General features: G+C 35.5%; 7 protein-coding genes and 3 long non-coding RNA genes across 20 annotated transcripts; 6 read left to right on the forward strand and 4 right to left on the reverse strand.

Annotated features, from left to right (window-relative positions):
* Positions 1-342: 342 nt before the first annotated feature.
* On the reverse strand, positions 343-302,100 carry LOC105221165 (division abnormally delayed protein). 2 transcript variants are annotated; one of them, XM_054230175.1, is made up of 10 exons: positions 301,722-302,100; positions 298,768-299,525; positions 33,137-33,280; positions 10,681-10,804; positions 10,162-10,578; positions 9,578-9,767; positions 1,650-1,822; positions 873-1,080; positions 673-814; positions 343-595 (listed from the first exon to the last, which is right to left on the reverse strand). In XM_054230175.1, exons 2-10 carry the CDS (start codon positions 299,114-299,116, stop codon positions 429-431), a joined length of 1,914 nt encoding a protein of 637 aa, XP_054086150.1. In that variant the 5' UTR covers positions 299,117-299,525; positions 301,722-302,100; the 3' UTR covers positions 343-428. The 2 variants fall into 2 exon arrangements, with proteins under 2 accessions (XP_054086150.1, XP_054086149.1); XM_054230174.1 differs by lacking the exons at positions 298,768-299,525; positions 301,722-302,100 and adding exons at positions 150,899-151,578; positions 153,768-154,155.
* LOC128921800 (uncharacterized) lies at positions 117,114-136,210 on the forward strand. Its single transcript, XR_008471105.1, has 3 exons — positions 117,114-117,144; positions 135,894-136,011; positions 136,074-136,210. It is a non-coding gene; the product is annotated as an uncharacterized LOC128921800 (long non-coding RNA).
* On the forward strand, positions 167,074-168,221 carry LOC128921799 (uncharacterized). The gene is made up of 2 exons (XR_008471104.1): positions 167,074-167,278; positions 167,343-168,221. It is a non-coding gene; the product is annotated as an uncharacterized LOC128921799 (long non-coding RNA).
* An 11,954-nt stretch (positions 302,101-314,054) lies between the features above and the next one.
* On the reverse strand, positions 314,055-603,903 carry LOC128921795 (division abnormally delayed protein-like). Of its 4 annotated transcripts, none has more exons than XM_054230179.1 (4): positions 603,256-603,858; positions 444,278-444,986; positions 330,856-330,999; positions 314,055-314,695 (listed from the first exon to the last, which is right to left on the reverse strand). In XM_054230179.1, the coding sequence occupies exons 2-4, from the start codon at positions 444,624-444,626 to the stop codon at positions 314,646-314,648; spliced, it is 543 nt and encodes a 180-aa protein (XP_054086154.1). In that variant the 5' UTR covers positions 444,627-444,986; positions 603,256-603,858; the 3' UTR covers positions 314,055-314,645. The 4 variants fall into 4 exon arrangements, with proteins under 4 accessions (XP_054086154.1, XP_054086155.1, XP_054086156.1 ...); XM_054230180.1 differs by lacking the exon at positions 603,256-603,858 and adding an exon at positions 447,044-447,205; XM_054230181.1 differs by lacking the exon at positions 603,256-603,858 and adding an exon at positions 445,444-447,205.
* LOC128921797 (uncharacterized) lies at positions 461,165-462,752 on the forward strand. Its single transcript, XM_054230188.1, has 3 exons — positions 461,165-461,316; positions 461,402-461,769; positions 461,834-462,752. Exons 1-3 carry the CDS (start codon positions 461,299-461,301, stop codon positions 461,967-461,969), a joined length of 522 nt encoding a protein of 173 aa, XP_054086163.1. The 5' UTR covers positions 461,165-461,298; the 3' UTR covers positions 461,970-462,752.
* An 11,472-nt stretch (positions 603,904-615,375) lies between the features above and the next one.
* On the forward strand, positions 615,376-616,393 carry LOC128921798 (uncharacterized). The gene is made up of 3 exons (XM_054230189.1): positions 615,376-615,515; positions 615,601-615,968; positions 616,033-616,393. The coding sequence occupies exons 1-3, from the start codon at positions 615,498-615,500 to the stop codon at positions 616,166-616,168; spliced, it is 522 nt and encodes a 173-aa protein (XP_054086164.1). The 5' UTR covers positions 615,376-615,497; the 3' UTR covers positions 616,169-616,393.
* Positions 616,339-895,610, reverse strand: LOC105219966 (division abnormally delayed protein). 7 transcript variants are annotated; one of them, XR_008471101.1, is made up of 6 exons: positions 895,253-895,610; positions 753,272-754,957; positions 751,498-752,186; positions 633,727-633,870; positions 616,530-616,950; positions 616,339-616,475 (listed from the first exon to the last, which is right to left on the reverse strand). XR_008471101.1 is itself a non-coding variant. In XM_054230183.1 (5 exons), exons 2-4 carry the CDS (start codon positions 892,614-892,616, stop codon positions 770,722-770,724), a joined length of 543 nt encoding a protein of 180 aa, XP_054086158.1. In that variant the 5' UTR covers positions 892,617-893,021; positions 895,253-895,610; the 3' UTR covers positions 616,777-616,950; positions 770,346-770,721. The 7 variants fall into 7 exon arrangements, 4 of the variants coding, with proteins under 4 accessions (XP_054086158.1, XP_054086160.1, XP_054086161.1 ...); XR_008471102.1 differs by lacking the exon at positions 753,272-754,957; XM_054230183.1 differs by lacking the exons at positions 616,339-616,475; positions 633,727-633,870; positions 751,498-752,186; positions 753,272-754,957 and adding exons at positions 770,346-770,771; positions 784,433-784,576; positions 892,268-893,021 and having other exon boundaries at positions 616,777-616,950.
* Positions 769,181-770,199, forward strand: LOC128921796 (uncharacterized). Its single transcript, XM_054230187.1, has 3 exons — positions 769,181-769,339; positions 769,425-769,792; positions 769,857-770,199. Exons 1-3 carry the CDS (start codon positions 769,322-769,324, stop codon positions 769,990-769,992), a joined length of 522 nt encoding a protein of 173 aa, XP_054086162.1. The 5' UTR covers positions 769,181-769,321; the 3' UTR covers positions 769,993-770,199.
* Positions 895,611-912,999: 17,389 nt separating the features above from the next.
* On the forward strand, positions 913,000-913,942 carry LOC105219964 (uncharacterized). The gene is made up of 3 exons (XM_011196324.3): positions 913,000-913,146; positions 913,232-913,599; positions 913,663-913,942. Exons 1-3 carry the CDS (start codon positions 913,129-913,131, stop codon positions 913,796-913,798), a joined length of 522 nt encoding a protein of 173 aa, XP_011194626.2. The 5' UTR covers positions 913,000-913,128; the 3' UTR covers positions 913,799-913,942.
* LOC128921465 (uncharacterized) lies at positions 913,456-914,496 on the reverse strand. The gene is made up of 2 exons (XR_008470907.1): positions 914,160-914,496; positions 913,456-914,104 (listed from the first exon to the last, which is right to left on the reverse strand). It is a non-coding gene; the product is annotated as an uncharacterized LOC128921465 (long non-coding RNA).
* Between the last annotated feature and the right edge of the window lie 96,210 nt (positions 914,497-1,010,706).

Genomic DNA, 1,010,706 nt, shown 5'->3' on the forward strand with positions numbered 1-1,010,706 from the left:
CATAATAGCATTTACATACAAACTGCAGTATGTCTAAGTGGCATCAGTGCATACTACATACATATCTACATATAGTATATTGTATTAGTATACGCTAGAGTTCCAAAGAGTTGCACCCTATATGTGTTTATATATTTATATAACATTTTTATTTGGGCTCAATGCACATGATGTATGCATATCTGTTACTCATATATATGTATATGCATTTATTTTTGATACATACATACATCTATAAATGTATATACTTAATTAATTTTTTTTAATTGTTATTCTTTTCATTTCCTCTCTTTGCCTGCTTCGTTTTTAATATAAATTAATTATTATTTATAGTATTACTAAAGTGAAACAACTTTTCGTTCGCATGCTCCTTCTCTTTATTGCTGTCTGCTGTTTGCTTGCCGAGCGCCGTTGTTCGCCGCGCTCATTTAGCTGCTGCTCAGCAAAAAGCTAGCAATCGGGACTAGTAGTGCGGCGGTGGCAAGCAATGTGCCGAAGCTGCTGTGACACGTCGCCGCGTTCTCTTGACGTGGCTGTATGTCGTTGTTGGTGATCTCGGTTGGGCCCAATGGATCGAATGGTGACGAGGTGGCACCTGTAAATTAATGAAAATGAAAGTGAGGAAAATGTATGCTGAATATGTCGCGCGCTTGAGAGAAAAATGTAACTTACCATCACCGGAACCGTCACCGGAGCCATTCTGATTGCCATACTCTTCATCGTCCATGTCGTCAGGCATGTGACCGGAGCCCTCCTCGTCGTGACGCGCCATATCGCTTTGAATATCGGAGTAGGAACGTGTGGTGGATGGCACCTAAGTTGTTTTTGAACATAATTATTTATTTAAATTAAATTATCTAAATTATATTTACCGCTGCACCAATATTTTTGCGCACTTTGATCAATTTGTCAACCAGCTCGTTCAATTTCGTCGACTGTGAGTTGACCTCCAATGGCACTTCGGGATTATAACGTTGCGTATCGACACCCTGTGCCATAACCAGCTGTGTGTAGTCGCCAACACGATCGCCTGTCCAGCAGTTGTGATCATTACGTTGTATGTCCTCATCTTCACACACACTGTAGAATGAAAGTAGTAATTAGAAATAGGACAAAAAATGAAAAATAAAGTTTGAAGTTTTCAAAAAAATCATATTATTGTCATTTAAGTTTTCCGCAACAAATTATTAGAATTATTCATTTTAACTGAATTATTGTCTCTGTCGAAATTCTCTAAGAAGCACAAAATCCTAAAACCCAAAAATGTTAACATCATTTGTTCTCAGCGCTCGAGATACCATACACGAGGTGTTTCGGCCAAAACCGTTACCGCCCGTGAAAGTGGTAAGCATACGTTTTATCTATTTTTCATTTAACTGCCTACTAACTCTGCTCTCTCTATTCCATGCTCCTACTCATTACTCATTTACAGCCCTGTTTGACCATGTCGAATAAGGAGATGTTCTGTAACTTCGTCTTTTTCAGCGCGGCTATTTTAGCACCACTCTACTATACCGTACTGCGTGACGCTCTACGCAAGATACGCAATGTAAATTATAAAATAGTACGTGTGCGAAATTAGATCGCGCACTAAATAATAATTGCGCAAATAAATTTAATATGTAACTGTAATTTTGGTCGTTACTCACTTGTTGACGATGTTAGAGTAGAATTCTTTGGATTTATCGATTGTCGATTGGAAGTGCAGAATTTCCGCATCTGGTGGTGTAGCCCATTTAATGTTGTGTGGTGGTTGTGGGCGTGTTTCGGCATCTTTAGTGAGGGAGGGCAATAGTTTTGGTGTGCCACATGTTTTCTTAACCTGAAATAAATAAATGAAAATTAAATTAATTTTTATTGAACTAAATAAGTTATTGGAAACACTGTGCACCATATTTAGTTAATATCGATTTTATATATTTATGTGTACAAATATGTAATATGATTTGAGGGCATACTATAAAGGGTTTTTAAATAGCTTCAAGTAAGTAGACCGATAGGGACAGCATATGACGTCATATTTTTCCCGCTCTTTTGACATTTATCTTCAGCAAGGTTTTCCATTTCATCATGCAAAGTTATACGATCCAACAATGAGTCGGAATTATTAAAATTTACTACCGAAACTCGGAGTCAGTGGCCTTAACATTAAGAGCGCTGCGTCTAATTTTTGGTTGTCATAAGAGAGGACGCAGATCAACAATTGGGAGTCTAGTAGAAAATTTTGAATCTACAGGCACAGTACAAAATGTTCCCGTGCCATTGCGAATTTTCCGTATTCCAATTGTGGAAAACCTAAATCAGTCTCTCACACGCCGTTCTCAAGCGTTGGGCACCTCTGTGACGTCGTTGTGGCGAGTTTTGCGAAAAGATGTAGGCCTACATCCCTACAAGATCAAATTGACGCAAGAACTGAAGCCATTCACATGTTATCTCACCATTGCATCATGAAAAAAATTATAGTTTGGTGCAGTTTATTGGCCGTCGGCGTTATTGGGCCGTACTTCTTCCGTGATGATTAAGATCGGCACGCTATTGAGAATGGGAATCGCTACCGCTCAATGATAACCTAATATTTTTTGGGCGAATTGGATGATATGGTCTTGAACAATACGTCGTTCCAACAGGACGGCGCCATAAGCCACACAGCGAATGTCACAATCAATCTATTGAAAATCTAGTTTGACGAACGTGTTATCTCACGAAATGACCCAGTAATTTCTACGCCTCGGTAGTGCGATTTGACACCGTTAGACTATTTCCTGTGGGGCTACGTCAAGTCTATGGTCTATGCCAACAAGTTAGCGACGATTGATGAACTTCGTACGAATATCGAACGTGAAATTGCATTTATGCTTGAAAACCTTTGAAAATTGGGTTCATCATCTGGACTTCTGCAAGAGTCCTCGTGGTGGCCATGCAAAAAAAATCAATCTCGATACATAATGGCATGGAATGTTCTTTGGCAGGAGTGAAAACCCCTTTATAATATAATATAATATAAAATATAGAAAATTTTAGTATGATTTCGAGGAATTAATGTTATATGCATTTTAATTTTTAAATTGAGAAACCTATATTTTTATCGATAACTTTAGATCGATTAGTATGCCTCCTTCTTCAGGCGTCGAAATAAGTCAACAAATAAATTAATTTAAGTCTTCGGTATCAAAATTATGAACATTAGTAAATCAATATATTAAACTTAATTTCAATTTAAAAAAAAAAATATTTATTTACTCAACCAAATTAATGTTGTCGCCTTCAAAATAGTTCCCATTCGAGATCATGCTCTTATACCTTTGGCTCTTTCATGGATTTTTTATATGATTGTACGTTCGAAGCGGCTTACTCATTTTGAAGAGAAAATCCTCTTTCTATTCACTTTGAATTTTTGTTTGAAAAATGATAATATTCTATTCATATGTACTCTACTATTTCCCACATTAAGGAAAGTGATTCACGACTAATGGTCTCATATGTTTAGCACCTTCTGCAAGCCATAGATAAAATAAGAATTTCTAGTTGATTGTTGGAAATTGCTTTACAAAAATATATCTACAAGCTAATAAAAATGTTTGCAAGCTAGCAAAGTGCATTTGCACGTTATATATAATATCTGTGCTTGTGTATAAGACCAAATTTGTGATAAGAGATGAAGCCACACTTTACTTCCATATGGCACGTTTTCTTCGCTACTAATGAAAATTCACAGCTGAAAACATTTGTATGCAACACACAGACAATTAAAATCGAATAAATATGAATTGAAGTAGTCAGCGCCTGCATCGTGCCTGAGCTAAGAGTTTTCATGAAGTTTTCCATTGTTTTACAAAAGGTAGTTTTCCTACGGTTTATTAACTGGCATAAGCATACATACTTCGTATGTGTATATGTATATCTGAGGCACTCAACTCATTTGGTCAGGCTTAATTTCTATGCTTCTCACTCTATGTGTATGTACGTCGTAGGTATATTTGTAAGTATTGCTCCTACAAACACTCTAAAGTAAGGCAGTAATGTGAACATATGGTGACTTGGTACAAAGATTGTGTAGAGTTTCTACGAACGGTTTGAACGAGTTGCAGTGATTGCAGTTCTTCGGTGTAATTTACGAAAATGTAAACGTAGTTCAGGTAATGGTGCGCTGTAGTGCATATTAATTAACTGCTGCACATAGATATGACTACATATTATACAACTCCACACAAACATGTGTGTAATACGAAAACAATTGAAGATTTCAATGCTTACACCCATATGCACATATATGGACATGTCCTTTAAACTGAATACATACATATATACATCTAACGACTATGTAAATGTTGAAGCATACATTTGTAAATAAGGGGAAGCTTAATTAGTTTAGTGAGTAGAATGCAAAGTGGGCTTAACAATCTATGAATGGGGTGTTTTTTGTTTTAAATTAAGATTTATACCCTTAACGATTATGAAATATTTAAAGAAATTTAACGAAAATTAATTCCACTGGTTGATTTTAATAATTTTTAAATCTTTTGTAGCGGTCTATCGTGCACTTATAAAAAATAATTCCATTAGAACGAATCTTTAGATAGCTTCTCTTATTTTAGATCTATCTCCGACTATAAGATAATACGGTTCGTGACATCTTATAAGAAAAAAATCCGTATGTGAGGTATTTGGAGGCTAGATGAAGTATTGACCTGATTTTGTCCTTTTTGCTACAGTGTCACACTATAGGAAACACGTCTCATTCGAATAATTTCTGTGGAATGTCTGAGAGATTTACCGATATTTTCGGTAAAAAATTAGCCAAAAGGCCTTGAAAAGTTGTATTCAGATGTTGGATAGACGATGCCACATTATAAATGCAGTGACTGTGCAAAGTTCTGCCCGATATATTTACTAGCGCTTAATTTATAGATTGTAAAGTAAACGATTAAGATGGACTTCAAAATTGTGTTATATGAGAATTAGGCTTGATTGTGAACCTATTTCGCCCATTTTCAAAATATATCATTGGGATGTCAGACAAATTTTAAAATTGGCCGAGTAGTTCCTGAAATATGGTTTTTGACTTATAAATGGGTGGCGTCACGCCCATTTATATATTTTTTTTAAATTGTTCGAATGCGTTCATCTGCAATACTAACTTTCTTATGGTGTGAACAAAACTATTATATTCAACACCATGCAACATGTTGCGAGAGTATAAAAACATATTTTTTAATAATGTATATTTGTAGAATAATATTTTTTAACCTGGTATTTAATAAGATGGTAACCCTGTTCAACATTTTTTTCTTTGCTTGTGATTATTTTACAATTTCTCACTGAATTTCTTATAAAAAATAAATAAGAATATAGAAATAGGTGGCAACACCATACAATTCAGTTTATTTAAAAAAAGCTTGCATGAATATTTCCTCTAGAAAGTAGATGATCTGAAGAAATCTTCAATTAACACTTCATTTACATTTTACTTAATTTATTCCACGTGGCAAGGCTTAAAGCTTTTTTCGTTTTGAAGTAAGTGCTAAGAGATTATCTGAATATTGTTGTATACAAATATATTTACAAGTTTATTAATTTAATTGTCTGTGATTCCCTACTACACTTGAAAACGTATTATCCAACAACATTATTTTATTAAGAGAGCAATAATAATATCAGTTAAATAATGCGCTATCACGACAATAGATAGTGTATGAATGAATGGAATTACATGAACCACTCACTCAAAAGCACTTAAGTTTATTATTAAGCACACCTTCCGGTATTACCAACGAGTACTCGTTGAAAATTATAAGTTTAACTCAAACTTGACATTCAGACAAAGACAAAACTCGATGGCAAATAAAAACGAAAACAAAAAATAAAAATAAAAGTAGACAACAACAAGTATAACCACAATTCATTTAACTCGAACACCAAAGTGCACTTATGTAAATGCTTAATGCTTATAAGGACAGGAAACACGCTGCCTCATTGCTCATTGCTCATGCAACAACTTACGTTTTACGTTTAAATTGAATGCATTTTATGTGCAACGTGCCACAAGCTTAAACGTTCTTCACAATATGGTACGGTATGCCTGCAACGTTCATCAGCTTGGACATCATTGAATAAACTACGAGTACTTATGGTATATAATATAAGTGCCCATATGAGTTTACAGAAATATGCACGACTGATTGAGTTGAAAGCTTTGAAGGTGAAAAGGCTAAACGTTGGTTTTTCAAATTACTTGGATTTATTAGTTATTTAAAAATTAAATATGGATAGCAAGTTTAGGGTTGAAGGTCACAAGTACTGACCGGATGCGATAGGTTGGTGAGCAGATTCTAGAGTTGAGGAGCAATATGGCATTAAAGGTTTGTGTATTGTAACCATATCTAAAGGAATTTTACTCCAAAGCTTTATTCGAAAAATCATCGAGATCATCCATAATCTTAATGCTTCCTTAAAGAGTGGGCCTCAATATTTCATAAAAAAGTCATAATAATACATATATAAGGTCCTTAGATTCCACAGACTGATATGGACAGGAATGAAGAAAAGCCCGTACAGCCCCATAAATAATTGCATAGAATATAATTGGAACCCTTGATGGTAGCTCTCAAACGCTTAGCTCACTCAAATTATGGTTTTTCCAAGAATTTATTAATATAATCCAAATTGATCGCATTTAGAGACCTTACTGTCACTCACGACCGCGTCATCATTTCATGGTCAGCACACCCAGTGGGTGTCACTTTATCAAATTTGCTTTCACAGCGAGGAAGAAATGCACTTGTAGTCCAGTGCAATTATTTTCAATTACATGAAACAATAAAATGAGTAACGGAATGCAGTTATGTACTTTGTCCGCTTTGCTCATCAACCTCGCCGCCACCTTCCCTCATACTGACACTTGTAGCGGTACGTCCACAAATTTGAACGGCGTCATAATGTAGTGGCACCGCGTGGCACCAAGCTGGAGGACTGGCGAAAATTTTTGCCTTGCGATGCATAATGCTTTTCATTGTTTAAACGACTGGCACCACATGGGCGCCATGACTACGCCCGACGAACGAATGACGAAAGGTCAAATTAATGTGCATTAATCAATCATTGTCGAGGCACTTTCATAATTTATCAAAGTGGTAATAAATTGGCGAGCTGCAGGTGCTGCTTGTTGTTGTACGTGGTTTATATGGGCATGCAAATATTTTAAGTCACGTACCAAAAACCCCCAGCCCTCATCAACTGCTCTAGTAATTAGCTTCCTTCTTTGTTTATGACGATAACACACTAAAACGATTAGTGAATTTTATTTATATAATTGCACAACGGCAAAATCCATAGAGTTAAAAATAAATCAAAAAACCTTTAATATTTTGGAATTACTATCCAATAGTTAAACTCGGGATATAGTATAATATAATTAAATAAATTTAAGGCAAGAAAGCAAAGGTCCTTAAGGAGAAAAGGAATGCCTCAATGTCATAGAAAAAGCGATCTGTTAAGTAGAAATAAAGGGTTTTTCAATAGAGCTCTAGAAAAGTTTTTTTTAAATAAAACAAAAATGCTTTGGGATGAATGAAAATCTTTAATCCAGTGAAAGTACATTCGATGCCATTATTTATGGAACTCGATTACTTTTGCATGGCCACCACGTTCATCAAACTTGGTTTTCAATAAATCGATTGTGACATTCGTTGTGTGGCTTTTGGTATGACGACCATAAAGTGGAAGTAGCGCTCTTAAGGGGCAAACCTAGTGTGAAATTTCTAAACCTTTAAAAATAACATATTAAAATTTCAAATCGATATCTCAAATAGTTTTTGAGTTATAGCAATTTAAAGAGCAGCCGCTTGGCAGCTAGAGAGCCTAGAGACGTACCTGAGGTATTGTTCGGAGTCTACTGTCCCTTCCAGCCCCTATAACACGATTCCGGTTTCTTATGTGGGCTCTCAGGTATACTAGAATATATCATTATAATAATTTCTAGAAATTTCTAAAAATTTTCACTATTCACTTGTAACAGTGATAACGATCATTTTATCTTTAAACGCCTTTTTCTCGAAACAGCATTTTCCGAATTTGCTGCAGGGATTACTCAAAAACAAATGATCCGATCACTATCGATTTTTTTTTACATGTTCATGTTCTATATATAGTTCTCCGTACAAAGACCTATCGATTTTTGATCTGATCGGAATCACTGCAGTCATTACTGTCGAAAAAAATTATATTCTGAAATAATTAAATCAGAGTTAAAAGTATCATCTTGCCAAAAATTTCCACAAAAAAGTTTGGCGATTGAATATTTTTATTTTAAAGTGGTCACTGTTTAAAAATGAAATGATAATTGAAGGAAAGGAGTCTAATGTGATATAGAAAATGTATATACTTAAAGAAATTGGTAATGTAATTCGAAAATATAAAGTGATCTTGAGAAAAAAATGGTATTCGATATCATTACCAAAACTGATTACATTACCAAATGCTTGCCTTCATATATGTATCATATTATTTCAAGTTTCACAAAAAGAACAACAACACACAATGGATTTAATTAATTAAATCGATCGATCTCATTTAAGTTTACAAGCATTCGTTTAAAGGGAAACTTAATTATGCCGTGTACGACTCCTTTTTTATACCGCTTTGTCGCTTAGTCTTTTTCGTTGAAAAAAAAAACTGCAAAATCAACAATCGAAAGGGAGATAAAAACTGGAACATTTGCTCCACTTTAATGTCTGTAAATTCGGTCAAGTAAAGTGGGAGCCAAAAAAGGAAGATATAATGTAACATGAGGGCGACGACATTCATTCCAGCATTCTCCTACATATGGATGTGGTAGCTCACATTGACGAATAAAAATATTGCCAAAACTGGAGATATTTAATTAAAGCAGAAATGGAGAAAAGAAGCGTCATACTAAATAGTGGACAGATTTAATAGGGTAAGAAAACAAAAAAACATGAGTTGAAGGGTTTAAGGGTTAGGGTGTTCCAGATATTTCTTTAGTTTTTAAGACTGTAAATGATAAATATATTCCAAAATATTTGAGTTACTTATTCTCTGCTTCAACTGATCATTTCCTCTATTTTAAAAAATATTAAATATAGACTTAATGAAACCGACCTTATGTTGATTAATTTATAGTTTCGTATTTTCATGAAAGAATTGTGTAAAAAGGTATCAGTGAATATATGTAGCTCACACCGATATTCAGTTAGTATGACATTTGTTGTGCTGACGTCACACCATCACATGACAACAGATGGTTCAACCTAATTCTTACTTGGTATGGTATATTCAAAATTAATTTTAATATTACCCTATATGGAACATATTTATGGATCTGTGTATCATATCCAAATATTTGATTTGTAAAAAGAACAATAATACGAAATACATGTGTATATCTTCAGTTTCGAAAAAATTGTGAAACATATTGAACGGGGAACTCTAAGAATCCACTAGGAAACAGTTCATTAAAATTAAAAAAAAATCTTAGTAATTAGGATTATAATTTTACTATATAACGACTTTAGGAATTTCTTTCAAGTGCTAAATGATGATTGTTACTGTTTCAACTTACCTTCATTTCTAGGTCAGGTCCATTTTCCATAGCACGCATAATGGTTTCCGATAATTTAATATCTAGCTGTTTAATTGTGGTAACAATACCGCTATCTGATCGTATATGTGTCGTCACTAAATTCTGAATAGCATCCACAACATTGGACCAGGGGCTATCCAATACGCCGGCATATTGGGCCGAACAGCCGCTGCAAGACGTAAAAGGAAGAACAAAATTTCGTTAATATTTATATTATATTTTAGCTTCAGGTGCTATATATGTCGATTGAATTAAGGAACATTTCTTATGCATGGGTTCTGATTTATCTCTCTGGCATTGAGAAATTGTTGTATTTGGTAAACTTATATCAAGAATAAAATGTTTGGACAACAAATTTTGATGCCGGAAGAAGTGTTTGATACATGTTTCAGAGTAATCCTCGTCGGATTGGACAAAATTGTTCGGAATTTGATTCGAGCAAATGAACTTATATTAATTTCCATGGTGATAATTTTTTTCTTTTGACCCGAAGTCTAAAAAGCAACCCGCGTATAAATAATTGAAATGACTTAGTCACTACACACTTCCGTCTCTCTACTTACTGGAATACATTCATGCAGTAGCTGTAGCATGGCTTCACTTGTGTCTTCTGCAAACCATTACAACTTGGACAGTAGCTCATCTTGAGCAAATGCTTCTGACAGTTGTCGGTCAAATATAGCGAATATAATTGATCAGTTTCGCTCAGCACCTCAGCGCTCTGTTGCAATGAATTCAAGAAAATGGTCGCGGTCTGTACACTTTGCAGCAAATTGCGTTTGATCTCCTTCGGTATGCTGCCAAACGGCTGTAGATCGTCGAATGTGTGCTTCAAGCAATTGATATAATCCTCATGTAATTCGCCGTAATTATCCTTGCTCAAGTGCACCGCTTGATGATAGGCGACCGGAAATAGATTCACAAAGAATTTATGAATAGCATCTTCCAGATTGCTGTTGCTGTTTGCATTCTTCAAATGGCTATAAATAGATAGATAGAAGAAGATAGTTTATTACAATAAGAAAAAAAGAGTGAGTGAGTGAGATAGAGAGATTTTGAATTTAAATATTGTTCTAACTTACTTCATGATTTCGGAGTAGAGTTTATGGATCAATTCGCTCGATTGTGGTACCATGCGTCGGTATACTTGTGAAAAGACCGCCAGGGTCTTATTCTCGGATTGTTCAGCAAGGTCTAGGACATGTTCTGAAAATAATAAAAAACATAATTGAATTAGATATATGCTTTGAGTAAAAATATAGTAAAATCTGATAGAGAATATTCAGACAAAGTTTCATTCATAATTTAAGTGTGCGGAAATTTGTATTTGCACATAAGCCATATTAAAAAAATATTTCGAAATAGTGTTGCCAACTATCGGAAAAAAGTAAATAAGTGTCAATACGTCTACATTTATAAGAAGGTATATTCAATCCCTTTAAGAGAGAAAGAAAATTGAATTTTAGAATCTGAATCGGTTTTCGAAATATAGAATTAAATGTGGTTCTAAAACTGACATTTTACAACAAACAAGGTATAAGTTTTCCTAAATGGGTCTCAAATAGAAATTATTGACGAAATCTATAATTTTGAAATATTATTTTGCCATTTAAAGAAAAAAGGAAAATATTAAACGATATTCCTCCAAACAAAAAATATATTTAACCAAACCTTTTTAGAACAATTTTGCGATTTTTTCAATTTTTATGTGTATTTGGAACAAGAGTTGCCATTTTTTTTAGAAAAAGGAAAAGTTGTAAAGTTCAGATGCATTATTGGTTTATTAGAATATTTTATATTAGGTTATATCTGCCTTCCGCCTTTTTGTCTTTTGATTTTCGCGGCTATGTATAAAGCGCCACAGAGCTCGTATCTGGCAATACTATACATCTTTGAAAGGTCTTGACATAACCTACAAAACGACGCTATGCATGATTAGTTTGGATGTTGCGTTCCACAGTTATAGACGTGTAAACATGGAGTTCACTACGCCGAAATTCGCGCTATTTTAAAGTTTTCCACTAGAGAAACGTTCTGTGAGATTAATGGTGTTTTGGAGGATGGTACTCTTCTATCACTTCGAACTGCGGAAGAATGGTTTCGACAATTAAGAGCGGGTGAAAAAGACACCATGGATAAGCAGCCGGCGGAAGACCTGTGATGATGAATACCGATCAAATCATGGAAAACATCGAGTTAGACCGGCATATGGCATATCATGATATCGTCCAGGATATGGGGGTTAGTCAGCAAACCATTTTAACCATCTGCAGAAGGCTGGATACACAAAAAAGCTTGATGTTTGGGTGCCGCATGATTTGACGCAAAAAAACCTTCTGGACCGAATCAACGCCTGCGATATGCTGCTGAAACGGAACGAACTCCATCCATTTTTGAAGCGGATTGTGACAGGCGACGAAAAATGGAACACATATGACAGTATCAAGCGAAAACAGTCGTGGTCGTAGGCCGGCAGTATGAAGTTGCCGTCTAAGATGAAAACAGATTATCGAAATTTTGGTTGTAAATGTGTCGCTGTTCCGTTGAGATGAGCCAAAAAAAAATATAAGTATTTTATAAGTATGTATTTTGCCATGAAATATTTTACTCAAAGAATTATTATTTTTGGCATAAATTGTCAGCGAAAATTTTCGTATGCTCAGAATAAATAAATATAAATAAACATTCGTGATGAATATATATATCATATATATGAATATGTATATATAAATATCGCTGTATGATAAAAAATAAATTAAGATGAAACATTTTTTCAAAATGCGGAAATACATTTTTAAAGGCACGCTGCGCTGTCAAGCAACAAAAATGCCGGTCTGTATGAGATCATCGCGCAAAATGCTTGACAAAGGCTTGCCAATTCATTGGTAATTGTTAATTGGCGATCAAAGTCAAGCGTTGGCATTTTACTGTCAGCTTGTTTCTTAAGAAATTGTCAGCAGAAAATCCTTTTCAATGCTAATTAAGTGCAAAATACATACGTTCACAGTAAAAAAGTGCCATAAAATGTATGAAATTCGAATATTTGCATTTCAAGTTGATTTTCAACGCCTCAAAATCCATGATCCACGGAAACGTGCCAAAACTTTTCAGGTATTCAAAGCAGGCAAACAGGCAAAGCTGACAAAGCACGGCGCTTAGCGCTAACAATTTAGCATAGCAAAGCCGCGTCCGTTATAGCATACGCCAGCAATTTCCGTTATGCTGCGGTGTGTCTAACATGTTAATTGGGTGATGGAGGTAAATTAGGCACGGATGTGGGAGATTTAATGGCGATCGCGACAAGAATGCCGATCCCGCCAATTTGGGATGGACGCTTTTATGCTTAGCTTGTATGAATGAATGAATGGGGATTACTTATGTACATATATGTATGCGTGTGTATGCTTGTGTTTAGGCGTGATTTAGTGTGTGGCTTTAATGCGAGATCGCATGTGATTTATGCGCGATCTTGTTGGTACTTTGTAAAGGATTTTTTGATATTTTACCGATATGTGTGGTGCTAAATAGCACCTAAAGTTACGATTTATTTGTGGCTGATATGACTCATAGAGCTTATGCTTTGCTTTAAAAAACTATTTTGGCTAAATATTTATGCGAATTCTTTGAAATGTCTGTTGATTTTCTTATTTTATCTGATGTACTCGTAAAAAACGATTCTGAAATATTTACATATATTTATTTGTGTGTATACATAGTGGAAGTGTGATACGTAAATACAACAAGCGAGATATATTTATGTGTATACGAGGGTAGCTCGTTAGGCCAATTTGAATTTTAGTTTTGTGGGATAAATATCTTGAACTTGAGAAAACTATTTGGAATGCTTTATGTGTGCGATATTCATAATAATATACCAGAGACCGAGAGAAAATCAAAGACTTGAAGCTTTTGTTATTGACTAGAGGTGAGATGATCAAGTATAGCAAGGAGTTTGCATTTTCTTTCATAAGTATAGTAGGGTACCTGAGATCTAGCTGCTGCTTAAGCTTGACTCAAAGTAAATAAAAACATGATAGTATGCTCTGATAGACTGGGATATAGTCTTTAGCTTGAAAGGGATAAATATGCAGATGTTTTTATTGTCTTGAACTGCCGGATATTTTAGTATTTGTTTTAAGGATATGTCATTGGAAAGTAAGAGAAGTGTAGATAAATTATGTATCGAATTTCTACCTCATCAAGCATATTTATCAAAACCTATTTAGGCTTAGCAAATGACACCCTAATGCATACTGATATACAATCACATACATATCACATATGTATATTCAGAAAAAAAACTTTTTTTTGCGGAATATGGCTTTATCAGTTTACACTTGGCATAATAAACAGATCAATCTATATATCTACTTATACGTATGCATTCACCATAAAAGGCCGCATTTAATTACAAAAAATTTCCGGCGTTCTGCTCCACATCAGCTGAGCTGTATTGCTACACTGTGGCAGTACGCGAAGTGTATGTGATCGATCGCAGTCCGTTTCGTGTTTTTGTATATTTACAAAATATGGCAGCCAGTTCATACTGCTTCGTAAATTGATCATCTGTTCAACGCCGCTGATGATCGTGAAGCAAAAGCAATGGCTGCTGCGTAGTATTTACATGAGAAATTTATGTATGTTGCACGTTCTGGTGTGTGGCTTAAGTGAATAGGCAGCGCTTTTATAAACAAATATATAGTTAAAAGAATGCTTACATTTATGGCATGTAGAACATGCAGTAGAGCTCATGGCTGCCTATCTCTTTGCAATTGAACGGCGCACTGACGGTTTACTTGTCCGTGGGCACGGAGTTTACATGCAAAAATCAATGTTTTCACTGCATTTCCACTTGTTCGTTTTTTATTTCCACGTTCTCTTTTTTTATTTTTGCTCCCTTTGCTGGCCGGTTGCATGCTTCACACAGTTGCGATCAGCTGCAGATGCTATGTTTAATGTTGGCCCGTGCGCTCACACTCATCAAAGCGGGTCTGGCTGTGGGCAACTGTGCTATTTATTGGCAATTTGTTTTGTGGTATGCCTTATGCGTTGTAGAGAAGATGGTTATTGCTAATTATATTGATATCCTATATTCATACATACATATGTACGGATCTATAAATCTTCTCCTTCTTAATGCTAAATCTTAAATCGAACCTAATCAAGGTATACATAATGATTCTTCATTTTTCTAGTAAGCCAAGCCAAGTAATTTCAATTTTTTAAAATCCACTAGACCAAAACCAATGTAAAATTGTCTAAAAGTCAAAAAAATTTTAAATTATCCTAAAAGTATGCTACATTATTTAGAATAATAATCCAAAAACTGTAAACTGTGTTGTAATTTTTTTTTTTCGGAATCATAGTTCTTACTTCTAACGGCAAACGACAAGAGGCCCACTCTCGAAAAAATCGTCCCTGGGCACTTTTTTTATTAATTTTAGTTTCCGAAGTCAAGAAATTGTGCACTTTGTCCGAAAACACATCGCTTTATTGTGAGAACGTGTGATAACTGGGTGTAATGGCTGCGAAGATCACTGGCAAGAAATTCCAGTGCAGAGAACGTGTTCAATTGCATTTTCTTACTGTAAATCATTCGAATTGATAAATGCTATAAATAACGTTTATGTACATATATTTTTACAGATATGTATATATGTACATGTTCAAGTGTCTACAGCAAAAAAAAAATATATAAAAATTGCGCATTTCAAAGAGTCTTTGGATATCGCTTGGAAATAGTCACACTGATCGCTTTTTAATGATGACATCATCTCAACCGTGCTGATCAACCAGAAGTGTGCTAAATTGATTTAATAATAAATAATTAAATAAAAAACCCATTTCGATTGGCAGCTGCCTTGTCTACTAGTTTAACTTGACCAAGCGGATATCGTTGCTGCGGAATGCTGTTAACTCTGGTTTGCAGAAGAATGAATGCATGCGATTGGAATTAGCGGAAGTGCAATCAATTGCAGCAGCAGTTTTTTACGCTCTTTCCCCCTAATACTAAATTGTCGCTAGAGAATTCATATTTTATTATTATATTGCATTAAATTAATATTACACTCAATGGAGGCTACAAATAATACTAGTAGTTCCAGGATTATTATTGTGATAAATTATTGCGGTGAACAACATTTAATTGATTTATTAACATTTAGCGGAAGCGTTTAATTAGTTGTGGGCAAATGACACCACAAATTATTGCAAATGTGAATGTGAGAAAGCAATTTTTCCTATGTATATGTGTATATTAAATTCTCATTTACTGCCGTCATTTATGTATTTGCAAGCAATTCTATTGAATTGAACATTTCACAGATGTTGGACTTTATTATTTATCTATATGTATATATCCATGTACATATGTATTTCAATATGCATATTATGTAATCAAGCGAGTCGAACAGATCACTGTGAATAATATTGCGGATCATTGCACAATTCGGTCGATATTAATATTGCTTTTCTTTTTATTTATAGATATCTCGGTCAATAAACTTATACATACATATATGTATGTATACAATTTGAAGAATTGTTTCATTGACTTTAGTCTGTTACGGTGTTTTATAATAAATTTTTTTATCGTTTCCGTTCGATTTCAACATTTATTAATATATTATTATGGTAAAACATACTCTCACAAATCTCAAAAGTACTTGAATACATGCGGAGTAAAAACAGCATATTTTAGCTTTTCCTTGTAGACTAAAAACTTTTGTAATCTTTTCAGATATTTAATCTTCAACGTATGCCATGTCAGGAAGTCATGTTTAGTATTCAGCACTCACTGAAGAAGTAGAATTCTCGTTTGAACTGAGAAAACTTTGTAAATGACTTCTAAAGTAGCACAGAATTTAAGGGATGATCCCTAGACTGGTACGCAGATTAATTTTTTCAGTAGGTATAATGGGTTATTTTAATCTGATACTTTGTGAGGACACTTTGAATGTTCCTCCTTTTCTAGTTCGGATCGGAACGAGTACAATGGGATAGAATGGGTTAAATCGATTTCTCTTTTGTGATTTCGTAAAATTTTCAATTTTTTTTATATCAATAAGCCTATGTAGCGAGAAAAATTATTTTTTGGAAATTCTAGAGTGATCTAATTCTTTGAGTAATAATAAGTGTAATTTTAAAATTGGACATATGATATTTTTATCTGAATATAAAAATTTAAAGCTGCTTGCCTCATTTCTTTTCATACATTTTAGGTATATAAATAAATGTAGGTATATAAGTCTATAATTAAATTTACACTATCACCATGGAGTATTTCAATTTTAAATTTTTATTTCAGATGCTTTCCAATTTAGCTTCAATAGCGAATACAATCACTTTTTGATAAAAATCGTTAGATAAGCCGTAGGAATATAAAATATGCTTTTGATATTTGAAAGTTTCAAGAGTGTTCCACATAAACGTTTGATTTATGGAATTTAGCCATTAATGAATACATTCATTTGCAAAAATTACCAACTAAGAACTATTTTTTTGCATACATATATATATTCAGAGGGAAACACACATAATCCAATGTAAATATGTAAATGCTTTTAATAAGCACACAAAGCTTTTAGCCATCAATTGCGCTGCTCTGATATAGAACCAACGAAGCGCTGTGAAGCAATGCGGAGCAAAATCCGGCTGGCCAACATTTGTTTGTAATTTCATGATGGTTCATAAGTTGAAAAATGTATTAAAATATAAATTTTATTACAATAAACAGAGAGAGTGAGCGCGGACAGCAATGTGCGCCTGTGTCTGTGCAATTCTCTATTGAATTTGCATCGCTTTCAACTGCAAATTAAATGCGAATTCAAATTGCCAATGATTATGAGCTGAACGAGTGCACTCAGCGCACTGTGGCCCTGGTGTTCCGCGCTCAGTGGTTGCACTCACTCCAGCAGCCTGCACGGTGGACCAGACAGACGTGCAGTGAGGCATAATACAACTACTCTCAGATTGCTGATGAGTCAGTGTGAATCTTTGTGTTAGTATGCAACCAATAACCAGTCAGCAGCATTTAATGCAGCTTGCCTTCGCCTGTCAGCATGGCAAATGCATCTGCCTTGGTGCATGCCAAAAAGACAACGTCAAACAAGTCGACGGATTAAGAGTTCTTCTAATAAAAAAAAATCCTGTTAAAATTTGCTACAAAAGGTTGTGCAATAGCGTTGAAAGGATTCCAACAGATAATACGTTAAGAGAATTAGTGCAACAACAACAATATGTATTTAAAAGCAATAACAGCATCGCTTTCATTTGTTTCTATATAAGAACCCTGGAGGAAATGCAAATCGTGGACTATCGTGAATGTTCAAAGAACCGCAGCCAACTTCGTTTAGAATACTAATTGTCTAAGCAAACAAAAATGTAATAGAGCTAAAGAATGTATAATCTCAGAATTCTTTCGCGGTTTCCATTTGCCCATTGAGGTTCGGACATCTAAGAATCAGTCAATAATATTTAGTCCATATATATCAGGTAAATTGTAATCAAGTGTAGTATTCTTAGAAAAGATTTTCTGAACCCATTGTTTACATGAAATATTCCTTAATTTCAGTCCGATTGAAACCTGGAATTCTTAGAAAACAAAGCTGCAATAGACAGATTGACTTAGATGTTGAAAGGTTTCGTGAACCAAAATTTGACTCATTTTCGGTTATATCATTTCAGCCACCATCTATTTATCATCTATTTAAGGACTATTTAAGAGATCAAGAAGGAATCTCCAAGACCAGATCTGAAGAACACGGTGGAGTCATAGCAATCCGAAGCTCGATTCATGCAGCCTCAGGCGTACTTTTGAAATTTAGCTCTAACTACAAAACAAATTAATTATATCTGGTACTCTTTTTCTTACAGGATATACACTCATACTAGACATTTCTATGCATTTTAACATTGGATAATACTATTTTTCACGCTTTAATTTCCCATATTCCCATTTTGTTACTTCCTTTTTAAAGTCCACTACAGTCATGCCTCTGCCAATTCAATGAAATTTGGTGTTGTTGTTGTCATTGTCGGTGTGCGATGGAACTTGTTCACTTGCTGTAGCTCGTGTAGCCCATGCATTAGCATCACAAATGAAATGGCCAATTCTATGGTTATGACGTTTCTATGGGGAACTGTGCGGAAAATATTTAAATTAAATTGCGAATGAGTGGAAATCGTTTCGTGTAAATTAATTAATTAATTAATTAACGTGTATCATTGGCGAAGTGAAAATAAACGCAGACGGAGATACAGCGAGCTGATAAAAATTAATTTGCTGTGAATGAGCGCGTGTGTCTAAATATATGCACATAATTGTATTTGCTAATAAAGATCAAATAATATCATCATATCAGATAAAATTTAATGAATTTGGACGTGCTGATTTATGGCACATTTGAAGTTGTCTGCCAAGAGATTTTGTATGCGGGCAGTTGTGGGTATAAATATATATTAAAGTTGCTCTGTAGTATAGTAAGATTGCAGGTGTTGTTGGCTATTTTTTAAGAAAATATTATGTATTCGGAACCGATTAATTAAGAAATGGAAGAACACGCGTAGTCGGTCGTGGTAATCGATTTCGAAGAGCATATGGCAACGATCCGAGGATTTTGGTTTTTAGATGCGGCCTAATATGAGATTGTGCGACTTTTTTTTGCTAATAGAAGTTGTGTCTCAGTTATTAATATCCATCCATATTTTCAGTTTTATCATGTGTCCTATCGACAGTTTCACGGGTTAGTAAATATTAAATAACTTTGAATGTTTAGGGAGCAATAAGGTCCACTAGTTTAGTTGGGTGGCACAGTCTGCCGGTGATTCTGAATTAATGAGTAAAATTTAAAATTATTTATTTATTTAATATTTTGATATTTTTTTTTTATCTGTATGCATTTTTTAGCTGCCATACAGTGTTTGATTGGTGGAAAATAATTGAATAGATACCTGCACAACCCACCTAGGTAGCTAGTTAATCGGAATTTCGTATAGTGTAAAATGGCATGGAATTTCCTTGCAACGACAAGCAATTGCACACAACAAGAACAAGTACTGGACTCCATGTTAAGTACAAACATCAGCGCTCCGTATCGTTTGTGGCATGTTGCGGCGTATCGTAAAGTAAGGCTTATTTTAGAAGCTGCGTTGCAATGTGTTCCAACAACAAATGCATAACATTTGTGCCACACACAGCTGCAAAATGTTGCCACCATAGAATGTGTGGCAACAACATACGTTGCACATAAAATCTAATTGAATTGCTGAGAAATTTCACTACCAGAAAGCAATTTCAATGGCAAGCATGAGAGGTGTGTGTGGCAAAACAGCAAAGTGCCTGCCACAAACTGCTACAAGCCAGCAAAGCTGCCAAATACCAAGTCGGTACTAAGTGCAAATGCCCCCTATGGAATGTCTGGGCAGCCTACAAATGTAAATACCTAAACCAGTTTTCTCCCAGCAAACACATACAACCACACAGATACATGTAAGAGAATACCTTCAACTAAAATGAGAATATAGCAAGCAGCATAATCCAAAATGCCACAGCGTCTAAGATGCGCACCACTCTACTTGTAGGTATATATGTAGGTATCGTGCCACTAAAGCTGCCAAGCCACGTCTTACAACAAATAAGCACACAAAAACAAAAAGAGTGAATAAAAGCAACCCAGAAGAAGAGGAAAGCAACACAAATATTGTTTTGCAGTAAGTTCAGCCTGGAGCTGGGTAACTGGAGCTGCGCATATGCATCTTGGCAGTCAACTGGTCGTCCAAGCAGTCATGTGGCATGCAACAAAAGCGCTGTGGCTGCATTGGATTAGAATTCGTGTGAAACAACTCAACTTCATTATTCGAATTTCAATTTCATTTGGCCGTCATTAGTGCTGCGCTGTTTTCGATTTCCTTATTCTTGCATTTGCGTATTTGTTTTCTCTTCCTTCTTACTGGCACTCTTTGTGTTCTTGACGAATTTTTTTCGTTTTTTTTTCTTTACTTGAAGCAGCATTTTGCAGGTTCCAGAGCTGTAGCGCATCAGCGTTTTTTATTTGGGTTTCCTTCGAACTTTATTTTTGCTTCCTTTCCATTGCCTTTGTTCTTCTTTGTTTTTATTTGTTTTCCTTTGCTTTTATTTTCGTTTTTTCGGTTTTGGTAAAGCGACTTTATTCATTCAACTGAAAACTTGCGCGCTTAAGCGCAGCTCTGGCCGCTCACATATACTTGGCTCATTTTGTTCGCTTCCTTTTTGTTGACGTACGCGCCTCTTTGGCTGCCAACCGTATGTGCACAAAAATATTTTCAGATTCCCACGCTATAATGGCCATTTCTTTCTTGCAGCAACGAGGGTAACTAATTGTATTTTGAGTTTGTTTCTCATTCTCTTATTGAGATGTTCACTTTAGCGAAGGTCCGAACCTCATGAAAATTTTAAATATATCTACGACTAAACCCACACGATTCTGAAGATCTCACTGATAAGCTATATTATCTTATCTAAAGTGTCGGTCATTTTGGAAAGTCGTTAATGCTTAAATAATCTCACAGTATACTATCTGTCAGTCAGAAGTTCTGTTGTGATGATAATTTATAACGGTCATTTAAGGAAACCTCAAATCTAACCTAAATTAACGACGCTGGTTTGAAAAGTATAATGATAAAATAAAGATAAAATGGTATAATGAAACTACTTTTCAAACCAGCGTCGTTAATTTGGGTTAGGTTTAGCTCGAAACATATTATTTACCCTCGTAAGTCACAACTGACTACAAGACACTCCTTTATAAACATATCTATATACTTATATATATATATATTTGGCGTAGGAACCGCTTTAAGCGATTATAGCCGAATCCACCAGAGCGCACCACTCATTCCTCCTTTTTGCTTTTTGGCGCCAACTGGAAACACCAAGTGAAGCCAGGTCACTTTGCACTTGGTCTTTCCACCGGAGTGGAGGTCGTCCTCTTCCGCGGCTTCCTCCAGCGGGTACTGCATCGAATACATTCAGAGCTGGAGTGTTTTCTTCCATCCGTACAACATGACCTAGCCAGCGTAGCCGCTGTCTTTTTATTCGCTGAACTATGTCAATGTCGTCGTATAAATCGTACAGCTCATCGTTCCATCGTCTGCGGTATTCGCCGTTGCCAATGTTTAGAGGACCATAAATCTTGCGCAAAACCTTTCTCTCGAAAACCCCAAGAGTCGTCTCATCGGATGATGTCATCGTCCACGCTTCAGCGCCATACATCAGGACGGGAATAATGAGCGACTTATAGAGTTTGATTTTGGTTCGTCGAGAGAGGACTTTACTTGTCAATTGCCTACTCAGTCCAAAGTAGCACCTGTTGGCAAGAGTGATTCTGCGTTGGATTTCAAGGGGATGGGGTCATATGTAGAAGTTCACGCAAGTGAGGAAAGTTTCTGATTGCCATTCACTTGGGAGTGGCCAGGAACGATTCTTTTGCATATGACTCAAGCAGCTCACGACTTCCGGTTTTAGACCAAGTATCCCCTGGGTAGCTAACAGACATCCGTTTGGAGGCGAGCTAAAGTGAGAAGGCGAAGCCCGCTTCTGCGGTTGTGCGTAGGGCTTGGGACCCACCACATAAAAAAAATCTCCCCAATGAAAACCAACACCGAGCCTCGGATGAGAAACCCCCCTTTTATCTATATGCTTACATACATCTATATTATTATACTGCCCCTTCTCATTTACGACGATTCTTTAGTCTAGATTTCTCTGACATGCGATAGTATTGTCTACTCATTCAATGATATTAACTTTCTGAAATTCCTCTTTGTTTGCATTTCTATTTTCTAATTTTAATTCATTCAATTCTTTTTATAGTTCTCACGTTAGTTTCACTGCTTTTCTGTCTGTTTAATTTCACCAGTGTTTTTCAAGAAGACCCTAGCGATTCTCAGCAGCAGCGCTGTTGCATTGCTCGGACAGTGCATTTTGTAATCCAACGTCGCACCTCTTAGAACCCGCTTGAGCCTCCATTCGCAATTCGCATTCAACTACGTCGTTCGGTCGTCTATTTAGTACTTCTAACTTCTTTTTACTTTCATGCATATCTTTCATCCTCTCTTGACCACTCTCCGGTGCTTTGACCCTGCTGCGTGAATTTTTTTTCTACAGTCACTTTCTTATTTGAAATTCTCATAAAAATTCCGCAAGTCAAAATGGGCTTGCAATAACGTCGCACAAACAATAAAGCCATTCTGCTTCTTCTACTTCTTCAAGAGTTGAAGAGCGCATAATAACTTGCTACGGTGCCATACGCGCCAACCCGCCTAATGCAAGCCTAGTTACCAAAAGTTGTGATTGTCGTTAGCCACGTTAAGTAGTCGGCGATGACTCTTTGAGTGCACAAAGGCGTGGAGATGCCATTGTGGCAGACAGAAGACTTAGTGCCAAAGGCAGCTGTGTGGCATTGTCCGCTGCAGCAGGTTTTCTGCTTGCAACACCACGTGCCACGTCATGAAGCGCTGCTGGTCTGTTGGTGCTGTTCAGGTTTTATTCTATATATTCTAAGTGAGTCTGCACGGATTTTATGGATGCAAATCAAGTTAAGCTCACATTTAAAACAGTAAAATTAATTGACAGCTCTCCAGTCATCGAACCGGCGTATGTTATTGTTGGCACACTGTACCAATTTTGTATGTGTGGCGGACTCTGGCATATTTGCAGTTGAGTTCGTATATTTGTCACAGTGTGGCTTTGCAACAAGAAGCTTTTGTTGGTATTGTTTTGTGGCTTATAATATGTCTACTGCTTTCACGTGATGTATAGAGCTTTCTACTATACCTACCTAGTATTGTGTATGATTACTAGAGTACTAGTAACGACTTTACTACTTTGAACTACATTACTTCATAGAGAGAGTCAGTCATTGCTCGGGCTTTATGGGTCCTAAACTAACTTTTTAGGTAAATATTTACTATATAGTAATATCAAAAAAATTTATATATACTTTGAGTTTCAAATATTTGGCCTCCATATACACAAATAACTTGCTTGGTAAATATTAAAAACTCATAAGATTACAAATATATAAACTCCCACATGCTCGTGTTTATTTGAAAGCTTGTGGGAGCGCACAGCCACACAGCAATTTAGCTAAATTCCACTCTCACCGTAAGCACGTTCATTAAAAATTTAATAAGTGAACACTTGCTGTAGACACAGATACAACAATAACAACAATCATGCCACCCACATTCATATAGAAATACATTTGTCTGTTGGTTACTACGTACTTGTTGGCTGCTGTGTGCCATCAATTGCTGTACCAAATTTTCTAAACATCATTTGCATATTTCGCACATTTGCCTAAACAGGATTAGGTGCAAATGAGAACGTCACTGAAGGGAGAGTTGGTGAGGTTAGGTGTAATCAAAAATAATAAAATATTGTACTATATTTGTATGAATGCAGAAGTTTAAAGTTCACTTAAATAAACCCATTTATTCAAAAGACTGGTTTCTTGCAAACGAAATATAAGAAGGTGTACTAAGAAAAATTTTAATTTGAGCTCGAACAGAATTGAAAAAGCTCTGTTGGTATGAATAAAACATGAATACTGTGTATAATAAATATTTTTTATACATAAATGAAAAAAAAATACCTATTACAGTTAATATTAAAATAATTCTATGACAATATTAAAATTTCAATGAAAAAAATTCGCAGCTTGTCAGCTTAGGTTATAGCGCTAACAAATATTTTCAACACCACAATTAGTTTGAGGAAGAAATTTATACTAATATTATAAAGGTGAAGAGTTTGTTTGTTTGTTTGTTTGAACGCGCTAATCTCCGAAACTACTGGTTCGAATTGAATAATTCTTTTTGTGTTGAATAGTCCATTTATCGAGGAAGGCTATAGGCTATATATCATCAGGAGCGAAGAAACAGTGGTAAATGTGTAAAAAACGGGGGAAATTATTTATCTTTGAGGGCTTCCATTCCTTGCGCTGCGAAAGCGGTTCAAGATTAGATACGCTAAGGATCGAGAACGGTTGGACCATTATTGATGAAATGTTCAGAGGTTGTTCGTTGTGGATCTTAGAAGGTTTAATTGGAAAATTGTAAAATTCCAAAAAGTGACTTTTTTCCATACATTTTTTTTTAATCTATCTAACGGGTGATTTTTTTGAGGTTAGGATTTTCATGCATTAGTATTTGACAGATCACGTGGGATTTCAGACATGGTGTCAAAGAGAAAGATGCTCAGTATGCTTTGACATTTCATCATGAATAGACTTACTAACGAGCAACGCTTGCAAATCATTGAATTTTATTACCAAAATCAGTGTTCGGTTCGAAATGTGAAATCCGCTTTTTTATCGACAAATTTTGTTCAGCGATGAGGCTCATTTCTGGTTGAATGGCTACGTAAATAAGCAAAATTGCCGCATTTGGGGTGAAGAGCAACCAGAAGCCGTTCAAGAACTGCCCATGCATCCCGAAAAATGCACTGTTTGGTGTGGTTTGTACGCTGGTGGAATCATTGGACCGTATTTTTTCAAAGATGCTGTTGGACGCAACGTTACGGTGAATGGCGATCGCTATCGTTCGATGCTAACAAACTTTTTGTTGCCAAAAATGGAAGAACTGAACTTGGTTGACATGTGGTTTCAACAAGATGGCGCTACATGCCACACAGCTCGCGATTCTATGGCCATTTTGAGGGAAAACTTCGGAGAACAATTCATCTCAAGAAAGGGACCCGTAAGTTGGCCACCAAGATCATGCGATTTAACGCCTTTAGACTATTTTTTGTGGGGCTACGTCAAGTCTAAAGTCTACAGAAATAAGCCAGCAACTATTCCAGCTTTGGAAGACAACATTTCCGAAGAAATTCGGGCTATTCCGGCCGAAATGCTCGAAAAAGTTGCCCAAAATTGGACTTTCCGAATGGACCACCTAAGATGCAGCCGCGGTCAACATTTAAATGAAATTATCTTCAAAAAGTAAATGTCATGAACCAATCTAACGTTTCAAATAAAGAACCGATGAGATTTTGCAAATTTTATGCGTTTTTTTTTTTTTAAAAAGTTATCAAGCTCTTAAAAAATCACCCTTTATAAAAAAAAACAATTCGGAAAAGTCGGAAATTGGCAAGTGGCAACCGAGAATTTAGTATTGCAAATGAACGGTGACATCTACAATGAAGCATTGAAATTCATATGCCATCACCAAATCGTCAAATTAGAGATGTACTGAATCGTGCATACGACAGAATAACTTTGGAACAACAAGTTTAAAGAAATGTTCCATTATTTAATGAGCAGCAAAAGACAACCTATGATGAATTGATTAAGGCTGTCCATGATGAAAATGGTAGACTTTTATTTCTTGATACGCATGGTGGGACTGGGAATCCTGATTGATTCTGATATCATTGATTTTGGCAACAATACAATCTCAAAATGGCATTATGTTGGCTCTCGCTTCTATTGGAATTGCAGCAACGCTACTTGAAGTTGGAAGAATGGCACATTCGACATTGTAGCTTCAGTTAAACATGCAAATCTATGAAACATTTATGAGATGAGCGCAATTTTCTAGAAGCACTTGACAGAACAATGAAAGATCTGTGCAATAATAATCGTCGCTTTGGTGGCGTAATGATACTGTTATTGACAAACACATTCTGTTATTTCGAAATCAACAACGGCGGAGGAATTGAACGCATGTCTCAAGTCATCGTACTTGTGGCGGCACGCGAAAACCATATGATTGACCATGAATATGCGGGTGTGCCTGCAACAGGAAAGCACCGCAGAAGATTTGCAAAGAACTGGGCAAATTCTGGTTAATACTTCTAATGGTTTGATATCAATCCGAACATTAGCCAAATTTATCGTAACTACGATTGGTTGAGTGCACGCAGATTTTTAAATGCCAAAAATACCGATGTCGATGATTTAATCTATACGACTTAAAGTCAACTTCCGGGAGATTTGTGTTCATACAAATCGATCGATCATGTTGAAAATGAAGACGAAGCAGTGAATTATCCAGTGAAATTTCTAAATTCTTTGTCATTATAATGCTTTGTCATTTATATGCTTCGCAATTTTCAAGCAGCTATCGAATAATGTAATAGTTGCAAGAATTTTTTAAAGGGACTTACAAGGGGGCAGAATACTTGATTCCACGAATTTCTTTGAGTTCCAACGATTTGCCATTTCAGTTCAAACGTATTCAGTTTCCAATGAGACTTGCATTTGGGGTGACAATCAACAGGTCTCAAAGACAGTCGCTAGAGGTGTGTGGCATAAATTTCATTCACGAGTTGAAAAATCATCATCTGTACATTTACGCACCGGAACAGAAAACAAAAAATGTTGTTTATTAAACTGCGTTACATTGAAAAAAAAAATTAGAAAAATCGCAAATAAATGTTTTCCAACACTATACAAATTCAACTTTGTTTTCAAAACAAATAATTTCACGCAGTGCAAGTAATTCATAAAACTTCCTCTAATGTAGATGTAATGTAGTCAAATTATACCAATATTTTCCATTACAGTGAGGCACCTTAGGCAATTCAAATGCTAATTCAAATGAATAAACGGCTGGACGTCAAGGCGTATACGTACCATCCGCCTAGAATAAATTTACGAACAGCATGACGGCTGTGTAACAACTGGGCAACAAAACAACAACGACAATAACTATAACAAAACTTAAGAGCACAACTGTGTATCAGAAGAAAAACAACAACAATAATAACAGCAACACCATACACTCATAATAGCGCACCAGAAGAAGAACCACACCAACAACAACACTAACAGCAATCATAACGCATGCAAATGGAAATGTGTATTAAATTCAAGCAGGAAATTGCACATTTCATACACTTAATGCTAATATTTTTGCATATTTCACGTTGCAGTGGAAAGTGAGCGAGCGAAAGCGAGGATTTCAATTAGGCCCACATGGCGATGCAAATGCAAAAGCTTAAATTATTCATGCGGACGTACGTGTAAGTGAAATAGAAGTTTTTATTTGTCGGAATGCTTATTACTCAACTTTTTCACGGATTAAAAACTAAAACTTACACACACACATTAGTTGTAAGGAGCGCGTCCCTTTGGTACAAAAACTTTTGTACGCACACTTTGCAATGATTATTATTGCCCTTGTACGCCGAGAATTACATGCGTAGAATTACACACACAAACAAAGTGCGCTTAAAGCACTGCTCTTAGCTTTCGAACACGTTTCGGCGCTTAAGCAAGGGAAGGCAACATTCGCAAAAGTTTTTCACGCTTTTGCCACTGCGTTTGTGTTTTGAGTACTTCTGCTTCAAAGTATTGTTGTGAAAGCCTTTGGTTGCTTCATATGTAGTTTAACACAATCAATTCTTCATAGAAAAACACTCACATACATACCAAAAACGAAGTGCTTTTTCTGCATTATTTGATTACTAAAATGGGCGTGTGGCAGCATTGTGCATGCAACTTTGACTTTCCCACATTGTTGCACGTTTTATGAACTATTGTTATGTGCTTTGCTGTATATATATTTATGAATATTTGTATGTATTTACGACATTAACTACGCACACACTTGGTTAGCATATTTTCCCAGCATTGCAAAAAAATTATTATATGTCTACGCATCACCACTGCCTCCAAGAAATTCTTACAATTCCCTCTATAAGCGCTGTACGAAGATTTAAGACTACACAAAAAACTAAATTAGTGATGCGCCTAATTGTATGCTACAGAAATACGTTAACAAGGAAAAAGAGTGCTAAAGAAGGGTAGTTTCGAATAAGTGAGACCTAAGTAATATGCATAGCAATTTCTTGAAGAGTAGCTGGCGTTAGAGGTACACTTAGTGAGTCACTACCAAGGCAGTAAAGGATACGGCTGAGGAGTAATACTTTTTGAAAGCGCGTGGAGATTTCTTTGCTTGGATATCTTACTCAACCTGTATAATAGTTTACCAGGTGTTGCCTACATTTCGGCGTGCAGTAATAACTAGTGTGCACGGCTATTGTAACCAGTGCCCAATTCTACTGCGAAAAAAGGTTCAAAAAATTCTTGTATGAATGTGGCAAATTGCTTAAAAAACGAATTATCTAAAGTATTGTTGCAAACTCTGGCACTGACTGGCGGCAAACAAAACCTTTCTGGACAAATCGCCTGTATGACCCGAGATAAAATGGTGTGTCGGTTGGTAGCCTTTTATTGCTACTACACAGCTCTTCACAGCACTCACACACATATGAATTTCTACTGTTTTTAGCATTTCGCTCTCACACTAAAACCTTTCGCACACACACACGAATACAAAGGCATAAAATAGTCGTTGGTTGGAGTTTTATAGCCAAAATTTTGTTTGGAATTGCATTTTGTATACAATTGTAGCTAAGCAAATATTTTAGAAAATGTTGCTGACACTTTGAAATGGATTTTTTTCTGCGCCTTTGTGAATACAATAAATAGAAGCCATAAAACATGGGTATGGATGTGTGCTATAGCGGAGAGGTAGTTCGCAGGCATAAAGACTTTAGTTATAATCCTATGTTTTTTTTATTTTATTCATATATGAATATTCTTAGTTTAAGGGAACAATTGGTGCTATTCCCAGGTTTCCGTAGCAAATTGCCTTAAATCCGAAACGAAAAAGAAAAGTTTTCGCACTTCGTTGTCTGTGTAGAAATTGCAATTTGTACACCATGCTTTGTTATTTTTTTCCGCGAATCGATTATTAAATTCAGATATTTTTATCTATGAAATAATGTATAAATAAATATTTTGATTAGTTCAAAATATTGTCAATTAACTCATTTTCTTTCTATATTTCTTCGGATACTTTTCGGAGTCTATTCGGATATTTTTCGGAATGACTCCGAAAATGAAAATTTCCGTATTATACTTTTTAAAATATGTTTTAAAAATAATGACGAATAAAAAACAGTGAAATTTAAGTTACTGACTTGTTTATATTACTTAAAGCGCCATTATAAAATCAGTAGATAACTTCCAATTGAAAGGCAATATAAGTATTTACATGATTAATTTAAATTACATTACATTAATTATAAATTACAATTGCAACGATGGGAAAAACAACATTTCAAAAGTAAAATTTTGTAATTATCTCAGTTCGCTTAAATGATAACTACTAATACTGTGTTATGAAAATTAAAAATCACTATTTTCTACTATTCAACTATTTTCTCTTACTCCCTTCCGCTTCCAGCGTTCGCCTCATTTGCTTCCACAAAGCAATTGCAATCTCGAGTTGTGTTTATAAATGAAATTAAATGCTTTAATTGCTGTTTAACTCAGCAATAATCCGATTTCAATTGCTATTACTAAACGCCAACAACAACTACTCGAAAACAATATTCATAACGTTTAATGAATATAAAAAAATTTGCTAATGATATCAGTAGTTTTGAGAACAAAAGGAGAATAAATATTTCGTTGTACTGGATTTGGAAAAATGCGACACCCACTCTTAGACATTTATGAGGAAGAATTCAACTATTTGGTGAGGAGGTGGCTGACAATTTGTATGAAATCCTACTTTGAATTTTTACGTTTGTTTGTATGTGTGTAGGTATGTGTATGTGTAGTCGCCTGAAGCATCAATCAGATTTCAATTTTATGATGATCACGTTAATTAATTTATTTGAGAATGACATCATGCGCGCATGTTTGCTTATGATTACAATTGAAGCACGAACCATGTCACTGCTAATTTATTTGTGTATGAGTGTATGTATGTGTGTGTGTCTTCATATAAATTGAAAATAAAATAGAATTACCGAAAATAGCAAACGTCATGAAATAAATAACAATAAATAGCAGCAGGCAGCTGGCAGCTGGCAGAAGGCCATTAAGCAAAGATTTCATTGTCATTTAAGTATATGGCGCCATGAGCATGAAGAAAGACTTAGCTGGTGGGTCCTAAGAGGGGCTTAGTGACATTTGTGCAAAAAATTTAGGTGTGCTTCCAGATGTCTGTAAGTATCTATTCAAAATACCAGAAATTTTCTACTTTCAGTGGTTCTGAAGTACCGTTCAACTATCCAAACTATCATTATGTGCCTATGGCTTTATAAGTATGCTGATGATATCTATCACTTTTGTAACAAAAGACAATGAACAACAAATAACAGAAGAGTAATAATATATGTATATATGAATATGAATATACATGTGTATATTTATGCATATAAATGTGCTTAAATGGCGTAGACAGTAATTGAAGAATTGTATGTTTTATGTTTTCTATAAATACTCATATGCGCGCGGTTTGTAGTTCGAAGAATTTTTCTATATCTGTTGACAGAGTCATTTGTAACACAATGAGCATTACAAAAAAACAATAACAAAGAAACAAAAAATGAATAAAAATACTATAAAATATCCAAATGTATGTATCTTTGTATGACTGGTAATTTCGAATGCTCGTGGATGTTGATCAGTGATTTTACTAGAACACAGAAGATGAAAACAATTGCAGCATAAATACAGAGAATGGCATGAATACATAACATTCCAGCTGGTCTAAAAGCAAAACAATAAACTTAATGATCTATAGTTAAGAGTAGTGCATTCAAATTGAAAAATCGTCATTTGTTTAATAATGCGCTCATATTTATTAGAACATAGTATATGTTTATATATATATGGACAAACATAAATTACTATTTTCTTTTCGAAAAATTACTAACCTCAATATTTTTATGTTATAAACCATAAGGCAATAAAAATTTCTTTTTATTATTATTTGAACTGCATAAGTATTCAAGTGAGCTATGCAACATTCTGAATCTGGTACTATTATGCTATTATACCCACAGATTTGGATGATGGATGGTGAAAACTAAAAGGTTAGTCGTTGATCAATTTTAGGAAATATTACAAATTATTTTAAGCTATTTAAGTACTTTTAATGTGAAATATTGATGAAGAATTTCTTGGGTTGAACCACATCATTTTCATATCGATAGTCTAACAGAATGCGCCATTATAAAGTCAGCCAATCTATTTGGAAAAAATTTCTTATTGCGCCAGAATGTATGCATGTTTCTAGATATATTACAATATATAGCATGGCATGGCGAGGCATTATATTCATATAGTTGTGAAGATAAGATACCATTAACAAACAAGACATTGGTAATAGAAAGTATTAGGTTATGATGAATCTGACCCGAGTTCTAAGCGAAAGCTATTTGAATGCCTACCCAAATTACTTATTCCTTTGTGAGCATTGCAATAAATGCAAACTGTTCGAAAATAATATGGGATTCAAATAGCGTTATTGAAAAATCACGATATGTCAGCATTCACCAAGTAGCTTCCATAAAATTTTATTAAAATGCACCGATTCATAAGTAAATCATAACTCATTCATATAAGGTACTCAAAAGTTGCTTTTAAGACCCCTAATGACTGCTTTATGGCCAACACAATACCAAAATTGTTACTAAATTGTTGCCTTTATAAATCTCAGTGAATATACATATGTAAATGTATGTGTATAACTACAACAATATATTCGTGCATTTATTTGCAACCAAAATGCTAATGACTATGTTAATTCGGTCAAAATGTCATAAATATACGCGTCAGAGCGAGTGCCAACATGCCAATTCATCAAAACAAATGGCAGAAAAAACAAAAATACACATACATACACATCAATATGTTTGTTTTATGTACGAGTATGTGTTTGCAAATTTTATTTATTCAAATCACAGCGCAGACAAAACGTTGCATTTCTCTTCATAAATCCTTTTTAGTTATAAAATTAAATGCTAATGTTTACTTTTTGGCAATGTTGTTATTGTTATGCATTGTTGTAATAATATGATTTAAAATTTTTTGCAATTGTTTTATGCATCAAAAATCCGTCAAATTAGCATAATTATTTGAATTTGTATGGCGTGTGCGAACATTGTATATAATTCTGAAAAATTTTTTGGTTTTGTTTCTGCTTCTTCTGTTTTGTGCAAATTCTGCATTATGAGCTTTGAAGCGGGCGTAACGGCGTGCTGCAACAGTGCTCGCGAATATACCAAAAAGGAAGTCATAATTTTACGTTTCGTTGGCATTGACTGAATTGATTTATTACAAAGAATTTGGCGTTAAAAATTTGCATGAAATGCAAAAAAAATAAAATTAAAAACCTGACTGTTATCTCTACGCCTCTTTCTGCACTTTCTATGTAGCTATCTTTTGAATTTGTAAATTTTAGAATTTTCGTGTTTTAGGTAAGAACTTTGGGCGGCACGCACAGTAGAGTTGATTTGAATTTTAATTCAACGAACGATAGTGTTATGTTTTTCTAAAAAATACATTTTTGTATTCAATTTAAATTTCGACAATTATTCAATTTTTTAAAACTTTTTTACAAAAATTTAATCAAAATTAAATTTTTTTAAATATTCCAAAATTAATTATTTTATGTTTTTGAACAAATAAAATTTCGAAATAATATCTGGTTTTAGATTTTTTTTTTAATATAAAATGTAAACTTTGCACTCACTTTGAAATAGATTCGCCGTAGATTCGAGTATGCCGCGCAGACTATTGGTATGGTGATGCAAAAGTCGTTCAAATTCGCCAGTGGACTTCTTTCTCAGCTCCAATTCGGTTGAATTCGTGCAGCAATGGCCGCCACAAAGAGCACCTGGAAGAGTAAACGGAAATCATAAATAATTGGAAAAATATAATTTTTATGTAAGAATATAATATTTAATGCGTAGTAGTATATAAGGTAAGTAGTATTATATAGGTATAAATTATAGGTCATAAATAGGTCATAAATTATATTTCGTTGAATTCCATATAAATATTCATATAAATTCCAAATAAGAGGCTTTCAAAAACAGTATGAGTTTGCGCTCAATTCAACTGCTGACTTTTCATAGTAAATCCGCTCAGGAGAAGTGGTACTTGTAAAACTGAAGACTTATGTATAGCGGGGAAGTTGTTCGAATGCTTTGCACTCATACATTCTTTTTTATTGAAAATATACAAAAATAATTGGATTGAACAATTTTGGATTAAAATTCACCTGTAATTGCAGTTGAAAAGAGTTTGAGTATTTTTGAAGGAATGTTGTGTGTGATTAAATTTGAGTGGCTTTGAAGCATTGATAGTGATTGAAATGCGAAAATTGGAAGATAAGTACTACGAAAAATTGCCCTTCTCGGGGTCTAAACAATCGCGATGACTCGATGAGCCAGTCGAAGGATGAGTGGTAAATGAACATTAGATTATTAAGTCTGAGGACCCTGTTCAGAGTCACTTCGAGAAACATACTTAAATTTCCGTTTCTAGAGAGTGAGAGACCAAAGCTTTTCGCAAAAATGTGATGAATTGCATAATTATTTCAGCAACAGACGTAGTATATTTGACAAAGTGAAAGCCTCAACGGCTTCCAGCTGTGCAACAAAAAAACTATTAGAATAATGACACACTCACACAAAACTATTACAACAACAGGAGGCTACAACTATGTGTAGGTGTATTACTGTAGCCTTCATCGCTTTTCACCCTCGGCTTATGCGTGCAGCCAAGCTTTCGGGGTTTTGCGAGCAAAAACGGAAGAGGCCATCTTTTATGCGCAAATTGAAAAATTCAGTAAATGTGGATACACGCACGCAGTTACAGCTAAAAAAAAGAATAAAGTGTTGCACGCAAAAAATAGAGGAAACGAGAAGAAGAAAAGTGCGAAATTGGAAAAGTGTCTGTCGCCGCTTGGCGTCAATCGGTGTCAAGGTGCGTGCATGCGGGTGGGCGACGGTCTTTTTCAACTTTACTGCCAGGCACGTAGTTGCCACACAAATACCGCTGTGTATACATGTGTGGCATGCAGCGCCATTTTGCCTGCACTGCTTTTACACAACTTTTTTTTAACATCGTTCTCTGTTTTTTGGAGCATTTCCGAATGTCACTGCAATATGTGGCACACCATGGAGGCGCCATTACTTTGCAACATAGAGGTGCACATGTACACACACGGTACTTCACTTGTGCGGCAACTAACTGCAACTACAATAACAACAATACAAACAAACACAAAAATACTCGACGGTCCTTTGTGAGAGATTTGCATGATTTGCTTAAAAAGTGACGCTGCATGCAACACACATTGCAATTTTCGGCACATTCAGAGCGCGCACAGTTTTTAACTGGTAGTGAAGTACCGAAGAGGCCTAAATAATAAATGACGGCAAAACACTTAACCTTGGCCGCTCCGAAATGAGTGCCCGAGTGCGCACGTTTCCAATAGTGGTTTAAGGGTCATGATTTTTTCTGAAGTGAATATGGAATATAAGCAAGTATTTTTCTGACAGGAGCCTTGAGGATTCGCTAGTGCTTTAAATATTAATGGTCATCGAGGATATTCAAATTCAAATTTGGATCTTCTGACCACGGGTCTTGGATTAAATCTCTCCGATAAGTGTGGCATGTGTTCCTCATGCTGTGTTGCTGATTACATGACTAGGAGCCAGCATGGCTGAAAAGCTTATCTAAAGGTCTGCCTGAGCGCTGTCCACCTGAAAAGGTGGACCAACGAACCGCTAGCTGACACATCTGATGTAACAAGGAAGCGAGTGCTTAGCTAACTCACTATCGGCTGCGGTTGCTGGGATATTTTGGTCAGTTAAGGCATGTCAGGGTCGCTGTTTGGCATCGTCGCCACATGCAACATGAAATTCGAATTGAATTTAGAAATTTCTTTTGCAACTGCCATTCGCGAAAGGATCTGTCGTTTGTGTTTCTAACTTACTGTTGTTGCACATACTCGCGTGGAGGAATATCTGTATTTGTATCCGTATCTGTGTATTTCAGTTGTTGCTCTTTTATTGATACACAATACATGAAAAATGCAAGTATTTGATAGGCGGGAGAAGTCGACGTCGAGTGTGCATTTTAATGCGACATGTTCAGACATTTGGGCGCCAATAGAAAGCAAAATCAAGCGCCACAGTGCAAAATTGAAGCGTGCAAGCGTGCGGGCAGCTGACGAGGTAGGAAAAACGTGTTGTCGTGCTTCAAAGCAATTTGATGCTGTTGACAGAGCTCAGTGAGGGATTTAAATACGAGTATGTTGTATAGGGTGAACCATAAAGCGTATTTTCAATCATTAAAATTTTAATTAATTCTGGCATCTCATAAGGACCACCGCCAAATATTGGGATCGGAAACCTCGAATGTGATTTCAAGAAATAATAGAAAAGTTTGAAAAAAAGAAAAAAAAAACAGTTTGAAAGTCACAAATATTTGAAGACATGTGAACGGACGTTCTTCGGTTTTAAGTCATAGTGAATGACACATACGATGATTTTCGCAAGAAGTTCGGAAAAGCACCCAAAAACAAATATTTTTTTATATTTAAAACAATTTTTATTAAAACAGTTATTATATGTACCCCCCTGCATCTACATTATTTGAATTATTCTATATTTCTTTGGTAAACAACTTTGCAAACGTAGAGCAGCTTGCCGATCCAGAAGTTTGCAAGTCAGTCGCCGTCTTTTATCCATTGCAAATCCATGTGAAAGCAAATGCAGCGCCAGAGAGATGGAGACGGAAGAGAAAAGAGCTTTGCAGGCGTACAAAAAACGCTTGGTATTTGTATCGATGTAATGCGCCGGAGATTGGGCTGTTTCGGGCTTCCTAATTTCGTTTTCTTTATCAACTTTATTGCGTTCGTTTGCGGTTATTTATTCATTCGTCGGTTGAAGCACACTTCGCTCTTCCCTAATCTCTTTGGCCTTTGTGGTTTGGTTTTTGGCAAAAATTTGAAGACACACTCACAGTTTAAATGTGCTGAATCAGCAGCGTGCCAAGTATAGAGGTAGTAAACATTACGTTGATGTTTCTATCTAATAAATAAAGTTTGCAGGCGTCATCCTGGTCGAAAACAATTTCGAAGTTTTTTTCGCTTTCAAGATCTTGGAATAATCTTTAAAGATGGTTAGTCAATGCAGAATAATAAAAACTGAGTTGTATAAAAATAGTTTCTTGAAAATAAATTATAGAAGTTTTGAAGGTTAAAGTAAAGAGCGCAAATATGAATTAAGGTTAAAGTAGTGAAATATGTTTACTCTCTTCGTCCAAACTGCGTTTTTGGTGGACTGCTTTAAATAGGGTGTGATACAAAGGTTGATTCAAATCGTCTAACTTTACAAGTTATACATTCACGATACTGATTGTCTTTGTGAGCATCCGAATTTAAACGTTTGACTTCCCGACAGAGTTGGCATCATTTATATAGAATCAGGCTGTCACTTCATATAAACAGGAAGTTTATTTCGATTTCTAAAGTTTAAACGGACTGTGACAGTAGGACCTATCTGTAGTTGGTAAATATCAACCGCTGTGGTCTACCGAGGTTTGCATTTTTGCATTTCCTTCTCCAGTAAATCGTTTTTTCTCAAGTAACAAATCTCCACTTGTGTTGAATTACTTAATTTTAAAATCGCTCAAAGTAAACACCTACATATATCCAACTAAACTTAAACTTATTTAAGCATTTAAAATGCAAATAGAAATGCTTTAAGAATATTAAACTTTAGCCAAGTGTTGTCAACTTTCGCAACACATTTGCTAATTGGATTACAAGCGGTGAGTGCACTTGGTGTTAGCGCGCGACACTTGACACTTCGTCGCTGAACTGTGTCACTGCGCACGGCAACAAAGCAGAAGTACAAAAACATATGCAAAATGAAGAAAATACTCGCTTAAAAACACGTAGACAAATTGCATGGCATGTGCGCCTAAATGTATGCTTATTTATTTGTGTTTTTCATAATGCCCTTGTATGTGTTCGTAAGTAATTAGGTGCGAAAAAGCAGTCATTGTCGCATAAAATTTGATCTCACGCTCAGTAAGCAATGTACTTATGCTTCTATGTGTCAGTATCAGTATATGAGAAAATTTTTGAAATACTTTTCTTTCAATACAATCCAATATTATAGTTATATGATGAAATTCCGGTATTAAGGGTGTTTGAGAACTTCTTGTTAGATAGGTTTATTCAGTGTATAAGCGTTTGATCTAAGGTTTCCGGTGCGCACATAGCGGTTGCGATTACACGCGGGCGCCGCAAGTCGGAGTTTAGCATGGGCAGCGATACAATTCTAAACAAATACTTATAGAGTATTGTGCTCTTATGCAAAGGACACATTAGAAAATGGTATATGTGTTCATAAATTGCCTTTCCGAGTATGTCAGGAGCAGCAGTTAGCAGCTATTCAATTGGAAGCATATTGCATGTATGTGGCATGAATTGCGAACTGAGTGTGGAAAAGTAGTTTTGGAAGGGCGCCACCGCGTATTCGCCTCAAATGGCAGCGGTGCGCTGCGGCGTTTCATGCCACACAAAATTCCAAACAATGCAGGCAAGCAAAAAAAGAAGAAGCAAAATGGAGCGCTCCAATTTGCACTCGCTTGCAAGGACGAGCCAGGTCGCAAGTGAAAATGCGAGTCAACGAGTCATGAAGTGAGGTAGTCAGCGGCAGTAACAATATACCATGCCAACAACAAAACAGCTATAAATGCTGCAAGTGTGTGTAGCAACATCATAAAAGTGGTACAAGTCAACGTGGGCGCACGGTACTGTGGAAGGATGTGCTGCAACTTTAATGTGGCACGAAGGCTAACTCGAACACACACACTCGTACTTGTTCACACCAGCGTGCCTTATGGCAGTCGACTGCGCGACTCACCGCAACGCCACAACACCTCTTGTCGCAGCGCGCGATTGTGCAACATATCTTATATTCTGCAGTTGTGGCAAGCGTGGCAACAACTACAACAACAATTTTGCATTAAGAACAACTGCATAGTTGCAATAACAAATGACAGCGCTATTGTTGCGTGTTTTGTTTACAAACAAACAACTTTTTGGCGGTGACAGCGCGCGGCGGCAACAGAAACAAGCGCACCGCACACCGCTTGTGCAACAACGCTTTTTATCGCAACAACGAGATTATGAAGTATTTATTACGCTAAATTTGCAATGTTGCATGTAACACACACAATCGTATTGGCATGGCAAGGTGCGAACACTACAAATGAGCGCGTCAGCACACTTTTGCAACGTTGCCACCGAAATTTCACAATGCCCGTCACATTTCCTTGTCCCTCTAGCACTTCTGTTGGCCGATGCAATTTCGCGCGTCTTTTGGCAATTCATTTTCCATTTCCATTCATTCATTTGAAATGAGCTCGCGTGCAAAGTGGAACGCGCATAGCCGCAGCGGATGGCCGCAGGATGTTTGTTGCTGGGTGACAGGAAATGCCGTGGTTGGCGCGCCTCTAAGTATGCCTCGCGCTTTGCGATGACTAACAAATGAACAACGGAAAAAGCGCTTTCACAATGAGACGCAATTTCCGTTTGGTTTCATGTTGAATAACCGTAAATACCGCTATCCGAATAGTTTACGTAGATGTTTAGTGTGCGAAATTTGTTGAAAATAAAATAATGGGTGAAGGATTGTAGGTTAAATTAATATTAAAATTGGTATCGATAACTTTGTTGGTACTATTTTGACCCGTGATACCGCTTATTACCCATCTTGAACTGAGTTGCTATTACAGAAACAGAGAGAGTGAGAGGGAAATAAAGACTGGAAAAGGGAGACAGAGAGAGAGAGAGCGAAAAATGAAGCGAGACAGAGAGAGGTGCTATCACAAACCAGAGAGAGAAAAATAAAGGAGAAACATTGACAGAGAAAGAGAGAAGGCGATATATGAAAAGAGAGTCAGGCAAAATTCTCATAGGATCCTCTTGCTAGGAACTTTTTACATACGGAACTCATATATCAATGTAGAAGAAAGGTTTGAACTGAGGATTGAAGTCAGTTGTGTTGAGAGGACAATTTAGGTTTAACATTTAAGGTTTAGACATTCCCAAAAACTAATGTCTCATAATTTTGGGTGTTTTACAGAAAATGGATAAGTCTTTCGGCTGTGATGTGGTGAAAATAACTGACCACAGTTATTTTAATACACGACAAATTACCTTGTTAGACTACGCTATAGTCAGATGCTGAATCGATGGAAAATTATTTCATTTGGTCAAGACGAGATCATGAGTGGAAATTGGTTTCAAGAAGTATGACTCTTATTTTTAATAACTTTAAAGAAAGTTTAAAAATTATTGAGTATATAAAATATTTAAAGACTAGCAGACCCGGCCACACGTTTTTGTGGCTAAGGTATACATTAAATTAGTAAATCTTTCAATGCAGAGAAAAAATTCTTACGCATGAAGACGAAAATCGTAGAGGTGTCAACTGCGTCGCAACCAATTTCAACTATTTCTACAATCGCAGTATGATATTGTTGGAAACACTCGTATGTTATTTGTTAATTGGCGATTCCTTATGTGTCGCCACAAATTAAATGATTTTAGGAATGTGATTAGTTCGTCAGCAACAGTTGATCCAGGAATAGTCTGACGAAAATCACCTGCCAACAGAATCATGGCTTCACCAAAAATATTTTCGTTGTCGCGTAAATGATTTAAAGTCCTCTGCAGTACCTCCAGCGACTTGAATATCTGGAAAATCTTCTTTATAGCTCTTGTTCTTTTTTTTGGCGATTTTGCAGATTGGTGTTTCGTTGATTTGCAATTTAGGAGTAATTTCAAGGCCGAATTGCCGTTTTTCTGCCTACTAACAGGTGCCAAGTTGCCCCTATTCCCATTATAACTGGGCGTTGAAAATGAGTGAAATCGGTTCAGGAATTACCTCAACCCTCATGTACTATATATGCTGATTTTCGTTATTCTATTGGACTTTATTTCAAACTGTGTGTAATAAAATTACATCAATAAATTGCGAGAGTATAAAATGTTCGATTGCCTTTCCCTACTTGTTACAAATTGTTTTGGCCTATCCACACAGCCTTATACAATTGAATAATGACAAAAATATTTTAATAAAGCAACAATGACAAATTTCAAAATATTATTATTTTTTGTTTTTTTTTTATAATTTTGTTGTCAATTCAAATTAAATCATCTTCTTGTTATCTTCCTCACAATTTTTCGATATATACTTACTTTCTAATCCTTCCCTGGCCTTCCATAAATATTTCAAAACTAAAATTAGCCAGATCGGTTTGGCCCTTCTCGACTTTTTTCGAGACTAACGACACAAATTGTTTGTATGCGTGATTAGAAAATTGTGGATTTAAAACTTTTTCAGGCGATTCATTAGCAACACATTTTGCGATTCATTTTTATATTATAGATAAATTTTAAAATATATAAAGATTTACTGAAAGTGCAATGATTTACCATTTTATCCATCAAATATTTGCCATAAAACTTTTAATCGCCATGTAAACAATAAACGCTAGACGACATTCCCATTATTTCCGCTCATTTGAAATTCGAAAAACTACATATATTTTCGCACAAATATGTTTGCACCGGCGCAAACTGCAGACAACTTGTCTAAATAAGTATCCGCATACACCACTAAGCGCTTTCATTAGGCGCTATTTGTTTGCCTCAACTCAACACTAACAATTTGGAATGCGAATATTCCGCCACACAGTCTGCCATAGTTCGGATTTCATTCACCCACATATTGACACACCCCACACACTGCCTTACGCAAATATGTATGGACGTATTGAGTGGGCTATTTGTTTACTTTTATCTTGTTTAACTACATATCTATTTGATCGCCTATACGGGTTTGGTGCGTTAATGATGCCATTAAAATAATTGAATGATTGATAATTGGTGAATTTATGATGTGAAAAGTGAGAGATTGTATATGAGAGAGGGAGCGTGATTAGTACACACAATAAATGGAGAGAGAACTGGTAAAATTTTGTGCTAATTTATACTGGTTCGAGGTAGTCTAAAATCAAGATAAATGACATTCTAAAGGTTTAAAGAAATATGAGAAAGTGTTAAATCCATTTATTTTCCTACAGGGTATGTATACGTAGGTGTATATAATGAGGATATTTTGAAATATTAGAAGGCCTAATAGAAAGCGAAACTTATTCATAATACGAACAACTTGCTGCGGCTTGGCAGCCGACCTGGTGGTGCAACTAACTATGAGTTAGCAGGCGTCCAGCAGAGCAATGTTGCCAGTGCAGTGGTAAAATCTACATATAGAAAGCTATGCATTTATGCAACACGGTGGAGGGGAGTACATTTATATGTTGCATAAATGATAATGAAAATGGGCGACTTGAATTTCCCATTTCGAATTTTGCTTTTTGTTGATCAACATTTAGCCATGGCGGATGTACAACATACCCACCACCATCACCCACCTTAAGCAAACAAATGCATGCCACAGATATTTGTTAGTCCACGTTTATGTAAGAGTAATTTCACTAATTATGCTGCTGGCTTAATTAGGATTCTGTGGTCGCATGCCAGCGGTGCACAAACACAAGCACACAATCACACAAATAAACATACATATAAGCCCAGCAGAAGTCCAAATAGCAGAGGGTGGGTGTGGCAGAAGTAACGAATAATGAGTGCACTTCAATGTAAATGCGATTCATTGTTAACTATTTGTTTGTAGGGTCTATGTGTTGTGGTGGTATGTGCGTGTTGTGAAAACTGCATTTGTGGTAGGAGATTTTGGGAATTTTCGAAAGAAAATAATCACGCTTGTGTGTGAACAATGTTATGGCTGGATTTGTTTGTTTAGCCATCCATTTAAATTGTGTGCTCGATTTGGCAAATATTTATTTGGCTTTAATCGAAGGCATTACAATAGCACGTATTTCGGTTTTAATATCATATTGGTGAAATACAATGAACAACACGAAAGCGGTGACAATGAGAGCGTGGCGCATTAATTTAAGCTAAGGGCTTGCCGCTTTGTATTACTAGAGACACTATGAATAATTCAATACCGAATATATTTTAGATATAATAATAAAGATTGTGAATTCGTTTCAAGTAAAGGAAGTGAAAAAATGTTTTATAAGGGAGAACATTTCACATGGTAGGTATGTTCTTTATATTTATAAATCTTTCTCCTTTTGATTGCTTCAAAATTATTGTTCTCATCTAAGGATCTCTCTCATAATTATTTGCAGTATTTCAAAAGGATATATAAACAGTTTTTAAGAAAAATGATTTATAGATATTTGCTTTTAAAACTAAATTCTTAGAAGTACGAGAAAATAGGTTATGGAATTTAACACGATCTGGAACATTTAGGATCTTGGGAATATATGTTTGCATATCGTATATTCTCTATACGAAAGTATACGACCATAATTTCTCCAGATATTCTAATATTTGCAATGTTTTTCACAGAAACAAAATCTTTTAATTATGGGATTTATCGACGAGCTCGATCATTAACAATCTTAATGATTAATATTGTGTGCCCCTGCTGCCTTTTGGTAACAACCAATACCTTGTTGACGACGAAATGAATTTGCAATTCATAAAAGATCTTCTTTAAGTTCGCCGATCAAAATCTCGTTTGTGTAATGTAATATGTTTTAATTTACGTTTTCAACACTCGTAATTGTTCGTAAGTGTGAAATTACGTGTTGAAATGTTTATTACAGGAAAAGTGACGAGAAGCGAAGATTTGCATACACTTCAGCACCGTATGGATCGACAGCAGACAGATGGGTCGCCGCATTTGGTATGCCAAGGCAGTGCATTCGTCATAGAAGTGCGCACAATTTGAAGCGAATTGAATGGGGTTCAATGCGATATCGAAATGGAATCGAATGAAATGCATAATCGCACATCAAGCGATCAATGCATTTATGTAAATATTTTGATGGTTACATATGTGCATATAAATGGCTTGAAATGCGGATGCATATTAATAAATATATTTATGGATGTATGTGTGCATTTGTGATGGATCTGGGAATCGCATGCTGTAAGAGTGCGCTGAATTGGAGCCGAACAGCTGCAAGTCACTGCAGTTTGCCCCCAGGCCGCTCCCCAAATTTATATGCGAGTGAATGTGTTTGCGCTCATTAATAAAATAAATGTGTGAAAAATGAAATAATGAAAAAATAAATGAAAAATTGTTACACATTTGTATGTCAAGCAGACATATGGAGAGCTGCAAACAGCAACAACAAGTACAATGGATCATATGTGCATTCATAAAGTGTCTGCCATATGTGTCGTGCAACAAAGACGTGCTTTGTATTATATTTATTTAATTTTTTTCCACAGATTGCATATAATTTTGGACTAACTGACATACTGACACATGTAAATATATTTATGTGTGGCTGTGTATGGAAAGCGCATAAGCAGCGCCCAACCTTTAATTGCATTGTAACACACAATGAGTTAATGATATTGATCGCTTGATGCAATTCCATCGAAATGTTTTGAATTTACGGAAAAACTCTGTATATATTACTAATGAATACAATATAATTAAATGCAAAGAAATCACACTTTGACCTTCACATGTGTGAGGTGAATAGTAAAATTGATCAATATTGGATATATAATGATGGAAACTTGGAGAATTATAATTACAAAACGATATTGATGAACTGAAGACAGGCCATTGATTAAGTAATTAAACTATATTTTTAGCCCTAAAAAACCCTAGCTTTTTGTCAGTTCAATCCATACCGAATGCCATAAAACTAATTAATCCGACCATATCAGCATCGTTTTCTTCAGGATTAATAATTTTCTAGTGCAAGATTATTAACATTGAAATGCATACTAAGAGCAATAAATGATTTCAAACCTTTTTGTGACATTAACTATTTGATTATACCAGTTGTTTGTTCAATTTGCCAACTCTTGGTGAGCAATGTTAACCGAAGAGTACGATTTTTCTATAAATATCAAAGTAACAACAGTGGTCATCACAAAATAAAAGTGGTAGTCTCAAAAATAAAGAAAAAAGTAGCTGCACTCCGCAGCCCGCTTCCTTCCACACATGCCAACGTTTATTTGCTGATTACCGATAAATAAGTTGACAATAATTTCAATGTTGAAACAGCAATAGAAATATAGTATTAGAAGTTAAACAAATAGCTGTAAGATTTATGTGCCCATAAATTGCTTCAGAGGCAACGTGAACTATTTACTCATATGTTTACATATCCTTTAATATCTCTGTAAATGTGTGTGTATGTGTATGTGTATGTGTCTTCGAATGTAAACAAGTAGTGTAGTCTTGTTTAGATAAAGATACTCGTGCGTTATGCACTTGAAGGTGCAAAGCCGATTGCAATCGCCTGCAACGGCTGCCACAAGTAGTTGGTTGGTCTACCGATCGTTTGATATGGTTGCTCTCTTCGTTTTTCTAACACTTGAGCGTTCGTACCTACATATGTATATCAGCGTTTTCGTTTACGTGTTGACAGTTTCAGTGGGCCCATTCGGTGATGATTATTTCAAACAGATATATTCGTATTGACAAAAGGTACAGCTAAATGTATATATGGTAAGTCAAGTAGACTATGGACTGGTGACGAAATGGGTGTATTTGAGTTAGTAGTGGCAGTAACAAGTGAAAACTCATTACAAAAAAATTTCCAATAAATAGTTTGTTCTGAATACTATGTGGTGATTAAATGCCTTTTTCTGTCAAGAGGTTTGTATTAAAAAGTTCTCATTATCCAACTATGAATTTTATTAATTTTAAGGTTATTTGGTTCTAGAAAAACCATAATTGCTATAATTGTATGTGAATTTGTTATTTAGCAAATGTAGGCAACATTTTAACATTTTTATTTACTTTTAAAGCTTTTGTTTGAAAATGTGAGGATTTGTTGAAATGCTTTAATAAAAATTTATTCATTTAATTTTGAAAGAGATATATCTAAACTAAACTAGTTTTATTCTGGAAACTGTATATAACCCTTCGTTAGACGAGTACCTACTTGTGTTTTATATACTAGGCTGTCATGGAACTAGTCTACTTCAAATATGATTTCACTGTTTATCTGGCTGAGGGTTTATATGTATATGTATATATATTTATAAGTACATATGACCCAATATAAATAGCAGACTTCGTGATAACATGTATTTATTGGAATTATAAATACCGGAATAGGACTCCTAGTTGACAACTATTGTTGTTGCAGATATTACGCTATATACTATTGTTGTTTTTATATATACTGCTATCTCATCGCTGATATTTATATGTTAAGCATGCAATCATATAAGCCGGTTAAGCTTAGATAATACCAAACCAAAGAAAAAAACAAAAACCAAAGAAGTAAACACAATTGTAGAGGGCATATGAGTGTGTGTGTGCAGTTCCAATAGATAGTAGCTATTTGCTAACATTTTGCGTTTATGTGTGTGTGCGTTGCAGAGATAAGGCGTGAAAACTCCAAACGGAGAGCTGAAAGTTTTTAACTGAATGAATGAATCCGTTGGCAAAGAGTGTGAGTGGGGTGTGCATCGCTTCGGAGAAAGGGTAGTCCCCTGATTGCTTTGGCTCATAAAGTGGACGACATTTTTATGACAACAAAATTCATGAGCAAATATGTTGCTAGTCATATATACAAGCATACAACTCTTATTCTTACATATTCATTATTCATTCATATATAAATAAATGTGTGTTCGTATGTTCATATGTATGTAGGTAAAAGTTGAATAGCCGTAAAGCTGTTTGTTTTTGTTGTTTCTATTATTCTGCATTTTCCAGACTAGATAAAGAAGCGAAGCGTATGGGTCTGGTGGTGAATGAGGACAAGACGAAATATCTCCAGTCATCAAACAAACAGTCAGCGCACTCGCGTCTTGGCTCCCACGTCACTGTTGACAGTCATAACTTTGAAGTTGTAGATAATTTCGTTTATCTGGGAACCAGCATTAACAACACCAACAATGTCAGCCTTGAAATCCAACGCAGAATCACTCTTGCCAACAGGTGCTACTTTGGACTGAGTAGGCAATTGAAAAGTAAAGTCCTCTCTCGACGAACCAAAATCAAACTCTATAAGTCGCTCATTATTCCCGTCCTGATGTATGGCGCTGAAGCGTGGACGATGACAACATCCGATGAGACGACTCTTGGGGTTTTCGAGAGAAAGGTTTTGCGCAAGATTTATGGTCCTCTAAACATTGGCAACGGCGAATACCGCAGACGATGGAACGATGAGCTGTACGATTTATACGACGACATTGACATAGTTCAGCGAATAAAAAGACAGCGGCTACGCTGGCTAGGTCATGTTGTACGGATGGAAGAAAACACTCCAGCTCTGAAAGTATTCGATGCAGTACCCGCTGGAGGAAGCCGCGGAAGAGGACGACCTCCACTCCGGTGGAAAGACCAAGTGCAAAGTGACCTGGCTTCACTTGGTGTTTCCAGTTGGCGCCAAAAAGCAAAAAGGAGGAATGAGTGGCGCGCTCTGGTGGATTCGGCTATAATCGCTTAAAGCGGTTCCTACGCCAAATATATATATATATATATTATTGTTTCAATTGTGTTATTAGATTTTTATGATTGCAAAGTGGCTTCGTTTTATATCTTTTATATTTTTTATCTACATAAAGGGTGATTTTTTAAGAGCTTGATAACTTTAAAAAAAAAAAAAAAACGCATAAAATTTGCAAAATCTCATCGGTTCTTTATTTGAAACGTTAGATTGGTTCATGACATTTACTTTTTGAAGATAATTTCATTTAAATGTTGACCGCGGCTGCGTCTTAGGTGGTCCATTCGGAAAGTCCAATTTTGGGCAACTTTTTCGAGCATTTCGGCCGGAATAGCCCGAATTTCTTCGGAAATGTTGTCTTCCAAAGCTGGAATAGTTGCTGGCTTATTTCTGTAGACTTTAGACTTGACGTAGCCCCACAAAAAATAGTCTAAAGGCGTTAAATCGCATGATCTTGGTGGCCAACTTACGGGTCCATTTCTTGAGATGAATTGTTCTCCGAAGTTTTCCCTTAAAATGGCCATAGAATCGCGAGCTGTGTGGCATGTAGCGCCATCTTGTTGAAACCACATGTCAACCAAGTTCAGTTCTTCCATTTTTGGCAACAAAAAGTTTGTTAGCATCGAACGATAGCGATCGCCATTCACCGTAACGTTGCGTCCAACAGCATCTTTGAAAAAATACGGTCCAATGATTCCACCAGCGTACAAACCACACCAAACAGTGCATTTTTCGGGATGCATGGGCAGTTCTTGAACGGCTTCTGGTTGCTCTTCACCCCAAATGCGGCAATTTTGCTTATTTACGTAGCCATTCAACCAGAAATGAGCCTCATCGCTGAACAAAATTTGTCGATAAAAAAGCGGATTTTCTGCCAACTTTTCTAGGGCCCATTCACTGAAAATTCGACGTTGTGGCAGATCGTTCGGCTTCAGTTCTTGCACGAGCTGTATTTTATACGGTTTTACACCAAGATCTTTGCGTAAAATCTTCCATGTGGTCGAATAACACAAACCCAATTGCTGCGAACGGCGACGAATCGACATTTCACGGTCTTCAGCCACACTCTCAGAAACAGACGCAATATTCTCTTCTGTACGCACTGTACGCATTCGTGTGGTTGGTTTAATGTCCAATAAAGTAAACTGAGTGCGAAACTTGGTCACAATCGCATTAATTGTTTGCTCACTTGGTCGATTATGTAGACCATAAATCGGACGTAAAGCGCGAAACACATTTCGAACCGAACACTGATTTTGGTAATAAAATTCAATGATTTGCAAGCGTTGCTCGTTAGTAAGTCTATTCATGATGAAATGTCAAAGCATACTGAGCATCTTTCTCTTTGACACCATGTCTGAAATCCCACGTGATCTGTCAAATACTAATGCATGAAAATCCTAACCTCAAAAAAATCACCCGTTACATATGTATATATTTATATACAAACACACATGTATTTAAAAGCGGTGTGTAATTATATTTTTATTGCCGTTAGCCGGTGTTTTGAAAATAAATTTTGCAGATGAAAATTGCTGACAGTTAATTTAGTTTGGTTCTCACAATTGTTGTTTTTTTTGTTTTGCTATCATTGATGTTGAAATTGGAGAAAAGTTACCATTTCATGTTACAAAACATATAATATTTTGCGTTATCTGTGGTCTTACAGAAAGAAATAATGAATGATAAATAACATAAACATTTAAATAATAATATTAAAATGAATAAATAATATGAATAAGGCTATGTGAAAAATATTAATTTACTAAATAAATTAATTTTGTGCAAATAAATTTAATTATTTTTATTAATTAGCACTTAATGCGCACTCTATTCTTCGTACAATGCGATTATTTTTTTATTTCTGTCATATAATATGTAGAACGATAACCTCCACTTCTAATTATCTTATCAACGTTGTTCAAGTTTAGCAATCAAAAAAATATAAAAAACTACATTTAATATAAACAAACATTTAGTCATGTTGCTGGGTATATTTATTGTATAAATATATAATTTGTTTGTACTTTTCTAACGATCAGTCACACAAAATATTATGAATGGCTTTCAATTGTCCGAAAATAATAACAAATTGGCTTTTGATAATAAATTTCTTCGAAAATAATTTAATCAAAATTACAGTTAAGTATTAAATTCGAACTGAGCAATTTCGAAAGTTTATTTTTAGTGCTAAAATCATTGAGATAACTCTATGAATTATGAGATAATAAAAATGAAAATAGCTTCTGATTGGTTTTAGCAATTAAGAATAATTTTTTATTTTCTGATTTTTTATGCACTAAGTACGATTTCATTTAACTATTATATTTGTTTTCTTTTTATCTTTTCTTTTATCTATTTTTTCTTTATTGAAATAAATTCTCATTGCAATTTTCCACTAATTAAATTTATTAATTTGGATATTGTTATCAAAATCCTTTATTTGTTTGTTGATGCAAACGAAATTTTAATGAGCATAAATTGATAGCGGTTTCATATTTCCATATCAAGTGTTGAGCATGAAAAGTTTGCGGTTGCGCCCGCACATTTAAAATTTAATTGCATGAGCAAATCTGTAATGGATTATAGTATTTTCAATGTATTTACACAATTCTATTTTTTAAGCACTTAATTGAGTGGATAATGAAAATTTAAAATTTCACGTACGCTAAGACTCGGTGATTCGATTTGATATATACTTGTATACAACAACAACCAACGCCGTAAACTTACTTTGTTGCAATACGTCATAACATAAGTCACTGGCGAAACATAGTTGTAGGCTGTCGAATGACACGTAATTGTCATCATTAATTAACGTATTAATTTTATAATCTGAGATATGAGTGTTTGTATGTATGACTGTAAATGGTATGTGTTGTATGGAGTGCCTTCAATGCAACTCATGGCTGTGTTGCAAGCAAAATGCGTTTGTGTGTCGTGTCTGCTATTTGTGTCTTCACATAAATTTTACAAATGACACATTTGACATCATCACCCCGACGAAATGGTGTTATGCACCGAACGGTGTATTTACATAAGGTATATGCATGTTTGTTGCTGTTGCAATGAGGGGCGTTATTGCAGTTGCAACACTCAATCGGGTGTGCTTATAGGCACAATTTATGGGAGCTTGCACGTGTTAAAGGCATTAACAGCGGCGCTGACGAATGGCTCGAATAGCAGACAGCGTCAGTAGTGGCAGCAACAATATTAACAACAACTTTAGCAACAATTTTAATAAAGTGTTGCATGCAATAAATAGTAATTTAATACACACTAATATACAAATGCATATGAATATTTAAGCTCCTGATGACAACTGCGCGGGCATTGTGGGGCGATTGCTGCTTATTGTTTGCTCAAAACCCGATTGCTTGTTGTCACAACAAAGCACCAACAACAATAACAAAGTCCAACGCAATTACAACTTTCAATTAAATTGTCGGCCACTGCATAAATACATATTCAACCAACATCCTAATTTGCCAGTGCTGATCCTTTGGCTAAGCGTCATAATGGGTTGGGTGTTTGTGTGTGATTTAAGAGTTCAACCGCTTGTGTGGAGAATTGTTCGATGAGTAATTATTTATTTCGCAACACTCTGTGGCGCCAAAAACAACAACGTGATTGGGGATTTTAATGAGAAATGCAGCAGGCAAACAGCTGTTTTAGCAACACAATAAAGTTTCGGTACAGTAGTCACCGCTTAATTGGTGTCAATTTGAGTGATTTGTCATTTTCTTCATTGATCCTGAATTCACTAAATTAGCTAATTTTTTATACTAATGTGCTCATTTAGTTTCTTAATTTACTCAATTAGCACGTATATTTCCTATTTAATTGACTAAATTAAGGTGTTGACTGTATAGCCTATAAACCAATACATAGAGAGATATGCTTAATCGACTAAATTAGGTGGAATCTGTGTGATATGTCTTTCAGTAATTTCCACTAATAAATGAATCGAACATTTTGCATAATAATTTCAAGTAGACAAATGTTTGACAATTTCAGCCTTATTGGAATGGCATCCCTTGTTAATTGAATAAAAATTATTGTAAGTGTTCCAGCTAAATTAACAAGAGATCACTGTACACCATTTTTATATAACGTACTGTAACGATTTCATTTATGCAGCAGTTGTTGTTATTGTACAACAATTTTTAATGCATTTTTTGTGTAATTTTTATTTTATTTTTTCATTTTAAATTCACGAGTAAATACTTTAAGGCTTGAAGGCAATTTTCACTATTTGCTTAATTAAATACTAAAATGAGCGCAGAAAATAAACCAGTTGCAAATAAAGGGCAACAATAATGTAGTGAAATCACTTAAATTGCGATTTCAGTTTCATTGCGATGGAAATAAAAACACATAATGGCTCCATTTAAAAAATTATGATAATGGAATACGTGGACAGGTCGTTGTGATGCGGAGATTTTCAGAAGAGCTTACATAGTAACTTTCAGCAAGCGATGAGTCGAACAAACAACCGGTGTAACTAAATTAGACATGGAATAAAAAAAACATTATATTTTAGTCATGGAATTTGAAGGTTTCAGAAATTGCCTCTAATCTTAACTGTTCTAAATTTCAATATAATGTAAAAGGTTAATTATTTATCAAACCGTCCTCGTCGAATTACTTTTGCATACGTTGTAGTTGCTGTCATTTAATGAAATTGATTGAATGTCTTGTTAATGCACATTTTACGATATGAGACTTTTTAATATGCGATAATTAAAATACACAACATTAAATAAAATAATTAATTCCCTGCCACTTGTGTATTAAATAAAAACTCTACTTGTTTATGGATTAAATTTCGTATTTTAAAATTATTATTTGATGTGCTTTTCTGAAAGCCATTTATAGCTAAAAGTAGCTCTTATTAAAAATTAAAGGAATATGCTTTAGAGTTATAGTTATTGCTCATAGAAAGTCTCCTCCATTTCTCTTCCAAATATAAATAAAATAAGCTCATCTCTCTTGAGAAGGGAATATATGCTCATATATATGTCCATATATTAAAGTCATACAAACATATGCGAGAAAAAGTTGATCTGACTAGTTGCTTTCATTTAAATCAGTATGTATGAAAAATCAAAGGAGATTGTATACATCTATGACGCAGATAAGAATATGATACGAATAACCTATAAATCTCGTATATGACCAGTCCGATTTCTCAAGCTGTCAATCAACTTTTTGAAACATAATGTTGAAAGGTCACATCTTGGAATTATGATTGTTTGATGGGTTTATCAATGACATTGTCATGTTGGTTGCTACTTGTAATTTTCTCTTGGACAGTTGGGATCAATTATTGAGGAAAGTCATTGAGATGGTAAATTTAAATTTCTTTAAGAAATCTTGGTTTTTGGTGAACCTTCGTCCATAATTGTCTTCAATATAAATTTATTATACCACCGTTATGCCTTTTCTAGGCCTACAGAGATATGAAAAACTTTTGAAAGTAATCACAACCATTGTCAAAACTACTTAAACTTAAACAAAATTAGTTTCAGTTAGCATTTATAATTTTCAATATACATATACCTAATTCACCTTTAGAAATAAATTACAAACTCAACAACAATTATAACGGTAATGTTTTAATCAAAACTTAGAGCGAATAATCCTTTCAAACTTGCAAGCAGCCGAGCGTAAAGTGTCAGATTAATTATGCCACGCACGACGTGCTGCCACTTAATGCGAAAACTTCGCTGACATTTGTCATATACGAACCAAGGCGGGTGACGGGCGACGGAGAGGTCGGAGGTTACTGGCAAACTTCTAAATTAAATTCTTCGTTTCAATGTGCAACGCTAATCTTTTATTTTTATATTGTTAGTTTTGTACGTTTCCCATTCGTTAATTACGCAGACGACGAAGAGAAGAAGCATAAAACAAAAAGAAAAAAGTCTGCAACACACGCCGACACAGTTCAGCTGAACGCTGTTGCACTTTCACTTGCAATTTAAATGCTCAGCAAATAACGGTGCAACTAAAGTGCTAACTTGTGTCGACCGCCTATCCCCCTCCCCGCCACTCCACAGTGGTACCCTTTGCTTGCATTTCATTATGCCTCAATCTGTTCCGTTGGCAACATAGTCTTGCATGCGGCAAAAAAAAGCAAATGCGTTCGCTACAACAAAAATAACGACAACAACAACTGAACTAGTCTACAATAAATCGCAAATTGTCGTGTTTATGCATTTTACATGATGTCTTGAGCAATTTTACGACTTTGCGCAGTTTTGCCATTGACTAACGGTGGCAGTGCAACAGCCAAAACACTGCCATGTCAACATGCCAGTGTGGGTAAAGGGTGAAATATATGTATGCTGCACACCTCGGTAATTTGTTTTGTTGTTAAATGTAAATGAGTTTGCACGCCTAGTCCACACTCCGTTACTACATCCCACACCCGCTCGGAGCTCCTGCAACTGCTGCTTCCAAGTGCATTACTTGTGTTGTTGCAGCAGAAGGCGATTGGTGCCGGCGTGTCAGCTTGTTTCGATTTTGTATGATGTTGTTGTTGCTGTTGTGTGATTGCTTGCAACACAATAGTGTCTTTAAAATGTTCGGAAGCGCAATGTGCGTAAACGCATTCATGCACACGTCCTTACACAGTTGCACGTTCACATGCTGCACGAGGCTAAATACCAAAATGGCTCTATGGTTGGGGGTATGTGGCACGTTTCAGCTTTCCACATGCTAACTTACAATAAAATCACAATTGCTATGGCATATCTAAGCTTCATGCAGCTTCCTTTCCACTGACTTCCTTTGTCGTTTAGAAAACGACTGTACATGTTTATGGGTACATTACATATGCTTATTGACGACGTAAATTTAAACTGGAGTCGAGGATACTTTTCTGAAGAAGTTTTTTGAGCAAATTTTAAGGGAGGGGTCTGGGTTTCAGCGCAAAAAAAAACACTTTCTTGTGATTTTTTATCTCAAATATCGATTAAGCAATTTTATTCAAACCTTCTATACATTATTGAGTATAGTTTTGACTATGTTCTGTCAATTTTTCATGCAAAAATATTAAACCATTAGCCCGTGACAGAGCTTACCATAGGACGTCTTAAAAAAAGAAAAACCAATTTGCGGTGTTCACTGTAACTCGGCCGGAAATTATCCGAAAATGAAAAACCATACAAATTTTAAACAAATCTTCCCCCCAACATTCTCTGATTATTATTTTTTTATTTAAAAATTTTTGGCGGCCATCCAAAGTGTTAACCGTTATTTTCGACTAAAATTTCCGCCATTTTCAGGGTGGGAAACACCCTTAATGTAAAAAAAAAATTTACTAAACGTAGGGGGGAGGTATTTTATGTGAAGAAAATGTGTACCAAGTTTGAAATAAATCGGTCGAGTAGTTTTCAAATGGCAGTGAACACAGATTTCAAAAAAGTAGTTTTGAGAACAGGACCCCCAGCGGTGATCTAGTGGTTGATGACCAGAGTATACTGTGTTTGTGGAGGGAACACTTCTCCAGCCTGCTGAATGGCAGTGAAAGTACAACACCAGGAGATGGCGAACCCGATTCCCCAATCGACGACGATGGAACAGATGTTCCATTGCCCGACCGTGAAGAAATTAGAATAGCAATTACCCGCTTGAAGAACAACAAGGCGGCGGGGGCCGATGGATTGCCGGCCGAGCTATTCAAATACGGCGGCGAAGAGCTGATAAGGTGCATGCATCAGCTTCTTTGCGAAATATGGTCGGAAGAAAGCATGCCCGACGATTGGAATCTCAGTGTACTCTGCCCAATCCACAAAAAGGGAGACCCCACAATCTGCGCCAACTATCGTGGGATAAGCCTCCTTAACATCGCGTATAAGATTCTATCGACCGTACTGTGTGAAAGACTAAAGCCCACCGTCAACAAACTGATTGGACCTTATCAGTGTGGCTTTAGACCTGGAAAATCAACAACTGACCAGATATTCACCATGCGCCAAATCTTGGAGAAGACCCGTGAAAAAAGGATCGACACACACCATCTATTTGTCGACTTTAAAGCTGCTTTCGACAGCACGAAAAGGAGCTGCCTTTATGCCGCGATGTCTGAATTTGGTATCCCCGCAAAACTAATACGGCTGTGTAAGTTGACGTTGAGCAACACCAAAAGCTCCGTCAGGATCGGGAAGGACCTCTCCGAGCCGTTCGATACCAAACGAGGTTTCAGACAAGGTGACTCGCTATCGTGCGACTTCTTTAACTTGATGCTGGAGAAAATTATAAGAGCTGCAGAGCTAAATAGAGAAGGTACAATCTTCTACAAGAGTGTACAGCTCCTGGCGTACGCTGATGATATTGATATCATCGGAAACAACACCCGCGCCGTTAGTTCTGCTTTTTCCCGCCTGGATAAGGAAGCGAAGCGAATGGGTCTGGTGGTGAACGAGGACAAGACGAAATATCTCCTGTCATCAAACAAACAGTCAGCGCATTCGCGTCTTGGCTCCCACGTCACTGTTGACAGTCATAACTTTGAAGTTGTAGATAATTTCGTATACCTAGGAACCAACATTAACACCGATAATAATGTCAGCCTTGAAATCCAACGCAGAATCACTCTTGCCAACAGGTGCTACTATGGACTGAGTAGGCAATTGAAAAGTAAAGTCCTCTCTCGACGAACAAAAACTAAACTCTACAAGTCCCTCATCATTCCCGTCCTACTTTATGGTGCAGAAGCGTGGACGGTGTCAACATCCGATGAGACGGCACTAGGAGTTTTCGAGAGAAAGGTTTTGCGGAAGATTTACGGTCCCTTAAACATTGGCAACGGCGAATACCGCAGAAGATGGAATGATGAGCTGTATGTGTTGTTCGACGACATAGACATAGTCCAGCGAATAAAAAGACAGCGGCTACGCTGGCTGGGTCATGTTGTTCGAATGGATGAAAGTGCCCCAGCTCTGAAAGTTTTCGATGCAGTACCCGCTGGTGGAAGCCGAGGAAGAGGGAGACCTCCACTCCGGTGGAAGGACCAGGTGGAGAAGGACCTGTCTTCACTTGGTATTACCAATTGGCGCCAAACCGCCAAAAGGAGAGATGCGTGGCGCACTGTTGTGGACTCGGCTATAACCGCGTAAGCGGTTTCTACGCCAGTTAAGAAGAAGAAGAGAGTTTTGAGAACAACGCGTTTAAAGCCGTAGCTGTTAGAGTTAGAGCGTTAAAGGCCCCGAGACTAATTAAACAATAACTTTATGAATATTAGATCGGTTTTAAAATTAGATAGGATTAAAATTTTGAGAACATATTCTTGAAATGTTAAACAATAAGATAAAACAAAAAAAAAATCGATTTTTTGAAAGTGAAAACCCAGACCCCTCCCTTAATAACTTACTTTAAAATTTCTTGACGAAATGCAAATTTTAACAAAAAGTCTTGTTAAGTTTTATGCGAAGGGCAATGCGAGCACATGTATTTGAATGAAATAGACAAGAAGGAAACTGATGTCTGTAAACTCTGGGTAGTCCATTTCAATTATATCTGTAACAAGCCTAAAGAATGTAACGTATAAGTATTGTATAATAAAGTCCTTTTTTAGGACCAATGGTAGCTATACTTTCGATACGAACTGTAGTATTTGTTAAACGCTAAACATTTGTATGCCAATTTTATTGCTGTAAAAGTAATTTTTATTATGTACACATATGAGTTGTGCGTGGCATAAACAAATACGCGCTCAAATGCAACTATTTCATACTCGTACTACATACTCATGCTACAAATGCATGCGCCGGTAAGCGTTTATCTACATGGCGAGTGTTAAAATGTTTAAATTAGTTTCTAAATTTAAACGCAATCAGAGTAAGCAACATGCAACGTGTACATGTGTACGAGTGCATGGCAATTCTCATGCAGCTAATAAGTGCTGTTCATATTAATAGGTGCAACACACATCTGCTTGTTAATTTGTATGTAAATTGTGCATTATTTGTGTTTACTTATTCGCGAGTTGTTTTCGTGCCACATGCTAATATACCATACATATGTATGGAAGCGAGTAAGTGCTACTGTTTGTTCCACACGCGTTCACCTATTTGTAAGCACATAATTTCTTAATTTATTGAAGAAAATTAACCAGCTGGCTGGGTAAAGAGAAGATCAAGAAGCTATCTGCTGAAAGTTCATTTTAAATTTCTAATTTTAGATTATGTATTCCTCTATGTAAGAAAATATGATGTTTCAATTATAAAAAATTTCGAATATTTGATTTTACACTGTTTTCTCTTCGTGTCCCTTTCTATTTAAAGGACTTTTTAGATATGTTTGACGAAATTTTGAAGAATACTATAAAATTTACTATTGTAAATTTAAGCAAATCAAAGTGTTGAAATATTTTAATTTTAATATAAAACAAACCGACTTTATCTCTCAATTCGCTTTCACTTTTTAGACCCATTAACAGGAGGTATCCCAGCTTAAGTGCTTACCTGAAAAGAAATAAAACATATATTCAATACTTTTGCAATAATGTAGATTAAATTGGTAAAATATAGCACATCTGGTTTTAAATAAATAATTTTACTGGCAATTTGGGATATATTTATCCTAAGCTGTGTTTATAAGAGATTAGTAAAGTTATACATTTTTAATGGCGACGATATTAATACAAAGAAATATAAACCATTATAAACGATAAATTTAATAGATTACATTCAGTACATTGATTGCAAAAATTACTTTTCTTTGGAACAGCAATTGTCCGTCAAGCTGTTTCACGTCAGGTCAAGTTGTTGAATAATTTACGAATTTCTCAAAGTATTGTTGGTTCCAAAGTAAGTTCCATAAGTCTCAGATACATATGTATATGCAGCCACTTAATAGTATGAAGTAACTTAACTTAATAGTATCATGTTCAGTAAATTATGCTTTCAAATGTGATTTTCATAGTGCATAATGCATGAATTTATGTAACAAATATTCAATAAGAATTAATTAAAACACGTTTTGAAGCAATTTATTATTTATGTAATTATTAATTGTTTACGTGAAAACGGAATTAATTTGATTTAGTCTTTTAATTGCATTTTTTAATGATAATAAGCAATGCATTTATTATGCAGCTAAACTCGGCTTTTATATTAAATAATAAAAATATTATTGAAAGTTATTATAATAAAGCAGCGCTACACTAATGCCTATATTTTTTATTAAAAACAGTTCTCACAAGTAAGACGTTATTTTGCCAGCAGAAACGTAAAATAGCTTTGATATATCATTTATAATAACAATCGATTATTTAAAACGAATAAATCGCCAATTTTTACATTTTTTCCGTAAATAATTTCACTTCAAACTAAATACTATGTAAATTTTATTGAAGTGAAAGATGTTAGTACGGCTTCAAAGCGACATTTGTCGTGTCGTGTCGTCGTCTTTGTGTTCAGCACTTAACTGCTGTGGCTTATGAAATATTGTTATTTTTATGTTGTGAAAAAAATAATTACTTTTATTGCAGATTTGTTACGTTTTTAGCAAAATGAGAAATTGTTTGTTTAATTAGTAATGAAAAATAATTAACTTTTATATGTATATTTTTTGTAAGTGGAAATTGAAATCTATCAGCATATATGCATGTATATACATTATTATTTTTTTGATTTAAATATATAAAATGTTAATAAACTTTATTTGTTTTAGTTCATTAATTCAGTAGTTCATTAGACTTTTCAATTTTAAATTTTCCATTATTTATATAATAAATTTTTATTATTATTTATATATAAATTTCGAACAATTTTGTGTGTATACTGACGGACTGTAGATACTTTGTATGACATAAACTACGATTGCTTTCTTATATCAAAAACTCTGATTTAAGACACTGTAGGAAATACATTTCAGCGCTGGTAGTGCTAACTGTTAAAAATTAATTACTCATTGTAATACTTTCGCAGTTATTGATGCCTGTCGCTGACAGCCAAATAGCGCGTAAATTAAAACGTTATAAAACATTCACAGAGCAGCAAACAGAAAATTACTGAATAACCTTTAACTTTTTTATATTTTCTTTTATGAAAATCTGAATCAAAATAGCGCATACTCTACAAGTAAAAACAACAAACAGCAAGTTGTTGTTGTTGTTATCTAATTGTCAGTGCTCTCAGGCGCTGGTGTATAAACAATTTATCACGCGTTCATTGTCAGACGCGAGCAAGCGACACAATTTCATGCCACAAACACTGTTGTACTACTGCGTGTGAGATGCTTTTATCGCCTCTCCGCTTGCATCGACGGCAGTTGCCGTTGGCTGTCAGCGGCAACATTCCCAGCGCCGTTGTCTGTGGGCGGAGCGCGTCGCTGCTCGCGTTATGCAAAAGTTCAACAGCGGCGTACAATCACAACGCTGTCGAAATGCATTATCGTCTGCAAAAATGCGCGCGTGTGTATGTGTGTGTGGGTGGTGATTTTTGGTGTGTGCGAAGTGCAACATGACACGTTGCACATTGCATTATTGATAGCTGATAATTGGCAATTGCATTCTCGTTTGACGTTGGCTTTGTTCACAATCGTCTGGCAATTGCGCTTTATTGATTTGTAATGGATAGACAGACACTTTCACATGCTTTGGAATTTTATTCAGCTTTTTTATTGTTATTTATGTTATAAAACTGATTTTGAGATAAGTAGTACTGAAGGTATATATTCGATTATGTAAGCAATGTATTGTGGGAATATGAAGGCGAAGGAAGGTTTACATGATTTGCCTCAAGAAGGTATTTACCGTTACTTTATGAATATAAACTCAAAGCTATTATTTTGATGAATATAGTGCTAATAAGATAATTCCTTCTTCGTGTTCTGAACCAAAATCCGTTTCGTGAAAGCTGTTTTGAGAAAGCTTTTCCCACAATAATGAAAAATATTGCCTAAGTTGAATATATTTCTGTTATAGTGACGAGGCCTTTGGACTTTTGTCCAAAACAAATTAGACAAAAAACAGTTGAACCACCTCCAATAACTTGAGCTCAACATATAAATATTTTCTCTACAAACTTTCCACTACATTTTTTACCAACAGGTTCCCATTTTTTTTAATTGACTACACACTAAATAAATGCACACACATATCTGAGTTCGTACGAATCTCACAAATAATCAATGCGATCTCTGCACTACTGACTTACTGATGAATTAATGCACTTTCTAACCAAATAAAGTCATGCCACACAAAAATTGCATAAAACAATAAAGCTTCGCAGAAAATGCGTAAGCAGGAGAAAAACAATAATCGAGCAACCAAATGAGAAATGGTAGACACTTCAAAAACCGCATGTTAACCAAATCACCAGAGATCATCAGCAGAGGCGCAGTGGCAATAAAAGGATGCAGAGAGGCACAGATGAAATATTTACATGAAATTAAGATAATGGTAACCATGCTGATGTTGCATAAATTCACATTGCGTTGTCCCAACCGAACGACGGATCGCGTCGATGTGAGCGCCTTAAAAGGAAATCGAAAGGAATTTCGCGGCGAACAACTTAACATTGCGGTACTTTTTGCTCTCACTGTGCGCGCTGGCTGTTGTGCCACGAAGTGAGGCTTAATTAAATATTGGAAAACATTGCAAAATTTAGTTGCTGCAATTTTCGTTTACGCAGCGTGGGTAAATGAGTGGGTCGAAGCTTACAGGAATATATGTATAAAGTTTTTCCGAAAAAAAAAACAAGGAATTCATATATAGGAACCAGAAGATGTAATGAATTTATTTGAAAGTTGTAATACAATTAAAATGCGAATACAGTTAAAATATGTTATCTAAAAAGGTAGAGTATGAAGTATGAAATCTTTTTGAAAAGAATTGCCGATCTAAAAAAAAAAAAAATAATAATATTAAAAAAGCTCTTGGCTGATTTAGAATATTCATGTGTTTAAAAGGATTGTCATAATTTTTCTTGCTTAATTATTAAAATTTATAATTAATTTAATGTAACACATTGCTTAAAAAACTGTACATAGCAATGTATGTAAAATACATCAAAATTACATAGAAAATTTAAATAATGTACAAAATGGCAAATGTAAATGTAAATCTTGAATCTTGTAATCGTTGAAATTACGTAAGATAACTGAAAAATGAAAAGTAAAATAAAAAATTACAAATGTAATACACTTTATTAAAGCGCATACGTATAAGAAACACTGCTACCACGCATAATGCTGCAATAAAAGATATGTACCAAAAACACAACAACAACCACACATATGCATCAGTAATTTATACAGTCTTTCATAAATAATTCAGAATTCGTTGTATTTTCGAAGTGTTTACTTTATATTTTTCTCAAAACTTTATATTTTCTACTTTGTATCGTTTCTCCTGTGATTTGTAGTTTTTTTTATTCTTTGCAATTCGGCGCTGCGCATGCGCACCAAGTACTCGTGTCTCCACACATAATTACGTAGAATATTGCAATTCTTGCATATAAGTACACACATACATGCTTTTATCACACGCAATTTTCGCTTTACAGTAACACAGTAAACACATGTTGCAACATACACGTGACTGGAACGCGTACGTCTGCACGGTGTGCAGTGCCTATCTAAGTTGTCGATGTACTGTGAGGCACATTTCGACGTGCGTCCCACACAAAATTGCAGCAACAAAACTGGATTCGATGAAGCGATATTGCTTTTAGCGTTGGAACGCACCGCGACGCGTTGAGGCATATTATGCGCGGCATTAGTTGTGACACACAGTGAAGCACACATACGCATACCTCCTAAATGTGTTTAAATTGCAGTGCGTCTCGCAGAGGAGACACAAATCGCATCGATTGCAGAGCCCGCAATTTGCGAGGAGCGAGCCGAGACTAGCCAGGGTATTAATCGATTGCAAATCTAATGAGGTGCGAAGAGGCGTGCGTCAAGTGGGCTGTGCGAGCACGGCACGTCTTAGCCAAGAAAATACGTCGTCAGTTAGGCGAATGCACACAGAAATTATTTTATAAGTCGCGACCTGACAGTCGACGCGTCAAGGCAACGCGCCCCCAGACTGCTTGCAATGCGGCACAACTGATGTGGCAAGGTGCTTTTTCCCTGCAGGCAAATCGCTTACGACCGCCTGAACGACTGTGGCGACAGCCTGTGGTTGCGACTGGCTAGAATGACGGATAAAGGCACTGGCTGAGGTGCTACAGTGAGGTGGCGACCTACCAGACAGCCCACCTTTGCTTGGAGCCCATTTTTGGGATTTTTACAAACATATATCTGCCTTGTCGTCTGTCGCTTACTGTTAGTGTCAACACTATTGTTTTTTGTTGCTGCCAATGTTGCCGGTAACCGCATATTTTGAGACAGTTGCTCAATCCATTGGTGCGTGCGCGTGGCGGCTGCGATTGGAAAACTTTAGCGGAGCTTTTGGCTATGTGACAGGTTCGCCGCCATTGCGGAGGCGTTGTCTGCGAGTGGACGCTGACAAGCAGCAGAACGTTGTGCGGCGTGTGGGCAGCTGATTAAATGAACCCATTAAATTGGAAATATTCCATAAGGTATGAGATGCGTCTATGCAACACTTATATGTGGGCATGCTTGCAATACAGTTAGACCGCATTAATGTTTCCTTAAATGTGTGCGTTTATCATATTTTTTAATTAAAACAGCCGCCAAACGCACTTCTAATGTTTCCTACAATGCATTACAATGTTGTACTCGTTTAAATGCGTCCTCCCCAGCGTAATTCCCGCAGTGTTTATTTGTAGTTCGCTGCCCATGTTTTTGTTATTTGCCGCTCGCCCCTTGCTTTTAGACCTGGTATTGGCTTGTGCCGCTCGTGACGCTTGCGTGTAATTAACACCATTATTGAATAGCAAATAAATTAATGACACTTTGTAAATGCATTAGATGTTGCCTTCCAATACAATTTGTATCGTAAACGTGCAAATGCCATAATGAAATATTGAAATTTATGTGGTATGCGTTATGACAGTTATGTTAAATGGGCAAAAATAAAAAAAATAAATGCAGCAGACGGAGTGAGTAAGCGGTTAAAAGCAATTAAATTACAAATAAATTAATATTTCCTAGTAGTTTCTAATCTTGATTGGGGTATTCAGACTCTGAGCTAAAAATAACAAAAATAAAATGTAGAAAAAAATATTTCAAATAATAATTTTAATCACCCTCATTGATTTGTCATTTCGCTAAATTTGTGCGTTGCTGGTTTGACGAAGCTATTTATATGTAAAAGCAACAACAACGTTAGAGAGTAGAATTCACATTAAGAAAATAAAGCGTGATATTTCATTTTTAATTAATTGGGAGTGTTCAATTGTAAATAAACGTTCCGATTACACATGGCAATTGTAATAAAATAAATGTATAAATCAATTAACTGAAATGAGACGAGCTTCGCAACTGGTTTGACAACTTTGATATGCAATATATTAGAGAATTCCGATTTAGTTATAAAAGTAATTAAACATGTGCATTTACATACACACATATTCATGCCTCGGGAATCCTTTACACACACCTGCTTTGTGTTTTTATCTTTATAAATATTCAAACTGGCATTACGCGGCGTGTAATTGACGGGGAGACATCGATTACCTGCTGATTGCAGATCTTCTTAATGGATCAGGTAAAGTAGATACAAATATTTTCCTAACTACAAATTAATGACGTGGCTAAAACGACTTTACAACGTTTGTTACTCAGTAGAAGAGAGATATTGTAGATATTATTTTACTAACAAATCATAATACTTATTTCAAGGGAGTGAAAGTACAATTTATCACTTTATCGCTGTAATCAGCGCCAGACTAACTAACAAAGCCACAGAGCTTTTTTGTACCAATTTAAAGACCTAATCAGTCTTCAAAATATATGGATTATAGAGCGCTCATTGTATATTGCCAGTCACTTGAAGCCTTGCAGCTCAACAGATGGTCACGTGACCATCCACGTAAATATCATGTTTTAAAGCAACTTCCATTCATATTGCAATGAGAAAATCCCAAAGATAGCAAAGACCTTGACCCTGCTCAAATTTTGACATATTTTCCCCTTTATTTAACTTTAAATGTTCACTTTCTTGAAGAATGCCGCAAATTTTGATCGGATTAACCTTTCTTAGGCGATTAAACTTAAATTGTATTAAATTTTATTGCCTTAACTACAACGACTTCCTGAAATTAAACTTCAATACTGCGCATTCTGAGAAAAGCTTAAACAATTTCTTATCTTCAAATTGAATTCGTTAAATAAATTCCGGGTGAATGAATTTCACAATTCTCAATGTGGAGGAGAAGCGGAGAGAATGGGTGTAATAATATTTTGTTGCACGCTTGTGGGCGCTCAACGAAGCGAAATCAATTTCCACTAATTGGCACGAAATCGCTAGCGACCAGACATAGACAGCAATTAAATTTCATAGACATACCTACACACATACAAACCGACTTCTGTGAGAGAGAGGAGTTAACTGCTAGCTAACCAATGTTATCTTGAGGCACAATAAATGTTTATAACAGTATAAAGCTGTGTGTATATCCCTTAGTATATGTATTGGCTGAAGATTTCTCGCTTGACTTCTTGCATTGAGTTAAAGCGAACGAAAGCCGATCAGGAAGTATGCCACGTAAACAAGTGTTTGTTGGTGTGCTCGAAAGAGCAGAATAAAATGAAGGGAAAAATATATTAGAGAAATGTTGAAATTGTATGTTGCAAGAAGCATTGGCAGAGAGTTGAGGGTTGCGAATTGCAATAAAATGCAGTTTCATGGCAACTAGGGCTCAATAGACTTGCGGTGAGTGGAATCCCAAGCACGTGTAGGAACGTAATAGAGACCTACGCCCAAATACAGAATAAAGTTTATGTAGAAAATGCCATGAGAAAAGCGTATAAGAACAGTATTAGTTGAATATTTCGCTTGTGGTGACCACAATATGCAATTACCCTTTGCAGTTAGAAACATGACATGCTACATGAAAACAAATTCAAAAAGTCAAAGGAAAGTGAAGATAAACATTTCAGGTTAAAATAAAATCCATATTCGCCACAAGTTTACCAGCGCATGGGGTGTGCAATTTCGTCTGTGTCCGCTGCTTGCAAAACCAAAGCACCAAAGTCGAATGCAAGCGGGGGTTTATGCTGGCGTTGACATTGGGAAATAACTTAAATTTGTCGGAGTTCCGTGTATTAAAACTTCTCATCTGAAGGGTAAGCTGGACTTATTTATGTATGTAATTGAGAATGGCAACTATGCTTTCAGTAGCGGATGTGCTTAGTGAAATTCTCATTTCCTATACCGGGAAAACGAGGCGGTTGCTTATGTATTAACTACATGTGGAGGCGTTGCAATGAAAAATAATTATTAATATTGAAACAGAAGTAATAATGAAAATGCCGAAGTGTTCAAGTGAAATATTTCATTTAGATGCTGTCATTATTTCAAATTAATTGATTTTGAGAAAAGTATATTTATTCAAAATTGAAGAGAGCAATTCAAAGCGAAGAACCGCCCTCAACAAATTTCGCTACTGATATTTACGTACATATTCAGTCTAAGTGATTTGTACCATCCATAGATTTATCTAAAATTTAAGCCAAGCTTACAGCAGTTTTCTGTTAAAACGTCAGTTATTAAATAAATACACACATTTATATTGGGAATAAAATCCATTCGACTAAAAAAGCGTTCAATGATTTTATCTGCGCTCAACAGAGTACTATGGCTATAGAAGAGCGGTTGTACAGGGCGTATGAGTTATGAAAGCCAAGTAACACTTGTTGTGAACATTCTATCCATATTTAAAACAATAACAATGTGGGTATATGCGTATACGTGCTCCTGCGTCAGTGGCGTGCGTCTCATGAGTGTTGTGTGCGTGTGTAGATATGAGTGAGCGTTTGCTTGATTCACTGCTGAAATTCCAGACACGTGCGCTCACATGAATTTTGCAGTGTTTTTCGTGGTGATTTAACCTTTTCCGCTTTAAATAGTCGATTTTCTGCTCTTTCGGGCACATGATAGCTACTAAGCTATGACGAAACAACAACTATAGCAGCCCAATGGTACACGAACTTATATAATATATGCCCACGCCCACACATCGTTGGATTATTTTTCTGAGCAATTCACCCGATTCGGATCGCTCATTTTACAAACCTTTAATATTTGCCGCGTTGAAGTGTGTTTTATTGAGCACTTTTCTTGTTTTTGCCTTTTTATGCGAAAGTGTTTTGTTAGGTTATTGAGCTACTTTCGGTGCTTTCTTTAAATATTTTTGTTGTATTTTTTGTATTTATTTTCCGACTTTTGTTTATCGCTTCGATGCAGCAAGCTTTCTGTGTTCCTCACGCATGTTTATCATCGAACATTTTCTATTTGTTTGGAATAATAATAAAAGTCCTAATAGTTTTTGTTGTTTTATTTTTGTCACTTCATGGAAAGCTGAAACTATTTTCGTATTCTCGCACTCGCAGCTTTTTCTTGTTCACACACATACACTAAAGTATCCTTTGATTGAATGAAGTGATGTGTTGGGTTTATTGGTTAGTCGAATCTTATGAAAATTAATTTGCACTGGATTTATTTGACTCTTCGAAAATCACCTGGCGGATTTGAGGTTGATTAAATGTGAGATTATTTGGTTATATGGAAAAAGTAAAAAAGAAACTTTGGCAAATTAAATACTTAAATTAAAATGAGGTTGAATGGTTAAGTTAGAAGAAGTGAGGTTAAGATTAAGTGGAGACACTACTAAATTATCAAAGCATGTTTTCTTTAAATTCCTTTGAATAAAAGGCTGTAATAGGGTTAAAATACTGGACTTGAAGAAGGCACCCTACTAAAGAAGTAATTTCTTGCAGTTCTCTTCATTTCTAAGAAACTATTTGCATTTTTTATTCGCTTCATTAATCAAAAAACTATAAATAATTGTGCATTAGAAAGCTGTCACTTTCGCTGATAAAATATGCAAATTATTCATGGCAACAATGAAACACAGCCACGACAATTCAAATCAATTAACGGCTAACGCCCAGCCGGTCAATGAAACCGCGTGCATACAATTTCTTCAATGAAGATGTTGGAACAAGGCATAATGTGCGCTCAATCAGTAAATAACTGCATATGTAACGAGGCATATGTAAATAGAGGACATCACTGGCAGCCATTTTGGATATTTGACTGCTGCGGTGCGACATGAGGCACTACACTGGCGATCTGTTTGGGCAGCTAATCAAAATATTGTCACAGCGGACAACACACAGTTGCATCCATTTGCATATTAGACGAATGTTTAAGTGACTTCGTGTTAGAGATGCTGCTGAGATGCAGCGCATTGGAGAATTAATTTATATTTTTTTAAGCACCAATCGCTGAGTGAAAGCCATTCAAATGCAACCAATTGTTTGACTGAAGCTTTTCTGTATAAGTTAACTGCAACAATATGTAGACTGATCCACAATTGCTTGCAATGGATTCATTAGCGTATAAATATTATAATATGAAAATTAATAGTGTGCAAATGCCGTAGTGGCAAAAGTTCAAATAGACTAGAATGTTGCCACTTGAGCTGCCACTGAGTGTGTATATTTAGTAAGGCATTTACGGTTATATGCATAATTTTGCATTGAGTTTTAAGCAGGCGTGCATTTTATTAGAGTTATACAACATTGTGGCTGTAGAGTTGACCGCTATTGAGGCCATGAGAGAAGCGATGGAAAAAACAGCGAGTGCATATGTGTGTGCAAAATGGCTGCTAGTGAGTGACTCGTATGTCTGTAAATGGTAATTGCAATTTTAGTATTGGATATTTTCAGTCTACTTAAGCAGATTTGTGTGATAATCAGCTTCAGTTGAAACCATATTGGATATTTAAATAATTTGGATAGTAGATATTCATGATTAAAGCTATGAAACTGCAAAAATCAGCGATTTGCATTTTTGAGAACCACCCTAATGGATATGTATTCGATTTTATGTAAATGTTTGATGTTGCCAAAACTCAATGCACTTACTGCACATTCAACTGCATTTGCACCTATACGTACATATGCTTATGTTTATGCATATTATGTGCCACCATTTGATTCATGCGTTTGTTGTATACTCAGTGCAACATGGCACATTGTTTGGCCGCATGTGCCAAATGTTGCGCGCCGAAAATTCTTTAAACACTCTATTTCGAATTTCGTTATGCTTTTGGTGCCGTTGTAAACATGCAACACCCAATCAACGACAACACAGTTCGTAAAAATATTTTTTTCTTGGTCCAAAAACACACAAAGTCATTAGTGGCATTTGTTGCATGATGCAAATGTGTAAAGAACATTCTGAATGCGTGCTAAGTTTTTTAGATTACTTCATACAAAATCGTTTTTATAAAATTAATTCTTAAGAAATGTTATGTAAATTGTGTGTTTGCACCTTCTTAAAGCACCTCACTCCCATGTTGCATATTGAGTTTTTTAAATATCTCATTTCCCCTCATATCTGAAAACAAAAACATTGTACTCCTATGACTAGAGTGGCGACCGATTCCCGATTTTCTATTGCCCGGGCTTCCTTAATTCCCAGAGCTGCTTAGCAGTCGCATTCTATTCCGCTGCTGTCGTAACTATTGTATTGTGGCTAGCATGTTGTTGCACAAACGCTTAACGCTGATGCAAATGTCATGTTGCAACATAGCAAATATTAGAAATGTTCAGCAATTGTCGCCACTTGTTTTCTTGCTGCACTTCCCTGTGTAGTTTCTGCTGTAGTTGTTATTTGGTGGCACTACAGAGATAGTACCGCAGACGGTTTACTTTTGCATTCTAAGTAAGCCACTAACATATTACATGCAACCGAATGTCTAGTTGTAAGCGGCATGTAAAGCGCTTAGAAAAAAGAATGTTGCCTGCCAAACGAAACAATACAAAACATGCCAAAAACAATTACAACAATTGCAAGTAGAAAAGAACAATCAACTGGCATATGTTTGTCGCCGCTTGCCACTTGCAGCAGCAAAACGAAGCTGCAGACAACAAGAAAAGTGAAAATTGTAAGAAGCAAGCGCCTTTGCGGCCAGCAACACTGCTTGCAATAAGCTGCGACTGATGATGCTGCTGCCACACCACTCTTGTTGTTTTGTTGTTTGCTGCAGCAGCATCACTTAGTTAGCCGCCGCGTCTTGCTTGCAACGCATGCAAATTGCGTAGCGGTGCCAATAATGTTGTCACTAAGTCAACTTGCCACTTAGCAGTTATGTTCATGGGTCCGTTGCAAAGAAAGCGTTGACGTGCAACAAGTAGAGAAAAAAGTGCGGTAATTGCATGCCATGCAGCTGTCCATCCACTATTGGTCAAGTGCCTTTTGTTGCACAAAGCGTAATTTTCTCTTGTGTTGCATGGTGTGAGAAATTTACATTTATATATTTCTTTGCTTTCGATTTGTGTTGTTGTGGCAATAATGTGCCATTCAATACGGTTAATGTTCACTTCTATTTTTTAGTTGTTGCTGTCATCACCATTTGCATTTTGCAACAACTGTGTTCGACATTAGTTCTGCGCTGTGGCAAGGCGTCGTTCATAAATTTACTGTGGCATGACAGCAAGTGTCACCTATTGTTGTTGTTGCCAGCGCAACTAATTTGCATAAAAAAATGTGGCATATTGTTGCTATTTGTTAGAACTGAAGTGGAACCGTTATGTAGGTGGAAGATGCATTATTCGCAGTTCTAAAATATTTTACTGTGGTTTTATTCAGAAATTGTGGGGTTTCATGTTCTTTCGGATGCAAATTAAGTTATATTAATAATGCCTAAATTTAGTTGGTTTTAACTAGTGGGAGTTTAATTTCAGTAATTTTGCCATTTCTGTTATGTTTTTATGGATTTTCAATAGTCGGGCATAACGTTAGTTTGTTAAATAGTTTCACCAATCGACGAAAATTAGTATGATCCAGAACTTCGATCCAGAACCTATCAATGAATATGTGTTTATACTAAAATACTTTAGTGTATTTTACTTTCATTAATGTCTTGCAGTAATTTAATTCGCCTTATTGTAGACCCCTCTTATTCTGTAAAACGCCACCGATCACTTGCGCAGTCATTCTGACACATTAATTTAAAACCACCGCACTGAAATTGCACTGCACTACTGACGAACGCTGCCACAATAGCTACAATGACCACAGCCACCGCAAAGGACAACGGGATGTCGACGGCGCTTGCTACTTGAATGAATGCCACATCAATGGGTCAATATAAGCGCTGGAAATGCTTTGCTGGAACTATTGGATACCGTGGTTTACGGTTGAGGGTCGCTTGATTGCGATTTTGTACGCCCGCGTCGGTCATATCAGCTGCAGTTGTGGCAGTTAGAGACATTTAAACCAACTATTGGTCGAGCGACTGTCCAACCATCTCTGTTCTCTCGGTTGCTCATGGGTCTCTCCTCTCATGGGTCGATCCGCTGACTGCCGTTATTTGCTGATTTCGATTGTGTTGCGCCCATTCCACTTTTACATACTCATAAGCCCAGCTTTTTGATTCAGTTTACAGATTTTTTGCATTCCGTATTTGCACGAGTGCAAAGTCATCGCATTTAGTCAATGCGATCGTTGAGCCGCCGAGTGCTGGTTTGCCACTGTTGTCACAATTTCTGATTTTCTGCTGTCCTCGGTTAATTATGAAAATGTGCTGACGACATGGTGCCAATAGCCCAGTGCTCCAATTGGCACCCAAGCTGCAGCAGCGGCGATGTAACTGTGCAACACAATCATTCTTGTTGTTGTTGCACTCCGGTCGCTTCCGCATTGTTTCGTGGTTTTTATGCGAATTTTACGTTCTTGATCATTGTCGGCTTCAACTTTGCTGCTGATATTGCAATTATTTTTTTATTAATGCCACAATTTATGTTGCTTGGCGTGCAATGTAGAAGCATGTTTCTTGTCACGCGATTTCATTAATTCGCCAACAATTGCAATTAATTTGCGATTTATTTATTTTTTCTTTGTCATTTGTTGTATTTGTTGTTGTTGATTTAAAAAACCATTCATTATCTGTTGTGCAAATATTTACATTTTAATGAATACTATTTAGCATTTGAAGCTTTCGTTATTTATGGCTGTGTTGCATGGCATTTGAATATATTTCTTTGATATTAATCGTGTTTATTTAGCGAAAAATTGCAATTTAATTTAGTTGAAAGAGTTTTTTGGGGATTATAAGCAATTATGAAGTTCAAATAAATAAAATCATAATTAATTTGAAAATTGATTATATGTACATATTTGAAAGCAATTTGGTGGCAACCCTTTGAAAAAATATAACCAATAGAATCTTTTTAAATGTTTTTTATGTTCAGAATGAACTATAATATTATAATTTCATTTAATTAATTTTGAATTTTTAATTTCTTAAATTCTCTTGAAAAAAGAATTCAAATACTATCTGGCAACCTTCACAAAAAATTCAATTCGGTTCAACATTCATTATTTCGTGACTGGATTTCGGTGCGCAACAAAATTTCGTTGTATGTATATAAACAATTTTCAAAATTTCAAATTGATGTTCTAAGAAGACGGTGGATTTAAGCTTCAGAGGCATTTTTTATCATCGCAACAGGGTTTTTTTTTAGTTTGTAAATAATACACATATGTTCTGCATAGCTAACATTCCTGCAATCCAAAGCTAAATGCTTCACTTCGTTTATCAAACGAAATTAAAAACTTTAAATTCTCGAAAATTGGCGCAACTTTAAACGCCTAACATCAGCTGTTCAACAGCACACCTACCACAACAACACACCAACAAATGTGTAAGTGTGGCCGTGTGCAAAAATTCCAACGCTCGAATGAACCGCTATAAAACCGCTAATCCCCTGTAGGCATTCTAATCACCCAACACCCAGTCACCGATGCAACCGTAAATCGATGCCTACGGCAATTGTTCGGCGATATGGCACTCCATTGTTCTTGTTATTGCAAGTTTCGCAACCCATTTTGTTGTTATTGTTGTTGCTGCTGTTAACGATATACACGTATGTAATTTAGCTGAGCGAATGGAAGCGAACATTGAACTATTGTGTGCAAGCAATTGTTGTTGCTGGCCTTTGAAACGAAACTGAAGCTGGACCCGATTTCAGAGCGCAATTGCCGAGTCTCTTGCTGGATACACATATGCGAGTGTCCGTCAGTGTCGGTTGTCGATGATTTAGTGCCGCCACCTTTGCTGGTGAAAACCTAACGAACAACTAACAAGCGCGGATAGACTTCGCGCCTTACCGTTACAGCGTGCCACCAACTTTTTCGCCACTGTGGCGTTGTAATTCTAGTCAGAGAAACATTAGCAGCCAACAGTTAGCAGTCAGTAGCTATGCCATTTATCGTGTGCTACACCGTAGTCATCCGAACCGAATGTTTGCTGGGTCATCCATCCGTGTGGTTGTCTGTCTGTTCGTTGGTTCGTTCCTACCTTCATTTGCTGGTCAGGAACTTTGTACACCTACCAATTAGAACATTCGATTATTTGTCGGAATTGAATAACAGTTAGTTTGTCGTGGCATAAAGCAGCAATAACAACAATAAAAACACTATCATCTCCAATAAAAATTACCGTTACTGGTGTTTTTTGCCAACGATGTTGAAGCTGAAGGTACAAAAGTTGAACTTTAACTGTAGTTCAGCGGTTGTATGTATGTTTGTTTGTATGTGCATCGAGTCGCAGTGATGTGGTCTGATTTGGTTCTCCAGTGGCTTCGACAGCATTTACGGTGGTGTTAGCCGCTGGGCATCATCCATGCAGTTCCGAAGATCCGCAATACATATGTATGTATGTAGGAGCTGTGTTGCATGTAACGCTGGTATCATACATAGGGATGCAAACATCGTAAAATGAAACATCGATGGTTCGATGTATCGATGTTTCTTCAAAACCCATCGAAATCAAAAACATCGGCCATTAAAACATCGATACATCTAAACATCGATGTATTTTTGAACTTTTTTAACTTATTTTAAATTTAGTGTGAAAAGCTAAGGGATACAGAAGCAGAAGCATAAATAAATAAAATGTAGTACTTCTTAAGTTGATACATTTTATTTTACTTAGCATTATATGTCTGTTAAAGTTTTTTCTCAAATAAATAACAGAATTTCAAAACAACGATATGGAAAATTTGTTCACTGTCATTTCTTTTCGATTTTATTTCTGCGTGATAGTTACCCTGGGTTTAGAAAACGGTAGTTTACTCGGCACTGAAGAGGCTACAATGTGTAAATATTAATAAGCCTATTTATACAACTCCGGAAACACAGTATTCATGTCAACCCAAACTCTATAGGCTTCTGATTGGTAGGGGTAACAGCCGAGATACACTTTCTCTTCAACCTTCCGTTCCTGTAATTGTAGATAAATTTGACAGCTTACATTTCACCTTTTGGTGGACCAAATGTTTATTCTGGTTCCAAATATCAAACGAGTATTCTGTTTCACACTCATCCGAAGATTCCGTTGTATCAGCGCGATTAATTTTCTATGAAACAAAAAAAAAATATTTCCTTTAGCCCTAGCATCTTTAAAATGAAGTAATTTGAATATCTGATCAAACGCAGTAGACTACGCCAGAATTATGTAAATTGTGTAAATAAATCATAAAAGTAACCGCAGGTCCAAGCGCACATTCCCTTAACGAGTTCTCCGTATTTTATAAAAATCTAATTCCAATGTAATAAAGGTTATCCAAATAGAGGGTTTCGGGTTAATACCCGAAAAAGTGTGAAGGTGTGAAGTAAAATGGTTATATAAAACATCGACATAAAACATCGTTGAAAGTGACATCGATGCATCGATGTTTTTAGATTCGAGATATCGATGGCTAACATCGATGCTTTTTGACGAAAACATCGATGTTTCAAAAACATCGATACATCGTTTGCATCCCTAATCATACATACATACATTCATAAGTATGTGGCAGAGAGAGCTGTTGATGCTGACGGTCGTTGTTCATTCAAGTTTATAAAATTGACTTTTCGCATCGTTGCACTTTTGCAATGGCCGCTGGTATGCAACAGCAATATGCACCAGAGGTAATTTTAGTTGTGTTGCATAAACATTTGCATATACTCGTGCATACATAAGTATATTTGCCACTGTATAAAATAGTTAAATGACATCGGTAACATGCTCGAAATTAGTTTATATGCTTCGGAGAAATTAGTGAGCTTCTACAATGGATCCGAAGAAGATGTCCTAAAAATATATATGTATCTTGGAGGTGTTAAAATTGTACACAAGTGCATATATATTGTCACTAATTTCGTGCTAAATGTGGAATAAACGAGTGGAAATGTGTATATTGAACAATTATATAAGTTTACATACTCTTGATGAACGCGATAAATATTAAACTAATTCATACATTAATTCTCTCGAATATCGATTAATGTACAATAACGAGAACTTTTGTCGTTTCATCTCCATCGCCATAACTAGTTTTCACCGGTTCTGTGTACTTTTTGACATAAAATCAAAAAGTTGCCATTCGGAATCCATTAAAGCGTGTAATTAGTGCCTTTCGGGAAACGTCACACGAAGGGCATGAAATATGTACAAACAAAAACGTTAATATAACTTTCAATCTGATTGTCGCGCTATTGATTAGCTGTCAACGAGTTCTGACAGTTTGCTGTAAACAAGGAGGCAAAGTGGAACAGGATTCGATTTGGTTATGTGAAAAATAAATTATTTAACTTCCACTGATTGACATTTGTTGTTTCGTGCTGACAGTTATTTATTTTTGCTGTTGGCTGTAAATTTTAAATGAGGTGTTTTGCCTTTTTAAGGAGGTGTCAATAAAAATATATTGGTAAAGTCTGTCAAACTTCTCTGTTATATATGAATAAAATCTCTTAAAAGCGAACTATGTCATATTGGTATACTTTAAAGATCTTTCGAAATGAAAGCTTTACACAAGATTTACATTTCATGACTGAATAAATTTTTATTTTTTTAAAATGAGCTTTCATCATCTTTCAAAACGATTTCATCTTTCCTCAATCCAAAGTGGCTTTCATCAAAATAATGTGAGCTTTCATCACTATCTTTCACGAAAACAAGACGAGCTTTCGCATATTTCTACAACCGTATAATTTTTAAATCTCCTAGCCACCATTTTCTACACAATCTTAATTAATTCATATACATACTCATATTTGTATACATTAATATGTATCAGCTAAATAAAAATCACGAAAACCTAAAGTGAGGTGCGAACAATAGTAAAATAATAACAATAAAAAAAGCAATGGCAAAGTAAATAATTAATACAACATACTAACTAACTTAGCAACTCACTATATTTAACATAATAACAATAGAACAAACAAAGGAAATCAGCTAAATTGCCGGCTTGTCACACAAAGACTCAGCGCTAAGAAACTCAGACACGATGGCTGGCCGCTCACATGATGAGATATTCACCAAGTCCTGTATATAATCAAAAAATGCAAGAAACCCGTTTCTAACACGCGTGAGCTTAACTTCAAGTTGATGATAGTAGCAAACCGGAATATGAAACATCATCGAGTTGCTTAAACTCGTATTCGTACTAAATTATGAATTTGGTTTAAGTTGAAATAATCGCATGAATAACGGAGCGCCCACGCTTCGGTCGATAGAATTATAAATAACAGAAGTGGATGAGAAAAATAACGCTAAAAAAATGGCGCAAACGAAGACAAACGACATAAAACAGGCTAATACAGTTAAACGACGATAATGTGTTCCATTTTTGGGCGAACAATTATTATTAGCCGTCAACGATTCGCTACATATCTACGTGTGAAATCAAAAGGAGTGTTATATGTATAATTAAATTTCATGCTCTCACAATGGTATAAGTTCAGCAAGCCAAAAATAGCCAAAGTAAATCCAGAATAAGATCATAGCCAAGAGGCTTTCGGCTAGATTTTAAAAAACTCGACTTCTGCCTATAAAAAATAATTGGAAAATGCTGTCGAACTAATAGAAACCTCAAATGTACATACATAGGTATATAATGAGTTCACTTTTTTTCGAACAAACTTTTCTTGAACGAAATTTCTTTATGAATCCACATATTTATTGTTAGGAAAACAGAATTCTGTAGGCGGGTAGGCCATTTTGTTAAATCCCCTATATTAAGTGCCAAACTATTAAATAACAAAAATATATTTGTTGTAAATATGTCGTAGTACATGTGAGTTTGTGTGTACCCATAAAAATATAAAGAGCACCGCCACATCCACATTAGCTACGCGGCTTTATTTTCGTTTTCTCAACTTATACCTTAATCTCTGTGTTTTTGCGTTTTTCATTTATTTATATGCCGCTTATTTATTTATTTACTTAATGTATTTGTATCCATATATGTAGATACATAGATTCATTACGTGTATATCGAAACAGGCCTCTAAGCGCTGACTCATTATGTATGTCCCACTTTTTGACACTTTCCGCTCGAGCGCATCTCTTGCCTGGATTGTTTCGGTTTGGTCGCCGATTCAATAAGTTTGGAAGTTAGTTTTTGTCATCTTCAATGTGAGCCAACTTAGCATTTTCTTGGCTCTGTTTATTTGTGTGCTTTGGCATAAATAAATATTAGCATAGCAGACAATAAATAGAAATACGATACAACAACAACAATAACATGACACGTGAGTTGTGTGGTATATTCTATATGTACATACATTTGTCTGTATGTTTATAGAGAATCACCGCCCTTTGTAGTTGCCATTTTGGTTATTTGCCAAAAAATATTTTTTTTTTAAATTTTCATAGTTCTTTTAGATGGAAAGATTTTTTTAAATCTTTTTCGAGCTCGACACTTTCGCTTAATGTTCACACACATATATACATACATATACTATATTTTCATAATTTTTATTTTTGTTGCTTTCTTTGAGGAATTATTCTTGGCGGTGTTTGAAATGTTCACTCTGGCGTTGGGATGCTCACACATACGTCTCTTATAGCGGGCTGGCGGATGTGCCGGAATTCGCGGCGTCTGCTAATGTTGCGTGAAATGCGCAAACATACTGACAACTTGTGTATAAATATGTATAAGGTATGTGAAATCTCGTGGGTACACATTAGAGCTCTTGGTATTCGACTAATCGACTAACCGAATTAATCGAATAGGGCATTATTCGAATAATAATATTCGGTTTGCACTATTCGGATAGTCGTCAGTCATCAACTATTCGATTAACCGCTCATTTTCGACTATTCGGTTAACCGTTCGTTGTCGACTATTCGAATAGTGCAAGTTCATTAATTTTCTTATTTTTATTGAAAAAAGTGAAACATTAAAACTAACAAAAAACTCGCTATTTTTTATGACTGTCATACCAAAACTGTTGTTGTTTCACATGCAAAATTAAAATATGACTGATACAACACTGCGTGGTATGTTTCTTGAGTTCGCTATTCTATACCCCTACCCACTTGCTGCCGAATTTTTTCGGTTTTTTGCGGCATATGCCTAGTACTGTAGTAACCGGTTACTTTTTGGAACCGGTTTTTTTTTGGGACACACTCGTGGCAGTGTGGGCGGTCGGTGGGTAGGGCTTTGGGGCATTTTGGGGCAAAACTTCGACGAGTGGGTAGTCGGTTTTCTGTGAAGATCCGGTTTTTTTGGGTCGGTCTGTGGTCGGTTTTGCTCGTGCCCTTCTGCCCGAACACTTCTCAACCGATTTATACCGCACATTGTATATATCTGGAAAATACGGACATATATCTGGAAAATCAAAGGCTTTTAGACTGCAAACAATTTTCATTTATTCGAATAGCGACAGTATAACTATTCAAATAACCGCAGTAGAACGACTATTCGAATAGTCGGAACATTGCGACTAACCGAATAGTGCTAACCGGTTAATATTCGTACGAACGGTTACAAACCGGATATTCGAATAATCGGTTTTCAGGTTAATCGAATAGTTTTAAGAGCCTAGTACACATGTCTATTTTGTTATTTTATCTGGCATTATTTTGCAACATTTAGAATTCACATCCGTATTTGTACTTTGTATCATAACATATTATATACATGAATACATAAAAACATATTTATTCAGTGGCCTCGTGGTATTGTTGGCTTTCGCGTTTACTTTTAATGGCTCATCACGGCCCATGCCGTTGCAACAACGGACTGGAAGCTTAGGGCATTAATACGACTATGAAAAAGGTAAATACACATACAGGCACATATGCATGTATATACAGAGGTAGTCAAAATTATTTACACATCGAACGTTTTTTTTTACAAATTTCACACAAAAACCTTTTGCTTGTTGTTGTTGTTGTCGCAGGGTAACAAAATGCTATGGTGTTGTAAACCTTGATCTATTCCTGATAAAGTCAGTTTGGCCAGAATAGCTAGAAATATGGCGAAGAAATAAGCAAATGAACTGAAGACTAACAGTAGTCAAAAGTATTTACAAAAGCAAAGTTATAGACCTAATATAAATAAGTATATTGTTGCTTCAAGCTTTTATTATCAGCTCGCCTTGTGAATTTGATCACCGGAGCTTTCAGTCATAAAAAGCTCTTTAGGGAAATGTAATCAAAGATTTTGCATCTACTGCTTAGTGCCATTGAGAGTACCAATCTAGATGTTATCCCTTGTACTGTAGAGAGCTTCCACAGAGGTAAGTTTCATTGATATGATCACCAGAGCTTTCGAGTTGTAAAAAGTTTTTCACTAATATATTGTATGTATTAACTATTATCCGTTGCAAGGATAATGCAAGATTTCAACAAAAGGATGCTAATGACTATAAGGAGCTTTTAAGCTGTTTGATACTATCTGGCTATTAGATAGGATTCCTTCTGAATACATTTTAAAGAGCTTCCACAAGGTTTACCCTTATCAAGTCAAATCAGTTTCATATGAGAGACTTATATACTACGAGAGCGTATTCAAGCATTAATTGAATGTTGAAGTGAAACAACAGACACTGTTTCAGTCTGTTGGAGAGTAACATTCAATAGAACATATAATCACATATGAATACATAAAGGGTATTGGTGTTCATCTTCACAGGTTCGTCTTCAAATAATACGAAAATAAAATAAAATAAATGTCTCTTAATGCTTGTTAACATTTTACCACATACGCTTCAAATTTACTACACTTGCAACTACCCTGTGTTATTTACTTGCAACAATTTCTGCATAGTCTATAAAAAGGCAATTAAATAAATGCAATTTAAGCACTCAAATTACAAATAGAACATAACATCTGACATATGTATGTATGCTTGGTGCAGTGATCAGCAAATATTGTTGAATAAATGCAATTACAATCAGAATTTGTGAGCGAAAAATAAAATTGCTATGTTGCAAATTTGTCATTGAAATGAAATGCTTTCAGTAAATACAAGTGCATTTCTATGTGTGTGTATATAGATATCTAAAATGAATATTTATAAATAAATTTGTTCATATGTATGTCAGCACAAACTAGGTACAATAATTGTGTGTAGTGCATTGTTACGTATGTCAACTCTTGTGCTTGTTTACCGTTGTTTGTGCATCCAGTGGACAGAAATATGCAAAATCAGGCAAATATTATGAAGCGAAAAGACAACAAAAGCAAAGGCTATCTACACATACACATTGAAATGTAAACAGCAACAAGTGTCCAGTTAGCATTTTGAAGCTAATATATGTATATAGTATGAGTACACCAAGCATCAAATGAAGGTTTACACATTTCTAAATAAATATTTTATTGTCGTTCTTTTAACAATTTCTGAACCATCGCGTGATCTTCCGAAACAACCTAGCTTCTGTTTTAGGACCAAAGATTGTTGAACTGTACTATAAATTGAACTAACCTTAACAACAGACTCCGAACAGACGTTTCAAAATTACAAGAAGCGATTATGCAATCTTTTCTAACAGAAATGGCAGAAGTATGAGATTTTTGTTGGGTAAGGGAAATACTAATTAACATTTGACATATCATGATTGCCCACTGCAACCATAAAATAGTCCAAAGGCTTAAATACACCTCAGTTAATGTTCATACATATATAATCTTAATTCTTTTATATTAATAAATTTTCATAACCTCAAATAAAGAATTACAACTTACAAAGCAAGAAATATGAGAAAGCATCACTGAAAAACATAAATTGAACTGTCCAACGACAGCAAGTGTTATGCAAAGCCTCACTTTCATGATCAATACCAGTGATTGGGCTGTCAAATCGATTCGACATATTGACGCGACGCTGAGTCATTGCCAATTTGAGAGCGCCACACGGCGAGACTTGCCCGAATGTAGCGTTGACACAATGGGGGCACACGCCATGTTGCAACGTTGCAACACCGCACCGCGGTATTGCGAAATTGAATTTCCACTAGCGACAACCTGCTGCCGATCACGATGCCGCCGAGTCATGGCCATTAGGCAATAAAATGCAAATTGACGCAACGCATATGGCTAAATGCCTCGTTGTGACAATCAAAAATTCAAACGAAAGTTCAATAAATCGCTATTGTTGGCAGCGTCGCCATTGAGCGCACAGAATAACAGCTGTCGTTGACATTATGCCACTTTGCATTAGACAAGAGTGTCAAATTCGTGCACTTGTTTGTGGCTTGTGGATTAGCAACGCTGTTGCAAGCGTGGTTGAGTAACAAATGCGGCCAAGTGGTGCGAGTGGCAAGTATGTGAGGATTTATGTGTCTTTTCTGTTATGTAGAATACGTATTAAACTTAAATGAGTCGCAAAGTGAAGTCAAAAGTTAATGAATTCTCTTTACCATCACTGCTACAGCTATCTTCACTTTCGCTACAATATATGCATTTGCTCATGTGGCATTTAAATATATAAGCAGTTATTTTACAGCGTTTAGATTTCATTAGCTGCCACCACGGACACAAACTCTCCGCCAGACAAATATACAAAGACATCTGTGCGTGTATTAGTGCCTCCAAAATATCAAACCGCACTTATCGCTAATGTCAGCCGTTAATTTTTAATATGTTGTGTGTACAGCCGAGCGCCGAGCGCAATGAACCAGCTCAGTGGCCTTAAGCGTACATATGTATGTACCTCAGGCTCAACCTCTTGCTGGTTTCAGATAATTTCTTTCATTTTTAATTAATTCACATTATATATTAGAGGGAAATCAATATTAATTAAATTAAACGTCGCTTCAGTTAATTAAGCTATTAAGTATTTATTTTAGAGAAAGAAAGCACATACACATACTCATATGTGAGTTGGCATTTGATCTCCATGTCAGTTAATTGTGATAGCCGCTTTTCACATTCGCTTTGGATCAACTTTGCTGAGCCATGGATGGATGCACGTGTGGCACAGACACACATACGGGCATGCAATTGTTCATATGGTTGACTATGTCGTGCTAAGAAACCGTTTAGCGCTTCATTTCGTTTTGAAAGTCTCGAGCTTCGCTTATCACAATACATTCAAGCGCATTTGAACGTTTGAACGCGCGTATCCGCTGTTCGGCAGCATTAAATTGAATGAATTTTATGATTTGGGGCAATGAATTATTTGGGGAATTTTCGATGTCAAATTTTGTTTGTCTCAAGTGAAATTATCACTTAATTATTGTTCTCAGCGCGAGCAGTTAAGGTTATCATACATGTATTTGGTAGTGATTAAAAAATACAATCTTACATTTAAGTCACCACAAATGGTCCAATTACTAAGAATATTTTAATATGTCTGTGAACGTATTCTCAGACAAAGATGAGCGTTTTTTTATTTTATTATTATTATAATTATCTCAATTAATCTTTTATTCCTTTTAAATTTTGAAAATACTTAATTTGTGTACAAAAATTTGTTATTGAATTTATAATATACCTTAATTGTTATTTTAGTGTTAAATTATTAAAAATTATTTATTTAATTTTAATTAAAATACAATTTATTTATTTTCAATTTTAATTTTCTTAATTATTTTTTTAATTGAATTACAATTATATATAATTAAATCGAATATATTATATTATCGAATTATCATAAATAAATACAACAGATAACATATATTGAAACCCCTAATTTATTTCGAGAAAAAGTTGAATTAATTGCTAATTGTTTATGTAATTTATAAATTTATATAAATTGTGGATGTTTAAAAATTATTGCTCATGGCACTACATGATGGAATCGCTAAATTTGTTGTCTTTAAATTGAGTCAAAAATCGACAGATTAACACTAAACAAATCTGTTAGGCCTCTAGCCATTCATTTTCTAGGAATTCATGGTGATTACGCAGAAATGCTCTAATTACATACATATATCTTGGAGCTTTGATTTATGTATTCAAATTTTAATTTGTTCGAATACACTGATACTGATTGTTTTTAAATACACTGATACATTCATTTAAAAGTAAAAATAGAAAATCTTAGATTTAACTGCTACCACTTTCACTTTCAACAAAAATATTAGACTATGTTGCAAGTTGTAATTAGAAAGGCAGACTCTGTATATTCACATATACTATATTTATTTTCCTAACTTCGTCCATAACTTTTCCGCACACTTCAAAGCATATCATCGCTATCCCTCAGTCATTTATCACTCTCGGCTCACTAAGTACGCATATTCACTGGCTAATGAATGACAACAAAATCACTACACTCACTTAACACCGCAAGTATCAATTAACCGCTGTTGCAGTCGATTACCTATAATTATCGATGAGATAAAATCGATGTTGCCAGAGTAGTGTATGTATGTATGTATACACAACACTTGATTAAATTTTCAACAATTTACAAATTGCTTACATTGTTGTTGGCAACATGGTTAATGGATGCCAATTAGTATAGTAGTAATAGCAGTTCTTGTTGTTGTTGTGTTGGTCTAAAAGTCTACCGCCAACTGACCGATCGGACTAAGACAAGTGCAAACGTCTGATCGCTGATTGATCGACTCGACTATGAAAGCAGTTGCTCGACCAAAAGTGGATGGTGAGTAAATTACAACAACAACAATAACAAGAACTAAATTATGAATATTGCGAATATTAAATAAGTGCAAAGCGCTGTCTGGGTCTAGACTTTCGCCAGAGGCAGAGAAACAAACAGACCGTCAACGTTGGTTGAAATGCGTGGTGTAAACGAGTCATTAGTGTTGTTCATTTCAGTTATTTAGCGATTTAAAAGCTAATTTGTGACTATAAATACAACAATAATAATGCTTTGTGGATTGGTAAGCAACAAGGGCGCTACTCTATTTGGCGTCTTTTAAAGCCATGTTCACAGCCGCAATATTAATAATAGCAGTGATTACAACAACAACCATCTATTATTCATAACACGAAACACCTTTCCTTAATTGTAATAATTATTGTTTAATAACTACATGTATTGGGGCAACACTGGTTTTGAGAGAGGCCAAGTCCAAGCGAGCCCAGTGCGGAAATACCACGCTTTTAATACATATACGGTCAGCAATATGCACTATATAGCTTTAATTTGTCACCTGTACGTCTAAATATGTATATACTTCGGTTTTTGTTTGCTTTCAAGTAAATTTTCATTTTCATTACAATTGTTGTTGTTGCTATTTCTTTTAGTTGTCTTCATTGTCTGTCAGCGCGTTAATTGTCTAATTGTAGTTGCTTGTCATTGTCATTGTCACTAGTCTACACACCTTCTTGCACTTTAAAAGTAGTTATTACATTATTGTTGTTGTATGTAAATCAGAGGGTAAAATTAATAATTAATCATTTTTGGCAGCATTTAGTTGTTATCGCTGAAATCAGTATGTAAATGTCAGACTTTATTAAAATGGAGGTGTGATTGTGGGCTGTGACTTATAGCTGCACACCGTATAGTGGTTTTTTGAAACATATTCTAGAAAATAGTAAAAGTGTGACAGCGCTATGACAGTTGTTATGACAAATGACAGTTTGAAAGAGAAAGGAAAGTTACTTCCATAATACTGAATATGGATTTATGTATGAATAAATGATGGGGAGGTAACGAAAAGGTCAAAAAAGTTTCGAAATCTTGCTACATTTTGAGAATCAGAATGTGGTTTATCGGGTACACGAACCTACAGATGCGACTATTTAACTATTTAAAAGAAGGATAAATTGAGTTGATTACATATTGAAGATATGAAATATCGGGACTTAGAATTCCTGGGAATATTCTTCTTGCAATGTATGTAAATTTTGAACTATCATGGGATCTTTTACATGATCTTCATTTTTTTTCCGAAAAACCTACAAAAAACCTATTTAAAATGTTAGGTTAGTAAAGCTTGTCTCTAATACCCCATTTTTGCGCAATAGTGGTCAATGCTTTGAAGAACTATTTACGAACTTAAAGAATTTCATTGAGATACATACATGATACTTGCGCCAAAGTAGATACGTGAATTCGAATATATATATTAAATAGTTGGGCATTCCCTTGAACTTTTCAGTGAATCTTACCTGAAATAAAAGAAAAAGAAAGGTTATTTTTTTTTCGTATTAATTACTTGTAAGAATATATAAATAATATTTCGGTTATTTTTGTGAGGGCTTTCACATAAGTATTTGCTGTAGTGTATGTAGGATAATACTATATATGCTTCACGAGTCGAATCCAAAGTACATTTTAGTATGCAAAATATATGTCGAGAATTTTCGAGTATTTGTACACAATGAGTGACACAACTTTAGAGATATAAATATAGTAAAACTACTGGGGTTTTTTAGTTTTATGGTTCGTAGTACTGCATGATATCAATCTCTCTAAAATGTCCTTAGGATAGTTAGCAGTGAAGTTAAGACGATGGTTTTGATATGTAGTCTTCTCTCTGCTTTTATTATTAATCCCAGACTCGTTTCTATCTTTATTGCACGTGATAAAAGGAACACTCATACAAATTGCACAATAAAATACAATTTCGATATTATTAATATTTAATACCATTAATTAAATAAATTCATGTTGAAATCCTCAATAATGAAAGTACGTAATTAGCTTATTGGCAAATGAAATCAACTGTTGCCGGCATTGTCTTCAAATAAATAAAGTTGCTTTATAATTGCAATATCGGATCTGCAGTAGAATGCAATTACTTCAAATACATGAACACAGACTCTTACAAATCCATACTTTGGCAGAGATATACGATAAATTCTTGGATTGCCGTTCACTACATATACTTCAACTTAATTATGCTAATGAAAATACAAAAAAAAGTTCAAAAAGATAATTTGCTACGTCTGCATAAGCTTGCAAGGATGCTCAGGTCACCCACACAAGCTACTTATAGTATGTATTAGAGCAAAAGGATTGGGCTACTGGTCAATAGTGAATTACATTAAATAAATGGGAAAATAATGAGAATGAATGGCCAAAGGGCTGCAGAACTCAATTTAAACCAACAAAGATCGAGAGTATGGCAACTAATACAGAAGATAACAAACACAAACATATACATACAAACAAGTAGATGAAATGAAGATAACTTGAAAAGTGCAGTTCAACTCAGACACATATGTATGTATCTATATATATATAATAGTGACTTGTTCGTAACTTTGACTGAATTTCGCCGTTTATCGGTGGGTGGCTGTTCAATTCGCCGCGTGGTCAACACGACGGTTGAGCAGGGCACTGACCACGACCATTGAATGTACGTACGCTTGAAGGCCAACTATGAAATATTGGCAATGCAACTTGCTTCGCCAATTGTTGTATATATGTATGACTCATTGTTGTTGTTTGCTGCGGTTGAACGTTGTTGTCATTTATTGGCGCAGACTTTACGTCGACCATACGGCTAGTGTAGGTGAGCAAATACACTACATACACCCATACGATTGCTACTGCAGTATTTTATATAAAGTACATGCCCTGTAGGAAAAATAGAGCTAATTCGAGCAAGTGTAACTTTATTTTTGATTTAAATTTTAACAGGTTGTTTGATACTAAAGATTTCTACACCAATGTGATCCTTATTGTTGACTTTATTTCTAATAGGCTACTTTTCTTTTATACCTTTATTGTTGTTTGGTATATTTTTCCTACAGGGCAGCTATGTATGCACATAAAATGTACTAGAAAATGACATACCTGCAAGTGACGTGTATGTAATTATGACGATAAAGACAGCAACAAATGCAATAGCGCTCGCGAACACGACAACAACAACAACGACAACGATGACAAATAAATTGGCGTCCATTGTCTGTGGTATTGGTTCGGCGCACGGCGGTGGCAAAGTTGGCGACGGCCTTCTGGCAAGGCTAACAAGTTTTTCCTAAACTCACTTATACACAGTATGAATACAAATACAAATACAAATACAATCTTTTCATAAAATATTTTATTTTGTTATTGTTAGAATGCACCCCAGAGCGCCAGCAAAATACTCTTTGGACTTAATGAATTCAACTTTGCTGCCTTCATTCATTCAAGAAAAGTTAAACCAAGCAGTAGAAAAAAAGAAGAACACCTTGCGCTGCGTGATGTCAGTGAGTTCTAAGTCTGTTTGATGGATTGGTTATAAAAAAACATGAATTTCTACATAGATACTCATAAATATGTTTGTGTACAAGTTTATGACTAGACTTACATAGGTGTGTGTGAGCTTAAATTTATATACTCGTCTATTTATGTTCACATGTGTGACTTGATGAGAATTTCATGTAATAAAGGTATATATGCGAACATGTCTGAAAGTGTATTTAATAGAAAGGAGTGAGAACACAGATTAACCTCAAGAGAATATATGCTAATAGCTTTCACAGGGCTTGATAGTTGAAGTTAACTGCTTACATCAGAGTTGCTAACTCGAAATTATCAAATTCGGAAGCTTTTACATTCATCCTATTTATTAGGATCCTCCCTCGCGGATTTCGAAATGAAGAAAATTCATTAATGAGGTTAATCGATCGCGCTTGGACAGAATATTATCCAATGAAATCGTGGTCTCTGTTTCCTGTCAGACTTCACATCTAGTTGATTTGTTCAAATTCGCTAGAATTTTTGCAAGATTTAGCTGATCACACCCATTTCTCAAGAGAAAATTTTTTATTTTTTAAATTTATTGTTGCAAGCTGCCATTGTGCAACTTCATACATAGACACATATACATACATACATGTATTGTAGTTTGTAGTGGACCTCTCATTTGCCAACTGTAATTGAATAATGCCAAACAAAATTTTTATTTGATTTCTTAAGATGCTTGAGCCCAACTCATCAAGCGCGTTCGAGTGGTTGGTCGGCGAGTATACTACAAAGCTCTTCACATGCACTCGGCTACTACAAAAAGGTCGCAAAAACCCAAATGTTTATTACGGTGACAATTGAGAGTGGCTTCTAAAAGCATTGAATGCAATCAAGAGACGACAATCAGACTCATTCGTGTACAAAATACAATACAAATTACATTCAGTATGTATGTGTGTGCTCACACCCATTATTCAATTTACAATTTATAACCATTGATTTACAAGATTTTCGACTCAGGAAAAAAGAAATAAAATATGCAAAACATACAAACTGTGAAGTATGCTGAAGTTCTCAAGCGCTCATGTTCGCTTTTATGTTTCCATACAAGTACGGTATTACATGCATGATCTAAAATTTTATTATTTTAATGTTCAGAAATGATGGACGGCGGCGTTGTCACTAGAAATTTGGGTCTCGGGCTTTTTTCTACTCCGAAATGCAAATGTGGCACTGACAGATATGCTCGAGTGCATTTGCAACAATGTGTTTTTTGTGTTGTTGTACTTTGTTTAGCGCACCAAATTTGTCTATGAAATTAAGCGTCTGGAGTGCGAGTTGTAATGAATAGTGTGGTAAGTTCAAAAAGCCGCCAGCATGAGTAAGTAACTGCCACATTTTGTACTTGTCAAATTAGTGTTGCATTTTGTGGGGATTTGGAGCAGTTTCAAATGGATTTTGAACCCTGTAGGAAAGTTATTGCCAGATTTTGTAATTTTTGCGGAAATATTTCATTAGCACTTTAACACAAATCTAAAATACTTTGGCAAATCTAGTCAAGATGCACACCATAAACTTCAGAATAAGTTGGCGAAAATGGACATATTCGAACATAATGATCTCTTCTAAAGTTCTGAATTTCACACTTTGATTTAATTGGTATTTGTACTAACTTTTACAATAAGAAAGTATGCTTTGCACTGAATACATTCAATCCCGAAGTTATATTTCTTTTATGATAACACATTTCAGGATTGCTTTATTATTACACGAGAATTAGAAAAAAACAAAATCAGTAAAAGATTCGAAAATTTTCGGGATCCCGAAATTTAAATTTGCGGTCCCGAAATTTTTGCTTTCCGTATTTAGAGACTCTGACTACACGCTAAATCGTACATTCATCTAAATATTTATGATTTTGCAATTAACAACGAATTAGTTAACCATTGAATGGGGCTAGTTGGCATACTAAATGACCTATTCGAGTGCCGAATTGCCAAAGAATGCTTGGCTGCGATTCAATTGTGCAAAAATATGCGAATATTTTACGATTGCGGAAAATGGCATTTAAACGTTTGCAATGCTTTGAGATTCAGTCGACTAATAATAAATAAATATATGAACGAAAATTAATGTGCAATACAGTTAGCCAAGCGAGTAGTCGAAGCCATAAATATATGTGCATGTTAGAGTGTGATTCCTTTAATCATATTTCAACCATGCTGACCACATTGTTTTAGAATAAATACAAAAGTGAAAAAAGCTTTGGCTTTGAAGAAACGTGAGTTACTTTTCATGTTCGCCTACTTTTATTACACAGTGTATGTGTGTTTATAAATACATATTAATTTAGAAATACGAGCATTAAGCGAAATTTATTTTAGTGCATATGCATTTTGAAAAGGCTCAAAGCGGCTTTGTCGAGTTTTGGGCAAAATGCTGCAGGCGCTAAATTGCAAGTCACACTGTGTATTTTGAGCAAATCCACGACTATTATGTCATAATATATTGCATGTGTGTGCATTCATTTTGGCAGCGAGTGCAATGACTCGCAGTTTCTATAAACAAGCAGCTTAAATAGCCGGCAAATAAATCGCCGCGGAAAGCTCAAATTGGCAATGCAGCTTAATGGCACCGAAGTTGGCAAGTGGCATCAAGGGGTGAGAGGGGTGATTGTCATGTGTTATGCCCTAAAGCGGTGAGTAGCGAGCAACGGCCAGTGCAAATGCTAAGTGCATAATTACATATGTATGTTGTTGTTGTTTCGCCGTCATGCCACAAACACATTTCGTTTGTATTTCTTTTTCTGTTTGATTTTCATTTTCAATTTTCCTGTTTATCTCCGCTGAACTTTTTTTCCGTTTATTTCTGCCTCAATGTGTGTCACTGATGTATCCAATAAATTGTCACGCATTGTCAGCGTTTTTGTGTGCCAATTCGCCGGCAAAGTAAACAAAAAATATCCAAACGATACTTACAAACTATTTGCAGAGATATCCACTCACTTACACACACTCATACATGGTTTTGTGTCGAAAAAAGCCACTTTATTTGCTGGCAAAACTCACTCGAGTACGCGCCACACAGCAAAGGGGAGTGGAGGTCACGCTTGTCGCATGGTATTGCCGCATATAGACATACAAACATACACACAAGAGCAAATAGTTAAAGTCACGCGGGGTTTGTCGTAGCCTTGCTCATTATTTATATTAAAATAAATCTACAAATGCATTTGTTGCAAAGATTTGTTGCGAATTTACGGTCTAATATTGAATTTGTTGTAGCAACATTGTATGTTGCAGTTGAAGATTGCCAGCCCATGCAAGTTTATTGCAAGCACGCTGTTAATAAGAATTCAAATTAGCCTTCATCGAATTGCAACAACAACAACGACAAGCAGTTGATAGAATAAAAACTCACGACACATTCATTTTACTCACTAATAATAAATTACTGGCAATATTAGAATGTGTTTATGAGTTGTTGGTAAGTGCCCTGCAGGGAAATTTTCGTTAAATATTTCATAGAATACAAAGTGGGATTATGTTAAATACTCAAACGTTATTGATATTTTTTATTGTAGAGAGCTCAACAAATTCTCAAACCTTTTTAGGTTATGTTGAATCAAATGGAAGTTTACTAGATCAATCTAGGATAGTGCCGGTCCTTTCATTTAGCAAAAGTTGTGGAATAGAAAGAAATGGTTGAATATAATAGAGTTATTGACCATATAGAAAGGAGGCCACCCACCTAAATTTTTCTAGTTGACTTCTAGTTGAGTAAAATGAAATGTGGTGATTAATGATGAATTTTAGAGAAACTTAAAGCTTTTTATGAGATTCACTTACTATATATAGTGCTTGCTTCTAAAACTGTTTCCGATTAGACAAATGATTTAGATTTACGAATCGAACTTACAACTGGTATAAAATAAAAAGTCTGAACTCTTGAACTTGACAGAAGTATTCACTTGCTCTCTTGTAAAAAATTCACTATCTTCATTGTTGCTTTTATATAAATTTTTTTAAGGAGAGTAGCGCTTAAGTATAGTAGCTGTTAAGGGCCAAAATTAGTTTACTATGCAAATGATCTACAATGCATTATATATTTACTACATAGTAGCAAAGGCAACAAAATAGCAATTGAATAACTTTTAATTTAGGCAATAAATTATCTGTGATTCCAAAATATGCCAATATTCTACTTATGTGTATAAGTATATATACTTGAGCATGAGAATATGAAAACATTTCACTATTTCCGAAAGCAAAATGTTTATTTTTATATCCACGTGATTCGGAAATTTAGTGGCTAGATGTGCTAAAAATATTTTTAAAAATTTCTTATAATTTTCATATATTATATGTTCAGGTTAACAGCATACATACATACATCTATATGTAATAGTTGATGTACTTTCTGAATAGCCACAAAATGCTGTAATATATGAGAGAAAGAGTGAATATTAAGAGTGAAGGTTGAGTCAATTACTCAGTGAACCTTGGAATACCATTTTAAAAAGCTATTTTCTGGGGAATTAAATCACTGAGAATGTGTATGTATGTACATATATATGGGTATAAATAGTGCTGTAATGGAAATACGGGAAATGTGTTGCTTTTACCTTACTCCCGGAAAAGTGAAAGAACTCAAGAAATAACTGCTAAATTACCAAATTTCGTCTTTATTACTCACAATGAGTTCCACTGCATATAAACTAAAAAAATTAAAACTTCAAAACAATATATTTAGCCTTCTTAGTCTGGTCATTAGACTCTAGTGCAACGAACTCGAAAACATAAGAAAAATTAAGCAATTTGTAATGTCTACCAGAGCATAGGCGGTACGATAGGCACGTTCGTTCTCAAAAAATGCACTCAAGTAAAACTTTTTGGCAAAGCAATACCCACTAGAGACCAGCCATAGAAACGAATTTTGAAAAATACTAATGCCAATTTTTGAAAAGAAAAAACAAAAGCAAAAGCAATTCTACTGAAAAGAAAATTCAGAAAAACTATTTTCTAGACGCAGTTTATCGGAATATGTCGAGTGTAAACCACTATATTGGCTAATCCTTTGAGAGTTCAATTTATTGGCAAGAATTCCTATTGATTTTTGTTGACTCAGCTGCCACACATTCGGGTGCAACAAAAAATGAACACAAACACATTTTTTGGAATATACAAAACTATATTGTTAATTATTCTCATTGATATGTTGCATGGTGTATTTATATTTATAGTTGCTGCATCATACGCAATTCACAATTCGGTCAAACGGTCTTTGACTCTGCGTGCATATTGCTACACATTTGTACATTTGGCCAAACATATATTTTTATTCGTATGCACGATATTCTTATAAACTGATGAGTCGCTATATTTGCTGTAATGTTTGTTGTTGCATATGAGGCATTCCATCGGCAGCAGACTCATGTGCGAATATCATTATGTGTTTATGTATGGAAGAAGGACCCAAGCGCTAAGACATTTTTGGTTCCTGATGCTTAGTTTCCACTTAAGCCAACTAGCTTCCTTTCGGCCCATCACTGGTTACTAATTTGGTGCTCAATCATCTTGGTCAATGCTTGCTTTGTCGCCTACACTGTTCTTTATGAAACATTTTTCTATGTGATGTTAGCATAATTTTTCCGCGTTTATTTTCCACTTGTTTGTTTATGTTTAAACTATTTTTGCCACAAAACACACATCTACAAGTAGATATATATAGATATTTTTCATAAACCGCATATAGGCTCTAGAGAATGTTTTAATTTGGAAACTCATGCGGCCGAAAATAGCATCGCAAACGTTGCCAAAAAAGTGTGTTTGTTGTTTTGGTTAGTTTCAATTTCTATGTAAGTAAATAGGCTCGAGTAGATATGAAATAGTGGATTTGTTTTAAATTAACGCAAAATATATTTTTTCTGTTTATTAGTTCATTGGCTGTGTGCAGTTGTCTACGAGGGTGTGGATGTGTGTATGTGCGGGGGCTCATATTTTTATCGCTTTAAATTTGAATTTTTTTGTGTTTTTGTATTTTTCAGTAGGCATAAAAATAGTTGGCGCATCGTGTTGACTGTATGTTTTTGTGGTGTGGCGCCGTTTTGTCGGCTTTATGCCAATAAATCGCAGAGAAAATAGTGAAATGAAAGTTTTTCAGAAAAAATAAAAAAATAACGAATGTTAAAGCTTTTATATGACAGTATTTGAAATAACGATTATGAAAAAATAATTATTTTATTTGAAAAAATATTTGAATTGACTTGCATTCAATAGTTTGCATAAATGCTTGAGAATAAAATATGTTTGTTGCAAAAACAATTATTACATAACTTTATTTCATTATATGATCAATGCCGTTATGACAAAATGATTTTTTTCCTATATGTTTTTTTATGAAAAATTTATCTATGTTTTTATTGCTTGACACATGCAATTGTGCAATGTTTCGTTTAATTAGATCATATGTAACGACTTATGCACACATATGCGAATAAATAGAGGTACATGCAGTTTTTGGTGCTTTCATATAGAATGCTTTCGTTTTTCAAATAAATATCATATTTTTAAAATAATCAGCTAGATTTTGCGATATTTACTTTTTTCAATCTTGGAGCCCACATACCAGTGCCAGTCAACAGGCACTATTGATAAATATGAAAAAATAGTGATGCTGAATGAAGTTAGACATGATTTCTAAAGGTCTCCAATCAGAGCATATTTCAGAATGGGTTTATAAAACCCCCAAAAACTGATTAGGTTTGAAGATTTTATCGAACGATATGGTTTTAGGAGTACAGAAATGCGTTCTATAAAGTTTTTGGAACATTTCCTATCTCATAAATTATATGATTGAAAAAATAATATTATTTCTTTGTAAAAACGAGACGATTCATAATTGTAATATCATATGAAAATATTTAACAAAACTGTTTACAATAATATCAAATCGCTTTCGAATTTACACCATGCACCGCAAACAAAAAACAAAATGGATTAAAGCGCCAAAAATTTATCCTGATTAATGAACTTATCATGTAATTTTACCAAATGAGTTTATTTCTTCCTTAAAACTCTACTATACGCATTTTCTTCTTCGCTCATTCGTTTCTTCGTTGTCTTCATCGTCGTCTTGATTAAATAGCAATAAACGTCGAATGAGGACGAAAATTGCTAATGTTCGAGTAATCAACCCGCATAGCAGTGACGTCATTGACTTATAAAGGGATAATGCAGAGACTTCATTAGACAGTGTACGACAACAACAGTTAAGCAGTAAAGAGCACAGAAAAGTCAAACGTCAAAGCGGCAAGGCAAAGTGCGCAGCTCAAAGCAGCGGCATTAAGTCAAGGAAGTATTCAAGTGACAGCTAAAGGATAGACAAACATACTTATATACTGTTAAGTGAATCGAAAAGGCAACCCAGCATTTTGTTAACCAACCAAAGAAAAGAAAGTTTCCTCCACAAAATGTGTTCTGAAAGCAAACGCTGAGGATATTGCCGAGAGCCGTAGACTTCTGGCAGTAGAAATACGAGGACAAAAGCGAAATGGCAAGGAAATATGACAGCAAACAGAAAAAGTGGCGTGTGGCGCATAAGATGGGAATGAATGCCAAAATTTCAGAAAATAACGAAATTTCATTGAAAAAGGATTATTAGAGCTTACAAAAGTAACAACAATTAAGTAACCTATTTTTACCAGCGAAAAGTACAACAAAGGTATTTACGTAAAATGTATAATATTAGTCTGTTGAGAGCTGCCGTTTAACAAAAGAGTCCTATGACATGTGGAGAAGAAAACAGTTATAATCCGCTTACTCTTTTGTTATTTAAACATGTGCGAAAACAATCCTCACCACATACTCTATAAAAGCCTCAGCTTGTAAGCTTTCACAAGCACTTAAATACTTGGTGGCAAACTGTCTTCCACTTTTTATGAAAAAACACACTAACAAAAGTTGACGCTTATGATAATGCTACTGACCATTTGTCCTTACAAAACTGCGTCAGCTCATCTTAATAACTAATATTAAAGAAAAATAAGTGGCATTTCACATAAATGGCATTCGAAATGTGTTTTGAAGGGGCAAATTAAAGAAAATCAAAATATTAAATGGAAGGAAAATTAAGTATAAACACATACACTTAAGAATATTATAAAGATCTAACCTTAAATCAACTAAACTAATTCTGCAAAGTTCTCTCATTTTATCCAAAGAAATGGTTGCATAAGCTCTAAAAACTTTCGGCCAGACTTCACAAAACTATTTATAAGTTTACAAATTTAATTTCTTTTCTCTCAGTGTACATTTATACGGCCAACTGGCCCACAAAGCACACATTAAAACCTCTTCAGTTTCTATGATTGATGTCTGAAAAGCGAACGAAGAAACTTCGAACCCAATTTGTGAGCTTAAGTTCATCTTTTTGGTTATTAACTATGGACCTTCTTATCTCGTGCTTTCACTATTGATAGAACATTACTTGCTGTAAGCGGGAGAAGCGAAATTCCAGTTGTGCAGGCCGAGTGACCGACAAATGCTCCATTAAGTCTGTATTCATACTATGTATATCGTGCTAGGTTACGTAATGTAGAAATACAAATGGTGCAAAATATATAAATTGCAGCATAAATTGCCATAATTTATCTTTGCCTCATAGGATTATTGATTTCCAAGCGCACACGGACAAATAAATATAAATATATTTATACATATCTGTGTATTATATATTCTTTTTTTTTTTGGAAAAATACTTATAAGGAGCTGTACAAAATAAATAAAATATTATACAATATACATCACATACATACATATCTATTTAATTGGATTGGTAGCAAACACTTCATGCTTAAGGAAGACATCGAAGGAGGAAGACAATTTATGAATTCGCAGCAATCAATTACCTCGCTCTTCCATTATATTCTATATGTAGCGTTTGTTTGTTTTTATTTTCATGTAATTGTGGTTAATAGTGCAGACATAAATTTTACCCTACTTACCATGTAAATATGTTTGCAATATATAAATATATAGCGGTTATAAGTAGTGCGGAAAAGTGAGTCAATAAAGCGAATATGCGGTAAAACAAATAGTAGAGGAAATAAAAGGGTACTATATGGAGTATGAAGTGGTGTAAGGATCATTTATATGTAGTTTTCTACTAAAACGAATAACAAAGTACAAAACATGAAAAAAATTTATTGAATGCAAAGTTTCTATGACTTAACAGAATATTTCTGTTTCTGCTAGATATAGGATCACAATAGTTCATTATAAAGGGATAAAATATTGAGATTTTATGTTTGAAATTAACCATCTAGTAACAGAACTTTACCATAACATATTAATATGCCCTCTAGTTAATATCATATGTAGAAGTTCACGTAAGTGAGGAAAGTTTCTGACTGCCATTCACTTGGGAGTGGCCAGGAACGATTCTTTTACATGTGGCTCAAGCAGCTCACAACTTCCGGTCTTAGACCAAGTATCCTCTGGGTAGCCAACAGACATCCGTCTGGAAGCGAGCTAAAGTGAGAAGGCGAATCCCGCTTATGCGGTTGTGCGTAGGGCTTGGGACCCACCACATAAAAACGAATAACCAGTGAATAAGAAACACAGGCCTCGGATGAGAGGTTTCAAGACCGGAGCACACTCCTGTAGGACCCCCAGCGGTGATCTAGTGGTTGATGACCAGAGTATACTGTGTTTGTGGAGGGAACACTTCTCCAGCCTGCTGAATGGCAGTGAAAGTACAACACCAGGAGATGGCGAACCCGATTCCCCAATCGACGACGATGGAACAGATGTTCCATTGCCCGACCGTGAAGAAATTAGAATAGCAATTACCCGCTTGAAGAACAACAAGGCGGCGGGGGCCGATGGATTGCCGGCCGAGCTATTCAAATACGGCGGCGAAGAGCTGATAAGGTGCATGCATCAGCTTCTTTGCGAAATATGGTCGGAAGAAAGCATGCCCGACGATTGGAATCTCAGTGTACTCTGCCCAATCCACAAAAAGGGAGACCCCACAATCTGCGCCAACTATCGTGGGATAAGCCTCCTTAACATCGCTTATAAGGTTCTATCGAGCGTACTGTGTGAAAGACTAAAGCCCACCGTCAACAAACTGATTGGACCTTATCAATGTGGCTTTAGACCTGGAAAATCAACAACTGACCAGATATTCACCATGCGCCAAATCTTGGAGAAGACCCGTGAAAAAAGGATCGACACACACCATCTATTTGTCGACTTTAAAGCTGCTTTCGACAGCACGAAAAGGAGCTGCCTTTATGCCGCGATGTCTGAATTTGGTATCCCCGCAAAACTAATACGGCTGTGTAAGTTGACGTTGAGCAACACCAAAAGCTCCGTCAGGATCGGGAAGGACCTCTCCGAGCCGTTCGATACCAAACGAGGTTTCAGACAAGGTGACTCGCTATCGTGCGACTTCTTTAACTTGATGCTGGAGAAAATTATAAGAGCTGCAGAGCTAAATAGAGAAGGTACAATCTTCTACAAGAGTGTACAGCTCCTGGCGTACGCCGACGATATTGATATCATCGGAAACAACACCCGCGCCGTTAGTTCTGCTTTTTCCCGCCTGGATAAGGAAGCGAAGCGAATGGGTCTGGTGGTGAACGAGGACAAGACGAAATATCTCCTGTCATCAAACAAACAGTCAGCGCATTCGCGTCTTGGCTCCCACGTCACTGTTGACAGTCATAACTTTGAAGTTGTAGATAATTTCGTATACCTAGGAACCAACATTAACACCGATAATAATGTCAGCCTTGAAATCCAACGCAGAATCACTCTTGCCAACAGGTGCTACTATGGACTGAGTAGGCAATTGAAAAGTAAAGTCCTCTCTCGACGAACAAAAACTAAACTCTACAAGTCCCTCATTATTCCCGTCCTACTTTATGGTGCAGAAGCGTGGACGGTGTCAACATCCGATGAGACGGCACTAGGAGTTTTCGAGAGAAAGGTTTTGCGGAAGATTTACGGTCCCTTAAACATTGGCAACGGCGAATACCGCAGAAGATGGAATGATGAGCTGTATGTGTTGTTCGACGACATAGACATAGTCCAGCGAATAAAAAGACAGCGGCTACGCTGGCTGGGTCATGTTGTTCGAATGGATGAAAGTGCCCCAGCTCTGAAAGTTTTCGATGCAGTACCCGCTGGTGGAAGCCGAGGAAGAGGGAGACCTCCGCTCCGTTGGAAGGACCAGGTGGAGAAGGACCTGTCTTCACTTGGTATTACCAATTGGCGCCAAACCGCCAAAAGGAGAGATGCGTGGCGCACTGTTGTGGACTCGGCTATAACCGCGTAAGCGGTTTCTACGCCAGTTAAGAAGAAGAAGAAGTATATAAATTATTAGAATCTCTTCTAGTTCTTCTAGATATTAAAATTACCTTTAAGACACCCTTTAAAAAACACACTCATCTTCTTCCAAGTTAGCGTGCGCAACTTACTTATTAACCGACATTTTATTAAATGTTCTGTGCGCAGTTAAAAACTTTTAATATGACAAAACTCACCTGAAACACCGACAACAACAAACATACGTGCCACACACCTATTTACATAGTGCAAAACTTCGTTGCATGAGAAACTAAATTTTGTTGCCAAGAAAGTATGCCGAAGAAAAACGGCATTGAAAGCATACAAGCTTCAAGGAATTGAAAGAAAAATGGCAAATATGTGGAACTAGTGAGCAGCAAAAATTAGCCGAAAAGTAATAAAAACAAAAAAAAAGGATTACAATACTGCCAGAGCGGTACTATGAACGTGGAGACTTTTTGACGCCTTCGCGTGCGCCTTACATACGCGCAGCAGCCGCAAGCTTTAATACGCAAACAAATATTTCATTTTCGGCGCGTACGTTACACTCAGCGTCCGATACCCCGCGCAACACCCTAGACTTAGTGCGTGCTGAAAAGGCTTGCGTGTTTCCGTTCATCCTTCCGGACGGTGCGTATACGTAACCAATTCAACACTGTAAACTACTTTGAGCACATATATGCGTGTATTTATTTGCTTACGTTTTGCGGCAAACCATTTATTTGCGCTTTTTTGTTTGCTACCTCTGCTACTTTTTTGCTTTATGCCACACTTTTGTTTATTTCGTTGCTTCTCTTCGCTGTTCTGTGTTTTCGCATTTTTCGCCTTGACTGATTTTCTTTGTTTAGCTTGCGGCACGACGTATAGTAAATCTACCATGCGGCGTCACGTGCACGAAAAGTGCGCTTAGTAAGTCAGCGCTTTAAACCTAAAAACTGTGTTGTCGCCCCTGCTGTTGCCGCACAAATACTGGGCCGGACGGAGTGATAGCGTGCCACATCGCTGGGAGGGCAAATGCGTATGTTTGCTAAACTGAAAGTAGTATATAAAGCATTCAGTCAAGTCAGGACCAGCCATCAGTCATAGTCAACATGTTGTTGCTGGTGGGTTGTGACAGCAACGCTCACCGACGATCCGGCGACTCGCTTTTCATTAAGTTGAAGCGGTGTTCCTGCTCTGCTTTCTGGGTTTGTGTTTTGTTGTTGGTAAAAAAGACAAAGTGTTACAGCTACTAATTTCTGTATGTGTTGATGTATAAATCTCGCGCTTTAAATCACTGCAAGTACCATGTTGCATGCTAAACAGTTTGGGGTTGAAGTTAGGTCGAACTCTTTTAGCGATTGCTTCACCGTCGAAAGCTTATTATGCATTCTGGAAATTTTCAAATTTTCCCTTAACTGGAACGTACCATGGTACGGTCGTCAATTTGCCTAGGTGGAAGTACTTAAGTACTTAAGAGATGACTTCCATTATTAGAAAAGTTCTTTTTTAAGTATTAACGAGTTATAATTTCATAATTTAAAATAAAGGAAACCCGATAGAAAAATAATCGATTACTGATATTAAACGATTATAGCCGGCACAATATTTTTAGTAAAATCTGATATTGTGGACCTTGGACTTAATTTACAATACTGTTAAGATTAGCTATTTGAGCGATTGCAAAATACATATTTATTGGGTTTTAACCTTAAAGCAATATCTCGCTTCTTTAACATGTTTTGTGGCCCACATTGTTGTTTTTATACAACAGTGAGAATATGTACATACATAGTTCATCAGTGTTCCATTATAGAAATATAGAAATGTACTCGTTAACAATTAAGAGGATAGCTTGCAGTAACACCCCCTTTGTAGAGACCACCAAAGGTGGCGCCGCGTATTGGCTTAGGGGACTGGCTGCCAAGCTGTCTGCTTGATTTGTTAGGCCAAGCAACAAAAGTCGGCTGGCTGGCAGTCAGCGTGTTTAACATGTACATTTATGTGCATAGCCGCTCCTTTTTCCAAGTAGTGTTTACGTGGTTATAAAAGTGCTAAACACACACACTGTACATATAAAGCGCCGCTTTGCTTTTGTTTGCATTGGAAATCGATAAATCTCGCAAGTTTCGGGGTCAGCAGCTCAGCTTCTTATTGTCTTTTTACGTTTATCTGTCGTGCTTTTCTAACTTTTTTGTTGTTTTTGCAATTTTTGGCATTTTATTTGCAGAGTTTTGCACTTTGTGCAGTCTGTTAAATTCTGCTCAGAAAGACGGAGAGCATGTTGTCTGTTTACATTGTATCTCCCCTGCAACATGTTTAACAGCATCATGTCGCTCGGAAGATGTTGCGCGGGTTGTTACGAGAAGTTGCAAATGACAAATATGTTTTGATTTCTTTTGATCAATTTAATATACACAATTGAAAAAATAAATATTGTTAAACTTATTGTATTGTTATTGTGGCAAATATTTTAAACTTTCAGAAGGATCGTTGAAGAAAAAGTTTCAGCCGAGATACAAAATAGGCTCTGTTCCAACTAAAAACATGAAATACTCAAACTATTAATAAAAAATCTTATTCTTTGAGATATCATTTATTAAAAGTATACTAATTATTTTTATTTGAAATCCAGAGAATCTGCGAGAACTTTATTTTTTATAAAGAAAGAAGTAGGTATATTTTCTAATCCCGACAGTCAAGTAATAGTGTTCATCATTAATTGATTTTACCGAAATAAGTGCCTTTAGATTAGGAAATCCAAAACTAAAATCGATATTGTCAACTTTGTCATTTTTGGTTGCCTTTTGAGTAGTGGGCGTTCAAAAATGAAGTTATAAATCTAATTTCATTTCAAGAATACCCACCTCTGCATCTATTATATGTTAATATTTCTTGAGATTTTGTTCAGTTGGGGCAGGGTACATCTAAAGTGTATGTTACCTTCATTGGTTCGGGCTTCAATTTCACCACCATTTTAGTTTTTAAGCTTCGAAATCATGAATTCTTCACATTTCACATTCACAGTCTGTCAAATATTTGTTTGTAGAAAAGCTGCGTTCCATTTGAAATTGACATTTAATTTTGAACGTCAACAGCTGCTGCAATTTCACTTAGACAGCACTTAACAGCCCTTGCAAGTATGACAGATTGGGGTAAGTACTGAAGCTTCTTGAAATTACACATATGTACTTTCGCATACATTCATAAATATATATACATACGAATATACACATACTTATGTACTTCAATATGAATCGTACGCATTTAGCCCATCTAAATTGTAAGTGCATCCAACCCTGCAACCTTAGCAAGTGTATAGTCGGCCTCGCGAATTCCATGTACAAACCTAACCCCTAAAAGCTAAGCGTAAACCGTACAATTCGAGCATCCACTGCCTACCCTTCACAATTTTCCACGTCATTCATTCTTCACATTTATATATGCACACATTTACAGAATCAGCAACGGTAATTTTCTCTGCTTGCGATTGCTGTGAATCAAAAGCTTTTCACCCTCTTCGTGAATATATGAATGTATCTGTGTGTTTGTATGTATTTGATACTATTTTGTACCGTACTGATACCGATATTTGTATATATTTCATGCATTATTTTAATTGATATATACACCTACATATACACACACACTTTCTACGCCACACTTTAGATCCACATCACATTCTCCATTAACGTCATCTGTGGTGTCGTGTCATTCATCAATTGTGCTAAATGAATTTTATCTGACTTTTTTTCGCCCAAGTGTGAAGTTGTAGATACATACATATATGAATGTATGTTTCTATATTCACTCACGATTTTTGTTTTCGTCAAACCGTTAGTCGCGCGTCATTTCTTTCACTACATGAGTCTCATTGATATAAACAAAGTCGCGCCGTTGAATCTCGACGAGGGAGGAGTTCACTGATTGAGTTTCGCTCGCTCTTTATCACTGGTGTTAGATAAAAATTAGTTTCAGTTTTTCATGTATTAACAGCCCGCTGATTGACATAAAGGTGAATTAAAAGTGCTTTTAGAGGCTAAGAACGAAAAAAATGTTTCGGAAGAAAACAATAAAAGCTCCTCTCCTGTTAAAAATTAATTGATCGGTCTTTACAAGTCATGGAAAGTAATGGAAATTATACGTGTGTTGAGTGCTGGATCTTATTTTTTGTCTAACCTTCAACCCTCTAATACATTTTCGATATACTCATTTCAAAGACTTCTATATTTTCCCATATGATATGATTACGTAAAATCATCTCTTATAATATATTCTATAAAAAAAAAAAACTTCCAACTATTTGATAACAAGATCCGCAATTATCATTAAATCAGTAATTGAAATTCCTTACATACTGCAATCGTCTTCTACTTTAAAACCGGTGACAATTTCTAGCTTCATTTCACTTTCCATGTAATTCAAAGCCAAATATCACATGAACAAACGAGAAAGAGAAGAAATAGCACCAAAGAAACTCTACAATAACTGATGCAATGAGGCTCGAAGTTAGCAACAGTGACTGTCGCTGCAAATGCAATGGTCGGAGACATTGGCAATTTGTTGCTATAAATGCCAAGAAAACGCAGTGTTGCATCGTGAAAGTGGTGATAGGTATGGTTGCACATATAAATTCGTAAGCAGATGATTAATAAGATAGATAAGAAAAGTGAATGAAATCGACAGAAATAGATATAAAAAGCAATGGTCAATGTTGCAGCAATAATAATTGTCACCACATGTTGCCAACAATACAACGATCCAATTGTACTTATATGAGTCATGTGCAACTGCCGTGCGAATAGTTAAAGACGCCAGTGGTGACAGTGGGTCTCGCACTCGCTGGTGCGCTGGGCGGCAATGCAGCCGCTTTGGCGATGTGTTGACAACTTGTCCGACTTATTTGGCAGCAGGGTTGGCATGCACAGCCAATTGCTGCCAGAGCTGACGATTTTTCTTTACATTGTTGCAAACACATACTAACACAGGAGTGCTTGCCAGCAGCTTCAAGGTGCCCTTGCAACATCACAACGCTTGGCGTCTCTTGGGCTACGATCTCTACTGCAGTATTAACTTTCAGTTGTTGCTACTGCCACTGCTAGCTAATAATTCAATGCATTGCTGCTATGGTGAAATGTGACATTCGCGCAACAACAACAATTGTTGCACTTGCCTTGTTGCCAAGAGGCAGCACACACACAAAAAGCTAACAACAACAACAACCGACACTTTGTTGGCAACAGCACCTGCTGTGACTTCAGCTGCATTCTTCAACGCCAATTGTTCTGATTACAGCAGCGCATTGTTGCTATTATTGTTGTCCAAGGTTGCATCGTATTTATGATATTGCTTACAATTTAGAACCAGCTTTTTGCTGTTGCTGTTGTCGTGTATTTTTCACTGTCATTCGCCGTAGATTTATGGCGTACGAAGCGTGTGTCTCGTGTTGCAAGCTTGAAAATGTGTGACAAATGCCTCTCATAACACAAACACACACGCACTTGCCACAAATGGTAGCATATGTATTGCTAGTAACTTCCAAACTATTCATATGCCAGTAAGTGTGTGTTAGTAGCGTCTCAGGTAACTCGAACGCTTTGTGTCTGCAATTTGTTTTTACTTTTATTTTCGCTTTCAACATCTTCTTTCTTCGCATTCTCTAGCCAACTATTGTCTTTTTGCAGCTTTTACTTTGCTATTTTTACATTTATCTGTGCACAATAACAAGCTGTTCGCAGCTCTGGAAGCCATTTATAGCATAAAAGTGTGCTCAAAGGCGAGGTGGCGGTGGCTAGTGTCATTGAGTGGCATTTCGGTGTTTAGTTGCACAAAGCACATATGTATGTATATAGTTTACATGTTTTTGTTGTTATTGCATTTTCATGCCACTGAATGTCATTGCAACGACGTGCTCGTCAATGTGATTTCAACTTGTCAGTCGCCAAATGTGAAAAACGTGTGAAATGTTTTATTTGTGTGTGTTTGAGTGCCTGTGGCCTTTGGAAAAATCCATTCGCAACTATTAATATACGTGTACTTGACAAGTGGCAAGCAATGTTGCAAGCCATTTTAAATATAAATTTGCATATTTCTCATATTAATGTTCGAATGCGGTTGTATTTATTATAAACATACATACATATATAATATGTGAACCATATTGCATTTATAGAAAGCAATTTATTTTCTTTTGAGCGCATTAAAATACAGAAATATCAATTTTATGCCAACAACCGCATTTCAAAATATTTTTGCTTTGAGATTTACCCTGCAGGAAAGCACTTGAGAGAGAAAGCTTCAGAACTGGGGTGATATTTGGTTATAAGGGAACATTGGCAAGGCTAGATTCTATTCAGTATTGGCAGTAAACTATACTATTGTGAGGAAGACATTCCTAATTGATTTCGCTAACATACCTCTCATGTTGACTGATATTTTATATATGTAGATAACCGGAAGGATGAGATCCCCATATTTGGTGTAGTATATGGATGCTGCAGTAAATATTGACTTATTCCGACCATTTTTGGAAAAGAGTTGCCACATGTCAAAGACACTGTTTGGTATAAGTTATATATAGCCATATCAAAGAAGTTAATATAATTGTGAAAATGCGTTCTATGGGAAGTAGACGTGGCGTTACTCTGATTTAGAGCACTTTCAAAACAAAATGAATGAAAAACTGAGCTACGTCAATCAATCAAGTTTTTTGCTGCGGGGTATGCACCCATAAAAATTTAAGAATTGAACTAAATTTAAAAATTTGAATATTATTTTGCCAAAATACAAGCTTTTGAAGAATTCTTAATACTTAATTTTGACTTTCTCATATATTTAACCCGAGTCTGTGCTACAAAGAAACAAAAGGATGCAGCAAATGGATAATACTATTTTCAAATTTAGGAAATATAATTGCCGAATATTTTTAAAATTCTTTAATAAATAATGTTGTTAAAGGAAACAAGTAAGGAAAGACTAAGTTCGGGTGAAACCGAACATTTTATACTCTCGCAATTTATTGAAGAAATTTTATCGTCCTATATAGTGTATGAGGGCTGAGGTAATTCCTGAACCGATTTCATTCATTTTCACCAGCAAGGTACACTATATCCAAGACTAGACATACACTCACTTATTTTCGCTAAGATATCTCACATATTAATCAATACATATGCAGATTATTTTTGAAAAGCCTATAATTAGGTATATGGGAGCTAGGAGATGTTATTATCCGATTTTAATAATTTTTGGAACCGAGACACACTATTAGAATAAACAATTTCCTCTGAATTACATTAAATTATCAGAGAGATTTATCCATATTTTCGGATAAAATTTACCCTTAGGCGCGGAGTTCAACATGTTCGATAACAGGGGCCTTGAAAAGTTATAGTCCGTTTTCGACAATTTTTTCTCAAGTGAAGCCAGAGATGATATGAACTATTTGTGTAAAGTTTTATTCCGCTATCTTCATTGATTCCTTATTTATACATTATAAAGTGAAGAAATCAGATGGAATTTAAAATTGAGTTATATGGGAAGTTGTCGTGGTTATGAACCGATTTCATCCATTTTTCACCTGTGTCATCAGGGTGTCAAGAAGGTATTATGTACCGATTTTCATTGAAATCTTTCGAGTAGTTCCTGAGATATGGTTTTTGACCCATAAATGGGCGATGCGAGTTATATACAAAAAACCTATTTGAGGCCGGGGTCACGCCCACTTTTCCATAAAAATTACATCCAAATGTGCCCCTCTCTAATACGATCCTTTAGGTTTTTGGTTTTCGCCATTTTGTGGGCGTGGCAATGGTCCGATTTTGCTCATTTTCGAAAGCAACCTTCTCAGGGTGCCAAGGAATACGTGTTCCAAGTTTCGTTAAGATATCTCAATTTTTACTGAAGTTATCCGTTGCACGGACAGACAGACATTCGGATTTTGACTCGTCTCGTCACCCTGATCATTTTGATATATATAACCCTATATCTAACTAGTTTAGTTGTATGACTTACAAACAACCGTTATGTGAACAAAACTATAATACTCTCATAGCAACTTTTGTTGCGAGAGTATAAAAATCCACAGATAATATTAAAACGTTACCATGAAAGCAAACAATATTCCGTTTATCTATCCTATTTTATATATTTTGATCTTCTCCCTTGTAAATCCAAAACTTTCGGAATCGCAAAAATTTTCGGGACAGTTTCAAATGAAATTAATTCGGAATCCTAAATATTTTCGTGATATATCGGAATTGAAATTTTTTTTAGTTTCTTTAAGGGATTTGAAATTTAGCGATATTTATTTAAATAATTAAAATTATACTTTTTTAATTATGATATTTACCCATCACTGGAGGCCTATAATGACGACATTCCCAATCAACAAATTATACTCACAAAATTAAAATATATATAATATCAAACAGTCTTACCTGCAAAGAAAGAAGAAGAAAAGTATTTGCATTAGTGATGATCATTTCTTAACTCAATTTGTGGCGTTAATTATAGTATAGGAAACTTATAAACCTTAACAAATAAACTGATAAGCGTGCGAAACGCCAAAGGATGCGACACTGCATGGCTCTCAGCGCAGATACATTCTTGTGTGTGTATACTTTGTGGGCGTGCAGCAGCAGTGGTGCAACCTTAAAGACCGTCGCTAATGGCTGTGTTAATGTTGCAGCTGCACCCTCAGGCAAATAAACTCACAATTTAATTTCATAAACAAAGCACACACTCAGACGTTTATAACGAACAACAACAAAAATTAACAATAACAACATTGATTATGCATTCAAGTGCAGTGCGGTGTAGCGCCACATTTTGTTGCGCCCACGTTGCGCTGCCGCAGTCATCGATAAATAGCTGTCTGGCAGCTTGCAACGACTTGAGAATTGGAATAATCGAGTATTCAAATTGTTTAGAATTTTCGTAAATAAATGCCGAAGTCAGCAGGAAATTACCTTAATTGCGTGTGTTTAGGAAAATAGGCGCGTGTTTATTATGTTTTTTCAGCGTGAGCGCGCCGTGTTTGTGGAATGTTGCAAGCACTGTAGGTGCAATGCAACATCTGTTGTTGTTGTATCTTTATGGGTTTTCAATGTTTGTTTATTTTTTTAATTTTCATTTTATATGTTTTAATTGTTTTACTGCCAATGCTGTTGTCGGTAGCGGTGGCATGCAACATGTTTACTGTTTTTACATATACATACTATATACATATGTATGTATGTATATTTCAACTTATATACATATACACATGATTGCCGTTCAGTGGAGGTTCGTTATTTGATGGCTGGTGTGGTTTACTTTGATTTTGGTTTCGTTGGTTGCTCGTTTGCATGTTTTGTGGCGCTACGTCAGATAAACGGCGCCAAGTGGCAATTATGCGTTTGCCACACGTTGCAGCTCACCATTGCACGTTGTGGGAGCAGCAGGATGTCGCATAGCGTCTGTGGCTGATTTGATATAAGCGATTAATTTCGTAAGTATTCGTTTAATGTTTTCTATCGGCGGCTGCCACTAACTATCGTGTGAGTGTGTTGGTGCAGCGATATATCTATACGTACGAATATGCCACGAATGGCAAATGGAATGATAATTAAAAGTTTTGTTTTATGAGGAAATGATTAAGGTTTATTTGTCGGATCGGAGATTTCCTAAGAGAAATAAGCTGGCAATAAGCTCTTTCGGTCTTGAGGTCTTAGACAGAAAAACATCCGAAATATATTTGAATTTCCGTGATTCATAAATTTTACGAGTAAGCTATCTTTCGAAGACTCAGGGTGTTGACTCAACAAACATATTTCACCGTGCAGCTCTCCTAAATGTAGGCAACATTTATTAGCAATGACACAAACCACTATCTGCTTTAGAGCAGATCATACTATAGAATAAAGTATGACTCATGAACGTGATAAAAATTAGCTAATTTACCAGTTACTTTTCTAAATAGACATTTATGGCAAATTTGTTGAAGAAGGTTTGACTTTGTGACTTTCAAGCACTAACTTAACAACCTAATTTCTTCAAAATTTCATAGAAGTCTTAAAAATGTCAGTTATTACAAGGAATGTAGAATTCATCACTGTCCGAGTCACTGATTTATATACCGAAATTCTATACACAGCATGAAGGACACACAATGAAATGACGCTAAAGCTCAGTGAGCCAAACATTTTTTATTATTTTAATGCCAATTTGTCCTACATTATAAACGACTTAAATAAAATATCTCAACTTTAGGGTGATAAAATTAAATGTTAATTTTCTGAATATTAGAGCAGATCCTTGTCAACCGGAGGCTATTTTTGTGTGCTCAAATTTATTTGAAATGTATCTGACAGTGTTTCATTCAAAAAGCAACAGCATCCCACAACTCAGTGGCAATTTTGTAGAGGAAGAGAGGGGGAAGGCAAACAGAATTGTGCAAACAACTGTTGTTGTTGCAGGACAAAGACTGTTTGTTTGCGCTACTGATGTTTGCTGCCGCTACTCGAGCGCACAGTGCGACAACACAGCAGTTGACAGACTTGCTGCCCACACATATGTACATACATATTTTTCTGGATGCTGCAGTTACATGCCACTCAGCCGGAAGAGGAAAGAGTAGCAATATGGGCTGTCGTCAATGGCCTAAACATGCACTTGCAACATTTCCTTATATGGCGCTTGCCCAGATGACAGCATATGTAGGCGGCATTATTGTTGTTATTATTATTTTTGTCTTGGCTTCAGATTTCGGTTTTGTTGTTGTTGATTTTATAACTTTTTTGATTTTGCGTATTCTACAATAATAACAACAATAACAGCCAGAACAAAAACTATCAAACGACCGGGAGATAAGAAAGATTGAAGCTGGAAACGCCATATGCGTCCAGATATTGTGGCACATTTCTTGGCTGCCATTTTTTGTCAACTTACATACACACACGCAAATATTTGACAGTTGCAGTGCCAGTGTATTTGTATGTGAGTATGTTTGGCCATTGTTGTAAAATAAACAAAAGTCGGCCAGGCGTCACTTTAATGGGGTTGCAACAACAAAGGCAATATGAAAGTCGACAGGGAACATGCAAGCATGTGTCCAACATAGCATGCTGTAACTCGCACAAAAGTTGTTGGTTGCTAGCTGAAATATCATATTGTACTGTTCGTGCCACAAGTTTGCAGAAAGCGTTGAGCTCATTTAAATATTCGCATTCCCGAAAGCCTACTCCTTGCAGCTTCCACATATATATGTGCGTATGTGTGTTCTTCTTATTATACCCATTTCGGCGGACACATGTGGCCACGCATGTGATTTTAGCTTAAAGTGCCGCATAAAAGAAAACAGAGCAACGTGAAAATAACAACAATAACAATAACACTGCAACTGCATTTCGTATTTTCATATTTATCACTACGCAAACGCATTTCGGTGCATTAAGTGTCAACGCAAGTCAGTAATGCCATACAGATTATTTACTGACATAAATATTCATGCCACACGAACTTCAACTGACTTGCTCCGTGTAATGTGGCAGTAAGTGGCTTCAGCAAGTGGCAACTGAGTTCAAGTAAACATCATTGGCACTTTGTCACTGAACACACTGCTGCGATTACCTCTTTCAGACTCTCCTCTTTTCGCAAACCTATGTACATATGAATGTGTCTGTTAAGCTATGTACGTCAGCTGTTCTTGATGATATTAAGCATAATTAATGAGTCCATCAGCATTATTATCATTTAATGTTGCACTTTGCAAACAAAATGACAAAAATGCAAAGTTTATAGTTTACACTGATGTGTAGGTGTGCGCACGCTTTAACTGCACTCTGGCTACCGCACATTGGCCTCATTACACTCTGCGGCGCTCGTAGTGAATAGTGATATGTGGTCCTTCGAGTTGTGGTTGTGGTGGCACGAGCCTATGTGTAACGGTGATTACAAACACTGAGAGACTTTTTTTAGCTAGTGAAAGAATTGAAAGGATATCTATTGAAGGCATAAAAAACAGAGTCCTTCGTAACCTTTTATTTGGTACGAAGATTCACTTGTTAAAATATTGTTAGGAGAAAGAAAGTAGCTGAAAAAAAAAACGTCAAATAAAAATATCTCAGCTCCGGACTCCCTAATTTCATCATATGATCAAGGAGAGATTACATGTTAACTCCAGACATTCCTTATCAAACATATTTAGAAACACTACTGTTTCTGTATTATTTAATATCTCCCCCCCTGATTTCCACCAGAAATCGATTCACATTTCTCTCAGTGCGACATCCTTGGGTTAATGGAATTGTGCAAACGACCGACCCCAAATAGCTGCATTACAAAATGCTTGACTAACTGACTGCCTGACAGGCAAGCACATTTCTCTGCAAATTGTCAACGTCAAGCAGCAACCCCTCGGTCATCGCAATACGAGCATAAGTAGTAAGTTGCATATAGTATGAGCAAGTAAACCAAATAAGTGCAGTCGCACTCGAGAGGAGTACGAAACTGAGGACTTCAAGGAGAGTACGGAACGTGCAGAAATATATGAATAAAATATATGTTGAAATGCATAATGAAAGATAAACAGCAAAGCAAAGCTGCTGAGAGGAGGAGGAGCAGAAAACTAGGGTTAAAGTGTGGTGGGTGAGAGAGAGCGGTAAATGGTTGAGCTTATGAATTTAATAATACATGTAAATATGTATGTGTGCTCGTACAATTACAGTTTATGCTGTGTGCTGCTGACACAATTCAAGCTTGTTGCAACTCAAAAGCTGTATTATCCGCCCCCAAGTTACAATATGCATATTTAAATAAATATTCTCCACACTTTCATCCGTCAACAGCGACACCACAGTTATAATAAAGAAATATATATAAATAAAATACGCGTATAACAAAAACAACAACAATTTTCATTTGAGCTCTTAAAAATACAAAAAATAAGAAAAATATGTTGGAATGTGCAAGTATGAATGAAATAAAACAAAAAGTTAATATGTAGTACTATATACATATGTACGTGTGGTGGTGTGCAAAATAAAATGGGGGACACAACACAACACCGCAGATAAATACATACGTATACGTATTTAAATACATATATACAAATATAAATATACGTCTGGTGACGTGCTTATATTGAAGCCAGTGGGTGATTATGATTAATACCCGACATATCAACGGCAAGTGACAGCGGCAGCCAAACCAACAGTAGTCAATTTAATGTTTGTAGGGAATCCCTGTTAAGCGCAGACACATACACCCGTATACATACTCTTTCAGTGTATATATTGACTATATGTACGTATATATGACCGCACAAATGAAGTGAAGTGGTTGGCTCGTAAGCAGAAGCTAATGAAGGAAATGCGCGCTTACACAGACTGGCTGTTACACTGCGAGTTGTTGCTGTTGTTGTTCTTGTTGTATGCATATATATACAATATTCATTGAAAACATTTCGCTATGCAATCTAATGGCAACAGAAGAATATTGTGAAAACAACTCAGTCGTTACACGAGGAGGAGGAAGAAAATACACTTAAGGGTTTGTTATAAAATGAGAAGTTAAGAAATGGAGCATAGAATATAATTCTTTTACGAATAATTTATTTCTTATAATTTTTAAACCGGGATCCCGAAAATCGGGTATACAACTTTGGGATCCCGACGCTTTTTTAAATATAACTAAATTTCTACTTCACTTAAATATCAATTTGATTAGGTTTTAACTATTGCATTACTACATCTGGTATAACACGTATACATTTTTGTATGGAAATCTAAATGAGAAGTCATTTCAAGCATATTCGGAACCCTAGAATATTCAGTGGATTGGTTATGTTGCCTTCTAATATGAAATTCCAATTTTTAACTCATGATTAACTGAATTCAGTAAGTTCAAAACCTACCACATACTTAATATCATACTAACACATTGCTAATAAACTCACACTTTTGACGGCCAGCGAGACACAGGGACAAGTATGTCATAATGACACGAATGACACCAAAGTGCAGGTCACAACACATTAACGAACAAAATAACAGCAGCAAACGCTTACTCATACTAAAGGCAAGCAGACACCTCAGAGTTGAAGAGAGGTGTTTTAAACGGCAGCGTGTGCAGGGGAGAAGAGTGACTAGTAGACAGTTTACAAACTAAATGTGTGTGCTTCTATGTGCATATGTATTTAAGATTATGTGCATGTGACTAATCAGTGAGTCAGTGGGTGAAATTCACTCGTCATTTGAGTAAATCACGGCGGAAGCACTAATAAATGTTGAATGGTGCGCAGGAATTGTGTGTGCGTGTGAGTACGCGTGCAAAAGGCTTAGCGTCTGTGTTTATCGTCTGCATAAGAGCAGCCACTTGCAGTTTGTGGCATGAATAGCTTTGTTTGCCACATAATTTTCTTTTGGCACACAATATCGCATATGTTTCGGTGTGGCTGGGGGTATTCGCTATATCATTGCATGTTTACAATGCAGGTGAGTTTGTCTTTTGTGTGAGTAACGTGCCACACAAACAAAAGCAAATAGTGGATAAAGCTTATAAAATGCGGATGCAAATAAGCCAAAGGCATCAGCAGCGGTTGAGAGCATTTTGCCTTCCTCAGAGGCATGTGCGAAGGTCAAAGTCAAGTGATGAAGCGTTTGCTAAAAAGCAAGCAATTGCCGTAGAAAAAAAAATAAAAATGAATTGAAAGAAGAGCAAACGGAGAGCAAAGGCAATAACAGCGGGTTAACCGAATAAAGGTTACAAGTTAAATGCGAAAGTCGCAACTTAAGACACTTTCAAAGTCTTTTAATGCAAAAGTTAAATCACGAAGGATGAAGCAGATAACTCATACGACATGTTGGCCCTCTTTGCTCTCTTTAACTTTTCACAATTTTAGCGACACATATAAACCATAAACTAGAGTCATCACTAAGCAGATTAAAATGCTCAAAGTTTTTAAGCACTTTGCAGTGATTTCTCGCTTTTAGGCACTGCCAAATTGCAGCTGGGCAAATAATTACATCGAGAGAGAGCAATAATGTGCTCATGTGTGTTTGTGAGTTGTGAACTTTTTGGCAAATTGACCATAATCAAATCAATGGCATTTGCAGGACGGCTGACTGACTGCAGCTTACTGGCAGAGAGCGAGCCAAATAAATGAAAATTCATGGCTAACTAACTTTATGAGCAAAGTGCACTTTTGCCAACGCTCAACCACATTTAAGCCGAATTACGTGAAGTTCGAGTGAATAGCGTGTGGCGAGTGAGCAGAAATATGCAAAAATAGTTTGTTATCATATTCAAAAATGTTTATAAACTAAGTTAAGCACTGAAAATTAGTTTTTGAACACACACCAACATATATACTACCACGAACACGCACTTTTCCATTCATCTGCACTCATGTGTCATGTGACATGTGGCAACTGCGCCGCTACGTGAATGTGTGTTAATTGCGGCCGGCACATCTGATTCATGCTATGGAGTAACGATAACTCATACGACATAAATTACCAGCACTCCCGCTTTCATATAAAGAATGGTACTTGAGGTACCAGAAGTGCTTCGATGAGAATCCTAAAGATGCAGCAAGGTCCTCTGATTTACTACAGAACGGTATGAGAGTTCCAAGTAATATACAAGCTCCGGATAAATTAGAGTCTCCATTGGCATACTTCGTGAAAACATAACAATTTTCAGCATTATGTGATCTAGGGTACATTATGAAGCAGCTGCAAATGTAAATTGATTACGGACCTCATAAAAGAGGTTAAAGTGCTTCTCCAATTCATATTTGTCAATTAGAGACCAATTCTGAAGATCTAGACTTACTTCAAAAGGCTGAAGTATCCTTACAGGATACTCATTGATTTACTGAAACAAGTCAGTCGTCTGCAAAAGTTTTAAGATCATACATTACTTCTCAATTACACCCCTCAAACATAACAGCGGAGCACATAACCTATCTGAAATCCCATGAATAAACCACAAGTCATTTTGCAAATGTATTAGTGCTCTTCAAATATGCTGAAAATTATTATATTCAATGCATTATTTTTGCTGTTGTTGAACTTGTGTTGCCTGAAATTGATTAATGTAATTCCATTGTGTTGTTTATTGACATTTTACAACAAATTCACATAACTAATATTTGCAAATAAGTTATTTTGTAATTTTTAACGCATGTATTAATTTAATAACTGTAATCGCTATTCGTATTGAAATGTAATCGAGACAAGTGCACAATGTGAAGTTGGATAAATAACTTAATATGCTAATGCACCGAATATATAAATGAATGTGATAAAATGAAACGACGGGTTTTTGAGCAATATTGGGTAGGTAGTTGATTCAAATCTCAGTTAAGTAATTATTTGATGAAATTTTGTTTAATACCGTTTTTGAATATTATTAATGTGAGAGCTTTCATTATTGCGAAAGCTTTAATTATTGTGAAAGCTCTTGAAGTTATTTACACTAGGAAAAAGAGCTCTGCTATGAACTAAGCTATGAACTGAAAAGTATAAAAATAGTAGCTCATTTATATCACTCAAAATTCCACATATATAAAATTTTGTCGCATTAGGTCATCGCAATTTCATGAAAAGCTCCCTACATCCTGCGCAATTATACTTATCCATATAAAAAATCTCAATCTTACTCTTTAAATCTGTAACTTGTAAATCGTTTATGCTTCATTTAACTTTAAAAGTTGTATTTATCTTTTTATTTCTCATGTCTGCTCGCCCCTTGCACTCGTTTATTGTTGTTTTGCGTATATTACTACAGATTGCTACAAAAATACCGTCGAAATATAATTTTCAATTGGCATTCGCCAGCAATTTGTAGCAAAGTATTATTCGGGTGACAGCGGATATTCGAAAATGTAAAACACATTTCAGATTAAAGTGCTGATAAATTAATTATTTTTTAATAAAATTTAATTTCATGTATTGTGCAATAAAAGCTTTCACTTTAGCTGGGTGCTAACCATAAAAGTTGTTCAGTTTCAGTTTAGGGGTTATTCCACTTCAAATTCTTTCTTTAAGTTTTTGTGCGTATTTTCATAATATATTCACAAATAGTTTAAGTGCATAATCATTTTAAGCTCTGATGATGAACTCATTTATTCATTATTTAAATTCGCATAAATCCCGAACAACAACGCGCTGTCATTACATCTTCGAAAATTCGAAGTCAACAAAAGCTTTTGCTGTCAACAAATGTCTCTTTGTTTTTGTGCGAATTATTTAAAGAATTTATGTGCACAATTTCTCTGTATTGAGTCGCAAATGAGTCTTTATTAAAAATAATATACTATACATCTTCTATTTTTATGTACTTGTCGGAACCGGATTATTTTTATTCGAAATTGGAAATTAGAAATTTTACTCACCCGAAGATTGTATATGTGAGAACATATCATATTTTACAATAGCATAGACAATAGAGTCAAGAAGAAAGCTTACCTGAAATGAAAATTAATAGAAGGGGTTATAAAAAATCATAAAAAGATCTTATGCATTTTAATTCAATAAATTACTTTTTATTTTAAATTTTCTATTATATAAGGATGATTATATGTTGGGGTTCATACCTATAAAATAAAGTCGAGTTTGTTAAATTATTTGCATTTCATGAGCAACTTGACAAATTTTGAAGGTCATCGATTCAGTCCGTCTTAGAAGAATTACTATTAAAATATCAGAAGGATTCACATAAAAGATCTAAAATGACAGCACAAAGTTTATCAGGACGTTCAGTATGATATACTTAGTAATGTTCAGTAAAAGCCAACACTTTATTTCAGTCTAGTAACGTTTACTAGACAAATTTGCCATACAGAAGTATATATATATATAAAAGAAAATTCTCACAGATACCGAAATTTGTAAGCAGTTAAAGCCATAAAATATGTGAAAATCCTTAGGAATATACATACATACAGATTGTACATAACATAATTGAATTAGAATCGCTTTACCAGGCAATTTAAACTTTGGGCAACAAATTTTACTAGACACATTTCCGCTGTAAACCTTGACGGAGGGTGTGTTGAGAAAAATTTTTCTTCATAACCAACTCAACGGCTGAGACGGTCGCTCTGCATTATTAGCCATCCTTGTAATTCCGTTATGCAGCGTTTTGTAATATAAAATATGTAGATAAAAATATATATGAACAACAATAAATGACTTTTAATGCTAATATGTCGTACATATACTATGTGATTCTATGTGTGGGAATATTATAGGCGTATGACAATTTGTGGCGCAAACAATTTGCATAAACTTATTGACAATTGCTATTGATATTGACTTTTGATTTGCAAATAAAGATATTTGTTGGTGTAAAATTTATATGCAATTTGTTACTTAACGGCACATAGAAATCAAATAAAACCCACAGAGAATCAATTCTATTGATTAAGTAATGCGGAGTAATGAATATTTTAAATATACAAATGTATTGCAGTGCATGTATTGGGTGTGCATTGTGTGGCAGACACAAAGTGCTGTAGAAATAAATGTATTATTGTATGTATGTATTTATGCAAATGCTCAAATTTTATTGCTTATTGAGAATGCGAGAGTGAAAGGAGATGTTGAATGAATACATTATCGGATTGTTAGGGAAAGCTAGACGAATTGATTAAGTACTTATGGTAAAAACTATTATATTTAATTACTAGTATTATTAATTTAAATATGTATCTTTATTTTTAACCACATATACCCACTATATTCAACTAACTAATTTTAACAATTTTATCTCGACATAGACCTCAATTAATTTTGCTTAAAAAAGAGCTTTCACACAATGAAAGCTCCGTGGATGCTTTTGTCGGACACTAAGATTAATGTCTTCTCTAGAATATACAGCATCGTAGGCGATAAGCTGTGTTTCAATTGAGCTTTCACATCATGAAAGCTCCCTGGCAGCTTTTGTCGTGAGCTTTTGATTTACCGAACGACATCGATCTTTAGGAATGTTATTTTATTGTCTTTAGTTTTAGCTATAAAATTAATGGTAAATTATTCTGCCTTAACCTATTCACGCCTTGGTAATAAAAACACTTTTCAGTACGTTGCTAAAACAAAAAGGCCACTTAACACTGATTTACCGCCGCAAACGTGTATTACCGACAATTAAGGAGTTAATCGCCATTGCAAAATCACGTTGATTGACAATCGCGATTCTGCACATTCACGCTGTGTCAGAGTGATTAGCCGTTAAGCTGTCACTGCTGTGAGAGCGCTGAGACAGCTCCCACGCTTCCGGCATCGCATGCGGCAACTTGTTGCACATTTACGCCGTTTAGTGAGAGTCCAAATGTATGTAAGTATATTTGTAAAAATGTTGGTTTGTAACTATTAGACTGTTGGTATGGGCGCGCTGCAAGAATTCGCAATTTCTCGACGCACAGCGACTTGTAAACTGACCAATCAGCCAAGCAACGATCAAAGCAGTGCACACACACATTCACACACAGCGGATAATAAAAGCGTTGGAAAGAATGAAAATGAAAAGGTGCAAGTGACAGCTCGTAAAGAAGTCAAATAGCAACTGGTCGGTCGGCAATTCCGCCAGGGCGCTACTAAAGCAACTACGCGCTCGGACAAGTCAACTGCAGTGGAGCGTAGTCAATGTAACTGAAGCAAAGTCGGCTTACAAGCAGCACTCACACACATAAACACTGTAGTTTAAAAGTGCCGCCATAGAAGGCAACAGCAAAAACAACAACAGAGACTGTGATGACTTCAAGGTGACAATTGTTGTTAACAACAACGTACAAGAAACCACTCTCGCTCATATCCTGCTTCGGTGTGTGTCGCTGATGTTTTGTTGCAAGAATGAATGTGGCAGGCGGTGTGGCAAGGGTGAGAAGCGCAACACAGATTGGCGTCGTGGGTTCGTGCTTGCACATTTGGGTGCCTGTTTGCTTAGGCACTTGGGCAGTCAAAACTATGTCGCGCTGCTTCGTCGAAACACTAATTACCGCACATTCTGTAATTAAGATGCAACATTGTAGATGAACCCAAAGTTGCGTCAAAGCGCGTCGCACAAATACAAAAAAAACACTGCGCTTGAATTCTTTCACGACTTCGCCACGCTAAAGACTATAAACTTTAAATTTTGCTTAATTTATTTTAGTATTTAACTAAGTTTGTAGAGAGAAAAATTCTAAAAGCGACAGATTTGAAGGTCTCACAACTACAACTTCAATAGCACGAAAAATAAACGCCACTATGAAAGGTAATATGAGTGTAAGAGTGAGTAAATTAGTGACTTAAGTGTGTTTTAAGTAGGGAGTACGTTGATGTGGTTGAATATTTCGAAGCTTCGTTTTCATTTAATATGGAATTCAGTTTTTGTGCTAGTAAGTTCAAAGTATCTCTATCTTGAAACGTAGTGATTTGAACACTCATCTGGTATGAATCGTTTCAACTTGCATAAGAGATATATAAACTCCAACAGGATAACATTGTTGTTGCTTTTTGCATTTTCATACATAGCTTCCAAGAGAGCTAAAAAATAGCGTGTTGAAAAGTAACAAATGGAACAAACAACTCACATAAAATACTTGAACTGATATACTGAAATAGAGCTGCTCTGACGGCCACCGAAAGTTAATTTGTTTCAATGTTACTCTTAAATTCAAATATGTACATATATCGAATAAAAATCAAACACGAAGAAAAATGATAAACGAAAATTGAAAGAAAGAAAATTCATATTTTTTAAATAAACTTCATTTTGATTTTCTGTGAATAATCGCTGCAATATGCAATTATTTTGTTCTTCTTCAAAAATAAATTTTTATTCAGAAATTTTTGATTTCAAACTCTTGATTAAGTTATTTATGAGTTTGATTGTTATTTTTCTGGCATAATTGATGAATGCTTGGCAAATTAACAGAGTTTTTCTTCTTATTTTTCATCTTCTTGTTGAACTAATTAGCAGTTAAGACGAAATTTGATCAATATTTCATCAAAAACAATTGAGTTAAATTAGTAGGCGGACAAATGTGAATTTATGAGACACTAAAAATGCTTCCAAGAAGCTTGAAATTCATTTAAGTAATGGTAAAATATAAGAGAAATTATATGAAGAATTATTTTATTGGATGCTATGTTTTGCTTTCACACAATGAATGTCTCACGTAACCTCAAATCAAGTATACGGAAAGTTTTTTTACAAGCTACCAAAGTGGCTTATCTATATTATCACATATCTTTGCATATATAATATATTTTATGCAATCACATACTTTATTATTCAAAAATGCTCCCTTTTTTCACCACGCCAGTTAACCCATTTCATACCCACATCTCCTGAAACGTACCCCTTGTCAAATCGCGACCTCAGCAACACTCAACTGACAGCAACAAATTTTCCATAACAAAACAAAATGAAATGAAATGAAATAAAGTTTTCGGAAAACGACACAAAAGTATCCACAAAAAGTGTGAATGTCCCCAATCATGTCAAAATCATACAATCAGTGTAATTAACAAAGCCCCGACTCGGTTGATTGGTTGAGTAGCCCAACTACAACCATTCATTCATATATATTCAACTCCATCACACCCCTCAGCCATTTTGCACCTCAGCGGACACTTCATTTGTCGGTAACAGTTAACTTTCTATTGTTGTTAACATTTCGATGCTGTAATATCGATTTTTTTGTTTTTGATGCTTTTGACATTTGTACAGTAGCCTAATTTGTTATTATTGCTATTGTTGTTGTATATTCATTGATCTGTGTATATATTTTGGGTGTTAAATCGACTTTAACGTTTTGTTTTATATTCCACAAATGGTTTGTTGTTATTTTATTTTAATATTCATTCATTGCACACTTCCGCAACGCACACGTTGCAAAAGGGAGGTCTCTGCTGTAGCAGTGGGTAGTGAGTAGGGCCACAGGGTCGTCGCTGTCGCCACGCGCCACTCAACGACAATATAATCCACTTCGGCTTGTTATAACAGCATTTGTCGTGACAATGTTAGAACGATTTGTTGTTGTTTTTGTTGTTCCTGCTACTAGCGTGGATGCTGCAAATCACATTATTGTTGTTGTTTTGTTTTTATTGCTGCGGCGCTTATGGTGTCTACAAGCGGCCTTTTTGCTTTTGTTGCTGGCAATATAATAAATAAATCACAGCTTCAAAGTGTTCTTCTGTGTGCGTCTCGGCTTCGCTCATCAGCGCATTTGTTGTTGTCTCACCGTAGTCTGGCTGGCTCGGTTACCAAATTCTTTCAATTCGGAAGTATTTTGTGTGTTGTTGTTGCCGGTTTTTTGTAAGCCTTATTGATTTTTAGTGCTGTTTATCCTTATTATCATCTTGCTTCCTGTTTTGTTATTTGGCCTTTGGATGATTGTACTTCGACGGACTATCCAACTGGTCTCGTTCGCTTATATGTGTGTTGGAATGTCTCTTTTTATGCTGAGGAGCAAATAATTTCTCTAAAGATTAAGAAAGTGCGCACTTTACTGCTACAAACTCTTATAAATATTTTAAAAATGTTAATGTCATTGTTTTGATTGTTTTCATTGAGCTTTTCAAGGACCTAGCACTTCTCCTCTAAACGCTTCTAAAATACTTTAGTTTTGAAAACGGTATATATTTAAAGAGAAGGTTTCTGTTCATGTTATTATTTTAGAGAGAAAATTATTTGGATCTGAATCGTTTAATATAATTGTGAATTGAACTCATGACTTTTTAGTTCGGATGACTAGTATTGTACTCGAAGGACGTGTAGTTAATTACGTTTAGCTAATTATAATTTAATGTGGAGTGCTAAGATTGAAAAAGCTCATAGTCGAAAGTTCATTCAGAAGTTACCAAGTAAATGCTCAGCTCTCTTATCAGTTTTACATGAAAGCCTCTTTGTGCTCCTTTAATGATCTCATTGGTATTTGGTTCGGATACTTTGCTTTCTCATTATATTAAGTATACTGAATTGATTGGCATATAAATCAGAACTGTCCATAAAGCCACATAAAACAGTTGAATAAGGATCTGACTCACATAATACATGCATACTTATATGTATATCATCTACACCTGTAAATTTGCACGCACACAACGTCGGATTTCCTTAATTACCACAATTAGGGAAGAAAGATGTGTGTGTGCAGCAGCGGATTAGACATGCCATACCAACAATCCATATATACATATATATAACTGTCTATAAATGTGTCTGAGCGAATACGTTTTTGAGTGAGCGAGAAAGGTTGAGAAGTCAAATGGCAAAATGTGGCAAGTACCTTTGTGCTACAAATTATGCTTCAGCCAACACATATTTTATTAATGCAGACAAATATTTCCGTAACTAATTTATCAACGTAGCACGCAGCGCTCACAAAGAGCAAAGAAGGCATATATGCATTAAGAGAGCGGGGTAGCCGACGCCAATATTAGACTTGAGTTGATAGGTGCGCGACGACTTAACCGAGTCAACATGTGTATTAATTGCTTTGGCGTAACGAGGCACTGACCGACAGTGGCAAAGTGGTCATTAAATGTAAAAAAAAAATTTACAAAAACAACAAAAGAATGTGGAATACAGAGAACAAAGAAAAGCATAAAAATAAAGTTGAGTTGTTGCAATTTCATTGTGGCTTACACACTTTACCACAATTTGCGGCATAATGTGGCAGCAATTAAAATCAACAGCACATTGGAGCGGGCGAATTCAGAAATGCCGTTGAACAATTCTTCCACGGAACACGGATGATAGCTAGATAGAACCGTAAGCGTTGACTTGATGGGTGCTAGGTAAGCCTGAGGAGGAAAAGACACAGGAAGCGAGAGCATAAAGTAAGGTAAATTACTGTCTGCGCAGAAACGAAGATTCAACAAGTGCGCGAAGCACGAGAAAACAGTGTGTCTCGGAATGCGCGGTCGGGTATATACGTAGAGCTGTTAGAGCGCCTAATATTAGTTGCTTCGCCGGATAATTGCCGAGGAAGTGACTGCGAGTTATTAGACAAAGCTAAAATGGTGAAATGTGTGGGAGTTTTGCGTGGAAAAAAGTCAAATTAACACAATTGCGTGCCGAACGTGTTGGATATGTGCTCTCTAATTGAATGCAATTAATTTGTTTTACAATTAAATTAAAATTTTAATTATGATAAATTAATGGTTTGGTGCAATGACAGATGGTGCTGAGAAATGCCGTGAAACATGAAAGTAATTGTTTCATATTTCAAACGCTGAGGGCACTCTGTGCATGAGATAGAATTAAATAAAGAAGCTTAAGCGCCATAGTTGATGAGAAATATAATTAATTAGAACAAGAGTTGCTAAAAAATGGATTTTTTTATAACAGGTGGGGGGTTTAAGCTATTCCATATGAAAAGTACACTAGAAAGTTAGGTATTGTCTTTTGAGGAATGAGCGCCTTTAAAAAAAAATGAAGGGAGCCCAAATACAAAATCCAGTCAGTTGGTCGAATGCGTTTAGTATCCTCACATACAAGTTTTCTTTTGGAGATTTCTAAAATATTAATGAGAAAAATCTTGGATTTTGAATGTTTCAAAAAGTGTGCGTAATAATTTATCGATGTATCCATTGCAAAAACATTTAAACCTGTTTAGATATTTCGATTCTTAAATCATAAAGACGTTATTGAGAGGAGATTTATATATATTTACAGCTTAAACAATCTGCACTTTTTTATTTCTTTACTTTTTTATATTCGTTACCCTCCTTAGTTCAGTGAAGTGCACAGCCCACTTGCAACTGTACCTTGTTATGTGAATTCTACCCACTTTAAGCCGCTTCTACTCAGCTAAGCTGCTGTACAAATAAGTGCGACTTTTTGCCGTTATTCTCACTTATATTTCGCACATTTTTGTGAATTTTCAAAAAAATATAGCGCTAACTAAGCCATTTGCAGACATTTCGAGCTAAAAATTCAGCTGTGCTAAAAAGTATGCAACGAAATAATCATGAAATCCATGAGCAGGAAAAGGGATTTTGCTGAAAATCTAGACACGCCTACGGAGCAGCTGAGCTATATTTTCACAAAATACATTAACAAATAAATGCTTGCGTATCCCTGTGGTTGTTGGGAGTCTTCTGGTGCTGCAGCTTTAGAGGAGTAAAAGTGGAAAATATAGATAAAAAAGCAATGCAAGTGAGATATATAAAAAAGGATATGCATTTATACTACAATTCATGCATAAGGAAACCCGAATAAGGTAATAACGCGCTTATAGTTTGTGCACGAATGGGTTTCTTGCATGTTACGAATAATGTAAGAAATCGAATATGTGTCCATGTACTGGAAAATATATGCAATATAGAAAATGTATGCTATCTCCGAGTCTTGCATATTATTTCTCCTTTTTCTATGATTTATGTTTTTTCATATGAGACACACAGCAACGACATTAAAAACTCTGCTCCTAAAAATAAAAACCACTTTCTAATCCCAATTCAATTTTTTTTGAGCCAAATCATTGTTGATAAATTAATTTTATCACCAGCCAACATTTTCTAAACCACATAATTCAATGATTTAGATATCTGTATATAAATACCTAAAACCAACAACCAATTAATTCACATTTGTGAACCATAAATTTCTTACAACATGTATGTGTGTGTGTGTTGCAAGTTATAAACTTCATGCAGATCTACAAATATGAGTCTACTCACAATATGGCCATACTTAGGACGCCTGTTGCTTTACCAAACCAAACCAAAACTGAAGCTGGTGGAAAGACACACACCGGCGCTGGTTGCGCTCATAAATCAGACGGGGAGGTAAAAAATTTAATTCACCTGAACTTTATTGCTAGCTTGGGCATTCAATTTTCCACTTGCTGAAATTTGTTCGCTTGACTTTAGAAAACATACCTACATGTGTTTTAGCTTCAACATTCAAATATTTACAACTTATGTTGTGTTATATGTGTTTGTTTAAGTGATTATGCAGCATATTCGAGGCAGAGAAGTCATGACGATTTATGTCGTTCACGCCCAGTGCCTTTATGAATATATGTATTTTGTTTTCTACAGCCTTGCTTTATGTTCATACGTAGTTATGTTGAGTTATGTTATCCTATGTTATGTTACGTTATGTGTAGAATAAAGCATATTGGTCAAGGAATTGCACTACCAAGTCTTGGATTAAGTCACTTATAATTTTATAGCAATTAAGTAGCTTACACCGGAGCAAAGATCACCCAATAAGCAAAACAGAGATCTCGGAGCGATCGCTTATTGCGTTTTTACTATGTGTTATGATATGGAATATTCAGAAAAAGATAAGCTTTAATCTGCAGACAATGTCCTTAAATGACAAAACTGTTACACGAATCGCCTCAGGTAAAAAATCATATATCAAACTCTATTCGACCGATTTGGACCACATTTGTTACATCAATGACGTTCCTTCGGAATAATAAATATATAAATCAATAATTTATCATTAACTTACAAGATTTTATTTTTTATCATTAACCATTATTGTTAACATATCTGAGAGCTTACCTGGAAAGAGAGAAGTGGAAAAATTTCAATTAGTGATGAGCATAATTAAATTTGTAGCACATAAATGTAATTTCTGAATAAATAATAATAGTTTAGATATAAGTAGAGAATCATATTAGCTGTCATACTAATTTTGTATAATATTGAACTAAGAACTAGGGCTCTTAAAATTATTCGAATAACCGAAAATCGATTATTTGAATATCCGGTTTCTAACCGTTCGTATGAATATTAACCGATTAAGACTATTCGAATAGTTGTTCTGCTGCGAGTATTTGAATAAATGAAAATTGTTTGGTCTGCAAACCGAATTTTATTATTCGAATAATGCCCTAACCGGTTAATTCATTTAGTCGAATACCAAAAGATCTTCTTGGAACCTATCTGATTTGCTGGGTACCATAAGTGTATTTTTCGAAGTACTTGCTAACTACCAACTACTAACTATGACCATTCCGCATAAGTAATACAGTACCCAAAAGCGTTGAAGTTGAAGGTTGCCTTAATTATAGCGCTGCCACTTCGCGAAATGCGGCAAAGAGGCAATGGCAAATCAGTGCGATCATCTGAGCGGTGAATAATGTATAAAAAGCAACAACATATGAGTGTTAGTTGTTATTGTTTTTCTTACAACTCTAACTTCTTTCAACCAGATATATAAAATATTTAATGTCTACATATTATAGTTGTTATTGTAAATAACAACCGGTGCTAATTACCACATGTGAAGAAGCTTACACTAGTTAGTTTGCAAAAAGCGAGTAATTTATATGAAACGAACATATGTACATACAGACTCATGTATATATTTTAAAGCATTAATAAAAATGCCTGTATATGTATGAATGTTCGTCAATTGATGAATGACTGACAACAGCAGGTCAATAGCTTAGCTCTTAGCAGCGGCATTATTAGTCAGTCAAGTCAGTCAACTCTCGCAGATTAGCGAGATCACCGAGTTCCGGCACTACATGGCGTGATAAAAAGCGTACTCATACAAATATATACTTTTGTATATATTATACATAGATTTGTCTATTTGAGCAATCGTCAAAACGCGACCGGACGATTATCTATTAGAGAAGCTGCTCCAGCTCCAGAGTTCCTTCAGGCGCCAGCGATGTAAGTTCGCACGTTCGTGTGACGCGTTGATTTAAATTAATTAAGCAGAGAATTGCTGCCTGCGAAAATAGTGCAAAAATTAAATATATATTTAAGTGTGTATATAAAGCCATGAAATGTAGCGCGATAAGCCTTCATAGCCGGCGAGTTGTCGTTTCGTTTTTTATGAATGATTCGCGGTGCTTCCAACTTGTCTTCACATCTTGCTACATATTGAAGACATACAGACATATTTATGCAATTCTTGTGATTTCGAGTTCAAGTTTGGTTTGGCTTCATGTTTGGCAAGTCTTTTACATTGTGCTGCCTCATCTCTTCTGCTGCGGATGTGTTGTTGGGCGCGGACACGTCGGAATGCCAGTGGGGGTAGTACCACGACGCCACAGGCGCTGCTCAGGCTCAAAGCGTGCGCAATACATATGTATTTAAGGTATATATATACCAAACTATATACATAAGTATATATTTACAAACATATGACTATATATAAGGAAGTTTGTGTATGCCATCATGTTTGTGGAACCGGTTTCGTATTCTTAACTTGACTTTTGCCTCTCACTGTGGACAATGTTGACTGCTGCTCGGCTGAGTTGGTTACTTCTTCCACTGCTTCCTGCCTTATAAACTGTTGCTTGCATTATGAATATATATTTTTTGTTTTTGTTGTTATTTTACATTTTTCTTTTTACTTTTTGAGCCGCGTTGTTGCCCTTTGATACTCGCAGCCGACTGTTTGAGAAGTTTAATGTTACCCGTTTTTGGTTCCTTTTTGTTTTTGTTGTTTATATTGTTTTTATAATTTTGTTGCTTCGTTCTTTAGCCTTGCTGTTGTTGTAACTGATTTTTTTTATCAAAATATAAGCATATATACTCAGATATACTTGTGTTTAGCTTTACTGTGCAGCGCTCTTTCGTTTACGTCGGCTTTTTTCAAGTTGTTCAAATATTTTCGTAGAATTCTTTGAAGAAACAGCCTCTTTCACGTGAGACTAAGTACAAATCTTTTTCAAGGCTGACTAAGTTAAGAGGAGTTGCAACACATAACAAATTCAGAAAACGATAATAATAACAACAATGAAGAATTTGAGAGGCATAAAAGCGAACGGTGAAGAAATGAGAGAGGAGAAAAACAATAATGCATATTAAATGATACAAAAGAAAAAGTAGCAACGCACGAAAATCGAAAATTCTGAAGTTGCACAACTGTCCGACGAGATGAATCTTGAAGGTAATGACAATAACCGTCGCATTTGGCAAATTGTGCAACAAAAACTGCATTATAAGCTCGCATCCAATCGCGAGACAGAGCGCAGCCAAAGGCTAAAGGGAGCCGGAATGGCAGACAACACAAGTAACGAGTGGACATACTTAGGGATATGAGTGTTGGATATACGTATGTATATTAATACTTGCTAAAGGAAAAATATATTCAGATATTGTTTTGTACCTAAATATTGCCTGATTGTGGACTGCAGCGTTGTTCGCGCAAAGTTTAGCTGCCTCTGAAGTTCAAGTGACGACGCAGAGCAGCCTTGAAGACCAGTGAGAGCTAGTGAGTCCCAATTCAAGTACATACAAATGTTTATGCACGGCAGTTGAGAAGGCTTCCTTCTATGCGCGACAGTCCGGCAATCGAAGGCAGTCCTCTTGGCGGCATCGGCGGCATTTTCTCTGTGATGTGTATGCTTCAGTTGGCACATTCGAGTACGCTGGCCAATGTACTCACTCGACACGAGAAGTAAGGTGAAGAGCGATTGCGGCAGCGCAGAGAAGGTATGGATGTTGAAGGCTCGATTACGTAGGATTGCATGATATTTTGAAAAACTACCAACATTCGTACGCTTTGTACTTATGTATTTGCGGATATACTACTATATATAAAACAGGATAGGTGAGAGTTTGGTGAGGAGTTTATGATATAAACACTATGAAAGAGTCTTTGCTTATAAAAATAGTTTATTCTAAGAGATTATATAAAGATTATCAATTAAAACCAGTTTATTTAAGAAGAACTTCTTCTATATACCGAACCGACAATTTAGTTAAAACATATCACCACGTCGCGAATTTCAAGTTGCTATTAGGGAGCTTAAAGCTTTAGTGAGTTTACAGTGCTGCCTTAAATCATCTCAATGGTGCGAGAAGTCTTCTTTAACCTGCGGCACTAATAATATTCGAGATTATTTAACCTTCAAATTATTAAAAAGCCTCCATAAAATTTCGGGACCCCGATTTTGTTTTTATAACTTAAACCGAAATTGACTTACGGTAATGCTTTACTTACAATTTTATTATAAAATTTCGAGAAATGTTTAGGATTCCGAATTTTTTATTTTGAAATCCCTAAATTTCGAAATTTCGAAATTTTTAAACTGACTAAATGAAAATCTAGCTATCTTGGAAAAAATGGGTACTGAAAAATCCCAAAAATTTTATCTTGAATCCTGAAATGTTAAAATTGACCTAAATTGTTCCAAAATATATATGTGTATGTGTCACTATGCGACATAACTGGAAGCCAGTTTTTTAGTTAATACCCATTCGCAATCAATTATGGCATTAACTTATTGAATAGTGTTAACAAAGGAAGAATTACAAAAGAAATTTGACACCTGATAGTTTTTTATCATTATAAACCACTTTGCTCAAGTGTCAAAATGTTAAATGCGAAGTTGTGTCATTTAAATAAATGCGATATAGAAAAATATGTAAATATTTGATGATAAGTTTGTATGTATTCGTGCAGCGACAAAGAAACGCCTACAACGCACTAATGCGAACATTAAAACAGGTATTTTATACTCGTACAAAGGAACCTGTGTTTTGCAATTTTTCATAGATTATTTTGTTGTTGTTGTTGAGTTTTTGTGATTGTGGCAACAGTGCCAACATACAATACGCCACGAATTTATTGCTGCCACTCACTTTTCATTATTAATTTTACGTAAAATTATGCTAATCCATTGAAATATGATTATGGCAGTCAGACGTTGGAGCGCACACATAAAAACAGACATACTATCATTATATGAAATATTTATATGTGTGGTTATGGTTTTGTTTATGTGCTTGTGGCTGCGTGTCACCCTCTATCGACGAACAGGTCGCCTCTCATTGTTTGAATTTCGTATGTTGTTGTACTTCGTTTATTGTTGTTGTGGCTTTATTATTTATTTGCATTAGTGGGTGCTATGCTTTGTTGTTGTTGGTATTAAGATGAGCATTATAATCTTCTGCTGCTTTTATTAATCAATTTATTGTTGTTGTTGGGCAGCCATATATTTTGATTTAAAATTTTTTATTAAGGGAAATCCATTTGCCCTTGCAGCGCATTAGTTCCATAAAAAATATAATTTTTTGGTTAATTAGTGATAAAAAAGCTAAAACACCGCTAATGAAGTGCCAGCTGCTGATTATTGTTGTTGTTGCTTATTGACTATTCATGCTTGTGAATGGCTTAAATCAGAACCGCTGACCACTGCATGAAACGCCTAACGCAATTCGAGCAGTAAAAAAAAAACAACAACAAACATTATTTATGTAAATTAGTTTGAACTTAAAATCCAATCTGTTTTAGCTGAATTAACAAGCGATTAACAATGGCTATAAATTTCAATTGGACAGGGAAAAAAGGCCAACAAATATTTACAAAATTTAACAATATACATAGATACATATTTACAACAACAACTATGTAGATGTATATAATCACTACTTTACATATAGACCGTTAGTTAATATTACCACTAAAGCGCTAAAGTTAATTTCACTAATTGTAACGGTAAATTGTAATTGTAAAATATCGCAACAATTCCGTTATTTGTTTTTGCCTTTCCTTATAAATATTTTATTGTTTACCGAGCACTTGTAGTTGTTGTTGTTACCTTAAGTGCTCATTTACATTTGCTAGTTTTGCCAGTTTCCCTAATTTATCCAACATCAACAACAACCACTTTTACTAATTGCAACTTTTTGCAAATCCACTTAGCGCACACGACTCGAGCGGCGCTTGAAATGTGGGCTTTTAGCTTTTGGGGTGTTAAGTGGAAAATACAAAATTTTAATTAATGAAAATTCATAACGATTTCGCGGTTGCAATAGTAAAAATAAAATCAATTAAAGACTAAAAAAAGGTGGCAACACCGATAATGAAGTTACAATATTTTTTGGGAATTATAGTTTTCAATTAAACAATATATCGCCTATATCAGAAATATTGAAAGCATATTCTGTCCGAAAAAAACGGAAATACCTCACAATTATTGTTAAACCAACTACTCGTGCATTTACCGTAAATCCCAAACGTATTCGCCAGCATTAATTGTGTTGCAGTTAGTTAGCAACAACAACCACCAAAATTGCATGCAACACATTTATTGCAACAGTGGCAAATTCCAATTGTAAGGGGAAATTATTTCTGTTTTCTTGCAGCGTCTGTGTGGCAGTCGTTGTTGTGGCAAAAACTTTCGAGGCTTCCCAACAAGTAACAATAACATCAGCAATAGCTGTGGTGGCGTTTGGCTGGTTTCGGTGTAAGCGCATTTGCCAAAACGAAAAAAAAAAATACAAAAACAATAACAAAGGTGTTTAAATATTCTGGTGCATGTTGTTTGTTATTTTTGGTTACACAGTCAACCACCACAACCGTTGTAACTAATTTGCGCGCCAACAACAACAGCAACAATTAACTGAATGTCATAAATTTGGATGCAACATAAGGGGGAGTGGTTGGTGAAACGGGTGAGTTGGGGGGAGACGGGGAACTGTTCTTCTCATAATTTGATACATATGTGTATGTGTGCGCCTCATTTAAAATATGCAAATTTAATTTAAAAGATTGACTTGGAAGGGGCAGTGCCAGAACGTGCCATTTTTCCTTCAGCCATGCAACTCGATCGGTCGGTGGCTCAGCATTCCTTCGAGGCTCAAGCGCAGACTTCCGCCAACAACTCAGCATTGTTATTGTTGAGTGTTTAGTTAAACAGGCAACCGTTGTTTAGTTTTTGGCAGCGACGGCGCTTTACATAACAAGTCAACCACCCCAGACCCACTTCGCTCTAGCCGTCACTACCCACCTCCCTACCTTGACAGCAGTCGAAATTGCTCGTTTATTTGGAATGTTGTCGCGGTCCTTGCTCAAGCGCCCACCCAACAACTATAGATTTTCCAACAACACAACAATAATGCTGCTGACGTTTTTGCCGACACTCAGTCTGTACGAGAGGCTTCTTTGGTATTTGCATCCGAAATTGGAAATATGTTGTTGCTACAGATATATGTAGTTGTGGGATTGATGTTGTTGTTGTGATGAGTTTAAGTTTGCTTGCTGTTGTCGAGTGTGGGGTTGTTGGCGTTGAAATTGTGGATTTATATTGTTATACATATTTTGTCATACTCGTAATTGTTATTGTTGTTGAATTTGCTTTTCTACAGACTCGTGGACTGCTGCTGACAAGTTTTAAGTGGCCAATCTAATATTTGACAATAAGTTTAGCAATCATTGAGAGTTTCTGTGTTTTAACGACATTGCCAGAAATTGATTTCATTTTCATTTCCCTAGAAGTGATGATTCTTTGCGGCTTGAGTGGTTGGACTTAACGAGAGCTAATTGTCAACTATTGAGACTTCTGGTTTGAGACAATTCGGTTAGATAATTGATTACAGTATTAGCAGATGATGGTACCGTATATTGGGTCTTTTGGCTTGCAATAAGCATATCCAATAGGCACTGTTTGTTCGTCACTCTTGGCAAGTGATGATTAGATTTGATATTAATGACTCTCCAGTGGTAAGTGAAGTCAAGGAAACTGTAAATTAAAATTTTATTTAAACCCTGCTCTTACAGGGAATGTTCAGAATGTGACTGCTCGTTGGAAATTCAGGATTTATATTATCATTTAATTTAATAACAAAAATATCTACGTATTTTCATATATTTAAACATAAAAGTAGTTTTCGGGATTTTTTCTCTGTAGTCCCGAAATTTCGGAATTGATGATTTTTTCATTACATTTAGTTTCGATTGCCCCCCTAACCTTCAAAATTTGATTTCTCTATTTACGATTCTAAAAGTTAAAAATTTAAAAGAAAATGTTTACATACTATCGTTAATTACCCGTATACACATTCCCCGAAATAGATTAGATACATTTCATAATTAAGTTGCAAATATCTCATTAAAATAGTTTCTCAGAAGCCTCTTCACGGTTCACTTATAATATGTAATATCTTAATTAAAGCAGATATTTTCGAATTAACGCCACTGAAATGAATGAAATTTCAAAATATCTTCATCGCACCAATTTTCGTTTTCGTCATGGCCCTCAATTTGTTACGACGAAACTACAACAACACACTAGGAGGATACTAGTAATATGCGTCATTGCGTTTGCCAGAGTTTAATTAAGTAATCGAGTACGAGTATCGTGATTGATTCGTACAACAAAATAATAACACTGTCCAACAGCATTTTTGGAACAGAATAGCGACCCTATAATTCTGAAAGGGTATGTTGAGTAGATCATTTTTGTAGAACAAACTTATGGTCCAGCACGTCTCAGTTTTTTTTTTACAGTGGGTCAAAGTTTTCATTTTTTGGTCGAAGGGAGCATTATACTGTATGAAAAAATGTTGTAAGTTAATGTCTTAGAGAATTCTTATGGCCAGAGTTGTATGGTGGAATTGTATGAGGATTATTTTTGTGGCAGATCTTAGCCCTCTAACCGGTTTCTTTATGGGCCAATTTGACCTTTTGTTCGAGAGAATCAAAAAATATCCTTTAAAAAAGGACATTTAAGGATTAAAATATTCTACGAAAATGTTTGTCGGAAAATTTCAGTGGGGGTCACCAAAGACACCATTGTTGTAAATAAAGCTCTTTACGATTGATAAAAAAAATTATAATTTTGTTTTAATAGTAGTTTATTATATGTACATATTTATTTTTTTGCTTCAGCAGTAGTAGGACAATGGATTCAAGATTAAACTTAATATGCTTTCCTGTATTTAGCTTGACGTGAATGTTCCGAGGTGTCAAGGTTTCTGTACAAGCCCTATACGTATTCAGCAAGCATTACAGTTTGGGATTTCCCTTTGAATCTTTCTTCCAATACCTTTATATCCTGATTTCACCGTGTTTATCTGATACCGCTCCAAGGTTTTCTTTTAAAAAATTGAGATGAGAGTGCAGAAAATGCAGCTTTAGTGACATCTTAACGCCAATATTGTTTAAACCGATTAGCATGCTTTCAATATTTTCTGCATAGTTTTGTGCTTTTGAGTTTCCAAGGAATTCATATATAACCAGCTGCATAAAGTCAAATGCTGTCTTTTGCATTTCCGACAGATGACCATAAAATTCTTTATCTTGTAATATTTTCTTATATCGGGTCCAACGAGCATTCCTAGAAAAGGTAGTTTACATTAAATGAAATAATTATTATTTCTTAAAATCGTATTTTACCTTCTTTTAATTTTGCTGCAGATAATCTGGGGAAAATTGTTTGCATGCGTTTGAAAGCATATCCTTGTGAATTTAAGTTTTTAATAAAATTTTTCACTACGCCCAACTTAATATGCAGCGGTGGAAGTATGACCTTTTCTTTTGGGACAAGAGATTCATGGATTACATTTAAGTCACCAATAATATTTTCTTTACGTTCTTCGAAATATTTAATATGATAAAGGCTGCTGGTAGCACGTGAATCCCATTTACAAAGAAAGCACATATATTTTATATGTATGTGTAGGCGGTTGAGGCACCGGAACACCTTCACAGCGCACTTCTGGTAAAATGACATTATTTGTTGCTTCGTATGTCATTATCGCGTAGTGCCTTTGGCTTCTACCAAATTTGTAATTTACGCAGAAATAGCATGTATCTGATTTGTGATTTTCAGGTTCAATCCATATAATAGGCGCAGAAAAAGGCAGCGCCTTAGTACCGCCTTTGTAGAAAAGAAGATATGGTTCTTCAATTGTAAGGAATATCGTTCTTCTGCTTTGAAGGTGCGTAAAATGTCCACAAATAAAACAAAACCAATCTCTTAATTTGCAAACAGTATCCGCCATGCTTATTTAAGCTTTAATAGTTCTTTTTTTATATTAATTTTAATAAAAATCACACCCGATATGTACGGCTTAGTAAGTCAATTATGCTTAATTTTATCACACCCGATTTGTAAGTCACAGCTGTCTAGACGCGAGAACTCAGTGTATGGCCCGGCCGAACTTGACGACGTTTTCACCTATTTTGTATATGTTAGCGTGTAATTTTGCCAATTAATCGTAAAGAGCTTTATTTACAACAATGGTGTCTTTAGTGACCCCCACTGAAATTTTCCGCCAAAAATTTTCGTAGAATATTTTAATCCTTAAATGTCCTTTTTTAAAGGATATTTTTTGATTTTCTCGAAAAAAAGGTCAAATTGACCCATAAAGAAACCAGTTAGAGGATTAAGATCTTCCACAAAAATAATCCTGATACAATTCCACAATACAACTTTGACCATAAAAATTCTCTCAGACATTAACTTACAACATTTTTTTCATATAGTATAATGCTCCCTTCGACCAAAAAATGAAAACTTTGACCCACTGTAAAAAAAAACTCAGACGTGCTGGACCATAAGTTTGTTCTACAAAAATGATCTACTCAACATACCCTTTCAGAATTATAGGGTCGCTATTCTGTTCCATTCAAAAAGTCTTCATTTGTTGGACAGTGTAATTTGTTCAGATCTGTGGAGATAATGAATCAAAAGACCCTGTCGCCACTCATTCATAACTATGCTTCCATGGTGTGAAATCTTAATTTGCGTCGCCCTACAGACAGAGCGAGGGGTTTGTGTAGGACGGCAAAAATCAATTGCGTGGACATTGTTTTTGTTTTTGTAGCTCGTTCTTTTAATTATAAACTGCTTCAGAATATAACTATGAATAAGAATGTATATATATGTACATATATGTCTATGTAAATTTAGTAATTTGTTTGTCTGCTTACAATTTGTCCAAATATTTACTGAATATATTAGTGTTGTTGTTATTGCCTGTGCGCATTGCACTTTGTGATTGAGCGATTTCATTTGATTTTATTCGCCCATTAAGTGTAATTGACTTTGCTGTTGTTTCAAAAAATTTCGCTGAATAGTAAAACTGTCTGATGGGTAAACGAAGCGGGGGTACTTTGGCACGGCGGAATTTGAGTAGCGCTGCAGCTGTTTTGTAAATATTTAATTATTTGCTTGGGATTTGCGAAATTTTATAAACAAATGAACATATAAGATCATATGAAGTAATGGATTGTCTGTAAGCTTATGTAGTATATATGTATGTACATAACTATCAAGTTGAATAAACTAAATTCTTCAGTTAAACCTCTACGGGTTAATCTTTTCGAGAGATTTGGCAAAATCTTACTAATAAATCATTTTCATTCGTAAAACGTTGAAAAAAGTCGCCAGGCACTGTGGAAAAATTTTCTAGTCGGCGAGAGTTCAACAGGGTCTCAGTGTCTTTTTTAATTTTTGTGACCTTTGAACTAAGAAAAAAAGGTTAAAGGTTGTTAAAAGGTACTACTTCCTTTATCTATTTTTTCATTTGAAAACATGTACAATTATGTAAGATTGTATATCCCGAATCCAAAAAAGCTCCCAAAGCCGACTATGAAAGCATTACGAGTTTCTAGAGAAAAAGCTCAAAACATATTTGCATGACATCGCACCTTTTTCTTAAAAAAATTGTGTCTCTATCTAATTTAACATTAAAAGCAAGCAATTTGGGGTAATACGCAAGTCCAAATTAAAGCACATACAATTAATTTCCGAAAAGCTTTGTGTTGAATATTGATGGAATCACGTAGAAATAACAACAGAAACTAATTTCGTCCACTTGAAGATCATTGTCAACGGTGCTTTGTGCAAGTGCCAAATAAGCACATAAGCTACTATTTGTTGTTATTTTGCTTTTTGTTGGCTATACATTATCTAATAGTCGCGCCTTAACGCCTGCAATTAGCTGAACGATATTTCAACACATCCACACATACCCAGCAGAATTCCTCAATGATTTTCATTGAAAGGGCTACATTATCACACGCCACAGATCGACCAAATAGTTGTCAAAAAAAGTAAACAACAACAAAAGTACACAAAGTTCTTTTTGTTATGAGGTGAGCTAGTCTCCACAGCGGCTGCTCTTCTGCGGTACCTCATCTCTGCACTTAATCATAGCCGACAAATATCTTTGTTTTAACTGTATGTGTGTGTGTGTCAATGTTTGTTTTTTACAATATTAAATACAAATTTCTAGCGGAAATACATGATTCATGGACTCATTTATAACAAATGGCACCTCGAACCTGTTCAATATCGGGCTACAATTTTTTTGTTTTCCATTTTTTACACACTTTCATGGCTGAATGCGTGTATTTTTCGTGTAAATATGTGTGTCTAGATATGAAGAAGTACCTTGACGCATTAGCAGTCATCGCTCTTAAGCGCTACATTTCGGTTGAAAACTTCCATCATGTCCAAGAAAATAGAAAATGAGCAACAAATTCACTGATCGACAGGTATACATATATACACATACGCTTACATACGCTTAAATATGTATGTATTTATCTATTTGTAGGTGATTTAGTTTTCATCAGAAATGAAGAATGAAAAGTCACAGAACAAGACGCTGACAATGATGATTACTAGCTGTATGTATAGTACATACATACTATGTGTATATCCAGATATGCGATCGAGTTGGAAAATATGAGTGCAGAGTGTAATGTACACATACAACTACACTCATAAGACCCTCGGGTCCGTCATAGAGGTTTGTAACAAGCTAAACGGTAAATTCAAAAAGAATTGACTACCAAAGCAATCAAACAGCGAAAAATTAACAACTACAACAAAATATCACAAGAAATCCAAAAGCAGGCGCTTCACAGCGGCAACAACCTTCGAAGGTTATCAATGATGCTCAGGAAGACCCATACACACATACCTACAATTGGCGATATGTGGCAAGTTGTTGTTGTACCGAAGTAATTTTACAATTTGAAGGTAAAAGTGGAAATGCATCTTCAAGCCAACGCCAGTACATTGCACTCTGATACACAGAAAACTACTCGGCGGCTTTGTTAGAGCGTTTTCTTGTTGAACGTAGAAAATACCGATTTCTTGTAACAAAACCCCGAAAAGAAAACAACAAAGGCAAACAGTCAATTCATTTAAGTGTGGAAAATGTACAAAATCATCACCATTGAACGCAGCCAAAGCCAACATCAAGTAAGTATGAGCGCACTAATGACGTGTCTGCCGAAGAACAGCCACCAGCGTAGGGGTGGGTTGCATAGTGGGTTGTGTGTATACAAATTGGTTGTAAAAGTGGATAGTTAGCAATGGCACTAAATTGGCAAAACCAAAAATTTGATAAATATTAGTGAACTGTCATACCCATTAAATTGGTTGACATCAATTAAAAAATTCGCCAGAAAGTTTTAATTTTTTTGGTAATCACAATTCTTTTCATTGAAACTTATAATAAATATATTTTATTCTTGCCTCAAAAATTAAAAAAAAATATATATATAAATAGAAAATAGTTTTCTAACACGATTATAGGTATAGATTCGATAGTATTTATTTTAATTTATTTTTTAATATATCGAAAATAATTATTATATTGCATAATATTTTTTATGTAAAATTTTGGCTACACCATCATACAGTGATTTATCTGAACGATCTACTATGTATATGACTTTTCTATATATTTACTTTAAAAAATGTGATTCCATTCACCTCGATTCACTGTGCAACGGCCAAACAACCTGCGGCATTTCTGACGGCAACATTTTATTTATTTCAGCTCATATATTTTTGCTGCTGTTGTTTACTAATGCACAAAGAATGCATATCTCGTATTTGACTTTTTCGGCTGGAAGTACACAAGTATAAACATGCACACGGTCATATAGTATGAGCAGACAATCACACGAAATATTCTATTGTTGTTACCGTCGTTGTTGCCGTCATTGTTGCTGTGCTACCTTTATCTTTTGCTTGGTCATCCTGCTGTGGTCATTGGTGTTTTTGTTGTTGCTTCAACATTCAGTAAATACAGCGATGTATGTATACTTATATAAGCACTGTAATATGCCCGCAAACATTTTCACTAAATAGATTCTTTCACATTTCACACGATTATTATGGCATCGCCGCACTTTAGTTACTTTACACCTACAAATACACGCTCACAAGCAAGTAGCCCGGAGCAGCAAAGTACACTGACTCACGAGTGTACCTGTCAAAGATGTGACGCACACTCATACTAGTTTACAGCGATGCATTCAGGCAGCTCGTTTACCTCAGTTTCAAATTATCTGTCTATCGGTATGTTGCTTATAGTTGCATTGATTAGTGCGTTTCAACTATGATTATCCATTGGTGTTTAGCCTTTGCCGATTTTAAGCCACTAGAGGGTGTGAGAAAATCATTGAAGCCTAGACAGCTTAAGCATTTGTTGTTGTTGTTGAGGAAATGCGATTAAGACTTTTATTGAATGGAAAAATCACTTTGCCAGGAAATTAATTCTGTGCTTGAGTGTGTGAGGGTGTCTGGATATTAGTCCATTGTTTAAACTAATGATGAGAATAAATACTCGTTTACCTACAAATACTTTAAAGGGATATTATAAGCAATATTTCCACCATCATGAGGCTGAGGCTTAAGTATTCATCACCTTTTTATGAAATAGAAAAAAAATTATTATGGTTTTATGAGAACTCTATTTAGATCCAAAACATCTTTACAAGACTGTATTTACTCGATTTTATTGCTTTTTCGTTCTCTTCTTCCCAGATTCTCTAACAGGTTTTACTCAATTTTTTACTCTCTTCAGGGTGTCTAAGCACTTTTTCCGAAATTTCGAAGAGTCTTTAGCTTCTTCTAACATTCTATTATGAAATTATTATAATTTTTTTTACTAATTTCTTCTTAATATATCTTCAAAACAGCAATAAACACATTTCTTAAGCTTCCACTACCACTCACTTTCATTATTACTATGTTGTCGTTCTATTTCTGTTAGAATTCCGTAAATTTAGTTCTAAAAGTTTGAAAAAAGTGTACTCTCCACAATTTTGTTATTTTATTGTCTTTCAAAAAATAGTTTTGTTTACCAGCTGTTTAAGTTGTTATTGTTTTTGTTTACACAAATTTGAAAGAACTTTCTAAAGCGTATAAAATTTCAGTTGAAAGTTGGTGGGTGGTAGAGTGCTGAGATTATAGCCATGAAGGAGTGTTTGAGGTAAATATGAATTTTAGGAAACTTAGTGAGTAGTCAAGCAAGTGACTACACTAGGAGACGATTATATTGATTACTCAGTTTCGTATTTGAGAGCTTTTTCAAAGGATTTTTACAAATTGAGTACTTTAAAGTAGTACTTATAAGTAGTTTCGTACTCACTATAGACCTAATTTAAAAGTTCTAAAATTCATAAGACAAAATGGGTATACATATATTGCAAACCAAAATGAAGAATTCATAAGTCGCTTAAAACGACCATATTTCTAAGAGGCTAGGATTTGTGAAAGCGAGTAAACAGAATTTAACGTTATAATCTTATAATTACCTTTCATATTATTAATGCGTTCCTTTTACTAAATAAATAAATATATACGCATTACCATTCCTTCTCAAAACTATTGACTCCGAATTTCCGCCCAAAGATCATAAAGTCTAGCTCTCCCCAAATTTGTTTATACTATACTTGCTACATACTAAGTAAATAGTATGTGTGTGTAAATATAATAGTTGGTACTTTAGGTTTATCTACGGCAATAAACAGATCATTTAATGTATAAACATCCAGAAATGTTTGGAATATTAACGGAAAATGCATATTCATGTGTCATTCAACAGTCGCCACACCACCGAAATGCTCTAGATTCACTCGATGCCGCCGAGAAGGAGGTCTGTCGTTGCACTGCTCGTCGCCTTTTTTATCGCTTTGCCATTGCGCTGCACCTGAGCCTTAACTCATTTCATGCGCATTTCGATGTTTATATAACAATTTAACGCTCTTCAGTGCAACATATTTGAGTTTGTTGTTGTTTTTTACTTTATGTATACAAATTCTGTAACATTTCTGACTCCCTCATCGCAATATGGCAGATGTGTGTTATTTGAATATGAAGCCAAATATTGGACCAAATGTGCTTGTTGTCTTAGATATGAGTGTGCGTTGATAGGAGTTTTATGAAATACGAGGCAAACGTCTGCAGTGCTCCGCAGAGTGCAGAAAAATAAATAAATTCATGAATAAACGAATAATGAAAATGTTATTCTAAAAGCCATGCCCAATATGCGTATTAGTGTTAGTTGCAAGTGCATTTATTTACATACATACATACATATGGACTCACGTGTATTTATGCATTTGTCTTCGCATGCCGGCAATTTGTTGCGCTTTAGTGGCATTTTCTTTATTTACAAGTTTGACGAGGAGACACACAAACTCACCTATACACGACTTGGCTTCTTCTAGCGACCTCTTGTCAGTGCGCTAATACTTTTATACCGCTTGGGAACATAAACAAATATTTATTGTATAAACGCTGTGCAAATATATAGTCGTTTACATATAGACATGGAGAAACGAAAAAGAACTGAAGAAATGCAATAAAACTAGAATACTTGGAGAGTCTCTAAGAGCTGCCGCATAGCTGGCTGACAGCTCCAGCTTCGTAGAGTTAATTTGTATGTATATGTATATACAATAGGTATGTATGTACCTTCACCTGTCTTGGCAAAAGGAATTTATTCATCTACTCATTTATTTACTCACATGTTTACCATGGCATTTACATATCTACAGAGTTATGGCATGTAGATAAGAGCGCCTTAGACCCTTCCCTATACATATAATATGTACATATATTATTTTCATATGTGCCTATGACAGGCTCTTCTTTAGACAGCAGGTGCTATGGCGGTGAATGGAAACTACCGTGGTCACAGGAATATTACTGCCGATATTATTATTTATTATTTTTCACTAAATTAATATACTTTTAATGAATCTGGAATATATTTAACCTGAATATGTGACATTGTTATCGATAAATTTGCGTAAATTGGTAATCTACTACTCGATTAATTTTCGGTTCTTGTTGACGATATTCAGTAATTTCTATTGATGAGTAATAATTTCCAGTAGAGTATATTCATATAAATATATCTGTTATTAAATACTTTGAAGACGCTAACGGGTATTGAAAGATACTATTGTTAATTTATTAGTCGGCCAAAAAATATGTATCGATTATGAGTATCTTTAATATACTAGGAACAATTTTCGATAACAACATTAACCACTTTCCCATGAGCAATGAAGACTGTTACTGTTGCGCAACTCTTTCAAGAAGTTCATTTTGCCAGAAGCTAGAATATCACGCCCACCAATTGATTATTTGATTTGCCCACCGGCTGATATCTCTTAAAGTTTGAGCATACTTAAGCACTTTAACATTTTAAGCTCAAAACGTGCATATAACTTACTTTGTTGTTGGCTTCTGGCCCCACAACTACTAAAATGTTATTATGATAACAACTGTTGCTTTGAGCGCTGATATAAAACAATGCAAGTAAAGCAAATTAAATACAAATATACATTCGTGACCACTTACACACCTGCACAACCGAAACCACCGTCACCTCGGCTGCTTTTTGCCGCAAACACTTTTTGATATATCGAAATCGTATGCGAACTCACGAGATATTAAACATACACTAGTAGATATGTATATGGACTTGCGATAAGATTGCGATAAGGTTGTGGACTGGCGGTTTTGTATTTGCCTAAATATTAATTTGATATTGAATTCTTGTGGTTTTATTTAGTTGTGGACTTTGTTCTTTGTTTTGGGTCTTTATTAAATCACCAAGTAAGGCTATGAAGTGCGAATTCTATAACGGTGCATATATTACTTTGATAAAAAATATTCATAGGAAACGAATTCAGGAAGGCCTCATAAAATAGTTTATTAAACAATTTCCACAGAGCATACAAAAATAATTGGATAAAACAGAATTATTGGGAAAATTTGGCTATATTCTTATATGTATAGGAGTACACGATATATGCACATACAAGATTGGAACTACGTAGAATGTAACTTTATATCTTCGAAGAATATTTCTAAAAACTTAAGTTGCATTTTCGAAAATTTTGATGTTAATTGCACAACTTTCTGTAATCTTATAAAAACTTTTAGGAAGCTTCTTGCTTTTTAAAGCTTTACAGACATTTAAAAAAAATTAAATCTGTTAGTTGTGAATCATTTTCTTGAAAACTTTTTTTATTTAACAGCAGCTCGATGGAATTGTTTTTAAAGGTCTCTGAAAATGTTAATGATCGTCATTTCTAAATGTACAATTCATAGAAGCACTGTATTTTTTTAACAACAAAATACAATTCTTTCAGTAAAAGTTTTTCCAAAAATAACAAAAACTAAGTACAGTATTCTTTTCCTTCATCAGATTTGGATAAGATAGAGTTTGTACAACTTTATGTTTCATAACTTTTATCAATTATACACATTAATAGCTTTATTAATTGATTTCACAGAAATTTTTCATGCAAATCTCATATTTTCGTTCACAGACACTTAGCTTTGACCTCTTTCGATGGTACTTCTATACATTTATATAATTTTTCGTTCAAGCGTTACATTTTATTTGGAAATTGATCTGTTTTTGTTCGTTAAGGTCTTCCTCTTTATTGTCGACCATCTGGTTCGTTGCGTTAACTGCTCATTTTATTTTATTAAGTTCAGATACGGATACAGATACATATACCATACAAAAATATATACCCATGTATAACTTAATTATAGACTATTTATCTGTTTATTTGCATTTTCACATATTTGTATGTGTATATATGCCTTGATTATACAACATTTGGGATGCTGCCGCCTCTGTTACTTCCATCTACCAAAAACTGATGTCATCACTTTGTCCAATCCTTTGTTCATTCGAAGCTGTTTTCATTCTTACGCATACTTAATATATTCTCGCATACTTTGTCATTTGTAATTTATTTTCTTTGGCTTTGTCTTTCCATCTGCTCCATTCATTTCAATTAAAATAATTACAATTTTCATACATTAACAATTTAATTAGCATTATTTTCTCAGTTGCGTTTGTGTTGGTGGTGGCGGCCGAGCAAAGGAAGTACAAGCAGTCATTCACACGCAGTGCGACATGCCTAGGTGATGTGCATACCTACATATAGATATACATATATATTTGCTGATGAAGATAAGTTCAAGTCAGCGTTTGTGAATAATATCTGTGTTTGCTTACATGCCGGAGAACAGCACGGTACATACAAATCAACACACATCGGTATATACATACATATATACATATATGTATTATATAAATGTGATATATTTTGTTCAGTTCCGAAAGCTCTTACTGTAAAAACAGTATCAATATATCTAGAACGTAGAATATGTTAATTATATTGGCTAATTTTCTGTCTTCAATTACACCAATATTTACTTAAAAGTACCATTAATATGGTCACAAGGTCATTAAGCCTTGCCAGATCCAGTTCAGAAAGTAATTTAGTTGTACTATGTAAGCGAGAGATTATTTTGTATAAATATCTAGACTTATAATTTTGAAGATTTCTGCAAAAAAGATAGTAACCTTATAATCCCTTTAAGCGGATGTTTGAAGCTTTTGCTACAATTCCAGCTGTACTTTTTACCAATCTCAAGGTCGTCATAAAATCATGGTACATCGGTACCAACACAGAATCATACTCGTAACGAAAATTACTTCAATTCATTAGCATTCTCCCCAAAAATACAATAACAACTGTTAGATTTTGTAGACATTAGGATCATGAGTTCGATGATTACCTTGCACCAAGTAAACAAACGAAGTAATAATGACAATTGTTATTCTAACTGTCAGTGTTTTCCTTTCGTTTTTGTATTCTACTACTACTTACTTCTTTTTGTATTCTTCGGCAAGTAGTGCCGAGAGACTTTCATAGAACTTAACTATATTAAACAATAACAATAACAAGAATAAAACTTAAATGTTCTGCTTAAGAGACAAATAATAACATTCCTTTACTTAGGAAAGGAAACAACAACAAACGAAAACAAAATGCTTTCAACTAACGGAAAAGCAAACACATTCCAACATATCCCTAAACACATACTCAAACAAGATTAAAAGCACTCAGCCGTCGAGGCAGTCGCATTTGTACTCCATACTTGGAAAAGACTTAGCCAAAATACAGCCTGTGGAAGTAGTGTCGGAAGAAGAAGCAGCAACAGAGCAAACCGTTCTGTACACTTGTCAACACTATAAAATTAAGTATTGCCTGGGAAGCTGGGAAGCATTACTCGAGTTGTTGTTTTTGTGAATGCCTCGGAACCGAATTTGTACTTATGCATTGGACTTACAGTTATGCTTGTGTTTGGTAATGTGTGGCATAAGCAGCTTAAGTTGAAAAGTTGTTGGCTGTGTTTAACTAACGGGTGATTTTTTTGAGGTTAGGATTTTCATGCATTAGTATTTGACAGATCACGTGGGATTTCAGACATGGTGTCAAAGAGAAAGATGCTCAGTATGCTTTGACATTTCATCATGAATAGACTTACTAACGAGCAACGCTTGCAAATCATTGAATTTTATTACCAAAATCAGTGTTCGGTTCGAAATGTGTTTCGCGCTTTACGTCCGATTTATGGTCTACATAATCGACCAAGTGAGCAAACAATTAATGCGATTGTGACCAAGTTTCGCACTCAGTTTACTTTATTGGACATTAAACCAACCACACGAATGCGTACAGTGCGTACAGAAGAGAATATTGCGTCTGTTTCTGAGAGTGTGGCTGAAGACCGTGAAATGTCGATTCGTCGCCGTTCGCAGCAATTGGGTTTGTGTTATTCGACCACATGGAAGATTTTACGCAAAGATCTTGGTGTAAAACCGTATAAAATACAGCTCGTGCAAGAACTGAAGCCGAACGATCTGCCACAACGTCGAATTTTCAGTGAATGGGCCCTAGAAAAGTTGGCAGAAAATCCGCTTTTTTATCGACAAATTTTGTTCAGCGATGAGGCTCATTTCTGGTTGAATGGCTACGTAAATAAGCAAAATTGCCGCATTTGGGGTGAAGAGCAACCAGAAGCCGTTCAAGAACTGCCCATGCATCCCGAAAAATGCACTGTTTGGTGTGGTTTGTACGCTGGTGGAATCATTGGACCGTATTTTTTCAAAGATGCTGTTGGACGCAACGTTACGGTGAATGGCGATCGCTATCGTTCGATGCTAACAAACTTTTTGTTGCCAAAAATGGAAGAACTGAACTTGGTTGACATGTGGTTTCAACAAGATGGCGCTACATGCCACACAGCTCGCGATTCTATGGCCATTTTGAGGGAAAACTTCGGAGAACAATTCATCTCAAGAAATGGACCCGTAAGTTGGCCACCAAGATCATGCGATTTAACGCCTTTAGACTATTTTTTGTGGGGCTACGTCAAGTCTAAAGTCTACAGAAATAAGCCAGCAACTATTCCAGCTTTGGAAGACAACATTTCCGAAGAAATTCGGGCTATTCCGGCCGAAATGCTCGAAAAAGTTGCCCAAAATTGGACTTTCCGAATGGACCACCTAAGACGCAGCCGCGGTCAACATTTAAATGAAATTATCTTCAAAAAGTAAATGTCATGAACCAATCTAACGTTTCAAATAAAGAACCGATGAGATTTTGAGAATTTGAGAATTTGAGAATTTTATGCGTTTTTTTTTTTTAAAAAAGTTATCAAGCTCTTAAAAAATCACCCTTTACAAATATGTACTTAAACAATATAAAGTAATCAAACAATTCAATTCGATTTGACCCTACGCACTTCATAATACATACATATATATTTGCCTAATAGAGCAAAGCTATTTTTACCAATGACCCAATCCCTTCCATTTAATTACTGAAATGTTTCAGAATTTCGCTGATACACGCAAATGAACGCACGACATAGCGCAGCAGAACACAGCGCAGAAGAATATAAACCCTTGCAGAGCTCACAATTAACTACAAAATAATTATAATTGATAGATTTATAGGACGACCTTGACTGGCAGATATCGGCTGCCTCATACATACGACTAACAACCGAATCATGCGCAATTAACTCGCACAACGCACAAAAGATAAATCCGAAGGAAGACAAAAATGAAGAGCAAAAGTAGAAAGAGAACAAAAAATAGCAAAAGCCAGAGGCAACGAGCACGCATCAGTCAAATGGATTAGAAAAGTTTTTGACACCGCCAATGTGCCTCTGCGCCACCGACTAGCGCTCCTACGTCAATCATAACCAGGTCTATTTGATAGCTTTGAAATAGTTGCGAGCTGTCAGAAGAACGCAGAACAGCGCAGAAGATGGATATGAGAATTATACGAAATGTGCGAGCCAGAGCAGGCAGGTAAGTTGGAAGAGTGTGGCGGGGGTATAAGAAGTTTGTGTATATATTTGATGATTCTCGCTTGCCTGTGCGGCATATTCGAAACAGACGTCAAATAAACATTGATCGCATGTTGAAAGAAAATCACTCATAATGATGAAGTGATTTGAGTCATTCAACTCGCAGGCCACCCGCATAATTAAAATGCAAACAAAAAAATGAGGTAAGGAGATGCTGAAAACTTATGGGAAACACAGAGGTGATAAAATACAGATGAGAGTCACTTTTACTTAATCTAATTTTTTGCAGACCAATGCTCTCAACACGACTCGGTTTAATAGTGAATAATTTTGACCAAATATTGAAATATGTTTAAATAAAGAATTTCTTAAAAAACTGAAAACAGTAATCTCTAAACACCCTTCCCTCCCAAATAAGGCCCTCAACAAAAAACACACACGAATTTTCGCTGAATCCCCAATTTGTTAACTAAAACTGTGTTATCTTGAATACTTTTTGTTGTTCAACACCTCTCTCAGTAAGCCCAGCATCAATGAGTGCGAGCTGGTCTCACATCTGTTCAGCTATGGACATATATGCATATAGCATTTCGTGCTGGTATCGAGTGAGTGCTGCAGTTGCTCCGTCAGTCAGTCGCATTAGATATGAATTACTTAAGTGTATAAGCACAAAATTGTTCATTAATCTCGAATATTTGACAGCTTTAGCCAGATAAATGAAATATAACACGGACACGACAGCCAAATCACGACCGAATATATTTAAATATGTGTGCGCGAGTGGCATATGGTAGCCCTGTCGGAAAGATTTGTGTAAAAAGCAAAAAGAATCTCAGCGAACAAGTAACTCGTATAAAGACAGGATAAGAAGAATAAAAAGAGATCTTAAAACTCTAAAGAGTTACCAACATATTTTTTTGTTTCTCATGCACATTGAGATATGAGAGCGTCATTGTGTCAAATCGAACACGACTATTGGCAACATTTAAACAAGAAATCTATTTACTTAATGTACTGCCGGGTAACTGGATTTGTATACTAGTCTACAAACAATAAGCAAGTAATATATTTATACCGGACGAATAAGCTGCCTCGATGTTAGCTGGACCATTTGGCCCCTCCAACTAATTCGCAAATTTGCAAGCGTAAATATTTGTATGGACTTTCCTTAGGAAGTGTAGACTAAGTGATTTTTACGCTTATTTAATGGTTAGGCACGGATTTTAACAATGGAAGTTGGCTACATACATATTGGTCTGTGGATACTGACCTTAAATTAGTCGCTACAATTTGCTCACTTTCCAGCAGATTTTTTTTCAGAACATTATTTTTGTGGCACATATGTTCCCATATGTACTCATTCCAATAGACTGCAGACTCTGGTGCCACGATATCCATCATTCATGCCACAATCAATGACTTTTGCAAACTCACACTAAAAAAATATGAAACTTTTTCATAAGTTCACTTGCCCCAAAGTGTATTGAGTTGTTATCTGCACTTTTCAGCTCGCTTGCTTCGGACTTTTGCTGAGTTGCGTCGTCATGTCAGAACGCATCGAGGCAAAAACTTTGCTAATGATTTTGCGAAGCTGTAAATTGCTAAATAAATTATTGTTTTATTCTAAAATAAATTATTAATATTTTATTTTAATAACTTCTTTTAACATTTAATTTAACAATAATTTATTTTAAATATTTAATTAGAAAATTTCCATCGTCTTAGCAACTATGCGAAGCTTGTAAGAAACCTATTTACTTATGATATTCTCTCACATCTTCACTTACATAGTAAGTAATTTAATGTCATAAATCATGAGCTAACTGCATTTAATCATTTTTGTCATGACGCCGCCAGATAATTTATGCACATTGTATTGGGGCTGTCACAAAGTTATCGTGTCTGTCTGCTCTCTGTTTTTTTTCTCTCTCATAAATTTCGTTGTGATTTTTCTTTTTTTCTCTCACTGTTTTATTAATTTTGTTTTTTTTTTTCTGTTTTTGTCTCCCTGATCTTTTGTTTTGCTTGTTATTTACTAATACTGTCTGTCTATCTGTCCGCCCGTTCGTCTCTCTGTGTCACCTGCCATGTGGCTTATTGCTCACATTTTCCTCCAGCATGCGAAGCTCGCGTCACCGTCACATTAGCGCTGGCGTCAATTGTCGCATTTTCAAGTCATGGAGCGCCACTCGGTTTGTGCATAATTCAATAGTTCATGGAAAATTAATTGAAAATAGCTTTTTTTTATGAAACACCCGCCCGTCGGTTGGGAATTTATTTTCGCCTTTGCGGTTTAATTGCTGATGTAACAGGTTCCATGACTATTAAGCTTAAATTGCGCTGGAGCTTGAAGACTTATGAAATGTTTAAAATAAATATTTCGATTTTTGTAGACCTAGTCCGAGTCTCTAAAACTTGGTAGAGTAGGTGATATAATGCGCCATACTATTAACTCACAGTAAATATATATTGAAATTTTGGAAATATTAATTGAGGTTTTAGTTATTATTGCCTTTATAGAGACAACTTTTCAAACCGCATATATCAATCAGCATTTGTTTGCAACAATGTGGTATAACTGTAAATATTGATTCTACCACACTGCAACGACTAACGACCACAATTTCCCGGCCCTTTCAATCCCTAAATGCAAAAGTACTCAATTAATCTGTTCGAGAACTCATAAATGGGTTTTAATTTCTCACATATTACAAAAGTCAAACTTTATCCAATTTACATGAAAAAAGTAGTGAAAATAAAATCACTTGACACACGCAGAAGTTTGTGAAAACCGCAATAACCAACAGCCGGCAGGCATTTGGATTGCCTTTTCGCTTTCACTGACTTTTCGCTCTCGCCCAACTTTTCAAGTAAATTTCCCTAGTTTGTAGTGTTATCCTTACTGGGCTGTGCGTATAAAATACTGATTGGTGAGTTCTCAGAAGTTCTTAGTTTGTATTGTTGTTGTGGTTTTCGTTTTACCGAAGTTCTTGCTAGTGATTTACGCATCTACAATTGACTCGCCCTAACCTTTGCAATGAAAGTGTCGTTCGCTCGTGAGACTGGGACATTATTGAATGACACAACAATAACCATAAGGCAAACACTAACAATTGACATCAATAACAAATTTTATCGAAGTTTAACAACTTTTTTAGGAATTTTCGATGCTTTTTGTTTTTCCTCTTTCTCTACTCATTCTTATTTACTTATTATTCTCCTCATCCACTCGTGGTATATGCCTTAACGCACGCTGGCATTTTGCTAGAAACTTGACGAGCACATTTTTCGTATCCTTGGTGAAAGTTTTAAGTGCATAGAATTTGATGCTCGTCACAGTTGTGGCAAATGTATGTATGTATGTTGTTGTGGATACTCGGGTTCCACTGGGGTCCTTGTCAATGAAGGCAAAATAAATTCGTTTGTAGAGAGAAATTTGAAAATGAAGAACCGCTCTCGTTAAGAAATCTAAGTAAGTGATTGCTTAAGTGGCAACAAGAATTTTGTGTGCCGCAAGTAGAAGTTTATTTTTAGGGGATAAGCGTAAAATTTGTGCAAAGGTCGTGCAAAGACGAATGCAATCAAATGTTTGGAGCTTTAATGCATTTTGTAATACGTAATTTAAAATATAACAATAAAAGCTTCGAAAACTTAAAGCTTCTGCAATTTGTTGATGCTGAAGCTTTTGGTATTTATGGAGAGCATATATCAGCAATTATTAAGCATTGCAGGAAAAGCTTTCATGGTTCTCTCGTTGCTTCTTAAAACTTTCGACTCCTATGCACTTAACTACTTTATACGTACTAGGCATTATCTTAATCAATAATTAATTGTTAACTTTCATCGTTTTCGATTGCTTTAAAATGAAAATAAGGTATTTGACTTCACATATTAAAATTTTCTTTTTTATTTTGATAGATATTCATTTCACGCCAAGTAATTATTAAAAAGCTTTCATCACATTTTGAGTTTAATATTTTTTATTTTGTCGATTAGAAAATATGTATTACACGCACAAAATCTTGTCTAAATTAGTCGAATAGATATAATTGCCTCACTTTGTAACCACCCTAAAGCTTCTTAGTGCATTCATATATAACTAAAATAGGTTGGCTATATTTGCTGTAAACTCAAAGGAGAAACTCTCAAATCGTCTAAAAGCAACTCAAAGCTAGCGGAGTATTTTATTTGCTTCGCTTTTGTAGACGCTTTGTTGCTATATTTACTTCCCACTAACTGTCGCCAGTAGGTCCTACTCCAAAGGTATCAAACCCCGCGCACAACACAAACATTATTGCCCGCGCGTTGACTTTTTTCTGTGTGAAGTTGGTTAAGCACACAAAGCCGCCTTGCCATTGCAACTTGCCACTTTGAAGTGCATGCGCTGAAGCGTAACCAGTTTTGCGTTTTGAAATTTATTTTTATTTTTTCCCCCAGTTTCTCACTCATTTCCTTGCTTTTTGCCATTTATTGCCGGAAATGTGCTTACTTTGTGTGTTGCATTTGTTGTATGTAATTGTAACTTTGATATTCATTTAATGACTTTTCATTACGTGATTTTACGGTTTTGGATGACTGTCGATTTTTAGCTACTAAATTATTTAAGGAAACCCGCTCCCGTTTGCGGACACTGCGTCCAAGTTGACGTTGCATGCTTCATTCGCCGTCTTGCCACTTAATCGGCGAAAACCAAAAGTCAACTGAACTTACAAAGTAAAAACTTTGCATTGACATTTCATTAAATGCATTTTAACAGTACACCCACATTAATTACACAAAAATTACAGTGGACATACTTGCCGCCAGCTATTTAAAGTCAGTAGCTAAAGTTTTGCAAAGCTGCCACACTCACTAACCGGCTGACTTACTTACTTCACAAACACATTAACAATATATAAAAACAAGAAAAATAAATATTTTTTGTTTCTCACTCACCTTTTTCCTCAAAGTTGCCACTCAGCTTAATGTCGATCGTCTCGAAGTAATCCCGCACGCTGTTGCATTGTTCGCGTGTATTTAAAATCTTGCTGGTCGAATCGCGTTGCAAGCGGCGCTTGTGATGTGCGTGGTGCTCCTGTTGTTGTTGTTGCAGTTCATGATGTGCATGATAATGATGAGCACCATCGAGATGCTTCGCCTGGACGGCCGTTGGCAATGCCAAACAACTGCTGGCCACTAAGAGGGCAATGCAAACTTGCAGCAACGTGAATAGTGGGAGTTGTTGCTGTTGTTTCTGATTTGCGGCATTCCGTTGGCCGGCAATTTCTGCGGTGGAGTGGGCCATATTTTTAAGTGTGAGTTTATGTATTAATGTAATAAAAACAACAACAAATGTATTGCACACTTTTCACTTGCTTATTTATTGTTGTTGTGTGGCTTTCGAGCGATTAATGGAGCTTAATACGTCTAAAAAGCGATATTTAACTTTTTAATGTGCTTTAAATATTCTTATTTTTGTTGTTGTATTTTTTTGTTATTTCTTTTATTTTTCGGGTATTCTTAATTTGTATGTTGTAATATCGTCGGCAACACGCCTTTGATATCGCACTATGCAAATAATTCACAAATCACGTTGCCTTTGTGATCGGCCACTATCAAAAATACATAACACAAAACTGTAAAAAAAACAATAACAACAATTAGTAAATTAAAATAACCGGCATATTTTTAGAAAATTTGTGCGTTTGACGACTTGTTAGCCAATTAATGGATTTGATTAAATTTTAATTTCACAATGAAACACTTTTATGTTGTACGAACACTGAATAATAATATAAAATCTATAATCATATATGTAATATATTTTATATAAAAAAATTTTCACAATAAAAAATATCGGTTTAAGAATTTTTTTTTCCTTCAAAAATCACGCGTATTCTTTTAACACAATTTGCCACCTGCGGTTATATGTCTCACAAATATGTTCACTGTATAAACTTTCTTATTGCTTGTTATTATATAACAATAAGTGTTGTTGCTGTTAGCATTTCTTATTTTTACACACCACAGCTTGCCACTAATTGTGGCATAAATCAGCGTCAAGCGTTTATTTTTTTCACTTTGCGCGACTTTCTTTCGATTATCTATTATGCTTTTAAAGCGTTGCACTTGCGTTTATTTTTAGCGCCCGCACACTTTGTTGCTCCTGCCTTTATGTAAATATGTGTGTCTGAACAGCTGACTGCCGCTTTTTTTGCTCGCGCGGCCAACAATGAATGTCACGCTGTTGACAGCCGGTCGCTTTGTGTGGCACACAATCGAAACGCTTCCGTACACGCTTGTCAATAGCTAGCTAAATTTAGCTGAAATGAACACTTGGCGGCAATGCGCTTTGCGTACAACTGAGCGCTAAAGCGTTTGGTGAATTCTGCTTGTGAAAAAGTCACTATTTACACTGTCTTCGAATTTTTATTTTCTTTCACCTAGAGACTCAACCTTTTATTTTATTTATTGCTTATTGATGCGCACGCCTCTATTTGCTGGTGCTTGTATTTGTTGTCTTAAGCATCCGTTCAGCTGATTTCTAGTCTACTGCTTTTAAGAGTTGTATACATATAAACATTTAGATTTGACCGCACCAACAAGCGTCTCAAACAATAGCGCGCTAATCGTGCACGTCCAATTGACCAAGCGTTTAAGCTTCTACCGCACGCTTTCTACACCAACAAGCGCCTCTAACGCTATCTAACCGCGCACACACTTGCGTTTATTTACTTAATTGAATTTAAGCAACGCGTCCGACGACCGCAAGAAAGACATGAACATACCCGCGACCGATAAACTGTGTAGAAGCTACAAAAGCAAATTATGCTTAAAGACAAAAGTGAGAAAAACGCTCGTACGTTTGTTTATCTCCGCGACGCTGCGCGCACAGGCGGCACAGGTAACGCGACGCGTCTGCAGTCAACGCAAGCAGCGCTCAAGCGTATGAGAACGGCAAACAAACCGCAACGTCACCTTTCTTTCTTTCTTCTTCTTTTATTACACTTGTTCGTAACGCTGTTGACTGATTGCTTTTTACTTTTTTACGAGCTTGATTCTGATATTTTTTGCAGTTGCTTTGTTTGGCACGTTTCTTCGACCGTCCGCTCTGCTGCGTGCGCGTGTTTGTGCTGGTGCTTTTAATGTGCGAAATTGTACATTAAGCGAAACGCTCGCAGAATCTAAATAGAATACGTAATTTTGTCTGTCCTAAACTTTTACACAACCCACGGTAATACACTAGCTTGATGTCTCTAATACTCAGCAGCTGATTTTTGTTTGTGATTCACTTGTTCCTTCACCGCGTACACGCTACTAATGACAGTCAAACGCTTTGCAAAAAAACACACACAGTTTACACTTTCAGCTAGCTATTAAACGTTTGTTGGCAACAGCGCTTATGCGTTTCAAATTGTTGGTTTTGTTGTTGCTGTTATTCTGATAATTAATCTCTTGCTCTGTTTTCAGTATTTTTTTCTTATTCGCATGTCTGCTTTGATTATTAATCTGCAGCACACGCTCGTAAGTACACTACAAACGCTTAGTAGAATAGTGATATAATCGTACACACTAAATCGCAACAAAACAGCGGTCAAATAAGCGCAACAACAAAATAAACACAAACACAAAAAGTTTAAGTTCACTGAAGTTGATCAACGCGCTGTCAACACTGAGAACATTGCGGCACTTTGCAAAATTACACTAAAAACAACAATAATTTAATTAAATTCCAATTCATGCTAAACACTGTTCACCACACACATTTCGAATTTACAATAACAATAAGATAAATAATTTTTTCTTTGTAACTATTATTTTGTACCTTTTTTTCTCGTCTTCAAACGCACTCGTCACTAGCAGATATGCTCGTCACTGCTGCCGCTATTTCATAGATTGTCTATTTACACACTTCGTGTTTTTTCACTTATATTTTCTGCTTTGATTCTATTATTTTGCTTATTTCATTTATTTTTACAACACTAATATATTTCTTTGCTTTTCCACTTGCGTTTAATTATAAACTCAACGCGATTCACAGCGCTCTCGGCTCCGCATTTGCTGGCTATGACTAGCACACGGTATTTCTTTTTTTGCTTATTTTTTTTTTCTTTTTTTCTACTCTGTTTAAACGGCGGACTAGCGTTAATTAAGCGCTATTACGGTTGCACACGTCCGAACACTCCGACAACTCGTTGGCGTATAGCGTTTGAATGGCAAGAATTTTGAGAAATGTTCGTTGCTGTTCGCTTCGAACATCGAACTTAGCGGTTCGTTTCGTACAAGTTTGTAGTTGCTTGTTCGGTTGTGATGTTCGTGTTGTGAGTTTGAGTTTGAGCAGAGTGCCGGTGAAAATTGATTATTGTTGGTTGTACAGTGGTGGCAACTGTAAGTGACAGTTAAATATTACAGTTTACGAAATGCAACCCAAAAACAATAAATAAATTACGTGAATAAAATTAAAAATGTTATTAACTAATTGTCAGAAAAATAAAATAAATTAATTGTTTAAAAAATTTAAAAATAATTTCCCATATATTTGCATGCCCATAATATATGACGATTGTTTGCAGAGATATAGGGTTATCCATGGAAAGATCATTACAATGACAAATTGATTTGAGTAAAATTGTTAAAAATTAATTAAATTTTGTAAACGTGCTCTTCGGCGTCGAAGCAAGTTGGTACATAGGCGGAATTAAAGGATATTTTTAGAAAATACAAAAATTATTATAACTCTGGGGTCTATCAAGATAAAAACATGTCATACCTTCAAATAGTATCCATCGTCGGATTCTCTTGTCACGAGTGGAGTAGTCTCTTAACATAACTTTAATTAATTTAACTAAATTTAAGGTAAGGTTATAGCAATGACAACTAGTTAATGAAATCAATTCAATCTGTCAAAAAATTGGTATAACTTATAAAGCGGGATAATTGTAATAATTCTTCGTACTAAATTTTAGAATAATTTCAAACTTACCTCATCTCAAACTCTTTATAGCGACAGCGGTAACGAAAACGCCAGTTTATAATACAGCGAGATGTCATTAATGAAATATAATATCCGGTGTATACATAAGAGGTCCCGGTCACTCACTCACTTTTGTAAATTTTATTTTTTCGTAGGTCAGTTAGCATTTAACTCTCGGACAGCTAAGACTGTAGGTATTATTGAGGAAGTTTGGTAAACATAATAAATAAAGACAAGTAAGGATAGGCTAAGTTCGGGTGCAACCGAACATTTTATACTCTCGCAATTTATTGAAGAAATTTTATTTACATAACACACAAATTTACCTATAAATTCGGCATAAAGTTTAATAGAATAACGAAAATCGTCCTATATAGTGTATGAGGGCTGACGTAATTCCTGAACCGATTTCATTCATTTTCACCAGCAAGGTAAACTATATCCAAGACTATACACTCACTTAATTTCGCTAAGATATCTCACATATTATCCAATACATAGATGCAGATTAAAGCCAACCGTATTTTTGAAAAACTTATAATTAGGTATATGGGGGCTAGGAAATGTTATTATCCGATTTTAATAATTTTTGGAACAGAATCACACTATTAGAAGAAAACAATTTCCTCTGAATTACATTAAATTATCAAAGAGATTTATCCATGTTTTCGATTAAAATTTACCCTTAGGCGCGGAGTTCAACATGTTCGATAACAGGGCCCTTGAAAAGTTATTGTCCGTTTTCGACAATTTTTTCTCAAGTGAAGCCAGAGATGATATGCACTATTTGTGCAAAGTTTTATTCAGCTATCTTCATTGGTTCCTTATGTTTACATTATAAAGTGAAGGAATCAGATGGAATTCACAATTGAGTTATATGGGAAGTTGTCGTGGTTATGAACCGATTTCATCCATTTTTCACATATGTCATCAGGGTGTCAAGAAGGTATTATGTACCGAATTTCATTGAAATCTGTCGAGTAGTTCCTGAGATATGGGTTTTGGCCCATAAATGGGCGATGCCACGCCCATTTTTCATTTTGTGAAAAAATCTGAATCCTTCTGCTATTTCTTCTGTAAAATTTAGTGTTTCTGACGTTTCTCGTTAGTGAGTTAACGCACTTTTAGTCATTTTCAACCTAACCTTTGTATGGGAGGTGGGCGTGGTTATTATCCGATTTCTTTCATTTTTGAACTGTATAAGGAAACGGCTAAAAGAAACGACTGCAGAATGTTTGGTTTATATAGCTTTATTGATTTGCGAGATATACTAAAAACCTATTTGAGGGCGGGGTCACGCCCACTTTTCCAAAAAAAATTACATCCGAATGTGTCCCTCCCTAATACGATCCTATGTTCCAAATTTTATTTTCATAACTTTATTTATGGCTTAGTTATGACACTTTATAAGTTTTTAGTTTTCGCCATTTTGTGGGCGTAACCTTCACGATCAAGCTTTACATGCTTACCGTATAAAATTTTGGGGAAGGAAATGGTGATGGCATCTTTTCACATCAAAACGGATCGCGAACCAGCTCAGATGCAGGGGGTGTCATCTAATAATTCGGTGCATTTATGAGCTATGTAATATAGCACTTTGCATAGAGCGATAATGTGTAAAAAAATTATCATACTAAGAGACATCAAAATATCACTTAAATTTGTTTATATAACTGCTACTTTACACAGATTCGCTTGGGTGCATGAGGGAAATAATTACATGATTTTAATAAACACCTTATAAATGAATTTAAGAAAAAAATATTTGATACATGGTTGGGATGTTCTAGGTTAAGAAATTACAACGGCTCAACATTTGTGAGTCACTGCAAAGGTTTAAAGGCCTAAGGGAAAACTCCAATTAGTACAAAACCATTTCGTAGATTTCTTAGAAGTATTAAGTGTTCGTCGAGATTCATCGCTCGTCATCTATACGAACTTTTTGTCTGCAATTCAGAAATTTTTTGTGTACAGTCATACACACACATTGAAATTTTAATTAATACGTCAGCTTTTATATTTCAAAATACAATGACTACTGCACGCCGTCATACAGATTTCCTAGAAGAAAAAATCCTTAAATCCCTTACAACTAATTTACACATTTGTAACAAGGAAATTCAATTTAAACCTCTTAAGAAGTCTCATCTAAAGAATGGAATTGTAAGATTGCAACGTTATTACGAAATTAAGCTTACAAATGAGCCGCGCAACCGCAGGCTTTAAAATGCAGCTCAACATATTCACACCTCGCCTTAATGCCAATCTCACTTTCCCACATTCATATTCGATTCTTTTCGAAGTCTGTTTTTGCAGCCGACATAGATTAGTGAGTAATCACGGAGCCATGCATAGTTCCAGTCGAGTATTTCCTTTTCGTTGGTTATTGATTCGAGTTCGAAAGTAGCCGAAGGGCAGGCAATAAAAGATTGAAGAGCAAAACACCGAACGTGGTGAACAAAGCTGAAATTGAAATGAGTTTATGGCTGGCAGGAGGAAACATCAAAACATTGATTTGAAATTAAAAAGCTGCCACATCATTAAGATAAAGCTATGATTTATAATATGCAACCTTTTAAACACGTTAGTGTTGTTTTGCTCTAAAGTGTTTCGCATAAACAAAAAACACTGACAAAAGAAGATATTTATACATACGTATATATTCTAAAAACGAAGGCTCGACCAGAATTTCTTAAACCGACAATCGGAAGAACTTAGCTACAACAGAACTGTAGTTATGAAGATACAATAAAGCGGTGATTCTGAAACAGAGTCGAGAACGAAACCAATTCATGTAAGTAAACCCTTTTCCTGGATCATTATGACCAACTTTCTGGCTCTAGTCCTGTTAAATGCCGCCATTAGACCTTGATTAAACAAATACTGGAATGCTATTTATATTAGGCAGAACACTGAGGCCTTGAGTTTCTTCAAACATTAGCGAAATCTTGGCTGCTGATCCCGCTCAGATGAATCCAAATCAAACTCATCATTATCTTCATATTATTCATAATTCTCTTTGTCTTCTTCAAACTAAATTCGATTTCTATATATAAAATTACAACAGAATATTTAAATATATGTTCTCAGTGCAAAACAAAGCAAAGAATGCCGAAAGAGTTCAACTACATAAGAAGAATGTTGAGAAGAAATGCTGCCAGATTCGTGATTCATCTTTGCATTGTTCTTGTGCCGCGCTCCTTTTTCGAACTCATTTCATCGTTCGTTTTTTCTTAGCGCCAAGAACTGCGATTCGTATTACCAACAAGCAAGACGCAAGTTGCCTTCTACATGGACTCTCGTACATGGTACCAACAATACCCGCATATAGCGAACATCATGTGAGATCTGACCACGGTGTGCTAAGCAGCGCTCCTTCTGCTCACCTGAAAGGTATTTGGCATGCGTGCCTATGTGTGCGTTTCCGTGATTGCTTGTGTGTGTATGTGCGCTCGCAATGTTTTCTCGTCTAACAGGTTCCACTTTGGCTGCCACACAATGGGCTGCTGGTACTCAGCAGAGCGCCGACATTCCTGACTCAGCTCGGCCGAAGCCAAGAAGGTGAAGGCTGCGGCAAAGGAGGCGTCGCGTTCGTTACCAGTGTAGTCAGTTTCATTTTATTTGCATTGCATTTTTGATCACATGTGCATATACATGTATATATCACTTCTCTTTTCGCTGTGCTTAAGTTTCTTCAATTTCGCCATTATGGCGAATATTTTTTGCTTACAACAAGCAGTGTTGCACTCATCTTGGGTATGGTTGTTGTTCTTTTTTGTTTGTCTTGCTGCTGTTGGAGTGTCAAATTAACGCTTCATTTACAAGTCCAACCAACAACTAAGCAAGCAACAACTAAGAAATTGAAGCTTCCATTTAACAGATTATTTTTGGCGATTTCATCGGAAGCTTTCATGTTGTATAAAATGTCATATTTGTAATGCATTGTTGGTATTATTCTCCTGTTTGATGCAGTAAAGTAGCAGATTATCCTCAGTCCCGATATTTCCTACCGTACTGGAATATCTGAAGCACCATAATTAAACCTGTACTCGACCTCATACTTTCATTCAACCACATATTCGGAAAGATTTGCAAGTTAAAAATTTGTATCATTTCAGGTGGCTTATTATTTGTATTATTTGTTAATGCCGATTTTCTTTTCTATGATAGGAGTGAAGATGAAATGGCTGGAGAAGGTCAAGTGTTAGTCTCAGCTACTTGCCTCTATACTCTCTTACTATTAATCAAGACTCGTCAGAAATTCGTCAGAGTGTTACCAACGAAGTTCATTCTCCTATAATTAACTCATATATACATTTCCCCTCAGCTTAGTCAGTTAGTTGCAGAAATATTGTTCTTTGAACACACATCAACAAATAAACTCATACCACACATACTCGTATATATATATGAATTCACTCATTGCTGCCAAGTCATCTTCGGATTGCCCCAGAATCACCGGCTGACCGACGCTGAAACAGAAAATAAAGCAAAAACAACAATAATTGGCATTTGTTCAACGCAAAAACTTATCTATTCTATTAAGCAAGCAACCATGATGCATCCGTCACATCGTCTGAATGGCAGCAACAACAAATACAACAGTTGCATGCAACAATACAATACGCCACACTGCCTACACAAGCAGTTCCGGTGCAGGCGAAGCAGAATCGGAAAATCGCAAAAATCTGTTAATTCATCAAAGTGTTGTAGAATCAACTCATCACCCCCTCCACCCTTCCGCCAAGAAGCAGGTTGGATATAAATCTTTGTAAATTAAAAACAATTGCACTTTTGATAGATGCGTGTGGGCTGTCGAACAGATGCCTGTTGTGTATGTGTGGAAGTCTGAAATAAAGGAGATTGTGTTTTCGTGTTGAATCGGCATCGATGGCAATACATTGAATGGACGCACCCACGTTAAAACCCCTCAGCTGGTACTGAGGGCTTCCACTGGAAGAACATGTCGGTGGGAAATCCATGAATTCATATCATACCCACCCTTTATCCGCCTACAGCAACCCCAGCATGCAATTACTGCTGGTTTTCTCTTCCACCTCTGTACATATATACATATGTATGTATCATAATTGGCCCCCTGATTGTGCTCTGACGAATTGCGTGCTCCTGGTCATGACAGGCGGGTAGACGACTGAGTGATTCTCAATAAAATCGATATATCTTGTAATTCGTAACATTCCTTGGCTTCGCCAGATCAATTTGGCTGATGATTCAAATGAAAAGTGTGTGTGTCAAGAGAGTTAGTCAAGTGTTGTATGGGCTACTGGCGACAATTGGGAGCTGATTTTGATATTGTTCGCATACAAACATCATAGACGTCATAAAACGAACTATTTCTGCCGTTTAGGCTGATTAAAAGTAAAAAAAAAAAAAACAAAAATAAAGCTATTTAAAATATCCCGCTTCTAGTTGGTTATTTCAAGGCCATATTTATTCTTCAAGAGCTTTGTATGAAGCCACCGATCGGATGCCAGCGCCACATACATTTTGAATGGAAGTTATCGAAGCAATTCACTAGCACAACCTTAGATTTCCCCAACACATTTCTAGAATGCCGATAAAAAATTGCATATTACACAGCCAGCATTTCCCAGAAATCACGCAGAATCTTGTTGTCACATTCCTGACCACAATGAGAAAGAGAAATAAGTGCAAAAGGACAAAAACAAAAGTCGCTAAAACAAAATCATTGAAGCGCTGCGAGTAATAAATAATCACAATGGTCGGCTTTTAAATGCAAAACTTGTCAGCGAGCGAAATGCCAACAAAGGCGATATTTATTTTAAGGACGAACAAGTACGATGAGGGTCCATAACCGCCAAGAACAGCGCTGAAAGAAAAACGGAAACAAAATTTAAATGAAAAATGAAAAAAAAAAACGAAAAATCCTAAACCTTACATGGCATTGCATTTTGTATTTATCAAAAAAAAAAAAATGCAACAACAACAGTGCAACAGTGGAGATGAAAAATTTCTCAACTTTGTTGCATGGCAACAGCACGGTTAAGAACAGCGAGTGGCCACTGTAACATTGTGTAGGCCCATGCGAAACCTTTCCAAATATAAGAAAATAAAATGAAATCGGTAAAAATAAAATATTGGAGTACGTGGAATTTGGGAGGCGCGGAGGGTGTGTACGCTGAGGCGATGCAATGCGCGTCGTGTTGAGATACGTGGCGTCAACTAATATGCTTATTGTGCAAGTTGCCAGTGTGGTGTGTGATTCAGTTGTGTGCTTTTTTATTATATTTGCTGTTTTGTAGCCGCCTCTGCAGAAGGATTTTGAATTCACAGCCGCCGAAAGAGCATGAGAGAGATATGTAAATACATGTAATGTAAATTTTTTTATTACAAAGTTATACATTTCGAACAGACTTGATTCCTATTTATCGAAAATTGCTTCGAGTAACCCTTCCAGAGATATCTCGAAGCTGTATGTGGATACCCACCTTAAGACCAAAATCCTGTAAAACCAAGAACTTTCTTGCTGATGGTACAAAGCTCAACGACAACGTTGGAGACATTTCAAGGTGGAGTTCAAAGTTGTTAGAGAGTAGATTCATTCTTGACTTTGGTATTCACTGAACTAAAGTAATTTACCAAGCGTATTAGGACGTCTACTTTCATGTAACATCCGAATAAGTATGTACCAGATCGTAAAACTGTTCCAAATTTCAGACGAACTTACTAGTTTACTGCATCCATTTCGAGTTCTTGATTCGCATGAATTGAAGCTGTATTAACCACTTGCGATTTATTCTTGAAACAGACCTCTTTGATGTATTTTTATAGAGCTATCCATTGTATCTAAGAACCATTTGGAAGAACCACCATTGTCCAATCTCTTCTCATCGTTCTTTACTATTGGTTGTCATTGGTTAATATTATTCTGAGCTAGCAAGCTGAGATTAAAAATTGAGTTTATAGTCGTATTTATATTCCTCCCTTTTATTTTGCTACTATTTAAATTATATGTAGATATTGAATTTATATGATGTATATATGTTTATCTTTGCCCACGACGCATGTCGTTTGCCTTCACACACGCCTTCATCTCTAGGCAAAAACCAAACTGCAGCCCGCAGAAAAATAAGAAATAAATCAGTGTATTGAGGCATTGATGCAACACAAATGGCAAAACAGTGGGACAAAGTTTTAATCATAACAAGATATTGAAACAGCTGAGAGTATAAGGAGGGACCTCTCTACGATCGTCAGTCTAAAGACTCTTATGGATCTGTAAGATATTTATTTTCGAGAATGTTAAAATATTTTTTATATTCGAGAATCTTCAAATCGTACACTGTGGTAGCAATTTTATCTTTAGCATTTGCAAAAACCCAACTGTGCCCAGCCACCTTGAACCGCAGAGTGCAGCACCGTTCCTCTAGATTTTATACAGACAACAATCGACGGCCGACAAGCAGACTAGCACCCAACATAACTGGAATATATGCACATACAACCGCTCTTAGCCAGAAAGTTGCCGACATGCCCATGACAATTATATACACTTGTGTGTGTATGTGAGCACGAGTGCAGGGAATGCGTTCTTGGCCTTATCATTTTCAAGATCTCACTTGAGCAATGCCATTCGGCTTCATTTGCTTTGCACTCGCTTCGATCTGTTTGATGCCACAACATTCAATGGAGAACAAATACACCGACACACAAGGAATTTGCAATACAATGCAAAACACCTTGAAAACGAATGAAATGGAACTGCTACGATCACAGACCAGTGGACGACAATGCACAATGGCTGAAATGTGTATATAGACTAAAAGCAACAACTACAAGAACGAAAAGGAAGGATTGAAATTAAGGCAATGGCAAACTTTTTATTTTATTTTTATTTTGTTGTTGTTATTGGAATTTGCAGGCTGACAATCACAACTAAATCATAAACCTCATTGCAAAACCTGGCACGGTTGCTTTTCTGGTTTTTGATTGGTAATGTATGTACTTATATATGAGTATGTATGTAAGAACTCCTATAAGCAAATGTTGTGACTCAAAAGTCCTCTTCCACATGTGATCGCACAAGAATTTGCAACTATTTTTTTCTTATTGAAGTTGCATTTACACTCAAGCAACTCAGGCAAATGTATCATCAAAGGAATATCCAATTTGGCTTCAATTGCTGCAACTCGAGTCTCCATTTTATTGCATTGCCTTTTCGCTTTGCCTTCTTCTGTAGGTAGATGACATGAAAATGCGTGTTTGAGTTTTGTCGCAGCAGTATTGCATTACCGCGAGTCATTCTCCTGCTCCTTCGTCTTCTTTTTCTTCTTACTTCGTGAATTGCAAATATGCAGGTATGTGGGTTCAAAAGGTGCGTGCCGCATGTGGCGCAACTCCCTTGTTCCTGTTGCGTTTCTTCTACTTTTTTGCCATTCCCGGCAGGGGCACTGAACACTTCTAGGGTTCTTACTTATGCCAGTTGCTTATGGTTGAGTCATAGGGGTTTGACATCGTTATCGCAACATTTTTAAGAGTTCGATTCGGCTAAAAGTGGAAGGTAGCTGGCACTTGCCACAGGAAGAGTGGTCCCTCTGACAGTTCTTTTTCAACGCAAATATCTATAGAATTCCATTGATATAACTATTCGAAGCAAAAGAAAAGCTTGTTCGGATAAAAAATTGAAATATTACTTTAATAAGTCGTATTTGATCTTCACAAAAACCTCTATAAAAAATATAATTTTGGGATATATCGAGTGTTATAAAGGAATATAATTCGTTTTACTGAATATGCTGCAGGAAAAGCTATATCCGATATCTAAGAATATTGTTGGATGTCGTCAATGTATTGAAGGAGTGTCTTTTTTATGTACTTGGTGAGCGAATTTTTGCTAAAGCATCCCAGTAAAAATTGCTTGGAGAAGATTTCGCTGTCCACGTAATTATCTCAGAAAAAATCTCATATATTTCCATAAATAATTAATATTTTCACTTTTCAAATAATGTATGTACATATGTATGTAGCAGCCTTTTTTCGGTGCTGCTGTACATTGATTTTCTATGACCATGGTTTTCGAATTCACCGCAAAACATTACCTAAAATAGTAATTCGCCGACACATCGCAGTATCCTTGCTTGAGTTTTGTGATTTAGAGCTGCATTTGGCGCCGCTTAGGCGAATAAATTTGGTGCAAGACTTTGAGCAAAAAGCAATTTGCCAACGAATAATATTGTGTATGTACACATGAGACCTTCGTCGATAAGTTTTGAAATACCGTGCAAAAATATTATTATAGAAATGTCAACCATTTTGTTTAGAATGTGAAAAGGTTTGGTTAAGTTAAGATAGAGGCAGAGATGGTTAGATAGGTGAGAGTTAGGAAGATAGATGGTGAGATGGAGAAAGAAATAGTGAGAAAAATGGATGCAGAGAGATAAATAATATAAAAATAAAATTTTCTTGAGCACACCTGAATATTCTTCAAATGTCTTGTATACAGATATATTTCATAAAACTGACCAGAGTATAATAATTTAGGAACGCAGTCGTCCGTATGAAAACTCTCCCAGAACATCTTTTCCATGAAAGTCATGCCTTTGAACATGGCAAATTTTCGTATGTTCTTTAAAAAATATATTTACTGATTATTCAGGACTCGCCAGTGTATTTTCTCTTAAACAATTTCTTTGAATCGGAAGTTTTCAGATACCATAATAAAATATCATACTTGCCTTTTTCAAGATACCACCTTCGCATAAGTCGAGTTAAGCCCCACTAAAACTTTACCACGGAAACACTCTGCTTACAAGTTTCAGGAACATCCCCAATGTTTATATGCATATATTGTATTTGAGAAAACAGTGAAACTCAATCGACAATATGAGGTAATGAGTATAAGAAAAATATATGACTTGCATTTATATCATATACACACATATATATTTTACTTCTACATATTACCTCATATTTTCCACAAAATAGACCAGTTAAACACTTAATTCATATCTTACAAAACTTTTTAAAGCAATATAAATTTAAGTTAAATTTAAAGATTTGTCTCAAACCACCGATTTACTATTGGAAACTTGATCATATCCGTTTGATGTTTAACTACTTTGTGCTCAATTATTGTGTTTATCATTTGCAGTTTCCTCTACTTCGTTGGCTTCTCATAAATACACTTAAGTACATTTCTTTTTCATTTAGTATTTACTACAGTTTTGTTTTTGTTTTTGTTTTTTTATTGATGTGGCATAAAATGTGGTCCTACAAAAATTATATGACTAATTCAGATAATTTATGACAAACTCAATTTTATGACTTATTTTCAAGTCTGTGCTTGAGTTCGAGACACCTTTGAAAGTCTTATATACAGCATTCAAATAAACTACTTTATAACTGATAAGAATTGCATACTCAAATTGTCGAGCAACAACCAGTTGATTTCCTACGATATGTCTATCAATTCTCAGATTTCGTTACTGATCTCATTCCAGTTGGGTTATGGAGGACAACCACTGATCAAGTGTTTTTTTTCAAATCTCCTTAGAAAATCCTTTTATATTGTCTGCCATATTTTTGACTAGTCAGATTTTAGACAGGAATTTCTAAATATATAATTTCTACTCATGGAAAAATCAAACCCTGAATTTTGGAGATGTCACATCGGAACTATCAGAAAATATATTGAATCTAAGGATTGATAACTAAATCAGATCTAACAGGATCTCGAATATAGTACCCTAGGTACCGAACTATACATATGTCGCTCCCGCTTACCCATTTCTCTTCTATTTCTAGGTTAGCGATTGCTCACATGCAATCAAAAAGCCAAAACGAATATCAAGTACTTATACAACTAAACCAGTTCTCTTACCAAAGGATTGTACCATTGCTTAAGATCTTTGATATATATATCGTTTAATAAACGAATTTAATAATTTTCTTTATTTTGTGACTTTCTTGATAGGGATTAACTATTCCTTTGCAAAAAAGAAAAATATGTAGTTGTCTCAAAGCTAGGATCTGAGATGAATTATGTTTTCTATGTGGTCTGGCTCGCTCTAATTAACTGAGCGGTTACGTTGACTGGCGTACGGTTACGTTGTAAATTAATCAGACAAGTATTTCGTTCTGACTGAAGTATAAGAGGGTTTCTCAATATTTTTGTGGTCTCAGTGCTTCGACTTCGGCATTTAAACGAAAGTTCTGTCATATTTATTGAGACTAATAAAAAAGGGATTACGACAGCAAAATACATTAGTTTGTGATGTCATGAGCGGAGCGTAAGCTTGGTTTACAATTACTAAAATTGTGACAGTTTTTCTTCGATAACATTCTTGGTAGTGATAGTTTGAATATTTTGTAGAATAAGAGAAAATCTCATAGTATTTCTACTTCGTCGTTATTCAGTATTTTTTAAACTTTTTCTCTCTTATGTACTCTTAACTTGTCGCTGTCGAATTCAAAGTGACCTCGAATCTCAATGGATCAATCGGCTATTATCTTACAACTGGATATACTGTTGTAGTTGTCATATTTTCCATATCATGTTAAATGAATAAATGTTTTTCACGAATTTACTCTTCCATATAAACAACAATATTAATTTTCTTTGTATCTAATTGAGATATTAAAACGTCAAGTGTAATTGTAGAATTGAATAAAATTTATAAATACCTAAATATTTACCCAGTTTAATGCTAGATAAACTATTTTTCACTTTACATATTATGGACTCAGACTAACTAATAAAATATCTCTATATGTTCTGATAAGATAACTCACAACTAAAGGGAGACGATTTAAATAGCGACATCACGAACTAAATTCCAGTTGCATTGCGTTTGCAAGCCGATTTACATGACGAAAGTGCATTAAAGAAAGAGAAAATTAAATCTTTCGATATGTTCAAATTCAAATCTGTAAGTGGAAAAATCGAGTCACTTCAAAGACATTCGTATAGCCTTTGATTTCATGTACTCTTCACATAATTTTGCTTGCAATTAGTATGTTCCTCCCGGAATTCTCCTCCTTCTATTCTCCAAATCGTCAAATTTCGCCTCCGCTGTTTGCAATGCTTGCTCGAGCACTACCAATTTAGCCTGCGTATCGCAAACGCACTTCCAAGTGTGCGTCAATGGCATACGAACCGGAACGCTTACTCGTTGTCCCAGTGGATATATTTGTTCGACGACTTCTAACGGCATTTGCAAGTCGATTGATGATACGAATACAGTCGGCGATTGCACCGAAAGTACTACTGTCGGTACTACTTCCACGAGTAGATACTTCTTCGACCCAGTTGCGTATTGTCAAACCATACTAATAAATGGTCGTTTTCCAGTAGGCAATAATCTTACAACAACATGTTAAGCGTGAGTAGATTTTAATACTCCTTCTTTCCAGTACTTATACAAACGTGACTTTTCATTGATGTAGGTATGTTTATTGTTTCATAAATGGCAACGTCTGGAGTGGAGCGCTCTACTTCTGCCCAGGTGCTACTTACTTTGACAGTTCTACCCGCTATTGTACACCAAATGTACCGGCTCGTTGCGTCAGTTCTACACTCTGAAGATTTTCGCACTAAGTTTCGATGACTAAACTTATGAAACATTCTCCTAATATTGGGTTGGTTGTATTTGCACTTACCTGTAGTCTGTTCTCTTGAGAGAACGGTTTCTCAGCCACAATGTGAAATAAAATTGAAATCAGTGTAGTTTAAAATTTTAACTTTATTGATATAAATTTATTAAATTATTAATATAAAATTAATTCAAATGGTTTATAAATTGTACAAGCTTTATTTTTCTTGCCAAAATATGTATGTGTTCGGACCACAGGAACACTTAACATCTCCCTTATTGCGACAGTGTTTACACCTGAAAGAAAAATACAAATTAACTTTTAATTCTATTTAATTATAACAGAGCTTACCTCTTGCAATTGAAGTTGTATGATCTCAAGTGAATGGACTTGCAGTTGTTGGGTCAGTAGAAGGATCGACCACATCACAGGTAACAGTATGCGAACCGACAGCACTAATAGAAATCGCATATCTTCTTGCATTCCATACAAATCTACTGGGAAAATGACGCACTCAACCGGTGGGATCTCAGACGCCAAGGCTGTTTGGTATATGGAGTTACTCCAGCAAGCGAGCTGTACATTGTCGATAAAGTGAGGTGGAATCACAACTGGGCGCATGTGTTGCACTCTCTTGCAGACAGATGTCGTTGAATTCGGTACATTCGAAGTCCTCCCTCAATGATAAAGAATGTCCATGCTGGGGTTGCGATCTGTCGACATTACACACAGCCGATGTTGAGTCGATGGACAAGTAAATGCAGATCGTTATCTGTAAATAGACAGATGTAAATTGTTGAAAAAAAGGTTTTAGAAAATGAAGACATTAGATCAAAGTGTTAATATAAGCTTAAAAATGCCCTCCAAAAAATTAAACAACTACAAAATAGTCTGGAATAATGAGCCGACAGTTACTTTAAACTTTGACCCGCCAGAAATAGAATAAAACTACAAATAAATCGTAAGGTTAGCATCCCCAATCTCGCACTGCCATCTTACTGTCAGCTTGTTTCTTAAGAAATTGTGAGCCGAAAATCCTTTCCAATACTAATTGAGTGCACTCTACACACATTCGCAGTAAAAAATTTCCGTAAAATGTACAAAATTCGAAATTTTTAGCATATAAAGTTGATTTTCAACGCCTTCAAAATCCATGATCCATGACAATGTGCCAAAACTTTTCAGGTATTCAAAGCAGGCAAAGCTGACAAAGCACGGAGCTTAGCACTAACTATTTAGCATAGCAAGCCGCGTCCGTCAAAGCATTCGCCAGCAATTTCCGTTATGCTGCGGTGTGTCTAATATTATAATGGTGGTGCTGGAGGTAAATTAGGCATGGATGTGTGAGATTTAATGGCGATCGCGACAAGAATGCTCATCCCGCCAATTTGGGATGGATATTTTTATGCATATATATGAATGAATTAATGCGTATTAAGCTTGTGTGTAGGTGCGATTTAGTGTGTGATTTATGCGGAATCATACAGGTATTTTGTAAACGATTTTGTGATATTTTACCGAAATGTGTGGTGCTAAGCAACACCTAAAGATACGCTTTATTTTCGGCTGTTGACTAATACAGCTTATGTTGTTATGTTATGTTAAATTTATACGAATTCTTTGAAATGCTGATGTTGATGTATGGCCGCACACCAATATGCCGCATTTGATTAAAAACAACTGCCGGCGCTCTGCTTCACATCAGCTGTATTGCTACACTCTGGCAGTACGCGAAGTGAGTATGATCGATCGCAGTCCGTTTCGTGTTTTTGTACAGTTACAAAATATAGCAGCCAGTTCATACTGCTTCGTAAATTGATCATCTGTTGATCATCACTACTGTCAAAGCAACGGCTGGAGCTTAATTTTTACATGAGAAATGTATGTTGCATATTCAATAAACTGGTGTGTGGCATACACAAATGCCTACATTTATGGCATGTAGACTCAATAGAGCTCATGGTTGCTCATCTCTTTGCAATTGAACTGTTCACTGTCGGCTTACTCGTCTCTGGACAAGCAGTTTACATGCAAATATCGATGTTTTTACTGCTTTTACACTTGTTTGTTTTTTATTTATTTATTTTTTTACTTCTTTGGCTTTTTATTGTTGCTTCTCTCGAAGCTCGGTTGCATGCAACATGCTGTTGCGATCATCAGCAGATGTTATTTTTAACTATGGACTGTATGTGTCTGTCTAGCTGTGGGGGCGTATGCTATTTATTGGAAATTCGCATTGTGTTATGCCGAAGTTGGTTATTTATTAGTAATTTTGCTGGTCTACACACATTTGTACATATGAATCGATATATAATATGGTATCGATATAATATATAATCCATATATAATACGTGGCAATCGGTGGATATTCTTTCAGTAACCCAGCCGTAAAAATTAGAAGACTATAGACGATTAGTAGTCCAAAATATTGTTTTCTTGTCCAAAATATTTAAATGAACATTTTTAGGGATCCTGGCATCAAATTGTTAATATTTTTAGATCGAAACTAGTGGGTCTTTGGTTGGAACATCCGTAAATCCTATACTTCCATTATTTTAATTTTTTATACGCAAAGATTCTCCCCTTATTTCGTGCCTAACCTATGTACAGATAATATAGAGAAGGTAAACACCTTTACCACTTTTACAAACGACTTAATTTCTTTAAAGGACGCGTGATATAATTGCAGTGGCCTTTCTCTCGAAGAAAGATCGACCTTGTGCAAATTTTTATTTTACTTTAATTTACTAAATTGATTTACAACTAAATAAATAAATAAAAGATCCATTTCGATTGGCAGCTGTTTTGTCGACTAGTTTAACTTGACCAAGCGGATATCCCAGTTGGAATGTGCATTGGAAACTCTGGTTGGCAGAAGAATAAAAGCAAGCGGCTCAAATAAGAAGCGCAAGTAATTGCAGTTAACAGCAGTTTTTTACTCTCTTTCCCCCTTAAATTGTCGCTAGAGAGTTTCTATGTTATCATCTAATCGCATTCAATTAATATTACACTCAATGGAGTCCACAAATATTTAAATATATATAATATTTTTATTTTAACATATTATTTAACCAAGCGTGTCGAGGAGATCATTGTGAACAATATTGCGGATCATTGCACAATTCGGTCGATATTAATATTGCTTTTCTATTTATTTATAGGTATCTCGATCAATAAACTTATACATATCTGTGTGTCATTAAGTCTGTTATGGTGTTTATTAATACATTTCTTAATCGTTTCCGTTCGATTTCAACATTAATTAATCTACCTTTATCATAAAACGTAATCCAATCAAGTACTTCATAAGAAGTACGGAGCAAAAACAGCAACTTTTCTATATTTAGTTTAATTTCTGTAGACTAAGAAATTTAAATTTAGTTCTCAAGGTATTCAGGATGTCGTTTTTAGGATTAACATTCACTGACTAAGTTTAATTCTCGATTTAGCTGAGAAAACTTTGCAAATAATTTCTAAAGTAGCACAGAAATTGAGGTATGATCCTTCGACTGTTACTCTGGCATTTTTTATAGGTATTTTGGTGACTTTCAATGTTCCTCATTTTAATATTCTTCGTTTTCTTTTAAAGCGATTCGAAATGTTTTCCTAGACTTTTTTGTTTTATTTTTCATCAATAGACGTATTCTTCTCCTTGTCTGGCGTAGACACCGCTTACGCGGTTATAGCCGAGTCCACAACAGCGCGCCACGTATCCCTCCTTTTGGCAGTTTGGCGCCAATTGGTTATACCAAGCGAAGCCAGGTCCCTCTCCACCTGGTCCTTCCATCGGAGTGGAGGTCTCCCTCTTCCTCTGCTTCCACCAGCGGGTACTGCATCAAAAACTTTCGGAGCTAAGGCACTTTCGTCCATTCGAACAACATGCCCTGGTCAGCGTAGCCGCTGTCTTTTTATTCGCTGGACTTTGTCTATGTCGTCGAACAACACATACAGCTCATCATTCCATCGTCTGCGGTATTCGCCGTTGCCAATGCTTAAGGGACCATAAATCTTCCGCAAAACCTTTCTCTCGAAAACCCAAAGAGTCGTCTCATCGGATGTTGACATAGCCCACGCTTCAGCACAATAAAGTAGGACGGGAATGATGAGAGACTTGTAGAGTTTGGTTTTTGCTCGTCGAGAGAGGACTTTACTTTTCAATTGCCTACATCAATATACTTACATAAGTCTAAAACGAGGTAGCTTTTTAAGCGAGAAAAACAATGTTCTGGAAATTTTAAAGTGTAATTTTAAAACTAATTCGGACTTTGTTTTTTTTCCTAATATTTATAAAAAATGAGCCTTACATCACTTCTCTTAATTCAATATAAGCACATTAATGTAAGTATGATTCTATAACGAAAATAATTAATTTCTGATAAAGAATCAGTAGATCAAATGATTTAATTAGTTATTTTTGCGATAAGAAGTCACAAATCGGCTTTTGATTTTTAAAAGCTTCAAGAGTGTTTTCTACCATAAACATTTCATCTATAGAATTAAGCCATTTATGAATACATTCATTTGCAAAAATTACCAACTAAGAACTATTATACATGTATATTCATCTAATGTAAATAAGTAAATGCTTTTAGTAGGCACAAAAGCTTTTAGCCATCAAGTGCGAGGCATTGCTCCGAGCTGCCACACCAACAAAATGCTGAAAAGCAGTGCAGAGCCAAACCCGGCTGGCCAACATTTGTTTGTAATTTCATGATGGTTCATAAGTTGAAAATTGTATTAAAATATAAATTTTATTACAGTAAACAGAGGAAGTGAGCGCGGACAGCAATGTACGCACCGGTGTTAGCGTCTGTGTGCGCACATTTTCTATGGAAATCGCATTGCTTTCAACTGCAAATTAAATGCGAATTCAAATTGCCAATGATTATGAGCTGAACGAGTGTACTCAACGCACTGTGGCCCTGGTGTGCTGCGCTCAGTGATTCCACTCACTCCAGCAGCGCGCACGATGGACCAGACAGGCGGGCAGTGAGGCATAATACAACTACTCCCAGATTGCTGATGAGTCAGTGTGAATCTTTGTGTTAGTATGCAACCAATATTACCAGTTAGCAACATTGATGGCAACTGCGCTTCGCCTATCAGCATGGCAAATGCATCTGCCTTGGTGCCTGCCAAAAAAACAACGTCAAACTAGTCGACGGATTAAGAGTTCTTCTCATAGAAAAAATCCACTTGAAAAGGTTGTGCAATAGAATTGAAAGGATTCTAACAGATAAGACGTTAAGATAATTAGTACAACAATAACAATATACATTTAAAAGCAAAAGCAAATCGCCTTCAGTGGTTTCTAAATAAGAATCCTGTAGGAAATGCTTTAATTTCATGCTTTCAAGCTCCAACACTTGCAATTGAATCCAACCAACCAGTAAAAAACAGAGAAAGGTAATGGCAAAAATATGTATAATCCCAAATTTTCGAGGCTTCCTTTTGCTCATTGAGATTTGGTATTCTAAGAATTCGTCTATTCGTCGGTAAAGTCAGATATAAGGCCTCTGGTGTATGTTTGTAATTTAGCTCTAATTACAAAATGAATGTACTCTAACTGGTATACTTTTTCCTACAGGGTATGCGCTCTTACTAAAAATTTCTATGTATTTTAAGAGTGCATAATTCCATTTTATTTTTACACTTTAATCTGCTGTATTTCCATTTTGTTATTTCCTTTTTAAAGTCCACTACAGTCATGGTGTTGTTGTTGCCACTGTAAGCATGCGATTTAGCTCGTGTAGTCCATGCATTAGCATTACAAATGAAATGGCCAATTCTATGGTTATGACGTTTCTATGGGGAACTGTGTGGAAAATATTTAAATTAAATTAATTAATTAGTTAACGTGTTCCAAAGCGAAGTGAAAATAAACGCAGACGGTGATACAGCGGGCTGATAAAAATTAATTTGCTGTGAATGAGCGCGTGTGTCTAAATATATGCATATAGTTGTATTGTATCATCAGATCAGCTAAAATTTAATGAATTTGGACGTGTTGATTTATGGCACATTTGAAGTTGTCAGCAAAGAGATTTCGTATGCGGGCTGTTGTAGGTATAGATATACATACATTAAAGTTTAGTCTGTAGTATAAGATTGAAGGTGTTGCTAGCTACTTTTAAAGAAAATATTATGTATTCGAAACCCATTAGTTCAGAAATGAAAGGACACAAGATAGTCGGACGTAGTAATCAATTTCGGAGAGCATATGACTATGATCCGAGGATTGTGGGTTCTAGATGCGACCAAATATGAGATTGTGCGACATTTTTTTCTAATATAAGTTGTGTCTCAGTAAGTAATATCCATATTCCAGTTTGTCCTATTGATTGCTTCAGTGCAAGCCAGCAGCATAAATGTGACACCTTTGCACTCATCGGCTTTGTTATGTGCCTTTCATTTAACAAATTTTAATTTGCTCCCAGAAAAAAGGTGTAATTTTTCAATTTTCCACAATAACATAAAACTCTACAGGCTACTTAAATTAATAGCAAATAAACAATGCCCACAATGGGTGTAGTTCTAGCGAAATGATAGTAAATATTACAGAATTTGAACGCTTGGGGAGTGATGTGGGGGTTCGACTGGTGCAGGTGAATGGCACAGTGCGGCAATGATTCTCAGTTAATGATTAAAATTGAGGGGCACATGAAATTTATTTATATATTTATATAACTATTCAATTTGTGGATGCCACACAGAGTTGGGTTGGTGGAAAATCATCGAATATTTGTACGATTTGTGGACCCTACCATAACTGCCAGCTAACAAATTCGGAATTCCGTAAAGTGAAAAATGGAATGGAATTTCCTTGCAGCTACAAGCAATTGCACACAACAAGAACAAGTACTTGACTCCACGTTGCAAGTACGAGCATCAGAGCTCTCATGTTGCGGCGTATCGTAAAGAAAAGCTTGTTACCAAATGTGTGGCAACAACATACGTTGCACATAAAATCTAATTGAATTGCTGAGAAATTTCACTACAACAAAGCAATTTCAATGGCAAGCTGGAGAGTGTGTGGCAAAGTGCCTGCCACAAACTGCTGTAAGCCAGCAAAGCTACCAAATACCAAGTCGGTACTAAGTGCAAATGCCCCCTATGGAATGTCTGGGCAGCCTATAAATGTTAATACCTAAACCAGTTTTCTCCATCATACAAACAGACACACACACATATAGATACATGCAGAAGAATACCTTCAGCTGAAAGAGAATATGGCAGCAGCATAATCCAAAATGCCACAGCGTCTAAGATGCGCACCACTCTACTTATAGGTATGTAGATATCGTGCCATTAAAGCTGCCAACCCCACATCTTACCAAAAAAAAGCACAGAAAAACGAAGGGGGAATGAAAGAAAACCAGAAGAAGAGAAAAAAAATTTGCAGTAAGTTCAGCCTGGAGCTGGATAACTGGAACTGCGCATCATGCATCCTGGCAGTCAACTGGTCGTCCAATCAGTTATGTGGCATGCAACAAAAGCGCTGTGGCTGCAATGGATTAGAACTCGTGTGAAACAACTCAACTTCATTATTCGCATTTCAATTTCATTTGGCCGTCATTATTGCGGCTCTGCTTCCGATTTCTTTATTATTCTTCGTTTGGGTATTGCTTTACTCTTCCTCCTTGCTGACGCTCTTTTTGTTCTTTACGAGGTTTTTTCACTTTTTTTCTTTACTTGAAGCAGCACTTTGTACAGGTTCCAGAGCTGCAGCGCATCAGCGCATCAGCGTTTATTATTTGGTTTTCCCTTCAAACTTTATTTTTGCTTGCTTCCTTTCTTTTGCTTTTGTTCTTCTTTGTGTTCCTTTGCTTTTATTTTCGTTTATTTGTTTCTTGTATTGCAACTTTAGTCATTCAACTGAAAACTTGCGCGCTTAAGCGCAGCTCTGGCCGCTTTTATAAACCTAGCTCATTTCACTCGCTTGCTTTTTTGACGTACGCGCCTCTTCGGCTGCCAACCGTGCACAAAAATATTTTCAGATTCCCACTTTATAATGGCCATTTCTTTATTTCAGCTACGAGGGTAACTAATTGTATTTTGAGTTTGTTCCTTATTCTCCTATTGAGATGTTTAATTTAGTGAAGGTCCGAACCTCATGAAAATTTGAAATATATCCAAGACTAAACACACACGATTCTGAAGATCTCACTGATAAGTGAGAAAGTGTCGGTCATTGTGGAAATTCATTAATGATGGAAGTTCTGTTGTGATGATAATTTATAACGGTCATTAAAGGAAACCTCAAATCTAACCTAAATTAACGACGCTGGTTTGAAAAGTATAATGGTAAAATAAAGATAAATTGGTATAATGAAACTACTTTTCACACCAGCGTCGTTAATTTAGGTTCGGTTTAGCTCGAAACATATTATTTACCCTCGTAAGTCACAGTTGACTACAAGACTCTTTATAAACATATCTATATTATTATACTGCGCCTTCTCATTTACGACGATTCTTTAGTCTAGATTTCTCTGACATGCGATAGTATTGTCTACTCATTCAATGATATTAACTTTCTGAAATTCCTTTTTTTTTGCATTTCTATTTTCTAATTTTAATTCATTCGATTCTTTTTTTTAGTTTGCGTTAGTTTCACTGCTTTTCTGTTTGTTTAATTTCACGAGTGTTTTTCAATAAGACCTTTGAGATTCTCAGCAGCAGCGCTCTTGCAGTGCTCGGACAGTGCATTTTGTAATCCAACGTCGCACCTCTTAGAACCCGCTTGAGCCTCGTTCGGTCGTCTATTTAGTACTTCTAACTTCTTTTTACTTTCATGCATATCTTTTATGGTTGTTCTCTGTCGCTTTGACCCTTATGCGTGAATTTTTTTTTCTACAGTTTGCACGGTCGCAAGCACAGTAAAGACATTCTTCTTTTTCTACTTCTTCAACATTTGAAGAGCGCATAATAACCTGCTATGGTGCCACACGCGCCCATCCGTCCGACGCAAGTCCAGTTGCCACAAGTTGTGATTGCCGTTAGCCAAGTTAAGTAGTCGGCGTTGACTCTTTGAGTGCACAAAAGCGTGGAGATGCCATTGTGGCAGACAGAAGACTTTGCAGACAGAAGACAGGCGCTGTGCTTGCAACACCCCGTGACACGTCATGAAGCGCTGTTGGTCTGTTGGTGCTGTTCAGGTTTTATTCTATGCTATATTCTAAATTAGTCTGCACGCATTTTATGGATGCAAATCAAGTTGAGCGGATATTTAAAATAGTAAAATTAATTGAATGCTCACCAGTCATCGAACCGGCGCATTTTTTTGTTGCCACTGCATTACCTGCTTGTGTGTTTGTGGCGGATTCTAAGGCATATTTGCAGTTGTGTGTTTATTTAAAGACTTCCATGTATTTTTCTTCAATGTGACTTTGCAACGGAGAGGGTTTGTTGGTATTGGCGTTGTAATTAGTCGTAGTAAAAAAATAAAAATTACTTCTTCGCTTATCGTTTTATTGAGAATATGAAAACTGTATTATTTTGTTAATAATATGTATTAGTCAATTAGAGTAAAACTACTGTTCCCACGTTATGTACCGAACTTTCCACTATACCAACCTAGTATTATGTAAGATTGCTATTCGTACTAGTAACTACTTAATTACTTTCACTTGATCAAGAGATGTGGTGGTTACTAGAGTCATAGCTCGGGCTGCACAGGTCCTAAACTAACTTTTTAGATATCGTTTTACAAAATAAGAATAGCTTAAAGTATACATAAATATCTTGCTCTGTAAATATTAAAAACTTTTTGTATGTCTATCAAACGTATAAGCCTCTATAACCAACACCCATATACTCGTGTTAATTTGAAAACTTGTGGGAGCGCACAGCCACACAGCAATTTACCTAAATGTCCATGACTCTCACCGTAAGCACGTTCATTAAAAATTTAATAAGTGAACACTTGCCGTTGACACAGATACAACAATAACAACAATCATGCTGCCCACATTCATATACACATACATTGGTATGTTGGTTACTGCGTACCGGCGGCTCTGTGCCGTCAATTGCTGTACCAAATGCTCTAATCGTCATTTGCATATTTCGCACATTTGCCTAAACAGGATTAGGAGCAAATGAGAACGTCACTGAAGGGAGAGTTTGTGAGGTTATGTGCGCTTAAATATAATTAAATATTGTACTATATTTGTACGAGTGCAGAAGTTCAAAGTTCACTTAAATGAACATATTTATTTAAAAGACTGTCGGTTTCTTGCAAAAGAAATATAAGAAAAATGTTCATTTGAGCTCGAATAGAATTGAAAAAACTCTGTTGGTATGAATACTGTGTATAATAAATATTTTTTTATATATAAATACAAAAAAAATACCTATTACATTTATCATTAAAAAATTTGTATGAAAGTATTAAAATTTCAATGAAAAAAATTTGCAGCTTGTCATCTTTGGTTATAGAGCTAGCAAATACTTTCAACAACATAACTAGTTTGAGGAAGAAAGAATTCATAAAACTGTCTCTAATTCCAAACACTTTTTTTTATAAAAACAAAAAAAAAATGTTGTCAAATTACACCAATATCAGCCATTGCAGTGAGGCACCTTAGGCAATTTAAATGAATGAATGGCGAGTGGACGTCAAGGCGTATACGTAACATCTGCCTAGAATACATTTACGAACAGCATGAATGCTGTGTAACAACTGGGCAACAGAACAACAACAAATACAATAACTATAACAAAACTTAAGAGCACAACTGTGTATCAGAAGAAAAACAACAACAATAATAATAGCAAAAGCTCATAACAGCGAACCAGAAGAAGAACCACACCAATAACAACAACAATAACAGGAATCATAACGCATGCAAATGGAAATTTATATTAAATTCAAGCAGGAAATTGCACATTTCATACACTTAATGCTAATATTTTTGCAGATTTCACGTTGCAGTGAAAGGCGAGTGACCGAGGGCGTGAGGATTTCAATTATGCCCACATGGCGTTGCAAATGCAAAAGCTTAAATTATTCATATGGACGTAAGTGTAAGTAAAGTAGAAGTTTTTATTTGTCGGCATGCAGATTACTCGACTTTTTCACGGATTAAAACTGCCTTTACTCACACAAATGGACATTAGTTGTAAGCAGTGCAGCCCTTTGGTACAAAGTGTTTCCGGTTTCACTTTGTTTTCATTTGCGTTTTGCACTACTTTTGTACGCACCGCTTTGTAATGATTATTATTGCTCTTGTACGCCGAGAATTACATGCGGAGAATTACACACAAACAAATTGCGTTTAAAGCACTGCTTTTAGCTTTCGAACACGTTTCGGCGCTTAAGCGAGGAAAGGCAATATTCACAAAAGTTTTTCACGCTTTTGCCGTTGCGTTTGTGTTTTGCGTACTTCTGCCTCAAAGTGTTGCAATGTGTATTGTTGTGAACGCCTTTGCTTACTTCACAAGGAGTTCAACAAAACGAATTCTTCACACACGTAAACACACTCGCATATGTGCGTACGAAAAACGAAGTGATTTTTACTGCATTATTTGATTACTAAAAGGGGCGCGTGGCAGCATTGTGCATGCAACTTTGACTTTCCCACATTGTTGCACGTTTTATGAACTATTGTTATGAGCTTTGCTGTATATATATTTATGAATATTTGTGTGTTTTTACGACATTAACTACGCACACACATGGTTAGCATATTTTCCCAGCATTGCAAAAAACTTATTATATGTCTACGCATCACCACTGCCTCCAAGAAATTCTAATAATTGCCTCTATAAGCCCTGTACGAAGAATTAAGACTACACAAAAAATTAAATTAGTGAGGCGCCCAAATGTATGCTACAGAAATACGTTAACAAGGAAAAAGAGTGCTAAAGAAGGGTAGTTTCGATTAAGTAAGACCTAAGTAATATGCATAGCACTTTCTTCAAAAGTAACTGGCGTTAGTGGTACACTAAGTAAGTCACTTTTTGATCAAGGGAGTAAAGGATACGGCTGATGACTAATACTTTTTGAAAGCCTGTGGATGATTCTTTGCTTGGATATCTTACTCAATCTCTATAATAGTTTACCATGTGTTGCCTACATTTCGGCGTGCAGTAATTACTAGTGCGCAACGCTATTGTAACTAGTGCCCACTTCTACTGCAAAAAAAAACCGAAAAATTCTTGTATGACTATGGCAAATTGCATAAAAATACGAATTATCTAAAACTATTGCCTCAAGCTCTCACACCAGCTGCTAGCAAACAAAACTCCGACAAATCGCCTGTATGACCCGAGATAAAATATTGTGTCTGTTGGTAACCAAGCATTTTGCACACACACACATATGAATGCAAAGGCATAAAAAAGTCGTTTGTCGGCGTTTTATAGCCAACATTTTGTTTGGAATTGCATTTGGTATACAATTGTAGCTTAGCGAATATTTTAGAAAATGTTGCTGACACTTTGAAATGGATTATTTGCTGCGCCAGTGTGGAAACAATAAATATAAGCCACAAATACATGTACATGAGCATATGTTATGGTAGAGAGGTAGTCCGTAGGCATGAAGGCTTTAGTAAAAACCTCTGTTTTTTTATTTTATACATACATATAAACATAGTCTTGGCTTAAGGGAACAATTGGTGCTATTCCCACGTATCTGTTGCAAATTGCCCTAAATCCGAAATGAAAAAGAAAAGCTTTCGAACTTCGTTGGCTGTGTAGAAGTGCTTTGTTATTCTATTCTTAGGATATATTCTTATATTCAACAATTTGTATCTATGTAATACTATACATATATATAAAAATGTCCAACAATTTTTCAGAGGATTATTTCCGAAATAATATATAGTCCAAAATATTGACAATTAACTAATTTTCTTTCTATATTCATTCGGACAATTTTTGGAGTAACTTCAATATTTTCCATATTATATTTTTTAAAATATGTTTTAAATAACGAATAAATATCTGTGAAATTTAAGTTACTGAGTTGTTTAAATTACTTAAAGTATCATTACATAATATGAAGATAACTGGGAATTGAAAAGCGATACGATGTAAACTTTTCATGATTAATTTTAATTACATTAGATTTATTATAAATTAACGTTGCATAACGTTTAATTAATTTAAAAAATTTGCTAATGACATCAGTAGTTTTCAAAACAAAAGGAGAATAAATATTTCGTTGAACTGGATGTGAGAGAAGGCGACGCCCACACTCAGCACATTTGTGAGGAAGTAGTCAGTCACTCGGTGAGGTGGTGGCTGACAATTTGTATAAAATATAAATTTCCATTTATATCTTTGCTTGTGTGTAGGTATGAGTGTGTGTAGTCGCCTGAAGCATCAATCAGATTTCAATTTTATGATGATCACGTTAATTAATTTATTTGAGAATGACATCATTCACGCGTGTTTGCTTATGATTACAATTGAAGCTCGAACCATGTCACTGCTAACTTATTTGTGTATGAGTGCATGTATGTGAGTGTTCATATAAATTGAAAATAAAATAGAATTACCGAAAATAGCAAAGCCATGAAATAATTGACAATAAATAGCAGTAGGCAGCTGGCAGATGGCAGAAGGCCATTAAGCAAAGATTTCATTGCCGTTTAAGTGTGTGGCGCCATGATCATAAAGAAAGACTTAGCGGGTGGGTCGTAAGGGGGCTTAGAGACATTTGTGCAAAAAATTTAGGTGTGCTTCTAGATGTCTGTATGTATCTCTCCAAAATACTGGAAATTCATAAGTTTTAATGCTTCTCAAGTGCCGTTAAACCTTCAAAACTATTATTATGTGCATATGGGTTTATAAGTGTGCTGATGATATTTAGAACTTTTGTAACAAAAAGCAATGAACAAATAACAGAAGTGTAATAATATATGTAAATATATGTCTGTATGTATATATTTATCGTTATGCATATAAATGTGCTTAAATAGGGTAGACACTAATTGAAATATGGTATTTTTTATTTTTTTTTACTCACATGCGCACGGCTTATAATTCGAAGAATTTTTCTATCTCTGCTGACAGAGTCATTTGTAACACAATGAGCATTACAAAAAAAAAGAATAATAATAATAACAAAGCAACAAAAAATAAATAAAAATACTATAAAATATCCAAATGTATATATGTGGGCATGTCTGGTAATTCCGAATGCTTGTGGGTGTCGATTTGTGATTATTTCACTATAACATAGAAGATGAAAACAAATGCTTCATAAATACGGGGAATAATGACATGAATGCATAACAAAACATTCCAGCTGGTCGAAAAGCAAAATAATAAGCCTAATGAAATATAGTTAAGAGTAGTGCATGGTAATTGAAAAATCCTCATTTGTTTAATAATGCGCTCATATTTATTAGAACATACATAGTATAGGTATATATATGGATAAACATATACAACATATTGTTATTTGCTTTTCTAAAAATTACTAACCTCAATATTTGTTAACATGTTAGAAACCCAAGCGAATAAAAATTACTTTTAATGGTTATTTGAACTGCATAGGTCTTCAGGTGAACTGTACAACATTCTGAATCTGGTGCTATTGTGATATTATAACTAGGATATTATACCCACAGATTTTGATGATGGATGATGAATACTAATAGGTTTTGGAAATTATTTTAACACATTTTTTTAAAAAGTGTCGAAAGTAAATAGCCCAACTCGCATATTACGTTATGATGAATTTAACTCCGGGTTCTATAAAAATAATAGCAAAAGCTCCTTAATGGCTACCCATATTTCTTATTCATTTGTGGGCATTGGAATAAATGCAATATGTTCAAAAATAATACCGGATTCAAATAGCATTATCGTTAAAAATCCCGATATGTCAGCACTCAACAAGATTCATAAGTAACACAAGACCAAAATTGTTTGTGAATTGTTGCCTTTATAAATCTCAGTGAGTATGTGTATGTATGTGTGTAAATGCAACAATGTATGCGTGCATTTATTTGCACCAAAAATGCTAATGACTTTGATAATTCGGTTAAAATGTCATAAATATACTCACCGGAGCGAGCACTAACATGCCAATTCATCAAATCAAATGGCAACAAAAACAAAAATACTCAGACACACATATCAATCTGTTTGTTTTATGTACGAGCATGTGTTGGCAAATTTTATTTATTCAAATCACAGCGCAGACAAAACGTTGCATTTCTCTTCATAAACCCTTTTTAGTTATAAAATCAAATGCTAATGTTTACTTTTTGGCAATGTTGTTACTGTTATTCATTGTTGTAATAATATGATTCAAAATTTTTTGCAATTGTTGTATGCATCAAAAAACCGCCAGCAAAACCGTCAAATTGGCATAATTATTTGAATTTGTATGGCGTGTGCGAGCATTGTATATAATTTTTCGTTTTTGTTTTTGTTTCTCCTTTTGTGCAAATTCTGCATTATGAGCTTTGAAGCGGGCGTAACGGCGTGCTGCAACAGTGCTCGCGAATATACCAAAAAGGAAGTCATAATTTTACGTTTCGTTGGCGTTGATTGAATTGATTTATTGCAAAGACTTTTGCGTGGAAAATTTGCATGAAATGCAAAAAATTTAAAATTAAAAACCTGACTTTTTTTCTCGACCTTTTGGCACTTTCTATTCGGTTATCTTGTGTATTTGTATGTAAAATTTAGATTTTTTGCATTTTAGTAAGATGTTTTGGCGGCAGGCACCGTACAGCTGGTTTGAATTTTAATTAAACGATCGCTACGGATATAAAATATTCCATGTAAAATAAAGAAATTTTAAATCCTTATGTCTGTATAAGTTTTCGTAAAAAAAAAAATAAACATAGTATGTGCAAAATTTAGACAAAAAAATTGGGTAAATTCCGCATAAAGCGAATAATATTGAAACTTCGTTTATAAAAAAATATAAATTTCGTAAATCTTCAGTTTTCGAAAAATAATATCTTATGATTTTTCAGTACCTTTAATAATTACTGAATTTTCAATAGAATAGAATATAATTTTTAATAATTATTGAATTTTTAATAATTATTATTTTCTTTTTTTTAACAAAAAATAAATTTTTGGGAAAAATTAACTTTTGACATACATGTGTATTGATATTTCGAAAAATTTTCCTTCTTAGTAATTAAAAAATCGTTCGAAAATTATTAAATGATCAAATCTTATTATTTCTTTGATGTTTGAATAAATTTGAAAAAATGTCTATTTCGAAAAATATTTAATTTTCCATTTCTTTTTTTAATTGTACTCACTTTGAAATAGATTCGCCGTAGATTCGAGTATGCCGCGCAGACTATTGGTATGATGATGTAACAGACGTTCAAATTTTTATGTAAGAATATAATATTTAATGAATACTCGTATATACATTTACATAGGTACATATATATATATGAATGTAATAAATTATATTTCGTTCCATTCAATAAAATTTTAGATATAAATTCCAAATAAGAGGCTTTCAAAAACAGTATGAGTTTGCGCTCAATTCAGCTGCTGACTTTTCATAGTAAAACCGCTCGGGAGAAGTGGTACTTGTCATACCACATAAATACTCATGTAGAGCGGGGAAGTTTTTTGAATGGCTTTGCACTCATAAATTCTTTTTTAATTGAAAATACACAAATATTTTGTTTGGATTAAATTCATCTGTAATTGCAGTTGAAAAGAGTTTGAGTATTTTTGAAGGAATGTTGTGTGTGATTAATTTTGATTGGTTTTGAAGCATTGATAGTGATTTCAATGCGAAGACCCCTCTTCTCGAGGTCTATATAATCGGGATGATTCGATGAGCCAGTCGAAGAGTGAGTGCTGAATGAACATTAGATAATTAAATCTCAGGACCCTGTTCAGAGTCACTTCGAGAAACATACTTAAATTTCCGTTTCTAGAGAGTGAGAGACCAAAGTTTTCGTAAAAAAATGATGAATTGCATAATCATTTCAGCAACAGACGTAGTACAACAAAAAAACTACTAGAATAATGACACCCTCACAGTAAACTATTATAACAACAAAGCTACAACTATGTGTATGTGTATTGTTATAGCCTTCATCGCTTCACACTCAGCTGATGCCAGTGTCGAAAAGCTTCCGGGCTTTGCGAGCAAAAACGGAAGGGGCGGAGATGCCATCATTTGCGAGCAAATTGAAAAATTCAGTAAATGCGGATACACTCACACAATTAAAGTTAAATATAAATGTAGAAAGTGTTGCACGCAAAAAGAGAGGAAGGAGAAAAAGAAAAGTGCGAAATTGGAAAAGTGTCTGCCGCCGCTTGGCGCCAATCGGTGTCAAGGTGCGTGCATGTGGGTGGGCGACGGTGTTTTTCAACTTTACTGCCAGGCACGTAGTTGCCACACAATGCAGCTACAACTTTTTTTTGACATCGTTTTGGATTATTTCCAAATGTCACTGCAATATGTGGCACATGCAGGCGCCATTACTTTGCAACATAAAGGTGCACATATGCACACTCGGCACTTCACTTGTGCGGCAACTAACTGCAACTGCAATAACAACAATACAACGAAACACCAAAAATACTCGAGCGGCCTTTGTGAGAGATTTGCATGATTTGCTTAAAAAGTGTTGCTGCATGCAACACTGCGTCCACTCGAGTTGCAACAGGACCATCACATTGCAATTTTCGGCAAAAGTGTGTGAGTGCACAGTTGTTAACTGTGACTGAAGTACCGGAGAGGCGTAAATAATAAATGGCGGCAAAACACTTAACCTTGGCCGAGCTGTAATGACTAACGGGGGAGCACGTTTACAACAGTGGTTTAATGATGATGCTGTTTTCTAAGAGCTTACATTTGCTTATATTTTCAGAGCAGAAATCCTGAAGAAGCGTTAGCGTGTTAAATATTAATGGTCCTCGAGGATTTTCAAATCATCTCACAATTCTTAAATAAATTCAGAATTTTGGACCCGGTCCATTTCTCAGCTAGATTAAATTTAGATTTAAAGGATTGCTAGGTTTATAGGTTTTTAGGTAAGATACTACGACATGCCATCAATGTCGGGTCGGATTTCAAATGATACCAGTGATGGAAATCGCATTTTTTCTGTTAACCGGAATATATATATATTGACACGATCGTTTACGAACACTATGAAAACCCATATTTTGTTTATTATATTGTTAATTATTGTTAATTATTATTATTATTATTATTATTATTATTAAATAAACGTTCTTTAATAGAAAAGTGTTCCATAAATATTTGTGAAATTCCACAGTCTCCTGCTCTTTCAAAAAGCTATAAACCAAAACATTATTCTGTGCTTGGCAACAATTGTGGCATGTTTTCCGCCTGAGAGCTGAGAAGACCAACGAATCGCCAGCTGGTAGACGGCGCGTTGCAAAGCGATATAACCTGCATTCGGACGACGGCAGCTGACACATATCACACCACAATGCCTATCGGCTGCAGTTGCTAGGATATTTTGTAGGTTTCGGCATGTCAGAGTCGACATTTGGCAATCGTAGCAAAATACAACATGACATTTGAATTGATTTTGGAAATCTCTTTTGAAACTTGCAATTGTATCTGTCGTTTGTGTTTCTAAACGCTACAAATTGTTGTGATGTTGCACATACTCATGTGGAAGGAATATCAGAATCCGTATCTGTGTTCCCGTTTGTTGTTGTTTTATTCGGGCACCAAACATGAAAAATGCAAGTATTTTGTTGTCGAAGATATAGAAAAAGTATGTTCTTTTTGTAGTTTCTATGCTTTGCAATGTTTTGTGTGTATTTTTTATGCAACTTTTACAGACATTCGGTCAGCAATAGAAGGCAAAATCATGAGCAACATTGCAAAGTGGAAACGTGAAAAGGCTCGGGCAGCCGTAGAGTGAGGACAAACGTGATGTGGTTCCTCAGAACAGGCGGAATATGTTGTCAACTCTGCGGGTTTTAAATACGAGTACGTCGTATAGGGTGGTCCTTAAAGCGTATTTTCAACCATTAAAAATTAAATTATTTTCATTGTCGAGGTCTAGGAATTTAGACAAGACCTATGTGCCATCTATAAGCACTGCGGCCAAATATTTGGATTGGAAACTCCGATATGATCTTCAAGAATTAAAAGCAAATAATGACATTTTGAAAGTGACAGAAATAGTAATACATGATCTCGGACGTTATTCGGTCTTAAGTCACAGCTAATGACACATACGATGATTTTCGTAACAAGTTCAGACATGTTCACCCAAACTAAGGACCCAATAAGAAATTGTTTTATATTACTTTTTAAAGAAGCGAGTATATGTATGTACTACCCTGAAATATTATATATTTCTTCGTAAACAACGTAGATCAGCTAGTCGAACCAGAAGTTTGCAAGTCAGTCGCCCTCTTTTATCCATTGCAAAGCCAAGTGAAAGCAAATGAATTGCCAAAGAGAAGAAGGTGGAAAAGTAAAGAGCTTAGCAGGAGCTCAAAGAACGTTTGGTATTTGTATCAATGCAATGCACCGGATATTGAGTTGGTCCGTGCTTCCTAATTTCGTTTTCTTTATCAACTTTATTGCATTCGTTTGCGGTTATTTATGCAGAAGCACACTTCGCTTTTCCTTAGTCTCTTTGGCCTCTGTGGTTTGGCAGTTGGCAAACTTTCGAGGATACACTCACAGCTTACTGACTGAGAAAATCAACGGGTAAGTGTGCTGAGTCAGCAGCGTAGGAAGTATACAGGTGGTTAACAATTCTTTGATGTTTTTAGTTCGAAAAAAAGTTTTCAGGTGTCATCGTCACAATCAGTTTCGAAGTTTAGCACAGTCATATTGGAATACTGATAGAAGAGTATTATGTATATATTTTTCACTTTCAAGATCGCGGAATATTTTGTGAATTTAATTGATTAAATGCGGAATAATAAAAACGGAGTTGATTGAGAAGAGTTTTGTGAATTAGAGTAGGTTAGAGAGCGTGAATATTTATGAGTAGTACATAGAGTAGATATTAATTATTCTCTTGCTGTTCGGTAAAAAAATACCTTTAGTAGATGCTTCAAAGGATGTCAGTTCTCAAATTGCTAAACCATAAGTTCAGTATTGCTCTTTCACGGGCTGGTTGACTAGAAATGGGCTGGGGTATGAAGAATGGTACAAATTGTCTAACTTTAGTTTAACTCTTCCAATGTTTTACCGCGGTGCTACAAAAGTTAATCGAGTAGAGTAGAGGTTTGCTTTGAAAAGTGGAAGGTATCCTTATCAAATTCAAGCTTGTATTGAGTTATTTAAATATAAAATTAAATTAAATATATTTTCCACTTTCCTTAAACTTCTTATTTAAGCGTTTTAAATGTAAATAGAAATGCTTTAGAAATATTCAACTCTGGCCGAGCATTGCCAACTGTCGCAACACATTTGGTAATTGGATTACAAGCGGTGAGTGCACTTGGCTTTAGCGCGCGACATTGACACTTCGTCGCTGAACTGTGTCACTGCGCACATGTAAAACATGTAGATAAATTGCATGGCATGTGCGCCTCAATGTATGCTTGTGTGAAAATGTTCCTTTGTCTGCTTATTTCTTTGCATTTACCATATAAATATAAGCCGTTGTGTGTACTCGTAAGTAATTAGGTTCGAAAAAGCAGTCGTTGTCGCATAAAATTTGACCATACGCTGAGTATGGAATATGGTTGGAAATTTTTAAAAGACTTTAATTTTTTTAATACTTTTCAATATTATTGGCATTAAATTTGTTTAAGTACTTGTTGTTGGACCAGTTCATTATATTGTAAGTTCGTTTGATCTTAGGTTTCCACGGCTAATTTGTTATCTGCCACATGTTGGGGCACATACACCATTACAATAATTTGTGTATATTGCTTGGCCTTCCGCGAAGCTTGTTTCACTGTTGTCTTTCCGAGTATGTCAGCAGCAGAAGTTAGCAGCTATTCAATCGAAAGCGTTACGTATTGCACGTTGCGCGTTGCATGTTTGTGGCAATTGCAAACTGAGCGTGGTATAGTAGTTGTGGATAGGCGACTTGCGAACGCCACAAATGGTAGGTGCATGCCACAAAAAAGTCCAAACAATGCAGGCAAAATAATAAAAGTGTGGCAACAACAATAAAGCAGAAGCTCGTTTGGAAAGTGGAGGAAAGTGGAAGAAGCAAATTAGAGCGTTCCATTTTTGCACACGCGCGCAAGGACGAACAAGCGCATGAAAGCGCGAGTCAACGAGTCGTGAAGTGAGGTAGTCAGCGGCAGTAACAATATACCGGGCCAACAACAAAACAGTCAAAAGTGCTGCAACTGTGTGTAGCAATATCATAAAAGTGGTACAAGTCAACGTGGGCGCACGGCACTGTGGAAGGATGTGCTGCAACTTTAAAGTGGCACGAAGGCTAACTCGAACACACACACTCGTAGTTGTTCACACCAGCGTGCCTTATGGCAGTCGACTGCGCGATTCACCGCAACTCCACAAAATCTCTCGCCGCAGCGCGCGATTGTGCAACATAATTTAAATTCTGCTGTTGCGGCAAGCGTAGCCACAACAACTATTGGCATTAACAACAATTGCATAGTTGCAACAACAAATGACAGCGCTATTGTTGCGTGTTTTGTTTACAAACAAACAACTTTTTGGCGTGACAGTACGCGGCAGGACCAAAACAAGCACGCCGCGCCGCACAACGCGTATACAAAAACGCGCTTGTGTGCGTAACAATCAGATTATGAAGCATTTATGACGCGATGTTGCATGTATGGCAAGGTACAAGAGCAACAAATGAGCGCGTCGGCACACTTTTGCAACGTTGCCACCGTTGCAATTTCGCGCGCCTTTTGGCAATCCATTTTGCTATTTCATTCATCCATTCATTCATACGAAATGAGCTCGTGCGCAAAGTAGAACGCGCATAGCCGCAGCGGATGGCGTCAGGGTGTTTGTTGCTAGGTGACAGGAAATGCCTCGGTTGGCGCACTATTAAATATGCCTCGGTCGCGAATACACACATTGCGTTGACTAACAAATGAGCAGCGGAAAGGTTTCGCGTTGAATAACCGTAAATGCCGCTATGAGAAAAGCTTACATACATAGGTGTTTAGTGTGTGAAATTTGTTGAAAATAAAATAATGGGTGACGGATCGTAGGTTAAATTATTATTAACATTGGTACTTTGTTGATTGTTTTTTGACCCCTGATACCACTTATTGTCTTTCTTGAACAGGATTGCTATTATAGAAACAGAGAGAGTGAGAGGGAAATAAAGATTGAGAAAGCGAGATAGGGAAAGAGCGAAAAATGAAGCTAGACAGAGAGAGGTGCTATCAAAAACCAGAGAGAGAAAGATAGAGAAATAAAGGAGAGACAGAGACAGAACAAAAGAGAGAGGGCTATGTATGAAGAGTGAGTCATGCAAAATTCTCATAGGATCCTGTTGCTAGGCACTTTTTACATACGGAACTCATATGTCAATGTAGAAGAAAGGTCTGAACTGAGGATTGAAGTCAGTTGTGTTGAGGGAAAAATTTAGGATTAAGGTATAAGATTTAGACATTTCCAAAAACTAATGTCTCATAATTTTGGGTGCTTTACAGAAAATGGACAAGTCTTTCGGCTGTGATGTGGTGAAAATAACTGGCCACAGTTCTTTTAATACACGACAAATTACCTTGTTCGACTTCGCTATTGTCAGATGCTGAATCGACGGAAAATTATTTCATTTGGTCAAGATGAGGAGATGAGTGGAAATTGGTTTCAAGAAGTATGACTCTTATTTTTAATAACTTTAAAGAAAGTTTAAAAAGTACTGAGCTTATAAAAACCTTTCTTTGAATAAATAAAAATTTATTGATAGTACAAAGGATTTCTCATTTTCTCAATCAAATATTTGCCATAAAACTTTTAATCGCCATGTAAACACTAATCGCCAGACAACTTTTCCTATTATTTCCGCTTATTTGAAATTTGAAAAACTATATTTTCGCACATATATGTATGCTTATACACACACTGCTGACAACTTGTCTAAATAAGTATCCGCATACACCACTAAGCGTTTTCATTAGGCGCTATTTGTTTGCCTCCACTCAACACTAACAATTTGGAATGCGAATATTCCGCCACACAGTCTGCCATAGTTTGGATTTCGTTCACCCACATATTGACACACTCCTCACACACTGCCTTACGCAAAAATTTTGGTATTTATGAACGTATTGAGTGGGTTATTTGTTTAATTCTATGTGTGCATCTGATCGCCTATAATGTTTACGTGCGCTAATGATGCTATTAAAGTAATTGAAAGGTTTTTAATTGCTGAATTTATGATGTAAGAAGTGAGAGTATGTGTGTGGTAGAGAGAGTCAGAGAGAATGGGTTAGTACATATCCTGTAAGAATGAATGATGAGAGTTTTGAACTGACAAAATTGTGTGCTAATTTGTATCGGTTTGAGGTAGTCTATAAACGAGAAATGAATGATCGAGATAAATGGCATTCTAAAGGTAGAAAGATATATGAGTTTCATGAATAAGTGTTAAATCCATTTATTTTCCTACAGGGTATGAAGAGATTGGGGTATATAATGAGGGTATTTTGAAATAATAAATGGCCTAATAGAAAGCGAAGCTTATTCATAATGCATAGAATCTGCTGCACTTTTAGCTTAGCAGCCGGCCTGGTGGTGGAACTAACTATGAGACAGCAGGCGTCCAGCTGAGCAGAGTTGCCACTGACAGAGCTTATGTGCACAGAGCACGGTGCAGTGGTAAAATCAACATATAGAAAGCTATGCAATTATTCAACACGGGTGGAGGGGAGTACATTTATTTGTTGCATAAATGATGGAAATAGGCGACTTGCACTTTCCATTTCGAATTTTGCCATCATCCACCTTATGCAAGCAAATGCATGCCACAGATATTTGTTAGTGCATATTTATGTAAGAGTAATTTCACTAATTATGCTGCTGGCTTAATTAGGATTCTGTGGTCGCATGCCAGTGGTGCACAAACACAAGCACACAAATAAACATACATATAAGCCGAGCAGACGCCCAAATCTTGCAATAGCAAAGGGTGGGTGTGGCAGCAGCAACGAATAATAGTGCACTTCAATGTAAATGCGATTCATTGTTCATTATAAAGCGCATTTGTGGTGGGAGATTTCGGAATTTTCGAAACAAAATAACCACACTTGTGTGTGAACCATATTTTGGCTGGGTTTGTTTATTTGGCCATTCGTTGAAATTGTGTGCTCGATTTGGCAAATATTTATTTGGCTTTAATCAATGACATTACCATAGCATGTATTTCGTTTTTGATATCATATTAGTGGAATTCAATGAACAACACGAAAGCGATGACAATGAGAGAGTGGCGGCATTAATTTAAGCTGAGGGCTTGCATTACTAGAGTCTCGTTAAAACAAACTCGTGTTCACTATAAATAATTCAAAAAAAAAAAATAATAATTTTAAATTGTTTTGACGGCTAATTTTTAGTGACTAAGTCCATTTCTAACTGTTTGACGGTATTAATAAACCAAACCGTTGTACTTGAGGAAAATCAATGAAATTCTTTGGACCAGAAAGTTACTTAACGTGCCTAATGATTTATAAATTTGTAGGGGTGATTATATGTAGGAAACAATATTTTAATTAACTGCTTTATATTAAAATTAAGTTAAAGAAGTTCGAGCAAATAGGTTCTGCAATGAAAATAAGACGATCTGGAGCATTTAGAAATTAAATGGATCTAGGTCCTATCTTTATATATTGAATATGTCGAGTAAACAATGCAATAGTCTATCACCGCATATCAGTTAGTTTGTATGAAAGGTATTGTTGACAAATATTTAATTATATAGTTAAGATGTATGTGATTGGCGTTCAACCGATAGCCGGTTATAGCCGATATAGTTAATAAGGTTCAATTACGTTATCATAATACTATTTTTCATTATTTCCTCGAAAATAATATTGGAATCAGGTGATTATTCGACGATCTCGAGTTCTGTAAGACTTTAACACTCTCATTGTTGTTCTGAGCCATTGTTGCCGTTTGGGAACCCCCTATTTTTTATTTACGACGAAATGAGTTTGCAATTTATAATATATCTTCCATAAGTTCCCACTTCGGAATCTTGTGTGTGTAATGTAATACGTTTTAATTTACGTTTTCAACACTCGTAATTGTTCGTAAGTGTGAAATTGCGTGTAGAAATGTATATTACAAGAAAGTGAAGATCAATGAAAATTTGCAGCACCGCATGGATCGACAGCAGACAGATGGGTCGCCCCATTTGGTATGCCAAGGCAGTGCATTCGTTGTTGAATTGCGCACAATTTCAAGTGAATCGAAATGGTTTGAATCCAATATCGAAGGCAAATCGAAATGAATTGCGCAATCGCACATCAAGCGATAAATGCATTTATGTAAATATATTGATGGTTACATATGTACATATTTACATATAAATGGCTTATAATGCGGATGCATATTGATAAATATGTTTATGCATATGCATGTGTTTGTTTATAATGTATCTGGGAATCGCACGCTGTATGAGTGCGATGAATTGGAGCCGAACAGCTGCAAGTCACTGCAGTTTGCCCCCAGGCCGCACCCCAAATTTATATGCGAGTGTATGTGTTTGTACTCATTAATAAAATAAACGTGTGAGAAATGAAATATTGAAAAATTGTTACACATTTGTATGTCAAGCAGACAAATGGAGAACTGCAGACAGCAACAACAAGTACAATGGATCATATGTATGTGCATTCATAAAGTCTCTGCCATATGTGTCGTGCAACAAAGACGTGCTTTGTATTATAAATTTGTTATTTATTGATTTTTTTCCACAGATTGCATATAATTTTGGACTAACTGACATACTGACACATGTACATGTATTTTTGTGTGGCTGTGTATGGAAAGTGCATAAGCAGCGCCTAACCTTTAATAGCATTATAACACACAATGAGTTAATCATATTGATCGTTTGATGCAATTCCATTGAAATGTTTTGAATTTACGGAAGAACTCTGTATATGTTACTAATGAATACAATATAATTAAATGCAAAGAAATCACACTTTGACCTTCACATGTGTGAGGTGAATAATAAAATTGATCAATAATGATGGAAACTTGAATGGGAAAGAAAAATCTTAATTACAAAACGATATTGATGAACTGAAGACAGGCTATTGATTAAGTAATTAAACAATATTTTTAACCCGCTGAACCCAAGCTCTCAAGCGTTTTGTCAGTTCAACTTGTATCGAATATCATAAAACCAATTTATCCGAACAGAACAGATCGCCACCATTCTGTGGTACAATAATGGCTTATAATTTCACAGCTGATTAAATACCTAAATTGCAGAATTGCCAGTAGTTTTGCATATGTATAAAAATTAACTTTCTTACATCGTGATCTTATATAATATGTCTCTTCATTCCAAGAGGTAAGTCATAGAAAAATATTAAATTTTGGAAGATAGTCCTCCATAGTTACTTTGATTGGATTTTTGAACGAATTTTGTGTAGAAAATACACCTAGCACATGTCTAAGTTAATAAAAGAGAAGAGAGGAAGAGGATTGATCGGAATACTATAGAGACACAATTTTACTTCAAATTCCAAATTACATCTTATCGAATATGTAAAACAGTTTTAACAATATTTTTAAAACATTTTTTTTTTAAATACTGAGCCAAATTTTTTTCAAAACGCTTAATCCAATTCTATGAAAATATTACTGTTAACAAATGCGGGAATGATGCTTAACTATTCGTCGAGCTCTTTAAGCTTCAGGGTAAAAAGTACATTATTCATCGCACCACAGTTAGATCAGTCAATGAACCTTAAGTCGAAGGCTAGTCACAATAAATTCATTAATTAAGAAAATGACCGATATCAAACATTTATTTCAGCCTTTTGATATGATCTTAAGTATCCAATTAGTTAGATTTAGACTTTTTCGAAAACTTCGAGGCAATTCACTTTTCCTTCTTCTTTCTGACAACTGAAGAGGTCGAATTTTCGATATACTATATCAATGTAACAATAATATAATAAAAACAGTAGTCGGTAAATTTATGAATCAAAACTTGGAGAAAAGTAGCTTTCACTTTGAGTTGCACATATGCCAACGTTTATTTGCTGATTACCGATAAATAAGTTGCCAATAATTTCAATGTTGAAACAGCAATAGAAATATAGTATTAGAAGCTAAACAAATAGCTGCAAGATTTATGTGCCCATAAATTGCATCAGAGGCAACGTGAACTATATTCTCCATATGTTTACATAACCTTTGATATCTGTGTAAATGTGTGAGTGAGTATGTGTCTTCGAATGTAAACAAGCAGTGCAGTCTTGTTTAAATAAATACACTCGTACGTTATGCACTTGGAGGTGCAAAGCCGATTGCAATCGCCTGCAACGGCTGCCACAAGTAGTTGGATAGTCCACTGTTCGTTTGATATGGTTTCTCTCTTTGTTTTTCTAACACTTAAGCGTGCCTACGTATATCAGCGGTTTCGTTGACGTATTGACAGTTTCTATGTGCCCTTTCGGTGATGATTATTTCAAACAAATATATTCGTATGGACAAAAGGTACAGGTAAATTTGTATGTGTTGAAACAAGTAGACCTCGGACTAGTGCCGAAATGGGTGCATTTGGGTTAGAAGTGACAGAATAAATGCGAAAACTCATTATAAAAGTGAGTTTTCTATGCTTCAATACATTTATTATCGATAAATAGCGTGTTGTGAATACTAGGCGGTGATTAAATGCCTTTTTACTTCAAGGGGTTTATATTAAAACGTTTTTATTATCCCAATGGGAATTTTTTCTAGAAAAACCATAATTGTTATAATTGTACGTAAATTTGTTATTTAGCAATGCACCTAAATGTAGGCAAAATTTATTTACTTTTAAAACTTTTTTGTTGAAAATGTGAGGATTTGTTGAAATGCTTCAATAAAAATATATTCATGCGGTTACATGGCAACATTTAATTTTGAAAGAGATATCTCTAAACTATACTAGTTTTATTCTAAACACGCCCCTTCGTTAGGCGATTGCCCACTAGTGTTTTCTATACTAGGCTTTCATGGAACTATTCTACTTCTAATATGATTTCACTGTTTATCTGGCTGAGGGTATAAGTATGTACTTATATGTATATGTATATATATTTTAAAGTACATATGACCCTATATAAATAGCAGACTTCGTGATAACGTGCATTTATTGGAATTATAAATACCAGAATAGTACTCCAAGTTGTCTGATATTGTGGTTGTAGAAATTACGCTATATTCTATTGTAGTTTTTATTTATGAATATTATTATATCATCGCTGCCATTTAGTTGTTAAACATGCAATCATAAAGACGGTTAAGCTTAGATAACACAAAACCGAGAAAAAAACAACAATCAAAGAAACAAAATGTTTTAGAGTGCATTTGTGTGTGTGTGCGTTGCAGAGATAAGGCGTGTACAAACGGAGAGCTGAAAGTTTTTAACTGAATGAATGGATGCGTAGGCAAAGAGCGAGAGCGGGGTGTGCATCGCTTCGGAGAATGGGTAGTCCCCTTATAGCTTTGGGGACGACATTTTTATGATAACAAAATTCATGAGCAAATATATTGCTAGACATATATACACGCATACAACTCTTATTGTGCTAGATGGATAATTTTCATATATAAATGTATGCATGTTCGTATATATATTTAAATATGAAGTCGCGTTCAACAAAAAGTTGAATAGCCGCAAAGCAATTTGTATTTTGTTATTTCTATTGTTGCTGTAGTTGTGTTATTAGATTGTTATGATTGTAAAGTGGCTAAGTTTTCAGTTTTATATCTTTTATATTTTTCAACTTATTTGACTACATATATACATCTGTATATACATATGTAATATGCAGAAATGCAATGCACATGTGATGGAATGTGTGTACATACATTTACTATAACCGGTGTGTAATTATATTTTTATCGCAGGTAGTTGATGTTTCGAAAATAAATTTTGTAGTCGAAAATTACTGACAGCTAATTTAGTTTGGTTCTCAATGTTGTTGTTTTTTTCTTGCCGTCATTGATTTAAAAAAAGTTACCATTTTATGTTACAAGACATATAATATTTTGAGTTATCTGTAGTCTCACAGAAAGAAAAGATAAAAATATAAATAATTTAAATATTTATTTTAAAACAAATAATTTGAAAAGGCTTTGTAAAAAATATTTTTCTAGTAAAAAAGCTAATTTTGTGAAAATAAAATTTATATTTTTTATTAATTAGCACTTAAAGCGAACTCTACGCTTCATTTATTACTTTTATTTTTTTTTTCTTTTAGTCATATAAGTAGTTCGATAACCTCCACTTCTAATTATCTTATCAACGTCGTTCAAGTTTAGTAATAAAAAAAATATAAAATTACTTTTGATAAAAACAAACATTTAGTCATGTTGCTGGGTATATTTATAAATAAATAATTTGTTTGCTCTTTTCTAATAATCAGTCACACAAAACATTATGAATGGCTTTCAATTGTTCGAAAATAATAACTATTTGCCTTTTGATAATAAATTTCTTCGAAAATAATTTAATCAAATTACAGTTAAGTATTAAATTCGAACTGAGCAATTCCGAAAATGTATATTTAGAGCTAAAATCATTGAGATAATTTTATGAATTATGAGATAATTAAACTAAAAATAGCTACTGATTGTTTTTAGCAATTAAGAATATTTTTTTATCTCCTACCAAGTATACTTCATGTACCAAGTACGATTTCATATTGCTATTATATTTGTTTTCTTTTTATAACTGATTTGATTTAGTTTTTTGAGCTTTCTATTTTTTCTATATTTAAATAAATTCTCATGCAATTTTCCACTATTTACACAACTAATTAAATTTATTAATTTGGATATTGTTATCAAAATCCTTTATATGCTTGTTGATGTAAACGAATGTTTAATGAGCATAAATTGATAGCGGTTTCATATTTCCATATCAAGTGTTGAGCATGAAAAGTTTGCGGTTGCACCCGCACATTTAAATTTAATTGCATGAGCAAATCTGTAATGGATTACAATACTTGTAATTTATTTACACAAATCAGTTTTTTTTAATTATTTAATTGAACAAATAATTAAAATTTCAAACTTTAATCAGTGTAACAAGTCAAAAAATTTTAAGAAACGGAGAAGCGTTAGAATATTTTATCTAATATTCAAAGTTTTGGGGTCTAAGGAACAGAAATAGTTATAGTATGTTACAAAGAGCTATTCAACCAAATAAGGGAGCCTGAAAACGCATAAAGAAATACCCGTTACATTGTGACTCTTGTAGTATTGTATAAATGAGTGAGAAAGGGAGTGAGTGAAGTTCTCTAATAGCTTTTTCACACAGCCAAATTGAATGATCAATTAAAATTTTGATTGAGAAACCAGTTTTTGCCCTTCACACCGCCGACTACTCGATAACCGATCAGTTTTTATATATTTTTGTTTTTGGTTTTCATAAGAAGTTGGTAAGTTTCATCAGCTGATTGCTCATTAGCCGTCGTGTAGCCTGAACAACAACTCGCAGACAAAGAATGTACATATATTTATATATATGTATACAAATACGGTCTTTAGCACAGATTGTAATCTAGATTTTTATTTTGTATGGTAAATCGATCGTTTTAATCGAGCAGAGGCCGGTTAATTGATCAATTAGCTCCTGTGTGAAAAGGCTATAAGCCATTTCTCAGAAATCAGTGTGCTTTCATTGTAGTTTTTTATATTCTATTATGCTTATAAATTAACTGGCACATGCTGCAATGGTCAGTATCGGCAACGCTATATATATGTATATATTTCGACTCAATAATGTATATGTAGACTAAAATATTTATATACACATACTATGTACGTATACATAACTAGCAATCAATAATCCTTAGCTTCACTTAAGCTATCTTAGCGCTCCGACATACATATCCTGCAACAACAACCGACTATAACGTTAACTTACTTTGTTGCAATGCGTCATAACATAACTCACTAATTAACGTATTAATTTAACAATCTGAGATATGAGCGTATGTATGTATGAAGTAAGTGGTGTGGGTTGAATGGAGTGGCTTCAAAGTAATGGTTGTGTTGCAAGCAAAATGCGTTTGTGTGTCTGCTATTTGTGTCTTCACATAAATTTTACAAATGACATATTTGACACCATCACCCCCATAAAATGGTGTTATGCACCAAATGGGCAATTACATATCTGTATATGTATGTATGTTTATTGCTGTTGCTATGAGGGGAGCAACTGCAGTTGCAACACTAAATCTGTGTGTATGTGTATACCTACTTAGGGACACAATTTATGGCAGCTTGTACGTGTTAAAGGCATTAACAGCGGCGCTGGCGAATGGCTCGAATGGCTGACAGCGTCAGTAGTGGCAGCAACAATAATAACAACAACTTTAGCAATAATTTTAATAAAGTATTGCATGCAAAAAATAGTAATTTAAAGGCGAGTGTGGGATATTCGTTGAGATTTGCGGGTGAAAATAAGCGTATATAATTACATACATCCCTTTACTCATTTATACATTGATCCACATATAGTAATAGATATGTCCATTTAAGCTCCTGTTGACAACTTCTCGGGTATCGTGGGGCTTATTGTTTGCTCAAAACCTGATTGCTAGTTGTCACAACAAAACAACTACAAGAACAAAAAAATTGAAACTTGCAATCAATTTGTCAGCCACTACACCAATTCAACCAACACCCACTACGTATTGGGTTGGGTGTTTGCGTGCGATTTAAGAGTTCAACCGCTTGTGTGGAGAATTGTTCGATGAGTAATTATTTATTTCACAACACACTGTGGCGCCAAAAACAACAACGTGATTGGGGATTTTAATGAGAAATGCAGCAGGCAAACAGCTGTTTTAGCAACACAATAAAGTTTCGGTACAGTAGTCACCGCGTAATTGGTGCCAATTTGAGTGATTTGTCACTTTTTTATTAAACAAATCCTGAATTCACTAAATTAGCTAATTATATATATTAAGGGGTTCATTTAGTTTCTTAATTTACTCAATTAGCAGGTTTATTTCTTAGTTAATTGACTAAGTAATGGTGTCAACTGTATAGCCTATAAACCAATACATAGGGAGATATGCTAAATCGACTAAATTTAGTGGATTCTGTGTGATATGTCTTTCAGTAATTTCCACTAATAAATGAAGCGAGCATTTTGCATAATAATAATTCACTTAATATTCAAGTAGACAAATGGTTGACATTTCAGCCTTATTGAAATGGCATCCCTTACGTTAATTGAATAAAACAACTATTGTAAATGTTCCACCTAAATTAACAAGAGATCACTGTACACCATTTTTATATAACGTACTGTAACGATTTCTTTTATGCAGCAGTTGTTGTTATTGTACAACAATTTTTAATGCATTTTTTGTGTAATTTTTATTTTATTTTTTCAAATTAAATTGACGAGTAATTACTTAAAGGCTTGAATGCAATTTTCGCTATTTGCATACTTAAATACTAAAATGAGCGCATAAAATAAACAGATTGCATATAAAGAGAAACAATAATGTAGTGAAATCACTTAAATTACAATTTATCGTTATTGCGATGGAAATTAAAACACATAATGGCTCCATTTTAAAAATAATGATAATGAAATACGTGAACAGACCGTAGTGACGCGAAGATTTTCAGAAGTGCTTACACAGAATCTTTCAGCAAGCGATGAATCGCACAAGCAAGTGTTGTAAGTGAATTAGACATGGAATAGAAAAACATTATATATTAATCGTAGAACCCGAAGGTATTGATATCATAATTTCCAGAAATTGCCTTTAATCTTTACTGTTTTAAATTTCAATAAACTGTAAAATATCAATTATTTATCAAACCGTCCTCGTAAAACTACTTTTGTATACGTTGTAGTTGTTGTCATTTGATGAAATTGATTGAATGTCTTGTTAATGCGGATTTTACGATATGAGCTTTTTTAATATACGATAATTAAAATACACATCATTAAATAAAATAAATAATTCCCTGCCACTTGGGTATTAAATTAAAGTGTTACTGGTTTATGGATTACATTTTGTATTTAACAGTTATTATTTGATGTGCTTTTTTGAAAGCCATTTGAAGCTAAGTGTAGCTTTTAATAAAAATATGATTTAGAGTTATAGTTATTGCTCATAGAAAGTCTCTTTTATTTATCTTTCGAGCAAGATTTTACAACATCATCTACATAACCTCCTCCAAATATAAATAAAATAAGCACATCTCACTTGAGCAGGGAATATCTATGTCCATATATTAAAGTCATACATGGCATGGTTTATGCTAGGAAAAGTAGATCTGACTATTTGCTTACATTTCAATCAGTACGTATGAAAACTTATCAATTCTTTCATTTCCATAACTAGAATTTATAGATCATGAAATTCAAAGAGCTCTTAAACAAATCAAAATGAATAAATCCAAAAAACAGAACATCTATAAAACAGATAAGAATATGATACGAATAACCTATAAATCACGTACAGGATCCGTCCGAGTTCTCAAGCTGTCAATCAAAGTTTTTAAATATAATATTGAAAGGCCACATCTATGAATTGTGAAGCTTTAGCTTGTCGGTTGGTTTTTACTTGTAATTTTCTCTTGGATAGTTGGGTTATCGGATGAAAAAATGTAAAGAATTATTGAGAAATGTCATTGATATGGTGATAACTGCTCGATTTCGCTAAATTTCTATTGGTTTTTGGAGAACCTTCCTACATAATTGCTTTAAATATAAACATTTTATAGCACCGTTATGCCTTTTCTATGCCTACATAGCGACAAAATGTCGTAAGAAATATGAAAATATTTTGAAAGTAATCTCAACAAATGCCAAACCGACTAAAATTAAAACGATATTAGTTTCAGTTGGCATTTATAATTTTCAAAATATATGTTATTCACCGTTAGAAATAAATTACAAAATCAACAATAATTATAGCTTTGATGTTTCAATCAAAACTTCGAGCGAATAATCCTTTCAGATTTCCAAGCAGCCGAGTTTAAAGTGTCAGATTGATTATGCCACGCACGTCGTGCTGCCACTTAATGCGAAAACTTCGCTGACATTTGTCATAGACAAACCAAGGCGGGTGACGGGCGACGGCGAGGCCGGAATTTACTGGCAAACTTCTAAATTGAATTCTTTGTTTATATTTGCAACGCGAAGCTTTTATTTTTATATTGTTAATTCTGTGCGTTTCCCTTTCGTTAATTACGACGAGGAAGAGAAGAAGCATAAAATCAAATAAAGTCTGCAACACACGCCGACACAGTTCAGCTGAACGCTGTTGCACTTTCACTTGCAATTTAAATGCTGACTAAATAACGGTGCAACTAAAGTGCTAACTTGTGTCGGTCCCGCGCACCCTCGCCCTCTTCACTATACACTGCCACTCCTTGCTTGCATTTCATTATGCCTCAATCTGTTCCGTTGGCAGCAACAAAAAGAACAACAACAACAACTGAACTAAGTCTACAATAAATCGCAAATTGTCGTGTTTACGCATTTTACATGATGTCTTGAGCAATTTTACGACTTTGCGCAGTTTTGCCATTGACTAACGGTGGCAGTGCAACAGCCAAAACACTGCCACGTCAACATGCCAGTGTGGGTAAAGGGTGAAATATATGTATGCTGCACACCTCGGCAATTTGTTTTGTTGTTAAATGTAAATGAGTTTGCACGCCTAGTCCACACTCCGTTACTACATCCCACACCCGCTTGGAGCTCCTGCAACTGCTGCATCCAAGTGCATTACTTGTGTTGTTGCAGCAGAAGGCGATTGGTGCCGTCGTGGTACATAGCTTGTTTCGATTTTTTTAACAACACAATAGAATCTTTAAAATGTTCGGAAGCGCATTGTGCGTAAACGCATTCATGCACACGTCCCTAAACAGTTGCACGTTCGCATGCTGCACGCGGCTTAATGCCAAAATGGCTCTATGGTTGCGTGTATGTGGCACGTTTCAACTTTCCACATGCTAACTAACAGTAAGAGCACAATAGCTATGGCATATCTAAGCTTCATGCAGCTTCCTCTCCACTGACGTCCTTTGTCGTTTTCAAAACGACTGTACATGTTTATGGGTCCATTACAGATGTTTACTGACGACGTAAACTTAAATTGAAGTCTAGGCGACTTTTCAGAAGTAAGTCGTCAATTTTGAAGGCGAAATTATATAATAAAGACATTTTTCAGGAACCAGAACTGACCCGGAATGAACTATTTCCTACCTATTATATATTTTCTCTATTAACCGTGCTGTCTGCTAAACGTTAAATATTTTTATGTCCTTTTTATTGCTGTAAAAGTAATTTTTTTGTGTATACATATGAGCAGTGCGTGGCATAAACAAATACGCGCTCAAATGCAACTATTTACATACCTACATACAAGCTTGCATGTGCCGGTAAGCGTTTATCTGCATGGCGAGTGTTAAAATGTTTAAATTAGTTTCTAAAGTTAAACGCAATCAGAGTAAGCAACATGCAACGTGCAACATGCTACAATAATGTGGAACGGCTTGCTCACGTACTTGTGTATGAGTGCATGACAATTCTCATGCAGCTAATAAGTGCTGTTCATATTAATAGGTGCAACACACATCTGCTTGTTAATTTGTATGTAAATTGTGTATGATTTATGCACATGCAAATACTGTTAGCTGCTTACTTAATCGCGAGTTGTTTTCGTGTCACATGCTCATATACATATAAAAGCGAGTAAGTGCTACTGTTTGTTCAACACGCGTTCACATATTTGTAAGCACATAATTTCTTAATTTATTGAAGAAAATTAACCAGCTGGCTTGGTGAAGAGACGATCAAGGAGATATCTGCTGAAAGCGCATTTTAAATTTCTAATTTTAGATTATATATTCCTCTTTGTAAGAAAATATGAGGTTTCAATTACAAAAAATTTCAAGTATTTGATTTTACACTCTTCGTGTCCCTTTCTACTTAAAGGACTTTCTAGATATATTATAATAACAGCTATATACTTTACTAATGTAAATTTAAGTAAATCAAAGTGTTGCAATATTTTCATTTTAATATAGAACAAATCGAATTCCTCTCTCAATTTGCTTTCGCTTTTTAGACCCATCAACAGGAGGAATCCCAGCTAAAGTGCTTACCTGAAATGAAATAAAACAAAATATTTAATATTTTTGCAATAATATAGATTAAATTGGTAAAAGATGTTTATGTTATGTGGTTTTAAATAAATATTTTTATTGACAATTTGGGACATACTGCTTTGTTTATAAGGAATTAGTAAAGTTATATATTTTTAAGGGCGAAAATATCCATACAAAGAAATATAAACTATTATTAACGATAAATTTAATCGATTATATTCAGTACAGTGATTGCAGAAGGTGCATTTCATTGGTCGATTGCTTTGAAACAGCATGTTGTCCTACAAGCTGTCAGGTTAAGTTATTGAATAATTTACGACTTTCTTAAAGTTTTGATAGTTCCAGAATAATTTAAACAAGCATCCACTTAATAGTATGAGCTTATGCTTAGAAAAAAAATCAAGTTCAGCAAATTATGCTTTCAAATGTGATTTTCATAGTGCATAATACATTAATTTATGTAACAAATATTCAATAAGAATTAATTAAAACACGTTTTGGAGCAATTTATTATGTACGTAATTATTAATTGTTTACGTGAAAACCGGGATTCATTTATTTTAGTCTTTTAATTGCATTTTTTAATGATGATAAACAATGAGTTTATTATGCAGATAAACTCGGCTTTTATATTATATAATAAAAATATTATTAAAAGTTATTATAATAAAACCACGCTTTTGAGAGTTACCTGCTGTGACTTATGAAATATTGTTATTTTTATGTAGTGATAAAATAATTACTGTTATTGCAGATTTATTATGTTACGTTTGTAGCAAAATGAGAAATTGTTTGTTTAATCAGTAAACAAAAATTATTAACTTTTATATGTATATATTTTGTAAGTGGAAATTTAAAACTATGAGCACATATCCATGTATATATTAATTTTTTTGATTTATATAAAAAACGAATACACTTTTTGTGCTTCAGTTCATTAATTCAGTAGTTCATTAGACCTTTCAATTTTAAATTTTCCATTATTTATAATTAATTTCGCACATTTTTGTATGTCTACTGACTGAGTGAAGATACTTTTTATGACATAAACCACGATTGCTTTTTTATATCAAAAATCTATGATAAAAGACACGGTAGGAAATACATTTCAGCGCTGGTAGTGCTAACTGTTAAAATTTAATTACTCATTGTATTGCTTTCGCCGTTGTTGTTGCCTGTCACTGGCAGCCAAATGGCGCGTAAATTAAAAGTTATAAAACTGTCACAGAGTAGCAAACAGAAAATCACGGAAAAACCTTTATCTTTATATTTTTTTACTGAAAATCTGAATCAAAACATCGCATACACTAAAAGTAAAACAACAGCCAGTTGTTGTTGTTATCAAATTGTCAGTGCACTCAGGCGCTATCACGCGTACATTGTCAGACGCGAACAAGCGATACAATTGCATGCCACAAACACTGTGGTACTACTGCGTGTGAGATGCTTTTATCACCTCTCCGCTTGCATCGACGGCAGTTGCTGTTGGCTGTCAGCGGCAACATTCCCAGCGCCGTTGTCTGTGGGCGTTGCGCCTTGCTTCCCGTGTTATGCAAAACTTCGTCGTCGATGCCAAAATGCATTATCGTCTGTAAAAATGTGGCGCGCGTGTGTATAAGTGTGTGTGTGAGGATTTTTGGTGTGCGCACGACGTGCAACATGACATGCTGCACATTGCATTATTGATAGCTGATAATTGGCAATTGGCATTCTCGTTTGACGCTAGCTTTGCGCGCAATTGTCTGGCAATAGAATTTTGTTGATTTGTAATTGAAGACACTTTCACATGCTTTTCTATTTTTATACACGAATTTTATTGTTATTTAAGTTATAAAACTGCTATAGATATTATTTGAGAAGTAGGACAAGTGACAAATTCGTTAATGTAAGCAATGATTTGTGGAAATATATAGGCGAAGGGAGGAGATACATGATTTGTATCAATAAGGTATTTACCGAAGGTATTTAATGAATATAAACCCAATGCTTTTAGTTTCAAGAATACAGTGCTAATAAAACAATTCCTCCTTCATGTTCTGAACCTAAATCCGTTTCGTGAAAGCTGTTTTTAGAAAGTTTTTCGCACAATAATGAAAAATATTACGTAAAGTTAAACAATGAATATATTTTAGGTATATTGACGAGGCCCTTGGACTTTTACAATGAAAAAAAAAAATATATTTTTTTTGTCGTGACCATAAACAAAATAATCTTGAATTGGACAATAAACAGTTGAACCACCTTCACCAAATTGAGCTCAAAATAATGATATTTTCATTACAAGCTTTCCACCACATTTTTTTTACCAACTTTCACATGTTTTTGAATTGACTACATACTAAATAAATGCACACACATATATCTGAGTTCGTACGAATCTCACAAATAATCAATGCGATCTCTGCACTACTGACTTACTGATGAATTTATGCACTTTCTAACCAAATAAAGACATGCCCCACAAAAACTGCATAAAACAAGAAAACCACGCAGCAAATGCAAGCATGAGAAAAACAAGAATCGAGCACACAAATGATAAATGGTAGACACTTCAAAAACTGCATTTTAACCAAATCACCGGAGATCATCAGCTAAGGCGCAGTGGCAATAAAAGGATGCAGAGAGGCACAGATGAAATAAATACATGAAATTAAGATAATGGCAACCATGCTGATGTTGCGTAAACTCACATTGCGTTGGCCCAACCGAACGACGGATCGATCGCGTCGATGTGAGCGCCTTAAAAGGAAATCGAAAGGAATTTCGCGGCGAACAACTTGCATTGTGGCTCTTTTTGCTCTTACTGTGCGCGCTGACTGTTGTGCCACGAGGTGAGGCTTAATTAAATATTGGGAAACATTGCAAAAATTTAGTTGCTTCAATTTTTGTTTACGCAGCGTGGGTAAATGAGTGGGTCGAAGCTTACAGGAATATAAAAAGTTTTTTCGAAAAAATCAAGCAATTAATATGTGTGGACAATTAATATGTAGAAAGTAATCGTTGAAATTACTTGAGATAATTGAAAAACGAAAAGTAACTTCAAAAAATTACAAATGTAATACACTTCATTAAAACGCGTACGTACATGATACACAGCTACCACGCATAATGCTGCAATAAAGGATATGTACCAAAAAAACAACAACAACAACTGGAACTGGAATTTATACAATATTTTATAAATAATTCAAAAGCTGGGACGCATGCGCTTTGTGTGTGATTTCGTTGTATTTTCGAAGTGTTTACTTTGTATTTTTCTCAAAACTTTATATTTTCTACTTTGTATCGATTCTCCTGATTTTTTTTTAGTATTTTTTTATTATTTGCTATTTGGCGCTGCGCATGCGAATACAGTACGCGTCTCTTCACACATAATTACATATAATTTTGCAATATAAATACACACATACCTACTTGTATCACATGTAATATTCGCATTGCAGTAACACATGCCCCAACATACATGTGAGTGGAAAGCGCGCGTCTGTGCGGCCTTTTTTATTCCACTGAGCCGACGGTGCGCAGTGTCTCGCATCTTGCCAAGCTGACGGCGCTCTGAGGCATGTTTCGAGACGTTCGTCCCACGCAAATTTGCCGCAACAAAACTGGATTCGATGAAGCGATAATGATTTTAGTGTTGGAACGCGAGAAGCATAGACGGACAGACAACCACATTTGACATAAACACATACACAGTGTGGAGACAGTGTGCCGCGCTGCCATCCAGCCAGTGACTATTCGAGCCAAGAAAATTCGCCGTCGTCAGTTAGGCGAATGCATCCAACACACACACTCATAGGTACATCTAAGCACTAGCAAATTATTTTATTAGACGCTACCTGGCCGTTGACGAGTCAAGGCAAAGCGCAGAACACTGTATCGCACGCTCAAAGATAGTTTGTAATGCGGCACGATGCTTGTGGCAAGGTGCTTTTCGCTTAGTGGCGATTCGCGCACGACCGCTTCAACGACTGTGGTGACAGTCTGTGGTTGAGCGACTGGCTAGAATGACTGAGGCGCGAGACAGCCCAGCCAGAAAGCAGAAACCTTTGCTTAGAGACATTTTTTTGAATTTTTGCTTCGCGCCGTATGTCTGCCTTGTCGTCTGTCGCCTACTGCAAGTGTCAACACTATTGTTTTTTTGTTGCTGCCACTGTTGCCGGTAACCGCATATTTTGACACAATTGCTTAATTCATTGGCGCGTGCGCACATTGCGTCTGCGTTTGGAAAACTTTAGCTGAGCTTTTGGCCATGTGACAGGTTCACCGCCATTGCGGAGGCGTTTGTCTGTCGCATTAATTCTATAGATGTCAAAGCTTAAAGTGAGTACGGGAAAGTGCGGAAGAGTGGCTGACACTCGCCATTGACGCGGTTGACAACCAACACTGAGCTGTGCGGCGGGTGGGTAGCTGATTAAATGAACCCATTAAATTCGAAATATTTAACGGTATAACGGTATACTATGCAACACTCATATGTGGGCATGCTTGCAAAACAGTTAGAATGTGTTAATATTTGCTTAAATGTGTGCGACTGTCACAGTTTTTAATTAAAATGCCTTCAAGCGCACTTCCAACGTTTCCTTTAATGCATTGAAATGTTGCACTCGATTAAATGCGCCTTCCCCAGCGTAATTCGTGTGTTAATATTTCACCGCCCATATTTTTGCCGCCTCCGCTCTCGCCGCGGTCTTAGCTTGTGCCACTCGTGTCGCTTGCGTGTAATTAACACCATTATTGTATAGCAAATAAATTAATGACTACTTAATTGTGAGTGCATTAAGATGTTGCCTTCCGATACAATTTGTATTAACATGCAAATGCCATAATGAAATATTGAAATTTATATGGTATGCGTTACGACAGTTATGTTAAATGGGCAAAAAAAATTCAACAGGCGGAGCGAATAAGAGTTCAAAAGTAATGTAAATTGCTAATAAATTAATATTTTCTAGCAGTTTTTAATTTCAATAGGGGTATTCAGAGATTAGAAAATATTTTAAATATCATAAAAATTAGTTCAATTTTATACATCGTGAGTATTTAGTTATTATTGATTAAGTTTCTATTTTAGCAATGTGAATACCGTTTTAAGTCACTTTTGCTTACGCGAGTGTTCAATTGCGAATAAACGTTCCGATTGCACATGGCAGTTGTAATAAAATTAATCAATTGAAATAAGACGAGCTTCGCAACTGGTTTGACAACTTTGATATGCAATATATTAGAGAATTCCGATTTAGTTATACAAGTAATTAAACATGTGCATTTACATACATACATATTCAAGCCTGGAGAAATATTTACACACACCTGCTATAGTTTATTTACGCTTATAAATATTCAAACTGGCGTTACGCGGCGGGTAATTGACGGGGAGGCATCGATTACTTGCTGATTGTGGAGCTTCTTAATGGATCAGGTAAAGTAGATGTAAATATTTTCCTAATTACAAATTAATGACATGTATAAAAGGATTTGACAGGTAAAAACGTTTGCTACTCAATAAAATAGATGTTATTGTAGATACTATACTATTTTAGTAATAAATCATAAGGGGTGAGAGAGAGTACCTAGCACTTATCACCTTATGTGTGTAATCAGCCTTATATGTGTAAACCAGACTAACTAACTGAACCACATAATTTTGTACTAATTTAAAGACCTCATTAGTCCTCAAAATCTATGGATTATAGAGCGATCGTTGTATATTGTCCGTCACTTGAAGCCTTGCAGCTCAACAGATGGTCACGTGACCATTCATGTGACCATCATAATTTAAAGCCACTTCCATTCATATTGCAAAGATAAAAGCCTAACGATCTCTAAGACCTTAACCTTGCTCAAATTTGACATGTTTTGCATAAGTCAACTAAAAATGTCTTGAAGAATGGCGCAACATTTAATCGGATTAACCTCTCTTAGACGATTAAATTTAAATTGTATTAAATTTTATTGCCACAAATACAACGACTTCCTGTAATGAAACTACAATACAGCGCATTCTGGGAAAAGCTTAAACCGTTGTTATCTTCAAACTCAATTCGTTAAATAAATTCCGGGTGAATGAATTTCACAATTCTCAATGTGGAGGACAAGCGGAGAGAATGTGTGTAATAATATTTGGTTGCACGCTTGTGGGCGCTCAACGAAGCGAAATCAATTTTAACTAATTGGCACGAAATCGCCAGCGACCAGACATAGACAGCAATCAAATTTCAAAGACATACCTACACACATACAAACAAACTTCTGTGAGAGAGAGGAGTTAGTCAATGTTATCTTGAGGCGAAATAAATATTTATAACAGTATAAAGCTGTGTGGATATATATGTGTACTATTAGCTTTGTGTATATCCCTTGGTATAGGTATTGACCGAAGATTTCTCGCTTGACTTCTTGCACTGAGCTAAAGCGAACGAAAGCCGAACAGGAAGTATGCAACATGACCAAGTGTTTGTTGGTGTATAAAGGGTGGTGCGCGGAGGAGCAAAATTTTCAATAAAAGGTAAACAGATACATATGGGAAGCTGTGCGAAGAAATGCTTAAATTCATTGCACAGGTAATATAAATGAAGAAAAAATACAAGAAAAATGTTGAAATTTTTTGTTGCAATTGTCGTTGGCCATGAGTTAAGGGTGCGAATTGAAATAAAAATACAGTTGGATGGCGGCTTGAGCTCAATAGACTTGTGGTGAGTGGAATCCCAAGCACGTGCAGATATGTTAGAGAGTCCGACGTCCAAATACAGAATAAAGTTTATATCAGAAGAAGCCATGAGAGAAGGGTACTAAAACAGGACTAGTTGAATGTTTGGCTTGTGGTGGGCACAATATTTGCTGATAGAAACATGGCATGTTACATGAAAAATACGAAAATCTAAGCGAAAGTGAAGGCAAACATTCTAAGTTAAAGTGAAATTCATATTCGAAACAAGGCTACGAGGGCATGGATTGTACAATTTCCTCCTTGCCCGCTTGCAACACCAAAGGAATGAGGTAGCACGTAAAAGTTGAAGGCAAACGGGGGTTTATGCTGGCGTTGACATTAGGAAATAACTTAAATTTGTCGGAGTTCCGTGTATTAAAACTTCTCATCTGCAGGGTAAGCTAAAATTATTTATGTATGTAATTAAGAATGGCTACTATGCTTTCAGTAGCGGATGTGCTTAGTGAAATTCTCATTTCCTATACTGGGAATATGAGGCGGTTGCTTATGTATTAACTACATGTGGTGGCGTTGCAATGAAAAATAGTTATTAATATTCAAAAAGACGAAATAATGAAAATATCGAAAGAATTTAGTGAAGTATTCCATTTATTCCTGACTTCATTAACTTTGCTTCGATTTAGCCGAACTTGAAGGGAGCAATTTGAAGCATAGAACCGTGCTCAACAACTTACGTGTCTGAAAAATGCGTACATATGTAGTGCATATAATGATTATATCAGTCTAAGTAATTTGTACCATCCATCGATTTAGCTTACATTTGTGTCAAAATGGCACTTATTAAATAAATAAACATATTTTCATTGCGAATAAAAACCGTTCGACTAAAGAAATGTTTAATGATTTTTTCTGTGCTCAACAGAGTGTCATGGCTTCGAATATAAGTGCGGTCGTACAGGGCGTATGAGTTATGGGAGCCAAATAACACTTGTTGTGATTATTCTATCCATATTTAAAACAATAACAATGTGGGTATATGTGTGTGCGTGTACGTGCACCTCCGTCAGTCGCGTGCGTCTCCTGTATGTTGTGTGCGTTTGTAGGTGGGTGTGAGCTTTTCCTGGCTTCGTTGCTGAAATTCCAGACACGTACGCTCACATGAATTTTGCAGTGTTTTTCGTGGTGATTTAACCTTTTCCGCTAGAAATAGTCGATTTTCTGCACCTTCAGCCACGTAATGACAGCTCACCAGCAAAGCGAAAACTATAGCAACTAAACTATAAACAAACATGTATGAGTATATATGTTTACCTGAACGCCCAGACCTCGCTGCGTTGTTTTCTGAGCAATTCACCCGATTCGGATCGCTCATTTTACAAACCTTTAATATTTTCCGCGTGGAAGTGTGTTCTATTGAGCACTTTTTTGTTGTTGTTTTTGTATGGGAGAGTGTTTTGTTTGATTATTGAGCTACTTTCGGTGTTTTGTTTAAATATTTTTATTGCCTTTTTTGTTTTCGTTTCTGTTATTGCTTTGTTTTTTGTTTTGTTTTATTTTCCGACTTTTGTTTATCGCTTCGATGCTGCCAGCTTTCTGTGTTCCTCTCACGTGTTTATCATCGAACATTTTCTATTTGTTTGGAATAATAATAAAAGTCCTAATAGATTTTGTTGTTGTTGTTTTATTTTTTTCACTCCATGGCAAACCGAAATTATTTTCGTATTGTCTCCATTACAGCTTCTTCTTGTTGACACCCATACACCAATGTGTTCTATGATTGAATGTAGTGATGTGTTGGGTTTAATGGTTGGTCGATTCTTATGAAAATTGGTTTGCTCTGGATTTATTCGACTCTTCGGAAATCACCTCGTGGATATGAAGTTGATTAAATGTGAGATTATTTGGTTATATGGAAGAGGTAAAACAGAAAATTGGGGAAATTAAATACTTGATAAGTAAAGTGAGGTTAAGTTGAAAAGAAATGGGCAGTTACACTCCTTAATAATCAAAGCACGTTTTCTTTAAATTCCTTGGAATAAAGGTCTATAATAGGGTTAATATACTGGCATGAAGATGATACGCTACTAAAGAAGTAATTGCTTGAGTAGCTAATCAAAATGTTGTCACAGCGGACAACACACAGTTGCATCTATTTGCATAATAGACAAATGTTTAAGTGAATTCGTGTTAGAGATGCTGCTGAGATGCAGCGCATTGGAGACTTAATTTATATTTTTTTAAACACCAATCGCTGAGTGAAAGCCATTAAAATGCAACCAATTGTTTGACTGAAGCTTTTCTGTATAAGTTAACTGCAACAATATATAGTTGTTATTGTTGTTGTTACGACTGATCCACAATTGCTTGCAATGGATTTATTAGCGTATAAATATTATAATAAGAAAATTAATAGTGTGCAAATGCCGTAGTGGCAAAAGTTCAAATAGACTGGAATGTTGCCACTTGAGCTGCGACTGAGTGTGTATGTGTATGTTTAGTAAGCCATTTACGGTCATATGCACACTTTTACATTGCAATTTATGCAGACGTGCATTTTATTACAGTTATACAGCATTGTGGCGGTTGTAGAGTTGACCGCGTTGAGGCCATGAGAGAAGCGATGAGAAAAACAGGGAGTGAATATGTTTGTGCTAAATGGCTGCTAGTGAGTGACTCGTATGTCTGTAAATGGTAATTGCAATTTTAGTATTGGATATTTTCAGTTGACTTAAGCAGATTTTATTGATTTTATACCCATACATATACTTCTGTAAAGACATGCATATTAGGGTGATACTAAAATGTTGCGAATATATTTTAACACTACACTACACACACAAGGTGAACACTATTATATTTGTAAATAAAGCAAATTTCCTATTTCATTTTAAGTGCAAGAACACAAATTAGTTTAAACGCTTGTTTGATACCCTTTAACCCTTGTGTGACCCACCCTAATCAGCTCCAGTTGAAACAAAATTTAAATATTGGATATTTAAATAATTTAGGTATTAGATATTCAGGTTTAAAGCAGTGGAAGTGCAAAAATCAGCGATTGGCATTTTTGAGAACCACCCTAATGCATATGTATTAGATTTTATGTAAGTTGTTGATGTGGCCAAAATTCAATGCACTTACTGCATATTCAACTGCACTTTCACCTATACGTACATATGCTTATGTTTATGCATATTATGTGCCACCATTTGGTGCACGCGTTTGTTGTGGACTCAGTGCAACATGGCGCGTTGTTTGGCCGCATGTGCCAAATGTTGCACACCGAAAATTCTTAAAATTCGGTGCAAAAACACACAAAGTCAGCGGACTGACAACGCACATTCTGCAAGCTCATTAGGGACATTTGTTGTATGATGCAAATGTTTACAGAAAATTCTAAATGCGTGCTAAGTTTTTTAGATTACTTCATACAAAATCGTTTTTATAAAATTAATTCTTAAGAAATATAATGTAAATTGTGTGTTTGCACCTTCTTAAAGCACCTCACTCCCATGCTGCAAGTGAATTATGTGGGGATCGTATCCCCTAAAGTATCGTAAATAATGAACTATCGAAATAATATCTAGTTCGCTAGATGGTGCATATATTTTTTAGTATAATTTAAAACTTGATCGGTTTCAAAAATAAAAATATGTTCGAAAAATGTTTATATTGAGTTTTTTAAATATCTAGTTTTGCCCCCTCATATCTGGAAACCACATATCTGTATGCCTGTGACCAGTGGGGCGACCGATTCCCAGACAACACACATATTTTCTATTGCCCGGGCTTCCGTCATTCCCAGAGCTGCTTAGCAGTTGTATTCTATTCCGCTGTGGCCGAAACTATTTTATAGTGGCCAGCATGTTGTTACACAAATGTTTAATGCTGATGCAAATGTCATGTTGCAACACAGCAAATATTACAAATGTTCAGCAATTGTCGCCACTTGCTTATGTGCTGCTGCCATTCTACATATCATGTAGTAGTTGTTGTTGTTGTTATTTGGTGCCACTTCACAGACAGTGCCGCAGACGGTTTACTTTTGCATTCTACAAGCACTCATCTAATATATTACATGCCACTGAATGTATTGTTGTAAGCGGCATGTAAAGCGCTTAGAAGAAAATGTTGCTGTCAAACAGGACGACACAAAACATGCCACAAACAATTACAACAATTGCAATTGTGAAAAGAACAATCAAATGGTATATGGTTGTCGCCACTTGCCACTTGTAGCAGCAAAACGAAATAGTGAAAATTGTAAGAAGTAAACGTCTTTGCTGCCCGCAACACTGCTTGCAATAAGCTACAACTGATGATGCTGCTGCCACACCACTCTTTCGTTGCTTGTTGCAGCAACATCACTTAGTTAGTCGGCGAGCGTTACTTTCCACGCAAGCAAATTGCGGAGCTGCCGCGCCTCAGTGCCAACAATGTTGTCACTTAGTCAACTTGCCACTTAGCAGTTATGTTCGTTGCAAAGAAAGCGTTGACGTGCAACATAAAGAGAAAAAAGTGCGGTAATTGCATGCCATGCAGCTGTCCATCCACCATCGGTCAAGTGCCTTTTGTTGCACAAATCGTAATTTTCTCTTGTGTTGCATGGTGTGAGAAATTTACATTTATATATTTATTTGCTTTCGTTTTGTTGTTGTTGTGGCAATAATGTGCCATTCAAAATGGTTTATTTGCACTTCTTTTTTTTGGTTGCTGCTGTCTTCGACATTAGTTCTGCGCTGTGGCAAGGCGTCGTTCGTAAATTTACTGTGGCATGACAGCTAGAGCTTCCAATTGTTGTTGTTGCAAGAGGAGCTAATTTGCATACAAAAATGTGGCATATTGTTGCGATTTGTTAGAACTGAAGTGAAACCGTTATTTAGGTGGAAGAAGCATTAGTCGCAGTTCTAAAATATTATACTGTGGTTTTATTCGGAAATCGTGGAGTTTCTTTTAGTAATTTTTATTTTATTAAAGTATTTTTCCCATTTCTGTTATGTTTCTATGGGTTTTCAATAGACGGGCATAACGGTAGTGTGTTCAATAGTTTCAACTATTCAACGAAAATTAGTATCATCTTTAAAATCGGATTCTATTATATTTGTGGTTCTAGACGCCATCTTTGTCTTGCAAATTCCATTCTTTATAATTTTCATCACATTTTGATTTATAAAGGGTGTTTTGGGCACTATTGAACGCTTTCCCGTATGTTGCCACGTTGTAGTAGGGAAAAGTTCTGAGAATGGTTTAAAAGATTTCTCAGAGTCTTTGGCCTGAGAGGAAAGTTGGGTTTATATTCTTTAGATTGTACCATATCACCCCAAAACTCTTGGAAAACCTGTGATTTTTAACTTCCTCAAACCTATCAATGAATATTGTAGATACAGATTGAACTTTCATTAGTGCAGTAATTTAATCCGCTACATTGTAGACCCCTCTCCTTCTGGGTACAACGTCACCGATCACTTGCGCAACCGTTCTCACACATTAATTAAAAGCCACTGCACTGGAAACCAACCATAAATACTCAACAACGCTACCACAATAACCACAATTACCACAGCCACCGCAATGGACAACTGGACGTCGACGGCGCTGGCTACTTGAATGAATGCCACATCTATGGGTAAACTGATAATGCATTGCTGGAACTATTCGAGACCGTGGCTTACGGTTGAGGATCGCTTGATCGCGATTATGTTAGCGCTCGTCGGTCAAATCAGCGATTGGTCGAGCGCCTATACCATCTCTGTTCTCTCGGTCGATAGACGGTTTCTCCAACAACCCGCTGCCTGACCGTAATTTGCTGATTTCGATTGTGTTGCGCCCATTGCACATTTATATACTCATAACGTGAGCTTTTTGATTTCGGTCGCAGAATTTTTGCATTCCGCATTACAACAGAGTATGTCATTTGCACGAGTGCAATGTCACTGCGTTTAGTCAAAGCGATCGCTGAGCCCTCGAGCGCTGGTTTGCCGCTGTTGTCACAATTTCTGATTTTCTGCTGTCCTCTGTTAATTATGAAAATGTGCTAACGTCATGATGTCGATACTCCCGTGCCCCAATTAGCACCCCAGAAGCGTCCATATAACTGTTATACTGCTTTCATTCTTGTTGTTGCACTCCGGTCGCTTCCGCATTGTTTCGTGGTTTTTATGCGAATTTTTCGTGCTTGTCTTAATTGTTGTTGTTGTTGGCTGCTTGAGCTGTGTTGCAGATATTGCAATTATTTTTTATTAATGCCACAATTTTTGTTGCTCGGCAGCATGTTTATTATTGTTTCAGTGCCTCAATTGTGCTATGCTTTTCATTATTCGCAATTAAATATCACGCGATTTCATTAATTCGCCAACAATTGCAATTAATTAGCGATTTATTTATTATTTCGTTTGTAGTTGTTGCTTTTGTTGATTTAAAAAACCATTTATTATCTGTTGTGCAAATATTTACATTTTAATGATGGTTGTCTAGCATTTGAAGCTTGCGTTATTTATAGCTGTTGCATGACATTTAAATATAATTCTTTAATATTAATCGTGTTTAATTTGTAAAAAATTGCAATTTTATTTAGTTGAAAGTGTTTTTTTGCGATTATGAAGGAATAGGAAGTTCAAATAGTTTATGTGATAACTTATTCGAAGGTTCATTATATAGACATTTTTCAAAGCAACTAAAAAATAGGTGGCAACCCTTTAAAAATATATGAAAGTTCATTAAACGTGTTTTTTATGTCTAGAATGTTATATTGAATTATTCTTTTTTTATTTAATTGCATAAATCAAATATAAACAAGTGGCAACACTTCACCAAAATATTTTATGTGTAATACTATTTAATAGTTTTAGCGATATCAACCTATTGTATCTGATCTGTATAACTAATATTTCTGCAATCCAAAGCTAAACACTTCACTTAGTTTATCAGGAGAAATTGGAAACTTTAAGTTCTCGAAAATTGGTGCAACTTTAAACCCCTAGCATCAGCAATTCAGCAGTGCACCTACCACAACAACATTTAAATGTGTGTGCGCATTCCAACGCTCGAATGAATCGCTATAAAACCGCTAATCCCCTGTAGGCATTCTAATCACCCAACACCCAGTCATCGATGCAACCGTAAATCGATGCCTACGGCAAATGTTCGGATATATGGCACTCTACTGTCGTTATTGTTGCAAGTTTCGCAACCAATTTTGTTGTTATTGTTGTTGCTGCTGTTATCGATATGCTCGTATGTAAGTGAGCCTGCAAGCGTACATTGAACTATTGTGTGTAAGCAATTGTTGTTGTTGGCTTTAAAAACGAAACTGAAGCTGGACTCGGTTGGCGAGAACAAGTACCTAGTCACTCGCTGGATATACATATGTGAGTGTCTGTGAGTATCGGTTGTCGATGATTTAGTGTCGCCACCGTTGTTGCTGGTGAAAACCTAACGAACGACTAACAAGCGCGAACAGACTTCGCGCGTTACCGTTACAGCGCGCCCCCAACTTTTTCGCTACTGTGGCGTTGTAATTCTAGTCAGAGAAACGTTAGCAGCCGACAGTTAGCATTTAGTAGCTATGCCATTTATCGTGTGCTGCATCGAGCCGAATGTTTTCTTGGTCATCCATCCGTGTGGCTGTCTGTTGGTACGTCCCGACCTTTATTCGCTGGAGTGGACCAATTAGAAAATTTGATTATTTGTCGGCATTGGAAGCCAGTTAGTTTATCGTATCATAAAGCAACAACAACAACAATAAAAACACTATCATCTCCAATAACAATTAACATTACTGGTGTTTTTTGCCGACGAAGTTGAAGCTGAAGGTACAAAAGTTGACCTTTAACTGTAGTTCAGCGCTTGTATGTATGTTTGTATGTGCATCGAGTCGCAGTGATGTGGTCTGATTTGGTTCTGCCGTGGCTTCGATAGCATTTACGCTAGTGTTAACCGCTGGCCATCATCCATGCAGTTCCGAAGTTCCGCAATACATATGTATGTAGGAGCAAGGTGTTGCATGTAACGCTGGTATCGTAAATATATACGTGCATAAGTATGTGGCAGAGAGTGCTGTTGATGCTGACGCTCGTTGTTCATTCAAGTTTAAAAAATTGACTTTTCGCTTCGTTGCACTTTTGCAATGGCCGCTGGTATGCAACAGTAATATGCACCAGAGGTAATTTGAGTTGTGTTGCATAAACATTTGCATATACTCGTACATACATAAGTATATTTGCCACTGTATAAAATAGTTAAATGTCCTCGGTAACAGGTCATAAATACTCGAAATTAGTTTATATGCCTCGGAGAAATTAGTGAGCTTCTGCAATGGATGCGAAGAAGATGTCTAAAAATATATATGTATCTTGGAGGTGTTCAAATTGTACACATATGCATATATATTGCCACTAATTTCGTGCTAAATGTGGAATAAACGAGTGGAAATGTGTATATTGAACAATTACATAAGTTTACATACTCTTAATGAACGCGTTAAACATTAAACTAATTCATACATTAATTCACTCCAATATCGATTAATGTACAATAACGATAACTTTTGTCGTTTCATCTCCATCGCCATAACTAGTTTTCACCGCTTCTGTGTACTTTTTGACATCAAATCAAAGAAATCAAGGCAAAAAGTTGCCATAGAATAGAAATCCATTAAAACGTGTAATTAGTGCCTTTTGGGAAACGTCACACGAAGGGCATGAAATATGTACAAACAAAAACGATATATGAATAACTTTCAATCTAATTGTCGCGCTATTGATTAGCTGTCAACGAGTTCTGACAGTTTGCTGTAAACATGAAAGCAAAGTGGAACAGGAATCGATTTGGTTATGTGAAAAATAAATCATTTATCTTCAACTGATTGCCATTTGTTGTTTTGTGCTGACAGTTATTTATACTTGCTGTAGGCAGTAAATTTTAAATGAGCAGGTGATTTGCTCTTTAGAAGGAGTCGAGTTTGGTGTAAATCAAAATAAATTGGTAAAGTCTGTCAAACTTGTCTGTTCTACATGAATAAAATCACTTAAAAGAGAACTATGTCATATTAGTATGCTTTAAAGCGCTTTCAAAATGGAAGCAAGTAAAAGCTCAAGATTTACAATTAATTTCTTTTATTTTCTTAAAATGAGTTTTCATCAAAACAGTTTCATCTTTCATCAAGCCAAAGTGACTTTCATCAAAATAATGTGAGCTTTCATGTAAACAGAGTAAGCTTCTACGAAAACAGGACGAGCTTTCACATATTTCAACATATGCATGAATTTTAAATAACCTAGCCATCTTTACTAGCTTACCCAATCGGTGCTTTCTCTTCGATTCAAAGAAATTTTCGCTTTCAAGTATATTTGTGGTTAATTATCGTTTGCAAAAGCAAAAAGTTGTTAAAAATATTCTTTAGACTTTTAGATTTCTATATATCATCATTTATTACCTGCAAAGAAAGAAATAAAATAAAACTTTATTAAATTTAATCAATAAAATTTTAGCGAAATGTCACAACACAACTTTAATTAATTCGTATCCAAATTTATATTTGTATAAATATATATGTATCAGCTAAATAAAAATCACGAAATCCCAAAGTGTGGTGCGAACAATCGTAAAATAATAACAGTAAAAGGCAATGGCAAAGTAAATAATTAATGCCACAAACTAACTAACTAATTTAGCAACTCACTATATTTAGCATAATAACAATAGAACAAACAAAGGAACTCAGCTAAATTGCCGGCTAGTCACATAAAGACTCAAAGCTAAGAAGCTCAGACACGATGGCTGGCCGCTCACATGATGATATCGTATCGTGTATATCGTAAACTCAAAGATATGCAAGAAACCCGTTTCTAACACGCGTGAGCTTAACTTCAAGTTAAAGATAGTAGCATACAGGAATATGAAACATCATCAAGTTGCCTATATCCAGTATTCATACTAAATTATGAATTTAGTTTAAGCGAAATAATCGCACGAATAATGGAGCGCCCACGCGTCGTTCGATGGGATGGTGAATAAAACATAAGAAAATATAAAATATAATAAAACATGAGAAAAATAACGCAATAAAATTGGCGGAAGCGAAGACAAACGACATAAAACAGTCGAGTACAATTGTGGGCGAAAACTTATTATTAGCCTTCTTCGATTCGCTACAGCACCGCTCGTTTTCTTTAGATGGTGGTCTCTTAATGAAAAAAATTGCAGGTCAGGCCAATAAGAGTGTTATGTAATTGAATTCCATACAGCAGAGAGCAGAAATAATGATATAGCCTATTTGTTTGAACAATCTACCCTTGATCTATTTGACACTTTTCAAAAGTTTAGTCAATCAAATACCGCTCATGTTTCCATGTACTACTATATTTGTAAGATTTGTAAAATCTTATTTCTTAGAAAACAATGCGGCATATGAAATTCATCAGTTCTCCAAAGATGGCTTAACACTTATGGAATCCACCATGGAATCAGATGATTCTAATTTAGTTCTCATAATGGTATAAGTTCATCCTTGTTCTGGTTTGAGTATAGATAATAATTTGAAAGCCAAAAATAGCGAAAGTAAACCCAGAATAAGATTATAGCCAAGAGGCTTTTACTTAAAAAAACTCAACTTTTGACTATAATAAATAATTGGAAAATGCTATTGAACTAATAGAAACCTATAATGTACATAGGTATATAATGAGTTTACTTTCTTTTGAACAAAAATCCGAAGCGATTTCTTGAAGGAAATTTCTTTATGACAACAATTTATTGTTAGCAATTTCCGTGGGCGGGTAGGCCTATTTGTTAAATCCCCTATATTAAGTGCCAAACTATTAAATAGCAAAAATATTTTTGTCGTAAATATGTCGTAGTACAAGTGAGTTCGTGTGTACCCATAAAAATATAAAGAACGCCGCCACATTCACATTAGCTTCGCGGCTTTATTTTCGTTTACTATTATTTTAATCTATATGTTTATTTATATGCCGCTTTATTTATTTATTTACTTAATGTATTTATATCTATATACGTAGACACAAAGAATCATCATGTGTATATGGAAGCAGGCATCTGAGTGCTGACTCATCCTGTATGCGCCACTTTTTGATACTTTTCGCTCCAGCGCATGTCTTGCTTGGATTCATTTGACCTAGGTTGCCAATTTTATACGTTTGGAAGTCAGTTCTTGTCATCTTCCATGTGAGCCAGCTTAGCGTTTTCTTGGTTGTCTCTGTTTATTTGTGTACTTTGGCATACATAAATATTAGCTTTGCTGACAATAAATACAAATAAAATACAACAATAACAATAACATGACACGTGAGTTGTGTGGTATCTACTATATGCATATCTGTATATTCAAACAAAATCACCGCCCTTTGTAGTTGCCATTTTGGTTGTTTGCCAAAAAAGCATTTTTATATTTTCTTAGTTCTTTTAGCTGCAAAGAATTTTTTTTTAACCTTTTTCGAGCTCGACACTTTCGCTTAATGGTCACTCACATATATAACGGGTGATTTTTTTGAGGTTAGGATTTTCATGCATTAGTATTTGACAGATCACGTGGGATTTCAGACATGGTGTCAAAGAGAAAGATGCTCAGTATGCTTTGACATTTCATCATGAATAGACTTACTAACGAGCAACGCTTGCAAATCATTGAATTTTATTACCAAAATCAGTGTTCGGTTCGAAATGTGTTTCGCGCTTTACGTCCGATTTATGGTCTACATAATCGACCAAGTGAGCAAACAATTAATGCGATTGTGACCAAGTTTCGCACTCAGTTTACTTTATTGGACATTAAACCAACCACACGAATGCGTACAGTGCGTACAGAAGAGAATATTGCGTCTGTTTCTGAGAGTGTGGCTGAAGACCGTGAAATGTCGATTCGTCGCCGTTCGCAGCAATTGGGTTTGTGTTATTCGACCACATGGAAGATTTTACGCAAAGATCTTGGTGTAAAACCGTATAAAATACAGCTCGTGCAAGAACTGAAGCCGAACGATCTGCCACAACGTCGAATTTTCAGTGAATGGGCCCTAGAAAAGTTGGCAGAAAATCCGCTTTTTTATCGACAAATTTTGTTCAGCGATGAGGCTCATTTCTGGTTGAATGGCTACGTAAATAAGCAAAATTGCCGCATTTGGGGTGAAGAGCAACCAGAAGCCGTTCAAGAACTGCCCATGCATCCCGAAAAATGCACTGTTTGGTGTGGTTTGTACGCTGGTGGAATCATTGGACCGTATTTTTTCAAAGATGCTGTTGGACGCAACGTTACGGTGAATGGCGATCGCTATCGTTCGATGCTAACAAACTTTTTGTTGCCAAAAATGGAAGAACTGAACTTGGTTGACATGTGGTTTCAACAAGATGGCGCTACATGCCACACAGCTCGCGATTCTATGGCCATTTTGAGGGAAAACTTCGGAGAACAATTCATCTCAAGAAATGGACCCGTAAGTTGGCCACCAAGATCATGCGATTTAACGCCTTTAGACTATTTTTTGTGGGGCTACGTCAAGTCTAAAGTCTACAGAAATAAGCCAGCAACTATTCCAGCTTTGGAAGACAACATTTCCGAAGAAATTCGGGCTATTCCGGCCGAAATGCTCGAAAAAGTTGCCCAAAATTGGACTTTCCGAATGGACCACCTAAGACGCAGCCGCGGTCAACATTTAAATGAAATTATCTTCAAAAAGTAAATGTCATGAACCAATCTAACGTTTCAAATAAAGAACCGATGAGATTTTGCAAATTTTATGCGTTTTTTTTTTAAAAAAGTTATCAAGCTCTTAAAAAATCACCCTTTACATATACGCTTTGGACTACTTTTCATTTTTTTTTTTTATTTTTTCTTGTATACGCTGCTTTCTTTGTGAGGAATTATTCTTGGCGGTGTTTGAAATGTTCACTCTGCCATTAGCATGCTTACACAGACGCCTCTTCTTGCGGGCTGGCGGATGGGCCGGAATTCGCGACGTATGTTAATGTTGCGTGAAATGGGCAAACATAACTAAAAACTTGTGTATATGTAACTATATTGAAATACATACATATCAAGATAAGTGAATTTTTGTTATTTTTATATCAAGATAAGTGAATTTTTGTTATTTTATCTGTCATTATTTTGCTACATTTAGAATTCACATCCGTGTACATAATATGATACACATATGTACATGAATACAAACAAACATATTTATACACATATGCACATTAAGTGGCCTCGTGTTGTTGTTAGCTTTTGCGTTTACTTTTAATGGCTCATCACGGCCGATGCCACAGCAACAACGGACCGGAAACTTAGGGCATTAATACGACTATGAAAAAGGTAGGTACACATTAACAGTCATTTATACAGGCACATATGTGTATATACATATTTCCATACAAGTTCTAAATTGTTCAATTTTAATTTGAACTTTGCGAAGTTTTCTAAAATTGAATATACGATCATTAAAATTATTTGTATATTTATTGTTGTTTCAAGCTTTTATTACCAGCTCGTCTTGCGAATTTAATCAAAGGAGCTTTCAGTCATAAAAAGCTCTTTAAGGCATAGCTTCTATTGTATCTAGATGGATATTACTGATGAAAAGGAGCTTTCATTGAACTTAGTGCCATTGACTGTTCTGGTTTTCATATATGTACATATGTAGGAATGGTTATGTACGAATGTACTATAGTTTAGTAATAATCTATACTTTATCCAGGTACTGTAGAGAGCTTCCACGTTTCATTGATATGATCACCGGAGCTTCCGAGTTTTAAAAAGTTTTTCACTAATATTATATGTACGAACTATTAGCCGTTGTAAGAATAATGAAAGCTTTCGATGCCACTACTAGAGGGATACAAAGGATGCTTATTATTATAAAGAGCTTTCAAGCTTCTTAGTGCTTTTGATACTATTCATATATATAAGATTTTATGTATGTCAAGTCTAAACTGTTGCATCCTTCTGAATATATTTTAAAAAGCTTTCACAAGGGTTACCCTTATCAAGTCAGTCAGATCAGAAATTTGTATACTACAAGAGCGTACTCGATCATTGATTAGATTTTGAAGTGAAAGAACAGACACTGTTTCAAACTGTTAGATAGTGATATTGGCTATTTCTCATTAGAACATATGTATGTAAAGTCTTTAAATAATCCGAAAAAAATAAAATATATGTCTCTTATTGCTTAACATTTTACAACAAAAATTTCAAATTGACTACCAAGAGAATACACTTTTAATGCGAAATTTTGTCTAAATTTATACATCTGCAACCACCATGTGTTATTTATTCACAACAGTTTCTCTATAGTCTATAAAATGGCAATTAAATAAATGCAATTTAAGCACTCCAATTACAAACGGAACACAATATTTCTAATGTATTTATATGCGAGTGTGTGTTTGTTGCAGTGATCAGCAAATATTGTTGAATAAATGCAATTACAAGCGGAATTTGTGAGCGAAAAATAAAATTGCAATGTGGCAAATTTGTCATTGAAACGAAATGCTTTCAGCGTATACAAGGGCATTTGTGTGTGTGTATATACATAGATATCTAAAATGAATACTTATGTACATATGTATATATAAATATGTTCATATGTGAGCACAAACGAAGTACAATAATTGTGTGTAGTGCATTGTTATGTATGTCAACTCTTGTGCTTGTTTACCATTGTTTATGCACCCAATGGACAGAAATATGCAAAATCAGGCAAATATTATGAAGCTAAAAGACAACAAAAGCAAAGGCTATCTACACATACACATTGAAAGGTAAACAGCAACAAGTGTCCAGTTAGCATATTGAAGCCAATATATGTATATTGTATGAGTACGCTTAGTGTCAAATGAAGGTTTACACATTTTTAAATAAATATGGCATTAAAGTCAGTAGATATTTTAATCCTTCACTGCTGTGGTATTTTTAATCTCTGCTCGCTTGCCAAATAATTTACATATGAAAACATTAACATAGTTATCTAATTGAATTCCAAACAAAGCCTGTTACTTCAGCCAACGTTGATTATAATGGTTTATTTAAATTTATACAAGCGAGGTGATCGTTTCGTCACTCATACAAAGCTTTGACGAAGGAAGCCAATCCGAAAGACACTTTCAGTTGACACGTAGTGTTTATAGTGCTTACATATACCTATATCCGTATCTTTAGCTGCATTTTAGTTGATATACATACATACATATATAATTTATGTCGTTTTGTATCAATAAATTTTCATAATCTCAAATAAATAATTACAACTTCGTAAGCAAGAAATATCAGGGCGCCTATTTCCTTCGAGGCATAGAATTACTAATAAAACATAAATTAAAAAGTTCAACGGCAACAAGTGTTTCGTTAAACCTCACTTTCATGATCAATACCGGCGATTGGGCTTTCAAATCGATTTGATATATTGATGTGACGCTGACTCATTGCCAATTTGAGAGCGCCGCGCGGCGAGACTTATCCGAATGTAGCGTTGACACAATGGGGGGTTGCAACGCGTTGAGCGCACGGAACGGCAGCTGTCGTTGATATTATGGCACTTGCAATAGACAAAAGTGTCAAATTCGCGTTATGTGTGCACTTGTTTGCGGCTTGCAACAAAGTCAGAAGCCATTGCCACTCTTGCGGTCGCCCTTTAGAGGGGCGCATTCGTTTCGACGAGGCTTAAGTAGCGGTATATGCATCTAATTAATACCATTGTTGCAAGTGGGGTTGAGTAACAAATGCTATCAAGTGGTGTGAGTGACAAGTATGTGAGGATTTATATGTGCTCTCTGTTATGTAGAATAAGCATACTACTTAAATGAGTCGCGTAATGAAGTCAAAATTTAATGAATTTTCTTTACCATCACTGCTACAGCTATCTTCACTTTCGCTACAATATATGCATTTGCTCATGTGGCATTTAAATATATAAGCAGTTATTTTCCAGCGTTTAGATTCCATTAGCTGCCACCATTGACACGTACTCTCCGCCAGAAAAATATATAATAATATGTTGCTAACAAAGCTGTGTGTACTAAAAGCAGCAGCTTACCAAGCGCCGAGCGCAATGAACCAGCTCAGTGGCCTCAAGGCCATACATGTGCTGCAGGCCTCAATCTCTTGCTGGTTTCAGATAATTTCTTTGATTTTTAATTAATTAACATTTTATACATCAATATTAATGAAATCAAACATCGATTCATTAATTAAGCTATTAAGCAATTATTCAGAGAAAGAAAACTCACACACATATGTGTGGCATTTGATTTCCTCTATATCAGTTAATTGTGATAGTCGCTTCTCACATTCGCTTTAGGTCAAATACACTGAGACATTGACGGATGCACGTGTGACACAGACACACATATGGGCATACAATTGTAGATATGGTTGACTATGTCGTGCTAAGAAACCGTTTAGAACTTCATTTCGTTTCGAAGGCTTCGAGCTTCGCTTATCACATTACATTCAAGTGCATTTAAAGGTTTTAACACGCGCATCCGCCACTTGGGAGTATTAAATTCTATGAATTATATGATTTGAGGCAATTAATTATTTAGGGAATTTTTGTTGTCAAATTTTGTTTGTCTCATGTGAAATTATCACTTAATTATTGTTATCAGCGCCCGCAGTTAAGTATCATCCATATATTATATTTGGTGGTGATTAAAAGTGACAGTATTTTATATGACACTAACCACAAATGGTCCAATTACTAAGGATATTTGAATGTGTGTGTGCTTAAGTTAATTCTCAGACAAAGATGAACGTTTTTTATTTTACTATAATTATAATTATCTCAATTAATATTTAATTCCATTTAAATTTTGAAATTACTTTGTGTAGAAAATTTTGTTATTGAATTTATAATATACCTTAAATTATTAAAACTTATTTATTTATTTGTAATTTTCTTAATTTTGATTTTAATTGAATTATAATTATATAAAATTAAATCAATTATCGAATTATCATAAATAACTACAACAGATAATAATATATATGTATTTCGAGAAAAAGTTGAATTAATTGCTAATTGTTTATGTAATTTATAAATTTATATAAATTGTGGATGTTTAAACATTATTGTTCATGGCACTACACGATGTAATCGCTGAATTTGTTGTCTTTAATTTCAGTCGAGAATCGACAGATTAACACTAAAGAAATCTGTTAGGCCTCTTGCCATTAATTTTTTAGGAATTCGTGGTGATTACGCAGATATGCTCTAATTATGTCTTCGAGTTTTGATTTATGTATTTAAATATAATTTTGTTAGAAATATACATGTATACATACACACATTAAATACATTAATTTCAAAATAAATAATATAAAATCTAACATTTAACAGGTAAAACTTACAACAAAAATATTAAACTATTTTGCAAGCAGTAATTAGAAAGGTACACGTTGTATATACACTCATACATAAATACATAGGAAAAACGTATATGTGACCTGGTCTACGAAAATTTGACACCTAAGCCCGCTTTCCGTAGACCAGGTCACATATATGCATTTGTATAACTTCGTCCACAACTTTTCCCCACACTTCAAAGATTAGCAACGATACTCCTCAGTAATTTATCACTTTCGGCTCACTAAGTACGCATATTCATTGGCTAATCAATGACAACAACAACAACACTTCACTCACTTCACACCGCGAGTATCAATTAACCGTTGTTGCCTTTAATTACCTGTGAGATAAAATCGATGTTGCCAGAGTAGTGTATAATTAAAATATTCAACACTAAAGATGGGAATACATTCAAGCATATTTAAATACATACATACATGCATACATCACTTGATTAACTTTTCAACAATTTACAAATTGCTTACATTATTGTTGGCAACACAGCAAATGAATGCCAATTAGTAGTAGTAGTAATAGCAGTTCTTGTTGTTGTTGTGTTGGTCTAAAAGTCTACCGCCAGCTGACCGATCTCACAGCGTCAAGTGCAAACGCTTGATCGCTGACTGATAGACTCGACTATGAAAGGAATTGCTCGACCGAAAGTGAATGGTGTGTAAATTAAAACAACAACAATAACAAAAACTAAGTTATGAATATTGCGATTTTTAAATTAGTGCAAAGCGTCTGGGTCTAGACTTTCGCCAGAGGTAGAAAGGCAAGCAAACTGTCGGCGTTGGTTAAAATGCGTGGGGAAAACGAGTCATTGGTGTGGTCAATTTCTACTATTTAGCGTTTAAAGAGCTAATTCGCGATAATAAATACATCAACAACAACAATAATGTTTTGTGGATAGAGACAACAACAAGGGCGCTACTCCATTTGGCGTCTTTTAAAGCCATGTTCGTAGCCGCAAATGATTACAACAACATAACACACATAAATTAACAATAAAAACAACAACCATCTATTATTCATTACACGAAACACCTTTCCTTAATTGCTATAATTATTGTTTAATAAATACATGTATTGGGGCAACACTGGTTTTGAGAGAGGCCAAGTCCAAGTGCGCCCAGCGCTTATATACCACGTTTTTAATACATATACGGTCAACAATATGCATATGTAGCTTTGTGCTGCATTTGCATTTACAACGCAATGCTTTTTTGTTGGTTTTTTCGTTTTTTCGTTGTCTGCTTTGTCTGTCAATGCGTTAATTGTCTAATTGTAGTCGCTTGTCATTGTCATTGTCACTCGTCTATACACCTTCTTGCACTCCAACAGTAGTTATTACATTGTTATTGTTGTATGTAAATCAGAGTGTAAAATTAATAATTAATCATTTTTGGCAGCATTTAGTTGTTATCGTTGAAATCCGTATGTAAATGACAGACTTTATTAAAATGGAGGTGTGCTTGTGGGCTGAAACTTTAAGATTATGTAACATATTTCTTGAAAAGAGTGAAAATGTGACAGGGCTATAACAGTTGTTGTGACAAATGATGAAGAGGTCACAAATAAGTCAATAATGGTATTAGTAGTACTATTCGCCAATAGGCAAGCGTTAAGAGGAAGAAATATATTTATTTGTGATTTAGAAACGATATGTAATATCCGAATTTAGAATTTTCTTTTTGCAATAAAACTTTAAACTGCAAAACTACTTGAGATGACAAACTGGCCTTAATCCTATTTTTTAAGACTTTTATTCAAAAATGTCGGATAGGAAAGAAGGATTGGAAGAAGGACTATAAGTATTTGCCTGCCATTTGCCGTTTGTCGGTGGGTGGCTATTCAATTCGCCGCGTGGTCAAAACAACGGTTGAGCAGGACAGTGACCACGACCGTCGAATGTTCGTACGCTCGAAGACCAACTATGAAATATTGGCAATGCAACTTGCTTCGCCAATTGTTGTACATACATATGTACATATATATGCTTCATTGTTATAGCTGTTGTTGTTATTGTCTGCTGCGCTTGAACGTTGTTGTCATTTATTGACACAGACTTTACGACGACGAGACGGCTTGTGTAGGTGAGCAAGTATGCACACACCTATACCACTACTGCTGTACTTTATATGAAGTACATGCCCGGTAGGAACATTAGAGCTAATTCGAGCAAGTGTAACATTAATATTGATTTAAATTGCGACATATTGTTTGATACTAGAGATTTCTACAACAATGTTATTACTACTATTGACTTTATTTCCAATTGGCTACTTCTCGTTTATGTATTTCTCTGCTCTTGTTTGTTACACTTTTCCTACAGGGTATCTATGTATGTTCATAAAATGTACTAGTAAATGACATGTCTACAAGTGACGTATGTGTAATTATGACGATAAAGGCAGCAGTAATTGCAATAGCGCTCGCGACCATGACAACAACAACGATGACAACTATATTGGCGTCCATTGTTTATTGTATTAGTGACGGCCTTCTGGCAAGGCTAACAAGTTTTTCTCCGCTCTTTCACACACGCAGACACAGTCAGACTGGTATAAATACAAATACAAGCAATCTTTTCATAAATTATTTTATTTTGTTATTTGTTATTCTCTTTGCACTTAATGAATTGGACTTTGGCTGTCTTCATTCATTCAAAGAAAAGCTAAATCAAGCAGTAAAAAAGAAGAAGAACACCTTGCACTGCGTGACGTCAGTAGTTCTAAGCCTGTTTGATGGATTGGTTATAAAAAGACATGGATTTCTACATAGATACTCATAAGTATGTTTGTGCACAAGTGTATGATTAAACTTAGGTGTTTGTGAATTTGCACTTATATACTCGTCTGTTTTTGTTCACATGTGTGACTTGATGAGAATTTCATGTAATAAAGGTAGATATGTAATAGGTGAAAGTGGAATGATTGCCAGCAATGCATCGTGTGTTCTGAAGTGTAATTGTGTGAATGGGTAAATGCTTGAATGACAATTAGATGACTAATATGAAATGTGTTTAATAGAAATTGCCATGAGCGGTTTCTTGGTTAATAAATATCTAGATTTTGCTCAACTTACTTGACCACACCCATTTCTCAACAGCAAAATTTGTATTTTCTTATTTTTAATTTGCTATTTATTGTTATATTTCAGTTTCAGTATACAATTGTTGCAAGCTGTCATTATGCAACTTCAAGCTTACCCACATATTCATATATGTATTGTAGTTTGTTGTAGACCTCTCAATTGCCAACTGTAATTGAATAATGCCAAACAAACTATTTATTTGATTTCTTAAGATGCTTGAGCTCAACTCAACAAGCGCGCTCGAGTGGTTGATCGGCGAATTTACAGCGAAGATCTTCACATAATGGCACAATAAAGCTCATACATACTCACACAGACAAAACCACTCGGCGGCCACAAAAAGCTCGCAAAAACCCAAATGTTTATTACGGTGACAATTGAGAGTGGCTTCTAAAAGCATTGAATGCAATCAACAGACGACAATCAGACTCATTCGTGTACGAAATACAATACAAATAACATTCAGTATGTATGTGTGTGCTCAGACTATTATTCAATTTACAATTTATAACCATTGATTTACATGATTTTCGACTCAGGAAAAAAGAAATAAAATATGCAAAACATACAAACTGTGAAGTATGCTGAAGTTCTCAAGCGCTCATGTTCGCTTTTATGTTTCCATACAAGTACGGTATTACATGCATGATTATGTGTTTGTGTGTGTCTGCGTTCTAAAATTTTATTATTTTAATGTTCAGAAATGACGGACAGCGGCGTTGTCACTAGAAATTTGGGTCTCGGGCTTTTTTCTACTCCGAAATGCAAATGTGGCACTGACAGATATGCTCGAGTGCATTTGCAACAATGTGTTTTTTGTGTTGTTGTACTTTGTTTAGCGCACCAAATTTGTCTGTGAAATTAAGCGTCTGGAGTGCGAGTTGTAATGAATAGTGTGGTAAGTTCAAAAAGCCGCCAGCATGAGTAAGTAATTGCCACATTTTGTACTTGTCAAATTAGTGTTGCATTTTGTGGGGATTTGGAGCAATTTCAAATGGATTTTGAACCCTGTAGGAAAGTTATTGCCAGATTTTGGAATTTTTGCGGAAATATTTCATTAGCACTTTAACACAAATCTAAAATACTTTGGCAAATCTTGTCAAGATGCACACCATAAACTTCAGAATAAGTTGGCGAAAATGGACATATTCGAACATAATGATCACTTCTAAAGTTCTGAATTTCACACTTTGATTTTATTGGTATTTGTAGTAACTTTTACAATAAGAAAGTATGCTTTGCACTGAATACATTCAATCCCGAAGTTATATTTCTTTTATGATAACACATTTCAGGATTCACACGAGAATTAGAAAAAAACAAAATCAGTAAAAGATTCGAAAATTTTCGGGATCCCGAAATTTAAATTTGCGGTCCCGAAATTTTTGCTTTCCGTATTTAGAGACTCTGACTACACGCTAAATCGTACATTCATCTACATAATTATGATTTTGCAATCAACAACGAATTAGTTAACCATTGAATGGGGCTAGTTGGCATACTAAATGACCTATTCGAGTGCCGAATTGCCAAAGAATGTTTGGCTGCGATTCAATTGTGCAAAAATATGCGAATATTTTACGATTGCGGAAAATAACATTTAAACATTTGCAATTTTATGAGATTCGGTCGACTAATAATAAATAAATATATGAGCAAAAATTAATGTGCAGTGCGGTCAGCCAAGCGGGTAGTCATAAATACAAAGCCATAAATATATATGTATATATTTGTATATAAGAGTGTGTGACTTGTAATAATATTTGCACATACAAATGTGAAAAAAGCTATGTCTTTGAAGAAACGTGAGTTACTTTTCATGTTCGCCTACTTTTATTACACAGTGTATGTGTGTTAATAAGTACATATTAATTTAGAAATACGAGCATTAAGCGAAATTTATTTCAGTGCACATGCATTTTGAAAAGGCGCAATGCGGCTTTATCGTGTTTTGGGCAAAATGCCGCAGGCGCTAAATTGCAAGTCACACTGTATATTATGAGCAAATCCACTACTATTATGTGTTAATATATTGCATGTGTGTGCATACATTTTGGCAGCAAGTGCAATGAGTCGCCGTCTATATAAACAAACAGCCTAAATGGCCGGCGCATAAATCCTCGAATTGGCAATGCAGCTTAACGGCGTTGCAGTATGGCAAGTGGCATGAAGGGTGAGGAGGTGTTTGCCACAACATCATGTGTTATGGCCTTAAGCGGTGTGTAGCGAGCGACGGTCAGTGCAAATGCTAAGTGCATAATAAGTAAACATATATGGGTGTTGTTGTTGTTGCGCCGTCATGCCAAAAGCACATTTCGTTTGTATTTCTATTTCTATTTCTATTTGATTTTCATTTTCAATTTTCCTGTTTATCTCCGCTGCACTTTTTTCCGTTTATTTCTGCCTCAATGTGTGTCACTGATGTGTCCAATAAATTGTCACGCATTGTCAGCGTTTTGTGTGCCAATACGCCGGCAAAGTAAACAACAACAGATACCAACAAACTATTAGCAGACATACACAATCGCACACATGCATGGATTTATTGTATGGAAAAGTCACTTTATTTGCTGGCAACACACAATTTCGATTATACGCCACACTGCAAAGGGGAGTGTAGGTCACGCTTGTCGCATGGTATTGCCGCATATAGACATACAAACATACACATATGAGCAAATAGTTAAAGTTACGCGGGGTTTGCCGTAGTCTTGCTCAATATTTATATTAAAATAAATCTACAAATGCATTTGTTGCAACGATTTGTTGTGAATTTACGGTTTAATGTTGAATTTATTGTAGCAACATTAAAATTTATTGTAAGTTGCAGTTGAAGGTTGCCAGCCCTTATAAGCTTATTGCAAGCACGCTGTTAATAAGAGTTCAAACAAGCAGTTGATACAAAAAAATGGTGGTACATTCATTTTCCTCCTTAATAATAAATTTCAGCCAATATTAGAATGTGTTTATGAGTTGTTGGTAAAGGCCCGGTAGGAAAATTTAAGCTAAATATTTCATAGAATACAAAGTGAGATTATGGTAAATACTCAAACGATATTGATTTTGTTTGTTATTAAAGATGTGGTGATTAATGAAGAATTTGAGAAAAAACTGAAAGCGTAACTTTAACTCTATACAATATTTCTACTAAAACTGTTTTCGATTAGACAGCCTAAAAAAAAAAGTAAAAGTAAAAGTATAAAATAAAAATAGCTGGTCAGTAAGGGAACTCAAATGAAGAGGTATTCAGTATCTTCATAGATACAATTTTTTTAGAGAGAGTAGCGCTTAAATATAGTAGCTGTTAAGGGACAACATTAGTTTATCATGCAAATAATCTACAATGCCTTATATTTACTACATAGTAGCAAGGCAACAGAAATAATAATAATTCTAATACATTTAACGTCGGCAATAAATTATATGAAATTCCAAAAAATGTCAATATTCCTCTTATGTATATAATATGCATATTTATACATGAGAATATGAAAATAAATTTCCGAAGGCTGAAATGTTTATTTTTACATCCACGTGATTCGAAAATTTAGTGGCAATAAGTGCTAAAAATGTTTTTGAAAATTTCTTATATTTTTCGTATATTACATATTCACATTAACAGCATACATACATTCATATAAATGTAACAGTTGGTATACATTAAGAATAGCCACAAAATGCTGTAATATATAAGAGAAAGAGTGAATATTAAGAGTGAAGGTTGAGGTTACTCAATGGACCTTGGAATGCCATTTAAAAAAACTATTTTCTGGGAAATTAAATCACTGCATGAATAAGGATGTATATGTTTGTGAATATATGGGTATAAATAGTACTGTAATGGAAATGAAAGCAGTTATTACGAAAATTAAGAGAAATATTAAAAATTAAAGTGGTAGAAAATTAAATATAGAAGAATGAGTCGTTGTAATATCTACCACAGTAACAATACCACAGAATTAAATTTTAGAGTAGCTATTATATTATATGTATAAATACAATATTATACCGGTATTACATTTAGAATATTAATATTAGGCAGGAGAAGTATAAATTAGAACTGGGGCACGAATAATAGGGGAGTTTGTTGTTTTTACCTTAATCACGGAAAAGTGAAAGAACTCAAGAAAAAACTGTCAAAATTCAAGAAATTTTTTAATCAAGTAAGAACTACTCATATAAAATATGGAATGTAAAAAAAATTTCAAAACATTATTTTTAGCTCTCTTAATCTGGTGATTAGACTCTAGTGCAACGAACTCGAAGACATAAGCAAAAATTAAGAAATTTGTAATGTCTACCAGAGGCGGCACGACGATTCGTTCTCAAAAAATGCACTCAACTAAAACATTTTGGGAAATCAAATGCCCACTAGAGACCAGCCATTGAGCGAATTTTAAAATATACTAATGCCAATTTTTGAAAAAAAAAGAAAAGAAAAAAAAATTTTCTACACGCATTTTATCGGAATATGTCGAGTGTAAACCACTATATTGGCTAATCCTTTGAGAGTTCAATTTATTGGCAAGAATTCCTATTGATTTTAGTTGACTCAGCTGTCACACATTCGGGTGCATTTATGATATACATATATAGGCACATGCATATACATATATGTATACTAGGATATTCATAAAAATACATATATTTTTAAATATTCTCATTGATGTGTTGCATGGTGTATTTATATTTATAGTTGCTGTATCATACGTTATTCACAATTCGGTCAAACGGTCTCTGACTCTGTAGCAATACATTTGCACATATGCAAGTACCGAATATACTTATAAACTGATGAGTCGCTATATTTGCTGTGATGTTTGTTGTTACATATGGGGCACTGCATCGGCAGCAGACTCATGTGCGAATATCATTATATATGTATGGAAGAAAAGCCCAAGCACTAAGACATTTTTGGTTCCTGATGCTTAGTTTCCACTTAAGCCAACTAGCTTCCTTTCGGCCCATCACTGGTTACTAATTTGGTGCTCAATCATCTTGGTCAATGCTTGCTTTGTCGCCTACACTGTTCTTTATGAAACATTTTTCTATGTGATGTTAGCATAATTTTTCCGCGTTTATTTTCCACTTGTTTGTTTATGTTTAAACTATTTTTGCCACAAAACACACATCTACAAATAGATATATATAGACATTTTTCATAAACCGCCTATAGGCTCTAGCGAATGTTTTAACGTTGAACGTTGCCAAAAAAGTGTGTTTGTTGTTTTCGTTAGTTTCAATTTTTATGTAAGTAAATAGGCTCGAGTAGATATGAATTTGTGAATTTGTGTTTTAAATTAACGGAAAATATATTTTTCTGTTCATTAGTTCATTGGCTGTGTGCAGTTGTCTACGAGGGTGTGGATGTGTGTATGTGCGGGGGCTCATACTTTTATCGCTTTGAATGTGAATTTTTTTGTGTTTTTGTATTTTTCAGAAGGCATAAAAATTGTTGCCGCATCGTGTTGATTTTATATATTTGTGTGGTGTGGCGCCGTTTTGTCGGCTTAATGCCAATAAATCGCAGAGAAAATAGTGAAATGAAAAAATTTAATAACGAATGTTAAAGCTTTTATATAACGGTATTTGAAAAATATAATAAAAAAAAATCTTTTATTTAAAAAACTATATATATATTACATAACTTTATTTCATTATGTGCGCAATACCGTTGTGACAAAATGATTTTAAAATAAATATAAAAAACTGATCTATGTTTTTATTGTTTCACACATGCAATTGTGCAATGTTTCATTTAATTAGAACATATGAAACGACTTATGCATACATATGCGTATAAACATAGATATAATATATATATACATATTGGTATGCATTTTTTGATGCTTTCAATATGTTCATCGGTTTCATGCTGTCTGTAGTTACCCAACTATTTTTTCAATCTCGAATCAGAACATGTTTTTGAATGGGTTTACAAAAACCCCAAAAACAAGTGAAGTTTGAAGATTCTATCGATTGATATGATTTTAGGAACAAAGAAGTTTTCTGGAAAATTTCCTAACTCATAACTTATTGGATTGAAAATATAAGGGGAAAAAACAATATAACTTTTTTGTAAAAACGAGACGATTTTTAATTTTAATATCAATCCACGAAAAATATTCAGCAAAACTGCTTACAACAATATCAAATTGCTTTCAAATTTGCACCGCAAACAAACAACCAAAAATTATTAATGCGCCAAAAATTAATTTATCCTGATTAATGAACTTATCATGTAATTGTATGAAATGAGTTTCTTTTCTTCCTTCAAAATCTACCATCCGCCTATTGTTCTTCGCTCATTCGTTTTTGCTTTGTCTTCATCGTCGTTTTGATTAAATAGCAATAAAAGACGAATGAGGACGTTTAAGTAATCAAACCGAATAGCAGTGACGTCATGGACTTATAAAGGGATAATGTGGAGACTTCATTAGAGAGTGTACGACAACAACAGTTAAGAAGAAAAAACACAAAAAAGTCACAAAAGAACTGACCAGCAAACGTCAAAGCGGCAAGACAAAGTGCGCAGCTCAAAGCAGCGGCATTAAGTCAAGGAAGTATTAAAGTGACAGCTAAAGTATAGATAATGTTAAATAAAAAGGATTATGTACTGTTAAAAAATCGAAAAGGCAAGCCAACGTTTTGTTTACCAACCAAAGTGACAAAGAAAATACACGTTTACCCTACAAAAAGTGTCCTGAAAGCAGACGCTGAGGATATTGCCGAGAGCCGTAGACTTCTGCCAACAGAATTACGAGAACAAACGCGAATTGGCTAAGAAATATAATATGACAACGAACAGAGAAAGTGGCAGCACAATATATAACAAATAACAACAATTAAGTAACCTACTTTTTTCGGCGAAAGTCGAAGAACAACATGGGTGTTTTCGTAAAGACTATAATATTATTCTGCTGATAGCTCTCATTTAACAAAAGAGTCCTAGGTTATGTGGAGAAGAAAAGAAGAACTTGTATAATCCCCTTACTCTTATTTTATTTAAACATGCTCGTAAACAATTCTCGCCACTTTTTTTATAAAAACCCTGTGGTAAGCTTTCACAATCACTTAAGCACTTGGTGGCAAACTATCTTCCACTTTTTGTGACAAAGCTCACTAACAAAAGTTGACGCTTATGATAAATCTACTGACCATTTGTCCTTACAAAACCACCCGGCTCATCATTAATAACTAATATTAAAGGAACAAAGGACTAAGCAACTTAAGGACATCCGCATTTCACATAAATGGCTTTCAAAATATTTTTTGAAGGGACGAATGAGAGGAAATCAAAAATATTATTAAATGAAAGGAAAATAAAGGATTCACACATACACTGAAAGAATCTGTAAATTTTCACCGTCAAATTCTTTTCTCTCAGTGTACATTTATACGGCCAACTGGCCCACAAAGCACACATTAAAACCTCTTCAGTTTCTATGATTGATGTCTGAAAAGCGAACGAAGAAACTTCGAACCCAATTTGTGAGCTTAAGTTCATCTTTTTGGTTATTAACTATGGACCTTCTTATCTCGTGCTTTCACTATTGATAGAACATTACTTGCTGTAAGTGGGAAATATGAAATTCCAGTTGTGCAGGCCGAGTGACCGACAAATGATCCATTAAGTCTGTATGTCATGCAATGTATGTTGTGTATGTTACGTAATGTAGGAATACAAATGGTGCAAAATAGAAAAATTGCAGCAAACAACAAAACAACATTCTGTGGCAAAATGCCATAATTTATCTTTGCCTGGTAAGATTATTGATTTCCATGCGCACACGGACAAATATAAATATATTTATACATATCTAAGTATATTCTTTTGTTTGGAAAAATGGTTATAAGAAGCGTTACAAAATAAATAAAATATTATGCAGTATATATGTATATATGTGATATACAAGCATACATATCTGGAACTGGTAGCAAACACTTCATGCTTAAGGAAGACAACTAAGGAGGAAGACACTTTATGAATTCGCAGCAATCAATTACCCCGCTCTTCCATTATATTCTATATCTAGTGTATGTTTGTTTTTATTTTCATGTAATTGGGGTTAATAGTGCGGATATAAATTTTCCCCGTTTATTATGTAAATATGTTTGCAATATGTAACTGGCTATGTAGCGGTTATAAGTAGTGCGGAAAAGTGGGCAATAAAGCAAATGTGCGGTAAAAGAAATAGTACAGGAAATAAAAAATAACTGAATATGGGATATGAAGTGGTGTAAAGATGATTTATATGTAGTTTTCTAATTAAAAATTAAAAAAAAAGAAAACAAAAAATTATTGAATGCAATGTTTCTATGACTTAACATAATATTTCTGTTTCTGCTAGAAAAAGGATCACACTAATTTATTATGAAGGGATAAAATATTGAAATTTTATGTTTGAAATTAACCATCTAGTAACAGAACTTTACCATAAAATATTAATATGCCCTCTAATATATAAAGTTATTAGAATCTCTTAGAATTTCGCCGACTAGCTGATTTTTTTATAAGGGTCTGGATATTTATTTTTTAAAGAATCTCTCCATAGGCTCTTTCATAAAATTACCTTTAAGACACCCTGTACAAAAACACACTCAGCAGCTGCCGAGTTAGCTTGCGCAACTGACTTGTTAACCGACATTTTATTAAATGTTCTTCGCGCAGTTAAAAACTTTTAATATGACAAAACTCACCTGAAACACCGATACAAACATACGTGCCACACACCTATTTACATAATGCAACACTTTGTTGCATGTCACGCAAAAACTGTTGCAAAGAAAGAGTGCCGAAGAAAAACGCTTAATATTGACAACATACAAGCTTCAAGGAAATGAAAGAAAAATGGCAAATATGTGGAACTAGTGAACAGAAAACATATACCGAAAAGCAAAAAAACGAAAAAAGTACGCGGAAACGTTCTCAGCGTCCGATACCCCGCCCAACACCATAGACCGAACACGTGCTGAAAAGGCTTGCGTGTTTTCGTTTATCCTTCCGGACGGTGCGTATACGTAACCAATTCAACACTGTAAACTACTTTGAGCACATATATGCGTGTATTTATTTGCTTACGTTTTGCGGCAAACCGTTTATTTGCGCTTTTTTGTTTGGTAGCTCTGGCACTTTTTTGCTTTTTGCCACACTTTTGTTTATTTCGTTGCTTCTCTTCGCTCTTCTGTGTTCCGTTTTTTCACATTTTTCGATTTGACTGATTTTCTTTGTTTATTATATTTTTTGGGCCGGACGGAGTGATAGCGTGCCACATCGCTGGGAGGGCAAATGCGTAAGTTAGCCGAACTGAAAGTCGTATATAAAGCATTCAGTCAAGTCAGGAGCAGCCATCAGTCATAGTCAACATGTTGTTGCTGGTGGGTTGTGTCAGCAAGGCTCACCGACGACCCGGCGACGCATTTTGGCATTATGTTGCAGCGGTGTTCCCGCTTCGGTTTCTGGGTTTGTGTTTTGTTGTTGGTAAAAAAGACAAAGTGTTACAGTTAACTCACCTATGTACACCTGTATGTGTGTTCGAGTATAAATCTCGCGCTTTAAAGCACTGCAGGTACCATGTTGCATGCTAAACAGTTTGGGGTTCCAGTTAGGTCGAACCCTTTCAGCAATTGCTTCACCGTCAAAAGCTTATTATGCAGCCTGGAAATTTTCAAATTTTCCCTTAATGATTACCACCATGGACAAGGAGTCAATTTGCCTAGGTGGAAGTACTTATGTACTTAAGAAATGACTTTCATTATTAGAAAAGTTCTTTTTTAAGTATTAACGGGTTATAATTTCATAATTTTAAATTAAGGAAACCTTATTTTGGACATTAGCCATTGACTTAAATTAGTTTTGATATGAAATCGATTAAATTCGACGGTATAGAAAACGAATCGATTACTGATAGCAAACGATTATAGCTGGCAAAATATTTTCAGTAAAATCTGATTTTATGGATTGTGGACTTAATTTGGAATACTGTTAAGATTAGCTATTTGAGCGTTTGCAAAATTCATATTTATTGGGTTTTAACCTCAACGCATTATTTGGCTTCTTTAACTTGTTTTGTGGCCCACATTGTTGTTTTTATACAATAGTCAGAATATGTACACAGTTCATCAGTGAATGCCAAACACAGACTCCATTATACAAATGTACTCGTTAATAAAATAGAGGATAGCTTGCAGCAACAACCCCCTTTCAGAGACCACCAAAGATGGCGCCGCGTAATGGCTCAGGGGCTTGGCTGCCAAGCTGTCTGCTTGATTTGTTAAGCCAAGCAACAAAAGCCGGCTGGCTGGCAGTCAGCGTGTTCAAAGTGCGTTGGCAATGAGGTGGGCGTGTTCAACGATACAAAGTTCGCCTTTTCTCTTATATACAAATTTACATAAATATAACCGCTCCTATATTTTTTATAGTTGTGTTCACGTGGTTATAAGATCGCTAAACACACAATACACTTCATATAAAGCACCACTTTGCTTTTGTTTGCATTGGGACATTTGCATGAAATCGATAAATCTCGCAAGTTTCGGGGTCAGCAGCTCAACTTCTTATTGTCTTTTTACGTTTATCTGTCATGCTGTTCCAACTTTTTTGTTTTTGCAATTTTTTGCATTTTATTTGCAGATTTTTGCACTTGGTACGTTGTTTTGATTAACAGCAGTCTGTTAAATTCTGCTCAGAAAGTCGGAGAGCATGTTGTCTGCTTAAATTATATCTCCCCTGCAACATGTTAAGCAGCAACATTTCGTTCGAAACATGTTGCGCAGGTTGTTACGAGAAGTTGCAAACGACAAATTTGTTGTGATGTCTTTGATTTCTTTTCGTTCAAAAAATACAGTTATAAGTCTAAAATTTTTTCACGAATACCAACATATAAACGTTAATATTTCATGAGATTTTGTTCAGTTCAGACAGGGAACTGAACTGTCAAATATTTGTTTGTGCAAAAACTGCGTTCCATTGGAATTGACATTTAATTTTGAACCACAACAGCTGCTGCAGTTTCACTTCAACAGCACTTAACAGCCCTTACAAGTATGACATATTGGGGTAAGTACTGAAGCTACTTGATATTATATTTACTTTCGTATATCATAAATATATATACATACGAAATACGCATTCGGCCCATCCAAATTGTAAGTGCATGCAACCCTGCCACCCTAACAAATGTCGACCTCGCGAATTCCATGTGCAAACCTTACCCTCACAAGCTACGCCGTCACCATATAATTCGAGCATCCACTGCCTGCCCTTCAAAATTTTCCACGCCATTCATTTCATATAAATATTTATATAGGAATATAATTTCTATAGGCACACATTTACAGATACCATGCTTGCAGCAACGGTAATTTTCTCTGCTTGTGCTTGCTGTCAATCAAAAGCTTTTCACCCTCTTCGTGAGTGTATGTGTCTATATGTGTTTGTATATATCTTATTGTATTTTGTACCGTACTGATATCCGATGCGATATTTGTATCTATTTTATTGATATATACACCTACATATCGCACTCACTTTCTCCGCCACACATTGGATCCACATCACATTCTCCATCAACGTCATCTGTGGTGTCGTGTCATTCATCAACTGTGCTAAATGAATTTTATCTGACTTTTTTCGCACAAGTGTGTGTATATATGTTTCTATGTTCACTCACGATTTTTGTTTTCGTCAAACCGTTAGTCGCGCGTCATTTCTTTCACTACATGTGTCTCATTGTTATAAACAAAGTCGTGCCGTTGAATCTCCACGAGGGAGGAGTTCACTGATTGACTTTCGCCCGCTCTTTATGTTGCGATCAAACGTGTTAGATAAAAATTAGTTTCAGTTTTTCATGCATTAGCAGCCCGCTGATTGACACAAGGTAAATTAAAAGTGCTTTTTGAGGTTATGAACGGAAAAAAGATTCGGAAGCAAACAATAAAAGCTCCTCTTAACACATTTTGTTAAAAATTCATTTCTCCGTTTTTACAAGTCATGGAAAGTAATGGAAATTACACGTGTGTTGAGTGCTGGATCTTATTTTTTGTCTAACCTTTACCCTCTAATACATACATACATTTTCCCATACGATATTATTACGTAAAATCATCTTTTATAATATATTCTATAAAAAAAGAAATCTTCCAGCTATTTGCTAACAAGATCCGTAATTATCATCAAACCAGCAATTGAAATTTCTCACATACTCCACTCGTCGCTTATCCTATTCTAAAACCGGTGACAATTTCTACCTCACATTTCACTTTCCTTGTAATTCAAAGCCAAATAATGCATGCGCAAACGAGAAGGAGAAGAAGCAGCAACAAAGAAACTGTGCAATAACTGATGCAAAGAGGCTCGAAGTTAGCAACAGTGACTGTCGCTGCAAATGCAATTGTCTGAGAAAAGTGCAATTTGTTGCTATAAATGCCAAGCAAACGCAGTGTTGCTTCGTGAAAGTGGTGGCAGGTATGGTTGCACATACAAATTCGTAAGCAGATCATTAATAAGATAGGTAAGAAAAGTTAAGGAAATCGACAGAAATATATATGAAAAGCCATGGGCAATGTTGAAGCAATAACAATTGTCACCGCAAGCTGCGAACAAAACACCGATCCAATTGCACTTAATGAGTCATGTGCAACTGCTGTGCGAATAGTTAAAGACGCCAGTGGTGACAGTGAGTCTCGGTCTCGGTCTCGTTAGTGCGCTGGGCGTCCGTGCAGCCGCTTTGGCGCTGTGTTGACAACTTTGCCGACTCATTTGGCAGCAGCGTTGGCATGCGCTGCCTATTGCTGCCAAAGCTGTCGATTTTTCTTTACATTGTTGCTCACATATACCGACACAGTATTGCTTGCCAGCAGCTTCAAGGTGCCCTTGCAACAGCACAACGCTTGGCGTCTCTTGGGCTACGATCTCTACTGCAGTTATTACTTGTTGTTGTTGCTACTGTCATTGTTAGTTAATAATTCAATGCATTGCCGCTATTGTGAAATGTGGTATTCACATAACAACAATAAGAATTTTTGCACTTGCCTTGTTGTCAAGAGTAAAACAAGCAAAAACAAAAAGCTAACAACAACAACAACAATCGTAACTTTGTTGGCAAGAGCACCTGCTGTGACTTCTGCTGCATTTTTCAACGCCAATTGTTCTGATTACAGCAGCGCCTTGTTGCTATTATTGTTGTCCAAGGTTGCAACGACTTTCATTTTATATTGTTGCTTACAATTTAGAACCAGGTTCATGCTCTAGCTGTTGTTGTGTGTTTTTCATTGTCATTCGGCGCAGATTTATGGAGTGCGAAGCGTGTGTCCCGTGTTGCATGCTTGGAAATGCGTTGAAAATGTGTAACAAATATCTCTCATAACACAAACACACACGCACTTGCCATAAATGGTTGCATATTATTGCAGATGTATGTGTTGCATGCAACGAGCAAACTATTCTTATGCCAGTAAGAGTGTGTGTGTCACTAGCGTCTCAGGTAACTCGAACGCTTTGTGTCTGCAATTTGTATTGACTTTTATTTTCTTTTTCAACATCTTCTTTCTTCGCATTCTCTGGCCGACTTATGTCTTTTTGTAACTATTGCTTTTCTATTTTTACATTTATCTGTACACAATAAAATGCGGTTCGCAGCTTTTGAAGCCATTTATAGCGATGATGACGTTGTGTGACAAACTTGAGGCGAGCTGGCGGTGGCTAGTGTCATTGAGTGGCATTCAGGAGTTTAGTTGCACAAATACACATATATATGTAGTATATAGTTTACATGTTTTTGTTGTTATTGCATTTCCATGCCACTGAATGTCATTGCAACAACGTGCTCATCAATTTGATTGCAACTTGTCAGGCGCCAAATGTGAAAAACGTGTGAAATGTTTTATATCTGTGGCCTTTGGAAAAATCCATTGGCAACTATTTATATGTCCACATGTATGCAGATTGCAAATGGCAAGCTTAAATATGCACATTTCTCATATTAATGTTCGGTTATATTTTTTATAAACATACATACATTCAAATATAATATGTATATGAACCATATTTCATTTCCAGAAAACAATTTATTTTCTTTTGAGCGCATTAAAATGCAGGAATAGCAATAGAGACTTGGGCCTTTATACCCTGCAGGAAAGCGTTTGAGACAGAAACCTTCAGAGCGTGGGTAATATTTGTTTATAAGGGGACATTGGCAAGGGTTGATTCCATACAGTGTTGGCATCAATGAGACCATTGTGATGAATACATTTCTAATTGATTTCACTAACATATCTCTGATGTTAACCGATATACTATATAAGTAGACAACCGGAAGGACTGAGATCCCCATATTTGCTGTAAATCCTTTATGGATATGGATAGAGATATGGATGCTACAGTAAATATTGGCGCATTCCGACCATTTTTGAAGAAAGTTGCCACAGGTTAAATACAGTGTTTGGTATAAGTTATTGTCCTATGAAAGAAGTTAATATAATTATTAAAATACGTTCTATGAAAAGTAGATGTGGTTTTACTCCGATTTAGAGCACTTTCGAAACAAAATGAATGAAAAACTGAGCTATGTCAATCAATCAAGAATTTTCCTGCGGGATATGCACACATAAACATTTAAGAAATTAACTATTGTGAGTATACAGCATAGTGAATAATATTTTGTCAAAATAAATGCTTTTGAAGAATTCTTAATGTTTTATTTTGATTTTCGCGTATATTTAACTTTGATCATTTACTACAAAACGACCAGAGTCTCTGCCACAAAGAAACTAATGAACAAAGCAAATGGGTAATAATATTTTAAAATGTAGGAAATATAATTTCCGAATATTATTTAAATTCTTAAATAAGCAAAAAATCGCAAAAACCATTAACACGTTGCTCAAGAGCGACGAAATTTTAATTAAATACCTTAAATGCTCAAAAATTATCATCAAAATAAACATTTTTACTAATTTCTATAAAATTTTATAACTTTTGATCTTCTCGCTTGAAAATGCCAAACTTTCGGAATCGCAAAAAATTTAGCGTTTTTAAACGACTGGGCCTACTAAGTACGACATTCCCAATCAACAAAATATTTGTATACTTATCCTTTAATATCACACAGTCAGTCTTACTTGCAAAGAGAGAAGAAAAAGAAAAGGATTTGTATTAGCGATTGATCATTTATTAACTCAATTTGTGGCGTTAATTATGGTGTAAGACCGATAAACTCTAAAGAATTAAACTGATCTGCGTGCGAAACGCTATAGGGAGCGACACTGTATGGCTCTCAGCGCAGATACATACTTGTGTGTGTGTACATTGTGGGCGTGCAGCAGCAGTGGTGCAACCTTAAAGACCGTCGCTAATGGCTGTGTTAATGTTGCAGCTGCACCCACGGGCACATAAACTCAGAATTTAATTTCATAAACAAAGCACACACACACATTTACAACGAACAACAACAACAAAAAGTAACAATAACAACACTGATTATGCATTCAAGTGCAGTGTGGTGCAGCGCCACACTTCGCTGCGCCCACGTTGCATTGTCACAATCATCGATAAATAGCTGTTTGGCAGCGTACACCTCATGAGAATTGGAATGAATGCTCGAGGATTTGTTTAGAATTTTCAATTATAAATACCGAATTCAGCAGGAAATCTCCTTAATTGTGTATGTTTAGGCAAACAAGCGTGTGTTTCTTACTTTTTTCCGGAGTGTGCGCGCCATGTCGCAAGCACTGTAGGTGCAACGCAACATTTGTTGGTGTTGATGTATCTTTATGGGTTTTCAATGTTTGTTGATTTTTGTAATTTTGATTTTATGTTTTAAGTTATTTACTGCCTATGAGCCTGGTCGCTGTGGCATGCAACATGTTTACTACTATTACAATATGTACATACTATATATAAAATGTATGTATATTTCAACTTGTATATGTATATTCACACGATTGCCGTTCACTGGTGGCTTATTATTTGATGGCTGTTTTGGTTTATATTAATTTTGGGTTCGTTGGCTGCTCGTTTGCATGTTTTGTGGCGCTGCGTCAGATAAACGGCGCCAAGTGGCAATTATGCGCTTGCCACACGTTGCACACTTACAACAGTTATATATGCGCATGCCTCTGTGGCATAGTGGCACGAGCAGCAGGATGTCGCATGACGGCTGTGGCCGATTTAATATAAGCGTTTAATTTCGTAAGTGTTCGTTTAATGTTTTTTTTCGGCGGCTGCCACTAAATATCGTGTGAGTGTGTTGGTGTAGAGATATATCTATACATACGAATATGCCACGAATGGCAAATGGAATGGCAATTGAAAGCTTTATTTTATGAGGAAGTGATTAAGGTTGTCGGATCCGAGATTTCTTAACAAAAATAAAGATAGCAATAAGCTCTTTCGGAGTTAAGGTCTTAGACAGCAAAATACTCGAAGTTTATTTCATATTCCGTCATTCATAAATTTTACGCGTAAGTTATCTTTCGAACACTCAGCGTGTTGACTGATCAAACGTTTTTCACCGTGTAGCTCTCCTAAATGTAGGCAACATTTTTTAGCCATGACACAAACCACTATCTGCTTCAGAGCAGATCATACTATAGAATAAAGTATGACCCATGAACGTGAAAAAATAAGCTAATTTACAAGTTACTTTTCTAAATAGACATTTATAGTAAACTTGTTGAAGAAGGTTCGACTTTGTGACTCTCAAGCACTAACTTAGCAACCTAGTTTCTTCAACATTTCATAGAAGTCTCAAAAACGTCAGTTATTACCAGGAATGTAGAATTCATCACTGTCCGAGTCACTGATTTACATACCGAAACTCTTTACACAGCATGAAGGACACACAATGAAATGACGCTAAAGCTCAGTGGGCCAACACATTTTATTATATTAATGCCAATTTGTCCTACATTATAAACGACTTAAATAAAATATCATAAATTTTGAGCTCGAGTCGTAAAATTAAATGTTCATTTTCTGAAAATTAGACCAGATCCTTGTCAACTAGAGGCTATTTTTATGTGCTTGTTGCAACCCGCATTGCCCTGTTATTTTACTTTTTTTGTAGCTTATGATGCTGCTGCACTGACTGTGCAAACAACTCTTGTTGCAGTACACAGATTGTTTGTTTGTGCTACTGATGTTTGCTGCCACTACTCGAGCGCACATAACTTTTTTGGTTTTGCGTGTTCTACAATAATAACAACAATAACAGCCAGAACAAAAACTGTCAAACGCCCGGGAGATAAAAAAGCTGGAAGCTGGAAACGTCATATGCGTCCACATCGTTTGGCACATTTCTCGGCTGCCATTTTTTGTCAACTCACATACATACACACACGCAAATATTTGACAGCTGCAGTGCCAGTGTAGGCTTGTGAGTTTGAGCATTCTTACAAAATAAACAGAAGTCGGTCAGGCGTCACTTTAATGGGGTTGCAACAACAAAGGCAATATGAAAGTCGACTGGGAACATGCAACCATATGTCCAACAGTTGCCACACACATACTCAGAACGCTTTCATTGTGTGACTCTGACAAAAGCTGTCGGTTGCTAGCTGAAATATCATATTGTACTGTTCGTGCCACAAGTTTGCAGAAAGCGTTGAGCTCATTGCTCCTTGCAGCTTCCACATATATATGTATGTGCGTATGTGTGTTCTTCTTATTGTACCCATTTCGGCGGACACATGTGGCCACGCATGCGATTTTAGCTTAAAGTGACGCATAAAAGGAAAACAGAGCAACATGAAAATAACAACAATAACAATAACACTGCAACTGCATATCGTATTTTCATATTTATCACTACGCAAACGCATTTCGGTCAATGCATAAGTGTCAACGCAAGTCATACCATACAGATTATTTACTGACATAAATATTCATGCCACACGAACTTCAACTTGCCACTGACTGACGCTGGCGGAATATTGAAAATTCTCATACAGATACGTATTTGTATATATGTGTGAGTGCACCGACTTGCTCTGTGTAATGTGGCAGTAAGTGGCTGCGGCAAGTAGCAAGTGGCAAGTGGCAACTGAGTTTAAGTAAACATCATTGACACTTCGTCACTGCCACACTGCCGCAATTATCTCTTGCAGACGCTCCTCTTTTCGCAAACCTATGTACGTATGTGGTATGATGTACTATGCGCGTCAGCTGTTCTTGATGATATTAAGCTTAATTAATGAATCCATCAACATTATTATCATTTAATGTTGCACTTTGCAAACAAAATGACAAAAATGCAAAGTTTATATTTTATTCTTATATGTTTGTATGGATGTGTGCGCTTTAACTGCAGCCTGGCTACCGCACATTGGCCTCGTTCGAGCTGCGGTTGTGGTGGCATGAGCCTATGTGTAACGGTGATTACAAACACTGAGAGATTTTCTTTGAGCTAGTGAAAGAATTGAATGGATATTAGGTTTCTAAAAATTGACTTGACGAATTAAAATCGATTAGGTTAGAAACTAGAAATGGAAATCTTACCACAACCTTTTATTCGGTAGGAAAATTCACTTATTGAAATATTGCTAGAAGAGAGAAAGTAACTGGAAAAGATTTTAAAGAAAACGATTTCATCTCTGGATACCCTATTTTCATCAGATGTTCAAAAAGAGATTCCTCAATCATATGTTAACTCCAGATATTCCTTATTTAATTTAAAGACTTCTGTATCTGGATTATTTAATATTTCCCCCGATTTTAACGTTTAAAATAAGGGGGATTTTAAGCAAGCTAAGTAACTAAATAAGCTCAGCATTAATTAGTTTTTCAGCTACTAATATTCTCAACGGATTATTAAAAGTGTATCAGAACCAAAAATTTACTAGAAATCGACTCACATTTCTCCCAGTGCAACATCTGTGGGTTAATGGAATTGGGCAAACGACCGACCCCAAATAGCTGCCTTACAAAATGCTTGACTAACTGACTGCCTGACAGGCAAGCTCATTTCTCTGCAAATTGCCAACGTCAAGCAGCAACCCCTCAGTCATCGCAATACGAACATAAGTTGTAAGTTGCATATGGTATGACCAAGTGAACCAAGAGTGGAGAGAATGCAGTGGCACTGGAGAGGAGTACGAAACTGAGGACTTCATGGAGGGTACGGAACGTGCAGAAATATATGAATAAAATATATTTTGATATGTGGTGCATAATGAAAGACAAACAGCAAAGCAAAGCTGCTGATAGGAGGAGGAGGAGCAGAAATCAAGAGAGGGGAGTTTGTATGCTGGATTGATTGAATACATATGTGACTTTGCTGAAATACAGATGAGTTATGCATTTATGAAACTAGATATGTATGTATATGCAAGTATGTGTGTATGTATGATCATACAATTACAGTTTATGCTGTGTGCTGCTGACACAATTCGAGCTTGTTGCAACTCAAAAGCTGTATTATCCGCCCCCAAGTTACAATATGCATATTTAAATAAATATTCTCCACACTTTTTTCCGTCAACAGCGACACCACAGTTATAATAAAGAGATATATATAAATAAAATACGCGTATAACAAAAACAACAACAATTTTCATTTGAGCTCTTAAAAATACAAAAAATAAGAAAAATATGTTGGAATGTGCAAGTATAAATGAAATAAAACAAAAAGTTAATATGTAGTACTATATACATATGTACGTGTGGTGGTGTGCAAAATAAAATGGGGGACACAACACAACACCGCAGATAAATACATACGTATACGTATTTAAATACATATATACAAATATAAATATACGTCTGGTGACGTGCTTATATTGAAGCCAGTGGGTGATTATGATTAATACCCGACATATCAACGACAAGTGACAGCGGCAGCCAAACCAACAGTAGTCAATTTAATGTTTGCAGGGAATCCCTGTTAAGCGCAGACACCCGCACGCTCCCCTACTTGAATGCATATGTACATGCACACATCCTGGCTTAAGCCGCGTATCAAGCAGCAGCTACTCATGTATGATTACGTCAGCGCTCAAGTGTATGTTATAAGTTATGTATTTGTTTGGAACGATCACTTTGTGGTACACTCAAAACCGTATACATACTCTTTCACTGTATATATTGACTATATGTACGTATATATGACCGCACAAATGAAGTGAAGTGGTTGGCTCGTAAGCAGAAGCATAAGCAGGAAATGCGCGCTTACACAGACTGGCTGTTACACTGTGAGTCGTTGTTGTTGTTGTTCTTGTTGTATGCATATATATACAATATTCATTGAAAACATTTCGCTATGCAATCTAATGGCAACAGAAGAATATTGTGAAAACAACTCAGTCGTTACACGAGGAGGAGGAAGAAAGCACACCTAAGGGTTTGTTATAAAATGAGAAGTTAAGAAATGGAGCATAGAATATAATTCTTTTACGAATAATTTATTTCTATTAATTTAAAACCGGGATCCCGAAATTCGGGTATACAACTTTGGGATCCCGACGCTTTTTTAAATATAACTAAATTTCTACTTCACTTAAATATCAATTTGATTAGGTTTTAACTATTGAATAACTACATCTGGTATAACACGTATACATTTTTGTATGGAAATCTAAATGAGAAGTAATTTCAAGCATATTCGGAACCCCAGAATATTCAGTGGATTTATATTATTGCCTTCTAGTATCAAATTCCAATTTTTAACTCATGATTAACTGAATTCAGTAAGTTCAAAACCTACCACATATTTAATATCATACTAACACATTGCTAATAAACTCACACTTTTGACGGCCAGCGAGACACAGGATAAGTATGTCATAATGACACGAATAACACCAAAGTGCAGGTCATAGCACAATAACGAGCAAAATAACAGCAGCATACGAATACGAATCATACCAAAAGGCAAGCAGAATCCCAGCAACTTGAAGAGGGGTGCTTTAAACGACAGCGTGTGCAGGGGAGAAAAGTGACTTGTAGACAGTTTACAAACTAAATATGTGTGCTTCTATGTGCATATGTAGCACACTAAGCACGGAAGCACTAATAAATGTTGAACGGTGGCGCAAGAATTGTGTGTGCGTGTGAGTATGCATGCAAATGGCTTAGCGTCTGTGTTTGTTGTCTTCATAAGAGCAGCTACTTGCAGTTTGTGGCATGAATAGCCACATCTTTTGGCACACAATATCGCATATGTTTCGCTGTGGCTGTATTCGCTATATCATTACAGGTTTATAACGCAGGTTAGTCTGTCTCTTGTGTGAGCAATGTCCGCTCACATAATATGCCACACAAACAAAAGCAAACAGTGTATAAAGCTTAAAAATGCGAAAGCATGCAAGCAAAGTGGTTGAAAGGCATGTGAGAAGGTCAAAGTCAAGTGGCACGACGCTTGAGCAGAGATGTATTTATGCTCAGATGTGGTAGTATTCGGTAGAAAGGAAATAAAAATAAATTAAGAACAGAGAAATTACAAACAGTAGCGATAGGTGCAACTTAGATAAGTTGACTAGTCAAATGCGAAAGTTGCAACTTAAGGCACTTTCAAAGTCTTTTAATGCAAAAGTTAAATCACGAAGGATCAAGCACATAACTCATACGACATGTTGGCCCTCTTTGCTCTCTTTAACTTTTCACAATTTTAGCGAGTGTATAAACCATAAACTAGAGTCATCACTAAGCAGATTAAAATGCTCAAAGTTTTTAAGCACTTTGCAGTGATTTCTCGCTTTTAGGCACTGCCAAATTGCAGCTGGGCAAATAATTACATCGAGAGAGAGCAATAATGTGCTCATGTGTGAGGGTGTTTGTGTGTTGTGAACTTTTGGCAAATTGACCATAATCAAATCAATGGCATTTGCAGTGAGCGTGCCAAATAAATGAAAATTCATGACTAACTAACTTTATGAGCAAAGTGCACTTTTGCCAACACTCAACCACATTTAAGCCGAATTACGTGAAGTTCGAGTGAATAGCGTGTGGCGAGTGAGCAGAAATATGCAAAAATAGTTTTTTTATCATATTCAAAAATGTTTATAAAATAAGTTAAGCACTGAAAATAAGTTTGAGAACACACACCAACATATATACTACCACGAACAGGCACTTTTCCATTCATCTGCACTCATGTGTCATGTGACATGTGGCAAGTGCGCCGCAGTGTGAGTATGTGACTGTTGCGGCCGGCACATCTGATTCATGCTATGCAATAACGATTACTCATACGACATGTTGGCCCAACTCCAGCCTAAAGTTTTCAGACATATCACATTTTATTGGCTTTTCGTGTGTGCGCGCAACGATTCAGGGCGCAAGTGTTGGTTGAAGTTATGGCTTGTGAGTCCTGTGGATTTATAGTAAAAATGGGAAAAGAGAGGCAACAACACCACCAAATGTGCTCAGATTTGAAGCTGACAGTGATTTAACAACCGAATTATGTGCGGAGATTCGAATGCTTTGGGGAGCCATTTGTATGAATTCTGAGTTCGCTTACTTCAAATAGAGATTTTAAGTTCTTATTGGGTTTATGGAAATTTTATGAACAGTTCAAATATTATAAAATGTTTCATTTTAATAAACTCTGATCCTCACTACATCTGAAATATTTAAGGCCTCGGATTTCGGTTGCATGATGGAACCGTATTCTTTGATCGATCTGGATCGTTAAAATACCTTGAATGTAACCTAACTTGTGCAGTAAAGTTTGAAATAGTTTTCCGATTCTCTGGACTCAGTCGCTAGTCCTTTATTCACTAATTACAGATTGTCTAGTAAAAAGTAGTAATGCATGTGCTGTCGAAGACTAATTGAAATTTTTACCCCAAAATGCAACTCTGATTTTTGACCGCTTCAGTTCTGCTACTATAAAATGTCATATATTTGCTCATTGTTGTCCTTTATAAACCAAAATCAAATGAAGTTTCGTCCAAATTAGCATCGCTAAATTCCCGTTTTGCTGCACTAAGAAATACTTTTATCATATTTAAGCCTGATAGACGTTAAATTTTGCTTCTTGTACTATTTTCAAACACTGCCATTTACATTCCAGCATCACTCAAATTGAGCTCAGTGGCTTTTGTGTGCTTTCCGCGGGCTTTGACTGGCCTATTTTATTATTAAAAGCATCTAACAATGTCTAGTCACCCGCTTTTGATGGTCCGTCGAGATTACAGCCACAGCCAGCTGTGGGCTAAACTGAGCTAGCGACAATTTTATGATGCAATTTATGTCCAAGTACAAAGCCTGGAAAGCGTATGATTGTGGGCTAAACACTTTTTTATGACGAAATGCCAAATGTGCTGTCGCATTAAAGCTGACACAGTTGTGGATTCATAAAAAAATTGTATTGGTGCGACTATAAAAAATAACAATAACAACAACCGTAACTTAATATGAATTAACAACTATATTAAAGAGCAGTAAATTTGCGAACACAAATAACAATGAGACCGACTACAAAAAAGTAGCAGTAAAATAGTAATAGAGATAAAATCCGACAAAGTACTTAAGTGCCAACACACATACAAATATTAGCACATACTCGTATGTATGTGTGTGCATTGCTTGTGTTTTAGTGGCGTAAAATGTTTGAACAAATTCTCGTAATTTATTTAGATACAATTTAATTAACAGCTCAAACATATATTTATACATTTGCAGTAAATTCGTAGTGAATGTCAACCAATTATGCAAAAGTCACACAAAACACATATTCCAACATACATACACATTTCTAATGAGGTAAATATTTACAATTTTTAATAATCATATTTGATAAATATTCAAAATATTTACTTGACCATTGTCACATAAACATATTTTTGGATATATTTTATGAAATTTCATATGAAATTCTACTCTTTGTACATATGTTTGTATGACTGTGTGAGTGTATGTAAGTGCGAAATTGTGCAATGACAAGTTGAAAATGCATTTAACCGCAGGCGCTCATCACTTTGGTAGTCAACTTTGGTGTAAATATTTGTATATTTTATGGAGAAGTATGAATATCGATCATTAACTCCACATAAATTACCAGCAGTCCCGCTTTCATGTAAATAATGGTACTTGAGGTACCAGAAGTCCTTTGATAAGAATCCTAAAGATCCAGCAAGGTCCTCTGATTTACTACAGAACGGTCTGACATCATAACGAAAGAGTAGAAAGAGAGTTGCAAGTAATATACAGGCTCCGGATAAAAGAGTCAGCATTATGTGATCTAGGGTACATTATGAAGCAGCTGCAAATGTAGATTAATTACGGACCTCATAAAAGAGGTTAAACTAACTGCTTTTCTAATTTATATTTTTCAATTAGAGACCAATTCTGAGGACCTAGACTCACTTCAAAAGGCTGAAGAATCCTTACAGGACACTTGTTGAGTTACTGAAACAAGTCAGCCGTCTGAAAAACACGACACCCCCATACATAACAGTGGAGCACATAACCTAACTGAAATTCCATGAATAAACCACAAGTAATTTTGCAAATGTATTAGTGCTCTTCAAATATGCTGAAAATTATTATATTCAATGCATTATTTTTGTTGTCGTTGAACTTGTGTTGCCGGAAGTTGATTAATGTAATTCCATTGTGTTCTTTATTTACAATTTATAACAAAGTCACCCAACTAATATTTGCAAATAAGTTATTTTGTAATATTTAATAACTGTAATTGCTACTCGTATTGTCATGTAATCGAGACAAATACAAACTGTGATGTTGGATAACTAATTGAATATGCTAATGCACAGAATATATTAATGAATGTGATAAATGAAACGACGAGTTTGTGAACAATATCTCAGTTAAGTAATTATTTGATGAAATTTTGTTTAATACCATTTATGAATATTATTAATGTGAGAGCTTTCATTATTCCGAAAGCTTTAATTATTATGAAAGCTCTTGAAGCTATTTACACTAAGAAAAAGAGCTCTGCTATGAATTATGCTATTTACAGAAAAGTATAAAAATAGTAGCTCATTTATATCACTCAAAATACCATATATATCACATTTTGTCGCATTAGGTCATCGCTACAAGTTTCATGAAAAGCTTCCTACATCCTGCGCAATTATACTTATGCATATAAAAAATCTCAATCTTACACTTTAGATCTGTAACTTGTAAATGCTTTATGCTTCATTTAACTTTAAAAGTTTTATTTATCTTTTTATTTCTCATGTCTGCTCGCCTCTTGCTACAAAAATACCGTCTAAATGTTGTTTATGCAGTAAATATAATTTTCAATAGTTTCATTCGGAATGTCTGGCATTCGCCAGCAATTTGTAGCAAAGTATTATTCGGGTGACAGCGGATATTCGAAAATGTAAAACACATTTAAGATTAAACTTCTGATAAATTAAATATTTTTTAATAAAATTTAATTTCATGTATTGTGCAATAAAAGCTTTCACTTTAGCTGGGTGCTAACCATAAAAGTTGTTCAATTTCAGTTTAGGGGTTATTCCACTTCAAATTCTTTCTTTATGTTTTTGTGCGTAAATCCATAATATGTTCACAAATATTTTTAGTGCATAATCACTTTTAAGCTTTGATGATGAACTCATTTATTCATTATTTCAATTCGCATAAATCCTGAACAACAACGCGCTGTCATTACGTCTTCGAAAATTCGAAGTCAACAAAAGCTTTTGCTGTCACCGAATGTCTCTTTGTTGGAGCGAATTATTTAAAGAATTTATGTGCACAATTTGTCTGTAGTGAATCGCCAATGAGTATTTATTAAAAATAATATACTATAAATCTTCTATTTTCGTTTAGTTGTCGGAACCGGATTATTTTATTCGAAATTGGTAATATAGGAATCATATTTTTGTGAAGATTAGTTATTTGTCAAATTTATGATTAAATTATAAATAATATTTCAAAATTTCGATTTCATAGTTTTTACTTCACTATGGAAATTTTATTCACCTGAAGACTGTATATGTATGTGAGAACATATCTTAAGATTCACATCTTACAATAGTATAGACAATAGAGCCAAGAAGATGTAAGCTTACCTGAAATGAAAAAAATAGTAGGGTTATTAAAGAGTCATAAAAATATCATATGCAATTCAATATTCAATACAATAAATTACTTTTTATTTGAAATTTTTAATTATGTATATACGACGCCCCTTCTTTTTAGGATGATTGTATGTATGTATATGTTTAAACCTTTATAATCGAAAAGAAATCGAGTTAGTTAAATTATTTGCATTTCAAGAACGACTCGTCAAATTTTGAAGATCCTCGATACCGTCCGTCTCAGAAGAATAACATTTAAAATATCGGAAGAATTCACTTAAAAGATATATGTTGTACGAAGTTCATCAGTACGTTCAGATAAGCTTTATGATATGTTCAGCAAGAGCCACAGCTTCATTTCGGTATCACAGCGTTTACTAAACAAATTTACAACACAGAAGTATAAATATAGAAGCTAATTCTCACAGATACCGAAATTTGTGTGCAGTTAAACCCATAAAATATGTGAACCCTTGGGTATATAATATATATATATTATACACACATACAGATTGTACATATTACATAATTGAATTAAAATCGCTTTACCAGGCAATTTAAACTTTTGGCTACATTTCTAGACACATTTCCGCTGCAGACTTTGGGGTGGGTGTGTTGAGGAAACTTTTATTTCAGCACCCACTCAACGGTAGACACAGCCGCTCTGCGTCATTAGCTTTATTGGGGGTGTGGGTTTTCCCGTTATGCAGCGTTTTGCAGTAATAAATATATAAAAATATATGTGAACAACAATAACAATTACAATAAAAATGCGTTTTACTTCAATGTGCAGGCATCTAAATGACTTATAATGCTAATGTGTCGCATACTATTTCGTCTCTACGTTTGGCTGTGTGTGTGAACATTATAGGCTTATGATAATTTGTGGCGCAAACAATTTGCATAAACTTATTGACAATTGCTATTGATATTGATATTGACTTTTGATGTGCAAATAAAGATATTTGTTGGTGTAAAATTTATATGCAATTTGTTACTTAACGGCACATAGAAATCAAATAAAGCCAGCAGAGAATCAATTCTATTGAGTAAGTAATGCAGAGTAATGAATATTTTAAATATACAAATGTATTGTGGGCGAGCATTGTGTGGCAGACACAATGAGCTTTAGAACTAAATGTATATACATATATGATTGTATGTATTTATGTAAATGCTCGAATTTTATTGCTTATTGAGAATGCCAGAGTGGAAGGAGATGTTAAATAAATACGTAATCGGATTGTTGGGAAGAGGGTAGAGTAATTTTTTGATTATTTATAGTGAAAAAGTTTACTATTTATAATTACTTACAATAATAATGGTTGTAGAATAATGAATTATAGAAAAAACTTAGACAAATTTAATTTCTATATATTTTTTTAAATATGTATTACCGACTGAATTCACCTCGCTGTATTAAGCTTTCACATAATGAAAGCTGCGTGGAAGCTTTTGTCGGGCACCAAAGTTTATGTTTTCTCTGGAGTATACAACATCGTTGGCGATAAGCTTCTTTTTAATAGAACTATGAGAGCTTCCACACAATGAAATCTTCGTGAAAACCTTTGTCGTGCTCCGGAAATTTCCGGAATGTAATCTAACTTAATGATAATTTTAGCAATACATTTATAGAGGAATTAGTGATGAGCGATATTTCACTACCGGTGATTTTTTCACTGTGATTGAAAAATCGCGTATTGCAAAAGCGATCAATTTTTGTAAATATCAGTGATTTCAAATCGCTATTGCAGTTAAGTAATTTGAGTTCGATCACAGTAGCTATAGAGAAGTTCAGTGCTTTTGTTCGATCACAGTACATATAGGAGTTCAGTAATTCCAATTCGGTCACTATAGCAATAACAGTTCAATAATTCCAATTCGATCACTGTAGCAATAGCAGTTCGAAAGTAGCAATCACTGTTCAGTGATCACAGTAGGAATTTTAGTTGTGATTTCGATAATTTTGGATACGGTGATTACAAAAGCAGTTAAATGTACCCAAAATTTATTAATTAGTTAATAGTGATTACAAAAGCAGGTAAATTTTTGATATTGTTAAAATTAATAAAATTAAAATTAAAATAAAAAAAAATGGAGTACAAATTCTCATAGATTCGTTTTTTTTTTGTTGTGATCGCAATAGCAATAAAAAATCACAGTGATTTAAAAGTAGCAATATCGCTCATCACTAGAGGAATCCTTTTGCTTTAAATCATTCACGCTTTGGTAATAAAAATTTATGCTTTTTACTACTTAGTTACAACAAAAAGGCCACTTAACTGATTTACCTCCGCAAACATGTATTACCGACAATTAAGGAGTTAATCGCCATTGCGAAATCCCGTTGATTGACAATCGTGATTCTGCACATTCACGCTGTGTCAGAGTGATTAGCCGTTAAGCTGTCACTGCTGTGAGAGCGCTGAGACAACTCCCACGCTTCCGACATCGCATGCGGCAACTTGTTGCACATTAGCGCCGTTTAGTGAGAGTCCAAATGTATGTAAGTATATTTGTATGAATGTTGGTTTGTACGTATAAGTATGTTGGTATGGGCTTCGCAATTTATCGACGCACAGCGACTTGTCAACTGACCAATCGGGCGAGTAACGATCAAAGCAGCGCATACATACACACTCGCACTCAGTGCGGATAATAAAAGAGTCGGATAGAATGAAAATGTGCAAGTGCCAGCTCGTAAAGAAGTCAAATAGCAACTGGTCGGTCGACAACTCTATCAGTGCGCGACTGAAGCAACTCTGTCCGTTGGCAAGTCAACTGCAGTGAAGCGTAGTCAATCTAAATGAAGCAAAGTCGGCTTACAAGCAGCACTCACCCACATAAACACTGTAGTTTGCAAGTACCGCCATAGAAGGCAACAGGAAAAACAACAACAGAGACTGTGATGACTTCAAGGTGACAATTGTTGTTAACAACAACGTACAAGCAACAACTCGCGCTCATATCCTGCTTCGGTGTGTGTCGCTGATGTTTTGTTGCAAGAATGAATGTGGCAGGCGGTGTGGCAAGGGTGAGAAGCGCAACACAGATTGGCGTCGTGGGTTCGTGCTTGCGCATTTGGGTGCATGATGGCTTAGGCGCTTGGGCAGTCAAAGCTGTGTCGCGCTGCTTCGTCGAAACACTAATTGCCGCACATTCTGTAATTAAGATGCAACATTGTAGATGAACCCAAAGTTGCGTCAAAGCGGGTCGCACAAATACAAAAAAAACATTGCGCTTGACTTCTTTCACGACTTCGCCACGCTAAAGACTATAAACTTTTAATTTGGCTAATTTATTTAAGTATCTAGCTAAGTTCGTAGAGAGAAAAAACTAAAAGTGACTAATTTGAAGGTCTCACAACTACAACTTCAATAGCACAAAAAACGAACGTCACTATGAATGGTAATATGAGTGTAAGAGTGAGTAAATTGGTGACTTAAGTGTGTTTTAAGTAGGGAGTACGTTGATGTGGTTGAGTATAGGGCAGCTTTGTTTTCATTTAATATACAATTCAGTTTTCTTGCTAGTACGTTCAAAGTATGTCTATCTTGAAACGTAGTGATTTGAACACTCATCTGGTATGAATCGTTTCAACTGGCATAAGAGATATATAAACTCCAACAGGATAACATTGTTGTTGCTTTTCTCATTTTCATACATAGCGTCCAAGAGAGCTAAAAAATAGCGTGTGGAAAGGTAGCAAATCGAACAAACAACTCGCATAAAATACTTGAAATAGAGCTGCTCTGACGGACACCTAAAGTTAATTTGTTTCAATATTACTCTTAAATTCAAATATGTACATACATATATCGCATAAAGAGAAATGTTAAACGAAAATTAAAAGCAAGAAAATTCATATTTTTTTAAATAAAGTTCATTTTGATTTTCTGTGATTAATTGACATGCATGTACATAAATATGTATCAACGTACATACTCAAATATATAATTCTTGTTCTTCGCAGCAATATGCAATTATTTTGCTCTTCTCCGAAAATACATTTTTATTCATACATTTTTGATTTCAAACTCATGATTAAGTTATTTATGAGTTTGGTTCTTGTTATTGCTGGCATAATTGATAAATGCCAAATGAACTTTCAGTTTTGCAAATCAACAGAGTGTTTCTTCTTCTTCTACTTGCAAAACTAATTGACAGTTAAGACGAAATTTTGTGAATATTTCATGCAAAACAATTGAGTTAAATTAGAAGGCGGACAAATGTGAATTTATAAGAGGCTGAAATTATTTGAAGACGCTTGAAATACATGTGAGTAATGGTAAAATATAATGAGAGAAATTATATTAAAATGCATTTTACTCGAACGCCTTTTTGTTTTAACACATTGGATGTCTGACATAACCTCAAGAGAAGCGTGTGTAAAATCAGTTCAAAAGCTACCAAAGGGATTTGACTTTGTTATCATACACATTTGTATATATGTTATATATGTATATATGTTTTATGCAATCACATACTTTATTGTCAAAAAGCTACCCTTTCCGACTCTGCCAGTTAACCCACTTCATACACACACTCCTGAAGAATACCCCTTATCAAAATCGCGACCTCAGCGACACCCAGATAAAATAAATAAAATAAAAATAAAATAAAATAAAATGAAATAAAGTTTTCGGAAAGCGGCACAAAAGTATACACAAAAAAGTGACAGAAGAGCTGACAAAGAGACAGACAGCCGAAAACCGAAACGAATCGCGATGAGAGACATTTAAATGGAAAGCGGAAGTCGAAATAGAGACATATTTTCTGGCAGGACGTGTTGCAACTAAAAAGCTCACAGAGGAAAGGAGTCAAAGAGTCAAAGGGGTTAGTTGAAGGGGGCGGGTGCCTCTGAATGTGTGTGAATAAGAATTTAAATGGTTGAACACATTTTGTGTGTGTTGACGCTGACACAGTGAAGTGTTGTTGACATTGTGATGGCTTTGTGGCATGCCCCAATAACCACTTGGTGTACTTCATTGCAGAGAAAACAATTGTCACGCAGTCATACACACGTTCTGCATCACTTACAAACAAAAAGTTACAAAATTGAATATACTTCACTGTAAATACTCACCCACACACATGTTTTCAGTCATACAATCCGCCATTTTTACTGTTACTTATACTCACATATGCAGTGTGAATATCCCCAATCATGTCAAAATCATACAATCAGTGTAATTAACAAAGCCCCGACTCGGTTGATTGGTTGAGTAGCCCAACTACAACCATTCATTCATATATATTCAACTCCATCACACCCCTCAGCCATTTTGCACCTCAGCGGACACTTCATTTGTCGGTAACAGTTAACTTTCTATTGCTGATGTTAACATTTCGATGCTGTAATATCGATTTTTTTGTTTTTGATGCTTTTGACATTTGTATAGTAGCCTAATTTGTTATTATTGCTATTGTTGTTGTATACACATTGATCTGTGCATATATTTTGGGTGTTAAATCGACTTTAACGTTTTGTTTTATATTCCACAAATGGTTTGTTGTTATTTTATTTTAATATTCATTCTTTATTGCACACTTCCGCAACGCACACGTTGCAAAAGGGAGGTCTCTGCTGTAGCAGTGGGTAGTGAATAGGGCCACAGGGCCGTCGCTGTCGCCACGCGCCACTCAACGACAATATAATCCACTTCGGCTTGTTATAACAGCATTTGTCGTGACAATGCTAGAACGATTTGTTGTTGTTTTTGTTGTTCCTGCTACTAGCGTGGATGCTGCAAATCACATTATTGTTGTTGTTTTCTTTTTATTGCTGCGGCGCTTATGGTGTCTACAAGCGGCTTTTTTGTTGCTTTTTTTGCTGGCAATATAATAAATAAATTACAGCTTCAAAGTGTTCTTCTGTGTGCGTCTCGGCTTCGCTCATCAGCGCATTTGTTGTTGTCTCACCGTTGTCTGGCTGGCTCGGTTACCAAATTCTTTCAATTCGGAAGTATTTTGTGTGTTGTTGTTGCCGGTTTTTTGTAAGCCTTATCGATTTTTAGTGCTTTATCCTTATTATCATCTTGCTTCCTGTTTTGTTATTTGGCCTTTGGATGATTGTACTTCGACGGATTATCCAACTGGTCTCGTTCGCTTATATGTGTGTTGGAATGTCTCTTTTTATGCTGAGGAGCAAATAATTTCTCTAAAGATTAAGAAAGTGCGCACTTTACTGCTACAAACTCTTATAAATATTTTAAAAATGTTAATGTCATTGTTTTGATTGTTTTCATTGAGCTTTTCAAGGACCTAGCACTTCTCCTCTAAACGCTTCTAAAATACTTTAGTTTTGAAAACGGTATATATTTAAAGAGAAGGTTTCTGTTCATGTTATTATTTTAGAGAGAAAATTATTTGGATCTGAATCGTTTAATATAATTGTGAATTGAACTCATGACTTTTTAGTTCGGATGACTAGTATTGTACTCGAAGGACGTGTAGTTAATTACGTTTAGCTAATTATAATTTAATGTGGAGTGCTAAGATTGAAAAAGCTCATAGTCGAAAGTTCATTCAGAAGTTACCAAGTAAATGCTCAGCTCTCTTATCAGTTTTACATGAAAGCCTCTTTGTGTTCCTTTAATGATCTCATTGGTATTTGGTTCGGATACTTTTGCTTACTTATTATATTAAGTATACTGAATTGATTGGCATATAAATCAGAACTGTCCATAAAGCCACATAAAACAGTTGAATAAGGATCTGACTCACATAATACATGCATACTTATATGTATATCATCCACACCTGTACATTTGCACGCACACAACGTCGGATATCCTTAATTACCACAATTAGGGAAGAAAGATGTGTATGTGCAGCAGCGGATTAGACATGCCGTACCAACAATACATATATACATATATATAACTGTCTATAAATGTGTCTGAGCGAATACGTTTTTGAGTGAGCGAGAAAGGTTGCGAAGACAAATGGCAAAATGTGGCAAGTACCTTTGTGCCACCAATATAATATATGCTTCAACCAACACATATTTTATTGATGCAGACAAATATTTCCGTAACTAATTTATCAACGTAGCACGGTGCGAACACAAACAAAGACCATAGAAGAGACACATACATTAAGAGAGCGGGGTAGCCGACGCCAGTATTAGATTTGAGTTGATAGGTGCGCGACGACTTAACCTAGTCAACATGTGTATTAATTGCTTTGGCGTAACGACGCACCGACTAACGATGGCAAAGTGGTCATTTAATGTAAAAAAGTGAACAAAAACAACAAAAAAGTATGTGAAATGCAGAGAACAAAGAAAAGTATAAAAATAAAGTTGAGTTGTTGCAATTTCAATGTGGCTTACACACTTTACCACAATTTGCGGCATAATGTGGCAGCAATTAAAATCAACAGCACATTGGAGCGGGCGAATTCAGAAATGCCGTTGAACAATTCTTCCACGGAAGAGCGTAGGAAGAAGCTTAGACAACAACAATAATACATACTAACAAAGATTAGCTGTGCTCAAGCGGAATTGCATGACAATTACAGACATTAGCAATGATAGCTAGATTGAACCGTAAGCGTTGACTTGATGGGTGCTAGGTAAGCCTGAGGAGGAAAAGACACAGGAAGCGAGAGCATAAAGTAAGGTAAATTGTTGTCAGCGCAGACGCGAAGATTCAACAAGTGCGCGAAGCACGAGAAAACAGTGTGTCTCGGAATGCGCGGTCGGGTATATACGTAGAGCTGTTAGAGCGCCTAATATTAGTTGCTTCGCCGGATAATTGCCGAGGAAGTGACTGCGAGTTATTAGACAAAGCTAAAATGGTGAAATGTGTGGGAGTTTTGCGTGGAAAAAAGTCAAATTAACACAATTGCGTGCCGAACGTGTTGGATATGTGCTCTCTAATTGAATGCAATTAATTTGTTTTACAATTAAATTAAAATTTTAATTATGATAAATTAATGGTTTGGTGCAATGACAGATGGTGCTGAGAAATGCCGTGAAACATGAAAGTAATTGTTTCATATTTCAAACGCTGAGGGCACTCTGTGCATGAGATAGAATTAAATAAAGAAGCTTAAGCGCCATAGTTGATGAGAAATATAATTAATTAGAACAAGAGTTGCTAAAAAATGGATTTTTTTATAACAGGTGGGGGGTTTAAGCTATTCCATATGAAAAGTACACTAGAAAGTTAGGTATTGTCTTTTGAGGAATGAGCGCCTTTAAAAAAAAATGAAGGGAGCCCAAATACAAAATCCAGTCAGTTGGTCGAATGCGTTTAGTATCCTCACATACAAGTTTTCTTTTGGAGATTTCTAAAATATTAATGAGAAAAATCTTGGATTTTGAATGTTTCAAAAAGTGTGCATAATAATTTATCGATGTATCCATTGCAAAAACATTTAAACCCGTTTAGATATTTCGATTCTTAAATCATAAAGACGTTATTGAGAGGAGATTTATCTATATTTACAGCTTAAACAATCTGCACTTTTTTATTTCTTTACTTTTTTATATTCGTTACCCTCCTTAGTTCAGTGAAGTGCACAGCCCACTTGCAACTGTACCTTGTTATGTGAATTCTACCCCACTTTAAGCCGCTTCTACTCAGCTAAGCTGCTGTACAAATAAGTGCAACTTTTTGCCGTTATTCTCACTTATATTTCGCACATTTTTGTGAATTTTCAAAAAAATATAGCGCTAACTAAGCCATTTGCAGACATTTCGAGCTAAAAATTCAGCTGTGCTAAAAAGTATGCAACGAAATAGTCATGAAATCCATAAGCAGGAAAAGGGATTTTGCTGAAAACCTAGACACGCCTACGGAGCAGCTGAGCTATATTTTCACAAAATAAATGTTTGCGTATCCCTGTGGTTGTTGGGAGTCTTCTGGTGCTGCAGTTTTAGAGGAGTAAAAGTGGAAAATATAGATAAAAAAGCAATGCAAGTGAGATATATAAAAAAGGATATGCATTTATACTACAATTCATGCATAAGGAAACCCGAATAAGGAAATAACGCGCTTATAGTTTGTGCACGAATGGGTTTCTTGCATGTTACGAATAATGTAAGAAATCGAATATGTGTCCATGTACTGGAAAATATATGCAATATAGAAAATGTATGCTATCTCCGAGTCTTGCATATTATTTCTCCTTTTTCTATGATTTATGTTTTTTTATATGAGACACACAATCGCAGCAACGACATTAAAAACCCTGCTCCTAAAGATAAAAACCACTTTCTAATCCCAATTCAATTTTTTTTTGAGCCAAACCATTGTTGATATATTAATTTTATCACCAGGCAACATTTTCTAAACCACATAATTCAATGATTTAGATATCTGTATATAAATACATAAAACCAAAAACCAATTAATTCAAATTTGTGAACCATACATTCCTTACAACATGTATGTGTGTGTGTGTTGCAAGTTATAAACTTCATGCCGATCTACAAATATGAGTCTACTCACAATATGGCCATACTTAGGACGCCTGTTGCTTTACCAAACCAAACCAAAACTGAAGCTGGTGGAAAGACACACACCGGCGCTGGTTGCGCTCATAAATCAGACTTTTATCACCAGGCAACATTTTCTAAACCACATAATTCAATGATTTAGATATCTGTATATAAATACATAAAACCAAAAACCAATTAATTCAAATTTGTGAACCATACATTCCTTACAACATGTATGTGTGTGTGTGTTGCAAGTTATAAACTTCATGCCGATCTACAAATATGAGTCTACTCACAATATGGCCATACTTAGGACGCCTGTTGCTTTACCAAACCAAACCAAAACTGAAGCTGGTGGAAAGACACACACCGGCGCTGGTTGCGCTCATAAATCAGACGGGGAGGTAAAAAATTTAATTCACCTGAACTTTATTGCTAGTTTGGGCATTCAATTTTCCACTTGCTGAAATTTGTTCGCTTGACTTTAGAAAACATACCTACATGTGTTTTAGCTTCAACATTCAAATATTTACAACTTATGTTGTGTTATATGTGTTTGTTTAAGTGATTATGCAGCATATTCGAGGCAGAGAAGTCATGACGATTTATGTCGTTCACGCCCAGTGCCTTTATGAATATATGTATTTTGTTTTCTACAGCCTTGCTTTATGTTCATATGTAGTTATGTTGAGTTATGTTATCCTATGTTATGTTACGTTATGTGTAGAATAAAGCATATTGGTCAAGGAATTGCACTACCAAGTCTTGGATTAAGTCACTTATAATTTTATAGCAATTAAGTAGCTTACACCGGAGCAAAGATCACCCAATAAGCAAAACAGAGATCTCGGAGCGATCGCTTATTGCGTTTTTTCTATGTGTTATGATATGGAATATTCAGAAAAAGATAAGCTTTAATCTGCAGACAATGTCCTTAAATGACAAAACTGTTACACGAATCACCTCAGGTAAAAAATCATATATCAAACTCTATTCGACCGATTTGGACCACATTTGTTACATCAATGACGTTCCTTCGGAATAATAAATATATAAATCAATAATTTATCATTAACTTACAAGATTTTATTTTTTATCATTAACCATTATCGTTAACATATCTGAGAGCTTACCTGGAAAGAGAGAAGTGGAAAAATTTCAATTAGTGATGAGCATAATTAAATTTGGAGCACATAAATGTAATATCTGAATAAATAATAATAGTTTAGATATAAGTAGAGAATCATATTAGCTGTCATACTAATTTTGTATAATATTGAACTAAGAACTAGGGCTCTTAAAATTATTCGAATAACCGAAAATCGATTATTTGAATATCCGGTTTGTAACCGTTCGTATGAATATTAACCGATTAAGACTATTCGAATATTTGTTCTGCTGCGAGTATTTGAATAAATGAAAATTGTTTGGTCTGCAAACCGAATTTTATTATTCGAATAATGCCCTAACCGGTTAATTCATTTAGTCGAATACCAAAAGATCTTCTTGGAACCTATCTGATTTGCTGTGTACCATAAGTGTACCATAAGTGTATTTTTCGAAGTACTTGTTAACTACCAACTACTAACTATGACCATTCCGCATAAGTAATACAGTACCCAAAAGCGTTGAAGTTGAAGGTTGCCTTAATTATAGCGCTGCCACATCGCGAAATGCGGCAAAGAGGCAATGGCAAATCAGTGCGATCATCTGAGCGGTGAATAATGTATAAAAAGCAACAACATATGAGTGTTTGTTGTTATTGTTTTTCTTACAACTCTAACTTCCTTCAACCAGATATTTAAAATCTTTAATGTCTACATGTTATATTTGTTATTGTATATAACAACCGGTGCTAATTACCACATATGAAGAAGCTTACACCAGTTAAGTTGCAAAAAGCGAGTAATTTATGTGAAACGAACTTACATACAGCCTCATATGTATATTTTAAAGCATTCATAAAAGTGTCTGTATATGTCTGTATGTTTGTCTCACAATTGATGAATGACTGACAACATCAGGTCAATAGCTTAGCTGCGGCATTATTAGTCAGTCAAGTCAGTCAACTCTAGCAGATTAGCGAGATCAGCGATTTCCGGCACATCGCGTGATAAAAAGCGCACACAAACGCACATCCATCTATATATGTCTATAGATTTGTCTATTTTAGCAAACGTCAAAACGCGACCAGACGATTATCTCTTAGTGAAGCTGCTCCAGCTCCAGAGCTCCTTCAGGCGCCAGCGATGTAAGTTCGCACGTTCGTGTGACGCGTTGATTTAAATTAATTAAGCTGAAAATTACTGCTTGCGAAAATAGCGCAAAAATTAAATATATATTTATACGTTTACTTGTGTATATTGAGGCATGAAATGTAGCGCGATAAGCCTTTATAGCCGGCAAGTTGTCGTTTCATTTTTTATGAATGATTCGCGGTGCTTCCAACTTGTCTTCACATCTCGCTACATATTGAAGACATACATATGTACATATTTATGCAATTCTTGTGATTTCGAGTTCAAGTTTGTGGTTTCATGTTTGGCAAGCCTTTTACATTTTGCTGCCTCATCTCTTCTGTCGTGCGTGTGTTGCTGGGCGCGGACACGTCGGAATGCCGGTGGGGGTAGTACCACGGTGCCGCAGGCGCTGCTAAGGCTCAAAGCGCACACATTACATACATATGTATTTAAAGTATATATATACCAAACTATATATGTATATATGTAAATATATATGACTATATATAAGGAAGTGTGTGTTTGTCATCACGTTTGTGGAACCGGTTTCGTATTCTTAACTTGACTTTTGCGTCTCACTGTGGACAATGTTGCCTGCTGCCCGACAGAGTTAGTTACTTCTTCCACTGCTTCCTGCCATACCGACTGTTGCTTAAATATGTTTTTTGGTTTTGTTTTTACTTTTACATTTTAATTTTTACTTTGTGAGCCGCGAATTTGCCCTTTGATACTCGCAGCCGACTGGTTGAGAAGTTTACTGTTACCCGTTTTTGGTTCCTCTTTGATTTTATTGTTTGTATTGTTTTTGGTATATTCTTACTTCATTATTTAGCCTTGTTGTTGTTGTAACTGATTTTTTTATAAAAATATATGCATATATATTTAGATAAACTTGTGTTTAGCTTTACTGTGCAGCGCTCTTTCGTTTACGTCGGCTTTTTTTCAAGTTGTTCAAATATTTTCGTAGAATTCTTTGAAGAAACAGCCTCTTTCACGTGAGACTAAGTACAAATCTTTTTCACGGCTGATTAAGTTAAGTGGAGTTGCAACACATAACAAATTCAGAAAACAATAATAATAACAACAATGAAGAATTTGCGCCGCACAAAGGCAGAAGATGTAGAAAGAAGAGAGGAAAAAACAATAAGAAGAAAACTTAAAATCAAAAAAATATTAAAAGAATGTATATGAAATAATACAAAAGAAAAAGTCTCAACGCACGTGTAACTGCTCGTCCGACGACGGTTCGCGAGATGAATCTTGATGGTAATGGCAATATCCGTCGCATTTGGCGAATTGTGCAACAAAAACTGCACTATAAGCTCGCATCCAATCGCGAGACAGAGCGCAGCCAAAAGGCTTAAGGCAGCCGGAATGCCAGGCAACACAAGTATCGAGTGGGCATACTTAGGGATATGAGTACATACGTAAGTATAAGAAGACTTGCGAAAGTAAAAATATATATTAATATATATTTAGATATTGCTTTGTACCGAAATATTGCCTGCTTGTGGACTGCAGCGGCGTTCGCGTAAACTTTTGCTGCCTCTGAAGTTCGAGTGACGACGCGCATGGGCAACATTGAAAGCCAGTGAGAGCTAGCGCGCGCAGCAATCGGGCCTCAATTCAATTGCATGCTAATGTTTATACACGGTAGTCCGACAAACGAAGGCAGTCCTCTTGGCGGCAACGGCGGCATTTTCTCTGTGAAGTGTGCTGTGTGTATGCTTCAGTTGGCACATTCGAGTGCGCTGGTAAAGGTACTCACTCGACACGAGCGGTAAGGTGAAGAGCGGTTGCGGCAACGCTGAGAAGATATGGATGTTGAAGGCTCGAGTGCGTAGGATTGCATTGGCGTTTCGCGGTTCTTAACACAAGCAATATGGCATGATATTTTGAAAAGCTACCTATATTCGTATTCTTTGTACTTATGTATTTGCGGATATACTATATAAAATAGATGATATAAAATACTTTGGAGGAGTCTATGCTTTTAAAAATAGATTATTCTAAGAGATTATATCAATTATAGCATATTCACTTTTTTTGAAGAAAATATATATTTATAGAACCGAGAATTTAGTTAAAACATGTCGCCACGTCATAAATTTCAAGTTGTTATTAGGGTCTTAAAACTTTAATGACTTTACAGCGCCGCCTTAAATCATCTCAATGCTGCGAGAAATTTTTATTAACCTTCTTCAATAATATTATTGCGGATTGTTTAACTTAAAAATTATTAAAAAGCCCCGATAAAATTTCGAGACTCCGATTTGGTTTTTTTATAATTCCAGCCGAAGTTGAATTAAAGTAAAATTCTTCAATTAAAATTTCGAGAAATGGTCGTGATTCCGAAATTTTTATATTGAAATCCCGACATTTCGAAAGTTTTATACTGACTAAATGAAAAATCCATCTATCTTGTAAAAAATGGGTATTGAAAAATCCCAAAATTTGTATATTGAATCCCAAAATGTTTAGAATGACCTAAATTGTTTCAAAATATATATGTATATATGTCACTGTGCAACATAACTGGAAGCCAGTTTTTTGGTTAATACCCAATTCGCAATCAATTATGGCATTAACTTATTGAATAGTGTTGAACAAAGCAAAAATTACAAAAGAAATTTGATACCTGATATTTTCTATCAATATGCGCGTGAATATTTTAAGCCATTTTGCTCAAGTGTCAAAATGTTAAATGCGAAGTTGTGGCATTTAATTAAATGTGCTATAGAAAAATATGTAAATATGTGAGTTTCAAATGGTATGTACATATGTATTTTTGTTTCTACAAAGAAACGCCTACAACGCACTAATTCCAACATTAAAACAGGTACAAAGGAACTTGTGTTTTGCATTTTCTCATAGATTATATTATACTATGTTTTGTTGTTGTTGTTTATTGCTGCCACTCACTTTTCATTATTAATTTTACGTAAAATTATGCTAATCCATTGAAATATGATTATGGCAGTCAAGTGTCGGCGCACACACATACAAACAAACATAATATGAAATCTTTATGTGTGGGTGAAATAATGAAGAAGTGTGAGTTTGTGGCTGCGTGTCACCCTCTATCGACGAACAGGTCGCGCCTATCATTGGTCGTCGCCTCGTTTATTGTTGTTGTTTTGTTATTATTTATTTACATAAGTGGGTGCCCTATAGGTACTATGCTTTGTTGTTGTTGATATTTAGGTGAGCATTGCAATCTTTTGCTGCTTTTATAAATCAATTTATTGTTGTTGTTGGGAAGCCATATATTTTGATTAAAATTATGCATTAAGGGAAATCGGTTGTGTCGCCGCCATTGCAGCTACAATTAACTCCATTGCCCTTGCAGCGCATTAATTCCATAAAAAATATGTTTTTTGGTTAATTAATGAAGAAAAAGCTTAAAACGCCGCTAATGAAGTGCTGGTACTGATTAATATTATTATTGTTGTTGTTGCTTATTGACTATTCATGCTTGCGAAGGGCTTAACAAAAAAGCTCCGACCACTGAATGAAACGCCTAACGCAGTTCAAGCAGTAAAAAAAAAAAACAACAACAAAAATTATTTATGTAAATTTTTTTGAACTTAAAATCCAATCTGTTTTAGCTGAATTAACAAGCGATTAACAGTAGCTATAAATTTCAATTGGACAGGGAAAAATACAAACAAATATTTACAAAAATAAAGACTAGATAAAAAATACATATGCATATACAACAACAACTATGTAGATGTACATAGTCACAACACTTTACATGTAGACCGTTAGTTAAAATTGCCACTAAAGCGCTTAAGTGAATTTCACTAATTGTAACGGTAAATTGTAATTGTAAAATTTCGCAACGTTTCCGCTATTTGTTGTTGTTGCCGTTCATTATTATTGCTTTTTGTTCACCCAGCAATTGTAGTTGTTGTTTGTTGTTACCTTAAGTGCTCATTTACATTTGCTAGTTTTGCCAGTTTCCCTAATTTATCCAACATCAACAACAGCCATCTCTACTAATTGCAACTTTTTGCAAATCCACTTAGCGCACACGACTCGAGCGGCGCTGTAATTCGCGCTTTTAGCTTTTGGGGTGTTAAGTGGAAAATACCAAATTTTAATTAATAGAAGTTCAAAACGATTTGCCCACACTACATATGCGAGGTGGTTGCAATAGTAAAAATAAAATCAATTAAAGACTAAAAAAGGTGGCAACACCGATAATGATATTATAATATTTTTTGGGAATTATAGTTTTCTATTAAACAATATATCGCCTATATCAGAAATATGGAAAGCATATTTTTTTATTTTAAAAATTTGAATGATATGGCAACTCTGTCCGAAAAAACGGAAATACCTCACAATTATTGTTAAACCAACTACTCGCCGTAAATCCCAAACGTATTCGCCAGCATTAATTGTGTAGCAGTTAGTTTACAACAACAACCACCAAAATTGCATGCAACACATTTGTTGCAACAGTGGCAAATTCCAATTGTAAGTAGAAATTATTTAAGTTTTCTTGCAGCGTCAGAATGGCATTGTTGCGGCAAAAACATTCAAGGCTTACCAACAAACAACAACAACATCAGCAGTAGTTGTGGTGGCGTTTGGATTGTTTCGGTGTAAATGCATTTGCCTCATAGGAAAAAATAAAACAATAACAACAGTGTTTAAATATTATCGCGCATGTTGTTGTTATTGTTGGATACATAGTCAACCGTTGTAACTAATTTGCGCACCACCCACAACAGCAACAATTAAGCTAAAACTCTGGAATTTACATGTCCGTGGTGGAGGCGGGTAAGTGGGGGCCAAGCTATGCTCATAATTTGAAGCAGACATTTTTGTGTTGATATGCGAGTGTGTCTGTGTATGTGTGTGCGCCTCGTTTAAAATATGCAAATTTAATTTAAAAGATTCACTTGAAAGAGCCAGTGCCCAACCCGCCATTTTGCCTTTGGCCAAGCAACTCTGTCTGTCGGTGGCACAGCATTGCTTCGAGGCTGAATTGCCACAGCGAGATTATATAATAAAACTATGTATGTGTGTCTGTGACGTGTCTCGGGTATATTGCTTCGGGCCTCAAGCACAGGCTTCCGCCACCAACTGAGTGTTTAGTTAAATTGGCAACCGTTGTTTTAGTTTTTGGCAGCGGCAGCGCGCCGTCGACCACCCCAGAACCACCTTGCACAGCAGTCGAAATTGCTCATTTATTTGGGATGTTGCCTCGGCTCTTGCTCAACCACCCACTTAGCAGCTATAGATTTTCCAACAACACAACAACAATGCTGCTGACGTCTTTGCTGACACTCAGTCTGTACGAGAGGCTTCTTTGGTATTTGCATCCGAAATTGGAAATATGTTGTTGCTACAGATATAGTTGTGGGCTTGATGTTATTGTTGTGGTGAGTTTAAGTTTGCTTGCTGTTGTCGAGTGTGGGGTTGTCGGCGTTGAAATTGTGGATTTATGTTGTTATAATATTTCGTCATACTCTTAATTGTTATTGTTGTTGAATTTGCGTTTCTACAGTCTCGTGGACTGTTGCTGACAAGTTTTAAGTGGCCAAACTAATATATTTTTTTTTTTTTTTTTCAATATTTCTTTATTTATTGAATCTGCTTTGTTTTAAGCCTAACAATAAGTATTAAAATCTTAAATCTATTTACAACTAAGTAAGCTCAAGAATGTGTTTGAGCTTTTTGGCAGAACGTTGCTCTTTAGTATGCAGGTAGATCTCTTCTTTTTAAACGAGTTTGATTGGAATGTACCAAGGCGTTTGCCAATGGGTTTGGATGTTCACGAAGTTTAGAAATATATTTCTTTCTGCTGTCCTCTATTTCCTTCTTTACCATAGGAATATCAAGATCCTTATGGATATTTTCATTACGCATGTACCATGGTGAACCCGTTATTGTTCTAAGCATTTTAGATTGGAATCTCTGAATTATATCAATGTTGGTTGCACAGGTCGTACCCCACAGTTGAATACCATACATCCAAATCGGTTTTATGATTGCATTGTATAACAGGACTTTGTTGTCTAGGCTAAGTTTAGAATTTTTGTTTAGAAGCCAATTTAAATTTGCTGCTCTTAACTTCATGCAAGTTACTTTACTCGCTATATGTTTCCGCCACGTAAGCCTTCGATCCATGTGAATCCCAAGATAAGTTACTTCATTCGCTTGGGGTACTCCCACATTGTTTATTTTAATTGTCCGACATGTTTCTGGCCTTAGAGAAAATGTAACATGCTTGCATTTTTGCTCATTAATTTTTATACGCCAGTTGGCTAGCCATTCTTCGACACAAGTTAAGTGCTCCTCTAATACTCTTGATGCTCTAATGGGGCATTTGTTTCGGCTTACTATGGCTGTGTCATCCGCAAAAGTGGATGTCAATACGTTGTTAGCTATTGGAAGGTCTGCTGTATATATTATGTACAGAGTGGGGCCTAATACACTGCCCTGAGGTACACCGGCCCTTATTGCTCGTTCTTCTGATATAAAATCTGCTACTTTAACCGTAAATTTCCTATTTCTTAAATATGACTCCAATGTTTTATGCAATTCGTAAGGTAAAACGTTTTTGATTTTCCATAAAAGGCCTTCATGCCAGACCTTATCGAACGCCTGAGCACATCGAGAAAAATAGCTGAACAGTACTCTCTGTGCTCGAATGCTTTCCTGATTTCGTTTGTAATTCTATTCACTTGCTCTACTGTGCCATGTTTAGCACGAAACCCGAATTGATGGGTTGGTATTATATTATTTTCGTGGAGGAAAGGAGACATTTTTGATAGAAAAACTTTTTCGAATATTTTGGAAAGACATGGTAAGAGACTTATTGGTCTGTAGGAAGATGGTTGTGTTAAGTCTTTTCCAGGTTTATCTATCATGATGATCTGCGACTTTTTCCACGAAATTGGATAGTACCCGAAACCAAGAATTGCATTAAAGAACAAAGAGAGCACTGATATAGCAATATTTGGCAACTCAATTAACATTTTTGGAGTAATATTATAGTGTCCTGAAGACTTTTTCGGATTTAGCTCTTTTAGGATCTTGATAATTTCATAAGTAGACGTCCTAATAGACACGCTTGACTCGTTTGCAATATTGGGCAAAGTTGGCAACTTAAAGTTGTTTTTTGGTACATTGGGCTGAAATACCTTTTCAAGGTGATTTGCAAAGCAATTTGCCTTTTCCTCATTACTGCGCGCCCAATTACCATTCGACTGTCTTATAGGCATCTTGGAATCTACTGGAGGCTTAAAATACTTTTGGGCTTTCCAGAGGGAGTTTTTCTTGCTAGAATTTGGACACAGGTGCTTTATATAATTTTCAGTATTGTATTCTTCATCGCGTTTAAGTGCTTTTTTTAACTTACGTGCAGCCGATTTCAGTTGACGCAGAGTAGAAGGGGAACGACTTAACTGCCATTCACGTCTCGCTTGCCTTTTCTCATTTACAAGCTTTTCTATTTCATTATTAGTCATGTTTCTAAAAACCTTAACTTTTCTTTTAGGTGTTGCCAAGACAGCTGCATTTGTTATTACATCATTGAATTCCATTACGCTTTCATCAATGTCTCTTCCTGTACTTATTTTTAAATTGATATTAATGTGGCTACTGATATATTTTCTATATTTCAACCAGTTAGTTTTAAAAGATGTTAGAGATACTTTTGGCTCAACTATCATGGGCTGTTCGAATAACTTTATTAGTACAGGAGAATGATCTGAAGATAAGTCTGTACATGTATCTGCTGTTATTAGCGATCTATCTATATTTTTGACTACAGCAAAATCTATTAAGTCTGGTATTTTGTTTCTATCACTGGGCCAGTATGTCGGCTTACCAGGAGATATTATATCAAGGTTATTGTGCTTATTTATAATAGTGTAGTACAGCTGTCGTCCTTTCGGATTAATAAGACGTGAGCCCCAGTACATGTGTTTTGCATTATAATCACCACCAGCTAGAAATCTTGGACCTAGCGTTCCAAAAAAATCTTTAAATTCGCAGTCTGTAATTTTAAAACGAGGTGGACAGTATATAGCCGTCAGATTGAGGTCAGAGCCTCGATTTTTCAATGATATTGTTGTAGCTTGTAGCTGCGCTGTAGCATGTGGTTCTAAAGCATGGTGGTTTAGCCGATTTCTAACCAATACTGCTGTTCCACCGTGCGCCTTTCCATCTGGATGATTTGTAACATGAAGTCTATATCCCGCTATAAAGAAATTGTTTTTATTTGTTAAATGAGTTTCTGATATCAGCATAACATCTATGTTTTTTTCAGTCAGAAATCGTATTAACTCCAGTTTGTGTTGGTTTACACCCTTGGCATTAATATTTAACAATGAGTTTTGCAATCAGTGAGATTTTCTGTTTTTAATGATATTTCCATCATTGATTTCATTTTCATTTCGCTAGAAGTGATGATTCTTTGCGGCTTGAGTGGTTGGACTTAACGAGAGCTAATTGTCAACTATTGAGACTTCGGATTTGAGACAATTCGGTTATGTAATTGATTACAGTATTAGCAGATGACGGTACCATTAATTGGGTCTTTTGGTTTGCAATGAGCACATCCAATAGGCACTGTTTGTCCTTGACTCTTGGAAAGTGATCATTAGATATTGATATTACTGACTCTCCAGTGGTAAGTGAAGTCAAGGAAACTGTAAATTTAATTTTATTTAAACCCTGTTCTTACATTTATTTATTTCAACTAATGAGTTAGGTTTTGAATTTATACAGAGGTAGTCAAAATTATTTACACATCGGACGTTTTTTTACAAGTTTCACAGAAAAAGCTTTCGCTTGTTGTTGTTGTTGTCGCAGGGTAACAAAATGCTATGTTGTTGTAAACCTTGATCTATTCCCGAGCGATTGAAGTCGGTTTGACAAGAATAGCTAGAAATATGGCGGAGAAATACGCAAATGAACTGAAAAGTCGCAGTAGTCAAAAGTATTTACACACGGCGATTTAACCTTTATCCTTGGATTTGGTTTGAGCAAAAGTTGTAATTGGATTCTATTGCATTCTTAACAACCTAACTCAGCCTTAAAATATAAAAGTTAGTAAATAAAATATCGAAAAGAAAGGAATTATCGATTATAACTAGATTGGAGACTGTTACTAAGTTTAAGACTCGGGTTTAGGCTTCGGAGTTAGTTAAAATTTATAGAATTTGATGGAATACTGTTTATAATGTTATTAAAAAAAAGGACACGAAATATTGCAAGGACAATTTAAAGATAATTGGGCGGAAACCTGTGATAACTCAAAGAGAATGCAGAAGATTAGTAGGAACTGTCATACAAAATCTCACAATAAGTCCTCTTAATATTGCAGCATCATCGAATCAGCATATTGCATGAACAGCCAATGATGCTTCACTGCTAAAGACATTTAAAAATAGTAACATAAATACATACGTTGTGTATAAAGTTGACCACTTCCGAAACCAAAAAAGCGATATGCCTCTCGTTTGCCTTAAAATGCATCCTAAACCCTGTCGTGGACAGATAAGGCTGATTTTTTGTTCCAGGGCTTCTTTAGTAAACGCTTTATGCATTTAGCACGTGAAAAGAAGAATAATGCAGTTTAGACGCTAAATGGAGTCGGGAGTGACATTATGATTTTTTGAAATTTTTTTGGAAATTTTCCTTACTTCTGTTTTGAAGATTTGGTACTAATTTAGGGACCCTAAATCATCCGGGTATATAGGAATTCACATGACCATGCCATTCTAGTGGTCCGTCGGCCTTTTCCAACTATTAACTGCATTTTACAACAGGATAATGCTCCATTTCATAAGGGATCTTTACCTACAGAAGTTTTAAATGAAGCAAATCAAGTTGACCTCCGCACAGCCCTGACCAAAACTTTAGTCAAAATGTTTGGTTTTTCGTTAAATATCACAGGACAATTGATATAATAACCGAAAACGCCGAGACTACCGACATTTGGTCTAAATTAACAGTTAACTTAGCGCACAACTGGGTTGAATCAATTCGGACCATAAAGCAGGCTGTTATTGATGCCAATGGTAATGTAACCAATTATGAATTTATTGCCTTAGAATAGGAACTTATACTGAACATTAAAATTTTAAAGTTATCATTAAATAGCAACAGGATAATATAGTTCAAGTTGTGTGTAAATACTTTTGACTACCGCGAGTAGTCAGTTCATTTGCTTATTTCTCCGCAATATTTCTAGCTATTCTTGTCAAACCGACTTCAATCGCTCGGGAATAGATCAAGGTTTACAACAACATAGCATTTTGTTATCCTGCGACAACAACAACAACAAGCGAAAGCTTTTTCTGTGAAACTTGTAAAAAAACGTCCGATGTGTAAATAATTTTGACTACCTCTGTATGTATAACGTTCTCTCTATTGTGATTGATTACGCTTGCCCCCCATAACCATCAAAATTTGATTCGATTTTTTTTTTGTTTTTTGATTTCTCTATTTACGATTCTAAAAATTGTGCTTTAAATTAAAATATTTACAGACCATCGTTAATCATCAGTCTACATATTCCCTGAAATAAATTAGATACATTTCATAATTAAGTTGCAAATATCTCATTAAAATCGTTTCCCAAAAGCCTTTCCACGGCTCATTTATTATGATATTTTAATTAAATTTAATATTTTCGTATTAATACAACTGAAATGAATGAAATTCCGAAATCTATTTCATCGCTCCGATTTTCGCATTCGTCATGCTCTCAATTTGTTACACCAACATACAAAGAGGATACTAGTGTTATGCGTCATTGTGTTTGGCAGAGATTAATTAAGTAATCGACTGAGAGTAATCGTGATTGATTCGTGAGTAGAAACGAAAGAAAAATTTATTTAGATCTGTGGAGATAATAAATAAAACACGCTGACGCCACTCATTCATAACTATGCTTCTATGCTGTTAAGTTTTAATTTGTGCGCCCTTTTCGCATCGTCGCCCTTCAGAGAGATGTTTTTGTAGCTCGTACTTTTAATTACAAACTGCTTCAGAATATAACTATGAATAAGTACTATATATGAATAAGTACATATGTATGTATGAATATATGTAAATTGAGTAATTTGTTTGTCTGATTACAATTTGTTCAAATATTTACTGAAGATATTAGTGTTGTTGTTATTGCCTTTGCGCATTTCACTTTGTGATTGAGCTATTTCATTTTATTTGCCCATTAAGTGTAATTGACTTTGCTGTTGTTTCAAAGAATTTCGCTGAATAGTAAAACTGGCTGATGGGTAAACGAAGCGGGGGTCACTTTGGCACGGCGGAATTTGAGTAGTGCTGCAGCTGTTTTGTAAATATTTAATTATTTGTTTGGGATTTGCGAAATTTTATAAACAAATGCATATGCATATAAGATATGAAGTAATCGATGGTCTGTATATTTATGTCGTATATATTCACATATGTATATAAGAGTATGTAAGCAAAAGCTTAGTGTTTCGGGAGTTTGTTATGCCTTTGATATAAAAAACAAATTCCACGCTTCCCACGCTAAATTTTGATCTTAGTTCACAAAGGCAAATGTTTATTTTATATGTACATACATGTATAGTGGCTCTTTTCAATATTTGCATATATTATATCTAGCTTTCAGATTTTTTAATGTGGTCCCGAAATTTCGGGATCGGTGATCTCGTTTAATTTAATAACAATTGAGAATTTTTGTAATTGTATATCAATTATTTTCACGTAGTCCCGAAAATTCGGTATTAACATCTCTAATTCAAGTATTAAATTCATATTTTCACAGAGATGTGCGAGTGATCTATTATATTTCAAGATTATTTCCTTGCAATATTTCGCACTCACATAAAGGTAGATTTGTTGACATAAAGATTTTGTTTGAAGTATCTAGTTGAAGACGCTAAGTTCTTCAGCTCTTTTCGAGAGCTTTGACAATATCTTACTTAATAAACGCTAGATCTTTATTCGTAAAACGTTGAAAAAAGTCGCCAGGCACTGTGGAAAAATTTTCTAGTCGGCGAGAGTTCAACAGGGTCTCAGTGTCTTTTTTTAATTTTTGTGACCTTTGAACTAAGGAAAAAAGGTTAAAGGTTGTTAAAAGGTACTATTTCCTTTATCTATTTTTTTATTTGAAAACATGTACAATTATGTAAGATTTTATATCCCGAATCCAAGAAAGCTCCCAAAGCATACGCATACTATGAAAGCATTACAAGTTTCTAGAGAAAACGCTCAAAGCACATTTGCATGACATCGCACCTTTTTCTTGAAAATGTGTTTGTGTCTGATTTAACATAAAAAGCAAGCAATTTGGGGTAATACGCACGTCGAAATTAAAGCACTTACAAATTATTTTCGAAAAGCTTTGTGTTGAATATTGATGGAATCACGTAGAAATAACAACAGAAACTAATTTCGTCCACTTGAAGATCATTGTCAACGGTGATTTGTGGAAGCGCAAAATGAGTACAAAAGCCACTACTTATTGTTGTTTTTTTGTTTTTGCCTTTTGTTGGATACATTATCTAATAGTCGCACCTTAACGCCTGCAATCAGCTGTACGATATCTCAACACGTCCACACATAGACACATAACCAAAAGCCTCAATGATTTTCATTTAAAGGCCTACATTGTCAATCGACGAAGATCTACCAAATAGTAGTCAACAAAAGTAAACAACAACAACAAAGTATACAAAGTTATTTTTATTATGAGGCAGTTTGTGTTTGTTTTTATACTCTCGCAACAAAAGTTGCTAAAGAGAGTATTATAGTTTTGTCCACATAACGGTTGTTTGTAAGTCCTAAAACTAAACGAGTTAGATATAGGGTTATATATACCAAATTGATCAGGGTGACGAGTAAAGTTCAAATCCGGATGTCTGTCTGTCCGTCCGTCCGTCTGTCCGTCTGTCCGTCTGTCCGTCCGTGCAAGCTGTAACTTGAGTAAAAATTGAGATATCTTAATGAAACTTGGGACACATGTTCCTTGGCACCATAAGAAGGTTAAGTTCGAAGATGGGCGGAATCTGCAGTAATTTCTTTTAGCCGTTTCCTTATACAGTCCAAAAATGAAAGAAATCGGATAATAACCACGCCCACCTCCCATACAAAGGTTAGGTTGAAAATGACTAAAAGTACGTTAAATCACTAACGAGAAACATCAGAAACACAAAATTTCACAGAAATTATAGCAGAAGGAAGCTGCTCAGATCTTTTTACAAAATGGAAAATGGGCGTGGCATCGCCCACTTATGGGTCAAAAACCATACCTCAGGAACTACTTGACCGATTTCAATGAAATTCGGTATATAATATTTTATTGACACGTGTGGAAAATGGACGAAATCGGTTCACAACCACGACAACTTCCCATATAACTCATTTTCGAATTTTATCTTATTCCTTCTCTTTATAATATATACATTAGGAACCAATGATGATAGAGAAATAAAACTTTACACAAAAACAGTATATGATCTGTGGCATCACTTGTGAAAAAATTGTCGAAAACGGACTATAACTTTTCAAGGCCCCAGATATCGAACATGTTGAACTCAGCGCCTAAGGTTAAATTTTAACCGAACATATGGGTAAATCTCTCAGCTAATTTAATGTAATTCAGAGGAAATTGTTTTCTTCCAATAGTGTGTCTCTGTTCCAAAAATTATTAAAATCGGGTCACAACATCTCCTAGCTCCCATATACCTAATTATAGGTTTTTCAAAAATTCGTTGGACTTTATTACGCATATATGTATTGTTTAATATGTGATATATCTTAGCAAAATTAAGTGAGCGTATAGTATTGGATATAGTGTCCCTTGCTGGTGAAATTGAATGAAATCGGTTCAAGAATTACCTCAGTCCTCATATCTATATATGACGATTTTCGTTATTCTATTAAACTGTATGAACTAGTTAAATATAGGGTTATATATATCAAAATGATCAGGGTGACGAGACGAGTCAAAATCCGAATGTCTGGCTGTCCGTCCGTCCGTCCGTCCGTCCGTGCAACGGATAACTTGAGTAAAAATTGAGATATCTTGATGAAACTTGGAACACACGTTCCTCGGGACCGTTGCTTTCGAAAAATGGGCAAAATCGGACCACCGCCACGCCCACAAAATGGCGAAAACCGAAAACACATAAAGTGTCATAACTAAGCCATAAAAAAAGTTATAAAAGTAAAATTTGGAATAGAGGATCGCACTAGGAAGGGGCATATTTGGATGTAATTTTTTTGGGAAAGTGGGCGTGGCCCCGCCCCCAAATCGGTTATTTGTATATAACTCGCAAACCAATAAAGCTATATAAACCAAACTTTCTACAGTCAGTTCTCTTACGTACTCCATCACACACCATGAAAATAGTTGAAATCGGATGATAACCACGCCCACCTCCCATACAAAGGTTAGGTTGAAACTTACTAAAAGTGAGTTAACTCAGTAACGAAAAACGCCAGAAACACTAAATTTCACATAAGAAATGGCAGATAGAAGCTGCACTCAGATTTTTTTACAAAATGGAAAATGGGCGTGGTATCGCCCACTTATTGGTCAAAAACCATATCTTAGGAACTACTCGACCGATTTCACTTATGGGTCAAAAACCATATCTCAGGAACTACTCGACCGATTTCAATGAAACTTGGTTTGTAATAGTTTTCTTACATCCCAATGATATGTTTTGAAAATAGGCCAAATCGCTTCACAACCACGCCAACTTCCTATATACCAGAACTTTGAAGACGATCTGAATCGTTAACTTTACAATATATAAAGGAAGCACTAGTGAAGATATCGATGCAGAACTTTGCACAAATACTACCTTTATAGTGTGGAAGCCCCATTCTAAAAATCGCCGAAATCGGACCCTAGGTTTTCAAGGCCCCATGTATCGAACATGAGGACCTCGGTGCTTCTAACCTAATATTAGGGTTTCCAACTTTCAATGGACTTTATACAATATATATGATGAATATGTGGGTCAAATTGTGTATTATATAATATAAATAAAGTTAAATAAATAAATTGCGAGAGTATAAAATGTTCGGTTACACCCGAACTTAGCCTTTCCTTACTTGTTTAAAATAAATTTTTCTAGCGGAAATACATGAATCATGCACTCATTTATAACAAATGGCATACCTCGAACCTGTTCAATGTCGGGCTACGATTTTTTTGTTTTCCATTTTTTACACACTTTCATGGCTGTATGCGTGTATTTTTCGTGTAAGAGTGTGTGTGTCTAGATATGAAGAAGTACCTTGACGCATTAGTAGTCAACGCTCTTAAGCGCTACATAGGTATGTATATATTTGTTGGTGATTTAGTGTTTCGTTAGAAATGTGTAATGAAAAGTCACAGAACATATAGATGTCAGATACGCGATCGAGTTGGAAAATATGAGTGCAGAGTAAAAAACTCACATGCAACTACACTCATAAGACCCGCGGACTCGACGTAGAGGTGTGTAACAAGCTAAAACGAAATTCTAAATGAGTTGAAAATCCACTACCAAAGCATCAAGCAGCGTAAAATTAACAACAAAATATCACAAGAAATTCCAAAAGCAGGCGCTTCACAGCGGCAACAACCTTCGAAGGTTATCACTGATGCTCAAGAACACACAAACACATATATACAAGTGAACTATGAGGCAAGTTGTTGTTGTAGCGAAGGATTTGTTAACTCACAATTTGAAGGTAAAAGTGGTAATGTATCTTCAAGCCAACGCCAGTACATTGCACTCACTATTCGACAGCTTTGTGTAGAACGTTTTCTTGTTGGGCGTAGAAAATACCGATATCTTATAAAAAAACCCCGAAAAGACAACTACAAAGGCAAACAGTCAATTCATTTAAGTGTGGAAAATGTACAAAGTCATCACCATTGAACATAGCTAAAGTCAACATCAAGTATGAGCGCACTAATGACTTGTCTGCTAGAGAACAGCAGTCAGCGTAGGGGTGAAGGTGGCTGTGCACGGTGGGTGATGGGTATACAAATTGGGTGTAAAAAGTGGAAAAATTGCTAACTGACACTAATTTGGCAAATGCAAAAATTTGGTAAAGATTGGTGAACTGTCATAACCATTAAATTGGTTGGTGTCAATTAAAAAATTCACCAGAAAATTTTAATTTTTTTGGTAATCACAATTATTTTCATTGACACTTATAATAAATGTATGTCAAAAATTAAAAAAAAAATATATATATATACATAGAAAATAGTTTTCTTACTCGCTTATAGATATAGATCCGATATTATTTATTTTATTTTAATATTTTGAAAATAATTCATATTATATAGTACTTTTCTTTAAAATTTTGCCACCCCATTATGCAGTGATTTATTTAAACGAACTGCTATGTATATGACGTATAATGTATCTATTTATTATACTTTAAACAAATTTATTTAAATTTCCATTCACCTTGATCCACTGTGCAACGACCAAACAACCTGCCGCAGGTATGATATCCACATTTCCTTTATTTCACCTCATATATTTAGGCTGTTGTTGTTTACTAATGCACAAAGAATGCATATCTCGTATTTGACTTTTTCGGTTGGAAGTACACATGTAGAAACATGCGCACGGGCATATCTATTTGTTATTGTTGCAATTGCTGTTGCTCTGCTACCTTTATCTTTTGCCTGGTCATGCTGCTGCGGTCATCGGCGTTTTTGTTGTTGCCTCAAACACTCAGTATATACAGTGATGTATGTATGAATGTTATATGGCATCAAACATTTTCACTAAATATATTCTTTCACATTTCACACGATTATTATGGCATCGCCGCACTTTAGTTTCTTCTCAACATTTTTTCACCTACTAACACACACACCAGCAATATATACCTGTCAATGGTATAGTATATGTGAGTGTATGAATGTGAGCAACGTATGACTCGATTGCTTCGGGTTCAATTATTCTCTATGCTTCTGAGCGTGTATGTGTGCATGTAAATATGTTGGTATGAGTTGTCTATAGTTGCATAGATTAGTCAGTTTCAACGATGATTATCCATTGGTGTTTAGCCTTTGCCGATTTTAAGCTGCCTGAGGGTGTGAGAAAATCATTGATGCCTAAACTGCTTAAGCACTTGTTGTTGGCATGAGGAAATGCGATTAAGAATTTTATTGAATGGAAAAATCGCGTTGTCTGTGAAATTAATTGTGTGGGTGGGGAATAAATACTCGTTTACCTACAAATACTTTAAAGGGATATTATATACAATATTTCCACCATCATAAGGCTTAGGCTTAAGAACTCTATGAGAACTCTTTTAAGACCCAAAACATCTTTACAATACTATATATATTGTTTTTTTCGTTCTCTTCCCAGATTCTCTAACAAGTTTTACTTAATTTTTAATCTCTTCAGGGTTTCGGAAATAGTGTTTAGCTTCTTCGAACATCTATGCCTAAATTATCATAATTTCTTTACTAATTTCTCACCTTAACTTAATTGTCTCTAACTTCACAGCAGCAATAAACACATTTCTTAAGTTTCCAGTACCACCCACTTTCATTATTTTTTATATTTTCGTTCTATTTCTGTGAGAATTCCATGCATTTGGTTCTGAAAGTTTGTTTGAGTGTACTCTTCACAATTTTGTTATTTTATTGTTACAAAAACAAAAGTTTTCTTTACCAGCTGTCTGAGTTGTTATTGTTTTCTGTTTACATAATTTTGGAAGAGCTTTCTAAAGCGCAATAAAATTTCAGTTGAAAGTTGTTGGGTGGTGTGTGCTTAGCCAGCATGAATGAGTGTTTGAAGTAAACATAAATTTTGGGAAACTAAACGAGTAATCTAGCAAGTAAGAGTTGATTCTATTTTTCAGTTTCGTATTTTAAAGTTTCTTCAAAGGATTTTTACAAATAAAGTACTAAAGTAGTACTTTTAAGTATTTTTGTATTCACTATAGACCTAATCTATCTCAAGTAGTGTATATATTCCAAACAAAAAGAAGGATTCGCAAGTCGCTTGAAAACGAGCACATTTCTAAAAGATTATGATTTGTGAATGCGAGTAAAGTGGATTTAACGTTATAATCTTATAATTGAAATATATATTGTTTATATGTTCCTTCAATAAATAAATAAATATATACTTATTACCATTCCTTCTTAAATCTATTTACTTCGAATTTCCGCTCAAACATCATGAAATTTGTTTATACTATACTTGCTACATACTAAGTAAATATGTGTGTGTAAATAGTTGGTACTTTAAGTTTATCTACGGCAATAAACAGATCATTTAATGTATAAACATCCAGAAATGTTTGGAATATTTACGGCAAATGCATATTCAGGTGTCATTCAACAGCCGCCACATGACCGAAATGCTCTAGATTCACTCGATGCCGCCGAGAAGGAGGTCTGTCGTTGCACTGCTCGTCGCCTTTTTTATCGCTTTGCCATTGCGCTGCACCTGAGCCTTAACTCATTTCATGCGCATTTCGATGTTTATATAACAATTTAACGCTCTTCAGTGCAACATATTTGCTTTTGTTGTTGTTTTTTTACTTTCTGTATACAAATTCGGTAACATTTCTGACTCCCTCTTCGCAATAAAGCAGCTGTGTGTTATTTGAATATGAAGCCAAATATTGGACCAAATGTGCTTGTTGTCTTCGATATGAGTGTGTGTTGATAGGAGTTTTATGAAATACGAGGCAAACGTCTGCTGTGCTCCGCAGAGTGCAGAAAAATAAATAAATTCATGAATAAACGAATAATGAAAATGTTATTCTAAAAGCCATGCCCAATATGCGTATCAGTGTTAGTTGCAAGTGCATTTATTTACATACATACATACATATGGACTCACGTGTATTAATGCATTTGTCTTCGCATGCCAGCAATTTGTTGCGCTTTAGTGGCATTTTCCTGATTTACAAGTCTGCCGAGGAGACAACCAAACACACTCACCTATGTACGGATTGGTTTCTTCTAGCGTCTTCTTGTCATTGCACTAATACTTTTATACCGCTTGGGAACATAAACAAATATTTATTGTATAAACGCTGTGCAAATATATACATATAGACATGGAGAAAAAGAGCTGAAGAAATGCAATAAAACTAGAAGACTTGGAGAGTCTCTAAGAGCTGCCGCATAGCTGGCTGACAGCTCCAGCTTCGTAGAGTTAATTTGTATGTATATGTATATACATTAGGTATGTATGTACCTTCACCTGTCTTAGCAAAAGGAATTTATGCATCTACACATTTATTTACTTACATGTTTACTATGGCATTTACATATCTACAGAGTTATGGCATGTAGATAAGAGCGCTGTAGACCCTTCCATATACATATAATATGTACATATATTATTTTCATATGTGCCTATGACAGGCTCTTCTTTAGACAGCAGGTGCTATGGCGGTAAATGGCAACTACCGTGGTCACAGGAATATAACTGCCGATATTTTTATTTATTATTTTCCACTAAATTAATATACTTTTTATGAATCTGGAATATATTAACCTGAATATGTGACATTGCTATCGATAAATTTGCGTAAATTGGTAATCTATTACACGATTAATTTTTTCGTTGATTTTAGTGATTAAATTTAAGTTTTAAGTATTAAAATTTTGTTGACGATATTCAGTAATTTCAATTGATGATTAATACATTCCAGTAGAGTATATTCATATAAATATATCTGTTATTAAATACTTAGAAGATGATCTCTGGTATTGGAACATACTATTGATAATTCATTGCTCGATCAACACAATATGTATCGATTATTAGTATCTTTAATATACAAGGAGCAATTTTCGATAACAACATTAACCACTTTCCAATGAGCAATGAAATCTTTTACTATTCCGCAACTCTTTCATGAAGTAATACTAAATTATTCATTTGCCAGAAGCTAGAATATCGCGCCCCCAAATTGACTGTTTGATTTGCCCACCGGCTGATATCTCATAAAGCTTGAGCATACCTAAGCACTGTTTGTGGCATTTTAAGGTCAGAATGTGCACATCACTTACTTTGTTGTTGGCTTGCGGCACCGCAACTAGTAATATGTTATTGTGATAACAACTGTTGCTTTGAGCGCTGATATAAAAGAAAAAAAGTAAAGCAAATTAAATACAAATATATATTCGGGACCACTTACACACCTGCACAGCCGAAACCACTGTCACCTCGGCTGCTTTTTGCCGCAAACACTTTTTGATGTATCGAAATCGCATGCGAACTCACGAGATATTAAACAAACAATAATACATATACACTAGTAGATAGTATATAGACTTGTGATAAGATTGCGATAAAGTTGTGCACTGGCAGTCTTGTATTTGCCTAAATATTAATATGAATATTAAATGATATTGAATTTTTGTGGTTTTATTTAGTTGTGGACTTTGTTCTTTGTTTTGGGTCTTTATTAAATCATCCAGTTCGTCTATGAAGTGTGAAATTTATAACGGTGATAAAAAATATTTGTAGGAAACCAATTCAGGAAAGCCTCATAAAATAGTTTATTAAACAATTTCCCCAGAGCATTATCATAAATAATTCATTGGATATTACAGAATTAACGTGAACTTTTGGCTATAACATTTTCCTTTTGAAGTTATGTTAGCAGTGCGAAGATGATGAAGGTTGGAACTATGCATTTGCATCGTTTATTGTTCTATGTGTATTACTTTCTGCATTCGAAAACTATTTCTGAAAATTTTCGAAAATTTGTAGCTAGATTTTATATTTCAAAAGCTTTCATTAAGCTTTAAAAAATTTCCATAAACTTTATAAAGCTTTCTGTAAGCTTTTTAAAGCTTTATAAAGCTTTCTGTAAGCTTTTTAAAGTTTTAACTTTAGATTTTTAAAAAGAAAATCTTTGGGTTTTTAATCACAGCTCGGAAACTTTTTACCGTTTTTCGGTTAAAAGTTGATCACCAGATTTGGTGAACAATGCAATAAGTTACTACTTCTCAAGTTTTATAGTCAAGTCTATTATACACATAAATTACTTCACATATTAATTGATTTCACAGAAATTGTTAAAGCAAATCTCATATTTTCGTTCACAGACACTTAGCTTTGACCTCTTTCGATGGTACTTCTATACATTTATATAATTTTTCGTTCAAGCATTCACTATATTGGTAAAATGTTCTGTTGTTGTGAATCTTCTTTTTAATTGTTGACTATCTGGTTTGTTGCGTTAATTGCTCATTTTATTTTATTAAGTTCACATACGGGTGTATGTATGTATAATTATAGGCTCTTTATATCAATATGTAAGTAAATATGCCTTGATTATACAACATTTGGGATGCTGCCGCCTCTGTTACTTCCATCTACCAAAAGCTGATGTAATCACTTTGCCCAATCATTTGTTCATTCTGTTTTCATTCTAACGCATACTTAATATATACTCGTATATTTTGCCATTTGTAATTTCTGTTCTTTTGCTTTGTCTTTTCATCTGCTCCATTCATTTCAATTAAAATAATTACAATTTTTATACATTAACAATTTAATTAACATTATTTTCTCAGTTGCGTTTGTGTTGGCGGTGGCGGCAGAGCAAAGGAAGTGTGTACAAGCAGTCAGTCACACGCAGTGTGACATGCCTAGGTGGTGTGCATACCTACATATAGATATACATATATATTTGCTGATGAAGATAAGTTTGTGTTCAAGTCAGCTTTTGTGGATAATGTCTGTGCTTACATGCAAACAAACGTCGAAGGCAGAAACAAAATTAAAACAGCAAAAACAAAAAAAAATCAGATCCGAAAGCTCTTACAGTAAAAACAATAAAAATATATCTAGATTGTGGAATATGTTAAATATATCTGCATTTATATGGTCACAAGGTCATAATTTCTTGCCAGATCCAGTCCAGGAATAAATTTAGTTAAAAAGTTAATATTTTTCTATCTTTCCGCGAGTGTTTGAAGCATTTGCTACTATTCCAGCTGCACTTTGTTTGTCGCCGCTACAATAATAATTTAGAGACGATCACCATAATTACTAACACAGAATCATACTCTCCATGATATCCCGGAAAGCAAAGCTTCTAACAAACATATAATGCAGATTCTAAATTTTCGTAATTCATATTGTAATCGAAAATCTAGGTAATTTTCGTCTGTCGTACCGAAAATTACTTAATTTTATTAGCACTCTCCCCAAAAATGTACCAAAATTTTGTGGATAATGTCTGTGTGTGCTTACATATTGGAGAACACCATATATACAAATCTACATATATTCTTAAATATCTGTGTACCTATCGCTTTAATATTACATTCTTATGTAAAAATCAGCGCGACTCGCATGAATGATGGCGTCGAAGGCAGAAAAAAAATTAAAACAGCAAAAACTAAAAATCAGATCCGAAAGCTCTTACAGTAAAAACAATAACAATATGTCTAGATCGTAGAATATGTTAAATATATCTGCATTTATATGGACACAAGGTCATCAATTCTGGCAAGATCCAGTCCAAGAACAGATTTAGTTAAAAAGTACCAATTTTGCTATGTTTCCGCTAATGTTTGAAGCATTTGCTACTATTCTAGCTGCACTTTGTTTGTCGCCGCTACAAAAATAATTTAGAGACGATCTCCATAATTACTAACACAGAATCATACTGTCCAGGATATCCCGGAAAGCAAAGCTTCTAAAAACATATAATGCAGATTCTTAATTTTCGTAATTCTTATTGTAATCGAAAATCTGGGTCATTTTCGTCTGTCGTAACGAAAATTACTTAATTCCATTAGCATTACATCCAGTAATGTTTCGAAATTTTGCCAAAAACAATACATATTAGATTTCATTGAAAATTTGAGTAAGAATTCGATGATTGTATTTCACCAAGTAAACAACCGAAGTAATAATGACAATTGTTATTCTAACTGTCAGTGTTTCCCTTTCGTTTTTGTAGTGTACTACTACTACTACTTGCCGAGAGACTTTCATAGAACTTAACGATATTAAACAATAACAATAACAAGAATAAAACTTAAATGCTCTACTTAAGATACAAATACTAACATTCCTTTACTACGGAAAGGAAACAAGAGCAAAGAAAACAAAATGCTTTCAGCTACGAAACGAAAAGCAAACACATTCCAACATATCCATAAACACATACTTAAACAAGCTAAAAAGCGTTCAGCCGTCGAGGCAGTGACATTAGTACTCCACACTTGGAGAAGTCTTAGCCAAAATACAGTGAAAGCCAGTGGAAGGAAGCTGCATGGAAAGAAGAAGACGCAGCAACGGAGCAAACCGTACAGAACACTTGTCAACACAATAAAATTAAGTATCGCCTTGCTGCTGGAAAGCATTGCTTAAGTTGATTTTTTTTGTGGATGCCACAGAACCGAATTTGTACTTATGCATTGAACTTACAGTTATGCTTGTGTTCGGTAATGTGTGGCATAAGCAGCTTAAGTTGAAAAGTTGTTGGATGTGCTTAACTATCTGATAACAACACAAGACAGAAGTACATCAGAGGAGCGCTGGGAAGAAAACACCTTGGAGACCTGAAAGTGAGGTGCCCAGTGCCAAGTGATAGATACAGATACGGATACGGATACACGGGGCTGTTAAGCGGTATAGCCCGAAATTCTTGGCTGCTGACTATTTAGTTTTGTTATTTTATTTTATTTATAATTTTGTTTTTGTTTGTGTTACAAATAAAATTTAGGAAATTGTTAAGGAAACACATATACGGACACGTTTTCATTTCCAACTTCATTCCCATTAGCATTGTCGACTGAACCCTGGTAGCTGCTACACAACAAATGTGTAAAGGTTTGTAGGAGTTTATGTTGTGGCGCAACAATAACAATGAGCAGCTTCCGACAATTCCTGCACGAACCATTACCAGCCCTACAGTTCAGATAAATATGTATACTGTATTCATACATATTTCCAATGATACGAGTATTTATGTACAATTTTTTAGGTTAAATGAAAAATTGCGCGAGAAACAGGCTGAAAGTTCAGTGAAAAGTAAAATTAAAAGAAAAGGAAGCTTGAGTCTAAGATTTATATAATTGTTAAAAGGGTCGATTTGGTTGTTGTTGTTTTTATCATAAATGTCGGTGTTATCTAGTGTTGACTCTAGACGATTTTTTCCTCTTTAAACTCAATGTTGCCAATTCATAAACCCTTAAGAACCGATGTTCTAACTGCAGAGAGAGAGCATGAGATTTTGATAATTTAAAGATTCCTTAAAACCCAAAATGAGACCTATCGCCTAAGAGAAGATTTCGCATGAAATTCTAAAGCAATCTTAATTTTTCGTGTTCTCGTAGTATAAAGGCAATATTGCTATTGATAAAAGTATATTATTTTTCAAAGTCTTCCAATTTTTGACCATGATTAGTTAACGATTTTGAATAAGTTTTGTATTAAAGCAAAGAAGCAAGATTGTAATCCGTTAATTAAAACATAAATATACAAGTGTTCGTTAGTATGTGAATTCCAGAATTCACTGAGACCATTGTTTATAACAGACTTAAGCTTTACAGCAAAGTCAAAAGAAATAATGTCAATGGCCGATCTCGACTTCTACGCAAAAAATAATAGAAGATGTGCTCTTGATGTAATTCTGTCTTAAGATTTCAAACTTTTATGTTCTATTAACTCCAAAAAGCTCTTCTAACCTACAGTGTTTATTGTTGTTGTTTAAAAATGGTTTGCCACAAATTTCTAAATAAAGTACATTAACATATAAATAGGAGAAGAGTAGTTCCATTTAAGCCGCACTTTTTATCCGAAGAAACCATATGTCATATCTGACTCATTAATCATACATACAAATATGTACTTAAACAATATAAAGTAATCAAACAATTCAATTCGATTTGACCCTACGCCCTTCATTATACATACATATATATTTGCCTTATAGAGCAAAGCAATTTTTACCAATGCCCCAATCCTTCCCTTTAAATTAATCAAATGTTTCAGAATTTCACTGATACGCATAACATAGCGCAGCAGAACACAGCGCAGAAGAATATAAACCCTTGCAGAGCTCACAATTAACTACAAAATAATTATAATTGATAGATTTATAGGGCGACCTTGACTGGCAGATATCGGCTGCCTCATACAACAACCACAAACCGATTCGTGCGCAATTAACTCGCACAACGCACAAAAGATAGAGCACAGGAAGACAATAATGAAGAGCAAAAGTAGAAAGAGAACAAAAAATAGCAAAAGCCAGAGGCAACGAGCACGCATCAGTCAAATGGATTAGAAAAGTTTTTGACACCGCCAATGTGCCTCTGCGCCACCGACTAGCGCTCCTACGTCAATCATAACCAGGTCTATTTGATAGCTTTGAAATAGTTGCGAGCTGTCAGAAGAACGCAGAACAGCGCAGAAGATGGATATGAGAATTATACGAAATGTGCGAGCCAGAGCAGGCAGGTAAGTTGGAAGAGTGTGGCGGGGGTATAAGAAGTTTGTGTATATATTTGATGATTCTCGCTTGCCTGTGCGGCATATTCGAAACAGACGTCAAATAAACATTGATCGCATGTTGAAAGAAAATCACTCATAATGATGAAGTGATTTGAGTCATTCAACTCGCAGGCCACCCGCATAATTAAAATGCAAACAAAAAAATGAGGTAAGGAGATGCTGAAAACTTATGGGAAACACAGAGGTGATAAAATACAGATGAGAGTCACTTTTACTTAATCTAATTTTTTGCAGACCAGTGCTCTCAACACGACTCGGTTTAATATTGAATACTTTTGACAAAAATTTCTTGCAGAAAAACTCAAAAATTTTAAGAAATATGTTTAAATAAAGAATTTCTTAAAAAACTGAAAACAGTAATCTCTAAACACCCTTCCCTCCCAAATAAGGCCCTCAACAAAATACACAAACGATTTTTCGCTTAATCCCCAATTTGTTAATTAGTGCTGTGTTATCTTGAATAGTTTTCGTTGTTCAACACCTTTTAAGTAATCCCAGCACCAATGAGTGCGAGCTGGTCTCACATCTGTTGGCTATATATGTAAATACATACATACTTATGTGCTGAGTGAGTGCTGTAGTTGGACCATCAGTCAGACGCATTAGACATGAATTACTTAAGTGTACAAGCACAAAATTGTTCATTAATCTCGAATATTTGACAGCTTTAGCCAGATAAATGAAATATAACACTGACACGACAGCCAAATCACGACCGATTATATTTAAATATGTGTGCGCGAGTGGCATATGGTAGCCCTGTAGGAAAAAACACATATTGCAACGAACAAACAACTCGTATAAAAGCAGAACAAGAAGAATAGAACGACACTCTAATCAGTTACCCACACATACCCTCTTGTATTGAATTCAACTGGATAACTGTTTCTCATACATATTGTGATAAGAGAGCGTCATTAAACCCTAGCCAGAAAAGGAGTAGCGAATTTGCAGTATTTAAACAAAAAATCTCTTTACTTGGCAGGTTTTCTTCAGAACATTCTCTTTTGTGATATAAAAGCTAACATATGCACTCATTCCAATTCACTGTAGACGCTTGTGCCACGGAATTCATCATTCATGCCACATACAATGATTTTCGCAAACTCACACCAAGAAAACGTGAAGCTTTTAAATAAGCTTGCCCCAAAGTGTATTCAGTTGTTATCTGCGCTTTTTAGCTCGATTGCTTCGGACTTTTGCTGAGTTGCGTCGTCGTATCAGAACGCGTCGAGACAAAAACTTTGATAATGATTTTGCAAAGCTGTCAATTGCTAAATAAATTATTGTTGTTATTTTATTTGAATTATATTTTTTATAAATATTTAATTTAACAATAATTTATTTTTAATATTTAATTAGAAAAACTTTATCGCCTTAGCAACTGTGTTTAGTTTGTAAGAAACCTATTTACTTATGCTGTTCTCTCGATTTTTCAGTTACTTAGTAAGTAATTTAATGTCATGAGCTAACTGCATTTAATCATTTTATTCATGACGCCGCCAGATAATTTATGAACATTGTATTGGGGCTGTCACAAAGTTATCGTGTCTGTCTGCTCTCTGTTTTTTTTTCTCTTATAATTTTTTTTTTTATTTTCTGATTTTGTCTGGCTAAACTTTTGTTTTGTTTGGTATTTACTAATACTATTTGTCTGACTGTCCGTCCGTTCGTCTGTATGTGTCACCTGCCATGTGGCTTATTGCACACGTTTTCCTCCAGCATACGAAGCTCGCGTCACTGTGTCATTAGCGCTGGCGTCAATTGTCGCATTTTCGAGTCATGGAACGCCACCCGGTTCGTGAATAATTCAATAGTTCATGGAAAATTAGTTGAAAATATTGCTTTGCTTGTTAAACACCCTCTCGTAACTTGGAAATTGATTAGTTGCTTAGCGGTTTAACTGATACACCAGGTTTCATTATATTGAGTGTAAATTTGGGTGTGTCTTGAAGTTTTAATAAGTTCTTGAATAAAATACTTCGTTTTCTAAAACATTATACTTTTTTTATATGACAAATATTTATTTTTCTCAATGTGAATAAATGTGGTTAAACGGGTTAAGAAGTTTGGAAGAAGTCGGGAACTTGAGATAATAAGTTTCGGGGTTTATTAATTGATCGAGGATGTGATGAAAAATTAAAGGCCTCTGTAGACATATACGGAAACTAGCCGAGAAATTGGAGTCTCGGTACCTGTAAGAACCGTTCATGGGTTAAAAAGAGATATTATAGTTAGTACAAATAGAGACCAGCAACTTTCTAATTATCATGAGATGATATGAATCCCCTCTACATCTACTACTATATATAATTTATCTATGTTGGAGGTATACTGCGCCATTTTATTGACTCGTTGAAAATATTTATTGACACTTTGTAAATATTAATTGAAAATTTAGTTATTATTGCTTTTATTGGGTCAACTTTCCAAACCGCATTTATCAATCAGCTATTGCTTGCAACAGAGTAATATAACTGTAAATATTGATTCTACCACACTACAACGAGTACCGACTACAATTTCCCCACCCTTTCAATCGCTAAATGCAAAAAGCACCAATTAATTTGTTGGACAACTCATAAATGGGTGTTAATTTCTCACATATTACAAAAGGCAAATTTTAAATTCAAAAAACATAGAGAAAATAAAATCACTTGACACGCAGAACTTTGTGAAAACCGCAATATCCAACAGCCGGCAGGCATTTCGCTTTCACTGACTTTTCGCTCTCGCCCAACTTTTCGAGTCAATTTCCCTAGTTTATAGTGTTATCCCTGACTGGGCTGTGTGTATAAAATACTCATTGGTGAGTTCTCTGAAGTTTTTAGTTTGTATTGTTGTTGTTGTTTTCGATTTATCGAAGTTTTTGTTAGCGATTTACGCATATACGATTGACTCCTCCTGACCTTCGCAATGAAAGTGTCGTTCGTTTGGGAGAGTGTGACAATATTGAATGACACAACAATAATTATAAGGCAAACGCTAACAATTGACACCAATAGCAAATTTTATCGAAGTTTAACAACTTTTCCACGTTGTTACAAATTTTCCTCTTTCTCTACTTATTCTTATTCACTTATTATTCTTCCCACCCACTCGTTGCACATGCCGAAACGCACATTGGTATTTTGCTAGAAACTTGGCGAGGACATTTTTTGTATCCTTGGTGAAAGTTTTAAGTGCGTAGAATTTGATGCCCGGCACAGTTGTGGCAAATGTATGTACGTAGTTGTGAATACTCAAGTTCTACTGGTGTCCTTGTCAATGAAGGCAAAGGAAATTTGTTTGTAGAGAGAAATTCGAAAATGAAGAACCGCTGTTGTTAAGAAATCTAAGTAAGTGATTGCTTAAGTGGCAATAAGAATTCTGTGTACCACAAGTTGAAATTAATTTTCAGGAGATAAGTGGAAAAGAGAAATGCAATCAAATGTTTGAGCTTTAATGAATTTTGCAATACGTAATTTAAAATATAACATTCGAAAGCTTGGAAAGCTTCGAAAACTTAAAGCTGCAAAATCTAAAAGCTTCTAAAATTTGTTGAAGCTTTTGATAATTATGGAGAGCATAAAGCAGCAGGTAAAAATTTAAAAGCTTTCATGGCTCTCTAGTTTCGTCCTAAAACTTTCGATTCGTTTGCATTAACCGTTTTATTCCATACTAGGTATTACCTTAATCAATAATTTCCCTTTCTGAGTTTCGATTGCTATAGAATGTGAACAAGGTAAGTGATTTCACGTAACAAAAATTTTATTTTTTTAATTTGATTGATTTTTGAGCTTGAATAATTTTGGAAATTTTTTAGAAACGATTTATTACACTAAAAAAATCGAGTATAAATAGGTCAAATAGTTGTAATTTATTCACTATGTATCCACCCTAAAGCTTAGTAGTGCTTTCACATATAACTAAAATAGGTTGACTATATTTGCTCAAAAGAGAAACTCTCAAATCGTCTAAAAGCAACTCAAAGCAAGCGGAGTATTTTATTTGCTTCGCTTTTGTAGATATATATTTGCTTCCCACTAACAGACGCCGGTAGGGCCTACCCCAAAGGTGGGTTCACAATACAAATATTATTGCCCGCGCTCTTACTTTTTTTGCGTGAAATTGGTTAAACACACAAAGCTGCCTTGCCTTTGCAACTTGCCACAACAACAGCAGTGAGTTTACTTTGCTTTCGCACTGGGCTTTGAAGTACATTCGCCGAAGCGTAACCAGTTTTGCGTTTTAAAATACATTTTTATTTTTTATCCCCCCGTTTCTCACTAATTTCCTTGCCTTTTGCCATTTATTGCCGGCAGCGGACTTCCTTTGGAATGCATTTGTTGCATGTAATTGCAGCTTTGAATTTAATTTAATGACTTTTTATTAAATGATTTTACAGTTTTGTATTATTTTCGATTTATTAGCTACTAAAGTATTTAAGGAAACCCGCTCGTGTTTGTGGATACTGCGACTAAGTTGACGTTACATGCTTTATTCGCCGTCTTGTCACTTAATCGGCGAAAACCAAAAGTCACTTTCAAAGTGAAAACTTTCCATTGACATTTCATTAAATGCACTTTAACGGTACACCCACAATCATTGCCGCGCGCTATTTCAAGTCATTAGCTTAAGTTTTGCAAAGCTGCCACACTCACTAAACGGCTGACTTACTTAGTGAGTTACGCAGCTTACTTACTTCATAAACACATTAACAATATATAAAAACAAAAAAAATAAATATTTTTTGTTTCTCACTCACCTTTTTCCTCAAAGTTGCCACTCAGCTTTATGTCGATCGTCTCGAAGTAATCCCGCACGCTGTTGCATTGTTCGCGTGTATTTAAAATCTTGCTGGTCGAATCGCGTTGTAAGCGGCGCCTGTGATGTGCGTGGTGCTCCTGCTGTTGTTGTTGCAGTTCATGATGTGCATGAAAATGATGAGCACCATCGAGATGCTTCGCCTGGACGGCCGTTGGCATTGCCAAACAACTGCTGGCCACTAAGAGTGCAATGCAAACTTGCAGCAACGTGAATAGTGGGAGTTGTTGTTGTTCCTTCTGATTTGCGGCATTCCGTTGGCCGGCAATTCCGGCGGTTGCATGGGCCATACTTTTGCGTGTGATTGTATGTATTAATGTAATAAAACAACAACAAATGTAGTATGCACACTTTATGCTTGCTGATTTATTGTTGTTGTATGACTTTTGAGCGCTTAATGGAGCTTAATACGTCTAACAGGCGATATTTAACTTCCTTATAATGGGCTTTAATTATTCTTATTTTTGTAATTTTTTTATTGTTGTAATTTTTTCTTTAAATTTCTATTGTTATAATTTTTTATTTATAATTTTTATTGTAATTAATTTAAATTTTTATTGTTGTAACTCTTTTGTATTTTTTTTATTTTTTGTTGTTGTAATATCGTCGGCAACACGCCTTTGATATCGCACTATGCAAATAATTCACAAATCACGTTGCCTTTGTGCTCGACCGCTATCACAAATACATAACACAAAACTGTAAAATAACAAAAGAACAACAATTAGAAAACTAAAATAACTGGTTTTTATCTTTAAAAAATTTGAGCGTTAGACGACTTGTTAGCCAATTAATTGATTTGATTAAATTTTAATTTCACAATGAAACACTTTTATGTTGCACGAACACTGAATAAATGGTAATATATAATCTATATAAATTATTTATATAAAAAAAAATATTTTCACAATGAAAGACTATCGTTAGGACAAATTTCTTTTTTTCTTCAAAAAACACCCGTACTCTTTATAACACCACCTGCGGTTGTATGTCTCACAAATATATTCAATTGTATAAATTTTCCTATTGCTTGTTATTATATATAAATATATGTTGTTGTTGTTGTTATCACTTCTTATTTCTGAATGCCACAACTCGCCACTAATTGTGGCATAAATCAGCGTCAAGTGTTTATTTTTTCACTTTTTTCACTCGGCGCGACTTTCTTTCGATTATCTATTATGCTTTTAAAGCGTTGCACTTGCGTTTATTTTTAGCGCCCGCACACCTTGTTGCTCTTGCCTTTATATAAGTAGTTGTGTCTGAACAGCTGACTGCCGCTTTTTTCGCTCGCGCGGACAACAATGAAAGTCACGCTGTTGATAGACTGTCGCGTTGTGTGGCACACAATCGAATCGCTTCCGTACACGCTTGTCAATAGCTAGCTAAATTTAGCTGAAATGAACACTTGGCGGCAATGCGCTTTGCGTACAAGTGAGCGCTAAAGCGTTTGGTGAATTCTGCTTGTGAAAAAGTCACTATTTACACTGTCTTCGAATTTTTATTTTCTTTCACCTAGAGACTCAACCTTTTATTTTATTTATTGCTTATTGATGCGCACGCCTCTATTTGCTGGTGCTTGTATTTGTTGTCTTAAGCATCCGTTCAGCTGATTTCTAGTCTACTGCTTTTAAGAGTTGTATACATATAAACATTTAGATTTGACCGCACCAACAAGCGTCTCAAACAATAGCGCGCTAATCGTGCACGTCCAATTGACCAAGCGTTTAAGCTTCTACCGCACGCTTTCTACACCAACAAGCGCCTCTAACGATATCTAACCGCGCACACACTTGCGTTTATTTACTTAATTGAATTTAAGCAACGCGTCCGACGACCGCAAGAAAGACATGAACATACCCGCGACCGATAAACTGTGTAGAAGCTACAAAAGCAAATTATGCTTAAAGACAAAAGTGAGAAAAACGCTCGTACGTTTGTTTATCTCCGCGACGCTGCGCGCACAGACAGCACAGGTAACGCTACACAACGCGTCTGCAGTTAACGTAAGTAGCGCTCAAGCGTATGAGAACGGCAAACAAACCGCGACGTCACCTTTCTTTCTTTCTTCTTCTCCGTTTTTATTACACTTGTTCGTAACGCTGTTGATTGCTTTTTTTATGCGCTTGATTCTGTTATTTTTTGCAGTTGCTTTGTTTGGCACGTTTCTTCGACCGTCCGCTCTGCTGCGTGCGCGTGTTTGTGCTGGCGCTTTTAATGTGCGAAATTGTACATTAAGCGAAACGCTCGCAGAATCTAAATAGAATACGAAATTTTGTCTGTCCTAAACTTTTACACAACCCACGGTATTACACTAGCTTGATGTCTCTAATGCCCAGCAGCTGATTTTTGTTTGTGATTCACTTGTTCTTTCACGGCATACGCGCTTCTAATAACACTCAAACTCTTTACACTAAAAACACACACAGTTTACCCTATTAGCTAGCTATTAAACGCTTGTTGGCTACAGCGCTTATGCGTTTAAAATTGTTGATTTTCTTGTTGCTGTTATTCTGATCATTAATATCTAATAGCTTTTTTCAGTATTTTTTTCTTATTTGCTTGTCTACTTTGATTATTAATCTGCAGCACACGCTCGCATGTACACTACAAAACGCTTAGCGGAAGAGTGATATAATCGTCCACACAAAATCGTATCAACGCAGCGATCAAATAAGCGCAACAACAAAATAAACTCAAAAAGTTTAAGTTCACTGTAGTTGGTCAATGCGCTGTCAACACTAAGAACACTGCGGCACTTTGCAAAAATACACTAAAGGACAACAACAATTTAATTAAATTTCAATTTACGCTAAACACTACTCAACACACACATTTCCAATTTACAATAACAATAAGATAAATAATTTATTCTTTGTAACTATTATTTTTCACCTTTTTGCTCGTTTTCAAACGCACTCGTCACTAGCATAGACGCTCGTCACTGCTGCCGCTATTTCATAGATTGTCTATTTACACACTTCGTGTTTTTTCACTTATATTTTCTGCTTTGATTCTATTATTTTGCTTATTTCATTTATTTTTACAACACTAATATATTTCCTTGCCTTTTCCACTTGCGTTTAATTATAAACGCGATTCGCAGCGCTCTCGGCTCCGCATTTGCTGGCTATGACTAGCACACGGTATTTCTTTTTTAGCTTTATTTTTTTTTCTTTTTTTCTACTCTGTTTAAACGGCGGACTAGCGTTAATTAAGCGCTACTACGGTTGCACACGTCCGAACACTCCGACAACTCGTTGGCGTATAGCGTTTGAATGGCAAGAATTTTGAGAAATGTTCGTTGCTGGTCGCTTCGAACATCGAACTTCTTAGTTCGTTTGGTACAAGTTTGGTGTTGAATGTTCGTGTTGTGTGTTTGAGTTTGAGCAGAGTGTCGATGAAATTTGATTTTTGTTGGCTGTACAGTGGTGGCGATTATAAGTGATAGTGAGTATTAAACCATGCGCAAAACAAAAAAAAAATTAATTATGTGAATAAAATTAAAAAAAAAAAAATTATAAATAACTTTTAGAAAAATAAAACTAAATCATTATTTGAAAATTTAGAATTATCTTCCAATAAATTCATATGATTATTATAGGTGCATGGTTATCCATATCAAGATCTTTAAAATGACGAAATCATTTGAGTAAAATTGTTTAAAAATCATTTTTCAACTCAAAACAACTTTGTAAAGGCTCCCTAAAGCGTTTGAGGAGGTTGATAAGTATATTTGTTATCACGCCGTGGAATTAGGAGAGCTGGAGACTTGCTTTCGCAAGGCTGAGGTCACGGATATCATACAAATTGGTTGGAATAAAAATCAGCAAACTTTTAATAGCTTATAGTGTCGTCGAATCGTCTTGTCGCGAGGGGATCTGTATCTTAACATAACTTTACTTAAGGCAGTAGTCTGCTTTAGAAGCCGAAAAACAGCGTTTTTTTTTTTTTTTGAAAGAGATGAAAATGATTGCGGTAAACGGAATTTTAAGACGAAAGTGTACTATATTTAAGGCTTAAAAAACAATATTTATTGATAAAAAATATTGAAATTTTTTCAAAGTTGTAAGTATTTTTCTGGAGCTCCTGGAGTCTGCACTTGTAAATCGGTGCCGGTAATGGGGGTCGTGCGATGCATCTAAAATAGTCGAACCAAATTTTTTTTTAATTTTTATAAGTTTCTTTTCTTTATGAACTAAAAAAATACCAAAGAAGTCATAAAATTCCAAATTTTTTCGAAGTTCGAAAAAAATTACTTCTTTAAGAAAAAAAAATGACTTTCAGTTGCAAAACAAGTAGTTTAAATAATACTTTTGTCCAAGTTTTTTAGTTTTTTTCGATCGGACATATATTATTTTTGCTATCGACGGCACCGATTTTTAACACTTGTGAAAATGAAAACTCGAAAAAAAGCGCTTTAAAGTTTGCCTGAGCATTCGCAACAATATACATTCTTCTTGAATCTCGTAAACATTATGATCAATATGTGAAAATCTTAAAAGAATATATAACAATCCAATATGTCAAAATATAGGACTAAATTAAATTTTTTGACGTTATACGTTTATGTCTATGTAAATAAACGACAGATCAAAAAGTTAAACTGAAAAATTAAACACTCAACGGATTCAATGGAAGAAACCACATTTTTTTTACAGTGACGAATATTATAATTATATTTCCTTGCTTTGAAAAACACTGATATTTCGACCAATAGAGTTGGAACTAATTATAAAGCTTTAAAATATTTAATTCTGACTCCATATTAGCCTTAAGTGAGTCACTGCAATGGTTTAAAGACCTAAGCGAAAACTCCAATTAGTACAAATGCATTACGCAGATTTCTTAGAAGTATACAGCTTTATGTGTTCGTCAAGATCCATCGCTCATCATCTACACGACTTTTTGTCTGTAATTTTTCAGAAATTTTTGGTGTGCATATTATTAATAATTTTCATATTTTAAAATATATTTACTCTTGGACGAAGTCATAAAAATTTCCTAGAAGAAAAAAATCCTAAAATTCCTTACAACTAATTTACACATTTGTAACAAGGAAATTTAATTTAACCCTCTTAAGAAGACTCATCTAAAGTATGGCATTTTAAGATTGCAACGTTATTACGAAATTAAGCTTACAAATGAGCCGCGCAACCGCAGGCTTTAAAATGACGCTCAACATATTCACACCTCGCCATAATGTCAAACTCACATTCCCACACCCATTTTCGATTTATTTCGATGTCTTTTCTTGCATAGATTAGTAAGTAATCGCGAAGCCATGCATAGTTTCAGTCAGTATATTATTGAGTCCAGATCGAAAGTAGCCGCAGGGCATGCAATAAAAGTTGGAGGAGCAAAGCACCGAATGTGGCTGAAATTGTGAAAACATCAAAACGTTGATTTGAAATTAAAAAGCTGTCACATCATTAAGATAAAGCCGTAATTTATAATATGAAACCATTTTAACACGTTATGGTTGTTTTGCTCTAAAGTATTTCGCATAAACAAAAAACACTAACCGGAATTTTTTGAACAGACAAATCGGATGAATTTTGCTACAACAGAAGTGTGGTTATGGAGACACAATAAAGCGTTGATTCTGAAACAGAGCCGAGATCGAAACCTTTTCCTGGATCATTATGACCAACTTTCTGGCTCTAGTCCTGTTAAATGCCGCCATTAGACCTGGATTAAACAAATACTGGAATGTTATTTATATTAGGCAGAACACTGAGGCCTTGAGTTTCTTCAAACATTAGCGAAAGCTTGGCTGCTGATCCCGCTCAGATGAATACAAATCAAACTCATCATTATCTTCATATTATACAAAATTATCTTTGTCTCCTTCAAACTAAATTCGATTTCTATATATAAAATTACAACAGAATATTTAAATTTATTTTCACATTGCAAAACAAAGTAAAGAAGGCCAAAAAGAGTTCAACTACAGAAGAAAAATGTTGAGAGGAAATGCTGCCAGATTCGTGTTTCATCTTTGCATTGTTCTTGTGCCGCGCTCCTTTTTCGAACTCATTTGGTCGTTCGTTTTTTCTTTGCGCCAAGAACTGCGATTCGTATTACCAACAAGCAAGACGCAAGTTGCCTTCTACATGGACTCTCGTACATGGTACCAACAATACCCGCATATAGCGAACAACATGTGAGATCTGACCCCGGTGTGCTAAGCAGCGCTCCTTCTGCTCACCTGAAAGGTATTTGGCATGCGTGCCTATGTGTGCGTTTCAGTGATTGCATATGTGTGGGTGTGCGCTCGCAATGTTTTCTCGTTTAACAGGTTCCAGTTTGGCTGCCACACAATGGGATGCTGGTACTCAGCAGAGCGTCGACATTTCTGACTCAGCTCGGCCGAAGCCAAGAACAAAGCGGTGAAGGCTGCTGCGGCAGCGGCAAAGGAGGCGTCGCGTTCGTTGCCAGTGTAGTCAGTTTCATTTTATTTGCATTGCATTTTTGTTCACATGTGCATATACATATATGTATCACTTCTCTTTTCGCTGTGCTGAAGTTTCTTCAATTTCGCCTTTATGGCCCTTTTTCTTTGCAGTTGACTAACTATTGGCTGCCAGAGTGGCTGCTCACTGTCTTCTTTATTGAAATTGGAGAAGTTCTTGTCGGGTTAGGTGTGCGCGGAATCGTGGGGGAGAAGGGTTGAGATGCACAGGTTATGGTAAGCTGCGGAGGCTGCGCATATTTTTCGCTTGCAACAAGGCGTGTTGCACTCATCCTGTGTATGTTGTTCTTCTTAGTTTGTCTTGCTGCCTTTGGAATGTGTGAAATTAACGCTTCATTTACAAGTCCGACCATAGCAAGCAACAACTATGAAATTGAAGCTTTCATTTAACAGATTATTTTTCGTCGGGAACTTTCATGTTATATAATATGTCATATTTGAAAAGGATTTGTTATGTTGTTCTTCTGTTTGATGCAATTATAGTAGCAGAGTATTCTCGGTCCCGATATTTCCTCCCGTACGGAAATATCTGAGGCACCATGATTAACCCTGAACTATACCTCAGTTTGAATAATCAGTTTCTACTAAGCAACAGTTATTTAATTGTAAATATTCTTCGACAAGAACTTTGCGCAAAATATGGATTCTAAATATTCCCCCATATATTCGAGAAAATTTAAATGTTACTGACATTGTATTATTTCAAATGGCCTGATTTCTTTAATGTCTGCTAATGCTGATTTTCTCTCCTCTGATAAGTAGAGTTCATTTGAAATAGCACGAGAAGGTCAAGCTGGATAAGTATTCGGGTCAGCTATTTGCCTCTATATTCTCTTAATATTGTTCAAGGCTCTGTGAACTAAAAGAAAACTACTTCTTAAAGACTCTTCAAGACTTGTCAGAATGTTGCCACCGAAGCTCATCCTCTTATAATTAACTCTCCGATCTAGTATATACATTTTCCCTCAGCTCAGTCAGTTCTTGCAGAAATATTGATTATTGAACACACATCCTAAACTCATAACGTACATACTTTATATAAATACGAATCCACTCATTGCTGCCAAGTCATCATCAAATTGCCCCAGAATCGCCGGCTGACGGACGCTGAAACAGAAAACGAAACAAAAACAACAATAATTGGCATTTATTCAACGCAAAAACTTATCTATTCGATTAAGCGTCCAACTAAGATGGATCCATCATCTCGTGTGCACCGCAGCACCAACATATATAATAGTTGCATGCAACAATACAACGTGCCACACCGCCTACACAAGCAGTTCCGGTGCAGACGAAAACAGAATCGGAAAATCGCAAAAATCAGTTAATTCATCAACGAGTAGTGTGAAATCAACTCATCACCCCCTACACCCTTCCTTTTGCCAACAGACTGGACACAAATCCGCGTGAATTAAAAACAATTGCACTTTTGATAGATGCGTGTGGTCTGTCGAACAGACGGAACTTGTGCTGTTTGCTGCATGTGTTGTGTGCGATACAGGAGATTGTGTTTCCACGCTTGAATCGGCATCGATGTCAATACATTGAACGGACGCACTCACCTTAAAACCGCTCAGCTGTTTCTGATGTTCATTCAGGACTCTCTTCGCTCGGCCTTTGGGCCATAGCTTAGTTCCACTAGACAGCTCAGAACAACTCGATGGGAAACTCTTGAATTCATATCCTACCCACACACTTGAACGCACATGCATACCTGGTACTGGTAGCTGAGCTAACCTATTGCATGTCCATCTATAGCTGCATTCGCTCCACTCCTCTTTCCACCCCTTCAGCAGCCGCAGCTTTAAATTATGTCTGTTTATTTTCTCATACGTCTCTGTACATATACATATATGTATTATTATTGGCCATCTGATTTTACTCTGACGAGTTGCGTACTACTAGCCATGACGGGCGGACAGTCGAGTGAGTGATTCTCAATAAAATCGATTTCTCCTGTAATTCGTAAGATTTCATAGCTTCGCTGGCCCAATTTGGTTGATGATTCAGAAGAAAAGTGTGTATGTCAAAAGAGTTGGTCAAGTATTGTGAGGGCTACTGGTGCCAATTGGAAGCTGAATATGATTTCATTTGCATAAAACTCAGTTTACAAAATGAAGAAGATCTCGATCATTGTTTGTATCGATAAACCTGAAAATTAGCTGCTAAAGAACATAGAAAAGAACTTATTGATCTCTAACTTGAGCTCCTTTCAAGTGTTCCCAGAAAATGTGAACAAACCTAACCTCATACCTCATGTGACCCTTCAGAATGTAAAAAAAACTGTCTTCATATTACTGTTCAATTTCTCTCATTATCAGATTATATAAATATTTCAGTTCTTTTGGTTGATTAACCAAATGGTTGAAACCACCAACCGGATGCCAACACCGCATACATCTGCAAATGGAAGTTATCGAAGCAATTCACATTTTTAGATTTCCTCATCGCATTTCTAGGATGCCGAAAAAAATTTGCATATTCCACAGCCAACATTTCCCAGAAATCACGCAGAATCGTGTTTTCACATTCCTGACCAGAATGAAAAACAAAGAATAAAAATCGCTAAAACAAAAATATTGAAGCGCTGCGAGTAATAAATAATAACAATGGTTGGCTTTCAAATGCAAAATTTGTCAGCGAGCGAAAAGCCAACAAAGGCGAGATTTATTTTAAGGACGAACAAGTACGATTAGAGCCACAAGCGCCAAGAACGGCACTGAAAGAGAAAACGAAAACAAAATTTAAATGAAACAAGACGAAAAAACGAAAAATCCTAAACATTACTAGGCATTGCATTTAGTATTTAGCAAAAAAAAATCCAACAACGACAACAGCGCAACAGTGGAGATAAAAAATTCCTCAACTTTGTTGCATGGCAACAGCGCGGTTAAGAACAGTGAGTGGCCACTGCAACTTGTGTAGGTCCACGCGAAACCTTTCCAAATATAAGAAAATAAAATGAAATCGGTAAAAATAAAATATTGAAGTTCGTGCATTTCGGGTGGCGCGGGGAGTGTGTGCGCTGAGGCAATGCAATGCGCGGCGTGTTGAGATACGTGGCTTCAACTATATGATTATTGTGCCAGTTGCCATTGTGGTGCGTGATTCAGTTGTTGTGTGCTTTTTATTATATTTGCTGGTTTGTAGCCGCCTCTGCGTTGTACTCATGAAGAAGCTTGCAGAAGGATTTTGCATTCACAGCCGTCGAACGAGCGTGAGAGAGATGTGTAAATACATCCATCTATATGGCCCAGAATATGTTCTCCTTCACAAAACAGGAGGTCACTTAGTATGCCCACAGTTACAGCAAAACTGGAGTACAAAATAAATCTACTATATTCTTTTAAATTTAAAATTTTTTCTACAAATTAGAGAGTTCTACTTTTCGATTCCTACTTGATTCCTATTTATCGAAAATGGCTTCGAGTAACCCATCCAGAGATATCCCGAAGCTGTCTGTGGATACCCATCTTAAGACCAAGATCATGTCAAACCAGTCTTACTGATGGTATAAAGCTCACCGACAACTTTGGAGACATTTCGAGGTGGAGTTCAAAATTCTTAGAGAGTAGTCTAATTCTTGACTTTAGTATTCACTGAACTAAACTAATTTAGCAAGCGTATTAGGACGTCTATTTTCGTGTACAATCCGAATAAGTGTCTACCAGATTGTAAAACTGTTCAAAATTCCAGACGAACTTACCAGTTTACTGCATCCATTTCGAGTTCTTGATTCGCATGAATTGAAGCTGTATTAACCACATACGATTTATACCTGAATCAGACCTTATTGATTGATTTTTGTACAACTATCGGTTGTACCTAGGAACCAGTTGGAAGAACCACCATCGTCCACATTTCTTCTCACAGTTCTTTACTATTGACTATTATCGCAATGAAGTCTCTCACGACAAGATAGCGTCACGCCAATGAATTCTTTAAAGTATCATTTTTTAAAGTGACCAGTCGGAAATGAGCGTTTAAAATATTTCATTGGTTAATATTATTCTGAGCTAGCAAGCTAAGATTAAAAATTGAGTTTATACTCGTATTTATATTCCTCTCCTTTATCTAAAACTAAATTGCAGCCTGCAGTAAAATAAGAAATAAATCAGTGTATTGAGGCATTGATATAACACAAATGGCAAAACAGTGGGACAAAGTTTTAATCATAACAAGATATTGAAATAGCTGAGAGAATAAGGAGGGACCTCTCTACTATCATCAGCCTAAAGACTCTTATGGATCTGTAAGATACTTAAATATGGACGAACGGAAGCACCAACTTTAAACGAATTCGACTTCTCTTAGTCTCAGAGAACTTCTTTTTCCTTTGTTACCGCCAGCTGGTACCACTGTAAATACTTTAAAAGTTAATAATGGAAAATCTTTTTCCAGAACCACCTCTTCTGAGATCGTTATCCGACACAATTTTTACCACACGCAATTTACAAAGTGTTAATTTTTTCTTCGAGAGAGAACTTTGCTTCTAAAATGCCTTTTCATCTCACAGTAGATCTTACTTTAATCAACTTTAGAACTATTACTGATTATATATTTAACATTTGGTCTCTTTTTAAATGACAGACTAATTCGAATGCTTTTTAGATCGAAATAATGAAGCTGGACGAAAAGATTCTACCCTTTCTGGATTGCATAAAATAAAAGGAAATTGCAATAGCGACTTACATCCACGTCACTTTAGGACTAAGTGTGGTGAACTTTGAAAGATCTATGCCGAGATAAACATAGTTGATTTCTTATCATAGTGAGGACTAAATAAATACAAATCAAAATAGGTCGGATAGCTCTTAGACAAGACATGTATTTTGGAGAGCTAAAGACTAATTTTTTATATACAAGAATCTTCAAATCGTACACTGTGATAGCAATTTTATTTTTAGGAATTTGCAAAAACTCGACTGTGCCCAGCCACCATGAACCGCAGAGTGCAGCACGTTCCTGTACACAGACAACAATCGACAAGCAGACTAGCACCCAACATAACTGGAATATGTGCACATCCAAGCGTTCATTGCCACAAAGTTGCCGACAAGCCTATGACAATTATATGCACACGTGTGTGTGTGTGTGTACGAGTGCAGGGAATGCGTTCTTAGGCTTATCATTTTCAAGATCTCACCTGAGCAATGCCATTCGGCTTCATTTGCTTTGCTTTGCACTCGCTTCGATCTGTTTGATGCCACCACATTCAACGGAGAACAAACACACCGACACGCAAGGAATTCGGAATGCAATGCAAAATACGTTGAATGCGAATGAAATGGAACTGCTTCGATCACAGACCAATGGACGACAATGGACAATGGCCGGAAGGTGCATATAGGCAAAAAGAAACAACAACAAGAACGAAAAGGAAGGATTACAATTGAGGCAATGGCAAGCGTTTCATTTTATTGTTATTTTGTTGTTGTTATTGCAACTTGTAGGCCGACCATCACAACTAAATCATACACCTCATTGCAAAAGTTGTAGATTTTGCTTTTCGTTTTTGATTGGTAATCACTATATAGGTATGGGTACACCCATAAACATATGCTGTGCTGCACACAGGTCCACTTCCACATGTGATCGCAAATGAATTTGCACTTATTTCTTATTGAAGTCACAAAGTTGCATTTACACTCAAGCAACTCAGACAAATTCATCATCAAAGGAATATCCAATTTGGCTTCAACTGCTGCAATTCGAGTCCTCATTTTATTGCATTGCATTTTCGCTTTGCCTTCATCTGTAGGTAATTGACATGAACATGAAGCGAGTCCTTCTCCTTCGTCTTCTTTTTCTTCTTACTTCGTGAATTGCAAATATGCAGGTATGTGGGTTCAAAAGGTGCGTGCCGCATGTGGCGCAACTCCCTTGTTCCTGTCGCGTTTCTTTTAAATTTTTTGCCATTAGCGGCAGGGGCACTGAGCACTTCTGGATTGAAGGGTTCTTACTTATGCCAGTTGCTTGTGGTTGAGTCATAGGGTTCTGACATCGTTCTCATAACAATTTCATGAGTTCTAATCGACTAAAAGTGGAAAGTTGCTGGCACTTGCCACAGGAAGAGTGGTCCCTCTGACAGTCCTTTTTCAACGAAAATATCTATAAAATACTAGTGCTATAACTATTCGAAACAAAAGAAACGCTTGTTTCAATAAAAAAGTGAAATATTACTTCGTTAACTCGGGTCTAAACCGTATTTGATCTTCACAAAAACCTCTATAAAAAATATAGTTTTAGGATATATCGAGTGGTATAAAGGAATATAATTCCTTTTACTGAAAATGCTGCTGGAAAATGAACACACCTGAATATTCTTCAAAAGTCTTGTATACAGATACATTTCACAAAACTGACCAGAGTATAATAATTTAGGAACGCAGTCGTCCGTATGAAAACTCTCCCAGAACATCTTTTCCATAAAAGTCATGCCTTTGAACATGGCAAATTTTCTTTTGTTCTTTGCATATTACTTAAACAATTTCTTTGAATCGGAAGTTTTCAGATAGCATAATAGAATAACTTACTTGTCTTTTTCAAGTCGAGTAAACCCACATTAGAATATTATATTACCACGGAAATACTCTGCTTACATGTTTCAGGAACATTCCTAATGTTTATTTGCATATATTGTATTTGAGAAAACAGTGAAACCCAACCGAATCATATATTTTCTTCTATTTATTACCACATATTTTTCGCAAAATGGAGCAGACAAACAATTTCTGATTTTTTTAAATAAAAACAGCAAAAATATGCACACCATAGTAAGTGGAAATCATAAATTTCACAAATAACCACAAATTAAATGATATCTGCCATACAAATAGATCTTGAAACTTAAGGAACTTAAAAATTTCAAATTAAAAGTTTTCAAAACGTTTTTATATTTTTCTCATATTTTAGCCTATCTTTACATTGATCATTTTTTTTTTAAAGCAATACCAATATTTAAAGATATTTTGTCCTATTGGAAACTTGCTCACATCCATTTGATGTTTAACCACTTTGTGCTCGATTATTGTGTTTATCATTTGTAGTTTCCTCTACTCCGTTTGGTTTCCATAAATACACTTACGTAGATTTATTTTTCATTTAGTATTTACTACAGTTTGCTTTGCCAGCATGAAATCCAAGAACTCTATAACTCATTCATATAATTCAAATTGGAAGCCTTATATATGTGCATCATTCAAATAAACTACTTTATAACTAGTAAGAGCTGCAAACCAAATTTGCCAAGCAACAACCAGTTGATTTTCTACGATATGTCTATCAATTCTAAGATTTCGTTACTGATCTCATTCCAGTTGGGTTATGGAGCACAGCCACTGATCAAGTAGTCAAATCTCCTTAGAAAATCCTTTTATATTGTCTGCCATAGACTAGTCAGATTTTATACAGGAATTTCTAAATATATAATTTCTACTCATGGAAAAATCACACCCTGAATTTTGGAGATGTCATATCGGAACCTTCAGAAAATATATTGAATCTAAGGATTGAGAACTAAATCAGATCTAACAGGATCTCGAATATTGCCTACGACGTACCGTAGTTACCGAACTATACATATGTCGCTCCCGCTTACTCATTTCTCTTCTATTTATAGGTTACCGATTGTTCACATTCAAAAAATTAAAAACGAATATCAAGTACTTATACAACTAAACACGTTCTCTTACCAAAGGATTGTGCCATTGCTTAAGGTCTTTGATATATATATCATTTAATAAACGAATTTAATAATTTTCTTTATTTTGTGACTTTCTTAATAGGGATTAACTCCTCCTTTGCAAAAAAGAAAAATATGTAGTTGTCTCGAAGCTAAGATCTGGGATGAATTATGTCTTCTATGTGGTCTGGCTCGCTCTAATTAACTGAGCGGAGCGGAAGCTTGGCTTACAATTACTAAAAGTTTGACAGTTTTCCTTCGATAACATTCTTGGTACTGATAGTTTGAATATTTTGTAGAATAAGAGAAAATCATATAGTATTTCTACTTCGTCGTTATTCAGTATTTTTTTTTAACTTTTTCTCTCTTTTGTACTCTTAACTTGTCGCTGTCGAATTCAAAGTGACCTCGAATATCAATGGATCAATCGGTTATTATCTTACAACTGGATATACCGTCGTAGTTGTCATACTTTTCAGAATATGATGAATAAATAAATGTTTTACACGATGTTACTCTTCCATATAAACAATAATATTAATTTTACCTTGCATCTAATTAAGACATTAAAACGTATATTTACAGCGGCTTTAACCTTGTAGTGACACCTCAAGTGTAATTGTAAAATTGAATGAAATTTGTAAATACCTAAATATTTACCCAGTTTAATGTTAGATAAACTATTTTTCATTTTACATATCATGGACTCGGGCAAACTAATAAAATATCTCTATATGTTCTGATAAGATAACTCACAAATGATGATTTAAATTGCGACATCACGAACTAAATTCCAGTTGGATTGCGTTTGTCAGCCAATTTACATAACACAAGTGCATTGCAGAAAGGGAAAATTAAATATTTCGGTATGTTCAAATTCAAATCTGTAAGTGGAAAATTCGAGTCACTTCGAAGAAAATCGTAATCATAAATGTAATTTTTTTAATGTGTATATTAGGTACCAATTGGGTATTGGGTTGGTTGTCTTTTGCACTTACCTGTAGTCTGTTCTCTTGGGAGAACGGTTTCTCAGCCACAATGTGAAATAAATTTGAAACCAGTGTAGTTAAAAATTTGAAATTCAGTGATATTAATTTATTAAATTATTTAAACAAAATTAATTGAAATGATTTATAAATAGTACAAGCTTTATATTCCTTTCCCAAGTAAGTATGTGTTGGGAGGCCAGGCACACTCAACACCTCTCCTATTGCGACACTATATATATTTGAAAGAAAACTACAAATTAACTTCAAATTTTATTTAATTATAACGAATCCTATCTCTTGCAATTGGAGTTGTATAATCTCAAGTGAATGGACTTGATGTTGTCAGCTCAGTAGTCGGATCCATCACATCACAGGTAAAAGTATGCGATCCGGCATCACTCATAGAAATCTCGTCACTTGTTGAGTCACAAACAAATCCACTGGGTAAATGAACCACTTGACCAGTGGGATGTAAGACGCCAAGACCATTTGGAATATCGTGCGACTTAAGTAAGCGAGCCGTACATCATAGACAAAGTGATGTGGAACCACAACTGGGTGCACGTGTTGTGCTCGCTTCCATACAGATGGCGTTGAATTCGGTAAACTCGAAATCCTCCTTACAGAACTATACAGAAGGTCTATGCTCAGATTACGGTTTGTCAACATTACACACAGCCGATATTGAGTCGATGGACAAGTAAATGCAGCTCGTTATCTGTAAATAGACAGATGTAAATTGTTTAAAACAAGGTTTTAGAAAATGAAGACATTAGATCAAAGTGTTAATATAAGCTTAAAAATGTCCTCCAAAAAACTATACAACTACAAAGTAGTCTGGAATAATAAGCCGACAGTTACTTTAAAATTTAATCCGCCAAAAATAGAATAAAACTGTAACAATAAAACTTCTGATAAATCCCAAGAATAGCATCCTCAATCTCGTTTTGCACACTTACTGTCAGCTTGTTTCTTAAGAAAATGTGTGTCGAAAATCATTTTCAATGTTAATTAACTGTAAACTACATACATTCGCAGTAAAAAATGCCCGTAAGATGTACAAAATTCGAGATTTTTAGCATATAAAGTTGATTTTCAACGCCTTCAAAATTCATGATTTATGACAATGTGTCACAACTTTTCAGGTATTCAAAGTAGGCAAAGCTGACAAAGCGCGGACTTTAGCACTAACAAACTTAGCTTTGCAAAGCCGCGTCCGTCAAAGAATTCACCAGCAATTTCCGTTATACAGCGGTGTGTCTAACATGTTAATTGGGTGATGGAGGTAGATTAGGTACGGATGTGGGAGATTTACTGGCGATCGCTGCAAGAGTGCCGATCCTAACAATTCGGGATGTATGTTTTATGCTAAGCTTGTATGAATGTATGGATTAATGGATTAATGGATTAATGGAGATTATGCTAGTATGTAGGCGTGATTTAGTGTGTGGCTTTAATGCGTGATAGCGTGTGATTTATGCGCGATCATGATGGTATTTTTTAAAGGATTTTTGCGGATATTTTACCTAAAGATACGCTTTATTTGCGGCTGAAAACTAACACAGTTTATGTTTTGATGTTTTAAGAAACAAGTTTGGTTAAAAATTTGTGCGAATTTCTTATTTCATTCTACATATGTGTGTGGCCGCACTTTAATAGGCCACATTCTTCTGTATTGCTCCATTCGGCAGTACTCGAAGTGAATGTGATCGATCGCAGTCGGTTTCGTGTTTTTGTATATTTACAAAATATGACTGCCAGTTCACACTGCTTCGTAAATAGACCATCTGTTGATCATCACTACTGTCCGAGAATGAAAAGCAACGGCTGCAGCGTAATTATTACATGAGAAATATACTCGTATATAGCACGTTCAATAATCTGGTGTGTGGTTTAAGTGAATATGCAGCACTTTCATACGTAAACACATACAGTTATGGCATGTAGAATTCTTAACATTGCAGTAGAGCTCATGGTTGCCCATTTTCTTTGCAATTGAACGGCTCACTCTCAGCGTATTTGTCCGTGGGCACGGAGTTTACAGGCAAAAATCAATGTTTTCACTGAATTTACTCTTGTTTGTATTTCACTTTTTTCACTTCTTAATTTTTTTATTGTTGTTTGTGTTGTTGGCCAGTTGCATGCTTCACGCTGTTGCGATCATCTGCAGATGTTATTTTTAACGTTGGATTGTATACGGATCTGTAAATCCTCTCCTTTCTTATTGATATCTCTTAAATCGAACCTAATCAAAGTACAGGATTTCCAATTTTTTAATCAGGAAAATATTTCAACTGTGTTAAATTTGAATTTATAAATGCTATAAATAACGTTCATGTACATATATTTTTATACATATATAGATATTCAAGTGTCTGCACCAAATAAATAATAAAAAATTGCGCATTTTAAAGAGTCGTTGGATATCGCTTGGAAATAGTCACACTGATCGCTTTCTAATAATGACATCATCTCAACCGTGCTGATCAACCAGAAGTGTGCTAAATTGATTTAAAAATAAATAATTAACTAAAAAAACCCATTTCGATTGGCAGCTGCCTTGTCTACTAGTTTAACTTGACCAAGCGGATGTCGTAACTGCGGAATGCTGTTAACTCTGGTTTGCAGAAGAATGAATGCATGCGATTGAGATTAGCGGAAGTGCAATCAATTGCAGCAGCAGTTTTTTACGCTCTTTCCCCCTAACTATAATTGTAACTAGAGAATTCATATTTAATTATTATATCGCATTAAATTAATATTACACTCAATGAAGACCATAAATAAAACCAAACTACATAGATACAACATAGTTATATTGCTGAATTATTGTGGTGTACAACATTTAATTGATTTATTAACATAAGCGGAAGCGTTTAATTAGTTGTGAGCAACTGACACCACAAATTATTGCAAAGTGAATGTGAGAAAGCAATTTTTCCAATGTATATGTATATATTATACTACAAATCCTCATTTATTGTACTTATGTATGTATATGTATTTGCAAGCAATTCTATTGAATTCAACATTTCACATTATTATACATATATATAGTATCCACGTAGACATGTATTTATATATGCATATTATTTAATCAAGCGTGTCGAAGAGATCATTGTGAACAATATTGCGGATCATTGCACAATTCGGTCGATATTAATATAAGCAATATCTCGATCAATAAACACATACATATCTGTGTGTATATAATTTAAATAATCGTGTATCTTTAAATCTGTTATGGTGTTTATTAATAAATTTCTGAAACGATTTCAACGTTAATTAATCTACTATTATCGTAAAACATAATCCAATCAATTCCATAAGAAGTACGGAGTAAAAACAGCAACTCTTCTATATTTAGTTTTTTTCTGTAGACTAAGAAATTTAAATTTAATTTTCAAGGTATGTCACTTGTCAAGATGTCGTTTTCAGGATTTAGCATTCACTGACTAAGTATAATTCTCGATTTAACTGCGCAACTTTGCAAATAGTTTCGAAAGTAGCACAGAAATTGAGGGATGATCCTTAGACTGGTACGAGTATTCTGGCATTTCTATTAGTATTTTGGTTTGCATTAACGCGATGCTTTGTGGTCAAAAGTGTTTATTATAATCTCTACAAAACAGTGAAAAATTTTGACAGAGATCCGAGAGGACACTTTCAATGTTCCTCATTTCAATATTCTTCGCTCTCTTTTAAAGCGATTCGAATTGTTTTAAAGTAAAGTAAAGTCTAAAAGAAAGTAGCTTTTTAGGAGAGAAAAACAATGTTCTGGAAATTTTAAAGTGATCTAACCCTTTACGTAAAAGAAGTGTATTTTTAAAACTAATTTGGACTTATTGTATTTTTATCTTAATATTTATATAAAATGATCCTTACATCACTTCTTTTCAGGCCCATTAATAATATAAGTATGATTCTATTGAGAATATAATTAATTTCTGATAAAGAATCAGTAGATCAAACGATTTAATTAGTTATTTCTGCGATAAGAAATCGCAAATAGGCTTTTGATATTTGAAAGCTTTAAGAGTGTTTCACATAAACGTTTGATTTATGAATTTAGCCATTAATGAATACTTTCATTTACGTAAATTACCAACTAAGAACTATTTTTTCTGCATACACACATATATTAAAAGGAAACACACATAATCCAATGTAAATATGTAAATGCTTTTAATAAGCACACAAAGCTTTTAGCCATCAAGTGCGCTGCGATGTTCCCAGCAACAACTAACGAAGCGCTGCAAAGCAAATCCGGCTGGCCAACATTTGTTTGTAATTTCATAATGGCTCATAAGCTGAAAATTATATTAAAATATAAATTTTATTACAATAAACAGAGGAAGTGAGCGCGGACAGCACTGTGCGCCTGTGTTAGTGACTATATGTTTAGATGTGTTTGAGCAATTTTCTATGGAAATCGCATAGCTTTCAACTGAAAATTAAATGCGAATTCAAATTGCCAATGATTATGAGCTGAACGAGTGTACTCAGCGCACTGTGGCCCTGGTTTGCCACGCTCAGATTGCTGATCAGTCAGTGTGAATCTTTGTGTAAGTATGCCAGCAATATTACCAGTCAGCAGCATTGACTGCAGTTGCGCATCGCCTTTCAGCATGGCAAATGCATGTGCCTTGTAGCATGCCAAAAATACATCGTCCAAATAGTCGACGGATTAAGAGTTATTCTAATAGAAAAATCTAATTTTCTGCTCTTAAGATTCGCTTCAAAAGGTTGTGCAATAGAGTTGAAAGGATTATAACAGATAATACGTTTAGATACTTGGTGCAATAACAACAATATACATTTTAAAGCCATAACAGCATCGCTTTCATTTGTTCCTATATAAGAACGCTGCGGAAATGCAAATCGTGGACTATTTCGTGAGTGTTCAAAGAACCGCAGCCATCTTCGTTTAGAATACTAATTATGTAAGCAAACAAAAATGTAATAGAGCTAAGAAATGTATAATCCCAGAATTCTTTCGCGGCTTCCTTATGCCAATTGAGTTTCGAACAACTAAGAATCAGCCCATAATATTTAGTCCATATAAATCAGATAATTGCAATCCAGTGTAGTATTCTTACAAAAAAATGAACCTATTGTTTATATGAAATATTCCTTCCTCTCGGTCTGATTGAAATCTGAAATTCTTTGAAAACAAAGCTGCAAAAGACAGACTGACTTAGTTGTTGAAAAGTTTCCTGAATCAAAGTTGGATTAATTTTCGGTGACATCATTTCAGCCACCATCTATTTATCATCTATTTAAGGTGAGAGATCAAGAAGGAATCTCTAGGACCAGATCTGAAGACCGGTGGAGTTATATATAGATCCGAAGCTCAATTCATGCAGCCTCTGGCGCACGTTTGAAATTTGGCTCTAACTACAAAACAAATGTACTATAACTGCTACTCTTTTTCCTACAGGGTATACACTCATACTAGAAATTTCTATGTATTTTAACAGTGCAGAATCCAAGTTTATTTTTAGACTTTAATTTGCCATATTCCCATTTTGTTACTTCCTTTTTAAAGTCCACTACAGTCATGCCTCTGCCAATTCAATGAAATTCGGTTTTGTTGTTGCCATCGTCAGCATGCGATAGAACTTGTAGCACGTGTAGTCCATGCATTAGCATTACAAATGAAATGACCAATTCTATGGTTATAACGTTATAAGGCGATCAGTGTGGAAAATATTTAAATTAAATTGCGAATTGCGAGTGGAAATCGTTTCGTGTAAATTAATTAATTAATGAACGTGTACCATTGGCGAAGTGAAAATAAACGCAGACGGAGATACAGCGAGCTGATAAGAATTAATTTTCTGTGAATGAGCGCGTGTGTCTAAATATATGCACATAATTGTATTTGTTAATAAAGATTAAAGAATATTGGGATTAAGATAAAATTTAATGAATTTGGATGTGTTGATTTGTGGCACATTTGAAGTTGTCAGCCAAGAGATTTCGTGTGCGAGCGGTTGTGGGTACAGATATACATATGTATGTACATATATTAAAATTTAGTCTTAGTTATAAGATTGAAGGTGCTGTTTGCTATTTTTTAAGAAAATATTATGTATTCGAAATACATTAATTCAGAAATGAAAAAACACGAGATAGTCGTAGTAATCAATTTCGGAGAGCATATGACTACGATCTGAGGTGTGTGGGTTCTAGATGCGGCCATGATCAAATATGAGATTGAGCGAAATTTTTTTCTAATGTGTTAGAAATATCCATATTTTCAGCGTTCTCATGAGATGACATGTAAGTCACCAACATATATGTGGCATTTAACAAATTTAAATTTGCTCCCAGAAAAAAGGTGTAATTTTTCAATTTAGGCAATGATTCTCAGTTAATGATTAAAATTGAGGGGCACATGAAATTTATTTATATATTTATATAAATATGCAATTTGTGGATGCCACACAGCGTTGGGTTGGTGGAAAATCATCGAATATTTGTACGATTTGTGGACCCTACCACAACTGCCTAGCTAACAAAGTCGGAATTCCGTAAAGTGTAAAATGGCATGGAATTTCCTTGCAGCCACAAGCAATTGCACATAACAAGAACAAGTACTTGACTCCACGTTGCAAGTACGAGCATCAGAGCTCTCATGTTGCGGCGTATCATAAAGTAAAGCTTGTGGTTTAAGCTACGGAGCAACGTTTTGCAAAACAACCACCAAATGTGTGGCAACAACAACAGACATTGCACATAAAATCTAATTGAATTGCTGAGAAATTTCACTACCAGAAAGCAATTTCAATGGCAAGCATGAGAGGTGTGTGTGGCAAAACAGCAAAGTGCCTACCACAAACTACTACAAGCCAGCAAAGCTACCAAATACCAAGTCGGTACTAAGTGCAAATGCCCCCTATGGAATGTCTGGGCAGCCTATAAATGTAAATACCTAAACCAGTTTTCTCAAGCATACAAACAGACACACATACATACAGATACATGAAGAAGAATACCTTCAGCTGAAAGAAGAATATGGCAAGCAGCATAATCCAAAATACCACAGCGTTTAAGATGTGCACTAGGTATAGGTTGCCACTAAAGCTGCCAAGCCACAATTTTCCAAAAATAAGCGCACAAAAACTAAAAGAGTGAATAAAAGCAAACCAGAAGAAGAGAAAAAATTTTGCAGTAAGTTCAGCCTGGAGCTGGGTAACTGGAGCTGCGCATATACATCAGTCATGTGGCATGCAATAAAAGCACTGTGGCTGCAATGGATTAGAATTCGTGTGAAACAACTCAACTTCATTATTCGCATTTCAATTTCATTTGGCCGTCATTATTGCTGCGCTGTTTTCGATTTCCTTATTATTCTTCGTTTGGGTATTGCTTTACTCTTCCTCCTTACTGACACTCTTTGTGTTCTTGGCGGTTTTTTTTTCGTTTTTTTCTTTACTTGAAGCAGCACTTTGTACAGGTTACAGAGCTGCAGCGCATCAGCGTTTTTTATTTGGTTTTCCTTCGAACTTTATTTTTGCTTGCTTCCTTTCCTTAGCTTTTGTTCTTCTTTGTTTTCCTTTGGTTTTATTTTCGTTTATTTGTTTTTTGTAATGCAACTTTAGTCATTCAACTGAAAACTTGCGCGCTTAAGCGCAGCTCTGGCCGCTCATATAAACTTGGCTCATTTTGTTCGCTTCCTTTTTGTTGACGTACGCGCCTCTTCGGCTGCCAACCGTATGTGCACAAAAATATTTTCAGATTCCCACGCTATAATGGCCAGTTCTTTCTTGCAGCTACGAGGGTAAATAATTGTATTTTGAGTTTGTTCCTCATTCTCCTACTGAGATGTTCAATTTAGCGAAGGTCCGAACCTCATGAAAATTTGAAATATATATATTTGAAGACTAAACCCACACGATTCTGAAGACCTCACTGATAAGCTATATTACGTCTCTATCTAAAGTGTCGGTCATTGTGGAAATTCGTTAATGCTTAAATAATCTCACAGTATACTATCTGTCAGTCAGAAGTTCTGTTGTGATGATAATTTATAACGGTCATTAAAGGAAACCTCAAATCTAACCTAAATTAACGACGCTGGTTTGAAAAGTTTAATGATAAAATAAAGATGAAATGGTATAATGAAACTACTTTCCAAACCAGCGTCGTCAATTTAGGTTAGGTTTAGCTCGAAACATATTATTTACCCTCTTGAGTCACAGCTGACTACAAAACACCCCTTTATAAACATATCTATATACTTTTATGTATCTATATTATTATACTGCGCCTTCTCATTTACGATGATTCTTTAGTCTAGATTTCTCTGACATTGCGATAGTGTTGTCTACTCTCCAACAATTATATTAACTTTCTGAAATTCCTCTTTGTTTGCATTTCTATTTTCTAATTTTAAATCATTCAATTCTTTCTTAAGGTTCGCGCCTTAGCTTCTCTATTCTTCTACTTTTTTTTAATACCACGAGTGTTCTTCAGAAAGACCTTTGGGATTCTCAGCAGGAGCGCTGTTGCATTGCTCGGACAGTGCATTTTGTAATCCAACGTGGTACCTCTTAGGACCCGCTTGAGCCTCCATTCGCAATTCACATTCAACTACGTCGTTGGGTAGTCTATTTAGTACTTCTAACTTCTTTTTATTTTCATGCATATCTTTCATCCTCTCATGACAACTCTCCACCGCTTTGACCCTTCTGCGTGAATATCTTTCTACAGTCACTTTCTAATTTGGAATTCTCATATAAATTCCTCAAGTCAAAATGGGCTTGCAGCACCGTTGCACACAAAGTAAAGTCATTCTGCTACTTCTACTTCTTCAATTCTTAAAGAGTGTATAGTAACATGCTGCTGTCGCACGTTCGCCTTCCGCCTGACGCAAGTCCAGTTGCCACAAGTTGTGATTGTCGTTAGCCACGTTAAGTAGTCGGCGTTGACTCTTTGAGTGCACAAAAGCGTGGAGATGCCATTGTGGCAGACAGAAGACTTTGTGCTAGAGGCAGCTGTGTGGCATTGTCCGCAGCTGCAGGCGCTGTGCTTGCAACACCCCGTGTCACGTCATGAAGCGCTGCTGGTCTGTTGGTGCTGTTCAGGTTTTATTCTATACTATATTCTAAATGAGTCTGCACGGATTTTATGGATGCAAATCAAGTTGAGCGGACATTTAAAATAGTAAAATTAATTGAATGCTCACCAGTCATCGAACCGGCGCATTTTTTTGTTGCCACTGCATTACCTGCTTGTGTGTTTGTGGCGGATTCTAAGGCATATTTGCAGTTGTGTGTTTATTTAAAGACTTCCATGTATTTTTCTTCCATGTGACTTTGCAACAGAGAGGCTTTGTTGGTATTGGCGTTGTAATTAGTCGTAGTAAAAAATAAAAAAAAATACTTCTTCACTTATCGTTTAATTGATAATATGAAAACTGTATTATTTTAATAATAATATGTATTAGTCAATTAGAGTAAAACTACTGTTCCCACGTTATATATCGAACTTTCCACTATACCAACCTAGTATTATGTAAGATTATTATTCGTACTAGTAACTACTTAATTAATTTCACTTGCTCAAGAGATGTGGTGGTTACTAGAGTCATAGCTCGGGCTGCACAGGTCCTAAACTAACTTTTTAGATATCGATTAACATAATAAAAATATCTTAAATTACATTAGCTGATACCGATTTACAATAAAATCAGTAAAATCAAAAACCTTTAGTTATACTTTGAGTTTCAAGTATTTGACCTACGTATACATAAATATATTGCTCTGTAAATATTAAAAAACTTTTTGTATGTCTATCAAACGTATAAGCCTCTATAACCAACGTCCATATACTCGTGTTTATTTGAAAACTTGTGGGAGCGCACAGCAACACAGCAATTCACCTAAATTCCATGTCTCTCAGCGTAAGCACCTTCATTAAAAATTTAATAAGTGACAACAATCATGCTGCCCACATGCATATACACATACATTGGTATGTTGGTTATTATGCACCGGTTGGCTGCTGTGTGCCATCAATTGCTGTATCAAATGTTCTAATCATAATTTGCATATTTCGCACATTTACCTAAACAGGATTAGGAGCAAATGAGAACGTCACTGAAGAAACAATTTGTGAGGTTATGTGCGCTTAAATAACGGGTGATTTTTTTGAGGTTAGGATTTTCATGCATTAGTATTTGACAGATCACGTGGGATTTCAGACATGGTGTCAAAGAGAAAGATGCTCAGTATGCTTTGACATTTCATCATGAATAGACTTACTAACGAGCAACGCTTGCAAATCATTGAATTTTATTACCAAAATCAGTGTTCGGTTCGAAATGTGAAATCCGCTTTTTTATCGACAAATTTTGTTCAGCGATGAGGCTCATTTCTGGTTGAATGGCTACGTAAATAAGCAAAATTGCCGCATTTGGGGTGAAGAGCAACCAGAAGCCGTTCAAGAACTGCCCATGCATCCCGAAAAATGCACTGTTTGGTGTGGTTTGTACGCTGGTGGAATCATTGGACCGTATTTTTTCAAAGATGCTGTTGGACGCAACGTTACGGTGAATGGCGATCGCTATCGTTCGATGCTAACAAACTTTTTGTTGCCAAAAATGGAAGAACTGAACTTGGTTGACATGTGGTTTCAACAAGATGGCGCTACATGCCACACAGCTCGCGATTCTATGGCCATTTTGAGGGAAAACTTCGGAGAACAATTCATCTCAAGAAATGGACCCGTAAGTTGGCCACCAAGATCATGCGATTTAACGCCTTTAGACTATTTTTTGTGGGGCTACGTCAAGTCTAAAGTCTACAGAAATAAGCCAGCAACTATTCCAGCTTTGGAAGACAACATTTCCGAAGAAATTCGGGCTATTCCGGCCGAAATGCTCGAAAAAGTTGCCCAAAATTGGACTTTCCGAATGGACCACCTAAGACGCAGCCGCGGTCAACATTTAAATGAAATTATCTTCAAAAAGTAAATGTCATGAACCAATCTAACGTTTCAAATAAAGAACCGATGAGATTTTGCAAATTTTTTTTTTTAAAAAAAGTTATCAAGCTCTTAAAAAATCACCCTATATAATTAAATATTGTACTAAAGTTCACTTAAATAAACACATTTATTCAAAAGACTGGTTTCTTGCATATAAGAAGTAGTAGTATAAGAAGTAGTAACAAAAATGTTCATTTGAGCTCGAACAGAATTGAAAAAGCTCTGTTGGTATGAATAAAACATGAATACTGTGTATAATAAATATTTTTTATATATAAATTAAAAAAAAAATACCTGTTACAGTTAATATTAAAATAATTCTATGAAAATATTAAAATTTCAATGAAAAAATTCCCAGTCTGACAACTTTGGTTATAGAGATAGCAAATACTTTCAACAACACAACTAGTTTAAGGTTGGAAGAATTCATATTCCTCTAATTCCAAACACTTTCTTTTATAAAAACAAAATTACACCAATATCAGCCATTGCAGTGATTCACCTTAGGTAATTCAAATGCCTGTATAAACGGAGTGTTGACGTCATGGCGTATACATAACATCCGCCTAGAATAAATTTAAAAACAGCATGACGGCTGTGTAACAACTGGGCAACAAAACAACAACGACAATAACTATAACAAAACTTAAGAGCACAAGTGTGTATCAGAAGAAAAACAACAACAGTAATAACAGTAACATCCAAAGCTCATGACAGCGAACCAAAAGAAGAACCACAACAACACTAACAGCAATCATAACGCATGCAAATGGAAATGTGTATTAAATTCAAGCAGATAATTGCACATTTTATACACTTAATGCTAATATTTTTGCATATTTCAGTTTCGTTGCAGTGGAAGGCGAGCGAGCGAAAACGAGGATTTCAATTACGCCCACATGGCGATGCAAATGCAAAAGCTTAAATTATTCATACGGACGTACGTGTAAGTGAAATAGAAGTTTTTATTTGTCGGTATGCTTATTACCCGACTTTTTCACGGATTAAAAATTGCCTTTACTCACACAAACGCACATTAGTTGTAAGCAACACAGCCCTTAGGTATAAAGCCTTTCCGGTTCCGCTTTGCTTTCATTTCCGTTTTGCACTACTTTTGTACGCACACTTTGTAATGATTATTATTGCTCTCGTACGCCGGAGAATTACATGCGGAGATTTACACACAAACAAAGCCCGCTTAAAGCACTGCAATTAGCTTCCCAACACGTTTCGACGCTTTTAGTAAAGGAAGGCAACATTCGCAAAAGTTTTTCACGCTTTTGCCGTTGCGTTTGTGTTTTGCCTACTTCTGCTTCAAAGTGTTACACTGTGTATTGTTGTGAAATCCTTTGGTTGGCTTCACATAGAGTTTAACACAACCAATTCTTCATACAAACATACTCGCATATGTGCATGCGAAAAACGAAGTGCTTTTTACTGCATTATTTGATTACTAAAAAGGGCGTGTGGCAGCATTGTGCATGCAACTTCGACTTTACATATGCCTGTATAAATCCTGTAGGAGGCCCGTAAATGTATGTATGCTACAGAAATATGTTAATACGAAAAAATGATGCAAAGGAAAGACAGTTTCGATCAATTAAGACCTAAGAAATATGCATAGAACTTTCTTGAAGAGTAACTGGTGTTAGAGGTACACTAATGAGTCACTATTTGATCAAGGGATTCAAGGGGACTAATACTTTTTGAAAGCCCGTAGAAGTTTCTTTGCATGGATATCTTACTCAAGTTGTATATCAAAAAGTAGGTTACTAGGTGTTGCCTACATTTCGGCGTGCAGTAATAACAAGTGACCAAATCTACTGCGAAAAAAATTGCATAAAAATACAAATTATCTAAAACTATTGTCACAAACTCTGGCTGGTGGAAAACAAAACCCGGACAAATCGCCTGTGTGACCCGAGATAAAATGGTGTGTCGGTTGGTAACCTTTTATTGCCACAACACAGCTCTTCACACACTCAGACATGAATTTCTACTGTTTTTAGCATTGAGCTCTCACACCAAGCATTTTGCACACACACATACGAATGCAAAGGCATAAAATAGGCGTTTGTCGACGCTTTATAGCCAACATTTTGTTTGAAATTGCATTTGGTATACAATTGTAGCTAAGCAAATATTTTAGAAAATGTTGCTGACACTTAGAAATGTATTTTTTCTATGGTAGTGTAAAACCAATAAATATAAGCCACAAATACATGTACATGAGCATATGCTATGGTAGAGAGGCAGTCCGCAGGCATGAAGGCTTTAGTTAAAAACCTATGTTTTTTTATTTGATACATATATACATATCCTTGGCTTAAGGGAACAATTGGTGCTATTCCCACGTCTCTGTTGCAAATTGCCTTAAATCCGAACCGAAAAAGAAAACCTTTCGCACTTCATTGTCTGTGTAGAAATTTCAATTAGTGCATTGTGCTTTTTTATAATTTTTCCTAGCATAGATTATTATTATTATTTCCGAAACAACATATAGCCCAAAATATTGCCAATTAACTAACTTTATATATTTATTCGGATACATTTAGGAGTCTATTCAGACACTTTTCGGAGTCATTTCGAAAATTGTATATTCCATAATATACTTTTTGATATATACTTCCACAAAGCAATTGCAATCTCGAGTTGTGTTTATAAATGAAATTAAATGCTTTAATTGCTGTTTAACTCAGCAATAATCCGATTTCAATTGCTATTACTAAACGCCAACAACAACTACTCGAAAACAATATTCATAACGTTTAATGAATATAAAAAAATTTGCTAATGATATCAGTAGTTTTGAGAACAAAAGGAGAATAAATATTTCGTTGTACTGGATTTGGAAAAATGCGACACCCACTCTTAGACATTTATGAGGAGAATTCAACTATTTGGTGAGGAGGGGGCTGACAATTTATATGAAATACAAATTTGCATTTATATCTTTGCTTGTATGTGGGTATTTGTGTATACAGCTATAAGAATCAATCAGATTTCAATGTTATGATGATCACGTTAATTAATTTATTTGCGAATGACATCATGCGCGCATGTTTGCTTATGATTACAATTGAAGCACGAACCATGTCACTGCTAATTTATTTGTGTATGAGTGTATGTATGTGTGTGTGTCTTCGTATAAATTGAAATAAAATAGAATTACCGAAAATAGCAAAGCCTTGAAATAAATGACAATAAATAGCAGCAGGCAGCTGGCAGCTGGCAGAAGGCCATTAAGCAAAGATTTCATTGTCATTTAAGTATATAGCGCCATGAGCATGAAGAAAGACTTAGCTGGTGGGTCCTAAGAGGGGCTTAGTGACATTTGTGCAAAAAATTTAGGTGTGCTTCCAGATGTCTGTAAGTATCTATTCAAAATACCAGAAATTTTCTACTTTCAGTGGTTCTGAAGTACCGTTAAACTATCCAAACTATCATTATGTGCCTATGGCTTTATAAGTATGCTGATGATATCTATCACTTTTGTAACAAAAGACAATGAACAACAAATAACAGAAGAGTAATAATATATGTATATATGAATATGAATATACATGTGTATATTTATGCATATAAATGTGCTTAAATGGCGTAGACAGTAATTGAAGAATTGTATGTTTTATGTTTTCTATAAATACTCATATGCGCGCGGTTTGTAGTTCGAAGAATTTTTCTATATCTGCTGACAGAGTCATTTGTAACACAATGAGCATTACAAAAAAAACAATAACAAAGAAACAAAAAATAAATAAAAATACTATAAAATATCCAAATGTATGTATCTTTGTATGACTAGTAATTTCGAATGCTCGTGGATGTCGATCAGTGATTTTACTAGAACACAGAAGATGAAAACAATTGCAGCATAAATACAGAGAATGACATGAATACATAACATTCCAGCTGGTCTAAAAGCAAAACAATAAACTTAATGATCTATAGTTAAGAGTAGTGCATTCAAATTGAAAAATCGTCATTTGTTTAATAATGCGCTCATATTTATTAGAACAGAGTATATGTTTATATATATATGGATAAACATAAATTACTATTTTCTTTTCGAAAAATTACTAACCTCAATATTTTTATGTTATAAACCCAAGGCAATAAAAATTTCTTTTTATTATTATTTGAACTGCATAGGTATTCAAGTGAGCTATGCAACATTCTGAATCTGGTACTATTATGATATTATACCCACAGATTTGGATGATGGATGATGAAAACTAAAAGGTTAGTCGTTGATCAATTTTAGGAACTATTACAAATTATTTTAACCTATTTAAGTGCTTTTAATGTGAAATATTGATGAAGAATTTCTTGGGTTGAACCACATCATTTTCATATCGATAGTCTAACAGAATGCGCCATTATAAAGTCAGCCAATCTATTTGGAAAAAATTTCTTAATGCGCCAGAATGTATGCATGTTTCTAGATATATTACAATATATAGCATGGCATGGCGAGGCATTATATTCATATAGTTGTGAAGATAAGATACCATTAACAAACAAGACATTGGTAATAGAAAGTATTAGGTTATGATGAATCTGACCCGAGTTCTAAGCGAAAGCTTTTTGAATGCCTACCCAAATTACTTACTCCTTTGTGAGCATTGCAATAAATGCAAACTGTTCGAAAATAATATGGGATTCAAATAGCGTTATTGAAAAATCACGATATGTCAGCATTCACCAAGTAGCTTCCATAAAATTTTATTAATTCATAAGTAAATCATAACTCATTCATATAAGGTACTCAAAAGTTGCTTTTAAGACCCCTAATGACTGCTTTATGGCCAACACAATACCAAAATTGTTACTAAATTGTTGCCTTTATAAATCTCAGTGAATATACATATGTAAATGTATGTGTATAAATACAACAATATATTCGTGCATTTATTTGCAACCAAAATGCTAATGACTATGATAATTCGGTTAAAATGTCACAAATATACGCGCCGGAGCAAGCGCTACATGCCAATTCATCAAAACAAATGGCAGCAACAACAGAAATACACATACATACACATCAATATGTTTGTTTTATGTACGAGTATGTGTTTGCAAATTTTATTTATTCAAATCACAGCGCAGACAAAACGTTGCATTTCTCTTCATAAATCCTTTTTAGTTATAAAATTAAATGCTAATGTTTACTTTTTGGCAATGTTGTTATTGTTATGCATTGTTGTAATAGTATGATTTAAAATTTTTTGCAATTGTTTTATGCATCAAAAATCCGTCAAATTAGCATAATTATTTGAATTTGCATGGCGTGTGTGAGCATTGTATATAATTCTGAAAAATTTTTTGGTTTTGTTTTTGCTTCTTCTGCCTTTTTGTGCAAATTCTGCATTATGAGCTTTGAAGCGGGCGTAACGGCGTGCTGCTACAGTGCTCGCGAATATACCAAAAAGGAAGTCATAATTTTACGTTTCGTTGGGATTGACTTGTTTTATTGTAAAGAATTTGGCGTTAAAAATTTGCATGAAATGCAAAAAAAATAAAATTAAAAACCTGACTGTTATCTCTACACCTCTTTCTGCACTTTCTATGTAGCTATCTTTTGAATTTGTAAATTTTAGAATTTTCGTGTTTTAGGTAAGAACTTTGGGCGGCACGCACAGTAGAGTTGATTTGAATTTTAATTCAACGAACGATAGTGTTATGTTTTTCTAAAAAATACATTTTTGTATTCAATTTAAATTTCGACAATTATTCAATTCTTTAAAACTTTTTTACAAAAAAAAATTTAATTTTTTTAAATATTCCAAAATTAATTATTTTATGTTTTTGAACAAATAAAATTTCGAAAAAATATCTGGTTTTAGATTTTTTTTTAATATAAAATGTAAACTTTGCACTCACTTTGAAATAGATTCGCCGTAGATTCGAGTATGCCGCGCAGACTATTGGTATGGTGATGCAACAGTCGTTCAAATTCGCCAGTGGACTTCTTTCTCAGCTCCAATTCGGTTGAATTCGTGCAGCAATGGCCGCCACAAAGAGCACCTGGAAGAGTAAACGGAAATCATAAATAATTGGAAAAATATAATTTTTATGTAAGAATATAATATTTAATGCGTAGTAGTATATAAGGTAAGTAGTATTATATAGGTATAAATTATAGGTCATAAATAGGTCATAAATTATATTTCGTTGAATTCCATATAAATATTCATATAAATTCCAAATAAGAGGCTTTCAAAAACAGTATGAGTTTGCGCTCAATTCAACTGCTGACTTTTCATAGTAAATCCGCTCAGGAGAAGTGGTACTTGTAAAACTGAAGACTTATGTATAGCGGGGAAGTTGTTCGAATGCTTTGCACTCATACATTCTTTTTTATTGAAAATACACAAAAATTTTGTTTGGATTAAAATTCACCTGTAATTGCAGTTGAAAAGAGTTTGAGTATTTTTGAAGGAATGTTGTGTGTGATTAAATTTGAGTGGCTTTGAAGCATTGATAGTGATTTAAATGCGTAAAGTGAGAGACAAGTACTAAGAAAATTTGTCTTTCTCGGGGTCTAAACAATCGCGATGACTCGATGAGTCAGTCGAACAGTGAGTGCTAAATGAACATTAGACTATTAAGTCTGAGGACTCTGTTCAGAGCACTTTGAGAAACATACTTATATTTCCGTTTCTAGAGAGTGAGAGACCAAAGCTTTTCGCAAAAATGTGATGAATTGCATAATTATTTCAGCAATAGAAGTAGTATATTTGAGAAAGTAAATGGTTTCGTACCTCAACGGCTTCCAGCTGTGCAACAAAAAAACTATTAGAATAATGACACACTCACACAAAACTATTACAACAACAGGAGGCTACAACTATGTGTAGGTGTATTATTGTAGCCTTCATCGCTTTTCACACTCGGCTTATGCGTGCAGCCAAGCTTTCGGGGTTTTGCGAGCAAAAACGGAAGAGGCCATCTTTTATGCGCAAATTGAAAAATTCAGTAAATGTGGATACACGCACGCAGTTAAAGCTAAAAATAAAAGAATAAAGTGTTGCACGCAAAAAATAGAGGAAACGAGAAGAAGAAAAGTGCGAAATTGGAAAAGTGTCTGTCGCCGCTTGCCGTCAATCGGTGTCAAGGTGCGTGCATGCGAGTGGGCGACGGTCTTTTTCAACTTTACTGCCAGGCACGTAGTTGCCACACAAATACCGCTGTGTATACATGTGTGGCATGCAGCGCCATTTTGCCTGCACTGCTTTTACACAACTTTTTTTTAACATCGTTCTCTGTTTTTTGGAGCATTTCCGAATGTCACTGCAATATGTGGCACACCATGGAGGCGCCATTACTTTGCAACATAGAGGTGCACATGTACACACACGGTACTTCACTTGTGCGGCAACTAACTGCAACTTCAATAACAACAATAACAACAATACAAACAAACACAAAAATACTCGACGGTCCTTGGTGAGAGATTTGCATGATTTGCTTAAAAAGTGACGCTGCATGCAACACACATTGCAATTTTCGGCACATTCAGAGCGCGCACAGTTTTTAACTGGTAGTGAAGTACCGAAGAGGCCTAAATAATAAATGACGGCAAAACACTTAACCTTGGCCGGTCCGAAATGAGTGCCCGAGTGCGCACGTTTGCAATAGGGGTCATGATTTTTTCTGAAGTGAATATGGAATATAAGCAAGTATTTTTCTGACAGGAGCCTTGAGGATTCGCTAGTGCTTTAAATATTAACGGTCATCGAGGATATTCAAATTCAAATTTGGATCTTCTGACCACGGGTCTTGGATTAAATCTCTCCGATAAGTGTGGCATGTGTGCCTCATGCTGTGTTGCTGATTACATGACTAGGAGCCAGCATGGCTGAAAAGCTTATCTAAAGGTCCGCCTGAGCGCTGTCCACCCGAAAAGGTGGACCAACGAACCGCTAGCTGACACATCTGATGTAACAAGGAAGGGAGTGCTTAGCTAACTCACTATCGGCTGCGGTTGCTGGGATATTTTGGTCAGTTAAGGCATGTCAGGGTCGCTGTTTGGCATCGTCGCCACATGCAACATGAAATTCGAATTGAATTTAGAAATTTCTTTTGCAATCGCCATTCGCAAAAGGATCTGTCGTTTGTGTTTCTAACTTAATACGTTTCCAACTGTTGTGATATTGCACATACTCGTGTGGAGGAATATATGTATTTCAGTTGTTGCTCTTTTATTGATACACAATACATGAAAAATGCAAGTATTTGATAGGCGGGAGAAGTCGACGTCGAGTGTGCATTTTTATGCGACTTGCTCAGACATTTGGGCGCCAATAGAAAGCAAAATCAAGCGCCACAGCGCAAAATGTAAGCGAGCATGCGTGCGGGCAGCTGACGAGGTAGGAAAAACGTGTTGTCGTGCTTCAAAGCAATTTGATACTGTTGACAGAGCTCAGTGAGGGATTTAAATACGAGTATGTTGTATAGGGTGAACCACAAAGCGTATTTTCAATCATTAAAATTTTAATTAATTCTCGCATCTCATAAGCACCACCGTCAAATATTGGGATCGGAAACCTCGAATGTGATTTCAAGAAATAATAGAAAAGATAGACAGTTTGAAAGTCACAAATATTTGAAGACATGGGAACGGACGTTCTTCGGTTTTAAGTCATAGTGAATGACACATACGATGATTTTCGCAAGAAGTTCGGAAAAACAACCACTAACACATATTTTTTTATATTGAAAACAATTTTTATTAAAACAGTTATTATATGTACACCCCTGTATCTATATTATTTGAATTATTCTATATTTCTTTGGTAAACAACTTTGCAAACGTAGAGCAGCTTGCCGATCCAGAAGTTTGCAAGTCAGTCGCCGTCTTTTATCCTTTGCAAAGCCAAGTGAAAGCTAAAGCAACGCCAAAGAGATGGAGACGGAAGAGAAAAGAGCTTTGCAGGCGTACAAAAAAACGCTTGGTATTTGTATCGATGTAATGCGCCGCAGATTGGGCTGTTTCGGGCTTCCTAATTTCGTTTTCTTTATCAACTTTATTGCATTCGTTTGCGGTTATTTATTCATTCGTCGGTTGAAGCACACTTCGCTCTTCCCTAATCTCTTTGGCCTTTGTGGTTTGGTTTTTGGCAAAAATTTGAAGACACACTCACAGTTTAAATGTACTGAATCAGCAGTGTGCCAAGTATAGAGGTAGTAAACATTACGTTGATGTTTCTATCTAATAAATAAAGTTTGCAGGCGTCATCCTGGTCGAAAACAATTTCGAAGTTTTTTTTCGCTTTCAAGATCAGGAAATAATCTGTAAAGCTGGTTAGTCAATGCAGAGTAATAAAAGCGGAGCAGGGTAAATAGAGTTTCACGAAAAGAAATTATATAAGTTTTGAAGGTTGAAGTATTAAAAGAAAGCGAATTTTTTATTTCCTTCTCTCTGTAAATTGTTATTTTATTATCTATCCAATCTCCGCTTGTGTTAAATTATAATACTTAAATATGAAATCACTCAAAGTGCCCCAGCTCTGATATATATATCCAACTAAACTTAAACTTATTTAAGCATTTAAAATGCAAATAGACAAGCGTTAAGAATATTCAACTTTAGCCAAGTGTTGCCAACTGTCACGACACATTTGCTAATTGGATTACAAGCGGTGAGTGCACTTGGTGTATGCGCACGACACTTGACACTTCGTCGCTGAACTGTGTCACTGCGCACGGCGACAAAGCATAAGCACAGAAAACATATGCAAAATGAAGAAAATACTAGCATAAAAACAAGTAGACAAATTGCATGGCATGTGCGCCTAAATGTATGCTTATTTATTTGTGTTTTTCATAATGCCCTTGTATGTGATCGTAAGTAATTAGGTGCGAAAAAGCAGTCATTGTTGCATAAAATTTGATCTCACGCTCAGTAAGCAATGTACTTATGCTTCTATGTGTCAGTATCAGTAGATGAGAAAATTTTTGAAATACTTTTCTTTCAATACAATCCAATATTATAGTTATATGATGAAATTCCGGTATTAAGGGTGTTTGAGAACTTCTTGTTAGATAGGTTTATTCAGTGTATAAGCGTTTGATCTAAGGTTTCCGGTGCGCACAGAGGTTGCGATTACACGCGGGTGCCGCAAGTCGGTGTTTAGCATGGGCAGCGATACAATTCTAAACAAATACTTATAGAGTATTGTGCTCTTATGCAAAGGACACATTAGAAAATGGTATATGTGTTCATAAATTGTCTTGTCTTCCGAGTATGTCAGGAGCAGCAGTTAGCAGCTATTCAATTGGAAGCATATTGCATGTATGTGGCATGAATTGCGAACTGAGTTTGGAAAAGTAGTTTTGGAAGGGCGCCACCGCGTATTCGCCTCAAATGGCAGCGGTGCGCTGCGGCGTTTCATGCCACACAAAATTCCAAACAATGCAGGCAAGCAAAAAAAGAAGAAGCAAATTGGAGCGCTCCAATTTGCACTCGCTTGCAAGGACGAGCCAGGTCGCAAGTGAAAATGCGAGTCAACGAGTCATGAAGTGAGGTAGTCAGCGGCAGTAACAATATACCGTGCCAACAACAAAACAGCTATAAATGCTGCAAGTTTGTGTAGCAACATCATAAAAGTGGTACAAGTCAACATGGTCGCACGGCACTGTGGAAGGATGTGCTGCAACTTTAATGTGGCACGAAGCCCAACTCGAACACACACTCGTACTTGTTAACACCAGCGTGCCTTATGGCAGTCGACTGCGCGACTCACCGCAACGCCACAACACCTCTTGTCGCAGCGCGCGATTGTGCAACATAACTTATGTTCTGCCGTTGTGGCAAGCGTGGCAACAACTACAACAACAATTTTGCATTAAGAACAACTGCATAGTTGCAATAACAAATGACAGCGTTTTGTTTACAAACAAACAACTTTTTGGCGGTGACAGCGCGCGCCGGCAACAGAAACAAGCGCACCGCACGCCTCTTGTGCAACAACACGCTTGTACGCGCAACAACGAGATTATGAAGTATTTATTACGCTAAATTTGCAATGTTGCATGTAACACACACAATCGTATTGGCATGGCAAGGTGCGAACACTACAAATGAGCGCGCCGGCATACTTTTTCAACATTGCCACCGAAATTTCACAATGCCCGTCACATTTCCTTGTCCCTCTAGCACTTCTGTTGGCCGATGCAATTTCGCGCGTCTTTTGGCAATTCATTCATTTGAAATGAGCTCGCGTGCAAAGTGGAACGCGCATAGCCGCAGCGGATGGCCGCAGGATGTTTGTTGCTGGGTGACAGGAAATGCCGTGGTTGGCGCGCCTCTAAGTATGCCTCGCGCTTTGCGATGACTAACAAATGAACAACGGAAAAAGCGCTTTTACAATGAGACGCAATTTCCGTTTGGTTTCATGTTGAATAACCGTAAATACCGCTATCCGAATAGTTTACGTAGGTGTTTAGTGTGCGAAATTTGTTGAAAATAATATAATGGGTGAAGGATTGTAGGTTAAATTAATATTAAAATTGGTATCGATAACTTTGTTGGTACTATTTTGACCCGTGATACCGCTTATTACCCATCTTGAACTGAGTTGCTATTACAGAAACAGAGAGAGTGAGAGGGAAATAAAGACTGGAAAAGGGAGACAGAGAGAGAGTGCGAAAAATTAATCGAGACAGAGAGAGGTGCTATCTCAAACCAGAGAGAGAAAAATAAAGGAGAAACATTGACAGAGAAAGAGAGAAGGCGATATATGAAAAGAGAGTCAGGCAAAATTCTCATAGGATCCTCTTGCTAGGAACTTTTTACATACGGAACTCATATGTCAATGTAGAAGAAAGGTTTGAACTGAGGATTGAAGTCAGTTGTGTTGAGAGGACAATTTAGGTTTCACATTTAAGGTTTAGACATTCCCAAAAAGTAATGTCTCATAATTTTGGCTGCTTTACAGAAAATGGATAAGTCTTTCGGCTGTGATGTGGTGAAAATAACTGACCACAGTTATTTTAATACACGACAAATTACCTTGTTAGACTACGCTATAGTCAGATGCTGAATCGATGGAAAATTATTTCATTTGGTCAAGACGAGATCATGAGTGGAAATTGGTTTCAAGAAGTATGACTCTTATTTTTAATAACTTTAAAGAAAGTTTAAAAATTATTGAGTATATAAAATATTTAAAGGCTAGCAGACCCGACCACACGTTTTTGTGGCTAAGGTATACATTAAATTAGTAAATCTTTCAATGCAGAGAAAAAATTCTTACGCATGAAGACGAAAATCGTAGAGGTGTCAACTGCGTCGCAACCAATTTCAACTATTTCTACAATCGCAGTATGATATTGTTGGAAACACTCGTATGTTATTTGTTAATTGGCGATTCCTTATGTGTCGCCACAAATTAAATGATTTTAGGAATGTGATTAGTTCGTCAGCAACAGTTGATCCAGGAATAGTCTGACGAAAATCACCTGCCAACAGAATCATGGCTTCACCAAAAATATTTTCGTTGTCGCGTAAATGATTTAAAGTCCTCTGCAGTACCTCCAGCGACTTGAATATCTGGAAAATCTTCTTTATAGCTCTTCTATAGCTCTTTTTTTTGGCGATTTTGCAGATTGGTGTTTCGTTGATTTGCAATTTAGGAGTAATTTCAAGGCCGAATTGCCGTTTGTCTGCCTACTAACAGGTGCCAAGTTGCCCCTATTCCCATTATAACTGGGCGTTGAAAATGTGTGAAATCGGTTCAGGAATTACCTCAACCCTCATGTACTATATATGCTGATTTTCGTTATTCTATTGGACTTTATTTCAAATTGTGTGTAATAAAATTACATCAATAAATTGCGAGAGTATAAAATGTTCGATTGCCTTTCCCTACTTGTTACAAATTGTTTTGGCCTATCGACACAGCCTTATACAATTGAATAATGACAAAAATATTTTAACAAAGCAACAATGACTACTTTCAAAGTATTATTATTTTTTGTTTTCTTTTCTTTTTTTTATAATTTTGTTGTCAATTCAAATTAAATCATCTTCTTGTTATCTTCCTCACAATTTTTCGATATATACTTACTTCCTAATCCTTCCCTGGCCTTCCATAAATATTTCAAAACTAAAATTAGCCAGATCGGTTTGGCCCTTCTCGACTTTTTTCGAGACTAACGACACAAATTGTTTGTATGCGAGATTAGAAAATTGTGGATTTAAAACTTTTTCAGGCGATTCATTAGCAACACATTTTGCGATTCATTTTTATATTATAGATAAATTTTAAAATATATAAAGATTTAATGAAAGTGCAATGATTTACCATTTTATCCATCAAATATTTGCCATAAAACTTTTAATCGCCATGTAAACAATAAACGCTAGACGACATTCCCATTATTTCCGCTCATTTGAAATTCGAAAAACTACATATATTTTCGCACAAATATGTTTGCACCGGCGCAAACTGCAGACAACTTGTCTAAATAAGTATCCGCATACACCACTAAGCGCTTTCATTAGGCGCTATTTGTTTTCCTCAACTCAACACTAACAATTTGGAATGCGAATACTCCGCCACACAGTCTGCCATAGTTTGGATTTCATTCACCCACATATTGACACACCCCACACACTGCCTTACGCAAATATGTATGGACGTATTGAGTGGGCTATTTGTTTACTTTTACCTTGTTTAACTACATATCTATTTGATCGCCTATACGGGTTTGGTGCGTTAATGATGCCATTAAAATAATTGAAAGATTGATAATTGGTGAATTTATGATGTGAAAAGTGAGAGAGTGTATATGAGAGAGGGAGCGTGATTAGTACACACCCTGTCGGAATAAATGGAGAGAGAACTGGTAAAACTTTGTGCTAATTTATACTGGTTCGAGGTAGTCTAAAATCGAGATAAATGACATTCTAAAGGTTTAAAGAAATATGAGTTTCATGAATAAGTGTTAAATCCATTTATTTTCCTACAGGGTATGTATACATAGGTGTATATAATGAGGATATTTTGAAATATTAGAAGGCCTTATAGAAAGCGAAACTTATTCATAATACGAACAACTTGCTGCGGCTTGGCAGCCGACCTGGTGGTGCAACTAACTATGAGTTAGCAGGCGTCCAGCAGAGCAATGTTGCCAGTGCAGTGGTAAAATCTACATATAGAAAGCTATGCATTTCTGCAACACGGGTGGTGGGGGCTATGCATATTTATATGTTACATAAATGATGAAAATGGGCGACTTGATTTTCCATTTCGAATTTTGCCTTTTGTTGATCAACATTTAGCCATGGCGGATGTACAACATGACCACCACCATCACCCACCTTAAGCAAACAAATGCATGCCACAGATATTTGTTAGTCCACGTTTATGTAAGAGTAATTTCACTAATTATGCTGCTGGCTTAATTAGGATTCTGTGGTCGCATGCCAGCGTTGCACAAACACAAGCACACAAATAAACATACATATAAGCCCAGGTGGGTGTGGCAGAAGTAACGAATAATGAGTGCACTTCAATGTAAATGCGATTCATTGTTAATTATTTGTTAGTAGGTCTTTGTGTTGTGGTGGTATGTGCGTGTTGTGAAAACTACATTTGTGGTAGGAGATTTTGGGAATTTTCGAAACAAAATAATCACGCTTGTGTGTGAACAATGTTATGGCTGGATTTGTTTGTTTAGCCATCCATTTAAATTGCGTGCTCGATTTGGCAAATATTTATTTGGCTTTAATCGAAGGCATTACAATAACACGTATTTCGGTTTTAATATCATATTGGTGAAATACAATGAACAACACGAAAGCGGTGACAATGAGAGAGTGGCGCATTAATTTAAGCTAAGGGCTTGCCGCTTTGTATTACTAGAGACACTATGAATAATTCAATACCGAATATATTTTAGATATTATAATAAAGATTGTGAATTCGTTTACAAAGTAAATATCAAGTAAAGGAAGTGAAAAAATGTTTTATAAGGGAGAACATTTCACATGGTAGGTATGTTCTTTATATTTATAAATCTTTCTCCTTTTGATTGCTTCAAAATTATTGTTCTCATCTAAGGATCTCTCTCATAATTATTTGCAGTATTTCAAAAGGATATATAAACAGTTTTTAAGAAAAATGCTTTATAGATATTTGATTACACTAGTCCCTTGCTTTTAAAACTAAATTCTTAAAAGTACGAGAAAATAGGTTATGGAATCAATTTAACATGATCTGGAACATTTAGGATCTTGGGAATATATGTTTGCATATCGTATATTCTCTATACGAAAGTATACGACCATAATTTCTCCAGATATTCTAATATTTTCAATGTTTTTCACAGAAACAAAATCTTTTAATTATGGGATTTATCGACGAGCTCGATCATTAACAATCTTAATGATTGATAATATTGTGTGCCCCTGCTGCCTTTTTGTAACAACCAATACCTTGTTGACGACGAAATGAATTTGCAATTCATAAAAGATCTTCTTTAAGTTCGCCGATCAAAATCTCGTTTGTGTAATGTAATATGTTTTAATTTACGTTTTCACCATCGTTATTGTTTGTAAGTGTGAAATTACGTGTTGAAATGTTTATTACAGGAAAAGTGACGAGAAGCGAAGATTTGCATACACCGCAGCACCGTATGGATCGACAGCAGACAGATGGGTCGCCGCATTTGGTATGCCAAGGCAGTGCATTCGTCATAGAAGTGCGCACAATTTGAAGTGGATTGAAACGGTTTGAATGCAATATCGAAATGGAATCGAATGAAATGCGCAATCGCATATAAAGCGATCAATGCATTTATGTAAATATTTTGATGGATACATATGTCCATATAAATGACTTATAATGCGGATGCATATTGATAAATATGTTTATGCATATGCATGTGCTTGATTGCGATGTATCTGGGAATCACATGCTGCACGAATGCTCTGAATTGGTGCGGAACAGCTGCAAGTCACTGCAGTTTGCCCCCAGGCCGCTCCCCAAATTTATATGCGAGTGAATGTGTTTGCGCTCATTAATAAAATAAATGTGTGAAAAATGAAATAATGAAAAAATAAATGAAAAATTGTTACACATTTGTATGTCAAGCAGACATATGGAGAGCTGCAAACAGCAACAACAAGTACAATGGATCATATGTGCATTCATAAAGTGTCTGCCATATGTGTCGTGCAACAAAGACGTGCTTTGTATTATATTTATTTAATTTTTTTCCACAGATTGCATATAATTTTGGACTAACTGACATACTGACACATGTAAATATATTTATGTGTGGCTGTGTATGGAAAGCGCATAAGCAGCGCCCAACCTTTAATTGCATTGTAACACACAATGAGTTAATGATATTGATCGCTTGATGCAATTCCATCGAAATGTTTTGAATTTACGGAAAAACTCTGTATATATTACTAATGAATACAATATAATTAAATGCAAAGAAATCACACTTTGACCTTCACATGTGTGAGGTGAATAGTAAAATTGATCAATATTGGATATATAATGATGGAAACTTGGAGAATTATAATTACAAAACGATATTGATGAACTGAAGACAGGCCATTGATTAAGTAATTAAACTATATTTTTAGCCCTAAAAAACCCTAGCTTTTTGTCAGTTCAATCCATACCGAATGCCATAAAACTAATTAATCCGACCATATCAGCATCGTTTTCTTCAGGATTAATAATTTTCTAGTGCAAGATTATTAACATTGAAATGCATACTAAGAGCAATAAATGATTTCAAACCTTTTTGTTACATTAACTATTTGATTATACCAGTTGTTTGTTCAATTTGCCAACTCTTGGTGAGCAATGTTAACCGAAGAGTACGATTTTTCCATAAATATCAAAGTAACAACAGTGGTCATCACAAAATAAAAGTGGTAGTCTCAAAAATAGAGAAAAAAGTAGCTGCACTCCGCAGCCCGCTTCCTTCCACACATGCCAACGTTTATTTGCTGATTACCGATAAATAAGTTGACAATAATTTCAATGTTGAAACAGCAATAGAAATATAGTATTAGAAGCTAAACAAATGGCTGTAAGATTTATGTGCCCATAAATTGCTTCAGAGGCAACGTGAACTATTTACTCATATGTTTACATATCCTTTAATATCTCTGTAAATGTGTGTGTGTGTGTACGTGTATGTGTCTTCGAATGTAAACAAGTAGTGTAGTCTTGTTTAGATAAAGATACTCGTGCGTTATGCACTTGAAGGTGCAAAGCCGATTGCAATCGCCTGCAACGGCTGCCAAAAGTAGTTGGTTGGTCTACCGATCGTTTGATATGGTTGCTCTCTTCGTTTTTCTAACACTTGAGCGTTCGTACCTACATATGTATATCAGCGTTTTCGTTTACGTATTGACAGTTTCAGTGGGCCCATTCGGTGATGATTATTTCAAACAGATATATTCGTATTGACAAAAGGTACAGCTAAATGTATATATGGTAAGTCAAGTAGACTATGGACTGGTGACGAAATGGGTGTATTTGAGTTAGTAGTGACAGTAACAAAATTTCCAATAAATAGTTTGTTCTGAATACTATGTGGTGATAAAATGCCTTTTTCTGTCAAGAGGTTTGTATTAAAAAGTTCTCATTATCCAACTATGAATTTTATTAATTTTAAGGTTATTTGGTTCTAGAAAAACCATAATTGCTATAATTGTATGTGAATTTGTTATTTAGCAAATGTAGGCAACATTTTAACATTTTTATTTACTTTTAAAGCTTTTGTTTGAAAATGTGAGGATTTGTTGAAATGCTTTAATAAAAATTTATTCATTTAATTTTGAAAGAGATATATCTAAACTAAACTAGTTTTATTCTGGAAACTGTATATAACCCTTCGTTAGACGAGTACCTACTTGTGTTTTATATACTAGGCTGTCATGGAACTAGTCTACTTCAAATATGATTTCACTGTTTATCTGGCTGAGGGTTTATATGTATATGTATATATATTTATAAGTACATATGACCCAATATAAATAGCAGACTTCGTGATAACATGTATTTATTGGAATTATAAATACCGGAATAGGACTCCTAGTTGACAACTATTGTTGTTGCAGATATTACGCTATATACTATTGTTGTTTTTATATATACTGCTATCTCATCGCTGATAGTTATATGTTAAGTATGCAATCATATAAGCCGGTTAAGCTTAGATAATACCAAACCAAAGAAAAAAACAAAAACCAAAGAAGTAAACACAATTGTAGAGGGCATATGAGTGTGTGTGTGCAGTTCCAATAGATAGTAGCTATTTGCTAACATTTTTCAAATAACTGTTTTGTACTGCATGTAGTAGTGCGTTTATGTGTGTGTGCGTTGCAGAGATAAGGCGTGAAAACTCCAAACGGAGAGCTGAAAGTTTTTAACTGAATGAATGAATCCGTTGGCAAAGAGTGTGAGTGGGGTCTGCATCGCTTCGGAGAAAGGGTAGTCCCCTGATTGCTTTGGCTCATAAAGTGGACGACATTTTTATGACAACAAAATTCATGAGCAAATATGTTGCTAGTCATATATACAAGCATACAACTCCTATTCTTACATATTCATTATTCATTCATATATCAATAAATGTGTGTTCGTATGTTCATATGTATGTAGGTAAAAGTTGAATAGCCGTAAAGCTGTTTGTTTTTGTTGTTTCTATTATTGTTTCAATTGTGTTATTAGATTTTTATGATTGCAAAGTGGCTTCGTTTTATATCTTTTATATTTTTTATCTACATACATATGTATATATTTATATACAAACACACATGTATTTAAAAGCGGTGTGTAATTATATTTTTATTGCCGTTAGCCGGTGTTTTGAAAATAAATTTTGCTGATGAAAATTGCTGACAGCTAATTTAGTTTGGTTCTCACAATTGTTGTTTTTTTTGTTTTGCTATCATTGATGTTGAAATTGGAGAAAAGTTACCATTTCATGTTACAAAACATATAATATTTTGAGTTATCTGTAGTCTTACAGAAAGAAATAATGAATGATAAATAACATTAACATTTAAATAATAATATTAAAATGAATAAATAATATGAATAAGGCTATGTGAAAAATATTAATTTACTAAATAAATTAATTTTGTGCAAATAAATTTAATTATTTTTATTAATTAGCACTTAATGCGCACTCTATTCTTCGTACAATGCGATTATTTTTTTATTTCTGTCATATAATATGTAGTTCGATAACCTCCACTTCTAATTATCTTATCAACGTTGTTCAAGTTTAGCAATCAAAAAAATATAAAAAACTACATTTAATATAAACAAACATTTAGTCATGTTGCTGGGTATATTTATTATATAAATATATAATTTGTTTGTACTTTTCTAACGATCAGTCACACAAAATATTATGAATGGCTTTCAATTGTCCGAAAATAATAACTATTTGCATTTTGATAATAAATTTCTTCGAAAATAATTTAATCAAAATTACAGTTAAGTATTAAATTCGAACTGAGCAATTTCGAAAGTTTATTTTTAGCACTAAAATCATTGAGATAACTCTATGAATTATGAGATAATAAAAATGAAAATAGCTTCTGATTGGTTTTAGCAATTAAGAATAATTTTTTATTTTCTGATTTTTTATGCACTAAGTACGATTTCATTTAACTATTATATTTGTTTTCTTTTTATCTTTTCTTTTATCTATTTTTTCTTTATTAAAATAAATTCTCATTGCAATTTTCCACTAATTAAATTTATTAATTTGGATATTGTTATCAAAATCCTTTATTTGTTTGTTGATGCAAACGAAATTTTAATGAGCATAAATTGATAGCGGTTTCATATTTCCATGTCATGTGTTGAGCATGAAAAGTTTGCGGTTGCGCCCGCACATTTAAAATTTAATTGCATGAGCAAATCTGTAATGGATTATAGTATTTTCAATTTATTTACACAATTCTATTTTTTAAGCACTTAATTGAGTGGATAATGAAAATTTAAAATTTCACGTACGCTAAGACTCGCTGATTCGATTTGATATATACTTGTATACAACAACAACCAACGCCGTAAACTTACTTTGTTGCAATGAGTCATAACATAAGTCACTGTCGAAACATAGTTGTAGGCTGTCGAATGACACGTAATTGTCATCATTAATTAACGTATTAATTTTATAATCTGAGATATGAGTGTTTGTATGTATGTCTAGGCTGTGGTGCGTGGCATGGAGTGCCTTCAATGTAACTGTGTTGCAAGCAAAATGCGTTTGTGTGTCGTGTCTGCTATTTGTGTCTTCACATAAATTTTACAAATGACACATTTGACATCATCACCCCGACGAAATGGTGTTATGCACCGAACGGTGTATTTACATAAGGTATATGTATGTTTGTTGCTGTTGCAATGAGGGGCGTTATTGCAGTTGCAACACTCAATCGGGTGTGCTTATGGGCACAATTTATGGGAGCTTGTACGTGTTAAAGGCATTAACAGCGGCGCTGACGAATGGCTCGAATAGCTGACAGCGTCAGTAGTGGCAGCAACAATAATAACAACAACTTTAGCAACAATTTTAATAAAGTGTTGCATGCAATAAATAGTAATTTAATACACACTAATATACATATGCATATGAATATTTAAGCTCCTGATGACAACTGCGCGGGCATTGTGGGGCGATTGCTGCTTATTGTTTGCTCAAAACCCGATTGCTTGTTGTCACAACAAAGCACCAACAACAATAACAAAGCCCAACGCAATTACAACTTTCAATTAAATTGTCAGCCACTGCATAAATACATATTCAAGCAACATCCTAATTTGCCAGTGCTGATCCTTTGGCTAAGCGTCATAATGGGGTGGGTGTTTGTGTGTGATTTAAGAGTTCAACCGCTAGTGTGGAGAATTGTTCGATGAGTAATTATTTTGTACACAACACTCTGTGGCGCCAAAAACAACAACGTGATTGGAGATTTTAATGAGAAATGCAGCAGGCAAACAGCTGTTTTAGCAACACAATAAAGTTTCGGTACAGTAGTCACCGCTTAATTGGTGTCAATTTGAGTGATTTGTCACTTTCTTTATTAAACTGATCCTGAATTCACTAAATTAGCTAATTTTTTATACTAATGGGCTCATTTAGTTTCTTAATTTACTCAATTAGCAGGTATATTTCTTATTTAATTGACTAAGTAATGGTGCCAACTGTATAGCCTATAAACCAATACATAGAGAGATATGCTTAATCGACTAAATTAGGTGGAATCTGTGTGATATGTCTTTCAGTAATTTCCACTAATAAATGAATCGAACATTTTGCATAATAATTTCAAGTAGACAAATGGTTGACAATTTTAGCCTTATTGAAAAGGCATCCCTTACGTTAATTGAATAAAACAACTATTGTAAATATTCCAGCTAAATTAACAAGAGATCACTGTACACCATTTTTATATAACGTAATGTAACGATTTCATTTATGCAGCAGTTGTTGTTATTGTACAACAATTTTTAATGCATTTTTTGTGTAATTTTTATTTTATTTTTTCATTTTAAATTCACGAGTAAATACTTTAAGGCTTGAAGGCAATTTTCGCTATTTGCTTAATTAAATACTAAAATGAGCGCAGAAAATTCATTGCGATGGAAATTAAAACACATAATGGCTCCATTTAAAAAATTATGATAATGAAATACGTGGACAGGTCGTTGTGATGCGGAGATTTTCAGAAGAGCTTACATAGTAACTTTCAGCAAGCGAAGAGTCGAACAAACAACCGCTATAAGTAAATTAGACATGGAATAAAAAAACATTATATTTTAATCATGGAATTCGAAGATTTCAGAAATTGCCACTAATCTTAACTGTTCTAAATTTCAATATAATGTAAAAGGTTAATTATTTATCAAACCGTCCTCGTCGAATTACTTTTGCATACGTTGTAGTTGCTGTCATTTAATGAAATTGATTGAATGTCTTGTTAATGCGAATTTTGCGATATGAACTTTTTTAATATGCGGTAATTAAAATACACATCATTAAATAAAATAATAAATTCCCTGCCACTTGTGTATTAAATAAAAGTGTTACTGGTTACTCGTTTATGGATTACATTTCATAGCTTTTAATAAAAATTAATCGAGTATGCTTTAGAGTTACAGTTGAGTACAAATATAGACAAATCTTATATGTATGAAAAAGGATCAATCCTTTCATTTCCATAACTAAAACTTATAGGGTTTGAAATCCAAAGAGCTCTAACTCAAATCCTTTGATGAATAAGAGATCCGTAAACATTTATTTTATTATCAATGACATTTAAACTTGTAATTATCACTTGGATAGTTGGGATTTCGGACTCTGCATGAAATAATGAATTAGTGACGCTATTTAAGGGGCTATTTATAAAAAGTCTTTTATAGAAGGTGGGATTACTATTTACCGGTAACTACTACTACCCGGGCGAGTAGCAAACTATATACTATAAATTATGTTCAGTTGATGATGAAATTCCGCTTACTAGTATTTGGATAGCTTTGGTAAAAACTATCCATACTGTCTTTTGTGGCAGTGGTTGTCTAATCAATAGGAGGATGAGTTAAAATGTTCCAAATTTAAACGGGGTTTTCGTTAAAAAATATAATATTCGCTACGAAACGGTTTTAATAATATTATAGATCCTTGAAGATAACTTCCTAGCTAATTATGTATTTCAGCTTTACAGGCTTCAAAAAATCGATTTTTATGTTTTGTTTTAAATCTCTTCCAAAACTATCCAAGAATATGTCTTTAAAATTCCAGAGGCCAATTCAACATAATTTCGAAGCTAGAGCAGTTTTAGTGGCCGAGTTTTCATTTTCACAAGTGTTAGAACACGGTGCCGGCGATAGCAAAATGAATATATGTCCGATCGAAAAAAACCAAGCTTTAGTATTAAATTATCTTCTATTTGAACTAAAAAAGTTGGACAAAAGTATTATTTAAACTACTTGTTTTGCAACTTAAAGTTAATTCTTTTTCTCAAAAAAGTGAATTTTTTTTTCAAACTTCGAAAAAATTTGGAATTTTATAATTTCTTCGGTATTTTTTTAGTTAATAAAGAAAAGAATCTTATACAAATTAAAAAAAAATTTGGTTCGACTGTTTCAGATGCATCGCACGACCTCCATCACCGGCACCGATTTACAAGTGCAGACTCCAGGCGCTCCAGAAAAATACTCACAACTTTGAAAAAAATTCAATATTTTTTAAAAATAAATATTGTGTTTTAAGCCTTAAATATAGTACACTAACGTCTTAAAATTCCGTTTACCGCAATCATTTCCTTCCCTTTCAAAAAAATTCTAAAGCAAACTACTGCCTTAAATCGTGTATCCTGGAATTTGGTTTGTTACAATTTGCTATTGTTTGGCTCTTGACGTCTGTATCCCATGCTTTTGTTACATGATTTATGAAATCCATTAGAGTAATATCATAATTTTTATTCTCCTCCATACGATATCGGGACTCTTTTAAAATTGTGCCTCGAAAGTGAAATTTAAATTTTGTATTATGCTCTGGTCGAAAATTTCGATTTATGGAAGGAGATTTGTATGAAATTTGACTTCTATTGCCAATACAAGAGTTCGAGTTATCGAGAACTTCGAGTTAAGGAAGTTAAGTTATTATATCACATATTTTAGTATATTATTATTGAGAAATGTTGTTGAGATAGTGATAACTGCTCGATTTCGGAAATTTCTAAAAAAATATTGGTTTTTGGAGAACCCTTCTTCATTATTGACTTGAGTAAAAATTTATTATACCAACGTTATGTTTTTTTATGCCTCCAGAGCGACGAAATATCGTAAGAAATATGAAAATCTTTTGAAGGCAATCACAATAAATGCCAAAACTAGTTAAATTAAAACGAAATTAGTTTCAGTTGACATATATAATTTTCAAAATATATGTTATTCACCGTTAGAAATAAATTACAAAATCAACAATAATTATAACGGTGATGTTTTAATCAAAACTTAGAGTGAATAATCCTTTCGAGCGTAAAGTGTCAAATTAATTATGCCATGCACGTCGTGCTGCCACTTAATGCGAAAACTTCGCTGACATTTGTCATAGACAAACAGAGGCGGGTGATGGCGAGGCTAGAGTTTACTAGCAAACTTCTAAATTAAATTCTTCGTTTCAATGTGCAACGCTAATCTTTTATTTTTATATTGTTAGTTTTGTACGTTTCCCATTCGTTAATTACGCAGACGACGAAGAGAAGAAGCATAAAACAAAAAGAAAAAAGTCTGCAACACACGCCGACACAGTTCAGCTGAACGCTATTGCACTTTCACTTGCAATTTAAATGCTCAGCAAATAACGGTGCAACTAAAGTGCTAACTTGTGTCGACCTCCTATCCCCCTCCCCGCCACTCCACAGTGGTACCCTTGGCTTGTATTTCATTATGCATCAATCTGTTCCGTTGGCAACAAAGTCTTGCATGCGACAAAAAAAAAGCAAATGCGTTCGCTACAACAAAAATAACGACAACAACAACTGAACTAGTCTACAATAAATCGCAAATTGTCGTGTTTACGCATTTTACATGATGTCTTGAGCAATTTTACGACTTTGCGCAGTTTTGCCATTGACTAACGGTGGCAGTGCAACAGCCAAAACACTGCCACGTCAACATGCCAGTGTGGGTAAAGGGTGAAATATATGTGTGCTGCACACCTCGGTAATTTGTTTTGTTGTTAAATGTAAATGAGTTTGCACGCCTAGTCCACACTCCGTTACTACATCCCACACCCGCTCGGAGCTCCTGCAACTGCTGCATCCAAGTGCATTACTTGTGTTGTTGCAGCAGAAGGCGATTGGTGCCGGCGTGTCAGCTTGTTTCGATTTTGTATGCTGTTGTTGTTGCTGTTGTGTGATTGCTTGCAACACAATAGTGTCTTTAAAATGTTCGGAAGCGCAATGTGCGTAAACGCATGCATGCACACGTCCTTACACAGTTGCACGTTCACATGCTGCACGAGGCTAAATACCAAAATGGCTCTATGGTTGGGTGTATGTGGCACGTTTCAGTTTTCCACATGCTAACTTACAATAAAATCACAATAGCTATGGCATATCTAAGCTTCATGCAGCTTCCTTTCCACTGACTTCCTTTGTCGTTTAGAAAACGACTGTACATGTTTATGGGTACATTACATATGCTTATTGACGACGTAAATTTAAACTGGAGTCGAGGATACTTTTCTGAAGAAGTTTTTTGAGCAAATTTTAAGGGAGGGGTCTGGGTTTCAGCGCAAAAAAAAAACACTTTTTTGTGATTTTTTATCTCAAATATTGATTAAGCAATTTTATTCAAACCTTCTATACATTATTGAGTATAGTTTTGACTATGTTCTGTCAATTTTTCATGCAAAAATATTAAACCATTAGCCCGTGACAGAGCTTACCATAGGACGTCTTAAAAAAAAAAAAACAATTTGCGGTGTTCACTGTAACTCGGCCGGAAATTATCCGAAAATGAAAAACCATACAAATTTTAAACAAATCTTCCCCCCAACATTCTCTGATTATTATTTTTTTATTTAAAAATTTTTGGCGGCCATCCAAAGTGTTAACCGCCATTTTCAGGGTGGGAAACACCCTTAATGTTAAAAAAAATTTACTAAACGTAGGGGGGAGGTATTTTATGTGAAGAAAATGTGTACCAAGTTTGAAATGAATCGGTCGAGTAGTTTTCAAATGGCAGTGAACACAGATTTCAAAAAAGTAGTTTTGAGAACAACGCGTTTAAAGCCGTAGCTGTTAGAGTTAGAGCGTTAAAGGCCCCGAGACTAATTAAACAATAACTTTATGAATATTAGATCGGTTTTAAAATTAGATCGGATTAAAATTTTGAGGACATATTCTTGAAATGTTAAACAATAAGATAAAACAAAAAAATCGATTTTTTGAAAGTGAAAACCCAGACCCCTCCCTTAATAACTTACTTTAACATTTCTTGACGAAATGCAAATTTTAACAAAAAGTCTTGTTAAGTTTTATGCGAAGGGCAATGCGAGCACATGTATTTGAATGAAATAGACAAGAAGGTAACTGATGTCTGTAAACTCTGGGTAGTCCATTTCAATTATATCTGTAACAAGCCTAAAGAATGTAACGTATAAGTATTGTATAATAAAGTCCTTTTTTAGGACCAATGGTAGCTATACTTTCGATACGAACTGTAGTATTTGTTAAACGCTAAACATTTGTATGCCAATTTTATTGCTGTAAAAGTAATTTTTATTATGTACACATATGAGTTGTGCGTGGCATAAACAAATACGCGCTCAAATGCAACTATTTCATACTCGTGCTACATACTCATGCTACAAATGCATGCGCCGGTAAGCGTTTATCTACATGGCGAGTGTTAAAATGTTTAAATTAGTTTCTAAATTTAAACGCAATCAGAGTAAGCAACATGCAACGTGTACATGTGTACGAGTGCATGGCAATTCTCATGCAGCTAATAAGTGCTGTTCATATTAATAGGTGCAACACACATCTGCTTGTTAATTTGTATGTAAATTGTGCATTATTTGTGCTTACTTATTCGCGAGTTGTTTTCGTGCCACATGCTCATATCCCATACATATGTATGGAAGCGAGTAAGTGCTACTGTTTGTTCCACACGCGTTCACCTATTTGTAAGCACATGATTTCTTAATTTATTGAAGAAAATTAACCAGCTGGTTGGGTAAAGAGAAGATCAAGGAGCTATCTGCTGAAAGCTCATTTTAAATTTCTAATTTTAGATTATGTATTCCTCTATGTAAGAAAATATGATGTTTCAATTATAAAAAATTTCGAATATTTGATTTTACACTGTTTACTCTCTATTTAAAGAACTTTCTAGATATGTTTGACGGAATTTTGAAAAATATTATAAAATTTCCTAATGTAAATTTAAGCAAATTAAGGTGTTGAAATAAATATTTTCATTTTAATATAAAACAAACCGACATCCTCTTTCAATTTGCTTTCCCTTTTTAGACCCATCAACAGGAGGAATCCCAGCTTAAGTGCTTACCTGAAAAGAAATAAAACATATATTCAATACTTTTGCAATAATGTAGATTAAATTGGTAAAATATAGTACATCTGGTTTTAAATAAATAATTTTACTGGCAATTTGGGATATGTTTATCCTAAGCTGTGTTTATAAGAGATTAGTAAAGTTATACATTTTTAATGGCGACGATATTAATACAAAGAAATATAAACCATTATAAACGATAAATTTAATAGATTACATTCAGTACATTGATTGCAAAAATTACTTTTCTTTAGAACAGCAAATTGTCCGTCAAGCTGTTTCAAGTCAGGTCAAGTTGTTGAATAATTTACGAATTTCTCAAAATATTGTTAGTTCCGAAGTAAGTGCCATAAGTCTCAGATACATATGTATATGCAGCCACTTAATAGTATGAAGTAACTTAACTTAATAGTATCAAGTTCAGTAAATTATGCTTTCAAATGTGATTTTCATAGTGCATAATGCATGAATTTATGTAACAAATATTCAATAAGAATTAATTAAAACACGTTTTGAAGCAATTTATTATGTACGTAATTATTAATTGTTTTCGTGAAAACTGGGATTAATTTAATTTAGCCTTTTAATTGCATTTTTTAATGATGATGAAACAATGCATTTATTATGCAGCTAAACTCGGCTTTTATATTAAATAATAAAAATATTATTGAAAGTTATTATAATAAGGCAGCGCTACACTAATGCCTATATTTTTTATTAAAAACAGTTCTCACAAGTATGACGTTATTTTGCCAGCAGAAACGTAAAATAGCTTTGATATATCATTTATAATAACAATCGATTATTTAAAACGAATAAATCGCCAATTTTTACATTTTTTCCGTAAATAATTTCACTTCAAACTAAATACTATGTAAATTTTATTGAAGTGAAAGATGTTAGTACGGCTTCAAAGCGACATTTGTCGTGTCGTGTTGTCGTCCTTGTGTTCAGCACTTAACTGCTGTGGCTTATGAAATATTGTTATTTTTATGTAGTGAAAAAATAATTACTTTTATTGCAGATTTGTTACGTTTTTAGCAAAATGAGAAATTGTTTGTTTAATTAGTAATGAAAAATAATTAACTTTTATATGTATATTTTTTGTAAGTGGAAATTGAAAACTATGAGCACATATGCATGTACATATTAATTTTTTTGATTTATATAAAAAGTGAATAAACTTTTTGTGCTTCAGTTCATTAATTCAGTAGCTCATTAGACCTTTCCATTTCAAACTACGATTGCTTTTTTATATCAAAAATCTATGATTAAAGACACTGTAGGAAATACATTTCAGCGCTGGTAGTGCTAACTGTTAAAAATTAATTACTTATTTTAATTCTTTCGCTGTTGTTGTTGCCTGTCGCTGACAGCCAAATGGCGCGTAAATTTAAACGTTATAAAACTGTCACAGAGCAGCAAACAGAAAATCACAGAAACCACTATTAAATCTGAATCAAAATAGCGGATACTCTAAAAGTAAAAACAACAAACAGCAAGTTGTTGTTGTTGTTATCAAATTGCCAGTGCACTCAGGTGCTGGTGTATAAACAATTTATCACGCGTTCATTGTCAGACGCGAGCAAGCGACACAATTTCGTGCCACAAACACTGTTGTACTACTGCGTGTGAGATGCTTTTATCGCCTCTCCGCTTGCATCGACGGCAGTTGCCGTTGGCTGTCAGCGGCAACATTCCCAGCGCCGTTGTCTGTGGGCGGAGCGCGTCGCTGCTCGCGTTATGCAAAAGTTCAACAGCGGCGTATAATCACAACGCTGTCGAAATGCATTATCGTCTGCAAAAATGCGCGCGTGTGTATGCGTGTGTGGGTGGTGATTTTTGGTGTGTGCGAAGTGCAACATGACACGTTGCACATTGCATTATTGATAGCTGATAATTGGCAATTGCATTGTCGTTTGACGCTGGCTTTGTTCACAATCCTCTGGCAATTGCGCTTTATTGATTTGTAATGGATAGACAGACACTTTCACATGCTTTGGAATTTTATTCAGCTTTTTTATTGTTATTTATGTTATAAAACTGATTTTGAGATAAGTAGTACTGACGGTATATATTCGATTATGTAAGCAATGTATTGTGGGAATATGAAGGCGAAGGAAGGTTTACATGATTTGCCTCAAGAAGGTATTTACCGTTACTTTATGAATATAAACTCAAAGCTATTATTTTGATGAATATAGTGCTAATAAGATAATTCCTTCTTCATGTTCTGAACCAAAATCCGTTTCGTGAAAGCTGTTTTTAGAAAGCTTTTCCCACAATAATGAAAAATATTGCCTAAGTTGAATATATTTCTGTTATAGTGACGAGGCCTTTGGACTTTTGTCCAAAACAAATTAGACAAAAAACAGTTGAACCACCTCCAATAACTTGAGCTCAACATATAAATATTTTCTCTACAAACTTTCCACTATATTTTTTACCAACAGGTTCCCATTTTTTTAAATTGACTACACACTAAATAAATGCACACACATATCTGAGTTCGTACGAATCTCACAAATAATCAATGCGATCTCTGCACTACTGACTTACTGATAAATTTATGCACTTTCTAACCAAATAAAGTCATGCCACACAAAAATTGCATAAAACAATAAAGCTTCGCAGAAAATGCGTAAGCAGGAGAAAAACAATAATCGAGCAACCAAATGATAAATGGTAGACACTTCAAAAACCGCATGTTAACCAAATCACCAGAGATCATCAGCAGAGGCGCAGTGGCAATAAAAGGAGGCAGAGAGGCACAGATGAAATATTTACATGAAATTAAGATAATGGCAACCATGCTGATGTTGCATAAATTCACATTGCGTTGTCCCAACCGAACGACGGATCGCGTCGATGTGAGCGCCTTAAAAGGAAATCGAAAGGAATTTCGCGGCGAACAACATTGCATTGTGGCTCTTTTTGCTCTCACTGTTTGCTCTGGCAGTTGTGCCACGAGGTGAGGCTTAATTAAATATTGGGACATATCGTAAAATTCAGTTGCGGCGATAAATTTCGTACACGCAGCGTGGGTAAATGAGTGGGTCGAAGCTTACAGGAATATATAAAGTTTTTGCGAAAAAATCAAGGAATTAATATGTGTGGACAATTAATATGTAGGAAGTAATCGTTGAAATTACGTAAGATTACTGAAAAATGAAAAGTAAAATAAAAAAATTACAAATGTAATACACTTTATTAAAGCGCGTACGCATAAGAAACACTGCTACCACGCATAATGCTGCAATAAAAGATATGTACCAAAAACACAACAACAACCACACATATGCATCAGTAATTTATACAGTCTTTCATAAATAATTCAGAATTCGTTGTATTTTCGAAGTGTTTACTTTATATTTTTCTCAAAACTTTATATTTTCTACTTTGTATCATTTCTCCTGTGATTTTTAGTTTTTTTTTATTCTTTGCAATTCGGCGCTGCGCATGCGCACTAAGTACTCACGTCTCCACACATAATTACATAGAATATTGCAATTCGTGCATATAAGTACACACATACATACTTGTATCACACGCAATTTTCGCATTACATTAACACATGTAGCAACATACACGTGACTGGAACGCGTACGTCTGCACGGAGTTATTACACACATTTTTAATTCCGTTGAGTCGACGGTGTGCAATGCCAATCTAAGTTGTCAATTTGCTGTGAGGCACATTTCAACGTACGTCCCACGCAAATTTGTGGCAACAAAACTGGATTCGATGAAGCGATATTGCTTTTAGCGTTGGAACGCACCGCGACGCGTTGAGGCATATTATGCGCGGCATTAGTTGTGACACACAGTGAAGCACACATACGCATATCTCCTAAATGTGATTAAATTGCAGTGCGTCTCGCAGAGGAGACACAAATCGCATCGATTGCGGAGCTTGCGATTTGCGAGGTGCGAGCGGAGGCCAGCCAGACTATTAATCAATTGGAAATCTAATGGGGTGCGAAGAGGCGTGCGTCAAGTGGGCTGTGCGAGCACGGCACGTCTTAGCCAAGAAAATACGACGTCAGTTAGGCGAATGCACACAGAAATTATTTTATAAGTCGCGACCTGACAGTCGACGCGTGAAGGCAACGCGCCCCCAGACTGCTTGCAATGCGGCACAACTGATGTGGCAAGGTGCTTTTTCCCTGCAGGCAAATCGGCAGGCATTACGACCGCCTGAACGACTGTGGCGTCAGCCTGTGGTTGCGATTGGCTTGAATGACGGACAGAGGCACTGGCTGAGGTGCTACAGTGAGGTGGCGACCTACCAGACAGCCCACCTTTGCTTGGAGGCCATTTTTGGGATTTTTACGAACATATATCTGCCTTGTCGTCTGTGACCTACTGTAACTGTCAACACTATTGTTTTTTGTTGCTGCCACTCTTGCCGGTAACCGCATATTTTGAGACAGTTGCTCAATCCATTAGTGCGTGCGCGTGGCGGCTGCGATTGAAAAACTTTAGCGGAGCTTTTGGCTATGTGACAGGTTCGCCGCCATTGCGGAGGCGTGGTCTGCGAGTGGACGCTGACAAGCAGCAGAACGTTGTGCGGCGTGTAGGCAGCTGATTAAATGAACCCATTAAATTTCAAATATTCCATAGGGTATGAGATGCGTCTATGCAACACTTATATGTGGGCATGCTTGCAATACAGTTAGACCGCATTAATGTTTCCTTAAATGTATGCGTTTATCATATTTTTTAATTAAAACAGCCGCCAAACGCACGTCTAACTTTTCCGTTAATGCCTAGCAATGTTGCACTCGATTAAATGCGTCCTCCCCAGCGTAATTCCCGCAGTGTTTATAGTTCGCCGCCCATGTTCTTGTTATTTGCCGCTCGCCCCTTGCTTTTAGACCTGGTATTGGCTTGTGCCGCTCGTGACGCTTGCGGGTAATTAACACCATTATTGTAAAGTAAATAAATTAATGACACTTTGTAAATGCATTAAGATATTGCTCTCCGATACAATTTGTATTAACATGCAAATGCCATAATGAAATATTGAAATTTATGTGGTATGCCATATGACAGTTATGTTAAATGGGCAAAAATAAAAAAAATAAATGCAGCAGACGGAGTGAGTAAGCGGTTAAAAGCAATTAAATTACAAATAAATTAATATTTCCTAGTAGTTTCTAATCTTGATTGGGGTATTCAGACTCTGAGCTAAAAATAATAATAATAAAATATTGAAAAAAATATTTCAAATAATAATTTTATTCACCCTCATTGATTTGTCATTTCGCTAAATTTGTGCTATGCTGGTTTGACGAAGCTACTTATATGTAAAAGCAACAACAACGTTAGAGAGTAGAATTCACATTAAGAAAATAAAGCGTGATATTTCATTTTTAATTAATTGGGAGTGTTCAATTGTGAATAAACGTTCCGATTACACATGGCAATTGTAATAAAATAAATGTATAAATCAATTAACTGAAATGAGACGAGCTTCGCAACTGGTTTGACAACTTTGATATGCAATATATTAGAGAATTCCGATTTAGTTATAAAAGTAATTAAACATGTGCATTTACATACATACATATTTATGCCTCGGGAATTCTTTACACACACCTGCTATGGTTTATTTACGCTTATAAATATTCAAACTGGCATTACGCGGCGGGTAATTGACGGGGAGACATCGAATACTTGCTGATTGCAGAGATTCTTAATGGATCAGGTAAAGTAGATATAAATATTTTGCTAATTACAAATTAATGACATGACTAAAGCGACTTGACAGGTGAAAACGTTTGTTACTCAGTAGAAGAGATATTATTGTAGATACTATACTATTTTACTAATAAACCGTAATAATAGAGGCTCGGCGTACTGCGTATCACCTTATCGTTGTAATCAGCGCCAGACTAACAACATAACCACAAAACTTTTTTAGTACTAATTTAAAGACCTCATTAGTCCTCAAAATCTATGGATTATAGAGCGATCGTTATATATTGTCCGTCACTTGAAGCCTTGCAGCTCAACAGATGGTCACGTGACCATCCATGTGACCATCATAATTTAAAGCCACTTCCACTTATATTGCAAAGATAAAAGCCTAACGATCTCTAAGACCTTAACCTTGCTCAAATTTGACATGTTTTGCATAAGTCAACTTTAAATATTTACTTTCTTGAAGAATGCCGCAAATTTTAATCGCATTAACCTCTCTTAGACGATTAAATTTAAATTGTATTGAAGAATATTGTCACAAATACAATGACTTCCTGATATTAAACTTCAATACTGCGCTTTCTGAGAAAAGCTTAAACCGTTGTTATCTTCAGAATGAATTCGTTAAATAAATTCCGGGTGAATGAATTTCACAATTCTCAATGTGGAGGAGAAGCGGAGAGAATGAGTGTAATAATATTTGGTTGCACGCTTGTGGGCGCTCAACGAAGCGAAATCAATTTCCACTAATTGGCCAGCGACCAGACATAGACAGCAATTAAATCTCAAAGACATACCTACACACATACAAACAGACTTCTGTGAGAGAGAGGTATTAACTGCTAGTTAACCAATACTATCTTGAGGCGAAATACATATTTATAACAGTATAAAGCTGTGTGGATATATACTTAATAGCGTCGAGTATATCCCGTGGTATATGTATTGGCTGAAGATTTCTCGCTTGACTTCTTGCATTGAGTTATAGTGAACAAAAGCCGAACAGGAAGAACAGAAAATGATCAAGTTTTTGTTGGTGTACTGAGGGATAACGCGAACGGTGAAACTTTGCAATAAGAGATAAACAAATCCATATGGAAATGCTTAAATTCACTTGCACAGGTAATATAAATGAAGGAAAAAATACAAGAAAAATGTTGAAATTTTATGATGCAAGTGTTATTGGTCATGAGTTGAGGGTACGAATTACAATAAAATGCAGTTTCATGGCAACTTGCGGTGAGTGGAATCCCAAGCACGTGCTAGTAGGTTAGAAAGGCCGACGCCGAAATACAGAAAGTTGATGGTGAAAATGCCATGAGAAAAGGGTAATAGTTAAAAGAGGACTAGTTGCACATTTCGCTTGTAGTGAACACAATATGCAGTTACCCTTTGCTGATAGAAACATGACATGATACATGAGAAATACGAAAATCTAAGCGAAAGTGAAGATAAACATTCTAAGTTAAAGTGAAATTTATATTCGAAACAAGGCTACGAGGGCATGGATTGTTCAACTTCCTCCTTGCCCGCTTGCAACACCAAAGGAATGAGGTAGCACGTAAAAGTTGAAGGCAAACGTCGATTTATGCTGGCGTTGACGTTGGGAAATAACTTAAGTTCGTGGGAGTGCCGTGTATTAAAACTTCTCATCTGCAGGGTAAGCTGGACTTATTTATGTATGTAATTGAGAATGACAACTATGCTTTCAGTAGCGGATGTGCTTAGTGAAATTCTCATTTCCTATACCGGGAAAACGAAGCGGTTGCTTATGTATTAACTACATGTGGAGGCGTTGCAATGAAAAATAATTATTAATATTGAAACAGAAGTAATAATGAAAATGCCGAAGTGTTCAAGTGAAATATTTCATTTAGATGCTGTCATTATTTCAAATTAATTGATTTTGAGAAAAGTATATTTATTCAAAATTGAAGAGAGCAATTCAAAGCGAAGAACCGCCCTCAACAAATTTCGCTACTGATATTTACGTACATATTCAGTCTAAGTGATTTGTACCATCCATAGATTTATCTAAAGTTTAAGCCAAGCTTACAGCAGTTTTCTGTTAAAACGTCAGTTATTAAATAAATACACACATTTATATTGGGAATAAAATCCATTCGACTAAAAAAGCGTTCAATGATTTTATCTGCGCTCAACAGAGTACTATGGCTATAGAAGAGCGGTTGTACAGGGCGTATGAGTTATGAAAGCCAAGTAACACTTGCTGGGAATATTCTATCCATATTTAAAACAATAACAATGTGGGTATACATATGTGTGTGCGTATACGTGCTCCTGCGTCAGTGGCGTGCGTCTCATGAGTGTTGTGTGCGTGTGTAGGTATGAGTGAGCGTTTGCTTGCTTCACTGCTGAAATTCCAGACACGTACACACTCATGAGTGTTTTTCATGGTGATTTAACCTTTTCCTGCACCGTCGTCCACATAATGGCAGCTCACTAGCGAAGCAAAAACTATAAAAGCTCAACTATAAACGAACATATATGAGTATATATGTTTCTCTGAACGCCCACACCTCGCTGCATTGTTTTCTGAGCAATTCACCCGATTCAGATCGCTCATTTTACAAACCTTTAATATTTGCTGCGTTGAAGTGTGTTTTATTGAGCACTTTTCTTGTTTTTGCCTTTTTATGCGAAAGTGTTTTGTTTGGTTATTGAGCTACTTTCGGTGCTTTCTTTAAATATTTTTGTTGTATTTTTTGTATTTATTTTCCGACTTTTGTTTATCGCTTCGATGCAGCAAGCTTTCTGTGTTCCTCTCACGTGTTTATCATCGAACATTTTCTATTTGTTTGGAATAATAATAAAAGTCCTAATAGTTTTTGTTGTTTTATTTTTGTCACTTCATGGAAAGCTGAAACTATTTTCGTATTCTCGCACTCGCAGCTTCTTCTTGTTCACACCCATACACTAAAGTATCATTTGATTGAATGCAGTGATGTGTTGGGTTTATTGGTTAGTCGAATCTTATGAAAATTAATTTGCACTGGATTTATTCGACTCTACGGAAATCACCTGGCGGATTTGAGGTTGATTAAATGTGAGATTATTTGGATATGTGGAAGAGGTAAAACAGAAAATTAAATACTTGATAAGTAAAGTGAGGTTATGTTGGAAAAAAAGAAATGGGCAGGTACACTCCTAAATTATCAAAGCATGTTTTCTTTAAATTCCTTTGAATAAAGTGCTATAATAGGGTTAATATACTGGCATGAAGATGATACCCTACTAAAGAAGTAATTTCTTGCAGTTCTCTTCATTTCTAAGAAACTATTTGCATTTTTTATTCGCTTCATTAATCAAAAAACTATAAATAATTGTGCATTAGAAAGCTGTCATTTTCGCTGATAAAATATGCAAATTATTCATGGCAACAATGAAACACAGCCACGACAATTCAAATCAATTAACGGCTAACGCCCAGCCGGTCAATGAAACCGCGCGCATACAATTTGTTCAATGAAGATGTTGGAACAAGGCATAATGGGCGCTCAATCAGTAAATAACTGCATATGTAACGAGGCATATGCAAATAGAGGACATCACTGGCAGCCATTTCGGATATTTGACTGCTACGGTGCGACATGAGGCACTACACTGGCGATCTGTTTGGGCAGCTAATCAAAATATTGTCACAGCGGACAACACACAGTTGCATCCATTTGCATATTAGACGAACGTTTAAGTGAATTCATTTTAGAGATGCTGCTGAGATGCAGCGCATTGGAGAATTAATTTATATTTTTTTAAGCACCAATCGCTGAGTGAAAGCCATTCAAATGCAACCAATTGTTTGACTGAAGCTTTTCTGTATAAGTTAACTGCAACAATATGTAGACTGATCCACAATTGCTTGCAATGGATTCATTAGCGTATAAATATTATAATATGAAAATTAATAGTGTGCAAATGCCGTAGTGGCAAAAGTTCAAATAGACTGGAATGTTGCCACTTGAGCTGCCACTGAGTGTGTATATTTAGTAAGGCATTTACGGTTATATGCACAATTTTGCATTGAGTTTTAAGCAGACGTGCATTTTATTACAGTTATACAGCATTGTGGCTGTAGAGTTGACCGTTATTGAGGCCATGAGAGAAGCGATGGAAAAAACAGTGAGTGCATATGTGTGTGCAAAATGGCTGCTAGTGAGTGACTCGTATGTCTGTAAATGGTAATTGCAATTTTAGTATTGGATATTTTCAGTTTACTTAAGCAGATTTGTGTGATAATCAGCTTCAGTTGAAACCATATTGGATATTTAAATAATTTGGATAGTAGATATTCATGATTAAAGCTATGAAACTGCAAAAATCAGCGATTTGCATTTTTGAGAACCACCCTAATGCATATATATTAGATTTTATGTAAATGTGTGATGTTGCCAAAATGCAATGCACTTAGTGCACATTCAACTGCATTGTTACCTATACGTACATATGCTTATGTTTATGCATATTATGTGCCACCATTTGATGCATGCGTTTGTTGTATACTCAGTGCAACATGGCACATTGTTTGGCCGCACTCTTTTTTTTCACACATTTTTTAAACACTCTATTTCGAATTTCGTTATGCTTTTGGTGCCGTTGTAAACATGCAACACCCAATCAATGACAACACAGTTCGTAAAAATATTTTTTTCTTGGTCCAAAAACACACAAAGTCATTAGTGGCATTTGTTGCATGATGCAAATGTTTAAAGAAAATTCTAAAGGCGTGCTAAGTTTTTTAGATTACTTCATACAAAATCGTTTTTATAAAATTAATTCTTAAGAAATGTTATGTAAATTGTGTGTTTGCACCTTCTTAAAGCACCTCACTCCCATGTTGCAAGTGAATTATGTGGGGATCGAATCCCCTTAAGCATCATAAATAATGAACTAACGAAATAATAACTAGTCCCTAAGATGGTGCATTTTCATATTCATATGTTCGAAAAATGTTTATATTGAGTTTTTTATATATCTCATTTCGCTCTCATATCTGAAAACAACCACATTGTACTCCTATGACTAGTATGGCGACCGATTCCCAGACAACACAAATATTTTCTATTGCCCGGGCTTCCGTAATTCCCAGAGCTGCTTAGCAGTTGTATTCTATTCCGCTGTTGTCGAAACTATTGTATTGTGGCTAGCATGTTGTTGCACAAACGCTTAACGCTGATGCAAATGTCATGTTGCAACATAGCAAATATTAGAAATGTTCAGCAATTGTCGCCACTTGTTTTTGTGCTGCTGCACTTCTCTGTGTAGTTGCTGCTGCAGACGGTTTACTTTTGCATTCTAAGTAAGCATACGGCAAGCGGCATGTAAAGCGCTTAGAAAAAAGAATGTTGCCACACGAAACAATACAAAACATGCCAAAAACAATTACAACAATTGCAAGTAGAAAAGAACAATCAACTGGCATATGTTTGTCGCCGCTTGCCACTTGCAGCAGCAAAACGAAGCTGCAGGCAACAAGAAAAGTGAAAATTGTAAGAAGCAAGCGCCTTTGCGGCCAGCAACACTGCTTGCAATAAGCTGCGACTGATGATGCAGCTGCCACACCACTCTTTCGTTTTTTGCTGCAGCAGCATCACTTAGTTAGCCGCCGCGTCTTGCTTGCAACGCATGCAAATTGCGTAGCGGTGCCAATAATGTTGTCACTAAGTCAAATGCCACTTAGCAGTTATGTTCAAGGGTCCGTTGCAAAGAAAGCGTTGACGTGCCACATGAAGAGGAAAAAGTGCGGTAATTGCATGCCATGGAGCTATCCATCCACCATCGGTCAAGTGCCTTTTGTTGCACAAAGCGTAATTTTCTCTTGTGAGAAATTTGCTTTTTTTATTTATTTGCTTTCTTATTGTTGTTGTGGCAATAATGTGCCATTCAATACGGTTAATGTTCACTTCTATTTTTTAGTTGTTGCTGTCATCACCATTTGCATTTTGCAACAACTGTGTTCGACATTAGTTCTGCGCTGTGGCAAGGCGTCGTTCATAAATTTACTGTGGCATGACAGCAAGTGTCACCTATTGTTGTTGTTGCCAGCGCAACTAATTTGCATAAAAAAATGTGGCATATTGTTGCTATTTGTAAGAACTGAAGTGGAACCGTTATGTAGGTGGAAGATGCATTATTCACAGTTCTAAAATATTTTACTGTGGTTTTATTCAGAAATTGTGGGGTTTCATGTTCTTTCGGATGCAAATTACGTTATATTAATATTGCCTAAATTTAGTTGGTTTTAACTAATGGGAGTTTAATTTCAGTAATTTTGCCATTTCTGTTATGTTTTTATGGATTTTCAATAGTCGGGCATAACGTTAGTTTGTTAAATAGTTTCACCTATTCGACGAAAATTAGTATGATCCAGAACTTCGATCCAGAACCTATCAATGAAAATGTGTTTATACTAAAATACTTTAGTGTATTTTACTTTCATTAATGTCTTGCAGTAATTTAATTCGCCTTATTGTAGACCCCTCTTATTCTGTAAAACGCCACCGATCACTTGCGCAGTCATTCTGACACATTAATTTAAAACCACTGCACTGAAAACCAACCATAACTACTCATGAACGCTGCCACAATAGCTACAATGACCACAGCCACCGCAAAGGACAACGGGATGTCGACGGCGCTTGCTACTTGAATGAATACATCAATGGGTCAATATAAGCGCTGGCGATGCTTTGCTGGAACTATTGGATACCGTAGTTTACGGTTGAGGGTCGCTTGATCGCGATTTTGTACGCCCGCGTCGGTCATATCAGCTGCAGTTGTGGCAGTTAGAGACATTTAAACCAACTATTGGTCGAGCGACTGTCCAACCATCTCTGTTCTCTCGGTTGCTCATGGGTGTCTCCTCTCATGGGTCGATCCGCTGACTGCCGTTATTTGCTGATTTCGATTGTGTTGCGCCCATTCCACTTTTACATACTCATAAGACCAGCTTTTTGATTCAGTTTACAGATTTTTTGCATTCCGTATTTGCACGAGTGCAAAGTCATCGCATTTAGTCAATGCGATCGTTGAGCCGCCGAGTGCTGGTTTGCCACTGTTGTCACAATTTCTGATTTTCTGCTGTCCTCGGTTAATTATGAAAATGTGCTGACGACATGGTGCCAATAGCCCAGTGCTCCAATTGGCACCCAAGCTGCAGCAGCGGCGATGTAACTGTGCAACACAATCATTCTTGTTGTTGTTGCACTCCGGTCGCTTCCGCATTGTTTCGTGGTTTTTAAGCGAATTTCACGTTCTCGATCATTGTCGGCTTCAACTTTGCTGCTGATATTGCAATTATTTTTTTATTAATGCCACAATTTATGTTGCTTGGCGTGCAATGTAGAAGCATGTTTCTTGTCACGCGATTTCATTAATTCGCCAACAATTGCAATTAATTTGCGATTTATTTATTTTTTCTTTGTCATTTGTTGTATTTGTTGTTGTTGATTTAAAAAACCATTCATTATCTGTTGTGCAAATATTTACATTTTAATGAATACTATTTAGCATTTGAAGCTTTCGTTATTTATGGCTGTGTTGCATGGCATTTGAATATATTTCTTTGATATTAATCGTGTTTATTTAGCGAAAAATTGCAATTTAATTTAGTTGAAAGAGTTTTTTGGGAATTATAAGCAATTATGAAGTTCAAATAAATAAAATCATAATTAATTTGAAAATTTATTATATGTACATATTTGAAAGCAATTTGGTGGCAACCCTTTGAAAAAATATAACCAATAGAATCTTTTTAAATGTTTTTTATGTTCAGAATGAACTATAATATTATAATTTCATTTAATTAATTTTGAATTTTTAATTTCTTAAATTCTCTTGAAAAAAGAATTCAAATACTATCTGGCAACCTTCACAAAAAATTCAATTCGGTTCAACATTCATTATTTCGTGACTGTATTTCGGTGCGCAACAAAATTTCGTTGTATGTATATAAACAATTTTCAAAATTTCAAATTGATGTTCTAAGAAGACGGTGGATTTAAGCTTCAGAGGCATTTTTTATTATCGCAACAGGGTTTTTTAAGTTACACATATGTTCTGCATAGCTAACATTCCTGCAATCCAAAGAAACGAAATTAAAAACTTTAAATTCTCGAAAATTGGCGCAACTTTAAACGCCTAACATCAGCTGTTCAACAGCACACCTACCACAACAACACACCAACAAATGTGTAAGTGTGGCCGTGTGCAAAAATTCCAACGCTCGAATGAACCGTTATAAAACCGCTAATCCCCTGTAGGCATTCTAATCACCCAAAACCCAGTCACCGATGCAACTGTAAATCGATGCCTACGGCAATTGTTCGGCGATATGGCACTCCATTGTTCTTGTTATTGCAAGTTTCGCAACCCATTTTGTTGTTATTGTTGTTGCTGCTGTTATCGATATACACGTATGTAATTGAGCTGAGCGAATGGAAGCGAACATTGAACTATTGTGTGCAAGCAATTGTTGTTGCTGGCCTTTGAAACGAAACTGAAGCTGGACCCGATTTCAGAGCGCAATTGCCGAGTCTCTTGCTGGATACATATATGGGAGTGTCCGTCAGTGTCGGTTGTCGATGATTTAGTGCCGCCACCTTTGCTGGTGAAAACCTAACGAACAACTAACAAGCGCGGATAGACTTCGCGCATTACCGTTACAGCGCGCCCCCAACTTTTTCGCTACTATGGCGTTGTAACACTAGTCAGAGAAACGTTAGCAGCCGACAGTTAGCAGTCAGTAGCTATGCCATTTATCGTGTGCTACACCGTAGTCATCCGAACCGAATGTTTGCTCGGTCATCCATCCGTGTGGTTGTCTGTCTGTTCTTTGGTCCGTTCCTACCTTCATTTGCTGGTCAGTGAGTTTGTACACCTACCAATTAGAACATTCGATTATTTGTCGGCATTGAATAACTGTTAGTTTGTCGTGGCATAAAGCAGCAACAACAACAATAAAAACACTATCATTTCCAATAACAATTACCGTTACTGGTGTTTTTTGCCAACGAAGTTGAAGCTGAAGGTACAAAAGTTGAACTTTAACTGTAATTCAGCGCTTGTATGTATGTTTGTATGTGCATCGAGTCGCAGTGATGCGTTCTGATTTGGTTCTGCTGTGTCTTCGACAGCATTTACGGTAGTGTTAGCCGCTGACCATCATCCATGCAGTTCCGAAGATCCGCAATACATATGTATCTAGGAGCAAGGTGTTGCATGTAACGCTGGTATCGTAAATATACACATTCATAAGTATGTGGCAGAGAGTGCTGTTGATGCTGACGCTCGTTGTTCATTCAAGTTTATAAAATTGACTTTTCGCATCGTTGCACTTTTGCAATGGCCGCTGGTATGCAACAGCAATATGCACCAGAGGTAATTTGAGTTGTCTTGCATAAACATTTGCAAATACTCGTACATACATAAGTATATTTGCCACTGTATAAAATAGTTAAATGACATCGGTAACATGCTCGAAATTAGTTTATATGCTTCGGAGATATTAGTGAGCTTCTACAATGGATCCGAAGAAGAAGTCCTAAAATTATTATGTATCTTGGAAGTGTTAAAATTGTACACATATGCCTATATATTGCCACTAATTTCGTGCTAAATGTGGAATAAACGAGTAGAAATGTGTATATTGAACAATTACATAAGTTTACATACTCTTAATGAACGCGGTAAACAATAAATTAATTCATAAATTAATTCACTCGAATATCGATCAATGTACAATAACGAGAACTTTTGTCGTTTCATCTCCATCGCCATAACTAGTTTTCACCGGTTCTGTGTACTTTTTGACATAAAATCAAAAAGTTGCCATTCGGAATCCATTAAAGCGTGTAATTAGTGCCTTTCGGGAAACGTCACACGAAGGGCATGAAATATGTACAAACAAAAACGTTAATATAACGTTCAATCTGATTGTCGCGCTATTGATTAGCTGTCAACGAGTTCTGACAGTTTGCTGTAAACAAGGAGGCAAAGTGGAACAGGATTCGATTTGGTTATGTGAAAAATAAATTATTTAACTTCCACTGATTGACATTTGTTGTTTCGTGCTGACAGTTATTTATTTTTGCTGTTGGCTGTAAATTTTAAATGAGGTGTTTTGCCTTTTTAAGGAGGTGTCAATAAAAATATATTGGTAAAGTCTGTCAAACTTCTCTGTTATACATGAATAAAATCTCTTAAAAGCGAACTATGTCATATTAGTATGCTTTAAAGAGCTTTCGAAATGAAAGCTTCACACAAGATTTACATTTCATGACTGAATAAATTTTTATTTTTTTAAAATGAGCTTTCATCATCTTTCAAAACGATTTCATCTTTCCTCAAACCAAAGTGGCTTTCATCAAAATAATGTGAGCTTTCATCACTATCTTTCACGAAAACAAGACGAGCTTTCGCATATTTCTACAACCGTATAATTGTTAAATCTCCTAGCCACCATTTTCTACACAATCTTAATTAATTCATATATATACTCATATTTGTATACATAAATATGTATCAGCTAAATAAAAATCACGAAAACCTAAAGTGAGGTGCGAACAATAGTAAAATAATAACAATAAAAAAAGCAATGGCAAAGTAAATAATTAATACAACATACTAACTAACTTAGCAACTCACTATATTTAACATAATAACAATAGAACAAACAAAGGAAATCAGCTAAATTGCCGGCTTGTCACACAAAGACTCAGCGCTAAGAAACTCAGACACGATGGCTGGCCGCTCACATGATGAGATATTCACCAAGTCCTGTATATAATCAAAAAATGCAAGAAACCCGTTTCTAACACGCGTGAGCTTAACTTCAAGTTGAGGATAGTAGCAAACCGGAATATGAAACATCATCGACTTGCTTAAACTCGTATTCGTACTAAATTATGAATTTGGTTTAAGTTGAAATAATCGCATGAATAACGGAGCGCCCACGCTTCGGTCGATAGAATTATAAATAACAGAAGTGGATGAGAAAAATAACGCTATAAAAATAACGCAAACGAAGACAAACGACATAAAACAGGCTAATACAGTTAAACGACGATAATGTGTTCCATTTTTGGGCGAACAATTATTATTAGCCGTCAACGATTCGCTACATATCTACGTGTAAAATCAAAAGTAGTGTTATATGTATAATTAAATTTCATGCTCTCACAATGGTATAAGTTCAACAAGCTTTTGGCTAGAATTTAAAAAACTCCACTTTTGACTATAATAAATAATTGGAAAATGCTGTCGAACTAATAGAAACCTCAAATGTACATACATAGGTATATAATGAGTTCACTTTCTTTCGAACAAACTTTTCTTGAACGAAATTTCTTTATGAATCCACATATTTATTGTTAGGAAAACAGAATTCTGTAGGCGGGTAGGCCATTTTGTTAAATCCCCTATATTAAGTGCCAAACTATTAAATAACAAAAATATATTTGTTGTAAATATGTCGTAGTACATGTGAGTTTGTGTATACCCAAAAAATATAAAGAGCGCCGCCACGTCCACATTAGCTACGCGGCTTTATTTTCGTTTTCTCAACTTATACCTTAATCTCTGTGTTTTTGCGTTTTTCATTTATTTATATGCCGCTTATTTATTTATTTACTTAATGTATTTGTATCCATATATGTAGATACATAGATTCATTACGTGTATATCGAAACAGGCCTCTAAGCGCTGACTCATTATGTACGTCCCACTTTTTGACACTTTCCGCTCGAGCGCATCTCTTGCCTGGATTGGTTCGGTTTGGTCGCCGATTCAATAAGTTTGGAAGTTAGTTTATGTCATCTTCAATGTGAGCCAACTTAGCATTTTCTTGGCTCTGTTTATTTGTGTGCTTTGGCATAAATAAATATTAGCATAGCAGACAATAAATAGAAATACGATACAACAACAAAAATAACATGACACGTGAGTTGTGTGGTATATTCTATATGTACATACATATGTCTGTATGTTTATAGAGAATCACCGCCCTTTGTAGTTGCCATTTTGGTTATTTGCCAAAAAATATTTTTTTTTTATATTTTCATAGTTCTTTTAGATGGAAAGATTTTTTTAAATCTTTTTCGAACTCGACACTTTCGCTTAATGTTCACACACATATATACATACATATACTATATTTTCATAATTTTTATTTTTGTTGCTTTCTTTGAGGAATTATTCTTGGCGGTGTTTGAAATGTTCACTCTGGCGTTGGGATGCTCACACATACGTCTCTTCTAGCGGGCTGGCGGATGTGCCGGAATTCGCGGCGTCTGCTAATGTTGCGTGAAATGCGCAAACATACTGACAACTTGTGTATAAATATGTATAAGGTATGTGAAATCTCGTGGGTACACATTAGAGCTCTTGGTATTCGACTAATCGACTAACCGAATTAACCGAATAGGGCATTATTCGAATAATAATATTCGGTTTGCACTATTCGGATAGTCGTCAGTCATCGACTATTCGATTAACCGCTCATTTTCGACTATTCGGTTAACCGTTCGTTGTCGACTATTCGAATAGTGCAAGTTCATTAATTTTCTTATTTTTATTGAAAAAAGTGAAACATTAAAACTAACAAAAAACTCGCTATTTTTTATGACTGTCATACCAAAACTGTTGTTGTTTCACATGCAAAATTAAAATATGACTGATACAACACTGCGTGGTATGTTTCTTGAGTTCGCTATTCTATACCCATACCCACTTGCTGCCGAATTTTTTCGGTTTTTTGCGGCATATGCCTAGTACTGTAGTAACCGGTTACTTTTTGGAACCGGTTTTTTTTTTGGGACACACTCGTGGCAGTGTGGGCGGTCGGTGGGTGGGGCTTTGGGGCATTTTGGGGCAAAACTTTGACGAGTGGGTAGTCGGTTTTCTGTGAAGATCCGGTTTTTTTGGGTCGGTCAGTGGTCGGTTTTGCTCGTGCCCTTCTGCCCGAACACTTCTCAACCGATTTATACCGCACATTGTATATATCTGGAAAATACGGACATATATCTGGAAAATCAAAGGCTTTTAGACTGCAAACAATTTTCATTTATTCGAATAGTGACAGTATAACTATTCAAATAACCGCAGTAGAACGACTATTCGAATAGTCGGAACATTGCGACTAACCGAATAGTGCTAACCGGTTAATATTCGTACGAACGGTTACAAACCGGATATTCGAATAATCGGTTTTCAGGTTAATCGAATAGTTTTAAGAGCCCTAGTAGTTGTTATTTTATCTGGCATTATTTTGCAACATTTAGAATTCACATCCGTATTTGTACTTTGTATCATAACATATTATATACATGAATACATAAAAACATATTTATTCAGTGGTCTCGTGGTATTGTTGGCTTTCGCGTTTACTTTTAATGGCTCATCACGGCCCATGCCGTTGCAACAACGGACTGGAAGCTTAGGGCATTAATACGACTATGAAAAAGGTAAATACACATACAGGCACATATGCATGTATATACAGAGGTAGTCAAAATTATTTACACATCGAACGTTTTTTTTTTTACAAATTTCACACAAAAACCTTTTGCTTGTTGTTGTTGTTGTCGCAGGGTAACAAAATGCTATGGTGTTGTAAACCTTGATCTATTCCTGATAAAGTCAGTTTGGCCAGAATAGCTAGAAATATGGCGAAGAAATAAGCAAATGAACTGAAGACTAACAGTAGTCAAAAGTATTTACAAAAGCAAAGTTGTAGACCTAATATAAATAAGTATATTGTTGCTTCAAGCTTTTATTATCAGCTCGCCTTGTGAATTTGATCACCGGAGCTTTCAGTCATAAAAAGCTCTTTAGGGAAATGTAATCAAAGATTTTGCATCTACTGCTTAGTGCCATTGAGAGTACCAATCTAGATGTTATCCCTTGTACTGTAGAGAGCTTCCACAGAGGTAAGTTTCATTGATATGATCACCAGAGCTTTCGAGTTGTAAAAAGTTTTTCACTAATATATTGTATGTATTAACTATTATCCGTTGCAAGGATAATCCAAGATTTCAACAAAAGGATGCTAATGACTATAAGGAGCTTTTAAGCTGTTTATTTTCTTGATACTATCTGGCTATTAGATAGGATTCCTTCTGAATACATTTTAAAGAGCTTTCACAAGGTTTACCCTTATCAAGTCAAATCAGTTTTATATGAGAGACTTATATACTACGAGAGCGTATTCAAGCATTAATTGAATGTTGAAGTGAAACAACAGACACTGTTTCAGTCTGTTGGAGAGTAACATTCAATAGAACATATAATCACATATAAATACATAAAGGGTATTGGTGTTCATCTTCCCAGGTTCGTCTTCAAATAATACGAAAACAAAATAAAATAAATGTCTCTTATTGCTTGTTAACATGTTACCACATACACTTCAAATTTACTACACTTGCAACTACCCTGTGTTATTTACTTGCAACAATTTCTACATAGTCTACAAAAAGGCAATTAAATAAATGCAATTTAAGCACTCAAATTACAAATAGAACATAACATCTGACATATGTATGTATGCTTGGTGCAGTGATCAGCAAATATTGTTGAATAAATGCAATTACAAGCGAAATTTGTAAGCGAAAAATAAAATTGCTATGTTGCAAATTTGTCATTGAAATGAAATGCTTTCAGTAAATACAAGTGCATTTCTATGTGTGTGTATATAGATATCTAAAATGAATATTTATAAATAAATATGTTCATATGTATGTCAGCACAAACGAAGTACAATAATTGTGTATAGTGCATTGTTACGTATGTCAACTCTTGTGCTTGTTTACCGTTGTTTGTGCATCCAGTGGACAGAAATATGCAAAATCAGGCAAATATTATGAAGCGAAAAGACAACAAAAGCAAAGGCTATCTACACATACACATTGAAATGTAAACAGCAACAAGTGTCCATTTAGCATTTTGAAGCTAATATATGTATATAGTATGAGTACACCAAGCATCAAATGAAGGTTTACACATTTCTAAATAAATATTTTATTGTCGTTCTTTTAACAATTTCTGAACCATCGCGTGATCTTCCGAAACAACCTAGCTTCTGTTTTAGGACCAAAGATTGTTGAACTGTACTATAAATTGAACTAACCTTAACAACAGACTCCGAACAGACGTTTCAAAATTACAAGAAGCGATTATGCAATCTTTTCTAACAGAAATGGCAGAAGTATGAGATTTTTGTTGGGTAAGGGAAATACTAATTAACATTTGACATATCATGGTTGCCCACTGCAACCATAAAATAGTCCAAAGACTTAAATACACCTCAGTTAATGTTCATACATATATAATCTTAATTCTTTTATATTAATAAATTTTCATAACCTCAAATAAAGAATTACAACTTACAAAGCAAGAAATATGAGAAAGCATCACTGAAAAACATAAATTGAACTGTCCAACGACAGCAAGTGTTATGCAAAGCCTCACTTTCATGATTAATACCAGTGATTGGGCTGTCAAATCGATTCGACATATTGACGCGACGCTGAGTCATTGCCAATTTGAGAGCGCCACACGGCGAGACTTGCCCGAATGTAGCGTTGACACAATGGGGGCACACGCCATGTTGCAACGTTGCAACACCGCAGCGCTGCATTGCGAAATTGAATTTCCACTAGCGACAACCTGCTGCCGATCACGATGCCGCCGAGTCATGGCCATTAGGCAATAAAATGCAAATTGACGCAACGCATATGGCTAAATGCCTCGTTGTGACAATCAAAAATTCAAACGAAAGTTCAATAAATCGCTGTTGTTGGCAGCGTCGCCGTTAAGCGCACAGAATAACAGCTGTCGTTGACATTATGCCACTTTGCATTAGACAAGAGTGTCAAACAAGAGTGCACTTGTTTGTGGCTTGTGGATTAGCAACGCTGTTGCAAGCGTGGTTGAGTAACAAATGCGGCCAAGTGGTGCGAGTGGCAAGTATGTGAGGATTTATGTGTCTTTTCTGTTATGTAGAATACGTATTAAACTTAAATGAGTCGCAAAGTGAAGTCAAAAGTTAATGAATTCTCTTTACCATCACTGCTACAGCTATCTTCACTTTCGCTACAATATATGCATTTGCTCATGTGGCATTTAAATATATAAGCAGTTATTTTACAGCGTTTAGATTTCATTAGCTGCCACCACGGACACAAACTCTCCGTCAGACAAATATACAAAGACATATCTGTGCGTGTATTAGTGCCTCCAAAATATCAAACCGCACTTATCGCTAATGGCAGCCGTTAATTTTTAATATGTTGTGTGTACAGCCGAGCGCCGAGCGCCGAGCGCAATGAACCAGCTCAGTGGCCTTAAGCGTACATATGTATGTGCCTCAGGCCTCAATCTCTTGCTGATGTCAGATAATTTCTTTGATTTTTAATTAATTCACATTATATATTAGAGGGAAATCAATATTAATTAAATTAAACGTCGCTTCAGTTAATTAAGCTATTAAGCATTTATTTTAGAGAAAGAAAGCACTTACACAAACTCATATGTGAGTTGGCATTTGATCTCCATATCAGTTAATTGTGATAGGCCCTTCTAACATTCGCTTTGGGTCAACTTTGCTGAGACTTGGACGGATGCACGTGTGACACACACATACCCACATGCATTCAAGTGTAGATATGGTTGACTATGTCGAAACCGTTTAGCGTTTCATTTCGTTTTGAACGCTTGGAGCTTCGCTTATCACATTACATTCAAGCGCATTTGAACGTTTGAACGCGCGTATCCGCTGTTCGGCAGCATTAAATTGAATGAATTTTATGATTTGGGGCAATGAATTATTTGGGGAATTTTCGATGTCAAATTTTGTTTGTCTCAAGTGAAATTATCACTTAATTATTGTTATCAGCGTGCGCAGTTAATGTTATCGTACTTGTATTTGGTAGTGATTAAAAATACAATTTTACATTTAAGACACCACAAATGGTCCAATTACTAAGATTATTTTAATATGTCTGTGAACGTATGTTTGCCTAAGTTAATTCTCAGACAAAGATGAGCGTTTTTTTATTTTACTATAATTATAATTATATCAATTAATTTTTAATTCCATTTAAATTTTGTAATTATCTAATTTTTGTAGAAAATTTTGTTTTTGAGTTCATAATATACCTTAATTTTAATTTCAGAATTAAATTATTAAAAAATATTTATTTATTTTTATTTTTAGTTATAATACAATTTATTTATTTTCAAATTTAATTTTCTTAATTTTGATTTTAATTGAATTATAATTATATAAAATTATATCAATTATCGAATAAGTAAAACAGTTAAAAATATCGAAACTCCTTATTTATTTGATGAAAAAGTTTAATTTTTGCGAATTGTTTATGTAATTCATAAATTTATATAAATTGTGGATGTTTAAAACTTATTGCTCATGGCACTACATGATGTAATCGCTAAATTTGTTGTCTTTAATTTGAATCAAAAATCGACAGATTAACACTAAACAAATCTGTTAGGCCTCTAGCCATTCATTTTCTAGGAATTCGTGATGATTACGCAGAAATGCTCTAATTATGTCTTCGAGCTTTGATTTATGTATTTAAATATAATTTTGTTAGAAATATACATATACACATACATATAATACATTAAATACATTAATTTCAAAATAAATAATAGAAAATCTCAGATTTAACTGCTAAAACTTTCAACAAAAATATTAAACTATTTTGCAAGCAGTAATTAGAAAGGTACACGTTGTATATACACTCATACATAAATACAGAGGAAAAACGTATATATGCATTTGCATAACTTCGTCCACAACTTTTCCGCACACTTCAGAGCATAGCGTCGCTACTCCTCAATCATTTATCATTCTCAGTTCACTAAGTACGCATATTCATTGGCTAATTAATGACAACAACAACTACAACACTTCACACCGCGAGTATCAATTAACCGTTGTTGCAGTCAATTACCTTTAATTACCTATAAGATAAAATCGATGTTGCCAGAGTAGTGTATGTTTAATATAGTCAACACTAAAGACGGGAATACATACAAGCATAATTGAATACATACATACATGCATACAACACTTGATTAACTTTTCAACAATTTACAAATTGCTTACATTGTTGTTGGCAACACAGCAAATGAATGCCAATTAGGAGTAGTAGTAATAGCAGTTCTTGTTGTTGTTGTGTTGGTCTAAAACTCTACCGCCAGCTGATCGATCTCACAGCGACAAGTGCAAACGCTTGATCGCTGATTGATCGACTCGACTATGAAAGTAGCTTTTCGACCGAAAGTGAACGGTGTGTAAATTACAACAACAACAATAACAAGAACTAAGTTATGAAAATTGCGATTTTTAAATAAGTGCAAAATGGTGTCTGGGACTAGACTTTCGCCAGAGGCGGGGAGACAAGCAGACCATCGACGTTGGTTGAAATGCGTGGTGAAAACGAGTCATTAGTGTGGTTAAATTCAGTTATTTAGCGATTAAAGAGCTAATTTGCGACAATAAACGCAACAACAGCAATAATAATGTTTTATGGATTGAGTAAACAGTTCTTGGCACTACTCCACCTACCGTCTTTCAAAGGCATGTTCATAGTCGCAATAACAACAATAACAATAATAGTGATTACAACAACAAAATACATTAAACATTAACAATAACAACCAACTATTCATAACACGAAACATATTTCCTTAATTGCAATAATGGTTGTTTAATAAACGGTCGCTATATATATTGGGACAACACTGTTTTGAAGAGAGGCCAAGTCCAAGTGTGCCCAGCGCGGAAATACCACGCTTTTAATGCATATACGGTTAGGAATATAATAACTTCAACATTGTACACGTGTACGTCGATATATGTATATACTTCGGTTTTGGTTTGCTTTGAGGTAATTTTCATTTTCAATGCAATTGTTGTTGTTGCTATTTCTTTTTTATACTTTTTTCATTTTCGTTGTCTGCATTGTCTGTCAGCGCGTTAATTGTCTAATTGTAGTCGCTTGTCATTGTCATTGTCACTAGTCTACACACCTTCTTGCACTCTAAAAGTAGTTATTATATTGTTGTTGTTGTTGTATGTAAATCAGAGGGTAAAATTAATAATTAATCATTTATGGCAGCATTTAGTTGTTATCACTGAAATCCGTATGTAAATGACAGTCTTTATTAAAATGGAGGTGTGATTGTGGGCTGTGACTTATAGCTGCACACCATATAGTGGTTTTTTGAAACATATTCTAGAAAATAGTAAAAGTGTGACAGCGCTATGACAGTTGTTATGACAAATGACAGTTTGAAAGAGAAAGGAAAGTTACATCCATAATGCTGAATATGGATTTATGTATGAATAAATAATGAGGATGTCACGAAAAGGTCAAAAAAGTTTCGAAATCTTGCCACATTTTGAGAATAAGTATGAGGTCTATCGTGTACACGAACATCCACAATAGTGGACAATGCTTTAAAGAAATATTTAAGAAGTTAAAATAAGTTCTTTGAAATACATACAAGATACTTGCATTTAAGTAGACATGGGTTGTCTTTTTGAATGTTCATATTTCATTTCGAAATTAAATATTTTGGAAGTCACTATGTATGAGATTTGCCGCTGAATCTTACCTGAAATAAAATAAAGAGAAAAGTTATTAGAGTTTTTATCAGATGCAAGGTCAGATTAACAGCAAAATGTAATTACTAAAAACACAAAAATCCGTCCATAAATATGCAGAGATATGCGATAAATCCTTGGTTTCACCAGCATTATATACACTTCAAATCAATTATGCTAATGAAAATATAAAATAATTGCAACAACATTATTTGCTGCAGCAGCATAAGGCTTGTAAGGATTCTCCAGTCACATACACTCACAGATATTTATTTAAGAGCAAAAGGATTGCGTAATAGCGGAAATATTACACATAAACACGTGGATGAAATGAGGATAATTTGAAAAGTGCAGTTCAACTGTAAGTACTCAAACACATATGTATGTATGAACATTTGAATATATGATTGCAATTCGCCGCTTGTCAGTGGGTGGCTGATGTTGAATTCGCCGCATCGACATTACGACAGCTGAGTAGGGCAGTGACCACGACCGACGAATGTTCGTTCGCTTGAAGGCCAACTATGTATTAAATATTGGCAGTGCAACTTGCTTCGCGAATTGTTGTTGATAAATATGCATCATTGTTCTTGTTGTTGTTTTTTGTTTCACTTATTGTTGTTGCCGCTTATTGGCGCAGACTTTACGACGACGACTATTGTAAGTGAGCAGATATACATAGATTCACTTATACAAATGCTGTTGCTGCTTTTATATAAAGCGCATGACGCATAGGAAATTCGAGTTAATTTAAGTGAATGAAACAATCATTTTCATTCAAATTTTAACATATTGTCTGATACTTGAAATTTCTACACTATTTTGTGCCATATAGTTGACTTTATTTCCAATAGTTTATTTCTCGTTAATGTTTTTGTGGTTATTTGCAATATATTTCCTATAGGGCAGCTATGTCTGCACATAAAATGTATTAGAAAATGACATGCCTGCTAGTGACGTATGTGTAATTATGACGATAAAGACAGCAGTAATTGCAATAGCGCTCGCGACGATGACAACAACAACGATGACAAATACATTGGCGTCCATTATCTATGGTATTAGTACAGCGTACGGCGGCGACAAACGTGGTGACGGCCTTCTGGCAAGGCTAACAAGTTTTTCCCCTCAACTCATTCAAACCCAGTCAGACCAGTATGAATACAAATACAAGCAATCTGTTTATAAAATATTTAATTTTGTTGTTGTTAGAATGCACCAAACAGCACAGCACAATTCTTTTTGTACGTTATGAATTCGACTTTGGCTGTCTTCATTCATTCAAAGAAAAGCTAAATCAAGCAGTAGAAAACGAAGAACACCTTGCACTGCGTGATGTCAGTAGTTCTAAGCCTGTTTGATGGATTGGTTATAAAAAAAACATGGATTGCTACATAGATACTCATAAGTATGTTTGTGCACAAGTGTATGATTAAACTTAGGTGTTTGTGAATTTGCACTTATATACTCGTCTGTTTTTGTTCACATGTGTGATTTGATGAGAATTTCATGTAATAATGGTATATATGCGAACATGTCTGAAAGTGGAATGGTTGCCAGCAAAGCATCGCGTGTTCTGAAGTTGAATTGTGTGAATGGGTGAATGCTTGAATGAGAATTTGATGACTAATGTGTGAAATGTGTTTAAATGTGTAAAATTGCCATGAGTGATTTAATTTTTACGTGAATTAGACATTATTTAATTCTGTTGGAGTTGATGATCATCGTAGACACTTAATTATATACATTAGAAGTGTGAAAATATTTATATATATAAAATAATCGAATAAAGTTCATTACCAAAGAACACAGATTAACCTCAAGAGAATATATGTTAATAGCTTTCACAGGGCTTCATAACTGAAGTTAATTGCCTACATCAAAATTGCTAACTCGAAATTGTTAACCTCGGAAGCTTTTACTTCCATTCTGGTCAGTTAGTTAATTGCAATATAGTTAATACAGGTCGCAGTTAAAATCAACATGTGCGGAGTTATAGTTCTAAATGCAACATTAGATCCTCCCTCGCGGATTTCGAACTGATGAAGAATCTTTGAAGAGGTTAATCGATCGCGCTTGGACATAATGTTATCCAATGCAATTACGGTCTCTGTTGTCTGTTAGACTTCTCATCTAGTTCATTTGTTAATTTGTTGTGTCAGTTTTTGCTCGATTTAGCTGATCACAACCATTTCAACCTCAAGAGAAAAATTTTAATTTTTTAATTTTATTGTTGCAAGCTGCCATTGTGCAACTTCAAGCATTGTCACATATACATACATACATACATGTATTGTAGTTTGTAGTGGACCTCTCAATTGCCAACTGTAATTGAATAATGCCAAACAAAATATTTATTTGATTTCTTAAGACACTTAAGCCCAACTCAGCAAGCTCGCTGAAGTGACTGACCGGCGAGTATATAGTGAAGATCTTCACATAATGCCACAATAAAGACTATGTATGGGCACACACATACAAATACATTACAGTGCAACAAAAAGCTCTCAAAAACCCAAATGTTTATTACGGTGGCAATTGAAAGTGGTTGCTAAAAGCATTAAATGCAATCAACCGACGACAATCAGTCGCAATTCTGTGCGTAATTTGTGGCAAGCTAGTGTGTGTGTGTATGATTGTGTACTCAGACTATTATTGAATTTACAATTTATCACCAATGATTTACAAGATTTTCGACTCAGGAAAAAAAAGTAACGGTAATATGCAAAACACATCCGAACTAATGAGTACTGCTCATTTCGCCATTAGGTTTGCTTACAAGTACGGTCTTTCTTGCACAGCTATGTGTTTATGTGTGTGTGTAAGTTCACAAATTTTATTATTTTAATGTTCCGAAATGACAGATTTCACTTGAAATCTGGGTCTCACTTGAACTTTTTTTCGCTCGATTGATAACGCACAGCCCAAATGCAAATATGGTGCTGACTAATGTGTAGTTGCGACAATGTCTTGTTTGTTTTGTTGTACTTTGTTTGGCGCAGAAATTTGTCTGTGAAATTAAGCGTCTGGAGTGCGAGTTGAAATGGAATTAGCACGGTAAAAAGCCGTCACAATGAGTAAGTAATTGCCACATTTTGTACTTGTCAAATTAATGTTGCACTTTGTGGGGATTCGAAGCGATTTCGAATAGATTGTGAACCCTGTAGCAAAGTTAATGCCAAATTTTGGAATTTTTGGTAGAAATATTTCATTACCACTTTAAAACAAGTCTAACACGATTTTGGTAAATCTAGTCAAGATGTACACCACAAACTTCTGAATAAGTTGGCAAAAATGGACGTTTTGAACATAATGATCTCTTCTTAAATTCTGAATTTTAAACTTTGATTTTTTAAGTATTTCGACTAAGTTTTACAATGCTTTAAACTGAATATACTGTTTTCTTCCTTTTAAGAAAAAACTGTCGGGTTTTCGTTTATTATTTGACCAAAATTAAGAAAAAAGACAAAATCCGTAAAAGTTCCGGAAATTTTCGGGATTCCGAAATTTTTGCTTTCGGGATTTAGAGACTCTGACTACACGCTAAATCGTACATTCATCTACATAAATATGATTTTGCAATGAACAACGAATTAGTTAACCTATGAATGAGGCAGTTGTCATACTAAATGACCTATACGTGTGCCAAATTGCCAAAGAATGCTTGGCTGCGATTCAATTGTGCAAAAATATGCGAATATTTTACGATTGCGGAAAATGACATTTAAACATTTGCAATTTTATGAGATTCGGTCGACTAATAATAAATAAATATATGAACGAAAATTAATGTGCAATACAGTTAGCCAAGCGAGTAGTCGAAGCCATAAATATATGTGCATGTTAGAGTGTGATTCCTTTAATCATATTTCAACCATGCTGACCACATTGTTTTAGAATAAATACAAAAGTGAAAAAAGCTTTGGCTTTGAAGAAACGTGAGTTACTTTTCATGTTCGCCTACTTTTATTACACAGTGTATGTGTGTTTATAAGTACATATTAATTTAGAAATACGAGCATTAAGCGAAATTTATTTTAGTGCATATGCACTTTGAAAAGGCTCAAAGCGGCTTTGTCGAGTTTTGGGCAAAATGCCGCAGGCGCTACATTGTAAGTCACACTGTGTATTTTGAGTAAATCCACGACTATTATGTGCTAATATATTGCATGTGTGTGCATACATTTTGGCAGCGAGTGCAATGAGTCGCCGTCTCTAAAAACACACAGCCTAAATGGCCGGCACATAAATCGCCGCGGAAAGCTCAAATTGGCAATGCAGCTTAATGGCACCGAAATTGGCAAGAGTCATGAGGGGTGAGAGGAGCTTGTTGCAACGTCATGTGTTATGCCCTAAAGCGGTGAGTGACGATCGACGGCCAGTGCAAATGTTAAGTGCATAATAAGTACATACTCGCATATACGTGTGTTGTTGTTGTTGCGCCGTCATGCCACAAGCACATTTCGTTTGTATTTCTATTTCTATTTCTATTTGATTTTCATTTTCAATTTTCCTGTTTAACTTTTTTCGTCCGCTCGCCGGTTTGTGCTTCAATGTGTGTCACTGATGTGTCCAATAAATTGTCACGCATTGTCAGCGTTTTGAGTGCCAATTCGCCGGCAAAGTAAACAACAAATATCCAACAGATACTAACAAACTATTTTCGGAGATATCCACTTACTTACACACACTCATGGCTTTATTTACTGGGAACACACAAATTCGATTATACCCCACACAGCAAAGGGGAGTGTAGGTCACGCTTGTCGCATGGTATTGCCGCATATGGAGATACATCCATACAAACATAGTTACTGTTAAAATCACGCGGCGTTTACTGCGGTCTCGCTCAATATTTATATTAAAATAAATCTACAATGGATTTGTTGCAACAATTTGTTGTGAATTTAAGGTTAAATGTTGAATTTGTTGTAGCAACATTTAAATTTATTGTATGTTGCAGTTGAAGATTGCCAGCCCATGCAAGTTTATTGCAAGCACGCTGTTAATAAGAATTCAAATTAGCCTTCATCGAATTGCAACAACAACAACGACAAGCAGTTGATAGAATAAAAACTCAAGTCACATTCATTTTACTCACCAATAATAAATTGCTGCCAATATTAGAATGTTCTTATGAGTTTTCGAAAAGTGGCCTGCAGGGAAATTTACGCTAAATATTTCATAGAATACCAAGTGGGATTATGTTAAATACTCAAACGTTATTGTAGAGTGCTCAACAAATTCTTTAACCTTTTTAGGTTATGTTGAGAAAACGAAAGTTTACTCCTATATTGAATAGGTTAATGTCAGAGCCTTCCATTTACCAAAAGTTGTTGAATAGAAAGAAATGGTTGAATATAATAGAGTTACTGACCATATAGAAAGGAGGCCACCCACCTAAATTTTTCTAGTTGACTTCTAGTTGAGTAAAACGAAATGTGGTGATTAATAAAGAAATTTAGAAAAACTTAAAGCTTTTTATGAGATTCACTTACTATATATAGCGCTTGCTTCTAAAACTGTTTCTGATTAAACAAATGATTTAGACTTACGAATCGAACTTACAACTGGTATAAAATAAAAAGTCTGAACTCTTGAACTTGACAGAAGTATTCACTTACTCTCTTGTAAAAAATTCACTATCTTCATTGTTGCTTTTATATAAATTTTTTTAAGGAGAGAAGCGCTTAAGTGTAGTAGCTGTTAAGGGCCAAAATTAGTTAACTATGCAAATGATCTACAATGCGTTATATATTTACTACATAGTAGCAAAGGCAACAAAATAGCAATTGAATAACTTTTAATGTAGGCAATAAATTATCTGTGATTCCAAAATATGCCAATATTCTACTTATGTGTATAAGTATATATACTTAAGCATGAGAATATGAAAACATTTCACTATTTCCGAAAGCAAAATGTTTTTTTTTTATATCCACGTGATTCGGAAATTTAGTGGCAAGATGTGCTAAAAATATTTTTAAAAATGTCTTATAATTCTCGTATATTATATATTGAGATTAACAACATGCATACATACATACATCTATATGTAATAGTTGATGTACTTTCTGAATAGCCACAAAATGCTGTAATATATGAGAGAAAGAGTGAATATTAAGAGTGAAGGTTGAGTCAATTACTCAGTGAACCTTGGAATACCAGTTTAAAAAGCTATTTTCTGGGGAATTAAATCACTGAGAATGTGTATGTATGTACATATATATGGGTATAAATAGTGCTGTAATGGAAATACGGGAAATGTGTTGCTTTTACCTTACTCCCGGAAAAGTGAAAGAACTCAAGAAATAACTGCTAAATTACCAAATTTCGTCTTTATTACTCATAATGAGTTCCACTGCATATAAACTAAAAAAATGAAAATTTCAAAACAATATTTTTAGTCTTCTTAGTCTGGCCATTAGACTCTAGTGCAACGAACTCGAAAACATAAGAAAAATTAAACAATTTATAATGCCTACCAGAGCATAGGCGGTACGATAGGCACGTTCGTTCTCAAAAAATGCACTCAAGTAAAACTTTTTGGCAAAGCAATACCCACTAGAGACCAGCCATAGAAACGAATTTTGAAAAATACTAATGCCAATTTTTGAAAAGAAAAAACAAAAGCAAAAGCAATTCTACTGAAAAGAAAATTCAGAAAAACTATTTTCTAGACGCAGTTTATCGGAATATGTCGAGTGTAAACCACTATATTGGCTAATCCTTAGAGGGTTCAATTTATTGGCAAGAATTCCTATTGATTTTTGTTGACTCAGCTGCCACACATTCGGGTGCAACAAAAAATGAACACAAACACATTTTTTGGAATGTACAAAACTATATTATTAAATATTCTCATTGATGTGTTGCATGGTGTATTTATATTTATAGTTGCTGCATCATACGCAATTCACAATTCGGTCAAACGGTCTTTGACTCTGCGTGCATATTGCTACACATTTGTACATTCGGCCAAACATATATTTTTATTCGTATGCACGATATTCTTATAAACTGATGAGTCGCTATATTTGCTGTAATGTTTGTTGTTGCATATGAGGCATTCCATCGGCAGCAGACTCATGTGCGAATATCATTATGTGTTTATGTATGGAAGAAGGACCCAAGCGCTAAGACATTTTTGGTTCCTGATGCTTAGTTTCCACTTAAGCCAACTAGCTCCCTTTCGGCCCACTACTGGTTACTAATTTGGTGCTCAATCATCGTGGTCAATGATTTTGTTGCCGCCTACATACCCTTTAGAAAAATGTGTGTTTCCTAAATTTTGATACAAATCTTCCACTTTTTCCACACAATTTCCACACAGGGTAGTTTAGTGCGGTTTTCGGTGGGTTTTCCTACACTGTTTTTTATGAAACATTTTTCTATGTGATGTTAGCATAATTTTTCTGCGTTTATTTTCCACTTGTTTGTTTATGTTTAAACTATTTTTGCCACAAAACACACATCTACAAGTAGATATATATAGATATTTTTCATAAACCGCATATAGGCTCTAGAGAATGTTTTAATTTGGAAACTCATGCGGCCGAAATTAGCGTCACAAACGTTGCCAAAAAAGTGTGTTTGTTGTTTTTGTTAGTTTCAATTTTTATGTAAGTAAATAGGCACGAGTAGATATGAAATAGTGGATTTGTGTTTTAAATTAACGCAAAATATATTTTTTCTGTTCATTAGTTCATTGGCTGTTTGTAGTTGCTTGGGAGGGTGTGAATGTGTGTAAATGCGGGGGCTCATATTTTTATCGCTTTAAATTTGAATTTTTTTGTGTTTTTGTATTTTTCAGTAGGCATAAAAATAGTTGGCGCATCGTGTTGACTTTATGTTTTTGTGGTGTGGCGCCGTTTTGTCGGCTTTATGCCAATAAATCGCAGAGAAAATAGTGAAATGAAAGTTTTTCAGAAAAAATAAAAAAAAAACGAATGTTAAAGCTTTTATATAACAGTATTTGAAATAACGATTATGAAAAAATAATTATTTTATTTGAAAAAATATTTGAATTGACTTGCATTCAATAGTTTGCATAAATGCTTGAGAATAAAATATGTTTGTTGTAAAAACAATTATTACATAACTTTATTTCATTATATGATCAATGCCGTTATGACAAAATGATTTTTTTCCTATATGTTTTTTTATGAAAAATTTATCTATGTATTTATTGTTTGACACATGCAATTGTGCAATGTTTCGTTTAATTAGATCATATGTAACGACTTATGCACACATATGCGAATAATTAGAGGTACATGCATTTTTTGGTGCTTTCATATAGAATGCTTTCGTTTTTCAAATAAATATCATATTTTTAAAATAATCAGCTAGATTTTGCGATATTTACTTTTTTCAATCTTGGAGCCCACATACCAGTGCCAGTCAACAGGCACTATTGATAAATATGAAAAAATAGTGATGCTGAATGAAGTTAGACATGATTTCTAAAGGTCTCCAATCCAATAGGAGTACAGAAATGCGTTCTATAAAGCTATATAATTATTTGATTGAAAAAATAATATTATTTCTTTGTAAAAACGAGACGATTCATAATTGTAATATCATATGAAAATATTTAACAAAACTGTTTACAATAATATCAAATCGCTTTCGAATTTACACCATGCACCGCAAACAAGAAATAAAATGGATTAAAGCGCCAAAAATTTATCCTGATTAATGAACTTATCATGTAATTTTACCAAATGAGTTTATTTCTTCCTTCAAACTCTACTATACGCATTTTCTTCTTCGCTCATTCGTTTCTTCGTTGTCTTCATCGTCGTCTTGATTAAATAGCAATAAACGTCGAATGAGGACGAAAATTGTTAGCGTTCGAGTAATCAACCCGCATAGCAGTGACGTCATTGACTTATAAAGGGATAATGCAGATACTTCATTAGAGAGTGTACGACAACAACAGTTAAGCAGTAAAGAGCACAAAAAAGTCAAACGTCAAAGCGGCAAGGCAAAGTGCGCAGCTCAAAGCAGCGGCATTAAGTCAAGGAAGTATTCAAGTGACAGCTAAAGGATAGACAAACATACTTATATACTGTTAAGTGAATCGAAAAGGCAACCCAGCATTTTGTTAACCAACCAAAGTAAAGAAAGTTTCCTCCACAAAATGTGTTCTGAAAGCAAACGCTGAGGATATTGCCGGGAGCCGTAAACTTCTGGCAGTAGAAATACGAGGACAAAAGCGAAATGGCAAGGAAATATGACAGCAAACAGAAAAAGTGGCGTGTGGCGCATAAGATGAAAATTAATGCCAAAATTTCAGAAAATAACGAAATTTCATTGAAAAAGGATTATTAGAGCTTACAAAAGTAACAACAATTAAGTAACCTATTTTTACCAGCGAAAAGTACAACAAAGGTATTTTCGTAAAATGTATAATATTAGTCTGTTGAGAGCTGTCGTTTAACAAAAGAGTCCTATGACATGTGGAGAAGAAAACAGTTATAATCCGCTTACTCTTTTGTTATTTAAACATGTGCGAAAACAATCCTCACCACATACTCTATAAAAGCCTCAGCTTGTAAGCTTTCACAAGCACTTAAATACTTGGTGGCAAACTGTCTTCCACTTTTTATGAAAAAACACACTAACAAAAGTTGACGCTTATGATAATGCTTCCTTCCAAAACTAAGTCAGCTCATCATTAATAACTAATATTAAACAAAAATAAGTGACATTTCACATAAGTGGCATTCAAAATATTAAATGGAAGGAAAATTAAGTTTAAACACATACACTTAAGAATATTATAAAGATCTAACCTTAAATCAACTAAACTAATTCTGCAAAGTTCTCTCATTTTATCCAAAGAAATGGTTGCATAAGCTCTAAAAACTTTCGGCCAGACTTCACAAAACTATTTATAAGTTTACAAATTTAATTTCTTTTCTCTCAGTGTACATTTATACGGCCAACTGGCCCACAAAGCACACATTAAAACCTCTTCAGTTTCTATGATTGATGTCTGAAAAGCGAACGAAGAAACTTCGAACCCAATTTGTGAGCTTAAGTTCATCTTTTTGGTTATTAACTATGGACCTTCTTATCTCGTGCTTTCACTAATGATAGAACATTACTTGCTGTAAGTGGGAAATATGAAATTCCAGTTGTGCAGGCCGAGTGACCGACAAATGCTCCAATAAGTGTGTATGTCATACTATGTATGTTGTGCTATGTTACGTAATGTGGGAATACAAATGGTGCAAAATAGATAAATCGCAGCAAACATAAAAACAACATTCTGTGGCAAAATGCCATAATTTATCTTTGCCTGGTAAGATTATTGATTTCCATGCGCACACGGACAAATATAAATATATTTATATGTACATATCTAAGTATATTCTTTTGTTTGGAAAAATGGTTATAAGAAGCGTTACAAAATAAATAAAATATTATGCAGTATATATGTATATATGTGATATACAAGCATACATATCTGGAACTGGTAGCAAACACTTCATGCTTAAGGAAGACAACTAAGGAGGAAGACACTTTATGAATTCGCAGCAATCAATTATCCCGCTCTTCCATTATATTCTATATCTAGTGTATGTTTGTTTTTATTTTCATGTAATTGGGGTTAATAGTGCGGATATAAATTTTCCCCGTTTATTATGTAAATATGTTTGCAATATGTAACTGGCTATGTAGCGGTTATAAGTAGTGCGGAAAAGTGGGCAATAAAGCAAATGTGCGGTAAAAGAAATAGTACAGGAAATAAAAAATAACTGAATATGGGATATGAAGTGGTGTAAAGATGATTTATATGTAGTTTTCTAATTAAAAATTAAAAAAAAAAGAAAACAAAAAATTATTGAATGCAATGTTTCTATGACTTAACATAATATTTCTGTTTCTGCTAGAAAAAGGATCACACTAATTTATTATGAAGGGATAAAATATTGAAATTTTATGTTTGAAATTAACAATCTAGTAACAGAACTTTACCATAAAATATTAATATGCCCTCTAATATATAAAGTTATTAGAATCTCTTAGGATTTCGCCGACTAGCTGATTTTTTTATAAGGGTCTGGATATTTATTTTTTAAAGAATCTCTCCATAGGCTCTTTCATAAAATTACCTTTAAGACACCCTTTAAAAAAACACACTCATCTTCTTCCAAGTTAGCGTGCGCAACTTACTTATTAACCGACATTTTATTAAATGTTCTTCGCGCAGTTAAAAACTTTTAATATGACAAAACTCACCTGAAACACCGATACAAACATACGTGCCACACACCTATTTACATAATGCAACACTTTGTTGCATGTCACGCAAAAACTGTTGCAAAGAAAGAGTGCCGAAGAAAAACGCTTAATATTGACAACATACAAGCTTCAAGGAAATGAAAGAAAAATGGCAAATATGTGGAACTAGTGAACAGAAAACATATACCGAAAAGCAAAAAAAACGAAAAAAGGACGCGGAGACGTTTTGACGCCTTCGCGTGCGCCTTACATACGCGCGGCAGCCGCAATCTTTTATACGCAAGCAAATATTTCATTTTCAGCGCGCACGTTACACTCAGCGTCCGATACCCCGCCCAACACCATAGACCCAACACGTGCTGAAAAGGCTTGCGTGTTTTCGTTTATCCTTCCGGACGGTGCGTATACGTAACCAATTCAACATTGTAAACAACTTTGAGCACATATATGCGTGTATTTATTTGCTTACGTTTTGCGGCGAACCGTTTATTTGCGCTTTTCCATGGACAAGGAGTCAATTTGCCTAGGTGGAAGTACTTAAGTACTTAAGAAATGACTTCCATTATTAGAAAAGTTCTTTTTTAAGTATTAACGGGTTATAATTTCATAATTTTAAATTAAGGAAACCTTATTTTGGACATTAGCCATTGACTTAAATTAGTTTTGATATGAAATCGATTAAATTCGACTGTATAGAAAACGAATCGATTACTGATAGCAAACGATTATAGCTGGCAAAATATTTTCAGTAAAATCTGATTTTATGGATTGTGGACTTAATTTGGAATTGAGCGTTTGCAAAATTCATATTTATTGGGTTTTAACCTCAACGCATTATTTGGCTTCTTTAACTTGTTTTGTGGCCCACATTGTTGTTTTTATGCAATAGTCAGAATATGTACACAGTTCATCAGTGAATGCCAAACACAGACTCCATTATACAAATGTACTCGTTAATAAAATAGAGGATAGCTTGCAGCAACAACCCCCTTTCAGAGACCACCACAGATGGCGCCGCGTAATGGCTCAGGGGCTTGGCTGCCAAGCTGTCTGCTTGATTTGTTAGGCCAAGCAACAAAAGCCGGCTGGCTGGCAGTCAGCGTGTTCAAAGTGCGTTGGCAGTGAGGTGGGCGTGTTCAACGATACAAAGTCCGGCGTTTCTCTTTATGTACGAATGTGCATAAATATAGCCGCTCCTATTTTTTATAGTTGTGTTCACGTGGTTATAAGATCGCTAAACACACAATACACTTCATATAAAGCACCACTTTGCTTTTGTTTGCACTGGGACATTTGCATGAAATCGATAAATCTCCCAATTTTCGTGGTCAGCAGCTCAACTTCTTATTGTCTTTTTACGTTTATCTGTCATGCTGTTCCAACTTTTTTGTTTTTGCAATTTTTTGCATTTTATTTGCAGATTTTTGCACTTGGTGCGTTGTTTTGATTAACAGCAGTCTGTTAAATTCTGCTCAGAAAGTCGGAGAGCATGTTGTCTGCTTAAATTATATCTCCCCTGCAACATGTTAAGCAGCAACATTTCGTTCGAAACATGTTGCGCAGGTTGTTACGAGCAGTTGCAAACGGCAAATTTGTTGTGATGTCTTTGATTTCTTTTCGTTCAAAAAATACAGTTATAAGTCTAAAATTTTTTCACGAATACCAACATATAAACGTTAATATTTCATGAGATTTTGTTCAGTTCAGACAGGGAACTGAACTGTCAAATATTTGTTTGTGCAAAAACTGCGTTCCATTGGAATTGACATTTAATTTTGAACCACAACAGCTGCTGAAGTTTCACTTCAACAGCACTTAACAGCCCTTACAAGTATGACATATTGGGGTAAGTACTGAAGCTACTTGAAATTACACATATGTACTTTCGCATACATTCATAAATATATATACATACGAAATACGCATTCGGCCCATCCAAATTGTAAGTGCATGCAACCCTGCCACCCTAACAAGTGTCGACCTAGCGAATTCCATGTGCAAACCTAACCCTCACAAGCTACGCCGTCACCATATAATTCGAGCATCCACTGCCTGCCCTTCAAAATTTTCCACGCCATTCATTTCATATAAATATTTATATAGGAATATAATTTCTATAGGCACACATTTACAGATACCATGCTTGCAGCAACGGTAATTTTCTTTGCTTGTGCTTGCTGTCAATCAAAAGCTTTCCACCCTCTTCGTGAGTGTATGTGTCTATATGTGTTTGTATATATCTTATTGTATTTTGTACCGTACTGATATCCGATGCGATATTTGTATCTATTTTATTGATATATACACCTACATATCGCACTCACTTTTTCCGCCACACATTGGATCCACATCACATTCTCCATCAACGTCATCTGTGGTGTCGTGTCATTCATCAATTGTGCTAAATGAATTTTATCTGACTTTTTTCGCACAAGTGTGTGGTTGTAGATACATACACACATATATATGTTTCTATGTTCACTCACGATTTTTGTTTTCGTCAAACCGTTAGTCGCGCGTCATTTCTTTCACTACATGTGTCTCATTGTTATAAACAAAGTCGTGCCGTTGAATCTCCACGAGGGAGGAGTTCACTGATTGACTTTCGCCCGCTCTTTATGTTGCGATCAAACGTGTTATATAAAAATTAGTTTCAGTTTTTCATGCATTAGCAGCTCGCTGATTGACACAAGGTAAATTAAAAGTGCTTTTTGAGGTTATGAACGGAAAAAAGATTCGGAAGCAAACAATAAAAGCTCCTCTTAACACATTTTGTTAAAAATTCATTTCTCCGTTTTTACAAGTCATGGAAAGTAATGGAAATTACACGTGTGTTGAGTGCTGGATCTTATTTTTTGTCTAACCTTTAACCCTCTAATACATACATACATTTTCCCATACGATATTATTACGTAAAATCATCTTTTATAATATATTCTATAAAAAAAGAAATCTTCCAGCTATTTGCTAACAAGATCCGTAATTATCATCAAACCAGCAATTGAAATTTCTCACATACTCCACTCGTCGCTTATCCTATTCTAAAACCGGTGACAATTTCTACCTCACATTTCACTTTCCTTGTAATTCAAAGCCAAATAAGGCATGCGCAAACGAGAAGGAGAAAAAGCAGCAACAAAGAAACTGTGCAATAACTGATGCAAAGAGGCTCGAAGTTAGCAACAGTGGCTGTCGCTGCAAATGCAATTGTCTGAGAAAAGTGCAATTTGTTGCTATAAATGCCAAGCAAACGCAGTGTTGCTTCGTGAAAGTGGTGGCAGGTATGGTTGCACATATAAATTTGTAAGCAGATCATTAATAAGATAGGTAAGAAAAGTTAAGGAAATCGACAGAAATATATATGAAAAGCCATGGGCAATGTTGAAGCAATAACAATTGTCACCGCAAGCTGCGAACAAAACACCGATCCAATTGCACTTAATGAGTCATGTGCAACTGCTGTGCGAATAGTTAAAGACGCCAGTGGTGACAGTGAGTCTCGGTCTCGGTCTCGTTAGTGCGCTGGGCGTCCGTGCAGCCGCTTTGGCGCTGTGTTGACAACTTTGCCGACTCATTTGGCAGCAGCGTTGGCATGCGCTGCCTATTGCTGCCAAACTGTCGATTTTTCTTTACATTGTTGCTCACATATACCGACACAGTATTGCTTGCCAGCAGCTTCAAGGTGCCCTTGCAACAGCACAACGCTTGGCGTCTCTTGGGCTACGATCTCTACTGCAGTTATTACTTGTTGTTGTTGCTACTGTCATTGCTAGTTAATAATTCAATGCATTGCCGCTATTGTGAAATGTGGTATTCACATAACAACAATAAGAATTTTTGCACTTGCCTTGTTGTCAAGAGTAAAACAAGCAAAAACAAAAAGCTAACAACAACAACAACAATCGTAACTTTGTTGGCAAGAGCACCTGCTGTGACTTCTGCTGCATTTTTCAACGCCAATTGTTCTGATTACAGCAGCGCCTTGTTGCTATTATTGTTGTCCAAGGTTGCAACGACTTTCATTTTATATTGTTGCTTACAATTTAGAACCAGGTTCATGCTCTAGCTGTTGTTGTGTGTTTTTCATTGTCATTCGGCGCAGATTTATGGAGTGCGAAGCGTGTGTCTCGTGTTGCATGCGTTGAAAATGTGTGACAAATATCTCTCATAACACAAACACACACGCACTTGCCATAAATGGTTGCATATTATTGCAGATGTATGTGTTGCATGCAACGAGCAAACTATTCTTATGCCAGTAAGAGTGTGTGTGTCACTAGCGCCTCAGGTAACTCGAACGCTTTGTGTCTGCAATTTGTATTGACTTTTATTTTCTTTTTCAACATCTTCTTTCTTCGCATTCTCTGGCCGACTTATGTCTTTTTGTAACTATTGCTTTTCTATTTTTACATTTATCTGTACACAATAAAATGCGGTTCGCAGCTTTTGAAGCCATTTATAGCGATGATGACGTTGTGTGACAAACTTGAGGCGAGCTGGCGGTGGCTAGTGTCATTGAGTGGCATTCAGGAGTTTAGTTGCACAAATACACATATATATGTAGTATATAGTTGTTTTGTTGTTGCTGTTGCTGTTATTGCATTTCCATGCCACTGAATGTCATTGCAACAACGTGCTCGTCAATTTGATTGCAACTTGTCAGGCGCCAAATGTGAAAAACGTGTGAAATGTTTTATATCTGTGGCCTTTGGAAAAATCCATTGGCAACTATTTATATGTACACATGTATGCAGATTGCAAATGGCAAGCTTAAATATGCACATTTCTCATATTAATGTTCGGTTATATTTTTTATAAACATACATACATTCAAATATAATATGTATATGAACCATATTTCATTTCCAGAAAACAATTTATTTTCTTTTGAGCGCATTAAAATGCAGGAATAGCAATAGAGACTTGGGCCTTTATACCCTGCAGGAAAGCGTTTGAGACAGAAACCTTCAGAGCGTGGGTAATATTTGTTTATAAGGGGACATTGGCAAGGGTTGATTCCATACAGTGTTGGCATCAATGAGACCATTGTGATGAATACATTTCTAATTGATTTCACTAACATATCTCTGATGTTAACCGATATACTATATAAGTAGACAACCGGAAGGACTGAGATCCCCATATTTGCTGTAAATCCTTTATGGATATGGATAGAGATATGGATGCTACAGTAAATATTGGCGCATTCCGACCATTTTTGAAGAAAGTTGCCACAGGTTAAATACAGTGTTTGGTATAAGTTATTGTCCTATCAAAGAAGTTAATATAATTATTAAAATACGTTCTATGAAAAGTAGATGTGGTTTTACTCCGATTTAGAGCACTTTCGAAACAAAATGAATGAAAAACTGAGCTATGTCAATCAATCAAGAATTTTCCTGCGGGATATGCACACATAAACATTTAAGAAATTAACTATTGTGAGTATACAGCATAGTGAATAATATTTTGTCAAAATAAATGCTTTTGAAGAATTCTTAATGTTTTATTTTGATTTTCACGTATATTTAAGTTTGACTATTTACTACAAAACGACCAGAGTCTCTGCCACAAAGAAACTAATGAACAAAGCAAATGGGTAATAATATTTTAAAATGTAGGAAATATAATTTCCGAATATTATTAAAATTCTTAAATAAGCAAAAAATCGCAAAAACCATTAACACGTTGCTCAAGAGCGACGAAATTTTAATTAAATACCTTAAATGCTCAAAAATTATCATCAAAGGAAACATTTTTACTAATTTCTATAAAATTTTATAACTTTTGATCTTCTCGCTTGAAAATGCCAAACTTTCGGAATCGCAAAAAATTTAGCGTTTTTAAACGACTGGGCCTACTAAGTACGACATTCCCAATCAACAAAATATTTGTATACTTATCCATTAATATCACACAGTCAGTCTTACTTGCAAAGAGAGAAGAAAAAGAAAAGGATTTGTATTAGCGATTGATCATTTATTAACTCAATTTGTGGCGTTAATTATGGTGTAGGACCGATAAACTCTAAAGAATTAAACTGATCTGCGTGCGAAACGCTATAGGGAGCGACACTGTATGGCTCTCAGCGCAGATACATACTTGTGTGTGTGTACATTGTGGGCGTGCATCAGCAGTGGTGCAACCTTAAAGACCGTCGCTAATGGCTGTGTTAATGTTGCAGCTGCACCCACGGGCACATAAACTCAGAATTTAATTTCATAAACAAAGCACGCACACACATTTACAACGAACAACAACAACAAAAAGTAACAATAACAACACTGATTATGCATTCAAGTGCAGTGTGGTGCAGCGCCACACTTCGCTGCGCCCACGTTGCATTGTCACAATCATCGATAAATAGCTGTTTGGCAGCGTACAACTCATGAGAATTGGAATGAATGCTCGAGGATTTGTTTAGAATTTTCAATTATAAATACCGAATTCAGCAGGAAATCTCCTTAATTGTGTATGTTTAGGCAAACAAGCGTGTGTTTCTTACTTTTTTCCGGAGTGTGCGCGCCATGTCGCAAGCACTGTAGGTGCAACGCAACATTTGTTGGTGTTGATGTATCTTTATGGGTTTTCAATGTTTGTTGATTTTTGTAATTTTGATTTTATGTTTTAAGTTATTTACTGCCTATGAGCCTGGTCGCTGTGGCATGCAACATGTTTACTACTATTACAATATGTACATACTATATATAAAATGTATGTATATTTCAACTTGTATATGTATATTCACACGATTGCCGTTCACTGGTGGCTTATTATTTGATGGCTGTTTTGGTTTATATTAATTTTGGGTTCGTTGGCTGCTCGTTTGCATGTTTTGTGGCGCTGCGTCAGATAAACGGCGCCAAGTGGCAATTATGCGCTTGCCACACGTTGCACACTTACAACAGTTATGCATGCGCATGCCTCTGTGGCATAGTGGCACGAGCAGCAGGATGTCGCATGACGGCTGTGGCCGATTTAATATAAGCGTTTAATTTCGTAAGTATTCGTTTAATGTTTTTTTTTCGGCGGCTGCCACTAAATATCGTGTGAGTGTGTTGGTGTAGAGATATATCTATACATACGAATATGCCACGAATGGCAAATGGAATGGCAATTGAAAGCTTTATTTTATGAGGAAGTGATTAAGGTTGTCGGATCCGAGATTTCTTAACAAAAATAAAGATAGCAATAAGCTCTTTCGGAGTTAAGGTCTTAGACAGCAAAATACTCGAAGTTTATTTCATATTCCGTCATTCATAAATTTTACGCGTAAGTTATCTTTCGAACACTCAGCGTGTTGACTGATCAAACGTTTTTCACCGTGTAGCTCTCCTAAATGTAGGCAACATTTTTTAGCCATGACACAAACCACTATCTGCTTCAGAGCAGATCATACTATAGAATAAAGTATGACTCATCAACGTGAAAAAATAAGCTAATTTACAAGTTACTTTTCTAAATAGACATTTATAGTAAACTTGTTGAAGAAGGTTCGACTTTGTGACTCTCAAGCACTAACTTAGCAATCTAGTTTCTTCAACATTTCATAGAAGTCTCAAAAACGTCAGTTATTACCAGGAATGTAGAATTCATCACTGTCCGAGTCACTGATTTACATACCGAAACTCTTTACACAGCATGAAGGACACACAATGAAATGACGCTAAAGCTCAGTGGGCCAACACATTTTATTATATTAATGCCAATTTGTCCTACATTATAAACGACTTAAATAAAATATCATAAATTTTGAGCTCGAGTCGTAAAATTAAATGTTCATTTTCTGAAAATTAGACCAGATCCTTGTCAACTAGAGGCTATTTTTATGTGCTTGTTGCAACCCGCATTGCCCTGTTATTTTACTTTTTTTGTAGCTTATGATGCTGCTGCACTGACTGTGCAAACAACTCTTGTTGCAGTACACAGATTGTTTGTTTGTGCTACTGATGTTTGCTGCCACTACTCGAGCGCACATAACTTTTTTGGTTTTGCGTGTTCTACAATAATAACAACAATAACAGCCAAAACAAAAACTGTCAAACGCCCGGGAGATAAAAAAGCTGGAAGCTGGAAACGTCATATGCGTCCACATCGTTTGGCACATTTCTCGGCTGCCATTTTTTGTCAACTCACATACATACACACACGCAAATATTTGACAGCTGCAGTGCCAGTGTAGGCTTGTGAGTTTGAGCATTCTTACAAAATAAACAGAAGTCGGTCAGGCGTCACTTTAATGGGGTTGCAACAACAAAGGCAATATGAAAGTCGACAGGGAACATGCAAGCATGTGTCCAACAGTTGCCACACACATACTCAGAACGCTTTCATTGTGTGACTCTGACAAAAGCTGTCGGTTGCTAGCTGAAATATCATATTGTACTGTTCGTGCCACAAGTTTGCAGAAAGCGTTGAGCTCATTGCTCCTTGCAGCTTCCACATATATATGTATGTGCGTATGTGTGTTCTTCTTATTGTACCCATTTCGGCGGACACATGTGGCCACGCATGCGATTTTAGCTTAAAGTGACGCATAAAAGGAAAACAGAGCAACATGAAAATAACAACAATAACAATAACACTGCAACTGCATTTCGTATTTTCATATTAATCACTACGCAAACGCATTTCGGTGCATTAAGTGTCAACGCAAGTCAGTAATGCCATACAGATTATTTACTGACATAAATATTCATGCCACACGAACTTCAACTTGCCACTGACTGACGCTGGCGGAATATTGAAAATTCTCATACAGATACGTATTTGTATATATGTGTGAGTGCACCGACTTGCTCTGTGTAATGTGGCAGTAAGTGGTTGCGGCAAGTAGCAAGTGGCAAGTGGCAACTGAGTTTAAGTAAACATCATTGACACTTCGTCACTGCCACACTGCCGCAATTATCTCTTGCAGACGCTCCTCTTTTCGCAAACCTATGTACATATGAATGTGTCTGTTAAGCTATGTAGTTCTATTCAGCTGTTCTTGATGATATTAAGCTTAATTAATGAATCCATCAACATTATTATCATTTAATGTTGCACTTTGCAAACAAAATGACAAAAATGCAAAGTTTATATTTTATACTTATTTATGTGTATGTGTGAATGTGTGTGGACTTTAACTGCACTCTGGCTACCGCACATTGGCCTCATTACATGCTGATGCGCTCAATGTGAATAGGCTCTACATGTATGTGTCGTTCGAGATGTGGTTGTGGTGGCACGAGCCTATGTTTAACGGTGATTACATACACTGACAGATTTTCTTTAACCTAGTGGAAGAATTGAAATGTTATTAAGTTTCTAAAAGATGACTTGATGAATTAAAATCAGTTAGGTTTGGTTATAATCGACCTCTCTTTAAACCGCCTCAAGTGTAGTAAGTTTAAAATGGATATCTTACCCCAAAAAACCTCCAACCTATTTTCCTATTGAAATGATAAGAGTCCTCTGTAACCTTTCACTTATTAAAATATTGCTAGTAGAGAGAAAGTAACTGGAAAAAACTTCAAATACAACGATTTCATTTCCGGCTTCCCTATTTTCATCAGATGTTCAAGAAGAGATTACTCAATCTCATGTTAACTCCAGATATTCCTTATCAAAGAGATTTAAAGGCAGGGAAACACTTCTGCATCTGGATTATTTAATATATGCCTCGATTTTAAGGTTTAAAATAAAGGGGATTTTAAGCAAGCTATGTAACTAGATAAGCTCAGCATTAATTAGTTTTTCAGCTACTAATATTCTCAACGGATTATTAAAAGTGTATAGAAACCAAAAATTTACCAGAAATCGTCTCACGTTTCTCTCAGTGCAACATCTGTGGGTTAATGGAATTGTGCAAACGACCGACCCCAAATAGCTGCCTTACAAAATGCTTGACTAACTGACTGCCTGACAGACAAGCACATTTCTCTGCGAGCTGTCAACGGCAAGAAGCAATCTCTCGGTGAGCGCAATACGAATATAAGTTGCATATAGTAATAACGTGCTAACCAAAGAGTGGTGAGAATGCAGTGGCACTCGAGATGAGTACGAATCTGAGGACTTCATGAAGGGTACGGAACGTGCAGGAATATATAAATAAAGTATATGTTGAAATGTTAAGCATAATGAAAGACAAGCAGCAAAGCAAAGCTGATGAGAGGAAAAGGAGAAAACTAAGCTTAAAGGGGGAGTGAAAGAGGACGGAAGAGATGATTGCGAGGGGGAGATTGTAGCTTGGGTTGCATTAATATATATGTGGCATTGTTGAGCTTATGCATTTATGAATGAGGATATGTATATGCAAGTATGTGTGTATGTATGATCATACAATTACAGTTTATGCTGTGTTCTGCTGACACAATTCGAGCTTGTTGCAACCCAAAAGCAGTATTATCCGCCCCCAAGTGACAAGATTCATATTTAAATAAATATTTTCCAAACTTTCATCCATCAACAGCGACATCACAGTTAGAATTAACATAAATATACAAATAAAATATAACAAAAACAACAATAATATTATGTTTTGTATGTGAGCTCATAAAAATTAATCAAAATATGTCGGCAATACACATGAAGATGTGTGTATGTTTGTAAAGGAGTAAGTCAAAGCGAATAAAATGATAAGTAAATCGAAATAAAAACACTGTATGAAATCAAACCAAAAGTTCGTATAAGCATGTATACAAAATGAATGAATGCACACATGATGAATGAAAAAAAGTATAATTCTCAGTTGGAGCAGATATTTCAAGATTAAACGAGGCATCACAAAACTGTAGATGATTACATATGTATTATGTATATGTGGTGGTGCGATTGCTTTGAAGCCAGTGGGTGATTATGATTAATATCTGACATATCAACGACAAGTGACAGCGACAGCGACAGCCAAAGCAACAATAGTAAATTTAATGTTTGCAGGGAATCCCTGTTAAGAGCACACACCCGCACGCTCCCCTACTTGAATGCACATGTACATGCACACAGGCTGGCTTAAGCCGCGTATCAAGCAGCAGCTAGTCATGTATGATTACGCCAGCGCTTAAGTGCAAAGTGTCAAGTGCTGGCATTCGTTAGTTATGTATTTGTTTGGAACGATCACTTTGTGGCACACTCAAAACCGTATACATACTCTTTCACTGTATATATTGACTATATGTACGTATATATGACCGCACAAATGAAGTGATGTGGTTGTGCGCTTACACAGACTCGCTGTCACACTGTGCGTCGTTGTTGTTGTTGTTCTTGTTGTATGCATTTAATATTCATTGAAAACATTTCTCTATACAATCTAATGGCAACAGAAGAATATTGTGAAAACAACTCAGTCGTTACACGAGGAGGAGGAAGAAAATACACTTAAGGGTTTGTTATAAAATGAGAAGTTAAGAAATGGAGCATAGAATATAATTCTTTTACGAATAATTAATTCTATTAATTTAAAACCGGGATCCCGAAATTCGGGTATGAAACTTTGGGATCCCGACGCTTTTTTAAATATAACTAAATTTCTACTTTACTTCAAAATCAATTTGGTTAGGTTTTAACTATTGAATTACTACATCTGGTACGATACATTTTTGTATGGAAATCTAAATGAGAAGAAATGAGTTCAAGCATATTCGGAACCACAGAATATTGAGTGGATTGGTTATGTTGCCTTCTAGTATCAAATTCCAATTTTTAACTCATGATTAACTGAATTCAGTAAGTTCAAAACCTACCACATACTTAATATCATACTAACACATAGCACATAAACGAGCAAAATAGAAGCAGTATACGCTTATTCATAACAAAAGGCAAACAGACACCTCAGAGTTGACGAGGGGTGCTTTAAACGGCAGCGTGTACAGGGGAGAAGTGTGACTAGTAGACAGTTTGCAAACTAAATATGTGTGCTTCTATGTGCATATGTATTTACGTTTGTGTGCTTTTGAATAATCAGTGAGTCAGTGGGTGAAATTCTCTCGTCATTTCTGTAAACCACGGCGGAAGCACTAATAAATGTTGAATGGTGGCGCAGGAATTGTGTGTGCGTGTGAGTATGCATGCAAATGGCTTAGCGTCTGTGTTTGTTGTCTGCATAAGATCAGCCACTTGCAGTTTGTGGCATGAATGGCTTTGTTTGCATATGTTTCGCAGTGGCTGGGGGTACCGCTGTATAATGGCATGTTTACAATGCAGGTTAGTTTGCCTCTTGAGTGAGCCCAAGTGCCTGAAAGGTATATGAGAAGGTCAAATTCAAGTGACACGACTCTAGAGCAAAGATATATATGTGCTCAGATGTGGTAGTATTCCGTAGACAGGAAATAAAAATAAATTGAAAAGAGAGAAAATATTAACAGTAGCGGTGGGTGCAACAAGAAAAGGTGACAAGTTAAATGCGAAAGTCGCAACATAAGACACTTTCAAAGTCTTTTAATGCAAAAGTTAAATCACGAAGGATCAAGCAAATAACTCATACGACATGTTGGCCCAACTCCAGAATAAAGTTTTCAGAAATATCATTTTATTAGCTTTTCGTGTGTGCGCGCAGCGGCTCAGAGCGCAAGTGCTGGTTGGAGTTATAGCTTGTGAGTCTTCTGGATTTATAGTAAAAATGGGAAAAGAGAGGCAGCAGTAACACCAAATGTGCGCAGTTGGTTTTGAAGTTTGCAGTGATTTAACCATTGAAATATGTATGGAGTTTTGAATGCTTTGGAGAGCCATTTGTGTAAATTTGAATTTCACTCACTCCGAATAGAGATATAGAGTTTTCATTGGGTTTATGAGAAATTTATTAACGTTTTATTTCAATAAACACGCTCACTACATCAGAAATATGTAAAGCCTCTGATTTCGGTAGATCCAAGGAAACGTATTCTTTTATCGATCTGGATCGATAAAATACCTTGAATGTAACCTAACTGCTGCAGTATGGTTTGAAATAATTTTCCGATTTTAGTCTTCTACGTTCGAGTTAGAATCCGATTTAGAAGCATGGAAGATTGAATGATGGTGAAAAATTTCTCTGGACTCAGTAGCTAGTCTTTTATTCACTAATTACATATTGTTCAGCAAAAAGTAGTAGCACATATGCTGGCGAAGACTAATTGAAATTTTTACTCAAAACAGATTTTTTACCACATGAGTTTTGGTGCTATTAGTTTCCATATATTTGCTCATTGTTGTCCTTCATAAACTAAACCCGACGAAGCTTCGTTCAAATTAACATTGTCAAATTCCCGCTTTGCTGCTCTAAGAAATTCTTTTATCATATTTAAGCATGACAAAGATTAAATTTAGATATTTGTGCTATTTCCAAACGCTGTCATTTATATTTTAGCTTCACTCAAATTGCTCTGAGTGGCTTTTGTGCGCTATCCACGGGCTCTGGCTGGCCAGTTTTATTATGAAAAGTCTCTTACAACGTCTGGTCACCCGCATTTGATGGCTCGTCGAGATTACAGACACATCCAGTGCTGGAGGCTAAACTGAGCTAAGCGACAATTTTACGATGTGTGTGTACGAATGTGTGTATGTATGGCAAGCTGTTTATAAGCAAAGCACGGAAAGCCTATGATTGTGAGCTAAACGTTTGTTTATGACGAAATGCCAAATGTGCTGTCGCACTAAAGCTGACACAGTTGTAGATTCATAAAAAAAATTGTTGCTACAACATTAAAAAAAAAACAATAACAACAACAACAGTAACTTAATAGAGTTGTTAATTAAAGAGCAGTAAATTTGCGAACACAAATAGCAATGAGAACGACAACAAAAAAGTAACAGTAAAATAGAAATAGCGATAAAATGCGACAAAGTGCTTAAATGCTAATATACGAATTTGTAATGTTTGCTTGTGTTTTAGTGCCATAAAATGTTTGAACAAATTCTCGTAAATTATGTAGATGCAATTTCTAATATTGTAAATATTTAAAATTTATAATAGCATATTTGATAAATATTCCGAACATTTACTTGGCCATTGTCATATAAATAATTTTGTGAATATATTTTATGAAATTCCATGTGAAATTCTACTGTTTGTACATGTGTCTGTGTGAGTATATACAAGTGCGAAATTGTTCAGTCACAAGTTGAAAATACATTTAACCGCAGGCACTCATCAGTTTCGTAGTCAACTCTGGTGTAAATATTTGTATGTATGGAGAAATATGGACTCCGATCATTAACCGCACATATATCAGCAGCAGTCCCGTATTCATATTAAGAATGGTACTTGAGGTACCAGAAGTGTTTTGATGAGAATTCAAAAGATCCAGTAACGTTCTCTGATTTACTAGCCTAACATCATACCGAAAGAGTCGACAGAGCGTTCCAAGTAAAATATAAGCTCCGTACAAATTAGAGTCTCCAATATCATACTTCGTGAAAGGTCACAAACGAAATTTTTGTGAAAATAATAAAATTTTTTTAAATTTTATGAAGCAATTGCAAATGCAGAGGTTAAACTGCTTTTCTAATATTTTTCATTTAGAGACCAATTATGAAGATCTAAACTCACTCCAAAATCCTGAAGGATGCTTAAAGTACATTAATTGATTTACTGAGAAAAGTCAACCGTCTGAAAATACTTTTAAAATCATACATTACATCCCTCAAACACAACAATAGAGGACATAACATAACTGAAATTCCATGAATAAACCATAAGTCATTTTGTAAATGTTTTAGTGCTCTTCAAATATGCTGTAAATTGTTATATTCAATACATTATTTTTGTTGTTGGCAGCGGATATTCGAAAATTTAAAAATACATTTCTTATTAAACTGCTGATAAACATTATTTTTTTTATTAAAATTTAATTTTATGTACTTATTGTGCAATAAAAACTGTCACAAGTTGTTCAGTTTCTGTTTAAGGGGTTATTCCACTTCAAATTCTTTCTTTAAGTTTTTGTGCGTAAGTCCATAAAATAATATATTCACAAATATATTTAGTGCATAATCACTTTGAATGTTGAGTGATGAACTCATTTATGCATTATTTAAATTCGCATAAATCCCGAACAACAACGCGCTGTCATTACGTCTTCGAAAATTCGAAGTCAACAAAAGCTTTTGCTGTCAGCGAATGTCTCTTTGTTGGTGCGAACTATTAAAAGAATTTATGTGCACAATTTGTCTATATGTAATCGCCTATATGAAGTATTTAATAAACGTAAAATATAAATCTTTTGAATATTTTCGGTTAGTTGGCGGAACCGAATCTTTGTTAATTTATAGGTAAAATTACAGAATTTCTATTTAAACTATTTTATTTTATTATGGTAATTTTACTCACCCGAAAATCTTATTTGAGGGAACATATTTTAAGTTTCACATCTTACAATAATACATATAGACATTAAAGCCAAGAAGATGGAAGCTTACCTGAAATGAATAAAAATAGTAGAGTTTTTAAGAATCATAGAAAGATCATATATATTTTTATTTTAATTACTCATACACATTTTTTATTGTTTTATTTGTTTATTATGTTCATTATTTAAGTTAGTAAAATATTTTGTAATTCAAGAACGACTTGACTTTTTTAAAAATCTCCATTTTGTGGAAGTCATCTCTGTCCTAATTAATTACTATTAAAATATCAGAAGGATTTACTTAAAAGAACTAAAAAGACAGTACGACATTCATTAGTACGTTCAGTATGATATACTTTAAAGCTATGTTCAGCAAGAACCACGGTTTCATTTCGGTCTCACATCGTTTACTAAAAAAATTTACCACACATAAGTATAAATATGAAAGAAAATCCTCACAGATACCGACACAAATTTGTGAATTAGAATCGCTTTGCCAGGAAATTTAAACTTTTGACCTTCGGGATGGATGTGTTGAGGAAACTTTTACTTCAGCACCCACTCAACACAACCGCTCTGCCTCATTAGCTCTATTGGGGGTATGGGGTTTCCGTTATGCAGCGTTTGGTAATAAAAAATGTATAAAAATATGTATAAACAAGTAAGGAAGGGCTAAGTTCGGGTGTAACCGAACATTTTATACTCTCGCAATTTATTGATGTAATTTTATAAAGACAACACAATTCGACCCATATATTTGGCATAAAGTTCAATAGAATAACGAAAATCATCATAAATAGTATATGGGGACTGAGGTAATTCCTAAACCGATTTCACTCGTTTTCACCACCAAGATACAATATATCGAAGACTATACGATCACTTAATTTAATATTACTTATAATTAGGTATATGGGATCTGGGGGAAGTTATGACCCAATTTTTACCATTTCAGGTACAGAGAGAAACTGTTATAAGAAAAAAATTCAGAGGGAATGAATTACATTAAAATATCTGAGGGATTTACCTATATTTTCGGTGAAAAATTAACCTTAGGCACTGAGTTCTTCATGTTTGATATCAGGGGCCTTGAAAAGACATGGTCCGATTTTGACAATTTTTCCACAAGTGATGTCACAGCTCAAATACAGTATTTGTGTAAAGTTTTATTCCGCTAGCTTCATTGGTTCCTTATGAATACATTATAAAGTGAACGAATCAGATGGAATTCAAAATTGGGTTATATGGGAAGTAGACGTAGTTGTGAACCGATTTCGCCCATATTCCACCCGTGTCATCAGGGTGTCAAGAAAGTGTTATATACCGAATTTCATTGAAATCGGTCGAATAGTTCTTGAGATATGGTTTTTGACCCATAAGTGGGCGACGCCACGCCCATTTTCCATTTTGTAAAAAAATCTCAGTGCAGCTTTCTTCTGCCTTTTCTTATGTAAAATTTGGTGTTTCTGACGTTTTTCGTTAGGGAGGTAACCCACATTTAGTAATTTTCAACCTAACCTTTGTATGGGAGGTGGGCGTGGTTATTATCCGATTTCTTTCATTTTTGGACTGTATAAGGAAATGGCTAAAAGAAACGACTGCAGAAAGTTTGGCTTATATAGCATTATTGGTTTGCGAGTTATATACAAAAAACCTATTTGGGGGCGGGGTCACGCCCACTTTTCCAAAAAAATTACATCCAAATGTGCCCCTCCCTAATGGGATCCTATGTTCCAAATTTCATTTTCATAACTTTATTTATGACTTAGTTATGACACTGTATAGGTTTTCGGTTTCCTCCATTTTGTGGGCGTGGCAGTGGACCGATTTTGCCCATTTTCGAAAGCAACCTCCTCAGGGTGCCAAGGAACATGTGTTCCAAGTTTCATTAAGATATCTTAATTTTTACTCAAGTTATCGCTTGCACGGACAGACGGACAGACGGACAGACGGACGGACAGACATCCGGATTTCAAATCTACTCGTCATCCTGATCATTTATGTATATATAACCCCATATCTAACTCTTATATTTCTTGGTGACACAAACAACCGTTATGTGAACAAAACTATGATACTCTGTGCAACAGGTTGCGAGAGTATAAAAACAACAATAACAATTACAATAAAAATGCCTATTACTTCAATGTGCAGGCATCTAAATGACTTTCAATGCTAATGTGTCGCATTCTATTTCGTCTATACGTTTGACTGTTTGTGTGAACATTATAGGCTTATGACAATTTACGGCACAAACAACTTGTATAAACTCATTCACAATTGCCATTGATATTGATATTGACTTTTGATGTGCAAATACAGATATTTGTTGGTGCAAAATTTATATGCAAATTGTTACTTAACGGCACATAGAAATCAAATAAAGCCAGCAGAGAATGAATTCTATTGATTAAGTAATGCTTAGTAATGAATATTTTAAATATACAAATGTATTGTGGGAGGGCATTGTATGGCAGACAAAATGAGCTGTAAAAATAAATGTATAGATATGTTTGCATGTCTTTATGCTAATACTCGAATTTATTGCTTATTGAGAATGTGAGAGTGAAAGGAGATGTTGGAGGAATAAATTATCGGTATGTTAGCGTTAACTAGATGAATTGATTTATTATTTATTGTGAAAAAGTTGACTATTTATAATTAATAATTATTATTATTGTTTTAAATATGTATATTTGTTTTTAACCTAACTAAATTTAACACTTTTAACTCGACATAGACCTTAATTAATTTTGTTTAAAAAAGAGCTTTCACACAATGAAAGCTCCGTGGATGCTTTTGTCGGACACTAAGATTAATGTCTTCTCTAGAATATACAGCATCGTGGGCGATAAGCTGTGTTTCAATTTGTCGTGCGCTTTTGATTTACCGAACGACATCGATCTTTAGGAATGTTATTTTATTGTCTTTAGTTTTAGCTATAAAATTAATGGTAAATTCTTGTGCCTTAACCTATTCACGCCTTGGTAATAAAAATGTACACTTTTCAGTACATTGCTACAACAAAAAGGCCACTTAACACTGATTTACCGCCGCAAACGTGTATTACCGGTAATTAAGGAGCTAATCGCCTTTGCGAAATCACTTTGATTGACAATCGCGATTCTGCACATTCACGCTGTGTCAGACTGATTATCAGTTGAGCCGTCACTGTTGTGAGAGTGCTGAGGCAACTCCCACGCTTGCGATATCGGCAACTTGTTGCACATTAGCCCGTTTAGTGAGAGTTCAAATGTATGTAAGTACATCTGTATGGATGTTGGTTTGTACGTATAAGTCTATTGGTATAGTCGCGTGGCAAGAATTTGCAATTTATCGACGCTCAGCGACTTGTCAACTGACCAATCAGCCGAGCAACGATCAAAACAGCGCAGTAGATAATAGAAACGTTGGAAAAAATGAAAATGAAAAGGTGCAAGTGACAGCTCGTAAAGAAGTCAAATAGCAACTGGTCGACAATTCCGTCAGGGCGCTACTAAAGCAACTCCGCGCGCTGACAAGTCAACTGCAGTGAAGCGTAGTCAATCTAACTGGTATTAAGTCAGCTTACAAGTAGACTCACACACAAACACAATGTAGTTTACAGGAGCCACCATACAAGGCAACAGGAAAAACAACAACAGAGACTGTGATGACTTCAAGGTGACAATTGTTGGTAACAATAACGTACAAGCAAAAACTCGCGCTCATATCCGGCTTCGGTGTGTGTCGCTGATGTTTTGTTACAAGAATGAATGTGGCAGGCGGTGTGGCAAGGGTGAAAAGCGCTGAAAAAATTTGCGTCGTCGGTTCGTGCTTGCGCATTTGGGTACCTGATGGCTTAGGCGCTTGGGTAGTACAAGATGTGTCGCGCTGCTGCGTCGAAATACTAATTGCCGCACGTTCTGTAAATAAGATGTTGCAGCAACAATGTAGCTTCAAAGCGCGTCTCGGTAAAAGAAAAAATTGCAAGAATCAGCAGAAATTCAACTTTGCTACCGCTGCGCTTGGTCTCTTCTCTGCCACGACTTCGCTACGCTAAAGTCTAAAAATTGTTAATTGTGCTTAATTTATTTAAGTATTTAGCTAAGTTGGAAGAGAGAAAAAACCAGAAGCGGCAGTGAGTGAATTAGTGATTTACAACGTTGATTGAGATTTAAGTAGTGCAAGCGCTGAGGAGGCTGTGTAATTGGGGCCGTTTTTGGTAAAATTAGACTTTAATTTCTTGTTTATAATAACTCAGTTTGAATTATCAAATCTTAAAATCTTGGTCATTCGAAACACAACTGGTATAAATCAGTTAAACTGGCATAAGATATAGACAAACTCGTATTCTACTGTATGGCTAAAAATCAAACACGAAGAGAAATTATAAACGAAAACTTAAAGCAAGAAAATGCATGTTATATAAGTAAACTTTTAAGAACATCATTTTGATTAACTGTGACTAATTGACATATATATACAATATGCAATTGTTTTGCTCTTCTTCGAAAAAAAAAAATAAATTTTTATTCATACATTTTTGATTAAGTTATTTCTGAGTTTGATTGTTGTTATTGCGAGCATAATTGATCAATGCGAAATGAACTTTGAGTTTGGCAAATTTACATAGTTTTTCTTACTTCTTCTTCTAATAACTAATTGACAGTTAAGACGAAATTTGATCAATATTTCATCAAAAACAATTGAGTTAAATTAGAAGGCGGACAATGTGAATTTATGAGATACTAAAAGTTATTCGGAAGATGCTGAAGTGCATACGAATAATGATAGAATGTGGTAATTCTATATATATTATATGAAATTGTATTTTATTACTTTTTGAGTATACAAACGTTTTACTTTAACACAATGAATGACTCACATAACCTCAAGAGAAGCGTGTGGAAAATCATTTCAAAAGTTACCATAGTGACTTAACTTTGTTATCACACACATTTGCATATATAATATATATTATGCAATCACATACTTTTTTATCAAAAATGTTCCCTTTCCGCCTACACCAGTTAACCCACTTCATACCCACATCTCCTGGAATGTACCTCTTGTCAAATCGCGACCTCAGCGACACTCAACTGACAGCTACAAATTTTCCATAACGAAAAAACAAAAAAATTCAAATAAAGTTAAATACAGTTAAATACAGTTTTCGGAAAACGACACAAAAGTATACACAAAAAGTTGGAAAATAAATGCGAGCTGGCCACACAATTCAAGTGGCAAGGGAAAGACGTAAAGATCCGTATTTTTTACATAAATTGCAATGAGATGCGAATGAATGAATGAATAACAAACAAGTAAGGAAAGGCTAAGTTCGGGTGCAACCGAACATTTTATACTCTCGCAATTTATTTAGAGATTTACCTATATTTTCGGTGAAAAATTACCCTTAGGCACTGAGTTCTTCATGTTTGATGGCCATGAAAAGTCATGGTTCGATTTTGAAACTTTTTCCACAAGTGATGTCACAGCTCAAATACAGTATTTGTATAAAGTTTTATTTCGCTATCTTTATCGGTTCCTTATGTATACATTATAAAGTGAACGAATCAGAAGGATTCAAAATTGAGTTATATGGGAAGTAGGAGTAGTTGTGAACCGATTTCGCCAATATTCCACCAGTGTCATCAGGGTGTCAAGAAAATATTATATACCGAATTTCATTGAAATCTGTCGAGTAGTTCTTGAGATATGGTTTTTGACCCATAAGTGGGCGACGCCACGCACATTTTCCATTCTGTAAAAATTTCTCAGTGCAGCTTCCTTCTGCCATTTCTTATGTAAAATTTGGTGTTTCTGACGTTTCTCGTTAGTGAGTTAACGCACTTTTAGTCATTTTCAACCTAACTTTTGTATGGGAGGTGGGCGTGGTTATTATCCGATTTCTTTCATTTTTGGACTGTATAAGGAAAGGGCTAAAAGAAACGACTGCAGAAAGCTTGGTTTATATAGCTTTATTGGTTTGCAAGATATATACAAAAAACCTATTTGGGGCGGGGTCACACCCACTTTTCCAAAAAAATTACATTCAATTGTGCCCCTCCCTAATGCGATCCTATGTTCCATATTTTATTGTCATAACTTTATTTATGGCTTAGTTATAGCTCTTTATGTGTTTTTGGTTATCACCATTTTGTGGGCGTGGCAGTGGTCCGATTCCGTCCATCTTCGATCTTAACCTTCTTATGGTGCCAAGGAACACGTGTTCCAAGTTTCATTAAGATATCTCAATTTTTACTCAAGTTAAAGCTTGCACGGATGGACAGACGGACAGACGGACGGACGGTCAGACAGACATCCGGATTTGAACTTTACTCGTCACCCTGATCATTTTGATATACATAACCCTATATCTAACTCGTTTAGTTTTATGACTTACAAACAACCGTTATGTGAACAAAACTATAATACTCTCTTAGCAACTTTTGTTGCGAGAGTATAAAAAGAACTGTGTCAAAGGGGTTAGTTGAGGTGGGCGAGTGCATCTGAGTGTGTGTGAGTAAGAATGTTCACCGCTACATTTAAAAAGTGTGAAATGGCCGAACACATGTTGTTTGTGTTCTTGTGTTTGTGGCATGTGTCAGCGTGAAGTGTAGCTGACGTTGTGATGACTTTGTGGCATGCCCCAACAACCACTCGGTGTACTTTATTACAGTAAAAACAATTGTCACGCAGTCATACACACTTTCTGCGTCACTTACAAACAAAAAGTTACAAAATTGAATATGTTTCAATGTAAATACTCAACCACATACACAGACACACATGCTCTCAGTCATACAATCCGCCATTTTTACGGTTACTAACACTCACATATGCAGTGTGAAAGCCCCCAATCATGTCAAAATCATACAATCAGTGAAATTAACAAAGCCCCGTCTCGGTTGATTGGTTGAGTAGACCAACTACAACCATTCATTCATACATATTTAACTCTACCACACCCCTCAGTCTTTTGCACCTCAGCGTCCACTTCTGCTGTCGGTACAGTTGACTTTCTATTGTTGTTTTAAACATCTCAATGCTGTAATATCGATTTTTTTTTGTTTTGGTTGTTGTTGACATTTGCACAGTAGCCGAATTTGTTATTATTGCTATTGTTTTTGTATACTCCTTGATCAGTCCGTATATTTTGGGTGTTAAATCGACTTTATCGCGTTTAGTTTTATGTTCCACAAATGCTTTTATTAACCCAAACGATTACCCTCCTCCCGCCCAACCGACGCGTGGGGCGCAGTCCGCATACGAGCGGAATTTGCCGAGTCTAGAAAAGCAAGAGATTTTTAAGCGTCCGGTTCTCAAACTGCTCAGCTACAGAAAGAAACATTTCAACAGCTGAGATTTAAAAATTTATAAAAACAAAAAGTTAAAAATTTCTGAATATTATTTATTAAGAGAAGACAAAATAGTTTTTTTGATGCTAAATATTGAGTCAGATGGATCAAATGTGCTGGAATGCGAATTAAAATCATGACATATTCGGCAGAATGGTTCATTTAACTCAAAATTTGTTCTAGAAGATTTTAGAAATAATGGTCTAAACTGCCTGGATGAACGCAATGGGACATTAAACTTAATATCAGACAAAAGGAATGAACTACAAACTAAACCATTCAGAAGTTTTACCAGAAAAATTATACCTAGCATTTCTCTGCGACTAGTGAGTGTGGGTAGATTTATAAGTTTTAAACGACTAGTATACGGGGGAAGATTGAATCTTGAATCCCAATGTAAGTGGCCTAAAGCAAAAAGTAAAAATTGTTTTTGAACGGACTCAAGCTTATCAGAATGGGATTGATAGCTAGGATTCCATACCACAGAACCATACTCCAATATAGGCCTTACCAATGTTGTAAAAAGAATTTTAGTAATATACGGATCACTAAATTCTTTAGACCAACGTTTAACAAAGCTAAGAGCACCTTTAGCTTTTAAGACAATTGAATTTACATGAGAATTAAAATTTAGTTTAGGGTCCATATTAACTCCTAAATCAACAAAGCTAAAAACTTGCTCTAAACTGAAGTTATTTATTACATAGGGGGAAAGATCAACAGTTCTACGGGAAAAGCACATCGTTTTACATTTTTTAAGATTCAGTGGCATATCATTTTTGTGACACCAAGAAACTAAATTATTTAAATCCGATTGCAACTCAGTCCTTTCGTTATGAGAAGTATATGATTTAAAAAGTTTTACATCATCCGCATATAATAAAATTTCTGAAAACTTAATTACTGAAGGTATATCATTGATGAACAACAAGAACAGAATCGGGCCGAGATGACTACCCTGTGGAACCCCTGAAGTGACACTAATTGAATCGGATAATGTATTATTAAATAAAACTTGTTGTTTTCTGTTAGTAAGATATGAGGATACCCATTCAAGAAGTCTTGGTTGAAAACCAAGAAGATTCAGTTTTTGCAAAAGAATTGAGTGGTTTACTCTATCGAATGCTTTACTAAAGTCTGTATATATAACATCAGTATTCTTATTATCCCTAAAACCCATTGACACATGGTTTACAAATTCAAGCAAGTTAGTTACTGTAGATTTCCCTTTACAAAATCCATGCTGAGAGAATGAAATTAAAGGAGAGATTAAGAAAGTTATTTGGTCAGTGACAATAGCTTCAAAAAGTTTGGGTATAGCTGACATTTTAGCTATCCCCCTATAGTTCTCAACAGATGATCTAACTCCACTTTTATGCAAAGGTAATATAAAAGAGTTTTTCCACATTGACGGAAAAATACCTTGTTTAAGAGATAGGTTGAAAAGCTTAGTTAAGGGCAGATAGATATATTTTGCGCAATTTTTAAGAAAGCTTGAGGGAATCATATCAGGGCCATATTTAAACGAATCTTTTAACGTAACTAAATAATTTAAGACATCTGTTTCAGAAATAATTGGTGTATTAATTACAGTACTCGGACATAACACTTGATGATATGGCACATTCATAGGGTAGTTTGAACAATAATTGGATTTGAAGAATTCTGCAAACATATTAGAAATAATATAATTGTCACATGACATTGTTGATTTATATTTCATCGCGGACGGAAAATTTGAAATCCTGCGTTTGGAGTTAACGAAACCATAAAACAATTTCGGATTACGAATAATATTATTTTTTACTTTGATTATGTAGTTTTTATAACATTTTTTGTTAAGTTCCTCAAACTGACGACGCAATTTAGAATATTTTAAATAGTCAACAAGAGCTCCAGTTCTTTTATAAAGTTTAAAAGCACGAGCTTTTTTATTTTTTAATTTACATAGCTCATTCGAATACCACAAATTTGAACTTTTTCTTTTGATAATAAAACATTTCGGAACAAATCTTTCAAAAATATTAAAAATTGTTTCATTAAAATGTGATACATTTAATTCAATATTACCACTATAATCAGGCCAAGTCAATTTAGAAAGTTCACAATTAATCTTTTTGAAGTTAGCTTTCGCAAAGTTGAACCGAGAACAAAGGTCCTGTTTGTTGCATACAAGTAATTCGTCTATGATTTCGATATTAATTTCCAAGGCAGGGTGATAAGAGTCCTCTGGCAAAACTAAAGGATCAGATCGGACCACAGAAACTGTTGAAGTATTATCAACAAAGACCAAATCTAAGAATTTACCAAACTTGTTCGGAATTAAGTTAATTTGGTTAAGACTCATCCCAGACATTTCTTCCAAAAACTCATTAAAGCTTAAACGAGTGCAAAAAGGGGTAATGCAATCGTCAACAGATTTCCAAGATACAGACGGTAAATTGAAATCGCCTAGAACAATTATGTAATCAGTATTCTTAGCAATTGAAAAAACATTATTTATTAAAGAAACATGCTGCGTATATACAGATAAGTCCGATTGAGGCGGAATATAAGATAAAGTTAGATAAATAGAACATTTATTAATACAAATTCGTATGCACTTAAATTCAATAAAGTCCGCATGAGGAACTTCTACTTCTTCAGATGGAATTGAAGAATGCACAGCAAATAGTACACCCCCCCCCCCGACTCTGTTCAGTCGATCGCATCTAAAGATTTGAAATTCACTATTTAATATTTCGTTATCAAAGATATGAGGTTTAAGCCAAGTTTCAGTAAAAGCGATGACTTTAAAATTACAATTAGTGCTGTTCAAATACAATTCTTTTAATTTTGTATTTAAACCCCTTACATTTTGATAGTGAATTTGTAATGAATTTTTTATAATTAGTTTTTTGAATCCGCGGCATTTTTTGGAATATGAGCAATTACAGTTTGTTTTTGTTGCTTTTGCTCGAATTCGCGCACGAAAGCACCAGGTGGCCAAAATGATTCATCAAGTAGCAATTGAAAATTAACAGCTGAAACGCCAATCTTGAAAGAAGTTATTTTACTTTAATTTTCATTCCTTATTGCGCACACCCGCACCGCACATGCACGGAGCGCTAGAGATCTCTGCCGCATTGGGTTGTGAGTAGGGCCTCAGGGCCGTCGCTGTCGCCACGCGCCACACAACGACAATATAATCCACTTCGGCTTGTTATAATAGCATTTATAGTGCCATTGCCTGCACGGATTCTTGTTGCTTTTGTTGTTTCTGCTACTATCGTGGATGCTTAAAATCACATTATTGTTGTTGTTTTGTTTTTATTGCTGCGGGATTTACGGTGTGTACAAGCGCCTTTTTCTGTAGTTGTTGTTGTTGCTGGCAATATAATAAATAAATCACAGCTTCAAAGTGCTCTTCTGTGTGCTTCTTCCCTGGGCCCATCAGCGCATTTGTTGTTGTCTCACCGTTCGATCGCTGTCTGTCAGGCGCATAGGTTAGTTGCTCGTTTACCAAATTCCTTCAATACGGAAGTATTTTGGGTGTTGTTGCCGTTTTTTGTAAGCTTTATCGATTTTTAGTGTTGTTTATCCATATTATCCATCCTGTTTCCTGCTTTGTCATGATTGTTCTTCGACGCATTATCCATCTCTTCCTTCGACGTTTGTGTGTGTGTTGAAGTGTCTTTTTTTATGCTAAGAAGCAAAGAATTTCTCCAAAGATTAAGAAAGTGTGCACTTAACTGCTATTAATTCTCATAAATATTTAAACAATTTTAATGTCATTGTTTTGATTGTTTTCAATGAGCTTTTCAATGAGCTTTTCAAGGACCTTCACTTCTCCTCAAATGCTTCTAAAATACTTTAGCTTTGTAAACGGTATATATTTAAAGAGAAGTTTTCTTCTCACGTTATTATTTTCAAGAGAAAATTATTTGGATCTGAATCCTTTAATATAATTGTGAGTTGAACTCATGAACTTTTTAGTTCGGATGACTAGTATTGCTCGAAAGACGTATAACTAATTACATATTATGTTAACAGACCGATTAATGAGGAGTAGTGCTAAGAGTGAAAAAGCTCTTAGTCAAAGCTTTACTTAGAAGTAGCCAAGCAAATTCTTAGCTCTCTCATCAGTTTTACATGAACGCCTCTTTGGGTTCCTTTAATGAGCTTATTGGTATTTGGTTCGGATACTTTTGCTTCCTCATTAAATTAAATATACTGAATTGATTGACATATAAATCAGAACTGTCTATAAAGCCACATAAAACAGTTGAATAATGATCTGATTCACGTAATACATGCATATATGTATATCATCCACACCTGTACATTTGCACGCACACAACGTCGGATATCCTTAATTACCACAATTAGGGAAGAAAGCTGTATTTGTGCAAGCAGCGGATGAGACATGCCATACCATCAATCCATATATCTAACTATCTATAAATGTGTCTGAGCGAATACGTGTTTAGAGAATTATTTCTGGATTCTCCATAAGCCTACAAAATAACCGCAAGTGTGTGGGAGAACAGTTGAGAAGACAAATCGCAAAATGTGGCAAGTGCCTTTGAGCCACCAATATAATATATGCTTCAACCAACACATATTTCATTTATGCAGACAAATATTTCCGTAACTAATTTATAAACGTAGCACGGTGTTGACACAAAAAAATACCATAGAAGAGAGACTGGGTAGCCGACGCCAGTATTAGATTTGAGTTGATAGGCGACGCCTTAACCGAGTCAACATGTGTATTAATTACTTTGGCGTAACGACGCACCGACTGACAGTGGCAAAGTGGTCATTAAATATAAAAAAATGTACAAAAATAACAAAAAGAAATGTGGAATGCAGAGGACAAAGAAAAGCATGAAATGAAAGACAAGCGGTTGCAACTTCAAGGTGGCTCAAACACTTTTCCACAATTTGCGGCATAAAGGACAAGCAGCAATTAAAATCAACAGCACATTGAGGCGGGCGAATTTAGAAATGCCATTCAACAATTCTTCCACAAAGGAGTGTAGGAAAAAGCTTAGACAACAACAACACATACTAGCATAGAATAGTTGAGCGCGCTCTCGAGCGGAACTGACTGTCAATTACAGACATTAACAATGATGGCTAGATAGAACCGTAAGCAATGACTTACTAGGTGCTAGGTAAGCCTGAGGAGGAAAAGACACAGGAAGCGAGAGCATAAAGTAAGGTAAATTACTGTCAGCGCAGAAACGAAGATTCAACAAGTGCGTAAGTACGAGAAGAGAGTGTAGTTTAGCTCGGAATGCGCGATCGAGTGTGTTGGTATGTTTGTAGAGCGCTTAGAGCACCCAATATTAGTTAGTTCGCCGGATAATAGCCGATGAAGTGACTGCGAGTAATTAGATAAAGCTGAAATGTGTGGGAGTTTTGCGTGGAAAAAGTCAAATTAACACAATTGCGTATCGCAAGTGTTGGTTATGTGCTCTCTAATTGAATGCAATTAATTTGTTTTACAATGAAATTCAAATTTTAATTGTGATAAATAAACGGTTTGGTGCAATGACAGATAGTGCTGAGAAATGCCGTGAAACATGAAAGTAATTGTTTCACATTTCAAACGCTGAGGCCTCTCTGTGCATGAGATAAAATTAATTAAAGAAGCTTAAGCGCCATAGTTGATGAGAAATAGAATTAATTAGATTAAGAGTTGCTAAAATTTAGATTTTTTTTTAGAACAGGTGGGGGTTTTACACTAGGAAGTTAGGTATTGTCTTTTGAGGAATGAGCGCCTTTAAAAAAAATGAAGGGAGCCCAAATACACAATCCAGTCAGTTGGTCGAATGCGTTTAGTATCCTCACATACAAGTTTTCTTTTGGAGATTTCTAAAATATTAATGAGAAAAATCTTGGATTTTTAATGTTTCAAAAAGTGTGCATAATAATTTATCGATGTATCCATTGCAAAAACATTTAAACCCGTTTAGATATTTCGATTCTTAAATCATAAAGACGTTATTGAGAGGAGATTTATATATATTTACAGCTTAAACAATCTGCACTTTTTTATTTCTTTACTTTTTTATATTCGTTACCTTCCTTAGTTCAGTGAAGTGCACAGCCCACTTGCAACTGTACCTTGTTATGTGAATTCTACCCCACTTTAAGCTGCTTCTACTCAGCTAAGCTGCTGTACAAATAAGTGCAACTTTTTGCCGTTATTCTCACATTTACATCGCACATTTTTGTGAATTTTCAAAAAAATATAGCGCTTACTAAGCCATTTGCAGACATTTCGATCTAAAAATTCAGCTGTGCTAAAAAGTATGCAACGAAATAGTCATGAAATCCATGAGCAGGAAAAGGGAATTTGCTGAAAATCTAGACACGCCTCCGGAGCAGCTGAGCTATATTTTCACAAAATACATTAACAAATAAATGCTTGCTTATCCCTGTGGTTGTTGGGAGTCTTCTGGTGCTGCAGCTTTAGAGGAGTAGAAGTGGAAAATATAGATAAAAAAGCAATGCAAGTGAGATATATAAAAAAGGATATGCATTTATACTACAATTCATGCATAAGGAAACCCGAATAAGGTAATAACGCGCTTATAGTTTGTGCACGAATGGGTTTCTTACATATTACGAATAATGTAAGAAATCGAATATGTGTCCATGTACTGGAAAATATATGCAATATAGAAAATGTATGCTATCTCCGCGTCTTGCATATTATTTCTGCTTTTTCTATGATTTATGTTTTTTCATATGAGACACACAATCGCAGCAACGACATTAAAAACTCTGCTACTAAAAATAAAAACCACTTTCTATTTTTTCTATCCCAATTCAATTTTTTTTGAGCCAAACCATTGTTGATAAATTAATTTTATCACCAGGCAACAATTTCTAAACCACATAATTCAGTGATTTAGATGTCTGTATATAAATACTTAAAACCAACAACCAATTAATTCACATTTGTGAACCATAAATTTCTTACAACATGTATGTGTGTGTGTGTTGCAAGTTATAAACTTCATGCCGATCTACAAATATGAGTCTACTCACAATATGGTCATACTCAGGACGCCTGTTGCTTGACCAAACCAAACCAAAACTGAAGCTGGTGGAAAGACACACACCGGCGCTGGTTGCGCTCATAAATTAGACGGGGAGGTAAAAAATTTAATTCACCTGAACTTTATTGCTAGTTTGGGCATTCAATCTTCCACTTGCTGAAATTTGTTCGCTTGACTTTAGAAAACATACCTACATGTGTTTTAGCTTCAACATTCAAATATTTACAACTTATGTTGTGTTATATGTGTTTGTTTAAGTGATTATGCAGCATATTCGAGGCAGAGAAGTCATGACGATTTATGTCGTTCACGCCCAGTGCCTTTATGAATATATGTATTTTGTTTTCTACAGCCTTGCTTTATGTTCATATGTAGTTATGTTGAGTTATGTTATCCTATGTTATGTTACGTTATGTGTAGAATAAAGCATATTGGTCAAGGAATTGCACTACCAAGTCTTGGATTAAGTCACTTATAATTTTATAGCAATTAAGTAGCTTACACCGTAGCAAAGATCACCCAATAAGCAAAACAGAGATCTCGGAGCGATCGCTTATTGCGTTTTTACTATGTGTTATGATATGGAATATTCAGAAAAAGATAAGCTTTAATCTGCAGACAATGTCTTTAAATGACAAAACTGTTACACGAATCGCCTCAGGTAAAAAATCATATATCAAACTCTATTCGACCGATTTGGACCACATTTGTTACATCAATGACGTTCCTTCGGAATAATAAATATATAAATCAATAATTTATCATTAACTTACAAGATTTTATTTTTTATCATTAACCATTATTGTTAACATATCTGAGAGCTTACCTGGAAAGAGAGAAGTGGAAAAATTTCAATTAGTGATGAGCATAATTAAACTTAGGGCACATAAATTTAATATCTGAATAAATAATAATAGTTTAGATATAAGTAGAGAATCATATTAGCTGGCATACTAATTTTGTATAATATTGAACTAAGAACTAGGGCTCTTAAAATTATTCGAATAACCGAAAATCGATTATTTGAATATCCGGTTTGTAACCGTTCGTATGAATATTAACCGATTAAGACTATTCGAATAGTTGTTCTGCTGCGAGTATTTGAATAAATGAAAATTGTTTGGTCTGCAAACCGAATTTTATTATTCGAATAATGCCCTAACCGGTTAATTCATTTAGTCGAATACCAAAAGATCTTCTTGGAACCTATCTGATTTGCTGGGTACCATAAGTGTATTTTTCGAAGTACTTGCTAACTACCAACTACTAACTATGACCATTCCGCATAAGTAATACAGTACCCAAAAGCGTTGAAGTTGAAGGTTGCCTTAATTATAGCGCTGCCACATCGCGAAATGCGGCAAAGAGGCAATGGCAAATCAGTGCGATCATCTGAGCGGTGAATAATGTATAAAAAGCAACAACATATGAGTGTTTGTTGGTATTGTTTTTTTTTACAACTCTAACTTCTTTCAACCAGATATACAAAATATTTAATGTCTACATGTTATAGTTGTTATTGTATATAACAACTGGTGCTAATTACCACATGTGAAGAAGCTTACACCAGTTAAGTTGCAAAAAGCGAGTAATTTATGTGAAACGAACATACATACATACTAATAAAATTACATATGTACCTATATAAGCATTCATAAAACTATATGAATTCGTATATGCCCATTGATGAATGACTGACAACAGGTCAATAGCTTAGCTCTTAGCAGCGGCATTATTAGTCAGTCAAGTCAGTCAACTCTCGCAGATTAGCGAGATCACCGAGTTCCGGCACTACATCGCGTGATAAAAAGCGCACACAAACGTACATTCATATATAAATTTCTATAGATTTGTATTTTTTAGCAATCGTCAAAACGCGACCGGACGATTATCTATTAGAGAAGCTGCTCCAGCTCCAGAGTTCCTTCAGGCGCCAGCGATGTAAGTTCGCTCGTTCGTGTGACGCGTTGATTTAAATTAATTAAGCAGAGAATTGCTGCCTGCGAAAATAGTGCAAAAATTAAATATATATTTATATATTTACGTGTGTATATTGAGCCATGAAATGAAGCGCGAAAAGCTTTCCTAACCGGCGAGTGGTCGTGTCGTTCTTTATGAATGATTCGCGGTGCTTCCAACTTGTCTTCACATCTTCCTACATATTGAAGACCTACATACATATTTATGCAATTCTTGTGATTTCGAGTTCAAGTTTGGTTTGGCTTCATGTTTGGCAAGTCTTTTACATTTTGCTGCCTCAACTCTTCTGCGGATGTGTTGTTGGGCGCGTACACGTCGGAATGCCAGTGGGGGTAGTACCACGACGCCACAGGCGCTGCTCAGGCTCAAAGCGTGCGCAATACATATGTATTTAAGGTATATATATACCAAACTATATACATAAGTATATATTTACAAACATATGACTATATATAAGGAAGTTTGTGTATGCCATCATGTTTGTGGAACCGGTTTCGTATTCTTAACTTGACTTTTGCCTCTCACTGTGGACAATGTTGACTGCTGCTCGGCTGAGATGGTTACTTCTTCCACTGCTTCCTGCCTTATAAACTGTTGCTTGCATTATGAATATATATTTTTTGTTTTTGTTGTTATTTTACATTTTTCTTTTTACTTTTTGAGCCGCGTTGTTGCCCTTTGATACTCGCAGCCGACTGTTTGAGAAGTTTAATGTTACCCGTTTTTGGTTCCTTTTTGTTTTTGTTGTTTATATTGTTTTTATAATTTTGTTGCTTCGTTCTTTAGCCTTGCTGTTGTTGTAACTGATTTTTTTTTATCAAAATATAAGCATATATACTCAGATATATTTGTCTTTAGTTTTAATGTGCAGCGCTCTTTCGTTTACTTCGGCTCTTTTTCAAGTTGTTCAAATATTTTCGTAGAATTCTTTGAAGAAACAGCCTCTTTCACGTGAGACTAAGTACAAATCTTTTTCACGGCTGACTAAGTTAAGTGGAGTTGCAACACATAACAAATTCAGAAAACGATAATAATAACAACAATGAAGAATTTGAGAGGCACAAAAGCGAACGGTGAAGAAATGAGAGAGGAGAAAAACAATATGAATGGAACTTAATATCTCAAAAAATATTAAAAGAATGTATATTAAATGATACAAAAGAAAAAGTCGCAACGCACGAAAATTCTGAATGTGCAACTGCCCGTTCGACGAGATGAATCTTGTAGGTAATGACAATAACCGTCGCATTTGGCGAATTGTGCAACAAAAACTGCACTATAAGCTCGCATCCAATCGCGAGACAGAGCGCAGCCAAAAGGCTTAAGGCAGCCGGAATGGCAGACAACACAAGTAACGAGTATATGAATACTTGCGAAAGTAAAAATATATCCAGAGATTGCTTAGTGACGACAGCGTGGTTCGCGTAAAGTTTAGCTGCCTCTGAAGTTCAAGTGACGACGCAGAGCAGCCTTGAAGACCAGTGAGAGCTAGTGAGTCCCAATTCAAGTACATACAAATGTTTATGCACGGCAGTTGAGAAGGCTTCCTTCTATTCGCGACAGTCCGGCAATCGAAGGCAGTCCTCTTGGAGGCATCGTCGGCATTTTCTCTGTGATGTGTATGCTTCAGTTGGCACATTCGAGTACGCTGGCCAATGTACTCACTCGACACCAGAAGTAAGGTGAAGAGCGATTGCGGCAGCGCAGAGAAGGTATGGATGTTGAAGGCTCGATTACGTAGGATTGCCTTGACATATATGGTTCTTAAAATGATACACAAGTAATAGGGCATGATATTTTGAAAAACTACCAACATTCGTACGCTTTGTACTTATGTATTTGCGGATATACTACTATATATAAAACAGGATACGTGAGAGTTTGGTGAGGAGTTTATGATATAAACACTTTGAAAGAGTCTAAGCTTATAAAAATAGTTTATTCTAAGAGATTATATAAAGATTATCAATTATACTAAAACAAGTTTATTTAAGAAGAACTTCTTCTATATACCGAACCGAGAATTTAGTTAAAACATATCACCACGTCGCGAATTTCAAGTTGCTATTAGGGAGCTTAAAGCTTTAGTGACTTTTCTTTAACCTTCGGCACTAATAATATTCGAGATTGTTTAACCTTCAAATTATTAAAAAGCCTCCATAAAATTTCGGGACCCCGATTTTGTTTTTATAACTTAAACCAAAATTGACTTACGGTAATGCTTTACTTACAATTTTATTATAAAATTTCGAGAAATGTTTGGGATTCCGAATTTTTTATTTTGAAATCCCGAAATTTCGAAATTTTTAAACTGACTAAATGGAAAATCTAGCTATCTTGGAAAAAATGGGTACTGAAAAATCCCAAAATTTTTATCTTGAATCCTGAAATGTTAAAATTGACCTAAATTGTTCCAAAATATATATGTATATGTGTCACTATGCGACATAACTGGAAGCCAGTTTTTTAATTAATACCCATTCGCAATCAATTATGGCATTAACTTATTGAATAGTGTTAACAAAGGAAGAATTACAAAAGAAATTTGACACCTGATATTTTTATCAATATGCGCGTGAATATTTTAAGCCATTTTGCTCAAGTGTCACAATGTTAAATTCGAAGTTGTGGCATTTATTTAAATACGACAAAGAAACGCCTACAACGCGCTAATGCCAACATTAAAACAGGTATTTTTGCTATATTGTACTATTTTGTTTTGTTGTTGTTGTTGAGTTTTTGTGATTGTGGCAACAGTGCCAACATACAATGCGCCACGAATTTATTGCTGCCACTCACTTTTCATTATTAATTTTACGTAAAATTATGTTAATCCGTTGAAATATGATTATGGCAGTCAGACGTTGGAGCGCACACATAAAAACAGACATACTATCATTATATGAAATATTTATATGTGTGGTTATGGTTTTGTTTATGTGCTTGTGGCTGCGTGTCACCCTCTATCGACGAACAGGTCGCCTATTTTAACTTGAATTTTGTATGTTGTTGTACTTCGTTTATTGTTGTTGTGGCTTTATTATTTATTTGCATTAGTGGGTGCTATGCTTTGTTGTTGTTGGTATTAAGATGAGCATTATAATCTTCTGCTGCTTTTATTAATCAATTTATTGTTGTTGTTGGGCAGCCATATATTTTGATTTAAAATTTTTTATTAAGGGAAATCCATTTGCCCTTGCAGCGCATTAGTTCCATAAAAAATATAATTTTTTGGTTAATTAGTGATAAAAAAGCTAAAACACCGCTAATGAAGTGCCAGCTGCTGATTATTGTTGTTGTTGCTTATTGACTATTCATGCTTGTGAAGGGCTTAAATCAGAACCGCTGACCACTGCATGAAACGCCTAACGCAATTCGAGCAGTAAAAAAAAACAACAACAAACATTATTTATGTAAATTAGTTTGAACTTAAAATCCAATCTGTTTTAGCTGAATTAACAAGCGATTAACAATGGCTATAAATTTCAATTGGACAGGGAAAAAAGGCCAACAAATATTTACAAAATTTAACAATATACATAGATACATATTTACAACAACAACTATGTAGATGTATATAATCACTACTTTACATATAGACCGTTAGTTAATATTACCACTAAAGCGCTAAAGTTAATTTCACTAATTGTAACGGTAAATTGTAATTGTAAAATATCGCAACAATTCCGTTATTTGTTCTTTCCTTTCCTTATAAATATTTTATTGTTTACCGAGCGCTTGTAGTTGTTGTTATTATCTTAAGTGCTTATTTGCATTTGCTAGTTTTGCCAGTTTCCCTAATTTATCCAACATCAACAACAACCACTTTTACTAATTGCAACTTTTTGCAAATCCACTTAGCGCACACGACTCGAGCGGCGCTTGAAATGTGCGCTTTTAGCTTTTGGGGTGTTAAGTGGAAAATACAAAATTTTAATTAATGAAAATTCATAACGATTTGGCGGTTGCAATAGTAAAAATAAAATCAATTAAAGACTAAAAAAAGGTGGCAACACCGATAATGAAGTTACAATATTTTTTGGGAATTATAGTTTTCTATTAAACAATATATCGCCTATATCAGAAATATTGAAAGCATATTCTGTCCGAAAAAAACGGAAATACCTCACAATTATTGTTAAACCAACTACTCGTGCATTTACCGTAAATCCCAAACGTATTCGCCAGTATTAATTGTGTTGCAGTTAGTTAGCAACAACAACCACCAAAATTGCATGCAACACATTTATTGCAACAGTGGCAAATTCCAATTGTAAGTGGAAATTATTTCAGTTTTCTTGCAGCGTCTGTGTGGCAGTCGTTGTTGTGGCAAAAACTTTCGAGGCTTACCAACAGGCAACAACAACATCAGCAATAGCTGTGGTGGCGTTTGGCTGGTTTCGGTGTAAACGCATTTGCCACAACGAAAAAAAAATACAAAAACAATAACAAAGGTGTTTAAATATTCTGGTGCATGTTGTCTGTTATTGTTGGCTACACAGTCAACCACCACAACCATTGTAACTAATTTGCGCGCCAACAAGAACAGCAACAATTAACTGAATATCAGAAATTTGGATGCAATATAAGTGGGGTGGTTGGTTAGACGGGTGAGTGGCGGGTGTTTAGACGTTTATATGTGTGTGTTCGCCTATTTTAAAAATATTCAAATTTAATTTAAAAGATTCACTTGAAAGAGGCAGTGCCACAACGCGCCATTTTGCCTTTGGCCATGCAACTCGGTCTGTCGGTGGTGCAGCATTCCTTCGATGCTGAGTTGCTACAGCGAGCTTATACTGCAAGTGTGTATCGTGTCTCGCGTATATACCTTCTGGGCTCAATCGCAGACTTCCACCAACAACTCAGCATTGTTATTGTTGTGTTGTCGTTTAGTTAAACTGCCAACCGTTGTTTTAGTTTTTGGCATCGATAGTCACAAGCGCGCCGTCAACCACCCCAGACCCACCACGCTCTGTCCATCACTACCCACTCCCTTACCTTCAGAACAGTCGAAATTGCTCGGTTGCTCAACCGCCCATTTAAAAACTATAGATTTTTCCACAACAAAAACATCAATGCTGCTAACGTCTTTGTCGACACTCAGTACGACACTGTCGGCACTATACGAAAGGCTTCTTTGTTATTTGCATCCGAAATTGAAAACATGTTGTTGCTACATATATAGTTGTGGGTTTGATGTTGTTGTTGTTGTGGTGAGTTTAAGTTTGCTTGCTGTTGTCGGCGTTGAAATTGTGGATTTATGTTATAAATTTTTGACATGCCATGTTATAAATATTTGCCATAAATATATGCCATGTCCATCGTCATTGTTGTTGTTGTTGCTGTTGTATTTGATTTTAGACTGTCGTGGACTGTTGCTGACAAGTTTTAAGTGGCCAAACTAATATTTGACAATAAGTTTAGCAATCAGTGCGATTTTCTGGTTTTAATGACATTGCCAGAAATTGATTTCATTTTCATTTCGCTTGAAGAGCATTCTTTGTGGCGTGAGTAGTTGCATTTAACGCGACTTAATTGTGAACTACTATTTACAAATTGAGTATTGGAAGAAATTGAGATTATAAATTCGGTTATGTATGTAATTGATTATAGTCTTGGCAATCAATTATGTAACACATAATTTATAATTCGGGATTATTCACACAAAAATAGTTTTTGAAAGGTTTTTGCTCTAGTACCGAAATTTCGGGATTGATCTTAAATTAAAGCAATATTGGCAAAATTATATTTTATATACTATCATACAGATTTTACGGATCCTAAGATGTAATCCCGAAATTTCGCAATTGGCTTACAATTAGTGAGTAATTACGCATGGACCTCGACCTCCGTGCTTTCTCTTTTTTTCTTTAATATCAGTTTACATATTCCCTGAAATAAATTAGATACATTTCATAATTAAGTTGCAAATTTCTCATTAAAATTGTTTCTCAGAAGCCTCTTCACGGCTCATTTATTATATGTAATATCTTAATTAAAGCAGATATTTTCGAATTAACGAATTCGAATTCCACTGAAATGAATGAAATTTCAAAATATCTTCATCGCACCACTTTTCGCATTCGTCATGGACCACAATTTGTTCGAACGAAACTACAACAACTAAAACAACGCACTATGAGGATAATAGTGTTATGCGTCATTTCGTTTGCCAGTGATTAATTAAGTAATCGACTGCGAGTAATCGTTATTGATTCGTGAGTAAAAACGAAAGAAAAATTTATTCAGATCTGTGGAGATAATAAAAACAACACCCTGCCGCTGCCCATTCATAAGTAACATCGAAGCAACTGTGAAATCTGAATTTGGTCACCTCTTACGCGTCGTCGCCTATCAAAGAGAGAGGGTGGCTTCAAAAATCCCTAGTATGGGCATTGTTTGAGTTTTTGTTGTTCATCCTTTTAATTACAAACTGCTGCGGAATATAACTATAAGTTTGTATGTAAATTGGTTTGTCTGCTTACCATATGTTCAAATATTTACTGAAGATATTAGTGTTGTTGTTATTGCCTGTGCGCATTTCACTATGTGATTGAGCGATTTCATTTTATTTTATTTGCCCATTAAATGTAATTGACTTTTCTGTTGTTTCAAAGAATTTCGCTGAGTAGTGAAATGGTTTGGTGAGTAGACGAAGCGGGGGTACTTTGGCACGGCGGAATTTGAGTAGCGCTGCAGCTGTTTTGTAAATATTTAATTATTTGTTTGGGATTTGCGAAATTTTATAAACAAATGAACATATAAGATCATATGATGTAATCGATTGTCTGTAAGACCGATTTCACACAGGCAATTTTTGTTGCGGCAATTCTTAACTTTATAGGAGAGGGGGCGACGAAGAGAGGAGAATTTCTCTCTCTTTCGCTTCCCTTGGTCGCCCCCTCTCCTATAAAACTAAGAATTGCCGCAACAAAAATTGCCTGTGTGAAATCGGTCTAAGCTTATGTAGTATATATGTACATATGTACATGACTATCAAGTTGAATAAACTAAATTCCTCAGTTAAGATTCTAGGGGTTAATCTTTTCGAGAGATTTGGCAAAATCTTACTAATAAATCATATTCATTCGTAAAACGTTTAAAGTCGCCAGGCACTGTGGAACAATTTTCTAGTCGGCGAGAGTTCAACAGGGTCTCAGTGTCTTTTTTAATTTTTGTGGCCTTTGAACTAAGAAAAAAATGTTAAAGGTTGTTAAAAGGTACTACTTCCTTTATCTATTTTTTCATTTGAAAACATGTACAATTATGTCAGATTTTATATCCCGAATCCAAGAAAGCTCCCAAAACATACTATGAAAGCATTAGGAGTTTCTAGAGAAAAAGCTCAAAACATATTTGCATGACATCGCACCTTTTTCTTGAAAAAATTGTGTCTCTATCTAATTTAACATAAAAAGCAAGCAATTTGGGGTAATACGCACGTCCAAATTAAAGCATTTACAATTAATTTTCGAAAAGCTTTGTGTTGAATATTGATGGAATCACGTAGAAACAACAACATAACTAATATCGTCCACTTAAAGATCATTGTCAACGGTAATGCCAAAGCCAAAGCACAAAAGCCACTACTTATTGTTGTTTTTTGTTTTTGCATTTTGTTGGCTATACATTATCTAACAGTCGCGCCTTAACGCCTGCAATCAGCTGGATGATATCTCAACACGTCCACACATACACAACAAAATGCCTCAATGATTTTCATTGAAAGGGCTACATTATCTAACGCCGCAGATCTTCCAAATAGTTGTCAAAAAAGTAAACAACAACAAAAGTATACACAGTTATTTTTGCTTATGCGGTGAGCTAGTCTCCACAGCGGCTGCTCTTCTGCGGTACCTCATCTCTGCACTAAATCATATCCGACAAATATCTTTGTTTTAACTGTATGTGTGTGTGCGTCAATGTTTGTTTTTTTACAATATTAAATAGAATTTTATCTAGCGGAAATACATGAATCATGCACTCATTTATAACAAATGGCATACCTCGAACCTGTTCAATGTTGGGCTACAATTTTTTTTGTTTTCCATTTTTTACACACTTTCATGGCTGTATGCGTGTATTTTTCGTGTAAATATGTGTGTCTAGATATGAAGAAGTACCTTGACGCATTAGTAGTCAACGCTCTTAAGCGCTACATTTCGGCTGAAAACTACCATCATGTCCAAGTAAATAGAAAATGAGCAAGCAACAAAATCACTGATCAGCAGGAATTCTTACATACATATACACATAGTACACCATATGCATGTATGTATATATTTGTAGGTGATTTAGTGTTTCGTCAGAAATGTGTAATGAAAAGTCACACACCATATATATAGTCAGATATGCGATCGAGTTGGAAAATATGAGTGCAGAGTAAAATACACACATGCAACTACACTTATAAGACCCGCGGGTCCGTCATAGAGGTGTGTAACAAGCTAAAAGGTAAAATCAAAAAGAATTGAAAATCCACTACCAAAGCAATTCAAGCAGCGAAAAATTAACAACAAAATATCACAAGAAATTCCAAAAGCAGGCGCTTCACAGCGGCAACAACCTTCGAAGGTTATCAATGATGACCAAGAACACACAAACACATATATACAAGTGAACTATGAGGGAAGTTGTTGTAGCGAAGGATTTGTTAACGTACAATTTGAAGGTAAAAGTGGTAATGTATCTTCAAGCCAACGCCAGTACATTGCACTCACTATTCGACGGCTTTGTGTAGAGCGTTTTCTTGTTGAGCGTAGAAAATAACGATTTCTTGTAACAAAAACCCGAAAAGAAAACAACAAAGCCAAACAGTCAATTCATTTAAGTGTGGAAAATGTACAAAGTCATCACCATTGAACACAGCTAAAGACAACTTCAAACTACTGACATGTCTGCCGAAGAACAGCAGCTAGCGTAGGGGTTGAGGTGGCTGTGCCCAGTGGGTTATGGGTATACAAATTGTTTGTACAAAGGGGATAAAATTGCAAACTGGCACTAAATTGGCAAAACCAAAAATTTGATAAATATTGGTGAACTGTCATACCCATTAAATTGGTTGACATCAATTAAAAAATTCTCCAGAAAGTTTTAATTTTTTTGGTAATCACAATTGTTTTCTTTGAAACTTACAATAAATGTATTTTATTCTTGTATCAGAAATTATAAAAATATATATAAATTGAAAATAGTTTTCTAACTCGCTTATAGATATACATAGATCCGATATTATTTATTTCATTTTAATTTTTTTAATATTTTGAAAATAATTATTATAAGTATTTCATAATATTTTTTTATAAAAAAATTCATATAATCATACAGTTATTTATTTAAATGATCTGCTATGTACATGACGTATAATGGATCTATTTACTTTAAAAAAGTTTATTAAAATTTCCATCTCGACCTCGATCCACTGTGCAACAACCAAACAACCTGCCGCAGGTATGATACCAACATTTCGTTTATTTCACCTCATGTTTTTGCTGTTGTTGTGTACTAATGCACAAAGAATGCATATCTCGTATTTGACTTTTTCGGTTGAGATCATACAAGTATAAACATGCACACGGTCATATGGAAGTGTATGTATGTATGTGAGTATGAGTCGACGATCACATGAATTATTCTATGGACTTTTCATTGTTGTTGCAGTGCTACCTTTATCTTTTGCCTGGTCATGCTGCTGCAGTCATCGGCGTTTTTGTTATTACTTCAACATTCAGTAAATACAGTGATGTATGTGTGTAAGATGCCCGCAAACATTTTCACTAAATATATTCTATCACATTTCACACGATTATTCTGGCATCGCCGCATTTTAGTTACTTTGCCCACCTACAAACACATGCTCACTAGCAAGCAGCCCGACGCATCAAACTACACTGGCTCACGAGTGTACCTGTTAAAGGTGTGACGCACACTCATACTAGTTTACAGCGATGCATTCAGACAGCGCCTTTGCCTCAGTTTCAATTTATCTGTCAATCGGTGAGTGAGAAATGTGTCTGTATGTATGTTTTCCATAGTTGTATTCCGTTTCAACGATGCTTATCCATTGGTGTTTAGTCTTTGCCGATTTTAAACCGCTTGAGGGTGCGAGAAAATCATTGAAGTCTAAACTGCTTAAGCACTTGTTGTTGGCATGGGGAAGTGCGATTAAGACTTATATTGAATGGAAAAATCGATTTGCTAGGAAATTAATTTTGTGCGTGATTGTGTGTGCGTGTCTGGAGATTATTGTATTGTTTAAACTAATGAGGAGAATAAATATTCGTACACCTACAAATACTTTAAAGGGATATTATGTATTCGAAATACACATATACGAGGCTTATGCTTGAGATCTCATCACTTTTTAATAAGTTGCCAAATCCTGATATGTTTTATAAGAACTGTTTTGAAACTTAGAACATCATTGAAAGCCTTCATATAACCGATTTTCTCAATTCCCGTTGTTTACGATTCCCCCCGCAATTTTATTTTAATTTAATTTAATTAAGCTAATGAGGAGAATAAATACTTGTTTATCGATATATTTTAAAGCTATATTACATATAAAATATTTCCACAATCATGAGACTTAGGCTTAAGTATTCATCACCTTTTAATGAATTGGAAAAAATATTATTGTTTTATGAGAATTCTTTTAAGAGACATATTTACAAGACTGTATATATTGTTTTTTCGTTCCTAGATTCCCTAGATTCTCTAACAAGTTTTACTTAATTTTTTACTCTCTTCAGGCCTTTCTAACATTCTATTCCAAAATTATCATAATTTCTTTACTAATTTCTCCTCTTAATTAAATTTTCTATAATTTCACAGCAACAATAAACACATTTCTTAAGTTTCTAGTACCACCCACTTTCATATTCTCGTTCTATTTCTTTTAGAATTTTGTAAATTTAGTTCTAAAAGTTTGTTTGAGTGTACTCTCCACAATTTTGTTATTTTATTGTCTTTCAAAAAATAGTTTTGTTTACCAGCTGTCTGAGTTGTTATTGTTTTTTGTTTACACAAATTTGAAAGAGCTTTCTAAAGCGCATGAAATTCCAGTTAAAAGTTGGTGGGTGGTGTGTGCATAGTGCTGAGATTATAGCCAGCATGAATGAGTGTTTTAGGTAAGCATACATTTTAGAAAACTTAATGAGTAGTCAAGCAAGTGACTACACTAGGAGACGATTATATTACTTACTCAGTTTCGTATTTGAGAGTTTTTCAAAGGATTTTTTTACAAATTCAGTAGTAGTAAACGTTTTAAAATGCATATCTCAAGTAGTGTATATACATATTTCAAGCCAAAACGAACATATTTCTAAGAGGTTAGGGTATGTGAAAGCGAATAAAAAGGACTTATAATCTTATAATTGAAATATACATTTTTTATATGTTCCTTCAAAAAGTAAATAAATATATACGCATTACCATTCCTTCTCAAAACTATGGACTCAGAATTTCCGCTCTAACATCAAGAAGTCTAGCTCCCCAAATTTTGTTTACTCTATTTGCTACAAACTAAGTAAATAGTATGCGTGTGTAAATAGTTAGTACTTTAAGTTTATCTACGGCAATAAACAGATCATTTAATGTATAAACATCAAGAAATGCTCAGAATATTTACGGAAAATGCATATTCATGTGTCATTCAACAGTCGCCACACCACCGAAATGCTCTAGATTCACTCGATGCCGCCGAGAAGGAGGTCTGTCGTTGCACTGCTCGTCGCCTTTTTTTATCGCTTTGCCATTGCGCTGCACCTGAGCCTTAACTCATTTCATGCGCATTTCAATGTTTATATAACAATTTAACGCTCTTCAGTCCAACATATTTAGGTTTGTTGTTGTTTTTTACTTTATGTATACAAATTCGGTAACATTTCTGACTCCTTCATCGCAATATAGCAGCTGTGTGTTATTTGAATAAGTAGCCAAATAAAGGGTGATTTTTTAAGAGCTTGATAACTTTTTTTAAAAAAGCATAAAATTTGCAAAATCTCATCGGTTCTTTATTTGAAACGTTAGATTGGTTCATGACATTTACTTTTTGAAGATAATTTCATTTAAATGTTGACCGCGGCTGCGTCTTAGGTGGTCCATTCGGAAAGTCCAATTTTGGGCAACTTTTTCGAGCATTTCGGCCGGAATAGCCCGAATTTCTTCGGAAATGTTGTCTTCCAAAGCTGGAATAGTTGCTGGCTTATTTCTGTAGACTTTAGACTTGACGTAGCCCCACAAAAAATAGTCTAAAGGCGTTAAATCGCATGATCTTGGTGGCCAACTTACGGGTCCATTTCTTGAGATGAATTGTTCTCCGAAGTTTTCCCTCAAAATGGCCATAGAATCGCGAGCTGTGTGGCATGTAGCGCCATCTTGTTGAAACCACATGTCAACCAAGTTCAGTTCTTCCATTTTTGGCAACAAAAAGTTTGTTAGCATCGAACGATAGCGATCGCCATTCACCGTAACGTTGCGTCCAACAGCATCTTTGAAAAAATACGGTCCAATGATTCCACCAGCGTACAAACCACACCAAACAGTGCATTTTTCGGGATGCATGGGCAGTTCTTGAACGGCTTCTGGTTGCTCTTCACCCCAAATGCGGCAATTTTGCTTATTTACGTAGCCATTCAACCAGAAATGAGCCTCATCGCTGAACAAAATTTGTCGATAAAAAAGCGGATTTCACATTTCGAACCGAACACTGATTTTGGTAATAAAATTCAATGATTTGCAAGCGTTGCTCGTTAGTAAGTCTATTCATGATGAAATGTCAAAGCATACTGAGCATCTTTCTCTTTGACACCATGTCTGATATCCCACGTGATCTGTCAAATACTAATGCATGAAAATCCTAACCTCAAAAAAATCACCCGTTATTAGACCAAATGTGCTTGTTGTCTTAGATATGAGTGTGCGTTGATAGGAGTTTTATGAAATACGAGGCAAACGTCTGCAGTGCTCCGCAGAGTGCAGAAAAATAAATAAATTCATGAATAAACGAATAATGAAAATGTTATTCTAAAAGCCATGCCCAATATGCGTATTAGTGTTAGTTGCAAGTGCATTTATTTACATACATACATACATATGGACTAACGTGTATTTATGCATTTGTCTTCGCATGCCGGCAATTTGTTGCGCTTTAGTGGCATTTTCTTTATTTACAAGTCTGTCGAAGAGATACACAAACACACTCACACTCACCTATACACGACTTGGCTTCTTCTAGCGTCTTCTTGTCATTGCGCTAATACTTTTATACCGCTTGGGAACATAAACAAATATTTATTGTATAAACGCTGTGCAAATATATACATATAGACATGGAAAGAAAAGAACTGAAAGAATGCAATAAAACTGGAAGAATAGGATAGTCTCTAAGAGCTGCCACATAGCTGGCTGACAGCTCCAGCTTCGCAGAGTGAATACACGGCGTTTATATATGTGTGTATGTGCGCGTCTTCACCTGTGTGGGTAAAAGGAATTTGTGTAGCTATACGTTTATTTACTCATATGTTTACCGTAGCATTTACATATCGTATCTACAGAATTATGGCAGGAAGATAAGAGCGCTTTCTTATAAGTAAATATGTATGTACTCCTGCATTTATATAATATATGGCATGTACATACATATAAACGTGACTAATTCTCATATGACAGGCTCTTTATTAGACAACAGGTGCTATAAGGAGGTGAATCTCAATCACCGTGAGTAAATATTCCCTAATTTAATATACTTTTTAATGAAGTTGGAATATATTAACCTGAATATGTGACATTTTCATCGATAAATTTGAGTAAATTTATAATCTATTACTCGATTACTTTTTTCAGTGATTGGTATCGATTGTTAATTTTTTATCGACATGTAGTAATATTATAATTATAACTTATGTATGTTGATGATGATGATAACAGGTCTTGACATCAACTATATTATACTCGATATTTTTTTATCGATGATTGCTTTTTATTGCCTATGGGTATTTTTCAATACATTATGAAGACTTTTCAGTCGTTAATTAGTACTTTCAATCAAAAATTACCACTACTTCGTATCGAGTATTAAGATTATTAGTAAATATTAATTATTTCCATTTTTAAATAGGATTTTTGTAGTAATCTTCAGTGTACTGTTTATTGACTGCCTTCGATTAGCCAGAGATTGGAGAACGTCGAATGTGTAATGTAGATAGAAAAGTAATGTGCACTTTTAACCACTTTTGAGAGGTACTAAGAGAGTAATAAAGTATTCATTTTGCCAGAAGCTAAAATATCACGCCCACCGATTGACTATTTTATTTGCTCATCTCAAATCTCAAAAAAATTTAGCATAATTAGGCACTTTTTGTAGCTTTTTAAGGTCAGAACGTGCATATAACTTACTTTGTTGTTTGTGTCGGCGCCGCAACTACTAAACTGTTATTGTGATAACAACTGTTGCTTTGAGCACTGATACAAAACAATGAAAATAAAGCAAATGAAATACATTCGTGACTACTTATACACCTGTAGAGCCGTCACCTTGGCTGATTTGTGCCGCAAACATTTTTTGATATATCGAAATCGCATGCGAACTCACGAGATATTAAACATACACTAGTAGATATGTATATAGACTTGCGATAAGATTGCGATAAAGTTGTGCACTGGCGTTTTTGGATTTACCTAAATATTAATTTGATATTGAATTCTTGTGGTTTTATTTAGTTGTGGACTTTGTTCTTTGTTTGGGGTCTTTATTAAATCACCAATTTTGGTTATGAAGAGCGGTGCATATAATACTTTGATAAACACAATATTCATAGGAAACGGATTCAGGAAGGCCTCATAAAATAGTTTATTAAACAAATTCCCCAATGCATTATCATACCAAATTATTTAGATGTAACAGAATTAACATGAACTTTTGGCTATATTCTTTTATATGAGTACATGGAAACATAACTTTTCACTTTTGACGTTATTTTAGCAGTACGAACTGTGCGAAGATTGGAACTATGAAGTTGAAGTTCTGAAGTTGAGTTTTGTTCTGTGGAAAAAATAAGCTTTTTCAGGATTTAGGAAGCTGTTTAAAGCTTTACAGACATTAAAAAATGTAAATCTGTTGGTTGTGAATCATTGCTGGAAAACTTTTTTCATTTTACAGCAGCTCGATGGAATTCTTTTTAAAGGTCTCTGAAAATGTAGGATCATAAAAAATGGGGTTAACGGATAAAAGCTTAATAATCGTCATTTCTAAATGTACAATTCATAGAAGCGCTGTATTTTTATAACAATAAAATAACGTTTTGACAGTAAAAGTTTTCCAAAAATAACAAACTGTACTGAATACTCTAGAGTATTTTCAACTCATCAGATTTGGATAATGTAGAGTTTGTATAACTTTTTGTTTCATAACTTTTATCAATTATACACACTAATAGCTTTATTAATTGATTTCACAGAAATTTTTCATGCAAATCTCATATTTTCGTTCACAGGCACTTAGCTTTGACCTCTTTCGATGGTACTTCTACACATTTATATAATTTTTCGTTCAAGCGTTACATTTTATTTGGAAATTGATCTGTTTTTGTTCGTTAAGGTCTTCCTCTTTATTGTCGACCATCTGGTTTGTTGTGTTAATTGCTCATTTTCTTTTATTAACTTCAGATACGGATACAAATACAGATACCATACAAAATATATACGCATGTGTACCTTAATTATAGCCTGTTTATCTGTTCATTCGCATTTTTTCATATTTGTTTGTAAATATGCCTTGATTATACAACATTTGGGATGCTGCCGCCTCTGTTACTTCCATCTACCAAAAACTGATGTCATCACTTCGTCCAATCCTTTGTTCATTCGTAGCTGTTTTCATTCTTACGCACAGTTATATATATATACTCACATAAATTGCCATTTGTAATTTCTTTTCTTTTGCTTTGTCTTTCCATCTGCTCCATTCATTTCAATTAAAATAATTACAATTTTTATACATTAACAATTTAATTAGCATTATTTTCTCAGTTGCGTTTGTGTTGGTGGTGGCGGCCGAGCAAAGGAAGTACAAGCAGTCATTCACACGCAGTGCGACATGCCTAGGTGATGTTCATACCTACATATGCCCATATAAATATACATATGTATGTATTTATATTTGCAGATGAACATAAGTTTGTGTACAAGTCAGCGATCGTGGATAATGTCTGTTACTTGCCGGAGAACAGCACAGTACATACAAATCAACATACATCGGTACATATATACATATATATGTATTATATATTATCTGATATCTTTTTGTACTTATTACTTTGTTGTTACATTATCATCATCATCATGAGTTCGATGATTGTCTTGCACCAACTAAACAACCGAAGTAATAATGACAATTGTTATTCTAACTGTCAGTGTTTTCCTTTTGTTTTTTTTTTTCTACTACTACTACTTGCCGAGAGACTTTCATAGAACTTAACGATATTAAACAATAACAATAACAAGAATAAAACTTAAATGTTCTACTAAGGATACAAATATTAGCATTCCTTTACTATGGTAAGGGAAACAACAACTAATGAAAACAAAATGCTTTCAACTAACGGAAAAGCAAACACATTCCAACATATCCGTAAACACATACTTAATCAAGCTCAAAAGCCCTCAGCCATCGAGGTTGTGGCATTAGTACTCCACGCTTGGAGAAGACTTAGCCAAAATATGGCGAAAGCCAGTGGAAGAAGTGTCAGAAGAAGAAGCGGCAGCAGAGCAAACCGTTCAGTACACTTCTCAACACTATAAAATTAAGTATTGCCTTGGAAGCTGGGAAACATTGCTCAAGTTGTTGCTTTTTTGTGGATGCCACACAGCCGAATTTGTACGTATGTATTGGACTCCCAGTTATGCTGGTGTCTGGGCATGTGTGGCATAAGCTGCTTAAGTTGAAAAGTTGTTGGCTGTGTTTAACTATATGATAACAGCACAAGACAGTAGTACATCAGAGGCGCACTGGGAGAAAACACCTTGGAGACCTGAAAGTGAGGTGCCCAGTGCCAAGCGATAGATACAGATGGAGATACGGATACTTTTTCGGATACACGGGGCTGTTAGGCGGTATAGCCCGAAATTCTTGGCTGCTGCCTATTTAGTATTGTGATTTTATTTTATTTATAATGTTGTTTTTGTTTGTGTTAAAAATAAAAATTAGGAAATTGTGAAGAAAAGACATATTCGGACACGTTTTCATTTCCAACTTCTTTCCCATTAGCATTGTCGACTGAAGCCAATGGTAGCTGCTACACAACAAATGTATGAAGGTTTGTAGGAGTATATAGTGTGGCACAACAATAACAATGTACAGCTTCCGACAATTCCCAGAAGAACAATTACCGGCGCTGCCGAATGATACGAGTATTTATGTACAACTTGTTAGGTTAAATGGAAAAATTGCGCGAGAAACAGGCTGAAAGTTCAGTTTATATAAATGTTAGAAGTGTCGATTTGGTTGTTGTTACTTTTATTTTAAATGTCGCTGTTATCAAATGTAGACTCTAAGTGATTTTTCTTATTTAAACACAATGTTGCCAATTCATAAACCCTTAAGAACCGATATTCCAACTGCTTAGAGACTGTGGCGGGTTTGACATAAGTCTTCTCAATAGGTCATCAAAAATAAAGCATGAGATCTTAATTAATTTTTGATAATTTCAAGATTCCTCAAAACCAAAAATGAGACCTATAGCTTAAGAGCAATTTTGCATGAAATTCTAAATCAATCTTAATTTCTCGTGTTCTCGTAGTAACAATGCAATATTGCTATTGATAAAAGTATATTATATTTCAAAGGCTTCCAATTTTTGACCATGATTAGTTTACGATTTTGATTAAGTTTTGTTTCAAAGCAAAGAACCGAGACCGGATAGTAATCCGTTAACTAAAACATAAATATACAAGTGTACGTCAGTAAGTGAATTCCAGAATTCGCTGAGACCATTATTTATAACAGACTTAAGCTTTAATTTTGACAGCAAAGTTATTGCAAAGTCAAAAGAAATACTATGGCAGATCTCGTCTTCTTTTCAAAAAATAATAGAAGATGTGCTCTTGACGTAATTCTGTCTTAAGATTTATAATTTTTAAGTGCCCCAAACTCCAAGAAGCTCCTAACCTACAATGTTTATTGTTGTTGTTTAAAAACTGTTTTAAAATTTCGAAGATAAGCCACAAATTTCTAAATAAAGTACATTAACATATAAATAGGAGAAGAGTAATTCTATTTAAGCCGCACTTTTTATCCGAAGAAACCATATGTCATATCTGACTCATTAATCATACATACAAATATGTACTTAAACAATATAAAGTAATCAAACAATTCAATTCGATTTGACCCTACGCACTTCATAATACATACATATATATTTGCCTAATAGAGCAAAGCTATTTTTACCAATGCCCCAATCCTTCCCTTTAATTAATCAAATGTTTCAGAATTTCACTGATACGCATAACATAGCGCAGCAGAACACAGCGCAGAAGAATATAAACCCTTGCAGAGCTCACAATTAACTACAAAATAATTATAATTGATAGATTTATAGGGCGACCTTGACTGGCAGATATCGGCTGCCTCATACAACAACCAACAGCCGATTCATGCGCAATTAACTCGCACAACGCACAAAAGATAGAGCAGAAGGAAGACAAGAATGAAGAGCAAAAGTAGAAAGAGAACAAAAAATAGCAAAAGCCAGAGGCAACGAGCACGCAACAGTCAAATGGATTAGAAAAGTTTTTGACACTGCCAATGTGCCACTTCGCCACCGACTAGCGCTCCTACGTCAATCATAACCAGGTCTATTTGATAGCTTTGAAATAGTTGCGAGCTGTCAGAAGAACGCAGAACAGCGCAGAAGATGGATATGAGAATTATACGAAATGTGCGAGCCAGAGCAGGCAGGTAAGTTGGAAGAGTGTGGCGGGGGTATAAGCAGTTTGTGTATATATTTGATGATTCTCGCTTGCCTGTGCGGCATATTCGAAACAGACGTCATGTAAACATTGATCGCATGTTGAAAGAAAATCACTCATAATGATGAAGTGATTTGAGTCATTCAACTCGCAGGCCACCCGCATAATTAAAATGCAAACAAAAAAATGACGTAAGGAGATGCTGAAAACTTATGGTAAACACAGAGGTGATAAGATACAGATGGGAGTCAGTTCTACTTACTCTAATTTTTTGCAGACCAATGCTCTCAACACGACTCGGTTTAATAGTGAATAATTTTGACCAAATATTGAAATATGTTTAAATAAAGAATTTCTTAAAAAACTGAAAACAGTAATCTCTAAACACCCTTCCCTCCCAAATAAGGCCCTCAACAAAAAACCCACACGAATTTTCGCTAAATCCCCAATTTGTTAACTAAAACTGTGTTATCTTGAATACTTTTTGTTGTTCAACACCTCTCTCAGTAAGCCCAGCATCAATGAGTGCGAGCTGGTCTCACATCTGTTCAGCTATGGACATATATGCATATATATTTATATACAGTGCTATATATATCGAGCATTTCGTGCTGGTATCGAGTGAGTTCTGCAGTTGCTCCGTCAGTCAGTCGCATTAGATATTAATTACTTAAGTCTACAAGCACAAAATTGTTCATTAATCTCGAATATTTGACAGCTTTAGCCAGATAAATGAAATATAACACGGACACGACAGCCAAATCACGACCGAATATATTTAAATATGTGTGCGCGAGTGGCATATGGTAGCCCTGTCGGAAAGATTTGTGTAAAAAGCAAAAAGAATCTCAGCGAACAAGTAACTCGTATAAAGACAGCATAAGAAGAATAAAAAAAGATCTTAAAACTCTAAAGAGTTATCAACATATTTTTTTGGTTTCTCATGCACATTGAGATATCGAATCGATATCAAATCGAACACGACTATTGGCAACATTCAAACAAGAAATCTATTTACTTAATATACTGACGGGTAGCTGGATTTGTATACTAGTCTTCAAATAATAAGCAATTAATATATTTATACCGGATGAATAAGCTGTCTCGATGTTAGCTGGGCCATTTGGCCCCTCCAACTAATTCGCAAATTTGCAAGCGTAAATATTTGTATGGACTTTCCTTAGGAAGTGTAGACTAAATGATTTTTACGCTTATTTAATGGTTAGACACGGATTTTATCAATGGAAGTTGGCTACATACATATTGGTCGGTATCCACCTTAAATTAGTCGCTGCAATTTGCTCACTTTCCAGCAGATTTTTTGCAGAACATTATTTTTGTGGCACATATGTTCCCATATGTACTCGTTCCAGTAGACTGTAGACTCTGGTGCCACGATATCCATCATTCATGCCACAATCAATGACTTTTGCAAACTTACACCAACAAAAAGGTGAAACTTTCTCATAAGTTCGCTTGCCTCAAAGCCGTCATATCAGAACGCATCGAGGCAAAAACTTTGACAAAAAAATGCTTTTGGCTTAGCTGTCAATTGCTAAATAAATTATTGTTGCTATTTTATTCTAAAATAAATTTTTAATATTTTATTTTAATAACATTTTATATAAACATTTAATTTAACAATAATTTAATTTTTTTAATATTTAATTAGAAAAACTTCATCGTCTTAGCAACTATGTGAAGTTTGTATGAAACCTATTTGCTTACGCTATTCTCTCACTTATTCGGTTACTGAGCAAGTGATTTAATGTCATAAATCATGAGCTAACTGCATTTAATCATTTTATTCATGACGCCGTCAGATAATTTATGCACATTGTATTGGGGCTGTCACAAAGTTATCGTGTCTGTCTACTCTCTTGGTTTTTTTCTCTCATAAATTTTGCTTTGCATTTTCTTTTTTTGCTAACTGTTTTATTAATTTTTTTATTTTCTATGTTTGTCTCCCTGATCTTTTGTTTTGCTTGTTATTTACTAATACTGTCTGTCTATCTGTCCGTTCATCCGTCTGTCTGTGTCACCTGCCATGTGGCTTATTGCACACGTTTTCCTCCAGCATGCGAAGATCGCGTCACCGTGTCATTAGCGCTGGCGTCAATTGTCGCATTTTCGAGTCATGGAACGCCACCCCGTTCGTGAATAATTCAATAGTTCATGGAAAATTAGTTGAAATAGCTTTTTACTTATGAAACACCCGCCCGACGGTTGGGAATTTATTATCGGCTTTGCGGTTTAATTGCTAATGCAACAGGTTCCATTATATTATAAGTGTAAATTGGGGTGTGCCTTGAAGTTTTAATAAGTTATTGAATAAAATACTTCGTTTTCTAAAACATTATACTTTTTATATACCAAATATTTATTTTTCTCAATGTGAATAAATGTGGTTAAACCGGTTAAGAAGTTCGGATGAAGTCGGGAACTTGAGATAATAAGTATCGGGGTTTATTAATTGATCGAGGATGTGATGAAAAATTAAAGGCCTCTGTAGACATATACGGAAACTTTCTAATTATCATGAGATGATATAAATCCCTTCTACATCTACTACTATATATAATTTACATATGTTGGAGGTATACTGCGCCATAGTTTTGATTCTTTGAAACTATTTATTGACACTTTATAAATATTAATTGAAAATTTAGTTGTTATTGTTTTTGCTGCACACCGCATTTATTAATTATCTTTTGCTTGCAACAAAGTAATATAACTGTAAATATTGATTCTACCACACTACAACAAGTAACGACAACAATTTCCCGGTCCTTCCAATCGCTAAATGCAAAAGTACTCAATTAATTTGTTCGACAACTCATAAATTGGTGTTAATTTTTCACATACTACAAAAGCCAAACTTTATCCAATTTAAATACAAAAACCACAGTGAAAATAAAATCACTTGACACACGCAGAACTTTGTGAAAACCGCAATATCCAACAGCCGGCATGCATTTGGTTTGCCTTTCCCCTTTCACTGAGCTTTCGCACAACTTTTCGAGCCAATTTCCCTAGTTTGCAGCGCTTTCCTCTCACTATGGTGTGTGTATAAAACACTCACTTCTGAGTTTAATGAAGTTTGTAGTTTTATTGTTGTATTTGATTTATCGAAGTTCTTGCTCGTGATTTACGCATTTACGATTGACTCGTCCTGACCTTCGCAATGAAAGTGTCGCTCGTTCGTGGGATGGGACAATACTGAATGACACAACAAAAACCGTAAGGCAAACACTATTACAAATTTTATATATAGCAAATTTTATCGAAGTTTAACAACTTTTCCTCATTGTTACAAATTTTCGATGCTTTTTGTTTTTCCCCTTTCTCTACTTATTCTTATTCACTTATTATTCACTCCACCCATTTGTGAGACATGCCGAAACGTACGTTGGCATTTTGCTAGAAACTTGACGAGGACATTTTTCGTATCCTTGAAGAAAGTTTTAAGTGCGTAGAATTTGATGCTCAGCGCAGTTATTACTAATGTATGTATGTAGTTGTGAATACTCAAATTCTACTGGTGTCCTTGTCAATGAAGGCAAAATAAATTCGTTTGTAGGGAGAATTTGGAAAATGAAGAACCGCTCTAGTTAAGAAATCTAAGTAAGTGATTGCTTAAGTGGCAATAAGAATTCTGCATGCACAAGTTGAAGTGTATTTTCAGGGGATAAGTGGAAAATACAAATGCAATCAAATGTTTGGAGCTTTAATGTATTTTGCAACGCGTAATTTAAAATATAACATTCGAAAGCTTTAAAAGCTTCGAAAACTTAAAGCTTCAAAAGCTAAAAGCTTCTAAAATTTGTTGAAGCTTTTGCTAATTATGGAGAGCATAGCAACAGTTAAGAATTGAAAAGCTTTCATGTCTCTCTAGTTTCGTCCTAAAACTTTCGATTCGTTTGCATTAATCGTTTTATTCCATACTAGGTATTACCTTAATCTATAATTTCCCTTTCTGAGTTTCGATTGCTATAGAATGAAAACAAGGTAAGTGATTTCACGTATCAAAAATTTTATTAATAAAAAAATCGAGTATAAATAGGTCAAATAATTGTAATTTATGTATCCACCATAAAGCTTCTTAGTAAATTCATATATGTATAACTAGGTTGACTATATTTGCCGTAAACTCAAATGAAAAGCTCTCAAATCGACTAAATGCAACTCAAAGCAAGCGGAGTGTTTTATTTGCTTAACTTTTGTAGACGCTTTGTTGCTATATATGCTTCCCACTAACTGTCACCAGTAGGGCCTACCCCAAAGGTGAGCCACCAACAACGCGCACAACACAAACCGTATTTTTTCTGGGAGAAATTGATTAAACACACAAGCTGGCTTGCCTTTGCAACTTGCCACAACAACAGCTTTGCGAGTTTGCTTTGCTTTCGCACCGGGCTTTGAAGTACATGCGCTGAAGCGTAACCAGTTTTGCGTTTTAAAATTAATTTTTATTTTTTATCCCCCAGTTTCTCACTCATTTCCTCGCCTTTTGCCATTTATTGCCGGCAGCGGACTTCCTTTGTGTTGCATTTGTTGCATGTAATTGCAAATTTGAATTTAATTTAATGACTTTTTATTAAATGATTTTACAGTTTTGTATTATTTTGGGATTATTAGCTAATAAATTATTTAATGGAATCCCATTTATTCGACGTCTTGCCACTTAAGCGGCGCAAACCAAAAGTCAACGGAACTTACAAAGTAAAAACTTTCCATTGACATTTCATTAAATGCACTTTAACGGTACACCCACAACAATGTGGACATACTTGCCACGAGCTATTTCAAGTCATTAGCTAAAGTTTTGCAAAGCTGCCACACTCACTAACCGGCTGACTTACTTAGTGACTTGGGCAGTTTACTACTTCACAAACACATTAACAAAATATAAAAACAAGAAAAATAAATATTTTTGGTTTCTGACTCACCTTTTTCCTCAAAGTTGCCGCTCAACTTACTGTCGATCGTCTCGAAGTAATCCCGCACGCTGTTGCATTGTTCGCGTGTGTTTAAAATCTTGCTGGTCGAATCGCGTTGCAAGCGGCGCCTGTGATGTGCGTGGTGCTCCTGCTGTTGTTGTTGTAGTTCATGGTGTGCATGAAAGTGATGAGCACCATCGAGATGCTTCGCCTGGACGGCCGTTGGCAATGCCAAACAACTGCTGGCCACTAAGAGTGCAATGCAAACTTGCAGCAGCGTGAATAGAGGGAGTTGTTGTCGTTGTTTCTGATTTGCGGCATTTTGTTTGCCGGCAATTCCAGCGATTGAGTGGGCCATACTTTTACGTGTGATTTTATGTATTAATGTAATAAAACAACAACAAATATAGTATGCACACTTTTCACTTGCTTATTTATTGTTGTTGTATGGCTTTCGAGCGCTTAATGGAGCTTAAATACGACTAACTGGCGATATTTAACTTCTTTTTAATATACTTTAATTATTCTTATTTTTGTTGTTGTAATTTATTTTATTTTTTGTTGTAATTTATTTTAATGTTTATTATTGTAATTTCTTTAAATTTTTATTGTTGTTGTAATATCGTCGGCAACACGCCTTTGATATCGCACTATGCAAATAATTCACAAATCGCGCTGCCTTTGTGCTCCACCGCTATCAAATATAAATAACACAAAACTGCAAAGAAACAACAACAACAATTAGAAAATTAAAATAACCGGTGTGTGCGTTAGACGACTTGTTAGCCAATTAATTTATTTCATTAAATTTAAATTTCACATTGAAACACTTTTATGTTGTACGAACACTGAATAATAATATAAAATCTATATTTATATATGTACATTTAATGTATTATTTATAAAAAAATTTCACAATAAAAAATATCGTTTTAAGAAATTTCAGTTTTTCCTTCAAAAATCACGCGTATTCTTTACAAATTGCCACCTGCGGTTGTATGTCTCACAAATGTATTCAATTGTATAAATTTTCCTATTGCTTGTTATTATATATCAATATATGTTGTTGTTGTTAGCACTTCTTATTTTTGAATGCCACAACTCGCCACTAATTGTGGCATAAATCAGCGTCAAGCGTTTATTTTTTTCACTTTGCGCGACTTTCTTTCGATTACCTATTATGCTTCTAAAGCGTTGCACTTGCTTTTATTTTTAGCGCCCGCACACTTTGTTGCTCCTGCCTTTATGTAAATATGTGTGTCTGAACAGCTGACTGCCGCTTTTTTTGCTCGCGCGGACAACAATGAAAGTCACGCTGTTGACAGCCAGTCGCGTTGTGTGGCACACAATCGAAACGCTTGTCAATAGCTAGCTAAATTAAGCTGAAATGAACACTTGGCGGCAATGCGCTTTGCGTACAACTGAGCGCTAAAGCGTTTTGATAAATTCTTCTTGTGAAAAAAGTCACAATTTACACTGTCTTAAAATTTTTTTTCGCCTAGAGACTCTTCCTTTTATTTTATTTATTGCTTATTGATGCGTACGCCTTTATTTGCTGGTGCTTGTATTTCTTGTCTTCTGTGTTTTTAACTGTTATTTACATATAGGCTGTTAGGTTTGCCCACGCCAGCAAGCGTCTCAGACAATAGCACGCTAATCGTGCAAGTCCAATTGACCAAGCGCTTAAGCATTTAACGCGCGACAGCAGCTTTCTACAGCACCTAGCTACACTAATGCTATCTAACCACGCGCATTCACAAGCGTTTATTCACTTACGAGTGCGTCTAATTGAATTTAAGCAACGCGTCCGACGGCCGCAAGTAAAAACAAATATATCCGCGACCAATAAACTGTGTAGAAGCTACAAAAGCAAAGAATACGTTTAGAAAAAGGTGAAAAGAACGCTCGTACGATTGTTTATCTCCGCGACGCTGCGCGCACAGACAGCACAGGTAATGCGACGCGACGCGTCTGCAGTCAACGTAAGCAGCGCTGAAGCGTATGAGAACGGCAAGCAAACGGCGACGTCACTTTTCTTTCTTTCTTCTTCTTCGTTTTTATTACACTTGTCCGTAACGCTGTTGACGGATTGCTTTTTACTTTTTTTACGCGTTTGGTTCTTCTACTTTTTGCAGTTGCTTTGTTTGGCACGTTTCTTCGACCGTCCGCTCTCCTGCTTGCGCGTGTTTGTGTTGGCGCTTTTAATGTGCGAAATTGTACATTAAGCGAAACGCTTACAGAATCTAAATAGAATACGTAATTTTGTCTGTCCTAAACTATTACACAGCGCCCGAAGTGTTCCACTCAGCAGCTGATTTTTGTTTTTGATTTACTTGTTCCTTCACCGTATATGCGCTTCTAATAACACTCAAACGCTTTACACCAAAAACACAAACAGTTTACACTATTAGCTAGCTATTAAACGCTTGTTGGCAACAGCGCTTATGCGTTTCCAATTGTTGATTTTGTGGTTGCTGTTATTCTGATCATTGATCTCTTGCTCTGTTTTCGGTTTCTTTTTCTTATTTTCCGGTCTGATTTGATTATTAATCTGCAGCACACGCTCGCAAGTACACACTACAAACGCTTAGCAGAAGAGTGACAAACCATCCACACTAAATCGCAACAACTCAGCGGTCAAATAAGCGCAACAACAAAATAAACTCAAAAGGTTTAAGGTCACTGAAGTTGGTCAATGCGCTGTCAACACTGAGAACACTGCAGCACTTTACAAAAATATACTAAAAACAACAATTTAATTAAATTTCAATTTACGCTAAACACTGTTTAACAGCGCACGGTATTTCTTTTTTAGCTTTATTTTTTTTCTTTTTTTCTACTCTGTTTAAACGGCGGACTAGCGTTAATTAAGCGCTACTACGGTTGCACACGTCCGAACACTCCGACAACTCGTTGGCGTATAGCGTTTGAATGGCAAGAATTTTGAGAAATGTTCGTCGCTGTTCGCTTCGAACTTCGAACATAGTGGTTCGTTTGGCACATGTTTGGTGTTGCTTGTTCGGTTGTGATGTTAGTGTTGTGTGTTCGAGTTTGATCAGATTGTTGGTGAAATTTGATTTTTGTTGGCTGTACAGTGGTGGCGATTATAAGTGATAGTGAGTATTAAACCATGCGCAAAAAAAAAATTAATTATGTGAATAAAATTAAAAAAAAAAAATATAAATAACTTTTAGAAAAATAAAACTAAATCATTATTTGAAAATTTAGAATTATCTTCCAATAAATTCATATGATTATTATAGGTGTATGGTTATCCATATCAAGATCATTAAAATGACGAAATCGTTTGAGTAAAATTGTTTAAAAATCATTTTTCAACTCAAAACAACTTTGTAAAGGCTCCCTTATTTATTATAATATTTATTGATAAAATATATTGAAATTTGTTTAAAGTTGTAAGTATTTTTCTGGAGCGTTTGGAGTCTGCATTTATAAATCGGTGCCGGTGATGGAGGTCGTGCGATGCATCTAAAACAGTCGAACCAATTTTTTTTTAATTTTTATAAGTTTCTTTTCTTTATGAACTAAAAAAATACCGAAGAAGTTATAAAATTCCAAATTTTTACGAAGTTTGAAAAAAAAATTCACTTTTTTAAGAAAAAAAATTGACTTTAAGTTGCAAAACAAGTAGTTTAAATAATACTTTTGTCCAACTTTTTTAGTTCAAATAGAAGATAATTTAATACTGAAGCTAGATTTGGTTTTTTTCGATCGGACATATATTCTTTTTTGCTATCGCCGGCACCGTTTTCTAACACTTGTGAAAGTGAAAACTCGAGAAAACGCGCTTTAAAGTTTGCCTGAGCATTCGCACCTGCTCGACGCTCGGCCACTAAAACTGCTCTAGCTTCGAAAATATGTCGAATTGGCTTCTGGAATTAAAGACATATTATTGGATAGTTTAGGAAGAGATTTAAAACAAAATAAAAAATCGATTTTTTGAAGCCTGTAAACCAGACAACTGCCTTAATCTTCCATAAATAGGCCCCATTATAGAAAAGGGGGTAGTTTAAAAATTGAATGATTCGAATCAAACTTAAATTTACACTCACGCCAATCAACAACATACATTCTTCTTGAATCCCGTAAACATTATGATCAATATGTGAAAATCTTAAAAGAGTATATAAAAATCCAATATGTCAAAAAATAGGACTAAATTAAGTTTTTTAACTTTTGTAATATACGTTTATGTCTATGTAAATAAACGACAGATCAAAAAGTTAAACTGAAAAATCAAACACTCGACGGATTCAATGAAAGAAACCTCAATTTTTTTACAGTGACGAATATTATAATTATATTTCCTTGCTTTGAAAAACACTGATATTACGACCAATGGAGTTGGAACAATTGTAAAGCTTTAAAATATTTAATTCTGACTCCATATTAGCCTTAAGTGCGTCACTGCAATGGTTTAAAGACCTAAGCGAAAACTCCAATTAGTACAAAAACATTACGCAGACTTCTTAGAAGTAAACAGTTTTATGTGTTCGTTAAGATCCATCGCTCATCATCTACACGACTTTTTGTCTGTAATTTATCAGAAATTTTTTGTGTGCATATTATTAATAATTTTCATATTTTAAAATATATTTACTCCTGGACGAAGTCATAAAAATTTCCTAGAAGAAAAAAATCCCAAAATTCCTTACAACTAATTTACCCATTTGTAAGAAGGAAATTAAATTTAATACTCTCAAGAAGATTCATCTAGAGTAAGGCATTTTAAGATGGCAACGTTATTACGAAATTAAGCTTACAAATGAGCCGCGCATTCCCACATTCATTTTCGATTTATTTCGAAGTCTTTTTTTGCAGCCGACATAGATTAATGAGTAATCGCGGAGTCATGCATAGTTTCAGTCAGTACATTATTGAGTCCAGATCGAAAGTAGCCGGCATGCAATAAAAGTTGGAAGATCAAAGCACCGAACGTGTCTGAAATTGAATTGAGTTTATGGCTGGCAGGAGGAAACATCAAAACGTTGATTTGAAATTAAAAAGCTGCCACATCATTAAGATAAAAGCTGTAATTTATAATATGAAACCATTTTAACACGTTAGTGTCGTTTTGCTCTAAAGTGTTTCGCATAAACAAAAAACACTGACAAAAGAAGATATTTATACATACGTATATATTCTAAAAACGAAGGCTCGACCAGAATTTCTTAAACCGACTATCGGAAGAACTTTGCTACAACAGAACTGTGGTTATGGAGACATAATAAAGCGGTGATTCTGAAACAGAGTCGAGATCGAAACCTATTCAAGTATAATAAGTAAATCTTTTCCTGGATCATTATAACCAACTTTCTGTCTCTAGTCAAGATTAGACCTTGATTAATCAAATACTGGAATGGTATTTTTATAAGGCAGAGGATTTGAGTTTCTTCAAACATTAGCGAAATTTCGGCTGCTGATCCCGCTCAGATGAATTCAAATCAAACTCATCATTATCTTCATGTTATATATAATTCTCTTTGTCTCCTTCAAACTAAATTCGATTTCTATATATAAAATTACAACAGAATATTTAAATACATTTTCTCACTGCAAAACTAAGTAAATAAAGCCAAAAAGAGTTCAACTACAGAAGAAGAATGTTGAGAAGAAATGCTGAGAAGAAATGCTGCCAGATTCGTGTTTCATCTTTGCGTTGTTCTTGTGTCGCGCTCCTTTTTCGAACTCATTTAGTCCTTTGTTTTTCTCTTTGCCAAGAGCCGCGATTCGTATTACCAACAAGAAAGACGCAAGTTGCCTTCTACATGGACTCTCGTACATGGTACCAACAATACCCGCATATGGCGAACATCATGTGAGATCCGACCCCGGTGTACTAAGCAGCGCTCCTTCTGCTCACCTGAAAGATTTTTCACATGCGTGTCTATGTGTGCGTTTCCGTGATTGCTTGTTTGTGTGTGTGCGCTCGCAATGTTTTCTCGTCTAACAGGTTCCAGTTTGGCTGCCACACAATGGGCTGCTGGTACTCAGCAGAGCGCCGACATTCCTGACTCAGCTCGGCCGAAGCCAAGAAGGTGAAGGCTGCGGCAAAGGAGGCGTCGCGTTCGTTGCCAGTATAGTCAGTTTCATTTTATTTGCATTGCATTTTTGTTCTCATGTGCATACATATATGTATCACTTCTCTTTTCGCTGTGCTTAAGTTTCTTCTATTTCGCCATTATGGCCCTTTTGCTTTGCAGTTGACTAACTATTGGTTGCCAGAGTGGCTGCTCACTGTCTTCTTTATTGAAATTGGAGAAGTTTTTGTCTTGGAATCATGAGGGAGGAGGGTTGGGGTGCACAGGTTGAGGTAAGCTGCGGAGGTTGCGTATATTTTTCGCTTGCAACAAGGCGTGTTGCACTTATCCTGTGTATGGTTGTTGTTCTTCTTAGTTTGCTGTTTCTTGCTGCTTTTGGAATGTGTGAAATTAACGCTTCATTTGCAAGTCCAACCAAAGCAAGCAACAACAATGAAATTGAAGCTTTCATTTAACAGCAATTATTTTTCGTGATTTCATCGAGAACTTTCATATTATATAATATGGTGTTTTTGTGGTACATTGATGATATCGTTCTTCCGCTATGATGGAGTTCCAGTTGCAAAGTATTCCATATCGTGACCCTAGCGTTCTAATTAGTATATCTGAGGATATATGAAGTAGTAATGAATCCATGTGGTGATTTGATGTGGAGATTTCTTGTTAGTGGAGTCTATTTCGTTTGTTAAAGGTAGTTTCTACAGTAATAAAGGCAGGATTGTGAAAAGTAATGTTGTTGTGGACGCGAAAGCGGTCTGTTAAATGTTATTCATTGCTGTATTTTATCATCAATGACTCTCTTCTGACTCTTTCTAGTTGGATCAGTGAAGTTTTTTATGATACTTCGGAGTCCCAGTAATTATATCGACTTTTTATATAAACATCAGCTATATAGTTTTAATTGTTCCCCAAATATTATATTGGCAGATAAGTACCCCGATGAATTGTTTTAAAAACCCTCCAAATCCAAGCCATCGATCGAATTGGACTTTACACGACTGGTTGACTCCTCGAAGTTATTGAACTATTTTGGTGACCTTTCTTAGGGTAAAACCGTATACATTCGTAGATAAAATAGTGAATGTGAAGTAATTAAGTTTTATAGACTCTTCAAACGAAATTCGTCAGAACATTACCACCTAAGCTCATCCTCATATAACCAACTCACCGATCCAGTACATAAATTTTTCCCTCAGCGCATTCAGTTATTACAGAAATATTGATTTTCGAATATATCATATATACATACACAATCACTCATAGATGCCAAGTGATATTCGAATTGCCCCAGAATCACCAGCTGACCGAAGCTGAAACAGAAAACGAAACAAAAACAACAATAATTGGCATTCATTCAACGCAAAAACTTATCTATTCGATTAAGCAACCAACCATGATGCATCCATCATCTCGTCTGAACCGCAGTACCAACATATATAACAGTTGCATGCAACAATAGGCCACACTGCCTACACAAGCAGTTCCGGTGCAGACGAAAACAGAATCGGAAAATCGCAAAAATCAGTTAATTCATCAACGTGTAGTGTGGAATCAACTCATCACCCCCTACACCCTTCCTTTTGCCAACAGACTGGACACAAATCCGCGTGAATTAAAAACAATTGCACTTTTGATAGGTGCGTGTGGTCTGTCGAACAGACGGAACTTGTGCTGTGTGCTGTATGTGTATGTGTGCGATATAGGAGATTGTGGTTTCATGCTTGAATCGGCATCGATGTCAATGCATTGAACGGACGCACTCACCTTAAAACCCCTCAGCTGGTTCTGATGTTCATTCAGGACTCTCTTCGCTCGGCCTTTGGGCCATAGCTTAGTTCCACTAGACAGCTCAGAACAACTCGATGGGAAACTCTTGAATTCATATCCTACCCACACACTTGAACGCACATGCATACCTGGTACTGGCAGCTGAGCTAACCTATTGCATGTCCATCTATAGCTGCATTCGCTCCACTCCTCTTTCCACCCCTTCAGCAGCAGCAGCTTTAAATTATGTCTGTTTATTTTCTCATACGTCTCTGTATATATATATGTATTATTATTAGCCATCTGATTTTACTCTGACGAGTTGCGTACTCCTAGCCATGACAGGCGGACAGTTGAGTGAGTGATTCTCAATAAAATCGATTTCTTCTGTAATTCGTAAGATTTCATAGCTTCGCTTGCCCAATTTGGTTGATGATTCAGAAGAAAAGTGAGTGTGTCAAAAGAGTTGGTCAAGTATTGTGAGGGCTACTGGTGCCAATTGGAATCTGATTATGATTTCATTTGCATAAAACTCAGTTTACAAAAAAAAGAAGATCTCGATCATTGTTTGTATCGATAAACCTGAAAATTAGCTGCTAAAGAACATAGAAAAGAGCTTATTGATCTCTAACTTGAGCTCCTTTCAAGTGTTCCCAGAAAATGTGAACAAACCTAACCTCATACCTCATGTGACCCTTCAGAATGTAAAAAAAAACTGTCTTCAAATTACTGTTCAATTTCTCTCATTATCAGATTATATAAATATTTCAGTTCTTTTGGTTGATTAACCAAATGGTTGAAACCACCAACCGGATGCCAACACCGCATACATCTGCAAATGTAAGTTATCGAAGCAATTCACATTTTTAGATTTCCTCATCGCATTTCTAGGATGCCGAAAAAAATTAGCATATTCCACAGCCAACATTTCCCAGAAATCACGCAGAATCGTGTTGTCACATTCCTGACCAGAATGAAAGAAAACCACAAAAAATAAAAATCGCTAAAACAAAATCATTGAAGCGCTGCGAGTAATAAATAATCACAATGGTCGGCTTTCAAATGCAAAACTTGTCAGCGAGAGAAATGCGAACAAATGCGAGATTTATTTTAAGGACGAAGAAGTACGTTGAGGGCCACAAAAGCAAATAACAGCACTGAAAGGAAAAACGAAAACAAAATTTAAATGAAACAAGACGAAAAAACGAAAAATCCTAAACATTACTAGGCATTGCATTTAGTATTTATCAAAAAAAAATCCAACAACGACAACAGCGCAACAGTGGAGATAAAAAATTCCTCAACTTTGTTGCATGGCAACAGCACGGTTAAGAACAGCGAGTGGCCACTGCAACTTGTGTAGGTCCACGCGAAACCTTTCCAAATATAAGAAAATAAAATGAAATCGGTAAAAATAAAATATTGAAGTACGTGCATTTCGGGAGGCGCGGGGAGTGTGTGCGCTGAGGCAATGCAATGCGCGGCGTGTTGAGATACGTGGCTTCAACTATATGATTATTGTGCCAGTTGCCATTGTGGTGCGTGATTCAGCTGTTGTGTGCTTTTTATTATATTTGCTGTTTTTTAGCCGCCTCTGCGTTGTACTCATGAAGAAACTTGCAGAAGGATTTTGCATTCACAGCCGTCGAACGAGCGTGAGAGAGATATGTAAATACATCCATCTATATGGCTAAGAATATGTTCTCCTTTACTAAGCAGGAGATTACTTAGAATACCCACAGGTAGACTATATTATTTTAAATATACAATTTTTTCTACAAATTACAGATTTTTACTTTTCGAACAGACTGGATTCCTATTTATCGAAAATGGCTTCGAGTACCCCTTCCAGAGATATCCCGAAGCTGTCTGTGGATAGTCATCTTAAGACCAAGATCATGTCAAACCAGTCTTACTGATGATATAAAGCCCACCGACAACTTTGGAGACATTTCGAGGTGGAGTTCAAAATTGTTAGAGAGTAGTCTAATTCTTGACTTTGGTATTCACTGAACTAAACTAATTTAGCAAGCGTATTAGGACGTCTATTTTCGTGTACAATCCGAATAAGTATGTACCAGATTGTAAAACTGTTCCAAATTCCAGACGAACTTACCAGTTTACTGCATCCATTTCGAGTTCTTGATTCGCATGAATTGAAGCTGTATTAACCACATATTTATACCTGAACCAGACCTTTTTGATTAATTTTTGTACAACTATCGATTGTACCTAGGAACCAGTTGGAAGAACCACCATCGTAAACATTTCTTCTCACAGTTCTTTACTTTTGACTATTGTTGTAATGAAGTCTCTCACGACAAGATAGCGTCACGCCAATGAATTCTTTAAAGTATCATTTTTTAAAGTGACCAGTCGGAAATGAGCGTTTAAAATATTTCATTGGTTAATATTATTCTGAGCTAGCAAGCTAAGATTAAAAATTGAGTTTATACTCGTATTTATATTCCTCTCCTTTATCTAAAACTAAACTGCAGCCTGCAGGAAAATAAGAAATAAATCAGTGTATTGAGGCATTGATGTAACACAAATGGCAAAAACAGTGGAACAAAGTTTTAATCATAACAAAATATTGAAATAGCTGAGAGAATAAGGAAGGACCTCTCTACTATCATCAGCCTAAAGACTCTTATGGATCTGTAAGATATTTAAATATGGACGAACGAAAGCACCAACTTTAAACGAATTCGACTTCTCTTTGTCTCAGAGAACTTCTTTTTCCTTTGTTACCGCCAGCTGGTACCACTGTAAATACTTTAAGAGTTAATAATGGAACATCTTTTTCCAGAGCCACCTCTTCTGAGATCGTTATCCGAAACAATTTTTCACCACACGCAATTTACAAAGTGTTAATTATTTCTTCGAGAGTGAAATTTGCATCTAAAATGTCTTTTCATCTCAAAGTAGATCTTACTTTAATCAACTTTAGAACTATTGCTGATTCTATATTTAACATTTGGTTATTTTTTAAATGAGAAACCAATTCGAATGCTTTTTTAGTTCGATATAATGAAGTTGGACGAAATGATTCCACCCTCTCTGGATTGTATAAAATAAAAGGAAATTGTAATAGCGACTTAGTTTAGCGTAGTGGTGAACTTTGAAAGATCCATGCCGAGATAAACATAGTCGGATAGCTATTAGACAAGACAAGGAATTATTTTGGAGAGCTAAAAGCTATTTTTTATATTCGAGAATCTTCAAATCGTTCACTGTGGTAGCAATTTTATTTTTAGCATTTGTAAAAACCCAACTGTGCTCAGCCACCTTGAACCGCAGAGTGCAACATGTGTCTGCAAAGGAGCATTTTAGACAGACAACAATTGATGGCCGACAAGCAGACTAGCACCCAACATAACTGGAATATGTGCACATCCATGCGCTCCGTGCCACAAAGTTGCCGACAAGCCTATGACAATAATATCCATGTGAGTGTGTGTGTGTGTGCACGAGTGCAGGGAATGCGTTCTCGGCCTTATCATTTTCAAGATCTCACCTGAGCAATGCCATTCGGCTTCATTTGCTTTGCACTTGCTTCGATCTGTTTGATGCCACATTCAACGGAGAACAAACACACCGACAGACAAGGAATCTGCAATGCAATGCAAAATACGTCGAATGCGAATAAAATGGAACTGCTTCGATCACAGACCAATGGACGACAATGCATAATGGCCGGGATGTGTATATAGGCAAAAAGCAACAACGACAAGAAGGAAAAGGAAGTATTGCAACTGTGGCAATCACAACTAAATCATACACTTCATTGCAAAAACTGCGCGGTTGTTGTTATATTATAGGTACATATGTGCATCATATGTACCTAGTATACCCATAATGCATAAGCTGGGGTTCGCAGGTTCTCTTCCACATGTGATCTCACAAGAATTTGCAATTATTTCTTATTGAAGTCATACAGTTGCCTTTGCACTTCAGCAACTCAGGCGAAGGCACCATCAAAGGAATATCCAATTTGGCTTCAACTGCTGCAACTCGAGTCACCATTTTATTGCATTGCATTTTCGCTTCTCCTTCATCTGTAGGTAAGTGGCAAGGTGCGTGTTTGAGTTTTGTCGCAGCAGTTTTGTATTAGCGCGAGTCATTCCCCTGCTCCTTCGTCTTCTTCGTCGTCTACTTCTTCCTCGGCGCATTGCAAATATGCAGGTATGTGAGTTCAAAAGGTGCGTGCCGCATGTGGCGCAACTCCCTTGTTCCTGTTGCGTTTCTTTTACTTTTTTTGCCATTAGCGGCAGGGACGCTGAGCACTTCTAGGGTTCTTACTTATGCCAGTTGCTTATGGTTGAGTCATAGGGGTTTGACATCGTTGTCGCAGCAATTTAATGTTTTCGATTCAGCTAAAAGTGGAAGGTAGCCGGCACTTGCCACAGGAAGAGTGGTCCCTCTGACAGTTCTTTTTCAACGAAAATATCTATAAAATTCCATTGATATAACTATTCGAAACAAAAGAAACGCTTGTTCCAATAAAAAATTGAAATATTACTTCATTCACTCGGGTCACACCCGTATTTGACCTCACTTGTAATACAAGTATCAATCAGTTTGCAAATAACAACAATTTTATCCACACAGTAAAGAAAAAAACTCATACATTTTTATCAATAATTAATATTTTCACTTTACAAATATTGTATGTATGTAATAGCATATTTCGTCGGTACTGTTGTATATTGATTTTCAATGACCATGGTTTTCGAATTCAGCCCCAAACATTACGTAAATTAGTCCTTCGCTGACACAACGCAGTGTCCTTGTTTGACTTTTGTGATTTAGAGCTGCATTCGGCGCCGCTTAGACGAATGAATTTGAACTTTGAGCAAAAAGCAATGTGCCAACAAATAATATTTTGTATGTCAAGAATTTTGTTTAGAATGTGAAAAAATTTGGTTTAGTTAAGATAGAGGCAGAGATGGATAGAGGGAGCGTTGAGTTAGAAAGATAGATGGTGAGATGTACAAAGAAATAGCGAGAAAAATGGATGCAGAGAGATATATAATATAAAAATAAAATTTTCTTGTTGGAAAATTACCACACCTGAGTATTCTTCAAATGACTTGTATACAGATATAATTCGTAAAACTGATCAGAGTATAATTATTTAGGAACGCAGTCGTCCGTAAACTCTCCCAGAACATTGAAATATCTTTTCCACAAACTCCATGCCTTTGCCATGGACATATTTTTTTGTTCTTTAAAAAATATACTTACTGACGCACCTATTTTTCTTACATATTATTAAATCTATGGCTATAGTTTAAAGAACCAGTTCATTTAAATTCATGCTTATAGTTTTACATATGTATTATGACAAACTTATTTGGGACTCGAGAGTGTATTTTACCTTAAATAATTTCTTTGAATCGGAAGCTTTCAGATACCATAATGGAATAACATGCATGCCTTTTTCAAGGTACCACCTTCGCTTAAGTCGAGTTAGGTAGGTAGGTATAATGGATGTCAAACAACGTACTTAGGCCTTAGGAGGCTCATTGTGTTACCACCGGGACTGGAATCCCCTCACACAGCCATAACCTGTTTGAACCACTCAGTGACCTTAATGAAATTCAAAAGTTTTAACTGTGCAACTTCCAAGATATCGTCGATGAAACTAAGACCGGTAGTTGCTGTAAAATATTCTCACCTTATTGTTCACTGTAACCTTATGTCACCTTATTTAAAGAGAAAACGCACTCAATTCGGTAATAATTATTACAATATTTATTTAGTTCAATATATATATAATTTTAAGAATTATGTATATGTTTTAACAAATGTTAAGATGAATGTTAATATTAAATATTAAACGTGGTATAAAAAATGAATCGAATACGCATATAGGAAACCGGTATGTTTCTAAAACGGAGATGCTGAACAATCGGCTGTGTATCGACAAAAGGTGGCGCGAGATCCTTTCTCGTTCCCTTTTGTTGAGCTTTGTGTGCTGAGTGGTGTCATCATGTTGATATATGTGTGTGTGTGGTGTTCTCTCGCGTGATGAGGTGAATGTTTTTAAGTATGACCAATTTTAGTTCAATTGAAAGATGTTTTGTCTCAAATCACCGATTTCCTATTGGGCATTTACTCACATGTATTTGAAATTTAAACACTTTGTGCTTAATTATTGTGTTTATCATTTGCTCCGTTTGCTTCCAATACCTACACATAAATAGGTATATACAGACATTTCTTTATCATTTAGTCCAGTTTTGCTTTTTTTGTTGTTGTGGCATGAAATGTGATCCTGCAAGAATTCTATGACTCATTCATATAACTTATGGTAAATTCAATATAATGACTTATTTTCAAGTCAACTTTTCAAGTGCTTGAGTTGGAGGCACCTTTGGAAGCCTTATATAACGGGTGATTTTTTTGAGGTTAGGATTTTCATGCATTAGTATTTGACAGATCACGTGGGATTTCAGACATGGTGTCAAAGAGAAAGATGCTCAGTATGCTTTGACATTTCATCATGAATAGACTTACTAACGAGCAACGCTTGCAAATCATTGAATTTTATTACCAAAATCAGTGTTCGGTTCGAAATGTGTTTCGCGCTTTACGTCCGATTTATGGTCTACATAATCGACCAAGTGAGCAAACAATTAATGCGATTGTGACCAAGTTTCGCACTCAGTTTACTTTATTGGACATTAAACCAACCACACGAATGCGTACAGTGCGTACAGAAGAGAATATTGCGTCTGTTTCTGAGAGTGTGGCTGAAGACCGTGAAATGTCGATTCGTCGCCGTTCGCAGCAATTGGGTTTGTGTTATTCGACCACATGGAAGATTTTACGCAAAGATCTTGGTGTAAAACCGTATAAAATACAGCTCGTGCAAGAACTGAAGCCGAACGATCTGCCACAACGTCGAATTTTCAGTGAATGGGCCCTAGAAAAGTTGGCAGAAAATCCGCTTTTTTATCGACAAATTTTGTTCAGCGATGAGGCTCATTTCTGGTTGAATGGCTACGTAAATAAGCAAAATTGCCGCATTTGGGGTGAAGAGCAACCAGAAGCCGTTCAAGAACTGCCCATGCATCCCGAAAAATGCACTGTTTGGTGTGGTTTGTACGCTGGTGGAATCATTGGACCGTATTTTTTCAAAGATGCTGTTGGACGCAACGTTACGGTGAATGGCGATCGCTATCGTTCGATGCTAACAAACTTTTTGTTGCCAAAAATGGAAGAACTGAACTTGGTTGACATGTGGTTTCAACAAGATGGCGCTACATGCCACACAGCTCGCGATTCTATGGCCATTTTGAGGGAAAACTTCGGAGAACAATTCATCTCAAGAAATGGACCCGTAAGTTGGCCACCAAGATCATGCGATTTAACGCCTTTAGACTATTTTTTGTGGGGCTACGTCAAGTCTAAAGTCTACAGAAATAAGCCAGCAACTATTCCAGCTTTGGAAGACAACATTTCCGAAGAAATTCGGGCTATTCCGGCCGAAATGCTCGAAAAAGTTGCCCAAAATTGGACTTTCCGAATGGACCACCTAAGACGCAGCCGCGGTCAACATTTAAATGAAATTATCTTCAAAAAGTAAATGTCATGAACCAATCTAACGTTTCAAATAAAGAACCGATGAGATTTTGCAAATTTTATGCGTTTTTTTTTTTAAAAAAGTTATCAAGCTCTTAAAAAATCACCCTTTACAACATTCAAATAAACTACTTTATAACTAGTAAGAACTGCAAACCAAATTTGTCAAGCAACAACCAGTTGATTTCCTACGATATGTCTATCAATTCACAATTATGGAGCACAACCACTGATCAAGTAGTCAAATCTCCTTAGAAAATCCTTTTATATTGTCTGTCATTTTTTTGACTAGTCAGATTTTATACAGGAATTTCTAAATATATAATTTCTACTCATGGAAAAATCACACCCAGAATTTTGGAGATGTCATATCGGAACTATCAGAAAATATATGGAATCTATGGATTTATAACAAAATCAGATCTAACAGGATCTCGAATAGAGCCTACGACGTACCCTAGTTACTGAACTATACATATGTCGCTCCCGCTTACCCATTTCTCTCCTATTTCTAGATTAGCGATTGCTCACATGCTATCAAAAGGCCAAAACGAATATCAAGTACTTATACAACTAACACGCTCTCTTACCAAAGGATTGTACCATTGCCTAAGATATTTTATACATATATCATTTAATAAAGGAAATTAATAATTTTGTTTATTTTGTGACTTTCTTGATAGGAATTAACTCCTCCTTCGCAAAAAAGAAAAATATGTAGTTGTAGGATCTGGGATGAATTATGTCTTCTATGTGGTCTGGCTCGCTCTAATTAACTGAGCGGTTACGTTGACTGGCGTACGGTTACGTTGTAAATTAATCAGACAAGTATTTCGTACTGACTGAAGTATAAGAGGGTTTCTCAATATTTTTGTGGTCTCAGTGCTTCGACTTCGGCATTTAAACGAAAGTTCTGTCATATTTATTGAGACTAATAAAAAAGGGATTACGACAGCAAAATACATTAGTTTGTGACGTCATGAGCTTAGCGGAAGCTTGGTTTACAATTACTAAAAGTTTGACAGTATTTCTTCGATAACATTCTTGGTACTGATAGTTTGAATATTTTGTAGAATAAGAGAAAATCTCATAGTATTTCTACTTCGTCGTTATTCAGTATTTTTTCAACTTTTTCTCTCTTTTGTACTCTTAACTTGTCGCTGTCGAATTCAAAGTGTCCACGAATCTCAATGGATCAAAAGTTTATTATCTTACAACTGGATATACCGTTATAGTTGTCATACTTTTTAGATTATGATGAATGAATAAATGTTTTACACGAAGTTACTCTTTCATATAAACAACAATATTAATTTAATTTGTATCTAATTGAGATATTAAAACGTCAAGTGTAATTGTAGAATTGAATAAAATTTATAAATACCTAAATATTTACCCAGTTTAATGCTAGATAAACTATTTTTCACTTTACATATTATGGACTCAGACTAACTATTAAAATATCTCTATATGTTCTGATAAGATAACTCACAACCTAAGGGAAACGATTTAAATAGCGACATCACGAACTAAATTCCAGTTGCATTGCGTTTGCCAGCCGATTTACACGACAAAAGTGCATTGCAGAAAGGGAAAGTTAAATATTTCGACATGTTCAAATTCAAATCTGTAAGTGGAAAATTAGAGTCATTTCGAAGAAATTCGTCCAGCCTTTGTTATCATGTACTCTACACGTAATTTTGTTTGCAATTAGTATGTTCCTACCGCAATCCTCGTGCTTCTATTCTCAAATTCGTCAAATTTCGTCACCGCTATCTGCAATGCTTGTTCGAGGACTACTAATTTAGCCTGCATATCGCAAACGCACTTCCAAGTGTGCGTCAATGGCATACCAACCGGAACTCCCACCAGTTGCCCCAGTGGATATATTTGTTCGACAACTTCTAACGGCATTTGCAAGTCGATTGATGATACGAATACAGTCTGCGATTGCACCGAAAGTACTACTGTCGGTACTACTACCACGAGTAGATACTTCTTCAACCCAGTTGCATATTGTCAAACCATACTAATAAATGGTCGTTTTCCAGTAGGCAATAACCTTGCAACAACATGTAAAGCGTGAGTAGATTTTAATACTCCTTCTTTCCAGTACATATATAAACGCGCCTTCTCTCTGATTAAGGTATGTTTATTGTTTCATAAATGGCAACGTTTGGAGTGGCGCAGTCTACTTCTGCCCAGGTGCTACTTACTTTGACAGTTCTACCCGTTATTGTACACCCAATGTACCGGCTCGTTGCGTCAGTTCTACACTCTGAAGATTTTCGCACTACGTTTTGACGACTAAACTTATGAAACATTCTCCCAATATTAGGTTGGTTCTATTTGCACTTACCTGTAGTCTGTTCTCTTGAGATAACGGTTTCTCAGCCACAATGTGAAATAAATTTGAAACCAATGTAGTTTAAAATTTTAACTTTATTGATATAAATTTAGTAAATTATTTAAATAAAGTTAATTCAAATGGTTTATAAATAGTACAAGCTTTATTTTTCTTGCCAAAATATGTATGTGTTCGGACCACAGGAACACTTAACATCTCCCTCATTGTGACAGTGTTTACACCTGAAAGAAAAATACAAATTAACTTTTAATTCTATTTAATTATAACAGAGCTTACCATTTTCAACTGGAGTTATATGATCTCAAGTGAATGGACTTGCTGTTGTCTGCTCAGTAGGACCGACGATCACATCACAGGTAAAAGTATGCGTTCCGGCATTACTAACAGAGGTCGCTTGACTTCCTGCGTTCCAAACCAATTCACTGGTGAAAATGACCCACTTGACTGGTGGGATGTAAGACGCCAAGACACATTTGGAATATGGTGCGACTCAAGCAAACGAGCTGTACATTGTCGACAAAGTGCTATGGAACCACAACTGGGTGCACGTGTTGTGCTCGCTTGCATACACCGTTGAATTCGGTACACTCGAAGTCCTCCTTGCAATCATACAGAAGGTCTATGTTCAGATTGCGATCTGTCGACATTATACACAGCCGATGTTGAGTCGATGGACAAGTAAATGCAGATCGTTATCTGTAAATAGATAGAAGTGAATTGTTAAAAAAGGTTTTAGAAAATGAAGACGTTAGATAAAATGTTAATATAAGCTTAAAAATGTCCTCCAAAAAAATGAGCCGACAGTTACTTTAAAATTTGATCCGCTAAAAATAGAATAAAACTACGGATAAATCCCAAGATAAGCTTCCCCAATACAGATTTGCCATCTTACTGTCAGCTTGTTTATTAAGAATCTGTAAGCCGAAAATCCTTTTCAATGCTAATTAAGTGCAAACTACGAACATTCGTAGTAAAAAATTGCCGTAAAATGTTCAAAATTCGAGATTTTCAACGCCTTCAAAATCCATGATCCATGACAATGTGCCAAAACTTTTTAGGTATTCAAAATAGGCAAAGATGACTAAGCACGGCGCTTAGCGCTAACAATTTAGCATAGCAAAGTCGCGTCCGTTATAGCATTCGCCAGTAACTTCCATTATGCTGCGGTGTGTCTAACATGTTAATTGGGTGATGGTGATAAATTAGGCACGGATGTAGGAGCTTGAATGGCGATCGCGCCAATTTGGGAAGAATATTTTGTGCTTAGCTTCTATGAATGAAAATGTGCGGATTATGCTTGTGTGAAGGTGTGATTTAGCTGCTTTAATACGTGACAGCGTGTGATTTATGCGCGATCATGTTGGGTTTTTGTAAAGGATATTTTTGATATTTTACCGAAATATGTGGTGCTAAGCAACACCTAAAGATACGCTTTATTTGCGGCTGATGACTAATAGAGCTTATGTTTTTATGTTTTAAGAAACAAATTTGGTTACAAATTTATGTGAATTCTTTGAAATACATATTTCTTATTTTATTTAACATATATGTATGGTCGCACATTAATAGGTTGCATGTGCTTAAAAAAATAAATCGGCGTTCTGCTCCAGATCAGCTGTGTTGCTACACTCTGGCAGTACACGAAGTGAATGTGATCGATCGCAGTCCGTTTCGTGTTTTCGTATATTTACAAAATATGGCAGCCAGTTCATACTGCTTCGTTAAGTGATCATCTGTTCATCGCCGCTGATGATCGAGTAGCAAAAGCAACGGCTTCTGCGTAATTTTTACATGAGAAATGTATGATTGCACGTTCAATAAACTGGTGTGTGGCTTAAGTGAATATGCAGCAACTACATATGTACATAAATGTATACATTTATGGCATGTATAATCTTTTGTATTATATCACTTTGCAGTTTGCAATTCATATGCAAAAATCGATGTTTTCACTGCATTTACAATTATTTGCTTTTTATTTCCCCATTCATTATCTTATATTTGTTGCTCGTGTTGTTGGCCATTTGCTTGCAAAACACTGTTGCGCTCAGCTGGATATGTTATTTTTAACGATAAGCGAGGGTACAGCCGAGCTCGCACCCATCAATGCTTTAACGGGTCTAGCTATTTATTGGCAATTTGCATTGTGTTATGACTTGTGCGTTATGGCGAAGATGGCGAATCGAACCTAATCAAGATACAGATAATGATATATTTCTTAATATTTCCTATAGACCAAAACCAATATAAGCTTGTCTGAAAGTCTAAAATTTTGTAAATTACAAAATCCAAAAATAAAACTTATTATTGCATTATTTGTAAAATGAGAAAATGTTTCAATAACGGCAGACCCTTAATGGATCCGGAATCATAGCTCTTGCTTCTAATAGTAAACGAGAATAGGCCCTCTCTCGAAAAAAGAACGTCCCTGGACACATTTTTCTCTTACATTACTTTCAGAAGTCAAGAAATTGTGCATTTTGTCTGAAAACACATCGCATCGGGTGTAGCGGCTACGAAGATGGCTGATATGGCAAAAAATTCCAGTGCAGAGAACGTGTTGATATTTTCGTACAATAAATCATTGAATACGAGTACAAACAAGTATAAATATTTCAAATGTGTTAAATTCGAATTGATAAAAGATATTTAATAAAAATGTCTGAATAAAAAACTTGATTTCAAAGAGCTGTTGGATATATCTCAACACTTGAAAATAGCCACACTGATCGCTTTGTAATGATGACATAATCTCAACAGCGCTGATCAACCAGAAGTGTGCCATATGAATTTAAAAATAAATAATTAAATAAAAAACCCATTTCGATTGGCAGCTGTTTTGTCTACTAGTTTAACTTGACCAAGCGGATGTCGTAGCTGCGGAATGCTCTTAACTCTGGTTTGCAGAAGAATGAATGCATGCGAAAGGAATTAGCGGAAGTGCAATCAATTGCAGCGGCAGTTTTTTACGCTCTTTCCCCTAACTTTAAATTGTCGCTAGAGAATTCATATTTTATTATTATATTGCATTAAATTAATATTACACTCAATGGAGGCTACAAATAATAGTGGATACGTGGTTCCAGGATTATTATTGTGCTGAATTTTTGTGGTGTACAACATTCAATTGATTTATTAACATTTAGCGGAAGCGTTTAATTAGTTGCGGGCAAATGACACCACAAATTATTACAAATGAATGAATGAATTACAAATATGAGAAAGCAGCTTTTCCCATTGATTTGTTTAAATATATACATGCAAACATTTATAATAGACTATAAACCCTCATATACATCTGTACGTATGTATACTTATTATTTATATTTTCATGTACATATATATTTCTATATGCATATTATGTAATCAAGCGTGTCGAAGCGATCATTGTGAACAATTTTGTGGATCATTGCAGAAGTCGGTCGATAATATTATTGTTTTTATACTCTCGCAACCTGTTGCACAGAGTATTATAGTTTTGTTCACATAACGGTTGTTTGTGTCACCAAGAAATAAAAGAGTTAGATATGGGGTTATATATACATAAATGATCAGGATGACGAGTGGAGTTTGGACACATTTGGATGTAAACTTTACAAAAAACTGAAATCTTTTGGTTTGGTAGAGATCCGAGAGGACATTGGAATGTTCCTCATTTTCTTGTTTGGAGTTTTTATTTTTCATCAATAAACTATTTTTTGAAAATTCTAGAGTGACCTAACGCTTTAAGTAACAATAAATGTAATTTTAAAACTAATTTGAACATAAGATCTTTTTAGCTGAATCTTTGTAGATATAAAAAGATGCTTGCATCATTTCTTTTCATCTATTTTCATATAATTATATGTAGATATAAAAGTCTATAAATATATTTACACTATCACAGATTCAGATGCTTTTCAATTGAGCTTCAATAGCGAATACAATCACTTTTTGATAAAAACCGTTAGATAAGCCGTAGGAAAATAAAATAGGCTTTTGATATTTGAAAGCTTCAAGAGTGTTCCAAATAAACGTTTGATTTATGGAATTTAGCCATTAATGAATACATTCATTTGCGAAAATGATGAACTGACAATTTATTTTTTGCATAAATATATATATTCATAAGGAAACACACATAATCCAATGTAAATATGTAAATGCTTTTAATAAGCACACAAAGCTTTTAGCCATCAAGTGCGCTGCTCCAATATAGAACCAACGGAGCGCTGTGAAGCAATGCGGAGCAAAATCCGGCTGATCAACTTTTGTTTGTAATTTCATGATGGTTCATAAGTTGAAAATTGTATTAAAATATAAATTTTATTACAATAAACAGAGGAAGTGAGCGCGGACAGCAATATGCGTCTGTGTCTGGCAAATTTTCTATGGAAATCTCATTGCTTTCAACTGCAAATTAAATGCGAATTCAAATTGCCAATGATTATGAGGCGAACGATAGCACTCAGCGCATTGTGGCTCCAGCAGCGCGCACGATGGACCAGTCGGGCGGGCATAATACAGCTACTCTCAGATTGCTGATGACTCAGTGTGAATCTGTGTGCGAGTATCTAATATTACCAATCAGCAGCATTGAACTCATTTGCGCTTCGCCTGTGCATGGCATGGTAAATGCATCTCCCTTGGTGAATGCCAAAAATACATAGTCAATCTGGTCGACGGATTAAGAGTTCTTCTAATAGAAAAAAATCCTCTTAAGATTCGCTTCAGAAGGTTGTGCAATAGCCTTGAAAGTATTCCAACAGATAATACGTTAAGAGAATTAGTGCTACAACAACAATACGCATTTAAAAGCAATAACAGTATCGTCTTCAGTGGTTTCTAAATAAGAATCCTGTATGAAATGTTTTAATTTAATGCTTTTAAGGTCCAACACTTGCAATAGAATCCAACCAACCAGTAAAAAACAAAGAAAGGTAATGGCAAAAATATGTATAATCCCAAATTTTCGAGGCTTCCGTTTGCTCATTGAGATTTGGTATTCTAAGAATTCGTCTATTCGTCGGTAAAGTCAGATATAAAGCCTCTGGTGCATGTTTGTAATTTAGCTCTAATTACAAAACGAATGTACTCTAACTGGTATACTTTTTCCTACAGGGTATGCGCTCTTACTAGAAATTTCTATATATTGTAAGAGTGCATAATTCCATTTTATTTTCACACTTTAATCTGCTGTATTTCCATTTTGTTATTTCCTTTTTAAAGTCCACTACAGTCATGGTGTTGTTGTTGCCACTGTAAGAATGCGATTTAGCTCGTGTAGTACATGCATTAGCATCGTAAATGAAATGGCAAATTCTATGGTTATGATGTTTCTATGGGGAACTGTGTGGAAAATATTTAAATAAAATTGCGAATTGCGGGTGGAAATCGTTTCGTGTAAATTAATTAATTAATTAATTAACGCGTATCATAGCGGAGTGAAAATAAACGCAGACGGAGATACAGCGAGCTGATAAAAATTAATTTGCTGTGAATGAGCGCGTGTGTCTAAATATATGCACATAATTGTATTTGCTAATAAAGATTAAAGAATATTGAGATTAAGATACAATTTAATGAATTTGGACGTGTTGATTTATGGCACTTTTGAAGTTGTCTGCCAAGAGATTGCGTATGTGGGCAGTTGTGGGTATAAATATATATTAAAGTTCCTCTGTAGTATAGTAAGATTGCGGGTGTTGTTGGCTATTTTTTAAGAAAATATTATGTATTCGCAACCGATTAATTAAGAAATGGAAGAAAACGCGTAGTCGGTCGTAGTAATCGATTTCAAAGAGCATATGGCAACGATCTAAGGATTTTGGTTTTTAGATGCCGCCAAATATGAGATTATGCGATATTTTTTGATAATAGAAGTTGTGTCTTAGTTTTTAATATCCATATTTTCAGTGTTCTCATGTGATGGAAATTTGTCCTATTGACAGTTTCACGGGTTAGTAAATATTCAATAACTTTGAATGCAATAAGGTTCCACTAGTGTATTTGGGTGGCACAGCGCGTCCGTGATTCTCAGTTAATTAATAAAATTTAAAATCATTTATTTATTTATTATTTTAATATATTTTTTGATTGGTGGAAAATAATTGAATAGATACCTGCACACCCCACCTAGCTAGCTAGTTAATAGGAATTCCGTATAGTGTAAAATGGCATGGAATTTCCTTGCAACAACGAGCAATTGCACACAACAAGAACAAGTACTTGACTCCACGTTGCAAGTACAAACATCAGCGCTCCGTATCGGTTGTGGCATGTTGCGGCGTATCGTAAAGTAAGGCTTATTTTAGAAGCTGCGTTGCAATGTGTTCTAACAACAAATGCAAAACATTTGTGCCACACACACCTGCAAAGTGCTGCCACCATCGAATGTGTGGCAACAACATATGTTGCACATAAAATCTAATTGAATTGTTGAGAAATTTTACTACAACAAAGCAATTTCAATGGCAAGCATGAGAGTTGTGTGTGGCAAAACAGCAAAGTGCCTGCCACAAACTGTTGCAAGCCAGCAAAGCTACCAAATACCAAGTCGGTACTAAGTGCAAATGCCCCCTATGGAATGTCTGGGCAGCCTATAAATGTAAATACCTAAACCAGTTTTCTCAAGCATACAAACAGACACACATACTTGCAGAAGAATACCTTCAGCTGAAAGAAGAATATGGCAAGCAGCATAATCCAAAATGCCACAGCGTCTAAGATGCGCACCACTCTACTTGTAGGTATATATGTATGTAGGTATCGTGCTACTAATGCTACCAAGCCACGTCTTACCAAAAAGAAGCACACAAAAACAAAAAGAGGGAATAAAAGCATCCCCGAAGAAGAGGGAAACAAAACCAAGTGTTTTGCAGTAAGTTCAGCCTGGAGCTGGGTAACTGGTCGTCCAAGCAGTCATGTGGCATGCAACAAAAGCGCTGTGGCTGCAATGGATTAGAATTCGTGTGAAACAACTCAACGTCATTATTCGCATTTCAATTTCATTTGGCCGTCATTATTGCTGCGCTGCTTTCGATTTCCTTATTCTTGCATTTGCGTATTGCTTTACTCTTCCTCCTTGCTGGCGCTCTTTTTGTTCTTGACGAATTTTTTTCGTTTTTTTATTTACTTGAATCAGCACTTTGTACACGTTCCAGAGCTGCAGCGCCTCAGCGTTTTGTATTTTGGTTTTCTTTTGAACTTTATTTGTGCTTGCTTCCTTTCCTTAGCTTTTGTTCTTCTTTATTTTCCTTTGCTTTTATTTTCGTTTATTTGGTTTTGGTAATGCAACTTTAGTCATTAAACTGAAACCTTGCGCGCTTAAGCGCAGCTCTGGCCGCTCATAGAAACTTGGCTCATTTTGTTCGCTTCCTTTTTGTGGACGTACGCGTCTCTTCGGCTGCCAACCGTATGTGCACAAAAATATTTTCAGATTCTAACAAATCTAACCTAAATTAACGACGCTGGTTTGAAAAGTAGTTTCATTATGCTCTAAACATATTATTTACCCTCGTAAGTCACAACTGACTACAAGACACTTCTTTATAAACATATCTATATACTTGCATACATCTATATTATTATACTGCGCCTTCCCATTTACGACGATTCTTTAGTCTAGATTTCTCTGACATGCGATAATATTGTCTACTCATTCAATGATATTAACTTTCTGAAATTCCTCTTTGTTTGCATTTCTATTTTCTAATTTTAATTCATTCAATTCTTTCTTAAGGTTCGCGCCTTAGCTTCTCTATTCTTCTACTTTTTTTTTAATACCACCAGTGTTCTTCAGAAAGACCTTTGGGATTCTCAGCAGCAGCGCTGTTGCATTGCTCGGATAGTGCATTTTGTAATCCAACGTCGCACCTTTTAGAACCCGCTAGAGCCTACATTCGCAATTCGCATTCAACTACGTCGTTCGGTCGTTTATTTAGTACTTTCCAATTTCTTTTTACTTCCATGCATATCTTTTATGGTTGTTCTCCTGTGACAACTCTCTGCCGCTTTGACCCTGCTGCGTGAATTTTTTTTCTACAGTCACTTTCTTATTTGAAATTCTCATAAAAATTATGCAAGTCAAAATGGGATTGCAATAACGTCGCACACACAGTAAAGCCATTCTGCTTCTTCTACTTCTTCAACAGTTAAAGAGCGCATAATAACTTGCTACGGTGCCACACGCGCCAACCCGCTTGATGCAAGCCTAGTTACCAAAAGTTGTGATTGTCGTTAGCCACGTTAAGTAGTCGGCGTTGACTCTTTGAGTGCACAAAGCATGGAGATGCCATTGTGGCAGACAGAAGACTTAGTGTCATCGAACCGGCGCATGTTATTGTTGGCATACTGTACCAATTTGTATGTGTGGCGGACTCTGGCATATTTGCAGTTGAGTTCATATATTTGTCACAGTGTGGCTTTGCAACAAGGACCTTTTGATGGTAAGAAAAAAATCTTAACGCTCAGTGTTTAATTGAGAATATGACAACCGTATTATTTTATTAAATTTAATAATATATGAATCTATATTAGTGGCTTATAATATGTCTACTGGTCTCACGTGATGTATAGAGCTTTCTACTATACCTACCTAGTATTGTGCATGATTACTAGGGTACTAGTAACGACTTTACTACTTTGAACTACATTACTTCATAGAAAGAGTCAGTAATTGCTCGCGCTTTATGGGTCCTAAACTAACGTTTTAGGTAAATATTTACCATATAGTAATATCAAAAACATATATTTATACTTTGACCTCCATATACATAAAAAGCTGCTTGGTAAATATTAAAAACTCAGAAGATTACAAACATATAAACTGCCACATGCTCGTGTTTATTTGAAAACTAGTGGCAGTGCACAGCCACACAGCAATTCACCTAAATCCCATGTCTCTCAGCGTAAGCACCTCCATTAAAAATTTAATAAGTGAACACTTGCCGTTGACACAGATACAACAATAACAACAATCATGCTGCCCACATGCAACACATCGGTTAATGTGCACCGATTGACTGCTGTGTGCCATCAATTGCTGCACCAAATGTTCTGATCGTCAGTTGCATATTTCGCACATTTGCCTAAACTGGATTAAGAGCAAATGAGAACGTCGCTGAAGGGAGAGTTTGTGAGGTTAGGTGTAATCAAAAATAATTAAATATTGTACTATATTTGTAGGAGTGCAGAAGTTTAAAGTTCACTGTTAAATGAACATTTTTTATTCAAAAGACTTTCGGGGTTAATGAAATATATACTACGTTTATGCTTAATTTCTACTCGGTTATATTATACACGGGTAAGTTCAACCCACATGCATAAACACTTTTTCACCACGAGTTAAATGATCTACTCGGTTAGAATATACACATTTTCTTTACGTATGTAGACGAGTTAACTTGGATGCATAAACGGATTTAGAGTTAAGTTGAACGTCAAATCAGAACGTCAATATAGGGTTCCCGTATTGCCAATTTTTCACTAAAAACCCCTACCCCACTTACTACCGAATTTTTGCGGCAAACGCCTGGTACTGTGTAGTACTACAGTAACCGGTTATTGGTTACTTTTTGTGGCCCACCCGTGGCACTGTGGGTAGTCGGATCGTTTAACGAAAACCGGTTTTTTACAAAAACTTCGACGAGTGGGTAGTCGGTTTTCGTAGAAAACCCGGTTTTTTTGGTTCAGTGGTCGGTTTTGCTCGTGCATTTCTGCCCGAACACTTTTCAACCGATTTATGCCGCACAGTAGATATATATAAGCTTTAACGAGTAGTTTAAAAGAAGTAGCTTCTATAGCCATTACATATATTTTAAAGTTAACATACAACAAAGATAGCATATAGATTTTAAGCCGCATCCTAAACGCGAAAGAACTTTTTTTGTTAAAAAAAATATATTCGGAGGCTTCCTACTATAGGTTGTTTGGGATCCACGAATCTGATCAGTCAATAGTAAACATCTTCCAGATATACTTAATAATAGCAAAAATAGTCAATTGAGCTTGAATCGAATTGAAAAAGCTCTCTTGGTATGAATAAGACATAACGATTTTAAATAATAAAAACCATAATAAAAACTGTTTCAAGGGAGAAAAAATCATCTTTCATGAATAGAAAGAAGTCAAATTACACCAATATCAGCCATTGCAGTGAGACACTTTAGGTAATTCAAATGTTAATTCAACTGTATAAACGGACGTGTGGACGTCATGGCGTATACGTAACATTCGCCTAGAATAAATTTACGAACAGCATGTTGGCTGTGTAACAACTGCTCAATAGAGCAACGACAACAACAACTATGTATAACAAAACTAAAGAGCAGGACTGGGTATCAGAAGAAAAACAGCAACAATAATAACAGCAAAAGCTCATAACAGAAGAAGAGCCACGCCAATAACAACAACACTAACAGCAATCATAACGCATGTAAATGAAAATTTGTATTAAATTCAAGCAGGAAATTGCACATTTCATACACTTAATGCTACTATTTTTGCATATTTCACGTTGCAGTGGAAAGTTAGCGAGCGAATGCGGGTATTTCAATTACGCCCACATGGCGTTGCAAATGCAAAAGCTTAAATTATTCATACGGAAGTGTAAGTGAAGTAGAAGTTTTTATTTGTCGGTATGCTTATTACTCGACTTTTTCACGGATTAAAACTGCCGTTATTTACACATACACACACATCAGTTGTAAGCAGCACAGATCTTTGGTACAAAGCCTTTCCGGTTGGCAATATTCACAAAAGTTTTTCACGCTTTTGCCGTTGCATTTGTGTTGGGCGTATTTCCGCTTCAAAGTGTTGCACTGTGTATTGTTGTGAAAGCCTTTGGTTGCTTCACATGGAGTTTAACACAGCCAATTCTTCGAACACACACTCGCGTATGTCCCTTTGAAAAACGAAATGGTGTTTACTGCATTATTTCATTACTAAAATGGGCGTGTGACAGCATTGTGCATGCAACTTCGACTTTACCACTTTGTTGCACGTTTTATGAGCTATTGTTATGTGCTTTGCTGTATATACATTTATGAATATTTGTACATATTTACGACATTAACTACGCACACACTTGGTTAGCATTTTCTCTCAGCATTGCAAGAAACTTATTATATGTCTACGCATCATCACTGCCTTCAAGAAATTCTTACAATTCCCTCTATCACGATTGACGGACACATTCTTGGTTTTTCTTAACTGTTTTTTATAAGACCTTCCATTAATGCTTTCAAAGGTTTTTTTTTGGAAATTATTTAGTGTACATAATATTGAAATCGGCGAAGTCTACATTTATGTGCTCGCCTTAGCTTATTCTTCAAATTTAATTATTTTTTTGCAGAACTTGAGTTCATCAAAAAGCAACAAGCCTTCAATGCAAGGGCAATTTCGATTAATATGCATAGCAATTTCTTGAAGAGTAGCTGGCGTCAGAGGTGCACTAAGTGAGTCAAGCCTGTGGAGGATTCTTTGCTTGGATATCTTACTCAACCTGTATAATAGTTTACCAGGCGTGCAGTAATAACTAGTGCACACGGCTATTGTAACCAGTGCCCAATTCTACTGCGAAATTATTGTATGAATGTGGCAAATTGCTTAAAAATACGAATTATCTAAAGTATTGTTACAAACTCTGGCACTGTTTGACCCGAGATAAAATGGTGTGTCGGTTGGTAGCCTTTTATTGCTACTACACAGCTCTTCACAGCACCCTTACTTGCCTGAATTTCAACTATGTTTTAGCATTTTGCATTTTGCACACACACACTTACGAATGGAAAGGCATAAAATAGTGGTTTGTCGGCGTTTTATAGCCAAAATTTTGTTTGGAATTGCATTTTGTATACAATTATAGCTTAGAAAATATTTTAGAAAACGTTGCTGACACTTTTAAATGGAGTTTTTTCTGCGCTAGTGTGAAAACAATAAATATAGGCCACAAACAAGGATATGGATCTGTGCTATGGTGGAGAAGTAGTCCGCAGGCTTGAAGACTTTAGTAATAAACCTAAGCTTTATTATTAAAAATATGAGTTTGACTTAAGGGAACAATTGTTGCTATTCTCTCGTCTCTGTTGCAAAGTGCCTTAAGTCCGTAACGAAAAAGAAACCCTTTCGCACTCGTTGTCTGTGTAGAAATTGCAATTTGTGGACTGTGCTTTGTTATTATTTTCTTTGGATATATTATTATATTCAACAATTTTTATCTATGTAATAATATATAAATAAATATTGTGAACAAATTTTCAGTGGACTATTTCCGAAACAACATATAATCCGAAATATTTTCAACTAACTAATTTTCTTTCTATATTTTTTCGGACACTTTTCGGAGTCACTCCGATGATCTTTTCCATATTATACCTTCTAAAATATGTTTTAAAAATATTTTTACAATTATAATAATTAAAAGTTACAACTGCAACAATGGAAAAACAAAATCTCAAAACCAGCTTTACCTCAGTTCGCTTAAATGATAACTACTAATACTGTGTTATGAAAATTAAAAATTACTATTTTCTACTATTCAACTATTTTCTCTTACTCCCTTCCGCTTCCAGCGTTCGCCTCATTTGTTTCCACAAAGCAACCGCAATCTCGAGTTGTGTTTGCAAATGAAATTAAATGCTTTGATTGCTCTTTAGCAAAGTTATCTAATAATCCGATTTCAATTGTTATTATTAAACGCCAACAACAACACCTTGAAAACAATGTGTAATCATAATATGCACAATGTTTAATTAATAAAAAAAATCGCTAATGACATCAGTAGTTCTCAGAACAAAAGCAGCCACACTCAGCACATTTGTGAGGAAGAATTCAATTATTCGGTGAGGAGGTGGCTGACAATTTGTATAAAATACCAGTGTATGCATTGATGAGTGTGTGTAGTTGCCTGAAGCAGCAATCAGTTTTCAATTTTATGATGATCACGTTAATTAATTTATTTGAGAATGACATCATGCGCGCATGTTTACTTATGATTACAATTGAAGCACGAACCATGTCACTGCTAATTTATTTTTGTATGAGTGTGTGTCTTCATATAAATTGAAAATAAAATAGAATTACCGAAAATAGCAATGCCTTGAAATAAATGACAATAAATAGCGGTAGGTTAAGGGCGGCTTAGATACATTTGTGCAAAAAATTTAGGTGTGCTTCTTTCCAAAATACTAGAAATTCTTCAGTTTTAATTCTTCCCAAGTACCGTCAAATCCTCGAAACTATCATTATGTGACTATGGCTTTATAAGTGTGCTGATTATATTTATCACTTTTGTAACTAAAGACAATGAACGAATAACAGAAGTGTAATAATACATATAAATATATGCCAGACTCTGTATGTATATATTTATCGTTATGCATATAAATGTGCTTAAATAGGGTAGACACTAATTGAAATATGGTATTTTTTATTTTTTTTACTCACATGCGCACGGCTTATAATTCGAAGAATTTTTCTATCTCTGCTGACAGAGTCATTTGTAACACAATGAGCATTAAAAAAACAATAACAAAGCAACAAAAAATAAATAAAAATACTATAAAATATCCAAATGTATATATGTGTGTATGTCTGGTAATTTGGAATGCTTGTGGATGTCGATTTGTGTGCAGCATAAATACGGGGAATGACAGGAATACATAACAAAACATTCCAGCTGGTCGAAAAGCAAAACAATAAAGAATATGAAATATAGTTTAGAGTAGTGCATGGTAATTGAAAAATTCTCATTTGTTTCATAATACGCTATTTATTAGAACATATTATAGGTACATATATATATGGATAAACATATATATTTTTAGAAAAGCAAATAAAAATTGCTAACCTCAATATTTTTATGTTAGAAACTCTCGTCAATAAAAATTCCTTTTAATAAACAAGGTCTTCAAGTGAGCTGTACAACATTCTGAATCTGTTACTATTATGATATTATAACAACGGAATTGGATGAACTAAACTAATTTGTTAGTCATTAAGCAATTTTAGGAAATATTACAATTTTTTTATTTTAATGCGAAAGATCGATGAAGAATTCACTACGATCAACCACATCATTTTATGATCGAATGCGCCATTACAAAATCAGCCAATCTATTTGGAAAAAAATCTCAATGCGCCGTAATGTAGGCATATTTCGAGTTATATTACAATATATAGCATACATATAGGCGAGGCTTGATATTCATTTAGTTGTGAAGATAAGAAAACATTAATAAACAAGACATTTAACACCGGGTTCTATAAAAATAATAGCGAAAGCTCCTTAATGGCTACCCATATTTCTTATTCATTTGTGGGCATTGGAATAAATGCAATATCTTGAAAAGTAATATGGGATTCAAAAAGCCTAATTAAAAAATCCCGATATGTCAGCACTCAACAAGTAGCTTCCATAAAACTTTACGGAAATTCAAATTCATAAGTAAATCATAACTCATTCATATAAGGTACTGAAAGCTGCTTTTAAGACCCCTAATGACTGCTTTATGGCCAACCCAAGACCAAAATTGTTTATGAAATTGTTGCCTTTATAAATCTCAGTGAGTATGTGTAAATACAACAATATATTCGTGCATTTATTTGCAACCAAAATGCTAATGACTATGATAATTCGGTTAAAATGTCATAAATATAAGCGCCGGAGCGAGCGCTACATGCCAATTCATCAAAACAAATGGCAGCAACAACAAAAATACATATACATACACATCAATATGTTAGTTTTATGTACGAGTATGTGTTTATAAATATTAATTATTCAAATCACAACACAGGCAATGTTGCATTTCTCTTCATAAATCCCTTTTAGTTATAAAATTAAATGCTAATGTTTATTTTTTGGCAATGTTGTTATTGTTATGCACTGTTGTAATAATATGTTTTAAAATTTTTTGCAAATGTTTTATGCATCAAAAAACCGTCAAATTAGCATAATTATTTGAATTTACAAGGCGTGTGTGAACATTGTATATAATTTTGTCGTTTTTTTTGTTTTGTTTTTCTTCTTCGGTTTTGTGCAAATTCTGCATTATGAGATTTGAAGCGGGCGTAACGGCGTGCTGCTACAGTGCTCGCGAACATACCAAAAAGGAAGTCATAATTTTTACGTTTCGTTGGCATTGACTGAATTGATTTATTAACAATTAACAAGTAAGGAAGGGCTAAGTTCGGGTGTAACCGAACATTTTATACTCTCGCAATTTATTTATTTAACTTAATTAATATTATATAATACACAATTTGACCCACATATTCGTCATATATATTATATAAAGTCCATTGAAAGTTGGAAACCCTAATATATTAGGGTTTCAGGCACCGAGGTCTTCGTGTTCGATATATGGGGCCTTAAAAACCTATGGTCCGATTTCGGCGATTTTTAGAATGGGGCTGCCACACTATTAACATAGTATTTGTGCAAAGTTCTGTACCGATATCTTCACTAGTGCTTACTTTATATATTGTAAAGTAAACGATTCAGATCGTCTCCAAAGTTCTGGTATATAGGAAGTAGGCGTGGTTGTAAAGCGATTTGGCCAATTTTCACAACATGTCATTGGGAGGTAAGGAAACTATTACAAACCAAGTTCCATTGAAATCGGTCGAGTAGTTCCTGAGATATGGTTTTTGACCCATAAGTGGGCAACGCCACGCCCATTTTCCATTTTGTAAAAAAATCTGAGTGCAGCTTCCATCTGCCATTTCTTATGTGAAATTTAGTGTTTCTGACGTAATTTTCAAACTAACCTTTGTATGGGAGGTGGGCGTGGTTATTATCCGATTTCAACTATTTTCATGGTGTGTGGTGAGGTACGTAAAAGAATCGACTGCAGAAAGTTTGGTTTATATAGCTTCATTGGTTTGCGAGATATATACAAATAACCGAATTGGGGGCGGGGCCACGCACACTTCCCCAAAAAAATTACATCCAAATATGCCCCTTCCTAGTGCGATCCTTTATTCAAAATTTTACTGTTATAACTTTATTTATGGCTTAGTTATGACACTTTATGTGTTTTTTGTTTTCGCCATTTTGTGGGCGTGGCAGTGGTCCGATTTTGCTCATTTTCGAAAGCAACCCTTTCATGGTCCCAAGGAACATGTGTTCCAAGTTTCATTAAGATATCTCAATTTTTACTCAAGTTATCGCTTGCACGGACAGACGGACAGACATCCGGATTTCAACTCCACTCGTCATCCTGATCATTTATATATATATAACCCCATATCTAACTCTTTTATCTCTTGGTGACACAAACAACCGTTATGTGAACAAAACTATAATAATCTGTGCAACAGGTTGCGAGAGTATAAAAAGAATTTATCGTTGAAAATTTGCATGAAATGCAAAAAAAAATTAAAATAAAAAATCTGACTGTTTTCTTTACGCCTCTTCGCGCACTTTATAGCTATCTTTTGAAAATTTAGAATTTTGATGTTTTAGCTAGAACTTCTGGAGCTGGTTTGAATATTATTTAATTTTTGTAATCCATTTAAATTTTGACAATTATTCAATTCTTGAAAATTATTTTGAATATTTTAAAATTAGTTTTTTATATTTTTGAGCACGCAAAATTTCAAAAAAAAATTTAGTTTTAGATTTTTTTCTTAATTATACATAAAATGTAAATATTGCACTCACTTTGAAATAGATTCGCCGTAGATTCGAGTATGCCGCGCAGACTATTGGTATGGTGATGCAACAGTAGTTCAAATTCGCCAGTGGACTTTTTTCTCAGCTCCAATTCGGTTGAATTCGTGCAGCAATGGCCGCCACAAAGAGCACCTGGAAGAGTAAACGGAAATCATAAATAATTGGAAAAATATAATTTTTATGTAAGAATATAAAATTTAATGCGTAGTAGTATATAAGGTAAGTAGTATTATATAGGTATAAATTATAGGTCATAAATAGGTCATAAATTATATTTCGTTGAATTCCATAATTTCCAAATATTCATATAAATTCCAAATAAGAGACTTTCAAAAACAGTATGAGTTTGCGCTCAATTCAACTGCTGACTTTTCATAGTAAACCCGCTCAGGAGAAGTGGTACTTGTAAAACTGAAGACTTATGTATAGCGGGGAAGTTGTTCGAATGCTTTGCACTCATACATTCTTTTTTATTGAAAATACACAAAAATTTTGTTTGGATTAAATTCATCTGTAATTGCAGTTGAAAAGAGTTTGAGTATTTTTTGAGGAAATGTTGTGTGTGATTAAATTTGAGTGGCTTTGAAGCATTGATAGTGATTTAAATGCAAACATTTAGAGATAAGTACTAAGAAAAATTACTCTTCTCGAGGTCTAAATAATCGGGATGACTCGATGAGCCAGTCGAAGAGTGAGTACTAAATTAACATTAGATTATTAAGTCTGAGGACCCTATTCAGAGCACTTCGAGAAGCTTACTTAAACTTCCGTTTCTAGAGGGTGAGTGACCAAAGCTTTTCGACCACTCAATTTATCCCACAAAATGGTGAATTGCATAGTGAGTTCAGCAACAGAAGTAGTATATTTGAAAAAGTGAATTGTTTCGTGTGTCAACGGCTTCTAGATGTACAACAAAAAAACTACTAGAATAAAGACACCCTCACACTAAACTATTACAACAACAAAGCTACAACTATATGCATGTTCATCGCTTTTCACACTAAGCGGATGCGTACTAAGCTTCCAGGGCTTTGCGAGCAAAACCGGAATGGGCGGAGATGTCATCATTTGCGCGCAAATTGAAAATTCAGTAAATGTGAGCGTGTTACAGGCAAAAAGAGGGAAGTAGCAGAAAAACTGTAAAATTGGAAAAGTGTCTGTCGGCGCTTGGCGCCAATCGGTGTCAAGGTGCGTGCATGCGGGTTGGTGCCGGTGTTTTTCAACTTTACTGCCAGGCACGTAGTTGCCACACAATGCAGCTGTGTATTGTGTGCGGCATTTTGCCTGCATCGCTTTTATATAATTTTTTTCTGACATCGTTTTGGAGTATTTCCAAATCTCAGTGCAATATGTGGCACACATGAGCCCCATGAAGGCGCCATTACTTTGCCACATAAAGATACACATATGCATATGCATGTACTTCACGTGTGCGGCAACTAACTGCAACTACAATAGCAACGAAACACCAAAAATACTCGAAGGTCCTTTGTGAGAGATTTGCATGATTTGCTTAAAAAGTGTCACTGCATGCAACACTGCGTCCACTCGAGTTGCAACCCGACCATCACATTGCTTTTTCGGCAAATCCAGTGGAAAAAGTGTGAACGAGCACAGTTGTTAACTGTGAGTGAAGTACCGGAGAGGCGTAAATAATAAATGACGGAAAAACACTTAACCTTGGCCGAGCTGGAATGACTAACGAGGGAGCACGTTTGCAACAGTGGTTTAATGATGATGCTGTTTTCTAAGAGCTTACATTTGCTTATATTTTCAGAGCAGAATCAAAAATCAAACAACGGCGACGGAGAAGCTTTCTTCCTTTTCAATCACTGACTTATTCAAGAAGTAATCAATTTATTATTCTACCAAAACATTATTCAATGTTTGGCAAAAATTGTGGCATGTTTTCCGCCTGAGAGCTGAGAAGACCAACGAATCGCCAGCTGGTAGGCGGCGCGTTGCAAAGCGATATAACCTGCATTCGGACGACGGCAGCTGACACATATCACACCACAATGCCTATCGGCTGCGGTTGCTTGGATATTTTGTAGGTTTCGGCATGTCAGAGTCGACATTTGGCAATCGTAGCAAAATACAACATGACATTTGAATTGAATTTGGAAATCTCCTTTGAAACTTGCAATTGTATCTGTCGTTTGTGTTTCTAAACGCTACAAATTGTTGTGATGTTGCACATACTCATGTGGAAGGAATATCAGAATCCGTATCTGTGTTCTCGTTTGTTGCAAGTATTTTGTTGTCGAAGATATAGAAAAAGTATGTTCTTTTTGTAGTTTCTATGCTTTGCAATGTTTTGTGTGTATTTTTTATGCGACTTTTGCAGACATTCGGTCACCGATAGAAGGCAAAATCATGAGCAACATTGCAAAGTGGAAACGTGCAAAGGCTCGGGCAGCCGTCGAGTGAGGACAAACGTGATGTGGTTCCTCAGAACAGGCGGAATATGTTGTCAACTCTGCGCGATTTAAATACGAGTACGTTGTATAGGGTGGTCCTTAAAGCGTATTTTCAACCATTAAAAATTAAATTATTTTCATTGTCGAGGTCTAGGAATTTAGGCAATACCTATGTGCCATCTATAAGCACTGCGGCCAAATATTGGGATTGGAAACTCCGACATTTTGAAAGTGACAGAAATTGTAATACATGATCTCGGACGTTATTCGGTCTTAAGTCACAGCTAATGACACATACGATGATTTTCGTAACAAGTTCAGACATGTTCACCCAAACTAAGGACCCAATAAGAAATTGTTTTATATTACTTTTTAAAGAAGCGAGTAAATGTACTACCCTGTTAATATAATTTTTGAAATATTATATATTTCTTCGTATCAGCTTGTCGAACCAGAAGTTTGCAAGTCAGTCGCCGTCTTTTATCCATTGCAAAGCCAAGTGAAAGCAAATGAATTGCCAAAGAGAAGAAAGTGGAAAAGTAAAGAGCTTAGCAGGAGCTCAAAGAACGTTTGGTATTTGTGTCAATCCAATGTACCGGATATTGAGTTGGTCCGTGCTTCCTAATTTCGTTTTCTTTATCAACTTTATTGCATTCGTTTGCGGTTATTTATGCAGAAGCACACTTCGCTTTTCCTTAGTCTCTTTGGCCTCTGTGGTTTGGCAGTTGGCAAACTTTCGAGGATACACTCACAGCTTAGTGACTGAGAAAATCAACGGGTAAGTGTGCTGAGTCAGCAGCGTAGGGATTGTACAGGTGGTTAACAATTTTTTGATGTTTTCAGTTCGAAAAAAAGTTTATAGGCGTCATCGTCACAATCAGTTTCGAAGTTTAGCACAGTCATATTGGAATACTGATAGAAGAGTATTATGTTATATTTTTCACTTTCAAGATCGCGGAATATTTTGTGAATTTGATTAGTCAATGCGGAATAAAAAAAACGGAGTTGATTGAGAAGAGTTTTGTGAATTAGAGTAGGTTAGAGAGCGTGAATATTTATGACTTTTTATTCGAGTAGTAGAGAAGATATTAATTATTCTGTTGCTGTTCGGTAAAAAAATACCTTTAGTAGATGCTTCAAAGGATGTCAGTTCTCAAATTGCTAAACCATAAGTTCAGTATTGCTCTTTCACGGGCTGGTTGACTAGAAATGGGCTGGGGTATGAAGAATGGTACAAATTGTCTAACTTTAGTTTAACTATTCCAATGTTTTACCGTAGTGCTACAAAAGTTGATCTGTACGAGTATAGGTTTGCTTTGAAAAAGTGGAAGGAATCCTTATCGAATCCAAGCTTGTATTGAGTTATTTAAATACAAAATTAAATTAAATATATTTTCCACTTTCCTTAAACTTTTTGTTTAAGTGTTTTAAATTTAAATAGAAATGCTTTAAGAATATTCAACTCTGGCCGAGCATTGCCAACTGTCCCAACACATTTGCTAATTGGATTACAAGCGGTGAGTGCACTTGGCTTTAGCGCGCGACATTGACACTTCGTCGCTGAACTGTGTCACTGCGCACATGTAAAACATGTAGATAAATTGCATGGCATGTGCGCCTCAATGTATGCTTGTGTGAAAATGTTCCTTTGTCTGCTTATTTCTTTGCATTTACCATATAAATATAAGCCGTTGTGTGTACTCGTAAGTAATTAGGTTCGAAAAAGCAGTCGTTGTCGCATAAAATTTGACCATACGCTGAGTATGGAATATGGTTGGAAATTTTTAAAAGACTTTAATTTTTTTAATACTTTTCAATATTATTGGCATTAAATTTGTTTAAGTACTTGTTGTTGGACCAGTTCATTATATTGTAAGTTCGTTTGATCTTAGGTTTCCACGGCTAATTTGTTATCTGCCACATGTTGGGGCACATACACCATTACAATAATTTGTGTATATTGCTTGGCCTTCCGCGAAGCTTGTTTCACTGTTGTCTTTCCGAGTATGTCAGCAGCAGAAGTTAGCAGCTATTCAATTGAAAGCGTTACGTATTGCACGTTGCGCGTTGCATGTTTGTGGCAATTGCAAACTGAGCGTGGTATAGTAGTTGTGGATAGGCGACTTGCGAACGCCACAAATGGTAGGTGCATGCCACAAAAAAGTCCAAACAATGCAGGCAAAATAATAAAAGTGTGGCAACAACAATAAAGCAGAAGCTCGTTTGGAAAGTGGAAGAAGCAAATTAGAGCGTTCCACTTTTGCACACGCGCGCAAGGACGAACAAGCGCATGAAAGCGCGAGTCAACGAGTCGTGACGTGAGGTAGTCAGTGGCAGTAACAATATACCGGGCCAACAACAAAACAGCCATAAATGCTGCAAGTGTGTGTAGCAACATCATAAAAGTGGTACAAGTCAACGTGGGCGCACGGCACTGTGGAAGGATGTGCTGCAACTTTAAAGTGGCACGAAGGCTAACTCGAACACAAACACTCGTAGTTGTTCACACCAGCGTGCCTTATGGCAGTCGACTGCGCGATTCACCGCAACTCCACAAAATCTCTCGCCGCAGCGCGCGATTGTGCAACATAATTTAAATTCTGCTGTTGCGGCAAGCGTAGCCACAACAACTATTGGCATTAACAACAATTGCATAGTTGCAACAACAAATGACAGCGCTATTGTTGCGTGTTTTGTTTACAAACAAACAACTTTTTGGCGTGACAGTACGCGGCAGGACCAAAACAAGCACGCCGCGCCGCACAACGCGTATACAAAAACGCGCTTGTGTGCGTAACAATCAGATTATGAAGCATTTATGACGCGATGTTGCATGCATGGCAAGGTACAAGAGCATCAAATGAGCGCGTCGGCACACTTTTGCAACGTTGCCACCGTTGCAATTTCGCGCGCCTTTTGGCAATCCATTTTGCATTTCCATACGAAATGAGCTCGTGCGCAAAGTAGAACTCGCATAGCCGCAGCGGATGGCCCCAGGATGTTTGTTGCTAGGTGACAGGAAATGCCTCGGTTGGCGCACTATTAAATATGCCTCGGTCGCGAATACACACATTGCGTTGACTAACAAATGAGCAGCGGAAAGGTTTCGCGTTGAATAACCGTAAATGCCGCTATGAGAAAAGCTTACATACATAGGTGTTTAGTGTGTGAAATTTGTTGAAAATAAAATAATGGGTGACGGATCGTAGGTTAAATTATTATTAACATTGGTACTTTGTTGATTGTTTTTTGACCCCTGATACCACTTATTGCCTTTCTTGAACAGGATTGCTATTATAGAAACAGAGAGAGTGAGAGGGAAATAAAGATTGAGAAAGCGAGATAGGGAAAGAGCGAAAAATGAAGCTAGACAGAGAGAGGTGCTATCAAAAACCAGAGAGAGAAAGAGAGAGAAATAAAGGAGAGACAGAGACAGAACAAAAGAGAGAGGGCTATGTATGAAGAGTGAGTCATGCAAAATTCTCATAGGATCCTGTTGCTAGGCACTTTTTACATACGGAACTCATATGTCAATGTAGAAGAAAGGTCTGAACTGAGGATTGAAGTCAGTTGTGTTGAGAGGACAAATTTAGGATTAAGGTATAAGATTTAGACATTTCCAAAAACTAATGTCTCATAATTTTGGGTGCTTTACAGAAAATGGACAAGTCTTTCGGCTGTGATGTGGTGAAAATAACTGGCCACAGTTCTTTTAATACACGACAAATTACCTTGTTCGACTTCGCTATTGTCAGATGCTGAATCGACGGAAAATTATTTCATTTGGTCAAGATGAGGAGATGAGTGGAAATTGGTTTCAAGAAGTATGACTCTTATTTTTAATAACTTTAAAGAAAGTTTAAAAAGTACTGAGCTTATAAAAACCTTTCTTTGAATAAATAAAAATTTATTGATAGTACAAAGGATTTCTCATTTTCTCAATCACATATTTGCCATAAAACTTTTAATCGCCATGTAAACACTAATCGCCAGACAACTTTTCCTATTATTTCCGCTTATTTGCAATTTTAAAAACTATATTTTCGCACATATATGTATGCTTATAACTACACACACTGCTGACAACTTTTCTAAATAAGTATTCGCATACACCACTAAGCGTTTTCATTAGGCGCTATTTGTTTGCCTCCACTCAACACTAACAATTTGGAATGCGAATATTCCGCCACACAGTCTGCCATAGTTTGGATTTCGTTCACCCACATATTGACACACTCCTCACACACTGCCTTACGCAAAAATTTTGGTATTTATGAACGTATTGAGTGGGTTATTTGTTTAATTCTATGTATGTATCTGATCGCTGATGTTTAAGTACGCTAATGATGCTATTAAAGTAATTGAAAGGTTTTTAATTGCTGAATTTATGATGTAAGAAGTGAGAGTATGTGTGTGGTAGAGAGAGTCAGAGAGAGAGGGTTAGTACATATCCTGTCGGAATGAATGATGAGAGTTTTGAACTGACAAAATTGTGTGCTAATTTGTATCGGTTTGAGGTAGTCTATAAACGAGAAATGAATGATCGAGATAAATGACATTCTTAAGGTAGAAAGATATATGAGTTTCATGAATAAGTGTTAAATCCATTTATTTTCCTACAGGGTATGAAGAGATTGGGGTATATAATGAGGGTATTTTGAAATAATAAATAGCCTAATAGAAAGCGAAGCTTATTCATAATGCATAGAATCTGCTGCACTTGTAGCTTAGCAGCCGGCCTGGTGGTGGAACTAACTATGAGACAGCAGGCGTCCAGCTGAGCAGAGTTGCCACTGACAGAGCTTATGTGCACAGAGCACGGTGCAGTGGTAAAATCAACATATAGAAAGCTATGCAATTATTCAACACGGGTGGAGGGGAGTACATTTATTTGTTGCATAAATGATGGAAATAGGCGACTTGCATTTTCCATTTCGAATTTTGCCATCATCCACCTTATGCAAGCAAATGCATGCCACAGATATTTGTTAGTGCATATTTATGTAAGAGTAATTTCACTAATTATGCTGCTGGCTTAATTAGGATTCTGTGGTCGCATGCCAGTGGTGCACAAACACAAGCACACAAATAAACATACATATAAGCCGAGCAGACGCCCAAATCTTGCAATAGCAAAGGGTGGGTGTGGCAGCAGCAACGAATAATAGTGCACTTCAATGTAAATGCGATTCATTGTTCATTATAAAGCGCATTTGTGGTGGGAGATTTCGGAATTTTCGAAACAAAATAACCACACTTGTGTGTGAACCATATTTTGGCTGGGTTTGTTTATTTGGCCATTCGTTGAAATTGTGTGCTCGATTTGGCAAATATTTATTTGGCTTTAATCAATGACATTACCATAGCATGTATTTCGGTTTTGATATCATATTAGTGAAATTCAATGAACAACACGAAAGCGATGACAATGAGAGAGTGACGGCATTAATTTAAGCTGAGGGCTTGCATTACTAGAGTCTCGTTAAAACAAACTCGTGTTCACTATAAATAATTCAAAAAAAAAAATAATAATTTTAAATTGTTTTGACGGCTAATTTTTAGTGACTAAGTCCATTTCTAACTGTTTGACGGTATTAATAAACCAAACCGTTGTACTTGAGGAAAATCAATGAAATTCTTTGGACCAGAAAGTTACTTAACGTGCCTAATGATTTATAAATTTGTAGGGGTGATTATATGTAGGAAACAATATTTTAATTAACTGCTTTATATTAAAATTAAGTCAAAGAAGTTCGAGCATATAGGTTATGCAATGAAAATAAGACGATCTGGAGCATTTAGAAATTAAATGGATCTAGGTCCTATCTTTATATATTGAATATGTCGAGTAAACAATGCAATAGTCTATCACTGCATATCAGTTAGTTTGTATGAAAGATATTGTTGACAAATATTTAATTATCTAGTTAATAAGATTCACTGAACTACACTGTAATAATACTATTTTTCATTATTTCCTCGAAAATAATATTGGAATCAAGTGATTTTTCGACGATCTCGAGTTCTGTAAGACTTTAACACTCTCATTGTTGTTCTGAGCCATTGCTGCCGTTTGGGAACCCCCTATTTTTTATTTACGACGAAATGAGTTTGCAATTTATAATATATCTTCCATAAGTTCCCACTTCCGAATCTAGTGTATGTAATGTAATACGTTTTAATTTACGTTTTCAACACTCGTAATTGTTCGTAAGTGTGAAATTGCGTGTAGAAATGTATATTACAAGAAAGTGAAGATCAATGAAAATTTGTATACTTCGCAGCACCGCATGGATCGACAGCAGACAGATGGGTCGCCGCATTTAGTATGCTAAGGCAGTGCATTCGTTGTTGAATTCCGCACAATTTGAAGTGAATCGAAATGGTTTGAATCCAATATCGAAGGCAAATCGAAATGAATTGCGCAATCGCACATCAAGCGATAAATGCATGTATGTAAATATATTGATGGTTACATATGTACATATTTACATATAAATGGCTTATAATGCGGATGCATATTGATAAATATATTTATGCATATGTGAGTGTTTCTTTGTGATGTATCTGGGAATCTCATGCAGCATGAGTGCGCTGAATTGGAGCCGAACAGCTGCAGGTCAATGCAGTTCGTCCCCCGGCCGCACACCAAATTTATTTGAATTGCTTATTTATACTAGAGTGTGTGTGTATTTGCACTCATTAATAAAATAAATGTGTGAAAAATGAAATAATAAAAAGATTAATGAAAAATTGTTACACATTTGTATGTCAAGCAGACAAATGGAGAACTGCAGACAGCAACAACAAGTACATTGTGCATATATGCATTTGGATATGTATTCATAATGTGTGTGCCACATGTGTCGTGCAACAAAGACGTGCTTTGTATTATATTTATTTAATTTTTTCCACAGATTGTAGTTATGTATGGAAAGCGCATAAGCAGAGCCCAACCTTTAATTGCATTGTAACACACAATGAGTGAATGATATTGATCGCTTGATGCGATTCCATTGAAATGTTTTGAATTTACGGAAAAACTTCGTAAGCTATATAATATTACTAAAGAATGCATTGTAATCAAATGCAAAGAAATCACACTTTGACCTTCACATGTGTGATGTGCATTAGAAATCTGAAGCGATATTGGATATATAACTAACGATAACTACTTAAAAGGGTTAAAACCATGTTTTGAATTGATTTTTTTATGAAAATGTACAACAATCCTAAGCTCTATCTTCCAAATATCACTCAATTCAACTCTATGAAAATATTAGATTTACAGAAGGTACATACATACATATATCTAACACTTTGTTGAATGATTTCGTTTTAATGTTGAACGATAAAACACCCTTTCCACCACCCCACAGTTAGATCAGTCACTGCAACTTAAGCCTTAAGAGAAATCACCAGGAATTCTTTCAATAAGAAAATGGCAGGTGTCATAAATGCATTTCTGACCTTTGACATGATCTTTATGATCTCAAGTATCAAATAATTTAGTTTTACAATTTTTTAGAAACTTCGCGGCAATACATTTCTTGTTAATCTTCTTATTTAAGATCTCCGCCTCTTTACTGCTGCCTGTCAACATATCAACCTGTCAACCGAAGAGTTCGAATTTTCTATAAATATCAATGTAACAACAATAGTTTTCGGTTAATTTATGAATCAAAACTTATTTGCGGCTCAAAAATAGAGGAAAAAGTTCCGCTTCTCTCTTTGAGTTGCACACATGCCAAGCTTTATTAGATTATCGATAACAGTTGACAATAATTTTGATGTTTAAACAGCAATAGAAATATTGTATTAGAAGCTAAACAAATAGCTGCAAGATTTAGGCGGCCATAAATTGCCTCAGAGGCAACGTGAGCTATATTCTGAAATGTTTACATATCCTTTGAAATCTGTATAAATGTGTGAGTGAGTATGTGTCTTCGAATGTAAACAAGCAGTGCAGTCTTGTTTAAATAAAGATACTCGTGCGTTATGCACTTGAAGGTGTAAAGTCGATTGCAATCGGCTGCAACGGTTGCCACAAGTAGTTGGTTGGTCTACTGATCGTTTGATATGGTTGCTCTCATGGTTTTTCTAACACTTGAGCGTTCATACGAATATCAGCGATTTCGTTGACGTATTGACATTTTCAATGTGCCCTTTTGGTGATGATTATTTTAATCAGATATATTCGTACAGGTACAGGTAAATTTGTATATGGTAAATCAAGTAGACTATGGACTGGTGACGAAATGGGTGTATTTGGGTTAGTAGTGCCAGTAACAAGTGAAAACTCATTACAAAAAAATTTCCAATAAATAGTTTGTTCTGAATACTATGTGGTACTTTTTATGTCAAGAGGTTTGTTTAAAAAAGTTCCCATTATCCAACTATGAATTTTATTAATTTTAAGGTTATTTGGTTCTAGAAAAATCATAATTGCTATAATTGTATGTGAATGGCAGCATTTAATTTTGAAAGAGATATCTCTAAACTATACTAGTTTTATTCTGGAAACTGTATATAACCCTTCGTTAGGCGAGTACCTATTTATGTTTTCTATACCAGGCTTTCATGGAACTATTCTTCTAATATGATTTCACTGTTTATCTGGCTGAGGGTATAAGTATGTATGTACATATATGTATATGTATATATATTTTAAAGTACATGTGACCCTATATAAATAGCAGACTTTGTGGTAACATGCATTTATTGGAATTATAAATACCGGAATAGTACTCCAAGTTGTCTGATATTGTGGTTGTAGATATTACGCTATATTCTATTGTGGTTTTTATTTATGAATAATATTATCTCATCGCTGCCATTTAGTTGTTAAACATGCAATCATAAAAGCCGGTTAAGCTTAGATAACACAAAACCGAGGAAAAAAAACAACAAGCAAAGATACAAAATGTTTTAGAGTGCATTTGTGTGTGTGTGCGTTGCAGAGATAAGGCGTGAAAACTACAAACGAAGAGCTGAAAGTTTTTAACTGAATGAATGGATGCGTAGGCAAAGAGCGAGAGCGGGGTGTGCATCGCTTCGGAGAATGGGTAGCCCCCTTATAGCTTTGGGGACGACATTTTTATGACAACAAAATTCATGAGCAAATATATTGCTAGACATATATACACGCATACAACCATTATTGTGCTAGATGGATAATTTTCATATATAAATGTATGCATGTTCGTATGTATATTTAAATATGAAGTCGCGTTCAACAAAAAGTTGAATAGCCGCAAAGCAATTTGTATTTTGTTATTTCTATTGTTGCTGCAGTTGTGCTATTAGATTGTTATGATTGTAAAGTGGCTATAAACATATGTACATATATATACATATAATATGCAGATATCCGATGCACATTTGAATATGGATATATGTATGTACATACATTTACTATAACCGGTGTGTAATTATATTTTTATCGTAGTTAGCTGGTGTTTCGAAAATACATTTTGTAGATGAAAATTGTTGACAGCTAATTTAGTTTGGTTTTCATAGTGTTTTTTTCTTGCTGTCATTGATTTAGAAATGGGTTAAAAGTTATTATTTTATGTTAGAAAACTTATAATGTAATATTTTGAGTTATCTCTAGTCTTACAGAAAGAAATAATAAACAAATAAATAATATTAGTTATTTTAATAATATAATAATATATAATATTTATTTTAAAATAAATAAATAATATGAAAAAGACTTTGTAAAAAATATTATTTAGCAAAAAAATTATTTTGTGAAAAACAAATTTATTGTTTTTATTAATGGGTCATATAATATGTAGTTCGATAACCTCCACTTCTAATTATTTTATCAACGTCGAACAAGTTTAGTAAAAAAAAATTAAAATTCCTTTTAATAAAAACAAACGTTTAGTCATGTTGCTGGGTATATTTATAAATAAATAATTTGTTGTACTTTTCTAATGATCAGTCACACAAAATATTATGAATGGCTTTCAATTGTCCGAAAATAATAACTATTTGCCTTTTGATAATAAATTTCTTCGAAAATAATTTAATCAAAATTACAGTTAAGTATTAAATTCGAAGTTAGCAATTTCGAAAATGTATATTTAGCGCTAAAATCATTGAGATAACTCTATGAATTATGAGATAATAAAAATGAAAATAGCTTCTGATTGGTTTTAGCAATTAAGAATATTTTTTTATTTTCTGATTTTTTATACACTAAGTACGATTTCATTTAACTATTATATTTGTTTTCTTTTTATAACTGATTTGATTTAGTTTTTTGAGCTTTCTATTTTTTCTATATTTAAATAAATTCTCATGCAATTTTCCACTAATTACACAACTAATTAAATTTATTAATTCAGTATTGTTATCAAACTCCTTTATATGCTTGTTGATGTAAACGAATGTTTAATGAACATAAATTGATAGCGGTTTCATATTTCCATATCAAGTGTTGAGCATGAAAAGTTTGCGGTTGCACCCGCATATTTAAATTTAATTGCATGACCAAATCTGTAATTGATTACAATATGTACTAGTAATTTATTTACACAAATCCGTTTTTAATTACTTAATTAAGCAAATAATTTAAATTTCAAACTTTAATCAGTGTAACAAGTCCAAAATTTTGAAGACACGGAGAAGCATTGGAAAAGTTTGTCCAATATTCAAGATTTCGGTGTCTTAGAGACAGGAATAGTGTAGTATGTTACAAAGAGCTATGCAACCAAATAATGGAACCTAAAAAAGCATAAAGAAATACCCGATTGTGACTCTTGTAGTATTGTATAAATGAGTGAGAAAGAGAGTAAGTGAAGCTCTCTATTAGCCTTGAATCAATTAAAATTTTGATTGAGAAACCAGTTTTGCCATTCACACTGCCGGCTACTCGATAACCGACCAGCTGTTATACATTTTTGTTTTTGCTCTTCATAAGAAGTTGGTAAGTTTCATCAACTGGTAGCCTGAACAACAGCAGACAAAGAACGTACATATATATAATTACAAATGCGGTCTTTGTCGCAGATTGTAATGTAGATTTTTATTTTGTATGGAAAATCGATCTTAATCAGCGTTTTAATCGAGCAGAGGCTGGTTAATTGATCAATTAGCTCTTGTGTGAAAAGGCTATAGCCATCTCTGATTATTTCATTGCAGTGGTTTATATTCTATTATGCTTATAAATTAACTAGCACGTGCTGCAATTGTCAGTATCGGCAACGCTATCTATATGTATATATTTCGACTCAATAATTTATATGTAGACTAAAATATTTATATACACATACTATGTACGTATACATAACTAGCAACCAATAATCCTTAGCTTCACTTAAGCTCTCTTAGCGCTTTACCATACTGCATATATATGCTGCAACAACAACCGTTAACTTACTTTGTTGCAATGCGACATAACATAAGTCACTGACGACACATAGTATAAGACTGTGGAATGACGCGTATTGTCATCATTAATTAACGTATTAATTTTACAATCTGAGATATGAGAGTTTGTATGTATGCACGTGTGGTGTGTGTTGTATGGAGTGCCTTCAATGTAACTAATGGTTGTGTTGCAAGCAAAATGCGTTTGTGTGTCTGTTATTTGTGTATTCACATAAATTTTACAAATGACACATTTTACACCATCACCCCCATGAAATGGTGTTATGTCTCTAACGGTGCATTTGCATAGGGCATATGTATGTTTATAGGTGTTGCAATGAGGGGAGTGACTGCAGTTGCAACACTTAAACGGTTGTATGTGTATGTATGGGCCTACTTATGGGCACAATTTATGGCAGTTTTGTACGTGTTAAAGGCATTAACAGCGGCGCTGACGAATGGCTGACAGCGTCAGTAGTGGCAGCAACCATAATAACAACAACTTTAGCAACAATTTTAATAAAGTGTTGCATGATATTTAAAGGCGAATGTGCGATATTCACTGAAATTTGCGGATATATACATACATATATATGCCAGATATGAATATTTAAACTCCTGATGGCAACTGCGCCTGCATTGTGGGGCGATTGCAGCTTATTGTTTGCTCAAAACCTAAATGCTTGTTGTCACAACAAAGCACCGACAAGAAAAACAAAGTCCAACGCAATTACAACTTTCAGTTAATTTGTCAGCCATTTCACCAATTCAACCATCACCCACACATATGCAAATTTTCACGCGCTGATCCTTTGGCTAACCTACGTATTGGGTTGGGTGTTTGTGTGCGATTTAAGAGTTCAACCGCTTGTGTGGAGAATTGTTCGATGAGTAATTATATATATTTTACAACACTCTGTGGCGCCAACAACAACAACGTGATTGGGGATTTTAATGAGAAATGCAGCAGGCAAACAGCTGTTTTAGCAACACAATAAAGTTTCTTTACAGTAGTCACCACTTAATTGGTGCCAATTTGAGTGATTTGTCACTTTCTTTATTAAACTGATCCTGAATTCACTAAATTAGCTAATTTTATACTAATGGGCTCATTTAGTTTCTTAATTTACTCAATTAGCAGGTATATTTCTCAGTTAATTGACCAAGTAATGGTGTCAACTATATAGGCTATAAACCAATACATAGGGAGATATGCTAAATCGACTAAATTTAGTGGATTCTGTGTGATATGTCTTTCAGTAATTTCCACTAATAAATGAAGCGAGCATTTTGCATAATAATAATTCACTTAATATTCAAGTAGACAAATGGTTGACATTTCAGCCTTATTGAAATGGCATCCCTTACGTTAATTGAATAAAACAACTATTGTAAATGTTCCACCTAAGTTAACAAGAGATCACTGTACACAATTTTCATATAACGTACTGTTTATCGATTTCATTTATGCAGCAGTTATTGTTGTTGTACAATAATCTTAAATGCATTTTTTGTGTAATTTTTATTTTATTTTTTCAAATTAAATTGACGAGTAATTACTTAAAGGCTTGAATGCAATTTTCGCTATTTGCATACTTAAATACTACAATCAGCGCATAATATAAACAAATTGCATATAAAGAGAAACAATAATGTAGTGAAATCACTTAAATTGCAATTTAGCGTTATTGCGATGGAAATTAAAACACATAATGGCTCCATTTTAAAAATAATGATAATGAAATACGTGAACAGACGCGAAGATTTTCAGAAGTGCTTACACAGAATCTTTCAGCAAGCGATGAATCGCACAAGCAAGTGGTGTAAGTGAATTAGACATGGAATAGAAAAACATTATATATTAATCTTAGAACCCGAAGGTATTGAAATCATAATTTTAAGAAATTACCTTTAATCTTTACTATTTCAGATTTCAATGTACTATAAAATATCAATTATTTATCAAACCGTCCTCGTAAAACTACTTTTGTATACGTTGTAGTTGTTGTCATTTGATGAAATTGATTGAATGTCTTGTTAATGCGGATTTTACGATATGAACTTTTTTAATATACGATAATTAAAATACACATCAATAAATAAAATAAATAATTCCCTGCCACTTGGGTATTAAATTAAAGAGTTACAGGTTAATGGATTAAATTTTGTATTTAACAGTTATTATTTGATGTGCTTTTTTGAAAGCCATTTGAAGCTAAGTGTAGCTTTTAATAAAAATATGATTTAGAGTTATAGTTATTGCTCATAGAAAGTCTCTTTTATTTATCTTTCGAGCAAGATTTTACAACATCATCTACATAACCTCTTCCAAATATAAATAAAATAAGCACATTTCACTTGAGCAGGGAATATATATGTCCATATTTTAAAGTCATACATGGCATGGTTTATGCTAGGAAAAGTAGATCTGACTATTTGCTTACATTTCAATCAGTACATATGAAAACTTATCAATTCTTTCATTTCCATAACTAGAATTTATAGATCATGGAATTCAAAGAGCTCTTAAACAAATCAAAATGAATAAATCCAAAAAACAGAACATCTATAGAACAGATAAGAATATGATACGAATAACCTATAAATCACGTACAGGATCCGTCCGAGTTCTCAAGCTGTCAATCAAAGTTTTTAAATATAATATTGAAAGGCCACATCTATGAATTGTGAAACTTTAGCTTGTCGGTTGGTTTTTACTTGTAATTTTCTCTTGGATAGTTGGGTTATCGGATGAGAAAATGTAAAGAATTATTGAGAAATGTCATTGAGATGGTGATAACTGCTCGATTTCGCTAAATTTCTATTGGTTTTTTATGTAAGAATAATTGCCTTAAATATAAATATTTTATAGCACCGTTATGCCTTTTCTATGCCTAAAGAGCGATAAAATGTCGGAAGAAATATGAAAATATTTTGAAAGTAATCTCAACAAATGCCAAACCGACTAAAATTAAAACGATATTAGTTTCAGTTGGCATTTATAATTTTCAAAATCCGTTAGAAATAAATTACAAAATCAACAACAATTATAACGGTGATGTTTCAATCAAAACTTCGAGCGAATAATCCTTTCAGATTTCCAAGCAGCCGAGTTTAAAGTGTCAGATTGATTATGCCACGCACGTCGTGCTGCCACTTAATGCGAAAACTTCGCTGACATTTGTCATAGACAAACCAAGGCGGGTGACGGGCGACGGCGGGGCCGGAATTTACTGGCAAACTTCTAAATTGAATTCTTCGTTTATATTTGCAACACGAAGCTTTTATTTTTATATTGTTAATTCTGTGCGTTTCCCTTTCGTTAATTACGACGAGGAAGAGAAGAAGCATAAAATCAAATAAAGTCTGCAACACACGCCGACACAGTTCAGCTGAACGCTGTTGCACTTTCACTTGCAATTTAAATGCTCAGCAAATAACGGTGCAACTAAAGTGCTAACTTGTGTCGATCTCCGCTCCTCCTCCCTTCCACTCCACATTGCCACTCTTTGTTTGCATTCCATTATGCCTCAATCTGTTCCGTTGGCAGAAGCAAGAGCAAATGCATTCGCTACAACAAAAGGAAAAACAACAACAACTAAACTAAGTCTACAATAAATCGCAAATTGTCGTGTTTACGCATTTTACATGATGTCTTGAACAATTTTACGACTTTGCGCAGTTTTGCCACTGACTGACGCTGGCATTGCAACAGCCAAAACTCTCCCACGTCAACATGCCACATGGAGCAAAGGGTGCGTGCAGTACACCTCGGCAATTTGTTTTGTTGTTAAATGGAAATGAGTTTGCACGCCTAGTCCACACTCCGTTACTACATCCCACACCCGCTCGGAGCTCCTGCAACTGCTGCATCCAAGTGCATTACTTGTGTTGTTGCAGCAGAAGGCGATTGGTGCCGTCGTGGTACATAGCTTGTTTCGATTTTTTTAACAACACAATAGAATCTTTAAAATGTTCGGAAGCGCATTGTTCGTAAACGCATTCATGCACACGTCCCTAAACAGTTGCACGTTCGCATACTGCACGGTGCTAAATAGCAAAATGGCTCTATGGTTTGGTGTATATGGCACGTTTCAGCTTTCCACATGCTAACTAACAATAACATCGCAATAGCTATGACATATCTAAGCTTCATGCAGCTTCCTCTCCATTGACGTCCTTTGTCTTTTTCAATACGACTGTACATGTTTATGGGTATCTTACAGATGTTTATTGACGACGTAAACTTAAATTGAAGTCTAGGCGACTTTTCAGAAGTAAGTCGTCAATTTTGAAGGCGAAATTATATAATAAAGACATTTTTCAGGAACCAGAACTGACCCGGAATGAACTATTTCCTACCTATTATATATTTTCTCTATTAACCGTGATGTCTGCTAAAAGTTAAATATTTTGATATCCTTTTTATTGCTGTAAAAGTAATTTTTTTATGTGTACATTAGGGGTATAATTTTTGAATTTTTTTGAAAAAAAAATTTACATGGCATAACACGATGAGGAATAGTAAAAAAATGATAACTGCGTTTTTAGTTTTTCGATTTATTTCAAAAATTTCACGCAGAATTTAAATTGAAAATTCGTATGAAAATTTCATACATATGCCAAGAAAAAACACCATATGAGATTATGTTCTTTTCTTTGTGTCTGTTTTGTTTTGCTCTTCTTCCGTTATTTGTCGTATTTTTGCATATGACAAAAATAGATAACGGTAAATTTGAGTAAATGCTTTATGAATGATTGAAACTTCGTATAAGCGTCGCGCCAGTTGCCTTTATTTAGCTGTCGGTCTCTCATTCAGTGCGTGGCGGCTGGAGTGAAAGTGTCTTTTTTAATTAACAATGTCTTTTAAAAAAGTGGTGCTGAAGTTTTAAAAAATTCAAAACAATGGGAAAACAATTTTATAACATTTGAAAAATCTAAGAATAAGAGAAGAGAAATCAATCAATAACATTGAAAACCCCTTCAGTGAATTGTGTAAGATTCCAAAACAGACCGTGATTATAGGAAGGTATAATGAATTAGCAAAAACGGAGAAATTGAAAAAGAAAAGATGCCAGATTATTTCAAACGAAATGATTGCCTTGTGGTCGAAACTAAACTGTCCGAGCATAACACGTATAGCTGCACAACGGAAGATAACAAAAGTTTTAAATGATTATTCAACATTTTTAAAATTCCCGGATGGCAGAAATGTTACAATGGCGTTCAACAAGTTATGTGATATAACTGATTTAAAAGGTGTCTGGCTAGGAACTGAGGACAAAAAGTTGTATGAACTCCAAACAACTACAAATGGAGAAGTAGGGTACACGACAGCTAAAGCAGTTTGTGTGCATCCCTCCAAAGCTGCCCTTTTAAGAAAAAATGTTCAAAGCACCTCGTGTTTAAATAAAGTGGCGCTCAACACTTCAACATCATCAGCTGAATCTGTCGAGCAGTTCGAAACTGTGCACAAGTGTTTTCTTAAACACTGGGTAAAAGAAGATTCTGCCATTCTGAATTTAAAAAGATCTAATATTTGCGCTGAAAGAGCCATCAAAGTTATTCAGGAAATTTACCCTTTTTGTAAATCTGAATATAGTTTAAATCTTAAGTTTATCTCAAATAATATCAAAATGAATTAAATAATGAACTAAAACGTATATTTATTATAAAAATGTATTTGTCTTGTACTTAAATTAGTCTTATTGCTTCTAAATCAAAATTTGTCTTCTTCTTCTTCGCATATAACATATGAATTTTTTCAATATAAATTCTGCGTGAAGTTTTTGAAATAAATCGAAAAACTAAAAACGCAGTTATCATTTTTTTACTATTCCTCATCGTGTTATGGCATGTAAAGTAGGTGTTACAAAAATAGACTACCCCTAGTGTACATATGAGCAGTGCGTGGCATAAACAAATACGCGCTCAAATGCAACTATTACATACCTACATACAAGCTTGCATGTGCCGGTAAGAGTTTATCTGCATGGCGAGTGTTAAAATGTTTAAATTAATTTCTAAATTTAAACGCAATCAGAGTAAGCAACATGCAACGTGCAACATGCTACAATAATGTGGAACGGCTTGCTCACGTACTTGTGTATGAGTGCATGACAATTCTCATGCAGCTAATAAGTGCTGTTCATATTAATAGGTGCAACACACATCTGCTTGTAAATATGAATGTAAATTGTGTATGATTTATGCACATGCAAATATTGTTAGCTGTTTATTTATTCGAGAGTTGTTTTCGTGTCACATGCTCATATACATATAGAAGCGAGTAAGTGCTACTGTTTGTTCAACACGCGTTCACATATTTGTAAGCACATAATTTCTTAATTTATTGAAGAAAATTAACCAGCTGGCTTGGTGAAGAGACGATCAAGGAGATATCTGCTGAAAGCGCATTTTAAATTTCTAATTTTAGATTATATATTCCTCTTTGTAAGAAAATATGAGGTTTCAATTACAAAAAAATTAAAATATTTGATTTTACACTCTTCGTGTCCCTTTCTACTTAAAGGACTTTCTAGATATATTATAATAACAGCTACATACTTTACTAAAGAAAATTTAAGTAAATCAAAGTGTTGCAATATTTTCATTTTAATATAGAACAAATCGAATTCCTCTCTCAATTTGCTTTCGCTTTTTAGACCCATCAACAGAAGGAATCCCAGCTAAAGTGCTTACCTGAAATGAAATAAAACAAAATATTTAATATTTTTGCAATAATATAGATTAAATTGGTAAAAGATGTTTATGTTATGTGGTTTTAAATAAATATTTTTATTGACAATTTGGGACATACTGTTTATCCTAAGCTTTGTTTATAAGAAATTAGTAAAGTTGTAACGATAAATTTAATCGATTATATTCAGTACATTGATTGCAGAAGTTGCACTTCATTGGTCGATTGCTTTGAAACAGCAAGTTGTCCTACAAGCTGTCAGGTTAAGTTATTGAATAATTTAGGATTTTCTTAAAATTTTGATAGTTCCAAAATAATTTAAACAAGCATCCACTTAATAGTATGAGCTTATGCTTAGAAAAAAATCAAGTTCAGTACAGCATAATACATGAATTTATGTAACAAATATTCAATAAGAATTAATTAAAACACGTTTTGGAGCAATTTATTATGTACGTAATTATTAATTGTTTACGTGAAAACCGGGATTCATTTATTTTAGTCTTTTAATTGCATTTTTTAATGATGATAAACAATACATTTATTATGCAGATAAACTCGGCTTTTATATTAAATAATAAAAATATTATTGAAAGTTATTATAATGAAGAAGTATTACAACTGATGCCTATATTTTTTATTAAAACATTTTTTCGAAAGTAAACTGCTGTGGTTTAATGAATTAGTGTGTTATTTTAATGTAGTGAAAAAATAACTAGTTTTTTTGCAGATTTATTATGATAATGTTTTGAGTAAAATGAGAAATTATTTGTTTAATCGGTAAACAAAAATTATTAACTTTTATATATACATATATTTTTTGTAAGTGGAAATTGAAAACTATGACCATATATGCATGTACATATTAATTTTTTTGATTTATATAAAAAGTGAATAAACTTTTTGTGCTTCAGTTCATTAATTCAGTAGTTCATTAGACCTAGTTAGAGGATGGGATCATGTGTAGAAGTTCACGCAAGTGAGGAAAGTTTTTGATTGTCATTCACTTGGGAGTGGCCAGAAACGATTCTTCTCCACATGGTTCAAGCAGCTCACGACTTCCGGTTTTAGACCAAGTATCCTCTGGGTAGCCAACAGACATCCGTTTGAAGGCGAGCTAAAGTGAGAAGACGAAGCCCGCTTATGCGGTTGTGCGTAGGGCTTGGGACCCACCACATATAAACGAAGTACCAATGAAAAATCTACGAAAGCCTCGGATGAGACACCCCCCTTTTGATGACGACCCCTGCAAACGTTTTAAGGATAATGATATAAGGGCATGCACCTGGAATGTCCGGACCCTTAATGGGGAAGGTGCCTCTGCCCAGCTGGTTGATGTCCTCATACGACTCAAGGCTGACATCACCGCCATCCAAGAAGTGCGATGGACGGGACAAGGACGGAAGAAGGTGGGTCCTTGTGACATCTACTACAGCGGCCATATAAAGGAGCGCAAATTCGGTGTTGGATTTGTGGTGGGAGAGAGACTCCGTCGCAGAGTCCTGGCATTCACCCCGGTGGATGAACGTCTTGCCACAATCCGCATCAAAGCGAGGTTCAACATATCGCTGATTTGCGCCCACGCCCCAACGGAAGAGGAGGACGATGTGACCAAAGATGCTTTCTATGAGCGCCTAGAACGTACCTATGAGCGCTGCCCCCGCCACGATGTAAAAGTCGTGCTTGGCGATTTTAACGCCAGGGTGGGTAAAAAAGGTGTCTTTGGCACAACAGTCGGAAAATTAAGCCTCCATGACGAAACATCGCCAAACGGCCTGAGGCTGATCGACTTCGCTGGGGCCCGAAATATGGTCGTCTGTAGTACCAGATTCCAGCATAAGAAAATACATCAAGCTACTTGGCTGTCTCCTGATCGAAACACGCGGAACCAAATCGATCACGTTGTGATAGACGGAAGACATGTCTCCTGTGTTTTAGACGTGCGTACGCTCCGAGGACCAAATATAGACTCGGACCATTATCTGGTCGCAGCGAAGATACGCACCCGCCTCTGTGCAGCAAAGAATGCCCATCAACAAACACAAGGAAGGTTCGACGTCGAAAAGCTGCAATCGCAACAGACAGCCACGAAACACTCTACTCGACTTGCACTCCTGCTCTCTGAGAGCACTCATCAGCATCTCGGTATAAGGGAACTGTGGAACGTCATCTCAAACTCACTACGTACCGCTGCAGCCGAAACAATTGGTTTTCGGCAACGACAAAAAACAAGCTGGTACGATGAGGAGTGCCGTCTCGCAGCGGAGAGAAAACAGACTGCCTACCTCGCAACATTGCAAACGACCACAACACGTGCGGGATGGGATAGATACCGAGAGCTGAAGAGGGAAGCGAGACGCATCTGCAGACAAAAAAAGAAAGAGGCCGAAATGCGTGAGTACGAAGAGCTTGAGAAGCTGGCAGACAGAGGGAATGCTCGAAAATTTTATGAAAAAATGAAGCGACTTAACGAAGGTTTCAAGACCGGAGCATCCTCATGTAGAGACCAAGGTGGTAATCTGGTAACCGATGTCCAGGGCATACTGGGATTATGGAGGGAACACTTGTCCGACCTGCTGAATGGCAGGGAGAGTACAACACCAGGAGATGGCGAACCCGATCCCCCAATCGATGACGATGGAACAGATGTTCCATTACCCGACCATGAAGAAATTCGAATAGCAATTACCCGCTTGAAGAACAACAAAGCAGCGGGGGCCGATAGATTACGGGCAGAACTATTCAAATACGGCGGCGAAGAACTGATAAGGTGCATGCATCAGCTTCTTTGCAGAATATGGTCGGAAGAAAGCATGCCTGACGATTGGAATCTCAGTGTGCTCTGCCCAATCCATAAAAAGGGAGATCCCACAATCTGCGCCAATTACCGTGGGATCAGTCTCCTAAATATCGCATACAAGGTTCTATCGAGCGTACTGTGTGCAAGACTAAAGCCTTGGACCTTATCAGTGTGGCTTTAGGCCTGGAAAATCGACAACTGATCAGATATTCACCATGCGCCAAATCTTGGAGAAGACCGGTGAAAAGAGGATCGACACACACCACCTTTTTGTCGATTTTAAAGCTGCTTTCGACAGCACGAAAAGGAGTTGCCTTTACGCCGCGATGTCTGAATTTGGTATCCCCGCAAAACTAATACGGCTGTGTAAATTGACGTTGAGCAACACCAAAAGCTCCGTCATGATTGGGAAGGACCTCTCCGAGCCGTTCGATACCAAACGAGGTTTCAGACAAGGTGACTCACTATCGTGCGACTTCTTTAACCTGATGCTGGAAAAAATTATAAGAGCTGCAGAGCTAAACCGAGAAGGTACAATCTTCTACAAGAGTGTACAGCTCCTGGCGTACGCCGATGATATTGATATCATCGGAAGCAACAACCGCGCCGTTTGTTATGCTTTTTCCCGCATGGATAAGGAGGCGAAGCGAGTGGGTCTGGAGGTGAATGAGGACAAGACGAAATATCTCCTGTCATCAAACAAACAGTCGGCGCATTCGCGTCTTGGCTCCCATGTCGCTGTTGACATTCATAACTTCGAGGTCGTAGATAATTTCGTACACCTGGGAACCAGCATCAACAACACGAACAATGTCATCCTCGAAATCCAGCGCAGAATAACTCTTGCCAACAGGTGCTACTTTGGACTGAGTAGGCAATTGAACAGTAAAGTCCTCTCTCGACGAACCAAAATCAAGCTCTACAAGTCGCTTATCATTCCCGTCCTGCTTTACGGTGCAGAAGCTTGGACGATGTCAACATCAGATGAGACGACACTAGGAGTTTTCGAGAGGAAAATTTTGCGTAAGATTTATGGTCCTCAGAACATTGGCAACGGCGAATACCGCAGACGATGGAACGATGAGCTGTACGAGTTATACGACGACATTGACATAGTTCAGCGAATAAAAAGACAGCGGCTACGCTGGCTAGGTCATGTTGTCCGAATGGACGAAAACACTCCAGCCCTGAAAGTGTTCGATGCAGTACCCGCCGGAGGAAGCCGAGGAAGGGGAAGACCTCCGCTCCGTTGGAGGGACCAGGTGGAGAGCGACCTGGTTACACTTGGGATCTCCAACTGGCGCCGAACTGCGAAGGAGAGAGAGAGGTGGCGAACTATCGTCGATTCGGCTATAACCGGCTAAACGGTTGCAACGCCAATCACATACATTAGTCCTTTCAATTTTAAATTTTCTATTATTTTTAATTAGTTTTGCACATTTTTTATGTCTACTGACTGAGTGAAGATACTTTTTATGACATAAACTACGATTGCATTTTTATATCAAAAATCTTTGATGAAAGACACTGTGGGAAATACATTTCAGCGCTGGTAGTGCTAACTGTTTAAAATTAATTACTTATTTTAATGCTTTCGCAGTTGTTGTTGACTGTCACTGGCAGCCAAATGGCGCGTAAATTAAAACGTTATTAAACTGTCACAGAGCAGCAAACAGAAAATTACTGAACAACCTTTAACTTTTTTATATTTTCTTTTATGAAAATCTAAATCAAAATAGCGCATACTCTAAAAGTAAAAACAACAGCAAGTTATTGTTGTTGTCAAATTGCGATTGCACTCAGGCGCTGGTGTATAAACAATTTGCGATGCGTTCATTGTCAGACGCGAGCAAGCGATACAATTGCATGCCACAAACACTGTGGCATTACTGTGTGGCGCATCGACAACAGTTGCTGTTGCCCGCGTTATTCAAAAGTTTGTCGGCGACGCGTAATCACAGCGCTGCCAAAATGGATTATCGTCTGCAAAAATGCGCGCGATTGTGCATGGGTGTGTGTGGTGATTTTTTTTTGGTGTGCGCGCGACGTGCAAATTGATACGTTGCACATTGCATTATTGATAGCTGATAATTGGCAATTGCATTGTCGTTTGACCCTAGCTACCCTAGCGCGGAATTGTCTGGCAATTGAATTTTATTGACTTGTAATTGAAGACACTTTCACATGCTTTGCTATTTACACGAATTTTATTGTTATTTAAGTTATTAAACTGTTATAGATATTATTTGAGAAGTAGGAATATATAGGCGAAGGCAGGAGATATATGATTTGTATCAATAAGGTATTTACCGTTACTTAATGAATATAAACCAAAAGCTTTTAGTTTCAAGAATACAGTGCTAATAAAATAATTCCTTCTTTGTGTTCTGAACCTAAATCCGTTTCGTGAAAGCTGTTTTTGGAAAGTTTTTCCCACAATAATGAAAAATATTACCTAAAGTTAAACATTGAATATATTTTATGTATAGTGACGAGGCCCTTGGACTTTTACAATGAAAAAAATATATATATAACAGTTTTGTCGTGACCATAAAAAAAATAATCTTGAATTGGACAATAAACAGTTGAACCACCTTCACCAAATTGAGCTCAACATGTAAATATTTTCTCTACAAGCTTTCCATCACATTTTTTACCCAACAGGTTCCCATGTTTATGAATTGACTACACACTAAATAAATGCACACGCATATCTGTGTTCGTACGAGTCTCACAAATAATCATTGCGATCTTTATCTACACTACTGACTTACTGATGAATTTATGCACTTTCTAACTAAATAAACTCATGCCACACAAAAACTGCATAAATCAAGAAAGTTACTCAGCAAATGCGTAAGCAAGAGAAAACCCACATTCGAGCGCACAGATGCTGAATGGCAGAAACTTCAAAAACCGCATGTTAACCAAATCACCGGAGATCATCAGCTGAGGCGCAGTGGCAATAAAAGGAGGCAGAGAGGCACAGATGAATATTTACATGAAATTAAGATAATGGCAACCATGCTGATGTTGCATAAACTAGCATTGCGTTGGCCCAACCGAATGACGGATCGGGTCGATGTGAGCGCCATAAAAGGCAATCGAAAGGAATTTCGCGGCGAACAACTTTACATTGCGGTACTTTTTGCTCTCACTGTGCGCGCTGGCTGTTGTGCCACGAGGTGAGGCTTAATTAAATATTGGGAAGCATTGCAAAAATTCAGTTGCGGCAATTTTCGTGTACGCAGCGTGGGTAAATGAGTGGGTCGAAACTTCCAGGAATATATTTATTTTGCTTTTGCGAAAAAACAAGGAATTCATATATTAATGAATTAATTTGAAAGTTGTAATACAGTTAAAATATATAATAATAACGTACAGTTTGAAGTATGAAATCCCTTTGAATAGAATAGATCTAATAAAATAAAAAATAATAATATTAAAAAAGCCGTAAGGATTATATTTGATTTAGAATATTCGTATTTAAAGGATTGTCATCATTTTTCTTACTTAATTATTAAAACTTTACATTCTAAATGTAAAAGGTTTCTTAAAAATACTTATATTTTTCTGCCTACAACTGTGTACATTGTATGTACAATACATCAAAATTATATAAAAAATATAAATAATGCACAAACGACAAATGTAAATGTAGAAAGTAATCGTTGAAATTACATCAGATAACTGAAAAATGAAAAGTAAAATAAAAAAATTACAAATACAATACACTTCATTAAAGCGCGTACGTACAAGATACACAGCTACCACGCATAATGCAGCAATAAAAATATGTACCAAAAACACAACAACAACAATTGCAGCTGTAATTTATACATTTATACATTATTTCATAAATAATTCAGAAACTTCGCCGCATGCGCATGCGCGTTGTGTGTGATTTCGTTGTATTTTCGAAGTGTTTACTTTGTAATTTTTCAAGACTATATTTTGTACTTTGTATGGTTTCTCCTGTTTATTTGCAATTCGGCGCTGCGCATGCGCACACAGTACGCGTCACTCCTCACATAATTACATAGAATTTTGCAATATAAATACACACATACATGCTTGTATCACATGTAATTTTCGCATTACAGTAACACATGTCGCAACAAACACGTGAGTGGAAAGCACGCGTCTGTGTGGCCTTTTTTATTCCATTGAGCCGACGGTGCGCAGTGTCTCGCATCTTGCCAAGCTGACGGCGCTCTCAGACATATTTCGAGACGTGCGTCCCACGCAAATTTGCCGCAACAAAACTGGATTCGATGAAGCGATATTGCTTTTAGCGTTGGAACGCGAGAAGCATAGACGGACAGACAACCACATTTGACATAAACACATACATAGTGTGCCGCGCTGCTATCCAGCCATTGACTATTAATCGATTGGAAATCTAATGAGGTGCGAAGAGGCGTGCGCCAAGTGGGCTGTATACGCGCGACTCGCCGTAGCCAAGAAAATTCGCCTTCGTCAACTAGGCGAATGCATCCAACACACACACATATGTACATCTGAACACTGAAATTATTTTATAAGTCGCGACCTGGCAGTCGACGAATCAAGGCAAAGCGCAGAACACTGTATCGCACGCTCAAATATAGTTTGTAATGCGGCACGATGCTTGTGGCAACGACTGTGGTTACAGCCTGTGGTTGTGCGACTGGCTAGAAAGACTGAGGCGTGAGACAGCCCAGCCAGGAAGCCCACTTTTGCTTAGAGAAATTTTTTTGAATTTTTGCTTCGCGTCGTATGTCTGCCTTGTCGTCTGTCGCCTACTGCAAGTGTCAACACTACTGTTTTTTTGTTGCTGCCACTGTTGCCGGTAACCGCACGCAATTGACACAATTGCTTAATCCATTGGCGCGTGCGCACATTGCGTCTGCGTTTGGAAAACTTTAGCCGAGCTTTTGGCCATGTGACAGGTTCGCCACCATTGCGGAGGCGTTTGTCTGTCGCATAAATTCTGTGGATGCCAAAGCTTGAAGTGAGTACGGAAAAGTGCGGAAGAGTGGACGCTTATTAATGACGCGGCTGACAAGCGGCAGGACGCTATGCGACATGTGAACAGCTGATTAAATGAACCTATTAAATTCGAAATATGTGGCGCGGCGAGTTTGTGCAACACCCATATGCGGGCACGCTTGCAACGCAGTTAGAATGTGTTAATATTTGCTTAAATATGTGCGTCTGTCACAGTTTTTAATTAAAATGCCACCAAGCGCACTTCTAACGTTTCCTTTAATGCATAGACATGTTCCACTCGATTAAATCCGGCCTCCTCAGTGTTAATGGTTCGCCGCCCATTTTCTTGCTGCCTTCGGACTCGATCTTGTCTTGTGCCGCTTGCGTGTAATTAACACCATTATTGTATAGCAAATAAATTAATGACTACTTGTAAGTGTATTAAGATACAATTTGCCTTCCGATACAATTTGTATAAATATACAAGTGTCGTAATGAAATATTGGAATTTATGCGTTGTATCAGTTCTGGTTAAATGAGCAAAAATAAAAATAAAAATGCAGCAGACGGAGTAGGTAAACGGTTAAAAGCATTTAATGTAAATTACAAATAAATTAATATTTTCTAGTAGTTTCTAATCTTGATTGGCGTATTTAGAGTCTGAGCTAAAAATATTAAAAATAAAATATAGAAAAATATATTTCAAATGATAATTTTATTCACCCTCATTGATTTGCCATTTCGCTAAATTTGTGCGTTGCTGGTTTGACGAAGCTATTTATATGTAAAAGCAACAACAACGTTAGAGAGTAGAATTCACATTAAGAAAATAAAACATGATATTTCATTTTTAATTAATTGGGAGTGTTCAATTGTGAATAAACGTTCCGATTACACATGGCAATTGTAATAAAATAAATGTATAAATCAATTAACTGAAATGAGACGAGCTTCGCAACTGGTTTGACAATTTTGATATGCAATATATTAGAGAATTCCGATTTAGTTATAAAAGTAATTAAACATGTGCATTTACATACATACATATTCATGCCTGGATAAATATTTACACACACCTGCTTTGGGTTTTTATCTTTATAAGTATTCAAACTGGCATTACGCGCCGTGTAATTGAAGGGGAGACATCTATTACCTTCCGATCGAGGAACTTCTTAATTGATTAAGTCAAGTAGAAATAAATATTTTGTAAATTCCAAATTAATGGTACTGCATCGAACACTTTCAGAGCTGGAGTGTTTTCATCCATTCGTACAACATGACCTAGCCAGCGTAGCCGCTGTCTTTTTATTCGCTGAACTATGTCAATGTCGTCGTATAAATCGTACAGCTCATCGTTCCATCGTCTGCGGTATTCGCTTTTGCCAATGTTCAGAGGACCATAAATCTTACGCAAAACCTTTCTCTCGATAACCCCAAGAGTCGTCTCATCGCATCTTTTGCATAAGTCAACTTAAAATGTTAACTTTCTTGAAGAATGGGGCAAAATTTAATCGGATTACCCTCTTTACGGCCGTTAAATTTATATTTTATTAAATTTTATTGCCTTAACTACAACGACTTCCTGGAATTAAACTTCAATTCTGCGATTTCTGGGAAAAGCTTAAACCAATTGTTATCTTCAAATTGAATTCGTTAAATAAATTCCGGTTGAATGAATTTCACAATTCTCAATGTGGAGGAGAATAGGAGAGAATGAGTGTAATAATATTGTGGGCGCTCAACGAAGCGAAATCAATTTTAACTAATTGGCACGAAATCGCCAGCGACCAGACATATACGACAATTAAATTTCAAAGACCATACCTACATACTTTTGTGAGAGAGAGGAGTTAACTGCTAGCTAACCAATGTTATCTTGAGGCGAAATAAATGTTTATAACAGTATAAAGCTGTGTGTATATCCCTTAGTATATGTATTGGCTGAAGATTTCTCGCTGGACTTCTTGCATTGAGTTATAGCGAACGAAAGCCAAACAGGAAGTAAGCCACGTAAACAAGTTTTTGTTGGTGTGCTGAGGGGTAACGCGAACGGTGAGACTTTGCAATAAGAGATAAACAAATCCATATGGGAAGCTGTCCGAAGAAATGCTTAAATTGACTTACACAGGTAATAGAAATGAAGGAAAAAATATATGAGAGAAATGTTAAAATTTTATTTTGCAAGTGGTATTGGCCATGAGTTGAGGGTGAGAATTGCAATAAAAATGCAGTTGCATGGTGGCTTGGGCTCAATAGTCTTGTAGTGACTGGAATCCCAAGCACGTGCAGGATTGTTAGCGAGTCAGAGGCATAAGCACAAGATAAAGTTTATATCGAAAAAGGCATGAGAAAAGGGTGCTAGAACAGGACTGGGTGAACATTTCGCTTGTGGTGACCACAATATGCAATTACCCTTTGCAGTTAGAAACATGACATGCTACATGAAAAAAAAAAAAATTCAAAAAGTCAAAGGAAAGTGAAGGTATACATTTCAGGTTAAAATAAAATCCATATTCGCCACAAGTTTACCAGCGCATGGGGTGTGCAATTTCGACCGTGTCCGCTGCTTGTAAAACCAAAGCCCCAAAGTCGAATGCAAGCGGCGGTTTATACTGGCTTTGACGTTGGGAAATAACTTAAGTTCGTGGGAGATCCGTGTATTAAAACTTCTCATCTGCAGGGTAATCTGGACTTATTTATGTGAAACAGAAGTAATAATGAAAATGCCGAAGTGTTCATGTGAAATATTTCATTTAGATGCTGTCATTATTTCAAATTAATTGATTTTGAGGAAAGTATATTTATACCAAATTAAAGAGAGCAATTCAAAGCGAAGAACCGCCCTCAACAAATTTATCTAAAATTTAAGCCAAGCTTACAGCAGTTTTGTGTTAAAACGTCAGTTATTAAATAAATACACACATTTATATTGCAAATAAAATCCATTCGACTAAAAAAGCGTTCAATGATTTTATCTGCGCTCAACAGAGTACTATGGCTATAGAAGAGCGGTCGTACAGGGCGTATGAGTTATAAAAGCCAAATAACACTTGTTGTGAATAACCTATTTATATTTACCCACGCACAAAACCAATAACATTGTGGGTATATGTGTGTATACGTGCTCCTGCTTCAGTGGCGTGCGTCTCATGTGTGTTGTGTGCGTGTGTAGGTGTGTGTGAGCTTTTGCTTGCTTCCCTGCTGAAATTCCAGACACGTACACTCACATGAATTTTGCAGTGTTTTTCGTGGTGATTTAACCTTTTTCGCTTGAAATAGTCGATTTCTGCACCTTCAGCCACATAATGGCAGCTCACCAGCGAAGCAAAAACTATAGCAGCTCAACTATAAACGTACACATAGCATGTATGTGTATATATGTTTCTCTGAACGCCCACACCTTGTTGCATTGTTTTCTGAGCAATTCACCCGATTCGGATCACTCATTTTGCACACCTTTAATCTGTACCGCTTGGACGTGTGTTTCATCGAGCACTTTCCTTGTTGTTGTTTTTGTATGTGAAAGTGTTTTGTTTGATTATTGAGCTACTTTCGGTGTGCTGTTTAAATATTTTCGTTGTATTTTTTGTTTTTGTTTCGTTTTTTTTCTGACTTTTGTTTATCGCTTCGATGCTGCCAGCTTTCAGTGTTCCTCTCACGTGTTTATCATCGAACATTTTCTATTTGTTTGGAATAATAATAAAAGTCCTAATAGTTTTTGTTGTTTTATTTTTGTCACTTCATGGAAAGCTGAAACTATTTTCGAATTCTCTCACTCACAGCTTTTTCTTGTTAACACCCATACACACAAGTTTTTTATGATTAAATGCAGTGATGTGTTGGGTTTATTGGTTGGTTGAACCTTACGAAAATTAATTTGCACTGGATTTATTTGACTCCTCGGAAATCACCTGGCGGATTTGAGGTTGATTAAATGTGAGATTATTTGGTTATATGCAAAAAGTAAAAAAGAAACTTTGGCAAATTAAATACTTAAATTAAAATAAGGTTGCATGGTTAAGTTAGAAGAAGAGAGATTAAGATTAAGTGGAGCAACTATTAAATTATCAAATCATGTTTTCTTTAAATTCCTTTGAATAAAAGGCTATAATAGGGTTAAAATACCGGGCTTGGAGAAGGCACCCTACTAAAGAATTAACTTCTGCCAGTTCCCTCTATTTCTAAGAAACTATTTGCATCTTTTATTCACTGCATTAAACAAAAAACTATAAATAATTGTGCATTAGAAAGCTGTCACTTTCGCTGATAAAATATGCAAAATATTCATGGGAACAATTAAACCCAGCCACGACAATTCAAATCAATTAACGTCGGACGCCCAGCGGTCAATGAGACCGCGCGCATACAATTTGTTCAATGAAGATGTTTGAACAAGGCATAATGGGCGCTCAATCAGTATATAACTGCATATGTAACGAGGCATATGCAAATAGACGGCCAGTGTGGGAGCCATTTCGAATGTTTGGCGGCTGAGCTGCGGCATGAGGCACCACACTGGCGATCTGTTTGGGCAGCTAATCCAAATATTGTCACAGCGGGCAGTACAAGGCATATATTTTCATATTAGACGAACGTTTAAGTGACTTCATATAAGAAATGCAGCTCAACAGTGCATTAGCGTATTAATTTGTCGTTTAATGAGACACCAACCTCTGAGTGATTAGTTTTTCAGTTAACTGCAGTTTTTGTTGTTGTTGTTAGGACTGATCCACAATTGCTTGCAATGAATTTATTAGCGCATAAATATTATGAGAATTATTAGCGTACAAATGCCGTTTATTAATTTTATATCCATGCGTTTACTTCTGTAAAGAGGGTAATACTAAAATGTTGCGAATGTATTTTAACACTACATATTGTGTGAACACTATTATATTTGTAAATAATGCAAATTTCCTTTTTTAGTTTAAATGCAAAAAATAATAATTTTAGTTTGATACACTTTAACCCTTGTTAAACCCCCAAAATTAAAATATTGGATATTTAAATAATTTAGGTATTGGTTATTCAGGTTTAAAGTAGTGCAACTGCAAAAATCAGCGATTTGCATTATTGAGAACCACCCTAATGCATATATATTAGATTTTATGTAAATGTGTGATGTTGCCAAAATGCAATGCACTTAGTGCACATTCAACTGCATTTTCACCTATTAGTACTTCTGTTTATGCTATTGGTGTATGCGTTTGTTGTAGACTCAGTGCAACATGGCGCATTGTTTAGCCGCATGTGCCAAATGTTGCATATCGAAAATTCTTTAAACACTCTATTTCGAATTTCGTTATGCTTTTGGCGCCGTTGTAAACATGCAACACCCAATCAACAACAACACAGTTCGTAATAATATTTTTTTCTCGGTCCAAAAGCACATAAATTCAGCGGACTGACAACGCACGTTCTGCAAGCTCATTAGGGATGTAAATGTGTAAAGAACATTCTGAATGCGTGCTAAGTTTTTTAGATTACTTCATACACAACCGTTTTTTAAAAATTAATTCTTAAGAAATATTATGTAAATTGTGTGTTTGCACCTTTTTAAAGCACCTCACTCCCATGTTGCAAGTGAATTATGTGGGGATCGAATCCCCTAAAGCATCGTAAATAATGAACTATCGAAATAATATCTAGTTCGCTAGATGGTGCATATATTTTTTTGAATAATATAAAACTTGATCGGTTTCAAAAATAAAAATATGTTCGAAAAATGTTTATATTGAGTTTTTTAAATATCTAATTTTGCCCCCTCATATCTGGAAACCACATCTCTGTATGCCTGTGACCAGTGGGGCGACCGATTCCCAGACAACACACATATTTTCTATTGCCCGGGCTTCCGTAATTCCCAGTGCCAGCAGTTGTGTTCTTTTATATTGTTGTCGTAACTATTGTATTGTGGCTAGCATGTTGTTGCACAAAAGCTTAACGCTGATGCAAATGTCATGTTGCAACATAGCATATATTACAAATGCTCACCAATTATCGCCACTTGTTTTTGTGCTGCTGTCATTCTACATACCATGTAGTAGTTGTAGTTGTTATTTGTTGGTCCTTCACAGGCAGTGCCGCAGACGAATTACTTTTGCATTCTAAGTAAGTAGACATCTAACATATTACATGCCACCGAATGTCTAGTTGTAAGCGGCATGTAAAGCGCTTAGAAAAAAATGTAGCCTGTCAAACGGAACAATACAAAACATACCACAAACAATTACAACAATTGCAAGTAGAAAAGAACAATCTTCTGATATATGCTTGTCGCCACTTGGCACTTGCAGCAGCGAAACGAAGCTCCAGACAAAGTGAAAATTGTAAGATGCAAGTGCCTTTGCGGCTAGCAACACTGCTTGCAATAAGCTGCGACTGATGATGCTGCTGCCATACCACTCTTTAGTTGTTTCATTCAGACGCTTAGTCGCGGAGCATTACTTGCCACGCATGCAAATTGCGTAGCTGCTGCGCCTTGGTGCCAACAATGTTGTCATTTAGTCAACTTGCCACTTAGCAGTTATGTTCATGCTTCCTTTGCAAAGAAAGCGTTGACGTGCCACATGAGGAGAAAAAATTGCGGTAATTGCATGCCACCATCGGTCAAGAGCCTTTTGTTGCAGAAAGCGGAATTTTCTCTTATGTTGCATGGTGTGAGAAATTTATATTTATATATTTATTTGCTTTCGTTTTGTTGTTGCTGTCATTCAAAATGGTTTATTTGCACTTCTTTTTTTTTGGCTGCTGCTGTCTTCGACATTAGATCTGCGCTGTGGCAAGGCGTCGTTCGTAAATTTACTGTGGCATGACAGCTAGAGCCTCCAATTGTTGTTGTTGCAAGAGGAGCTAATTTGCATACAAAAATGTGGCATATTGTTGCGATTTGTTAGAACTGAAGTGAAACCGTTATTTAGGTGGAAGAAGCATTAGTCGCAAAACTAAAATATTTAACTGTGCTTTTATTCAGAAATTGTGGAGTTTCTTGTTCTTTTGGATGCGAATTAAATTACACTAATTTTGTCTAAATTTAGTTGAAGTTTATTTCAGTAATTTTCCCATTTCTGTTATGTTTCTATGGGTTTTCAATAGACGGGCATAACGGTAGTGTGTTCAATAGTTTTAACTATTGAACGCTTTCCCGTATGTTGCCATGTTGTAGTAGGAAGTTCTGAGAATGGTTTAAAAAGACTGAGAGGAAAGTTGAGTTTATATTCTTTAGATTGCACCATATCACCCTAAACTCTTGGAAAACCTGCCATTTTTTACTTCCTCAAACCTATCAATGAATATTTGTGGATACTAAGCAGATTGACTTTCATTAGTGCAGTAATTTAATCAGCTACATTGTAAATCTCTCTCCTTCTGGGTACAACGCCACCGATCACTTGCGCAACCATTCTCACACATAAATTAAAAACCACTGCACTGGAAACCAGCCATACCTACTCCACAACTACGCTACCACCATAACCACAATGATCACAGACACCGCAATGGACAACTGGACGTCGACGGCGCTGGCTACTTGAATGAATGCCACATCTATGGGTAAACTGATAATGCATTGCTGGAACTATTAGAGACCGTGGCTTACGGTTGAGGGTCGCTTGATCGCGATTATGTAAGCGCGCGTCGATGGTACCAGCTGGATTTGTGACAATTAGAGCCATTTAAACCAGCGATTGGTCGAGCGCCTATCCAACCATCTCTGTTCTCTCGGTTGTTCATGGGTCTCTCCCATTAACCCGCTGCTTTGCTATCTATGCGCTTTTGATGACCTCGATTATTTTGCGTCCATTGCATATGTATCGACATACTCATAATCCGAGCTTTTTGATTTCGTTTGCAGAATTTTTGCATTCCGCATTGCAACACAGTACGCTTTTTGCCCGAATGCAATGTCATCGCATTTAGTCAATGCGATCGTTGAGCCACCGAGTGCTGGCTTGGCGCTGTTGACACAAATTCTAATTTTCTGCTGTCCGAAATCATGGTGCCGATAGCCCCCGCGCTCCAATTGGCACCCAAGTACCGACAGCGTCCATGTAACAGTTATTCTGCTGCCATTTCATTCTTGTTGTTGCTATTATTGCACTCCGCTCGCTTCCGCATTGTTTCGTGGATTTTATGCGAATTTTTCGTGCTTGTCTTCATTGTTGTTGTTGTGGGCTGCTTGAGCTGTGTTGCTGATATTGCAATTATTTTTTATTAATGCCACAATATGTGTATGTTGCGCGGTGTGCAATGCGGCAGCATGTTTGTTGTTGTTTTAATGTCTTAGTTGTGCTATGTTCTTCATTATGCGCAATTAAATATCACGCGATTTCATTAATTCTCCAACAATTGCAATTAATTTGCGATTTATCTATTTTTTCGTTTGTAGTTGTTGTTGTTGTTGATTTAAAAAACCATTTATTATTTGTTGTGCAAATATTTACATTTTAATAACTGTTGTCTAGCATTTGAAGTCTGCGTTATTTATGGCTGTGCCGCATGACATTTGAATATAATTCTTTGATATTAATCGTGTTTAATTAGTGAAAAATTGCAATTTTATTGAGTTGAAAGCATTTTTTTTTTGGAATTAAGTTCAAATAATTAAAATCATAATTTTTAAGGTTCAGTAAATATTTTTCCAACTATTTTGCAATGGATTTACTAAACCAGTAGCAAAAATTAGGTGGAAACCCTATATACAGTTGAACTTCCTTTACTCGAACTCTTCAATAGACAATAGAAGTTAAGTTTGGAACAAAAAATTGGAAACTTTAATTATCGAAAATCGGTACAACTTTAGCACTTCAGCAGCGCACCTACCACAACAACACACCAACAAATGTGTAGAGTGGCCGTGTGCACAAATTCCAACGCTCGAATGAACAGCTATAAAACCGCTATTCCCCTGTAGGCATTCTAATCACCCAACACCCAGTCACCGATGCACCCGTAAATCGATGCCTACGGCAATTGTTCGGATATATGGCACTCTACTGTCGTTATTGTTGCAAGTTTCGCAACCAATTTTGTTGTTATTGTTGTTGCTGCTGCTTTCGATATACACGTATGTAAGTGAGCTGAGCGCATGGAACCGTACATTGAACCTTTGTGTGCAAGTAATTGTTGTTGTTGGCCTTCGAAACGAAACTGAAGCTGGACTTAGTTGGTGCGGGCAAGTGCCGATTCTCTTGTTGGATATACATATGTGTGTGTGTCAGCGACGGTTGTCGATGATTTAGTGCCGCCACCGTTGTTGCTAGTGAAAACCCAACGAACAACTAACAAGCGCGAACAGACTTCGCGCATTACCGTTACAGCGCGCCCCCAACTTTTTCGCTTCTATGGCGTTGTAACACTAGTCAGAGAAACGTTAGCAGCCGACAGTTAGCAGTCAGTAGCTATGCCATTTATCGTGTGCTACACCGTAGTCATCCGAACCGAATGTTTGCTCGGTCATCCATCCGTGTGGTTGTCTGTCTGTTCGTTGGTCCGTCCTTACCTTTATTCGCTGGAGTTTGTACACCAACCAATTAGAACATTCGATTATTTGTCGGCATTGAACGCCAGTTAGTTTGTCGTGCCATAAAGCAGCAACAACAACAAGACAAATACTCTCGTCAGCCATAACAATTACCGTTGCTGGTGTTTTTGCTAACGGAGCTAAAGTAGAAGCTACAAAAGTTGAACTCTAACTGCAGTTCAGCGCTTTTTTGTTTGTATGTGCATCAAGTCGCAGTGATGTGTTCTGATTTGGTTCTCCACTGGCTTCGACATCATTTACGGTGGTGTTAGCCGCTGGCCATCCTCCATGCAGTTCAAAGTTCCGCAATACATAGGTGCTTGTGTTGCATGTTACGCTGGTATCGTAAATATATACGTGCATAAGTATATATATATAAGTGGCAGAGAGTGCTGCAGATGCTGGTGCTCGTTGTCCATTCAAGTTTCAAAATTTGACTTTTTGCATCGTTGCACTTTTGCAATGACCGATGGTATGCAACAGCAATAAAAATCGGCAGTGTAATATGCACCTGAGGTAATTTGAGTTGTGTTGCATAAACATTTGCATATACTAGTACAAACATAAGTATACACATAGTCCTGCTGTTTTATACAGTTAAATGAGGTCAGAAATGTTCGAAATTAGTTTATATGCTTCGGAGAAATTAGTGAGCTTCTACAATGGATCCGAAGAAGATGTCCTAAAAATATATATGTATCTTGGAGGTATTAAAATTGTACACATATGCATATATATTGCCACTAATTTCGTGCTAAATGTGGAATAAACGAGTGGAAATGTGTATATTGAACAATTACATAAGTTTACATACTCTTAATGAACGCGATAAACATTAAACTAATTCATACATTAATTCACTCGAATATTGATTAATGTATAATAACGTGAACTTTTGTCGTTTCATCTCCATCGCCATAACTAGTTTTCACCGGTTCGGAAAGTTGCCATTGAATAGAAATCCATTAAAACGTGTAATTAGTGCCTTTCGGGAAACGTCGCATGAAATATGTACAAACAAAAACGTTATAAAAATAACTTTCACTCTGATTGTCGCGCTATTGATTAGCTGTCAACGAGTTCTGACAGTTTGCTGTAAACAAGGAGGCAAAGTGGAACAGGATTCGATTTGGTTATGTGAAAAATAAATCATTTATCTTCCACTGATTGACATTTGTTTTTTCGTGCTGACATTTATTTATTTTTGCTGTTGTCAGGTGATTTGCCTTTTTAAGGAGGTGTCAATAAAAATATATTGGTAAAATCTGTCAAACTTCTCTTTTATACATGAATAAAATCTCTTAAATGAGAACTATGTCATATTAGTATTCTTTAAAGAGCTTTCGAATTGAGCTTTACACAAGAATTACAATTATGACAGAATAAATTTTTATGTTTTTTTTTAAATGAGCTTTCAACATCTTTCAAAACTATTTCATCTTTTCTCAAACCAAAGTGGATTTCATCAAACTCACGAAAACAAGACGTGTTTTCACATATTTCAACATGTGCATGATTTTTAAATCACCTAGCCACTAGCTTAACCAATCGGTGCTTTCTCTTTGAATCAAAGAAAGGTTTCGTTTACAAGTATGTTTGTGATTCCCTATCGTTTGCAACAGCAAAAAGTTGTTAACAATATTCTAGATTTGTATACATCATCATTAATTACCTGTAAAGAAAGAAATAAAATAAAAATGTATTAAATGTCACAACACAATTTTACTTAATACCAATACATACTTATATTTGGATATATAAATATGTATGAGATAAATAAAAATCACGAAGTCCAAAAGTGTGGATCTAATAATGGAAAAGGAACAACACAATGGGAAAGTAAATAATTAATGCAACATACTAACTAACTAACTTACCAACCTACTATATTTAACATAATAACAATAGAACAAACAAAGGAATCCAGCTAAATGATATGCAGAATTTTTAAGTATTTTTGTTTTCTATATCGAACTGAAAGACACGGCGGCTTGTTACACAAAGACTAAGTGCTAAGAAACTCAGACACGATGGCTGGCCGCTCACATGATAAAATATTCACAGAATCGTGTATATCGTATATAAAGATATGCAAGAAACTCGTTTCTAACACGCGTGAGCTTAACTTCAAGTTAAAGATAGTAGCAAACAGGAATATGAAGCATCATCAACTTGCTTATACTCGTATTCGTACCATATTATGAATTTGGTTTAAGCAGAAATAATCGCACGAATAATGGAGCGCCCACGCTTCGTTCAATAGTATTATAAATAACAGAAGTATGTAGATGAGAAAAATAACGCAATAAAAATGGCGCGATCGAAGACAAACGACATAAAACTGGCTAATACAGTCAAACATCGATAATATGTTTTAAGTTTGGTTGACGAGGTGAGGTCAACAAGAGTGTTATGTAATTGAATTCGATACAGAAGAGAGCAGAACTAATGATATAGTTGTTGATATTATATCTCTATTTGTTTATGTCAATCATAAAGATTGTTGCTTGTTCTATTTGACACTTTTCAAAAGTTTAGTCAATTAAATACCGCTAAAATATATATTCTCATTTACTCTTTTTACTCACATGAAATTTATCAGTTATACAAAGATGGCTTAATACTTATGATATTTGTTATGGAGATAGATAATAACTGCAATGTCAAGGAAGATCCAAATTAATCCCAGAATAAAATCAAAGCTACGAGGTTTTTCGCTTGGCCTTGAGAAACTCAACTTTTGACTATAATAAATAATGGAATTTGCGTCGAACTATTTAATAGAAACTTATATACAATATATACTTGTATGTGTATAAAAGAATTCATTTTATTTCGAACAAAAGTCTGAAGATTTTTTGAAGAAAATATCTTTATGACAACAATTTATTGTTAGCAATTTCCGTGGGCGGATAGGCCATTTTGTTAAATCCCCTGTATTAAGTGCCAAACTATTAAATAATACAAGTATTTTTGCCATAAATATGTCAACGTACAAGTGAGTTCATTTGTAATTTCGCACATAAAAAGCGCCGCCTCAACCACATTAGCTACGCGGATTTATTTTCGTTTTCTCAACTTATACTTTAATCTCTTTGCATTCGACATTTATTTTTATGTCGCTTTATTTATTTATTTACTTATTGTATTTATATCTATACACGTAGATACAAGATTCATTATGTGTATATAAAAGCAGGCCTCTTAGCGCTGACTCATCCCGTATGTTCTAATTTTTGACACTTTCCGCTTGAGCAAACCTTTTGCCTGGATTCGTTGGCCTGGTCGCCAATTCGATACGTTTGGAAGTCAGTTTTTGTCATCTTACATATGAATGACTTAGAAAATTTGGCTGTCTCTGTTTGCTTGTGTGCTGTGACATAAACAAATATTAGCATAGCTGACAATAAATACAAATACAATGCAGCAATAACAATAACATGACACGTGAGTTCTGTGGTATCTACTACATATGTCTGTATGTCCATAGAGAATCACCACCCTTTGTAGTTGCCAAAAAATATTTTTTTTATATTTTCATAGTTCTTTTAGCTGAAAAGATTTTTTAACTTTTTCGAGCTCGACACGTTCGCTTAATGTTCACACACACATATACATATACGCTTTAGACTATTTTTCATAATTTTTATTTTTTCTTGTATGTTTTTATTGCTTTCTTTGAGAGGCACTATTCTTGGCATTGTTTGAAATGTTCACTCTAGCGTTTGGATGCTCACACAGACGCCTCTTCTTGCGGGCTGGCGGATGGGCCGGAATTCGCGACGTATGTTAAAAATGCTCAAACATCTACATACCTACATACTTATATATAACCATATATACATAAATATGTATAAGGTATGTGAAATTTCGAGGATACACATGTCCATTCGTGGCATTGTCGGCTTTCGCGTTTACTTTTAATGGTCTATCACGGCCGATGCCGCGGCAACAACGGACCGGAAGCTTAGGGCATTAATACTACTATGAAAACGATAAATACGCATTAACAGGCATACGGGCATATATGTATGTATATATTTCCATATATGTTCTAAATTCTTAAATTTTAATTTGAACTTTGCGAAGTTTTCTAAAATTCAATATATAATCAGCTCATTTTTTTGTGTGTATATTGTTGGTTGAAGCTTTTATAATCAGCACGTCTAGCGAATTTGATCAACGGGGCTTTCAGCCATAGGGAAATGTAATCACAGCTTCCATTGTATCTAGGTGGATATTACTTATGCGAACAAGCTTTCATTGAACTTAGTGCCATCAGGTTTTCATACATGTAGGTATATATTTCATTTATGTACGAATATACTATATTCTAATAACAATCTATACATATTTTATACCGGGTACTGTAAAGAGCTTCTACAGAGATGAGTTACATTGATATGATCACCGGAGCTTCCGAGGTTTAAAAAGTTTTTCACTAATATTATATGTACGAACTATTAGCCGTTGTAAGAATAATGAAAGCTTTCGATGCCACTACTAGAGGGATACAAAGGATGCTTATTACTATAGAGAGCTGTAAGCTGCTTAGTGCTATTGATACTATTCATATGTATGAGATTATATGTATGTCAAGTCTAAACTGTTGCATCCTTCTAAATATATATTTTAAAGAGCTTTCACAAGGGTTACCTTATCAAGTCAGTCAGATCAGAAATTTTTATACTACAAGAGCGTACTCGATCACTGATTAAAGTTTGAAGTGAAAGAATAGAACACTGTTTCAAACTGTTAGCCACCACCCAGTGTTATTTACTTACTACAAATTCTGCATAGGCTATAAAATGGCAATTAAATAAATGCAATTTAAGCACTCAAATTACATATAGAACACAACATGTGACATATGTATGTATGGGCGAGTGTGTTTTTGGTGCAATGATCAGCGAATATTGTTGAATAAATGCAATTACAAGCGGAATTTGTGAGCGCAAAATAAAATTGCAATGTTGCAAATTTGTCATTGAAACGAAATGCTTTCAGCAAATACAAGTGCATTTGTATGTGTGTGTATATAGATATCTAAAATGAATATTTATATATATTATAAATAAATATGTTCATATGTGAGCACAAACTAACTACAATAATTGTGTATTGTGCATTGTTATGTATGTCAACTCTTGTGCTTGTTTACCGTTGTTTATGCACCCAGTGGACAGAAATATGCAAAATCAGGCAAATATTATGAAGCTAAAAGATAACAAAAGCAAAGGCTATCTACACATACACATTGAAAGTAAACAGCAACAAGTGTCCAGTTAGCATATTGAAGCCAATATATACATATATATTGTCTGAGTAGACTAAGCGTCAAATGAAGGTGTAAACATTTTTAAATAAATCTGACATTAAAGTCAGTAGATATTTTAATCCTTCACTGCTGCAATCAGTATTTTTAATCTCTGCTCGCTTGCCAAATAATTTACATATGAAAACAATAACACATTTATCTAATTGAATTCCAAACAAAGCTTGTTACTTCAGCCAACGTTAATTATAACAGTTTATTTAAATTTATATCAGCGAGGTGATCGTTTCCTCACTCATACAAAGCTTTGACGAAGGCAGCCAATCCGAAAGACACTTTCAGTTGACACGTAGTGTTTATAGTGCTTACATATACCCATACCCGTATATTTAGCAGCATTTTAGTTGATATACATACATATATACATATATATAATTTATTTTGTTTTGTATTAATAAATTTTCATAACCTCAAATAAATAATTACAACTTTGTAAGCAAGAAATACGAGGGCGCCTATTTCCTTCGAGGCATAGAATTACTAAAAACATAAATTAAAAAGTTCAGCGGCAGCAATTGTTACGCAGAACCTCACTTTCATGATCAATACCGGCGATTGGGCTTTCAAATCGATTTGACATATTGACGTGACGCTGACTCATTGCCAATTTGAGAGCGCCGCGCGGAGGGACTTATCCGAATGTAGTGTTGACACAATGGGGGCACACGCCATGTTGCAACGTTGCAACACCGCACCGCGGTATTGCGAAATTGAATTTCCACTAGCGACAATCTGCTGCCGATCACCATGCCGCCGAGTCATGGCCTATAGGCAATAAAATGCAAATTGAAGCAACGCGTATGACAAAATGCCTCGTTCTGGCAATCAAATTCCAAATGGAAGTTCAATAAATCGTTCTTCTTGTTGTATTTGGAAACGTGACGGCGTTGACCGCACAGAGTGGCAGCTGTCGTTGACATTATGACAGTTTGCATTAGACAGAAGAATTGAATTCTCGCTATGCGTGCACTTGTTTTCGGCTTGCAATAATGTCATAAGCACTTGCCACTCTTGCGGTCACCCTTTGGAGAGGCATACTCGACGACGCTTAAGTAGCGTTGCATCTAATTAACACCATTATTGCAAGCGTGTTGAGTAACAAATGCGGTCAAGTGGTGCGAGTGCCAAGTATGTGAGGATTTATGTGTGTTCTCTGTTATGTAGGATATGTATTCTACTTAAAATTAGATGAATCCTCTTAACCAGCACTGCATATGCATTTGCTCCTATGACATTTAAATATATAAGCAGTATTTTTACAGTTTCTGGATTCCATTAGCTGCCACCACAGACACATACTTTCCGCCAGACACATATACAAAGACATATGTGAGTGTATTATTGCCTCCAAAATATCAAAGCGCACTTATCGCTAATGTCAGACATTAACTTTTAAAACGTTGCTAACAAAGCTGTGTGTACTAAAAGCAGCAGTTTGCCGAGCGTCAAGCGCAATGAACCAGCTCAGTGGCCTCAAGTGCTGTACCATACATGTACCTCAGGCCTTAATATCTTACTTTTCTTGCTGGTGTCAGATAATTTCTTTGATTTTTAATTAATTAACATTTTATACATATAAAAGGAAATCAATATTAATTAAATTAAACGTCGCTTCAGTTAATTAAGCTATTAAGCATTAATTTTAGAGAAAGAAAGCACATACACATACTCATATGTGTGTTGGCATTTGATCTCCATATCAGTTAATTGTGATAGCCGCTTTTCACATTCGCCTTGGGTCAACTTTGCTGAGACATGGACGGATGCACATGTGGCACAGACACACACACATATGCATTCAAACGTAGCGCTTCATTTCGTTTTGAACGCTTGGAGCTTCGCTTATCACATTACATTCAAGCGCATTTGAACGTTTGAACGCTCGCATCCGCCACTTGGGAGTATTAAATTGTATGAATTATACGATTTGGGGCATTGTGTTTTTTTTTTGGGGAATTTTCGTTGTCAAATTCTGTTTGTCTCAAGGAAAATTATCACTTAATTATTATTATCAGCGCGCGCAGTTAAGGTTATCATACATGTATTTGGTGGTGATTAAAAAATACAATTTTACATTTAAGCCACCACAAATGGTCTAATTACTAAGAATATTTGAATGTGTGTGTGCTTAAGTTAATCTCAGACAAAGATGAGCGTTTTTTTGTTATTTTACTCTAATTATAATTATCTCAATTAATCTTAAATTCCATTTAAATTTTGAAATTATCTAACTTTTGTAGAAAATTTTGTTTTTGAGTTCATAATATACCTTAATTTTAATTTCAGAATTAAATTATTAAAAATTATTTATTTATTTTTATTTTTAGTTATAATACAATTTATTTATTTTCAATTTTAATTTTCTTAATTATGCTTTTAATTGAATTATAATTATATAAAATTAAATCCATTATCGAATTATCATAAATAAGCAAAACATATAAAATATATTGAAACTATTAGGGTATTCACAAAGTGTCATATTGTATAGTAAGTGGGTAGGGGCACGTGGGTAGGGGCACTTGCTGCCGAATTTTTTCGGTTTTTTGCGGCATATGCCTAGTACTGCAGTAACCGATTACTTTTTGGAACCGGTTTTTTTTGGGACACACTCGTGGCAGTGTGGGCGGTCGGTGGGTGAGGCTTTGGGGCGTTTTGGGGCAAAACTTCGACGAGTGGGTCGGCGGTTTTCTGTGAAGAACCGTTTTTTTTGGGTCGGTCAGTGGTCGGTTTTGCTCGTGCCCTTCTGCCGAACACTTCTCAACCGATTTATACCGCATCTGGAAAATACAAATATATATCTGGTTTTGGCCTCAGCAAAAATCGCTATGATTAAGTGTAGAAATATGACAAAATATGACATACAACAGTTAAGGGTGCTCACAAGTGTCGTATCTTTTTAGAATATTAAAATATGTCATAAGACATACAACAAAGCTTGTGACTTGCCTTTATATATAAATTATGGATGTTTAAAAATTATTGCTCATGGCACTAAATGATGTAATCGCTAAAATTGTTGTCTTTAATTTCTGTCAAAAATCGGCAGATTGACACTAAACAAATCTGTTAGGCCTCTAGCCATTGATTTTCTAGAAATTCGTGATGATTATGCAGAAATGCTCTAATTATGTCTTCGAGTTTCGATTTATGTATTTAAATATAATTTTGTTAGAAATATACATATATTAAATACATTAATTTCAAAATAAATAATAGAAAATCTCAGATTTAACTGCTAAAACTTACAACAAAAATATTAAACTATTTTGAAAGCAGTAATTAGAAAGGTACACGTTGTATATACACTCATACATAAATACATAGGAGAAACGTATATATGCATTTGCATAACTTCGTCAACAACATTTCCGCACACTTCAGAGCATAGCATCGCTACTCCTCAATCATTTATTATTCTCAGTTCACTAAGTACGCATATTCATTGGCTAATTAATGACAACAACAACTACAACACTTCACACCGCGAGTATCAATTAACCGTTGTTGCAGTCAATTACCTTTAATTACCTATAAGATAAAATCGATGTTGCCAGAGTAGTGTATGTTTAAAATAGTCAACACTAAAGATGGGAATACATTCAAGCATATTTGAATACATACATACATGCATACATCACTTGATTAACTTTTCAACAATTTACAAATTGCTTACATTGTTGTTGGCAACACAGCAAATGAATGCCAATTAGTAGTAGTAGTAATAGCAGTTCTTGCTGTTGTTGTGTTGGTCTAAAAGTCTACCGCCAGCTGATCGATCTCACAGCGACAAGTGCAAACGCTTGATCGCTGATTGATCGACTAGACTATGAAAGTAGCTTTTCGACCGAAAGTGAACGGTGTGTAAAATACAACAACAACAATAACAAGAACTAAGTTATGAATATTGCGATTTTTAACTAAGTGCAAAGTGGTGTCTGGGACTAGACTTTCGCCAGAGGCGGGGAGACAAGCAGACCATCGACGTTGGTTGAAATGCGTGGTGAAAACGAGTCATTAGTGTGGTTAAATTCAGTTATTTAGCGATTAAAGAGCTAATTTGCGACAATAAACGCAACAACAGCAATAATAATGTTTTGTGGATTGAGTAAACAGCTCTTGACACTACTCCACCTACCGTCTTTCAAAGGCATGTTCATAGTCGCAATAACAACAATAACAATAATAGTGATTACAACAATAAAATACACTAAACATTAACAATAACAACCAACTATTCATAACACGAAACACATTTCCTTAATTGTCATAATAGTTGTTTAATAAATGACCGCTACATGTATTGGGGCAACATTGTTTTTGAGAGAGACCAAGTCCAAGTGCGCTTAGCGTGGAAATACCACACTTTTAATACATATACTGTTAGCAATACCGAGCGTAATGTAATCTAACTTGTTTGCGGCTTGCAACGAAGTCAGAAGCACTTGCCACTCTTGCGGTCGCTCTTTAGATTGTCATTGTACATGTGTACGTCCATATATGTATATACTCGGTTTATGTTTGCTTTGAAGTAAATTTGCATTTTCAATGCAATTGTTGTTGCTATTTCTTTTCTATACTTTTTTCATTTTTATTGTCTTCATTGTCTGTCAATGCGTTAATTGTCTAATTGTAATTGTTGCTTGTCATTGTCATTGTCACTCGTTTACACACCTTCTTGTATGTGACAAAAGTAGTTATTACATTGTTGTTTTTGTATGTAAATCAGAGGGTAAAATTAATAATTAATCATTTTTGGCAGCATTTAGTTGTTATCGCTGAAATCAGTATGTAAATGTCAGACTTTATTAAAATGGAGGTGTGATTGTGGGCTGTGATTTTTAGGTGGACATTGTGGAAGTGGGTTTTGGTTTTAACATATTTCTTGAAATGCGTGAAAGTTTGACAGCGCTATGACAATCGTTGTGTCAAATGACAGTTTGAAAGAGAAAGGAAATATGGATTTATGTATGAATAAATGATGAGGAGGTCACGAAAAGGTCAAAAAAGTTTCGAAATCTTGCCACATTTTGAGAATCACAATGTGGTCTATCGGGTACACGAACCTACAGAAGCGACTATTTAACTATTTAAGAGAAAGATAAATTGAGTTGATTACATATTGAAGATATGTAATATCGGGACTTTGAATTCCTGGGAATATTCTTCTTGCAATATATGTAAATTTCAACTATTATGGGAGCTTTTACATGCTCCTCAAATTTTTTTTTTTCGAAAAACCTACAAAACACCTATTTAAAAGGTTAGGTTTGTAAAGCTTGTCTCTAATACCCCATTATTCCACAATAGTGGTCAATGCTTTAAAGAAATTTAAAAGAAGTTAAATAATTTCATTGATATACATACATGATACTTGCACCAAAGTAGAAACGTGTTGTGAATTCGAATGTACATATTAAATTGTTGGGCACTCCCTTGAACTTTTCAGTGAATCTTACCTGAAATAAAAGAAAAAGAAAGGTTATTTTTTTCGTATTAATTACTTGTAAGAATATATAAATAATATTTCGGTTATTTTTGTGAGGGATTTCACATAAGTATTTGCTGTAGTGCATGTAGGATAATACTATATATGCCTCACGAGTCGAATCCAAAGCACATTTTAGAATGCAAAATATATGTAGAGAATTTTCGAGTATTTGTACGCAATAGGTAACATAAGTTTTCAGATGTAAATATAGTAAAACTACTGGGGTTTTGTAGTTTTATGGCTCGTAGCACTGTATCTCTAAAATGTCCTTAGGATAGTTAGCAGTGAAGTTAAGACGATGGTTTTGATATGTAGTCTTCTCTCTGCTTCCATTGTTAATCCCAGACTCATTTCTATCTTTATTGCACGTGATAAAAGGAACACTCATACAAATTGCACAATAAAATACAATTTCGATATTATTAATATTTAATACCATTACTTAAATAAATTCATGTTGAAATCCTCAATAATGAAAGTACGTAATTAGCTTATTGGCAAATGAAATCAACTGTTGCCGGCATTGTCTTCAAATAAATAAAGTGGCTTTATAATTGCAATATCGGATCTGCAGTAGAATGCAATTACTTCAAATACATGAACACAGACTCTTACATATCCATACTTTGGCAGAGATATACGATAAATTCTTGGATTGCCGTTCACTACATATACTTCAACTTAATTATGCTAATGAAAATACAAAAAAAAGTTCAAAAAGATAATTTGCTACGTCTGCATAAGCTTGCAAGGATGCTCAGGTCACCCACACAAGCTACTTATAGTATGTATTAGAGCAAAAGGATTGGGCTGCTGGTCAATAGTAAATTACATTAAATAAATGGGAAAATAATGAGAATGAATGGCCAAAGGGCTGCAGAACTCAATTTAAACCAAAAAAGATCGAGAGTATGGCAACTAATACAGAAGATAACAAACACAAACATATACATACAAACAAGTAGATGAAATGAAGATAACTTGAAAAGTGCAGTTCAACTCAGACACATATGTATATATCTATATATATATAATAGTGACTTGTTCGTAACTTTGACTGAATTTCGCCGTTTATCGGTGGGTGGCTGTTCAATTCGCCGCGTGGTCAACACGACGGTTGAGCAGCGCACTGACCACGACCATTGAATGTACGTACGCTTGAAGGCCAACTATGAAATATTGGCAATGCAACTTGCTTCGCCAATTGTTGTATATATGTATGACTCATTGTTGTTGTTTGCTGCGGTTGAACGTTGTTGTCATTTATTGGCGCAGACTTAACGTCGACCATACGGCTAGTGTAGGTGAGCAAATACACTACATACACCCATACGATTGCTACTGCAGTATTTTATATAAAGTACATGCCCTGTAGGAAAAATAGAGCTAATTCGAGCAAGTGTAACTTTAATTTTGATTTAAATTTTAACAGGTTGTTTGATACTAAAGATTTCTACACCAATGTGATCCTTATTGTTGACTTTATTTCTAATAGGCTACTTTTCTTTTATACCTTTATTGTTGTTTGGTATATTTTTCCTACAGGGCAGCTATGTATGCACATAAAATGTACTAGAAAATGACATACCTGCAAGTGACGTGTATGTAATTATGACGATAAAGACAGCAACAAATGCAATAGCGCTCGCGAACACGACAACAACAACAACGACAACGATGACAAATAAATTGGCGTCCATTGTCTGTGGTATTGGTTCGGCGCACGGCGGTGGCAAAGTTGGCGACGGCCTTCTGGCAAGGCTAACAAGTTTTTCCTAAACTCACTTATACACAGTATGAATACAAATACAAATACAAATACAATCTTTTCATAAAATATTTTATTTTGTTATTGTTAGAATGCACCCCAGAGCGCCAGCAAAATACTCTTTGGACTTAATGAATTCAACTTTGCTGCCTTCATTCATTCAAGAAAAGTTAAACCAAGCAGTAGAAAAAAAGAAGAACACCTTGCGCTGCGTGATGTCAGTGAGTTCTAAGTCTGTTTGATGGATTGGTTATAAAAAAACATGAATTTCTACATAGATACTCATAAATATGTTTGTGTACAAGTTTATGACTAGACTTACATAGGTGTGTGTGAGCTTAAATTTATATACTCGTCTATTTATGTTCACATGTGTGACTTGATGAGAATTTCATGTAATAAAGGTAGATATGCGAACATGTCTGAAAGTGTATTTAATAGAAAGGAGTGAGAACACAGATTAACCTCAAGAGAATATATGCTAATAGCTTTCACAGGGCTTGATAGTTGAAGTTAACTGCTTACATCAGAGTTGCTAACTCGAAATTATCAAATTCGGAAGCTTTTACATTCATCCTATTTATTAGGATCCTCCCTCGCGGATTTCGAAATGAAGAAAATTCATTAATGAGGTTAATCGATCGCGCTTGGACAGAATATTATCCAATGAAATCACGGTCTCTGTTTCCTGTCAGACTTCACATCTAGTTGATTTGTTCAAATTCGCTAGAATTTTTGCAAGATTTAGCTGATCACACCCATTTCTCAAGAGAAAATTTTTTATTTTTTAAATTTATTGTTGCAAGCTGCCATTGTGCAACTTCATACATAGACACATATACATACATACATGTATTGTAGTTTGTAGTGGACCTCTCATTTGCCAACTGTAATTGAATAATGCCAAACAAAATTTTTATTTGATTTCTTAAGATGCTTGAGCCCAACTCATCAAGCGCGTTCGAGTGGTTGGTCGGCGAGTATACTACAAAGCTCTTCACATGCACTCGGCTACTACAAAAAGGTCGCAAAAACCCAAATGTTTATTACGGTGACAATTGAGAGTGGCTTCTAAAAGCATTGAATGCAATCAAGAGACGACAATCAGACTCATTCGTGTACAAAATACAATACAAATTACATTCAGTATGTATGTGTGTGCTCACACCCATTATTCAATTTACAATTTATAACCATTGATTTACAAGATTTTCGACTCAGGAAAAAAGAAATAAAATATGCAAAACATACAAACTGTGAAGTATGCTGAAGTTCTCAAGCGCTCATGTTCGCTTTTATGTTTCCATACAAGTACGGTATTACGTGCATGATTATGTGTTTGTGTGTGTCTGCGTTCTAAAATTTTATTATTTTAATGTTCAGAAATGACGGACGGCGGCGTTGTCACTAGAAATTTGGGTCTCGGGCTTATTTCTACTCCGAAATGCAAATGTGGCACTGACAGATATGCTCGAGTGCATTTGCAACAATGTGTTTTTTGTGTTGTTGTACTTTGTTTAGCGCACCAAATTTGTCTGTGAAATTAAGCGTCTGGAGTGCGAGTTGTAATGAATAGTGTGGTAAGTTCAAAAAGCCGCCAGCATGAGTAAGTAATTGCCACATTTTGTACTTGTCAAATTAGTGCTGCACTTTGTGGGGATTTGGAGCAGTTTCAAATGGATTTTGAACCCTGTAGGAAAGTTATTGCCAGATTTTGGAATTTTTGCGGAAATATTTCATTAGCACTTTAACACAAATCTAAAATACTTTGGCAAATCTAGTCAAGATGCACACCGTAAACTTCAGAATAAGTTGGCGAAAATGGACATATTCGAACATAATGATCTCTTCTAAAGTTCTGAATTTCACACTTTGATTTTATTGGTATTTGTACTAACTTTTACAATAAGAAGGTATGCTTTGCACTGAATACATTCAATCCCGAAGTTATATTTCTTTTATGATAACACATTTCAGGATTGCTTTATTATTACACGAGAATTAGAAAAAAACAAAATCAGTAAAAGATTCGAAAATTTTCGGGATCCCGAAATTTAAATTTGCGGTCCCGAAATTTTTGCTTTTCGTATTTAGAGACTCTGACTACACGCTAAAGCGTACATTCATCTACATAATTATGATTTTGCAATCAACAACGAATTAGTAAACCATTGAATGGGGCTTGTTGGCATACTAAATGACCTATTCGAGTGCCGAATCGCCACAGAATGCATGGCTGCAATTCAATTGTTCAAAAATATGCAAACATTTTACGATTGTGGAAAATGACATTTAAACATTTGTAATTTTATGAGATTCGGTCGACTAATAATAAATAAATATATGAGCAAAAATTAATGTGCAGTGCGGTCAGCCAAGCGGGTAGTCATAAATACAAAGCCATAAATATATATGTATATATTTGTATATAAGAGTGTGTGACTTGTAATAATATTTGCACATACAAATGTGAAAAAAGCTATGTCTTTGAAGAAACGTGAGTTACTTTTCATGTTCGCCTACTTTTATTACACAGTGTATGTGTGTTAATAAGTACATATTAATTTAGAAATACGAGCATTAAGCGAAATTTATTTCAGTGCACATGCATTTTGAAAAGGCGCAACGCGGCTTTGTCAAGTTTTGGACAAAATGCTGCAGGCGCTAAATTGTAAGTCACACTGAGCATTTGAAGCAAATCCACGACCATTATGTGCTAACATATAGCGTGTGTACATACTCTTTGGCAGCAAGTGCAATGAGTCGCCGTCTATATAAACAAGCTGCCTAAATGGCCGGCGCATAAATCCTCAAATTGGCAATGCAGCTTAACGGCGTTGCAGTATGGCAAGTGGCATGAAGGGTGAGGAGGTGTTTGCCACAACATCATGTGTTATGGCCTTAAGCGGTGAGTAGCGAGCGACGGTCAGTGCAAATGCTAAGTGCATAATAAGTAAACATATATGGGTGTTGTTGTTGTTGCGCCGTCATGCCAAAAGCACATTTCGTTTGTATTTCTATTTCTATTTCTATTTGATTTTCATTTTCAATTTTCCTGTTTATCTCCGCTGCACTTTTTTCCGTTTATTTCTGCCTCAATGTGTGTCACTGATGTGTCCAATAAATTGTCACGCATTGTCAGCGTTTTGTGTGCCAATACGCCGGCAAAGTAAACAACAACAGATACCAACAAACTATTAGCAGACATACACAATCGCACACATGCATGGATTTATTGTATGGAAAAGTCACTTTATTCGCTGGCAACACACAATTTCGATTATACGCCACACTGCAAAGGGGAGTGTAGGTCACGCTTGTCGCATGTTATTGCCGCATATAGACATACATCCATACAAACATAGTTACTGTTAAACTGCGGTCACGCTCAATATTTATGTTAAAATAAATCTGCAATGGATTTGTTGCAACAATTTGTTGTGAATTTACGGTTTAATGTTGAGTTTGTTGTAGCAACATTAAAATTTATTGTAAGTTGCAGTTGAAGGTTGCCAGTCCTTATAAGCTTATTGCAAGCACGCTGTTAATAAGAGTTCAAACAAGCAGTTGATACAAAAAAATGGTGGTACATTCATTTTCCTCATTAATAATGAATTTCAGCCAATATTAGAATGTGTTTATGAGTTGTTGGTAAAGGCCCAGTAGGAAAATTTAAGCTAAATATTTCATAGAATACAAAGTGAGATTATGTTAAATACTCAAACGATATTGATTTTGTTTGTTATTGTAGATGTGGTGATTAATGAAGAATTTGAGAAAAAACTGAAAGCGTAACTTTAACTCTATACAATATTTCTACTAAAACTGTTTTCGATTAGACAACCTAAAAAAAAAGTAAAAGTATAAAATAAAAATAGCTGGTCAGTAAGGGAACTCAAATGAAGAGGTATTCAGTATCTTCATAGATACAATTTTTTTAAAGAGAGTAGCGCTTAAATATAGTAGCTGTTAAGGGACAACATTAGTTTATCATGCAAATAATCTACAATGCCTTATATTTACTACATAGTAGCAAGGCAACAGAAATAATAATAATTCTAATACATTTAACGTCGGCAATAAATTATATGAAATTCCAAAAAATGTCAATATTCCTCTTCTGTATATAATATGCATATTTATACATGAGAATATGAAAATAAATTTCCGAAGACTGAAATGTTTATTTTTACATCCACGTGATTCGAAAATTTAGTGGCAATAAGTGCTAAAAATGTTTTTGAAAATTTCTTATATTTTTCGTATATTACATATTCACATTAACAGCATACATACATTCATATAAATGTAAAGTTGGTATACATTAAGAATAGCCACAAAATGCTGTAATATATAAGAGAAAGAGTGAATATTAAGAGTGAAGGTTGAGTCAATTACACAATGGACCTTGGAATGCCATTTAAAAAAACTATTTTCTGGGGAATTAAATCACTGCATGAATGAGGATGTATATGTTTGTACATATATGGGTATAAATAGTGCTGTAATGGAAATGAAAGCAGTTATTAAGATAATTAAGAGGAATATAATATTAAAAATTAAAGTGATAGAAAATCAAATATAGAAGAATGAGTCGTTGTAATATCTACCACAGTAACAATACCACAGAATTAAATTTTAGAGTAGATATTATATGTATAAATATAATATTATACCGGTATTACATTTAGAAAATTAATATTAATAGGCAAGAGAAGTATAAATTAGAACTGGGGCACGAATAATAGGGGAGTATGTTGTTTTTACCTTAATCACGGAAAAGTGAAAGAGCTCAAAAAAAACCGTCAAAATTCAAGAAATTTTTTAATCAATTAAAAACTACTCATATAAAATATGGAATGAAAAAAAAAATGAAAATTTCAAAACATTATTTTTAGCTCTCTTAATCTGGTGATTAGACTCTAGTGCAACGAACTCGAAGACATAAGCAAAAATTAAGAAATTTGTAATGTCTACCAGAGCATAGGCGGCACGATAGGCACGTTCGTTCTCAAAAAATGCACTCAACTAAAACATTTTGGGAAATCAAATGCCCACTAGAGACCAGCCATTGAGCGAATTTTAAAATATACTAATGCCAATTTTTGAAAAAAAAAGAAAAGAAAAAAAATTTTTCTACACGCATTTTATCGGAATATGTCGAGTGTAAACCACTATATTGGCTAATCGTTTGAGAGTTCAATTTATTGGCAAGAATTCCTATTGATTTTTGTTGACTCAGCTGTCACACATTCGGGTGCATTTATGATATACATATATAGGCACATGCATATACATATATGTATACTAGGATATTCATAAAAATACATATATTTTTAAATATTCTCATTGATGTGTTGCATGGTGTATTTATATTTATAGTTGCTGTATCATACGTTATTCACAATTCGGCCAAACGGTCTTTGACTCTGTAGCAATACATTTGCATATATGCAAGTACCGAATATACTTATAAACTGATGAGTCGCTATATTTGCTGTGATGTTTGTTGTTGCATATGAGGCATTCCATCGGCAGCAGACTCATGTGCGAATATCATTATATATGTATGGAAGAAAAGCCCAAGCACTAAGACATTTTTGGTTCCTGATGCTTAGTTTCCACTTAAGCCAACTAGCTTCCTTTCGGCCCATCACTGGTTACTAATTTGGTGCTCAATCATCTTGGTCAATGCTTGCTTTGTCGCCTACACTGTTCTTTATGAAACATTTTTCTATGTGATGTTAGCATAATTTTTCCGCGTTTATTTTCCACTTGTTTGTTTATGTTTAAACTATTTTTGCCACAAAACACACATCTACAAATAGATATATATAGACATTTTTCATAAACCGCCTATAGGCTCTAGCGAATGTTTTAATTTGGGAACATATGCAACAGAAATTAGCATTGGAAACGTTGCCAAAAAAGTGTGTTTGTTGTTTTCGTTAGTTTCAATTTTTATGTAAGTAAATAGGCTCGAGTAGATATGAATTTGTGAATTTGTGTTTTAAATTAACGGAAAATATATTTTTCTGTTCATTAGTTCATTGGCTGTTTGCAGTTGTCTACGAGGGTGTGGATGTGTGTATGTGCGGGGGCTCATACTTTTATCGCTTTGAATGTGAATTTTTTTGTGTTTTTGTATTTTTCAGAAGGCATAAAAATAGTTGCCGCATCGTGTTGATTTTATATATTTGTGTGGTGTGGCGCCGTTTTGTCGGCTTAATGCCAATAAATCGCAGAGAAAATAGTGAAATGAAAAAATTTAATAACGAATGTTAAAGCTTTTATATAACGGTATTTGAAAAATATAATAAAAAAAAAAATCTTTTATTTAAAAAACTACATATATATTACATAACTTTATTTCATTATGTGCGCAATACCGTTATGACAAAATTATTTTAAAATAAATATAAAAAACTGATCTATGTTTTTATTGTTTCACACATGCAATTGTGCAATGTTTCATTTAATTAGAACATATGAAACGACTTATGCATACATATGCGTATAAACATAGATATAATATATATATACATATTGGTATGCATTTTTTGATGCTTTCAATATGTTCATCGGTTTCATGCTGTCTGTAGTTACCCAACTATTTTTTCAATCTCGAATCAGAACATGTTTTTGAATGGGTTTACAAAAACCCCAAAAACAAGTGAAGTTTGAAGATTCTATCGATTGATATGATTTTAGGAACACAGAAGTTTTCTGGAAAATTTCCTAACTCATAACTTATTGGATTGAAAAAATAAGGGGAAAAAACAATATAACTTTTTTGTAAAAACGAGACGATTTTTAATTTTAATATCAATCCACGAAAAATATTCAGCAAAACTGCTTACAACAATATCAAATTGCTTTCAAATTTGCACCGCAAACAAACAACCAAAAATTATTAATGCGCCAAAAATTAATTTATCCTGATTAATGAACTTATCATGTAATTGTATGAAATGAGTTTCTTTTCTTCCTTCAAAATCTACCATCCGCCTATTGTTCTTCGCTCATTCGTTTTTGCTTTGTCTTCATCGTCGTTTTGATTAAATAGCAATAAAAGACGAATGAGGACGTTTAAGTAATCAAACCGAATAACAGTGACGTCATGGACTTATAAAGGGATAATGTGGAGACTTCATTAGAGAGTGTACGACAACAACAGTTAAGAAGAAAAAACACAAAAAAGTCACAAAAGAACTGACCAGCAAACGTCAAAGCGGCAAGACAAAGTGCGCAGCTCAAAGCAGCGGCATTAAGTCAAGGAAGTATTAAAGTGACAGCTAAAGTATAGATAATGTTAAATAAAAAGGATTATGTACTGTTAAAAAATCGAAAAGGCAAGCCAACGTTTTGTTTACCAACCAAAGTGACAAAGAAAATACACGTTTACCCTACAAAAAGTGTCCTGAAAGCAGACGCTGAGGATATTGCCGAGAGCCGTAGACTTCTGCCAACAGAATTACGAGAACAAACGCGAATTGGCTAAGAAATATAATATGACAACGAACAGAGAAAGTGGCAGCACAATATATAACAAATAACAACAATTAAGTAACCTACTTTTTTCGGCGAAAGTCGAAGAACAACATGGGTGTTTTCGTAAAGGCTATAATATTATTCTGCTGATAGCTCTCATTTAACAAAAGAGTCCTAGGTTATGTGGAGAAGAAAAGAAGAACTTGTATAATCCCCTTACTCTTATTTTATTTAAACATGTTCGTAAACAATTCTCGCCACTTTTTTTATAAAAACCCTGTGGTAAGCTTTCACAATCACTTAAGCACTTGGTGGCAAACTATCTTCCACTTTTTGTGACAAAGCTCACTAACAAAAGTTGACGCTTATGATAAATCTACTGACCATTTGTCCTTACAAAACCACCCGGCTCATCATTAATAACTAATATGAAAGGAACAAAGGACTAAGCAACTTAAGGACATCCGCATTTCACATAAATGGCTTTCAAAATATTTTTTGAAGGGACGAATGAGAGGAAATCAAAAATATTATTAAATGAAAGGAAAATAAAGGATTCACACATACACTGAAAGAATCTGTAAATTTTCACCGTCAAATTCTTTTCTCTCAGTGTACATTTATACGGCCAACTGGCCCACAAAGCACACATTAAAACCTCTTCAGTTTCTATGATTGATGTCTGAAAAGCGAACGCAGAAACTTCGAACCCAATTTGTGAGCTTAAGTTCATCTTTTTGGTTATTAACTCTGGACCTTCTTATCTCGTGCTTTCACTAATGATAGAACATTACTTGCTGTAAGTGGGAAATATGAAATTCCAGTTGTGCAGGCCGAGTGACCGACAAATGATCCATTAAGTCTGTATGTCATGCAATGTATGTTGTGTATGTTACGTAATGTAGGAATACAAATGGTGCAAAATAGATAAATTGCAGCAAACAACAAAACAACATTCTGTGGCAAAATGCCATAATTTATCTTTGCCTGGTAAGATTATTGATTTCCATGCGCACACGGACAAATATAAATATATTTATACATATCTGTGTATTATATATTCTTTTGTATGAAAAACATACTTATAAGGAGCAGTATAAAATAAATAAAATATCATACAATATATATCATATACAAACATGCATAAATATCTATTTATTTGGATTGGTAGCAAACACTTCATGCTTAAGGAAGACATCGAAGGAGGAAGACACTTTATGAATTCGCAGCAATCAATTACCTCGCTCTTCCATTATATTCTATATCTAGTGTATGTTTGTTTTTATTTTCATGTAATTGGGGTTAATAGTGCGGATATAAATTTTCCCCGTTTATTATGTAAATATGTTTGCAATATGTAACTGGCTATGTAGCGGTTATAAGTAGTGCGGAAAAGTGGGCAATAAAGCAAATGTGCGGTAAAAGAAATAGTACAGGAAATAAAAAATAACTGAATATGGGATATGAAGTGGTGTAAAGATGATTTATATGTAGTTTTCTAATTAAAAATTAAAAAAAAAGAAAACAAAAAATTATTGAATGCAATGTTTCTATGACTTAACATAATATTTCTGTTTCTGCTAGAAAAAGGATCACACTAATTTATTATGAAGGGATAAAATATTGAAATTTTATGTTTGAAATTAACCATCTAGTAACAGAACTTTACCATAAAATATTAATATGCCCTCTAATATATAAAGTTATTAGAATCTCTTAGAATTTCGCCGACTAGCTGATTTTTTTATAAGGGTCTGGATATTTATTTTTTAAAGAATCTCTCCATAGGCTCTTTCATAAAACTACCTTTAAGACACCCTTTAAAAAAACACACTCATCTTCTTCCAAGTTAGCGTGCGCAACTTACTTATTAACCGACATTTTATTAAATGTTCTTCGCGCAGTTAAAAACTTTTAATATGACAAAACTCACCTGAAACACCGATACAAACATACGTGCCACACACCTATTTACATAATGCAACACTTTGTTGCATGTCACGCAAAAACTGTTGCAAAGAAAGAGTGCCGAAGAAAAACGCTTAATATTGACAACATACAAGCTTCAAGGAAATGAAAGAAAAATGGCAAATATGTGGAACTAGTGAACAGAAAACATATACCGAAAAGCAAAAAAACGAAAAAAGTACGCGGAAACGTTCTCAGCGTCCGATACCCCGCCCAACACCATAGACCGAACACGTGCTGAAAAGGCTTGCGTGTTTTCGTTTATCCTTCCGGACGGTGCGTATACGTAACCAATTCAACACCGTAAACAACTTTGAGCACATACATATATGCGTGTATTTATTTGCTTACGTTTTGCGGCAAACCGTTTATTTGCGCTTTTTTGTTTGGTAGCTCTGCCACTATTTTGCTTTATGCCACACTTTTGTTTATTTAGTTGCTTCTCTTCGCTCTTCTGTGTTCCGTTTTTTCGAATTTTTCGATTTGACTGATTTTCTTTGTTTATTATATTTTTTGGGCCGGACGGAGTGATAGCGTGCCACATTACTGGGAGGGCAAATGCGTAAGTTTGCCAAACTGAAAGTAGTATATAAAGCATTCAGTCAAGTCAGGAGCAGCCATCAGTCATAGTCAACATGTTGTTGCTGGTGGGTTGTGTCAGCAAGGCTCACCGACGACCCGGCGACGCATTTTGGCATTAGGTTGCAGCGGTGTTCCCGCTTCGGTTTCTGGGTTTGTGTTTTGTTTCTTGTTAAAAAAGGCAAAGTGTTACAGTTAACTCACCTATGTACATCTGTATGTGTGTTCGAGTATAAATCTCGCGCTTTAAATCACTGCAAGTACCATGTTGCATGCTAAACAGTTTGGGGTCCATGTTAGGTCGAATCCTCTTAGCGATTGCTTCACCGTCAAAAGCTTATTATGCAGCCTGGAAATTTTCAAATTTTCCCTTAATGATTACCACCATGGACAAGGAGTCAATTTGCCTAGGTGGAAGTACTTAAGTACTTAAGAAATGACTTCCATTATTAGAAAAGTTCTTTTTTAAGTATTAACGGGTTATAATTTCATAATTTTAAATTAAGGAAACCTTATTTTGGACATTAGCCATTGACTTAAATTAGTTTTGATATGAAATCGATTAAATTCGACTGTATAGAAAACGAATCGATTACTGATAGCAAACGATTATAGCTGGCAAAATATTTTCAGTAAAATCTGATTTTATGGATTGTGGACTTAATTTGGAATACTGTTAAGATTAGCTATTTGAGCGTTTGCAAAACTCATATTTATTGGGTTTTAACCTCAACGCATTATTTGGCTTCTTTAACTTGTTTTGTGGCCCACATTGTTGTTTTTATACAATAGTCAGAATATGTACACAGTTCATCAGTTAATGCCAAACACAGACTCCATTATACAAATGTACTCTTTAATAAAATAGAGGATAGCTTGCAGCAACAACCCCCTTTCAGAGACCACCAAATGTGGCGCCACGTAATGGCTCAGGGGCTTGGCTGCCAAGCTGTCTGCTTGATTTGTTAGGCCAAGCAACAAAAGCCGGCTGGCTGGCAGTCAGCGTGTTCAAAGTGCGTTGGCAATGAGGCGGGCGTGTTCAACGATACAAAGTTCGCCGTTTCTCTTATATACAAATTTACATAAATATAACCGCTCCTATAATTTTTATAGTTGTGTTCACGTGGTTATAAGATCGCTAAACACACAATACACTTCATATAAAGCACCACTTTGCTTTTGTTTGCATTGGGACATTTGCATGAAATCGATAAATCTCGCAAGTTTCGGGGTCAGCAGCTCAACTTCTTATTGTCTTTTTACGTTTATCTGTCATGCTGTTCCAACTTTTTTGTTTTTGCAATTTTTTGCATTTTATTTGCAGATTTTTGCACTTGGTGCGTTGTTTTGATTAACAGCAGTCTGTTAAATTCTGCTCAGAAAGTCGGAGAGCATGTTGTCTGCTTAAATTATATCTCCCCTGCAACATGTTAAGCAGCAACATTTCGTTCGAAACATGTTGCGCAGGTTGTTACGAGAAGTTGCAAACGACAAATTTGTTGTGATGTCTTTGATTTCTTTTCGTTCAAAAAATACAGTTATAAGTCTAAAATTTTTTCACGAATACCAACATATAAACGTTAATATTTCATGAGATTTTGTTCAGTTCAGACAGGGAACTGAACTGTCAAATATTTGTTTGTGCAAAAACTGCGTTCCATTGGAATTGACATTTAATTTTGAACCACAACAGCTGCTGCAGTTTCACTTCAACAGCACTTAACAGCCCTTACAAGTATGACATATTGGGGTAAGTACTGAAGCTACTTGATATTATATTTACTTTCGTATATCATAAATATATATACATACGAAATACGCATTCGGCCCATCCAAATTGTAAGTGCATGCAACCCTGCCACCCTAACAAGTGTCGACCTCGCGAATTCCATGTGCAAACCTTACCCTCACAAGCTACGCCGTCACCATATAATTCGAGCATCCACTGCCTGCCCTTCAAAATTTTCCACGCCATTCATTTCATATAAATATTTATATAGGAATATAATTTCTATAGGCACACATTTACAGATACCATGCTTGCAGCAATGGTAATTTTCTCTGCTTGTGCTTGCTGTCAATCAAAAGCTTTTCACCCTCTTCGTGAGTGTATGTGTCTATATGTGTTTGTATATATCTTATTGTATTTTGTACCGTACTGATATCCGATGCGATATTTGTATCTATTTTATTGATATATACACCTACATATCGCACTCTCTTTCTCCGCCACACATTGGATCCACATCACATTCTCCATCAACGTCATCTGTGGTGTCGTGTCATTCATCAACTGTGCTAAATGAATTTTATCTGACTTTTTTCGCACAAGTGTGTGGTTGTAGATACATACACACATATATATGTTTCTATGTTCACTCACGATTTTTGTTTTCGTCAAACCGTTAGTCGCGCGTCATTTCTTTCACTACATGTGTCTCATTGTTATAAACAAAGTCGTGCCGTTGAATCTCCACGAGGGAGGAGTTCACTGATTGACTTTCGCCCGCTCTTTATGTTGCGATCAAACGTGTTATATAAAAATTAGTTTCAGTTTTTCATGCATTAGCAGCCCGCTGATTGACACAAGGTAAATTAAAAGTGCTTTTTGAGGTTATGAACGGAAAAAAGATTCGGAAGCAAACAATAAAAGCTCCTCTTAACACATTTTGTTAAAAATTCATTTCTCCGTTTTTACAAGTCATGGAAAGTAATGGAAATTACACGTGTGTTGAGTGCTGGATCTTATTTTTTGTCTAACCTTTAACCCTCTAATACATACATACATTTTCCCATACGATATTATTACGTAAAATCATCTTTTATAATATATTCTATAAAAAAAGAAATCTTCCAGCTATTTGCTAACAAGATCCGTAATTATCATCAAACCAGCAATTGAAATTTCTCACATACTCCACTCGTCGCTTATCCTATTCTAAAACCGGTGACAATTTCTACCTCACATTTCACTTTCCTTGTAATTCAAAGCCAAATAAGGCATGCGCAAACGAGAAGGAGAAGAAGCAGCAACAAAGAAACTGTGCAATAACTGATGCAAAGAGGCTCGAAGTTAGCAACAGTGACTGTCGCTGCAAATGCAATTGTCTGAGAAAAGTGCAATTTGTTGCTATAAATGCCAAGCAAACGCAGTGTTGCTTCGTGAAAGTGGTGGCAGGTATGGTTGCACATATAAATTTGTAAGCAGATCATTAATAAGATAGGTAAGAAAAGTTAAGGAAATCGACAGAAATATATATGAAAAGCCATGGGCAATGTTGAAGCAATAACAATTGTCACCGCAAGCTGCGAACAAAACACCGATCCAATTGCACTTAATGAGTCATGTGCAACTGCTGTGCGAATAGTTAAAGACGCCAGTGGTGACAGTGAGTCTCGGTCTCGGTCTCGTTAGTGCGCTGGGCGTCCGTGCAGCCGCTTTGGCGCTGTGTTGACAACTTTGCCGACTCATTTGGCAGCAGCGTTGGCATGCGCTGCCTATTGCTGCCAAAGCTGTCGATTTTTCTTTACATTGTTGCTCACATATACCGACACAGTATTGCTTGCCAGCAGCTTCAAGGTGCCCTTGCAACAGCACAACGCTTGGCGTCTCTTGGGCTACGATCTCTACTGCAGTTATTACTTGTTGTTGTTGCTACTGTCATTGCTAGTTAATAATTCAATGCATTGCCGCTATTGTGAAATGTGGTATTCACATAACAACAATAAGAATTTTTACACTTGCCTTGTTGTCAAGAGTAAAACAAGCAAAAACAAAAAGCTAACAACAACAACAACAATCGTAACTTTGTTGGCAAGAGCACCTGCTGTGACTTCTGCTGCATTTTTCAACGCCAATTGTTCTGATTACAGCAGCGCCTTGTTGCTATTATTGTTGTCCAAGGTTGCAACGACTTTCATTTTATATTGTTGCTTACAATTTAGAACCAGGTTCATGCTCTAGCTGTTGTTGTGTGTTTTTCATTGTCATTCGGCGCAGATTTATGGAGTGCGAAGCGTGTGTCTCGTGTTGCATACTTGGAAATGCATTGAAAATGTGTGACAAATGCCTCTCATAACACAAACACATATGCACTTGCCACATATGGTTGTATATGATTGCAGATGTATGTGTTGCATGCAACGAGCAAACTATTCTTATGCCAGTAAGAGTGTGTGTGTCACTAGCGTCTCAGGTAACTCGAACGCTTTGTGTCTGCAATTTGTATTGACTTTTATTTTCTTTTTCAACATCTTTTTTCTTCGCATTCTCTGGCCGACTTATGTCTTTTTGTAACTATTGCTTTTCTATTTTTACATTTATCTGTACACAATAAAATGCGGTTCGCAGCTTTTGAAGCCATTTATAGCGATGATGACGTTGTGTGACAAACTTGAGGCGAGCTGGCGGTGGCTAGTGTCATTGAGTGGCATTCAGGAGTTTAGTTGCACAAATACACATATATATGTAGTATATAGTTTACATGTTTTTGTTGTTATTGCATTTCCATGCCACTGAATGTCATTGCAACAACGTGCTCGTCAATTTGATTGCAACTTGTCAGGCGCCAAATGTGAAAAACGTGTGAAATGTTTTATATCTGTGGCCTTTGGAAAAATCCATTGGCAACTATTTATATGTACACATGTATGCAGATTGCAAATGGCAAGCTTAAATATGCACATTTCTCATATTAATGTTCGGTTATATTTTTTATAAACATACATACATTCAAATATAATATGTATATGAACCATATTTCATTTCCAGAAAACAATTTATTTTCTTTTGAGCGCATTAAAATGCAGGAATAGCAATAGAGACTTGGGCCTTTATACCCTGCAGGAAAGCGTTTGAGAGAGAAACCTTCAGAGCGTGGGTAATATTTGTTTATAAGGGGACATTGGCAAGGGTTGATTCCATACAGTGTTGGCATCAATGAGACCATTGTGATGAATACATTTCTAATTGATTTCACTAACATATCTCTGATGTTAACCGATATACTATATAAGTAGACAACCGGAAGGACTGAGATCCCCATATTTGCTGTAAATCCTTTATGGATATGGATAGAGATATGGATGCTACAGTAAATATTGGCGCATTCCGACCATTTTTGAAGAAAGTTGCCACAGGTTAAATACAGTGTTTGGTATAAGTTATTGTCCTATCAAAGAAGTTAATATAATTATTAAAATACGTTCTATGAAAAGTAGATGTGGTTTTACTCCGATTTAGAGCACTTTCGAAACAAAATGAATGAAAAACTGAGCTATGTCAATCAATCACGAATTTTCCTGCGGGATATGCACACATAAACATTTAAGAAATTAACTATTGTGAGTATACAGCATATTGAATAATATTTTGTCAAAATAAATGCTTTTGAAGAATTCTTAATGTTTTATTTTGATTTTCACGTATATTTAACTTTGACTATTTACTACAAAACGACCAGAGCCTCTGCCACAAAGAAACTAACGAACAAAGCAAATGGGTAATAATATTTTAAAATGTAGGAAATATAATTTCCGAATATTATTAAAATTCTTAAATAAGCAAAAAATCGCAAAAACCATTAACACGTTGCTCAAGAGCGACGAAATTTTAATTAAATACCTTAAATGCTCAAAAATTATCATCAAAGGAAACATTTTTACTAATTTCTATAAAATTTTATAACTTTTGATCTTCTCGCTTGAAAATGCCAAACTTTCGGAATCGCAAAAAATTTAGCGTTTTTAAACGACTGGGCCTACTAAGTACGAAATTCCCAATCAACAAAATATTTGTATACTTATCCATTAATATCACACAGTCAGTCTTACTTGCAAAGAGAGAAGAAAAAGAAAAGGATTTGTATTAGCGATTGATCATTTATTAACTCAATTTGTGGCGTTAATTATGGTGTAGGACCGATAAACTCTAAAGAATTAAACTGATCTGCGTGCGAAACGCTATAGGGAGCGACACTGTATGGCTCTCAGCGCAGATACATACTTGTGTGTGTGTACATTGTGGGCGTGCAGCAGCAGTGGTGCAACCTTAAAGACCGTCGCTAATGGCTGTGTTAATGTTGCAGCTGCACCCACGGGCACATAAACTCAGAATTTAATTTCATAAACAAAGCACACACACACATTTACAACGAACAACAACAACAAAAAGTAACAATAACAACACTGATTATGCATTCAAGTGCAGTGTGGTGCAGCGCCACACTTCGCTGCGCCCACGTTGCATTGTCACAATCATCGATAAATAGCTGTTTGGCAGCGTACAACTCATGAGAATTGGAATGAATGCTCGAGGATTTGTTTAGAATTTTCAATTATAAATACCGAATTCAGCAGGAAATCTCCTTAATTGTGTATGTTTAGGCAAACAAGCGTGTGTTTCTTACTTTTTTCCGGAGTGTGCGCGCCATGTCGCAAGCACTGTAGGTGCAACGCAACATTTGTTGGTGTTGATGTATCTTTATGGGTTTTCAATGTTTGTTGATTTTTGTAATTTTGACTTTATGTTTTAAGTTATTTACTGCCTATGAGCCTGGTCGCTGTGGCATGCAACATGTTTACTACTATTACAATATGTACATACTATATATAAAATGTATGTATATTTCAACTTGTATATGTATATTCACACGATTGCCGTTCACTGGTGGCTTATTATTTGATGGCTGTTTTGGTTTATATTAATTTTGGGTTCGTTGGCTGCTCGTTTGCATATTTTGTGGCGCTGCGTCAGATAAACGGCGCCAAGTGGCAATTATGCGCTTGCCACACGTTGCACACTTACAACAGTTATGTATGCGCATGCCTCTGTGGCATAGTGGCACGAGCAGCAGGATGTCGCATGACGGCTGTGGCCGATTTAATATAAGCGTTTAATTTCGTAAGTATTCGTTTAATGTTTTTTTTCGGCGGCTGCCACTAAATATCGTGTGAGTGTGTTGGTGTAGAGATATATCTATACATACGAATATGCCACGAATGGCAAATGGAATGGCAATTGAAAGCTTTATTTTATGAGGAAGTGATTAAGGTTGTCGGATCCGAGATTTCTTAACAAAAATAAAGATAGCAATAAGCTCTTTCGGAGTTAAGGTCTTAGACAGCAAAATACTCGAAGTTTATTTCATATTCCGTCATTCATAAATTTTACGCGTAAGTTATCTTTCGAACACTCAGCGTGTTGACTGATCAAACGTTTTTCACCGTGTAGCTCTCCTAAATGTAGGCAACATTTTTTAGCCATGACACAAACCACTATCTGCTTCAGAGCAGATCATACTATAGAATAAAGTATGACTCATCAACGTGAAAAAATAAGCTAATTTACAAGTTACTTTTCTAAATAGACATTTATAGTAAACTTGTTGAAGAAGGTTCGACTTTGTGACTCTCAAGCACTAACTTAGCAACCTAGTTTCTTCAACATTTCATAGAAGTCTCAAAAACGTCAGTTATTACCAGGAATGTAGAATTCATCACTGTCCGAGTCAGTGATTTACATACCGAAACTCTTTACACAGCATGAAGGACACACCATGAAATGACGCTAAAGCTCAGTGGGCCAACACATTTTATTATATTAATGCCAATATGTCCTACATTATAAACGACTTAAATAAAATATCATAAATTTTGAGCTCGAGTAGTAAAATTAAATGTTCATTTTCTGAAAATTAGACCAGATCCTTGTCAACTAGAGGCTATTTTTATGTGCTTGTTGCAACCCGCATTGCCCTGTTATTTTACTTTTTTTGTAGCTTAAGATGCTGCTGCACTGACTGTGCAAACAACTCTTGTTGCAGTACACAGATTGTTTGTTTGTGCTACTGATGTTTGCTGCCACTACTCGAGCGCACATAACTTTTTTGGTTTTGCGTGTTCTACAATAATAACAACAATAACAGCCAGAACAAAAACTGTCAAACGCCCGGGAGATAAAAAAGCTGGAAGCTGGAAACGTCATATGCGTCCACATCGTTTGGCACATTTCTCGGCTGCCATTTTTTGTCAACTCACATACATACACACACGCAAATATTTGACAGCTGCAGTGCCAGTGTAGGCTTGTGAGTTTGAGCATTCTTACAAAATAAACAGAAGTCGGCCAGGCGTCACTTTAATGGGGTTGCAACAACAAAGGCAATATGAAAGTCGACAGGGAACATGCAAGCATGTGTCCAACAGTTGCCACACACATACTCAGAACGCTTTCATTGTGTGACTCTGACAAAAGCTGTCGGTTGCTAGCTGAAATATCATATTGTACCGTTCGTGCCACAAGTTTGCAGAAAGCGTTGAGCTCATTGCTCCTTGCAGCTTCCATATATATATGTATGTGCGTATGTGTGTTCTTCTTATTGTACCCATTTCGGCGGACACATGTGGCCACGCATGCGATTTTAGCTTAAAGTGACGCATAAAAGGAAAACAGAGCAACATGAAAATAACAACAATAACAATAACACTGCAACTGCATATCGTATTTTCATATTTATCACTACGCAAACGCATTTCGGTGCATTAAGTGTCAACGCAAGTCAGTAATGCCATACAGATTATTTACTGACATAAATATTCATGCCACACGAACTTCAACTTGCCACTGACTGACGCTGGCGGAATATTGAAAATTCTCATACAGATACGTATTTGTATATATGTGTGAGTGCACCGACTTGCTCTGTGTAATGTGGCAGTAAGTGGCTGCGGCAAGTAGCAAGTGGCAAGTGGCAACTGAGTTTAAGTAAACATCATTGACACTTCGTCACTGCCACACTGCCGCAATTATCTCTTGCAGACGCTCCTCTTTTCGCAAACCTATGTACGTATGTGGTATGATGTACTATGCGCGTCAGCTGTTCTTGATGATATTAAGCTTAATTAATGAATCCATCAACATTATTATCATTTAATGTTGCACTTTGCAAACAAAATGACAAAAATGCAAAGTTTATATTTTATTCTTATATGTTTGTATGGATGTGTGCGCTTTAACTGCAGCCTGGCTACCGCACATTGGCCTCGTTCGAGCTGCGGTTGTGGTGGCATGAGCCTATGTGTAACGGTGATTACAAACACTGAGAGATTTTCTTTGAGCTAGTGAAAGAATTGAATGGATATTAGGTTTCTAAAAATTGACTTGACGAATTAAAATCGATTAGGTTAGAAACTAGAAATGGAAATCTTACCACAAAAACTCTAACCTATTTTTCTTTTGAAAGGATAAGATAAAAGGGACCTCCGTAACCTTTTATTCGGTAGGAAAATTCACTTATTGAAATATTGCTAGAAGAGAGAAAGTAACTGGAAAAGATTTTAAAGAAAACGATTTCATCTCTGGATACCCTATTTTCATCAGATGTTAAAAAAGAGATTCCTCAATCATATGTTAACTCCAGATATTCCTTATTTAATTTAAAGACTTCTGTATCTGGATTATTTAATATTTCCCCCGATTTTAACGTTTAAAATAAGGGGGATTTTAAGCAAGCTAAGTAACTAAATAAGCTCAGCATTAATTAGTTTTTCAGCTACTAATATTCTCAACGGATTATTAAAAGTGTATCAGAACCAAAAATTTACTAGAAATCGACTCACATTTCTCCCAGTGCAACATCTGTGGGTTAATGGAATTGGGCAAACGACCGACCCCAAATAGCTGCCTTACAAAATGCTTGACTAACTGACTGCCTGACAGGCAAGCTCATTTCTCTGCAAATTGCCAACGTCAAGCAGCAACCCCTTTAGTCATCGCAATACGAACATAAGTTGTAAGTTGCATATGGTATGACCAAGTGAACCAAGAGTGGAGAGAATGCAGTGGCACTGGAGAGGAGTACGAAACTGAGGACTTCATGGAGGGTACGGAACGTGCAGAAATATATGAATAAAATATATTTTGATATGTGGTGCATAATGAAAGACAAACAGCAAAGCAAAGCTGCTGAGAGGAGGAGGAGGAGCAGAAATCAAGAGAGGGGAGTTTGTATGCTGGATTGATTGAATACATATGTGACTTTGCTGAAATACAGATGAGTTATGCATTTATGAAACTAGATATGTATGTATATGCAAGTATGTGTGTATGTATGATCATACAATTACAGTTTATGCTGTGTGCTGCTGACACAATTCGAGCTTGTTGCAACTCAAAAGCTGTATTATCCGCCCCCAAGTTACAATATGCATATTTAAATAAATATTCTCCACACTTTCATCCGTCAACAGCGACACCACAGTTATAATAAAGAAATATATATAAATAAAATACGCGTATAACAAAAACAACAACAATTTTCATTTGAGCTCTTAAAAATACAAAAAAATAAGAAAAATATGTTGGAATGTGCAAGTATGAATGAAATAAAACAAAAAGTTAATATGTAGTACTATATAAAGGGTGATTTTTTAAGAGCTTGATAACTTTAAAAAAAAAAAAAACGCATAAAATTTGCAAAATCTCATCGGTTCTTTATTTGAAACGTTAGATTGGTTCATGACATTTACTTTTTGAAGATAATTTCATTTAAATGTTGACCGCGGCTGCGTCTTAGGTGGTCCATTCGGAAAGTCCAATTTTGGGCAACTTTTTCGAGCATTTCGGCCGGAATAGCCCGAATTTCTTCGGAAATGTTGTCTTCCAAAGCTGGAATAGTTGCTGGCTTATTTCTGTAGACTTTAGACTTGACGTAGCCCCACAAAAAATAGTCTAAAGGCGTTAAATCGCATGATCTTGGTGGCCAACTTACGGGTCCATTTCTTGAGATGAATTGTTCTCCGAAGTTTTCCCTCAAAATGGCCATAGAATCGCGAGCTGTGTGGCATGTAGCGCCATCTTGTTGAAACCACATGTCAACCAAGTTCAGTTCTTCCATTTTTGGCAACAAAAAGTTTGTTAGCATCGAACGATAGCGATCGCCATTCACCGTAACGTTGCGTCCAACAGCATCTTTGAAAAAATACGGTCCAATGATTCCACCAGCGTACAAACCACACCAAACAGTGCATTTTTCGGGATGCATGGGCAGTTCTTGAACGGCTTCTGGTTGCTCTTCACCCCAAATGCGGCAATTTTGCTTATTTACGTAGCCATTCAACCAGAAATGAGCCTCATCGCTGAACAAAATTTGTCGATAAACACATTTCGAACCGAACACTGATTTTGGTAATAAAATTCAATGATTTGCAAGCGTTGCTCGTTAGTAAGTCTATTCATGATGAAATGTCAAAGCATACTGAGCATCTTTCTCTTTGACACCATGTCTGAAATCCCACGTGATCTGTCAAATACTAATGCATGAAAATCCTAACCTCAAAAAAATCACCCGTTACATATGTACGTGTGGTGGTGTGCAAAATAAAATGGGGGGCACAACACAACACCGCAGATAAATACATACGTATACGTATTTAAATACATATATACAAATATAAATATACGTCTGGTGACGTGCTTATATTGAAGCCAGTGGGTGATTATGATTAATACCCGACATATCAACGACAAGTGACAGCGGCAGCCAAACCAACAGTAGTCAATTTAATGTTTGTAGGGAATCCCTGTTAAGCGCAGACACATACACCCGTATACATACTCTTTCACTGTATATATTGACTATATGTACGTATATATGACCGCACAAATGAAGTGAAGTGGTTGGCTCGTAAGCAGAAGGCTGTTACACTGCGAGTTGTTGCTGTTGTTGTTCTTGTTGTATGCATATATATACAATATTCATTGAAAACATTTCGCTATGCAATCTAATGGCAACAGAAGAATATTGTGAAAACAACTCAGTCGTTACACGAGGAGGAGGAAGAAAGCACACCTAAGGGTTTGTTATAAAATGAGAAGTTAAGAAATGGAGCATAGAATATAATTCTTTTACGAATAATTTATTTCTATTAATTTAAAACCGGGATCCCGAAATTCGGGTATACAACTTTGGGATCCCGACGCTTTTTTAAATATAACTAAATTTCTACTTCACTTAAATATCAATTTGATTAGGTTTTAACTATTGAATAACTACATCTGGTATTCGGAACCCCAGAATATTCAGTGGATTGATATTATTGCCTTCTAGTATCAAATTCCAATTTTTAACTCATGATTAACTGAATTCAGTAAGTTCAAAACCTACCACATACTTAATATCATACTAACACATTGCTAATAAACTCACACTTTTGACGGCAAACGCACGGGTAAATATGTCATAATGACACGAATGACACCAACGACACATACCAAAAGGCAAACAGACACCTTAGAGTTGAAGAGGGGTGCTTTAAACGGCAGCGTGTGCAGGGGAGAAAAGTGACTAGTAGACAGTTTGCAAACTAAATATGTGTGCTTCTATGTGCTTCTATGTGCATATGTATTCACGTTTGTGTGCTTTTGAATAATCAGTGAGTCAGTGGGTGAAATTCTCTCGTCATTTCTGTAAACCACGGCGGAAGCACTAATAAATGTTGAACGGTGGCGCAAGAATTATGTGTGCGTGTGAGTATGCATGCAAATGGCTTAGCGTTTGTGTTTGTTGTCTTCATAAGAGCAGCTACTTGCAGTTTGTGGCATGAATAGCCACATCTTTTGGCACACAATATCGCATATGTTTCGGTGTGGCTGGGGGTATTCGCTTACATGTTTATAAAGAAGGTTAGTTTGTCTCTTGTGTGAGCAATGTCCGCTCACATAATATGCCACACAAACAAAAGCAAACAGTGTATAAAGCTTAAAAATGCGAAAGCATGCAAGCAAAGTGGTTGAAAGGCATGTGAGAAGGTCAAAGTCAAGTGACACGACGCTTGAGCAGAGATGTATTTATGCTCAGATGTGGTAGTATTCGGTAGAAAGGAAATAAAAATAAATTAAGAACAGAGAAAATACAAACAGTAGCGATAGGTGCAACTTAGATAAGTTGACTAGTGAAATGCGAAAGTCGCAACTTAAGGCACTTTCAAAGTCTTTTAATGCAAAAGTTAAATCACGAAGGATCAAGCACATAACTCATACGACATGTTGACCCTCTTTGCTCTCTTTAACTTTTCACAATTTTAGCGAGTGTATAAACCATAAACTGGAGTCATCACTAAGCAGATTAAAATGCTCAAAGTTTTTAAGCACTTTGCAGTGATTTCTCGCTTTTAGTCAATTGCAGCTGGGCAAATAATTATATCGAGACAGAGCAAGTGTGTTAGCTCGTGTGTGAGGGTGTTTGTGTGTTGTGAACTTTTTGGCAAATTGACCATAATCAAATCAATGGCCGACTGACTGACTCGCTGGCTGGCAGTGAGCGTGCCAAATAAATGAAAATTCATGGCTAACTAACTTTATGAGCAAAGTGCTCTTTTGCCAACACTCAACCACATTTAAGCCGAATTACGTTAAGTTCGAGTGAATAGCGTGTGGCGAGTGAGCAGAAATATGCAAAAATAGTTTTTTTTATCATATTCAAAAATGTTTATAAATTAACTTAAGCATTGAAAGTTAGTTTTAGAACACACACCAACATATATACAACCACAAACACACACTTTTCCCTACATCTGCACTCATGTGTCATGTGACATGTGGCAAGTGCGCCACAGTGTGAGTATGTGACTGTTGCGGCCGGCACATCTGATTCATGCTATGGAATAACGATAACTCATACGACATGTTGGCCCAACTCCAGAATAAAGTTTTCAGACATATCATTTTATTGGCTTTTCGTGTGTGCTTGCAGCGGCTCAGAGCGCAAGTGTTGGTTGAAGTTATGGCTTGTGAGTCCTGTGGATTTATAGTAAAAATGGGAAAAGTGCAGAAACAACACCAAATGTGCTCCGATTTGAAACTGACAGTGATTTAACAACCGAAATATGTGCGGAGTTTCGAATGCTTTGGGGAGCCATTTGTGTGAATTCTGATTTCGCTCACTTCGAATAGAGATTTTAAGTTCTTATTGGGTTTATGGAAATTTTATGAACAGTTCAAATATTATAAAATGTTTCGATTTAATAAACTCTGATCCTTACTACATCAGAAATATTTAAAGCCTCGGATTTCGGTTGCTTGATGGAACCGTATTCTTCGATCGATCTGGATCGATAAAATACCTTGAATGGAACCTAAATACTGCATTAAGGTTTGAAATAGTTTTCCATTTTTAGTCTTCTACGTTCGAGTTAGAACGCGGTTTGGAAGCATAGAAGAGTCAATGATTGCGAAAAATTTCTCTGGACTCAGTTGCTAGTCCTTTATTCACTTATTACATATTGTTCAGCATAAAATAGTAGTACATATGCTGTCGAAGACTAATTGAAATATATATAAAATTATTTATATTTCTTATATTTGCTCATTGTTATCTTTTATAAACTGAACCCAATGAAATTAGCATCGCTAAATTACCGCTTTGCTGCACTGAGAAAATCGTTTATCATATTTAAGCTTAAATTTAGCTCCTTGTATTATTTGCAAGCGCTGCCATTTATTTACATTTCTGCATCACTCACATTGAGTTCAGTGGCTTTTGTGTACTTTCCGCGGGCTTTGTCTGACCTGTTTTATTATGAAAAGTCTCTTACAATGTCTGGTCACCCGCATTTGATGGCTCGTCGAGATTACAGCCACAGCCTGTGCTTAGGCCGAAGCACTGAGCTAGGCGACAATTTTATGATGTAATTTATATCCAAGCACATGACGAAGTATATAAGAGTATATATGGGTGGCAAGCTATTTATAAGCAAAGCCTGGAAAGCCTATGATTGTGGCCTAAACGCTTTTTTATGACGAAATGGCAAAAATGCTGTCGCATTAAAACTGACACAGTTGTGGATTCATAAAAACATTTGTTGCTACAGCAATAAAAAATAACAATAACCACCATGCTAACTTAATAGGAATTAGCAACTATATTAAAGAGCAGTAAATTTGCGAACACAAATAACAATGAGACCGACTACAAAAAAGTAGCAGTAAAATAGTAATAGAGATACAATACGACAAAGTACTTAAGTGCCAACACACATACAAATATTAGCACATACTCGTATGTATGTGTGTGCATTGCTTGTGTTTTAGTGGCGTAAAATGTTTGAACAAATTCTCGTAATTTATTTAGATGCAATTTAATTAACAGCTCAAACATATATTTATACATTTGCAGTAAATTCGTAGTGAATGTCAACCAATTATGCAAAAGTCACACAAAACACATATTCCAACATACATACACATTTCTAATAAGGTAAATATTTACAATTTATAATAATCATATTTGATAAATATTCAAAATATTTACTTGACCATTGTCACATAAACATATTTTTGGATAAATTTTATGAAATTTCATATGAAATTCTACTGTTTGTACATGTGTCTGCATGGCTGTATTTGTACATGAAAGGGCGAAATTGTGCAATGACGAATTGAAAATGCATTTAACCGCAGGCGCTCATCACTTTGGTGGTCACCTCTGGTGTAAATATTTGTATGTATGTATGGAGAAAGAAGTATGAATATCAATCATTAACTCCACATAAATTATCAGCAGTCCAGCTAATGGTCTAATACCATACCGAGAGAGAGTCGAAATGGAGTTCCAAGTAACAAATAAGCTCCTTATAAATTAGAGTATCCAATATCATATTACGGACACAAATGAAAATTTTTTCAAAAGAACACAGTTTTCAGCATCATGCGATCCAGGATGCATTATGAAGTAGCTGTAAATACAAGTTGATCACGGAGCTCATAAAAGAGGTTAAACTAACTGCTCCTATAATTTATATGTTTCAATTAGAGACCAATCCTGAGCACCTAGACTCACTTCCAAAGGCTAAAGAATCCTTACAGGATACTCATTGATTTACTGAAACAAGTCAGCCGTCTGCAAAAGTTTTAAGATCATAAATTACTTCCCAATTACACCCCTCAAACACAACAATGGAGCACATAACCTATCTGAAATCCCATGAATAAACCACAAGTCATTTTGCAAATGTATTCTTCTTCTTCTTCTTAACTGGCGTAGAAACCGCTTACGCGGTTATAGCCGAGTCCACAACAGTGCGCCACGCATCTCTCCTTTTGGCGGTTTGGCGCCAATTGGTAATACCAAGTGAAGACAGGTCCTTCTCCACCTGGTCCTTCCACCGGAGTGGAGGTCTCCCTCTTCCTCGGCTTCCACCAGCGGGTACTGCATCGAAAACTTTCAGAGCTGGGGCACTTTCATCCATTCGAACAACATGACCCAGCCAGCGTAGCCGCTGTCTTTTTATTCGCTGGACTATGTCTATGTCGTCGAACAACACATGCAGCTCATCATTCCATCTTCTGCGGTATTCGCCGTTGCGAATGTTTAAGGGACCGTAAATTTTCCGCAAAACCTTTCTCTCGAAAACTCCTAGTGCCGTCTCATCGGATGTTGACACTGTCCACGCTTCTGCACCATAAAGTAGGACGGGAATGATGAGGGACTTGTAGAGTTTAGTTTTTGTTCGTCGAGAGAGGACTTTACTTTTCAATTGCCTACTCAGTCCATAGTAGCACCTGTTGGCAAGAGTGATTCTGCGTTGGATTTCAAGGCTGACATTATTATCGGTGTTAATGTTGGTTCCTAGGTATACGAAATTATCTACAACTTCAAAGTTATGACTGTCAACAGTGACGTGGGAGCCAAGACGCGAATGCGCTGACTGTTTGTTTGATGACAGGAGATATTTCGTCTTGTCCTCGTTCACCACCAGACCCATTCGCTTCGCTTCCTTATCCAGTCTGGAGAAAGCAGAACTAACGGTGCGGGTGTTGTTTCCAATGATATCGATATCATCGGCGTACGCCAGTAGCTGTACACTCTTATAGAAGATTGTACCTTCTCTGTTTAGCTCTGCAGCTCGTATTATTTTCTCCAGCATCAGGTTAAAGAAATCACACGAGAGTGAGTCACCTTGTCTGAAACTTCGTTTGGTATCGAACGGCTCGGAGAGGTCCTTCCCGATCCTGACGGAGCTTTTGGTGTTGCTCAACGTCAACTTACACAGCCGTATTAGTTTTGCGGGGATACCAAATTCAGACATCGCGGCATAAAGGCAGCTCCTTTTCGTGCTGTCGAAAGCAGCTTTAAAGTCGACAAATAGATGGTGTGTGTCGATCCTATTTTCACGGGTCTTCTCCAAGATTTGGCGCATGGTGAATATCTGGTCAGTTGTTGATTTTCCAGGTCTAAAGCCACACTGATAAGGTCCAGTCAGTTTGTTGACGGTGGGCTTTAGTCTTTCACACAGTACGCTCGATAGAACCTTATAAGCGATGTTAAGGAGGCTTATCCCACGATAGTTGGCGCAGATTGTGGGGTCTCCCTTTTTGTGGATTGGGCAGAGTACACTGAGATTCCAATCGTCGGGCATGCTTTCTTCCGACCATATTTCGCAAAGAAGCTGATGCATGCACCTTATCAGCTCTTCGCCGCCGTATTTGAATAGCTCGGCCGGCAATCCATCGGCCCCCGCCGCCTTGTTGCAAATGTATTAGTGCTCTTCAAATATGCTGAAAATTATTATATTCAATGCATTATTTTTGTTGTTGTTGAACTTGTGTTGCCTGTTGTAATTCCATTGTGTTCTTTATTTACATTTCACAACAAAGTCACTCAACTAATATTTGCAAATAAGTTATTTTGTAATATTTAATGCCTGGATTTATTTAATAACTGTAATTGCTACTTGTATTGTCATGTAATCGAGACAAATACAAACTGTGATGTTGGATAAATAATTGAATATGCTAATGCACCGAATATATTAATGAATGTGATAAAATGAAATGACGCGTTTGTGAACAATATCTCAGTTAAGTAATTATTTGATGAAATTTTGTTTAATACCATTTATGAATATTATTAATGTGAGAGCTTTCATTATTCCGAAAGCTTTAATTATTGTGAAAGCTCTTGAAGTTATTTACACTAGGAAAAAGAGCTCTACTATGAACTAAGCTATGTACAGAAAAGTATAAAAATAGTAGCTCTTTTATATCACTCAAAATACCGTATATATCAAATTTTGTCGCATTAGGTCATCGCTACAAGTTTCATGAAAAGCTTCCTACATCCTGCGCAATTATACTATCTTATAAAAAAATCTCAATCTTACACTTTAAATCTGTAACTTGTAAATGCTTTATGCTTCATTTAACTTTAAAAGTTTTATTTATCTTTTTATTTCTCATGTCTGCTTGCCTCTTGCACTCGTTTATTGTTGTTATGCGTATATTACAGATTGCTACAAAAATACCGTTGAAATGCTGCGCATGAAGTAAATATAATTTTCAATAGATTTATTCGGAATGTCTTGCATTCGCCAGCAATTTGTAGCAAAATATAATTCGGGTGACAGCGGATATTCGAAAATGTAAAAACACATTTCAGATTAAACTGCTGATAAATTAATTACTTTTTAATAAAATTTAATTTTATGTACATATTGTGCAATAAAAGCTGTCAATTTAGTCTAGGTGCTAACCATAAAAGTTGTTCAGTTTCAGTTTAGGGGTTATCCCACTTCAAATTCTTTCTTTATGTTTTTGTGCGTATTTTCATAATATATTCACAAATATTTTTAGTGCATAATCACTTTTAAGCTTTGATGATGAACTCATTTATTCATTATTTCAATTCGCATAAATCCTGAACAACAACGCATTGTCATTGTGTCTTCGAATATTCGAATGAAAGTCAACAAAAGCTTTTTCTGTCACCGAATGTCTCTTTGTTGGAGCGAATTATTTAAAGAATTTATGTGCAGAATTTGTATTTAGTGAATCGCCAATGAGTCTTTATTAAAAATATTATCCTATAAATCTTCTATTTCCGTTTAGTTGTCGGAACCTGATTATTTTTATTCGAAATTGGCAATATGGGAATCATATTTTTGTGAAGATTAGTTATTTGCCAGATTTAAGATTAATTTATAAATAATATTTCAAAATTTCGATTTCATAGTTTTTACTTTATAATAGAAATTTTACTCACCCGAAGACTTTATATGTATGGGAGAACATATCTTAAGATTCACATCTTATAATCTACAATAGAGCCAAGAAGATGAAAGCTTACCTAAAATGAAAAGAAATAGTAGGGTTATTAAAGAGTCATAAAAATATCATATGCAATTCAATATTCAATAAAATAAATTACTTTTTTTTGGAAATTTTTAATTATGTACGACGTCCCTTCATTTTAGAATGATTATATGTATATATGTATATGTTTAAACCTTTAGAATTAAAACGAAATCGAAATAAATTATTTGCATTTCAAGAGCGACTCGACAAATTTTGAAGATCCTCGATTCAGACCGTCTTAGAAGAATCACTATTAAATTATCGGAAAGATTCACTTAAAAGATATATGCAGTACAAAGTTCATCAGTACGTTCAGATAAACTATGTAGACTTAGGCAAGAGCCACGGCTTCATTTCGGTACCACAACGTTTACTAGACCGAAATTTGTAAGCAGTTAAAGTCATCAAATATGTGTACATCCTTAGGAATATATATACCTACATATTGTACATAACATAATTGGATTAGAATCACTTTGCCAAGCAATTTAAACTTTTGCCAACAATTTTGTAACAACAAATTTTTCTAGACACATTTCCGCTGCAGACCTTTGGGGTGGGTGTGTTGAGGAAACTTTTTACTTTAGCACCCACTCAACGGCAGAGACACAGCCGCTCTGCGTTATTAGCCATCCTTGTAATTCCGTTATGCAGCGTTTTGTAATATAAAATATGTAGATAAAAATATATATGAACAACAATAACAATAAAAAATGCGTTTTACTTCAATGTGCAGGCATCTAAATGACTTTTAATGCTAATGTGTTGCATTCTATTTCGTCTCTACGTTTCGCTGTGTGTGTGAACATTATAGGCTTATGACAATTTGTGGCGCAAACAATTTGCATAAACTTATTGACAATTGCTATTGATATTGATATTGACTTTTGATGTGCAAACAAAGATATTTGTTGGTGTAAAATTTATATGCAATTTGTTACTTAACGGCACATATAAATCAAATAAAGTCAATAGAGAATCAATTCCTTTGATTAATTAATGCTTAGTAATGAATATTTTAAATATACAAATGTATTGTGGGAGGGCATTGGATGGTAGACACAATGAGCTGTAGAAATATGAATATGTTTGTATATAATAATGCAAATGCTAGAATTTTATTGCTTATTGAGAATGCGAGAGTGAAAGGAGATATGGGAAGAATAAATTATCGGTTTGTTAGCATAAGCTATATGAATTGATTGATTATTTATCGTAAAAAGTATTTGTAACTAATTATTATTATTATTATTATATATATATATTTGGTGTAGGAACCGCTTTTTAAGCGATTATAGCCGAATCCACCAGAGCGCGCCACTCATTCCTCCTTTTTGCTTTTTGGCGCTAACCGGAAACACCAAGTGAAACCAGGTCACTTTGCACTTGGTCTTTCCACCGGAGTGGAGGTCGTCCTCTTCCGCGGCTTCCTCTAGCGGGTACTGCATCGAATACTTTCAGAGCTTGCTTCAAATAAAATAATAAATTATTAAGAAATCTTAGACAAATTTATATACATATATATTTTTTGTTTTAATATGTATTACCGGCTGAATTCAACTACCTAAATTTAATACGTTTGCTTCGAAAATTGACTTAGACAAAATTTCCTCCTGAAAATAGAGCTTTCACATAATGAAAGCTCCGATAAATGTTTTTTCCTGCGCTTTTGGTTTACCGAATGACATCTACCTTTCTGAATGTTAATTTTAGTTATAAAATTAAGGGAAAATTATTTTACCTTAACTTTTTCACGCCTTGGTTATAAACGTTAGTATGTTTCCACAATAAAAAGGCACTTAAAACTGATTTACTGCGGTAAACGTGTATTACCGGCAATTAAGGAGCTAATCGAAATTGCAAAATCCCGTTGATTGACAATCAGATTTCTGCACATTCACGCTGTGCCAGAGTGATTAGCCGTTAAGCTGTCACTGCTGTGAGAGCGCTGAGGCAACTCCCACGCTTGCGATATTGCATGCAGCAACTTGTTGCACTTTTGTTCGATTTTGCTAAAGATCAAATGTATGTAAGTACATTTGTATGGATGTTGGTTTGTACGTAGGGTTTGTTGGTAGGGTGTGCTGCAAGAATTTGCAATTTATCGACGCACACGACTTGTAAACTGACCAATCAGCCGAGCAACGATCAGAGCAGCGCAGTGGGTAATAAAAGCGTTGGAGAGAATGAAATTGAAAAAGTGCAAGTGACAGCTCGTAAAGAAGTCAAATAGCAACTGGTCTACAATTCCACCAGTGCGCGATCGAAGCAACTCTGTCCGTGGCAAGTCAACTGCAGTGAAGCGTAGTCAATCTAACTGCTCCTAAGTCTGCTTACAAGTAGCACACACACATACACAAAGTAGTATACAAGTGCCGCCATAGAAGGCAACAGGAAAAACAACAACTGCGACTGTGATGACTTCAAGGTGACAATTGTTGTTAACAACAACGTACAAGCAACAACTCGCGCTCATATCCGGCTTTGGTGTGTGTCGCTGACGTTTTGTTGCAAGAATGTATGTGGCAGGCGGTGTGGCAAGGGTGAGAAGCGCAACCCATTGGCGTCGTCGGTTCGTGCTTGCGCTTCGGTGCATGATGGCTTAGGCGCTTGGGCAGTGAAAGCTGTGTCACGCTGCTGAGTCGAAACACTAATTGCCGCACCTTCTGTAATTAAGATGTGGCAGCAACAATGTAGATGAACCAAAAGTTGCGTCAAAGCGACTCGACAACGGAAAAAAAAACAAAAATCTACAGAAATGCAACTTTGCTGGTACTGTGCTTGACTTCTGCCAAGACTCCGCCGCACTAAAGACTAAAAACTTTTAATTGTGCCTAATTTATCTAAGTATTTAGCTAAGTTCGTAGAGAGAAAAAACTAAAAGTGACTAATTTGAAGGTCTCACAACTACAACTTCAATAGCACGAAAAACGAACGCTACTATGAAAGGTAATATGAGTGTAAGAGTGAGTAAATTAGTGACTTAAGTGTGTTTTAAGTAGGGAGTACGTTGATATGGTTGAATATTTCGAAGCTTCGTTTTTATTTAATATAGAATTCAGTTTTCGTGCTAGTAAGTTCAAAGTATCTCTATCTTGAAAAGTAGTGTTATGAACACTCATCTGGTATGAATCGTTTCAACTGGCATAAGAGATATATAAACTCCAACAGGATAACTTTGTTGTTGCTTTTTGCATTTTCATACATAGCGTCCAAGAGAGCTAAAAAATAGCGTGTGGAAAGGTAGTAAATCGAACAAACAACTCGCATAAAATACTTGAACTGGTATACTGAAATAGAGCTGCTCTGACGGCCACCTAAAGTTAATTTGTTTCAATATTACTCTTAAATTCAAATATGTACATATATCGAATAAAAATCAAACACGAAGAAAAATTATAAACGAAAATTGAAAGAAAGAAAATTCATATTTTTTAAATAAACTTCATTTTGATTTTCTGTGAATAATTGACATGCATGTACATATGTGTTATTCGCAGCAATATGCAATTATTTTGTTCTTCTTCGAAACTAAATTTTTATTCAGAAATTTTTGATTTCAAACTCTTGATTAAGTTATTTATGAGTTTGATTGTTATTTTGCTGGCATAATTGATGTATGCCAAATGAACTTTGAGTTTTGCAGAGTTTTTCTTCTTCTTTTTCATATTCTTGCAGAACTAATTGGCAGTTAAGACGAAATTTGATCAATATTTCATCAAAAACAATTGAGTTAAATTAGAAGGCGGACAAATGTGAATTTATGGGACACTAAAAATGCTTCCAAGAAGCTTGAAATTCATTTAAGTAATGGTAAAATATAAGAGAAATTATTTGAAGAATTATTTTATTGGATGCTGTGTTTTGCTTTCACACAATGGATGTCTCACGTAACCTCAAATCAAGTATACGGAAATTTTTTTTAAAAGCTACCAAAGTGGCTTATCTTTATTATCACATATCTTTGCATATATAATATATTTTATGCAATCACATACTTTATTATTCAAAAATGCTACCTTTTTTCACCACGCCAGTTAACCCATTTCATACCCACATCTCCTGGAATGTACCCCTAGACAAATCGCGACCTCAGCAACACTCAACTGACAGCAACAAATTTTCCATAACAAAATAAAATGAAATGAAATAAAGTTTTCGGAAAACGACACAAAAGTATCCACAAAAAGTGTGAATGTCCCCAATCATGTCAAAATCATACAATCAGTGTAATTAACAAAGCCCCGACTCGGTTGATTGGTTGAGTAGCCCAACTACAACCATTCATTCATATATATTCAACTCCATCACACCCCTCAGCCATTTTGCACCTCAGCGGACACTTCAGTTGTCGGTAAGAGTTAACTTTCTATTGTTGTTTTAAACATCTCGATGCTGTAATATCGATTTTTTTGTTTTTGATGTTGTTGACATTTGTACAGTAGCCGAGATTGTTATTATTGCTAATGTTGTTGTATATGCATTGATCCGTATATATATTTTGGGTGTTAAATCGACTTTATCGCGGTTTGTTTTATGTTCCACAAATGATTTGTTGTTATTTTATTTTAATTTTTATTATTTTGTGCACACACCCGCAACGCACATGCAGGGAGCGCGAGAGATCTCTGCCGCAGTGGGTTGTGAGTAGGGCCACATTGTTGTCGCCATGCACCACTCAACGACAATATAATCCACTTCGGCTTGTTATAATAGCATTTGGAGTGACATTGCCTGTACGAATTGTTGTTGTTTTTGTTGCTGCTGCTACTAGCGAGGTTGCTCAAATCACCTTATTGTTGTTGTTTTGTTTTTATTGCTGCGGCGCTTATTGTGGCTATAAGCGGCTTCTTCCATTATTTTTGTTGCTGGCAATATAATAAATAAATCACAGCTCCAAAGTGTTTTTCTGTGTGCGTCTCTGCTTCGCTCATCAGCGCATTTGTTGTTGTCTCACCGTTCGATTGCTGTCATGTCAGGCGCATCGGTTAGTTGCTCGTTTACCAAATTCTTTCAAGTCGGAAGTAATGTTGTTGCCGTTTTTTGGAAGACTTATCGATTTTTAGCGTTTTTTATCCCTATTATCCATCTTACTTCCTGTTTTGTCATTCGGCTCTTGCATGATTGTTCTTCGACGCATTATCCATCACTTCATTCGACGTTTGTGTGTGTGTTGAAGTGTCTTTTTTTATGCTGAGAAGCAAAGTATTACTCCAAAGATTAAGAAATTGCGCCCTTAACTGCTGCCAATTCTTATAACTATTTCAATAATTTTAATGTCAATGTTTTGATTGTTTTCATTGAGCTTTTCAAGGACCTTGCACTTCTCTAAACGCTTCTAAAACATTTTAGCTTTGAAAGCGGTATATCTTTAAAGGGCAGATTTCTTCTCATGTTATTATTTTCAAGGAAAAATTATTTGGATCTGTATCGTTTATATAATTGTGAATTGAACACAGGAACTTTTTAGTTCGGATGACTAGTATTGTACTCGGAAGTACTCATTACTCTATACATACTATACTCATTACATACTATATGAACAGACCGATTAATGTGAGTGCTAAGAGTGAAAAAGCTCATAGTCAAAGCTTTGCTTAGAAGTGGCCAAGCAAATTCTCTGCTCTTTCATCAATTTTACATAAACGCCTCTTTGGGTTCCTTTAATGAGCTTATTGGTATTTGGTTCGGATACTATTGCTTCCGCATTATATTAAGTACACTGAATTGATTGATATATAAATCAGAACATAAAGCAGTTGAATAAGGATATGACTCACATAATACATTCATATATGTATATCATCCACACCTGTACATTTGCACGCACACAACGTCGGAAATCCTTAATTACCACAATTAGGTAAGAAAGATATGTGTGTGTAAGCACCGGATAAGACATACCACCCCAACAATCCATATATACATATATATAACTGTATATAAATGTGTCTGAGCGAATACGTGTTTAGAGAATTATTTCTGGATTCTCCATAAGCCTCCATAATAATCACAAGTGTATGGGAGAACATTTAAGAAGTCAAATTGTAAAATGTGGCAAGTGCCTTTGTGCCACCAATATAATATATGCTTCAACCAACACATATTTTATTAATGCAGACAAATATTTCCCTAACTAATTTATCAACGTAGCACGGTGCGAACACAAACAAAGACCATAGAAGAGACACATACATTAAGAGAGCGGGGTAGCCGACGCCAGTATTAGAATTGAGTTGATAGGTGCGCGACGCCTTAACAGAGTCAACATGTGTATTAAATACTTTGGCGTAACGACGCACCGACTAACGATGGCAAAGTGGTCATTAAATGTAAAAAAATGAACAAAAACAACAAAAAAGTATGTGAAATGCAGAGAACAAAGAAAGATATAAAATTAAAGTCAAGTCGCTGCAACTTTATTGCGGCTCAAACACTTTTCCACAATTTGCGGCATAATGTGGCAAGCAGCAATTAAAATCAACAGCACATGGAGGCGGGTGAATTTAGAAATGCCGTTGAACAATTCTTCCACGGAAGAGCGTAGGAAGAAGCTTAGACAACAACAATAATACATACTAACAAAGAATAGCTGTGCTCAAGCGGAACTGGCTGACAATTACAGACATTAGCAATGATAGCTAGATAGAACCGAAAGCGTTGACTTACTGGGTGCTAGGTAAGCCTGAGGAAGAGACGGAACAGGAAGTGAGAGCATAGAGAAAGGTAAATTACTGTCAGCGCAGATGCGAAGATTCAACAAGTGCGCAAAGTACGAGAAAGAGTGTGTCTCGGAATGCGCGGTTGGGGTTGTTGGAGTCTGTCAGGGCACCCAATATTAGTTGGTTCGCCGGATAATTGCCGAGGAAGTGACTGCGAGTAATTAGACAAAGCTGAAATGTGTGGGAGTTTGGAGTGGAAAAAAGTTAAATGAACGCAATTGCGTGCCGCATGTGTTGGTATGTGCTCTCTAATTGAATGCAATTAATTTGTTTTACAATTAAATTAAAATTTTAATTGTGATAAATTAACGGTTTGGTGCAATGACAGATGGTGCTGAGAAATGCCGTGAAACATGAAAGTATTTGTTTCACATTTCAAACGCTGAGGGCACTCTGTGAAAGAGTTAGAATTAATTAAAGAAGCTTCTGGTCCATATATAGTTAGAAATAAAATTAATTAAATGAAAAGTTGCTAAAGAATGGAATTTTTTTTATAACAGGTGGAGGTATGAGGCTGTCCGATATGAAAAGGTTTGATATTACCATGTGAGGGATGACCGCCTTTAAAAAGAAAATATTTAGAGTTTGCCGCGGCAACCATATAAACATGTGACAAATACGCAATGTAGTCAGTTGGTCGAACGCGTTTAGTATCTCCACATACAAGTTTTCTTTGTGAGATTTCCAAAATATTAATAAGAAAGATCTTGGATTTTGAATGTTCCAAAAAATGTGCGTAATTATTTATCGATGTATTCATTGCAAAAATATTTGAACCTGTTTAGATATTTCGATTCTTAAATCATAAAGACGTTATTAAGGAAAGTATTATATACATTTCCAGCTTAAAGAATTCCACAAAATAAATTAACAAATAAATGCGTATCCCTGTGGTTGTTGGGAGTCTTCTGGTGCTGCAGCTTTAGAGGAGAAGAACTGGAAAATATGGATAAAAAAGCAATGCAAGTGAGATACATATAAAAAGAGGATATGCATTTATTCCACAATTCATGCATAAGAAAATTTGAAAAAAGCTATAACGAGCTTATGACACCAATGGATTACGTGCAAATTACGAATAATGTAAGAAATAGTATTTTTATATGTGTTCATGTGCTGGAAATTATATACATACAATATAGAAAATGTATACTTCTTCCGAGTTTTGCATGTTATGAGACACATAATCGCAGCAGCAACATTAAAAACTCTACTCGTAAATACCAAAAGCACTTTCTAATCTCATTTCAAATATTTTATGCAAAACCATTGTTGATAAATTAATTTTGTCACCAGGCAACAGTTTCTAAACCACATAATTCAGTGTGTTTTAGCTTCAACAAGCACATATTTATAACTTAAGTTTTGTTATGTGTGTTTGGTTAAGTGATTATGCAGCATATTCGAATCAGAGAAGTCATGAAGATTTATGTCGTTCACGCCCAGTGCCTATATAATCCATTTTGTTTTCTACAGTTTTGTTTTATGTTATGCTATGTGCATAGCATATTGGTCAAGAAATTGCACTACACCAGTCTTGGATTAAGAAACTTATAATTTTATAGCAATTTAATAGCTTACACCGTAGCAAAGATCACACAGTAAGCAAAGCTGAGATCTTTGAGCGGTCGCTCAGTTCGTTTTTACTATGCGTTATGGGTACTTTTGGTATTCCCAAAAATAAAAGCTTTAATCTGCGGACAATGTTCTTAAATAATAAAACTCAACATGAATACCCTGATGTCAAACGAATCGGCACGAATTTTATCGGCATTGTATTGTCACCTATTTTAAAATTAGAAGTCACAGAAGAGACAATTCACGTTTAGAAATAAGAAGATAATCATATTACCTGTCATACTAATTTTGTATATGATTGAACTATGAACACCTCGGCCTATCTTGCGTGCTGGGTAGGCATAAGTATGTTTATCGACCACAAGTGTCTTTTTCGAAGCACTTGCTAACTACATGACCATTCCGCAAAAGTAATCGAGTACCCAAAAGGTTGAAGTTGAAGGTTGCCTTAATTACAGCGCTGCCTCTTCGCGAAGAATAATGTATGATATCCAACAACGTATGAATTTTGTTGTTATTGTTTTTTTCTTCACAACTCTAACTTCTTTCAACCAGATATACAAAATATTTAATGTCTACATGTTATAGTTGTTATTGCATATAATGGCCGATGCTAATTACCACATGTGAAGAAGCTTACACTAGTTAAGTTGCGAAAAGCGAGTAATTTATGTGAAACGAACATACATACAGACTCATATGTATATTTTAAAGCATTCATAAAAGTGTCTTTATATGTCTGTATGTCCGTATCACAATTGTTGAATGTCTGACAACATCAGGCCAATAGCTTAGCTGAGGCATAATTAGTCAGTTCAGTCAGTCAACTTTTGCAGGTTAGCGAGATCAGCGAGTTCCGGCACTACATCGCGTGATAAAAAGCGCACACAAACGTACATTCATATATATATATTTCTATAGATTTGTATTTTTTAGCAAACGTCAAAACGCGACCGGACGATTATCACTTAGATAAGCTGCTCCAGCTTCAGCGCTCAACTGTAGCGCGTTTCCTCAGGCGCCCGTGATTTAAGTTCGCACGTTCGTGTGACGCGTTGATTAAAATTCATTAAGCTGAGAATTGCTGACTTCGAAAATAGTGCAAAAATTAAAAATGTGTATATTGAGCCATGAAATGTAGATAAGGCTTCATAGCCGGCGAGTTGTCGCTTCGTTTTTTATGAATGATTCGTGGCGATTCCAACTTGTCTTCACATCTTGCTACATATTGAAGACATACATACATATTTATTTATTCTTGAGATTTTGAGTTCAAGTTTGTGGTTTCATGTTTGGTAAGTCTTTTACATTTTGCTGCCTCATCTCTTCTGTCGTGTCTGTGTTGTTGGGCGCTGACTCGTTGGAATGCCGGTGGGGGTTGTGTTATGGAGCCACAGGCGCTGCTCAGGCTCAAAGCGTGCACAATACATATGTATTTGAAGTACCAAACTACATATGTATGTACATATTTACATATAACTATATACAAGGAAGTGTGTGTTTGCCATCACGTTTGTGGAACCGGTTTCCTATTCTTAACTTGACTTTTGCGTCTCACTGTGGACAATGTTGCATGCTGCCCGACAGAATTGGTTACTTCTTCCACTGCTTCCTGCCATACAGGCTGTTGCTTGCATTATGAATATATATTTTTTGTTTCTGTTTTTACTTTTACATTTTATTTTTTACTGTGTGAGCCGCGAATTTGCCCTTTGATACTCGCAGCCGACTGGTTGAGAAGTTTAATGTTACCCGTTTTTGGTTCCTCTTTGATTTTGTTGTTTGTATTGTTTTTGGTATATTCTTACTTCATTATTTAGCCTTGTTGTTGTTGTAACTGATTTTTTTATAAAAATATATGCATATATATTTAGATAAACTTGTGTTTAGCTTTATTGTGCAGCGCTCTTTCGTTTACGTCGGCTTTTTTCAAGTTGTTCAAATATTTTCGTAGAATTCTTTGAAGAAACAGCCTCTTTCACGTGAGACTAAGTACAAATCTTTTTCACGGCTGACTAAGTTAAGTGGAGTTGCAACACATAACAAATTCAGAAAACGATAATAATAACAACAATGAAGAATTTGAGAGGCACAAAAGCGAACGGTGAAGAAATAAAAGAAGAGAAAAACAATATGAATAGAACTTAATATCAAAAATTATAAAATATTAAAATAATGTATATTAAATGATACAAAAGAAAAAGTCGCAACGCACGAAAATCGAAAATTCTGAAGTTGCACAACTGCCCGTCCGACGAGATGAATCTTGAAGGTATTGACAATAACCGTCGCATTTGGCGAATTGTAAAACAAAAACTGCATTATTAGCTCGCATCCAATCGCAAGACAGAGCGCAGCCAAAGGCTAAAGGGAGCCGGAATGGCAGACAACACAAGTAACGAGTGGACATACGTAGGGATATGAGTGTTGGATATACGTATATGAATACTTGCGAATGGGCAGCCGTTAAGGCCAGTCGGAGCTAGCGATCGAACAAACAATCAGGCCTCAATACAAGTGCATACAAATGTTTATACACGGTAGTTGAGAAGGCTTCCTTCCATGCGCAGCAACCCGGCAATCGAAGGCAGTCCTCTTGGCGGCAACGGCGGCATTTTCTCTGTGAAGTGTGCTGTGTGTATGCTTCAGTTGGCACATTCGAGTGCGCTGGCAAAGGTAAGGTAGGTGCAAAGTGGTTGCGGCAACGTAGAGAAGGTGTGGATGTTGAAGGCTTGAGTGCGTAGGATTGCATTGGCGTTTCGCGCAAGCAATATGGCATGATATTTTGAAAAGCTACCTATATTCGTATGCTTTGTACTTATGTATTTGCAGATATACTATATAAACACTTTGGAAGAGTCTATGCGTATGAAAATAGTTTATTCTAAGAAATTATATAAAGATTATCAGTTAAAGTATATTCAGTTTATTGAAGACTCTTCTTCTTCTATATACCGAACCGAGAATTGAGTTGAAACATATCGCCGGGTCGCGAATTTCAAGTTGCTATTAGGGAGTTCAAAGCTTTAGTGTCTTTACAGCGCCGCCTTTAATCATCTCAATGGTGCGAGAAGTTTTTTTAACTTCGACAATAATAATATTCGGGATTGTTTAACCTTCATTAATTATTAAAAAGCCTCCATACAATTTCGGGACCCCGATTTTGTTCTTTATAACTCAAACCGAAATTGACTTACGGGAACTTTATTATAAAATTTCGAGAAACGTTTGGGATTCCGAAATTTTTATTTTGAAATCCCGACATTTCGAAAGTTTTATACTGACTAAATGAAAAATCTAACTATCTTGTAAAAAATGGGTATTGAAAAATCCCAAAGTTTTTATCTTAAATCCCGAAATGTTTAGATTGACCTGAATTGTTTCAAAATATATATACATATGTATATGCAACTACGCAACTTATCTGGAAGCCAGTTTTTTTAGTTAATACCCAATTCGCAATCAATTATGGCATTAACTCATTGAATAGTGATGAACAAAGCAAAAATTACAAAAGAAATTTGACACCTGCAATGTTTTATCAATATGCGCGTGAATATTTTAAACCATTTTGCTCAAGTGCCACAATGTTAAATGCGAAGTTGTGGCATTTAATTAACTGGGCTATAGAAAAATATGTAAATATGTGACTTTAAAATGGTATGTACATATGTATTTGTGTTTGGACAAAGAAACGCCTACAACGCACTAATGCCAACATTAAAACAGGTATATTATACTCGTACAAAGGAACCTGTCTTTTGCAATTTTTCATAGATAATATTATACTATTTTGTTTTGTTGTTGTTGTTGACTTTTTGTGATGGTGGCAACAGTGCCAACATACAATGCGCCACGAATTTAATGCTGCCACTCACTTTTCATTATTAATTTTACGTAAAATTATGCTAATCCATTGAAATATGATTATGGCAGTCAAGTGTCGGCGCACACACATACAAACAAACATAATATGAAATCTTTATGTCGAAATCTAATCGCCTATCATTGCTTGAATTTCGTATGTAGTTGTACCTCGTTTATTGTTGTTGTTGTGTTATTATTTATTTACATAAGTGGGTGCCCACCTGTAGTGCCTTTGTTGTTGTTGATATTTAGATGAGCATTGCAATCTTTTGCTGCTTTTATTAATCAATTTATTGTTGTTGTTGGGCAGCCATATATTTTGATTTAAAATTTTTTATTAAGGGAAAACGGTTGTGTCGTCGCCATTGCCGCTACAATTAACTCCATTTGCCCTTGCAGCGCATTAGTTCCATAAAAAATATAATTTTTTGGTTAATTAATGATAAAAAAGCTAAAACACCGCTAATGAAGTGCCAGCTGCTGATTATTGTTGTTTTTGCTTATTGATTATTCATGCTTGTGAAGGGCTTAAATCAGAACCCCTGACCACTGAATGAAACGCCTAACGCAGTTCGAACAGTAAAAAAAAATCAACAACAAAAATTATTTATGTAAATTTTTTTGAACTTAAAATCCAATCTGTTTTAGCTGAATTAACAAGCGATTAACAATGGCAATAAATTTCAATTGGACATGGAAAAAAGGGCGAATAAATATTTATAAAAATAAGCACTAAAGAATACATACATATGTATGTATATGTACAACAACACTTATGTAGATGTACATAATCACACTACTTTACATGCAGATAGTTAAAATTGCCACTAAAGCGTTAAAGTGAATTTCACTAATTGTAACGGTAAATTGTAATTGTAAAATTTCGCAACGTTTCCGTTATTTATTTTTGCCTTTCCTTATTACTATTTTATTGTTTACCGAGCGCTTGTAGTTGTTGTTATTATCTTAAGTGCTCATTTGAGTTTGCTAGTTTCGCCAGTTTCCCTAATTTATCCAACATCAACAACAACCACTTTTACTAATTGCAACTTTTTGCAAATCCACTTAGCGCACACGCCCCGAGCGGCGCCTAAAATGCGCGCTTTTAGCTTTTGGGGTGTTAAGTGGAAAATACAAAATTTTAATTAATGAAAATTCAAAACGATTTAGTGGTTGCAATAGTAAAAATAAAATCAACTAAAGACAAAAAAAAGGTGGCAACACCGATAATGAAGTTTTAAAATTTTTTGGGAATTATAGTTTTCTATTAAACAATTCTGTCCGAAAAAACGGAAATACCTCACAATTGTTGTTAAACCAACTACTCGTGCATTTACCGTAAATCCCAAACGTATTCGCCAGCATTAATTGTGTTGCAGTTAGTGTACAACAACAACCACCAAAATTGTATGCAACACATTTGTTGCAACAGTGGCAAATTCCAATTGTAAGTGGAAATTATTTCAGTTTTCTTGCAGCGTCAATGCGGCATTGTTGTGGCAAAAACTTTCAAGGCTTACCAACAGCCAACTACAGCAGCATCAGTAGCTGTGGTGGCGTTTGGATTGTTTCGGTGTAAATGCATTTGCCCCATAGGAAAAAATAAAACAATAACAACAGTGTTAATAAGTAATATTATCGCGCATGTTGTTGTTATTGTTGGCTACATAGTCAACCGTTGTAACTAATTTGCACACCACCCACAACAGCAACAATTAAGCTAAAACTCTGGAATTTATATGGCCGTGGTGGAGGCGGGTGAGTGGGGGCGAAGCTATGCTCATAATTTGAAGCAGACATTTTTGTGTTGATATGCGAGTGTGTCTGTGTATGTGTGTGCGCCTCGTTTAAAATATGCAAATTTAATTTAAAAGATTCACTTGAAGGAGGCAGTGCCCCAACCCGCCATTTAGCCTTGCAACTCGGTCTGTCGGTGGCGCAGTATTGATTCGAGGCTGAATTGCCACAGCGAGATTATATAATAAAACTATGTATGTGTGTCTGTGACGTGTCTCAAGCACAGGCTTCCGCCAACAACTGAGTGTTTGGTTAAATTGGCAACCGTTGTTTTAGTTTTTGGCAGCGGCAGCGCTTTACGTCACAAGCGCGCCGTCGACCACCCCAAACCCACCTCCCTACTTTCACAGCAGTCGAAATCGCTCGTTTATATGGGATGTTGTCGCGGTTCTTGCTCAAGCGCCCTCCCAACAACTATAGATTTTCCAACAACACAATAACAATGCTGCTGACGTCTTTGCTGACACTCAGTCTGTACGAGAGGCTTCTTTGGTATTTGCATCCGAAATTGGAAATATGTTGTTGCTACAGATATAGTTGTGGATTTGATGTTGTTGTTGTGGTGAGTTTAAGTTTGCTTGCTGTTGTCGAGTGTGGGGTTGTCGTCGTTGAAATTGTAGATTTATATTGTTATAAATATTTTGTCATACTCGTAATTGTTATTGTTGTTGAATTTGCTTTTCTACAGTCTGTTGATGACAAGTTTTAAGTGACAAAACTAATATTTGACAATAAGTTTAGCAATCAGTGAGATTTTCTGTTTTTAATGATATTGCCAGAAATTGATTTCATTTTCATTTCGCTAGAAGTGAAGATTCTTTGTAGCTTGAGTAGTTGCACTTAACGAAAGCTAATTGTCAACTATTTAGACAACGGGTTTGAGGCAATTCGGTTATGTAATTGATTACAGTATGAGCAGATAAAGGTACCGTTAATTGGGTCTTTTGATTTGCAATGAGCATATCCATTAGGCACTGTTTGTTCGTCACTCTTGGCAAGTGATGATTAGATTTGATATTAGTGACTCTCCAGTGGCAAGTGAAGTCCAGGAAACTGTAAATTAAATTTTATTTAAGCCCTATTCTTACAGGGAATGTTCAGAATGTAACTCCTTGTTGGAATTTCAGGATTTATATTATCATTTAATTTAATAACAAAAATATCTATGTATTTTCATATATTTACACATAAAAGGGGTTTTCGGGATTTTTTCTCTGTAGTCCCGAAATTTCGGAATTGATGATTTCTTCATGACATTTAGTTTCGATTTTCTCTGTGTATAGCCTTCTTTTATTGTGACACGTTTTCCCCAAATAACCATTAAATTTGATTTATCTTCTCTATTTACGATTCTAAAAATTATAACTTTAAAAGAAAATGTTTACATATTATTGTTAATCACCAGTATACACATTCCCCGAAATAGATTAGATACATTTTATAATTAAGTTGACAATTTCTGATTAAACATGTTTCTCTTTTAAAACAGATATTTTCGAATCAATACAACTGAAATGAATTCCGAAATCTATTTCATCGCTCCGATTTTCGCATTCGTTATGCTCTCAATTTGTTACAGCAACATACAGAGAGGATACTTATGCTATGCGTCAATGCGTTTGCCAGAGATTAATTAAGTAATCGACTGCGAGTAATAGTGATTGATTCATAATTAGAAACAACATAATAATTTGTTCAGATCTGTGGAGATAATGAATAAAAATATGCTTAACTATGCTTCTATGCTGTTAAATCTTAATTTGTGCGCCCTTTTCGCATCGTCTCCCTTCAGAGATAGCGAGGGGCATGTGTGGGACTCCAAAAATCAATTGCGTGGACATTGTTTTTGTTTTTGTAGCTCGTTCCTTTATAAGTATATACATATATATGTGTATATATATAGTATATGTAAATTGAGTAATTTGTTTGTCTGCTTACAATTTGTTCAAATATTTACTGAAGATATTATTATTGTTGTTGTTATTGCCTTTGTGCATTTCACTTTGTGATTGAGCGATTTCATTTTATTTTATTTGCCCATTAAGTGTAATTGACTTTGCTGTTGTTTCAAAGAATTTCGCTGAATAGAAAAACTGGCTGATGGGTAAACGAAGAGGGGGGCACTTTGGCACGGCGGAATTTGAGTAGCGCTGCAGCTGTTTTGTAAATATATAATTATTTGTTTGGGATTTGCGAAATTCTATAAACAAATAAACGTATATGATCATATGAAGTAATCGATTGTCTGTAGGCTTATGTAGTATATACACACGTAGATGTAAGTTTGTAAGCAAAGATTTAGTATTTCGGCGTTTTGTTATGTATTTGATATAAGTTACAACGCACGCTTCCCACGCTCATTTTTAAGCTTTGTTTACAAAAGCAAATTTATGTATAACGAAAGATATTTTTGAATATTAGCGGTATTAAATTCTGGCTTCGAGATTTATTTCATGTGGTCCCGAAATTTCGGGATCAGTGATCTGGTTAAATTTATTAACAATTGAGAATTTTTGTAATTGTTTAACATTTATTTTCACGCAGTCCCGAAATTTCGGTATTGACATCTCTAATTGAAGTATTAGCTTTATATTTTCACAGAGATGTACGAGTGAGTGGCACTCGTATTCGTTTATATTTCAAGATTATTTACTTGCAATATTTGGCACTCACATAAAGGTAAATTTGTTGACATAAAGCTTTTATTTGGCGAAATGAAATATCGAGTTGAAGACACTAATTACAGTTAAGCTTCATCGGGTTGACAGAGCTTTTGTAATATCATTCAAATAAATGCTAGGTTTTTATGCGTAAAATGTTAAAGCTCTCCAGGTATTGTGGAGCTAACTTCTAGTCGACGAGATTTCAAAAGGGACTTAAGGTCATTTTAATATTTTATAGCCTTTGACCTAAGAAAAAAAGGTTAAAGGTTGTTAAAAACCACAACTTTCTTTATTTATTTTTCTATCTCGAAACCGAAAAAGCTCTCAAGTCATACTATGAAAGTATTACGAGTTTCTAGAAAAGAAGCTCAAAGCCCTTCATACATTTGCATTTTATCGCCCCTTTTTCTTAAGAAAAATAGTCTTTGTCTCCTTTAACATTAAAAGCAAGCAATTTGGGGTAATACGCACGTCCCAATTAAAGCACTTACAATTAATTTCCGAAAGCTTTGTGTTGAATATTGATGAAATCACGTAGAAACAACAACATAAACTAATTTCGTCCACTTAAAGATCATTGTCAACGGTGTTTTGTGGAAGCGTCAAATGAGCACAAAATTGACTATTTGTTGTTATTTTGTTGTTTTTGGCTATACATTATCTAATAGTCGCGCCTTAACGCCTGCAATCAGCTGAATGATATCTCAACACGTCCACACATAGACAACCAAAAGCCTCAATAATTTTCATTGAAAGGGCTACATTTCAAACACCGAAGATCTTCCAAATAGTTGTCAACAAAAGTAAACAACAACAAAAGAATACAAAGTTATTTTTGTTATGAGGCAGCTAGTATCCACAGCGGCTGCCCTTCAGCTGTGCCTCATCACTGCACTAAACCAAAGCCGAGAAATAAATATTTATGTTTGCCTGTATGTGTGAGTGTGTTTGTTTGCTTTCAAATACAATTTTATATTATATTTTTCAATATTTTCAAATACAATTTTCCAACGGAAATACATGAATCATGCCCTCATTTATAAGAAATGGCCTCATACATACCTCGAACATGATAAATTTTTTTCTACTAATTTTTTGTTTTTAATTTTTTACACATTTTCATTGAAAACTTCCAACATGTCCAAATAAATAGAAAAGAAGCAACAAAATCACTGATCGATAGGTATACATATAAACATCCACTTACATAAGTACATATATGTATGTATATATTTGTAGGTGATTTAGTGTTTCGTCAGAAATGTGTAATGAAAAGTCACAGAACAAGACGCTGACAATGATGATTACTAGCTGTATGTATAGTACATACATACTATGTGTATATCCAGATATGCGATCGAGTTGGAAAATATGAGTGCAGAGTAAAATACACACATGCAACTACACTTATAAGACCCGCGGGTCCGTCATAGAGGTGTGTAACAAGCTAAAAGGTAAAATCAAAAAGAATTGAAAATCCACTACCAAAGCAATTCAAGCAGCGAAAAATTAACAACAAAATATCACAAGAAATTCCAAAAGCAGGCGCTTCACAGCGGCAACAACCTTCGAAGGTTATCACTGATGCTCAAGAACACACAAACACATATATACAGGTGAACTATGATGCAAGTTGTTGTTGTACCGAAGGATTTGTTAACTCACAATTTGAAGGTAAAAGTGGTAATGCATCTTCAAGCCAACGCCAGTACATTGAACTCACACACTCACTACAGATGAATACTCGAAGACTTTGTTCAGTCAGTTTTCTTGTTGAGCACAGAAAAGCCAAACTGATTTCTTGTAACAAAATCCCGAAAAGAAAACAACAAAGGCAAACAGTCAATTCATTTAAGTGTGGAAAATGTACAAAATCATCACCATTGAACATAGTTAAAGTCAACATCAAGTAAGAGCGAACTAATGACTTGTCTGCCGAAGAACAGCAGCCAGCGTAGAGGTGGCGGTGGCTGTGCACAGTGTGTTGTGGATGTACACAATGTGGATAAAATTGCGAACTGTTACGATTACTGATACTAAATTTGAAGAAGTTTTTTATAAACTTTAATTTTTCTTTGGCAATGCCAAATATGAAATTCGGTAAATATTGGTAAAAATTACATTTTACATTTATCTGTATTTCTTTCTATTTTCTTTTAAGTTTAGGTTTGTATTTTGCTCTCAATTTATTTTGTCTATTCAGTCGGTTAAGAAGAAACACCTTTCATGGCTTCCAATACTCAAAGGTATAGGATGGAAAAAACTTATCAGAGTATCCTTGGAAAGCACAATGAACCTAATGATAGCCTAAGTGCCTCTCTTTTCAACCAACCAACCAAATTGCTAACATTTAATAAAAAAATATTTTAAGAACAGTCGTCAATATTAATTTCAGCATTCAAGAGTTTACAAAAACTCGCTGGAATATGAGTTCGATTCTAATATAATTCATAAGTGACAGATCTCTTTCAAATTTTGTTGTCAACGTCAAATATACTTTTTATAAGCCAGTTTGTAATTTTTATTTATTTAATTTTTTTTTATAAATAATCTAATTTTCGTTCCTAGTGTATCTATGAGTACATTGTAAAAATTAAAGAAAAAATTAAAATTATTTTAGAATAACAAAATCATTTTAGAATGTGAAGAATTATTGTAATTTATATAGTTTTTATTTTTGTCAAAAAATTTTGTCAGTTCATCACGTGACGACTAAAGAAGCTATCATAGATATATGAATAACTACTAATTTCTGTGGGTAAATTCTTAAAAAAATTCTTTTAAACTTTCGTTCACCTTGCTACACCGTGCAACGACCAAACAACCTGCCGCAGGTAGGATACCAACATTTCATTTATTTCACCTCATTTAGGCTGCTGTTAATGCACAAATAATGCATATCTCGTATTTGACTTTTTCGGTTGGAAGTACACAACTATAAACATGCACACGGTAATATGGAAGGGTATAAATATTTTTGTTTCTGTGTATTTGTACGTGAGTATGAGCCGACGATCACACGAATTATTCTATGCATTTTTCATTGTTGTTGCCGTCGTTGTTACTGTGCTACCTTTATCTTTTGCTTGGTCATGCTGCTGTGGTCATTGGTGTTTTTGTTGTTGCTTCAACATTCAGTAAATACAGCGATGTATATATCTTCTTCTTCTTAACTGGCGTAGAAACCGCTTACGCGGTTATAGCCGAGTCCACAACAGTGCGCCACGCATCTCTCCTTTTGGCGGTTTGGCGCCAATTGGTAATACCAAGTGAAGACAGGTCCTTCTCCACCTGGTCCTTCCACCGGAGTGGAGGTCTCCCTCTTCCTCGGCTTCCACCAGCGGGTACTGCATCGAAAACTTTCAGAGCTGGGGCACTTTCATCCATTCGAACAACATGACCCAGCCAGCGTAGCCGCTGTCTTTTTATTCGCTGGACTATGTCTATGTCGTCGAACCTCACATACAGCTCATCATTCCATCTTCTGCGGTATTCGCCGTTGCCAATGTTTAAGGGACCGTAAATCTTCCGCAAAACCTTTCTCTCGAAAACTCCTAGTGCCGTCTCATCGGATGTTGACACCGTCCACGCTTCTGCACCATAAAGTAGGACGGGAATGATGAGGGACTTGTAGAGTTTAGTTTTTGTTCGTCGAGAGAGGACTTTACTTTTCAATTGCCTACTCAGTCCATAGTAGCACCTGTTGGCAAGAGTGATTCTGCGTTGGATTTCAAGGCTGACATTATTATCGGTGTTAATGTTGGTTCCTAGGTATACGAAATTATCTACAACTTCAAAGTTATGACTGTCAACAGTGACGTGGGAGCCAAGACGCGAATGCGCTGACTGTTTGTTTGATGACAGGAGATATTTCGTCTTGTCCTCGTTCACCACCAGACCCATTCGCTTCGCTTCCTTATCCAGGCGGGAAAAAGCAGAACTAAAATATATATACTTATACATATAAGCACTGCAATATGCCCGCAAATATTTTCACCAAATAGATTCTTTAACATTTCATACGATTATTCTGGCATCGCCGCATTTAAGTTACTTTACCAATCTACAAACACACGGTCACACGCAAGTAGCAAACTACACTGACTCACGAGTGTACCTGTTAAAGGTGTGACACACACTCATACTAGTTTACAGCGATGCATTCAGACAGCGCCTTTGCCTCAGTTTCAATTTATCTGTCTATCGGTGAGTGAGAAATATGTACTAAGTGTGTCTGTATGTATGTTTTCCATAGTTGTATTCCTTTTCAACGATCATTATCCATTGGTGTTTAGTCTTTGCGGATTTTAAACCGCTTGAGGATGTGAGAAAATCTTTGATGCCTAAACTGCTTAAGTATTTGTTGTTGGCATGAGGAAGTGCGATTAAAACTTCTATTGAATGGAAAAATCGATTTGCTAGGAAATTAATTTTGTGCGTGATTGTGTGTGCGTGTCTGGAGATTATTGTATTGTTTAAACTAATGAGGAAAATAAATATTCGTACACCTACAAATACTTTAAAGGGATATTATGTATTCGAAATACACATATACGAGGCTTATGCTTGAGATCTCATCACTTTTTAATAAGTTTCCAAATCCTGATATGTCTTATAAGAACTGTTTTAAAACTCAGAACATCATTGAAAGCCTTCATATAACCGATTTTCTCAATTCCCGTTGTTTCCGATTCCCCCCGCAATTTTATTTTAATTTAATTTAATTAAGCTAATGAGGAGAATAAATACTCGTTTATCGATATATTTTAAAGCTATATTACATATAAAATATTTCCACAATCATGAGACTTAGGCTTAAGTATTCATCACCTTTTAATGAATTGGAAAAAATATTATTGTTTTATGAGAATTCTTTTAAGAGACATATTTACAAGACTGTATATATTGTTTTTTCGTTCCTAGATTCCCTAGATTCTCTAACAAGTTTTACTTAATTTTTTACTCTCTTCAGGCCTTTCTAACATTCTATTCCAAAATTATCATAATTTCTTTACTAATTTCTCCTCTTAATTATGTTTTCTATAATTTCACAGCAACAATAAACACATTTCTTAAGTTTCTAGTACCACCCACTTTCATATTCTCGTTCTATTTCTTTTAGAATTTTGTAAATTTAGTTCTAAAAGTTTGTTTGAGTGTACTCTCCACAATTTTGTTATTTTATTGTCTTTCAAAAAATAGTTTTGTTTACCAGCTGTCTGAGTTGTTATTGTTTTTTGTTTACACAAATTTGAAAGAGCTTTCTAAAGCGCATGAAATTCCAGTTAAAAGTTGGTGGGTGGTGTGTGCATAGTGCTGAGATTATAGCCAGCATGAATGAGTGTTTTAGGTAAGCATACATTTTAGAAAACTTAATGAGTAGTCAAGCAAGTGACTACACTAGGAGACGATTATATTACTTACTCAGTTTCGTATTTGAGAGTTTTTCAAAGGATTTTTTTACAAATTCAGTAGTAGTAAACGTTTTAAAATGCATATCTCAAGTAGTGTATATATTTCAAGCCAAAACGAACATATTTCTAAGAGGTTAGGGTATGTGAAAGCGAATAAAAAGGACTTAACATTATAATCTTATAATTGAAATATATATTTTTTATATGTTCCTTCAAAAAGTAAATAAATATATTCCTTCTCAAAACTATGGACTCAGAATTTCCGCTCTAACATCAAGAAGTCTAGCTCCCCAAACTTTGTTTACTCTATTTGCTACAAACTAAGTAAATAGTATGGGTGTGTAAATAGTTAGTACTTTAAGTTTATCTACGGCAATAAACAGATCATTTAATGTATAAACATCAAGAAATGCTCAGAATATTTACGGAAAATGCATATTCATGTGTCATTCAACAGTCGCCACACCACCGAAATGCTCTAGATTCACTCGATGCCGCCGAGAAGGAGGTCTGTCGTTGCACTGCTCGTCGCCTTTTTTTTATCGCTTTGCCATTGCGCTGCACCTGAGCCTTAACTCATTTCATGTGCATTTCAATGTTTATATAACAATTTAACGCTCTTCAGTCCAACATATTTAGGTTTGTTGTTGTTTTTTACTTTATGTATACAAATTCGGTAATATTTCTGACTCCTTCATCGCAATATAGCAGCTGTGTGTTATTTGAATAAGTAGCCAAATATTAGACCAAATGTGCTTGTTGTCTGAGATATGAGTGTGTGTTGATAGGAGTTTTATGAAATACAAGGCAAGCGTCTGCTGTGCTCCGCAGAGTGCAGAAAAATAAATAAATGCATAAATAAACGAATAATGAAAATGTTATTCTAAAAGCCATACCAAATATGCGTATCAGTGTTAGTTGCAAGTGTATTTATTTACATACATACATACCCACACATATGGACTCACGTGTATTTATGCATTTGTCTTCGCATGCCGGCAATATGTTGCGCTTTAGTGGCATTTTTATTATTTACAAGTCTGCCGAGGAGACATACAAACACACTTACACTCACCTATACACGACTTGGCTTCTTCTAGCGTCTTCTTGTCATTGCGCTAATACTTTTATACCGCTTGGGAACATAAACAAATATTTATTGTATAAACGCTGTGCAAATATATACATATATACATGGAGAAAAAAGAACTGAAGAAATGCAATAAAACTAGAAGACTTGGAGAGTCTCTAAGAGCTGCCACATAGCTGGCTGACAGCTCCAGCTTCGCAGAGTGAATACACGGCGTTTATGTAAGTGTGTGTGCGCCTTCACCTGATGGGCTAAAGGAATTTGTATAGCTATACGTTTATTTACTCATATGTTTACCGTAGCATTTACATATCGTATCTACAGAGTTATGGCAGGAAGATAAGAGCGCTTGCTTATAAGTAAATATGTATGTACTCTTGCATTTATATAATATATGACATGTACATACAAACGTGACTAATTCTCATATGACAGGCTCTTTATTAGACAGCAGGTGCTATAAGGAGGTGAACCTCAATCACCTTGGGTAATTTTCCCCTAATTTATTATACTTTTTAATGAAGTTGGAATATATTAATCTGAAATGTGTCATTGTTATCAAGAAATTTGCGTAAATGGATAATCTATTACTCTGTTACTTTTTCAGTGATTAGTATCGATTGTTAATTTTTATCGACATGTCGTAATATTATAATTATAATGTATGTTGATGATGATGATAACAGGTCTTGACATCAACTATACTATACTCGATATTTTTTTATCGATGAGTGCTTTTTATTGCATATGGGTATTTTTCAATAAATTATGAAGAACTTACAATCGATAATTATTATTTTCAATCAAAAGTTACCACTACTTCGTATCGAGTATTAAGATTTTTAGTAAATATTAATTATTTCCCTTTTTAAATAGGATTTTTGTAGTAATCTTCAGTGTACTGTTTATTGACTGCCTTCGATTAGCCAAAGATTGGAGAACGTCGAATGTGTAATGTAGATAGAAAAGTAATGTGCACTTTTAACCACTTTTGAGAGGTCTAAGGGAGTAGTAAAGTATTAATTTGCTAAGCTAGAATATCACGCACACCAATTTGACTATTTTATTTGCTCATCTCAAATCTCAAAAAAAAATTAGCATAATTAGGCACTTTTTGTAGCTTTTTAAGGTCAGATCGTGCATATAACTTACTTTGTTGTTGGCTTGCAGCGCCGCAACTACTAAACTGTTATTGTGATAACAACTGTTGCTTTGAGCGCTGATACAAAGCAATGAAAATAAAGCAAATTGAATCCAAGTATACATTCGTGACTACTTATACACCTGCACAACCGTCACCTCGGCTGCTTTGTGTCGCAAACACTTTTTGATGTATCGATATCGCATGCGAACTCACGAGATATTAAACAAACAATAATACACATACACTAGTAGATATGTACAATAGACTTGCGATAAGATTGCGATAAAGTTATGCCCTGGCGGTTTTGGATTTGCCTAAATATTAATTTGATATTGAATTCTTGTGGTTTTATTTAGTTGTGGACTTTGTTCTTTGTTTGGGGTCTTTATTAAATCACCAATTTTGGTTATGAAGAGCGAAGTGTATAATGGTGCATATATTACTTTGATAAACAATATATTCATGGTAAACGAATTCAGGAAGGAAAATAGTTTATTAAACAATTTCCCCAGAGCATACAAAAATAATTGGATAAAACAGAATTATTGGGAAAATTTGTGTATTTTATGTATATGAGTACATGGTAACAATAAAACAAATTGCACTAAACACTCTGGTGTCTTTTCAACTAATTAGATTTGGATATTTTAGCTTTGTATAACTTTTTTTCTTTCCCAACTTTTATCAATTATACACATTAATAGCTTTATTAATTCATTTCACAGAAATTTTTCATACAAATCTCATATTTTCGTTAACAGACACTTAAGTGCCCTGGAGACGATCAAATAATTGCGTCAAACAGTGCATATGGGTTAGTGATGTTCAATCGTGTGTTGCCCGCAAACGTTCAAATTAACACGTAACGTACGGTCATCATGTCATCGTCAGATGATGATTATCTATTATTGGCATGTGCTGCAATTCTTATGAAAAAAAATTTCTCCATTTTTGTATTATTTTATATTATTTAGTTTATTATATTTGATTTTACTTTATTTAATTTAATTTAATTTAACTTAATTTAATTTAATTTATTTTAATTTAATTTAATTTTTTTTATTTAATTTAATTTAATTTAATTTAATTTTATTTTTTTTTATTTTATTTTATTTAATTTAATTTCATTTAATTTAATTTAATTTTTTTTCTTTTATTTTTTTTTTATTTTATTTTATTTTATTTTATTTTATTTTTTCCGTTTCGCTTCACTTCACTTTTCTAGTCCTCTCAGCTTGAAATTTTCCCTGCAAATGAGCTCTTGCTTGTCAAACATGAGTGGAGACGATCAAATTATCGTCCGTCAAATAGAAATATCAAAAATTTTTGATTTTCATCAAACAGAGCCGACAACAAGTCGGTGTAGCGTACGTGTAGCCGACGAGAGCCGACGACACCAACACACTTAAAGTGTTTGACGCAATTATTTGATCGTCTCCAAGGCACTTTAGCTTTGACCTCTTTCGATGACACTTCTCATTATATTTCCATACATACGTACACTTTTATATAATTTTTTGTTCAAGTGTTACATTTTGTTGGTAAAATGTTCTGTTGTTGTGCGTTAGAGTCTTCTTCTTGATTTGTTGCTCATTTTCTTTTATTAAGTTCAGTTACGGATACAACCATACAACCATACCATACAAAAGTATGTATATATCTAAGGGTATATAATTATAGGCTATTTATATCAGATCACATTGATATATACACACATGGGTTTTCATATGTCTGTTTATTTGCCTTTTCACGCATTTTTTTGTAAATATGCCTTGATTATACAACATTTGGGATGCTGCCGCCTCTGTTACTTCCATCTACCAAAAACTGATGTCATCACTTTGTCCAATCCTTTGTTCATTCGAAGCTGTTTTCATTCTTACGCATACCTTATATATTCTCGTATACTTTGCCATTTGTAATCTATTTTCTTTGGCTTTGTCTTTCCATCTGCTCCATTCATTTCAATTAAAATAATTACAATTTTTATACATTAACAATTTAATTAACATTATTTTCTCAATTGCGTCTGTGTCGGCGGAGGCGGTCAAGGAAAAAAAGTGTGTACAGCAGTCAGTCAGTGAGAAATGCCTAGGTGTACATATCTGCATACATACATATTTATATTTGCAGATGAAGATAAGTTTGTGTTCAAGTAAGCGATCGTGGATAATGTCTGTGTTTGCTTACATGTCGGAGACCACCTTATATACAAATCTACCTACATTCTTATATGTTTTTGTACCTATCGCTTTGATGTTACATTCTTATGTAAAAATCAGCCCGACTTGCATGAATGATGGCGTTGAAGGCAGACAAAGATTAAAACAATAATAAATCATCCAAAAGTTCTTACAGTAAAAACAATAACAATATATCTAGATCGTGGAATATGTTAAATATATCTGCATTTATATGGTCCCAATGTCATCAATATTTAATTAAAAAGTTACAATTTTTCTATGTTACCGCGAATGTTTGAAGCATTTGCTACTATTCCAGCTGCACTTTGTTTGTCGCCGCTACAATAATAATTTAGAGACGATGACGATAATTACTAACACAGAATCATACTGTCCAGGATATCCCGGAAAGCAAAGCTTCTAAAAACATATAATGCAGATTCTTAATTTTCGTAATTCTTATTGTAATCGAAAATCTGGGTCATTTTCGTCTGTCGTAACGAAAATTACTTAATTCCATTAGCATTACATCCAGTAATGTTTCGAAATTTTGCCAAAAACAATACATATTAGATTTCATAGACAATTTGAGTAAGAATTCGATGATTGTCTTTCACCAAGTAAACAACCGAAGTAATAATGACAATTGTTATTCTAACTGTCAGTGTTTTCCTTTCGTTTTTGTAGTGTACTACTACTACTACTTGCCGAGAGACTTTCATAGAACTTAACGATATTAAACAATAACAATAACAAGAATAAAACTTAAATGTTCTACTTAAGAGACAAATGTTAACATTACTTTACTAAGGGGAGGAAACAACAACAAACGAAAACAAAATGCTTTCAACTAACGGAAAAGCAAACACATTCCAACATATCCGTAAACACATACTTAAACAAGCTAAAAAGCGTTCAGCCGTCGAGGCAGTGACATTAGTACTCCACACTTGGAGAAGTCTTAGCCAAAATACAGTGAAAGCCAGTGGAAGGAAGCTGTATGGAAAGAAGAAGACGCAGCAACGGAGCAAACCGTACAGAACACTTGTCAACACAATAAAATAAAGTATCGCCTTGCTGCTGGAAAGCATTGCTTAAGTTGATTTTTTTTGTGGATGCCACAGAACCGAATTTGTACTTATGCATTGGACTTACAGTTATGCTTGTGTTCGGTAATGTGTGGCATAAGCAGCTTAAGTTGAAAAGTTGTTGGCTGCGCTTAACTATCCGATAACAAGACAAGAAGTACATCAGAGGCGCATTGGGAAGAAAACACCTTGGAGACCTGAAAGTGAGGTACCCAGTGCCAAGCGATAGATACAGATACGGATACGGATACACGAGGCTGTTAAGCGGTATAGCCCGAAAGTCTTGGCTGCTGACTATTTAGTTTTGTTATTTTATTTTATTTATAATTTTGTTTTTGTTTGTGTTAAAAATAAAATTTAGGAAATTGTTAAGGAAACACATATACGGACACGTTTTCATTTCCAACTTCTTTCCCATTAACATTGTCGACTGAACCCTGGTAGCTGCTACACAACAGATGTGTAAAGGTTTGTCGGAGTTTATATTGTGGCGCAACAATAACAATGAGCAGCTTCCGACAATTCCTGCAAGAACCATTACCAGCCTTACAGTTCAGATAAATATACTGTATTCATACATATTTCCAATGATACGAGTATTTATGTACAATTTTTTAGGTTAAATAAAAATTGCGCGAGAAACAGGCTGAAAGTTCAGTGAAAAGTAAAATTAAAAGAAAAGAAAGCTTGAGTCTAAGATTTATATAATTGTTAAAAGGGTCGATTTGGTTGTTGTTGTTTTTATCTTAAATGTCGGTGTTATCTAGTGTTGACTCTAGACGATTTTTCCTCTTTAAACTCAATGTTGCCAATTCATAAACCCTTAAGAACCGATGTTCTAACTGCTCAGAGACTGTAGCGGGTTTGACAGAAGTCTTCTCAATAGGACATCAAAAATAAAGCATGAGATTATGATAATTTAAAGATTCCTTAAACCCCAAAATGAGACCTATCGCCTAAGAGAAATTTCGCTTGAAATTCTAAATCAATCTTAATTTCTCGTGTTCTCGTAGTATCAAGGCAATATTGCTATTGATAAAAGTATATTATTTTTCAAAGGTTTCCAATTTTTGACCTTGATTAGTTAACGATTTTGATTATGTTTTGTTTTAAAGCAAAGAAGCAAGATTGTAATCCGTTAATTAAAACTTAAAAATACAAGTGTTCGTTAGTATGTGAATTCCAGAATTCGCTGAGACCATTGTTTATAACAGACTTAAGCTTTACAGCAAAGTCAAAAGAAATAATGTCAATGGCCGATCTCGACTTCTACGCAAAAAATAATAGAAGATGTGCTCTTGACGTAATTCTGTCTTAAGATTTATAATTTTTAAGTGCTCCAAACTCCAAGAAGCTCCTAACCTACAATGTTTATTGTTGTTGTTTAAAAACTGTTTTAAAATTTCGAAGATAAGCCACAAATTTCTAAATAAAGTACATTAACATATAAATAGGAGAAGAGTAATTCCATTTAAGCCGTAATTTTTATCCGAAGAAACCATATGTCATATCTCACTCATTAATCATACATACAAATATGTACTTAAACAATATAAAGTAATCAAACAATTCAATTCGATTTGACCCTACGCACTTCATAATACATACATACATCTTTGCCTAATAGAGCAAAGCTATTTTTACCAATACCCCAATCCTTCACTTTAATTAATCAAATGTTTAAGAATTTCACTGATACGCATAACATAGCGCAGCAGAACACAGCGCAGAAGAATATAAACCCTTGCAGAGCTCACAATTAACTACAAAATAATTATAATTGATAGATTTATAGGGCGACCTTGACTGGCAGATATCGGCTGCCTCATACAACAACCAACAGCCGATTCATGCGCAATTAACTCGCACAACGCACAAAAGATAGAGCAGAAGGAAGACAAGAATGAAGAGCAAAAGTAGAAAGAGAACAAAAAATAGCAAAAGCCAGAGGCAACGAGCACGCAACAGTCAAATGGATTAGAAAAGTTTTTGACACTGCCAATGTGCCACTGCGCCACCGACTAGCGCTCCTACGTCAATCATAACCAAGTCTATTTGATAGCTTTGAAATAGTTGCGAGCTGTCAGAAGAACGCAGAACAGCGCAGAAGATGGATATGAGAATTATACGAAATGTGCGAGCCAGAGCAGGCAGGTAAGTTGGAAGAGTGTGGCGGGGGTATAAGAAGTTTGTGTATATATTTGATGATTCTCGCTTGCCTGTGCGGCATATTCGAAACAGACGTTCTTTCTTTCGATTGTTGAAAGAAAATCACTCATAATGATGAAGTGATTTGAGTCATTCAACTCGCAGGCCACCCGCATAATTAAAATGCAAACAAAAAAATGAGGTAAGGAGATGCTGAAAACTTATGGGAAACACAGAGGTGATAAAATACAGATGAGAGTCACTTTTACTTAATCTAATTTTTTGCAGACCAGTGCTCTCAACACGACTCGGTTTAATATTGAATACTTTTGACAAAAATTTCTTGCAGAAAAACTCAAAAGTTTTAAGAAATATGTTTAAATAAAGAATTTCTTAAAAAACTGAAAACAGTAATCTCTAAACACCCTTCCCTCCCAAATAAGGCCCTCAACAAAATACACAAACGATTTTTCGCTTAATCCCCAATTTGTTAATTAGTGCTGTGTTATCTTGAATACTTTTTGTTGTTCAACACCTCTCTCAGTAAGCCCAGCATCAATGAGTGCGAGCTGGTCTCACATCTGTTCAGCTATGGACATATATGCATATATATTTATATGCAGTGCTATATATATCGAGCATTTCGTGCTGGTATCGAGTGAGTGCTGCAGTTGCTCCGTCAGTCAGTCGCATTAGATATGAATTACTTAAATGTATAAGCACAAAATTGTTCATTAATCTCGAATATTTGACAGCTTTAGCCAGATAAATGAAATATAACACGGACACGACAGCCAAATCACGACCGAATATATTTAAATATGTGTGCGCGAGTGGCATATGGTAGCCCTGTCGGAAAGATTTGTGTAAAAAGCAAAAAGAATCTCAGCGAACAAGTAACTCGTATAAAGACAGGATAAGAAGAATAAAAAGAGATCTTAAAACTCTAAAGAGTTACCAACATTTTTTTGGTTTCTCATGCACATTGAGATATGAGAGCGTCATTGTGTCAAATCGAACACGACTATTGGCAACATTTAAACAAGAAATCTATTTACTTAATGTACTGCCGGGTAACTGGATTTGTATACTAGTCTACAAGCAATAAGCAAGTAATATATTTATACCGGACGAATAAGCTGCCTCGATGTTAGCTGGACCATTTGGCCCCTCCAACTAATTCGCAAATCTGCAAGCGTAAATATTTGTATGGACTTTCCTTAGGAAGTGTAGACTAAGTGATTTTTACGCTTATTTAATGGTTAGACACGGATTTTAACAATGGAAGTTGGCTATATACATATTGGTTGGTGGATACTGACCTTAAATTAGTCGCTGCAATTTGCTAACTTTCCAGCTGATTTTCTGCAGAACATTATTTTTGTGGCACATATGTTCCCATATGTACTCATTCTAATTGACTGTAGACTCTGGTGCCACGCTATCCATCATTCATGCCACAATCAATGACTTTTGCAAACTCACACCAAAAAAAGATACAACTTTTTCATAACTTCGCATGCCCCAAAGTGTTTTGAGTTGTTATCTGCGCTTTTCAGCTCGATTGCTTCGGATTTTTGCTGACTTGCGTCGTCATATCAGAACGCGTCGAGACAAAAACTTTGACAAAATAATGTATTTTGCGAAGCTGTAAATTGCTAAATAAATTATTGTTGCTATTTTATTCTAAAATAAATTATTAATATTTTATTTTAATAACATTTTTTTAACATTTAATTTAACAATAATTGATTTTAAATATTTAATTAGAAAATTTCCATCGTCTTAGCAACTATGTGAAGTTTGTAAGAAACCTATATGCTTAAGCTATTCTCTCACATCTTCAGTTACTTCGCGAGCAATTTAATGTCATAAATCATAAGCTAACTGCATTTAATCATTTCAGTCATGACGCCGCCAGATAATTTATGCACATTGTATTGGGGCTGTCACAAAGTTATCGTGTCTGTCTGCTCTCTTGTTTTTTTCTCTCATAAATTTAGCGGTGCAGTCTTCTTTTTTTTGCTTACTGTCTTATTATTGTTTTTAATTTTCTGTTTTTGTCTCATTGAATTTTTATTTTGCTTGTTATTTACTAATACTATTTGTATGTCTGTTCATCCGCCTGTCTGTGTCACCTGCCATGTGACTTATTTTCCTCCAGCATGCGAATCTCGCGTCACCGTGTCATTAGCGCTGGCGTCAATTGTCACATTTTCGAGTCATGGAACGCCATGCGGTTCGTGAATAATTCAATAGTTCATGGAAAATTAGTTGAAATAGCTTTTTACTTGTGAAACACCCGCTCGTCAATTAGGAATTTATAAGTGGTTTTGCGATGTAATTGCTGATCCAACAGGTTCCATTATATTAAGTGTAAATTGGGGTGTGCCTTGATGTTTTAATAAGTGTTTGAATTATATATTTCGTTTTCTAAAACCTTATAAGTTTTTTTATATACCAATTGCAAATTCAATGTGATTAAACCGGTTAAGAAGTTTGGACTACTACATGGATGCAGTCGGGAACTTGAGATAATAAATATCGCGGTTTATTAATTAATCGAGGATGTGAGGAAAAATTAAAGGCCTCTGGAGCAGATGGAAACTAGCTGAGGATATGAGGGTTTTACAGGAGAACAACCAGAGTCCCGATACCGGTAGGAACCGTTCACTGGTTAATTTTTTTTTTTTTTTTTTTTTTTTGTTTATTTTACATTGCAACTAGTTCTAAAATATTTACAAAAGAAAGACTAACAAGCAACTTGAGTATGATATAAAATATTACAAAATTACAAAAATACTCTGAGAGTATTGGCTAGTTTAAAAGATCGCTGGGTTTTATGCGTTTGAGTCGTCTTGGTGGTCCATCTCTAGAAGTTAACATGACTACTTCTTCGTTACAATGCATTAGCAACCTGGCTTCATGTGTTGCTGCAATTTTTAATATTTCAGCGTTAACTGAGTTTACGTTTAGATCACGCTCTATGTCAGCACATCTACAATACCAAGGCGCTTTGACAATAACTCTTAGTATTTTGTTTTGGAATTGTTGGATGACTTTCTTATTATTTGCGTTAGTACATCCCCAGAGTTGTGCACCATAGCTCCATATCGGTCTGAGTACTTGTTTATAGATAAGTTACTTATTTTCGATGGATAACACTGATTTGTTACCAATTAGCCAATTAATATTCTTGAGTCGCATGTCTAGTTCTTTCCGTTTGTTTTTTACATGAATTTTCCACCGTAGCTTAGAGTCAAGAGTCATTCCCAAGTATTTAGCGGAGTTGTAGTATGGTATTCGTACACCGTCTATGAAAATTGGCAAGTACTGTATTTTATTGTACGTGAAAACAATGTGTACAGACTTAGCTTCATTGAGTTTTATCTGCCATTTCTTTGCCCAATGTAGGACTTTATTTACAGCTTCTTGGAGATTATTAGTTGACTCATGTTCACTGCTACCAACAGCAAGCAACGCGGTATCATCTGCAAATGTGGCTGTTGTGTAATTGTAGTCTACTGGCAGGTCATGCGTGAACAAAATATAAAGAAGAGGGCCCAACACACTACCTTGTGGAACTCCTGCTTTTATTTTCTTAAGACTAGAATACTCGTCTCCTTGTTTAACACGGAAGTAGCGATCTGACAAATATGATTTTATGATATCATAATACTGTTTCGGTAAAATTAGTTTCAGTTTCGAAAGCAGTCCTTTGTGGCAAACTTTATCGAACGCTTTTGCAACATCCAAAAACACGGTAGAACAGAATTTCTTTTCCTCAAATGCTTTTTCTATAGTATTTGTAATTCTATGGATTTGATCAATCGTAGAATGGTTAGCTCGAAACCCAAACTGATGAGCTGGAATTATGGCTTTTCGTTCTATGATTTTATTGAGACGTTTTATGAGAATTTTCTCAAAAAGTTTCGATATTGTCGGTAGAAGTGATATGGGCCTGTAAGAAGATACATCATATCCTGGTTTTCCTGGCTTTTGAATCATAATAACTTCCGCAATTTTCCAATAAGTTGGCACGTATTTAAGATTAAAAGACGCATTAATAATGCTGGTAATTTTTACTATACCTACGGGAGGAAGCTGTTTTAGAACCTCGGCAGTAATCAGGTCGTAACCGGGGGATTTTTTGTTTTTCAGGTTTTTTATTTCCTCACTTAACTCACTGCTTGTACAACTTGAGATTTCCTCGCTTTCCTGACTGCAAACAGTAGGATAATCTACATTTGTTTCGTATGGGCAGAATATTTGAGCTAAATAATCGGAAAATACTTCCGCTTTTTTTGAATTATCTCTGGCCCAAGTATCAGCGCCTATTTTAATGGGACATACATGAGTTTTTGGTGTTTGTAGTCTTTTACAGCTTTTCCAAAGAGAGTAATCGGAATTTCTTTCATTGGTTAAGGACCGAAGATATTTTGCGAAACTTTCATTTTTGAATCTCTTAATTTTCCGATTAAGATCTTTTGTCACTTTATTTAGAATGGATTTATCAACAGGGCAACGAGTTTGATGCCACTTACGTCGTAGCTTACGCTTTAATTTTATTATTTCTCTTATATCATTGGGATATTGAGAGTTCACAGCAAATTTCCTTACGTTCGGTGTACTTTTCCAAGCTGCATGTTGCACGCTTGTTGTAAAATGTAAAATTTCAGAATCCAGTTGGTCTATATTTGATATAGAGTCATTTTTGCTTTCATAACATTCCATGATCTTTCTGAAGTATTCCCAATCTGTACGTTTATTGCACAAGGCCGCTGTATTGTCTTTAAAAATTACAGTTTCACTATAGGTTAAGTAGATTGGCGAATGATCCGAGTTTAGGTCATAACCCTGATTAATCGATAGATAGTTCCGGGATATTTTCCCGACAATGAAAAAATCTATCAGGTCTGGAATTTTTTGACTATCTGTTGGCCAATATGATGGTAGGCCCGTCGATAATGCATAACTTCCGGTTGACTGCAGTGCTTTATAAAGTTCTCGCCCCTTTGTAGTCGTAAGCCTCGAACCCCAGTACGTATTCTTTGCGTTAAAATCTCCACCCATTATGAATCTATATCTGTGTCTATTTATTAAGTTTTGGTACTCTTCACATTGGATTTGATGTCTTGGTGGACTATACACCGACGTAAATGAGAGTGGACTTTTAGCTCCGTAAATAGTCACTGTTGTAGTTTGAAACTTATCAGTTGTAAGTTTTTCTTCCTCAACATGTTTAATCGTATTTTTAATTAATATTGCACTTCCGCCGCGTGCGCAATTGCTTGGATGAATTGTATGGTAAGTTTCATAGTTTTTAATTTTAAAATAGGTTTGTGACGTAAAATGTGTCTCCGATATCATACATACGTCAACATTTTCCGAGTTCAATATAATTTCGATTTCATCCTTATGTTTGATTAACCCATTTGAGTTCCATAGAAGAATCTTTATGGAATTAGACATCTTTGTTGTTAAACAGATATTTTTCAAGTCTACATAAACGACTTTGTAAGGAGGTGTTGAATTCCTCTTGCTTATTGAGTTTCTGTAAGATCTGCGATAAAATGCTGTTATTAGAAATATTCTCGTTATTATTAGCTTTTAAAACATGAGCAAAAGTAGATTTTTTCAATGTTTCAGCTGTAATTTTAGGTCCTTCCTGTTCATTGGTTTTCGTTTTGAAATCTGCAGGATCTTCTACCTTTCGAGTTATACCGTCAGTTTTTTTGTGGCCAATTGTTTTTGCTCGTAGCTTTTGTAATTCTTTGGCGACAAGGCACCCTCTATAGTTGGCTGGATGCGCTTCGCCACAGTTGCAACATTTAGGCTGCTGTTGCTCTGGTTTTGAGCATTCAGAGGTCTTATGCTTACCGGAACACTTAACGCATCTTGGTTGTTTACCACAATAATTTTGTGTGTGACCAAATGACTGGCAATGTTTACATTGTGGTATCAGCTTAGGCAATTTGACTGGTTCAATAGAAACAATTGAATTTAATATAGTTTTGGTCTCATAGATCTTTTTTATATCTTCCATGGGATCAAATGTTACCAAAAACATGTCGAGAGGAGTTTTATCTTTCCATTTAAGTCTATTGACAGCACTCAGTGCATTTAAACCTTGCTCTTTCAAGTCATTTATAATAGATTTCGGATCATAAGAATTGTGCAAATTTTTTATAATTACTCTAATTGGCCGTGTTTGTTTATTCTCAAAACTATACCAAGATATATTCCTGCTCGAAAGTGCTTTGGAAATGCTTCTGTAGTCTTCTACAGAGAAAGTATTTAGCTTGTATATTCCATTATTTAATAGTTTAATGGTAAAATTTGTTTTTGCTTCCGATTTTGCAATTGTGTATAGCTGCTGATAATTGCTGCCGTTAGAATCTCCAGACACCATAATTGGTGGAGGCCGCGAACTATTTTTTGGGGTAAGCGGTTCTGATGGTGCTTTATCTGCCTTTTCCGGAAGAGCAGGAGAATACTCCGCTTTTCGTTTTTTAGCTGGTCTTTTCTTCAATATCCATTCAGTTTCTTTTGCTAATTCTTCTTCATCCGTTGAGAATTCGGCCTTATTTTCTGAGTTAGGAATTTTGTTTTCTTCAATAGACTTAAGCTTCAGGTTTTCAGCTTTTAGAGTATTTACTTCTAATGACAGTTTTGCGCACATTTGTTCCATTTCCTCAAGTTTTTTCGTTAGTCCTTCAATAGTTACATCTTTTTTAACTGTTTTATTTAACTTACCACCTCCTGGAGGTGGTGTCTTAATAATTGGCATTACGTTTAGAAATTGCTTATTATTATGTATGTATATAATTGCATATAAACAATAAAAATTACAAAATAAATAATACTTGGTAACTCTATAGGTTAGTTGCCTTGTGAAAAAATTATTGTCCTTAAATTTAGTATACTTTTAGGCTAAGGTACAATAAGTTATAATATTAGGTTAACTTTTGTGGCGCCAAAAAGTCTCCAATCAGCTGATGGTTTTCTCCTCTGTGTCCACAAAGCTGATAATTACAAAACTTCCAATCCAAATTAGTCAGTGGTTGTAAGTCGCTGCTTCTTCACTCCAACGCACCTGAACGTCGCGCTTTGTATTCTTCAGATTGATGTGCAAATTTTGTTTTATTTCTCGCCTTTTTCAGTAAATTTTTATATATTTTTTTAACACACACTATTATTCACTCTTTTATCACTCAGAGTTGCCACTCCGCTTTTTGTTCACTGGTTAATGAGACTTATGAAATTAGTACAACATAGATCCTAGCAAATTCATTTTCTAATTATCATGAGATTATATCATCATAATATGAATCCCCTCTACATCTATATCTATCTTTGCATACTGCGTGAAGTACAAAACTATATTCCTCTCAATTGAAAAACCGTATACAGCGCCATTTTATTGACTCCTTGAAAATATTTATTGACACTTTGTAAATATTAATTAATATTTTAATTATTGCCCTTTCAATCGCTAAATACAAAAGTACTCAATTAATTTGTTCGACAACTCAATTTTTCACATATTACAAAAGACAAACTTTATCCAAACTAAATATAAAAAACATAGTGAAAATAAAATCACTTGACACACGCAGAACTTTATGAAAACCGCAATATCCAACAGCCGGCAGGCATTTCCTCTGCCTTTTTCGCTTTCACTGAGCTTTCGCACAACTTTCCGATTCAATCTCCCTAGTTTGTAGTGGCTTCCCTGACTGGGCAGTGTGTATAAAATACTCATTGTTGAGTTCTCGGAAGTTTTTAGATTGTATTGTTGTTGTTGTTTTCGTTTTATTGAAGTTCTTGTTAGTGATTTACGCATTTACGATTGGCTCGACATGACCTTCGCTATGAAAGTGTCGTTCGTTCGTGAGAGTGTGACAATATTGAATGGCACAACAACAACTATAAGGCAAACACCAACAATTGACACCAATAACAAATTTTATCGAAGTTTAACAACTTTTACTCATTGTTACGAATTTTCGACGCTTTTTGTTTTCCTCTTTCTCTACTTATTCTTATTCACTTATTATTCTCCCCACCCACTCGTTGAGCATACATGACGAGGACATTTTTCGTATCCTTGGTGAAAGTTTTAAGTGTATGTATGTATGTATGTAGTTGTTGATACTCGGGTTCCACTGATGTCCTTGTCAATGAAATCTAAGTAAGTGATTGCTTAAATGGCAATAAGAATTCTGTGTACCACAAGTTGAAGTTTATTTTCAGGGGATAAGTGGAAAAGACAAATACAATCAAATGTTTAGAGCTTTAATGTATTTTACAATACGTAATATAAAATTCATATAACATGCGAAAGCTTTGAAAGCTTTGAAATCTTAAAGCTTAAAAAGCTAAAAGCTTCTAAAATTTGTTGAAGCTTTTGCTAATTATGGAGAGGATAGCAGCAGTTATGAATTGAAAAGCTTTCATGGCTCTCTAGTTACGTACTAAAACTTTCGATTCGTTTGCATTAATCGTTTTATTCCATATTTGGTATTATCTTAATCATTAATTTCCTTTCTGAGTTTCGATTGCTATAGAATGAAAACAAGGTAAGTGATTTCACATATCAAAAAATTTATTTTTTAATTTCATTGATTTTTTGAGCTTTTATGTTTTTGGAAATTTTTTAGAAACGATTTATTACACTAAAAAATCGTGTATAAATAGGTCAAATAATTGTAATTTATTCACTATGTATCCACCCTAAAGCTTCTTAGTAAATTCATATATAACTAAAATAGGTTGACTATATTTGCCGTAAACTCAAAGGAAAAGCTCTCAAATCGCCTAAATGCAACTCAAAGCAAGCGGAGTTTTTTATTTGCCTCACTTTTGTAGACGTTTTGTTGCTATATTTGCTTCCCACTAACTGTCGCCAGTAGGTCCTACACCAAAGATGGGTAACCAACCACGCGCCCACAAACATTGCCCGCGCGTTCACTTTTTTCTGTGTGATATTGGTTAAGCACACAAAGCCGCCTTGCCATTGCAATTTGCCACAAAAACAGCTTTGCGAGTTTTTTCGCACCGGGCTTTGAAGTGCATGCGCTGAAGCGTAACCAGTTTAGCGTTTTGAAATTAATTTTTATTTTTTATCCCCCATGTTTCTCACTCATTTCCTCGTGTTTGCGGATACTGTGACTAAGTTTAAATTGCATGCCACATTCGCTGACTTGCTACTTAATCGGCGAAAACCAAAAGTCAACTGAAGTTACTATGGGAAAACTTGACATTTCATTAAATGCACTGTAACGATACACCCACAACAATGTGAACACACTTGCCACGAGCTATTTCAAGTCATTAGCTAAAGTTGTGCAAGCCTGCCACACTCACTAACTAGCTGACTTACTTATTGAGTTGCTCGGCTTACTAACTTCACAAAAATAATAACAAAATACAAAAACAAGAAAATCATATTTTTTATTTCGTTTCTCACTCACCTTTTTCCTCAAAGTTGCCGCTCAACTTAATGTCGATCGTCTCGAAGTAATCCCGCACGCTGTTGCATTGTTCGCGTGTGTTTAAAATCTTGCTGGTCGAATCGCGTTGCAAGCGGCGCCTGTGATGTGCGTGGTGCTCCTGTTGTTGTTGTTGCAGTTCATGATGTGCATGAAAATGATGAGCACCATCGAGATGCTTCGCCTGGACGGCCGTTGGCAATGCCAAACAACTGCTGGCCACTAAGAGAGCAATGCAAACTTTTAGCAACGTGAATAATTGGTGGTGTTGCTGTTGTTTCTGATTTGCGGCATTCCGTTGGCCGGCAATTTCTGCGGTGGAGTGGGCCATATTTTTAAGTGTGAGTTTATGTATTAATGTTGTTTAAAACAAGCTGATTTCAAATACCTCTTACCGCGGGTCGGGGAAAATATTTGAAACACCAAGCTTGAGTGAGAACTATTTCATTCTGATTTTATTTTGGTTTTTTACTTACTTATATACAAATTTTAGAATTATCTTAAGAACTAATTATATATGTATGTGTGTATGTCTATATGTATATTTTATATGTTGCACGATAAGGGGTTATTTCAAATGCAAACAAGCAATTGCCCAAATGTATTTTTATAACCAATAGGTTATCTTGTGCATACATATAAATGTGTTTGTTGAGTGCATGCATGTTGCATATAGATGCATGCGTGCCTCATATAAATATATGTACGTTGTATATATAAATGTATGTATTATATGTATGTATGTATGTATGCTCGTTAAATATATTTGAACATACATATTTATGCTCAGTGGACTGCATGTGTTATTACATTTTTCTTATTTAATATTCTTAATATGTAGAGTAATAAAAAACTAAATATATACGCACATGTTCATTTTTGAACATTCTCCCGGGCGACAAAAGTGACTCCGGTTCATTTTTGAACATTCTCCCGGGCGACAATGGTGACTCCTGGATAGATGACCTCAGCTTGTAATCGTCGCCTCGTCTTTACCGATGCCCCAATTAACATTTGTGTGTGATAGTTTTGGGAAACCGCAAGAATAACGCCTTTGTAGCGGCCAGTGCATCGTGCTCCTAATTCCAAAGTGGCCTTTAATGGCCCATATCTGCTCCAGCATAAGTTGCCATGGTATTAGTAACTCCCAAATGGTTGTTACTACATCCACTTTTTCAAACAATATCTGTTGACTGTATTTTGCAAGTTTAAATTGTTCTCGACTTTTCTTTATATATTGTAGTAATGTCTTCTTATCAATTTCCAACGCATTGGATCTTTTCTTCAGTAATGTTATCATATCTTTATATATTAATTTTTTCACATTGTGGTATTTCTTTTTCATTCGTGAATCAAGCATGTTATTTTTCCTCCTATATGTTGTATTGTTGTCTGGTATCTTCTTACCACGAATATCTCCACCAATCATCGTTGCCACAATCGGTGTTATTGTTATTCTCCAGCTCCTGCACGATTTGCTTCTGTATTGCTGGACATTTTTATCTTCAATATTTTCTTCGATTTGGTTACTTTCAGTAATAACTCCTTGTGTATATTTTTCTTCTTCTTCAACCAATTTATTTGTTTTTTCCTCAGATAAAAGAAATTCATGAGATTCTTCTGCTAAAGAACTTTCTGAAATAAGTTCTTCTTTCATGAACATTTTTTCTGACAGCATATAATGCGGAAACGAAATTTCGCTGTGAACAGTGATACGTTTTGAAGAAGTAGTAACATCTTCCTTCTGTGTTGCTACTTTTTTGACATGTAATGCATCTGCGTCGTCGTTTCTTTTCAGGTCCTTTTTAATTGGGTTATCACCATAAGGGTAGGTGACTTTCTCCAATGTGTATTTCTCATTAGTTGGTTGTTCATTACCGGCAAGTCTCTCCAGTGGCATATTTCCATCGTCATATGCCTTGGACCCAACTGTAGTAGCGGTGCCAAAAGTACTTCCACCATTAGCTTCCACATTACCTTTGTTAGCTGGAGCCTTGAAAATTAGGCTCGAAAATTTATTTGATTGTATTTCTGGATCTGAGTCATATGTATTGGTTTGACCAAAGACACTATCCTTTGTATCAGCGTCAAAACCACTAGTAGCTGGAGCCTTAAAAGGTAGGCTCGAAAATTTAATGTTGAATAACTCCCTTTGCATTTTCAACATTCGCACAATTTCAGCGACTTCAACCAGTAATTCCTCTGCTTTAATATAAATAAATTTCTCGTCGTATTTATATGATAAATCATCCAAATTTTGCTCAACGAGGTTTTGAAAATGTTGTAATTGATTTTCATACCTTTCGAGCGCAGCTTCGTCAGCAATATATATATTTGCTTTTACCTTTGCAATTATAGATCTAATTCTTTCCGATCTTTTTTCAATTGCTTGCAATAAATTGTCTGCCACCTTTTCGGTTGGGCTATACGTTCTTGCCCCTGTATCCATTCCTTTGGATGCTTGTTCTTGTCTCTCAACTCTACAACAAAGGCGGCATACTTCCATATTTTTTTTATATTAAAATTTTATAAAAAAACAAATTTCTTTTTCTTCAAAGAATTTGAGGATTTTTTGTTTCGATCGCCTTGTTGATCTTGCTGTGCCTCGACTCACAGCTGCTGTATATATAAGTTATATAACAGTTAACTAATGCGTATTGTCTCTCGCAAATACGTTTTACATACAATCTTTTCCATTGATTTTTTTTTTGTCTTTTGCCTAATTCATGTATAGGACTTTTTCCTGCCTGTATTTCTATATACAGGTCTTTTTATTTGTCTGAGCTCACATTCTGCTCTAACGACCAAATTTTGTAATAGGTGCCTCTATATTCTAATAGCAGGCCTTCTTAATTGGATCTCTCTTCGGCTCCGGATCTCTCTATCCGGCTCGAAGGACCAAATGTTTAAAACAAGCTGATTTCAAATACCTCTTACCGCGGGTCGGGGAAAATATTTGAAACACCAAGCTTGAGTGAGAACTATTTCATTCTGATTTTATTTTGGTTTTTTACTTACTTATATACAAATTTTAGAATTATCTTAAGAACTAATTATATATGTATGTGTGTATGTCTATATGTATATTTTATATGTTGCACGATAAGGGGTTATTTCAAATGCAAACAAGCAATTGCCCAAATGTATTTTTATAACCAATAGGTTATCTTGTGCATACATATAAATGTGTTTGTTGAGTGCATGCATGTTGCATATAGATGCATGCGTGCCTCATATAAATATATGTACGTTGTATATATAAATGTATGTATTATATGTATGTATGTATGTATGCTCGTTAAATATATTTGAACATACATATTTATGCTCAGTGGACTGCATGTGTTATTACATTTTTCTTATTTAATATTCTTAATATGTAGAGTAATAAAAAACTAAATATATACGCACATGTTCATTTTTGAACAAATGTAATAAAAACAACAACAAATGTATTGCACACTTTTCACTTGCTTATTTATTGTTTTTGTGTGGCTTTCGAGCGATTAATGGAGCTTAATACGTCTAAAAAGCGATATTTAACTTTTTAATGTGCTTTAAATATTCTTATTTTTGTTGCTGTATTTTTTTGTTATTTCTTTTATTTTTCGGGTATTCTTAATTTGTATGTTGTAATATCGTCGGCAACACGCTTTTGATATCGCACTATGCAAATAATTCACAAATCACGTTGCCTTTGTGATCGGCCGCTATCAAAAATACATAACACAAAACTGTAAAAAAAAACAATAACAACAATTAGTAAATTAAAATAACCGGTTTTTTGCTTTAGAAAATTTGTGCGTTAGACGACTTGTTAGCCAATTAATTGATTTGATTAAATTTTAATTTCACAATGAAACAATTTTATGTTGCACGAACACTGAATAATAATATAAAATCTATATTTATATATGTAAATATATTATTTATAAAAAAAATTTCACAAAATTTCTCACAAATATGTTCACTGTATAAACTTTCTTATTGCTTGTTATTATATAACAATAAGTGTTGTTGCTGTTAGCATTTCTTATTTTTACACACCACAGCTTGCCTCTAATTGTGGCATAAATCAGCGTCAAGCGTTTATTTTTTTCACTCTGCGCGACTTTCTTTCGATTATCTATTATGCTTTGAAAGCGTTGCACTTGCGTTTATTTTTAGCGCCCGCACACCTTGTTGCTCTTGCCTTTATATAAGTAGTTGTGTCTGAACAGCTGACTGCCGCTTTTTTCGCTCGCGCGGACAACAATGAAAGACACGCTGTTGACAGCCGGTCGCTTTGTGTGGCACACAATCGAAACGCTTGTCAATAGCTAGCTAAATTAAGCTGAAATGAACACTTGGCGGCAATGCGCTTTGCGTACAACTGAGCTAAAGCGTTTTGTTAAATTCTTCTTGTGAAAAAAGTCACAATTTACACTGTCTTAAAATTTTTTTCGCCTAGAGACTCTTCCTTTTATTTTATTTATTGCTTATTGATGCGCACGCCTTTATTTGCTGGTGCTTGTATTTCTTGTCTTCTGTGTTTTTAACTGTTATTTACATATAGACTGTTAGGCTTGACCACGCCAGCAAGCGTCTCAGACAATAGCACGCTAATCGTGCAAGTCCAATTGACCAAGCGCTTAAGCATTTAACGCGCTACAGCAGCTTTCTACAACACCTAGCTACACTAATGCTATCTAACCACGCGCATTCACAAGCGTTTATTCACTTACGTGTGCGTCTAATTGAATTTAAGCAAAGCGTCCGACGGCCGCAAGTAAAACACAAATATATCCGCGACCAATAAACTGTGTAGAAGGTACAAAAGCAAATAATGCTTAAAGACAAAAGTGAAAAAAACGCTCGTACGTTTGTTTATCTCCGCGGCGCTGCGTGCACAGACAGCACAGGTAACGCAACGCGGCTGCAGTCAAAGTAAGCAGCGCTGAAGCGTATGAGAACGGCAAACAAACGGTGACGTCGCCTTTCTTTCTTTTTTCTTATTTTATTACACTTGTGCGTAACGCTGTTGACGGATTGCTTTTTACTTTTTTTACGCGTTTGGTTCTTCTACTTTTTGCAGTTGCTTTGTTTGGCACGTTTCTTCGACCGTCCGCTCTCCTGCGTGCGCGTGTTTGTGTTGGCGCTTTTAATGTGCGAAATTGTACATTAAGCGAAACGCTTACAGAATCTAAATAGAATACGTAATTTTGTCTGTCCTAAACTATTACACAGCGCCCGAAGTGTTCTACTCAGCAGCTGATTTTTGTTTTTGATTTACTTGTTCCTTCACCGCATATGCGCTTCTAATAACACTCTAACGCTTTACACTAAAAACACAAACAGTTTACACTATTAGCTAGCTATTAAACGCTTGTTGGCAACAGCGCTTATGCGTTTCCAATTGTTGATTTTGTGGTTGCTGTTATTCTGATCATTAATCTCTTGCTCTGTTTTCGGTTTCTTTTTCTTATTTTCCGGTCTGATTTGATTATTAATCTGCAGCACACGCTCGCAAGTACCCACTACAAACGCTTAGCAGAAGAGTGACAAACCATCCACACTAAATCGCAACAACTCAGCGGTCAAATAAGCGCAACAACAAAATAAACTCAAAAGGTTTAAGGTCACTGAAGTTGATCAACGCGCTGTCAACACTGAGAACACTGCAGCACTTTACAAAAATATACTAAAAACAACAATAATTTAATCAAATTTCAATTTACGCTAAACACTGCTCAACACACACATTTCCAATTTACAATAACAATTAGATAAATAATTTATTCTTTGTAACCATTATTTTTCACCTTTTTGCTCGTCTTCAAACGCACTCGTCACTAGCAGAGACACTCGTTCCACGCTGCCGCTATTTCTTAGATTGTCTATTTACACACTTCGTGTTTTTTTCACTTATATTTTCTGCTTTGATTCTATTATTTTGCTTATTTCATTCGTATTTTTACAACACTAATATATTTCTTTGCCTTTCCACTTGCGTTTAATTATAAACTCAACGCGTTTCACAGCGCTCTCGGCTCCGCATTTGCTGGATATGACTAGCGCACGGTATATCTTTTTTAGCTTATTTTTTTTTACTCTGTTTAAACGGCGGACTAGCGTTAATTAAGCGCTACTACGGTTGCACACGTCCGAACACTCCGACAACTCGTTGGCGTATAGCGTTTGAATGGCAAGAATTTTGAGAAATGTTCGTTGCTGTTCGCTTCGAACATCGAACTTAGCGGTTCGTTTGGCACATGTTTGTGGTTGCTTGTTCGGTTGCGATGTTCGTGTTGTGTGTTTGAGTTTGAGCAGAGTGCCGGTGAAAATTGATTATTGTTGGCTGTACAGTGGTGGCCGTAGTAAGTGACAGTCGAATATTAAAGTTAACAACGCGCAAAAAAAAACACAAATTAATTAAATTATGTGAATAAAAGTAAAAATATTTTAAAATATTTTTTTGAAAAATACAATTAAATAATTATTTGAAAAATTTGAAATAACTTCCAATGTATTCACATGACTATAATGGTTATTTGAGATTTTAAAGTATTTTATGTGAAAAGGTATAAATTTATCCATATCAAGATCATTACAACGATAAATTAATTTGAGTAAAATTGTTTAAAAATTAATTAAACATTGTACAGGCGCCCTTAGACGTCTGAGGAGGGTGATAAGTAACCAATATACTTATACCAATATACTGACGTCGTGGACTTAGGAGAGATGGAGACTTACTTTCGTAAGGCTGAGGTCACGGGTGTCATACCTTCGACGGCCAAATATACCTTGACCGCCTAAGCAAACTTTTGAGAGGCTTGAGCTATCCAAGTGATATCCATCGTCGAATCGTCTTGTCGCGAGGGGATCTGTATCTTAACATAACTTTACTTAATATTCCATAACCAGACATCATTAAATAAAAATATTGAATGATTCGAATCCAACTTGAATTTACACTCACGCCAAACAACCACATATTGATTTGAAAAACAGGTACGGAAGGGCTAAGTTCGGGTGTAACCGAACATTTTATACTCTCCCAATTTATTTATTTAACTTTATTTATATTATATAATACACAATTTTACCCACATATTCGTCATATATATTGTATAAAGTCCATTGAAAGTTGGAAACAGTAATATTAGGTTAGAAGCACCGAGGTCCTCGTGTTCGATATATGGGGCCTTAAAAACCTGTGGTCCGATTTCAGCGATTTTTAGAATGGGGCTGCCACACTATTAACATAGTATTTATGCAAATTCTGCACCGATATCTTCACTAGTGCTTACTTTATATATTGTAAAGTAAACGATTCAGATAGTCTTCAAAGTTCTGGTATATAGGAAGTAGGCATGGTTGTGAAGCGATTTGGCCTATTTTCACAACATATCATTGGGATGTAAGGAAACTATTACAAACCAAGTTTCATTTAAATCGGTGGAGTAGTTCCTGAGATATGGTTTTTGACCCATAAGTGGGCGGCGCTACGCCCATTTTCCATTTTGTAAAAAAATCTGAGTGCAGCTTTCATCTGCCATTTCTTATGTGACATTTAGTGTTTCCGACGTTTTTCGTTAGTGAGTTAACCCACTTTTAGTAATTTTCAACCTAACTTTTGTATGGGAGGTGGGCGTGGTTATGATCCGATTTCTTTCATTTTTGGACTGTATTAGGAAGTGGAAAAAACGACTGCAGAAAGTTTGGTTTATATAGCTCTATTGGTTTGCGAGATATGTATAAAAAACTAAGTAGAGGGCGGGGCCACGTCCACTTCCCCAAAAAAATTACATCCAAATATGCCCCTTCATAATGCTATCCTTTATACCAAATTTGATTTCCATAGCTTTATTTATGGCTTAGTTATGGCACTTTATGTGTTTTAGGTTTTCGCCATTTTGTGGGCGTGTCAGTAGTCCGATTTTGCAACCTTCCTATGGTGCCAAGAAATAAGTGTGCCAAGATTCATCAAGATATCTTAATTTTTACTTAAGTTACAGCTTGCACAGAAGGACGGACGGACGGACAGACAGACATTCGGATTTGAACTCCACTCTTCACCCTGATCACTTTGGTATATATAACCCTATATCTAACTCGTTTAGTTTTGGGTGTTACAAACAACCGTTATGTGAGCAAAACTATAATACTCTCTTTAGCAACTTTTGTTGCGAGAGTATAAAAATAGTGATATTTCGACCAGTCGAGTTGGAACTAATTATAAAGCTTTAAAATTTTTAAGTCTGCTCCCTATTCGATTTAAGATATTACAACTGCTCAATATTTGTGAGTCACTGCAAAAGTTTAATGGTCTAAAGGAAAAACTCCAATTAGTATAAAACCATTACGCAGTTTTCATAGAAGTATACCCGTTTTTATGTTCGTTAAGATTCACCGCTCATTAGCTACATATTTGATATATTAATTAATACGTGAGCTTTTATATTTCAAAATACATTGACCACTGCACGCCGTCATAAAAATTTCCTAGAAGAAAAAATCCTTAAATTCCTTACAACTAATTTACACATTTGTAACAAGGAAATTTAATTTAAACCTCTTAAGAAGACTCATCTAAAGAATGGAATTGTAAGATTGCAACGTTATTACGAAATTAAGCTTACAAATGAGCCGCGCTACCGCAGGCTTTAAGATTCATATTCACACCTCGCCACTTTCCCACATTCATTTTCGATTTTTTTCAAGGCGTCTTTCACTGCCGACATAGATTAGTGAGTAATCGCGGAGGCATGCCTAGTTCCAGTCGAGTATTTCCTTTCCGTTGAATATTGAGTTCAGATCGAAAGTCAACGAAGGGCAGGCAATAAAAGATGGAAGAGCAAAGCACCGAACGTGGCGAACAAAGCTGAGATTGAAATGAATTTATGGTTGGCAGGAGGAAACATCAAAACGTTGATTTAAAATTAAAAAGCTGTCACATCATTAAGATAAAGCTATAATTTAAAATATGAAACCTTTTTAACACGTTAGTGTCGTTTTGCTCTAAAGTGTTTCGCATAAACAAAAAACACTGACAAAAGAAGATACTTATACATACGTATATATTCTAAAAACGAAGGCTCGACCAGAATTTCTTAAACCGACTATCGGAAGAACTTTGCTACAACAGAACTGTGGTTATGGAGACATAATAAAGCGGTGATTCTGAAACAGAGTCGAGATCGAAACCTATTCAAGTATAACAAGTAAATCTTCTCCTGGATCATTATGACCAACTTTTTGTCTCTAGTCAAGATTAGACCTTGATTAATCAAATACTGGAATGGTATTTATATAAGGCAGAATATTGAGGATTTGAGTTTCTTCAAACATTAGCGAAATATTGGCTGCTGATCCCGCTCAGATGAATTCAAGCTAGACAAACTCAAGATCATCTTCATATTAACCATAATTTCCTTTGTCTCCTTCAAACTAAATACGATTTCTATATATAAAATCACAACAGAATATTTAAATATATTTTCTCAAGCCAAAACTAAGTAAAGAGGGCCAGAAAGAGTTCAACTACAGAAGAAGAATGTTGAGAAGAAATGCTGCCAGATTCGTGTTTCATCTTTGCCTTGTTCTAGTGACGCGGTCCTTTTTCGAACTCATTTGGTCATTCGTTTTTTTCCTTTGCGCCAAGTGCTGCGATTCGTATTACCAACAAGCAAGACGCAAGTCGCCTTCTACATGGACTCTCGTACATGGTACCAACAATACCCGCATATAGCGAACATCATGTGAGATCCGACCCCGGTGTGCTAAGCAGCGCTCCTTCTGCTCACCTGAAAGATTTTTGACATGCGTGCCTATGTGTGCGTTTCCGTGATTGCTTGTTTGTGTGTGTGCGCTCGCAATGTTTTCTCGTCTAACAGGTTCCAGTTTGGCTGCCACACAATGGGCTGCTGGTACTCAGCAGAGCGTCGACATTCCTGACTCAGCTCGGCCGAAGCCAAGAAGGTGAAGGCTGCGGCAAAGGAGGCGTCGCGTTCGTTGCCAGTGTAGTCAGTTTCATTTTATTTGCATTGCATTTTTGTTCACATGTGCATATACATGTATATATCACTTCTCTTTTCGCTGTGCTTAAGTTTCTTCAATTTCGCCATTATGGCCGTTTTGCTTTGCAGTTGACTAACTATTGGCTGCCAGAGTGGCTGCTCACTGTCTTCTTTATTGAAATTGGAGAAGTTCTTGTCGGGTTAGGTGTGCGCGGATTCGTGGGAAATGAGGTGCACAGGTTGTGGAAGTTGCAGAGATTACGAATATTTTTTGCTTGCAACAAGCAGTGTTGCACTCATCTTGGGTATGGTTGTTGTTCTTTTTTGTTTGTCTTGCTGCTGTTGGAGTGTCAAATTAACGCTTCATTTACAAGTCCAACCAACAACTAAGCAAGCAACAACTAAGAAATTGAAGCTTCCATTTAACAGATTATTTTTGGCGATTTCATCGGAAGCTTTCATGTTGTATAAAATGTCATATTTGTAATGCATTGTTGGTATTATTCTCCTGTTTGATGCAGTAAAGTAGCAGATTATCCTCAGTCCCGATATTTCCTACCGTACTGGAATATCTGAAGCACCATAATTAAACCTGTACTCGACCTCATACTTTCATTCAACCACATATTCGGAAAGATTTGCAAGTTAAAAATTTGTATCATTTCAGGTGGCTTATTTTTTGTATTATTTGTTAATGCCGATTTTCTTTTCTATGATAGGAGTGAAGATGAAATGGCTGGAGAAGGTCAAGTGTTAGTCTCAGCTACTTGCCTCTATACTCTCTTACTATTAATCAAGACTCGTCAGAAATTCGTCAGAGTGTTACCAACGAAGTTCATTCTCCTATAATTAACTCATATATACATTTCCCCTCAGCTTAGTCAGTTAGTTGCAGAAATATTGTTCTTTGAACACACATCAACAAATAAACTCATACCACACATACTCGTATATATACGAATTCACTCATTGCTGCCAAGTCATCTTCGGATTGCCCCAGAATCACCGGCTGACCGACGCTGAAACAGAAAATAAAGCAAAAACAACAATAATTGGCATTTGTTCAACGCAAAAACTTATCTATTCTATTAAGCAAGCAACCATGATGCATCCGTCACATCGTCTGAATGGCAGCAACAACAAATACAACAGTTGCATGCAACAATACAATACGCCACACTGCCTACACAAGAAGTTCCGGTGCAGGCGAAGCAGAATCGGAAAATCGCAAAAATCTGTTAATTCATCAAAGTGTTGTAGAATCAACTCATCACCCCCTCCACCCTTCCGCCAAGAAGCAGGTTGGATATAAATCTTTGGAAATTAAAAACAATTGCACTTTTGATTGATGCGTGTGGGCTGTCGAACAGATGCCTGTTGTGTATGTGTGGAAGTCTGAAATAAAGGAGATTGTGTTTTCGTGTTGAATCGGCATCGATGGCAATAGATTGAATGGACGCACTCACGTTAAAACCCCTCAGCTGGTACTGAGGGCTTCCACTGGAAGAACATGTCGGTGGGAAATCCATGAATTCATATCATACCCACCCTTTATCCGCCTACAGCAACCCCAGCATGCAATTACTGCTGGTTTTCTCTTCCACCTCTGTACATATATACATATGTATGTATCATAATTGGCCCCCTGATTGTGCTCTGACGAATTGCGTGCTCCTGGTCATGACAGGCGGGTAGACGACTGAGTGATTCTCAATAAAATCGATATATCTTGTAATTCGTAACATTCCTTGGCTTCGCCAGATCAATTTGGCTGATGATTCAAATGAAAAGTGTGTGTGTCAAGAGAGTTAGTCAAGTGTTGTATGGGCTACTGGCGACAATTGGGAGCTGATTTTGATATTGTTCGCATACAAACATCATAGAAGTCATAAAACGAACTATTTCTGTCGTTTAGGCTGATTAAAAGTAAAAAAAAAAAACAAAAATAAAGCTATTTAAAATATCCCGCTTCTAGTTGGTTATTTCAAGGCCATATTTATTCTTCAAGAGCTTTTTATGAAGCCACCGATCGGATGCCAGCGCCACATACATTTTGAATGGAAGTTATCGAAGCAATTCACTAGCACAACCTTAGATTTCCCCAACACATTTCTAGAATGCCGATAAAAAATTGCATATTACACAGCCAGCATTTCCCAGAAATCACGCAGAATCTTGTTGTCACATTCCTGACCACAATGAGAAAGAGAAATAAGTGCAAAAGGACAAAAACAAAAGTCGCTAAAACAAAATCATTGAAGCGCAGCGAGTAATAAATAATCACAATGGTCGGCTTTCATATGCAAAACTTGTCCGCGAGCGAAATGCCAACAAAGGCGATATTTATTTTAAGGACGAACAAGTACGATGAAGGTCCATAACCGCCAAGAACAGCGCTGAAAGAAAAACGGAAACAAAATTTAAATGAAAAATTAAAAAAAAAAAACGAAAAATCCTAAACCTTACATGGCATTGCATTTTGTATTTATCAAAAAAAAAAAAAAAAATGCAACAACAACAGTGCAACAGTGGAGATGAAAAATTTCTCAACTTTGTTGCATGGCAACAGCACGGTTAAGAACAGCGAGTGGCCACTGCAACATTGTGTAGGTCCATGCAAAACCTTTACAAATATAAAAAATAAAATATTGGAGTACGTGGAATTTGGGAGGCGCGGGGGTGTGTACGCTGAGGCGATGCAATGCGCGTCGTGTTGAGATACGTGGCGTCAACTAATATGCTTATTGTGCTAGTTGCCAGTGTGGTGTGTGATTCAGTTGTGTGCTTTTTTATTATATTTGCTGTTTTGTAGCCGCCTCTGCAGAAGGATTTTGAATTCACAGCCGCCGAACGAGCATGAGAGAGATATGTAAATACATCCATCTATATGGCCCAGAATATGTTCTCCTTCACTAAGCAGGAGGTCACTTAGTATGCCCACAGTTACAGTAAAACTGGAGTACAAAATAAATATATTGTATTCTTTTAAATTGAATTTTTTTTATACAAATTACAAAGATAAACATTTCGAACAGTCTTGATTTCTATTTATCGAAAATGGCTTCGAGTAACCCTTCCAGAGATATCTCGAAGCTGTCTGTGGATACCCATCTTAAGACCAAAATCCTGTAAAACCAAGAACTTTCTTGCTGATGGTAAAAAAGCTCAACGACAACGTTGGAGACATTTCAAGGTGGAGTTCAAAGTTGTTAGAGAGTAGATTCATTCTTGACTTTGGTATTCACTGAACTAAAGTAATTTACCAAGCGTATTAGGACGTCTACTTTCATGTAACATCCGAATAAGTATGTACCAGATCGTAAAACTGTTCCAAATTTCAGACGAACTTACTAGTTTACTGCATCCATTTCGAGTTCTTGATTCGCATGAATTGAAGCTGTATTAACCACTTGATATTTATTCTTGAAGCAGAACTCTTTGATGTATTTTTATAGAGCTATCCATTGTATCTAAGAACCATTTGGAAGAACCACCATTGTCCAATCTCTTCTCATCGTTCTTTACTATTGGTTGTCATTGGTTAATATTATTCTGAGCTAGCAAACTGAGATTAAAAATTGAGTTTATAGTCGTATTTATATTCCTCCCTTTTATTTTGCTACTATTTAAATTATATGTAGATATTGTATTTATATGATGTATATATGTTTATCTTTGCCCACGACGCATGTCGTTTGCCTTCACACACGCTTTCATCTCTAGGCAAAAACCAAACTGCAGCCCGCAGAAAAATAAGAAATAAATCAGTGTATTGAGGCATTGATGCAACACAAATGGCAAAACAGTGGGACAAAGTTTTAATCATAACAAGATATTGAAACAGCTGAGAGTATAAGGAGGGACCTCTCTACGATCGTCAGTCTAAAGACTCTTATGGATCTGTAAGATATTTATTTTCGAGAATGTTAAAATATTTTTTATATTCGAGAATCTTCAAATCGTACACTGTGGTAGCAATTTTATCTTTAGCATTTGCAAAAACCCAACTGTGCCCAGCCACCTTGAACCGCAGAGTGCAGCACCGTTCCTCTAGATTTTATACAGACAACAATCGACGGCCGACAAGCAGACTAGCACCCAACATAACTGGAATATATGCACATACAACCGCTCTTAGCCAGAAAGTTGCCGACATGCCCATGACAATTATATACACTTGTGTGTATATGTGAGCACGAGTGCAGGGAATGCGTTCTTGGCCTTATCATTTTCAAGATCTCACTTGAGCAATGCCATTCGGCTTCATTTGCTTTGCACTCGCTTCGATCTGTTTGATGCCACAACATTCAATGGAGAACAAATACACCGACACACAAGGAATTTGCAATACAATGCAAAACACCTTGAAAACGAATGAAATGGAACTGCTACGATCACAGACCAGAGGACGACAATGCACAATGGCTGAAATGTGTATATAGACTAAAAGCAACAACTACAAGAACGAAAAGGAAGGATTGAAATTGAGGCAATGGCAAACATTTTATTTTATTTTTATTTTGTTGTTGTTATTGGAACTTGCAGGCCGACAAACACAACTAAATCATAAACCTCATTGCAAAACCTGGCACGGTTGCTTTTCTGGTTTTTGATTGGTAATGTATGTACTTATATATGAGTATGTATGTAAGAACTCCTATAAGCAAATGTTGTGACTCAAAAGTCCTCTTCCACATGTGATCGCACAAGAATTTGCAATTATTTCTTATTGAAGTTGCATTTACACTCAAGCAACTCAGGCAAAAGTATCATCAAAGGAATATCCAATTTGGCTTTAATTGCTGCAACTCGAGTCTCCATTTTATTGCATTGCATTTTCGCTTCTCCTTCATCTGTAGGTAGTTGACATGAACATGAAGCGAGTCCTTCTCCTTCTCCTTCGTCTTCTTTTTCTTCTTACTTCGTGAATTGCAAATATGCAGGTATGTGGGTTCAAAAGGTGCGTGCCGCATGTGGCGCAACTCCCTTGTTCCTGTTGCGTTTCTTTTAATTTTTTGCCATTAGCGGCAGGGGCACTGAGCACTTCTAGATTGAAGGGTTCTTACATATGCCAGTTGCTTATGGTTGAGTCATAAAGGTTTGACATCGTTATAGCAACAATTTCATGAGTTCGATTCGGCTAAAAGTGGAAGGTAGCTGGCACTTGCTACAGGAAGAGTGGTCCCCCTGACAGTCCTTTTTCAACGAAAATATCTATAAAATTCCATTGATATAACTATTCGAAACAAAAGAAACGCTTGTTCCAATAAAAATTGAAATATTACTTCATTAAGTCGTATTTGATCTTCACAAAAACCTCTATAAAAAATAATTTTGGGATATATTGAGTGTTATAAAGGAATATAATTTCTTTTACTGAAAATGCTGCTGTAAAATCTATTTCCGATATAGAAGAATGTTGTTGGATGTCGTCAATGTATTGAATGAATGACTTTTTTATGTACTTGGTGAGCGAATTTTTGCTAAAGCATCCCAGTAAAAATTGCTTGGAGAAGATTTCGTTGTCCACGTAATTATCTCCGAAAAAATCTCATATATTTCCATAAATAATTAATATTTTCACTTTTCAACTATTGTATGTATGTATGTAGCAGTGCAAACATATTATTATAGAAATGTCAAGCATTTTGTTTAGAATGTTAAAAGGTTTGGTTAAGTTAAGATAGAGGCAGAGATGGTTAGATAGATAGATAGTGAGATGTAGAAAGAAATAGCGAGAAAAATGGATGCAGAGATATAAATAATATAAAGTTAAAATTTTCTTGTTGGAAAATGAACACACCTGAATATTCTCCAAAAGCCTTGTATACAGATACAATTCATAAAACTGACCAGAGTATAATATTTTAGGAACGCAGTCGTCCGTATGAAAACTCTCCCAGAACATCTTTTCCATAAAAGTCATGGCTTTGAACATGGCAAATTTTCTTTTGTTCATTAAAAAATATACTCACTGATGCTCTTATTTTTCGCGCAGTCTTGTATTATTAAATCTATGGCTATAGTACGAATTTATTTAAATTCATGGTGATAGTTTTACATGTCATGACAAACTTATTCGAGACTCGACAATGCATCTTACTTAAATAATTTCTTTGAATCGGAAGTTTTCAGATACCATAATAAAATATCATACTTGCCATTTTCAAGATACCACCTTCGCATAAGTCGAGTTAAGCCCCACTACAATGTTACCACGGAAATACTCTGATTACAAGTTTCAGGATAATCCCCAATGTTTATTTGTATATTGTATTTTGTATTTGAGAAAAAAGTGAAACCCAATCGACAAGGTAATGAGTATAAGTGAATTATATGACTTCTATTTATATCATATACCTACACATATATTTTACTTCTACATATTACCTAATATTTTTGGTAAAATGGACCAGTCAAACACTTGATTCACATCATACACAATTTTTTTTAAACCAATACCAATTTTAGTCAAGTTTAAAGATGTTTTGTCTCAAACCACCGATTTCCTATTAGACACTTGCTCACATCCATTTGATGTTTAACCACTTTGTGCTCAATTATTGTGTTTATCATTTGCAGTTTCCTCTACTCCATTTACTTCCCATAAATACACTTATGTACATTTCTTTTTCATTTAGTATTTACTGTTGTTTTGTTTTCTTTGTGTTTTGTTGATGTATTACACTATGTCTGTCAATTCTCAATCAGATTCGGACAAATAGTTAAATCACACTGGAAAATGCTTTTATATTTTTAGCAATTTTTTAATTAGTTGGATTTTAGACAGCAATTTCTAAACATATATGTAATTGCTTACTCATTCACTTCTCATTGAAGAATTACACACAAAATTCAGAAGATGTCATATCGGAACCTTCAGAAAATATATTGAATCTAAGGATTGATAACTAAATCAGATCTAACAGGATCTCGAATATAGCCTATGACGTACCGTAGTTACCGAACTATACATATGTTTCTCCCGCTTACCCATTTCTCTTCTATTTATAGGTTAGCGATTGTTCACATGCAATCAAAAAGCCAAAACGAATATCAAGTACTTATATAACTAAACACGTTCTCCTACCAAAGGATTGTACCATTGCTTAAGATCTTTGATATATATATGTCATTTAATAAACGAATTTAATAATTTTCTTTATTTTGTGACTTTCTTAATAGGGATTAACTCCTCCTTTGCAAAAAAGAAAAATATGTAGTTGTCTCAAAGCTAGGATCTGAGATGAATTATGTCTTCTATTTGGTCTGGCTCGCTCTAATTAACTGAGCGGTTACGTTGACTGGCCTACCGTTACGTTGTAATTTAGTCAGACAAGTATTTCGTACTGATTGAAGTATAAGAGGGTTTCTCAATATTTTAGTGGTCTCAGTGCTTCGACTTCGGCATTTAAAGGAAAGTTCTGTCATATTTATTGAGACTAATAAAAAAGGGATTACGGCAGCAAAATACATTAGTTTGTGACGTCATGAGCGGAGCGGAAGTTTGAAAGTTTTTCTTCGATAACATTCTTGGTACTGATAGTTTGAATATTTTGTAGGATAAGAGAAAATCTCGTAGCATTTCTATATTGTTTTTTTAACTTTTTCTCTCTTTCGTTTCAATTGATCAATCGGTTATTATCTTACAACTGGATATACTGTTGTAGTTGTCATATTTTCCATATCATGTTAAATGAATAAATGTTTTTCACGAATTTACTCTTCCATATAAACAACAATATTAATTTTCTTTGTATCTAATTGAGATATTAAAACGTCAAGTGTAATTGTAGAATTGAATAAAATTTATAAATACCTAAATATTTACCCAGTTTAATGCTAGATAAACTATTTCACTTTACATATTATGGACTCAGACTAACTATTAAAATATAGATATGTTCTGATAAGATAACTCACAACCTAAGGGAAACGATTTAAATAGCGACATCACGAACTAAATTCCAGTTGCATTGCGTTTGCCAGCCGATTTACACGACGAAAGTGCATTGCAGAAAGGGAAAGTTAAATATTTCGACATGTTCAAATTTAAATCTGTAAGTGGAAAATTAGAGTCATTTCGAAGAAATTCCTCCAGCCTTTGTTATCATGTACTCTACACGTAATTTTGTTTGCAATTAGTATGTTCCTACCGCAATCCTCGTGCTTCTATTCTCAAATTCGTCAAATTTCGTCACCGCTATCTGCAATGCTTGTTCGAGGACTACTAATTTAGCCTGCATATCGCAAACGCACTTCCAAGTGTGCGTCAATGGCATACCAACCGGAACTCCCACCAGTTGCCCCAGTGGGTATATTTGTTCGACAACTTCTAACGGCATTTGCAGGTCGATTGATGATACGAATACAGTCGGCGATTGCACCGAAAGTACTACTGTCGGTACTACTACCACGAATAGATACTTCTTCAACCCAGTTGCATTTTGTCAAACCATACAAATAAATGGTCGTTTTCCTGTCGGCAATAATCTTACAACAACATGTAAAGCGTGAGTAGATTTTAATACTCCTTCTTTCCAGTACTTATACAAACGTGACTTTTCATTGATGCAGGTATGTTTATTGTTTCATAAATGGCAACGTCTGGAGTGGAGCGCTCTACTTCTGTCCAGGTGCTACTTACTTTGACAGTTCTACCCGCTATTGTACACCAAATGTACCGGCTCGTTGCGTCAGTTCTACACTCTGAAGATTTTCGCACTACGTTTTGACGACTAAACTTATGAAACATTCTCCCAATATTAGGTTGGTTCTATTTGCACTTACCTGTAGTCTGTTCTCTTGAGATAACGGTTTCTCAGCCACAATGTGAAATAAATTTGAAACCAATGTAGTTTAAAATTTTAACTTTATTGATATAAATTTATTAAATTATTTAAATAAAGTTAATTCAAATGGTTTATAAATAGTACAAGCTTTATTTTTCTTGCCAAAATATGTATGTGTTCGGAGGCCAGGAACACTCAGCACTTCTCCCAATGCGACAGTGTTTATACCTAAAGAAAACTACAAATTAACTTCCAATTCTATTAAATTACAACGAAGCTTACCTCTTGCAATTGAAGTTGTATGATCTCAAGTGAATGGACTTGCAGTTGTTGGGTCAGTAGAAGGATCGACCACATCACAGGTAACAGTATGCGAACCGACAGCACTAATAGAAATCGCATATCTTCTTGCATTCCATACAAATCTACTGGGAAAATGACGCACTCAACCGGTGGTATCTAAGACGCCAAGGCTATTTGGTATATGGAGTTACTCCAGCAAGCGAGCTGTACATTGTCGATAAAGTGATGTGGAATCACAACTGGGCGCATGTGTTGCACTCTCTTGCAGACAGATGTCGTTGAATTCGGTACATTCGAAGTCCTCCCTCAATGATAAAGAATGTCCATGCTGGGGTTGCGATCTGTCGACATTACACACAGCCGATGTTGAGTCGATGGACAAGTAAATGCAGATCGTTATCTGTAAATAGACAGATGTAAATTGTTGAAAAAATGGTTTTAGAAAATGAAGACATTAGATCAAAGTGTTAATATAAGCTTAAAAATGCCCTCCAAAAAATTAAACAACTACAAAATAGTCTGGAATAATGAGCCGACAGTTACTTTAAACTTTGACCCGCCAGAAATAGAATAAAACTACAAATAAATCGTAAGGTTAGCATCCCCAATCTCGCACTGCCATCTTACTGTCAGCTTGTTTCTTAAGAAATTGTGAGCCGAAAATCCTTTCCAATACTAATTGAGTGCAATCTACACACATTCGCAGTAAAAAATTCCCGTAAAATGTACAAAATTCAAAATTTTTAGCATATAAAGTTGATTTTCAACGCCTTCAAAATCCATGATCCATGACAATGTGCCAAAACTTTTCAGGTATTCAAAGCAGGCAAAGCTGACAAAGCACGGAGCTTAGCACTAACTATTTAGCATAGCAAGCCGCGTCCGTCAAAGCATTCGCCAGCAATTTCCGTTATGCTGCGGTGTGTCTAATATTATAATGGTGGTGCTGGAGGTAAATTAGGCATGGATGTTTGAGATTTAATGGCGATCGCGACAAGAATGCTGATCCCGCCAATTTGGGATGGATATTTTTATGCATATATATGAATGAATTAATGCGTATTAAGCTTGTGTGTAGGTGCGATTTAGTGTGTGATTTATGCGGAATCATACAGGTATTTTGTAAACGATTTTGTGATATTTTACCGAAATGTGTGGTGCTAAGCAACACCTAAAGATACGCTTTATTTTCGGCTGTTGACTAATACAGCTTATGTTGTTATGTTATGTTAAATTTATGCGAATTCTTTGAAATGCTGATGTTGATGTATGGCCGCACACCAATATGCCGCATTTGATTAAAAACAACTGCCGGCGCTCTGCTTCACATCAGCTGTATTGCTACACTCTGGCAGTACGCGAAGTGAGTATGATCGATCGCAGTCCGTTTCGTGTTTTTGTACAGTTACAAAATATAGCAGCCAGTTCATACTGCTTCGTAAATTGACCATCTGTTGTTCATCACTACTGTCAAAGCAACGGCTGGAGCTTAATTTTTACATGAGAAATGTATGTTGCATATTCAATAAACTGGTGTGTGGCATACACAAATGCCTACATTTATGGCATGTAGACTCAATAGAGCTCATCGTTGCTCATCTCTTTGCAATTGAACTGTTCACTGTCGGCTTACTCGTCTCTGGACAAGCAGTTTACATGCAAATATCGATGTTTTTACTGCTTTTACACTTGTTTGTTTTTTATTTATTTATTTTTTTACTTCTTTGGCTTTTTATTGTTGCTTCTCTCGAAGCTCGGTTGCATGCAACATGCTGTTGCGATCATCAGCAGATGTTATTTTTAACTATGGACTGTATGTGTCTGTCTAGCTGTGGGGGCGTATGCTATTTATTGGAAATTCGCATTGTGTTATGCCGAAGTTGGTTATTTATTAGTAATTTTGCTGGTCTACACACATTTGTACATATGAATCGATATATAATATGGTATCGATATAATATGTAATCCATATATAATACGTGGCAATCGGTGGATATTCTTTCAGTAGCCCAGCAGTAAAAATTAGAAGACTATAGACGATTAGTAGTCCAAAATATTGTTTTCTTGTCCAAAATATTTAAATGAACATTTTTAGGGATCCTGGCATCAAATTGTTAATATTTTTAGATCGAAACTAGTGGGTCTTTGGTTGGAACATCCGTAAATCCTATACTTCCATTATTTTAATTTTTTATACGCAAAGATTCTCCCCTTATTTCGTGCCTAACCTATGTACAGATAATATAGAGAAGGTAAACACCTTTACCACTTTTACAAACGACTTAATTTCTTTAAAGGACGCGTGATATAATTGCAGTGGCCTTTCTCTCGAAGAAAGATCGACCTTGTGCAAATTTTTATTTTACTTTAATTTACTAAATTGATTTACAACTAAATAAATAAATAAAAGATCCATTTCGATTGGCAGCTGTTTTGTCGACTAGTTTAACTTGACCAAGCGGATATCCCAGTTGGAATGTGCATTGGAAACTCTGGTTGGCAGAAGAATAAAAGCAAGCGGCTCAAATAAGAAGCGCAAGTAATTGCAGTTAACAGCAGTTTTTTACTCTCTTTCTCCCTTAAATTGTCGCTAGAGAGTTTCTATGTTATCATCTAATCGCATTCAATTAATATTACACTCAATGGAGTCCACAAATATTTAAATATATATAATATTTTTATTTTAACATATTATTTAACCAAGCGTGTCGAGGAGATCATTGTGAACAATATTGCGGATCATTGCACAATTCGGTCGATATTAATATTGCTTTTCTATTTATTTATAGGTATCTCGATCAATAAACTTATACATATCTGTGTGTCATTAAGTCTGTTATGGTGTTTATTAATACATTTCTTAATCGTTTCCGTTCGATTTCAACATTAATTAATCTACCTTTATCATAAAACGTAATCCAATCAAGTACTTCATAAGAAGTACGGAGCAAAAACAGCAACTTTTCTATATTTAGTTTAATTTCTGTAGACTAAGAAATTTAAATTTAGTTCTCAAGGTATTCAGGATGTAGTTTTTAGGATTTAGCATTCACTGACTAAGTTTAATTCTCGATTTAGCTAAGAAAACTTTGCAAATAATTTCTAAAGTAGCACAGAAATTGAGGTATGATCCTTCGACTGTTACTCTGGCATTTTTTATAGGTATTTTGGTGACTTTCAATGTTCCTCATTTTAATATTCTTCGTTTTCTTTTAAAGCGATTCGAAATGTTTTCCTAGACTTTTTTGTTTTATTTTTCATCAATAGACGTATTCTTCTCCTTGTCTGGCGTAGACACCGCTTACGCGGTTATAGCCGAGTCCACAACAGCGCGCCACGTATCCCTCCTTTTGGCAGTTTGGCGCCAATTGGTTATACCAAGCGAAGCCAGGTCCCTCTCCACCTGGTCCTTCCATCGGAGTGGAGGTCTCCCTCTTCCTCTGCTTCCACCAGCGGGTACTGCATCAAAAACTTTCGGAGCTAAGGCACTTTCGTCCATTCGAACAACATGACCTGGTCAGCGTAGCCGCTGTCTTTTTATTCGCTGGACCTTGTCTATGTCGTCGAACAACACATACAGCTCATCATTCCATCGTCTGCGGTATTCGCCGTTGCCAATGCTTAAGGGACCATAAATCTTCCGCAAAACCTTTCTCTCGAAAACCCAAAGAGTCGTCTCATCGGATGTTGACATAGCCCACGCTTCAGCACAATAAAGTAGGACGGGAATGATGAGAGACTTGTAGAGTTTGGTTTTTGCTCGTCGAGAGAGGACTTTACTTTTCAATTGCCTACATCAATATAACGGGTGATTTTTTTGAGGTTAGGATTTTCATGCATTAGTATTTGACAGATCACGTGGGATTTCAGACATGGTGTCAAAGAGAAAGATGCTCAGTATGCTTTGACATTTCATCATGAATAGACTTACTAACGAGCAACGCTTGCAAATCATTGAATTTTATTACCAAAATCAGTGTTCGGTTCGAAATGTGTTTCGCGCTTTACGTCCGATTTATGGTCTACATAATCGACCAAGTGAGCAAACAATTAATGCGATTGTGACCAAGTTTCGCACTCAGTTTACTTTATTGGACATTAAACCAACCACACGAATGCGTACAGTGCGTACAGAAGAGAATATTGCGTCTGTTTCTGAGAGTGTGGCTGAAGACCGTGAAATGTCGATTCGTCGCCGTTCGCAGCAATTGGGTTTGTGTTATTCGACCACATGGAAGATTTTACGCAAAGATCTTGGTGTAAAACCGTATAAAATACAGCTCGTGCAAGAACTGAAGCCGAACGATCTGCCACAACGTCGAATTTTCAGTGAATGGGCCCTAGAAAAGTTGGCAGAAAATCCGCTTTTTTATCGACAAATTTTGTTCAGCGATGAGGCTCATTTCTGGTTGAATGGCTACGTAAATAAGCAAAATTGCCGCATTTGGGGTGAAGAGCAACCAGAAGCCGTTCAAGAACTGCCCATGCATCCCGAAAAATGCACTGTTTGGTGTGGTTTGTACGCTGGTGGAATCATTGGACCGTATTTTTTCAAAGATGCTGTTGGACGCAACGTTACGGTGAATGGCGATCGCTATCGTTCGATGCTAACAAACTTTTTGTTGCCAAAAATGGAAGAACTGAACTTGGTTGACATGTGGTTTCAACAAGATGGCGCTACATGCCACACAGCTCGCGATTCTATGGCCATTTTGAGGGAAAACTTCGGAGAACAATTCATCTCAAGAAATGGACCCGTAAGTTGGCCACCAAGATCATGCGATTTAACGCCTTTAGACTATTTTTTGTGGGGCTACGTCAAGTCTAAAGTCTACAGAAATAAGCCAGCAACTATTCCAGCTTTGGAAGACAACATTTCCGAAGAAATTCGGGCTATTCCGGCCGAAATGCTCGAAAAAGTTGCCCAAAATTGGACTTTCCGAATGGACCACCTAAGACGCAGCCGCGGTCAACATTTAAATGAAATTATCTTCAAAAAGTAAATGTCATGAACCAATCTAACGTTTCAAATAAAGAACCGATGAGATTTTGCGTTTTTTTTTAAAAAAAAGTTGTCAAGCTCTTAAAAAATCACCCTTTACTTACATAAGTCTAAAACGAGGTAGCTTTTTAAGCGAGAAAAACAATGTTCTGGAAATTTTAAAGTGTAATTTTAAAACTAATTCGGACTTTGTTTTTTTTCCTAATATTTATAAAAAATGAGCCTTACATCACTTCTCTTAATTCAATATAAGCACATTAATGTAAGTATGATTCTATAACGAAAATAATTAATTTCTGATAAAGAATCAGTAGATCAAATGATTTAATTAGTTATTTTTGCGATAAGAAGTCACAAATCGGCTTTTGATTTTTAAAAGCTTCAAGAGTGTTTTCTACCATAAACATTTCATCTATAGAATTAAGCCATTTATGAATACATTCATTTGCAAAAATTACCAACTAAGAACTATTATACATGTATATTCATCTAATGTAAATAAGTAAATACTTTTAGTAGGCACAAAAGCTTTTAGCCATCAAGTGCGAGGCATTGCTCCGAGCTGCCACACCAACAAAATGCTGAAAAGCAGTGCAGAGCCAAACCCGGCTGGCCAACATTTGTTTGTAATTTCATGATGGTTCATAAGTTGAAAAATGTATTAAAATATAAATTTTATTACAGTAAACAGAGGAAGTGAGCGCGGACAGCAATGTACGCACCGGTGTTAGCGTCTGTGTGCGCACATTTTCTATGGAAATCGCATTGCTTTCAACTGCAAATTAAATGCGAATTCAAATTGCCAATGATTATGAGCTGAACGAGTGTACTCAACGCACTGTGGCCCTGGTGTGCTGCGCTCAGTGATTCCACTCACTCCAGCAGCGCGCACGATGGACCAGACAGGCGGGCAGTGAGGCATAATACAACTACTCCCAGATTGCTGATGAGTCAGTGTGAATCTTTGTGTTAGTATGCAACCAATATTACCAGTTAGCAACATTGATGGCAACTGCGCTTCGCCTATCAGCATGGCAAATGCATCTGCCTTGGTGCCTGCCAAAAAAACAACGTCAAACTAGTCGACGGATTAAGAGTTCTTCTCATAGAAAAAATCCACTTGAAAAGGTTGTGCAATAGAATTGAAAGGATTCTAACAGATAAGACGTTAAGATAATTAGTACAACAATAACAATATACATTTAAAAGCAAAAGCAAATCGCCTTCAGTGGTTTCTAAATAAGAATCCTGTAGGAAATGCTTTAATTTCATGCTTTCAAGCTCCAACACTTGCAATTGAATCCAACCAACCAGTAAAAAACAGAGAAAGGTAATGGCAAAAATATGTATAATCCCAAATTTTCGAGGCTTCCTTTTGCTCATTGAGATTTGGTATTCTAAGAATTCGTCTATTCGTCGGTAAAGTCAGATATAAGGCCTCTGGTGTATGTTTGTAATTTAGCTCTAATTACAAAATGAATGTACTCTAACTGGTATACTTTTTCCTACAGGGTATGCGCTCTTACTAAAAATTTCTATATATTTTAAGAGTGCATAATTCCATTTTATTTTTACACTTTAATCTGCTGTATTTCCATTTTGTTATTTCCTTTTTAAAGTCCACTACAGTCATGGTGTTGTTGTTGCCACTGTAAGCATGCGATTTAGCTCGTGTAGTCCATGCATTAGCATTACAAATGAAATGGCAAATTCTATGGTTATGATGTTTCTATGGGGAACTGTGTGGAAAATATTTAAATTAAATTAATTAATTAGTTAACGTGTTCCAAAGCGAAGTGAAAATAAACGCAGACGGTGATACAGCGGGCTGATAAAAATTAATTTGCTGTGAATGAGCGCGTGTGTCTAAATATATGCATATAGTTGTATTGTATCATCAAATCAGCTAAAATTTAATGAATTTGGACGTGTTGATTTATGGCACATTTGAAGTTGTCAGCAAAGAGATTTCGTATGCGGGCTGTTGTAGGTATAGATATACATACATTAAAGTTTAGTCTGTAGTATAAGATTGAAGGTGTTGCTAGCTACTTTTAAAGAAAATATTATGTATTCGAAACCCATTAGTTTAGAAATGAAAGGACACAAGATAGTCGGACGTAGTAATCAATTTCGGAGAGCATATGACTATGATCCGAGGATTGTGGGTTCTAGATGCGACCAAATATGAGATTGTGCGACATTTTTTTCTAATATAAGTTGTGTCTCAGTAAGTAATATCCATATTCCAGTTTGTCCTATTGATTGCTTCAGTGCAAGCCAGCAGCATAAATGTGACACCTTTGCACTCATCGGCTTTGTTATGTGCCTTTCATTTAACAAATTTTAATTTGCTCCCAGAAAAAAGGTGTAATTTTTCAATTTTCCACAATAACATAAAACTCTACAGGCTACTTAAATTAATAGCAAATAAACAATGCCCACAATGGGTGTAGTTCTAGCGAAATGATAGTAAATATTACAGAATTTGAACGCTTGGGGAGTGATGTGGGGGTTCGACTGGTGCAGGTGAATGGCACAGTGCGGCAATGATTCTCAGTTAATGATTAAAATTGAGGGGCACATGAAATTTATTTATATATTTATATAACTATTCAATTTGTGGATGCCACACAGAGTTGGGTTGGTGGAAAATCATCGAATATTTGTACGATTTGTGGACCCTACCACAACTGCCAGCTAACAAATTCGGAATTCCGTAAAGTGAAAAATGGAATGGAATTTCCTTGCAGCTACAAGCAATTGCACACAACAAGAACAAGTACTTGACTCCACGTTGCAAGTACGAGCATCAGAGCTCTCATGTTGCGGCGTATCGTAAAGAAAAGCTTGTTACCAAATGTGTGGCAACAACATACGTTGCACATAAAATCTAATTGAATTGCTGAGAAATTTCACTACAACAAAGCAATTTCAATGGCAAGCTGGAGAGTGTGTGGCAAAGTGCCTGCCACAAACTGCTGTAAGCCAGCAAAGCTACCAAATACCAAGTCGGTACTAAGTGCAAATGCCCCCTATGGAATGTCTGGGCAGCCTATAAATGTAAATACCTAAACCAGTTTTCTCATGTATACAAACAGACACACATACATGCAGAAGAATACCTTCAGCTGAAAGAGAATATGGCAGCAGCATAATCCGAAATGTCACAGCGTCTAAGATGTGCACCACTCTACTTATAGGTATGTAGATATCGTGCCATTAAAGCTGCCAACCCCACATCTTACCAAAAAAAAGCACAGAAAAACGAAGGGGGAATGAAAGAAAACCAGAAGAAGAGAAAAAAAATTTGCAGTAAGTTCAGCCTGGAGCTGGACAACTGGAACTGCGCATCATGCATCCTGGCAGTCAACTGGTCGTCCAATTAGTTATGTGGCATGCAACAAAAGCGCTGTGGCTGCAATGGATTAGAACTCGTGTGAAACAACTCAACTTCATTATTCGCATTTCAATTTCATTTGGCCGTCATTATTGCGGCTCTGCTTTCGATTTCTTTATTATTCTTCGTTTGGGTATTGCTTTACTCTTCCTCCTTGCTGACGCTCTTTTTGTTCTTTACGAGGTTTTTTCACTTTTTTTCTTTACTTGAAGCAGCACTTTGTACAGGTTCCAGAGCTGCAGCGCATCAGCGTTTATTATTTGGTTTTCCCTTCAAACTTTATTTTTGCTTGCTTCCTTTCTTTTGCTTTTGTTCTTCTTTGTGTTCCTTTGCTTTTATTTTCGTTTATTTGTTTCTTGTATTGCAACTTTAGTCATTCAACTGAAAACTTGCGCGCTTAAGCGCAGCTCTGGCCGCTTTTATAAACCTAGCTCATTTCACTCGCTTGCTTTTTTGACGTACGCGCCTCTTCGGCTGCCAACCGTGCACAAAAATATTTTCAGATTCCCACTTTATAATGGCCATTTCTTTATTTCAGCTACGAGGGTAACTAATTGTATTTTGAGTTTGTTCCTTATTCTCCTATTGAGATGTTTAATTTAGTGAAGGTCCGAACCTCATGAAAATTTGAAATATATCCAAGACTAAACACACACGATTCTGAAGATCTCACTGATAAGTGAGAAAGTGTCGGTCATTGTGGAAATTCATTAATGATGGAAGTTCTGTTGTGATGATAATTTATAACGGTCATTAAAGGAAACCTCAAATCTAACCTAAATTAACGACGCTGGTTTGAAAAGTATAATGATAAAATAAAGATAAATTGGTATAATGAAACTACTTTTCACACCAGCGTCGTTAATTTAGGTTCGGTTTAGCTCGAAACATATTATTTACCTTCGTAAGTCACAGTTGACTACAAGACTCTTTATAAACATATCTATATTATTATACTGCGCCTTCTCATTTACGACGATTCTTTAGTCTAGATTTCTCTGACATGCGATAGTATTGTCTACTCATTCAATGATATTAACTTTCTGAAATTCCTTTTTTTTTGCATTTCTATTTTCTAATTTTAATTCATTCGATTCTTTTTTTAGTTTGCGTTAGTTTCACTGCTTTTCTGTTTGTTTAATTTCACGAGTGTTTTTCAATAAGACCTTTGAGATTCTCAGCAGCAGCGCTCTTGCAGTGCTCGGACAGTGCATTTTGTAATCCAACGTCGCACCTCTTAGAACCCGCTTGAGCCTCGTTCGGTCGTCTATTTAGTACTTCTAACTTCTTTTTTCTTTCATGCATATCTTTTATGGTTGTTCTCTGTCGCTTTGACCCTTATGCGTGAATTTTTTTTTCTACAGTCACTTTCTTATTTGAAATTTTCATAAAAATTCTACAAGTCAAAATGAACTTGCAGCACGGTCGCAAGCACAGTAAAGACATTCTTCTTTTTCTACTTCTTCAACATTTGAAGAGCGCATAATAACCTGCTATGGTGCCACACGCGCCCATCCGTCCGACGCAAGTCCAGTTGCCACAAGTTGTGATTGCCGTTAGCCAAGTTAAGTAGTCGGCGTTGACTCTTTGAGTGCACAAAAGCGTGGAGATGCCATTGTGGCAGACAGAAGACTTTGCAGACAGAAGACAGGCGCTGTGCTTGCAACACCCCGTGACACGTCATGAAGCGCTGTTGGTCTGTTGGTGCTGTTCAGGTTTTATTCTATATATTCTAAGTGAGTCTGCACGGATTTTATGGATGCAAATCAAGTTGAGCGGATATTTAAAATAGTAAAATTAATTGAATGCTCACCAGTCATCGAACCGGCGCATTTTTTTGTTGCCACTGCATTACCTGCTTGAGTGTTTGTGACGGATTCTAAGGCATATTTGCAGTTGTGTGCTTATTTAAAGACTTTCATGTATTTTTCTTCCATGTGACTTTGCAACAGAGAGGCTTTGTTGGTATTGGCGTTGTAATTAGTCGTAGCAAAAAAATAACAATTTCTTCTACGCTCACCGTTTTATTGAGAATATGAAAACTGTATTATTTTATTAATAATATGTATTAGTCAATTAGAGTAAAACTACTGTTCCCACGTTATGTATCGAACTTTCCCCTATACCAACCTAGTATTATGTAAGATTACTATTCGTACTACTAACTACTTAATTACTTTCACTTGATCAAGAGATGTAGTGGTTACTAGAGTCATAGCTCGGTCTGCACAGGTCCTAAACTAACTTTTTAGATATCGCTTAACATAATGCAAATAGCTTAAATTACATTAACTGATACCGATTTACTATATAATCAGTAAAATCAAAAACATTTGGTTATACTTTGAGTTTCAAACATTTGACCTACATGTACATAAATATCTTGCTCTGTAAATATTAAAAACTTTTTGTATGTCTATCAAACGTATAAGCCTCTATAACCAACTCGCATACACCCGTGTTTATTTGAAAGCTTGCGGAAGCGCACAGCCACAGAGCAATTAATCTAAATTCCATGTCTCTCAGCGTAAGCACCTTCATTAAAAATTTAATAAGTGAACACTTGCCGTTGACACAGATACAACAGTAACAACAATCATGCTGCCCACATGCATATACAAATACATTGGTATGTTGGTTACTGCGTACTGGTTGGCGGCTCTGTGCCGTCAATTGCTGTACCAAATGTTCTAATCGTCATTTGCATATTTCGCACATTTGCCTAAACAGGATTAGGAGCAAATGAGAACGTCACTGAAGGGAGAGTTTGTGAGGTTATGTGCGCTTAAATATAATTAAATATTGTACTATATTTGTACGAGTGCAGAAGTTCAAAGTTCACTTAAATGAACATATTTATTTAAAAGACTGTCGGTTTCTTGCAAAAGAAATATAAGAAAAATGTTCATTTGAGCTCGAATAGAATTGAAAAAACTCTGTTGGTATGAATACTGTGTATAATAAATATTTTTGTATATATAAATACAAAAAAAATACCTATTACAGTTATCATTAAAAAATTTGTATGAAAGTATTAAAATTTCAATGAAAAAAATTTGCAGCTTGTCATCTTTGGTTATAGAGCTAGCAAATACTTTCAACAACATAACTAGTTTGAGGAAGAAAGAATTCATAAAACTGTCTCTAATTCCAAACACTTTTTTTTATAAAAACAAAAAAAAAATGTTGTCAAATTACACCAATATCAGCCATTGCAGTGAGGCACCTTAGGCAATTTAAATGAATGAATGGCGAGTGGACGTCAAGGCGTATACGTAACATCTGCCTAGAATAAATTTACGAACAGCATGAATGCTGTGTAACAACTGGGCAACAGAACAACAACAAATACAATAACTATAACAAAACTTAAGAGCACAACTGTGTATCAGAAGAAAAACAACAACAATAATAATAGCAAAAGCTTATAACAGCGAACCAGAAGAAGAACCACACCAATAACAACAACAATAACAGGAATCATAACGCATGCAAATGGAAATTTATATTAAATTCAAGCAGGAAATTGCACATTTCATACACTTAATGCTAATATTTTTGCAGATTTCACGTTGCAGTGAAAGGCGAGTGACCGAGGGCGTGAGGATTTCAATTATGCCCACATGGCGTTGCAAATGCAAAAGCTTAAATTATTCATATGGACGTAAGTGTAAGTGAAGTAGAAGTTTTTATTTGTCGGCATGCAGATTACTCGACTTTTCCACGGATTAAAACTGCCTTTACTCACACAAATGGACATTAGTTGTAAGCAGTGCAGCCCTTTGGTACGAAGTGTTTCCGGTTTCACTTTGTTTTCATTTGCGTTTTCCACTACTTTTGTACGCACCGCTTTGTAATGATTATTATTGCTCTTGAACGCCGAGAATTACATGCGGAGAATTACACACAAACAAATTGCGTTTAAAGCACTGCTTTTAGCTTTCGAACACGTTTCGGCGCTTAAGCGAGGAAAGGCAATATTCACAAAAGTTTTTCACGCTTTTGCCGTTGCGTTTGTGTTTTGCGTACTTCTGCCTCAAAGTGTTGCAATGTGTATTGTTGTGAACGCCTTTGCTTACTTCATAAGGAGTTCAACAAAACGAATTCTTCACACACGCAAACACACTCGCATATGTGCGTACGAAAAACGAAATGCTTTTTACTGCATTATTTGATTACTAAAAGGGGCGCGTGGCAGCATTGTGCATGCAACTTTGACTTTCCCACATTGTTGCACGTTTTATGAACTATTGTTATGAGCTTTGCTGTATATATATTTGTGTGTTTTTACGATATTAACTACGCACACACATGGTTAGCATATTTTCCCAGCATTGCAAAAAACTTATTATATGTCTACGCATCACCACTGCCTCCAAGTAATTCTAATAATTGCCTCTATAAGCCCTGTACGAAGAATTAAGACTACACAAAAAATTAAATTAGTGAGGCGCCCAAATGTATGCTACAGAAATACGTCAACAAGGAAAAAGAGTGCTAAAGAAGGGTAGTTTCGATTAAGTAAGACCTAAGTAATATGCATAGCACTTTCTTCAAAAGTAACTGGCGTTAGTGGTACACTAAGTAAGTCACTTTTTGATCAAGGGAGTAAAGGATACGGCTGATGACTAATACTTTTTGAAAGCCTGTGGATGATTCTTTGCTTGGATATCTTACTCAATCTCTATAATAGTTTACCATGTGTTGCCTACATTTCGGCGTGCAGTAATTACTAGTGCGCAACGCTATTGTAACTAGTGCCCACTTCTACTGCAAAAAAAAACCGAAAAATTCTTGTATGACTATGGCAAATTGCATAAAAATACGAATTATCTAAAACTATTGCCTCAAGCTCTCACACCAGCTGCTAGCAAACAAAACTCCGACAAATCGCCTGTATGACCCGAGATAAAATATTGTGTCTGTTGGTAACCAAGCATTTTGCACACACACACATATGAATGCAAAGGCATGAAAAAGTCGTTTGTTGGCGTTTTATAGCCAACATTTTGTTTGGAATTGCATTTGGTATACAATTGTAGCTTAGCGAATATTTTAGAAAATGTTGCTGACACTTTGAAATGGATTATTTGCTGCGCCAGTGTGGAAACAATAAATATAAGCCACAAATACATGTACATGAGCATATGTTATGGTAGGGAGGTAGTCCGTAGGCATGAAGGCTTTAGTAAAAACCTCTGTTTTTTTTTATTTTATACATACATATAAACATATTCTTGGCTTAAGGGATCAATTGGTGCTATTCCCACGTATCTGTTGCAAATTGCCCTAAATCCGAAATGAAAAAGAAAAGCTTTCGAACTTCGTTGGCTGTGTAGAAGTGCTTTGTTATTATATTCTTAGGATATATTCTTATATTCAACAATTTGTATCTATGTAATACTATACATATATATAAATATTTCCAACAAATTTTCAGAGGATTATTTCCGAAACAATATATAATCCAAAATATTGACAATTAACTAATTTTCTTTCTATATTCATTCGGACACTTTTCGGAGTCACTTCGATATTTCCCATATTATATTTTTTAAAATATGTTTTAAATAACGAATAAATATCTGTGAAATTTAAGTTACTGAGTTGTTTAAATTACTTAAAGTATCATTACATAATATGAAGATAACTGGGAATTGAAAAGCGATACGATGTAAACTTTTCATGATTAATTTTAATTACATTAGATTTATTATAAATTACAATTGCAACGATGGAAAAACAACATTTCAAAAGCAACATTTTGTAATTACCTCAGTTCGCTTAAATGATAACTACTAATACTGTATTATGAAAAGTAAAAATCACTCAACTCTTTTTACTCTCTATTGCCTCATTTACAAGTTGCTTCCACAAAGCAACTGCAATCTCGAGTTGTGTTTACAAATGAAATTGCATGAATTAATTGTTGTTTATCTAAGAAATAATCCGATTTCAATTGCTATTACTAAACGCCAACAACAACTACTTGAAAGCAATATTCATAACGTTTAATGAATTTAAAAAATTTGCTAATGACATCAGTAGTTTTCAAAACAAAAGGAGAATAAATATTTCGTTGAACTGGATGTGAGAGAAGGCTACGCCCACAATCAGCACATTTGTGAGAAAGAATTCAACTATTCGGTGAGGAGGTGGCTGACAATTTTTATAAAATATAAATTTCCATTTATATCTTTGCTTGTGTGTAGGTATGAGTGTGTGTAGTCGCCTGAAGCATCAATCAGATTTCAATTTTATGATGATCACGTTAATTAATTTATTTGAGAATGACATCATGCGCGCATGTTTGCTTATTATTACAATTGAAGTACAAACCATGGCTTTGCTAATTTATTTGTGTATGAGTATATGTGTATGTTTCTACAAATAAATTGAAAATAAAATAGAATTACCGAAAATAGCAAAGCTATGAAATAATTGACAATAAATAGCAGTAGGCAGATGGCAATTAAGCCAAGATTTCATTGTCGTTCAAGTGTGTGGCGCCATGATCATAAAGAAAGACTTAGCGGGTGGGTCGTAAGGGGGCTTAGAGACATTTGTGCAAAAAATTTAGGTGTGCTTCTAGATGTCTGTATGTATCTCTCCAAAATACTAGAAATTCATAAGTTTTAATGCTTCTCAAGTGCCGTTAAACCTTCAAAACTATTATTATGTGCATATGGGTTTATAAGTGTGCTAATTATATTTAGAACTTTTGTAACAAAAAACAATGAACAAATAACAGAAGTGTAATAATATATGTAAATATATGTCTGTATGTATATATTTATCGTTATGCATATAAATGTGCTTAAATAGGGTAGACACTAATTGAAATATGGTATTTTTTATTTTTTTTTACTCACATTCGCACGGCTTATAATTCGAAGAATTTTTCTATCTCTGCTGACAGAGTCATTTGTAACACAATGAGCATTACAAAAAAAAAAAAAATAATAATAATAACAAAGCAACAAAAAATAAATAAAAATACTATAAAACATCCAAATGTATATATTTGGGTATGTCTGGTAATTCCGAATGCTTGTGGGTGTCGATTTGTAATTATTTCACTATAACATAGAAGATGAAAACAAATGCAACATAAATACGGGGAATGACATGAATGCATAACAAAACATTCCAGCTGGTCGAAAAGCAAAATAATAAGCCTAATGAAATATAGTTAAGAGTAGTGCATGGTAATTGAAAAATCCTCATTTGTTTAATAATGCGCATACATAGTATAGGTATATATATGGATAAACATATACAACATATTGTTATTTGCTTTTCTAAAAATTACTAACCTCAATATTTGTTAACATGTGCCAAGCGAATAAAAATTACTTTTAATGGTTATTTGAACTGCATAGGTCTTCAGGTGAACTGTACAACATTCTGAATCTGGTGCTATTGTGATATTATAACTAGGATATTATACCCACAGATTTTGATGATGGATGATGAATACTAATAGGTTAGTCATTGAGTAATTTTATGAAATTTTGGAAATTATTTTAACACATTTTTTTAAAAAGTGTCGAAAGTAAATAGCCCGACTCGCATATTAGGTTATGATGAATTTAACTCCGGGTTCTATAATAATAATAACAAAAGCTCCTTAATGGCTACCCATATTTCTTATTCATTTGTGGGCATTGGAATAAATGCAATATGTTCAAAAATAATACCGGATTCAAATAGCATTATCGTTAAAAATCCCGATATGTCAGCACTCAACAAGATTCATAAGTAACACAAGACCAAAATTGTTTGTGAAATTGTTGCCTTTATAAATCTCAGTGAGTATGTGTATGTATGTGTGTAAATGCAACAATGTATGCGTGCATTTATTTGCACCAAAAATGCTAATGACTTTGATAATTCGGTTAAAATGTCATAAATATACGCACCGGAGCGAGTGCCAACATGCCAATTCATCCAAACAAATGGCAGCAAAAACAAAAATACACAGACACACATATTAATCTGTTTGTTTTATGTACGAGTATGTGTTTATAAATTTTATTTATTCAAATCACAGCGCAGACAAAACGTTGCATTTCTCTTCATAAACCCTTTTTAGTTATAAAATCAAATGCTAATGTTTACTTTTTGGCAATGCAAAGGCAAATAAAATAAACAATTTAATGGAAAAAATTCGTTTTCAATAATAATATTTTTCAAAACTTTTCAATGTCGAAAAGAAATGAAATTCCGAAAATATAAAAATAGAAAAACTCATTTTCGAAGATAATTCGTTAAAATCAGTTATCGTAAAAAATACATTTTAGTAAATAATTTAAATTTCGAAACTTATTCAATTCTCGAAAACTATTTCAACAAAAAATAGTACATGCAAAATTTAGAAAAAAAATTGTGTAAATTCCGCATAAAGTGAATAATATTGAAACTTCGTTTATAAAAAAATATGAATTTCGTAAATCTTCAGTTTTCGAAAAATAATATCTTATGATTTTTCAGTACCTTTAATAATTACTGAATTTTCAATAGAATAGAATATAATTTTCAATAATTATTATTTTCTTTTTTTTTAACAAAAAATAAATTTTTGGGAAAAATTAACTTTTGACATACATGTGTATTGATATTTCGAAAAATTTTCCATCTTAGTAATTAAAAAATCGTTCGAAAATTATTAAATGATCAAATCTTATTATTTCTTTGATGTTTGAATAAATTTAAAAAAATGTATATTTCGAAAAATATTTAATTTTCCATTTCTTTTTTTAATTTTGACTCACTTTGAAATAGATTCGCCGTAGATTTGAGTATACCGCGCAGACTATTGGTATGGTGATGCAACAGACGTTCAAATTCGCCGGTGGACTTCTTTCTCAACTAAAATTCGGTTGCATTCGTACAGCAATGGCCGCCACAAAGAGCACCTGAAAGAGTAAACGGAAATAATAAATAATTTGAAAGGAATAATTTTTATGTAAGAATATAATATTTAATGAATACTCGTATATAAATTTATATAGATACATATATATATATGAATGTAACAAATTATATTTCGTTCCATTCAATAAAATTATAGATATAAATTCCAAATCAGAGGCTTTCAAAAACAGTATGAGTTTGCGCTCAATTCAACTGCTGACTTTTCATAGTAAAACCGCACAGGAGAAGTGGTACTTGTCATACTACATAAATACTCATGTAGAGCGGGGAAGTTTTTTGAATGGCTTTGCACTCATAAATTCTTTTTTAATTGAAAATACACAAATATTTTGTTTGGATTAAATTCATCTGTAATTGCAGTTGAAAAGAGTTTGAGTATTTTTGAAGGAATGTTGTGTGTGATTAATTTTGATTGGTTTTGAAGCATTGATAGTGATTTAAATGCGAAGACCCCTCTTCTCGAGGTCTATATAATCGGGATGATTCGATGAGCCAGTCGAAGATTGAGTGCTGAATGAACATTAGATAATTAAATCTCAGGATTCTGTTCAGAGTCAATTCGAGAAACATACTTAAATTTCCGTTTCTAGAGAGTGAGAGACCAAAGTTTTTCGTAAAAAAATGATGAATTGCATAATCATTTCAGCAACAGACGTAGTATATTTTAAAAAGTGAATTGTTTCGCACCTCAACGGCTTCCAGCTGTACAACAAAAAAAAACTACTAGAATAATGACAACCTCGCAGTAAACTATTACAACAAGAAAGCTACAACTATATATCCCTGCATTGTTGTAGCCTTCATCGCTTTTCACACTCAGCTGATGCGTGGCGCTAAGCTTCCGGGCTTTGCGAGCAAAAACGGAATGGGCGGAGATGCCATCATTTGCGAGCAAATTGAAAAATTCAGTAAATGCGGATACACTCACACAATTAAAGTTAAATATAAAAGTAGAAAGTGTTGCACGCAAAAATAGAGGAAACAAGAAGAAGAAAAGTGCGAAATTGGAAAGGTGTCTGCCGCCGCTTGGCGCCAATCGGTGTCAAGGTGCGTGCATGTGGGTGGGCGACGGTGTTTTTCAACTTTACTGCCAGGCACGTAGTTGCCACACAATGCAGCTACAACTTTTTTTTTGACATCGTTTTGGATTATTTCCAAATGTCACTGCAATATGTGGCACATGCAGGCGCCATTACTTTGCAATATAAAGGTGCACATATGCACACTCGGCACTTCACTTGTGCGGCAACTAACTGCAACTGCAATAACAACAATACAACGAAACACCAAAAATACTCGAGCGGCCTTTGTGAGAGATTTGCATGATTTGCTTAAAAAGTGTTGCTGCATGCAACACTGCGTCCACTCGAGTTGCAACAGGACCATCACATTGCAATTTTCGGCAAAAGTGTGTGAGTGCACAGTTGTTAACTGTGACTGAAGTACCGGAGAGGCGTAAATAATAAATGGCGGCAAAACACTTAACCTTGGCCGAGCAGTAATGACTAACGAGGGAGCACGTTTACAACAGTGGTTTAATGATGATGCTGTTTTCTAAGAGCTTACATTTGCTTATATTTTCAGAGCAGAAATCCTGAAGAAGCGTTAGCGTGTTAAACATTAATGGTCTTCGAGGATTTTCAAATCATCTCACAATTCTTAAATAAATTCAGAATTTTGGACCCCGGTCCATTTCTCAGCTAGATTAAATTTAGATTTAAAGGATTGCTAGGTTTATAGGTTTTTAGGTAAGATACTACGACATGCCATCAATGTCGGGTCGGATTCCAAATGATACCAGTGATGGAAATCGCATTTTTTCCGTTAACCATAATATTTATAATCTCTTTCTATAAATATATATATATATTGACACGATCGTTTACGAACACTATGAAAACCCATATAATTATATTGTTAGAGTCCTTAAATCAACGTTCTTTAATAGAAAAGTGTTCCATAAATATTTGTGAAATTTCACAGTCTCCTGCTCTTTCAAAAAGCTATAAACCGTGTCAATCACAGGAAGGCGACGGAGATGCTTTCTTCCTTTTCAATCACTGACTTATTCAAGCAGTAATCAATTTATTATTCCACCAAAAAATTATTCTGTGCTTGGCAACAATTGTGGCATGTTTTCCGCCTGAGTGCTGAGAAGACCAACGAATCGCCAGCTGGTAGGCGGCGCGTTGCAAAGCGATATAACCTGCATTCGGACGACGGCAGCTGACACATATCACACCACAATGCCTATCGGCTGCGGTTGCTAGGATATTTTGTAGGTTTCGGCATCTCAGAGTCGACATTTGGCAATCGTAGCAAAATACAACATGACATTTGAATTGAATTTGGAAATCTCCTTTGAAACTTGCAATTGTATATGTCGTTTCTGTTTCTAAACGCTACAAATTGTTGTGATGTTGCACATACTCATGTGGCAGGAATATCTGAATCCGTATCTGTGTTTTCGTTTGTTGTTGTTTTATTCGGGCACAAAACATGAAAAATGCAAATATTTTGTTGTCAAAGATATAGAAAAAGTTCTTTTTGTAGTTTCTATGCTTGGCAATGTTTTGTGTGCATTTTTCATGCAACTTTTACAGACATTCGGTCAGCAATATCATGAGCAACATTGCAAAGTGGAAACGTGCAAAGGCTCGGGCAGCCGTAGGTAGGAATTTAGGCAAGACCTATGTGCCATCTATTAGCACTGCGGCCAAATATTGGGATTGGAAACTCCGAATATGATCTTCAAGAATTAAAAGCAAATAATGACATTTTGAAAGTGACAGAAATTGTCATACATGATCTCGGACGTTATTCGGTCTTAAGTCACAGCTAATGACACATACGATGATTTTCGCTAAAAGTTCGGAAAACTTCAGCCAAACTAAGCCCCAATAAGAAATTGTTTTATATTACTTTTTAAAGAAGCGAGTATATGTACTACCCTGTTAATATAATTTTTGAAATATTATATATTTCTTCGTATCAGCTTGTCGAACCAGAAGTTTGCAAGTCAGTCGCCGTCTTTTATCCATTGCAAAGCCAAGTGAAAGCAAATGAATTGCTAAAGAGAAGAAAGTGGAAAAGTAAAGAGCTTAGCAGGAGCTCAAAGAACGTTTGGTATTTGTATCAATCCAATGTACCGGATATTGAGTTGGTATGTGCTTCCTAATTTCGTTTTCTTTATCAACTTTATTGCATTCGTTTGCGGTTATTTATGCAGAAGCACACTTCGCTTTTCCTTAGTCTCTTTGGCCTCTGTGGTTTGGCAGTTGGCAAACTTTCGAGGATACACTCACAGCTTAGTGACTGAGAAAATCAACGGGTAAGTGTACTGAGTCAGCAGCGTAGGGATTGTACAGGTGGTTAACAATTTTTTGATGTTTTCAGTTCGAAAAAAAGTTTATAGGCGTCATCGTCACAATCAGTTTCGAAGTTTAGCACAGTCATATTGGAATACTGATAGAAGAGTATTATGTTATATTTTTCACTTTCAAGATCGCGGAATATTTTGTGAATTTGATTAGTCAATGCGGAATAATAAAAACGGAGTTGATTGAGAAGAGTTTTGTGAATTAGAGTAGGTTAGAGAGCGTGAATATTTATGACTTTTTATTCGAGTAGTAGAGAAGATATTAATTATTCTGTTGCTGTTCGGTAAAAAAATACCTTTAGTAGATGCTTCAAAGGATGTCAGTTCTCAAATTGCTAAACCATAAGTTCAGTATTGCTCTTTCACGGGCTGGTTGACTAGAAATGGGCTGGGGTATGAAGAATGGTACAAATTGTCTAACTTTAGTTTAACTCTTCCAATGTTTTACCGCGGTGCTACAAAAGTTAATCGAGTAGAGTAGAGGTTTGCTTTGAAAAGTGGAAGGTATCCTTATCAAATTCAAGCTTGTATTGAGTTATTTAAATATAAAATTAAATTAAATATATTTTCCACTTTCCTTAAACTTCTTATTTAAGCGTTTTAAATGTAAATAGAAATGCTTTAAAAATATTCAACTCTGGCCGAGCATTGCCAACTGTCGCAACACATTTGCTAATTGGATTACAAGCGGTGAGTGCACTTGGCTTTAGCGCGCGACATTGACACTTCGTCGCTGAACTGTGTCACTGCGCACATGTAAAACATGTAGATAAATTGCATGGCATGTGCGCCTCAATGTATGCTTGTGTGAAAATGTTCCTTTGTCTGCTTATTTCTTTGCATTTACCATATAAATATAAGCCGTTGTGTGTACTCGTAAGTAATTAGGTTCGAAAAAGCAGTCGTTGTCGCATAAAATTTGACCATACGCTGAGTATGGAATATGGTTGGAAATTTTTAAAAGACTTTAATTTTTTTAATACTTTTCAATATTATTGGCATTAAATTTGTTTAAGTACTTGTTGTTGGACCAGTTCATTATATTGTAAGTTCGTTTGATCTTAGGTTTCCACGGCTAATTTGTTATCTGCCACATGTTGGGGCACATACACCATTACAATAATTTGTGTATATTGCTTGGCCTTCCGCGAAGCTTGTTTCACTGTTGTCTTTCCGAGTATGTCAGCAGCAGAAGTTAGCAGCTATTCAATTGAAAGCGTTACGTATTGCACGTTGCGCGTTGCATGTTTGTGGCAATTGCAAACTGAGCGTGGTATAGTAGTTGTGGATAGGCGACTTGCGAACGCCACAAATGGTAGGTGCATGCCACAAAAAAGTCCAAACAATGCAGGCAAAATAATAAAAGTGTGGCAACAACAATAAAGCAGAAGCTCGTTTGGAAAGTGGAAGAAGCAAATTAGAGCGTTCCACTTTTGCACACGCGCGCAAGGACGAACAAGCGCATGAAAGCGCGAGTCAACGAGTCGTGACGTGAGGTAGTCAGCGGCAGTAACAATATACCGGGCCAACAACAAAACAGCCATAAATGCTGCAAGTGTGTGTAGCAACATCATAAAAGTGGTACAAGTCAACGTGGGCGCACGGCACTGTGGAAGGATGTGCTGCAACTTTAAAGTGGCACGAAGGCTAACTCGAACACAAACACTTGTAGTTGTTCACACCAGCGTGCCTTATGGCAGTCGACTGCGCGATTCACCGCAACTCCACAAAATCTCTCGCCGCAGCGCGCGATTGTGCAACATAATTTGAATTCTGCTGTTGCGGCAAGCGCAGCCACAACAACTATTGGCATTAACAACAATTGCATAGTTGCAACAACAAATGACAGCGCTATTGTTGCGTGTTTTGTTTACAAACAAACAACTTTTTGGCGTGACAGTACGCGGCAGGACCAAAACAAGCACGCCGCGCCGCACAACGCGTATACAAAAACGCGCTTGTGTGCGTAACAATCAGATTATGAAGCATTTATGACGCGATGTTGCATGTATGGCAAGGTACAAGAGCAACAAATGAGCGCGTCGGCACACTTTTGCAACGTTGCCACCGTTGCAATTTCGCGCGCCTTTTGGCAATCCATTTTGCTATTTCATTCATCCATTCATTCATACGAAATGAGCTCGTGCGCAAAGTAGAACGCGCATAGCCGCAGCGGATGGCGTCAGGGTGTTTGTTGCTAGGTGACAGGAAATGCCTCGGTTGGCGCACTATTAAATATGCCTCGGTCGCGAATACACACATTGCGTTGACTAACAAATGAGCAGCGGAAAGGTTTCGCGTTGAATAACCGTAAATGCCGCTATGAGAAAAGCTTACATACATAGGTGTTTAGTGTGTGAAATTTGTTGAAAATAAAATAATGGGTGACGGATCGTAGGTTAAATTATTATTAACATTGGTACTTTGTTGATTGTTTTTTGACCCCTGATACCACTTATTACCTTTCTTGAACAGGATTGCTATTATAGAAACAGAGAGAGTGAGAGGGAAATAAAGATTGAGAAAGCGAGATAGGGAAAGAGCGAAAAATGAAGCTAGACAGAGAGAGGTGCTATCAAAAACCAGAGAGAGAAAGAGAGAGAAATAAAGGAGAGACAGAGACAGAACAAAAGAGAGAGGGCTATGTATGAAGAGTGAGTCATGCAAAATTCTCATAGGATCCTGTTGCTAGGCACTTTTTACATACGGAACTCATATGTCAATGTAGAAGAAAGGTCTGAACTGAGGATTGAAGTCAGTTGTGTTGAGAGGACAAATTTAGGATTAAGGTATAAGATTTAGACATTTCCAAAAACTAATGTCTCATAATTTTGGGTGCTTTACAGAAAATGGACAAGTCTTTCGGCTGTGATGTGGTGAAAATAACTGGCCACAGTTCTTTTAATACACGACAAATTACCTTGTTCGACTTCGCTATTGTCAGATGCTGAATCGACGGAAAATTATTTCATTTGGTCAAGATGAGGAGATGAGTGGAAATTGGTTTCAAGAAGTATGACTCTTATTTTTAATAACTTTAAAGAAAGTTTAAAAAGTACTGAGCTTATAAAAACCTTTCTTTGAATAAATAAAAATTTATTGATAGTACAAAGGATTTCTCATTTTCTCAATCAAATATTTGCCATAAAACTTTTAATCGCCATGTAAACACTAATCGCCAGACAACTTTTCCTATTATTTCCGCTTATTTGCAATTTTAAAAACTATATTTTCGCACATATATGTATGCTTATACACACACTGCTGACAACTTTTCTAAATAAGTATCCGCATACACCACTAAGCGTTTTCATTAGGCGCTATTTGTTTGCCTCCACTCAACACTAACAATTTGGAATGCGAATATTCCGCCACACAGTCTGCCATAGTTTGGATTTCGTTCACCCACATATTGACACACTCCTCACACACTGCCTTACGCAAAAATTTTGGTATTTATGAACGTATTGAGTGGGTTATTTGTTTAATTCTATGTATGTATCTGATCGCTGATGTTTACGTACGCTAATGATGCTATTAAAGTAATTGAAAGGTTTTTAATTGCTGAATTTATGATGTAAGAAGTGAGAGTATGTGTGTGGTAGAGAGAGTCAGAGAGAGAGGGTTAGTACATATCCTGTCGGAATGAATGATGAGAGTTTTGAACTGACAAAATTGTGTGCTAATTTGTATCGGTTTGAGGTAGTCTATAAACGAGAAATGAATGATCGAGATAAATGACATTCTTAAGGTAGAAAGATATATGAGTTTCATGAATAAGTGTTAAATCCATTTATTTTCCTACAGGGTATGAAGAGATTGGGGTATATAATGAGGGTATTTTGAAATAATAAATGGCCTAATAGAAAGCGAAGCTTATTCATAATGCATAGAATCTGCTGCACTTGTAGCTTAGCAGCCGGCCTGGTGGTGGAACTAACTATGAGACAGCAGGCGTCCAGCTGAGCAGAGTTGCCACTGACAGAGCTTATGTGCACAGAGCACGGTGCAGTGGTAAAATCAACATATAGAAAGCTATGCAATTATTCAACACGGGTGGAGGGGAGTACATTTATTTGTTGCATAAATGATGGAAATAGGCGACTTGCATTTTCCATTTCGAATTTTGCCATCATCCACCTTATGCAAGCAAATGCATGCCACAGATATTTATTAGTGCATATTTATGTAAGAGTAATTTCACTAATTATGCTGCTGGCTTAATTAGGATTCTGTGGTCGCATGCCAGTGGTGCACAAACACAAGCACACAAATAAACATACATATAAGCCGAGCAGACGCCCAAATCTTGCAATAGCAGAGGGTGGGTGTGGCAGCAGCAACGAATAATAGTGCACTTCAATGTAAATGCGATTCATTGTTCATTATAAAGCGCATTTGTGGTGGGAGATTTCGGAATTTTCGAAACAAAATAACCACACTTGTGTGTGAACCATATTTTGGCTGGGTTTGTTTATTTGGCCATTCGTTGAAATTCTGTGCTCGATTTGGCAAATATTTATTTGGCTTTAATCAATGACATTACCATAGCATGTATTTCGGTTTTGATATCATATTAGTGAAATTCAATGAACAACACGAAAGCGATGACAATGAGAGAGTGACGGCATTAATTTAAGCTGAGGGCTTGCATTACTAGAGTCTCGTTAAAACAAACTCGTGTTCACTATAAATAATTCAAAAAAAAAAAAATAATAATTTTAAATTGTTTTGACGGCTAATTTTTAGTGACTAAGTCCATTTCTAACTGTTTGACGGTATTAATAAACCAAACCGTTGTACTTGAGGAAAATCAATGAAATTCTTTGGACCAGAAAGTTACTTAACGTGCCTAATGATTTATAAATTTGTAGGGGTGATTATATGTAGGAAACAATATTTTAATTAACTGCTTTATATTAAAATTAAGTCAAAGAAGTTCGAGCAAATAGGTTCTGCAATGAAAATAAGACGATCTGGAGCATTTAGAAATTAAATGGATCTAGGTCCTATCTTTATATATTGAATATGTCGAGTAAACAATGCAATAGTCTATCACTGCATATCAGTTAGTTTGTATGAAAGATATTGTTGACAAATATTTAATTATCTAGTTAATAAGATTCACTGAACTACACTGTAATAATACTATTTTTCATTATTTCCTCGAAAATAATATTGGAATCAAGTGATTTTTCGACGATCTCGAGTTCTGTAAGACTTTAACACTCTCATTGTTGTTCTGAGCCATTGCTGCCGTTTGGGAACCCCCTATTTTTTATTTACGACGAAATGAGTTTGCAATTTATAATATATCTTCCATAAGTTCCCACTTCCGAATCTAGTGTATGTAATGTAATACGTTTTAATTTACGTTTTCAACACTCGTAATTGTTCGTAAGTGTGAAATTGCGTGTAGAAATGTATATTACAAGAAAGTGAAGATCAATGAAAATTTGTATACTTCGCAGCACCGCATGGATCGACAGCAGACAGATGGGTCGCCGCATTTAGTATGCTAAGGCAGTGCATTCGTTGTTGAATTCCGCACAATTTGAAGTGAATCGAAATGGTTTGAATCCAATATCGAAGGCAAATCGAAATGAATTGCGCAATCGCACATCAAGCGATAAATGCATGTATGTAAATATATTGATGGTTACATATGTACATATTTACATATAAATGGCTTATAATGCGGATGCTAGGGATGGCAAATTTTTTTTTTAATCGATTAAATAATCAAATGATTAATTGCAAGATATAAAAAAATAATTGCAATTAATTGCAATTAATGTAAAAAAATCGATTAATCGATTAATTCCAATGTTTGCAACTTTGCGTAAAAATAAAACCAATAAAACATAGGAGACTACATTCTTATTTCAGACATTCAAATTGTGTTGGTATATACACAAAAACAAAAACGGAAATAAAATTAAAATCTCATATTAAAAATTCATTTGTTTTAGCATAAAGGAAAATATATTCATTGAATATATTCAGAAAATTTAGAAGTCTGTTCAACCAAGTTTGAAGAAAAAGCAATTTTGATAAACTTTTTGTTGTCAAACGATTGCGTTTTTCGGTCGCAGTTGCACCCGCTTTTGAGAAAAGCCGCTCAGCTGGTACTGAGGTACCAAGTAGATGACAATACTTTTTTGAAAGTCCGTACAGTTTGGGTAAACGGTTTTCATTTCTTCCCAAGCATAAATAGTGTTTCGACATAGTTCTAATACCTGACAATTCAAATAAAAGCTCAATTCATCTTGTGGAGATACCGATTGCTCCGACTTACCACCAATTTGCAGGCTACAGTTGCATGCTTTAATTTTAAATGCTGCAACATATTTGATGTGTTATTAGAAAATTTTAAATTTTTGCAGCGAAGTTGACATTTAACGTAGTTATTGCTTATTTTATTAAAAAAATGTCCACACTTCGCTTTTAACTGGCGCCATTGCTCTTCAAACAACTGAACGTAAAATGCGTTTGACTTAACTGTAAATGCAGTGTTACCAGACATTCATTTGTTGATATTAAACTACGTTGACATATTAGAATTTAACTATGTTTACACCGTTTCCAGTCATTAATGACTGATGCGACCAATTTCGACCCTTGTACGCTAACTTAGATGAACATAAAATGTATTAAATTTCAAAATGCAGTTTGCGATTATTTTGCAATTACTCGAGTAATAGTCGAGTAATTAGAAAAGGTGTTTCGATGCAATTAAATCGTAAATTGAATGAAAATAATCGATTAATTTAATCAAATGATTAATCGTTGCCATCCCTAGCGGATGCATATTGATAAATATATTTATGCATATGTGAGTGTTTCTTTGTGATGTATCTGGGAATCTCATGCAGCATGAGTGCGCTGAATTGGAGCCGAACAGCTGCAGGTCAATGCAGTTCGCCCCCCGGCCGCACCCCAAATTTATTTGAATTGCTTATTTATACTAGAGTGTGTGTGTATTTGCACTCATTAATAAAATAAATGTGTGAAAAATGAAATAATAAAAAGATTAATGAAAAATTGTTACACATTTGTATGTCAAGCAGACAAATGGAGAACTGCAGACAGCAACAACAAGTACATTGTGCATATATGCATTTGGATATGTATTCATAATGTGTGTGCCACATGTGTCGTGCAACAAAGACGTGCTTTGTATTATATTCATTTCATTTTTTCCACAGATTGTAGTTATGTATGGAAAGCGCATACGCAGCGCCCAACCTTTAATTGCATTGTAACACACAATGAGTGAATGTTATTGATCGTTTGATGCGATTCCATTGAAATGTTTTGAATTTACGGAAAAACTTTGTAAGCTATATAATATTACTAAAGAATGCATTGTAATCAAATGCAAAGAAATCACACTTTGACCTTCACATGTGTGATGTGCATTAGAAATCTGAAGCGATATTGGTCATAAATGCATTTCTGACCTTTGACATGATCTTTATGATCTCAAGTATCAAATTATTTAGTTTTACAATTTTTTAGAAACTTCGCGGCAATACATTTCATGTTAATCTTCTTATTTAAGATATCCGCCTCTTTATTGCTGCCTGTCAACCTGTCAACCGAAGAGTTCGAATTTTCTATAAATATCAATGTAACAACAATAGTTTTCGGTTAATTTATGAATTAAAACTTATTTGCGGCTCAAAAATAGAAGAAAAAGTTCCGCTTCCTCTTTGAGTTGCACACATGCCAACCTTTATTTGCTGATTACCGATAAATAAGTTGACAATAATTTCAATGTTGAAACAGCAATAGAAATATAGTATTAGAAGCTAAAAAAATAGCTGCAAGATTTAGGCGGCCATAAATTGCCTCAGAGGCAACGTGAGCTATATTCTGAAATGTTTACATATCCTTTGAAATCTGTATAAATGTGTGAGTGAGTATGTGTCTTCGAATGTAAACAAGCAGTGCAGTCTTGCTTAAATAAAGATACTCCTGCGTTATGCACTTGAAGGTGTAAAGTCGATTGCAATCGGCTGCAACGGCAGCCACAAGTAGTTGGTTGGTCTACTGATCGTTTGATATGGTTGCTCTCATTGTTTTTCTAACACTTGAGCGTTCATACGAATATCAGCGATTTCGTTGACGTATTGACAGTTTCAATGTGCCCTTTTGGTGATGATTACTTTAATCAGATATATTCGTACAGGTACAGGTAAATTTGTATATGGTAAATCAAGTAGACTATGGACTGGTGACGAAATGGGTGTATTTGGGTTAGTAGTGCCAGTAACAAGTGAAAACTCATTACAAAAAAATTTCCAATAAATAGTTTGTTCTGAATACTATGAGGTACTTACTACTACTGGTTAGTAGTGCCAGTAACAAGTGAAAACTCATTACAAAAAAATTTCCAATAAATAGTTTGTTCTGAATATTATGAGGTACTTTTTATGTCAAGAGGTTTGTTTAAAAAAGTTCCCATTATCCAACTATGAATTTTATTAATTTTAAGGTTATTTGGTTCTAGAAAAATCATAATTGCTATAATTGTATGTGAATGGCAGCATTTAATTTTGAAAGAGATATCTCTAAACTATACTAGTTTTATTCTGGAAACTGTATATAACCCTTCGTTAGGCGAGTACCTATTTGTGTTTTCTATACCAGGCTTTCATGGAACTATTCTACTTCTAATATGATTTCACTGTTTATCTGGCTGAGGGTATAAGTATGTATGTACATATATGTATATGTATATATATTTTAAAGTACATATGACCCCATATAAATAGCAGACTTTGTGATAACATGCATTTATTGGAATTATAAATACCGGCATAGTACTGCAAGTTGTCTGATATTGTGTTTGTAGATATTACGCTATATTCTATTGTGGTTTTTATTTATGAATATTATTATCTCATCGCTGCCATTTAGTTGTTAAACATGCAATCATAAAGACGGTTAAGCTTAGATAACACAAAACCAAGGAAAAAACAACAATCAAAGAAACAAAATGTTTTAGAGTGCATTTGTGTGTGTGTGCGTTGCAGAGATAAGGCGTGTACAAACGGAGAGCTGAAAGTTTTTAACTGAATGAATGGATGCGTAGGCAAAGAGCGAGAGCGGGGTGTGCATCGCTTCGGAGAATGGGTAGTCCCATTGGGGACGACATTTTTATGACAACAAAATTCATGAGCAAATATATTGATAGACATATATACACGCATACAACTCTTATTGTGCTAGATGGATAATTTTCATATATAAATGTATGCATGTTTGTATGTATATTTAAATATGAAGTCGCGTTCAACAAAAAGTTGAATAGCCGCAAAGCAATTTGTATTTTGTTATTTCTATTGTTGCTGTAGTTGTTTTATTAGATTGTTATGATTGTAAAGTGGCTAAGTTTTCAGTTTTATATCTTTTATATTTTTCAACTTATTTGACTACATATATACATCTGTATATACATATGTAATATGCAGAAATGCAATGCACATGTGATGGAATGTGTGTACATACATTTACTATAACCGGTGTGTAATTATATTTTTATCGCAGGTAGTTGATGTTTCGAAAATAAATTTTGTAGTCGAAAATTACTGGAAGCTAATTTAGTTTGGTTCTCAATGTTGTTGTTTTTTTCTTGCTGTCATTGATTTGATAAAAGTTACCATTTTATGTTACAAGACATATAATATTTTGAGTTATCTGTAGTCTCACAGAAAGAAAAGATAAAAATATAAATAATTTAAATATTTATTTTAAAACAAATAATTTGAAAAGGCTTGGTAAAAAATATTTTTCTAGTAAAAAAGCTAATTTTGTGAAAATAAAATTTATATTTTTTATTAATTAGCACTTAAAGCGAACTCTACGCTTCATTTATTACTTTTATTTTTTTTTTTTTAGTCATATAAGTAGTTCGATAACCTCCACTTCTATCTTATTATCTTATCAACGTCGTTCAAGTTTAGTAATCAAAAAATATAGAATTTCTTTAAATAAAAATAAACATTTAGTCATGTTGCTGGGTATATTTATAAATAAATAATTTGTTTGTACTTTTCAAATGATCAGTCACACAAAATATTATGAATGGCTTTCAATTGTCCGAAAATAATAAGAAATTGCATTTTGATAATAAATTTCTTCGAAAAATAAAATTACAGTTAAGTATTAAATTCGAAGTGAGCAATTCCGAAAATGTATATTTAGCGCTAAAATCATTGAGATAACTTCATGATAATTAAACTAAAAATTGCTAGTGATTGTTTTTAGCAATTAAGAATAAGTTTTTGTCTCCTACTTTTGTATGTACTGAGTACGATTTCATTTAACTATTATATTTGTTTTCTTTGTATAACTGATTTGATTTAGTTTTTTGAGCTTTCTATTTTTTCTATATTTAAATAAATTCTCATGCAATTTTCCACTAATTACACAACTAATTAAATTTATTAATTTGGATATTGTTATCAAAATCCTTTATATGCTTGTTGATGTTAATGAATGTTTAATGAACATAAATTGATAGCGGTTTCATATTTCCATATCAAGTGTTGAGCATGAAAAGTTTGCGGTTGCACCCGCACATTTAAATTTAATTGCATGAGTGAATCTGTAATGGATTACAATACTAGTAATTTATTTTCACAAATCCTTTTTTTAATTACTTAATTAAGCAAATAATTTAAATTTCAAACTTTAATCAGTGTAACAAGTCCAAAATTTTGAAGACACGGAGAAGCATTGGAAAAGTTTGTCCAATATTCAAGATTTCGGTGTCTTAGAGACAGGAATAGTGTAGTATGTTACAAAGAGCTATGCAACCAAATAATGGAACCTAAAAAAGCATAAAGAAATACCCGATTGTGACTCTTGTAGTATTGTATAAATGAGTGAGAAAGAGAGTAAGTGAAGCTCTCTATTAGCCTTGAATCAATTAAAATTTTGATTGAGAAACCAGTTTTGCCATTCACACTGCCGGCTACTCGATAACCGACCAGCTGTTATACATTTTTGTTTTTGCTCTTCATAAGAAGTTGGTAAGTTTCATCAACTGGTAGCCTGAACAACAGCAGACAAAGAACGTACATATATATAATTACAAATGCGGTCTTTGTCGCAGATTGTAATGTAGATTTTTATTTTGTATGGAAAATCGATCTTAATCAGCGTTTTAATCGAGCAGAGGCTGGTTAATTGATCAGTTAGCTCCTGTGTGAAAAGGCTATAGCCATCTCTGAGAAATCAATATTATTTCATTGCAGTGGTTTATATTATATTATGCTTATAAATTAACTGGCACGTGCTGCAATCGTCTGTATCGGCAACGCTATCTATATGTATATATTTCGACTCAATAATTTATATGTAGACTAAAATATTTATATACACATACTATGTACGTATACATAACTAGCAACCAATAATCCTTAGCTTCACTTAAGCTCTCTTAGCGCTTTACCATACTACATATATATGCTGCAACAACAACCGTTAACTTACTTTGTTGCAATGCGACATAACATAAGTCACTGACGACGTATTGTCATCATTAATTAACGTATTAATTTTACAATCTGAGTTATGAGTGTTTGTATGTATGTACATGTGTTGTGTGTTGTATGGAGTGCCTTCAATGTAACTAATGGCTGTGTTGCAAGCAAAATGCGTTTGTGTGTCTGCTATTTGTGTCTTCACGTAAATTTTACAAATGACATATTTGCCACCATCACCCCCATGAAATGGTGTTATGCACCAAAACGGTGCATTTGCATATGTATGCATGTATGTATGTTTGTTGATGTTGCAATGAGGGGAGTGACTGCAGTTGCAACACTCTGTTGTGTGTGTAGGCCTACTTAGGGGTACAATTTATGGCAGCTTGTAAGTGTTAAAGGCATTAACAGCGGTGCTGACGAATGGCAATAGCTGACAGCGTCAGTAGTGGCAGCAACAATAATAACAACAACTTTAGCAACAATTTTAATAAAGTGTTGCATGCAATAAATAGTAACTTAAAGGCGAATGTGCGATATTCACTGAGATTTGCGGATATATACATACATATATATGCCACAAATTAATATTTAAGCTCCAGATGACAACTGCGCGGGCGATTGCTGCTTATTGTTTGTTCACCTGATTGGTTGTTGTCTCAACAAGACAACAAAAACAAAGTCCAACGCAATTACTACTTTCAATTAATTTGTCAGCCACTTCACCAATTCAACCAATACTCACACATATGCAAATTTTCACGCGCTGATCCTTTGGCTAAGCTACGTATGGGTTGGGTGTTTTCGTGCAATTTAAGAGTTCAACCGCTTGTGTGGAGAATTGTTCGATGAGTAATTATATATTTCACAACACTCTGTGGCGCTAAAAACAACAATGTGATTGGGGATTTTAATGAGAAATGCAGCAGGCAAAAAGCTGTTTTAGCAACACATTAAAGTTTCGGTACAGTAGTCACCGCTAAATTGGTGCCAATTTGAGTGATTTGTCACTTTCTTTATTAAACTGATCCTGAATTCACTAAATTAGCTAATTCTATATACTAATGAGCTCATTTAGTTGCTTAATTTACTTAATTAGCAGGTATATTTCATAGTTAATTGACTCAGTTAAGGTTCCAAATGTTTACCCTATAATCCAATACATAGGGAGATACTTTTAATAGACTAAATTAGGTGGAATCTGTGTGGTATGTCTTTCAGTGATTTCCACCAATAAGTTAATCGAACATTTTGCATAATAATTTCAAGTAGACAAATGTTTGACAATTTCAGCCTTATTGGAATGGCATCCCTTATGTTAAATGAATAAAAATTATTGTAAATGTTCCAGCTAACTTAACAAGAGATCACTGTACACCATTTTCATATAACGTACTGCAACGATTTCATTTATGCAGCAGTTGTTGTTACTGTATAACAATTTTTAATGCATTTTTTGTGTAATTTTTATTTTATTTTTTCAAATTAAATTGACGAGTAATTACTTTAAGGCTTGAAGGCAATTTTCGCTATTTGCTTAATTAAATACTAAAATGAGCGCATAAAATAAACCAGTTGCAAATAAAGGGCAACAATAATGTAGTGAAATCACTTAAATTGCAATTTCAGTTTCATTGCGATGGAAATTAAAACACATAATGGCTAAAATACGTGGACAGGTCGTTGTGATGCGGAGATTTTCAGAAGTGATTACATATTAACTTTCAGCAAGCGATGAATCGAACAAACAACCGGTGTAAGTAAATTAGACATGGAATAAAAAAAACAATGTATTTTAATCATGGAATTCGAAGGTTACAAAAATTGCCTTTAATATTTACTGTCTTACATTTCAATATACTGTAAAATATCAATTATTTATCAAACCGTCCTCGTCGAATTACTTTTGCATACGTTGTAGTTCCTGTCAGTTGATGAAATTGTTTGAATATCTTGTTAATGCACATTTTACGATCAAAGCTTTTTTAATATGCGATCATTAAAATACACATCATTAAATAAAATAAATAATTCCCTGCCACTTGGGTATTAAATTAAAGAGTTACAGGTTTGTGGATTACATTTTGTATTTAACAGTTATTATTTGATGTGCTTTTTTGAAAGCCATTTGAAGCTAAGTGTAGCTTAATAGTAAATATGATTTAGAGTTATAGTTATTGCTCATAGAAAGTCTCTTTTATTTATCTTTCGAGCAAGATTTTACAACATCATCTACATAACCTCTTCCAAATATAAATAAAATAAGCCCATCTCACTTGAGCAGGGAATATAAAGGGTGATTTTTTAAGAGCTTGATAACTTTAAAAAAAAAAACGCATAAAATTTGCAAAATCTCATCGGTTCTTTATTTGAAACGTTAGATTGGTTCATGACATTTACTTTTTGAAGATAATTTCATTTAAATGTTGACCGCGGCTGCGTCTTAGGTGGTCCATTCGGAAAGTCCAATTTTGGGCAACTTTTTCGAGCATTTCGGCCGGAATAGCCCGAATTTCTTCGGAAATGTTGTCTTCCAAAGCTGGAATAGTTGCTGGCTTATTTCTGTAGACTTTAGACTTGACGTAGCCCCACAAAAAATAGTCTAAAGGCGTTAAATCGCATGATCTTGGTGGCCAACTTACGGGTCCATTTCTTGAGATGAATTGTTCTCCGAAGTTTTCCCTCAAAATGGCCATAGAATCGCGAGCTGTGTGGCATGTAGCGCCATCTTGTTGAAACCACATGTCAACCAAGTTCAGTTCTTCCATTTTTGGCAACAAAAAGTTTGTTAGCATCGAACGATAGCGATCGCCATTCACCGTAACGTTGCGTCCAACAGCATCTTTGAAAAAATACGGTCCAATGATTCCACCAGCGTACAAACCACACCAAACAGTGCATTTTTCGGGATGCATGGGCAGTTCTTGAACGGCTTCTGGTTGCTCTTCACCCCAAATGCGGCAATTTTGCTTATTTACGTAGCCATTCAACCAGAAATGAGCCTCATCGCTGAACAAAATTTGTCGATAAACACATTTCGAACCGAACACTGATTTTGGTAATAAAATTCAATGATTTGCAAGCGTTGCTCGTTAGTAAGTCTATTCATGATGAAATGTCAAAGCATACTGAGCATCTTTCTCTTTGACACCATGTCTGAAATCCCACGTGATCTGTCAAATACTAATGCATGAAAATCCTAACCTCAAAAAAATCACCCGTTATATGTCCATATATTAAAGTCATACATGGCTTGGCTTATGCTAGGAAAAGTAGATCTGACTATTTGCTTACATTTCAATCAGTACATATGAAAACTTATCAATTCTTTCATTTCCATAACTAGAATTTATAGATCATGGAATTCAAAGAGCTCTTAAACAAATCAAAATGAATAAATCCAAAAAACAGAACATCTATAAAACAGATAAGAATATGATACGAATAACCTATAAATCACGTACAGGATCCGTCCGAGTTCTCAAGCTGTCAATCAAAGTTTTTAAATATAATATTGAAAGGCCACATCTATGAATTGTGATTGTTTGATGGGTTTATCAATGACATTTAAACTTTAGCTTGTCGGTTGGTTTTTACTTGTAATTTTCTCTTGGATAGTTGGGTTATCGGATGAGAAAATGTAAAGAATTATTGAGAAATGTCATTGAGATGGTGATAACTGCTCGATTTCGCTAAATTTCTATTGGTTTTTTATGTAAGAATAATTGCCTTAAATATAAATATTTTATAGCACCGTTATGCCTTTTCTATGCTTAAAGAGCGACAAAATGTCGTAAGAAATATGAAAATATTTTGAAAGTAATCTCAACAAATGCCAAACCGACTAAAATTAAAACGATATTAGTTTCAGTTGGCATTTATAATTTTCAAAATCTGTTAGAAATAAATTACAAAATCAACAACAATTATAACGGTGATGTTTCAATCAAAACTTAGAGCGAATAATCCTTTCAAACTTCCAAGCAGTCGAGCGTAAAGTGTCAGATTAATTACGCCACGCACGTCGTGCTGCCACTTAATGCGAAAACTTCACTGACATTTGTCATAGACGAACCAAGGCGGGTGACGGGTGACGGCGAGGCCGGAATTTACTGGCAAACTTCAAAATTAAATTCTCCGTTTATATTTGCAACGCGAAGATTTTATTTTTATTTTGTTAGTTTTGTGCGTTTCCCTTTCGTTAATTACGCAGGCGAGGAAAATAAAAAAAGTCTGCAAGACACGCCGGCATAGTTGAGCTGAGTACTGTTGTACTTTCACTTGCAATTTAAATGCTCAGTAAATAACGGTGCAACTTAAATGCTAACTTGTGTCGATCTCCGCTCCTCTTCCCTGTCACTCTACATTGCCACTCTTTGCTTGCCATTCATTATGCCTCAATCTGTTCCGTTGGCAGCAGCAAGAGAACAACAACAACTGAACTAAGTCTACAATAAATCTCAAATTGTCGTGTTTACACTTTTACATGATGTCTTGAGCAATTTTACGACTTTCCGCAGTTTGCCACTGCCTAACGGTGCCCGTGCAACAGTCAAAACACTGCCACGTCAAAATGCCACATGGAATAAAGGGTGAAATATGTGTGCGTGCAGTACACCTCGGCAATTTGTTTTGTTGTTAAATGGAAATGAGTTTGCACGCCTAGTCCGCACTCCGTTACTACATCCCACAACCGCTCGGAGCTCCTGCAACTTCTGCATCCAAGTGTTTTATTTGTGTTGTTGCAGCAGAAGGGGATTGGTGCCCACGTGGCAGCTTGTTTCGATTTTTTTTAACACCACAATTGAGTCTTGAAAATGTTCGGAAGCAAAATGTGCGTGAACGCATTCATGCACACGTCCCTATGCAAGTTGCTCGTTCGTATGCTGCACGAGGCTTAATGCCAAAATGGCTCTATGGTTGTGTGTACGTGGCACGTTTCAGCTTTCCACATACTAACTTACAATGACATCACAATAGCTATGGCATATCCAAGCTTCATACAGCTTCCTCTCCACTGACTTCCTTTGTCGTTTACAAAACGACTGTACATGTTTGTGGTTATACTACATACTATATGTTTACTGACGACGAGTCTAGGCGACTTTTCGAAAAAAAAATCGTAGTTGTAAACATTTTATAGGATAGGGACACAAAATAAATTCGAAATTATATAGTACATACATTATTTAGAAACCAGAACTGACCCAAAATGAACTAGTTCCGAGTTATTATATATTTTCCCTACTAACCGAGCTGTCAGCTAAACGTTAAATATTTTTATGCGCTTCTTATTGCTATAAAAGTAATTTTTATTATGGGCACATACGAGCAGTGCGTGGCATAAACAAATACGCGCTCAAATACAACTATTTACATATTAATGTGCCGGTAAGCGTTTATCTGCATGGCGAGTGTTAAAATGTTTAAATTAGTTTCTAAATTTAAACGCAATCAGAGTAAGCAACATGCAACGTGCCACAATAATGTAGCACGTCTCGTACGCGTACATGTATATGAGTACCTGGTTATTCGCAGCTAATAAGTGCTGTTCATATTAATAAGTGCAACACACATTTGCTTGTAAATATGAATGTAAATTGTGCATGATTTATGCACATGCAAATATTGTTAGCTGTTTATTTATTCGAGAGTTGTTTTCGTGTCACATGCTCATATACATATAAAAGCGAGTAAGTGCTACTGTTTGTTCAACACGCGTTCACATATTTGTAAGCACATAATTTCTTAATTTATTGAAGAAAATTAACCAGCTGGCTTGGTGAAGAGACGATCAAGGAGATATCTGCTGAAAGCGCATTTTAAATTTCTAATTTTTGATTATATATTCCTCTTTGTAAGAAAATATGAGGTTTCAATTACAAAAAATTTCAAATATTTGATTTTACACTCTTCGTGTCCCTTTCTACTTAAAGGACTTCCTAGATATATTATAATAACAGCTATATACTACGCGGCTACGCTGGCTAGGTCATGTTGTCCGAATGGACGAAAACACTCCAGCCCTGAAAGTGTTCGATGCAGTACCCGCCGGAGGAAGCCGAGGAAGGGGAAGGCCTCCACTCCGTTGGAGGGACCAGGTGGAGAGCGACCTGGTTACACTTGGGATCTCCAACTGGCGCCGAACTGCGAAGGAGAGAGACAGGTGGCGCACTATCGTCGATTCGGCTATAACCGGCTAAACGGTTGCAACGCCAATCACATACATACATATACTTTACTAATGTAAATTTAAGTAAATCAAAGTGTTGCAATATTTTCATTTTAATATAGAACAAATCGAATTCCTCTCTCAATTTGCTTTCGCTTTTTAGACCCATCAACAGGAGGAATCCCAGCTAAAGTGCTTACCTGAAATGAAATAAAACAAAATATTTAATATTTTTGCAATAATATAGATTAATGCGTTTATTATGCAGATAAACTCGGCTTTTATATTATATAATAAAAATATTATTAAAAGTTATTATAATAAAACCACGCTTTTGAGAGTTACCTGCTGTGACTTATGAAATATTGTTATTTTTATGTAGTGATAAAATAATTACTATTATTGCAGATTTATTATGTTACGTTTGTAGCAAAATGAGAAATTGTTTGTTTAATCAGTAAACAAAAATTATTAACTTTTATATGTATATTTTTTGTAAGTGGAAATTAAAAACTATGAGCACATATCCATGTATATATTAATTTTTTTGATTTATATAAAAAACGAATACACCTTTTGTGCTTCAGTTCATTAATTCAGTAGTTCATTAGACCTTTCAATTTTAAATTTTCTATTATTTATAATTAATTTCGCACATTTTTGTATGTCTACTGACTGAGTGAAGATACTTTTTATGACATAAACTACGATTGCATTTTTATATCAAAAATCTATGATTAAAGACACTGTAGGAAATACATTTCAGCGCTGGCAGTGCTAACTGTTAAAAATTAATTACTCATTGTAATACTTTCACAGTTATTGTTGCCTGTCGCTGACAGCCAAATGGCGCGTAAATTAAAACGTTATAAAACTGTCACAGAGTAGCAAACAGAAAATCACAGAAAAACCTTTATCTTTATATTTTTTTTACTGAAAATCTGAATCAAAACATCGCATACTCTAGAAGTAAAAACAACAGCAAGTTGTTGTTGTTACTTAAGAGCACTCAGGCGCTAGTGTATAAACAATTTATCACGCGTTCATTGTCAGACGCGAACAAGCGACACAATTGCATGCCACAAACACAGTGGTACTACTGCGTGTGAGATGCTTTTATCACCTCTCCGCTTGCATCGACGGCAGTTGCTGTTGGCTGTCAGCGGCAACATTCCCAGCGCCGTTGTCTGTGGGCGTTGCGCCTTGCTTCCCGTGTTATGAAAAACTTCGTCGTCGGCGCGTAATCACAGCGATGCCAAAATGCATTATCGTCTGTAAAAATGTGGCGCGCGTGTGTATAAGTGTGTGTGTGGTGATTTTTGGTGTGCGCACGACGTGCAACATGACACGTTGCACATTGCATTATTGATAGCTGATAATTGGCAATTGCATTCTCGTTTGACGCTAGCTTTGCGCGCAATCGTCTGGCAATTGCGCTTTATTGATTTGTAATGGATAGACAGACACTTTCACATGCTTTGCTATTTTTATACACGAATTTTATTGTTATTTAAGTTATAAAACTGCTATAGATATTATTTGAGAAGTAGGACAAGTGACAAATTCGATAATGTAAGCAATGATTTGTGGAAATATGAAGGCAAAGGGAGGTTTACATGATTTGTATCAATAAGGTATGTACCGTTACTTAATGAATATAAACCCAATGCTTTTAGTTTCAAGAATACAGTGCTAATAAAACAATTCCTTCTTCATGTCCTGAACCTAAATCCGTTTCGTGAAAGCTGTTTTTAGAAAGTTTTTCGCACAATAATGAAAAATATTACCTAAAGTTAAACAATGAATATATTTTAGGTATATTGACGAGGCCCTTGGACTTTTACAATGAAAAAAAAATATATATTTTTTTGTCGTGACCATAAACAAAATAATCTTGAATTGGACAATAAACAGTTGAACCACCTTCACCAAATTGAGCTCAAAATAAAGATATTTTCATTACAAGCTTTCCACCACATTTTTTTTACCAACTTTGACATGTTTTTGAATTGACTACACACTAAATAAATGCACACACATATCTGAGTTCGTACGAATCTCACAAATAATCAATGCGATCTCTGCACTACTGACTTACTGATAAATTAATGCACTTTCTAACCAAATAAAGTCATGACATACAAAAAGTGCATACAACAAGAAAGCTTCGCAGTAAGTGCACAAAAATGATAAATGGTAGACACAAAAACCGCATTTTAACCAAATCACCGGGGATCATCAGCTTAGGCGCAGTGGTAATAAAAGGAGGCAGAGAGGCACAGATGAAATATACACATGAAATTAAGATAATGGCAACCATGCTGATGTTGTCTAAACTCACATTGCGTTGGCCCAACCGAACGACGGATTGGGTCGATGTGAGCGCCATAAAAGGAAATCGAAAGGAATTTCGCGGCGAACCACTTGCATTGTGGCTCTTTTAGCTCTTACTGTGCGACTGTTGTGCCATGAGGTAAGGCTTAATTAAATATTGGGAAATATTGCAAAAATTCAGTTGCGGCAATTTTCGTGTACGCAGCGTGGGTAAAACGAGTAGGCTGGAGAGTACAGGAATACATACAGTTTATGCGAAAAACCAGCAACAAAGAGAAATTAATATGTGGGACAAAGATTGTAATGAATTCACTTAAAAGTTGTAGATATGTGTAAATACAGTAGCGGGGAAAAAAATGAAATTGTGTTCTTATTGAAAATATTTTAAAACATACAAGATACACAGCTGATACGCATAAAAATGTGCAAAACGACCCACAACAACAACTGCAGTTGTAATTTATACATTATTTCATAAATAATTCAGAAGCTGCATGCTCATGCGCTTTGTGTACGATTTTGTTGTTTTTTCAAAAAAATGTTTTCTATAATACTTTGTGTGGTTTTAACAGAGTATTTAGTGTTTCTTTTGTGTTTTACGCAATTCGACACTGCGCATGCGCACACATTATGCGTCGCCACGAGCGGAATTGTTGGGAATATTGCAATTATTTGCATATAAATACATACATACTTGTATCAAACGCCATTTTCGCATTACAGTAACACACGTGAGTGGAACGCGCATATCTCTAATCACACAGCCTTTTTACTCCGTTGAGTCGACGGTGTGCAATGCCAAGCTGTCAATGTGCTGCGAGGCACATTTCGATGTGCATCCCACGCAAATTTGCCGCAACAAAACTGGATTCGATGAAGCGATATTGCTTTTAGCGTTGGAACGCACCGCGACGCGTTGAGGCATATTACATACGCATACCTCCTAAATGTGTTTAAATTGCAGTGCGTCTCGCAGAGGAGACACAAATCGCATCGATTGCGGAGCGCGCGAGGTGCGAGCGGAGGCTAGCCAGACTATTAATCGATTGGAAATCTAATGAGGTGAGAAGAGGCGTGCGTCAAGTGGGCTGTGCGAGCATGGCACGCTTTAGCCAAGAAATACGTCGTCAAACTCACAGAAATTATTTTATAAGTCGCAACCTGACAGTCGACGCGTCAAGGCAACGCGGCCCCAGACTGCTTGCAATGCGGCACAACTGATGTGTCAAGGTGCTTTTTCCCTGCAGGCAAATCGCTTACGACCGCCTGAACGACTGTGGCGACAGCCTGTGGTTGCGACTGGCTAGAATGACGGACAGAGGCACTGGCTGAGGTGCTACAGTGAGGTGGCGACCTACCAGACAGCCCACCTTTGCTTGGAGGCCATTTTTGGGATTTTTACGAACATACATCTGCCTTGTCGTCAGTCACCTACTGTAAGTGTCAACACCATTGTTTTTTGTTGGTGCCACTGTTGCCGGTAACCGCATATTTTGAGACAGTTGCTCAATCTATTGGTGCGCGTGGCGGCTGCGATCGGAAAACTTTAGCGGAGCATTTGGCTATGTGACAGGTTCGCCGCCATTGCGGAGGCGTTGTCTGCGAGTGGACGCTGACAAGCAGCATAACGTTGTGCGGCGTGTGGGCAGCTGATTAAATGAACCCATTAAATTGGAAATATTCCATAGGGTATGAGATGCGTCTATGCAACACTCATATGTAGGCATGCTTGCAATACAGTTAGACCGCATTAATGTTTCCTTAAATGTATGCGTTTATCATATTTTTTAATTAAAACAGCCGCTAAGCGCACTTCTAATGTTTCCTGCAATGCATTACAATGTTGTACTCGTTTAAATGCGTCCTCCCCAGCGTAATTCCCGCAGTGTTTATTTGTAGTTCGCTGCCCATGTTGCTACTTGCCGCTCACCCTTCGCTTTTAGACTTGGTCTTGGCTTGTGCCACTCTTGTCGCGTGCGTGTAATTAACACCATTATTGAATAGCAAATAAATTAATGACTACTTGTAAGTGCATTAAGATGTTGCCTTCCGATACAATTTGTATTAACATGCAAGTGCCATAATGAAATATTGAAATTTATGTGGTATGCGTTATGACAGTTATGTTAAATGGACAAAAAAAGAATGCAACAGGCGGATCGAGTAAGCGTTCAAAAGTAATGTAATTTGCAAATAAATTCATATTTTCTAGTTGTTTCTAATCTTAATTGGGGTATTCAGAGATTAGAAAATATTTTAAATATCATATTTCAATTAGTTCAATTTTATAAATCGTGAGTATTTAGTGAATATTGATTAATTTTCTATTTTACCAATGTGAATACCGTTATAAGAAACTGTCATTGCAAATACGAGTGTTCTAAAGTGGATAAATATTCGATTGCACATGGCAGTTGTAATAAAATAAATGTATAAATCAATTAACTGAAATGAGACGAGCTTCGCAACTAGTTTGACAACTTTGATATGCAATATATTAGAGAATTCCGATTTAGTTATAAAAGTAATTAAACATGTGCATTTACATACACACATATTCATGCCTCGGGAATCCTTTACACACACCTGCTTTGTGTTTTTATCTTTATAAATATTCAAACTGGCATTACGCGGCGTGTAATTGACGGGGAGACATCGATTACCTGCTGATTGCAGATCTTCTTAATGGATCAGGTAAAGTAGATATAAATATTTTGCAAATTACAAATTAATGAAATGGTTGAAACGGCTTGACAGGTGAAAATGTTTGTTACTCAGTAGAAGAGAGGTTATTGTAGATACTATACTATTTTAGTAATAAATCATAAGGGGTGAGAGAGAGTACCTACCACTTATCACCTTATCCTTGTAATCAGCGTCAGACTAACTAACTGAACCACAGAATTTTTTTTGTACTAATTTAAAGACCTGATTAGTCCTCAATATCTATGGATAATAGAGCGCTCATTGTATAATATATTGCCCGACACTTGAAGCCTTGCAGCTCAACTGATGGCTACGTGACCATACACGTGGCTATCAAGTTTTAAAGCCACTTCCGCTCATATTGCAAAGAGAAAATCCCAAAGGTCGCAAAGACTTTGACTTCAAATTCTGACATATTTTCCTTTATTTAATTTAAAATGTTCACTTTCTTGAAGAATGCTGCAAATTTTAATCGGATTAACCTTTCTTAGGCGATTAAACTTAAATTGTATTAAATTTTATTGCCTTAACTACAACGACTTCCTGAAATTAAACTTCAATTCTGCGCATTCTGAGAAAAGCTTAAACAATTTCTTATCTTCAAATTGAATTCGTTAATAAATTACGCTTGAATGAATTTCACAATTCTCAATGTGGAGGAGAAGCGGAGAGAATGAGTGAAATAATATTTGATTGCAGGCTTGTGGGCGCTCAACGAAGCGAAATCAATTTCCACTAATTGGCCAGCGACCAGACATAGACAGCAATTAAATCTCAAAGACATACCTACACATATCCAAACAGACTTCTGTGAGAGAGTGTTATTAACTGCTAGCTAACCAATGTTATCTTGAGGCGAAATAAATGTTTATAACCGTATAAAGCTGTGTGGATATGTACTAAATAGCGTCGTGTATATCCCTTGGTATATATATTGACTGACGATTTCTCTCTTGACTTCTTGCATTGGATTACAGTGAACGAAAGCCGAACAGGAAGTATTCCATGTGACCAAGTGGTTGTTGGTATATACTCGTAGAGGGTGGTGAGCGGAGGAGCAAAATTTGCAATAAAAGATAAATAGTTCCATAGGTGAAGCTATATAATGCTTAAATTCACTTGCACAGGTAATAGAAATGAAGGAAAAAATATAAGAGAAATGTTGAAGTTTTATATTGCAAGTGCCATTGGCCATGGGTTGAGGGTGCGAATTGCAATAACAATGCAGTTGGATGGCGTCTTGGGCTCAATAGACTTGCGGTGAGTGGAATCCCAAGCACGTGCAGGATTGTTAGCGAGTCAGAGGCATAAGCACAAGATAAAGTTTGTATCGAAAAAGGCATGAGAAAAGGGTGCTAGAACAGGATTGGTTGAACATTTCGTTTGTGGTGACCACAATATGCAATTACCCTTTGCAGTTAGAAACATGACATGCTACATGAAAAAAATTCAAAAAGTCAAAAGAAAGTGAAGGTAAACTTTCCAGGTTAAAATAAAATCCATATTCGCCACAAGTTTACCAGCGCATGGGGTGTGCAATTTCGTCTGTGTCCGCTGCTTGCAAAACCAAAGCATAAGGTGGCGCGTAAGTCGAATGCAAGCGGGGGTTTATGCTGGCGTTGACATTGGGAAATAACTTAAGTTCGTGGGAGATCCGTGTATTAAAACTTCTCATCAGCAGGGTAAGCAAAAATTGTTTATGTATGTAATTGAGAATGGCTACTATGCTTTCAGTAGCGGACGTGCTTAGTGAAATTCTCAGTTCTTACACTGGGAATATGAGGCAGTTGCTTATGTATTAAATATATATAATGAGAAATAATTATTAATATTGAAACATAAGTAATAATGAAAATGCCGAAGTGTTCAAGTGAAATATTTCATTTAGATGCTGACTTCATTAACTTTATTTCAATTTAGATTTACATTTGAGGAAAATATATTTATACCAAATTGAAAAGAGCAATTTAAAGCATAGAAACGTGTTCAAGAACTTACGCATCTGAAAAATGCGTACACATGTGGTACACATAATGATCATACCAGTTTAAGTGATTTGTACCATCCTTAGATTTAGCTTACATTTGTGTCAAAATGTCACTTTTTAAATAAATACACACATTTTTATTGCGAATAAAAACCGTTCGCCTAAAATAAAAGTTCAGTGAGTTTATCTGCGCTCAACAGAGTGCCATGGCATATAAGTGTGGTCGTACAGAGCGTATGAGTTATAAAAGCCAAATAACACTTGTTGTGAATATTCTATCTATATTTACCCACGCACAAAAACAATAACAACATAAATATGTTTGTATGCGTGCACGTGCTCCTGTCTCAGTGGCGTGCGTCTCCTGTATGTTGTGTACGTTTGTAGGTGTGTGAGCTTTAGCTTGCTTTACTGCTGAAATTCCAGACACGCATGCTCTCATGAATTTTGCAGTGTTTTTCGTGGTGATTTAACCTTTTCCGCTTGAAATGGTCGATTTTCTGCACCTTCAGCCACGTAATAGCAGCTCACCAGCAAAGCGAACATATATGAGTATATATATGTTTCTCTGAACGCTCAGACCTCGCTGCATTGTTTTTCTGAGCAATTCACCCGATTCGGTTCGCTTATTTTGCAAACCTTTAATATTTGCCGCTTGGAAGTGTGTTTTATCGACCTCTTTTCTTGTTGTTGTTTTTGTATGTAAAAGTGTTTTGTTTGATTATTGAGCTACTTTCGTTTGTTTAAATACTTTTGTTGTCATTTTTGTTTTTGTTTCTTTTATTGTTTTTTTTTGTTTTTTTTTTTACTTTTGTTTATTGCTTCGATGCAGCAAGTTTTCGGTGTTCCTCACGCTAATAAAAGTTCAGATAGTTTTTGTTGTTGTTGTTTTATTTTTTCACTTCATGGAAAGCTGAAACAATTTCGTATTCTCTAACTCACAGCTTCTTCTTGTTCATACCCACACACCAAAGTTTTTTAGGATTGAATGCAGTGAGGTGTTGATTTTATTGGTTGGTTGAATCATACGAAAATTGATTTGTAAATAACTGCATATGTAACGAGGCATAGGCAAATAGAGGGCAACACTGGCAGCCATGTGGATGTTCGGTTGCTGCGCCGCGACATGAGGCACCACACTGGCGATCTGTTTGGGCAGCTAATCAAAATATTGTCACAGCGGACAACACACAGTTGCATCCATTTGCATATAGTTAGAGCAGCAGTTCAGATGCAGCACATTTATATTATTTTAAGTACCGACCGCTGAGTGAAAGACATTAATATGCAACTAAATGTTTGGTTGAAGCTTTTCTATATAAGTTAACTGCAACAATATGTAGTTTTGTTGTTGTTTTTACAGTTGATCTACATTTAGTGGCAATGGATTTATTAGCGCATAAATGTTATGAAAATTAATAGTGTAGAAATGGCGTAGTGGCAAAAGTTCAAATAGACTGGAATGTTGCCGCTTGAGCTGCGACTGAGTGTGTATGTGTATGTTTTGTAAGCCATCTACGGTTATATGCACACTTTACATTGCAATTTAAGCAGACGTGCATTTTATTAGAGTTATACAGCATTGTGGCGGCTGTAGAGTTGACCGCGATTGAGTCCATTGAGGCTGATAGTGAGTGACTCGTATGTCTGTACATGGTAATCGCAATTTTAGTATTGGATATTTTCAGTTTACTTAAGCAGATTTGATTAATTTTATACTCATGCATATACTTCTGTAAAGACATGCATATTAGGGTGATACTAAAATTTTGCGAATATATTTAATTAGTACACACACAAGGTGAAGACTATTATATTTGTAAATAATGCAAATTTCCTATTTAATTTTAAGTGCAAAAAACTAATTTTAGTTTAAACGCTTTTTTGACACCCTTTAACTCTTGTGTGACCCACCCTAATCAGCTCCAGTTGAAACAATAAATATTGGATATTTAAATAATTTAGGTATTGGTTATTCAGGTTTAAAGCAGTTGAGTTGCAAAAATCAGCGATTGACATTTTTGAGAACCACCCTAATGCATATGTATTAGATTTTATGTAAGTTGTTGATGTTGCCAAAACTCAATGCACATTCAACTGCATTTTCACCTATACGTACTTCTGTTTATGCATATTATGTGCCACCAATTGGTACATGCGATTTTTGTAGACTCAGTGCAACATGGCGCATTGTTTAGCCGCATGTGCCAAATGTTACACATCGAAAATTCTTTGAACACTCTATTTCGAATTTCGTTATGCTTTTGACATCGTTGTAAACATGCAACACCCAATCAACGACAACACAGTTCGTAAATATATTTTTTTCTCGGTCCAAAAACACACAGAGTCAGCGGACTGTCATTAGGGGCATTTGTTGCATGATGCAAATGTTTAAAGAAAATCTAAATGCGTGCTAAGTTTTTTAGATTACTTCATACAAAATCGTTTTTATAAAATTAATTCTTAAGAAATATTATGTAAATTGTGTGTGTGCACCTTCTTAAAGCATCTCAATCCCATGTTGCAAGTGAATTATGTGGGGATCGAATCCCCTTAAGCATCGTAAATAATGAACTAACGAAATAATAACTAGTCCCTAAGATGGTGCATTTTCATATTCATATGTTTGAAAAATGTTTATATTGAGTTTTTTATATATCTCATTTCGCCCTCATATCTGAAAACAACCACACTGTACTCCTATGACTAGTGTGGCGACCGATTCCCAGACATCACAAATACTTCCTATTGTGCGGGCTTCCGTAATTCCCAGAGCTGCTTAGCAGTTGTATTTTATTCCGCTGTTGTCGAAACTATTAGTGGTACTCATTTAACGTCGTAAACGTATGGCAACATCGCAAAATTACAATATCGTAAAACAGTTGTTAATTTTTACATGCATTTCATTTTACGACAATCTTGCAAATATGCGAGACCTTTTTCAGTGGCATTCATGGCATGCTTACAATTAATTCACAATAAGCTGATATTACCACAATATTGCCAAAGAGCGCTCATTTAACATTTGTTGCCATATTGCAAATTTACTATATTTATATCATTGCAACGTTAAATGAGTACCACTATTGTATTGTGGCTAGCATGTTGTTGCACAAACGCTTACCGCTGATGCAAATGTCATGTTGCAATACAGCAAATATTACAACTGCTCTGCAATTGTCGCCACTTGTTTTTGTGCTGCTGTCATTTTACATAGTAGTTTCATAGTAGTTGTTGTTGTTATTTGGTGGCATTTCAGAGCCACAGACGGTTTACTTTTGCATTCTACAAACATACATACATATAATATATTACATGCCACCGAATGTCTAGTTGTAAGCGGCATGTAAAGCGCTTGGAAAAAAGAATGTTGTCTGTCAAACGAAACAATACAAAACATGCCACAAACAATTACAACAATTGCAAGTAGAAAAGAACAATATGCTGGGCATATGCTTGTCGCCAGTTACAGCAACGAAACGAAGCTGCAGACAACAAGAAAAGTGAAAATTGTAAGAAGCAAGTGCCTTTGCAGCCAGCAACACTGCTAGCTACAACTACACTAAAAGCTACAACTGATGATGCTGCTGCCACACCACTCTTGTTGTTTTGTTGTTTACTGCAGCGGCATCATTTAGTTAGCCGCCGCGTCTTGCTTGCAACGCATGCAAATTGCGTAGCGGTGCCAACAATGTTGTCATTTAGTCAACTTGCCACTTAGCAATTATGTTCTTGGGTCCGTTGCAAAGAAAGCGTTGACGTACCACATGAAGAGGAAAAAGTGCGGTAATTGCATGTCATGCAGCTGTCCATCCACTATCGGTCAAGTGTCTTTTGTTGCGCAAATCGTAATTTTCTCTTGTGTTGCATGGTGTGAGAAATTTACATTTATGTATTTATTTGCTTTCGCTTTTTGTTATTGCTGCTGTGAATAATTTGCTATTCAATATGGTTTATTTTCACTTCGATTTTTTAGTTGTTGCTGTCATCACCATTTGCATTTTGCAACGACTTTGTTCGACATTAGTTCTTTTCTGTGACAAGGCGTCGTTCATAAATTTACTGTGGCATGACAGCGAGCGTCACCAATTGTTTTTGTTGCCAGCGCAACTAATTTGCATACAAAAATGTGGCATACTGAAACGGAACCGTTATTTAGGTGAAAGAATCATTAGTTACAGTTCTAAAATATTTTAGTATGGTTTTATTCAGAAATTGTGGAGTTTCATGTTCTTTCGGATGCAAATTAAATTATATTAATTTTGTCTAAATTGAGTTGATTTTAACTAATGGTTGTTTTCATTTCAGTAATTTTACCATTTCTGTTATGTTTCTATAGGTTTACAATAGTCGGCATAACGGTAGTTTGTTCAATAGTTTCAAATACTAGACGGCAACTAATATGATCCAGAACATGATCTTTAAGATCAGATTCTATTATCATTTGTCTTATATATTTGTGGTTTCTCTTGAAAGTTTCATTCTTTATAATTTTCATCACATATTGCCTTATAAAGGGTGTTTTGGGCAGAATTGAGCGCTTTCCCGTATTTTGCCATGTTGTAGTAGGGAAAAGTTATGTATTTAAAAAGACTTCTTAGAGAAGTAAGTATAATTTTGATCTGGAAAGTTGAGCAAATATTTATATTCTTTAGATTGCATCATATCACCCTAAACTCTTGGAAAACCTGTCAGTTTTAACCTCAAGCCTATCAATGAATATTTGTGGATACTAAATGGATTGAATTTTCAGTATTTTTTTTTTTAAGCAGTAATTTAATACACCATATTGTGGACCCCTCTCCTATCGATCACTTGCGCAACCATTCCCAAACATTAATTAAAAGCCACTGCACTGAAAACTCTGTCTCTGTTCTCTCGGTTGTTCATGGGTCTCTCCCATTAACCCGCTGCTTTGCTATCTATGCGCTTTTGATGACCTCGATTATTTTGCGCCCATTGCATATGTATCGACATACTCATAATCCGAGATTTTTGATTTCGTTTGCAGAATTTTTGCATTCCACATTGCAACACAGTACGCTTTTTGCCCGAATGCAATGTCATCGCATCTAGCCAATGTGATCGTTGAGCCGCCGAGTGCTGGATTGGCGCTGTTGCCACAAATTCTAATTTCCTGCAGTCCTCGGTTAATTATGAAAATGTGCTGAAATCATGATGCCGATAACCTCCGCGCTCCAATTGGCACCCAAGCACCCACAGCGTCCAAGTAAATGCTGCAATTTCACTCTTGTTGTTGCACTCTGATCGCTTCCGCATTGTTTCGTTTCGTTTTCATGTGAATTTTACGTTCTTGATATCATCGTTATTGTTGTTGGCTGCTTCAATTGTGCTGCTGATATTGCAATTATTTTTTATTAATACCACAATTTATGTTGCCTGGCATGCAATGTGGCAGCATGTTTGTTGTTGTGTTAATGCCTCACTTGTGATATGCTTTTCATTATTCGCAATTAAAATATCACGCGATTTCATTAATTCGCCAACAATTGCAATTAATTTGCGATTATTTTTTCGTGCGTAGTTGTTATTGTTGCTGATTTAAAAAACCATTTATTATCTGTTGTGCAAATATTTGCCTTATAATGAATACTGTCTAGTATTTGAAGCTTTCGTTATCTATGGCTGTGTTGCATGGCGTTTGAATATAATTCTTTGATATTAATCGTGTTTAATTTGTGAAAAATTGCAAGTTTATTTAGGTGAAAGAGTTTTTTTGCGATTATGAAGGAATAGGAAGTTCAAATAATTTATGTGATAACTTATTCGAAGGTTCATTATATATACATTTTTCAAAGCAAAATTTTGTGAAAGTTTATTAAACGTGTTTTTTATGTCTAGAATGTTATATTGAATTATTCTTTTTTTATTGAATTGCATAAATTAAATATAAACAAGTGGCAACACATCACCAAAATATTTTAGGTGTAATACTATTTAATAGTTTTAGCGATATCAACCTATTGTATCTGATCTGTATAACAGATATTTCTGCATTCCAAAGCTAGGCACTTCACTTAGATATCAGACGAAATTGGAAGCTTTAAGTTCTCGAAAATTGGTGCAACTTTAAACCCCTAGCATCAGCAATTCAGCAGTGCACCTACCACAACAACATTTAGATGTGTGTGCGCATTCCAACGCTCGAATAAACCGCTATAAAACCGCTAATCCCCTGTAGGCATTCTAATCATCCAACAGTCAGTCACCGAAGCAACCGTCAATCGATGCCCACGGCAATTGTTCGGAAATATGGTACACTACTGTTGTTATTGTTGCAAGTTTCGCAACCAATTTTGTTGTTATTGTTGTTGCTGCTGTTATCGATATGTTCGTATGTAAGATAGCTGATCGAATGGAAGCGAACATTGAACTATTGTGTGCAAGCAATTGTTGTTGTTGGCTCTCGAAACGAAACTGAAGCTGGACTCGACTGGCGAGCGTCGTTGTATGCATGTGTGTCAGTGTCGGTTGTCGATGATTTAGTGCCGCCACCTTTGCTGGTGAAAACCTAGCGAACAACTAACAAGCGCGGATAGACTTCGCGCATTACCGTTACAGCAAGCCCTTAACTTTTACGATTTTGTGGCGTTGTAATTCTAGTCAGAGAAACATTAGCAGCCAACAGTTAGCAGTCAGTAGCTATGCCATTTATCGGGTGCTACACCGTAGTCATCCGAACCGAATGTTTGCTCGGCCATTAGCAGCCAACAGTTAGCAGTCAGTAGCTATGCCATTTATCGGGTGCTACACCGTAGTCATCCGAACCGAATGTTTGCTCGGCCATCCATCCGTGTGGTTGTCTGTCTGTTCGTTGGTCCGTTCCTACCTTCATTTGCTGGTCAGGGACTTTGTACACCTACCAATTAGAAAATTCGATTATTTGTCGGCATTGAATAACAGTTAGTTTGTCGTGGCATAAACCAGCAACAACAACAATAAAAACACTATCATCTTCAATAACAATTACCGTTACTGTTGTTCTTTGCAAACGAAATTGAAGCTGAAGGGGCAAAAGCTGAACTTTAACTGTAGTTCAGCGGTTGTATGTATGTTTGTATGGATATCGAGTCGCAGTGATGTGTTCTGATTTCGTTCTGCCGTGGCTTCGATAGCGTTTACGCTGGTGTTAGCCGCTGGCCATCATCCATGCAGTTCCGCTATACATAGGAGCTCGTGTTTCATGTAACGCTTGTATCGTAAATATATACGTGCATAAGTATGTGGCAGAGAGTGCTGCATATGCTGGTGCTCGTTGCCCATTCAAGTTTCAAAATTTGACTTTTTGCATCGTTGCACTTTTGCAATGGCCGATGGTATGTAACAGCAATAAAAATCAAACAGTGTAGTATGCACCTGAGGTAATTTGAGTTGTGTTGCATAAACATTTGCATATACTAGTACAAACATAAGTATACACATAGTCCTGTGTATAAAATAGTTAAATGACCTCGGTAACAGGTTGTTAATCCTCGGTATTAGTTATATCTGCTTCGGAGAAATTAGTGAAGTTCTACAATGAATCTGAAGTTTTTATAAGTCCTAAAATATATACATATCTACCCAATTTATTTAAATTTACACTTTTATGCAACCTGGAAAGCAAATTATATTCCTTTAGTACATAAAACGGTGACAACTCTCTGCGTTTCATATCCACCGCCACAACTAGTTTCCACTTGTTCTGTATGCTTTTTGACAGCAAATCAATGAAATCAAAGGAAAAAGGGCCATTAAAATGGAATATATTAAAACGTGTATTTAGTGCCTTTTGGGAAACGTCACAGGAAGGCCATGAAATATGTACAAACAAAAACGATATATAAATAACTTTCAATCTAATTGTCGCCCGATTGATTAGCTGTCAACAGACTCTGACAGGTTACTGCAAACATGAAAGCAAAGTTGAACAGGATTCGATGTGCTTAAATAAAACTGTGAAAATAAATTATTTATCGTTCTCTCATGGACAGTTTTTGTGTCGTACTGACAATTATTTATATTCGGTGATCCATAGTTAGGAACAATATTATTCAAGTATTGCCAGTTATATATGAATATAATCTCATAAGCAATAGTTTCCAAATCACCTGTGAAATGCTTAACAGAGAATTAAAACATATCAATAAACTTTAATGAACTCTCAAAAGGATACTAGATTTAGCATTAATGATGGGATTAAATAATGTTTTGTCCAAATAAGCTTTCAATAAAAATATGAGATCGTTCATCAAAATAATGTGAGCTTTCGTCAAAACATTACGAGCTTTCATCAAGGCTTTTTGAGCTTTCACATATTTCAACAAATATATAATATGATTTAAAAAACACGCAGGATTCGTAGATCTTATCGGGCTGCTCATTGCGGTGACGTCGATTGGGAAAATAGGGACTACTTTAACTGGTGCGGACGCTTAGAAAAAGGTATGTAGGGAGAGTTAGCTGACAATTTTGAGTACATTACAAAGGAAATTTCGCCATGGTTGTTGTAACACTCTCCATATAGTTTGAATTTTTACTAGCTTACAAAATCGACGATTTCTCTTTGATTGAAAACCAGTTTTTTCTGTTTCATATTCACGTATTTTTATGATTACCCATCGAAGGCAACAGCAACAAGTTGTTAGTAATATTCTAACACTTTTAGATAACTATACATTTTCATTTTTTACCTGTAAAGAAAGAAATAAAACAAAACTTTATTAAATTTAATCGATAAAATTTTGAGGGGAATGTCACAACACAACTTTACTTAAGGCCAATACATATACGTACATATGCATGATCTAAATAAAAATCATGAAATAACAAAGTATGGTGTAAACAATGGCTAAGAAACAACAATAAGAAACGCAATGGGAAAGTAAATAATTAATCCCACAAATTATCAAACTAACTTACCAACTCACTATACTTAGCATAATAACAATATAACAAACAAAGGAACTCAGCTAAATGATATGCGGCATTTATTGTTGTTTTTTTTTCTCTCTAAAAGGGCGGCTTGTCACACAAAAACTAAGTGCTAAGAAACTCAGACACAATGGCTGGCCGCTCACATGCTGATATATTCACAGAATCGTGTTTATACTCAAATATATCCAAGAAACCAGTTTCTAACACGCGTGCGCTTAACTTTGAGCTCAAAGATAGTAGCAAACAGGAATATGAAGCTCGTATTCGTACTAAATTATGAATTTGGTTTAAGCTGAAATAATCGCACGAATAATGGAGAGCCCACGCGTCGTTCGATGGGATGGTGAATAAAAAAAAACGTGGATGAGAAAAATAACGGTATAAAAATGGCGCAAACGAAGACAAACGACATAAAACAGTTGAGTACAGTTAAACGGCGAAAATGTGTTTTAGTTGTGGGATTATTATTAGCCGTATTCGATTCGCAACATCTACATATGGGCATTTCCGCCAGAAGGTCTACCACAGACAAAATATTAAACATTATTAGAATTACAAAGTTTTTGCATATTTTCATAGGAGAATATTTAAATTTATTTATATTAAATTATTTTTAAATTAATTCATAACCAATTACGAATTATACCAAAGCCAAGTCGAACAGGAGCTACTTTTCTCATTTCGATTTTTCTACTACATTTGTTTTTTCGTCAAAATTGTTAAAGTTTGTAACATATCATGTATTAATTTGTAAGTATTGTTAACATATCATGTATTAATTTTTGCTTTGTGTAAAACCTTTATAAGGGTACAAAGATCCAAATAAAATGCATAAGAAAGCATGCGATTGCAAATAACTGTAAGTTTTTGCTCTCTTATTATCCTATATTTTAATGTCCCGTGCGACATCAAAAAACAACACTTATTCCCACTGCATCGCAAATATAAGCAGCAAGCTCGCCAAATTTTGGGTATAAACAGTAAATTTTAATACAATTAAAATAAAAAAAACCTTGTTCAAAAATCAGAAGATTTGTGGTTTTGGTAACTACTTAAAATTGGTCCCGTGCGACATCGTAGGTGTGGAATTAAAAAATTGAAAATTATTTTTTGTCTTATAAAGTTGACTTAAGTATGTAAATAGATACATTTACATTAATTATTTACATATGAGCAAAAACCGCAGTTTAAATTCCATTGAAATAGCTTATTAAATATATAGATTTCGAAAATTATAGGCTTACAAATCAAAATAAGAGTGCTCATTTTAACAAGGTTGTCACAGTTTAAATTCCATTGAAATAGCTTATTAAATATATAGATTTCGAAAATTATAGGCTTACAAATCAAAATAAGAGTGCTCATTTTAACAAGGTTGTCAGGAGAAAATCGTTTGCTTTTAAAAGTGACAAGTTAACGTATGACATATTATTTTCTTGATAAATCTCTTAACCAAAATTAAGAAATCCTTTAGTTACTTTTATAAAATATTTATATTTTTTAAGGTAACTGCTCTCAGTTTAAAATCAAATTTATATTATCAAGCCTGGTTGATTTTATAATATAATAATTAACTCTTCATTAGAATATAATTTTTTTGCAAGGAAGCGATGGACTGGGAGCAATTATCAAAAGGAAAGTCTAGCATTCTAGCAGTCTAGCAGCATTTTCTGAAAATAATTGTATTTCACATTCATAATACTATTTTCATTTCATACTATGGAATTTTTGTTGTGTTTCTCTTTGGATGTTGGTCAAAATAAATAAATAAATACATTTACTAGTTTTTTAAGCCATTTTATTGGACTTGTTGTTAAATAATTCCGTATTATAACAACAAAATCAACATAAATATTATGATGGAAAAAAATGTCCCGTGCGACATGTCCCGTGCGAATGTGGTTAATAATTAATTTAAAAAAATCTATAAATTATTTTTGGATGAAATTCATACCATCTTTAAAGGTCAATGCGCAAAATTAATGCGCAACATTTTACAATCAAAAACATTTGAATATTGCCTTACAATTCGCTGAAATCGCCGTTTGAATCGTTGTCCCCAATAACGACTTCCATTTTTTGTCCCGTGCGAATGCCTTGGTTTTTTGCAATTATCTTGTAAATGAAAACCGTTCCAAAATCAACCTTAACACTAAATGTAGAGCTAATGAAGGGCTATTAAAAAATCCTACTGTCAAAATTAAAAAACATTTTAGTTCATATTTTTTTTAGTTGAAAGGCGTACGATTATCCCGTTCGACATGGCGGAAATGCCCATATGTATGTTTTCTTTGGACACTGGTCTCTTAACGAAATATCTACGTGTGAAATCAAATCAAGTGTTATATAATAAAATTCCATGTTCTCACAATGGTATAAGTTCAACATTGTTCCGGTTTGATCTTTGATTTGAAGATAGTTAATAATTTGAAAGCCAAAAATAGCCAAAGTAAACCTAGAATAAGATCATAGCCAAGAGGCTTTTGGCTAGAATTTAAAAAACTCGACTTTTGCCTATAATAAATAATTGGAAAATGCTGTCGAACTAATAGAAACCTATAATGTCCAAAGGTATATAATGAGTTCACTTTCTTTCGAACAAATATCTTGAAGGAAGTTTCTTTACGACATCAATTTATTTTTACGAAAACAGCAAATTCCGTAGGCGTGTATGCCATTTTGTTAAATCCCCTATATTAAGTGCCAAACTATTAAATAATAAAAATATCTTTGTCGTAAATATGTATGCCATAACACAAGTCGGATCTCATACATACAGCGATTTTATATGTAAGTACATGCATGTAAAGAACGCCGCGACATTCACATTAGCTTCGCGGCTTAATTTTCGTTTTCTCAACTTATATTTTAATCTCTTTACATTCGGCATTTATTTATATACCGCTTATTTATTTATTTACCTAATAATATTTATATCAAAATACGTAGATACATTTATCATAGGGATATGAAAGCAGACCTCTTAGCGCTTACTCATCCGATATGTGCCACATTTTGACACTTTTCGTTTGAGCGCATCTTTTGCCTGGATTCGTTCGGCCTGGTCGCCAATTCGATATGTTTGGAAGTAATTTTTTGTCATCTTCCCTGTGATCCAACTTAGCATTTTCTGGCTGCTAATATTTATTTGTGTACTTCGGCATAAATAAATATTAGGATAGTAGACAAAAAATACAAATAAAATACAATAATAACAATAACATGACACGTGTTCTGTTCTGTTCATATAGTAGATAATGCATGTTTGTATGTTCGTACAAAATCACCGCCCTTTGTAGTTGCCATTTTGATTGTTTGCCAAAATTTTTTTTTTTTGGTTCATGTTCACACACATATACACATATACGCTTTAGACTATTTTTCATAATTTTTATTTCTTCGTGTTTATTTTTATTGCTTTCTTTGTGAGAAATTATTCTTGGTGGTGTTTGAAATGTTCACTCTGTGATGAATAGATGGCTCGCAGTGAATATCTTCTGCAAGCAGGCGGACTCCCCCGAATTCGCGGCGTCTGTTAATGTTGCGTGAAATGCGCAAACATACCTACACACTCTTATAAAACCATATATACATATGTGAAATTTCGTGGATACACATGTCCATTTTATTATTTTATCTGGCATTATTTTGCAACATTTAGAATTCACATCCGTATATGTACTACATAATATGATACACATAATATGTATATATTATTATCGTGGTATTGTCGGCTTTCGCGTTTACTTTTAATGGCTCATCACGGCCGATGACGCAGCAACAATGGACCGGAAGCTCAGGGCATTAATACGACTATGAAAAAGGTAGATATGTATTAACAGGCTTAGGGGCATATATGTATATATATTTCCATATAAGTTCTAAATTGTTAAATTGTTACATTTTAATTTGAACTTTGCGAAATTTTCTAAAATTCAATATATGATCAGTAAAAGTATATCTGTTTATATAGTTGTTTCAAGCTTTCATAGTCAGTTCGTCTTGCGAATTTGATGAACGGAGCTTTCAGTCATAAAAGGCTCTTTAGGGAAATGTAGTCATAGCTTCCATTGTAACTAGAAGTATATTACTTATGCGAAGGAGCTTTCATTGAACTTAGTGCCATTAACAGTTCAGGTTTTCATATATGTAAGTATATGTGGCATTTATGTATACTCTATTCTAGTAACAATCTATATTTTATCCCCGGTAATGTAGAGAGCTTCCACAGAGATAAGTTCCATTGATTTGATCACCGGAGCTTCCGAGCTGTAAAAAGTTTTTCGCTAATATATGTACATATGTATGAACTACTTACCGTTGCAAGAATAATGAAAGCTTTCAACTTCACTACTAGAGTGATACAAAGGATGCTAATGACTATAAAGAGCTTTTAAGGTGCTTAGTGCTTTTGATATTATCCGGCTATCAGATATATGAGATTATATGTATGTCAAGACTAAACTATTGCATGCTTCTGAATATATTTTAAAGAGCTTTCACAAGGGTTACCCTTATCAACTCAGTCAATCAGAAATTTGTATACTACAAGAGCGTACTCTAGCATTAATTGAATGTTGAAGTGGAAGAACAGACACTGTTTCAGTCTGTTAGATAGTGATATTGGCTATTTCTCAATAGAACATTTGTATAGTCACATACACATAAAGGGTATTTGTGTTCATCTTCAATGGTTCGGAAAATCATATAATTGCTCTTGCTCTAAACCGAAAAAAAATAAAATAAATGTCTCTTATTGCTTAATATTTAACCACAAACATTTCAAATTGACTACTAAGAGAATACACTTTTAATGAGAGAGGTTGTCTAAATATATACACTTGCTACCACCCTGTGTTATTTATTCACTACAATTTCTGCATAGTTTATAAAATGGCAATTAAATAAATGCAATTTAACCACTCAAATTACAAATAAAACACAACAAAAGGTGTCCATATGCATGTATACATACATACGTGCGAGTGTGTGTTTGGTGCAGTGATCAGCAAATATTGTTGGATAAATGCACTTGCAAGCGGAGTTTGTGAGCGAAAAATGAAATTGCAATGTTGCAAATTTCTCATTGAAATGAAATGCTTTCAGCAAATACACGAAAGTTTGTTTGTGTGTGTATATATATACATAATATGAATCTAAAATTAATATTTATAAATAAATATGTTCATATATCAACACAAACGAAGTACAATAATTGTGTGTAGTGCATTGTTATGTATGTCAACTCTTGTGCTTGTCTACTGTTGTTTATGCACCCAGTGGGCAGAAATATGCAAAATCAGGCATATATTGTCAAGCGAGAAGACAACAAAAGCAAAGGCTATATACATACATTGAAATGTAAACAGCAACAAGTGTACATTTAATGTATTCAGCCAATACGAGGGCTGCTATATATATTTCTGGCCTAATAATGAAAATAGGGATATTTATCAACGAAAATGGTTTTATTGTTTTTCAAAATATTCTCCATCAAGATTTATACACTTTTGCATGCGCTCAAACCAATTTTCGAAGCACTTTTTTTTAGCCTTTTTTTGAGCGATTGTCAAATTGTGCGGGATCCAACGAGAACAAACCTTTTTTACGGCCAGGTGTTCATGCAATATCGAACGTATGCTGGTGGGAGAAATGCATAGGCATGCCTCTATCTGAAGGTATGTTACATGACGGTCTTGCATTATCAGTTCACGTACGGCATCGATGTTTTCTGGCACAACGGCTGTTTTTGGACGAGCTTCACGGAATTCGTCTTTGAGCGAGCGTCGGCCACGATTGAATTCGTTGTACCAGTTTTTCACAGTGCTATAGGATGGTGCTTCATAGTCATACAAAGATTTTGGTTCATCGATGCAACGTCGCGATAATCAACGTCGAAAGTTGTGAAAAATGATCGTACGATGTTCACGAGTTAATTCCATTTTTTTGCCGAGATACATTTTTTTAATTCCCTGTACATCAAACAATTCACGATTAAATGACAAAACGTTCTGAGTGATGTTATGCTAAAAAATGTCAAACTTTCCAATGGAAATGTCAGATTGCACCTTGCAACACTTAGTGTTGCCTAGGCCAGAAATATATATAGCAGCCCTCGTATACGTATATAGTATGAGTGTACTAAGCGTAAAATAAACACATTTTAAATAACGAAAAAGAATTCAAAGGCATCAAATCGCATCTCTAGAGGGTCGCCTTGTATCATCTTTGCTTCGAAGCATAAAATCACTAAAAAACATAAGTTGAAAAGTACAGCGGCAGCAAGTGTTGCGCAAAACATCACTTTCATCATAAATACCGGTGATTGGGCTGTCAAATCGATTTGGCATATTGACGCGACGCTGACTCATTGCAGCAAAGATGTATGTGTTAAAAGCGGCGATACTCTCTCAAATGTCGCTTTGACACAATGGGGGCACACGCTATGTTGCAACGTTGCAACACCGCAGCTTGGCATTGCGAAATTGAATTTCCACCAGCGACAGCCTACTGCCGATCACCATGCCGCCGAGTCATGGCCATTAGGCAATTAAATGCAAATTGACGCAGTGCATATGGCTCACTCTTCGTTGTGACAATCAAAAATTCAAACGAAAGTTCAATAAATCGCTGTTGTTGGCAGCGTGGCGCCGTTGAGCGCACAGAATGACAGCTGTCGTTGACATTATGCCACTTTACATTAGACAAGAGTGTCAAATTCGCACTATGCGTGCACTTGTTTGTGGCTTGCAACAATGTCAAAAGCACTTGCGGCCGCTTTGTACACAGAGGCGTACTCGTCGAAGCGTCATCTAGGCTTAAGCAGCGCCGCATGCATTTAATTAGCACCGTTGTTGCAAGCGTGGTTGAGTAACAAATGCGGCCAAGTGGTGCGAGTGGAAAGTATGTGAGGATTTATGTGTGTTTTCTGTTATGTAGAATATGCATTCTGCTTAAATGAGTCGCGCAGGGAAGTCACAAGTTAATGAATTATCTTTACCATCACTGCTACAGCTATCTTCACTTTCGCTACTACAAATGCATTTGCTCAAGTGGCATTTAAATATATAAGCAGTCAATTTACAGCGTTTAGATTCCATTAGCTGCCACCACAGACACAAACTCTCCGCCAGACACATATACAAAGACATCTGTGCGTGTATTGGTTCATCTAAAATTTCAAAGCGAACTTATCGGTAATGTCAGCCATTAACTTTTAATATGTTGCTAACAAAACTGTGTGTATTAAAAGCAGCAATTTGCCGAGCGTCAAGCGCAATGAACCAGCTCAGTGGCCTCAAGCGCTGCACAATACATGTGCCTCAGGCCTCAATCTCTTGCTGATGTCAGATAATTTCTTTGATTTTTAATTAATGCACATTATATACATTTAAAGGGAAATCAATATTAATTAAATTAAACGTCGCTTCAGTTAATTAAGCTATTAAGCATTTATTTTAGAGAAAGAAAGCACTTACAAACTCATATGTGTGTTGGCATTTGATCTCCATATCAGTTAATTGTGATAGCCGATTTTCACATTCGCTTTGGGTCAACTTTGCTGAGACATGGGCGGATGCACATGTGGCACAGACACACATACGGCCATACAATTGTTTATATGGTTGACTATGTCGTGCCAAGAAACCGTTTAGCGCTTCATTTCGTTTTCAGTGCTTCGAGCTTCGCTTATCACTTTACTTTCAAGCGCATTTGAACGTTTGAACGCTCTCATCCGCCGTTCGGTAGCATAAACATTAATGAATTATATGATTTGGGGCAATGAATTATTTGGAGAATTTTGTTTGTCTCAAGTGAAATTATCACTTAATTATTGTTATCAGCGCGCGCAGTTAAGGTTATCATACATATATTTGGTGGTGATTAAAAATACAATTTTACATTTAAGTCACCACAAATGGTCCAATTACTAAGAATATTTTAATATGTCTGTGAACGTATGTTTGCCTAAGTTAATTCTCAGACAAAGATGAGCGTTTTTTTAATTTACTATAATTATAATTATATCAATTAATTTTTAATTCCATTTAAATTTTGTAATTATCTAATTTTTGTAGAAAATGTTGTTCTTGAATTCTTAATATACCTTAAATTATTAAAACATATTTATTTATTTTTATTTTTAGTTATAATATAATTTATTTATTTTCAATTTTAATTTTCTTAATTTTGATTTATATTGATTTATAATTATATAAAATTAAATCAATTATCGAATTATCGTAAATAAGTTCAACAGATAAAATATATCGAAACTCCTAATTTATTTCGAGAAAAAGTTGAATTAATTGCTAATTTTTTATGTAATTTATAAATTTATATAAATTGTGGATGTTTAAAAATAATTGTTCATGGCACTACATGATGTAATCTCTAAATTTGTTGTCTTAAATTTAGTCGAAAATCGACAGATTAACACTAAACAAATCTGTTAGGCCTCTTGCCATTAATTTTCTAGGAATTCGTGGTGATTTCGCAGAAATGCTCTAATTATGTCTTCGAGCTTTGATTTATGTATTTAAATATAATTTTGTTAGAAATATACATATATACAAACATACATACATTAAATACATTAATTTCAAAATAAATAATAGATAATCTCAAATTTAACTGCTAAAACTTTCAACAAAAATATTAAACTATTTTGTAATTAGAAAGCTACACGTTGTATATACACTCATACATACGAAAAAGAAAAATGTTTTTGCCTAACTTCGTCCACAACTTTTCCGCACACTTCAAAGCATAGCAGCGCAAATATTCAATCATTTATCATTCTCAGTTCACTAAGTACGCATATTCATTGGCTAATCAATGACAACAACAACAACACTTCACACCTCAAGTATCAATTAACCGCTGTTGCAGTCAATTACCTTTAATTACCTATGAGATAAAATCGATGTTGCCAGAGTAGTGTATAATTAAAATATTCAACACTAAAGATGGGAATACATACAAGCATAATTGAATACATACATACATGCATACAACACTTGATTAACTTTTCAACAATTTACAAATTGCTTACATTGTTGTTGGCAACACAGCAAATGAATGCCAATTAGTAGTAGTAGTAATAGCAGTTCTTGTTGTTGTTGTTTGGTCTACAAGTATACCGCCAGCTGACCGATCGGACTGGGACAAGTGCAAACGACTGATCGCTGATTGATCGACTCGACTATGAAAGCAGCTGCTCGACCAAAAGTGAACGGTTTCGGTAAATTACAACAACATCATTATCTATTATGAATATTGCGATTTTTAAATAAGTGCAAAGCGCTGTCTGGGTCTAGACTTTCGCCGAAGGCAGGAAGGCAAGCAGACTGTCGGCGTTGGTTGAAATGCGTGGTGAAAACGAGTCATTAGTGTGGTTAAATTCAGTTATTTAGCGATTAAAGTGCTAATTTGCGACAATAAACAGAACAACACCAATAATAATGTTTTGTGGATTGAGTAAACAGTAACAAGCGCGCTACTCCATTTGGCGCCATGTTCATAGCCGCAATAATAATAATAGTAGTGATTACAACAGCACAATACATAGAAATTGACAACACCAATTTACTATTTTTCATTACACGTTCCCTTAATTGTCATAATAGTTGTTTAATAAATGACCGCTACATGTATTGGGGCAACACCGTTTTTGAGGGAGACCAAATCCAAGTGCGTCCAGGAATATATATACCACAGGAATATAATAGCTTCAACATTGTACATATGTACGTCCTATTATGTATATACTTCGTACTCCATATATGTCTGCTTTGAAGTACATATGCATTTTCAATGCAATTGTTGTTGCTATTTCTTTTCTATACTTTTTTCATTTTTATTGTTTTCATTGTCTGTCAGCGCGTTAATTGTCTAATTTTAGTTGCTTATCATTGTCATTGTCACTCGTTTACACACCTTCTTGCACTCTAAAAGTAGTTATCATATTGTTGTTGTTGTTGTATGTAAATCAGAGGGTAAAATTAATAATTAATCATTTATGGCAGCATTTAGTTGTTATCGCTGCAATCCGTATGTAAATGACAGACTTTATTAAAATGGAAGTGTGATTGTGGGCTGTGACTTTTAGGTGGACATTGTGGAAGTGGGTTTTGGTTTTAACATATTTGTTGAAAAGAGTAAAAGTGTGACAGCGCTATGACGGTTGTTTTGGCAAATGTCAGCTTGTCAGAGACAGGAAAGTCATAGTGAATATGGATTTGTGTATGAATAAATGATGAAGAGGTCACAAAAAAGTCAATAATCGCAGTAGTAGTACTATTCCCCAATAGGGAAGCGTTAAGATTTGTGGTGTAGAGACGATATGGAATATACGAATTTAAAATTTTCTTTTTGCAATAAAACTTAAAACTGCAAAACTACTGGAGATGACAAACTGGCATTCTTTAATCATATTTTTCAAGATTTTTATTCAAAAATGTCGGATAGAGAAGAAGGATTGGTAATCATCATGATTATGATTATTGTCTCCAATAAACGAATGTCACGTGCTAAAATGTAGTTAGAAATATACCGAAAGGGTTTGGTTGTTGGTATAACTTGTTATCAAATACAGTCCCATTATTATCCATTTATTTTACAATAGTGGTCGATGCTTTGAAGAAATATTTAAGAATTGAAATAAGTTCTTTGAAATACATACATGATACTTGCACCAAAGTAGATATGTGTTGTGAATTCGATTGTACATATTTAATAGTTGGGCACTCCCTTGAACTTTTCAGTAAATCTTACCTGAAATAAAAGAAAGAGAAAAGTTAGATTTTCGTATTAATTACTTGTAAGAATAAATAAGAAAAAGTTCGATTATTTTAGTGAGGGCTTTCACATAAGTATTAGCTTAGTATATGTGGCAATACTATATATGGCTCCAGAGTCCAATCCAAAGCACATTTTAGTATGCAAAATATATGCCGAGGATTTTTGTGTATTGATACACAATCGGTAACGCAATTTTAGATATGGTAAAACTCTCTTACAAATTGTACAATAATATACCATTTTGATGTTATTAATAATTTATATTATTACATTTAACATACTTAAATAAATTACATTATGGTATATTACAATCCTCAATAATGAAAGTACGTAATTAGTTCATTTGCAAATGGAATTGACTGTTGCATTGTATTCAAATAAATAAATTGGCAATATAATTGCAATAACGGATTTACAGTAAAATGCATTTACTACTAATACATATATGTCCATAGTTAGGCAGAGATATGCAACAAATTTTTGGTTTTCTGAGCAATATTTACACTTCAACTTAATTATCCTAACGAAAATATAACTTTGATGCGGTAGCATAAGGCTTCAAGGATGTTCGAGTCACACACACACACACAGATATTTACTTAAGTGCAATAGCAAAAGGGATAGCGCAGCTGTTTAATAGTGAATTACACTAAATAAATGAGAAAGTAATGAGAATAAATGGCCATAGGGCTGAAGAACTCAATTTAAACCGACTAAGACCGAGAAAATGGCAACTAATACAGAAGATAACAAACGTACAAACAAGTGGATGAAATGAGAATAACTTGAAAAGTGTAGTTCAACTCAGACAACTATAACTTTGACTGCAATTCGCCGCTTATCGGTGGGTGACTGTTGTAGAATTCGCCGTGTGGACAACACGGTTGAGCAGTGCACTGACCAATTGTTGCACATACATATGTACATATATGTGACTCATTGTTGCTGTTGTTGTTTGGTGCGCTTGAACGGTGTTGTCTTTTATTGGCACAGACTTTACGACGACGAGACGGCTAGTGTAGGTGAGCAAATATGCACACACCTATACCAACTTCTGTATTTAATATAAAGTACATATCCGGTAGGAAAATGAGAGCTAATTCGAGCAAATATAACACTAATTTTGATTTAAATTTTAACAGGTTGTCTGATACTAGTTATTTCTACACCAATGTGATCCTTATTGTTGACTTTATTTCCAATAGGCTACTTCTTGTTTATGTGTTTGCTGTTATTTGTTACAATTTTCCTACAGGGCAGCTATATATGCATATAAAATAAAATGTACTAGTAAATGACATGTCTGCAAGTGACGTGTATGTAATTATGACGATAAAGACAGTAACAATGGCAATAGCGCTCGCGACCACGACAACAACAACAACAACGGCAACGATGACAAATAAATTGGCGACCATTGTCTATGGCATTGGTTTGGCGCACGGCGGTGGCAAAGGTGGCGACGGCCTTCTGGCAAGGCTAACAAGTTTTTCCTAAACTCACTCATACATAGTATGAATACAAATACAAGCAATCTTTTCATAAAATATTTTATTTTGTTGTTGTTAGAATGCACCCCAGAGAGCCAACACAATACTCTTTGGACTTAATGAATTCAACTTTGCTGTCTTCATTCATTCAAAGAAAAGTTAAATCAAGCAGAAGAAAAAAAGAAGAACACCTTGCGCTGCGTGACGTCAGTGAGTTCTAAGCCTGTTTGATGGATTGGTTATAAAAAGACATGGATTTGTACATAGGTACTCATAAATATGTTTGTGCACAAGTGTATGATTAAACATAGGTGTGTTTGAGCTTAAATTTATATACTCGTCTGTTTATGTTCACATGTGTGATTTGATTCGAATTTCATGTAATAAAGGTATAAAGGGTGATTTTTTAAGAGCTTGATAACTTTAAAAAAAAAAAAACGCATAAAATTTGCAAAATCTCATCGGTTCTTTATTTGAAACGTTAGATTGGTTCATGACATTTACTTTTTGAAGATAATTTCATTTAAATGTTGACCGCGGCTGCGTCTTAGGTGGTCCATTCGGAAAGTCCAATTTTGGGCAACTTTTTCGAGCATTTCGGCCGGAATAGCCCGAATTTCTTCGGAAATGTTGTCTTCCAAAGCTGGAATAGTTGCTGGCTTATTTCTGTAGACTTTAGACTTGACGTAGCCCCACAAAAAATAGTCTAAAGGCGTTAAATCGCATGATCTTGGTGGCCAACTTACGGGTCCATTTCTTGAGATGAATTGTTCTCCGAAGTTTTCCCTCAAAATGGCCATAGAATCGCGAGCTGTGTGGCATGTAGCGCCATCTTGTTGAAACCACATGTCAACCAAGTTCAGTTCTTCCATTTTTGGCAACAAAAAGTTTGTTAGCATCGAACGATAGCGATCGCCATTCACCGTAACGTTGCGTCCAACAGCATCTTTGAAAAAATACGGTCCAATGATTCCACCAGCGTACAAACCACACCAAACAGTGCATTTTTCGGGATGCATGGGCAGTTCTTGAACGGCTTCTGGTTGCTCTTCACCCCAAATGCGGCAATTTTGCTTATTTACGTAGCCATTCAACCAGAAATGAGCCTCATCGCTGAACAAAATTTGTCGATAAACACATTTCGAACCGAACACTGATTTTGGTAATAAAATTCAATGATTTGCAAGCGTTGCTCGTTAGTAAGTCTATTCATTATGAAATGTCAAAGCATACTGAGCATCTTTCTCTTTGACACCATGTCTGAAATCCCACGTGATCTGTCAAATACTAATGCATGAAAATCCTAACCTCAAAAAAATCACCCGTTATATGCGAACATGTCTGAAAGTGGAATGGTTGCCAGCATTGCATCGCGTGTTCGGAAGTGTATTTGTGTGAATGGGTGAATGCTTGAATGAGAATTAGATGACTAATATGAAATGTGTTTAATAGAAATTGCCATGAGTGATTTAATTTTTACATGAAGCACACATTATTAATTCTGTTGGAGTTGATGATCATCGTAGACACTTCATTATATATATTAGTACATGAATGTAAATACTTAAATTTATAAAAAAATGGAATAAAGTTCATTACCAAAGAACACAGATTAACCTCAAGAGAATACATGATAATAGCTTTCACAGGGCTTGATGGTTGAAGTTAACTGCTTACATCAGAGTTGCTAACTCGAAATTATCAAATTCGGAAGCTTTTACTTTCATCCTATTTATTAGGTGATTGCAATATAGTTAAGACAGGCCACAGTTAAAATCACTATGTTAAACAGATTGCGGAGTTATAGTTCTAAATACAACATAAGATCCTCCCTCGCGGATTTCGAAATGAAGAAGATTCATTAAAAAGGTTAATCGATCGCGCTTGGACAGAATATTATACAATGAAATCACGGTCTCTGTTTCCTGTCAGAATTCACATCAAGTTGATTGAAGATTTAGCTGATCACACCCATTTCTCAAGAGTTTATTTTTTAAATTTATTGTTGCAAGCTGCCATTGTGCAACTTCATGCATAGACACATATACATACATGTATTGTAGTTTATAGTGGACCTCTCAATTGCCAACTGTAATTGAATAATGCCAAACAAAATATTTATTTGATTTCTTAAGATGCTTGAGCTCAACTCAACAAGCGCGCTCGAGTGGTTGATCGGCGAGTATACTACGAAGCTCTTCACATAATGCCACAATAAAACTCACACATACAAATACATTACAGTGCAACAAAAAGCTAGCAAAAACCCAAATGCTTATTACGGTGGCAATTGAGAGTGGCTTCTAAAAGCATTGAACGCAATCAACCGACGACAATCAGTCGCAATTCTGTGCGTGTTTTGTTGCGTGTATGTATGTATGTATGATTGTGTGCTCAGACTATTATTCAATTTACAATTTATCACCATTGATTTACAAGATTTTCGACTTAAAAAAGAAACAAAAATATACAAAAAAAAAACGGTAATATGCAAAACACATCCCTACCTGAGTACAAAAAAACTCTCGAATGCTCATGCGCGCATTTAAGTCAGGTCATAAGTACGGTCTTTCAAACATAAGTACATATGTGTTTATGTGTGTGTGAGTGAGTGCACAAATTTTATTATTTTAATGTTCGGAATTGACGGCGGCGTTGTCACTTGAAATCTGTGTCTTATTTAGCCTTTTTTCCACTCGATCGATAACGCGCAGCCGAAATGCAAATGTGGCGCTGACAAATGTGCGCGTGTGCATTTGCAACAATGTGTTGTTATTGTTGTACTTTGTATATGGCACCAAATTTGTCTGTGAAACTAAGCGTCTGGAGTGCGAGTTGTAATGAATAGTGTGGTAAGTTCAAAAAGCCGCCAGCATGAGTAAGTAATTGCCACATTTTGTATTTGTCAAATTAGAGTTGACTTTGTGAAGATTCGGGGCGATTTCAAATGAATTTTGAACTCTGTAGGAAAGTTAATGCCACATTTTGAAAGCTTGGCGAGATACACACCAAAAGAATAAGCTGGCGTAAATGGAAGTATGGAGTTAACGGTAGATATTCGAACATAATGATCACTTCTAAAGTTCTGAATTTCAAAATTTGATTTTATTGATATTTGTATTAACTTTGAGTTATAATAATCTGCTTTATGTTTTACTCTCAATATACTTAATCCCGACTTTAATTATCATTATTTTATAATGTTGATATGATGTTATTGTTGGGCTTTATGATTAGAATATAAGAGAATACAGAATTAAACAAAATATATTCCGTCAAAATCCGAAAAAAATCGGGATCCCGAAGTTTTTTCTTTCTAGATTTAGTCTCTCACTACACGCTAAATTGTGCATTCATCGAATTTGTTTATGAATTTGCAATCCACAAAGAATTTGCTAACCAATGAATGAGGCAGTTGGCATACTAAATGACCTATTCGAGTGCCGAATTGCCAAAGAATGCTCGGCTGCGATTCAATTGTGTAAAAATATGCGAAAATTTTATGACTGCGGAAAATGGAATTTAAACGTTTGCCATGCTCTGCGTTTCGGCGACTAATAATAAATAAATATATGAGCGAAAATTAATGTGCAACGCGATCAGCCAAGCAGGTAGTCATAAATACAAAGCCATAAATATATGTATATATATATATATATATTTGTATATAAGAGTGTGTTTCTTGTATTAATATTTGCACAAATCTGACCACATTATCTTAGAATAAATACAAAAGCAAAAAAATGAAATTTGGCTTTGAAGAAACGTGAGTTACTTTTCATGTTCGCCTACTTTTATTACACAGTGTATGTGTGTTAATAAGTACATATTAATTTAGAAATACGAGCATTAAGCGAAATTTATTTCAGTGCACATGCATTTTGAAAAGGCGCAACGCGGCTTTGTCAAGTTTTGGACAAAATGCTGCAGGCGCTAAACTGTAAGTCACACTGAGCATTTGAAGCAAATCCACGACCATTATGTGCTAATATATTGCATGTGTGTGGATACATTTTGGCAGCGAGTGCAATGAGTCGCCGTCTCTATAAACAAGCAGCTTAAATGGCGGGCGCATAAATCCTCGGACAAAGCTCAAATTGGTAATGTGGCTTAACGGCGCTGTAGTCTGGCAAGTGGCATGAAGGGTGAGGAGGTGCTTGCCACACCGTCATGTGTTATGCCCTTAAGCGGTGAGTAGCGAACGGCGGCCAGTGCAAATGTTAAGTGCATAATTACATATAAATACATATGTATGTTGTTGTTGTTGCGCCGTCATGCCACAAGCACATTTCGTTTGTATTTCTATTTCTATTTGATTTTCATTTTCAATTTTCCTGTTTATCTCCGTTGAACTTTTTTCGTCGGTTTGTGCCTCCAATGTGTGTCACTGATGTGTCCAATAAATTGTCACGCATTGTCAGCGTTTTGTGTGCCAATTCGCCGGCAAAGTAAACAACAACAGATACCAACAAACTATTAGCAGACACACACAATCGCACACATGCATGGATTTATTGTATGGAAAAGTCACTTTATTTGCTGGTAACACACAATTTCGATTATACGCCACACTGCAAAGGGGAGGGTAGGTCACGCTTGTCGCATGTTATTGCCGCATATAGACATACAAACATACACATATGAGCAAATAGTTAAAGTCACGCGGGGTTTGTCGTAGTCTTGCTCAATTTTTATATTAAAATAAATCTACAAATGCATTTGTTGCAACGATTTGTTGTGAATTTACGGTTTGATGTTGAATTTGTTGTAGCAACATTAAAATTTTTTGTATGCTGCAGTTGAAGGTTGCCAGCCCATGTAAGTTTATTGCAAGCACGCTGTTATTAAGAGTTCAAATTAGCCTTCATCGACTTGCAGCAACAGAAACAACAAGCAGTTGATAGAAAAGTAATGGTGTTACATTCATTTACCACACCAATAATAAATTACAGCCAATATTAGAATGTGTTTATGAGTTGTTGGTAAAGGCCCGGTAGGAAAATTTAAGATAAATATTTCATAGAATATAAAGTGAGATTATGTTAAATACTCAAACGATATTGATTTTGTTTGTGTAGAGATTGGTTGTGTAGAGTGCTCAAAAATTTTCAAACCTTTTTAGAAATAAATAGTTTACAAGATCTATCTACGATAATGTCAGGATCTTCCATTTACCAAAAGTTGTTGAATAGAAAGAAAGGGTTGAATATAATAGAATTTTCCTAGCCATTATCTATAAAAGCTATATATTGTTTAAGAATTTTGTATTTGCAGAAATGCTGTGTGTTAATTATTACTTCCGATTGAGTTTTGAATTTTATATTCAACTCGTTGTTTACTACAAATCATATGGCTTCATTTCCTTTCATTTGAAAATGTATTTAGGTTTGAGTAAATAAGGCGTAGAGACTGGTGTCACTTCTAGCTGAGCAACACGAAATGTGGTGATTAATGAAGAATTTGAGAAAAACTGAAAGCTTTTAATGAGATTCTCTATACAATATTTCTACTAAAACTGTTTTCGATTAGACAACCTAAAAAAAAAAAAAATACAAGTAAAAGTATAAAATAAAAATAGCTGATCAGTAAGGGAACTCAAATGAAGAGGTATTAAGTATGTTCATAGATACAATTTTTTTAAAGAGAGTAGCGCTTAAGTATAGTAGCTGTTAAGGGACAAAATTAGTTTATCATGCAAATAATCTACAATGCTTTATATATTTACTACATAGTAGCAAGGCAACAAAATAGCAATTGAATAACTTTTAATGTAGGCAATAAATTATCTGGGATTTCAAAATATGCCAATATTATTCTTATGTGTATAAGTATATTCACAGATGAGAATATGAAAATATTTCACTATTTTCGAAGGCAAAATGTTTATTTTTATACCCACGTGATTCTGAAATTTAGTGGCAATAAGTGCAGAAACTATTTTTGAAAAGTTCTTATAATTCTTGTATATTCAGATTAACAGCACACATACATTTATATATATGTAACAGTTGGTATACATTAAGAATAGCCACAAAATGCTGTAATATATGAGAGAATGAGTGAATATTAAGAGTGAAGGTTGAGTCAATTACTCAGTGGACCTTGGAATGCCATTTACAAAAGCTATTTTCTGGGGAATTAAATCACTGCATGAATGAGGAAGGGTAGTACTGTAGTGGAAATGAAAGCAGTGACTACCAAAATGAAGATCACTGAATGGAATAATAGTTGAAGTATTTATAACAATAACTATAAGGCCCGTGTAAAATCAAAAAAAAAAATGTAATAGGAATTACAGTAAAATATGTAATATGTTAATATAAGAGCATGAATTGAAGTAAAATTAAAAAAAAAATACTATTGGAGTTAATATTCAGAGCAAATATCGTAAGTAGGACAAATGTTTAGTAGGAATAAAGGCTATATAAATTATATTCTGAGTTGTTTTTGCGATGACTCATTAATAAAATATTTACCATATCTCATTCCCATATCAGCAATTTTTTTCAAATTTATGACTCTGGTTTAATAAAAACAAATGCGTGAATAAACACATAACACCAAAAAAAAAAAAAACAGTTTAAAAATTCGAAACATTATTTTTAGCCTTCTCAGTCTGGTCATTAGACTCTAGTGCAACGAACCCGAAAACAGTGCTTACTATGTAGCTCCATACTAGAGACCAACTATTGAATCCGAATATGAAAAATGTCGAATAAATATTCTACTGAAGTGGAAAAAATTTGCCTTTTATAAATGTTCTGTGTCGAGTGTAAACCACTATATTGACTAATCCTTTGAGAGTTCAATTTATTGGCAAGAATTCCTATTGATTTTTCTTGACTCAGCTGCCATGCAATTTGGATATGCACAAAAATATATTATTAAATCGGCAGCAGACTCATGTGCGAATATCATTATGTATGTATAGAAGAAGAGCCCAAGTGCTAAGACATATTTAGTTCTTAGGTCTCATTTTCGACTTAATCCACTCATCTTCCTGTCGGCCCACTGTTGGTTACTAATTTGGTGCTCAATCATCGTTGTCAATGATTTCGTTGCCGTCTACATACCCTTTAGATAAATGTGCATTTCTCAAATTTTGAATACAATTAAAAATATTTTTGATTAACGTTTTTCGTTTACTCTTAGGTCATCTAGCCCACTTTTTTCCACACATTTTTTTCACAGGGTAGTTTGTGCGGGTTTTCTGGTCCTTTTTTATCTACCCTGTGACTTATGTTTGAAATATTTTTCTATGTGACGTTAGAATAATTTTTCCGCGTTTATTTTTCACTTATTTGTTTATATTTAAATTATTTTTGCCAAGAAACACACATCCAATCATACATATATACATATACATAATTTTTTTTCATAAACCGCCTATAGGCTGTAGAGAATGTTTTAATTTGGGAACTCATGCGGCCGAAATTAGCATAGCAAACGTTGCCAAAAAATATGTTGTGTGTTGTTAGTTTCAATTTTTATGTAAGTAAATAGGCACGAGTAGATACGAATTTGTGGATTTGTGTTTTAATTTAACGCAAAATATATTTTTTCTGTTCATTAGTTCATTGGCTGTTTGCAGATGCTTGGGAGGGTGTGAATGTGTGTAAGTGCGGGGGCTCATATTTTTATCGCTTTAAATTTGAATTCTTCTGTGCTTTTGTATTTTTCAGTAGGCATAAAAATAGTTGCCGCATCGTGTTGACGTTATGTTTTTGTGTGGTAAATAGTAAAATAAAAGTAGTAGTAGTTTTTATATAACAAAATTTCAAACAACAATTATGAAAAAATAATTATTTTGTTTGTAAAAATTGTTATTGACATTTATCCAATAGTTTGCATAAATGCTCAAATTAAGAAAAAAATATGTTTGTTGTGAACCAACAATTTCTTACAAAATTTTATTTCATTATGTGCGCAATACCGTTATGAAAACATGGTTATTTTCATTCGAACTGTACATACATATGTACATATGTATCTACTAAAGAAGTATACGATATATTTTTTGCTGGTGCCTTTTGATAGAATTCATTTGAAATATGTATAATTCTGAGTAATTTGTTATTAAAAATTTAACTATGTATTTATCTTTTTTTGACACGTGTAATTGTGCAATCTGTCGTTTAATTGCAACATATGTAACGACTTATGTCACATGGATATATTTATATGCATTTTTTCTAGCTTGCAATATGATTATGTTGTTCATAAAATAACATATTTTTCACATTTTCAACAAGAACAAATATTGTTTAGAATAATACTAGCTCTTTGCAAATACTAGTTAAATTTCCTAAACAGCTTTTGACTGCAACATCAATCAATGTAGAAAATTCAACAAAACTGCTTACACCAATATCAAAGTGCTTTATAATTGACGCTACGCACCACAAACAAGAAATAAAAATGGGTTCAAGCGCCAAAAATTAATTTATCCTGATTAATGAACTTATCATGTAATTGTATGAAATGAGTTTCTCACTACCTTCACACTTTGCTATTCGTCCTATCTTCCAAGCTCATTTGCTCATTCAAGATGCGAAAGACGTTGTATTCATGATCTTCCTGATTAAATAGCAATAAAAGTCGCAGAAGGACGAAAACTGCTAGCGTTAAAGTAATTGAGCCAAATAGCAGTGACTCCATTGACTTATAAAGGGATAATATGGAGACTTCACTACAACAACAAACAAAAGAGCAGAAAAAAGCACAAGAAAGCTGGCTGGCAAACGTCAAAGTCGTAAGACAAAGTGCGCAGCTCAAGGCAGCGGCCTTAAAGATGAGGAAGTATTAAAGTGACAGATATACTTATAAACCGTTAAGTGAATCGAAAAGGCAAACCAGCGTCTAGTTTATCAACCAAAGTGACGCGAAGAATATACAATTTTACCTTACAAAAAGTGTCCTGAAAGCAGACATTGAGTATGTAGCCGAGTTACTTTGACTGCAGCAAAGTAGCGAGGACAAATGCCAAGAGGCAAAGCAATACGACGGCAAACAGCGAAAGTGGCGCATAAGATGGAAAGTAATGCCAAAATTTCTGAAAATTACGAAATTTCATTGAAAAAGAATAATTAGAGTTTACAAAAGTAACAACAATTTAGTAACCAATTTTTCGTAAAATGTAAAATATTAGTCTGTTGAGAGCTTTCGTTTAATAAAAGAGTCCTAGGTTATGTGGAGAAGAAAAAAAAGTTATAATCTCCTCACTACCGGAAACAATTCTCACCACATTCTTTATAAAAGCCCAAGCTTATAAGCTTTCACAAGCACTTAAGAGCTTGGTGGCAAACTATCTTCCCCTTTTTATGATAAAGCAAACTGATTGTCCTTACAAAACCGTCCGGCTCATCATTAATAACTATTATTAAAGGAACAAAGGACTAAACAACTCAAAGATAAGTGACTTTCATATAAGTGGCTTTTGAAATATTTTTTTATGGGACGAATGAAAGAAAATCAAAGTATTAAATGACCGGAAAATTAAAGATAAACTCATACTCTTAAAGAAATTATAAATATTTAATTTCAGATTTTTTTTCGAAATATTGAAAATTTTTTTAATACTGACAGTGGAATGTAAAAATCAAAATCAAGTTTAAACTATTTATAAGTTTTTTTTAATTTTTTTCCAAATCACCGTCAAATTCTTTCCTCTCAGTGTACACTTATACTGCCAACTGACCCCAAAGCGCACATTAAAACCTCTTCACTTTGTATGATTGATGTCTGACAAGTGAACGCAGAAACTTCGAACCCAATTTGTGAGCTTGTTAAGTTCATATTTTTTGTTATTAACTCTAGACCTTCTTATCTTGTGCTCTCTCTAATAGTAGAACATTACTTGCTGTAAGCGGTAGAAGCGAAATTCCAGTTGTGCAGGCCGAGTGACCGATAAATACTTCATTAAGTCTGTATGTCATACTATGTATGTTGTGCTATGTTACGTAATGTAGGAATACAAATGGTGCAAAATAGATAAATTGCAGCAAACAACACAAGCAACATTCTGTGGCAAAATGCCATAATTTACCTTTGCCTCGTAAGATCATTGATTTCCATAGACAAACATAAAAACACACATAGAAAGAAGTATATTCTTTTGGTTGGAAAAATAGTTATAAGAAGCGTTTAGTAAAATAGTATACAATATAGATCACATATATACAAACATACATTCATTCTATTCTATTCATTGGGTTTGGTAGCAAACACTTCAAGACAAGACAAGAAGAAGGAAGACAGTTTATGAATTCACAGCAATCAATTACATCGTTTTCCATTACATTTTATATCTATCTGTATATACATAAAGTGTTTGTTTCCGTTTTTATTTTCATGTAATTGTGGTTAATAATGCAACTAAATATGGGATATGAAGCTATTAATTTTATGTAGGTTCCTACTAATTCGAACAAAATAGTTCGTGATAAAATTACCTTTTTTTATTAAATGCAGCATTTCTAATCCTTTAATGTTTCTTTCTAAGACTTAAATATTGTTGAGAAAATATTACGAAAACTTCTGGATCTTGTTTACTAAGCCGTTGGATAGCAGAATTAGTATTTATAAAATATTCGTTCCCATTACAGTGGAGCTTACATAAGAGAACACTACGTCAAAATAATTTGTAAAATCGTCGTAAAATCGCTGCTACAACAAAATTAACAACAGTATTTATAGACCACCCTATGCTAAAAATTCAATTCTTAACCACTGGGGTTTGGGGACTCACAAAGTTCCAGCTCTATTTTTGTTTATCTCTCTATATATCTCTATCTCTGTTTCTCAAGTCTCGTTCTCATTTTCTTTTCTTCTCTTAATGCAACAAATGAAATTGCATTTAGTCTGTAAAAATATATAATCAGTAGCTTCCGAGTTAAGTTCCGTGCGCAAGTTATTCGTAAACTGACTTTTTATTAAATGACAAAACGCCCCTGAAATAGCGGTACAACCATACATGCAGCACTTCGTGGCATGTCAAACTAAAACTGTTGCCAAGAAAGTATTCCAAGGAAAACTTTGGTTAATATTGACGGCAGAAAAGTTTCAAGGTATTGAAACAAAAATAGCAAATATGTGGAACTAGTGACCACCGCTATGGAAGCGCAGACATCTTGACGCCTTCACCGTGCATACTCTCGGCAACCGCAGACTTTATCATACAAACAAATTTGTCAATTTTAACACGCACGTCACTTTCACCTCCGACCTCCCCCAGCGCAACACCCTAGACTCCGCACGCGCTCCGAAAAGGCTTGCGTATTTCCGTTTATCCTCCCGGACGGTGCGTATACGTAACCAATTCAACATTGTAAAGAACTTTATCTGCATGAGAGAGTTGTTTATTGGCTTACGTTTTGCGGCAAACTATTTATTTGCTCTTTTTTGTTTATGCTACTTTTTTGCTTTATGTTACACTTTTGTTTATTTTTCTGCTTCTCTTTGCTGTTTTCCGTATTTTCAGATTTTTCGTTTTGACTTATTTTCTTTGTTTAGCTTGCGGCACGACGTGTAGTAAATCCATAAGGCGGCATCGCGGGCACGACTGAAGCACTCGTAGTAATATGAAGCATTCAAGCAAGGCAAGCGCAGCGATCAGTCACAGTTATTGGTGGGTTGTGAAAGCACCGCTCATCGACGACCCAGTGACGCCCTTTGACATTAGGTTGCAGCGGTGTTCCCGTTCCGCTTTTTGGGTTCGTGTTTTGTTGTTGGTAAAAAAGACAAAGTGTTACAGTTACTCATTTCTGAATGTGTGTACGTGTTGATGTATAAATCTCGCGATGAAGCACTGCAGGCACCATGTTGCATGCTAAACAGTTTGGAATTCCTGTTAGTTCGAACCCTTTTAGCGATTGCTTCACCATCGAAAGCTTATTACGCATTCTGGAAATTTTAAAATTTTCTCTTAACGATTACCACCATGGTACGGTCGTCAATTTGCCTAGGTGGAAGTACTTAAGTACTTAAGAGATGACTTCCATTATTAGAGAAGTTCTTTTTTAAGTATTAACGGGTTATAATTTCATAATTTTAAATAAAGGAAACCTTATTTTGGACATTAGCTCGATTAAATTTGACTGCATAGAAAAATAATCGATTACTGATTTTTAGTAAAATCTGAATTTATGGACCTTGGGCTTAACTTGGAATACTGTTCTTTAACTTGTTTTGTTGCCCAGATACTGCTGTTTTTATACAATAGTCAGAATATGTACATAGTAACAGAGAATGCCAAACACAGTCTCCATTATACAAATGTACTCGTTAATAATTAAGAGGATAGCTTGCAGCAACACCACCTTTGTAGAGACCACCAAAGGTGGCGCCGCGTAATGGGTTAGGGGTTTGGCTGCCAAGATGTCTGCTTGGTTTGTTAGGCCAAGCAACAAAAGCCGGCTGGCTGGCAGTCAGCGTGTTCAACGTGCGTTGGCAGTGAGACGGGCGTGTTCAACGATACAAAGTCCGGCGTTTCTCTTTTGTACATTTATGTGCATAAATGTAGCCGCTCCTTTTTTCAAATCTGCGTTCACACGCACACATATATTTATATATAAAGCACCGCTTTGCTTTTGTTTGCATTGGGAAATTTGCATGAAATCGATAAATCTCACAAGTTTCGGGGTCAGCAGCTCAGCTTCTTATTTTTTTCTTTTTACGTTCATCTGTCGTGCTTTTCCAACTTTTTTGTTGTTTTTGTAATTTTTTTGAATTTATTTGCAGAGTTTTGCACTTTGTGCGCTCTTTTGTTGTTAATAGTATGCTAAATTCTGTTCAGAAAGTCGGAGAGCATATTGTCTGTTTACATTGTATCTCCCCTGCAACATGTTTAACAGCAACATGTCACTCGAAACATGTTGCGCGGATTTTTACGAGAAGTTGCAAACGACAAATTTGTTGTGATTTTTTTTATCAATTTGATATGCACAATTGAAAAAAAGAAACATTTTTATATTCCAAAATAAGAAAACAATATTGCGGCAAATAGGTATTATAAACTTTCAGAAAGAGAGTTGATGAAAAGTTTTCAGCCGAGATATAAATAGGCTCTGCTTCAACTAAAAACACAAAATACTCAAACTACTATTTAAAAATATAATTCATTCTGATCTCATTTATTAAATGCATACTTACAGTTTTTACCAGAGAACCTGCGAGAACTTTATTGTTTAAAAAGAAAGAAGTAGCTAAATTTTAAAACTCCGACAGTCGAGTGAGAGTGTTCATATATGAAACATGGGTACATATAAAGAGTATGTTATCTTCTCTAGTTCGAGTTACAATTTCACCATCATTTTGGTTTTTAAGCTTCGAAACCACGAATTCGTCACATTTATTTACGTCTGTCAAATATTCGTTTGTCGAAAAGCTGCGTTCCATTTGGAATTGACATTTAATTTTGTACGTCAACAGCTGTTGCAATATCACTTCGATAGCACTTAACAGCACTTACAAGTATGACATATTGGGGTAAGTACTGAAGCTACTTGATATTATATTTACTTTCGCATACATCCATAAATATATATACATACGAATATACATACATATATGTATGTATAGCCCATTCAAATTGTGAGTGCGTGCAACCCTGCAATCTTAGCTTATATACAAATTTATAGAAACGGTACAACGGTAATTTTTTTCTGTTTCGCTTGCTGTCAATCAAAAGCTTTTCACCCTCTTGATGAATATATGTACGCTTGTATATGTCTTATTGTATTTTGTACCGTATTTATATCCAATGCGATATTTGTATCTATTTCCTACATTACTTTTGTTGGCACACACCCCCACACACTCTCTCCATCACACATCATATACATATCCAAACATACGAGTATATCTAAGTATGTGTATATTCACTCACGAGTTTTGTTTTCGTTAATCCATTAGCCGCGTGAGTAGTGTATTGATTTCTTTCACTGCCTCTGTTTCATTCGAAAAGATAAACAAAGTCGCACTGTTGAATCTCGATGAGGCACGCTCTTCCCAGATTGACTTTCGCCTGATCTTTATGTTGGCATCACTCGTGTTAGATAAAAATAAGTTTAGTTTTTCTTATATTAGCAGCTCGCTGATTGACGTAAAGGTAAATTAAGTGCTTTTTAAGGTTAAGAACGGAAAAAATGTTTCGACAGCAAACATAAAAGCTCCTCTTAACATATTTTGTTAAAAATTAATTTCTCGGTCATTACAAGTAATGGAAATTACACGTATGTTGAGTGCCGAACACATCCGAACTTTTAATGAAAGAGAGATATATAATAAATTAAATTAAGTTGAAAAAAATATTTTCTTAGTAAAAAATTTAATAACTTCATTATCATTTTTCCACTCGTTATGATTACGTTATATATTATTTTATAATATATTCTATAAAAGCAGCAAACTTCCTGTAATATCCGTAATTATCATCGAATCAGCTTTTGTAATCGCTCACTCATCGCGTTTCCTATCCTTCAGCGCGGTGACGATGTCTAGCTCACATTTCACTTTCCTTGCAATTCATAGCCAAATAAGGCATGGCAAAATTAGAAGAAGAAGAAGCACAAAAGAACTAAAACTATAACGAATCCAATGAGACTTGATGGCTGGCAACAATTGCTACAGGAAATGCAATTGTCTGAGGCAACACAACAAAGAGATATGTGTTACGTGCAACTATTGAGGATGCCAGTGATGACATTGGGTCTCGAACTCGTTGATGCGCTAAGCGTCAGTTCAGCCGCTTTAGCGCTGTGTTGACAACTTTGCCGGCTCATTTGCCATGCGCGGCCTATTGTTGCCAAAGCCGTCGATTTTTCTTTACATTGTTGCACCAACATATTGACACAGCATTGCTTGGCAGCAACTTCAAGGTGCCCTTGTAACATCACAACGCTTGGCGTCTCTTGGGCTACGATCTCCTCTGCAATTATTATTCTGTTGCTGTTGCTATTGTCATTGCTAGTAAATAATTCAACACATTGCCGTTATAGTGAAATGTGACATTCGCGCAACAGCAACAATTGCTGCACTTGCCTTGTTGCCAAGAGGCAGCACACACACAAAAAGCTAACAACAACAACAACCGTAACTTTGTTGGCAAGAGCACCTGCTGTGACTTCAGCTGCATTCTTCAACGCCAATTGTTCTGATTACAGCAGCGTCTTGTTGCTGTTATTGTTGTCCAAGGTTACAACGACTTTCATTTTATATTATTGCTCACAATTTAGAAGCAACTTCTTGCTCTTTGTTGTTTTGTGTGTTTTCATTGTCATTCGCCGTAGATTTATGACGTGCGAAGCGTTGAAAATGCGTTAAAAATGTGTGACAAATGCCTCTCATAACACAAACACGCACACACTTGCCACAAATGGTTGCATATGATTGCATATATATGTGGTGGTGGGCGTGTGTCACGAGCGTCTCAGCTAACTCGAGCGCTTTGTCTAACCATTTTCATTTTCGCTTTCAACTTTTCTTTCTTCGCATTCTGTTTTTGCTTATTGTCTCCTTGTAGCTATTGCTTTTCTATTTTTACATTTATCTGTGCACAATAAATGCTGTTCACAGATTTTGAAGCCATTTATAGCATAAATAGGTGACAACTTGGCGTTGGGTGGCAAGCTCGAGGCTCATGTATATAGTTTACATGTTTTTGTTTTTATTGCATTTTCATGCCACTGAATGTCATTGCAACGACGTGCTCGTCAATGTGATTGCAACTTGTCAGTCGTCAAATGCAAAAAACGTGTGAAATATTTTATATCTGTGGCCTTTGGAAAAATCCATTATATGCATGTATGCGTACCCATGACAAGTTGCAAGCCATTTTTCTTGTAAATATGCACATTTCTCGGTTATATTTATTATAAATATACATTCAAATATAATATATGAACCATATTGCTTTTCCATAAAGCAATTTGTTTTCTTTTGAGCGCATTAAAATGCAGAAATAGCAATTTTATGCCACAAACCGCATTTCAAAATATTTTTGCTTTTGTTCACGTGTGTCTCATGTGTTGTATGCATTTATATAGAGACTTGAGTATATACTGCAGGAAAGCGCTTGAGACAGAAACCTTCAGAGCTTGGGTAATATTTGTTTATAAGGGGTCATTGGCAAGGGTTGATTCCATACAGTGTTGGCAGTAAATCATTCCAAATTGATTTCACTAACATATCTCACTCGTTGACCGATATCCTATTTATGTAGACATCTGGAAGGACTGAGATCCCCATATTTGGTGTAAATTACTTATGGTATATGGATGCTGCAGTAAATATTGACATATTCCGACCATTTTTGGAAGAGAGTTGCCACATGTCAAAGACACTGTTTGGTATATATAGTTATGTATTGTCATATCAAAGAAATTAATATAATTATTAAAATGCATTCTATGGGAAGTAATAGAACCTGAGCTATGTCAATCAATCGAGTCTTTTCTTGCATGGTATGTGCACATCAAAACTGAAGAATTTTATTATTGTAAATTTAACATATTGAATATCATTTTGCCAAAATAAACGCTTATGAAGAATTCTTATTTTTTTCGTTTTGACATTCCCTGTTGTTGCTCAAGAGTATGTATGTGATTGACGTTGCAACCGTTTAGCCGGTTATAGCCGAATCGACGATAGTGCGCCACCTCTCTCTCTCCTTCGCAGTTCGGCGCCAGTTGGAGATCCCAAGTGTAACCAGGTCGCTCTTCACCTGGTCCCTCCAACGGAGTGGAGGCCTTCCCCTTCCTCGGCTTCCTCCGGCGGGTACTGCATCGAACACTTTCAGGGCTGGAGTGTTTTCGTCCATTCGGACAACATGACCTAGCCAGCGTAGCCGCTGTCTTTTTATTCGCTGAACTATGTCAATGTCGTCGTATAACTCGTACAGCTCATCGTTCCATCGTCTGCGGTATTCGCCGTTGCCAATGTTCTGAGGACCATAAATCTTACGCAAAATTTTCCTCTCGAAAACTCTTAGTGTCGTCTCATCTGATGTTGACATCGTCCAAGCTTCTGCACCGTAAAGCAGGACGGGAATGATAAGCGACTTGTAGAGCTTGATTTTGGTTCGTCGAGAGAGGACTTTACTGTTCAATTGACTACTCAGTCCAAATTAGCACCTGTGGGCAAGAGTTATTCTGCGCTGGATTTCGAGGCTGACATTGTTCGTGTTGTTGATGCTGGTTTCCAGGTATACGAAATTATCTACGACCTCGAAGTTATGACTGTCAACAGTGACGTGGGAGCCAAGACGCGAATGCGCCGACTGATTGTTTGATGACAGGAGATATTTCGTCTTGTCCTCATTCACCTCCAGACCCATTCGCTTCGCCTCCTTATCCATGCGGGAAAAAGCAGAACAAACGGCGCGGTCGTTGCTTCCGATGATATCAATATCATCAGCGTACGCCAGGAGCTGTACACTCTTGAAGAAGATTGTACTATTTTCTGTCTAATTTTATAAGTTTTGATCTTCTCACTTAAAAATCCCAAACTGTGACAATACCGAAAGTTTTTGTGACAGTTCAGAATAAAATATTAATTACTAGCGTTTGTAAACGACTTAGAATTGCTATATGCTTAGCACAATTAATAACAAGTAAGAAAAGGCTAAGTTCGGGTGCAACCGAACATTTTATACTCTCTCAATTTATTGAAGAAATTTAACCAATACATATATGCCGAATAAAGCTCACCGTATTTTTGAAAAACCTATAATTAGGTATATGGGAGCTAGAAGAAGATACTTTTGAAAAACCTACAATGAGGTATATGGAAATGTTGTGACCCGATTTTAATAAGTTTTGGAACAGAGACATACTATTAGAAGAAAACAATTTCCTCTGAATTAAATTGAGATATCTGAGAGATTTACTCATATTTTCGGTTAAAATTTATCCTTAGGCGCTGACAACATGTTCGATATCTGGGTCCCTGAAAAGTTATTGTCAGTTTTCGACAATTTTTTCACAAGTGAAGCCAGAGATGATATGCACTAATTGTGTAAAGTTTTATTCCGTTATCTTCATTGGTTCCTTATGTTTACATTATAAAGTGAAGGAATAAGATGGAATTCAAATTTGAGTTATAAGGAAAGTAGTACTGGTTGTGAACCGATTTCGCCCATTTTTTGTCCGTGTTATCAGGGTGTCAAGAAAATATTATAGAATCGAATAGTTCCTGAGATATGGTTTTTGACCCATAAGTGGGCGATGCCACGCCCATTTTCCATTTTGTAAAAAAATCTGAGTACAGCTCCCTTCTGCTATTTCTTCTGCAATATTTAGTGTTTCTGACGTTTTTCGTTAGTTAGTTAACCCACTTTTAGTAATTTTCAACCTAACCTTTGTATGGGAGGTGGGCGTGGTTATTATCCGATTTTAACTATTTTCATGGTGTGTGGTGGGGTATGTAAGAGAGACGACTGCAGAAATTTTGGTTTATATAGCTTTATTAGTTTGCGAGTTAAATACAAATAACCGATTTGTGGGCGGGGCCACGCCCACTTCCCCAAAAAAATTACATCCAAATATGCACCCTCCTAGTGCGATCCTTTATTCCAAATTTTACTTTTATGGCTTAGTTATGACACTTTATGTACTTTTGGTTTTCGCCATTTTGTGGGCGTGGCAATGGTCCGATTCTGAACTTGATCTTCTTACGGACGGACGGACGGACGGACAGACATCCGGATTTCATATCTACTCGTCACCCTGAGCACTTTGGTATATATGACTCTATATCTAACTCTTTTAGTTTTAGGTGTTACAAACAACCGTTAGGTGAACAAAACTATAATACTCTCTTTAGCAACTTTTGTTGCGAGAGTATAAAAATAAATTCGGAATTCTAAAAAAACGTGTTTAGTTTCTTTAGGGGATTGAAATTTAGCGATATTTAATTAAATATTTTAAATTTAAATACCTTATTTATATTTACCTATGGCTGGAGGGCTATAATTACGATATTTCCAGTCAACAAATTATTTTTATACTCACAAGAGTGTCTTTTTCTATTAGTCTTACCTGCAAAGAGAGAAGAAGAAGAAAATTATTTGTATTAGCGATTGATCATCTATTAACTCAATTTGTGGCGTTAATTATAGTGTAGGAAACCGATAGACTCTTAAAAATTAAACTGATATGCGTGCGAAACGTCGCCATAGGGTGCGACAAGGAATGACTCTCCTACATACGTATGTACAATTGTACATTTATGGGTTTGTGTGAGAGTGTGTGTTCCATTTGTGGCAAGCATGCATTGTGGGCGTTCAGCAGCAGTGGTGCAACCTTAAAGACCGTCGCTAATGGCTGTGTTATTGTTGCAGCTGCACCCTCAGGCAAATAAACTCACAATTTAATTTCATAAACAAAGCACATACTCAAAAGTTTATAAAGAACAACAACAAAAGGATGCAACAACAACGCCACTGATTAAGCATTCAAGTGCAGTGCGGTGCAGCGCCACATTTTGTTGCGCCCACGTTGCGCTGCCACAATCATCGATAATTAGCTGTCTGCAGCGTGCAACTCATAAGAATCGGAATGAATACTGGAGAAATTGTTTAGAATTTTCGTAAATAAATACCGAAGTCAGTAGGAAATCTCCTTAAATGCGTGTGTTTAGGCAAACACGCGCGTGTTTCTTACACCTTTTCGCCATGTGTGCGCCGTGTTTGTGGCATGTTGCAAGCACTGTAACAACATTTGTTGTTATTGTTGTCCGCTTATGGGTTTTCAATGTTTATTGATTTTAGTGATTTTCATTTTATATGTTTTGATTTATATACCGCCAATACGGCCGGTAGCTGTGGCATGCATCATGTTTATATGTGTACGTATAATATGTAAATTTCAACTTGTATATATTCATATAATTACCGTTCAGTGGTGGTAATTTGGTGGTGATTTTGGGTTCGTTGGCTGCTCGTTTGCATGTTTTGTGGCGCTGCGTCAGATAAACGGCGCCAAGTGGCAATTATGCGCTTGCCACACGTTGCTGGTCACCATTGCATGTTGTGGGAGCAGCCAATTTAATATAAGCGATTAATTTCGTAAGTGTTCGTTTAATGTTGTTTTTCGGCGGCTGCCACTGAATATCGTGTGAGTATGTTGGTGTAGAGATATATCTATAGATATTCGTGGTAAATGGAATGGCAATTAAAAGTTTTATTGTATGAGGAAATGATTAAGGTTTATTTGTCGGATCGGAGATGTCTTAACCAAGATAAGATAGCAATAAGCACTTTCGGACTTAAGGTCTTATACAGAAAAACACCCGAGATATATTTCATATTCCGTGATTCATAAATCTTACTCGTTAGCTATTTTTGGAACACTCAGGGTGTTGGTTGATCAAACTTTTTTCGCCGTGCAGCTCTCCAAAATGTAGGCAACATTTATTAGCAATGACACAAACCACTATCTGCTTCAGAGCAGATGATACTATAGAATAAAGTATGACTCATGAACGTGAAAAAAATAAGCTAATTTACCAGTTACTTTTTTAAATAAACATTTATGGTAATTTGCTTGAAGAATATTCGACTTTGTGACTCTCAAGCACTAACTTGACGACCTAGTTTCTTTAACATTACATTGCAGTCTTAAAAATGTCAGTTATTGCCAGAAATATCGCTTTCACCACTGTCCGAGTCACTGACTTACATATTACACTGTATGAAGAACACACAATGTAATAACGCAAAGCTCAGAGTGTCAACACATCTTTATTATTTCAACTGAAAATTGTCCTACATAATAAATTAATTAAATAAAATATCTCAACTTTGTGTTCGTTTCATAAAATTAAATGTTCATTTTCTAAAAATTAGAGCAGATCCTTGTCATCCGGACGCCATTTTTGTGCGCTCAAATTTATGTGAAAAGTAACTGACAGTTGCAATAAAAGAAAGCAAGAGCATGCCACAACACAGTGGCAATTTGTGTAGAGGAAGAGAGAGGATTGCAAAGAGTTTTCTTGTTATTGTTTTTTTCCTTCGTAGCTATGATGCTGTTTCAACTAACTGTGCAAAAAACTGTTGTTGTTGCAGGACAAAGATTGTTTGTTTGGGTTGCTGATGTTTGCTGTAGCAACTCCTCAGTCGGGAGAGCCAGGAGTGGCATATATTCTGCCATCAGTGGCCTAAAAATGCACTTGCAGCATTTCCTTATATGGCGTTTGCCCAGATGACAGCATTTGAAGGAGGCAGCGCTGTTGTTGTTATTATTGTGGTTTTGATTTGACCCACAGGCAATTGTAATACAACAACAACAAGCAGAACGAAAAACTGTCAACGAGCGTGAGATAAGAAAGCTGGAAGTAAATGCGGCAAGCGGAAAACGGCACATATTGTGGCACAATTCTCGACTGTCGTTTACAGTTTTTTAACAACTCCCGCACACAAATGCATGTATTTGAAAGTTGTACTGCCAGTGTATATGTATGTGAGTCTGTTTTTCCATTGTTGCAAAATAAACAAAAGTCAGCCAGGCGGCACTATATTGGGGCTGCAACAACAAAGGCAATATGAAAGTCGACTGGGAACATGCAACCATGTGTCCAACAGTTGCCACACACATACTCAAAACGCTTTCATAGTGTAACTCTGACAAAAGCTGTCGGTTGCTAGCTGAAATATCATATTGTACTGTGCGTGCCACAAGTCTGTAGGAAGCGTTGTGCTCATTTAAATATGTGCATTCACATAAGCCTACTCTTTGTTGCTTCACGTAACATTTATATCCGTTTGTGTGTGTGCTGTCCTTATTGCATTCCTTAATGCAAGCAGTTCGGCGGCACATGTGGCAATAAATGTGAAGCATGCGATTTTAAGCCTCAAGTGCCGCAAAAAAGCAAAATAATAAAAAACATAACAATGAAATATGAAAACAGCAACAATAACAATAACACTGCAACTGCATTTCGTATTTTCATATTAATCACTACGCAAACGCATTTCGGTGCACTAAGTGTCAGCACAAGTCAGTAATGCCATATAAATTATTAAAAGGCATAAATATTAATTCCGCACGAACTTCAACTTGCCACTGACTGACACTATCAGAAGATTGGAAATTTGCACACCCATATACAATTTGAATATATATATATGTTGGTACATATGTATGTGTATGTGTGCGCTGACTGCTCCGTGTAATGTGGCAGTATGTGGCTGCGGCAAGTAGCAAGTGGCAACTGAGTTCAAGTAAACATCATTGGCACTTTGTCACTGAACACACTGCCGCAAATATCTCTTTCAGACACTCTTCTTTTTGCAAAACTTTGTATGTAAATGTATGCTATGATATGCTGTACTATGCGCGTCAGCTGTTCTTGATGATATTAAGCATAATTAATGAATCCATCAGCATTATTATCATTTAAAGTTGCACTTTACAAACAAAACTACAAAATTGCAAAGTTTATATTTTATAGTTGTGTGCATGTGGGCTTGCGCTTTAACTGCACTCTGGCTACCGCACATTGGCCTCATTACACGCTGCGGAGCTCTTAGAGAATAAGCTCTACATGTATGTGTCGTTCGAGATGTGGTTGTGGTGGCACGAGCCTATGTGTAACGGTGATTACATACACTGAGAATTTTTCTTTGAGCTGGTGAAACAATTGAAAGGATATTAGGTGTCGAAAAGTTGACTTGATGAATTAAAATCAGTTAGGTTAGGTTAGAATCGATCTCTCTTTAAACTGTCTCAAAGGTAGAATGTTGAAATGGATATCTTACCACACAAAACTCTAACCTATTTTTCTATTTCATTTGGTATGAAGATTCACTTGTTATAATATTGCTAGGAGAAAGAAAGTAACTGGAAAACAACTTCAAATAAAAATATATCATATCCGGACTCCCTAATCATCATCCCCAATTACAATTGGGGTTAACCCCAATCACATGTTAACTCCAGACTTTACTTATCAAAGACATTTAGTGACAGGGAAATACAGAAATACAAATATAGATACAATACTCGGTTATTAAAATTTCCCCCCCGATTTTAAGATAAAAAAGCAAGCTACATAAGTAACTAGATAAGTTCAAATATAATTAGTTTTTCAGCTACCAAAATACTCAACTGATTATTAAAAGTGTATAAAAACGAAAGACTTACCAGAAATCGATTCACATTTCTCTCAGTGCAACAGCTGTGAGTTAATGAAATTGTGCAAATGACCGACCCCAAATAGCTGTCTTACAAAATGCTTGACTAACTGACTGCCTGACAGACAAACACATTTCTCTGCGAGCTGTCAACGGCAAGCAGCATCATCTCGGTCAGAACGAACATAGGTTGTAAGTTGCATATAGTAGGAGTAAGTAAACCAAAGAGTGGAGAGAATGCAGTGGACTTCATGGAGGGTACGGAACGTGAACAATTGCATAAATAAAATATATATATGTTGAAATGTTAAGCATAATGAAAGACAAATAGCAAAGTAAAGTTGCTCAGAGGAGGAGAAGGAGAAAACTAGGCTTAAAGTGTGGTGTGTGAGAGAGAGAGAGTCGTAAATGGTGGGCTTATGAACTTATTAATATATGTAAACATATATGTGTGCAATTACAGTTTGTGCTATGTGCCGCTGACACATTTCGAGCGTGTTGCAGCTCAAAAGCTGTATTAACCGCCCCCAAGTTACAATATGCATATTTAAATAAATATTTTCCACACTTTCATCCATCAACAGCGACACCACAGTTATAATAAAGAAATAAATAATGTGTATAAATAATATACACGTATAACAAAAACAATAATAATATTTTGTTTTTCATTTGAGTGCTGAAAAATACAAAAATTAAGAAAACAAGTAAGGAAGGGTTAAGTTCAGGTGTAACCGAACATTTTATACTCTCGCAATTTATTTATTAAACTTAATTAATATTATATAATACACCATTTGACCCACATATTCGTCATATATATTATATAAAGTCCATTGAAAGTTGGAAACCCTAATATTAGGTTAGAAGCACCGAGGTCCTCATGTTCGATATATGGGGCTTTGAAAACATATGGTCCGATTTTGGCGATTTTCAAAATGGGGCTGCCACACTATAAAGGTAGTATTTGTGCAAAGTTCTACATCGATATCTTCACTAGGCTTACTTTATATATTGTAAAGTAAACGATTCAGATCGTCTTCAAAGTTCTGGTATATAGGAAGTAGGCGTGGTTGTGAAGCGATTTGGCCTATTTTCACAACATATCATTGGGATGTAAGGAAACTATTACAAACCAAGTTTCATTGAAATCGGTCGAGTAGTTCCTGAGATATGGTTTTTGACCCATAAGTGGGCGACGCCACGCCCTTTTTCCATTTTGTAAAAAAATCTGAGTGCAGCTTCCATCTGCTATTTCCTATGTGAAATTTAGTGTTTCTGAGTTTTTTCGTTAGTGAGTTAACCTACTTTTAGTAAAAGATTACATACAAATATGCCCCTTCCTAGTGCGATCCTTTATTCCAAATTTTACTGTTATAACTTTATTTAAGGCTTAGTTATGACACTTTATGTGTTTTTGGTTTTCGCCATTTTGTGGGCGTGGCAGTGGACCGATTTTGCTCATGATCCCAAGGAACATGTATTCCAAGTTTCATCATTTTCGAAAGCAACCTTCCTATGGTGTCAAGAAATAAGTGTGCCAAGTTTCATCGAGATATCTTAATTTTTACTCAAGTTATCGCTTGCACGGACGGACGTACGGACAGACGGACGGACAGACATCCGGATTTCAACTCCACTCGTCATCCTGATCATTTATATATATATAAAACCCCATATCTAACTCTTTTATTTCTTGGTGACACAAGCAACCGATATGTGAATAAAACTATAATACTCTGAGCAACATGTTGCGAGAGTATAAAAATATGTTGGAATGTGCAGAAAATGAAAGGAAAATTTGTAAAATATGCGCATATGACGTAATTAAATACATACATATACAAATATACGTGTGGTGATGTGCTTGTTTTGAAGCCAGTGGGTGATTATGATTAATATCCGACATATCAACGACAAGTGACAGCGACAGTGGCAGCCAAACCAACAGTAGTCAATTTAATGTTTGCAGGGAATCCCTGTTAAGCGCACACATCCTCATCCCTGACTTGAGTGCATATATACATACATGTATACGGACTGGCTTAAGCCGCGTATCATTACAAGCAGCAGCTACTCATGTATGATTACGCCAGCGCTTAAGTGCAAAGAGTCAAGTGCTGACATTCGTTAGTTATGTATTTGTATGGAACCTTCACTTTGTGGCACACTCACTCATATATATTATTACTATGTGTACGACCGCATAAATGAGGTGAAGTGGTTGGTTTGTAAGCAGAAGCATAAGCAGGAAATGCGCGCTTTCACAGACTCGCTGTCACATTGTGAAAACATTGAACACATTTCGCTATGCAATCTAATGACAGCTAAAGTATATTGTGAAAATCGTTACACAAGGAGGAGGAAGAAAGTACACTCAAGAGCTTGTTATGATATGGTAAGTCAAGAAATGGAGCATAGAATGTAATTCTTTTACGAATAATTTATTTCAAATAATTTAAAACCGGGATCCCGAAATTCGGGTTTACAACTTCGGGATCCCGACGTTTTTTTTAAATATAACTAAATTTCTACATTACTTCAATATCAATTTGGTTAGGTTTTAACTATTGAATTACTACATCTGATAGAACAAGTATACATTTTTGTATGGAAATCTAAATGAGAAGTCATTTCAAGCATATTCGGAACCCCAGAGTATTCCAATTTTTAACTCATGATTAACTGATTGCACTAAGTTCAAAACCTACCACATACTTAAAATCATACATATGGATGTACATATATACTGCTAATAAACTCACACTTCTGACAGTCAGCGAGGCACAGGGACAAATATGTCATAATGACACGAATGACACCAAAGTGCAGGTCATAGCACATTAACGAGCAAAATAGCAGCAGCAAACGCTTACTCATACTAAAAGGCAAGCAGACACCTAAGAGTTGAAGAGAGGTGTTTTAAACGGCAGCGTGTGCAGGGGAGAAGAGTGACTAGTAGACAGTTTACAAACTAAATATGTGTGGTTCTATGTGCTTCTATGTGCATATGTATTCACGTAATTTCTGTAAACCACGGCGGAAGCACTAATAAATGTTGAATGGTGACGCAGGAATGGTGTGTGCGTGTGAGTATGCTTGCAAATGGCTTAGCGTCTGTGTTTGTTGTCTGCATCAGAGCAGCCACTTGCAGTTTGTGGCATGAATAGCTTTGTTTCCCACATAATTTTCATTTAACACACAATTCCGCATATGTTTCGCTGTGGCTGGGGATATTCGCTATATCATTACATGTTTACAATGCAGGTTAGTTTGTCTCTTGTATGAGCAATGTATACTGACATAATATGCCACACAAACAAAGTGTATAAAGCTTATAAAATGCGAAAGCTAGTAAGCAAAGGGTTGAAAGCGTGTTGCCAAAGTGCCTGAAAGGCATTTGAGAAGGTCAAAGTCAAGTGGCACGACGCTTGAACAGAGATGTATTTATGCTCAGATGTGGTAGTATTCGGTAGAAAGGAAATAAAAATAAATTAAAAACAGAGAAAATACAAACAGTAGCGATAGGTGCAACTTAGATAAGTTGACTAGTCAAATGAGAAAGTCGCAACGTAAGGCACTTTCAAAGTCTTTTAATGCAAAAGTTAAATCACGAAGGATCAAGCACATAACTCATACGACATGTTGGCCCTCTTTGCTCTCTTTAACTTTTTACAATTTTAGCGAGTGTATAAACCATAAACTAGAGTCATCACTAAGCAGATTAAAATGCTCAAAGTTTTTAAGCACTTTGCAGTGATTTCTCGCTTTTAGTGACTCCCTAATTGCAGCTAGGCAAATAATTACATTGAGAGAGAGCAAGAGTGTGCTCTTGTGTGTGTGTTTGTGAGTTGTGAACTTTTTGGCAAATTGACCATAATCAAATCAATGGCATTTGCGGGCCGACTGACTGACTGCAGCTGACTAGCAGTGAGCGTGCCAAATAAATGAAAATTCATGGCTAACTAACTTTATGAGCAAAGTGCACTTTTGCCACCACTCAACCACATTTAAGCCGAATTACGTTAAGTTCGAGTGAATAGCGAGTGGCTAGTGAGCAGATATATGCAAAATATATATACATTTTTCATATTCAAAAATTTTTATAAATTAACTTAAGCATTGAAAGTTAGTTTTAGAACACACACCTACATATATACAACCACAAACACACACTTTTCCCTACATCTGATTCATGCTATGGAATAACGATAACTCATACGACATGTTGGCCCAACTCCAGAATAAAGTTTTCAGACATATCATTTTATTGGCTTTTCGTGTGTGCTTGCAGCGGCTCAGAGCGCAAGTGTTGGTTGAAGTTATGGCTTGTGAGTCCTGTGGATTTATAGTAAAAATGGGAAAAGTGCAGAAACAACACCAAATGTGCTCCGATTTGAAACTGACAGTGATTTAACAACCGAAATATGTGCGGAGTTTCGAATGCTTTGGGGAGCCATTTGTGTGAATTCTGAGTTCGCTCACTTCGAATAGAGATTTTAAGTTCTTATTGGGTTTATGGAAATTTTATGAACAGTTCAAATATTATAAAATGTTTCGATTTAATAAACTCTGATCCTTACTACATCAGAAATATTTAAAGCCTCGGATTTCGGTTGCTTGATGGAACCGTATTCTTCGATCGATCTGGATCGATAAAATACCTTGAATGTAACCTAACTCGTGCAGTAAAGTTTGAAATAGTTTTCCGATTCTCTGGACTCAGTCGCTAGTCCTTTATTCACTAATTACAGATTGTCTAGTAAAAAGTAGTAATGCATGTGCTGTCGAAGACTAATTGAAATTTTTACCCCAAAATGCAACTCTGATTTTTGACCGCTTCAGTTCTGCTACTATAAAATGTCATATATTTGCTCATTGTTGTCCTTTATAAACCAAAATCAAATGAAGTTTCGTCCAAATTAGCATCGCTAAATTCCCGTTTTGCTGCACTAAGAAATACTTTTATCATATTTAAGCCTGATAGACATTAAATTTTGCTTCTTGTACTATTTTCAAACACTGCCATTTACATTCCAGCATCACTCAAATTGAGCTCAGTGGCTTTTGTGTGCTTTCCGCGGGCTTTGACTGGCCTATTTTATTATTAAAAGCATCTAACAATGTCTAGTCACCCGCTTTTGATGGTCCGTCGAGATTACAGCCACAGCCAGCTGTGGGCTAAACTGAGCTAGCGACAATTTTATGATGCAATTTATGTCCAAGCACATGACTAAGTATATGAGAGTTGTATGGATGTGTGTCTGTGGCAAGCTATTTATAAGCAAAGCCTGGAAAGCCTATGATTGTGGGCTAAACACTTTTTTATGACGAAATGGCAAATATGCTGTCGCATTAAAGCTGACACAGTTGTGGGTTCATAAAAAAATTGTATTGGTGCGACTATAAAAAATAACAACAACCGTAACTTAATAGGAATTAACAACTATATTAAAGAGCAGTAAATTTGCGAACACAAATAACAATGAGACCGACTACAAAAAAGTAGCAGTAAAATAGTTATAGAGATAAAATGCGACAAAGTACTTCAGTGCCAACACACATACAAATATTAGCACATGCTCGTATATATGTGTGTGCATTGCTTGTGTTTTAGTGGCGTAAAATGTTTGAACAAATTCTCGTAATTTATTTAGATGCAATTTAATTAACAGCTCAAACATATATTTATACATTTGCAGTAAATTCGTAGTGAATGTCAACCAATTATGCAAAAGTCACACAAAACACATATTCCAACATACATACACATTTCTAATAAGGTAAATATTTACAATTTATAATAATCATATTTGATAAATATTCAAAATATTTACTTGACCATTGTCACATAAACATATTTTTGGATATATTTTATGAAATTTCATATGAAATTCTACTGTCTGTATATGTGTCTGCATGGCTGTATTTGTACATGAAAGGGCGAAATTGTGCAATGACGAATTGAAAATGCATTTAACCGCAGGCGCTCATCACTTTGGTGGTCACCTCTGGTGTAAATATTTGTATGTATGTATGGAGAAAGAAGTATGAATATCAATCATTAACTCCACATAAATTATCAGCAGTCCAGCTTTCATGTAAAGAATGGAACTTGAGGTACCAGCCTAGTACCATACCGAGAGAGAGTCGAAATGGAGTTCCAAGTAACAAATAAGCTCCTTATAAATTAGAGTATCCAATATCATACTACGGACACAAATGAAAATTTTTTCAAAAGAACACAGTTTTCAGCATCATGCGATCCAGGATGCATTATGAAGTAGCTGTAAATACAAATTGCTCACGGAGCTCATAAAAGAGGTTAAACTAACTGCTCCTATAATTTATATGTTTCAATTAGAGACCAATCCTGAGCACCTAGACTCACTTCCAAAGTCTAAAGAATCCTTACAGGATACTCATTGATTTACTGAAACAAGTCAGCCGTCTGCAAAAGTTTTAAGATCATACATTACTTCCCAATTACACCCCTCAAACACAACAATGGAGCACATAACCTAACTGAAATCCCATGAATAAACCACAAGTCATTTTGCAAATGTATTCTTCTTCTTCTTCTTAATTGGCGTAGAAACCGCTTACGCGGTTATAGCCGAGTCCACAACAGTGCGCCACGCATCTCTCCTTTTGGCGGTTTGGCGCCAATTGGTAATACCAAGTGAAGACAGGTCCTTCTCCACCTGGTCCTTCCACCGGAGTGGAGGTCTCCCTCTTCCTCGGCTTCCACCAGCGGGTACTGCATCGAAAACTTTCAGAGCTGGGGCACTTTCATCCATTCGAACAACATGACCCAGCCAGCGTAGCCGCTGTCTTTTTATTCGCTGGACTATGTCTATGTCGTCGAACAACACATACAGCTCATCATTCCATCTTCTGCGGTATTCGCCGTTGCCAATGTTTAAGGGACCGTACATCTTCCGCAAAACCTTTCTCTCGAAAACTCCTAGTGCCGTCTCATCGGATGTTGACACTGTCCACGCTTCTGCACCATAAAGTAGGACGGGAATGATGAGGGACTTGTAGAGTTTAGTTTTTGTTCGTCGAGAGAGGACTTTACTTTTCAATTGCCTACTCAGTCCATAGTAGCACCTGTTGGCAAGAGTGATTCTGCGTTGGATTTCAAGGCTGACATTATTATCGGTGTTAATGTTGGTTCCTAGGTATACGAAATTATCTACAACTTCAAAGTTATGACTGTCAACAGTGACGTGGGAGCCAAGACACGAATGCGCTGACTGTTTGTTTGATGACAGGAGATATTTCGTCTTGTCCTCGTTCACCACCAGACCCATTCGCTTCGCTTCCTTATCCAGGCGGGAAAAAGCAGAACTAACGGTGCGGGTGTTGTTTCCAATGATATCGATATCATCGGCGTACGCCAGTAGCTGTACACTCTTGTAGAAGATTGTACCTTCTCTATTTAGCTCTGCAGCTCTTATAATTTTCTCCAGCATCAAGTTAAAGAAGTCGCACGATAGCGAGTCACCTTGTCTGAAACCTCGTTTGGTATCGAACGGCTCGGAGAGGTCCTTCCCGATCCTGACGGAGCTTTTGGTGTTGCTCAACGTCAACTTACACAGCCGTATTAGTTTTGCGGGGATACCAAATTCAGACATCGCGGCATAAAGGCAGCTCCTTTTCGTAATGTCGAAAGCAGCTTTAAAGTCGACAAATAGATGGTGTGTGTCGATCCTTTTTTCACGGGTCTTCTCCAAGATTTGGCGCATGGTGAATATCTGGTCAGTTGTTGATTTTCCAGGTCTAAAGCCACACTGATAAGGTCCAGTCAGTTTGTTGACGGTGGGCTTTAGTCTTTCACACAGTACGCTCGATAGAACCTTATAAGCGATGTTAAGGAGGCTTATCCCACGATAGTTGGCGCAGATTGTGGGGTCTCCCTTTTTGTGGATTGGGCAGAGCACACTGAGATTCCAATCGTCGGGCATGCTTTCTTCCGACCATATTTCGCAAAGAAGCTGATGCATGCACCTTATCAGCTCTTCGCCGCCGTATTTGAATAGCTCGGCCGGCAATCCATCGGCCCCCGCCGCCTTGTTGCAAATGTATTAGTGCTCTTCAAATATGCTGAAAATTATTATATTCAATGCATTATTTTTGTTGTTGTTGAACTTGTGTTGCCGGAAGTTGATTAATGTAATTCCATTGTGTTCTTTATTTACATTTTATAACAAATTCACCCAACTAATATTTGCAAATAAGTTATTTTGTAATATTTAATGTCTGGATTTATTTAATAACTGTAATTGCTACTCGTATTCTCATGTAATCGAGACAAATACAAACTGTAATGTTGGATAAATAATTGAATATATTAATGAATGTGATAAAATGAAATGACGCGTTTGTGAACAATATCTCAGTTAAGTAATTATTTGATGAAATTTTGTTTAATACCATTTATGAATATTATTAATGTGAGAGCTTTCATTATTCCGAAAGCTTTAATTATTATGAAAGCTCTTGAAGCTATTTACACTAAGAAAAAGAGCTCTGCTATGAATTATGCTATTTACAGAAAAGTATAAAAATAGTAGCTCATTTATATCACTCAAAATACCATATATATCAAATTTTGTCGCATTAGGTCATCGCTACAAGTTTCATGAAAAGCTTCCTACATCCTGCGCAATTATACTATCTTATAAAAAAATCTCAATCTTACACTTTAAATCTGTAACTTGTAAATGCTTTATGCTTCATTTAACTTTAAAAGTTTTATTTATCTTTTTATTTCTCATGTCTGCTCGCCTCTTGTACTCGTTTATTCTTGTTTTGGGTATATTACTACAGATTGCCACAAAAATACGAAATGTTGTTTATGCAGTAAATATAATTTTCAATAGTTTCATTCGGAATGTCTGGCATTCGCCAGCAAATTGTAGCAAAGTATTATTCGGGTGACAGCGGATATTCGAAAATGTAAAACACATTTCACATTAAACTTCTGATAAATTAATTACTTTTTAATAAAATTTAATTTTATGTACATATTGTGCAATAAAAGCTGTCAATTTAGTCTAGGTGCTAACCATAAAAGTTGTTCAGTTTCAGTTTAGGGGTTATTCCACTTCAAATTCTTTCTTTATGTTTTTGTGCGTATTTTCATAATATATTCACAAATATTTTTAGTGCATAATCACTTTTAAGCTTTGATGATGAACTCATTTATTCATTATTTGAATTCGCATAAATCCTGAACAACAACGCATTGTCATTGTGTCTTCGAATATTCGAATGAAAGTCAACAAAAGCTTTTGCTGTCACCGAATGTCTCTTTGTTGGAGCGAATTATTTAAAGAATTTATGTGCAGAATTTGTATTTAGTGAATCGCCAATGAGTCTTTATTAAAAATAATATCCTATAAATCTTCTATTTCCGTTTAGTTGTCGGAACCTGATTACTTTTATTCGAAATTGGTAATATGGGAATCATATTTTTGTGAAGATTAGTTATTTGCCAGATTTAAGATTAATTTATAAATAATATTTCAAAATTTCGATTTCATAGTTTTTACTTTATAATAGAAATTTTACTCACCCGAAGACTTTATATGTATGGGAGAACATATCTTAAGATTCACATGTTATAATCTACAATAGAGCCAAGAAGATGAAAGCTTACCTAAAATGAAAAGAAATAGTAGGGTTATTAAAGAGTCATAAAAATATCATATGCAATTCAATATTCAATAAAATAAATTACTTTTTTTTTGGAAATTTTTAATTATGTACGACGTCCCTTCATTTTAGAATGATTATATGTATATATGTATATGTTTAAACCTTTAGAATTGAAACGAAATCGAAATAAATTATTTGCATTTCAAGAGCAACTCGACAAATTTTGAAGATCCTCGATTCAGACCGTCCTAGAAGAATCACTATTAAATTATCGGAAAGATTCACTTAAAAGATATATACAGTACAAAGTTCATCAGTACGTTCAGATAAACTATGTAGACTTAGGCAAGAGCCACGGCTTCATTTCGGTATCACAACGTTTACTAGACCGAAATTTGTAAGCAGTTAAAGTCATCAAATATGTGTACATCCTTAGGAATATATATACCTACATATTGTACATAACATAATTGGATTAGAATCACTTTGCCAAGCAATTTAAACTTTTGCCAACAATTTTGTAACAACAAATTTTTCTAGACACATTTCCGCTGCAGACCCTTGGGGTGGGTGTGTTGAGGAAACTTTTTACTTTAGCACCCACTCAACGGCAGAGACACAGCCGCTCTGCGTTATTAGCCATCCTTGTAATTCCGTTATGCAGTGTTTCGTAATATAAAATATGTAGATAAAAATATATATGAACAACAATAACAATAAAAATGCGCTTTATTTCAATGTACAGGCATCTAAATGGCTTTTAATGCTAATATGTCGTATACATACTATGTGATTCTATGTTATAGGCTTATGACAATTTGTGACGCAAACAATTTGCATAAACTTATTGACAATTGCTATTGATATTGATATTGACTTTTGATGTGCAAATAAAGATATTTGTTGGTGTAAAATTTATATGCAATTTGTTACTTAACGGCACATAGAAATCAAATAAAGTCAATAGAGAATCAATTCCTTTGATTAATTAATGCTTAGTAATGAATATTTTAAATATACAAATGTATTGTGGGAGGGCATTGTATGGTAGACACAATGAGCTGTAGAAATATGAATATGTTTGTATATTATAATGCAAATGCTAGAATTTTATTGCTTATTGAGAATGCGAGAGTGAAAGGAGATATTGGAAGAATAAATTATCAGTTTGTTAGCATAAGCTATATGAATTGATTGATTATTTATCGTAAAAAAGTATTTATAACTAATTATTATTATTATTATTATATATATATTTGACGTAGGAACCGCTTTTTAAGCGATTATAGCCGAATCCACCAGAGCGCGCCACTCATTCCTCCTTTTTGCTTTTTGGCGCTAACTGGAAACACCAAGTGAAACCAGGTCACTTTGCACTTGGTCTTTCCACCGGAGTGGAGGTCGTCCTCTTCCGCGGCTTCCTCCAGCGGGTACTGCATCGAATACTTTCAGAGCTTGCTTCAAATAAAATAATAAATTATTAAGAAATCTTAGACAAATTTTAATACATATATATATTTTTTGTTTTAATATGTATTACCGGCTGAATTCAACTACCTAATTTTAATACGTTTGCTTCGAAAATTGACTTAGACAAAATTTCCTCCTGAAAATAGAGCTTTCACATAATGAAAGCTCCGATAAATGTTTTTTCCTGCGCTTTTGGTTTACCGAATGACATCTACCTTTCTGAATGTTAATTTTAGTTATAAAATTAAGGGAAAATTATTTTACCTTAACTTTTTCACGCCTTGGTTATAAACGTTAGTATGTTTCCACAATAAAAAGGCACTTAAAACTGATTTACTGCGGTAAACGTGTATTACCGGCAATTAAGGAGCTAATCAAAATTGCAAAATCCCGTTGATTGACAATCAGATTTCTGCACATTCACGCTGTGCCAGAGTGATTAGCCGTTAAGCTGTCACTGCTGTGAGAGCGCTGAGGCAACTCCCACGCTTGCGATATTGCATGCAGCAACTTGTTGCACTTTTGTTCGATTTTGCTAAAGATCAAATGTATGTAAGTACATTTGTATGAATGTCGGTTTGGTAGGTACGGGCGCGGTGCAAGAATTTGCAATTTATCGACGCACACGACTTGTAAACTGACCAATCAGCCGAGCAACGATCAAAGCAGCGTAGTGGGTAATAAAAGCGTTGGAGAGAATGAAATTGAAAAAGTGCAAGTGACAGCTCGTAAAGAAGTCAAATAGCAACTGGTCTACAATTCCACCAGTGCGCGATCGAAGCAACTCTGTCCGTGGCAAGTCAACTGCAGTGAAGCGTAGTCAATCTAACTGCTCCTAAGTCTGCTTACAAGTAGCACACACACATACACAAAGTAGTATACAAGTGCCGCCATAGAAGGCAACAGGAAAAACAACAACTGCGACTGTGATGACTTCAAGGTGACAATTGTTGTTTACAACAACGTACAAGCAACAATTCGCGCTCATATCCGGCTTTGGTGTGTGTCGCTGACGTTTTGTTGCAAGAATGTATATGGCAGGCGGTGTGGAAAGGGTGAGAAGCGCAACCCATTGGCGTCGTCGGTTCGTGCTTGCGCTTCGGTGCATGATGGCTTAGGCGCTTGGGCAGTCAAAGCTGTGTCGCGCTGCTGCGTCGAAACACTAATTGCCGCACCTTCTGTAATTAAGATGCAGCAACAATGTAGATGAACCCAAAGTTGCATCAAAGCGCCTTGACAACGGAAAAAAAAAAACAAAAATCTGCAGAAATGCAACTTTGCTGGTACTGTGCTTGACTTCTGCCAAGACTCCGCCGCACTAAAGACTAAAAACTTTTAATTGTGCTTAATTTATCTAAGTATTTAGCTAAGTTCGTAGAGAGAAAAAACTAAAAGTGACTAATTTGAAGGTCTCACAACTACAACTTCAATAGCACAAAAAACGAACGCCACTATGAATGGTAATATGAGTATAAGAGTGAGTAAATTGGTGACTTAAGTGTGTTTTAAGTAGGGAGTACGTTGATGTGGTTGAATATTTCTAAGCTTCGTTTTCATTTAATCTAGAATTCAGTTCTCGCGCTAGTACGTTCAAAGTATCTCTATCTTGAAAAGTAGTGATATGAACACTCATCTGGTATGAATCGTTTCAACTGGCATAAGAGATATAAAAACTCCAACAGTATAACTTTGTTGTTGCTTTTTGCATTTTCATACATAGCTTCCAAGAGAGCTAAAAAATAGCGTGTGGAAAGGTAGCAAATCGAACAAACAACTCGCATAAAATACTTGAACTGATATACTGAAATAGAGCTGCTCTGACGGCCACCTAAAGTTAATTTGTTTCAATATTACTCTTAAATTCAAATATGTACATATATCGAATAAAAATCAAACACGAAGAAAAATGATAAATGAAAATTGAAAGAAAGAAAATTCATATTTTTTAAATAAACTTCATTTTGATTTTCTGTGAATAATTGACATGCATGTACATATGTGTTATTCGCAGCAATATGCAATTATTTTGTTCTTCTACGAAACTAAATTTTTATTCAGAAATTTTTGATTTCAAACTCTTGATTAAGTTATTTATGAGTTTGATTGTTATTTTGCTAGCATAATTGATGAATGCTTGGCAAATTAACAGAGTTTTTCTTCTTATTTTTCATCTTCTTGTTGAACTAATTGGCAGTTAAGACGAAATTTGATCAATATTTCATCAAAAACAATTGAGTTAAATAAGAAGGCGGACAAATGTGAATTTATGAGACACTAAAAATGCTTCCAAGAAGCTTAAAATTCATTTAAGTAATGGTAAAATATAAGAGAAATTATATGAAGAATTATTTTATTGGATGCTATGTTTTGCTTTCACACAATGAATGTCTCACGTAACCTCAAATCAAGTATACGGAAAGTTTTTTTTACAAGCTACCAAAGTGGCTTATCTATATTATCACATATCTTTGCATATATAATATATTTTATGCAATCACATACTTTATTATTCAAAAATGCTCCCTTTTTTCACCACGCCAGTTAACCCATTTCATACCCACATCTCCTGGAACGTACCCCTAGACAAATCGCGACCTCAGCAACACTCAACTGACAGCAACAAATTTTCCATAACAAAATAAAATGAAATGAAATAAAGTTTTCGGAAAACGACACAAAAGTATCCACAAAAAGTGTGAATGTCCCCAATCATGTCAAAATCATACAATCAGTGTAATTAACAAAGCCCCGACTCGGTTGATTGGTTGAGTAGCCCAACTACAACCATTCATTCATATATATTCAACTCCATCACACCCCTCAGCCATTTTGCACCTCAGCGGACACTTCATTTGTCGGTAACAGTTAACTTTCTATTGCTGATGTTAACATTTCGATGCTGTAATATCGATTTTTTTGTTTTTGATGTTGTTGACATTTGTACAGTAGCCGAGATTGTTATTATTGCTATTGTTGTTGTATATGCATTGATCCGTATATATATTTTGGGTGTTAAATCGACTTTATCGCGTTTTGTTTTATGTTCCACAAATGATTTGTTGTTATTTTATTTTAATTTTTATTATTTTGTGCGCACACCCGCAACGCACATGCAGGGAGCGCGAGAGATCTCTGCCGCAGTGGGTTGTGAGTAGGGCCACATTGTTGTCGCCATGCACCACTCAACGACAATATAATCCACTTCGGCTTGTTATAATAGCATTTGGAGTGACATTGCCTGTACGAATTGTTGTTGTTTTTGTTGCTGCTGCTACTAGCGAGGTTGCTCAAATCACCTTATTGTTGTTGTTTTGTTTTTATTGCTGCGGCGCTTATTGTGGCTATAAGCGGCTTCTTCCATTATTTTTGTTGCTGGCAATATAATAAATAAATCACAGCTCCAAAGTGTTTTTCTGTGTGCGTCTCTGCTTCGCTCATCAGCGCATTTGTTGTTGTCTCACCGTTCGATTGCTGTCACGTCAGGCGCATCGGTTAGTTGCTCGTTTACCAAATTCTTTCAAGTCGGAAGTAATGTTGTTGCCGTTTTTTGTAAGACTTATCGATTTTTAGGGTTTTTATCCCTATTATCCATCTTACATCCTGTTTTGTCATTCGGCTCTTGCATGATTGTTCTTCGACGCATTATCCATCACTTCATTCGACGTTTGTGTGTGTGTTGAAGTGTCTTTTTTATGCTGAGAAGCAAAGAATTACTCCAAAGATTAAGAAATTGCGCCCTTAACTGCTGCCAATTCTTATAAATATTTCAATAATTTTAATGTCATTGTTTTGATTGTTTTCATTGAGTTTTTCAAGGACCTTGCACTTCTCCTCTAAACGCTTCTAAAACATTTTAGCTTTGAAAGCGGTATATCTTTAAAGGGCAGATTTCTTCTCATGTTATTATTTTCAAGGAAAAATTATTTGGATCTGTATCGTTTAATATAATTGTGAATTGAACACAGGAACTTTTTAGTTCGGATGACTAGTATTGTACTTGGAAGTACTCATTACTCTATACATACTATACTCATTACATACTATATGAACAGACCGATTAATGTGAGTGCTAAGAGTGAAAAAGCTCATAGTCAAAGCTTTGCTTAGAAGTAGCCAAGCAAATTCTCTGCTCTTTCATTAATTTTACATAAACGCCTCTTTGGGTTCCTTTAATGAGCTATTGGTATTTGGTTCGGATACTATTGCTTTCGCATTATTAAGTACACTGAATTGATTGATATCGGATGAGACATACCACCCTAACAATCCATATATACATATATATAACTGTCTATAAATGTGTCTGAGCGAATACGTGTTTAGAGAATTATTTCTGGATTCTCCATAAGCCTACATAATAATCACAAGTGTATGGGGGAACATTTAAGAAGTCAAATTGTAAAATGTGGCAAGTGCCTTTGTGCCACCAATATAATATATGCTTCAACCAACACATATTTCATTTATGCAGACAAATATTTCCGTAACTAATTTATCAACGTAGCACGGTGCGAACACAAACAAAGACCATAGAAGAGACACATACATTAAGAGAGCGGGGTAGCCGACGCCAGTATTAGAATTGAGTTGATAGGTGCGCGACGCCTTAACCGAGTCAACATGTGTATTAAATACTTTGGCGTAACGACGCACCGACTAACGATGGCAAAGTGGTAATTAAATGTAAAAAAATGAACAAAAACAACAAAAAAGTATGTGAAATGCAGAGAACAAAGAAAGATATAAAATTAAAGTGAAGTCGCTGCAACTTCATTGCGGCTCAAACACTTTTCCACAATTTGCGGCATAATGTAGCAAGCAGCAATTAAAATCAACAGCACATTGGGACGGGCAAATTTAGAAATGCCGTTGAACAATTCTTCCACGGAAGAGCGTAGGAAGAAGCTTAGACAACAACAATAATACATACTAACAAAGAATAGCTGTGCTCAAGCGGAACTGGCTGACAATTACAGACATTAGCAATGATAGCTAGATAGAACCGAAAGCGTTGACTTACTGGGTGCTATGTAAGCCTGAGGAAGAGACGGAACAGGAAGTGAGAGCATAGAGAAAGGTAAATTACTGTCAGCGCAGATGCGAAGATTCAACAAGTGCGCGAAGCACGAGAAAACAGTGTGTCTCGGAATGCGCGGTCGGGTATATACGTAGAGCTGTTAGAGCGCCTAATATTAGTTGCTTCGCCGGATAATTGTCGAGGAAGTGACTGCGAGTTATTAGACAAAGCTAAAATGGTGAAAGTGTGGGAGTTTTGCGTGGAAAAAAGTCAAATTAACACAATTGCGTATCGCAAGTGTTGGTTATGCGCTCTCTAATTGAATGCAATTACTTTGTTTTACAATTAAATTAAAATTTTAATTGTGATAAATTAACGGTTTGGTGCAATGACAGATGGTGCTGAGAAATGCCGTGAAACATGAAAGTAATTGTTTCACATTTCAAACGCTGAGGGCACTCTGTGCATGAGGTGGAATTAATTAAAGAAGCTTAAGCGCCATAGTTGATGAGAAATGTAATTAATTAGATAAAGAGTTGCTAAAAAAAGTATTTTATGTAACAGGTGGAGGTTTTAGGTTGTCCCATTTAAAAAGTGCACAAGAAGGTTTGATATTAGGTACCTTGTGAGGAATGACCCTTTGTAAAAATAAAATATTTAGAGATTGACTCGGAAACCATATAAACATATGACCCCGTTGTGTTTGTGACTCAGTTGGTCACTAAGTTTAGTATCTCCACATACAAGTCTTCTTTGGAAGATTTCTAAAATATTAGTGGGAAAGATCTTGGATTTTGAATATTCCAAAAAGTGTGCGTAATAATTGATCGATGCATCCATTGCAAAAATATTTGAACTTCGTAGAGTTTTGTTTAGATATTTCGATTCATAAATCATAAAGACGTTATTGAGGAAAGTATTATATATATTTCCAGATTAAAGAATCTTCACTTTTTTATTATATTCTTATTTCTTTTAAATATTCGTTTATCGTCTTTAGTTCAGTGAAGCGCACAGCCCACTTGCAACTGTAGCTTGTTTTGTGAATTCTACGGCACTTGAAAGACGCTTCTACTCAGCTAAGCTGCTATACAAATAAGTGTAACATTTTGCCGTTGTTCTCACATTTATATCGCACATTTTTGTGAATTTTCATAAAAATATAGCGCCGACTAAGCCATTTGCAGACATTTCCAGCAGAAGATGCAACTGCGTTAAAAAGTATGCAAGTATGCAGCTGAGCTATATTTCCACAAAATAAATTAACAAATAAATGCGTATCCCTGTGGTTGTTGGGAGTCTTCCAATGCTGCAGCTTTAGAGGAGAAGAATTGGAAGATATGGATAAAAAAGCAATGCAAGTGAGATACATATATAAAGAGGATATGCATTTATTCACAATTCATGCATAAGAAAATTTGAAAAAAGCTATAACGAGCTTATGGTTTTTGCACCAATGGATTTCGTGCAAATTACGAATAATGTAAGAAATCGTATTTTTATATGTGTTCATGTGCTGGAAATTATATACATACAATATAGAAAATGTCTACTTCTTCCGAGTTTTGCATGTTATTTCTCTTTTTTCTATGATTTATTTTTTTTTTCATATGATACACATAATCGCAGCAACAACATTAAAAACTCTACTCGTAAATACCAAAAGCACTTTCTAATCTCATTTCAATTTTTTTATGCCAAACCATTGTTGATAAATTAATTTTACCACCAGCCAACATTTTCTAAACCACATAATTCAATGATTTAGATATCTGTATATAAATACATAAAACCAAAAACCAATTAATTCAAATTTGTGAACCATACATTCCTTACAACATCTATGTGTGTGTGTTGAAAGTTATACATTAATACTGATCTACAAATATTTATGAGTCTGCTTACAATATTGCCATACTCAGACGCCTGTTGCTTGACCAAACCAAAGCTGAAGCTGGTGGAAAGGCACACCATCAAGACACACACCGAGGCTGGTTGTGCTCGTAAATCCGACGTAGAAGTAAAAAATTTAATTCACCTGAACTTTATTGCTAGTTTGGGCATTCAATTTTCCACTTGAATGGAAATTTGTTCGCTTGACTTTAGAAAACATACCTACATGTGTTTTAGCTTCAACATTCAAATATTTACAACTTATGTTGTGTTATATGTGAGAAGTCATGACGATTTATGTCGTTCACGCCCAGTGCCTGTATGATTATATGCATTTTGTTTTCTACAGCCTTGTTTTATGTTCATATGTAGTTATGTTGAGTTATGTTATCCTATGTTATGTTACGTTATGTATATGATAAAGTATATTGGTCAAGAATTGCATTACCAATTAAGTAGCTTACACCGTAGCGAAGATCACTCAGTAAACAAAGCAGAGATTCCGGAGCGTTCGCTCAGTTCGCTTTTACTATGCGTTACGGGTACTTTAAGTATGGAATATTTAAAGAAAGAAAACCTTGTACCTGCAGACAATGACCTTAAATAAAAAAAACTAAACATGAATACCCTCATGCAAAAATTCATATATCACGATCTATTCGGTCGATTTGGACCATATTTGTTATATAAAATTTCAATGACGTTCCTTCGGAATAATAAAAACATAAATCAACAATGTATCATTATACTTACAAGAATTTATTTTCTATAATTAACCATTTTCGTAAACATATCTGAGAGCTTACCTGGAAAGAGAGAAAGGAAAAAATTTCAATTAGTGATGAGCATATTTAAATTTGGAGCACATAAATGAAATCTGGTAAACCGTTTTCAAGAATTATATAAATATATCTAATTATTTCCAGGCTCTTTTAATTCGTCAGGTATTTTAATCAACAATTCTGTTAATTATTTTACGAATATAATAGGTACGAATTTTTTCGAAACACTGTGTTGCCAGCTATTTCAAAAGTATTACTCACAAACAAAATTAGATAAAGAAATAATTTCAGAAGAAATTAAGAGACAATTCACGATTTGAAATTAAAAGATAATCATATTAGCTGCCATACCAACTTCTATACATTTGAACTATGAACACGCCGGCTTATCGGGCTTGCTGGGTAGGCATATGTAAATATGCTTATACACATGTTTCTACCATAAGTGTCTTTTTCGAAACAATTGCTAACCACATGACCATTCCGCATAAGTAATCGAGTACTCAAAAGTGTTGAAGTTGAAGGCTGCCTTAATTACAGCGCTGCCATATCGCGAAATGCGGCAAAGAGGCAATGGCTAATCAGTGCGAACATTTGAGCGGTGAATAATGTATTAAAAACGACAACATATGAATATTTGTTGTTATTGCTTTTTACAACTCTAACATCCTTCAACCAGATATACATAATGTTTAATGTCTAGATGTTATATTTGTTATTGTATATAATGACCGGTGCTAATTACCACATTTGAAGAAGCTTACACTACTTAGTTTGCAAAAAGCTAGTAATTTATGTGAAACGAACATACATATATTCCTATATAAGCATTCATAAAAGTGTCTGTATGTCCGCATCACAGTTGATGAATGACTGACAACAACAGGTCAATAGCTTAGCTCATAGCAGCGGCATAATTAGTCAGTTCCGGCACTACATCGCGTGATAAAAAGCGCACACAAACGCACATTCATATATATATATCTATAGATTTGTCTATTTTAGTAATCGTGAAAACGCGACCGGACGATTATCTCTTAGATAAGCCGCTCCAGCTTCAGCGCTCAACTGCGGCGCGTTTCCTTCAGGCGCCGGCGAAGTAAGTTCGCACGTTCGTGTGACGCGTTGATTTAAATTAATTAAGCAGAGAATTGCTGACTTCGAAAATAGTGCAAAAATTAAATATATATATATATATTTACGTGTGTATATTGAGCCATGAAATGTAGCGCGATAAGCCTTCATAGCCGGCGAGTTGTCGTTTCGTTTTTTATGAATGATTCGCGGCGATTCCAACTTGTCTTCACATCTTGCTACATATTGAAGACATACATACAGATTTATGCAATTCTTGTGATTTCGAGTTCAAGTTTGTGGTTTCATGTTTGGCAAGTCTTTTACATTTTGCTGCCTCATCTCTTCTGTCGTGCCTGTATTGTTGGCGCGGACACGTCGGAATGCCAGTGGGGGTAGTACCACGGTGCCGCAGGCGCTGCTAAGGCTCAAAGCGCACACATTACATACATATGTATTTAAAGTATATATATACCAAACTATATATGTATATAAATACATATGACTATATATAAGGAAGTGTGTGTATGCCATCATGTTTGTGGAACCGGTTTCGTATTCTTAACTTGACTTTTGCGTCTCACTGTGGACAATGTTGCCTGCTGCCCGGCAGAGTTAGTTACTTCTTCCACTGCTTCCTGCCATACAGGCTGTTGCTCGCATTATGAATATGTTTTTTGGTTTTGTTTTTTACTTTTACATTTTTTTTTTACTTTGTGAGCCGCTATTTTGCCCTTTGATACTCGCAGCCGACTGTTTGAGAAGTTTAATGTTACCCGTTTTTGGTTCCTCTTTGATTGTGTTGTTTATATTGTTTTTGGTATTTTGATGCTTTATTCTTTAGCCTTGCTGTTGTAACAGATTTTTATATTAAAATACATATATGCATATATACTCTTTAGCTTTACTGTGCAACGCTCTTTCGGTTATGTCGGTTCTTTTTCAAGTTGTTCAAATATTTTCGTAGGATTTTTCGAAGAAACAGCCTCTTTCAGGTGAGACTAAGAGCAAATCTTCTCATGGCTGACTAAGTTAAGTGGAGTTGCAACACATAACGAATTCAGAAAACAATAATAATAACAACAATGAAGAATTTGCGCCGCACAAAGGCAGAAGATGTAGAAAGAAGAGAGGAATAAACAATAAGAAGAAAACTTAAAATCAAAAAAATATTGAAAGAATGCATATTAAATAATACAAAAGAAAAAGTCGCAACGCACGAAAATTCTGAATGTGCAACTGCTCGTCCGACGACGGTTGGAGAGATGAATCTTGTAGGTAATGGCAATAACCGTCGTATTTGGCGAATTGTGCAGTGAAAAATTCTTTATAAGCTCAAATCCAACGGCGAGACAGAGCGCAGCCAAAGGCTAAAGACAGCCCGAATGGCAGACAACACAAGTAACGAGTGGACATACTTAGGGATATGAGTGTTGAACATAAATACGTAAGTATATATGTAAGTATATGAATACTTGCGAAAGTAAAAATATATATTAATATATAAAGGGTGATTTTTTAAGAGCTTGATAACTTTTAAAAAAAAAAAAACGCATAAAATTTGCAAAATCTCATCGGTTCTTTATTTGAAACGTTAGATTGGTTCATGACATTTACTTTTTGAAGATAATTTCATTTAAATGTTGACCGCGGCTGCGTCTTAGGTGGTCCATTCGGAAAGTCCAATTTTGGGCAACTTTTTCGAGCATTTCGGCCGGAATAGCCCGAATTTCTTCGGAAATGTTGTCTTCCAAAGCTGGAATAGTTGCTGGCTTATTTCTGTAGACTTTAGACTTGACGTAGCCCCACAAAAAATAGTCTAAAGGCGTTAAATCGCATGATCTTGGTGGCCAACTTACGGGTCCATTTCTTGAGATGAATTGTTCTCCGAAGTTTTCCCTCAAAATGGCCATAGAATCGCGAGCTGTGTGGCATGTAGCGCCATCTTGTTGAAACCACATGTCAACCAAGTTCAGTTCTTCCATTTTTGGCAACAAAAAGTTTGTTAGCATCGAACGATAGCGATCGCCATTCACCGTAACGTTGCGTCCAACAGCATCTTTGAAAAAATACGGTCCAATGATTCCACCAGCGTACAAACCACACCAAACAGTGCATTTTTCGGGATGCATGGGCAGTTCTTGAACGGCTTCTGGTTGCTCTTCACCCCAAATGCGGCAATTTTGCTTATTTACGTAGCCATTCAACCAGAAATGAGCCTCATCGCTGAACAAAATTTGTCGATAAAAAAGCGGATTTCACATTTCGAACCGAACACTGATTTTGGTAATAAAATTCAATGATTTGCAAGCGTTGCTCGTTAGTAAGTCTATTCATGATGAAATGTCAAAGCATACTGAGCATCTTTCTCTTTGACACCATGTCTGAAATCCCACGTGATCTGTCAAATACTAATGCATGAAAATCCTAACCTCAAAAAAATCACCCGTTATTTAGATATTGCTTTGTACCGAAATATTGCCCGCTTGTGGACTGCAGCGGTGTTCGCGTAAACTTTTGTTCGAGTGACGACGCGCATGGGCAACATTGAAAGCCAGTGAGAGCTAGCGCGCGCAGCAATCGGGCCTCAATTCAAGTGCATACTAATGTTTATACACGGCCTTCTTCCATGCGCGGCAGTCCGGCAATCGAAGGCAGTCCTCTTGGCGGCAACGGCGGAATTTTCTCTGTGAAGTGTGCTGTGTGTATGCTTCAGTTGGCACACTCAAATGCGCTGGCAAATGTACTCACTCGACACGAGTAGTAAGGTGAAGAGCGTTTGCGGCAGCGCTGAGAAGGTATGTTGAAGGATCGAGTGCGTAGGATTGCATTGGCGTTTCGCTGTTCTTAACACAAGCAATATGGCATGATATTTTGAAAAGCTACCTACATTCGTATGTTTTGTAATTATGTATTTGCGGATATTAGATGATATAAAACACTTTGGAAGAGTCTATGCTTATGAAAATAGTTTATTCTAAGAAATTATATAAAGATTATCAGTTATAGCATATCCAGTTTATTGAAGAAGAACTTATTCTATATACCGAACCGAGAATTTAGTTAAAACATATCGCCGGGTCCCGAATTTCAAGAATTGCTATTAGGGAGCTTAAAGCTTTATTGACTTTACAGCGCCGCCTTAAATCATCTCAAAGCTATGAGAAGTCTTTATTAACCTTCGGCAATAATAATATTGCGGATTATTTAACCTAGTAATTATTAAAAAGCCTCCATAAAATTTCGAGGCCCCGATATTGTGTGTTTATGACTTAAACCGAAATTGACTTACGGTTAAACTTTGATTAAATTGTATTATAAAATCCCGATAAATATTCTGGATTCCGAAATTTTTATTTTGAAATCCAAGCATTTCGAAATTTGTATGCTTAAATTGAATAGAATTTTTTTTATCCCGAAATTTTTATCTTGAATACCGAAATATTCAAATTGACGTAAATTGTTTCAATATATATAACGGGTGATTTTTTTGAGGTTAGGATTTTCATGCATTAGTATTTGACAGATCACGTGGGATTTCAGACATGGTGTCAAAGAGAAAGATGCTCAGTATGCTTTGACATTTCATCATGAATAGACTTACTAACGAGCAACGCTTGCAAATCATTGAATTTTATTACCAAAATCAGTGTTCGGTTCGAAATGTGAAATCCGCTTTTTTATCGACAAATTTTGTTCAGCGATGAGGCTCATTTCTGGTTGAATGGCTACGTAAATAAGCAAAATTGCCGCATTTGGGGTGAAGAGCAACCAGAAGCCGTTCAAGAACTGCCCATGCATCCCGAAAAATGCACTGTTTGGTGTGGTTTGTACGCTGGTGGAATCATTGGACCGTATTTTTTCAAAGATGCTGTTGGACGCAACGTTACGGTGAATGGCGATCGCTATCGTTCGATGCTAACAAACTTTTTGTTGCCAAAAATGGAAGAACTGAACTTGGTTGACATGTGGTTTCAACAAGATGGCGCTACATGCCACACAGCTCGCGATTCTATGGCCATTTTGAGGGAAAACTTCGGAGAACAATTCATCTCAAGAAATGGACCCGTAAGTTGGCCACCAAGATCATGCGATTTAACGCCTTTAGACTATTTTTTGTGGGGCTACGTCAAGTCTAAAGTCTACAGAAATAAGCCAGCAACTATTCCAGCTTTGGAAGACAACATTTCCGAAGAAATTCGGGCTATTCCGGCCGAAATGCTCGAAAAAGTTGCCCAAAATTGGACTTTCCGAATGGACCACCTAAGACGCAGCCGCGGTCAACATTTAAATGAAATTATCTTCAAAAAGTAAATGTCATGAATCAATCTAACGTTTCAAATAAAGAACCGATGAGATTTTGCAAATTTTATGCGTTTTTTTTTAAAAAAAGTTATCAAGCTCTTAAAAAATCACCCTTTATATATATGTATATGTCACTATGTAACACAACTGGAAGCCAGTTTTTTTAGTTAATACCCAATTCGAAATCAATTATGGCATTAACTTATTGAATTGTGTTGAACAAAGCAAAAATTACAAAAGAAATTTGACACCTGATATTTTTATCAATATGCGCGTGAATATTTTAAGCCATTTTGCTCAAGTGTCACAATGTTAAATTCGAAGTTGTGGCATTTATTTAAATACGACAAAGAAACGCCTACAACGCGCTAATGCCAACATTAAAACAGGTATTTTATACTCGTACAAAGGAACCTGTGTTTTGCAATTTTTCATAGATTATATTATACTATTTTGTTTTGTTGTTGTTGTTGAGTTTTTGTGATTGTGGCAACAGTGCCAACATACAATGCGCCACGAATTTATTGCTGCCACTCACTTTTCGTTATTAATTTTACGTAAAATTATGCTAATCCATTGAAATATGATTATGGCAGTCAGACGTTGGAGCGCACACATACAAACAAGTATAATATGGATTCTTTATGTGTGTGTGAAATAATGAAGAAGTGTGAGTTAATGTTTGCGTGTCACCCTCTATCGACGAGCCTGTTTTTACTTGATTTCGTATGTTTATTGTTGTTGTGGCTTTATTATTTATTTGCATAAGAGGGTGCCCTACAGGTTCCAGCCATGCTTTCTTGTAGTTGGTATTCAGATGAGCATTGCAATCTTTTGCTGCTTTTTAATTTTTAATTTATTGTTGTTGTTGGGCAACTATATATTTTGATTACAAGTTTTCACTAAGGGAAATCATCTGAAATCAGTCGTGTCGCCGCTACAATTGACTCCATTTGCCCTTGCAGAGCATTAGGCTATTTTCTCTATATTTTTTTGGTTAATTAATGATGAAAAAGCTAAAACACCGCTAATGAAGTGCTGCTGCTGATTAATATTATTATTGTGAAGGGCTTAACAAAAAACCTCCGACCACTGAATGAACCGCCTAACGCAGTTCGAACAGTAAAAGAAAATCAACAACAAAAATTATTTATGTAAATTTTTTTGAACTTAAAATCCAATCTGTTTTAGCTGAATTAACAAGCGATTAACAGTGGCTATAAATTTCAATTGGACAGGGAAAAAAGGCCAACAAATATTTACAAAAATAAACACTAAAAAATACATATATATAACAACACTTAGGTAGATGTACATAATCTCACTACTTTACAGGTAGACCGTTAGTAAAATTGCAACTAAAGCGCTTAAGTGAATTTCACCAATTATAACGGTAAATTGTTATTGTGAAATATCGCAACAATTACGTTATTTGTTTTTGCCTTTCCTTATAACTATTTTATTGTTTACCCAGCGCTTGTAGTTGTTGTTATTATCTTAAGATCTCATTTGCATTTGCTAGTTTCGCCAGTTTCCCTAGTTTTCTGAATAACAACAATCATTTTTACTAATTGCAAATCCATTTTGCACACACGACTCGAGCGGCGCTTGAAATTCGCGCTTTTAGCATTTGGCGTGTTAAGTGGAAAATACATAATTTAAATTAATGAAAATTCAAAACGACTTTGTACTACTACAAATGCAATGCAGTTGCAAATAGTTAGTAAGCGCAGTAAAAATAAAATCAATGAAAAAGTAATAAATGTTGTCAACACCAATCATGAAGTTTTAATATTTTTTTGAGAATTATAGTTTTTTTTAGAAATATATAAAACATTTTTTTTTGATTTTCAAAATTGCGGTGGCAACTCTGTGCATGTAATGGAAATACCTCACAATTATTGTTAAACCAATTAATCGTGCATTTACCGTAAATCCCAAACGTATTCGCCAGCATTAATTGTGTAGCAGTTAGTTTACAGCAACAACAACCAAAATTGCATGCAACACATTTCTTGCAAATACCAATTGTAAGTGAAAATTATTTCAGTTTTCTTCCTGCGTCAATATGGCATTGTTGCGGCAAAAACTTTAAAGGCTTACCAACAGGCAACAACAACATCAGCAATAGCTGTGGTGGCGTTTGGATTGTTTCGGTGTAAATGCATTAGTCACAAAGAAAAACAAATTACAAAAACAACAACAACGTCGTTTAAATATTCTGGTGAGGTTGTTGTTATTGTTTCCCACACAGTCAACTACCACAACCGTTGTAACTAATTTGAGCGCCAACAACAACAGCAACAATTAAGTGAATATCAGAAATTTGGATGCAATATAAGGGGTGAAACGGGTGAGTTGGGGGAGACGGGGAACTGTTCTTCTCATAATTTGATACATATGTGTATGTGTGCGCCTCATTTAAAATATGCAAATTTAATTTAAAAGATTGACTTGGAAGGGGCAGTGCCAGAACGCGCCATTTTTCCTTCAGCCATGCACCTCGATCGGTCGGTGGCTCAGCATTCCTTCGAGGCTGAGTTGCCACAGGCAACTTCGAGGCTCAAGCGCAGACTTCTGCCAACAACTCAGCATTGTTATTGTTGAGTGTTTAGTTAAATTGGCAACCGTTGTTTAGTTTTTGGCAGCGACGGCGCTTTACATAACAAGCGCGCCGTCAACCACCCCAGACCTACTTCGCTCTGGCCGTCACTACCCACCTCCCTACCTTCACATCAGTCGAAATGGCACGTTTCTTTGGAATGTTGCCGCGGCCCTTGCTCAACCACCCACTTAGCAAGATTGCTACTGACATCCTTACCGACACTCAGTCTGTACGAGTCTTCTTTGTAATTTGCATCCGAAATTGAAAATATCTTGTTGCTACAGAATTGGTTGGTGGTATGTGAGGTTTAGTCGATTCGGTTAGGTTGATTGTTGTTGTTGTGTGTGTGGTTTGTCGGAGTTGCAATTAGTTTAGATTTATGTAGTTATAAATATTTTGTGATACTCGATGTTGTTGGTGTTGTTGTGACAGCCTCTTGGACAAGTTTTAAGTGACAAAACTAATATTTGACAATAAGTTCTGCAATCAGTGAGATTTTCAGAAATTGATTTCACTTTCATTTCGTTGGAAGAGCATTATTTGTGGAGTGAGTAGTTGCACTTATCGAGAGCTAATTGTGAATTTTGAGTATTGTAAGAAATTGAGGTTCTAAATTCGTTTATTTATATAATTGATTATAGTCTTGGCAATCAATTACGTTACATATAATTTATATTTCGGGATTATGCACACAACAATAGTTTTTGGTGTAGTCCCGAAATTTCGGTATTGATCATAAGTTAAAGCAATATTGGCAAAATCATATTTTATATAAATATTCATATTTATATATATATCATATCATACATATTTTACGGATCCTAAGAAGTAATCCCGAAATTTCGGGATTCGTCTACAATTAGTGAGTAATTACGCATGGACCTCGACTACCTATGCCTTCTCTTTTCTTCTTTGATTTCGCAAATTATCAATCCATACATTCCCTGAAATAAATTAGATAAATTTTATAATTAAGTTGCAAATTTCTCATTAAAATTGTTTCTCAGAAGCCTCTCCACGGCTCATTTATTATATGTAATATCTTAATTAAAGCAGATATTTTCGAATTAACGCCACTGAAATGAATGAACTTTCCAAATATCTTCATCGCACCACTTTTCGCATTCGTCATGAGCCTCAATTTGTTACAACGAAACTACAACAACAACTAAAACACAACACTGGGAGGATAGTGATATACGTCATTGCGTTTGGCAGAGATTAATTAAGTAATCGACTGAGAGTAATCGTGATTGATTCGTGAGCATAAACGAAAGAAAAATATATTTAGATCTGTGGAGATAATAAATAAAAACACGCTGACGCCGCTCATTCATAACTACGCTTCTATGCTGTAAAATCTGAACTTTTTTCGCATCGTCGCCCTTCCGAGAGAGCGAAGGGCTTGTGTGGGAGGGCAAAAATCACTTGCGTGGACATTGTTTTTGTTTTTGTAGCTCGTACTTTTAATTACAAACTGCTTCAGAATATAACTATGAATAAGTACATATGTATGAATATATGTAAATTGAGTAATTTGTTTGTCTGATTACAATTTGTTCAAATATTTACTGAAGATATTAGTGTTGTTGTTATTGCCTGTGCGCATTGCACTATGTGATTGAGCGATTTCATTTTATTTTATTTGCCCATTAAGTGTAATTGACTTTGCTGTTGTTTCAAAGAATTTCGCTGAATAGTAAAACTGTCTGGTGGGTAGGCGGAGGAGGCACTTTGGCGCGAATTTGAGTAGCGCTACAGCTGTTTTGTAAATATTTAATTATTTGTTTGGGATTTGCGAAATTTTATAAGCAAATGAACATATAAAATCATATGAAGTAATCAAATGTCTGTAAGCTTATGTATTATATACACACATAGATTTAAGTATGTAAGCAAAGACTTAGTGTTTCGGCTCTTTTTATGTCTTTGATATAAGCTGCAAATTCCTCGCTTCCCACGATCAATTTTGAGCTTTATATTTCAAGATTATTTATTTGCAATATTTCGCACTCATAAAAGTAGATTTGTTTGTCGAAATTAAATATCAAGTTCAATAAACTAAATTCTTCAGTTAGGCCTCTACGGGTTAATCTTATCGAGAGCTTTGGTAATATCTTACAAATAAACGCTAGGTTTTCATTTGTGAAACGTTAAAAGTCGCCAGAAACTGTGGAACAATCTTATAATGGACGAGAATTCAACAGCGTAATTTTAATATGTTGTGGCCTTTGGACTAAGTAAAACAGGTTAAAGGTTGTTAAAAGGCACATTTCTCTTTATATATTTTTCTACTGAAATTAACATGTATATTTATGTAAGATTGTATATCCCGAATCCAAGAAAGCTCCCAAAGAATACTAAGAAATCATTAGGAGTTTCTAGAGAAAAAGCTCAAAACATATTTGCATGACATCGCAACATTTTTCTTGAAAATGTGTTTCTGTCTGATTTAACATAAAAAGCAAGCAATTTGGGGTAATACGCACGTCCAAATTAAAGCACTTACAATTAATTTTCGAAAAGCTTTGTGTTGAATATTGATGGAATCACGTAGAAATAACAACAGAAACTAATTTTGTCCACTTAAAGATCATTGTCTACGGTAATGCCAAATGAGCACAAAAGCCACTACTTATTGTTGTTTTTTTGTTTTTGCATTTTGTTGGGTATACATTATCTAATAGTCGCGCCTTAACGCCTGCAATCAGCTGAACGATATCTCAACACGTCCACACATAGACAACCAAAAGACTCAATGATTTTCATTGAAAAGGGCGGTGAGCTAGTCTCCACAGCGGCTGCTCTTCTGCGGTACCTCATCTCTGCACTAAATCATATCCGACAAATATCTTTGTTTTAACTGTATGTGTGTGTGTGTCAATGTTTGTTTTTTTACAATATTTACAATATTAATAGAATAGGCTGTATGCGTGTATTTTTTGTGTAAATATGTATGTGTGTCTAGATATGAAGAAGTACCTTGACGCATTAGTAGTCAACGCTCTTAAGCGCTACATAGGTATGTATATATTTGTAGGTGATTTAGTGTTTCGTCAGAAATGTGTAATGAAAAGTCACAGAACATGTATATAGTCAGATATCCGATCGAGTTGGAAAATATGAGTGCAGAGTAAAATACACACATGCAACTACACTCATAAGACCCGCGGGTCCGTCATAGAGGTGTGTAACAAGCTAAAATCAAAAAGAATTGAAAATCCACTACCAAAGCAATTCAAGCAGCGAAAAATTACCAACAAAATATCACAAGAAATTCCAAAAGCAGGCGCTTCACAGCGGCAACAACCTTCGAAGGTTATCAATGATGGCCAAGAACACACAAACACATATATACAAGTGAACTATGAGGGAAGTTGTTGTAGGGAAGGATTTGTTAACGTACAATTTGAAGGTAAAAGTGGTAATGTATCTTCAAGCCAACGCCAGTACATTGCACTCACTATTCGACGGCTTTGTGTAGAGCGATTTCTTGTTGAGCGTAGAAAATAACGATTTCTTGTAACAAAAACCCGAAAAGAAAACAACAAAGCCAAACAGTCAATTCATTTAAGTGTGGAAAATGTACAAAGTCATCACCATTGAACACAGCAGCTAGCGTAGGGGTTGAGGTGGCTGTGCACAGTGGGTTATGGGTATACAAATCGGTTGTACAAAGTGGATAAAATTGCAAACTGGCACTAAATTGGCAAAACCAAAAATTTGATAAATATTAGTGAACTGTCATACCCATTAAATTGGTTGACATCAATTAAAAAATTATCCAGAAAGTTTCAATTTTTTTGGTAATCACAATTGTTTTCTTTGAAACATTTTTGTTCTTCAAATTTGGCAATCATAATTATTTTCATTGAAACTTACAATAAATGTATTTTATTCTTGCATCAGAAATTATAAAAATATATATAAATAGAAAATAGTTTTCTAACTCGCTTATAGATATATAATCATACAGTTATTTATTTAAATGATCTGCTATGTATATGACGTATAATGGATCTATTTACTTTAAAAAAGTTTATTCAAATTTCCATCTCGACCTCGATCCACTGTGCAACAACCAAACAACCTGCCGCAGGTATGATACCAACATTTCGTTTATTTCACCTCATGTTTTTGCTGTTGTTGTGTACTAATGCACAAAGAATGCATATCTCGTATTTGACTTTTTCGGTTGAGATCATACAAGTATAAACATGCACACGGTCATATGGAAGTGTATGTATGTATGTGAGTATGAGTCGACGATCACATGAATTATTCTATGGACTTTTCATTGTTGTTGCAGTGCTACCTTTATCTTTTGCCTGGTCATGCTGCTGCGGTCATCGGCGTTTTTGTTGTTGCTTCAACATTCAATAAATACAGTGATGTATGTGTGTAAGATGCCCGCAAACATTTTCACTAAATAGATTCCATCACATTTCACACGATTATTCTTGCATCGCCGCATTTTAGTTACGTCACCCACCTACAAACATATGCTCACTAGCAAGAAGCCCGACGCATCAAACTACACTGGCTCACGAGTGTACCTGTTAAAGGTGTGACGCACACTCATACTAGTTTACAGCGATGCATTCAGACAGCGCCTTTGCCTCAGTTTCAATTTATCTGTCAATCGGTGAGTGAGAAATGTGTCTGTATGTATGTTTTCCATAGTTGTATTCCGTTTCAACGATGATTATCCATTGGTGTTTAGTCTTTGCCGATTTTAAACCGCTTGAGGGTGCGAGAAAATCATTGAAGTCTAAACTGCTTAAGCACTTGTTGTTGGCATGGGGAAGTGCGATTAAGACTTATATTGAATGGAAAAATCGATTTGCTAGGAAATTAATTTTGTGCGTGATTGTGTGTGCGTGTCTGGAGATTATTGTATTGTTTAAACTAATGAGGAGAATAAATATTCGTACACCTACAAATACTTTAAAGGGATATTATGTATTCGAAATACACATATACGAGGCTTATGCTTGAGATCTCATTACTTTTTAATAAGTTGCCAAATCCTGATATGTTTTATAAGAACTGTTTTGAAACTCAGAACATCATTGAAAGCCTTCATATAACCGATTTTCTCAATTCCCGTTGTTTCCGATTCCCCCCGCAATTTTATTTTAATTTAATTTAATTAAGCTAATGAGGAGAATAAATACTCGTTTATCGATATATTTTAAAGCTATATTACATATAAAATATTTCCACAATCATGAGACTTAGGCTTAAGTATTCATCACCTTTTAATGAATTGGAAAAAAATAGAACACTTTTAAGATACAAAACATATTTACAAGACTGTATATAATCTATTTTATGGTTTTTTCGTTCTCTTTCCAGATTTTCTAACATGTTTTACTCAATTGTTTACTCTCTTCAGGGCTTCTAAACACTTTTACCGAAATTTTGAAGAGTCTTTAGCCTCTTATAACATTATATTTCGAAATTAATACAATTCTTTACTAATTTCTCCTTGTAATTAAATTGTCTCTAATTTCACAGCAGCAATAAACACATTTCTTAAGTTTCCAGTACCACTCACTTTCATTATTTTTTATATTCTCGTTCTATTTCTTTTAGAATTCTGTAAATTTAGTTCTAAAAGTATGTCTGAGTGTACCCTCGTCCAATTTCTTATTTTATTGTCTTTCAAAAAAAAGTTTTGTTTACCAGCTGTCTGAGTTGAAAGCGCACAAAATTTCAGTTGAAAGTTGGTGAGTGGTGAGTGCATAGTGCTGAGATTATAGTCAGCATGAATGAGTGTTTTAGGTGAGCATACATTTTAGAAAACTTAATGAGTGGTCGAGCAAAGTAACTACGCTAAGAGACGCTTATATTACTTACTCAGTTTCGTATTTTAAAGTTTTTTCAAAGGATTTTTACAGATTAAGTTTTTTCAAAGGATTTTTACAGATTAAGTACTTTAAAGTAGTATTTATAAGCAGTTTCGCGCACACTACAGACCAGATTCAAGTTTTAAAGCTCAAAATAATGGTGGGACACAAACCAGTATACTTTATGATTCACGTAGAAGGCTGAATGTTAGGTTAGGATTTGTGAAAGCGAGTAAAGACGACTTAACATTATAACATTATAATTGAAATATATATTGTTTATATGTTCCTTCAATAAGTAAATAAATATATACTTATTACCATTCCTATTTACTCTGAATTTCCGCTCAAACATCAAGAAATTTGTTTATACTATACTTGCTACAAACTAAGTAAATAGTAAGTGTGTGTAAATAGTTGGTACTTTATGTTTATCTACGGCAATAAACAGATCATTTAATGTATAAACATCCAGAAATGCTTAGAATATTTACGGCAAATGCATATTCAGGTGTCATTCAACAGCCGCCACATGACCGAAATGCTCTAGATTCACTCGATGCCGCCGAGAAGGAGGTCTGTCGTTGCACTGCTCGTCGCCTTTTGTATCGCTTTGCCATTGCGCTGCACCTGAGTCTAAACTCATTTCATGCGCATTTCAATGTTTATATAACAATTTAACGCTCTTCAGTGCAACATATTTGCTTTTATTGTTGTTGTTTTTTACTTTATGTGTACAAATTCGGTAACATTTTTGAGTCCCTCATCGCAATATAGCAGCTGTGTGTTATTTGAATATGAAGCCAAATATTAGACCAAATGTGCTCGTTGTCTTAGATATGAGTGTGTGTTGATAGGAGTTTTATGGAATACGACTCAAGCGTCTGCTGTGCTCCGCAGAGTGCAGAAAAATAAATAAATGCATAAATAAACGAATAATGAAAATGTTATTCTAAAAGCCATACCAAATATGCGTATCAGTGTTAGTTGCAAGTGCATTTATTTACATACATACATACCCACACATATGGACTCACGTGTATTTATGCATTTGTCTTCGCATGCCGGCAATATGTTGCGCTTTAGTGGCATTTTCTTTATTTACAAGTCTGCTGAGGAGACATCCAAACACACTTACACTCACCTATACACGAATTGGCTTCTTCTAGCGTCTTCTTGTCACTGCGCTAATACTTTTATACCGCATGGGAACATAAACAAATATTTATTGTATAAACGATGTGCAAATATATACATATAGACATGGAGAAAAAAGAACTGAAGAAATGCAATAAAACTGGAAGAATAGGATAGTCTCTAAGAGCTGCCACATAGCTGGCTGACAGCTCCAGCTTCGCAGAGTGAATACACGGCGTTTATATAAGTGTGTGTGCGCCTTCACCTGATGGGCAAAAGGAATTTGTATAGCTATACATTTATTTACTCATACGTTTACCGTAGCATTTACATATCGTATCTACAGAGTTATGGCAGGAAGATAAGAGCGCTTGCTTATAAGTAAATATGTATGTACTCTTGCATTTATATAATATATGACATGTACATACAAACGTGACTAATTCTCATATGACAGGCTCTTTATTAGACAGCAGGTGCTATAAGGAGGTGAATCTCAATCACCTTGGGTAATTTTCCCCAAATTTATTATACTTTTTAATGAAGTTGGAATATATTAATCTGAAATGTGTCATTGTTATCAAGAAATTTGCGTAAATGGATAATCTATTACTCTGTTACTTTTTCAGTGATTAGTATCGATTGTTAATTTTTATCGACATGTCGTAATATTATAATTTTAATGTATGTTGATGATGATGATAACAGGTCTTGACATCAACTATACTATACTCGATATTTTTTTATCGATGAGTGCTTTTTATTGCATATGGGTATTTTTCAATAAATTATGAAGAACTTACAATCGATAATTATTATTTTCAATCAAAAGTTACCACTACTTCGTATCGAGTATTAAGATTTTTAGTAAATATTAATTATTTCCCTTTTTAAATAGGATTTTTGTAGTAATCTTCAGTGTACTGTTTATTGACTGCCTTCGATTAGCCAAAGATTGGAGAACGTCGAATGTGTAATGTAGATAGAAAAGTAATGTGCACTTTTAACCACTTTTGAGAGGTCTAAGGGAGTAGTAAAGTATTAATTTGCTAAGCTAGAATATCACGCACACCAATTTGACTATTTTATTTGCTCATCTCAAATCTCAAAAAAAAAATTAGCATAATTAGGCACTTTTTGTAGCTTTTTAAGGTCAGATCGTGCATATAACTTACTTTGTTGTTGGCTTGCGGCGCCGCAACTACTAAACTGTTATTGTGATAACAACTGTTGCTTTGAGCGCTGATACAAAGCAATGAAAATAAAGCAAATTGAATCCAAGTATACATTCGTGACTACTTATACACCTGCACAACCGTCACCTCGGCTGCTTTGTGTCGCAAACACTTTTTGATGTATCGAAATCGCATGCGAACTCACGAGATATTAAACAAACAATAATACACATACACTAGTAGATATGTACAATAGACTTGCGATAAGATTGCGATAAAGTTATGCCCTGGCGGTTTTGGATTTGCCTAAATATTAATTTGATATTGAATTCTTGTGGTTTTATTTAGTTGTGGACTTTGTTCTTTGTTTGGGGTCTTTATTAAATCACCAATTTTGGTTATGAAGAGCGAAGTGTATAATGGTGCATATATTACTTTGATAAACAATATATTCATGGTAAACGAATTCAGGAAGGAAAATAGTTTATTAAACAATTTCCCCAGAGCATACCAAAATAATTGGATAAAACAGAATTATTGGGAAAATTTGTGTATTTTATGTATATGAGTACATGGTAACAATAAAACAAATTGCACTAAACACTCTAGAGTCTTTTCAACTAATTAGATTTGGATATTTTAGCTTTGTATAACTTTTTTTCTTTCCCAACTTTTTTCAATTATTCACATTAATAGCTTTATTAATTCATTTCACAGAAATTTTTCATACAAATCTCATATTTTCGTTAACAGACACTTAGCTTTGGCCTCTTTCGATGACACTTCTCATTATATTTCCATACATACGTACACTTTTATATAATTTTTTGTTCAAGTGTTACATTTTGTTGGTAAAATGTTCTGTTGTTGTGCGTTAAAGTCTTCTTCGTTATAATTGGCCATCTGATTTGTTGCTCATTTTCTTTTATTAAGATCAGTTACGGATACAACCATACAACCATACCATACAAAAGTATGTATATATCTAAGGGTATATAATTATAGGCTATTTATATCAGATTACTTTGATATATACACACATGGGTTTGCATATGTCTGTTTATTTGCCTTTTTACGCATTTTTTTGTAAATATGCCTTGATTATACAACATTTGGGATGCTGCCGCCTCTGTTACTTCCATCTACCAAAAACTGATGTCATCACTTTGTCCAATCCTTTGTTCATTCGAAGCTGTTTTCATTCTTACGCATACTTAATATATTCTCGTATACTTTGCCATTTGTAATTTATTTTCTTTGGCTTTGCCTTTCCATCTGCTCCATTCATTTCAATTAAAATAATTACAATTTTTATACATTAACAATTTAATTAACATTATTTTCTCAATTGCGTCTGTGTCGGCGGAGGCGGTCAAGGAAAAAAAGTGTGTACAAGCAGTCAGTCACACGCAGTGAGAAATGCCTAGGTGGTGTACATATACACCATATTTATATTACATACATACATATTTATATTTGCAGATGAAGATAAGTTTGTGTTCAAATAAGCGATCGTGGATAATGTCTGTGTTTGCTTACATGTCGGAGACCACCGTATATACAAATCTACCTACATTCTTATATGTTTTTGTACCTATCGCTTTGATGTTACATTCTTATGTAAAAATCAGCCCGACTTGCATGAATGATGGCGTTGAAGGCAGACAAAGATTAAAACAATAATAAATCATCCAAAAGTTCTTACAGTAAAAACAATAACAATATATAGATCGTGGAATATGTTAAATATATCTGCATTTATATGGTCCCAATGTCATCAATTCTGACCATATCAAGTCGAGGAACATATTTAATTAAAAAGTTAAAATTTCTCTATGTTACCGCGAATGTTTGAAGCATTTGCTACTATTCTAGCTGCACTTTGTTTATCGCCGCTACAAAAATAATTTAAAGACGATCTCCATAATTACTAACACAGAATCATACTGTCCAGGATATCCCGGAAAGCAAAGCTTCTAAAAACATATAATGCAGATTCTTAATTTTCGTAATTCTTATTGTAATCGAAAATCTGGGTCATTTTCGTCTGTCGTAACGAAAATTACTTAATTCCATTAGCATTACATCCAGTAATGTTTCGAAATTTTGTCAAAAACAATACATATTAGATTTCATAGACAATTTGAGTAAGAATTCGATGATTGTCTTTCACCAAGTAAACAACCGAAGTAATAATGACAATTGTTATTCTAACTGTCAGTGTTTTCCTTTCGTTTTTGTAGTGTACTACTACTACTACTTGCCGAGAGACTTTCATAGAACTTAACGATATTAAACAATAACAATAACAAGAATAAAACTTAAATGCTCTACTTAAGAGACAAATACTAACATTCCTTTACTACGGAAAGGAAACAAAAGTAAAGAAAACAAAATGCTTTCAGCTACGAAACGAAAAGCAAACACATTCCAACATATCCATAAACACATACTTAAACAAGCTAAAAAGCGTTCAGCCGTCGAGGCAGTGACATTAGTACTCCACACTTGGAGAAGTCTTAGCCAAAACACAGTGAAAGCCAGTGGAAGGAAGCTGCATGGAAAGAAGAAGACGCAGCAACAGAGCAAACCGTACAGAACACTTGTCAACACAATAAAATAAAGTATCGCCTTGCTGCTGGAAAGCATTGCTTAAGTTGATTTTTTTTGTGGATGCCACAGAACCGAATTTGTACTTATGCATTGGACTTACAGTTATGCTTGTGTTCGGTAATGTGTGGCATAAGCAGCTTAAGTTGAAAAGTTGTTGGCTGTGCTTAACTATCTGATAACAACACAAGACAGAAGTACATCAGAGGAGCGCTAGGAAGAAAACACCTTGGAGACCTGAAAGTGAGGTGCCCAGTGCCAAGCGATAGATACAGATACGGATACGGATACACGGGGCTGTTAAGCGGTATAGCCCGAAATTCTTGGCTGCTGACTATTTAGTTTTGTTATTTTATTTTATTTATAATTTTGTTTTTGTTTGTGTTAAAAATAAAATTTAGGAAATTGTTAAGGAAACACATATACGGACACGTTTTCATTTCCAACTTCTTTCCCATTAGCATTGTCGACTGAACCCTGGTAGCTGCTACACAACAGATGTGTAAAGGTTTGTAGGAGTTTATGTTGTGGCGCAACAATAACAATGACCAGCCTTACAGTTCAGATAAATATACTGTATTCATACATATTTCCAAAGATACGAGTATTTATGTACAATTTTTTAGGTTAAATGAAAAATTGCGCGAGAAACAGGCTGAAAGTTCAGTGAAAAGTAAAATTAAAAGAAAAGAAAGCTTGAGTCTAAGATTTATATAATTGTTAAAAGGGTCAATTTGGTTGTTGTTGTTTTTATCTTAAATGTCGGTGTTATCTAGTGTTGACTCTAGACGATTTTTCCTCTTTAAACTCAATGTTGCCAATTCATAAACCCTTAAGAACCGATGTTCTAACTGCTCAGAGACTGTAGCGGGTTTAATTTAATTTAAAGATTCCTTAAAACCCAAAATGAGACCTATCGCCTAAGAGAAATTTCGCATGAAATTCTAAATCAATCTTAATTTTTCGTGTTCTCGTAGTATAAAGGCAATATTGCTATTGATAAAAGTATATTATTTTTCAAAGGCTTCCAATTTTTGACCTTGATTAGTTAACGATTTTGATTATGTTTTGTATTAAAGCAAAGAAGCAAGATTGTAATCCGTTAATTAAAACATAAATATACAAGTGTTCGTTAGTATGTGAATTCCAGAATTCACTGAGACCATTGTTTATAACAGACTTAAGCTTTACAGCAAAGTCAAAAGAAATAATGTCAATGGCCGATCTCGACTTCTACGCAAAAAATAATAGAAGATATGCTCTTGATGTAATTCTGTCTTAAGATTTCAAACTTTTATGTTCTATTAACTCCAAAAAGCTCTTCTAACCTACAATGTTTATTGTTGTTGTTTAAAAATTTTTTTTAAATTTCGAAGGTAAGCCACAAATTTCTAAATAAAGTACATTAACATATAAATAGGAGAAGAGTAGTTCCATTTAAGCCGCACTTTTTATCCGAAGAAACCATATGTCATATCTGACTCATTAATCATACATACAAATATGTACTTAAACAATATAAAGTAATCAAACAATTCAATTCGATTTGACCCTACGCACTTCATTATACATACATATATATTTGCCTTATAGAGCAAAGCTATTTTTACCGATGCCCCAATCCCTTCCCTTTAATTACTGAAATGTTTCAGAATCGCTGATACGCGCAAATGAACGCACGACATAGCACAGCAGAACACAGCGCAGAAGAATATAAACCCTTGCAGAGCTCACAATTAACTACAAAATAATTATAATTGATAGATTTATAGGGCGACCTTGACTGGCAGATATCGGCTGCCTCATACAACAACCAACAGCCGATTCATGCGCAATTAACTCGCACAACGCACAAAAGATAGAGCAGAAGGAAGACAAGAATGAAGAGCAAAAGTAGAAAGAGAACAAAAAATAGCAAAAGCCAGAGGCAATGAGCACGCAACAGTCACCGACTAGCGCTCCTACGTCAATCATAACCAGGTGTATTTGATAGATTTGAAATAGTTGCGAGCTGTCAGAAGAACGCAGAACAGCGCAGAAGATGGATATGAGAATTATATGAAATGTGCGAGCCAGAGCAGGCAGGTAAGTTGGAAGAGAGTGGCAGGGGTATAAGCAGTTTGTGTATATATTTGATGATTCTCGCTTGCCTGTGCGGCATATTCGAAACAGACGTCAAATAAACATTGATCGCATGTTGAAAGAAAATCACTCATAATGATGAAGTGATTTGAGTCATTCAACTCGTAGGCCACCCGCATAATTATAACACAAAGTATGGAAGTGCTGAAATCGTGTGGAACTCTTATAGATGAAAATCCACTCGGCTCGGTTTAATTAGAGAAAAGTTTGACCAAAATTTCTTACAGAAAATATGTTTAAATAAAGAATTTCTGAAAAAAGTAATCCTTACACATTCTTGGCTCCCAAATAAGGCTCTCCACAAATTCCCATTTCGTTTTTGAAGAATTTTCGCTTAATCCCCAATTTGTTAATTAGTGCTGTGTTATCTTGAATATTTTTTGTTGTTAAACACCTCCCTCAGTAAGCCCAGAATTAATGAGTGGAGCTGGTCTTACATTTGTTCAACTGTGTTTATTATACATATGTGCTATATACATACATATATCGAATATTTCGTGTTGCTGTCGAGTGTGTGCTGCTGTTGGGCCGACAGATAGTCACTTTAGACATGAATTACTTAAGTGTACAAGCACAAAACTGTTCATTAATCTCGAATATTTGACAGCTTTAGCCAGATAAATGAAATATAACATTGACACGACAGCCAAATCACGACCGAATATATTTAAATATTATATGTATGCGTGTGAGGCATATGGTAGCCCTCTAGGAAAAATTTGCGTAAAGACCAACATATTGTAATGAACAAACAACTCGGATAAAGACAGAACAAGAAAAATGGACACAGAGTTTAATACTGTAATGTTACCCACCCACTATGCTGTCTTTTCATGCATATTGAAATTAATGTAATATATTTACACCGGATGACAAAGCTGTCACGAGCCAGCTAACGCCATTTCACTCCTCCAACTAATTCGCAAATCTGCAAGCGTAAATATTTGTATGGACTTTCCTTAGAAAGTGTAGAATAAGTGATTTTTATGCTTATTTAATGGTTAGACACGGATTTTAACAATGGAAGTTGGGTACAAATAAATAGTTCGTTGGATACTGACACCATCGACATCTATTAATATTACAAATATATATACATATCATATCAACATATCATATAAATATTAAAGAAAATCTAACGCCTTCAATTAGTCGCTGCAATTTGCTCACTTTCCAGCAGATTTTCTGCAGAACATTTTTTTTGTGGCACATATGTTGCCATATGTACTTATTCCAGTAGACTGTAGACTCTGGTGCCACGCTATCCATCATTCATGCCACAATCAATGACTTTTGCAAACTCACACCAAAAAATATGAAACTTTTTCATAAGTTTGCTTGCCCCAAAGTGTATTGAGTTGTTATCTGCGCTTTTCAGCTCGATTGCTTGGGACCTTTGCTATCAGAACGCAACGAGGCAAAAACTTTGACAAAATAATGAATTTGGCTTAACTGTAAATTGCTAAATAAATTATTGTTGCTATTTTATTCTAAAATAAATTATTAATACTTTATTTTAATAACATTTTTTTAACATTTAATTTAACAATAATTTATTTTTAATTTTTAATTAGAAAATTTCCATCGCCTTAGCAACTATGTGAAGTTTGTAAGAAACTTATTTACTTATGCTATTCTCTCACATCTTCGGTTACATAGTAAGTAATTTAATGTCATAAATCATGAGCTAACTGCATTTAATCATTTTAGTCATGACGCCGCCAGATAATTTATGCACATTGTATTGGGGCTGTCACAAAGTTATCGTGTCTGTCTGCTGTCTTGTTTTTTTTCACATATAAATTTTGCTGTTAATTTTCTTTTTTTCACCTACTGCTTAATTAATTTTTTTATTTTATTTTTTTGTCTCGCTGAACTTTTGTTTTGTTTGTTATTTACTAATACTATTGTTGTCTGTTCATCCGTCTCTCTGTGTCATCTGCCATGTGTCTTATTGCACACGTTTTCCTCCAGCATGCGAAGTTCGCGTCACTGTGTCATTAGTGCTGGCGTCAATTGTTGCATTATCGAGTCATGGAACGCCACCCGATTAGTGAATAATTCAATAGTTCAAGGAAAATTAGTTAAAAATATCACTTTGCTTGTGAAACACCCGCTCGTAACTTGGGAATTTATTAGTTTCTTTGCGGTTTAATTGCTGATGCAATAGGTTCCATTATATTAAGTGTAAATTGTGCTGGAGCTTAAAGACTTATGAAATGTTTAAAATAAATATTTCGATTTTGTTGAAAACCTAAAATGATGTCCGTGTCTCTAAAACTTGGTGTAGTAGGTGATATAAATATCTAATGAATTTTTTTTATATGACTTTCGTCTAGAATGCGAATATTTCGAAGTATCAGAAAACTCATCCATGTTCTCGCTTTTTGAAAAACAGTCTCTCTTTTCATCAGAAAATCAACATAACATAAATATTAAATATACTATATTTGAACACAGAACTCGAAACCAAAGGCTTCAAATTCTCTTTCTACACTGGGTTCAGTTGAACAATTTAAGAACAAGACTATATCAAAATTCACCACCATTTTTATGGCGTTAGAAGGTTATCTTTTTATTTACCAAATGCGAAAATTTTTTCAGAAAGAAATTCAAAACAATGAGATTAAATATGGTTAAACTGATTAAGAAGAAGTTTGGACAATTACATGGAGGCAGTCGGGAACTAAACGAATGTAGGATAAAATCGCAGCTTTCTTGAGGTAATAAGTGTCGGGATTTATTAATTTTTTTTTAATTATAAAGTACCGGGTTCTTGGTACCGGTTGGAACCATGCATGGGTTAAATATAGTTAGTACAAAATCGAGCCTACTAACTTTCTAATTATCATGAGATCAAATAAATCCCCTCTACCTAAATTACTACATATATATAATTTACCACACAACTATAGATATCTCTATTAAAAACAGTATATAGCGTCATTTTATTGACTCGTTGAAAATATTTATTGACACTTTGTAAATATCAAATGAGCTTTCAATTGTTATTGCTTTTGCTGGGACAACTTTTCAAACCGCATTTATCAATCAGCTTTTGCTTGCAACAGAGGAATATAACTGTAAATATTGATTCTACCACACTACAACGAGTAACGACCACAATTTCCCGGCCCTTTCAATCGCTAAATGCAAAAGTACTCAATTAATTTGTTCGACAACTCATAAATGGGTGTTAATTTTTCACATATTACAAAAGCCAAACTTTATCCAATTTACATAAAAAAGTAGGGAAAATAAAATCACTTGACACACGCAGAACTTTATGAAAACCGCAATATCCAACAGCCGGCAGGCGTTTGTTCTGCCTTTTCGCTTTCACTGAGCTTTCGCACAACCTTTCGAGCCAATTTCCCTAGTTTGCAGCGCTTTCCTTTCACTATGGTGTGTGTATAAAACACTTACTTCTGAGTTTGGTGTGTGTATAAAACACTTACTTCTGAGTTTGCTGAAGTTTGTAGTTTTATTGTTGTATTCGATTTATCGAAGTTCTTACTAGTGATTTACGCATCTACGATTGACTTGTCCTGACCTTCGCAATGAAAGTGTCGTTCGTTCGTGGGAGTGGGACAACACTGAATGGCACAACAACAACTATAAAGCAAACGCCAACAATTGACACCAATAACAAATTTTATCGAAGTTTAACAACTTTTACTCATTGTTACGAATTTTCGACGCTTTTGTTTTTCCTCTTTCTCAACTTATTCTGATTCACTTATTATTCCCTCCACCCACTTGTGAGACATGCCGAAACGCACGCTGGCATTTTGCTAGAAACTTAACGAGGACATTTTTCGTATCCATGGTGAAAGTTTTAAGTGCGTAGAATTTGATGCTCGTCACCGTTGTGGCAAATGTATGTATGTATGTAGTTGTGAATACGCTGGTTCCACTGGTGTCCTTGTCAATGAAGGCAAAATAAATTCGTTTGTAGGGAGAAATTCGAAAATGAAGAACCGCAGTTGTTAAAAAATCTATGTAAGTGATTGCTTAAGTGGCAATAAGAATTCTGTGTACCACAAGTTGAAGTTTATTTTCAGAGGATAAGTGGAAAAGAGAAATGCAATCAAACGTTTGGAGCTTTAATGAATTTTGCAATACGTAATTTAAAATATAACATTCGAAAGCTTTAAAAGCTTCGAAAACTTAAAGCTTCAAAAGCTAAAAGCTTCTAAAATTTGTTGAAGCTTTTGCTAATTATGGAGAGCATAGCAGCAGTTATGAATTGAAAAGCTTTCATGGCTCTCTAGTTACGTACTAAAACTTTCGATTCGTTTGCATTAATCGTTTTATTCCATACTAGGTATTATCTTAATCATTAATTTTCTTTCTGAGTTTCGATTGCAATAGAATGAAAACAAGGTAAGTGATTTCACATATCAAAAATTTTATTTTTTTAATTTCATTGATTTTTTGAGCTTTTATGTTTTTGGAAATTTTTTAGAAACGATTTATTATACTAAAAAATCGTGTATAAATAGGTCAAATAATTGCAATTTATTCACTATGTATCCACCCTAAAGTTTATTAGCACTTCCATATATAACTAAAATAGGTTGACTATATTTGCCGTAAACTCAAAGGACAAGCTCTCAAATCGTCTAAAAGCAACTCAAAGCAAACGGAGTGTTTTATTTGCTTAACTTTTGTAGTTTTTGTAGCTTCGTTGCTATATTTGCTACCCACTAACTGTCGCTGGAGGTCGCACACCAAAGATGGGTCACCAACACGTGCACAACACACATATTATTGCCCGCGTGTTGACTTTTTTCAGTGTGAAATTGGTTAAACTCACAACGCTGATTTACCTTTTCAACTTGCCACAACAACAGCTTTGCGAGTTTGCTTTGCTTTCGCACAGGACTTTGAAATACATGCGCTGAAGCGTAACCAGTTTTGCGTTTTAAAATAAATTTTTATGTTTTATCCCCCAGTTTCTCACTCATTTCCTTGCCTTTTGCCATTTATTTGCTGCAATGTGCTTCCTTTGTGTGTTGCAACATTGAAATTTATTTAAAGATTTTTTATTGGGTGAATTTACGGTTTTGGATTGTTGTCGATTTTTTAGCTACTTAATTATTTAAGGAAACTCGCCCGTGTTTATGTACTGAGTGGCTAAGCTTAAGTTGCATGCTTCATTCGCCGTCTTGCCACTTAATCATCGAAAACCAAAAGTCAACCGAACTTTCAAAGTGAAAACTTTCCTTTGACATTTCATTAAATGCACTTTAACAGTACACCCACATTAATTACACACAAATTACAGTTGACATACTTGCCGCGAGCTATTTCAAGTAAAGTTTTGCTAAGCTGTCACACTCACTAACCGGCTAACTTACTTGGTGAATTTCACAGCTTACTTACTTCACAAAAACAATAACAAAATACAACAAACTATAAAAATTAGTTTCTCACTCACCTTTTTCCTCAAAGTTGCCGCTCAACTTAATGTCGATCGTCTCGAAGTAATCCCGCACGCTGTTGCATTGTTCGCGTGTGTTCAAAATCTTGCTGGTCGAATCGCGTTGCAAGCGGTGCCTGTGATGTGCGTGGTGCTCCTGTTGTTGTTGTTGCAGTTCATGATGTGCATGAAAATGATGAGCACCATCGAGATGCTTCGCCTGAGCCACCGTTGGCAATGCCAAACAACTGCTGGCCACTAAGAGGGCAATGCAAACTTGCAGCAGCGTGAATAGTGGGAGTTGTTGTTGTTTTTTCTGATTTGCGGCATTCCGTTGGCCGGCCATTCCGGCGGTTGAATGGGCCATATTTTTACGTGTGATTTTATGTATTAATGTAATAAAACAACAACAAATGTATGCACACTTTTCACTTGCTTATTTATTGTTGTTGTGCGGCTTTCGAGCGACTAATGGAGCTTAATACGTCTAAAAAGCGATATTTAACTTTTTAATGTGCTTTAAATATTCTTATTTTTGTTGTTGTATTTTTTTGTTATTTTTTTGTTATTTCTTTTATTTTTCGGGTATTCTTAATTTGTATGTTGTAATATCGTCGGCAACACGCCTTTGATATCGCACTATGCAAATAATTCACAAATCACGTTGCCTTTGTGATCGGCCGCTATCACAAATACATAACACAAAACTGTAAAAAGAAAACAAGAACAACAATTAGAAAATTAAAATAACCGGTTTTTTGCTTTAGAAAATTTGTGCGTTAGACGACTTGTTAGCCAATTAATTGATTTGATTAAATTTTAATTTCACAATGAAACAATTTTATGTTGCACGAACACTGAATACTAATATAAAATCTATATTTATATATGTAAATATATTATTTATAAAAAAAATTTCACAATAAAAAATATCGTATTAAGAAATTTCTTTTTTTCCTTCAAAAAATCACGCGTATTCTTATAACACAACTTGCCACCTGCGGTTGTATGTCTCACAAATATGTTCACTGTACAAACTTTCTTATTGCTTGTTATTATATATTAATATGGTTTTTGTTGTTAGCAGATTATTTTTAAATACCACAACTTGACGCTAATTGTGGCAGAAACCAGCGCCAAGCGTTTATTTTTTCCCTCTGCGCAACTTTCTTTCGATTATCTATTATGCCTTGAAAGCGTTGCACTTGCGTTTATTTTTAGCGCCCGCACACCTTGTTGCTCTTGCCTTTATATAAGTAGTTGTGTCTGAACAGCTGACTGCCGCTTTTTTCGCTCGCGCGGATAACAATGAAAGTCACGCTGTTGACAGCCGGTCGCTTTGTGTGGCACACAATCGAAACGCTTCCGTACACGCTTGTCAATAGCTAGCTAAATTAAGCTGAAATGAACACTTGGCGACAATGCGCTTTGTGTACAACTGAACGCTAAAGCGTTTTGATAAATTCTTCTTGTGAAAAAGTCACAATTTACACTGTCTTAAAATTTTTATTCGCTTAGAGACTCTTCCCTTTATTTTATTTATTGCTTATTGATGCGAACGCCTTTATTTGCTGGTGCTTGTATTTCTTGTCTTCTATGTTTTTAACTGTTATTTACATATAGGCTGTTAGGTTTGACCACGCCAGCAAGCGTCTCAGACAATAGCACGCTAATCGTGCAAGTCCAATTGACCAAGCGCTTAAGCATTTAACGCGCGACAGCAGCTTTCTACAGCACCTAGCTACACTAATGCTATCTAACCACGCGCATTCACAAGCGTTTATTCACTTACGTGTGCGTCTAATTGAATTTAAGCAACGCGTCCGACGGCCGCAAGTAAAACACAAATATATCCGCGACTAATAAACTGTCGTTTATCTGGGAACCAGCATTAACAACACCAACAATGTCAGCCTTGAAATCCAACGCAGAATCACTCTTGCCAACAGGTGCTACTTTGGACTGAGTAGGCAATTGAAAAGTAAAGTCCTCTCTCGACGAACCAAAATCAAACTCTATAAGTCGCTCATTATTCCCGTCCTGATGTATGGCGCTGAAGCGTGGACGATGACAACATCCGATGAGACGACTCTTGGGGTTTTCGAGAGAAAGGTTTTGCGCAAGATTTATGGTCCTCTAAACATTGGCAACGGCGAATACCGCAGACGATGGAACGATGAGCTGTACGATTTATACGACGACATTGACATAGTTCAGCGAATAAAAAGACAGCGGCTACGCTGGCTAGGTCATGTTGTACGGATGGAAGAAAACACTCCAGCTCTGAAAGTATTCGATGCAGTACCCGCTGGAGGAAGCCGCGGAAGAGGACGACCTCCACTCCGGTGGAAAGACCAAGTGCAAAGTGACCTGGCTTCACTTGGTGTTTCCAGTTGGCGCCAAAAAGCAAAAAGGAGGAATGAGTGGCGCGCTCTGGTGGATTCGGCTATAATCGCTTAAAGCGGTTCCTACGCCAAATATATATATATATATATATAATAAACTGTGTAGATGCTACAAAAGCAAAGAATACGTTTAGAAAAATGTTAAAAAACGCTCGTACGTTTGTTTATCTCCGCGACGCTGCGCGCCAGGCGGCACAGGTAACGCGACGTAACGCGTCTGCAGTCAACGCAAGCAGCGCTCAAGCGTATGAGAACGGCAAGCAGACAGCGACGCCACCTTTCTTTCTTTATTCTTCTTTTATTACACTTGTTCGTAACGCTGTTGACTGATTGGTTTTTACTTTTTTACGCGCTTGATTCTGATATTTTTTGCAGTTGCTTTGTTTGGCACGTTTCTTCGACCGTCCGCTCTGCTGCGTGCGCGTGTTTGTGCTGGCGCTTTTAATGTGCGAAATTGTACATTAAGCGAAACGCTTACAGAATCTAAATAGAATACGTAATTTTGTCTGTCCTAAACTATTACACAGCGCCCGAAGTGTTCTACAGCAGCTGATTTTTGTTTTTGATTTACTTGTTCCTTCACCGCATATGCGCTTCTAATAACACTCAAACGCTTTGCACTAAAAACACACACAGTTTACACTTTAGCTAGCTATTAAACTCTTGTTGGCAACAGCGCTTATGCGTTTCCAATTGTTGATTTTGTGGTTGCTGTTATTCTGATCATTAATCTCTTGCTCTCTATTCAGTATTTTATTCTGCTTTTCATGCCTGCTTTGGTTATTAATCAAACGCTTAGCAGAAGAGTGACAAACCATCCACACTAAATCGCAACAACTCAGCGGTCAAATAAGCGCAACAACAAAATAAACACAAACACAAAAAGTTTAAGTTCACTGAAGTTGGTCAATGCGCTGTCAACACTGAGAACACTGCAGCACTTTACAAAAATATACTAAAAACAACAATTTAATTAAATTTCAATTTACGCTAAACACTGTTTAACACACACATTTCTAATTTACAATAACAATTAGATAAATAATTTATTATTTGTAACCATTATTTTTCACCTTTTTGCTCGTCTTCAAACGCACTCGTCACTAGCAGAGACACTCGTTCCACGATGCCGCTATTTCTTAGATTATATATTTACACACTTCGTGTTTTTTTCACTTATATTTTCTGCTTTGATTCTATTATTTTGATTATTTCATTTGTATTTTTACAACACTAATATATTTCTTTGCCTTTTCCACTTGCGTTTAATTATAAACGCGATTCGCAGCGCTCTCGGCTCCGCATTTGCTGGCTATGACTAGCGCACGGTATTTCTTTTTTAGCTTTATTTTTTTTCTTTTTTTCTACTCTGTTTAAACGGCGGACTAGCGTTAATTAAGCGCTACTACAGTTGCACACGTCCGAACACTCCGACAACTCGTTGGCGTATAGCGTTTGAATGGCAAGAATTTTGAGAAATGTTCGTTGCTGTTCGCTTCGAACTTCGAACTTAGTGGTTCGTTTGGCACATGTTTGTGGTTGCTTGTTCGGTTGGGATGTTCGTGTTGTGTGTTTGAGTTTGAGCAGAGTGCCGGTGAAAATTGATTATTGTTGGCTGTACAGTGGTGGCCGTAGTTAGTGACAGTTGAATATTAAAGTTAACAACGCGCAAAAAAAAACACAAACTAATTAAATTATGTGAATAAAAGTAAAAATATTTTAAAATATTTTTTTGAAAAATACAATTAAATAATTATTTGAAAAATTTGAAATAACTTCCAATGTATTCACATGACTATAATGGTTATTTGAGATTTTAAAGTATTTTATGTGAAAAGGTATAAATTTATCCATATCAAGATCATTACAACGATAAATTAATTTGAGTAAAATTGTTTAAAAATTAATTAAACATTGTACAGGCGCCCTTAGACGTCTGAGGAGGGTGATAAGTAACCAATATAATTATACCAATATACTGACGTCGTGGACTTAGGAGAGATGGAGACTTACTTTCGTAAGGCTGAGGTCACGGGTGTCATACCTTCGACGGCCAAATATACCTTGGCCGCCTCAGCAAACATTTGAGAGGCTTGAGCTATCCAAGTGATATCCATCGTCGAATCGTCTTGTCGCGAGGGGATCTGTATCTTAACATAACTTTATTTAATATTCCATAACCAGACATCATTAAATAAAAATATTGAATGATTCGAATCCATCTTGAATTTACACTCACGCCAATCAACCACATATTGATTTGAAAAACAGGTACGGAAGGGCTAAGTTCGGGTGTAACCGAACATTTCATACTCTCGCAATTTATTTATTTAACTTTATTTATATTATATAATACACAATTTTACCCACATATTCGTCATATATATTGTATAAAGTCCATTGAAAGTTGGAAAACCTAATATTAGGTTAGAAGCACCGAGGTCCTCGTGTTCGATATATGGGGCCTTAAAAACCTGTGGTCCGATTTCAGCGATTTTTAGAATGGGGCTGCCACACTATTAACATAGTATTTATGCAAAGTTCTGCACCGATATCTTCACTAGTGCTTACTTTATATATTGTAAAGTAAACGATTCAGATAGTCTTCAAAGTTCTGGTATATAGGAAGTAGGCATGGTTGTGAAGCGATTTGGCCTATTTTCACAACATATCATTGGGATGTTACTATTACAAACCAAGTTTCATTGAAATCGGTGGAGTAGTTCCTGAGATATGGTTTTTGACCCATAAGTGGGCGACGCTACGCCCATTTTCCATTTTGTAAAAAAATCTGAGTGCAGCTTTCATCTGCCATTTCTTATGTGACATTTAGTGTTTCCGACGTTTTTCGTTAGTGAGTTAACCCACTTTTAGTAATTTTCAACCTAACTTTTGTATGGGAGTTGGGCGTGGTTATGATCCGATTTCTTTCATTTTTGGACTGTATTAGGAAATGGAAAAAACGACTGCAGAAAGTTTGGTTTATATATCTCTATTGGTTTGCGAGATATGTATAAAAACCTAAGTAACGTCCACTTCCCCAAAAAAATTACATCCAAATATGCCCCTTCATAATGCTACCCTTTATACCAAATTTGATTTCCATAGCTTTATTTATGGCTTAGTTATGGCACTTTATGTGTCAGTGGTCCGATTTTGCAACCTTCCTATGATGCCAAGAAATAAGTGTGCCAAGTTTCATCAAGATATCTTAATTTTTACTCAAGTTACAGCTTGCACAGACGGACGGACGGACGGACGGACGGACGGACAGACAGACGTTCGGATTTGAACTCCACTCTTCACCCTGATCACTTTGGTATATATAACCCTATATCTAACTCGTTTAGTTTTGGGTGTTACAAACAACCGTTATGTGAGCAAAACTATAATACTCTCTTTAGCAACTTTTGTTGCGAGAGTATAAAAATAGTGATATTTCGACCAGTCGAGTTGGAACTAATTATAAAGCTTTAAAATTTTTAAGTCTGCTCCATATTCGATTTAAGATATTACAACTGCTCAATATTTGTGAGTCACTGCAAAAGTTTAATGGTCTAAAGGAAAAACTCCAATTAGTATAAAACCATTACGCAGTTTTCTTAGAAGTATACCCGTTTTTATGTTCGTCAAGATTCACCGCTCATTAGCTACACATTTGATATATTAATTAATACGTGAGCTTTTATATTTCAAAATACATTGACCACTGCACGCCGTCATAAAAATTTCCTAGAAGAAAAAATCCTTAAATTCCTTACAACTAATTTACCCATTTGTAACACGGAAATTTAATTTAAACCTCTTAAGAAGACTCATCTAAAGAATGGAATTGTAAGATTGCAACGTTATTACGAAATTAAGCTTACAAATGAGCCGCGCTACCGCAGGCTTTAAGATTCATATTCACACCTCGCCACTTTCCCACATTCATTTTCGATTTTTTTCAAGGCGTCTTTCACTGCCGACATAGAGAGAGATAGTGAGTAATCGCGGAGGCATGCCTAGTTCCAGTCGAGTATTTCCTTTCCGTTGAATATTGAGTTCAGATCGAAAGTCAACGAAGGGCAGGCAATAAAAGATGGAAGAGCAAAGCACCGAACGTGCGAACAAAGCTGAGATTGAAGTGAATTTATGGTTGGCAGGAGGAAACATCAAAACGTTGATTTGAAATTAAAAAGCTGTCACATCATTAAGAAAAAGCTATAATTTAAAATATGAAACCTTTTTAACACGTTAGTGTCGTTTTGCTCTAAAGTGTTTCTCATAAACAAAAAACACTGACAAAAGAAGATATTTATACATACGTATATATTCTAAAAACGAAGGCTCGACCAGAATTTCTTAAACCGACTATCGGAAGAACTTTGCTACAACAGAACTGTGGTTATGGAGACATAATAAAGCGGTGATTCTGAAACAGAGTCGAGATCGAAACCTATTCAAGTATAATAAGTAAATCTTTTCCTGGATCTTTATGACCAACTTTCTGTCTCTAGTCAAGATTAGACCTTGATTAATCAAATACTGGAATGGTATTTATATAAGGCAGAATATTGAGGATTTGAGTTTCTTCAAACATTAGCGAAATCTTGACTGCTGATCCCGCTCAGATGAATTCAAGCTAGACAAACTCAAGATCATCTTCATATTAACCATAATTCCCTTTGTCTCCTTCAAACTAAATACGATTTCTATATATAAAATCACAACAGAATATTTAAATATATTTTCTCAAGGCAAAACTAAGTAAAGAGGGCCAAAAAGAATTCAACTACAGAAGAAGAATGTTGAGAAGAAATGCTGCCAGATTCGTGTTTCATCTTTGCATTGTTCTAGTGCCGCGGTCCTTTTTCGAACTCATTTGGTCATTCGTTTTTTTCCATTGCGCCAAGTGCTGCGATTCGTATTACCAACAAGCAAGACGCAAGTCGCCTTCTACATGGACTCTCGTACATGGTATCAACAATACCCGCATATAGCGAACATCATGTGAGATCTGACCCCGGTGTGCTAAGCAGCGCTCCTTCTGCTCACCTGAAAGGTATTTGACATGCGTGTCTATGTGTGCGTTTCCGTGATTGCTTGTGTGTGTATGTGCGCTCACAATGTTTTCTCGTCTAACAGGTTCCAGTTTGGCTGCCACACAATGGGCTGCTGGTACTCAGCAGAGCGTCGACATTCCTGACTCAGCTAGGCCGAAGCCAAGAACAAGAAGGTGAAGGCTGCTGCGGCAGCGGCAAAGGAGGCGTCGCGTTCGTTGCCAGTGTAGTCAGTTTCATTTTATTTGCATTGCATTTTTGTACATACATATGTGCATATTTTAACGTATGTATGTATACCACATTTGAGTTTCTGCAATTTCGCCATTATGGCCGTTTTGCTTTGTAGTTGACTAACTATTGGCTGCCAGAGTGGCTGCTCACTGTCTTCTTTATTGAAATTGGAGAAGTTCTTGCCGGGTTAGGTGTGCGCGGAAACGTGAAGCAGAAGGGGAGGAGTGCAGGTCGAGGTAAGTTGCGAATATTTTTCGCTTGCAGCAGTCCGTGTTGCATTCATCCTGTATATGGTTATTGTTAATTTTAGTTTATTTTGCTGCTGTTGGAATGTATGAAATTAACGCTTCATTTGCAAGTTCAACCAATGCATGCAGAAACAATGAAATTGAAGCTTTTATTTAACATATTCTTTTCCGTGATTTCATCGGGAGCTTTCATGCTATATAATATGTCATATTTGTAATGCAATAATGATATTATTCTCCTGCTATGATTCAGATTTAGTAACATAGTATTCTCAGGCCCGATATTTCCTTCTGTACTGAAATATCTGAGCACCATGATTAACCCTTAACTCAACCTCAGATTAAATACTAAGTTCCCTCCTAAATAACAGTCCATGTAATTATAAATAATCTTCAACTGGAACTTAACGTAAAATATGGATCCTAATCATTCACCCACATATTCGGGAAGATTTCCAAGTTACTAACTTTGTATCATTTCAGATAACTTATTTTTTGTATGTATTATTTGTTAATACCGATTTTCTTTCCTTTAATAGGTAGAGTGAAGAGGAAATGGCTGGAGAAAGTCAAGTGTTAGTCTCAGCTACTTGCCTCTATAATTTCTTACGGTTAATCAAGACTCTGTGAACTAAAAAAAAACTACGTATTAGCGAAATTCGTCAGAGTGTTACCAACGAAGTTCATTTGTCCTATAATTTGCTCACCGATCTAATATATACATTTCCCCTTAGCTTAGTCAGTTAGTTGCAGAAATATTGATTTTTTAACACACATTAACACACAAACTCATACCACACATACTCGTATATATATATACGAATTCACTCACTGCTGCCAAGTCATCTTCGAATTGTCCCAGAATCACCGGCTGACGGACGCTGAAACATAAAGCGATACAAAAACAACAACAATTGGCATTCATTCAACGCAAAAACTTATCTATTCGATTAAGCGAACGAACAACCATGATGCATCCATCATCTCGTCTACACCGCAGCGCCAACAAATACTACAGTTGCATGCAACAATACAGCACGCAAGACAACCTACATATGGGATCCGGGCGGAAGCAGAATCGGAAAATCGCAAAAATCAGTTAATTCATCAAAGTGTATTGTAAAATCAACTCATCACCCCTTCACCCTTCCTTTTGCCAACAGACTGGACACAAATCCGCGTGAATTAAAAACAATCGCACTTTTGATAGATGCCTGTGGGCTGTCGAACAGACTGCACTTGTGCTGCTTGCTGTATGTGTATGTGTGCGATACAGGAGATTGTGTTTTCATGCTTGAATCGGCATCGATAGCAATACATTGAACGGACGCACTCACCTTAAAACCCCTCAGCTGGTTATGAAGTTAATTCAGGACACGCTCCACTCCGCGTTGGGGACATGGTTCCACTAGACAGTTCAGAACAACCCGATGGGAATCTCACGAATTCATATCCTACCCACTCACTTGAACGCTCGAACATATTTAGGCGCACTTGGAGCTGAGCTGGCCTATTGCATGTCCCTCTACAGCTGCATTCTCTCCACTCCACCTTCCTCCCTATCAGCAGCAGCGTCTCTGTACATATGTATTATTATTGCCCATCTGATTGTACTCTGACGAATTGCGTGCTCCTGGCCATGACAGGCGAGTGAATTCTCAATCAAATCGATTTCTCTTGCAATTCGTAAGATTTCATAGCTTCGCCAGCCCAATTTGGCTGATTATCCATATGAAAAGTGTGTGTGTGGAGTGAGTTGGTCAAGGGTTGTGTGGCCTACTGGTGCCAATTGGCGACTGATTTTGATTTTGTTCGCATACAAACGTCATAAAACACTTCGATAAAGCTCAACTCACAAAATGAAGAAGAATCTCAGCAAAATCATCTTCGGTATCGAAAAACCAGAAAAAAACATTGAAAATAGTATAGCGATCTCTTACTTGACATTCCTTCAAGTGGTCCTCAAAAATGTGAACAAACCTAACCTCATGTAACCCTTCAATATGTAAAAACAATCTGACTTCAAATTCTAATTTTCGAACTATTTTACTCGCGTGCTATAAATCTTTTAAAGATAATGTTGGAGTATGGACGAAGTTATCGAAGCAATTCACTTAGCATTCTAACGCAAACTTAGATTTCCTTAATACATTTCTGGAATGCCAAAAAAATTTGCATATTCCACAGCCAGCATTTCCCAGAAATCGCGCAGAATCTTGTTGTCACATACCTGACCACAACGAAAGAGAAAAAGAAAGAAAAAATCGCTAAAACAAAATCATTGAAGCGCTGCGAGTAATAAATAATCACAATGGTCGGCTTTCAAATGCAAAACTTGTCAGCGAGCGAAATGCCAACAAAGGCGAGATTTGTTTTAAGGACGAAGAAGTGCAATGAGGGCCAGAAAAGCCAAGAACGGCGCTGAAAGGAAAAACGAAACCAAAATTTATATGAAAAATAAAAAAAAACGAAAAATGCTAAATCTTACATGCCATTGCATTTAGTATTTATAAAAAAATGCAACAACAATAACAGCGCAACAGTGGAGATGAAAAATTCCTCAACTTTGTTGCATGGCAACAGCACGATTAAGAACAGCGAGTGGCCACTGCAACATTGTGTAGGCCCATGCGAAATCTTTCCAAATAAAAGAAAATAAAATGAAATCGGTAAAAATAAAATATTGAAGTACTTGAATTTTGGGAGGCGCGGGGGGTGTGTACGCTTAGTCGATGCAATGCGCGGCGTGTTGCGATACGTGGCGTTAACTGTATTCTTATTGTGCCAGTTGCCATTGTGGTGTGTGATTCAGTTGTTGTGTGCTTTTTATTATATTTGCTGCTTTGTAGCCGCCTCTGCGTTGTGCTCATGCAGAAACCTGCAGAAGGATTTTGAATTCACAGCCGCCGAACGAGCGTGAGAGAGATATGTAAATACATCCATTTATATGGCTAAGAATATGTTCTCCTTTACTAAGCAGGATATTACTTAGAATACCCACAGGTAGAGCAAAACTGGAGTACAAAATAAATCGACTATATTATTTTAAATATACAATTTTTTCTACAAATTACAGATTTCTACTTTTCGAACAGACTGGATTCCTATTTATCGAAAATGGCTTCGAGTAACCCTTCCAGAGATATCCCGAAGCTGTCTGTGGATAGTCATCTTAAGACCAAGATCATGTCAAACCAGTCTTACTGATTGTATAAAGCTCACCGACAACTTTGGAGACTTTTCGAGGTGGAGTTCAAAATTGTAGAGAGTAGTCTCATTCTTGATTTTGGTATTCACTGAACTAAACTAATTTACCAAACGTATTAGGACGTCTATTTTCGTGTACAATCCGAATAAGTATGTATCAGATTGTAAAACTGTTCCAAATTCCAGACGAACTTACTAGTTTACTGCATCCATTTCGAGTTCTTGATTCGCATGAATTGAAGCTGTATTAACCACATATTTATACCTGAATCAGACCTTTTTGATTAATTTTTGTACAACTATCGATTGTACCTAGGAACCAGTTGGAAGAACCACCATCGTCCACATTTCTTCTCACAGTTCTTTACTATTGACTATTGTTGGAATGAATCTCTCACGACAAGATAGCGTCACGCCAATGAATTCTTTAAAGTATCATTTTTTAAAGTGACCAGTCGGAAATGACCGTTAAAAATATTTCATTGGTTAATATTATTCTGAGCTAGCAAGCTAAGATTAAAAATTGAGTTTATACTCGTATTTATATTCCTCTCCTTTATCTAAAACTAAATTGCAGCCTGCAGGAAAATAAGAAATAAATCAGTGTATTTAGGCATTGATGTAACACAAATGGCAAAAACAGTGGAACAAAGTTTTAATCATAACAAAATATTGAAATAGCTGAGAGAATAAGGAAGGACCTCTGTACTATCATCAGCCTAAAGACTCTTATGGATCTGTAAGATATTCCAATGTGGACCAATGAAAGCATCAACTTTAAACGAATTCGTCTTCACTTTGTCTCAGAAAACTTCTTTTTCCTTTGCTACCGCCAGCTGGTACCACTATAAATACTTTAAGAGTCAATAATGAAAATCTTTTTCCAAAGCCACCTCTTCTGAGATCGTTATCCAACACAATTTTTCACCACATACTATCAAGGCGACTTGTAGAGCGCTTTGCTTCTAAAATGTCTTTTCATCACAAAGTAGATCTTACTTTATTTAACTTTAGAACTATTACTGATTCTATATTTAACATTTGGTTATTTTTTAAATGAGAAACCAATTCGAATGCTTTTTTAGTTCGATATAATGAAGTTGAACGAAATGATTCCACCCTCTCTGGATTATATAAAATAAAAGGAAATTGTAATAGCGACTTAGCTTAGCGTAGTGGTGAACTTTGAAAGATCCATGCCGAGATAAATATAGTCGGATAGCTATTAGACAAGACAAGGAATTATTTTGGAGAGCTAAAAGCTATTTTTTTATATTCGAGAATCTTCAAATCGTACACTGTGATAGCAATTTTATTTTTAGCATTTGCGAAAATCCAACTGTGCTCAGCCACCTTGAACCGCAGAGTGCAGCATGTTCCTGCAAAGGAGTATTTTAGACAGACAACAATCGCCGGTCGACAAGCAGACTAGCACCCAACATAACTGGAATATGTGCACATACAAACGCTCATTGTCACAAAGTTGCCGACGAGCCTATGACAATTATATGCACTCGTGTGTGTATGTGCACGAGTGCAGGGAATGCGTTCTTAGGCTTATCATTTTCAAGATCTCACCTGAGCAATGCCATTCGGCTTCATTTGCTTTGCTGTGCACTCGCTTCGATCTGTTTGATGCCACAACATTCAATGGAGAACATACACACCGACACGCAAGGAATTCGCAATGAAATGAAAAATACGTTGAATGCGAATGAAATGGAACTGCTTCGACCACAGACCAATGGACGACAATGTGTATATAGGCAAAAAGCAACAACTACAAGAACGAAAAGGAAGGATTGCAATTGAGGCAATGGCAAGCGTTTCATTTTATTGTTATTTTGTTGTTGTTATTGGAACTTGTAGGCCGACCATCACAACTAAATCATACACCTCATTGCAAAAGCTGTCGTGGTTGCTTTTCCTTTTTGATTGGTACTCACAATATAGGTATGGGTACACCCATTAACATATGCTGTGCTGCACACAGGTCCCCTTTCACATGTGATCGCACAAGAATTTGCACTTATTTCTTATTGAAGTCACAAAGTTGCATTTACACTCAAGCAACTCAGGAAAATACGTCAACAAAGGAATATCCAATTTGGCTTCAATTGCTGCAACTCGAGTCCCCATTTTATTGCATTGCATTTTCGCTTTGCCTTCATCTGTAGGTGGCTTTAATGTGCGTGTTTGAGTTTCGTCGCAGCAGTCTTGCATTACCGCGAGTCACCCTCCTGCTCCTTCGTCTCTTTTTCTTCTTACTTCGTGAATTGCAAATATGCAGGTATGTGGGTTCAAAAGGTGCGTGCCGCATGTGGCGCAATTCTCTTGTTCCTGTTGTGTTTCTTTTACTTTTTTACCATTAGCGGCAGGGGCACTGAGCACTTCTAGATTGAAGGGTTCTTGCTTATGCCAATGGCTTATGGTTGAGTCATAGGGGTTTGACATCGTTATAGCAACAATTTCATGAGTTCGATTCGACTAAAAGTGGAAGGTAGCTGGCACTTGCCACAGGAAGAGTTGTTATTCTGACTATTCTTTACCAACGAAAATATCTATAAAATGCCATTGATATTACTATTCGAAACAAAAAAAACGCTTGTTCCAATAAAAAAAATTAAATATTACATCATTAAGTGGTATTTGATCTTCACAAAAACCTCTATAAAAAATATAATTTTGGGATATATGGAGTGTCATAAAGGAATATAATTCCTTTTACTGAAAATGCTGCTAGAAAAGCTATTTCCGATATCTAAGAATATTGTTGGATGTCGTCAATGTATTGAAGGAATGACTTTTTTATGTACTTGGTGAGCGAATTTTTTGCTAAAGCATCCCAGTAAAAATTGCTTGGAGAAGATTTCGCTGTCCACGTAATTATCTCAGAAAAAATCTCATATATTTCCATCAATAATTAATATTTTCACTTTTCAAATAATGTATGTATGTAGCAGCCTTTTTTCGGTGCTGTTGTACATTGATTTTCTATGACCATGGTTTTCGAATTCACCGCAAAACATTACCTAAGTTAGTCATTCGCCGACATATCGCAGTGTCCCTGCTTGAGTTTTGTGATTTAGAGCTGCATTTGGCGCCGCTTAGACGAATAAATTTGGTGCAAAACTTTGAGAAAAAACCAATGTGCCAACAAATAATATTGTGTATGCACACATGAGACCTTCGTCGATAAGTTTTGAAATACCGTACAAACATATTATTATAGAAATGTCATGCATTTTGCTTAGAATGTTAAAAGGTTTGGTTAAGTTAAGATAGAGGCAGAGATGGATAGATAGATAGATAGTGAGATGTAGAAAGAAATAGCGACAAAAATGGATGCAGAGAAATAAATAATATAAAAATAAAATTTTCTTGTTGGAAAATGAACACACCTGAATATTCTTCAAAAGTCTTGTATACAGATATATTTCATATAACTGACCAGAGTATAATAATTTACTAACGCAGTCGTACGTATGAAAACTCTCCCAGAACAATGGAATATCTTTTCCATAAAAGTCATGCTTTTGAACATGAAAAATTTTCTTTTGTTCTTTAAAAAATACATTTTCTGATTATTCGGGACTCGCCAGTGTATTTTTTCTTAAACAATTTCTTTGAATCGGAAGTTTTCAGATACCATAATAAAATATCATACTTGCCTTTTTCAAGATACCACCTTCGCATAAGTCGAGTTAAGCCCCACTAAAATATTACCACGGAAATACTCTGCTTACAAGTTTCAGGAACATCCCCAATGTTTATTCGTATATATTGTACTGTATTTGAGAAAACAGTGAAACTTAATAGACAATAAGAGGTAATGAGTATAAGTAAAATATATGACTTCTAGTTATATCGTATACATACATATATATTTTATTTCTACATATTACCTCATATTTTTCACAAAATGGACCAGTCAAACACTTTATTCACATCATACACAATGTTTTTTTTAACCAATACCAATTTTAGTCCATTTTAAAGATGTTTTGTCTCAAACCACCGATTTCCTATTGGACACTTGCTCACGTCCATTTGATGTTTAACCACTTTGTGCTCAATTATTGTGTTTATCATTTGCAGTTTCCTCTACTCCATTTACTTCCCACAAATACACTTATGCACATTTCTTTTTCATTTAGTATTTACTGCTGTTTTGTTTTCTTTGTGTTTTGTTGATGTGGAATGAAATGTGGTCCTGCAAAAAATCTATGATTCATTTATACAATTTATGGCAAAATTCAATTTTATGACTTATTTTCAACACATTTACAGCTTTCAAATAAAATAGTTTATAACTAGTAAGAACTGCAAACACAATTTGTCAAGTAACAACCAGTTGATTTACTACGCTATGTCTGTCAATTCTCAGATTTCCTTACCAATCTCATTCCAGTTGGGTTATAGAGCACAACCACTGGACAAATAGTTAAATCACACTGGAAAATACTTTTATATTTTTGGTAATTTTTTGTCATTGGATTTTAGACAGCAATTTCTAAACATATAATAGCTTACTCATTCACTTCTCATTGAAGAATTACACACAAAATTCAGAAGATGTCATATCGGAACCTTCAGAAAATATATTGAATCTAAGGATTGATAACTAAATCAGATCTAACAGGATCTCGAATATAGCCTATGACGTACCGTAGTTACCGAACTATACATATGTCGCTCCCGCTTACCCATTTCTCTTCTATTTCTAGGTTAGCGATTGCTCACATGCTATCAGAAAGCCAAAACGAATATCAAGTACTTATAAAACTAATCCCGTTCTCTTACCAAAGGATTGTACCATTGCTTAAGATCTTTGATATAACGGGTGATTTTTTTGAGGTTAGGATTTTCATGCATTAGTATTTGACAGATCACGTGGGATTTCAGACATGGTGTCAAAGAGAAAGATGCTCAGTATGCTTTGACATTTCATCATGAATAGACTTACTAACGAGCAACGCTTGCAAATCATTGAATTTTATTACCAAAATCAGTGTTCGGTTCGAAATGTGAAATCCGCTTTTTTATCGACAAATTTTGTTCAGCGATGAGGCTCATTTCTGGTTGAATGGCTACGTAAATAAGCAAAATTGCCGCATTTGGGGTGAAGAGCAACCAGAAGCCGTTCAAGAACTGCCCATGCATCCCGAAAAATGCACTGTTTGGTGTGGTTTGTACGCTGGTGGAATCATTGGACCGTATTTTTTCAAAGATGCTGTTGGACGCAACGTTACGGTGAATGGCGATCGCTATCGTTCGATGCTAACAAACTTTTTGTTGCCAAAAATGGAAGAACTGAACTTGGTTGACATGTGGTTTCAACAAGATGGCGCTACATGCCACACAGCTCGCGATTCTATGGCCATTTTGAGGGAAAACTTCGGAGAACAATTCATCTCAAGAAATGGACCCGTAAGTTGGCCACCAAGATCATGCGATTTAACGCCTTTAGACTATTTTTTGTGGGGCTACGTCAAGTCTAAAGTCTACAGAAATAAGCCAGCAACTATTCCAGCTTTGGAAGACAACATTTCCGAAGAAATTCGGGCTATTCCGGCCGAAATGCTCGAAAAAGTTGCCCAAAATTGGACTTTCCGAATGGACCACCTAAGACGCAGCCGCGGTCAACATTTAAATGAAATTATCTTCAAAAAGTAAATGTCATGAACCAATCTAACGTTTCAAATAAAGAACCGATGAGATTTTGCAAATTTTATGCGTTTTTTTTTTTAAAAAGTTATCAAGCTCTTAAAAAATCACCCTATATATATCATTTAATAAACGAATTTAATAATTTTCTTTATTTTGTGACTTTCTTGATAGGGATTAACTCCTCCTTCGTAAAAAAGAAAAATATGTAGTTGTCTCGAAGCTAGGATCTGGGATGAATTATGTCTTCTATGTGGTCTGGGTCGCTCTAATTAACTGAGCGGTTACATTGACTGGCGTACGGTTACGTTGTAAATTAATCAGACAAGTATTTCGTACTGACTGAAGTATAAGAGGGTTTCTCAATATTTTTGTGGTCTCAGTGCTTCGACTTCGGCATTTAAACGAAAGTTCTGTCATATATATTGAGACTAATAAAAAGGGATTACGACAGCAAAATACATTAGTTTGTGACGTCATGAGCGGAGCGGAAGTTTGAAAGTTTTTTTTCGATAACATTCTTGGTACTGATAGTTTGAATATTTTGTAGGATAAGAGAAAATCTCGTAGCATTTCTAAGTTGTTTTTTTTTTTTAACTTTTTCTCTCTTTCGTTTCAATTGATCAATCGGTTATTATCTTACAACTGGATATACTGTTGTAGTTGTCATATTTTCCATATCATATTAAATGAATAAATGTTTTTCACGAATTTACTCTTCCATATAAACAACAATATTAATTTTCTTTGTATCTAATTGAGATATTAAAACGTCAAGTGTAATTGTAGAATTGAATAAAATTTATAAATACCTAAATATTTACCCAGTTTAATGCTAGATAAACTATTTTTCACTTTACATATTATGGACTCAGACTAACTATTAAAATATCTCTATATGTTCTGATAAGATAGCTCACAACCTAAGGGAAACGATTTAAATAGCGACATCACGAACTAAATTCCAGTTGCATTGCGTTTGCCAGCCGATTTACACGACGAAAGTGCATTGCAGAAAGGGAAAGTTAAATATTTCGATATGTTCAAATTCAAATCTGTAAGTGGAAAATTAGAGTCATTTCGAAGAAATTCCTCCAGCCTTTGTTATCATGTACTCTACACGTAATTTTGTTTGCAATTAGTATGTTCCTACCGCAATCCTCGTGCTTCTATTCTCCAATTCGTCAAATTTCGTCACCGCTATCTGCAATGCTTGTTCGAGTACTACTAATTTAGCCTGCATATCGCAAACGCACTACCAAGTGTGCGTCAATGGCATACCAACCGGAACTCCCACCAGTTGCCCCAGTAGATATATTTGTTCGACAACTTCTAACGGCATTTGCCAGTCGATTGATGATACGAATACAGTCGGCGATTGCACCGAAAGTACTACTGTCGGTACTACTACCACGAGTAGATACTTCTTCGACCCAATTGCGTATTGTCAAACCATACTAATAAATGGTCGTTTTCGTGTCGGCAATAATCTTACAACAACATGTAAAGCGTGAGTAGATTTTAATACTCCTTCTTTCCAGTACTTATACAAACGTGACTTTTCATTGATGTAGGTATGTTTATTGTTTCATAAATGGCAACGTCTGGAGTGGTGCGCTCTACTTCTGCCCAGGTGCTACTTACTTTGACAGTTCTACCCGTTATTGTACACCAAATGTACCGGCACGTTGCGTCAGTTCTACACTCTGAAGATTTTCGCACTAAGTTTGGACGCCTAAATTCAGTCTCCCAATGTTGGGTTGGCTTTTTTTGCACTTACCTGTAGTCTGTTCTCTTGGGGGAACGGTTTCTCAGCCACAATGTGAAATAAATTTGAAACCAGTGTAGTTTAAAATTTGAAATTTATTGATATAAATTTATTAAATTATTTAAATAAAATTAATTCAAATATATATAAATAGTATAAGATTTATTTTCTATGCCGAACTATGTATGTGTTCGGAGGCCAGGAACACTCAGCACTTCTCCCAATGCGACAGTGTTTATACCTAAAGAAAACTACAAATTAACTTCCAATTCTATTAAATTACAACGAAGCTTACCTCTTGCAATTGAAGTTGTATGATCTCAAGTGAATGGACTTGCAGTTGTTGGGTCAGTAGAAGGATCGACCACATCACAGGTAACAGTATGCGAACCGACAGCACTAATAGAAATCGCATATCTTCTTGCATTCCGTAGAAATCTACTGGGAAAATGACGCACTCAACCGGTGGTATCTAAGACGCCAAGGCTATTTGGTATATGGAGTTACTTCAGCAAGCGAGCTGTACATTGTCGATAAAGTGATGTGGAATCACAACTGGGCGCATGTGTTGCACTCTCTTGCAGACAGATGTCGTTGAATTCGGTACATTCGAAGTCCTCCCTCCCTCCAATGATAAAGAATGTCCATGCTGGGGTTGCGATCTGTCGACATTACACACAGCCGATGTTGAGTCGATGGACAAGTAAATGCAAATCGTTATCTGTAAATAGAGAGATGTAAATTGTTGAAAAAATGGTTTTAGAAAATGAAGACATTAGATCAAAGTGTTAATATAAGCTTAAAAATGTCCTCCAAAAAATTAAACAACTACAAAATAGTCTGGAATAATGAGCCGACAGTTACTTTAAAGTTTGACCCGTCAAAAAGAGAATAAAACTACAAATAAATCGTAAGGTTAGCATCCCCAATCTCGCACTGCCATCTTACTGTCAGCTTGTTTCTTAAGAAATTGTTAGCCGAAAATCCTTTCCAATACTAATTGAGTGCAAACTACACACATTCGCAGTAAAAAATGCCCGTAAAATGTACAAAATTCGAGATTTTTAGCATATAAAGTTGATTTTCAACGCCTTCAAAATCCATGATCCATGACAATGTGTCACAACTTTTCAGGTATTCAAAGTGGGCAAAGCTGACAAAGCGCGGAGTTTAGCACTAACAAACTTAGCTTTGCAAAGCCGCGTCCGTCAAAGAATTAACCAGCAATTTCCGTTATACAGCGGTGTGTCTAACATGTTAATTGGGTGATGGAGGTAGATTAGGTACGGATGTGGGAGATTTAATGGCGATCGCTGCAAGAGTGCCGATCCTAACAATTCGGGATGTATGTTTTATGCTAAGCTTGTATGAATGTATGGATTAATGGATTAATGGAGATTATACTAGTATGTAGGCGTGATTTAGTGTGTGGTTTAATGCGTGATAGCGTGTGATTTATGCGCGATTATGATGGTATTTTCTAAAGGATTTTTGCGGATATTCTACCTAAAGATACGCTTTATTTGCGGCTGAAGACTAACACAGTTTATATTTTGATGTTTTAAGAAACAATTTTGGTTAAAAATTTGTGCGAATTTCTTATTTCATTCTACATATGTGTGTGGCCGCACTTTAATAAAAATTGCGCATTTTGAAGAGTCTGTGGATATCGCTTGGAAATAGTCACACTGATCGCTTTCTAATAATGACATCATCTCATCGGTGCTGATCAAACAGAAGTGTGCTAAATTGATTTAAAAATAAATAATTAAATAAAAAACCCATTTCGATTGGCAGCTGCTTTGTCTACTAGTTTAACTTGACCAAGCGGATGTCGTAACTGCAGAATGCTGTTAACTCTGGTTTGCAGAAGAATGAATGCATGCGATTGAGATTAGCGGAAGTGCAATCAATTGCAGCAGCAGTTTTTTACGCTCTTTCCCCCTAACTATAATTGTAACTAGAGAATTCATATTTAATTATTATATCGCATTAAATTAATATTACACTCAATGAAGGCCACAAATTATGGTGAATACATAGTTCCAACATAGTTATATTGCTGAATTATTGTGGTGTACAACATTTAATTGATTTATTAACATTTAGCGGAAGCGTTTAATTAGTTGTGAGCAACTGACACCACAAATTATTGCAAAGTGAATGTGAGAAAGCAACTTTTCCAATGTATATGTATATATTATACTACAAATCCTTATTTACTGTACTTATGTATATGTATTTGCAAGCAATTATATTGAATTCAACATTTCACATTATTATACATATATATAGTATCCACGTACAAATGTATTTATATATGCATATTATTTAATCAAGCGTGTCGAAGAGATCATTGTGAACAATATTGCGGATCATTGCACAATTCGGTCGATATTAATATTGCTTTTCTATTTATTTGTAGGTATCTGGATCAATAAACATAGACATATCGGTATGTATATAATTAAAATAATCGTGTGTCAGTAAGTCTGTTACAGTGTTTATTAATAAATTTTTTAATCGTTTCCGTTCGATTTCAACGTTAATTAATCTATTATTATCGTAAAACATAATCCAATCAATTTCATAAGAAGTACGGAGTAAAACCAGCAAATTTTCTACATTTAGCTTTTCTCTGTAGTCTAGGAAATTGAAATACAATTTTCAACCTATGCCACTTGTCAGGATGTCGTTTTCAGGATTTAGCACTCACTGACTAAGTATAATTCTCGATTTAGCTGAGCAACTTTGCAAATAGTTTCTAAAGTAGCACAGAAATTGAGGGATGATCCTTAGACTGGTATTCTGGCAATTTTTCTATAGGTATTTTGGTTTGCATTAACGTGATGCTTTGTGGTCAAAAGTGTTTATTATAATCTCTACAAAACAGTGAAAAATTTTGACAGAGATCCGAGAGGACACTTTCAATGTTCCTCATTTCAATATTATTCGCTTTCTTTTAGAGCGATTCGAATTGTTTTAAAGTAAAGTAAAGTCTAAAAGAAAGTAGCTTTTTAAGAGAGAAAAACAATGTTCTGGAAATTTTAAAGTGATCTAACCATTTAAGTAAAAGAAGTGTATTTATAAAACTAATGTGGACTTATTGTATTTTTATCTTAATATTTATATAAAATGATCGTTACATCACTTCTTTTCTTTCATTATAGGCCCATTAATATATGTAAGTATGATTCTGTTGAGAATATAATTAATTTCTGATAAAGAATCAGTAGATCAAACGATTTAATTAGTTATTTTTGCGATAAGAAATCACAAATAGGCTTTTGATATATAAAAGCTTTAAGAGTGTTCCATCAAAAATGTTTGATTTATGGAATTTAGCCATTAATGAATACATTCATTTGCAAAAATTGCAAACTAAGAACTATTTTTTATGTATGTATATCTATAAGGAAACACACATAATTCAAGGTAAATAAGTAAATGCTTTTAGTAGGCACAAAAGCTTTTAGCCATCAAGTGCGCGGCGCTGCTCCTAGCTGCCACACCAACAAAATGCTGCGAAGCAATTCAGAGCCAAATCCGGCTGGCCAACATTTGTTTGTCATTTCATGATGGTTCATAAGTTGGAAATTGTATAAAAATATAAATTTTATTACAATAAACAGAGGAAGTGAGCGAACACAGTCTGTTTGTCTGTGTGTTCGTTATTTTCTATGGAAATCGCATCGCTTTCAACTGCAAATTAAATGCGAATTCAAATTGCCAATGATTATGAGCTGAACGAGTGTACTCAGCGCACTGTGGCCCTATTGTGCTGCGCCTAGTGAGTGGTTCCACGCACTGCAGCTGCGCGCACTGTGGACCAGACGGGCAGTGAGGCATAATACAACTACTTTCAGATTGCTGATGAGTCAGTGTGAATCTTTGTGTTAGTATGCAACCAATAACCAGTTAGCAGCATTGATGGCAACTGCGCTTCGCCTGCCAGCATGGCCAATGCATCTGCCTTGGTGCATGCCAAAAAGATATAGTCAAACTGGTCGACGGATTAAGAGTTCTTCTAAAAAAAATAATAATTTTCTGCTTTTAAGATTCACTTCAAAAGGTTGTGCAATAGAGTTGAAAGGATTATAACAGATAATACGTTAAGATAGTTAGTGCAATAACAACAATATACATTTTAAAGCAATAACAGCATCGCTTTCAATTGTTTCTATATAAGAACCCTGTAGGAAATGTAAATCGTGGACTATTTCGTGAATGTTCAAAGAACCGCAGCCAACTTCGTTTAGAATACTAATTGTCTAAGCAAAAAAAAATGTAACAGACTAAAGAATGTGTAATCCCAGAATTCTTAAGCGACTTCCTTATGCCCATTAAGGTTCGGACATCTAAGGATCAGCCCATAATATTTAGTCCATATAAATCAGGTAAATTGTAATCCAAAAAGTCTTCTGAACCTATTGTTTATATGAAATATTCCTTACTCTCAGTCCGATTGAAATCTGAAATTCTTAGAAAATAAAGAAAGATTTCCTGAATCAAAATTGGACTCATTTTTGGTGACATTATTTCAGCCACCATCTATTTAAGGTGAGAGATCAAGAAGGAAACTCTAAGACCAGATATGAAGAACGCGGTGGAGTCATAGCAATCCTAAGCTCAATTCATGCAGCCTCTAGCGCACGTTTGAAATTTAGCTTTAATAACAAAACAAATTAATTCTATCTGGTACTATTCCTACAGGGCATACACTCATACTTGACATTTCTATATATTTTAACATTTGCTGATACCATTTTTTCACGATTTAATTTTTCCTATTCCCATTTTGTTACTTCCTTTTTAAAGTCCACTACAGTCATGCCTCTGCCAATTCAATGAAATTTGGTGTTGTTGTTCTCATTGTCGGTGTGCGATGGAACTTGTTCACTTGCTGTAGCTCGTGTAGTCCATGCATTAGCATTACAAATTAAATGACCAATTCTATGGTTATGGCATTTCTATGGGGATCTGTGTGGAAAATATTTAAATAAAATTGCGAATTGCGAGAGGAAATCGTTTCGAGTAAATTAATTAATTAATTAATTAACGTGTACCATAGCGAAGTGAAAATAAACGCAGACCGAGATACAGCGTGAATGAGCGCGTGTGTCTAAATATATGCACATAATTGTATTTGTTAATAAAGATTAGATAATATTGGGATTCAGATAAAATTTAATGAATTTGGGCGTGTTGATTTATGGCACATTTGAAGTTGTCAGCCAAGAGATTGCGTATGCGGACAGTTGTGGGTATAAATATATATTAAAGTTGGTGTAGTATAAGATTGAAGGTGTTGTTGGCTACTTTAAAAAAAAATATTAGCTATTCGAAATCCATTAATTCTGAGAATGAAGAACACGAGATAGTCGGTCGTAGTAATCGTTTTCGGAGAGCATATGACTACGATCCAATGTTTGTGGTTTCTATTATAGATGCGGCCATGATCAAATTTGAGATTATTCGATTTTCTTTGTATTAGAATACCTGTCCCAATTAGCAATATCCATATTTTCAGTGTTCTCATGTGATGAAAACGTGTCCTGTTGACAGTCTCACAGGCAAGTCACCATCGTAAATGTGGCCCCTTGGCACTCATTGGCGTTTTTATGTGGCTTTTAACACTCAGCCAAAAGGAATAATTTTTCCACTTAAATTAATAGAAAATAAACAATGCACATAAGTAGGTGGAGTTGTAGCGAAGAAATAGTAAATATTAAACAGCCTTGATGCCGATGTGGGGGAATATAAATTTGGAATATATTTTATTTACATATATGTAATTTGTGAATGCTACACAGCGTTTGGTTGGTGGAAAACAATTCGTGGCGCCCCTACCACATCTGCTTAGCTAGCTAAATCGGAATTCCGTACAGTGTAAAGTTGAATGTCATAGAATTTCCTTCCAACTACAAGCAATTGCACACAACAAGAACAAGTACTTGACTCCACGTTGCAAGTACAAACATCAGCGCTCCGTAGCGGCTGTGGCATGTTGCGGCGTATCGTAAAGAAAAGCTTGTTACCAAATGTGTGGCAAGAACACACGTTGCACATAAAATCTAATTGAATTGCTGAGAAATTTCAGTACCAGAAAACAATTTCAATGGCAAGCTGGAGAGTGTGTGGCAAAAGAGCAAAGTGCCTGCCACAAACTGCTGCAAGCCAGCAAAGCTACCAAATACCAAGTCGGTACTAAGTGCAAATGCCCCCTATGGAATGTCTGGGCAGCCTATAAATGTAAATACCTAAACCAGTTTTCTCCAGCATACACACACATATGTACATACTTGCAGAAGAATACCTTCAGCTGAAAGAAGAATATGGCAAGCAGCATAATCCAAAATGCCACAGCGTTTAAGATGTGCACTAGGTATAGGTTGCCACTAAAGCTGCCAAGCCACAATTTTCCAAAAATAAGCGCACAAAAACTAAAAGAGTGAATAAAAGCAAACCAGAAGAAGAGAAAAAAATTTGCAGTAAGTTCAGCCTGGAGCTGGGTAACTGGAGCTGCGCATATACATCAGTCATGTGGCATGCAACAAAAGCACTATGGCTGCAATGGATTAGAATTCGTGTGAAACAACTCAACTTCATTATTCGCATTTCAATTTCATTTGGTCGTCATTATTGCTGCGCTGTTTTCGATTTCCTTATTATTCTTCGTTTGGGTATTGCTTTACTCTTCCTCCTTACTGACACTCTTTGTGTTCTTGGCGGTTTTTTTTTCGTTTTTTTCTTTACTTGAAGCAGCACTTTGTACAGGTTACAGAGCTGCAGCGCATCAGCGTTTTTTATTTGGTTTTCCTTCGAACTTTATTTTTGCTTGCTTCCTTTCCTTAGCTTTTGTTCTTCTTTGTTTTCCTTTGCTTTTAATTTCGTTTATTTGGTTTTGATAATGCAACTTTAATCATACAACTGAAAACTTGTGCGCTTAACCGCAGCTCTGGCCGCTCATATAAACTTGGCTCATTTTGTTCGCTTCCTTTTTGTTGACGTACGCGCCTGTTCGGCTGCCAACCGTATATGCACAAAAATATTTTCAGATTCCCACGCTATAATGGCCATTTCTTTCTTGCAGCTACGAGGGTAACTAATTGTATTCTGAGTTTCTTCCTCATTCTCCTATTGAGATGTTCAATTTAGCGAAGGTCCGAACATGTAGAAAATTTGAAATAGATCCAAGACTAAACCCACACGATTCTGAAGATCTCACTGATAAGCTATATTACGTCTCTATCTAAAGTGTCGGTCATTGTGGAAATTCGTTAATGCTTAAATAATCTCACAGTATACTATCTGTCAGTCAGAAGTTCTGTTGTGATGATAATTTATAACGGTCATTTAAGGAAACCTCGAATCTAATCTAACTAACGACGCTGGTTTGGAAAGTATAATTATAAAATAAAGATAAAATGAAAATAAAGAAATAATGAAACTACTTTTCAAACCAGCGTCGTTAATTTAGGTTAGGTTTAGCTCGAAACATATTATTTACCCTCTTGAGTCACAGCTGACTACAAAACACTCCTTTATAAACATATCTATATACTTTTATGTATCTATATTATTATACTGCGCATTCTCATTTACGATGATTCTTTAGTCTAGATTTCTCTGACATGCGATAGTATTGTCTACTCTCCAACAATTATATTAACTTTCTGAAATTCCTCTTTGTTTGCATTTCTATTTTCTAATTTTAATTCATTCAATTCTTTCTTAAGGTTCGCGCCTTAGCTTCTCTATTCTTCTACTTTTTTTATTACCACAAGTGTTCTTCAGAAAGACCTTTGGGATTCTCAGCAGGAGCGCTGTTACATTGCTCGGACAGTACATTTTGTAATCCAACGTCGCACCTCTTAGGACCCGCTTGAGCCTCCATTCGCAATTCACATTCAACTACGTCGTTGGGTAGTCTATTTAGTACTTTTAACTTCTTTTTATTTTCATGCATATCTTTCATCCTCTCATGACAACTCTCCACCGCTTTGACCCTTCTGCGTGAATATTTTTCTACAGTCACTTTCTTATTTGGAATTCTCATATAAATTCCGCAAGTCAAAATGGGCTTGCAGCACCGTTGCACACAAAGTAAAGTCATTCTGCTACTTCTACTTCTTCAATTCTTAAAGAGTGTATAGTAACATGCTGCTGTCGCACGTTCGCCTTCCGCCTGACGCAAGTCCAGTTGCCACAAGTTGTGATTGCCGTTAGCCAAGTTAAGTAGTCGGCGTTGACTCTTTGAGTGCACAAAAGCGTGGAGATGCCATTGTGGCAGACAGAAGACTTTGTGCTAGAGGCAGCTGTGTGGCATTGTCCGCAGCTGCAGGCGCTGTGCTTGCAACACCCCGTTCTACGTCATGAAGCGCTGTTGGTATGTTGGTGCTGTTCAGGTTTTATTCTATACTATATTCTAAATGAGTCTGCACGGATTTTATGGATGCAAATCAAGTTGAGCGGACATTTAAAATAGTAAAATTAATTAAATGCGCACCAGTCATCGAACCAGCACATTTTTTTGTTACCACTGCATTACCTGCTTGTGTGTTTGTGGCGGATTCTAAGGCATATTTGCAATTGTGTGTTTATTTAAAGACTTCCATGTATTTTTCTTCCATGTGACTTTGCAACAGAGAGGCTTTGTTGGTATTGGCGTTGTAATTAGTCGTAGTAAAAAATAAAAAAAAAAAATACTTCTTCACTTATCGTTTAATTGATAATATGAAAACTGTATTATTTTATTAATAATATGTATTAGTCAATTAGAGTAAAACTACTGTTCCCACGATATGTATCGAACTTTCCCCTATACCAACCTAGTATTATGTAAGATTACTATTCGTACTAGTAACTACTTAATTACTTTCACTTGATCAAGAGATGTGGTGGTTACTAGAGTCATAGCTCGGGCTGCACAGGTCCTAAACTAACTTTTTAGATATCGCTTAACATAATGCAAATAGCTTAAATTACATTAACTGATACCGATTTACTATAAAATCAGTAAAATCAAAAACCTTTAGTTATACTTTGAGTTTCAAATATTTGACCAACGTATACATAAATATATTGCTCTGTAAATATTAAAAAACTTTTTGTATGTCTATCAAACGTATAAGCCTCTATAACCAACGTCCATATACTCGTGTTTATTTGAAAACTTGTGGAAGCGCACAGCAACACAGCAATTCACCTAAATTCCATGTCTCTCAGCGTAAGCACCTTCATTAAAAATTTAATAAGTGAACACTTTCCGTTGACACAGATACACCAATAACAACAATCATGCTGCCCACATACTTATGTGAATATGTATATCGGTTAATGTGCACCGGTTGGTTGCTGTGTGCCGTCAATTGCTGTACCAAATGTTCTAATCATAATTTGCATATTTCGCACAATTTGCCTAAACTGGATTAGGAGCAAATAAGAAAGTCACTGAAGGGAGAGTTTATGAGGTTATGTGCGCTTAAATATAATTAAATATTGTACTATATTTGTACGAGTGCAGAAGTTCAAAGTTCACTTAAATGAACATATTTATTTAAAAGACTGTCGGTTTCTTGCAAAAGAAATATAAGAAAAATGTTCATTTGAGCTCGAATAGAATTGAAAAAACTCTGTTGGTATGAATACTGTGTATAATAAATATTTTTTTATATATAAATACAAAAAAAATACCTATTACATTTATCATTAAAAAATTTGTATGAAAGTATTAAAATTTCAATGAAAAAAAATTTGCAGCTTGTCATCTTTGGTTATAGAGCTAGAATACTTTCAACAACATAACTAGTTTGAGGAAGAAAGAATTCATAAAACTGTCTCTAATTCCAAACACTTTTTTTTATAAAAACAAAAAAAAAATGTTGTCAAATTACACCAATATCAGCCATTGCAGTGAGGCACCTTAGGCAATTTAAATGAATGAATGGCGAGTGGACGTCAAGGCGTATACGTAACATCTGCCTAGAATACATTTACGAACAGCATGAATGCTGTGTAACAACTGGGCAACAGAACAACAACAAATACAATAACTATAACAAAACTTAAGAGCACAACTGTGTATCAGAAGAAAAACAACAACAATAATAAGAGCAAAAGCTCATAAGAGCGAACCAGAAGAAGAACCACACCAATAACAACAACAATAACAGGAATCATAACGCATGCAAATGGAAATTTATATTAAATTCAAGCAGGAAATTGCACATTTCATACACTTAATGCTAATATTTTTGCATATTTCACGTTGCAGTGGAAAGTGAGCGAGCGAAAGCGAGGATTTCAATTAGGCCCACATGGCGATGCAAATGCAAAAGCTTAAATTATTCATACGGACGTACGTGTAAGTGAAATATAAGTTTTTATTAGTCGTAATGCATATTACTCAACTTTTTCACGGATTAAAAACTGCCGTTGCACATACACAAACGCACGTTAGTTGTAAGCAGAGCAGCCCTTTGGTACAAAGTCTTTCCGGTTTCACATTGTTTCACCGCTTTGTAATGATTATTATTCCTCTTGTACGGCGAGAATTACATGCCGAGAATTACACACAAACATAGTGCGTTTAAAGCACTGCTTTTAGCTTTCGAACACGTTTCGGCGCTTAAGCGAGGGAAGGCAATATTCACAAAAGTTTTTCACGCTTTTGCCGTTGCGTTTGTGTTTTGCGTACTTCTGCTTCAAAGTGTTGCACTGTGTATTGTTGTGAAATCCTTTGGTTGGCTTCACATAGAGTTTAACAAAACGAATTCTTCATAGAAAAACACTCACATACATACCAAAAACGAAGTGCTTTTTCTGCATTATTTGATTACTAAAATGGGCGTGTAGCAGCATTGTGCATGCAACTTCGACTTTACCACTTTGTTGCACGTTTTATGAGCTATTGTTATGTGCTTTGCTGTATATACATTTATGAATATCTGTATATATTTACAACTTTAACTCTTCTCGCACTTAGTTAGTATTTTCCCAGAGTTTCAACACATTTTTTATATGTCTACGCACTGCTTACTGCCATCAATAAATACATACATATGCCTGTATTAGTCTTGTAGGAAAAACTAAGCCTAAACAAAAAACTAAATTAGTGGGGCGCCTAAATGTATGCTACAGAAATATTTTAACAAGGAAAAATAGTGCCATGGAAGGACAGTTTCGATTAATTAAGACCTAAGTAATATGCATAGCACTTTCTTGAAGAGTATCTGGTGTTAGAGGTACACTAACTGTGTCAATATTTAATCAAAGGAGTAAGGGATACGGCTGATGACTAATACTTTTTGAAAGCCTGTGGATGATTCTTTGCTTGGATATCTTACTCAACCTGTATAATAGTTTACCAGGTGTTGACTACATTTCGGCGTGCGTTCTTGTATGAGTGTGGCAAATTGCATAAAAATACCCAAGCTCTCACACCAGCTGGTAGCAAATTTCTGAATTTGATTTCTTTCTGCGCTAGTGTGAAAACAATAAATATAAGCCATAAAAATATGGGTATGGATGTGTTCTATGGTGGATAACTAATAATACTGTATTGTGAAAATTAAAAATCACTATTTTCTATTATTCAATTATTTTTTCCACTCCCTTCCGCTTCCACCGTTCGCCTCATTTGCTTCCACAAAGCAACTGCAATCTCGAGTTGTGTTTACAAATGAAATTAAATGCTTTAATTACTGTTTATCTAAGAAACAATCTGATTACTATTGCTATTACTAAACGCCAACAACAACTACTTGAAAGCAATATGCAATTCATAATATGCATAGCGTTTAAGGAATTTAAAAAAATTTGATAATGACATCAGTAGTTTGAGATAAATATGTATTTCATTGAACTGGATTTGGAAGAAGGCGACACCCACACTAAGAACATTGTTGAGGAAGAAGTCAACTATGCGGTGAGGAGGTGGCTGACAATTTGTATGAAATATAAGTTTGAATTGTTATGTTTGTAGGTTGTGTGTATCTAGCCGCCTGAAGCATCAATCAGTTTTAAATTTTATGATGATCACGTTAATTAATTTATTTGAGAATGACATCATGACATCATCAATACATAAAAAATACTAGACATTCTTCTCAAGTACCGTTAAACCCTCGAAACTATCGTTATGTGCCTATGGCTTTATAAGTGTGCTGATGATATTTATCACTTTTGTAACAACAGACAATAAACGAATAACAGAAGTGTAATAATACATATAAATATATGTCTGTATGTATGTTATGCATATAAATGTGCTTAAATAGCGTAGACACTAATTGAAATATGGTATTTTTATTTTTTTTTTACTCACATGCGCACGGCTTATAATTTGAAGAATTTTTATATCTTTGCTGACAGAGTCATTTGTAACACAATGAGCATTACAAAAAACAATAAATAAAAATACTATAAAATATACAAAAAATGCTTGTGGGTGTCGATTTGTGATTATTTCACTATAACACAGAATATGAAAACAATTGCAGCACAAATACCGAGAATGGCATGAATACATAAAATAACATTCCAGCTGATCAAAAAGCAAAATATTAAACAATGTGAAATATAGTTTAGAGTAGTGCATGACAATTGAAAAATCTTCATTTGTTTAATAATGCGCTCATATTTAGTAGAACATACATAGTATAGGTATATATAACAATATTTGTCAATATTTGTTAACATGTTAGAAACCCAAGGCAACAAAAATTACTTTTAATGATTATTTGAACTTCATAGGTCTTCAAGTGAGCTGTAAAACATTCTGAATCTGGTACTATTATGTTTTATAACTAGGATATTATACCTACAGATTTGGATGATGGATGATGAAAACTAACAGGTTAGTCATTGAGTCATTATATGAAATATTAGAAATTATTTTAACATATTATTTAAAAAAAGTGCTTTTAATGTGAAAGATCGATGAAGAATTCTCTAAGATCGACTACATCATTTTCAGATCGATGCACTAACGCCATTACAAAGTCAGCCAGACTATTTGGAATAATTTCTCAATGCGATATTTATTTAGTTTTGGAGATAAGAAGCTTTAACAAGCAAGTCATTGATAATCGAAAGTAAATATCCCGACTCCCATATTAAGACAAGCGAAAGCTCTTCAATTGTTACCCATATTTCTTATTCATTCATCGTCATCGAAAAATCCCGATATGTCAGCATTCACCAAATAGATTTCATAAAATTTTATTAAAATGCGCCGATTCATAAGTAAATCATAACTCATTCATATAATGTACTGAAAGCTGCTTTTAAGACCCCTAATGACTGCTTTATGGCCAACCCAAGACCAAAATTGTTTATGAAATTGTTGCCTTTATAAATCTCAGTGAGTATGTGTATGCATGTGTGTAAATACAACAATATATTCGTGCATTTATTTGCAACCAAAATGCTAATGACTATGATAATTCGGTTAAAATGTCACAAATATACGCGCCGGAGCAAGCGCTACATGCCAATTCATCAAAACAAATGGCAGCAACAACAGAAATACACATACATACACATCAATATGTTAGTTTTATGTACGAGTATGTGTTTATAAATATTAATTATTCAAATCACAACACAGGCAATGTTGCATTTCTCTTCATAAATCCTTTTTAGTTATAAAATTAAATGCTAATGTTTACATTTTGGCAATGTTGTTATTGTTATGCATTGTTGAAATAATATGTTATTATTTTGCAAATTTTTTATGCATCAAAAATCCGTCAAATTAGCATACTTATTTGAATTTGCATGGCGTGTGCGAGCATTGTATATAATTCTGAAATATTTTTTGTTTTGGTTTTGCTTCTCCTTTTGTGCAAATTCTGCATTATGAGCTTTGAAGCGGGCGTAACGGCGTGCTGCTACAGTGCTCGCGAATATACCGAAAAGGAAGTCATAATTTTACGATTCGTTGGCATTGACTGAATTGATTTGCAAAGAATTTTGCGTTGAAAATTTGCATGAAATGCAAAAAAAAAAATAAAATTAAAAACCTGACTGTTTTCTCTACGCCTCTTTCCGCACTTTCTATGTAGCTCTATCTTCTGAATTTGTAAATTTTAGAATTTTGGTGTTTTAGTAAGAACTTTGGGCGGTTCACACAATCGAGTTGATTTGAATTTTAATTCAACGAATGATAGTGTTATGTTTTCCTAAAAAATACATTTTTGTATTCAATTTAAATTTCGACAATTATTCAATTCTTGAAAATTATTTTACGAAACAAAATTTATAATTTTTTTGAATATTCCAAAATTAGTTTTGTATGTTTTTATACAAACAAAATTTTGAAAAAATAATTGGTTTTCGAGTTTTTTCTTAATTATGAAATGTAAATATTGCACTCACTTTGAAATAGATTCGCCGTAGATTCGAGTATGCCGCGCAGACTATTGGTATGGTGATGCAACAGACGTTCAAATTCGCCAGTTGACTTCTTTCTTAGCTCCAATTCGGTTGAATTCGTACAGCAATGGCCGCCGCAAAGAGCACCTGAAAGAGTAAACGGAAATCATAAATAATTGGAAAGGACTCATTGCTACGTGGAGATATAATATTTAATAAATATATAAATTTATATAAAATAAAATAAATTTTGTTGAATTTATTATAAATATGTAGTTCCAAATAAGAAGCTTTCAATGCTCTATGCAATTGCTGACTCTTCATAGTAAACCCCCTAAGGAGAAATGGCACTTGTGATATGTACTAAATACTAAGCGTCGGAGCGTTCATTTGAAATACAGTAGATTTTGTTTGGAATAAAATTCATCTGTAGTTTCAGTTGAAAAGATTTTCATGGTTTTTGAAGGAATATTGTAAGTGATTAGTTTCTATTTATTTTGAAGCACTGACAGAGATTGAAATGCTAAAATTGAGAGATATCAGTAGGATCTAAATAATATCGATGATTTGCCGAATAAGTTTGCGGACCTAGTTCAGAACACTTCGAGAAACATATATAAGTAAAATTTCTGCATCTAGTGGGTGAGACACCAAAGCTTCTCGCGCCTCGAAATTTTTCGTCAAAAATGGGGAATTGCATCATGCTTTCAGCAACAGAAGTAGTATATTTTACAAAATGAATTATTTTATTATCGAGCGTACTGTGTGAAAAACTAAAGCCCACCGTCAACAAACTGATTGGACCTTATCAGTGTGGCTTTAGACCTGGAAAATCGACAACTGACCAGATATTCACCATGCGCCAAATTTTGGAGAAGACCCGTGAAAAGAGGATCGACACACACCTCCTTTTTGTCGATTTTAAAGCTGCTTTCGACAGCACGAAAAGGAGCTTCCTTTACGCCGCGATGTCTGAATTTGGAATCCCCGCAAAACTAATACGGCTGTGTAAATTGACGTTGAGCAACACCAAAAGCTCCGTCATGATTGGGAAGGACCTCTCCGAGCCGAGGTTTCAGACAAGGTGACTCGCTATCGTGTAACTTCTTTAACCTGATGTTGGCAAAAATAGTTCGAGCCGCAGAGCTAAACAGAGAAGGTACAATTTTTTATATAAGTGTACAGCTACTGGCGTACGCCGATGATATCGATATCATTGGAAACAACACCCGCGCCGTTAGTTCTGCTTTTTCCCGCCTGAATAAGGAAGCGAAGCGTATGGGTCTAGTAGTGAACGAAGACAAGACGAAATATCTCCTGTCATCAAACAAACAGTCAGCGCATTCGCGTCTTGGCTCCCACGTCACTGTTGACAATTATAACTTTGAAGTTGTAGATAATTTCGTCTACCTGGGAACCAGCATTAACAGCAACAACAATGTCAGCCTGGAAATCCAACGCAGAATCACTCTTGCCAACAGGTGCTTCTTTGGATTGAGTAGGCAATTGAAAAGTAAAGTCCTCTCTCGACGAACAAAAATTAACTCTACAAGTCCCTCATCATTCCCGTCCTACTTTATGGTGCAGAAGCGTGGACGGTGTCAACATCCGATGAGACGGCACTAGGAGTTTTCAAGAGAAAGGTTTTGCGGAAGATTTATGGTCCCTTAAACATTGACAACGGCGAATACCGCAGAAGATGGAATGATGAGCTGCATGTGTTGTTCGACGACATTGACATAGTCCAACGAATAAAAAGACAGCGGCTACGCTGGCTGGGTCATGTTGTTCGAATGTACGAAAGTGCCTTAGCTCTGAAAGTTTTTGATGCAGTACCCGCTGGTGGAAGCCGAGGAAGAGGGAGACCTCCACTCCAATGGAAGGACCAGGTGGAGAAGGACCTGTCTTCACTTGGTATTACCAATTGGCGCCAAACTGCCAAAAGGAGAGATGCGTGGCGCGCTGTTGTGGACTCGGCTGTAATCGCCAGTCAAGAAGAAGAAGAAAACTATTATAATAACACAAGGCTATAACTATGTTCCGCTGTATTATTGTAGCTTTCATCTCTTTTTTCAGTCGCCAGTCGCCAAGCTTTCGAGGCGGAGATGCCATTATTAGCGCGCAAATTGAATACACGCACACAACTAAAGCTAAAAATACAAGTAGACTGTGTTGAATGCAAAAATAGAGGAAGGAGAAGATGAAAAGGGCGAAATTGGAAAAGTGTGTGCCACCACCTGGCGCTAATAGGTGTCAAGGTGCGTTTATGTTACTGCATCGGGTATTCGGGTGGGCGACGGTGTTTTTCAAATTTACTGCCAGGCACGTAGTTGCCATACAATGCAGCTGTGTATGAGTGAGTGCAGCGCCTTTTTGCCTGCATAGCTTTTATATCATTTTTTTGACATCGTTTCGGAGTATTTCCAAATGTCACTGCAATATGTGGCACACATGAGCCCCATGAAGGCGCAATTACTTTGCAACATAAAGGTGCACATATGCACACTCGGTGCTTTACTTCTGCGGCAACTAACTGCAACTACAATAACAGCAATACAACCAAATACCAAAAATACTCGAACGTCCTTTGTGAGAGATTTGCATGATTTGCTTAAAAAGTGTAGCCGAATGCAACACTGCGTCTACTCGAGTTGCAACACGACCATCACATTGAAATTTTTGGCAAATCCAGTGGAAAAAGTGTGAACGAACACAGTTGTTAACTGTGAGTGAAGTACCGAAGAGGCGTAAATAATAAATGACGGCAAACACTTAACCTTGGCCGGTCCGAAATGAATGCCCGAGTGAGCACGTTTGCAATAGTGGTTTAAGGGTCATGATTTTTTCTGAAGTGAATATGGAATATAATCATGTATTTTTCTGACATGAGACTTGAGAATTCGCTAGTGCTTTAAATATTAATGGCCATCGAGGCGACTCGGAGTTCTTAAACAAATTCGGATCTTCTGACCACGGGGTCTTGGTCTTGAATTAAATCTATCCGATAAGTGTGGCATGTGTGCCTCATGCTGTGTTGCTGATTACATTAATAGGAGCCAGCATGGCTGAAAAGCTTATCTAAAGGTCCGTCTGAGCGCTGTCCACCCGAAAACGTGGACCAACGAACCGCTAGCTGACACATCTGATGTAACAAGGAAGCGAGTGCTAGTTGACTCACTATCGGCTGCGGTTGCTTGGATATTTGCTCAGTTAAGGCATGTCAGGGTCGCTGTTTTGCATCGTCGCCACATGCAACATGAAATTCGAATTGAATTTAGAATTTTTTTTTCAACTGCCATTCGCAAAAGGATCTGTCGTTTGTGTTTCTAACTTAATACGTTTCCAACTGTTGTTGCACATACTCGTGTGGAGGAATATTTGTATTTGTATCCGTATCTGTGTCTCTGTCTGCTTTTAATCGGGTTTCAGTTGTTGCTCTTTTATTGGTGCAGAATACATGAAAAATGCAAGTATTTGATAGGCGGGGAAGTCGACGTCGAGTGTGCATTTTTATGCGACTTGTTCAGACATTTGGGCGCAAATGGAAAGCAAATCAAGCGCCACAGTGCAAAATGGAAGCGTGCAAGCGTGCGGGCAGCCGACGAGGTAGGAAAAACGTGTTGTCGTGCTTCAAAGCAATTTGATACTGTTGACAGAGCTCAGTGAGGGATTTAAATACGAGTATGTTGTATAAGGTGAACCATAAAGCGTATTTTCAACCATTAAAAATTTAATTAATTCTGGCATCTCATAAGAACCACCGCCAAATATTGGGATCGGAAAAGAAAAGATAGACAGTTTGAAAGCCACAAATATTTGAAGACATGGGAACGGCCGTCATATTGAGTGACACATACGATGATTTTCGCAAGAAGTTCGGAAAAGCAACCACTAATAAATATTTTTTTATATTGAAAACAATTTTTATTAAAACAGTTATTATATGTACCCCCCTGTATCTACATTATTTGAATTATTCTATATTTCTTTGGTAAACAACTTTGCAAACGTAGAGCAGCTTGTCGAACCAGAAGTTTGCAAGTCAGTCGCCGTCTTTATCCTTTGCAAAGCCAAGTGAAAGCAAATGCATTTCCAAAGAGAAGAAAGAGCTTAGCAGCAGCTCAAAGAACGTTTGGTATTTGTATTAATGCAATGCGCCGGAGATTGGGCTGTTTCGGGCTTCCTAATTTCGTTTTCTTTATCAACTTTATTGCATTCGTCGGTTGAAGCACACTTCGCTCTTCCCTAATCTCTTTGGCCTTTGTGGTTTGGCATTTGGCAAAGTTTTGAGGACACACTCACAGCTTAAATATGCTGAATCAGCACAGTACCAAGTATACAGGTAATAAACATTACGTTGATGTTTCTATCTAAAAAAGAAAGTTTGTTGGCGTCGTTCGGGTCGCAAACAATTTCGAAGTTTTCTTTCGCTTTCAAGATCGTGGAATAATCTTTAAAGATGGTTAGTCAATGCAGAAAAATAACAACTGAGTTCAATAAAGATAGTTTCTTGAAAATAAATTATAGAAGTTTTGAAGGTTAAAGTAAAGAGCGCAAATATGAATTAAGGTTAAAGTAGTCAAATCTGTTTACTCTCTTCGTCCAAACTGCGATTTTGGTGGACTGCTTGAAATGGGGTGGGAAACAAAGGTTGATTCAAATCGTCTAACTTTACAAGTTATACATCCTATTCACGATGCTGATTGTCTTTGTGAGCATCCGAATTTAAACGTTTGACATCCCGAAAGAGTTGGTATCATTTATAAAGAATCAGGCTGTTACTTCAAATAAACAGGAAGATTATTTCGATTTCTAAAGTTTAAACGGACTGTGACAGTAGAACCTATCTGTAGTTGGTAAATATCAACCGCTGTGTTCTACCGGGGTTTGAATTTTGGCATTTCCTTCTACCAGTAAATCGTGTTTTCTCAAGTAACAAATCTCCACTTGTGTTGAATTACTTAATTTTAAAGTCTCTCAAAGCAAATACATATATATTCAACTAAACTTAAACTTCTCTTAAGCATTTAAAATGTAAATATAAAAGCTTTAAGAATATTAAACTTTATCCAAGTGTTGTCAACTGTCGCAACACATTTGCTAATTGGATTACAAGCGGTGAGTGCACTTGGTGTTAGCGCGCGACACTTGACACTTCGTCGCTGAACTGTGTCACTGCGCTCGGCAACAAAGCAGAAGCACAAAAAACATTTGCAAAATTAAGAAAATACTCATCTAAAATACGTAGATAAATTGCATGGCATGTGCGCCTAAATGTATGCATGTGCGAACATTTTTCTTTTTCTGCTTATTTGTTTGTGTTTATCATATGGATGTATGCCATTACATGTATTCGTAAGTAATTAGGTGCGAAAAAGTAGTCATTGTCGCATAAAATTTTATCATACTCTGAGTAAGCAATGTACTTATGCTTCTATGTATCAGTATCATTAGATTTGCAATTTTTTTAAAGGATTTTAATTTCGTTCAATACTTTCCAATATTATAGTTATATGATGAAATTCTGGCATTAAGGGTGTTTGAGAACTGGTTGATAGACATGTTCATTCAGTGTACAAGCTCGCTGTGTTTGATCGAAGGTTTCTGCGGCTAATTTGTTGTCTGCCACATGTTGGCAATTACAATAATTTGTGTATATTGTTTGGTGTGCCGCAAAGCTTGTTTCACTGTCATAACAATGTCGTAAATATTTCCACAGAGAATCGAGGAAGAGAATCATTAGCGCGCACAGAGCGCTTGAGGTTACAAGCGGACGCCACAAGTCGGAGAAGAGCATATGCAGCGATAATTTTATAAACAAATATATAGAATATTGCGATGCAAACGATACATTAGAAAAAGGTATGTGTGTTCATAAATTGACTTTCCGAGTATGTCACCAGTAGCAGTTAGCATATTCCATGTATGTGGCATGAATTGCGAACTGAGTGAGGAAAAGTTGTTTGGAAGAGCGCCACCGCGTATTCGCCTCAAATGGCAGCGGTGCGCTGCGGCGTTGCATGCCACACAAAATTCCAAACAATGCAGGCAAACAAAAAAAGAAGAAGCAAATTGGAGTGTTCCATTTTTGCACACGCTTGCAAGCAACACAAGCAAGAACAGGGGCCAGGTCGCAAGTGAAAATGCGAGTCAACGAGTCATGAAGTGAGGTAGTCAGCGGCAGTAACAATATACCGTGCCAACAACAAAACAGCTATAAGTGCTGCAAGTGTGCGTAGCAACATCATAAAAGTGGTACAAGTCAACGTGGGCGCACGGTACTGTGGAAGGATGTGCTGCAACTTTAATGTGGCACGAAGGCCAACTCGAACACACACACTCGTACTTGTTCACACCAGCGTGCCTTATGGCAGTCGACTGCGCGATTTACCACAACGCCACAACACCGCTTGTCGCAGCGCGCGATTGTGCAACATAATTTAAATTCTGCTGTTGCGGCAAGCGTAGCCACAACTACAACAACTTTTGGCATTAAGCACAACTGCATAGTTGCAATAACAAATGACAGCGCTATTGTTGCGTGTTTTGTTTACAAACAAACAACTTTTTGGCGGTGACAATACGCGGCAGGGCTAAAACAAGCACATCGCGCCGCACAACGCGTATACAAAAACGCGCTTGTGTGCGTAACAATCAGATTATGAAGCATTTATGACGCGATGTTACATCCATGGCAAGGTACAAAAGCAACAAATGAGCGCGTCGGCACACTTTTGCAACGTTGCCACCGTTGCAATTTCGCGCGCCTTTTGGCAATCCATTTTGCATTTCCATTCATTCATACGAAATGAGCTCGTGCAAAAAGTAGAACGCGCATAGTAGAATGTGCATAGCGGATGGCCCCAGGATGTTTGTTGCTGGGTGACAGGAAATGCCGCGGTTGGCGCGCCTCTAAGTATGCCTCGCGCTTTGCGATGACTAACAAATGTGCAGCGGAAAAGGTACTTTCAGAATGAGACGCAATTTCCGTTTGGTTTCGCGTTGAATAACCGTAAATGCCGCTATGAGAAAAGCTTACGTAGGTGTTTAGTGTCGGAAGTTTATTGAAAATGAAATAATGGGTGAAGGTTCGTAGGTTAAATTATTATTAATATTGGTATCGATTACTTTGTTGGTCCTTTTTGGACCCTGATACCGCTTATTGCATATCTTGAACATAGTTGCTAATTCAGAAACAGAGAGAGTGAGAGGGAAATAAAGATTGGGAAAGGGAGATAGGGAGAGAGTGAAAAAAGCAACGAGACAGAGAGAGGTGCTATCAGAAACCAGAGAGAGAGAGAGGGAGAGAAATAAATGAGAGACAGAGAAAGAGAGAAGAGGATATATGAAGAGAGAGTCAGGCAAAATTCTTATAGGATCCTCTTGCTAGGAACTCATATGTCAATGTAGAAGAAAGGTTTGAACTGAGGATTGAAGGTTTAAGGTTTAGACATTCCCAAAAAGTAAGGTCTCATAATTTTGGGTGCTTTACAGAAACTGGATAAGTTTTTCGGCTGTCATGTGGTGAAATTGATGACCACAGTTCTTTTAATACACGACAAATTACCTTACTAGACTACGCTATAGTCTGATGCTGAATCGATGGAAAACTATTTGATTTGGTCACGACGAGAGGATGAGTGAAAATTGGTTTTAAGAACTATGACTCTTATTTTTAATAACTTTAACAGACAACTTGTCTAAATAAGTATCCGCATACACCATTAAGCGCTTTTATTAGGCGATATTTGTTTGCCTCCACTCAACACTAACAATTTGGAATGCGAATACTCCGCCACACAGTCTGCCATAGTTGGGATTTCATTCACCTATATATTGACACACACGGAACACTGCCTTACGCAAATACGTATGGACGTATTAATTGGGTTATTTGTTTAATTTTTACCTTGTTTAACTACATATCTATTAGATCGCCTATACGGGTTTGGTGCGTTAATGATGCCATTAAAATAATTGAATGATTGATAATTGGTGAATTTATGATGTGAGAAGTGAGGGAGTGTATATGAGAGAAGGAGCGTGATAGTGTGTTAGTACACACCCTGTCGGAATAAAAGGAGAGAGAACTGGTAAAACTTTGTGCTAATTTATACTGGTTCGAGCTAGTCTAAAATCGAGATAAATGACATTGTAAAGGTTGAAAGAAATATGAGTTTCATGAATAAGTGTTAAATCCATTTATTTTCCTACAGGGTATGCATACATAGGTGTATATAATGAGGATATTTTGAAATATTAGAAGGCCTAATAGAAAGTGAAACTTATTCATAATACGAACAACTTGCTGCGGCTTGGCAGCCGACCTGGTGGTGCAACTAACTATGAGTTAGCAGGCGTCCAGCAGAGCAATGTTGCCAGTGCAGTGGTAAAATCTACATATAGAAAGCTATGCATTTATGCAACACGGGTGGTGGGGGCTATGCATATTTATATGTTACATAAATGATGAAAATGGACGACTTGATTTTCCATTTCGAATATTGCCTTTTGTTGATCAACATTTAGCCATGGCGGATGTACAACATGCCCACCACCATCACCCACCTTATGCAAACAAATGCATGCCACAGATATTTGTTAGTCCACGTTTATGTAAGAGTAATTTCACTAATTATGCTGCTGGCTTAATTAGGATTCTGTGGTCGCATGCCAGCGTTGCACAAACACAAGCACACAAATAAACATACATATAAGCCCAGCAGACGCCCAAATAATGCAATAGCAGAGGGTGGGTGTGGCAGAAGTAACGAATAATGAGTGCACTTCAATGTAAATGCGATTCATTGTTAATTATTTGTTTATAGGGTCTATGTGCTGTGGTTGTCTGTGAGGGTTGTGAAAACTGCATTAGCGGTGGGAGATTTTGGGAATTTTCGAAACAAAATAATCACGCCTTTGTGTGAACCATGTTTTGGCTGGTTTTGTTTATTTAGCCATTCGTTCAAATTGTATGCTCGATTTGGCAAATATTTATTTGGCTTTAATCAAAGACATTACCATAGCATGATTTTCGGATTTGATATCATATTAGTAGAATACAATGAACAACACGAAAGCGGTGACAATGAGAGAGTGGCGCATTAATTTAAGCTAAGGGCTTGCCGCTTTGTATTAGTAGAGACACTATGAATAATTCAATACCGAATATATTTTAGATATAATAATAATGATTGTGAATTCGTTTACAAAGTAAATATCAAGTAAAGGGAGTGAAAAAATGTTTTATAAGGGAGAACATTTCACATGGCAGGTATGTTCTTTATATTTATACATCTTTCTCCTTTTGATTTCTTCAAAATTATTGTCCTCATCTAAGGATCACTCTTATAATTATTTGCAGTATTTCAAAAGGATATGTAAATGGTTTTTAAGAAAAATGCTTTATAGATATTTGATTACACTAGTCCCTTGCTTTTAAAACTAAGTTCTTAGAAGTATGAGAAAATGGGTTATGGGATCAATTTAACACGATCTGGAACATTTGGGATCTTGGGAGTATATGTTTGCATATACGTATATTCTCTATACGAAAGTATACGACCATATTTTCTCAAGATATTCTAATATTTTCAATGTTTTTCACAGACACAAAAAAATGGGATTTATCGACGAGCTCGATCATTAACAATCTTAATGATTGATAATATTGTGTACCCCTGCTGCCTTTTGGGAACAACCAATACCTTGTTGACGACGAAATGAATTTGCAATTCATAAAAGATCTTCTTTAAGTTCGCCGATCAAAATCTCGCTAGTGTATTGTAATACGTTTTAATTTATATTTTCAACACTCGTAATTGTTCGTAAGTGTGAAATTACGTGTAAAAATGTTTATTACAAGAAAGTGAAGATCAGTGAAAATTTGCATACGCCGCAGCACCTCAAGGATTGACAGCAGACAGATGGGTCGCCGCATTTGGTATGCCAAGGCAGTGCATTCGTCATAGAATTGCGCACAATTTGAAGTGGATTGAAACGGTTTGAATGCAATATTGAAATGGAATCGAATGAAATGCGCAATCGCACATCAAGCGATAAATGCATTTATATAAATATATTGATGGTTACATAGGTACATATTTACATATAAATGACTTGAAATGCGGATGCATATTAATAAATATATTTATATATGTGTGTGTGGGTTTGTGAAGGACCTGGGAATCGGACGCTGCATAAGTGTGATGAATTGGAGCCGAACAGCTGCAAGTCAATGCAGTTCGCCCCCCGGCCGCACCCCAAATTTATTTTCAGTGCTTATTGATACTAGAGTATGTGTGTATTTGCACTCATTAATAAAATAAACGTGTGAAAAATGAAATAATAAAAAGATTAATGAAAAATTGTTACACATTTGTATGTCAAGCAGACAAATGGAGAACTGCAGACAACAACAACAAGTACAATGGATCATATATGCATTCATAAAGTGTCTGCCATATGTATCGTGCCACAAAGACGTGCTTTGTATTATATTTATTTATTTTTTTCCACAGAATGCATATAATTTTGGACTAACTTACATACTGACACATCTGTAAATGTATTTTTGTGTGGCTGTGTATGGAATGCGCATAAGCAGCGTCCAACCTTTAATTGCATTGTAACACACAATGAGTTAAGGATATTGATGGCTTGATGCGATTCCATTGAAATGTTTTGAATTTACGGAAAAACTCTGTATATATTACTAATGAATACAATATAATTAAATGCAAAGAAATCAGACTTTGACCTTCACATGTGTGAGGTGCATAATAAACTTGATTTATATTGGATATATAATGATGTGCAAGTTTTAGAAACTGTTATAGAAAAGGTATACTATAGTCTTGGTAAGCTGAAGAGGATAATGAGTGTTTATTTGATGCCTTTTTTAACAACATTGGTATAATATTTTTCTTTTCTAATAATATTTGATTATACCAGTCTAAGACATTTATATCACTTTTATTTGTGATTAAAATGGCAAGGAAGCACGATATTATTGTAAGATTCCAATGTATATGTTATTAAATTGTAAAAAGTGTTTTATTTTTTTCCTTAAATCGCTCAATTCAACACTATGAAAATATTGTATTTAACAATGCAAAATGAATATAATTAAGTCGTAGACAAATCACCAGAAATTCATTAAATAATAAAAGGTCGTCTCACACATTTATTTCTGCCTTTTGATACGATATTTATGATCACAAGTATGAAATTGGTTAGAAACTTCGAGGCAATTCATTCTTTAGATCTCTTACGTTTTATTGTCCCTTTCTGTCAACTGAAAAGTTTGAATTTTCGCTAAGAATCAGTGCAACAATAATATAATAAAACAGTAGTCGGTTAATTTATGAATCAAAACTTATTTACTGCTCAAAAATAGTGAAACTGTAGCTTCCACTTTGAGTTGCACACATGCTAACCTTTATTTGTAGATTATCGATAAACAAGTTGACAATAATTTCAGTGTTGAAACAGCAATAGAAATATTGTATTAGAAACTAAACAAATATCTGTAAGATTTATGCGGCCATAAATTATCTCAGAGGCAACGTGAACTATATTCTCCATATGTTTACATATCCTTTGATATCTGTATAAATGTGTGAGTGAGTATGTGTCTTCGCATGTAAACAAGCAGTGCAGTCTTGTTTAAATAAAGATACTTGTACGTTATGCATTTGAAGGTGTAAAGTCGATTGCAATCGGCTGCCACAAGTAGTTGAATAGTCTGTCCCTTTGTTTTTCTAACACTTGAGCGTTCTCATATCAGCGTTTTCGCTGACGTATAGACAGATTCAATATTCCCTTTCGTTTTCAATGATTTTAAACAAATATAATCCCATTGACAAATGTAAAGGTAAATTTGTATGTAAAAATACAAGTAGACTTCGGACTAGTGACGAAATGGGTGCATTTAGGTTTTGAGTGGTAGAATTATTAATCAATGCGCCTAGATGGATTTATTTATTTATTTTTAATTTATTAACATATTTACGAGTATATCGACAAAAAAATGGGGTTTGGTTCAAATGCTTCAAAAAAATAAAATAAATCATGATCTTAATGGTAAGCAACATTCATGTTTTACATCTTCATTATTCTTATTTTTTATATACTGAACCATACTGCAGACCAACTATTTTTGTTTTCGAAACTGTAAAAAACCTCTCGTAAAGCGATTATTCACATTCAATTTGAATACTGTTTTTTTATGGAACTAGTCAAAGCCTAATACTGCAATGTTCATCTGACTGAGGCTATATGCATGTAGTATATACATACATATGTATGTATTTTTAAGTACATATGGCCCAATATACATAGCAGACTTCGTGATAACATGAATTTATTGGACTTATAAATATAGGACTCCTAGTTGACTGCTATTGTTGTTGTAGAAATTACGCTATATACTATTGTTGTTTTAATTTATAATATTATCTCATCGCTGATATTTATTTGTTAAACATGCAATCATAAAAGCCGGTTAATCTTAGATAATACCAAACCAAAGAAAAAACAAAAACCTAAGAAGTAAACACAATTCTAGAGGACATATGAGTGTGTGTGTGTAGTTCCAATAGATAGTAGCTATTTGCTAACATTTTTCAAATAACTGTTTTGTACTGCATGTAGTAGTGCGTTTGTGTGTGTGTGCCTTGCAGAGATAAGGCCTGAAAACTCCAAACGGAGAGCAGTAATGTTTTTAACCGAATGAATAAATCTGTTGGCCAAGAGCAAGAGCGGGATGTGCATCGCTTCGGAGAAAGGGTAATCCCCTTATAGCTTTGGCTCATAAAGTGGATGACATTTTTATGACAACAAAATTTATGAGCAAATATGACTATCAATATATAAATACATAATATACAAGCATACAACTCTTGTGCTAGATGGATAATTTTCATATATAAATGTATGCATGTTCGTATGTATATTTAAATATGAAGTCGCGTTCAACTAAAAGTTGAATACCCGCAAAACAATTTGTATTTTGTTATTTCTATTGTTGTTGATGTTGTGTTATTAGATTGTAAAGTGGCTACGATTTCAGTTTAATTACATCTTTTATATTTTTCAACTTATTTGACTACATATATACATCTGTATATACATATGTAATATGCAGAAATGCAATGCTCATGTGAACATGGATATATGTACATACATTTACTATAAATCGCTGTTAGCCGGTGTTTCGAAAATAAATTTTGAAGATGAAAATTGCTGACAGCTACTTTAGTTTGGTTCTCAATGTTGTTGCCTTTAATCTTGCTGACATTGACATTGAAAAAAGTTACATTTTTATGTTACAAAACATATAATATATTATTTTGAGTTATCTATAGTCTTACAGAAAGAAATAATCAAAAAATAAATAATATAAATATTTATTTTAAAAGAAATAAATAATATGAAAAATGCTTTGTAAAAATATTTATCTACTAAAAAGTTAATTCTGTGAAAAACAAATTCATTATTTTTATTAATTATCACTTAATGCGAACTCTACGCTTCATTTATTGTGTTTATTTTTTATTTCAGTCATATAATATATAGTTCGTTGACCACCACTTCTAATTATCTTATCAACTTAGTTCAGAAGCAGTAAAAGCCAAAAAAAATTTAGATTTCTTTAAATAAAAACAAACATTTAGTCGTGTTGCTGGGTATATTTATAATAAATAATTTGTTTGTACTTTTCTAACGATCAGTCACACAAAATATTATGAATGGCTTTCAATTGTACGAAAATAATAACAAACTGCCTTTTGATAATAAATTTCTTCGAAAATAATTTAATCAAAATTACAGTAAAGTATTAAATTCGAAGTGAGCAATTCCGAAAATTTATATTTAGCGCTAAATTCATTGAGATAATTTGATCAATTAGGGGATAATACAATCAAAATAGCTGATGATTGTTTTTAGCAATTAAGAATAAGTTTTTATCTCCTATTTTTGTATGGACTGAGTACGATTTCATTTAACTATTGTATTTGTATTTTTTATAACTGATTTGATTTAGTTTTTGAGCTTTCTATTTTTTTCTTTATTTAAATAAATTCACATTGCAATTTTCCACTAATTACACAACTAATTAAATTTATTAATTTGGATATTGTAAACGAATGTTTAATGAGCATAAATTGATAGCGGTTTCAGATTTTCATATCAAGTGTTGAGCATGAAGAGTTTGCGGTTGCACCCGCACATTTAAATTTAATTGCATGAGTGAATCTGTAATGGATTATAATACTTTGTAAATTATTTACACAAATTCTTTTTTTAATTACTTAATTAAGCAAATAATTTAAATTTCATACTTTAATCAGTGTAACAAATCCAAATTTTTCAAGACACGTATAAGCATTGGAAAAGCTAAAGCTTACAAAAAGCTACACAACCAAATAACGGAGCCTACAAAACGCACAAAGAAATACCGGTTAGATTGTGACTCTTTTATTATTGTATAAATGAGTGAAAAAGGGAGTAAGTGAAGCTCTCTAATAGCCTTTTCACACAGCCAAATTGATTGTTCAATTAAAATTTTGATTGAGAAACCAGTTATTGCAATTCACACTGCCGGCTACTCGATAACACCGATCAGCTAGTATACATTTTTGTTTTTGCTTTTCATAAGAAGTTGGTAGGTTTTATCAGCTGATTGTACATATATATAATTACAAAGACGCTCTTTGTCGCAGAGTTGCATTTCATTTTCAAGTCGATTAAAATTCAATTTAAAATTTATGTAGATTTTTATTTTGTATGGTAAATCGATCTTAATCAGCTTTTTAATCGAGCAGAGTCCGGTTAGTTGATCAATTAGCTCATGTGTGATGCTATAAGCCATCTCTGATATTGAGCAATCAATATACTTTCATTGCAGTTGTTTATATTCTATTATGCTTAGAATAATTAGAGTTATCAGTATCGGCAAAGCTTTTAACAGCTATATATATGTATCGACTACATAATTTATATGAAGACTGGAATATTTATATACACATACTATGTTTGTACGAATACATAACTAGTAACACATAATCCTTAGCCTAAGTGAACGGCTGTCTTAGCGCTTTGACATACTACATATATATGATGCAACAACAATCAACTATGTGGGCTAACTTACTTTGTTGCAATGCGTCATAACGTAAGTCACTGGCGAAACATAGTTGTAGGCTGTTGAATGACACGTATTGTCATCATTAATTAACGTATTAATTTTACTATCTAAGATATGAGTGTTTGTATGTATAGTGTATGTAAGTGGTGTGTGTTGTATGGAGTGGCTTCAAAGTAAAGGTTGTGTTGCAAGCAAAATGCGTTTGTGTGTCGTGTCTGCTATTTGTGTCTTCACATAAATTTTACAAATGACATATTTGACACCATCACCCCCACGAAATGATGTTATGCACCGAACGGTGGCTTTACATGTGGCATATGTATGTTTATAGGTGATGCAATGAGGGGAGTGACTGAAGTTGCTATACTTAAACGGTTGTGTGTGTGCGCCTACTTATGGGCACAATTTATGGCAGTTTTGTACGTGTAAAAGGTATTAACAGCGGCGCTGACGAATGGCTCGAATGGCTGACAGCGTCAGTAGTGGCAGCAACAATAATAATAACAACTTTAGCAACAATTTTAATAAAGTATTGCATGCAATAAATAGTAATTTAAAGGCGAGTGTGGGATATTCGTTGAGATTTGCGGGTGAAAATAAACGTATATAATTACATACATCCCTTTACTCATTTATACATTGATCCACATATAATAAGTATGTCCATTTAAGCTCCTGTTGACAACTTCTCGGGTATCGCGGGGCTTATTGTTTGATCAAAACCTTATTGCTAGTTGTCACAACAAAACAACAACAAGAACAACAAAATTGAAACTTGCAATCAATTTGTCAGCCACTTCACCAATTCAACCAACACCCACATATATGCAAATTTTCACGCGCTGATCCTTTAGCTAAGCGACGTAATGGGTTGGGTGTTTGTGTGCGATTTAAGAGTTCAAGCGCTTGTGTGGAGAATTGTGCGATGAATAATTATTTATTTCACAACACTCTGTGGCGCCAAAAACAACAACGTGATTGGGGATTTTAATGAGAAATGCAGCAGGCAAACAGCTGTTTTAGCAACACAATAAAGTTTCGGTACAGTAGTCACCGCTTAATTGGTGCCAATTTGAGTGATTTGTCACTTTCTTTATTAAACTGATCCTGAATTCTCTAAATTAGCTTATTTTATATACCAATGGGCTCATTTAGTTGCTTAATTTACTCAATTAGCAGGTATATTTCATAGTTAATTGACTAAGTTAAGGTTCCAAATGTTTACCCTATAATCCAATACATAGGGAGATACTTTTAATAGACTAAATTAGGTGGAATCTGCGTGATATGTCTTTCAGTGATTTCCACCAATAAGTTAATCGAACATTTTGCATAATAATTTCAAGTAGACAAATGTTTGACAATTGCCTTATTGGGATGGCATCCCTTATGTTAATTGAACAAAAATTATTGTAAATGTTCCAGCTAAATTAACAAGAGATCACTGTACACCATTTTTATATAACGTACTGTAACGATTTCATTTATGCAGCAGTTGTTGTTATTGTACAACAATTTTTAATGCATTTTTTGTGTAATTTTTATTTTATTTTTTCAAATTAAATTGACGAGTAATTACTTTAAGGCTTGAAGGCAATTTTCGCTATTTGCATAATTAAATACTAAAATGAGCGCATAAAATAAACCAGTTGCAAATAAAGGGCAACAATAATGTAGTGAAATCACTTAAATTGCTATTTGTCGCCATTGCGATGAAAATTAAAATACATAATGGCTCCATTTAAAAAATAATAATAATGAAATACGTGGACAAGTCGTTGGTACGCGAAGATTTTCATTAAATCATTATTATTGCTTTTTTGAAAGCCATTTCAAGCTAAGTGTAGCTTTTAATAAAAATTAATGGAATATCGATTGGCCCATTTCGCTAAATTTCTGTAATAAATGTCGTTATGCCTTTTCAATGACTAGATACAGAGCAACGAAATGACGTAAGAAATATGAAAATATTTTGAAAGTAATCACAACAAATGCCAAATCTAGTTAAATTCAAACGAAATTAGTTTAAGTTGGCATTTATAATTTCCATAATCCGTTAGAAATAAATTACCGAATCAACATAAATTATAGCGGCGATGTTTTAATCAAAACTTAGAGCGCATAATCCTTACAGATTTCCATGCAGCCGAGTGGAAAATGTCAGATTAATTATGCAACGCACGTCATGCTGCCACTTAATACGAAAACTTCGCTGACATTTGTCATTGACAAACAAAGGCTAGTGAAGGCGAGGCCGGAATTTACTAGCAAACTTCTAAATTGAATTCTTCGTTTATATTTTCAACGCGAAGACTTTATTTTTATTTTGTTAATTTTGTGCGTTTCCCTTTCGTTTATTACGCAGACGAAGAAGAGAGCATAAAAAAAAAACAAAAAAGTCTGCTACTGTCTACTGTTGCACTTTCACTTGCAATTTAAATGCTCAGTAAATAACGGTGAAACTAAAGTGCAAACTTGTGCCGATCTCCGCCCCTTCTCCCTGCCACTCCACATTGTCACACTTTGCTTGCATTTCATTATACCTCAATCTTTTCTGTTGGCAACACAGTCTTGCCTGCAGCAACAAAAGCAAATGCATTCGCAATAACAAAAACAACAACAACAATAACAACAACAACGTTACTAAGTCTACAATAAATCGCAAATTGTCGTGTTTACGCATTTTACATGATGTCTTGAGCAATTTTACGACTTTGTGCAGTTTTGCCACTGACTAACGGTGCCCGTGCAACAGCCAAAACTCTCCCACGTCAACATGCCAGTGAGGGTAAAGGGTGAAATATGTGTGCGTGCAACACACCTCGGAAATTAGTTTTGTTGTTGAATGGAAATGAGTTTGCACGCCTAATCCACACTCCGTTACTACATACCACACCCGCTTGTAGTTCCACCTCCTCCTCCTGCAGCTTCTGCATTAAAGTGTTTCATTTGCGTTGTTTTGTTGTTGTTGTAGTTATTGCTGTTGTGTGATTGCCTGCAACACAATAAAGTCTTTAAAATCTTCGGAAGCGCATTGTGCGTAAACGCATTCATGCACACGTCCCTAAACAGTTGCACGTTCGCATGCTGCACGCGGCTTAATGCCAAAATGGCTCTATGGTTGGGTGTATGTGCCACGTTTCAGATTTCCACATGCTAACTTACCATAACATCACAATAGCTATAGCATATCTTTGTCGTTTTCAAAATGACTTTTCATGTTTATGGGTATATTACAGATGTTTACTGATGACGTAAACCTAAATTGAAGTATGGGCGAATTTTCAGAAAAAAGGATTTATTATAAAGATAGGAACACAATTTTAAATTCGAAATAATATAGTACAGACATTTGTCAGGAACCAGAACTGACCAAAACGAACTAGTTCCGCACCTATTATATATTTCCCTATTAACCGTGCTGTCTGCTAAACGTTAAACATTTTTATGAGCTTTTTATTGCTGTAAAAGTAAGTTTTATTATGTTCACATACGAGCAGTGCGTGGCATACACAAATACGCTCTCAAATTTAACAATTTACATACTCATGGGACATATGCATGCGCCGGTAAGCGTTTATCTGCATGGCGAGTGTTAAAATGTTTAAATTAGTTTCTAAATATAAACGCAATCAGAGTAAGCAACATGCAACGTGCCATAATAATGTGGAACGGCTCGGACGTGTGTATGGATGCATGGCAATTCACATGCAGCTAATAAGTGCTGTTCATATTAATAGGTGCAACACACATCTGTTTGTAAATACATATGTAAATTCTGCATGATTTATGCACATGCAAATATTGTTAGCTGTTTATTTATTCGCGAGTTGTTTTCGTGCCACATGCTCATATACCCTACATATGGAAGCGAGTAAGTGCTACTGTTTGTTTAACACGCGTTCACCTATTTGTAAGCACATAATTTCTTAATTTATTGAAGAAAATTAACCAACTGGTTGGGTGCAGAGAAGATCAAGAAGATATCTGCTGAAAGTTCATTTTAAATTTCTAATTTTAGATTATATATTCCTATTTGTAAGAAAATGTGATGTTGCATTTACAAAAAATTTCAAATATTTGATTTTACACTGTTTACTCTCTATTTAAAGAACTTTCTAGATATGTTTGACGGAATTTTGAAAAATACCATAAAATTTACTGATGTAAATTTAAGCAAATCAAAGTGTTGCAATATTTTCATTTCAATATAAAACAAACCGAGATCCTTTCTCAATTCGCTTTCACTTTTTTAGATCCATCGACAGGAGGTATCCCAGCTTAAGTGCTTACCTGAAATGAAATAAAACCAAATATTCAATATTTTTGCAATTACATAGATTAAATAATACATCTAATTTTAAATTAATAGTTTATTGACAATTTGGGACATAATGTTTATCCAAAGCTTTGTCTATAAAAAATTAGTGAAGTTATATATGTTTAATGGCGACGATATTAATACAAAGAAATATAAACCATTATTAACGACAAAAATTTAATAGATTATATTCAGTACATTGCAAAAATTACACTTTATCGACCGAATGCTTTGGAACAGCAAATTGTCCGTCAAGCTGTTTCAAGTCAGGTCAAGTTGTTGAATAATTTATTTATTAATAATAATGAATTTCTCAAAGTATTGTTGGTTCCAAAGTAAGTTTCATAAGTCCCAGATACATATGTATATGCAGCCACTTAATAGTATGAGCTTATACTTAGAAAAAAATCAAGTTCCGTAAATTATGCCTTCAATGTGATTTTCATATTTAAATGTATTACTTTATGTATTATTTTTATGTAACAAATATTCAATAAGAATTAATTAAAACACGTTTTGAAACAATTTATAATGTACGTAATTATTAATTGTTTACGTGAAAACGGATTTAATTTGATTTAGTCTTTTAATTGCACTTTTTAACAATGACAAACAATGCAATTATTATGCAGCTTAATTCGAATTTAATATTAAATAATAAAAATATTATTGAAAGTTATTATAATAAAGAAGCATTACAACTGATGCCTATATTTTTTATTAGAAACAGCTTTCGTGAGTTACCTGCTGTGGCTAATGAAATATTGTTATTTTTATGTAGTGACAAAATAATTACTGTTATTACAGATTTATTATGATAATGTTTTTAGCAAAATGAGAAATTGTTTGTTTAATTAGTAATGAAAAATAATTAACTTTTATATATATATTTTTTGTAAGTGGCAATTGAAAACTATGACCATATATGCATGTACATATTTATTTTTTTGATTTATATAAAAAGTGAATAAATTTTTTGTACTTCAGTTCATTAATTCAGTAGTTCATTAGGCCTTTCAATTTTAAATTTTCTATTATTTATAATTAATTTCGCACATATTTCTGTGTCTACTGACTCAGTCAAACCACGATTGCTTTTTTATATCGAAAATCTATGATAAAAGACACTGTAGGAAATACATTTCAGCGCTGGTAGTGCTAACTGTTAAAAAATAATTACTCATTGTAATGCTTTCGCAGTTGTTGGTGCCTGTCACTGGCAGCCAAATGGCGCGTAAATTAAAACGTTATAAAACTGTCACAGAGCAGCAAACAGAAAATTACTGACAAACTTTAACTTTTTTATATTTTTTTATGATAATCTGAATCAAAATAGCTCATACTCTAAAAGTAAAAGTAAAAAAGAACAGCAAGTTATTGTTGTTGTCAAATAGCGAGTGCGCTAGTGTATAAGCAATTTATCACGCGACGTGCAACATGACACGCTGCTCATTGCATTATTGATAGCTGATAATTGGCAATTGCATTCTCGTTTGACGCTAGCTTTGCGCACAATCGTATGGCAACTGTGTTTTTTTTGATTTCTAATGTACAGACAGACACTTTCACATCTTTTACTAATTTTATTCAGCAATTTTATTGTTATTTAAATAACAATGATTTGCATCAGGGAGGTGAAAGGTGTTTTATAAAAGTTTTCCCTACAATGAAAACAAAAGTTGGCTAGAGTTGAACATGACGAGGTCTCTTGTATATTTCGTGGCAAATATAAAACTGTGTTATCTTAACCGGAAACAAAACTAACTTAAAGCAGAAAAAACCTTTGAACCACCTCCACCAAATTGAGTACAACTCATATATGTATATTTCTTCTGTAAGCTTTCCACCGTATTTTTTACAAAACAGGTCCCCATGTTTTTTAATTGACATACGTACATAATCGATGCGATCTATACACTACTGACTTACTTATGAATTAATGCACTTTCTAACCAAATAAAATAATGCCAAACAAAAATTCCACAAAACAAGAAATGCGTAAGCAAGAGACAACCCATAATCAAGCACAGAAATGATATATGGCAGAAACTTCAAAAACCGCATTTTAACCAAATCACCGGAGATCATAAGTTGAGGCGCAGTGGTAATAAAAGAAGGCACAGGTAAAATACGTCAAAATTAAGATAACGGCAACCATGCTGATGTTGTATAAAACTCACATTACGATGGCAGCAGCCGGCGAGTCGACGGATCGAGCTGATGTGAGCGCCATAAAAGGAAATCGAAAGGAATTTCGCGGCGAACAACTTCGCATTGCGCTATGTTTTACTCTCACTGCTTTGCTACGAGGTGAGGCTTCATTAAATATTGGAAAATATTGCAAAAATTCAGTTGCCACGGTAATTTTCGTATACGCAGCGTGGGTAAATGAGTGGGTCGAAGATTACAGGATTACATAAAGTTTTTGTTAAAAAAAGGACTTAATGTGTGTGGACAAGAGGCTGTAATGGATTCATTGAAAGTTGTAGAAACGTGTAAATACAGTTGCGAATACAGTCAAAATATATAATCTAAAAACGAACAATTTGAAAAAATGACAAATGTAAATGTTGAAAGTAATCGTTGTAATTAAATGAGATAACTGAAAAATGAAAAGTAAAATAAAAAAAATTTGAAATGTAAAATACTTCATTAAAGCGCGTACGTACATGATACAGAGCTACCACGCATAATGCTGCAATAAAAAATATGTACCAAAAACACAACAGCAACAAGCTGCAGCAGTAATTTATGCAATCTTTCATAAATAATTCAAAAGCTGCGACGCATGCGCATGTGCGTTGTGTTCGATTTTGTTGTATTTTCGAAGCGTTAACTTTGTATTTTGCTCAAAACTTTATATTTTCTACTTTGTATGGTTTTTCCTGATTTTTTATTAATTGCAATTCGGCGCTGCGTCTCTCCACACATATTGATATAGAATATTTTAAATCTTACATATAAATACACACATACATGCTTGCATCACACGCAATTTTCGCGTTACAGTAACACATGCTACAACAAACACGTGAGTGGAAAGCGCGCGTCTGTGCGGCCTTTTTATTGCATTGAGCTGACGGTGCGCAATGCCTTGCGCCTTGCCAAGCTGACGGCGCTCTCATGCATATTTTGAGACGTGCGTCCCACGCAAATTTTCCTCAACAAACTGGATTCATTGAAGCCATACTGATTTTAGCGTTGGAACTCTCCGCGACCCGTTGTTGCATAGTATGCGCGACATTAGTTGTGGCACACACTGAAGCATAGACAGACAGACAACTACATTTGACACACACACATACATAATTAGACCGCGACTTGCGAGGTGCGAACGAGGAGGCCAGCCAAGCAGCCATCCAGCGACAATTCATCGATTGAAAATCTAATGAAGTGCGAATAGGAGTGCGTAAAGTGGGCTGTGCGCGCACCGGCCACGTCGTAGCCAAGACACTACGCGGTCGCGTATTTTAATAGTCGCGAGCTGACAGTCGACGAGTCAACCCAATGCGCACAGCAGTGTCACACGCGCTTACTGACAGTTTGTAATACGGCATGTCGCCTACTGCAAGTGTCAACGCCATTGATTTTTTGTTGTTACCTTCGCTGCTGGTAACCGCATATTTTGAGACAATTGCTCAATCCATTGGCGCGTGCGCACATTGCGTCTCCGTTTGGAAAACTTTAGCGAAGCATTTGGTCATGTGATAGGTTCGCCGCCATTGCGAAGGCGTTGTCTGCCGCATAAATTCTATGGATGTGAAACCATAAAGTGAGTACGGAAAGAGTGGACGCTTATCATTGACGCGGCTGACAAGCGGCAGGACGCTATGTGGCTTGTGAACAGCTGATTAAATGAACCTATTAAATTCGAAATATGTGGCGCGGCGAGTTTGTGCAACACACATATGTGGGCAAGCTTGTAACGCTGTTAGAATATGTTAATATTTGCTTAAATATGTGCGTCTGTCACAGTTTTTAATTAAAATGCCTGTAAGCGCACTTCTAACGTTTCCTTTAATGCATTGCAATGTTTCACTCGATTAATTGCGCCTTCCCCAGTGTAATTCGCGCAGTGTTAATAGTTCGCCGCCCATATTTTTGCCGCCTGCCGCTCTTGCCGCGGTCTTAGCTTGTGCCACTCGTGCCGCTTGCGTGTAATTAACGCCATTATTGTATTGCAAATAAATTAATGACCACTTGTAAGTGCATTAAGATGTTGCCTTCCGATACAATTTGTATTAACATGCAAGTGCCATAATGAAATATTGAAATTTATGTGGTATGCGTTATGACAGTTATGTTAAATGGGCAAAAAAAAAAAAATGCAGCAGACGGAGTGAGTAAGCGGTTAAAAGCATTTAAAGTAAATTACAAATAATTTAATATTTTCTAATCTTGATTGGGGTATTCAGACTCTGAGCTAAAAATATTAAAAATAAAATATAAAAAAAATGCATTTGAAATAATAATTTTAATCACCCTCATCGATTTGCCATTTCGCTGCTCGCTAAATGTATGCGTTGCTGGTTTGCCGAAACTATTTATATGTCAAAGCAACAACAACTTAAGTGAGTAGAACTCATATTGAGCGAATTCATATCGCGAGTATTTCTTTTATATTGATTAATCATATATGTTAGCTACGAGAATATTGATATAAGAAACTGTCATTGCATTTTCGAGTGTTCAATTGCGAATAAACGTTCGATTGCACGTGGCAGTTTCAATAAAGTAAATGTATAAATCAATTCACTGAAATGAGACGAGCTTCGCAACTGGCTTGACAACTTTGATATGCAATATATTAGAGAATTCCGATTTAGTTATAAAAGTAATTTAACATGTGCATTTACATACATACATATTCATGCCTGGAGAAATATTTACACACACCTGCTATGTTTTTTTACACTTATAAATATTCAAACTGGCATTACGCGGCGGGTAATTGACGGGGAGACATCGATTACTTGCTGATTGCAGAGCTTCTTAATGGATCAGGTAAAGTAGATATAAATATTTTGCTAATTACAAATTAATGAAATGGTTGAAACGGCTTGAAACGGCTTGGCAGGTGAAAACGTTTGTACTCAGTAGAAGAGATGTTATTGTAGATACTATACTATTTTAGTAATAAATCATAAGGGGTGAGAGAGAGTACCTACCACTTATCACCTTATCCTTGTAATCAGCGTCAGACTAACTAACTGAACCACAGAACTTTTTTTGTACTCATTTAAAGACCTGATTAGTCCTCAATATCTATGGATAATAGAGCGCTCACTGTATAATATATTGCCCGTCACTTGAAGCCTTGCAGCTCAACTGATGGCCACGTGACCATCCACGTGGATATCATATTTTAAAGCCACTTCCACCCATATTGCAAAGAGAAAATTTCAAAGATCGCAAAGACCTTGACCCTGCTCAAATTCTGACATATTTTCCTTTATTTAACTTTAAATGTTAACTTTCTTGAAGAAAGCCGCAAGTTTTAATCGGATTAACCTCTCTTAGACGATTAAACTTAAATTGTATTGAAGAATATTGTCACAAATACAATGACTTCTTGAAATTGAACTTTAATACTGCGCTTTCTGAGAAAAGCTTAAACCATTTGTTATCTTCAAATTGAATTCGTTAAATAAATTCCGGGTGAATGAATTTCACAATTCTCAATGTGGAGGAGAAGCGGAGAGAATGAGTGTAATAATATTTGGTTGCACGCTTGTGGGCGCTCAACGAAGCGAAATCAATTTTAACTAATTGGCACGAAATCGCCAGCGACCAGACATAGACAGCAATTAAATTTGAAAGACATACCTACACACATACGAACAGACTTCTGTGAGAGAGAGGAGTTAGTCAATGTTATCTTGAGGCGAAATAAATATTTATAACAGTATAAAGCTGTGTGGATATATATGTGTACTATTAGCTTCGTGTATATCCCTTGGTATATGTATTGGCCGAAGATTTCTCGCTTGACTTCTTGCACAACGAAAGCCGAACAGGAAGTATGCAACATGACCAAGTGTTTGTTGGTGTATAAAGGGTGGTTCGCGGAGGAGCAAAATTTTCAATAAAAGATAAACAGATACATATGGGAAGCTGTGCGATCAAATGCTTAAATTCATTGCACAGGTAAAATAAATGAAGGAAAAAATACAAGAAAAATGTTGAAATTTTTTGTTGCAATTGTCATTGGCCATGAGTTGAGGGTGCGAATTGAAATAAAAATACAGTTGGATGGCGGCTTGGACTCAATAGACTTGTGGTGAGTGGAATCCCAAGCACGTGCAGATATGTTAGAGAGTCCGACGTCCAAATACAGAATAAAGTTTATATCAGAAAAAGCCATGAGAAAAGGGTACTAAATAGGACTAGTTGAATGTTTGGCTTGTGGTGGGCACAATATTTGCTGATAGAAACATGGCATATTACATGAAAAAACTGCAAGAAAGCCAAGCGAAAGTGAAGGCAAACATTCTAAGTTAAAGTGAAATTCATATTCGAAACAAGGCTACGAGGGCATGGATTGTACAATTTCCTCCTTGCCAGCTTGCAACACCAAAGGAATGAGATAGCACGTAAAAGTTGAAGGCAAACGGGGGTTTATGCTGGCGTTGACATTAGGAAATAACTTAAGTTCGTGGGAGTGCCGTGTATTAAAACTTCTCATCTGCAGGGCAAGCTAAAATTATTTATGTATGTAATTGAGAATGGCTACTATACTTTCAGTAGCGGATGTGCTTAGTGAAATTCTCATTTCCTATACTGGGAATATGAGGCGGTTGCTTATGTATTAACTACATGTGGTGGCGTTGCAATGAAAAATAGTTATTAATATTCAAAAAGACGAAATAATGAAGATATCGAAAGAATTTAGTGAAGTATTACATTTATTCCTGACTTCATTAACTTTGTTTCGATTTAGCCGAACTTGAAGAGAGCAATTTAAAGCGTAGAACCATGTTCAACAACTTACGTGTCTGAAAAATGCGTACATATGTAGTGCATATAATGATTATATCAGTCTAAGTGATTTGTACCATCCATAGATTTAGCTCACAGGAGTATTGTGTCAAAATGTCACTTTTCAAATAATAAAACACATTTTTATTACGAATAAAAACCGTTCGACTAAAGAAAAGTTCAATGGTTTTATCTGCGCTCAACAGAGTACTATGGCTATAGAAAAGCGGTCGTACAGGGCGTATGAGTTATGAAAGCCAAATAACACTTGTTGTGAATATTCTAACTATATTTACCCACGCACAAAAATAAAAATATGAATATATTTTTTGTATGCGTGTACGTGCTCCTGCGTCAGTGTCGTGTGTCACGTGTCTGCAGAGCACATACAAATACATATTTCGTACTATTTCTTGTAAGTAATTGTGTGTATGAGCTTTTGTTGGCTTCGTTGCTGAAATTCCAGACACGTACGCTCACATGAATTTTGCAGTGTTTTTCGTGGTGATTTAACCTTTTCCGCTTGAAATAGTCGATTTTCTGCACCTTCATCCACATAATGGCAGCTCACCAGCGAAGCAAAAACTATAAAAGCTCAACTATAAACGAACATACATATATGAGTATATATGTTTCTCTGAACGCCCACACCTCGCTACATTGTTTTCGGAGCAATTCACCCGATTCGGATCGCTCATTTTACAAACCTTTAATATTTGCCGCGTTGAAGTGTGTTTTATTGAGCACTTCTATTGTTGTTGCCTTTTTATGCGAAAGTGTTTTGTTTGGTTATTGAGCTACTTTCGGTGCTTTCTTTAAATATTTTTGTTGTATTTTTTGTATTTATTTTACGACTTTTGTTTATCGCTTCGATGCAGCAACCTTTCTGTGGTCCTCTCACGTGTTTATCATCGATCATTTTCTATTTATTTGGAATAATAATAAAAGTCCTAATAGTTTTTGTTGTTTTACTTTTGTCACTTCATGGAAAGCTGAAACTATTTTCGTATTCTCTAACTCATAGCTTCTTCTTGTTCATACCCACACACTAAAGTTTCACTGGCAGCCATTTTGGATATTTGACTGCTGCGCTGCGACATGAGGCACCACACTGGCGATTGTTTGAGTGGCTAATCAAAATGTTGTCACAGCGGGCAGTACAAGGCATATATTTGTATATTAGACGAACGTTTAAGTGACTTTATATAAGAAATGCAGCTCAACAGTGCATTAGCGAATTAATTTGGCGTTTCATGCGGCACCAACCTCTGAGTGATTAGCTTTTCAGGTAACTGCAGTTTTTGTTGTTGTTTTTACGACTGATCCACAATTTCTTGCAATGGATTTATTAGCGTATAAATATTATAATATGAAAATTAATAGCGTAGAAATGCATAGTGGCAAAAGTTCAAATAGACTGGAATGTTGCCACTTGAGCTGCCTGTGAGTGTGTATGTGTATTTTTAGTAAGCCATTTACGGTTATATACACACTTTTACATTGCAATTTAAGCAGACGTGCACTTTATTACGGTTATACAGCCCATGAGAGAAGCGATGAGAAAAAGAGCGAGTGCATATGTGTGTGCTAAATGGCTGCTAGTGAGTGACTCGTATGTCTGTAAATGGTAATTGCAATTTTAGTATTGGATATTTTCAGTTTACTTAAGCAGATTTTATTAATTTTATACCCATGCATATACTTATGTAAAGATATGCATATTAGGGTGACACTAAAATGTTGCGAATATATTTTAACACTACACTACACACACAAGGTGAACACTATTATATTTGTAAATAAAGCAAATTTCCTATTTCATTTTAAGTGCAAGAACACAAATTAGTTTAAACGCTTGTTTGATACCCTTTAACCCTTGTGTGACCCACCCTAATCAGCTCCAGTTGAAACAAAATTTAAATATTGGATATTTAAATAATTTAGGTATTAGATATTCAGGTTTAAAGCAGTGGAAGTGCAAAAATCAGCGATTTGCATTTTTAAGAACCACCCTAATGTATGTGTATTCGATTTTATGTAAATGTTTGATTTTTCCAAAATTCCATGCACTTACTGCACATTCAACTCCATTTTCACCTATACGTACATATGCTTTTGTTTATGCATATTATGTGCCACCATTTGGTGCATGCGTTTGTTGTAGACTCAGTGCAACATGGCGCATTGTTTAGCCGCATGTGCCAATCGACAATTCTTTAAACACTCTATTTCGAATTTCGTTATGATTTTGGCGCCGTTGCACAGTGGTTCGGCTTGTATGAAGGTGCGGTCATAAATACTTCCCGTTAAGATATCACTTTGAAATTTTCACCAAAAATCTAGAAAATTATTTTAAATATATAGTAAAAAAATTGGCCCCATCGGACTACTAGGTCCTATAGCTCCCATAGAACTGTAATTGCCATTATATGGCAATCATACGCAAAAATACTTCTCATGGTCATGGTCGGAGCGTCAAAACTTTCAGTAAGGCTTTGTAGAAACATTTAAGACAAACAAGCTGAACATGATTTGCCGTTATAGTTTCCCCCATCCAACCCCCCCATTCAACCTACAAGATATTATCATATAAACAAATCATGTAGGAAAAAATCAAATTATCAACCAATTTAATACAGTTCATTTTTTCACTGCCACTCAACAGCCATTATAATTAGAACAAAAATTTATAATGCATCCTCTAACCGTACATAGATTGAAATAAAGATGGTTTATCATTCTTTCCAAGCTTTTTTAGTCCAATTATAATGAGTTTGAACTTAAAAATAGTTAATTCAAAGGCCACTATTATTTTGACGATTACTTCTACATCTGCAAATTTGCGCACCCAACTTTAACACTTTTATTACCTTAAGACTCTGGTAAAGACAATGTAAAATAAATGGAGATGATGGATCTTTTGATTTTTGGCCTACGGCGGAACCACTGTGCGTTGTAAACATGCAATACCCAATCAACAACAACACAGTTCGTAAAAATATTTTTTTCTCGGTCCAAAAACACACAAAGTGGATTGTCGACTGACAACGCACGTTCTGCAAGCTCATTAGGGGCATTTTTTGCATGATGCAAATGTTTAAAGAAAATTCTAAATGCGTTTTTTAGATTACTTCATACAAAATCGTTTTTATAAAATTAATTCTTAAGAAATATTATGTAAATTGCGTGTTTGCACCTTCTTAAAGCACCTCACTCCCATGTTGCAAGTGAATTATGTGGGGATCGAATCCCCTAAAGCATCGTAAATAATGAACTAACGAAATAATATCTAGTTCGCTAGATGGTGCATATATTTTTTAGTATAATTTAAAACTTGATCGGTTTCAAAAATAAAAATATTTCATTTTCGAATTCATATGCTCGAAAAATGTTTTGTATTGAGTTAAAATGTTTATATTAAATATCTCATTTCCCCCTCATATCTGAAAACAACCACATTGTACTCCTATGACTAGAGTGACGACTGATTCCCAGACAACACACATATTTTCTATTGCCCGGGCTTCCGTAATTCCCAGAGCTGCTTAGCAGTCGCATTCTAAGTTGTCGAAACTATTTTATTGTGGCTAGCATGTTGTTGCACAAACGCTTAACGCTGATGCAAATGTTATGTTGCAACATAGCAAATTTTACAAATGTTCAGCAATTGTCGCCACTTGTTTTTGTGCTGCTGCACGTCTCCGTGTAGTTGTTGTTGTAGTTGTTATTTAGTGGCACTACAGAGACAGTGCCGCAGGCGGTTTACTTTTGCATTCTAAGTAAGCATACATCTAACATATTACATGCCACCGCATGTTTTGTTGTAAGCGGCATGTAAAGCGTTTAGAAAAAATAATGTTGCCTGTCAAACGAAACAATACAAAACATGCCAAAAACAATTACAACAATTGCAAGTAGAAAAGCACAATCAACTGGCGTATGCTTGTCGCCACTTGCCACTTGCAGCAGCAAAACGAAGCTGCAGACAACAAGAAAAGTGAAAATTGTAAGAAGCAAGCGCCTTTGCGGCCAGCAACACTGCTTGCAATAAGCTGCGACTGATGATGCTGCTGCCACACCACTCTTGTTGTTTTGTTGTTTGCTGCAGCAGCATCACTTAGTTAGCCGCCGCGTCTTGCTTGCAACGCATGCAAATTGCGTAGCTGCCGCGCGGTGCCAACGATGTTGCCACTAAGTCAACTTGCCACTTAGCAGTTATGTTCATGCGTCCGTTGCAAAGAAAGCGTTGACATGCCACATGAAGAGAAAAAATTGCGGTAATTGCATGCCATGCAGCTGTCCATTCACTATTGGTCAAGTGCCTTTTGTTGCACAAATCGTAATTTTCTCTTGTGTTGAATGGTGTGAGAAATTTACATTTATGTATTTATTTGCTTTCGTTTTGTTGTTGTTATGGCAATAATGTGCCATTCAATACGGTTGTGATCACCATTTGCATTTTGCAACAACTGTGTTCGACATTAGTTCTGCGCTGTGGCAAGGCGTCGTTCGTAAATTTACTGTGGCATGACAGCTAGAGCCTCCAATTGTTGTTGCTGCAAGAGGAGCTAATTTGCATACAAAAATGTGGCATATTGTTGCGATTTGTTAGAACTGAAGTGAAACCGTTATTTAGGTGGAAGAAGCATTAGTCGCAAAACTAAAATATTTAACTGTGCTTTTATTCAGAAATTGTGGAGTTTCATGTTCTTTCGGATGCGAATTAAATTATACTAATTTTGTCTAAATTTAGTTGAAGTTTATTTCAGTAATTTTCCCATCTCTGTTATGTTTCTATGGGTTTTCAATAGACGGGCATAAGGGTAGTGTGTTCAATAGTTTCAACTATTCAACGAAAATTAGTATGATCCAGAACTCGATCTTTAAAATCAGATTCTATTATGGTTTGTCTTATATATTTGTGGTTCTAGCAGCCATTTTTGTCTCAAAAATTTAATTCTTTATAATTCTCATCACATTTTGCCTTATAAAGGGTGTTTTGGGCACTATTGAACGCTTTCCCGTATGTTGCCATGTTATAGTAGGGAAAAGTTCTGATAATGGTTTAAAAAGAATTCTTAGAGCCTTTGGCCTGTGAGGAAAGTTGAGTTTATATTCTTTAGATTGTACCATATTAGCCTAAACTCTTGGAAAACCTGTAATTTTTAACTTCCTTAAATCTATCAATGAATATTGTAGATACAGATTGAACTTTCATTAGTGCAGTAATTTAATCCGCTACATTGTAGACCCCTCTCCTTCTGGGTACAACGCCACCGATCACTTGCGCAACCGTTCTCACACATTAATTAAAAGCCACTGCACTGTAAACCAACCATAAATACTCAACAACGCTACCACAATGACCACAGCCACCGCAATGGACAACTAGACGTCGATGGCCCTGGCTACTTGAATGAATGCCACATCAATGGGTAAACTGATATTGCTTTGATGGGATTATTAGAGACGGTGGCTTACGGTCGAGGGTCGCTTGATCACGATTATGTAAGCGCGCGTCGGTCAAATCAGCGATTGGTCGAGCGCCTATACCATCCCTGTTCTCTCGGTCGATAGACGGTCTCTCCAACAACCCTCTGCCTACCCGTAATTTGCTGATTTCGATTGTGTTGCGCCCATTGTACAATTATATACTCATAACGTGAGCTTTTTGATTTCGCAGAATTTTTGCATCCGCATTACAACAGAGTGTGTCATTTGCACGAGTGCAATGTCACTGCGTTTAGTCAAAGCGATCGCTGAGCCCTCGAGTGCTGGTTTGCCGCTGTTGTCACAATTTCTGATTTTCTACTGTTCTCTGTTAATTATGAAAATGTGCTAACGTCATGATGTCGATACTCCCGTGCCCCAATTAGCACCCCAGAAGCGTCCATATAACTGTTATACTGCTTTGATTCTTGTTGTTGCACTCCGGTCGCTTCCGCATTGTTTCGTTTATTTTATGCGAATTTTTCGTGCTTGTCTTCATTGCTGTTGTTGTTGGCTGCTTGAGCTGTGTTGCTGATATTGCAATTATTTTTTATTAATGCCACAATTTATGTTGCTCGGCAGCATGTTTATTATTGTTTCAGTGCCTCAATTGTGCTATGCTTTTCATTATTCGCAATTAAATATCACGCGATTTCAATAATTCGCCAACAATTGCAAATAAATTGCGATTTATTTATTTTTTGTTTGTTTTGTTGTTGTTGCTGATTTAAAAAATCATTTATTATCTGTTGTGCAAATATTTACATTTTAATGATGGTTGTCTAGCATTTGAAGCTTGCGTTATTTATAGCTGTTGCATGACATTTAAATATAATTCTTTAATATTAATCGTGTTTAATTTGTAAAAAATTGCAATTTTATTTAGTTGAAAGTGTTTTTTTGCGATTATGAAGGAATAGGAAGTTCAAATAGTTTATGTGATAACTTATTCGAAGGTTCATTATATAGACATTTTTCAAAGCAACTAAAAAATAGGTGGCAACCCTTTAAAAATATATGAAAGTACATTAAACGTGTTTTTTATGCCTAGAATGTTATATTGAATTATTCTTTTTTTATTTAATTGCATAAATCAAATATAAACAAGTGGCAACACTTCACCAAAATATTTTATGTGTAATACTATTTAATAGTTTTAGCGATATCAACCTATTGTATCTGATCTGTATAACTAATATTTCTGCAATCCAAAGCTAAACACTTCACTTAGTTTATCAGGAGAAATTGGAAACTTTAAGTTCTCGAAAATTGGTGCAACTTTAAACCCCTAGCATCAGCTGTTCAACAGCACACCTACCACAACAACACACCAACAAATGTGTAAGTGTGGCCGTGTGCAAAAATTCCAACGCTCGAATGAATCGCTATAAAACCGCTAATCCCCTGTAGGCATTCTAATCACCCAACACCCAGTCATCGATGCAACCGTAAATCGATGCCTACGGCAAATGTTCGGATATATGGCACTCTACTGTCGTTATTGTTGCAAGTTTCGCAACCAATTTTGTTGTTATTGTTGTTGCTGCTGTTATGCTGTATGTAAGTGAGCCTGCAAGCGTACATTGAACTATTGTGTGTAAGCAATTGTTGTTGTTGGCTTTAAAAACGAAACTGAAGCTGGACTCGGTTGGCGAGTACAAGTACCTAGTCACTCGCTGGATATACATATGTGAGTGTCTGTGAGTATCGGTTGTCGATGATTTAGTGTCGCCACCGTTGTTGCTGGTGAAAACCTAACGAACGACTAATAAGCGCGAACAGACTTCGCGCGTTACCGTTACAGCGCCCCCCCAACTTTTTCGCTACTGTGGCGTTGTAATTCTAGTCAGAGAAACGTTAGCAGCCGACAGTTAGCATTTAGTAGCTATGTCATTTATCGTGTGCTGCATCGAGCCGAATGTTTGCTTGGTCATCCATCCGTGTGGCTGTCTGTTGGTACGTCCCGACCTTTATTCGCTGGAGTGGACCAATTAGAACATTTGATTTTTTGTCGGCATTGGAAGCCAGTTAGTTTATCGTATCATAAAGCAACAACAACAACATGACAAACACTATCGTTTGCAATAACAATTACCGTTACTGCTGTTTTTGCTAACGGAGCTAAAGCAGAAGGTACAAAAGTTGAACTCTAACTGAAGTTCAGCGCTTTTATGTATGTTTGTATGTGCATCGAGTCGCAGTGATGTGATCTGATTTCGTTCTGCCGTGGCTTCGATAGCGTTTACGCTGGTGTTAGCCGCTCATCATCATCATCATCATCCATGCAGTTCCGCTATACATAGGAGCTCGTGTTTCATGTAACGCTTGTATCGTAAATATATACGTGTATAAGTATGTGGCAGAGTGCTGCAGATGCTGGTGCTCATTGCCCATTCAAGTTTCAAAATTTGACTTTTTGCATCGTTGCACTTTTGCAATGGCCGATGGAATGCAACAGCAATAAAAATCGACAGTGTAGTATGCTCCTGAGGTAATTTAAGTTGTGTTGCATAAATATTTGCATATACTAGTACATACATAAGTATATTTGCCACTGTATAAAATAGTTAAATGACCTCGATAACAGGTCATTAATGCTCGTTATTAGTTATATCGGCTTCGGAGAAATTAGTGAGCTTCTACAATGGATCTGAAGTTTTTATATGTCCTAAAATATATACATATCTCCCCAATATATTTAAATTTAGACTTTTATGCAACCTGTAAAGCAAATTATATTCCTTTAGTTCATGATATGTTTTTCATTTGTAATAAATTATAGTCCCTCACAGACACTTATTGTAAGACTGTAAAAAATCACATTCAAATTCAGAATCCATGTCAGATTTTAATAACTGGATATATGCTAATTTTGTCACTAATTTCCTGCTAAATGCGGCATAAACCGGAGGAAACGTCTGCATTGAACAATGACATAAATAAGTACATAATAAAATTAACTTTCGCCATTTCATATCCACCGCCACAACTAGTTTTCACCTGTTCTGTATGCTTTTTGACATCAACTCAAGGAAATCAAATCAAAAAGTTGGCACTGAAATGCAAGCTATTAAAATGTGTAATTAGTGCCTTTGGGGAAACGTCATACAAAAGGCATGAAATGTGCTCAAACAAAAATTATAAGATTATATATAATTTATTGATCTGATTGTCGAGCTATTGATTAGCTGTCAACGAGTTCTGACAGCTTACTGCAAACATGAAAGCAAAGTGGAACAGGATTCGATTTGCTTAAATAAAACTGTGAAAATAAATTATGTATCGTTCTCTCATGGACATTTTTTTGTCGTGCTGACAGTTATTTATATTCGGTGTAAGTAGGAAATTTTAAATGAGTAGGTGATTTGCTTTTTGGAAGGAGTCGAGTTTGGTGTAAATCAAAATAAATTGATATAGTCTGCAGATTTTAATGATCCTTCGCTAAAAATAATACTATTCAAGCATTGCCTGTTATGTATGAATAAAATCTCATGAGCAAAATCAAATCATTTGTGAAATGATTTTTTCCAAATGAGCTTTCATTAAAACTATGAGGGCTTTCATCAAAATAATGCGAGCTTTCATAACAGCTTTTTGAGCTTTCACATATTTCAACAAATATATGATTTTAAAAACACGCAATATATGGTTCTCCAAATCATAATATTTATGAATTCGTAGATCTTATGGGGCTGCTCATTACGTTGATGCTGAAATTGTGACTACTGGTGCGGACGCTTAGAGAAAAGTGATTTTTGGTGATTGGTGATTTTTGAGTATATTTCGAAGTTAATTTCGCCAATGTTCTTGTAAAACGCCCCTTATGGTTATTATTTATTTTAAAAATAAAATAAAAATTTATTAAATTTAATCAATAAAATTTGAGCGGAATGTCACACCACAAATTTACTTAATGGCAATACATACTTATATTTGTATATATAAATATGTATCAGCTAAATAAAAATCACGAAAACCTAAAGTGTGATGTGAACAATAGTAAAATAATAACAATAAAAAACAGTGACAAAGTAAATAATTAATACAACATACTAACTAATTTAGCAACTCACTATATTTAACATAATAACAATAGAACAATCAAAGGAACTCAGCTAAATTGCCGGCTTGTCACACAAAGACTCAAAGCTAAGAAGCTCAGACACGATGGCTGGCCGCTCACATGATGATATATTCACAGAATCGTGTATATACTCAAAGATATTAAAGAAACCAGTTTCTAACACGCGTGTGCTTAACTTCAAGTTAAAGATAGTAGCAAACAGGAGTATAAAAACTTGCTTATACTCGTATTCGTACTAAATTATGAATTTGGTATAAGCTGAAATAATTGCACGAATAATGGAGCGCCCACGCTTCGTTCGATAGGATGGTGAATAAAAAATACAGTTAAACGGCGATAATGTGTTTCAGTTTTATTAGCCGTCTTCGATTCGCTACATCCATGCATGTTTTCTTTGGACACTGATCGAAATGCCAACGCGTGAAATCAAACGGAGTGTTATATAATAAAATTCCATGTTCTCACAATGGTATAAGTTCAACATTGTTCTTGTTTAATATTTTATTTGAAGATAGATAATAATTTGAAAGCCCAAAAAAGCCAAAGTAAAGCCAGAATAAGGTCATAGCCAAGAGGTTTATGGCTAGACTTTAAAAAACTCGACTTTTAACTATGTATAATAAATAATTGGAAAATGCTGTCGAACTAATGGAAACCTATATATGTATGTTCACTTTCTTTTGAACAAAAACTCTAACCGATTTCTAGAATTAAATTTCTTTATGAATCTATTTATTGTTAGGAAAACAGCAGCCAAACTATTAAATAACACAAATATTTTTGTCGTAAATATGTGAGTTCGTATGTACCCATAAAAATATAAAGAGCACCGCCACATCCACATTAGCTTCGAGGCTTTATTTTCGTTTTCTCAACTTATATTTTAATCTCTTTGCATTCGACATTTATTTATTTACTTAATGTATTTGTGTCCATATACGTAGATATGTACATAGATTCTTTACGTGTGTATGAAAGCAGGCCTATTAGCGATTACCCATCCCGTATGTGCTAATTTTTGACACTTTCCGCTTGAGCACATCTTTTGCCTGGATTCGTTTGGCATGGTCGCCGATTCGATACGTTTAGAAGTCATTTGTTGTCATCTTCGATGTGAGCCAACTTAGCATTTTCTTGGCTGTGTTTATTTGTGTGCTTTGGCATAAACAAATATTAGCATTGCTGACATTATATACAAATAAAATACAACAATAACAATAACATGACACGTGAGTTATATGGTATCTACTATATACATATGTACTTATATGTCTGTATGTTCATACAAATTCACCGCCCTTTGTAGTTGCCATTTTAGTTGTTTGCCAAAAAAGCTTTTTTATATTTTTTTAGTTTTCTTAGCTGCAAAGAATTTGTTTAACCCTTTTCGAGCTCGACACTTTCGCTTAATGTTGACATACACCTACATACATGTACATATACGCTTTAGACTATTTTTGATAATTTTTATTGTTTTCTTTTTGAGGAATTATTCTTGGCGGTGTTTGAAATGTTCACTCCGGCGTTGGGATGCTCACACAGACGCCTCTTCTTGCGGGCTGGTGGACGCGCCGGAATTCGCGACGTATGTTAATGTTGCGTGAAATGCTCAAACATACCTACACACTTATATATAACCATATATACATAAATATGTATAAGGTACGAGAAATTTCGTGGATACACATGTCCATTTTCTTAGTTTATCTGTCATTATTTTGCTACATTTAGCATTCACATCCGTATACTACACAATATGATACACATATGTACATGAATACATACAAACATATTTACATATGTATGTATATGCACATTTAGTATCCATGGTGGCCTCGTGGTATTGTCGGCTTTCGCGTTTACTGTTAATGGTCTATCACGGTTGCCGATGCCGCGGCAACAACGGACCGGAAGCTTAGGGCATTAATACTACCATGAAAACGATAAATACGCATTAACAGGCATACGGGCATATATGTATGTATATATTTCCATATATGTTCTAAATTCTTAAATTTTAATTTGAACTTTGCGAAGTTTTCTAAAATTCAATATATAATCAGCTCATTTTTTTGTGGGTATATTTTTGGTTGAAGCTTTTATAATCAGCACGTCTAGCGAATTTGATCAACGGAGCTTTCAGCCATAGGGAAATGTAATCACAGCTTCCATTGTATCTAGATGGATATTACTTATGCTAACAAGCTTTCATTGAACTTAGTGCCATCAGGTTTTCATACATGTATGTATATATTTCATTTATGTACGAATATACTATATTCCAATAATAATCTATATATATATTTTATACCGGGTACTGTAGAGAGCTTCTACAGAGATGAGTTACATTGATATGATCTCCTGAGCTTCCGAGTTTTAAAAAGTTTTTCACTAATATTATATGTACGAACTATTAGCCGTTGTAAGAATAATGAAAGCTTTCGATGCCACTACTAGAGGGATACAAAGGATGCTTATTACTATAAAGAGCTGTAAGCTGCTTAGTGCTTTTGATAGTATTCATATGTATGAGATTATATGAATGTCAAGTCTAAACTGTTGCATCCTTCTAAATATATATTTTAAAGAGCTTTCACAAGGGTTACCCTTATCAAGTCAGTCAGATCAGAAATTTGTATACTACAAGAGCGTACTCGATCATTGATTAAATTTTGAAGTGAAAGAACAGATACTGTTTCAAACTGTTAGATAGTGATATTGGCTATTTCTCAATAGAACATATGTATGTAAAGTCTTTAAATAATCCGAAAAAAAAATAAAATAAATGTCTCTTATTGCTTAACATTTTACAACAAACATTTCAAATTGACTACCAAGAGAATACACTTTTAATGCGAAATTTTGTCTAAATTTATACACTTGCCACCACCCTGTGTTATTTATTCACAACAGTTTCTCTATAGTCTATAAAATGGCAATTAAATAAATGCAATTTAAGCACTCCAATTACAAACGGAACACAACATTTCTAAAGTATGTATATGCGTGTGTGTGTTTGTTGCAGTGGTCAGCAAATATTGTTGAATAAATGCAATTACAAGCGGAATTTGTGAGCGAAAAATAAAATTGCAATGTGGCAAATTTGTCATTGAAACGAAATGCTTTCAGCAAATACAAGTGCATTTGTATGTGTGTGTATATAGATATCTAAAATGAATATTTTTATAAATAAATATGTTCATATGTGAGCACAAACTAACTACAATAATTGTGTATAGTGCATTGTTATGTATGTCAACTCTTGTACTTGTTTACCGTTGTTTATGCACCCAGTGGACAGAAATATGCAAAATCAGGCAAATATTGTGGAGCTAAAAGACAACAACAGCAAAGGCTATCTACACATACACATTGAAAGGTAAACAGCAACAGGTGTCCAGTTAGCATATTGAAGCCAATATATACATATATATTGTCTGAGTAGACTAAGCGTCAAATGAAGGTGTAAACATTTTTAAATAAATCTGACATTAAAGTCAGTAGATATTTTAATCCTTCACTGCTGTAATCAGTATTTTTAATCTCTGCTCGCTTGCCAAATAATTTACATGAAAACAATAACATAGTTATCTAATTGAATTCCAAACAAAGCTTGTTACTTCAGCCAACGTTGATTATAACAGTTTATTTAAATTTATATCAGCGAGGTGATCGTTTCCTCACTCATACAAAGCTTTGACGAAGGCAGCCAATCCGAAAGACACTTTCAGTTGACACGTAGAGTTTATAGTGCTTACATATACCCATACCCGTATATTTAGCAGCATTTTAGTTGATATACATACATATATACATATATATAATTTATTTTGTTTTGTATCAATAAATTTTCATAACCTCAAATAAATAATTACAACTTCGTAAGCAAGAAATACGAGGGCGCCTATTTCCTTCGAGGCATAGAATTACTAAAAACATAAATTAAAAAGTTTAGCGGCAGCAATTGTTACGCAGAACCTCACTTTCATGATCAATACCGGCGATTGGGCTTTCAAATCGATTTGACATATTGACGTGACGCTGACTCATTGCCAAGTTGAGAGTGCCGCGCGGAGAGACTTATCCGAATGTAGCGTTGACAAAATGGGGGCACACGCCATGTTGCAACGTTGCAACACCGCACCGTGGCATTGCGAAATTGAATTTCCACTAGCGACAATCTGCTGCCGATCACCATGCCGCCGAGTCATGGCCTATAGGCAATAAAATGCAAATTGAAGCAACGCGTATGACAAAATGCCTCGTTCTGGCAATCAAATTCCAAACGGAAGTTCAATAAATCGTTCTTGTTGTTGTATTTGGAAACGTGACGCCGTTGACCGCACAGAGTGGCAGCTGTCGTTGACATTATGACATTTTGCATTAGACAGAAGAATTGAATTCTCGCTATGCGTGCACTTGTTTGCGGCTTGCAACAATGTCATAAGCACTTGCCACTCTTGCGGTCACCCTTTGGAGAGGCATACTCGACGACGCTTAAGTAGCGTTGCATGCATCTAATTAACACCATTATTGCAATCGTGTTGAGTAACAAATGCGGTCAAGTGGTGCGAGTGCCAAGTATGTGAGGATTTATGTGTGTTCTCTGTTATGTAGGATATGTATTCTACTTAAAAGTAGATGAATCCTCTTAACCAGCACTGCATATGCATTTGCTCCTATGACATTTAAATATATAAGCAGTATTTTTACAGTTTCTGGATTCCATTAGCTGCCACCGCAGACACATACTTTCCGCCAGACACATATACAAAGACATGTGTGAGTGTATTATTGCCTCCAAAATATCAAAGCGCACTTATCGCTAATGTCAGCCATTAACGTTTAATATGTTGCTAACAAAGCTGTGTGTACTAAAAGCAGCAGTTTGCCGAGCGTCAAGCGCAATGAACCAGCTCAGTGGCCTCAAGCGCTACATCATACTTGTGCCACAGGCCTCAATTTCTTGGTGGTGTCATGTAATTTCTTTGATTTTTAATTAATTCACATTTTATACACATAAAGGGAAATCAACATTAATTAAATTAAACGTCGATTCAGTTAATTAAGCTATTAAGCATTTATTTTAGAGAAAGACAGCAAACACACATACACATCTGCTGGCATTTGATCTTCTCCATATCAGTTAATTGTGATAGGCGCTTTTCACATTCGCTTTGGGTCAACTTTGCTGAGACATGGACGGATGCACATGTGGCACAGACACACACACATATGCATTCAAACGTAGATATGGTTGACTATTTCGTGCTAAGAAACCGTTTAGCGCTTCATATCGTTGTGAATGCTTGGAGCTTCGCTTATCACATTACATTCAAGCGCATATGAACGTTTGAACGCTCGCATCCGCCAGATGGGAGTATTAAAATGAATGAATTATACGATTTGGGCCATTGTGTTGGGGGAATTTTCGTTGTCAAATTTTGTTTGTCTCAAGTGAAATTATCACTTAATTATTATTATCAGCGCGCGCAGTTAAGGTTATCATACATGTATTTGGTGGTGATTAAAAAATACAATTTTACATTTAAGCCACCACAAATGGTCTAATTACTAAGAATATTTGAATGTGTGTGTGCTTAAGTTAATCTCAGATAAAGATGAGCGTTTTTTTGTTATTTTACTCTAATTATAATAATCTCAATTAATCTTTATTTCCATTTAAATTTTGAAATTATCTAATTTTTGTAGAAAATTTTGTTTTTGAGTTCATAATATACCTTAATTTTAATTTCAGAATTAAATTATTAAAAATTATTTATTTATTTTTATTTTTAGTTATAATACAATTTATTTATTTTCAATTTTAATTTTCTTAATTATGCTTTTAATTGAATTATAATTATATAAAATTAAATCAATTATCGAATTATCATAAATAAGTAAAACATATAAAATATATTGAAACTATTAGGGTATTCACAAAGTGTCATATTCTATTGCAAGTGGGTAGGGGCACGTGGGTAGGGGCACTTGCTGCCGAATTTTTTCGGTTTTTTGCGGCATATGCCTAGTACTGCAGTAACCGATTACTTTTTGGAACCGGTTTTTTTGGGACACACTCGTGGCAGTGTGGGCGGTCGGTGGGTGAGGCTTTGGGGGCGTTTTGGGGCAAAACTTCGACGAGTGGGTCGTCGGTTTTCTGTGAAGAACCGGTTTTTTGGGTCGGTCAGTGGTCGATTTTGCTCGTGCCCTTCTGCCCGAACACTTCTCAACCGATTTATACCGCACATTTTATATATCTGGAAAATACAGATATATATATGGTTTTGGCCTCAGCAAAAATCGCTATGATTAAGTGTAGAAATATGACAAAATATGACATACAACAGTTAAGGGTGCTCACAAGTGTCGTATTTTTTGAGAATATTAAAATATGACATAAGACATACAACAAAGCCTGTGAATTGCCTATATATTTAAATTATGGATGTTTAAAAATTATTGCTCATGGCACTACATGATGTAATCGCTAAAATTGTTGTCTTTAATTTCTGTCAAAAATCGACACTAATTGACACTAAACTAATCTGTTAGGCCTCTAGCCATTGATTTTCTAGGAATTCGTGATGATTATGCAGAAATGCTCTAATTATGTCTTCGAGCTTTGATTTATGAATTTAAATATAATTTTGTTAGAAATATACATATATTAAATACATTAATTTCAAAATAAATAGTAGATAATCTCAGATTTAACTGCTAAAACTTTCAACAAAAATATTAAACTATGTTGCAAGATGTAATTAGAAAGGTACACGTTGTATATACACTCATACATACATACATACGAAAAACAAATATGTATTTGCATAAGTTCGTCCATAACTTTTCCGCACACTTCAAAGCATAGCATCGCTACTCCTCAGTCATTTATCACTCTCGGCTCACTAAGTACGCATATTCATTGGCTATTCAATGAGAACAACAACTACAACACTTCACTCACTTCACACCGCGAGTAACCGTTGTTGCAGTCGATTACCTATAATTATCTAGGAGATAAAATCGATGTTGCCAGAGTAGTGTATAATTAAAATATTCAACACTAAAGATGGGAATACATACAAGCATAATTGAATACATACATACATGCATACAACACTTGATTAACTTTTCAACAATTTACAAATTACTTACATTGTTGTTGGCAACACAGCAAATGAATGCCAATTAGGAGTAGTAGTAATAGCAGTTCTTGTTGTTTGGTCTACAAGTCTACCGCCAGCTGACCGATCGGACTGAGATAAGTGCAAAAGACTGATCGCTGATTGATCGACTCGACTATGAAAGCAGCTTTTCGACCGAAAGTGAATGGTGTGTAAATTAAAACAACAACAATAAGAAAACCTAAGTTATGAATATTGCGATTTTTAAATAATTGCAAAGCGACTTTCGCCAGAGGCAGGAAGGCAAGCAGACTGTCGGCGTTGGTTGAAATTCATGGTGAAAACGAGTCATTATTGTTGTTAAATTCAAATTTGTTACTTAGCGATTAAAGAGCTAATTTGCGACAATAAATACAAAAACAGCAATAATAATGTTTTGTGGATTGAGACAACAACAACAAGGGCGCTACTCCATTCGGCGTCTTTTAAAGCCATGTTCAGAGCCGCTATAATAATAGCAGTGATTACAACAACATAATAAATATAATACTATTATTCATAACACGAAACACATTTCCTTAATTGTCTTAATAGTTGTTTAATAAATGACCGCTACATGTATTGGGGCAACATTGTTTTTTGGAGAGACCAAATCCAAGTGCGCCCAGGTGGGGAAATACCACACTTTTAATACATATACGGTCAGCAATATGCACTATATACATATGTAGCTTTGTGTTGCACATGTGTACGCCCATATATGTATATACTTCGGTTTTTGTTGCTTCAAAATAAATTTGCATTTACAACGCAATGTTTTGGTTGATTTTTTCTTTTTTTCGTTGTCTGCATTGTCTGTCAGCTCGTTAATTGTCTAATTGTAGTCGCTTGTCATTGTCATTGTCACTAGTCTACACACCTTCTTGCACTTCAAAAGTAGTTATTACATTGTTTTTGTCGAATATAAATAAAAGGAAAAATTAATAATTAATCATTTATGGCAGCATTTAGTTGTTATCGCTGAAATCCGTATGTAAATATCAGACTTTATTAAAATGGAGGTGTGATTGGGGGCTGTGACTTTTAGGTGCACTCTGTCGAAGTGGGTTTTGGTTTTAAGATATTTGTTGAAAAGAGTGAAAGTGTGCAGGGCTATGACAGTCGTTGTGATAAATGACAGTTTGAAAGATACAGGAAAGTCACCTCCATGATGGTGAACATGGATTTATGTATGAATAAATGAGGAGTTCATGAAAAGGTCAATAATTGTTCGAAATCTAGCCACATTTAGAAATCACAATGAGGTCTATCGGGTAAACGAACATACAGAAAGAAAAATGTAGTTTATTATAACTAGTGGAATAAATAATATCTGGAATATCGGGTTTTAGAATTCCTGGAACTTTCTTCATCCAATATAACTTCGAGTGCAGTTTTATGATTTTTTTACAACGACAAGAATGTCATCGGAGTTTTACATGCACCACAATTTTTTTCGGTAAAATATTCGACAAAAAATCGTATAATAGTTTCAATTAGTCCTGGTGATTGCTTTCTGTCGTGAGACATTATCACGTACAACAGAGTAGTCACAATGTTAGTTCGTTATTAAAGCTTGTATCCAATATTCCATTATTCGACTATAATGGCCAATGCTTTAAAGAAATATTTAATAAGTTAAACTAACTAAATACATACATGATACTTGCATTTAAGTAGACACGGGTTGTCTTTTCGAATGTTCATATTATATCCCGAAATTAAATATTTTGGAACTCACTATGTATAGGATTTGTCGCTGAATCTTACCTGAAATAAAAGAAAAAGGGAAGTTATTAGGTTATTATAATGTAAACACTCGCAAAAAGGATAGCATACACATATGTAAATGTATGTAACTCATACAAATTATATTATAATTTTGATAATATTAAAATTACTATTATTACATTTAAAATGCTTAAATAAATAAATATTCATGTTGAAATATTGCAATTCTCGACAATGTTAATACGTAATTAGCTCATTGGCAGATGGAATCGCCTTTTGCATTGACTTCAAATAAATATATAGCCAATATAATTGCAATAACGAATTTGCAGCGAAATGCAATTATTGCAAACACAAAACCCCTTCCATACATACACAATTCATGGTTTGTTGAGCATTACATACACTTAGATTTAATTATCCTAATGGAAATATAAAATTGCAACAAGATTATTTGCTGCGGCAGCAAAAGGCTTGTAAGGATATATATCTCTTATTGAAAATACAAGAGCAAAATGATAGCGAAGCTGATTAACAATGAATTACATTAAATAAATGAGAAAGTAATGAGAATGAATGGCCAAAGGGCTGCAGAATTCCAATTTAAACCGACAAAGATCGAGAGTATGGCAACTAATACAGAAGATAACAAACACAATAATATACGTACAAACAAGTGGATGAAATGAGTATAACTTGAAAAGTGCAATTCAACTCAGACACATAGTGACTTGTTCGTAACTTTGACTGCAATTCGCCGTTTATCGGTGGGTGGCTTTTCAATTCGCCGCGTGGACAGCACGCCAGCTGAGCAGGGCGGTGACCACGACCATCTAATGTTCGTTCGCCTGAAGGGCAACTATGAAATATTGGCAATGCAACTTGCTTCTCCAATTGCTGTACATAAATATACGACATTGCTGTTGTTTGCTGCACTTCAACGTTGTTGTCATTTAATGGCGCAGACTTTACGACGACCAAACGACTAGTGTAGGTGAGCAAATATGCACACACACCTATACCAACTTCTGTATTTTATATAAAGTACATGACCGGTAGAAAAATTCAAGCTACTTCGAGCAAATGTAACACAAATTTTGATTTAAATTTTAACATGTTGTTTGATACTTCAGATTTCTACACCAATGTGATCCTTATTGTTGCCTTTATTTCCAATAGACTACTTCTTGTTTATGAGTTTGCTGTTGTTTATTACAATTTTCCTAACGGGCACATTTATACGTATGCATATAAAATGTACTAGTAAATGACATGTCTGCAAGTGACGTGTATGTAATTATGACGATTTAGACAGCAGCAATTGCAATAGCGCTCGCGACCACGACAACAACAACAACAACGGCAACGATGACAAATAAATTGGCGTCCATTGTCTATGGTATTAGTGCAGCGTACGGCGGCGACAAAGGTGGTGACGGCCTTCTGGCAAGGCTAACAAGTTTTTCCTCAACTCATTCATACACAGTATGAATATAAACACAAACAATGTTTTCATAAAATATTTTATTTTTTTTTTGTTAGAATGCACCCAACAGTGACAGCACAATTATCTTTGCACTTAATGAATTCGTTAAATCAAGCAGTAGAAAAAGAAGAAGAACACCTTGCGCTGCGTGTCAGTGAGTTCTAAGCCTATTTGATGGATTGGTTATAAAAAACATGGATTTATATTTATATGCTCGTCTGTTTATGTTCATATGTGTGATTTGATGAAAATTTCATGTAATAATGGTAGATACGTAAGTATGTTTGAAAGTGGAATGATTGCCAGCAATGCATCGTGTGTTCTGAAGTGTAATTGTGTGAATGGGTTAATGCTTGAATGAGAATTAGATGACTAATATGAAATGTGTTTAATAGAAATTGCCATGAGTGGTTTCTTGGTTAATAAATATCTAGATTTTGCTCAACTTACTTGACCACACCCATTTCTCAACAGCAAAATTTGTATTTTCTTATTTTTAATTTGCTATTTATTGTTATATTTCAGTTTCAGTATACAATTGTTGCAAGCTGTCATTATGCAACTTCAAGCTTACCCACATATTCATATATGTATTGTAGTTTGTTGTAGACCTCTCAATTGCCAACTGTAATTGAATAATGCCAAACAAACTATTTATTTGATTTCTTAAGATGCTTGAGCTCAACTCAACAAGCGCGCTCGAGTGGTTGATCGGCGAGTATATAGCGAAGATCTTCACATGCACTCGCTACTACAAAAAGCTCGCAAAAACCCAAATGTTTATTACGGTGGCAATTGAGAGTGGCTTCTAAAAGCATTGAATGCAATCAACAGACGACAATCAGACTCATTCGTGTACGAAATACAATACAAATAACATTCAGTATGTATGTGTGAGCTCAGACTATTATTCAATTTACAATTTATAACCATTGATTTACAAGATTTTCGACTCAGGAAAAAAGAAATAAAATATGCAAAACATACAAACTGTGAAGTATGCTGAAGTTCTCAAGCGCTCATGTTCGCTTTTATGTTTCCATACAAGTACGGTATTACATGCATGATTATGTGTTTGTGTGTGTCTGCGTTCTAAAATTTTATTATTTTAATGTTCACAAATGACGGACGGCGGCGTTGTCACTAGAAATTTGGGTCTCGGGCTTTTTTCTACTCCGAAATGCAAATGTGGCGCTGACAAATATGCTCGCGTGCATTTGCAACAATGTGTTTTTTGTGTTGTTGTACTTTGTTTAGCGCACCAAATTTGTCTGTGAAATTAAGCGTCTGGAGTGCGAGTTGTAATGAATAGTGTGGTAAGTTCAAAAAGACGCCAGCATGAGTAAGTAATTGCCACATTTTGTACTTGTCAAATTAGTGTTGCATTTTGTGCAATACAGTTAGCCAAGCGGGTAGTCATAAATACAAAGCCATAAATATATATGTATTTATTTGTATATAAGAGTGTGTGACTTGTAATAATATTTGCACATACAAAAGTGAAAAAAAATAGTTTTGGCTTTGAAGAAACGTGAGTTACTTTTCATGTTCGCCTACTTTTATTACACAGTGTATGTGTGTTAATAAGTACATATTAATTTAGAAATACGAGCATTAAGCGAAATTTATTTCAGTGCACATGCATTTTGAAAAGGCGCAACGCGGCTTTGTCAAGTTTTGGACAAAATGCTGCAGGCGCTAAATTGTAAGTCACACTGAGCATTTGAAGCAAATCCACGACCATTATGTGCTAATATATAGCGTGTGTACATACTCTTTGGCAGCAAGTGCAATGAGTCGCCGTCTATATAAACAAGCAGCCTAAATGGCCGGCGCATAAATCCTCGAATTGGCAATGCAGCTTAACGGCGTTGCAGTATGGCAAGTGGCATGAAGGGTGAGGAGGTGTTTGCCACAACATCATGTGTTATGGCCTTAAGCGGTGAGTAGCGAGCGACGGTCAGTGCAAATGCTAAGTGCATAATAAGTAAACATATATGGGTGTTGTTGTTGTTGCGCCGTCATGCCAAAAGCACATTTCGTTTGTATTTCTATTTCTATTTCTATTTGATTTTCATTTTCAATTTTCCTGTTTATCTCCGCTGCACTTTTTTCCGTTTATTTCTGCCTCAATGTGTGTCACTGATGTGTCCAATAAATTGTCACGCATTGTCAGCGTTTTGTGTGCCAATACGCCGGCAAAGTAAACAACAACAGATACCAACAAACTATTAGCAGACATACACAATCGCACACATGCATGGATTTATTGTATGGAAAAGTCACTTTATTTGCTGGCAACACACAATTTCGATTATACGCCACACTGCAAAGGGGAGTGTAGGTCACGCTTGTCGCATGGTATTGCCGCATATGGACATACATCCATACAAACATAGTTACTGTTAAACTGCGGTCACGCTTAATATTTATGTTAAAATAAATCTGCAATGGATTTGTTGCAACAATTTGTTGTGAATTTACGGTTTAATGTTGAATTTGTTGTAGCAACATTAAAATTTATTGTAAGTTGCAGTTGAAGGTTGCCAGTCCTTATAAGCTTATTGCAAGCACGCTGTTAATAAGAGTTCAAACAAGCAGTTGATACAAAAAAATGGTGGTACATTCATTTTCCTCATTAATAATAAATTTCAGCCAATATTAGAATGTGTTTATGAGTTGTTGGTAAAGGCCCGGTAGGGAAATTTAAGCTAAATATTTCATAGAATACAAAGTGGGATTATGTTAAATACTCAAACGATATTGATTTTGTTTGTTATTGTAGATGTGGTGATTAATGAAGAATTTGAGAAAAAACTGAAAGCGTAACTTTAACTCTATACAATATTTCTACTAAAACTGTTTTCGATTAGACAACCTAAAAAAAAAATACAAGTAAAAGTATAAAATAAAAATAGCTGGTCAGTAAGGGAACTGAAATGAAGAGGTATTCAGTATCTTCATAGATACAATTTTTTTAAAGAGAGTAGCGCTTAAATATAGTAGCTGTTAAGGGACAACATTAGTTTATCATGCAAATAATCTACAATGCCTTATATTTACTACATAGTAGCAAGGCAACAGAAATAATAATAATTCTAATACATTTAATGTCGGCAATAAATTATATGATATTCCAAAAAATGTCAATATTCCTCTTATGTATATAATATGCATATTTATACATGAGAATATGAAAATAAATTTCCGAAGGCTGAAATGTTTATTTTTACATCCACGTGATTCGGAAATTTAGTGGCAAGATGTGCTAAAAATATTTTTAAAAATTTCTTATAATTCTCGTATATTATTTATTGAGATTAACAACATGCATACATACATACATCTATATGTAATAGTTGATGTACTTTCTGAATAGCCACAAAATGCTGTAATATATGAGAGAAAGAGTGAATATTAAGAGTGAAGGTTGAGTCAATTACTCAGTGAACCTTGAAATACCATTTTAAAAAGCTATTTTCTGGGGAATTAAATTACTGAGAATGTGTATGTATGTACATATATATGGGTATATATAGTGCTGTAATGGAAATACGGGAAATGTGTTGCTTTTACCTTACTCCCGGAAAAGAACTCAAGAAATAACTGCTAAATTACCAAATTTCGTCTTTATTACTATAATGAGTTCCACTGCATATAAACTAAAAAAATGAAAATTTCAAAACAATATTTTTAGTCTTCTTAGTCTGGTCATTAGACTCTAGTGCAACGAACTCGAAAACATAAGAAAAATTAAGCAATTTATAATGCCTACCAGAGCATAGGCGGCACGATAGGCACGTTCGTTCTTAAAAAATGCACTCAAGTAAAACTTTTTGGCAAAGCAATGCCCACCAGAGACCAGCCATTGAGCGAATTTTAAAATATACTAATGCCAATTTTTGAAAAAAAAGAAAAGAAAAAAAATTTTCTACACGCATTTTATCGGAATATGTCGAATGTAAACCACTATATTGGCTAATCCTTTGAGAGTTCAATTTATTGGCAAGAATTCCTATTGATTTTAGTTGACTCAGCTGTCACACATTCGGGTGCATTTATGATATACATATATAGGCACATGCATATACATATATGTATACTAGGATATTCATAAAAATACATATATTTTTAAATATTCTCATTGATGTGTTGCATGGTGTATTTATATTTATAGTTGCTGTATCATACGTTATTCACAATTCGGTCAAACGGTCTTTGACTCTGTAGCAATACATTTGCACATATGCAAGTACCGAATATACTTATAAACTGATGAGTCGCTATATTTGCTGTGATGTTTGTTGTTGCATATGAGGCATTTCATCGGCAGCAGACTCATGTGCGAATATCATTATATATGTATGGAAGAAAAGCCCAAGCACTAAGACATTTTTGGTTCCTGATGCTTAGTTTCCACTTAAGCCAACTAGCTTCCTTTCGGCCCATCACTGGTTACTAATTTGGTGCTCAATCATCTTGGTCAATGCTTGCTTTGTCGCCTACACTGTTCTTTATGAAACATTTTTCTATGTGATGTTAGCATAATTTTTCCGCGTTTATTTTCCACTTCTTTGTTTATGTTTAAACTATTTTTGCCAGAAAACACACATCTACAAGTAGATATATATAGATATTTTTCATAAACCACCATAGGCTCTAGCGAATGTTTTAATTTGGAAACTCATGCGGCCGAAAATAGCATCGCAAACGTTGCCAAATAAGTTTGTTTGTTGTTTTTGTTAGTTTCAATTTTTATGTAAGTAAATAGGCACGAGTAGATATGAAATAGTGGATTTGTGTTTTAAATTAACGCAAAATATATATTTTCTGTTCATTAGTTCATTGGCTGTTTGTAGTTGCTTGGGAGGGTGTGAATGTGTGTAAATGCGGGGGCTCATATTTTTATCGCCTTAAATTTGAATTTTTTTGTGCTTTTGTATTTTTCAGTAGGCATAAAAATAGTTGGCGCATCGTGTTGACTTTATGTTTTTGTGGTGTGGCGCCGTTTTGTCGGCTTTATGCCAATAAATCGCAGAGAAAATAGTGAAATGAAAGTTTTTCAGAAAAAATAAAAAAATAACGAATGTTAAAGCTTTTATATAACAGTATTTGAAATAACGATTATGAAAAAATAATTATTTTATTTGAAAAAATATTTGAATTGACTTGCATTCAATAGTTTGCATAAATGCTTGAGAATAAAATATGTTTGTAGTAATAACAATTATTACATAACTTTATTTCATTATATGATCAATGCCGTTATGATAAAATGATTTTTTTTCCTATATGTTTTTTTATGAAAAATTTATCTATGTATTTATTGTTTGACACATGCAATTGTGCAATGTTTCGTTTAATTAGATCTATGCACACATATGCGAATAAATAGAGGTACATGCAGTTTTTGGTGCTTTCATATAGAATGCTTTCGTTTTTCAAATAAATATCATATTTTTAAAATAATCAGCTAGATTTTGCGATATTTTCTTTTTTCAATCTTGGAGCCCACATACCAGTGCCAGTCAACAGGCAATATTGATAAATATGAAAAAATAGTGATGCTGAATGAAGTTAGACATGATTTCTAAAGGTCTCCAATCAAAGCATATTTCAGAATGGGTTTATAAACCCCCAAAAACTGATTAGGTTTGAAGATTTTATCGAACGATATGGTTTTAGGAGTACAGAAATGCGTTCTATAAAGTTTTTGGAACATTTCCTATCTCATAAATTATTTGATTGAAAAAATAATATTATATCATTGTAAAAACGAGACGATTCATAATTGTAATATCATATGAAAATATTTAACAAAACTGTTTACAATAATATCAAATCGCTTTCGAATTTACACCATGCACCGCAAACAAGAAACAAAATGGATTAAAGCGCCAAAAATTTATCCTGATTAATGAACTTATCATGTAATTTTACCAAATGAGTTTATTTCTTCCTTCAAACTCTACTATACGCATTTTCCTCTTCGCTCATTCGTTTCTTCGTTGTCTTCATCGTCGTCTTGATTAAATAGCAATAAACGTCGAATGAGGACGAAAATTGTTAGCGTTCGAGTAATCAACCCGCATAGCAGTGACGTCATTGACTTATAAAGGGATAATGCAGAGACTTCATTAGAGAGTGTACGACAACAACAGTTAAGTAGTAAAGAGCACAAAAAAGTCAAACGTCAAAGCGGCAAGGCAAAGTGCGCAGTTCAAAGCAGCGGCATTAAGTCAAGGAAGTATTCAAGTGACAGCTAAAGGATAGACTTATATACTTATATACTGTTAAGTGAATCGAAAAGGCAACCCAGCATTTTGTTAACCAACCAAAGTAAAGAAAGTTTCCTCTACGAAAAGTGTTCTGAAAGCAAACGCTGAGGATATTGCCGGGAGCCGTAGACTTCTGGCATTAGAAATACGAGGACAAAAGCGAAATGGCAAGGAAATATGACAGCAAACAGAAAAAGTGGCGTGTGGCGCATAAGATGGAAACTAATGCCAAAATTTCAGAAAATAACGAAATTTCATTGAAAAAGGATTATTAGAGCTTACAAAAGTAACAACAATTAAGTAACCTATTTTTACCAGCGAAAAGTACAACAAAGGTATTTTCGTAAAATGTATAATATTAGTGTTGGCGCGCAACAAAAAATAATTATATAAGTTATCTAATTAAAATTCAAAGCATTTTATTTACTAAAATGCAACTTTGTCAATATATCAAAAAATTACACATCTACATTAAAATGCAGCACTGCTGATCTATTACATTGTTAATGTACACAAAAATGCGACCTTGTAGATGTATGTCCCGCTATTCATAGTATGTTCGAGTCCGCCTTTGGCTTGCCCTTTTGCGTTGTCTCATTCCTTTTTAATTCGTTGGCGGAGTGGTACATACGACTACAAGAAGCACAATTATTTTAGCGCGCGTAAATGTATATATTGTATTTGAACTAAAATTGTAACTGAAATTAAATATAATACGAAACCGCTTAAAATCCGTGTTTAACTCTGCCACCCGCCAACAATTAGTCTGTTGAGAGCTGTCGTTTAACAAAAGAGTCCTATGACATGTGGAGAAGAAAACAGTTATAATCCGCTTACTCTTTTGTTATTTAAACCTGTGCGAAAACAATCCTCACCACATACTCTATAAAAGCCTCAGCTTGTAAGCTTTCACAAGCACTTAAATACTTGGTGGCAAACTGTCTTCCACTTTTTATGAAAAAACACACTAACAAAAGTTGACGCTTATGATAATGCTACTGACCATTTGTCCTTCCAAAACTGCGTCAGCTCATCTTAATAACTAATATTAAAGAAAAATAAGTGGCATTTCACATAAGTGGCATTCGAAATGTGTTTTGAAGGGGCAAATTAAAGAAAATCAAAATATTAAATGGAAGGAAAATTAAGTATAAACACATACACTTAAGAATATTATAAAGATCTAACCTTAAATCAACTAAACTAATTCTGCAAAGTTCTCTCATTTTATCCAAAGAAATGGTTGCATAAGCTCTAAAAACTTTCGGCCAGACTTCACAAAACTATTTATAAGTTTACAAATTTAATTTCTTTTCTCTCAGTGTACATTTATACGGCCAACTGGCCCACAAAACCCCACATTAAAACCTCTTAAGTTTGTATGATTGATGTCTGGCAAGTGAACGCAGAAACTTCGAACCCAATTTGTAAGCTTAAGTTCATCTTTTTGATTATTAACTCTGGACCTTCTTATCTCGTGCTTTCGCTAATAGTAGAACATTACTTGCTGTAAGCGGGAGAAGCGAAATTCCAGTTGTGCAGGCCGAGTGACCGACAAATGCTCCATTAAGTCTGTATTCATACTATGTAGTTATATCGTGCTAGGTTACGTAATGTAGAAATACAAATGGTGCAAAATATATAAATTGCAGCATAAATTGCCATAATTTATCTTTGCCTCATAGGATTATTGATTTCCAAGCGCACACGGACAAATAAATATAAATATATTTATACATATCTGTGTATTATATATTCTTTTTTTTTTGGAAAAATACTTATAAGGAGCTGTACAAAATAAATAAAATATTATACAATATACATCACATACATACATATCTATTTAATTGGATTGGTAGCAAACACTTCATGCTTAAGGCAGACAACTAAGGAGGAAGACAATTTATGAATTCGCAGCAATCAATTACATCGCTTTCCTATTACATTTTATATCTACCACTTGTTTGTTTTTATTTTCATGTAATTGTGGTTAATAGTGCAGACATAAATTTTACCCTACTTACATGTAAATATGTTTGCAATATATAAATATATAGCGTTTATTAGTAGTGCGGAAAAGTGGGTCAATAAAGCGAATATGCGGAAAAGAAATAGTACGGGAAATAAAAGGGTACTATATGGAGTATGAAGTGGTGTAAGGATCATTTATATATAGTTTTCTACTAAAACGAATAACAAAGTACAAAACATGAAAAAAATTTTATTGAATACAAAGTTTCTATGACTTAACAGAATATTTCTGTTTCTGCTAGATAAAGAATCACACTAGTTCATTATAAAGGGATAAAATATTGAGATTTTATGTTTGAAATTAACCATCTAGTAACAGAACTTTACCATAACATATTAATATGCCCTCTAGTATATAAAGTTATTAGAATCTCTTCTAGTTCTTCTAGTTATTTAGGACCATATTGCGACTTTTAAAGAATCTCACCATAGGCTCTTTCATAAAATTACCTTTAAGACACCCTTTAAAAAACACACTCATCTTCTTCCAAGTTAGCGTGCGCAACTTACTTATTAACCGACATTTTATTAAATGTTCTGTGCGAAGTTAAAAACTTTTAATATGACAAAAGTCAGCTAAAACACCGACAACAACAAACATACGTGCCACACACCTATTTACATAGTGCAAAACTTCGTTGCATGAGAAACTAAATTTTGTTGCCAAGAAGGTATGCCGAAGAAAAACGCTTAATATTGAAAGCATACAAGCTTCAAGAAATTGATAGAAAAATGGCAAATATGTGGAACTAGTGAGCAGCAAAAATTAGCCGAAAAGTAATAAAAACAAAAAAAAAAAAAGGATTACAATACTGCTAGAGCGGTACTATGAACGTGGAGACTTTTTGACGCCTTCGCGTGCGCCTTACAAACGCGCGGCAGCCGCAACCTTTAATACGCAAACAAATATTTCATTTTCAGCGCGTACGTTACACTCAGCGTCCGATACCCCGCGCAACACCCTAGACTTAGTGCGTGCTGAAAAGGCTTGCGTGTTTCCGTTCATCCTTCCGGACGGTGCGTATACGTAACCAATTCAACACTGTAAAACACTTTGAGCTCATACATATATGCGTATATTTATTTGCTTACGTTATGCGGCAAACCATTTATTTGCGCTTTTTTTTTGGTAGCTCTGCCACTTTTTTGCTTTATGCCACACTTTTGTTTATTTCGTTGCTTCTCTTCGCTGTTCTGTGTTTTCGCATTTTTCGCCTTGACTGATTTTCTTTGTTTAGCTTGCGGCACGACGTGTAGTAAATTCTACCATGCGGCGTCACGTGCACGAAAAGTGCGCTTAGTAAGTCAGCGCTTTAAACCTAAAAACTGTGTTGTCGCCCCTGCTGTTGCCGCACAAATACTGACGCAAATGCGTATGTTTGCTAAACTGAAAGTAGTATATAAAGCATTCAGTCAAGTCAGGACCAGCCATCAGTCATAGTCAACATGTTGTTGCTGGTGGGTTGTGACAGCAACGCTCACCGACGATCCGGCGACTCGCTTTTCATTAAGTTGAAGCGGTGTTCCTGCTCTGCTTTCTGGGTTTGTGTTTTGTTGTTGGTAAAAAAGACAAAGTGTTACAGCTACTAATTTCTGTATGTGTTGATGTATAAATCTCGCGCTTTAAATCACTGCAAGTACCATGTTGCATGCTAAACAGTTTGGGGTTGAAGTTAGGTCGAACTCTTTTAGCGATTGCTTCACCGTCGAAAGCTTATTATGCATTCTGGAAATTTTCAAATTTTCCCTTAACTGGAACGTACCATGGTACGGTCGTCAATTTGCCTAGGTGGAAGTACTTAAGTACTTAAGAGATGACTTCCATTATTAGAAAAGTTCTTTTTTAAGTATTAACGAGTTATAATTTCATAATTTAAAATAAAGGAAACCCGATAGAAAAATAATCGATTACTGATATTAAACGATTATAGCCGGCACAATATTTTTAGTAAAATCTGATATTGTGGACCTTGGACTTAATTTACAATACTGTTAAGATTAGCTATTTGAGCGATTGCAAAATACATATTTATTGGGTTTTAACCTTAAAACAATATCTGGCTTCTTTAACATGTTTTGTGGCCCACATTGTTGTTTTTATACAACAGTCAGAATATGTACATACATAGTTCATCAGTGTTCCATTATAGAAATGTACTCGTTAACAATAAAGAGGATAGCTTGCAGTAACACCCCCTTTGTAGAGACCACCAAAGGTGGCGCCGCGTAATGGCTTAGGGGACTGGCTGCCACGCTGTCTGCTTGATTTGTTAGGCCAAGCAACTAAAGTCGGCTGGCTGGCAGTCAGCGTGTTTAACATGCGTTGGCAGTGAGGTGGGCGTGTTCAACGATACAAAGTCCGGCGTTTCTCTTTATGTACGAATGTGCATAAATATAGCCGCTCCTATTTTTTATAGCTGTGTTCGCGTGGTTATAAGAGCGCTAAACACACAATCCCATTCATATAAAGCACCGCTTTGCTTTTGTTTGCATTGGGGAATTTGCATGAAATCGATGCATCTCGCAAGTTTCGCGGTCAGCAGCTCACCTTCTTATTGTCTTTTTGTCGTGCTTTACCAACTTTTTTGTTATGTTTGCATCTTATTTGCAGATTTTTGCACTTTGTGTGTTTTTTTGACTAACAACAGTCTGTTAAATTCTGCTCAGAAAGACGGAGAGCATGTTGTCTGTTTACATTGTATCTCCCCTGCAACATGTTTAACAGCAACATGTCACTCGAAACATGTTGCGCGGGTTTTTACGAGAAGTTGCAAACGACAAATATGTTGTGATTTCTTTTGATCAATTTAATATACACAATTGAAAAAATAAATATTGTTAAACTTATTGTATTGTTATTGTGGCAAATATTTCAAACTTTCAGAAGGATCGTTGAAGAAAAGGTTTCAGCCGAGATACAAAATAGGCTCTGCTTCAACTAAAAACATGACATACTCAAACTACTAATAAAAAATCTTATTCTTTGAGATATCATTTATTAAAAGTATATTAATTATTTTTATTTGAAATCCAGAGAATCTGCGAGAACTTTATTTTTTATAAAGAAAGAAGTAGGTATATTTTCTAATCCCGACAGTCAAGTAATAGTGTTCATCATTAATTGGTTTTACCGAAATAAGTGCCTTTAGATTAGGAAATCCAAAACTAAAATCGATATTGTCAACTTTGTCATTTTTGGTTGCCTTTTGAGTAGTGGGCGTTCAAAAATGAAGTTATAAATCTAATTTCATTTCAAGAATACCCACCTCTGCATCTATTATATGTTAATATTTCTTGAGATTTTGTTCAGTTGGGGCAGGGTACATCTAAAGTGTATGTTACCTTCATTGGTTCGGGCTTCAATTTCACCCATTTTAGTTTTTAAGCTTCGAAATCATCATTTTAGTTTTCAAGCTTCGAAATCATGAATTCTTCACATTTCACATTCTCCGTCTGTCAAATATTTGTTTGTAGAAAAGCTGCGTTCCATTTGAAATTGACATTTAATTTTGAACGTCAACAGCTGCTGCACATTCACTTTGACAGCACTTAACAGCCCTTGCAAGTATGACAGATTGGGGTAAGTACTGAAGCTACTTGAAATTACACATATGTACTTTCGCATACATTCATAAATATATATACATACGAATATACACTTACTTCATGTACTTCAATATGAATCGTACGCATTTAGCCCATTCAAATTGTGAGTGCATGCAACCCTGCAACTTTAGCAAGTGTATAATCGGCCTCGCGAATTCCATGTGCAAACCTAACCCCTAAAAGCTAAGCGTAAACCGTACAATTCGAGCATAAACTGCCTACCCTTCAAACTTTTCCACGCCATTCATTTCAAATCAACATTTAGACAAGGATATATATTATATATAATATATACAAATTTAGAGAAACGGTACTACGGTAATTTTCTCTGTTTCGCTTGCTGTCAATCAAAAGCTTTTCACCGTCTTCGTGAGTGTATGTTTGTATATATCTTATTGTATTTTGTACCGTATTGATATCCGATGCGATATTTGTATCTATTTCCTACATTACTTTTGTTGGCACACACCCCCACACACTCTCTCCATCACACATCATATACTCCATCAACGTCATCTGTGGTGTCGTGTCATTCATCAACTGTGCTAAATGAATTTTATCTGAATACTTTTTTTCGCACAAGTGTGTGGTTGTAGATACATACATTCGAGTATATGCAAGTATGTGTATATTCGCTCACGGGTTTTGTTTTCGTTAATCTATTAGCCGCGTGAGTAGTGTAGTGATTTTTTTCACTACATCTGGTTCATTCGTAAATATAAACAAAGTCGCACCGTTGACTCTCGATGAGGCACTCTCTTCCCTGATTGACTTTCACCCGCTCTTTATGTTGCTATCATTGGGTTAGATAAAAATTAGTTTCAGTTTTTCTTATATTAGCAGCTCGCTGATTGACGTAAAGGTAAATTAAAAGTGGTTTTTGAGGTTAAGAACGGAAAAAATTTTCGGCAGAGAACAATAAAAGCTCCTCTTAACACATTTTGTTAAAAATTCATTTCTAGGTCTTAAAAGTCATGGAAAGTAATGGAAATCACACGTGTGTTGAGTGCTGGATTTTAATGTTTTTCTAACCTTCAACACTCTAATATATTTTCGAAATATCCACTTTACGATATGATTACAAAAACAAAGATTCTATAATATATTCTAAAAAAATACAAAATGATCAGCTGCTCATTAACAAGATCTCCAATTATCATCCAATCAGCTATTGAAATTCCTCTCTTTTTCGCACACATTGTTTTTTCTATTCTTCAGCGCGGTGACAATTTCTAGCTTACATTTCACTTTGGTAGCAATTCAAAGCCAAATAAGGCATGATCAAACGAGAAGCAGCAGCATTAAAGAAATACAACAATAACTAGACTTGAGGGTTGGCAACAATTGTAGCTATGAATGCGAATTGTCAATTCAAAATCAACGCAATGTTCCAACGTGAAAGTGGTGTGGCAGGTACGGTTGCACATATAAATACGCAAAAAGATCATTAATGAGATAGGTATGAAAAGTGAAGGAAATCGAGAGAAATATATATATAAAGCAATGGGCAATGTAGCAGCAATAACAATTGTCACCGCATGCTGCAATTAATAAAACGATACATTTGCACTTATATGAGTCATGTGCAACTGCCGTGCGAATAGTTAAAGACGCCATTGACGACAGTGGGTATCGGTCTCGGTAGTGCGCTGGGGTCAGTGCAGCCACTTTGGCGCTGTGTTGACAACTTTGTCGGATCATTTGGCAGCAGCGTTGGCATGCGCAGCCAATTGCTGCCAAAGCTGTCGATTTTTCTTTACATTGTTGCAAACACATACTAACACAGGAGTGCTTGCCAGCAGCTTCAAAGTGCCCTTGCAACATCACAACGCTTTGGCGTCTTTTGGGCTACGATCTCTACTGCGGTTATTAATTGTTGTTGTTGCTACTGCCATTGCTAGTAAATAATTCAACGCATTGCTGATATAGTAAAATGTGGTATTCACATAACAACAACAACAATTGTTGCATTTGCCTTGTTGCCAAGAGGCAGAACACACACAAAAAGCTAACAACAACAACAACAATCGTAACTTTGTTGGCAAGAGCACCTGCTGCGACTTCAGCTGCATTCTTCAACGCCAATTGTTCTGATTACAGCAGCGCGCCTTGTTGCTATTATTGTTGTCCAAGGTTGCAACCGACTTTCATTTTATGTTATTGCTTACAATTTAGAAAGAGCTTCTTGCTCTTGTTGTTGTTTTCTGTGTTTTTCATTGCCATTCATTGTAGATTTATGGCGTGCGAAGCGTGTGTCTCGTGTTGCATACTTGGAAATGCGTTGAAAATGTGTGACAAATACCTCTCATAACACAAACACACACGCACGTGGCACATATGGTTGCAGGCAACTAACAAACTATTCTCCTGCCAGTTAGTGTGTGTTAGTAGCGTCTCAGGTAACTTGAGCGCTTTGTCTAACCAATTCTTTTCATTTTCACTTTCAGCTTTTCTTTCTTCGCATTCTCTAGCCTAGTATTGTCTTTTTGAAGCTTTTGCTTTTCTATTTTTACATTTATCTGTGCACAACCAAATGCTGTTCGCAGCTTTTGAAGCCATTTATAGCATAAAAATACGCTGGTGACAAGTTGGCGTTGTGTAGACAGCTCGAGGCGAGCTGGCGGTGGCAACTGTCATTGAGTGGCATTCCGGCGTTTAGTTGCACAAAACACATATAATAGTCGATTTGTTGTTGTTATTGGATTTTCATGCTACTGAATGTCATTGCAACGACGTGCTCGTCAATGTGATTGTAAACTGTGGTTGCAACTTGTCAGTCGCCAAATGTGAAAAACGTGTGAAATGTTTTATGTGTGTGTATGTGCCTGTGGCCTTTGGAAAAATCCATTGGCAACTATTTATTTATATGCATTGTGGGTACATGACAAGTGGCAAGCAATGTTGCAAGCCTTTTTGCTCGTAAATATGCATATTTTCCATACTAATGTTCGAATGCGGTTATATTTATTATAACATACATATGTATATAATATATGGACCATATTGCAATTGTAGAAAGCAATTTGTTATCTTTTGAGCGCATTAAAATCCAGAAATGGCAATTTTATGCCAAAAACCGCATTTCAAAATATTTTTGCTTTTGTTCATATATGTCTCTTGTGTTGTATGCATTTATATACAGACTTGGGTATACCCTGACGGAAAGCGCTTGAGACAGAAACCTTCAGAGCTTGGGTAATATTTGTTTATAAGGGGACATTGGCAAGGGTTGATTCCATTCAGTATTGATAGTAAACCATACTATTGTGAGGAAGACATTCGTAGTTGATTTCGCTAACATAGCTCTCACGTTAACCGATATACTATATAAGTAGACAACCGGATGGACTGAGATCCCCATATTTGGTGTAAATCCTTTATGGTATATGGATGATACAGTAAATATTGGCATATTCCGACCATTTTTGAAGGGAGTTGCCACATTTTAAATACAGTGTTTGCTATAAGTTATATATTGTCATAAGAAGTTAATAAAATTATTAAAGTGCGTTCAGTGGGAAGTAGACGTGGCGTTACACTGATTTAGAGCACTTTCAAAACAAAATGAATGAAAAACTGAGCTATGTCAATCAATCAAGTTTTTTCCTGCGGGGTATGCACACATAAAAATTTAAGAATTGAACTAAATTTAAAAATTTGAATATTATTTTGCCAAAATACAAGCTTTTGAAGAATTTTTAATATTTCATTTTGACTTTCTCATATATTTAACTTTAATATATATTTAAAGATAATGGATAATATAATACTATTTTCAAATTAATGAAATATAATTGCCGAATATTTTTAAAGTTCTTTAATAAACAATGCAGTTAAAATAATATTAAAACGTTACCATGAAAGCAAACATTATTCCGTTTATCTATCCTATTTTATATATTTTGTTCTTCTCCCTTGTAAATCCAAAACTTTCCGAATCGCAAAAATTTTCGGGAGAGTTTAAATGAAATTAATTCGGGATCCTAAATATTTTCGTGATATTTCGGAATTGAAAATTTTTTTTTAGTTTCTTTAAGGGATTTGAAATTTAGCGATATTTATTTAAATAATTAAAATGATACTTTTATATTTTATATATTTATATATAATATTTACCCATCACTGGAGGCCTATAATGACGACATTCCCAATCAACAAATTATACTCACAAAATTAAAATATATATGATATCAAACAGTCTTACCTGCAAAGAAAGAAGAAGAAAAGTATTTGCATTAGTGATGATCATTTCTTAACTCAATTTGTGGCGTTAATTATAGTATAGGAAACTTATAAACCTTAACAAATAAACTGATAAGCGTGCGAAACGCCAAAGGATGCGACACTGCATGGCTCTCAGCGCAGATACATTCTTGTGTGTGTGTACTTTGTGGGCGTGCAGCAGCAGTGGTGCAACCTTAAAGACCGTCGCTAATGGCTGTGTTAATGTTGCAGCTGCACCCTCAGGCAAATAAACTCACAATTTAATTTCATAAACAAAGCACACACTCAGACGTTTATAACGAACAACAACAAAAATTAACAATAACAACATTGATTATGCATTCAAGTGCAGTGCGGTGCAGCGCCACATTTTGTTGCGCCCACGTTGCGCTGCCGCAGTCATCGATAAACAGCTGTCTGGCAGCTTGCAACGACTTGAGAATTGGAATAATCGAGTATTCAAATTGTTTAGAATTTTCGTAAATAAATGCCGAAGTCAGCAGGAAATTACCTTAATTGCGTGTGTTTAGGAAAATAGGCGCGTGTTTATTATGTTTTTTCAGCATGAGCGCGCCGTGTTTGTGGAATGTTGCAAGCACTGTAGGTGCAATGCAACATCTGTTGTTGTTGTATCTTTATGGGTTTTCAATGTTTGTTTATTTTTTTAATTTTCATTTTATATGTTTTAATTGTTTTACTGCCAATGCTGTTGTCGGTAGCGGTGGCATGCAACATGTTTACTGTTTTTACATACACATACTATATACATATGTATGTATGTATATTTCAACTTATATACATATACACATGATTGTGTGGTTTACTTTGATTTTGGTTTCGTTGGTTGCTCGTTTGCATGTTTTGTGGCGCTACGTCAGATAAACGGCGTCAAGTGGCAATTATGCGCTTGCCACACGTTGCAGCTCACCATTGCACGTTGTGGGAGCAGCAGGATGTCGCATAGCGTCTGTGGCCGATTTGATATAAGCGATTACTTTCGTAAGTACTCGTTTAATGTTTTCTATCGGCGGCTGCCACTAACTATCGTGTGAGTGTGTTGGTGCAGCGATATATCTATACGTACGAATATGCCACGAATGGCAAATGGAATGATAATTAAAAGTTTTGTTTTATGAGGAAATGATTAAGGTTTATTTGTCGGATCGGAGATTTCCTAACAGAAATAAGCTGGCAATAAGCTCTTTCGGTCTTGAGGTCTTAGACAGAAAAACATCCGAAATATATTTGAATTTCCGTGATTCATAAATTTTACGAGTAAGCTATCTTTCGAAGACTCAGGGTGTTGACTCAACAAACATATTTCACCGTGCAGCTCTCCTAAATGTAGGCAACATTTATTAGCAATGACACAAACCACTATCTGCTTTAGAGCAGATCATACTATAGAATAAAGTATGACTCATGAACGTGATAAAAATAAGCTAATTTACCAGTTACTTTTCTAAATAGACATTTATGGCAAATTTGTTGAAGAAGGTTTGACTTTGTGACTTTCAAGCACTAACTTAACAACCTAATTTCTTCAAAATTTCATAGAAGTCTCAAAAATGTCAGTTATTACAAGGAATGTAGAATTCATCACTGTCCGAGTCACTGATTTATATACCGAAATTCTATACACAGCATGAAGGACACACAATGAAATGACGCTAAAGCTCAGTGGACCAAACATTTTTTATTATTTTAATGCCAATTTGTCCTACATTATAAACGACTTAAATAAAATATCTCAACTTTAGGGTGATAAAATTAAATGTTAATTTTCTGAATATTAGAGCAGATCCTTGTCAACCGGAGGCTATTTTTGTGTGCTCAAATTTATTTGAAATGTATCTGACAGTGTTTCATTCAAAAAGCAACAGCATCCCACAACTCAGTGGCAATTTTGTAGAGGAAGAGAGGGGGAAGGCAAACAGAATTGTGCAAACAACTGTTGTTGTTGCAGGACAAAGACTGTTTGTTTGCGCTACTGATGTTTGCTGCCGCTACTCGAGCGCACAGTGCGACAACACAGCAGTTGACAGACTTGCTGCCCACACATATGTACATACATATTTTTCTGGATGCTGCAGTTACATGCCACTCAGGCGGAAGAGGAAAGAGTAGCAATATGGGCTGTCGTCAATGGCCTAAACATGCACTTGCAACATTTCCTTATAGGGCGCTTGCCCAGATGACAGCATATGTAGGCGGCATTATTGTTGTTATTATTATTTTTGTCTTGGCTTCAGATTTCGGTTTTGTTGTTGTTGATTTTATAACTTTTTTGATTTTGCGTATTCTACAATAATAACAACAATAACAGCCAGAACAAAAACTATCAAACGACCGGGAGATAAGAAAGATTGAAGCTGGAAACGCCATATGCGTCCAGATATTGTGGCACATTTCTTGGCTGCCATTTTTTGTCAACTTACATACACACATGCAAATATTTGACAGTTGCAGTGCCAGTGTATTTGTATGTGAGTATGTTTGGCCATTGTTGTAAAATAAACAAAAGTCGGCCAGGCGTCACTTTAATGGGGTTGCAACAACAAAGGCAATATGAAAGTCGACAGGGAACATGCAAGCATGTGTCCAACATATCATGCTGTAACTCGCACAAAAGTTGTCGGTTGCTAGCTGAAATATCATATTTTACTGTTCGTGCCACAAGTTTGCAGAAAGCGTTGAGCTCATTTAAATATTCGCATTCCCGAAAGCCTACTCCTTGCAGCTTCCACATATATATGTGCGTATGTGTGTTCTTCTTATTATACCCATTTCGGCGGACACATGTGGCCACGCATGTGATTTTAGCTTAAAGTGCCGCATAAAAGAAAACAGAGCAACGTGAAAATAACAACAATAACAATAACACTGCAACTGCATTTCGTATTTTCATATTAATCACTACGCAAACGCATTTCGGTGCATTAAGTGTCAACGCAAGTCAGTAATGCCATATATTTTATTTGCAGGCATAAATATGCATGCCACACGAACTTCAACTGACTTGCTCCGTGTAATGTGGCAGTAAGTGGCTTCAGCAAGTGGCAACTGAGTTCAAGTACACATCATTGACACTTTGTCACTGAACACACTGCTGCGATTACCTCTTTCAGACTCTCCTCTTTTCGCAAACCTATGTACATATGAATGTGTCTGTTAAGCTATGTAGTTCTATGTACGTCAGCTGTTCTTGATGATATTAAGCATAATTAATGAGTCCATCAGCATTATAATCATTTAATGTTGCACTTTGCAAACAAAATGACAAAAATGCAAAGTTTATAGTTTACACTGATGTGTAGGTGTGCGCACGCTTTAACTGCACTCTGGCTACCGCACATTGGCCTCATTACACTCTGCGGCGCTCGTAGTGAATAGTGATATGTGGTCCTTCGAGTTGTGGTTGAGGTGGCACGAGCCTATGTGTAACAGTGATTACAAACACTGAGAGACTTTTTTTAGCTAGTGAAAGAATTGAAAGGATATCTATTGAAGGCATAAAAAACAGAGTCCTTCGTAACCTTTTATTTGGTACGAAGATTCACTTGTTAAAATATTGTTAGGAGAAAGAAAGTAACTGAAAAAAAAACGTCAAATAAAAATATCTCAGCTCCGGACTCCCTAATTTCATCATATGATCAAGGAGAGATTACATGTTAACTCCAGAAATTCCTTATCAAACATATTTAGAGACAGGGAAACACTACTGTTTCTGTATTATTTAATATCTCCCCCCTGATTTCCACCAGAAATCGATTCACATTTCTCTCAGTGCGACATCTGTGGGTTAATGGAATTGTGCAAACGACCGACCCCAAATAGCTGCATTACAAAATGCTTGACTAACTGACTGCCTGACAGGCAAGCACATTTCTCTGCAAATTGTCAAGCAGCAACCCCTCGGTGATCGCAATACGAGCATAAGTAGTAAGTTGCATATAGTATGAGCAAGTAAACCAAATAAGTGCAGTCGCACTCGAGAGGAGTACGAAACTGAGGACTTCAAGGAGAGTACGGAACGTGCAGAAATATATGAATAAAATATATGTTGAAATGCATAATGAAAGATAAACAGCAAAGCAAAGCTGCTGAGAGGAGGAGGAGCAGAAAACTAGGGTTAAAGTGTGGTGGGTGAGAGAGAGCGGTAAATGGTTGAGCTTATGAATTTAATAATACATGTAAATATGTATGTGTGCTCGTACAATTACAGTTTATGCTGTGTGCTGCTGACACAATTCAAGCTTGTTGCAACTCAAAAGCTGTATTATCCGCCCCCAAGTGACAAGATTCATATTTAAATAAATATTTTCCACACTTTCATCCATCAACAGCGACATCACAGTTAGAATAAACATACATATATAAATAAAATATAACATAAACAGCAATAATATTATGTTTAGTATGTGAGCGCATAAAAATTAATCAAAATATGTCGGCAATACACATGAAGGTATGTTTGTAAAGGAGTAAGTCAAAGCGAATAAAATGATACTGTATGAAATCAAACCAAAAGTTCGTATAAACATGTAAACAAAATGAATGAAAGCACACATGATGAATGAAAAAAAAGTATAATTCTCAGTTGAAGCAGATATTTCAAGCTTAATTGAGGCATCACAAAACTGTATATGATCACATATGTATGCATGTATATGTGGTGGTGTTCTTGCTTTGAAGCCAGTGGGTGATTATGATTAATATCCGACATATCAACGACAAGTGACAGCGACAGCTTCAGCCAAAGCAACAGTAGATAATATAATGTTGGCAGGGAATCCCTGTTAAGCGCACACACCCGCACGCTCCCCTACTTGAATGCATATGTACATGCACACAGGTTGGCTTAAGCCGCGTATCAAGCAGCAGCTACTCATGTATGATTACGCCAGCGCTTAAGTGCAAAGAGTCAAGTGCTGACATTCGTTAGTTATGTATTTGCTTGGAACGATCACTTTGTGGCACACTCAAAACCGTATACATACTCTTTCACTGTATATATTGACTATATGTACGTATATATGACCGCACGAATAAAGTGAAGTGGTTGGCTTATAAGCAGAAGCTTATGCAGGAAATGCGCGCTTACACAGACTCGCTGTCACACTGTGAGTCGTTGTTGTTGTTGTTCTTGTTGTATGCATTTAATATTCATTGAAAACATTTCTCTATACAATCTAATGGCAACAGACGAATATTGTGAAAACAACTCAGTCGTTACACGAGGAGGAGGAAGAAAATACACTTAAGGGTTTGTTATAAAATGAGAAGTTAAGAAATGGAGCATAGAATATAATTCTTTTACGAATAATTTATTTCTATTAATTTTTAAACCGGGATCCCGAAATTCGGGTATACAACTTTGGGATCCCGACGCTTTTTTAAATATAACTAAATTTCTACTTTACTTAAATATCAATTTGATTAGGTTTTAACTATTGAATAACTACATCTGGTATAACACGTATACATTTTTGTATGGAAATCTAAATGAGAAGTCATTTCCAGCATATTACATCCAGAATATTCAGTGAATTGGTTATGTTGCCTTCTAATATTAAATTCAAATTTTTAACTCATGATTGACTGAATTCAGTAAGTTCAAAACCTACCACATATTTAATATCATACTAACACATTGCTAATAAACTCACACTTTTGACGGCCAGCGAGACACAGGGACAAGTATGTCATAATGACACGAATGACACCAAAGTGCAGATCATAGCACATTAACGAGCAAAATAACAGCAGCAAACGCTTACTCATACTAAAAGGCAAGCAGACACCTAAGAGTTGAAGAGAGGTGTTTTAAACGGCAGCGTGTACAGGGGAGAAGAGTGACTAGTAGACAGTTTACAAACTAAATGTGTGTGCTTCTATGTGCATATGTATTTAAGATTATGTGCATGTGACTAATCAGTGAGTCAGTGGGTGAAATTCACTCGCCATTTGAGTAAATCACGGCGGAAGCACTAATAAATGTTGAATGGTGCGCAGGAATTGTGTGTGCGTGTGAGTATGCATGCAAATGGCTTAGCGTCTGTGTTTGTTGTCTGCATAAGAGCAGCCACTTGCAGTTTGTGGCATGAATAGCCACATCTTTTGGCACACAATATCGCATATGTTTCGCTGTGGCTGTATTCGCTATATCATTACAGGTTTATAACGCAGGTTAGTCTGTCTCTTGTGTGAGCAATGTCCGCTCACATAATATGCCACACAAACAAAAGCAAACAGTGTATAAAGCTTAAAAATGCGGATGCAAGTAAGCAAAGTGTTTCAGAGTGTGTCGCCAAAGTGCCTGAAAGGCATGTGAGAAGGTCAAAGTCAAGTGGCACGACGCGACGCTTGAGCAGAGATGTACTTATGCTCAGATGTGGTAGTATTCGGTAGAAAGGAAATAAAAATAAATTAAGAACAGAAAATACAAACAGTAGCGATAGGTGCAACTTAGATAAGTTGACTAGTCAAATGCGAAAGTCGCAACTTAAGGCACTTTCAAAGTCTTTTAATGCAAAAATTAAATCACGAAGGATCAAGCACATAACTCATACGACATGTTGGCCCTGTTTGCTCTCTTTAACTTTTCACAATTTTAGCGAGTGTATAAACCATAAACTAGAGTCATCACTAAGCAGATGAAAATGCTCAAAGTTTTTAAGCACTTTGCAGTGATTTCTCGCTTTTAGTCACTGCCAAATTGCAGCTGGGCAAATAATTATATCGAGACAGAGCAAGTGTGTTAGCTCGTGTGTGAGGGTGTTTGTGTGTTGTGAACTTTTGGCAAATTGACCATAATCAAATCAATGGCATTTGCAGGACGGCTGACTGACTGCAGCTTACTGGCAGAGAGCGAGCCAAATAAATGAAAATTCATGGCTAACTAACTTTATGAGCAAAGTGCACTTTTGCCAACACTCAACCACATTTAAGCCGAATTACGTGAAGTTCGAGTGAATAGCGTATGGCGAGTGAGCAGAAATATGCAAAAATAGTTTTTTTATCATATTCAAAAATATTTATAAACTAAGTTAAGCACTGAAAATTAGTTTTAGAACACACACCAACATATATACTACCACGAACACGCACTTTTCCATTCATCTGCATTCATGTGTCATGTGACATGTGGCAAGTGCGCCGCAGTGTGAGTATGTGACTGTTGCGGCCGGCACATCTGATTCATGCTATGCAATAACGATTACTCATACGACATGTTGGCCCAACTCCAGCCTAAAGTTTTCAGACATATCACATTTTATTGGCTTTTCGTGTGTGCGCGCAACGATTCAGGGAGCAAGTGTTGGTTGAAGTTATGGCTTGTGAGTCCTGTGGATTTATAGTAAAAATGGGAAAAGAGAGGCAACAACACCACCAAATGTGCTCAGATTTGAAGCTGACAGTGATTTAACAACCGAAATATGTGCGGAGTTTCGAATGCTTTGGGGAGCCATTTGTGTGAATTCTGAGTTCGCTTACTTCAAATAGAGATTTTAAGTTCTTATTGGGTTTATGGAAATTTTATGAACAGTTCAAATATTATAAAATGTTTCATTTTAATAAACTCTGATCCTCACTACATCTGAAATATTTAAGGCCTCGGATTTCGGTTGCTTGATGGAACCGTATTCTTTGATCGATCTGGATCGTTAAAATACCTTGAATGTAACCTTACTTGTGCAGTAAAGTTTGAAATAGTTTTCCATTTTTAGTCTTCTACGTTCGAGTTAGAACGCGGTTTAGAAGCATAGAAGAGTCAATGATTGCGAAAAATTTCTCTGGACTCAGTTGCTAGTCCTTTATTTACTTATTACGTATTGTTCAGCATAAAATAGTAGTACATATGCTGTCGAAGACTAATTGAAATTTGTACGAAAAAATGCAACTCTGATTTTTGACCGCATAAGTCCTTGTGCTATTAAATTTCTTATATTTGCTCATTGTTATCTTTTATAAACTGAACCCAATGAAATTAGCATCGCTAAATTACCGCTTTGCTGCACTGAGAAAATCGTTTATCATATTTAAGCTTAAATTTAGCTCCTTGTATTATTTACAAGCGCTGCCATTTATTTACATTTCTGCATCACTCACATTGAGTTCAGTGGCTTTTGTGTGCTTTCCGCGGGCTTTGTCTGACCTGTTTTATTATGAAAAGTCTCTTACAATGTCTGGTCACCCGCACTTGATGGCTCGTCGAGATTACAGCCACAGCCTGTGCTTAGGCCGAAGCACTGTGCTAAGCGACAATTTTATGATGTAATTTATATCCAAGCACATGACGAAGTATATAAGAGTATATATTGGTGGCAAGCTATTTATAAGCAAAGCCTGGAAAGCCTATGATTGTGGCCTAAACGCTTTTTTATGACGAAATGGCAAAAATGCTGTCGCATTAAAACTGACACAGTTGTGGATTCATAAAAACATTTGTTGCTACAGCAATAAAAAATAACAATAACCACCATGCTAACTTAATAGGAATTAGCAACTATATTAAAGAGCAGTAAATTTGCGAACACAAATAACAATGAGACCGACTTCAAAAAAGTAACAGTAAAATAGTTATAGAGATAAAATGCGACAAAGTACATCAGTGCCAACACACATACAAATATTAGCACATACTCGTATGTATGTGTGTGCATTGCTTGTGTTTTAGTGGCGTAAAATGTTTGAACAAATTCTCGTAATTTATTTAGATGCAATTTAATTAACAGCTAAAACATATATTTATACATTTGCAGTAAATTCGTAGTGAATGTCAACCAATTATGCAAAAGTCACACAAAACACATATTCCAACATACATACACATTTCTAATAAGGTAAATATTTACAATTTATAATAATCATATTTGATAAATATTCAAAATATTTACTTGACCATTGTCACATAAACATATTTTTGGATATATTTTATGAAATTTCATATGAAATTCTACTGTTTGTACATGTGTCTGCATGGCTGTATTTGTGCATGAAAGGGCGAAATTGTGTAATGACGAATTGAAAATGCATTTAACCGCAGGCGCTCATTACTTTGGTGGTCAACTCTGGTGTAAATATTTGTATGGAGAAGTATGAATATCGATCATAACTCCACATAAGTAACTAGTAGTCCCGCATTCTTATAAAGAATGGTACTTGAGGTACCAAAAGTGCTTTGATAGCCTAATACCATACCGAGAGAGAGTCGAAATGGAGTTCCAAGTAACAAATAAGCTCCTTATAAATTAGAGTATCCAATATCATACTACGGACACAAATGAAAATTTTTTCAAAAGAACACAGTTTTCAGCATCATGCGATCCAGGATGCATTATGAAGCAGCTGTAAATACAAATTGATCACGGAGCTCATAAAAGAGGTTAAACTAACTGCTATTATAATTTATATGTTTCAATTAGAGACCAATCCTGAGCACCTAGACTCACTTCCAAAGGCTAAAGAATCCTTACAGGATACTCATTGATTTACTGAAACAAGTCAGCCGTCTGCAAAAGTTTTAAGATCATACATTACTTCCCAATTACACCCCTCAAACACAACAATGGAGCACATAACCTATCTGAAATCCCATGAATAAACCACAAGTCATTTTGCAAATGTATTCTTCTTCTTCTTCTCAACTGGCGTAGAAACCGCTTACGCGGTTATAGCCGAGCCCACAACAGTGCGCCACGCATCTCTCCTTTTGGCGGTTTGGCGCCAATTGGTAATACCAAGTGAAGACAGCTCCTTCTCCACCTGGTCCTTCCACCGGAGTGGAGGTCTCCCTCTTCCTCGGCTTCCACCAGCGGGTACTGCATCGAAAACTTTCAGAGCTGGGGCACTTTCATCCATTCGAACAACATGACCCAGCCAGCGTAGCCGCTGTCTTTTTATTCGCTGGACTATGTCTATGTCGTCGAACAACACATACAGCTCATCATTCCATCTTCTGCGGTATTCGCCGTTGCCAATGTTTAAGGGACCGTAAATCTTCCGCAAAACCTTTCTCTCGAAAACTCCTAGTGCCGTCTCATCGGATGTTGACACCGTCCATGCTTCTGCACCATAAAGTAGGACGGGAATGATGAGGGACTTGTAGAGTTTAGTTTTTGTTCGTCGAGAGAGGACTTTACTTTTCAATTGCCTACTCAGTCCATAGTAGCACCTGTTGGCAAGAGTGATTCTGCGTTGGATTTCAAGGCTGACATTATTATCGGTGTTAATGTTGGTTCCTAGGTATACGAAATTATCTACAACTTCAAAGTGAATGCGCTGACTGTTTGTTTGATGACAGGAGATATTTCGTCTTGTCCTCGTTCACCACCAGACCCATTCGCTTCGCTTCCTTATCCAGGCGGGAAAAAGCAGAACTAACGGCGCGGGTGTTGTTTCCAATGATATCGATATCATCGGCGTACGCCAGTAGCTGTACACTCTTGTAGAAGATTGTACCTTCTCTATTTAGCTCTGCAGCTCTTATAATTTTCTCCAGCATCAAGTTAAAGAAGTCGCACGATAGCGAGTCACCTTGTCTGAAACCTCGTTTGGTATCGAACGGCTCGGAGAGGTCCTTCCCGATCCTGACGGAGCTTTTGGTGTTGCTCAACGTCAACTTACACAGCCGTATTAGTTTTGCGGGGATACCAAATTCAGACATCGCGGCATAAAGGCAGCTCCTTTTCGTGATGTCGAAAGCAGCTTTAAAGTCGACAAATAGATGGTGTGTGTCGATCTTTTTTCACGGGTCTTCTCCAAGATTTGGCGCATGGTGAATATCTGGTCAGTTGTTGATTTTCCAGGTCTAAAGCCACACTGATAAGGTCCAGTCAGTTTGTTGACGGTGGGCTTTAGTCTTTCACACAGTACGCTCGATAGAACCTTGTATGCGATATTTAGGAGGCTTATCCCACGATAGTTGGCGCAGATTGTGGGGTCTCCCTTTTTGTGGATTGGGCAGAGTACACTGAGATTCCAATCGTCGGGCATGCTTTCTTCCGACCATATTTCGCAAAGAAGCTGATGCATGCACCTTATCAGCTCTTCGCCGCCGTATTTGAATAGCTCGGCCGGCAATCCATCGGCCCCCGCCGCCTTGTTGCAAATGTATTAGTGCTCTTTAAATATGCTGAAAATTATTATATTCAATGCATTATTTTTGTTGTTGTTGAACTTGTGTTGCCTGTTGTAATTCCATTGTGTTCTTTATTTACATTTTATAACAAATTCACCCAACTAATATTTGCAAATAAGTTATTTTGTAATATTTAATGTCTGGATTTATTTAATAACTGTAATTGCTACTCGTATTGTCCTGTAATGGAGACAAATACAAACTGTAATGTTGGATAAATAATTGAATATATTAATGAATGTGATAAAATGAAATGACGCGTTTGTGAACAATATCTCAGTTAGGTAATTATTTGATGAAATTTTGTTTAATACCATTTATGAATATTATTAATGTGAGAGCTTTCATTATTCCGAAAGCTTTAATTATTGTGAAAGCTCTTGAAGTTATTTACACTAGGAAAAAGAGCTCTGCTTTGAATTATGCTATGTACATAAAAGTATAAAAATATTAGCTCATTTATATCACTCAAAATACCATATATATCAAATTTTGTCGCATTAGGTCATCGCTACAAGTTTCATGAAAAGCTTCCTACATCCTGCGCAATTATACTTATGCATATAAAAAATCTCAATCTTACACTTTAAATCTGTAACTTGTAAATGCTTTATGCTTCATTTAACTTTAAAAGTTGTATTTATCTTTTTATTTCTCATGTCTGCTTGCCTCTTGCACTCGTTTATTGTTGTTATGCGTATATTACAGATTGCTACAAAAATACCGTTGAAATGCTGCGCATGAAGTAAATATAATTTTCAATAGATTTATTCGGAATGTCTTGCATTCGCCAGCAATTTGTAACAAAATATAATTCGGGTGACAGCGGATATTCGAAAATGTAAAAACACATTTCAGATTAAACTGCTGATAAATTAATTAATTTTTAATAAAATTTAATTTTATGTACATATTGTGCAATAAAAGCTGTCAATTTAGTCTAGGTGCTAACCATAAAAGTTGTTCAGTTTCAGTTTAGGGGTTATTCCACTTCAAATTCTTTCTTTATGTTTTTGTGCGTATTTTCATAATATATTCACAAATATTTTTAGTGCATAATCACTTTTAAGCTTTGATGATGAACTCATTTATTCATTATTTCAATTCGCATAACTCCTGAACAACAACGCATTGTCATTGTGTCTTCGAATATTCGAATGAAAGTCAACAAAAGCTTTTGCTGTCACCGAATGTCTCTTTGTTGGAGCGAATTATTTAAAGAATTTATGTGCAGAATTTGTATTTAGTGAATCGCCAATGAGTCTTTATTAAAAATAATATCCTATAAATCTTCTATTTCCGTTTAGTTGTCGGAACCTGATTATTTTTATTCGAAATTGGTAATATGGGAATCATATTTTTGTGAAGATTAGTTATTTGCCAGATTTAAGATTAATTTATAAATAATATTTCAAAATTTCGATTTCATAGTTTTTACTTTATAATAGAAATTTTACTCACCCGAAGACTTTATATGTATGGGAGAACATATCTTAAGATTCACATCTTATAATCTACAATAGAGCCAAGAAGATGAAAGCTTACCTAAAATGAAAAGAAATAGTAGGGTTATTAAAGAGTCATAAAAATATCATATGCAATTCAATATTCAATAAAATAAATTACTTTTTATTTGAAATTTTTAATTATGTACGACGTCCCTTCATTTTAGAATGATTATATGTATATATGTATATGTTTAAACCTTTAGAATTGAAACGAAATCGAAATAAATTATTTGCATTTCAAGAGCGACTCGACAAATTTTGAAGATCCTCGATTCAGACCGTCTTAGAAGAATCACTATTAAATTATCGGAAAGATTTACTTAAAAGATATATGCAGTACAAAGTTCATCAGTACGTTCAGATAAACTATGTAGACTTAGGCAAGAGCCACGGCTTCATTTCGGTACCACAACGTTTACTAGACCGAAATTTGTAAGCAGTTAAAGTCATCAAATATGTGTACATCCTTAGGAATATATATACCTACATATTGTACATAACATAATTGGATTAGAATCACTTTGCCAAGCAATTTAAACTTTTGCCAACAATTTTGTAACAACAAATTTTTCCAGACACATTTCCGCTGCAGACCTTTGGGGTGGGTGTGTTGAGGAAACTTTTTACTTTAGCACCCACTCAACGGCAGAGACACAGCCGCTCTGCGTTATTAGCCATCCTTGTAATTCCGTTATGCAGTGTTTTGTAATATAAAATATGTAGATAAAAATATATAGGAACAACAATAACAATAAAAATGCGCTTTATTTCAATGTGCAGGCATCTAAATGGCTTTTAATGCTAATATGTCGTATACATACTATGTGATTCTATGTGTGGGAATATTATAGGCTTATGACAATTTGTGACGCAAACAATTTGCATAAACTTATTGACAATTGCTATTGATATTGATATTGACTTTTGATGTGCAAATAAAGATATTTGTTGGTGTAAAATTTATATGCAATTTGTTACTTAACGGCACATAGAAATCAAATAAAGTCAATAGAGAATCAATTCCTTTGATTAATTAATGCTTAGTAATGAATATTTTAAATATACAAATGTATTGTGGGAGGGCATTGTATGGTAGACACAATGAGCTGTAGAAATATGAATATGTTTGTATATAATAATGCAAATGCTAGAATTTTATTGCTTATTGAGAATGCGAGAGTGAAAGGAGATATTGGAAGAATAAATTATCGGTTTGTTAGCATAAGCTATATGAATTGATTGATTATTTATCGTAAAAAAGTATTTATAACTAATTATTATTATTATTATTATATATATATATTTGACGTAGGAACCGCTTTTTAAGCGATTATAGCCGAATCCACCAGAGCGCGCCACTCATTCCTCCTTTTTGCTTTTTGGCGCTAACTGGAAACACCAAGTGAAACCAGGTCACTTTGCACTTGGTCTTTCCACCGGAGTGGAGGTCGTCCTCTTCCGCGGCTTCCTCCAGCGGGTACTGCATCGAATACTTTCAGAGCTTGCTTCAAATAAAATAATAAATTATTAAGAAATCTTAGACAAATTTTAATACATATATATATTTTTTGTGTTAATATGTATTACCGGCTGAATTCAACTACCTAAATTTAATACGTTTGCTTCGAAAATTGACTTAGACAAAATTTCCTCCTGAAAATAGAGCTTTCACATAATGAAAGCTCCGATAAATGTTTTTTCCTGCGCTTTTGGTTTACCGAATGACATCTACCTTTCTGAATGTTAATTTTAGTTATAAAATTAAGGGAAAATTATTTTACCTTAACTTTTTCACGCCTTGGTTATAAACGTTAGTATGTTTCCACAATAAAAAGGCACTTAAAACTGATTTACTGCGGTAAACGTGTATTACCGGCAATTAAGGAGCTAATCGAAATTGCAAAATCCCGTTGATTGACAATCAGATTTCTGCACATTCACGCTGTGCCAGAGTGATTAGCCGTTAAGCTGTCACTGCTGTGAGAGCGCTGAGGCAACTCCCACGCTTGCGATATTGCATGCAGCAACTTGTTGCACTTTTGTTCGATTTTGCTAAAGATCAAATGTATGTAAGTACATTTGTATGAATGTCGGTTTGGTAGGTACGGGCGCGGTGCAAGAATTTGCAATTTATCGACGCACACGACTTGTAAACTGACCAATCAGCCGAGCAACGATCAGAGCAGCGCAGTGGGTAATAAAAGCGTTGGAGAGAATGAAATTGAAAAAGTGCAAGTGACAGCTCGTAAAGAAGTCAAATAGCAACTGGTCTACAATTCCACCAGTGCGCGATCGAAGCAACTCTGTCCGTGGCAAGTCAACTGCAGTGAAGCGTAGTCAATCTAACTGCTCCTAAGTCTGCTTACAAGTAGCACACACACATACACAAAGTAGTATACAAGTGCCGCCATAGAAGGCAACAGGAAAAACAACAACTGCGACTGTGATGACTTCAAGGTGACAATTGTTGTTAACAACAACGTACAAGCAACAACTCGCGCTCATATCCGGCTTTGGTGTGTGTCGCTGACGTTTTGTTGCAAGAATGTATGTGGCAGGCGGTGTGGCAAGGGTGAGAAGCGCAACCCATTGAAGTCGTCGGTTCGTGCTTGCGCTTCGGTGCATGATGGCTTAGGCGCTTGGGCAGTGAAAGCTGTGTCACGCTGAGTCGAAACACTAATTGCCGCACCTTCTGTAATTAAGATGTGGCAGCAACAATGTAGATGAACCAAAAGTTGCGTCAAAGCGACTCGACAACGGAAAAAAAAACAAAAATCTACAGAAATGCAACTTTGCTGGTACTGTGCTTGACTTCTGCCAAGACTCCGCCGCACTAAAGACTAAAAACTTTTAATTGTACCTAATTTATCTAAGTATTTAGCTAAGTTCGTAGAGAGAAAAAACTAAAAGTGACTAATTTGAAGGTCTCACAACTACAACTTCAATAGCACGAAAAACGAACGCTACTATGAAAGGTAATATGAGTGTAAGAGTGAGTAAATTAGTGACTTAAGTGTGTTTTAAGTAGGGAGTACGTTGATATGGTTGAATATTTCGAAGCTTCGTTTTTATTTAATATAGAATTCAGTTTTCGTGCTAGTAAGTTCAAAGTATCTCTATCTTGAAAAGTAGTGTTATGAACACTCATCTGGTATGAATCGTTTCAACTGGCATAAGAGATATATAAACTCCAACAGGATAACTTTGTTGTTGCTTTTTGCATTTTCATACATAGCGTCCAAGAGAGCTAAAAAATAGCGTGTGGAAAGGTAGTAAATCGAACAAACAACTCGCATAAAATACTTGAACTGGTATACTGAAATAGAGCTGCTCTGACGGCCACCTAAAGTTAATTTGTTTCAATATTACTCTTAAATTCAAATATGTACATATATCGAATAAAAATCAAACACGAAGAAAAATGATAAACGAAAATTGAAAGAAAGAAAATTCATATTTTTTAAATAAACTTCATTTTGATTTTCTGTGAATAATTGACATGCATGTACATATGTGTTATTCGCAGCAATATGCAATTATTTTGTTCTTCTTCGAAACTAAATTTTTATTCAGAAATTTTTGATTTCAAACTCTTGATTAAGTTATTTATGAGTTTGATTGTTATTTTGCTTCATCAATTATATGAATGATTGGCAAATTAACAGAGTTTTTCTTCTTATTTTTCATCTTCTTGTTGAACTAATTGGCAGTTAAGACGAAATTAGATCAATATTTCATCAAAAACAATTGAGTTAAATAAGAAGGCGGACAAATGTGAATTTATGAGACCCTAAAAATGCTTCCAAGAAGCTTGAAATTCATTTAAGTACTTGTAAAATATAAGAGAAATTACATGAAATATTATTTTATTGGATGCTGTGTTTTGCTTTCACACAATGAATGTCTCACGTAACCTCAAATCAAGTATACGGAAATTTTTTTTAAAAGCTACCAAAGTGGCTTATCTATATTATCACATATCTTTGCATATATAATATATTTTATGCAATCACATACTTTATTATTCAAAAATGCTACCTTTTTTCACCACGCCAGTTAACCCATTTCATACCCACATCTCCTGGAATGTACCCCTAGACAAATCGCGACCTCAGCAACACTCAACTGACAGCAACAAATTTTCCATAACAAAATAAAATGAAATGAAATAAAGTTTTCGGAAAACGACACAAAAGTATCCACAAAAAGTGTGAATGTCCCCAATCATGTCAAAATCATACAATCAGTGTAATTAACAAAGCCCCGACTCGGTTGATTGGTTGAGTAGCCCAACTACAACCATTCATTCATATATATTCAACTCCATCACACCCCTCAGCCATTTTGCACCTCAGCGGACACTTCAGTTGTCGGTAAGAGTTAACTTTCTATTGTTGTTTTAAACATCTCGATGCTGTAATATCGATTTTTTTGTTTTTGATGTTGTTGACATTTGTACAGTAGCCGAGATTGTTATTATTGCTAATGTTGTTGTATATGCATTGATCCGTATATATATTTTGGGTGTTAAATCGACTTTATCGCGTTTTGTTTTATGTTCCACAAATGATTTGTTGTTATTTTATTTTAATTTTTATTATTTTATATGCACATCCGCAACGCACAGAGAGCGCGAGAGATCTCTGCCGCAGTGGGTTGTGAGTAGGGCCACATTGTTGTCGCCATGCACCACTCAACGACAATATAATCCACTTCGGCTTGTTATAATAGCATTTGGAGTGACATTGCCTGTACGAATTGTTGTTGTTTTTGTTGCTGCTGCTACTAGCGAGGTTGCTCAAATCACCTTATTGTTGTTGTTTTGTTTTTATTGCTGCGGCGCTTATTGTGGCGATAAGCGGCTTCTTCCATTATTTTTGTTGCTGGCAATATAATAAATAAATCACAGCTCCAAAGTGTTTTTCTGTGTGCGTCTCTGCTTCGCTCATCAGCGCATTTGTTGTTGTCTCACCGTTCGATTGCTGTCATGTCAGGCGCATCGGTTAGTTGCTCGTTTACCAAATTCTTTCAAGTCGGAAGTAATGTTGTTGCCGTTTTTTGTAAGACTTATCGATTTTTAGCGTTTTTTATCCCTATTATCCATCTTACATCCTGTTTTGTCATTCGGCTCTTGCATGATTGTTCTTCGACGCATTATCCATCACTTCATTCGACGTTTGTGTGTGTGTTGAAGTGTCTTTTTTTATGCTGAGAAGCAAAGAATTACTCCAAAGATTAAGAAATTGCGCCCTTAACTGCTGCCAATTCTTATAAATATTTCAATAATTTTAATGTCATTGTTTTGATTGTTTTCATTGAGCTTTTCAAGGACCTTGCACTTCTCCTCTAAACGCTTCTAAAACATTTTAGCTTTGAAAGCGGTATATCTTTAAAGCGCAGATTTCTTCTCATGTTATTATTTTCAAGGAAAAATTATTTGGATCTGTATCGTTTATATAATTGTGAATTGAACGCAGGAACTTTTTAGTTCGGATGACTAGTATTGTACTCGGAAGTACTCATTACTCTATACATACTATACTCATTACATACTATATGAACAGACCGATTAATGTGAGTGCTAAGAGTGAAAAAGCTCATAGTCAAAGCTTTGCTTAGAAGTGGCCAAGCAAATTCTCTGCTCTTTCATCAATTTTACATAAACGCCTCTTTGGGTTCCTTTAATGAGCTATTGGTATTTGGTTCGGATACTATTGCTTCCGCATTATTAAGTACACTGAATTGATTGATATATAAATCAGAATTGTCCATAAAGCCACATAAAGCAGTTGAATAAGGATATGACTCACATAGTACATTCATATATGTATATCATCCACACCTGTACATTTGCACGCACACAACGTCGGATATCCTTAAATACCACAATTAGGAAAGAAAGATATGTGTGTGTAAGCACCGGATGAGACATACCACCCTAACAATCCATATATACATATATATCACTGTCTATAAATGTTTCTGAGCGAATACGTGTTTAGAGAATTATTTCTGGATTCTCCTTAAGCCTACATAATAATCACAAGTGTATGGGGGAACATTTAAGAAGTCAAATTGTAAAATGTGGCAAGTGCCTTTGTGCCACCAATATAATATATGCTTCAACCAACACATATTTTATTGATGCAGACAAATATTTCCGTAACTAATTTATCAACGTAGCACGGTGCGAACTCAAACAAAGACGCCAGTATTAGATTTGAGTTGATAGGTGCGCGACGCCTTAACCGAGTCAACATGTGTATTGGCGTAACGACGCACCGACTAACGATGGCAAAGTGGTCATTAAATGTAAAAAAATGAACAAAAACAACAAAAAAGTATGTGAAATGCAGAGAACAAAGAAAGTTATAAAATTAAAGTCAAGTCGCTGCAACTTCATTGCGGCTCAAACACTTTTCCACAATTTGCGGCATTATGTGGCAAGCTGCAATTAAAATCAACAGCACATGGAGGCGGGTGAATTTAGAAATGCCGTTGAACAATTCTTCCACGGAAGAGCGTAGGAAGAAGCTTAGACAACAACAATAATACATACTAACAAAGAATAGCTGTGCTCAAGCGGAACTGGCTGACAATTACAGACATTAGCAATTATAGCTAGATAGAACCGAAAGCGTTGATGGTGAAAGCAGATGGTGCTGAGAAATGCCGTGAAACATGAAAGTATTTGTTTCACATTTCAAACGCTGAGGGCACTCTGTGAAAGAGTTAGAATTAATTAAAGAAGCTTCTGGTCCATATATAGTTAGAAATAAAATTAATTAAATGAAAAGTTGCTAAAGAATGGAATTTTTTTTTATTACAGGTGGAGGTATTAGGCTGTCCGATATGAAAAGGTTTGATATTACCATGTGAGGGATGACCGCCTTTAAAAAGAAAATATTTAGAGTTTGCCGCGGCAACCATATAAACATGTGACAAATACGCAATGTAGTCAGTTGGTCGAACGCGTTTAGTATCTCCACATACAAGTTTTCTTTGTGAGATTTCCAAAATATTAATAAGAAAGATCTTGGATTTTGAGTATTCCAAAAAATGTGCGTAATTATTTATCGATGTTTTCATTGCAAAAATATTTGAACCTGTTTAGATAAGTTATAGATATAAGGAAAGTATTATATACATTTCCAGCTTAAAGAATTTTCACTTTTTTATTATATTCTTATTTCTTTCAAATATTCGTTTATCGTCTTTAGTTCAGTGAAGCGCACATCCCACTTGCAACTGTAGCTTGTTATGTGAATTCTACGGCACTTGAAAGCCGCTTTTACTCAGCTAAGCTGTTATACAAATAAGTGTAACCGTTGTTCTCACATTTATATCGCACATTTTTTGTGAATTTTCATGAAAATATAGCGCTAACTAAGCCATTTGCAGACATTTCCAGCAGAAGATGCAACTGCGTTAAAAAGTATGCAACGGTATCGTCGTGAAAGCCAAGAGCAGGAAAAGGGATTTAGCCGAAAATCTAGGCACGCCTGTGGAACAGCTGAGCTATATTTCCACAAAATAAATTATCTATCTGGTGCTGCAGCTTTAGAGGAGAAGAACTGGAAGATATGGATAAAAAAGCAATGCAAGTGAGATACATATATAAAGAGGATATGCATTTGTTCCACAATTCATGCATAAGAAAAATTGAAAAAAGCTATAACCAGCTTATGGTTTTTGCACCAATGGATTTCGTGCAAATTACGAATAATGTAAGAAATCGTATTTTTATATGTGTTCATGTGCTGGAAATTATATACATACAATATAGAAAATGTATACTTCTTCCGAGTTTTGCATGTTATTTCTCTTTTTTCTATGATTTATTTTTTTTTTTTCATATGATACACATAATCGCAGCAACAATATTGAAAACTCTACTCGTAAATACCAAAAGCACTTTCTAATCTCAATTTATTGCAAACCATTGTTGATAAATTAATTTTATCACCAGGCAACAGTTTCTAAACCACATAATTCAATGATTTAGATGTCTGTATATAAATACTTAAAACCAAAAACCAATTACTCGCTAACTACATGACCATTCCGCATAAGTAATCGAGTACCCAAAAGCTTTAAAGTTGAAGGTTGCCTTAATTGCAGCGCTACCACATGGCGAAATGCGGCAAAGAGGCAATGGCAAATCAGTGCGATCATCTGAGCGGTGAATAATGTATGAAACACAACAACATATGAGTGTTTGTTATTATATTTTTTTTCACAGTTTCAACTTCCTTCATCTTGTTATTGTATATAATGACCGGTGGTAATTGCCACATGTGAAGAAGCTTACACCAGTTAAGTTGCAAAAAAGCGAGTAATTTATGTGAAACGAACATACATACAGACTCATAAAATTACATATATACCTATATAAACATGCATAAACGTGTCTGTAAATTATGTATGTTCGTCTCACAATTGATGAATGACTGACAACAACAGGTCAATAGCTTAGCTCTTAGCAGCAGCATAATTAGTCAGTTCAGTCAGACAACTCTTGCAGATTAGCGAGATCTGCGAGTTCCGGCACTACTATATACATATATATTTTGTATATTTTAGTAATCGTCAAAACGCGACCGGACGATTATCTCTTAGATAAGACGCTCCAGCTTCAACGCTCAACTGTGGCGTGTTTCCTTCAGGCGTCGGCGACGTAAGTTCGCACGTTTTTGTGACGCGTTGATTTAAATTAATAAAGCTGAGAATTGCTGCCTGCGAAAATAGTGCAAAACTTAAATATATATTTGTATGTTTACGTGTGTATATTGAGCCATGAATTGTAGCGCGATAAACCTTCATAGCCGGTGAGTTGTCGTTTCGTTTTTTATGAATGATTCGCGGTGCTTCCAACTTGTCTTCACATCTTGCTACATAGTGAAGACATACATATGTACATATTTATGCAATTCTTGTGATTTCGAGTTCAAGTTTGTGGTTTCATTTTTGGCAAGTCTTTTACATTTTGCTGCCTCATCTCTTCTGTCGTCTCTGTGCTGTTGGGCGCGGACACGTCGGAATGCCGGTGGGGGTTGTGTTATGGAGCCACAGGCGCTGCTCAGGCTCAAAGCGTGCACAATACATATGTATTTGAAGTACTAAACTACACATGTATGTATATATTTACATACATATGACTATATATAAGGAAGTGTGTATGCCATTACGTTTGTGGAATCGGTTTCGTATTCTTAACTTGACTTTTGCGTCTCACTGTAGACAATGTTGCCTGTTGCCCGGCAGAGTTAGTTACTTCTTCCAATGCTTCCTGCCATACAGGCTGTTGCTTGCATTATGAATACATTTTTGTTTTTGTTTTTACTTTTACATTTTATTTTTTACTTTGTGAGCCGCGACTTTGCCCTTTGATACTCGCAGCCGACTGCCTGAGAAGTTTAATGTTACCCGTTTTTGGTTCCTCTTTGATTTTGTTGTTTATATTGTTTTTGGTATTTCGATGGTTCATTCTTTAGCCTTGCTGTTGTTGTAACAGATTTTTATATTAAAATACTTATATGCATATATACTTTTTAGCTTTACTATGCAGCGCTCTTTCGTTTACGTCGGCTCTTTTTCAAGTTGTTCAAATATTTTCGTAGGATTCTTTGAAGAAACAGCCTCTTTCACGTGAGACTAAGTACAAATCTTTTTCACGACTGACTAAGTTAAGTGGAGTTGCAACACATAACAAATTCAGAAAACGATAATAATAACAACAATGAAGAATTTGAGAGGCACAAAAGCGAACGGTGAAGAAATAAAAGAGGAGAAAAACAATATGAATAGAACTTAATATCTCAAAAAATATTAAAAGAATGTATATTAAATGATACAAAAGAAAAAGTCGCAACGCACGAAAATCGAAAATTCTGAAGTTGCACAACTGCCCGTCCGACGAGATGAATCTTGAAGGTAATGACAATAACCGTCGCATTTGGCGAATTGTGCAACAAAAACTGCATTATTAGTTCGCATCCAATCGCGAGACAGAGCGCAGCCAAAGGCTAAAGGGAGCCGGAATGGCAGACAACCCAAGTAACGAGTGGACATGAGTGTTGGATATACGTATATGAATACTTGCGAATGGGCAGCCGTGAAGGCCAGTCGGAGCTAGCGAAGGCAGCGATCGAACAAACAATCAGGCCTCAATACAAGTGCATACAAATGTTTATACACGGCAGTCGAGAAGGCTTCCTTCCATGTGCGGTAGTCCGGCAATCGCAGGCAGTCCTCTTGGAGGCAACGGCGGCATTTTCTCTGTGAAGTGTGCTGTGTGTATGCTTCAGTTGGCACATTCAAGTGCGCTGGTAAAGGTAAGGTAGGTGCAAAGTGGTTGCGGCAACGTGGAGAAGGTGTGGATGTTGAAGGCTTGAGTGCGTAGGAATGCATTGGCGTTTCGCGCAAGCAATATGGCATGATATTTTGAAAAGCTATCTATATTCGTATGCTTTGTACTTATGTATTTGCGGATATACTATATAAAGTAGATGATATAAAATACTTTGGAAGAGTCTATGCTTATGAAAATAGTTTATTCTAAGAAATTATATAAAGATTATCAGTTAAAGTATATTCAGTTTATTGAAGACTCTTCTTCTTCTATATACCGAACCGAGAATTGAGTTGAAACATATCGCCGGGTCGCGAATTTCAAGTTGGGAGTTCAAAGCTTTAGTGTCTTTACAGCGCCGCCTTTAATCATCTCAATGGTGCGAGAAGTTTTTTTAACTTCGACAATAATAATATTCGGGATTGTTTAACCTTCATTAATTATTAAAAAGCCTCCATACAATTTCGGGACCCCGAGTTTGTTCTTTATAACTCAAAACGAAATTGACTTACGGGAACTTTATTATAAAATTTCGAGAAACGTTTGGGATTCCGAAATTTTTATTTTGAAATCCCGACATTTCGAAATTTTTAAACTGACTAAATGGAAAATCTAGCTATCTTAGAAAAAATGGGTATTGAAAAATCCCAAAATTTTTATCTTGCATCCCGAAATGTTTAGATTGACCTGAATTGTTTCAAAATATATATACATATGTATATGTCACTACGCAACTTATCTGGAAGCCAGTTTTTTTAGTTAATAACTTATTGAATAGTGTTGAACAAAGCAAAAATTACAAAAGAAATTTGACACCTGCTATTTTTTATCAATATGCGCGTGAATATTTTAAATCATTTTGCTCAAGTGTCAAAATGTTAAATGCGAAGTTGTCGCATTTAATTAACTGGGCTATAGAAAAATATGTAAATATGTGAGTTTAAAATGGTATGTACATATGTACTATGTAATTGTGTAGCGACAAAGAAACGCCTACAACGCACTAATGCCAACATTAAAACAGGTATATTATACTCGTCCAAAGGAACCTGTCTTTTGCAATTTTTCATAGATTGTATTATGTTATTATACTCTCGCAACAAAAGTTGCTAAAGAGAGTATTATAGTTTTGTTCACATAACGGTTGTTTGTAAGTCCTAAAACTAAACCCAAAGTGATCAGGGTGACGAGTAAAGTTCAAATCCGGATGTCTGTCTGTCCGTCCGTCCGTCCGTCTGTCCGTCAGTCCGTCCGTGCAAGCTGTAACTTGAGTAAACATTGAGATATCTCAATGAAACTTGGAATACGTGTTCCTTGGCACCATAGGAAGGTTAAGTTCTAAGATGGGCGGAATCGGACCACTGCCACGCCCACAAAATGGCGATAACCAAAAACACATAAAGACCTATAACTAAGCCATACATAAAGTTATGAAAATAAAATTTGAAAAATAGGATCGCATTAGGGAGGGGCACATTTGAATGAAATTTTTTTGGAAAGGTGGGCGTGACCCCGCCCCCAAATATGTTTTTTTGTATATATCTTGCAAACCAATAAAGCTATATAAACCAAACTTTCTGCAGTCGTTTCTTTTAGCCGTTTCCTTATACAGTCCAAAAATGAAAGAAATCGGATAATAACCACGCCCACCTCCCATACAAAGGTTAGGTTGAAAATGACTAAAAGTGCGTTAACTCACTAACGAGAAACGTCAGAAACACAAAATTTCATAGAAATGATAGCAGAAGGAAGCTGCACTCAGATCTTTTTACAAAATGGAAAACGGGCGTGGCACCGCCCACTTATGGGTCAAAAACCATATCTCAGGAACTACTCGACAGATTTCAATGAAATTCGGTATATAATATTTTATTGATACCCTGATGACATGTGTAGAAAATTACCGAAATCGGTTCACAACCACGACTACTTTCTTTATAACTCAATTTTGAATTCCATCTGAATCCTTCACTTTATAAGGTTAAATTTTAACCGAAAATATGGGTAAATCTCTCAGCTAATTTAATGTAATTCAGAGGAAATTGTTTTCTTCCAATAGTGTGTCTCTGTTCCAAAAATTATTAAAATCGGGTCGCAACATCTCCTAGCTCCCATATAACTAATTATAGGTTTTTCAAAAATTCGTTGGGCTTTATTACGCATATATGTATTGGTTAATATGTGATATATCTTAGCAAAATTAAGTGAGCGTATAGTATTGGATATAGTGAAATCGGTTCATGAATTACCTCAGCCCTCATATCTATATATGACTTTCGTTATTCTATTAAACTTTAGGCCGAATTTATGGCTAAATTTGTGCGTTATCTTAATAAAATTTCTTCAATAAATTGCGAGAGTATAAAATGTTCGGTTACACCCGAACTTAGCCTTTCCTTACTTGTTTTGTTTTGTTGTTGTTACTTTTTTTGTGATTGTGGCAACAGAGACACCGTACAATGCGCCAAGAATTTATTGCTGCCACTCACTTTTCATTATTAATTTTAGGTAAAATTATGCTAATCCATTGAAATATGATTATGGCAGTCAAGTGTCGGCGCACACACATACAAACTAACATAATATGAAATCTTTATGTGTGTGTAAAATAATGTAGAAGTGTGTGTTTGTGGTTGCGTGTCACCCTCTATCGACGAACAGGTCGCCTATCATTGCTTGAATTTCGTATGTAGTTGTACCTCGTTTATTGTTGTTGTTTTGTTATTATTTATTTGCATTAGTGGGTGCTATGCTTTGTTATTGTTGATATTTAGATGAGCATTGCAATCTTTTGCTGTTTTTATTAATCAATTTATTGTTGTTGTTGGGCAGCCATATATTTTGATTTAAAATTTTTTATTAAGGGAAAACGGTTGTGTCGCCGCCATTGCCGCTACAATTAACTCCATTTGCCCTTGCAGCGCATTAGTTCCATAAAAAATATAATTTTTTGGTTAATTAATGATAAAAAAGCTAAAACACCGCTAATGAAGTGCTGGCTGCTGCTGATTATTATTATTATTGTTGTTGTTGCTTATTGATTATTCATGCTTGTAAAGGGCTTAAATCAGAACCGCTGACCACTGAATGAAACGCCTAACGCAGTTCGAGCAGTACAAAAAAAAAACAAACATTATTTATGTAAATGGCTATAAATTTCAATAGGACAGGGAAAAAAGGCCGACAAATATTTACAAAATTTAACAGTATATATACATATTTACAACAACAACTATGTAAATGTCTACTTTTCATATACTGTTAGTTAACATTACCACTAAAGCGCTAAAGCTAAAGTCACTAATTGTAACGGTAAATTGTAATTGTAAAATATCGCAACAAATCCGTTATTTGTTTTTGCCTTTCCTTATAAATATTTTATTGTTTACCGAGCGCTTGGTTGTTGTTATTATCTTAAGTGCTCATTTACATTTGCTAGTTTGCCAGTTTCCCTAATTTATCTAACATCAACAACAACTACTTTTACTAATTGCAACTTTTTGCAAATCCACTTAGCACACACGACTCGAGCGGCGCTTGAAATGCGCGCTTTTAGCTTTTGAGGTGTTAAGTGGAAAATACAAAATTTTAATTAATGAAAATTCAAAACGATTTGGTGGTTGCAATAGTAAAAATAAAATCAATTAAAGACTAAAAAAAGGTGGCAACACCGGTAATGAAGTTATAATATTTTTTGGGAATTATAGTTTTCTATTAAACAATATATCGCATATATCAGAAATATCGAAAGCATATTCTGTCCGAAAAAACGGAAATACCTCACAATTATTGTTAAACCAACTACTCGTGCATTTGCCGTAAATCCCAAACGTATTCGCCAGCATTAATTGTGTTGCAGTTAGTTAGCAACAACAACCACCAAAATTGCATGCAACACATTTATTGCAACAGTGGCAAATTCCAATTGTAAGGGGAAATTATTTCTGTTTTCTTGCAGCGTCTGTGTGGCAGTCGTTGTTGTGGCAAAAACTTTCGAGGCTTACCAACAGGCAACAACAACATCAGCAATAGCTGTGGTGGCGTTTGGCTGGTTTCGGTGTAAGCGCATTTGCCAAAACGAAAAAAAAAAACAAAAACAATAACAAAGGTGTTTAAATATTCTGGTGCATGTTGTTTGTTATTGTTGGCTACACAGTCAACCACCACAACCGTTGTAACTAATTTGCGCGCCAACAAGAACAGCAACAGTTAACTGAATATCATAAATTTGGATGCAACATAAGGGGGAGTGGTTGGTGAAACGGGTGAGTTGGGGGGTGTTTAGACGTTTATATGTGTGTGTTCGCCTCGTTTAAAATATGCAAATTTAATTTAAAAGATTCACTTGAAAGAGGCAGTGCCCAACCCGCCATTTTGCCTTTGGCCATGCAACTCGGTCTGTCGGTGGTGCAGCATTCCTTCGAGGCTGAGTTGCTACAGCGAGCTTATACTGTAAGTGTGTATCGTGTCTCGCGTATATACCTTTGAGGCTCAAGCGCAGACTTCCACCAACAACTCAGCGTTGTTGTTGTTATGTGTTTAGTTAAATTGGCAACCGCTGTTTTACTTTTTGGCAATGACAGTCACAAGCGCGCCGTCAACCACCCCAGACCCACCACGCTCAGGCCATCACTACCCACTCCCTTACCTTCAGAACAGTCGAAATTGCTCAGTTGATCAACCGCCCATTCAAAAACTATAGATTTTTCCAACAACAATGCTGCTGACGACTTTGCCGAGACTCAGTCTGTACGAGAGGCTTCTTTGTTATTTGCATCCGAAATTGAAAATATGTTGTGGCTACAGATATAATATATCTGTCATGCTTGTCGTTATTATTGTTGTTGTTCCTGTGGCATTTGATTTTAGACTATCGTGGACTGTTGCTGGCAAGTTTTAAGTGACTAAACTAATATTTTACAATAAGTTTAGCAATCAGTGAGATTTTCTGGTTTTAATGACATTGCCAGAAATTGATTTCAATTCCAATTCGCTTGAAGAGCATTCTTTGCGGCGTGAGTTGTTGCATTTAACGCGACCTAATTGTGAACTACTATTGACAAATTGAGTATTGGAAGAAATTGAGGTTATAAATTCGGTTATGTATGTAATTGATTATAGTCTTGGCAATCAATTATGTAGCACATAATTTATCTTTTATTAATACATTTCATAATTAAGTTGCAAATTTCTCATTAAAATTGTTTCTCAGAAGCCTCTTCACGGCTCATTTATTATATGTAATATCTTAATTAAAGCAGATATTTTCGAATTATCGCCACTGAAATGAATGAAATTTCAAAATATCTTCATCGCACCAATCTTCGTATTCGTCATGAGCCTCAATTTGTTACAACGAAACTACAACAACAACTAAAACAACACACTGTGAGGATACTTGTGTTATGCGTCATTGTCTTTGCCAGAGATTAATTAAGTAATCGACTGCGAGTAATCGTTATTGATTCGTGAGTAAAAACGAAAGAAATATTTATTCACATATGTGGAGATAATAAATAAAAATACTCTGACGCCACTCATTCATAACTATGCTTCTATGCTGAGAAGTCTTAATTTGCGCACCCTTCTCGTATCGACGCCCTTCAGAAAGAGCGAGGAGCGTGTGTGGGACGGCAAAAATCACTTGTGTGGGGATTATTTTTGTTTTTGTTGCTCATACTTTAATTACAAACTGCTGCAAGAATATAACTATCAATAAGTATATATCGCTCATTTACTTGAATAGTGTCACAACTCAAAAAAGTCGATTTTTCAGGAGAACGATTTAAAGTTTTCAATTGTCTCTTATTTAGCAAATATTTAAAAATTCCATAAGTTTAATAACAAATCTAGTGGCGTGTAATATATTAAATCCAATGTTGAGTAGAAATGGACCAAAAAGAGTGTACTAATGCTTTTCCTTGGGCATAAATGTGACCCATTTTGAATTGTGTCGTTATTTGTGAAAAATATAAATCATTTTCGCCGTCATAAGTCAAATGTGTCGTTTTTGCTGAAAAAAGCAATTTGAAAAATTTAATTAATTTTCACCAATATCCTTCCAACACAAAAGATGCCGTTCTTTGTGAAAAGAAAACCAACTTCACCCTATGATAATATGTGTTGTAACACATAATATGTCTCTCTTTCAGCAAAAAATCCATGCCTAATTCTGACACAACTGAGAAGTATCGTTATTGTTGTTAAAAAATAATGCAACATAACAAGTTTAATAACGGCACATTTTTATTTCACGGTTTATTTTTCTACGCATCAGAATGAAATTTTTATAGAATATGGACGCTGAAATTGCGCACATTTCTGCATACTCAACTCAAAAATCGTGTTTTTGAGTTATGACACTATTCAAGTAAATGAGCGATATGTATATATATATATGTAAATTGAGTAATTTGTTTGTCTGCTTACAATTTGTTCAAATATTTACTGAAGATATTATTGTTGTTGTTGTTGCCTTTGCGCATTTCACTTTGTGATTGAGCGATTTCATTTGATTTTATTTGCCCATTAAGTGTAATTGACTTTGCTGTTGTTTCAAAGAATTTCGCTGAGTAGTGAAATGGTTTGGTGGATAGACGAAGCGGGGGCACTTTGGCACGGCGGAATTTGAGTAGCGCTGCAGCTGTTTTGTAAATATTTAATTATTTGTTTGGGATTTGCGAAATTTTATAAACAAATGTACATATAAGATCATATGAAGTTATCGATTTGTATATAGAAGTATGTAAACAAGAGCTTAGTGTTCCGTCACTTTGTTACGACTTTTATATATGCTACAAATTCCACGCTTGCCACGCTCACTTCATAAAGGCAAATGTACATATGTAAATACATAACTAAAGTATTTTGACTGTAGTGAGCACCACAATATTAGCATATATTATATAATTCTGGCTTTATGGGTTTTATTGAATGTCATCCCGAAATTTCGTGACCTGTGATTTAGTAGAATTTATAACAATTTAGTGCTTTTGTAAATACATATTTAAATTTTATTTTCTTTATAATCCCGAAATTTCATGGTTACTATCGGGATTAGATTTTGTAAGAAATAAAATAAAAAATAAAAGAAAGTTATATGCAATAAAAAAGGTTAAACTACTAAATAAAAAAACCATTGTAATATTCAAATTTAGAAATTCAACTTCAGTATTAAAATCTCTAATTGAAAGAAACATTGTGCTTAGGAGTAGTAAGAGTCTATAGTGCATCTTTGATAACATTGAGACTAATAGAAAAAGGACATAGGACACAAATAGCATGGAAGATAGTAAATCTCTAAACCAACAAAGATTCCAAAGTAATTTTCTATAGAAAAAGCTCACGCTCCAATGCATTTGCATTTTATCGCAACTTTTTCTTAAGAAAAAGAGTTTTTGTCTCCTTTAACATTAAAAGCAAGCAATTTGGGGTAATACGCACGTTCAAATTAGAGCACTTACAATTAATTTTCGAAAAGCTTTGAGTTGAATATTGATGAAATCACGTAGAAACAACAACTAACACTAATTTCGTCCACTTGAAGATCATTGTCAACGGTGTTTTGTGGAAGCGCCAAATGAGCACAAAATCGACTATTTGTTGTTATTTTGTTGTTTTGGACTATATATTATCTAATAGTTGCTATTTGTTGTTATTTTGTTGTTTTGGACTATATATTATCTAATAGTTGCGCCTTAACGCCTGCAATCAGCTGAACGATATCTCAACACGTCGACACATAGCCACACAACCAAAAGCCTCAATGATTTTCATTGAAAGGGCTACATTATCACACGCCACAGATCTACCAAATAGTTGTAAAAAAAAGTAAACAACAACAAAAGTATACAAAGTTATTTTTGTTATGAGGTGAGCTAGTCTCCACAGCGGCTGCTCTTCTGCGGTACCTTATCTCTGCACAAATATCCGACAAATATCTTTGTTTTAACTGCATATGTGTGTGTGTCAATGTTTGTTTTTTTACAATATTAAATACAATTTTCTAGCGGAAATACATGAATCATGCACTCATTTATAACAAATGGCATACCTGGAACCTGTTCAATGTCGGGCTACAATTTTTTTTGTTTTCCATTTTTTACACACTTTTATGGCTGTATGCGTGTATTTTTCGTGTAAATATGTGTGTCTAGATATGAAGAAGTACCTTGACGCATTAGCAGTCATCGCTCTTAAGCGCTAGATAGGTATGTATATATTTGTAGGTGATTTAGTGTTTCGTCAGAAATGTGTAATGAAAAGTCACAGAACATGTATATAGTCAGATATGCGATCGAGTTGGAAAATATGAGTGCAAAGTAAAATACACACATACAACTACACTCATAAGACTCGCGGACCCGTCATAGAGGTTTGTAACAAGCTAAAAGGAAATTCAAAATGAGTTGAAAATCCTCTACCAAAGCATCAAGCAGCGTAAAATTAACAACAACTACAACAAAATATCACAAGAAATTCCAAAAGCATGCGATTCATAGCGGCAACAACCTTCGAAGATTATCAATGATGCGCAAGAACACACATACACATGTATACAAGTGTTGTTGTACCGAAGGATTTGTTGAAGGTAAAAGTGGTAATATATCTTCAAGCCAACGCCAGTACATTGCACTCACTATTCGACAGTTTTGTGTAGAGCGTTTTTCTGTGGAGCATAGAAAATACTGATTTCTTGTAACAAAAACCCGAAAAGAAAACAACAAAGGCAAACAGTCAATTCATTTAAGTGTGGAAAATGTACAAAGTCATCACCATTGAACATAGCCACAACCAACATCAAGTATGAGCGCACTAATGACTTGTCTGCCGAAGAACATCAGCCAGCGTAGGGGTGAAGGTGGCTGTGCACAGTGTGTTATGTATATAATTTGGTTATAAAAAGTGGATAAAATTGCTAACTGGCACTAAATTAACAAAACCGAAAATTTGGTAAATATTGGTGAACTGTCATACTCATCAAAATGGTGCACAGCAATTATAAATATCGCCAAAATTCTTAAATCTTTTTGTTTTTCAAATGTGGCAATCACAATTATTTTACTTTGAAACTTTAAATATAATATAATTATAAAAGCATAAACGTTACGTTATTCAAACTTTTTGAGAAACTATTTCAATTGCAAATTATATATCAAAAACGCCCAAGAATACAAGTTAGTTTATGCTTCGTCAAAAATTAAAAAAAAAAAAATATAGAAAAAAATATTTTATTGAGGTAAGGAAGTATAAAATAGTTTCCTATCTGGACTAAATATAACCGGAAATTCTAATTTTAAATTTTCCCGCTGAGAACATTTCAAACATTTTTTTCCCAGGTTGGCACAACTGTCAGCCACTATTCTGTCAATGTTATGGCTATTTGTCATTTAGTTTGTTTACGGCGTCATTACGAACAAGTCAATCTTTTGTGTGCGTTGCGATTTTTATATGCCCCTCTTTGAACGATTTATACGTACGTACGATTTAATCGTAAACTTGAGTTTTCAACATTTCCAACGTTTTGGCACAAGAAATTTCGTTTGAAACACAAAATTTCACACAAACTCTTTGTTTAATATTTTTATCCATTTAATTTGAGAATATCTGGGTACTTATTTGACATTTTATTTTGCTTTTAATTTGCTTTATTTCAATTTGCTTTTCTTAATATTTTGAAATAATTACATATTATATTTCATAATATTTTTTTATAAAATTTCGCCCACCCCATTAAGCAATGATTTATCTAAACGATCTACTATGTATATGACGTATAAATATCTATTTCCTTTCCAAAATGTTATTCAAATTTCCATCTCGACCTCGATCCACTATGCAACGACCAAACAACCTGCCGCAGGTATGATACCAACATTTCATTTATTTCACCTCATATATTGTTGCACAAATAATGCATATCTCGTATTTAACTTTTTCGGTTGAGAGTATACAAGTATAAACATGCCTACGGGCATATGTATAGAGTATATACGTTTGTTCGTTTAAATCTGAGTATGCTCCTATGTTCACATGAATTATTCTATGAATTTTTCGTTGTTGTTGCTGCTGCTGCTGTGTTGTATACTTTTATCTTTTGACTGGTCATGCTGCTGCGGTCATCGGTGGTGTCTTTGTATGTGTAGGAGCTGCAATATACCCGCAAACATTTTCACTAAATAGATTCTTTCACATTTCACACAATTATTATGGCATCGCTGCACTTTAGTTTTTTCGAACACCATCGAGCAGGGCAGAGTTGCAAAATACACTGGCTCACGAGTGTACCTGTCAAAGGTGTGGTATATGTGAGTGTGTGAATGTGAGCAGAAGTGTATGACTCGACTGCTTCGGGTTCAATTTATCTATCTGCCGCTGAGCTGTGTATATATATATTTTTTCTATAGTTGCATTGATTAGTCCGTTTCAACGATGATTATCCATGGGTGTTTAGCCTTTGCCGATTTTAAGCCGCTTGCGGGTGTGAGAAAATCATTGATGCCTAAACTGCTTACGCATTTGTTGTTGGCATGAGGAAATGCGATTAAGACTTTTATTGAATGGAAATTAATTGTGTGCGTGAGTGTGTGAGGGTGTTTGGATATTAGTCCATTGTTTAAACTAATGAGGTGAATAAATACTCGTTTACCTACAAATACTTTAAAGGGAATATTTATATGCAATATTTCCACCATCATAACACTTAAGCTTAAGAATTCATCACCTTTTAATGAATTGGAAAAAAATATTATGGTTTTATGAGAACTCTTTTAAGATCCAAAACATCTTTACAAGACTGTATATAATCGATTTTATTGCTTTTTCGTTCTCTTCTTCCCAGATTCTCTAACAGGTTTTACTCAATTTTTTACTCTCTTCAGGGTGTCTAAGCACTTTTTCCGAAATTTCGAAGAGTCTTTAGCTTCTTCTAACATTCTATTACGAAATTATAATAATTTTTTTACTAATTTCTCCTCTTAATTAAATTGTCTCTAACTTCACAGCAGCAATAAACACATTTCTTAAGTTTCCAGTACCACCCACTTTCAGTATTTTTTATATTTTCGTTCTATTTCTGTGAGAATTCCATGCATTTGGTTCTAAAAGTTTGTTTGAGTGTACTCTTCACAATTTTGTTATTTTATTGTTACAAAAACAATAGTTTTATTTACCAGCTGTTTGAGTTGTTATTGTTTTCTGTTTAGATAAAGTTTAAAGAGCTTTGTAATACTCATAAAATTTCAGTTGAAAGTTAGTGGGTGGTATATGTATAGTGCTCAGAATATAGTCAGTGTGAATGAGTATTTGAGGTAAATATGAATTTTAGGAAACTTAATGAGTAGTCTAGCAAGTGACTACACTAAGAGACGCTTATATTATATACATAGTTTCGTACTCATTATAGACCAGATCTAAGTTTTAAAGCTAGAAATAATGGTAGGACACAAACCAGTATTCTTTATGTTTCTCGTAGAAGGCTGAATGTTAGGTTAGGATTTGTGAAAGCGAGTAAAGAAGTAAGGTTAACGTTATAACCTTATAATTACATTTCATATTATTTATGTGTTCCTTTACTAAATAAATAAATATATACGCATTACCATTCCTTCTCAAACCTATAGACTCCGAATTTCCGCTCAAACATCAAAAAGTCTAGCTCCTCAAACTTTGTTTACTCTATTTGCTGCATACTAAGTAAATACTATGTGTGTGTAAATAGTTGGTACTTTAGGTTTATCTACGGCAATAAACAGATTCATTTAATGTATAAACATCCAGAAATGCTTAGAATATTTACGGAAAATGCATATTCAGGTGTCATTCAACAGCCGGCACACCACCGAAATGCTCTAGATTCACTCGATGCCGCCGAGGAAGAGGTCTTTATCGCTTTGCCATTGCGCTGCACCTGAGCCTTAACTCATTTCATGCGCATTTCAATGTTTATATAACAATTTAATGCTCTTCAGTGCAACATATTTAGGTTTGTTGTTGTTTTTACTTTATGTATACAAATTCGGTAACATTTCTGACTCCCTCATCGCAATATAGCAGCTGTGTGTTATTTGAATATGAAGCCAAATATTGGACCAAATGTGCTTGTTGTCTTCGATATGAATGTGTGTTGATAGGAGTTTTATGAAATACGAGGCAAGCGTCTGCTGTGCTCCGCAGAGTGCAGAAAAATAAATAAATGCATAAATAACGAATAATGAAAATGTTATTCTAAAAGCCATACCTAATATGCGTATCCATATCTCTTACTATTCGCAAACATATTTACATACACACACACACTCAGACGAATAGTGAGTTAGTTGCAAGTACATTTATTAACATACGTACATCCATATGGTTGTCTTCGCATGCCAGCAATTTGTTGCGCTTTAGTGGCATTTTCATTATTTACAAGTCTGCCGAGGAGACACACAAACATACTCACACTAACCTATACACGACTTTGCTTCTTCTAGCGTCTTCTTGTCATTGCGCTAATACTTTTATACCGCTTGGGAACATAAACAAATATTTATTGTATACACGCTGTGCAAATATATACATATAGTCATGGAGAAACGAAAAAGAACTGAAGAAATGCAATAAAACTAGAAGAATTGGAGAGTCTCTAAGAGCTGCCGCATAGCTGGCTGACAGCTCCAGCTTCGTAGAGTTAATTTGTATGTACATATATGTATTCACCTGTCTTGGCAAAAAGAATTTATGCATCTACACATTTATTTACTCACATGTTTACCATGGCATTTACATATCTACAGAGTTATGGCCTGTAGATAAGAGCGCTGTAGACCCTTCCATATACATATAACATGTACATACATTATCTTCATATGTGCCTATGACAGGCTCTTCTTTAGACAGCAGGTGCTATGGCGGTGAATGGCAACTACCGTGGTCACAGGAATATAACTGCCGATATTATTATTTATTATTTTCCACTAAATTAATATACTTTTAAAGAATCTGGAATACATTTAACCTGAATATGTGACATTGTTATCGATAAATTTGCGTAAATTGGTAATCTATTACTCGATTAATTTTCGGTGATTTCAGTGATCGATTTTTAAAACTTGTTGACGATATTCAGTAATTTCAATTGATGATTAATAATTTCCAGTAGAGTATATTCATATAAATATATCTGTTATTAAATACTGTGTAGATGCTAACGGGTATTGAAAGATACTATTGTTAATTTATTAACCGGTCAAAAAATATGTATCGATTATGAGTATCTTTAATATACTAGGAGCAATTTTCGATAACAACATTAACCACTTTCCCATGAGCAATGAAAACTGTTACTGTTGCGCAACTCTTTCAAGAAGTTCATTTTGCCAGAAGCTAGAATATCACGCCCACCAATTGATTATTTGATTTGCCCACCGGCTGATATCTCATAAAGCTTGAGCATACCTAAGCACTGTTTGTGGCATTTTAAGCTCAAAACGTGCATATAACTTACTTTGTTGTTGGCTTCTGGCCCCACAACTACTAAAATGTTATTATGATAACAACTGTTGCTTTGAGCGCTGATATAAAACAATGCAAGTAAAGCAAATTAAATACAAATATACATTCGGGACCACTTACACACCTGCACAGCCGAAACCACTGTCACCTCGGCTGCTTTTTGCCGCAAACACTTTTTGATGTATCGAAATCGCATGCGAACTCACGAGATATTAAACAAACAATAATACATATACACTAGTAGATATGTATATAGACTTGCGATAAGATTGCGATAAGGTTGTGAACTGGCGGTTTTGTATTTGCCTAAATATTAATTTGATATTGAATTCTTGTGGTTTTATTTAGTTGTGGACTTTGTTCTTTGTTTTGGGTCTTTATTAAATCACCAAGTAAGGCAATGAAGTGCGAAATCTATAACGGTGCATATTGAACAAATTCTCCAGAGCGTAATCATGAATAATTAATTAGATATTACAAAATTAACGGGAAATTTGGGCTATATTCTTTTATATGAGTACATGGAAATAACATAACATTTTCCTTTTCAGGTTATGTTAGCAGTACGAACTGTGCGAAGATTGGAACTACGTAGAATGTAACTTTATATCTTCGAAGAATATTTCTAAAAACTTTAGTTGCATTTTCGAAAATTTTGATGTTAATTGCACAACTTTCTGTAATCTTATAAAAACTTTTAGGAAGCTTCTTGCTTTTTAAAGCTTTACAGACATTTAAAAAAAATTAAATCTGTTAGTTGTGAATCATTTTCTTGAAAACTTTTTTCATTTAACAGCAACTCGATGGAATTGTTTTTAAAGGTCTCTGAAAATGTTAATGATCGTCATTTCTAAATGTACAATTCATAGAAGCGCTGTATTTTTTTAACAACAAAATAAAATTTTTTCAGTAAAAGTTTTTCCAAAAATAACAAAAACTAAATACAGTATTCTTTTCCTTCATCAGATTTGGATAAGATAGAGTTTGTACAACTTTAAGTTTCATAACTTTTATCAATTATACACATTAATAGCTTTATTAATTGATTTCACAGAAATTTTTCATGCAAATCTCATATTTTCGATCACAGACACTTAGCTTTGACCTCTTTCGATGGTACTTCTATACATTTATAGAATTTTTCGTTCAAGCGTTACATTTTATTTGGAAATTGATCTGTTTTTTGTTCGTTAAGGTCTTCCTCTTTATTGTCGACCATCTGGTTCGTTGCGTTAATTGCTCATTTTATTTTATTAAGTTCAGATACGGATACAGATACATATACCATACAAAAATATATACGCATGTATAACTTAATTATAGACTATTTATCTGTTTATTTGCATTTTCACATATTTGTATGTGTATATATGCCTTGATTATACAACATTTGGGATGCTCCAGCCTCTGTTACTTCCATCGACCAAAAACTGATGTCATCACTTCGTCCAATCCTTTGTTCATTCGTAGCTGTTTTCATTCTTACGTATACTTAATATACTCGCATACTTTGCCATTTGTTATTTCTTTTCTTTTGCTTTGTCTTTCCATCTGCTCCATTCATTACAATTAAAATTATTACAATTTTTATACATTAACAATTTAATTAACATTATTTTCTTTTGTGTTATGTTTGTGTTGGCGGTGGCAGCCAAGCAAAGGAAGTATGTACAAGCAATCAGTCACAAGCAGTGCGACATCTCTAGGTGATGTGCATACCTACATATACATATACATATTTATATACATATCCATATATATTTGCAGATGAAGATAAGTTTGTGTTCAAGTCAGCCTTTGTGGATAATATCTGTGTTTGCTTACATGCCGGAGAACACCGTATATACAAATCTACATACATTCTTATATATTTTTGTACCTATCTCTTGGATGTTACATTCTTATGTAAAAATCAGCGCGAGTCGCATGAATAATGGTGTCGAAGGCAGAAAAAAATGAAAACAGCAAAAACAAAAAAACAGATCAGAAAGCTCTTACAGTAAAAACAATAACAATATATCTAGATCGTGGAATATGTTAAATATATCTGCATTTATATGGTCACAAGGTCATCAATTCTGGCCAGATCCAACGGAGGAATATATTTAGTTAAAAAGTTACAATTTTTCTATGTTACCGCGAATGTTTGAAGCATTTGCTACTATTCCAGCTGCACTTTGTTTGTCGCCGCTACAATAATAATTTAGAGACGATGACCATAATTACTAACACAGAATCATACTCTCCAGGATATCCCGAAAGCAAAGCTTCCCACAAACATATAATGCAGATTCTCAATTTTTGTAATTCTTATTGTAACCGAAATTCTGGGTTATTTTCGTACTTCGTAACGAGAATTACTTAATTTCATTAGCATTACACTCAACAATGTTCCGAAATTTTGCCAAAAACAATACTTCTTAGATTTTATAGACAATAAGAAAATGAGTTCAATGCTTGTCTTGCACCAAGTAAACAACCGAAGTAATAATGACAATTGTTATTCTAACTGTCAGTGTTTTCTTTTTGTTTTCGTATTCTATATCTATTAAACAATAACAATAACTAGAATAAAACTTAAATGTTCCACTTAAGAGACAAATATTAACATTCCTTTACTAAAGGAAGGAAGCAACAACAAACGAAAACAAAATGTTTTCTACTAATGGAAAAGCAAACACATTCCAACATATCCATAAACACATACTTAAATAAGCTCAAAAGCACTCAGCCATGGAGGTAGTGGCATTAGTACTCCACGCTTGGAGAAGACTTAGCCAAAATACGGCGAAAGCCAGTGAAGGCAATGTCAGAAGAAGATGAAGAAGCAGCGGAGCAAACCGTTCAGTACACTTGTCAACACAATAAAATTAAGTATTGCCTTGCTTCTGGGAAATATTGCTAGAGTTGTTGGTTTTTTTTGTAGATGCCACACTGCCGAATTTGTACTTATAGTTATACGTTTGGCATAAGCAGCTTAAGTTGAAAAGTTGTTGGATGTGCTTAACTATCTGATAACAACACAAGACAGAAGTACATCAGAGGCGCGCTGGGAAGAAAACACCTTGGAGACCTGAAAGTGAGGTGCCCAGTGCCAAGCGATAGATACAGATGGAGATACAGATACGGATACGGATACACGGGGCTGTTAAGCGGTATAGCCCGAAATTCTTGGCTGCTGACTATTTAGTTTTGTCATTTTATTTTATTTATAATCGTGTTTTTGTTTGTGTTAGGAATTTAGGAAATTGTGAAGGAAACACATATATGGACACGTTTTCATTTCCAACTTCTTTCCCATTAGCATTGTCGACTGAAGCCTGGTAGCTGCAATATTGCTATTGATAAAAGTGTATTATTTTTCAAAGGCTTCCAAATTTTGACCATGATTAGTTTACGATTTTGATTAAGTTTTGTATTAAAGCAAAGAACCAAGACCGGATAGTAATCCGTTAACTAAAACATAAATATACAAGTGTACGTTAGTAAGTGAATTCCAGAATTCGCTGAGACCATTGTTTATAACAGACTTAAGCTTTACAGCAAATATGTTGCAAAGTCAAAAGAAATACTAACAATGGCCGATCTCGACTTCTTCGCAAAAAATAATAGAAGATGTGCTCTTGATTTATTTTATTTGATTTATTTTTAAGTTCTGTTAACTCCATAAAAGCATTTCTAGCCTACTAAGTTTGTTGTTGTTGTTTAAGATTTGTTATCGAAGGTAAGCCATATATTTCTAAATACAATACATTAACATATTATTTATATAAATAGGAGAAGAGTAATTCCATTTAAGCCGCACTTTTTATCCGAAGAAACCATGCGTCATACATACCTCATTAATTATACATACAAATATGTACTTAAACAATATCAAACAATTCAATTCGATTAGACCTTACGCACTTCAGAAATACATATTTCTTATGCCTAGTAGAGCAAAGCTATTTATACCGATGCCCCAATCCCTTCCCTTTAATTACTGAAATGTTTCAAAACTTCGTTGATACACGCAAATAAACGCATAACATAACATCGCAGAACACAGCGCAAAATAATATAAACCCTCGCACAGCTCACACTTAACTACAAAATAATTATAATTGATAAATTTATAGGGCGACCTTGACTGGCAGATATCGACTGCCAACCGAATCATGCGCAATTAACTCGCACAACGCACAAAAGATAGAGCAGAAGGAAGACAAGAATGAAGAGCAAAAGTAGAAAGAGAACAAAAAATAGCAAAAGCCAGAGGCAACGAGTACGCATCAGTCAAATGGATTAGAAAAGTTCTTGACACCGCCAATGTGCCACTGCGCCACCGACTAGCGCTCCTACATCAATCATAACCAAACAAACAAAAACAACTGCAACAACAACCAAACAAATCTCGTAAATATCTTTTGGGAGCTGCTTATTTGATAGCTTCGAAATAGTTGCGAGCTGTCAGAAGAACACAGACCACAGAACCAAGAAGATTGATGTCAGAATTATATGAAATGTGCGAGCGAGAGCAGGCAGGTACGTTAGCAGAGTGTGGCGGGGGTATAAGCAGTTTGTGTATATATTTGATGATTCTCGCTTGACTGTGCGGCACATTCGAAACAGACGTCAAATAAACATTGATCGCATGTTGGAAGAAAATCGCTCGTAATGATGAAGTGATTTGAGTCATTCAACTCGTAAGATACCCGCATAATTGTAACACAAAGTAAGGAAGTGCTGAAATCGTATGGAATTCTTATAGATGAAAATCAACTCGGCTCGGTTTAATTAGAGAAAAATTTGACCGCAATTTCTTACAGAAAATATGTTCAAATAAAGAATTTCTGAAAAAAGTAATCCTTACACATTCTTGGCTCCCAAATAAGGCCCTCTACTAATTCCCATTTCGTTTTTGGAGAATTTTCGCTGAATCCCCAATTTGTTAATTAGCACTGTGTTATCTTAAATACTTCTTTGTTGTTCAACACCTTTTAAGTAATCCCAGCACCAATGAGTGCGAGCTGGTCTCACATCTGTGCGGCCATATGTGATATATTTACTATACATATATATTGAGCATTTCGTGCTACTGTCGTCGAGTGAGTGCTGCTGTTGGGCCGACAAATAGCCGCATTAGACATGAATTACTTAAGTGTACAAGCACAAAACTGTTCATTAATCTCGAATATTTGACAGCTTTTGCCAGATAAATGAAATATAACACTGACACGACAGCCAAATCACGACCGAATATATATGAATATTATATGTATGCGCGTGTGACATTTGGTAGCCCTGTCGGAAAAAATTGCCTAAAGACCAGCACATATTGCAACGAACAAGTAACTAAGATAAAGACAAAAATAGAAAAAGATCTTAGTATTCTAATGAGTTATCCACACGTTCTGTTGGTTTTTCATACACATGCAAAAATGAGAGCGTCATTAAACTTTGCAGAAAGAGGATTGGCGAATCGAACACGCCTACTGGCAACACTTAAATAAAAAATCTTTATTTAATGCACTACCGGCTAGTCTACAAACAATAAGCAAATAGCATATTTACACCGGACGAACAAGCTGTCCCGAGCCAGCAAACACCATTTGGCCCCTCTAATAATAGTATATAAGTATATATATCATATAAATATATAAGCAATTTTCTCTAACGTCTTAAATTAGTCGCTGCAATTTGCTTACATTCCAGCAGATTTTTTTCAGAACATTATTTTTGTGGTACATCTGTTACCATATGTACTCATTCCAGTTCACTGTAGACTCTGGTGCAACGCTATCCATCATTCATGCCACAATCAATGACTTTTGCAAACTCACACCAAAAAAATATGAAACTTTTTCATAAGTTCGCTTGCCCCAAAGTGTTTTCAGTTATCATCTGCGCTTTTCAGTTCGATTGCTTGGGAATTTTGCTGACTTGCCAAAGCTGTCAGTTATAAATAAATCATTATATTTTTATTATATTTTTGATATTTTTTTCATACAAATTTAATTTTATAACAATTTATTTTAATGTTTAATTAGAAAATTTTCATTGCCTTAGAAACTTTCAGTTGTTTTATAAGAAACTTATTTGCTTAAGCGGTTCTCTCGCATCTTTAGTTACTTAGCGAGTAATTAATCATGAGCTAACTGCATTTAATCATTTTTGTCATGACGCCGCCAGATAATTTATGCACATTGCATTGGGGCTGTCACAAAGTTATCGTGTCTGCCTGTTCTCTTGTTTTTTTTCTCATACATTTTGCTGTGCATTTTCTTTTTTTGCTAACTGTTTTATTCATTTTTTTATTTTCTGTGTTTGTCTGGATAACTTTTATTTTGCTTGTTATTGTTGTAATACTGTTTGTCTGTCTGTTCATCCGCATGTCTGTGTCACCTGCCATGTAACTTATTGTACACGTTTTCCTCCAGCATGCGAAGTTCGCGTCACCGTGTCATTAGCGCTGGCGTCAATTGTCGCATTTTCGAGTCATGGAAACGGTTCGTGAATAATTCAATAGTTCATGGAAAATTAGTTGAAATAGCTTTTTACTTGTGAAACACCCGCTCGTCAATTAGGAATTTATAAGTGGTTTGGCGATGTAATTGCTGATCCAACAGGTTCCATTATATTAAGTGTAAATTGGGGTGTGCCTTGATGTTTTAATAAGTGTTTGAATTAAATATTTCGTTTTCTAAAACCTTATAACTTTGTGAAAACAGCAATATCCAACAGCCGGCAGGCATTTCGTTTTCACTGACTTTTCGCTCTCGCCCAACTTTTCGAGTCAATTTCCCTAGTTTGTAGTGTTATCTCTGACTGGACTGTGTGTGTAAAATACTCATTGGTGAGTTCTCGGAAGTTCTCAGTTTGTATTGTTGTTGTTTCTGTATTCGATTTATCGAAGTTCTTGTTGGTGATTTACGCATATACGATTGACTCGCCCTGACCTTTGCAATGGAAGTGTCGTTCGTTTCTGAGAATGGCACAACAACAACTATATAGCAACAACTGACACCAATAACAAGTTTCATCGAAGTTTAACAACTTTTCCTCATTGTTACGAATTTTCGACGCTTTTGTTTTTCCTCTTTCTCTATTTATTCTTATTCACTTATTATTCTCCTCACCAACTCGTGGTATGTGCCTTAACGCACATTGGCATTTTGTTAGAAACTTGACGAGGAGATTTTTCGTATCCTTGATACAAGTTTTAAGTGCGTAGAATTTGATGCTCAGCGCAGTTATTACAAATGTATGTATGTAGTTGTGAATACTCAAGTTCTACTGGTGTCCTTGTCAATGAAGGCAAAATAAATTTGTTTGTAGAGAGAAATTCGAAAATGAAGAACCGCAGTTGTTAAAAAATCTAAGTAAGTGATTGCTTAAGTGGCAATAAGAATTATGTGTACCACAAGTTGAAATTAATTTTCAGGAGATAAAGACAAATACAATCAAATGTTTGGAGCTTTAATGTGTTTAGCAATATGTAATTTAAAATATAACATGCGAAAGCTTTAAAAGCTTCGAAAACTTAAAGCTTCAAAAGCTAAAAGCTTCTGAAATTTGTTGACGCTTTTGCTAATTATGGAGAGCATAGCAGCAGTTAAGAATTGAAAAGCTTTCATGGCTCTCTAGTTTCGTCCTAAAACTTTCGATTCGTTTGCATTAATCGTTTTATTCCACACTAGGTATTAGCTTTATCAATAATTTCCCTTTCTAAGTTTCGATTGCTATATAATGTGAACAAGGTAAGTGATTTCACGTATCAAACATTTTAATTTTTAATTTGATTGATTTTTAGAGCTTTTATATTTTTGGAAATTTTTAAGAAACGATTTATTATACTAAAAAAATCGTGTATAAATAGGTCAAATAATTGTTATTTATTTACTATGTATCCACCCTAAAGCTTATTAGTGCTTTCATATATAACTAAAATTGGTTGGCTATATATGCCGTCAACTCAAAGGAAAAGCTCTCAAATCGTCTAAAAGCAACTCAAAGCAAGCGGAGTATTTTATTTCCTTAACTTTTGTAGACGCTTTGTTGCTATATTTACTTCCCACTAACTGTCGCCAGTAGGTCCTACACCAAAGGTGGGTCACCAACACACTCACAACACAAATATTATTTCCCGCGCTCTCACTTTTTTTGCGTGAAATTGGTTAAACACACAAAGCTGCCTTGCCTTTGCAACTTGCCACAACAACAGCTTTGCGAGTTTGCTTTGCTTTCGCACCGAGCTTTGAAGTGCATGCGCTGCAGCGTAACCAGTTTTGCATTTTAAAATTAATTTTATTTTTTATCCCTCTGTTTCTCACACATTTCCTTGCCTTTTGCCATTTATTGCCGGCATCGGGTTTTCTTTGTGTGTTGGATTTGTTGCATGTAATTGCAACTTTCAAATTAATTTAAAGATTTTTTATTAAATGATTTTACTGTTTTGTATTTTTTTAGCTAATGAATTATTTAAGGAAACTCACTCGTGTTTATGGAGAACTTGGCCAAGCTAAATTGCATACCTCATTTGCCGTCTTGCCACTTAATCAGCTCAAACCAAAAGTCAACGGAACTTACAAAGTAAAAACTTTCCATTGACATTTCATTAAATGTACTTTAACGGTACACCCACAACAATATGGGCATACTTGCCGCGAGCTATTTCAAGTCATTAGCCAAAGTTTTGCAAAGCTACCACACTCACTAACCGACTTACTTAGTGAGTTGCGCAGCTTACTTACTTCACAAAAACAATAACAAAATACAAAAACATATATATTTTTTTCATTTCTCACTCACCTTTTTCCTCAAAGTTGCCGCTCAACTTAATGTCGATCGTCTCGAAGTAATCCCGCACGCTGTTGCATTGTTCGCGTGTGTTCAAAATCTTGCTGGTCGAATCGCGTTGCAAGCGGCGTCTGTGATGTGCGTGGTGCTCCTGCTGTTGTTGTTGCAGTTCATGATGTGCATGAAAATGATGAGCACCATCGAGATGCTTCGCCTGGACGGCCGTTGGCAATGCCAAACAACTGCTGGCCACTAAGAGGGCAATGCAAACTTGCATCAACGTGAATAGTGGGAGTTGTTGCTGTTGTTTCTGATCTGCGGCATTCCGTTGGCCGGCAATTCCGGCGGTTGCGTGGGCCATACTTTTGCGTGTGATTGTATGTATTAATGTAATAAAACAACAACAAATGTAGTATGCACACTTTTCGCTTGCTGATTTATTGTTGTTGTATGACTTTTGAGCGCTTAATGGAGCTTAAATACGACTAACAGGCGATATTTAACTTCCTTATAATGGGCTTTAATTATTCTTCTTTTTGTTGTAATTTTTTTCTATACTTTTGTTGTTGTAATATTTTCCTTTCTCTCTTTTGCTGCTTTATTGTAATTTTTTATTTAAATTTTTAATGTTGTAACTTTTTTGTATTCTTTATTTGTTGTTGTTGTAATATCGTCGGCAACACGCCTTTGATATCGCACTATGCAAATAATTCACAAATCGCGTTGCCTTTGCGCTCCACCGCTATCAAAAACACATAACACAAAACTGTAATAAAACAATAACAACAATTAGAAAATTAAAATAACCGGTGTTTTGCTTTTGAAAATGCGTGCGTTAGACGACTTGTTAGCCAATTAATTGATTTGATAAAATTTTAATTCCTCAATGAAACACTTTTATGTTGCACAAACACTGAATAAATGGTAATATATAATCTACCTATAAAAAAAATACTTACACAATAAAAAACTATCGTTAGAACAAATCTCTTTTTTTTTTCAAAAAGCACGCGTATTCTTTATTACGCAACGTGCCACCTGCGGTTGTATGTCTCACAAATAAATTCAATTGTATAAATTTTTCTATTGCTTGTTATTATAGATCAATATGTGTTGTTGTTGTTAGCATTTCTTATTTTTTAACACCACAGCTTGCCGCTAATTGTGGCATAAATCTGCACCAAGTGTTTATTTATCACTTTACACGACTTGCTTTCGATTATCTATTATGCTTTGAAAGCGTTGCACTTGCGTTTATTTTTAGCGCCCGCACACTTTGTTGCTCCTGCCTTTGTAGGTGTGTCTGAACAGCTGACTGCCGCTTATTTCGCTCGCGCGCCAACAATGAAAGTCACGCTGTTGACAGACTGTCGCGTTGTGTGGCACACAATCGAAACGTTTCCATACACGCTTGTCAATAGCTAGCTAAATTTAGCTGAAATGAACACTTGGCGGCAATGCGCTTTGCGTACAAGTGAGCGCTGAAGCGTTTTGATAAAATCTTCTAGTGAAAAAGTCACTATTTGCACTGTCTTCGATTTTGTATTTTCTTTCACCTAGAGACTCTTTCTTTTATTTTATTGCTTATTGATGCGCTCGCTTTTATTTGCTTGTTCTTGTATTTGTTGTCTTAAGCATCCGTTCAGCTGATTTCTATTCTAGTCCACTGCTTTTTAACAGTTGTATACATATAAACATTTAGATTTGACTACACAAATACAAATCGTCTCAGACAATATCGCGCTAATCGTACACATCCAATTGACCAAACGCTTAAGCTTTTAACACGCTCCTGCCACTTTATACACTAATAAGCCTCTCTAACGCTATCTAACCGCGCGCACACACACGCGTTTATTTACTCTAATGAATTTGAGCAACGCGTCCGACGACCGTCAGAAAGACAAAACGAATATAACCCGGCGATAACTCAATGTAAGCGATAAACTGTGTAGAAGCTACAAAAGCAAAGAATACGTTTAGAAAAATGTTAAAAAACGCTCGTACGTTTGTTTATCTCCGCGACGCTGCGCGCACAGGCGGCACAGGTAACGCGACGTAACGCGTCTGCAGTCAACGTAAGCAGCGCTCAAGCGTATGAGAACAGCAAACAAACAGCGACGTCATCTTTCTTTCTTTCTTCTTCTTCGTTTTTATTACACTTGTCCGCAACGCTGTTGACTGATTGCTTTTTACTTTTTTACGCGTTTGATTCTTCTACTTTTTGCAGTTGCTCTGTTTGGTACGTTTCTACGACAGTCCGCTCTGCTGCGTGCGCGTGTTTGTGCTTGCGCTTTTAATGTGCGAAATTGTACATTAAGCGAAACGCTCGCAGAATCTAAATAGAATACGTAATTTTGTCTGTCCTAAACTTTTACACAACCCACGGTAATACACTAGCTTGATGTCTCTAATACCCAGCAGCTGATTTTTGTTTGTGATTCACTTGTTCCTTCACCGCAAACGCGCTTTTAATGGCACTCAAACTCTTTACACTAAAAACACACACACAGTTTATTTCTATTAGCTAGCTAGTTTAGTTCTATTAGCTAGCTATTAAACGTTTGTTGGCAACAGCGCTTATGCGTTTCAAATTGTTGGTTTTGTTGTTGCTGTTATTCTGATAATTAATCTCTTGCTCTGTTTTCAGTACTTTTTTCTTATTCGCATGTCTGCTTTGATTATTAATCTGCAGCACACGCTCGTAAGTACACTACAAACGCTTAGCGGAATAGTGAAATAAACGTCCACTAAATCGCAACAGCGCAGCGGTCAAATAAGCGCAACAAAAAAAATAAACACAAACACAAAAAGTTCAAAGTCACTGAAATTGATCAACGCGCTGTCAATACTGAGAACACTGCGGCACTATGTAAAAATGCACTAAAAACAACAATAATTTAATTAATTTCAATTTACGCTAAACACTGCTCAACACACACATTTCCAATTTACAATAAAAATTAGATAAAAAAATTTTTCTTTGTAACTATTCACCTATTTGCTCGTCTTCAAACGCACTCGTCACTAGCAGATATGCTCGTCACTGCTGTCGCTATTTCTTAGATTGTCTATTTACACACTTCGTGTTTTTTTTCACTTATATTTTCTGCTTTGATTCTATTATTTTGCTTATTTCATTTGTATTTTAACAACACTAATATATTTCTTTGCCTTTTCCACTTGCGTTTAATTATAAACGCGATTCGCAGCGCTCTTGGCTCCGCATTTGCTGGCTATGACTAGCACACGGTATTTCTTTTTTAGCTTTATTTTTTTTTTCTTTTTTTCTACTCTGTTTAAACGGCGGACTAGCGTTAATTAAGCGCACACGTCCGAACACTCCGACAACTCGTTGGCGTATAGCGTTTGAATGGCAAGAATTTTGAGAAATGTTCGTCGCTGTTCGCTTCGAACATCCAACTTAGCGGCTCGTTTCGCACAAGTTTAGAGGTGCTTGTTCGGTTGTGATGTTCGTGTTGCGAGTTTGAGTTTGAGCAGAGTGTCGGTGAAAATTGATTTGTGTTGGCTGTACAGTGGTGGCAACTGTAAGTGACAGTTAAATATTACTTTTTACGAAACGCAACGCAAAAACAATAAATTACGTGAATAAAATTAAAAATGTTATTAACTAATTGTCAGAAAAATAAAATAAATTAATTGTTTAAAAAATTTAAAAATAATTTCCCATATATTTGCATGCCCATAATATATGACGATTGTTTGCAGAGATATAGGGTTATCCATGGAAAGATCATTACAATGACTAATTGATTTGAGTAAAATTGTTAAAAAATAATTAAACTTAGCAAACGTGCTTTTCGGCGTCGAAGCAGGTTGGTATATAGGCGGAATTAAAGGATATTATTAGAAAATACAAAAATTATTATAACTCTGGTGTCAATTAAGATAAGAACATGTCATACCTTCAAGTAGTATCCATCGTCGGATTCTCTTGTCACGAGTGGAGTAGTCTCTTAACATAACTTTAATTAATTTAACTAAATTTAACCTTAAAATAGCAATGACAACTAGATAATGAAATCAATTCAATCTGTCAAAAAAAATGGTATTACTTATAAAGCGGGATAATTGTAATAATTCTTCGTACTAAATTTGCAAGAATTTCAAAGTTACCCCATCTCAAACTCTTTATAGCGACAGCGGTAACGAAAACGCCAGTTTATTATAATACAGCGAGATGTCATGAATGAAATATAATATCCGGTGTATACATAAGAGGTCCCGGTCACTCACTCACTTTTGTTATTTTCGTAGGTCAGTTAGCATTTAACTCTCGGACAGCTAAGACTGTAGGTATTATTGAGAAAGTTTGGTAAACATAATAAATAAAAACAAGTAAGGATAGGCTAAGTTCGGGTGCAACCGAACATTTTATACTCTCGCAATTTATTGAAGAAATTTTATTTACATAACACACAAATTTACCTATAAATTCGGCATAAAGTTTAATAGAATAACGAAAATCATCCTATATAGTGTATGAGGGCTGACGTAATTCCTGAACCGATTTCATTCATTTTCACCAGCAAGGTAAACTATATCCAAGACTATACACTAACTTAATTTCACTAAGATATCTCACATATTAACCAATACATACAGTGTCGGACAAAACTCATTGGACTAAATCGAGTCTCAGACATATTCTGTCATAACTTTTTACATGGATGCATTAGAAGAATAATTTTTGTTGCAAAAGAAAGATCGCATATTCTATATTAAGAAACAATTCAATTTTATTTGGAAGTCAGTATTGTTTTCAGATGATTCCAAATTTAATTTGCAGAACTCAGATGGAATGACACGTGTACGAAGACCAACAGAAAAGCGTTTATACCGTCGATACTTTCAGGGTACCGTAAGGCATGGTAGGGGTAACATAATGGTGTGGGGATGCTTCTCTGGCAGGGATTAGGACCTATTTTCAAAATAGAAGGGAACGTGGATAGGTTCCAATATAAAAATATACTGCAAACCCAAATGTTAGCCCACGCCATCCAAAAAATGCCGCCTGATTTGCAGTTCCAACATGATAATGACCACAAACAGACGTAAAAAGTTGTGAAGGATTGACTTTTGGAAGAACAAGTTTGTGTGATGAGATGGCCCGCCCAGTCTCCTGATATAAACCCGATTGAAAACTTATGGGTAATTGTCAACAGGCAGATTAATAGGGAACAGGTCCACGGTAATAAAAACAAGCTATTTGATGCCCTGAAACAAGCCTGGAATAGAATAAATGATACACATATTATTAATTTAATTTCATCAATGCCTAAAATATGTGCTGCAATCATTAAAAATAATAGCTACCCAATAAAATATTAATTTAAAACGAATTTATTTTCATATTCAGCTAAAGTCCAATGAGTTATGTCGCGAGAATTTTTTACTTTTTTCCCTTCTGTTATAAGTTATAAATTGTACATAAAAGTTGAAAAATAAAATTGAATTGTTTCTTAATATAGAATATGCGATCTTTCTTTTGCAAAAAAAATTATTCTTCCAATGCATCCATGCAAAAAGTTATGACAGAATATGTCTGAGACTCGATTTAGTCCAATGAGTTTTGTCCGACACTGTATATGCAGATTAAAGCCCACCGTAGTTTTGAAAAACCTATAATTAGGTATATGGGAGCTAGGAGATGTTATTATCCGATTTTAATAATTTTTGGAACAGAGACACACTATTAGAAGAAAACAATTTCCTCTGAATTACATTAAATTATCAGAGAGATTTATCCGTATTTTTGGTTAAAATTTACCCTTAGGCGCGGAGTTCACTTGTTCGATGACAGGGGCCTTGAAAAGTTATTGTCCGTTTTCGACAATTTTTTCTCAAGTGAAGCCAAGAGATGATATGCACTATTTGGGCAAAGTTTTATTCCGCTATCAGATGGAATTCACAATTGAGTTATATGGGAAGTTGTCGTAGTTATGAACCGATTTCATCCATTTTTCACATGTGTCATCAGGGTGTCAAGAAGGTATTATGTACCGAATTTCATTGAAATCTGTCGAGGAGTTCCTGAGATATGGGTTTTGATCCATAAGTGGGTGATGCCACGCCCATTTTTCAATTTGTAAAAAAATCTGAGTGCAACTTCCTTCTGCTATTTCTTCTGTAAAATTTAGTGTTTCTGGCGTTTCTCGTTAGAGTTAACGCACTTTTAGTCATTTTCAACCTAACCTTTGTATGGGAGGTGGGCGTGGTTATTATCCGATTTCTCATTTTTGGACTGTATAAGAAAACGGCTAAAAGAAACGACTGCAGAAAGTTTTGTTTATATAGCTTTATTGGTTTGCGAGATATACAAAAAACCTATTTGAGGGCGGGGTTACGCCCACTTTTCCAAAAAAAAAAATTACATCCGAATGTGCCCCTCCCTAATACGATCCTATGTTCCAAATTTTATTTTCATAACTTTATTTATGGCTTGGCAATGGTCCGATTTTGCCCATTTTCGAAAGCAACCTCCTCAGGGTGTCCAAGTTTCGTTACGATATCTCAATTTTTACTCAAGTTATCCGTTCCACGGACCGACGGACGGACGGACAGACAGACATCCGGATTTCAACTCGTCTCGTCATCCTGATCATTTTGATACATATAACCCTATATCTAACTCGTTTAGTTTTATGACTTACAAACAATGGTTATGTGAATAAAACTATAATACTCTCATAGCAACTTTTGTTGCGAGAGTATAAAAATATTTAAAACTCATTTGGTTTTGAGAATAAATAACACATATAAGACAAAAAGTGTGAAAAAGTGCCTTCGGTAAGCTTGAATTTTTGTGGTACAATTGGAATATGCATATACATTACGTGCCTATATATTTTTTAGATTTTAAAATGAATATGCAAAGTTTTTACGGTAAAAAGTTCAGGAACCTTTCTGTCGCCATCGACTATATTGGATCAAGCGATTGTGCTCACTCCGATTGATACAAATTAACCGTTGTATACAATTGTCAAAAAGGAAAGGAAGTAAGATTATTATCCATCAGCCAAAGTTAATCGAGGAATACAACTCGGGAATGGGTGGAGTTAACCTTCACGATCAAGCTTTACATGCTTACCGTATAAAGTTTTGGGGAAGGAAATGGTGGTGGCATCTTTTCACATCAAAACGGAGCTCGAACCAGCTCAGATGCAGGGGGTGTCACCTAATAATTCGGTGGATTTAAGAGCTATATAGGTAATATATCGCATAGACCGATAATGTTTAAAAAATTATCATACTAAGAGCCATCAAAATATCACTTAAAAAGTAGCAGTTATATTACTTTACACAGATTCGCTTGGGTACATGAGGGAAATAATTACATGATTTTAATAAACACCTTATAAATGAATTTAAGAAAAAAATATTTGATACATGGTTGGGATGTACTAGGTTAAGATATTACAACGGCTCAACATTTGTGAGTCACTGCAAAGGTTTAAAGGCCTAAGGGAAAACTCCAATTAGTACAAAACCATTTCGTAGATTTCTTAGAAGTATTTAGTGTTCGTCGAGATTTATTGCTGATCATCTACACGTACATTTTGTCTGTAATTCAGAAACCTTTTATGTACAGTCATACACACAAATTGAAATTTTAATTAATACGTGAGCTTTTATATTTCAACCATTGGCGACTGCACGCCGTCATACAAATTTCCTAGAAGAAAAAAATCCTTAAATTCCTTACAACTGATTTACTCATTTGTAACACGGAAACTCAATTTAATCCTCTTAAGAAGACTCTTCTAGAGTAAGGCACTGCACAGTGGTTGCGCCCATAGGACAAAATTCTAAAAATTCATAACAACAAAAATTTCCGAAAAGTTATCAAATCGTCTCTAATATGTCCAAGCTTCTTCATGGCAAACCGGTTTTTACTGCAAATCTAACGGGACATTCTAAAAATAGAATGCAAAGCGTGATCAACTGTTCAATTTTGTAGCGAAACTGCGCTAAGTTAGATTTTCGTGAAAACAAAATTGAATTTCAAAGTGGTCAAACATTTGCTAGAGAGGTCCGATTTTGATTATTTAAAAATAATTTTATTTTTACTTTAATAAATTCATCTTGTGAAATTAATTTTATTGATTTATTATTTGTTGTGTATTTTTGATTGCTTATACTTTTTTTGTGTATTTTTTAACGTGATTTTCATGATTAAATAGACATTTAGTTATGTTACCCCACGATCCCCCCTTTATGAGTGTTATCAGTGTATTTGTCAATGTTTTAAGGTAATACAAATGTTAGGTGTAGCTGCCGATATTTGCCCATATGTTTATATTCGTGAATAAACTTAAGCTGTCGTCTTACTGTTGCTCAAATTTGGTTTGGTAGAACAAAGGCTATGCACTAGAGATGAGAAAACTTAACATTTGTATTGGTTACATTTGCAAACAAAATTATTGCTTATTGGACTAAATACAATCGTTGTAAGGTTTCAATTATTCAGTGGTTCCACCGTAGGCCAAAAATCAAAAAATCCATCTCTCGATTTTTTGACAAAATGTAAACCGATGGCCATTTAAATTGTCCAAACTTCTTATTTTCAAACCGGGTTTTCCCAAAAATCTAACGGTACTTTCTAAAAATAGAGTTAAACGCATGAACAACTGTATTTTTTTAAAGCACATCAGCAATTTTTTTTTAATTCGCCGCAACAACGCACTTCAAATTGTTCTGGTAATTGTTCAGGTTAACGAATCAAGATTATTTTTAATGGCTTTTGAAGCTAAAGGTATTTATTTTAACTTGTGAAATTAATTAAGACTAACGTCACTTATATTTTTTGTGAAATTAGTCTGCGTCTTCAATATCTACAATGTGTTTACATAAAGTTTTAGTTGTGTTTATTTTACATTGTCTTTACCAAAGTCTTAAGGTAATAAAAGTGTTAAAGTTAGGTGCGGAAATTTGCAGATGTAGAAGTAATCGTCAAAATAATAATGGCCTTTGAATTAACTATTTTTAAGTTCAAACTCATTATAATTGGACTAAAAAAGCTTGGAAAGAAAGATTAACCATCTTTATTTCAATCTAAGTACGGTTTACTAGAGGATGCATTATAAGTTTTTGTTCTAATTATAATGGCTGTTGAAAATGAACTGTATTAAATTGGTTGATAATTTGCTTTTTTCTTACATGACTTTTTTATATGATATGTGGGGGTTGGATGGGGGAAACTATAACGACAAATCATGTTCAGCTTGTTTATCGCTTTCTTAAATGTTTTTACAAAGCCTTACCGAAAGTTTTGACGCTCCGACCATGACCATGAGAAGTATTTTTGCGCATGATTGCCATATAATGGCAATCACAGTTCTATGGGAGCTATAGGACCTAGTAGTCCGATGGGGCCAATTTTTTTACTATATATTTAAAATAATTTTCTAGATTTTTGGTGAAAATTTCAAAGCGATATCTCAACGGGAAGTATTTATGACCGCACCTTCATATAAGCCCAACCACTGTGCACTGTAAGATTGCAACGTTATTACGAAATTAAGCTTACAAATGAGCCGCACAACCGCAGGCTTTAAAATGCAGCTCAACATATTCACACCTCGCCTTAATGCCAATCTCACTTTCCCACATTCATTTTCGATTTTTTTCAAGGCGTCTTTCGCTGCCGACATAGATTAGTGAGTAATCGCGGAGCCATGCATAGTTCCAGTCGAAAAGGAATTTCGTTGTATATTGAGTCCAGATCGAAAGTAGCCGCAGGGCATGCACTAAAAGTTGGAAGAGCAAAGCACCGAACATGGTGAAATGAGTTTATGGCTGGCAGGAGGAAACATCAAAACGTTGATTTGCAATTAAAAAGCTGCCACATCATTAAGATAAAGATATAATTTAAAATATGAAACCTTTTTAACACGTTAGTGTCGTTTTGCTCTAAAGTGTTTCGCATAAACAAAAAACATGAAAAAAAATTATACATACATACGTATATATTCCAAAAACGAAGGCTCGACCGGAATTTCTTGAACCGCCAAATCGGAAGAACTTTGATACAACAGAACTGTGGTTTTGGAGACACAATAAAGCGCTGATTCTGAAACAGAGTGAGATCGAAACCTATTCATGTACGTAAACCCATTTCCTGGATCATTATGACCAACTTTCTGTCTCTAGTGCTATTAAATGCCGCCATTAGACTTGATTAACCAAATACTGAAATGGTATTTATAAAAGGCAGAACACTGAGGATTTGAGTTTCTTCAAGCAATAGCGAAATCTTGGCTGCTGATCCCGCTCAGCTGGATCCAAGCTAGTTAAACTCAGGATAATCTTCTTATTATACATAATTCTCTTTGTATTCTTCAAACTAAATATGATTTCCATATATAAAATCACAACAGAATATTTAAATATATTTTCTCACTGCAAAATAAAGTAAAGAAGGCCAGAAAGAGTTCAACTACAGAAGAAGAATGTTGAGAAAAAAATGTTGCCATATTCGTGTTTCATCTTTGCATTGTTCGTGTGCCGCGCTCCTTTTTCGAACTCTTTTAGTCGTTTGTTTTTCTCTTTGCCAAGAGTCGCGATTCGTATTACCAAAAAGCAAGACGCAAGTTGCCTTCTACATGGACTCTCGTACATGGTACCAACAATACCCGCATATAGCGAACATCATGTGAGATCAGCGCTCCTTCTGGTCACCTGAAAGGTATTTGATATGCCTGTCTATGTGTGCGTTTCGGTGATTGCTTGTGTGTGTGTGTGCGCTCACAATGTTTTCTCGTCTCACAGGTTCCAGTGTGGCTGCCACACAATGGGCTGCTGGTACTCAGCAGAGCGCCGACATTCCTGACTCAGCTCGGCTGAAGCCAAGAAGGTGAAGGATGCTGCGGCAGCGGCAAAGGAGGCGTCGCGTTCGTTGCCAGTGTAGTCAGTTTCATTTTATTTGCATTGCATTTTTGATCACATGTACATATGTATTTCACTTCTCTTTTCACTGTGCTTAAGTTTCTTCAATTTTGCCTTTATGGCCGTTTTGCTTTGTAGTTGACTAACTATTGGTTGCCAGAGTGGCTGCTCACTGTCTTCCTTATTGAAATTGGAGAAGTTCTTGTCGAGTTAGGTGTGCGCGGAATCGTGAGGGAGGAGGGTTGAGGTGCACAGGTTGTGGTAAGCTGCGGAGGCTGCGCATATTTTTCGCTTGCAACAAGGCCTGTTGCACTCATCCTGTGTATGGTTGTTGTTCTTCTTAGTTTGTCTTGCTGCTTTTGGAATGTGTGAAATTAACGCTTCATTTACAAGTCCGACCATAGCAAGCAACAACTATGAAATTGAAGCTTTCATTTAACAGATTATTTTTCGTCGGGAACTTTCATATTATATAATATGTCATATTTGTAAAGGATTGGTTATGTTGTTCTCCTGTTTGATGCAATTATAGTAGCAGAGTATTATCGGTCCCGATATTTCCTTCCGTACTGAAATATCTGAGGCACCATGATTAACCCTGACTATACCTCAGTTTGAATAATCAGTTTCTACTAAGCAACAGTTATTTAATTGTAAATATTCTTCGACTGGAACTTAGCGCAAAATATGGATTCTAAATACTCCCCCATATATTCGAGAAGATTTAAATGTTACTGACATTGTATTATTTCAAATGGCCTGATTTCTTTAATGTCTGCTAATGCTGATTTTCTCTCCTCTGGTAAGTAGAGTTCATTTGAAATGGCACGAGAAGGTCAAGCTGGATAAGTATTCGGGTCAGCTATTTGCCTCTATATTCTCTTAATATTGTTCAAGACTCTGTGACTTCTGTAAAAGAAAACTGCTTCTTAAAGACTCTTCAAGACTCATCAGAATGTTACCACCGAAGCTCATCCTCTTATAATTAACTCTCCGATCTAGTATATACATTTTCCCTCAGCTCAGTCAGTTATTCCAGAAATATTGATTATTGAACACAAATCCTAAACTCATAACGTACATACTTGTATGTACATACGAATTCACTCATTGCTGCCAAGTCATCATCAAATTGCCCCAGAATCACCAGCTGACGGACGCTGAAACAGAAAACGAAACAAAAACAACAATAATTGGCATTCATTCAACGCAAAAACTTATCTATTCGATTAAGCGAACGAACAACCATGATGCATCCATCATCTCGTCTGCACCGCAGCACCAACAAATACTACAGTTGCATGCAACAATACAGCACGCAAGACAACCTACATATGGGATCCGGGCGGAAGCAGAATCGGAAAATCGCAAAAATCAGTTAATTCATCAAAGTGTAGTGTAAAATCAACTCATCACCCCTTCACCCTTCCTTTTGCCAACAGACTGGACACAAATCCGCGTGAATTAAAAACAATCGCACTTTTGATAGATGCGTGTGGGTTGACGAATAGACGGCACTTGTGCTGCTTGCGTTATTTGCATGTGTGTGATACAGGAGATTGTGTTTTCATGTTTGGATCGGCATCGATGTCAATACATTGAACGGACGCACTCACCTTAAAACCCCACGCTCCATTCCGCGTTGGGGACATGGTTCCACTAGACAGTTCAGAACAACTCGATGGGAATCTCACGAATTCATATCCTACTCACACACTTGAACGTTAGAACATATCAAGGCGTTCTTGTAGCTGAGCTAGACTATTGCATGTCCATCTACAGCTTCATTGACTCTACTCACCTTTCCACACTTTCAGCAATCAATTACGGCTGCTTGTTCTTTTATATACCTCTGGCTCCTGTTTGTACTCTGACGAGTTGCGTGCTCCTGGTTATGACAGGCAGTTGACTGAGTGATTCTCAATAAAATCGATTTCTCTTGTAATTCGTACGATTTCATAGCTTCGTCTGCCCAATTTGGCTGTTGATTCAGATTAAAAGAGAGTGTGTCAAGAGAGTTGGTCAAGTGTTGTGAGGGCTATTGGTGTCAATTGGGAGTTGGTTTTGATTTTTTTCGCATACAAACGTCATAAACGCCATAAAACACTCCGACAAAACTCAACTGACAAAATGAAGAAAAATCTCGGCAAATTCATTTTCTATATCGAGAGACCAGAAAAAAACATAGAAAAGAGTTTAGTGAGCACCAACTTGATCTTCCTTCAAGTGGCCCTCAAAAACGTAAACTAACCTAACCTCATGTAACCCTTCAATATGTAAAAACAATCTGACTTCAAATTCTAATTTTCGAACTGTTTTACATGAACGCCATATAATCTACTAAATGTAATGTTGGAGGATGGACGGCGTTTACTGCTCGATATATCTGATATTCAGATTTTAGTGAGAACTATTTGAGTCTTTTTGGCTAGCTAAAAGCAAAAGACAAAATTAAAGCAATTTAAAATATCAGGCTTCCAGTTAGTTATTTCAAGGCCATATTTATTCTGCAAGAGCTTTGTATGAAGCCCCCGACCGGATGCCAACACCGCATACATCTCCAAATGGAAGTTATCGAAGCAATTCACTTAGCATTCTAACGCAAACTTAGATTTCCTTAATACATTTCTGGAATGCCAAAAAAATTTGCATATTCCACAGCCAGCATTTCCCAGAAATCACGCAGAATCTTTTTGTCACATACCTGACCACAACGAAATAGAAAAAGAAAGTAAAAATCGCTAAAACAAAATCATTGAAGCGCTGCGAGTAATAAATAATCACAATGGTCGGCTTTCAAATGCAAAACTTGTCAGCGAGCGAAATGCCAACAAAGGCGAGATTTGTTTTAAGGACGAAGAAGTGCAATGAGGGCCAGAAAAGCCAAGAACGGCGCTGAAAGGAAAAACGAAAGCAAAATTTATATGAAAAATAAAAAAAAAACGAAAACCTAAACCTTACATGGCATTGCATTTATTATATATAAAAAAAATGCAACAACAATAACAGCGCAACAGTGGAGATGAAAAATTCCTCAACTTTGTTGCATGGCAACAGCACGGTTAAGAACAGCGAGTGGCCACTGCAACATTGTGTAGGCCCACGCAAAACCTTTCCAAATATAAGAAAATAAAATGAAATCGGTAAAAATAAAATATTGAAGTACAGTAGAACTCCAATTATCCGAATTAATGGGGACCGGGACCCATTCGGATAATCAAATATTCGGATAATCGTATTTTTTTTTTTAAATTGCCATTGGAGAGAATAAAAGCTACGTTTTGATATTACACTATTTTTTTTATTGAATTAAATGAAAGAAATATGAAATTTTCACATGTTTTAAATATAAATAAAATGTACTTATGTACAAGTTTAGAAATAAAAATCATTGTTTTTTAAACATCTCCGTCAATGTAAGCCGTTTTGCGGTCTTCAACCGTTTTCGGGCAGCCAGGTCACGCATTCGCTTGAGCAGTTGCAAGTGGTCACACTCGAGGGCAGTCTCGAGGCCGGCAAATGCTTCACTAGCTGATGGTCCAGCGTCTACTTCAACATCAGCAGAAAGTTCTTCTTCCACTTATACTTCGCGGGGGGAAGTTAGTGCAGGCACAACGGCAAATTAAGACAAGTCAAGTCAAGACTTGACGCGCAAACACTGGCTTCGCGGGGGGAAGAATAATAGCGCACTTAGACTTTTTTGGACAATCTTTTGTGATTCGGATAATCGGCGATTCGGATAGTCGGAGTTCGGGATAATTGGAGTTCTACTGTACGTGCATTTCGGGAGGCGCGTGGGGTGTGTACGCTGAGGCGATGCAATGCGCGTCGTGTTGAGATACGTGTCGTCAACTATATGCTTATTGTGGTGAGTGATTCAGTTGTTGTGTGCTTTTTATTATATTTGCTGTTTTGTAGCCGCCTCTGCGTTGTGCTCATGAAGAAACCTGCAGAAGGAGTTTGTATTCACAGCCGCCGAACGAGCGTGAAAGAGATACATATGTAAATACATCCATCTATATGGCTAAGAATATGTTCTCCTTCACTAAGCAGGAGGTCACTTAGAATGCACACAGTTAGAGCAAAACAAAGTACAAAATAAATCTACTATATTCTTTTAAATTTAAAATTTTTTCTACAAATTAGAGAGTTCTACTTTTCGATTCCTACTTGATTCCTATTTATCGAAAATGGCTTCGAGTAACCCATCCAGAGATATCCCGAAGCTGTCTGTGAGTACCCATTTTAAGACCAAGAGCCTGTCAAACGAAGAACTTTCTTGCTGATGGTACAAAGCTCACCGACAACGTTGGAGACATTTAAAGGTGGAGTTCAAAGTTGTTAAAGAGTAGATTCATTCTTGACATTGGTGTTCACTGAAGTAAACTAATTTACCAAGCGTATTAGGACGTCAGGAATAAGTATGTATCAGATCGCAAAACTTTTCCAAATTCCAGACTAGGAAGACTTTAGGAAGTTACCTAGTTTACAATTTCGAGTTCTTGATTCGCATGAATTGAAGCTGTACTAACCACTTGTGATCTATTCCTGAAGCAGACCTCTTTGATGTATTTTTATAGAACTATCCACAGTATCTTGGAACCATTTGGAAGAACCACCATTGGCCACATCTCTTCTCATCCTTCTTTACTATGATAAGACAGCGTCACGCCAATGAATTCTTGAAATTGTTTTTTTTTTTAAGCGGCCAGTCGGAAATGAGCCTTGAAAATATGTCATTGGTTAATATTATTCGGAGCTAGCTGATTTAGTTTATGCTCGTATTTATATTCCCCTCTTTTATTTTGCTACTATATATATTATATATTTTGAATTTATATGATGTATATGTTTATTGCATCTATAGAAATGTTTATCTTTGCCCAATCCTAAAGACTTTTTAGATATGTAAGATATTTCAATATGGACGAACGAAAGCACCAAGTTTAAACGATTTCGACTTCACCTTGTCTCAGAGAACTTCTTCTTGCTTTGCTACTGCCAGCTGGTAACACTATAAATACTTTAAGAGTCAATAATGGAAAAACTTTTTCCAGAACCACCTCTTCTGAGATCGTTATCCTACACAATTTTTCACATCCTACTATCAGGACGACTTATAAACGTTAATTTTTTCTTCGAAAGAGAACTTTGCTTCAAAAATGTATTTTCATCTCAAAGTAGATCTTTATTTAGCTTTCGACCTATTGCTGATTCTATATTTAACATTTGTTTTTTTTTGTTTAATAAGAGACCAGTTCTAATGCTTTTTCAGTTTGATATAATAAAGTTGGACGAAAAGATTCTACACTCCCTGTATTGCAATAAAATGAAAGTTCAATAGCGACTTAGCATTCATGTCACTTCAGGACTAAAAGGTAGTGAACTTTGCCGAGATAAACATAGTTTATTCCTAAAAGAACACTATCAAAATAGGTCGGATAGCTTTTAGACAAGACAAGGAAGTATTTTGGAGAGCTAAAGACTTTTTTATAGACAAGAATCTTCAAATCGAATCTTCAATTGCTATCACTGTGATAGCAATTTTATTTTTAGCATTTGCGAAAATCCAACTGTGCTCAGCCACCTTGAACCGCAGAGTGCAGCATGTTCCTGCAAAGGAGTATTTTAGACAGACAACAATCGCCGGTCGACAAGCAGACTAGCACCCAACATAACTGGAATATGTGCACATACAAACGCTCATTGCCACAAAGTTGCCGACGAGCCTATGACAATTATATGCACTCGTGTGTGTATGTGCACGAGTGCAGGGAATGCGTTCTTAGGCTTATCATTTTCAAGATCTCACCTGAGCAATGCCATTCGGCTTCATTTGCTTTGCTGTGCACTCGCTTCGATCTGTTTGATGCCACAACATTCAATGGAGAACAAACACACCGACACACAAGGAATCAGCAATGCAATGCAAAATACTCTGAATGCGAATGAAATGGAACTGCTACGATCACAGACCAATGGACGACAATGGACAATGGCCGGAAGGTGCATATAGGCAAAAAGAAACAACAAGAAGAACAAAAAGGAAGTATTGCAACTGTGGCAATGAATAGTTTATTTTTAGTTGTTGTTGTTGTAACTTGTAGGTCGACAATCACAACCAAATCACCTACACTACACCTCATTGCAAAACTTGACACGGTTGCTTTTTTGGTTTTTGATTGGTAATGTATGTATGTACTTATGTACGAGTATGTATATAAGAACATTATAAGCATATGTAGTGGCTCAAAGGTCCTCTTCCACATGTGATCGCACATGAATTTGCAATTATTTCTTATTGAAGTTGCATTTACACTCAAGCAACTCAGGCAAACGTATCATCAAAGGAATATCCAATTTGGCTTCAATTACTGCAACTCGAGTCCCCATTTTATTGCATTGCATTTTCGCTTCTCCTTCATCTGTAGGTAGATGACATGGAAATGCGTGTTTGAGTTTTGTCGCAGCAGTCTTGCATTACCGCCAGTCATTCTCCTGCTCCTTCGTCTTCTTTTTCTTCTTACTTCGTGAATTGCAAATATGCAGGTATGTGGGTTCAAAAGGTGCGTGCCGCATGTGGTGCAACTCCATTGTTCCTGTTGCGTTTCTTATACTTTTTTGCCATTAGCGGCAGTGGCACTGAGCACTTCTAGATTGAAGGGTTCTTGCTTATGCCAATAGCTTATGGTTGAGTCATAGTGGTTTGACATCGTTATCGCAACAATTTCATGAGTTCGATTCGGCTAAAAGTGAAAGATAGCTGGCACTTGCCACAGGAAGAGTGGTCCCTCTGACAGTCCTTTTTCAACGAAAAAATCTATAAAATTCCATAGATATAACTATTCGAAGCAAAAGAAACGCTTGTTCCAATAAAAATTGAAATATTACTTCATTAAGTCGGGTCTCAGTCGTATTTGATCTTCACAAAAACCTCTATAAAAATATAATTTTGGGATATATCGAGTGTTATAAAGGAATATACATAAGTCCTTTTACTGAAAATGCTGCTGGAAAAGCTATTTCCGATATCGAAGAATGTTGTTGGATGTCGTCAATGTATTGAAGGAATGACTTTTTTGTATACTTGGGGAGCGAATTTTTGCTAAAGCATCCTAATAAAAATTGCTTGGGGAAGATTTCACTGTCTCATATAATCTCATATATTTCCATAAATAATTAATATTTCCACTTTTCAAATAATGTATGGATGTATGTAGCAGCTTTTTTTCGGTGCTGTTGTACATTGATTTTCTATGACCATGGTTTTCGAATTCACCGCAAAACATTACCTAAGTTAGTCATTCGCTGACATATCGCAGTGTCCTTGCTTGAGTTTTGTGATTTAGAGCTGCATTTGGTGCCGCTTAGACGAATAAATTTGGTGCAAGACTTTGAGCAATGTGCCAACGAATAATATTGTGTATGTACACATGAGACCTTCGTCGATAAGTTTTGAAATACCGTGCAAAAATATTATTATAGAAATGTCATGCATTTTGTTTATAATGTTAAAAGGTTTGGTTAAGTTAAGATAGAGGCAGAGATAGTTAGATAGATAGATAGTGAGATGTAGAAAGAAATAGCGGGAGAAATGGATGTAGAGAGATAACAAATATAATAAAATTTTCCTGTTGGAATATGACCACACCTGAATATTCTTCAAAAGTCTTGTATACAGATACAATTCATAAAACTGACCAGAGTATAATAATTTACTAACGCAGTCGTACGTATGAAAACTCTTCCAGAACAATGGAATATCATTTCCATAAAAGTCATGCCTTTGAACATGGCAAATTTTCTTTTGTTCTTAAAAAAATACATTTTCTGATTATTCGGGACTCGCCAGTGTATTTTATCTTAAACAATTTCTTTGAATCGGAAGTTTTCAGATACCATAATAAAATATCATACTTGCCTTTTTCAAGATACCACCTTCGCATAAGTCGAGTTAAGCCCCACTAAAATATTACCACGGAAATACTCTGCTTACAAGTTTCAGGAACATCCCCAATGTTTATTTGTATATATTGTATTTGAGAAAACAGTGAAACTTAATAGACAATAAGAGGTAATGAGTATAAGTAAAATATATGACTTCTAGTTATATCGTATACATACATATATATTTTATTTCTACATATTACCTCATATTTTTCACAAAATGGACCAGTCAAACACTTGATTCACATCATACAGAATTTTTTTTTAACCAATACCAATTTTAGTCAAGTTTAAAGATGTTTTGTCTCAAACCACCGATTTCCTATTAGACACTTGCTCGCATCCATTTGATGTTTAACTACATTGTGCTCAATTATTGTGTTTATCATTTGCAGTTTCCGCTACTCAATTTTCTTCCCATAAATACACTTATGCACATTTCTTTTTCATTTAGTATTTACTACAGTTTTGCTTTGCCAGCATGAAATGTGATCCTGCAAGAATTCTATGACTCATTCCTATAATTTAAGGTTAATTCAATTTCGAAGCCTTATATATGTGCATCATTCAAATAAACTACTTTATAACTAGTAAGAGCTGCAAACCAAATTTGTCAAGCAACAACCAGTTGATTTCCTACGATATGTCTATGAATTCTCAGATTTCGTTACTGATCTCATTCCAGTTGGATTATGGTGTACAACCACTGATCAAGTAGTCAAATCTCCTTAGAAAATCCTTTTATATTGTCTGCCATATTTTTGACTAGTCAGATTTTATACAGGAATTTCTAAATATATAATTTCTACTCATGGAAAAATCATACCCTGAATTTTGGAGATGTCATTTCGGAACTATCAGAGAATATATTGAATCTAATATAATCTAATCTAATCAGATCTATAAGGATCTCGAATATAGCCTATGACGTACCGTAGTTACCGAACTATACATATGTCGCTCCCGCTTACCCATTTCTCTTCTATTTCTAGGTTAGCGATTGCTCACATGCTATCAGAAAGCCAAAACGAATATCAAGTACTTATACAACTAAACACGTTCTCTTACCGAAGGATTGTACCATTGATTAAGAGCTTTGATATATATATGTCATTTAATAAACGAATTTAATAATTTTCTTTATTTTGTGACTTTCTTAATAGGGATTAACTCCTCCTTTGCAAAAAAGAAAAATATGTAGTTGTCTCAAAGCTAGGATCTGAGATGAATTATGTCTTCTATGTGGTCTGGCTCGCTCTAATTAACTGGACGTTGACTGTCGTACGGTTACGTTGTAATTTAGTCGGACAAGTATTTCGTACTGATTGAAGTATAAGAGGGTTTCTCAATATTTTTGTGGTCTCAGTGCTTCGACTTCGGCATTTAAACGAAAGTTCTGTCATATTTATTGAGACTAATAAAAAAGGGATTACGGCAGCAAAATACATTAGTTTGTGACGTCATGAGCGGAGCGGAAGTTTGAAAGTTTTTCTTCGATAACATTCTTGGTACTGATAGTTTGAATATTTTGTAGGATAAGAGAAAATCTCGTAGCATTTCTATGTTGTTTTTTTAACTTTTTCTCTCTTTTGTTTCAATTGATCAATCGGTTATTATCTTACAACTGGATATACTGTTGTAGTTGTCATATTTTCCATATCATGTTAAATGAATAAATGTTTTTCACGAATTTACTCTTCCATATAAACAACAATATTAATTTTCTTTGTATCTAATTGAGATATTAAAACGTCAAGTGTAATTGTAGAATTGAATAAAATTTATAAATACCTAAATATTTACCCAGTTTAATGCTAGATAAACTATTTTTCACTTTACATAGTATGGACTCAGACTAACTATTAAAATATCTCTATATGTTCTGATAAGATAACTCACAACCTAAGGGAAACGATTTAAATAGCGACATCACGAACTAAATTCCAGTTGCATTGCGTTTGCCAGCCGATTTACACGACGAAAGTGCATTGCAGAAAGGGAAAGTTAAATATTTCAATATGTTCAAATTCAAATCTGTAAGTGGAAAATTAGAGTCATTTCGAAGAAATTCGTCCAGCCTTTGTTATCATGTACTCTACACGTAATTTTGTTTGCAATTAGTATGTTCCTACCGCAATCCTCGTGCTTTTATTCTCCAATTCGTCACATTTCGCCACCGCTATCTGCAATGCTTGCTCGCGCCCTACCAATTTAGCCTGCATATCGCAAACGCACTTCCAAGTGTGCGTCAATGGCATACCAACCGGAACTCCCACCAGTTGCCCCAGTGGATATATTTGTTCGACGACTTCTAACGGCATTTGCAAGCCGTTTGATGATACGAATACAGTCGGCGATTGCACCGAAAGTACTACTGTCAGTACTACTTCCACGAGTAGATACTTCTTCGACCCAGTTGCGTATTGTCAAACCATACTAATAAATGGTCGTTTTCCTGTCGGCAATAATCTTACAACAACATGTAAAGCGTGAGTAGATTTTAATACTCCTTCTTTTCAGTACTTACATATAACATCTTCTCTCTGATTAAGGTATGTTTATTGTTTCATAAATGGCAACGTCTGGAGTGGAGCGCTCTACTTCTGTCCAGGTGCTACTTACTTTGACAGTTCTACCCGCTATTGTACACCAAATGTACCGGCTCGTTGCGTCAGTTCTACACTCTGAAGATTTTCGCACTACGTTTTGACGACTAAACTTATGAAACATTCTCCCAATATTAGGTTGGTTGTATTTGCACTTACCTGTAGTCTGTTCTCTTGAGATAACGGTTTCTCAGCCACAATGTGAAATAAAATTGAAACCAATGTAGTTTAAAATTTGAACTTTATTGATATAAATTATTAAATTATTTAAATAAAGTTAATTCAAATGGTTTATAAATAGTACAAGCTTTATTTTTCTTGCCAAAATATGTATGTGTTCGGACCACAGGAACACTTAACATCTCCCTCATTGTGACAGTGTTTACACCTGAAAGAAAAATACAAATTAACTTTTAATTTTATTTAATTATAACAGAGCTTACCATTTTCAACTGGAGTTATATGATCTCAAGTGAATGGACTTGCTGTTGTCTGCTCAGTAGGACCGACGATCACATCACAGGTAAAAGTATGCGTTCCGGCATTACTAACAGAAGTCGCTTGACTTCCTGCGTTCCAAACCAATTCACTGGTGAAAATGACCCACTTGACTGGTGGGATGTAAGACGCCAAGACACATTTGGAATATGGTGCGACTCAAGCAAACGAGCTGTACATTGTCGACAAAGTGCTATGGAACCACAACTGGGTGCACATGTTGTGCTCGCTTGCATACACCGTTGAATTCGGTACACTCGAAGTCCTCCTTGAAATCATACAGAAGGTCTATGTTCAGATTGCGATCTGTCGACATTATACACAGCCGATGTTGAGTCGATGGACAAGTAAATGCAGATCGTTATCTGTAAATAGATAGAAGTGAATTGTTAAAAAAGGTTTTAGAAAATGAAGACGTTAGATAAAATATTTATATAAGCTTAAAAAAAAATGAGCCGACAGTTACTTTAAAATTTGATCCGCTAAAAATAAAATAAAACTACGGATAAATCCCAAGATAAGCTTCACCAATACAGATTTGCCATCTTACTGTCAGCTTGTTTATTAAGAATCTGTAAGCCGAAAATCCTTTTCAATGCTAATTAAGTGCGAACATTCGCAGTAAAAAATTGCCGTAAAATGTTCAAAATTCGAGATTTTCAACGCCTTCAAAATCCATGATCCATGACAATGTGCCAAAACTTTTTAGGTATTCAAAACAGGCAAAGATGACTAAGCACGGCGCTTAGCGCTAACAATTTAGCATAGCAAAGTCGCGTCCGTTATAGCATTCGCCAGTAACTTCCATTATGCTGCGGTGTGTCTAACATGTTAATTGGGTGATGGTGGTAAATTAGGCACGGATGTAGGAGCTTGAATGGCGATCGCGCCAATTTGGGAAGAATATTTTGTGCTTAGCTTCTATGAATGAAAATGTGCGGATTATGCTTGTGTGAAGGTGTGATTTAGCTGCTTTAATACGCGACAGCGTGTGAATTATGCGCGATCATGTTGGGTTTTTGTAAAGGATATTTTTGATATTTTACCGAAATATGTGGTGCTAAGCAACACCTAAAGATACGCTTTATTTACGGCTGATGACTAATAGAGCTTATGTTTTTATGTTTTAAGAAACAATCTTGGTAAAAAATTTATGCGAATTCTTTGAAATACATATTTCTTATTTTATTTAACATATATGTATGGACGCACATTAATAGGTTGCATGTGTTTAAAAAAATAAATCGGCGTTCTGCTCCAGATCAGCTGTGTTGCTACACTCTGGCAGTACGCGAAGTGAATGTGATCGATCGCAGTCCATTTCGTGTTTTCGTATATTTACAAAATATGGCAGCCAGTTCATACTGCTTCGTAAATTTATCATCTGTTCATCGCCGCTGATGATCGAGTAGCAAAAGCAACGGCTTCTGCGTAATTTTTACATGAGAAATGTATGATTGCACGTTCAATAAACTGGTGTGTGGCTTAAGTGAATATGCAGCAACTACATATGTATGTACATAAATGTATACATTTATGGCATGTATAATCTTTTGTATTATATCTCTTTGCAGTTTGCAGTTTACATTCAAAAATTGATGTTTTCACTGCATTTACAATTATTTGTTTTTTATTTCCCCATTCATTATCTTATATTTGTTGCTCGTGTTGTTGGCCAGTTGCTTGCAAAACGCTGTTGCGCTCAGCTGGATATGTTATTTTTAACGATAAGCGAGCGTACAGCCGAGCTCGCACCCATCAATGCTTTAACGGGTCTAGCTATTTATTGGCAATTTGCATTGTGTTATGACTTGTGCGTTATGGCGAAGATGGCGAATCGAACCTAATCAAGATACAGATAATGATATATTTCTTAATATTTCCTATAGACCAAAACCAATATAAGCTTGTCTGAAAGTCTAAAATTTTGTAAATTACAAAATCCAAAAATAAAACTTATTATTGCATTATTTGTAAAATGAGAAAATGTTTCAATAACGGCAGACCCTTAATGGTCCGGAATCATAGCTCTTGCTTCTAATAGTAAACGACAATTGGCCCTCTCTCGAAAAAAGAACGTCCCTGGGCATATTTTTCTGTTACTTTACTTTCAGAAGTCAAGAAATTGTAACTTTGTCTGAAAACACATCGCTTTACTGTGAGGACGTGTGATAATTGGGTGTAGCGGTTACGAAGATGGCTCATATGGCAAGAAATTCCAGTGCAGAGAACGTGTTGACATTTTCGTACAATAAATCATTGAATACGAGTACAAACAAGTATAAATATTTCAATTGTGTTAAATTCGAATTGATAAAAGATATTTAATAAAAATGTCTGAATAAAAAACTTGATTTCAAAGGGCAGTTGGATATATCTCAACACTTGAAAATAGCCACACTGATCGCTTTGTAATGATAACATAATCTGAACAGCGCTGATCAACCAGAAGTGTGCCATATGAATTTAAAAATAAATAATTAAATAAAAAATCAATTTCGTTTGACAGCTGCTTTGTCGACTAGTTTAACTTGACCAAGCGGATGTCGTAGCTGCGGAATGCTCTTAACTCTGGTTTGCAGAAAAATGAATGCATGCGAAAGGAATTAGCGGAAGTGCAATCAATTGCAGCGGCAGTTTTTTACGCTCTTTCCCCTAACTTTAAATTGTCGCTAGAGAATTCATATTTTATTATTATATCGCATTAAATTAATATTACACTCAATGGAGGCTACAAATAATAGTGGATACGTGGTTCCAGGATTATTATTGTGCTGAATTTTTGTGGTGTACAACATTCAATTGATTTATTAACATTTAGCGGAAGCGTTTAATTGGTTGTGGGCAAATGACACCACAAATGATTGCAAATGTGAATGTGAGAAAGCAGCTTTTCCCATTGATTTGTTTAAATATATACATGCAAACATTTATAATCGACTATAAATCCTCATATACATCTGTACGTATGTATACTTATTATTTATATATTCATGTACATATATATTTCTATATGCATATTATGTAATCAAGCGTGTCGAAGCGATCATTGTGAACAATTTTGTGGATCATTGCAGAAGTCGGTCGATAATATTATTGTTTTTATACTCTCGCAACATGTTGCACAGAGTGTTATAGTTTTGTTCACATAACGGTTGTTTGTGTCACCAAGAAATAAAAGAGTTAGATATGGGGTTTTATATATATAAATGATCAGGATGACGAGTGGAGTTGAAATCCGGATGTCTGTCCGTCTGTCCGTGCAAGCGATAACTTGAGTAAAAATTAAGATATCTTAATAAAACTTGGAACACATATTCCTTGGCACCCTGAGAAGGTTGCTTTTTGGCAAAATCGGTCCCCTGCCACGCTCACAAAATGGCGAAAACCATTACAGTGTCATAACTAATCCATAAATAAAGTTATGAAAATAAAATTTGGAACATAGGATCGCATTAGGGAGCACATTTGGATGTAAACTTTACAAAAAACTGAAATCTTTTGGTAGAGATCCGAGAGGACATTGGAATGTTCCTCATTTTCTTGTTTGGAGTTTTTATTTTTCATCAATAAACTAAAAATTCTTGATTCAAAAAACTTGAAAATTCTAGAGTGACCTAACGCTTTAAGTAACAATAAGTGTAATTTTAAAACTAATTTGAACATAAGTTCTTTTTATCTGAATCTTTGTAGATATAAAAAGATGCTTGCATCATTTCTTTTCATATATTTTAGGCATTTAATTATATGTAGATATATAAGTCTATAAATATATTTACACATTCACAGATTCAGGTGCTTTTCAATTGAGCGAATACAATCACTTTTTGATAAAAACCGTTAGATAAGCCGTAGGAAAATAAAATAGGCTTTTGATATTTGAAAGCTTCAAGAGTGTTCCAAATAAACGTTTGATTTATGGAATTTAGCCATTAATGAATACATTCATTTGCGAAAATGATCAACTGAGAACTATCTTTTTGCATAAATATATATATTCATAAGGAAACACACATAATCCAATGTAAATATGTAAATGCTTTTAATAAGCACACAAAGCTTTTAGCCATCAAGTGCGCTGCTCCAATATAGAACCAACGGAGCGCTGTGAAGCAATGCGGAGCAAAATCCGGCTGATCAACTTTTGTTTGTAATTTCATGATGGTTCATAAGTTGAAAATTGTATTAAAATATAAATTTTATTACAATAAACAGAGGAAGTGAGCGCGGACAGCAATATGCGTCTGTGTCTGGCAAATTTTCTATGGAAATCTCATTGCTTTCAACTGCAAATTAAATGCGAATTCAAATTGCCAATGATTATGAGGCGAACGATAGCACTCAGCGCATTGTGGCTCCAGCAGCGCGCACGATGGACCAGTCGGGCGGGCATAATACAGCTACTCTCAGATTGCTGATGACTCAGTGTGAATCTGTGTGCGAGTATCTAATATTACCAATCAGCAGCATTGAACTCATTTGCGCTTCGCCTGTGCATGGCATGGTAAATGCATCTCCCTTGGTGAATGCCAAAAATACATAGTCAATCTGGTCGACGGATTAAGAGTTCTTCTAATAGAAAAAAATCCTCTTAAGATTCGCTTCAGAAGGTTGTGCAATAGCCTTGAAAGTATTCCAACAGATGATACGTTAAGAGAATTAGTGCTACAACAACAATATGCATTTAAAAGCAATAACAGTATCGTCTTCAGTGGTTTCTAAATAAGAATCCTGTATGAAATGTTTTAATTTAATGCTTTTAAGGTCCAACACTTGCAATAGAATCCAACCAACCAGTAAAAAACAAAGAAAGGTAATGGCAAAAATATGTATAATCCCAAATTTTCGAGGCTTCCGTTTGCTCATTGAGATTTGGTATTCTAAGAATTCGTCTATTCGTCGGTAAAGTCAGATATAAAGCCTCTGGTGCATGTTTGTAATTTAGCTCTAATTACAAAACGAATGTACTCTAACTGGTATACTTTTTCCTACAGGGTATGCGCTCTTACTAGAAATTTCTATATATTGTAAGAGTGCATAATTCCATTTTATTTTCACACTTTAATCTGCTGTATTTCCATTTTGTTATTTCCTTATAGTAAGATTGCGGGTGTTGTTGGCTATTTTTTAAGAAAATATTATGTATTCGCAACCGATTAATTAAGAAATGGAAGAAAACGCGTAGTCGGTCGTAGTAATCGATTTCAAAGAGCATATGGCAACGATCTAAGGATTTTGGTTTTTAGATGCCGCCAAATATGAGATTATGCGATATTTTTTGATAATAGAAGTTGTGTCTTAGTTTTTAATATCCATATTTTCAGTGTTCTCATGTGATGGAAATTTGTCCTATTGACAGTTTCACGGGTTAGTAAATATAAAATAACTATGAATGCTTAGGGAGCGATAAGGTTCCACTAGTGTAGTTGGGTGGCACAGTCTGCCGGTGATTCTGAATTAATGAGTAAAATTTAAAATTATTTATTTATTTAATATTTTAATATTTTTTTTTATCCGTATGCATTTTTTAGCTGCCATACAGTGTTTGATTGGTGGAAAATAATTGAATAGATACCTGCACAACCCACCTAGGTAGCTAGTTAATCGGAATTTCGTATAGTGTAAAATGGCATGGAATTTCCTTGCAACGACAAGCAATTGCACACAACAAGAACAAGTACTGGACTCCACGTTAAGTACAAACATCAGCGCTCCGTATCGGTTGTGGCATGTTGCGGCGTATCGTAAAGTAAGGCTTATTTTAGAAGCTGCGTTGCAATGTGTTCCAACAACAAATGCATAACATTTGTGCCACACACAGCTGCAAAGTGCTACCACCATCGAATGTGTGGCAACAACAATATACGTTGCACATAAAATCTAATTGAATTGCTGAGAAATTTCACTACCAGAAAGCAATTTCAATGGCAAGCTTGAGAGGTGTGTGTGGCAAAACAGCAAAGTGCCTGCTACAAACCTGCTACAAGCCAGCAAAGCTGCCAAATACCAAGTCGGTACTAAGTGCAAATGCCCCCTTTGGAATGTCTGGGCAGCCTACAAATGTAAATACCTAAACCAGTTTTCTCCCAGCAAACACATACAACCACACAGATACATGTAAGAGAATACCTTCAACTAAAATGAGAATATAGCAAGCAGCATAATCCAAAATGCCACAGCGTCTAAGATGCGCACCACTCTACTTGTAGGTATATATGTAGGTATCGTACCACTAAAGCTGCCAAGCCACGTCTTACAACAAATAAGCACACAAAAACAAAAAGAGGGAATAAAAGCAACCCAGAAGAAGAGGAAAGCAACAAACATATTGTTTTGCTGTAAGTTCAGCCTGGAGCTGGGTAACTGGAGCTGCGCATATGCATCTTGGCAGTCAACTGGTCGTCCAAACAGTCATGTGGCATGCAACAAAAGCGCTGTGGCTGCAACGGATTAGAATTCGTGTGAAACAACTCAACTTCATTATTCGAATTTCAATTTCATTTGGCCGTCATTATTGCTGCGCTGCTTTCGATTTCCTTATTCTTGCATTTGCGTATTGCTTTACTCTTCCTCCTTGCTGGCGCTCTTTTTGTTCTTGACGAATTTTTTTCGTTTTTTTCATTACTTGAATCAGCACTTTGTACAGGTTCCACAGCTGCAGCGCCTCAGCGTTTTGTATTTTGGTTTTCTTTTGAACTTTATTTGTGCTTGCTTCCTTTCCTTAGCTTTTGTTCTTCTTTGTTTTCCTTTGCTTTTATTTTCGTTTATTTGGTTTAGGTAATGCGACTTTATTCATTCAACTGAAACCTTGCGCGCTTAAGCGCAGCTCTGGTCGCTCATAGAAACTTGGCTCATTTTGTTCGCTTCCTTTTTGTGGACGTACGCGTCTCTTCGGCTGCCAACCGTATGTGCACAAAAATATTTTCAGATTCTAACAAATCTAACCTAAATTAACGACGCTGGTTTGAAAAGTAGTTTCATTATGCTCTAAACATATTATTTACCCTCGTAAGTCACAGCTGACTACAAGACACTCCTTTATAAACATATCTATATACTTTCATACATCTATATTATTATACTGCGCCTTCCCATTTAGTCTAGATTTCTCTGACATGCGATAATATTGTCTACTCATTCAATGATATTAACTTTCTGAAATTCCTCTTTGTTTGCATTTCTATTTTCTAATTTTAATTCATTCAATTCTTTCTTAAGGTTCGCGCCTTAGCTTCTCTATTCTTCTACTTTTTTTTAATACCACCAGTGTTCTTCAGAAAGACCTTTGGGATTCTCAGCAGCAGCGCTGTTGCATTGCTCGGATAGTGCATTTTGTAATCCAACGTCGCACCTTTTAGAACCCGCTAGAGCCTACATTCGCAATTCGCATTCAACTACGTCGTTCGGTCGTTTATTTAGTACTTTCCAATTTCTTTTTACTTCCATGCATATCTTTTATGGTTGTTCTCCTATGACAACTCTCTGCCGCTTTGACCCTGCTGCGTGAATTTTTTTTCTACAGTCACTTTCTTATTTGAAATTCTCATAAAAATTATGCAAGTCAAAATGGGATTGCAATAACGTCGCACACACAGTAAAGCCATTCTGCTTCTTCTACTTCTTCAACAGTTAAAGAGCGCATAATAACTTGCTATGGTGCCACACGCGCCAACCCGCCTGATGCAAGCCTAGTTACCAAAAGTTGTGATTGTCGTTAGCCACGTTAAGTAGTCGGCGTTGACTCTTTGAGTCCTAAACTAACGTTTTAGGTAAATATTTACCATATAGTAATATCAAAAACATATATTTATACTTTGAGTTTCAAATATTTGACCTCCATATACATAAATAGCTGCTTGGTAAATATTAAAAACTCATAAGATTACAAACATATAAACTGCCACATGCGCGTGTTTATTTGAAAACTAGTGGCAGTGCACAGCCACACAGCAATTTACCTAAATTCCATGTCTCTCAGCGTAAGCACCTTCATTAAAAATTTAATAAGTGAACACTTGCCGTTGACACAGATACACCAATAACAACAATCATGCTGCCCACATGCATATACAAATACATTGGTATGTTGGTTACTGCGTACCGGTTGGTGGCTCTGTGCCATCAATTGATGTACCAAATGTTCTAATCATAATTTGCATATTTCGCACATTTACCTAAACTGGATTAGGAGTAAATGAGAACGTCACTGAAGGGAGAGTTTGTGAGGTTATGTGCGCTTAAATATAATTAAATATTGTACTAAAGTTCACTTAAATAAACACATTTATTCAAAAGACTGGTTTCTTGCATATAAGAAGTAGTAGTATAAGAAGTAGTAACAAAAATGTTCATTTGAGCTCGAACAGAATTGAAAAAGATCTGTTGGTATGAATAAAACATGAATACTGTGTATAATAAATATTTTTTTATATATAAATCAAAAGAAAAATACCTATTACAGTTAATATTAAAATAATTCGAAAATAAAAAATTCGCAGCTTGTCATCTTTGGTTATTGAGCTAGCAAATATTTTCAACAACACAACTAGTTTAAGGTAGGAAGAATTCATATTCCTTTAATTCCATATAATTCTTTTATAAAAACAAAATTACACCAATATCAGCCATTCCAGTGAGGCATCTTAGGTAATTCAAATGTTAATTCAACTGAATAAACGGCGAGTGGACGTCATGACGTATACGTAACATCCGCCTAGAATACATTTAAAAACAGCATGACGGCTGTGTAACAACTGGGCAACAAAACAACAACGACAATAACTATAACAAAACTTAAGAGCACAACTGTGTATCAGAAGCAAAAACAATAATAAGAGCAAAAGCTCATAACAGCGCACCCGAAGAAGAACCACAACAACAACAAAAACAGTAATGATAACGCATGCAAATGGAAATGTGTATTAAATTCAAGCAGGAAATTGCACATTTCATACACTTAATGCTACTATTTTTGCATATTTCACGTTGCAGTGGAAGGCGAGCGAGTGAAAGCGAGGATTTCCATTGCGCCCACATGGCGTTGCAAATGCAAAAGCTTAAATTATTCATACGGAAGTGTAAGTGAAGTAGAAGTTTTTATTTGTCGGTATGCTTATTACTCGACTTTTTCACGGATTAAAACTGCCGTTATTTACACATACACACACATCAGTTGTAAGCAGCACAGATCTTTGGTACAAAGCCTTTCCGGTTTTGTTTTGTTTTCATTTGCGTTTTGCACGACTTTTATACGTACCGCTTTGTAATGATTATTATTGCTCTTGTACGCCGAGAATTACATACGGAGAATTACACACAAACAAATTGTGTTTAAAGCACTGCTTTTAGCTTTCGAACACGTTTCGGCGTTTACGCGAGGGAAGGCAATATTCACAAAAGTTTTTCACGCTTTTGCCGTTGCATTTGTGTTGGGCGTATTTCCGCTTCAAAGTGTTGCACTGTGTATTGTTGTGAAAGCCTTTGGTTGCTTCACATGGAGTTTAACACAGCCAATTCTTCATACACACACTCGCGTATGTCCGTTTGAAAAACGAAATGGTGTTTACTGCATTATTTCATTACTAAAATGGGCGTGTTACAGCATTGTGCATGCAACTTCGACTTTACCACTTTGTTGCACGTTTTATGAGCTATTGTTATGTGCTTTGCTGTATATACATTCATGAATATTTGTACATATTTACGACATTAACTACGCACACACTTGGTTAGCATTTTCTCTCAGCATTGCAAGAAACTTATTATATGTCTACGCATCATCACTGCCTTCAAGAAATTCTTACAATTCCCTCTATCACGATTGACGGACACATTCTTTGTTTTTCTTAACTGTTTTTTATAAGACCTTCCATTAAGCTTTCAAAGTTTTTTTTTTTGGAAATTATTTAGTGTACATAATATTGAAATCGGCGAAGTCTACATTTATGTGCTCGCCTTAGCTTATTCTTCAAATTTAATTATTTTTTTGCAGAACTTGAGTTCATCAAAAAGCAACAAGCCTTCAATGCAAGGGCAATTTCGATTAATATGCATAGCAATTTCTTGAAGAGTAGCTGGCGTCAGAGGTGCACTAAGTGAGTCAAGCCTGTGGAGGATTCTTTGCTTGGATATCTTACTCAACCTGTATAATAGTTTACCAGGTGTTGCCTACATTTCGGCGTGCAGTAATAACTAGTGCACACGGCTATTGTAACCAGTGCCCAATTCTACTGCGAAATTATTGTATGAATGTGGCAAATTGCTTAAAAATACGAATTATCTAAAGTATTGTTACAAACTCTGGCACTGTTTGACCCGAGATAAAATGGTGTGTCGGTTGGGAGCCTTTTATTGCTACTACACAGCGCTTCACAGCACCCTTACTTGCCTGACTTTCAACTATGTTTTAGCATTTTGCATTTTGCACTCACACACATACGAATGGAAAGGCATAAAATAGTGGTTTGTCGGCGTTTTATAGCCAAAATTTTGTTTGGAATTGCATTTTGTATACAATTGTAGCTTAGAAAATATTTTAGAAAACGTTGCTGACACTTTTAAATGGATTTTTTTCTGCGCTAGTGTGAAAACAATAAATATAGGCCACAAACAAGAATATGGATCTGTGCTATGGTCGAGAAGTAGTCCGCAGGCTTGAAGACTTTAGTAATAAACCTAAGCTTTATTATTAAAAATATGAGTTTGACTTAAGGGAACAATTGTTGCTATTCTCTCGTCTCTGTTGCAAAGTGCCTTAAGTCCGTAACGAAAAAGAAACCCTTTCGCACTCGTTGTCTGTGTAGAAATTGCAATTTGTGGACTGTGCTTTGTTATTATTTTCTTTGGATATATTATTATATTCAACAATTTTTATCTATGTAATAATATATAAATAAATATTGTGAACAAATTTTCAGTGGACTATTTCCGAAACAACATATAATCCGAAATATTTTCAACTAACTAATTTTCTTTCTATATTTTTTCGGACACTTTTCGGAGTCACTCCGATGATCTTTTCCATATTATACCTTCTAAAATATGTTTTAAAAATATTTTTACAATTATAATAATTAAAAGTTACAACTGCAACAATGGAAAAACAAAATCTCAAAACCAGCTTTACCTCAGTTCGCTTAAATGATAACTACTAATACTGTGTTATGAAAATTAAAAATTACTATTTTCTACTATTCAACTATTTTCTCTTACTCCCTTCCGCTTCCAGCGTTCGCCTCATTTGTTTCCACAAAGCAACCGCAATCTCGAGTTGTGTTTGCAAATGAAATTAAATGCTTTGATTGCTCTTTAGCAAAGTTATCTAATAATCCGATTTCAATTGTTATTATTAAACGCCAACAACAACACCTTGAAAACAATGTGTAATCATAATATGCACAATGTTTAATTAATAAAAAAAATCGCTAATGACATCAGTAGTTCTCAGAACAAAAGCAGCCACACTCAGCACATTTGTGAGGAAGAATTCAATTATTCGGTGAGGAGGTGGCTGACAATTTGTATAAAATACCAGTGTATGCATTGATGAGTGTGTGTAGTTGCCTGAAGCATCAATCAGTTTTCAATTTTATGATGATCACGTTAATTAATTTATTTGAGAATGACATCATGCGCGCATGTTTGCTTATGATTACAATTGAAGCACGAACCATGTTGTAAAAAAATATAAAGAATTTTTTGCAATTCGAACTAAAACGCTAGTTTTGAATTAATTTATATTAATTTATTATTTTAATTTAAATTAATTAACAATTAGTTCTGAGAATTAAAAAATTTACTTTACACTCTACCCTCTAATGCGATAATGCCGATCTGTTAGCAACGGCTCCCGCTTTTGCCTATTTATTCCTTCTTTGCTAACTGATCTTCTGATTGCCCCCGTTTCTCCAAATCGACCAATCAAAATTCGCCACGATAGCAATAAGCGCGTATGTAATTAGGACATACGTAAGTAATTAGGAAAAAACGTAACTAATTAGGATTACGTTAATGATGCTGCCATATCGTTCGTAACACTCCCCCCCGGTATATCCTGTTGATCAGGGTGTACCAAACTCATCAAATCTAGAACGGCTATTTTGGCAGCTGGTCTCTCAAAGATGCCGCAAGAGGTCTTCAGAGTAGCGCTTCTGACTTTTCCATCATCACTTTTTCGTACCTGAATCACTCTGCCTTTAGGCCAGCAGTTTCTTGGACTATTGGGGTCAACGATGTACCCAATATCACCGATTTGAATAGGCTTTACATCCGAAAACCATTTGGTTCGCCTGGTTATGGTGGGTAGATACTCCAAAATCCAGCGTCTCCAGAATGCATCGGCTAGTTGCTGTGATGTTCGCCAGTTACGACGCATTAAAGTGGTCTCAGTAACTGGTTCTGCGATTGGCTTAACACCACTTGAGCTACCTAGCAGGAAATGGTTAGGCGTGAGTGCTTCCTCCTCTTCGTGGTCGATGGGGATGTAAGTTAATGGACGAGAGTTAATAGTCATTTCGACCTCCATTAAGACTGCACGAAGTAGTTCGTCACTTGGACGGTTAGTTGTCAGAATTTGTTTCAGTATCTGCTTTACTGACCGGACCAACCGCTCCCAGGCTCCACCCATGTGGGGCGAAGCGGGTGGTATAAAGCGCCAATTAGTTGCAGCAGAGGTAAACGTCTTCGTTAGAAGATTTTTATCTAACAGTTCAAATGCTGATTTCAACTCCCTTTCAGCACCTTTGAAGTTTGTACCATTGTCACTCCATATTTCTAAAGGACTCCCTCGGCGGGCCATGAAATTACGTATAGCTAAAATACAGGAGTCGGTTGATAGCGAGTATGCAATTTCGATGTGAACTGCTCTAGTTGTTAAACAGGTGAACAACACTCCGTATCTTTTCTCTGTACTCCTTTTAACCGTAACCAGGAGTGGGCCGAAGTAGTCAACGCCTACGTAGGAAAACGGTCGACTAAATGCTGAAGTCCGGGCTGGAGGTAGACAGGCCATCATAGGTGGTCGAGGTTGAGATGATTTGTTTTTACAATACTGACAATTGCGTCGAATTTTATTGGCCAGTGTGCGAAGTTTTATAATCCAGTAGAATTGCCTTATTTCGTTGATCACTGTTTCCAAGCTGCCATGATGATACTTTATATGAAAATAATTTATAATTAAATGCGTAACGTGATGATCTGAAGGCAACAATACTTGGTCTGGCCGCCCATGTATCTTAACTCTACCGTTTATTCGTAAAACTCCGTAGTCATCCAGATAAGGTGATAGTTTGAAAATATTACTAGATTTGTCAATAACCTTTCCGGATTCTAAAGACTTGATAGAGTCTTTGAAGCTGTCATGCTGGACTTTTCTCCAAAGACAGCGCTCCGCTTTACGAAAATCTTCACTATTTGGTGCATCACCAATGAATTGATTGTCTCGAATAACACTTAACCAAATCCGAGAGCAATACATAGTCATAGCGGTTCCACGAAGTAAACGGTTCCAAGTTGAAAATCTTGAAGGTTCTGGTACTACTTCAAGCTGTTCTAAGGTTGAGTTATGAATGCCGGTAAACTGCGGACGCAGCTCTTCAGTTGAAACACATTGTGCTTCATCAGACATAAACCTCTTTTCATGCGAGAGGTATAAAAACGGTGGCCCCTTAAACCACCGACTGTCGTTCGAAAAGTCAGGATCACCATTCCATTTGGTAGCTTCATCAGCAACATTTTCTCCAGTTGGAACCCAGTGCCATTCCTTGACGTCAGTCAACTCTAGGATTTCACTAACTCGGAAGGCTACGAACTGTTTATAACGGCGATGATCGGATTGTAGCCAAGCTAATACCGTACGTGAATCTGACCAAAAAACGCGTTTATCAATGTGGATAGAGTGCGATTCAATTACATGTTTGGCGAGGCGAGCTCCTAAGAGAGCTGCTTTCAGTTCTAAACGAGGTATAGATACTAACTTAAGTGGGGCTACTCTTGTTTTACTAGCGACCATTGTACAGTTAATTGTATCGCCGTATGAGTATCGAAGATAACACACTGCCGCATAACTGCTTTCGCTTGCATCAACAAATGTATGTAATGTAATTTGAGGAACTCCGTCAATCGTGGTTCTCATGTAGCATCGTGGGATTCTCAAACTCTCAATTTTTGGAATAAATTTAATCCATTTTAGCCACTTGGTAAATTGGTCATCAGGGATTGGGACATCCCAGTCGCATCCAGCTCTCCATATCCCTTGTAAGATGACTTTGGCATATGTTACGTAGAATCCAATTAGCCCAAGAGGGTCGTATATAGTCATCACCAGGCTCAAGACCCTAGCGAATGAATATGCCGAACATCTTGTGCTAATCTTATAGCTTCTTCTTCAGTATCCACACTCACCAACATATCATCGACGTAGTGATTTTCGATTATACACTTTGAAGCATTAGGGTACTCCTGTTTGAATTCTTCACCATTCTTATTTTTGACATATTGTGCGCAGCTTGGTGAACATGTAGCCCCAAAGGTCATCACCGTCATGACAAACGTAGTTGGCTCATTAGCGTTTGGTTCATACCAAAGAAAGCGTTGGAAGTTCTGATCTTTTTTTCGGACACGAACTTGATGAAACATTTCAGCAATATCGGCAGTGATTGCAATTCGCTTTTGTCGAAACTTAAAGAGCACCTTGTGCAAAGGGGTGGTTAGATCGGGACCTTTCAGCAGCATGCTGTTTAGAGATATGCCATTTACCTTAGCAGCTGCGTCCCAGACTAATCGAATCTTTCCTGGTTTGTTGGGGTTGGTTACTGCAAAAATCGGCAAATACCAGTATTTTTTTACGGCAGCGTCCGATGGCCCTAAACGTCTGATGTACCCCTTCTGCATATAATCGTGGATCTTTTGGTTAAGAGTTTCAGCCAGTTTGTGGTCGCGTTGCATTTTTGTCCGTAGACATCGGGCCCGAAATAAGGCCATTGGAAGGCTATCGGGTATCTGGATGTCCGGATGCTTCCACAATAAACTGGTCTCAAAATGACTTCCAATACGAATAGTATGGTTTTGTAATTGCTCCAAAGCAGCCTCGTCCTCCGTAGATATTATGACAACAGGTTTGGTTGACACACCCAAGTTGTCGAGGCAAATGTACGATTTGGTAATTTCAAGCAGTTCGGCTGTTGCCGAGCAATCACAAATATGGTAGACATGGTGTATGGTATCAACGTATGGGTCAGGCGTAAGACCTTTCAATGTCCATCCAAGTTTAGATTTTTCTGCAATTGGTTCATTTTCTGCTCCATATAATGATTTTATAGGAGATCCTAATGTCGCGTTATTTAAGCCAATAAGCAGTTGCGGAATGGCGTTCGAATAGGATTGCAATGGCAACCCTTCCAAGTGTTTGAAATCGGACTGCAATTTGAAAGCGTTAAGCGATTGCGTAGGCAAATGAAGCTTCTTGACGGAGCGAACACCCTTAAGAGCAAATTTCTTATGCCCATTTGGAGCTGATATGCTTAGGTCGGCTACGACCGACTCGTTCTCATAACGATGTGTGTCACCAGTCCAACGTAGGCAGAGTGGTTGCGGTGTGCCTCTTACTTTCAGTCGTTTTAAAAGCTCATCATCGATGAGGGTAAGAGACGAACCATCATCTATGAAAGCGTATGTTGACACTCTACAATGGCCTGAGTGTAAAACTACTGGAAGTATTCGAAACAGAGTGCAACTCCCGGTTGAAATATGCGCATTTATATTGGCAGACTGCGCTCTGGATAACACGTTGACGTTTTTTGATGATTTTTCAGCTACTGCTTGATTAAGGTTTAAGTTGTGGAGTAGCGGATGATGATTGTGAGTGCATCCATTAACGCTGCAAGGTTTAACGGCAATACATTTATTCGTTGCATGTTTTCTCAAACATCGATGACATAGTTTCGATTTTCGAACTACTTGCCACCTTTGACTTCGTGGCATTTCCTTGAAAGAGGTACAATTAAAGACTTCACCACAGTTTTCATCGCAAACGATACATCTTACCGAATTAAAATGATGATTAACTGTCCCGCGTTTACGCTCTCTTACCGATTCCTTCGGGACGATAACGCAGTTGGCCCCTTGAGCTAACTGGAATAGCCAATCGCTGAAGTTTTGTAGATTGCATACTGTCAGGGTTCGCTTATGCATGCCCCAGTATGCCGGTAGAAGCCCAGGTAATTTCGAAACCAACCGCTGTTCAAATTCGGGATTATTCAAATGACTAATCAGGCCAGATACTGACATTGTTGCACAGATGTTTTGCACTTCTACAGCAAAGTCGACTATAGATTCCAGATGACTCTCTGATGGAGGAGGCAATTCGTAAATTTGTCGTTGCAAAACACTGATGAAGCGATTGATTGAAGCGTAGCCATAATTTGGTTCACGCATGAGGAGTGAAGTAGCAGATTTTTAACTGCCTTCCGCGCTGGACCTTCCAACGCCTGCCGCAGTCGTAACAGATTCTCTTCGTCAGAGAATCCACAAACATCTGTCGATTGATTATAAGCAGCATAAAACAACGGCCACTCGCTGGGTTTGCCATCATATTTGGGCAACTCTTTAGCAAGGCTGTTACGAGACGCCACCTGATCCCTGGTTAGCCGGCGATAAGCTGAGGCTCCAAAAGACAGGCTGTTAGCGTGTCCAGCTGTAGGCAAAGTTGTATGCGTTGGTTGCGGCGGAGGACATTCCGGAAATAATGTCGAGTTCTGTCGCAACTGTTGCTCTAACGACTGTATCCTGTCCAATAACGATTGAAGGATAGGTGCTTGTAGGTTACTTTCACCTCGTTGATCAGATGATGTTCTATTTGGGATATTGTTGTGCTGCGTAGGTCCACTATTACTTACAGAGTTTGCGATTGAAACGGCTCTATTAAAGGGCGCTACAAATTCTGGAGGTAACTGCAATATTTGTGATGGGAGAGGCGCCTGATCCCTCATCCCGGTTGAGACTCTAGGCATTGAGTATTCATCTATGTCATCTTCGAAACCCATTGCGTCTATGCGATCTAGGAAGCTGTGCTGTTCCCTCGGTAAAGCTTCCCGCTGACGTAGAATTTCACTCTGCTCACGTAGCAACTCAGCCCGGCGACGTAGCCCTTGAGGACCAATAGAATTTGCGGAGTGAACAGGAGTTGCGGGTTGGCTTCCATGAAAATGCATTTGTGGGCGTGATACCGTATGCACCCCATCGACACGTGGTGGAGCTCCATACGAGGTGCCCACGTTCAAATTCTCAGCGTGCATCACAGAGATTCCTTGTTCGGCAGGCCTTTCAGTAGAACTGCTTTCTTCCAAATTACTCACCATTGGGAAGCTTGTAGAAGCAGTGAGACTGGTAGCTCCAGCGAAGTTAGCTGGTACAGCGGACATCTCAGGATTGTTAGCACGCAACATTATAATTTCCACTTCTATGGAATGCGCGATGAGGGTAGAGTAAATTTTTTAAGATGTAAAAAAATATAAAGAATTTTTTGCAATTCGAACTAAAACGCTAGTTTTGAATTAATTTATATTAATTTATTATTTTAATTTAAATTAATTAACAATTAGTTCTGAGAATTAAAAAAATTTACTTTACACTCTACCCTCTAATGCGATAATGCCGATCTGTTAGCAACGGCTCCCGCTTTTGCCTATTTATTCCTTCTTTGCTAACTGATCTTCTGATTGCCCCGTTTCTCCAAATCGACCAATCAAAATTCGCCACGATAGCAATAAGCGCGTATGTAATTAGGACATACGTAAGTAATTAGGAAAAAACGTAACTAATTAGGATTACGTTAATGATGCTGCCATATCGTTCGTAACACATGTCACTGCTAATTTATTTTTGTATGAGTGTGTGTCTTCATATAAATTGAAAATAAAATAGAATTACCGAAAATAGCAATGCCTTGAAATAAATGACAATAAATAGCGGTAGGTTAAGGGCGGCTTAGATACATTTGTGCAAAAAATTTAGGTGTGCTTCTTTCCAAAATACTAGAAATTCTTCAGTTTTAATTCTTCCCAAGTACCGTCAAATCCTCGAAACTATCATTATGTGACTATGGCTTTATAAGTGTGCTGATTATATTTATCACTTTTGTAACTAAAGACAATGAACGAATAACAGAAGTGTAATAATACATATAAATATATGCCAGACTCTGTATGTATATATTTATCGTTATGCATATAAATGTGCTTAAATAGGGTAGACACTAATTGAAATATGGTATTTTTTATTTTTTTTACTCACATGCGCACGGCTTATAATTCGAAGAATTTTTCTATCTCTGCTGACAGAGTCATTTGTAACACAATGAGCATTAAAAAAACAATAACAAAGCAACAAAAAATAAATAAAAATACTATAAAATATCCAAATGTATATATGTGTGTATGTCTGGTAATTTGGAATGCTTGTGGATGTCGATTTGTGTGCAGCATAAATACGGGGAATGACAGGAATACATAACAAAACATTCCAGCTGGTCGAAAAGCAAAACAATAAAGAATATGAAATATAGTTTAGAGTAGTGCATGGTAATTGAAAAATTCTCATTTGTTTCATAATGCGCTATTTATTAGAACATATTATAGGTACATATATATATGGATAAACATATATATTTTTAGAAAAGCAAATAAAAATTGCTAACCTCAATATTTTTATGTTAGAAACTCTCGTCAATAAAAAATACTTTTAATAAACAAGGTCTTCAAGTGAGCTGTACAACATTCTGAATCTGTTACTATTATGATATTATAACAACGGAATTGGATGAACTAAACTAATTTGTTAGTCATTAAGCAATTTTAGGAAATATTACAATTTTTTTATTTTAATGCGAAAGATCGATGAAGAATTCACTACGATCAACCACATCATTTTATGATCGAATGCGCCATTACAAAATCAGCCAATCTATTTGGAAAAAAATCTCAATGCGCCGTAATGTAGGCATATTTCGAGTTATATTACAATATATAGCATACATATAGGCGAGGCTTGATATTCATTTAGTTGTGAAGATAAGAAAACATTAATAAACAAGACATTTAACACCGGGTTCTATAAAAATAATAGCGAAAGCTCCTTAATGGCTACCCATATTTCTTATTCATTTGTGGGCATTGGAATAAATGCAATATCTTCAAAAGTAATATGGGATTCAAAAAGCCTAATTAAAAAATCCCGATATGTCAGCACTCAACAAGTAGCTTCCATAAAACTTTACGGAAATTCAAATTCATAAGTAAATCATAACTCATTCATATAAGGTACTGAAAGCTGCTTTTAAGACCCCTAATGACTGCTTTATGGCCAACCCAAGACCAAAATTGTTTATGAAATTGTTGCCTTTATAAATCTCAGTGAGTATGTGTAAATACAACAATATATTCGTGCATTTATTTGCAACCAAAATGCTAATGACTATGATAATTCGGCTAAAATGTCATAAATATAAGCGCCGGAGCGAGCGCTACATGCCAATTCATCAAAACAAATGGCAGCAACAACAAAAATACATATACATACACATCAATATGATAGTTTTATGTACGAGTATGTGTTTATAAATATTAATTATTCAAATCACAACACAGGCAATGTTGCATTTCTCTTCATAAATCCCTTTTAGTTATAAAATTAAATGCTAGTGTTTATTTTTTGGCAATGTTGTTATTGTTATGCACTGTTGTAATAATATGTTTTAAAATTTTTTGCAAATGTTTTATGCATCAAAAAACCGTCAAATTAGCATAATTATTTGAATTTACATGGCGTGTGTGAACATTGTATATAATTTTGTCGTTTTATTGCACTCACTTTGAAATAGATTCGCCGTAGATTCGAGTATGCCGCGCAGACTATTGGTATGGTGATGCAACAGTAGTTCAAATTCGCCAGTGGACTTCTTTCTCAGCTCCAATTCGGTTGAATTCGTGCAGTAATGGCCGCCACAAAGAGCACCTGGAAGAGTAAACGGAAATCATAAATAATTGGAAAAATATAATTTTTATGTAAGAATATAAAATTTAATGCGTAGTAGTATATAAGGTAAGTAGTATTATATAGGTATAAATTATAGGTCATAAATAGGTCATAAATTATATTTCGTTGAATTCCATATAAATATTCATATAAATTCCAAATAAGAGACTTTCAAAAACAGTATGAGTTTGCGCTCAATTCAACTGCTGACTTTTCATAGTAAACCCGCTCAGGAGAAGTGGTACTTGTAAAACTGAAGACTTATGAATAGCGGGGAAGTTGTTCGAATGCTTTGCACTCATACATTCTTTTTTATTGAAAATACACAACAATTTTGTTTGGATTAACATTCATCAGTAATTGCAGTTGAAAATAGTTTGAGTATTTTTTGAGGAAATGTTGTGTGTGATTAAATTTGAGTGGCTTTGAAGCATTGATAGTGATTTAAATGCAAACATTTAGAGATAAGTACTAAGAAAAATTACTCTTCTCGAGGTCTAAATAATCGGGATGACTCGATGAGCCAGTCGAAGAGTGAGTACTAAATTAACATTAGATTATTAAGTCTGAGGACCCTATTCAGAGCACTTCGAGAAGCTTACTTAAACTTCCGTTTCTAGAGGGTGAGTGACCAAAGCTTTTCGCACCACTCAATTTATCCCACAAAATGGTGAATTGCATAGTGAGTTCAGCAACAGAAGTAGTATATTTGAAAAAGTGAATTGTTTCGTGCGTCAACGGCTTCTAGATGTACAACAAAAAAACTACTAGAATAAAGACACCCTCACACTAAACTATTACAACAACAAAGCTACAACTATATGCATGTTCATCGCTTTTCACACTAAGCGGATGCGTACTAAGCTTCCAGGGCTTTGCGAGCAAAACCGGAATGGGCGGAGATGTCATCATTTGCGCGCAAATTGAAAAATTCAGTAAATGTGAGCGTGTTACAGGCAAAAAGAGGGAAGCAGGAGAAAAACTGTAAAATTGGAAAAGTGTCTGCCGGCGCTTGGCGCCAATCGGTGTCAAGGTGCGTGCATGCGGGTTGGTGCCGGTGTTTTTCAAATTTACTGCCAGGCACGTAGTTGCCACACAATGCAGCTGTGTATTGTGTGCGGCATTTTGCCTGCATCGCTTTTATATAATTTTTTTCTGACATCGTTTTGGAGTATTTCCAAATCTCAGTGCAATATGTGGCACATATGAGCCCCATGAAGGCGCCATTACTTTGCCACATAAAGATACACATATGCATATGCATGTACTTCACGTGTGCGGCAACTAACTGCAACTACAATAGCAACGAAACACCAAAAATACTCGAAGGTCCTTTGTGAGAGATTTGCATGATTTGCTTAAAAAGTGTCACTGCATGCAACACTGCGTCCACTCGAGTTGCAACCCGACCATCACATTGCTTTTTCGGCAAATCCAGTGGAAAAAGTGTGAACGAGCACAGTTGTTAACTGTGAGTGAAGTACCGGAGAGGCGTAAATAATAAATGACGGAAAAACACTTAACCTTGGCCGAGCTGGAATGACTAACGAGGGAGCACGTTTGCAACAGTGGTTTAATGATGATGCTGTTTTCTAAGAGCTTACATTTGCTTATATTTTCAGAGCAGAATCAAAAATCAAACAACGGCGACGGAGAAGCTTTCTTCCTTTTCAATCACTGACTTATTCAAGAAGTAATCAATTTATTATTCTACCAAAACATTATTCTGTGCTTGGCAACAATTGTGGCATGTTTTCCGCCTGAGAGCTGAGAAGACCAACGAATCGCCAGCTGGTAGGCGGCGCGTTGCAAAGCGATATAACCTGCATTCGGACGACGGCAGCTGACACATATCACACCACAATGCCTATGGGCTGCTGTTGCTAGGATCTATTGTAGGTTTCGGCATCTCAGAGTCGACATTTGGCAATCGTAACAAAATACAACATAACATTTGAATTGAATTTGGAAATCTCCTTTGAAACTTGCAATTGTATCTGTCGTTTGTGTTTCTAAACGCTACAAATTGTTGTGATGTTGCACATACTCATGTGGAAGGAATATCAGAATCCGTATCTGTGTTCTCGTTTGTTGTTGTTTTATTCGGGCACAAAACATGAAAAATGCAAGTATTTTGTTGTCGAAGATATAGAAAAAGTATGTTCTTTTTGTAGTTTCTATGCTTTGCAATGTTTTGTGTGCCTTTTTTATGCAACTTTTGCAGACATTCGGTCAGCAATAGAAGGCAAAATCATGAGCAACATTGCAAAGTGGAAACGTGCAAAGGCTCGGGCAGCCGTCGAGTGAGGACAAACGTGATGTGGTTCCTCAGAACAGGGGGAATATGTTGTCAACTCTGCGGGATTTAAATACGAGTACGTCGTATAGGGTGGTCCTTAAAGCGTATTTTCAACCATTAAAAATTAAATTATTTTCATTGTCGAGGTCTAGGAATTTAGACAAAACCTATGTGCCATCTATAAGCACTGCAGCCAAATATTTGGATTGGAAACTCCGATATGATCTTCAAGAATTAAAAGCAAATAATGACATTTTGAAAGTGACAGAAATAGTAATACATGATCTCGGACGTTATTCGGTGTTAAGTCACAGCTACTGACACATACGATGATTTTCGTAACAAGTTCAGACATGTTCACCCAAACTAAGGACCCAATAACAAATTGTTTTATATTACTTTTTAAAGAAGCGAGTATATGTATGTACTACCCTGAAATATTATATATTTCTTCGTAAACAACGTAGATCAGCTAGTCGAACCAGAAGTTTGCAAGTCAGTCGCCGTCTTTTATCCATTGCAAAGCCAAGTGAAAGCAAATGAATTGCCAAAGAGAAGAAGGTGGAAAAGTAAAGAGCTTAGCAGGAGCTCAAAGCACGTTTGGTATTTGTATCAATGCAATGCACCGGATATTGAGTTGGCCCGTGCTTCCTAATTTCGTTTTCTTTATCAACTTTATTGCATTCGTTTGCGGTTATTTATGCGTTCGTCGGTTGAAGCACACTTCGCTTTTCCTTAGTCTCTTTGGCCTCCTGAGACAAAAACGTGGGAAGTGTACAGGTGGTAACCATTTCTATGATGTTTTTATGTCGAAAATGAAGTTTGCGGCGTGGTCGTCACAATCAACTTCGAAGTTTAGCACAATCATATTGGAATATCATTACTTTGAAGATCGCGGAATATTTTGTGAATTTGAATAGTCAACTCGGAATAATAAAAACGGAGTTGACTAAGAAGAGTTTTGTAAATTAGAGTAAGTTAGAAAGTGTGAATATTTATGACTTTTGATTAGAGTAGTCAGATATTAATTATTATCCTGCTGTTCGGGAAAAAAACCTTTACATGTTTGAAAAGATGTCTCATCTCAAATTTCTGAATCATATGTTCGGGATTGCACTTTGACGGACTGGTTTACAAGAAATGGGCTGGGGAATGAAGAATTGTCCAAATTGTCTAACTTTAGTTTAACTATTCCAATGTTTTACCGTAGTGCTACAAAAGTTGATCTGTACGAGTATAGGTTTGCTTTGAAAAAGTGGAAGGAATCCTTATCGAATCCAAGCTTGTATTGAGTTATTTAAATATAAAATTAAATTAAATATATTTTCCACTTTCCTTAAACTTTTTGTTTAAGTGTTTTAAATTTAAATAGAAATGCTTTAAGAATATTCAACTCTGGCCGAGCATTGCCAACTGTCCCAACACATTTGCTAATTGGATTACAAGCGCTGAGTGCACTTGGTGTTTGCGCGCGACACTTGACACTTCGTCGCTGAACTGTGTCACTGCGCACGGCAACAAAGCAGAATTACAACAACATATGCAAAATGAAGAAAATACCCGCATAAAAACATGTAGACAAATTGCATGGCATGTGCGCCTAAATGTATGCTTATTTATTTGTGTTTTTCATAATGTGTATGTGTTCGTAAGTAATTAGGTGCGAAAAAGCAGTCATTGTCGCATAAAATTTGATCTCACGCTCAGTAAGCAATGTACTTATGCTTCTATGTGTCAGTATCAGTATATGAGAAAATTTTTGAAATACTTTTCTTTCAATACAATCCAATATTATAGTTATATGATGAAATTCCGGTATTAAGGGTGTTTGAGAACTTCTTGTTAGATAGGTTTATTCAGTGTATAAGCGTTTGATCTAAGGTTTCCGGTGCGCACAGAGCGGTTGCGATTACACGCGGGTGCCGCAAGTTGGTGTTTAGCATGGGCAGCGATACAATTCTAAACAAATATTTATAGAGTATTGTGCTCTTATGCAAAGGACACATTAGAAAATGGTATATGTGTTCATAAATTGTCTTTCCGAGTATGTCAGCAGCAGCAGTTAGCAGCTAATCAATTGGAAGCATATTGCATGTATGTGGCATGAATTGCGAACTGAGTGTGGAAAAGTAGTTTTGGAAGGGCGCCACCGCGTGTTCGTCTCAAATGGCAGCGGTGCCCTGTGGCGTTGCATGCCACACAAAATTCAAAACAATGCAGGCAAACAAAAAAGAAGAAGCAAATTGGAGCGCTCCACTTTTGCATACGCTTGCAAGGACGAACAAGCGCATGGGCGCAAGTCAAAGCGCGAGTCAACGAGTCGGGAAGTGAGGTAGTCAGCGGCAATAACAAAATACCGGGCCAACAACAAAACAGCCATAAATGCTGCAAGTGTGTGTAGCAACATCATAAAAGTGATACAAGTCACGGGGGCGCACGGCCCTGTGGAAGGAAGTGCTGCAACTTTAATGTTGTACGAAGGCTAACTCGAACACAAACACTAGTAGTTGTTCACACCAGCGTGCCTTATGGCAGTCGACTGCGCGATTCACCGCAACTCCACAAAATCTCTCGCCGCAGCGCGCGATTGTGCAACATAATTTAAATTCTGCTGTTGCGGCAAGCGTAGCCACAACAACTATTGGCATTAACAACAATTGCATAGTTGCAACAACAAATGACAGCGCTATTGTTGCGTGTTTTGTTTACAAACAAACAACTTTTTGGCGGTGACAGTACGCGGCAGGACCAAAACAAGCACGCCGCGCCGCACAACGCGTATACAAAAACGCGCTTGTGTGCGTAACAATCAGATTATGAAGCATTTATGACGCGATGTTGCATGTATGGCAAGAAACAAGAGCAACAAATGAGCGCGTCGGCACACTTTTGCAACGTTGCCACCGTTGCAATTTCGCGCGCCTTTTGGCAATCCATTTTGCATTTCCATTCATTCATACGAAATGAGCTCGTGCGCAAAGTAGAACGCGCATAGTCGCAGCGGATGGCGTCAGGGTGTTTGTTGCTAGGTGACAGGAAATGCCTCGGCTGGCGCACAATTAAATATGCCTCGGTCGCGAATACACACATTGCGTTGACTAACAAATGAGCAGCGGAAAGGTTTCGCGTTGAATAACCGTAAATGCCGCTATGAGAAAAGCTTACATACATAGGTGTTTAGTGTGTGAAATTTGTTGAAAATAAAATAATGGGTGACGGATCGTAGGTTAAATTATTATTAACATTGGTACTTTGTTGATTGTTTTTTGACCCCTGATACCACTTATTGCCTTTCTTGAACAGGATTGCTATTATAGAAACAGAGAGAGTGAGAGGGAAATAAAGATTGAGAAAGCGAGATAGGGAAAGAGCGAAAAATGAAGCTAGACAGAGAGAGGTGCTATCAAAAACCAGAGAGAGAAAGAGAGAGAAATAAAGGAGAGACAGAGACAGAACAAAAGAGAGAGGGCTATGTATGAAGAGTGAGTCATGCAAAATTCTCATAGGATCCTGTTGCTAGGAACTTTTTACATACGGAACTCATATGTCAATGTAGAAGAAAGGTCTGAACTGAGGATTGAAGTCAGTTGTGTTGAGAGGACAAATTTAGGATTAAGGTATAAGATTTAGACATTTCCAAAAACTAATGTCTCATAATTTTGGGTGCTTTACAGAAAATGGACAAGTCTTTCGGCTGTGATGTGGTGAAAATAACTGGCCACAGTTCTTTTAATACACGACAAATTACCTTGTTCGACTTCGCTATTGTCAGATGCTGAATCGACGGAAAATTATTTCATTTGGTCAAGATGAGGAGATGAGTGGAAATTGGTTTCAAGAAGTATGACTCTTATTTTTAATAACTTTAAAGAAAGTTTAAAAAGTACTGAGCTTATAAAAACCTTTCTTTGAATAAATAAAAATTTATTGATAGTACAAAGGATTTCTCATTTTCTCAATCAAATATTTGCCATAAAACTTTTAATCGCCATGTAAACACTAATCGCCAGACAACTTTTCCTATTATTTCCGCTTATTTGCAATTTTAAAAACTATATTTTCGCACATATATGTATGCTTATACACACACTGCTGACAACTTTTCTAAATAAGTATCCGCATACACCACTAAGCGTTTTCATTAGGCGCTATTTGTTTGCCTCCACTCAACACTAACAATTTGGAATGCGAATATTCCGCCACACAGTCTGCCATAGTTTGGATTTCGTTCACCCACATATTGACAAACTCCTCACACACTGCCTTACGCAAAAATTTTGGTATTTATGAACGTATTGAGTGGGTTATTTGTTTAATTCTATGTATGTATCTGATCGCTGATGTTTACGTACGCTAATGATGCTATTAAAGTAATTGAAAGGTTTTTAATTGCTGAATTTATGATGTAAGAAGTGAGAGTATGTGTGTGGTAGAGAGAGTCAGAGAGAGAGGGTTAGTACATATCCTGTCGGAATGAATGATGAGAGTTTTGAACTGACAAAATTGTGTGCTAATTTGTATCGGTTTGAGGTAGTCTATAAACGAGAAATGAATGATTGAGATAAATGACATTCTTAAGGTAGAAAGATATATGAGTTTCATGAATAAGTGTTAAATCCATTTATTTTCCTACAGGGTATGAAGAGATTGGGGTATATAATGAGGGTATTTTGAAATAATAAATGGCCTAATAGAAAGCGAAGCTTATTCATAATGCATAGAATCTGCTGCACTTGTAGCTTAGCAGCCGGCCTGGTGGTGGAACTAACTATGAGACAGCAGGCGTCCAGCTGAGCAGAGTTGCCACTGGCAGAGCTTATGTGCACAGAGCACAGTGCAGTGGTAAAGCCAACATATAGAAGGCTATGCAATTATTCAACACGGGTGGAGGGGAGTACATTTATTTGTTGCATAAATGATGGAAATAGGCGACTTGCATTTTCCATTTCGAATTTTGCCATCATCCACCTTATGCAAGCAAATGCATGCCACAAATATTTGTTAGTCCACGTTTATGTAAGAGTAATTTCACTAATTATGCTACTGGCTTAATTAGGATTCTGTGGTCTCATGCCAGGGGTGCACAAACACAAGCACACAAATAAACATACATATAAGCGCAGCAGACGCCCAATTCATGCAATAGCAAAGGGTGGGTGAGGCAGCAGCAACGAATATTGAGTGCTCTTCAATGTAAATGCGATTCATTGTTCATTATAAAATAACCACACTTGTGTGTGTACCATATTTTGGCTGGGTTTGTTTATTTGGTCATTCGTTGAAATTGTGTGCTCGATTTGGCAAATATTTATTTGGCTTTAATCAATGACATTACCATAGCATGTATTTCGGTTTTGATATCATATTAGTGAAATTCAATGAACAACACGAAAGCGATGACAATGAGAGAGTGGCGGCATTAATTTAAGCTGAGGGCTTGCATTACTAGAGTCTGGTTAAAACAAGCTCGTGTTCACTATAAATAATTCAAAAAAAAAAAATAATAATTTTAAATTGTTTTGACGGCTAATTTTTAGTGACTAAGTCCATTTCTAACTGTTTGACGGTATTAATAAACCAAACCGTTGTACTTGAAGAAAATCAATGAAATTCTTTGGACCAGAAAGTTACTTAACGTGCCTAATGATTTATAAATTTGTAGGGGTGATTATATGTAGGAAACAATATTTTAGTTAACTGCTTTATATTAAAATTAAGTCAAAGAAGTTCGAGCAAATAGGTTCTGCAATGAAAATAAGACGATCTGGAGCATTTAGAAATTAAATGGATCTAGGTCCTATCTTTATATATTGAATATGTCGAGTAAACAATGCAATAGTCTATCACCGCATATCAGTTAGTTTGTATGAAAGGTATTGTTGACAAATATTTAATTATATAGTTAAGATGTATTGGATTGGCGTTCAACCGTTTAGCCGGTTATAGCCGATATAGTTAATAAGGTTCACTAAATTACGTTATCATAATACTATTTTTCATTATTTCCTCGAAAATAATATTGGAATCAGGTGATTATTCGACGATCTCGAGTTCTGTAAGACTTTAACACTCTCATTGTTGTTCTGAGCCATTGTTGCCGTTTGGGAACCCCCTATTTTTTATTTACGACGAAATGAGTTTGCAATTTATAATATATCTTCCATAAGTTTTAATTTACGTTTTCAACACTCGTAATTGTTCGTAAGTGTGAAATTGCGTGTAGAAATGTATATTACAAGAAAGTGAAGATCAATGAAAATTTGTATACTTCGCAGCACCGCATGGATCGACAGCAGACAGATGGGTCGCCCCATTTGGTATGCCAAGGCAGTGCATTCGTTGTTGAATTGCGCACAATTTCAAGTGAATCGAAATGGTTTGAATCCAATATCGAAGGCAAATCGAAATGAATTGCGCAATCGCACATCAAGCGATAAATGCATGTATGTAAATATATTGATGGTTACATATGTACATATTTACATATAAATGGCTTATAATGCGGATGCTAGGGATGGCAAATTTTTTTTTTAATCGATTAAATAATCAAATGATTAATTGCAAGATATAAAAAAATAATTGCAATTAATGTAAAAAAATCGATTAATCGATTAATTCCAATGTTTGCAACTTTGCGTAAAAATAAAACCAATAAAACATAGGAGACTACATTCTTATTTCAGACATTCAAATTGTGTTGGTATATACACAAAAACAAAAACGGAAATAAAATTAAAATCTCATATTAAAAATTCATTTGTTTTAGCATAAAGGAAAATATATTCATTGAATATATTCAGAAAATTTAGAAGTCTGTTCAACCAAGTTTGAAGAAAAAGCAATTTTGATAAACTTTTTGTTGTCAAACGATTGCGTTTTTCGGTCTCAGTTGCACCCGCTTTTGAGAAAAGCCGCTCAGCTGGTACTGAGGTACCAAGTAGATGACAATACTTTTTTGAAAGTCCGTACAGTTTGGGTAAACGGTTTTCATTTCTTCCGAAGCATAAATAGTGTTTCGACATAGTTCTAATACCTGACAATTCAAATAAAAGCTCAATTCATCTTGTGGAGATACCGATTGCTCCGACTTACCACCAATTTGCAGGCTACAGTTGCATGCTTTAATTTTAAATGCTGCAACATATTTGATGTGTTATTAGAAAATTTTAAATTTTTGCAGCGAAGTTGACATTTAACGTAGTTATTGCTTATTTTATTAAAAAAATGTCCACACTTCGCTTTTAACTGGCGCCATTGCTCTTCAAACAACTGAACGTAAAATGCGTTTGACTTAACTGTAAATGCAGTGTTACCAGACATTCATTTGTTGATATTAAACTACGTTGACATATTAGAATTTAACTATGTTTACACCGTTTCCAGTCATTAATGACTGATGCGACCAATTTCGACCCTTGTACGCTAACTTAGATGAACATAAAATGTATTAAATTTCAAAATGCAGTTTGCGATTATTTTGCAATTACTCGAGTAATAGTCGAGTAATTAGAAAAGGTGTTTCGATGCAATTAAATCGTAAATTGAATGAAAATAATCGATTAATTTAATCAAATGATTAATCGTTGCCATCCCTAGCGGATGCATATTGATAAATATATTTATGCATATGTGAGTGTTTCTTTGTGATGTATCTGGAAATCTCATGCAGCATGAGTGCGCTGAATTGGAGCCGAACAGCTGCAGGTCAATGCAGTTCGCCCCCCGGCCGCACCCCAAATTTATTTGAATTGCTTATTTATACTAGAGTGTGTGTGTATTTGCACTCATTAATAAAATAAATGTGTGAAAAATGAAATAATAAAAAGATTAATGAAAAATTGTTACACATTTGTATGTCAAGCAGACAAATGGAGAACTGCAGACAGCAACAACAAGTACATTGTGCATATATGCATTTGGATATGTATTCATAATGTGTGTGCCACATGTGTCGTGCAACAAAGACGTGCTTTGTATTATATTCATTTCATTTTTTCCACAGATTGTAGTTATGTATGGAAAGCGCATACGCAGCGCCCAACCTTTAATTGCATTGTAACACACAATGAGTGAATGATATTGATCGCTTGAAATGTTTTGAATTTACGAAAAAACTCTGTAGCTATATAATATTACTAAAGAATGCATTGTAATCAAATGCAAAGAAATCACACTTTGACCTTCACATGTGTGATGTGCATTAGAAATCTGAAGCGATATTGGTCATAAATGCATTTCTGACCTTTGACATGATCTTTATGATCTCAAGTATCAAATTATTTAGTTTTACAATTTTTTAGAAACTTCGCGGCAATACATTTCATGTTAATCTTCTTATTTAAGATCTCCGCCTCTTTATTGCTGCCTGTCAACCTGTCAACCGAAGAGTTCGAATTTTCTATATATATCAATGTAACAACAATAGTTTTCGGTTAATTTATGAATCAAAACTTATTTGCGGCTCAAAAATAGAGGAAAAAGTTCCGCTTCTCTCTTTGAGTTGCACACATGCCAAGCTTTATTAGATTATCGATAACAGTTGACAATAATTTTGATGTTTAAACAGCAATAGAAATATTGTATTAGAAGCTAAACAAATAGCTGTAAGATTTATGCGGCCATAAATTGCCTCAGAGGCAACGTGAGCTATATTCTGAAATGTTTACATATCCTTTGAAATCTGTATAAATGTGTGAGTGAGTATGTGTCTTCGAATGTAAACAAGCAGTGCAGTCTTGTTTAAATAAAGATACTCGTGCGTTATGCACTTGAAGGTGTAAAGTCGATTGCAATCGGCTGCAACGGCTGCCACAAGTAGTTGGTTGGTCTACTGATCGTTTGATATGGTTGCTCTCATTGTTTTTCTAACACTTGAGCGTTCATACGAATATCAGCGATTTCGTTGACGTATTGACAGTTTCAATGTGCCCTTTTGGTGACGATTATTTTAATCAGATATATTCGTACAGGTACAGGTAAATTTGTATATGGTAAATCAAGTAGACTATGGACTGGTGACGAAATGGGTGTATTTGGGTTAGTAGTGCCAGTAACAAGTGAAAACTCATTACAAAAAAATTTCCAATAAATAGTTTGTTCTGAATACTATGTGGTACTTTTTATGTCAAGAGGTTTGTTTAAAAAAGTTCCCATTATCCAACTATGAATTTTATTAATTTTAAGGTTATTTGGTTCTAGAAAAATCATAATTGCTATAATTGTATGTGAATGGCAGCATTTAATTTTGAAAGAGATTTCTCTAAACTATACTAGTTTTATTCTGGAAACTGTATATAACCCTTCGTTAGGCGAGTACCTATTTATGTTTTCTATACCAGGCTTTCATGGAACTATTCTTCTAATATGATTTCACTGTTTATCTGGCTGAGGGTATAAGTATGTATGTACATATATGTATATGTATATATATTTTAAAGTACATATGACCCTATATAAATAGCAGACTTTGTGGTAACATGCATTTATTGGAATTATAAATACCGGAATAGTACTCCAAGTTGTCTGATATTGTGGTTGTAGATATTACGCTATATTCTATTGTGGTTTTTATACTCTCGCAACCTGTTGCACAGAGTATCATAGTTTTGTTCACATAACGGTTGTTTGTGTCACCAAGAAATATAAGAGTTAGATATGGGGTTATATATACATAAATGATCAGGATGACGAGTAGATTTGAAATCCGGATGTCTGTCCGTCCGTCTGTCCGTCTGTCCGTCTGTCCGTGCAAGCGATAACTTGAGTAAAAATTAAGATATCTTAATGAAACTTGGAACACATGTTCCTTGGCACCCTGAGGAGGTTGCTTTCGAAAATGGGCAAAATCGGTCCACTGACACGCCCACAAAATGGAGGAAACCGAAAACCTATATAGTGTCATAACTAAGCCATAAATAAAGTTATGAAAATGAAATTTGGAACATAGGATCCCATTAGGGAGGGGCACATTTGGATGTAATTTTTTTGGAAAAGTGGGCGTGACCCCGCCCCCAAATAGGTTTTTTGTATATAACTCGCAAACCAATAAAGCTATATAAGCCAAACTTTCTGCAGTCGTTTCTTTTAGCCATTTCCTTATACAGTCCAAAAATGAAAGAAATCGGATAATAACCACGCCCACCTCCCATACAAAGGTTAGGTTGAAAATTACTAAAAGTTGGTTAACTCCCTAACGAAAAACGTCAGAAACACTAAATATTGCAGAAGAAAAGGCAGAAGAAAGCTGCACTGAGATTTTTTTACAAAATGGAAAATGGGCGTGGCGTCGCCCACTTATGGGTCAAAAACCATATCTCAAGAACTATTCGACCGATTTCAATGAAATTCGGTACATAACACTTTCTTGACACCCTGATGACACGGGTGGAATATGGGCGAAATCGGTTCACAACTACGTCTACTTCCCATATAACCCAATTTTGAATTCCATCTGATTCGTTCACTTTATAATGTATTCATAAGGAACCAATGAAGCTAGCGGAATAAAACTTTACACAAATACTGTATTTGAGCTGTGACATCACTTCTGGAAAAATTGTCAAAATCGAACCATGACTTTTCAAGGCCCCTGATATCAAACATGAAGAACTCAGTGCCTAAGGTTAATTTTTCACCGAAAATATAGGTAAATCCCTCAGATATTTTAATGTAATTCATTCCCTCTGAATTTTTTTCTTATAACAGTTTCTCTCTGTACCTGAAATGGTAAAAATTGGGTCATAACTTCCCCCAGATCCCATATACCTAATTATAAGTAATATTAAATTAAGTGAGCGTATAGTCTTCGATACATTGTATCTTGGTGGTGAAAACGAGTGAAATCGGTTTAGGAATTACCTCAGTCCCCATATACTATTTATGATGATTTTCGTTATTCTATTGAACTTTATGCCGAATATATGGGTCGAATTGTGTTGTCTTTATAAAATTACATCAATAAATTGCGAGAGTATAAAATGTTCGGTTACACCCAAACTTAGCCCTTCCTTACTTGTTATTTATGAATAATATTATCTCATCGCTGCCATTTAGTTGTTAACGGAGAGCTGAAAGTTTTTAACTGAATGAATGGATGCGTAGGCAAAGAGCGAGAGCGGGGTGTGCATCGCTTCGGAGAATGGGTAGTCCCCTTATAGCTTTGGGGACGACATTTGTATGACAACAAAATTCATGAGTAAATATGTTGCTAGTCATATATACACGACTATAATCGCTTAAAGCGGTTCCTACGCCAAATATATATATATATATATATATATATATATACACGCATACAACTCTTATTGTGCTAGATGGATAATTTTCATATATAAATGTATGCATGTTCGTATGTATATTTAAATATGAAGTCGCGTTCAACAAAAAGTTGAATAGCCGCAAAGCAATTTGTATTTTGTTATTTCTATTGTTGCTGCAGTTGTGTTATTAGATTGTTATGATTGTAAAGTGGCTATATACATATGTACATATATATATATATATAATATGCAGATATCCGATGCACATGTGAATATGGATATATGTATGTACATACATTTACTATAACCGGTGTGTAATTATATTTTTATCGCGTTAGCTGGTGTTTCGAAAATACATTTTGTAGATGAAAATTGTTGACAGCTAATTTAGTTTGGTTTTCATAGTGTTTTTTTCTTGCTGTCATTGATTTAGAAATTGGTTAAAAGTTATTATTTTATGTTAGAAAACTTATAATGTAATATTTTGAGTTATCTCTAGTCTTACAGAAAGAAATAATAAACAAATAAATAATATTAGTTATTTTAATAAAATAATAATATATAATATTTATTTTAAAATAAATAAAGAATATGAAAAATACTTTGTAAAAAATATTATTTAGCAAAAAAATTATTTTGTGAAAAACAAATTTATTGTTTTTATTAATGGGTCATATAATATTTAGTTCGATAACCTCCACTTCTAATTATCTTATCAACGTCGAACAAGTTTAGTAAAAAAAAAATTAAAATTCCTTTTAATAAAAACAAACGTTTAGTCATGTTGCTGGGTATATTTATAAATAAATAAATTGTTATTTTTTAATGAGCAGTCACACAAAACATTATGAATGGCTTTCAATTGTCCGAAAGTAATAACTATTTGCCTTTTGATAATAAATTTCTTCGAAAATAATTTAATAAAAATTACAGTAAATTATTAAATTCGAAGTTAGCAATTCCGAAAATTTATATTTAGCGCTAAAATCATTGAGATAATTTTATGAATTATGAGATAATTAAACTAAAAATAGCTGTTGATTACTTTTAGCAATTAAGAATAAGTTTTTATCTCTTACTTTTGTATGTACTGAGTACGATTTCATTTAACTATTATATTTGTTTTCTTTTTATAACTGATTTGATTTAGTTTTTTGAGCTTTCTATTTTTTCTATATTTAAATAAATTCTCATGCAATTTTCCACTAATTACACAACTAATTAAATTTATTAATTTGGATATTGTTATCAAAATCCTTTATATGCTTGTTGATGTAAACGAATGTTTAATGAGCATAAATTGATAGCGGTTTCATATTTCCATATCAAGTGTTGAGCATGAAAAGTTTGCGGTTGCACCCGCACATTTAAATTTAATTGCATGAGCAAATCTGTAATGGATTACAATACTTGTAATTTATTTACACAAATCAGTTTTTTTTAATTATTTAATTGAACAAATAATTAAAATTTCAAACTTTAATCAGTGTAACAAGTCAAAAAATTTTAAGAAACGGAGAAGCGTTAGAATATTTTATCTAATATTCAAAGTTTTGGGGTCTAAGGAACAGAAATAGTTATAGTATGTTACAAAGAGCTATTCAACCAAATAAGGGAGCCTGAAAACGCATAAAGAAATACCCATTACATTGTGACTCTTGTAGTATTGTATAAATGAGTGAGAAAGGGAGTGAGTGAAGTTCTCTAATAGCTTTTTCACACAGCCAAATTGAATGATCAATTAAAATTTTGATTGAGAAACCAGTTTTTGCCCTTCACACCGCCGACTACTCGATAACCGATCAGTTTTTATATATTTTTGTTTTTGGTTTTCATAAGAAGTTGGTAAGTTTCATCAGCTGATTGCTCATTAGCCGTCGTGTAGCCTGAACAACAACTCGCAGACAAAGAATGTACATATATATATATGTACACAAATACGGTCTTTAGCACAGATTGTAATCTAGATTTTTATTTTGTATGGTAAATCGATCGTTTTAATCGAGCAGAGGCCGGTTAATTGATCAATTAGCTCCTGTGTGAAAAGGCTATAAGCCATTTCTCAGAAATCAGTGTGCTTTCATTGTAGTTTTTTATATTCTATTATGCTTATAAATTAACTGGCACATGCTGCAATGGTCAGTATCGGCAACGCTATCTATATGTATATATTTCGACTCAATAATGTATATGTAGACTAAAATATTTATATACACATACTATGTACGTATACATAACTAGCAATCAATAATCCTTAGCTTCACTTAAGCTATCTTAGCGCTCCGACATACATATCCTGCAACAACAACCGACTATAACGTTAACTTACTTTGTTGCAATGCGTCATAACATATCTCACTAATTAACGTATTAATTTAACAATCTGAGATATGAGCGTATGTATGTATGAATGTAAGTGGTGTGTGTTGAATGGAGTGGCTTCAAAGTAATGGTTGTGTTGCAAGCAAAATGCGTTTGTGTGTCTGCTATTTGTGTCTTCACATAAATTTTACAAATGACATATTTGACACCATCACCCCCATAAAATGGTGTTATGCACCAAATGGGCAATTACATATCTGTATATGTATGTATGTTTATTGCTGTTGCTATGAGGGGAGCAACTGCAGTTGCAACACTAAATCTGTGTGTATGTGTATATCTACTTAGGGACACAATTTATGGCAGCTTGTACGTGTTAAAGGCATTAACAGCGGCGCTGGCGAATGGCTCGAATGGCTGACAGCGTCAGTAGTGGCAGCAACAATAATAACAACAACTTTAGCAATAATTTTAATAAAGTATTGCATGCAAAAAATAGTAATTTAAAGGCGAGTGTGGGATATTCGTTGAGATTTGCGGGTGAAAATAATCGTATATAATTACATACATCCCTTTACTCATTTATACATTGATCCACATATAATAATAGATATGTCCATTTAAGCTCCTGTTGACAACTTCTCGGGTATCGTGGGGCTTATTGTTTGCTCAAAACCTGATTGCTAGTTGTCACAACAAAACAACTACAAGAACAACAAAATTGAAACTTGCAATCAATTTGTCAGCCACTACACCAATTCAACCAACACCCACTACGTATTGGGTTGGGTGTTTGCGTGCGATTTAAGAGTTCAACCGCTTGTGTGGAGAATTGTTCGATGAGTAATTATTTATTTCACAACACACTGTGGCGCCAAAAACAACAACGTGATTGGGGATTTTAATGAGAAATGCAGCAGGCAAACAGCTGTTTTAGCAACACAATAAAGTTTCGGTACAGTAGTCACCGCGTAATTGGTGCCAATTTGAGTGATTTGTCACTTTTTTATTAAACAAATCCTGAATTCACTAAATTAGCTAATTATATATATTAAGGGGTTCATTTAGTTTCTTAATTTACTCAATTAGCAGGTTTATTTCTTAGTTAATTGACTAAGTAATGGTGTCAACTGTATAGCCTATAAACCAATACATAGGGAGATATGCTAAATCGACTAAATTTAGTGGATTCTGTGTGATATGTCTTTCAGTAATTTCCACTAATAAATGAAGCGAGCATTTTGCATAATAATAATTCACTTAATATTCAAGTAGACAAATGGTTGACATTTCAGCCTTATTGAAATGGCATCCCTTACGTTAATTGAATAAAACAACTATTGTAAATGTTCCACCTAAATTAACAAGAGATCACTGTACACCATTTTTATATAACGTACTGTAACGATTTCTTTTATGCAGCAGTTATTGTTGTTGTACAACAATCTTAAATGCATTTTTTGTGTAATTTTTATTTTATTTTTTCAAATTAAATTGACGAGTAATTACTTAAAGGCTTGAATGCAATATTCGCTATTTGCATACTTAAATACTACAATCAGCGCATAAAATAAACAGATTGCATATAAAGAGAAACAATAATGTAGTGAAATCACTTAAATTGCGATTTCAGTTTCATTGCGATGGAAATTAAAACACATTTAACACAAAACACTCCATTTTAAAAATAATGATAATGAAATACGTGAACAGACCGTAGTGACGCGAAGATTTTCAGAAGTGCTTACACAGAATCTTTCAGCAAGCGATGAATCGCACAAGCAAGTGGTGTAAGTGAATTAGACATGGAATAGAAAAACATTATATATTAATCTTAGAACCCGAAGGTATTGAAATCATAATGTTAAGAAATTACCTTTAATCTTTACTATTTCAGATTTCAATGTACTATAAAATATCAATTATTTATCAAACCGTCCTCGTAAAACTACTTTTGTATACGTTGTAGTTGTTGTCATTTGATGAAATTGATTGAATGTCTTGTTAATGCGGATTTTACGATATGAGCTTTTTTAATATACGATAATTAAAATACACATCATTAAATAAAATAAATAATTCCCTGCCACTTGGGTATTAAATTAAAGTGTTACTGGTTTATGGATTACATTTTGTATTTAACAGTTATTATTTGATGTGCTTTTTTGAAAGCCATTTGAAGCTAAGTGTAGCTTTTAATAAAAATATGATTTAGAGTTATAGTTATTGCTCATAGAAAGTCTCTTTTATTTATCTTTCGAGCAAGATTTTACAACATCATCTACATAACCTCCTCCAAATATAAATAAAATAAGCACATCTCACTTGAGCAGGGAATATGTATGCCCATATATTAAAGTCATACATGGCATGGTTTATGCTAGGAAAAGTAGATCTGACTATTTGCTTACATTTCAATCAGTACGTATGAAAACTTATCAATTCTTTCATTTCCATAACTAGAATTTATAGATCATGAAATTCAAAGAGCTCTTAAACAAATCAAAATGAATAAATCCAAAAAACAGAACATCTATAAAACAGATAAGAATATGATACGAATAACCTATAAATCACGTACAGGATCCGTCCGAGTTCTCAAGCTGTCAATCAAAGTTTTTAAACATAGTATTGAAAGGCCACATCTATGAATTGTGAAACTTTAGCTTGTCGGTTGGTTTTTACTTGTAATTTTCTCTTGGATAGTTGGGTTATCGGATGAAAAAATGTAAAGAATTATTGAGAAATGTCATTGAGATGGTGATAACTGCTCGATTTCGCTAAATTTCTATTGGTTTTTGGAGAACCTTCCTACATAATTGCTTTAAATATAAACATTTTATAGCACCGTTATGCCTTTTCTATGCCTACATAGCGACAAAATGTCGTAAGAGATATGAAAATATTTTGAAAGTAATCTCAACAAATGCCAAACCGACTAAAATTAAAACGATATTAGTTTCAGTTGGCATTTATAATTTTCAAAATCCGTTAGAAATAAATTACAAAATCAACAATAATTATAGCTTTGATGTTTCAATCAAAACTTCGAGCGAATAATCCTTTCAGATTTCCAAGCAGCCGAGTTTAAAGTGTCAGATTGATTATGCCACGCACGTCGTGCTGCCACTTAATGCGAAAACTTCGCTGACATTTGTCATAGACAAACCAAGGCGGGTGACGGGCGACGGCGAGGCCGGAATTTACTGGCAAACTTCTAAATTGAATTCTTCGTTTATATTTGCAACACGAAGCTTTTATTTTTATATTGTTAATTCTGTGCGTTTCCCTTTCGTTAATTACGACGAGGAAGAGAAGAAGCATAAAATCAAATAAAGTCTGCAACACACGCCGACACAGTTCAGCTGAACGCTGTTGCACTTTCACTTGCAATTTGCTGAGTAAATAACGGTGCAACTAAAGTGCTAACTTGTGTCGGTCCCGCGCACCCTCGCCCTCTTCACTATACACTGCCACTCCTTGCTTGCATTTCATTATGCCTCAATCTGTTCCGTTGGCAGCAACAAAAAGAACAACAACAAACAACTGAACTAAGTCTACAAAAATCGCAAATTGTCGTGTTTACGCATTTTACATGATGTCTTGAGCAATTTTACGACTTTGCGCAGTTTTGCCATTGACTCACGGTGGCAGTGCAACAGCCAAAACTCTCCCACGTCAACATGCCAGTGTGGGTAAAGGGTGAAATATGTGTGCGTGCAGTACACCTCGGCAATTTGTTGTGTTGTTAAATGGAAATGAGTTTGCACGCCTAGTCCACACTCCGTTACTACATCCCACACCCGCTCGGAGCTCCTGCAACTGCTGCATCCAAGTGCATTACTTGTGTTGTTGCAGCAGAAGACGATTGGTGCCGTCGTGGTACATAGCTTGTTTCGATTTTTTTAACAACACAATAGAATCTTTAAAATGTTCGGTAGCGCATTGTGCGTAAACGCATTCATGCACACGTCCCTAAACTGTTGCACGTTCGCATACTGCACGGTGCTAAATAGCAAAATGGCTCTATGGTTTGGTGTATATGGCACGTTTCAGCTTTCCACATGCTAACTAACAATAACATCGCAATAGCTATGACATATCTAAGCTTCATGCAGCTTCCTCCCCACTGACATCCTTTGACATTTTTAAAACGACTGTACATGTTTATGGGTACATTACACTACATATGCTTACTGACGACGTAAATTTAAATTGGAGTCCAGGAGACTTTTCTGAAGAAGTTTTTTGTGCAAATTTCAATAACTTATTTTAAAATTTGAAATGCAAACGGAAGATCACAAAAGTTTTAAATGATTATTCAACATTTTTAAAATTCCCGGATGGCAGAAATGTTACAATGGCGTTCAACAAGTTATGTGATATAATTGATTTAAAAGGTGTCTGGCTAGGAACTGAGGACAAAAAGTTGTATGAACTCCAAACAACTACAAATGGAGAAGTAGGGTACACGACAGCTAAAGCAGTTTGTGTGCATCCCTCCAAAGCTGCCCTTTTAAGAAAAAATGTTCAAAGCACCTCGTGTTTAAATAAAGTGGCGCTCAACACTTCAACATCATCAGCTGAATCTGTCGAGCAGTTCGAAACTGTGCACAAGTGTTTTCTTAAACACTGGGTAAAAGAAGATTATGCCATTCTGAATTTAAAAAGATCTAATATTTGCGCTGAAAGAGCCATCAAAGTTATTCAGGAAATTTACCCTTTTTGTAAATCTGAATATAGTTTAAATCTTAAGTTTATCTCAAATAATATCAAAATGAATTAAATAATGAACTAAAACGTATATTTATTATAAAAATGTATTTGTCTTGTACTTAAATTAGTCTTATTGCTTCTAAATCAAAATTTGTCTTCTTCTTCTTCGCATATAACATATGAATTTTTTCAATATAAATTCTGCGTGAAGTTTTTGAAATAAATCGAAAAACTAAAAACGCAGTTATCATTTTTTTACTATTCCTCATCGTGTTATGGCATGTAAAGTAGGTGTTACAAAAATAGACTACCCCTAGTGTACATATGAGCAGTGCGTGGCATAAACAAATACGCGCTCAAATGCAACTATTTACATACCCACATACAAGCTTGCATGTGCCGGTAAGCGTTTATCTGCATGGCGAGTGTTAAAATGTTTAAATTAGTTTCTAAATTTAAACGCAATCAGAGTAAGCAACATGCAACGTGCAACATGCTACAATATTGTGGAACGGCTTGCTCACGTACTTGTGTATGAGTGCATGACAATTCTCATGCAGCTAATAAGTGCTGTTCATATTAATAGGTGCAACACACATTTGTTTGTAAATATGTAAATTGTGCATGATTTATGCACATGCAAATATTGTTAGCTGTTTATTTATTCGAGAGTTGTTTTCGTGTCACATGCTCATATACATATAAAAGCGAGTAAGTGCTACTGTTTGTTCAACACGCGTTCACATATTTGTAAGCACATAATTTCTTAATTTATTGAAGAAAATTAACCAGCTGGCTTGGTGAAGAGACGATCAAGGAGATATCTGCTGAAAGCGCATTTTAAATTTCTAATTTTAGATTATATATTCCTCTTTGTAAGAAAATATGAGGTTTCAATTACAAAAAAATTAAAATATTTGATTTTACACTCTTCGTGTCCCTTTCTACTTAAAGGACTTCCAAGATATATTATAATAACAGCTACATACTTTACTAAAGAAAATTTAAGTAAATCAAAGTGTTGCAATATTTTCATTTTAATATAGAACAAATCGAATTCCTCTCTCAATTTGCTTTCGACCCATCAACCCATCAACAGGAGGAATCCCAGCTAAAGTGCTTACCTGAAATGAAATAAAACAAAATATTCAATATTTTTGCAATAATATAGATTAAATTGGTAAAAGATGTTTATGTTATGTGGTTTTAAATAAATATTTTTATTGACAATTTGGGACATACTGCTTTGTTTATAAGAAATTAGTAAAGTTATATATTTTTAAGGGCGAAAATATCCATACAAAGAAATATAAACCATTATTAACGATAAATTTAATCGATTATATTCAGTACATTGATTGCAGAAGTTGCACTTCATTGGTCGATTGCTTTGAAACAGCAAGTTGTCCTACAAGCTGTCAGGTTAAGTTATTGAATAATTTAGGATTTTCTTAAAATTTTGATAGTTCCAAAACAATTTAAACAAGCATCCACGTAATAGTATGAGCTTATGCTTAGAAAAAAATCAAGTTCAGTACAGCATAATACATGAATTTATGTAACAAATATTCAATAAGAATTAATTAAAACACGTTTTGGAGCAATTTATTATGTACGTAATTATTAATTGTTTACGTGAAAACCGGGATTCATTTATTTTAGTCTTTTAATTGCATTTTTTAATGATGATAAACAATACATTTATTATGCAGATAAACTCGGCTTTTATATTAAATAATAAAAATATTATTGAAAGTTATTATAATGAAGAAGTATTACAACTGATGCCTATATTTTTTATTAAAACATTTTTTCGAAAGTAAACTGCTGTGGTTTAATGAATTAGTGTGTTATTTTAATGTAGTGAAAAAATAACTAGTTTTATTGCAGATTTATTATGATAATGTTTTGAGTAAAATGAGAAATTATTTGTTTAATCGGTAAACAAAAATTATTAACTTTTATATATACATATATTTTTTGTAAGTGGAAATTGAAAACTATGACCATATATGCATGTACATATTAATTTTTTTGATTTATATAAAAAGTGAATAAACTTTTTGTGCTTCAGTTCATTAATTCAGTAGTTCATTAGACCTAGTTAGAGGATGGGATCATGTGTAGAAGTTCACGCAAGTGAGGAAAGTTTTTGATTGTCATTCACTTGGGAGTGGCCAGAAACGATTCTTCTCCACATGGTTCAAGCAGCTCACGACTTCCGGTTTTAGACCAAGTATCCTCTGGGTAGCCAACAGACATCCGTTTGAAGGCGAGCTAAAGTGAGAAGGCGAAGCCCGCTTATGCGGTTGTGCGTAGGGCTTGGGACCCACCACATAAAAACGAAGTACCAATGAAAAATCTACGAAAGCCTCGGATGAGACACCCCCCTTTTGATGACGACCCCTGCAAACGTTTTAAGGATAATGATATAAGGGCATGCACCTGGAATGTCCGGACCCTTAATGGGGAAGGTGCCTCTGCCCAGCTGGTTGATGTCCTCATACGACTCAAGGCTGACATCACCGCCAACCAAGAAGTGCGATGGACGGGACAAGGACGGAAGAAGGTGGGTCCTTGTGACATCTACTACAGCGGCCATATAAAGGAGCGCAAATTCGGTGTTGGATTTGTGGTGGGAGAGAGACTACGTCGCCGAGTCCTGGCATTCACCCCGGTGGATGAACGTCTTGCCACAATCCGCATCAAAGCGAGGTTCAACATATCGCTGATTTGCGCCCACGCCCCAACGGAAGAGGAGGACGATGTGACCAAAGATGCTTTCTATGAGCGCCTAGAACGTACCTATGAGCGCTGCCCCCGCCACGATGTAAAAGTCGTGCTTGGCGATTTTAACGCCAGGGTGGGTAAAGAAGGTGTCTTTGGCACAACAGTCGGAAAATTAAGCCTCCATGACGAAACATCGCCAAACGGCCTGAGGCTGATCGACTTCGCTGGGGCCCGAAATATGGTCGTCTGTAGTACCAGATTCCAGCATAAGAAAATACATCAAGCTACTTGGCTGTCTCCTGATCGAAACACGCGTAACCAAATCGATCACGTTGTGATAGACGGAAGACATGTCTCCTGTGTTTTAGACGTGCGTACGCTCCGAGGACCAAATATAGACTCGGACCATTATCTGGTCGCAGCGAAGATACGCACCCGCCTCTGTGCAGCAAAGAATGCCCGTCAACAAACACAAGGAAGGTTCGACGTCGAAAAGCTGCAATCGCAACAGACAGCCACGAAACACTCTACTCGACTTGCACTCCTGCTCTCTGAGAGCACTCATCAGCATCTCGGTATAAGGGAACTGTGGAACGTCATCTCAAACTCACTGCGTACCGCTGCAGCCGAAACAATTGGTTTTCGGCAACGACAAAAAACAAGCTGGTACGATGAGGAGTGCCGTCTCGCAGCGGAGAGAAAACAGACTGCCTACCTCGCAACGTTGCAAACGACCACAACACGTGCGGGATGGGATAGATACCGAGAGCTGAAGAGGGAAGCGAGACGCATCTGCAGACAAAAAAAGAAAGAGGCCGAAATGCGTGAGTACGAAGAGCTTGAGAAGCTGGCAGACAGAGGGAATGCTCGAAAATTGTATGAAAAAATGAAGCGACTTAACGAAGGTTTCAAGACCGGAGCATCCTCATGTAGAGACCAAGGTGGTAATCTGGAACCGATCCCCCAATCGATGACGATGGAACAGATGTTCCATTACCCGACCATGAAGAAATTCGAATAGCAATTACCCGCTTGAAGAACAACAAAGCAGCGGGGGCCGATAGATTACCGGCAGAACTATTCAAATACGGCGGCGAAGAACTGATAAGGTGCATGCATCAGCTTCTTTGCAGAATATGGTCGGAAGAAAGCATGCCTGACGATTGGAATCTCAGTGTGCTCTGCCCAATCCATAAAAAGGGAGATCCCACAATCTGCGCCAATTACCGTGGGATCAGTCTCCTAAATATCGCATACAAGGTTCTATCGAGCGTACTGTGTGCAAGACTAAAGCCCACCGTCAACGAACTAATTGGACCTTATCAGTGTGGCTTTAGGCCTGGAAAATCGACAACTGATCAGATATTCACCATGCGCCAAATCTTGGAGAAGACCGGTGAAAAGAGGATCGACACACACCACCTTTTTGTCGATTTTAAAGCTGCTTTCGACAGCACGAAAAGGAGTTGCCTTTACGCCGCGATGTCTGAATTTGGTATCCCCGCAAAACTAATACGGCTGTGTAAATTGACGTTGAGCAACACCAAAAGCTCCGTCATGATTGGGAAGGACCTCTCCGAGCCGTTCGATACCAAACGAGGTTTCAGACAAGGTGACTCACTATCGTGCGACTTCTTTAACCTGATGCTGGAAAAAATTATAAGAGCTGCAGAGCTAAACCGAGAAGGTACAATCTTCTACAAGAGTGTACAGCTCCTGGCGTACGCCGATGATATTGATATCATCGGAAGCAACAACCCCGCCGTTTGTTCTGCTTTTTCCCGCATGGATAAGGAGGCGAAGCGAGTGGGTCTGGAGGTGAATGAGGACAAGACGAAATATCTCCTGTCATCAAACAAACAGTCGGCGCATTCGCGTCTTGGCTCCCATGTCGCTGTTGACAGTCATAACTTCGAGGTCGTAGATAATTTCGTACACCTGGGAACCAGCATCAACAACACGAACAATGTCATCCTCGAAATCCAGCGCAGAATAACTCTTGCCAACAGGTGCTACTTTGGACTGAGTAGGCAATTGAACAGTAAAGTCCTCTCTCGACGAACCAAAATCAAGCTCTACAAGTCGCTTATCATTCCCGTCCTGCTTTACGGTGCAGAAGCTTGGACGATGTCAACATCAGATGAGACGACACTAGGAGTTTTCGAGAGGAAAATTTTGCGTAAGATTTATGGTCCTCAGAACATTGGCAACGGCGAATACCGCAGACGATGGAACGATGAGCTGTACGAGTTATACGACGACATTGACATAGTTCAGCGAATAAAAAGACAGCGGCTACGCTGGCTAGGTCATGTTGTCCGAATGGACGAAAACACTCCAGCCCTGAAAGTGTTCGATGCAGTACCCGCCGGAGGAAGCCGAGGAAGGGGAAGACCTCCGCTCCGTTGGAGGGACCAGGTGGAGAGCGACCTGGTTACACTTGGGATCTCCAACTGGCGCCGAACTGCGAAGGAGAGAGAGAGGTGGCGAACTATCGTCGATTCGGCTATAACCGGCTAAACGGTTGCAACGCCAATCATATACATTAGTCCTTTCAATTTTAAATTTTCTATTATTTTTAATTAGTTTTGCACATTTTTTATGTCTACTGACTGAGTGAAGATACTTTTTATGACATAAACTACGATTGCATTTTTATATCAAAAATATTTGATGAAAGACACTGTGGGAAATACATTTCAGCGCTGGTAGTGCTAACTGTTTAAAATTAATTACTTATTTTAATGCTTTCGCAGTTGTTGTTGACTGTCACTGGCAGCCAAATGGCGCGTAAATTAAAACGTTATTAAACTGTCACAGAGCAGCAAACAGAAAATTACTGAACAACCTTTAACTTTTTTATATTTTCTTTTATGAAAATCTAAATCAAAATAGCGCATACTCTAAAAGTAAAAACAACAGCAAGTTATTGTTGTTGTCAAATTGCGATTGCACTCAGGCGCTGGTGTATAAACAATTTGCGATGCGTTCATTGTCAGACGCGAGCAAGCGATACAATTGCATGCCACAAACACTGTGGCATTACTGTGTGGCGCATGGACAACAGTTGCTGTTGCCCGCGTTATTCAAAAGTTTGTCGGCGACGCGTAATCACAGCGCTGCCAAAATGGATTATCGTCTGCAAAAATGCGCGCGATTGTGCATGGGTGTGTGTGGTGATTTTTTTTTTGGTGTGCGCGCGACGTGCAAATTGATACGTTGCACATTGCATTATTGATAGCTGATAATTGGCAATAGCATTGTCGTTTGACCCTAGCTACCCTAGCGCGGAATTGTCTGGCAATTGAATTTTATTGACTTGTAATTGAAGACACTTTCACATGCTTTGCTATTTACACGAATTTTATTGTTATTTAAGTTATTAAACTGTTATAGATATTATTTGAGAAGTAGGAATATATAGGCGAAGGCAGGAGATATATGATTTGTATCAATAAGGTATTTACCGTTACTTAATGAATATAAACCAAAAGCTTTTAGTTTCAAGAATACAGTGCTAATAAAATAATTCCTTCTTTGTGTTCTGAACCTAAATCCGTTTCGTGAAAGCTGTTTTTGGAAAGTTTTTCGCACAATAATGAAAAATATTACCTAAAGTTAAACATTGAATATATTTTAGGTATAGTGACGAGGCCCTTGGACTTTTACAATGAAAAAATATATATATAACAGTTTTGTCGTGACCATAAAAAAAATAATCTTGAATTGGACAATAAACAGTTGAACCACCTTCACCAAATTGAGCTCAACATGTAAATATTTTCTCTACAAGCTTTCCATCACATTTTTTACCCAATAGGTTCCCATGTTTATGAATTGACTACACACTAAATAAATGCACACGCATATCTGTGTTCGTACGAGTCTCACAAATAATCATTGCGATCTTTATCTACACTACTGACTTACTGATGAATTTATGCACTTTCTAACTAAATAAAGTCATCCCATACAAAAACTGCATAAATCAAGAAAGTTACTCAGCAAATGCGTAAGCAAGAGAAAACCCACATTCGAGCGCACAGATGCTGAATGGCAGAAACTTCAAAAACCGCATGTTAACCAAATCACCGGAGATCATCAGCTGAGGCGCAGTGGCAATAAAAGGAGGCAGAGAGGCACAGATGAATATTTACATGAAATTAAGATAATGGCAACCATGCTGATGTTGCATAAACTAGCATTGCGTTGGCCCAACCGAATGACGGATCGGGTCGATGTGAGCGCCATAAAAGGCAATCGAAAGGAATTTCGCGGCGAACAACTTTACATTGCGGTACTTTTTGCTCTCACTGTGCGCACTGGCTGTTGTGCCACGAGGTGAGGCTTAATTAAATATTGGGAAGCATTGCAAAAATTCAGTTGCGGCAATTTTCGTGTACGCAGCGTGGGTAAATGAGTGGGTCGAAACTTCCAGGAATATATTTATTTTGCTTTTGCGAAAAAACAAGGAATTCATATTAATGAATTAATTTGAAAGTTGTAATACAGTTAAAATATATAATAATAACGTATAGTTTGAAGTATGAAATCCCTTTGAATAGAATAGATCTAATAAAATAAAAAATAATAGTATTAAAAAAGCCGTAAGGATTTTTTTTGATTTAGAATATTCGTATTTAAAGGATTGTCATAATTTTTCTTACTTAATTATTAAAACTTTACATTCTAAATGTAAAAGGTTTCTTAAAAATACTTCTATTTTTCTGCCTACAACTGTGTACATTGTATGTACAATACATCAAAATTATATAAAAAATATAAATAATGCACAAATGACAAATGTAGAAAGTAATCGTTGAAATTACATGAGATAACTCAAAAATGAAAAGTAACATAAAAAGTAATTACAAATGCAATACACTTCATTAAAGCGCGTACGTACAAGATACACAGCTACCACGCATAATGCAGCAATAAAAATATGTACCAAAAACACAACAACAACAATTGCAGCTGTAATTTATACATTATTTCATAAATAATTCAGAAACTTCGCCGCATGCGCATGCGCGTTGTGTGTGATTTCGTTGTATTTTCGAAGTGTTTACTTTGTAATTTTTCAAGACTATATTTTGTACTTTGTATGGTTTCTCCTGTTTATTTGCAATTCGGCGCTGCGCATGCGCACACAGTACGCGTCACTCCTCACATAATTACATAGAATTTTGCAATATAAATACACACATACATGCTTGTATCACATGTAATTTTCGCATTACAGTAACACATGTCGCAACAAACACGTGAGTGGAAAGCACGCGTCTGTGTGGCCTTTTTTATTCCATTGAGCCGACGGTGCGCAGTGTCTCGCATCTTGCCAAGCTGACGGCGCTCTCAGACATATTTCGAGACGTGCGTCCCACGCAAATTTGCCGCAACAAAACTGGATTCGATGAAGCGATATTGCTTTTAGCGTTGGAACGCGAGAAGCATAGACGGACAGACAACCACATTTGACATAAACACATACATAGTGTGCCGCGCTGCTATCCAGCCATTGACTATTAATCGATTGGAAATCTAATGAGGTGCGAAGAGGCGTGCGTCAAGTGGGCTGTATACGCGCGACTCGCCGTAGCCAAGAAAATTCGCCTTCGTCAACTAGGCGAATGCATCCAACACACACACACATGTACATCTGAACACTGAAATTATTTTATAAGTCGCGACCTGGCAGTCGACGAATCAAGGCAAAGCGCAGAACACTGTATCGCACGCTCAAATATAGTTTGTAATGCGGCACGATGCTTGTGGCAACGACTGTGGTTACAGCCTGTGGTTGTGCGACTGGCTAGAAAGACTGAGGCGTGAGACAGCCCAGCCAGGAAGCCCACTTTTGCTTAGAGAAATTTTTTTGAATTTTTGCTTCGCGTCGTATGTCTGCCTTGTCGTCTGTCGCCTACTGCAAGTGTCAACACTACTGTTTTTTTGTTGCTGCCACTGTTGCCGGTAACCGCACGCAATTGACACAATTGCTTAATCCATTGGCGCGTGCGCACATTGCGTCTGCGTTTGGAAAACTTTAGCCGAGCTTTTGGCCATGTGACAGGTTCGCCACCATTGCGGAGGCGTTTGTCTGTCGCATAAATTCTGTGGATGCCAAAGCTTGAAGTGAATACGGGAGAGTGCGGAAGAGTGGACGCTTATTAATGACGCGGCTGACAAGCGGCAGGACGCTATGCGACATGTGAACAGCTGATTAAATGAACCTATTAAATTCGAAATATGTGGCGCGGCGAGTTTGTGCAACACCCATATGCGGGCACGCTTGCAACGCAGTTAGAATGTGTTAATATTTGCTTAAATATGTGCGTCTGTCGCAGTTTTTAATTAAAATGCCACCAAGCGCACTTCTAACGTTTCCTTTAACGCATAGACATGTTCCACTCGATTAAATCCGCCCTCCTCAGTGTTAATGGTTCGCCGCCCATTTTCTTGCTGCCTTCGGACTCGATCTTGTCTTGTGCCGCTTGCGTGTAATTAACACCATTATTGTATAGCAAATAAATTAATGACTACTTGTAAGTGCATTAAGATCTTGCCTTCCGATACAATTTGTATAAATATACAAGTGTCGTAATGAAATATTGGAATTTATGCGTTATATCAGTTCTGGTTAAATGAGCAAAAATAAAAATAAAAATGCAGCAGACGGAGTGAGTAAACGGTTAAAAGCATTTAATGTAAATTACAAATAAATTAATATTTTCTAGTAGTTTCTAATCTTGATTGGCGTATTTAGAGTCTGAGCTAAAAATATTAAAAATAAAATATAGAAAAATATATTTCAAATGATAATTTTATTCACCCTCATTGATTTGCCATTTCGCTAAATTTGTGCGTTGCTGGTTTGACGAAGCTATTTATATGTAAAAGCAACAACAACGTTAGAGAGTAGAATTCACATTAAGAAAATAAAACATGATATTTCATTTTTAATTAATTGGGAGTGTTCAATTGTGAATAAACGTTCCGATTACACATGGCAATTGTAATAAAATAAATGTATAAATCAATTAACTGAAATGAGACGAGCTTCGCAACTGGTTTGACAATTTTGATATGCAATATATTAGAGAATTCCGATTTAGTTATAAAAGTAATTAAACATGTGCATTTACATACATACATATTCATGCCTGGATAAATAGTTACACACACCTGCTATGGTTTATTTACACTTATAAATATGCATTACGCGGCGGGTAATTGACGGGGAGACATCTATTACCTTCCGATCGAGGAACTTCTTAATTGATTAAGTCAAGTAGAAATAAATATTTTGTAAATTCCAAATTAATGGTACTGCATCGAACACTTTCAGAGCTGGAGTGTTTTCATCCATTCGTACAACATGACCTAGCCAGCGTAGCCGCTGTCTTTTTATTCGCTGAACTATGTCAATGTCGTCGTATAAATCGTACAGCTCATCGTTCCATCGTCTGCGGTATTCGCTTTTGCCAATGTTCAGAGGACCATAAATCTTACGCAAAACCTTTCTCTCGATAACCCCAAGAGTCGTCTCATCGCATCTTTTGCATAAGTCAACTTAAAATGTTAACTTTCTTGAAGAATGGGGCAAAATTTAATCGGATTACCCTCTTTAAGGCCGTTAAATTTATATTTTATTAAATTTTATTGCCTTAACTACAACGACTTCCTGGAATTAAACTTCAATTCTGCGATTTCTGGGAAAAGCTTAAACCATTTGTTATCTTCAAATTGAATTCGTTAAATAAATTCCGGTTGAATGAATTTCACAATTCTCAATGTGGAGGAGAATAGGATAGAATGAGTGTAATAATATTTGGTTGCACGCTTGTGGGCGCTCAACGAAGCGAAATCAATTTTAACTAATTGGCACGAAATCGCCAGCGACCAGACATATACGACAATTAAATTTCAAAGACCATACCTACATACTTTTGTGAGAGAGAGGAGTTAACTGCTAGCTAACCAATGTTATCTTGAGGCGAAATAAATGTTTATAACAGTATAAAGCTGTGTGTATATCCCTTAGTATATGTATTGGCTGAAGATTTCTCGCTGGACTTCTTGCATTGAGTTATAGCGAACGAAAGCCAAACAGGAAGTAAGCCACGTAAACAAGTTTTTGTTGGTGTGCTGAGGGGTAACGCGAACGGTGAGACTTTGCAATAAGAGATAAACAAATCCATATGGGAAGCTGTCCGAAGAAATGCTTAAATTGACTTACACAGGTAATAGAAATGAAGGAAAAAATATATGAGAGAAATGTTAAAATTTTATTTTGCAAGTGGTATTGGCCATGAGTTGAGGGTGAGAATTGCAATAAAAATGCAGTTGCATGGTGGCTTGGGCTCAATAGTCTTGTAGTGACTTGAATCCCAAGCACGTGCAGGATTGTTAGCGAGTCAGAGGCATAAGCACAAGATAAAGTTTATATCGAAAAAGGCATGAGAAAAGGGTGCTAGAACAGGACTGGGTGAACATTTCGCTTGTGGTGACCACAATATGCAATTACCCTTTGCAGTTAGAAACATGACATGCTACATGAAAAAAAAAAATTCAAAAAGTCAAAGGAAAGTGAAGGTATACATTTCAGGTTAAAATAAAATCCATATTCGCCACAAGTTTACCAGCGCATGGGGTGTGCAATTTCGACCGTGTCCGCTGCTTGTAAAACCAAAGCATAAGGTGCCGCGTAAATCGAATGCAAGCGGGGGTTTATACTGGCTTTGACGTTGGGAAATAACTTAAGCTCGTGGGAGATCCGTGTATTAAAACTTCTCATCTGCAGGGTAATCTGGACTTATTTATGTGAAACAGAAGTAATAATGAAAATGCCGAAGTGTTCAAGTGAAATATTTCATTTAGATGCTGTAATTATTTCAAATTAATTGATTTTGAGGAAAGTATATTTATACCAAATTAAAGAGAGCAATTCAAAGCGAAGAACCGCCCTCAACAAATTTATCTAAAATTTAAGCCAAGCTTACAGCAGTTTTGTGTTAAAACGTCAGTTATTAAATAAATACACACATTTATATTGGGAATAAAATCCATTCGACTAAAAAAGCGTTCAATGATTTTATCTGCGCTCAACAGAGTACTATGGCTATAGAAGAGCGGTCGTACAGGGCGTATGAGTTATGAAAGCCAAATAACACTTGTTGTGAACATTCTATCCATATTTAAAACAATAACAATGTGAGTATATACATATGTGTGCGTATACGTGCTCCTGCATCAGTGGCGTGTGTCTCATGAGTGTTGTGTGCGTGTGTAGGTATGAGTGAGCGTTTGCTTGCTTCACTGCTGAAATTCCAGACACGTACACTCACATGAATTTTGCAGTGTTTTTCGTGGTGATTTAACCTTTTTCGCTTGAAATAGTCGATTTCTGCACCTTCAGCCACATAATGGCAGCTCACCAGCGAAGCAAAAACTATAGCAGCTCAACTATAAACGTACACATAGTATGTATGTGTATATATGTTTCTCTGAACGCCCACACCTTGTTGCATTGTTTTCTGAGCAATTCACCCGATTCGGATCACTCATTTTGCACACCTTTAATCTGTACCGCTTGGACGTGTGTTTCATCGAGCACTTTCCTTGTTGTTGTTTTTGTATGTGAAAGTGTTTTGTTTGATTATTGAGCTACTTTCGGTGTGTTGTTTAAATATTTTCGTTGTATTTTTTGTTTTTGTTTCGTTTTTTTTCTGACTTTTGTTTATCGCTTCGATGCTGCCAGCTTTCTGTGTTCCTCACGCATGTTTATCATCGAACATTTTCTATTTGTTTGGAATAATAATAAAAGTCCTAATAGTTTTTGTTGTTTTACTTTTGTCACTTCATGGAAAGCTGAAGCTATTTTCGAATTCTCTCACTCACAGCTTTTTCTTGTTAACACCCATACACCAAAGTTTTTTATGATTAAATGCAGTGATGTGTTGGGTTTATTGGTTGGTTGAATCTTACGAAAATTAATTTGCACTGGATTTATTCGACTCTTCGGAAATCACCTGGCGGATTTGAGGTTGATTAAATGTGAGATTATTTGGTTATATGGAAAAAGTAAAAAAGAAACTTTGGCAAATTAAATACTTAAATTAAAATAAGGTTGCATGGTTAAGTTAGAAGAAGAGAGATTAAGATTAAGTGGAGCAACTATTAAATTATCAAATCATGTTTTCTTTAAATTCCTTTGAATAAAAAGCTATAATAGAATTAAAATACCGGGCTTGGAGAAGGCACCCTACTAAAGAATTAACTTCTGCCAGTTCCCTCCATTTCTAAGAAACTATTTGCATCTTTTATTCACTGCATTAAACAACAAGTAAGGAAGGGCTAAGTTCGGGTGTAACCGAACATTTTATACTCTCGCAATTTATTGATGTAATTTTATAAAGACAACACAATTCGACCCATATATTCGGCATAAAGTTCAATACAATAACGAAAATCATCATAAATAGTATATGGGGACTGAGGTAATTCCTAAACCGATTTCACTCGTTTTCACCACCAAGATACAACGTATCGAAGACTATACGCTCACTTAATTTAATAATTCTTATAATTAGGTATATGGGATCTGGGGGAAGTTATGACCCAATTTTTACCATTTCAGGTACAGAGAGAAACTGTTATAAGAAAAAAATTCAGAGGGAATGAATTACATTAAAATATCTGAGGGATTTACCTATATTTTCGGTGAAAAATTAACCTTAGGCACTGAGTTCTTCATGTTTGATATCTGGGGCCTTGAAAAGTCATGGTTCGATTTTGACAATTTTTCCACAAGTGATGTCACAGCTCAAATACAGTATTTGTGTAAAGTTTTATTCCGCTAGCTTCATTGGTTCCTTATGAATACATTATAAAGTGAACGAATCAGATGGAATTCAAAATTGGGTTATATGGGAAGTAGACGTAGTTGTGAACCGATTTCGCCCATATTCCACCCGTGTCATCAGGGTGTCAAGAAAGTGTTATGTACCGAATTTCATTGAAATCGGTCGAATAGTTCTTGAGATATGGTTTTTGACCCATAAGTTGGCGACGCCACGCCCATTTTCCATTTTGTAAAAAAATCTCAGTGCAGCTTTCTTCTGCCTTTTCTTATGTAAAATTTGGTGTTTCTGACGTTTTTCGTTAGGGAGTTAACCCACTTTTAGTAATTTTCAACCTAACCTTTGTATGGGAGGTGGGCGTGGTTATTATCCGATTTCTTTCATTTTTGGACTGTATAAGGAAATAGCTAAAATAAACGACTGCAGAAAGTTTGGCTTATATAGCTTTATTGGTTTGCGAGTTATATACAAAAAACCTATTTGGGGGCGGGGTCACGCCAACTTTTCCAAAAAAATTACATCCAAATGTGCCCCTCCCTAATGGGATCCTATGTTCCAAATTTCATTTTCATAACTTTATTTATGGCTTAGTTATGACACTGTATAGGTTTTCGGTTTCCTCCATTTTGTGGGCGTGGCAGTGGACCGATTTTGCCCATTTTCGAAAGCAACCTCCTCAGGGTGCCAAGGAACATGTGTTCCAAGTTTCATTAAGATATCTTAATTTTTACTCAACATCCGGATCAAGACATCCGGATTTCAAATCTACTCGTCATCCTGATCATTTATGTATATATAACCCCATATCTAACTCTTATATTTCTTGGTGACACAAACAACCGTTATGTGAACAAAACTATGATACTCTGTGCAACAGGTTGCGAGAGTATAAAAAACTATAAATAATTGTGCATTAGAAAGCTGTCACTTTCACTGATAAAATATGCAAATTATTCATGGCAACAACTAAACCCAGCCACGACAATTCAAATCAATTAACGTCGGACGCCCTGCGGTCAATGAGACCGCGCGCATACAATTTGTTCAATGAAGATGTTTGAACAAGGCATAATGGGCGCTCAATCAGTATATAACTGCATATGTAACGAGGCATATGCATATAGAGGGCAACACTGGCAGGCATATGGATGTTCGGCTGCTGCGCCGCGACATGAGGCACCACACTGGCGATCTGTTTGGGTAGCTAATCCAAATATTGTCACAGCGGGCAGTACAAGGCATATATTTTCATATTAGACGAACGTTTAAGTGACTTCAAATAAGAAATGCAGCTCAACAGTGCATTAGCGAATTAATTTGGCGTTTCATGCGGCACCAACCTCTTAGTGATTAGTTTTTCAGTTAACTGCAGTTTTTGTTGTTGTTGTTACGACTGATCCACAATTGCTTGCAATGAATTTATTAGCGCATAAATATTTATTATGAGAATTATTAGCGTACAAATGCCGTAGTGGCAAAAGTTCAAATAGATTGGAATGTTGCCACAAGCTGCGACTGAGAGCGTTTTCTGTTCACTTAAGCAGATTTTATTAATTTTATATCCATGCTTTTACTTCTGTAAAGAGGGTAATACTAAAATGTTGCGAATGTATTTTAACACTACATATTGTGTGAACACTATTATATTTGTAAATAATGCAAATTTCCTTTTTTAGTTTAAATGCAAAAAATAATAATTTTAGTTTGATACACTTTAACCCTTGTTAAACCCCCAAAATTAAAATATTGGATATTTAAATAATTTAGGTATTGGTTATTCAGGTTTAAAGTAGTGCAACTGCAAAAATCAGCGATTTGCATTATTGAGAACCACCCTAATGCATATATATTAGATTTTATGTAAATGTGTGATGTTGCCAAAATGCAATGCACTTAGTCAACATTCAACTCCATTTTCACCTATACGTACATATGCTTATGTTTATGCATATTATGTGCCACCATTTGGTGCATGCGTTTGTTGTAGACTCAGTGCAACAAATTCATATGTTGTTTAGCCGCATGTGCCAAATGTTGCACATCGAAAATTCTTTAAACACTCTATTTCGAATTTCGTGATTACTTCATACAAAATCGTTTTTATAAAATTAATTCTTAAGAAATATTAGTAAATTGTGTGTTTACACCTTCTTAACTCCCATGTTGTAGGTGAATTATGTGGGGATCGAATCCCCTAAAGCATCGTATATAATGAACTAACGAAATAATATCTAGTTCGCTAGATGGTGCATATATATTTTAGTATAATTTAAATGTTGATCGGTTTCAAAAATAAAAATATTTCATTTTCAAATTCATATGTTCGAAAAATGTTTATATTGAGTTTTTTAAATATCTCATTTCCCCCCTCATATCTGAAAACAACTACATTGTACTCCTATGACTAGTGTGGCGACCGATTCCCAGACAACACACATATTTTCTATTGCCCGGGCTTCCGTAATTCCCAGTGCCAGCAGTTGTGTTCTTTTACATTGTTGTCGTAACTATTGTATTATGGCTAGCATGTTGTTGCACAAACGCTTAACGCTGATGCAAATGTCATGTTGCAACATAGCAAATATTAGAAATGTTCAGCAATTGTCGCCACTTGTGTTTGTGCTGCTGTCATTTTACATACTATGTAGGAGCTGTAGTTGTTATTTGGTGGCCCTTCACAGACAGTGCCGCAGACGGTTTACTTTTGCATTCTATGTAAGCATACTCAATATATAACATGCCACCGAGTTTCTTGTTGTAAGCGGCATGTAAAGCGCTTAGAAGAAAATGTTGCCTGTCCAACGGAACAATACAAAACATGCCACAAACAATTACAACAATTGTAAGTAGAAAAGAAAAATCAACAAGCATATGCTTGTCGCCACTTGGCACTTGCAGCAGCAAAACTAAGCTGCAGACAACATGTGAAAATTGTAAGAAGCAAGTGCCTTTGCGGCCAGCAACACTGCTCGCAATAAGCTACAACTGATGATGATACTGTCACACCACTCTTTAGTTGTTTCATTCAGACGCTTAGTCGCGGAGCATTACTTGCCACGCATGCAAATTGCGTAGCTGCTGCGCCTTGGTGCCAACAATGTTGTCATTTAGTCAACTTGCCACTTAGCAGTTATGTTCATGCGTCCGTTGCAAAGAAAGCGTTGACGTGCCACATGAGGAGAAAAAATTGCGGTAATTGCATGCCACCATCGGTCAAGAGCCTTTTGTTGCAGAAATCGTAATTTTCTCTTGTGTTGCATGGTGTGAGAAATTTATATTTATATATTTATTTGCTTTCGTTTTGTTATTGTTGTGGCAATAATGTGCCATTCAAAATGGTTTATTTGCACTTCTCTTTTTTGGCTGCTGCTGTCTTCGACATTAGTTCTGCGCTGTGGCAAGGCGTCGTTCGTAAATTTACTGTGGCATGACAGCTAGAGCCTCCAATTGTTGTTGTTGCAAGAGGAGCTAATTTGCATACAAAAATGTGGCATATTGTTGCGATTTGTTAGAACTGACGTAAAACCGTTATTTAGGTGGAAGAAGCATTAGTCGCAAAACTAAAATATTTAACTGTGGTTTTATTCAGAAATTGTGGAGTTTCATGTTCTTTCAGATGCGAATTAAATTATACTAATTTTGTCTAAATTTAGTTGAAGTTTATTTCAGTAATTTTCCCATTTCTGTTATGTTTCTATGGGTTTTCAATAGACGGGCATAACGGTAGTGTGTTCAATAGTTTCAACTATTCAACGGAAATTAGTAAGATCCAGAACTCGATCTTTAAAATCAGATTCTATTATGGTTTGTCTTATATACATATTTGAGGTTCTAGACGCCATTTTTGTCTCGAAAATTTAATTCTTTATAATTCTCATCACATTTTTCCTTATAAAGGGTGTTTTGGGGACTATTGAACGCTTTCCCGTATGTTGCCATGTTGTAGTAGGAAAAAGTTCTGAGAATGGCTTAAAAAGACTTCTTAGAGCCTTTGGCCTGAGAGGAAAGATGAGTTTATATTCTTTAGATTGCACCATATCACCCTAAACTCTTGGAAAAGCTGTCATTTTTAACTTCCTCAAACCTATCAATGAATATTGTAGATACATATTGAACTTTCATTAGCGCAGTAATTGCCATAATGACCACATCCACCACAATGAACAACTGGATGTCGACGGCGCTGGCTACTTAAATGAATGACACATCAATGTGTCAACCTAAGCCCTGATAATGCTTTGCTGGAACTATTGGATACCGTGGCTTACGGTTGAGGGTCGCTTGATCGCGATTATGTAAGCGCGCGTCGGTCAAATCAGCTGCAGTTGTGGCAATTAGAGCCATTTAAACCAGCGATTGGTCGAGCACCTATACCATCTCTGTTCTCTCGGTAGATAGACGGTCGCCCCATCAACCCGCTGCCTGGCCGTAATTTGCTGATTTCGATTGTGTTGCGCCCATTGCACATTTATATACTCATAACGTGAGCTTTTAGATTTCGGTATGCAGAATTTTAGCATTCCGCATTGCAACAGAGTTTGCCATTTGTTCGAATGCTATGTCATTGCATTTAGTCAATGCGATCGCTGAGCCGCTGAATACTGGCTTGCCCCTGTTGCCACAATTTCTGATTTTCTGCTGTCCTCGATTAATAATGAAAATGTGCTGACGCCATGGTGCCAATAGCCCCCGTGCTCCAATTGGCACCCAAGCACCGAGAGGGTCTATGTAAATGCTGTCGTTTCTTTCTTGTTGTTGCACTCCGGTCGCTTCCGCATTGTTTCATGGTTTTTATGCCAATTTTACCTTCTTGATTTCATCGCTGTTGTTGTTGGCTACTTGAACTGTGATGCTGATATTGCAAATATTTTTTATTAATGCCACAATTAATGTTGCTCGGCAGCTTGTTTATTGTTGTTTCAGTGCCTCAATTGTGCTATGCTTTTCATTATTAGCAATTAAAATATCACGCGATTTCATTAATTCGCCAACAACTGCAATTAATTTGCGATTTATTTATTTTTTCGTTTGTAGTTTTTGTTGTTGTTGATTTAAAAAACCATTTATTATTTGTGGTGCAAATATTTACATTTTAATAACTGTTGTCTAGCATTTGAAGTCTGCGTTATTTATGGCTGTGCCGCATGACATTTGAATATAATTCTTTGATATTAATCGTGTTTAATTAGTGAAAAATTGCAATTTTATTGAGTTGAAAGCGTTTTTTTTTTGGGAAGTAAGTTCAAATAATTAAAATCATAATTTATTTGAAGGTTAAGCAAATATTTTTCCAACTATTTTGCAATGGATTTACTAAACTAGCAGCAAAAAATAGGTGGCAAGACTATATACAGTTGAACTTCCTTCCAATAGGCAATAGAAGTTAAGTTTGGAACTTTGAAATTGGAAACTTAAATTCTCGAAAATCCGTGCAACTTTAAACGCCTAAAAGTTTAAAGCAGTTCACCAGCGCACATACCACAACAACACACCAACAAATATGTAAGTGTGGCCGTGTGCAAAAATTTCTACGCTCGAATGAACCGCTATAAAACCGCTAATCCCCTGTAGGCATTCTAATCACCCAACACCCAGTCACCGATGCAGCCGTAAATCGATGCCTACGGCAATTGTTCGGATATATGGCACTCCATTGTTGTTGTTATTGCAAGTTTCGCAACCAATTTTGTTGTTATTGTTGTTGCTGCTGCTATCGATACGCTCGTATGTAAGTGAGCTAAGCGCATGGAAGCGTATATTGAACTATTGTGTGCAAGCAATTGTTGTTGTTGGCCTTCGAAACGAAACTGAAACTGGACTTGGTTGGTGCGAGCAAGTGCCGTTTCTCTTGCTGGATATACATATGTGTGCGTGTCAGCGTCGGTTGTCGATGATTTAGTGCAGCCACCGTTGTTGCTAGTGAAAACCCAACGAACAACTAACACGCGCGAACAGACTTCGCGCATTACCGTTACAGCGCGCCCCCAACCTACATTAACACAAATCTTACAAATGTATATAGTAGAGAGTGCTTTTGATACTGGTGCTCGTTGTCAATTCAAGTTTTAAAATATGACTTTTCGCATCGTTGGCCTTTCCCTATGGCTTCTGGTGTGCAACAATAAAAAATCATCAACTGTACAATATGCCACTCTGGTAATTTAAGAAGTCTTACATAAACTTGTTCCCATATTATTCATATGAGATAGTTTTTCAACCTCGGTAATAGGCCATAAAAGCTCGTAATTGGTTTTATATGCTTCGGAGAATGTAGTTAGCTTGTATTATAGATCAGAAATTGTAGATCTGCTCCCTATATCCCATATGTATATGTATATCCTTCCAATATACATATTTGATTTAAACACTAATGAAAGCTGGATGAATTTTCAAAAAAATAAAAATAAAATGAAATCAAATCCGTCACCATTAATCAACAGGTTATGCTAAGAAGGTATCAAGAGATGTGAAACAGAAACAGTCAAGAAGATTTTTTTTTTCATTTGTAATACATTTTGAGGCATCTCAGGCTCTTATTGTGGGACTGTAAAGAATCGCATTTAAATTCAGCATCCATATCAGATTTTATTGCACGTAAGTTAACACCTGGTCAGTTTATTTCGCACAAATAATTAGAAGATTAAATTGGAGGTGTTAAAATTAATTGCGATTTACCTAATTAAACAAATCTTGTCACTACTTTCCTGTTAAATGCGGCATTAACAGGCGGAAATGTCTCCATTGAACACTGACATAAATCCACATACTTTTAGTGAACTAACAGTGTTATATATTAATTCACACAATAATTCACTCGAATATCCATTAATGCACAATGAAATTAACTTTCACCGTTTCATATCCACCGTTATAACTAGTTTCCACCTGTTCTGTGTGCTTTTTGACATCAAATCAATTAAATCAAAGAAAAAAGGCCATTAAAATGGAATCCATTAAAACGTGAAATTAGTGACTTTCGGGGAACGTCACACGAAGATGATTAGCTGTCAACGAGTTCTGACAGTTTGCTGTAAACATGAAAGTGGAACAGGATTCGATTTGCTTACGTGGAAATAAATCATTTATCTTCCACTGATTGACATTTGTTGTTTCGTGCTGACGGTTATTTATTATTTCTGCTGGCTGTAAATTTTAAATGAGCAGGTGATTTGCCTTTTTAAGGAGGTGTAAATAAAAATATATTGGGATAGTCTGTCAAACTTGTCTATTATACATGAATTAAGTCTCTTAATAGAGAACTATGTCATATTAGTATGCTCTAAAGACCTTTCAAAATGAAAGCAAGTAAATACACAAGATTTACAATTCATGATAGAATAAAATTTTATTTTCTTAAAATGAGCTTTCATCAAAATAATGTGAGCTTTCATCACTATCTCCAGCGAAAACAAGACGAGCTTTCACATATTCCAACATTTGTATGGTTTTTAAATCACCTAGCCACCATTTTACTAGCTTACCCAATCAGTGCTTTCTTTTTGATTCAAAGAAGGTTTTCGTTTGCAAGTATGTTTGTGTTTCCTTATCGTTTGCAAAAGCAAAAAGTTGTTAACAATATTCTAACACTCTTAGATTTCTATACATCATCATTATTTACCTGTAAAGAAAGCAATAAAATAAATATGTATTAAATTTAATCAATAAAATTTGAGCGGAATGTCATAACACAATTTTACTTAATACTAATACATACTTATATTTGGATATATACATATGCATGAGCTAAATAAAAATCACTAATTCAAAAAGTATGGATCTCACAATGAAGAAAGAACAACACAATGGGAAAGAAAATAATTAATGCAACATACTAACTAACTTTCTTACCAACTCACTATATTTAACATAATAACAATAGAACAAACAAACGAATCCAGCTAAATGATATGCGGCATTTATTGTTGTTTTTGTTTTCTCTATAAAGACAGGGCGGCTTGTCATGCAAAGACTCAGTGCTAAGAAACTCAGACACGATGGCTGGCCGCTCAAAGATATGCAAGAAACTCGTTTCTACCACGCGTGAGCTTAACTTCAAGTTGAAGATGGTAGCAAACAGGAATATGAAGCATCATCAACTTGCTTATACTCGTATTCGTACTAAATTATGATTTTGTTTTAAGCTGAAATAATCGCACGAATAATGGAGCGCCCACGCTTCGTTCGATTGGATGGTGAAAAAACAAAACTAAACTGGTTGAGAAAAATAAAGACATAAAAATGGCGCAAACGAAGACAAACGACATAAAACAGGCAAATACAGGTAAACGGCGATAATATGTTTTAAGTTTTGGGCGAAAAATTTTTATTAGCCGTCTTCGATTCGCAACATCTATGTATGTTTTCTTTGGACACTGGTCGAAATACCAACGTGTGAAATCAAACGGAGTGTTATATAATTAAATTCCATGTTCTCACAATGGTATAAGTTCAACATTGGTCTTGTTTGATATTTTATTTGAAGATAGATAATAATTTGAAAGCCAAAAATAGCCGAAGTAAACCCAGAATAAGATCATAGCCAAGAGGCTTTTGGCTAGAGTTTAAAAAACTCGACTTTTGCCTATAATAAATAATTGGAAAATGCTGTCGAACTAATAGAAACCTATAATGTCCAAAGATATATAATGAGTTCACTTTCTTTTGAACAAATATCTTGAACGTAATTTCTTATGTTTGTTTGTTTCTTTATTATAATGAAAACAGCAAATTCCGTAGGCGGGTAGGCCATTTTGTTAAATCCCCTATATTAAGGGCCAAACTATTAAATAATAAAAATATTATTGTCGTAAATACGTCGTAGTACATGTGAGTTTGTGTGTACCCATAAAAATATAAAGAGCACCGCCACATCCACATTAGCTTCGCGGCTTTATTTTCGTTTTCTCAACTTATGTTTTAATCTCTTTGCATTCGGCATTTATTTATATGCCGCTTTATTTATTTATTTACTTAATGTATTTATATCTATATACGTAGATAGAATCATCATGTGTATATCGAAACAGGCCTCTAAGAGCTGACTCATTCTGTATGTGCCACATTTTGACAGTTTTCGTTTGAGCGCATCTTTTGCCTGGATTCGTTCAGTCTGGTGACCAATTCGATACGTTTGGAAGTCAGTTTTTGTCATCTTACATGTGAATAACTTAGCATTTTTGGCTGTCTCTGTTTATACAATAATAACAATAACTTGACACGTGAGTTGTGTGGTATCTACTATATGCACATACATATGTTTGTATGTTCATAGAAAATCACCGCCCTTTATAGTTGTTGCAATTTTGGTTGCCTGCCAAAATAGCTTTTTCATAGTTCTTAACGTTAAAGCTTTAGACTGTTTTTCATTTTTTTATTTTTCTTGTATATTTTTATTGCTTTCTTTGTGAGGAATTATTCTTGGTGGTGTTGGAAATATTCACTCCACCATTAGGATGTTCACACAGATGCCTCTTCTTGCGGGCTGGCGGATGGGCCGGAATTCGCGACGTATGTTAATGTTGCGTGAAATGCTCAAACATACCTATATACTTATATTTAACATATATACATAAATATGTATAAGGTATGTGAAATTTCTTGGATACACATGTTCATTTTGTTATTTTATCTTTCATTATTTGGCAATATTTAGAATTCACATCCGTATACTATACAATATGATACACATATGTACATGAATACATACAAACATATTTTTATGTATATGTATATGCACATTTAGTATCTACGGTGGCCTCGTGGGATTGTTGGCTTTCGCGTTTGCTTTTAATGGTCTATCACGGCCGATGCCGCAGCAACAACGGACCGGAAGCTGAGGGCATTAATACGACTATGAAAAAGGACATTATTAATTAATAGAAATGTCTACCTACATACATGTATATTTCCATATAAGTTCAAAAATGTTAAATTTTAATTTGAACTTTGCGTATCAGATATATGAGATTATATGTCAAGTCTAAACTATTGCATCCTTCTGAATATATTTTAAAGAGCTTTCACAAGGGTTACTCTTATCAAGTCAGTAAGATCAGAAACTTGTATACTACAAGAGCGTACCCGAGTATTAATTGAGTTTTGAAGTGAAAGTACAGACACTGTTTCAGTCTGTTGGAGAGTAGCATTGGCTATTTGTCAATAGAAAATATAATCACATACATTTAAATTGCATCTTCACTGGATCAGAAAACCATTTAATTGCTCTTCGTCTTTAAATAATCCGAAAATATAAAATAAAATAAATGTATCTTATTGCTTTTTAATATTTTACCACAAACACTTCAAAATGACTACCAAGAGAATGCGCTTTTAATGAGAGATATCGGCTAAATTTTTACAATTGCAACCACCCTGTGTTATTTATTCACTACAAATTCTGCATAGTCTATAAAATGGCAATTAAATAAATTTAAGCACTCAAATTACAAATTTGTGTTCTATTTGTGACCTATGTATATATATATGCATGTAAGTGTGAGTGTGTGTTTTTGGTGCAGTGATCAGCAAATATTATTGAATAAATGCAATTACAAGCGGAGTTTGTGAGCGAAAAATAAAATAGCAATGTTGCAAATTTGTCGTTGAAACGAAATGCTTTCAGCAAATACAAGAGCATTTGTATGTGTGTATATATATACATATCTAAAATGAATATTTATAAATAAATATGTTCATATATCAGTGTGTACTGCATTATTATGTATGACTCTCAGTGGACAGATATTTGCAAAATCAGGCAAATATTGTGAAACGAAAAGGCAACAAAAGCAAAGGCTAACTGCACATACACATTGAAATGTAAACAGCAACAAGTGTCCAGTTAGCGTATTCAGGCAATATATGTAATTGTATGAGTACACTAAGCGTCAAATGAAGGTTTACACATTTTTAAATAAATATTTCAATGACAGCAGATATTTTAACCCTTGAAACCCCAATGACGTTCTTTTAACAATATCTGAAACATCGCGTGCTATTCCGAACTAACCTAGCTTCTAACAGCCAAACCCTATTCTCGTGTACTGTACTGGCTTCTTATCTGCTGATCTGTACTATAAATTTAAGTAACCTTAACAACAGATTTCAAATAGAGGTTTTAAAGTTACAACAAGCGATTTTGCAATTTTTTCTATCGGAAATGGAGGAAAAGAAATTTGGAGTTCTTCCACTCCATAACAGAAATAATAATTAACAGTTGGTATATCATAAAATAGTCCATCAGTAGTTTTGATCTCTGGTCGCTTATAATTTACTAAGCAAGAATTATGAAAGGGCCTATTTGCTTCGAAGCATAGAATCACTAATAAAACATAAGTTGAAAAGTTCAACGGCAGCATGTGTTACGCAGAACCTCACTTTCATGATAAATACCGGTGATTGGGCTGTCAAATCGATTTGACATATTGACGCGACGCTGACTCATTGCCAATTTGAGAGCGCCGCGCGGCGAGACTTATCCGAATGTAGCGTTGACACAATGGAGGCACACGCCACGTTGCAACGTTGCAACAACGCAGCGCGGCATTGCGAAATTGAATTTCCACTAGAGAGAGTCTGCTGCCGATCACCATGCCGCCGAGTCATGGCCATTAGGCAATAAAATGCACATATGGCAAAGTGCCTCGTTGTGGCAATCAAAAATCCAAACAAAAGTTCAATAAATCGCTGTTGTTGACAGCGTGACGCCGTTGAACGCATAGAATGGCAGCTGTCGTTGACATTACGCCACTTTGCATTAGACAAAAGTGTCAAATTCGCGTTATGCGTGCACTTGTTTGTGGCTTGCAACTATGTCAAATGCACTTGCCACACCCTGGACACAAAGGCGCACTTGTTTTGTCGAAGCGTCACACAAGGCTTAAGGACCGTGACATGCATCTAATTAGCACCGTTGTGGCATATGGGGTTCAGTAACAAATGCGGTCAAGTAATGCGAGTGACAAGTTTGTGAGGATTTATATGTGCTCTCTGTTATATAGAATATGCTTACTATTTAAATGAGTCGAGCGATGAAGTCAAAATTTAATGAATTTTCTTTACCATCACTACTGGAGCTATCTTCACTTTCGCTACAATATATGCATTTAAGTAGTTTATGGCATTTAAGGTGGGGTAAGGTTTGTTTCGTCGAAAAAAGACCTTTTTTCATGAATTTTTTTAGAAAAAATTATTGCTGCATGTTTATTTTACTTATTATTATATCAAAGTACAACATTTGAAGGATACTTAAAAAAAAGTTTTATCGAAAAATAGCGAGGAATAACAGATTTATCGTCGATCTCTGCAGGCACCTCGAAAAAAAGTTGTTGGGCGGTGACCAGCCTACAGCATCACTGGATCATCCGAAACCCAAATCAAAATGCTTTCTTTATTTTATTAGTTTATCTTTCAATTGACGTCGAGTTTTTTTTAATTTTTAAATTTTTCAATTTTTGGTACCATTTTCAAGCCAAGATGATGATTTTAGACGAAAAAATCGACCTATTTGTTATTGTAAAATTGTTGGTAATTAAAATTTTTAGAAAAAATCGACGTCATTCAAGAGCTATATATATATATATAATATTTGTTCAAAATTTCAAAACGATCGATGCAGTAGTTTTTTCTGTAGGCTAGTCACCGACTTTAAAAATGACATATTTGGGAAAATCGATTCAAAGTTTTGTACACTCAGCGCAGGTAGCTGGAGGTACCGTTATTCAACCTGCTGTAACTTCGTTAGTTTTTCTCCGAATAACCTAAAACTTTAACGCAATATTCTTGAGATGTTGATGGTTCAGAAAAAAAAAATTAAAAAAAAAATTAAAAACAAAAGTTGTCAAACCTTATATACATTTGGAGGAATTTCGTTGTTAAATTTTGTTTGTGAACGGGTGAAATTATCACTTAATTATAGTTATCAGCGCTAGCAGTTAAGGTTATCATCCTTATATTTGGTGGTGATTAAAAGTGACAGTATTGTATTTGACAATAATTACAAATGGTCCAATTACTAAGAATATTTGAATGTTTGTGTGCTTAAATTAATTCTCAGACAAAGATGAGCGTTTTTCTATTTTAGTATAATTATCTCAATTATTCTTTAATTCCATTTAAATTTTGAAATTAGCTAATTTGTGTAGAAAATTTTGTTATTGAATTTATAATATACCTTAATTGTTATTTTAGTGTTAAATTATTAAAATAATAATTAATATAATTTATTTATTTTCAATTTTAATTTTCTTAATTAATTTTAATTGAATTATAATTTTGTATTTATTTATTTATTTACAAGAGTAATAATTATAAATAATTATTCCACTTAACAACTAAAGCACTGGCTGCCAAGGCCTTCGGCTTGAGAATTATAATTATATATAATTAAATCGAATATTATATTATCGAATTATCATAAAGAAGTACAACAGATAAAATATATTGAAACCCAAATTTATTTGATGAAACAGTTCTATCAATTGCTAATTGTTAATAAAAATAAAATTATTATACAAAATTCGGATGTTTAAAAAAAGTTGCTCTTGGAGCTATATGATGTAATCTCTAAATTTGCTGTCTTAAATTTAGTCGAAAATAGATTAATACTAAGCAAATCTGTTAGGCCTCTTGCCATTAATTTTCAAAGAATTCGTGGTGATTACGCAGAAATGCTCTAATTATGTCTTCGAGCTTGATTTATGTATTTAAACTTTATTTTGTTGGATACATAGGATACATGTATACATACATACATTAAATATATTAATTTCAAAATAAATAATAGAAAAGCTAAACCTAAACTTTCTAAACAAAAACTAAAACTTTCAACAAAAAACATAAAACTTTGCAACATAGTAATTAGAAAGGGACACGTTGTATATTCACACCTATAAACATATGAAAAACGTATAGATTTGCCTAAATTCGTCCATAACTTTTCCGCACACTTCAAAGCCTAGCGTCGTTACTCCTCAGTCATTTATCACTTTCGGGTCACTAAGTACGCATATTTTTTGGCTAATTAAAGAAAACAACAACACTTCACTCACTTCACACCGTAAGTATCAATTAACCGCTGTTGCAGACGATTACCTATAATTACCTATGAGATAAAGTCGATGTTGCCAGAGTAGTGTATGATTAATATATACTACACTGAAGACTATAGTACATACATATAAAAATACCAACAAATACATATACATATGTATGTATGTATGTATGTATACACAACACTTGATTAAATTTTCAACAATTTACAAATTGCTTACATTGTTGTTGGCAACATGGTTAATGGATGCCAATTAGTAGTAGTAGTAATAGCAGTTCTTGTTGTTGTTGTGTTGGTCTAAAAGTCTAAAGCAAACGCTTGATCGCTGATTGATCGACTCGACTATAAAAGCAGCTTTTCGATCGAAAGTGAATGGTGTGTAAATTACAACAACAACAATAACAAGAACTAAGTTATGAATATTGCGATTTTTAAATAAGTGCAAAGCGCTGTCTGAGTCTAGACTTTCGCCAGAGGCGGGAGACAAGCAGACCATCGACGTTGGTTGAAATGCGTGGTAAAAACGAGTCATTAGTGTGGTTGATTTCAGTTATTTAGCGCTTAAAGAGCTAATTCGCGATAAATAATATCATCAACAACAATAATAATGTTTTGTGGATTGAGTAAACAGCAACTAAGACAATAAAATAATAGAAGTGATTACAACGACAAAATACAGTAAACATTAACAACAACAACCAACTACTATTCATTACACGAAACACATTTCCTTAATTGTCATAATAGTTGTTTAATAAATGACCGTAACATGTATTAGGGCAACATTGTTTTTGAGGGAGACCAAATCCAAGTGCGCCCAGGTGGGGAAATACCACACTTTTAATACATATACTGTTAGCAATATAATAGCTCCATCGTCCATATATGTATATACTTCGATATTTGTTGCTATGAAGTAAATTTGCATTTTCAATGCAATTGTTGTTGTTGTTATATCTTTTCTATACTTTTTTCATTTTCGTTGTCTGCCTTGTCTGTCAATACGTTAATTGTCTAATTGTAGTCGCTTGTCATTGTCATTGTCACTCGTTTACACACCTTCTTGCACTCCAAAAGTAGTTATTACATTGTTGTTGTTGTATGTAAATCAGAGGGTAAAATTAATAATTAATCATTTATGGCAGCATTTAGTTGTTATCGCTGAAATCCGTGTGTAAATGACAGACTTTATTAGAATGGAGGTGTGATTGTGGGCTGGGACTTTCAGCTGCACACCATATAGTGGTTTTTTGAAACATATAGAATATAGAAAAGTGTTATGACAGTTGTTATGACAAATAACAGTTTGAAAGAGAAAGGAAAGTTACTTCCATAATGCTGAATATGGATTTATGTATGAATAAATAATGTGGATGTCACGAAAAGGTCAATAATTGTTCGAAATCTTGCCACATTTTGAGAATAAGTATGAGATCTATGGTGTACACGAACATATAGAAGCGACTTTTTATGTATAGTTTAATATGTAGTGGAAGAAATAAAATTTGGAATATTGGATTTTAGAATTCCGGGTAGTTCCCTTCTTTCGATAAAACTTTAAATTTCATAAGGGACGTTTTATGATTTTTAACAACGACAAGAATGTTTTTACATACTCGTCAACGTTTTTTTTTTGAAAAAAAAAATCGGGACAAAAAATCGATGCTCAATTAGTCCTAGTGATTGTTTTCTATAATGGGTCATTATCACGTGTAACAGAGTGGTTACAAATTTAGATCGTTATTAAAGCTTGTCTCCAATATCCCATTATTCCACAATGGTGGACAATGCTTTGAAATACATTCATGATACTTGCATCTAAGTAGACACGGGTTGTCTTATCGAATGTTCATATTACATTCTAGAAATTAAACATTTTGGTACCCACTATGTATGGGATTTGTCGCTGAATCTTACCTGAAATAAAAGAAAGAGAAAAGTTATTAGAGTTTTTTTAAATGCTAGAGTATCATATAAATGTATATAACTCATTCAAATTATATTATTAAAGTTATTGTTATTACATTTAAAATGCTTAAATAAATTCCATGAATTATTGCCAGATGGAAAATGTAAGTACGTAATTAGTTCATTGGAAAATGGAAAAACGAATTTTGCATTGACTTCAAATATACAAATTGGCAATATAATTGCAAGGTCAGATTAACAGCAAAATGTCATTACTACAAACAAAAAAATCCTTTCATAAATATGCAGAGATATGCGATAAATCCTTGGTTTCACCAGCATTATATACACTTCAAATCAATTATGCTAATGAAAAAATACATAAAATAATTGCAACAACATTATTTGCTGCAGCAGCATAAGGCTTGTAAGGATTCTCTAGTCACATACACGCACAGATATTTATTTAAGAGCAAAAGGATTGCGCAGCTGTTTAATAATGAATTACATTAAATAAATGAGAATGTAATGAAAACGAATGGCCAAAGGGCCGAAGAACTTAATTTAAACCGACAAAGACGGAGAGCTTGGCACGTGATAGAGAAGATACAGTTCAACTGAAAAATCAATGAAAACCGTAAAGCGAATTGAAGCAGATTCACTAGAAACATGAATTGATATATATTCACATACATACCTACTTATGTACATTTATATATTTGTCTGCCATTCGCTGCTTGTCGGTGGGGGCTGTCGTTTTCGCCGCGTGTTCAACACAGTGCGGGGCGCTGACCACGACCATCGAATGTTCGTTCGCTTGAAAGCCAACTATGAAATATTGGCAATGCAACTTGCTTCGCCAATTGTTGTACATATATATGCCTCATTGTTGTTGTTTGCTGCGGTTGAACGTTGTTGTCATTTATTGGCACAGACTTTACGACGACGAGACGGCTAGTGTAGGTGAGCAATTATGCACACACCTATACTACCGCTGCTGTACTTTATATAAAGTACATGCCCGCTGGGAAAATTAGAGGTAATTCGAGCAAATTTTGATTTCAATTTCAACATATAGTTTGTTACTAGAGATTTCTACACCAAGGTGATCATTATTGTTGACTTTATTTCCAATATTCTATTTCTCGTTTATGTCTTTGCTTTGTTTGTTACAATTTTCTTACCGGGCACCTAAGTATGCACATGGAATGTACTCATAAACGACATGTCTGCAAGTGACATATATGTAATTATGACGATAAAGACAGCAACAATTGCAATAGCTTTCGCGACCACGACAACAAAAACAACAACGGCAACGATGACAAATAAATTGGCGTCCATTGTCTTGATATTGGTTGCGCATACCGCGACGGCAAAGGTGGTGACGGCCTTCTGGCAAGGCTAACAAGTTTTTCCTCGACTGATTCACACAAACACTCACAGAATACAAATACAAGCAATCTTTTCATAAAATATTTTATTTTGTTGTTGTTAGAATGCACCCAACAGCGCCAGAACAATTCAAATTGGACTTAGTGAATACGACTTTGGCTGTCTTCATTCATTCAAAAAAATATAAATCAAGCTGAACTAGAAGAAGAAGAACATCTTGCGCTGCGTGACGTCAATCAGTTCTAAGCCTGTTTGATGGATTGGTTATAAAAAACATATATGCATGTGACTATGTAAGAGTACGAGTAGACTTACATAGGTGTGTGTGTGAGCTTTAATTTATATGCTTGTCTGTTTATGTTCACATGTGTGATTTGATGAAAGTTTCATGTAATAAAGGTAGATATGTGAACGTGTCTGAAAGTGTAATGGTTGCCAGCAAAGCATCGCGTGTTCTGAAGTATAATTGTGTGAATAGGTAAATGCTTGAATGACAATTAGATGACTAATATGAAATGTGTTTAATAGAAATTGCTCTGAGTGATTTAATTTTTACGTGAATTACACATTATTTTATTCTGTTGGAGTTGATGATCATCGTAGACAATTAATTATACATATCTTGTACAAGTGTAAAAACTTAAATTTATAAAAAATCGAATAAAGTTCATTACCAAAGAACACAGATTAACCTCAAGAAAATATATAATAATAGCTTTCACTGGGCTTCATGGCTGAAGTTAACTGCCTACCTCAGAATTGCTAACTCGAAATTGTCAACCTCGGAAGCTTTATCTTCCATCATGTTCAGTTAGTTAATTGCAATATAGTTAATACAGGTCACAGTTAAAATCACCATGTTAAACCGATCGCTGATTTATAGTTCTAAATACATTAGATTCTCCCTCGTGGATTTCGAACTGATGAAGAATCATTGAAGAGGTTAATCGATCGCGCTTGGACAGAATATTAATCAATGCAATTACGGTCTCTGTTACCTGTCAGACTTCTTACGGGTTCCTCCATTCTCTGTTTATTCTTACTTTTAATTTTCAGAGCACTATTGTTGCAAGCTGCCATTGTGCAACATCGTGCATAGTCACATATACATACATGCATTGTAGTTTGTAGTGGACCTCTCAATTGCCAACTATAATTGAATAATGCCAAACAAACTATTTATTTGATTTCTTAAGATGCTTAAGCCCAACTCAACAAGCGCACTCCAGTGGCTGGCCGGCGAATTTACAGCGAAGATCTTACATACTCACACAGACAAAACCACTTGGCGGCCGCAAAAAGCTCACCAAAACGACAATTTAAAGTGGTTGCTAAAAGCATTGAATGCAATCAACCGACGACAATCAGTCGCCATTCTGTACGTAATTTGTGGTAAGCGAATGTGTGTGATTGTGTGCTCAGACTATTATTCAATTTACAATTTATCACCAATAAATTACAAGATTTTCGCCTTAAACAAGAAACAAAAATATGCAATAAAAAAAACGGTAATATGCAAAACACATACAATTAGGAGTAAAAAGCTCTCAAGTGCTCATGTTCGCTTTTATGTTTCCATACAAGTACGGTATTACATGCATGATTATGTGTTTGTGTGTGTCTACGTTCTACAATTTTATTATTTTAATGTTCAGAAATGACTGAAGGCGGCGTTGTCACTCGAAATTTGGGTTTTCGGCTTTTTTCTACTCCGAAATGCAAATTTGGCGCTGACAAATATGCTCGCGTGTATTTGCAACAATGTGTTGTTGTTGTTGTACTTTGTATATGGCACCAAATTTGTCTGTGAAATTAAGCGTCTGGAGTGCGAGTTGTAATGAATAGTGTGGTAAGTTCAAAAAGCCGCCGGCACGAGTAAGTAATTGCCACATTTTGTACTTGTCAAATTAGAGTTGCACTTTGTGGCGATTCGGTGCGATTTCGAATGGGCTTAGAAGGAAAGTTAATGTCAGATTTTGGAATTTTTGGCGGAAATATTTTATTATCACTTTAACACAAGTCTAATACGATTTTGGTAAATCTAGACAAGCTGCACACCAAGTTGGCAAAAATGGACATTTTGGAACATAATGATCTCTTATTAAATTCTGAATTTCGCACTTTGGTTTTATTGGTATTTCGACTAAGTTGTATATTGCTTTGAACTGAATATACTTAACCCCGAAGTTTTCTTCCTTTTATGATAAAAAATTTCGCGATTTCTTTATTAGTAGACCGGAATTAAAAAAACTCCTTAAAAAAACTCCTTCGGGATCCCGAAATTTTTGCTTTCGGGATTTAGAGACTCTGACTACACGCTAAATCGTACATTTATCTAAATAAATATGATTTTGCAATCAACAACGAATTAGTTAACCTATGAATGAGGCAGTTGTCATACTAAATGACCGGCACGAGTGCCGAATTGCCAAAGAATGCTTGGCTGCGATTCAATTGTGCAAAAATATGCGAATATTTTACGACTGCGGAAAATGGCATTTAAACATTTGCAATGCTCTTCGTTTCGGCAACTAATAATAAATAAATATATGAGCGGAAATTAATGTGCAATGCGGTCAGCGAAGCTGGTAGTCAGTCATAAATACATATGTATATAAAACCATAAATATATATTTTTCTGGAAGCTGGTAGTCAGTCATAAATACATATGTATATAAAACCATAAATATATATTTTTTTGCATGAAATGGTGTGTTTCTTGTAATAATATTTCCACAATACTGACCACATTGTCGTAGACTAAATACAAAAGTTAACAAAAGTTGGCTTTGATGAAACGTGAGTTGTTTTCCATGTTCGCCTGCTTTTATTGCATACTGTATGTGTGTTTATATGTACATACATATGTACCGCTTAACATTTAATTTAGAAATACGAGCATTAAGCGAAATTTATTTCAGTGCATATGCATTTTGAAAAGGCGCAATGCGGCTTGTCGAGTTTTGGGCAAAATGCCGCAGGCGCTAAATTGCAAGTCACACTGATCATTCAAAGCAAATCCACGACTATTATGTACACAGATATTGCATGTGTGTGCATTCTTTTTGGCAGCTAGTGCAATGAGTTGCCGTTTCTAAAAACAAGCAGCCTAAAAGGCCGGCGCCTAAATCGTTTCGGAAAGCTCAAATTGGTGTGTAGCTTAACAGAACCGATGTTGGCAAGAGTCATGAGGTGAGGGGTGATTGTCATGTGTTGTGCCCTAAAGCGGTAAGTAGCGAACGACGGTCAGTGCACAAGCTAAATGCATAATTATATATGTATATATATATATACATATGTTTTTGTTGTTGCTCCGTCATGCCATAAGCACATTTCGTTTGTATTTCTATTTCTATTTGATTTTCATTTTCAATTTTTCTGTTTATCTCCGCTGAACTTTTTTATACTCTCGCAACCTGTTGCACAGAGTATCATAGTTTTGTTCACATAACGGTTGTTTGTGTCACCAAGAAATATAAGAGTTAGATATGGGGTTATATATACATAAATGATCCGGATGACGAGTAGATTTGAAATCCGGATGTCTGTCCGTCCGTCTGTCCGTCTGTCCGTCTGTCCGTGCAAGCGATAACTTGAGTAAAAATTAAGATATCTTAATGAAACTTGGAACACATGTTCCTTGGCACCCTGAGGAGGTTGCTTTCGAAAATGGGCAAAATCGGTCCACTGCCACGCCCACAAAATGGAGGAAACCGAAAACCTATACAGTGTCATAACTAAGCCATAAATAAAGTTATGAAAATGAAATTTGGAACATAGGATCCCATTAGGGAGGGGCACATTTGGATGTAATTTTTTTGGAAAAGTGGGCGTGACCCCGCCCCCAAATAGGTTTTTTGTATATAACTCGCAAACCAATAAAGCTATATAAGCCAAACTTTCTGCAGTCGTTTCTTTTAGCCATTTCCTTATACATTCCAAAAATGAAAGAAATCGGATAATAACCACGCCCCCCTCCCATACAAAGGTTAGGTTGAAAATTACTAAAAGTGGGTTAACTCCCTAACGAAAAACGTCAGAAACACCAAATTACATTATTACATAAGAAAAGGCAGAAGAAAGCTGCACTGAGATTTTTTTACAAAATGGAAAATGGGAGTGGCGTCGCCCACTTATGGGTCAAAAACCATATCTCAAGAACTATTCGACCGATTTCAATGAAATTCGGTACATAACACTTTCTTGACACCCTGATGACACGGGTGGAATATGGGCGAAATCGGTTCACAACTACGTCTACTTCCCATATAACCCAATTTTGAATTCCATCTGATTCGTTCACTTTATAATGTATTCATAAGGAACCAATGAAGCTAGCGGAATAAAACTTTACACAAATACTGTATTTGAGCTGTGACATCACTTGTGGAAAAATTGTCAAAATCGAACCATGACTTTTCAAGGCCCCTGATATCAAACATGAAGAACTCAGTGCCTAAGGTTAATTTTTCACCGAAAATATAGGTAAATCCCTCAGATATTTTAATGTAATTCATTCCCTCTGAATTTTTTTCTTATAACAGTTTCTCTCTGTACCTGAAATGGTAAAAATTGGGTCATAACTTCCCCCAGATCCCATATACCTAATTATAAGTAATATTAAATTAAGTGAGCGTATAGTCTTCGATACGTTGTATCTTGGTGGTGAAAACGAGTGAAATCGGTTTAGGAATTACCTCAGTCCCCATATACTATTTATGATGATTTTCGTTATTCTATTGAACTTTATGCCGAATATATGGGTCGAATTGTGTTGTCTTTATAAAATTACATCAATAAATTGCGAGAGTATAAAATGTTCGGTTACACCCGAACTTAGCCCTTCCTTACTTATTTTCGTTTATTTCTGCCCAATGTGTGTCACTGATGTGTCCAATAAATTGTCACGCATTGTCATCGTTTTGTGTGCCAATTCGCCGGCAAAGTAAACAACAAATATCCGACAGATACTAAACATACTTGCACACATACATAGATTTATTGTATGGAAAAGTCACTTTATTTGGTGGCAACACACATTTTCGAGTACGTGCCACAGAGCAAAAGGGGAGTGTAGGTCTCGCTTGTCGCATGGTATTGCCGCACATAGACGTAGAAACATACACACATGAGCAACTAGTTAAAGTCACGCGGGGTTTGTCGTAGTCTTGCTCAATATTTATATTAAAATAAATCTACAAATGCATTTGTTGTACCGATTTGTTGCGAATTTACGGTCTAATATTGAATTTGTTGTAGCAACATTTAAATTTATTGTATGTTGCAGTTTAAGGTTGCAAGCCCATGTAAATTTATTGCAAGCATGCTGTTAATAAGTATCCAAATTAGCCTTCATCGAGTTGCAACAACAGAAACAACAAGCGGTGAATAGAAAAGTAATGGTGCTACATTCATTTACCCCACCAATAATAAATTACCGCAAATATTAGAATGTGTTTATGAGTTGTTGGTAAATGCCCTGTAGGAAAAATTTAATTAATGTGGATCTCGGTCGAAAATATTTCGAAAATTGCAGAGTAAGATTATGTTTAAATATTCGAACGTTATTGATATATATTTTTATATATATTATGATTATAGAGTGCCACATCTCACCATGTTGCCTAAAGATAATTATTCCATAAAATTAAAAATAAACGTAAGTTGAAAAACTGATCAAATTTTACCTTTCACTTTCACTTCAGAATTTCTTTAAAATTGCTGAATCGAACAACCCACTGGTATAACGCTGCTGGCATAATCAAATTCAAAAGGCGGGTTATACTACTGTATTCTCGTATTTAGTTCAACTCAGTAACTTGGTAGTTGCTTTTATATGTAAACCTTTTAACTGAGCTTAAATCTAGAGAGCAGAGAAACGGCGAATCGAAAACGGCCGAAAATAGTTTATTATGCAAATAATTTACAATGACTTCATAGCTTCATATTAGCAAAGTCAACAAAATAACACAAAATAGCAATTTATACTTTTAATGTTGGCAATAAATTATCTGTGATTCCAAAATATGCCAATATTCTACTTATGTGTATAAGTATATATACTTAAGCATGAGAATATGAAAATATTTCACTATTTCCGAAGGCAAAATGTGTATTTTTATATCCACGTGATTCTGAAATTTAGTGGCAATAAGTGCTAAAAATATTTTTGAAAATTTCTTATATTTCTCATATATTAAATATTCCGATTAACAGCATACATACATACGTACATCTATATGTAACAGTTGATGTACTTTCTGAATAGCCACAAAATGCTGTAATATATGAGAGAAAGAGTGAATATTAAGAGTGAAGACTGAGTCAATTACTCAGTGGACCTTGGAATGCCATTTTAAAAAGCTATTTTCTGGGGAATTAAATCACTGCATGAATGAGGATGTATATATTTGTAAATATATGGGTATAAATAGTGCTGTAATGGAAATGAAAGCAGTGATTACGAAAATTAAGAGGAATATAATATTAAAAATTAAAGTGATGGAAAATCAAATATAGAATGAGTCGTTGTAATATCTACCACAGTAACAATACCACAGAATTAAATTTTAGAGTAGATATTATATGTATAAATATAATATTATACCGGTATTACATTTAGAAAATTAATATTAATAGGCAAGAGAAGTATAAATTAGAATTGGGGCACGAATAATAGGGGAGTATGTTGTTTATATCTTAATCACGGAAAAGTGAAAGAGCTCAAGAAATAACTGTCAAAATGATCAAATTTTATCTTTATTTCTGCAACTACTGAAAATTCAAGAAATTGTTTAATCAATTAAAAAATACTCATGGAATGTAAAAAAAAATTAAAATTTCAATATATTATTTTTAGCTCTCTTAGTCTGGTGATTAGACTCTAGTGCAACGAACTCGAAGACATTAGCAAAAATTAAGCAATTTGTAATGTCTACCAGAGCATAGGCGGCACGATAGGCACGTTCGTTCTCAAAAAATGCACTAAACTAAAACTTTTTGGCAAAGCAAATGCCCACTAGAGACCAGCCATTGAAGCGAATTTTAAAATGCACTAATGCCAATTTTTGATAAAAAAAGAAAAGAAAAAAAATTTCTACACGCAGTTTATCGGAATATGTCGAGTGTAAACCACTATATTGGCTAATCCTTTGAGAGTTCAATTTATTGGCAAAAATTCCTATTGATTTTTGTAGACTCAGCTGCCACACATTCGGGTGCATTTATGATAAACATATATAGGTACATGCACATACATACATATATACTAGGATATTCATAAAACTATATTATTAAATATCCTCATTGATGTGTTGCATGGTGTATTTATATTTATAGTTGATGCATCATACGCAATTCACAATTCGGTCAAACGGTCTTTGACTCTGCGTGCATGCTGCTACACATTTGTACATTTGGCCAAACATATTTATTCGTATGCACGACATTCTTATAAACTGATGAGTCGCTATATTTGCTGTAATGTTTGTTGTTGCATATGAGGCATTCCATCGGCAGCAGACTCATGTGCGAATATCATTATGTGTTTATGTATGGAAGAAGAGCCCAATCGCTGAGACATTTTTGGTTCTTGGTGCGTATTTTCGACTTAATCCACTCATCTTCCTGTCGGCCCATTACTGGTTACTAATTTGGTGCTCAATTATCGTGGACAATGATTGCGTGGCCGCCTACATACCCTGTTGGAAAATTTTCATTTCTCAAATTTTGAATGCAATTAAAAATATTTTTGAAGAACGTTTAGTCTTAGGTGAACTAGCCCAATTTTTCACACAATTTTCTCACAGGGTTGTTCTCCTTGTTTTTCCTACTTAGTGACGCACAATTTTTTCTAGTTTATTTTTCACTTGTTTGCTGCAAAACGCTAATTCAACTATACATAAATATAGATATTCTTCATAAACTGCCTATAGGCTCTATGCAATGTTTTAATTTAAAAACTCATGCGGCCGAAATTAGCATCGCAAATGTTGCCAAAAGAAATGTTTTGGTTAGTTTCAATTTTTATGTAAGTAAATAAGCACGAGTAGATATGAAATTGTGGATTTGTTTTAAATTAACGCAAATATATACATACTTTTTTCTGTTCATTAGCTCATTGGCTGTTTGCAGTTGCTTGGAAGGGTGTGAATGTGTGTAAATGCGGGGGCTCATATTTTTATCGTTTTAAATTTGAATTTTTTTGTGCTTTTGTATTTTTCTGTAGGCATAAAAATAGTTGCCGCATCTTGTTGACTTTATGTTTTTGTAGTGTGGCGCCGTTTTGTCGGCTTTATGCCAATAAATCGCTGAGTAAACAGTGAAATGAAAAAATTTAATAACTTTTATATAACGGTATTTGAATAATATAATAAAGCAAACAATTTTTTTTTTTAACTATATATGTATATTGACTTGCCTCCAATAGTTTGCATAAATGCTCAAATTAAAATAAAAATTGTTTATTGTAAAAAATATTATTACATAACTTTATATCAGTATGTGCGCAATACCGTTATGGCAAAATGATTTTAAAATAAATATAAAAAACTGATCTATGTTTTTATTGTTTGACACATGTAATTGTGCAATGTTTTGTTTAATTAGAACATATGTAACGACTTATGCATACATATGCGTATAAACATAGATATAATATATATATACATACGGCGAAGAACTGATAAGGTGCATGCATCAGCTTCTTTGTAGAATATGGTCGGAAGAAAGCATGCCTGACGATTGGAATCTTAGTGTGCTCTGCCCAATCCATAAGAAGGGAGACCCCACAATCTGCGCCAACTACCGTGGTATAAGTCTCCTCAATATCGCATATAAGGTTTTGTCGAGCGTATTGTGTGAAAGACTAAAGCCCACCGTCAACGAACTGATTGGACCTTATCAGTGTGGCTTTAGACCTGGAAAATCTACAATGGACCAGATATTCACCATGCGCCAAATCTTGGAAAAGACCCGAGAGAGAAGAATCGATACCCACCATCTTTTTATCGATTTTAAAGCTGCCTTCGATAGCACGAAAAGGAGCTGCCTTTATGCCGCGATGTCTGAATTTGGTATCCCTGCAAAACTAATACGGCTATGTAAGCTGACGTTGAGCAACACCAAAAGCTCCGTCAGGATCGGGAAGGACCTCTCCGAGCCGTTCGATACCAAACGAGGCTTCAGACAGGGTGACTCACTATCGTGCGACTTCTTCAATCTATTGCTGCAAAAAATAATACGAGCTGCAGAACTAAATAGAGAGGGTACAATCTTCTACAAGAGTGTACAGCTCCTGGCGTATGCCGATGATATTGATATCATCGGAAGCAACAACCGCGCCGTTTGTTCTGCGTTTTCCAGACTAGATAAAGAAGCGAAGCGTATGGGTCTGGTGGTGAATGAGGACAAGACGAAATATCTCCTGTCATCAAACAAACAGTCAGCGCACTCGCGTCTTGGCTCCCACGTCACTGTTGACAGTCATAACTTTGAAGTTGTAGATAATTTCGTTTATCTGGGAACCAGCATTAACAACACCAACAATGTCAGCCTTGAAATCCAACGCAGAATCACTCTTGCCAACAGGTGCTACTTTGGACTGAGTAGGCAATTGAAAAGTAAAGTCCTCTCTCGACGAACCAAAATCAAACTCTATAAGTCGCTCATTATTCCCGTCCTGATGTATGGCGCTGAAGCGTGGACGATGACAACATCCGATGAGACGACTCTTGGGGTTTTCGAGAGAAAGGTTTTGCGCAAGATTTATGGTCCTCTAAACATTGGCAACGGCGAATACCGCAGACGATGGAACGATGAGCTGTACGATTTATACGACGACATTGACATAGTTCAGCGAATAAAAAGACAGCGGCTACGCTGGCTAGGTCATGTTGTACGGATGGAAGAAAACACTCCAGCTCTGAAAGTATTCGATGCAGTACCCGCTGGAGGAAGCCGCGGAAGAGGACGACCTCCACTCCGGTGGAAAGACCAAGTGCAAAGTGACCTGGCTTCACTTGGTGTTTCCAGTTGGCGCCAAAAAGCAAAAAGGAGGAATGAGTGGCGCGCTCTGGTGGATTCGGCTATAATCGCTTAAAGCGGTTCCTACGCCAAATATATATATATATATATATATTGATATGCATTTTTTGATGCTTTCAATATGTTCATCGGTTTTTCATGCTGTCTGTAGTTACCTCACTATTTTTTCAATCTCGAATCAGAACATGTTTTAGAATGGGTTTACAAAAACCCCAAAAAGAAGTGATGTTTGAAGATTCCATCGATTGATGTGATTTTAAGAACACAGAAATTTGTCCTACAAAGTTTTCTGGAACATTTCCTATCTCTTAAATTATTGGATTGAAAAAATAATGTGAAAATAATATTACTTTTTTGTAAAAACGAGACGATTTTTAATTGCAATATCAATCAACGTAAAATATTTAACAAAACTGCTAAGAACAATATCAAATTGCTTTCAAATTTGCACCATGCACCGCAGACAAGAAAAAAAATGGATTAAAGCACCCAAAATTAATTTATCCTGATTAATGAACTTATCATGTAATTGTATCAAATGAGTTTCTTTTCCACATTCAAACTCTACTATACGCATTTTCTTCTTCGCTCATTCCCTTATCCGTTGTCTTCATCGTCGTCTTGATTAAATAGCAATAAAAGTCGAATAAAAACGTTCACGTAATCAAACCGAATAACACTGACGTCATTGACTTATAAAGGGATAATGTGGAGACTTCATTAGAGAGTGTACGACAACAACAGTTAAGTAGTAAAGAGCACAAAAAAGTCAAACGCCAAAGCGGCAAGACAAAGTGCGCAGCTCAAGGCAGCAGCATTAAGTCAAGGAAGTATTAAAGTGACAGCTAAAGGATAGACAAACATACTTATATACCGTTAAGTGAATAGAAAAGGCAAACCAGCATTTTCTTTACCAACCAAAGTAAATAAAGTTTCCTCTACGAAAAGTGTTCTGAAAGCAAACGCTGAGGATATTGCCGAGAGCCGTAAACTTCTGGCAGCAGAAATACGAGGACAAAAGCGAAATGGCAAGGAAATAGACAGCGAACAGAAAAAGTGGCGTGTGGCGCATAAAATGGGAATGAATGCCAAAAATTCGGAAAATTACGAAATTTCATTGAAAAAATTAAGTAACTTATTTTTTTCGGCGAAAGTCTAAGTACAATAAAGGTATTATCGTAAATTCTATAATATTGTGTTAGTCTGTTGAAAGCTTTCGTTTAACAAAAGAGTCCTAGGACATGTGGAGAAGGAAACAGTTACTTACTCTTTTGTTATTTAAACAGATGCGAAAACAATTATCACCACATACTCTATGAAAGCCCAAGATTGTAATCTTTTTTAAGCACTTAAGCACTTGGTCTCTCACATTTTATGAAAAAGCTCACTAACAAAAGTTGACGCTTATCATAAATCTACTGACCATTTGTCCTTACAAAACAGCCCGGCTCATCATTAATAACTAATATTAAAGGAACAAAAGGCTAAGCACCTGAAGGATATCAGCATTTCACATAAGTGGCTTTCGAAATATGTTTTGAAGGGACGAATGAAAGAAAATCAAAATATGAAATGGACGGAAAAAGAATGAGTTAATCATACACTGAAAGAAACTTTCAATACTTTTCTTTTAAATTTTGAATATTTTTATGAAAACTGAGAGTGAAATTTAAAAATCATGATCAGGCTTCCCAAAACTACTTATAAGTTTAATTTCAAACAAATTTAAAATTGTTTCCAAATTCATCAAATTCTTTCCTCTCAGTGTACATTTGTGCACTTATGCTGCCAACTGGTCTACAAAACCCCACATTAAAACCTCTTCAGTTTCTATGATTGTTGTCTGACAAGTGAAACTTCGAACCCAATTTGTGAGCTTAAGTTCATCTTTTTTGTTATTAACTCTAGACCTTCTTATCTTGTGCTCTCTCTAATAGTAGAACATTACTTGCTGTAAGCGGCAGAAGCGAAATTCCAGTTGTGAAGGCTGAGTGACCGACAAATGCTCCATTAAGTCTGTATGTAATACTATGTATGTTGTACTATGTTACGTAATGTAGAAATACAAATAGTGCAAATGAGATAAATCGGAGCAAAAATAACAACAACATTCTGTGGCAAAATGCCATAATTTATCATTGCCTCGTAAGACTATTGATTTCCATGCACACACGGACAAATAAATATAAATATATTTATACATATCTGTGTATTATATATTCCTTTTTTTGGAAAAATACTTATAAGGAGCTGTACAAAATAAATAAAATATTATACAATATACATCACATACATACATATCTATTTAATTGGTAGCAAACACTTTATGCTTAAGGCAGACAACTAAGGAGGAAGACACTTTATGAATTCGAAGCAATCAATTACGTCGCTCTTCCATTATATTTTATATCTAGCGTTTGTTTGTGTTTTTATTTTCATGTAATTGTGGTTAATAGTGCAGACATAAATTTTACCCTTCTTATTATGTAAATACATATGTTTGCAATGTGTAAATGGCTATATAGCGTTTATAAGTAGTGCGGAAAAGTGAGTCAATAAAGCGAATATGCGGTAAAACAAATAGTAGAGGAAATAAAAGGGTACTATATGGAGTATGAAGTGGTGTAAAAATCATTTATACGTGGTTTTCTACTAAAACGAATAAAAAAGTACAAAAAACAAAAAAAAAATATTGAATACAAAGTTTCTATGACTTAACAGAATATTTCTGTTTCTGCTAGATAAAGGATCACACTAGTTTATTATAAAGGGATAAAATATTGAAATTTTATGTTTGAAATTAACATATTCTAGTAACACAACTTTACCATAAATATTAATATGCCCTCTAGCATATAAAGTTATTATAATCTCTTAGAATTTCGTCACTATCTGATATTTTTATAAGGTTCTTTTTATTTAGGAACATATTGCGATTTTTAAAGAATCTCGCCATAGGATCTTTCATAATACTACCTCTAAGACATCTTTTATAAAATCACACTCAGCAGCTGTCGAGTTAGCTTGCGCAACTGACTTGTTAACCGACATTTTATTAAATGTTCTTCGCGCAGTTAAAAACATTTAATATGACAAAACTCCCCTGAAACACCAACACAAACATACATGCCACACACCTATTTACATTATGCAACACTTTGTTGCATGTCAAGCTAAAACTGTTGCGAAGAAAGTATTCCAAAGAAAAATAGTTAATATTGACGGTAGAAAAGTTTCAAGGAAATGAAAGAAAAATGGCAAAAATGTGCTCTGCTTAGTGAAAAACAAAAAAAAAAAATTGAATTATAACACCGCAAAAAGGCACCACTTTGTACGCGGACGAGTTTTGACGCTTTCGCGTGCGTCCTGCATTCTCTCGACAATCGCAGACTTTACCTGACAAACAAATGTTTCAGTTCACAGCGTGCGGCGCAAAGGCTTGCGTGTTTGCATTCATCCTTCCGGACGGTGCGTATACGTAACAAATTCCACATTGCAAACAACTTTGTGGGCATGGGTGTGTGATTGTTTATTGGCTTACGTTTTGCGGCAACCCATTTATTTGGCCTTTTTTGTTTGTCCGCTTTGCTAGTTTGTTGCTTTATGCCACCCTTTTTCTTCTTTTTTGCTGTTTTTCGTGTTTTTGTCTTGACTGATTTTCTTTGTTTAGCTTGCGGCAAAACGAGTAGTAAATCTACCAGGCGGCGTCGCGGTCACGACTGCTGTTGTTGCTGCTGCCGCGCAAAACGCTGGGGCGGACAGAGTTACATTGCTGGGAGGCCAAATACGTAAGCTTCGCAAACTGAAAGTATAAAGCATTCAGGCTAACCAAGCGCAGTCATCAGCCATAGTCAGCATGTAGATGTTTGTGGGTTCTGGTTTAGTTGGTTGTTGTTGTTGGAAAAAAATCATACAGTTATTCTTTTCTGTACGTCTGTATGAGTTAATGTATAAATCTTGCGCTTTAAAGGCTTCAGGTAGCATGTTGCATGCTAAACAGTTTTGGATTTGTAGTAGGGTCCAAACCTTTTAGCGATTGCTTCCCTGCCAAAATCTTATTATGCAGCGCGAACATTTTCAAATATTCCTTTTTCAATTACGTGCCTTGTTGTCCACTCAACTACCATGGACTCCCTGTCAAATTGCTTAGTTGGAAGGTCTTAAGTACTTAAGAAATGACTTTCATTATTTGAGAAGTGTTGTGTGAAGTATTAACGGATTTCGATTTCATTATTGCACATGGGCGAACTTACATATTTATATATGTACATAGTAATAGTGAATGCCAAACACAGACTCCATTATCCAAATCCACTCGTTAATAATAAAGAGGATAGCTTGCAGTAACACCCCCTTTGTAGAGACCACCAAAGGTGGCGCCGCGTAATGGCTTAGGGGCCGGCTGCCAAGCTGTCTGCTTGATTTGTTAGGCCAAGCAACAAAAGCCGGCTGGCTGGCAGTCAGCATGTTCAACGTGCGTTTGGCAGTGAGGCGGGCGTGTTCAAAGATACAAAGTCCGGCGTTTCTCTTTTGTACGAGTGTGAATAAATATAGCCGCTCCTATTTTTTTATAGCTGTGTTCGAGTGGTTATAAGAGCGCTAAACACACAATCCCATTCATATAAAGCACCACTTTGCTTTTGTTTGCATAGGGATATTTGCATGAAATCGATAAATCTCGCAAGTTTCGCGGTCAGCAGCTCACCTTCTTATTGTCTTTTTACGTTTATCTGTCGTGCTTTTCCAACATTTTTTGTTGTTTTTGCAATTCTTTCATTTTATTTGCAGAGTTTTGCACTTTGTGCGCTCTTTTGTTGTTAATAGTCTGCTAAATTCTGCTCAGAAAGTCGAAGAACATGTTGTCTGCTAAAATTGTATCTCCCCTGCAACATGTTTAATAGCAACATGTCACTCGAAACATGTTGCGCGGGTTGTTACGAGAAGTTGCAAAGAAAGGAGTTGGTACATTTTCAAATCTCGATAATCAAGTGAGAGTGTTCATCCATTAATTGGTTTTTGAGAAATGAGTGCGCTTGGGTGAAGGTATCCAAAATAAAAATCGCCAGTTTTGGCTAGCCTCCGAGTAGTGGGAGTTCAAAAATATAGTTATAAGTCTAAAATTGTTTCAGGAATACCCTCCTCTGCATCTGTTATATGTTAATATTTCATGAGATTTTGTTCAGTTCGGGCAGGGAACATATAAAGTGTATCTCCTCCAGTATCTCATCCAGTTCGAGTTTCAATTTCACCATAATTTTGGTTTTTAAGCTTCGAAACCACGAATTCTTCACATTTCACATTCACAGTCTGTCAGATATTCGTTTCTACAAAAGCTGCGTTCCATTTGGAATTGACATTTAATTTTGAACATCAACAGTTCGACAGCACTTAGCAGCCCTTACAAGTATGACACATTGGGGTAAGTACTGAAGCTACTTAATATTATATGTACTTGCACGCATACATTCCTAAAAATATATACATACGAATAAACATACATATATGTACTTCAATAAGTACCGTACGCATTCAGCCCGTCCAAATTGTAAGTGCATCCAACGCTGCAACCCTAACAAGTGTATAGTCGACCTCGCGATTCCATGTGCAAACCTAACCCTCAAAGGCGACGCAGCCACCATATAATTCGAGCATCCACTGCCTACCCTTCAAAATTTTCCACGCCATTCATTTCATATAAACATTCTTATATTTATATATGCACACATTTACAGAAGCAGTAACGGTAATTTGCTCTGCTTGCGTTTGCTGTCAATCAAAAGCTTTTCATCCTCTTCGGTAGTGTATGTTTGTATATATATGTCTTATAGTATCTTGTACCGTATTGATATCCGATGCGATATTTGTATCTATTTCTTGAATTATTTTTGTTGATATACACACCTACATATACATACTGACTCTCTCCGTCACACATTTGATCCACATCACATTCTCCATCAACGTCATCTGTGGTGTCGTGTCATTCATCAATTGTGCTAAATGAATTTTATCTGACTTTTTTTCGCACAAGTGTGAAGTTGTAGATACATACATATATGTATGTATGTTTCTATATTCACTCACGATTTTTGTTTTCGTCAAACCGTTAGTCGCGCGTCATTTCTTTCACACATGTGTCTCAAAGTTATAAACAAAGTCGCGCCGTTGAATCTCGATGAGGCACGCTCTTCCCAGATTTACTTTCCTCCGCTCTTTATGTTGCGATCAATGATGTTAGATAAAAATTAGTTTCAGTTTTTCATGTATTAGCAGCCCGCTGATTCACATAAAGGTAAATTAAAAGAGCTTTTTGGGGTTAAGAATGGAAAAAAGTTTCGGCAGCGAACAATAAAAGCTCCTCTTACACATTTTGTTAAAAATTTATTTCTCGGTTTTTACAAGTCATGGAAAGTAATGGAAATTACACGCTGGATCTTATTTTTTTGTCTAACCTTTAACCCTCTAATACATTTTCGAAATACTCATTTCAAAGACTCCTATATTTTCCCATACGATATGATTACGTCAAATCATATTTTGTAATATATTCTATAAAAAAGAAAACTTTCGTATTCTATTCTTAAAACGGTGACAATTTCTAGCTCACATTTCACTTTCCTTGTAATTCAAAGCCAAATATGGCATGAGCAAACGAGAAGGAGAAGAAACACCACCAAAGAAACTCTACAAGAACTGATGCAATGAGGCTAGAAGTTGGCAACTGTGACTGTCGCTGCAAATGCAATTGTCTGAGACTTTGGCAATTTGTTGCTATAAATGCCAAGCAAACACAGTGTTGAATCGTGAAAGTTGTGGCAGGTATATATATATATTTGGCGTAGGAACCGCTTTAAGCGATTATAGCCGAATCCACCAGACTGCGCCACTCATTCCTCCTTTTTGCTTTTTGGCGCCAACTGGAAACACCAAGTGAAGCCAGGTCACTTTGCACTTGGTCTTTCCACCGGAGTGGAGGTCGTCCTCTTCCGCGGCTTCCTCCAGCGGGTACTGCATCGAATACTTTCAGAGCTGGAGTGTTTTCTTCCATCCGTACAACATGACCTAGCCAGCGTAGCCGCTGTCTTTTTATTCGCTGAACTATGTCAATGTCGTCGTATAAATCGTACAGCTCATCGTTCCATCGTCTGCGGTATTCGCCGTTGCCAATGTTTAGAGGACCATAAATCTTGCGCAAAACCTTTCTCTCGAAAACCCCAAGAGTCGTCTCATCGGATGTTGTCATCGTCCACGCTTCAGCGCCATACATCAGGACGGGAATAATGAGCGACTTATAGAGTTTGATTTTGGTTCGTCGAGAGAGGACTTTACTTTTCAATTGCCTACTCAGTCCAAAGTAGCACCTGTTGGCAAGAGTGATTCTGCGTTGGATTTCAAGGCTGACATTGTTGGTGTTGTTAATGCTGGTTCCCAGATAAACGAAATTATCTACAACTTCAAAGTTATGACTGTCAACAGTGACGTGGGAGCCAAGACGCGAGTGCGCTGACTGTTTGTTTGATGACAGGAGATATTTCGTCTTGTCCTCATTCACCACCAGACCCATACGCTTCGCTTCTTTATCTAGTCTGGAAAACGCAGAACAAACGGCGCGGTTGTTGCTTCCGATGATATCAATATCATCGGCATACGCCAGGAGCTGTACACTCTTGTAGAAGATTGTACCCTCTCTATTTAGTTCTGCAGCTCGTATTATTTTTTCCAGCAATAGATTGAAGAAGTCGCACGATAGTGAGTCACCCTGTCTGAAGCCTCGTTTGGTATCGAACGGCTCGGAGAGGTCCTTCCCGATCCTGACGGAGCTTTTGGTGTTGCTCAACGTCAGCTTACATAGCCGTATTAGTTTTGCAGGGATACCAAATTCAGACATCGCGGCATAAAGGCAGCTCCTTTTCGTACTATCGAAGGCAGCTTTAAAATCGATAAAAAGATGGTGAGTATCGATTCTTCTCTCTCGGGTCTTTTCCAAGATTTGGCGCATGGTGAATATCTGGTCCATTGTGGATTTTCCAGGTCTAAAGCCACGCTGATAAGGTCCAATCAGTTCGTTGACGGTGGGCTTTAGTCTTTCACACAATACGCTCGACAAAACCTTATATGCGATATTGAGGAGACTTATACCACGGTAGTTGGCGCAGATTGTGGGGTCTCCCTTCTTATGGATTGGGCAGAGCACACTAAGATTCGCGGGTAATTGCTATTCGAATTTCTTCATGGTCGGGTAATGGAACATCTATTCCATCGTCATCGATTGGGGAATCGGGTTCGCCATCTCCTGGTGTTGTACTTTCACTGCCATTGAGCAGGTCGGAGAAGTGTTCCCTCCATAGTCCCAGTGTGCTCTGGACATCCGTTACCAGATTACCTTCTCGGTCCCTACATGATAATGCTTCGGTCTTGAAACCTTCTGTTAATCGCCTCATCTTTTCATAAAATTTTCGAGCATTACCCATGTCGGCCAGCTTTTCAAGCTTTTCATACTCACGCATTTCGGCCTCTTTCTTCTTACGTCTGCAAATGCGTCTCGCTTCCCTCTTCAGTTCTCGATATCTATCCCACCCCGAACGTGTTGTGGTCGATCGCAACGTTGCGAGGTAGGCAGTCTGTTTTCTCTCCACTGCGGAACGACAATTCTCATCGTACCAACTGGTTTTTTGGCGTTGCCGGACACCAATTGTTTCGGCTGCAGCGGTATGCAATGAGTTTGAGATGCCGTTCCACAGCTCCCTTATATCGAGATGCTGATGAGTGCTCTCAGAGAGCAGGAGTGCAAGTCGAGTAGAAAATCGTTCGGCTGTCGGTTGTGATTGCAGCTTTTCGACGTCGAACCTTCCTTGTGTTTGTTGACGGGCGTTCTTTGCTGCACAGAGGCGAGTGCGTATCTTTGCTGCTACTAGATAATGGTCCGAGTCAATGTTTGGTCCTCGGAGCGTACGCACGTCTAAAACACTGGATACATGTCTTCCGTCTATCACAACGTGATCGATTTGATTGCGCGTGTTTCGATCAGGGGACAGCCACGTTGCTTGATGAATTTTTTTATGCTGGAATCTGGTACTACAGACAACCATATTTCGGGCCCCAGCGAAGTCGATCAGCCTCAGGCCGTTTGGCGATGTTTCGTCATGGAGGCTGAATTTTCCGACTGTTGTGCCAAAGACACCTTCTTTACCCACCCTGGCGTTAAAATCGCCAAGCACGATTTTGACATCGTGGCGGGGGCAGCGCTCATAGGTGCGTTCTAGGCGCTCATAGAAAGCATCTTTGGTCACATCGTCCTTCTCTTCCGTTGGGGCGTGGGCGCAAATCAGCGATATGTTGAAGAACCTCGCTTTGATGCGGATTGTGGCAAGACGTTCATCCACCGGGGTGAATGCCAGGACTCGGCGACGTGGTCTCTCTCCCACCACAAATCCAACACCGAAATTGCGGTCCTTTATATGGTCGCTGTAGTAGATGTCACAAGGACCCACCTTCTTCCGTCCTTGTCCCGTCCATCGCACTTCTTGGACGGCGGTGATGTCAGCCTTTAGTTGTATGAGGACATCAACCAGCTGGGCAGAGGCACCTTCCCAATTAAGGGTCCGGACATTCCAGGTGCATGCCCTTATATCATAATCCTTAAAACGTTTGCAGGGGTCGTCATCAAAAGAGGGGTTTCTCATCCGAGGCTCGGTGTTTGTTTTCATTGGGGAGATTTTTTTATGTGGTGGGTCCCAAGCCCTACGCACAACCGCAGAAGCGGGCTTCGCCTTCTCACTTTAGCTCGCCTCCAAACGGATGTCTGTTAGCTACCCAGGGGATACTTGGTCTAAAACCGGAAGTCGTGAGCTGCTTGAGTCATATGCAAAAGAATCGTTCCTGGCCACTCCCAAGTGAATGGCAATCAGAAACTTTCCTCACTTGCGTGAACTTCTACATATGACCCCATCCCCCATGCAGGTATGGTTGCACATATAAATATGTAAGGAGATCATTAATAAGATAGGTAAGAAAAGTGAATGAAATCGACAGAAATATATATGAAAATTCATGGACAATGTTGCAGCAATAATAATTGTCACCGAAAGCTGCCAACAATACAACGATCCAATTGCACTTATATGAGTCATGTGCAACTGCCGTGCGAATAGTTACAGACGACAGTGGGTCTCGGACTCGTTAGTGCGCTGGGCGTCAGTGCATCCGCTTTGGCGATGTGTTGACAACTTGGCCGACTTATTTGGCAGCAGCGTTGGCATGCACAGCCAATTGCTGCCAAAGCTGACGATTTTTCTTTACATTGTTACAAACACATACTAACACAGGAGTGCTTGCCAGCAGCTTCAAGGTGCCCTTGCAACATCACAACGCTTGGCGTCTCTTGGGCTACGATCTCTACTGCAGTATTTACTTGATGTTGTTGCTACTGCCATTGCTAGTTAATAATTCAACGCATTGCCGCTATAGTGAAATGTGACACTCGCACAACAACAACAATTGTTGGATTTGCCTTGTTGCCAAGAGGCAGAACACACACAAAAAGCTACCAACAACCACAACAAGCGTAACTTTGTTAGCAAGAGCACCTGCTGTGACTTCAGCTGCATTCTTTAACGCCAATTGTTCTGATTACAGCAGCGCCTTATGCTATTATTGTTGTCCAAGGTTGCAACCGAATTACATTTTATGTTATTGTTCACAATTTAGAACGAGCTTCTTGCTCTTGTTGTTGTTTTCTGTGTTTTTCATTGCCATTCTTTGTAGATTTATGGCGTGCGAAGCGTGTGTCTCGTGTTGCATACTTGGAAATGCGTTGGAAATGTGTGACAAATGTCGTTCATAACACAAACACACACGCACTTGCCACAAATGCTGGCATATGTGTTGCATGCAACTAACAAACTATGCTCATACCTTTCGGTGTGTGTGTCACTAGCATCTCAGGTAACTCGAGCGCTTTGTCTCAGCAATTTGTTTTTTCTTTTATTTTCTCTTTCAACGTCTTCTTTCTTCGCATTCTCTAGCCAACTGTTGACTTTTTGCAGCTTTTGCTTTGCTATTTATATCTGTGCTACAAAATGCTGTTCGTAGCTTTTGAAGCCATTTATAGCATAAAAGTGCGCTGGTGACAACTTGGCATTGTGTGGTAAGCTCGAGGCGAGGTGGCGGTGGCAATGTCATTGAGTGGCATTCCGGCGTTTAGTTGCTCACACATGCAACACATGTGAAATATATCATTCATTTGTTGTTGTTATTATATTTTCATGCCAAAGAATGTCATTGCAACGACTTCCTTGTCAATGTGATTGCAAACTGTGGCTGCAACTTGTCAGTCGCCAACTGCGAAAAACGTGTGAAATATTTTATGTGTGTGCATGTGTCTGTGGTCTTTGGAAAAATCCATTTGCAAATATTTGTATGTATACTTGTGTGCAAATGACAAGTGGAAGACATTGTTGCAAGCCTTTTTGCTCGTAAATATGCATATTTTCCATACTAATGTTCGAATTCGGTTTTATTTTTATTATAAACATGCATACATATATAATATATGAACCATATTGGATTTATAGAAAGCAATTTATTTTCTTTTGAGCGCATTAAAATGCAGAAATAGCAATTTTATGCCAAAAACCGCATTTTTAAATAGTTTTGCTTTTGTTCACATGTGTCACATGTGGTATACGCATTTATATAGAGACCTGGGTTACATAAATACTCTGCAGGAATGTGATTGAGATAGAACCCTAATATTTTCAGTAAATCATACTATTGTGAGACGTTCCTAATTGACTTCACTAACATATCCCTCACGTTGACAGATATTTTATATATGTAGACAACCGGAAGGACTGAGATCCCCATATTTGATGTAAATTCTTAATGGTATATGGGTGCTGCAGTAAATATAGACATATTCTCAACATTTTTGGAAGAGAAATGCCACATGTCAAAGACACTGTTTGGTATAAGTTTTATATTGTTACTAGCAGACCCGGCCACACGTTTTTGTGGGTAAGGTATATATTAAATTAGTAAATTTTCAAAGCAGAGAAAAAATTCTTACGCATAAAGACGAAAACGTTATAGCCGATAAATTTTAATATGATTGATAGACATTATTGTAGATCTGTGTTAAGCGTAAATCATCATAATTTGTAAAACTTTGATTTTTTTAATCGTATATTGGAGAAAGTAAAAAATGACCAAATTTCATAGTTGGCTTTATCTTGGCTTTGGTGACGATATTGATTACCTTCTTCACAGCCAGTTTTGTTATTTTGCAAAGTTTTATGTTGATTTATGTTACGCAGCATGATGACAATACACACTACTTTTAATTGCAAGTGAGTGGGGATAGTCCAGCAATTTAAAATAGTCTGTGGGATAATTGAATACGTCATCCTGGTTTGTAGTTGTGTCAACTGTCTTGGACCGAAATTCTAAATTGTCGCATTAAGATCAAAGAGATCCTTGTTTTTTTACCACCAATATAGGTCATTCAATCAGCCATTTATGTTTATTGAATGTTAGGTCATATTATGGTTTCATGTCAGGAAAAACACGATGAATAAGCTCCTCTTTCGAGGCCATGAAGTAACAGACCGAAACCCGTTAAAAATGTTATTAATCCATCGAGGTGTCAACTGCGTCGCTACCATTTTCAACTATTTCTACAATCGCAGTATGATATTGTTGGGAAAACACTCGTATGTTATTTGTTAATTGGCGATTCTTTATGCGTCGCCACAAATGAGATGATTTTGGGAATGTGATTAGTTCGTCAGCAACAGCTCCAGCGACTTGAATATCTGGAAAATCTTCTTTGCAGCTCTCTTTTTTTGGCGATTTTGCAGACTGGTATTTTGTTGATTTGCAATTTAGGAGTAATTTCAAGGCCGTATTGCCGTTTGTCTGACTACTAACAGGTGCCAAGTTGTCCCTATTCCCATTATAGCTGGGCGTTGAAAATGAGTGAAATCGGTTCAGGAACTACCTCAACCCTCATGTACTATATATGCTGATTTTCGTTATTCGATTGGACTTTATTTCAAATTGTGTTAATGAAATTACATCAATAAATTGCGAGAGTATAAAATGTTCGGTTGCCTTTCCCTACTTGTTACAAATTGTTTTGGGCTATCGACACAGCCTTATACAATTGAACAATGATACAAATATTTTAACAAAGCAACAATGACAACTTTCAAAATATTATTATTTTTTGTTTTGTTTTTTTTTTTTTTTATAATTTTGTTGTCAATTTAAATAAAATCGTATTCTTGTTATCTTCCTCAAAATTTTTCGATATATACTTACTTTCTAATCCTTCCCTGGCCTTCCATAAATATTTTAAAACTAAAATTAGCTAGATCGGTTTGGCCCTTCTCGACTTTTTTCGAGACTAAAGACACAAATTGTTTGTATGGGTGATTAGAAAATTGTGGATTTAAGACTATTTCATGCAATTTTTCTAATTTTTCTCTCCGTAAGAACCATCCCGGTACCTCTAAAAACTTTCTAAACAAAGAATTTGCGAAATCGGTTCAGCGGTTCTCGAGTTATGCGCTTAGCAACACATTTTGCGATTCATTTTTATATTATAGAAGATATCAAAGATGTAGAAAATGAGCTAAGTCAATCAATCAAAAATTTTCCTGCGGGGTATGCACACATAAAAATTTAAGAATTTAACTATTGCGAGTATATAACACATTAAATATTATTTTGCCAAAATAAAAGCTTTTGAAGAATTCTACTTTGATACTTTGACTATTTTTAAAATGTAAGAAATATAATAACCGAATATTATTAACATTCTTATACAAGCAATGCAGTTAAAAGAAAAAAATCACAGAAACCATTAACACGTTGCTCAAGAGCGAGGGAATTTTAATTAACAACAAAAAGTAACAATAACAACACTGATTATGTATTCAAGTGCAGCGCGGGGCAGCGCCACACTTCGTTGCGCCCACAATCATCGATAATTAGCTGTCTGGCAGTGTGCAACACTAAGCGAATCGGAATGAATACTCGAGAAATTGTTTAAAAATTTCTTTAATAAATACTACTAAATACTAAATACTATAATTTCTTACGTGTTATCGCCATGTGTGCGCCTGGTTATGGCATGTTGCAAGCACTGTAACAACATTTCTTGTTATTGTTGTCCACTTATGGGTTTTCAATGTTTATTGATTTTAGTGATTTTCATTTTATATGTTTTAATTTATATAATGCCAAGCCACATGTTTACTATTGCATATACATACTATATGTGTATGTATAATATGTTTCATTCATAATAGTTTCAACTTTTATATATTCACATAATTGCCGTTCGGTATGTTTTGCATGTTTTGTGGCGCTTCGTCAGATAGACGGCGCCAAGTGGCAAGCGCCCACACGTTGCAGGTCACCATTGCACGTTGTGGGAGCAGCAGGCTGTCGCATGGCGTCTGTGGCCGATTTTATATAAGTGATTAATTTCGTAAGTGTTCGTTTAATGTTGTTTTTCGGCGGCTGCCACTAAATATCGTGTGAGTATGTTGGTGTAGAGATATACCTATACATATTCGTGGCAAATGGAGTGGCAATTAAAAGTTTTATTGTATGAGGAAATAATTAAGGTTTATTTGTCGGATCGGAGATGTCTTAACAAAAATAAGCTGGCAATAAGCTCTTTCGAACTTAAGGTCTTATACAGAAAAACACCCGAAATATATTAGACATTCCGTGATTCATAAATCTTACGCGTGAGCTATCTTTCGAACACCATGGTGTTGACTCGTCAATCGTTTTCCCCGTGTAGCTCTCCTAAATGTAGGCACCATTTTTTAGCCATGATTCAAACCACTATCTGCTTCAGAGCAGATC

The sequence above is a fragment of the Zeugodacus cucurbitae genome, chromosome 4 (genome assembly GCF_028554725.1).
Source record: "Zeugodacus cucurbitae isolate PBARC_wt_2022May chromosome 4, idZeuCucr1.2, whole genome shotgun sequence".
NCBI classification, from domain to species: domain Eukaryota; kingdom Metazoa; phylum Arthropoda; class Insecta; order Diptera; family Tephritidae; genus Zeugodacus; species Zeugodacus cucurbitae.

Bases quoted from the DNA above. Each gene is read 5' to 3' on its own strand.
- LOC105221165 (XM_054230175.1), bottom strand. From the start codon at position 299,116: ATGGCCCATGCAACCGCCGGAATTGCCGGCCAACGGAATGCCGCAAAT. The intron at 1,823-9,577 runs GTAAGTTGAAAC...TATTTATTTCAG, and splicing joins GACCTGACCTAGAAATGAAG to GTTAAGAAAACATGTGGCAC. The intron at 815-872 runs GTAAATATAATT...AAAACAACTTAG, and splicing joins GCAAAAATATTGGTGCAGCG to GTGCCATCCACCACACGTTC.
- LOC128921795 (XM_054230179.1), bottom strand. From the start codon at position 444,626: ATGGCCCACTCAATCGCTGGAATTGCCGGCAAACAAAATGCCGCAAAT. The intron at 331,000-444,277 runs GTGAGTCAGAAA...TTACTCTTCCAG, and splicing joins CGGCAACTTTGAGGAAAAAG to GTGCTCTTTGTGGCGGCCAT. The intron at 314,696-330,855 runs GTGAGTGCAAAG...GTCTATTTACAG, and splicing joins TACGGCGAATCTATTTCAAA to ATAACGAGCTGCATTTACTT.
- LOC128921797 (XM_054230188.1), top strand. The intron at 461,770-461,833 runs GTGAGTAGATTT...TCTCTGATTAAG, and splicing joins CTTGCAACAACATGTAAAGC to GTATGTTTATTGTTTCATAA.
- LOC128921798 (XM_054230189.1), top strand. The intron at 615,969-616,032 runs GTGAGTAGATTT...TCATTGATGCAG, and splicing joins CTTACAACAACATGTAAAGC to GTATGTTTATTGTTTCATAA.
- LOC128921796 (XM_054230187.1), top strand. The intron at 769,793-769,856 runs GTGAGTAGATTT...TCATTGATGTAG, and splicing joins CTTACAACAACATGTAAAGC to GTATGTTTATTGTTTCATAA.
- LOC105219966 (XM_054230183.1), bottom strand. From the start codon at position 892,616: ATGGCCCACGCAACCGCCGGAATTGCCGGCCAACGGAATGCCGCAGAT. The intron at 784,577-892,267 runs GTGAGTGAGAAA...TTACTCTTTCAG, and splicing joins CGGCAACTTTGAGGAAAAAG to GTGCTCTTTGCGGCGGCCAT. The intron at 770,772-784,432 runs GTGAGTGCAATA...CTCTATTTACAG, and splicing joins TACGGCGAATCTATTTCAAA to ATAACGATTTGCATTTACTT.
- LOC105219964 (XM_011196324.3), top strand. The intron at 913,600-913,662 runs GTGAGTAGATTT...TCTCTGATTAAG, and splicing joins CTTACAACAACATGTAAAGC to GTATGTTTATTGTTTCATAA.